Below are 1,153,433 nucleotides of genomic sequence, written 5' to 3' on the forward strand. Positions count from 1 at the left end.
ATTGGTGTGGGAGGTTGCTTTAACTCCCTCTTAGACCTTGCACAGGACACCAACAGCACCTGCCACAATAGGTCTACTCTCCTGGGAGCCTGGGCCCATTCACTTGCACTAACAAGTACATGGTACCTTCTACACCCTAATACCAGAGAATACATACCCCACTCTCATATCAAAATCTCCTCCTCAAGGATAGACTGTATCTTCCTCCCTTTAGTTAAGACGGGTGTGCTGGTGCATGCACAGATCCTTCCTCATGCCCTGACAGACCATGCCCTAATTACAATTTCAATAAAAATGCACAGCACTTGGCCCACTGGGGTTTTTCGGCTGAGTTCTTGGTGGGTTCGAGATGCCACCTTCGCTGACTTCCTTGAGCAACAGATTGACAATTATGTTGAACGTAACAAGGGCACTTTGCAATCTAAGATGGTGCTTTGGGAAGTGCGGAAGCCAGTCATAAGAGGGCAGGTTATATCCTACCAACATCACATTAACACGAGGGATCTAGCGCAGTGACCCAGACAGATACATACTTCTCCTTATCTGTCATTAAACCAGAGGCTGGGTGCCACTTAGGTTCAGCGCAGCTGAACCCCCCACGGTGTAACTGTCCATTGCATCAAGGCTCTTGGGGTGCTTTCTCCGTCCCGGGATTTGCTTGGCACAGACTGCAGGATGCAATCTTAATAATTTCCTCCGGATGTTCCTATCCTCACAGCTGTAAGCAGTACAGTAATCAAACTCATTTATAACTTCCAGGTGTTTAGTGCAGCGTTGAGTGTCCCACTTCAGGCCCAGTAGGACTGTGTAACATGACCCAGTACGTGTTTAAGTTCCTGAAGCCAATAGATAAGCAGAGCAGACTTCAGCGGTCCTTGTTAGAATAGAAAAATTAATGTTTGCGCATTGTACTATGTATGTTAGCATTTGCGGCACCATTTTCTATGCCGGCGTCATTTTGTGTTGTAATCGAAACTTATACTTCCCTATTTCCGAGAAAAAGCCTCCGTTAGGTTATGTTTCTCTAAGGCTAGGTGAATACACTGTTGTTATTAGCGCATAGATAGAGACCTTCTCCCACTTGTCTAGTGGCGGGCACGGGTAGAACGACCTTGGGTAGAAGATAGTGTGTGCCCAGCCTCAGAATCGGAACCTAATTTTTGTACTTCATTGTTTAGCTGCATCTGCTTGGAAAATTCCATTGTGGGCGTGCCTCCATTGGTTCTGAAATGTACATAATGTATCTTTATGCTTGCTGATGTCTGTCCCTTTGCAGAACTCATAAGCGACTGGGCAGACTGGGCTCCGCTCTGAGTGTATCCAAATAAACATGTATTGATTTGTATTCTTTACTGTCTGACCGACTCTTCATTTGGTATGGAAGGCTGAGAGATGGTCGTGAGTGACCCCGGTGACACTAATCAGGCCACTTCCTTCAGTTGGCATCCAAACACGGACTCCTTTGGGTCAGTGACCCACCCCGTCCCGCAGGGGGGGGGTCAAGACCATTGTTGGGTCGGAGTGACTGATCAGGGATCTCTGCACAAAGACTTTCTGATACTCGCAGCTGCCCCTTCATTCCTGCCGATGGTGCCTCGCCCAGTGATCATCCCGACTGGAGTCCTGAACGGCAAACCCTTGGATCAGACCATTTGGTCTGAAGAGTCGGCAGTGGAGAATTAGTTTGCTTGACCTGCATATATCAGGTGAGTTTGCTTTGGTTCTTTGTGGACATGGTACCATTTTGGTTTGCATTTGGTATAGTCTGAGGACCGTCTTTGGGATAAAAGCATTTGGAATTGCTTTGTCAGGCATAAATAGTGAACTTGCTTACTTTTGAGAATGCCTGGGCCCAGTAAACTGTTTTCTTGTGCTATCGCTGTTGTTCTGTAGATGTTCAATTGGAAGAAGCACAGACGGCGCCTCTAGAAGGCACTCCTAATTTATATACATATGTGAAGCATGGTCTTGGCCATGTTATGTTTAGTACATTGTGGGACAAATATATGAGGGACAATACCGAGGTGCAGTGGCTGTTGACAGGCACTTTCGATGAACACAAGATTGGGTATTTACAGGAACAGCTGTTCAAGAGAGGAAGTAGACTGCCTATGTTTGATTAGCTCAGAACGTTGCAGAAAGCAGCTAGGCAGAGACAATTGAAAATGGAAAAAGATGCATGAAAAGGGAAGATACACTGACTCAGAAAACGGTAGCATATGATAGAGAAAAACAGGAAAAGGGAGTTGAAGGTGAAGATAGGAGATTTAGATTGCATGTTGATAAATCGTATCTGGCTCAGGAGGACACTGAGGACGCTTGACCCTCAACATTCCTCGCTGCAGCCACGCCACACCCCACCTGAGAGTCCTGCGCTGGCTTCCCGTCAACAAGAGGATAACCTTCAAGCTCCTCACCCACACACACAAGGCACTACACAACACTGGACCAGCATACCTCAACAGATGACTCAGCTTCTACACCCCCACCCGCCCGCTTTGTTCTGCTGACCTCACCCTCCCCACAGTCCCCCGCATCCGAAGAGCGACCTCAGGTGGCAGATCGTTCTTCCACCTCGCGGCCAAGACCTGGAACACCCTACACATCCACCTATGGCAGACCCAAGACCTGCTGACCTTCAGAAGACTCCTGAAGACCTGGCTTTTCGAGCAGTAGCAGCATTCCCCCCTCAGCACCTTGAGACCCTCACGGGTAAGTAGTGCGCTTTACAAATGCTACGATTGATTGAGACAACTGACCCCCGCTCACAAATGCCCCGCAAATATATATCCCACTGTCCCTGTGCCATCACACTCACTTGTTACAGCTGTTTCAATTGTCCCTGTATCTACTGCTGTAGTTTTGATGACTGTAGTGTCAGCTCCCCCTCTTCCTTCTTTGTCTTCACCGTCGGTGGCAACTGTGACTGTTAGTACACCAAGCACACCTATTGTTTCGGCATTCCCTTTTTCCAGCTCTCTCTCCCATGGTGCACCCACCTGCGACTATTCTACCCAGTGTTTCTGTTGCTTTTCCATCTTTGATGGTTCATTTCCCAGCATTATTGAGTGCTGAGATGCCAATACGTGGATTTAAGAATAGAGATTTGGCAAAATTTAGTGAGCGTATGAGGCCTTTTGTACAGTCTGTGGTGGGGATGAAGAGAAGAAGGTAGTAGCTAATCAGGCTGTGCAGTGGGGTCGTAATCCCATTGATAGTGCAGAGGATGTTTGGGATGTGATGAAAGATTATGAGCCTTTTATACAGCAGCATGCTCTCAAATATATGTCCTCTACGTTGATTGGTCTTTGACAATAACATTCTGGGAATGATGCACCACAAATGTTGTTCGATATTAGAGACCGCGTGTATGCCAGTGGTATGGACCCAGGCCATGTTTTTCAGAATATCACCACATTGGTTGCTTATAGGGGCAGTTTCCATGAAAAGAGTCCTACCCTTGTTTCTCAGTTTCCGACGCGAGAAGTTCACTCCATATATCACCCAGCGATACAAGAATTGACGGATCAGCGGGGTAATGTCACTTGAGCGGGTGTAGTGGCCCGTTTCCAAGAACAGTGGGTTTATACTCAATGGAAGAGGAGTAAGGTTCTGTCCCTTGAGACTCATTTGACCAACCCTAGGAAAAATCCTACTGCTTATTATAAAGAATTAACCAAAGCCACTTCTTTGACTGTAATGAGTTTTGCTGATATGGAAATGTTTTTTGGTCTTCTTGTTAAGGTTGGTATCAAGATACAGGTTCATATTCAAGTTCATGTCGCAGAATTGGGTGCTACATGGGGCCAAATTAAAGCATGGGATCAGACAACAAAGCCAGGTGATAAGCCTCGAGCGGAGATTCTAGCATTGTCAGGCCGCATTATTACATGGATGCATTCTCTTATTCTACCGAGGGAGGTAGATTGGGATAAGTTGACGGCCTGTCGACAAAAGAAAGATGAGAATGTGTCTGATTTCTTCACACAGTTCGAGGATATATTTTTGGATTACAGTGGGCAGGATCTGTCTATTGAAGGAGGAGTTTGGTTGTTTGACAATAGATTTGTTTCTAATCCACTTCCTGAAATTGTGACTTATCCACAGGCTTCCGAAAGTACCTGGTCCACGTCCTCCCCTTCTGTTATTTTGAATATGGCTCAATATTATGAACATCGGGATAATGAGGAAAAAGAGAGGACAGAGAAATAGCATAAGGATTTAAAGACAAAGGTGTTCTTGCAACAGCCATTTAGAGGGAATGGTAGAGGACGTTGCGGTCCTGCCCTATAACTTCCCCGCACTAGTAGGCAGCCAAACACAACGCCTCTAAGGCCGAATCAATGTGCATATTTTAAGGAGGAGGGTCATTGCCGTAGTGAGTGTCCTGTGCTTTTTCAGATGGTGGAGGTCTCTAGAGGACGAGGTTCTCATGGACCGGGTCGTGGAGCTGGTGGGGCTGATAGGGCTCAAAGCGCTGCAGCCTCACAGGGTCGTTCTGAGAATGATTATTTTGATGACCCTCTTGATGGGCAGTACTACCATGATGACTATGATATGGATGAAGCAACAGCAATGTCTTATAGCTAGGATTGCCGGAGACAGAGTGGGAGACTGGTTCAGATACCTGTACACCAGCGTGGGCCTTATGTAACAGCGGAACTACAAGGTTCGACTAAGGAATTTTTGGTGGACACAGGTGTGACAAAAAGTTCTGTATCTCAAAATATGGTCCCTGGGGCGGCTCTGTCTGGCCATAATAATGTTTTGGTAGGTTTTTCAGGTGTACAGGTTATGAGCCCCATTCCAAGACCCCTTACCTTGACTATTGGTCCTTTTACTGTAGATTTGTTGACATCTAATTGTGGTGAACATTTGATGGGTTTGGTCTTGTTGAAGAAATTTCATGACAATATTTTTTGTTCCCAGGAAGGTGTTCATATGATGATGGCCGAAATGTGAGTACAGGACAGTGCCAGGCTCTCCCTCTTCCTTCTGAATTTGCTAACATACCATCCACTTTATGGGCGACGGGTAATACAGATGTGGGATTGCTGCATATACTGCCAGTTCTGATTCAGGTCAAAGATAATGCTATTTTGCCTCATATTCCTCAATATAAAATACCTCAGGCGGGAGAATGGGCCCTTTCACAAGTTATTCAAGGTTTTGATCAAAAAAGTATAGTGGAAGAGAAAGCTACCTATATTTGTATTAGTCCCATTCTTCTGATTCTTATTCGGGCACCTTCGGGTTCTCCTGATGATCATGAAGATGTTTACCATTTTGTGATTGGTTTGTACCAAGTTAACAAAATAGTGGTTCCTCAGTTTCCAGTGGCCCAGATATTACTACACTTTTAACGATGATTCCTTCCACTGCTAAATTCTTTTCTGTCATTGATTTCAAAAATGCATTTTTTAGTATTCTCATTCATCCAGATAGCAGGTACTTATTTGGGTTTACACTAGCTGGCAGAAGCTTTAGATTTTGCCGAGCTCCTCAGTGCTATACTGAGAGTCCAAATATTTACAGTCAGGCTTCAAAGAGTCAATTGGATTCCCTTTTGCTTCCCACTGGTAAGGTATTGGTGCAGTATGTCGACGATCTCCTTATTGCTTCCGATACCGAGCAGGGTTGTAAAGACAGCACTGTTAAATTGTTGTTACATTTAGCTCATCATGGACATAAGGTTTCTCTTTCTAAATGTCAGTATTGTCGACAGGAGGTCACCTACTGTCGAAGGAGGGAAGGTGGTTGACCCCGGAGCACGTCAGTACCATTGTTAAAATGCCCATTCCACAAACTCAAAAAGATGAGCGCACTTTTACAAGTATCAGTTCATACTGTCGGCAGTGGATACCTAATTATTTCCTACTATTCAAGCCTTGGCCTGCATTTACAACGAAAGAAGTGCAAGAGCCTTTGCCTTGGACATCTGAATGTCAGCAGTTTTTTGAGCAATTGAAAACTAGGCTCCAGTACTTGGCACCCCTAATTATAACAAACCGTTTTTGTTGTACGTCCTTGAGATGGCTGGTTGTGCGATTTCTCTTTTAACACAAACATTTGGAGATAAGCAACCACCCTGTACTTATTTTTCAGCTGTTCTTGATCCAGTCGCAAGAACCCTTCCAGGTTGTCCAAGAGAAGTCGCGGCTGTGGCCACTTCGATCAGAAAATCAGCTGGGCTTGTGCTGGATACTTACTTCACAGTCATTTTACCCCATGCTGTGGATACACTTCTGGATAAGACACAGCACCTCACGAGTGCACATCTCACTGGCTATGAATTGCTAAACATATCACGATTAAAAGGTGTGCTACTCTGAATCCAGCCATTGTTACTACCCCTCCCTTCCGAGAGTGATGAAGTCGATAAACATGATTTTATCTTCCGGACAGAAGAAAAGGGGAAAGGATAGGTAGAATTGACTGATGTTCCCTTATCTGACCCACAAGGGGAACTATATGTTGTTGGCTCTTGTTTCAAATTATCAGATGGCACTACTACTGCTGCTTATGCTATTGCCACACTGCGTGCAGTAGTAGAGACATCACGAGTCCCTTATCATTCGGCTGATTTCCAGGCCCTGGCACCCTCAATGCACTTTACTGGGGACGTACCAGTAAATCAAATATGTCAATCATGAAAATATCAATCCATAACACAATTTATAATATGAGCACTTGCACTTTAACACTTCACAGCAGTGAGAAAGTATGCAGAAACAGTAAACCACCAAAAACAGAGTAAAAACCGGGAGGTCGGAAAGAAAACAAGACAGGTGAAACACGCCAAAATTTGCAAGGTCTAACAGTTACACATATCTGTTCTACGAAGACAAACTATGCCTTGCTTGTTGAACAGTTCCAAATTCAATGACAGTGTGAGTGAACTGTGATAGGCATCTACATTGGAATCGGATAATTATAATTACCGGTAAACACTATATATTTCTCTGTCTCCCAATTTGATTCACCCATGAAGACCAATAAGTGGCATTTATTCTACTAGAATCTGCGCAGTTTAGGACCTGCAGGGGCTTTTTAGATGAATAAAAGATGGTCATCTGCAGAATCTTTCGCCATCACTTTCCAAGTCCACCAGCCGCCACTGCTACCAACGGCAGACCAACGATGCAAATACAGTGAATAATAGAGCTGGAGGAGGCCATCCACAGGATCAAGGAGGAGGGAGGGTCACAGCTGGAGGAGCACGTACAGTACAAGCTAGAAATGGTGCAACTGATTGCTTAGACAGAGGCTGTTAGATTCAGCATTCCTCTCACATGTGGCGTCGCACTGTAGGATATGCAAGAGAGGGAACAAAGCAGGTGAATTGTTGAATTGGCTTGCAAACAGAGAGGAGGGGCTTAATATAGTCCCCATTGTTAAAGTGACTGAGACACGTAGACTAACAGACCCCAGACATATCACTTGCCACTATGCAGATTATTATGTCCAGCTCTGTAATAGGAAGTGCGTGCCTTCGGCTGAGCAAAAACACCAGATTATAGATGACCTTCTTGTGCCCAGACTCTCCAATCTTGACAGGTAAACTCTAGACAAACCTCTGATCAAACAGGAGCTCTGGATGAGTATCCAGTACTTTCAGCTGTGAAAACACCAATGGTGACCCACTCAAACTATGTAAGAAAAACTCCTGACTGACCCCATTATGATGGGACTGGACTCTGAGGCTGTCAAGTCCAGAGATTTGCCCCATGATCTCTGTGGGGCCATAATTTCTATAATGCTTAAGCCAGAGAAGCCACCAGAAAAATGTGCATCATACATGCCAATCTACCTTATTAAACTGGAGTCAAAAACTCCTAGCAAAAATGCTGGCCAACAGGGCACTTAAAGTGATCTGTACAATGGCACACCTGGATCAAAATTAGATTATGCCTGATCACATCACCCAGCTTTGCCTGAGACACCTCCACACCGCAATTATACTGTCAGTGGAGTCTGGGGAACATAGGGCCCTAGTGTCCCCTGACTTTGAGAAAGCTTTTGACTCTGTGCAGTGGCACTTCATGTTCCGCTTGTTAGAGCACATGAATATAGCCCATCACTTCCTCCATATTTATCTGTACTCTATTCTAGGCCATGGACAATAGTAAGAGTGAATGGGGAGCTATCACTGGCATGAGGTAGGGGACGAGCTGTCCCCTGTCACTCCTCCTTTGAGCCCTTGTGATTGAACATCTGGCGGAGTAGATTAGATGGGATGTTCAACTTAGTAACTTTAGGGGGACACTCAAGACAGAATTTTGTTGTATGTTGATGATGTCCTGGTCTACCTAATCAACCGGAGTTCTCCTGTCCCGTTTGATACACATATTACAAGTATACGCTGATGGGTCGGGATTGTAAGTAAACTCCAGTAAATCCATATACTTTCCATTAACTGGGGTATATGACAACATTTAAGCACATATCACTAGTGACCTGGGCTAATCACCACTTTAAATACCTGGGTATACATTAAACACACATCAGAGAGAAGGCTTGGGACATGAATGTTGCACCCCTGGTTTGCCGAGTGCCACGAGACATGGATATCTGTAAAAACTCCCCATCAACATAGTCGGCAAGGGAGCACTTTATAAAATGATATCCTTACCCTGACTGCTATATACTCTACAAAACTACCCATATTGCATCTCTCCTGCATCTTTCCACTCCCTCCAGTCTGAGATTGTGAGCTTTCTGTGACGGGGAGGGAGGACCACATATTGCATACCTTAAGTACTTAGCAGATATGGCAGGGACTTGGAAATTGCCAACATTGAACTATACTATTGTGCTAGTCATATTGTGCTGATCAATGACTGGATACTCGCCAGCCATATAGACCCGGCAATAGCTGTAGAACTTCGGGCCATTAACTGCTATGAGGTGCTCAAGGTGCTTGGTGGGGGATACCACCATGCAGACCTCCCCACCAATGATGACAACCTCACTGTCCTGTTTGAATCAGGCGCTGAGATGGATTAAGTGGCACAGGGCACTGACTAAGGAAACACCATTATGGAGCAGGAAATGGCTCAAGCACATGGCAACCCTGCAAGGTTTACAGGCATGGGACAGTACAGGCCTTTCTAAATTAGGGGACATATGGGAGGGGAGCTCAATAAGCATGTTTCAGTATCTCAAGGATCTGGCAATGTTGGGCCGACTACCGAGGCCTGCCTCTGGAGCCTCTGACCTTTGTGGAAATGTAACTGGACACTGGATCATTTTGTTAAATAGCAGTTGGCCTTTGTTAAGTATCGATGTAGACAATTGTGCCATGTCAATATGTAACATGCCCATGTATGTTTAGACTGGGCCCCTCAGGCCATATTGTGGCAGAAAATACAATAACATTTGTTTTAAAAAAAAAACTATGGGAATAATAGCTATACTATTCCCACTCCAGTCCAGTAGGAAATGTGTTGTACTACAGAGGGGTTAAATTTACTATACCCACTCAGTCTGTACAACAATAGGGAAAGCGTTGGACTTCAGAGGGGTTACATTTACTATTCCCACTCCAGTCTGTATAACAGTAGGGAAAGCACTGAACTCCAGAGGGGGAACATTTACTATTTCCACTCCAGTCCTTGCAATAGTAAGGAAAGCGCTGGAGTCCTGAGGGGAAACATGTATAATTTCCACTCCAGTCTGTGCAACAGTAGGGAAATTATTGGACTTTGGAGGGGTTAAATTTACTGTTCCCACTCAAGTCCGTACATCAGTACTGAAAGCGTTGGTTTTCGGAGGGGTTAAATTTACTATTCCCACTCCACTCTGTGCAACAGTAGGGAAAGTGTTCTACTTTGAAGGGGTAAGATTTACTAATCCAGTTTGTGCGACAGTAGGGAAAGCATTGGACTTCAGGTAAAATGTATTATTCCCACTCCAGTCTGTGCAGCAGTAGGTAAAGCACTGGACTCCGGAAGGGTAACATTTACTAGTCCCAATCCAGTCTGTCTAATAGTAGGGAAAGCGTTGGACGCCGGAGAGAGAACATTTACTATTCCCACTCCAGTCTGTTCAACAGTAAGGAAAGTGTTGGACTTTGGATGAGTAAAAATGATTATTCCCACTCCAGTCTGTGCAACAGCAGGGAAAGTACTTAACTTCAAACACATAACATATATGAAGGAATACCCTATTAATTAATTTAATATAACAAATATAAAACTCTTAATATAAACTTTATTAATTCACTAAACTAAAAAAATATACATATATATATATAATAATCAAAAAATTAATATGATTAGTAAATAAATGACTAATTATTAATTTAAAAAATTGACATTTATTTATTACTTAATTAACATACGACACTATACCCCGACAAACCTACCACACTCAAATAAAAAAATGCATGTAACACAATACCGTCATTAATAATCAATTAAATATGAGTTCATAATTTAATAAATATGAATAATTAATTAATAAATAACTTCCTACCCTAAACCCCTAAAAACCCATCAGCCCGCACACATATTTAACTTAATAAAATACTATTATTACACAATTTACATTATTAATAATCTATTACAAAATGAATAGTAAATTGTTCATTCATTTCTTGATTAACTTCCCCCCTTATCCCTACAAAGTCAACAGCCTGCACCTAATAGAACATTTTAAAAATATGACACCATTTACCTATTTATTTATGAATTAAATAATTAATATAAATGGTTAATTAATTGCTAAATGATGATTACTTAATTAATTTCCACCCTATACCTCTACAAACCCAGCAACCATTGCCTAATGTATAATTTAAAAATGTAATGATTACAGAATGTAATATTTATTAATCAACTAATTAACTAATAATACATTATTTTGTAATAATTAATTAACTATAGTTACCTAACTACCCACCCTACACCCCTATAAATCTAGCAACTGGCTACAACAATATAAATGACTATTAGCAATAAAGTAAAAAACGTGTAAAGCACTTAAAATTACAAACTATGGTTCAAAATATTATTAACAGTTATACAAATAATAGCACATAAAATTAATATATGAACTTACACACATAAAAGTAATTAAAAAACGATATTTTATACAGCTATATTATTGAAAACAATATCAACAACAACATTATTGAAAATAATATTACCTACCTGAGAAATAGATTCCTTGACGATCTTCCTGCATCACAATATTTTTGTATCACAATACTTTTTTTCCAATAGTTCTGCAACTTGATATTTCTAACCCGATATTTAGTTGAAATACCGCCAGAGCACAACTCATCTCTACCTACACCATGAAAATTCAGAAGATATAGGCTGGTAAGGGAACATAAATTATGCTTATGTCATATTGTGGTCTACTACTTGATGGTATACAAACTCACTAAGACAATAGCATATGTCATTAATCTAAAGATTTTTACATTGATCTCATGAGATGCCAAGGGGTATGGGGGATTGGAGTTGTTAGAGGGTTTTAGGGTAGACAGAAGCCATGTTATTCACTGTAGGTATTTGGAGTTACTCGTTGGTCAATGGTTGTAGGCAGTGGTGTATGTTATAAAAAACTCACAACAGCAGCTGACCAAAGGTTCAGCACCCCAAACCCTATATGAAAGTAATAAGTGTCCTGTGCATCTGCTTCCTGAGCTTTCCACAGTTAAGCTCAACTAGCATCCAGCGAGACAGATTCTGTTGATAAGAGGAAGGTGTAGGAGAGAGGATGTAGCCTTGCGGTTAGAGCTGCCAACCTCGAAGCTCGGAAACTGGGTTCGAGTCTCGGCAACGACACTCAACATCCTGTGATTCTGGGCAAATCACGTAATCTTCCCATGCCTAACAAAAATGAATGTGTCCGTCTGTAATGAAACTGGTGCTCATGTAAAGTACTCTGATACCCGATGTCTCAGGTCTAGTTTGCACTATATAAAACTCTTAAAAAATAAAAAAAGGAGCACTTTTGTTTTCCGAACTCGGATCTGCGGGGAATACAGACTTTACTTATCAAGAAGCCAATTGGGACACTTCTGACCCTGACTGTGGCGGTTTGCGTTATTTTTACTTGCACCACGCTTGCGACTGGAGATACAGATTTCCACCTGATCCATCAGGGGTTTTATCAGCTGATTGTGAACTTACCTCTAAGGGATTATTTTCTCTAAAGGAACTCATTAGTGAAAAGATAATATCTTTCACCACATATTTCAAGCCCTGATGAAGTTCCCCCAAGGGAACGAAATGCGTTGGCCTCCGTCAGCGGTTAAAAATAAGGCAAGGGGATGTAAGAGGCGAGTTACGACCTCTCACATCCAATGGGTCAACATGTTTCAGCCACGCAAGTTATTTGCTCAGTCTGACCTCAAGGTTGGGAGGTGGCAAAGGCTTGACCAGTACTTCTGGGTTGAGCCTGCTCTGGACCTGTAGTGCCTCCTTCGCATACCGGTATGCGAAGGAGGCACTACAGGTCCTGGTCAAGCCTTTGCCACCTCCCAACCTTGAGGTCAGACTGAGCAAATAACTTGCGTGGTCTTGAGAAGGGAATCCCCCTCTCACACGTAGATACACTTTAGGGCGTGTAGACACATAGTCTCCCCTACACCCCCACTAGGTAATTTGCACTCACTTATTTTAGGTCCTGAAGAAAGCCAGTCTAGTCATAAGGCACTGGCTGAAACATGTTGACCCATTGGATGTGAGAGGTCGTAACTCGCCTCTTACATCCCCTTGCCTTATTTTTAACCGCTGACGGAGGCCCAGGTATTAAAGTCTAATTTTACCTTCGGGTACTGGGACCCCCGTTCAGCCGTTTTAACATCACTTCCTTAACTATCTTCACCGCACACTCAGTAAAATACCAGCTCCGCTGTAGTCAGGCGTTGAAGCACACCCGGGGCACGCTAGGTGCCACTGGGTGGGCCCGATGATGAAGCATGCCACCAACTAGGTTGGTGGGTGAGGGCTTTTTGAACACACCTGCTGGGTGTTCACACTCCGTGACAAAACATATCAGAGTCTTCCCCCTCCCCTAAAGTAACTTGAGCTAGTCTCTTTTTGATTTAATCATATATTAACCGGGGACTTGGACTAGCTTTCTGGTCCTACCTCTCTCTCTTGATTACGCAACGAAAACAAATAAGTCCCAGCCTAAGTTGCACTTTGATCTACGAAAGACAACTAGACCCCTTGACAAGGAAACCTTAGACTCGGGGAAGACATCAGCACACACAGAAACTCTTGTGGAGAAAGACCCGAAACATATACTGATCACTATGCAACAGAGCCTGTCCAAAATAGATATCAATATTGATGCTCTCATGGTCCGCATTGACGGGATGTCTGAAAGGATTGACAAAACATTCGGAGAGACTGTTGCGAGGAGGATCTCTCATCAGGAAGATGAGTTGAAAGCGGAAATAATGACACACAACAAGATGGATAAACTGCTCTTCACCCTGCAGACAAAAAAGAAGACTTAGAGGCCCGGTCTAGAAAAAATAATATCAGAATCGTAAGCATTGAGGAATCGACCAACATAGAGAACATATATGGTTATGTGGAACGCCTCCTGCTAAACCTGACAGCAGAGACACCGTCTCAGACATTTGTGTTGTTGAACATGCCCACTGCTCCCTTGCCCCGTGACCTATCCCCGGAGCCGACTCTCATCCAATAACGGGTTTGAGCTGCCTTTGTACTGCACTTGAGGCACACACTGTATTACACATCGTGGCTCTGGAAATTGTAACTGGATGAGAACGAGGAAGCCGGCAGCGTCCACCCACATGTGGGAAACATTTATTGCATTTTATTGTATTTTTTTTGTTTGGAGGGTTGCTGGGATGGGTAAGGGAGGGATTCCAGAATACTATGGATGTTGGGGTTTTACGTGGTGTGGGTGGGTATTTAGTTGTTCAGGGGGTCGTTAGCCCCCCTTAACGAGAAAATGTGTACATTTGTATAGAACTGGGAGTGCTGGACACCATGTGGAGCAAACACATAGATTACTGATGTAGACCAGGGCGCAGTGGGCCATGCTGCTTGCCCATGCTTAGAGTCCTTACTTGGAATGTTAGAGGCCTAAATGACAACAGGAAGAGTTGTAAGGTGGTGGAATATTTAAAGAGACACAAGATAGATGTAGCAATTTTGCAGGAAACCCATCTTAAGACTGGCAATAGCGTATTGACCCAAAGCAGAATGCAAGGCCAATGCTGTGCCGCAGGCTTCACCTCACATGCCTGGGGAGTGCTTACATGGGTGTAACAGGCTCTGGCATTAAGCTACAAGAGGCGAACATAGATCCAGTAGAGTAGATTCACAATAGCCTAATGTTATAAAAAAGGCCTAGCTGTTCTACTTGTGGGGGTGCATGGTCCCAACTATGACGAACTCCAGTTTTACCACTCCCTCAACGCACAACTATATCAATGGTCCAGGCTTCCACAAATTTGGGGAGGAGATATTAACTGTGTCCTGAACCCCAACCTTGATCACTCCAAGGGTCCATTGCAACGGCCCTCTACTGTAGCACGCGCCCTATCAATGATTATGGACAAGGTGGGCTTACTGAATATAAGGAAACATAGATCCCCTAAGGAACTGGGATTAACTCCCTACTCCTCAGCATATGATTTACACACCCGTATCGATTTCTGGTTGATTACCAAAAGTTTGGCGGCATGGCTCCAGAGCTGTGAACCTCTGCCAAGGACCTGTTCAGACCATTTTTCAGTGTTGCTGACAGTTGAATTCAAGGCTCGTAGGGTACTAGAATTAACCTGGAGTTTACCCCCTTACTCCCTTTAGACTCTGGTTTTAAGACTGATTTATTGCATGCTGTTGAAGAGTTTTTTCATCATAAGGTGGGGTCTATAGACCATGTTTCGACAGTTTGGGAAACATTTATGGTCTATAATTGGGGAGTGACCATCTCCAAGCACGCTGGTGTCCTGGCTCCCTAAGGGGTCATTTGAATCAATTGGAAGAGGAGATAGCAGATATGGAAGGTAGTTGTCAGTGTTTGCAAGATCCCCAAATTCTAGCAAAAATTAAATCGAAGACAGAGGAGTTTCATGACACAGCTAATGAAGAGCTCAAACAAATGGGTAAATATGCTACAGCGCAAGAATATGGAAAACAGGATCATCTCGGGCCATCTTGGACGGCCTCTTAAGGTCCAAGAGAGATACTGATATGATCCTCATACATGCTGTAGTCATTATTAATTGTAGATATTAAATTGAACACAAACATCCTGGCCAATAGACTGGAGCTTTTGATGCCAGGCGTTGTGTGCCCTGAGCACGAGGGCTTTGTACCTGGCCGCAGTATAACATACAGCCTCAGAATGCTCTTTGGTGCTATTCAGTGGATCAACCCAGAGATTAGAGTGGTGTTCCTAAATGCCGAAAAAGCATTTGATTCTGTTGAATCAGAGTTTATGTTTGCCATACTCCGCAGAATAGGTGCAGAGGAGATGTCCATACGTCTTGTCTAAGTTCTGTATCCTTGTCCCACAGCTTGAATACGCATAGGCGACATGGTCACCTCCACCATAGAGATCCCTAGAGGTAACCGCCAGGGCTGCCCCCTCTCGCCTTTGCTGTACGCACTGGTGGCGGAACCTTTAGCCTATGCATTGCGAGAGTATCATATTCACAGAGGCCTGCAATTTTCGGGCAACAACCCCATAAAAACAGCATACGCAGTTGACACACTCATAAATCTGTAATCTTGAGGTAAATCTTTCCCCTACTATCAAGGGAGTGGTGCGCTTTGGCAGGCTATCAGGTCTCAAAGTAAACGGGGATAAGCCACATTCTTTCCTCTCATTCCTGCTTTGACCCTGGAGGCATTAAAATATCCCCTCCAATGGACTACGGACTCAGTACAATATTTAGGGATATGTACTCATACTGTCCCGGACATAGTAATGGTGGATAATTATGGAATGGAGATGCAGAAACTTACGGATTACGTTGAATGCTGGATGAAGCTTCCACTATCTCTGATGGGGCAGATAGCCATAATCTAAATGGTGGTGCTCCCTGGATTTTTGTTTCTGTTTCAAAGTATTTCTCTCCATTTACATTGTGCTGTATTTACTAATTTGTGAAACACTATAGGCAATCTAATCTGCTGCTTTTACAGGAGAGCTCTACAGAGGGCAGGTTGACCAGGGTGTTTTTTACAAGTAAAGGAGATGTACATAAAGGAATCCTTTCTGGACGTAATCCAGCCACCTGTGGCGAGGAAGTTGTACGCGCAATTTAGATGGGGGAACTTACCTCTGGCAGAGTATACCAGTTCATGGGCACCGGAGAATTCAAGTGTGTGGCCTAGCTGCAAATCAATGGTTAAATCAGAGTTGCACGTTCTATTTTTTTGCCCGGCATACGCGCTACCCCGCAAACACTGGGTAATCCAATTATGTAAAAATGTAGGGTTTACCCACCGTGCCGAGGCATTTAGAGTTTTTAAATATGATACTGAACCTACAATTGTATTCGCAGTATCACGCTTTTTAAATGCTATATGGCATATTAGAAAAAGTCTTTTAAAACTTGTGTAGGGTAGGATTAACTTGTGATACCCCGTGTGCTGTTTTTTATATTTTTTTATTTTTGCAGAGTGCACTTTCATGTTTGTTAGGGTCATTTTCTCTCTTTAGAGATCTGTATTGTGCACCATGTGTCATCTCTCTTAATCATGTATATACTATGATAATGTTTTATTGTATAAATTGTGTACATATCCAGGAAATGTTTATTATGCACTTTTATGGCCTAATCGGCCGAAAAAACTTTTACAACAACTAATTTGCGCACTCTCCTAATCAAATTAGCTTGGGCTGGGAAACAACCCTGAGTCTGATGGGATCTATGCCATATGACAGGGGCAGCCAGAATGCCCCGGACCTTGAAATGTATTATAGGGCTGCACGGAGTACATTTGCACACAATTGGACCCATGAGCCCCAGGGTTTTCCGCACTTGCACTTTAAAAAAGACGCTGCAGATCCACCCGCTCTCCCACAGATCCTCTTCCTTAAACCTACAAGACACCACAGTGCCTTTGATTCCCTAGGTGTAACTGTGCAAGCCTGGTAGACCTTATTAAACAGACACGCAGGCACACTCCTTTACTCACCACAGATGCCAATCCAGTGGTGCTCCTGGTTGGATCAGGAATAAGGCGGGATAACTGTTATGGGTGACTTTTTCGATGATGGTAAGGTGTCTAGCTAAGAATATATGCGGTAAAAGAGCATTGGACCCTTTAGCGCTCACCCGATACCACTATTATAGGGCAAGACATACTCTATGCTAATTAATGGGTGAAGAAATGCTAGAAACCTCAGACATGTCAGCATTGACGGCTCATAATTGATAACCAAATTCTATACATTTGCACAGGAAGTGCGTAGACCAGGGATGACAAAGATGGGATTGAATTGGCGGCAGATTTGAGCAGATCTATCAGCGATAAACAGTCGCAGTATTGCTGCACAAAGGGGCTTGAAAATCAGCACCTATATTTTTGAAAATGAAAATCATATGCGAAAGTCTGTTGAATTTCACTTTTAGTCATCACTCCACCCAGAATATGGGCCTTAATTTGAGGAGAAGAAAATCTTCAATTTCCATTCTGCCAGTCCCAGTGAGGTGTGCTACACCTTTTGCATTAAGATGGAGGAAGACCCCCTTGCCTCTCTATGAAAGTTGTGTTTCGTTTTCCTCATGAAGAGCACTCGCAATTAATTACCAGTGGCCTCCTGTGGAATCTGTAGTCTTCCAACAAGCTCTTTTTAGGTTTTGCCTAGGCCATAGTCTCGTTGAGAGATGCTGTACAGTGGGGGAAGCTCCGCCCACTTTCCGCCCATGCTTTTGATTGGCTCAAATCTGAAATGCTGCATTGAGATTGGGTGCTGGCTTATTAGTCCCGCCTCCTGACTGCCATGGCGACATTTTTGTCCTTCCATGGCTATCAGCCCCTCTACTTAAAAAACGCTTTTGTTTCCCTACTTCTCCCTGTTCCCTCCCATAGTCCATAACTTCTTAGACGCCAACCTCCCCCACCCCCTCTCATTTGAGGCTTCTTTCACACGCGCACTGCCGTTTAAAATGCAATCTGTCTCGTGGAAATACGAGTCCGATGGCATTTTCAATGCTTATTTGTAATTTTATTGGTGGGTGATTTGGCACCCTTTGTCTCACATGCGTGCGATGCTTTACATCGTACACATGCGTGACAAAATTCCAGGCTGGGTTCGCTAAGGAGAGACGCACTGCAGCTGGAGGGGAGCCGGATGGTTGCCTAGCAACCAGGACTCCTGCACCCACGTTACCACTATACAGAGCAGAGGGCCTCCCGGAAGAAAGTCTCATTCCTGCTGACCGCGCATGTTCTGGGAACAGTGGTGGCTCCCGGCCTCTCAGGGGTTTGCCTTCAGTTATTAAATCGCCTGACGATTAATTCTCACCTGTGCTGAGCTCCCCACAGAGGTCAGACTCCTTAGGTGACCCTCATATCTACATTCAGCAGAATTATATTTAATGTGAATTTCCTGAGTACGGTATCAGATTCCATCACATGTATCTCCCCGGTTGGTTAAACCTGCTCGGTCGCTGCATCTTTTATAATTGTTCCACCCTCTTGAGTCTCTAACAGGTGAAGTGAACACAGATATATCTCTGGTGAAACCATTAAGTCTATAGAGGAAAACACTCTCTAATAGGGCGAGGGGGGTGAAGAGGGTGGGCGCACTGAAGCCCGTGGAAGATCATCTGGCACTCTCCGGATCAGGGAGATTTAAGGCAGTGCATTAATGGGCCGGTGTGCACCGAGTGCCGCAGTGTTTTATTTTTTCCCTTTCAAGGCTGGAACTTCTCTTTGTCCAAGGACACTCAGTGCCAATCCATAAAGGGGGCTGCAGTAGGACAGGCTTGTGGCCCTGGGGACAGTGCAGATGCAAAGAGAGCTGTGGAAACAGAGATGGCCATCGGGGTGGAGCAAGTGAAGCCTTGAAGAGCCACTGGTGAATTATTTAGCGGGGGCTTTGGTACGTTCCCTCAGGGCTGTTTGGGATTTTAGATGCCCGTAACCGTCTGTGACTGAAAGCGCAGATTCCAATCAAAACCTGGGCAGTCCACCCATCAACCAGGTATTGCAATACATCCAGGAATGGTGCACTTCCCCACCTGGGGACAACAATGCTGTTCAAAGAAAGATGAGAAAATAAAAGTAGCGTTTCACTGCAAAGTCTGTAAAGTGAGGCTGATGTGTTCGGATGTGAATAAAACCAATGTGACCAGCTTGCAACCACTCTGTCTTGCTTTATTTAGTTATGTATTTATTTTTCATATTTAAAACATTTTATTATTCCATCCAGAGGCTGCACTTTGGAATAGAATAATGTCAGAAAAAGGGCATTTCCCGCAAGAGTGTTTTTCTTTTTTGGATCCATTTCACAGGGAAGCAACTAAATGAAAAAAGGAAAGAGAGGTTGTGAACTGTTTCTTCAAGTCACAGTTTTCAGTAAGTGAGGAGCAAGACAGAAAGAGATGAAATAATAGGAAGAGAGGTGGGGGCAGCTGCCAGCACAGAAAAGAAGAGGACATTGTCCGTGTCTTCTCTGGCAGTACGGAAGAGACAGAGCCCATTTCCTTCTCTGCCCGTCCACAAATGTCCAAGAAAGCAACCAGGGCCTTATCTGAATGCCTTTGCTATTTCTGCTGTCCTGGAACACAGTTTTGAAAAGAAAAAGAAGGGGAATGGAATCGTTTAAATAAAAGAAGTGGGGCACGTCGTGCCTCTCCGATCCCGCCCACTTCGACCACTGAGTCACTCACGCTGCAGTGTGTGGCCCGGGGCCTAACCCTGCCACGTCATAAAAAGCAGGAAGAGGAAATATAATGTATTTACAACCTGACTCCTGAGAGTGCACCTCCGGGCACCTGCCTGCGGGCAGCAGGGGAAGGGGGTTAAACAGGCACTAATCTTGGGGGTTTATTGATTCTCTTCTGAAGACAGAGGGTGTAACTGAAATATTTATTAATGATTGTGTTATTTTATGAGCACAGGTGTCATGCGATTAAAAGTGTTATACTGTGCGAACCGCTATGCAAGCCACCGCCACCGCTGCCTCGCACTGATCACCTTTCAGTTGAGCAGGAGATTGTGGGGCAGGCAGGCGGTCCGCCCATCAGCGTGCACACTACGGTCTCTACCTGCCCCAGCCCACCTGTGTCCCAAAAGCAGCATTAATCTGGTTAAGTGACATGCGCTCTCCACTTATTCCATTGGCTTTTCACGCAGCAGTGCACTGAGGCCACCCGGGTATCCTTTACATATCTGCTCTAACACCACTTTAAGAAGGAGTAATTTACACAGCCATGAGCCTCGGAGGAGACACTAAGCTCACAGTTGTGGCGTTTATTATTTTACTTAACAGTATGTTGTCCACCTCCTGACACAGCTGTGGCATTATATCCCTGCCTGTAAGATCAATGACTTTTAGGTTTCACGTGGCAGCTATGCACCAAAATCGACCCCACAGCATGGAGTGTCAGGCTATACACCTGGTCCTCTACCTGTATTCATTAATAAAGCCATTTGCTGAGATGTTTTTTACAGTCAAATGTTTTAACAAGCTTCACTAAGGCCAAGTGAAAAAAAGACAATTGCGGTTAAAATAAAATGTTGCTACAAATTACTAAAACACTGTCAGTCATGTATTTAAAACTATATATCAAACAATTTGGATTATTACTATCATATTTTCACACAACACTAATATGGCGAGACCAATTGGCATGGCCAATGCTTGTTTTTATACCAATTGTGTTGCTTGGATTCAGTAGTTGACAATAAGTATCAACTATATTTCATTCAAAGTGATAATACACTGTCGTCGATATATTTTTGGAGAGAAACAGCATCCGTGTTGGGCACAGCGCGGCCTGCTCACACGTCCCCTGCTCGGGCGCAGTCATGATCATTTTGTTCATAGCGCGAGACTAAAGTGAAATTAGAAGGTTTTGTGAGAAGAACACCAGGGGGTTGATTAAAATCCAACCGTGCTGTTCCAGTCGGATGAGAGCGCGTAAGGAGAGCGCGCGCTGGCTGTCCTTAGCAGTGAAATGTTCGAAAGGCGGGAAAGTCAAGGTAATTTGCTTGCATGCACCTGTTGTCCTCCCTCTGATATCCCGTCATCCCCAAAGGTAATGGCGCCATTGTTGTTCCGTTATTCAGGGTGAGCTGTTTTATTGCTTAAAATCTCTTGTGTTATTTTTTGTATGCAATGGTAGTGTGTTACGTTTTATTTAGTAAAGTAACAGAAAGGATGAGATATTGCCTTGGGGCTTTGGAATATGGGCCAAGGTTCGCGTACCGGCCTCAGCTCCACATCCGTTCCTTTTAAGAAAATCACTTAATGTTCCCGTAACTGTAAACTGTTTAACGTAACCTGGCGCTCTTGTGGATCGCTCTAAAGCCCCCAGGGCCAAGACTGCACTATATAAAGCTGCAAAAACAGCTTGTCTTAGCTAGTTCCATGAATAGGTCCATGAATAATGCCTTTAAACAGGCTACCAGCCACAAAGGATTTTAGGCAACTGGCAGAAAAAGGCCTTGCCCCCAATAGTTTAACGACCAGCCTGCTTATTCTTCGGTACATTGCCATTTAACATTTCTTGGTCAAACGCTGCTTCAGTGTTTAAGGCGTGTTTAGTGTACTTTCCCAACTCATCTCCTTCCACAGATTTGTGCTCCAACATTATGTACCAAAGTAGTTCCTCTCTTCACCTAAAGGTAAATAGATCTTTTATTTAAATCTCCTTAACTATTCTATAATTTCTATAATTGTTGATTCAGATTTAACATATGTGAAGTTCTAGACTATATTTTGCATCTTAATAGAAAAAAGGTGATGTGCAGCACATCCGGTCCTCTCTTTGTCCCACTGTCACTTCCACTTGCCTTGCATTCAAAAGTGAAGTCATTTGGTGTTGTATTTCCATTGTTGAAAGGGTTAGTGCAATAGATCTAGTTAAAGTAATTCATCTGTGTGCCAGACCGAAGAGGCAAAAGTATTAGATGTAGAAAAGGTGTCCTGGTCTGCGCATGCACACATTTTTTGTGATTTACGAAGGAAGGATGTATGGGGTCTGCAGGTAAGATGTGTAGACTATGTGCTATACAGTCAGTACATTCTAAATATGCATGTGTCTGGTATGCCTGGCTTCCCTTTCTGCAAAGAACCTTGCTTGCAGTTTGGATGCAGCAGTGTAGGTAATGCTTTGAGGATTTCTAGAGTATTTGGGCCATCAGCAGTAACAAAGAATTTTGGAACCGAGTCAAATATGGTAATAACATATAGTTGGAAGGTTACTACCTCGCTGTTCAATTAGTAATTTCAACATATATAAACACAACTGCATCCACATTTCCTCAATAGACTAGTAAAGGAGCATAGAATGTAAAGAACAAGCATTTGGCAAAGCTAATAGATCTTATAATGGCTGCCAGTCTTTTAACTTCTCAATGATTGTTTTGTTGTGTCATTGTAAAATTGTATTGTTTGATGAGCTTTCCAGCCCTCACACATATATTAATTCACTGAAAAAACCATAGGTTTCAGGCGTTATATAGTTAGGAATTAGCTTTTAAAAAACCTTTGAAATTCACTCAAAAAACTATAAGTTTTAGGGGTGTTATAGTTAGCTGGACATTTCACTCATACAAAACCATTGAAATTGCTCCTATATAGTTAGTTGTACTAACTATATTTCGCGCACCCGCAATCCACTGCTGATGATGTCACATATTAGATCATTCATGACATGGTCAGTGACATCACTGATGACATCTCAAATGACATCACTGATGACATCACTGATGACATCATCCAGTGAATGTGGTTTGCTTTGTTATTTAAATATGCATTATATATATAGCAAGTTGCATTGAAGAATGAGTGGATATATATATATAAATAAATATTTGGATGGAGGATTTAGTAGCAGTGTAATTGACTGTTTACTTGACCAATTTATAATGTCTCACTAAATATAGTGGATAGTGACTAAACTGTGTGAATATCTGTATCACTTTGTCAGTTGTTGTGTAAACTGATTCTACAGTTGGTTACTAGCTATGTGAAAGTCTATATTAGTTATTGATTAGTTAACTGAGTATTTGTATGGGAGTGTGAAAGTGTGTGTGGTTCGGTGGGGTGTGTGTGACTGTCCAAAGATGTGTGAATAGTTGATTCAGTAGATATATGAAGTTAAAACTACATGTTCTAACAGTTTGGGTGAGTGAATTTCTTTATGGGTGTGGTGATGAGCAAATATATTTCTCAATGGTACACTTCCAACAAACTAGAAAATAAAAGGCAGTGTATGTGTCAGTTGTTGTATATAAATAAGTATACATAAGACTCAATGATTTTGTGAGTGACTGTATGGATAACTGTATACTTGTAATAATGATTTTATAATTCACTAAGTATGACTTACTATCTAAATGAATAGATGAAGTGGTGTTTGTATAAGTGTTTTGCCAAGTAAATATGTAAGTATGATCCATTGTTTGCATAAGTGAGTAGGATGACTTCATATGTGAATAGGATGTGTGCTGTTGTTTAATGTCGATATAGGTGTATAAGTATTTTTGATAGTGTTCTATTGTTCATTGACAGCATGTATGAGTGAATCCACAGGTAAGTGATTAGATGTGTGTATACATCTATGAATCACTGAGTGGATTTTTAGATACTTGTATTGCTGTGACAATGGATTCAAATATGATACTCTGTATTTTACAAAGAGTGATGAAAAATTGTAGTAGTGTATGAAAAGGTGTATGTGATTGTCACGTGGATGATGTCATCAGTGATGTCATCAGTGATGTCATTTGAGATGTCATCAGTGATGTCACTGACCATGTCATGAATGATCTAATATGTGACATCATCAGCAGTGGATTGCGGGTGCGCGAAATATAGTTAGTACAACTAACTATATAGGAGCAATTTCAATGGTTTTGTATGAGTGAAATGTCCAGCTAACTATAACACCCCTAAAACTTATAGTTTTTTGAGTGAATTTCAAAGGTTTTTTAAAAGCTAATTCCTAACTATATAACGCCTGAAACCTATGGTTTTTTCAGTGAATTTCTAAGGTTTTTTAAATGCTAATTCCTAACTATATAAGGCCTGAAACCTATGTTTTTTTTAGTGAATTTGCAAGGTTTTTTAAATGCTAATTCCTAACTATATAAGGCCTGAAACCTATGGTTTTTTCAGTGAATTTGCAAGGTTTTTTAAATGCTAATTCCTAACTATATAAGGCCTGAAACCTATGGTTTTTTCATTGAATTTCGAAGGTTTTTTAAATAACAATTTTTGAATCTATTAATTGTTATTTTTTTATACTGATTTACTACATTTTTGCAGGCAGGTGTTCAGAGGGCACGCCCCCTTTTTACAACGTTCTGCAGCGCAACCCCTGGCGCGTTTGCAGAGGAGGAACTTATTCCCCTTGCATACTGGGGGTCCCTGGAGGGCAACTAGCCCACCAGGAGCCTCCAGTATAAGCCAGGGAGCTGCATTACAGAGAGGTGTAATGAGCCACACCCTTTTTTACACCTCTCTGCAACGCAGCCCCGGGCGTGTTTACAGAGGGGGAACTAATTCTCCTTGCATACTGCGGGTCCCTGGGGGCCAACTAGCCCACCTGGAACCTGCTGTATGCGCCAGGGGGCTGCATTGCAGAGAGGTGTAATGAGGCCACACCCTTTTTCACACCTCTCTGCAGCGCAACCCCTGGCATGTTTGCAGAATAGGAACTAATTCCCCTTGCATACTGGGGGTCCCTGGGGGCCAAGTAGCCCACCAGGAGCCTCCAGTATGCGCCAAGGGGCTGTGTTGCTTTGCCCCGGGGCGGCGGTCCCCGGGGCAGTGTTGGGGGGATTGTGGACCCCCCACACTTCTTTATCACTATGCCGCCACAATTTGGTCCCCCCGGGGGGTAATTTTTAATAAAACAGACCAGGTTTTAAAAAAAAGAAATGTGGGCCTTTTTGGTCCTTGTAGGACCACCTTGGCAGGCCTAGGGGGTCAGGTGGTATCTACCCTTCCCCCTTTTTGTGTTCTTCACGTTTGTTTTTCTGCTTTCTTGTGCCTCGGTCTATCTACACGCACACATATACACATATATATAGATGCATATATATGCATTTATATATATGTATGTGTATTACCTACTGGCGGTCGCCAGTAGGTATATATAGTTAGGATTTTTTCCCTATGGGATTTTTGAAAATTCTATGTCGAATAACTTTGGCGTTTGAGGACAGAATTGGCTGAAATTTTCAGGAAAATGGAACATTTTGTTTCTGAGCAGCCCCTGGAAATTTGGGGGGGGTTCGTCAAGGGGGGGCCGAGAAAAAAGGGGGGTCCCAAAACGTGTTTTTAACATTGAGTTTTCCATAGGGCGGTTGGCCTCACTTTTAGCCCGAACGGCTGAATGGATTTGCACGAAACTTGGCAAAATTGTAGGGACTGGTAGCCCGATGTGCCTTTGCTAGGTCTCAATATATGTGCTTCAGTGGATTTTGAGAAATTAACGTTTAAAAAAAGATATATATCTGTAAGCGCGCTCCGGGCAGCGCTCCGGTTCGCGGACTGTACGCGTACCGAAACTTCGCGTAGCGAAGCTGATTGGCTCTCCGGTGCCTGTCAACATTCTAAACAGTCTGGAGCGGCCGCCATCTTGTCTCTCGGTAGGATCGAGAGACAAGAGGAGGCCAAAACAAAGGGGGAAATGACCATAAGGGGGCATAGTATATCCTCCCTGACCACCTAGGTTTAATGTGGAGGCTTTAAAAGGGCCCCGAGGGGCAAAAAAAAATTAATTTTTTTTTTGTTTTTTTGCGTGGGTAGCGCCCGGTTCGCGAACCGGGAAGCGTTCTGGGCAGCGTACTATAATGAAAAATGAATGATAGACTTTTCAAATACTGTATGTTAATTGATTGTTGGTTTTGTTGATTATTTTTAATTTTTTAATTTTTTAAGCAATTATTTATTATTGTGATTGTGTTTCAAAATTTAATAACATTTCTAACATTTAACTAGTTTATGAATTACATATAAAAATGATTAAAGACTCAAACAATTTTTTAATATTACATACAATTTTATTTTTCGGATTGTTTTTCAAAATTTAATAGAACGTCTAGCATTTGACTGTCCGATATGTCCTCTTGTTGAGTGAACATAAGTTCCCACATTTGACCGTCATCATAATGGAGTAAATGATCGACAGATTCTACACATTGAAGTAATTCATAGTCCCGTGACTCATCCATGAATTCTAAGTCATCAATGGGTTCCATAACTTGTTCATTGTTGCTGTCCAGAACAATTTCGAAGGAAACATTCTGCTCACCTTCCATTTTATTGCTGTAATTTGCATAAAAAATAAATATATCAGTAGAGATAGGGCACTGTTGGGTTTAAGTTCAGACAGGTACTTGTGAGTTTATAACAGAGAAGTAATCTATGGGCACTGTATGGTTTCAGGCGTGAAGTAGTACTATTAAAAAGTGCCTGTGAAGAAGCCTAAGTAAATTCATAATTATACCACAGAAACCTAAATCAATCCATAATTATAATAAAGAAGCCTTTCTCAATGTCTAACTCTTACAGAGGGATAGTATATAACTATCTGAAAATGTTTTCAAATTTATAAAATAATATCTCACCTTCTAAAAACAAGTTTAAGTTGTGAGTGAAAATGATCTTGCAATGTAGTTCAGGAAGTAGTAGTCAAAATGGCTGTGTTTCTCTCTCTTTCTTTATATATATTCAGGTACATAACCAATCAAATGTCAGGTAAAAAAAGTAGAAAATGAAAGTAACATTTTAATTGGTTGTCAATTCCAACACTTCAGATGTGTTTTGAGAAGTAATTTACCTCAGGGTATTTAGAGAGGTCTACAGGCTAAATGGCTAAATGGAATTCCAATCAAATTTGTGAAAATGGTAGGGATTGGTATGTAGTATGAGCTAATCTATATTTGGTGAAATTGTCTCCAGTCGCTTTTCTGTAAACTACTTTCCCACCTTTTTTGATGGTGCGCTTCCCAGGGAGCGACCCGGTACGCGAACTGGTGAGCGCCCCGGTTCGCGAACCTTAAGCGTTACGGGAGTCCACCATTTTGTGTTTCGGTCGAATTAAGATACAAGATGGAGGGCAAATAATGTTCAGAATGGGTAGAAGGGGGCACGGTAGACTTATTTTGACCCCCTAGGTTTTCTGAGGGTGGCTGAGGAGGCTTATATGTGCGAAAAAAAAACATTTTAAAAAAAAATTTTGCGAGGTTAGCTCCCGGTTCGCGTACCGGGAAGCGCCCCAGGGAGCGTACTTTGTTGAAAATTAGTGAAAAATGTTAGAGTAAAATAATAATTGTGAGTGATCAGATGTAGGGTAGCTCTGAGAAGAGCTTTTGGGTTTATGTACATTTAGGTACTTATAAGTAGGTACCAATGCACAGTCTTAAATTCAGAATGAAAATTCTGTTGCCCTCATCTGAGAAGTGAACTCCATCTCCTCTGTAGATATCTTGCATGTAGTAACGCAAGTTATTGTTGTACAGGGAGCCCATTCCATGGTCTCTCATGTAAGCTGAAACAGATTTGTTTACATGCTTCCTCGACTTCTCAATTTGTGGACAAAATTGGTTTGACCACCTCCATTTCTGTCTTTGGCATATATTTGAATATACCAAGGCAGTTTGAGGAAAAAGTGCCATCAATTGCTCAAAGGTGTCCTTTAAAAGCATTTCCAGACCTACCCCAGTCAAAGTGCCCAAATCATTACCTCCACAGTGCACAATTAACAGGTCAGGTTTTGGCAAATGCATAAAGGTTTTCACCAATGGTATCAATTGGTGACATTTTAATCCTCTGTGGCCAAACCACTTAATTTCCACATCTTGTAAATTGAGGTTAGGTAAATTCCTGTTCTCAGCATACCTCTGAGCCCAATAGATGTAACTATGTCCAACAATCCAGACAGAAAACATGGTGAGAGAAGGTTCTCCTGCAGTCAGATGAAGTGTGGCAATGAAATGGCAGTTGAAAAAATAAGAGTTTAAAATGAAAAAAACTGTGGAGTTTCTGTGTTAATGAAGCAGTAACAGTGATTGGTGGATTTTGATTGCTGAAAACAGAAAGTTAGGGTGCATGGATGAGTTGTTTGAAAGATGTATTTTGAGTGGTCAAGAAAAAATCATTAAATGAAAGAATGCACTGGATATGAGGTGCACTGAGAGTTCAGAGTTCAATTGCAACATTGTTGTGTGAACTTGCAAACACCAGAAGTCTTCCAAGAGGTGGTTGCCATGCAGAAAAGGCATGAAATGGCAGAGGGGGGAAGGGTTTTCATTTGAAAAAAAGTGAGGGAAGAGTTTTGATTGGGTGACATGAGAGATATGTGTGAAGAATTACAGCATTTCTGTGCTTTTGATAGCTGCAGACTCTGGAGTGCATACCTTTTGCTCTGCTGAAGACAAATTGGTGTGTTTCTGAGACTGTTTTGAAACTCAAAGTATTTGCTAAGGTGAGAAAATATTTCTTTAATTTAGATAGAGAATAGTGTGCTTTAAGGAGAAAATTATGAAGAAAGTTGTGTTTTTCAAATGTTGCTTTGTCTCAAGTGTTTTACAAATAGATTTTGTTTCTTTGAGAAAATGTAATTGGAGAAAATGTGAAGTATTAGTACTGACAGGGTGTTTTTCTGCATAGGAGCTGTGGAGTCTTTTCAAATTATGACTTGAAAATCGTTTTTGAGGAAAATGAATGGTTATAATATTTCTGACAAGGACATAATGGTGTATGCTTCTTTATAAGGCAATTGACTGTCTCTGATGTTATTTTTCCCATTTTAATGTAAGACCTTTCTCTGTGGCGCAAATTGCTTGTAAATATGCTCCCACCTGTGCATGGCAAATTTAGATTTTGAATGTTTGTGTTACATAGCCATGTTAAAAGTGATACAAACATGCTGCAAAGGCAATCAAAAAACGCTTTTATGTGTCTTAAGGACATTTTAAGTCATTTTCCCATGTGCAGTGTTTTGAAATTATGATTTGAAAATCGTTTTTGGGGAAAAGGAATTGTTTTTAAATTTATGACAAGGACATAATGGTGTATGCTTCTTTATAAGGCAATTGACTGTCTCTGATGTTATTTTTCCCATTTTAATGTAAGACCTTTCTCTGTGGTGCAAATTGCTTGTAAATATGCTCCCACCTGTGCATGGCAAATTTAGATTTTGAATGTTTGTGTTACATAGCCATGTTAAAAGTGACCCAACCATGCTGGAAAGGCAATCAAAAAACACTTTCATGTGTCTTAAGGACATTTTAAGTCATTTCCTCATGTGCAGTGTTTTCAAATTATGATTTGAAAATCGTTTTTGGGGAAAAGGAATGGTTTGTAAATTTATGACAAGGATATAATGGTGTATGCTTCTTTATAAGGCATTTCAGTGTCTCTGATGTCATTTTTCCCATATTACATTAAAAGACCTTTCTCCGTGGGGCACATTCCTTGTAAATATGGTCACACTTGTGCATGGTAAATTTAGATTTTGACTGTTTGAGTCACATAACCATGTTAAAAGTGACCCAAAAAAATTGCAAAGGCTTTAAAAAAACACTTTCATGTGTCTTAAGGACATTTTAAGTCATTTCCCTGTGGGCAGTGTTTTCAAATTATGACTTGAAAATCGTTTTTGAGGTAAAGGAATGTTGTTAAAATTTATGTGCGCCATATGCCCCCAAATTTCTTTTTCAGGGGTGCAGCAGGGTGTTCTTGAGACACCCCTGCACCTTTGGAAAAATTCGTAATTTGCGATGAGCTAATTGCTAATCGCAAATTGCACCTTCATTCCTATGGGCATCCTGGCCCATGGAAATGAATGGGTAATTTGCAATTAGCAATTTGCTCATCGCAAATTAGGAATGGTAAAGAATCGCTATTTATTCCTTAAAATTCGCTATTTTGGAAATGCAAAATAGTTTGATGATACATATGGCGGTTGATCTCTAACAAGATAAGAAGCTTAGGGATACATTTATGATGACTGGCACAATGAAGTGGACATCACTTACTTCATTGGTAGAGCTTTACATGTATTATCTCCTCTGTATTCTTCATCAAGCGTAACTTTAATCGGCAATCCTGAGTAGGCCTCACCTTAAACAAACCTCTGGATAGGCCACACCTTATCGTCATCATGAATTAATCATTTAAAATGCTAGGGACAGATTTATGATAGGTGTATGCCTCTTTTGCGCCACTTACAAAACACTGCCCACGGGGAAATGACTTAAAATGTCCTTAAGACACATGAAAGTGTTTTTTTAAAGCCTTTGCAATTTTTTTGGGTCACTTTTAACATGGCTATGTGACTCAAACAGTCAAAATCTAAATTTACCATGCACAGGTGGGAGCATATTTACAAGGAATGTGCTCCATGGGGAAAGGTCTTATAATGTAATATGGGAAAAATGACATCAGAGACACTGAAATGCCTTATAAAGAAGCATACACCATTATGTCCTTGTCATAAATTTACAAACCATTCCTTTTCCCTAAAAACGATTTTCAAATCATAATTTGAAAACACTGCGCATGTGGAAATGACTTAAAATGTCCTTAATTCAAAATTTGCTATTCCTTATTTTGCGATTGCACTGAAGGATTTGCAAATTTTGCGATTCCTTAAATGCAATGTATCAAACAAAAAATATGTAAAAAATGACATTAAGGATTTGGAAACTACCACCAACTTCTAGTTTGTGGTAATTTGCGAATTCTTTTCAAAAAGCTTTTTTTCCAAAAAACAAAAGGTGCCATATGACGCCAATACATGCCCTTAGGGCATGTATGTGCGCCATATGCCCCCAAATTTCTTTTTCAGGGGTGCAGCAGGGTGTTCTTGAGACACCCCTGCACCCTTGAAAAAATTCCTAATTTGCGATGAGCTAATTGCTAATCGCAAATTGCACCTTCATTCCTATGAGCCTCCTAGCCCATGGAAATGAATGGGTAATTTGCAATTAGCAATTTGCTCATTGCAAATTAGGAATGGTAAAGAATTGCTATTTATTCCTTAAAATTCGCTATTTAGGAAATGCAAAATAGTTTGATGATACATATGGCGGTTCATCTGTAACAAGATAAGAAGCTTAGGGATACATTTATGATGACTGGCGCAATAAAGTGGACATTACTTACTTCATTGGTAGGCCTTTACATGTATTATCTCCTCTGTATTCTTCATCAAGCGTAACTTTAATCTGCAATCCTGAGTAGGCCTCACCTTAAACAAACCTCTGGATAGGCCACACCTTATCGTCATCCTGGATTAATTATTTAAAATGCTAGGGACAGATTTATGATAGGTGTATGCATCTTTTGCGCCACTGTGCGTCACTTTTATGATGCAGCGGCGGTGCAAAAGATTTGCTATGAGGCGACAAAATTACAAATTGATGCATTTAGGCAGATGTGTCATGGTGTAAAAAAAACGTGCCACATGAAACCGATGCAGCAGTGATGCAAAAGATGCACCATGTTGCAAGACAGGCCTCACTTGGGGCCATATGTATCAAGCTAATTAGCATTCGCAAAGATCAAAATTCTGCGAATTTCGGCCTTTGCGAATGCTAATTAGACAAATGGTATGTATCAAACAAGTTTGATGCAAAATAAGGAATAGCAAAATTTGCTATTCCTTATTTTGCGATTGCACTGAAGGATTTGCAAATTTTGCGATTCCTTAAATGCAATGTATCAAACAAAAAATATGTAAAAAATGACATTAAGGATTTGGAAACTACCACCAACTTTTAGTTGGTGGTAATTTGCGAATTCTTTTCAAAAAGCTTTTTTTCCAAAAAACAAAAGGTGCCATATGACGCCAATACATGCCCTTAGGGCATGAATGTGCGCCATATGCCCCCAAATTTCTTTTTCAGGGGTGCAGCAGGGTGTTCTTGAGACACCCCTGCACCCTTGGAAAAATTCCTAATTTGCGATGAGCTAATTGCTAATCGCAAATTGCACCTTCATTCCTATGAGCCTCCTAGCCCATGGAAATGAATGGGTAATTTGCAATTAGCAATTTGCTCATTGCAAATTAGGAATGGTAAAGAATTGCTATTTATTCCTTAAAATTCGCTATTTAGGAAATGCAAAATAGTTTGATGATACATATGGCGGTTCATCTGTAACAAGATAAGAAGCTTAGGGATAGATTTATGATGACTGGCGCATCACCAGGGATGTGCCAGTCATCCTGCGCCGCTGTTCCGCCACCCATGGTGTGCTGCATTTACAATGCGGCGCAGCATGGGGCAAAAATGGCACAGATGCGTGACGTATCTGTGCTGTAAAGGTGGCGCATTGCTGGAGTTGTATCGCAAGTGCGATGCAGCTCCAGCAAGGCTCAGGGGTGCCCCATCTCCACAATGTTGCGTCAAGACCTATGCCTGCTTAAAGCAGGCGCAGGGTTTTGACGCAGCTTTCTCCTATCTGATTGTAAATGCGGCACACCATGGGTGGCAGAGCAGCGGTGCACGTTAACTGGTGCATGCCTGGGGATGTGCCATTTAACATAAATCTGCCCCTTTACATTTAAGTATGTGCAGGGGACACAGAGTCGGTAAGGCTTATCCAAGGTTAAGAAGAGATGAGTCCTGTTCACTGAAAAATTAGACATAGGCTTCACCTGCTCAGCATCGCTGGACATGGCTAAATAATAGCTGCAAAATGTTACTCTTGTTAAACAATTTTACTATTATAATCTCTGAGATTTGTCTCTTACTCTGCAACATCTCATTGTTGTTATCTTTCTTTAAAGATAAAGACAACATCAACATGAGCGATAATCTGCAATCAGTTGATTTTGACCTCATCATTGAACTTGTAATTGAAACATCAGTGGATGTTGATCCCTTGGATGATTTAAATCCTGAGGATGAAGAAGAACGTGATGAGGATACAGATTTGTCCGAATTATATGACATAGGGTGGGAAGCTGACCTGCTTGATCCTATGGAACTATAAACATTTATTTTTTAAAATTTATAATAAATAAAAAGTAAAAATGTAAACCGTTTAATTTAAAAATAAAGACACCTTCAAAAACAGGTTATGTGTAGTGTCTTCAATAAAATATTAAAATATGCTCATAAAATTAGATCAGATTCACATATAAGATAGCACAGGTAACATGAATATAAATTCCATTTCTTTTCTGCTATTTCTGTATTCTAAAATTGCCATGCACTAAAAAATCTTATATGTAAAAATGTAAAGTAGTGTTTTAAGTTTTTGATTACTGTTATTGATGTACTGTTGGGTAATAGTGGTTAATAACATTTTTTAATATATTTTACCACAGATTCAACTGCAGATCATTTCAACATTTCACCATGCCAACGAAAGAAAGACTGAGAAAGGCTGCAAAACGTCAAAGACAGCAGGTGATTGAAAAAAAGCAGCAGTCCTCTAACAAAAAGATTTGTCAAGTCAACAAGAAAGCACCGGGTAAGAGTACAAAAACATTCATAAGAAATATTTGCAGTAAAAAAAATATTACTACAGAAAATGTTTCAGTCCAGAAAAAGAGAAGCAATTCAAATGGAAAGGAAAGGCCAATCAAAAATGTTACTGCTAGAGCAAGAGATAACTCTGTGCATGATAGTAGAAGGAAACAACAGTTTAGGGACATTCGTAAACGAATGTTCCGCAACAGGATAATTGGCAATTTGTTAAAAAATATTAAGAAAGGTCAACAGAAAGTGTTTTTTTATAAGAGAAAAAAAATAGTTGAGAAAGTTATTGATCAGGCATTTGAAATTAAACGTAAGTTATTTATTTTGATAATCAATAGAATTAGGAAGCTAAACAAGGCAATTTATGATTTCAAAAGAAATAGTAGATGGAAGAGAATAGTTAATCGTAGTAATTTTTGTGAAGTTTTTTCTGGAGAATGGATGCATAGTTCAAGCTGTGAGGCATTTTTTAATGAGGAGAGTTATTTCCAGGATAATGATTTGGTGCATGCAGTTGACACCAGTGGTCGTGCTTATGAAGTGAAAGATGGTTGTCCAGTTGAAAAAGAAAAACTTGTGACAACAGAGGCAGAAGAGGTGTTAGGTAATGAGGTTTTAGGAAGACGTGCTAAGGGTCCTGTGTACACCTGGAAGTGTAGTAGTATTTGCAGTGTGCGACAGGATTCCATCAATTTGCTTTGTGATTTTGTACGGTCATTTAATAAGAAAAGTTTGAAGCAGAAAATAAGGTTGTTGCAAGAATTAGATCCTTGCAGAGTGAGAGAAGTGACAGGTTTGCATGGTCATTCACTGGCTTGTCTTTCCAGGAGAGTATGCCAGAGTGTTTTTCATCATTTCAGGATGCTAGCAGTGCATCATAATAAAGTGAGGAAATTAGTTAGAATGTTGTATTATGCTAAGAGTCCAGCAATTATGCTTAAAAAATTATGTGCTGCTCTTTTGCATGGTTCTGAAATAGATGTGAAGAATATATGTGAAGAAATTGAGTTTTGTTACTTTGGAAGTAAAGAGGAGAATGTTGAAATTGACCAAGAAGAAGCGGGTAATGTGGAAGATAGTGTACAGGTTTCCAGTACAGATAATTTCCAGAGGGAAATTGCCACGTTTCAGGTCAAATCAAGTGAGAGGCCAAATTTCACTTGTGTGTGTTGTCGACGCACTTATTATAAGAATCAGACTAAGTTAGTGGATTTATATGCAAAAAGTGAAAGGGAAAATAATAGTGAATGGAAGGATTTCGCAACATACTTGATGGTAGAAAATTGTTTTGATTTGGGATTGGATCAACGTGTGTGTACTTATTGTTGTTGCAAATTAAATCAAAACCAGATGCCTGCTAGAGCAGTTCATAATAATCTGGAATTGGTTGAGATTCCTTCTGAATTGAAGGATTTAAATACTTATGAATCTATTTTGATTCAAAGTATCCATCCCTTTCAGGCTATTGTAAGAATGGAGCCAAAGACAGGGAAATTGCCTCCATCAGATTTACAGAGAGGATTAAAGGGAAGAGTTGTTTATTTGCCTCTAGATTTGAAGAAAAACATTAACACAATTGGAGTAGAAAAAGTGGACGAGGAACCTCTGGTTATCTTAGTTAATGGGGTTCCGACAAAGAATAAGAAAATATGGCAAGATTTAGTAGATGTTAGGAAAGTTAAAAAGGCAACATTGTATTTGAAAAAAAATAATAAATACTATAAGAATGTATATGTTGCAGAAGAGGAAATAAGTGAGGAAGAGGATAGCGATTTGTGTGCTGGTCAAATTGAGAAAGTAGAAACTTCTACTAGTGAAGAAATATATGAACATTATAGTGTTCATCCTTTGCATTCCAAGGAAGTCATGGGGAATGCTATTGAGTTGTTTCAAATGAAACAAGCCAAAGGGAGTCCCATTAGTGTTTGGGAGGAAAGTTTGGAAGCTCGGTGTTTCCCACAGCTTTTTCCAACAGGTCAGGGAGGAAGATATGATGAGCGACCTCATCAAATTCCTGCTTCTGAATACCGGACTTTGCGATTGTATGCAGGAGATGCTAGGTTTCGACAATGCATTCCTTATTTGTTTCATCTCCTGTTTGAAAGCGATCTGTCTGGACTGTCATATGCAGTGAACCACATCTTGAAAAGTGGTATACACATGCAAAACATCTCGGCAAGTGACTTTATGGATAAAGTCAATGTCCAAGACAGTATTTTGGATTCTCACCTGATTAATCTCATGGCGTGTCAGCGTGGTACTAATGAGTACCGGTACCGTCGTCATGGTGATTTAAAATGTATGCTGAGGAACTTAGGAACTCCCACATGGTTCCTCACTCTGAGCTGTGCCGAGTATGGCTGGGAAGACTTACTTGAATTTCTACGAGAGGCAAATGCTAACGTAGAAAACATCGAATTCAAGACACCCGGAGAACTGTGCTCTTTGGATCCAGTCAATGTATGTAGGTACGTCAATCATAGATTTGAAGCTATGATGTCTTTCATCATGAATAAGAAGAATCCACCTCTTGGAGAGGTGTTGGATTTCTTCTGGAGAAAGGAGTACCAAGCAAGAGGTGCTCCTCATATACATATGTTGCTGTGCATCAAGGATGCACCTAAATTTGGAACGGATCCAGAAGACTCAGTGATGAGTTTTATACAACAGTATTCTACGTGTGCTGTTCCAAACGCAAAGGAGAAGAAAAGCCTAAGAGAAAAAGTTCTGCGTTTCCAAAGCCATCGATGTGGAAAGTACTGTCGTCGTAAATTCCGAAACAAGGACAAGTTCTACACCAAATGTCGTTTCGGCTTTCCACGACCGGTGATTTCTAAAGGAAGAGTAAACAGTTTGATGTCTTCGCTGCGACATAATGTGATGAAGAAATCACATAAAAACACATACAATTTGAAGAGGAACGAAGACTCCAAGTACATCAACGACTACAACCCGGTGATTTTGTCCATGTGGAATGCTAACATGGATATACAGTTTGTGGCTGATAACTGTATGGCTGTGGCTCGGTATGTGACGTCTTACATCACCAAAAAAGAGAAGACAGAATTGAAGGATATGTGGGAGGACATTTCCCATGAAAAGAGCCTCAGCAAGAAGTTGTACAGTTTCAGTCTGAAGATGTTGTTGCATCGAGAAATCGGAGCGTACGAATGTTCTGACCGGTTGTCTTCAGCAAGTCTCTATGCCAAGTCCAGGAGTATCATTTGGGCGAGTCTTGGTCTTGCTGCAACGCGTAATCGAGTTCTCAAACCTGTGCGGGAAATTGAGTATTTGGCGGAAAAGGAGCCAAACAGTACCGACATTTTGAAGACCAACATGTTGGATACATATTATCCAAATCGAAGCATTCACCTCGAGAATGTTTGTCTGTATGAGGTTCTTCAAAATTACATATTCAAGAGGAACATCAAAGAAGATACTGAGAAAGGAGTGTATGCTGTAATAGGAAGTGAGGGATGTCTGGTCAAGCAAAGAAAATGCCACTTGGTAAACCATCGAAAATTGAGTGGCGAATCTCCTGAAAAAAAGGGGTTTTTCTATTTAGCACTTTTGCAACTTTTCAAGCCTTGGCGTGCAGAAGAGGAACTGCTTGGAGATTTTCTCTGTTACGAAGACTCTTTCAATGCCGCCAAGGAGACCATAGAATGTCCTGCTTTTCCCAAATATGTACAAATGTTGAATGCGGAAATTGAGCAGGAAGCAATGATTGCAGCCGAGATTGCCAGAGACAGTTCTCAGGACAGTCAGAGTTCTGCTTCATTGAGTCAGGATCCACTAGGAGGACCTGTTATCGAAAATGAAGCTGCCACTGCTATGAATGAAGTGGAAAGAGCCATGGCACATGCTCAGGAGGATGCGGTTAACTTAGAAGAGTTGGAAAGACAACTCAACGTTGAGCAGAGGAAAATATATGACGAAGTTACCATGCAAATTGATCATGGATTAAGTCATGACAAGAAAGAGTGCTCATGTACGTCGTTGAAGCCTGTCCGACTGTACGTGAGTGGAGAAGCGGGAACTGGAAAAAGTTTCCTCATTAAAGCAATTTCATGCTATTTGCAGGAAAGGACAGAGTCATCGCTGTCTTGTGTTGTCACCGCTCCAACTGGACTGGCAGCACATAACATTAAAGGGATTACTTTACATCGTTTACTGATGCTGCCAGTGGAGCATGACAACAAATTACAATATCACAAGCTATCTGGAGATGCTTGTTTTGAAGTTTCAAGAATCTTGAGGAAAATGAAACTTCTTATCATTGACGAAGTAAGCATGGTTTCCAATGTCATGCTTGCCTTTGTGCATTTGAGAATGCAAGAAGTTCTCAAAACAGAGTATGATGTGTTATTTGGTTGCAAACACATCATTGTTTTCGGAGATCTTCTGCAGCTGACACCAGTGAAAGGGCAACCTGTGTTCAAAATGCTCACGCATGAAGATACCAGGAAGTGCCTAGGCAGCATTGGCAACGTCAATATATGGTTAAACTTCAATTATGCTGAACTGCATGAAAATATGAGTCAGGCGAAGGATGAAGTTTACAAGACTATTCTACAAGATGTTAGAATTGGAAAAGTGACCGAGCATGGGAAAGAAGCTTTACATGCACGATTACTGTCAAATTTATATCCAGAACAAGATGTTGTGCCTGAGAATATTTTTCAGAAAATTACTGAGAAGAAATCTGGAATATGTTTGATGCCAACTCTTGCAGAATGTGCCAAATTCAACAACAAAATGTTGCATTTAGAAAAGCAAGAGATTGTGAAACTGGAAGCTATTGACAGAGTAGAGCATATGGGATCAACAATTATTTTGTCTGAGAATCTGAAAACAAAATTGGATTCATTAGAGAAGAGTATATCTAAAACTGCAGGTTTTGAAAAGACTCTGAATGTGTGCTTGAACTGCCGTATAATTTTAAGAAGGAATTTACATGTTGAAAGAGGTCTGGTAAATGGATCAATGGGTAATGTTGTTGATTTTGTAAAATACAGAAATAGAGATGGAATTGAATTTTTAAAAATTAAATTTGATGGCATTGAGGAAGTACAGCTAATTGGTCGTTGTTCTGCTAGATTTTTGCTTGTAAAAGACTTATATGTTCGCCGTAAGCAGTTTCCTGTTTGCTTGGCATATGCGGTGACAATCCATAAATCGCAAGTTTTAAGTGTAGACAGTGTATTGGTGAATATTGGCAGTTCTGTGTTCAAGGAGGGTATGGCATATGTGGCATTGTCACGAGTTAGAACTTTATCGGGATTGTACTTGATTGAGTGTGATGTCACAAGCATTTGTGCGGATCTAGATTGTGTTAAGGAATACAATAGGTTAAGAAGAGAGTATGCGCCACATTTGCCTCAATATCCTTTGTTTGAGAAACGTGTGGTAGGCCGGAAACGAAGAAATGTGACCAATACTGGGGAGGTTGTAGCAAAAAGACGAAAAGTCGATGAACCTGAAATTATAAGCAGAAACAAAAAGGATTCTGTTGAAGATGTTGTTGGTTTTCAATTTGAAAACAGTTCTGGTGTCAACTGCTATGCTAATGTAGTGGTTAATGTTTTGTTTTCTCTAGAAAATGTAAAAGAAGAGATTGTGGTCAATTCTGATCAAAGATTTTGCAGTTTGTTAAATTCTGTGTTAGAGAAATGTAGCACTGATAGAACAAACATAGAAAGTGTGTCTGAAATTCGAAATCTGTTAGACAGATGTTCAGGCCAAACACAATTCTCTCAAAATATTCAGCAAGATTGTCAGGAGTTTTTAATGTATATGCTTGATGTATTGCATGCTGAAGGTGTAGATGTAGATCAGCTGTTTGGGCTTTCTTATCAATGGCAGCATGACTGCGAGAACTGTATGGTATCAAGTACTACTAGTGTAGACTCAGAAAGATTTATATATTTAACTTTGCCAGACAGTAAATCAGTCTCCTTTAATAAGCTAGTAAAAGCAGCTGATCACAACATGGAGTGTAGCCAATGTAAATCTGAAATGATGTCCACATTATTTATACAAACATATGGCCAGTATGTCATTTTAATGTTCCAACGATGTAGGCCTGATGGAACAAAATTGACAACTTTAATTAAAAATTTTGTGGCTTCGCAGTTGTCAATATCAGGAAGGACTTTTGTAACTGCAGCAATTATATATCATGACGGTCCTTCAATAACATCAGGACATTACACAGCTTATTTAAAGTCTAGAAATGGCTGGTCATTCTGCAATGATTCTGTTTTAATTTTCAAAAAAAAATTGCCGTATGACCTTAAAAACTCTTACCTGGTGTTTTTAAAACCAAAATTTTAGGGAAAGAATCTCGGGATGTGCTCTGAGGAATTTCAAGAAGTTCTAATGGCTCCTACACGGTTTGGCCTTGAGGATAAGTGTAGTTCAGAGACATAACTTCTAACCATAAGACTGGACGTCATGGAGAAATAAGTGCACTTTGAATGAGTTCAGAAAAACTATTTCTTTTTATAAGCTAATTGAAGCAGCCAATCAAAACATAGAGTAGAGGGAATGTAAGTCTGCAATGCTGTCTACTGTTTTACATTGCTTTGTGATTAAAAGTGATGTAGAGAATTAAATAATTGTAGTAGTCATAGAGGTAGTGTAAGTCTGCTTCATAGTAAGCAGTATCAGTGTCATAGGAAATGTAGAACATGACTGAGCAAGAAGGGGAAGATATTACTATTCCAGGATTGTGAAAATGATCTTCAACATTTTAATTCTGAAAGTTGCAGAAATGCCAAATGACGGGATTGGCTTACAAGAAATCCAAGAGTTATAAATGGCTCTGACAAGATTTGGCCTTGTGGAAACTTGTGGTAGAGAGCAAGAAGTCATTTATTGCATGTAACATGTTTTTAAAAACGATGGAGGTTTTCTTTCAGAAAGTGGCGGGCTGAAAGTAATAACAGCACAACAGAGTGTAAGCTGTTCATAGGACATCCTTTGACGTCATGGAAAGTAAGTTAACTTTAAGGAGTTCTGAATTCTGATTTGTTATGTTGTATGGGTTTTTTTAAACACAATCATTTTGATTGTGTTTTTTTTCCCCGCTGTTATATGATAAATACCTTCAAGTCACTGTTTTTAGTGAATTTTGATACATTCTGAGAACAGCAAAAATAAACCATTTAACATGTATAATTAATTCTGTACTGTTTGCATTTATGATGTATATGTAGAACTGTGTAGGAGGCATGGAGAAGGTGAGGCTTATGTAAGTGTCAAAGTTGTTGCATGCAGTGCTGCACTTCTGCGTACTCTTTCATATGCTGGACTACATCTGCACAATGAGATACCAAAGCAAAGGAAACACAAGTGATGTGATTGTGAAATGAGCAAAAGAAATTGCACGTATTTCAATTACATCACCTGTGTTTCCTATCATTACGAATCACATTGTGCAGATCAAGTTTAGGTCTGTCCAGGGAAACAGAGGAGGTTTGGCCTTTGTTCAAGAGTGCAGTGTACATGACTCACTTCATTGGTAGGCCTGCAAATGTATTATCTTCTCTGTACTCTTCAACAACTCTAAATTTCATCTGCAACCCTGAGTAGGCCTCACCTCAAACAAACCTCTGGATAGGACACATCTTATTGGCATCCTGAAGCAATCATTTAAAATTTTAGTGTCTTGTGACACTTTTCTGAGACAACAGCAATGCAAAAGATGCACCATGTTTTAAGATAGGCCTCACTTCATCTGCATCAAGATACTGTTAGTTTAAAATGTATATCTTTAGGACTGTGTAGGGGGCCTGGAGAAGCAGAAGCTTCTGTAAGTGTCAAAGTTGTTGAAAAACTGTTTGTCCTTCAATCTTTTCCCTTGTCTTTTGTAATTTTTAAATACATGTTTTAATATTTTTCAAATGTTTGTTCTCTCTTTCACAGATTGAAAGTATAAAAACAAAAAGTGAGTAATTTAACGACAATTATAAGGTAAATGTTTTGTACTCTTTTCGTTACATTTCTATCACATTTAACTTCTATTAGTTCCACTGCTTCATTTCTTTAACCCTCAGTTTCCTGCCTTTGCTACTTCCCTCATTCCTTTCTCTATTACCTACTTACTCAACTCCTTCCACTCTTTTTCTCAGTCCCTCTCTTCTCATAGTTCCTCACTCTTGTTCACTCACTCCGTCTCTATTACTCTTAGTGTCTTTGACTGATCACTCTATCACTACTTGTTCATAATGCTTTCTCTGTGTAGTTGAAGCACACTAAGGGGCATATTATGAACACAGCCAATAAAATTATTGCTGTTTTTATTGGCAGAAAACTGGTGCAAAAGTGGTTTTAGCGGCAGTTTTCTGCCGCAAAAGCGGCTTTAGCGACACATTTCTGCCGATAAAAGCTGCAAAACTTTTATTGCCTATGTTGATGATATGGCTCTATGTTACTTACATTTCTTTGCTGTTTCAATTAATCTTTTTCTGTTATTTTTTGTTTTCTGTTTTCTATTTTTTCTCTCTGTTATTCCCCATGTTTTAATCTTATTTTGAACATTCACTCACATTCTCCAAGAAACTCTTCTTTGTTATTGTTCTACTCTCTTTTTTTTTCTTTCACTTCCTTATCTATTTTGTTTTTCACAATTATACCCTCTTCCGTCTTTTCTTCGGTAAATAGATCTATTAAACAGTATCTCTTCTTTACTCCCTATAGCTGTCTTTCTTTTAACATCACTCTCTGTTTACTTTCCTTATACTTACTCTTTTTTTTTTCAAAAATTTTTTGGGTTAGCTCCCGGTCCGCGTACCGGGAAGCTAACCGGGAAGCGAACCAAAAGAAATAGAGCTTGCCAGAGTGCTAAACATTCTAGCAATTTTTTTTGAAAGGGGAGGTAGTTCTGAAAAGAACTTTTTTAAAAAATGTTTTTGTTGTTTTATATATTTTTTTTATTTTTTGAATTTTTTTTTGTTTTTTTTGTATTTTTTGAACGATTTTATATTTTTTTTGGTTTTTTTTGGGGGGGGAAACAACAAAAAACAGGCATTGAAAAGGGCTCAACAGGAGCAAAAAAAAAATTACTGGGGGCGGTTAGGGCAATTATGATTGTTGTAAGCTAGGTTTATTGAATTGATACTCATGTTGCCACATGCTATCAACGCACCACAGTGCATACAAGTATGTTTCATGTGGCCAAAATTCTCTTGGATGTTTGGCACAGTTTCCCGTGCCTCTGCTGGTGTCAATGATATTGACGATCTTGATCTGGCCACAGGAGTTTTTTTTTTTTTTTTTTAAATATTTTTATTGAGACATTTTTAAAGCAATTTTTACCCCCCCATATTACAGACATCAAATTTTTAAACACAAAATACATATATTATATATCCTATATAATATAGAATAAATTAAATACCGAGCAGATACCTTCTTGCAACAGTGCTCCCCAAAATTTGTACTTAAGAAGAGAATAGCAAAGACAAAAAAAAAGAAAAAAAAAAAAAAAAAAAAAACAGATAAATACATAAATAAATAAAATACCAATAGATAGGCCAATCCTGCCTACCGCTATTTAGCCGACTCCTACTCTATTTTGCTTATACTTCCACCTCGTAATGGGTTGCCATATCTCCTCTCCCAATTTTTTTGCTCTTTTCCCCTTTCTCTCATATATAGCCTTCTCTAGGTTATATGACGCTAGTAATCTAGCTATCCAAATTTGGAATGTAGGAGGTGTCTTATCAAGCCAAGCCTGTGCAATACAAATTCTATATACAGCTGCCACCATAAACAAAAACTTTGTAGAGTCATTTTCTTCTTCGTCAGTCTTCACCCCCAGCAATAGTCTTTCGTTACTTAATTTTATCTTGATCTCGAGAGCTTTCCCCAGGAATTCCTCTATGGCCGTTTTCAGGGTGTACAGCTGTGGGCATTGGGCGAACATGTGTACTATATCAGCTTCCGTAGAATTACATCTAGAGCATGTAGTACCTTCTGTCCCACCCCACTGCGCTATTTTTGCCGGCGTGTAATAGAGACAATATAATGTTTTGTAGTGCTGTGACTGCAGCGTGGCCGAACATAAAACCGATCTTCCTAAATCTAGAGACTTCTGAAATCCATCCGGGGAGGTCCCAACTTTTTCTGCCCATTTTTTTGAAAATTTCTCTCTGTCATCTACTTTGTATGCGTACAATTCTGCATGTATCTGTCGTATCTTACAATTTTTACTTTGTTCTATACAATCTAATAGCCTACAGTGTTTAAAACCTATCCGACCACCCTTTTTATCCCTCAAGTAGCTCCTCACCTGTAAATACTTAAAGAAAGTGTTAGTGGGTAGGTCGTATCTGTTTTGTAAATCTACAAATTCTACTATATCTCCTTCTGTATCTAGAAGATCCCCTATTTTCCTGATGCCGCTCTCATTCCATATCCTCATCGTTCCATCCCTAAAGATATCCCCCGGAAGGGTTTCATTATCAATTAACCTGGTGTATCTATTAAATCTGCCTATACCCACTTTTTTCACCACAGCTTTCCAGATCATATAAACAGCTTTTAGTGTTTTAAACCTGGTGTTCTTAAAGAGTCTATAATCAATTGTGTTCAGAAGACCGTCAACCGCGGTCTCCCCCATTATGGTTCTATACACATTTGTGGATTCCCGTCTCCCTCCAATTAAACCTTGAAAGTATTGCAGAGCTGCCGCCCAATAGTACAATTTGCAATCCGGTGCTCCCCAACCCCCTTTCTCCCGTGTAAGTGTCATATGTCTATAGGCCCTTCTAGTTTTCCCTTGTGCCCATACTAGTCTATTAAGTATTTTTTCCAGCTTAGTAAACCAAAGTTGTTCGAAAAATAGAGGTATAGCCCTAAACAGATAAAGAAATTTAGGTAACGTAACCATTTTGATTACATTTATGCGTCCCAATAGTGTCAAGTGCAGGTTGTGAATTCTTTCTGTGTTGCTTTTTACCTTAGATAATAACGGTTCCATATTTATTTTCACTAACTCCGCCAAGTCTGCCGACACTCTTACTCCTAAGTATACTGCCTCCTTTACCACTCTGGGATCCGCAAAGGGTGTAAATTCATTCAAAATAATCTGGGTTTTCCCTTTATTAATTGAGTATCCTGATAAGCCCCCAAAAACTGCTGCTTCCTGTTCTATTTCCCTCATGGCCCTTCCTGGTTCCGAAGTTATCAGTGCCACATCATCTGCGTATGCGAATACTTTGTACTCTGTCTCCTGTATCACTATTGGCGAGATGTTAATGTTACCTATTAGTCTCCTGAGAAATGGATCTAGATATAAGGCAAAGAGTAGGGGTGATGCCGGGCAGCCCTGTCGTGTTCCACGTGTGATCTTTACCGTTTTAGTGTATGTCTTATTTATTTTCACCCTCACCTTTGGCTGCAAATACAACACCTGTATAGCACTTATAAACCCTTTGCCTATGTCAAACCAGTCCATTACATTCCATAAAAACTGCCAGGAGACCCTGTCAAATGCTTTTTCAGCATCAAGAAATATGGCTGCGACAGGGTCTCCTGCTACCTCAGCAGCATCTAATATAGTAATTAACTGCCTGGTGTGCTGAGTAGTCCCTTTCCCGGGAATAAAACCGTGTTGTGTCTTGCTTACTAGTTTCTCGATAACTCGACTCAATCTTTGTGCTAGAGCTTTGGCGTATAATTTTGCATCTGCATTCAGGAGAGTGATAGGTCTATATGACCCTGGGTCTAGTGGGGGTTTATCCTTTTTCAGTATCACAATAATATTTGCATCATCCCAAGACTGAGGTGCAGATTTTTGCAGCTGTGCCTGTCTAAAAGTCTCCAGCATATTTTCCCCAAGTCTTTCCCAAAATGTTTTGTAAAATTCAGCTGGTATTTGATCTGGCCCTGTAGCCTTGCCTCCTGGTAAGTTATTCACTGCCATTTTAATCTCCTGCAATGTTAGCGGTAGATCTAATTTGTCCCTTTCTTCCTTGTCCAGTTTATCATGCGATATCCCTGTCAGATAGTCCCTGCACCCTTCCCCTATATCCTCTGGTTTCTGATCATATAGTTTCTCGTAAAATTCTCTAAATGCCTCCTGAACCTCTTCTGTCTTATTTACCACTATCCCATCACTATTACTAATTTCTTTGATTTCCCCTGCAGCCAGGTTCTGTTTAATTCTAATAGCTAAGAGGTGTCCTACTCTCTCACTGTACTCATAGCACTTTTCTTTCTTAGCGAGGTAATTCCCCGCCGCTTTTGCCAAGAGGGCTTCTCCCGTTTCTGCTTTCTTGACTTCTATTTCCAGTATAAGGTCCTCTATTTCAGTTATGTGTTGTCCCTGCACTGCACAGCTTAATTGTTCTTCTAAACTATTCATCTCCTTTACCCATCTGTCCATCCTTGTTCTCTCCATCTTACTCTTTTTTAAGGTATAACTCAGGGTTTCCCCCCTTATTCCGGCCTTAAATGTATCCCAGACGATTTTAGCTGGAGCCGATCCCCTGTTTATTTCCCAGAACTGTGTGATCCAATTATTCATCCTGCTGATATATTCTTCCTCTTTCAGTAATCTTCTCTCAAATGTCCAAGTACAAGGTTTAATACTCCCTCTATCTACCCTGGGGATGGTTATTACCAATAAATTATGGTCCGAAATCATTCTCGGTATTCGCTCTATCTGGGCCCCGTTTGTTATAACATTAGACACTATGATATAATCTAGTCTTGCAATCATTTTGTGGGGTGCCGAATAAAAGGTAGCTCCTGACCCGAATGGGTTGCGTTTAGACCAAAAATCTGAAAGAGCATTATTCTGCAGCATATTAATTACAGCATTACATATTTTTTTTTTCCTACCTACGTATCTCCCCCCTCCTGCTCCCCCCAAACCATGCAAACCGTTTATGTTGAAATCACCGCACATAATTACCGGCTCTATCCAGAGTGCGAGTTCCTGATCTAGCCATTCAAACATTTCCGGGTTGTCGTCATTTGGGCCGTATACAGATACTATTGTTAAATTCCCAGCAGTAGTTTCCCCCTCAATGATAACCCATCTCCCTTCAGAATCTTCTTTTTTCCTTCTAAGTTTAATAGCCCCTCTCCTTGCTAATATAGCCACCCCCTTTGTTCTGGTGTCTTGATTTGTACTAGCCAACACCTCATATCCCAACTGTTCAAGTTTGAACTTTTCTTTCTCCAAAATGTGCGTCTCCTGCAAACAAATCACATCCAGTTTTAGCTGTCTGAACAGTGACGCCGCCTTTTGCCTTTTCCCCCCATCGTTTAATCCACATATATTCACTGTTGCAATCCTTAACGCCATTTCACCTTATAAATTTTTCCTAATGAAAATTTTACCCACTTGCTCTGTTTTGTTGCAAATCTTATCACATTCCAATCTATTCTTTTGTGTTGTTTCACCGACTTTCCCTGATCCTTTCCCACCCCACACCCCCCCACCCCTTCCCTCCCACAGCAGCCCCACCCCCCCTTCTACAGGCAAATAGGTCAATCCTGACCTATGTGTTGGCTGCTTGCATTGTAGCGTCGCCCTCCCTCTCCCTCCTAGCTGTCCCGAATTTGCAGTCCGTAGACCTTGATAAGTATTCCATAGTCTTGATCCTTGTTGATCTTTCCTATTTCCCCTTGCGTTGCTCCTTTAGCTCTTCGAGGTACTCCCCTGCTTTTATCTCAGAAAAAAACCACCTTGTGTGCCCACCACTGATGACCTTAAGTTTCGCCGGGAACATCAGATATGCTTCAGCTCCTTGTTGTTGAAAAGGGGTTATTAACTGTCTTAAGCGCCATCGCCTCTCGACGGTGACATGGCAAAAGTCAGGTCTCGCAAAGAATGTAACCCCTTCGGCAGATCTTTTAGAGTCTGGTCTAGCTTTTTCCATCACCTCCTGCCTTGCCAGGAAGTTGCCAAAAAATACCAGCATTGCTCTAGGCATATTTTCTTGGGACCCTCCTTGCCTTTTTTTAATTGCCAGTGGAAATCTATGGGCTCTTTGAACCTCGTCTTCCCATCTCCACCTAGCCTCAGGGAAGGCACCCTTTAGAAGCCTGATCACGTACCCCCTTGCGTCCTGCCCTTCCACTCCTTCCTCCAGGCCCAAAAGTCTTACATTGTTCCGTCTCTGACGATTTTCAGAGTCCTCCACTTTCCATTGCAGGTCTTCCATTATTTTTGTCTGATCCCTCTTAAATTTGAGCCACTCAGTTGCCTCGTCCTCCAATCTTCCTGTCCTTTCCTCTACCAGTTCCACTCTCCCCTCCACTTCCTCATACTTTTTGTTCATCTTCCTGATGGAGGCCTGTATTTTTTTTGTGTCATGTCTAGCTCTGCGGCTCTCCGCCCTGGCTTCCCCCTGGATTTGTTTTAGCATATTGACTAGTAGGTTCAGGGTGGCTTGCTCTCTTAGATTATCCTCCTCACTTGCCATGTCTTTTTCTTGTACCCCCTGCGACCCTTGAGACCCTTGCATCCCCTCTTGAAAAAGGCCTGTAGTGGCAGAATAGTCCCACAGTAGCTTTTTATTCGATTTAGCATTTGAATTGCGTTTTGAGGCAGATTTTTTCTTTTTCTGTGTACTTAATGTGTCAGATTCAGTACTTTCCTCTTCCTCTGATGATATCTCAGAGGTCCCTAATTCCTCAGCACTTGATGAGGTTGAGCCTTCATTTACTGAAAAGAATTTGTCCCCTTCTCGTTCTTTCTGTGAGTCTATGCTCATCATACTTCCCCAGTTCGTGTTTGCTTTTGGCCTCAAATTGCTGCTTATCTCAGCCTCTACTTGCAGCAGTGCGTCCAACATTGAGGCATTATTATTCATGCCTTCAATCTCCTTTAATGTTAATTCCCCATAACCATTGCCGTTACCTTTTGAACCTTGGATTTTCGTCCCCTCCATGTATCGTGCTGCACCAGGAACCGCTTCAGCAGCAGCCCCCACCTCCTCGGCTTGGTCTGTCTCTCCCAGCGTTCTTTCCTCCTCTGGCCTGGGCGTGCACGCTCCTGCGTATTCCACTGGTTGCTCAGCAACCCCAATGCAGCCTTCCGCGTAGGGTGTTTGCCCCGCTGAGCCCGCGCTGTTGCAGCCCGGCGGGACCCCGCCTCGCTCTGCTGCCTTCTCCTCGGTCCTTGTGTGACCTGTTTCTCCGGCTGCCTTCTCCTCTGTTTGCCTCACCAGGGTGGGCACAAGTCCCGCCCTTACATCTCCGCCAGGTCCGCCGGTCTGAGCCGCCAGGGGTTTCCGTGTGAAGGTCTCCGACAAGGTAGGCTGTCTCAGCGATGTCTCCTTCTCCTTGATCAGCAGACTGGGGGTTTTGGCGTTCTGTTTGGTTTCTACACGCTCTTTTTCCGCTGCTGAACTTCCTTTTTCCCCATGTAGCAAAACGCATTTTTCCGCACCACTCTGCGCTTTTAACTCGGCTTTTCTCTCCCGCTCGATCTTCCGCTGCTGTGCTTTCTGTGTGGCACTTAATGCGGGGATGCTTTTTCTGCCTGGCTGTGAAGTCTTCGGGATGGCCCCCGGTCCGCTGCCTTCCTTAGAACGTGCTGTCATTGTTGGTATCTTCGAGCTTGGGGGTCCTACCCAGCGTTTCCTCTGTGCCTTTTTCCAGAACCTCAGGAGCAACCAATACGCTATCCACATATTCACATTTTACTGCATTCTTGGTCTAGTACTAGCGTTAGCAGTCAGTCCAGGAGAGGGAGTGTAGTGCGACTACTCCCTACAATGCTCCAGCGGCCATCTTGCCCTTCTGGCCACAGGAGTTGATGTTGGATTTTCTTCCATATCCCGTATTTCCGCCCGGCTGTAATTGAGTGGATGCCTCCTGGTCATGTGCCTATGCATGGTATAGTTCCCATAACTATACTTTTTATCAGTCCCTCTTGATAATTTATCTTTGCAGATGAGGCAGGTGACATACCTCGCATTCACTTTCTTTTGCCCTGGAGGGATTGAATAAAACTGCCAGATGAACCTGGCTTTCCTATGGGAAACCCGGGGCATCTCTTCCAAGAACTGTGGTTCTTCTCTCTCCTCTTCCTCTATTTCTTCTTCTTCCTCCTCTGTGTTGGTCATGACCTGGGGAGGTGGTCCTCTCTTCCCATGAGGAGGTGGAGGTGGTGGTGGGGTTGCACCAGCTGAAGCAACTACTGAAGCCATTTCTCAAGTATTAATAAAGGTCTTCCTCTCACAATGATGAAAGTCAGAGTGAGGAAAGAAGGAGGGTTTTTCATCATTTGGGAAAAACAATAGTTCTCAACCAATGAAAAGTGTTATTTTTAGGTCACCTGACCTAGCCTTGCATGATTATGAAACCAAAAGTGAAATGAACCAATGAAAAGTGTTATTAACAAGTCACATGACCTGTTATGCTTACGTTACGCGCTCCGGTCCGCGCCCCGGATAGCTTCCGGGTCGCTGCGCTTCGCACCTCGGTCCGCGCCCCGGGGCACTTCCGGGTGCGCTAACGCGGTACGTCATAAGACGCATTACGCGGCAACGCGATACGTCGCGCTTTCGCGACGCGGCGCGGATCGCTTCCGGGGAGCTGCGTTTCGCGCCTCGGTCCGCGCCCCGGGGCACTTCCGGGTGCGCTAACGCGGTACGTCATAAGACGCATTACGCGGCAACGCGATACGTCGCGCTTTCGCGACGCGTCACGATGTTGATTTCTAAAGCGGCAGTTGCGGAAACGGAACGTTTACCGGTTCGCGGACCGGGTCGCGGCATCAATTTGAGCTAACGGAAAGCTTTCCGGTTCGCGGACCGGGAGCGAAACAAAAAAAATATTTTAAAAAAAATTATTAATAAACATATAAAATATATTTTTGGATTTAAAGAAGAATACATTTTACAGCTATAGATATTAGCTTTTAAAAAACCAATGAAATTCACTGAAAAAACCATAGGTTATAGACCATATATAGTTAGGAATTAGCATTTACAAAACCTTGAAAATTCACTGAAAAAACCATAGGTTATACACCATATATAGTTAGGAATTAGCATTTAAAAAACCTTATTTTACTCACACAAAACCATTGAAATTCCATATATAGTTAGTTGCACTAACTATATATCGCGCACCCGCAATCCACTGCTGATCATGTCACATATTACATCATTCATGACATGGTCAGTGACATCACTGATGACATCACTGATGACATCTCAAATGACATCACTGATGACATCACTGATGACATCTCAAATGACATCACTGATGACATCACTGATGACATCTCAAATGACATCACTGATAACATCTCAAATGACATCACTGATGACATCTCATTTGACATTACTGATCACATCACTGATGACATCATTCATGTGATAATACAATTAACCTCTTCAGACTCTAATATAACCTTAGATACACTCAGTGTAAACAGACACTCACAGACTGTCACTCATCCATGGAGTTACTCACACACCTAGTCAGTCATGCAAAAATCAATCATACCTCCATTTTCTCAACTATACAGTTATACACACCTTACTTATTCAAACATATACTAAAACATATTTACTCTCTTATACAATCCCTGATACAAGTTCACAATGATCCATACAGCCACTCACACATTCACTGGCTCTTATGCACAGTTATTTATATATGTCAACTCTCACATGTACTGTGTTTTACATATGTACTTACTTTGACATGTAACACTGAGATATCCATTCACTCACCAATACACTCATGCACACAGTCAACCGCCCATACAGCTGTTTCCACATGCACTTTTGAACCCATACATCTAGTGAATCAACTGCTCACACATCTATGCACAGAGTCATACACCTCCCAGCCACCCACACACACACTCAGTCGCCCATACAAATACTTGGGCAACCAATCAATAACCCATATAGTTACTCATATAGCTACTGATCAACACATGCAGCAGTTTACAGAACAACAGACATAATGATGCACAAATTAAGACAGTTTAGTCACTAACCCATGCACTCAGTGAGACACATTTAATCACTCACTCATACAGTCAGTCATGCACCTACTAAATCCTTCATCCAGACACTTATACATCCACTCAAGACATATTTTAACTTTACAGAAAAATACAGTCACTGGATGTTGTCATCAGTGATGTCATCAGTGATGTCATTTGAGATGTCATCAGTGATGTCATCAGTGATGTCATTTGAGATGTCATCAGTGATGTCATCAGTGATGTCACTGACCATGTCATGAATGATGTAATATGTGACATGATCAGCAGTGGATTGCGAGTGCGCGATATATAGTTAGTGCAACTAACTATATATGGAATTTCAATGGTTTTGTGTGAGTAAAATAAGGTTTTTTAAATGCTAATTCCTCACTATATATGGTGTATAACCTATGGTTTTTTCAGTGAATATATATATATATACACATACATATATAAACATATATAATCTGCATATCTATATAAATACAAATATAAATGCATGCATACATATGCATATATGCATACATATGCATGTTTTTTACATGAAAGTTTGAAAAACACTATCAAAAGCAAAGCTAAAAAGCCACCTCATTACAAACAGAAAGGCTTTAACTTAAACGAGGGTGAGATCTATTGCATTTTCAATGCTTGTTTACTTTGGTTCCATCAAGAAGGCATTCAGATGTGTCACACATTTGCCATAAATTCTGAATGTTAGCACTCTAGTTGCTCAATATATCACTGTAGTAAAGCTACCGCTCACCAGGGAAGTCTGCTGCTGGTATTCAAAGTGCATGTTTCAGTCTGCATGTCAGAATTCTTTTAATGAAATAGAAGAGGATTTGAGAAGTCACTCAAAATGTGCCCTAATTTTTCTTTCTGAAGCACTAATCATACTTTCTATGGCAAAATGAACCCCCTCATTTTGTTCCTTTTTAAATTAAATGTTTTCAGACTTACCACTTCATTCCAATCAAGATGGCTTCTGTTGTGCCATACTTTTGTCATAAGTAAGACTGTTAGCGCTCTAGTTGTTTTTTAGAACACTCTGGGACATTCTGTCATTGGGCTATACTTGGGCTACATCTGGGTGATATGTGGGCTACATTTGGTCTCTTTTGTCTCTGGTGGCCATCTTGGGAGACTGCATGTCAGAATGTTTAATGAAATAGAATAGGATTTGAGAAGTCACTCAAAATGTGCCCTAATTTTCCTTTCTGCAGCACTAATCATACTTTCTATGGCAAAATATATCCTCATATTGTTTCTTTTTAAATTAAATGTTTTAAGAGTTACCACTTCATTCCAATCAAGATGGCTTCTGTTGTGCCATACTTTTGTCATAAGTAAGACTGTTAGCGCTCTAGTTGTTCTTTAGAACACTCTGGGACATTTTGTCATTGGGCAATACTTGGGCTACATCTGGGTGATATTTGGGCTACATTTGGGCTCTTTTGTCTCTGGTGGCCATCTTGGGAGACTGCATGTCAGAATTTTTTTAATGAAATAGAATAGGATTTGAGAAGTCACTCAAAATGTGCCCTAATTTTTCTTTCTGCAGCAATAATCATACTTTCTATGGCAAAATATATCCTCATATTGTTTTTTTTTAAATTAAATGTTTTAAGAGTTACCACTTCATTACAATCAAGATGGCTTCTGTTGTGCCATACTTTTGTCATAAGTAAGACTTTTAGCGCTCTAGTAGTTCTTTAGAACAGTCTGGGACATTCTGTCATTGGGCTATACTTGGGCTACATCTGGGTGCTATTTGGGCTACATTTTTGCTCTTTTGTCTCTGGTGGCCATCTTGGGAGACTGCATGTCAGAATTTTTTAATGAAATAGAATAGGATTTGAGAAGTGACTCAAAATGTGCCCTCATTTTTCTTTCTGCAACACTAATCATACTTTCTATGGCAAAATGAACCCCCTCATTTTGTTCCTTTTTAAATTAAATGTTTTCAGACTTACCACTTCATTCCAATCAAGATGGCTTCTGTTGTGCCATACTTTTGTCATAAGTAAAACTGTTAGCGCTCTAGTTGTTCTTTAGAACACTCTGGGACATTCTGTCATTGGGCTATACTTGGGCTACATCTGGGAGATATTTGGGCTACATTTGGGCTCTTTTGTCTCTGGTGGCCATCTTGGGAGACTGCATGTCAGAATTTTTTTATGAAATAGAATTGGGTTTGAGAAGTCACTCAAAATGTGCCCTAATTTTTGTTTCTGCAGCACTAATCATACTTTCTATGGCAAAATATATCCTCATATTGTTCCTTTTTAAATTAAATGTTTTAAGAGTTACCACTTCATTCCAATCAAGATGGCTTCTGGTGTGCCATACTTTTGTCATAAGTAAGACTGTTAGCGCTCTAGTTGTTCGTTAGAACACTCTGGGCAGCTGCAGTAGAACACAAAGGAATCATCTGACAGTCTCTGTCCTTGTTGGATGTACATGTTTTACTGAGAATGTCAGACTTCATTCTCACATGACTGAGAAAGATAATGTGAATTTACAGAAAATATGCTTTCAGTTTAGCTTATAGATCCCCTTCCAAACCACTGTGGGAAAAGCATGAGATAATAGTTTTCTTTCAAACATGATTCATGATATCCCAGCAGAAGGCTTTTTCACATGGTAAAATCACCTTAGAACACACCACAATTCCTAAAATGTGTATGGTACCATCAACAAATGATTTATAATTTAACAAAAGTCCTAAAACCCTCTATTAACTACAATGCTTTTTAATGAGGTGCTATCATGTATATTGGTCCCAAGATGGCTGCCAACACTTCTTGGATGAAGAATTTGAATTTTGAAAACATTTTTTTTGTTTTTGCCTTGGGGGTCCTTGTGGGACCCCCTGAGCAGGTCTAGGGGGTCAGGTTGCTTCTACCCTGCCCCCTTTTCGAGTTCTACACGTTTCTTTTTCTGCTTTCCTGTGCCTCAGTCTACTGAGGCACAAGATGGCTGGCAACACTTTCTGGTTTGGAGTGTTAACAGACATTGGCAGTCAATCAGAATGCAGCTCATGCTCGGAAAGGTAAGCGTACAGTAAGCTTACACGTAAGCTGCTATAGATATATATATTTTTTCTCTTTTGATTTTCTCAGGAACTACTGGAGGGATTTTCACCAAATATAGCAAAGGCACATCTGTGTACCAGTCCCTACAATTTTGCAAAGTTTGGCGTAATTCCGTTCAGCAGTTCGGGCTGTAGACTTGTCAGACCGTCCTATGGAAATTAACATGGGGAAAACACTTTTTGGGACCCCCCTTTTTTCTCAGCCCCCACTTCACGAATCCCCCCCGAAACTTTCAGTGAAGGAGCGCAGCAGAGCTGGCCAAAATTTTGGAAAATTACACATAAATTCCTCAACCGGCGCCAGAGTTATTCCCAATAGAATGTTGCGGATTTCCTATGGTAGCCAATCCTAACTTTATATACCTACTGGCGACCGCCAGTAAGTAATATATTTATATCAAAAACATTAGTCAGAAGCAAAACAATTTTTGGGCTTCTAAAAGCACTCATTGCCAGGCACTAAAGGGGACTATTTGGTGTGCAGTTGTGTTCCTTGTGATAGAGAAGAATGATGCCACAGGTAGCGAACTAGCCACTGGCAGGAGTGAGCGGACGCATTTCAACAAGCTGTAAGCTGCAGACATGAACAACCAATGGGTGAAAAGGACTTGCTGAAGTTTACTATCATTTAGTATGATATCTATCTATCTATCTATATAAATAAATATATATATATATACACATATATATATTCACTGAAAAAACCATAGGTTATAGACCATATATAGTTAGGAATTAGCATTTACAAAACCTTGAAAATTCACTGAAAAAACCATAGGTTATAGACCATATATAGTTAGGAATTAGCATTTAAAAAACCTTATTTTACTCACACAAAACCATTGAAATTCCATATATAGTTAGTTGCACTAACTATATATCGCGCACCCGCAATCCACTGCTGATCATGTCACATATTACATCATTCATGACATGGTCAGTGACATCACTGATGACATCACTGATGACATCTCAAATGACATCACTGATGACATCACTGATGACATCTCAAATGACATCACTGATGACATCACTGATGACAACATCCAGTGACTGTATGTTTCTGTAAAGTTAAAATATGTCTTACATATTGAAGAATGAGTGGATGTAGAAGTGTCTGAACAAAGGATTTAGTAGGTGCGTGACTGACTGTATGAGTGAGTGATTAAATGTGTTTCACTGAGTGCATGGGTTAGTGACTAAACTGTCTTAATTTGTGCATCATTATGTCTGTTGTTCTGTAAACTGCTGCATGTGTTGATCAGTAGCTATATGATTAACTATATGGGTTATTGATTGGTTGCCCAAGTATTTGTATGGGAGACTGAGAGTGTGTATGGGTGGCTGGGAGGTGTATGACTCTCTGCATAGATGTATGGGTTCAAAAGTGCATGTGGAAACAGCTGTATGGGCGGTTGACTGTGTGCATGACTGTATTGGTGAGTGAATAGATATCTCAGTGCTACATGTCAAAGTAAGTACATATGTAAAATACAGTACATGTGAGAGTTGACATATATAAATAACTGTGCATAAGAGCCAGTGAATGTGTGAGTGGCTGTATGGATCATTGTGAACTTGTATCCAGGATTGTATAAGTGAGTAAATATGTTTTAGTATATGTTTGAATAAGTAAGGTGTGTTTAACTGTATAGTTAAGGAAATGGAGGTGTGATTGATTGTTTGCATGACTGACTAGGTGTGTGTGTAACTTCATGGATGAGTGACAGTCTATGAGTGTCTGTTTACACTGAGTGTATCTAAGGTTATATTAGAGTCTGAAGAGGTTCATCGTATTATCACATGAATGATGTCATCAGTGATGTGATCAGTAATGTCAAATGAGATGTCATCAGTGATGTAATCAGTGATGTCATTTGAGATGTCATCAGTGATGTCATCAGTGATGTCATTTGAGATGTCATCAGTGATGTCATCAGTGATGTCACTGACCATGTCATGAATGATGTAATATGTGACATGATCAGCAGTGGATTGCGGGTGCGCGATATATAGTTAGTGCAACTAACTATATATGGAATTTCAATGGTTTTGTGTGAGTAAAATAAGGTTTTTTAAATGCTAATTCCTAACTATATATGGTCTATAACCTATGGTTTTTTCAGTGAATTTTCAAGGTTTTGTAAATGCTAATTCCTAACTATATATGGTCTATAACCTATGGTTTTTTCAGTGAATTTCATTGGTTTTTTAAAAGCTAATATCTACAGCTGTAAAATGTATTCTTCTTTAAATCCAAAAATATATTTTATATGTTTATTAATAATTTTTTTTTAATATTTTTTTTGTTTCGCTCCCGGTCCGCGAACCAGGAAGCTTCCCGTTAGCTCAATTCGATTCCGCGATCCGGTCCGCGAACCGGTAACAAATCAACATAGTTACGGTATCGCGTTGCCGCGTAATGCGTCTTATGACGTACTGCGTTAGCGCACCCGGAAGTGCCCCGGGGCGCGGACCGAGGCGCGAAACGCAACTCCCCGGAAGCGATCCGCGGCGCGAAAGCGCGACGTATCGCGTTGCCGCGAAATGCGTCTTGTGACGTACTGCGTTAGCGCACCCGGAAGTGTCCCCGGGCGCGGACCGAGGCGCGAAGCGCAGCGAACCGGAAGCTAACCGGGGAGCGTTCCGCAGCGCGTAACATGAAAGTTAGAGTCATGTGACTTGTTAATAAAGCTTTTCATTGGTTCATTTCACTTTTAGTTTCATAATTATGGAAGGCTAGGTCAGGTGACCTAAAAATAACACTTTTCATTGGTTGAGAACTATTGTTTTTCCCAAATGATGAAAACCCCTCCTTCTTTCCTCACTCTGACTTTCATCATTGTGAGAGGAAGACCTTTATTCATAGTAGAGCAATGGCTTCAGTACTTGCTTCAGCTGGTGCACCCCCACCACCACCTCCACCTCCTCATGGGAAGAGAGGACCACCTCCCCAGGTCATCACCAACACTGAGGAGGAAGAGGAAGAAATGGAGGAAGAGGAGGGAGAAGAACCACAGTTCTTGGAAGAGGTGCCCCGGGTTTCCCATAGGAAAGCCAGTTTCATCTGGCAGTTTTATTCAATCCCTCCAGGGCAAAAGAAAGTGAATGCGAGGTATGTGACCTGCCTCATCTGCAAAGAGAAATTATCAAGAGGGACTGATAAAAAGTATAGCTATGGGAACTATACCATGCATCGGCACATGACCAGGAAGCATCCACTTAATTACAGCCGGGCGGAAATACGGGATATGGAACAAAACCCAACAGCAACTCCTGTGGCCAGGTCAACATCGTCAATATCATTGACACCAGCAGAGGCACGGGAAACTGTGCCAAACATCCAAGAGAATTTTGGGCACATGAAACATACTTGTATGCACTGTGGTGCGTTGATATCATGTGGTAACATGAGTATTAATGCCATCAACCTGGCTTATGACAATCATAATTGCCCTAACCGCCCCCAGTAATTTTTTTTTGCTCCTGTTGAGCCCTTTTCAACGCCTGTTTTTTGTTGTTCCCCCCCCCCAAAAAAAACCCAAAAAAAATATAAAATCGTTCAAAAAATACAAAAAAAACAAAAAATGTTCAAAAAATACAAAAAAAATATAAAACAACAAAAATATAAAAAAAAAAGTTCTTTTCAGAACTACCTTCCCTTTCCAAAAAAATTGCTAGAATGTTTAGCACTCTGGCAAGCTCTATTTCTTTTGGTTCGCTTCCGGTTTAGCTTCCCGGTACGCGTACCGGGAGCTAACCAAAAAAAAAACTTTTAAAAAAAAAAGAGTAAGTATAAGGAAAGTAAACAGAGAGTGATGTTTCAAGAAAGACAGCTATAGGTAGTAAAGAAGAGATACTATTTAATAGATCTATTTACCAAAAAACAGACAGAAGATGGTATAATTGTGAAAAACAAAATAGATAACGAAGTGAAAGAAAAACAAGCATTGGCATAGCCAATAGGTATCGACTTTTGGACCTTCTAAGTCTTTAGTTATGCAGCATAATATCCTTGGTGCAGCAACATCAACTGTTGCATGGCTAAACACGTATAAGGTCCCAAAGGCGAGACCTATTGTCTATGCCAATGCTTGTTTCTTAAGTAGAATTGCAATACGTATGGCTCTTCCATGTAAAAAAATCTTATCTTGTGCTCTAAAGATTGCTAAAGTCTCGACAGAGAACAGGCTAGATTGTAAGTAGGGTAAATTGCGCTTGGTGATCTGTTTGAGGGAGCGTCTGCTTTGCCTGGTGTCTTTGGAGAGCAATTTTGATTGTTATACTGGACAATATAGCCCTAATGTAAATAACATAGGGGCATATTATCAACATAGGCAATAAAAGTTTTGCAGCTTTTATAGGCAGAAATGTGTCGCTAAAGCTGCTTTTGCGGCAGAAAACTGCCGCTAAAGCCGCTTTTGCACCAGTTTTCTGCCAATAAAAAGAGCAATAATTTTATTGGCTGCATTCATAATATGCCCCTTAGTGTGCTTCAACTACACAGAGAAAGCATTATGAACAAATAGTGATACAGTGATCAGTCAAAGACACTAAGAGTAATAGAGACGGAGTGAGTGAACAAGAGTGAGGAACTATGAAAAGAGAGGGACTGAGAAAAAAAGTGGAAGGAGTTGAGTAAGTAGGTAATAGAGAAAGGAATGAGGGAAGTAGCAAAGGCAGGAAACTGAGGATTAAAGAAATGAAGCAGTGGAACTAATAGTAGTTCAATGTGATAGAAATGTAACGAAAAGAGTACAAAATACTTACCTTATAATTGTCGTTAAATTCCTCACTTTTTATTTTTATACTTTCAATCTGTGAAAGAGAGAACAAACATTTGAAAAATATAAAAACATGTATTGAAAAATTACAAAAGACAAGGGCAAAGATTGAAGGACAAACAGTTTTTCAATAACTTTGACACTTACAGAAGCTACACAGTCCTAAAGATATACATTTTAAAGTAACACTATCTTGATGCAGATGAAGTGAGGCCTATCTTAAAACATGGTGCATCTTTTGCATTGCTGTTCTCTCAGAAAAGTGTCGCAAGACACTAAAATTTAAAATAATTGCTTCAGGATGCCAATAAGATGTCTACTATCCAGAGTTTTGTTTCAGGTGAGGCCTACTCAGGGTTGCAGATGAAATTTCAAGTTGTTGAAGAGAATAGAAGACATAATACATGTGAAGGTCTACCAATGAAGTGAGTCATGTCCACTGCAATCTTCAACAAAGTCCAAACCTCCTATGTTTCCCTGGACAGACCTAAACTTGATCTGCACAATGTGATTCGTAATGATAGGAAACACAGGTGATGTAATTGAAATACATGCAATTTATTTTGCTCATTTCACAATCACATCACTTCTGTTTCCTTTGCTTAGGTATCTCATTGTGCAGATGTAGTCTAGCATATCAAAGAATACGCAGAAGTGCAGCACTGCATGCAACAACTTTGACACTTACAGAAGCCTCACCTTCTCCATGCCTTCTACACAGTTCTACATATACATCATAAATGGAAACATTACAGAATTAATTATACATGTTAAATGGTTTATTTTTGCTGTTCTCAGAATGTATCAAAATTCACTAAAAACAGTGACTTGAAGGTATTCATCATGTAACAGCGGGGAAAAAAAACACAATCAAAATGATTGTGTTTAAAAAACCCATACAAGATCAGAAATCAAAAATCAGAACTCCTTAAAGTTAACTTACTTTCCATGACGTCCAAGGATGTCCTATGAATAGCTTATACTCTTTTGTGCTGTTATTACTTTCAGCCCACCAGTTTCTGAAAGAAAATCTCCATCGTTTTTAAAAACATGTTACATACAATAAATGACTTCTTGCTCTCTACCACAAGATTCCACAAGGCCAAATTTTGTCAGAGCCATGTATAACTCTTGGATTTCTTGTTAACCAATCCCATCATTTGGCATTCCCGCAACTTTCAGAATTAAAATGTTGAAGATCATTTTCACAATCCTGGAATAGTAATATCTTCCCCTTCTTGCTCAGTCATGTTCTACATTTCGTATGACACTGATACTGCTTAATATGAAGCAGACTTACACTACCTCTATGAGTACTACAATTATTTAATTCTCTACATCACTTTTAATCACAAAGTAATGTAAAACAGTAGACAGCATTGCAGACTTACATTCCCTCTACTCCATGTTTTGATTGGCTGCTTTAATTAGCTTATGAAAAGAAACAGTTTTTCTGAACTCATTTAAACTGCACATACATGTCCATGATGTCCAATCCTATGATTAGAAGTTATGTCTCTGAACTACACTTATCCTCAAGGCCAAATTGTGTAGGAGCCATTAGAACTTCTTGAAATTCCACAGATCATATCCCGAGATTATTTTCCTAAAATTTTGGTTTTAAAAACACCAGGTAAGAGTTTTTAAGGTCATACGGCAATTTTTTTTTGAAAATTACAACAGAATCATTACAGAATGACCAGCCATTTCTAGACTTTAAATAAGCTGTGTAATGTCCTGATGATATTGAAGGGCCGTCATGATATATAATTGCTGTAGTTACAAAAGTCCTTCCTGATATTGACAACTGCGAAGCTACAAAAATTTTTATTAAAGTTGTCAATTTTGTTCCATCAGGCCTACATCGTTGGAACATTAAAATGATGTACTGGCCATATGTTCGTATAAATAATGTGGACATCATTTCAGATTTACATTGGCTACACTCCATGTTGTGATTAGCAGCTTTTACTAGCTTATTAAAGGAGACTGATTTACTGTCTGGCAAAGTTAAATATACAAATCTTTCTGAGTCTACACTAGTAGTACTTGATACCATACAGTTCTCGCAGTCATGCTGCCATTGATAAGAAAGCCCAAACAGCTGATCTACATCTACACCTTCAGCATGTAATACATGAAGCATATACATTAAAAACTCCTGACAATCTTGCTGAATATTTTGAGAGAATTGTGTTTGGCCTGAACATCTATCTAACAGATTTCTAATTTCAGACACACTTTCTATGTTTCTTCTATCAGTGGTACATTTCTCTAACACAGAATTTAACAAACTGCAAAATCTTTGATCAGAATTGACCACAATCTCTTCTTTTACATTTTTTAGAGAAAACAAAACATTCATTACTACATTAGCATAGCAGTTGACACCAGAACTGTTTTCAAACTGAAAACCAACAACATCTTCAACAGAATCCTCTTTGTTTCTGCTTGTAATTTTAGGTTCATTCACTTTTTTTCTTTTTGCTACAACCTGCCCAGTATTGTTCTCATTTCTTCGTTTCCGGCCTACCAGACGTTTCTCAAACAAAGGAAACTGAGGCAAATGTGGCGCATACTCTCTTCTTAACCTATTGTATTCCTTAACACAATCTAGATCTGCACAAATGTTTCTGACATCACAGTCAATCAAGTACAATCCCGATAAAGTTCTAACTCGTGACAATGCCACATATGCCATACCCTCCTTGAACACAGAACTGCCAATATTCACCAATGCAGTGTCTACACTTAAACCTTGCGATTTATGAATTGTCACCGCATATGCCAAGCAAACAGGGAACTGCTTACGGCGAACATATAAGTCTTTTACAAGCAAAAATCTAGCAGAACAACGAGCAATTAGCTGTACTTCCTCAATGCCATCAAATTTAATTTTTAAAAATTCAATTCCATCTCTATTTCTGTATTTCACAAAATCAACAACATTACCCATTGATCCATTTACCAGACCTCTTTCAACATGTAAATTCCTTCTTAAAATTATACGGCAGTTCAAGCACACATTCAGAGTCTTTTCAAAACCTGCAGTTTTAGATATACTCTTCTCTAATGAATCCAATTTTGTTTTCAGATTCTCAGACAAAATAATTGTTGATCCCATATGCTCTACTCTATCAATAGCTTCCACTTTCACAATCTCTTGCTTTTCTAAATGCAACATTTTGTTGTTAAATTTTGCACATTCTGCAAGAGTTGGCATCAAACATATTCCAGATTTCTTATCAGTAATTTTCTGAAAAATATTCTCAGGCACAACATCTTGTTCTGGATATAAATTTGACAGTAATCGTGCATGTAAAGCTTCTTTCCCATGCTCGGTCACTTTTACAATTCTAACATCTTGTAGAATAGTCTTGTAAACTTCATCCTTTGCCTGACGCATATTTTCATGCAGTTCAGCATAATTGAAGTTTAACCATATATTGACGTTGCCAATGCTGCCTAGGCACTTCCTGGTATCTTCATGCGTGAGCATTTTGAACACAGGTTGCACTTTCACTGGTGTCAGCTGCAGAAGATCTCCAAAAACAATGATGTGTTTGCCACCGAATAACACATCATACTCTGTTTTGAGAACTTCTTGCATCCTCAAATGCACAAAGGCAAGCATGACATTGGAAACCATGCTTACTTCGTCAATGATAAGAAGTTTCATTTTCCTCAAGATTCTTGAAACTTCAAAACAAGCATCTCCAGATAGCTTGTGATATTCTAATTTGTTGTCATGCTCCACTGGCAGCATCAGTAAACGATGTAAAGTAATCCCTTTAATATTATGTGCTGCCAGTCCAGTTGGAGCAGTGACAACACAAGACAGTGATGACTCTGTCCTTTCCTGCAAATAGCATGAAATTGCTTTAATGAGGAAACTTTTTCCAGTTCCCGCTTCTCCACTCACGTACAGTCGGACAGGCTTCAACGACGTACATGAGCATTCTTTCTTATCATGACTTAATCCATGATCAATTTGCATGGTAACTTCGTCATATATTTTCCTCTGCTCAACGTTGAGTTGCCTTTCCAACTCTTCTAAGTTAACCGCATCCTCTTGAGCATGTGCCATGGCTCTTTCCACCTCATTCATAGCAGTGGCAGCTTCATTTTCAATAAGAGGTCCTCCTAGTGGATCCTGACTCAATGAAGCAGAACTCTGACTGTCCTGAGAACTGTCTCTGGCAATCTCGGCTGCAATCGTTGCTTCCTGCTCAATTTCCGCATTCAACATTTCTACATATTTGGGAAAAGCAGGACATTCTATGGTCTCCTTGGCGGCATTGAAAGAGTCTTCGTAACAGAGGAAATCTCCAAGCAGTTCCTCTTCTGCACGCCAAGGCTTGAAAAGTTGCAAAAGTGCTAAATAGAAAAACTCCTTTTTTTCAGGAGATTCGCCACTCAATTTTCGATGGTTTATCAAGTGGCATTTTCTTTGCTTGACCAGACATCCCTCACTTCCTATTACAGCATACACTCCTTTCTCAGTATCTTCTTTGATGTTCCTCTTGAACATGTAATTTTGCAGAACCTCATACAGACAAACATTCTCTAGGTGACTGCTTCGATTTGGATAATATGTATCCAACATGTTTGTCTTCAAAATGTCGGTACTGTTTGGCTCCTTTTCCGCCAAATACTCAATTTCCCGCACAGGTTTGAGAACTCGATTACGCGTTGCAGCAAGACCAAGACTCGCCCAAACGATACTCCTGGACTTGGCATAGAGACTTGCTGAAGACAACCGGTCAGAACATTCGTACGCTCCGATTTCTCGATGCGACAACATCTTCAGACTGAAACTGTACAACTTCTTGCTGAGGCTCTTTTCATGGGAAATGTCCTCCCACATATCCTTCAATTCTGTCTTCTCTTTTTTGGTGATATACGACGTCACATACCGAGCCACAGCCATACAGTTATCAGCCACAAACTGTATATCCATGTTAGCATTCCACATGGACAAAATCACCGGGTTGTAGTCGTTGATATACTTGGACTCTTCGTTCCTCTTCAAATTGTAAGTGTTTTTAGGTGATTTCTTCATCACATTATGTCGCAGCGAAGACATCAAACTGTTTACTCTTCCTTTAGAAATCACCGGTCGTGGGAAGCCGAAACGACATTTGGTGTAGAACTTGTCTTTGTTTCGGAATTTACGACGGCAGTACTTTCCACATCGATGGCTTTGGAAACGCAGAACTTTTTCTCTTAGGCTTTTCTTCTCCTTTGCGTTTGGAACAGCACACATAGAATACTGTTGGATGAAACTCATCACTGAGTCTTCTGGATCCGTTCCAAATTTAGGTGCATCCTTGATCCACAGCAACATATGTATATGAGGAGCTCCTCTTGCTTGGTACTCCTTTCTCCAGAAGAAATCCAACACCTCTCCAAGAGGTGGATTCTTCTTATTCATGATGAAAGACATCATAGCTTCAAATCTATGATTGAAGTACCTACATACATTGACTGGATCCAAAGAGCACAGTTCTCCGGGTGTCTTGAATTCGATGTTTTCTACGTTAGCATTTGCCTCTCGTAGAAATTGAAGTAAGTCTTCCCAGCCATACTCGGCACAACTCAGAGTGAGGAACCATGTGGGAGTACCTAAGTTCCTCAGCATACATTTTAAATCACCATGACGACGGTACCAGTACTCATTAGTACCACGCTGACACGCCATGAGATTAATCAGGTGAGATTCCAAAATACTATCTTGGACATTCACTTTATCCATAAAATCACTTGCCGAGATGTTTTGCATGTGTATACCACTTTTCAAGATGTGGTTCACTGCATATGACAGTCCAGACAGATCGCTTTCAAACAGGAGATGAAACAAATAAGGAATGCATTGTCGAAACCTAGCATCTCCTGCATACAATCGCAAAGTCCGGTATTCAGAAGCAGGAATTTGATGAGGTCGCTCATCATATCTTCCTCCCTGACCTGTTGGAAAAAGCTGTGGGAAACACCGAGCTTCCAAACTTTCCTCCCAAACACTAATGGGACTCCCTTTGGCTTGTTTCATTTGAAACAACTCAATAGCATTCCCCATGACTTCCTTTGAATGCAAAGGATGAACACTATAATGTTCATATATTTCCTCACTAGTAGAGGGTTCTACTTTCTCAATTTGACCAGCACACAAATCGCTATCCTCTTCCTCACTTACTTCCTCTTCTGCAACATATACATTCTTATAGTATTTATTATTTTTTTTCAAATACAATGTTGCCTTTTTAACTTTCCTAACATCTACTAAATCTTGCCATATTTTCTTATTCTTTGTCGGAACCCCATTAACTAAGATAACCAGAGGTTCCTCTTCCACTTTTTCTACTCCAATTGTGTTAATGTTTTTCTTCAAATCTAGAGGCAAATAAACAACTCTTCCCTTTAATCCTCTCTGTAAATCTGATGGAGGCAATTTCCCTGTCTTTGGCTCCATTCTTACAATAGCCTGAAAGGGATGGATACTTTGAATCAAAATAGATTCATAAGTATTTAAATCCTTCAATTCAGAAGGAATCTCAACCAATTCCAGATTATTATGAACTGCTCTAGCAGGCATCTGGTTTTGTTTTAATTTGTTACAACAATAAGTACACACACGTTGATCCAATCCCAAATCAAAACAATTTTCTACCATCAAGTATGTTGCAAAATCCTTCCATTCACTATTATTTTCCCTTTCACTTTTTGCATATAAATCCACTAACTTAGTCTGATTCTTATAATAAGTGCGTCTACAACACACACAAGTGAAATTAGGCCTCTCACTTGATTTCATGTCAAACGTCGCAATTTCCCTCTGGAAATTATCTGTACTGGAAACCTGTACACTATCTTCCAAATGACCCTCTACTTCTTGCTCAATTTCAACATTCTCCTCTTTACTTCCAAAGTAACAAAACTCAATTTCTTCACATATATTCTTCACATCTATTTCAGAACCATGCAAAAGAGCAGCGCATAATTGTTTCAGCATAATTGCTGGACTCTTAGCATAATACAACAGTCTAACTAACTTCCTCACTTTGTTATGATGCACTGCTAGCATCCTGAAATGATGAAAAACACTCTGGCATACTCTCCTGGAAAGACAAGCCAGTGAATGACCATGCAAACCTGTCACTTCTCTCACTCTGCAAGGATCTAATTCTTGCAACAACCTTATTTTCTGCTTCAAACTTTTCTTGTTAAATGACCGTACAAAATCACAAAGCAAATTGATGGAATCCTGTCGCACACTGCAAATACTACTACACTTCCAGGTGTACACAGGACCCTTACCACGTCTTCCTAAAACCTCATTACCTAACAACTCTTCTGCCTCTGTTGTCACAAGTTTTTCTTTTTCAACTGGACAACCATCTTTCACTTCATAAGCACGACCACTGATGTCAACTGCATGCACCAAATCATTATCCTGGAAATAACTCTCTTCATTAAAAAATGCCTCACAGCTTGAACTATGTATCCATTCTCCAGAAAAAACTTCACAAAAATTACTACGATTAACTATTCTCTTCCATCTACTATTTCTTTTGAAATCAAAAATTGCCTTGTTTAGCTTCCTAATTCTATTGATTATCAAAATAAATAACTTACGTTTAATTTCAAAAGCCTGATCAATAACTTTCTCAACTTTTTTTTTTCTCCTATAAAAAACTAATTTCTGTTGACCTTTCTTAATATTTTTTAACAAATTGCCAATTATCCTGTTACGGAACATTCGTTTACGAATCTCCGTAAACTGTTGTTTCCTTCTACTATCATGCACAGATTTATCTCTTGCTCTAGCAGTAACATTTTCATTTGTCCTTTTCTTTCCATTTGATTTACTTGTGTTGTTATGGATTGAAACATTTTCTGTACTAATATTTTTTTTATTATAAATATTTCTTATGAAATATTTAGAGCTCTTACCCGGTGCTTTCTTCATCGCTTGAGAAATCTTTTTGTTAGAGGACTGCTGCATTTTTTTTTTCTCCTGCTGTCTTTGACGTTTTGCAGCCTTCATCTCTCTTATTTTTGTAGGCATAGTTGAATCTGAGGAAAAATATAATAAAAATGTTATTAAACATTATTATCAAACAGTAAATCAGTAATAGTGATCAAAAACATAACACACTACTTGACATTTTAAATAGAAGATTTTTTAGTCCTTGCAAATTTACAATACAGAAATAGCAGAAAAGAAATGAGATTTATATTTATGTTACCTATGCTATTTTATATGTGAATCTGATCAAATTTTATGAGCATATTTTAATATTTTATTGAAGACACTACACATAACCTGTTTTTGAAGGTGTCTTTATTTTTAAATTAAACGGTTTACCTTTTTACTTTTTATTGATTATAAATTTTAAAAATAAATGTTTATAATTCCAAAGGCTCAAGCAGGTCAGCTTCCCATCCTATATCATATAATTCGGACAAATCTGCATCCTCATCACGCTCTTCTTCATCCTCAGGATTTAAATCATCCAATGGATCAACATCCACTGATGTTTCAATTACAAGTTCAATGATGAGGTCAAAATCAACTGATTGCAGATTGTCGCTCATGTTGAGGTTGTCTTTATCTTTAAAGAAAGACAACAACAATGAGATGTTGCAGAGTAAGAGACAAATCTCACAGATTATAATAGTAAAATTATTTAACAAGAGTAACATTTTGCAGCTATTATTTAGCCATGTCCAGCGATGCTGAGCAGGTGAAGCCTATGTCTAATTTTTCACTGAACAGGACTCATCTGTTCTTAACCTTGGATAAGCCTCAACGACTCTGTGTCCCCTGCACATACTCAAATGTTAAAGTGCAGATTTATATTAAATGGCACATCCCCAGGCATGCACCAGTTAATGTGCACCACTGCTTTACCACCCATGGTGTGCCGCATTTACAATCAGATAGGAGAAAGCTGCTTCAAAACCCTGCGCCTGCTTGAAGCTGGCATAGGTCTTGACGCAGCATTGTATAGATGGGGCACCCCTGATCCTTGCTGGAGCTGCATCGCACTTACGATACAACTCCAGCAATGTGCCACCTTTACAGCACAGATGCGTCACGCATCTGTGCCTTTTTTGCCCCATGCTGCGCCGCATTGTAAATGCAGCACACCATGGGTGGCGGAACAGTGGCGCAGGATGACTGTCACATCCCTGGGGATGCGCCACTCATCATAAATCTATCCCTAAGCTTCTTATCTTGTTACAGATGAACTGCCATATGTATCATCAAAATATTTTACATATTATAAATAGCAAATTTTAAGGAATAAATAGCGATTCTTTACTATTCCTAATTTGCAATGAGCAAATTGCTAATTGCAAATTACCCATTCATTTCCATAGGCTAGGAGGCTCATAGGAATTAATGTTGCAAGTTGTGATTAGCAATTAGCTCATCACAAAATAGGATTTTTTTCAAGCGTGCAGGGGTATCTCAAGAACACCCTGCTGCACCCCTGAAAAAGAAATTTGGGAGCACATGTTACATCTACATGCCCTAATGGCATGTATGGGCGTCATATGGGACCTTTTTTTTTTAAAAAAAAAAATGCTTTTTGAAAAGAATTCGCAAATTACCACAAACTAGAAGTTGGTGGTAGTTTCCAAATCCTTAATATCATTTTTTACATATTTTTTTTTGATACATTGCATTTAAGGAATCACAAATTTTGAATTATTGACATTTTAAGTAATTTCCACATGTGCACTGTTTTCTAAATATAATTTGAAAATCGTTTTTGGGGAAAAGTAATGGTTTGCAAATTTATGACAAGGACATAATGGTGTATGCTTCTCTATAAGGCATTTCAGTATCTCTAATGTCATTTTTCCCATATTACATTATAAGACCTTTCCCCATGAAGCACATTCCTTGTAAATATGCTCCCACCAGTGCATTGCAAATTTAGATTTTGACTGTTTCAGACACATAGCCATGTTGAAAGTGACCCAAAAAAATTGCAAACGTTTTAAAAAAAAACATTCATGTGTCTTAATGACATTTTAAGTCATTTCCCCATGGACAATGTTTTCTAAGTGGCACAAAAGAGGTATACACATATCATAAATCTGTCCCTAGCATTATAAATGATTAAATCAGGATGACAATAAGATGTGGCCTATCCAGAGGTTTGTTTAAGGTGAGGCCTACTCAGGATTGCAGATTAAAGTTATGCTTGATGAAGAATACAGAGGAGATAATTTATTGTAAAGGCCTACCAATGAAGTAAGTGATTTCTACTTCATTGCACCAGTCATCATAAATGTATCCATAAGCTTCTTATCTTGTTAGACATCAACCGCCATATGTATCATATAACTATTTTGCATTTCCAAAAAAGCGAATTTTAAGGAATAAATAGCGATTCTTTACCATTCCAAATTTGTTTGAGAAAATTGCTAATTGCAAATTACCCATTCATTTCCATGGGCTAGGAGGCTCATATAAATGAAGGTGCAATTTGCGATTAACAATTTGCTCATCACAAATTAGGAATTTATTCCAAAAGTGCAGGGGTGTCTCAAGAACACCCTGCTGCAACCCTGAAAAAGAAATTTGGGGGCATATGGCGAACATAAATTTTAACAACATTCCTTTACCTCAAAAACGATTTTCAAATCATAACTTCAAAACACTACACATGGGAAAATTACTTAAATTGTCCTTAAGACACATAAAAGCGTTTTTTGATTGGCTTTCCTGCATGGTAGGGTCACTTTTAACATGGCTATGTAACATAAACATTCAAAATCAAAATTTTCAATGTACAGGTGGGAGCATATTTACAAGCAATTTGCGCCACAAAGAAAGGTCTGACATTAAAATGGGAAAAATAACATCAGGGACAGTCAATTGCCTTATAAAGAACCATACACCATTATGTCCTTCTCATGAATTTAAAAACAATTCCTTTTTCCCAAAAACGATTTTCAGATCATAATTTCAAAAAACTGCACATGAGAAAATGACTTAAAATGTCATTGAAACACATGAAAGCGTTTTTTTTTTGGCTTTCCTGCATGGTTGGTTCACTTTTATCATGGCTATGTAACACAAACATTGATAATTAAAATTTTCATGCACATGTAAGAGCATATTTACAAGCAATTTGCGCCACAGAGAAAGGTCTTACACTAAAATGAGAAAAATAACATCAAGGACAGTCAATTGCCTTATAAATAACCATACACCATTATATCCTTGTCATGAATTTAAAAACAATTCCTTTTCCACAAAAACGATTTTCAAATCATAATTTCTAAACACTGCACATCAGAAAATGACTTAAAATGTCATTAAAACACATGAAATCATTTTTTGATTGGCTTTCCAGCATGGTTGCGTCACTTTTAACATGGCTATATAACAAAAACATTCAAAATCTAAATTTTCCATGCACATGTGAGAGCATATTTACAAGCAATTTGCGCCACATAAATCATAATTTTCTCCTTAAAGCACACTATTCTCTATCTAAAGTAAAGAAATATTTTCTCACCTTAGCAAATACTTTGAGTTTGAAAACAGTCTCAGAAACACACCAATTTGTCTTCAGCAGAGCAAAAGGTATGCACTCCAGAGTCTGCAGCTATCAAAAGCACAGAAATGGTGTAATTCTTCACACATATTTCTCATGTCACCCAATCAAAACTCTTCCCTCACTTTTTTTCAAATGAAAACCCTTCCCCCTCTGCCCTTTCTGCCTATTTTCCATAGCAACCACCTCTTGGAGAAACTCTGGTGTTTGCAAATTCACACAACAATGTTGCAATTGAACTCTGAACTCTCAGTGCACCTGCATATCCAGTGCTTTCTTTCATTTAATGATTTTTTATTGACCACTCAAAATACATCTTTCAAAGAACACATCTCTACACCCTAACTTTCTGTTTTCATCAATCAAAATCCACCAATCACTGTTACTACTTCATGAACACAGAAACTCCACAGTTTTTTTCATTTCAAACTCACATTTTTTCAACTGCCATTTCATTGCCACACTTCATCTGACTGCAGGAGAACCTTCTCTCACCATGTTTTCTGTCTGGATTGTTGGTCATAGTTATATTCACTGGGCTCAAAGGTACGTTGAAAGCAGGAATTTACCTAACCTCAATTTACAAGATGTGGAAATTAAGTGGTTTGGCCACAGAGGATTAAAATGTCACCAATTGATACCATTGGTGAAAACCTTTATGCATTTGCCCAAACCTGACCTGTTAATTGTGCACTGTGGAGGTAATGACTTGGGCACTTTGACTGGTGTAGGTCTAGAAATGCTTTTAAAGGACACCTTTGAGCAATTGATGGCACTTTTTCCTCAGACTGCCTTGGTATATTCAAATATATGCCAAAGACAGAAATGGAGGTGGTCAAACCAGTTTTGTCCACAAATTGAGAAGTCGAGGAAGCATGTAAACAAATCTGTTTCAGCTTACATGAGAGACCATGGAATGGGCTCCCTGTACAACAATAACTTGCGTTACTACATGCAAGATATCTACAGAGGAGATGGAGTTCACTTCTCAGATGAGGGCAACAGAGTTTTCACTCTGAATTTAAAAATGTGCATTGGTACCTACTTATAAGTACCAAAATGTACCATAAACCCAAAAGCTCTTCTCAGAGCTACCCTACATCTAATCACTCACAATTATTATTTTACTCTAACTTTTTTTACTAATTTTCAACAAAGTACGCTCCCTGGGGCGCTACCCGGTACGCGTACCGGGAGCTAACCTCGCGAAATTTAAAAAAAAAATGTTTTTTTTTCGCACATATGGGCCTCCTCAGCCACCCTCACAAAACCTAGGGGGTCAAGATAAGTCTACCATGCCCCCTTCTACCTATTCTGAACATTATTTGCCCTCCATCTTGTATCATAATTCGACCGAAACACAAAATGGTGGACTCCCGTTACGCTTAAGGTTCGCGTACCAGGGCGCTCACCGGTTCGCGTACCGGGTCGCTTCCTGGGAAGCGCACCATCAAAAAAGGTGGGAAAGTAGTTCACAGAAAAGCCACTGGAGACAATTTCACCAAATATAGATTAGCTCATACTACATACCAATCCCTACCATTTTCACAAATTTGATTGGAATTCCATTTAGCCGTTTAGCCTATAGAACTCACTAAATACCGTGAGGTAAATTACTTCACAAAACACATCTGAAGTGTTGGAATTGACAACCAATTAAAATGTTACTTTCATTTTCTACTTTTTTTACCTGACATTTGATTGGTTATGTACCCGAATATATATAAAGGAAGAGAAGGAAACACAGCCATTTTGACTACTACTTCCTGGTGTACATTTCTATTAGAATTTTCATTAATAACTTCAACTTCTTTTTAAAGGTAAGTTGTTATTTTTAAAACTGAAGTATATTGAGCACTTTAAGTTAATATGGCAAACTTTTTCTGTTAGTTATATACTATCCCTCTGTAGTACTTATAAATTTAGATACACTTTTTTATATTCCTACTTCCACTCTGATACTATACACTGCCCAAAGATAAATTCTCTGTTAAAAACTGCCTATCTAAAATTAATCCCAACAGTGCCCTACCTCTACTAATATATATTTTTTTTATGCAAATTTCAGGAAAAATGGAAAGTGAACAAAACATTTCATTTGAAATTGTCCTTCCAGAGTCCAACACAGAAATCATTGATCCAAATGAGATTGAATTTATGGATGAATCTTGGGACCAAGAACTACTGCAATGTGTACAAGCAGTAGATAACCTCCTTGCAAATGAGGACATTTTACAACCTCAGAGACTACAATCTATATTCCATGATTATGAAATTTCTGACAATGAAATGTTAGAAAGTTTATTAAATTATGAAACACAATAAAAAAAACTTAAAAAAAAAAAAAATAATCAACAAAACCAACAATCAATTAACATACAGCATTTGAAAAGTCTATCATTCATTTTTCATTGTGATACGCTCCCCAGAACGCTTCCCGGTTCGCGTACCGGGCGCTAACCACGAAAAAAAACAAAAAAAAATTTTTTTTTTTGCTTCGCGGGGCCCCTTTAAAGCCTCCACATCAAACCTAGGGGGTCAGGGAGGATCTACTATGCCCCCTTATAGTTATTTCCCCCTTTGTTTTGGCCTCCTCTTGTCTCTCAATCCTACCGAGAGACAAGATGGCGGCCGCTCCGGACTGTTTAGAATGTTGACAGACACCGGAGAGCCAATCAGCTTAGCTACGCGAAGTTCCGGTACGCTTAAGGTCCGCGGACCGGAGCGCTGCCCAGAGCGCGCTTACAGATATATATCTTTTTTTAAACGTTAATTTCTCAAAATCCACTGGAGCACATATATTGAGACCTACAAAAGGCACATCGGGCTATCAGTCCCTAATATTTTGCCAAGTTTCGTGCAAATCCATTCAGCCGTTCGGGCTAAAAGTGAGGCTAACCGCCCTATGGAAAACTCAATGTTAAAAACACGTTTTGGGACCCCCCTTTTTTCTCGGCCCCCCCTGGACCAACTCCCCCCAAATTTCCAGTGGCTGCTCAGAAACAAAATGTTCCATTTTCCAGAAAATTTCAGCCAATTCCGTCCACAAACGCCAAAGTTATTAGACATAGAATTTTCAAAAATCCCATAGGGAAAAAATCCTAACTATATATACCTACTGGCGACCGCCAGTAGGTAATATATATATACACATATATATATATATATATATATATATTCACTGAAAAAACCATAGGTTATAGACCATATATAGTTAGGAATTAGCATTTACAAAACCTTGAAAATTCACTGAAAAAACCATAGGTTATAGACCATATATAGTTAGGAATTAGCATTTACAAAACCTTATTTTACTCACACAAAACCATTGAAATTCCATATATAGTTAGTTGCACTAACTATATATCGCGCACCCGCAATCCACTGCTGATGATGTCACATATTACATCATTCATGACATGGTCAGTGACATCACTGATGACATCACTGATGACATCATCTAGTGTCTGTGTGTTTTTGTAAAGTTTAAATACGTTTTACATATTGAAGAATGACTGGATGGATGGAAGACTGAGTGTGTGTGTGGCTGGCTGGGAGGTGTGTGACGCTGTGCATATCAATGTGTACTTGTATCAGTGATTGTATAAGAGAGTAAGTATGTGTTAGTATATGTGTGAAAAGTATGGTGTTCTGTGTTTAACTATAGATGAGGAAATCGAAGTGTGATTGATTCTTCACAGGACTGACTAGGTGTATGAGTGCATATGATAGTGTTCTAATAATAACTGACTGTATGTATGAGTAATTGTATGGGTGAATGAGTGAATGTGTGTGTAGACGTACGAATCAGTGAGTGCGTATGTAGTAACTGGTATTGGTGTGTCATGATGTCATCAGTGATGTCATTTGAGATGTCATCAGTGATGTCATCAGTGATGTCATTTGAGATGTCATCAGTGATGTCATCAGTGATGTCACTGACCATGTCATGAATGATGTAATATGTGACATCATCAGCAGTGGATTGCGGGTGCGCGATATACAGTTAGTGCAACTAACTATATATGGAATTTCAATGGTTTTGTGTGAGTAAAATAAGGTTTTCTAAATGCTAATTCCTAACTATATATGGTCTATAACCTATGGTTTTTTCAGTGAATTTTCAAGGTTTTGTAAATGCTAATTCCTAACTATATATGGTCTATAACCTATGGTTTTTTCAGTGAATTTCATTGGTTTTTTAACAGCTAATATCTGTAGCTGTAAAATGTATTCTTCTTTAAATCCAAAAATATATTTTATATGTTTATTAATAATGTTTTTTTTAAATATTTTTTTTTCTTCGTTCCCGCTTCGCGAATCGGGAAGCTTCCCGTTAGCTGACCTTGATGCCGCGAAATAGACCGCGAGCCGGTAAACGTTTCTTTACCGCAACTGCCGCGTTAGAAAACAACATCGTGACGCCTCCCGTCCGCATGACGTTTCGCGTTGTCGCGTGATACGTCATATGACGTGCTACGTTAGCGAACTGGTACGCTTACCGAGTCGCAAAGCACAGGTTTCTGGAAGCAAACCGGGAGGCCCTGCAAAGCGCTTAACGTAAACACATCAGGTCATGTGACTTGGTAATAACACTTTTCATTGGTTCATTTCACTTTTGGTTTCCTAATGATGTAAGACTAGGTCATATAATCTAAAATGAACACTTTTCATTGGTTGAGAACTATTGTTTTTCCCAAATGATGAAAATCCCTCCTTCTTTCCTCACTCTGACTTTCATCATTGTGAGAGAAAGACCCTTTGTTACCAGTGAGCAATGGCTTCTTTAGTAGCTTCAGCTGGTGCTTCCCCACCACCTCCACCACATCCAAGGAAGAGTGGACCACCTGCTCAAGTTATAATTCAGCAAGAAGAGGAAGAAGAGGAACAGGACGACGAGCACGAAGAGAGGCACTTTTTGCCTGAGGAGCCCAGGACGTCTCACCGGAAAGAAAACTTCATTTGGCAATTTTTTAAAATTCCCAAAGGTCAGAAAAAAGTAAATGCAAGATACGTAACTTGGCTTATATGTCAAGATAGACTGTCCAGAGGGACCGACAAAAAATACAGTTTCGGAAACTACACAATGCATCGCCATATGACTAGGTGGCATCCTAACAACTACAGTGCTGCACAGTTTCGTAACGACCTAGATAATCTCCCTATTATGGCCAGAAGATCTGTTGTACCGGAAGTAACGGGACCAGAGGGCAGGGAGATGGTGCCAAATATTCAAACGAGATTTCATGAAGTAAAACACGTCTGCGTAAATTGCAATGGATTCATTTGCTACGGAGAAAGAAGCATCACTCTGATCAACAGAGCTATTGACTATCATATGCAAGTTTGTACGAAACGCCCCAAATAATAAATACTTTTTTTTTGTTTTGTTGCTCCTGTTGAGCCCTTTACAATGAATCGTTTTCATTGCCCCCTGCAAGAAAAACCCCAAAAAATATAAAACTGTTCAGAAAAATTCAAAAAAAGTAAAAAAATGTTCTGAAAAATAATAAAAAAAATATAAAACAACAAAAACAATTAAAAAAAAAGTTCTTTTCAGAACTACCTCCCCGTTATTAAAAAATTGGTACAATATTTGGAACTGTGCCAACCTCTATTTCTCGTAGTTCGCTTCCCAGTTCGCTCGCCGGTACGCGAACCGGAAGTGAACCAAAATTCTTTTTACAAAAAAAGAACAGTAAGTATAAGGGAAGGAAACAGACACTTATGTTAAAAGAAAGACAGCTATAGGGGAGTAAACTAGAGATACTATTACCCGTAATCCACTGCTGATGATGTCACATATTACATCATTCATGACATGCTCAGTGACATCATCAGCAGAGGATTGCGGGTTTTTTGGCAACGTGCCTTATCCACGGTTTAATAACGCTGCCTTTTGCTTTATATAAGTTTTCAAATTGTATGAAATATATACCAATAGGTCGTTATGAACCTTTAGGTAGTGCTTTTCTTCATGAGGTCTGGTCGCTTCCATACACATACAGATGTTTCAAAGATGATCAAGAAGTTTATCTGAATGGAGAGGAATGCACTGAGACGCCAGATCATTCACTAATGTGTAGGCACATACAGTTACACGGTTCATGCAACAAACACCGACCAAATATGGCTTGCGTGTTGCAAGGCACGCCAGTTCCTGCTATCATCCCCACGTTCAAGTTGTTGGAAAATGGTAGTTATTTGATGCTCAATAATGAAGATTGTTCTGGGTTAATTAAAAGTATTCCTTTTATCGTAACAGTAAGTGAACGGGTTATTTGCTGCAGAAATGTTCTATTTCCTCCCACACATGAACATAGGGAGTTTTCAATCTGGCCACAAATACCAACCTTGGGAGCAGATTTCAACGGCATGGCAAGAATAAGAGCTCTTTTGTCTCAGAGAGAGGTGGCCTTGAGTTCGGCCCGTGAAACTTTCGTGCTTCACATAGCGAACACCCGTACAGAGGTGTAGACCCTTTTCAATACTGATTCGCCTTTCCATTTCAGCAAGATGGTTCGGACTATCTTTAACGCGTCCTCCACAAAGGCCCTGGCGCACTTTTTTAAAGTTGTTACCAGTGGTCTTGTGACTTCATTTGAGAAAATCTTTGGAGTCATCCCTGCTTTCTTTCATTCTATTTTTTTCCACTGTGCTTCGTGGATTCCCATTTTTACTTGCATTACCAGCGGACGCTCTTGTGCTTTTTTACATTTTTAAATATGGATGTCCCTCCTGTGCAAGCTCCCGCCCTGCAGCTGCTGACACTGTTCCGCAATCGCATGCTAGAATATTATGGCACAATGCCGTTGGCGATATTAAGCACGGCATATGGATTATCTTTTCGATTCTCCTACTTCACCTGTGTCCAGCCTGTATTTCACTGCCTGACCTGTGATTTCGATTGGGCCATTGATTTGTGTCTCTGCGGACCGGTTTCTCCTGACGTCGACTTTAATCAGCTGATGACTCCTATCATTACTCACGAGTTGGTTTGTCCTGGCGAAAGGATTATGGCTGTGGCATTGATGCATGGACTAATTGGTCCCTGGAATTTACTGGCGGCAACACAGTCTTTCTTGGAACAGAGCTTTCTTGAAAACCCACCGAGCTGTCCTCTGATGGTGATAGAGGATCCGGTGCTGGGAGAGCACGTATGTTCTTTTCCGCTTTTAAATTGGATGGCTGAACTCTTTTCGGATGAAGACGGTGACTTCCTATTGGAGGCTGTTGCAGCTTATTTTGCATACACAGTTATGTCATAGACCTTTTTCATGTTTGATATGCTGAGTACTAGCATTTCATTGACAATTCATTGACTTATTTGTCAAGTTTTTATTATTTAGCTTGCCTATTGGCTTAAGACTCGATAAAGTACTTGGCTGTTTTATTTTTCTTTAGCATTAAATTTTCCTAGTTTTTAATGTTTTACCTTGCGGACCGTCCACATATAAAGTTGCAATCTGCTCTCATGAGATGGCACTTCTATTATCTTATTCAGTTCGTTTCCGGATCATGGGGAGGTGTCATCTAGGTCCTGGATATCTTTACACCGTGTTAAGTTAGCATGGGCTCATTACCGGTTTAAACGCCATTTTTCCTTTTTTGCAACTTCTGCACACGACACTTAGTTGTTGCTTTAGCTTTCAACCTAGTAGTTCATCGTGGTTTACATGAGAATAATATGTTATTGCTCTACTATCTGCTTTGCTTGTTAAACTATATCTGTACAGCGAGTGCTGAAGTTTCAAGAACAACACGATACAGAATTGTTATGAGGTCTGATCTCCACGACTTCATACTCATAACATAAGTGCAGCTTCTGCCAATTCTGGGCATGAGGCGGGTTTTATATTGCTTTGCCGAACACACATACACAACAGTTGATGCGGTTCACATGAAGAGAGAGCTGGTGTATGCTGATGTGATTCCTTCAAATCTAAGACACTAAAGTATGGGCACGCCCTAAACCAACACAAACAGACCTTCTTAGCAAATAATATAATATGTGTATTAGGGAGGGTGAGATATAAGCAGCCGCGGGCCGTGGAGGGAGTTACGGTGGGGCAGGGAGGCGGGGAGGGGGAGGGGCAGGGTGGAGCCCTCTCCACCCTGCCCCTCCCCCTCCCCGCCTCCCTGCCCCACCGTAACTCCCTCCACGGCCCGTGGCTGCTTATAAGTGTTGCTAACTCTTATTCATTTACAGCATGTTAACATACTGTCACCATTCGCTTTTTATGTACTAGTAACTATGCTGGTAATTTTGCTACTGATAATATGTGTACTTGTATTATCTAAGATACTACGCCTGAGAAGACGGCATTAGTAAATAAACATTTCAAATACACATGTGTTCTTCTTAACTCCATGTTCTGGTTTCTAAGAAATATATAACGACCGACTGTTCATGAGTTCCACGTATCCTGAGGTACTATAAGTTCATATTCTGGATTGTCTAAACATTGAGAGTTTGTTATATCCAATGTGACACTGTACCTAGCTTGCTAAGGGGTTTTTGATTACTAAGGTGAGTTTTGGGGCACCCTAATTCGCCGAGGTTCCAATCCTCTGTCCACAGTTCTGTGTGAGAACAGAAACCCTGCGACAGGGGCACCCCCGACCCTTGCTGGAGCTTCATCACACTTGCGATACAACTCCAGCAATGCGCCACCTTTACGGCACAGATACATCACGCATCTGTGCTGTTTTTGCCCCATGATGCGCCGCATTGTAAATGCAGCACACCATAGGTGACGGAACAGCGGCACAGAATGACTAACACATCCCTGGTGATGCGCCAGTCATCATAAATCTATCACTATGCTTCTTATCTTGTTAGAGATGAACCGCCATATGTATCATCAAAGTTTTTAGCATTTCCTAAATAGCAAACTTTAAGGAATAAATAGCGATTCTTTACCATTCCTAGTTTGCGATGAGCTATTTGCTAATTACAAATTACCCATTCATTTCCTTCATTTCCATAGGGCGGTTGGACTCACTTTTAGCTCGAACGGCTGAATGGATTTCCACGAAACTTGGCAAAATTGTAGGGACTGGTAGCCCGATGTGCCTTTGCTATGTCTCAAGATATATGCTCCAGTGGTTTTTACGAAAATTAACTTTGAAAAATATATATTGGGCTACATTGGCCTCTATATATGTTGGAGCCCAAATGTAGCCCAATCTACCCCACTGAAGCCCAATGAAGCCCAATGTAGCCCAATGTAGCCCAAAGATGGCCGCCAGAGACAAAAAAAACAAATGTAGCCCAAATATCAGCCAGATGTAGCCCAACTATAGCCCAGTGACAGAATGACCAATCAGCTTCGCAAACCTCCGTTACGCGAAGCGGAGCGCTGTTACAGATATATATCTTTTTTTGAACGTTAATTTCTCAAAATCCACTGGAGCACATATATTGAGACCTAGCAAAGGCACATCGGGCTACCAGTCCCTAATATTTTACCAAGTTTCGTGCAAATCCATTCAGCCGTTCGATTATTATTATTTTTATTTTTTTTTTGCCCCGCGGGGCCCTTTTAAAACCTCCACATCAAACCTAGGGGGTCAGCGAGGATCTACTATGCCCCCTTATGGTCATTTGCCCCTTCGCTTTGGCCTCCTCTTGTCTCTCGATCCTACCGAGAGACAAGATGGCGGCCGCTACGGACTTTTTGGAATGTTTACAGACGCCGGAGAACCAATCAGCTTCGCTTCACAAAGCTCCGTTGCGCGAAAAGTACGCGTACTGGAGCGCTGCCCGGTCCGCTGTTACAGATATATATCTTTTTTTAAACGTTAATTTCTCAAAATCCACTGTAGCACATATATTGAGACCTACAAAAGGCACATCGGGCTACCAGTCCCTACAATTTTGCCAAGTTTCGTGCAAATCCATTCAGCCGTTCGGGCTAAAAGTGAGGCCAACCGCCCTATCGAAAACTCAATGTTAAAAACACGTTTTGGGCCCCCCCTTTTTTCTCGGCCCCCCCTTGACGAACCCCCCCCACATTTTCAAGGGCTGCTCAGAAACAAAATGTGCCATTTTCCTGAAAATTTCAGCCAATTCCGTCCACAAACGCCAAAGTTATTAGACATAGAATTTTCAAAAATCCCATAGAGAAAAAATCCTAACTATATATACCTACTGGCGACCGCCAGTAGGTAATATATATATATATATATATATATATATATATATATATATATTCAAAAAAGAAGGAGAGAACTCTGGGTAGGTCTCAGTTTAGGTGGAGAGCTGCTCCTGTTAGAGCACTCTCAACACCAGCAACACTCTAGATCTGCTCACCTCAAATGTCTGTTTTTCTATCAAAGTTTTCAAGCATAGGATTAGCACAGTGCTATCCACGCCGAGATAGAAAATGACAAAGTCTTTTGCCATTTAAACAGCAAAGTCTTTAAGCATAGGACTAGTACAGTGCAGTATCGGCGTGGATAGCACTGTGCTAATCCTATGCTTAAAAACTTTGATAGAAAAACAGACATTTGAGGTGAGCAGATCTAGAGTGTCGCTGGTGTTGAGAGTGCTCTAACAGAAGCAGCTTTCCACCTAAACTGAGACCTACCCAGAGTTCTGTCCTTCTTTTTTGCATAATTTATGTGTCACTCTATGCCTGAAAGGGTTTTGTTTTGATATATATCAAAGCAGCCCCGCGAGTTTGGCATGTGTTCTTTGACACGCGAGCCTTCATTGTAGGAAGGTCCCATCACCTTCCCAGCCACACCCGCCACGAAGAGTGCTAGCGCCTTGATGGGTAAACGGAGCGTCGCAGGGCTACTGCAATGCGCTATGCACCGCCAGGAATCATCGAGGGAGGAGTCCAGAAAGGGCGAGCATACAGCTCGTTGGAATGACGGTATTTACCACTTTCCTGCTCACAGACTGAGATGCTGCCTGGCTGGCGAGGGGCTTCTGAACGAGACTTTTCCCGCACAGTTGATGAAGTGGGAGATAGCGCCATATGCGATAAAGATTGCAAGCAGGACTACAAGGACCAGGAGGCACCGCCACATCCAGGGGCGTGCCATGATTGTTTAATGAGGCCCGTTCTGCTGCCCACCTGCAAATGATATCGTCACCCTCTGAGGAAGAAGGCAGCCGCCTTCGAAACGCGTCAGGGAACTTTTGACGAAACAGGATTGAAATGAACTCTCCCGTTACATCAAGCTATCCAAGCTGTTTTGTGTGTGGAATAAAGCCTTGCTCAAAGCAGCCCCGCGAGTTTGGCATGTGTTCTTTGACACGCGAGCCTTCATTGTAGGAAGGTCCCATCACCTTCCCAGCCACACCCGCCACGAAGAGTGCTAGCGCCTTGATGGGTAAACGGAGCGTCGCAGGGCTACTGCAATGCGCTATGCACCGCCAGGAATCATCGAGGGAGGAGTCCAGAAAGGGCGAGCATACAGCTCGTTGGAATGACGGTATTTACCACTTTCCTGCTCACAGACTGAGATGCTGCCTGGCTGGCGAGGGGCTTCTGAACGAGACTTTTCCCGCACAGTTGATGAAGTGGGAGATAGCGCCATATGCGATAAAGATTGCAAGCAGGACTACAAGGACCAGGAGGCACCGCCACATCCAGGGGCGTGCCATGATTGTTTAATGAGGCCCGTTCTGCTGCCCACCTGCAAATGATATCGTCACCCTCTGACGAAGAAGGCAGCCGCCTTCGAAACGCGTCAGGGAACTTTTGACGAAACAGGATTGAAATGAACTCTCCCGTTACATCAAGCTATCCAAGCTGTTTTGTGTGTGGAATAAAGCCTTGCTCAAAGCAGCCCCGCGAGTTTGGCATGTGTTCTTTGACACGCGTGCCTTCATTGTAGGAAGGTCCCATCACCTTCCCAGCCACACCCGCCACGAAGAGTGCTAGCGCCTTGATGGGTAAACGGAGCGTCGCAGGGCTACTGCAATGCGCTATGCACCACCAGGAATCATCGAGGGAGGAGTCCAGAAAGGGCGAGCATACAGCTCGTTGGAATGACGGTATTTACCACTTTCCTGCTCACAGACTGAGATGCTGTCTGGCTGGCGAGGGGCTTCTGAACGAGACTTTTCCCGCACAGTTGATGAAGTGGGAGATAGCGCCATATGCGATAAAGATTGCAAGCAGGACTACAAGGACCAGGAGGCACCGCCACATCCAGGGGCGTGCCATGATTGTTTAATGAGGCCCGTTCTGCTGCCCACCTGCAAATGATATCGTCACCCTCTGAGGAAGAAGGCAGCCGCCTTCGAAACACGTCAGGGAACTTTTGACGAAACAGGATTGAAATGAACTCTCCCGTTACATCAAGCTATCCAAGCTGTTTTGTGTGTGGAATAAAGCCTTGCTCAAAGCAGCCCGCGAGTTTGGCATGTGTTCTTTGACACGCGAGCCTTCATTGTAGGAAGGTCCCATCACCTTCCCAGCCACACCCGCCACGAAGAGTGCTAGCGCCTTGATGGGTAAACGGAGCGTCGCAGGGCTACTGCAATGCGCTATGCACCGCCAGGAATCATCGAGGGAGGAGTCCAGAAAGGGCGAGCATACAGCTCGTTGGAATGACGGTATTTACCACTTTCCTGCTCACAGACTGAGATGCTGCCTGGCTGGCGAGGGGCTTCTGAACGAGACTTTTCCCGCACAGTTGATGAAGTGGGAGATAGCGCCATATGCGATAAAGATTGCAAGCAGGACTACAAGGACCAGGAGGCACCGCCACATCCAGGGGCGTGCCATGATTGTTTAATGAGGCCCGTTCTGCTGCCCACCTGCAAATGATATCGTCACCCTCTGAGGAAGAAGGCAGCCGCCTTCGAAACGCGTCAGGGAACTTTTGACGAAACAGGATTGAAATGAACTCTCCCGTTACATCAAGCTATCCAAGCTGTTTTGTGTGTGGAATAAAGCCTTGCTCAAATCAGCCCCGCGAGTTTGGCATGTGTTCTTTGACACGCGAGCCTTCATTGTAGGAAGGTCCCATCACCTTCCCAGCCACACCCGCCACGAAGAGTGCTAGCGCCTTGATGGGTAAACGGAGCGTCGCAGGGCTACTGCAATGCGCTATGCACCGCCAGGAATCATCGAGGGAGGAGTCCAGAAAGGGCGAGCATACAGCTCGTTGGAATGACGGTATTTACCACTTTCCTGCTCACAGACTGAGATGCTGCCTGGCTGGCGAGGGGCTTCTGAACGAGACTTTTCCCGCACAGTTGATGAAGTGGGAGATAGCGCCATATGCGATAAAGATTGCAAGCAGGACTACAAGGACCAGGAGGCACCGCCACATCCAGGGGCGTGCCATGATTGTTTAATGAGGCCCGTTCTGCTGCCCACCTGCAAATGATATCGTCACCCTCTAAGGAAGAAGGCAGCCGCCTTCGAAACGCGTCAGGGAACTTTTGACGAAACAGGATTGAAATGAACTCTCCCGTTACATCAAGCTATCCAAGCTGTTTTGTGTGTGGAATAAAGCCTTGCTCAAAGCAGCCCCGCGAGTTTGGCATGTGTTCTTTGACACGCGAGCCTTCATTGTAGGAAGGTCCCATCACCTTCCCAGCCACACCCGCCACGAAGAGTGCTAGCGCCTTGATGGGTAAACGGAGCGTCGCAGGGCTACTGCAATGCGCTATGCACCGCCAGGAATCATCGAGGGAGGAGTCCAGAAAGGGCGAGCATACAGCTCATTGGAATGACGGTATTTCCACTTTCCTGCTCACAGACTGAGATGCTGCCTGGCTGGCGAGGGGCTTCTGAACGAGACTTTTCCCGCACAGTTGATGAAGTGGGAGATAGCGCCATATGCGATAAAGATTGCAAGCAGGACTACAAGGACCAGGAGGCACCGCCACATCCAGGGGCGTGCCATGATTGTTTAATGTGGCCCGTTCTGCTGCCCACCTGCAAATGATATCGTCACCCTCTGAGGAAGAAGGCAGCCGCCTTCGAAACGCGTCAGGGAACTTTTGACGAAACAGGATTGAAATGAACTCTCCCGTTACATCAAGCTATCCAAGCTGTTTTGTGTGTGGAATAAAGCCTTGCTCAAAGCAGCCCCGCGAGTTTGGCATGTGTTCTTTGACACGCGAGCCTTCATATATATATATATATATATATATATATATATATATATATATATATATATATATATATATATATATATATATATATATATATATATTCACTGAAAAACCACAGGTTTCAGGGACATCATAGTTAGTTGGACATTTCACTCGTACAAAACCAGAGAAATTCGGCTGTTATAGTTAGTTGAGCTAAGTATAACTCGCTCCCCCGCAATGCACTGCTGATGACATCACCTATTACATCACTCATGTGAAAACCTATGGTTTTTTCAGTGAATTTTAAAGGTTTTTTTAAATCATAATTCCTAAGTATAAGATCCCTGATACCTATGGTTTTTTTTCAGTGAATTTCAAATGCGTTTTAAATACTAATTTTTAAGGATGCCTACAGAGGTAGGAGATGTGCAGAAAGAGGAAGTAGGGTGCAGAAAGAAGAAAGAGAAATACAGAAACAGGCAACAGAAGTCCAGAAAGACAAAGAAAAGTGCAGAAAGAAGCAAGAGAAATGCAGAAAGAACCAACAGAGGTGCAGAAAGTGGCCTGTTTGCAAAGTCAACCTGTGCCCCCAACTTGTTGCTGAATGGTACTGGTGGTAACTGACTCTAACTAACCATGTCCGTAGCCAGCGCTATGCTAAAAGACAATTAGAATACAGTGAAAACATCTACATACACTGGGGTACACTTTAGGTTGGGGTACTCCTGTGATTGGCATGACCTCCCCCTGTAAGGCTCTAATACATAATAGGGCAGGGGGATTAAAACTACCTCTAACCCAGAGGTGCAGAAAAAGACAAGGGAAGTGCAGAAAGAAGCAACAGAGGTGGAAAAAGAGGCTAGAGTGTGCAGAAAAAGGTAGGAGGGGTGCAGAAAGAAGGCAGTGAAGTACAGAAAGAAGCAACAGAGGTGCTGAAAGAGTTAAGAACGGTGCAGAAAAAGCAAGAGAAGTACAGAAAAAAGCAACAGAGGCACAGAAAGAGGCAAGAGAGGTTCGTAAACAGGCAAAAAAGCAGTAGAAAGAGGGTAGAGGGGTGCAGAAAGAGGCAAGAGGGGTACAGAAAGAGAAAAGGGGTGCAGAAAGAGGGAACAGAGGTGCACAAAGAGGCAAGAGAACTGCAGAATGAGCCAACAGAGACGCAAAAACAGGCAAGAGGGGTGCAGAAAAAGGTAGGAGAGGTCCACAAAGAGGCAAGAGAGGCACAGAAAGAGGCAGGAGGGGTGCAGAAAGAAGGCAGAGAAGTGCAGAAAGAAGCAACAGAGGTGCTGAAAGAGTTACGAACGGTGCAGAAAGAGCCAGAGAAGTGCAGAAAAAAGCAACAGAGGTACAGAAAGAGGCAATAAAGGTGTGTAAACAGGTAGTGAAGGTACAGAAACAGGGAAGAGATAAAAGGGGTGCATAAAGAGGCAAGAGGAGTACAGAAAGAAAAAAGAGGGGTGCAGAAAGAGGGAACAGAGGTGCACAAAGAGACAAGAGAACTGCAGAATGAGCCAACAGAGGTGCAACAAGATGCAAGAGGGGAACAGAAAGAGGTCGGAGAGGTGCACAAAGAGGCAAGAGAGTTACAGAAAGAGGCGGGAGGGGTACAGAAAGAAGGGAAAGACGTGCAGAAAGAGGAAAGATAATTGCTGAAAGAAGCAACAGAGGTGTAGAAAGAAACAAAAGACGTGCAGAAAGAGGCAAGTGAGGAGCAGAAAGAAGCAAGAGCAGTGCACAAAGAACCAACAGAGGTGCGGTGCTGAAAGAGGAGCAAATGGTGCATAAAGAGCAAGAGAAGGGTCAGAAAGAGGATACAGAGGTACAGAAAGAGGCAAGAGAGGTGCAGAAACAGGCAGGAAAGGTGCAGAAACAGAACAGGGGTGCTAAAAGAGGCAAGAGAGGTGCAGATAGAGTAAAAAGGGATGCAAAAAGAGGCAAGAGAGCTACAGAAAAAAGCAACAGAGGTGCTGAAAGAGGAAAATGAGGTGCAGAAAGGAGCATGAGATCTGCAGAAAAAAAATAACAGAGGTGCTAAAAGAGGCAAGTGAGGTGCAGAAGGAAGCAGGAGAGATGCATAAAGAGGCAGTAGAAGTACAGAAAGTAGCAACAGGGGTGCAGAAAGAGGCAAAAAGTGTGCAGAAAGAGGCAAGAAAAGTGCATAAGAGGCAACAGAGATACAGAAAGATGCAAGAGAGGTGCAGAGAAAGGCAGGAAAGGTGCAGGAACAGGGAACAGGGGTGCAGAAAGAGGCACTAGAGGTGCAGAAATAAAAAAGAGGGGTGCAAAAAGTGGCAAGAGATCTGCAGAAAAAAGCAACAGAGGTGCTGAAAGAGGCAAGTGAGGTGCAGAAAAAGCAAGAGAAGTACAGAAAAAAGCAACAGAGGCACAGAAAGAGGCAAGAGAGGTTCGTAAACAGGCAAAAAAGCAGTAGAAAGAGGGTAGAGGGGTGCAGAAAGAGGCAAGAGGGGTACAGAAAGAGAAAAGGGGTGCAGAAAGAGGGAACAGAGGTGCACAAAGAGGCAAGAGAACTGCAGAATGAGCCAACAGAGACGCAAAAACAGGCAAGAGGGGTGCAGAAAAAGGTAGGAGAGGTCCACAAAGAGGCAAGAGAGGCACAGAAAGAGGCAGGAGGGGTGCAGAAAGAAGGCAGAGAAGTGCAGAAAGAAGCAACAGAGGTGCTGAAAGAGTTACGAACGGTGCAGAAAGAGCCAGAGAAGTGCAGAAAAAAGCAACAGAGGTACAGAAAGAGGCAATAAAGGTGTGTAAACAGGTAGTGAAGGTACAGAAACAGGGAAGAGAGAAAAGGGGTGCATAAAGAGGCAAGAGGAGTACAGAAAGAAAAAAGAGGGGTGCAGAAAGAGGGAACAGAGGTGCACAAAGAGACAAGAGAACTGCAGAATGAGCCAACAGAGGTGCAACAAGATGCAAGAGGGGAACAGAAAGAGGTCGGAGAGGTGCACAAAGAGGCAAGAGAGTTACAGAAAGAGGCGGGAGGGGTACAGAAAGAAGGGAAAGACGTGCAGAAAGAGGAAAGATAATTGCTGAAAGAAGCAACAGAGGTGTAGAAAGAAACAAAAGACGTGCAGAAAGAGGCAAGTGAGGAGCAGAAAGAAGCAAGAGCAGTGCACAAAGAACCAACAGAGGTGCGGTGCTGAAAGAGGAGCAAATGGTGCATAAAGAGCAAGAGAAGGGTCAGAAAGAGGATACAGAGGTACAGAAAGAGGCAAGAGAGGTGCAGAAACAGGCAGGAAAGGTGCAGAAACAGAACAGGGGTGCTAAAAGAGGCAAGAGAGGTGCAGATAGAGTAAAAAGGGATGCAAAAAGAGGCAAGAGAGCTACAGAAAAAAGCAACAGAGGTGCTGAAAGAGGAAAATGAGGTGCAGAAAGGAGCATGAGATCTGCAGAAAAAAAATAACAGAGGTGCTAAAAGAGGCAAGTGAGGTGCAGAAGGAAGCAGGAGAGATGCATAAAGAGGCAGTAGAAGTACAGAAAGTAGCAACAGGGGTGCAGAAAGAGGCAAAAAGTGTGCAGAAAGAGGCAAGAAAAGTGCATAAGAGGCAACAGAGATACAGAAAGATGCAAGAGAGGTGCAGAGAAAGGCAGGAAAGGTGCAGGAACAGGGAACAGGGGTGCAGAAAGAGGCACTAGAGGTGCAGAAATAAAAAAGAGGGGTGCAAAAAGTGGCAAGAGATCTGCAGAAAAAAGCAACAGAGGTGCTGAAAGAGGCAAGTGAGGTGCAAAACGAAGCAAGAGATGTACAGAAAGAGGCAAGAGAGGTGCTGAAAGAGGGAACAGAGGTGCAGAAAGAGGCAAGAGACGTACAGAAAGAGAAAATAGGGGTACAGAAAGAGACAAGAGGTCTGCAGAACAAAACAACAAAGGTGCTGAAACAGGCAAGTGAGGTGCAGGAAGAGGCAAGAGATATGCAGATAAAAGCAACAGAGGGGCTGAAAGAGGCAAGTCAGCTACAGAAAGAAGCAAGAGAGTTGCAGAAAGAAGCATCAGATGTGTAGAAAGAAACAAGATAAAGAAGGAGGAAAGAGCAGTGCTGCCCGGCTTTGCGTACGGCTCGCAGTCTTTATCTCAGGCCAATCCTAAGACAAGCTGGGTCACGTACTTCAAAGGAGGCAATCAACCATCTCTACAGTCTGACCACGGTAAAACACATGGCCTCTTTCGGAAAGTTTATCCATCAGACACTGTCCATGTTGACGGCCTCCGATGGTTCGAACATATAGAGACTTTGCAGATCCATGTCTCACCATGTACCCCATTTACAGTATCCACCACATAGACTGATCTCCCGAAACAACCTTGGTTTTAACTTTTGTAATTTTGTATTTTGGTTTTAATGTAATGGTTTTGAGTAACCAAACAATACAGTATCATTTATTCATTCATTCATTCATTCAGTGCAGAAAGAACCAAGAAAAGTATTGAAAGACACAACAGAGGTGCAGAAGAAGGCACGAGGAGTGCAGAATGAAGGAATAGTAGTGCAGAAGGAGGCAAGAGAATTGCTGAAAGAAGCAACAGAGGTGTAGAAAGAAGCAAGAAAAGTACAGAAAGAGGGAAGACAAGTGCAGAAAGAGACAACAGGGGTGCATAAAGAGGCAAGAGAAGTGCAGAAAAAGCAACAAAGGTGTAGAAGGAGGTAAGAGAAGTGCAGAAAGAAGAGAGGTGCAGAAACATGCAAAAGAGGTACATAATGAGACAACTGGGGTACAAAAAGAATCATGGAAAGTGCAGAATGAAGCAACAGGGGTGCAGAATGAGGCAAGAGAAGAGCAGAATGAAGCAAGTGAGGTACAGGAAGAAGCAAGTGAGGTGCAGAAAGAGGCAAGAGAGGAGCAGAAACAAGGAAGTGACAAAAAGTACTCAAGTGGGACATCGAGTATGTACAAGCACCTGCAGCCAATGCATCCGAGACATTTTGCATGAGAGCAGCTACATTGTGCAAAAGAAAACCTGCAGCAAGGTGACCAGAGAGCTGGTCTCAGTACTTTTGGAGCGTCAAGCACCTCGTCTTGAGGACATTCGCACCGAGTTTGCCAACTTGCAACAAGACTGCATAAAACGAAAAGCATATTATGTTGTGGTGAACAATCTGTGGATGCTGTTTGTTCTGCAGCAAGGCATCATCACTGCTAATTTTTTTTTATTGGAATAATTTCATAATTTCAAAAGTTAAGACTTTTGCCTGGTGCCTTTTCAGTTTTCTAGAAACACCACATAACACTACAAAATAGTTTTAAAAAAAATTAAAGAAGTAAAACAAAAAAAGAAGCAAAAAAAGAGTTATTTTCAGAACTACCTCATCTGGTTAAAAAAGAGACATAACTGCATGCTAATATCTGGGTGATTCCATGAGTACATGTATAGAGATTGATTGATTCAAAGGTCTGCATGTGCAGTGCACAGGTAATTGTAGCACTGCATGTGTTACTGCCTGGGTCATTGCATGATTACATGGGTAGTAACTGGATGATTAAAGTACTGCAAGGAGAGTACATAGTGAATTTATATTCACTTGGGTATTGGCGTAGTGAATGGATAAGTTCATGGTGTTGCCTAGGTTATTGCAGGAGTGCATGGGAAGTGACATGGAGATGGCTGGAATGCATGGGTACTACCTGGGTAATTGGAAGAGTGAATCAGTAGTGTGTAGGTGGTTAGAGGTCTGCATGGGTAGTGCATGGAGAATTGTACTGGTGCATTAGTTAGTCCCTGGGTCTTTCGATGAGTACATGCATAGGGACTGGATGATTAGAGTACTGCAAAGAGAGTGCATGGTGAATTTATAAGTTATTGAGTACTGGTGGAGTGATTGGATAACTACATGGTGTGCAATGGGTGATTGGAGGCGTGCATGGGAAGTGACGAGGGATTGCGGGACTGCATGGGTACTACCAGGTTAATTGGAGGAGTGAATCAGTAGTATGTAGGTGGTTAGAAGTAATCCTGGGTGTAGTTTGTGAAGTTGCGCTACGGGAAGCTACGCAAAGTGCACTTCGCGCTATGCGAGCTACGCATAGCACTACGTGAACTGCGTAGTACCCTGCTCGCGATGATTGCACAGTGCGGGATGCTTGTCCACACTGTGCGATCATTGAAAACGGCATCTTACACACTGCGAGATGTCTTTTACTGCCGTTTGAGTAGATTTTTACTCGAGCTACAGCTTTCCCAACGGGGACTGGTAATTTCTCATCGAGGGGTCGCGAGCATACGCGACCACTCTCAATGAGAAACCTGACCTCCCTATGTTAAGAAGGTCACCGGGAGGTTTATTTTCCACGCTCGCTATTGGCAACTTGATGTTGCTGATCGAGAACGAGGAAAAAGTCTCGCCGGGTTGTCATTTTGCTTGTTCACGGTCGCCAACTTGACGTTGATGACCAGGAGCAATCAAAAAATGACCGCTGCACTACGCTACACTATGCGTGTTTGTACAGTGCTACGTGCAATTCACGTAGTGCAAACTAGCGCAAACTTTGCAAACTATGCAAGCGTAGTTAGAAGTTAGAAGTCTGGATGGGTAGTGCATGAAGCATTGTAGCAGTGAAGGAGTTAGCGCCTGACTCATTGCATGAGTACATGGGTAGTGACCGGATGGTAATGACTGTGTGGAGATGGAGGTAGTAGCATCCATCCCCGCCAAATGGCCTGTCCCTGCCCGGTTCAGCCCTATGCATCATGGTCTAGAACAACACCTGCCACTGTTCCCCGAAACACTCGGCAACATTCACCTGGACCCCAACATGGACTGCTATATCTACTCTCAATCTCAATCTCTGGTTGCCAATGACACAGCAATCCAGCTGTGGACTAAGCTCTTCCTCTTACGTGTAACTATTCATTCCCCAAAGGACTTTGGTTGGCCCACCACTGGGCAAACATGTAATGTGGGCTTTACATGACCATATACTGCTCCAGCTCTGACACACCACAGAATGTGAACAAAACATTCAGAATCACACAGATGTGTTATGTCTATGTGCACTCAAAGTTCAAATATTAGATGAATATAGGGACATAGATTGCACACAAAAATACACCCCGGTAAATTACATCAATCCACATCTATGAGCCTGACACACATGGTCAATTAGGTGACTGTGAAGGGGTGAACTAGCTGTAGTCTCATTGCACATGAACAACAATCTCACAATCCCCCAATGTAGGCCCACGTACATGTATAAAATGGAGCTGTGTCTAGAAATGTCAAAGTCGGTAGCAGGCCCGAAGCAGTGTCCCCATCACATGTTGCAACATAACATCTGTTCCCATTACCTACTCACACATATCTGTGTAGACACTGCCCATCATGAGGGATCACATTGATCCACATGGCAGGAAATTGGACACCATACTCACATTGCTGAGTACACATAAGAGCACAGTTGTATCAGCAGCTGTCACAACCACAATCTCTATCGCACAGAGGTGGGGCTGGCTAGAGGGACTCACCCCCAATGTACATGCATCAGTCAGTCCCTCCCTGTGTATGGACAATGCTCAATGAGGCACACAATTTGTCATTCTCATCAACACTCATCACAATCGGACACTGGTGAAGTAGCATATGTTTTATGAGCATGTGCGTGTCAGTAATGGCAAGGCAAGTTCCAGAAACTGCAGACAAATGCATCAGACAATAACAGAAAGCATAAGTACATGTCGAGGTGCACTATATGGGGATGCAGAAATGAACACAGATCATTACGGGTGGCAACGCGCTCAGCCCACCTTGCCTTCCTGGATGAGCTGTGTGATGTTTGCTGTCTGTTCATTGCCCGTGTCAGGGAAGAAGTGTCACAGCCCATGGGATCTGCATCACCTTGCAAAGGTGCGTACCAACATGCATAGGTGCACGCACATGCATTCTGAGTCTGGACGAATGCTGACATGTCCACTGTTGTGATGGGATATGTGACCATTTCTCTAAGATGCAACAAGGTGTTGGGACCTATGCTCTGGGTTACAATCAGTTGTAACTGCCGGTACACACTCATTCGTCCATGAATGCGAGCGCAGCCTCATAAGAAATAATTTCCAGAAATACGTTGTTCTCGAGTTCGACGAACATGAGGGAGACGCAATCCATTAACTGGTCCGGGCATATGTGCTGTGTGCAAGCCATTTCACCAATCCGTACCACAGCCCAATAAGCTAGCGCCTTGATGTAGTCACTGCACACAATGATTTGTGCAATCTCCCATCCACTACTGCCAGCAGATAAGCTACATATCAAAGTATCCCACACACGGGAATCCCGGTTACACTCCTGTTCGTGGGCCAACAGGGGCCACGGGCACAAGTCATAATCCAGTTCATCTACCGTTGTGTCGGATAGGCAGACCTCCATGGGACACTCAAATGTGCATGTCCGACAGTGGAACCATGGCTGGACACAGGTGACGTATGCAAGACGGAAGCTTAGACGGTAACTTATCCGCAGCAATGCCATTGGCAGAGATCCAAGAAGATACAGCATGGCGCACAGTACAGATCCACGTGAGAGGGTTTCTGTATGTCCCCGGGATGCCCTGCCATTATGTTTGTTGGTCTCCTAGAGCCGGCACTCTCCTGACCAGCGTCAGTTATGTGGATGAAATGCCACAGCTCTGAGCAATGTGTCCTATGTGTGTGCAACAATTGTACTCATAAATTGCATTTACTACCAGTGTCAAGGGCATCCCATGGAGGGGTGCCTCGTGTAGTGAATACTATGTGTGGGATGTAGACAAGTAGCTCTTTCATTAACGCAGTTTGTGGTGTGGGAGCCATCGAAATGTAGTATGGTGTCTGTTTCCTGGGGTAACAGCCTCATTCACGACCAAGGTCGCAGGTGCAGCTGTCCTTCAGTGTTGGTACAGTCCGAACTCCTCAACAAAACGCCTTATGTATGGAGACAAACCAGCTTTAATTCCTAATGTCGGTCTGAGTACTGCTTGCATTTTATAAATGTGATGTGGCCTTGGCACTGCAATTGATTCCAGGCCTCCGAATTATGATGCTCCAATAGCGACAGACACACAATATTTGGGATGGATGTCCCAAAGGCCCCAGATATCGAAACTTTTATTTTTTAAATTTCTCAGCAACTACCTAATGGATTTACATCATTAAAAAAAAACACGTTTTCTGAATCAAGCACACCAGTAGGTAACACGCACATATATATATACATATATATATATATATAACCGAGCTACCAAGTACCCAAACGTACAAGGAGCACCCGGACCTCAGCTGCACACAAGGAGCCTTAAATGGTAAGCCCGTCTCCAGCACGACGATTCCTTTCTCTGTTCAAACTGCCCTGGATGCCTGACGCGTTTCAAAGTGTCCCCACTTCTCTTCAGAGGCTTTGGCAGTTTCAAAAGAGCGCTTGAGGCACCACCTCCTTAATTGCATAGATGAATGCCCTGGATGGGACTTATGGGACTTGTAGTGCCTCACGTCATGCAAATGTTCAGCTGGCAACCTTTCAAGCCCACAGATGGGCCTCGCTGTGAGGGATTCGTGCAAGATCCATACGCTGCTGCCCCACGATATCGGTCCATTAGTTAACAGACCGCATGGCCCCCGGTTCTTTCAGGGTGGTGTTGCCGTGTGCGTCCTTACCTGTGGGTATTTGGAGCTTTGATGTAAACGCAGCAGCCCAGCCGTGAAGGATTGCACCACCCCATGAGGACAGAGGGCCACGAAGACTGGAATCTTGCCGAGCCCTTAGTGTGGAACAGCACGTGAGGAATTTATGGATGACACGCAGCCCGAGGCCCATCAGAGGGCTTCGTATGCCACAGTATAATTGATGTGCATGGAAGTTAGTACCTGAGACACGGACTATAAGACCCAGCATACATTGCGTTTAACTAATCTGAGAAGCCCTTTGGAGTGCGTTAGATTCACCAATTATGTGGGAGTGTCTAAAGTAGCAGAAACTCATTGTCGTGCCTCTGAAGAGAGCGGAAGCTCAGAAACGCATCAGGCTATTACTACCGACACGAGAACTGTAATCAAGCTAGACTGCGGAGCTGTCTTTTACCCGAATAAATGCCTTCTGGCCACCTGCTGCCATGTGCGTCCTTACCTGTGGGTACTTGGAGCTTTGATGTAAACGCGGCAGCCCAGCCGCGAAGGATTGCGCCACCCCATGAGGACAGGGGGCTACGGAGCCCGGAATCCTACCGAGCCCCTAGTGTGGAACAGCACGTGAGGGATTTATGGATGACACGCAGCATGAGGCCCATCAGAGGGCTTCGTATGCCATAGTATAATTGATGTGCATGGAAGTTAGTATCTAAGACACGGACTATAAGACCCAGCATACATTGCGTTTAACTAATCTGAGAAGCCCATTGGAGGGCGTTTATTTCACCAATTATGTGGGAATGTCTAAAGTAGCACAAACTCATTGTCGTGCATCTGAAGAGAGCGGAAGTTCAGAAACGCGTCAGGCTATTACTACCGACACGAGAACTGTAATCAAGCTGGACTGCGGAGTTGTCTTTTACCCGAATAAATGCCTTCTGGCCACCTGCTGCCGTGTGCGTCCTTACCTGTGGGTACTTGGAGCTTTGATGTAAATGCGGCAGCCCAGCCGCGAAGGATTGCACCACCCTATGAGGACAGGAGCCCATGGAGCACGGAATCTTGCCGAGCCCCTAGTGTGGAACAGCACGTGGGGGATTTATGGATGACACGCAGCCCGAGGCCCATCAGAGGGCTTCGTATGCCACAGTATAATTGATTTGCATGGAAGTTAGTACCTAAGACACAGACTATAAGACCCAGCATACATTGCGTTTAACTAATCTGAGAAGCCCATTGGAGGGCGTTTAATTGACCAATTATGTGGGAGTGTCTAAAGTAGCACAAAGTCATTGTCGTGCCTCTGAAGAGAGAGGAAGCTCAGAAATGCGTCAGGCTATTACTACCGACACGAGAACTGTAATCAAGCTCGACTGCGGAGTTATCTTTTACCCGAATAAATGCCTTCTGGCCACCTGCTGCCGTGTGCGTCCTTACCTGTGGGTACTTGGAGCTTTGATGTAAGCGCGGTAGCCCAGCCACGAAGTATTGCACCACCCCATGAGGACAGGGGGCCACGGAGCCTGGAATCTTGCCAAGCCCCTAGTGTGGAACAGCACGTGAGGGATTTATGGATGACACGCAGCCCGAGGCCCATCAGAGGGCTTCGTACGCCACAGTATAATTGATGTGCATGGAAGTTAGTACCTAAGACACGGACTATAAGACCCAGCATACATTGCGTTTAACTAATCTGAGAAGCCCTTTGGAGGGCGTTTAATTCACCAATTATGTGGGAGTGTCTAAAGTAGCACAAACTCATTGTTGTGCCTCTGAAGAGAGCGGAAGCTCAGAAACACGTCAGGCTATTACTACCGACACGAGAACTGTAATCAAGCTGGACTGCGGAGTTGTCTTTTACCCGAATAAATGCCTTCTGGCCACCTCCTGCCATGTGCGTCCTTACCTGAGGGTACTTGGAGCTTTGATATATATATATATATATATATATATATATATATATATATATATATATATATATATATATATATATATATATTTATATATTTATTACAGCTCAATCCAAAGATTGTTTATAAAGACGCACTCACTCGTGTTTCTTGGAAGCTTAAAGCGGCTTTATTGCAAAGAGCTTGCCCTGCCCAACGCGTTTCGCCTTCACATAAGGCTTGTTCAATATATATATATATATATATATATATATATATATATATATATATATGAAATCCAAAGTTGTCCTGTGCAAAAAGACGCAAAATAAAAGTAAGCCTTGAACTCATGTTTGTGATCAGAGCAGACTGCCTTTGAGGAAGGGGCCAGGGGGCCCTGAAACGCATCAGGCGACATTGTTCTGGATGTTATTTGCCGGTTCCCCCTGATTAAAGCATTTGGAAGAATGTGCTTGCTGTAGAGTGCGTCTTTTTGCACAGGACAACTTTGGATTTCATAAATACACGGCAGTCCGGCCGTGGAAGATTGCACCTCCCTTGAAAAACATGGAAAAGGGGTCGCAAGGTCGGAGTAAGTGTCTCTGGCTTTTCATGCGAGACTGCAGCATCTTGAAATCAAACCGGCAATTAATATCCTGAGGCCCACTGGAGGGCTTGATAAAATAAGATAAAAAAACTGCCTAATCACGAAACCCACTGGAGGGCTTTATTAAGATGTCAAGGCTAAAAACTACGGATACCAGAATCCTCAAACTAAATCAACTCACCTGTTAAACCCACCAGAGGGCAGAGTTGGAAAATAAAATAAAAATAAGCCTTGAACTCATGTTTGTGATCAGAGCAGACTGCCTTTGAGGAAGGGGCCAGGGGGCCCTGAAACGCGTCAGGCGACATTGTTCTGGATGTTATTTGCCGGTTCCCCCTGATTAAAGCATTGGGAAGAATGTGCTTGCTGTCGAGTGCGTCTTTTTGCACAGGACAACTTTGGATTTCATAAATACACGGCAGTCCGGCCGTGGAAGATTGCACCTCCCTCGAAAAACATGGAAAAGGGGTCGCAAGGTCGGAGTAAGTGTCTCTGGCTTTTCATGCGAGACTGCAGCATCTTGAAATCAAACCGGCAATGAATATCCCGAGGCCCACTGGAGGGCTTGATAAAATAAGATACAAAACTGCCTAATCACGAAACCCACTCGAGGGCTTTATTAAGATGTCAAGGCTAAAAAGTACGGATACCCGAATCCTCAAACTAAATCAACTCACCTGTTAAACCCACCAGAGGGCGGAGTTGGAAAATAAAAATAAAAGTAAGCCTTGAACTCATGTTTGTGATCAGAGTAGACTGCCTTTGAGGAAGGGGCCAGGGGGCCCTGAAACGCGTCAGGCGACATTGTTCTGGATGTTATTTGCCGCTTCCCCCTGATTAAAGCATTTGGAAGAATGTGCTTGCTGTCGAGTGCGTCTTTTTGCACAGGACAACTTTGGATTTCATATATATATATATATATATATATATATCGCACAAGATCCTCTCCAGGCAGTCAGGTAAGGAAGGAGCCACACCAGTTTAGAATGCTTTATAGATGATTTATTTTGGCAGAGAAACAAGACGCGCTTCGACCTCACACGGGGTCTTGGTCACACGACCTTGTATTGCAGCTGCGGTCTTTTAACCCCTTCACTGCTAGGCCTTTTCCCTCCTGTGCTAAGCCTTTTTTTGGCTATTTGGGGTAGTGTGTGCTTAGGCCACTGTAACATTTTGACCACATAAGGTATCCACGCCAATTTTGCGTCCTTTTCTTCCAACACCATGGGGATTCTAAAAGTACCTAGGGTTTGTGGATTCCCTCAGAGGGGTCCCAGAAATTAGCCAAAATACAGCAAAATATTGTTTTTTGTCAGAAAAATGGGAAAAACGGGAAAGCATCTGGGTTTTCCCTGTTAATGTTATCAAAAAGGGTTTGTGGGGCTGAAATCACCATTTTTCCAGCTTTTAGGGAATGACAGTCTTTTGTCAGAAAACCAACATATTTTACACAGTTTTGGCATTTTTCTGGGACATAGTCTATTTTTGCTATTTTTAGTGCTTTCAACCGCCTTCTAGTTAATGGTAAAAATGAGAATGAAAGCATTAATGGATCATGGAAAGCTATACATTTATAAAAGTAGACAAAATTCTGAATTCAGAAAGGGGTCATTTGTATAGATCCATCAAGGTTTCTTTATAGAAACTAACAGCTAAATATTGGAAAAATTGAAAATTAGATGAAAAAAACAGCCTTTTGTGTCAACGTTTTCACCAGGAACCAAACGAACCCAGAGTCAAAAACTGAGTCGCAATTTGCAATGGCGTTTTAATATGTACCGGGTATATAGCAATTATTGTGTGAAAATGTACACATGGAAAAATAGGTATGAAATACACCTATGTATTTTTTAAATGGGTACAAATTATAGAGCTTAGAAACAGTACATATTTGCATATTTTCAAAATTGGGAATACTCATACTAGCATGAGAATTATTGGTAATTTTTCAAAATGACTTATTTTTTACACAATGTCTTTCATTTGGAAGGCAGAAATCCATCAAAACTCAAAAGATTATAACAGTTGCTTTACAAATATAAATTACCCTAAGTCTCCCAATAAAAATGGTACCTCACTTGTGTGGGTAGGCATAGTGTCCACTACCGGAAAGGACTCAAAACCTAACAGGAACACACCACATTTTCACAATGAAAATGTACCCTTTTTTGCGAAGTGTGTAGCTGTTGTTTTTGGAACCTAGCTCTGCCAGCACCTAGGGAAACCTAGCAAACCTATACATTTTTGGAAACTAGACACCAAGCGGAATCCAGGATGGGGTGGCTTGACTGCCTCCAACCAGGCTCTGTTACCCAATATCCCTTGCAAACCTAAAGAATTGTCAAAAAAGCCACATTTTCCCTACATTTCTGTGGTGGAAAGTTTTGTAATCTGTGTGTATCCACAAATTTCCTTCCACCCCGCGTTCCCCAAAGTCTTCCAAGAAAAATGGTACCTCACTTGTGTGGGTCAGCCTAGTGCCTGCGACAGGAAACAGCGCAAAACGCAATGTGGTCACACATCAATTTCGCAGTGAAAAGTTACCCTTTTTTGCGAAGTGCCTAGCTGTAGTTTTTTAACCCTAGCTCTGCCGGCACCTAGGGAAACCTAAAAAACCTATACATTTTTGAAAACTAGACACCCAGGGGAATACAGGATGGGGTGGCTTGACTGCCTCCCACCAGGTTCTGTTACCCAGAATCCCTTGCAAACCTAAAGATTTGTCAAAAAAATAAATGTTCCCCATATTTCTGTGGTGGAAAGTTTTGGAATCTGTGTGGATCCAGGAAATTTCTACCCACCGCATTTCCCAAAGTCTTCTGAGAAAAATCGTACCTCACTTGTGTGGGTCTGCCTAGTGCCTGTGACAGGAAATGGTGCAAAACACCACATGGTCATACCTTAATTTCACAGTGAAAAATTACCCTTTTCTGGCAAAGTGCCTAGCTGTAGTTTGTGAACCCTAGCTCTGCCGGAACCTAGGGAAACCCACCAAACCCACACATTTCTGGAAAGTAGACAAACGGGGGCTTCGAAGGAGGTATGGCTTGCGTGCATCCCCCAAAGTTTCCTTACCCAGAATCCCTTGCAAACCTCAATTTTAGCTGAAAAAAACAGTTTAAAAAAAAATTTGTGTGGGAAAGTGTGGCATCACTGGGCTCACACAAATTTCCTACCACTCATCGTTCCCCCAGGTCTCCCAATGAAAATGGTGCCTCACTTGTGTAGGAGGTGCAAGTACCCATGCCAGGCAAGGGCCCAAAACGTAGTAAGGTGACATCAAAATTGCCTATCTCAAAACCACCTGCTTTTGCAAGGGGGGGTCACCTGGGTATCCGGCCCCGTGCTTGACGGACATCTAGGGAAACCAACCACACCCATACATTTATGAAAACTAGACACCTGTGGGCTTCTATGGAGGGATGGTTTGCGTGGATCCCCCAATGTTTTCTTATGCAGAATCCCTTGCAAACCTTAATTTTAGCCAAACTAAATCAGTTTTTTCACACATTTTTGTGTGGACAAGTGTGGCATCACTGGGCTCACACAAATTTCCTACCACCCAGCATTCCACCTGGTCACCCGATAAAAATGGGGCCTCACTTGTGTGGGAGGCATAAGTACCCACGAGAGTCAAGGGCCCAAAACGTAGTAAGGCGACATCAAAATTGCCTATCTCAAAACCACCTGCTTTTGCAAGGGTGGTCACCTGGGTCTTAGGCCCCGTGTTCAACGGCCAACCAGGGAAACCTACCAAACCCACACATTACTGAAAAGTAGACATCCGGGGTCTTCCAAGGAGGTATGGCTTGCATGGATCCCTCAAAGTTTCCTTACCCAAAATCCCTTGCACACCTCAATTTTATCTGAAAAAAATTTTTTTTCACACATTTTTATGTGGGAACGTGTGGCATCACCGGGATCACACAAATTTCGTACCACCCAGCGTTCCCCCAGGTCTCCTGATAAAAATGGTGCCTCTCTTGTGTGGGAGGCACAAGTACCCTTGACAGGCAAGGCCCAAAACGTAGTAAGGCGACATCAAAATTGCTTATCTCAAAACCACCTGCTTTTGCAAGGAGGGTCACCTGGGTTTTTGGCCCCGTGCTCAATGGCCATCTAGGGAAACCTACCAAACCCACATATTTATGAAAAGTAGACACCCGGGTGCTTCCAAGGAGGTATGGCTTGCATGGATCCCCAATGTTTCCTTACCTAGAATCTCTTGCACGCCTCAATTTAAGCTGAAAAAAATCAGTTTTTTCACACATTTTTGTGTGGGAAAGTGTGGGATCATCGGGCTCAGGCAAATTTCCTACCACCCAGCGTTTCCCCAGGTCTCCCGATAAAAATGGTGCCTCACTTGTGTGGGAGGCACAAGTACCCTTGACAGGCAAGGCCCAAAACTTAGTAAGGCGACATCAAAATTGCTTATCTCAAAACCACCTGCTTTTGCAAGGAGGGTCACCTGGGTTTTTGGCCCCGTGCTCAATGGCCATCTAAGGAAACCTACCAAACCCACACATTTCTGAAAACTAGACACCGGTGGGCTTCTATGGAGGGATGGTTTGCGTGGATCCCCCAATGTTTTCTTACACAGAATCCCTTGCAAACCTTAATTTTAGCCAAACTAAATCAGTTTTTCACACATTTTTGTGTGGACATGTGTGGCATCACTGGGCTCACACAAATTTCCTACCACCCAGCATTCCACCTGGTCACCCGATAAAAATGGGGCCTCACTTGTGTGGGAGGCATAAGTACCCACGACAGTCAAGGTCCCAAAACGTAGTAAGGCGACATCAAAATTGCCTATCTCAAAACCACCTGCTTTTGCAAGGGGGGTCACCTGGGTTTTAGGCCTCGTGCTCAACGGCCAACCAGGGAAACCTACCAAACCCACAGAATACTAAAAAGTAGACATCCGGGGGCTTCCAAGGAGGTATGGCTTGCATGGATCCCTCAAAGTTTCCTTACCCAAAATCCCTTGCACAACTCAATTTTATCTGAATAAAACATTTTTTCACACATTTTTATGTGGGAACGTGTGGCATCACTGGGCTCACACAAATTTCCTACCACCCAGCAATCCCACAGATCTCCTGATAGAAATGGTGCATCACTTGTGTGGGAGACCCAAGTACCCGCGACATGCAAGGGCACAAAACGTTTCGAGGCAACAACAACATTGCCTATCAAAAAATGTTTTGGACCCTTGCCTGTCGCGGGTACTTGGGCCTACCACGCAAGTGAGGCACCATTTTTATCGGGAGACCTGAGGAAATGCTGGGTGGTAGGACATTTGTGTGAGCCCAGTGATGCCACACTTTCCCACACAAAAATGTGTGAAAAAAACAGATTTTTTCAGCAAAAATTGAGGTTTGCAAGGGATTCTGGGTAAGGCAACTTTGGGGATCCATGCAAGCCATACTTCCTTGGAAGCCCCAGGGTATCTAGTTCTCAGAAGTGTATGGGTTTGGTAGGTTTCTCTAGATGGCCGCCGAGCACGGGACCAAAAACCAGGTGACCGCCCTTGCAAAACCAAATTGTTTTGACATAATTATGTGTTCATTTCTGCAGCGTGAGATTTTTGGCAAAAGATTGCATGGAAAATGTGACAGACATTTTTAAGTTTGCAGGACATTGTGGATAAAATAATTTGTTGGAATTCGCAAGAGAGACATCAACATGTACTCCCAAAGGTTTAGCAATAATATCTACATTTTGGTAGGTTATTCTTAGATGGAATGTACACCTTGACAGAGAGACTCAAAAGTCAAACATTCCAGCACAGCTATTTATTCCTTAAACACACACACATACTGGTTAAATTTGACACACGGGCGAGTGATGGTTCAGTGCATAAAATTTTATTAACAAGAGATTTCACAAAAATGAAATGCACTGTCAAGAATTAAATGCACAAAAACCGAACCATTGACTCACAGCTCGTGAGCTGTAAAGCCACGACAAGGCACCAACCTCTTTACAGGCCATGCACACACCTTTCATACTTGTGACACATACAAAACATTCACACCGCCAGCCGCGGGCCCATCACATTACAATACTCACACCAGCAGACAGAGCCATTCAAGGGCCCATCACTTTCGCACGCCCACATTCCTGATACAGCAACTACACAAACTGATGGATTGCATGGAGTGGCGCTCAACTAGCAGTGTGTGTAGTGACCAGCAGTAAGTCACTACTCACACACCACCAGCCGAGCGCCAGTCCACGCACACCACCATCCAAGCACTAGTCCACGCACACCGCCAGCCAAGCGCTAATCCACGCACACCGCCAGCCAAGCGCCAGTCCATGCACACCACCAGCCAAGCGCCAATCCACGCACACCGCCAGACAAGTGTCAAACCACGCACACCACCAGCCAAGCGCCAGTCAATGCACACCGCCAGCCAAGCGCCAGTCAACGCATACCACCAGCCAAGCGCCAATCCACGCACACCGCCAGGCAAGTGCCAGTCCACGCACACCTCCAGCCAAGCACCAGTCCATGCACACGGTCAGCCAAGCGCCAAAACACGCACGCCGCCAGCCAAGCACCAATAAATGCACACCACCAGCAAAGCACCAGTCAATGCACACCGCCAGCCAAGCACCAGGCTCCACACACCGCCACCACATTTAGTATTTTTTAAACAAAAAAACACAAACAAATTGCAAATATATACAAATCTACTAACACAAGATCTGAAACTAAATACATTGCACTAATGCCAACATTGAAACAAAATACACTTTTCTAAACAATACAGACCAGGCAGTTCACTTTACCACTCATGGATACTCCCAAACATTCTTTTGTGTGTGGTACGCTCTATAACAAGCAGGCACACACAGCCGAAGGTTAGAAGGACACCCAGGGGCAGAAAAGACGAGTTTCCTTCCGCAAACCTCTTTGCCAACAGACTCTACATCTCCTAGTGGGAAAGTCTTTTGTAGATCTGGGAGGAATGTAATCAGGAAAGTGGTGATTTTTCAATCAAGCCACATCTTCCACCACTCGAAATCTAGGAACACTTACCTGTTCCACAACAACAAGGCTAGCTATCACAGAGTGCTGAAACTGAAGAATTGTCAACTTTGACGCAGAAGAACACTCCTTGAACACAACAAAAGCATTGAAAGTTGCTAAGTTGATAAAATGGATGGACAACTTCTTATACCAAATATAAGCCTTCCGAATAGCAGTGTAAGGTTCCAACCTCTGATCTACTCTGTCAACCCCATCCATGGGCTGATTGTAGTCTAGAATGCACTCAGGTTAGTGCACTTCAGCAACCTGACCCCAAACAGGCACAGGTAAAGTACTCTCATCATGGATGGTAGTCAGCATGTACACATCCCTCCTGTCCACAAATTTCACAGCTGGCAGTTCATTGCTACGCAAGGAACTGCATTGACCCCTCTGAAGTTTATTGCAAACAAGCTCTTTAGGATAACATTTGCAGTTAGAGCGGATTGTGCCCCATGCAAAAGTGTCCACTTTAAACAACACCTTAAATAACTGCACAGCAGTGTAGAAGTTATCAAGGTACAAATGGTGGCCTCTGTTAAACAGTCTTCTAGCAAGATCCCACACAATTTTCTCTGAAACTCCAAAAGAAGACGGACAACCAGGGGGGTCAATAGTGGAACTCTACCTGTGTAAACACGAAAATTAAAAACCTATCCTGTCCTACTCTCAGACAACATATACAGCTTAATTCCATAGCGTGCCCTCTTCCAAGGGATGCGCTGTCTAAAAACCAAACAACCCTTGAACAAAACCAGACACATCAATAGATATTTCTTTCTCTCGGAATATATATCCCTGAAAATCAATCTACAAAGTGGTCAAAAACAGGCCGATTCTTAAAAAGACGGTCCCTGTCAGGGTGACTACGTGGCAACGCTAAAGAATTATCAACAAAATGCAGCATGCGTAGCAAAAGTAAATACCGATCACAAGTCATAACTGCAGAAAATATAGCGGTTGCCATCAAGGGGCTGGAAGACCAATATGAAGCCAGGTTCGGCTTCCTTAGCAAACCTATCAATAAAGTCACACCCCAAAACTTCTTAATTTCTTCCAGATTTGTGGGGGTCCACCGGGTAGATCTAGAGTGGGGCCTAAGTTTGTCTCTGTTGTCCCTCAAAAACTGTTCAGCATACAAATGAGTTTGCTCAACAATCTCACCCAAAAATACATCATCTATAAATAACTGAACATTTTGTATAGGCAAAAAATGTTCACAATCAACTCTACAACCTGCATCATAGCTAAAGGCAGGCAACACCGGCTGCACCATGTTTGGATCAACCCAGAGCCAGCACTTCCAGTAGGAAGCCTAGCAGCCTCAGGCTGCAATCCAGATGCCCCTTGCACTATTGGCACATCAGTATCCTCCTCTGCACTGTGATAACCGTCATCATCTGATGATTCCATGTGGAGAGAAAACTCACTGCCAGAATCTTTCCCTCCCTCCTCTCTCTCAGACGCACTGTCAGTCTCATAATCCGACTCAGAGGAAGAATCAAGAAGCATACCAACCACCTGCTGAACAGTAATTCTACGGCTAGCCATAATGATTACTAATAAAGGTAACTTGTCAAACAAGTCAACAACAACAAACACTTTGTAAAATAAGTAATAAGCAAAATGCACCTTTATCAAGAAATACCTATACACTCCAAAACGATACCACTCACTTGCCAGAAGCAGCAAAACTCACCACCACGTACTCTGCACAGACACAGTATGGATTAACAATATCCCACTAAAAAAGAAAGAGAAAAGAAAATTACACATAAGACAACGCAAAACACATCACAAAGATGTTCATGCTCAAAACACTAACTAAATGCCACTATGACACCACTTTCAAAAAAATTAATTCATACATTACAATATTACTCATTTGGAGTATAAACAACAAAAATGTTTTTCTTACCTAAAAAATGCAACTACACAAAACTGCAGAACAACCACTGTTGAAACCTCAAACAGGTATCAAAAGCTTTACACTAGATTTAAAAGGAGAAAAAACATTACAATCACATATGCAAATAATGCACCAGCCTACCTGCCAAGCTAAGGGGTAGGTGGGCCTAACAGTATAAATTCAATATTCACCCCGTAAAAGGGGAGCAACCCTTGCCCTTGAGGCCACCCCCCCAAAACAAAAAAATTAAAAAACATTGGTGTCTAGTGACTTCTGCCGCCCTTGTGTGCAGAAGGGACTAAACACATACTGCTACTCTGCAACTCAAAGAGGGCAGAAATGGCCTCAATCATCCTCCCATAAAGGGGAACAACCCATAACCAAGGGGCAGCTCCCCAATATAAAAATAAACTTTGATTGCCCTAAGTTGGCAGACGTGGGTCCCTTGCTCACTTTGCCACTGGACTCAAGCTAACCTGGCTGATGTTGGCTGATTAGCAAGAAACCTGTCCCAGGATGGTTGTTTCCGGGCCAGGGAACATATGGCTTGGCAGTTTGGGCTGGACTGTTCCCATGAGGCACAGGGTAAGACTAATTTGCATATGGCCATGTCAGAACTGGGGTGCTGGAGTGAGCTACAGCATAATGATGGATTAAACCAACCAAAAACTAACATCATGGGCATACCAAAATGGCCCCCAAAGGGGAGTGACCCTTGCCCAAGGGGCCACTCCCCAGTACATTTATTACATTAGCCCAGTGGGTAGATGTTTCCCAAAAATTTACACATGCCTACCCAGGGGGCAGACAAAGGCAAAATATATGCCCCCAAAAGGGTAGTGACACTTGCCCAAGGGGCCACTCCCCACTACATTTATGCAATTGGCCCAGTGTGCCAAATGAATTTTAAATTGTTTTAATTTGCCCCCCCCCCAGGGGGCAAACAAAGCAAAAATGATGGCTCCCAAAAGGGAAGCGAACCTTACCTAAGGGGTTGCTCCCCAAAAACAAAACAAAAACATTGTGGGCTGCCTAAAATGGCTCCCAAGGGGAGAGACCCTTGCCCAAGGGTACACTCCCCAGCACATCCTAATATTTATACTAAATTCGGCCACCCCCATGGGGGCAGACAATGCTTCCTAATTGCCCCCAAGAGGGGAGCGACCCTTGTCTAAGGGGTCGCTCCCCAAAACAAAAAAAACATGAGGGCTGAGTAAAATGGCCTCCCAAGGGGAATACCCTTGTTCAAGGGGCCACTCCCCATCGCATTGGAAGTAAGTGGTGATTTCATAATAAATAATTTAACTCTGCCCCCCTCAGTGGGACAGACAAAGCCTAAAGTGATGCCCCCACAAAGGGGAGCAACCCTTGCCCAAGGGGCTGCTCCCCCAACCAAGAAAACAATGGCCATATTAAAGAAAAAAATCCTGGCGCTAGTGGGCATTCCTGCTGCACGATCGCACGATCGTGCAGCAGGAATGCCAAAAGAGGCCTCAAGGGAAAGGAAAACCCTTTCCTTCCCCCCGATGCCTCTTTCGGTGTAATTCCCCCTCCCCAGCCCTCACCTCTTTTAGCTGAGCTCGTCATGAACACAGGGCGACTGTATGCCATGACGAGCTCAGCTCGTCATGAGCATACAAGGGGTTAAACTTATGGTCTTTTTCAGTGTATTTCAAAGGTTTTTTAAATGCTAATTTCTAACTATAACATCTCTGAAACCTATGGTGTTTTCAGTGAATTTCAAAGGATTTTTAAGTGCTAATTTGTAAGTGCAATAGTAGTTATACCCATTTTTTTGTACTGAATTTCTCCAGTTGTTTAACTGTTTATTTATAAATATTTTATTTATTAAACAACATGATATATTTTTATGAAAATTGCAAAAAAAAATCAAATTAATTTAAAATTGAAATATTTCTAAATGTTTAGTTTTTTTGTATTTTAATATATTTATATAATTCTTTTTTTACATTTTTTTTTCAAATTTTTTGGGGGAGTTGCGCATCCAAAGCGTACCTACTGCGGCGGGTCCGTGTATTCTAGCTGCCATTTTGGAAAAGTCGTGAAGGATCCGCGTGTGGTGAGCGAAGCATGCGTGTTTTTTTTTCAGTTGTGTCATATATGTACAATGTTACTTGGTGTACGCAACCGGTATGCTACCGGTCCGCGACTCCTGCTCCTGCGCATTCGTGACACATGCGTATTATGGTATGCGACGCTTGCACAGTGGCGGGCCCCACGTGACGTCATATACATGCTGGGGCGAGCTGGGTGCACGACTCCCGTGAAATTTTTTATGTTCTAAAATGATATGTATGTGTCGTTAATGTACAAATGAGGGCAAAAGATTATCTAAGGTATTCATAAAAATAATATATTTCTACTTGTAATAAACATTTTATTTTTAAATATATTTTTGCGAAGTCGCGTCTGGTGCGCGCTTTGTGAGCACACGGTGCGCAGATCCCATGTGACCTCAAAAACAAAGATTTGATTGGTTCATAACATTTCCCACTGTAAATATTGAAGGACTCCACCCATTTTAATTATTCTGTTTGGAGCAGTTGATGAGAGACATCTCTTCTTCCAGAGCTGGTTTTGGAATTTTTTGAGTATTTTTGAAAAATTGCATTGGAGAAATGGCATCTGGTTCGCAAGCTCCTCATCATTCTTCAGATGAAGATATCTTGGAGGAAGATCCACCCAAGCAGAGGCCTGAATCAGTGGTATGGACATTTTTCACCTTTCTTACCGGAGGCAAAAAGGTCAACACAAGAAAAGTCACATGCGTGCTGTGTGACAGGGTCCTGTCGCGAGGCAGTGGCAAGAAATACTCCTGTGGAACAGCGAGTATGTATAAACATCTGCGGACCATTCACCCGAAGAATCTGGCACGAGAAAAAAATGAGGTCTGCCACCACCAGGCATTGCTAGCACCTCCGGAGCGTCCACTTCAGCACCACCAGTAGACATTCGTCCAGAATTTGCTTTCCTGCAGCATGACTATTACCTGGACTTTTGCAGGACTGACACAGTAGTCTGCAAGGGTTTAAGGGACCGCATACATTGTGCACATTTGACTGTAACATTGCTTGTCTCAATGCCTGATTCATTCTGCAAGTGCATATACAGTGAATAGGTTCCTAGAGTGCTAGTAGTTGACAGCAGGATACGTTTATAAGGACTTCTATTTCAGCAGAGTGATTAGATAAGGACATACTTCTGACAGGATGATTGTAGGAGTGGACACAGACTCACAGTGTGATTCCAGACAAGCATGACTATTACTTGAACTTTTGCAGGACTGACTCAGTAGTCTGCAAGGGTTTAAGGGACCGCATACATTGTGCACATTTGACTGTAACACTGCTTGTCTCAATGCCAGATTCATTCTGCAAGTGCATAGACAGTGACTGAGTTCCTAGAGTGCTAGTAATTGACAGCAGGATAAGTGTATAAGCCCTTATAGTTCGGCAGAGTGATTAGATAAGGACATGCGTCTGTCAGGATGATTGTAGGTGTGGACACAGACACACAGTGTGATTCCAGACAAGCATGAATGTGACTTGGACTTTTGCAGGACTGACTCAGTAGTCTGCAAGGAGTTAAGGGACCGCATATATTGTGCACATTTGACTGTACCACTGCTTGTCTCAATGCTTGAGTCATTTTGCAAGTGCACAGACAGTGAATACGTTCCTAGAGTGCTAGTAGTTGACAGCAGGATACAATTATAAGACGTATGTTTCAGCAGAGGGATTAGATAAGGACATACTTCTGTCAGGATGATTGTAGGAGTGGACACGGACTCACAGTATGATTCCAGACACGTATGACTATTACCTGGACTTTTGCAGGACTGACTTAGTAGTCTCAAAGTGGTTAAGGGACTGCATATATTGTGCACATTTGACTGTACCACTGCTTGTCTCAATGCCTGAGTCATTCTGCACGTGCATAGACAGTGACTGGGTTCCTAGAGTGCTAGTAGTTGACAGCAGGATACTTTTATAAGCACTTATGTTTCAGTAGAGTGATTAGATAAGGACATGCTTCTGTCAGGATGATTGTAGGAGCGGACAGAGCTGCTTTAGAGCCATAGAACAGGTCAGCAGAGCTGCTTTAGAGCCAGAGAACCAGGTCAGCAGAGCTGCTGTACAGCCGAGAGAACCAGGTCAGCAGAGCTGCTCTAGAGCCATAGAACCAGGTCAGCAGAGCTGCTGTAAAGCCAGAGAAACCAGGTCAGCAGAGCTACTTTAGTGCCAGAGAACCAGGTCAGCAGAGCCGTTGTAGAGCCAGAGAACCAGGTCAGCAAAGCTGCTCTAGAGTCTAAGAAGCAGGTCAATAGAGCTGCTCTAGAACCAGAGACCCAGGTCAGCAGAGCTGCTCTAGAGCCAGGGACCCAGGTCACCAGAGCGGCTCTAGAGGCCGGGAAGCAGGTCAGCAGAGCTGCTGTAGAGCCAGAGAAACCAGGTCAGCATTGCTGCTTTAGAGGGAGAGAACCAGGTCAGCAGAACTGCTTTAGTGCCAGAGAACCAGGTCAGCAGAGCTCTTTAGTACCAGAGAACCAGGTCAGCAGAGGTGCTCTAGAGTCAGAGAACCAGGTCAGCAGAGCTGCTTTAGAGCCATAGAACCAGGTCAGCATAGCTGCTTTGGAGACAGAGAACCAGGTCAGCAGAGCTGCTCTAGAGGCAGAGAACCAGGCCAGCAGAGCTGCTTTAGAGGGAGATAACCAGGTCAGCAGAGCTGCTTTAGGGCCAGAGTACCAGGTCAACAGAGCTGCTCTGGAACCAGCAAAACCAGGTCAGCAGAGCTGCTTTAGAGGGAGAGAACCAAGTCAGCAGAGCTGCTCTAGAGCCAGAGAACCAGGTCAGCAGAGCTTCTCTAGAGCCAGAGAACCAGGCCAGCAGAGCTGCTTTAGAGCCATAGAACCAGGTCAGCAGAGCTGCTCTAATGGCAGAGAACCAAGTCAGCAGAGCTGATTTAGATGGAGAGAACCAGGTCAGCAGAGCTGCTTTAGAGCCAGAGAAGTAGGTCATCAGAGCTGCTCTAGAGCCAGAGAAACAGGTCAGCAGAGCTGCTTTAGAGCCGTAGAACCAGGTCAGCAGAGCTGCTTTAGAGCCAGAGAACCAGGTCAGCAAAGCTGCTCTGGAACCTAAGGACCAGGTCAGCCGAGCTGCTGTAGAGCCAGAGAAACCAGGTCAGTAGAGCTGCTTTAGAGCGAGGAAACCAGGTCAGCAGAGCTGCTTTTGAGGGAGAGAACGAGGTGAGCAGAGCTGCTTTAGAGCCAAGGGACCAGGTCAGCAGAGCTGCTCTAGAGCCTGAGACCAGGTCAGCAGATCAGCCTTGGAGCCATAGAACCAGGTCAGCAGAGCTGCTTTAGAGCCTGAGAACCAGATCAGCAGAGCTGTTGTAGAGCCAGAGAACCAGGTCAGCAGAGCTGCTCCAGAGCCTAAGAACTAGGTCAGCAGAGCTGCTATAGAGCCAAGGAACCAGGTCAACAGAGCTGCTGTAGAGCCAGAGAAACCAGGTCAGAAGAGCTGCTTTAGAAGGAGAGAACCAGGTCAGCAGAGCTGCTTTAGGTCCAGACAACCAGGCCAGCAGAGCGCTCTAGAGCCAGAGAACTAAGTCAGCAGAGATGCTTTAGAGCCATAGAACCAGGTCAGCAGAGCTGCTTTAGAGTCAGAGAACCAGGTTAGCAGAGCTGCCCTAGGGCCTAAGAACGAGGTCAGCAGAACTTCTCTAGAGCCAGAGAACCAGGTCAGCAGAGTTGCTGTAGAGCCAGAGAAACCAGGTCAGTAAAGCTTCTTTAGAGGGAGAGAACCAGGTCAGCAGAGCTGCTCTAGAGGGAGAGAACCAGGTCAGCAGAGCTGCTCTAGAGCCAGAGAACCATGTCAGCAGAACTGCTTTAGAGCCATAGAACCGTGTCAGCAGAGCTGCTTTAGAACCAGGGAACCAGGTCAGCAGAGCTGTTGTAGAGCCAGAGAACCAGATCAGTAGAGCTGCTCTATAGCCTAAGAACTAGGTCAGCAGAGCTGCTCTAGAGCCAGAGAACCAGGTCAGCAGACCTGCTGTAGAGCCAGAGAAACCAGGTCAGCAGAGCTACTTTAGCTGACACTGATTAACTGACAATGACTGACACTGATTGACTGACACTGACTGACTGACACTGACTGATACTGATTGACTGACACTGACTGACTGACACTGACTGACACTGATTGACTGACACTGACTGACACTGATGGACTGACACTGACTGACTGACACTGACTGATACTGACTGACACTGACTACCTGACTGACACTGACTGACACTTACTGACACTGACTGACTACTCTCTACTACTCTCCTACTCACTCTCTACTGCTCTCTATCTACTTCTCACTCTCTACTACTCACTCTCTACTACTCTCTACTACTCACTCTCTACTACTCTCTCTACTTCTCTACTACTGTCTACTACTCACTCTCTACTACTAATCTCTACTACTATGTCTCTACTACTCACTCTCTACTATCTACTATTCACTCTCTACTACTCAGTTTCTACTACTCTCTCTCTATTACTCACTCTATACTACTCACTCGCTACTACTCTCTACTACTCATGCTCTACTACTCACTCTCCACTACTCTCTACTACTCACTCTACTTTTCACTCTCTACTACTCACTTTACTACTCTCTACCATTCACTCTCCACTACTCTTTACTACTCTCTCTACTACTCACTCTCTACTACTCACTCTATTACTCCCTGCTACTCACTCTCTTCTACTTTCTCTCTACTACTCATGCTCCACTATTCACTTTCTACTACTCACTCTCTACTACCCACTCTCTAATATTCACTCTCTACTACTCGCTCCCTACTACTCGCTACTACTTACTCTCCACTACTCACTCTCTACTACTCACTCTCTACTACTCACTCTCTACTACTCACTCTCTACTACTCTCTCTAGTACTTACTCTCTACTACTCACTCTACAACTCTCTACTACTCTCTACTACTCACGCTCTACTACTTTCTCTCAACTACTCTCTCCTACGCTCTCTGCACTACTCTCTACTACTCTCTCTGTACTACTCTCTACTACTCACTCTCTACTACTCTCTACTACTCACTCTTTACTGCTCTCTAATACTCATTCCCCACTACTCACTCTCTACTACTCACTCTCTACTACTCTCTACTACTCACTCTCTACTACTCTACTACTCTCTACAACTATCTCTTCTACTCACTCTCTACAACTCTCTACTACTGACTCTCTGCTACACACTCTCTACTACTTGCTTTCTACTACTCGCTCTCTACTACTTTCTGCTACTCACTCTACTACTCACTCTCTACTACTCTCTACTACTCACTCTCTACTACTCCACTACTCTCTACTACTCATTCTCTACTACTCTCCACTACTTACTCCCTACTACTCTCTACTACTCACTCTCTACTACTCTCTACTACTCACTCTCTACTACTCACTCTCTACTGCTCACTCTCAACTACTCTCTCTATACTACTCTCCACTACTCACTCTCTACTACGCTCTCTCTACTACACTCTACTACTCACTCTACTACTCACGCTTGACTACTCTATACTACTCTCTCTGTCACTCACTCTCTACTACTCACTTTCTACTACTCTCTACTACTCACTCTCTACTACTCTCTACTACTCTCTCTACTATTCACTCTCTACTACTCCACTACTCTCTACTACTCACTCTCTACTACTCTCTCTACTACTCACTCTCTACTACTTACTCTCTGCTACTCTCTACTACTCACTCTCAACTACTCTCTCTACTACTCTCTACTACTCACTCTCTACTACTCTCTCTCTACTACACTCTACTACTCACTCTACTACTCAGGCTCGACTACTCTATACTACTCTCTCTGCTACTCACTCTCTACTACTCACTTTCTACTACTCTCTACTCCTCATTCTCCACTACTCTCTACTACTCACTCTCTACTACTCTTTACTACTCACTCCCTACTACTCTCTACTACTCACTCTCTACTACTCTCTACTACTCACTCTCTACTACTCACTCTCTACTACTCTCTCCTACTCACTCTGTACTACTCCCTACTACTCACTCTCTACTACTCTCTACTTCTTACTCTCTACTACTCACTCTCTACTACTCACTCTATTACTCTCTACTACTCTACTACTCTCTACTACTCTCCACTACTCACTCTCTACTCGCTACTCTCTATTACTCACTCTCTACTCTCTACCTCTCTACTTCATCTACCTCTCTCTCTACTACTCTCTACCTCTCTACCTCTACCTCTCTACCTCTCTACTTCTTGTCTACACCTCTAGCCTCTCTACCTCTCTCTACACGTACACCTATGCACATATATATATATATTCATATATATGCATTATACTACTCTCTCTCTACTGCTTACTCTCTACAACTCGCTATCTACCACTCTCTACTACTCACTCTCCACCAGTCACTCTCTACTACACACTCTACTACTCGCTCTCTACTACTTTCTACTATTCATTCTACTACTCACTCCCTAATACTCTCTACTACTCACTCTACTACTCACTCTCTATTACTCTACCACTACTCACTCTCTACTACTCCACTCCTCTCTACTACTCTACTACTCTCTACTACTCTCTCTCTACTACTCACTCTCTACGACTCTCTACTACTTACTCCCTACTACTCTCTACTACTCACTCTCTACTACTCTCTCTCTACTACTCACACTCTACTACTCACTCTCTACTACTCCCTACTACTCACTCTCTACTACTCTCTCTCTACTACTCACTCTCTACTACACTCTCTTTCTACTACACTCTACTACTCACTCTACTACTCATGCTCTACTACTCTATACTACTGTCTCGCTGCTACTCACTCTCTACTACTCGCGTTCTACTACTCTCTACTTCTCACTCTCTACTACTCTCTACTACTCACTCTCTACTACTCACTCTACTACTCAGTCTCTACTACTCTCTACTACTCTCTACTACTCACTCTCCATTATTTCCTACTCACTCTGTACTACTCTCTACTACTCACTCTCTCCCTCTCTCTCTACTACTCACTACTACTCTCTACTGTCCACTCTCTACTCTCTACAGCTCGACCTCTCTCTACCTCTCTCTACTACTCTCTACCTCTCTACCTCTAGCTCTCTACTACTTAGTCCCTCCTACTCTCTACTACTCACTCTCTACTACTCACTCTTGACTACTCTCTCTACTACTCTCTAGTACTCACTCTCTACTACTCTCTCTCTACTACACTCTACTACTCACTCTACTACTCATGCTCTACTACTCTATACTACTCTCTCTCTGATACTCATTTTCTATTACTCACTTTCTATTACTCTCAACTACTCACTCTCTACTACTCACTCTCTACTACTCTCTACTACTCACTCTCTACTACTCTCTACTACTCTCTACTACTCACTCTCTAATACTCACTCTCTCCTACTCTCTCTACTACTCTTTACTACTCTCTACTTCTCACTCTCTACTCTCTACTTTCTATTACTCACTCTCTACACTCTACAGCTCTACCTCTCTCTACCTCTTTCTCTACTACTCTCTACCTCTCTACCTCTACCTCTCTTCTACTTTCTACTTTCTCCCTACTACTCTCTACTACTCACTCTCTACTACTCTCTCTCTACTACTCACACTCTACAACTCACTCTCTACTACTCCCTACTACTCACTCTCTACTACTCTCTCTCTACTACTCACTCTCTACTACACTCTCTTTCTACTACACTCTACTACTCACTCTACTACTCATGCTCTACTACTCTATACTACTGTCTCGCTGCTACTCACTCTCTACTACTCGCGTTCTACTACTCTCTACTTCTCACTCTCTACTACTCTCTACTACTCACTCTCTACTACTCACTCTACTACTCAGCCTCTACTACTCTCTACTACTCACTCTCCATTATTTCCTACTCACTCTGTACTACTCTCTACTACTCACTCTCTCCCTCTCTCTCTACTACTCACTACTACTCTCTACTGTCCACTCTCTACTCTCTACAGCTCGACCTCTCTCTACCTCTCTCTACTACTCTCTACCTCTCTACCTCTAGCTCTCTACTACTTAGTCCCTCCTACTCTCTACTACTCACTCTCTACTACTCTCTACTACTCACTCTTGACTACTCTCTCTACTACTCTCTAGTACTCACTCTCTACTACTCTCTCTCTACTACACTCTACTAGTACTCATGCTCTACTACTCTATAAGACTCTCTCTCTGCTACTCACTCTCTACTACTCACTCTACTACTCATGCTCTACTACTCTATACTACTCTCTCTCTGCTACTCATTTTCTACTACTCACTTTCTATTACTCTCTACTACTCACTCTCTACTACTCTCTACTACTCACTTTCTACTACTCTCTACTACTCTCTACTACTCACTCTCTAATACTCACTCTCTCCTACTCTCTCTACTACTCTTTACTACTCTCTACTTCTCACTCTCTACTCTCTACTTTCTATTACTCACTCTCTACACTCTACAGCTCTACCTCTCTCTACCTCTTTCTCTACTACTCTCTACCTCTCTACCTCTACCTCTCTTCTACTTACTCCCTACTACTCTCTACTACTCACTCTCCACTACTCTCCCTCTACTACTCACGCTCTACTACTCACTCTCTACTACTCTCTACTACTCACTCTTTACTACTCTCTACTACTCACTCTCTACTACTCTCTCTACTACTCTCTAATACTCACTCTCTACGACTTTCTCTTTACTACACTCTACTACTCACTCTAGTACTCATGCTCTACTACTCTATAAGACTCTCTCTCTGCTACTCACTCTCTACTACTCACTCTCTACTAATCTCTCTCTACTACACTGTACTACTCACTCTACTACTCATGCTCTACTACTCTATACTACTGTCTCGCTGCTACTCACTCTCTACTACTCACGTTCTACTACTCTCTACTTCTCACTCTCTACTACTCTCTACTACTCTCTACTCCTCACTCTCCACTATTTCCTACTCACTCTGTACTACTCTCTTCCACTCACTCTCTACTACTCACTCTCTACTACTCTCTACTACTCACTCTCTCCCCCTCTCTCTACTACTCACTACTACTCTCTACTACCCACTCTCTACTCTCTACAGCTCTACCTCTCTCTACTACTCTCTAACTCTCTACCTCTAGCTCTCTACTACTTACTCCCTCCTACTCTCTACTACTCACTCTCTATTACTCTCTACTACTCACTCTCGAGTACTCTCTCTACTACTCTCTACTACTCATGCTCTACTACTCTATACTACTCTCTCTCTGCTACTCATTTTCTACTACTCACTTTCTATTACTCTCAACTACTCACTCTCTACTACTCTCTACTACTCACTCTCTACTACTCTCTACTACTCACTCTCTAATACTCACTCTCTCCTACTCTCTCTACTACTCTTTTCTACTCTATACTACTCACTCTCTACTCTCTACTTACTATTACTCACTCTCTATACTCTACTGCTCTACCTCTCTCTACCTTTTTCTCTACTATTCTCTACCTCTCTACCTCTACCTCTCTACTACTTACTCCCTACTACTCTCTACTACTCACTCTCTACTACTCTTTCTCTCTACTACGCATGCTCTACTACTCACTCTCTACTACTCACTCTCTACTACTCTCTACTACTGACTCTCTACTACTCTCTCTACTACTCTCTAATACTCACTCTCTACTACTCTCTCTTTACTACACTCTACTACTCACTCTAGTACTCATGCTCTACTACTCTATACTACTCTCTCTCTGCTACTCACTCTCTACTACTCACTTTCTACTACTCTCTACTACTCACTCTCTACAACTCACTCTCTACTACTCTCTACTACTCACTCTACTGCTCACTATCTACTACTCTTCACTACTCTGTACGACTCACTCTCTACTACTCACTTTCTACTACTCTTTCCTACTTACTCTGTACTACTCTCTACTACTCACTCTCAACCACTCTCTACTACTCAGTCTCTACTACTCACTCTCTACTACTCACTCTCTCCTACTCTCTCTACTACTCATTAGTACTCACTCTATACTCTCTACTTTCTATTACTCACTCTCTACTCTCTACAGCTCTACCTCTCTCTACCTCTCTCTCTACTACTCTCTACCTCTACCTCTCTACCTCTACATCTCTATGTCTACACCTCTAGCCTCTCTACCTCTCTCTACAAGCACACATATGCACATATATATATTCATATATATGCATCTATATATATATATATATATATATATATGTATGTGTATAAATATATACATACATATATAAACATATATATAATCTGCATAGCTATATAAATACAAATATAAATGCATGCATACATATACATATATGCATATATATGCATGTTATGTACATGAAAGTTTGAACAACACTAATAAAATCAAAGCTAAAAAGTCACCTAATTACAAACAGAATTGCATTAACTTAAACGATGGCGAGACATATTGCATTTTCATTACTTGTTTACTTTTTTCCATCAAAAGGGCATTCAGATGTGTCACACATTTGCCATAAATTCTGAATGTTAGCACTCTAGTTGCTCATTAGATCAATGTAGTAAAGCTACTGCTCACCAGGGAAGTCTGCTGCTGGTATTCAAAGTGCATGTTTCAGTCTGCATTTTAGAATTTTTTAATGAAAAAGAAGAGGATTTGAGAAGTCAAAATGTGCCCTATTTTTTCTTTCTGCAGCACTAATAATTTCTATGGCAAAATGAATCCCTTCATTTTGTTCCTTTACAAATTAAATGTTTTAAGTGTTACCACTTTATTCCGATCAAGGTGGCTTCAGGTATTCCATACTTTTGTCATAAGTAAAACTGTTATCGCTCTAGTTGTTCTTTAGAACACTCTGGGAGATTCTGTCATTGGGCTATACTTGGGCTACATCTGGGTGATATTTGTGCTACATTTGGGCTCTTTTGTCTCCGGTGGCCAGCTTGGGAGACGTATTTGTTATGAAGTTTTCTAATTTCCTCATTTACTACAGTCTCCTCAGTAGGAAATACTTTCAGTGTTTCACTATGGTTCCATCAAGAAGGCATTCAGATGTGTCACACATTTGCCATAAATTCTGAATGTTAGCACTCTAGTTGCTCATTAGATCACTGTAGAAAAGCTACTGCTCACCAGGGAAGTCTGCTGCTGGTATTCAAGGTGCATGTTTCAGTCTGCATGATAGAATTTTTAAATTAAATAGAAGAGGATTTGAGAACTCAAAAAGTACCCTAATTTTTCTTTCTGCAGCACTAACCATAATTTCTTTGGCAAAATGAAGCCCCTCATTTTGTTCCTGTGCAAATAAAATGTTTTAAGTGTGACCACTTTATTCCAATCAAGATGGTTTCAGGTGCTCCATACTTTTGTCATAAGTAAGACTGTTAGCGCTCTAGTTGTTCTTTAGAACACTCTGGTACATTCTGTCATTGGGCTATACTTGCGCTACATCTGGATGATAATTGTACTACATTTGGGCTCTTTTGTCTCTTGTGGCCATCTTGGGAGACTTATTTGTTATAAAGTTTCCTAATTTCCTCATTTACTACAGTCTCCTCAGTAGGAAATACTTTCAGTGTTTACCTTTGGTTCCATCAAGAAGGCATTCAGATGTGTCACACATGTGCCATAAATTCTGAATGTTAACACTCTAGTTGCTCATTAGATCACTGTAGTAAAGCTACTGCTCACCAGGGAAGTCTGCTGCTCGTATTGAAAGTACATATTTCAGTCTGCATGTCAGAATTTTTTTTAATGAAATAGAAGCGAATTTGAGAAGTCACTCAAAATGTGCCCTAATTTTTCTTTCTGCAGCACTAATCATGTGTTCTATGGCAAAATGAACCCCCTCATTGTGTTCCCTTTTAAATTAAATGTTTTAAGAGTTACCACTTTATTCAAATCAAGATGGCTTCATTTGTGCTATACTTTTCTCATAAGTCATAAGGCTGTTAGCACTCTAGTTGTTCTTTATAACACTCTGGGAAGCTGCAGTAGAACACAAAGGAATCAACTGACAGTCTCTGCCCTTGTTGGATATACATGTTTTACTGAAAATGTCAGACTTCATTCTCACATGACTGAGAAAGATAATGTGAATGTACAGAAAATATGCTCTCAGTTTAGCTTATAGATCACCTTCCAAACCTCTGTGGGAAAAGCATGAGAAAATAGTTTTCTCTCAAACATGATTCATGATATCCCAGCAGAAGGCTTTTTCACATGATAAAATTACTATGGTTTTTTCAGTGAATTTCAAAGGTTTTTTAAATGCTAATTCCTAACTATAACGAGTGTTCAACCTATAGTTTTTTCAGTGAATTTCAAAGGTTTTTTAAATGCTAATTTCTAACTATAACGAGTGTTAAACCTATGGTTTTTTCTGTGAATTTCAAAGGTTTTTTAAATGCTAATTCTTAACTATACCGTTTGTGAAACCTATGGTTTTTTCAGTGAATTTCATAGTTTTATTTAAAAGTTAATTCCTTTGTATATCGACTATGTAACCTACGTTTTTTGTTTTTGTTTTTTTTATTAGCTGTTTTTTACAATTAATTATATATATATATTTTTTAATTATTTGTTCAATGTATATATATATTTAAAAAAAAAATTCCTGGTGCGCTCAGGGTGCACGCACCGGTGAGCGTACCCGTATCATTTTGTCTTGTAGCGCTCAGGGTGCGCGCACCAGTAAGCTCTCCCGAGAGCGCAGCAAGAGCACTAATTCTGCGTTCGTAAAAAAAATATGTATGAAAACTAAATAATAATGCAAGACATTCAGTACCATACTTATAAAAGTAGTATTTTTGATTTTCCGAATGAAAATGATTTTGCATTTCCGTAAAGCTACCAAAACGTCACTAAGGCGCGCCGCGTAAGCGCCCCAGGAAGCGCCTACGTTCGCGCCGCGTAAGCGCCCCCGGAAGCACTCCGGTACGCGCAGCGTAAGCGCGTCAAGTCATGTGAAAGCAAAGAAAGGGACGAGGGGGGAAGGGAAGTGAAGTAGGGGGACTGAAAGAAGGTGAGTGTGGGAGGTGAGTGAGGAGAAGGAGAGTGAACATGCGGAATGAGGATAAGTGAAGAAAATGTAGTAAAGGAACGGGGATGTGGAAGGGTAAGAAAAGAGCAGTGATGTTTAGGAAAGAGTGGAGATACAGACTGGATAAAGGCAAGTGAGTGTGAGACAAGGTGAGTAAGGGAGTAAAAAGACAGAGAAAGTGAAAGAAAAAGTGAGAGTAGAAGACTGAGGGCCTCATTTATGAGGCCATGCGTCACTTTTACGCCACCGGTGTGTCACTTTTTGTGACGCACCAGTGGTGTAAAAAAAGGGCCTTGTTGAGTCATATTTACAAAGTGACGCATCTAGGTAGATGTGTCACTTTGTAAACCCCTGCACCATATTATACCTGCGCCAGATATAATATATGCAAAGGGGGCATATTGACGCAAGGAAGGGTCGTAGAAGTGACGCAGTGAAATCTGTGAGATTTCACTGCGTCTCTTTTAGGACGCCGTTGCGACAAAATCTTGCGCCTGCCTCACAGTAGGCATAGGACTGACGCAGGCCCTTTCACATGGGGCTTGCGCCATGTGAAAAGATGCAGTGCTGGAGTTGCGTCACTTTTGTGACACACTCCAGCAATGCGTCACTTTTGCGTTTACAGATACGTCAGAAATACTGACATATCTGTAACTCCTTGCGACATGATGCGTCATACATTAAATATGATGCATCAGGAATGTCTTAAGGAGAGCGCACTGAGAAGTGACGCATCGCTGCTGTCATGCAGCGATGCGTCATTTCTCATAAATGTGGCCCTGAGTGAGGGAGAAAAGAAACATAAGTGAGGGAGTGTGGCTGTGTTATAGGCAGTGAGTGTGATAGAAGAGGAGAGACAGACTAAGGGGTCAGAGAAAATAAGGCTAACACAGAGAGAAAGAGGGAAGGAGAGTGTCGAACTAAGAAGACAGAGGGAGTAAGAGAAGGAGTTAGTGAAGTGGAATAAGGAGATTAAAGGAAGAGAAAAGAGTGAAGGAGCAAAAGAAGGAAAGAGACAGGAAGGAAAGTAAAGGTTAAGGTCTGAAAGAAGGTGAGTGTGGGAGTATGGCTGAGTTATAGGGAGTGAGCGTGACAGAAGAGGAGTGAGAGACTAAAGGGACGGAGAGAATGAGGCTAACAAAGAGAGAATGAGGGAAGGGGAGTGTAGAAGTAAGACGACAGACAGAGTAAGAGAAGGAATTAGTGAAGTGGAGTAAGGAGAGTAAGGGAAGGGAAAAAGTGAAGGAGTGAAGGAAGGGAAGAGAGAGGAAATAAAATAAAACAGAAGGTATGAAAGAAGGTGAGTGTGGGAGTATGGCTCAGTTATAGGGAGTGAGTGTGATAGAAGAGGAGTGAGAGACTAAGAGGACGGAGAGAATGGGGGTAACAGAGAGAGAGTGAGAGAAGGGGAGTGAGTAAGTTAGAGGACAGAGGGATTGAGAGAAGGAGTTACTGAAATGGAGTAAGGGGAGTAAGGGAAGGGAAAAGAGTGAAGGAGCGAAGGATGGGAAGACAGAGGAAGGAAAGTAAAGGAAAAGGTCTGAAAGAAGGTGAGTGTAGGAGTATGGCTGAGTTATAGGGAGTGAGAGTGACAGAAGAGGAGGGGTAGACTAAAGAGACGGAGAGAATGAGGCTAACAGAGAGAGAATGAGGTAAGGGTAGTGTAGAAATAAGAGGCACAGATTCTTTCTCATTTCAGACCCATATTCTTGTACATAGACAATAAAAATTGTTCCCACACAAATTCAAAACCAAACTGCACATTTTAATTGGTTGTACATTTCAAGCCTTTGAGACTCACATAACATTCACCCATCCCCCCAGTGCTCATTTACCCTGTAACCATGGTAACTCCCTCTTAAACCAGCACACAGTTCACAAGTTCATCATACTATGTTGCAAAACAATCCTTCAAGGCTGTTTGACCTCTATATCTACTAGCTAATGAAATGCAATGTTTCTTTAAATGACTTTTTTCTCAACCATTGAGATGACTTCTTACAAAAAAAAGCATGCACCCTAATTTTCTGTGGAGATTTTTAACAAAGCTCCAATCATTTATGGTTATTCAACTGCACTGATTCACAACCACTTTTTTTCATAATCAAACTGCCATTTCATTTCCACAACTCATCTGACTAGAAGCACATCTAGCTTCAAAATGACAAAAGTCTGGTTTGTGGGTCATAGCTATGTCCACTGGAGTCAAAAATACGCAGCTAACAGAGGTATTTACAATCTTGATTTACCAAATGTGGACATTGTATGGATTGGACAGAGAGGATTGAGGAGTCACCAATTGATACCATTGGCAAAATCCTTTATGCATTTACCACACCCTGACCTTATAATTGTGCACTGTGGTGGAAATGACTTAGGGACTTTGACTGGTGTAGGTCTGAAAATGCTTTTAAAGGACATCTTTGGGCAATTGATGTCACTTTTTCCAAAAACTGCCTTGGTATTTTCTAATATATGCCAAAGGCAAAAATGGAACTGGTCCAACCAATTGTGTCCACAGATTGAGAAAGCAAGGAAACATGTGAATAAATCTGTTTCTGCTTACCTCAGAGACTATGGTATGGGTTCCATTTACCACAACAACTTGCGTTACAACATGCAAGACATCTATAGGAGAGATGGTGTGCATTTTACAGATGAGGGGAATATAGTTTTCCTCTTGAATATAAGACTCTGCATTGGTACCTACTTATAGGTACAAAAAACAAGCACTTAACACAACAGCTCTTTTCAGAGCTAACTTACCTCTAAACACTCTACATTCTTTTTTTACTCTATTTTTTTACACTGGTTTTCCCCGTGGTGCGCTCAGGGTGCGCGTACCAGAGAGCGCACCTGGGAGCGCACACAGCGCTTACTCCGCAAAAATAAAAAATAAAAAAAAAGTTTTTTTGCCCTTAAGAATCCTTCTAGGCCCCCCTCAGAAAACCTAGGGGGTCAGGTGGTGTCTACTCTACCCCCTTTTAATTATTTCCCCCTTTCTTTTTCACCTCTTGTGTCTCGTTCTACTGAGACACAAGATGGCGGACTCTCCGGACTGTTTAGAATGTTGACAGACACCCGACAGCCAATCAGCTTTCCGCTCGCGCACTCCCGTACGTGTACCGGTGAGCGCTCGGAGCGCGCCTATAGATATATATGTGTTTTTGAAGTTAATTTTTAAAAAAAACACTGGAGCAATTTTCAGCAAATATAGCAAAGGCACATCTGCGTACCAGTCCCTACAATTTTGCCAAGTTTGGCGTAATTCCGTTCAGCGGTTCGGGCTGTAGACTTGTCAGACCGTCCTATGGAAATTAACATGGGGAAAACACGTTTTGGGACCCCCCTTTTTTCTCAGCCCCCATTCACGAATCCCCCAGAAACTTTCAGGGAAGGAGCGCAGCGGAGCTGGCCAACATTTTGGAAAATTACACACAAATTCCTCAAGCGGCGCCGGAGTTATTCCCAATAGAATGTTGCGGATTTCCTATGGTAGCCAATCCTAATTATAACTACCTACTGGCGACCGCCAGTAGGTAATATACACACATACATATATATAAATGCATATGCATATTTATATGTGCATGTGTGTGCGTGTAGAGAGAGGTAGAGAGAGGTAGAGAGGTAGAGGTAGAGAGGTAAAGGTGTAGAGGTAGAGGTGTAGAAGTAGAGAGGTAGAGGTAGATAGTAGTAGAGAGAGAGGTAGAGAGTTGAGAGTGAGTATTAGAGAGTAGAGAGGGAGTAGTAGAGAGTAGTAGAGAGTAGTAGAGAGAGTAGCAGAGAGTGAGTAGTAGAGAGTAGTTGAGTGAGTAGTAGAGACTGAGTAGTAGAGAGTGAGTAGTAGAGTGAGTAGTAGAGAGTAGTAGAAGAGAGTAGTAGAGAGTGAGTAGTAGAGAGTGAGTGGTAGAATGAGTAGTAGAGTGAGTAGTAGAGAGTAGTAGAGAGAGAGAGTAATAGAGAGTGAGTAGTAGAGAGTAGTAGAGAGTGAGTAGTAGAGAGAGTAGTAGAGAGTAGTAGAGTATTAGAGAATGAGTAGTAAAGTGTAGTGGAGTAGTAGAGAGTGAGCAGTAGAGAGTGAGTAGTAGAGTGAGTAGTAGGGAGTAGTAGAGAGTGAGTAGTAGAATGAGTAGTAGAGAGTAGTACAGAGCAAGTAGTAGAGTGTGTAGTAGAGAGTGAGTAGTAGAGAGTAGTAGAGAGAGAGTAGTAGAGTGAGTAGTAGAGAGTGAGAAGTAGATAGAATAGTAGAGAGTGAGTAGTAGAGAGTAGTAGAGAGCGAGTAGTAAAGAGTGAGTAGTAGAGAGTGAGTAGTAACGAGAGTAGTAGAGAGTGAGTAGTAGAGAGTAGTAGCGTGAGTAGTAGAGAGAGTAGTAGAGAGTGAGTAGTAGAGTAGTAGAGAGTGAGTGGTAGAGAGTAGTAGAGAGTGAGTAGTAGAAAGCTAGTAGTAGAGAGCGAGTAGTAGAGAGAGTAGTAGAGAGCAGTAGAGTAGTAGAGAGCGAGTAGTAGAGATTGAGTAGTAGAGAGTGAGTAGTACAGAGTAGTAGAGAGTGAGTAGTAGAGAGTGAATAGTAGAGAGTGAGTAGTAGAAAGTGGTAAAGATAGTAGTAAAGAGTGAGTAGTAGAGAGAGAGTAGTAGAGAGTAGTGGAGAGTGAGTAGTAGAGGGGGTGTGGTAGAGAGTAGTAGAGAGTGGTAGTGAGTAGTAGAGAGTAGTAGAGAGTGAATAGTAGAGAGAAGTAGTAGAGAGTAGTAGAGAGTAGTAGCGAGTGAGTAGTAGAGAGTAGTAAAGAGTGAGTAGTAGAGAGTGAATAGTAGAGAGTGAGTCGTAGAGAGTGAGTACTAGTGAGAAAGTAGTAGAGAGTAGTAGAGAGTGAATAGTAGAGAGTAGTAGAGAGTGAGTAGTAGAGAGAGAGTACTAGAGAGTAGTAGAGAGTGAGTAGTAGAGAGTGAATAGTAGAGAGTAATAGAGAGAGAGTAGAGAGTGAGTAGTAGAGAGTGAGTAGTAGAGAGTGAGTAGTAGAAAGTAGTAAAGAGTGAGTAGTAGAGATTAGTAGAGTAGTAGAGAGTGAGTAGTAGAGAGTGAGTAGTAGAGAGAGAGTAGTAGAGAGTTGTAGAGAGTGAGTAGTAGAGTAGTAGAGAGTAGTCAGTCACTGTGTCAGTCAATGTCAGTCAGTCAGTGTCAGTGTCAGTCAGTCAGTAAGTGTCAGTCAATCAGTGTCAGTCAGTGTCTGTCAATCAGTGTCAGTCAGTGTCATTCAGTCAGTGTCGGTCAGTCAGTGTCAGTCAGTCAGTGTCAGTCAATCAGTGTCAGTCAGTGTCAGTCAGTCAGTGTCAGTCAATCAGTGTCAGTCAGTGTCAATCAGTCAGTGTCAGTCAGTCAGTCAGTATCAGCTAGAACAGTTCTGCTGACCTGGTTCTCTGGCTCTAAAGCAGATTGGCTGACCTGGTTCTCCGGCTCTAAAGCAGCTCTTCTGACCTGGTTCTCTCCCTCTAAAGCAGCTCTGCTGACCTGGTTTCTCTGGCTCTACAGCAGGTCTGCTGACCTGGATCTCTGGCTCTGGAGCAGCTCAGCAGACCCAGTTCTTAGGCTACAGAGCAGCTCTGCTGATCTGGTTCTCTGGCTCTAAAGCAGCTCTGCTGACCCGGTTCTATGGCTCTAAAGCAGTTCTGCTGACATGGTTCTCTGGCTCTAGAGCAGCTCTGCTGACCTGGTTCTCTCCCTCTAGAGCAGCTCTGCTGACTTGGTTCTCTCCCTCTAAAGCAGCTCTACTGACCTGGTTTCTCTGGCTCTACAGCAGCTCTGCTGACCTGGTTCTCTGGCTCTAGAGCAGCTCTGCTGGCCTGGTTCTTAGGCTCTAGAGCAGCTCTGCTGACCTGGTTCTCTGGCTCTAAAGCAGCGCTGCTGACCTGGTTCTCTGGCTCTAAAGCAGCTTTGCTGGCCAGGTTCTCTGGCTCTAAAGCAGCTCTGCTGACCTGGTTCTCTCCTTCGAAATCAGCTCTGCTGACCTGGTTTCTCTGGCTCTACAGCAGCTTTGCTGACCTGGTTCTCTGGCTCTAGAGCAGCTCTGCTGACCTAGTTCTTAGTCTCTAGAGCAGCTCTGCTAACCTGGTTCTCTGGCTCTAAAGCAGCTCTGCTGATCTGGTTCTCTGGCTCTAAAGCAGCTCTGCTGACCTGGTTCTCTCCCTCTAAAGCAGCTCTGCTGACCTGGTTCTCTTGCTCTAAAGCAGCTCTACCTACCTGGTTTCTCTGGCTAATACAGCAGCTCTGCTGACCTGGTTCTATGGCTCTAAAGCAGCTCTGCTGACCTGGTTCTCTGGCTCTAGAGCAGCTCTGCTGACCTGGTTTTCTGGCTCTAAAGCAGCTCTGCTGACCTGGTTCTCTCCCTCTAAAGCAGCTCTGCTGACCTGGTTTCTCTGGCTCTAGAGCAGCTCTGCTGATCTGGTTCTCTGGCTCTAAATCAGCTCTACTGAGCTGGTTCTGTCTCCCTAAAGCAGCTCTGTTGACCTGGTTCTCTGCCTCTAGGGCAGCTCTGCTGACCTGGTTCTCTGGCTCCAAAGCAGCTCTGCTGACCTGGTTCTGTGGCTCTAAAGCACCTCTGCTGACCTGGTTCTCTGGCTCCAGAGCAGCTCTACTGACCTGGTTCTCTGGCTCTAAAGCAGCTCTGCTGACCTGGTTCTTTCCCTCTAAAGAGCTCTGCTGACCTGGTTCTCTGGCTCTAAAGCACCTCTCCTAACCTGGTTCTCTGGCTCTAGAGCAGCTCTGCTGACCTGGGTTTCTGGCTCTAAAGCAGCTCTGCTGACCTGGTTCTCTCCCTCTAAAGCAGCTCTGCTGACCTGGTTTCTCTGGCTCTAGAGCATCTCTGCTGATCTGCTTCTCTGGCTCTAAAGCAGCTCTACTGAGCTGGTACTGTCCCCCTAAAGCAGCTCTGTTGACCTGGTTCTCTGCCTCTAGAGCAGCTCTTCTGACCTGGTTCTCTGGCTCTAAAGCAGCTCTACTGAGCTGGTTCTGTCCCCCTAAAACAGCTCTGTTGACCTGGTTCTCTGCCTCTAGAGCAGCTCTGCTGACCTGGTTCTCTGGCTCCAAAGCAGCTCTGCTGACCTGGTTCTATGGCTCTAAAGCACCTCTGCTGACCTGGTTCTCTGGCTCCAGAGCTGCTCTGCTGACCTGGTTTTCTGGCTCTAAAGCAGCTCTGCTGACCTGGTTCTTTCCCTCTAAAGAGCTCTGCTGACCTGGTTCTCTGGCTCTAAAGCAGTTCTGCTGACCTGGTTCTCTGCCTCTAGAGCATCTCTGCTGACCTTGTTCTATGGCTCTAAAGCAGCTCTGCTGACCTAGTTCTCTGGCTCTAGAGCAGCTCTGCTGACCTAATTCTCTGGCTCTAAAGCAGTTCTGCTGACCTGGTTCTCTCCCTCTTAAGCAGCTCTGCTGACCTGGTTTCTCTGGCTCTACAGCAGCTCTGCTTACCTGGTTTTCGGCCTCTAGAGCAGCTCTGCTGACCTGGGTCTCTGGCTCTAGAGCAGCTCTGCTGACCTGGGTCTCTGATTCTAGAGCAGCACTACTGACCTGCTTCTTAGGCTCTAGAGCAGCTCTGCTGATCTGGTTCTCTGGCTTTATAGCGGCTCTGCTGACCTGGTTTCTCTGGCTCTACAGCAGCTCTGCTGACCTGGTTCTCTGCGCCCACGATGCATGCACCCGACTTCTCGAAAATATATTTAAAACATTTTTTTTTTTAAGTACAAATATATTATTTTTATGAATATCTTAGATAATCTCTTGCCCTAATATGTATATTAAAGACACATACATATAATTTTGGAACAAATTTTTTTTTTGCGGGTTTTGCGCACCCAGTGCGCCCCAGCACGTATATGACGTCACGTGGGACCCGCAACCGTGCAAGCTTCTCGTATCGTAATGCGCATGTGTCGCGAATGCGCGGGAGCAGGAGTCGCGGCTGGTCGCATACCAATCGCGCACATCACGTAATAATAAATGTATATGATGTAACTGAAAAACACGCAGCCTTCGCACACCGTACGCGGATCCTTCACGACTTTTCTAAAATGGTGTCTAGAATCCACGCACCCACCGTGATGTGTACGCTTTGAGTGCGCGACTCCGAAAAAAATGTGGGAACTTTTTTTAAAAAAGAAAGAGAAAATAATATAAATATATTAAAATGAAAAATCAAAACAAAAAAATGAATCAATATTTCAGTTTGAATTTTTTTTAAATATTGTTTTGCAATTTTCTGAAAAATATATAATGTTATTTAATGAATATACAGCTAAAAAACTGTAGTAAATCATTACAAAAAATGTATAACTACTATCACACTTAAAAATTTGCATTTAAAAAACCTTTGAAATTCACTGAAAAAAACGTAGGTTTCAGAGACGTTATAGTTAGAAATTAGCATTAAAAAAACCTTAGAAAGTCACAGAAAAAACATAGGTTTCACGGGTGTTATAGTTAGTTGGCCATTTCACTTATACAAAACCATAGAAATTCCTCCGTTATAGTTAGTTCTGCTAACTATAGCTTGTGCGCCCTCAATGCACTGCTGATGATGTCACATATTGCATCATTCATGACATGGTCAGTGACATCACTGATGACATCTCAAATGACAGCACTGATGACATCATCCATGTGACAATCTGATACACCTCATCATACACAAGTATAACCTTTCATCAGTCACTGTAAAATACAGAGTACCATATTTGAAACCATTGACACACCAATACCAGTTTCTAAAAACCCACTAAATGATTCCTGCATCTACACACACATCTAAACACTTACCTATAGATTCACTCAACATGCTCTCAATGATCAATAGAACACTATTAAATATACTTATACACCTACATCGACATTACACACCAGCATACATCCTATTCACGTATGCAGTCATTCTACTCACTTATGCAAACAATTGATCATACTTACGTTTACTAAGCTACACACTTATACAAACACCACTTTATTTATTCGTATAGATAGTAACTCATACTTAGTGTGTTGTAAAATTATTATTACAAGTATACAGTTTTCGATAGTCACTCATAAAATCACTGAGTCTTATGTATACTTATTTATATACAACTGTCACATACACTGCCTGTTATATTTCTAGTTTGTTAGACATGTATCATTGAGAAATATATTTACTCATCACCATACCCAAAAAGAGATTCACTCACCCAAACAATTGTTTCCACATACAGTCTTAACCTCATATACCTAGTAAATCAACTATTTACACGTCTTTGGACAGTCACACACCTCCCACTCAACCACACACACATTCACTATCCCATACAAATACTCACTTAACTAATTAATAACTAATATAGACTTTCACATAGCTAGTAACCAACTTATGTAGTAGTGTACACAACAAGAGATAGAGTGATACAGGTATTCACACAGTTTAATCACTATCCCATATATTTAGTGAGACACTTTAAATTAGTCACTTAAACAGTCAATCACATTGCTACTAAATCCTCCATTCAGGCACTTATACATCCGCTCAGTCTTCAAGGCAGATTGATATATATATATATTCACTGAAAAAACCATAGGTTATACACCATATATAGTTAGGAATTAGCATTTAAAAAACCTTATTTTACTCACACAAAACCATTGAAATTCCATATATAGTTGGTTGTACTAACTATATATCGCGCACCCGCAATCCACTGCTGATGATGTCACATATTACATCATTCATGACATGGTCAGTGACATCACTGATGACATCACTGATGACATCTCAAATGACATCACTGATGACATCACTGATGACATCATCCAGTGATTATGTGTTTCTGTAAAGTTTAAATATGTTTTACTTATTGAAGAATGAGTGGATGTATAAGTGTCTGAATGAAGGTTTTAGTAGGTGCGTGATTGACTGTATGAGTGAGTGATTAAATGCGTCTTACTGAATGCACGGGTTAGTGACTAAACTGTCTGAAAGTGTGCATCAGTATGTCTGTTGTTGTGCAAGCTGCTGCATGTGTTGATCAGTAGCTATATGATTAACTATATGGGTCATTAATTGGTTGCCCAAGTAATTGTATGGGAGACTGAGAGTGTTTATGGGTGGCTGGGAGGTGTATGACTCTCTGCATAGATGTGTGAGCAGTTGATTCACTAGGTGTATGGGTTCAAAAGTGCATGTGGAAACATCTGTATGGGCGGTTGACTGTGTGCATGAGTGCATTGGTGAGTGAATGGATATCTCAGTGCTACATATCAAAGTAAGTACATATGTAAAACACAGTACATGTGAGAGTTGACATATATAAATAACTGTGCATAAGAGCCAGTGAATGTGTGAGTGGCTGTATGGATCATTGTGAACTTGTATCCAGGATTGTATAAGTGAGTAAATATGTGTTAGTATATGTTTCAATAAGTAAGGTGTGTATAACTGTATAGTTGAGGAAATGGAGGTGTGATTGATTCTTTGCATGACTGACTAGGTGTGTGAGTAACTCCATGGATGAGTGACAGTCTGTGAGTGTCTGTTTTCACTGAGTGTATATAAGGTTATATTAGAGTCTGAAGAGGTTCATCGTATTATCACATGAATGATGTCATCAGTGATGTGATCAGTAATGTCAAATGAGATGTCATCAGTGATGTCATCAGTGATGTCATTTGAGATGTCATCAGTGATGTTATTTGAGATGTCATCAGTGATGTCATCAGTGATGTCATCAGTGATGTCATTTGAGATGTCATCAGTGATGTCATCAGTGATGTCATTTGAGATGTCATCAGTGATGTCATCAGTGATGTCACTGACCATGTCATGAATGATGTAATATGTGACATCATCAGCAGTGGATTGCGGGTGCGCGATATATAGTTAGTACAACTAACTATATATGGAATTTCAATGGTTTTGTGTGAGTAAAATAAGGTTTTTTAAATGCTAATTCCTAACTATATATGGTGTATAACCTATGGTTTTTTCAGTGAATTTTCAAGGTTTTGTAAATGCTAATTCCTAACTATATATGGTCTATAACCTATGGTTTTTTCAGTGAATTTCATTGGTTTTTTAAAAGCTAATATCTACAGCTGTAAAATGTATTCTTCTTTAAATCCAAAAATATATTTTATATGTTTATTAATAAAAAAAAATTTTATATTTTTTTTGTTTCGCTCCCGGTCTGCTAACCGGGAAGCTTCCCGTTAGCTCAATTCGATTCCGCGATCCGGTCCGCGAACCGGTAACAAATCAACATAGTGACGGTATCGCGTTGCCGCGTAATGCGTCTTATGACGTACTGCGTTAGCGCACCCGGAAGTGCCCCGGGGCGCGGACCGAGGCGCGAAACGCAACTCCCCGGAAGCGATCCCCGGCGTGAAAGCGCGACGTATCGCGTTGCCGCGAAATGCGTCTTGTGACGTATCGCGTTAGCGCACCCGGAAGTGTCCCGGGGCGCGGACCGGGGCGCGAAGGGGAGCGACACGGAAGCTAACCGGGGAGCGTTCCGCAGCGCGTAACATGAGCGTGAGAGGTCATGTGACTTGTTAATAAAACTTTTCATTGGTTCATTTCACTTTTAGTTTCATAATTATGGAAGGCTAGGTCATGTGACCTAAAAATAACACTTTTCATTGGTTAAGAAGTATTGTTTTTTCCAAATGATGAAAACCACTCCTTCTTTCCTCACTCTGACTTTCATTATTGTGAGAGGAAGACCTATTTTGCTTCTTGGAAGACCTATTTTGATTGTATGAAAATGGCTTCACTGATTGCTTCAGCTGGTGCACCCCCACCACCACCTCCACCTCCTCATGGGAAGAGAGGACCACCTCCCCAGGTGGTTACCAACACTGAGGAGGAAGATGAAGAGATGGATGAGGAGGGAGAACAACCACAATTCCTGGAAGAGTTGCCCCGGGTTTCAAGAAAGAAACCCAGTTTCATCTGGCAGTTTTTTTCCATCCCTCGTGGCCAAAAAAAGGTCAATGCCAGGTACGCAACATGCCTCATATGCAAGGAACAATTGTCCAGAGGGACGGACAAAAAATACAGCTATGGTAATCATACCATGCATAGGCACATGACGAGGAAATATCCCCTAAATTACAGCCGGGCGGAATTAAGGGATATGATGGACAATCCTCGACCAACTCCTGTGGCGAGACCAACAACATCGGTTTCTTTATCACCAGAGGAGGCACGGGAAACTGTGCCAAATATCCAACCAAATTTTGGGAATATGATACATTTATGTATGCGCTGTCGTGCATTATTAGCTTGTGGCAACATGAGCATCAATGCACTGAACCTGGCGTATGAACACCATGATTGCCCTAACCGCCCCCAGTAATTTTTTTTTGCTCCTGTTGAGCCCTTTTCAACGCCTGTTTTTTGTTGTTTCCCCCCCCACAAAAAAAACAAAAAAAATTATAAAATCGTTCAAAAAATACAAAAAAAAAAAAAAATGTTCAAAAAAAAAAAAATATATATAAAACAACAAAAATATAAAAAAAAAAGTTCTTTTCAGAACTACCTTCCCTTTCCAAAAAAATTGCTACAATGTTTAGCACTCTGGCAAGCTCTATTTCTTTTGGTTCGCTCCCGGGTTAGCTTCCCGGTACTGGGACCGGGAGCTAACCAAAAAAAAATTTTTTTTTTAAAAAAAAGTGTAAGTATAAGGAAAGTAAACAGAGAGTGATGTTTCAAGAAAGACAGCTATAGGGAGTAAAGAAGAGATACTGTTTAATAGATCTATTTACCAAAGAACAGACAGAAGAGGGTATAATTGTGAAAAACAAAATAGATAACGAAGTGAAAGAAAAACAAGCATTGGCATAGCCAATAGGTATCGACTTTGGGACCTTCTAAGTATTTAGTTATGCAGCATAATATCCTTGGTGCAGCAACATCAACTGTTGCATGGCTAAACACGTATAAGGTCCCAAAGGCGAGACCTATTGTCTATGCCAATGCTTGTTTCTTAAGTAGAATTGCAATACGTCTGGCTCTTCCATGTGAAAAGATCTTATCTTGTGCTCTAAAGATTGCTAAAGTCTCGACAGAGAACAGGCTAGGCTGTAAGTAGGGTAAATTGCGCTTGGTGATCTGTTTGAGGGAGCGTCTGCTTTGCCTGGTGTCTTTGGAGAGCAATTTTGATTGTTATACTGGACAATATAGCCCTAATGTAAATAACATAGGGGCATATTATCAACATAGGCAATAAAAGTTTTGCAGCTTTTATCGGCAGAAATGTGTCGCTAAAGCTGCTTTTGCGGCAGAAAACTGCCGCTAAAGCCGCTTTTGCACCAGTTTTCTGCCAATAAAAAGAGCAATAATTTTATTGGCTGCATTCATAATATGCCCCTTAGTGTGCTTCAACTACACAGAGAAAGCATTATGAACAAATAGTGATACAGTGATCAGTCAAAGACACTAAGAGTAATAGAGACGGAGTGAGTGAACAAGAGTGAGGAACTATGAGAAGAAAGGGACTGAGAAAAAGAGTGGAAGGAGTTGAGTAAGTAGGTAATAGAGAAAGGAATGAGGGAAGTAGCAAAGGCAGGAAACTGAGGATTAAAGAAATGAAGCAGTGGAACTAATAGTAGTTCAATGTGATAGAAATGTAACGAAAAGAGTACAAAATATTTACCTTATAATTGTCGTTAAATTACTCATTTTTTATTTTTATACTTTCAATCTGTGAAAGAGAGAACAAACATTTGAAAAATATAAAAACATGTATTAAAAAATTACAAAAGACAAGGGCAAAGATTGAAGGACAAACAGTTTTTCAATAACTTCGACACTTACAGAAGCTACACAGTCCTAAAGATATACATTTTAAACTAACACTATCTTGATGCAGATGAAGTGAGGCCTATCTTAAAACATGGTGCATCTTTTGCATTGCTGTTGTCTCAGAAAAGTGTCGCAAGACACTAAAATCTAAAATAATTGCTTCAGGATGTCAATAAGATGTCTACTATCCAGAGTTTTGTTTCAGGTGAGGCCTACTCAGGGTTGCAAATGAAATTTCGAGTTGTTGAAGAGAATAGAGGACATAATACATGTGAAGGTCTACCAATGAAGTGAGTCATGTCCACTGCAATCTTCAACAAAGTCCAAACCTCCTATGTTTCCCTGGACAGACCTAAACTTCATCTGCACAATGTGATTCGTAATGATAGGAAACACAGGTGATGTAATTGAAATACATGCAATTTATTTTGCTCATTTCACAATCACATCACTTGTGTTTCCTTTGCTTAGGTATCTCATTGTGCAGATGTAGTCTAGCATATGAAAGAATACGCAGAAGTGCAGCACTGCATGCAACAACTTTGACACTTACAGAAGCCTCACCTTCTCCATGCCTCCTACACAGTTCTACATATACATCATAAATGCAAACAGTACAGAATTAATTATACATGTTAAATGGTTTATTTTTGCTGTTCTCAGAATGTATCAAAATTCACTAAAAACAGTGACTTGAAGGTATTCATCATGTAACAGCGGGGAAAAAAAACCACAATCAAAATGATTGTGTTTAAAAAACCCATACAACATCAGAAATCAAAAATCAGAACTCCTTAAAGTTAACTTACTTTCCATGACGTCCAAGGATGTCCTATGAATAGCTTACACTCTTTTGTGCTGTTATTACTTTCAGCCCGCCACTTTCTGAAAGAAAATCTCCATCGTTTTTAAAAACATGTTACATACAATAAATGACTTCTTGCTCTCTACCACAAGATTCCACAAGGCCAAATCTTGTCAGAGCCATGTATAACTCTTGGATTTCTTGTTAGCCAATCCCATCATTTGGCATTTCCGCAACTTTCAGAATTAAAATGTTGAAGATCATTTTCACAATCCTGGAATAGTAATATCTTCCCCTTCTTGCTCAGTCATGTTCTACATTTCCTATGACACTGATACTGCTTAATATGAAGCAGACTTACACTACCTCTATGACTACAACAATTATTTAATTCTCTACATCACTTTTAATCACAAAGCAATGTAAAACAGTAGACAGCATTGCAGACTTACATTCCCTCTACTCCATGTTTTGATTGGCTGCTTCAATTAGCTTATAAAAAGAAACAGTTTTTCTGAACTCATTCAAAGTGCATATATATCTCCATGATGTCCAGTCCTATGATTAGAAGTTATGTCTCTGAACTACACTTATCCTCAAGGCCAAATTATGTAGGAGCCATTAGAACTTCTTGAAATTCCACAGAGCACATCCCGAGATTATTTCCCTAAAATTTTGGTTTTAAAAACACCAGGTAAGAGTTTTTAAGGTCATACGGCAATTTTTTTTTTAAATTAAAACAGAATCATTGCAGAATGACCAGCCATTTCTAGACTTTAAATAAGCTGTGTAATGTCCTGATGATATTGAAGGGCCGTCATGATATATAATTGCTGTAGTTACAAAAGTCCTTCCTGATATTGACAACTGCGAAGCTACAAAATTTTTTATTAAAGTTGTCAATTTTGTTCCATCAGGCCTACATCGTTGGAACATTAAAATGACGTACTGGCCATATGTTCGTATAAATAATGTGGACATCATTTCAGATTTACATTGGCTACACTCCATGTTGTGATTAGCAGCTTTTACTAGCTCATTAAAGGAGACTGATTTACTGTCTGGCAAAGTTAAATATATAAATCTTTCTGAGTCTACACTAGTAGTACTTGATACCATACAGTTCTCGCAGTCATGCTGCCATTGATAAGAAAGCCCAAACAGCTGGTCTACATCTACACCTTCAGCATGTAATACATCAAGCATATACATTAAAAACTCCTGACAATCTTGCTGAATATTTTGAGAGAATTGTGTTTGGCCTGAACATCTGTCTAACAGATTTCGAATTTCAGACACACTTTCTATGTTTCTTCTATCAGTGGTACATTTCTCTAACACAGAATTTAACAAACTGCAAAATCTTTGATCAGAATTGACCACAATCTCTTCTTTTACATTTTTTAGAGAAAATAAAACATTAACTACTACATTAGCATAGCAGTTGACACCAGAACTGTTTTCAAACTGAAAACCAACAACATCTTCAACAGAATCCTTTTTGTGTCTGCTTGTAATTTTAGGTTCATTGACTTTTTGTCTTTTTGCTACAACCTCCCCAGTATTGTTCTCATTTCTTCGTTTCCGGCCTACCACACATTTCTCAAACAAAGGATACTGAGGCAAATGTGGCGCATACTCTCTTCTTAACCTATTGTATTCCTTAACACAATCTAGATCTGCACAAATGTTTGTGACATCACACTCAATCAAGTACAATCCCGATAAAGTTCTAACTCGTGACAATGCCACATATGCCATACCCTCCTTGAACACAGAACTGCCAATATTCACCAATGCACTGTCTACGCTTAAACCTTGCGATTTATGGATTGTCACCGCATATGCCAAGCAAACAGGAAACTGCTTACGGCGAACATATAAGTCTTTTACAAGCAAAAATCTAGCAGAACAACGACCAATTAGCTGTACTTCCTCAATGCCATCAAATTTAATTTTTAAAAATTCAATTCCATCTCTATTTCTGTATTTCACAAAATCAACAACATTACCCATTGATCCATTTACCAGACCTCTTTCAACATGTAAATTCCTTCTTAAAATTATACGGCAGTTCAAGCACACATTCAGAGTCTTTTCAAAACCTGCAGTTTTAGATATACTCTTCTCTAATGAATCCAATTTTGTTTTCAGATTCTCAGACAAAATAATTGTTGATCCCATATGCTCTACTCTATCAATAGCTTCCAGTTTCACAATCTCTTGCTTTTCTAAATGCAACATTTTGTTGTTAAATTTGGCACATTCTGCAAGAGTTGGCATAAAACATATTCCAGATTTCTTTTCAGTAATTTTCTGAAAAATATTCTCAGGCACAACATCTTGTTCTGGATATAAATTTGACAGTAATCGTGCATGTAAAGCTTCTTTCCCATGCTCGGTCACTTTTCCAATTCTAACATCTTGTAGAATAGTCTTGTAAACTTCATCCTTCGCCTGACGCATATTTTCATGCAGTTCAGCATAATTGAAGTTTAACCATATATTGACATTGCCAATGCTGCCTAGGCACTTCCTGGTATCTTCATGCGTGAGCATTTTGAACACAGGTTGCCCTTTCACTGGTGTCAGCTGCAAAAGATCTCCGAAAACAATGATGTGTTTGCCACCAAATAACACATCATACTCTGTTTTGAGAACTTCTTGCATCCTCAAATGCACAAAGGCAAGCATGACATTGGAAACCATGCTTACTTCGTCAATGATAAGAAGTTTCATTTTCCTCAAGATTCTTGAAACTTCAAAACAAGCATCTCCAGATAGCTTGTGATATTCTAATTTGTTGTCATGCTCCACTGGCAGCATCAGTAAACGATGTAAAGTAATCCCTTTAATATTATGTGCTGCCAGTCCAGTTGGAGCAGTGACAACACAAGACAGCGATGACTCTGTCCTTTCCTGCAAATAGCATGAAATTGCTTTAATGAGGAAACTTTTTCCAGTTCCCGCTTCTCCACTCACGTACAGTCGGACAGGCTTCAACGACGTACATGAGCACTCTTTCTTATCATGACTTAATCCATGATCAATTTGCATGGTAACTTCGTCATATATTTTCCTCTGCTCAACGTTGAGTTGCCTTTCCAACTCTTCTAAGTTAACCGCATCCTCTTGAGCATGTGCCATGGCTCTTTCCACTTCATTCATAGCAGTGGCAGCTTCATTTTCGATAAGAGGTCCTCCTAGTGGATCCTGACTCAATGAAGCAGAACTCTGACTGTCCTGAGAACTGTCTCTGGCAATCTCGGCTGCAATCGTTGCTTCCTGCTCAATTTCCGCATTCAACATTTCTACATATTTGGGAAAAGCAGGACATTCTATGGTCTCCTTGGCGGCATTGAAAGAGTCTTCGTAACAGAGGAAATCTCCAAGCAGTTCCTCTTCTGCACGCCAAGGCTTGAAAAGTTGCAAAAGTGCTAAATAGAAAAACTCCTTTTTTTCAGGAGATTCGCCACTCAATTTTCGATGGTTTATCAAGTGGCATTTTCTTTGCTTGACCAGACATCCCTCACTTCCTATTACAGCATACACTCCTTTCTCAGTATCTTCTTTGATGTTCCTCTTGAATATGTAATTTTGCAGAACCTCATATAGACAAACATTCTCGAGGTGACTGCTTCGATTTGGATAATATGTATCCAACATGTTTGTCTTCAAAATGTCGGTACTGTTTGGCTCCTTTTCCGCCAAATACTCAATTTCCCGCACAGGTTTGAGAACTCGATTACGCGTTGCAGCAAGACCAAGACTCGCCCAAACGATACTCCTGGACTTGGCATAGAGACTTGCTGAAGACAACCGGTCAGAACATTCGTACGCTCCGATTTCTCGATGCGACAACATCTTCAGACTGAAACTGTACAACTTCTTGCTGAGGCTCTTTTCATGGGAAATGTCCTCCCACATATCCTTCAATTCTGTCTTCTCTTTTTTGGTGATGTAAGACGTCACATACCGAGCCACAGCCATACAGTTATCAGCCACAAACTGTATATCCATGTTAGCATTCCACATGGACAAAATCACCGGGTTGTAGTCGTTGATGTACTTGGACTCTTCGTTCCTCTTCAAATTGTATGTGTTTTTAGGTGATTTCTTCATCACATTATGTCGCAGCGAAGACATCAAACTGTTTACTCTTCCTTTAGAAATCACCGGTCGTGGAAAGCCGAAACGACATTTGGTGTAGAACTTGTCTTTGTTTTGGAATTTACGACGGCAGTACTTTCCACATCGATGGCTTTGGAAACGCAGAACTTTTTCTCTTATGCTTTTCTTCTCCTTTGCGTTTGGAACAGCACACGTAGAATACTGTTGGATGAAACTCATCACTGAGTCTTCTGGATCCGTTCCAAATTTAGGTGCATCCTTGATCCACAGCAACATATGTATATGAGGAGCACCTCTTGCTTGGTACTCCTTTCTCCAGAAGAAATCCAACACCTCTCCAAGAGGTGGATTCTTCTTATTCATGATGAAAGACATCATAGCTTCAAATCTATGATTGAAGTACCTACATACATTGACTGGATCCAAAGAGCACAGTTCTCCGGGTGTCTTGAATTCGATGTTATCTACGTTAGCATTTGCCTCTCGTAGAAATTGAAGTAAGTCTTCCCAGCCATACTCGGCACAACTCAGAGTGAGGAACCATGTGGGAGTACCTAAGTTCCTCAGCATACATTTTAAATCACCATGACGACGGTACCAGTACTCATTAGTACCACGCTGACACGCCATGAGAATAATCAGGTGAGAATCCAAAATACTATCTTGGACATTCACTTTATCCATAAAATCACTTGCCGAGATGTTTTGCATGTGTATACCACTTTTCAAGATGTGGTTCACTGCATATGACAGTCCAGACAGATCGCTTTCAAACAGGAGATGAAACAAATAAGGAATGCATTGTCGAAACCTAGCATCTCCTGCATACAATCGCAAAGTCCGGTATTCAGAAGCAGGAATTTGATGAGGTCGCTCATCATATCTTCCTCCCTGACCTGTTGGAAAAAGCTGTGGGAAACACCGAGCTTCCAAACTTTCCGCCCAAACACTAATGGGACTCCCTTTGGCTTGTTTAATTTGAAACAACTCAATAGCATTCCCCATGACTTCCTTGGAATGCAAAGGATGAACACTATAATGTTCATATATTTCTTCACTAGTAGAGGGTTCTACTTTCTCAATTTGACCAGCACACAAATCGCTATCCTCTTCCTCACTTACTTCCTCTTCTGCAACATATACATTCTTATAGTATTTATTATTTTTTTTCAAATACAATGTTGCCTTTTTAACTTTCCTAACATCTACTAAATCTTGCCATATTTTCTTATTCTTTGTCGGAACCCCATTAACTAAGATAACCAGAGGTTCCTCTTCCACTTTTTCTACTCCAATTGTGTTAATGTTTTTCTTGAAATCTAGAGGCAAATAAACAACTCTTCCCTTTAATCCTCTCTGTAAATCTGATGGAGGCAATTTCCCTGTCTTTGGCTCCATTCTTACAATAGCCTGAAAGGGATGGATACTTTGAATCAAAATAGATTCATAAGTATTTAAGTCCTTCAATTCAGAAGGAATCTCAACCAATTCCAGATTATTATGAACTGCTCTAGCAGGCATCTGGTTTTGTTTTAATTTGTTACAACAATAAGTACACACACGTTGATCCAATCCCAAATCAAAACAATTTTCTACCATCAAGTATGTTGCAAAATCCTTCCATTCACTATTATTTTCCCTTTCACTTTTTGCATATAAATCCACTAACTTAGTCTGATTCTTATAATAAGTGCGTCTACAACACACACAAGTGAAATTAGGCCTCTCACTTGATTTCACGTCAAACGTCGCAATTTCCCTCTGGAAATTATCTGTACTGGAAACCTGTACACTATCTTCCACATGACCCTCTACTTCTTGCTCAATTTCAACATTCTCCTCTTTACTTCCAAAGTAACAAAACTCAATTTCTTCACATATATTCTTCACATCTATTTCAGAACCATGCAAAAGAGCAGCGCATAATTGTTTCAGCATAATTGCTGGACTCTTAGCATAATACAACATTCTAACTAATTTCCTCACTTTGTTATGATGCACTGCTAGCATCCTGAAATGATGAAAAACACTCTGGCATACTCTCCTGGAAAGACAAGCCAGTGAATGACCATGCAAACCTGTCACTTCTCTTACTCTGCAAGGATCTAATTCTTGCAACAACATCATTTTCTGCTTCAAACTTTTTTTGTTAAATGACCGTACAAAATCACAAAGCAAATTGATGGAATCCTGTCGCACACTGCAAATACTACTACACTTCCAGGTGTACACAGGACCCTTAGCACGTCTTCCTAAAACCTCATTACCTAACAACTCTTCTGCCTCTGTTGTCACAAGTTTTTCTTTTTCAACTGGACAACCATCTTTCACTTCATAAGCACGACCACTGGTGTCAACTGCATGCACCAAATCATTATCCTGGAAATAACTCTCCTCATTAAAAAATGCCTCACAGCTTGAACTATGCATCCATTCTCCAGAAAAAACTTCACAAAAATTACTACGATTAACTATTCTCTTCCATCTACTATTTCTTTTGAAATCAAAAATTGCCTTGTTTAGCTTCCTAATTCTATTGATTATCAAAATAAATAACTTACGTTTAATTTCAAATGCCTGATCAATAACTTTCTCAACTTTTTTTTTTCTCTTATAAAAAACTAGTTTCTGTTGACCTTTCTTAATATTTTTTAACAAATTGCCAATTATCCTGTTGCGGAACATTCGTTTACGAATCTCCCTAAACTGTTGTTTCCTTCTACTATCATGCACAGATTTATCTCTTGCTCTAGCAGTAACATTTTTCATTGTCCTTTTCTTTCCATTTGATTTCCTTCTCGTGTTATGGACTGAAACATTTTCTGTAGTAATATTTTTTTTATTACAAATATTTCTTATGAAATATTTAGAGCTCTTACCCGGTGCTTTCTTCGTGGCTTGAGAAATCTTTTTGTTAGAGGACTGCTGCGTTTTTTTTTTCACCTGCTGTCTTTGACGTTTTGCAGCCTTTATCTGTCTTTGTATTGTAGGCATGGTGAAATCTTGAAATGATCTGCAGTTGAATCTGAGGAAAAATATAATAAAAAATGTTAATAAACATTATTATCAAACAGTAAATCAGTAACATTGATCAAAAACATAACACACTACTTGACATTTTAATTTGAAGATTTTTTAGTCATTGGCAATTTTACAATACAGAAATACCAGAAAAGAAATGACATTTATATTTATGTTACCTATGCTATTTTATATGTGAATCTGATCTAATTTTATGAGCATATTTTAATATTTTATTGAAGACACTACACATAACCTGTTTTTGAAGGTGTCTTTATTTTTAAATTAAACGGTTTACCTTTTTACTTTTTATTGATTATAAATTTTAAAAATAAATGTTTATAATTCCAAAGGCTCAAGCAGGTCAGCTTCCCATCCTATATCATATAATTCGGACAAATCTGCATCCTCATCACGCTCTTCTTCATCCTCAGGATTTAAATCATCCAAAGGATCAACATCCACTGATGTTTCAATTACAAGTTCAATGATGAGGTCAAAATCAACTGATTGCAGATTGTCGCTCATGTTGAGGTTGTCTTTATCTTTAAAGAAAGATAACAACAATGAGATGTTGCAGAGTAAGAAACAAATCTCAGAGATTATAATAGTAAAATTGTTTAACAAGATTAACATTTTGCAGCTATTATTTAGCCATGTCCAGCAATGCTGAGCAGGTGAAGCCTATGTCTAATTTTTCACTGAACAGGACTCATCTCTTCTTAACCTTGGATAAGCCTCACCGACTCTGTGTCCCCTGCACATACTTAAATGTTAAAGGGCAGATTTATATTAAATGGCACATCCCCAGGCATGCACCAGTTAATGTGCACCACTGCTTTACCACCCATGGTGTGCCACATTTACAATCAGATAGGAGAAAGCTGCGTCAAAACCCTGCGCCTGCTTGAAGGTGGCATAGGTCTTGACGCAGCATTGTGGAGATGGGGCACCCCTGAGCCTTGGTGGAGCTGCATCGCACTTGCGATACAACTCCAGCAATGCGCCACCTTTACGGCACAGATGCGTCACGCATCTGTGCCGTTTTTGCCCCATGCTGCGCCGCATTGTAAATGCAGCACAACATGGGTGGCGGAACAGTGGCGCAGGATGACTGTCACATCCCTGGTGATGCGCCAGTCATCATAAATCTATCCCTAAGCTTCTTATCTTGTTACAGATGAACTGCCATATGTATCATCAAAATATTTTACATTTTCTAAATAGCGAATTTTAAGGAATAAATAGCGATTCTTTACCATTCCTAATTTGCGATGAGCAAATTGCTAATTGCAAGTTACCCATTCATTTCCATGGCCTAGGAGGCTCATATGAATGAAGGTTTAATTTGCGATTAGCAATTTGCTCATCACAAATTAGGAATTTTTCCAAGGGTGCAGGGGTGTCTCAAGAACACCCTGCTGCACCCCTGAAAAACAAATTTGGGGGCATATGGCACACATACATGCCCTAAGGGCATGTGTTGGCGTCATATGGCACCTTTTGTTTTTTTGAAAAAAAGCTTTTTGAAAAGAATTCACAAATTACCACCAATTTACCACAATAGTTTCCAAATCCTTAATGTCATTTTTTACATAGTTTTTGTTTGATACATTGCATTTAAGTAGTCACAAAATTTGCAAATGCTTCAGTGCAATCGCAAAATAAGGAATAGCAAATTTTGCTACTCCTTATTTTGCATCAAAGTTGTTTGATACATACCATTTGTCTAATTAACATTCGCAAAGGCCGAAATTCATAGAATTTTGATCTTTGCAAATGCTAATTAGCTTGATACATATGGCCCCAAGTGAGGCCTGTCTTGCGACATGGTGCATCTTTTGCATCACTGCTGCTTGGGTTTTATGTGGTACGTTTTTTTTACACCATGACATATCTGCCTAAATGCATCAATTTGTAATGTTGTCGCCTCATAGCAAATCTTTTGCACCACCGCTGCATCATAAAAGTGACGCACAGTGGCACAAAAAAGGCATACACCTATCATAAATCTGTCCCTAGCATTTTAAATGATTAATCCAGGATGACAATAAAGTGTGTCCTATCCAGAGGTTTGTTTAAGGTGAGGCCTACTCAGGATTGCAGATTAAAGTTACGCTTGATGAAGAATACAGAGGAGATAATACATATAAAGGACTACCAATGAAGTAAGTAATGTGCACTTTATTGCGCCAGTCATCATAAATGTATCCCTAAGCTTCTTATCTTGTTACAGATGAACCACCATATGTACCATCAAACTATTTTGCATTTCCTAAATAGCAAATTTTAAGGAATAAATAGCAATTCTTTACTATTCCTAATTTGCAATGAGCAAATTGCTAATTGCAAATTACCCATTCATTTCCATGGGCTAGGAGGCTCATAGGAATGAAGGTTGCAATTTGTGATTAGCAATTAGCTCATCACAAAATAAGATTTTTTTCAAGCGTGCAGGGGTATCTCAAGAACACCCTGCTGCACCCCTGAAAAAGAAATTTGGGAGCATATGGCACACCTACATGCCCTAAGGGCATGTATGGGCGTCATATGGGACCTTTTTTTTTTGTTGAAAAAAATGCTTTTTGAAAAGAATTCGCAAATTACCACAAACTAGAAGTTGGTGGTAGTTTCCAAATCCTTAATATCATTTTTTACATATTTTTTTTTTGATACATTGCATTTAAGGAATCGCAAATTTTGAATTATTGACATTTTAAGTCATTTCCACATGTGCAGTGTTTTCAAAATATAATTTGAAAATCGTTTTTGGGGAAAAGTAATGGTTTGCAAATTTATGACAAGGACATAATGGTGTATGCTTCTCTACAAGGCATTTCAGTGTCTCTGATGTCATTTTTCCCATATTACATTATAAGACCTTTCCCCATGAAGCACATTCCTTGTAAATATGCTCCCACCTGTGCATTGCGAATTTAGATTTTGACTGTTTCAGTCACATAGCCATGTTGAAAGTGACCCAAAAAAATTGCAAACGTTTTAAAATAACACATTCATATGTCTTAAGGACATTTTAAGTCATTTCCCCATGGACAATGTTTTCTAAGTGGCGCAAAAGAGGTACACACCTATCTTAAATCTGTCCCTAGCATTTTAAATGATTAATACAGGATAACAATAAGATGTAGCCTATCCAGAGGTTTGTTTAAAGTGAGGCCTACTCAGGATTGCAGATTAAATTTACGCTTGATGAAGAATACAGAGGAGATAATATATGTAAAGCTCTACCAATGAAGTAAGTGATGTCTACTTCATTGTGCCAGTCACCATAAATGAATCCATAAGCTTCTTATCTTGTTAGAGATCAACCGCCATATGTATCATCAAACTATTTTGCATTTCCTAAATAGCGAATTTTAAGGAATAAATAGCAATTCTTTACCATTCCTAATTTGCAATGAGCAAATTGCTAATTGCTATTTTACCCATTCATTTCCATGGGCTAGGAGGCTCATATAAATGAAGGTGCAATTTGCGATTAACAATTTGCTCATCACAAATTAGGAATTTATTCCAAAGGTGCAGGGGTGTCTCAAGAACACCCTGCTGCAACCCTAAAAAAGAAATTTGGGGGCATATGGCGCACATAAATTTTAACAACATTCCTTTACCTCAACAACGATTTTCAAATCATAACTTCAAAACACTACACATGGGAAAATTACTTAAATTGTCCTTAAGACACATAAAAGCGTTTTTTTATTGGCTTTCCTGCATGGTAGGGTCACTTTTAACATGGCTATGTAACACAAACATTCAAAATCAAAATTTTCCATGCACAGGTGGGAGCATATTTACAAGCAATTTGCGCCACAGAGAAAGGTCTTACATTAAAATGGGAAAAATAACATCAGGGACAGTCAATTGCCTTATAAAGAACCATACACCATTATGTCCTTGTCATGAATTTAAAAACAATTCCTTTTCCCCAAAAACGATTTTCAAATCATAATTTCAAAACACTGCACATGAGAAAATGACTTAAAATGTCATTAAAACACATGAAAGCGTTTTTTGATTGCCTTTCCAGCATGGTTGGGTCACTTTTAACATGGCTATGTAACAAAAACATTCAAAATCTAAATATTCCATGCACATGTGAGAGCATATTTACAAGCAATTTGCGCCACAGAGAAAGGTCTTACACTAAAATGAGAAAAATAACATCAGGGACAGTCAATTGCCTTATAAAGAAGCATACACCATTATGTCCTTGTCATGAATTTAAAAACAATTCCTTTTCCCCAAAAACGATTTTCAAATCATAATTTCTAAACACTGCACATGGGAAAATGACTTAAAATGTCATTAAAACACATGAAAGCATTTTTTGATTGGCTTTCCAGCATGGTTGGGTCACTTTTAACATGGCTATGTAACACAAACATTCAAAATCAAAATTTTCCATACACATGTGAGAGCATATTTAGAAGCAATTTGCGCCACATAAATCATAATTTTCTCCTTAAAGCACACTATTCTCTATCTAAATTAAATAAATATTTTCTCACCTTAGCAAATACTTTGAGTTTGAAAACAGTCTAAGAAACACACCAATTTGTCTTCAGCAGAGCAAAAGGTATGCACTCCAGAGTCTGCAGCTATCAAAAGCACAGAAATGCTGTAATTCTTCACACATATTTCTCATGTCACCCAATCAAAACTCTTCCCTCACTTTTTTTCAAATGAAAACCCTTCCCCCTCTGCCCTTTCTGCCTATTTTCCATAGCAACCACCTCTTGGAAAAACTCTGGTGTTTGCAAGTTCACACAACAATGTTGCAATTGAACTCTGAACTCTCAGTGCACCTGCATATCCAGTGCATTCTTTCATTTAATGATTTTTTATTGACCACTCAAAATACATCTTTCAAAGAACACATCTGTGCACCCTAACTTTCTGTTTTCATCAATCAAAATCCACCAATCACTGTTACTGCTTCATGAACACAGAAACTCCACAGTTTTTTTTTCATTTTACACTCTCATTTTTTCAACTGCCATTTCATTGCCACACTTCATCTGACTGCAGGAGAACCTTCTCTCACCATGTTTTCTGTCTGGATTGTTGGTCATAGTTATATTCACTGGGCTCAAAGGTACGTTGAAAGCAGGAATTTACCTAACCTCAATTTACAAGATGTGGAAATTAAGTGGTTTGGCCACAGAGGATTAAAATGTCACCAATTGATACCATTGGTGAAAACCTTTATGCATTTGCCAAAACCTGACCTGTTAATTGTGCACTGTGGAGGTAATGACTTGGGCACTTTGACTGGTGTAGGTCTGGAAATGCTTTTAAAGGACACCTTTGAGCAATTAATGGCACTTTTTCCTCAGACTGCCTTGGTATATTCAAATACATGCCAAAGACAGAAATGGAGGTGGTCAAACCAATTTTGTCCACAAATTGAGAAGTCGAGGAAGCATGTAAACAAATCTGTTTCAGCTTACATGAGAGACCATGGAATGGGCTCCCTGTACAACAATAACTTGCGTTACTACATGCAAGATATCTACAGAGGAGATGGAGTTCACTTCTCAGATGAGGGCAACAGAGTTTTCACTCTGAATTTAAGAATGTGCATTGGTACCTACTTATAAGTACCTAAATGTACCATCAATCAATCAATCAATCATTGCCACTTGTAAAGCGCGCTACCTACCCGTAGGGTCTCAAGGCGCTGGGGGGGGGGGGTGCCGCTACTGCTCGAACAGCCAGGTCTTCAGCTTCCTCCTGAAGGAGAGGTGGTCTTGGGTCAGGCGCAGGTCGGTCGGGAGGGAGTTCCAGGTCTTGGCGGCCAGGTAGGAGAAGGACCTTCCTCCTGTAGTCGCTCTTCGGATGCGGGGGACGGCGGCGAGGGCGTGGTTGGCTGATCGGAGGTGGCGTTTGGGAGCGTAGAAGTTGACTCGGCTGTTGAGGTAGCTCGGGCCTTGGTCGTGTAGGGCTTTGTGTGCGTGGGTGAGGAGGCGGAAGGTGATTCTTTTGTTGACGGGCAGCCAGTGAAGGTCTCTCAGGTGTCCGGAGATGTGGCTGGTTCGTGGGATGTCGAGGATGAGTCTGGCTGAGGCGTTCTGGATCCGCTGGAGTCTCTTCTGGAGCTTGGCGGTGGTACCGGCGTAGAGGGCGTTGCCGTAGTCCAGTCGGCTGGTGACGAGGGCCTGGGTGACGGTCTTCCTGGTCTCGGTGGGGATCCACCAGAAGATCTTCCGTAGCATGCGTAGGATGTTGAAGCACGCCGAGGAGACGCTGTTGACTTGCCTGGTCATGGAGAGGGAGGTGTCCAGGATGAAGCCCAGGTTGCGCGCATGGTCTGTCGGTTTGGGTGCGGTGCCCAGGGCGGGGGGCCACCAGGAGTTGTCCCAGGCGGAGGGCGAGGAGCCCAGGATGAGGACCTCCGTCTTGTCCGAGTTCAGTTTCAGGCGGCTGGTCGTCATCCACTCGGCTACCTCTTTCATCCCTTCGTGCAGGTTGGTTCTGGCGGCGGCGGGGTCGTTGGTCAGGGAGAGGATCAGCTCTAAAGCCAAAAGCTCTTCTCAGAGCTACCCTACATCTAATCACTCACAATTATTATTTTACTCTAACTTTTTTCACTAATTTTCAACAAAGTACGCTCCCTGGGGCGCTACCCGGTACGCGTACCGGGAGCTAACCTCGCGAATTTTTTTAAAAAAAATGTTTTTTTTTCGCACATATAAACCTCCTCAGCCACCCTCAGAAAACCTAGGGGGTCAAGATAACTCTACCGTGCCCCCTTCTACCCATTCCGAACATTATTTGCCCTCCATCTTGTATCTTAATTCGACCGAAACACAAAATGGTGGACTCCCGGAACGCTTAAGGTCCGCGAACCGAGGCGCTCAACGGTTCGCGTACCGGGTCGCTCCCTGGGAAGATAAAGGAAATAAAAAATAATCAAAAAATCCAACAATCAATTAACATACAGCATTTGAAAAGACTATCATTCATTTTTCATTGTAGTACGCTCCCCAGAACGCTTCCCGGTTCGCGGACCGGGCGCTAACCACGAAAAAAACCACAAAAAATTTTTTTTTTTTTTTGCCCCGCGGGGCCCCTTTAAAACCTCCACATTAAACCTAGGGGGTCAGCGAGGATCTACTATGCCCCCTTATAGTTATTTCCCCCTTTGTTTTGGCCTCCTCTTGTCTCTCGATCCTACCGAGAGACAAGATGGCGGCCGCTCCGGACTGTTTAGAATGTTGACAGACACCGGAGAGCCAATCAGCTTCGCTACGCGAAGTTCCGGTACGCTTAAGGTCCGCGAACCGGGGCGCTGCCCGGTCCGCGCTTACAGATATATATCTTTTTTTGAACGTTAATTTCTCAAAATCCACTGCAGCACATATATTGAGACCTACAAAAGGCACATCGGGCTACCAGTCCCTACAATTTAGCCAGGTTTCGTGCAAATCCATTCAGCCGTTCGGGCTAAAAGTGAGGCTAACCGCCCTATGGAAAACTCAATGTTAAAAACACGTTTTGGGACCCCCCTTTTTTCTCGGCTCCCCCTGGACGAACCCCCCCCAAATTTTCAGGGGCTCCTCAGAAACAAAATGTTCCATTTTCCAGAAAATTTCAGCCAATTCCATCCACAAACGCCAAAGTTATTAGACATAGAATTTTCAAAAATCCCATAGGGAAAAAATCCTAACTATATATACCTACTGGCGACCGCCAGTAGGTAATATATATATATATATATATATATATATATATTCACTGAAAAAACCATAGGTTATAGACCATATATAGTTAGGAAATAGCATTTAGAAAACCTTATTTTACTCACACAAAACCATTGAAATTCCATATATAGTTAGTTGCACTAACTATATATCGCGCACCTGCAATCCACTGCTGATGATGTCACATATTACATCATTCATGACATGGTCAGTGACATCACTGATGACATCACTGATGACATCTCAAATGACATCACTGATGACATCACTGATGACATCTCATTTGACATTACTGATCACATCACTGATGACATCATTCATGTGATGATACAATGAACCTCTTCAGACTCTAATATAACCTTAGATACACTCAGTGTAAACAGACACTCACAGACTGTCACTCATCCATGGAGTTACTCACACACCTAGTCAGTCTTGCAAAGAATCAATCACACCTCGATTTCCTCAACTATATAGTTATACACACCTTACTTATTGGAACATATAATAACACATATTTACTCTGTTATACAATCCCTGATACAAGTTCACAATAATCCATACAGCCACTCACACATTCACTGGCTCTTATGCACAGTTATTTATATATGTCAACTATCACATGTACTGTGTTTTACATATGTACTTACTTTGACATGTAGCACTGAGATATCCATTCACTCACCAATACACTCATGCACACAGTCAACCGCCCATACAGATGTTTCCACATGCACTTTTGAACCCATACATCTAGTGAATCAACTGCTCACACATCTATGCACAGAGTCATACACCTCCCAGACACCCACACACACACTCAGTCTCCCATACAAATACTTGGGCAACTAATCAATAACCCATATAGTTAGTCATATAGCTAATGATCAACACATGCATCAGATTACAAAACAACAGACACAATGATGCACAATTTAAAACAGTTTAGTCACTAACCCATGCACTCAGTGAGACACATTTAATCACTCACTTATACAGTCAGTCATGCACCTACTAAATCCTTCATCCAGACACTTATACATCCACTCATTCTTCAATATGTAAGACATATTTTAACTTTACAGAAGCATACAGTCACTGGATGTTGTCATCAGTGATGTCATCAGTGATGTCATTTGAGATGTCATCAGTGATGTCATCAGTGATGTCACTGACCATGTCATGAATGATGTAATATGTGACATCATCAGCAGTGGATTGCAGGTGCGCGATATATAGTTAGTGCAACTAACTATATATGGAATTTCAATGGTTTTGTGTGAGTAAAATAAGGTTTTCTAAATGCTATTTCCTAACTATATATGGTCTATAACCTATGGTTTTTTCAGTGAATTTTCAAGGTTTTGTAAATGCTAATTCCTAACTATATATGGTCTATAACCTATGGTTTTTTCTGTGAATTTCATTGGTTTTTTAACAGCTAATATCTGTAGCTGTAAAATGTATTCTTCTTTAAATCCAAAAATATATTTTATATGTTTATGAATAATTTTTTTTTAAAATATTTTTTTTTCTTCGTTCCCGCTTCGCGAATCGGGAAGCTTCCCGTTAGCTGACCTTGATGCCGCGAAATAGACCGCGAGCCGGTAAACGTTTCTTTACCGCAAGTGCCGCGTTAGAAAACAACATCGTGACGCCTCCCGTCCGCATGACGTTCCACGTTGTCGCTTGATACGTCATATGACGTGCTACGTTAGCAAACTGGTACGCGAAGCGAGTGCCAAAGCGCAGGTTTCTGGAAGCAAACCGGGAGGCCCTGCAAAGCGCTTAACGTAAACACAGCAAGTCATGTGACTTGGTAATAACACTTTTCATTGGTTCATTTCACTTTTGGTTTCCTAATGATGTAAGACTAGGTCATATAATCTAAAATGAACACTTTTGATTGGTTGAGAACTCTTGTTTTTCCCAAATGATGAAAATCCCTCCTTCTTTCCTCACTCTGACTTTCATCATTGTGAGAGAAAGACCCTTTGTGATCACTGAGCAATGGCTTCTTTAGTAGCTTCAGCTGGTGCTTCCCCACCACCTCCACCACATCCAAGGAAGAGTGGACCACCTGCTCAAGTTGTAATTCAACAAGAAGAAGAAGAAGAGGAACAGGAGGACGAGCACGAAGAGAGGCAGTTTTTGCCTGAGCAGCCCAAGACGTCTCACCGGAAAGAAAACTTCATTTGGCAATTTTTTAAAATTCCCAAAGGTCAGAAAAAAGTAAATGCAAGATACGTAACTTGCCTTATATGTCAAGATAGACTGTCCAGAGGGACCGACAAAAAATACAGTTTCGGAAACTACACAATGCATCGCCATATGACTAGGTGGCATCCTAACAACTACAGTGCTGCACAGTTTCGGAACGACCTAGATAATCTCCCTATTATGGCCAGAAGATCTGTTGTACCGGAAGTAACGGGACCAGAGGGCAGGGAGATGGTGCCAAATATACAAATGAGATTTGGTGAAGTAAAACACACCTGCGTATTTTGCGATGGATTCATTTCCTACGGAGAAAGAAGCATCACTCTGATCAACAGAGCTATTGACTATCATATGCAAGTTTGTCCGAAACGCCCAAAATAATAAATACTTCTTTTTTTTGTTTTGTTGCTCCTGTTGAGCCCTTTACAATGAATCGTTTTCATTGCCCCCTCCAAGAAAAACCCAAAAAAATATAAAACTGTTCCGAAAAATTCAAAAACAGTAAAAAAATGTTCAGAAAAATAAAAAAAAAAGTTCTTTTCAGAACTACCTCCCCGTTATTAAAAAATTGGTACAATATTTGGAACTGTGCCAACCTCTATTTCTCTTAGTTCGCTTCCTAGTTCGCTCGCTGGTACGCGAACTGGAAGCGAACCAAAAACAGTAAGTATAAGGGAAGGAAACACACACTTATGTTAAAAGAAAGACAGCTATAGGGGAGTAAACTAGAGATACTATTACCCATAATCCACTACTGATGATGTCACATATTACATCATTCATGACATGCTCAGTGACATCATCAGCAGAGGATTGCGGGTTTTTTGGCAACATGCCTTATCCACGGTTTAATAACGCTGCCTTTTGCTTTATATAAGTTTTCAAATTGTATGAAATATATACCAATAGGTCTTTATGAACCTTTAGGTAGTGCTTTTGTTCATGAGGTCTGGTCGCTTCCATACACATACAGATGTTTCAAAGATGATCAAGAAGTTTATCTGAATGGAGAGGAATGCACTGAGACGCCAGATCATTCACTAATGTGTAGGCACATACAGTTACACGATTCATGCAACAAACACCGACCAAATATGGCTTGCGTGTTGCAAGGCACGCCAGTTCCTGCTATCATCCCCACGTTCAAGTTGTTGGAAAATGGTAGTTATTTGATGCTCAATAATGAAGATTGTTCTGAGTTAATTAAAAAGTATTCCTTTTATCGTAACAGTAAGTGAACGGGTTATTTGCTGCAGAAATGTTCTATTTCCTCCCACACATGAACATAGGGAGTTTTCAATCTGGCCACAAATACCAACCTTGGGACACGTTTCAACGGCATGACAAGAATAAGAGCTCTTTTGTCTCAGAGAGAGGTGGCCTTGAGTTCGGCCCGTGAAACTTTCGTACTTCACATAGCGAACACCCGTACACAGGTTTGCCTTTCAATTTCAGCAACATGTTTCCGACTATCTTTAACGCATCCTCCACAAAATCCCTGGCACACTTTTTTAAAGTTGTTACCAGTGGTCTCGTGACTTCATTTGAGAAAATCTTTGGAGTCATCCCTGCTCCCTTTCATTCCATTTTCTCCACTCTGGTTCGTGGATTGCATTTTTACTTGCATTACCAGCGGACGCTCTTGTGCTTTTTTACATTTTTAAATATGGATGTCCCTCCTATGCAACCTCCGACCCTGCAGCTGCTGACACTGTTCCGCAATCGCATGCTAGAATATTATGGCACAATGCCGTTGGCGATATTAAGCACGGCATATGGATTATCTTTTCGGTTCTCCTACTTCACCTGTGTCCAGCCTGTATTTCACTGCCTGACCTGTGATTTCGATTGGGCCATTGATTTGTGTCTCTGCGGACCGGTTTCTCCTGACGTCGACTTTAATCAGCTGATGACTCCTATCATTACTCACGAGTTGATTTGTCCTGGCGAAAGGATTATGGCTGTGGCATTGATGCATGGACTACTTGGTCCCTGGAATTTACTGGCGGCAGCACAGTCTTTCTTGGAACACAGCTTTCTTGAAAACCCACCGAGCTGTCCTCTGATGGTGATAGAGGATCCGGTGCTGGGAGAGCACGTATGTTCTTTTCCGCTTTTAAATTGGATGGCTGAACTGTTTTCGGATGAAGACGGTGACTTCCTATTGGAGGCTGTTGCAGCTTATTTTGCATACACAGTTATGTCATAGACCTTTTTCATGTTTGATATGCTGAGTACTAGCATTTCATTGACAATTCATTGACTTATTTGTCAAGTTTTTATTATTTACCTTGCCTATTGGCTTAAGACTCGATAAAGTACTTGGCTGTTTTATTTTTCTTTAGCATTGAATTTTCCTAGTTTTTAATGCTTTACCTTGCGGACCGTCCACATATAAACTTGCAATCTGCTCTCATGAGATGGCACTTCTATTATCTTATTCAGTTCGTTTCCGGATCATGAGGAGGTGTCATCTAGGTCCTGGATATCTTTACACCGTGTTAAGTTAGCATGGGCTCATTACCGGTTTAAACGCCATTTTTCCTTTTTTGCAACTTCTGCACACGACACTTAGTTGTTGCTTTAGCTTTCCACCTAGTAGTTCATCGTGGTTTACATGAGAATAATATGTTATTGGTCTACTATCTGCTTTACTTGTTAAACTATATCTGTACAGCGAGTGCTAAAGTTTCAAGAACAACACGATACAGAATTGTTATGAGGTCTGATCTCCACGACTTCATACTCATAACATAAGTGCAACTTCTGCCAATTCTGGGCATGAGGCGGGTTTTATATTGCTTTGCCGAACACACATACACAACAGTTGATGCGGTTCACATGAAGAGAGAGCTGGTGTATGCTGATGTGATTCCTTCAAATCTAAGACACTAAAGTATGGACACGCCCTAAACCAACACAAAGAGACCTTCTTAGCAAATAATATAATATGTGTATTAGGGAGGGTGAGATATAAGCAGCCGCGGGCCGTGGAGGGAGTTACGATGGGGCAGGGAGGCGGGGAGGGGGAGAAGCAGGGTGGAGCCCTCTCTACCTTGCCCCTCCCCCTCCCCGCCTCCCTGCCCCACCGTAACTCCCTCCACGGCCCGCGGCTGCTTATAAGTGTTGCTAACTCTTATTCATTTACAGCATGTTAACATACTGTCACCATTCGCTTTTTATGTACTAGTAACTATGCTGGTAATTTTGCTACTGATAATATGTGTACTTGTATTCTCCACCCTGCTTCTCCCCCTCCCCGCCTCCCTGCCTCACCGTAACTCCCTCCACGGCCCGCGGCTGCTTATAAGTGTTGCTAACTCTTATTCATTTACAGCATGTTAACATACTATCACCATTCACTTTTTATGTACTAGTAACTATGCTGGTAATTTTGCTACTGATAATATGTGTACTTTTATTATCTAAGGTACTACGCCTGAGAAGACGGCATTAGTAAATAAACATTTCAAATACACATGTGTTCTTCTTAACTCCATGTTCTGGTTTCTAAGAAATATATAACGACCGACTGTTCATGAGTTCCACGTATCCTGAGGTACTATAAGTTCATATTCTGGATTGTCTAAACATTGAGAGTTTGTTATATCCAATGTGACACTGTACCTAGCTTGCTAAATAGTTTTTGATTACTAACGTGAGTTTTGGGACACCCTAATTCGCCGAGGTTCCAATCCTCTGTCCACAGTTCTGTGTGAGAACAGAAACCCTGCGACAGGGGCACCCCCGACCCTTGCTGGAGCTTCATCACACTTGCGATACAACTCCAGCAATGCGCCACCTTTACGGCACAGATACATCACGCATCTGTGCTGTTTTTGCCCCATGATGCGCCGCATTGTAAATGCAGCACACCATAGGTGACGGAACAGCGGCACAGAATGACTAACACATCCCTGGTGATGCGCCAGTCATCATAAATCTATCCCTATGCTTCTTATCTTGTTAGAGATGAACCGCCATATGTATCATAAAAGTTATTTGCATTTCCTAAATAGCGAACTTTAAGGAATAAATAGCGATTCTTTACCATTCCTAGTTTGCGATGAGCTATTTGCTAATTAGCCGAATGTAGCCCAATGAAGCCCAATGTAGCCCAATGTAGCCCAAAGATGGCCGCCAGACACACAAAAAAACAAATGTAGCCCAAATATCAGCCAGATGTAGCCCAACTATAGCCCAGTGACAGAATGACCAATCAGCTTCGCAAACCTCGGTTACGCGAAGCGGAGCGCTGTTACAGATATATATCTTTTTTTGAACGTTAATTTCTCAAAATCCACTGGAGCACATATATTGAGACCTAGCAAAGGCACATCGGGCTACCAGTCCCTAATATTTTGCCAAGTTTCGTGCAAATCCATTCAGCCGTTCAATTATTATTTTTATTATTTTTTTTTGCCCCGCGGGGCCCTTTTAAAACCTCCACATCAAACCTAGGGGGTCAGCGAGGATCTACTATGCCCCCTTATAGTTATTTCCCCCTTTGTTTTGACCTCCTCTTGTCTCTCGATCCTACCGAGAGACAAGATGGCGGCCGCTACGGACTGTTTGGAATGTTGACAGACGCCGGAGAACCAATCAGCTTCGCTTCACAAAGCTCCGTTGCGCGAAAAGTCCGCGAACCAGAGCGCTAACCGGTCCGCTGTTACAGATATATATCTTTTTTTAAACGTTAATTTCTCAAAATCCACTGGAGCACATATATTGAGACCTACAAAAGGCACATCGGGCTACCAGTCCCTACAATTTTGCCAAGTTTCGTGCAAATCCATTTAGCCGTTCGGGCTAAAAGTGAGGCCAACCGCCCTATGGAAAACTCAATGTTAAAAACACGTTTTGGGACCCCCCTTTTTTCTCGGCCCCCACTGGACGAACCCCCCCCAAATTTTCAAGGGCTGCTCAGAAACAAAATGTGCCATTTTCCTGAAAATTTCAGCCGATTCCGTCCACAAACGCCAAAGTTATTAGACATAGAATTTTCAAAAAACCCATAGAGAAAAAATCCTAACTATATATACCTACTGGCGACCGCCAGTAGGTAATATATATATATTCACTGAAAAAAACATAGGTTTCACACACGTTATAGTTAGGAATTAGCATTTAAAAAACCTTGCAAATTCACTGAAACAACCATAGGTTTCACACACGTTATAGTTAGTAATTAGCATTTAAAAAACCTTGCACATTAATTGAAAAAAACATAGGTTTCACACATGTTATAGTTAGCTGGACATTTCACTCATACAAAACCATTGAAATTCCCCCGTTATAGTTAGTTCAGCTAACTATAACTCGCGCGCCCGCAATGCACTTCTGATGACATCATATATTACATCACTCATGACATGGTCAGTGACATCACTCATGACATCACTGATGACATCTCAAATGACATTACTGATGACATCACTGATGACACCAGCCAGTGAACGTGTGTCTTTCTGAAAAATAAATATGTTATATATATGTATATCTAAAGGTCGATGGAAGAATAAATGGGTAAATAAGTGTCTAAATTGATTATTTTTTTTAAATTAATTGGTTAACTGACTTATTTAGTGTATCTTAGTGAATACATATATTAGCGAGTAATGTTTAAATATTTCAATATATGTATGAGTGTCTCACTTTGTGTATAAGTGGTTGCATGGGTTGGTAAGTAGCTACATGAGTGTGTATATGGGTTATTAGTTGTTTTTTTGAGTATCAGTATGAGTGTCTGTATGGTTTGGTGGGGGGTATTACTTGGCGCATAGATTCATGAATGACTGACTCACTGTTTGTATGTGTTTTGAAGACAGCATGTGTGCAGGACTGTATGGTTGGATGAGTGTGTGTATGGGTGTGTTACTGAGTGAATGACTGTCTCAATAGTATCTTTATGAGTAACTACATATGTTTTAATCTAGTATATGTGAGTATTGATGTATATAAGTGAGTATATGTGAGAGTGAGAGATTGAAAGAGTTCCTGTTTAAATAAGTATGTGTTTCTATAAGTGATTGTTTAAGAAAGTAAGTATGTGTAAGTTTCCGTAGAAGTAAGTGTGATAGTGTGTGTATAGCTGTATATGCAAATAAATGGATGTTTGATAGTTTATTTGCATGTGTGAGTATGTGTGTGAGTAACTCTATGGATGACTGTCGGTGTGTAACAGGATGTATAGGTGTATCAGTACATATGATGAGTGAGTACATGTATGAGTGACTATATAGAACTGTTGGTGAATGAGTGGATATGTATATAGATGGTGGAATTACTGAATAGGTTGTTGTAACTGGTATTGGTATCTTCATTTTTTTGAAAATGTTAGTTTCTGTTTTTGAATGTGTGTATCAAAGGTTATATTACGCTGAGAGGAGGTCTGCCACTCTTTCACAAGGATGGTGTCAACAGTGATGTCATCAGTGATGTCATGAGTGATGTCACTGACCATGTCATGAGTAATGTAATATGTGACATTATCAGCAGTGCATTGCGGGCGCGCGAGTTATAGTTAGCTGAACTAACTATAACGGGGGAATTTCAATGGTTTTGTATGAGTGAAATGTCCAGCTAACTACAACATGTGTGAAACCTATGGTTTTTTCAATGAATATATACATATATATATATATATATATTACCTACTGGTGATAGCCAGTAGGTATATATAGTTAGGACCTAGCTACCATAGGAAATCCGCAACATTCTATTGGGAATAACTTTGGCGCCGGTTGAGGAATTTGCGTGTAATTTTCCAAAATTTAGGCCATTTAAAAAACATGTTTGAAGACAGCTGCGAGGCTGGAACCCTACCGCTCGATCAACAATTAGCATCCATTGCGGTCATCCTCAAGCCATATAAACCGCCCACAGACTGCGGATCCTATAGAGCGATTTCTCTAATTAGCGCAGAGGCAAAGGTCCTGGCTAATTGCCTCATCCTCATGCTCCCCTCCTTAATACATGACAACCAATCGGGCTTCCTTCCGGGACGAAATACAGCCCTAAACCTACGGAGAGTAAACAATGTCTTAAGTCGGCAATCTATTATCCAGCAAGATGCCACCATCCTGTCCCTTGACGCCACGATGGCATTCGACTCGATTGAGTGGCCCTATCTTTTTGAGGTCCTGATTAGACTTGGCTTCGGACCCAACTTCTTCCGCTGGGTACGACTCCTGTACACAGACTTATTGGGCCAAGTCCGGGTCAACAACCATACGTCTCGACGGTTTCGACTCCACAGGGGAACCCGACAAGGCTGCCCCTTGTCACCACTGTTATTTGCCCTCACCCTGGAACCCCTGCCCCACTGGGTTCGCACAGTCTTCTCCATTAGAGGCCTCCAATGGAACGAGGAGGTAATAGACAAAATTTCCCTCTACGCCGACGACATCCTTGTATATGTGTCCTCCCCCAAGTCCTCTATTAAGAGTTTGTTCCATGTCCTTACTAACTTCGGGAAATATTCGGGCTACTCGATCAATTGGTCTAAGTCAACCTTATACATGCTACATGGCCCCCCGCCCATTCTGCCCCGGGGGTTCTCCATTGACGTGGCCCCAGACGGATTCAAATACGTCGGTATCTATGTTACATCAGACCCCAAGGTGTTCCATGATCGTAACCTGCTGGGTCCCTTGCGAAGATTACACAGTGACTTGGCCCATTGGCGGTCCCTCCCACTCTCCCTCCCTGGCAGGGCGGCCCTATTTAAAATGCTGGCGCTCCCGCATTTCTTGTACGCTATGCAAAACTGTCCGTTCCCGATCCCTGACTCCTATTTTAACGCGGTGGAGAGCAATATCCGCCTTCTGTTATGGAACGGAGGGGCAGCCCGCATCGCCCTCCACAAACTCTTTCAAGGCTGGTACGACGGGGGAATTGCCTTGCCTAACCTGCACCTTTACTATTAGGCGTCGCAATTGGTGGCAGTCAACCATTGGATACATGGCCCACCCCTGAATCCGGCCTTCCTTATTGATAGATGCCAGACCGGGAGGGAGGGATATTTGGGAGCCCTTTACAGCAAGCCGGTCAGGAATAGAATCACAGGACCCATGGCACACACGGTCGCTATATGGCACAGGGCCAACAAGTGTATGGGATGGTCAAATAAACTTACCAAGGCGACACCCTTATGGTCGTCGCAATGACTGGGTTCCCTTTGCTTCCTTCAGGGTTTCGACAAATGGGACAGGATAGGGATCTCGACGGTGGGAGACCTAGTACATAGGGGCAGACTACTGACATTTGCTGAACTGCAGGCCAAACACTCCCTTGCACTAACTGAATCCTTTTGTTATCTACAAATCAAACACGCCATCCTCGCCGCAATCCCCGACCTCACATCCATACCTGAAACTTCCCCCCTGGAGGATAGACTACTGTCTGAACCTCTCCCTGTGAAGGCCATTTCCTACACTTACCGCAAGCTCTGTAACAATCTCCCTGACTCCTTCCAACCTCTGCGGAACAAATGGGAGGACGACTTGGGTCTTTTAGATGATGAGGAATGGCAGACCGCCCTAATGTCCGCTAGGGAGGCAGCTATCTGCCATCGCTTCCGACTGATCCAACTGAAGGTTTTACATAGAGCCTACATGTCTGCTCCAACACTGGCCAAAATTGGTAGACGCCCTGACGTGTTGTGTCTAAGAGGTTGCGGCTCACCTGGCACCTTCTATTACATCCTATGGGACTGCCCGGTGATTCAACACTTTTGGGGCGGAACTATTCGTAAGATGGGCAACTCCCTGGGTAAGACAATCCCACAATCGCCGAAGGAGTGTGTCCTTAATATGTGGGGACCCAATGACCTGAACCAACTGGACCTACAATGGGTGGCGCTAGGTTTCCTCCATTGCTATGAAGTGGGGCACTCCAGAGAAGCCGCTGGTGGTGGGATGGACGGCTGAGATGGACCATTGCATGATTGCTGAAAAAACCAGTGCACAAAGTCAGAGACTGCCCCAAGAAGTGGGATAAGAAATGGGGACACTGGAACAAATATCGAGGTGAACTCTGTGAATCTCCGACAACTGAGCTGGCTATGGCCCGAGCCGGACCCATATGACGGAATGTACGCGAACCTATTTTCCTGCTTGATTTGTACGTTGATTCAATTGTGTCGTTTTTAATGTGACTGATTTCATGACTCTGTTTATCTTTCCAATAAAATATTATTTAAAAAAAAAAAGAATAGACTCATAAGTATTTAAGTCCAACAGTTCAGAAGGAATTTTTATCAACTCAAAATTATTATGCACAACAAATACCAACAAATAAGTTACAAATTCCATCCACTCCTTATTATTTTCCTTTTCACATTTTAAATACAAATCAACATTCCTAGTCTGATTTTTATAATGAGTACGTCGACAACAAATACAAGAACAATATGGTGTTTCACTTGAAATCACCTTGAACTTCGTAATTTCTTGCTCAAATTTTCTGCACTGCAATGTTGTACATTCTCTTCTACATTTCCTTCTACTAACGTATCAATTTCTGCACTATCTTCTTCTGCACCAAAGTAACTAACCTGAATTTCATCACAAACGTTCTTTACATCTGAAACAGATCCATGCAAAAGAGCACTGTTCAACTTCTTTAACATTAAGGGGCCGATTAGGATGGAGGATTTTCCGCCTCCTCCGGGCCGGCGGAAGCCACCTCCGGCCCGGAGGAGGCGGAAAATCCTCTGCGGAGTCACCAAAGACCCACCGCCGCATTACGATGGCTGGTGGGTCTTGGTTTCTGTCCGCTGCTTTTCCGCCGCGGTCGGATTACAACCGCGGCGGAAAAGCTCTCATTTGGCTGGCAGTGTCTATCAGACACCGCCAGCCAAATTAGGATGCATTTGTAAACATGCTTTTCCGCGGCGGTTTTTCCGCCGTGGAAAAGCATGTGTACTTTTGAATTTGGGGGCCCGTTGCGGGCCCCCAGGGTGTAGGCGGGTGGGGGGTGCACATGGGGGGTACCTATGGTACCCCCCAGTATTTACATGCACAAAGCGGCAGGCACCGCACGGTGCCTGCCGCTTTGTGCATGTAAATGTTAAACATGCACTTTTAACATTGCGGCGGGTGCTGCTTCAAGCAGCACCCGCCGCAATGTTAAATATCCAGGATGTGACCGCCAGGGTGGCGGTCACATCCTAATTTGCACGGAGGGACCCCCGCAGCCCATGCGGACGGTCCCTCCACCTCTGGGATGGCGGACGGACGCAAGTCCGTCCGCCATTGTAATCAGCCCCTAAATCTGGACTTTTTGCATAATACAACGTTCTGACTAATTTCCTCATTTCAGTATGATGTACTGCCAACATCCTGAAATGGTGAAAAACAATTCTACATACTTTTTAGGAAAGACAAGCCAAAGAATGTCCTTTGCAAACCAGTATTTTTTCTCACTCTGCAAGGGTCTAATCCTTGCAACATCTTAATCTTTTGTTTAACAATTTTCTTAGTATAGTTACGTAAGAAATTGCGTAAAAAATCAATAGATTCCTGCTGTACACTACAAATACTACTGCAATTCCAAGTGAACACTGGAGCGTTAGGTCTTCCCCCTAATACTTCATCAGCTAACAACTCTTCTACATTTCTAGGAACAATTTTCTCTTTCTCAACAGGACAACCATTTTTAACCTCATAAGCACGACCTGTAGTGTCAACTGCATGCAACAACTCATTACTCTGAAAATAACTCTGCTCATTAAAAAAAGGCTCCGAACTTGAACTATCTTTCCATTCACCTAAAAAAAAACTTCAGAAAAATTACTTCTATTAATTACTCTAATTCCACTTACTCTTGCTCTTCATTAAATGGATTGGCTTATCTAGTGATCGAATTCTATTGATAACTAAAACAAAAAGTTTTTTTTTAATTCAAAAGCTCTCTCAACTACATTTTCAATACATTTTCTCTTCTTATAAAATGCGGTTTTCTTCTTACAATTCTTTATTAACTTAGTCAAATTAAATAAAATTGTATTATAAAACATCTTCTTCCTTATTTTCTGAAATTGGTTTTGCCTCCTTTTACTATATCTATTTTTTTTACAAGTTTTTTTCATGGTTCTTGTCTTTTCTCTTAGTTGCAAAAACAGTCTCAGTATTTTTTACTTTGCGCACACTACTGTTACTGGTTGACAATCTTCGCAGAAAAGTCTTAGTTTTCTTACCAGGACTTTTTTCTTTCTGTTAACACATTGTTCTGCAGGTAAATGTTGTACATGAGATCTCTTTAAGTAACCTGCTTTCTTTCGTCCTTTCTTGTTTTCAATTTTAGAAGGCATGATGATTTTTTTTCAGTGATGAACAAAAGAATCTATTATAAAAAAATATCACTTTAGAAAAATAAATATATCAAATAGACTATTATAATACTTATAAGAAGAGATTAGATAATATGACAACAAACATAAGAGTATGACAATAGAAGGACTTCCAACAAGAGAAAGAGACTATGACACAATAGGAAATATAAATAAAATAGAGGATATAAGCAGACACTACATTATAAGAGGATAAATAGAGTATGAAAACACTGGAAAATATGAAGAAATAATGAGCAGTATGAGGACAAAGATGTCAGTATGAGTAGAGAAGGGAAAGTATAAGAAGAAAAACAAAACGAAAAAGGAGACGGGGCAGTATAAGAAAAGGTTAGTCAAGGAAGTATAAAAAGAAGTAGGACTAATATGAGACAGACGAGACAATGGGGACATAGAGACTCTAAGGGGCCCATTAAGATGGCAAACAAATTGCCCCCACTAGGCTGGCAGTACCCACCACCAGCCTTGCAGGGGCAATCCACCCACAAACCCAACTAGAATGACCCCCCAACATATTACCATGGCTAGGGGGTCCACAGCAGGCGAAAACACCGTGCACCATTTTTACGCCCCAGTCGCCTAGCAACCAAGGCGGAAAAAATTTAACATGGTGGTGGCTTTCTATGCCACTCTTGCCTCTTTCTGTAACTCACTGTCTTCTTTCTGCACCTCTCTTGCCTATTTCTGTACCTCGCTTGCTTCTTTATGCATCTCTCCTGCCTCTTCTTGTACTTCTCTTGCCTCTTTTGTCACCCTTCGCTCCTCTTTCAGCACATCTGTTGCTTCTTTCTCACTTCTTTTCCTTCTTATGGCACCTATCCTGCCTCTTTCTGTACCTCTCATCAATTTGTGCATCTCTCCTACCTTTCTGCACCCCTCTTGCTATTTTGCACCTCTGTTAGTTCTTTCTGCACTGCTCTTCCCTCTTTATGCACTGCTCATGCTGCTTTCTGCACCTCTCTTGCACATTTATGTATCCCTCTTACCTCTTTCTACACCCCTCTTACCTCTTTCAGTACCTTTTTTGCCAGTTACTGCCCCTCTCTTGACTCTTTTGGCACCTCTGTTGCTTCTTTCTGTACTTCTCCTGCTGCTTTCTGTACTTCTCTTGCAAATTTCTCTATCCCTCTTACCTCTTTCTGGATCCCTGTTCCCTCTTTCTGTACCTTTCTTGCCTGTTTCTGCACTTCTCTTGCCTCTTTCTGCACCTCTTTGCCTCGTTAAGCACCTCTGTTGCATCTTTCTAAAACTCTATTGCTTTTTTATGTCCCCCTTTTGCCTCTTTCTGGACCCTATATGCCTCTTTGTGCGCTTCTCCTACCTCTTCCTGTACCTCTCTTGCCTTTTTCTGCAGTTCTCTTACCTCTTTGTGTACCTGTTTTGCTGCTTTACGCACTTTTCTCGCCTCTTTCTGTACCTCTGTTGGTTCTTTCTGCCCTGCTCTTGCTTCTTGCTGCAATTCTCTTGCTTCTTTCTACCCCTCTCTTGCCTCTTTCTGCTCCTCTCTTGCCTCTTTCTGCACCTTTGTCTCTTCCTTCTGCACCTCTCTTGCCTCTTTCTGTACTTGTCTTGCCTCTTTGTACACTTATATTACCTCTTTCTGTTAGTCCTGGCACCAGTGGCGTGGGTCTCCCTTCCATTTTTTCTGTTGCCTCATGTATTTTTGCTGGTATTAGATGCTTTGGGCACTGTGCCACTGCTATCCAGTGCCACAGTGCAAGTGGAGTGCAAGTGGTTCCATGTTTGGCTATTTGGTTTACTTATCAGACCCTAGTCTAGTGCACCGAGTGCACCGAGTGTGCCCAGGGCGTGTAAATACAAATGCTGTTGGTGGGCCTGCAGCACTGGTTGTGCCACCCACGGAAGCAGCCTTGTAAAATGTGTCTAAGTTCTGCCATTGCAGAGGCTGCGTGCAGTCTGGTACTGTCATGCTGACTGGGCAAGTGCACCCACTTCCCAGTCCCTAAACCTTTCCTTTACTTCATATCAGTCACCCCTATGGTAGGCCCAAGGGCAGGGTGCATTGTAAGTATAATGTAGAACAAGCCCTGATGTGTGTGGCATGTCCTAATAGCAAATTACAGCCATTTTAGTTTTCACTATTGCAAGTCTACCTGTTCTCCATGGGCCAGAATGGGCTGTTAGATCTATTACATTTTATATTCCTAACTGTCTCAGAGAACATGGTAGAAATTCGAGTTTAGTATGCCTGGACTCAGAATAATAAAATACCTCTTTTAGTTAAGTTTATTTTAATATTCTGTGTTTGCAAATACCACTTTTAGAAATTAGGTATTTGCTTGTCTAACCATTCAAACCTGCCTCTGCTAGGTTGTGTATTCCTATGTCTGGTTTTGTGAGTGACAGGGCTGGGGAATTCAAGGAGACATGCTGAGTCACCCAGTGGTGAATAGAGAGATCTGCATCTAGATGGGAGGGAGGAGTTGCACCTGAACCTTGAATAGGGCTGTGCCTGCCTTCCACAATGCTGGCTCCACCCCCTGGGGAGCGGCTGATGTCTCTGCCCTGGACACTGAAAGAAGAGAAGTAGTCCTGTAAACAAAGGGCTCCAGGACTGTACTTGCCTTCCACTATGCTGGCTCCACCTCCTGTGGGGCGTCTGATGTGCAGGCCCTGCACTGTGAAAGGAAAGGAGAAGTCTGGTAAACAAAGTGCTTCAGAATTGGTTTGGACTGGGCAAAGGCCCCTCTCCCCTCAGAGAACAAAGGATTTTGGGGTATAAATATTGGGACCCTGATCCGATTAAATTAGATCACTTTGGACTACAAGAAGAAACCTTTACTGAGAAGAGGAACCTGAAGAAACTGAGGAGAGACTACTCCCAAGCTGAAGTGCTGCTTGGGGGATTGGTCAACAAAAAGAGAGAGAGGTATTCGGGCACTCTTGGTCCCCAGTCAAATAGCAAATAAACAAAGGAAGAGTGTCCGTAGAATAAGCGTTCAGAATGATTATAGCACGTGAGATTGAGGCCAGTTGTAAGTGGTCGTATGGAAAGATCAATTTCAAGAAAAAATGCAGGATTTTTTCAGGAAACCCTCACTCACCCTAGTGGTGACATGCTTCATCATCGGGTACACCGGGAGAGATCGAATACCTCCCCGGTATGCTGCGACGCCAGGAGACTGCGGAGCAGGTTTTCGTGATGGTAGGGAGTGAAAAAGTTGTGAATTTAAAAATGTCCAAGGTTGTACCAAACAATCATTTATTGGTTGGTCAACCTGACATATTAAAAACTTTCTATGTGTGGGGAAAAACTAGCCAAATAAAGTATACTGGTGTTTCCCTTTTAAAGAGAGGTCAACATGTTTCTGCCCGTGTTATGTACGACTTTACAGGGCTTTCTTCAGGACCAGTTTGCGAGTGTCACCTTGACAGGTCTGGGCACGCTAAGGCCCACCCTGCCAGAGGCAGTGAAAGTTAAAAATAGCACTATGTGTAAAAAGGTGCATGAAAAATAAAATCATACAAACTTGTAAGTTTGGGGTTTTACCTCTATTATGAGGAACCTAGAAGTCTGTGGACAAAATAGTGGGACAGACAAACAGATAAACAAACAAGGAACACAAAATCAATCATTATTGTTCATATTTTGATGGCATTTATGCAACTTGATGGCGTGACACGTGCTGGCATTCCTATCAAAGGCTGTGGCCGAGATGAATGGGATGCGAAGGGAAGTTGTGCCACAACCCGGGGTGGTGGGCCTCAACTAGCGCTGAGAAGTGTAGTCCAGCGCGCTCTGATGCACGTTTATCTAGGGCAACAGACTGACACAAATGGAGGCTTACAGTGTTAAGTCCATCCGTGCGGGAGGCCAGAAGTGGCTCCCCGTTGTTACATGGCTACCTATCGTCGGGGGACAAGGAATCGGTCCCCGAAGTGGTGAGCGTGGAGGCAAAGCTACCGAGGGTGCCGGTAACCTTGCTGGCCGTGACTTGTAGCTATGATCAAGCACACATGCACATGAGCGTGAAAGGAAAAGTTATCCTCACTTGCAAACAAATGAACCACGCCCCATAGAACTCAGGAGGGGGGTGGGAGCGAAAATGGCACACCCTGTTTGGGAAGGAAAAACAAACACAAAAAGGATTTAGAGACCTGGCAGAGTCTCGTGTAATAGACTTATCTTGGTGTAAGATTTCCGGAGAAAATGTCTTAAGCCCGCAACGCTCTGCACCCTCTCGGTACCTAGCTGCTCCCTCACTGGATCTCGTGGATCCTGAGTGAAGGGCAAGCCCGGTATTGTGAGGGAGGTGACAGGGCTGGGGCCAATGGGAGCCACTGGTCGGGGCGAGGCTTGGAGGACAAGTCCCATACTCCCGCGAGACGTTTAATCAAACAAGGCTTGAATTAAAAATGAAAGCGAGGCTTGAGAAGCAAGCCACAGGCAGCCTTGCAATGCAATAGGGAGCGCTCTTGCCTGCTGGGAAAACGTGGTCAAAGCGAGGCTAGCATTTTAGTGAGAACGAGGCTTGAGAAGCAAGCCTAGCAATTAGAAGCGGTTTCGCCTGCTGTATAGTAATATTCAAAGCAGGAGTGCAATGATCAGAGGTGGTACATGTAGTGGAAGATATCAAGGCATTGCACCCGGACCGTGTGAGTTAGTTTCCTTTAATTGTGGAACTAGAGGGCTCTGGGTATGCTGGGCATCATTCACTGCCACTCCGTGGAACGCTTATTTCCATATATACCGGACAGCTTTTGCTCCATCTAAAGCTGAGACACAAAGCTGAGACACAAACACCGGTTGCGACAATACCCTTCTGCATATACAAAATTTCTGTATAACTTTTTGCACCCGTACTTTCTGCCATCAAAATATGAACAATAATGATTGATTTTGTGTTCCTTGTTTGTTTATCTGTTTGTCTGTCCCACTATTTTGTCCACAGACTTCTAGGTTCCTCGTAATAGAGGTAAAACCCCAAACTTACAAGTTTGTATCATTTTATTTTTCATGCACCTTTTTACACATAGTGCTATTTTTAACTTTCACTGCCTCTGGCAGGGTGGGCCTTAGCGTGCCCAGACCTGTCAAGGTGACACTCGCAAACTGGTCCTGAAGAAAGCCCTGTAAAGTCGCACATAACACGGGCAGAAACATGTTGACCTCTCTTTAAAAGGGAAACACCAGTATACTTTATTTGGCTAGTTTTTCCCCACACATAGAAAGTTTTTAATATGTCAGGTTGACCAACCAATAAATGATTTTTTGGTACAACCTTGGACATTTTTAAATTCACAACTTTTTCACTCCCTACCCTCACGAAAACCTGCTCCGCAGTCTCCTGGCGTCGCAGCACACCGGGGAGCTATTCGATCTCTCCCGGTGTACCCGATGATGAAGCATGTCACCACTAGGGTGAGTGAGGGTTTCCTGAAAAAATCCTGCATTTTTTCTTGAAATTGGTCTTTCCATACGACCACTTACAACTGGCCTCAATCTCACGTGCTATAATCATTCTGTACGCTTATTCTACGGACACTCTTCCTTTGTTTATTTGCTTGGGGGATTGGCCTGCAGTGGTTGCCTTACTGCCAAAGGAAGGCGAAAGGAACTTTGTGTACTTTGCTTTCAACTTGTGAAGGATCTCCAGGGGCTTTGAAAAGAGCTTGCTTCCTGCTTAAGTCTCAGGGACAACAGACTTCACCCCCCAGCTCCCCAGAGTTCTTTTGGAAGTGTCTGCTGCTGTTTTGGGCCTTCTAAGGAACTGCGTGTCGCAAGGAGCTGGAAGCGCAAGAAGCGTGTCTCCACCGCTGTGCCAGCCGTCGCAACTCCAAAGGAGGTTGTCGCCGCTGGAACTGTCGCACTGCACCACATCGGAGTGAAGCGTGCCGCAATGAAGAGGAAGCGTGTCGCCGTCGCTGCTGCTGCAGTCGCAACTCCGAAGGAGGATGTCGCTGCTGTAGTTGTCACACTGCACCGCACCAGGAGAAGAATCTAGCAATGAGGTCGGAGTGTGTTGCCGTTGCTGTGCCTGCCGTCGCAACTCCAAAGGAGGGTGTCGCCACTGGAACTGTCGCATTGCACCTTATCGACCAAGAGCACCTCGCATCCCCGAGAAGCACGCCGCCATCGGAGCTGGTGCCATCGCATCTTGGATGTCGCCGCTGTAGTTACGCATCGAACGGAAGCTTCACGCATCGTGGGAGAAGAGCATCGCCGCTGTAGCTGTTGCTGTCGCATTGTAAGGGTGTCGCTGCTGCAGTCCACGCATCGAACCGAGAACTTCTCACATCCCCGAGAATCGTGCCGCATCTGGAAGATCTTCACGTCTTTATTTCTTTGTATCTGAACTTTACCGCATTTCCCATCGCTGCGACATTGCGTGTCATGGAAGCGCAACGCAACCTAAGGTACATTGACGCAGAGTGTCGCAGCTAAGAACTGAACTGAACTAAGTTTAAATGTACCATCTTAAAGTAATCATAGTGTGTATTTTTGTCATTTAGGGTCTTGTGGTAACTAGATATAAAGTCTACTTATTTTTTATATAAAACCTGTGTGGTGTCCATTTGTAGTGTTGTCACTGGGTTACTGTATGTGGTCACGACTGCTTAACTTACACCGCCTCTGAAGTAAAGCCCTTCTGCTCGTGCCAAGCTACCAAGAGGGTGAGCAGGGGTTATTTTAGGAGTGTAATCCCCTTATCCTGACTAGATGAGAGGGTCCCTATTTGTCACACATACCTACCTGTGCCAACTAGAGACCCCCAGAGATAACATTGGTGGTCAGCGGAAGGGATTCTGGATTTGCATTTGTGACTCATGTACAATGACTGGTGAACACTACTTAGTGAGTGCAGACCATAACGATAGCACATACTTTTTTAGTAAATTCCTTTTTGGATTTTTGTTCTATTTTTGAAAGTTGCCTGATTCAGTCATAGTAGAGAGAGCAGAATCCATAGCCTCTGCTGATCTTGAATGGGAAGAAGAGAAATTGTACAGCTACAAAGTTGCACAGCTGAAGTTCTTTTGCAAAAAGTTCAATGCTTCCACCTCTGGGTCCAGAGTGAAGGAAGAGTTCTACACGGCACTGAGGGCCTGGGTAGAAGCAAGGAAAACTCCTGTGATTGAGGAGGATAACCCAGCAATTGTGCAACAGGATGGGCCAGTGGGCCTAGGAGGAAGGAACGTGCCTTCCCTTGCATGTAGCAATACTTCTAACAAGAGTCAGTCTCCAGAGGAGTTGAAGGACAGAGAGAGATCAAGAAGGCATGAAATGGAGATGACCAAGTTCAAGGTGAATAGGCAACTGGAATTAGAAAATAGAAGATTAGATATTGAGGAAAAGAAAAAGCAGTTTGAGCATGAAAAAGTTTTGAGGGAGTTTGAGTTTAAAACCAAAAGTTTAGAAGTTACTCCCTCTGGGGGCAGCTTACCGTCAGTACATACAGAAAGTACAGTGTATATTCCCAAGGATGTGGTGAAGGAATTTTACAAAAATGATGATATTGGTCAGTGGTTCAGAGCCTATGAGGTACCATGTCTTCCCACCGGGTCCCTGAGAGAGATTGGGAAGCAGGGTTGTGGGGAAGGTTCCTTAGTGAGGGACGGGATACATTGTTAGACCTGCCTTCTGAAGTGCACAATTCATACAGCCACATGAAAGAAGCATTGATGTCTAGATATGGTTGGACACCTGAGCTCTATAGGCAGAGGTTCAGGAAATGCAAAAAGTTAGAAAACAGTACTTGGGTTTAATATGTCACTTTCTTTTGCAAAGCATTGGATGGTTGGGTAAAGGGCAGCAAAGTTAATGATTTTCAAGGTCTCTTTGATTTGATTGCATGGGAGCACTTGTCTGATAATTGTTTTCCAGAGCTGGGCCAGCACATGATAGATAGCAAGCTGACTAACCATAGGAAGCTTGCTGAGGATGTGGACCGCTGGGTGAGCACCCAAGTCCACAAGTGTCATGTGGGAGACTCAGCCAAAGGAGGGCAGGGTCCCCAGCAGAAGAGTGGGGGACAAGGGTAAACAGAAGGAGGTCCGCAAAGGGCCGCAAAGTAGTCCCGAAGGGAACCCCGTGAAAGGTTTCCAGCCTCTCCCTGAGAGAAAGGAAGGGGCCCGACAGGTAGTCCTGCTCCCCAGGGGCCAATGAAGTGTTACAAGTGTGGCGACCTTTTCTGTTTTTCTACATCTGCTTCATGTTTATTGATTTTCTTTTCCATTGTTTCAATCAGTTCTTTATTCCCCTAATTTGCGGGTTACTGATTTAATTCCTCCTCTAGTTCTTGGATAATGGTGACTAATATCTCCAGTTTCCTTTCCGCATGCATGATCAATGTTCTCATTAATTTAAAGGAGCATTTATTTGTGTCGAATTGCCACTGTTTTTTTCAAATCTGCGTCCAGATCATTTAAAGTGGGCATAATAAGAATTTGCAGCCCTCTTGGTATCCTCTTGGACTTAATGTATTTCTCAAGGGTTGCTTTTTCCCACCATTTATTAAACTTCCAGAATGTGGTTCTGTTGCAATTCCCTAATGACACAAGTTATTGTTCTCTTCTTCTTTTCTCCAAAGGTTTCCCTGAAATTATTACTGGTGGATGGTGCTGCATCACCATTTAATAATTCACTCGCATATATAAATATATATACACACACATTAATACGTTATGTCATTTTAATAAAATCAAAAGGTCTTATCCAAAGCCATATCTAAAATAAGGCATGGTATTGGTGGCTCTGGCTGGCGGGATCATAAATTATTTCAACTTTCATTTATTTGTAAATGCATGCATTTTTCAGTTTATCACATTGCATCTCACTCTTTTCTAGTCACTTCCAACAGCCACATTTCTTTGGTCAAAGAATTAGAGACTATGGGTCAGGTGTATAAAGCTATTTAGCATTTCTTAACAGGCTCAATCGCTATTTCGGCCCATCGTGAAATGCTAAATAGCCTTTTGGCATGTAAAAAGGTAATTTGGGAATCGCAAAATGTGATTTCTACCCAGTAGAGATCTCATTTAGCAACATCCAAATAGGAAGTCGCAAATAGGTTTTTCCTATTTGCGATTTATTATGTTATGTTACCAGGGTATTTATAGAGCGCTTCAGCTACTCGGAGGAGTGTCCCGGCGCTAGGTGGGTGTGGCAGAGCTAGCTAAAGTAAGACAGTGCAAGGGCTATTGCTGGAACAACCAAGTTTTGAGGGACTTCCTGAAAGAAAGAAGATTGTGCATCTGTCTTAGAGTTGGCGCCATACAGTTCCAGAGTTTGGCAGCTTGGACCTGTGAAGATCGGCCTCCTATTCGAGAGCAGAAGAACACGGGGATGCCTGCTAGCAAAAACGTCGAAGAGCGCAAAGCATTTCATAGATGTGAATTGGGCATTTAGGAAATGCTATTTTGATCGACTCAAAGTTGATGATGTGCTTTACAGGTGCACCACTTTTTGCAAGGTGCAGCAAGGGGGCCTTAGGCTGAATGTCACTCTTGCTTTAGTATTTCCTAATCTGCGATTTCCTATTAGGAAATCAGAAAATAGGAAATGGAAATTCAGGAACTAATGGTTTGGTACTACCTAAACAGCCATTTTCTCTATTTTTGTACCTATCATTTGCCTTTCCTAAATGGCAATTTCTAAGTAGACGCTATTTCTGAAATGCAAAATAAGTATTTCGTACATCTGTCCATATAAATGTCACATTCTTTTTATATAAGTGCACCATAGTGATTCCTTATCTTTGAAATCAAGCATCAGTGTGTGTCTTAGGCAAAGTCAGTCTGCTTCTAAGCTATATCTCACATCATGATGCCAACACTCAAGCTTGAATGCTTCATTTCATTTCTCTGTATACATATTCATGATGCTCTGTCGTCGTCCTTCAATTACCATTGATGTTGTATATGTGGAAAAGGAAGGATTTGGTCGTGCAGATCAGACTTCGGAAAGACTTTTCACTTGTACACTAATCCAAGTAATGTAAAAAAATATCCTATTATAGGCTGGAAATGAACTACAGTAAAGAGGAGAGAGCACAGAGGGACATAGATATGAGGAAATAGATAAATCAATTCAGACATTACCACCATCACGAATCAGTATCTGTTGGCACTTACAGAAAGGTACAGATAAAGAGCCTAGGAAATAAAAGAGTTATAGTCATTTTGAGCAATTCCATCTGTCCTGGTCAAAATCTGCAGTTCACCCATTAATTCTGTGACTCATAGAATAGGGCAGGGTTCTCCAAAGTCAGTTCTGGAGAGCCGGATCCATGCCAGATTGTTAGCATAGCCACATTTAGATAAATGTAGTTATCTTAAAAATCTGGCATGGATCCGGTCCTCCAGGACCGAATTTGGAGAACCTTGAAAAACGCATCCGTTGTGAACTAAGCCCTGCTAAACAGACTCAGTCACTACATGCTCTATGTCTGTTAAAATGACATGCAGTCACGATCAATGCAATATCTTTAGATGAGCTTCACAATAGTTGCATGGATCTGAAAGATGCATACCCATTTAGAGAAATGTACAGTTAGTTTATTCTAAGGTTACTGTTAAAACTCTTTAACTCCCACCAACTATCCACTTTTAGGATATTAGGAAGCTGAATATGTATTTTACCCATTTCTCTGCAATGCGTCTCCGATTTTAATGGTCACTTAAATAGGCTTGAGTTAGCTGTAGTGTAGCTCATTTAACTAAGAATGAATTAAAAGCCACAAATTATTTGTTTTTGAATGATGACAGAGATTGGCGTCAAATTGATTTTAATATTGAATCTTGATTTAAAAAATATGATCAATTTTATCACAGATTTTTTTTCTAATCACGAGTAGCTTCCATTGAATAACTACTTTCCTCGGATAGCAAGATGCCCGATAAAATATGCAGATGTGCTTAAGGGGAATTCGTCAGTGTAATTAAAACTTCTAATTTTAAGGAGCCGGGGGTTTGATTAGCACCTAGAAATAGGTACTGTGTGATTTATAACACTGACAACAGCGGAATGAATGATGGACCTTATCACAGTAAGATTACATGCAAATAAGGAAGTCTGAAAGCACCACTTTAACTACCGGTGCAATAGGAAATGTAGTAACGTATTTTCATCAAACTAAAGATATCCGGGTGAAACTTTTGACGAACTAATTATTCACAACATTTCTTTGCCTACAAAAGAGACAATTGAGAAAATGGTTGATCTTTAGTCTGTATATTTGAAAGAATAAAATAGCAATAACTCGTTTTTATTATTCATAGTGCCAACTCAGTTTGCTGTACTTTTTAAAGTTAAAACTGAAGTTTTCATATTTAAAGTTAGTATATGTTTATTAGACTGTTCACTGCAAATGACAAGTGATTCAAAGCAATTATTGTGATACAAATGTTTAGCTGTGGATCCCACAATGTATTTATTGTATTTCTACCCTGACACAAAAGTATTTTTGTAATAAGGCCTGGAACAGTATGCGCTCTTCATTCTACATCAACAAAATAGGGTAAAACTGTAAAACTGAATGCCCAGTTCCTACATCAGTAGATTTCTGTGACCCTTGTCTACAGTAAGTTTCTTGGTAGCACCTCTGTGGCTTCTAAGTTGACTCTAAAGAGCTTCTAGTACCCGCTTCGTGTATCCAATGAGGATAACACTGCACAGATGTGTGCTGAATGGAAATGTTGTTCATATTTGGGGCAATTCTGCATTGATTAACACAGGCAACAAGAATGGCATTTCTACAGCATGTATTTCATCAACATCAAGTCATATCTCTAGAAAGAAATATTAAGTATTGGGTAAATTGTTTATTTTTGGCAAAGGTAAAGAACTTAACAGTGGAGTTTCTCTACAAAAGAAAAAGAACACTTAGGGGCATATTTATCTAGGCAAAGGGCCACAAGGGCGACGCAAAACCTAAGTGAGATTTATCAAGCCATGCAAGCCACCTGACATGGCCCTGCATGGCTTGAAGAACCAAGAGTAACCCAAAGCAATGCTAAGCGCTGTCTTGCATTACTCTGCAGCAGGGAGGTATTTCAGGGGTGGAATGTGGGTGTTACCACGCATCCACCCATGGAATTTGGCGCACTCCCAGATTTACAATAGTAGTAGACTTGGGAATGCATCAAAATGCTTTGTTGGCACTGTCAACGTAGAATGGGTTACCCCCCCTCAATTGGTGCAGTTCTGAGCTTGCTTGCCTTCAGAAAGGCCATCAGGTTACTTGCTAATTTAGGAGCTAGCATCAGGACACCCCAGGGTAACAGTGCACTTTACAACTCTCGCTAACATTAACATGCCTCCCCAAGTTAGGCGTAACAAGGAGAAATGTCTTTATGTCTAATTTGTTTCCCTCTTTCTACATTTGCTGCATTCTGTAGCACACATAGAAAGAGGAAACTCCCTTTCGGAATTGGTTTTGTGCAGGAAGGTATGCCTTCCTGCATAAAAACAATCCTGCCTAAAACGCAGGCACCTTTGCAACATGACACAAGGCTGCGTGTGTTGGCATTAGGCAGCCAAAAGTGCGCCAGTGCTAGCAATGGATAGGAATGAGCCTTTTAATGCTAAATATGGTGCATTACTTCCCTTTCCCTTTCTTGCATGACCATGCAGCAAGGTGACTTCCTGCGTTGCGCTGCGTGAAAGATTGTTAACATTTCCCCTAAATAATTAAGTAATTAACCTTTCAAACCTAGGCACTTACAGTGTGCAGCATGAATCACTGATTACCAGATAGTAGGAGCATTACAGAAATTCCCCTTAATGTGTCATGTTTTGCAAGGGGGTCGTGGCTAACCACCGAACTTGGCAGCTGTGTGATCACTGGTCTCCCGGCCCGGGGTTCCCCATCGGCACCAAATCCAATGGTCGAGGCGGCACCCATTCCCCCATAAAATGCTGGGGGAGCAGCATGAACACTGCGGATCTGATACTTGCACCTGAGCCCCGCAATTCTGGCGAGGAACCCTGACACAATGGAGGTGCGCCACAACTCAGCCAAAAAGAAGATGGTGGCCCTTGTCTTCGATTGATGGAGGAAAAAGTGCCGAGCCAGAGTGGCTGTGTACTGCTAGATGCCCTGAGGCCATCCCTGGAGATTTCCTGTCAGCGGAGGGGTAATTGCTGCCCAGTCGGACACCCCAGGACACAGCAGCAAGCTGAGCCAGGACGCGCTGTGTGCGGAGGATCCAGGGACCGGAGTGCCCCGGAGCAGCTGCCTGCAGAGTTGCTGTGGGGCAGTGGCGTCTGGGGTCGGGCCGGCTACCAGGCGCGGAACCTGTGGTGCATTCTGGAGTGAGTCCTTCGTTCTGTTGAAGGTTATAATGTGAAGGGCGCTCCGGGACCCACTAGACGTAATTGCGCTGGAGGGATCCATGCCGGAGTCAGGCCCCGTGGGGTGATATGTGAGGTGGCCCTAGGCCGCAATTGCAGCATCTGACACAGCGCCCTTATATGAGTCACACAGAGGCTCACTGTGTTCATCAGACACAATTTGTATGGGGATACCAAGACTGAGTCAATACCAGTGGAGCAGGCAACACATGGGAAAGCAATCCCAGCCCCAGGAGACACTTGGTGTGACACAACCCCTGTCCACCATTCAGTGCTGCAGTGACTGTGAGTAGCACACCTGGATTATATTGCTGATGTATGAACTTTAAGGTGCTGCAGCCCAACCTGACCAAGCCGGTGTTATACATAACTGTTCTTGATCACAGACATGATGTTTGGTACTTAGTGGCGACTACGGGAGCACAGACTGGTCTGTGAGGCGTAACAAGGAGAAATGTCTTCATGTCTCATATTCTGCAGCACACATAAAAAAAGGAAAGTCCCGTTCAGAATTGGTTTTGTGCAGGAAGGTGTCCCTTCCTGCACAAAAACAATCCTGCCTACAAAACAGGCACCTTTCAACATGACACAAGGATGCCTGCGTTGGCACTAAGCAGCCAAAAGTGTGCCAGTCCTTGCAATGTACAGGAATGAGCCTTATAATGCTAAATACTGTGCATTACTGCCCCTTCCCTTTCTTGCATGACTATGCAGCAAGGTGACTTGCTGCGTTGCGCTGCGTGAAAGATTGATAAATTAGCCCCTGAATTACAAAGTAAGAAACCTTTCAAAACTAGGCACTTACAGTGTACAGGACGAATCATTGATCACCAGATAGTAGGAGCATTACAGAAATTCCCTTGAATGTGTCATGTTTTGGAAGGGGGTTGTGGCTAACCCCTGAACATGGCAGCTGTGTGATCACTGTTCTCCCGGCCCAGGGGAACCCATCGGTGCCAAATCCACTGTTCGAGGTGGCACACGTTCCCCCATAAAGTGCTGGAGGAGCGGCAAGAAGACTGCGGATCTGATACTTGCACCGGAGCCCCGCAATTCTGGCGACCCAACCCCTGTCCACCATTGAGTGCTGCAGTGACTGTGAGTAGCAGACCTGGATTGCCTTGCCGATGTATGAATTTTAAGGTGCTGCAGCCCAACCTGACAAAGCTGGTGTTATACATAACTCTTCTTGATCACGGACATGATGTTTGGTACTGATTGGCGACTACGGGAGCACAGACTGGTCTGGGGTTGATTATTAAAGAGGGCGTGATGTCACCATTTTTTTAACCCTGTCTGGGGGGGCTGGGGCGTTGGCTTCCACTACTCTTTTATAATTGTGGACCACACGGTATAGGGGAACTGTGACACAGGCCATTTGGTGAAAACTGGCCTGGATTGGAGGATCTGCCCTCCTCCAGGGCTCTACTGGCGATTACGGCACATACTAATTGGAGCTGGTAATAGCCCAGGATCAACAGAAAACACATTTCTGGCACCCGAACCTGGTGGTCGAAATATATACCCATCTGGGTCTTGACGTCCTCCTCACGTTGACGGCAGTTGCAACAGTGTGACTGGTGCTTCCGAAGTGTCCTTCCATCAGGACAGATGTACTTATAATATTCACTTTTGGGGCCCAGAGAGATCACTACTTAAGGAATGGTAACTGTACTTGTGTAATTGAAGTGGCATGGATAATAACTGCTGAAATAAACGACCGTGATAATTCCACAGCGGACCTTGTCACGTTACCTGCGACAAAATGGGCCGCACATAGGGCAAGAACAAGGACACAGAGGAGCCCAGTTCAGCCTTGACTGCCACCTCTACAGAGATGGTACCACCCACGGCGGAGGGCACACAACCAGACAAGCTGGACCTCATCCTACAGTAATTTCGACAATCACAGGCGCTGATGGAACAACAATTGGGAGCCTTGATGGTGGACGTTGCCATAATTTGCAATGACCACAAGAAACTTGCAGAAAAGGTGTCTGCCCACAAAACGGCACTTCAGTAACTACTACTCCGAAAGCAAAAGGAACACTCGAAGGAACTGGACCGGATGCAACACCAGATCGTGGTGCTGCAGGAGAGGGTAGAAGATGCAGAGGGGAGATCACGTCAAAATTATGTTCGCATTATTGGCCTACCGCAGAACGCAGTGGGTCAAAATGCAATGCTCTAAATTGAAGCACAGCTCAATCCCTTATGCCACAGGCACGTTTAGCTGAAACCTTTTGCATCAAAAGGGCTCATAGGGTCCCTACACGTAGAAGAGTACCGGGTATGCCGCCCCGTCCTGTTGTAGCTAGAGTGCTCCATTACAGAGACCATGATCAGATTCTTGAAGATGTAGGGTATAAAGTACCAATCATAAAAGAAAATGTATGCATCTCCTTATTTCCTGATTACACTCTCCAAGTGCAGAAGCAGAGAGCACAATATCACAGAGTTAAACAACATTTACAGGCAATAAATATGAAGTGTGCGCTCTTATATCCAGAAAAACTAAAAATAATACATGAACAAAAAAGCCACTTCTTTGATACCCCAACAGAAGCATGGGAGTGGATCGACACACCTTCCCGGACCTGCACATTGCTTTGGCTCACCTGCGATCTGAGGAGTCACAATTCAGGCGGCAGCAATCTCAGCTACAGCGAACTAAGCCTAAGCAATATGAGGAAGACACGGCTCCAACACCTGCACAAGCGCTGAAGGAGCAGAGAAGGCCTATTATTTCCACTGCCACCTTCAGAGACACAAGGGCAGTCACAGATGACAAATCATCCACAGGAGATACAGTCCAGTCAGAGCCAGAACATAATTCACCCCTGTTTTCCTCGCTGTCCTTGCACGCGGGGAGTACACTCATCAATTAAAAGAACTGTAATACGTTGGATTGAAATGGGCTAGTCAGTACTGTTTTGGGAGACTTCCTGTGCCACACACAGTAAGTAAACAACATTCTGATGGGGTAGACAATATTGGTTTTCCTTCCAAAGAAGGTAAGACTTTGTGTACCTCATATATGTCAGAGAAGTTATGTTAGTCCCCCAGGTGGGGGCAGTTGTCCGCGCCCCCTCCCTCTTTCTTGTAGAGACTTGATCACTGATTTAGGGCACGGTGTTGGGACCCCGGGCCGCGGTAGTCCCTCCTCTCTTTTGCTTTAGTAAGGTTCCCTTTTTTGGAGCGTTGGTAGCTCCTGGAGTTCCTTTCAGCCATGACCCCCATTGCAGTAGTACATGTCTTATGTTTTGAATAATTGTGTGTTGTTATCATAGTTTGGTCGAACCAAGTTCCGCAGTGTTTGAGTGGAGTTCTGACGGGCCGGAATTTACGGAAACTGTTACTTCATTGGTTTATCCTTATGTGTGTTGATGGCTAGATCAAGTGCGACACGATCCTATACTTGTATCACGTGGAACATTAGGGGGATGGGTTCGCCCCACAAACAGCATAGAGTGTAACCCCAATTGATCTGACAAAAAGCATAAAATGTGTTCTTGCAGGAAACTCATTTAACCGCTTTGGAAGCCACTAAATTTTAAACTAAATGGAGAGGGCAATTGTATAACACGGTTTACTCTGCATTTGCCCGGGGGGGGCGGATATCTGGCTACGAGCCGGGGTCCCATTGGTGGTACAGGAAAGAAGAATAGATAAGGAGGGCAAGTTTGTCCTAGTTCAGGGTACATTGGATGGGAGCCCAATAGTGTTGGTAAGTTTATATGCACCTAATTTCGATCAGGAATCATTTTATGCCCGAGTCAATGCGGCGCTGGCTAACTGGTCAGGTGTTAGCTGGGTACTTGGAGGTGACCTTAATGCTGTTGCAGACGTTGGTTTCGATAGATCCCATCTTCCCCTAGCTGGGGCTCAACCAATACATTGTTCGTAAACTTTACTTAATTGGATACAGGGTTAGGATCTCATGGATAAATGGCGCAATCACAATAAGGGTATGAGAGAATACTTATTTTACTCGGCCACACATGATCTTCATACAAAAATTGATTACATATTATGTAGCTCATCCCTACTTACACAGACCACCAAGCCGCCTATGTGAGCAAAACAATATCCAATCATGGCATTGGAGATTACGCTTTCATGGGGTTATGTTCCAACACCGGTACCCACATGGCATCTTAATCCCGGCCACTTAGAGGATGGGGTGTATCACGCAACACTAGCATCCACCATAATACCTTATCTTACTGAGAACGCTAGTACAGCGTCCTCGGTTGGATTGGAATAGGAGGCATTCAAACTGGTAATAAGAGGTGCAGCCATTAGCACTGCCACTGGACCCAGACAACAGGTCAATCGAGACCTGCAGGACACTGAAGATAAACTGCACACGCTTGAAGCTAGGGCAGGTCGAGACCCGCTGTCTAAACCAGATCTCCAGGAGGCACGTATTAAATATGCAGACTTACTGGATCAACTCCGTATAATTGATAACAGTACTTATTTACATAAAACACATGCGGAATCAGACAGATGAGGTACATTACTGGCACAGAATTCTGAAGAATGCAGCTCCCATCACTCCTATAACTGAAATCTGGTCATCCCAACACGCTAAAGCAGTTACACAAATGGACATTAAAAAAGGCTTCTATCATTATTACAAAGCTTTGTATACCACCCCACCACAGATTGATCCAACTACTATACCATCTTCCCACAGCAAGGGTGCGCACAGGATTGCACATCTCAAAACCATATCAAATTCAACAGGGCACAAGACAGGGTTGCCCCCTTTGACCTATACTGTTTGCTCTTGCCCTTGAACCACTGGCCCACAAACTTCGAGAGTCCTCAGTGGAGTGGGGGTTAAATATTAATAACACCCACCAAGCCTTATTACTGTATGCGGATGACATTATCTTATACACTAGGAAATTTCGAAACAACTTAGTCCCTTTAGCATGACTTTATGCACAATTCGAACGTATTACTGGATTATTAATTAATTATGAGAAATCTTATGCTTTCCCATTCGGTACTAATATGGAAGACTTGACTTTACTATTCGGATACCGCAAAATACCAATAGCTCATGATACCTTTAAATATCTATGGATCCAAGTATATAAAACCAAAACCGATCTCATTGAGGGCAACTTGAATAAAATCATCTGGTCCCTGAGGGCACATATTGCTTTCTGGACATCACTTCCTTTATCTGTGGTGGGGCATTTAGCAATTTCCAAAATGGTTGTGCTTCCGCGATTACTGTACTATTTTACAAATCTCCCAGTGGTAATCCTGAGAGCTGTATTCACAACCCTGAATACACTATAGACTTCCCTAATCTGGGGCACAGGCCGGAGACGCCTGCACTTAGCAAAGCTACAACTTCCATCAGATGCCGGGGGAATGGGAGCTCCAAACTTCTATGCATATTGCCTAGCTTCACAATTTCAGTGGCTCTCATTATGGATGGTCGTAATTTACAGGAATTAGCATACTCGGAGCGTTATGCTAGCTCAAGGCACATTGCAGAGACTGCTCTCCTCGAGCGGATCATTACCACACACAGCAGGAACCCTTCTCAGAACTGCATTTACATACTGGAAACAGACACTAAATTATACAAATACTCTCCCTGCATATGAGCCGAATGTTCCACCACTGGGCATCTAGATTAATCTAGGAATAATCACCAACCATGAATTAAGAACCGTGGTTGCAGACCAGAGTGACGACGATAGGGGACCTATTTGGGGACAAAATGTTGCACACACACTGATTTTGTAAGCGAACGGGGTGTCACAGAGACATTGTTCAAGACCCATGTGAGTCTGTTACGGTACGTCAAAAAATACTTGGCGCCTAACCGGGTAGAACCAAACACCCATGAACTAGTCCACCTAATGAACCTCATGGGGACGGGCAGCCATTTAACACGATGGTTCTATCGGGGCATTTGCACACACCATCCCCCTGTCCACACTGTTATACATGTCAAATGAGAACAGTACATCGATAGATCGCTGTCAGACAAGGAATGGGCAACAATATTGGGATACCCAAAATGAACCTCCCATAACACCCGCTTCAAATTTATCCAATATATGATTACGCAGAGAGCGTACCTGACCCCACATAGACTACACACCATTTTCCCTGCCATTCTACCACACTGCCCTAGATGTCCTGAACAAGATGCATATTTATTACATACGCTCTGGGCTTGGACGATACTGGGGTGGAATAGCAACTATCTTAAAAGAGGTAGTAGGGGACACAGGATGGCACAAAGTAGAAGCAAGTATGCTGGGGCTATACAGCAGAGGTAAAGAACACAAAGTACAAGCTAGATCTGCGGACCTGGCTTTACTCCTTGCCAAACGAGGTATTACTAGAAGATGGAAATCCCCAATACCCCTTACACTGCTCAGTTGGAAGTCGAAAGGTGGGTCTGGCGGAGAGTGTGGCGATCTGTAGAGAAAATAGGCCTAAGAAAGGAACCAATCGCAATGAGCTGGGATCATTTGATGGAACTTTTCAAAGCATTTGACACTCTCACCCTATAGGACTCCATGTGAGGCATTCTATTCCATTATCAAGCCTCTACCCAAGGAGAATACTTTACTATTGCATCCTAGATTGGGCAACCGTCAGGTTCAATACTCCCATTATTCCCAATTATCACCCTATTTATAAAGACTCTTCCTACCTAGGATTCGCTTCAAGTCTTTTAGCGTGTATACTTCAGGTCCTAGACATACTCTTATTATTCAGAACGTCCAATATTTTGTGACGGCTCGTCAGCAGGGGTGGGGGGGGGCGGGTAGTTAATACAATTTATATCACTGACTAGATGTTTGTCCAGGAAATTAGTATAATTATTAAATATCCTGACAGGAAGAGATGTTATATCAGGATGACAACTGTTAAGTTGGGTACCAAGAAGATGGGACTCCTATTGTGGCACGAGGCTGAGAAATGCTATGTTTGTACGCAAGTTATGTCATTGTCATGTATATATATATATGATCCTGCTATGTAGAAATAGATTTTCAATCATTTCCTTCTTCTGTACTGTTACTGGAGAAAATGAATAACGTTTGTTTTTAAAAAAAAATTGAAATGTTTTGTAAAACTCAGTTCACAAATATACTGCAGATATATTGCAGAGGACTTGTGTTCCAAATAAATAAGAACTCATAAAAATTGTAATTTGATTTCTGTTTGTCAGTCATTTATCCATGGCACATTATTGAAAGAATTGAACCATCAGACTCATTTACCTTGAATGCTATTCCAACTGAATCTGTAAACTAAAGTTCAGCTATCACCATTGAGCTAATTGAAACACAAATGCAGCCTTTACATTAAGCACAATGGGACTGTAATTATACACTGTTGCACATGTAGTTTTGTTTTATGGACTTCACAGGAACACAAGTTAAAGGAAACTCAAGAATACAGATCATTCTGGCTAATACATTGGCCTTCACCTTCTGTTCGGATATTTAGCCTCAATCAACATGCAAATATGTATATAGTTTCCAAAGGGCCTGAAATAATACAACATGTTTACTCTTGTGTGTTCTATTCCAACAACATTTAATTATCCTTTCTGTATCCCATGTATCAGAATTAACATGTTGCCATGTCAACTAGAGAATCATTGTAAAATACTGTTGTTTAACAGACCCAAAAGGTAAATTAGAATTTCATTTTGTGTAAAAGTAATCACTTGCATTTTCTACATGAAAAAGAAGACAATAAAGTAAAAAAAAGAATCTGACTTGTTAGCTTTTCAGGGACCATAAGGCACTTCTCTCAATGCTGAATTAAGGATTAGAACACAGTTCTAGATGCATCAAGGTCGGCACCTTAGTACACTTCATTTACATGAAATCTCAAAGTCAAAATTAAAGTTGTTGCTTGGTAACATCTCTTAAAAGTGTGAGGCTTGGACAGACTGAGTGGGATGTCATGCCATATAGTATCTCACAATCCTAAATATGGGCAAAGTCTTTGATGTTCCCAGTCCCTGAATCTTGGCCACACCAAGCAAAGACAGTAGGGCCCTCCTCTGTAGCAAGTGTGGTTCACAATAAATTACACTGTCAATCTGTAGAACAGCGGCACAGCATCCAGTAAGGGAAAAAGGCCGAACAACCCTATCTCCTACTATGCCAAAGAGCATTCATGCAACCTACAAAATCATATCTAGGGGAACTGTGATCAATGTGTATCATTTCTCCTCGTAACTTTCTATGAGATGCCTCCTTTTGTTTTACAGATTGTTTCCAGAATATCCTTCTTTTATTTTAAGCGTATTTGGAGTTTGTGTCTAGCTTCTCGGTGTACATTGAACTTTATAAGCACTCGTTCTTGTCAAGCTATTCATATCAAGTCTGTGTACATAAACTGTGTAAAGGGACCATTTATGTGCTGTGTCCTATACATACATTGGCAGCCAGCTAGTCAACCAATCAGGAATTAAATATTAGTGAGTTAATTCACATTCTGTGCCGATAACACAATAGACCAGCATAGGATGTAACAAAGCAGAATCAACCAGGTCTGGAATGCTGTCATTTTCAACATCAATTAAAGAGTGAATTTTAGTCCTGCTTACATCACACAAATGAAAAGTAATGCAAGTTTTGTTTAGCTTATAAAACAGCGGTGGACTCTCCATTAGAGGGGAGGAGCGCCACCCCTCCCCCCCGCCACCACCAGCAAATACAACAATAATAAAACAAGTTTTAAACCCATTTTATTATTGTTTTATTTTAATACCCTGGACCTGCCCCAAGGACTCTGAATATCGTGGGGCCGGGTCCAGGGATAACAGTGGAGGTGGGAAAGTGGTAGGGGCACTCCCTTCACTGCGCAAGAGGTGTTTGGCCAGCCATCTCAGGCTGGCAAACCCCTTATGCGCAGTGAAGCTCTCTCTAGCCTACGCTGCATTGCTGGGGTTGGGGAGAGCATGCACAGGCTCTCAGTGTGTCTGGAAGCACAAGTTGCCGATGCTCAGGCTAATCCTCTTGCAAGAGCAGCTTCAGGATTGGACCCAGGGCAGGTTGGGAGCCTGTGCCCCAGAGCGAGAAGAGCCGAGGTGCGGGAGATGGCAGCAGCATTAAGGTAAGTTTAAGTTTTTATTTTAGTTTTTTTGTTTTTCTTTGTGCTCAAACCCTCTCCACCTCCCCACATCCTGCCTCCCTCCTCCGGTCCAGCTCACCCCCTCACTGTGGCAGAGAAAGTGCCGCTACTGATTTTAAAAACCCATTTTCCATCACACAACTGCAGTTAGTGGATGCATGTCTCCTCTGCATATACAATACTATTTAAACATTTTGAAATGTGTGCAAGAGTTAGAAGGAGGATGCCAAATCATTTTTATGAATCGTTGTGAGCTGTAAAATCTTCAGCACGCCTGACTCTACCTTCCATGCTCTCTGGGCTTCCATCAAGGATGTCATTAAGATAATGTTGCGCATGATCATTACTGGGTTGCTCAGCTAATGTAAATATGCTACAATAATTATAAACATTGTTATAAAGTTTTACAATGCGACTAATTGTGTTTTCATGTCTGAATAGACACAAAATCTTTCAAGCGATAAATACTGAGAAGGCCTCATTACTGCCTTTGTCAGCGCCTCCAGGTTTAGCAGGGGTTACAGCAGCACTGGCTGCTCCCATAGGGCCTGATTATGATGGTGGTGGGACCACCACCGTCAGCCCGTTAGTGTCGGTCCCACCTCCATCGGTGACTGCTTCACCAACTGCGTCATTAAGATGACGGGCGGTTCTTTGGCGGTAAGAGAGACCGACTGCCATGGATCCGAACATTGGAGGCTCTGTAAACGCTACAATGATGGAGGTGCCTGCCAGACACCACCGTAGGGATTAGGATATTCCTTCCCGCCGGCCGTTTCATGGCAGTTTACCTGCCATGAAAAGGCAGGTGGAAAGGGACATTGGGGGCCTGTAGTAACCCCCTTCACCCCTGGCCCTCAGCTTTGGGCTTTGGTGGGCACCCATGGTGCCCCCCTACAAATCCCTGCACCATGTGGCAGGCACCGCATGGTACCTGCCACATAGTGCAGGTATATGTCTGATGTGTATTTTTTGTACTGCAGCATGTGCTGCAGCCCGCAGTACCCTCTGCAGTATAAAACATACACATTGCTACCGCCTTGAAGGTGGTCGCATTGTGAAACCTATGGTGGGACCGCCGTCATCAAGTTGGGAGGCCCCTCTCCTGATATGATGGCGGTCGAACAAAAGTCTGACAGCCATCATAGTCAGGCCCCAAGTTCCAGCGCAAGATATACTTGTAGCACAAGCCCTCTGCTTAAAATTTGCAGGGTCCCTGTAAACGAAGGTTTACCAAAAGTGAACCACTAAGAAATGTTTTGGCACTCTCAAGATGGAGGTTACCGAGTGATTCATGCTGCAAATGATGAGAGCGCTGCTTTCAATAGAATCTTGAAAGTAACGCAGCAGCTGTTGCACTCGATACTCAAATTAATCTAATTGTGACAAGTTATTGTTAGTGTACTGACTTAACATTGGCGTGCAGCAGTCTAAGGGATTCTGCTAAAGCCCTGGTATAATTAATGTCAATGGAGTTCCTGGATTCGATCCAGGCTACTGTTGCACTGCTATAATCACTCAAAGCGAGTGTAAATCCAAAATTTCAAAACGTGTTTAAACTATTGCATATTGATTTATTACTTGTACACATTATAATCATGCGTAAGTTCACCATTTAACTCATTTTCATTTTATTCAATCGGTGGTTTCGTATATAAATTCACAATGAAACACAATATGTGACGTTGTTGCTAATTCACAAACATCTACATGTTAACAGTAATGCATTGGGATGCGCATAATTGTATTACTGTTAACATGTAGATGTTTGTGAATTAGCAACAACGTCACAACGTCACATATTGTGTTTCATTGTGAATTTATATACGAAACCACCGTTTTGAAATTTTGGATTTACACTCGCTTTGAGTGATTATAGCAGTGCAACAGTAGCCTGGATCGAATCCAGGAACTCCATTGACTTCAATAGAATCTTGACAGTAAGCATTGACTCCCATGCCGCCAGAAACCCCACTGATAAATCTTTTGCTGTAGAAGAATTCTAGTTATATGATGGGATACTTAGGATTTATATGCAGTTGAAACGCCATTGTGATTGCCTGCATTCATGAATTCAGGAGTGTTCCAACCGGGTAATAGTTTCTGCATTATGAACAAGATTTGCGTTGATCACACATTAATAATGTTAACTGCAGTACTAGAATGAAGCCACACATTACGAGTAAGAATGAAAAAACTGTTTTGCTCACTCTTGGTGCCACAATATGTCAATTTTTGTTTGTATATGTAATGTCTTGCATCACAGAACCATGGTAAGTGAACAGTAAGTAATTCTTTATTGCTTGATTAACAAAAATCATTGCAATTAAAACATTAGTATCATGAATAAAAACAGTGTGTTGATCATTTTAAGAACTTGATATGTTTATTAACTAGGTCCATTTTTGTCCCCCTAATTTGCCAATTGCGATACTATTGTACACACAAAAAAATCTATGGTTACATGCTGTTCTGGAACATTGACACCACATATTCACAACTTTTATCACAGTTGTTCATTAATCATAACACAAATAACATAAAATGATCAACTTCCCAGAAATATACAATAAAAACTGTAAACATTTTGTGCAAATGAGCTTGAAAGTGCCTAGGTGCGAGATCTGCAAACATTATGTACCATCGTGAGGATGAACAATAAAGGTCCTCTATACCTTCATATACTCTTTAGAGCTTGATTACAGAAGTTGCCAGAAAATAGAATCAATGGGTCAAACTGCAAAGACATTCAAAGTACCAGGAGCCTAAAAACAATAACCTTATATTTTCTGAACCATTAAAATATCCATTAACAATAATTATAAACAAGTACATTTAAGGTGCAGACACCAGCAGTTTTTCCGCAATGGTTAAAATGTTTATCATTTGACATTTCAATGGAATCAACGCACCCGATAAACATAAAATAAGGGTCTGGTATGCTGATCTTACCCAAGCCTTGAAGAATAAAGGTTTTAGTAATGCAGAACGTGTTTTAAGCAATTTAGGACACACGCACACACAAACAATGTAATAAGGTTTCACATGGCCACCCGCACAATTAATTGTAATTTTTTTAAAACTGTTTAAAACTAGGCATTGTCATTCCTGGAAACCCTGAGTGCAAATCACAACTCTGAAGGCATGTTAAAATATGGGATCTCCAGGCGTTTGTGTGGACAGAACGGATTATTTCACACCAGAAAATATTTACTAAAGAGACAGGGTCAGAAAAAAACAAGGAATACATACATTTTAAACAAGCATTTACAATGCAACGGTTTCGCCTTTGTAAAAGTTAGAGGTATTGGCATTGTAAATGACACATTTTTTATTTATGTGTTGGTTTTGAAAACCGATAAATAAATGGCATTGTCATTTACAATGCCAATAGCTTAATCTCTCGCAAATGCGAGACCTATTGCATTTGCACCCACATGCACGCACACAGAGAGCCACCCACACACACAGGGCATGCATGCTGGACCTCTCTAAAAAGCCCTACAGTCCCTTTCTTGTTGATTGACGGTGCAACTGTCACCTGACCGTTTAACCTACACCAGTAGCATTCTACAGTTCCTTGCTTCCACATAAATAGATATCCATTCCCATGCTATTTACTTGTAATGCTTCACAGTACCATACATAATTTATTTAAAACGAGACCTAGTGGCATTGCCAATGCTTATTAAGCACTAAAGGTTCCAAACGTTACATTTGCCCAATTTAACCACTTGGCTGCTAAGGGGTATGCATGTAGGTCCATTGACTTTCCATTGAAATCAATGGGAACTACATGACGAGTTACCCTTGTCATTAGCACTGAAGGGGTTAAGGCACTCAATTTACCAAGGTAATGGTCATGACTAGCAATCACTAAGTTGCAGCAAAGAACGTTCAACTCAGCCAGCCATCCTCGCAGGCCTTGAACCAAACGTCCACGTACCTTCACCAAACACGTATTGTAAATACTTATTACTACAACACTGAGGCACCACCCACAGTGCCCGGATGCTGGTGCTTGCTCGTGCCTCGCGATGGGTAGTAAGCTCTATATAAATGTAATTACAATATCACAAAGAAACTTGGAATGCATGGAATTGTTTAACTGAATGCACAAGACTAACCCTAATAACCAACAATATCCAAAAACACTGGACTAACTAACCACTAACGTTGGGTTACAGAGCAGTGTGCTGCCCAGTGTAAAATGCTTCAAAACATTAGCGGAAGTAAGCACAATATAAATACAATACCAACGAAGGCTTATTTGTTATACGCGGTGCTATTGTTGCAGTGATCTAGAAGCCCGGAGCATTAAAAAAAAAACACGTTAGGGTTTAAAACTCCTGGTTACATCTTTGTGGGCGTGCCCAACCCAGTATAAAATACCTTCCGCAAAAGTACAGCTTTCATTCATTGATACCCTACTTAATTGGAGTCATGTCACTAAAAGTTGCTAAATTATGCACTAATACTATTACATTCGCTATCTGATGTAGCCAAAGGCGACAATTACATTGTTTAAGCGTCTAGGTAATTATTGTAAAATTCTATTGGATCACGTACGATGGATGCAATACTCTCAAAAAGGCTCCTCGCTCAGGTAACGGATCACCATTTGGAAAGTGAGAAGCAGCTCCTCCACCTGCCTATAGTGACATGACTAGATTACGTTAACACTAGGGTCCCGGTCAACTTAGCTTGCACATTTCAATTTAAACGCGGTGATTAAGAGTGCCATTCAAATGAGTTCTGTGCTTTTATGTGGTTGTCTCCAACCCTCCCACCGTTTCCGGACAGGAGCCACAGCCTGAAATGAAACTATTTCCGGGTATGTCCTACATAAGAATTTTTTTTTAAGCAGGGCATCGACGCAGCAACATAATCGGATTTCAAATGGGGTGCAAGGTGGTAACGGGGAAGAATGGAACGGTTACCAACTCATTCATACACACCATGATTAGTTATGAGAGAATATCCGGCCCGGAAGTGGACAAGGACCATTCCCCGGCGGAGACAGGCCCATCATTCAATTTCTGGTAAACACAGACCGGTGCCCCTCTGATCGCAAAGGGGGCGTCGGAGTAGGTGATATCCACACAGCAAGGGCGATAACACACCCCCGCCTCATTCTACTTAGGCCAAATTTTCTTAACAGCTTGCTGTTTACATCTACCGCCGAAGGGCGGGGCTTGGGGGAGGGGAAAAATGCAATGAAGAAAATACCCATAAAAGATGGGTATAAAAGGGGCTCTCTAGGTACGATCGATTAGTAGTAGTGGAGGGAGGATGAGGTGGGGGAAGTAACACCCATAAAAGGTTCTTATGCTGCCCAGTTCATAGAAAATATCCTTCCGCCGATGGGATTGCCGGTGCGGAAACCGCTCGGCCGGAAGCATACTAATATTCCAAAAGCTTGCTTTAACCGACTACCTGGGTGAGGTATGAGAGTAAACCCTGTGCCCCTCACAGACCTCGACCCCGACAATTTTAATGTCTAAATTCCCCCATACTAAAATTCACACTCCCGCCGTGCCACGGTGGAAGCAATCCACACATATCCCAGAGAGACTCGATTGTTGCCGTGATCCGCACGCAGGTCTCCGGTGCCGTACCAGCGTTACCCCCTTGTGTTTTCGTTTCCCCCCCTGCCTCACACTGGCAGTTCCCCCCGCTCACCTCTCACTTGCACAGCTCGCGTCTTCGCCGGGCGTTGGCAGCTCTATACGGGGTCTCTTCACCAGTCTGCCAGGGGCGCAAGAACGCGCATGTAGATAAACTGCATCATTGAAACCCTATAGTTTAACAGACTTCTCAGCACTTTTAGGGGATTTCGTTTTCTAAGTGTATGTAATTCAGGTATTTTCACGTTTTGATATCTTTCAGCAATAGGATCAGCTAAGAAAAATGCTCAGGGCAAGGAATAGAAACCTCGTTGAACAGTGTTTTTTAATTGTATCTTTAACTATAACAAACTGTTTAACGATTTGCTCCACAGAGACTTCTGAACTCATTCCGTCTTTGTTATTAATGCAGGCACCTCTTTGCGTCATTATGGCTTGCTTATTTCTTCCTGCCCTGAACTCACAAATACACATTGAGCTTTACTCTTTTTTTGCTGATTTCTTTTATTACTGTTCTACGTAATACGTAAGTTTTCATTTTACAAACGGCGACATGTGCAGTACATCTGCCATAATCCCCATGATACTGCTGCAGTTTCCTCTCAACCGAAAGTATTTTAGCTGCAGTAGTCCCCACCCCAGCCCCCAGACACAACCTCGCACAACATGCACCACCGAGTTTGAGCTTTTTGTGTTGATATCCTCTCCAGTTTAACATAATCGATGCCGGACCCGTACACTCCAGTAGGAATAAAAACTTTCGCCTGTGAAGGGAGTCTTTCTTCTTCACACACCGCTCTCGGGGCAGTGGTCGTGTATAGTAGTGGCCTCTTGCCAGCGCGCGCTGACTAGTTAGACTACAATTCCCGAGAGCCTCCGCTGCTGTCACCGCGCAGGAGCAGGCAGGGGCTTCACCTTTGTTCCTTTCGCGGGTAAAGTGAAAAATCATAACTGTAACGCCGTAGCTGTCTCTGAAGTGTAAACCGGAGTCTCCAGCGGGCAGGGCCTGCCAGGGCAGACAGCATGGACGAGGCGGCGGGTGCCGAGGAGCGGGTGCGCTGCCCTGTCTGCGCTCAGGAGCTGCCTTCGTCCCGCATCAACGCGCACCTGGACCGCTGCCTGCAGCCCCCCGCGGCCCCCTGTCACAACGGCACCCCCGGCTCCCCTACGGCCTCAGCGGTACCGGAAGAAGGGTCTCACAGCGCCAAGAAGCGGCGCCTGTCCCCCAACGCAGCGCCCTTCCCTCTCTTCCACAAGCAGCGGCCGGGCGTGGAGGGCGCCTCCTGCCCCGTGCCGCCCTCCCCCCCTCCAGCTGCGCCAGCCCCGCTGCTGGTCCCACGCCCCAACCCGAGCAGGTGAAGAGCATCCCAGAGAAGCTGGAGGGCAAACCCCTGGCGGACAAGATGCGGCCTAGCACCCTGGAGGAGTACATGGGGCAGAGCAAGGTGCTGGGGACGGACACGCTGCTGAGGAGCCTGCTGGAGTCAAACGAGGTGCCCTCCATCATCCTGTGGGGGCCTCCGGGGTGTGGCAAGGTGAGTCCAGCAGGGCACTCTAGAGAGATGCTGCAGGCTTGCACCAGAGAGCAATATCTGTCAAACAATTGATAGAATACCATGTTTGCCATCATTTTTAACCTGGGGTTTTGAAGAAAACAAATCAGGGGAATTGGATTTTCCACATTGATATGTAGGTGGTTTTAGACACGAGACACCTAAAATAAAGCCATTATTGGCTAAAAAAAAACAAGTCAGGTCCCGGGCCGCGCTGTGATTGGCTGACGTCACGGGGGTGTCCCGGCCGGCAGCCAATCACAGCGCGGCCCGGGAATGACGTCACGGGGGTGTCCCGGGCCGGCAGCCAATCGCAGCGCGGCCCGGGACAAAGGGGCGGGGCTTAAAAAAAGCACCAGAAACGCCCCCGAATCGCGTTTTCGAGAGAAAGCGCGATTGACAGCCTCTGCCTCCCAATGGCTAGCCTCCATTTATGGAGCTAGCCAATGAGAGGCAGAGGCGGTCGAACCTCACTACTAAAAACAAAAGATTTCGATTGGGAGGGGCTTCGCCCCTCGCCAAAGTCGAAACCTAAAAATGATCCTTGCACCACCATGGACTGTCTTTTGAGGCCAAACTCCAATCTGATTTTGGCTTGGTCAATTTACCTGGGGATTCCAAAGACTGATTAACAGATCTCAATAGCTTGTATAGCCCAAAATGTAGCACCTTTCCCACTTGTGATTGGCGAGCCATATGCAATTGTTGTTTGTAGCTTCACCCCCAAAACTTTAAGAAGATGTTTGTGCGATTGACACCTCAATGATTTACATAGCATTTGAATGTGTAAATTAAAGAGGACCTTTTTTCCCTCAAAACTTTAAAATGGCTTTTAGACGAGACTCAATTATCAAATAAAATAGCCAAGTATTTATATGTCTTCACCTCTTCATTTGGCCAACCTCTAGCTCTCCATGATTTAGTCTAAGTTATACTGGGTAAATGTTCAGGATTTTTGTTTTTTAAACTTTCAACTCCAGACCATTAACAGAAATATATTAATCGAATGCATTATTCAATCTTTGTAAGCCTATTTGAGTTTGACTCAACACAATCATATCGTCAGCATATTGTAAATAGCAAAAATGCACATCAGCAAGTTTCAGAGGATAGGCATTGACAGACTCAAGGTGCTGTAATTGGTCTGACATAACAAGATTAAAAAGACAAGGTGCAAGTACGCAGTCTTGTTTCAGGCCATTTCAAGTATGATTTTTTTTAGACAAAGTAAAACTGTCACTTAACTTGACCGGAACCCAAGTATTGGTATACAGGAGTATTATAGCATCCAACAACTTTCGGGGAAATACCCCATCCCGCAGTTTTTGCCATAGTAATACTCGTGGAACTAAATTGAAGGTAGTTTTTCAATCTATAAAACAAATTATAGATTTCGTTTTTTTAAAAACAGCCCGTTCAACTAGTAAAGTAAGGGCCAACAAATTGGTAATTTTAGATTGCCGTTTACAACATCCTGTCTGTTTAATTGGAATTATTTCCTGCAATGCTGCCCAATTTTTCAAATCAATCAGTATTCAAGAAGCAAAAACCTTAGCTTCTACATCAGTTAAGGCATTTAACTGATATTTGTCAGGATTATCACTGGGCTGCTTTTGAAAATTGGCTGTAAAATTCTACCTTGCAAGGACACAGGGGCAATATTCAGTGCCAATACAGCATAAAACACTGGAGTCAACACTTCGGCCTTCATATCATTGGCACAGAATTTAGCATTAGGAAGCCTGTTTGGGCCTGGAGGCCCATTTGATCTAAGGCGACACAAAAGAGTGGCCATTTCAATACTGCTTATAAAATTAAAGTCTTTCTCTGAATTATAACTGCTCACTTGGTCTGTAAATTACTTACTGTTTCTCAAATGATGGTGACTGAAGTCTGGCCTATTTGTATCTGACGGTACAAAAGAGGGTGGTGATGGACGGAGCATCCGAACCAATCAAACACTCACACCCAGTCAAAAGATCTGGGTTTGATCCATCACTGATTTGCATATGGCCATGTCTGAACTGGGGTGGTAGAGTGGGCTAAAGAACGGTGATGGATTAAACCCAGATCTTTTGACTGGGTGTGAGTGTTTGATTGGTTCTGATGCTCCGTCCATCACCACCCCCTTTTGTACCGCTTTGGCCGCCATAAGTGTGGCAGGGTATGCTCAGACGTGAGTCCCTTGCTCACTTTGCCACTGGATTCAAGCAAGCCGGGCTGCAGACGGCTGTAATGCCAGAAACCGGTCCTCGGAAGCTTGTTTCCGGTCCAGGGAAGGCATGGCTTGGCAGTTCGGGCTGGACTATTCCCATGAGGCACAGGGTCAGACTGATTTGCATATGGCCATGTCTGAACTGGGGTGGCAGAGTGGGCTAAAGAACGGTGATGGATTAAACCCAGATCTTTTGACTGGGTGTGAGTGTTTGATTGGTTCAGATGCTTTGTCCATCACCACCCCCTTTTGTACCGCTTTGGCCGCCATAAGTGTGGCAGGGTATGCTCAGACGTGAATCCCTTGCTCACTTTGCCACTGGATTCAAGCAAGCCGGGCTGAAGACGGCTGTAATGCCAGAAACCGGTCCTTCGGAAGCTTGTTTCAGGTCCAGGGAAGGCATGGCTTGGCAGTTCGGGCTTGACTGTTCCCATGAGGCACAGGGTCAGACTGATTTGCATATGGCCATGTCTGAACTGGGGTGGCAGAGTGAACTAAAGAACGGTGATGGATTAAACCCAGATCTTTTGACTGGGTGTGAGTGTTTGATTGGTTCAGATGCTCCGTCTATCACCACCCCCCACCCTTTTGTACCTATTTGTATCTGAAGCACATGCACCATACAGGTTGGTATTAAACCTTACCCAATCATCCTTCATTATATTAATACTATAGGCCATATTGCCTCCCCTTTCAAGTTCATTATTGATAGCCCACAACGTTTTTACATTACTTAGCTTAGAGGCTTTTAATAATATGTGCCATAGCCCTATTTGGTAACGTGATTTTGCCAGCCATACTTCTTGTCCATATGACCTTCTTTGTGACCTCAATTTATCCTTAAGAACGTAGTGAGATTGCTGATATCAATGAATAAAAAATTCCCGTGCATCTCTATTAAGTGACTGTTTTAATTTAAGTAACTTGGATGACTACCATTTATTAGGGGTGATTAGTGACGGAATCACTTTTGCTTGATCTCGTGCTGTAAATTTTTCAAACAGTGATGAGGTGATATAGTTCCACTTATCCATCATTGATTCTACTCCCACCAGACCCTGATCACTAACCTTTATTAAAACCTCAGCAAATTACATTATTTCACCTTGTTTTTCCAAATGACATACCAGCCTATTCAAATTATATGAAGAATGAACATTATTTTGGAGCTCATTGGATGTGAGATTACAGTTAATATGGTCCCTTTCGAGTCAAGGAGTCACCTTCTATAAAATAATTTTTAAACGCAGTTTATCTGAAACAAAAGTTTAATCAATAATTGAACCATGCTTGGACTGTTTAAAAGATGGAACTATCCTTGATTTGCCCAAACTGTTGCAGATTGTTGCAACACATGTCAGCAATGCCATTGCTTGTTCTATCTAAAGAATTAAATGCAACCAGATGTATATTAAAGTATATATAAGTATGTATATTAAAGTCACCAGAGATGATCAGACCGGTATTTGGATACTGAAGTGCTAAATTTCCTATGATATCCCACAAGGTAAACAGCTGGGTTATCTTTTTTTCCACGTACTTTGATAGATATTCAATGTTATCATCATATAATAGTTATACTGTAATAAAACACATTGTATCCATGCCAACTGCAAATCAAGTGCTTCTACTGTTACTCTTAATTTGGCTGCAATATAAAATGAGAGACCGTCCTTTGCTCGGCACTGTGTATTAGTGCATGTGTCTGGGAGGTTAAATTCATTAAAGTCAAGCAATGGAGTGTCTTGCTCTCTCCATATTTCATAAAACAATAAAATTTCAAAGGCATTTAAAAATTGAGTGTTTCTGGGTTGGCCAGAAAATGAGCTAACCCGTGGACATTCCAAGAACATATTCTTGATTGTATATCATACTCTTGGGTAGGGTTCTCGCAGAAATCCTGTAGAGGTGATTGTGTTGCAGTGAATTTTGGGTCACCGCAGATAGTTAAAGCAATCCTGGACAGAGCAGGGGCTCGACACTATATTAGGGATTCTATCAGTATCCTGCCACTAGGTTATTTTTACTGCAATAATGCCATGCAGCCAACTCGTAGGATGGGGTGCAGGGATGCTGTCTTGGCACAAGGTACTTATGATTATATGGTGCCAATACAAAACAGATTTGAGTATCTCTCCAATCTGGAAGATATAGATTGACTCCCCACATCCCCTCTGCCTGCTCCTAACTTGCCTTCAACAGTTGGAATGGATGTGGTAAGAGACCCTAGTGGCGTTAATAACAATACTGTAGACAATTTTCAATCACCAATAGTGAGTAATGGGGGCACGGACTGCTACTTGGAATCTGTAATGAACCATCCAAAAGAATCGGCTGCTCGCCGCCTAGAGCACAGTGGGCTAAGACAGCATCAAGGCCCTGGCTCTATGGGAGATGATATGAAAGCAACCAAATTACTGTCATGGAATATCGCGGGGCTACCCCAGAAAATAGCCTCTATAGAATGGTCCAAGCTTGTTGAGGAACACGATATACTGTTCTTCCAAGAGACGTGGGCTGTGGACCGAGTTTTTCGCTCAGGCTACCTAAACTTCTCAAAATTAGCGACTCAGGGGCAGTGTGGTAGACTGAAAGGCGGCTTGATAACCTGGATAAGACAATGTGAAATGTTTATGCTGGAAGAAATTCCAATCGATTCAGAGGATATCCTTATAATTAGGTTACAGCGGGCTCATACTATAGACCTGCTGTTAATCAATGTTTACTCTAGGGATATGCAAGGCGGTGATGCCTCCCCTACAGTGGCTCTTTTAGATTCTTTTTTAACACAGTATGGAGGTGATAAGCATGTAATATTAGCCGGGGACTTTAATTGCACATTCGAACCCCTTTATTTTCATGATATTAATTTTAATGATGAGGAGGACGTCGAGTGGTCTATTCCACCGCTAGACCTTCCTGTAATAAAAAGATGGACGAGAGCAGCTCTCCAGATGAAAGATTTCTGCCTGGAACAAAGGGTTAGGGCAGCCAATGGGAGAACTGCCTCTGACAAACAAGGCATGCCTACCTTTAGAATCGGGCAGCGCGTTAGTAGAATTGACTTTTTTTTATTAATATGGAGTTCTGGTCTAATATAATCGATATGGTGGTCTGTGAGCGACCAGAAATCGTCCATAACCCACTTTTGCTGAATATTTGCACAGTGTTTTCGCCGCATGGGGCAATGTGTGTTCCCCCCACAGATTTTGTCGGGGTGGAATTGTCCAATGACTTTAGGCGGGTAAAATGGGAAAATGTCAGGATTAAGACAGCCCACATGGGACAAATAGGTAATTTGGTCGATATAGCTTTGGGTAAGTTAGAGAGCTGCGAAACTCAGGAAGAGTCTAAATCTTCCATGGTGCAGGTCCATGACGACCTCTTCACTAAGCTTAAAGCTTATTTTATTACTAAAAGCAAGTAACCCACGACTAATTCTAGCTTTAAAGCTGCCCCATGCTACAACTCCCTTTGCCGTATTGCCTATAGGGAACTAGCAGCGGCAGTCAGGTCAAGGGAGAGGGAGAGAATTTGCAAAGCCAGGGCAAAATACAAGGCCATTCAATATTCCTCTAAAAAGGCCTGGGATGAACACCGCGGGGCAGAATTACTCAGTGCTTGCTCAGAAAGAAATATGATGGCTTTTTGGCACCTGGTAAAGTAGGGTAGTGGGTCATCTAGCAAGGTGCCCACGAACCATGCGGAGCCGTAAAAGTGGGTTTCATATTTTAAAATACAGTTCGCAAGTGTTGGAGAAACAAATGTCCAGTTCAAATTGCCTCTTCCCGTTACCACCCTCCACTTCAGTAAGAAAGAAGTGGAAGATGCTTTATTGTTAGTGCCAAGAGGAAGGGCACTGGGGCTCGACTGTATCCCTACCGATTTGTTTCTTCATGATATAGATCGGTGGGTGTCTTATATCCAACTATTAGCGAATGCCTTTGCCGATGGAGCACCTATACCGAATACTTGGGCATGTGCAATTATCCTATCCATTCATAAAAATCCCCACCTGGGAATTATAGACCAATAAGCCTCATAGATTGTATCCAAAAGGTGACAGCAAGACTGCTTTTGGGTAGAACCCAGGTATGGCTGGATGAACGAAAAATTCTATCCTACCTTCAGGCGGGGTTCTGTTCGTGTACGAGCACAATAGATCAGGTGCTAAGGCTGATCTTAATATATTGGCGCACCGTAGTGTTAGGGAGGGGTGTAATTTATGCAGCATTCGTCGACTTAAAGTCGGCGTTTGACCTCATCCCTCGCGTTGGTGTTGCTTTTTGAAGATCGGCATGCCTTTTGATATTTTTTCACTACTGATTAAGCTACATACTGAAAGCTTTGCACAAGTTAGATGGAATGCCCAGGGCAATATTACGGATAGGTTTCCAGTTGAAAGGGGCGTGAGACAAGGCTGCGTGTTGGCTCCAACTCTTTTCTCAGTTTGCATCAATGGGGTGGTGAAGTATTTTGAGAATTTCCCCATGGATGCACCAACCCTAGCCGGCTCTAAGATCCCCCTTTTAATGTTTGCAGATGATACCCTCATCCTTTCGAAGACTAGGCAGGGACTTCAAAGAGCACTCATGAGGTTTGAGGAGTTTTGTGAGGACCATGATCTCACTGTAAATGTGGACAAAACCAAATATATGGTCCTACAATACAAAAAGAATCCTGTGGGTACAGTCAAAATGAACGGGAGAATATTGGAGCAAACTGAGACATTTTCATATCTAGGAGTCACCATTGATAAAAGTATTACCTGGAAGCCCCAAATAGATTTGCTCACGATCAAGCATGCGCAATTGTCTGGGGCACTCCTGAAGGAGCATAGGTTATCTTACACCAAACCAATTGCTCCCCTGTTGCAAATCTATAACACTAAAACTATTGCTGCAATACTTTATGGGGCCGAGTTGTGGAGTTATGCGAATCTGGATAACGTGGCGTTAGCCCAAAACAAGTTTCTCAGCTCTATAATCGGCCTTCCGCAATCTACCCCGTTATTACCCTTGTATTTGGATCTTGGTTGCCAGTTGATCAGTGATGTGGCTCATTACAGGCCGAGAGCCTTTTGGAGGAGGCTTTGGGTCACTCCTGAATTATCATGCTATGCGTTGGCCCTACTTGAAGTAAGAGATCTAGATGTCACCAGGAAAATCCCTTGGCTAAGGACCATTAAAAATATATTTAGTTAGATGGGTATGAGTCGCCTTAGGTCAGCACCTGCCGAAAGCACTTTTCCATCCAAATCTGAGCTCAAGGCCGTGTACTGGAACATGTTAGTCGCAAAGCGATTCTCATCCAATATTAAACCCTCACTAACCAATACATTCCTTGATGCCAAGCATGAGGCCTCCTACGAGAGTTATTGGGATCTAATTACATCCACACGGGATAGGAAACTGTACCATCAGTTCAGTTTGGGATCAATACCAACAAATGCTTTTATAAACAAATGTTGTACTACTGATCGCAGCAACTGTCCCTTTTGTGAGGATATGAAAGAATCAGAGCTACGTATCTTTTTTGTTTGTCCTTTGTATTATAAACCAAGGTCTAGATGGCTGAAACCCATCGCTCTAAACTTAGGAACTAGGTCTAGCAGCGATGCTTTTAGGATCCTAAAATCATCCCTTGAGGGTCCTATTGTCATCGCTGTTGCAAGGTTTTTGGGCTGGGTATGGGTGATAAGTTGGAAAAACAAAACGACTGGCTGACATCTGTTTGCTTAAGTGTTGTAGTTTCTTTTAATAATCTAGCAATTTGCACTTGCACTTTACTGTATAAATATTAACTGTGGATATGACATTTTAAAATGTTCTGTCAAAATGGTGTTATTCATGATTTTAAATATTTATTGCTATATCACGAAGTTACAGGGTGATTGTTGTTATTTTAGAAAACCGGCACGTGGATATCCTCCGATTTTTATTGTTCTGTATTTTATACAACTTTTATGATTTTTGCCAAAATCGAAATAAAGTTTTGACTGGTATATCATTTTCACTAGCAACAGGCAAGGTTCAGTCCTCATCTCCCTAAAACGCATTTGTAAGGGTCACTGGGAGCCATTTCCAATCCTCAAATGGCATTTTATTTTTGCTTATCAATTCACAGGTGCGCACTCCTTTTGATGTGTTTGTAATTAACAGACCTTTGTTGTGAACTGGTTTATTCAATGGACCATTTGCATGTCTGTGTAACGGAATTTACATTTTACAATCAAATTCTTTTTCAGCTTTTGGGACTACCACTTCTAAAATGGAGGGTATTTTGAAGGGGTGAATTTCTTAATGTCACTGCCCCATTCCATGAAGAACAAACTTGAATCAAAAATATTGTTTGCTATTTCATTGGTAGTCCAAGTTATAATAGTGGACTCATGGGCTAAATTTGGATGTATTTGTTTAAATTAGACAGACAGAAGATCCGTAGATTTAATAAATGTTACTTCACAAATTTGTTGAAATGAGGTTTAATATTGAGCTCCGACTCAAACTATCATATATACCCTAGATTTGTATAAGGGGTGGAATTCTAATTTCAGAGCATTTTAAGATTGATTTTACAGCATGACCCTTGTAGGTATAGCTAGGCCTGGTTCAGTGTAGTTGGCTAAATAGGTATTCCGATGTCCTCTAGAGGTTGATGATCTGTGGGTAATGGCAGACCTGGTCTTATCATCCAAAAAGAGCTCCAGGCATCCTCTGAATAACACAGAACTTAACAGAATAGTTTTCTCTACCCAGGATAAGAACACTTAGGGGCATATTTATCAAGGTGTTATGTCTACTTTATGCTATGCAAGGAGGCGCAAGTGTGACGCAAATCCTAAGTGAGATTTCTCAAGTCATGCAAGGCCACCTTGCATGGTCCTGCATGGCTTGATAAATCGAGAGTAACACAGACAGAAGGCAACACAAATTGCGTCTTGCATTACTCATGGGTGTTCCCATGCATCCACTTATGGTGTTCATGCATTCCCAGACTTACTAATAGTGGTAGACTTGGGAATGCGTCAAAATGCTATGTCTCCCCAGATGAGGCATAACAAAGAGAACTATCTTTATTTCTCCTTGTTGTTTCCTCTTTTTATGTGTGCTGCATTTTGCAGCAGATATAGAAAGAGAAAAATACCTCTCAGGATTGTTTTTGTACAGGAAGGATGTCCCTTCCTGCATGAAAAGCAATCCTGGCCACAATGCAGGCACCCTTACAACATGACGTAAGGTGCCTGCATTGGCACTAAGCAGCCAAAAGCTTGCCAGGGCTAGGAAAGGACAGGAATGGGCCATTATAATGTTAAATACGGTGCATTCATGCCATTTCTCTTTCACCCACCGCCGTGCAGCAAGGTGGGTTACTGCGTTGCGCTGCCTGAAAGATTGATTGAATATGCCCCTTAATGGCTAAGTTAGAAACTTTTTGAAACTAGGCACTTACAGTGTGCAGCATGAATCACTGATTACCAGATTATAGTAGGAGCATCACCGAAACTCCCCTCAGTGTGTCATGTTTTGCAAACCTCAGTTCACAAACACACTGCAGATATTTTGCAGACGGCTTGTTTTCCAATTAAATAAGAACTCATTAAAAAGAAAAAGTAAGTTAGACCGTTGCTGAATTATTTTGTGTTGATCTTCCAGGATAAGAAACGCAGTCTAGTTAAATAATTCGATATCTGTTTTGTCAGTCATTTATCCATGGCACATTATTGGAAGAATTGAACAATCAGACTCATTCTCCTTGAATGCTGTTCCAACTGAACCTGTAAACTGAAGATCAGTTATCACCATTGAGCTAATTAAAACAGAAATGCAGCCTTTACATTAAGCAGAATGAGAATGAAATTATACCCAGTTGCACCTATGGTTTTGTTTTATGGACTCCACTGGAACACACGTTAAAGAAAACTCAAGAAAACAGTCCATTTCTGGTTCATGGACTGACCTCTACATTCTATTTGAAAATGTATCCCCAGCCAACATGTGAATATATATATATATATATAGTTTTAAAAGAGACTGAAATAAATAATACACAATGTTTACTCTGGTGTGGTCTATTCCAATAAAATGTATGTATCCTTTCTTTATCCCATGTATCAGAGTTAACATAATGCCATGTCAACTATAGAATCATTGTAAATTACTTTTGTATGGCATACACAAATGGTTCATTGGAATTTCTTTGTATAAAAGCAATCACTGTCATTTTCTTAATGAAAAGGAAGACAAAGAAAAAAAACAAAAATCTGCCTTGTTAGCTCTTCTCTATGTGCAGATTTGGGGACTATTAAGCTCTTCTCTCAATGCTGAATTAAGGATTAGAACCCACTTCTTAATGCTCCAAGGTCTGGAACTTGTAATTTGCGGCTGGAGCAGACTCAGTGGGATGCCATGCCACGTGGTATCTCATGCTCCTCAGTTCAGTTCAACATTTATTCTGTCTAGTTAGACCATAAAAGTATCACAAGACATATATGAAAACACATCAGTGTACAGTAATCAAATAATAAATAATCATTAATAAAAAGGACATGCAAACAAATAAAAAAAAAGTCCATAAAACATAACGTAAGAATTGTGGCCCTCTGCTTTATGGCATGCCCAATGTATACAGCAGAAAGAATACAGATCTTAATGGTGGGCAAGGTTTGCAGATAAGTTTAAGCCGCTCTGCAGTAGTGAATGTTTTCCTCCCTAAGAATGGTCGATAAATAACATTTCATCAACAGCAAATAAAATGTACAAAAACATAAAATGTAAAGTAGTTTGTGGTGATTGATAATAACAGGGACACAGAGGTAGGTTGCAAAAACACGAACCTTGTGACGGAAAAGCAGCCAAAAACTTCACGGTGCGTAACCTGAATCTGACTAGCAAAAATGTATGGTGTTTATTGCCCACCTATATTCATTATGGGATGGGACTGACGCTCCAGCAAACCCCCATAGAAGCCTGGATCATTGGCATATCTACAGCCCTCCAGACATGCCTCTAGAAACACATTCTTAAAGATAATAATAGAGCAGGCTGGCATAGCACTGGGAGAGGTAAACAAATCCTCCCGCCCCAAGCTGCAACAGATGTTCTGAATATACTTCATCCAAGGGATACTCAGGCAATAGTCCAGTTTCAGGCAGTCTGCAAGCACAGCCTTACTGACAGAGGTCTAGCTCTTTGTCCAAATTTTAATTCACAGAAGGAGGGGTGGAGTTTTAATGAGATCATTACTGCATCCAATTCCTGTCTCTGTGTGGCATATAATGGAGCTAGTGCTTATAGAACAGTTGAGAGCCCTTAATAAAGCCATCCTCAATTGTTTCAAGGCCACCATAATCGTCAATGCCCCTCACCCCTGCCCCGTAAGAATCAATAGCACAGAACCTGGCTTTGTATACAGCCAAAAGTTCCTTTATGGGCTTCTGGCCAAATCTGAAGGCAAAACTGAGGACAGCCTCCATGGATTTAGAAAAAGCAATGACTCTACTGGCTTCAGAGGTCCCCATGAGAGGTGTGTATCAAAGAGGATGCCTTATTAAGAAAAAGTGGGAACAGCATCCAACGTTGTTCCTGTTAATAAAGAAGGATACACTATCCTTCTTCTTGCCCCCAAAGATCATTATATGAGTCTCGTTTTGATTGACCATATGATCCAGGCTGGCCATAAACTCTCAAAAATGATACAGCAGGCGGTGAAGGCCATTCGTAGTCCTGGCAATTAGGACAGTGTCATCTGCGTAGATTAGTGTAAAGATGCTACATTCATCTACACGAGGACAGTCCGCCCTAAGTTTGACTAACTTGTCCTCCAGGCTGTTTATATAAATAGAAAAAAGGAAGAGGGCCAAGACACAGCCCTTGCATATGCCCCTAGCAAGGCAAAAGGCTGGCGTACTTCCCACCCGAGCCATACTTTACGCTGGCAGTTACATCTTTGTATAATTCGCTGCAAAAATTACCAATAGAACTGCCAGCCTCCATATCGGTCATAATACCGAACAGTTTGGATCAATTGATAGAGTCGAAAGCAGAACTCAAATCCAGAAATGTCCAGTACAACTTGCCATGCTTGGCCACAGTATATTTGGCAATTAGCAAATATAGATTTAAGGACTGTGCCTAGGCCGGAGAGGAAATCAATTGGGAGTTTGGAAAGTAAATTATGCTCCTAGGCAAATAACATCAAGCGGTCCAGCAATATCCGTCCCATGATCTTTACAGTAGAATTAGTCAGGGAAATGTGACGATAACAGTAGGGATTGTTTTTTTAGCACTTTTTGAAAAAAGGAACAATGGTGGCATGAGACCAATTCTTGGGGGGCAGTAGTTAGGGCAGCATTGAGGACGTTTGTCAGGAGGGTGCCCACATTTAAATATTACCTTTGAGCATATCGGAGGGAAGCCCATCTGGTACAGGGAATCACCCAACCAGACAACTTAGCACTGCCCGCAAAACCTCTCCCAATTTAATAGCTGGACCAACAGGAAACTTAGCAGGAGGCTGAGAGGGAGTAGAAGGGCAAGTCGGTGACTGAAGTAAAACTGAAGAAGTATGATCAGGGGTAGGGCCGTGCCCTGAGCAAGGGACAGCATAAAGCTTGGTGAAATGGACAACCCAGATATCAGGTGGAATAAGAGTATCAATACCAGGATTTTCTCTATCCTCAAAATAGCTGCAATTCACTGACACCCAAAAAGCCTTGCAGTTCCTTCACCCCTTGTATGATCATGACGAGCTGAGCTCGTCATGGCATACAGTGCTCGGGTGCTCATGACGAGCTCAGCTCGTCATGAGTTCCACCCATGGGGAGAGCGCTGGCGCTCCCCCCGTGGGTGCCTGATCTAATTCTTTTCTATGGGGAAGGCAGGGGAAGACCTTCCCCTGCCTCCCCCGCCCCCCAGCCGCATCATCAATGGCATCAGCGCGCCAGGCGCGCTGACGTCATTGGAGGTTCCCTTTCTCCTCCGAAGCCCAGGGAAGCCATTTGCTTCCTGCGCGTCGGAGGAGAAAGAGGTAAGTTTGGGGGATAGGGAGGGGGGATGTGAGCGAAAGAGGCATCGGAGGAAAGGAAAGGGTTTTCCTTTCCCTCGATGTCTCTTTTGTGCATTCCTGCTGCACAATTGTGTGATCGTGCAGCAGGAATGTCCACTAGACACCAGGGATTTTTTTGTTGTATTGCCAGTATTTGTTTGCTTGGGGAGCGGCCCCTTGGGCAATGGTCGCTCCCCCTTTTGGGGGCACTTTAGTTGGATTTGTCTGCCCCCCTGGGGGGGGCAGATTATCTATAAATATTAATATAATCAAGGAATTTAGGCAATGCGCAGGGGAGTGGCCCCTTAGGCAAGGGTCACTCCCATTTTGGGGGCCATTTTGCGCAGCCCTATTCTTTGTTTTTATTTTGGGGAGCGACCCCTTGGACAAGGGTCGCTCCCCTTTTGGGGGCGAGTAAGAAGGCTTTGCTTGTCCCCCGGGGGAGGGGGCACATTGTTTGTTAAATTTTAGGACGTGCTGGGGAGTGACCCCTCGGGCAAGGGTCACTCCCCTTGGGGGCCATTTTAGGAAGCCTTCATTTTTTGCTTTTGTTTTGGGTAGGGACCCCTTAGGTAAGGGTCTCTCCCCTTTTGGGGGCCATCCTTTTTGCTTTGTTTGCTCCCCTGGGGGGGGCAGATTATTTTTTTTTTAAATGTATGTGGCACACTGTGCCAATTGAGAAAATGTAGTGGGGAGTGGCCCCTTGGGCAAGTGTCACTCCCCTTTTTTGGTGCATATATTTTGCCTTGCCATTTTGGTATGCCCATGTTGTTAGGTTTTAGTTGGTGTAGCTCACTCCAGCACCCTAGTTCAGACATGGCCATATGCAAATTAGTCTGACCCTATGCCTCATGGGAACAGTCCAGACTGAACTGCCAAGCCATATCTTCCCTGACCCGGAAACAACCATACTGGGACCGGTTACTGGATAATCAGCTGTTATCAGCCAGGTTAGCTTGAGTCCAGTAACAAAGTGAGCAAGGGACCCACATCTGCCAACTTAGGGCAATCAAAGCACACAGGGTCAGTCTGATTTGCATATGGCCATGTCTGAACTGCGGTGGTGAAGTGAGCTAAACAATGATGATGGATTAAACCAAGATCAGATGACTGGGGTGAGTGTTAGATTTGCTCAAGGGCTCCGTCCATCATCCCCTTTGGTATCACCTTGAAGGGCAGTTTTGCTGGATTTTTTTTAATGGCCATTAAGGCACCAGGGTTGGGGATCCTCCCCTTGGACATGGGTCGTTCCCCTTTATGGGAGGATGATTGTGGCCTTTTCTGCCCTCTTTGAGTGGCAGAGTAGCAATATGTGTTTAGTACCATCTGTCCCCAAGGGGGGCAGAAGCCACTAGACACCAGAGTTTTTAAATTGTTTGTTTTGGTGGGGGTTGCCTCAAGGGCAAGGGTTGCTCCCCTTTGGATTTTATACTGTTAGGCCCACCTACCCCTTAGTTCGGAAGGTGGATTGGTGCATTTTTTGTATATGTGATTCTAATGTTTTTTTCTTCTTTTTAAATCTAGTGTAAAGCTTTTGTTTCCTGTTTGCGGTTTCGACAGTGGTTGTTCTGCAGTTTTGTGTAGTTGCATTTTTTAGGTAAGAACATTTTTTTTGTTGTATGTACTCCAAATGAGTAATATTGCAATGGATGAATTATTTTTTTTGTAAGTGGTGTCATAGTGGCATTTAGTTAGTGTTTTGAGCATGAAAATCTTTGTGATGTGTTTTGCATTGTCGTATGTGTATTTTTTTTCTCTTTCTTTTTTAGTGGGATATTGTTGATTCATACTGTGTCTGTGCAGAGTATGTGGTGGTGAGTTTAGTAGCTGCTTCTGGCAAGTGAGTGGTATTGTTTTGCAGTGTTTAGGTATTTTTGACAAAGGTGAATTTTGTTCATTGATTATTTTACATAGTGTTTGTCGTTGTTGACTTGTGTGACAAGTTACCTTTATTAGTAATCATTATGGCTAGCCGTAGAATGACTGCTCAGCAGGTGGGTGCTATGCTTTTTAAATCTTCCTCTGAGCCGGATTATGACACTGACAGTGCATCTGAAGGAGAGGAGGGAGGGGAAGATTCTGGCAGTGAGTTTTCTCTCCACATGGAATCATCGGATGATGAAGGTTCTCTCAGTGCAGATAAAGGGCCTGTTTTAGAGGAGGATACTTCTGTGCCGATGGTGCAAGAGGTATCTGGATTGCAGCCTGAGGCTGCTAGTCCTCCTACTGGAAGTGCTGGACTCAGGGTTGATCCTAAAATGGTGCAGCCGGTGTTGCCTGCCGTTAGCGGTGATGCAGGGTGTAGAGTGGATTGTGAAAATGTTATTGTATGCTGAACAGTTTTTCAGGGACAACAGTGACAAATTTAGGCCCCACTCTAGAGCGACCCGGTGGACTCCCACAAATCTGGAAGAGCTAAAGAAGTTTTTGGGTTTGACTTTATTGATGGGTTTGGTAAGGAAGCCAAACCTGGCTTCATATTGGTCTTCCAGTCCCTTGATGGCAACAGCCATATTTCCAGCTGTAATGACTCGTGATCGGTATTTACTTTTGCTACGAATGTTGCATTTTGTGGATAATTCTTTGGCGTTGCCACGTAGTCACCCTGACTGTGACCGTCTTTTTAAGATTCGGCCTGTTCTTGATCACTTTGTTGATCGATTTTCAGAGATTTACATTCCTGGGAAAGAAATATCTATTGATGAGTCTTTGGTTTTGTTCAAGGGTCGTTTGGTTTTTAGGCAGTACATCCCTAGGAAATGGGCACCCTATGGGATTAAACTGTATATGTTGTCTGAGAGTAAGACAGGATATGTTTTTAATTTTCGTGTGTTCACCGGTATAGATTCCACTATTGACCCCCCTGGTTGTCCGTCCACTTTTGGAGTTTTAGAGAAAATTGTGTGGGATCTTGCTAGAAGACTGTTCAACAGAGGCCACCATTTGTACCTTGATAACTTCTACACTGCTGTGCAATTGGTTAAGTAATTGTTTAAAGTGGACACTTTTGCATGTGGCACGATACGCTCTAACCGCAAATGATTTCCGAAAGTCGTTGTTTGCAAAAAACTTCAGAGGGGTCAGTGCAGTTGGTCAGTGCAGTTCCTTGCGTAGTGAAAAACTACTGTGGACAGGAGGGATGTGTACATGCTGACTACCATCCATGATGAGAGTACTTCACCTGTGCCTGTTTGGGGTCTGGTTGCTGGTTGGACTACAATAAGCACATGGGTGGTGTTGACAGAGTCGATCAGAGGTTGGGACCTTACACTGTTATTCGGAAGGCTTATGTTTGGTATAAGAAGTTGGCCATCATTTTTTCAACTTAGCAACTTTCCATACTTTTATTGTGTTCAAGGAGTGTTCTCCTGCGTCCAAGTTGACATTTCTTCAATTTCAACATTCTGTGATATCTAGCCTTGTTGTTGTGAAACAAGTATGTGTTCCTAGATTTGGAGTGGTGGAGGATGTGGCTCGATTGAAAGATCGCCACTTTCCTGATTATATTCCTCCCACATCTACAAAAGACTTTCCCACTAGGAGATGTAGAGTCTGTTGGCGAAGAGGTTTGCGGAAGGAGACTCGTCTTTTCTGCCCTGGGTGTCCTTCTAACCCTGGGCTGTGTGTGCCTGCTTGTTATAGAGCTTACCACACACAAACGAATTTTTGGGAGTGTCCTTGAATGGTAAAATGAACTGCCTGGTCTGTATTTTTTAAAATTTGTATTCTGTTTTAATGTTGGCATTAGTGCAATGTATTTAGTTTCAGATTTTGTGTTACTAGATTTGTATCTATTTGCAATTTGTTTGTGTTTGTTTTGTAAAGAAAATTCAAAATGTGATGGTGGTTTGTGTAGGCTGGTGCTTGGCTGGCGGTGTGAGTGGACTGGCAAGTGGCTGGTGGTATGTGTAGATTGGCGCTTGGCAGGTGGTGTGCGTGGATTGGTGCTTGACTGGCGTTGTGCGTGGATTGGTGCTTGGCTGACGGTGTACGTGGAGTGGCGCTTGGCTGGCGGTGTGCGTGGACTGGCGTTTGGCTGTTGTGCGTTAAATGGCGCTTGGCTGGCGGTGTGCGTGGAGTGGCGCTTGGCTGGCGTTGTGCGTGGAGTGCCTATTGGCTGGCGTTGTGCATGGAGTGGCATTTGGCTGGCGGTGTGCGTGGATTGGTGCTTGGCTGGTGGTGTGTGTGGAGTAGCGCTTGGCTGGTGGTGTGCGTGAAGTGGCGCTTGGCTGGTGGTGTGCGTGGACTGGTGCTTGGCTGACAATGTGTGTGGACTGGCGCTTGGCTGGTGGTGTGCGTGGACTGGCGCTTGGCAGGCAGAGTGCGTGGATTGGTGCTAGGCTGTTGATATGCATGGCCTGGTACTTGGATGGTGGTGTGGGTGGACTGGCGCTCGGCTGGCGGTGTGTGAGTAGTTACTTTCTGTTGGTCACTACACACACTGCTAGCTGAGCGCCACTCCACGCAGTCCATCACTTTGTGTAGTTGCTGTGTCAGGAATGTGGGCTTGTGAAAGTGATGGGCCCTTGAATGGCGCTGTCCGCTGGTGTGAGTGTTGTAATGTGATGGGCCCTCGGCTGGCGGTGTGTATGTTTTGTATGTGTCATATGTATGAATGGTGTATGAATGGCCTGTAAAGAGGTTGGTGCCTTGACGTGGCTTTACAGCTCACGAGCTGTGAGTCAATGGTTCAGTTTCTCATCCTTTCAAATATTAACAGTGCATTTCATTTTAGTAAAATGACTTGCTTATACAATTGTATATACTGAATCATCACTCACCCTCATGCCAAACCCAACCAGTGTGTGTGTGTGCTTGAGGATTAGATGGCTGTGCAGTAATATTTGTCTTTTTTCTCTTTCTGAAGCAGGGTGTACCGTGTTCCTTTTTGTGAATGTTGTAATGTTTTGCTTTTGCTCCCGGATGGTGTGAATGGTCTTGTGTGTATCAGGTATGAAAGGTGCGTTAATGGCCTGTAAAACGGTTGGTGCCTTGTTGTGGCTTTACAGCTCATGAGTTGCGAGTCACTGGTTCAGTTTTTATGCATTTAATTATTGACAGAGCATTTCATTTGTGTGAAATCTCTTGTTAATAGAATTTTATGTACTGAACCATCACTCGCCCTCGTGCCAAATCCAACCAGTATGTGTGTGTATTTGAGGAATAGACAGCTGTGCGGGAATGTTTGACTTTTGAGTGTCTCTGTTAAGGTGTACATTCCATCTAAGAATAACCTGCTAAATGTAGATATTATTGTTAAACCATGGGAGTATATGGTGATGTCTTTCTTGTGAATTCAAAGTTATTCACAATGTCCTGCAAACTTGAAAATGTCTGTAGAACTGAACACAAAATTAAGGCAAAACTATTTGGTTTTGCAAGGGAGGTCAACTGGGTTTTTGGTCCTGTGCTCGGCGGCCATCTAGAGAAACCTACCAAACCCACACATTTCTGAAAAGTAGACACCGGGGGCTCAATTTTTATCGAGAGACCTGGGGGAACGCTGGGTGATAGGAAATTTGTGTGAGCCCAGTGATGCCACGCTTTCCCACACAAAAATGAGTGAAAAAAACTGATTCTTTCAGTTAAAATTGAGGTTTGCAAGTGATTCTGGGTAAGGGAACGTTGGGGGATCCACGCAAGCCATACATCCTTGGAAGCCCCTGGGTGTTTACTTTTCGGAAATGTGTGGGTTTGGTAGGTTTCCCTAGATGGCTGTCGAGCACGGGGCCAAAACCACAGGTGACACCCCTTGCAAAAGCAGGTGGTTTTGACACGGCAATTTTGAAGTCACCTCACTACGTATTGGGCCCTTGCCTGTCGCGGGTACTTTGGCCTCCCACACAAGTGAGGCACCATTTTTATCAGGAGACCTGGGGGAACGTTCTGTTGTAGGAAGTTTGTGTGAGCCCGGTGATGCCACACTTTCCCACACAAAAATGTGTGAAAAACAGTTTTTTTATCTAAAATTGAGGTTTGCAAGGGATTCTGGGTAATGGAACATTGGGGGATCCGCGTAAGCCATACCTCCTTGAAAGCCCCCGGGTGTCTAGTTTCCAGGTTTGGTAGGTTTCCCTAGGTGCAGGCAGAGCTAGGGTTCACAAACTATAGCTAGGCACTTTGCCAAAAAAGGGTCATTTTACACTACGAAATTGAGGGGTGACCACTTTGCATTTTGCACCGTGTCCTGTCGCAGTCACTAGGCCGACCCACACAGGTGGGGTACCATTTTTCTCGGAAGACTTTGGGGAAGGCAGATTGGAAGGAAATTTGTGGATACATGCAGATTCCAGAACTTTCCACCACAGAAATGTGAAGAAAATTTTTTTTGTCAATTGTTTAGGTTTGCAAGGGATTCTGGGTAACAGAACCTGGTGGGAGGCAGTCAAGTCACCCCATCCTGGATTTCCCTGGGTGTCTACATTTAGAAAATGTATAGTTTTGCTAGGTTTCCCTAGTTGCCGGCAGAGCTAGGGTTCAAAAACTATAGCTAGGCACTTTGCAAAACAAGGGTCATTTGTCACTGCGAAATTGAGGTGTGACCATGTTGCGTTTTGAGCCGCTTCTGATCGCAGGCTCTAGGCCGAACCACACAAGTGGGGTACCATTTTTCTCGGAAGACTTTGGGGAACGCTGTATGGAAGGAAATTCGTGGATACACACTGATTCTGGAACTTTCCACCACAGAAATGTAGAGAAAATTAGTTTTTTTTAAAAAAATGTAGGTTTGCAAGGGTTTCTGGGTAACAGAACCTGGTGGGAGGCAGTCAAGTCACCCCATCCTGGATTTCCCTGGGTGTCTAGTTTTCAAAAATTGATAGGTTTGCTAGGTTTCCCTAGGTGCCTGCAGAGCTCAGGTTCAAAAACTACAGCTAGACACTTTGCAAAACAAGGGTCATTTTTCACTGCGAAATTGAGGTGCAACCACGTTGCGTTTTGCGTCTTTTCCTGTCGCGGGTACAAGCCGACCCACATAATTGAGGTACCGTTTTTATCGGGAGACTTTGGGTAATTCAGATTTGTAAATCAACTGTTATTACCTATTGAGTTTTCTTGCATTTCTCCCTTCCAAATGAAAAACATTGTGTAAACAATCATTTACAATGCAACGGTCTCGCCTTTGCCAAAGTTAGAGCTATTGGCATTGTAAATGGCAACATTTTTATTTATGTGTTGGTTTTGATAACAGATAAATAAATGGCATTGTCATTTACAATGTCAATAGCTTAATCTCTCGCAAATGCAAGACCTATTGCATTTGCACCCACACACACACAGAGACTCACACACACAGAGACTCACACACACAGAGACTCACATACAGAGACTCACACACACAGAGGCTCACACACATATAGACTCACACACACACACAGAGCCCCCCCACACAGCCACACACACACACAGAGCCACACACACACAGAGCCCCCCACACACTGAGCCCCCCACACACAGAGCCCCCCCACACACACAAAGCCCCCCACACACACAGAGACCCCCACACACACACAGAGTCCCCCACACATACACAGAACCCCCCCACACACACACAGAGCCCCCCCACACACAGAGCTCCCCCACACACACAGAGCCCCCCCACACACAGAGCCCCCCACACACACAGAGCCCCTCACACACACAGAGCCCCCATACACACAGAGCCCCCCACACACACAGAGCCCCCACACACAGAGCCCCCCCACACACACAGAGCCCACCCTACACACGCAGAGCCCACCCACACAAGGCATGAGGGGTAGTATCAGAGCTGCAGTTTAACCTCACTTGAAGCTCGTACTGGCACTGGGGTTCATTGTGAGATTGAGTAGCAAGGTCTCTCCGTGCTAGATTGGTACGGAGTCAGACGTGCCCTAGAAGTATGCACAGGTGCTTCAGGGGTCAGTGCACGTACTGGGGATATGGTCTCTGTGGTCTGCACGAATGCTGCAGTGGGTCAGTGTTAGAGCTGGGGTGTGAGGGCTGCACTGCTTGTACGAGACTCCTCGCAGGGGCTGAGTTGGGCATGTGGACAGAATTGACTCTTGAGACTGCATGGCCCTGTAGGGCTTCAACTGTTGCAGAAGCTGTGGAATGAGCCCCCTGTGTCTCCGGGTTTGATAAACTCCTTGTGATCTTTGAATGGGTTGGGGTTGTGACAGAGACCAGTGTACCCTCTCCCCAACCTGCCTTGGAGTATGCCACCTCCCACACTTACCCACCCTGGGCCCTGCTCCACAGCTAGGGGGAGTGCCACCCTTAACAAGATCCCTGTGACGTCTGTCTTCACTGGGGTTGCTAGAGGCCTATCTTTGAGGCCAGTGTTCGGGGAAGGAATGCGACCCTTATTTTATGGGTATATAGCATTTTGCTTTCCACTACCAATGCCTCAAGTGCTTTCAGTCTGACCCAGCGTGGGTCTGAACCCCAGTGAAAATTGTATTTATTTATTTAATGCATTTTATAGAGCGCGGACTTTACCCGAAGGTGTCAGATCGCAAGAGACTTTGGAGGAGGTATTTACCCTGTCTCGTCCAGTACGCCTCTCGCACTTGTGTAGTCCTGAAGGGGCCAGGCACATGACTGGTGCTGTGGCGGGGCGGGTTCTAGCGCACGTTCCCACACACCCCGTTCCACATGCACACTCACCTGTGCTCTTGTGCACATGGTGTTTGCTTCAACTCCTGGTTCGGAGCAGTCAGAGCTCGCACTGAATGCTCTCAAGCTAGAAGCACGGTATTTCTGGGAAGTTGGGAGAGCCGACGGTAGCGCGGCGAGCTTCAGGAGGCGAAGCCGCTGCCCTGAAGTGGCCGGACAGAGACAAGTGCGCCCGGCTCAAACAGGCTAAATTTATAAACGTGTCGGGGTGGGATGCGCGCTCGGTGGGTGTGTACAGGCAGCCTCCAGTCACACTGCCTTGTCAATAAATGTTGTGTTCACTAGCTCTGTGACAGCGATTCTTTCCCTAATATGGAGCTGCCAGCTTTCTGGGTAATTTCAAGGGTGTGTGATACAGGGGGGTGGGGGTGAAAAAGCGAGCGGGATGAGGAACAGGGGGGTGGGAGGGCGAAAAGCGAGCAGCGAGCAGAATGAGGAACAGTGGGGGCAGAAAAGCAAGCACTCACCGGCTGGGGTGGAGGACTCGGCGACTTCTTCCGGCGGCGGTTGGGCCGAAATGGCATAAGAAAAGTGCCGCCATTTTCGCATTCGGGGGCGTGGTTGTTGCAATTGAGTGACGGATGACGTCACAGAGTTAAAAACTGCAAAAAACACGCCCCCGAATCCGAAAAAGACGGGGCTTGAACTGAGTGACGCCCCTCTCCTCCAATGGCTGGCCACCATTTATGAGGCCAGCAAATGGAGAAGAAGGGCGGGTTCAAGCCCCATTCTCTGAAAACATCAGTTTCTCCCAGCGGGGACTGCACAAGCGCAGCCTTCGCTAGGCGAAACCTAAAAAGAACTGATTTTGAAAAATGACCAATAATTCTCATGCTAGTATGAGTATTTCCAATTTTGAAAATGTGCAAATATATACTGTTTCTAAACTCTATAATTTGTACCCAATTCAGAAATACATAGGTGTCTTTCATACCGATTTTTCCATGTATACATTTTCCCAGAATAATTGCTCTATACCCGGTAAATAATAAAATACCATTGCACGTTGCTGATCAGTTTTTGGCTCTGGGTTTGTCGGGTTCTTGGTGAACCTAAAAGTCCTATATATCCCCACAAATAGAAAGGTCCAGTGGATGTAATGGTATATTGCTTTTAAAGAGCTCTCATAATTACAAGAAGTTACAGGTGAAAAATTTGAGACAAAAGGCTGTTTTTTTCAACTAATTTTCAATGTTTCCAATATTTAACTATTAGTTTCTATAAAGAAACCTTCATGGATTTAGACAAATGACCCCTTTCTGAATTCAAAATTTTGTCTACTTTTCCAAAATGTATAGCTTTCCAGGATCCATTATTACTTTCATACCCATTTTTACCATTAACTGGAAAGAGGTTGAAAGCAATAAAAATAGCAAAAATAGGTTATGTTCCAGAAAAATGCCAAAACTGTGTGAAAAATGTTGGTTCTCTGACAAAAGACTGTCTTTCCCTGAAATCTGGGAAAATAGTGATTTCAGACCCACAAACCCTTTTTTGATAACATTTGCAGGGAAAAACCCAGAGGCTTTCATTTGCAACCCGTTTTTCCCATTTTTCTGAAAAAAACAAAAATGTTACAGTATTGTGCTTAATTTCTGGGACCCCTCCAGGGGAATCCACAAACCTGGATGTATGATGTTACAATGCATACTTTTACAATGCATGGCTTTACAACACATTTTTTACAAACCAACATCCTTTACAACGCATTCCATTACAACGTATGCCATTACAACGAATTGTCTAAAAACTACCTTTGCACCGCATTCCATTACAACGCATACTACCTTTACAACACATACCATTACAACGCATACCATTACATTGCATGTATGGTAAGTATTAGATAGTTTAGGGGTACAAATTACTACTCTAATACCAGGGGGTGCAACAGTAGGGTAAGTGTTAGATAGTGTAGGGGTAAAAATTACTATTCTAACTCCAGGGAGTGCAACAGTAGGGTAAGTGTTGGATAGTGTAGGGGTTAAAATTACTATTCTAACTCCAGGGGGTGCAACAGTAGGGTAAGTTTTGGATAGTGCAAGGGTACTATGCGTTGTAATGGTATGCATTGTAATGGTATGCGTTGTAATGACTGTGTTGTAATGACATGCGTTGTAATGGTATGCGATGTAATGGATCTTGCGTTGTAAAAGTTTTGTTGTAATGGTAGTGCATTGTAAACGTTGCGTTGTAAAGGTTGTTTCCCCACAAACCTTGGGTACCTATACAATCCCAATGATGTTGGAAGAAAAGGATGCAAAATAGGCGTGGGTACCTTATGTGGTCAAAAGGTTACAGGGGCCTGAGCGCGCACTACCCCAAATAGCGAAAAAAAGGCTTAGAACAGGAGGGGAAAAGGCCTAGCAGCGAAGGGGTTAACTCACTAGCCTGCTCCAGTGAGGAAAAGGCTGCCTCTCTAATAGTATCCTTCCTGGTTCTAAGGGCATCTTGATACAAAGCTCTACATCTCTGCACAGCATCCTGATTGCTATGGATCTTTTTCAGGGCAGCGAGTAGCTGGTTACATGCATAGGCACTGTTAACATCACACCACTTTGCAGATGACCTATGGGCCATTTTAATGGGAACCAGAAGGAGATCATATGCTCCTCTGCAGATCGTATCAAAGCTGTTAAGAAGCACAGAACCACAACTCTGAATATGATCATCTGTTAAACAGACAAAAAAATCGGGGCATGTGGAGGTCACTGAGAGTGCTAAAAAGGAAGGTTCATCAACCTGGGACCAGACCTTGATCACCCTACAATTCATGGAAAATGATAAACGAGAAGGGCGGACCACTATAGACATTATAGAAAACAGTGAGCCATGTAGTGAAAGAGACAAACGTCTATGCTCGCTGAGGGGGGAATCAGGAAGTTAATAATTTAATACCCAATGATTTAGTGAAACAAATAAAATAAATGTGGCTCAGGGTACCTTGCCCCCGAAAGGTGGGGTTAGTGTTTGGTTTTGAGTTTAGGGCACCAAAAGAAAATATAAGGTTACATTTAGCCAGCAGCAGATTAAGTTCATTCCCAAGAGGTCAATGTACAAAGTGGGTGAGATGACCCCAGCATCATCCTCCTACCCACCAATATTTCGTTGGGAAAATTGGCAGGCTTTTAGGTTAAAATCTCCCAATACTACCGCCACGGAGTCCACTTAGATGTTACTAATACATTTCTCAATATCTTTAACCAGAGAGCATGCTAGTACAACCTTGGAATGATCAAATACATTATTATTTGTGTTTATCAGCAGCAATCTTGTTGCAAAACACTGAAGTAAAAAAATCATCTGGTAGTATTTTGAGTCACAGTTTGACCATGTCATCTGCACTGGAAATCGAAGTGAGATGAGCGTGGTAAGACCACCCTTGGCCCTTCCCATGGTGCCAGCCATAGCCTGGGTATGATAAGTAGCATACTCATCCACAAAAATAGGGTCTGTAAGCAAAGTCTCTTGGAGACAGATAACAAAATGGTGTTCAATAAACCTGAGCCAGTCACGCCATCCCGTTTCCTAGGTAAACCAGCAATGTTCCATGAGGCTATTGCTAATGATTGCTTTATTCAGCTTTCAGTATCCTGGATATAAATAGAGCTACAGCTGGAGGGCACAGAGGGCGTCGAATCAATCTCAATCCCTGGCTGCACACACTCTACTGGTACATCGCTCAGACCCTGGGGAGTAACTGAGCCAAGGAGTAAGTCCTGTTGATCCAATTGTGAAAAAGGTATAAACCTTTTGGAGCTTGGGAAAATAAACCCAGATGTCAAACGAGCAGGCAAACAATCCTGAAATTTATAATAATAGCCAAGCGGGAGGGCCTCAATAGCCGTTGGAGAGGGCGGGCAAAGCTTAACTTGGTCAAGATATCCTTGGCCACTCTTCTGTCTCTAAAGTTAATAATGATGCAGTCAGTCTGATCTGATTTTGAAGTATTGCCCACCCAAGGAACTCTGCTCACAAGATTAATCTGGCTGTGACATAACGCGTTACCACTAAATCAGTGTTAGTCCAGCAGATTACCTTATTGACCAGTTGGTCATGATCCTAATGTGAACTGCTACTTAGTGGGGGTACATTTCTTAGAATCTCAGCAAAAGTGGTAGTCTGAGGAGGCAGATGCAGTGTGTGGGTCCTAGAGATTCCAATACACTGAGTAGAGCCAAGGCTCATGCTTCCAAGGCCACTAGTTACAACACCTTCTTTCTTGTCATTTCAGAGGCAAGCTACTCGGAAAAAAGGGTTAAGGAGCTGAGACTCCAAAGGAAACAATGTTAACTGCTGGCGACAAAGCTACGTAAAGTGAATTGCTTCGGAAGAGCACCTTAGCACCCAGTAAGGATAAGGTATCACTAAGAGGCCCTGCAATTAAGGACCGGAGCAAAGAACAACTGCCAACAAACTCAGGAGGATTCAGGTAGGTGCGTCAGAGATTCGGTTGGAGGCCTAGCGGGATTCGTGCTAAAGCGCGTTTCCAATGCGGCCCCGTTCCTTAAATACGCTCAGGTGCCGCCTTCACCCGCTGACAGGAAAGAGTGGACAGAGCTCGAGTCAGCGCTCTTTGGGTGGGGACAGAACGCTGCCGCAGGCCGCGTGCCTAGTAGAGCCTGACAAATGATGTACCAGCAGAGTGCAAAAACAACAGTTGATGGACAGAATGCAGAACAATGTCATACATTCACCCCAGTACAGAGATCTGGGCCTAAATCCATCGTTTTGTTTGCTCACCACACCATCCCAGTTCAGATGTGGCCATATGCAAATCAGCCTTGACCCTGTGTCTCATGGGAACAGTCCAGCCCGAACTGCCAAGCCATGTCATCTCTGGACTGGAATCAAGCATCCTAGGACTTGTTTCTGGCTATCAGCCGTCTTCAGCCAAGATAGCTGTTGACTGGGTGTGAGTGTTTGATTGGTTCAGATGCTCCGTCCATCACCACCCCCTTTTGTACCACTTTGTTCGCCATAATTTGGCAGGGTATGCTCAGACGTGAGTCCCTTGCTCACTTTGCCACTGGATTCAAGCAAGCCGGGCTGAAGACAGCTGAAATGCCAGAAACCGGTCCTCGGAAGCTTGTTTCCGGTCCAGGGAGGGCATGGCTTGGCAGTTCGGGCTGGACTGTTCCCATGAGGCACAGGATCAGACTGATTTGCATATGGCCATGTCTGAACTGGGGTGGGAGAGTGGGCTAAAGAACGGTGATGGATTAAACCCAGATCTGTTGACTGGGTGTGAGTGTTTGATTGGTTCAGATGCTCCGTCCATCACCCCCCCCCCTTTTGTACCACTTTGTTCGCCATAAGTTGGCAGGGTATGCTCAGACGTGAGTCCCTTGCTCACTTTGCCACTGGATTCAAGCAAGCCGGGCTGAAGACAGCTGAAATGCCAGAAACCGGTCCTCGGAAGCTTGTTTCCGGTCCAGGGAAGGCATGGCTTGGAAGTTCGGGCTGGACTGTTCCCATGAGGCACAGGGTCAGACTGATTTGCATATGGCCATGTCTGAACTGGGGTGGCAGAGTGGGCTAAAGAATGGTGATGGATTAAACCCAGATCTGTTGACTGGGTGTGAGTGTTTGATTGGTTCAGATGCTCCGTCCATCACCACCCCCTTTTGTACCACTTTGTACCAGCAGAGTGTCCCTCTACTTGGCCAGCGCATACTCAACCTTACCCAATCAGTCTATAATGGAGCCCAGAGATGCAGTAAGAGAGGACATTATAATGGACAAAATAGAGGGACCCCTGAAACTAGTGGTAGTTCCTAGAAGAGGGAAAATGCAAATGGCAAAAATGAATTGCTAGGCAACATACAGGTCTAACAAATCTGATAACAGACCTTCAAGTAGACATTGTTAAAAAAAAAACCTCAATGTACCACGAGAATTCGCCAAAATGTTATGTAATTTTAATTACAAAATCATTACAAAGGTGGCTAAACATAACAACAAATATTACTTAAAAATGGATAACATGTCGATAACTTCATTTTTCTATGCACAGTTTAAATTGCAGCTGATAATTGTTTTGATCACTATCTGATTTGATGATATTATTCTAAAAAAACTGTGTAGATCTAAGTTGATGTAAACACAAGACGTGGAACACACAGAAAAAATTCAATACAGTAATTAAGACAAAGACTTAGCCACTCTAATGTCAATGGACACACATCACATTTAATAAGTAAAAATGTGGTGCTGGTTCTTCAAAATATCTTCGACGTGCGCTTCATCAGGAAACCACATAGAAAGACATCATCCACGAATACATATTGAAGGTACATTAAGTCAATGCACATCTCCTTATGTTAAAAACTAATATAATGTGAATGAAATTCACTTGTGCTCTCAAATCATGTGCTAATGTGATGATCAGAAAACATACGATAGAGGATAGTGTGAAAATCAGTAAACATGCAAGGATAACGAAAAAAGTGCTCCTGAAAGATATTAAAAATCAATCAAATAGATATAAAGTTGCATCAAAACCAGATAGGGCAGCAAGAAAGATATAGTATAGTTCAGAACAATAGAGATGAAGAGTAATAACAAGCTCACCAGGACCAGATTAATAGAGGAACCTGTAATGACTCAAAACTTCCTTGATGGGGAAAAATGGTTCTAAATGATACTGGAAATCGATAACAAAAGGTGGACAACATTGTCCAGATAAATAGAGATGTTGGTATTGTATTAGAAAAAGCACATAGCAAATTCTAGAAATTTAATAAAGGTAAATACCTAATAATTTGGTCAAAAGGTGGACAAACTTGGTATAGTTCTTCATTTCCTGAAGGTATATTTACTAGATGGTATGTTTCTCCAGTTCCTGAAAGTCTAATTACAAAGAAAATAGAGAGCGACCTTTAATTATACGGTTGCCCGGATGTTATCAAATTACACATTTTTGAGACAATAATTTGAGGTCTCTCTGGAGAAGTGTGGCTCAGTGGTTAGAGGCGGCAGACCCGGAAGCTGAGATCAGCCGTGGACCAGGGTTCGATTCCCCGCCTCGGCGGGTCTCGGGCTCAAGAATTCCACGGCCTCGACAATTCTCGCTCCGGTGCCTACTCGACTTACGGGGTCACACTCTGCGACTCTGGGCAATAGCTTGCTTAATCTCCACTACGGCCCCTCGCGGCGGGATGCCTGGCTTTCACCTTGTGAATACCCTGCCGGGGTATCTCTCACAGGGTAATACCAGGACGGGTTCCCTAAGCAAGCGCCTTGAGACCCCTGGGTGAAACGTGCGCTATATAAATCGAAATACATTTACATTTACATTTACAAATGTGAACATACTTTAAAAAGGAATATTAAATGTATGTTATATGAAAGGTCCAAACAGAAGTTAGTAATATCTGCACGCCTTAGGCCTCTGTGTGATTTTTTAAGGGATTCCTTGCTCACTGTGCCACTGCTTGATGAAGGGTGTTACCCAGAAACCGGTCACAGCATGCTTGTTTCAGGTTCAGGGAAGACCTAGCTTGGCAGTTCGGGCTGGACTGTTCCCATGAGGCACAGGGTCAAGACTGATTTGCATATAGATGGGTCAGAACTGAGATGGCGAAGTGAACTAAAGAATGATGATGGATTCAACCCAGATCTTTGACTGGGGGTGAGTGTCTGAAAAGTTTTAGCGCTCCATCCATCATCTCCTTGCGTTTGCTTTGTTCGCCCTACGTTGGCAGGTTATGCCCAGATATGGGTCACTCGCTCAATTTGCCACTGGATTCAAACTAGCCCAGCTGATGAAAGGAGTTACCCAGAAACTGGTCCCAGGATGCTTGTTTATGGTTCAGGGAAGACGTGGCTTGGCAGTTCTGGCTGGAATGTTCTCATGAGGCACAGGGTCAAGACTCAATTGCATATAGCTGGGTCTGAACTGAGGTGGCGAAGTGAGCTAAAGATGATGATGGATTCAACCCAGATCTGTGACTGGGGGTGAGTGTCTGAAAAGTTTCAGCGCTCCGTCCATCATCTCCTTGTGTTTGCTTTGTTCAACCTAAGTTGGCGGAGTGGAGGCGCTAGGGGGTGCACAGCGGAATGGCTGGGTGAGATCGCAGCTCCGCAGGGCGGCCACGAACATTGCAGGATTTGAGACACGCAATGCCCGAAATTAGCAGACCAAAACATCGGAAAGTGAATAGGAAAGTGGCGAGAATGATGTGCGCTGACAGGGCTGATCAGTAAAAGGCGGAAAATAACGTTTTTTTAACAACAGATGCTGGAAGCGCCAGGAGAATAAAATGGCGGCCATGAAACGCGAGACGACCGGTGTGCTACAATTTGGACTTTGAAAACGCTGCTGAATACTCTCATCTGGCCTTGCGAGGAAGAGCGTTGCACTGATGAAACCCCAATGCAGCGACTACAAAGCGGTAAGCTAAAGATCACGCACCACGAAGTATTGTGATGTTAGGAACTACACTGGCAGGATCGGACAAAATTACGGCCCCCATAGCGCTGGGACTCCCGCATACTGAGCGGTACAATTGGCTCTGCACTGCGACCTGGGAGGGCGAATGTACAATACTATGAACCATACCTCTATTGGCAAACAACACCACTAACAGAACGCGGCACATATGAACTATAAAGGGACAAACGCTACGTATGGGACTCTGGTGATGTCCTGATGCACAACTATCGATACCAAGAATCTAAAGGCATATAGAAACGGACTACATCACAGCGCGGGGTCCTAATAAAGTTAGTACAACAGGTGTGCTGCTTACGACCTGCTAAAGTAGTGGAGGCCTTGGAGACTGCTATCGGTGAGCCGGGGGAGGAGTGGCGAGAACCGGGACCCCAGACAGAAGTGCAACACACCGACGGCATAACTACACAGATCAAGCTTGGTGCCACGACGGCGTCGCATAACAGGCAGACTAGATCTGCGGCACGCGTCTCCATAATTGCAGGACCGACAGTGGCCGCCATGGTGCGACCGGACAAGCAACAACCAAAGATAAAGTTTGAGGCAAAAAAGGCGCCAAAACCACTGAAGGACAGACTGACGGCGAAACTATCACAGAACAAGCAGCAAGTAGCAATATGGAAAAAATATTGCAAGCCATACAATCAAACCTGCAGGATATAAATGGGAAACTAGACCATTTGACCTGTCGTATGGACAGCATGGCGGCCAAAATGGAAAAGCACGGTGAAAGGCTGGAGACGGCTGAAACGCGAATATCAGAGGTGGAAGACGAGGCGCGCGCGACTACAAGTAAGTGTGCTGGCACGGAACGAGTTCTGGACGTCATAAAGGCCAAAGCGGAGGAATTGGAAGCGCGATCAAGGCGCAATAACGTTCGTATAGCGGGGCTGCCAGAAACAACAGACACTGGCCGCATGGAGCAGTACGTGGAGAAATTATGTACAGACGTATTTGGAGCGGAAGCATTATGGCCGATCTTAATAGTCGAGAGGGCGCACCGGACAATTGCGCCTAAACCCCCAGTCGGAGCTACACCAAGACTGATTGTAGCGCGAATTTTGTATTACAGAGACCGAGATAACATATTGAGACTAGCACGAGAAAAAGGAACGATAACACTTCAAGGAAACAAACTCGAATTCTACTCGGATCATACTGTGGCGGTACAACAAGCACGAAAAGAATTTTCAGCGGTAAAAGCAAAATTGCGTGACCTACAAGTAAACTATGCTATGCTGTACCCGGCCCGTCTGAAAATCACATGGGAAGGGAAATCCATACTTTTGACGAGTCCCAAAGCAACACAAGACTTTGTAAAAAAAAATCGAAACAGAATAAAACAGCAGAGAGCAGACACCAGCAACAGGAATCGGACTGAGCGGTCGACAGCAGGCAAGAATATGCATGGACAGATTGCGGCAAGGTTTAATATTGGTAAGGCAGGGATGGATATTGTTCTCCCGGTGGTGGCCTATGGAGGGGACACCAACGGGGTATACACACAATATACGGAACACAAGAGTCAACACTGTTGTACTTTATACGGAATGATCTCCTCTGAGACTAGCCTTGCCTAGTGAAGCAAAAAACGCTAAGGGGAAGATACGTATAAACCTCTGGATTCATAGCTGGGACAATGAGACTCTGATTGATGTTGCGACCAGCTGGGTATGGAAGGAACGAACGGCTGCCGAACTAGAACATATCTATCACAAATGTACATTGGGGGGGTGCAGAGGTTGAACTATATGGACGAAATACAGTTATAGCTCTGTTATTGGGATATGCATAACGTTGGTGGGAATATGTTGATGCTAAGCAACAAATAACGCTGCATTAAGTGGCTAAAACCTGAATTGGTTACACAAATGTTCTTGTTAATCATAGATAGTATCTGGAACGTATAGCTTAGAGCTAATAGGAAGCACTGTCAACTGATCGATGTCACGGAATATTGTTGTATAATGAGGCATTGGGGGAAATCCTGAACTACATGATTAGGTATCGATGTACAGAGCTGCCCTCATCCATTCAGTTGGATGTTGTGGTGTGCCCTCAGAGGACCTCTGGTAGGGTGATCCCCACATCAGTTAAGTTACAGAGGGGTGTTAAAAGGGGTATGCGGCTTCGTCAGGATTGGGTTGCTGGAGTGGGTGGGAATGGGTGGGGGCAGGGTGTTGTTCAAGTTCAGAGACCAGTGCGTTTGGAATGCATTGTTGTTCTACACATTATAAGGCAGCAGGTATCAAGGACAAATGACATAGCGTATCATTATATAGCTTACAAACTAGATTAAACTACCACTGGAACTGTCATGTTTATAGGCTTGAACACTGAATGGCGCGCGACGTGAAGAATGCTGGTAGAACTCACTTAAACCTCCTCACGTGGAACGTCAGAGGTTTTACACAACCCAAGAAAATTAGGCAGATATTTGCCTGTTTAAATAGGTGGGAAATAGATATAGCTCTCTTACAAGAGACACACATAGCACCTAACACACATCAGACTATTGACACGAGAGGGGCTGAATCGACCTATGCAGCCAATTATTCATCATATTCGAGAGGGGTAATAACACTAATTCGTAAAGGCACAAATTTTGTAACAAGAGAGGTGATCGCGGATCCAAGTGGGAGGTACGTTATAGTCTCGGGACATTACGTGGACAGAGACTGACATTGGTAAATGTATATGGGCCTAATGTGGACGCACCAGAATTTTTTCAGGGATTATGGGGTCACATGCATGCACTGCAAGATACACAGATCATATGGGGAGGGGATTTGAATATAGCTCTGGTGGACCACGTAGACCGATCCACCAATTCGACAGAACCACACAAGAAAGCCAGGACGAAAGTTTTATATATAATGAGAGATATATTGTTGACTGACCTCTGGAGACACAAATACCCGGACATACCGGGGGCGACACATGTGAATGTGATTCACAACAGCTGGTCCCGCATTGATTACTGGCTAGGAACTGATAACATTGTGTTGTGGTCGGAGGCACTGCGTATTCTTCCTAAGACACTATCAGATCATAATCCGATACTTTTGAAGATCACAAAACCATATTATATACCACCCCCCTTCCAATGGAGGTTCAATGCACAGGCGCTAACAGACGTATTGTATGCCGATACTATTCACAAGGCAGAACTATTGAGAGATGAGGTTCTAATTACAGCACATCTAACAGTCTAGAATATTTAAGTCTTGGCTTAAGTAATATGCCCTCAGGGGAAAGCTCTACCTGTCATAGAGAGCAGAAATAAGATCATAGCACAATTGTTATGTGAACAGGGATCCAAACAATCCAAAGTAAATTCAGAAAGAGTCCTCTTCAGAGTTCATCAATTCTTTCTTTATTAATGTTCATAAAAAAGATCTCCCAGCACGTAAATCGCCAACACGTGTTTCGTCTCACACAGAGACTTCATCAAGGCATGGATATAGTTTGTTATGCTATGTTGATCCGCCAAGACGTTACTATAAGCAGTGTATGCGGTGCATTGGAGACGGATCACATTGAAAAAATGATGTAGGGCATCCAAAATTAAGATCCCAATTAGTATAGGCGGATGAGCATCGAAAGTTAATCACAACATTACTGGTTGACCGGAGGGTACATTATAAGGAAGCCACAGCGCCAACCATATATAAGATGACCTTATAGAAAAAGATGGGTTACAAGCTCCAAATGATCAATTGCCAGTGTGTCAAAAAGTCTGTCTTATTATAAGGGCTGTCCACCAGTTGGAGTCTGTTCAAATTAACAACCATGATAAGTTGCGTACCGCAAAGTTACAAACGAGTTCCGTAGATGCTCCGTCACCCACAGCAACTGGTGGACAGTCCTTATAATAAGACGGACTTTTTGACAAAAAGCCCATTTTATTATAAGGACTGTCCACCAGTTAGAGTCTGTTCAAATTAACAACCATGATAAGTTGCGTACCGCAAAGTTACAAACAAGTTCCGTAGATGCTCCTTCACCCACAGTAACTGGTGGACATGAAACTGAATTCCCATTAGACTGGCAGACTGACCCTATCAGATACCTGGGGGTATGGTACCATAGAAACCCGGAAGTAGTTATGCGCTCAAATTATGGATGCACCATCTCCAAACTTGAGGACAAAATTAAACGCTGGTTACAACTACCGCTATCATTAGCAGATCGCATTGCGATTGTAAAAATGAATATCCTGCCCAAACTATTATACCTTTTCAATAATATCCCCATCCCACCCCCTGGGGCGGTATTTAAACACATAAAATCGTTAGTATTACAACTGATATGGGTGGGCAAACAAGCTCGCATTGACATCAGAACGCTGACACTGCCCTATGATAGGGGAGGTTTTGGGGTACCTGATTTCTTATTGTATTATTTATGCGCACAAGCACAATATGCAGCCTACTGGTATCATAGGGTGCCATATCTCACGCACACAGCCGTTGAAGAAGGAGACGCAGCGCCGATACCGTTGACGGCTATCCTGACTCATAGACGACGACCTTTACACGCTGAAGACATAAACACTATTGACACCACAGTGAAAGCATGGCATAAACTAGGACAACTAGCACATAAGGTACCACTATATGCACCAGCACTGCCGTTACACCATCATCCGGCATTATCAGTTACTGGTGAAACGGTGGGTATGACACTACTACACAAGGTAGGCATAGGGGAAATGGGTGGGCTCTTTCAGGACGGGGAGTTTATAAGAGCGGAGGAGATGGCACACATCCAAAACAAGAAGCTAATGTTCCGATTTACATATTACCGACTGCAACGAGCGCTGAGGGAACACTACCCAACCTTCCCCAGGGAACGGGAAAGTCTACATACACTCCAGATTATATTAACAACTCAAATACGACACACCTAGTATCACGATTATACTCAGCGGCACAAGCGGAAATTCCATATAATACTGACAAAGCTAAATCGAGATGGGATACAAGGCTAGTGGATCCACTAACGGAAAAGGAATGGCACCAAACATGTGCATTAGTGCAAATACTCACGACCAATGGAAATTTAAGCATCATACACTATAAATATACACATCAGGCATATTATACACCAGTCAAACTACAAAGGTATGGACTGCAAGACGAGGCAACATGTGGGGGAGATGGAGCAGATTGTATACACCTACCTTGGGACTGTCCGAGGAAACAAGAATTTTGGAAGGAAATCACTGACAAAATCACTATCATGGTGGGAGCGGAAATAGAATGTTCAATAAGAACCTGCCTGTTGGGATTACTGACACGAACGAAAGCAGACAAATGTAAATTTTGTGTCATATCGTTGCTGCTAGCCAAAAGACTAATTGCCCAATGTTGGAACAGTAAAAAGCTACCCACAAAATCTCAATGGTTACGGGATATGACAAGCTGTAGAGATAGGCTGATGACATATGAGGAGGAACTACTGATCAGATCCAAGCCGAAGGATTACTGGATATTTTTCACGGAGTATGTAAGAACGTTAGAAACAAGCGAAGGATAGTAAAAGTAAGCACCACATGGAAAAGCATATGTACTATCGTATTGAAATGTGTTGCCCCTGAAAAACCAGCTGTACGATAAGTAAAAATGTGTTATGAACACGCTGACGATGTATGGAAAAATGTAATGGTCTAAGGTTTTGGTTATAAATGAACCTGATGTTGTTGTTTTTTGTACTGTTTGCAGAAAATCAATAAACAGATTTAAAAAAAAAAAAAAAGTTGGCGGGGTGGGCCCAGACGTGGGTCCCTTGCTGACTTTGCCACTAGATTCAAGCGAGCCTGGCTGATGAAGGGTGTTACCGAGCAACCGGTCCCAGGATGCTTGTTTCTGTTCAGGGAAGACCTGGCTTGGCTGGTCGGGCTGGACTGTTCCTATGAGGCACAGGGTCAAGGGTGATTTGCATATAGTTTGGGTCTGAACTGAGGTGGCGAACTAAGCTAAAGAATGATGATGAATTCATCTCCATCGGCACCCAACCTGATACTCTTACACTGGCTGCCTGTTCAAAAACAAATTTGTTTTAAGATTCTTTGCTTAACGCATAAGAATATGTACGTAAGAGGTCCGGGCTTTTGGGCAAAATAGTTAAGCTGGTATCAACCCGGCAGAACTCTGAGATCTAGTGACCAAGCACTTCTCCCAGAATTCGTACTACCACAAATGGAGGGAGAACATTCTCCTTCATTGCCCCGGCTTTCTGGAACAAACTGCCCCCACATCTACGCATCATAAATGATCATAACTGTTTTAGCAGGAAGTTAAATACATGGCTGTTTGAGATCTAACTGCACCAAATCAAGTTTATCTTTAGAGCCACCCACCAGCGCCAAGAGACTTTCAAGTGATATGTGCGCTAAATAAATATCCCATGATTTGAATTGATTTGATTGGAACCCAGATCTGTGACTAGGGGTGAGTGTCTGAAAACTTTTAGCACTCCGTCCATTATCTCCTCTGCTTTGTTCACCCTAGGTTGGCAGGGTATGTCCAGACGTGGGTCCCTTGCTCACTTTGCTACTAGATTCAAGGTAGCCTAGCTGATGAAGGGTGTTTTCCAGAAACCGGTCCCAGGATGCTTGTTTCCAGTCCAGGGTAGACCTGGCTTGGCAGTTAGGGCTGGACTGTTCCCATGAGGCACATGGTCAAGAATGATCAGCATATAACTGTGTCTGAACTGACGTGGCGAAGTGAGCTAAAGAATGATGATGGATTCAACCCAGATCTGTGACTGGGGTGAGTGTCTGAAGAGTTTTAGCGCTCCATCCATCATCTCCTTGTGTTTGCTTTGTTCGCCTTAAGTTGGCAGGGTATGCCCAGACATGGGGCCCTTGCTCACTTTGTCACTGGATTCAAGCTGGCCTGGCTGATGAATGGTGTTACCAAGAAATCGGGACCAGGATGCTTGTTTTTGTTTCAGGGAAGACCTGGCTTGGCAGTTCGGGCTGAACTGTTCCCATGAGGCACAGGGTCAAGACGGATTTGCACATAGCTTTGTCTGAACTGAGGTGGCAAAGTGAGCTTAAGAATCATAATAGATATAACCCAGATCTGTGACTGGATGTGAGTGTCTAAAAAGTTTCAGGGCTCAGTCCATCATCTCCTTGTGTTTGCTATGTTCACTCTAAGTTGGCAGGGTATGCCCAGACGTGGATCCCTTGCTCACTTTGCCACTGGATTCAAGGTAGCCAGGCTGATGAAGGGAGTTACGCAGAAACCGGCCCCAGGATGATTGTTTCCAGCTCAGGGAAGACCTGGCTTGGCATTTCGGGTTGGACTGTTCCCATGAGGCACTGGGTCAAGACTGATTTGCATATAGCTGGGTCTGAACTGAGGTGGCGAAGTGAGCTAGAGAATGATGATGGATTCAACCCAGATCTGTGACTGGGGGTGATTTTCTTAAATGTTTCAGCGCTTCGTCCACCATCTCCTTGTGTTTGCTTTGTTTGCTCTAAGTTGGCAGGGTATGCCCAGACGTGGGTCCCTTTCTCACTTTGCCACTGGATTCAAGCTAGCCATGCTGATGAGGGTGTTACCCAGAAACCGGACCCAGGATGCTTGTTTCCGGTTCAGGGAAGACCTGGCTTGGCAGTTCGGGCTGGACTGTTCCCATGAGGCACATGGTCAAGACAGAATTGCATATAGCTGGGTCTGAACTGAGGTGGCGAAGTGAGCTAAAGAATGATGAGAGATTCAACCCAGATCTGTGACTGGGGGTGAGTGTCTGAAAAGTTTTAGCGCTCCGGTCATCATCTCCTTGTGTTTGCTTTGTTTGCCCTAAGTTGGCATGGTATGCCCAGACATGGGTCCCTTGTTCACTATGCCACTGGATTCAAGCTATCCTGGCTGATGAGGGTGTTACCCAGAAACGGGTCCCAGGATGCTTGTTTACGGTTGAGGGAAGACCTGGCTTGGCAGTTCGGGCTGGACTGTTCCCATGAGGCACAGGGTCAAGACTGATTTGAATATAGCTGGGTCTGAACTGAGGTGGCGAAGTGAGCTATAGAATGATGATGGATTCAACCCAGATCTGTGACTGAGGGTGTATTTCTGAAAAGTTTCAGCACTCTGTCCATCATCTCCTTGTGTGTGCTTTGTTCGCCCTAAGTTGGCAGGGTATGCCCAAACGTGGCTCCCTTGCTCACTTTGCCACTGGATTCAAGCTAGCGTGGCTGATGAAGGGTGTTACCCAGAAACTGGCCCCAGGATGCTTATTTCCAGTACAGGGAAGACCTGGCTTGGCAGTTCAGGTTGTTATGTTCCCATGAATCACAGGGTCAAGACTGATTTACATATAGCTGGGTCTGAACTGGGGTGGCAAAGTGAGCTAAAGAATGATGATTTATTCAACCCACATCTGTGACTGGGGGTGAGTGTCTGAAAAGTTTCAGCACTCCGTTCATTAGCTCCTTTTGTTTGCTGGGATTAATTGATATACAATCCAACATCCTCACGTGTAGGAAATAGAGGTCGGACTTGGAAACTGAATCAACCGATCCAGATATCTGCATCAATAAAAACAAAAGCAGACTGAGACGGGATTACTAACATTGAATGGATCAATACCAAATAAAAATGATTCCGTAAATCTAAGGAAGAGCCCAATAAAACAAGAGCCTTGCAATTTTCTGCTGGATATATTACTAACGCACCCGCCAAGTTTACAGAAATAGAACGTTGCCGATTATCTAGCGAATAGGAGTCAATGTGTGTTTTAAACAGAGAAGAATTACACACACATTTATGGTTTAAGTAGGTAATGTGCATAAGAACATGGAGATTCATAGATGCAACAGATTGGTGACAAAAGTATGTGTTGGACTTGGCCCTTCTGGCAGGTTCACCCCTAAACTTTTTTCTTTTAATTGTGACCTGGTGTTAGTGATTTTTGGCTTCTGCGCACTTTACCACTGGGTCCCAGGGTAAAGTGCGTGCTTGTGGTAAGGATGGCCTGCCCTCCCATAGGAATGCATGGGGAATGTATGTGTCCCTGGTAGTTCCTGATGCGTGGGGAGTGCAGGGTCGAGTTTGGTATGTGCGGACTCGTGTGATTAAATGCTGGACGATGATGTGTAAGGCATTCATGTGTCTAGTGTGGAAGTGCCACTTCCAGAAGTTGGCATGTCTGTGTAATTTATGTGAATTGGCTGTCTGGCTTGTGATTGGCTGGAGCTGGCTGGTGAGCCTGGCTCCAGGAGTCAGGATGGGTCTGCCCCGGTGGTGAGTGGAGAGATCTGCATGATTGATGTGAGGGAGGAGTGCACCTGGGACCTGAATAGGGCTGGGCTTTCACCCACACAATGCTGGCTCCGCCCCCTGTGGTGCGACTGATGACCCTAGCCTGGCCAGTGAATGGGAAGAGGGGCAAGCACATCAGAGTGCTCCAAAACCAGCTGCGACTGGTTTTTCCCCCACCCTGCAGACACAGACAAAGGATTTGTATGTATAAAAAGGGGCTGTGACCCCTTGAAAGATGTTCTCTACCTGATCCTAACTTGAGGGTGGCCTGCTGCTGCTGCTGGGCGCCAGGAGGACAGCCACTGGGACTGCCTCCCTGCCTGGAGGGCCCTGTGAGCTGGCCCCTGGGCCCAACCTTTGCCCCCCCCTTTTCCTTCCTAAGGACCTTTTATTTTGCTATACTTCCCCTGGACTTTGGGTGACCCTAGCGCTTGGGAGCGCTTTATTTGTCCCTGCAGTGCGTGACTGACTCAAGGAGGCAGTGATCCGGGCCCCGAGGGATTCCCCGGTGTGGGGATCTCCCCTTTTTGGGCTGATTGACGGCACGGGAGCCTACCCCGCTTATTTGCTGATTTATTATGTCCCGAGCGGGTGCCCACCCCGCCAGGGACCTTGCCACATTAGTTTTCATCAAGGGTGCCCAACCCGCTTTCTATAATCTTTAACAAGGGAGCCTACCCCTCAAAATCACCGCTAGCAGCCTGGGAGCTGTGGGAAGGCCTCCGCCCCCCCCCTGTTACCGACGTCACGAGGCCGCAATGCTGGGATTGGTCCCAGCCGCGGGCGTTGCCTCGCAACGAAGGAAAAGTGGCAGGTGAAAGCGAGGACGGGAGCCTACCCCGCCTCGCAGGACGTCCGACACGAGAGAAATGACACCAGAAGCCAGCGCCGGCTCAAGGAGGGCTCCTCTGAGGGAAGGAAGAGCCCCGCATGGTGCCTGAAGAAGGTGCCAGAGGAAAGACCCAGGCGGGAGCTTACCCCGCGCTGGGCCGCACCTGAAGGAAGACCGGCAGCATACAGGTCCCGGTGAGTGGGGCCCTTGGTCCGCCGGTGCCCCCCCATAGCGCTATCTTCATTGTCGGGGGCAGTTTCTACCGGCATAGAGCAGCCCCGGTTGGCAGCGGGCCGCTCCAAGAGTAACTGGGGCAGGGTTGTCAGTCTGAGCCCGATAGGCTTCACCGCTGTTTGGCTCCGCCATTGTTCTAGAGCCCACGAGGCTCCGACCTCAGGGGGACTCCAACCGTGGAATTTCTGAGGGTAGAGCAGCCCGGGTTGGCAGCGGGCCGCTCCCCCAGTGGGCAGCACTTTAGTCAAGCCCACAAGGCTCCAATGGGGCAATATCTGTATATTGAGCCCACGAGGCTCCTGAAGGTGCAGTTGTTCTACCCCTTGAGGCTGCACGGCTCCCACGTTGTTTTGGGCATTGTTTCTTTAGAGCCCCAGAAGGAGAGCCAGGAGGCACTCTGGTGCCAGGCGCAGTCCCTACAGCTGCCCAGCACTTAGTGGGCAGCTGCTCCGTTTAGGCCTGTTCCTTTGCGCATTTCTTCTTTGGCTGCCTGCGCAGCCTGCCCTGACTTTGCTGGACACAGGGCTTTTCAGCCCCTGAGAGGCCAAGTTGGCCTGGGGACCTTCTCATGTGTTGTGCCCTTGTGTGGGGTACATGTTCTTGCCTCATGTGATTTTTGCGCAATTGTGATACTTACCTAATGTGATTTCTGCATCATGTGTTATGCTTTATGCCTATACCTCTGAATGTATGTTTATGTTAAGGAGGTTGTTTTTCCTAGTATAGGTTATGCTAGTGAGTTCATGATTCCCTGCATGAAATTTTCCTAAGGTGTTTAGGATTGCATAAGTGGTACTTACCTTCTACCAGTGGTTACTGGTTGTGTGCTACATTTGTTATTTGGTGCTACAGTTTTTACATGTTCTATGTGCTAAGCATTATTTCTACAAAGTGCTAATTCTACCAAGTGCCAGTTCTAAAAGTGCATATTCCTGACAGTGGCCCACGTGGCCCTGTCCCACGTATATAGTCCCCTGTAAATTCTGCCCGTGCCTATGGCACATTGTAAAGTGTGTGTTCATTATCTAATGTGTTTGGTATAATACAAAGGCTATTTTTAAATATTATCTTGTGTGGAGTTTCCATTTGTGGGGGGGCCTGGGATATTGTTGCTGGTGGGTGCGTGGGCAAATACTTAACTTACATTGCCTCCGGGATAAGCCTTACTGCTGTTGTCACGTTACCTAGAGGGTGAGCAGGGGTTATCTTTGGCGTGCAACTCCCTTGCCCTGACTAGAGTGGTGGTTTCTGCCTGGCTTTGGCGCAAGCCTTAGCCAACCGGAAATCCCATTTCTAACAGTATGCGTCTTGTAGAAAGAATAAATTAAACATATATTATTTATCATTAATTTATAGCAAAAATGGTCTCTGTATTAAGCTCCTAAACGTAAATGGCTATCAGGTGGAATTCACAGTTGGTAATTATCAAGGGAATAGGAGTTGATGCTTGTTTAAAGCAGATAAGGGCTTCATGCATATTACAGATGTAGGGAATTTTATGTGTGTGAAAACATGAAGATTTAAAGACGTAACAGAGTGAAAACAAAACTAAGGGTCTCAAAGATAAAGTAAAATGATCTTATTTATCTTGAATTTATCGTCATAAATGTCTCTGTATTGGGCTCCTAAACGTCATTCGCTATGAAGTGGCATAGCGTTCACGAAGTGGCAAAAGATCTTAAATGTTTTATCTAGATTAACACTTAGCAGGAAAGTGCTCATAAAGGCTAAAAGAAGAACCTCAAGACGGTAGCGGGGCTCTGTCTTAAATTAGCCAATAAATTAACTGTCTTACTTACACAGAATTAACTGATTGTCGCCGAAGGATATTTCCGGTAGACTTGGAGTGCTGACAGGAAAACCGGCTTTCCGTAGGAAATATGACACGTCAGAATGACGTCTGGAGACCAGTTAAAGAGTTAAAGAAACAGTGATCAAGAGAAAACATAAGAGACTGTGGAAAGACTCGATGAATGCTCACACTCGAAAAAGTGAAATGCAAACTTGCCTATACCAGAGAAATATAACTGAAAGGTGATAATTGGCAAAATAATGTGTGGAATGCCAATGGGTTCTCAGAGATTGAAACATTCCTAAGCAAATTGTATTTCTAAAAAAGGTTAAAAAGTTCTTAGGCTGGTATAGATGGTAGTTATAACAAGATCAAATATCTAAATAATAAATGGTACATTGGTTTGTTTTCTTTTACGAATGTGTTCTTGAAGGTCTGTTATCAGATTTGTTAGACCTGTATATTGCCTAGCGATTAATTTTTTTGGTCTCGGATGGCGTGGGCTGCTCACATGCGCAGTCTCGCTGGTGAGATTTAACCCCTTTGCTGCGGCCGCGATTTCCCCTGTGTGCTGTAAACAAACGAACAGGGCGGGGCCGTGACGAACCGCAGCCGTCATCAGCACACGCCCACCGCGGGGCGTGACGGCTGGGGTTCGTCACCAGCATGGGAGGGGTTCATGATTTAGAGGGCTTTCAGTAAAGGGCTTTAAGCCCCGCCCCTCTTTTCCTTTGCCCGGCATCACCGTTTATGCTAAACGGTGGCCAGCCATTGGGAAAGAGCTTTTTGTGACGTCGACTTTTCTCTTTTACAGACGGCCCACTAGGACGGGCTTGTCTGCCTTCCTTCTGTCGTGAAAAGGTTTCTTATCTTTATGGGGCCATGTGTTTAAACACATGGCCCCATAAAGACAAGAAATCGTCTGGAGCGCGGCTTGTTTGCTGCCCACTCCCTCAGCCAGTCTGCTCGCCTCCTCTATTGGCACCCTCCCTCCCTCGCACCAGGGGGCGGAGCTTAGGGCCAATCTTACGGAGTGAGGAGTGATAAAAAAATGAAGACTTGGAGCGTGAATATGTTGGAGCAACCGGTTCCTGCGGCAGCTGCTCAGGTGAACCGGAGTGTGGCCGTGCTCTTCTGCTTGTTATTTGTATTTACCTGTAACAATAAAAATAAATTGTTTGCTCTCTTCATGATTTTTTTGTCTCAGTTTGATTATTCCTTCTTCCCCTCCCCCACTGCTTTCTTGTGTTAGAACGCGTTTCACACAGCAGAGAGACCTACAACGGAGTTACGGGGGTCATATGGAAAACTAATGCCTTAAAACACTTTCTTTTGGCTTTAACGGTGGTCCCTTTCTCACAAAAGCAAGTAACCGCCCTGTGCCAACATTGAAGCAAACTTGTATTAGTCGGGAAAGAGTGACATTAGGGACGTACTCTTTAGTACAACCCTAACTGGCTGGAATGAGATGGAAAAGTTGCTGGAGCCCTCTTTATCCGGGGCTCCAGGCCATCTTTCAGGTTTGACCCCCCCCCTCCTCTCCCTCCCCATCCCTCAAGAGCCATCCTGGCTCAGCTCCCTTGTTTGAAAGGAGCAGGAAGTGGAGTTATCTGTAGCCTGTGAATTCCTGTCATTCCTGTTGTGTCCTGAAGGTGGGGAAGGATCGCAGAGCGGACCATACCCCCAGAACATAACAATTCCTGCACCTCCCTCGCCGTCTGCCCGAGCCCTCCCCGCAGGAGCCGTGCACACAGAGCGAGAGACCCTTTTGAAATCAGAGCTCTCTGTGTACAGAGTCACTGATGGCTGTGACGGGCATAATACGGGGGCAGAGCAGCGGCTCTTGGTGCCTGGGAGTGGACCACCGTTGAGGAGGCATCTCTGTGGCTGCAGCGCACCCACTCGGAGCCGCTAGACAGAGCCTTGTGCCGGATTCCAAACCACAGCATCACCCCCGTCACCCAGACACCAGTCTGCGGTACAGCTCTGTGCCGCTGACAGTCACCTTAACACCACCCGCCCTCCTTTGAACTTGCAAACCTCAACTGCCATTAGTGAATATAAGTCACTGTAATAAAAAATAAAAAAAAATACTGAGGTATATCCTACAATGTATTTCACTGGCGGACATCACTTCCACTCCCTTCTGAAATATGTCAAACATCCTTATTTTGTAGACCGACAATAGTCTATATACTCCTTTAAGCCACCGAGTTCCTATGGCTTTCTGGGTGCATGTCTACTGAGGTTCTCGGGGGCCCTCTAGTGGCGTTTTGTTTCTCAAGGGTCAAGTTGATAGTTTACATGAACACAAACAGAAGGACCCCATTTCTGCTCCGTTCAATTTTCATCAACTGAAAGATGATCAGGCTTTAGCTTTTCAGACAGAAGCCGAGGTTGACATGAAAAGCTTTGAGCAAGCTGGGCATTCCGCTTTTAAGTGGATGAATGGGTTACTAGTGCTGCTGTGAGGCACTAGTGCAGAGGGGAGCCTGAGGTGTTCACTTACTCATCTTCGAGGAGTGCAGCGTGTTCACTGGTGCCGGTTAAGGCTTTGTTAGTGCAGTTGTTCCTCGGGTTATGGACCCACTGGTGCAGCTGTGAGATAATAGGTTGAGCCCTGTTGCTGTTGCGGGCTGCATGTGGGGTATATTAGGGTTCACGGGTGCAGCTGCGAGTAGGAATGTGGTTCACCAGTGCTGCAGTGTGAATGGGTGGTGCAGCTGCGCAACGCTTGCACGGACTGCAGCCTCTTCTGGGTTGCACATTGGACACTGGTGCATCTTGGGGGTATTCTATTTGCATTCACCTGTACAGCTGCCGCAAGGGTGGGCCATTCAAGCATGCAGCTTTTGGGGTCAGTGCAAGGCACCATTTTATTTTTCCTTGCTAAGTGGCAATTGCTTTTCGGGCATCTGTAATGAGCAGGGGCAGTTGGGCATTTATGATATAACTCCAACCTATAATTGTAAGAAGTTCTTCTTCTTAAAGCGTCCCGGTAGGGAGAGCATGGTGTGTGAGAGAGACAGCAGTGTGTGTGAGACAGCAGTATGTGAGAGACAGCAGTGTGAGAGAGGCAGTAGTGTGAGAGAAACATGCAGAAAAGTGCTCCAAAATGTTGTATTAAAAAAGGCACTACAGTTACTGCTTTTATTCTTCTCAGATCCCACTTCACCCACAACGTATTGGTTATTCAGTGCTTAATTTGTAAATAAAAAACTGCCAGGTGCCAAGGCATTGCTTACCAGGCCACTGCAGGGGACGCCTTTCCTTTCCGTTGTGCCATATAAGTGTGTTTGTGTGCCTGAATCTTGTCCTTGTTTAGGCTGAGTCTACAGAAACTGTACTGTAGGAACATTTGAAGCCTCCTGGCCAGGTTGGGGATATCAAAGGGCCATAGCAATGTGGCTGTAATTGTTTTATAACTCGCCAGAAATCAAACACCCTTGTGTTGGTAGCTTCCAAAATGGCTGGGGTTCGATAATTTGTTGCTGTTTATGCCCTGCTGTAACAAGCATTTGCAACGCAACAGGTCTTGCATTTACGCAAGTTTGAGTTAATGGCATTGTAAATGACAATGCCTTTTATTTATGTTTTTGTTTTTGAAACATAAATAAAACGCATTGTTATTTGCAATGTCAATAGCACAAACTCAGGTAAATACGAGACCTATTGTATTACAAATGCATTAGATCTTGCATTTGCGAGAGATGAAGCTATTGGCATTGTAAATGACAATGCCATTTATTTATCTGTTTTCAAAACCAACACATAAATAAAAGGTTTGTCATTAACAATGCCAATCGCTCTATTTTTTGCAAATGCTAGACCTATTGCATTGTAAAGTTTCTGTTTCCATCTCAGCAGGTCCAACTGCAACCTTAATAATAATGATGTGGATGCCTCTTGGTGGAGCGCATGTGGCCTTACTCCAGAGCTGCCGACTTTTGTGCTTGGGAACCGGGGTCGAGCCGCAGCGATGGCTCAGCATCCAGCAAATCACTTAATCGCCACAAAATGAATGTATCCTTCTGTAACATAACTGGTGTTCATACAAAGCGCTCCAATACCTTCAAGTCGAATTTGTGCTATATAAATCTGGAAAAAAACCGTGTTTTGAGTGTGGCCTAGCATGGGGCGCAGCAGTTGGGTGGTGTCTCCCCTGTGATACTTTAGTGACGTAGATTTCTAAAGCGTTCCCTGTGGTTCAAATAATGGCATTAGCTAACTGCGAGGTAGACAAACTGGGTTACCAATCTAGTCTAAATTTCCCCAGAGCCTAGATCAAAGTTTGCAATCAAGAGTGTGAGTTATTGTTATTGGCGATTATCTTGATCAGTGCTGCAAGGCTTGCCTTCACTAGTCCTCTCCAGTTTCACTTTTATGGCTTAATCTCAGAAATGATCACTGTCTTGTGATTTACTGCAGTACACCCTCTCATTAGACTCCAGCCTGAACATGGCAACAGTCCCTAGCCTGTCTCGCAAAAGTTATCACTGCTGCAACTTTTTTTAAAACAAGCATTGAAAATGCGATAGGTCTCGCCTTTGATTGAGTTAATGCCATTTGCTTTGCTAATGGTATTGCATAGCAAAGCAAATGGCATTAACTCAATAAAAGGCGAGACCTATTGCATTTTCAATGCTTGTTACCATTTGTAAGAGAGGACATTACACTTTTACCCATTTCCTCTGCTAAAACTGACAAAGAATCCTGAATACAGCTCATTAATCGCGGGCTGATTTCATAATTTAGAGCAGGAGCTGGGGTATGTGACATAGAAGGTAGTTCTGTACGTAATCTTTTTGATGTAGCATCCTCTCTGTCTCTTCCTCTTACCTCCTCTGCTGTTGGTCGCTTCAGAATTAGTCAAATTGGTTTTTTGGCACAGGTGATTGACCTCACCCAGTATTATCATCACACTCCACAGTGATAGCAGAATCCAAGGTTTTGGTAGTGTTGGAAACGGACGGTTGATCATTGTCCAAGGCTTGAATGCGAGGATCTGTGACTGAGACAACATCCTGACAGACACATGGGGCTCAGGGGAAGCTTGTGGTTGCTCACAAATTGGCTCAGGCAGAGATGTCAAAGATATTCGCTGTTCCGCCAAGGCAAATTTCCCTACTGATGACCTCCACAGCATGTTGCAGAAATCCATCTAGAGTGGTAGCTGGCGTGGTTTTCATAGGAGCAGATGTACATTTCACCATTTAAACTACAGAAAAGAGTGCTAGAAAAGCTTGATAAGCAAATCAGAGAGCAATAACTCAGTAGCTCAGTAAGCTGGTAGTGTTGCGTCAAGTTCAGTACTTTTCGAATTTAAAGATTTTAATTAAATAATAAAGGAATACAGAAGACCAGCAATACAAAGTAAAGCATACTAAAATAGAAACTTAACAAGAGAATGGCTAGTACAAAAACAAAAGAGAAAGCTGTTTACATTTTTAAGGTTATATGGGATGGAGGGGGAAGGGAGGTGAGAAAAAGAAGGAAGGGAAGTGGAAACTTGAAAATTGATAAACTAAGAAAATGCATATTTACAAAAGAAGTTCAGTACTTTTAAACAGCAGAATTAAGGGTGATGACCCGACCCCGGCTCCTCCTGGTGCTTCGGGACGGAGGACTGACCTGAGCTGTGAGATCAGCAGCAGCGCTTTGTAGCGTGTGTGTATGGGTGCCCACCCCTTTCCAAAGCCTTTCTTAAGCGCTTGAGTACTGGAGGTGCCTCAGCACTGTTTTGGCAGGATAAGGTGCTCAGCACCACCGACAGAGTTCAGAAAACACCTCAATGTGCTTGGCCCTGAAGAGCCTTCCATGAGCTCCCTCATTGGTGTGGCCGAGGATGCTGTACTGATCCATGGAGGTAGGATGAGCCAACAGTTACCTACTCAGGAGATGGGGGTTCTGACTCCGGCCACCATGCCTCCTCCAGTCCCCAGGAGCTTGCTGTGCTCTGCCTAGCCGCCTCTCCCCTCTCTCTGACTGGGGGGAGTGGTCCCTGCCTCACGCTATTGCCCCAGGAAGTCTGTGCCACAGCGCCCCTGTCCGCACGCTCCTAAATATGAGCAAAGTCTTTGATGTTCCAAGTCCTTGAATGGTTGCCACACCAAGCAAAGCACTTAGAAGCCTGCTCCCTAGCGAGGGCTGCTCGTGTTAAATGACACTGTCATTCTATAGATCAGCACAACAGCGTCCAATAAAGAAAAAGGGCTGAACATCCCATATTGCCCTTTCCCGATAAGAGCATTCATGCCGCCTGCAAAATCATATCTAGGGGAACTGTGGTCAACGTGTATCAATTGCTTACCGTAATTTTCTACGAGGTCCCTTTTTTGAGCTTGAAATGTATACAATGTCTTTAGAACTGTATATATAAATGTTGTACAACTCACTTTTGTTTTAGAGACTGTTTGCAGAATAGTCATCTTTTATTTTACTCCAATTTTTGTGTTTTTATTTATCTTCTAGGAGTGCATTGCATTTTATAAGCACTCTGATATTGACACGGTACTAATATCAAGTCTTAACTGCATAAACTTTGTAAAGGGACCTTTTTTGTGCTGTGTCCTATACATACATTGGCAACCAGCCAGCTAATCAGTAATTACATATAAGCGGGTTAATTCACATTGTGTGCCAATAACACAGTAGACCAGCACAGGATGTAACAAAGCAGAATGGTGTCAGTTTCAACATCAATCTTAGAGTGAATTTCACTCCTGCTTACAACACACAAATGAAAAGTAATGCACGTTTTGTTTAGCATATGAAAAACCCGTGTTCCCATCACATATGAGCAATAAGGGGATGTATGTCACCTGTGCATATCCAATTTTATTTAAACATTTTGGAGTGTGTGCAAAAGTTAGAAGGAAGATGCCAAATCATTTTTGTGAATCGTTGTGAGATGTAAAATCTTCAGCACGCCTGCCTCTACCTTTCATCCTCCCAAGGCTTCCATCAAGGATGTCATTATGATGAAGTTACAAATGACCATGACTGGGTAGATCAACTAATGTAAATATGTAACAATAATAATCAACATTGTTATAAAGTTTCACAATACGTCTAGTTGTATTTTCCTGTCTAAATACACACAGAATGTAGCCAGCGATACATACTGAGAAGGCCTCATTACTGCCTTTGTCATGCTGAGTGTCTGGGGTTACAGCAGCACCTGCTGCTCCCTTAGTTCCAGTGCAGAATATATTTGCAGCACAAGTCCATTGCTAAAAATCTGCAGCTTCTCCGTAAAGGAAGGTTTGCCAAAAGTGAACCACTAAGAAATGTTGTTTTGGCGCTCTCAAGATTGCAGTTACTAAGCGATTCATGTTGCACAATGTGAGAGCGCGACTTTCAATAGAATCTTGACTTTAAGCATTGACTCCCATGGCGCCAGAAACCCCACTGGTAAATCTTTTGCTGTAGATGAATTCAAAATTTGCCCAACAATGCTGTTTTTTCAAGCGATATGATGTGATACTTAGGAAATAAATGCAGTGGAATCAGAATTGTGATCGCCTGCATTTATGAATTCAGGAGTGTTCCAACCGTGTAATAGCTTCTGCATTATGAACAACATTTGCGTTCATCACACTTTTAATGTTAACTGCAGTACTAGAATGAAACTGCGCATTATAAGTAAGAATGTAATACGTTTTTGCTCACTCTTGAATCCCAAGACATACATTTTTGTAACTTCTTCCATCACAGAACCATGGAAAGTATATGTTTTTGAACAAGATTGTGCTTATCCAGCTCTTTTACACTAAAGATAACATTATTTCCTCAGGTTCTAATGAATCCAGAATTTTACATTCAATTGTGAGTGTGAGATGAAAATTACCTGTTCCTGTTCACCATGAGGTTTTATGCCAGAATATTGCCAACAGAAATATTTTGTTCCCGAAAAATCGACTCCAGACTATCGACTACCACTATTGTGAAAGTAAGTATATACAAACAGGGTCGGACTGACTACCGGGCAGTTTGGAATGCTGCCGAGCTAGGGTCTGGTTTCACTGCGGTGGGGGCTGATTTCGTTCATGGAGACCTGCGTGTGCTTCGAAATAATTAATGCAAAATGAATTTCATTTAGCACACGCAGGTCTCCTTGAACTAAATCACCCCCCAGCTCAGCAGCATTACAAACTGCCCGGTAGCCAGTCCGGCCCTGTATACAAATAAGCATAGGTTTAAGATTCTTAAGTCCTCATTCCTTGATACAGCAAGAAATCTAGATGTAGGTATCCAAAACCGGTCGGTAATGGCTGAAAATACCGATTTTCGGCCGTTACCAACCGGTATTTGGATACTGAGATGTAGGGCATCTCAAAATACAGATTCTGTAACTTTACCGAATCAGTAAATTTACCGAATCGGTAAATTTACAGATTCGGTAAATTACCGAATCTGTATTTTGAGATGTAGGTGGCACTGTAAACAGTGCCACAGGGCTTTAAGGATTCGTTATTTACCACCAACTATTAGTTGGTGGTAAATAACGAATACCTGTGTATATGCAAATCTGTGCATGTACACCTGTGCCATGTGACAGACATACATGCCCTTAGGGAATTTATGTGTGCCACATGGCACACAAGCACTAATCAGGGGTACAACAGGGTGTCAAAGTGACACCCTGCCACCCTTGATCATTTCACAATTTCACTGAATCGGTAATTGAAATTCATTCCTAAGGGACTGGAGGGCCATAGGGATGAATGGCAATTACCGAATCGGTAATTGCCGAATTATTACCTACATCTAATTTACCGATTCTAAAATACCGAATCGGTAAAATTCGGTATTTTAGAATCGGTAAAAAAGATTTACCTACATCTAGCCCCTAGTTGTCAAGTTAGAAATAGCGAACCCACGCTTATCTATATATGCTTTCATAGTATTAGATTAGTTGATATTCTGACCACAATATTATTAGAGGATGATATTTGAAAGTCAGTACCTTAGGGGAAGACCGTTAGTACTGGACGAATGTTTAATAAACGGGACAAACCGCCAATTCAAATCACAGGTCGAATCCAAGCAAACTGCATTAGGAGCCTGTAATAATGGATCTGGTAGAACGAACAAACAAAATGATATCAGTCTTTTCTCACATAGGATCTCTGCCTCCAGCCACGGCCATACTCCCACGAATACTGTGCCGAGCATGACAGTTCTGTTCAATGGAGCTGCTACCTCAAATAATCTGAGCACTGGAAACAATCACCATGACTTCCTTGCAAAAAGAAAGTGTAAGTGCCTAGTCTTGCCTATGTTCTGTTGGTCAATTGAAAAGCTAGGGCTTCAACTTCATGAGTAATTTAAGAAGAGTGGAAGAGGGTCTGATGTGGAGTGGGAGGTCATTCTATGCTTTAGGAGCAATATAGTAGAATGCCCACCCTCTTTATCTGGTTCTGTGTATGCATGGCATTTATGCAAGTAGGAGTCCTGCAGAGCAGAGGTGTCTGGGTAGTTGGTGAAAGGAGATGTGACTGTTCAGGTAGATGGGGCCTGAGTTGTGTATTGCTTTGAATGTGTGTATGAGGAGTTTGAATTGACTGTTTCTGTATCGGGAGCAAGTGTAATTTCCTGAGGTGTGATGTGATGTGAGTTCTGTGGGAGGCTGAGCAAGAATCTAGCTGCTGAGATCTGTATGGTTTGTAGTCTTATAGTGGGATGCTAGGAGATCCCGCCATGGTGGGGATTCCCACAGTTCAATTGGCTGGCAACTAGTGCATAAGTGACAGTTTTTCTATTGTTGCTTTGGAGAAATTTGAAGATTTTCATCAACATCCTCAGGGTGGGGAAGCAGGATGCAGTAACAGCATTGACTTGGGTGGTCATGCATAGTTTGCTGTGGACGATTATTCTGAGGCTCTTGGCATAGGTTTTGGGTGCTGGTCCAAGTTTGGTGAGCCACCAGCTGCAGTCCCATGGTGAGGTGGTTGTGCCAAAGATCACTACTTCAGTCCAATCGGTGTTGAGCTTGAGACAGCTGACTTGCATTCCGTAAGCGACTTCAGTCATAAAGGCTTTGAACTTGATTCGTGTGTTGGGGGTCTTTTTTGCGAAGAGGGAAGGTATGAGTTGCATGTAGTCTTCACAGGAGAGGATATGTGCACAGATGACGTTGGCCAAAGGGATCATGTATGCATTGAAGAGGATGGGGCTGAGTGATGACCCTTGAGGCACTCTTCAGAGAGTTCTGCAGGCTTCTGCAGAGTATGGTGCCCTGCTGACAGCTTGGGTTCTATCTGCTAAAAAAGATCACATCCAGTGGAAAGCGGCCCTCAGATGCAAATGTAGTGAAAACACGTGATGAGGATGGGGTGTGAGACAGTGTCCGATGCTGCAGAGTTGTCTACCAAAATGAGGGCAGTCATGTCTCCTCTGTCAAGGATCATGTAGATGTCGTCTGTGGTGGGGATAAGTGCTGTTCTGTACTGTCTGTTATGCTGCATTTCAGATTTTGCATTTTGCTCCTTGGTTCTGCTTTCCTACACCTGCTAAAAATTAAATACTCTCTTTTGAATAAAAGGGGAACCAAAACTTCACACATCCGTATCTAGAGAGCAATTTTTAGAGTTTGAATTTGTGTGATCATTTTGTGAATTTATCTAAATATTGAGCTATGCCTTTTGCTTCTTAAACCTGGATACCCAGAGCCTATAATTTTATCAGGATAAGACCTACTCTGAGGTTCGAAGTTTTGATAAAGTCGATGGTATGGCATGTAGGGGCTCTGACCCCCACCCACACTGCTCATGGAAGTCACTATAAAATAGCTCAGTGAGTACTGGCTGTACTTTGTTGCACATGGTCTGAACATTTTGAGCATAGAATCAACACACGCTACTCTGCCCTTCTTTTGCCCACAGGTCCAGTCAAGATTCAAGACCTGCTGGGGCAAAAATAATTGAACAGTGTAGGAAAGTGAGGCATTATGTAGTGAGGCTGGGGAAGTCCGCTTTGGTGAGCCTGCACCGGGGAGGACGACTATACGGATCACTGAAAGAATATCGACTGAAAGAATATCGACTACCCAAAATATCGTTGAGAAAATATCGACAGTCAAAATATCGAGTTTCTATCTACAAACAGGTAAGTACAAAAATATCGAGTACAAAATATCGTTTACAAAAATATCGTTGTAAAAAATATCGACTTTACTAAAAACAATGTTTAATTACATTAATATAAAAACTACTAAAATATAATTAACAATACTTAAAATAACTTTTAATAATTAAATAATTAATGAAAGTAAAAAATAATTTTTTTTAAATCATATTTCTTAAAACATATATATACATATATATATTAACAAAATTTAATTAAATAATAGCCAATATTGTATATGTACCCCAAAAACCCAAAACTGACCCTGAACCCTAAAAATACCCCTTTACCCAAAAACTAAAAACTGACCCTGAACCCTAAAAATACCCCTTTACCCAAAAACCCCAAACTACCCCTTTACCCAAAAACTAAAAACTGACCCTGAACCCTAATAATACCCCTTTACCCAAAAACTAAAAACTGACCCTGAACCCTAAAAATACCCCTTTACCCAAAAACTAAAAACTGACCCTGAACCCTAAAAATACCCCTTTACCCAAAAACTAAAAACTGACCCTGAACCCTAAAAATACCCCTTTACCCAAAAACTAAAAACTGACCCTGAACCCTAAAAATACCCCTTTACCCAAAAACCCCAAACTGACCCTGAACCCTAAAAATACCCCTTTAATTTAACATAATTAGCAATTAATCAATTACATTAAATTAATTACCAATTACATTTTAATTAATTAACAAATATTTTTAAATTAACAATTAATTAAATATTACAACCAATTATTAAATGTACATATTTAATTAATTATAATTAAATTACTTCCCACCCTATTCCCCTATAAACCCACAACCCGCTACAGAAAATACATTATTTTAATTTACATAATTAGCAATTAATCAATTAAATTAAATTAATTACCAATTAAATTTTAAATAATTATCATATATTATTTAATCACCAATTAATTAATTATTACTACCAATTAATAAATGTACATATTTAATTAATTATAATTAAATTATCATATATTATTTAATTACCAATTAATTAATTATCACTACCAATTAATAAATTTACATATTTAATTAATTATAATTAAATTACTTCCCACCCTATTCCCCTATAAACCCACAACCCGCTACAGAATAAAATTACACAATAATTTAAAAAAATCATTATTAAAAATAATTATAACATAAAATGACACTTTTCAAACATATTATAACATAAAAACACTATAAATAATTAAATATTATTTAAAAAATGATATTTTTTACTATCTAGATTATATACTTGGATATTTTCACTGTCTATATTATTTACAGTCGATATTACTTCACTTACCTTAAAAACGATATTTTGGCTGTCGATATTCTGTCTAGTCGATATTTTGTCCAAACGATATTTAAAACTCGATATTCTGTCCAACGATATTTTGGAGTCGATATTATGTCTGTGCACCGACTATACTCTCCAGACTCCCTCTGTCTCACCGCACTATCCTTGCGCCTTGAGGCGCTTAAAATCCCTTTGCGGGTCCCACATTGTGGGACAGGTGCAGGCGGTGCCCGGGCCAAAGAATGGGCCCGGCCTGCGCCCATCGGTGACAGGAGGAGAAGGGGTGGGCCACTACACTTGATTGTCAAATCTTACCTGGAGGTTATTTTATTACATCTGACCTGCCGTGGACAGGACCTTTGATCATCAGGTTTGAGTGGAGGGAGGCAATCTCTTTCGTTATAGCTGGTATTTCATCACAGGACAGATATATTAGTCTGCATCCGCATTTGTTTTGCACTGACCCAGCAGGAAGTCAAGTCAAGTAAAGTCTACTTAGCATGGAAGCACTATCAATCTATGCAGACTGCAACTCAAGGTACTTCCTATGCTACTGCTTCCTGCATGCCTAATTCCCTACCCTTTGGTTTCTGACTTTCATAAAAAATACTTTTTGCATTTGCTGAAGACTTTGAAGGCTCTTTGCATATACACTTTAGGGTTGTATAACTGGGAGCTGTTTTTGATCTCGTTAGAGGGAAGACTGGAACTCCGGTTTTGCAGGAGAGGGAACTTGCCCTCGATTATTGGGCATTGCTGGATCATTGATTACTGATCCGCAGGGGGAAGTGCTATTCAATCGTGAGTCTGGACGCAGACGGGGGTGCATTAACACTCTGATCATTATTTCTGTTACTATCCTGTGTTCCCTTTCTAACTCTTTGTTTTGAGGCATGACGATCTCTTGACATTATTTGATGTCACCCTTTCCCCCAAAGTATTTATTGAACATGGGAAAGAGAAAGCACCCTGTTACCATGAGTAAGCCTTAGACTCAGTCTTCAGGCAAAACACAATTGTTGTTATCACATTTTATATTACAGGAGCTATGGGGGCCATAGACAGGCAAATAGCCTCGGTAAAAGAATCACTGTCGACCTGTGGGGAATCTTTAACAACTTCAGTAACCTCAGCAATTTCGACCAATGCCACTCCTAATGTCCCAAAAGACTCCTCAGAGAGTCTTATAATTTATACTGACGGAAGGGGGGATGAGGTGGGAGGGGGTATAGGGGATAATGGGTATATATGCAACATATTACTGATTCAGTCTCCCCGTCCAAATTCAATTCACCACCACCACCTAAATGAGTAAGAAAACCCCCAAATCATCCTGCAAGCACTTGTGTGATAAAGAAGCTTCAACAAAACAAACAAACTACTGTCCAAAGAAGGGGCACTCGGCAAATAGAAAGAGCTTCACCTGAAAATATCAATATGTCTTCTACTAATGTAATGAGTAGCAAACTGGCTTCTCTAGGTGAAGCACGTAAATGTTTGGAGCAACCTTTGAATAAGCCATCGAATGCTATATATACTCTTTTAACGAAAGTATAAACTAAAGCTAATTCTTGTCTGGACTTGCTGACTTAACGTTTACATGGAGAAATGCCAAACGTAAAACACACTATGATTGCCCCGCCCCATAATGAGGCTCTTACTAAGCATGTAACTAATAAAATTGCCTCTGATAGCTCTAACTTGTACTCTGCAATTTGCATAAGTTCCAACTTAAGCACCCATAAAGGTAGAACGTGTGATGGGGGGACTTTCACTAAGGAAGTGCCAGGCCAGGGGAAGATGGCGGCAGATCCCAGGGCTCCAATGCAGTAACCCTAACCATAGATGATACTTTTCGAGAGCCTACACATCAGGCAGCTGATTTCCTTGAGCTTCCACCTGCTGCCACTCCATATATGATAGTTTTGGCAATTGCTCCCCCTTTACCTACAAATCAGACCAAGAAGTGGTCTGCACTAAGAAATAAGTCCCTGAATTGGCTGGGTGTAAGAACAGGTTTAATTGGCCAGCCATTTAATGACATCAAAATGGTGAGGGTGGTTAAATGGGTGGGGAGAGGTAAAAAAACTCTTCCTAGGGATTGCTTAGCCCTGTCTTTTAAAACCTCATGGCTGTTGGATACTGTAATTTCCATGACTAGGGCCCCTAATATTTCTCCAACTTCTATTTTCTCTCTCCCATTGTGTTATTTTTATCAGCCATAAAAACAGATTGAAAGGGAGAGACCATGGTTCACTACTATCGCAGGGCGCATACAGAATTTGAACGTTATTGTACCAACTCACAATCGCATCCAAAGTTTGACAAATGTGGATGGGCAGGATTAACTTAATGGCGAAGTTTCTATAGACAGGGAGGAAGATTCAACAAATACCCCCAATCTTGTTAGAGAGCGATCTATTTTAAGACATGACCACACCGTTCAATTTCCTAGTAGTAAAATGCTAAGTGTTTCGAAGAATAATAATAATTCCAACCCTGCCTTGGCTACCAATGAGCATCTAGGCTTTGTATTCTGGAACGTGGCAGATTTGAGGAGTAAGGGACAATATCTGCAGTAGCTATAGTTTGTAGCTGGCTTTCGATTTATGTGCATACAAGAGACCTGGCTCATGGACCCCTTCCACATGAAAGGGTATAGAACATATTTAACCCATGCCATTCCATCCATACATGGTAAATCCTAGGTGGATTGTGCACATACGTATCTAATAGTTTACAATTTAACAACATCTCCTTGGTAACACATAATCCTCACTATCAATTAATACTATGTGACTCATCTGGTCCAGCCAGGCTAGTTATAATTAATTTTTATAAAACAGCCTCCATGAGACCGATCATAGACACCCTGCCGAAATTGAATGATGACTTGGACTATATTGAAATGAATATTAGCAAGCACACATTTATTTTATGGGGAGGAGATTTTAATTTACGCTTGTGTATTGTACAGTCAGGAAATATATGTGGTATGACAAACACAGAAAATGATGACCAAATCCATTTTAACCATAATGTTTCTGGGGATAAGATTAATGAACTACTATTTAAATTGGACCTTACTTTTGCAAATGAGATCTCCTCCCCTTATGCCTGACGCAAGTGCACTTATAATGGGAGAAATGCATATAGCAATATTGACCACATTTTATTATCGAATAGCTTTGCTGCTCAGACATTTAACTTTCTTACCCAATCGATTTACTTAAGTGATCATTACCCTCTAAGTATTGAATGTTGTTAACTCTATTCTGAAAGCAGCTGCAAAATAATATTATTTCACAAGCAGAGGAAATCGAGTAAGCAAGTCTCAATGGGTATATCCTGCGATGAACACATATTGTTTGGGAGGGGTTTCTTAAGCAACTGATAGCTTGTAACAGAAAGGCCTTTAAAACTTGTTTAGATGACATGTTAGCGCCTAACAATATCATTAAGTTTTTTTGTCAATCGCACAGGGGATGAAGGAGAATCTCTCAGGGGCATATTACCAACCAATAGAGATAATTTTTGTCTCTAACTTGTTTAGAGACAAAAATTATCGCCGCACATCGGCGATTTTTATCGCAGATAAACCTTGCTATTAGCAAGGTTTATCGCAAATGCGGTAAAAAACGGCCGCAATGCATGAATATCGCTGAAAAGTCAGCGATATTCATGCATTATCGAGCAAATGCTCTTAGCCATGTTATCCACCTCCCATTGGTTAACATGGCTAAGAACTGCTCAGGGCAGGTGTTAGCTTTTGGAGATATTCGCGCTTAGCACGAATATCTCCAAAAGTTGGTAACAGGAGATAGCGATGTTAGCGACTGTTTCCAGTCGCTAACATCTTGGCACGCCCACTTTGCATGTCATTAGTGATAAATATCACTGACATGCAAAGCGGGGCCCAAGATGGTCCCTATCTCCTATTAGCTGTCGCTAACTGGTGTTAGCGACAGCTTGGTAATAGGGAGATAATTTTATCTCCGCTTTCTTGGCTTTTAAAGCCAAAAAAGCGGAGATAAACCTCCTTGATAATATGCCCCTCAGTTGTTAACAGAAAAGCAAGACAGGAGAAAAAGGGTTGTTTTGATACAACATGCACTAGGGCCCATAAACGGTTAAAGGAGGCTCTATATAAACACCCCAGATTTGAGCTTGCGGTTATGGCTTGTAGAATTGACTATAAGAATGCAGTGAAGCTAAGGAAGTTACAGTTAAGGGTGATGGCTTGGGAATCCTTATGTGAAGGGTGTGCTAGTAAGGACAATAGAGATTTTGGGACAGTATTTAACTCTGCACCATTGACAGCAGACAAGGTTCGCAGGATCGAGGTAGCCATTCTGCAAGAAGACTGGATAAAGCATTTAACTAGCATTTATTCTTCACCTAATGTGACACCTCTATTAGAGCAAGGACATAGTCACATGTCAGTTGCAGATTCCTCACAGACTACCACCTTGGTCCCCTTTAGCATGGAGGAAGTTAACAATGCAATATTGGCTAGCAAAGATGGTAAAGCCTCAGGTCCAGATGCAACTTGTGTCGATCTGTGTAAAGCTATAATTACTATATGGGGACCCCTATTGAATGTAGTACTCAGGGCATGCTGCATAGCTGGTTTTCTACCAACATCGGCCAAATCAATTATTGTCCCTATTTATAAAAAGGGAGACCAATCAAACCCAGCTTGTTATAGGCCAATTTCTCTACTTGATTCCTTGGTAAAGATTGTAGGTCTTATTCTTTTGTACAGATTGCAATTCTGCATGGACACACATAATATCCTCTCAGATCTACAATATGGATTATGTCCTGGGATTGGAACAACAGAGCAGTGTCTCAACTTGAGAATGCTACTTGGGAAGTATGCCAAATTAAAGAGGGGAACACGTATTTAGCCTTTGTTGACCTCTCTTCAGCTTTTGACTGCTTTATACATGCTAAACTGTGGACAACTATGAAAGACCTGGGGACAGAGACATAAATTATCAGTTGTCTAAGGGATCTATACTCTGGATGTAAAGCAAGGGTTAGATATGATATTAGAGGGGAATGTACTGATGCGTTTAGGGTGGAGAGGGGGATGCGACAGGTCTGTGTCCTGGCCCCCTTCTTTTTCTCCCTATATATATAAATATTGTGAGTGAGGTACTTACTGCATCTTCTAAAGATCTTCCACAAGTAGGAAATCGCCCTGTACCGGCCCTCCTCCATGCTGGCGATGCCAACCTTATGACACGTACTTCACTTGCTCTTCAGACCCTGCTTAAAAACTTTGCTGAATACATGCAGGACCTTGTTTTTCGAGTAAATCAATCAAAAACCTTCGTTATGAAATGTGAGAGGAACACCGCTAAATATCGAGATCTAAAAATACATGGCACTACTATAGGCTTCAACAATACTTTTTCCTATTTGGGGATTCTATTTGATAAAGAGTGCTTATGGAATACAGCTATTTCCAATAGGAAACTACAATTTAGTAAAGCCTGTTTGGCACTCAGAGGGTTTGCCAGATGACTAGGTTCTAATCCACCAGAGCTAATGATGTCAATTTATAAAGTTAAATGTCTTAGTGTTGCACTCTATGGGGTGGGGGTGTGGGGACACAAGAAATGTAGTCACATACAACTGGTAGAGAATGAGTTTTTCAGGTATCTTCATACCACCCCTAAAACCGCTCCATTACAAGTATGCCCTGCTGAGCTTGGAGCCCCAGTCACCACAGATCTGATCATGTCACAGCCCATCCTACTTTGGCACAAAGTATGGACTTCTTAACATAACAACTAAAATGGTGCTATAAATAAGGATTGTCTTAATTCAAGCTTATACCAGCGTATACCATTGCTTGTTTACATTCAACACTTCTGTAATGATTTATTTTGAGAACCCTGAAACACTAGACCTCACCAGTTGGTATTCTTTAAAAAATAAACCTTGACTGATCTGTAGAATCTTAGCTTTACATCTCAAATTTGTAAGCCTAGTGTTTTAAAAAATCAAATGATTTTAACCACTTTTGATATGCAACCCTATCTTAAAGCAGTTGTATATGCAGAACAAAGGTTTGTCTTAACTCGTTTAAGATTGGGCACCTCTTATCTATTGGTCAGTTTTCCAAATATGAATGACTGGTCTACAACTTTAACTAACTGTCCCTGTAATGATGCGATGGCACAAAACGGCATGCATGTTGAGCTTTTATGCAAACTTTATAATTTTCAGAGGAAGCGCTATATTGTACCAATTATAAGTTGCGCGCACTTTACGCAACGTCGACCTGCATATTTATACCTACAATCTCTGCTTTCCTTGGAGATTTGCCGCAATATGGCATCTTTCTTGTTGGCTGTTTTGTATGCCATATGAACGTTTCCTTAGCTCTTCTAGAGTAATGAGACATATTGTGACACTTTTTGATGGTGCTAACTGGGTGATAAGCTCCGTTTTAAGTTCAAATCATTTATTGTATTCTCATGCTCCTATAATTAAAAAGACATAAGCATGTTTGCTAGGGTAGGTGGGGAGCACATGGTGGACCGAAAATGAGGTTTTAGTTATCCTTCTCCGCTCTACTCCCACTGCATCTCAGCCAATTTTGTTACGGAAGGTTTGTGCAAAGGCTGCAAAGTAATTCTAGATGTGATTGTATTTTTTTCCTATTTTAAATATTAACTGTTGCACACCTGTCCTTTTAATATTGACATATTTTAGAATTGCTATCTGATTTTAAACTTCTCTTTCACTTCTGTGTTTTTATATAATTAGGTATACATTTTGAGCTGGACTTATGAATTGTATTTTCCATGCTTTTTTTCTATATCTGAACTGTATTATATATTGCTTTTATGTATGACTAATTGCCTCAGAGTAAAGTTATTATTGAATTAAGAAAATAGTGAGGCTGGTTAGGGTTCACTATGCAACACCTTCACATTACCGCAAACAGGTCTTTTGGATTCACAGTAATAGATCCCTAGCTCAGTCCTGGTAGTATGGCACAGAGAGGTCAGCCTTTACTAGAGGAGCATCTGTTAAGCATTTGAGAGAAACAACATGGACGATAAATAACTGATGAGACTTGAACAAAATTTTACACCAATTTATAAAAACAGAGCAGATTTGTTTATAAATTTAGACACCAAAATAAAGACAATTAGATGAGTGTAAGTAGAGTTCTGGATGTTAAAGAAAAAATAAATCAGTGTATTCACTCTTGCAAACAATAAAGTTGCAGTCAATGGTTAATCACATTAGTGACTGTCAGTTACTTGCAGGTCAACTTCAATGAAAGCCACTGGGTGGTAAGTGTAGGAGAGTAGGATCTGCTTACTATGGTTACCCCCACTTTTTGCTGGTGTTTCACTATTTCTCGACATTAGTCTGGCTGGGGCCCTGCTAACCAGGACCCCAGCCTGGCTGCTTCTTCTCTAAAATGATTGCATGTACATTAGGTACACTCCAGATTGGTTACTGAGTTACCCTTGTGAGTCCCTAGTATATGGTACCTTAGGTACTAACGGCATAGATACCCCAGAGGCCTACCAGGGCCTGAAGCATGTATTATGCCCCCCCTGGGAAGACTTTCAAAATGGTACCACAGGTCTGCTACTGCAGCCTGGGTAAGGTGGCGCATGCACCCCTTACTAAGATATAGGTTACCTATATCTACCTTAATCACTGACACATACTAACCTATACGTCACTCCTATGGCAGTCCTTATCAATACTGAAGGCAGAGTGCTTGGTTTTGTGTGAGAGGGTACCCATGCATGAGCAGGACCTCTCTGCAGCTTTCAGAATCTATTCTCTGTAGCTGTTTTGTGATACAGTCAGACCATATACCCTTAAGTGCATTATAACCTCGTGGTAAATGCTAACTTTGGAATAGCTGCATGGAAATATGTTGTGTTTGGTGTCAAGCAGTTTGGGATCCTACCCCCCTCCAGTTCTCGATGCGGGGTAGAATTCGACCCTTCTAGAGGGAGAGACATGTACACACTGACCTAACCGGTAATAGTTTAAAAGAGCCGCAGCATCACAAAATGGATGCTGCATACACAGGTCTGACCTCCTGCTGCTAAATGAAACTCTAATTACAAAAAGGGGGTGGTGATGGACAGAGTATCTGAGTTAATCAGAACACTCCTACCCAGTCAAGAAGATCAGGGCTTGATCCATCACCGTTTTTTAGCTCACTGCACCATCCCAGTTCAGAACCTGGCTATCTGCAAATTAGTCTGTCCCTGGCCCAGTGCATCATGGGAACAGGGCAGACCAAACTACCAAGCCAATTCTTCACTGGAAAGGAAACAAGCTTCCGGGGACCGGTTTCTGGCATTACAGCCGTCTTCGGCCCGGCTTGCTTGAATCCTGATGGTGCAATGAGCAAGGGACTCATGTCTGAGCATACCCTTCCACACTCATGGTGGCCAAAATAATTACAAAAAGGGGGTGGTGATGGACAGAGTATCTGAGTTAATCAGAACACTCCTACCCAGTCAACAGATCAGGGTGGAAGGGTATGCTCAGATGTGAGTCCCTTGCTCACTGCACCATCAGGATTCAAGCAAGCCGGGCCGAAGACGGCTGTAATGCCAGAAACCGGTCCCCGGAAGCTTGTTACCTTTCCAGTAAAGAATTGGCTTGGTAGTTTGGTCTGCCCTGTTCCCATGATGCACTGGGCCAGGGTCAGACTAATTTGCATGTAGCCAGGTTCTGAACTGGGATGGTGCAGTGAGCTAAAAAACAGTGATGGATCAAGCCCTGATCTGTTGACTGGGTAGGAGTGTTCTGCTTAATTCAGATACTCTGTCCATCACCACCCCCTTTTTGAATCGTTTTGGCCACCACAACTGTGGAAGGGTATGCTCAGATGTGAGTCCCTTGCTCACTGCACCATCAGGATTCAAGCAAGCCGGGCCGAAGACGGCTGTAATGCCAGAAACTGGTCACCGGAAGCTTGTTTCCTTTCCAGTAAAGAATTGGCTTGGTAGTTTGGTCTGCCCTGTTCCCATGATGCACTGGGCCAGGGTCAGACTAATTTGCATGTAGCCAGGTTCTGAACTGGGATGGTGCAGTGAGCTAAAAAACGGTGATGGATCAAGCCCTGATCTTTTGACTGGGTAGGAGTGTTCTGCTTAATTCAGATACTCTGTCCATCACCACCCCCTTTTTGAATCGTTTTGGCCACCACAAGTGTGGAAGGGTATGCTCAGATGTGAGTCCCTTGCTCACTGCACCATCAGGATTCAAGCAAGCCGGGCCGAAGACGGCTGTAATGCCAGAAACCGGTCCCCGGAAGCTTGTTTCCTTTCCAGTAAAGAATTGGCTTGGTAGTTTGGTCTGCCCTGTTCCCATGATGCACTGGGCCAGGGTCAGACTAATTTGCATGTAGCCAGGTTCTGAACTGGGATGGTGCAGTGAGCTAAAAAACGGTGATGGATCAAGCCCTGATCTTTTGACTGGGTAGGAGTGTTCTGCTTAATTCAGATACTCTGTCCATCACCACCCCCTTTTTGAATCGTTTTGGCCACCACAAGTGTGGAAGGGTATGCTCAGATGTGAGTCCCTTGCTCACTGCACCATCAGGATTCAAGCAAGCCGGGCCGAAGACGGCTGTAATGCCAGAAACCGGTCCCCGGAAGCTTGTTTCCTTTCCAGTAAAGAATTGGCTTGGTAGTTTGGTCTGCCCTGTTCCCATGATGCACTGGGCCAGGGTCAGACTAATTTGCATGTAGCCAGGTTCTGAACTGGGATGGTGCAGTGAGCTAAAAAACGGTGATGGATCAAGCCCTGATCTTTTGACTGGGTAGGAGTGTTCTGCTTAATTCAGATACTCTGTCCATCACCACCCCCTTTTTGAATCGCTGGATGAAACTCTGGCAGGGGAGGCCTGGACAAAAGGCTTCCTGTCACAGGGAGGTGTAACCACCTCCCAGACAGGCTTTAGTGTATTGAAGCTGGGTGGGTGCTTTCAGAGAATGCTTTTCAGACAGTGCTGGGGGCACACTTGGTGTCCCTGTGCATATCCCCGTTCAAACCGGTTGCAGGGGCACTCAGCCCCTGCTCTGGTGTAAAACTGGACAAAGGGAAAGGGGTCACCACCTCCCTAAATCCTCCCATAGGTGGGTCCCTAGAGTATGTCCAACCCCCTAACTTAGTATAAGTATGGGAACCTAGTCATTAGGACTTCAGATTACACCGGGACCAAACTCTACAACATATATCCCGGAACTTCGACATTCTACATCCACTAGAAGACGGGAGAATCTCCTTTGGGGTTAAGGAGTGACTCCCCTGTTTAAACAGGCACCACAGAAGCATCTTTTTGGTCTGTATTTCCAAGGCTCCCGCTGGATCCCGACGGATTTGCGACTCAGGACATGGACTTCCAGACTTCTTAGAGGCTGACACGAGATCCCAGGAAAGCTGAGACCTGCAACCCTCACGAGAGACGTGGGACTGGAACTCCTGGATACCATGCACATTTTCTAGTGCATCCACTTTCCAAGATTTCCCAAAGTTTTGCATTGGTCTACTTGTAGTCCAAGCCCCGAGCACCATCTGCACCAAAGATTGTGGGCCTACACTCCATGAGTGTTCCGTGAGCCCACTTCTAGCATTTCTGCCCAGGGCCCCTTCACGATCCCTGGTCTGTCGACTGGTGGGTCTCCACGAAGGTAGCTCTTCTTTCCTCTGGGCTTCCCTGGTTGCTCCAGACATGCCCTGACTTCCCACCAAAGGGACCTTGCTGGTCTGTACGAAAGCCGATCTCTGCTTTCTGCATGGGTTGCTGTTGCCAAGGCTTGTTGGGTCCAATCCGGAAATTGACAACGCAGCACTCAACATCCTTCGTGGGACAGCTTGAATCCAGCTCCTGGTTATCCTCAATGCCTCCTGGCAACATTGGTTGGCATCTTCTCATCGCCTTCCTGGTTACTGGCAATTGACTCAGACTCTGTCCCCTCTGCTTTCAGGTTCTTCAGATCTCCAATCCACCCTTGGATCCACCCGGACACTTTCCACTTGGTCGCCTGCAGCTCGCCACTGACGACGAAACCCGACACGAAAAGACACCTATGCACCCGGCTTCCCTGGGTGAGGTAACCCGAGTACTCCAGTGCTCCCAGGGGGGTTGACTCTAGAACCTCCTAGTTCTAAAGGGGTTTGCTCCATGTCCTCTTCTAAGTGTCCTTAATCTGTAATTTTCCAACCGCAACTTTTCCCATAGAAGTTAATGGTGATTCATGGCAGTGTATAGGCACTGCACGTGTCCCCCGTGGGTCACTTGTGTCACTACCTTGGGTGGTTCCTGGTGGCCCCAGCAGTTCCAAAGGCTCTAGGCCTTGTATCTATGTCAGTCGTGATTCTTATACCACTTCCTTAATATATGGTTTGGTACGCCCCTAGGGCTCAACGTATATTGTGCTAATTTACTGTGTGCTAAATAAATTTACTGAATGTACTTTTGCCTCTAACCTCATAAAGAGACAAGAGGGATGGGTTTAGAATAAATACATATATTTTATATATATACCTGGTGTGGTTCTCCTTTCATTTGGTAATTCATGAGATTATAGACTGGTAAAACAAGCTGGTTTACATTCCTTCAAGTCTTAGCCTGAAGGCTGTTCCCCACAGCTACCACTAGGATAGATTTCTATATAGGTTGCGTTTAAACATACTATCAATAAGGGTCGTTTGGACTGGTGCAAGGTGCCCACTAGAATATTAGACAGCATATGCCAGGCCAACTTCTCACAGTAGGGTAATACTGGTCCAAGGACCTGGGTCCAACAGTCTGTTGAATTTTACCTGGCTCACGGGGCTCAGGTGCAGAGTTGTCCTCGCTGTCCCTGCTGCTGAAGCAGGAGCTGCAAGTTTGCTGGGGTTTTTTCTTGGACTAGTGTAAATGCTCGACAATGGGGCAACTGAGGCTGCAGATTAAAGGTGTTCCTGGGTTCATTCGAGGCACTGCACTGAACAAAGCTAGTGGTAGCCAGACTGGCCAATAACAAGCCATCGCAGTGACAAGCTTAGTTTTGGGTTACTTCGACAACCTGGAGTCTGAGTGAAAATATTTGTCCCCTTATGCTTGCTGAAGGTCAGGACTACAATTGCCACAATGATCTAGGCCATTTACTTTTGGACAATCCCTCAGCATGTCCGATGGCCAGTGATTCTTTGTTTCTGGGAGCATGATTTACCTGTAGGCAGCAGGGGACCAGTACCTCTAGTAGAAGAGAGTTCTGGTATTGCATTTGGCTCTCAGAGAAGTCGTGCAATTGCAGGGTGGCTGCCACAGGTGCAGGTTACCGAGCCTTGCTATGTGCTTAAGTTGCAGAATCAGGTCTCTTATTTGTGCTTTGTTGCAAGTTGTTCAGATCTGCGGTTCTGGTGCCAGGAGCGACACTTAAATCCTAGCTTTAGGGAGGTTAGAGGTGTGGGTACTAGCCCCAGATTCTAATCTGCTCTTAAGGTGACCACTTTCTGTGTAGGGTGACACCTTTTCTACCAAGAAGCCTCTATTCTGTCACTTTTAAAAATAGCAGAATTTTTCAGCTGTAATGACCAGGTAGGCCACCCTAGGGATGTGTACGCCTCCTAAATATCTAACTTTTCATGCCAATGGGCATTGCAAATATTCCTAGGGCAGACAGTTTTCATTTTCCTCCTTTGGGAGGTAGCCAGGGCCAGACTGGCTACCGGGACGTTTGGAATGCTGCTGAGCTGGGGGCTGATTTCGTTCATGGAGACCTGCGTGTGTTAAACGAAATTTGTTTTGCTTTAATTATTTTGAAGCACACGCAGGTCTCCATGAACAAAATCAGCCCCCATCGCAGTGACATCAGCCACCAGCTCGGCAGCATTCCAAACTGCCCAGTAGTCAGTCCTGCCCTGGAGGTAGCCTTCTTGCGTATCAGAGGTGGTGGGTGCTTTGAAGCTCACCACCTTGATGTGCCACTTGCCTAGCCATCCTGTCAGGGAGGGAGATGACACCTCACACACAGACAGGCCTTTGTTTCTGAGACCTGGGAGAGTTCATATCTCCAGGCAGGGGGTCAGATTTCTTTCTTGGTGGCAGTAGCTGTAGGCTGTCTGCCAGGGCCAGGAAAGGCTGGGGCAACCAGGTAGGTAACCTCAAAAGTAGCCACCTGGGTGCTTATCACATTAAAGCCGAGTTTAGTCTTATTATTTTGAACAAATTGCAAGATTGAGCGGACACACCTAATATCCTCTCAGAGCTTCAGTATGGATTTCGTCCTAGGGTTGGAACAATAGAGCAGTGTCTCAACTTAAGAATGCTACTTGGGAAGTATGTCAAAATTAAAGAGGGGGACATGTATCTAGCCTTTGTTGACCTCTCTGCAGCTTTTTACTGCATTATACATATTAAACTGCGGACAACTATGAAAGACCTGGAGGCAGAGACATTGAGTATCTGTTTTCTGATGGATCTATACTCAAGTTGTAAAACAAAGTTTAGATATGGTATTAGAGGGGAATGTAATGATGCCTTTAGGGTGGAGAGGGAGTGGTACAGGGCTGTGTCCTCACCCCCTTCCTGTTCTCACTATATATAAATATCATTGTGTGAGGTACATACTGCTTCTTCTAAAGATTTTCCACAAGTAGGAACTTGCCCTGTACCGGCCGTCCTCTATGCTTCAATGCCGTCATCATGGCACATACTCCACTTGCTCTTCAGACCCTGCTTAAAAACTTTGCTGAATATATGCAGGACCTTGGTCTTCTAGTGAATCAATCAAAAACCTTCATTATGAAATGTGGGAGGAACACCGCTAAATGTCGAGACCTAAAAATACATGGCAAAACTATAGGCTTTACCAATACTTTTTCCTATTTGGGATTTTATTTGATAAAGAGTGCTTATGGAATAAAGACATTTCCAATAGGAAACTACAATTTAGTAAAGCCTGTATGGTACTCAGACAACTAGGTTCTATTCCAGAGCTGATGATGGTAATTTATAAAGTTAAATGTCTTCGTGTTGCACTCTATGGGGCGGGGGTGTGGGGACACAAGAAATGTACAGCCTGATTCATCAAGCCGAAATCGGCTCGCAAAGGGCCAGATTCTGAGAATCTGGCCCTTTGCGAGCGCTATTTTTGCATTTGGGATTCATCATCCCAAATGCAAAAATCGGTAATAGCGATTTCGCTATTTTGCGAGGAATTACATTTAAGGAATCTCTATTTGAGATTCCTTAAATGCAATTTATCATCCATTTAAAAATTGTGAATTCGCAATTTCAGCCCGCTATTTACCGCGAGGTCAAACCTCGTGGTAAATAGCGAAAACTTAGAAAAATGCTTTTAAAAGCATTTTTCTAAGTTGCATGTTGCACACACACATGTCCTTTGGACATGTGTGTGCGCAACACCTGTTTCAATTTGCATTTAAGGGGTGCTACAGGGTGTCCTTTGGACACTCCTGGCACCCTTTAAATCGCTATCTTATTTGCGATTAGCTAATTGCTAATCGCAAATAAGGAATACTCCCCATTCATTCCTATGGGCCTTTTGGCCCATAGGAATGAATGGGGAGTTATTCCTTATTTGCGATTAGCAATTTGCTAATCGCAAATAAGGAATGTGTAGGAATCGTATTTCTTTATGCAATTCCTACATGAATCCCGTTTTGCAAGTCCTTAACAGCGATTCGTTATGAATCGCTAATAGGGGCTCGCAAAACGGGAGATTGATGAATCAGGCTGGTAGTGACATACAACTGGTTAAGAATGAGTTTTTCAGGTATCTTCTTCCCACCCCTAAAACCGCTCCAATACACGTATGCCATGCTGAGCTTGGAGACCCATTCATCACAGATCGGATCATGTCACAGCCCATCCTACTTTGGCATAAAGTATGGACTTCTGAACACACTGACTTAAATTGTGTTATAATTAGGGATTGTCTTAATTCAAGCTCATACCAGTGTATACCATGGTTTGTTTACATTCAACGCATCTGTAATGATTTATTATGAGAATCCTGAAACACTAGATCTCACCAGTAGAGATTCTTAAAAACATTATGCCATGACACATCTGGAGAATCTTAGACTTACATCTGAAATTTCTAAACCTAGTGTATTGAAAAATCAAATGTTTTTTTTATTATTAGGCATACATTTTGAACTGGTCCTATTGAATGTATTTTTTATACTTTTTATATCAAAACTGTATTATATATTGCTTTTATGGATGGCTAATTGCTTCTGAATAAAGTTATTATTGAATTGAAAAATAGTGAGGCTGGTTAGGGTTCACTATGCAAGTTCTTTACGTTACATCAAAGAGGTATTTTGGATTCTCAGTAATAAATTCCTAGCTCAGTCCTGGTAGTGTGTGACAGAAAGTCAGCCTTTACTAGAGATACATGTGTTAAGCATGTTAGAGTAACAACATGGACGATAAATAATTTCAATTACATTAATTGAAAATGAAAATGTCACGGATATCGACAGCACCATTTTATCACAAGGAGGAGATGACATAAACATTTTTGGGATGAATCTCTTGACGAAGAATTAATCGAATGTTTGGATACAATAGAAACATCATGGCACACTTATAATAAGGAAATTCTTGATCATATGATTGAAGAGGAAATTCCAGATGAGGACATGCTACAAGTTGTATTAAATTATGAACATTCTGAACAATAAATTAATTTTTACAAATTCAAAATTAGTTGGCATATAATTCATTTTTATTTCTAATTTATGAAGTAGTAGCGAAGTGATTGTATTGAAGTGAATTTTACACTCTACATCGATACCTACTTGTAGGTACTTAAATCACCCACATAACACAACAGCTCTTTTTACAGCTACCCTACCTCTAAGCACGCCAAATTCTTATTTTACACTATTTTCTTTCAATATTTTTCCCTGTGGTACGCTCTGGGTGCGCGTACCGGGGAGCGCACCTGGGAACGCACCCAGTGCTCACCCCGCGAACATTTCAAAAACAAAATCGTTTTTTTGCCCTTCAGAGTCCTTCTAGGCCCCCCTCAAAAAACCTAGGGGGTCAGGGGGTGTCTACCCTGCCCCCTTTTAATCATTTCCCCCTTTTTTTTTAACCTCTTGTGTCTGGATTCTACCGAGACACAAGATGGCGGACTCTCCGGACTGTTTAGAATGTTGACAGACATCCGACAGCCAATCAGCTTTCCGCTCGCGCACTCCCGTAGCGCGCCGGGTGCGCTCCCCGGTACGCGTACCGGTGAGCGCTCGGAGCGCGCCTATAGATATGTGTTTTTGAAGTTAATTTAAAAAAAAAACACTGGAGCAATTTTCACCAAATATAGCAAAGGCACATCTACGTACCAGTCCCTACAATTTTGCAAAGTTTCGCGTAATTCCGTTCAGCGGTTCGTGCTGTAGACGTGTCAGATCGTCCTATGGAAATTAACATGGGGAAAACACGTTTTGGGACCCCTCTATTTTCTTTTTTCTCAGCCCCCACTTCACAAATCCCCCCGAAACTTTCAGGGAAGGAGCGGAGCGGAGCTGGCCAAACTTGTGGAAAATTACACGCAAATTCCTCAACCGGCGCCAGAGTTATTCCCAATAGAATGTTGCGGATTTCCTAGGGTAGCTAGGTCCTAACTATAACTACCTACTGGCGACCGCCAGTAGGTAATATATATATGTATATATATATATATATATATATATATATATATATATATATATATATATTTCCAAAAACCAAAGTTACCCTTGCAGTGGAAACGCCAACTCAGGTGAAAGTAAAAGTCTCTCTTTATTGCAGATTGAGACAAAGCGCATTTACTCCTCCATGTAGCGCCATACGCGTTTCGGGCATTGCACCCTTGCTCACTGGCTATGTACACAATTGCTGCGGCTGCGCTGAACTTATACTGCATTCCCTGCCCAATGGGACTTCGCAATGTATTCTGGGATGAGTGGTTCGTGCATTTTCCAAGTGGAAGCCACAGTCAAAGGTGTGCATTAAAATAATCCCCAAGTGGGTCACAGGGAGGAAAGCAGCAATGTCCCACAAGTGTTTCTTCCTGCAAAAACGGCCCTCCAACTCCACATGGCCCCCAGGTAAGAGAGCCGTGGTCCGCATGCTGGGCGGCGGGGCGTTCCAGCGGCAAAGGCTCGATGCATATTAATTTCCAAAAACCAAAGTTACCCTTGAAGTGGAAACGCCAACTCAGGTGAAGGTAAAAGTCTCTCTTTATTGCAGATTGAGACAAAGCGCATTTACTCCTCCATGTAGCGCCATATGCGTTTCGGGCATTGCGCCCTTTCTCACTGGCTATGTACACAATTGCTGCGGCTGCGCTGAACTTATACTGCATTCCCCGCCCAATGGGACTTCGCAATGTATTCTGGGATGAGTGGTTCGTGCATTTTCCAAGTGGAAGACACAGTCAAAGGTGTGCATTAAAATAATCCCCAAGTGGGTCACAGGGAGGAAAGCAGCAATGTCCCACAAGTGTTTCTTCCTTTAAAAACGGCCCTCCAACTCCACATGGCCCCCTGGTAAGAGAGCCGTGGTCCGCATGCTGGGCGGCGGGGCGTTCCCGCGGCGAAGGCTCGCCGCATATCAATTTCCAAAAACCAAAGTTACCCTTGCAGTGGAAACGCCAACTCAGGTGAAGATAAAAGTCTCTCTTTATTGCAGATTGAGACAAAGCGCATTTACTCCTCCATGTAGCGCCATACGCGTTTCGGGCATTGCGCCCTTGCTCACTGGCTATGTACACAATTGCTGCGGCTGCGCTGAATTTATACTGCATTCCCCGTCCAATGGGACTTCGCAATGTATTCTGGGATGAGTGGTTCGTGCATTTTCCAAGTGGAAGCCACAGTCAAAGGTGTGCATTAAAATAATCCCCAAGTGGGTCACAGGGAGGAAAGCAGCAATGTCCCACAAGTGTTTCTTCCTGCAAAAACGGCCCTCCAACTCCACATGGCCCCCAGGTAAGAGAGCCGTGATCCGCATGCTGGGCGGCGGGGCGTTCCAGCGGCGAAGGCTCGATGCATATCAATTTCCAAAAACCAAAGTTACCCTTGCAGTGGAAACGCCAACTCAGGTGAAGGTAAAAGTCTCTCTTTATTGCAGATTGAGACAAAGCGCATTTACTCCTCCATGTAGCACCATATGCGTTTCGGGCATTGCGCCCTTTCTCACTGGCTATGTACACAATTGCTGCGGCTGCGCTGAACTTATACTGCATTCCCCGCCCAATGGGACTTCGCAATGTATTCTGGGATTAGTGGTTCGTGCATTTTCCAAGTGGAAGCCACAGTCGAAGGTCTGCATTAAAATTATCCCCAAGATGGTCACAGGGAGGAAAGCAGCAAATGTCCCACAAGTGTTTCTTCCTGCAAAAACGGCCCTCCAACTCCACATGGCCCCCAGGTAAGAGAGCCGTGGTCCACATGCTGGGCGGCGGGGCGTTCCCGCGGCGAAGGCTCGCCGCATATCAATTTCCAAAAACCAAAGTTACCCTTGCAGTGGAGACGCCAACGCAGGTGAAGGTAAAAGTCTCTCTTTATTGCAGATTGAGACAAAGCGCATTTACTCCTGCATGTAGCGCCATACGCGTTTTGGGCATTGCGCCCTTGCTCACTGGCTATGTACACAATTGCTGCGGCTGCGCTGAACTTATACTGCATTCCCCGCCCAATGGGACTTCGCAATGTATTCTGGGATGAGTGGTTCGTGCATTTTTCAAGTGGAAGACACAGTCAAAGGTGTGCATTAAAATATTCCCCAAGTGGGTCACAGGGAGGAAAGCAGCAATGTCCCACAAGTGTGTCTTCCTGCACAAACGGCCCTCCAAGTCCACATGGCCCCCAGGTAAGAGAGCCGTGGTCCGCATGCTGGGCGGCGGGGCGTTCCCGCGGCGAAGGCTCGCCGCATATCAATTTCCAAAAACCAAAGTTACCCTTGCAGTGGAAACGCCAACTCAGGTGAAGTTAAAAGTCTCTCTTTATTGCAGATTGAGACAAAGCGCATTTACTCCTCCATGTAGCGCCATATGCGTTTCGGGCATTGCGCCCTTGCTCACTGGTTATGTACACAATTGCTGTGGCTGCGCTGAACTTATACTGCATTCCCCGCCCAATGGGACTTCGCAATGTATTCTGGGATGAGTGGTTCGTGCATTTTCCAAGTGGAAGCCACAGTCAAAGGTGTGCATTAAAATAATCCCCAAGTGGGTCACAGGGAGGAAAGCAGCAATGTCCCACAAGTGTTTCTTCCTGCAAAAACGGCCCTCCAACTCCACATGGCCCCCAGGTAAGAGAGCCGTGGTCCGCATGCTGGGCGGGGGGGCGTTCCCGCGGCGAAGGCTCGCCGCATATCAATTTCCAAAAACCAAAGTTACCCTTGCGGTGGAAACGCCAACTCAGGTGAAGGTAAAAGTCTCTCTTTATTGCAGATTGAGACAAAGCGCATTTACTCCTCCATGTAGCGCCATACGCGTTTCGGGCATTGCGCCCTTGCTCACTGGCTATGTACACAATTGCTGCGGTTGCGCTGAACTTATACAGCATTCCCCGCCCAATGGGACTTCGCAATGTATTCCCGGATGAGTGGTTCGTGCATTTTCCAAGTGGAAGCCACAGTCAAAGGTGTGCATTAAAATAATCCCCAAGTGGGTCACAGGGAGGAAAGCAGCAATGTCCCCAAGTGTTTCTTCCTGCAAAAACGGCCCTCCTATATATATATATATGCACACATTATATCATTTTAGAAAAATCAGAATGTCTCTTCCATAGCCAGATCTAAAGATAGGGGAAGGTATTTGTGGCTGTGGCTGGTGGGGTCATTCATTATTTCAACTTTCATTTATTTATAAGTGCATACATTTTTCAGTTTATCACATTGCATTTCACTCTCCTTTTTAGTTGTATTGGTCATTGCCTACAGCCACATTTGTTTGGTCAAAGAATTAGAGATTATGGGCCAGATTTTTGAAGCAATTTATCATTTCTTAATGGGCCAAGTTGCTATTTTGGCGCATTAAGAAACGCTAAACAACCTTCTGGTATATACAAAGGCCATTTGGGAATCGCAAAATGTGATTTTTAAGACAGTGGAAATCACGTTTTGCTGCACCCAAATAACAAGTTGCCAAAAGGTATTTCCTATTTGTCATTTCCTATGCACATGTTGAAAGCATTTCCTAAATGCAAATTGGGCATTTAGGAATTGCTATTACCATCAACTCAAAGTTGATGGTAACCATGTGCAATTTTAAAAAAGCACTCCAAAATCCTTTTTTTTTAAAGAGCAATAATGCGCACACATGCCTCTAGGGCATTTGTGTGCTTTACATGTCCACTTTTTCGGGGCGCAGCAATGGGGGGCCTTAGACTGAAAGTCACCCTTGCTTTAGCATGACCTAATTTGTGAATTCCTATTAGGATGTCACAAATTAGAAAATGTAAATCCATTCGTAACTATAGGCCTTTAGGCCCAAAGGAACAAATAGTTTGGTATTACCTAGCGATTTCCTAATAGCGATACCTACTCTGTAGGAATCTCTATTAGAGAATTTCTATTTTTGTACATACCATTTTCCATTTCCTAAATAGCGATTTCTAAGGAGTCGCTATTTATGTAATGTAAAATAAGTATTTCGTACATCTGCCCCTATATGTGTCATAGGGTCCGATGTAAGTGGTCCAAATACCGGTCGGTAAGGGTGGAATTCGGTAAATTTCACAGTTACCGACCAGCATTTAGGCATACCTGATGTAAGGAAGGATTCGGTAATAAGGAATCGGTAAATACTGATTCCCTAATACCGATTCCTAATTGGCCTTGCATTTAAGGAATTGGTAATACCGATTCTTTAACCTGGCACCCTCGAAATACCTCCCACGATTAATACCAAATTTCTTCGCATTCATTCCTAAGGGCCTCCAAGCTCATAGGAATGAATGGGTAGGTGATTCCTTATTACCGAATTGGTATTACAGATTCAGTAATAAGGAATACTAACGATTCAGTATTTTTTACCGAATTGTTCCCTACATATGAAATACTGATTCCTAGATACCGAATCCATAAAATTCAGTATTCACGAATCAGTATTTCCAAGGTACCTACATATGGCCCATAGTCTTTTTATCCAAATGCACTATTGTGATTCCTTATCTTTGAAATTAAGCATCAGTGTGTGCCTCAGGCAAAGCCAGTCTGCTCAGAAGCTATCTCTGACATCATGATGCCAACACTCAAGCTTGATTACTTCATTCCATTTCTCTGTATACAGATTCATAATGCTTTGTGGTTGTCCTTCAATTTCCATTGATGTTGTGTATGTGGAACAGGAAGGATTTGGTCTTGCAGATGAGGCCTCATAAATACTTTTTCTTTGGCCTCTAACCCAACCAATGTAAAAAAAACTATGAGAAATTAGATACCACCTAATAAGAAGGCATTAAATAGAAGGGTGGACCTGGGACAGGAGAAGCAGTAGAGGAGGGTGTAAAAGCCCAAACCATCACAAATCAGTATCTGTTGACACATGCGAAAGGTACAGATGAAGAGCCTAGGAAATAAAAGAGTTATAGTCACTATGAGAAATTCCATCTGTCCTGCTCAAAGTCTGCGGTTCACGTTTCTATTCTGTGACTCATAGAATAGGGCATCTGATGTACATTGAACTCTGCTGAAAAGACTCGGGCCAGATGATAATAGACATCCATTTGCGATTTTCTAATAGCAAATTTTTTACAATCGCCTTTAGGAAATCGCAAACAGCTATGTACAACAGTGTGTTGTACACAGTTTGTGATTCCAAATGGGTCGCAAGGGACCTGCCTCATTAATATTCATGAGGAAGGTCGCAATTTGCGACCCATTGTGAATGGCTAATACTCACCGGGATGGTGGCCTGCTGGGGTCAGGACATATAAATACCTGGGCATTTTGTTTGTTAATAGAGTCTCGTTTAAAAGCCATTTTAAAATTTTGAGGGCAAAAACTTCATCTTTAATGTATGCATGCAAATGCTTACATAAATCACTTACATGTCAATCCAAAGAACATCTTCTTAAAGTTTTCGGAGTGAAGATACAGCCAACAACTGCACATGGCTCGCCAATCACAAGGGGGAAAGATGCTAAATTATTGAATTTACTAGTGATTAGGGTCCGTAAATCAGTATCTGGAATCCCCAGGTCAATTGGCCAAGCTAAATAAGATTGGAGTTTGACTTCAAAATGGTGGTGCCAGGTTCATTTTTGAAATGTATGTATTCCTTTTTTTTCTACCCTGACTCTTTAATAAATAATTTCTGCTGTGAAACAATCCAATCTGTCCACATAGACACCTGGAGATCCCATATTTTAACATGCCTTCAGAGTTTTGATTTGCAGTCAGGGTTTCCAGGACTGACAATGCCTAGTTTTAAACAGTTTTAAAAAAATAATTAAAATGAATTCACTTAATGCGGATAAGGCAGCTTTAGTGCCAAAAACACATGCTTGGTAATTGATGAATTCTCATCAGTACATGCAAATTCCACCCTATTTGAATGTCTATTTCTTGGCTCATATGAAGGAAATATTTTTAAATCTAAAACTTGGCATATACCCAACTGAGGAACGTACGCCAACCTTAAAAGACGTTGCATTACTAAAACCTTTATTCATTAAGGCTGTGGTAAGATCAGTATGCCAGGCTCTTGTTTTATGTTTATACGGTGTGTTGATTCCATTTATATATCTAATGATAACATTTTAAAAAATTGCTGAAAAACTGCTGGTGTCTGCAGCTTAAATTTTATTTATTTATTTATTTATCCTATTTATAAAGTGCTGTATCCCTTAACAGGCATCCTGGCACTAACATTAAAAGTGCACGTTAAGAGTAATGCTACATGGGAAACTGACAACAGATTATGCTTTGGGGAAGAGGCAGGTTTTTAGTCTCTTCCTGAAAGGGAGAAGATCCCTCAGTTGTCTCAGTTTTAGTGGGAGTTTATTCCATATTCTGGAGGTCTAGACACTGAAGGCTCTGCCACCGGATCTCGTTTTGTTGAATCTTGGTATTTTAACCAAGCTGGCCGAGGAGGAGCGAAGGCTTCTCTCAGCTACATACCAGGCAAACTTCCTCCGCATAGCTACTGGTCCAAACCCATACGGGGCCTTAAAAACTATGCAGAGATATTTGAACTGAATTCTTTGCATTATCGGAGCCAGTGCAGCTCCGCCAAAGCCGGTGAGGAGGAGGAACCTCTGGGCCTCCCCATGGCTAACCTGGCTGCTGTTGACTGAATCCTCTGGAGCCTATCTATTAGATATCTCAGGGGCTCCAACAGCAGCACATTACAATATTCCAATCTACTTTAATATAGTGCTTTGTGCTGCCTGACCTCTGTCTGCACGCATCCGAGACTCATCCATCACTGTCACCAAAGCAGTCTCAGTGCCATGAGCAGGCCGAAACCCAAATTGCACATCCTCTAAGATCTTATTGGTTTCCAAATTTTTTTGAGCGAGTTCTGCTAACCATACTTTCTACAATCTTTGCTGTGAAAGGCAACAGGGAGATCACCTGTAATTTTTAGGGCAGGCTGGGTCCAATCTTTAAGAGATGTGTCACCAATGCCTGTTTCCAACAGGTCGGTACCACACCGCTAAGAAGACACTGATTACAAATAAGATGGATTATAGGGAACAACTCTGCTCCAAACTACTTGTTTATAACTATTATTAACGGATATTTTAATGGTTCAGAAAATATAAGGTTATTGTTTTTAGGCTACTGGTACTTTGAATGTTTTTGCAGTTTGATCCATTGATTTTGTTTTCTGGCAACGTCAGTAATAAAGCTCTAAAGAGAATATGAAAGCATAGTGGCCATTTTATTGTTCATCTGCACGATGGTACAAAGGGGCAGATTTATGTTAACTGGCGCATCCCCAGGGATGCGCCAGTTAACATGCGCCACAGTGCGCCACAGCTCCGCCACCCATGGTGCGCCGCATTTATGATGCGGCGCACCATGGGGCAAAAACGGCACAGATGCGTGACGCATCTGTGCCGTAAAGGTGACGCATTGCTGGAGTTGTGTCGCAAGCGCGACGCAGCTCCAGCAAGGCTATGGGGTGCCCCATCTCCACAATGCTGCGTCAAGACCTACGCCTGCTTCAAGCAGGCGCAGGCTTTTGACGCAGCATTGGCCTGAAAGTGACTGAGTGAAATCTTATAGATTTCACTCAGCCACTTTTGCGAGGCGCACCTGCCCCGGAACGCCCACCCTGCGCCGGAACGCCCACAAGCGGCGCAGGGCTTTACAACGTGACGCATCTGCCTAGATGCGTCACGTTGTAAATCGTTCGTAGGGATGCGCCACGTTTACGCCGCCTTGCGTGACGCAACAGCGGCGTAAACGTGGCGCAAGTGCCTCATAAATCTGCCCCATAGTGTTTACAGCTCTTGCACCTAGGCTCTTTCTAGCTCATTTGCACCATGTCACATAAACTTTACAGTTTATATTGTATATTTCTGGGAACTTGATCATTATATGTTATTTGTTTTATGATTAATAAACAACTGTGATAAAAGATGTGAATATGTGGTATCAATGTTCCAGTAAGGCATGTAACCATAGAACATTTTTTATGTGTATAGTTGTATATCAATTGGCAAATTAGGGAAACAAAAATGGACCTAGTTAATTAACTTATCAAATCCTTAAAATTATCAACAAGATATTTTTATTCATGATACTAATGTTTTAATTGCAATGATTTTTGTTAATCAAACAATAAAGAATGACTTACTGTACACTTCCCATGGTTCTGTGTCGGAAGACATTACATTTACAAACACAAATTTATATTTTGGCACCAAGAGAGAGCAAAACATTTTTTCATCCTTACTCATATTGTGTGGCTCCATTCTAGTACTGCAGTTAACATTAATGTGTGGTGAACGCAAATGTTGCTCACAATGCAGAAACTATTACCCCATTAGAACACTCCTGAATTCATAAATACAGGTTCTCACAATGCCTTTTTAACTGCATTTAATTCCTAAGTATCATATCATATTGCTAGAATTCATCTACAGCAAAATATTTACCAGTTGGGTAACTGGCGCCATGGAAATCAATGCTTAAAGTCAAGATTCTATTGAAAGCCCGGGTCTCACAATTTGCAGCATGAATCACTGGGTAACTTCTATCTTGAGAGTGCCAAAACAACATTTCTTAGTGGTTCACTTTTGGTAAACCTTCGTTTACAGAGACGCTGCAGTTTTTTAGCAGAGGGCTTGTGCTCCAATTATAACTTGCGCTAAAAACTTAGGGCCATATGTATCAAGCTAATTAGCATTCACAAAGGCCGAAATTCTGCGAATTTCGGCCTTTGCGAATGCTAATTAGATAAATGGTATGTATCAAACATGTTTGATGCAAAATAAGGAATTGCAAAATTTGCTATTCCTTATTTTGCGATTGCACTTAAGGAATCTCAAATTTTGCGATTCCTTAAATGCAATGTATCAAACAAAAAATATTCAAAAATTGCCATTAAGGATTCGCAAATTACCACCAACTTCTAGTTGGTGGTAAGTTGCGAATTCTTTTCAAAAAGCTTTTTTACAAAAAAACACAGGTGCCATATGACGCCCATACATGCCCTTAGGGCATGTATGTGCGCCATATGCCCCCAAATGTCTTTTTCAGGGGTGCAGCAGGGTGTTCTTGAGACACCCCTGCACCCCTGAAAAAATTCCTAATTTGCGATTAGCAAATTGCTAATTGCAAATTGCACTTTCATTCCTATGGGCCTCCTGGCCCATGGAAATGAATGGGTAATTTGCGATTAGCAATTTGCTAATCGCAATTCAGGAATGCTAAGGAATCGCTATTGAAAAGCGATTTTGTACATACATTCCGTTTTGCATTTCCTAAATAGCGATTCCTTAAAATTCGCTATTTAGGAAATGCAAAATAGTTTGATGATACATATGGCCCTTAGGTCCTGACTATGAGGACAGTCGGACTTTCATCCGACCACCATCATATCGGGGATGGGCCCGCCGACTTGATGTCAGCGGTCCCACCATAGATATTACAATGCGACCGCCTTCAAGTTGACCGCAATGTGTATGCTTTGTATTGCAGCAGGAGCTGCTGGCTGCAGCACATGTAGCATTACAATAAATACACATCAGACATATTCCTGCACTATGTCGCAGGCACTGCATGGCATGGTGCAGGGATATGTAGCGGGCACCATAGGTGCCCCGCAAAACCCAAAGCTGAGGGCCAGGGGTGAAAGAGGGCCCGCTACAGGCCCCCAATGTCCCTTTCCATGAAATGGCCGGTGGGAAGGAACATCGTAATCCCTATGGTGGTGCCTGGCAGGCACTGCCATCATTGAAGAGTTTGCGGAGCCTGCAACAGTAAGAGGGGCTCCTTGAGCCCGTTGGATCCATGGCGGCATGTCTCTCCAAACGCCAAAGAACCGCCCGCCATCATAATGATGCGGGCGGTAGAGCAGTCACCGATGGCAGTGGGGACGTCACCGACGGGCTGACTGTGGCGGTGTCACCGCCATTGTAATCAGGCCCTAAGTCAGCAGCAGGTGCTGCTGGAACCCTGCTATACCCTGCTATACCTTAGCATGACAAAGGCAGTAATGAGACCTTCTCAGTATTTATCTCTTGCTACATTCTGTGTCTATTCAGACAAGAAAATACAATTAGTCTCATTGTATAACGTTATAACAATTTTTATAATTATTGTAACATATTTACATTAGTTGAGCAACTCAGTAATGGTTGTTTGTAATTTTATCTTAACATCCTTGCTGGAAGCTCAGAGAGGATGTAATTTTATCTTAATGACATCCTTGCTGGAAGCTCAGGGAGGATGAACGGTAGAGGCAGGCATGCTGAAGATTTTACAGTTCACAACAATTCAAAGTCAAGGTCAAGGTCAAAAGTAAGGCAAGAGCCATAAAAGTAAACAATTTTAAAAAGACACATTTGAATGAAAAACATTTTTACTTAAAAGCTTATAGTGCACATGTACCAAAGTTTAAATAGCGATTCCTTAATAGCGATTTTTAAAGAATCGCTATTAAGGAATCGCTAAATCCAATGCAGGAACAAATTTCTGGCATATTACCGAATTGCTATTAAAGAAATTGATATCTGCTACATCGCTATTATCGATATCGCAAATTGCAAAATCGCTAATAGTGATATCGCAGATAGTGAGTTGCTTTTGGTGCAGGGTGAGGCAGGAAGTGATGCAGTCCATGTTTTTTCCAGAGCACTGAGAGAGTCAGCGGAGGAGGCCTAGTGCAAGAGCACAGCAGAAGAAAGCAATTTTGGACTTGCAAAAGCTGTCCTGTGCCAAAAACAGGGAATCAGCAGCACCAGGGAAGAATGCAGCCACAAGAAAACAAAAACTAAAATTTAGTGAGAAGGAAATAGAAATCCTCATTAAGGTTGTGAGGAGCCACAATAGGGTTTTTGGAAAACTATATCTCCAGGTCCGGGAGTCAGAGAAGAGAAAAATCTGGCTCAGAATACAATTAAAAGTAAACGCAGTGGCGGTCAATCACCGCAAAATTGGCAAACTGAAAAAAAGGTGGTATGACCTGTGCAGCCGTGCCAAGGAGAGGATTGCGGACATGCCCAAGGAGGCAAAGAAAACTGGAGGGAGACCTGCAATGTTGCCTGAGTAAACACCCCTGGAGGACCTAGTCGAGTCCACACTCCAGACTGAAGCTCTAGTGGGAGTGATGCAGTTGGACACCTCAGCAGCGACCAGTACTTCACAAGGTAAGATGCATGCAAATGTCCATTTAAAGATGATTATTAATTTAGAAACATCACGTTAGTTCAGCTCTAGGGTTCAGAATCAAACTCCAGTCCACATTTTACTTGCAACACCCAAATGCATTATGGGAGTAACAGGCAGGGAAGGCAAGTTGGTAGGCAAATACAACAAGGGAGTAAAACACGTGAACACTGTGTTTGAGATAGTAATTTAATGAGACTAAAAAGGTGCTGAATGTGACACAACATTCTTTTGAGAACTACTAAAAAGTGCACAGTTTAACATCACAGATGCAGCAGCGGAGGAGTCAGAGGAAAGTGAAGGCGGAAACACACAGGAGACTTTGGCTGAGGCAGATGTGGAAACACCTGTGACCCCACAAAGCACAGACCCTACACCCACTAGACGCAGGTCCCCAGTGCCACTACTGCAGCTCAAGGAACTTGAGGAGGAGAGTGAACCAGCTCCCCAGACAACCCAGCCTGGAGGTACAGCCACAACAAGACCCCAGTCACAGGTTCGGCGCAGCACAAACCAGACCCGGAGGTGCAGGTCAAGGGCACTGATGTCATCACAGGAGGATGAAAGTCCAAATGTCTGGGATGGGCTGGAGAGCCAGATGCTGAGGTTGCAGCGCCTGCAGGCAAAAGACATGAGATCAAGCAAGGCACAACTCAGCAAAATGGTGAATAGCATGGTAGAAATGGGAGGCTGTGTGAAAGAGCTGACTACAGGAGTGGTGGAAGGCAATAGGCAGTCTAACGAGGCCATACAGGAGCTATGCAGGGTGATGCAGGAGGACCAAGTGTCACAAAGAAAACGTCATTGCCGATTATTAGTGCACCTAGATGGCTACACGAAATCCAACAACCGCCTGGGCATCAACACAGCACTGCTGTCCCGTTGGTCTGTGGCCATACAGCTTGAAATGAGCCATTGTTGTGGGGATGTGGCCAGGGCACTGGTCCAGGTTACTAATGCCGTAAAGCTATTTCAGACTGCTACTGCTGGGAGCAGCAATGTAACAGGGAGAGGGAAGTAAGGAGGCTTGCAGCCTCAGTGGTATGCGACGTTTACGACGCAACCATTACAACGCCGTTCCATTATGACGCGGTCATAACAACGAAAGTTGTTACAATGAATTGCGCTGGGGGGCGCTCAAGGATAGTAAATCATTTATTTACTATCCCAACACCTTCCCTACTATCCACGGGGACTGGTGTTGGAATAGTAAATGAAAAATTTTTAATTTGCGCCCCCCCAACGCAAGTCGTTGTAACGACTTGCGTTGTTACAACCGCGTTGTAATGGAAGGCGTTGTAAAAGTGTGCGTCGTAATGACGTACATCCGCCTCAGTAGTCTGTTGGTGCCTGTCACGACATGTTGGAGGTGCACCACTAGGAGCACAACACCTTCCGAAGCCTCCATTAGGGCCGAGAATGAGGCCAGCGAAAGGTGTTTGGGAGTGTGTGGTCAAACAAAATAGTGTGGCCTTGGTAGACTAACTCACAGATGGTGATGTAAACATAGACAATGCCATAGTAGTGACTGTCATACAAGTCTGATGATGAGGTCTTGTTGTTTATGTTGTTTACACTCACTGTGCTATTTTGCACCTGGTATGTGTGCTTTAACACAACCACATTGGTAAATTTAAATACCTGCAGTACAGTTCCAACATGCTGTGTCATGTCTCATCATTACCCACCATAAAAATAATGTTGTATAATTTCTGCATGTCTCCTTCTCCCTTCTGTTAAGCTTGCACAAGGTGTGCTCGTAGTTGTGGACCTGGCTAGTTGTCCTCCTCAGGCTCGCTGTCCAACAGTTCCAGGGGTATGCCCTTCCTACTAGCAATGTTGTGCATCATGGCACATGTGGCCACTGTTCTGCAGCAGGTATCTGGTCGGTACTTCAACGCCCCGCCAGTCTTGTGGAGGCAGCAGAATAAGCTCTTCTGCTGTCCGAAGGTGCGCTGTATGATGTTTTGGGTTGCAATGTGCGCTGCATTGTAACGCTGCTTACTTGGGGTAGTTCGGTTGAGGTATGGTGGCAGAATGTAGTTGCGCACGGCATATGCACTGTTACCTACAGGGTAGTAAGCAAACGGTTAGTAACTGATATGCTTTTCCTTTAGGCCATAGTGTTAGAGTGCGTGCAACATATGTTTACTAAGCAGATGTCCTTCTCCAAATTTACCCCCAGGAGCCGAGTGTGTATGCCACTGTGTCTGAATATGTACGTGTCATGTGTCCTGACAGGGTATTATGCCACAATGTCAGGATGATATTTTTTGCATTGCAGACTACTTGGATATTTAGTGAATGATATGATTAGCTGTTCCTAAAGATGTACTCATTCATTGATGGTGGACAAATGGCAACATGAGTTCCATCTATGCAACCTATTACATGGGGAAACCGGGCTACCTGATAGAAGTCTAATTTAGTGTTAAGCAAATCTTGTGGGGTTGCAGGGAAGCTAATATGGTGGTGTATCCTTGTCAATATGGCTTGCAGGAAGGAATTGAGGAAACGTGACAGGGAACTTTGTGACACCCCTCCAGCTACAGCTACTACACCCTGGAACATAAGGCCTGCACATGAGTGGGAATGGCATGTGTCCTGTGAGTCTGACACTGCAGTATTGGATACAATTCTGCATTCAGATCAAGGATCATGGCAGCATTTAGCCTGTACTTGTCATAGATCTCCTCTTCAGTCTGTCCCAACAATGTGATGCGCACTCTGAAAATGCGCTCCTGTAATCTCCTTCTGCTGCTCGTAGCCTCATCCTCCTCACCATGAAATAGAGCGATGCCATAGTGAAACATTCTGAGTCCTCCTGGGCCTGTTTAAATACTTTGCTGATGTGCTGCACCTGATGAGATTGTTTTCACCTGTTTACCACCTGCCTGTAAAATTTGGTAAATTGCGAGCGCTAAATAGCGATTTTTATGGGAATCGCTATTTGCGATTAATTGTGCATAGCTTTGCAATTTCTTATTTGTGATTCGCAAATAAGGATTTGCTATTTCGGGTCTCACAATTTTGCGATCCCTTATTTTTCTCAAATTCCTTGTAATTTCGTAATTTTGTGTTGGTGCATTGCAAAGGGCTATTTTGCAATCGCAAATGGACTTTTTTTGCGATTTGCAACGCTTGCGATTGCAAAATAGCGTCATGCATATGCCAGTAAGTAACATAAAAATATTTGTATAGAGCAAAAAAGGGCATCCAACGTTACTGTTTCATCAATCACTTATGAACCTACAAAAAGTACATTCTATAAAGTGCAACGGTTCTAAGCATTAGACCAGAGGCCATAGGCATTATCTCATAAAGTGCACTATATTATTGCTCAAAAAAGCATGCTTGCACTGACTGGGGAAACAAGCTGGCTACTGCAGGGGCAACTTTTTCCTATGTTCCTATTAGAAAGCTTGCCCCAAAGCAGACCATGGGAGAGGACAACCTTTGAAGATAGAACAGAGCTGACCTGACTAGGACGAATTGGCGGTCTCTAAGTAATGGTAAGATATGTTTTCTGCGCAAAGAATCATAGTAGGTGTAGAAAAACATTAAATGAAGAGTACCCTGCTCTGAAATCTTATCACAGGGGCAGGGATTTAGTGAGCCAGGTTTCTAGTAGCTTTGGGGAAATGCCAGAAGCCAGGGAACCAAGGGGTATATTATCAAGGGGTTTTATCTCCGCTTTTTTGGCTTTAAAAGCCAAGAAAGCGGAGATAAAATTATCTCCCTATTACCAAGCTGTCGCTAACACCAGTTAGCGACAGCTAATAGGAGATAGCGACCATCATGGGCCCCACTTTGCATGTCAGTGATATTTATCACTAATGATATGCAAAGTGGGCGTGCCAAGATGTTAGCGACTGGAAACCGTCGCTAACATCGCTATCTCCTATTACCAACTTTTGGAGATATTTGCGCTAAGGGCGAATATCTCCAAAAGCTAACACCTGCCCTGAGCAGTTCTTAGCCATGTTATCCAATGGGAGGTGGATAACATGGCTAAGAGCATTTGCTCGATAATGCATGAATATCGCTGACTTTTCAGCGATATTCATGCATTGCGGGCGTTTTTTATCGCATTTGCGATAAACCTTGCTAATAGCAAGGTTTATCTGCGATAAAAATCGCCGATGTGCGGCGATAATTTTTGTCTCTAAACAAGTTAGAGACAAAAATTATCGCTAGTTGTTGATAATATACCCCCAAGTTCAAACGAAATCTGGTCAGAACAAAGCGATGATATGTTGACATAACATAAATATGGCTGCATTTGTGAACCCAGGCTCAATATGGCAGACCTTCTCACATATGGTTTGGCTAATTCTATCGCCTCTCTAAGCCCCTGCCGCTTAACCAAAAACTGCTGTTTGAATTCTCTGATAGCAGTCTTGCCCAGGGACTCGGGGCTCAAGATTAGGTCAGGACGGCCGAGCCATCTAGTTTGTTTCATTATATATTTCAACCAGGGAATGTGTAACGCCCCCTCCAGTGCAATACAGTCAGTAATTATAAGTTGGTTTAAGTTGGGGGTCGGACTTGTCCAGATTCTAAGCCAGCACAACAGCGGGGCAACTACGATCTGGTCAGAAATGTAAACCACCCCCAATTCCTCATGTAAGTTAAAAACAGGGGTTACAGTGGGGACCGCAAGGAGTTTGCGCATAAAATTATTCTCAGCCACCTGAATTCCCTTCACATCCTTTTAGCCCCAAATTGTCACACCCATATGTAGCCATCGGGAATCATTTTGCGTTATAGACCTTCAATAGTCCAGGAAGGGTCTTTGACCCCAAACTTTTAGCAAAATTCAAGGTGGCCCCTGCTGCTCTGGCTAAGATATTCTTTTTTAGTAGTCGTTGCGCGCACCAGGATTCCTGCTCGTCGAAAAGTACCCCTAAGTATGGAAATGTGGACACTTTGGTTAATTCGGCCCCCTTACAATACAACTTTGCCTTGGCTGCCTTTTTGAGACCTATAGTCTTATGGGTGGAATGTGGGTGTTACCACACATCCACCCATGGATTTTCGCACATTCCCAGATTTACAAAAGTGGTAGACTTGGGAAAACGTCAAAATGCTATGTTGGAACTGTCAAGGCATGGAATGAGTTACCCCTCTCAATTGGTGCAGCTCCGAGCTTGTTTGCCTTCAGAAAGATTTTGAAAACTTAGTTTTTTTGCAACTAGGCCATCAGGTTATATGCTAATTTAGGAGCTAGCGATAGGACACCCTAAAGTAACAGTGCGCTTTATAAGTCTCACAAGTCTCACTAACATTAACGAGCCTCCCCAAGTGAGGCTTTAAAATGTGAAATGTATTTATGTCTCCTTTTTTTCCCTCTTTCTACATATGCTGCATTCTGCAGCACACATAGAAAGAGGAAAATGCCTTTCATAATTGGTTGTGAGTAGGAAGGTGGTCCTTCCTGCATAAAAGCAATCCTGCCTACAACGCAGGCACCCTTGCAACATGATGCAAGGTTGCCTGCATTGGTACTAGGCAGCCAAAAGTGTGTCAGCACTAGGAAAGGACAGAAATGAGTCGTTATAATGTTAAATACGGTGCATTCATGTCATTTCCCTTTCACGCAGCGCGGTGCAGCAAGGTGGCTTGCTGCGTTGCGCTATATGAAAGATTGATAAATGTCCCCCTAAATTGCTAAGTAAGAAACATTTCAAAACTAAGCACTTACAGTGTGCAGCATGAATCAGTGATTATAAGATAGTAGGAGCATTATAGAAATGCCCCTTAGTGTGTCATGTTGTGATCTGAAACAAAAAAGTAATTAATTAATTAATTAATTGTGGGTTTCTAAAGCGCTAGAATCGACTCCCGAAGGAGTATCTCTGCGCTATAGACCGCTGGGCAACCTGTCCTGGCTTTCCCTGTGAGATGGTCCCTACTGGGTATCTCCAAGGTGAAACCAGGCATGCGCCGGCGTATGTGGGGGGCTGTTGTGGAGATGAGGCAAGCTAATGCCAGAGTTGCCGAGTGTGATCGAGGCGAGAATTATCGAGTCCGCTGACCCTGGTCCGCGACCCTGCTGCGTCGGGTATAGAACCCTGGTCCCGGGCCGTCCTCTGCTTCCGGGTCTGCCGCCTCTAACCAGTGAGCCACACCACTCCACTTCAATAATTGAAGCATGCTTGAACTGTTCAAACAATGTAACTACCCTTGATTTGCACAAGGATTATTCATTTAACAAAGTTAGCCCAAGCTGTTGCAGATTGTTACAACACATGTGAGCATTACCATTGCTCGTTCAATCTAAAGAATTAAATGCAACTAGATGTATTGTAAAGTCACCAAAGATGCCACTAAAGAAGGGGAAGTAAGGTCAAGGGAGGTCCCACAAAATAGAGGGAAGAGTAGAGGAAAGAAGGTGGTTGCTATAAAAACTAGAATAACACCCTCGTTGAAAACCTACCAAAAAATAATGTCCTCCACAACAAGTCCAAATAAGTTGGCTGATCTCAATAGTCAAGGAGAACCGGAAAGAGAGACTGTTGAACCTAAAACCAAGGCCAAAACTAAAATACCTGATGCTGATAAAGATTCAACACCCTAGACTAAGACTTACAAGGGAAATAGGGAAACCTTCTGTCCATCATGCAATCATGGTTCATCTTGTCCCCACAATTCAGCCCTACCTAACGCTTGAAATTGGCATTTTTGATCGTTTCTTACTAACCAGATTCAGACTCAACCTTTTCCATCGGTTAGTAGCCTTTCCCATGAGAAACACGTGGGAACAAACGTTAGGACTTTGTCCATGCGATGATACATCTGTACAGACCACTATACATACAGTATTGTTCTGCAAGTTCTATCATGTCCATCGCAAAATTTGGTTGGTACCATTGCTGAAATAGTGGAACTTAAGACAGTGTCGCCCTGCCATGTTGCGCCTTCAATTTTTGGATTCTGAAGTCACTTGTTACCACATGGTTAACTTCTTAAAATGTATTTTTAAACAGAGAAATAATCTCTGAGAAACCTGCTTATAACTTAATGAAATGTATTCAATGTATAGAAAACTGAATTACTTTCCTAGCACGTTTTCCCTAAAATTTTAACTGCAAACTTTTATTGTAATATTGTTTTCTCTTTCGATTTTATGACATAATGTGTACAAAATGCTTTTATGGATTTCTATTATGAAATACCGAATAAAGGAAATTTATATATAGATTCAACACCCCTTTTGTCTCCGTTCCAGAAATGTAAACAAAGGGGTATTAAGCAACTTAATGTTATGGGCCATACAGACCCTTCGCTAGCTCCATCCGAACCACAGTCTCAACCGAAGTGTTGTTGTCCAATAGATTTAAGGCTCTGGAAGTTCAGGATCAGTGCATTTCCTCCTTGGGTTCTCAGGAAACACAAGGAGAAATGTGTGTGACATTAAATCAGGGAAAGGTTTCTTCCCAGGGCTCGATGGATTTGAATGGTATTACCGATCCTGATCCTGACCCTGATCCTGAGCCCGAACTGTGCTCGGGAAAGTAGAATCGGAGAATCTTGGAGCCTTCAGGGGCAACACATCGGCGACACATTCCTTATCAGATATCTTAATAGCAATGAAGGGAGATATGGTAGCGGGCTTCAAGATCTCAGAGACGAATCAAGCTGATTTAGCAAGTAGATTTTCTGTCTCTGAAGCTAACCAAGCGGCGATTAAATCCTCCTGTGAGGTGTTGGCCCAGAAATTGGAGGAGGTCGTAGTAAGAACAGACAAAATCGAGGCAGAGATGCCAGTCATAAAGAAGGCAATAAGTTCTGCCACATCAGGAATCGTAAAACGGGCAGCCCAGAATAAGATACTGAGGGAAGATCTGGAAAGATTGGAGAACCATTCCCGGAAGAACAATCTGAGATTTCTGAATGTTCCGGAGACCATCGAAGGGACTGATTTGAAAGGATTAATTATCTCATTGTTACAAGGAACAGTTTTAAAAAGTTCGCCAGATATAAATCTATCCCAGGAGATCCAAAGGGTCCATCGAGACCCATTTAGGAGGAAGCAAGGCCAACTCAAGTCCCGGAAGATTCTGGTCAACTTTCTTTCCTATGCTGTCCCAGAGCAAATATTATCGGCAGGTCTTAAGGCAGGTTCTATCTCTTTTTCCTCCAAAGGGCAAGAGTCAATCACTTTTCATATAAGATCAGATATATCCCACACCACAGCAACCAGGCAATGGGAGCTTGGGAGCAGACTAGAAGTGTTAAAAGGACTAGGGGTCAAGGCCCAACTGAAGTTCCCAGCCCAAATACGAGCTATGTATAATAATAAAATGCATCAGTTCCGCTCTACAGAAGAGGTCGATGACTTCATAGCAGAAATTAAAGGTGGGAAGTCTGGGAATTGAAAGAGGGAGGATGCCATAAAAGGATAACAGTATAACAGGTTAACAGGAATTGCTCCATATAGAGGCAGTTACATTTGTCTATTCATTCTTTTTTTTTTCTTCTTTGCTCTGGTAAAATTCTTTCTCTTTTTGAGGCTGAAGCGGGCGGTGCTAAATAGGCTTCGCCTATTTTGAAGGGAGGGTTCCTCAAGGGAGAGAAGGGGCACAGGTGGAAGGGGCGGGGGGGTCTTGTGGGGTGCACTCGGGGGGAAGCAGGGTGAAAAAATGGAAAAATGCTCATCTCGCTTTAGGATTTTGGTTTATGGACCACTAACTCCGGTTCAAAGAACTCAGAAGATCTGGCGGGGGCAGTGACTCAGGGTAGGAAGAAAAGCTTTGTCTCTTGGAATGTCAATGGAATGAGGTGCCCAAGGAGACAGAGATTAGTAATGTAGTACTTAGAACATTCTGAGGCACAGATATGTATCCTACAAGAGACACATCTGAATGCTGAAGAAGCTAGAAATCTGTTTACAAACACTTTTTGGGTTGAGAGCTTTTGCGTCTCCGGTCAAGGATTCAATACTCGCGGAGTTGCAATTCTAGTAAAACTAGGGTCAGCGTGTTCCATAAAATATTTTCAGACAGACCAAACTGGGAGGTGGGTCATTGCGCATTTGGATCTCGAAGGTATGGATTTGGTCTGTGCGTCCTTTTATGGTCCTAATGTGGATGATCCAACATATATTTCTAAACTTTATTCAAAGTTAATTTTGGAAAATCTCCCTATAATTATAGGGGGGACTTCAATGTCCTCCTTGACCCTATCAAATCAGTGTCATTATACAGGGGCACCCCATATACGGCGTGCAATGAAAAATCTGATGCATGATATAGGGCTGGTAGATGAAGAGAGGTGATGGGTGAGGCTGCTGGATTTACGTTCTACAGTAAAAAACATAATCACTTTTCAAGGATTGATTATATACTTATTTTTTGTCTAATACTACCGCTATCTATAACCTCCCCAGTCATCTCTCGAATCACACTCCTGTTCTATTTTCATGTAAAAGAACAATGAAGATAGCTGAGATGAGATGGACTCTTAATAGGAGAATGTTAACTGATCCTGAAATTATCTTGCCCATCAAAGCTTCTTCTTTGGAGTTCTTTGAGATTAACATCGGTCCAACATTCATAGGAGTTGTATGGGATGCCTTTAAGGCTAACCTTAGAGCCAGCCTACACGGTCTTATATCCTCTAAGAACAAAATCGAAGCCCGTGAGTTAAAACTAGAAGAAGACAAAATTAAGAACTTAGAAGAGGATCTTCATCTGTTAGGGAATGGTCCACCAGAAAGAGTTGGCAAAATACAGGAGGATCTTGAGATAGCTAGGTGGGAATATAGAGGCAAGTTAGATGAGAAGTGCAGGGCCCAATGGTTACATAAAAATATGGAAAACTTTGAATACGGCGAGAAGGCTGGTGCTTTGCTGGCATGGAAGGCCAGAACGGATCGTACTAAAAATGATATAAGCGAACTAGTTATTAATGACAGTGGAGACAAATATAGAGATATAGAGGATATAAAGAACTGCCTTCTCTCTCTCTTTACAGACCTCTATAAAGAGGATTTGAAACCTTCAAATAAACAAATTCAGACCTGGCTAAGCACCAAATCATTATCGTCCCTAACGTAGGAGGGTAGAGACATGTTGGACTCCCCGATCTCGTTGGAGGAAATTAAAATGCAAATAAAGTCATTAAAAAATAGGAAAGCTGCAGGTCTGGATGCCCTCCCGAACGAAATATACAAACTTCTCGGGAGGAGATAGTACCAACTTTGGGTCCTCTATTTCAATCAATCTATAGTCCATTGGGGGAAATTCCAAGTTCATAGCGAGAGGCAACCATAGTCTTAATACCTAAGCCGGGGAAGGATCCGTTGCATGCTTACTCCTATAGGCCAATCTCCCTGCTAAACTCCGACTATAAAATCTTTATGGGTATTTTGGCAGGGAGATTGGCCAAACTAGCTCCTGGGTTGATAAGTTCCGACCAATAGGGATTTATCAGTGGGAGTTTTATTGAGGAACAGACTCAGCTCCTCATTGGTAATATGGATCTGGCCATTGTAAGATCTGAACCCTTGGTGGTAATCGCTTTAGATGCCGCCAAGGCGTTCGATAGGGTTTGTTGGTCCTATCTTTGGGAGGTTTTGGAGGTTATGGGCATAGGCCCAGTGTTTATACATACGCTCCAACAATGTTATCAGGGACCCTCTACTTTTGGTAAATGGGACTTTTACTTCTTGCTTTGAGATTCAGAGGGGAACCAGGCAGGGTTGCCCTATCTCTCCCCTCCTGTTCGATATATATATATAGAGCCGCTCGCTCAGGCAATAAAGCTTGACGACCGGATCCACCCCTTTAAATCTCAGCAGTACACATCAAAACTAGCATTATCCGCAGACGATATTATCCTTTACACCAGCGATCCAGTATCTACAATGCCAAGGGTGGAGGCCCTCTTGGGGGAGTTTGGCTCAATATCTGGATATCGAGCCAACTCCTCCAAGACGGAGGTAATGTGCTGGAATATAACACATTGGATGGGGCAGACCAGCAAAGAGTTCAAATACCTTGGCATTACTATAGTCAGTGATTTGGATAGAATCGCCCCCTTGAATTTGAAAAGAGTAAGTAATGAACTGGATTGTCTGTTTGTAAGGTGGACAAATCTCCCCTTGATCATTTTGGCAAGGTGAATTTAGTCAAAATGACTGTCCTCCCTAAGTTAACATACATTTTTAATGCTGTCCCTCTGAGGTTTCCTCAACATGATACCTCCAAAATACAGGGCAAGATTGGGAGTTTTGTTTGGGGAGACAAGGGAGTGAGATTATATTGGAAAAAGTTGAGGCAGAGGGTGCTTAAAGGCGGGCTAGCCCTTCCGGATATTAGTTGGTACCTGGTCGCATTTCAATTTAAAGCCATCAGGTTGCTTCTAACGAAACCTATAATTTCATCTTGGAGGTTTCTTCTTACTGAGTTGATAAGGAATGTCGAAGGGGGCAGTATTGAAGGGTTTCTCTATAAATTTGGAGCTCAAATGTTTTTTAAGAAGGTGCGCCTCAAGGTCCTGAAGAATGCACTAGAGATCTGGTGCAAAATAAGGACAAGGTGCAAGATAGGGTACTATTCTGACCATGCCCCCATTTGGGATTCCCCGGGGACTCCTCCTTGCCTTAAAGATGGTTTTGCTGGCCCTATTAGGGAGGCAGGAATTCTCATTTGGTCTGATCTAGGGGACATTAACGGAGTGCATCCGTGGGAAGTACTGAAAACTAAGATAGGCCCTAGGTTCTCCAAATTCAAGTTTTTACATCTGAAATCCTGGTGTGAGGCAGAGAGCGGGGGTATAATGGGAGATTGGAAAACTGAGTACCTTTTTATGTCAGATCACAGAATCAAGAGAGAGGTGTCAATTTGGTACAAGGTTTTGGTTGAAGCAGATGATAAAGATATTCCATCTCAGGCTTTGGTGTGGAGACAATCTCCCTTTGAATCTATAATAGAGGAGTTCAGTCAGTCAAATTATCTTTATTCGACTTAATTTAAAGTCATACAAAGAAATTAAGAACATTTCATACAGGGAATTTGTAGGACGTTGTAAACACATTAAAATATAACCATTCCATCAGATACAATAATACATTAATACATTAATACATTAACACAAAACTAGGCCTACCAAAAATTAAAAAAGGGATAACGGTGGGGCTAGTGAGTGTACTTTTTTTATCCTAGCTGCAGCAACCAAAAAATTTGCCATACAAAAGGTAATGCGTGGGTTAAACAATGATTGCAGATAGAGCAGCGCCGGTCTCACCTGTGTGAAACCCGCCTCCTTCATAACTGGTACCAGGTATTTTTTCCTAGGCTCTAAATAAAACCCACAGAACATAACAAAATGCATAGTGTCTTGAAATGAAAAGTGGTCACAGCTGCAGGGTGGGGCTAATTCCGGTTTTTCCCATGTTTTAAAAGAGCCTAAATAAAAATGTAACAAATTAAATCTAAACTTGGTTAAAAGAAACCTGTGGAATGGGATTGTGACAAAACCAAGGTACGGTGCTAAGGAGAATGAGTTAACAAGTAAATAATGACCCCTAACTGAGGGTTTCACGAGCTCCCTTTCCTCACGTGATGCTCTCGCCCTCTCCATAAAGTGCTTTTTGACCAGATCAATATCTCGAACTTTGATATCTTGGGGGGCAGTGAAAAGTTCAAGTCTCCCCAGATCTGAAAATGCCTTCGCCAGATAAGCCAGACAAGGGATTTTTTTATAATTATCTAAGGATAAGACGTCAGCCATAATCTTATGGTTCAATGGTAGATCATCATTGAGCCAAGTCTTTAACCAAAAGATCAGTGGGGCCATGTTCAACCCATCCGTAAGAAAATCTAAACCCACCTCCATGTGTATAGAGTAGGTTGGTGTTGACTGCGGCAGGGAGAGAAGTGTACGTATACATTTATTCTCTGCTCTCTGGATTGGTTCCACATTAACATAGCCCCAGAGTGGAGAACCATATGATGCGATGGCAACTGGTTTGCTCTTGTAAATTTTTAATAGAGCTTCCATTGGCCTAGCACCCAACCTACCCGCAAAGCCAATGAGCGCGGCTGATGATCTAATAACCGCTAACCTCTTCGCCCTCACTTGAGGAAGCCAAGTTCCTTTCTGGTCAAACAGAACCCCTAAATAGGGGAAAGTGGGAACTCTCGAGACCATATGCCCTCTACACGTGAAGGTTTTAGATCTCCTCTTACAGCTTTCACGTCCCACCACCATGGTGTGCAACTTACTAGCGTTTATTTTTAAATCAAGCTGTTCCATGAATGCACCAAAAGCATTTAAGAGGCGTTGGAGGCCGACACCCGTGCGCGCAATTAGCACGGCGTCGTCCGCGTACAGGAGCGCTGGGATCTTAACAGCTCCTGCACGCGGAACGTCGGCTTCCTTCTCCTCCAGATGTGCACCCAACCCGTTGATATAAATGGTGAACAGCAGGGGGGCCAAAATACATCCCTGCCTTACCCCCTTCAGGGATTTAAAGAGGGACGTACACCTACCCTCGTTAGTAACCCGCACAGCCGCAAACAACTCTTGATGTAGGGAGGACATAAATCTTACTAGCGCTTCGTCAATCCCCATCCTCAACAGTGTCATCCATAACTTGGCCCTATTCACCAAATCGAAGGTCGAGGAGAGGTCCATAAATGCAAGAAATAGTGACCCCTCCTTAGCCACCGTATACTTTGAGATCAACAAGTGTAGGTTAGAGCATTGTTCCATTGTACCTTTCCTTTCTCTAAACCCATACTGGATCTCAGATAGGTCCCCACAGTTCTCAACATTTTCCCTCAACCTGGCTAAGAGGACTCTGCCTAAGATCTTCACTGACGAATCTAGGAGAGATATGGGCCTATAACACCCGGGATCATCCCGCTGACCCTTTTTAAAAATAGGGACGATAGTAGAAATGTCCCAGGAAGATGGTGTAGGGTTACTATTAACAGCGTTAAAGACATTAGACAATACCTCTGCCCACAACTTCGGGGAGTGTAAAAAGAAGTCAGCTGGCACCCCATCGGGGCCAGGTGCCTTGTGTTTGGATGTGGCCAGAATAGCTTTCTCCACTTCTGTACTATAAAAGCGTATTGGTGTGGTATCTAGGGTGACCATTGAAAAATCTTGGGTTACCTCATCATTCTCCCCATATACGTTTTTAAAATGGGACAGCCACTTGTCATCTGAGATGACACAATCCATAGCCTCATTTACTTGATCAGAGAAAAGTGGTTGTTTAATTATTTCCCAAAAATTTCGGCTATCTTTCAAGAAAGCCGTGGATAGGAGATTTTCCCAAGCTTCCCTTCTAATGCTATCTTTTCTTATTTTAATGGCTGACTTGTAGATTTTCCTTAATCCAACAATCTCGCCCTTGACCCTAGGAACTTTTTCAAGGCTAACATCAAAGACCTATGAGCATTGGAGCACGCGGTATCAAACCAGTGCTTATTTTTCGGTGCTTCTCTCGCTGGCTTTGCCAGAAGGTCTTGGGACACTTGACCACAAATCAGTTCAAAGGCCCCTATAATTTCGCAGCCCAAAGCACAAGGGTTCTGACACACCTCTACCTGTTTCTTTATTTTCCGGAAAACCTCCGCATAAAAACTTTCTGGAACCACTTTGGCCCACTTAACTCTTCTCCCCTGATCAGCAATACTCAAGGTGTTAGCCATACTCACTTTCCCCGAATATGGCCCCATATAATCTCCCCAGGCTACCTCAAGAAGGACCGGGTTGTGGTCGCTCTGGTGAGATGCCAAGGTGCGATAAGAGAGCACCTGGTTTTAAGTACCTTGTGAGATAAAAATATAGTCAATTATGGTGCCTGGAGTTGTACCAGTGAATGTAGCTATACTTCTGTCGCCCTCTGCTTCATACAGATTAAAATTTGCCAGAAGCTCTTCTAACTCCTCTCCTTCTGGGGTGTGCTCAAAATGAGGTCCCTCGAGATCTTCGCAATCCTTGTTGTTTAAACTGCATGCTAACATGCAAGGGTGAATGTTAAAATCACCGAGTAAAATATATTCAGTGTCAGGCTGTATATACTGACTGCCTGACCTTAGTATAGACTCTAAAATGGCAATATTACTACCAGTATTGTCCCTATTCCCTGAATTATAAAAGTTAATGTATAAAGATCTCCTGACAGGGTTAATCACTCTCTCTACAATGAGAATGTTGTTTGAGTCAGTAGTAATCTGTTTTAGAGAACCCTTCAATCCTAAGGAGAATAACATTAACAGGCCTCCCTTAGCTCTGCCAGAACGGCTAGAAATAGCTGCCCTGGCAAAGCTAGTGTACCCGTCCCACCAAGAATTATCATTTGTATCCCAGGTTTCCTGGAAGGCAATAATATTGTGTCTAACAACAAAGCTTAACCACTCCTTATCCTTGCGTTTGGAATTGAGACCTGCTACATTCCAGCTTAATATTTAGCAGGTTTCTACAATACGGTGCTCTGCGAAATCAGCCAAGAGTGCACTTTCTTCTGTCCTTCGAAGGGGGCTTCCAATTGCTGGTAAATTACCCGCTAATACTGCTGCATTTATCTGCTCATGGGTGGTATTTTTCTCATTAATACCGCCAAGCTCCATAAGAGAGACATCGACAGCCTCAGCCGAGCTAGGGTCAGGTGCAAGTTCCCTCTCCAGGACAGCTTGCGCTTTGTGCCCTACCAGGCTCATATTCTCATTCATTAATTTACCACTTCTGGGTCCTTTATCCCTAGCTTCCCTATTGTTTATGAAGAATGATGCCCTTACTCCATTAGTTGACATATTTGGGCCCTCTATATGTCAATCGCAGTCATTTAGGTTTGCCAAGACTCCGAACCTGTTCGCTGTACCAAATCCCCAATCATGGATTGGGGCCCCCAGTCCCCATCCATTTGTTCTTGTATTCCACCTAGGTAGTGGGGTGTTGGGACGCGTTGGAAAATACTCATCATCCGACCAACCTCCTACGCCATTTCCACAACCCCCACGGTTGTCGGGCGGTAAACCAGGCCCCCACCTACTCACTGTGTTCCAGTATGTTCTAGGAGTCCTGGCAAAAGGCACATTCTGATGGTCACCTGGCCATATACCAAAACCATTTACTGGGCCAATACCATAATCATTATGTATAGGTCTAGGAACCCTTCCCCGTGCATTACTTCTTGTTGACCATCCTAATCTTGGGATATTCGGCTGAAGTGCATTTTGCTGTTTGCTATAAAAGAATTTTAAGGTAAGAGGGATTATGGAACCACTCCTTCTTTGGGGAGGGAATATGTTTGACAGGATATTTGGAAGCACGACTGCGTTAGAAAAATTTAAAACTACGCAGTCCCCCTTAAACATCTTTGGCTTATTCCCTATCCATGTCATCCTCCTCGCCATTACAATTTCCTCTGCCAACTGTTCTTTCCCATGATGTGTCATCTGCATATTGCTTGTCAACCAGTGTAACGATTTGCTTGTCAGGGATGAGTTCGATTCTATCTGTCCTGGGGCTAAGGTAGGTACGTTAGCTAGAACCAATACCAATGGTGATGCTTCCATAATAAATTGTGAGTGATCGTCCCCAGGGAGTGGTGGTGGTGATAATGGTGCAATGGGTGGAGATGTAGGCACCTCACTCGCCACTAACTGGCTAAATGTGACTAGTGGTGTCTGAGCTGTCGGAATAGTCACTGACGATCCTTCATCAACTACTGTATTACCCCCGGTATTTCCCTCCATCGTATCTACTGGATTGATGACACTAGTTACTACTTTCTCCAATTCTTCTGATAGCTTGCATTGCAACCCTCCCATCTTTTTCACTTCTGCAGTTAACTTATCGATTTTCCCGATCAGTGGCTTAATGATGGTTTTAATCTTAAGATCTATCATATCTGCTATCCTATTAAACAGATCCTCATCTATGATTTGTCTAAGATTGTCTTCGTCCTGCTCCTTTTTTTTTCCCTTCGCTTTCGGTGGGGAAACAGTCACTTTCCTCCCTGTCCGTGGCCCCCACCGTTTGGACTGAGTTTTTCTGCAGGTTCTCACTGCCCTAATCACTGGCACTGGGGATGGGGGTTTCTCTGCTAAAAATTCCTCCTGGTGCTCGAGGTCAGACCCCAAATTTGACTCCACATCAGCCAACAAATCTGCACTATACTCTTGATTTTCTATATCAATGAGATAAGTATCTGGGACATTCATAATAAGGTCTTGCGATGGTATAACCGGCATTTCCACGCTGGTGGAGGGGGTTCCTAAATGAAGGACAGGGGATTGGCTCAAACCTAATGATCGTCTTCGTTCGGTGTTTATTTTATTTACAACTTGGACCATGTAATTATCCATGGTATTAAGCGTTTCTGTAACCTCATGGACATTTTTCTTAGGCATGATCCCAAGCACTAATTAACTTTCCGTTACAACACTAGCTAATAATAACCAGATATATATATATACGCGCTCCAATCAAACAGACAGTATTTAAGTAGTAGCTGGTAAAGTCTTACTTCAGTCCAATATCTTTAGTAGCAGCACGGGCAGAGTAACCGGCCCAGTCCAGTCCCGGACAGTCTAGGACTGTGTAAGACTGTCCCGCCCTTGTCCCGGGCTTCTCCCGGGACGCTCCTGCGCGCTCCCGCGCAGCGGTAATCTGGCCTGCTCAAAAAGATATTGTGACCAACGAAAAATGGTGCTCAGGGGGCGGGGCGGGGCTAGCAGGGAGAGCAGGCCAGGTGTACTCAATCGGCCAGCAGGGACTCCTGGAACATCGAGTCCCTGCACTTGCTCGCAGCCCTGCTCGGCCCTTTCTGCACCCTGGTAGGTCCTTCAGCTGGCACTCAGTTCTTCCCGCGTAGCGGGAACCGCGAGTTGTGATGTAGAAATCCGGGGGTTTAAGGTCCAAAACGCACGGAGCAGCCCAGCAACACCAAACTGCACAAAGAACAGAGGGTCCCGCCACTCGCAGTAAGAAGTGGGTATTTCAATCACCCGGTGCTCAGGGGGCGGGGCGGGGCTAGCAGGGAGAGCAGGCCAGGTGTACTCAATCGGCCAGCAGGGACTCCTGGAACATCGAGTCCCTGCACTTGCTCGCAGCCCTGCTCGGCCCTTTCTGCACCCTGGTAGGTCCTTCAGCTGGCACTCAGTTCTTCCCACGAAGCGGGTCCCGCGTAGCGGGAACCGCGAGTTGTGATGTAGAAATCCGGGGGTTTAAGGTCCAAAACGCACGGAGCAGCCCAGCAACACCAAAAAGACCTGCACTCTGACCTGCGCTCTAATAGAGGAGTTATTAGAGCCTTCATGAAACCTTCTATAAAAATTCACCAAATCTGCCAGCCTAAAGAAAAAGCATTTCTTTGTAACCAATCGTATCTATTACACTCCAGCTAAAATAGCTAAATTTGCACCAACTCCTGAGCCGAAATGCTACAGATGTATGGCCACTAAAGCAAACGACATCCACGTTTTTTTTTAATGTGCAAAGCTGGTAACATTCTGGGAAGGGGTTGGAGGTTACCTGCGCAGGATTTTTGGTATCAACATCATGGTTAACAGGACTTTAGTCTTTTTTGCTGACGATGGCTCAACAACAAAAGATCTAGCAGCAAGGGAAAGAGGACTATTACTGCCTTTAATCCTATTAGTGCGCAGGGAAATCTGCCTGAAATGGAAAGACCCCAATCCCCCAAGATTGGAAGATTGGCTAAACTCCGCATTTGCGATGGCTCGTCTCGACATGGTTAGTGTTGGTAACGCCCAAAATAGCCTTTGGCAACCTCTTATCATCATGGGCAGAGATCCGAGACTCTGGAGGTTTTGAAGTGTGTAGGTCCTCAGTCCTATGATTACACCTTAAAACTCTAATACAAGGAGTTGGTCTGGGGACCTAAGCATCAGCAGTCGGCCGGAGGGAGCCTAGGTCCATAATAACGGCTGTAACACTCTGCATAATGCTTAAAGGTGAGATGAGGACAAAAAAAACAAAGATGCTTAAAACGGCATTTGGATACCGAAGTGCTAGTGTCCTTATGTTGTCCCACAAGGTAAACAGCTGGGTTGTCTTATTTTTCCTTGTACTTAGATAAATGTTCAATATTATCATCATGTAATAGTTATACTGTAATAAGACACCTTCAGGCATATGTATCAAAGCTATTTGCGATCGCAAACTGAGAGAATCACAAAAATCGTCTGATTGCGATCGCAAAATTAGCTTTAGCGATGCATGAAACAACTTGCCACTCGCACTTTAAATATTTGCGATTATTTACGAGTATTCAATTTGTGATTGCATTTAAGGAATCGCAATTTGTGATTCCTTAAATGTAATGCAAGAACCACTTGAGAATAGCAATTTCGCTAATAGAGGGCACAAATTACCATGAAGTTGAACTTCATGGTAATTTGCAAAAACTTTGAAAAATGCACTTTTGTGCAATTTTCAAAGTTTCCTGTTGCACACACACATGCCCTTAGGGCATGTGTGTGAGCAACATATGTGCACAGATCAATTTCAGGGGTGCATCAGGGTGTCCTTTTGACACCCTTGCACCCAGAAATTCCATGAACAAATTGCGTGGACCGTTTGGTACTCCCAAATTGCGCATGCAATTTTCCATCCATTCCTATGGGCCTGTAGGCCCATAGGAATGAATGGAAAGTCATTCCTTATTTGAGACTCACAAATTGCGAGTTGCAAATAAGGAATGTGTAGGAATCACTATTTTTATAGCACGTCCTACATGTATAGGCTTTTGCGAGTCCTTAATTGCGATTCCTTAATTATCGCAATTAAGGACTCGCAAAATCCTACCTTGATGCATGTGCCTGATTGTATCCATGTCAACTGCAAATCAAGTGTTTCTACTGTTACTCCTAATTTGGTTGCAAAATAAAATGAGGGACCATCCTTTGCCCAGCACAGTTTAATTGTACATGTGGCTGTGAGTTTAAGTTCAGTAAAGCCAAGCAATGGAGTGCCTTGCTCTCTCCATGTTTTTTGAAACATCAACATTTCAAAGGCATTTAAAAATGAAGTGTATCAGGGTTGGTCAGACAATGAGCTAACCTGTGGACATTCAAAGAACATATTCTAGATTGTTTATCATTTTCACTAACACCAGGCAAGGTTCAGTCCTTATCTCCCAAAAATGCATTTGCAAGAGACGCCGGGAGGCATGTCCTATCATCAAATAGCATTTCATTTTTGCTTATCAATTCACAGGTGCACACTCCTTTTGATGTGTTTGTAACTAACAGACCTGTGTTGTGAACTGGTTTATTCAATGGACTAGTCACACCTCTGAGTAATGGGAGTAAAACAACCGCAAAGGTGCACCACAAAGAGCAAGAAATAGGTTCAAATGATATTAATGAAAACAAGAATTTTTTCAAAGAGATGTTGATAATCTTCTAGTAATCTTTATTTTCAATTTTCAGTACAACGTACAGCCGACGCGTTTCGTCCCTAGCTGGGACTTCTTCAGGGCTTTTGTAAACGTAGTCTGTCACTTTTAGAGCGAATGTATATAGAGAAGGTCCAGAGAACGTCTTCCCAGACTCAATATCCCATTGTGCAAGCTGGTATATATATTTTCATCCAGTTTGAAAAAATCAGGGTTGAACTGTGAAATTTTTGATTTAATTAGGACAAAGATTTGCAGGACTCCTAAATACTAGAAAGGGTTCGTCTCACAACCTTACTGTGTGTATAACTCATTTCATGTTCTGTACTCTTTTACGGAATTCCAAAGGACAAGAGGTCCTGTATGTCCCTGGGAAGAGGATGTGGGCACTGTGTTCCAGTAGGCCGTTCGTATTAAAACAGCCGGCGCCCATCCACAAAGCCTTCGTCCCGCCGAAACACCCGCAAGGTCGCTGTGTCCTTTGGAATTCCGTAAAAGAGTACAGAACATGAAATGAGTTATACACACAGTAAGGTTGTGAGACCAACCCTTTCTAGTATTTAGGAGTCCTGCAAATCTTTGTCCTAATTAAATCAAAAATTTCACAGTTCAACCCTGATTTTTTCAAACTGGATGAAAATATATATACCAGCTTGCACAATGGGATATTGAGTCTGGGAAGACGTTCCCTGGACCTTCTCTATATACATTCGCTCTAAAAGTGACAGACTACGTTTACAAAAGCCCTGAAGAAGTCCCAGCTAGGGACGAAACGCGTCGGCTGTACGTTGTACTGAAAATTGAAAATAAAGATTACTAGAAGATTATCAACATCTCTTTGAAAAAATTCTTGTTTTCATTAATATCATTTGAACCTATTTCTTGCTCTTTGTGGTGCACCTTTGCGGTTGTTTTACTTGTATTTGGATTCCCTAGGGAATAGGCACAGTAACGATGGGTGCCAGTCAGTGTGCACACAATTCCCTTTAGTAATTCAAGGGCCATTCAATATTTGGGGGAGAAAGGTAGTCAGCTGCTGACATTAGGAAGGGTCCATCGTTATACCTCTGTTGGTTACTCTGAGTAATGGGATTTACATTTTACAATCACCCTTTTTCAGCTTTTGGGTCTACTACTTTTAAAATGGAGGGATATTTTGAAAGGGTGAATTATTTAATCTAACTGCCCCATTTCATGAAATATAAACTTGAATAAAACATTTTGTTTGCTATTTCATTGGTAGTGCAGGTTGTAATAGTGGACTCATGGCCTAAATTTGGATGTATTTGTTTAGATTGGACGGACAAAATATCCATAAATTTAATACATGTTAATTCAGAAATTGTTGAAATTGGTTTTAGGATTGAGTTCCAATTCAAACTATCATGTATGCCCTAGATTCGTATAAGGGGTGGAATACTAATTTCAGAGCATTGAATTTCCGGCATGACCCTCATAGGTATAGCTAGGCCTCGTTCAGTGTCATTGGCTCAATAGTTATTCCGATGTCCTCTAGAGGCTGATGTTCTCTGGGTAACACCAGACCTGTTCCCATCACCCAAAACAGCCAGAGGCATTCTTTGCATAACACGAACCTGTGACAAGGACATAGCCTCAATATTTATAATTGATTCAGACAGCATTTGTAAATGACAAGCTACTTCTCCAAGACTATTTCTGTGAACCTGCTTGCTTTCTCACCTACTCAGAGTAGCGCTATCATTTTGCACAGACTCAATCCCATTATTAGTACCTGGAATGTCTATAATGCTTGCAGACTCTTTTTTGCTGCCTAATGGATGGCTCTGTACCTGTGTCTTCAATGGGGAGTTTAGATGGTTTATCTCAATAAAACCAGAGGGAATATCTTGAGTGTTTGGTCCTGCCTTTCTATTTTCTGACCAGTCAGTTTGAAGATAGAAAAACAATCCCTGAGTTTAGCCGAAATATCTAAAGGTTTATTAGCTTTCTTCGGGCCTTTTGCAACCTCTTTTTAGCCTTTTTGTGTTAAAGGGAGGTCACCACTACTACCCTCACCTAAGACATTGGAATGCAAATCATGACTTCTCTGTATATGAGCATTTCCTGTCACAATAGGTTCTTTGTCTGTGTCAATGTCTAGCCCCAAACCTCCATCCGACTTCCAAGCTAAACCACTAGAGATATGTCTGAGAACATCACACAGAGCATTTTGGAGCTTTGTACACTGGTTGCCCCTGACCAGAAGCTGATATGAGGAGGTAAAGGTAGTTCTAACTTTGGTTGCACGGCTAATTTTTTAACTCCATCAATAGGAGACCCTACTATATTCAGAAGTGCTGACATATTATCTAAAATATATTAACGCGTAAATTTAATTTGTTGGTTATTAACATCAGACTGGGCTATTACCACCAGGGTAGTTAAATTGTGCAACTTTGTGTCTATCCCCCACGTATATTGCTAAGGTATTTGATAACTCCACCGGGACTTCCAGTTTGTTGGAATGAAAATTTAAAGCTGATGTTACTGCATCCCTTGTACCCAACACATTTTGCCATACTCCGTCATCCAAATAACTTTGATGTTTGGGTGGCCTCTCTTCCACTAACGTGGGTACAACGTATTTATCTAAAGATCTGCAAAATTCAATGCATTATCTATTTGATCAGTCTTCTTAAGCCCCTGGTCAGAGCCTCATGTTAAGTGTATGTTTTTGAACATAAGTGTGCTAAGCCACCTCTTTTATTCTAAAGCCTACAATATTTCCTTAGATTCTAATGAATACAGAATATTAGATTCAATGAGTGTGTGCTGAAAATCGCTTGTTACTGTTCGTCAGGAGGATTTATGTCAGAATATTGGCAACAGAAATATTGTGCTCCAGAAAAATCGACCAACGCATGGAAATGTTATTCATAATCCAGAAAACATTCCCCTTTTAGGGCAATCCAGCATTGATTAACGCAAGCAACCACAATGGAATTTTTACAGAATGTATTTCATCAACATCAAATCATATCTCTAGAAAGAAATATCAAGTATTGGGTAAATGATTTATTTTTGGCTAAAGTAAAGAACTTAACATTGGAGTTTCTCTACTCAAGAGAAGAACACTTAGGGGGGCGTGGCTTAGCGCCCGTTGGAGATGGCAGTGCTGGCGTGAGCGCTCCGCTGCGGCTGGGATAAACAAGCGGACCGCGTCGGATTTTACTTTGCCGAGGTGAAGATTCAGCCGTCGGAGTACGTCCCGACCACGATGCGATCCCACACATGAGCTTATATGCTCCTTCTCGGCATGTTTCAGGTGACGCTGTGCACATCGCGGCTCTGTGACGGCCGCGGCCTCCATTTTGTGTAACTCCTCTTCACGCAGCGCTCCTCACAGCTGTAATATCGGCGTTTCCAGCAAACTCGTTTTCATGCTTGGCAACATCCTCCTCCCTCATGGTGGGCCTTATGGATCACTGACATATTATCGAAAGACACATTATCGAGATACAAAAATATCGACACAAAAATATCGAAATCAAAAATATCGAAGTTATATCTACATAATGGTAAGTACAAAAATATCGAAAAAATAATATCGTTGTACAAAAATATCGAAATAAAAAATATCGTTTTTTTAAATGTATTAATAATAATGTAAAAATAATTTAAAAATACATATAATTTTACAAATATTAACGCATGTTTTTACAACGCAGATACTTTTACAACGCACACCATTACAACATAAGTATTGGTAAGTATATAATAATTTTTTATGTAAATTAATTACAATAAATATAATATAATTTAATTAATTTAATTTAAATTTAATTTAACTTTAATTTTTACACTGTACCCCTGTACCCCAAAAACCCAAAACTGACCCTGAACCCTAAAAATACCCCTTTACCCAAAAACTAAAAACTGACCCTGAACCCTAACAATACCCCTTTACCCAAAAACCCAAAACTGACCCTGAACCCTAAAAATACCCCTTTACCCAAAAACAAAAAACTGACCCAGTGCCCTAAAAATACCCCTTTACCCAAAAACTAAAAACTGATCCTGAACTCTAAAAATACCCCTTTACCCAAAAACTAAAAACTGACCCTGAACCCTAAAAATACCCCTTTACCCAAAAACTAAAAACTGACCCTGAACCCTAAAAATATCCCTTTACCCAAAAACTAAAAACTGACACTGAACCCTAAAAATACCCCTTTACCCAAAAACTAAAAACTGACCCTGAACCCTAAAAATACCCCTTTACCCAAAAACTAAAAACTGACCCTGTGCCCTAAAAATACCCCTTTACCCAAAAACTAAAAACTGACCCTGAACCCTAAAAATACCCCTTTACCCAAAAACTAAAAACTGACCCTGAACCCTAAAAATACCCCTTTACCCAAAAACCCAAAACTGACCATGAACCCTAAAAATACCCCTTTACCCAAAAACTAAAAACTGACCCTGAACCCTAAAAATACCCCTTTACCCAAAAACTAAAAACTGACCCTGAACCCTAAAAATACCCCTTTACCCAAAAATAAATCTAATTAATGTAATTAACTAATTAACATTAATTAATTACCAATTAATTTTTAATTAACAATAACAATAAATTATATATCTTAGCACATTAAATCTAATTAATTTAATTAACTAATTAATATTAATTAATTACCAATTAATTATTAATTAACAATAACACTAAATTAAATATATTACCACATTAAATCTAATTAATGTAATTAACTAATTAGTTTCAATTAATTACAAATTAATTATTAATTAAAAAATATTTAAAAATATATATTAATTATTTAATTATTATTAAATTACTTCCCACCCTATTCCCCTATAAACCCACAACCCGCTCTAATACCAAAACGCAAAATGTTAACATAATAACTAATTTTCAAACATACATTTCTAAACATATTTAGCAAACATATAAACAACATAATAAAATACATAACACTAAACAACAAAATTTCGATATTACTAACATACATACCTTAATCTCGATATTCTGTCTGTCGATATTATGGCACATCGATATACTATACCATCGATATTAAAACATCGATATTATTGTATATCGATATTTTGTTTTCGATATTTTGTCTGACTACCGGGCCTTATTTTGTTACTAAATGACTGCTCTCAACTCCAATAACGGCTCAATGATATTTCCAAGTGAAATTTTCTCTTTACTATTTTCCTCTACACGCAAGCGGCCATTTTGCTGCCTCAATGTCTTTAAGCTCCTTCAACTCAACTTTGCTTGAGCAATAACGCCCACTCTGCCTTCTTTATGCAATATAACTGATTTTAGCCTATGTTGGAGGACTTTCTTTTCCCTATTCTCTCCATTGACAATAAACCTTCATCTTCTGCCTCAACAACGTATGTCACATGAATTTACTAACTATTATCGACTGGAAGAGTACATCCTCGTGAAGGTGATTCCTTCTTTTCCTGGTTTTAGCAGTCCTTGTTCTTGGTTCCTGTTCGTGCTCCCTTTGTTCTCCATACATGCCGTGATTCCATCATTTAAACCTTCAACCCACTAATGTTGTTGTTATCCACCTTTTTCTCGTATTGGTGATTACTTATACCGGATGGTAAGGGGTCTCCTCTACTTTTTGTCACCTGCTGCTGCTTTGGTTGTAGTTTGCGCACCTGATGGGTAAACTTACCACAAACTGCGCCAATAAAACCTCAAAGCGCACTTTCATAAAAAAATTCCAAGGTTTTCTCAGCATTAGCCCAACTAGAATCTTCTCAAGAACTTCCTGCTCCTATGCCGAAGTCAGCCATGGAACCCCTCCCTCAACCCAACGGGAAGAATACAGTTAAGCGTCTGAAAAAAGATCCCCCCTCGCCATCCGCTTCTGCTTCGGCTCCGTCTGCCTCTATTGACTTGTTGTTGGAAGAGATAAGGGCTCTCCACCCTTTCATGGAAGAAACTAATGCTAAATTACAGGTCTTAACCGATAATTGGGCTCAAATGGAGGCAAGGGTTACATCTGTGGAGCACAGCGTATCTTCACCTCAGGAGTCCTCTGCTAAAACTGCTCATATGCACTCTCAGATCTCTTCTCTTCAAAAGCAGATTGAAGACCTTGAGAACAGAAATAGACGCAACAATTTACGAGTCTACGGCCTTGTGGAGGGTTGCGAGGGGAGTGATCCTATAGCTTTCTTCAAGTCCTTTCTCCCTAAACTTCTGCATCTTCCGGAGGACACCGTCCTTAACATACAAAGGGCTCACAGGCTTGGTCGAGCCCCTTCATCTACTTCTCCTTCGGCAAGACCCAGAGGTGTCATCATGTATTTCCTACAATACACTGACCTTCTGAAAGTTCTCTCAGCAGCTAGAGCCGCTCCTCGTCTCACTTGGTCTGGATCTTCCTTGTTTTTTGCACAGGATTACGCTAGAGCCACGGCCAATCGTCGCAAAGTCTTTTTGGACATGAGACCTGCACTTTGCTCCATTGGTGCTGGTTATGGACTTTTCCATCCTTGTCTCTTTCGAGTCACATATAACAACAAGACGACGACCTACGAAGATCCTGTACAACTCCAGAGCTTCCTGAACTCCTGCCAAGCACCGACCATGGATACTTCTGGTCCCTCTTCGGCATTTCCTCCTTGACTTATGTGACTAATGTACCTTTTTCTTACTTGCAGTCCAGTGTTATCTGCATAGGGTTTTGCATAGGTTTATTACTCTTATTATAGTTACTTATGCCTTATGTTTTCACTTCCTCTTTTCATGTTGCTCTTGTTGTTCATAATGTTCATTGTCTTTTCTCCCCTTTTATATATACTGCCTTTATTTATATGCCCTTCGCGTTGTCTATTTGATTGTTCTGTTTTGTTTCTTCCCTTAATGATTTCCTTCTCTTTTTTCAGATGATCCCCACTGCTTCATGTTTTCCCAGCCGGGTGGTTCACTTGCCCTAACCGTCTTGTCTCCTCCAGTTGGTTCTACCCCCCGTCTTACGCATCTGGTTCCCCTTCCTGCTTGTGTTCCCTCACCTCCTCTACCTGTAAGTACATTTCCTTTCCTTATGGCCATGTTCATCTTTGATCTTCTTTCCTTTTACCCTTTCTTCTTCTTCTCTTTTTCGAGGTGTCATTTTTTCTTTTCCTTTTTCAATCTCTTTTTATCCAATTATTTTCTACTTTATCGTCTTTCTTGCTTTTTCACCTTTCCTTTTCATGCATCTTTCACACTTTAGTTGTTAGCTCTTATTGTAGTAGTTTCCCCTCTTTCCTGTTTTTTTAATGTCGGTGCGTATTGTTTCATGGAACGTTAAAGGTCTTAACTCTCCCATTAAGAGACAACAAATTCTTTCTCACCTTGCTAAATTGAATGTAGATTTCGCTTTTTTACAAGAAACTCATTTAACTGAAGCAGAATCTGTTAAGCTCAAAAGGGGGTGGGTGGGAGAGGTACATTTTGCTCCTGGAGATGGTAAGCGAAATGGAGTTGCTATTCTTATTCGTAAGTCTCTTACTTATTCTGTTTTAGAAACTGACTTCGATTCTGGCGGTAGATGGTCATTTGTCAAGCTTTCCTTGAGGGGTGTTCCACTCTCCCTTCTTAACATTTATGCCCCTACTGGTGGTCATCCGAATTTTTGGCGTGAGTTGGCTACTCGCATTACCAGTCTCATAGACGATCACTTTATCTTAGCGGGGGATTGTAATCAACCTCTCGACCCTTTTTTAGATCGCAATTCCAAGACCTCTTTTATCCCAAACAAGCCCCATAAACTCTTCACCCATGCTATTTCGCAGCATAAACTCATTGATGCCTGGCGCTTATGTAATCCAACAACCAGAGAATTCACTTTTTACTCACCCTCTCACCATTCTCAATCGCGTATTGACTATATTTTTGTATCCCATCATCTTGCACAATCCATTACTCATGCTGAAATTGGTCCTATTCTTTTATCTGACCATGCTCCTGTCCATATTAATATTGATGTCCTACCCAAAGTTACTGGACCAAAGAGGTGGCGTTTTAACAATTCCCTACTTCTGGATCCTAAATTTACCGCCTCTTTTATTGACTTTTTTAATGAATACTTTACTTTCAATGACACTCCCACTATTCCTACCCACACAATTTGGGATGCTTTCAAAGCCACGGCTAGGGATTTCATCATCCGTTTTGTGTCTGCAAAACGGAGAGATGCACGTCAGCATAACAATGACCTGCTCCGCAGGATTAAGAGTTTGGAGCACTCCTATTATACCTCCCACTCAAAGGAAAGCTTGACAGCGCTTATTGATGCTAAGTTGAAATTTAATAAGAAATCTACAGAAGATGCTTCTCTCTACTTGTTGAAGTCTAGTTCCAAATTTTATGGTGGGAAAAATAAAGCAGGGAAAATTCTAGCTAATTATTTAAAAAATAAGCATCACAAGCTCAATATTGAATCTGTATTTGATGAAAATGATATCCCTCGACACAAAGATGCTGATATTCTGGATGAATTTTCTCATTTCTACTCAACCCTCTATTCCTCTGAAACTCATTCTACTTCTCAATCTCTCTCTGATTTTTTCTCTACCATCCGCAAACCAGACCATTTCCCCATTGACTTAACCTCTTTGGAATTGGATGTTTCCCAGAAGGAGTTACTCTCTGCTCTCAATTCCCTTAAAAATGATAAGGCTCCAGGACCTGATGGTTTCACTGTTGAGTTTTATCTTCATTTTTCCGCATTGTTGATTCCCAAGTTGCATTCTCTTATTGACTCCTTTGTTACCTTAGGTGGTTCTTCAGGTACCTTTGCTGATGCCCACATTTGCATTATTCCTAAGGAGGGCAAAGATTCTAGATATTGTAAAAATTATAGACCAATTTCCCTTGTCAACATTGATTATAAGATCTATGCCAAATCTCTCGCAGCCCGATTAGACTCCTTTTTACCTGATTTACTTGGTCCTGAGCAATCTGGTTTTGTTAAAGGTCGTTTAATTACTGATAATACTAGGCTTTTATTTAACGTTTTGTCCAAATCTCCACGCTTTTCAGGTTCCCTAGCAGCTTTTGCCCTGGACGCAGAGAAAGCGTTTGATAGAGTAGAATGGACCTATCTTTTCTCTGCCCTTAAATGGTTTGGTTTTGGTCCCAAATTTGTGTCTTTAATTTCCTTTCTTTATTCCAATCCTAGAGCAGCGGTATGTGCAAATGGTCTGGTTTCCCCCTTCTTTGACCTGGGCAGGGGTGTTCAACAAGGTTGCCCATTATCTCCCTTTCTCTTTAACTTAGCTTTGGAACCTTTTCTTTCCAAACTTAGACAAAACCCTGACATTCACGGCTTTCACCTTTCACAATCTCATATTAAGCTTGCTGCTTACGCTGATGATATTCTGCTCTTTATCTCTAACCCTACTGTCTCTATCCCCGCCTTTCTTTCTGAAGTTCATGGATATTCGCTGATTTCTGGATATAAACTGAACAATGACAAGTGCGAAATCTTACCCCTTACTAAATTTACTTTCAAACCTGATTTTGCTGGATCCAATTTCACCTGGAGCTCTTCTCATATCAAATATTTAAGTTTACACGTTACTCCCTCCATCACGGACACGGTTTCACTCTGCCTCAGCAAATGTATCCAGAAGTTAACTGATCTTACTACCAAATAGCATCCACTTTATCTCTCCTGGCTCTGGGTAAAACTTCGTAAATCCTCCAGATCTGCCACTCTAACTCAAACTCTTTTTTTCATTTATAACAGACTCATTTTTACACCACATTTGCTTCATACCAGATTTTCCTCTGTTCCTGACCTCTGTTGGTCTTGCTGTACTCCCACTGCTACTTTGTTCCACATGCTTTTCTCCTGCACTATTATTCAGGACTTCTGGGAGCGAATTTGGTCCCAAATCAATGATATCTTTCACACCCAAATCCCTTTTACTTTTATTCATATTTTTCTTGGTAGTCTCTCTCCGTGTTGGGACCAGGTTACTTTTGATGTACGAATTATTGACTTACTGATAGCAGTTGCATTCCAACAAATTACTGCTAATTGGAAAGATTTTACGAAGATATCGATTAAAGCATGGTGGTATAATGTTTGTCATAACCATAGGTTGGATACTGCCTTTGTTTTTCCTCCTCAGTTAGCAATGAAACACAATATCTTATGGCTTCCTATAACAGTATACCTTGATGCCTCAGCTAAAAAATCATTTCATTTGTTACCTACTCAGCAAGGAGTTCCCAAACCTCCTTGATTGACCTTCTCGTTCCTAATTATTTTCATGTATAACAGATATACTATTTTTTTCTTTTTCTCTTTTTCACTGTACGCTTTCATCTGATTTTCACCTGATCTACACATTCATTGTACTTTTTTCTATGACTATGTATGCAAGGATTCTCCAGCTTATTTTGCTCCTCTCTTGTATCATTTGTTTTATTGTATTGACACCTCTTTTTGTTCAATAAACCTTATTCTGAACTTAAAAAAGAAGAACACTTTGGAGCATATTTATCAAGGTGCTACGTCTACTTTACACTATGCAAGGGGGCGCAAGTGCGATGCAAATGTCTTTCTTTTTTCTTGTTGTTTCTTATTTCCACTTGTGCTGCATTCTGCAGCAGATATAGAAAGATGAAAATCCATCTCAGGATTGTTTTTGTACAGGAAGGACATCCCTCGCTGCACAATAAACAATCCTGCCTACATTGCAGGCACCCTTGCAACATAACATAAGGCTGCCTACTTTGACAGTAGGTAGCCAAAAGTGTGGCAGGGCTAGGAAAAGACAGGAATGACCTGTTATAATGTTAAATACAGTGCTTCGTGCCATTTCCCTTTCACGCAGCGCCGTGCAGCAGGGTGGCTTACTGCGTTGCACTGCTTGAAAGATTAATAAATATGACCCTTAATGGCTAATAAAAAAAACTTTTAGAAACCAGGCACTTACAGTGTGCAACATGAATCAATGATTACCAGATTATAGTAGGAGCATCACAGAAATAACCCTTAGTGTGTCATGTTTTTCAAACCTCAGTTCCCAAATACACTGCACATATTTTGTAAACAGTTTGCGTTTCAATTAAATAGGAACTCATTAAAAAGAAAAAGTAAGTTAGAGCATTGCTGAATTATTTTATGTTTATCTTCCAGGATAAGAAACACAGTCTAGTCAAATAATTCGATCTCTGTTTGGTCAGTCATTTATCCATGGCACATTATTGAAACAATTGAACAATCAGACTCATTTACCTTGAATGCTGTTCAAACTGAACCTGTAAAACTGAACATCAGCTATTACCATTGAGCTAATGAAAACACAAATGCAGACTTTACATTAGGCAGAATGGGACTGTAATTATACCCAGTTGCACCTGTGGTTTTGTTTTATGGACTCCATGGGAACATACGTTAAAGGAAACTCAAGAAAAGAGTTCATTTCCAGTTCATGCATTGAAGTCCACCTTTTGTTCGAAGATTTAGCCTCAGTCCACATGTAAATATATATATAGTTTTAAGAGACTGAAAGAAATAATACACAATATCTAGAAACACAGTTGTAGCACACCATTATGAGTCACAATAAATTCAATGACAACATATATCCATGTATATATGTCCCAACAAAATGTATTTCAGTTTGTAAGTCCGTAGGCGAGTATACCCAATTCCGATCATATGTAGATTTTTCAAAGACCATCCACTAGTCATATCAATTGAAAAAACTCATTTATTAATTTACGACAAATTCCCAGCAGTTATTGAAGCCAACACGTGTTTCGTCTGTACACATCAGTATTCAGACTTTTCAAGGTGGAAAAAAAACATCATATACAGTCCATGAGATACTCTAGCTATTTAGCTACTGCAAGCACAAGTGCTAACAGTTAAAAAGTCTTAATATATTACTCATAACTATAACAAGTTTTTAAAAGAAGAAAATGAAGAGACCTCGTGAGGTGTCATACCTATTGATACTTAATTCAATAGTATATGTTCGCAATTGCAGATTGAAATCCACTGTGCAGAAACAAAGATAAGAATATGCAATCAGAGGAAGAGAGAAACAAGAGAAACAATTAAAGCTACACCATTGAGTGTATTCCACAGTGGCAATGGAACATGTCCGTATAGACCCCTGTGCAATGTGCATGATTCACTACATGTGAACAAACCAGTGGCTCAAAGTGATTGTACAATCCTAATATTGCAACTATATGAATGGATCAACACCCACCAAAAATGATGAACATAAGCCAGGGTTCCATGACGCAATGGATCAGTCTTTTTAGTAGTGTACAAATATACACTGCAGGTAATATAGGACACATTTTTTAATCTAATAATTCATAATTATTGAAAACAAGTAAAAACATGTAAAATTTATCATAAGTAACAAGTCACGTTTGCTAGGTAGAGTATCCATCTAGGTATTAATATCCAACTGTACTGTTTAGAAGCACCATTGTGAAAGAACAGTGCTCTGCGCCCTTTTTTTTAGTGCCCATGTTTAGCACCTTGATAAGTTGAACACAACAAAAAAACAGACCTGTCCTTCCAGTAGGGTTTATCACAACTGGTGGTACTATTTTGTCAACAATAGGTAATAAACATATCGGCATGTTCACTGATGTATACACCCCTACATCTTCCTATATTAAATGCAATGAACCAGTAAAAACCTGTGAGTTATATAAAAACCACGAAAACATACATTGGTAATTCTATATCATCTAACAATGTTGAAGGCCATGTTATGGCATTACCCACCTAATCATATAATTCCTGCAATAGCTGGCAAGCCACACTATATCCGTAATGTAGTCACAAAATGGTGCTGATGACTGTGGAAAAGTAAATTTTGCCATGTTATATGTGCCTACGTGTTCCCCATGTTATGTCATATGTGCATGATCGATATGCATGTATCCCCCTTATGATCGATTAAAGACACAATTACAGTTGTGTCCATCTCTAGTACGCCAGCTTCTAGTTTTCGTGAATACGACGAATATCAGGCCTATGTAAAGCTACGTTGCCACGTTTCACAGTGTGCACGTTAATTTATTGAAATATCCCCGTTTCTAGGCCTCAAAAGGGCCCGGACTCAGATTCAGCTCCTGTCTTCTGAACCCTCTCCGAGGAGCGATACAGCCCCCACCTGTATCCCTGACCCTTAGCTTACTTTCATGCCTCGCAGTGCCCGGCCCGGCCTGGCTCTGCCTCCCAGTCTGCCAAGAGTATGTTATGTTTCTAGTTATCAGTCCAGCCCTCCTTCTCTGCATTCCTAAAGCTACTGAATCGCATCAATAGTTTCCGTCATGGTCTAGCCTTTATGTCTCCATGTAAGAGAAATACTGTATTAATATTCATAGAATATTCCTCACACATGCACTACATGTAGAATTATGCATGCACCAGTCTTAATGTCTGTTAGCCTTTACCCTGATAACTTTTGGATTCTATCAACATGTACTCTAAACACCAGATACTAGATATGCCTGGGTACATGTCGCTCTGACACTCCAGACTTTAGTCTCCTCTTCTAGCGCAGAAGTCATAGCCCCCAGTTCTCCCTGGTAACACGTCATTGCCAGTTTGCGCGCACCATTAGGTTAGAGGTCCCAGCTGCTCAGGTAGCCCCCTCCATGTTTCCGCCCCTTTTATGACATATTCTGTTACGTTTACATCACATGTCTATGTATACGCCCTGTACACGCCTTCTTGTTACATCATTTTGCCCTTATCTTTCGCGACTGTTACGAACCACGCCTACTGCTACGCCTACTGTATTGAATGTAATGTATTTGTTTAACTATAAATATTGTGCACTGTTATTAAAAGTCAGCCTACCCCTTGCCCGCTAGCCTAGCCTATTCCTGCCCCCGGCAGCTGCCATCCTATTCCCGTGCAGGCTGTCCTGTTCCTGTCCTTTATGCCTGATTAAAAGCCTGTAAACTCCAGCTACCTCGAATTTTGACTCTTATTTATTGAGCTATCTGTTTATATGAGTATCCTGAAAAATAGAACCGGTAATTAATTATTTATTTACCACATAATGGCGCCCGAACAGGGACTTGCCCTTTCCCCACGCGCCGGAGAAGCCACGCAGGCCCCCTGATCCTCTGCAGCCGTGACGGAACCATACCGTGCACGTGCAGATATTTCTGCTTCAAGTATCCCTCAGGCCCACGGAGGAGACGGAGGTTGCGGTCCAGCATCCAGACGAGGCGGTGGAGGAACGCGGCGAGTCCCGACCAGAGCCCAAGCCGAGAGTCCAAGGTCCGAGGTATCCGGAGGCCCACCTGTAACTGAAGTCCGAAGTTCGTCCGTCCGTCGTCGTAGCAGTCCAGTCCAGTCCGAGGCCTTCCGTTCTTGCTGCCCGGTGAGTACCGTTGCTGGGGTAGTATCTAGACAGGGTCAATTAATTTGTCTCTGGTCCGTGGGTTTGGGTACGCAAATCCAACACGAAGTGTTCACTTAGGTGGGCGCGGGTCCTGACGTGTCTCTTTATGGGACCGGTAAGTTTCGTACTGTTTTAGCAGTGCATCCAGTCATTCTAGTAAAGTTTCTGTTCTAGTAAGTTCTGTTCTCGAGAAATTCATGTGTTCTGTTTTCAGTATTTCAGGTAATATTCTGTCCAAACTGTTATTTCATGTGTCTTCAATGTCGTGGTATGAGTGATTTGTTTTTAGTTATTATTGTGTTTATGGTGTATTGTATTGTGTCCAGCCTTAGTTATGCCTCTGTTCACGAAGTTACGTCAGTTAAAAACCAGAAAAGGTCTGCTCGAAGAAGCAGTTCCTGTCCCGCCTAGGGACAGTCCAGGTCATTTTATGTATCATAAGCATGGCATAAGTGCCATATTATATCTAGACTTATGGGTGGAGTACACCAAGGAATTAGAAGAAAAGTATAGATGGCCCGTATCAGGTACGTGGGATGCCGAGTGCATCATGCGAGTAGAAGAAGCATTATGGAAAAAGAAAGCCAGACAGTCCCAGAAAGATGCCATCGAGTTATGGCGCAAAGAATCTCATAAAAGAACCGAAAAAGAAATCAGAAAATCAGAATTAAGTAGGGAATCCTCAGAAAGAGCCCAAGAAAGGGAATTAATCGAAGTAGGTGAAGGAGTTAAAACCGAACAGTCAGACAGACAGAGAAATGCCCTCATCAAGGGTATGTATCCTCTTCTTGCCGAGGGCTTGCCGAAAGCAACCCCGGAAGCACCATGTAATTTTCCGCCACCATTAGTTCCGATTAAGCTACGTCACAAACCGACCGCAGCTGATATTTTTCTCTCGTCCTGCTTGGACGACACAGTCCCAGAATATGCAAATCCTGTTCCGCCAGCTCCTGTAAATAAAGTAATACCTGTTCCTCCAGACACCGGGGCACCTGTTACAGCACCTGTTACGGTACCCCCGGTCCAGCCCACAGTACAAGTACCCACTACATCGGTCACTCTGCCAGCACGAAGAGTATCAGTCGACAATTCTAGTTTAGGAGCCGCGGGGGGAGGTCCTCCTGGTACCCCGCCGCCACACAAACGTGTAACGTTAGTCGAGTTACATGAACGTGCGTTACAGCGTACGCCCAAACATCAGTCCGTTGCAGATATCAAGCGAGCTCTCACTGAATGCCGTTATGATCCAGTCCCAGGCGACAATGATATGGTCATATATTCATTGCGCGTAAGACGGGTGACCGAGTATTTGGACACCCTACCGAATATGAAAGAAGATCTAGACAGAATATATTGTTTCGTCCGTACCGGAGATGATCCAGAAAGTATTGGCGAAGCCATGTCTCTAAGGAAAGCTGAGACTCAGCTCATGCTTTTAAAGTTTCTAATCAATTGTTTAATAAGGGAACAAGATTATCCGACTAAAGATCCGACCGAAATGAGAGTCCTGACAAAGTGGAGTGATCATATAGCCGAGGGAAGACACAAGACACTCAGTAGTATAGAGAGTATGTACAAGAAAATTCGTAAGGAAGTAATAAGGTTACATGAGAAACGCAAAGCAGCACAAGTATCCGAGAAAGAAGACGACTCTCCTACCGAAGAGGTAGAAGACGAGAATACCGCCAGAATAGCGTATGTAGGTAGAACTAGACTTCCCGACCGACATCCACGTCCAGAACACAGGAAAGTTTTTCCTCTTCCAGCACCAGAACAAGGTTCTCTTGAACAAGTATTTCAAGCTACCGATCACATTCTGAAATCACGTATCGGTTATAGTGAACTTAGTACCATGCATGAACAAGAACTAGCCCGATCAGCAGTCCGATGGATTACTGATTCTACCACTTTTCCAGACGAAATAGTGGCACAAATGTTTCTGAAACTGCCCCCAGCCGAACAGCGACTGGTGGGTATGTATATGATCCAGTACCTCATTACACTGTATGAGGGACAACATTCTGATCCAGGTCCGTTACATGATGTTCTGAACGAGTTACTCCAGTGTAAATGGAGAGGTCTAGGTACCGACTTAATTAGTGTCATTCTAGAACAGCGCCACAAATATAGAACGTTTCTGAATCCGCATTTTGTTCACGTCTCACCTCCAGAAAGTAAATCATTTTACATAGATAGACAGCATCCGTTACGAGAAGTACACCCAGTTAGGACACCGGGTGGTGAAATGCAACGAGTATTTGTTTACACCCCTGTCACAAAGATGGAACTCTTAGAGATGAAGAAATTAATTCCTTGTCACGATAAAGATCCAGCAGGGTTCCATCGAGAATTAAAAGACATGCTCCGTATGGGAGAATACACGTATCCAGATGTCATTAAAATGCTAAAGGTCCTGTTGCCCGCAGGGGTATATGAAAAACTCAAGGAAAAAGAATGGGAGGTGGGAGAGAAAAAGATTGATTGGACAGCTCTAGAAGCTGAAGATAATATACGAGTACCAGGTACCGGTCTTGGGGACAAATGTAAAGAATTGCCCGAGTTATTGATTCAGGTTTTGCCAAGGTTACTAGCCACGAAAAAGGAAGATTGGGATGCAATCTCAGCATGCAAACAGAAACAGGATGAAGATACTAGTGATTTTTATTCTAGATTTGAAAAATGTTTTATTATTAACAGTGGTTTGAAGACAAGTAGCGAGTCATACCCTCATCTTTTTGTTTCTAAACTAGTCGAGAATTCAAGTCCACAAGTTAAAAATCGAGTATTGAAAGTCGAAAGTACCTGGCAAGCTAGTACCCCGTCACAAATGCTCCAAATGCTCCAGTATCACCAGAATAGAATCAGGGAAGAGCAAGAACATGAAAGGAGACGTATGAAAGACACGAAGATGAGAGTATTAGTTGCACAATCTGTTCCACAAGACAGTCAGAAGAGGGGTCCGAATCAAGCCAGTCATCCTGCAGCTCCCGTTAAAGGGACTTGCAATTACTGTAAACAGCCAGGTCATTTTATAAACGAGTGTGCAGTTCTGAAACACAACATAGCAACTGGTAAGACTAAAGAAAGACCACGTCCGCCTAGGCAAGAACAAGTTTCACAGACTTCTCAGTCACCCCAGAATGCACAACAGACAGTTCCAGTACCGCAGCCTATAGCTGCAACACAGCATGTTACACAGCAGATGTACCAGTATGCCCAGACAGAGTATCCAGAGTATCAACAGTATTCATGAAACAGCTTAGAGAGGGAGGTAGGCTTGCCTCTCATCGAGATACCTGTAGATCAAGAGGGTCCCTATGTACACAGTCAAGTATTAGGGAAAGACAGAAAGTTTTTGATTGATACAGGGGCAAGTAGGACTACCATCAGTCATGACGAAGTTCCAGGGGCTCCGCTCTCAGGCTCTAAAAATGTTTCCCTTGGATTTTCAGGAAAGCCTATTTTGAACGAAATTTCAAAACCAGTTACTCTAGAAGTTGGTCCATTGTCCCGAACTACTGACTTGTTACTCACGAAATCATGTCCAGAAAATTTGTTAGGCATTAAAACATTGAAAGAATTAGGTGCAGTAATTTGCTGCTCCCCAGAAGGAGTCCGATTGTTTTTGAGAGACTTTAAAGGTCACTATGTATTACGTGATTTTGATCCGAGATTACTGAACGTTCCACAGCATTTATGGGCGCAAGGTCCCACTGATGTAGGATGTATGCACATCACACCCCATCGTGTGACTCTCAAACAAGGTATAGTTTTGCCACGAATCAGACAGTACAGATTGCCACCTGAGGCTGTAGCAGCCTTATCCAAAATTATTGACGAGCTTATTGCTCAAGGAGTGGTTGTAGAAACTGACTCCAATGTATGTAATTCTCCTATCATTCCCGTCATGAAACGTACTGATCCAAATGCACCTCCAGTATATCGATTAGTGATTGACCTTCGAGAACTCAACAAATGTATCATTCCCCAGTATCCAGTAGTCCCAGATATTTCATCCCTATTGACAGCTATTGATTCTGAAGCTACATTTTTCACCATTATCGACCTCAAGAATGCGTTTTTCAGTGTCCCCATTCATCCAGACAGCCAGTACCTTTTCGGTTTTTGTTTAAATGGAAGGAGCTATAAATTCACACGAGCTCCTCAAGGTTTCACAGAAAGTCCTAGTATTTACAGTCAAGCACTTAAAAGACAACTAGACAATATTCACATGCCAACTGACACTGCCCTGCTCCAGTATGTCGATGATCTACTGATCACAGCCCGTTCTGAGCGTGACTGCGAGCGTGCGTCACTTACAGTTCTGTATTTCCTAGCCGAGATGGGGCACAAGGTGTCCCCTTCCAAATTACAGTTCTGTGTCCAGCAAGTGATCTACTTAGGCCACTTACTGTCCAAGTGGGGTAGGCAGTTGACACCAGACCGTATCCAGTTAATAGCGAGTCTTCCACAGCCCAAGACACAGAAGGAGGTACGTGCTTTCATTGGCCTCACTTCTTATTGCAGACAATGGATTCCTCAGTATGCATTTCTAGCCAAGCCACTGATACAGTTAACGACACAGGAGGCAGCCGTATCGACTGTTCTCCCTTGGACATCTGAACATACACTTAGCTTCAATGAGTTAAAGAAAGCCTTATGCCAAGCACCTGTTCTAGCAACACCGAACTACAGTAAGCCTTTTACACTTTTTGTCACAGAACGTGATGGTACTGCATTATCTGTTCTCACACAAGATCAAGCAGGACAGTACAAGCCCTGTGCTTATTTTTCGAGCACATTAGACCCAGTAGCCCAGGCTCTGCCTGCGTGCCTCAAGTCAGTTGCAGCCACAGCTCTAGCTATCAGACAAAGTGATTCCATAGTATTAGGACACTCCCTGACAGTACAAGTTCCACACTCCGTGGAAGTTCTTTTAAACCGAACACAGACTCAGCACTTGACAATTGCACGTTTAACAGGTTATGAACTGACACTGTTCCAGCCACACATAGAAATCAGACGCTGCAACATTCTAAATCCTGCTACACTGTTACCCTCAGTTACTTCAAATCCTGCCACACATGACTGTGTGGAAGTTGTTAACACTATGACTAAGCCAAGACAAGACCTGACAGACATTGCATTACCTAATCCTGACCTGACACTTTATGTGGATGGTTCATGTATGAGAACTAGTACAGGAGAACTAGTAGCCGCGTATGCAGTGACTACTGAAACCGAAGTTATAGAAACACACCGTATTGACACCCTGTCTGCTCAAGCAGCAGAGCTAGTTGCTCTGACCCAAGCCTGCATACGTGCCAAGAACCTGAAAGTAAACATATATACAGATTCACGTTACGCATTCGGAGTCGTACACGACTTCGGAGTGCTCTGGCAGGAGAGAGGTTTCATGACTTCTCATGGAACCAAGATTCAGCATGGTCTCCTCATTCAAGCTCTGTTAGATGCAATACATTTACCGACAGCTATTGCTATCATGAAGTGCAAGGCACATACGAAAGTTACTGACATCATTTCCCAAGGTAATGATCTAGCAGATCGAACAGCCAAGCTTACAGCTCAGACCCCAGACATTCCTACACAGACACTCATTCCAGATCCGACTACTTGTATGACAGTTAAGGACCCTACACAAGATGTCATAGACATACAGTTACATGCTACTCCTGAAGAAATCAAGAAATGGTCCGAACAAGGAGGGGTCCAGACAGATCAGGGATGGTTGACGAAGGGAAAAGCCACATGGTTTCTCCCCGACTCTATGGTTCAAGTCATTATTAATACCGCACATAGTCCAGCACATCTAGGAGAAAAAGCCATGTTAGACAGTATTCAGAACCTTTGGTTCAACAAGCACTTACGAGCTGCAGCCAAGCAGAAAGTCCGTACTTGTATGATATGTTGCCAATTTAATCCAGGTACAAGTGTCCCGGTGGAACAAGGTGGATTCCAACCTCCTGACCACCCTTTTGAAGTCCTCCAGATGGATTACATTCAGATGGAGCGATGTCGAGGTTTCAAGTATGTCCTCGTAGTTGTATGCGCTTTGTCCAGGTGGACAGAAGCATATCCAGTTCCCGATTACACAGCAGCGACCACTGCCAGGCAGTTGGTTCGTGAATTCTTTCCCCGCTATGGACTCCCTAGGGTCGTGTATTCTGATAACGGCCAGCCGTTCTCATCTGAGCTAATGAAACATGTTTCCCTTCTGTTAGGGTACCAGTGGAAGTTCCATTGTGTGCGCCATCCTGAAGCAGCCGGTCTCGTAGAGAGACATAATCAGACCTTGAAAACCCGTATTGCTAAGACATGTAAAGAGAAAGGTGTAGACTGGCTAGTTGCCCTGCCAGTTGCTTTATTTTTTATGCGGATGGTTGCACATTCCAGATCAGGTCTGTCCCCTTATGAGGTCGTATTCGGCCGCCCCCCGAACATGTGGGGTACACCTAGACCCAGCAGTATTACAGATGTTTCCAGTAATATGTTGACAGATTACCTAGCTTCCTTGATGTCTGCCCTACACTCTTGTCGTTCACAGGTTGCCGCCGCATTTCCAGACAATACTGAAGTGAAACCGCATGAGGTCATTCCAGGTGACCTTGTCCTTGTAAGGAACTTTGATCGTTCAAGCCCGCTGGAGCCTCGTTGGAAGGAGCCGCGACTTGTTCTCCTGACCACCCGTACGGCCGTGAAGTTGGAGGGCCGCAAGGGGTGGGTCCATCTGTCCCATATAAAGAAGTTCCATGGAGTTCGTGAAAAGACATTTTCAAAGGACATTTCTAAAGACTGCCTAAAAAGAGACTCTGAACTTGATTCTGAACTGAAAGTTCCTCTGTTAGAGAAAACTCCGCAACAGGAGTATAAGTTGAAGCTTCGGTCTAGTAAAATAAGTCAGCCAGTTTAATTGTCTAAGTCCCTCTCGGGTGAAACGGTTAGACAGGTATCTGACATGTATGAGATAGACCCCCATAGTGAGAGAGTTAGTCAAAACTCTATAAGATGTATCGTTTTCCTAAGTTTCTTATTGTTTCTAAGTTTGATGGTTACCTGCACAAGTTATGCATTACATTTATGTTTTCCAATTTCTCATGTAAATAAGTTTTCTAATGCTACAGTAGAGCACACATTTAGTGATCTGCCTCCTCACGAGTTATCCTATCGTCTTGCTATGCGAAACAATACATTTATAAGAATGTTACACTATTCACACCAGACCAGCAATGCTACTAATTGTTGGGTGTGTGGTCGACTCCCCCCTTTCCAGACACCGAAGGGAGTTCTGCCACTCTTTCCATATCCGTTTTCACATAATGGTTCGTGTGGAGCATGGTCCACGTTAACGTCATCTTCAAATCATATGTCCCTTCTGAATAGAACATGTTTTTCAGACAAGCAAGGTCTCCCCCATAGAACAGGGTTAGATCTAGAAAACGAAGTATATGATTTAGGTAATTATTCTTCGAATTTTATGGTCCTGAATGTTCAGTCCGATACTACTCCAGATTTGCCTGCTATTTCAGTACTACCAGTCAAAGGCGAATTATGTGTCCGAAAGAATGGTTCCGCACATGTAGGACATAGTGATTGTACTACTACTGTCGAGTATAGTGACAGTGGGAAATCTATTTTCAAAGCCTCACGTCATTCTTATTTTGTTTGTGGTCAGACCGCATATGTTCGTCTGCCCCTCGATTGGGATGGAACATGTTACATTGCCTTCCTACTGCCACCAGTTTTCCTAGCCCCATCCGATTATCACAGAAACACACATCTAGTACACGTCAGACATAGAAGGGAGATCGAGTCCCCAATTGTCGATCAAACTGAAACTACTCTAGAACAGTATCAAGACTTCAATAAAGGTTTCTTCTTCTTTATAGGACCTGTCCAGAATAGTAAGTTAATCCGTAGGTTAACCAGAACCCTTGAAGCAGTAGTGAATGAGACTACTTCTGCTCTAGGTAACTTAACCGAAGAGCAATCTGCTATGAGATTTGTCGTGCTCCAAAATCGTCTCGTTCTTGACGTCATACTGGCCGATAGAGGAGGAGCATGTAGAGTCATCGGATCTAGTTGCTGCATTTTCATTCCTAATAACGCGCCGTCTGTTTATTCAGCTATAACCAGCCTTCATAAAATTGCCCATCAGTTACACCAGAATCCAGGCACCTGGACATGGTCCGGTTGGTTCTGGAGTATTATATCTGCCTGGGGATGGAAAGTATTGTCATTCCTAGGTATTGCAGTAATGATCATATTCAGTTGCTGCCTCTGTATACAATGTGGCCCTGCGATTTGCGGCATGTGCGCTACCTCTTGTATTCCTAGTCCTAAATCCCGTTCCAAGACAATTCGAGACGAGCAAATGATGCTGTATGAAATGATAGATGGTATCATGAATATAGATGTTTCCTGATGGAAACGTAGGGCACAAGGAGGGAATGTGGAAAAGTAAATTTTGCCATGTTATATGTGCCTACGTGTTCCCCATGTTATGTCATATGTGCATGATCGATATGCATGTATCCCCCTTATGATCGATTAAAGACACAATTACAGTTGTGTCCATCTCTAGTACGCCAGCTTCTAGTTTTCGTGAATACGACGAATATCAGGCCTATGTAAAGCTACGTTGCCACGTTTCACAGTGTGCACGTTAATTTATTGAAATATCCCCGTTTCTAGGCCTCAAAAGGGCCCGGACTCAGATTCAGCTCCTGTCTTCTGAACCCTCTCCGAGGAGCGATACAGCCCCCACCTGTATCCCTGACCCTTAGCTTACTTTCATGCCTCGCAGTGCCCGGCCCGGCCTGGCTCTGCCTCCCAGTCTGCCAAGAGTATGTTATGTTTCTAGTTATCAGTCCAGCCCTCCTTCTCTGCATTCCTAAAGCTACTGAATCGCATCAATAGTTTCCGTCATGGTCTAGCCTTTATGTCTCCATGTAAGAGAAATACTGTATTAATATTCATAGAATATTCCTCACACACGCACTACATGTAGAATTATGCATGCACCAGTCTTAATGTCTGTTAGCCTTTACCCTGATAACTTTTGGATTCTATCAACATGTACTCTAAACACCAGATACTAGATATGCCTGGGTACATGTCGCTCTGACACTCCAGACTTTAGTCTCCTCTTCTAGCGCAGAAGTCATAGCCCCCAGTTCTCCCTGGTAACACGTCATTGCCAGTTTGCGCGCACCATTAGGTTAGAGGTCCCAGCTGCTCAGGTAGCCCCCTCCATGTTTCCGCCCCTTTTATGACATATTCTGTTACGTTTACATCACATGTCTATGTATACGCCCTGTACACGCCTTCTTGTTACATCATTTTGCCCTTATCTTTCGCGACTGTTACGAACCACGCCTACTGCTACGCCTACTGTATTGAATGTAATGTATTTGTTTAACTATAAATATTGTGCACTGTTATTAAAAGTCAGCCTACCCCTTGTCCGCTAGCCTAGCCTATTCCTGCCCCCGGTAGCTGCCATCCTATTCCCGTGCAGGCTGTCCTGTTCCTGTCCTTTATGCCTGATTAAAAGCCTGTAAACTCCAGCTACCTCGAATTTTGACTCTTATTTATTGAGCTATCTGTTTATATGAGTATCCTGAAAAATAGAACCGGTAATTAATTATTTATTTACCACATGACTAATATTATAAATGCACCAACATCAGGAAACCTGCAAGAATCAATGTAAGATACATGTCAGCCAATCTAACATTGTTAACCATACTGTAGCGAGATAATAACCATGTCCCCGACTGACTCACCCCGACTCAGGCCAGTAGTGCCCTACGTAATGTTATAAACCACTTCCCTATGGCGATGGAGCGAGATAAACCTCTGTTATTTGTCTGGGCCAGACCCTGATAAGTCGGTCCCATGTGAATATAACTAATTAGGTTGCTCACCCAGAGCGTGAACGACAGAAGACGCTGGCATAGTTCTCTCAGCTCATTAGTAGCTGTCGAGTGATCACGTGACCGGACCCACAACGTGACGAGCGTGGAACTTCAGATCGGCGGGCAACAATGAATAATGCGCTGCCATATTGGAAATGTAATGAGGCCAGTAACATGTCAGAAAAAAACTGGCTGATCGTACCAATAAAGGAGCCCTATTGTAACCCTCTCACTCCATAGTTAAATTAAAAATATACAAATGTAAGGGGCTACACTAAGGTTAAAGTCGCAGAGTACCAACATATGTGTAAGTGCTCAAAAATAAATATTACGTTCCTTTCTGGTGATATTATTAATACTCTTTTCATCAAAACGAGGGAGGTAGAAAGCTGATCCAATCAGTTTCCAAAGTGTATTTAATAATCAGACGGGAAAGGATCACTTGTCCTGCACAACCTTAGGTTTCTTGCAGGAGCGGGGGGTGTGTCCCAAATTAAAAGACCCTCATGCACGTGATGGGTAGGGTGGAGTTGGAGCAGTGTATCTTGATTCTCCGCTTTTTTATTCACGTGTGTGCATAATCATCGGGTCGATCAGGTTATGCAACCTCCACCAGGAGGTGTTGACCAAAGGTTGAAGCAGTAGTGAGCCAGTGATGAGGGATTATTAAAAAAGGCCCGGATAACCAGAAAAGGAATTTTAATGAGTCTGGGTTCGGGTCTTGTGAACTCTGGTATAGTGTATCATGGGTTACTTATTAGGAGTAGTTGATGCACTCAGAGTATAGTTAAAAGCATTGCGTGAATGGAAAAGGGGGATTAGGTCGACATGTTTCTGCCTTCTACGCCTTGGTAGGACTTACAGGCTTTCATCAGGACCGTTATGTGAAATAACGTGAGGGTAATGGGGTGTGATCGAAGTGCTCAAAATGGAGTGATAAGAAAAAGGTATATTGACCTGTCTCTTGTTTCAAATGAGGTCGCTATGTACCTGTAGGGGAAAAAATATATACACATACGTTTTCAACACACAGGGGAGAGGGTACAAGGGGAGACACCAAACAGAAAACTGTATCTCAAGTCTATCAATTGACAGACTGTAACAACAACTAAAAAATGGCAATACTTCATTCATGGCCACTATCAATGGCAATGTCTACTCTCTCTTCAATTCTCCATACTCTGACAGAGGGTCAAGGCATGCTCAGAGGTGAATGTAACATGCAAATAGTTTCAACGTTAATGCCTGTGCAATATATCAAATTGTGAAACGAACTACAGGTTATCAGAACCGTGTTGTGCTCGCTGAAAAGTCATTGTGAGAACTTCCACACACTAAGTTTAACGTGTAGTTCTACATTTATCCGATGTATCAAAGAAACATGTATAATGCCGTGCCTAAACACACGTGTTCTTTACAAGGCGTGCTCTTGGTATCTAACATGCTTAATTCGGCATATTGGTATATTTACCTCGCGCGTGTAAATAACGTGCTCCAGTCAGGTAAAGAGGCTTGCAGGGGACTAAACAAAGGGGAAAAAATGTTATTGAACGCGGTTAGCTGCAATACTTGCGGTTGTTGGGCTGACTGGTCTGCAGTCACGCTACCTATTTTGTCCTGCCCTGGCGTCTTCTGCGAGCGCTCTGCCTTCTTTGACCCGGAAACAGAATCTTCTGTTTCCTGTCCAGTAAAGGCTCTAGGCGTCAAATCTGATTGGTTATTCCGCGTGTCGCTATGACGACCTGTGGTGACGCTCACGCTGTGCTCTAGGTTGTTCGAATTAGTTATATTTCTTAACGAGTCTGCTTGTTTTATTAAAATGTGACTGGCCGAGTAAGATCGTGTGATTGCAACGAGGGCTCTGTTATGATGTATAAACGGGTTTTGGAACCTTTTTGCACGATATAATAATCACTGTTTGTGTCCCAAAATTGGGCAGAGGCAGAGACTTCAATTGTAAAGCCAGCAAAGAGGGAACAGTATTTGTAAATCCATCAATGGTGGAACAAGGAAGGAGGAGTAACTAGACCCAGTTTTGAGTAATGTTCATGTTGGTACGTGGATACCTTTGCTCACATGGGTTATCGACTGGTCTCCAAGGTTAGTATTGTTTGGTACAGTTCAATAACATCAGGCACATTCTTTATTTTCTATTAAGACTGAGCCAAGGGATATTATCATTCAGCTCACGGTCAGTTCCCAGTCTATGTACCCACCTTTGCTCTTTTTCAAAGAGAATTTTCTCAGCATTTCTGTCTTTGTTGGATAAAGTTTCTAGGATGACCCAGTTGAGATCTTGAGTTGTGTGGCCCTTCTCAAGGAAATGGTTGGCCATTTTAGTGGTGCTCTTCTTGCATTTCACGTTGCTTTTGTGTTCGCAAAGTCTCTGCTTGGCTTTTCTACATGTCATGCCTATGTATCTTAGGTTACATGGGCAAGTGATCATGTATATCACGTGGGTGGTATTGCAGTTGGTATGATGGCGTATGGTCCATTTGAAATCCGGCAGTAATTGGAGTTCTTTTGTGGGTCTTGTCAAACTACAAACCGAGCATGAACCACATGGGTAATGTCCTGTTACTTGGGGATTACCCCATGGGTCAACTAGTCCTCTTGTGGGTTTTGGTGGAGGTCTGGTATGGACAAGGATGTCTCTCAAATTTCGGCTCCTTTTGTTTGCAAACCTCGGCTTTGGCCATGAAAGGTTCCCTGATGTTAAGGTGCGCCAGTTCTTATTAATGATTTTCTTGACACTGTTTGTCACTGGGCTGTATGTGGTTACACAGGTGACTTCCTCCGAGGGTGATTTTGGTGTGGTCTCAAGGAGCGCTTCCCTATTTTGATTTCTGGCACGTTTTTTGCATTTATTAATCACTCTTTGTGGATAATCTCGGGCTTCTAGTTTCTTGCACAAGTCATCAGCTTGCGACTTGTATTCAGTGATATTACTGCAGTTGCGTTTAAGCCTCAGAAATTGGCTGTATGGCAAGTTCTCCTTCAGAGGGCGGGGGTGAAAGCTCTTGAAAGAGAGTAGGCTGTTTTTTGCAGTTGTCTTGAAGAACGTCCGGGTCTGGAGAGTTCCTTCTGCCGCATAAATTGTTACATCCAGAAAGTCTATGCTTTCCCGGTTCGTGCAGTAAGTGAATTTTAGACAGTCGTCTCTCTGGTTAAGCCAGGTGTAGAACTCACTTAGGCTGGTTTCATCCCCTCGCCAGATGACAAAAATGTCGTCTATATACCGTTTCCAGAACAGTATATGACGATGATAAGGGTTGTTGTTCTCCTTCAGGATGTGTAGGTCCTCAAAGGTACTGACGTATAGACCTGCCACGCTTGGGGCAAAGGTGCTGCCCATTGATGTACCGTGGCACTGTAGGTATAGATTGTCTTTATATTGGAAAAAGTTTTCCATGAGTGCCAGCCGGCAACATTCCAGTACAAAGTGTCTGGGAGTTTTATAATTCCAAATTGAATTGAAAAGTATGCTCTCAAGAGTATCCATTGTTTTATTTTGTGGGAGGCTAGTATATAAGATCTCGACATCGAATCCGACCAAGAGCATGGTGTCAGGAGAGTATTCGACGTCTTGTAACTTGGTTAATAAATCTCTTGTGTCTCGTAAATACGTCGGTGTCTTTTGGACCAGAGGTCTAAGGTATTGGTCTGCAAACTGCGACAAGGGTTCTAAAAGAGAACCGATTCCAGACACGATCGGACGTCCAGGTGGTGGTACTCGTCCTTTGTGTGTTTTTGGTAGCGAGTAGAAGTAAGGAGTGCGAGGTGTGTTGGTCCTGAGATACTCCCCTTCTTTCTTTGAGATCCAATCGTTGGTCTCTGCCTCTTCTAACATCATTGCGATGGTTCTCTGTAATCTCGGTGTTGGGTCTGTGGTCAGAACTTTGTAGATTTTGTCATCCTTGAGGAGATCCAAACATTGTTGGTCATAGCCCTCTGCTGTAAGGAGAACCACTCCTCCGCCTTTATCGGCCGGTTTTATGACTATGTTGTGATCTTCTTTGAGGGCATTTAAAGCTGCCTGTTCTGTTCTGGTGAGATTTTGGAAGGGTTTTGGAGGTTCATCTGCTAGTCCATCTATGGCTTTGAAGATGGCCTGCTCGAAAGTCTGTATTTCAATTGGAATTTGAGAATTCAGAGGGCAGAAAGATGACTTATTCCTCAAGGTAGTATCTCCTTCCCTGTTGGGAATTTGGTCTCCTTTGAAAAATGCTTTTAACTTCAGTTTGCGGCAGAACTCTGCAACTTCACATTTGGTTTTAAATAGATCTAGCTTCGGAGTCGGGACATACCCAAGGCCTTTGTTGAGTACTAGTTCTTCATCCTTGGTTAAAACCTTCTCAGTGAGATTCACGATGAGGGATTCGTGGTTGTACCGGTTTTGGCTTTGGTTACACTCCTCGTCTGTACTTGCCTGGATTGGTCGGACCAAGTTACTCCTCTTCTCCGGGTTCTTTGGGGAGCTGGACCATTCCCTAAAAAAGGCATATTCTGTTGGAAATTCTGACCTGTCTGTATTGGTATCTGATGGTTCATTATTTGAGGACCTTGGAAGTATGGGTTCATCCACCCCTGGAAGTGAGGGTTGAAAGGTTGGAAAGGCATCCCTTGTGAATTCGTTTGAAAGAATGGGGGCCGCCACGAGTTGCGTCCTCGACGGTTTCCTCTCCTATTTTGGAAATACGTTTTATTCGGATTGTTGTGTTGGTCCGATCCTTGATCAGAACCTGCGCTTGATGCACCGCTGTGTGATCCATAATTAGAGGCATTATCGTCTGCATTGTAGTCCTTACTGCTGTAGGGATGTATCTTTTCTAAAGAGAACTTCTTGAGTTCTTTTGCTAACTTCTGTAGTTTGGTTTGCGTTAAATACTCGTGAGTATTGCTCATTTCTTTATTAATCTCCTCTAATCTGTTCTTATATATGGTGATGTTCACAGTGTTGTTCAGTTTTGTCTCCAAAATTTCGATTTTCACTGTAAGTTCTTCTGTTAGTCTTGTAGCTGTTTTGATAATTAGGACTAGATAGTCCCTTGTACACTTCCATGAGATGTCAGACCAGTCTTTTTTGAATGGAAGGTCTTTCAGAAAAATCCTCGGGGCGTTGGTGACCCAGGGTCCTCTGGGTGCTGCATTAACTCTGAGGTATTCCGTCATTATTATGCCGTGAACGGCTGTTCTTACTTGTTCTTTTTTTATTTCTGTTAGTTCGTCCCACTCCGTGGAGCTGGAGAGAGTCTGAGTGAGGTCACTGTTCATAAATAGAGCCGGTCTAGAAAGTATTGCGTCTATTTCTTCGATGGAATAACTTAATCCCAGGTTTTCAGCCATCATGAAATCTTCAAGGCGGTATTCTGATCAAGGGGATTTCTTGGTCAGAATTTTCGGTCAAGACTCCCACAGCTGTGCGCTGCTCATCATCTTTTCATCAAAACGAGGGAGGTAGAAAGCTGATCCAATCAGTTTCCAAAGTGTATTTAATAATCAGACGGGAAAGGATCACTTGTCCTGCACAACCTTAGGTTTCTTGCAGGAGCGGGGGGGTGTGTCCCAAATTAAAAGACCCTCATGCACGTGATGGGTAGGGTGGAGTTGGAGCGGTGTATCTTGATTCTCCGCTTTTTTATTCACGTGTGTGCATAATCATCGGGTCGATCAGGTTATGCAACCTCCACCAGGAGGTGTCGACCCAAGGTTGAAGCAGTAGTGAGCCAGTGATGAGGGATTATTAAAAAAGGCCCGGATAACCAGAAAAGGAATTTTAATGAGTCTGGGTTCGGGTCTTGTGAACTCTGGTATAGTGTATCATGGGATACTTATTAGGAGTAGTTGATGCACTCAGAGTATAGTTAAAAGCATTGCGTGAATGGAAAAGGGGGATTAGGTCGACATGTTTCTGCCTTCTACGCCTTGGTAGGACTTACAGGCTTCCATCAGGACCGTTATGTGAAATAACGTGAGGGTAATGGGGTGTGATCGAAGTGCTCAAAATGGAGTGATAAGAAAAAGGTATATTGACCTGTCTCTTGTTTCAAATGAGGTCGCTATGTACCTGTAGGGGAAAACATATATACACATACGTTTTCAACACACAGGGCAGAGGGTACAAGGGGAGACACCAAACAGAAAACTGCATCTCAAGTCTATCAATTGACAGACTATAACAACAACTAAAAAATGGCAATACTTCATTCATGGCCACTATCTGATGTTATTGAACTGTACCAAACAATACTAACCTTGGAGACCAGTCGATAACCCATGTGAGCAAAGGTATCCATGTACCAACATGAACATTACTCAAAACTGGGTCTAGTTATTCCTCCTTCCTTGTTCCACCATTGATGGATTCACAAATACTGTTCCCTCTTTGCTGGCTTTACAATTGAAGTCTCTGCCTCTGCCCAATTTCGGGACACAAACAGTGATTATTATATCGTGCAAAAAGGTTCCAAAACCCGTTTATACATCATAACGGAGCCCTCGTTGCAATCACACGATCTTACTCGGCCAGTCACATTTTAATAAAACAAGCAGACTCGTTAAGAAATATAACTAATTAGAACAACCTCGAGCACAGCGTGAGCGTCACCACAGGTCGTCATGGCGACACGCGGAATAACCAATCAGATTTGACGCCTAGAGTCTTTACTGGACAGGAAACAGAAGATTCTGTTTCCGGGTCAAAGAAGGCAGAGCGCTCGCAGAAGACGCCAGGGCAGGACGAAATAGGTAGCGCGACTGCAGACCAGTCAGCCCAACAACCGCAAGTATTGCAGCTAACAGCGTTCAATAACATTTTTTCCCCTTTGTTTAGTCCCCTGCAAGCCTCTTTACCTGACTGGAGCGCGTTATTTACATGCGCGAGGTAAATATACCAATATGCCGAATTAAGCATGTTAGATACCAAGAGCACGCCTTGTAAAGAACACGTGTGTTTAGGCACGGCATTATACATGTTTCTTTGATACATCGGATAAATGTAGAACTACACGTTAAACTTAGTGTGTGGAAGATCTCACAATGACTTTTCAGCGAGCACAACACAGTACTGATAACCTGTAGTTCGTTTCACAATTTGATATATTGCACAGGCATTAAGGTTGAAACTATTTGCATGTTACATTCACCTCTGAGCATGCCTTGACCCTCTGTCAGAGTATGGAGAATTAAAGAGAGAGTAGACATTGCCATTGATAGTGGCCATGAATGAAGTATTGCCATTTTTTAGTTGTTGTTACAGTCTGTCAATTGATAGACTTGAGATACAGTTTTCTGTTTGGTGTCTCCCCTTGTACCCTCTCCCCTGTGTGTTGAAAACGTATGTGTATATATTTTTCCCCTACAGGTACATAGCGACCTCATTTGAAACAAGACACAGGTCAATATACCTTTTTCTTATCACTCCATTTTGAGCACTTCGATCACACCCCATTACCCTCACGTTATTTCACATAACGGTCCTGATGAAAGCCTGTAAGTCCTACCAAGGCGTAGAAGGCAGAAACATGTCGACCTAATCCCCCTTTTCCATTCACGCAATGCTTTTAACTATACTCTGAGTGCATCAACTACTCCTAATAAGTATCCCATGATACACTATACCAGAGTTCACAAGACCCGAACCCAGACTCATTAAAATTCCTTTTCTGGTTATCCGGGCCTTTTTTAATAATCCCTCATCACTGGCTCACTACTGCTTCAACCTTGGGTCAACACCTCCTGGTGGAGGTTGCATAACCTGATCGACCCGATGATTATGCACACACGTGAATAAAAAAGCGGAGAATCAAGATACACCGCTCCAACTCCACCCTACCCATCACGTGCATGAGGGTCTTTTAATTTGGGACACCCCCCCCCGCTACTGCAAGAAACCTAAGGTTGTGCAGGACAAGTGATCCTTTCTCGTCTGATTATTAAATACACTTTGGAAACTGATTGGATCAGCTTTCTACCTCCCTCGTTTTGATGAAAAGATGATGAGCAGCGCACAGCTGTGGGAGTCTTGACCGAAAATTCTGACCAAGAAATCCCCTTGATCAGAATACCGCCTTGAAGATTTCATGATGGCTGAAAACCTGGGATTAAGTTATTCCATCGAAGAAATCGACGCAATACTTTCTAGACCAGCTCTATTTATGAACAGTGACCTCACTCAGACTCTCTCCAGCTCCACGGAGTGGGACGAACTAACAGAAATAAAAAAAGAACAAGTAAGAACAGCCGTTCACGGCATAATAATGACGGAATACCTCAGAGTTAATGCAGCACCCAGAGGACTCTGGGTCACCAACGCCCGAGGATTTTTCTGAAAGACCTTCCATTCAGAAAAGACTGGTCTGCCATCTCATGGAAGTGTACAAGGGACTATCTAGTCCTAATTATCAAAACAGCTACAAGACTAACAGAAGAACTTACAGTGAAAATCGAAATTTTGGAGACAAAACTGAACAACACTGTGAACATCACCATATATAAGAACAGATTAGAGGAGATTAATAAAGAAATGAGCAATACTCACGAGTATTTAACGCAAACCAAACTACAGAAGTTAGCAAAAGAACTCAAGAAGTTCTCTTTAGAAAAGATACATCCCTACAGCAGTAAGGACTACAATGCAGACGATAATGCCTCTAATTATGGATCACACAGCGGTGCATCAAGCGCAGGTTCTGATCAAGGATCGGACCAACACAACAATCCGAATAAAACGTATTTCCAAAATAGGAGAGGAAACCGTCGAGAACGCAACTCGTGGCGGCCCCCATTTTTTCAAACGAATTCACAAGGGATGCCTTTCCAACCTTTCAACCCTCACTTCCAGGGGTGGATGAACCCATACTTCCAAGGTCCTCAAATAATGAACCATCAGATACCAATACAGACAGGTCAGAATTTCCAACAGAATATGCCTTTTTTAGGGAATGGTCCAGCTCCCCAAAGAACCCGGAGAAGAGGAGTAACTTGGTCCGACCAATCCAGGCAAGTACAGACGAGGAGTGTAACCAAAGCCAAAACCGGTACAACCACGAATCCCTCATCGTGAATCTCACTGAGAAGGTTTTAACCAAGGATGAAGAACTAGTACTCAACAAAGGACTTGGGTATGTCCCGACTCCGAAGCTAGATCTATTTAAAACCAAATGTGAAGTTGCAGAGTTCTGCCGCAAACTGAAGTTAAAAGCATTTTTCAAAGGAGACCAAATTCCCAACAGGGAAGGAGATACTACCTTGAGGAATAAGTTATCTTTCTGCCCTTTGAATTCTCAAATTCCAATTGAAATACAGACTTTCGAGCAGGCCATCTTCAAAGCCATAGATGGACTAGCAGATGAACCTCCAAAACCCTTCCAAAATCTCACCAGAACAGAACAGGCAGCTTTAAATGCCCTCAAAGAAGATCACAACATAGTCATAAAACCGGCCGATAAAGGCGGAGGAGTGGTTCTCCTTACAGCAGAGGGCTATGACCAACAATGTTTGGATCTCCTCAAGGATGACAAATTCTACAAAGTTCTGACCACAGACCCAACACCGAGATTACAGAGAACCATCGCAATGATGTTAGAAGAGGCAGAGACCAACGATTGGATCTCAAAGAAAGAAGGGGAGTATCTCAGGACCAACACACCTCGCACTCCTTACTTCTACTCGCTACCAAAAACACACAAAAGACGAGTACCACCACCTGGACGTCCGATCGTGTCTGGAATAGGTTCTCTTTTAGAACCCTTGTCGCAGTTTGCAGACCAATACCTTAGACCTCTGGTCCAAAAGACTCCGACGTATTTACGAGACACAAGAGATTTATTAACCAAGTTACAAGACGTCGAATACTCTCCTGACACCATGCTCTTGGTCGGATTCGATGTCGAGAGCTTATATACTAGCCTCCCACAAAATAAAACAATGGATACTCTTGAGAGCATACTTTTCAATTCAACCTGGAATTATAAAACTCCCAGACACTTTGTACTGGAATGTTGCCGGCTGGCACTCATGGAAAACTTTTTCCAATATAAAGACAATCTATACCTACAGTGCCACGGTACATCAATGGGCAGCACCTGTGCCCCAAGCGTGGCAGGTCTATACGTCAGTACCTTTGAGGACCTACACATCCTGAAGGAGAACAACAACCCTTATCATCGTCATATACTGTTCTGGAAACGGTATATAGACGACATTTTTGTCATCTGGCGAGGGGATGAAACCAGCCTAAGTGAGTTCTACACCTGGCTTAACCAGAGAGACGACTGTCTAAAATTCACTTACTGCACGAACCGGGAAAGCATAGACTTTCTGGATGTAACAATTTATGCGGCAGAAGGAACTCTCCAGACCCGGACGTTCTTCAAGACAACTGCAAAAAACAGCATACTCTCTTTCAAGAGCTTTCACCCCCGCCCTCTGAAGGAGAACTTGCCATACAGCCAATTTCTGAGGCTTAAATGCAACTGCAGTAATATCACTGAATACAAGTCACAAGCTGATGACTTGTGCAAGAAACTAGAAGCCCGAGATTATCCACAAAGAGTGATTAATAAATGCAAAAAACGTGCCAGAAATCAAAATAGGGAAGCGCTCCTTGAGACCACACCAAAAATCACCCTCGGAGGAAGTCACCTGTGTAACCACATACAGCCCAGTGACAAACAGTGTCAAGAAAATCATTAATAAGAACTGGCGCATCTTAACATCAGGGAACCTTTCATGGCCAAAGCCGAGGTTTGCAAACAAAAGGAGCCGAAATTTGAGAGACATCCTTGTCCATACCAGACCTCCACCAAAACCCACAAGAGGACTAGTTGACCCATGGGGTAATCCCCAAGTAACAGGACATTACCAATGTGGTTCATGCTCGGTTTGTAGTTTGACAAGACCCACAAAAGAACTCCAATTACTACCGGATTTCAAATGGACCATACGCCATCATACCAACTGCAATACCACCCACGTGATATACATGATCACTTGCCCATGTAACCTAAGATACATAGGCATGGCATGTAGAAAAGCCAAGCAGAGACTTTGCGAACACAAAAGCAACGTGAAATGCAAGAAGAGCACCACTAAAATGGCCAACCATTTCCTTGAGAAGGGCCACACAACTCAAGATCTCAACTGGGTCATCCTAGAAACTTTATCCAACAAAGACAGAAATGCTGAGAAAATTCTCTTTGAAAAAGAGCAAAGGTGGGTACATAGACTGGGAACTGACCGTGAGCTGAATGATAATATCCCTTGGCTCAGTCTTAATAGAAAATAAAGAATGTGCCTGATGTTATTGAACTGTACCAAACAATACTAACCTTGGAGACCAGTCGATAACCCATGTGAGCAAAGGTATCCACGTACCAACATGAACATTACTCAAAACTGGGTCTAGTTACTCCTCCTTCCTTGTTCCACCATTGATGGATTTACAAATACTGTTCCCTCTTTGCTGGCTTTACAATTGAAGTCTCTGCCTCTGCCCAATTTCGGGACACAAACAGTGATTATTATATCGTGCAAAAAGGTTCCAAAACCCGTTTATACATCATAACGGAGCCCTCGTTGCAATCACACGATCTTACTCGGCCAGTCACATTTTAATAAAACAAGCAGACTCGTTAAGAAATATAACTAATTCGAACAACCTAGAGCACAGCGTGAGCGTCACCACAGGTCGTCATGGCGACACGCGGAATAACCAATCAGATTTGACGCCTAGAGTCTTTACTGGACAGGAAACAGAAGATTCTGGTTCCGGGTCAAAGAAGGCAGAGCGCTCGCAGAAGACGCCAGGGCAGGACGAAATAGGTAGCGCGACTGCAGACCAGTCAGCCCAACAACCGCAAGTATTGCAGCTAACCGCGTTCAATAACATTTTTTCCCCTTTGTTTAGTCCCCTGCAAGCCTCTTTACCTGACTGGAGCGCGTTATTTACATGCGCGAGGTAAATATACCAATATGCCGAATTAAGCATGTTAGATACCAAGAGCACGCCTTGTAAAGAACACGTGTGTTTAGGCACGGCATTATACATGTTTCTTTGATACATCGGATAAATGTAGAACTACACGTTAAACTTAGTGTGTGGAAGATCTCACAATGACTTTTCAGCGAGCACAACACGGTTCTGATAACCTGTAGTTCGTTTCACAATTTGATATATTGCACAGGCATTAACGTTGAAACTATTTGCATGTTACATTCACCTCTGAGCATGCCTTGACCCTCTGTCAGAGTATGGAGAGATGAAGAGAGAGTAGACATTTCCATTGATAGTGGCCATGAATGAAGTATTGCCATTTTTTAGTTGTTGTTACAGTCTGTCAATTGATAAACTTGAGATACAGTTTTCTGTTTGGTGTTTCCCCTTGTACCCTCTCCCCTGTGTGTTAAAAACGTATGTGTATATATTTATTCCCCTACAGGTACATAGCGACCTCATTTGAAACAAGAGACAGGTCAATATACCTTTTTCTTATCACTCCATTTTGAGCACTTCGATCACACCCCATTACCCTCACGTTATTTCACATAACGGTCCTGATGAAAGCCTTCAAGTCCTACCAAGGCGTAGAAGGCAGAAACATGTCGACCTAATCCCCCTTTTCCATTCACGCAATGCTTTTAACTATACTCTGAGTGCATCAACTACTCCTAATAAGTATCCCATGATACACTATACCAGAGTTCACAAGACCCGAACCCAGACTCATTAAAATTCCTTTTCTGGTTATCCGGGCCTTTTTTAATAATCCCTCATCACTGGCTCACTACTGCTTCAACCTTGGGTCAACACCTCCTGGTGGAGGTTGCATAACCTGATCGACCCGATGATTATGCACACACGTGAATAAAAAAGCGGAGAATCAAGATACACCGCTCCAACTCCACCCTACCCATCACGTGCATGAGGGTCTTTTAATTTGGGACACCCCCCCCCGCTCCTGCAAGAAACCTAAGGTTGTGCAGGACAAGTGATCCTTTCCCGTCTGATTATTAGATATTATTAATACAACAAGGGTATAAGGTAAAGCACACTCTCAGCACCCACATCCTACAAAAGTGCCACAAAGTAGACCCAACGTGGTAAAGAGGTTCTATCCATTGCGTTGTCATTTTCTCCAGTCTAGGTTGCCATGCTAAAGAACTGATCCGCCATCTTGTAAAGGAATCGTATGACATACATCAAGTTTAAGCATGCACGGGAATGCTGATAGTGAGTACAACATTTTCTAGCTATCGCAACAAGAATTTTAGATTCTATTAAGGACACGGAGGCGAGGATTATGCTTTCTCATTTCTTTACTGCACAAACAGCAGCCAATGAAAATGAAACTACAAATGTAAAAAACAACATTTCCCATGAGGCTTTGAACCACGCCTCCAATACAACAACCAATCACAGTGGTAATAAGCATATAAAGTATAGAGACACTAATCTGGCCTCTTCTTTCTTTGCACGAACAGGCTTTAGAAGCCATCGCACCTCTAGCTGAGTGAGCACCATAACCTGAGATATCAATGACAGCCTCTGACATAATCCAATGAACCGATCTGGCTAAAGTAGCCGCAGCGACTGGTTTGAAGGGTTTCTGTGCGTAGATAGTAACGTAAATAAGACAGCTAGCTAGGAAAAGTCTTAAATTGAAAAAATTAACTAACACATTTAATCAGATAAAAAGCATCTATTTCGTTTATTAAACAATTGATTTAAAAAAGCCGGAAACATACATATTTTGCAGAATTAATAACTTCACAATAATTCTCTTCTCTGAACAGAGATTAGCAACTGGCCTAAAGGATCAGTCCTGTGTGCAATAGTACGCTCTTCATAGCATTTCAGACACTGCCACACACATAATTTGCTATTATGTGGAAAGGCAGGATACTCCACTGAGCGTGACATGGTCTTAGTTCGTCGTGTAATAACAAAGGAGACACCCTGCGGAGAAAACATCCTACCAGCCAAATCTAAGGCTCTAACATCTGAAACTCTGCGACATGAAATGAGACACAATAGCATAGTAAGCTTGGCAGAAAGCTGTTTTAAGGACCAGTCACCATTATCTGGCCAGGTTTCCAACAGATTAAGAACTTTTGTAACGTCCCACAGCGTGGAATACCTGGGCCTAGGAGGGTTAGCCACACGCACTCCTTTAAGTAACTTACAAACCAAAGGATGCATCCCCACAGGCTTACCATCGATGTCATCATGTCCAGCAGAAATAGCAGATCTGAAATGATTAACCGACCTGTAAGCCAGGCCTGAAGCCGCACATTCAGAGAGAAAATTCAGAACATCAGTTACATTTGATCCCACGGGATCCACCAGTTTTGGAAGGCACCAACCCACCCTCTTCTTCGAAGATGCAGAGTATTGGTTCCGGGTGGAAGGAGCCCAAGCTTGTTGCATAAAGCTGGAAGCCTCCTGTGAAAGGCCTGCAAGGCATTCATGTCTCCGGAGAGTGTCCACACCATCAAAGTCAACTGAATCTGCAGGATTAAGGGGTGGCAAGCTCCCACTGGATCCTGTGGAAGCGTCGGGAAAACCGGGAGCCGGAATGGAAGGCCCACAGATAACTCCAACAGTGTGGGAAACCACGACTGAGTCGACCAAAACGGAGTCACCAACACTATTGTTGTCTTCTGCCGGCGCATATATGCCGCCACCCTCGGGATCAGAGCAAACGGGGGAAAGGCATAATTCCTCCGTTGCCCCCAATGGTGAAGGAACGCATCCGTCCCCATCGCCATCGGGTCCGGTCTCCAACTGTAAAACAGGGGAAGATGGGCATTGAGGCGAGAGGCAAACAGATCCATCTGGCAGGGGCCTCGCATAGTCATGATCTGACCAAACATCGATGGATGGAGTCTCCAATCGCTGAAGTCTCGAAGAAACCCGGAATTCCAATCCGCCACCTGATTGAATTTCGCCGGAAGGTATTCTGCCACTACAGAGATCTTGCGATCCAGGCAAAAGTGCCAAAATTCCTTCGCAATGTGTGCTAGCATTCGAGACTTCGTCCCCCCTAACCGATTGAAGTATCTCACCGCTGAGACATTGTCCATTCGAAGGAGGATACAACAATTAGTCTTCAGCGGTGAGATAGACCTGATGGCAAAGGACCCTGCCAACAACTCTAGACAATTTATGTGTAGTGTGAGTTTGTCTGTTGACCACCGTCCACCTGTGGTAAATTCCCCACAGCGAGCTCCCCAGCCCCACTGACTGGCGTCCGACTCGACTACCACATCTGGGGCTGCGCCGAAGATGGCTCGGCCATTCCAAGCTGACATGTGCTCCAGCCACCACTGAAGTTCCTCTCGGGCTTCGAGGGAAGAAGGAATGAGGTGGTCGTAATGAAACTTCCTCAGTAAATAAAAGATTTTCAGTCTCTGCAGGGTTCTGTAATGCAAGGGGCCTGGAAAAATGGCCTGAATCGATGAAGCCAGAAGGCCCACAATCCTCGCCAGAACACGCAAGGAAATCACCTCCTTGGATAAAGTGGATGTTATTTCCCTCTTGATGGATCTGATCTTGTGAAGAGGAAGGAGGAGCTGAGCTGTTACTGAGTCTATCAGGAAACCTAGGAATTCCATCTGCTGGTTCGGTATCATGTCCGACTTCTTGGCACTGATACCGAACCCCAGGCTCTGCAGCAGAGAAGTCGTCCACTCTAGGTGTGTGAGAAGAAGGGATCGATCGTGGGCTAGAATAAGCATGTCGTCGAGATAGACAATGAGACGCACTCCCATCTCTCGGAGGCGAGAGATCACCGGTTTGAGAAGCTTGGTGAACACCCAAGGGGCTGAGGACAGACCAAAGGGAAGCACCCTGTACCGGTACCACCACCCGTTCCAAGGGAATTGCAAGAACTTTTGATGAGAGGGGCAGATGGGGACCATCAGATAGGCATCTTTTAGATCCAAACGGACCATCCAGTCGTTTTCCAACAGCAGGTCTCGTAAAAGATGGATACCCTCCATCTTGAAGTGGCGATACGTGACATAGGGATTGAAGTCTCTCAAATTTAAAACTAGGCATTGGCCGCCTCCTTTCTTCTGTACTAGGAAGACGTTGCTGCAGAAGCCTCTGGGGATGAAGGATCCCACAGCAATAGCCTCCTTGGCTAACAATTCTTCTAGTTCTGAGTAGATAAAACTCTGTTCTAGAAGGGAAAAAAGGAGAGGGGGAGGGGGAGAGGACTGAAAGGGGCATTCCGACATCTCTATCTGGTAACCCTGGACGGTCCGGAGGACCCAAACATCTGAAGTGAGGTTCGTCCAATTCACCACGAAGTGAAGCAACCTGCCCCCTAACGGAGTTAAGCACACTTGACTTACAAGAGGACTGATTGTCGAAGTTCTTGTAACCTCTGTTGACACCTCGATTATAGCAACCTCTGAAGCCGCGGGATCTTGACAGGTAGAAACCGGCCTGGTCCGGTTCTTGTGTCTATCCTCTGCCCCGTCTAGGAGCGTTGCCACTCTGAGGACTGATATTTGAATAGCGGCCGGTCGAGCGTCCTCTACCACGCCCGGCCCTATTAGAGACCTGATGCAACACCCTCTTCAAGGAGGCCTGAGATTTATCAAGGGACGCAAAGGTGTTAACAAATTTTGCAATGTCTTTCACAAAGTTGTCTCCAAACAACTGTCCTTCTGCCAAAGGACCCGGCTCTGATGAAGCCAACTCTACCAACTGAGGGTCAATCCGGAGCAATACTGACTTCCGCCTTTCAGAAGCTAAGGCGCAGTTGGCGTTCCCCAGCATGCAAATGGCACGTTGCGCCCAACCAGCTAGAACTTCAGGGTGAATGGCATCCCCTGTCTCTTGAGCCTGAAGGGCCAGTTCCAAGATCTTGGCTAATGGCCCTGAAAGGTCAAGGACCTTATCTTGGCACGCTCTGAGCGCGCGATCAATCCCTTTTTTAGGGTCTTTCTTATATTTCTTAAGAAAGGTAGTCATGGAGGTGTCAATATCGGGTGTGACGGCCACTTTGTGGGCCAAATCGGGACGGGGACATTCGGACTTTAGGCGGGCTCTCACCTCTTTGTCAAAACCTTTGCGGAGGTGGGTTTCCAGATATGCCGCTACAGCCGGGGGGGGGGACCCAGTCAGAGGCCCTAGGGTGCACAATGTCCGAAGGGTCAAAAGAGAAGGGCGAAGGGGTGACGGGGGGGGAGCATGCTTGCGATTCTTGTGCGCTTGCGCGGACAGCATCAGAGGAGTCCGTATCGGTGTCAGTGCCAGTGGTGGTAGTATCTGGGGGGGGGGAAGGGGGAGGGCGGGACGGCAAGGCTTTGTCACCAGCAGAAGACTCTTTGGATTTATAAAGCTTATCATAGGACTGGGCATGGGGCCAGGCCGGGTCAATAGCCACCTTCATTGGGGGGGGGGGGGGGGAATGGTCCTGATTAGGAAGAGGAAGAGGCTTACCAGGGACCAAAAGCTCCCTCCAGTTTCTTGGCTAAGGGAAGCAGGGCTGAGGAAAGGGCTTTATCAAGTTTGGCGTCCAGTTTTTTATCAATCAAATCCTCCATGGACTCCTCTTCGTAGTACTCATCATTGCCCTGGTAATCACACGCATCACCCTCCTCAGCGCAGTATTCTGTATCTGCCATATCCACAAGGAATTGAAAAATTCCACTCTAAGTCCCCAGAGGGAAGCACAATTGCCAGCCCAGGCGAGGGCGTCAAGCAGGGGAAGTGCCAGGCACAGGAGCCGGAAATACCAAGAATTAATCAAACTCAAGCGTAAAAGTCCAATTCTAGGACTAATGGAGGGAAAAACAACCCTTATCTGGGTTAGAAAAAGGGTTGCCAAAAATTGTCCCACTTCCTGACTCACTGGGAAGCAAGGGGTTAATGCTGACCAACTCCGATTCAATTTGCGATGGAAAACGCTGCTTAATTGATGTTAGAAACGGGCCCTCGGCTCCTGGCCAAACTGCGTGAAACCCCACTTCAGCCGGGGGGCAGAGAGTCTTGCAGGCACTGGAGGCGGGATGCGTGCGCACGCTGACGCGCGCGAGTCACCGCCGGCGCACGCCGGGCGTCAGGCGAGCTCCCACATGCGCCTCCTTCCCCGAGGGGGAGCCAAGTCCCTCCTAGCCGCGGACCGCGAGAGACGCGGCCGCGTAGGAAAAGCAGCAATCGGGAGAGAAGGGGAGCCTACCAGCGCAACACGCGCTCCAAACAGAAAACTAACCGACGCGGAGTGGGCCAGAAGCTCCGCTCCGAAGTCGGAAGGGGAAAGGAAGCCGATAGCTGCGTGCAAGTAAAATCAGAAAAACCGATGGCAACCTGCAAACAAGGTTTAACAGTGTAATACACACAATATTTAAATAGCAATATTCAGCAAATAAACGCCATGGGCTACAATCACAACATGAGGCCTGTCTAGAAGCAGAATAAGCATATAACGTAAAGAGCACTTATCTGGGCTGCGGAGCAGCAAAGAAAGAGGAGGCCAGATTAGTGTCTCTATACTTTATATGCTTATTACCACTGTGATTGGTTGTTGTATTGGAGGCGTGGTTCAAAGCCTCATGGGAAATGGTGTTTTTTACATTTGTAGTTTCATTTTCATTGGCTGCTGTTTGTGCAGTAAAGAAATGAGAAAGCATAATCAGAAGCCTCTGGTCCTGCCATAGAATCTAAAGCATATCGCAACATAATAAAGCATTGGCCATAACAACATAGCATGTATGCTAACCCAAATTGGGTACCTTAAAGAGTCCACGGGTTCTAAAACACCACAGTAAACATCAGATGTAATTGAGAAATATAGAACCCAAAGTCTGTCATGCAATTACCAGGTCCATAAGTGTACGGACCCGTGATCAATAGAGCCTAAATAGAAACCCTTAGGCTAGACACATCGTGTAAGTTAGTGACAAAGTAGAACACCGAAAAGGGTGACAAGGTCAGTCAAACAACAGTTGGTATCCTTCATTAATAAAATGAATCTATCTATATTTTTTTTACAAAACATGTTGGCATATATCCATCATATATCCATCTACACTACAATTTGCGTTAATAAAAAACTAAGTTCCAGATGATAAAACAGTCTTGTGAGTCTCGAGACATTAGACGAGTAAGAAATTCTTGGTATGACCATTTAACCTGTGACCCTTACATTATCATCCATAAAAGAATCAAAATATATATTAGAAGACATTGGAGTAGAAATACAGAAGAGTCTATTATGACCCAAACCTAACTGTAATGTTCAAATCTTGCCCCAGGGATGCTGCAATCTCTCAGAAATACATGCATTTCCCTGTCGACATTTAACCACAGATCAACCGATCTCAATTTGATTAACCACTTGGCTTCTAGTTTCCTCAGTCTGGAAACCTTGTAACCGCCACAGGGGCCATCTTCTACTATTGCAATACCATGAAATTTAAGGCTTGAGATTTCAGTTGATTGATGTGTTGTATTATAGTGTACTGCCAAAGGGGAAATGTGAGTTATTATTACGAATAGCTCTGATATGTTCCTGAATTTGAACTTTAAGTGGTCTGATAGTGCTACCCACATATAATAAATTGCATTGGCAAATTATACAGTACACTACATACTTAGTATTGCAATTGATAAAGTGCTTGATGTTGTATGTCTGTCCGGCATTGTAACAAAACTTTGTGATCTTATTGTCTGCAAACTGACACACATTGTGTAAAGTTGGTAAATTCAGCCAGGAACAATCACCATGGAGACTAGGAGATGTAGGTAATAACCTTTTAACTTTTTAATCTTGGATCTGCAGATTGAGATCGGTGAGCCAGGGGTTGAACATAAATAATGAATTTCATCATTTTCTGTAGGCATATGTGTCCTTAACAGATCTTGTCTTGGTTATCTATATTTGAGATCATAAATCTGCTAATTTTGACCTTTTTTGATGTCTTGATGATCTATGACCTTATATCCTGTCGGTTTTTAATAGATCTGTAAGTGCTGTGAGGGATATAGGAAAAGGTTATCTTAATATAACAAAATAGAATTGTCACTATCATGGTTCAGTACCTGTAACTGGGAATTCGCACAGGGGCATGGTTTAGCATGGTTCCGGTTTGTTTTTTATTTTACTTCAAAAAAATATATATGTTTTGTTTTACCCTACTTCATTCTGTGCCGACATGCTTCTTGTGCCGACATGCTTGTTATTAATAAATCTTGGGTTTTGTTTCTTGTGATTCTTAAGTTACTTACTGTTTCGCCTTCACCTAATACACCAATGTATGGATAATATTGGTGACATTATAGTGGCAATGGCTTTGTATTATTAAGACTGGCAAAAACAAGTTTATCCGACATTTGAGAATTGTTTGGGTGAATGACCATCACTTGCATAGCCAGCAATAAATTATATACCAATATTATGGATTATGGGCGTTGACGCTGACCATCTTCTGATGGTGGTAAGGGACGAGTGATTTGATTTGCAGGTGCACTAGACTATTGCTTGTCTTACTATTAGATTATGTTTTGAATGCGTTTTTCATTATATTATTACATTCGCTCTATATTGCTGATGCTGACTGTGGCGACTATGCCTTTGAGTAGGGCATTAGAATAAAATACATTTCCTAATAGTATTAAGCAACGACTAGGTAAGGAATGCGTTATAAATCGAGTGGGCTCTTAGGTTGTTCGTAGCTCGCACTCGTCTCTTAACATCAGGACATATGAATAACTCACCGCGCTGAAAGTATGGGCTTTTTGACTAGGCAAAGATGGCGCCCAAAACCAAGTAGGATTGCCGGCTATCTTTTGAAATATGAGCATTACCGCGACTTGATATAAGAACAGTTTCTTTGATTAAATGTTATGTGTCACTTCTCTTGATGTTAGTGTCGCTTAGCTAATTAATACCACTCTCAATAAACGAATAAGTGAAAAATTATATGTCGAGGGATAAATGTAGAATATGTCACAGATTAATAGTGACGATGTTGTATTACTAGAAAACTGCAACACTTTTTGCTTATTATTTTTCTTTTAATTGCGTTGTCAAAAATGCTGTTTACTGACGCCGTGTGTTTTGACCACTTAAAGATGGCGGATCCCCTTTACAAGTATAACCGTCATCCCTGGCAAGTTTGTTTGCATTAATTACCAATTAGGTTTGCTAATTGTAGGCTGATTAGTTATCCGGAAAGTATATAAACCACTTCCTAGGATCACTCATTGTGCCAGACGACCGCATGCTTCATGGAACGCCGATACTTTACTCGCGGTAAGTGACCGGCTTTGGATGCGCTACGAGTGTACTCTGAGCCCAATCTAACTCCTACTGGAGGGCTTGTTTTTCACGTGTCTCGGTTGCTATTAGTGTATTAGCCTTGATATGTGCTGAGGTGTTGTTGGTAGCAATAGCCAGGGGTACAAGGAGTAAGTGTCTAAACTAGGCTGGCTTGCTCCTTGTTTGAAGTTTTACATCACTTTACAAAGATGGCGACGAGGGTTCACCTTTGGTTCAATTGATATATGGAGGGTTGGTTAAATAATTATGTTAAAGTGGAAACCCCTCAACCTTTTCTCTTATTATTATTAATAGGCGTCCAGCAATAGCATTATGCCATATTGAGTGCACAAATTGTGATAATGGTGTTATATTACTTAGCAGTTATTGAATTGAATATTATGGCTTTTACTGCGCTATAAATTAAATATAATTTAATAGCGTTTACTAGCAGTGTGACTTTCTCCATAAAACTAAAAGGGAGATTGTCTGTTAAATATAAGTCTCCTATTAGGATTAATGTCACTGGACAATCAGTGTGTATTTAGTTGCTTTGTGAGGGAGGAGGAGACATTTTTGGAAAACTATGATGGCTCCCTAGATAAACCCTTAAAGATAATTTTGTCTCTTTTCCCTTTGTAGGCTTATAATAAAACTGTGCCTATTTCAAAAAAACATATACTGGAAGTCAACTGACCTGGATTGTAATAACAAATTGACATATGGAAGTAAGTGACCTAATTGAATAGTCATTGCTTAAATAAAATACTGCCATGGGAATGGCTAGAAATAGGTCAGATAAAATGGTTCTTTCGATGCCAAGTGCCACTAGGGATGATCTTAATTTGACTATCTGTTCTGAGGATATACATGTTATGCACATATACTAATTCATCAACTATTAGATGGATATGATTTTAAAATAGTCTTCACAGAAAGTGGGTTTATTTGAGTGTTCCCTAATTCGTCCATGATGCATATGAGGGAATGAATGAGTAACAATGGGTTTAACTAAATGCTGCAGTATAAAGACCACATACATGACTAAGAATGTGTTATCCTTCCACAGAATATTTACTTCTCAAGCTAGAAGACCATTGTACAGCATCATAAATAAGAGAATTCGAGATAAAAGGTAGATAATGATTGGAAATGTAAAATCTGTATAATGTTTCTAAGGTTATTTTAATGTAAATTTTCTCAACTGTGATTTATAAGAAGACTTCCCAGACACAAATTACTTGTCTGTCATGGATTGTTTGATCTCCTTTTTCCTAAAATTGTAACAGTTTATGATCTGTAAAGGGTATAGAACAGACAACTATTTCGCTCTTATCTTTTTGCATTCTTTCTCCCGTGTGAAAAGAATTGTTGTAACCAAAGCAGGTTTTGATAAATGTTTTTCTTAAAGTCTGGTGTTCAAATGAACTTACTAATGGAATGAAAATATTGTGTAGATGAATTATGAATAGGTCTTTCCCATTCATATGTAAATATATTGTTTTTATGTTTTTTAAATATAGCCCTGAAGAAGTCCGGTCACGGACGAAACGCGTTGGCTATTGCTCTTAAAAGTGTTTGTGAAAATAAAGAATTTTTCTACTGAAGATTACCTGACTTTGGAATTCTTGGGAGAATGACTGAAGAGATATTGGACCGCTGTGGATAACATTAATGATTTTGTGATATTTATTATTTAAGTGTGCGGAGTCAATTTGTGTTAACCTTTTAACTTTATTAAACACAAGCGAGAGAGCGCCGAGCGTCCGACGTTCTGGGGTGCTTCTCGCTAACTCGCGTATGTGCAGACCGCTCTCCAACGCGTCCTTGCGCGCTATGTCACGACGTAAAGCGCGCGGACTAGTGCGCAACTCTACATATCTCCCCCTTTTTATTAACAACAGAACAGTAGTCCTTAATGTCCACAAAATACTCAGCTTCCCCCCAGTTCAAAGTCTCGGAAGCGGGTGGGTCTCACCACCACTCTTACCGGAGTGGAGAGGGTTTCCCCTGTGCAGTTCTCCGCAGGGCTCACCATCTTGTCTCTCAGGGCACCCGGCTCTTCTCTCCTCGGGGTCATACTCTCCCCTCCATGTTGTTCCTCCATTTCAGGCACTTCCAGGGTTCCGGACTCCTGACAGTTCCCTTCCGCTCCCGGGTCTTCTTCTTCTGCAGGAGTACTTCCCTCATTCTCTCTACGTCTTTGACCATGTAGTGTCCTCCCGTTCTCTACCGGGGACCATTATAGTATTTTGTTGCATTTTGACATGCGGTCTTGGGACCACACATTCCCATCACTGAGCGGTGCTGCTCTATCATACACTTCCTTCACTTGTAGTGGTTGACTGTATTTGCTGTCTCCTTTTCTTCTTAGTATCGCCAATTTGACTCTCACCCATTCTACTCGCTCCAGGGCGGTCTCCTTCACCTTTCTCCTCTGGTTGTAGTGCTCTGTATATATCCTCTGGGCCTTCTCCAGGTTGTGCTGCACCACCGCCGGAGCCCACTTGCTAGTGATTGTCTTTTCCCTCCATGCTACATTGTCCTTGGTAAAGGGATGTCTTCCCCTCAGTGTTTGGAAAGGGCTGTACCCTGTGCTGGTGGGGGTGATGCGCAAGGCCCACAATATACTTTGGACTTCTTTCTCCCAATCTTTACCCATCGTGATGGCAGCTTGGATGGACCCCATTATGACTCTATTGAATCGATCCACCTTTCCATTGCTCGAAGGATGGTATACAGAGGTATGCTTGATTTTGATCCTGTTCGTCTCCGCGTATTTGTGCCATTTTTCCAAGGTGAATTGCGGTCCGTTGTCGCTCAGAATGGATCTTGGAATGCCTTCCCTGAGGAAGACAGAAGTAAGAAACTTGAGCTCTGTCTCGGCGTCCATCTCTTCCTGTATGTGCACCTCCGGCCATTTCGAGTACTTGTCGACGAGGACACACAGATATTTGGGTGTTCCTTGGGTGTCAAGCACGGGTCCTAGAATGTCTACCGACACTTCTTCCCAGGGTTACTCGGTTGGGCAAACTTCCCCAGGGCCGGCCTTAGGGGTTTCACAGTTTTGTCCGCTCTTTGGCATTGGTAACACTCCCTCACCTGTCTCTCCACTTGGATGTCCACACCTGGCCACCAGTACATCTGCTTCACCCTCAGCTGGATTTTTACGATACCAAGATGTCCTTTGTGTAGCAACACCAGCAAGTAAGGTACTAACGTTGTCAGGGGTACTATCTTATCACCTCTGTATAAGAATATTCCATTGTCACCCACTGACAGTTCCTCTCTGACTTTATAAAATTTCTGGAGCGCCTCTCGCAATTGTTTTTTCTCTGGCCATCCATGTAATACGCAATCCTTGACTTCGCAACTGTCCTTGTCTTCTTCATACGCCCGGGTCCACTCCTGGTTGCTTATTACCCATTCTGGGTCTTCCATCACTGCTACCATCTCTTCGTTTTCTGCTGTTACCTTGGGAGCTCCTTCCATGGCTAAAGCTCTACTGAGGTAGTCTGCCACTTTGTTTCGAGTTCCCGGTATGTATTCCACATCATACCTGTATTCCAGCAGTTTCAATGTCATCTTGGCAATGCGTGGCGTGGCACTCGCATGTCCGCTCGAGGTGAGCACCTTGACTAACGGTTTGTGATCCGTTTTGAGTTGGAATCTCGTGCCCCAAAGGATTGGCGGAACTTCCCCATGGCCCACACAACCGCCAGCATCTCCTTCTTGATCACGCTAAATTTCGGTTCTGTGGGAGATAGGGCTCTCGAGGCAAAACTGAGGGTCTCCATCGTTCCATCCTTTCTCTCCTGCATGAGGACTGCTCCCAGTCCTTTCTCGCTGGCGTCCGTTGTTATTATCGACTGCCTGAGCGGGTCAAGAAAATGAAGAGACCTCGTGAGGTGTCATACCTATTGATACTTAATTCAATAGTATTTGTTCGCAATTGCAGATTGAAATCCACTGTGCAGAAACAAAGATAAGAATATGCAACCAGAGGAAGAGAGAAACAAGAGAAACAATTAAAGCTACACCATTGAGTGTATTCCACAGTGGCAATGGAACATGTCCGTATAGACCCCTGTGCAATGTGCATGATTTACTACATGTGAACAAACCAGTGGCTCAAAGTGATTGTACAATCCTAATATTGCAACTATATGAATGGATCAACACCCACCAAAAATGATGAACATAAGCCAGGGTTCCATGACGCAATGGATCAGTCTTTTTAGTAGTGTACAAATATACACTGCAGGTAATATAGGACAAATGTTTGAATCTAATAATTCATAATTATTGAAAACACGTAAAAACATGTCAAATTAATCATAAGTAACAAGTCACGTTTGCTAGGTAGAGTATCCATCTAGGTATTAATATCCAACTGTACTATTTAGAAGCACCATTGTAAAAGAACAGTGCTCTGCACCCTTTTTTTTAGTGCCCATGTTTAGCACCTTGATAAGTTGAACACGACAAAAAAACAGACTGGTCCTTCCAGTAGGGTTTATCACAACTGGTGGTACTATTTTGTCAACAATAGGTAATAAACATATCGGCATGTTCACTGATGTATACACCCCTACATCTTCCTATATTAAATGCAATGAACCAGTAAAAACCTGTGAGTTATATAAAAACCACGAAAACATATATTGGTAATTCTATATCATCTAACAATGTTGAAGGCCATGTTATGGCATTACCCACCTAATCATATAATTCCTGCAATAGCTGGCAAGCCACAGCTATATCCGTAATGTAGTCAAAATGGTGCTTATGACTAATATTATAAATGCACCAACATCAGGAAACCTGCAAGAATCAATGTAAGATACATGTCAGCCAATCTAACATTGTTAACCAAACTGTAGCGAGATAATAACCATGTCCCCGACTGACTCACCCCGACTCAGGCCAGTAGTGCCCTACGTAATGTTATAAACCACTTCCCTATGGCGATGGAGCGAGATAAACCTCTGTTATTTGTCTGGGCCAGACCCTGATAAGTCGGTCCCATGTGAATGTAACTAATTAGGTTGCTCACCCCTTACAACAAATGAAGGTGAATCCCCCTAATCTGATTTATCACTAACCTCTCGCGCCAGAGCATGACTGACAGAAGACGCTGGCATAGTTCTCTCAGCTCATTAGTAGCTGTCGAGTGATCACATGACCGGACCCACAACGTGACGAGCGTGGAACTTCAAACCGGCGGGCAACAATGAATAATGCGCTGCCATATTGGAAATGTAATGAGGCCAGTACCATGTCAGAAAAAACCTGGCTGATCGTACCAATAAAGGAGCCCTATTGTAACCCTCTCACTCCATAGTTAAATTAAAAATATACAAATGTAAGGGGCTACACTAAGGTTAAAGTCACAGAGTACCAACATATGTGTAAGTGCTCAAAAATAAATATTACGTTCCTTTCTGGTGATATTAATAATACAACAAGGGTATGAGGTAAAGCACACTCTCAGCACCCACATCCTACAAAAGTGCCACAAAGTAGACCCAACGTGGTAAAGAGGTTCTATCCATTGCGTTGTCATTATCTCCAGTCTAGGTTGCCATGCTAAAGAACTGATCCGCCATCTTGTAAAGGAATCGTATGACATACATCAAGTTTAAGCATGCACTGGAATGCTGATAGTGAGTACAACATTCTCTAGCTATCGCAACAAGAATTTTAGATTCTATTAAGGACACGGAGGCGAGGATTATGCTTTCTCATTTCTTTACTGCACAAACAGCAGCCAATGAAAATGAAACTACAAATGTAAAAAACAACATTTCCCATGAGGCTTTGAACCACGCCTCCAATACAACAACCAATCACAGTGGTAATAAGCATATAAAGTATAGAGACACTAATCTGGCCTCCTCTTTCTTTGCGCGAACAGTCTCGTAAAAGTAAACAAGTCCTGAACTCTCAACGGAGAGATAAACAGTTCCTTTAGGAATTCTCAACGGAGAACAATCCATAACACCAAGGAATCATCTTCCACCAGGAAGGTACAGCCACACGATCCAACGAAGGCATTCAACTCTTGTTGGAGTCATTTCCTAAAACAGAAAAAGAAGTTTGAGAAAAGGAGCCCACCACTACATTTCTCACTGGGTGGGTATAAAGATGTTAAACAGCATAACGTCAATAACTCAACAGTTACATAACTGTCCCAACGGGTGGGATAATCCTCACCTCCGTGTCCTTAATAGAATGTAAAATTCTTGTCGCGATAGCTAGAACATTTTGTATTCTATGGCAGGACCGGAGGCTTCTGATTATGCTGGTTCAAAGCTCACCAAACACAGCATCAGAGACATGAGGAATAGGTTTATAATAAAAAACTTTAAACATTGAGTACGAAGACCAATCAGCTGCCTTGAGGATGTCCTCCAAACGGGAACCCAACAAGTAGGCTTTAGAAGCCATCGCACCTCTAGCTGAGTGAGCACCATAACCTGAGATATCAATGACAGCTTCTGACATAATCCAATGAACCGATCTGGCTAAAGTAGCCGCAGCGACTGGTTTGAAGGGTTTCTGAACAGAGATTAGCAACTGGCCTAAAGGATCAGTCCTGTGTGCAATAGTACGCTCTTCATAGCATTTCAGACACTGCCACACACATAATTTGCTAATATGTGGAAAGGCAGGATACTCCACTGAGCGTGACATGGTCTTAGTTCGTCGTGTAATAACAAAGGAGACACCCTGCGGAGAAAACATCCTACCAGCCAAATCTAAGGCTCTAACATCTGAAGCTCTGCGACATGAAATGAGACACAATAGCATAGTAAGCTTGGCAGAAAGCTTTTTTAAGGACAAGTCACCATTATCTGGCCAGGTTTCCAACAGATTAAGAACTTTTGTAATGTCCCACAGCGTGGAATATCTGGGCCTAGGAGGGTTAGCCACACGCACTCCTTTAAGTAACTTACAAACCAAAGGATGCATCCCCACAGGCTTAACATCGATGTCATCATGTCCAGCAGAAATAGCAGATCTGAAATTATTAACCGACCTGTAAGCCAGGCCTGAAGCCGCACATTCAGAGAGAAAATTCAGAACATCAGTTACATTTGATCCCACGGGATCCACCAGTTTTGGAAGGCACCAACCCACCCTCTTCTTCCAAGATGCAGAGTATTGTTTCCGGGTGGAAGGAGCCCAAGCTTGTTGCATAAAGCTGGAAGCCTCCTGTGAAAGGCCTGCAAGGCATTCATGTCTCCGGAGAGCGTCCACACCATCAAAGTCAACTGATTCTGCAGGATTAAGGGGTGGCAAGCTCCCACTGGATCCTGTGGAAGCGTCGGGAAAACCGGGAGCCGGAATGGAAGGTCCACAGATAACTCCAACAGTGTGGGAAACCACGACTGAGTGGACCAAAACGGAGTCACCAACACTATTGTTGTCTTCTGCCGGCGCATATATGCCGCCACCCTCGGGATCAGAGCAAACGGGGGAAAGGCATAATTCCTCCGTTGCCCCCAATGGTGAAGGAACGCATCCGTCCCCATCGCCATCGGGTCCGGTCTCCAACTGTAAAACAGGGGAAGATGGGCATTGAGGCGAGAGGCAAACAGATCCATCTGGCAGGGGCCTCGCATAGTCATGATCTGACCAAACATCGATGGATGGAGTCTCCAATCGCTGAAGTCTCGAAGAAACCGGGAATTCCAATCCGCCACCTGATTGAATTTCGCCGGAAGGTATTCTGCCACTACAGAGATCTTGCGATCCAGGCAAAAGTGCCAAAATTCCTTCGCAATGTGTGCTAGCATTCGAGACTTCGTCCCCCCTAACCGATTGATGCATCTCACCGCTGAGACATTGTCCATTCGAAGGAGGATACAACAATTGCTCTTCAGCCGTGAGATAGACCTGATGGCAAAGGACCCTGCCAACAACTCTAGACAATTTATGTGTAGTGTGAGTTCGTCTGTTGACCACCGTCCACCTGTGGTAAATTCCCCACAGCGAGCGCCCCAGCCCCACTGACTGGCGTCCGACTCGACTACCACATCTGGGGCTGCGCCGAAGATGGCTCGGCCATTCCAAGCTGACATGTGCTCCAGCCACCACTGAAGTTCCTCTCGGGCTTCGAGGGAAAGAGGAATGAGGTGGTCGTAATGAAACTTCCTCTGTAAATAAAAGATTTTCAGTCTCTGCAGGGTTCTGTAATGCAAGGGGCCTGGAAAAATGGCCTGAATCGATGAAGCCAGAAGGCCCACAATCCTCGCCAGAACACGCAAGGAAATCACCTCCTTGGATAAAGTGGATGTTATTTCCCTCTTGATGGATCTGATCTTGTGAAGAGGAAAGAGGAGCTGAGCTGTTACTGAGTCTATCAGGAAACCTAGGAATTCCATCTGCTGGTTCGGTATCATGTCCGACTTCTTGGCATTGATAACGAACCCCAGATTCTGCAGCAGAGAAGTCGTCCACTCTAGGTGTGTGAGAAGAAGGGATCGATCGTGGGCTAGAATAAGCATGTCGTCCAGATAGACAATGAGACGCACTCCCATCTCTCGGAGGCGAGAGAACACCGGTTTGAGAAGCTTGGTGAACACCCAAGGGGCTGAGGACAGACCAAAGGGAAGCACCCTGTACCGGTACCACCATCCTTTCCAAGGGAATTGCAAGAACTTTTGATGAGAGGGGCAGATAGGGACCATCAGATAGGCATCTTTTAGATCCAAACGGACCATCCAGTCGTTTTCCAACAGCAGGTCTCGTAAAAGATGGATACCCTCCATCTTGAAGTGGCGATACGTGACATAGGGATTGAAGTCTCTCAAATTTAAAACTAGGCGTTGGCCGCCTCCTTTCTTCTGTACTAGGAAGACATTGCTGCAGAAGCCTCTGGGGATGAAGGATCCCACAGCAATAGCCTCCTTGGCTAACAATTCTTCTAGTTCTGAGTCGATAAAACTCTGTTCTAGAAGGGAAAAAAGGAGAGGGGGAGGGGGAGAGGCCTGAAAGGGGCATTCCGACATCTCTATTGTCGTGTATTTCTATAGGTTCTGAATCGATCCCCCTATTCCTGACCCTATTCTGGTTAAACTACCTAGCTAGTTAACTAACAGTCAGCCCATGAGGCAAGAAATCCCCCATGATGCAGATACCGTTATCTGACGCAGTCACACTACGGCACAGGAACGTGTTATCTGATTAGGTCATAACGCTTGAGATCTAATTAGACAAGCGACATTCCTCCAGCCCCTGATAAGGCATACGACGTTCTCATAACAAATCAAACCTATGACAACCTGGATAATCCGTGCGGCCATTGTTTTGATTTCACAGAGAACTTTAGTAAAGAATGTGCTAACGAGCAAGTCGTATGACATCTTTATTGACGTACCTATGTCCATCCTTACGTCAATCCCGGCACCTTTAAGGTATAAATATTGCCGACCTTGCCCTATGCAAACACACGCGTGGTGACAAGACGGAGCAGCCATACTTGCCGAAGCCGAGAGCAGAAGCAGACCCCGCAGGCAGCAGCCCCGCCTTCCTGACGCGCTGAGAGACGCGCTGCTATCTCAAGCCGAGAGACCCAGCACCGGCGCTTCCAGGTAGCCCTCGCAGGCAGCCTGGAATATCGAGAGCAGAGAAAGAGATACCATTCCTCATTCATCCTAAATTCCAGGTACAGAACTGAATAACCCCTCCTAGAGAATTCTTTAGTTATTCACTTGGCAAAAACAAACTTAACTTAAACTGTAACTTTCTATTCCCGCCCACGCATTAGACTTAGGTCAGGTACACGGGGTAGGCGTATTTAGAAACACCAGTTGAGTACGTTTAGTCAAATGTATATGTGTATGTAAATATATTTTAATCATTTTAAAACATCATATGGCTCAGAAACCATATCAATGTTTCTACAGTATTATTTTATACTATTGCTTTTAATGTATGCACTTTACTTAACTATAAGTATTGCAATAATATCGATCCATTTCTCTTGTACGAGAAAAGAGACTGATCAATAAATAACACCTTTTATTGAACACGCCCGTCTCTTCCTTTTCTCTACATTCTGATGAGACTAAGAATGCACGTACTGACTGAGTAAAATAATTGCCTTGTGCTCACACGACTCTCGAGATTGACTCTTGATTAGGGGAGAGCAAAGTTGTCATGTTCTATGGTTGTCAGAAACTAAATCCCTTCTTGTCTAATCAGGGGAGTTAATCCTTCCTTGAACATTCGAGAAAGTTTCTAGCGAACTCTGAGCTTAGCTGGCAAACCCAAAAATTAAGTCTAGTATCGACAGTAGTAGACCTAGTTAACGTCTGGCCTAGGCCTTTACTGCTGTAGGTACTATTCCAATGCGCAGAGCCTATTGGGAAAATAGGAGCTACACTACATGGCGCCCAACGTGTTTGGAAAGGGCGATAAAACTAACGTAAGACATTTAGAGTAACTCAGTCATGCTTTCTCACTCAGACCCCTTTTCCCAAATACTCCAAAGACGTCTGGAGTGGGTGAAAGGTTATTATATCCTCCAAAACCTCGCAGGAGGGAACTCCTATGTATGGTTCTTGGTCTAGTCAACGTTGAAGGATAAAACAGTTCCAAAATATTGTGCATCTAATCTCTGTTTCCATAAAGAAACCTGATCTGCAAATAAACATAATACCATCCTGTCAGCAAAATGGACAGCGATGAAGAACGAGAGGTTACTAGATTAGCTACTGAAATAGCAGATGCTGATGCTACCATGCAAACAGCAGACCCGGATATAATACTCATCCAGGTCGCCAAAAGGAGATCTATAACCTTAAATCTTATAGAAAATGGACTGACACCTAGAGGTGGCACAGTCATATTCGTAATCGAGGCACACGAATATCGGCAGACAGAGGTATACTATACATGGATACATTTTCCAGCAGCTAATACTATAACAAAGTACTTCCACTATTACAAAGTAGAGGAACCTCCTAATGAGTACACTCCTTTTGAGGAGGTGGAAGTACCACTCAAATTCCAAGAGCATTTGCTCTTATTTGATGGCGCCCTAATACATAACAATCACATTACAAGGCTCGGTCCTTTAGGAAGACCAGGAGCAACGTGGCCGGTCCTAGCCGGATACACACCACATCCAGACATCGAAAGAATGTCTGCAGCAGAGCTGTTAATACAGCTGAAACAACTACTAAAAATTCACAGACAATTAGTTCAGTATGTAATGCGGACTTCAACAATTCAGCCAGCGATTAAACTTCCACAGCTGACCCCTCACCAGGGGAACACAAATAAAATTACACCACAGAACATCCAATCCTGCCTAGGTAAAGTCCCAGCAAAACGGGAACAAATACCATTCTGGTTGGCACAGAAAATTACCCAAATAGAGGCGGTGTTTCCTGACACCACCCCATTAGAAAAACACAGGATTCTGACTATATGTCTCCCAATGGGAATCGCACCACACATTGAGGACTGTGACACTTGGGGTACAGTTTTTGCTTCCATCTACACAAAAACGCACGGTGTTCCATCCATTTCGGTAATACCAGATGTGCTAAAACAAATTCAAGATGAATACGGTCCAGAACCTGCTTTAACTCTTGGTATGAAATTACTGAAAGACTTCAAGCAGGTCTCGGCTATATTACTAGCCAACATGAAGGGTGAAGCAGCAAACGTGGCGATCCGCCAGAGGTTAAAAAAGACAGATATAGCAGACCAACCAGCTGAAATTGCCAGAATCATAGAAAAATCCTATGAAGAACTAGGCAGAGATAGTCTAGGTGGAATACCAGTAAAACCGCAACTGACTACAAGTCCAGAAAAAATGTTTTTTAATAATAATAATAATTCACCAAAAAAGAACTGGGATGGGAACAAACAATCCAATCCTAAAGAAAAGAAATTCCAGTCCAGAGGAAGGTCTCCTAGGCGAAGAGAGAAATCTCCAAACCCGAGACAAAGGTCACCCCAGAGTGAACCCTCTGGGAATAGATATAACCTTAGAAATAGGGATAATATTAAAAAACCTGATAGATATCAAGACATTGATACACGTCCCTCTCAATCTTTTCAGAATTCCTCGCAGAAATCGGAAAGAAGAGGACGATCAGAAGAGCACGCCAAGTCCAAAGACAAGGAACCTGCTCAACTGAAAAAGAAATCACAATTTCCAAAAAAGAAGGTAGCCAGTATCAAGGTAGTTAACAATGCCGAGAATACTGAGGACACAACTGAAAAACGGAGAGTGGGCTCAGACAATGCTAGACAGCGCAGCAGAGGTGAGCATAGCTCGCAAAGTCCTTATGAATCATCTGGAGACAGTGGACACGAATGAATACCTTCAATTGGAAACTGCAGATACCAGAGATAGCAAGCCCCACAAAATATACGAGATAACATTACGTATAGAGGGAGATAAGACTAGGAAAATTAGGGGACTATTTTGGGATAACCTCTCCAAAGGCTATGACATCCTTCTAGCTGAAAAAGACTGGCCACCAGAGTTTGTCAGGGAGTGCCCTCATGGCGAAGAAGTAATTATGCCTGCCTTCTCGAATCAAATACCGATTCATAAAAAATACACACTTGCTAGAAAGTGGGCAGTGGCCTTAGCACCTGCTTTATACAAAAATCATGTAGGATGGGATGAGGATTCTCCTCCTCACAAAATCCAGTTAAAATCACAACCTACTGCACAAAGGCAGTACCCAGTTAAGCAAGAAGCTAAAAAACAAGTAAATGAAATACTAGATCAGCTAGAATACCAGGGGGTGATTGAAACTTGCACCTCACAAATGAACAATCCTTTGTTTCTGGTCTCCAAACCAGACAATTCATACCGTCTAGTTTTGGATTACCGACACCTTAACACATGTTGCAAAACTTTTGCAGTGCAAAATTCACACAGTGCTGCACTAATGAATAACATAGTGCGCAAAAAATACAAAACTACCTTGGACATCTCCAACGGGTTCTTTTGTCAAAACATAGCACCAGAGAGCAGATATTTAACAGCTTTCTCAGTAAATGGCACTCAAAAACAATTCTGTCGGTTAGCCCAGGGGTACAAGAATAGCCCGGGGGTATTCTCAGCGAGAGTAACAGAATTACTACAACAATATGATGATGAAGCATTATCTTATGTCGATGACATTTACTTGACAGATGATGACTTGGAGACTCACTTGAAAAGAGTGAACACCATAATACTTGGTTTCGCTGCAGAGGGTTACAAATTCAACTTCAAAAAATCCAGAATTGCCCATCTGAAAATCCAGTACGGAGGATATGAATTATCAAGTATTGCCTGGTTGACAGTCTTTTAAGAACTAGAAGAATTAAAAAATCTAAAATATGAAAAGACGTATCCTCTGCCAATCGACATTCTGCCTCTACGACATTACGCCTGTGTAATCTATACAGACGGACATGCTCAACCCTCCGTTTGGGGAGAACATGCATACAATCCCACATGTGAGATCACAAAAGAAGTGTGGCGCGGAGGTAAACTAAGACCTCTATTAACAAAATCACACTCAGTAGAAACTAATTCAGAACTACAAACTGAAATAATAGCTTTGAAAATGGCGCTAGATAATGCGGATCGCGAATTCCCGACACTTATAGTGTCAGATTCATATTTCTGCGTCAAAGCATATAACAAGGATTTGCAGACATGGATTCAGAACGGTTACAAAGATGACACAGATGCACCAATAAAGCAGAGACTTCTCTGGGAACAAGTAGCTCTTTTGAAGAAAGAACTACCAAAGACTCACGTGACTCACTCACTGAGTCATCAACGTGATGGCGTTCACGTTGTAGGGAATTCATTGGCTGAGACAGCCGCAGCGGCAGCCACTAAATCGGCTCCCGTAGATCGGAAAAAGCGTACATTAAAATACATTGACGGTGAAACATTACTGGCGGTGAAAACGTCATCAAAAGGCGACTGCTCAGCGTTACCGATCAACTATCCACTCAATTATACATACATAATCGATGCAAACTCCGTCCCTTTTGCTCGAATCCCTGGAGTGGGGGATAGAGTGATTCCAAACATGGACAGGAGACACTTGTTAATCGCAGACGCACACATGGGCGAGGGTCACAGACACCTTAAATTAAAAGATTCTCTGGAAGATTTACAATCACGGTACTGGTGGCCAGGCATGAGCCTCCATCTTACCATCTTTGTAAAAAACTGCCCAAACTGCAACAGAGATCGCAGTGGGGAGAGAAGCAGTTTAATACCTCGTCGTATCAAGGCAGATAATATTACCAGCAAAAAGAATGGCTTGCGATTAACATATACAGGCTAGTTCCCACTTATAATGTAGATCCACAGCACTCGGCTGACGTCCGGACTATTATACAAGATTTGCGAGTCTAAATGGCATATACGCTAAGAGCATGCTACGTTCGACCATTTTTTTTTTTCTTTTTCTCAGGCAATCCAGCCTGGGGGAGGGAAAGAATGGCCAAATGAGCACAGCCCAGCGGGAATCTTCTCACTTCCTTCCTGAGGGTATGGGATGGTGTAAAGAAAAAACCAAGACAGAAAGCAATCTATAATAGAAGGGATATTAGGTTCGGGAGCTGGGTGGGTCAAACATCTAATAAGTGTCCAACGTAGTCTAAATAACTTGCCAAGAAATTCTCTGAAGGGATTCAGTCCGTACGAATTATTATTCGGAACTAGGATGTTGATCTCTGACCTTGATAGTCAGACTTCAGTGGTAATAGAAAAAAGCTTTGATGTCAAAGACCGTTTGGCTATTTTGCAGGACTTAAACAAAACAAGAAAAGACCTGAGCAACATACAGTTGAAACAACAGCCAACAACCACTGAAGAATCACCACCTGTCCCAGCAAGACCTGTCTGGATTCCAAAAGTCGGGGATCTAGTCAGGGAGAAGGTCGCGGTAAAGAAGGAATTTGGGCCTTCTTACAGAAAAGCAGTTCCTGTCTTGTCTGTCAACGGGACAAGATCAGTTGTACTACCGCCACTTGCTGGAAAAAAGGAGAACCGAGTTGTATCCATCGACCTGGTAAAACCACAACATGTGGCCGATAACAAACAGTAGGCCAAGTGGACTCCCAATAAGTAGCAGAACACCAAGGTTTGCTACCAGTACAGAGGTCCTAACAAAGAGGCTCATCACATTCGAAACGCCTACAGAAGAACAACAAGGACTATGCAACAATGCAATAGAACTTAGACCTCTGAAAACCCAAATAAAGACATTTAGCAGAGACACACCAATCTATACTGAAGTACCAAGTGAAAATGCAAGAAACAAAAATCCTGAACCAATTGGAACAATTGACAGAACTGCATCCGGTTACTTCATCAACTTCGATGATTCCTCTGAAGGTTTCAGCGAACAAAAGACACAGCCATCATCAAAATCCTTTAAAGAAAAAGCGAAGGAACTTTTGAAACAACTAAAAGAAACATATCTGATTTCTCCATGGATTGAATTTTGGGTGGGTTTTGGTGCATTTATCCTCATACTTTGGCTCATCATGGTATTTACTTTGGGACGCTTCATTGAGGGAAAATATGCTAAAATGGACACAGCAAGTCAGAACATCAACTTGGTCCTCAAACCACACACATCTTCACACGTCGAGAAAAGAGAACTTTCTTCAGAACTTTCTTCAGCCAACTTCACAGCAATTCCAATACCTGGTGGGGTAGCCTGGGACAACACTGACTATGAAATTTATGGTCCGGTCGAGATCCTGAAATATCCACACCAAATTAAGATCTCTTTGAGTGACTTTGCAAAACCAAACTCATTTGCTGATGATTGGGACTTTGAAAGTATAAACAATATGATGTCTGACTTAGTAATGTCTGCTAAATTTACAAAACATGATTATTTGCAAGGTTCTACAAATTATGATAGTATGTATTGCTATAACCACTATGGTAACCATTTCTTGCATAAATCTGCACAACCTAGAAATGTTTTAAATTATAATCAATGGGAACATTGTGCTACACCTCCAAAAGGGAGCTCTAGAACCGTTTATGACAAATATTCATACTTTCAAGGTTTTAACACTAGTAATGCTGAAACATTTTATTATAAATTGTCAAACAAGACAGGGACCAAAACCATGATAACCAACACAAAATTGATTTATTCTGATTCATTCTTTGAAAAAATGAATACTTTTGGATTCGATTATTGGGACAAAAATGTTGATTTGAAAAGTGTTTGGGGTACAAAAGAATGGCAAGTACAAGGTATAGAAGCTTTGTTTAGAGCCTGCATGATCCCAGAACAAATGATATTTTTAGATGACACTGTTCAACAAACCACCTGTCTTGGCTTAGCCAAAATCAAAGATTTAAATAACCCGTCTATTCCAAAGCCAACAATGTTTAGCAATAACTCTGATACAGATGAAGAAATAGACATAAACCATATACTTAACCAAAACAGAACACATCCTGATTGGAAACAATGGTTGATCTGGCCCACAGATACAAATAACTGTCAAGATAGATTCCTGAATAAAACACAGGGTTTCAAAATGACCAGGCCAGACCCTAGATATCCCCAAAGACATCACCCAGGGATAATAACAACCTACAGTGTGGGCAAATTATGCCTTCAATGGCTACAGTCTTCCACACTGCCTGAAATTAAGCAACACCTAACTTTACTTACTGATGGTGCTGACTTGCGTGATTTCATAATGGGACCACGCAAACAGCGTCAAAAGCGTTTCATAGCAGCCTCTGTATATGCAGCATACAATGAGGCCTGGAAGGTTACTCAAATTGAAACAGCAGAGAGAATACGTGAAATTGATCGTATTAATTTGGAAAAATCACTTTCTGTAGTGGACAATGGGTTAATGACTCTGTCCTCCAGAATTTTTTCATTGGACAGCATTGTGTCTTCAGCAATCGATATATTATCGCAAGACTTACTGTTATTACAACATGGTCAGTCACAATTGCGTTCTATTGTACAGCTTGGCTGGACGTTACAAAATCTGCGTTCTGGCTATGTGCCTTGGCGTTTAATAACACAACGTCACTATTCCAAATCTTTAACCTTACTGATAGACAAATCGGTATGGCGCAGAAGGGTGCTGATTATACAATCTTGAGCATTGAAAAACTAGAAAGATTACCGTTGACAATGTCAGAACGACCTGTCAGTGAATGGATAATCCATGGAATCATAAATATTCCAATCTCAACCTTCAGGTTTCAATACTGCCAAAAATATATACAGGCTGGCATGTACGAGAAATTGGGAAAGGGGTACCTTAAAACAACTTGGAACCTGCCCTATTCACATGCATGTGTCAGTAACAATGACGGCGAAGGTCAAGTGCTGTGGACGTTCTTTGTTCCTCAGCTCCTTTCCAGACAGGGAGGCAAGGGCATGGCCCGGTTTGAAAATTACTTCTATTCGAATAGACACTTTAAGCAGAATGAAAACAGTGCTTCTTCAGACGCCTACAAGGCTCACGTCATCTAAAGAAACGTATGATCTACAAGTCGCAAGGACGACTGCAGAGATACATACATTATTATCAACTAATTCCCCCATACATTTCACGGAAATCCTGAGCGAAATCTTAAATATTTCTGATACCACTGGGGTCTCAAAGGTATTTAAGACAGTATTTTCGATGGCATTAACACCATTCAAAGCCATACTGGGTATTTTTCCAGATTTCGTCCATTCGATATTTGGCGGACTTCCCTTGATCCTGGGACTAATTGCAGGAATCCTATTCCTAGTCCTTATTTTTCGTTATGGCAACCCATGTCACAGAACAAACTCTCACGACAATGGAAGATACGATCCTAGCCATTGGATACCGGGACCGGATATCAAAAATCCTGGGACTCTCCCGGCTTAGAGACCTAAACATGACTTGGTTTCTATCATTTCGACCAATGTGGCAAAGGTGTGTTTTACCTGTACTAAGGTGTCTGCTATGCGGAGAAGAATGCGTGTTAGACACCTGTCTGACGCTACAATCGGATGCGCCGGTGGATGCAGATACACTGCTGGTTCCTACCAAGGTTCACGCTTTGTGCTGCCCTCAAAGGCTGCCAATTCTGATGACGGCATTCCTGGAATCTTCACCACTGCGATTGAAGAGTAGTGAAGTTCAAGATGAAAGCAACATCGAACAGGTACGACCTTCTGTCAGCAATGCAAATCAGAATGTCAATGCAGACAATCATGCGCATGAATGCATGGTTACCCCTATTTCCGACTTAGTGGAACTTTCCCATGAAGCTGTTGACAGTTTTTTCGAAAGCCTGAATGATATGATGTTCTCTCCGGAACAGAAATAGAGACTTTTGAGTAAACTCGCACACGGCGTTCCCTGAATTCGGCCTTCAACTTTTAGAAAATAAAGTCACATGAACAATTACAATCCAGTTCACGGACAGCAACTTTTTTCAGCAAGCCCTTAAAATATTTTCTATATATTTTTGCCCCGGGACACTGATCTTCTGCTTAAAGTAAGAAACTATTCCTAGAGAACTAAGATTTCTATTTTTTTAGATACTTTATAGACTTTATATAGACTTTAGCTGCCCGCTGGTATGTTCACAATATATTTTATGTGATGAAATGGTTTCGACTTTTTTTCTGTATAGCCATATTAAGAGCCATTTCATGTGTATTTCTCATATACCAACAAGCAATAATGCTTAACGATGCGTGTTTACTTTTGCATTTAATTCATAGCTTAAGTGCATACAATATATATGACTGCAATTTTTCAGTATATTTGAAAATTTCAAAATGCATTTATGTATTTTGGGGTGGTAAGGTATACACTATACTCTATAGTTTGTTGTACTAGGTTATACTATGCATAGATTAGTAGATATGACCATAGTTAGCGTGGAGTGGGTGTCGTGTATTTCTATAGGTTCTGAATCGATCCCCCTATTCCTGACCCTATTCTGGTTAAACTACCTAGCTAGTTAACTAACAGTCAGCCCATGAGGCAAGAAATCCCCCATGATGCAGATACCGTTATCTGACGCAGTCACACTACGGCACAGGAACGTGTTATCTGATTAGGTCATAACGCTTGAGATCTAATTAGACAAGCGACATTCCTCCAGCCCCTGATAAGGCATACGACGTTCTCATAACAAATCAAACCTATGACAACCTGGATAATCCGTGCGGCCATTGTTTTGATTTCACAGAGAACTTTAGTAAAGAATGTGCTAACGAGCAAGTCGTATGACATCTTTATTGACGTACCTATGTCCATCCTTACGTCAATCCCGGCACCTTTAAGGTATAAATATTGCCGACCTTGCCCTATGCAAACACACGCGTGGTGACAAGACGGAGCAGCCATACTTGCCGAAGCCGAGAGCAGAAGCAGACCCCGCAGGCAGCAGCCCCGCCTTCCTGACGCGCTGAGAGACGCGCTGCTATCTCAAGCCGAGAGACCCAGCACCGGCGCTTCCGGGTAGCCCTCGCAGGCAGCCTGGAATATCGAGAGCAGAGAAAGAGATACCATTCCTCATTCATCCTAAATTCCAGGTACAGAACTGAATAACCCCTCCTAGAGAATTCTTTAGTTATTCACTTGGCAAAAACAAACTTAACTTAAACTGTAACTTTCTATTCCCGCCCACGCATTAGACTTAGGTCAGGTACACGGGGTAGGCGTATTTAGAAACACCAGTTGAGTACGTTTAGTCAAATGTATATGTGTATGTAAATATATTTTAATCATTTTAAAACATCATATGGCTCAGAAACCATATCAATGTTTTTACAGTATTATTTTATACTATTGCTTTTAATGTATGCACTTTACTTAACTATAAGTATTGCAATAATATCGATCCATTTCTCTTGTACGAGAAAAGAGACTGATCAATAAATAACACCTTTTATTGAACACGCCCGTCTCTTCCTTTTCTCTACATTCTGATGAGACTAAGAATGCACGTACTGACTGAGTAAAATAATTGCCTTGTGCTCACACGACTCTCGAGATTGACTCTTGATTAGGGGAGAGCAAAGTTGTCATGTTCTATGGTTGTCAGAAACTAAATCCCTTCTTGTCTAATCAGGGGAGTTAATCCTTCCTTGAACATTCGAGAAAGTTTCTAGCGAACTCTGAGCTTAGCTGGCAAACCCAAAAATTAAGTCTAGTATCGACAGTAGTAGACCTAGTTAACGTCTGGCCTAGGCCTTTACTGCTGTAGGTACTATTCCAATGCGCAGAGCCTATTGGGAAAATAGGAGCTACACTACACTATCTGGTAACCCTGGACGGTCCGGAGGACCCAAACATCTGAAGTGAGGTTCGTCCAATTCACCACGAAGTGACGCAACCTGCCCCCTAACGGAGTTAAGCACACTTGACTTACAAGAGGACTGATTGTCGAAGTTCTTGTAACCTCTGTTGACATCTCGATTATAGCGACCTCTGAAGCCGCGGGATCTTGACGGGTAGAAACCGGCCTGGTCCGGTTCTTGTGTGTATCCTCTGCCCCGTCTAGGAGCGTAGCCCCTCTGAGGACTGATATTTGAATAGCGGCCGGTCGAGCATCCTCTACCACGCCCGGCCCTATTAGAGACCTGATGCAACACCCTCTTCAAGGAGGCCTGAGATTTATCAAGGGACGCAAAGGTGTTAACAAATTTTGCAATGTCTTTCACAAAGTTGTCTCCAAACAACTGTCCTTCTGCCAAAGGACCCGGCTCTGATGAAGCCAACTCTACCAACTGAGGGTCAATCCGGAGCAATACTGACTTCCGCCTTTCAGAAGCTAAGGCGCAGTTGGCGTTCCCCAGCATGCAAATGGCACGTTGCGCCCAACCAGCTAGAACTTCAGGGTGAATGGCATCCCCTGTCCCTTGAGCCTGAAGGGCCAGTTCCAAGATCTTGGCTAATGGCCCTGAAAGGTCAAGGACCTTATCTTGGCACGCTCTGAGCGCGCGATCAATCCCTTTTTTAGGGTCTTTCTTATATTTCTTAAGAAAGGTAGTCATGGAGGTGTCAATATCGGGTGTGACAGCCACTTTGTGGGCCAAATCGGGACGGGGACATTCGGACTTTAGGCGGGCTCTCACCTCTTTGTAAAAACCTTTGCGGAGGTGGGTTTCCAGATATTCCGCTGCTTTCGGGGGGGGGGACCCAGTCAGAGGCCCTAGGGTGCACAATGTCCGAAGGGTCAAAAGAGAAGGGCGAAGGGGTGACAGGGGGGGGAGCATGCTTGCGATTTTTTGTGCGCTTGCGCGGGGCAGCATCAGAGGAGTCCGTATCGGTGTCAGTGCCAGTGGTGGTAGTATCTGGGGGGGGGAAGGGGGAAGGCGGGACGGCAAGGCTTTGTCACCAGCAGAAGACTCTTTGGATTTATAAAGCTTATCATAGGACTGGGCATGGGGCCAGGCCGGGTCAATAGCCACCTTCTTTCGGGGGGGGGGGGCGGGAATGGTCCTGATTAGGAAGAGGAAGAGGCTTACCAGGGACCAAAAGCTCAAGTTTCTTGGCTAAGGGAAGCAGGGCTGAGGAAAGGGCTTTATCAAGTTTAGCGTCCAGTTTTTATCAATCAAATCCTCCATGGACTACTCTTCGTAGTACTCATCATTGCCCTGGTAATCACACGGATCACCCTCCTCAGTGCAGTATTCTGTATCTGCCATATCCACAAGGAATTAAAAAATTCCACTCTAAGTCCCCAGAGGGAAGCACAATTGCCAGCCCAGGCGAGGGCGTCAAGCAGGGGAAGTGCCAGGCACAGGAGCCGGAAATACCAAGAATTAATCAAACTCAAGCGTAAAAGTCCAATTCTAGGACTAATGGAGGGAAAAACAACCCTTATCTGGGTTAGAAAAAGACTCACTGGGAAGCAAGGGGTTAATGCTGACCAACTCCGATTCAATTTGCGATGGAAAACGCTGCTTAATTGATGTTAGAAACGGGCCCTCGGCTCCTTGCCAAACTGCGTGAAACCCCACTTCAGCCGGGGGCAGAGAGTCTTGCAGGCACTGGAGGCAGGATGCGCACGCACGCTGACGCGCGCAAGTCACCGCCGGCGCACGCCGGGCGTCAGGCGAGCTCCGACATGCGCCTCCTTCCCCGAGGGGGAGCCAAGTCCCTCCTAGCCGCGGACCGCGAGAGACGCGGCCGCGTAGGAAAAGCAGCAATCGGGAGAGAAGGGGAGCCTACCAGCGCAATACGCACTCCAAACAGAAAACTAACCGACGCGGAGTGGGCCAGAAGCTCCGCTCCGAAGTCGGAAGGGGAAAGGAAGCCGATAGCGGCGTGCAAGTAAAATCAGAAAAACCGATGGCAACCTGCAAACAAGGTTTAACAGTGTAATACACACAATATTTAAATAGCAATATTCAGCAAATAAACGCCATGGGCTACAATCACAACATGAGGCCTGTCTAGAAGCAGAATAAGCATATAACGTAAAGAGCACTTATCTGGGCTGCGGAGCAGCAAAGAAAGAGGAGGCCAGATTAGTGTCTCTATACTTTATATGCTTATTACCACTGTGATTGGTTGTTGTATTGGAGGCGTGGTTCAAAGCCTCATGGGAAATGGTGTTTTTTACATTTGTAGTTTCATTTTCATTGGCTGCTGTTTGTGCAGTAAAGAAATGAGAAAGCATAATCAGAAGCCTCTGGTCCTGCCATAGAATCTAAAGCATATCGCCACATAATAAAGCATTGGCCATAACAACATAGCATGTATGCTAACCCAAATTGGGTACCTTAAAGAGTCCACGGGTTCTAAAACACCACAGTAAACATCAGATGTAATTGAGAAATATAGAACCCAAAGTCTGTCATGCAATTATCAGGTCCATAAGTGTACAGACCCGTAATCAATAGAGCCTAAATAGAAACCCTTAGGCTAGACACATCGTGTAAGTTAGTGACAAGGTAGAACACCGAAAAGGGTGACAAGGTCAGTCAAACAACAGTTGGTATCCTTCATAAGTAAAATGAATCTATCTTTTTTTTTTTACAAAACATGTTGACATATATCCATCATATATCCATCTACACTACAATTTGCGTTAATAAAAAACTAAGTTCCAGATGATAAAACAGTCTTGTGAGTCTCGAGACATTAGACGAGTAAGAAATTCTTGGTATGACCATTTAACCTGTGACCCTTACATTATCATCCATAAAAGAATCAAAATATATATTAGAAGACATTGGAGTTGAAATACAGAAGAGTCTATTATGACCCAAACCTAGCTGTAATGTTCAAATCTTGCCCCAGGGATGCCGCAATCTCTCAGAAATACATGCATTTCCCTGTCGACATTTAACCACAGATCAACCGATCTCAATTTGATTAACCACTTGGCTTCTAGTTTCCTCAGTCTGGAAACCTTGTAACCGCCACAGGGGCCATCTTCTACTATTGCAATACCATGAAATTTAAGGCTTGAGATTTCAGTTGATTGATGTGTTGTATTATAGTGTACTGCCAAAGGGGAAATTTGAGTTATTATTATGAATAGCTCTGATATGTTCCTGTATTTGAACTTTAAGTGGTCTGATAGTGCTACCCACATATAATAAATTGCATTGGCAAATTATACAGTACACTACATACTTAGTATTGCAATTGATAAAGTGCTTGATGTTGTATGTCTGTCCTGCATTGTAACAAAACTTTGTGATCTTATTGTCTGCAAACTGACACACATTGTGTAAAGTTGGTAAATTCAGCCAGGAACAATCACCATGGAGACTAGGAGATGTAGGTAATAACCTTTTAACTTTATTAAACACAAGCGAGAGAGCGCCGAGCGTCCGACGTTCTCGGGTGCTTCTCGCTAACTCGCGTATGCGCAGACTGCTCTCCAACGCGTCCTTGCGCGCTATGTCACGACGTAGAGTGCGCGGACTAGTGCGCAACTCTACATATCTCCCCCTTTTTATTAACAACAGAACAGTAGTCCTTAATGTCCACAAAATACTCAGCTTCCCCCCAGTTCAAAGTCTCGGAAGCGGGTGGGTCTCACCACCACTCTTACCGGAGTGGAGAGGGTTTCCCCTGTGCAGTTCTCCGCAGGGCTCACCATCTTGTCTCTCAGGGCACCCGGCTCTTCTCTCCTCGGGGTCATACTCTCCCCTCCATGTTGTTCCTCCATTTCAGGCACTTCCAGGGTTCCGGACTCCTGACAGTTCCCTTCCGCTCCCGGGTCTTCTTCTTCTGCAGGAGTACTTCCCTCATTCTCTCTGCGTCTTTGACCATGTAGTGTCCTCCCGTTCTCTACCGGGGACCATTATAGGATTTTGTTGCATTTTGACATGCGGTCTTGGGACCACACATTCCCATCACTGAGCGGTGCTGCTCTATCATACACTTCCTACCCTTGTAGTGGTTGACTGTATTTGCTGTCTCCTTTTGTTCTTAGTATCGCCAATTTGACTCTCACCCATTCTACTCGCTCCAGGGCGGTCTCCTTCACCTTTCTCCTCTGGTTGTAGTGCTCTGTATATATCCTCTGGGCCTTCTCCAGGTTGTGTTGCACCACCGCCGGAGCCCACTTGCTAGTGATTGTCTTTTCCCTCCATGCTACATTGTCCTTGGTAAAGGGATGTCTTCCCCTTAGTGTTTGGAAAGGGCTGTACCCTGTGCTGGTGGGGGTGATGCGGAAGGCCCACAATATACTTTGGACTTCTTTCTCCCAATCTTTACCCATCGTGATGGCAGCTTGGATGGACCCCATTATGACTCTATTGAATCGATCCACCTTCCCATTGCTCGAAGGATGGTATACAGAGGTATGCTTGATTTTGATCCTGTTCGTCTCCGCGTATTTGTGCCATTTTTCCAAGGTGAATTGCGGTCCGTTGTCGCTCAGAATGGATCTTGGAATGCCTTCCCTGAGGAAGACAGAAGTAAGAAACTTGAGCACTGTCTCGGCGTCCATCTCTTCCTGTATGTGCACCTCCGGCCATTTCGAGTACTTGTCGACGAGGACGCACAGATATTTGGGTGTTCCTTGGGTGTCAAGCACGGGTCCTAGAATGTCTACCGACACTTCTTCCCAGGGGTTACTCGGTTGGGCAAACTTCCCCAGGGCCGGCCTTAAGGGTTTCAGAGTTTTGTCCGCTCTTTGGCATTGGTAACACTCCCTCACCTGTCTCTCCACTTGGATGTCCACCCCTGGCCACCAGTACATATGCTTCGCCCTCAGCTGGATTTTTACGATACCAAGATGTCCTTTGTGTAGCAACACCAGCAAGTAAGGGACTAACGTTGTCAAGGGTACTATCTTATCACCTCTGTATAAGAATATTCCATTGTCACCCACTGACAGTTCCTCTCTGACTTCATAAAATTTCTGGAGCGCCTCTCGCAATTGTTTTTTCTCTGGCCATCCATGTAATACGCAATCCTTGACTTCGCAACTGTCCTTGTCTTCTTCATACGCCCGGGTCCACTCCTGGTTGCTTATTACCCATTCTGGGTCTTCCATCACTGCTACCATCTCTTCGTTTTCTGCTGTTACCTCGGGAGCTCCTTCCATGGCTGAAGCTCTACTGAGGTAGTCTGCCACTTTGTTTCGAGTTCCCGGTATGTATTCCACATCATACCTGTATTCCAGCAGTTTCAATGTCATCTTGGCAATGCGTGGCGTAGCACTCGCATGTCCGCTCGAGGTGAGCACCTTGACTAACGGTTTGTGATCCGTCTTGAGTTGGAATCTTGTGCCCCAAAGGAATTGGCGGAACTTCCCCATGGCCCACCCAACCGCCAGCATCTCCTTCTTGATCACGCTAAATTTCGGTTCTGTGGGAGATAGGGCTCTCGAGGCAAAACTGAGGGTCTCCATCGTTCCATCCTTTCTCTCCTGCATGAGGACTGCTCCCAGTCCTTTCTAGCTGGCGTCCGTTGTTAATATCGACTGCCTGAGCGGGTCATATCCTTGTAGTGGCACGGCTTGACTAATCTCATTCTTCAAGGCATCAAATTCCCTTTGTGTCTCTTCTGTCCACTTGAACATTGTTTTGTCCCTTATTAGCTCCCTCAGGTGGTGCGTTTTGGTGGCAAAATGTTGTACAAATTTGATGTAATATTCAGCCATCCCTAGGAAGGAACTAACTTCTTCTTCGTTAGTCGGGGACATGGCGTCGCAGATTGCCTTCACATTTGCCCGTTTGGGGGTTATGCCGTGTCCTCCAATCTCATGCCCTAAGTAGGTGACCAACGTCTTCCTAGTCTGCATTTCTCCCACTCTGCTGTCAGGCCATTGCTCTCTAGCACTTGAAGCACGTTGTTCAGTTTCTTATCATGATATTTCCGGTCTGTCCCCATCACCAGTATATCATCCTGAAAGTACTGGATACCCTCAATGTCTTTGAAGAGACGGTGCATTAGTTTCTGAAACACCGCAGCCGCCGAAGCAAGGCCAAAGGGCATTCTACGGAATATGAAGGATGTCAATTTTTGGCTTGTGGGATGTAGATCTATCTGGTGATAGGCGGAAGTGAGGTCAATGCTGGAGAACCACGTTACTCCCTTCGTCTTGGCCAACATTTCTTCTATGCGAGGCAGTGGGAATTTTTCTACGATGAGGCATTTGTTCAGTTCTCGAAGGTTTACACAGAGACGAACCTTGCCATTAGGTTTCATTGCCACCACCAGGGGTGCCAGCCACTCCGAGCTATCTATTGGCTCGATGATTCCATTTTCTTCTAACCTGCACAGTTCCTTCTGTACCGCTTCTCTTACTGCTATAGGTACGTTTCTGACCTTGTGGGATACTGGCTTGGAGTTCTCTTTGAGCATAATCATGTGTGTGAACTTCTCCAGCTTGCCAACCTTCCCGCCAAACACTTTCGGGAACTCGCTCTTCATCTTCTCCAGGTCTGGCCAGTCCTCTGGGGCTGTCATCAGCACTTGTGTGTGCCCCCCTGGGTCCAGTTGTATCTCCAGGTCACCCTGGTTCATCCATCCTAGGACTGATGGGCCCTTCTCAGCTACGTACAGTTTACACTCTGCACTCCTTCCTCTGAACTCGAAGGTAAGAGCTCTGTATCCAACCAAGGGAATGGGTTCGCCCGTGTAGGTCACCGGTCGTATATCAGGTGTTTCTAATCTTGGGCCCAAGCTGGGTCTGAATTCTTCAGTCCACACTGCTCTTTGGACTATAGTGTACGGAGATCCCAAGTCTACTACGATCTTGATCTTCACTTCTCCTATCACCATGTCACATTGTGGTTTGCGGGATCGCTTACAATCAATGCCCAGCACTTATCCTTCCACACACAATACGTTGCCTTCCACGTCCAGTTCTTCTTCTTCCTCCTGTTGCTCCTGCACCACGTACTTCACTGTGGATCTTCTCATTTTCCGGCGACATACCTTCTCGAAGTGACCTACAATGCCGCAGAACATGCATTTTGCTCTGAACGCCGGACAACATTTGTCTTGGGATGCGTGGGCCTGACTTCCGCACCTGTAGCACGTGGCTTTGCTCTCTTTGTTTTGCTTCCCTTGTTGTCTTGGTTTTCCCATCCACTTGTTTGGCCCTTTTCCTTCTGTCGCAGTGACTTTACTCCCACCCGGCGGTTCTGCATCATCACTTTATTCACTCCTGCTCCCCCTTCTCCTTGTCCCGCTAGCTCCGCCAGGGCCCCTGTGGGTTGTTGCTATGTCTCCACCGTACTTCCTCCTGATTTACGCCCTTGCTTCTGGTACCTCGACCTGTGGTTGGTGTTTTTCCCCTTTCCTGCGCGCTTCTGACATGCTCCCCCGCTGTTCTGTGTTGCTGTGGTGATTGTTCACCTTCCTGCAGCTCCTCGTGGTGGGCCTCCTACTGGGCTATCCCTTCCTGTGCTGTTGATGGGTCCTGCTGGCTTCCCCTGCCACTCATTTCATGTGTGCAGGCGTCCCAGCCCTCGTCGCCCTCCTGAGATTAAGAAGAGATCAAACGGGGAAGCTGGTTTTACAATAGCACGAAAGGACATCGCAGTGAACGAAGCTATTGCCACATAAGAAAAACTATAGGATATCAAGAACTAACGCATAAATAGGATGGCAGTATATATAAACATCATAGGATCCAGAGAAATACAGAAAAGGAAGATGCAATAAGGATTTCTTTTAAAGTGGCAACCATCCAGTGCCCTTCATTAGGAGAGACTTACTATTTTGTCTTGATAATGAGGTTAACCTACGGTTAAAAGCCATCTAAACGCGTCAACGCCTACATCTGCATAATCAAGTGATTACAGTCTATCCTGCAGACAAGAGAAATTAGGCGGGTCCAGGATTAGTTCTTTTTGAATATTGGGGCTTTTTCATGTGCAACTCTTATGACAAATAGAAACGTCTGTGTCTGTCCCTCCCCCTCGCTCCCTTTTTATCCAGCTGATATAGTATGATAACAAGTTGTTGTCTGAAAAATAGTGGGTTAGTAATAAACTTTTGAATTTCAGACGAACATTGTGGTGATGACATTGTATATGTTTTTAATGAAATTGTAATCTGTTTTTTTATGAAGTGTAATATCCATGACATGCTTTTTTAACATAAAAAATAAAAAAGTGATTTTTATAAAAATGTCTTTGTTTGTGTACCAAAATTGTTAGAGACCATTGCTAATACATGGGCTTACTATGGTGTATATAAGTTAGCATATGATTGAACCTTAGTTTTGTCCGCCAAGGGATCCTCTAGTTTTTTCACTGTTCTCTATGATACAGCCATACCATATACTTTTAAGTGTATTATAACCTCGAGGCTAATGCCAACTTTGGAATGGCTGCATCAAAACATGTTGTATTTGGTGTCAAACACTTTGGAATACTACCGCCCGCCAGTTCTGGCAGCGGGGGTAGCATTCCACCCTTCTAGAGGGAGAAGACATGTACACACTGGTCTAACTGGGAAAAGTAAAACAGAGCCTCAGCATCACAAAATGGATGCAGCTGCCACAGTCACAAGTCTGATCTCCTGCTGCTGGATGAAACTCCAGCAGGGGAGGCCTGACAATAGGTTTCCAGTCCAGGGAGGTGCCAGCACCTCCCCAGACAGGCTTTAGTGTATTGGGGAAGGATGGGTGCATTTAGTGAATGCTTTCCAGACAGTGCCTGGGGCACACAAGGTGTCCCTGTGCATTTCCCAGTTCAAACCGGTTGCTGGGGCACTCAGCCCCAGCTTTGGCTTGATACTGGACAAAGCGGAAGGGGTGTAACCACCCCCTCCCGAGGTCCTCCCATAGGTGGGACCTTATAGTTAGTCCATCCCCTAAACTTAGTATAAGTATAGGACCCCAGTCCAGAGGACTTTAGATTACCCAGGACAAAACTCTGCAACATATATCTTGGACCTTAGACATTCCATTTCTACTGGAAGACGGAAGAAATATCCCTTGAGGTCAAGGAGTGACCCACCTGTTCAAACAGGCACCAAAGAAGCATCTTGCCGGTCTGCATTTTTGAGGCTTCTGCAAGATCCCGAAGAATCTGTGACACAGGACACAGACTTCCAGACATGTCCAAGGCCAACACGATTCCCCAGCGAAGCTGAACCTATAGTCATCACGAGAGATGTGGGCCTGGAACTCCTGGTGTGTCCCCACAAAGGAATCTTCTTTGTTTCTAGGAATTTCCTGGTTGCACCCGACGTGCCCTGACTCCTCTCCAAAGAGTGAGTCCCTCAGACCTTGCTCGTCTGCACCGAAGCCAATCTTCCATTCTGCGTGGGTTGCTGTTGCCAAGGCTTGTTGGGTCCAATCCGATCTCAACGATGCAGCACTCGACATCCAACGTGGGACAGCTTGAATCCAGCTCCTAGTTGTTGTCGACGCCTCCTGGACCTCATGGCTGAAGAGTCTAGCTTCACCTATATCACCTGAAATCACCCGATATCGGCTGGCATCTTCTTGTCGCCTTCCTGGTCCCTGGATAGTGACCCAGACTCTGTCCCCTCTGCTTTCAGGTTCAGCCATCCAATCCACCCTTAGATCCATCCGGACACTCTTCCTCTGGTCGCCTGCCGCACTTCTTTGCAGCTCTCCATAGGAAACAATGACAAAACCTGACACGAAAAGACACCTATTCACCTGGCTTCCCTGGGTGAGGTAACACGAGTACTTCAGTGCTCTCCTGTGTCTTGATACCCGAAGTTTCCAGTACTAAAGGGGTTTTACCGTAGTCCACTCCTAAGTGTCCTTATTCTTCAAAATCCTAACGTTAACTTTCTCCCTAGAAGTCAATGGTGATTCGCGGCTGTGTTTAGACACTGCACGCATCCCCCGTGGGTCTCCTGCGTCCCTACCTTGGGTGGTTCCTGGTTGCCCCAGCGGTTCTACAGGCCCTAGGCCTTGTCTCTATGTTCACAGCGGTACTTATACCACTTTTTAAGTATATGGTTTGTGAGGCCCCTAGGGCAAAATGTATACTGTGCTAGTTTACTGTGTGCTAATTAAGTAATTGTATTGTACTTTTGCCTATAGCCTCATAAAGAGACTAGAGGGTTGTGTTTAGAATAAATACATATATTTTTATATATACCTGGTGTGGTTCTCCTTTCATTTGATCACTCATGAGATTATAGACTGGTAAAACAAGCTGCCTTACATTCCTTCAAGTATTAGCCTAAAGGCTGCTCTCCACAGCTACCACTAGAATAGCTTTCTATAAAGGTTGTCTAAACCTACCATCAATAAGGTTTGTTTGTACTGGTGCAAGGTGCCCACTAGACTAGTGGACTTCATATGCCAGGCCAACTTCCCACATTGGTGTGCAGCATGTGGGATTCCAGCTTGCATTGTTTTACCAGATAATCTCAAGTGTTGATCATTTGAAAAACCACTAAAGGTACCATAGGGACGTATAATACAAGCTTATAATACAGTAAGTTCTACTGAACTTAGAGTTGTGTGTCAAGGGCCTAGCACACCCTTTCTACAACTCAAGAGAGATTTAGTAGGAAACAAATAGTGTAGGTAGTGCATACACCACACCTCACTAGCCATGTCTTCAAAAGCAGGACCTAGTGTGTCTCTGCCAGATGTCAGTCTAGTGCAGACATCTAAATATGACACATTCACTGTCCAAGAGTAAAGGGCAGTATGTGCCATGAGAAAATTAAAATATACAAACGTGGGACTAGAGGATCTCTAGTCTCATCCCTGCGTAGGCACACACATGATAGTCTTTCCTCTATTCAAGAAGAACGACTTTACTTCAATTGTTCTTTAAATTTTGTTGATTTATTTTCTGTTGTTTCATTAAAGCAGATTAACTCAAATATGGTTTACATCATTTGTAACAATCCAGTTCAGGCACTGTCTGTTAAACGTGTCCAATGCATTTCGGGCATTACGAATATGCCCTTCATCAGGGAATTGACAAGCGCCGTGCTTCAGCCGTGCTCGGGACGCGGTCCTCTCTGATAGGTGTGCTCCGGCCCTGCTTCCGCCTCGGTCCTAGGCTCACGGTAACCGTGAGCCTAGGACCGAGGCATATTCGTAATGCCCGAAATGCATTGGACACGTTTAACAGACAGTGCCTGAACTGGATTGTTACAAATGATGTAAACCATATTTGAGTTAATCTGCTTTAATGAAACAACAGAAAATAAATCAACAAAATTTAAAGAACAATTGAAGTAAAGTCGTTCTTCTTGAATAGAGGAAAGACTATCATGTGTGTGCCTACGCAGGGATGAGACTAGAGATCCTCTAGTCCCACGTTTGTATATTACTAGTGACGTCGGTGGACCCTCGACGCCTCCTGGTTGAGCACCATTAAACTACTAAGAAATAATTTCGAAATCAAATATAAGCATAGCTGTGCATCAACCGCTTATTAGATGAGAAAATTAAAGACAGGACAGAACCCCAATACCAGACACCTCATAGAGGCATTAATGCTTGATGACTTTAGGCAGGCTACAGAGCCTGCAAGGGTAGGCAATGGGGTGGATACATCTGAGGAGGAGAATCCTAGTGGGTTACCCCACCAGGACTCTGACTCTGATGAAAACCAGGCAGGTGAAAATGAACTAGACCTGGAGAACCCAGCTCCTACGGGAGATGGAGATGGCCAAGGTGGCTCTATCATTGTCCCCCCAGGAAGAGTTGGTGGTGGGCCCAGAAGACCAAGATCACCTTCATTGGATTCTAATAATTCTGGGACATCTATAGGGTCCTCTGTCTCTTCTCATAAGAGGGGTACCTCCCAGGAGAAGAGAGAGCATCAGGTGAGGATGAAAGAAGCCCATCTGAGAATAAGGAGACAAGAAGTAGCCTTAGAGAAGGTGACCCTAGAGCTTGAAAGAGCAAGGAAAAAAGATGGGACTAGAGCCCCATGGTGGCAGCAGCTTCCCTAGTGGTAGGTATAAGTCTTATGTCCATAGAAACCTTAACAAGATTGTCCCTCCCTATCAGAATGGGGATGACATCCACAAATGGATTACTGCACTGAAGAGGGCTTGTAAAGTACAGAAGGTACCCCAGGAGCAGTGGGCAGAAATCTTGTGGCAGACAAAGATAGAGACAAGCTCCTCACTGTCAGAGAAGAGGATGCTGATGAAGACAAAGTCCTGAAGAGTGCTCTAATAGATGGGTTTGGCTTAACCACTGAGCAGTATAGAATACAGTCCAGACATACCCAGAAGACACAGACTCAGGACTGGGTTGACTTTGTAGATTGTGCTACTAAGGCTCTGGAGGGCTGGTTACTGGGCAGTAAAGTGTGTGACTATACAAGATTGTATAATCTAATCACGAGGGAGAAGATCCTTAATAACTGTCAAAATCAGCTGTTGCATCAGCACCTGGTAGACTCTGATCTGACCTCTCCCCAAGAATTGGAAAGAAGGCAAACAAATGGGTCAGAACCAGGGTGAAGCGGAAGGTACAGAACCAAGGTGGTGACCAGAAGAAGCAAGATCAAAAAGGTGGGGAGAAGGGTAAAGACCAGTCTTTACAAGGTCCCCAAAAAGCTTCTAATGGTGGGAATTCCCAATCTTCCAAAAAGAAAGAAGGCCCAAAGAAACCATGATGCAAAATCTGTAAGCAGAATAGTCACAGGACCAGTGACTGCACCAAGAAGGAGACAACTCCAACCACCATTGCCCCTAAAGCAACTGTTCCCCCTAGTTCAGCTACAAGTGGTGGTTCTCAGCAGAAGCGTGTAGTAGGGTTAACCCTAGGAACTGCGATGGGCTCTGGCCTAGTCAGACTCCCAACGCAGGCTGTGTTAGTCTGTGATGGAGGCATGGATATGACCTCCTCTTTGAGTCTCAATAACTTGGGCAAGAACAGACAACAGCCTTTGATAAATGAGAAAACGGCAGAGGCCTACAGGGACACAGGGGCAAGTGTCACAATGGTGACACCAGACTTTGTGGACCCTGGACAAGTCATACTTGGTGAGACTTACCAAGTGATCAATGCTAGCAATGTCAGGACCACTCATGCTCGGGCTGTTGTTAATTTCTCCTGGGGAGGGGTATCTGGCCTTAAGAAGGTTGTGATAAGTGCAGGCCTCCCTGTAGAAAGCTTGCTTGGAAATGACTTAGAGACTTCAGCCTGGTCTGAAGTGGAGTTGAGGACCCATGCAGCAATGCTGGGGATCCCTGCACATGTGTTTGCTGGGACTAGGTCACAGGTCAGAAAGTCTAACACTGAACAGGTGCTGGATTCTGGAATAATGGACCATGTGCCTTCCAAGAAAAGGAGCAGTAGGGTTAAGGCAGTGCCTCCCCCCCCTGACTCAGAGTGATGATATGTCTTTTGAGGAAGATGATTGTAAGCCTGAAGAAGGAACTGTCCCAGAGGAGCTTAAGCCTGATCAGGTTGAGCTCTTGGGGACAGGGGGCCCTTCCAGGGCAGACCTGAGTCAGGAGCAGCTGAGCTGTCCTTCTCTTTAACCCCTCAGACACCAAGCTGTTGCTGAGGCTGCTGGGAGTGCTAGTGCCCCCCGTAAGATGTATTGGGATGATGGACTCCTGTACTCAAAGAGTAGAGACCCCAAGCCTGGAGCAGCCAGCAGGTTGGTCATACCTTTGAAGTTCAGGGGATTCCTATTGACAAGCCCATGATATTCCCCTAGCAGGACACCTAGGCCAGAACAAGACTTGGGACAGAATTGTCCCTCACTTTCACTGGCCCCACATGTCTGAAGACACAAAGGAGTTTTGTCGCTCCTGTGTAACCTGTCAAGCCAGTGGTAAGGCAGGTGGCACTACAAAGGCCCCCCTGATACTACTACCTGTGGTGGGGGATCCCTTTGAAAGAGTGGGGATTGACATTGTTGGACCAATGGATCCTCTGACAGCATCTGGGCACAGGTTTATCCTAGTGGTAGTGGATCATGCCACTGGGTACCCAGAAGCTATTCCCTTTAGGTCCACTGCAGCACCTGTTGTGGCAAGAGCCTTCTTGGGAGTGTTCTCAAGAGTGGGGTTTCCTAAGGAGGTAGTATCTGACAGAGGTGCAAACTTTATGTCTAGCTACTTGACTGCAATGTGGAAGGAATGTGGAGTAAAGTATAAGTTTGTATAAAAAGTATTTCTTTCTGTGTTCTTCAATACTAATATGACAAAATATATTCAAAGTACAGTGAACCAAAGGAAATCTACTTACAATACAAATGTAGCAACACGTAAATCAATATTCTTCATTTATTAATATAATATTGGCATCATTATAAACATTAATACACTCCTTAGTGCAATTGAAAACATTTATAATAACACATCATTACAAACAATCTATAACATCAAGCAAGGAAATTTCTCAGTATTAAGTGGTATTTTTTACATTGATTCTTTCATTAATTGTAGACATTTAGTCTAATGAATCTCATACAATTATCATCTTGTCGGTTTAAAAACACCTTCCTCAGGACTCCATATATTAAAAACAACCAATGTTCTTTGTGCCAACCAATATATCTAAAAATAAATACATACAATTAGATGCATATAATACGTGTGCTTAAACAACATTTAAATAAAATATTTTGTATCAGGCCAAAATATGCTTGGTTACTGAAGTCAAAAGTAGAATTGAGACCTCACATAAGAAAAAGCAGGGTAATAGATTCACCTCCAGCTATGGATTTAAAAATGATCCTTCTCCATATCCTTATACCACATTCTGGATATACTCTGTTGCTGAAGTTAAAATAAACTTATAAGCCTCACACAGGAAAAAGCAGGGTTCTCAATTCACCGCCACTAAGACACATCCTTAAAATGCATTCATGATAGGACTATGATATTGATTTACACTCATGTAGTGTATCCCTTTCATCCCCTTATAGAAGCCAAGTTAACCTTAATAGTTTACCCTGATTGGCGAATCAGCACATAGTGTAAGTCCTCAAAGAAGAATAAACTAAGATGGACTTCCTTTTGCCGCTATCCATATGAAGCAAGAGAAGAAAATCTATATCTGTTGGGGATTTCAATGGATACTGCTTTACCGCATTTGCACAGAAACTATAAAAGTAACAGTCTTTTGGCATCTGCATAGAGATACTCACATCAAAGATCTTGATTTGATCCCACATAGATTAAGAGAGATGTTGGGGGTTTTGACTTTCACCCTGCAGTGCAAAATGATATATTTAATTACTTTGGTCATGGTGCCTGCCTGACTATAGCGTGATCCTATATAACTTAAAAACACGTACCCTTTATTAAAAATCAATATTCTTTGTGATAGCTCACACTCGTGGGCAGTGTTAGATTAGTTAAATCTGGGAACCCATTTAGTATCCCACTCTTCTTTTTCATCTACCACTCTATACACTTTGGGCAGAGACACAGTCCTGTTTAACAGATAAAACACCAAAGTAGTATTTTAGATTTGATATCTTTATAATAATTTGCATTTCCAATCAAAACAGCTTATCTTATATTACAGAAGGGTGCAAATTTGCTATTGAGAAGGATGTACGTGACCTTTTTAGAAAAGTCAGAATATACATTTATTTTGAGGGGAGATAGCAGATGTCCTCTAACAATAAATCAGGTCTTAAACCATTATCAACCTGGACACCGGCTAGTAGTTTGGTAGGACAGGAAGTTGACAGAGAGTAGTGACAAGGGGTTTGGAGAATTCGTTAGAACAAGGTCGTTGGGTCCAAAATAACCTGTCACGGAATCAACCTGAGTGTTTAAAGAATCTTCAAGAATGCGATTCTATCACAATTAAACCAGGTGATAAGGGCGGGAGTGTAGTGGTCCTTGACACTTTAGACTATAATAGGAGAATGCAAGCCTTGCTTGATATTCCGTCCCACTATAGGAAGTTGAATGAGGATGAGTGGAATAAATTGAAAACCAAAGTCCGCAACATCCTCCATTTAGCCAAGAAGGATGATATAATTTGTGAGGATGAACTTAGATTCATGCTAAATGAATACCCCATGGTACCAGCCCTATATGGGCTTCCCAAGGTACATAAAAACCTTGTAGATCCACCGATGTGGCCCATTGTGTCTGTTATCCATTCGATTACTTAGCCTTTGGGCAAGTATGTCCATCGATTTATCACACCTCTAGTGGAGAAACTACCCTCATACATTAAGGATACCACCAATATGATTTCTAAGGTGGATGAAATTAATTTCAATAAAGATTGAAAATGGTTGGTGTTTTTGGACATAGAATCCTTATACACCGACATCCCACAACAAGATTCAGTGGAAATGATCAGTGACATACTCAGTCACGGAGAAGAGGATCTTTCCCCCCTTAATGTATTCATTGTAGAATGTATTGAGATTATCCTTAAAAATAATATTTTTCTGTTTAGTAATGATTTCTACCACCAGATCAAGGGCACCAGTATGGGAGCCACATGTGCTCTGAGTCTGGCATGCCTGTATGTGGTAAAATTCGAAGATCGACACATCTATAAGGAAATCAGCTGAAAATATAAAGCAGTGGTCTAGATTTATAGACAACGTGGTTTTTTATTTGGGAAGGAGATGAAGTAGATCTAAATTCCTTTCTTGAATGGCTTAACTGTGGAGACATGAATTTAAAATTTACAGCTAGCAAAAGCCAGAATTCGGTTGAATTCTTAGCTATCACAATAAAAGCTATGGATGATAAACTGTCTGTGGAACTGTCTGCCAAACCATCAGACAGGAATTCTTTATTGCACCATACAAGTTACCATCCGAAATGTCAGAAGGATGGGATTCCTTTTAGTCAATTATTGCGCATTAGGTGCAATTGCAGTGATAGAAAAGATTTTGAAGTTCACGCATTGACCATAAAACAAAAATTAGCACAACGGGGATATCCCAAAAGATTGATAAGAGAAGCTTATAAGCTTATAAGGGAGCCAAGTATTTCAATCGGGACAGTCTTTTTGAGACTAATGAGAAATCCATCAATACAGAATCAGGAATAGTGATGGTTACTAATTTTAATGGAATGAGTTACAAATTGAAAAAAATTGATGAATAAGAATTGGTCCCTTTTGAACAAACCAGGCCCGATTCCCCTACGCAAGCCAACGTTTGCGTATAGAAGAAATAATACCATAGGTAACCATCTTGATAAAACATTCATGGAACCCAAATTGAGTAGTCAAATGAGCATCCAGGATGGTACTAAACTGAAAGGACATATAATAATGGTCGGTGACTTTAACGCTAAAATAAGTAATAGTTCTATTTTGGCGTTTTCTAATGAGGATTTGGAGGAGGTTTGGTGTATACCAGATTCTGTATTCCCGCCCAATTTAAAAGCCGATAAACGGGGCCTCTCACTTTTGCAAAATCACAGGGAGCTTGGCCTCATCTTATTAAATGGTAGATTTGCAGAAGATCTACCAGCAGCACTTACTTTTCATGGGGCTTTTGGCCACTCCCTACTTGATTACATGGCTGTGTCTTTTCAATTGTTTGGGGCATGCTCACAATTCAAAGTGGTTCCAACGGAGTTGAGTGACCATGACATTTTGGCGGTAAATCTAGCTATATGTATCGAGAAGCCTGAACTCTGGAATCAGAGGAATGATAATATATCCTATTCTCGAAATAATGGTCGCACTTTTTGGTCATACAAGAACCTTCCGAATTTTCAGTGGGTTTTTAAAAATATTGTACCTGATCTTGCTCGGGAGAACTTGATTGTGGGATATGAAAAAGTTATGATTGCAATAAAAGCGCTAGGTAAAAAGCAGGATAGCGGAAGAGGCACCCCCTTAGCAACTCTGCCGAGTGACATTAAAATATTAAATAGAAAGATAAATGAGCTGATTAGAGCCCAATTTAAAGACCCTATAGCACTAAGACAAAAAGAGATATATAGATTAAAACAGGTCCGGAAAAGGAAAGTAGCAGCAGATCGTAGGGCTGCTGAAGATGAAAAATGGGTTAAACTCCGGGAAGTGGCGCTTTCAGGGGACAGCAGGAAATATTGGGCGTTAATAGCCAAATATTGTGATAGTGTAGTAAAATCCCAACCCATGTTAATTCCAGAAGTAGAATGGTCAACTTATATATCTCTATTGTATGCCACAAATACAGGGGCTGAAGATGATGACGGGTTTACTAAAATCTCTCAATTGGTAGGTGATGTCGAAGCCCCATCAACGAAGGAAATTGAAGGATATATTAAGGGGGCAAGATATTCTGGGGCAATGGGGCCAGATGATGTCCCCGTGGCCATCATAAAGAATGACTGTGGCGATTGGGCAAAATTATTACAACCATTGTTTGCCCATTGTTACAATCTCGGGGTCATCCCTTACTCTTGGAAGGGAAGCATTATAGTTCCGCTATATAAAAAGGGCCCAAAAAACTCTCCGGCAAGTTTCAGGCAAATTTCACTTCTAGATGCAACTGGAAAACTATTTGCAAAAAGCATCTTGGTACACCTACAAGAGTGGGTTTTTGGAAATAATCTAATTCCTCTTGAACAATCAGGGTTCCGGAAGAACAGTGGTACATTAGACAATATATCTGTCCTGCAGACCCTGATCGATAAATATCCTGTGGGTCGGATGTTCCCATTGTATACTGCATTTATTGATTTCTCCACAGCGTTCGATAGGGTGGACCGAGGGACGCTGTGGAGGAAATTGCTTGCTATGGGAATACCCGGGAACTTGTTAAGAGTAATAATAGCACTCCACTCATCAACATGGACTCAAGTCTTGTTAGGAGGGACTCAGGGCCTTTCAAAGAAAATTCCCACTAATAATGGCCTGAAGCAAGGGTGCCTATTAGCCCCATTGCTTTTTTCAATTTATATAAATGATCTACCAAGTCGGTTAGGGGAATGTAAGGGGGATCCTCCACAAGTGGGTGATCTAAAAATAAGCTGTCTGCTATATGCGGACGATGCAATATTATTGGATCTAACCCCAATTGGACTCCAGAGGCGATTAACGGAATTGGTCAGGTATACTAAGGATTATTTTTTAAAGATAAACATTTCGAAGAGCAAAGTGATGATTTTTAGTCATAGTGGCTGTAAGGTTAGACCAAACTTGAAATGGTTTTTAGGAGATGAAAGAATGGAAATAGTCAAATGTTATCAGTACTTAGGAATTATTTTTACAAATAGGTGCTCTGCTAAGAGACATTTGGACCATTGCAAAAGTAAAGCCATCTCGCAAGCATCTGGTATTAATCGCCTTTACTTGCAATGTGGAAAAAGACATTTTTCTCACACTATTGCAGAATATAAAATAAAGATTCCTCCGACTCTAAACTATGCAATTGAAACAATAGATGAAGGTGAGTGGGCAATTTTTGAGAAGGTGGAAGGAAAAATCTGGCGCCAAATATGTAATCTAAATTATTCCGCACCCATTGCAGCTCTTAGACTTGAATTTGGCCTCCTTTCTACATATGTGCTTTCGATGGCAGCGTGTTTGCGGTGGTGTAAGGCTCTGCAGAATGGGCAGGAGAATCTATTAAGGGCTGCATTGTTTAAGGAAATTTTTGTTAGTCTGCTAAAGAAAAGTGTAATTTTTAGAAATTATTTAAAATCTTTAAGTATTTTTGATCTTGATTTTGAAGAAGTATTCCGTTTAGATAAATCATCTCTAAAGCTTATTATTAAAAAATCTATATATATGATCTCAAGTAGAAGAGATCAGCAAACATGTAATGCGAATGGAAGGCTAGATTGCATTATGGGGAGCTTTATTGTCAAAAAGCCTCAGCCATATGTATTTTGGAACCTGTATCATGGAGCACGCCGAGTGCTCTTATTACTGAGATTGAACATGCTTCCTTTGAGGATTGTGACAGGTGCTTGGGAGGGTATCCCCAAAAATGAAAGACGCTGTAATCTATGCAAAGGCGGTGTACAAGACCTTAATCATGTCCTGATAGTGTGTCCAGCACTCCATCTAATTCGCCGTAAATATTTAAGGCATGGTTTTTTACAGCATAACATTGCAATGGCAGAACAGGCCCGCAATTTTCTTATGTTTCCCCCATCCGAACTGATGTGTTTTAAAATTTTCTGTTTTTTTAAAGAATTTTAAAATGTTTATTAAAAGAAAAATGAATGGGTATGAGTGAATAGTAGATATTTTAAAAAATATTGTGTGTAATCATTTTTGTATCAGTATTTTCTTGAAGCACTATTGGCACTTTGATAGACCGTTAAAAATAATAATTCCATTCAACCCTTACTGCTTCAGATCATATTTGTGGGAATGTTAATTAACTATGTGTGTTGCATTACAAAGTACTAGTAAAGCATTTGCACTTTAATTAATGCATTAGCACTTTAGTTAGTACTGTTGAAAATAATTGCTGCTATTTTCGATTCTCTTCTTGACAAGATCATCTCCTAACAAAAAAACTTTTTTAACACCCTTTGTCTTTCGAAATGTTTATCTTTGCTGATAACCGATGATTTTTAGACTAAAAGCCGATTGATATGATACTTTTGCCCTTCAATGTGACGTATTAGATTACTTACCCTCGCAGTTGAAATTTAGTGAAAATGAGGTATTAATTTTTGTATTTTAACAACCGATGTTTTTAGTAAACCAGATTTACGAGGCTAATTATATTGTATCGATAGGTGTAATTGTGAAATTGTTTTTTACCTCTTTGCTTTGTATGAAAATGCTGTTTTTATTCTGTATTTTATGTGGAATTCCATGGAATTCCAAATCATAATAAAAATAAATTGAATTGAATTGAAGGGACATTTTCCATGCAGTACTTGCACCCATTGCAAGACGATAATTAAAGAACAAAAAGTTGATCTTAATGGCATTTCACATTGGATGAATGTCATGGTGAATTGTAGAACGAAAAATGTAGTTTATTTAATTACCTGTCCCTGTCAGAAGGTATATTTAGGGGAGGCAAGTCGGGAAATGCGACTTTGTTTAACGGAACATAGATCAGCATTAAAAAAACACAAGAAAAATGCACCCTTGGTTGAGCATTGGGTTGAGAAGAACCACAAGGAGGATGATTGATCTCAAGTGGTTAATTCTTGAAAAAATGAAGGTGTCAGCACGAGGTGGGGACATTGACAAAAAAACAAAACAAAGAGAGCAGTTTTTTATGTCTAAGTTTAAAACCTATTATCAAGGTTTAAACAATAGAGAGGAGTGGGAGAGACTCATTAGATGAGGAGTACCCATATTTAGTTTAGATAAAAATTGAGTCTTGGATCAGCATTATCGTTATTAACTCAATTTAATCGAATCAAAATGCACTAGAAATGGTTTTTCCCTCTCCAGCAATTTTTTATAAAATGTGGAGAGTGATTTCTGGGTGAACTAACCGTATCTGGGAAATCGTAATCGGTATAAGTAGGGAGACAAAGGATTTTTTGTAATCACACTCACATCGGATTTTTGGGCTTTAAAAATTGATGAATTATATGCCCCGTAAAGGTAGGATTGCAATCGTGTATGTCTAAATAATGTTAATTGAAGAGCTTACAATCACTTGCCTTAGCTTCTTGGTTTCTAAAAAACTACCAAAAAGGTGACATGCCTTTTAATCACGCATGTGTGCTCTCGCGCGATGGTATAAATAGCGCGCTTAGAGGCCCGAGGCGGCTGACGCTACGCATCTTACAAGGTGAGGAGCAGCATAGGTTATGTAATTCTGAGCGGCAGGGGGCTAGCACTTTAAGTGTAATTAGACATGCTGGCGGTGCTCATCCTAACTGTATATAGCAACGTGTGGATAAACTTTGAGCTTCAAATGCATATTACACAGTAATTACGCAGTAATGTTGGGACCGGCAGCGTTTATAGTCTATGTAGCATTGGGTTTGTGTTTAAACAAGAAACAACGGGTTCATTTCATAGAAAAGACCCGACCGCGATACTGAGAGGGACGGGTAGCAGACACAACTAAATATCCAATCTGGGCTCAAAAAAGCTAGATTGCTCTAACAAGCGGCGAGAACGTTAATAGCAACAGATAGTTATTTTCCTTTTCTCAGTCCTCACAGTAAACATTCAGTTGATGCTTCCACGAGGTTGGAAATCTAAAAATGACGATCTCTAAGACGGAGGCTTTTTCTAGATTTGAGTGATTATGTTTACACAGGGGACTGCCTTCATTTTAAGAATTTAAGCTCAGATAGTGGGGGCAATGCAGGCTAGTGCCTGACTGTAGTATATAGGATAAGCTGTCTTGATTAGAAATGTAAATCATTGTAAGGATACCAAATCTAAAATACTACTTTGGTGTTTAATCTGTTAAATAGGACTGTGCATCTGCCCAAAGTGTACAGAGTGGTAGATGAAAAAGAAAAGTGGGATACTAAACGGGCTCCCAGATTTAACTAGTCCAACACTGCCCACGAGTGTGAGGTATTGATGGAGCAAGGTGGCAAAACAAAATGTTGTGTACCCCTTGTGAAATCAATGTTCCATAACGTTAATATTTACTAATGGTGTGTTGTGGTGAAATAACCAACGATAGTATAAAATGCACATATATGAACACGAGGGTATACTAATTTTGCTTGCATGAAGCAATATAATTAACTAATTTGTGCTGTTATTGTGTTGTGAACTAATGCATAGCTTAAATATAAATAAATGCAATGTGAATGTGCTTATTGTACACGTTATTGTGTTAAAAAGTAGTCGGATAAGTAAGTATGAAACGCATTTGTGTGGCTAACCTGCTAGGTAATAACTAATAGGGAAACATTAGTATGGTGGGAGGTAAACAGAAGGGTTTCTTTACCATAATTAACATGAATTTGTGTTTGTTTCTATGATAGTTCCAAAAGTGGCCTCTGAGGCATACAAAATCCGGTTACTCTGGCTAACTGTGAGCAAGTGCTGGACTGCGCATGCGTGCCTAAAGCCTGTCAGCGAGAGTGAGCTGCCTGTACTCAGATGGGAAGTTCAAGGCTGCTTTGCCCTGAAGTTAGGATGATTGCCAAAATATAGACATTCGAGTGCTCTAAACGTGAGAAAGCAGGCCAACGTTGCGAGTCAAGGAAGTGACCAGGCCAGAGACTGTTTTAAACAAAGAACCATTATGATTCTGCTGATTCACCGTGAATTTGATGTTGTAATGGTGAGGAGATGCTCACCCACCCCAAATTTTCCAATCAGAACCCGAATTGGTGATTGAAATGGAATATTAAAGCTGGTCTTGTGATTTTCCTATTTCTAATTTTCTTTCTAGCAGATCCATTGCCACTATGGTGGTGTGTCTGAATAAAATTCATGTTTTGATAAATCCATGGTAAAGTGTATAAAACTGTAGGTGTAAATAATAACTGATTAAATAGGTTTAGACACTCCACCAAATCTTACAGCGTGACTCCTTTGTGTTTCACCAAAAATTCCTTGAAGCCAAGTTTTAGTGAATAGAGTAAATGTGCAGTGTTATGGGCCCCACTGACGAATGAGTGTGTTTTCAGAAGTTTCAGGGAAATGGTAAGTGCTGATTAAAATGATTTTTGGAGTTCCGCTGTAGCAGTTATATCTTGGTAGCAGAGTAGTGGTTGCTAAGGAAATTAGCTAGGGTTATGTATAAAATACTATATGGAATTTAATGTACAAAATTAAGACTAACATTTGTTGAGTCCGTATTATGTTATATGTAGTTCAGAAAAGGCTTCCAAGAGTCGCATGAAGCTAGTGCCTCTGTCTGCATGCAGAGGAAGTGTGGCAAGTAAAGTCGCACAGTGCATTGGTCTGTTTCAAAGAAGTAGTATCGTCGTATACTGCAGTGGTATTGTTGCATATCACTGTTTAGGGACATTATGTGTGAAAGGATAAATGTATAGTGAGGACAGTCTATAAAATCTTAGCCTTCAAGCACAGGGATCATTGTGTATCCTGATTAAAACTTACTGCTGGGAGAGTAATAGAACTCAACCCGAGCTTGGTATAAGGGTAAAGGAGTGGCGTCTACTTTACTAACGAAAGAGGAATTCTGAGGTGGGCTAGAGGTAAGCGCTGCCTACTGGTGATACAGAGTTCGTTTGTATATGAATAGGGATTTTGTATGAACGTGTGTAAATGAAATTGCAATACGCGTTCTGGTGAAACTCTGGGATTGTCTCTAAGGAGGTGAAAAAGATCTCTGTATGTGCTTTCCTGGAGAAACAAGTTCGCTATTGCCTGATAGAAGGGTAAGGTAGAGGGTAGTGCTACTTTATCGGCGAGTCTAAAAATTCTGTGTAGGTAAGCGTCGTCTACTCCAGTTACAGAATACTTGTGTGATTGAAAAATGCTATCACTTTATTAGCGAAACAGGCAAACAGTATTGTTTTCTGTAAGTTACTAACTGATTTTGTAAAATATCTTGTAAATACGGCTTTCGGAAAAAACTCTGTAAAGGAGGGGTCAGCTAGCGCTGCAGAAGCCGGAGTGCTGGTGACGTCAAAAGTGTCACGCTGGGATTGGTCCTCGTGACCAAGACAGAGTAGGAGCTGATTGGTGCATCACGGAAAACAGCGAGAGCTATTGGTTGAGCACTATAGTGACGTATCTTGCAAACCGTACTGTGATAGGTTGGTGTTACGGAATAGCAAACAGGAAAGTGTGCGATTTTTTAAAAGACAGAGAATTACCAGAAAAATGTCTTATTACTATTATGACGAAGACAAGAAGAAACCTTCATGGTTTAAAAAATTGAAAAACATATTTGTAAAAGACAAAGAGGTAGTTACGAGAGAGGGAAAAATACTTCCTTCACCAAAAACACCTGCTTCTTTTATGATATCGAAATATGGTTACCATACGTGTGTTTGGTTGGAGAATTGGGGACGGTATACCAAGGATGATGGTGTGTTAGCTTTTCCAGAAGGAGGATAATTTGATTTGGCAAGTCTGAGAAATTTGAGAGACAAGATGATGAAGCTTGAACCGAGACCTAGACCAACTCAATTTGAAGCATTGGTTGAATGGGAAGAAGAGATGCATGAACTGGAAAGCGAGAGGTTGAGCAGGCATATCAGACCAAGAGGTAGAGGTCGAGATTTATGGGGAGAAACACAAGACAGTAGAATGTGTAGATGGAGGAATGGTAACATGTGTGATGGCATGTATCCAGTCAGACTAGTGGAAGAATATGAAGGACGGAAATGTACAGAAAAGAAAAAGAATGTGCACAGAGGGAATCAAAGTTATGGTGAAAGTGAATCAGAGGATGCTGTATTAGAAGAAATATTAAATAGGAGACCGCCACCATATCAACCAGGTCCTTTATGGACTACCCCGAATGCTCCAATAGCAGATGAGAGAGTTAGTGAAACGCCGGCACAACCATCAAATTTCCGAGATTTCCCTGAGAGAGTAGAAACGAGATATGTCCCAAGTACACCAATAGAAGAAGCTAGAATTACAGGTACTCCTGTACAAAGTAATAACTCGTCTAAAACTGTGCTAAGTGCTGAAAGGCCAAATGATGTACAGCCTGATATTTCTGATTATGAATGTTTTGCACATGAACTGATTCAAAACCTTACTAAGACTATGGAAGCAGTAACTTGCCCCCGTAACAATAGTACCTGTGATACCAGTATTCGAAAAACAAAGAATAAAGGAGCCAAGCTTAAAAATTCCATTACAACAGAGTCTGCAGAAAGTAAAAGAGAATATTTATCCTGATTTGTCAGAAATAAGGCAGAATGTAAATATAAATCCACCAGAATTGACCTTTAATCAAAGCTTGTAATGCAGATACCCAACAGGAGCAGAATCTGACTCTGCAACCCCAGAGAGAAGTGTAGATAAAATAGATTTAACGCAAACACCTATAGGACCATCAGATAAAGAATTGAGTGATTGGATTAAAACTTTAAAATTAAAAGAGCAAGAATCAAAAGTGCTGGATGTGGCCAAATTAAAAGTAGATATGGAAGAATTAATAATTGGAACTATTGGAACAGACAGACTAAAAACATACCAGGATGATGAGCTCATGTTTTTATGTAAAAGCATAACATGGAAGGCCAAAACAATGTATGATCAGCTAGAAGAGGTGGCAAGTGAATGTGGAATAGAATTTTCAAAAATAAAGTCATTGCAGAAGGCCTATCGAGTAGATTTTGCAGAAAGAGACATTGAGAACATGAATACTGCTGGGAGATTAGCACAAATAAAAGATTTGATTGTGCTGTTGCGAAAATGGGGAGATGTAAGTAAATGGAGGCTTAAGTGGGCAAGGAAGAAAGAAGAAACCAGTGATAAATCTACATTAGCTTTTCCAATTAGGGAACCAGAGACAGGGGCAACTGAATTCCCCATGAGAGAGATACCTGGAGGAGGATATGTACATGTTCCTTGGAGCAGACAAGACATATTTTCATTAACAAATGATTTTCCTAGGTTGAGAGAGAAACCAGTGGAATCGTACAGACAGGTAGACAGATTTGTAAAAGTGTCAAAAGTTTTATGGATTGATTTGGTTGTACTATTTGACATAGTGGTGCCAGCAGACCTATGGACAGAATGCAAAATATCTGTAGATTGGCCAAGAGAAGAGTTTCCCAGAGATAAAGTAACAGGAGCTCCATCACCAGACGTAATGAGAAAGTACGAACAAGTGATAGTGTGGCTGAAAAATAAAATACCTCCAAAGGAAACTGATTGGGTGAAAATAGACAGGACCACACAAGAGCCAAAAGAAACTGTACATTCATTTTATGAAAGGTTGTTGTTAGTTTTCAAACAGTATAGTAGTTATGAGGAACTGAATAAAAAGGACATGAGTCATTTCATATATAGATTTGTATATTGTTTGAGACCAGAAATTTCAGACATGATTAGACACAGCATGATAGGATGGCAATCGAGCTCAGTAGATAAAGTACTGAGACATGCAAAATACTGCAGTGAAGAAATTGATGCAAAACAGAAAAAGCTGAAAGAGAAAGCCATGTGGGCACAAGTGAAAGTAGCAGAACAGCAAGTGGCGCAAATGGAGAGTATCTCTGTCGAGACCTGGAGACAACCAGGTCTGCAGGGGACTCAACCTAAGTCCCTAGGGTTTCTATAAACCTAATCTAATTTATGCAATATTCCAAGAAAGTGTACCCTTTAACCACTTGGATGCTAAGACATGTCCAACGATTTCAATGTAATTTCCATGAAATGAATGGGCACTCCATGACGAGCTGAGCTCGTCATGAGCGTCCAACGGGTTAATTTTGGTGAAAGTAAACAACAAGTAATCACTCTATGTTTATAGAATTCATATATTCTGAACAAAGTTCTGCAATTCACATCTTACTCATAAAACATTCAAAGCATGTTAGAGAGTAGAACAGAATGAAATTATATATTCAAATATTAACAAAAATAAATGAGAAAAACCCAATGCATTTCGGGTTCCGATGAACCCTTCATCAGGGGATAGCTTGTGCTTAATAGGATCTTCTTAATTTCAGGTTCCACGGTACGGGCACTGAAATATGAAATGTTATCATTTAAATCTAGTTTTCAAATTGTGATATTCACCATACAGACAAGTTTGAATTTACAAAATGACATGATTTTCTTAGAATAGGCACCTCCATGTAGTGTTAACGAATTTCAATAGTTGGGGAAAAGAAAAAAGTGGGAGAGTGACGTGAACGATACAGAGTCCCTGTTTCCCATGCGCCCGTCTAAAGTTCCCAAGAATAGGCCTGTTTAAAAGAGCTAAACTGGTTTTCATATTTTCAGAGCAAATGGAGAGTAAACATACAGGGAATCAACGTAGTTTTAAAGGTAAACCTAAATTAGTAGGGAATATTGATGAATTGAAAAAGAAATGTCCATGTTTCAATTGCAGCAAGTTAGGGCATTGGAAGAAAGAGTGTAAATGTCCGCCTAGACTAAATGGAGAAAATACATCATTAAATCCGCAGGTGCAGTTTGAGATAAATCAACAGCAACCTCAACAACAGCAGATAGTAAATCAGCAAAGTCAGTTGCCACAACCGCCACTGCCATACAGTGTAAACCAGCAGAGATACAGTGCAGAGACAGGAATCAGCGGAGGTGAACAGGTAAAAAGACCGCAAAGAGTGAATGCGTTTCCTCAGTATTGGTTACAAGAGGAGGATGGCAGTGAGCCGGATGAAAGTTTCTGACGGGGCATGAGAGAGGAAGAAGAGTGTGTACTTGGAGCCACTCTTGAGGTAGATCAGTCAGGTCCATTTGTGTGCGGAAAGGTGAATGATGTGGAAATAAGCTTCCTAGTGGACACTGGTGCTACCCGTTCTACTGTTAGATCAGTGGAAGTTCAAAATCTTCCTCTCTCGGGAGAAACCATTCAAGTTGTAGGTGTAGCTAACAGACAGATAAAAACTCCCTTGACAAAACCAGTTGAAATAGAAATTGGAACTTTCAAAGATATGCATCGATTTGTGGTGTGCGATAGTTGTCCTGTTAATTTGTTAGGTAGAGATATATTGTGTAAAATGAACTGTGCCATATACTGTTCACCGGATGGCATAGAATTGCAAACTCCAGATGAAGATAGTTTGTATAAAATGACAATGCTCATGATTGAGGCAGAGCAGGATAAGTTATTTCCTGTTTTTGATAAAGAAAAGATTCCTGTTGAATTGAAAGAGGCAGTGAAAGAGGAGTATGGGATTTCACTGGAAAAGATATAGGTTTAATGAAAGGTGTTGATCCTGACAAAGTTACAGTAAAAGAAGGTGCAAGTTACCCAAATATACCTCAGTATAAGATGACATCAGAAGTAATTGAAGGAATAACTCCAGTGATTGACAAAATGATTGAGCAGGGAATATTGAGAGAAATAGAGAGCAGTCCTTGTAATTCACTAATTATGGGATTGAAAAAGCCTAACGGAACATTTAGAATTGTGCAAGACCTTAGAAAGGTTAATAAAATTGTAGTCCCATGCTGTCCGATTGTTCCGAATCCAGCAGTGATTCTGTACCAAATTCCTCATGATGCAGAATGGTACACTGTGATTGACCTGTGCAATGCGTTCTTTACTGTTCCATTGCATCCAGAAAGCCAACCAATTTTTGCGTTCCGATTCCAAAATCGGATCCTAGCATGGTGTAGAATTCTGCAAGGGTACACTGAGAGTCCATTGATTTTTAATCAGCTGCTAAAGAAATCATTAGAAAATTTGAGGATGCCTCCTGGAGAGTCTGTGTTAGTACAATACATCGATGATCTTTTGATTGCATCAAAAACAAAGGATGCGTGTGTAACTGACACCGTAGCATTGCTGAATCATTTGGCAGAAGAGGGACATAAAGTGTCTCCATCAAAATTGCAGTTTTGTCAAAATGAAGTAGAATATCTAGGTCACAAGATTGCTAAAGGAATCAGACAAGTTACAATAGAAAGAATTAAAATGATACAAGGAATGCAGCCGCCTTAAACTCAAAGACAGGTGAGAATGTTCTTGGGAATGGTAATGTATTGCAGACAGTGGGTTAGTGGATTTTCATTGATTGCAAAACCATTGCAGAGATTGACAAAAGCAGACATCAGAGATACAATTGTTCTGACCAAAACAGAGATGGAAGCATTTGAACAGCTGAAAACTAAACTGTGTGAAGCACCAGCTTTAGGAATGCCTGATTATGAGAAAGAATTTGAACTATACTGCAGTGAGCGAGAAGGATGTGCATTGTCAGTATTAGTTCAGAGACATGGAAAATTGAGAAAAACAATTGCGTATTTCTCAGCTGTTTTGGACCCTGTTGCAAAAGCTTTGCCAGGTTGTCTGAAAGCAGTAGCAGCAACTAGTGTAAGTCTGTAGCAAAGTGAAGGAATAGTGATGGGATTTCCTTTGAGAGTATATGTACCTCATTCTGTGGAGATTCTCCTCACTAGAGCAAAAACACAATATATGACCAACAGCAGAATGACCCGTTATGAGAAAATAATTTTGGGAGCTGAGAATGTGACTATTACCAGATGTGTGAATGATAATCCTTCGACATTGTTACCTGACACCATTGAGGCAGAAGTGAAAGGTGAGCTTGATCACAAATGTTTGGATGTTCTTGAGTACTGCACAAAACCTAGACCAGATATCAGAGATGACCCTTTACCTGAATCAGACTTTGTAATGTTTGTGGATGGATCATGCCTGAGAACAGAGAGTGGTGTTTTAAGTGCTGCATATGCTGTTTGTACTGTGGCAGAAGTGTTGGAAGCATCTTGTTTGAAAGGAATTCATTCTGCTCAAATAGCGGAGTTGATTGCTTTGATATGAGCATGTGAATTGGGGAAAGAGGTGAAAGTAACTATAGTGACTGACAGTCAATATGTTTACGGAGTTGTACATGATTATGGACAGCTCTGGCCCCAAAGAGGTTATTTAACCTCTGCAGGAACACCTATTCGAAATGCTGAATTTGTGAAAACACTAATAGAGGTGATCCATCTACCTTAGAAAATAGCAGTTGTAAAATGTTCAGTCCATACAAAAAGTGAAGATTACATTACTCGTGGAAACAATTATGCAGATGCAATTGCAAAGCATTGTGCTAAAAATCAAATTTCAATAAATCGAGAGAAGTTAAAAGAACATGTTCCGAGTCCTTTAATGCTAACCACTGTAGCTGAGACTTGGCAGGAAGTGAAACAGATACAGGAAGAGGCAGAAGCAGAAGCAGAAGAAAAGGATATTTGGCTAAAATCAGGATGCAGACAAAGAGAGGAAGATGAAATTTGGGTTTACAAAGATGAAAGACCAGTAATGCCCGATAGCATGATCTCAGACATGGCCCGAATGTTCCATGGTCAGGCCCACATTGGTAGAGATGCTATGATTCGTTTTTTCAGACAAACTTGGTATAATCCCAAATTCAGAATGATTGCTGAAAGCCTGTGTCAGAGATGTTTAATATGCCAGCAATTCAATCCAAACAGGAGAACCGTTGTAAGTTTGGGAACCATAGGACGGGAGGGTGGTCCATTTACAAGGGTTCAGATGGATTTTGTTGAGCTGCCTCCATGCAACAGACTAAGATACATTCTTGTAATAATCTGTTTGTTCTCCCGATGGGTGGAAGCTTTCCCCACACAAAGAAATGATGGGTTGACTGTTGCTAAACTGTTTTTACGTGAGATAATACCACGTTTCGGGTTCCCGGTGACGATTGAGTCAGACCGAGGCCCTCATTTCCAAAATGAGCTTATACAGATGATCTGTGAAGCTCTGGACAGTCGCCAGAAGCTGGATTGTGCTTACAGACCTGAGGCTTCAGGAGTAGTGGAACAGGTTAATGGGACAATTAAAAACAGAATTGCAAAAATGTGTTTGGCAACAGGACTTAAGTGGCCCAATGCCTTGCCACTTGTTTTAATGACACCAAGAAGCATACCTGACAGAAAAACTGGACTAAGTCCACATGAGATTTTGATGGGCAGGGTGATGAGAAAGGCCTATGTACCAGTTGATAAGTTGTTGACAATTAATGATGACATCATACTGGATTACTGCAAAAAATCTGTCTGATGTGGTAACGTCTGTGCTCCATCAGGTGGGAACTGAGTCAAATTCCACAGAGAAAAATCCAGCTCATGATCTAGTCCCTGGAGACTGGGTTTGAGTGAAAGTGCATCGCAGAAGAAATTGTTTGGTACCTAGGTGGCAAAAACCACGTCAAGTAATCTTGGTCAGTACTACTGCAGTTAAGTGTGCTGGACTGAAAAGGTGAGTTCATGCTAGCCACACCATTCGTGTGCCTGCACCTGAATACCCATACGATGGTGAAACTACAATTGACTCTGATTCTGAAGCTGAACCAGAAAAAACTCCAGATACTGAAGATCGACAGGAACGTCGACATCTGGAAGTATCAGAAGCCAGTTCTGCGTCTGAAGGTGAAGGTGAAAGGGAGGTTGTGGGGATACCAGATTCAGAAGATCAATTCTAAGGTCGAGAATTGGTAAAAACAGACACCAGTAAAGACGCAAAGGAAAGTGAAGACAAAGCTGTTGAAGAGGAGAAAACTGAAGAGCAATCTGGAAACTCTGAAAGCAGGAACGGAAATCCTGAGACTGGAGAAGATGAAGTAAATCATGATAAGGATGAGATTCCAAGTACCAGTTATGAAGGTGTTCCTAACAGAGTAACAGAAGAAAAAGCTGAGTCTGATGAAGACAAGGACATTGTGAAAATCATAATCAATGATACAGTTGAAGATACTGAAAGTGAAACTGATGACAGTACAGATGAAACTCCATTAAGAAAAAGCCCAAGAAAAATAGCTTGGAGAGTGGAGCATAATACAGTAGAGCCAAAGACTAAGAAATTCTGCAAAGGAGACAATTGGCCTAAAGAAACAGGTGGATTGAGACTCAAAATAGTGAACAAAACATAAGAACCAGAAGAACAAATGAATGAGATCACTAGCCAGAAGGAAACATTGGGTAAGAAAATAGAGACTATTCAAAGGCCAAAAAGAGTAAGACGTTCAAACCAGAGGTATAAATCACCTGAGTGGACGTACATGTCCTACCACCAATTGTTGAGGTTAATAGCACTCAAGAAAACCTGTACAACCCAAAGACATTTGGAAAAAGTGGGTAAAGAAGTCAACTTTAGAGAAAATAAAAAGGTGCTCAAAGTATATGATATTAAGTAAAAAGTCTGAAGTCCTGTGAGATGGATATTGTAAATATAGAAGAGGTCAGAGTTGACATAAGGTCGAAGAAAACTTGTTAGAAAAACGTAACTATAGTATAATCTAGAATAGGATTGACACAAGGTCGAAGAAAACTTGTTAGTGAATTAAGTGGTATACAACTTGTAGGCGACATAAGGTCGAAGAAACTGTGTTAAAGAAATATGGCAATCAGCAACCACAAGACAAAATGTTCTCTTTTTAGAAAATGGTGTAGATATTGTTCAATATGTGTGGGATTGTTGATAATATTATGGGTAATTTTAGCTATTAATATTTCTTTTTCAAGGTAGTCTATCGAAATTAAAACCAAATGTGAGTCTAAATAAGTGAAGTGAGAAAGAAAAAGTTCATGAGACCCATGTGTACAAACCAGAGTTGCATCAAGATAGGTCCATTAGTGACTATACGAAAAATATCTTTTCAAAGTTGTTATTAGAGTATATTAAAACCATGAATGTTGATGACTGTTATGTTTGTGTAAAATTGCCAGCATCAGTATCAGAAGGGTTGACCTATCACCACTTCCTCTCACATATGGAGTGACTTGTAGTGTAATTGCAAGTTTGTTCTATCAGACTAGGAAATTGGAATATCATTATTCCAATGTAGATGAAATATTTGCAAAATTAGGAATTGATAGTACATTAAATAAAAGGAAACCTGCAAAAGAGATGGGAGAATATTTCTTGGAATTAGATGAGCTGACACATGAGTATGCTTTTAACAATAACCTGACATGTAAAATGAGAGTTGAGAAGAAAGCATTTTTAAATATGGTTGAGGAAAGAAGGATTGCTTACAAACAAAATGAGAAAATGAAACATGCAAAATCTAAATATTTTACATTTGATGATGAGAATATTGAGGATAAAAATGTGAATGTAGCCATAAATATAGATGCTCCAATGTTAGGGAAATTCTGTATTAGAAGAGATAATTCAATTTATGATAATTATTTTGTGGGTGCAAGTCAATGTAAAGACACCTATAGAATTATAGGGGGTTGGGGATTTAAAGGAGGAGATGATCCTGTTTTTCCTGGAATTTATTTTATTTGTGGGACTAGAGCTTACTAGAGGTTACCAGACCATTGGTGTTGTAAATGTATCTAGGACCCTATTTAAATATTCCCGATTTATGCCCTTATGTGGTTATAACAAATCATATCCTTATAAAGGCATAAGAATCATATCCATATTTAGTCATAGCCAATGCAGTCCAAATACGGCAAGGCTACTCCCATAGACTCCTAGAAAGCACAACGCGTTCCTAAACAAACCAAGCCTCCAGCAGCCCGGGAATTCCCCCTGCTTCTGTATTGATTTGTCCTAGAACTCCTGGAGTCCTAAAAAGAACTGCGAGTTCTTAGTGACGTCTTATGTCCAACCTTACGTCAAACGCGGCACCTTCCAGGTATAAATATACCAGCAGCTGCCCTAACAAAACACACAGTGGTTTGGAGCAGATCAGCTATCTACTTGCCCTACCCCCTGCTGTGGCAAGTGCCAAAGGAAGCCGACCCTCACATTGACGCACTGAGAGAGACGCTGTCTTTTCTCCTGCAGAGAAATCCAGCTCCAGTGTTTCCAGTCACCCTTGCGGGTTGCTGGGAGATCGAGTCCTGAGAAAGAGATACAAGACCTCCTTCATTCTATAACCAAGGTACGGAGCTGATTAGATCCTTAGAGAATTCTTGATTCAGATTCTTGGCAAAAACTATCTTAACTTAAACTTCAAGCTCACTTACTCCTTCCCACGTACTAGGCTTAGGTTAGGTACACCGGGATAGGCGTATCTTAGAAGCACCAGTTGAGTACGCTTAGTCATGGTTTAATCTATCTATATATTTTATCTATTTTAAACACCGTATGCCTTAGAAACCATACCATGCTTTTAAAGTATTATTTTAGAATACTCCTTTTACTGTACGCACTTTACTTTATGACAAGTATTGCAATTGTGGCAACTCACTTCTCTTGCATGAGAAAGAAGACTGTTCAATAAATAACCACTTTTATTGAAAATGCCCGTCTCTCTATTTTTCGGCGCTTCTGGTGAAACTAAGCATGCACGATTGACTGAGTGAAATAGTTATCTATTGTTTCCGCGACTCTGGAGATATACTCCTTATTCTGGAGGGAGCAAAGTTGTCATGTTTATGTGGTTGTCAGAAACTAATCCCTTCTTGTCTATTCAGGAAAGTCAACACCTTCTTGTTTACTCGAGAAAGTTTCTAGTGACCTCTGAGCTAGCTGGCATTCATAATTAAGTCCAACATATTCAATAGAGACCTAGTCGACCTCAGTCTTACATCTAAACTATCGTTTATGTTATTCCAATGCGCAGAGCCTATTGGGAATATTGGGATCTGTTATGTGGATTTGGTCTTACCTAAAAATGTTCATGTAAATAGAGGTACTAATGGAAAGCATGAGATAGGTAAAGTCTTAAGTTGAAAAAGGAGAGACAGTGTATTAGAAATAATAGGTGATGTATTTGGAGCACTGATACCAGCAGTGGGAATTTGGTTTAATGCAAATAGAATCAGAAAATTGTCCACAATAGTTGATCGGTTGTCAACAGATACTGCAGGAGGATTCCTGATGGTTAATGCAGAAATGGTTGCTATTAGAGCAATGGTAATGCAAAATCAACTTGCCCTTGATTTAATTTGGGCAAAAGCGGGAGGAGTCTGTGGGATTTTAAAGGTGCAACATTCTTGTACTTATATCCCAGATAAAAGTCAGAATCTTGAAAAGTATATTATAAATAATACAGATTTGCATAATGAAATTGAACCACTGGACGTTGAAGGTGTCCTTGAAAAGTTAGGCAAAAGTTTCTCAGCAATTAAACACTGGCTCCAAGAAATAGGTAGTTCAATTATAGGTAAAATACTAATTCCAATAACAATCTTAGTGATAGTGATTTTTCTGATGAGATTATGCTGTATATATAAAGGTAGGAGAGATTTAAGAAAGGCAATAAAGAAGACAATTCAAGAACGAAATGCAAGGGAAAGAGAAAAGAATGAAATAGAAATGGAAGAAATCAGAGAAAAGATATTCAAGGATTTAAAGGAGAAAGATACTAGAGTGTAGATGGTACTAAAATGAAGAATTCGAAACATGTTCTGCTAAATTTTCCAAAATTTTGAGAGATGTTTGGTGTTAAAATCACCAGATGAGGGAATTGATGGAGCAAGGTGGCAAAACAAAATTTTGTGTACCCCTTGTGAAATCAATGTTCCATAACGTTAATATTTACTAATGGTGTGTTGTGGTGAAAAAACCAACAATAGTATAAAATGCACATACATGAACACGAGGGTATACTAATTTTGCTTGCATGAAGCAATATAATTAACTAATTTGTGTAGTTATTGTGTTGTGAACTAATGCATAGCTTAAATATAAATAAATGCAATATGAATGTGCTTATTGTACACGTTATTGTGCTAAAGAGTCGTTGGATAAGTAAGTATGAAACACATTTGTGTAGCTTAACTGCTAGGTAATAACTAATAGGGAAACATTAGTATGGTGGGAGGTAAACAGAAGGGTTTCATTACCATAATTAACATGAATTTGTGTTTGTTTCTAAGATAGTTCCAAAAGTGGCCTCTGAGGCCTCCAAAATCAGGTTACTCTGGCTAACTGTGAGCAAGTGCTGGACTGCACATGCATGCCTAAAGCCTGCCAGCGAGAGTGAGCTGCCTGTACTCAGATGGGAAGTTCAAGGCTGCTTTGCCCTGAAGTTAGGATGATTGCCAAAATATGGACATTCGAATGTTCTAAAAGTCAGGAAACAGGCCAACGTTGCAAGTCAAGCAAGTGACCAGGCCAGAGACTGTTTTAAACAAAGAACCATTATGATTCTGCTGATTCACCGTGAATTTGATGTTGTAATGGTGAGGAGATGCGCACCCACCCCAAATTGTCCACTCAGAGCCTGAATTGATGATGTTAGATACTTTTTAGATAGATTAAGTTTGGAAATTAGTGTATAAAAACCCCTGATTTTGCTTAGAGGGGGTCGCTCTTTCGATTTCCTCTCGAAGTGCTGTCGGATTGCAGATCGATTCCTGGATGTAAGATGTAAGATACTTTAATTATTTTCTTTGTTTGCTTTGCAGGATTGAAGGATAAGATGAGGGCGTTAGGGATGTTAGGAGAGAATGAATTTGGAACTATCTGTTCTTTGCTAAACTTTTAACTGAATTCTAAATAAACAACTGTTTTCTGAGCTCCAAATTAAATGATCATTCTGAAATAAAGTTTAAGATTTTTACTTAATAAAGAATTAATCAATGCCTAAATGTCAGACATATTAAAGTTTTGCTTTTAATAAAACTGGGAAAATGGAATATTAAAGCTGGTCTTGTGATTTTCCTACGCCTAATTTTCTTTCTAGCAGATCCATTGCCACTATGGTGGTGTGCCTGAATAAAATTCATGTTTGGATAAATCCATGGTAAAGGGTATAAAACTGTAGGTGTAAATAATAACTAATTAAATAGGTTTAGACACTCCACCAAATGTTACAGCATTACTCCTTTGTGTTTCACCAAAAATTCCTTGAAGCCAAGTTTAAGTGAATAGAGTAAATGTCCAGTGTTATGGGCCCCACTGACGAATGAGTGTGTTTTCAGAGGTTTCAGGGAAATGGTAAGTTTCGATTAAAATGATTTTTGGAGGTCCGCTGTAGCAGTATCACAAAGAATATTGATTTTTAATAAAGGGTAAGTGTTTTTAAGTTATATAGGATCACGCTATAGTCAGGCAGGCACCATGACCAAAGTAATTAAATATATCATTTTGCACTGTAGGGTGGAAGTTAAAACCCCCAACATCTCTCTTAATCTATGTAGGATCAAATCAAGATCTTTGATGTGAGTATCTCCATGCAGATGCCAAAAGACTGTTTTATACAAATGGGGTAAAACATTATCTATTGATATTCCCCAAAACATATAGATTTTTTATATTGACGATATTTTTATGGTCTGTACGGGAGGCGAAGAACAACTGTGCACCTTCCACAAATGACTTAATTCCAGGATGTTGGATGTACAGTTCAGTATATCGCAATCAGCCCACAGAATATTTTTTCTTGATGTAGAGGTTTATACAGACACAGAAGGTTTAGCTACTACTCTTTTAAAAAAAACAACTGATAGAAAGAAAGCACTCCTATTTACCAGTAAACATCCCAGGAGTTTACACGAAAACTTGCATTATGGGCAATTTTTGAGAATCCGTCGCAACTGTTCCTACAATGATGAGTATGTGTTAAACGCCAACAATTTGATGAGCAAATTGAGAGACCATGGATACCCAAAGAAACTGGTTAAGGCAGCTATGAAGCGTGCCTGGTGGACTCTACGTGAGGCCCTCTTGGAAAGAAAGAAAAAGCCATCATTACAACGCCAAGTTTGTGTAACTACATTTTGCCCATACTCCAATAAATTTAAAAAAAGTTGATTAATCTCTTGAAAAAACTGGATGAGGAATTCAACACGGCCCCCTTATTTGCCTTCAAAAAAGAGAACAGTATTTCAAATTATATTGTGAGAGCTGCGGTCAAAAAGGAACCAAAACCTACATTGAGCCAATTAATGGGATTAGAACCAGTAAAAGGCCATCATAAATGTGGCACTTGCGTCTGTTGCAAGTCAACAGTTGAAGGTTCATTATTTACCCATAGAGGAATACATTGGAAACACAAATCTTTTTCCAATTGTAAAACGAAATTTGTAATATATGGAATAACTTGTCCATGTGGGATGTTATACATTGGAAAAACAAGCCAAGAAATACGTCAGAGTGATCCTCTGATCCTCTGAGTAATCCTCAGCATAAATCCTGTCTCAGAAAAAATGTGGAAACAGCACCTCTTGTAAACCATTGGGCTTAAAAACTACATACGGAAAAAGATCTCTGTTGGACAGTAATTTCCAATGTGGAAACAGATCCTCGAGGAGGAGACCGCGAACAGAAACTATCAAGAAGAAAAGCTCTATTGATTGTAAAATTCGACACAGCAGTGTCAGGATGAAATGAGATTTTGGAATTATATAAATTATAAAACCGCTTTCTCTGCAACAACCTCTATGACATCATAATGATGGGCTCATGAGTGCATCATATAGGACGTCCAAGTTAGAAGCTTGTGAGAAATGGATGTGCCTCTAAATTATCTATCCATTTAAAACGATGGTTATTTATACTAGTGGGATGCCAACGGCCTAATAACAATCTTTCCCAATATAACTGTCCCTAGATCAGAACACTGGGCTGAGAGGGTGATGATGTGGACTCCATCACAGGAATAAACTACAAATTCCAGAGGCCCATCGCGGAGAGTATCCCTCTTGCAATAGCGTTTTTCAAAAAAAGACATCTATTCGGATTTTGACAGGGTTGACAATTTTAGAAAATGTTAGTCCCAGAATCAGGATTCATATGCGGTAGAAGGGAGTCAGCCCAAGATACGAATGCCGGCTGCATTGTACTAGGTAGACGTCGTTTTCCATAATGAAACTACATATCCCAGCACCATTGGCGGGTCACATACAGGCCTCTTAACCAATGGGAGTAGCGAAAGGCTAATCAGGCACATCAATTGGCCAGGACATCCGACTCACGCGGAAGCGATTCACACACGATCCAGGTGAGAAACGGGGACTGCGGTCCCGAAATCCTTGCTCGTTACGAAATGCGGACTCCCCTGATGACACTCTAGCTCCTGAACAGATGGAGAGGACCAGAGCGAAAGGGAAAGGAGCCCATTGGTTCAATGACTCTCTGAGAGAGAAAAAACAACCTCTGCACCAAGCAGAGAGAAGGTGGAGACTCAACTATAGCCTTGTGGAGTCTGACACCTATAAAGCTCTCCTGTCTAAATATAAGGCTGATATCCTACTCAGGAAGGCAGCTTTCTATAAGGACAGAATCGGGCGAGACGGGAATAAGCAAAAGGAGATTTTCTCCATCCTGAAGGAACTTACGCAGATGGGGATAAAGTCCCAATAAACGATCGTCCGGACTGTGATACCTTCCAGAAGTATTTTCTTCAGAAAGTCCAGGATATCATCATGGACATTACTAGAACCCAGGCTGACCTCAGGGTACTAGATTCATCTAATTCCCAGGACTCGGCTTGTAACCTGAACAGTATTCCACACCTTGATGAAGGGAGTCTGGCGGCAATAGCTCACCAGATAAAATCAGGCTCCAGAATGGACCCATGCCCTCCGAGAATATGCCAAATGGCCTTGCCTGGCTTGGAAATGCAGCTGCTGGATTTATTAGATGAGTCATTAGAATCAGGGTACCTGCCAGTGAAGCTGAAGGAAGCCAGGGTTATCCCCCTCCTGAAAAAAGTAGGTGCGGACACTAAGGCTTTAAAAAACTATAGGCCCATTTCCCAACTCCCTTTCCTGGTGAAGATCCTGGAAAAGCAGGTCTTGAATACTCTTGCCCACTACTTGGAGGTACATGGACTCCTCCACCCCAGACAGGCAGGTTTTCGTTCACAGCACGGAGCTGGTGATGGCCTCTGTTGTTGACGATCTGAGAATCAGGACCAATAAAAAACAGCCTTGTGCCCTGATTCTCTTGGATCTGTCAGCCATGCCATCCTGCTGAACCGTGTTTCGAAACTGGGAATTACGGAGCAAGCATTCAAATGGCTCAAATCTTTCCTAACCGGCCGGACTCAGAGAGTGCAAATGGGAGATCAACTTTCCGCTGCTAGTTTTGTGACCTGCGGTGTTCCCCAGGGATCTGCATTGTCACCCCTGCTATTCAATATTTATCTACAACCTTTAGTGGAGGAACTCACGCATAGAAACTGTCAAGTTTTTAACTATGCAGACGACACTCAATTGTTAGTCCAACTTGATAACACCAGCCAGGTGCAAGACTCAGTAAAGAATATCCTTAGATTTACGGTTAACTGGATGGCAAACAACCTCCTGAAGGTTAACGCAGATAAAACTGAGGTGCTTGTCATTACTACACAAGACAGCCTCTGGTGTGAGCTCTTCTGACCCCCCCGAATTAGGGGTGGTGCCTATTCCGGGAATGGTAGTGAAAAGCCTAGGACTAAAAATTGATGCAGATCTGTCCATGGCCCCTCAAGTTTCCGCGGTGGTAGGCTCTTGTAGAGGCCTACTTAGGCAACTCCGGAAATTTGTACCTATTCTTTCTGTTCCAACACTGCAATCCATTGTGTCCGCCACAGTCATCTCGCGGCTGGACTATGGTAATGCTCTCTATTTGGGTCTTCCGCGGAAGCTCCTTAGGAAACTGCAGGTGGTTCAGAATGATGCGACCAGGCTGATCTTCTCTCTACCGAGGAGACCACGAGCGACACCCCTGCTACAGAAGCTGCACTGGCTGCCCATCGAACATCGAGTGCAGTTCAAGTTTCTCTGCATAGCCCATAAAGCCATCTATGGAGAAGCCCCCAAATACATTAAAGACTGGCTGAGAAAATACATCCCTTGCAGAGCCTTGCGCTACTCCAAAGCATGCAAACTAACTCCACTGAGATTTAATCTTAAATCAAAGGGTGGTAGAGCTTTGTCAGTCCTCCTTCCGCAAATCTGGAACGAGCTACCGGCAACCTTGCAAGGGGAGCCAGTGCTACTGTCCTTCAGAAAGGCGTTAAAGACCCACTTGTTTAAAAAGATAACATCTATACCTTAAACCTCTGTACGGTCGCAGGCGGTACACCGGTGGCAGTGTGTTGTGTTTTTTTTTCTTTGAAAGCGCTTAGAGACCAGTGGTGATTTGCGCTATACAAAACTACAGTAACATAACATAACATAACATAACATAACATAACATATAGAATAATTGACATTCTTGCCTTTTAGATTACTATTGAAAAGTACCACCACGGAGCACACAGCGGCCCCGATTCGAAAACAAAATGTCGGCGGACAAGGTAAGAGACCTTCGGAATAGTAAATATGGCAGCAATAGGAGATACTGCAAACCGCTACCAGCAGCACCCTTGGTCTCCCCCCCATAGAACCACTTGGACCCCACGGCTGTGGGCGGGTTTGAGACACCAACATTACCATCGCTTAATCAAAATAAACAGGAGGGGCAATTCCAGGATAATATGTAAGTTATATAGATTTGTGTAACTCGAAACTATATGCACCACGGACAAGTTCAAAGACAGAACGATCATCTCGCCTTCTCTTTTCTTTTCTTTTCTCTCCTTCGGTCTTGCTAGTCACCAGATTCACCGCTCCTTAATACGATTCACCTATGACATCTGTTTTTGAAGTCACTCAGAGGTAAGCCAGGGCAGATTGCAAGTCTGGTGGGGCTTTGTTAAAGGCAGGTCAAGGTCATTTTTTGATTTGTGTCTTTTTGTGTTTTTTCCTAGTGAGGTTTGGACCTGATGAGAACCCCTTACTTAATGGGGTTTGAAACAAGTAGACCATAATGTATTCTTCTTTGAGTCCATACACTATGCGCTGATTCACCAATCAGGGTTAGCTATTAAGGTTAACTTGGCTTCTATAAGGGGATGAAAGGGATAATTTACATGAGTGTAAGACGATATCATAGTTCTATCATGAATGCATTTTAAGGATGTGTCTTAGTGGGATGGAGTAGAACTATCCTTAGCTGGCGGTGAATTGAGAACCCTGCTTTTTCCTGTGTGAGGCTTATAAGTTTATTTTAACCTCAGCAACAAGGTATATCCAGAATGTGGTATAAGGATATGGAGAAGGATCATTTTTAAATACATAGCTGGAGGGGAATCTATTACTCCGCTTCTTCTTATGTGAGGTCTCAATTCTACTTTTGACTTCAGTAACCAAGCATACTTTAGCCTGAGACACCGAACCAAAAAAATATTTTATTTAAATGTTGTTTAAGCACTGGTATTATATGCCTCTAATTGTATGTATTTATTTTTTGATATATTGGTTGGCACAAAGAACATTAGTTGTTTTTAATATATTGAGTCCTGAGGAAGGTGTTTTCAAACCGACAGGACACACCGAAACGCATCGACATAGGGACACAGTTAATCTGTTTTTAATTAATTGTTTTTCTATATGTAAAGTAATGTGATGATAATTGTATGAGATTCATTAGACTAAATGTCTACAGTTATTGAAAGAATCAATGTAAAAAATACCACATAATATTGAGAAATTTACTTGCTTGATTTTATAGATTGTTTGTAATGATGTGTTATTATAAATGTTTTTAATTGCACTAAGGATTGTATTCATTTTTTAATGATGCCAATAATATAAAATAAATGAAGAATATTGATTTATGTGATTCTACATTTGTATTATAAGTAGATTTCCTTTGTTTCACTGTACTTTGAATATATTTTGTCATATTAGCATTGAAGAACACAGAAAGGAGTACTTTTTATACTGTCTTGCCATTCCCGGTTCTTTCTGGTTAACCTGGATAACTCTCTCTTTTTGGAGTAAACCATAAGTTCACCACACCCAATCATCCACAGTGCAATGGTTTAGTTGAAAGGTTCCACAAAACCTTTAAAGGGTATGATTAAGGGTCTCGCAGAAAAGCTCAGGCGGAGATGGGACATCCTGCTACCCTGCCTTTTGTTTGCATACAGGGAGGTTCCTCAGAAGGGGTTTGGTTACAGGCCATTTGAACTTCTGTTTGGACACCCTGTCAGAGGGCCACTTTGTCTGGTGATGATGGAGGGATGGGAGTTACATCTTAAACCCCCTAAACAGGATATTATGGACTATGTATTTGGTCTCCGCTCCAGGGTGACTGAGTACATGAAAAAGGCAACTAAAAACCATGAGGCTAGCCAGGAATTACAGAAAGCCTGGCATGACCAAAAGGCTGTACTGACTTTTTACCAGCCAGGACAGAAAGTGTGGGTGTTGGAGCCTGTAGCCCTAGCAGCTCTCCAAGACAAGTGGAGTGGACCCCACACACTATTGTTGAACAGAAGGGAGAGGTTACCTATTTGGTAGATCTTCGAACTCCCAGAAGCCCCCATAGGGTGCTTCATGCCAACAGACTAAAACCATATGTTGACAGGGCAGACATGGGCTTGCTCATGGTTACTGATGAAGGACAGGAGGAAGAGAGTAACCCTCTCCCAGACCTTCTCTCTCAGAACCCTGATGATGGATCAGTTGATGGAGTACCCTTGGCAGGCAGTCTCACTGATCAGCAGCAAACTGTTTGCAGACAAGTTCTAAATCAGTTTAGACATATGTTTTCACTGACTCCAAGTCAGACTACCTGGTGCACTCATGAAATGGACACTGGGGACAGTCTGCCTGTTAAAAATAAGATTTACAGGCAGCCTGATCATGTCAGGTACTGTATCAGGACTGGAGTCCAGACAATTTTGTATTTGGGAGTTATTGAACCCTCAGATAGCCCTTGGGCTAGTCCAGTGGTCTTGGTTCCAAAACCTCACACCCAGGGTGGTAAGAGAGAGATGAGGTTTTGCATTGACTACAGAGTTCTCAATGCAGTCACTAGGACTAATTAACATACATTACCCAGAGCAGATGAGCTCATAGATATGTTGGCCTCTGGCAGATCAGACTAGCTGATGATGCAATGCCAAAAACGGCATTCTCATCCCCTAGTGGACATTATCAATGTGTGGTAATGCCCTTTGATCTGAAAAATGCACCTGCCACATTTCAAAGGTTGGTGAACAAAGTCTTAACAGGCCTGGAAGACTACAGTGCAGCTCATCTAGATGATATTGCTGTCTTTAGCTCCACCTGGAAAGATCGCCTGATCCACCTGAAAAATGTTTTGGAGGCCCTGCAAAAAGCAAGTTGTTGTAACTTGGCACTTGGTATCTTCCATACTCCCCTGTTCCCCCCTCCCTTCTCTTGCCCACTTGGTATGACCTGTAGCTGTCCCTGAAGGCAGCATTAGAATGTTGTGGTTTTCAGTCCTGTCAAGCTGGGAGCACCTTATGGTTATTGTTACTGAATAAACACACCAGAAATATATCCACGTGTGGACATTCTTCACTACATTTGTGGCGACGAAGGAAACGGAGCTGAGCCAGGGTCAGTGGGGTGCTCTCCCCTGGAATGAGTTGAGCTTGGACAAGGAAAATAAAATGAAGAAATAAGTTGATAAGCTGCGTCGGGCGTTCCAAGTAGATTGAGAAGCTGAAGAGGAGTAAGACCCGAGTGGAGGAACTTTGAACGGATAAAAGTTCGTCAGGTGAGCAGCAGAAGCTGATGAGGAAAGCTGAGCGGAGCAGGAGACGAAATTGCTGTTAATCGTTCCCACCGCGTTTTGAAGTGAAATTATGAGCCTTGGTGTTGAAGTGAGAAAAAGAGCTCTGTAGGAGAAAGTCCATTAAATGAGCAACTGAGGCGTGTGAAGTGATAATCTATGTCGGGCGTTCTAATGAAATTGAGTTGGTGAAGAGGAGTAAGACCCGAGTTGATGTGCATTGAAATTGATGAAATATCGTGAGGAGAGCAGTTTAAACTAATGTTAAGAGCTGAGCGGAGCTCAGGATAAGGTGAAAGATCGAGTGTAATGGGAAGGAGTGAGACCCAAGCACATGGAGATAGTTCGTGAGGTGAGCTGCGGAAGCGCATGAGAAGAGCTGGGCTGAGCGGGGGACGACATTGGTGGTAATCGTTCTTGCCGCGTCTTGAAGTTATGAATAAAAGCCTTGGCAATGAAGTTGGAAAAGGAGCAAAAGTCAGTGTGAAAAGGGACGTGTGAGAAAGTGACCGAGGCTGGAATGCCCTGCATACTCTTATTCCGAAGGTGATACTGAGAGGAATCAGAAATATTAACGTGTGAAAATAAATCCTCCTCAGCCTTTCTGTGTGCAGCCAAGGTTCAGTCACGTCCATTATTACTCCCTTTCAATACCGCCGATAATAACCAACACAGGAAAGACACTGCCACCGTGTGGACACTTTAAGCAATAAAGAGTGATTATAATCCCTGTTCAGCGCATGACCGTTGAGTCGATGAGGAAGATGTGAGGGGACCCAGGCGCAGTCGGACCTGGTGAAGGAGCGGGGCATTCCGAGTGGGTGAGCAGAACAAAAGGATAGGGAGGTTCGCCTTCGCGGGATAAAGCACCGAGAGGCGGAGAGAGACTATAGGCGGAGAGGTGCTAAAGGCAAGTTGTCACACGGCTCCTGCCGGGAGCTGCACTGAGGAGACCGAGGGTGCAGCGTTTCACTCAGAGGTACACTAGGACAGCAAACGTCCCAAGTTTAGATCCGGTCGGCTGACTACTCTCCCCTTAAGGAGTCGAGGTACGACATCGGGCGGAGGAGGAGGGGGTCTAGCTGGTTCATGAGGAGACTATGAAATAAGTAAATGGGCTTTTCCGATCCTTAAAGAAAAAATCTGTGTGAGTCATTAACGAACTTCCTTGATTTAGAATGAGTTAAAGTATTCAAGGGTTTCCTGCGCAACGTGGAGGGTGCGCGCAAGTGAAGTATTGTATAAGGGTACAACCCAATCGATAGAAATGTGACCAGTCCCTGAATTCCCAAAAGGCACACCTAGATTTTGATCGTGAGGAGAAGAGGAAAGTGGGTTGTAGATTTACAGTCCTCCTACACAGCAGAGCAAAGTTTTGAAGTGTGACAGGCACCCGAGTCGCCCCCTAGAGCTCGTAGTCGAACAAGCGCCAGATTGCACTGCCACCCTGTGGGCCATTCTTTGCATCGCACTCTCGTCACAATCCCTGATTTAAAAAAAAAAAAAAAAAAAAAAAAAGACGTGTGGGGTATATGAAAAAATGATAAAGGTGTACAAATAAGAACATTGGCTCGTTAAGGAAGAAATTAGCCGCTGAGAAAATTGGTGGGACTGGAAGTGTCAGTTGCACGGGTCAGGGTAGACTTTGTTCCTGTTTCAGGGTCATTGGGAGCATTTGACGAGGAGGAATCCCCTACACTCGCAGGCCTTAGGATGCAAATGTAACGAGTGTAAAGCATATGCTGCAGCTGTGAATACACCCATACATCTTTTCACTCCGTATTTTGGAATCAGACCCACCCTCCTAGACCAGAGCTTCAGATTCAGTACAACTATTTTGAGGTAGGAGGCGAACTTTACATTGTCACGGTTACCCCTTTAGACAACAGCGTGTTCAACATGGAGTGGGGCCAGAAGTATAATTTTCCGCCGCCAGTGCCGTTTATGGAGGGGGATGATCAAAACGTCGCAGAATGGAGGGTATGGAAAGTATATTTTGAGAACTACATGTCAGTTGTGGAGGAAGAAGCTGTGCCCTTTGTACCTAAAGAAAAAGCGGAAATACTACTATACAGTTTGGGAACTGGGGGACGGAAAAAGTACCATGAAATGGAAAAGGCATTTATGAATGGAACGATCAGGAATATTTATGAGGACATCTTGTGGGTGTTGGATGAATATTATGTACAGGTCTCGTTGGAAGAAGTACAAAGGGATGAAGTGAAAAAGGAAAGGATGGGTGGCCACGAGGAAGTCAATCTAAGTAAAATAAACCCGGGATGTACCATCTGTATTGGCGGAGTGATGACAGATATGATAACAGATTCAGGCTCGCGTCATAGTATGATAAGCAAGAGTGAATGGAACTGTAAGTTAGTAAAAAAAATATGGAAACGTTTTGCAAGAGGCAAACATATCCCCGAAGTCGTATACAGGGGAGGACATTAGAGTAATAGGATGTCAAGTCATGGATTTAACGTACAAGGGAAATCATAGTAGGAGTACCATATATGTAACAGAAAGTGGACCCACCATGCTAGGGTGGATTGATCAAATGAAACTGAGAATATCACTCAATGGAAGAAGAAGAGAACAAATGAGGGAACAGGCACTGAAACATAGCATGAGTGTGACAAAGGGTGGTGCATCGAGGATCCCCACGCCTCCCTCCAAGGACGCAGAAGTTTTTAATGGGGCTGCCAGTATTAAAGAACAAGGGGAAATCACAGCCAAAGGCAACATGAAAGAAAAACTAGAATCTTACCTATGTTTGGTGGATGAGAGAGAAATACGCAAGAAACAAGAGAATGAAAACGGAGAAGGTTTAATTGGAGAAGAAGAATAATTCGAAAGGAAGGGAGAACGCATAAGTGCAACAGCAAATGAGCGGAAAAAGATAACATGTAAGGGCAATCTATTCAGTTGCAAAGAGTCGGGGCAAATGACCACGCCGTCGGAGTTCAAGACTAAAGTGAGGGAGGAGTATGAGGTCAATAGGCAAAAGGAAAAGGAAGTGAACTCAAATTTGAAGAGTGAGAAGAAAGGCAAATATCTTCAAAGGCCCTACAGTGGGAAGGTGGAGACAGAGAGCAAGGAAACGCAAAGAATAATACTAAAAGAGTTCCAAATGCCCTACAAAATATCTTCAAAGGCCCCACAGTGGGAAGGTGGAGATAGAGAGCAAGGAAACGCAAATAATAATACTAAAAGAGTTCCAAATGTCCAGTCAGGTCTGAAGAGTTCACGCTATGATAATGGGAGCAAGCATAAGTTTCAGGATCCAGAAAACACCTCTGAGTCCTCCAAGGGAACATGCGGGATGAAACAGGAGAACGGAATTAAGACAGTAGTGGATCAGGTCGTTAAGCGAGAGCTATTTGATAAGGAAGTCAAGAAAGTATTGGGTGCTGGCAATGGCCAAGGGAGGAAGGACAAAAGATGGCCCAGACCAGTCACCGTTGATGACACTGAAATAGAGACATAGGGTGCCAGAAGGAGCTGCCGGGCTCTGCCCTGGCCCAAGTTTCTGCAAAAAGAAGTAAATATGAGCGCTACCTCCAGGACCATCCCTCCATAGGGGGATGGAAGGACTAGTAGGAGATTTGCAGTACTCCAGTTCATGATGTCCATCATTTAGACTGCAGAAGAGTAGGTGGGGTGGCTGAGGTCGCGATTTGGGGATGGGAAGTTCCTGTAACTCCCATTGTGACACTAAGCTGCTTATCCCTTTGCGACACAAGCCAGTATATAGTGGGGGACCCAGCGGAACAGTACCTCCTGCTCCTGCCTTGCCCCCCCCCACCTCTGTTAGTTCCCCATTGTGGATGGTTATAAGTTTTCCTTTACAGTTACCTTCATACAAATCCACCCCGCCGGTACAGCCTCCGCAGGCCTTGGGGGTTTGGGGTGCTACCTCTTTCCCTCCTTCTCTTGTCTCTGCTTCTTCTCTTTTGCTGTTCCTCTCATCGAGCTCTTTTCCTCTCCACTTCTGTTCCCTCGCTCCCTCTGGTCTCACTATCCTTTCTCACCCACTCTGACTCTCTCTCTCTCTCTCACTTCTTCCTCTGTTTCATCTTAGTCCCACTCTTCACCCTTCTCTCCTCGTTACCTCCTCGCTCTTTCATCTGCCCTATGTTCTCCCCGTTTCCCCCTTTGTCTCCTTAGGGAGGATGATGTGTTGTAACTTGGCACTTGGTATCTTCCATACTCCCCTGTTCCCCCCTCCCTTCTCTTGCCCACTTGGTATGACCTGTAGCTGTCCCTGAAGGCAGCATTAGAATGTTGTGGTTTTCAGTCCTGTCAAGCTGGGAGCACCTTATGGTTATTGTTACTGAATAAACACACCAGAAATATATCCACGTGTGGACATTCTTCACTACACAAGTCTAACTATCAAGGCTACTAAGTGCCAGATAGGGCAGAGTCAGGTTGTGTACCTGGGCCACCTTGTAGGTAGAGGCCAGGTTCAACCATTGCAGAGCAAAATCCAAACCATAATGCACTGTTTTGCTCCCACCACCCAAACTCAGGTCAGAGCTTTCTTGGACCTGACTGGGTACTATAGAAGATTTGTCAAGGGGTGTGAATCCATTGTGACACCCCTGAATGACTTAACTTTGCGCCAAATTCTGTAAAGCCTGCCGTGAGGAGAACGGCTGATTATCTCTTACCTGCCACCCGATTTAGACCTGCCACACTGTTCCTGACACTGTTCCTGATACCACCGCTGCTGTGAGGGGAATGGCCATCGACGAGCAACATCAGCAGTCCCCCAGTGCCTTCAACCCCCAGGGGGCTGTGGGAGGCGCGCGCATTAACACATCAGCTGAGGGCGCCAGAGGCCTTGAAAGCCGGCGCGGCCCTCCCGCAGCCCGGGCCAAGGGCGGGCCCGTCCCGCGCCTGTCAGCACCAGAATGAGCCAGGGCAGGGTCACCCCCCTAAAATCTTCTACATTTTTGTTCCAGGAGCTTCCAAACGAAGTGTGGACTGACCAAGAAATCTGAGGAAGGTACTGTTGATGAAGCAAAGCTTCGCATATTTTGCGGCTTGCCGAAATCAAGAACCTCGTTTATGTGTAATAAGGTAACAAAAATGTATGTTTTACTAACATTTATTTTGTTTAAGCAAAGTTCCCGAAGCTTGCCTGTGTGTATTTCTAATGAATTAATCCATGTCCCTAAAAATGGCCGCCGCTTGTATTTTAGTTACTGCGCATGCGTCAGCCACACTCACGTGTCCTGACGCGTCTGCAGAAGTGGAGGGAAAGTTATGCGCATGCGTAATTCATAGCTGTGCTTATCATGTGGTACTGCTCGTGCCACTGCTCTTGTGTCCGTATCAATGTAGCTAACATTTAGATGCAATAGGTTTATTTCTTGATGATGAGTTAAAAGTACAAACCCTGTGATGTGTTTTCATAATGACATTATTGTGTATTAATTTGTTTTCGCTTACTTTTCATGTACCGCGGGCAATGGGGGTCTGAGTGAGAGGAGAGCCATATTGGAGGTCCCTTCTGCGCCTGTGCGACATTCGGCAGCACGAGGGACCTTGGCTGATGGAACATAGCCAGTTGGCAGTGATGGGCGAGATGCTCCTGAGAAAGTCACCTCTGCCCTGCGAGAACAGCGAATGTGGCTCCTTATATGATACATTGTAATATTGCGCTACTGTTTGCCGTGTAACTTCTCATGGGAACCCCAAACCTGCTAGGCGGTACCCAAATATGTAAATGAAGGCTTCAAATCGTGTATTGTGATTGGTGTGTTACCCAAACCCTACCTTAGGACCAATCGAAATTGAGGGATTCTGACACTTTGCAACATTGGGGGGTGGTACACTGTCCCCAAACTGTATATCTACCCTGGGTTCACCTAGTGAACCGTCCGACTTGTCTGGTTTAGCTGACCTGTCACTGACCCAACGCACTCAATAGGTGACTGAAGATACAGAGCGCTGCGAAGCACTCTGTCCGAATTTGACCATAGACTAAGGTTTTACTGAACCTTAAAGTGCTGGCAAGCACTTAGCTGGGAGTTCGCTGACCCAATCGGGGTCTTGATCGATAGCTGCAGAGCGGGTGGAGCGCAGGCGTTGCTTCCGAACTGTGGGTTCCGGTCCTGTCCTGAAGAGGGTCCTGTCCTGAGGGTTTGCTGTCCTGTCCTGAGGGTCCTGTCCTGATTCCTATTCCGAGGGTATCCTGTCCTATCCTGGGTGTCCATTCTGCACCTGCTGTCCTTTGAGGGGTATCCTTCCTTGAGGGTTTCCTGTCCTTAACTGACCCGTGGCCAGGGTTTGGTTTCCACACTTTTCTAGGTAAATATTGCTCTGAACCTCTTGAAATTCTTGCACCTCCTGAATTTCTAACTTTGCTTTAATAAAGTTCAACATTGCATATGTTATATTTTCCATGCCTTTCCGCAACTATTGAAAGTCATTTATATTTTTCCATAAAGTTTATTCCTATGTCTTCTCATTGGTTAGAAATTATATTTTGCATAGCAGTGTGTCATTTCCTGATATGGTCTAGAACTTCGTTGCCTAGGTTGTTCAAAGGCCCCTTCACCTTAAGTGAAGCGTGTTATTCATTATAAGCTCTCCTATAGTCACTCACACTTAGGTATCCCTGTTTAGATAATACTGACTTGCATAGTATCTTTTCTCGTTACATTTTATTTAGTACCTTGATGATTACTCTGTCATTATTTCTTTATGCATATGTGATTTACGTTATCTTGGTTATTGATTGCCTTATTTTACTGTACCTCATGCAAGAAAATATTGAATTTAGATAAACATTTTAAAACTTCCAGTTGTCCGTGGTCATTTAAACAGTATTTGAATGTTATTGGTTGGGTTTGTATTTTGCTGCCTTTTCCTTTACAGCTAGCTCCCTGATTCATTGTGGTCATTAGGCACCCGCATCGGTGGATGGTAAGTCGGGTGCACCGAAATTTGGTAGCAGGGAACACACACACACCAACTTGATAGAGCTCGTGAAGTCACCTGATCGATGTATATGGTGATTTGAAAAGTATATGGGCCCTGAAGCCGGAAAACGGCGAAAACTGTTGGTCGGGTGGCCTCGCGCGCTCTATCAGTTTTCTGGTAGCTAGAGGATGGTTAGGGACTAGTTGAGAGTAAGGCAGGGATTAGTTGGACTAGTTAAGTCGGAAGCTGCTATTATATTAATGCTGCTATAAGAGCGGCTGTTCTGAGGGAACTGATCACTCTCTTGTGAATACGCTGCTGAAATTCATGAATTACTGTATTATTATTATTCTTGTTCTTATATTGTTATATGTACTAATCCATGCAATTGTCAACCGTCTTGTTTCTTGTTGTCCGAACTCCCCGGGGAATTGAAAGGGCAAGTGGTGAATAGAATCCATTGTCCTGAGGTCACAGGTTCGAGGAAAGTTAGGTGCAGGTTAGGATAACCGGGAAGCACTAACTAGGGTTTTCTGAATACATGTGTGAATAAATGACAGTAACAGGGTTCATTGGCAAAATTCCCATAGTGGCGTAACCTAGTAAGGGTCACATCGGAAGAGTAGCAGGTTCCTCGGAGCTAGCGTGAAAGCAGAGGGGTCCGCTGAGAAACCTTAAACTCGGAATATATCCCGGAAAGAAGTGGATGAGTTTAGGGGAATAACAGGTTCACCGATGCTAGAGTGAAGGGTAGGCGGAAGAGATCTGCCCGCAGCGCGTGAAAAGTAAATGGAAGTAGTTTACTTGCAGTAAAAGAATTCTTTCTCTGTCTAGACACTTGAGCACTGTGGCGAATGTGTATTTGTTGTAAAATAACCAAGCACTGAGCACTTTAAAAGAAAGAAAGTTTCCGTTACCTTGTGAAGGGAGGGAGTCAGTCGCGAAGCGCCTCTGACGTCACTCTGTGCCGCGCTGGGATTGGTAGAAGCAGCGGGCGGGTAGCGGAGCTAAAATTGTAAAGGAGGGGTGAGCGCCGGAGCGTGGGAACTGTCTCACGAAGGGGCCGCGCACCCATTGGCGGAGCTTATTTTGTGTCGCGCACCCATTGGTTGCACGAATTTTCTGAAGCGCGTTCTGGTTGGAGGTAGTTTGTAAACAAAGTTAGCGCAGAAGTCGTATGTGGCACTCGCGGACTACAGAGACTCGACCTGATCCAAGGCATCTAGGGTTTGAAAGGGATCAGTGGAAGGCTAATAGATACGATATTATGTACGGAACCAAGAGAAAAATGTCCCTTGTAAGTAAGGTGAAAAATTATTTTAAAACGGACAAACCGATTAAATCTAGAGAAGGTGTTCTTGTCCCAGCACCCAATACTCCCGCCTCATTCATGATGTTTGACCGAGGGTACAATACCTGTGTGTGGCTGGAGAATTGGGTGAAGTACACAAAAGATGACGGAGTATTGGCTTTTCCGTTAGATGGTACTTTCAATGGTAGAATCTTATTTAATTTAAGAACCCGAATGAATGAACTGCATCCCAGACCGAGACTAACGCAGTATGAGGCATTAGAGGAATGGGAGATTGAGGCTTTTGAAAGAGAAAGACCCCGAATGGACAAGGGTTTGACCAAGTGGTACCCCAGGCAGAAACAGGAATCCAGGGATAAAAGGATGAAACAGTGGAGGCAGAGCATGATTGTTGAGGGTCTGTTTCCCATGATGCCTGCATGTCATAACATTGGAGCGGGTGAGAAAAGTACTGAAAAATGTAAGCATTGGGGGGCCCTGGGGGATTCAGATGATGAACTAATAGATGACATCTGTACCAGAAGTCCGCCACCTTACAATGAGGGAACCCGACCTTCCAGTGTAGGAGATGTTCCCCGACGCCACTTCCAAAAAGAAGAAGACAGGTCCCTGGGACTGGGAGGGGGTGGTCAAGTATTGCCCTATTCTGAAAAACCCGAACTGACGGAAACAAGGGATATATATCCCAAAGTGCCCGCAAGTCAGGAAGAAAAATATTCACGTACGAAAACCTTTTTTCCCAGACCCTTGTATGAAAGCGAAGAGAAACCCTCGAATTCAGGACTGCCTTTTGTTCAACCTCCATATGGGGAAGAGCGCAGGTCCTTTAATACTGGAACTTTATTCCCGAAACCAAATTATGGGGGAGGACCAAGTGAAACGCATCCTACTGCCCCGAGTTTTACTCCTCCATTGACCCCCCAGATATTACATGACACAACTCTAAGAAGGGTACTAGTGGAAAAGGAGCAAGAGGCTCTAGCTAGACAAAGAACAGAAATAATTCAGAAAATTTCTCAGTTAAATACCAGTCCTGAGGCATTGACTATTCCAGTAACTATTGGACCGGTGGTCCCGTTATATGGAAATAGTCAGGGAAATCCGATTACTCCAGTTATGACCCCAGTCATGGCAACCCCGAGACAGGAACCGATCATTATAGATGATCAGTCCAGTGAGTGCGAGTCTGAAGTTGCGTTTTTGGAATTGCCAAACAAACAGACTGGAAAGGGAACACAGCAGAGGTATAACCCTTTTAATGCAAAAGAAATTAAATTAGAGACAGCAACAGGTACTAGGAATGTCTCTCTGGTAACTCCGGATGAAATTGAGAGTTGGAGTCGTGAATTAGAGAAGCAGACTCCGCAAACAAAGCCTTTAGACCTCTACAAGCTGAGGGTCGAAATAGAAGAATTAATGGCAGGAAATGTGGGGTTGGATCGATTGAATACCTACTCTGAAGAAGAATTGTCGTTCATATGTAAAAGCTTTACAAGGAACACCAGAGTGCTCCATGAAAAACTGACCGAAACAGCAGTTAGTATGGGGGTAGATATCTCAAAATCCAAGCCCTTACAGAAACCGTACAGAGCAGACTTCTCAGACAAAGATATAGAACACCTGAATGTGGCAGGGAAGAAGTTGCAGATTAAAGAATTAATGGGGGTACTGCAGAAATGGGGAGATGTGGAAAAATGGAGAAGCAGGTGGGCGAAAAAGAGGGAAGAGGTTCGCTCCCGACAAGTGACTCCCGAGTTTGCTTTAAGAGAGGTAGAAAAACCTGAGCAGTTATGCCCCATGCGCGAAGTTCCAGGGGGAAAATATGTGCATGTCCCCTGGTCTAGGCAGGATATTGTGTCCTTCACGAACGATTTTCCAAAATTACGAGAGAAACCAGTTGACTGGTACAGGCAGGTGGAAAGGTTCGTGAAGGTACAGAAATGTCTGTGGAAAGACCTGGATGGGTTTTTCGACATTGTGGTTCCAGTAGATTTATGGACCCAGTGTAAAATAAACATAGACTGGCCGAGTGAGGAGTACCCCAGAAACAAGGAAACTGGAGAGCCATCAAAGGATGTCATGCGAAAATATGAGCAGGTAATTCAGCATTTGAAAGAAAAGGTGCCCGCAAAGGAAACTGATTGGACAAAAATAGATAGGACAACACAGGAAAGGGACGAGACAGTGCACTCCTTCTATGAGAGGTTATTGCAGGTATTTAAAACATACAGCGGTATTGATAACATCGACCTGAAGGATATGACGCACTTTATTTACAGGTTTGTAAATGGTTTAAGACCTGAAATTTGTCAGTGGATAAAAGATAATAAAATCTGTTGGCATACTAAGAAAATGGATGAGGTCCTGCGGTACGCTAAGTACTGCGAGGACGAGATGGCAGAAAAGAAAAAGGCCCTTAAGGAGAAGGTTATGTGGGCTCAGGTGAAGCTCGCAGAACAACAGGAAAAACAATTGAGTAACATGGTTAAAAATGCTGAGAACAAAGGTCCTGGGGGAGGGGGTGGAGGAAAGCCCCGGCCCAAATTTAGCAGGGAAGAGGCTATGAAAAAATTTCCCTGCCATCAGTGCGGCGAAATTGGACACTGGCGAAACGAGTGTCCCCAATTAGTCGATGTTAATGAGAAAACTCCTGATTTAACTCCACAGACGCAGAAAGAAAGACCAAGAAAGACTCAACCCCAGGTAAAAACAGTTCAGGTGCCTCGAGCACCCAAGCAGGTATACAGGGGAAGACAGGCAGAAAATGAAGAGATAGAGGTTTGGGAAAGCGGGGAGAACAGAAATACAGCAACTTCGCAGTATCTGCTGAATGATACCTTCCTTTGTAATGATCAGGACTGACGGGGCCTGAGAGGGGAGGACGAGGAGTGCGTACTTGGCGCTTCCTTGCCGGTAGACCAGTCTGGACCATATATTGAAGGAAAGGTTGACGGAAATGATGTCACCTTTCTGTTGGACACTGGCGCTACCCGTTCTACTGTAAGAACAGTGGACGTTCCAAACCTACCCCTCTCGGGAGAAAATATCCAAGTAGTAGGTGTATCTAATCAATTGATTAGTACTCCTGTTACCGAACCAATGGAGATTTCAATTGGAAATTTTAAACAGATGCATAGATTTGTCGTCTGTGACACCAGTCCAGTGAATCTACTGGGTCGTGATTTGCTGTGCAAAATGAACTGTACCATCTTTTGCACACCAAAGGGTGTTGAAATACAGACCCCAGATGAAGACGGCATTTATAAATTATTGTTGCTTAGACCTGACTCAGAAATTAAAAGATTGACCCTGCAGGACTTGCCCCAAGAACTCCAGGAAGCAGTAAAGGCAGAAGTGTGGGATTTCACTGGAAAAGATGTGGGTTTGATGAAAGATGTGGACCCCATACAGATAGCCATCAAGGACAATGCAGTATATCCTAACACTAGGCCCTACCGAATGAATGCTGAAGTGAAAGCAGGTGTCACTCTGGAAATCCAAAAATTATTGGAAGGAAACATCATACAGGAAGTGATGAGCAGCCCATGCAACTCACCGATTATGGGCATCAAAAAGCCTAGTGGCAAGTATAGGGTAGTGCAGGACCTGAGAAAGGTTAACAAAATTGTAGTTCCTTGCTGCCCTATTGTCCCAAACCCTGCAGTGATATTATACCAGATTCCTTGGGATGCTGAATGGTTCACTGTGATTGATTTATGTCATGCATTCTTTTCGATACCCCTGCACCCCGACAGCAAATTTCTTTTCTCATTTGCCTTCGAGGGTCACGTGTATTGTTGGAACCGGGTCCCTCAAGGGTATACAGAGAGCCCCTCTATCTTTAATCAGATCTTGAAAAAATGTCTAGAGACTTTGATCTTACCTGGGAACTCTGTGTTAGTACAGTACATAGACGACCTTCTACTGGCGTCTAAAAGTCACAGGGACTGTGTAGTTGACACCATTGCCCTCCTAAATCATCTGTGTGAGAAAGGGCATAAAGTAGCCCCTGACAAACTACAGTTCTGTGCGAAATCTGTAAAATATCTGGGACACCAAATAGAAAAGGGTGTCAGAAAAGTCACATCAGAAAGAGTGAGAATAATTCAAAAAATGCAGTTGCCCCGTACTCAAAAAGAAGTCAGAATGTTCCTGGGTGTATTAGGGTACTGCAGGCAGTGGATTCTGGGATTTGCAGCCTTAGCCAGGCCCTTGATAAAAATGACCACGAGAGGAATGCCAGATGTTGTACAGTGGGACGATGAAAGTCTAATGGCTTTCACAAGATTGAAGAACTGTCTGTGTACCGCCCCTGCGTTGGGAATGCCAGATTATTCCAAAGAGTTTGCCCTTTTCTGTGACACTCGCGATAATTGCGCATTGTCTGTCCTGACTCAAGAACATGGCACGACCAGAAGGCCTGTGGCTTATTTCTCTGCCACACTGGACCCAGTAGCTGCTGGGTTACCAGGCTGTCTGAAAGCAGTAGCTGCTACCTGTGCAAGTTTGGAACAGAGTGAGTCCATTGTCATGGGACATCCTGTGACCGTGTATGTTTCACATGGAGTGGTAATTCTATTGACCAGAACTAAAACACAGTATCTCACCCCTAGTCGGCTGACTAAATACGAGAGGATTCTTGTGGGTGCAGCAAATGTAAGCATTGTTAGGTGCGGTATTCTGAACCCTGCCACCTTACTCCCCGACCCCTTGGAAATGGAAGGTGGGGATGATGATGAACATGATTGTATTGACCTAACAGAGTTCAGTACCAAGCCACGCCCAGACATAAAAGAAGTACCATTGCCTGAGCATGATAAAGAACTATTTGTGGATGGTTCCTGTCTAAGACATGAATTAGGAGGCTTGAGTGCTGCTTATGCAGTAGTGTCTTTCACAAAAATTGAACAAGCAGGTTACCTATATAACATCAAGTCTGCACAAGTAGCCGAATTGATAGCCATGATAATGGCTTGCAAAATTGGGAAGGATTTACGCATAACAGTGTATACTGACAGTCAGTACTGTTATGGCGTTGTGCATGACTTTGGCCAATTATGGCTACAGAGGGAATTCATGACTTCCTCAGGTACTCCCATTCGGAATGCAAAGGTTGTTCATGACCTTTTAGAGGCCATCCAGTTGCCCAAAGAACTGGCAGTGGTAAAATGTACTGCTCATCAAAGAAGCATGGACAGAGTATCACTGGGGAACGATTATGCTGATCGAGTGGCTCAATGGTGTGCCAAAGATCGGTATATTGTAAACCCAAAACGAGGGGGGCCAGGAACCAGCTGCCAGCTTCAGGTGTTTGAGGAAGTGCCTACATGGGATGAGGTGAGAGAGTGGCAGGAGTCGGCTCCTTGGCAAGAAAGAGAGAAATGGAAGGAGGATGGGTGTAGACCGAGACGTGTGGATGGTGTGATTTTGGGCCCAACTGGTATGCCTGTGTTACCCCGACACTTGCTTGGCACAATGGCTAGATTAATACATGAAGGATCACACATTGGTAGGGATGCCATGATTCTGGTATTTCAACAGACTTGGTACAGTAAAAAGTTCAGGAAGGTAGCGGAGTCCCTCTGCCAGAGGTGCCTGTCATGTCAACAAATGAACCCAGGCAAGAGGACAATGGTTGAACTGAGCAAGATTGGGAGATCAGGGGGTCCCTTTATAAAGATACAGGTTGATTTCATCACCATGCCCCGTTGTGAAGGGAAACGATACGTCCTTGTCATTGTTTGCGTATTTTCAAAATGGGTAGAAGCTTACCCTACTCCTCAAAGTGACGCACTGACAGTAGCGAAGTGTTTACTAAAAGAACTGATACCTAGGTTCGGAATACCATGCATTATTGAATCAGATAAGGGTGGACATTTCCAGAATGACATACTGGCTGAACTCTGTAAGGCCTTTGGAATAAGGCAGAAACTCCATTGTGCATACCACCCAGAGGCTTCTGGAATAGTGGAACAAGTAAATGGAACTATCAAAAACAGACTAGCAAAGCTGACAGATGCTACTGGCATGACCTGGGTGAAGGCCCTGCCCCTGGTCCTGATGGGACTAAGAAGTGTTCCAGACCGCAAGACAGGCCTAAGTCCCCATGAAATCATTATGGGAAGAGTGATGAGACAAGCATGGGTGCCAGGAAGCAAACTGTTGAGTATTACTGATGATTTGGTGCTTGAATACTGCAGAAGATTGGGTGACCAAGTGCGTTCTATCTCTCGCCAGATTGGAGACGACGGCATCCTCAATCCAACGACTCCTCTCCACAGCTTGGTTCCAGGAGATTGGGTCAAAATAAAGAAGCACACTCGATCAAGCTGTCTGGCACCAAGGTGGGGAAAGAAACGCCAAGTAATCCTGGTGACAACCACTGCAGTAAAAGTCGCAGGTGTTCCTCAGTGGATCCACGCTGGACACACCCAGAAGGTATTGCCAGACAGAGGATTTGAAGAAGAAGGGCAACCAGCAGAGGACCCTGAAGGAGCCAGACCAGAAGCAACTGACAACGAGCAGCCCAGCACCAGTCAGGTTGCAGGAACAGCAGACGTTGGCCCAGGAGTAGTTGACTACGAACTGCCAAGAATCCAGCCTGCTGAAGAGGTCCAGGAAACTGAGCCAGGAGTAGCTGAAGACGAGCTGCCAAGCATATGGCCAGAAGAATGGATACCGATGATTGATCTGACCGAAGATCCTATCAGAACAAGAGAACGACTTAGTGAAGGTAGAGAGTGGACTAGTCAGGAAAAGCAAGGCACAGGCGAAGAACCTCAGCCGCTTGAGATTCACATCAAAACTGAGGAAGGAGAAGGTCAGACAGGGACAGAGCAGGTATTCGATACACCACCGCGAACACCTGATGCAGATAAGGGAGAGATTAGAAATAGGGTGATAGTTCGAGCAGAAGAAAATCAAGAGATCGAAGTGCTTGAACAGGATCAGAGAGGGTTAGAAGAACGGGTTCAGGAAACAGAAACAGAAATAAAGACCATCGAAAGCCAAAAGCAAAATATTCCTGAACAAGGCCAGATTAGCAACCAGGCAGAAGAATTTGATGCTAGCCCTGGAACTAGTCAGATAAGGGAAGTAGGAGAAGAAAGTGGAGAAGAATTACCACAAGATAAGGAGAACAAGAGAATAAGAAAAGAAAGTGAAGTCCAAGTACCGACTAAGAGACTAAAGAAAAGAAACAACCTTGAGCCTAGGTTTGTAAAAAGATTGAGACTAAGGATAAAGACAGTGGAAGAAAAACGTGCAGAGGCAAGAAGAAGTGCTCGAATAGCAGAGCAAGAAGAAGACTCTTCCAAAAGAAGGAGTGAGCGAATAAAAAGACAAAACAAAAAGTACAAGTCTCCTGAATGGACACTGGTTTTGGAAGAACTTGAAGATCTTGATATAACTGACGTGAGCGACGGAGAACCTGTCCCAGAGTACTCAGCTGAAGAGGAAGACGAACCACCGTGAATTTGCACAAAGTAAGCTAGTTGTGTAAAAAGCTAAAAAGAGGGGTGAGAACACTCCTTCTGAGCTAAAATGTCTGATTCAACAGTGAATGGTAGACCTAGTTGCAGCCGTTTTAAGACGTGTTGCAAGGTGTGTATATGTAGTGTAGTAGTACTGATAGTTATCTGGATAGGATTAACAATTTTCATTCCCTTTGCTGTAAGTAAAGATACTAACATTGTCCCTACTGAAGTTGTAAATACTGACAATGAGGAGCTAACAACACAGAGTGTAGAAAGACATGAGAGAGCATTGAGACAAACTAAACGAGACTTAGAAGCATCAGATGAGGGAGGACTACATTATCATGGAATGAAGAACAGGACACATTTAAATGTTTTCGCAAACTTATTAATACACTATGTAGAGACTATGGAAATTGAAGATTGCTATGTCTGCATGAAGCTACCTACTTCGGTGGCTGAAGGCGTGACATACCATCATCTGCCATTGACATATGGAATTTCCTGTAGCATTTTAGCTAGTTTATTTTACAAAAGGGGACCGTTACAGTATTATTACTCTAACAATGACGTGATCTTTTCTGAACTTCCTATACGTGGGAACTTGAATCCTGTACATACCAAAACTGACACCATAAGATATATGGGAGACTACTTTCTGACTATAGGGAACATTGACATAGCAGACGCACACAGAGATAACTTGACTTGTTCTTTGCGTGAGCAGGAAAAGATGTTCCTGAACATGGCAGAGAAAAGGAGAATTAAAATTCAGAAGAAGGCTAATGACGAAAGTCAGAAAAAGCCAAAGTGGGCAGAAAACATGGAAGGCACATCATCTGGTGGAGCGGGTCCTGCTCTGTTGCTGGATTTCGAAAAGAAAGGCAAGCTATGTCTTCACCGCGAGAAGACTAGCTATTATAATAATGTTTTCATTGGTTCCAGTGAATGCGAACATAATTACAAGGTAATTGGAGGTTGGGGTTTCAAAAATGGGTCAGAGCCTGTGTTTCCTGGAATTTATTATATTTGTGGGGACAAGGCTTATTTCAAATTGCCGGATCACTGGTATGGAAGCTGCTACTTTGGCATTGTTTTCCCGAAAATATACCATGTGAATGGAAAAGCTGGAAGCAATGAAGATACTAATGGCTTAGTGCGTAGTAAAAGAGAGAGTATAGGTGAAATTATGGGTAGTATTTTCAGTGCACTGATACCTGGAGTGGGAGTGGTTCTGAACACTCACAGAATTTGCAAATTGTCTACTATAGTAGATGTGCTGTCTACTGAAACAGCTCATGGATTTCTGCTGGTCAATACCGAAATGGTTGCGATCAGATCAATGGTTTTACAAAATCGACTTGCTCTTGATACCTTATTAGCGAAAGAGGGCGGAGTCTGCCGGATGTTGAAGGCGCAACATTGTTGCACTTATATTCCGGATAAAAGTGTACAGATCAAAAGATATGTGAAAAACATTACTAATTTGGCAAAGGAACTCAAACCACTCGAGGTTGATAGTGCCTGGAAGAGACTGGTAGATGGTCTCTCAAATGTAGGTCATTGGCTTGCTAGCATAGGTAAAAGCTTATTATTCAAAATTCTGATGCCCATTGGTATTATAGGTCTTATTATACTTTCCATTTTCTTATGCTGTAAATACCGCAAGCGCACCAAAAAGCACGAGGTAAATGCAAGAGGGGTGAAACGAAGTGTGGATGAGATTGAATTAGAGGAAGTGAATGATCAGATATACAAAAAGGTGAAGACTTCTCACCCTGCTAAAACTGAAAGAGAAAAATTAGAACGGTTGCTGGAAGAAATAGAACTTTATAAAGTGTGAAAGAAAGTTGGCATCTGGTTCCATTATAATTTGTGATGATAGTAGATATCATCAAAGAGGGGATTGATGAAGCAAAGCGTCGCATATTTTGCGGCTTGCCGAAATCAAGAACCTCGTTTATGTGTAATAAGGTAACAAAAATGTATGTTTTACTAACATTTATTTTGTTTAAGCAAAGTTCCCGAAGCTTGCCTGTGTGTATTTCTAATGAATTAATCCATGTCCCTAAAAATGGCCGCCGCTTGTATTTTAGTTACTGCGCATGCGTCAGCCACACTCACGTGTCCTGACGCGTCTGCAGAAGTGGAGGGAAAGTTATGCGCATGCGTAATTCATAGCTGTGCTTATCATGTGGTACTGCTCGTGCCACTGCTCTTGTGTCCGTATCAATGTAGCTAACATTTAGATGCAATAGGTTTATTTCTTGATGATGAGTTAAAAGTACAAACCCTGTGATGTGTTTTCATAATGACATTATTGTGTATTAATTTGTTTTCGCTTACTTTTCATGTACCGCGGGCAATGGGGGTCTGAGTGAGAGGAGAGCCATATTGGAGGTCCCTTCTGCGCCTGTGCGACATTCGGCAGCACGAGGGACCTTGGCTGATGGAACATAGCCAGTTGGCAGTGATGGGCGAGATGCTCCTGAGAAAGTCACCTCTGCCCTGCGAGAACAGCGAATGTGGCTCCTTATATGATACATTGTAATATTGCGCTACTGTTTGCCGTGTAACTTCTCATGGGAACCCCAAACCTGCTAGGCGGTACCCAAATATGTAAATGAAGGCTTCAAATCGTGTATTGTGATTGGTGTGTTACCCAAACCCTACCTTAGGACCAATCGAAATTGAGGGATTCTGACACTTTGCAACATTGGGGGGTGGTACACTGTCCCCAAACTGTATATCTACCCTGGGTTCACCTAGTGAACCGTCCGACTTGTCTGGTTTAGCTGACCTGTCACTGACCCAACGCACTCAATAGGTGACTGAAGATACAGAGCGCTGCGAAGCACTCTGTCCGAATTTGACCATAGACTAAGGTTTTACTGAACCTTAAAGTGCTGGCAAGCACTTAGCTGGGAGTTCGCTGACCCAATCGGGGTCTTGATCGATAGCTGCAGAGCGGGTGGAGCGCAGGCGTTGCTTCCGAACTGTGGGTTCCGGTCCTGTCCTGAAGAGGGTCCTGTCCTGAGGGTTTGCTGTCCTGTCCTGAGGGTCCTGTCCTGATTCCTATTCCGAGGGTATCCTGTCCTATCCTGGGTGTCCATTCTGCACCTGCTGTCCTTTGAGGGGTATCCTTCCTTGAGGGTTTCCTGTCCTTAACTGACCCGTGGCCAGGGTTTGGTTTCCACACTTTTCTAGGTAAATATTGCTCTGAACCTCTTGAAATTCTTGCACCTCCTGAATTTCTAACTTTGCTTTAATAAAGTTCAACATTGCATATGTTATATTTTCCATGCCTTTCCGCAACTATTGAAAGTCATTTATATTTTTCCATAAAGTTTATTCCTATGTCTTCTCATTGGTTAGAAATTATATTTTGCATAGCAGTGTGTCATTTCCTGATATGGTCTAGAACTTCGTTGCCTAGGTTGTTCAAAGGCCCCTTCACCTTAAGTGAAGCGTGTTATTCATTATAAGCTCTCCTATAGTCACTCACACTTAGGTATCCCTGTTTAGATAATACTGACTTGCATAGTATCTTTTCTCGTTACATTTTATTTAGTACCTTGATGATTACTCTGTCATTATTTCTTTATGCATATGTGATTTACGTTATCTTGGTTATTGATTGCCTTATTTTACTGTACCTCATGCAAGAAAATATTGAATTTAGATAAACATTTTAAAACTTCCAGTTGTCCGTGGTCATTTAAACAGTATTTGAATGTTATTGGTTGGGTTTGTATTTTGCTGCCTTTTCCTTTACAGCTAGCTCCCTGATTCATTGTGGTCATTAGGCACCCGCATCGGTGGATGGTAAGTCGGGTGCACCGAAATTTGGTAGCAGGGAACACACACACACCAACTTGATAGAGCTCGTGAAGTCACCTGATCGATGTATATGGTGATTTGAAAAGTATATGGGCCCTGAAGCCGGAAAACGGCGAAAACTGTTGGTCGGGTGGCCTCGCGCGCTCTATCACTGTCTGCTTGTCTAAGCTATTTTTCCCCCTCTTGAAAATTTCCCTGACACTCACCACTGACTATTTGAGGACCAATTGTGTCAATTGTTATTGCACGAAGCCCTTTAGTGCCAGTAAGTGAGGAGTTTGCGGGTATTTGAAAATGAAGTCAATGGAAGGGGGAGGGGGGGCCTGAGATTGCCAACCCCTCCAAACAGAGAAAGGGGAAGAAAGCCAAAAAGATGCCTAGACATGCTGCTTCTAATTGTATCCTCGATCGTATTGATTCCCTTGTTGAAGAATTTGAGGAGATTCTGACTACTGGAAAAAGTGCCTATCTGGGTGGGCCCACTGTCCAGCAGAACAAGGGAGGTTCGGGAGTAGAATCTGAGGATAATCCATATCCTGCTATTCCTGCTATGTTCCGTACAAAACAAAAAGTGCTAGAAGGAAGCAATTTGGATGGAAGGGGGTCAGTTTCCCCGTTGAGTAAGATCATTGATCATAAAGGCATTGACAAGTCCACTGATAAGTCCATTCTAGCAAATAGTAGCCATTCATCTGTGTCTGATCTACTAGTACCGTGTTCTAATAGGTTTTCTGTTCTGACGAATATGCATAAGGAGGACCCTGTTCCACAAACATCACAAGCCACTAGATCAGGACGTGCCCCAGTTCTAAATTCTCTATCAAGCCATGTTTTAGATCCCCATAGCAATAAGGATAGAACTGACTCACAAGATATCAGTCACTTGATGAACTTAGTCTCTCTTCTAAGAGATGAGATTGAGTCTATGAAACTTTCGATTACAAATTTAACTGCTATGGTTGCACCTGCATTGGATGGGGGGTCACGCACTTTGTTTAACATTAGTGCAACTAATGGTAATTCTTTTCCTTTGAAATCTCGTTCAGAAAATCATATGGCCACGGAAAAGGCAGGGGTCAGTGGGCGCAAAACCATCTCTCTGCCCACCGAAGTAGACAGGGAAAGTAGGTCCTTGGCACCGCTGAAAATTCAAAACAAGCCTCCCCCAACATCACGAATTAATAGGCCTATGTACCCGAATTCGACATTGAATCAGGAACATTTGTCTGCTGACACCAGGGGTAGTGGTACAGACAGGATGGCAGTTAGGATGGCAACAAAAACTAACCCACATACTAGAAGGGGGGTTTGTATATGAGTGGAGCACACAGTTCAAATAAAATGTATATGACCAATGTCCCTAAGTTAGCTCTGGGGCGAAATAGCAATAGCGAGAGTGCAGATTCCTTAACTAATAAAGCGATCCACTGGCTGCGACATGTCAGAGGATGTCGCTCGGTAATCAGGGAGGACATCACTAAGTCGAGAAGGCTAAGCTTTCCCTCTGAGCAATATGACTCCATTGAGCTAACATTACGTACAGAGCTACTGGCTGCAAACGTGTTCGCCCTGGAATTTAGAACTAGTCCGCCAGCACATTCAAATATCCAGTTAAGGAAGCTCTGTCCCTTTCTCCAGGTCCCCTTGGTCCCTAGGCAAAGTAAGTGGAGTAGGTCTGGCGGTTCAGGGTTGGAGAACATTGATTGACTCCCTCAGGACTTGACTGTAAGATCCCTTAGTGACACAGTGGGCAACCATAATAGGGGAGAAATTGTCACCATCACAACTGACAAAAGATGCAGAAGTAGCTATAGTGGCAAGGATCAACATGACAGTGTGAGTACCCCTAGTAATATCATGAGAGAGGCGTCTCCTATAACTCACTCAAACATATGTCTTAATCCGGGGCTGAAGAGGCAGCCCAGTATAAATCCGTCAAGTGATGGAAATATTCCACAACTTAAGGGCCGTAGTTTGGGGGGGGCATGTTAATCTCATGGAATCTAGCAGGTTTGGGTTATAGATTACAATCGCAGGAATGGCTCACATTCATCAATGATTTTGATGTATGTGTCTTTCAAGAGACCTGGTCATGTGAAACACATTTTGCCCAGGGCTATTTGAATTTTTTTGTTCCCGCAATGAAAGGGGCCAAAGGGCCCCCGATGGGTAGTTTAACCATATGGGTTGGCCAAAAAATATCTATCATTATTAAGGAGTTATCCACCAAGAGTAATGATATCCAGCTCGTCAGATTAGACTTGGGCCTCTTGGGTTGTTTGGACATTTATAACGTGTACGTTAGGGGGTCTAGGGGGGGGGAAATCTCAGGTTATAGCGGCCTTGGACTCCCTCTTGGAACACCATTCAGTAGAGAACAGTGTAGTTATTGCAGGAGATTTAAATTTAACTTTTGAACCCCTGGCTGCACATGACTGGTACGTCGGGGATGAGGAGGACACACAACGGGGGGGGGGTACCGAAATTGGATCTTAAACCTGTAATAGGGTGGACAGGAGCTGTCATTCAGATCAATGTTATTTGTTATGAAAAGGGTCTGAGGGTACTAAATGGCAGAACTCTGAATGACAGGGCAGGGGATAACACATTTGATGATGGGCGTCAAAAAAGCAGGATTGATTACGTCCTCTGTAGTATGAAGCTCTGGCACACGATAGTGGATATGATGGTCAAGGTGCGAATAGAAGGCGATCACAACCCCCTGTGTGTAATGCATCAATGGTGGAAGTCAAAACAACCAGGGGTAGATATGGCTGAGCACTGTCTCCCTGATAGTGTCCCAACAAATGACATGCGCCAGCTTAAATAGTCGCATGTCATGACCAACCAAAAGGTCATGGATAATATTAGTAAGGAGGTTGACAAAGCCATATCGGTATGGAAGAAGGCTACTGTGAAGCCTCTCCTTAAGAAGCCATCCCTCGACCCGGCCCTTTTGAAAAATTTCAGGCCCATCTCCCTCCTCCCCGCCCCTGCCAAGATGCTTGAGGCGCATCTAAACTTGCATCTGTCCTCTTTCCTGGAAACATCTGGATACCTCGACAACACGCAACACGGTTTTAGAAAACATCACAGTACCGAGTCCGCTCTCCTCTATGTAGTCGATAATATCCGACGCAAAGTGGACTCTGGTCTCACCACGGTACTGGTTTTGTTGGACCTCACGGCCGCGTTCGACACTCTATCCCCGGCCGTTCTTACATCTCGGCTCAGGGAAGTTGGTGTCGCGGGGTCGGCCCTGAGTCTCCTCAATTCCTTCCTGTTGGAAAGAGAGCAGAGAGTGATGCTTGGGAACCACCTCTCCCCTGCCAAGTCATTGCAGTGTGGGGTGCCACAGGGGTCGGCCTTAAGTCCGACCCTGTTTAATATCTACGTGGCCCCCCTTGCAAGACTAGTAAGGTCTCAGGGGATGGAGGTGGTGTCCTATGCAGACGACACCCAGATAATGGTGTCACTGGCTCACTCCTCCGTCAGTTCATCTGCTGCCAGTTTCAGGGTATGCATGCAGTATGTGGCAGACTGGATGACTATAAACTCCCTGAGACTGAATGGCGAAAAGACGGAGGTGTTTATTTTTGGGAAGGACCAAGATGCCTGGTCCGATGAGTGGTGGCCATCGTCTCTTGGCATCTGCCCCACTCCCGTCCAATCTGCCAGAAATCTGGGTGTAATATTCGACACCTCTCTCTCTATGAACCTTCAAGTCAACAGGACCGTGGCTACTTGCTGGGGTGTGATTAGGATACTCAATAAAATCCGTGGGTATCTGTCCCCCCAAGCTCGGAAACAAGTTGCTGTTGCCTTGGTGGGATCAAGACTAGACTATTGTAACTCTCTCTACAACGAAGCCAATAAAAGTTTGGTTCACCGACTGCAGATGGTGCAGAATGCTGCAGCTCGGTTTGTCCTGGCTCTTCCTAAATCCTCCTCTGCCACCGCAGCCAGGAAAGAACTTCATTGGCTTCCTGTTCATCAAAGAATCTCTTTTAAGATTCTATGTCTGGTCTACAGAGCCCTTATGGAAGGCCCTTCGAGCGCCATCCGCTCCTTGATCACGCGCTATGTCCCCACACGAGATCTTCGTTCCTCTGGACTATGTCAACTGGTTGTTCCTCGTGTCAAATCAGTCAGATGGGGAGCCAGAGCTTTTTCTGTTGCTGCTCCAAAGCTCTGGAACTCTATCCCCATCCTAATCAAAACCCTTCCTACATTGGATACATTCAAAAAAGCCCTTAAAACTTGCCTTTTTAAGAGGGCTTATCAATGAGAGAAGGTTGCAGAATGGGGGATTTTTTGCTGTTATATTTGATTTAGGCGCCTTGACGCCCATTGGGCTAAGTATGCGCATAACAAGATTCGGTTCATTCATTCATTCATTCATATTGGACCTAGATCATGCAAATAGATCTGGTAAAGATCCGGGATGCGTAACTAAATTGCATGATAGTCTTTTTGCGGGTATTAGGGCCCTGCAGGCGTGCTAGAACTGCATTAGGCATTGCTATCGGGGGGGGGGGGTATTGGATGCTGTCCACTTAGCCAGACAGGAGTATAAAAAGTGTATATATGAGGCCAGGAAACTGTGGGATGAACTCTGATGGCAGGACCTCATGGAGGCAAGTGAAAGTAAGGATATTAGGCTATTTTGGAATATTGTCAAGTGGGGGAGGGGGGCCAGGCTGATCCGCCCGAAAACCATGTCACTCAGGAAGGTTGGGTGAACCATTTTAGACCACAATATGAGCGTAACCCTCTAGATAATGTGATGGATGATTTTAGACCTGTTTTATATATTGAGATAAACCTTTTAATGGTAACAATGTCCTGGTGGCTCTCAACACAGTGGCTGGTTGTAGAGCGCCGGGACCGGATGGGGTCCCAGCGGACATCTTTCTCCATGACAAAGTACGCTGGGGCAAGTACATTATGTTATTGGCTATTGCTGTGGCCCAGGGTGCACCGGTCCCGGTATCGTGGAAAGGGGCGGTGATAATCCCAGTGTACAAAAAAGGTGACAAAACGCAGCCGGGAAATTATAGGCCTATTAGCATGATAGACACCATTCAAAAGGTGATTGGGAGGATGACCTTGAATAAGTTACTTGATTGGGTTGAGGAAAATATTATATTGTCCCCTTTTCAAGCGGGATTTCGCGAACTCACAAGTACGATCGACCAGGTATTCCGTTTCACCCTACTCCATTGGAAGACTGTGGCATTGGGCAAACTTTGTCGATCTACGTGCAGCCTTTGACTTTGTCCCCAGTCACAGCTATGGGCAGTTTTAAAAAAGTTAGGCCTACCTGAAGAAATTTTAACTTTGGTGATGAGGCTACACAAGGCGAATTATACCAAGATACAGTGGGGTGGACAGGGAAAGGTCACTCCCGACTTCCCCGTAGAGCGTGGTGTGCGCCAAGGCAGCGCAATGGCCCCTACGCTCTTCACATTGTACATTAACGGAGTATTCGACCTCATGTCACTAGTAAACACAGATGCTCCCACCTTAGCCGGCGTAAAGATCCCGATTTTAATGTTTGCGGATGATACGCTTATTTTAACCAAAACTCCGAGTGGCCTTCAGCATGCCTTAGTAAATTTTTAGGAGTTTTGCTCTGACCATGGTTTGGAAGTTAACGTGGCAAAAACTAAACTCATGGTTTTTAATCCGCATCATAGTTTTAGAGGGAAGCTTTTTATGAATGGTCAACCACTGGAAATGGTCAAGGTTTTTACCTATTTAGGGATTCATGTAGCAAAAGATAATAAATGGGACCAACACATAGATATAGCTGCCCTTAAACCTCAGCAATATGTGGAGGGTTTAAACTTGGAGCATAAAAAAATGTTTAACAAAACCGATAAAGTCAGTATGCCAAGTTTATGAAGCCAAAGCTCTCAGTTCTGCGCTTCACGACGCAGAGCTATGGGTGTTTGAGAAATTGATGCCATTAACACTTTCAGAAAATACTTTTTTTCACAGCATTACCGGTCTTCCCCAGAGTACCCTCTAAAGCCACTCAGATATGATCTGGGTAGGAAGGCCATCGCAGATGTAGCAAAGCTTCGCCCTATTTTATATTGGCGTAGGCTTTGGACTACTCCGGAGCTCTCTCATTATGCTGAAGGGTTCATGGATGTTATAAAATCTGATGACTTCCACAAGATTAGTTGGCTAAGGGAACTTAGAAACACTCTTGTGGGTATGGGCATGCAAATGCTGTGGGAAAATCCTGAGGTAGCTTCTTTTCCATCTAAAAGTGCTCTAAAGCAGACGTATTGGTAGCAGGTTGCATATTGCACCTGGAGTGGCACTGATTCTTCCACTATGGCAGGGGGGTTCCTTGAGGCAAATCTTATCCCCAGGTTTGAATTATACTTGGATATTATTACGAAACCTAGAGACAGGAAGCTTTATTTCCAGCTTAGAGCTGGATCTTTGCCCCTCAAGTCGTTGACTGGCAGGTGGGCTAGTGCAAGTAGTAACATCTGCCCTGCCTGTGGGAGTGAAAAGGAAACTACTGCTCATTTTCTGTTTGTTTGTCCCGTATATTTAATCCCAAGGCGTGTTTGGCTAACCCCAATGTGTAAATTATTGGGTACAAACAGCAGTTCCGAAGCGCTAAGACTTATATTATTATTATTATTATTCTTTATTCGGTTTTACAAGATAGAAAACCATAAAAGCAACATTAAAATACAGATACATTTTCAATTCATTTTGCACGCCATTGTCCATAAAATCATCGGGGATCCGTAATCATCCTATTTGCTACATAAAAAAAGGAAATCATCAATATCACAATTAAGAAAGCTTCTAACCAATTTCTTCTGCATTAAAAACGCTCATCACAAATTTCTTCTGTGTTTAAAAATACATTTCAAAAAGTTTACAATATGATTAGAAACACATTCAGACTATAAAAACTGCAATCTCAACATGGCTGGGCGACAACGGCTTATACCCCACGATTTTAACAACGGTATCAACCAAATCTTATGGTGGCCATGATAGAACTTATAAAACAGGACAGTATGTATAGTTGACTGCTCTGAAATTCCATCACAAGGGCAGGGCGAAAGAATAGGATCCCAGGTATTTTCCACTGGGAAAGCGACTAATCGGTGAAAAATATTTAGCCTGAATCTCGTTAAGAGAAGCCGCTCAAATACTTTAAAATCATATGTTAAGTATGGCTGGATTAACAGGGTAGTCTGGACCGCTATTAAATGTTGAACAGAATCCTTCAATGCTTCGCTTGTAATCCGTAGTTCTTCTAAGTGGCCTAATGCCCTAATTTTCAAGTCTTTCTTCGAGATTTCACCGATTGTCTCAGGTCTTATGTAATACGATCCTAGCCTTAAATCAAACAAAAAGTTTCTCACATACAGAAGCCATTTATTTTTATGTGAGTGATCTAGTGACATACAGTCTGTCATAATTTGCTTCGTTAGCCAAATTCGTCGCCATAGTAAAAGCGGTTGGATTTTTGCCAGATCCACCAAATAAGAAATCCCCAACTCTGTATGGCATGCAAACGTAGAGACACTTTTAGGGGTCGCTAATAAAAATCTTAAGAATATGTTCCCTGCCACTTGCAAGGTGCCGATGTTAGCATGCCCCCACACACCCGCCCCATACAGGGCTATTGCCTGACATTTTGCATTATAGATTTTTAGCAGTTCTACTGGGGGCCTTTTACCTAGCTTCTGGGAGAAGTTTATGAGTGCTACAATGGTTCTCATGAGGAGGTGTTTTCTTGCCTCAACTGCGGTTTTCCAGTTCAGTTTATCGTCAATTAAAATACCGGGCTGTAGTTCCTAGTTTTCTTTACCAAGAAATATATCTTTAACCCCTCTTTTCCCCGTGCCCGCTATCATTACATAGGTCTTTTTTATGTTTATCTGTAGTTCTAAACTCCCCATAAAATCTGCATACCAATCCAAAGCCTTCTGTCATTCGCGTGGAGTACGCGCCAGTATCACGGCATCATCCGCGTAAAGCAGAGCTGGAATTGGAAGCTTGTTTGCTTGCGGTAGGTCCTGACCCCCCCTCAACACTAATGTAAATGACGTGGAATTAGAGGATCTCTAGTTCCATCCCTGCACAGGCACACTAGTTGTTGTCTTGATAATTAAATAAAGACTTCCAATCAGAAAGGTTTTTTGAACGTTTGTTTTATGTTTTAACTCATCTTAGTTTGATAGGTTCCCAAGTGGTGTGATACATTCAAGTTCATGATAAGACATTATACTTCAGGCAATGTCCTTCTAAACATATCCAATGCATTTCGGGCATTGATTGCATGCCCTTCGTCAGGGAAAAGACACTGTAAAAATAACATAAGGAACTGTTAGTGTGGGTACTAACAGAGTCGTTTAAACAATATACATTGGGTCAACAAAAAATACGCTGTAATCAAACAAGATGTGGTTCGAAATGCTAGTACATATATAACAATATATAACACAATGGTTCTTAACACACTATGTGATCCTACACTGATTCAGGGTGAGTGTGTGTGAAAGGGGGTAAAACGTAGACTGATGTGTCACTTACGTGCCTGTCTTACGAAAGTAGATCGGGTTCTAAAGAAAAGTAAAAAAAAAAAAAACGCGATCAATGCGTGTTGTTCAAATCTATGCCGTCAAGCGGTCGAGGTGCTCGAATGAGAAGTTCAACAACTAACCTTCAATTTGGAGAAACGGGTTAGGTAGCAGGCTGCTCGTCTTGACGGGACGCCGGTGCAGCTGATTCTGCCCGCATTTCCATATTTGAAAAAAGGGCATATCACGTGACATAGTTCACATGGTAAAAAGACTATCGGGTGTGTTACGTTCGGGTGCAAGCGTATGTGACGGTCATGAGAGATGTCTAAGGCTAACGGGATAATATCAGATAATGTGAAGATGCAAAAAACGATAAGGGTATTAAAAGTGGTATTAAACTGGAGACGCGCATAAAAAAAGAGGGGTAGTGGGGAGGATTCGATCTGGGGTAGGGGAATGGTAAAATGGAACAGTGTTAACGTGGTGTGCTAGGAGTGTGTACTGATGTCTGGGTTGCAGGAACAAGGTATAAACAAAGGTGAAAAAGTGTCAAGCTGTTTACGGAACGGACACAGTATACACACGTTACAGTCAATGGAGCAAATTATTAAAGGTAACAAGATAGTTCAATTCTTTCATTGAGTCCCATCGGTTTTTGCGTGGACAATTTTTGAATCCAGAAGTTCTCTCGTCTGAGGAGATATTTATTATTGTCTCTGCCTTCCAGTTTTTGTGCAGTTTCCAGAACAATGTATTTAATTTGGGAAACATTGTGTTGCTCTTCAACATAATGACATGATAATGCTGACTTCACATTCTTGAGTCTGATGTTCGATTTGTGTTCTGTAAGACGTACTTTAATACGTCGTTCGGTCTTTCCTATATACATCTTGCCACAGGGGCATTTGATTCCGTAGATCAGGTTACTGGTATCGCAAGTGGCATTCACTCTTAGTTTGATTGCGTTGCCTTGCCTTGGATGATGAATAATGTTCCCTTTAATGACACTATTGCAATGCCCACAGTTCAAGCAAGGTTTGGTTCCAGAAAAAGTGGTTGGTGGCCGCGGTTTGTACTGTAAAATTTCGCCCAAATTCTTCGCTCTTGTGAATGCGAATAATGGTGGTTGCCTGAAGGATTGTTTGAAGTCAGGTTCCATGTTTAATACTGGCCAATGTTTAAGAATGGCATGTTTGAATTTGTTGCTGGCTGTGGAATATTTTGAAACTGCCACAATTCTGGTTTGCTCTGGTTTAGATTTGGAGGTCAGTAGTTCCCGTCTGTCAATGTTCTTAACTCTTGTTTTGGTTTCTTCCAGAAGGGTTTGTGGATAACCTCTATTTGAGAATTTGTGTGACATATCATCAAGGCTTGCGTTTAAGGTTACAGCGTCTGAGGTGATCCGTTTGACTCTAGCCATTTGGGAGAATGGTAAATTCCTGATCAGATTGGGTTCATGAAAGCTTGAGTGTAAAAGCATGTTGTTTCTGTCAGTTGGTTTGACATGGAGTTCTGTCATGAAACCTTGTTCGGTTGCTGTGATTTTGACATCCAGGAAATTCACTGAGACGTCCGATGTGTTCCAGGTCAGTTCTGGACCCACACTAACAGTTCCTTATGTTATTTTTACAGTGTCTTTTCCCTGACGAAGGGCATGCAATCAATGCCCGAAATGCATTGGATATGTTTAGAAGGACATTGCCTGAAGTATAATGTCTTATCATGAACTTGAATGTATCACACCACTTGGGAACCTATCAAACTAAGATGAGTTAAAACATAAAACAAACGTTCAAAAAACCTTTCTGATTGGAAGTCTTTATTTAATTATCAAGACAACAACTAGTGTGCCTGTGCAGGGATGGAACTAGAGATCCTCTAATTCCACGTCATTTACATTTCTGTTGACGCCGTTGGGCCCTCGGCGCCACCTGACGGAGCACCTTAACAATTACTTCAAACTATCATAGCATTGTAATCCGTATAACCACTGGTCAAACTAGCTGTGCATCAATCCAACTCTAATTTTGTCCCCCCTCAACACTGCCACCTCCAGGTCATTTGTATATAGTGAAAACAGAAAGGGGGCCAGGACACAACCTTGGCGAACACCACGCTCTACGCCAAAAGACGCGGACAATTCACCTTTTACGCCAAATCGTACACTCGCGGAGGCTTTAGAATATAATTCCCTTAAAAAGTCTACAAGGGGAGCATCAACTCCCATATGTGACAGGACAGACCAGAGCTTCGCGTGGGAGACGCAATCTAAAGCGGCAGATAAATCGATGTAAACCAGGTATAGCCTGCCCTGATTTGCGTGCAAGTATTTACCCAGCAACATAGATAGGTTCAAGGCTTGCTCTGTGGTACCGAAGCCTTTCCTGAACCCAAATTGAAGGTCGGAGAGGATCCCGCCATCGTCCGCCCACCACTGGAGACGCTCGAGCACCACTCTACCCACTACTTTGCCCAGCGAATCCAGCAGTGAGATAGGGCGATAGCAGGATACCTCCTGCCGGTCCCCCTTTTTAAAGATGGGGACCATGATGGATTTAGTCCAGGAGTCCAACAGCCCCTTCTCCATGACTGCCTTAAACACCCTGGTCAACATTGGGGCCCAAAGATCCGTGTTATATTTAAATAGATCTACAGGGACCCCCATCAGGTCCTGGGGCTTTCCCGTTTCTATTGGCATTTAATGCCAATAACACCTCAGAGATGTCAAATTCTAACGTGATGGGATATGAAGTTGCAGAGGAGCTACTAGTTGCAGCTACATCAGTTCCTATCTGTGTTGGGCCCTTCTGAAATATTTTGGAAAAATGGGCCACCCAAGCTGATTCTTCGATCGCTACTTCAATTCTTGGGAGATTGCTTTCATCTGCTAAAAAGGGGGACTTTACCACTCTCCAAAAAGCCTCACTATTTTTCTCTGTAGAGCTCTTATGAAGTTGATCCCATAAGGCTTGCTTTAATTCGCTTTTCCTCTTTTTACGTGCACTGTTATATTCTTTTCTTAGCTCGGTTATAGTCTGTTGATCTCTGTTTGTTTTGTTCAGGGCTACTTTTTGTTTTGTATGAGCAGCCGTACAGCTATGATTGAACCACCCTACTTTCCTGGGTCCATCTCTTTGCGTCTTTACAATCAGTAATTCCTTGATTTTAACTGGAATTACCGCAAAATTACTTAAAACTTCCTCCTCTGAGGCTGCTAAGTCTAGGCATCTAAGAATAAATGGGTAGGCTGCTCTTATCACCTTTTCTGTGATATCCCCAGGGTCCACCTTTTCCCATCTTAGCATCTTAGGGAATATCCATTTATCTTATCCAGATGCAGAGTGTTCTGAGTTAGCGCACTTAATATGAATTGTGAGGAGGGCTGGGGATGTATTAGGTACAAATCGAGACTGAAGGCGGAATGATCACTTAATGTGTTGGCTAACACATCAAAACTCCTGACTCTATTAGCCAGAACATTTGATAGTAAAACGTAGTCAACTGTTGTTTCGTGGCCCCTCCCCAGGAACGTTGGTTCAAGCTGATGTAAAACCGGATTCATTTTATTGGCTATCATGAGACCTAATGTTGTAAGTACTTCATTCAAGAGCGAACCCAAGCTAGAATGATTAAAGTGGGCAATGGGGCTATCATATTCATCCACCAGCCCACAGATGTTACTATTACTTCGTGGGCAGGGGTGCATGTTAAAACCCCCCCATACTATACTTACGCTTACTCCGTCTTCATGATCCTGCATCAACTGCGAGAGTTTATCTTGCAGGTTATGCAGGACCTTCCAGACCTGTCCCTCCGAAAGGTTGTTGTAAAAATTAAGCAGAAGGCAAGTCTCTTTGTTGTTGAAAGAGAGACAGAGAAGCTGATAGTTTACATCCAGCTGCACTACAGTTATTTTCAGGCCTTGTATCGTATTGGCTAAGAAAATGGTTAGTCCTCCTTTAGGCCTACCCATAGTTCCTGCCAATGCTGGAGTGAAGTATGTCTTAAATCCTATCAGGTGAAGCTCGGTTGTAGACCATGTCTCCTGCAGACAGATAACATTATACTTCTGCAGGAAATTCAGGGCACTTCCATCTTCAACCTTGGGGCGAAGGCCCGCAATATTCCAATAGATAACTTTTAGGAGTTGCGGGTCAATGGCTGAGGGGCTGCCGGCTAGGGAGGTGGGGACAATTTGATCGCAGTGGCCAGTCAAGGAGCCCTTTGTTGGTGATGGTCAATCGACCATCTCCAAACAGCTATACCTGTTTGTAGTCGGGATTCCTCTCAAACTATCCCCATAAGCTACCTCCCTGATAGGATATCTGTTAAAATTGCCTCCCCGCTCCTCCCAGTCTCCTCCCCTGACTAGATGGGCCATTCCATTCCAGTTCCCTTCATAAGCTGCTTCCCTGGTAGGTTTTCTACTGGGATTAACTCCCCACTCCTCCCAATCACATCCCCTATCTTGGTGGCTCGGTCCATTCCAGTTCCCTGCGTAGACTGTGCCAAAACGATTTCTGGGTGGGTAAAAAAAAGAGAGACGTTTGTTTTTTATACCTCCATTTTTGTCTCGGGTCCCCCAAGAGCAAATATGATCCACCATGTGAGGATCCTCAAAACTAATCAGGATACAATCACCCTGAATTGTTTTTCTTCCATGTCCCACCCAGGGAGCTCTACGTACCATTAGAATGTTACTCGACCAATAGGGTGGTAATGGTCGGTTCGCATTAAGCCAATAATGAACCTTGTTCATTAATGACCAAGTGGGTTCCTCTCTAGGGTTAGCCAGCTCAGGGACACCTGTCATCACCACCTTAAAAGGGCTAGCCTCAGGGGGCAAGTTAACAGCAGATCTGCCATCAGAACCTTCCCTGTTCCAATCTCTATTCGAATCTGGGACAGGGACCTTGGGAATGTTATCCTCTTGGCTAATTTGCACAGTTGGTTCTTTGGGCTTTTCTACGGTGTTCTTTTTAGTTATATTAGGGGTTTTCGATTTAGCATTTATCTCTACAGCCACTATTTTTTTTACTTGTGTGGTTGCTGAGTTGCTATTAGTTAGTTTGTTTCCCCCCTTCGTTAGTGCCCCACTAACTAGTGGATTTTTTACAAGGGTTGTCAGTTCAGCTAGCTGTTTTTCAATGTGTAGTAATCTAGTTTCCAGCGGGGAAAGATAATGTTTAAGTACCTCTCCCATTTTTACCAGGAGTTGGCTATCAGTTTCGTTTCCGTTACTTCCCCCCGCTGGATTAACCAGTGTCTCTAAGCTTCCGTGTCCCAAGGTCTCATTTGGCACAATGTTTAAATGCTCGGTATGCCCATTTTTCTTCCCTCTCACTGTGGTTTGATCTGACTTATCCCCCAGGTTTTTAAGTGTCTTACGGGTGTCCTTTGTTTTTTTTCGTTTGTCCCTTTTTTTTTTGCACGGCGCCCTCCCTCCTCCCCCTCAACTGCCTTGTATCCTCTGGGGTAGTAATCAGGGCTAAATCTGGAGTCTTTTCCAACTCCAGACTTAACTGCGTGTCAGATAGGAGTTGTGAAGTGGATAGATCCACCACATTTGGTAAGGTGTGTATATCAGCACACACCTGTGAAGATCTTTTCGCTAAAGCCAAATCTTGGGACACTCTGCGTTCCATGAGTGAAATGCTTTGATCTATAAATGAGTTGGCCCTAATGATAAAATTATCTAGGGGACCTATTAACTGAGCCCCTCCTGCAGCTGTTTTGCTCCTACTTCCTCGTGTAGTCATGTTAATTAGCGTTAACATGATAAAAGATCATAACAAAAGAACCTTTTCTTTAAAGAATGAATGTATATAAAAAAGTATTTAAGAAACAGGCGATGTAGAAAGGCTGGAGCATACATACAGTTCGCAAACAGGAGGAGTTAGAGGGGGGGCCCAGTCCGGGATTACACGGGCTGTAACGGGCTAGAACGGGCCCACCCTTGGCCCGGGCTTCGCCCGGCGCCGGTCCGCGCACGTTCTGCGTACGTGGATATGGCTAGAGCTATATAAGAGGAGGCGGGGCGGGAAGAGGCTCCAGCTGCGGCGAGTGGCAAGCTGCCTGGAATGCTGGGCCTCGCAGTCCCACACCCGTAAGCTCACTCCTGTAGCCTGCTCCCCAGGGTGTCCTCTCAAGATAGTGCGGGTAAATCCAATGTCACCTCCCGGCAATGAAGATGGGACGGGGATTCCAATAACAGCCCCACACAGCAAACACAGCCAAAGTCACAGCTAGCGAACGGCTCCCGTGGAGCGGGGGCCGTGAGCCGTAATAAGCTGCAGGGAGGCGGGGCGGGAAGAGGCTCCAGCTGCGGCGAGTGGCAAGCCGCCTGGAATGCTGGGCCTCGCAGTCCCACACCCGTAAGCTCACTCCTGTAGCCTGCTCCCTAGGGTGTCCTCTCAAGATAGTGCGGGTAAATCCAATGTCAGCTCCCGGCAATGAAGATGGGACGGGGATTCCAATAACAGCCCCACACAGCAAACACAGCCAAAGTCACAGCTAGCGAACGGCTCCCGTGGAGCGGGGGCCGTGAGCCGTAATAAGTTGCAGGGAGGCGGGGCGGGAAGAGGCTCCAGCTGCGGCGAGTGGCAAGCCGCCTGGAATGCTGGGCCTCGCAGTCCCACACCCGTAAGCTCACTCCTGTAGCCTGCTCCCCAGGGTGTCCTCTCAAGATAGTGCGGGTAGATCCAATGTCAGCAAAAGTCACGGCTAGCGAACGGCTCCCGCGGAGCGGGCCGTGAGCCGTAATAAGCTGCAGGGAGGCGGGCGGGAAGAGGCTTCAGCTATGGCGAGTGGCAAGCCGCCTGGAATGCTGGGCCTCGCAGTCCCACACCCGTAAGCTCACTCCTGTAGCCTGCTCCCTAGGGTGTCCTCTCAAGATAGTGCGGGTAAATCCAATGTCAGCTCCCGGCAATGAAGATGGGACGGGGATTCCAATAACAGCCCCACACAGCAACACAGCAAAAGTCACGGCTAGAGAACGGCTCCCGCGGAGCGGGGGCCGTGAGCCATAATAAGCTGCAGGGAGGCAGGGCGGGAAGAGGCTCCAGCTGCGGCGAGTGGCAAGCCGCCTGGAGTGCTGGGCCTCGCAGTCCCACACCCGCAAGCTCACTCCTGTAGCCTGCTCCCCAGGGTGTCCTCTCAAGATAGTGCGGGTCAATCCAATGTCAACTCCCGGCAATGAAGATGGGACGGGGATTCCAATAACAACCCCACACAGCAAACACAGCAAAAGTCACGGCTAGCGAAAGGCGAACTAAGACTTATATGCGCCAGCACTTTACCATTCATCTCAATATCAATTGCCAAATATTTGGGATGGGCGTGGGTGTTAAGGCAAAATCCCAAGTTGTGATTATTGATTATGTGCCTGTTGTGTTTTTATGAAAAATGATATTTGCCTAGCATGACCATGTAATAAGCTTGACCATAACCCGTTTTAATAGTCTTATTGTATATAGCTTTCTAGATGAATTTTACTTCTTTTACTGTTTATTGGCGCCGCGGCCAGGGCGACTGACGCTGGAATCTGGGGACCACGGTTCGATCCCCGGCTCCGGCGGCAGGTCAGCCCAGCACCATGTGACTCTGGGCAATAGCTCGCTTAATCTTCCCGACGGCCCCCAGCGCCTAGAGACCCTTACGGGTGATTGTGCGCTTTACAAATGTGGACTTTTTATGGGGCATATGTAGGTAGGCGTTTGCGATTCGCAAATGCGGAAATTCGGTGAATTTCGGCGTTTGCGAATCGCAAACGGTGTTTTGATATGTAGGTGCCACTTAGCAAAATAAGGAATCGCAAAAATTGTAATTCCTTATTTTGCTCAAGCATTTAAGGAATCGCAATTTTGCGATTCCTTAAATGCTATGTAGGGGTGCTTTTAAAATTGCGATTTTGGCTTGAGAAATCACAAAATACCACCTACTTCAAGTAGATGGTATTTTGCGATTTCCTGTCAAAATGCATTTAAAAAAAAAAATCAAAGTGCCATATGGCGCACAGACATGCCCTTTGGGCATGTATGTTCGCCACATGTACTTACAGGCACATTCCAGGGGTGCAACAGGTGTCCTTTGGACACTCTGGTACCCTTGGAATTGCGATTCTCAAATTGCGATTTTCTCATAGAAAATCGTAATTTGAGAATGTATCCCCATTCATTCCTATGGGCCTCTTGGCCCATAGGAATGAATGGGACACTCATTCCTTAATTGCCATTTGCAATTTGCTAATCGCATTTAAGGAATGTTAGAGATTCGCAAAAAAATTGCAAATTATTACCTACATTCCATTTTGCAATTCTCAAATAGCGATTCCTTAAAAATCGCTATTTAAGAATCGCAAAATGGAAATTACCTACATATGCCCCTTAGATTCTGTTTTTATTGTAAATCTTTATATGTATATAAATAGTAAATTGCCATTGTACATATATTTGTAAAGAATGTGGAATTTTTATACTTATGCTTTTATGAGTACATCTCGAATAAAGCTAATTTGACTTGACTTGACTTAACTTCTAAAAGAATGCCTAAGAAAGTTCATTGGACATTCAGCTGTCAAAAGGCACCACTTCTGCAAAGTCCAAACTACTCCAAAGAATTCATTTTCCAAACAGATGCATCTGAGTTGGGGGAAGGGGCTGTGCTGTAACAATTGAATGAAAAAGGCCAGGAACAGCCAGTAGCTTTTATTAGCAGAAGTCTGGCCCCTTGAGAGATACGTTGGTCCGCTATTGAGAGGGAGGCCTTTGCTGTGGTTTGGGCTCTGAAGAAGCTGAGGCCATACTTGTTTGGCATTCACTTCACGGTTCAGACAGACTATAAGCCCCTCTAATGGTAAAAAACAGATGAAGGGTGAAAACCCCAAACTTTTGAGGTGGTCCAATTCCCTACAGAGGTTGGACAATACAGTGGGACATAGACCTGAGAGTAACCATGCCAATGTAGATGGACTCTCCAGATAGTTCCACTTAGAACATGAAGACTCAACTGGTCAAGGTTAGTTTAATGTCTATGCAATTGGGGGGGGGGGGTGTAGGAGAGTACGATCTGCTTAATATAGTTACCCCCACTTTTTGCTGTGTTTCACTGATTTATCGACTTTAGTCTGGCTGGGGCCCTACTAATCAGGACCCCAGCCTAGCTGCTTCCTCTCTAAACTGATTGCATGTACATTAGGTACACTCCAAATTGGTTACTAGGTTATCCTTGTGAGTCCCTAGTATAAGGTACCTTAGGCATCAAGGGCATAGGTATCTCAGAGGCCTACAAGGGGCTGAAGCAATATTATGCCACCCCTGGGTAGCCTTCCAAAATGGAACCACAGGTCTGCTACTGTAGCCTGGGTAAGGTGGAATTTGTACCCCTAACTTAAATATAGTATACCTATATTTACATAAATATATATATATATATATATATATATATATATATATATATATATATATATATATATATATTACCTACTGGCGGTCGCCAGTAGGTATATATAGTTAGGATTTTTTCTCTATGGGTTTTTTGAAAATTCTATGTCTAATAACTTTGGCGTTTGTGGACGGAATTGGCTGAAATTTTCAGGAAAATGGCACATTTTGTTTCTGAGCAGCCCTTGAAAATTTGGGGGGGGTTCGTCCAGTGGGGGCCGAGAAAAAAGGGGGGTCCCAAAACGTGTTTTTAACATTGAGTTTTCCATAGGGCGGTTGGCCTCACTTTTAGCCCGAACGGCTGAATGGATTTGCACGAAACTTGGCAAAATTGTAGGGACTGGTAGCCCGATGTGCCTTTTGTAGGTCTCAATATATGTGCTCCAGTGGATTTTGAGAAATTAACGTTTTAAAAAAGATATATATCTGTAACAGCGGACCGGTTAGCGCTCTGGTTCGCGGACTTTTCGCGCAACGGAGCTTTGTGAAGCGAAGCTGATTGGTTCTCCGGCGTCTGTCAACATTCCAAACAGTCCGTAGCGGCCGCCATCTTGTCTCTCGGTAGGATCGAGAGACAAGAGGAGGTCAAAACAAAGGGGGAAATAACTATAAGGGGGCATAGTAGATCCTCGCTGACCCCCTAGGTTTGATGTGGAGGTTTTAAAAGGGCCCCGCGGGGCAAAAAAAAATAATAAAAATAATAATCGAACGGCTGAATGGATTTGCACGAAACTTGGCAAAATATTAGGGACTGGTAGCCCGATGTGCCTTTGCTAGGTCTCAATATATGTGCTCCAGTGGATTTTGAGAAATTAACGTTCAAAAAAAGATATATATCTGTAACAGCGCTCCGCTTCGCGTAACGGAGGTTTGCGAAGCTGATTGGTCATTCTGTCACTGGGCTATAGTTGGGCTACATCTGGCTGATATTTGGGCTACATTTGTTTTTTTGTGTGTCTGGCGGCCATCTTTGGGCTACATTGGGCTACATTGGGCTTCATTGGGCTACATTCGGCTAATTAGCAAATAGCTCATCGCAAACTAGGAATGGTAAAGAATCGCTATTTATTCCTTAAAGTTCGCTATTTAGGAAATGCAAATAACTTTGATGATACATATGGCGGTTCATCTCTAACAAGATAAGAAGCATAGGGATAGATTTATGATGACTGGCGCATCACCAGGGATGTGTTAGTCATTCTGTGCCGCTGTTCCGTCACCTATGGTGTGCTGCATTTACAATGCGGCGCATCACGGGGCAAAAACAGCACAGATGCGTGATGTATCTGTGCCGTAAAGGTGGCGCATTGCTGGAGTTGTATCGCAAGTGTGATGAAGCTCCAGCAAGGGTCGGGGGTGCCCCTGTCGCAGGGTTTCTGTTCTCACACAGAACTGTGGACAGAGGATTGGAACCTCGGCGAATTAGGGTGTCCCAAAACTCACGTTAGTAATCAAAAACTATTTAGCAAGCTAGGTACAGTGTCACATTGGATATAACAAACTCTCAATGTTTAGACAATCCAGAATATGAACTTATAGTACCTCAGGATACGTGGAACTCATGAACAGTCGGTCGTTATATATTTCTTAGAAACCAGAACATGGAGTTAAGAAGAACACATGTGTATTTGAAATGTTTATTTACTAATGCCGTCTTCTCAGGCGTAGTACCTTAGATAATAAAAGTACACATATTATCAGTAGCAAAATTACCAGCATAGTTACTAGTACATAAAAAGTGAATGGTGATAGTATGTTAACATGCTGTAAATGAATAAGAGTTAGCAACACTTATAAGCAGCCGCGGGCCGTGGAGGGAGTTACGGTGAGGCAGGGAGGCGGGGAGGGGGAGAAGCAGGGTGGAGAATACAAGTACACATATTATCAGTAGCAAAATTACCAGCATAGTTACTAGTACATAAAAAGCGAATGGTGACAGTATGTTAACATGCTGTAAATGAATAAGAGTTAGCAACACTTATAAGCAGCCGCGGGCCGTGGAGGGAGTTACGGTGGGGCAGGGAGGCGGGGAGGGGGAGGGGCAAGGTAGAGAGGGCTCCACCCTGCTTCTCCCCCTCCCCGCCTCCCTGCCCCATCGTAACTCCCTCCACGGCCCGCGGCTGCTTATATCTCACCCTCCCTAATACACATATTATATTATTTGCTAAGAAGGTCTCTTTGTGTTGGTTTAGGGCGTGCCCATACTTTAGTGTCTTAGATTTGAAGGAATCACATCAGCATACACCAGCTCTCTCTTCATGTGAACCGCATCAACTGTTGTGTATGTGTGTTCGGCAAAGCAATATAAAACCCGCCTCATGCCCAGAATTGGCAGAAGTTGCACTTATGTTATGAGTATGAAGTCGTGGAGATCAGACCTCATAACAATTCTGTATCGTGTTGTTCTTGAAACTTTAGCACTCGCTGTACAGATATAGTTTAACAAGTAAAGCAGATAGTAGACCAATAACATATTATTCTCATGTAAACCACGATGAACTACTAGGTGGAAAGCTAAAGCAACAACTAAATGTCGTGTGCAGAAGTTGCAAAAAAGGAAAAATGGCGTTTAAACCGGTAATGAGCCCATGCTAACTTAACACGGTGTAAAGATATCCAGGACCTAGATGACACCTCCCCATGATCCGGAAACGAACTGAATAAGATAATAGAAGTGCCATCTCATGAGAGCAGATTGCAAGTTTATATGTGGACGGTCCGCAAGGTAAAGCATTAAAAACTAGGAAAATTCAATGCTAAAGAAAAATAAAACAGCCAAGTACTTTATCGAGTCTTAAGCCAATAGGCAAGGTAAATAATAAAAACTTGACAATTAAGTCAATGAATTGTCAATGAAATGCTAGTACTCAGCATATGAAACATGAAAAAGGTCTATGACATAAGTGTGTATGCAAAATAAGCTGCAACAGCCTCCAACAGGAAGTCACCGTCTTCATCCGAAAACAGTTCAGCCATCCAATTTAAAAGCGGAAAAGAACATACGTGCTCTCCCAGCACCGGATCCTCTATCACCATCAGAGGACAGCTCGGTGGGTTTTCAAGAAAGCTGTGTTCCAAGAAAGACTGTGCTGCCGCCAGTAAATTCCAGGGACCAAGTAGTCCATGCATCAATGCCACAGCCATAATCCTTTCGCCAGGACAAACCAACTCGTGAGTAATGATAGGAGTCATCAGCTGATTAAAGTCGACGTCAGGAGAAACCGGTCCGCAGAGACACAAATCAATGGCCCAATCGAAATCACAGGTCAGGCAGTGAAATACAGGCTGGACACAGGTGAAGTAGGAGAACCGAAAAGATAATCCATATGCCGTGCTTAATATCGCCAACGGCATTGTGCCATAATATTCTAGCATGCGATTGCGGAACAGTGTCAGCAGCTGCAGGGTCGGAGGTTGCATAGGAGGGACATCCATATTTAAAAATGTAAAAAAGCACAAGAGCGTCCGCTGGTAATGCAAGTAAAAATGCAATCCACGAACCAGAGTGGAGAAAATGGAATGAAAGGGAGCAGGGATGACTCCAAAGATTTTCTCAAATGAAGTCACGAGACCACTGGTAACAACTTTAAAAAAGTGTGCCAGGGATTTTGTGGAGGATGCGTTAAAGATAGTCGGAAACATGTTGCTGAAATTGAAAGGCAAACCTGTGTACGGGTGTTCGCTATGTGAAGTACGAAAGTTTCACGGGCCGAACTCAAGGCCACCTCTCTCTGAGACAAAAGAGCTCTTATTCTTGTCATGCCGTTGAAACGTGTCCCAAGGTTGGTATTTGTGGCCAGATTGAAAACTCCCTATGTTCATGTGTGGGAGGAAATAGAACATTTCTGCAGCAAATAACCCGTTCACTTACTGTTACGATAAAAGGAATACTTTTAATTAACTCAGAACAATCTTCATTATTGAGCATCAAATAACTACCATTTTCCAACAACTTGAACGTGGGGATGATAGCAGGAACTGGCGTGCCTTGCAACACGCAAGCCATATTTGGTCGGTGTTTGTTGCATGAATCGTGTAACTGTATGTGCCTACACATTAGTGAATGATCTGGCGTCTCAGTGCATTCCTCTCCATTCAGATAAACTTCTTGATCATCTTTGAAACATCTGTATGTGTATGGAAGCGACCAGACCTCATGAACAAAAGCACTACCTAAAGGTTCATAAAGACCTATTGGTATATATTTCATACAATTTGAAAACTTATATAAAGCAAAAGGCAGCGTTATTAAACCGTGGATAAGGCATGTTGCCAAAAAACCCGCAATCCTCTGCTGATGATGTCACTGAGCATGTCATGAATGATGTAATATGTGACATCATCAGTAGTGGATTATGGGTAATAGTATCTCTAGTTTACTCCCCTATAGCTGTCTTTCTTTTAACATAAGTGTGTGTTTCCTTCCCTTATACTTACTGTTTTTGGTTCGCTTCCAGTTCGCGAACTAGGAAGCGAACTAAGAGAAATAGAGGTTGGCACAGTTCCAAATATTGTACCAATTTTTTAATAACGGGGAGGTAGTTCTGAAAAGAACTTTTTTTTTTATTTTTCTGAACATTTTTTTAATGTTTTTGAATTTTTCGGAACAGTTTTATATTTTTTTGGGTTTTTCTTGGAGGGGGCAATGAAAACGATTCATTGTAAAGGGCTCAACAGGAGCAACAAAACAAAAAAAAGAAGTATTTATTATTTTGGGCGTTTCGGACAAACTTGCATATGATAGTCAATAGCTCTGTTGATCAGAGTGATGCTTCTTTCTCCGTAGGAAATGAATCCATCGCAAAATACGCAGGTGTGTTTTACTTCACCAAATCTCATTTGTATATTTGGCACCATCTCCCTGCCCTCTGGTCCCGTTACTTCCGGTACAACAGATCTTCTGGCCATAATAGGGAGATTATCTAGGTCGTTCCGAAACTGTGCAGCACTGTAGTTGTTAGGATGCCACCTAGTCATATGGCGATGCATTGTGTAGTTTCCGAAACTGTATTTTTTGTCGGTCCCTCTGGACAGTCTATCTTGACATATAAGGCAAGTTACGTATCTTGCATTTACTTTTTTCTGACCTTTGGGAATTTTAAAAAATTGCCAAATGAAGTTTTCTTTCCGGTGAGACGTCTTGGGCTGCTCAGGCAAAAACTGCCTCTCTTCGTGCTCGTCCTCCTGTTCCTCTTCTTCTTCTTCTTGTTGAATTACAACTTGAGCAGGTGGTCCTCTCTTCCTTGGAGGTGGTGGAGGTGGTGGGGAAGCACCAGCTGAAGCTACTAAAGAAGCCATTGCTCAGTGATCACAAAGGGTCTTTCTCTCACAATGATGAAAGTCAGAGTGAGGAAAGAAGGAGGGATTTTCATCATTTGGGAAAAACAAGAGTTCTCAACCAATCAAAAGTGTTCATTTTAGATTATATGACCTAGTCTTACATCATTAGGAAACCAAAAGTGAAATGAACCAATGAAAAGTGTTATTACCAAGTCACATGACTTGCTGTGTTTACGTTAAGCGCTTTGCAGGGCCTCCCGGTTTGCTTCCAGAAACCTGCGCTTTGGCACTCGCTTCGCGTACCAGTTCGCTAACGTAGCACGTCATATGACGTATCACGCGACAACGTGGAACGTCATGCGGACGGGAGGCGTCACGATGTTGTTTTCTAACGCGGCACTTGCGGTAAAGAAACGTTTACCGGCTCGCGGTCTATTTCGCGGCATCAAGGTCAGCTAACGGGAAGCTTCCCGATTCGCGAAGCGGGAACGAAGAAAAAAAAATATTTAAAAAAAAAATTATTCATAAACATATAAAATATATTTTTGGATTTAAAGAAGAATACATTTTACAGCTACAGATATTAGCTGTTAAAAAACCAATGAAATTCACAGAAAAAACCATAGGTTATAGACCATATATAGTTAGGAATTAGCATTTACAAAACCTTGAAAATTCACTGAAAAAACCATAGGTTATAGACCATATATAGTTAGGAATTAGCATTTAGAAAACCTTATTTTACTCACACAAAACCATTGAAATTCCATATATAGTTAGTTGCACTAACTATATATCGCGCACCCGCAATCCACTGCTGATGATGTCACATATTACATCATTCATGACATGGTCAGTGACATCACTGATGACATCACTGATGACATCTCAAATGACATCACTGATGACAACATCCAGTGACTGTATGTTTCTGTAAAGTTAAAATATGTCTTAGATATTGAAGAATGAGTGGATGTATAAGTGTCTGGATGAAGGATTTAGTAGGTGCGTGACTGACTGTATGAGTGAGTGATTAAATGTGTCTCACTGAATGCATGGGTTAGTGACTAAACTGTCTTAATTTGTGCATCATTATGTCTGTTGTGATGTAAACTGCTGCATGTGTTGATCATTAGCTATACGAGAGGCTATATGTGTTATTAATTGGTTGCCCAAGTATTTCTATGGGAGATTGAGTTTGTGTGGGGGTGGCTGGGAGGTGTGTGACTCTGTGCATAGATGTGTGAGCAGTTGATTCACTAGGTGTATGAGTTCAAGAGTGCATGTGGAAAAAGCTACATGGGCGGTTGACTGTGTGCATGAGTGTATTGATGAGTGAATGGATATCTCAATGCTACATGTCATAGTAAGTACATATGTAAAACACAGTACATGTGAGAGTTGGCATATATAAATAACTGTGCATGAGAGCCACTGAATGTGTGAGTGGCTGTATGGATCATTGTGAACTTGTATCAGGGATTGTATAAGAGAGTAAATATGTGTTAGTATATGTTTGAATAAGTAAGGTGTGTATAACTGTATAGTTGAGGAAATGGAGGTGAGATTGTTTCTTTGCATGACTGACTAGGTGTGTGAGTAACTCCATGGATGAGTGACAGTGTGTGAGTGTCTGTATACACTGAGTGTATCTAAGGTTATATTAGAGTCTGAAGAGGTTTATCGTATTAGCACAAGAATGATGTCAAATGAGATGTCATCAGTGATGTCATCAGTGATGTCATTTGAGATGTCATCAGTGATGTCATCAGTGATGTCACTGACCATGTCATGAATGATGTAATATGTGACATCATCAGCAGTGGATTGCGGGTGCGCGATATATAGTTAGTGCAACTAACTATATATGGAATTTCAATGGTTTTGTGTGAGTAAAATAAGGTTTTCTAAATGCTAATTCCTAACTATATATGGTCTATAACCTATGGTTTTTTCAGTGAATTTTCAAGGTTTTGTAAATGCTAATTCCTAACTATATATGGTCTATAACCTATGGTTTTTTCTGTGAATATATATATATATATATATATATATATATATAGATACATATAAACCTATACGTCACTCCTATGGCAGGCCTTGACAATCCTGAAAGCTGAGTGCTTGGTTTTGTGTAAGAGGGTGGCCAAGCATGAGCTGAGCCCCTCTGCAGCTTTCGCAATCCCTTCCTCATAGCTGTTCTATGATACAGCCATGCCATGTACTCTTACGTGCATTATAACCTTGCGGTTAATGCCAACTTTGGAATGGCTGCATCAAAACATGTTGTGTTTGGTGTCAAACACTTTGGAAAACTGCGCCTCGCCAGTTCTGGCGGCGGGGGTAGCATTCCACCCTTCTAGAGGGAGAAGACATGTACACACTGGTCTAACCAGTAAAAGTTAAACAGAGCCTCAGCATCGTAAAATGGATGCTGCTGCCACAGTCTGGCCTCCTGATGCTGGATGAAACTCTGGCAGGGGAGGCTTGTATCATAGGTTTCCTGTCCAGGGAGGTGCCATACAGGCTTTGGTGTATTGTGGCAGGGTGGGTGCATTCAGTGAATGCTTTCCAGAGAGTGCCTGGGGCACACAAGATGTCCCAGTGCATTTCCCAGTTCAAATCGGTTGCTGGGGCACTGAGCCCAAGCTCTGGTGTGAAACTGGACAAGGGATGGGGTGTAATCACCCCCTCCCCAGGTCCTCACATATGTGGAACCTTAGAGTTAGTTCATCCACTAAACTTAGTATAAATATAGGACCCCAGTCCCTAGGACTTTAGATTACCCTGGATGAAACTCTGCAACATATATCTTGGACCTTGGACATTCCATTTTGACTGGAAGACAGAAGAAATCTCCCTTGGGGTCAATGAGTTACCCCCTGTTTAAACAGGCACCAAAGAAGCATCTTGCTGGTCTGCATTTTTGAGGCTCCCGCCAGATCCTGAACAGTCTGTATCACAGGACATGGACTTCCAGGCATCTCTGAGGCTGACACGAGTCCCCAGAAAAGCTGAGATCTATAGCCATCACGAGAGACGTGGGACCGGAACTCCTGGACATCTAGCACATTTGCTAGTGCATCAACTTTCCAAGCTTTCCCGAAGTTGTGCATTGGGCTACTTGGAGTCCAAATTCTGAGAACTTTTTGCACTGAAGTTTGTGGGCCTACACTCCACGAGTGTTCCGTGGGCCCGCTTCCTGCATTTCTGCCTGAGGCCCCTTCGTGATCTCTGGTCCATCAACTGGTGGGTCCCACAAAGAAATCTTCTTTGTTTCTTGGGCTTTCCTGGTTGCTCCCGATGTGCCCTGACTCTCCTCCAAAGGGTGACTCCCTCAAACCTTGCTGGTCTGCACCGAAGTCAATCTTTCCATTCTGCATGGGTTGCTGTTGCCAAGGCTTGTTGGGTCCATCCAGATACCAATGCTGCAGCACTCGACATCCAATGTAGTCCAGCTTAAATCCAGCTCCTGGTTATCGTTGACACCTCCTGGACCTCGTGGTTGAAGAGTCAAGCATCACATAAATCACCTGAAATCACTCGACATCAGCTGGCATCTTCTTGTTGCCTTCCTGGTCAGACTCTGTCCCCTCTGCACTCAGGTTCTTCAGATCTCCGATCCACCCTTGGAGCCATCTGGACACTCTCTCTCTGGTCGCCTGCAGCAGTTCTTTGCAGCTCTCCATAGGAAATGACGAAGAAACCCAACACAAAAAGACACCTATGCACCCAGCTTCCCTGGGTGAGGTAACACGAGTACTTTGGTGCTCCCGTGGGTCTTGACTCTCGAAGTGTCCAGTACTGAAGGAGTTTTACCGTAGTCCACTCCTAAGGGTCCTTATTCTTTAAAATTCTAATGTTACCTTTCTCCATAGAAGTCAATGGTGATTCACGGATGTGTTTAGACACTGCACGTGCACTCCGTGGGTCTCCAGCGTCCCTACTGTGGGTGTTTCCTGGTTACCCAGCGGTTCTATAGGCCCTAGGCCTTGTCTCTATGTTCACAGCGGTACCTATACCACTTTCTTAATATATGGTTTGTGAGGCTCCTAGGGCAAAACGTATACTGTGCTAGTTTACTGTGTGCTAATTAAGTAATTGTATTGTAGGTTTGCCTCTAGACTCATAAAGAGACTAGAGGGGTGTGTTTAGAATAAATACATATATTTTTATATATACCTGGTGAGGTTCTCCTTTCATTTGATCATTCATGAGATTATAGACTGGTAAAACAAGCTGCTTTACATTCCTTCAAGAATTAGCCTGAAGACTGCTCTCCACAGATACCACTAGGATAGCTTTCTATAAAGTTTGTCTAAACCTACCATCAATAAGAATCGTTTGGACTGGTGCAAGGTGCCCACTAGAATAGTGGACATCATATGCCAGGCCAACTTCTCACACTGATATGTACAGACAAAACAAGTGTTGGCTTCAATAACTGTGGGAATTTGTTGTACATGAATACATGAGTTTTTTCAATGGATATTACTAGTGAATGGTCTTTGAAAACACACATATGATTGAAATAGAGTATACTCGCCTACGGACTTAAAAACTGAAATACATTTTGTTGGAACATATATACATGGATTTATGTTGTCGTTGAATTTATTGTGACTAATAAGGGTGTGCTACAACTGTGTTTCTAGATATGGTAATGTGCATGTCCTGTAACTTGCTGATAGTACCATTTGGTAATAGGTGCTTCCAGTTATTTCAGCATCCGATATTTTACAGTGTTCAAAAATACTCACGCTTATACTTGTTACCTACCACACTGTCGTTTTTTCTTTAGATGTGTGGTTTTTCCCTTCAGGGATTGCTACTACCAATTGTTCATTTGTGAAAATAATACACAATGTTTACTCTGTAAGTAAGTAAACTTTTCTTGTTTTAGGTTAAGTAAAACCATTACAAAAATACATTGAAAGCACCTATCCTCAGATAAAAGTTAAAAGAAAAAGTTATAATCAGAAAGCTTTAGTTATAAAAGTAGTAGTGCTAAAAATCTGTGGGATATGGGAGGTGAGCGTTGTTCATTGCATCTAATCTTGTCGATAGTTCCTTAGGTCTGGTCAGGAGCGAGTTCATGGCTTATTAGTTTCAGCTCCACTAGTTTCAGGAATTTCACCAACTTCCCATTTAGTTGTGGAAGACCTGGATCAAAACAAGTGTGAACTGCTTGTCTGCATGTGCGAATTCTTTGTTCATTAAAAGCATTTTTTAACAGGGCTGCTCTTTCCTCTTTCAGCCCCGAGCAGGTGCATAGCAGATGTTCAAAGTTTTCGTTCCCTGCACCGCACAGCCTACATTTTGACCCACAGTTCCTTCCCAGCCATGGTTGTAGATGTGGTATGGCTGGTAGGATTCCAAGCCTATGTTTTAAAAAGGCTTCTTTAGTTTTTCTGCCGTCCCCCAGACCAAAGTAAGCTTGTAACCCTGGTGATTTATATGTACACAGTGTCATCCAGGCGTGACGCCTGTGGGAAAAGATGGCTTTATCTTCCACATGCGAGTGTCTTTTTATGCTCTTGTTTACTACATGCTTGAATTGCGCGTGCGGTAGTGAAGTTTCCCATAATTCTTTCAGGCCTGTGACACTTAGGGACTCCTCTAAGTATGCTTTCGCCGGCAATTTGGAAAAGCTGCTCAAGTCTTGCCAGAGCTGATGGTTCAATGTATTTTCTGGTGAATTCTTTATTTTATACCAACACTTTAAATATGCCCCTCTTCTTGCAAGCGTTTGGCAGGTCAGTCCAAATTCTAACCGGATCTGGGCTTGTGAGGTGTAGGTTGGCAGGTTAAAAAGAAGTCTGTAGGCCTTTGCAATGATTGTGTCCTGCAGTTTCGCATCAGTGCCTCTTAGAGCCTCACTGCCATACGTGATAGATGACTTTATTTTAACTTGAGCCACGTTTACTCTGGTGTGTTCTATTCCAACAGCACTTATGTATTTTTCTTTATCCCATGTATCAGAATTAGCATGATGCCATGTCAACTACAGAATCATTGTGAAATACTGTTGTATGACATATCCAAATGGCTAATTAGAATGTCTTTGTATAAAAGCAATCACTGTCATTTTATTAATGAAAAGGAAGACAATAAAGCAAAAAAACAAATGTCTAACTTGTTATCTCTTCCCTATGTGCAAATTTGGGTACTATTAAGCTCTTCTCTCAATGTTGAATTAAGGATTAGAACCCATTTTGATGCTCTAAGGTCTGAAACTTAGTAAACTTCATTGAAATGAAAATCTCTAAGTCGAAATAAAAGTTGTTGCCTGCTAACATCTCTTGATAGTGTGAGGTTGGAGCAGACTCAGTGGGATGTCATGCCATATGGTATCTCACTCACCTCAGTTCGGTTCAAACTCTATTCAGTCTAGTTAGACCATAAAAGTATAAAAGCAATCACAAGACATATATGAAAACACATCAGCATACATTGATCCAATAATAAATAATCATTAATAAAAAATGCAAACATATTTTAAAAAGTCCATAAAACATCACATAAGAATGATGGCCCTCTACTTTATGGCATGTTCAATATATACAGCAGCAAGAATACAGATCTTAATGATGGTGGGCAAGGTTTGCAGATAAGTGAAAGCCGCTCAGCAGTAATGAATGTTTTCCTCCCTAAGAAGGGAAATAAATAACGTTTCCTCAACAGCAAGTTAAATGTAGAAAAAACATAAAATGTAAAGTAGCTTTTGGTGATTGATAATCACCGGGACAGAGAGGTAGGTCAGAAAAATATTAACCTTGTGACGGAAAAGCAGCCAAAAAGTACACAGTGCATAACCTAAATCTGACTAGCAAAAATGTGTGGTGTTTATTGCCCACTTATATTAATTATGTTATGGGACTGACACTTGAGCAAATCCCCATAAAAGTCTGCATTGTCGGCCTATCTACAGCCCTCCAAACATGTTCTTAAAGGTATTAATAGAGCTGGCTGGCGTAGTACTGGGAGAGGTAAACAAATCCTCCTGCCCCCCCCCCCCCAAGCTGCAATAGATGCTCTGAATATACTTCATCTAAGGAATACTCAGGCAATAGACCAGTCTCAGGCAGTTTTCAAGCAAAGCCCTACTGAAGGAGGTGTGGCTTGTGGTCCAAATTTTAAGTCATAGAAGGAGGGGTAGAATTGTAATAAGATTATTATTGTATCTAATCCGTGCCTCTGTGTGGCATATAAAGGAGCTAGTGTTTAGAGGGACAGCTGGGAGCCTCTTAATAAAGCCTTTCTCAATTGTATCTAGGCCACCATGATCTCCAATGCCCCACACCCCTGCCCTGTAAGAATAAATGGCACTACACTTGGCGCTGTAAGCTGTTGAAAGTTCCTTTATGGGCTTCTGGCCAAGTCTGCAGGCAAAATTGAGGACAGCCTCCACTGATTTAGAAAAGGCAATGGCTCTACTGGCTTCAGAGTTCCCCTTGAGAGGTGTGTTTCAAAGGTGATGCATTAATTCTTTAAGTCCTACCCTTTTTAATATTTACGTTGCCCCACTTGCCAGGGTAGTGAGGTCGTATGGTTTTGAGGTGTTGTCGTATGCCGACAACACCCAAATCATGGTATCCCTCACACAGTCCGTGAGTGAATCTGCCCTCAACTTCAGAACCTGCATGGAGGCAGTTTCCCAGTGGATGATACGTAATTTTCTAAACTCAACGGGGAGAAGACGGAGGTCTTGATTTTTGGAGGCCAGCAAAACATCGGGTCTAATGACTGGTGGCCGGACTCCTTGGGTGTTTGTCCTACTCCCTCACATGCCGCCAAGAATCTGGGGGTCCTGATTGATACCTCTCTCTCCTTTGACCGTCAGGTCAGCAGGACGGTCCCCACCTGCTGTGGTATCATCAGGATCCTCAGAAAGATCGCGGCCTACCTCTCCCTGGACGCCCGAAAACAGGCTGCAGTGGCTCTAGTCTCTTCGAGACTGGACTACTGTAATGCTCTGTATGTGGGCATGAATAAGAGTCTTATCAATCGCCTACAGATGGTGCAGAATGCTGCAGCCAAGATAGTGCTCAATCTTCCTAGGCTCTCTTCTGCATCTCTGGCCAGGAAATCTCTTCATTGGCTCCCTGTCGAGTCCAGGATTACATTCAATTCTCTTCCCCCTGAGCTGGTGGGATTACCCTCTTTGGCGCGTTTTCGCAAAGAACTCAAAACTTGGTTTTTCTGTCGGGCGTATTCTTAGATGTGTATACGGTGAATTTGAGATGGCCTCTTTAAATCTGGGCGCCTTCATGCCCTTGGGCTAAGTTGCACTGTACAAATTCTCAAATAATAATAATAAGAAGAAAAAGTGGGAACAGCACCCAACTTTGTTGCTGTTAATAAAGAAGGACATACTATCCTTCTTCCTGACCCCAAAGATCATTATATGAGTCTTGTTTTGATTGACCATATGATCTATGATGGCAATAAACACACAAAAATGGTACAGCAGGCTTTGCAGGCTATTCGTAGTCCTGTTAATTTGGACAGTGTCATCTGCATAGATTAGTGTAGGGATGCCACGTTCATCTACACAAGGACAGTCCACCCTGCTTTTGACTAACTTGTGCTCCAGGTTGTTTATTTACATAGAAAAAAGGAAGGGGGCCAGGACACAGCCCTTGCGTATGCCCCTAGCAAGGCAAAAGGCTGGTGTAGTTCCCACCAGAGCCAAACTTTAAGCTGACAATTACATCATTGTGTAATTCTCTGAGAAAATGAACAACATAAATGTCAACCCCATTTATCGGTCATAATACCCCACAGTTTGGCTCAATTGATAGAGTTGAAAGCATAACTCAAATCCATGAATGTCAGGTACAACTTGCCAGGCTTGGCCACAGTATATTTGGTAATTAGCAAATATAGATGTAAGGACTGCTCAACTGTGCCTAGGCCAGAGCTGAATCCAATTTGGAGCTTGGAAAGTATATTATGCTCCTTGGAAAATAACTGAAAGCGGTCCAGCAATATTTGTCTCATGATCTGTGCAGTAGAATTAATCAGTGAAATGGGACGAGAAGAGTGGGGATAGTTTTTTAACCCTATTTTGAAAATAGGAACAATGGTCGCATGAGACCAAATCTTGGGGGGGCAATAGCTAAAACAGCATTGAGGACGTTTGTCAGGAGGGAGCCCACAATTAAATTTTAGCTTTGAACATATTGGAGGGAAGCCCATCTTAACCAGGGGCTAACCCAACCAGACAACTTGCCACTGCTCGCAAAACCTCTCCTAATGTAATAGCTGGACCAACAGGGAATTTAGCAGGAGGCCAAGAAGGAGTAGAAGGGCAAGTCAGCGACTGAAGTCAAACTGAAGAAGTATGATCAGGGATAGCGGAGTGCCCTGAGCTAGAGACAGCATAGAGCTTGGTAAAATGGGCGAGCCAGATATCAGGTAGAATAACGGTATCAATGCCAGGATCTTATTTATCCTCAAAATAGCTGCAATTCACTGTCACCCAAAAAGCCGTGCAGTCCCTTAACTCACTAGCCTGCACAAGTAAGAAAAAGGCTGCCTCTCTAATATTTTCCCTCCTGGTTCTAAAGGCATCTCGATACAAAGCTCTATATATCTGCAGAGAATCCTGATCGCTACAAATCTTTTTCAGGGCAGTGAGTAGCTGGTTACGTGCATAGGTACAGTAAACATCAAACCATTTTGCAGGTAACCTACAGCCCATTTTAATGGGAACCAGAAGGAGGTCTTATGCGGCTCTGCAAATCTTATCAAAGCTGTTAAGAAGCACAGTACCACAACTCTGAATATGATCATCTGTTAAACAGACAAAGAAATCGGGGCATGTGGAGGTCACTAAGTGCTCTACAAAGGAAGGCGCATCAACCTGGGACCATGCCTTGATCACCCCACAATTCATTGAAAATGATAAACGAGAAGGATAGACCACTATAGCCATTCTAGCAAATTGTGAGCCATGCAGTGAGAGAGACAAAAGTCTATGCTTGCTGAGGGGGGAATCAGGAAGTTTATAATTCAATCCTCAATCCCCATTTATTTAGTAAAAAGAAAAAAATCAATGTAGCTCAGGGTACCTCGCGCCACAAATGTGGTGGTAATGTTTAGTTTTGAGTTTAGGGCATCAAAAGAAAATATAAGGTTACATTTAGCCAACAGCAGCTTAAGTTCATTCCCAAGAGGGGAATGTACAAAGTGGGTGAGATGACCTCCGCATCATCCTCCAACCCACTGATATTTTCCCGGGAAAACTGGCAGGATCTTAGGTTAAAATCCCCCAATAATACCACCCCAGAGTCCCCTAGGATGGTACTAATACATTTCTCAATATCCATAAGCAGAGAGCATGCTAGCCCAACCTTGGAATGATCAAATACATACATTTCTCAATATCCTTAAGCAGAGAGCATGCTAGCCCAACCTTGGAATGATCAAATACATTATTATATAAGTTTATCAGCAGCAATCTTGTTGCAAAACACTGAAGCAAAATCATCTGGTTGTATTTTGAGTCACAGTTTGACCATGCCATCTACACTGGAAATGTAAGTGAGATGAGCTTGGTAGGACTACCCTTGGCCCTTTCTATGGTGCCAGTCATTATTGGGGTATGATAAATAGCATACCCATCCACAAAATAGGGTCTGTAAGCCAAGTCTCTTGGAGACAGATAACAACAGGGTGTTCAATAAACCTGAGCCTGTCATGCCTATCCTGTTTGCTATCTAAACCGGCAATGTTCCATGAGGCTATCTCTAATGATTGCTTTATTCGGCTTGAAGTATCCTGGATAGAAATAGACCTACAGCTTGAGGCTACAGAGGGCGTAGAATCAATATCGATCCCTGCCTCTACATACTCTACCGGTAGATCGCTCAGACCCAGGGGAGTAACTAAGCCAAGTCAGTCCTGTTGATGCAGTTGTAAAAAAGGTGTGAACCTGTTGGAGATTGGGAAAAAAGCCCAGATGTCTAAGGAGCAGGCAAACAAACCTGAGGTTTATAAAAATAGCCAAGCAGGAGGTCCTCGAAAGCAGTTGGCGAAGGCGGGCAAAGCTTAACTTGGTCAAGATATCGTCAGCCACTCTTCTGTCTCTGAAGTTAATAATAATGCAGTCAGTGTTATCTGGTTTTGAAGTATTGCCCACCCAAAGAACTCTGCTCACAAGAATAATCTGGCTGTGACATAACGTGGGGCCACCTAATCGGATGTTAGTCCAGCGGATTACCTTATTGTCCAGTTAGTCATGTTCTTAATATAAACTGCTACTTAGAGGGGGTACATTTCTTAGAATCACAACAAAAGAGGTAGCCTGAGGAGGCAGATGTAGTGTGTGGGTCTTAGAAAGTTCAATACACTGAGTAAGGCCAAGGCTCATGCTTCCAAGGGCACAAGATCCAGCGTGCTGAACCCGATCCTCACTAGTGCTTCTAGAAGGGTTTTGCAGACATGCACGTGATGCATGAGTATGCCTGGCTGGGCTGGGGCCACAGGCAGTACCCTTAGTGGCTTGTAAGGAGTCAGACACAGCACCAGAGGCTGCAAGGTGCGATGAATGTGCAGTGTTATTAGTGCAGCCTATCTGGCCAGGTGGGAAAGATCTTGCAGAATGATGCACCAGCAGAGTATCCCTCAACTTGGCCAGCGCAACTCAACCTTACCATATCTGTCTATAATGGAACCCAGAGATGCAGTAAGAGAGGATATTACACTTTTACACATTTCCTCTGCTAAACCTGACAAAGAATCCTAAATACAGCTCATTAATCGTGGGCTGATTTTACAATTTAGAGCAGGAGCTGGGGTAGGTGACATAGTAGGTAGTTCTGGAGGACATAATATTTTCGATTTAACACCCTCTCCAGTCTCTTTCTCCTACCTCCTCTGCTGTTGTTCACCTCAGAATTAATCAAATTGGTCAGGCACACAGGTGATTGACCTCACCCAGTATTATCATCACACTCCAAAGTGATAGTGGAGTCCAAGGTTTTGGTAGTGGTGGAAACGGATGTTGATCATTCTCCAATGCGTGCACGGGAGGATCTATGCCTGGAAAAACATCCTGACAGACATATGGGGCTCTGGGAAAGCTTATGGTGGCTCACAAATAGGCTCAGGCAGAGATGTCAAAGACGGATGTATGACGTTACAACGCAAGCTATTACACCGCCTGCCTTTACAACGCGGTTTTTACCTCGCAATCCCTTACAACGCATATTGCTTTTGGGTGTTGGATAGTAAATAGTTTAATTTACTATTCCAACTCCAGTCCCCGTGGACACTAGGGAAGGTTATTGGATAGTAAATTAACCTATTCCCTATACTAGAGCGCCCCCTAGCGCAATGCATTGTAATAGTTTGCGTTGTAATGACCGCGTTGTAATGGTAGTGCGTTGTAAAAGTTTCATTGTAAAGGTTGTTTACCGTCAAAGGGATGTATGATGTTACAACGCAGGCTATTACATCGCTTGCCTTTACAACACAGTTTTTACATCGCAATCCATTACAACGCATAGTGCTTTTGGGTGTTGGATAGTGAATAGTTTAATTTACTATTCCAACTCCAGTTCCCGTGGACACTAGGGAAGGTTATTGGATAGTAAATTAACCTATTCCCTATCCTAGAGCGCCCCCCAGCGCAATGCGTTGTAATAGTTTGCACTGTAATGACCGCATTGTAATGGTAGTGCGTTGTAAAAGTTTTGTTGTAAAGGTTGTTTACCGTCAAAGACATAAGCTGTTCTGCCAAGTCAATTTCCCTACTGATGACCCCCAAAGCATGTTCCAGAAAGCCATCTAGAGTGGTACCTGGCATGGTTTCGTAGGAGCAGATCTCCATTTCTCGATTAATACTATAGAAAGTAGTAATCGAAGAGCTTGATAAGCAAATCAGAGTGCAGTAACTCAGTCAGTAGCTCAGTAAGCTGGTAGTGGTGCATCACGTTCAATACCTTTAAACAGCAGAATTAAGGGGGATGACCCGACCTCAGCTCCTCCTGTTGCTAAGGGGTGCAGGACTCACTCGCGCTGTGGGATAAGCAACAGCGCTTTGTAGCATAAGTGTGTGGGCAGCCCACCGCTTTCTAAAGCCTTTCTTCGGCGCTTGAGTACTAGAGTTGCCTCAGCACTATTTCGGCAGAATAAGGTGCTCAGCACCACCGACAGAGTTCAGCAAACACCTCAATGTGCTTGGCCCTGAAGACGATTCCATGAGCTCCCTAACCGGTGTGTCCCAGGATGCTGTACTGATCCATGGAGGAAGAATGAGCCAACAGTTACCTACTCAGGAGATGGTGGTTCCTACTTCGGACACCGTGCCGCCGCCAGTCCCTAGGGCCTTGCTGGGCTCTGTCTATCTGCCTCTCCCCTCTTTCTGAAAGGGGGGGTGCTCCCTGCCTCACACTAATGCCCTGGGAAGCCTCTGTCAGTGCCCCTGTCCACACGCTCCTAAATATGGGCAAAGCCTTTGATGTTCCAAGTCCTTGAATGGTTGCCACACCAAGCAAAGCAATTAGAGGCCTGCTCCCTAGCGAGGGCTGCTCGTGTTAAATGACACTGTCATTCTATAGATCAGCAGAACAGCGTCGAATAAGGGAAAATTGCTGAACATCCCATCTCCTCCTTTCCCAAAGAGCATTCATTCCCACTACAAATCATATCTAGGGGAACTGTAATAAATGTGTATAAATTGCTTACCGTAACTTTCTATGAGGTCCCTTTTTTTGAGCTTGTAATTTATAAAATAGCTTTAGAATTGTAAATATAAATGTTGTACGACCCACTTTTGTTTTAGAGAGTGCTTGCAGAATAGTCTTTTATTTTACGCTTATCGTTGTGTTTTATGTAGCTTCTCGGAGTGCATTGAATTTTATAAGCACTCTGATCTTGACAAGGTACTAATGTCAAGTCTAAACTGCATGAACTTTGTCAAGGGACCTTTTTTGTGCTGTGTCCTATACATGAATTGGCAGCCAGCCAGCAAATCTGGAATTCAATCTCAGTGGGTTAATTCACACTGTGTGCCGATAACACAGTAGACCAGCATATGATGTAACAAAGCCGAATCAACAAGGAGTCTGCAATGCTTTCAGTTTCAACATCAATTAAAGAGTGAATGTTAGTCCTGCTTACATCACAGAAATGAAAAGTAATGCAAGTTTTGTTAAGCATATTAAAACCCCTTGTTCCCATCACACATCAGGTATAAGGGGATGTATGTCTCCTCTGCATATCCAATTCTATTTAAACATTTTGAAATGTGTGCAAAAATTAGAAGGAAGATGCCAAATCATTTTTGTGAATCGTTGTGAGTTGTTATTCATTACACCTGCCCCTGCCTTTCATCCTCCCCAGCCTCCATCAAGGATGTAATTATGATAAAGTTACAAATTACCATAACGTGGTAGCTCAACTAATGTAAATATGTAACAATAATTATCAACATTGTTATAAAGTGTTACAATGTGTCTAATTGTATTTTTCTGTCTGAATACACACAGAATGTAGCAAGCGATAAATACTGAGAAGGCCTCATTACTGCCTTTGTCATGCTGAGCACCTCTGGGTTTAGCAGGGGTTACAGCAGCACCTGTTGCTCCCTTAGTTCCAGTGCGGAATATACTTGCAGCACAAATCCATTGCTAAAAATCTACAGCGTCTCAGTAAACGAAGTTTTGCCAAACTAAGAAATGTTGTTTTGGCGCTCTCAAGATTGCAGTTACTAAGCGATTCATGTTGCACAATGTGAGAGCGCGACTTTCAATAGAATCTTGACTTTAAGCATTGACTCCCATGGCGCCAGAAACCCCACTGGTAAATCTTTTGCTGTAGATGAATTCAAAATGTTTTCAACAATGCTGTTTTTTCCAGTGATAAGAGGTGATACTTAGGAAATCAATGCAGTCGAAACGCCATTGTGATCGCCTGCATTTATGAATTCAGGAGTGTTCCAACCGGGTAATAGCTTCTGCATTATGAACAACATTTGCGTTCATCACACTTTTAATGTTAACTGCAGTACTAGAATGAAACCGCGCATTATGAGTAAGAATGTAACACGTTTTTGCTGACCCTTGGATCCCAAGACATACGTTTTTTAAACTTCTTCCATCACAGAACCATGGAAAGTATTTTTTTTTAACATGAGTGTGCTTAACCACCTCTTTGATACTAAAGCTCAGAATTTTTCCTCAGGTTCTAATGAATCCATAATTGTACATTCAGTTATGAGGGTGAACTGAAAACCGCCTGTTCCTGTTCGCCAGTAGGTTTTATACCAGAATATTGGCAACAAAAATATTGTGCTTCCGAAAAATCAACTCAAGACTATCGACTACCACTATTGTGAAAGTAAGTATGTGCAAATAAGCATAGGTTTAAGATTCTTAAATCTACATACCTTGATGCATCATGACATATAGATGTCAAGTTAGAAATAGCAAACTTGCGCTTATACATATATGCTTTCATAATATTAGATAACTTGATATTCTGAACACAATATTATTAGAGAACGATATTTAAAAGTCAGTACCTTAGGTGAAGACCGTTATACTGGACGAATGTTCAATAAACAGGACAAACCATGAGTTGCATGTAGTCTACATAGGAGAGTATATGTGCACAGATGACGTTGGCCAAAGGGATCATGTACGCATTGCAGAGGATGGGGCTGAGCGAAGACCCTTGAGGCCCTCTGCAGGGGGTTCTGCAGGCTTCTGCAGAGTAAGGTGCTGGGCTGACAGCTTTGGTTCTATCTGCTAAAAAAAGAGCACATCCAGTGGAGAGCCGGGCCTCAGATGCTAATCTTGTGCAAACGCCTGATGAGGATGGGGTGTGAGACAGTGTCCAATGGTGCAGAGAGGTCTAGTAGAATGAGGGCTGTCATATCTCCGCTGTCAAGGATCATGTAGATATCCTCTGTGATGGGGATCAGTGCTGTTCTGTACTGTCTGTTATGCTGCCTTTCAGGCTTTGCATGTTGCTCCTCGGATCTGCTTTCCTACACCTGCTAATATTAAACTACTCTCTTTTGTATAAAAGAGGGACCAAACTTTCACACATTCACATCTAGAGTGCAATTTTCATAGTGTGTGAATTTGTGTGATCATTTTGTCACTGTATCTTAATATTGAGCTATGCCCTTTGTTTCTTAAACCTGGATGCCCAAAGCCTATAATTTTATCAGAATAAGACTGACTCTGAAATTTGAAGTTTTGATAAAGTTGATGGCATGTCGTGTAGGGGCTCTGACCCACACTCGCATTGCTCATGGAAGTCAATGTAAAATAGCTCAGTGAATATTGGATGTGCTTTGTTACACATGGTCAGCAGGGCTGGACATTTTGAGCATAGAATCAGCACATGCAACTCTACCCTCCTTGCCCACAGATCCAATCAAGATTCAAAACCTGCTGAGGCAAAAATAATTGTACAGTGTAGGAAAGTGAGGCATTATGTAGTGAGGCTGGGGAAGCCCGTATTGGTGAGCCTGCACCGGGGAGGAGAACTACACTCTCCATACTTGCTCTGTCCTTGCGCCCGGAGGCGCTTAAATTCACTTTGCAGGTCCCGCGGTATGGAACAGGCGTGGGTGGCGACCGGGCCAAGGGCGGGCCCATCCCACGCCCGTCAGCGGCAGGAGGCAGAGGGGCAGGGCGTCTCCCCTAGATTGTGAAATCTTACCTGGAGGTTATTTTACTATGTCTGACCTGCCCTCAACTGGACATTTGATCAGCAGATTTGAGTGGAAGGAGGCAAACTCTTACGTTATAGCTGGTATTTCATCGTAGGACAGATATATTAGTCCAGGTCCGCATTTGTTTTGCTTTGCCCCAGAGCGAAGTCAAGTCAAGTCTAATTAGTATGGAAGCACTATCAATCTATGCGGACAGCAAATGAAAGGTACTTCCTATGCTCTTGCTTCCTGCATGCCTAATTCCCTACCCTTTTGTTTGTGACTTTAATAAAAATACTTTTTGCATCTGCTGAAGACTCTGAAGACTCTTTGCACATGCACTTTAGGGTCGTATAACTGGGAGTTGCTCTTGATCTCGTTAGAGCAAAAATCTCTGGTTCTGCAGAAGAGGGAACTTACACTTGATTATTGTGCCTTGCTGGATATTTGATTACTGATCCCCAGGGGGGCGTGCTATTCAATCGTGACTCTGGAGGCGGACGGAGGTGCATTTACACTCTGATAATTATTTCTGTAACTATCCTGTATTCCCTTTCTAACTCTTTGTTTTGATCTCCTGATATTATTTTACGTCACCCTTTCCCCCAAAGTATTTATTGAACATGGGAAAGAGAAAGCATCATTTTACAGTGAGTAAGACTCAGACCCAGTCTTCAGGCAAAACACAATTGTCGTTATTAAAATATATTACAGGAGCTATAGGGGCCATAGCCAGGCAAATATTCTTGGTAGGAGAATCACTTTCAACCTTTGGGAAATCTTTAACAACTTCAGCAACCTCAGCCATTTTTATCCATGTGACTCCTAGTGTCCCAAAGACTCCTTAGAAAGTCTTATAATCAATAATGAAGGAAGGGGGATGAGGTTGGAGGGGGTATAGGGGATAATGGATGTATCCAACTTGTTTCTGATTCAATCTCCCCATCAAACTCCAATTCACCACCACCCCTAAACGAGTAAGAAAACCTCCAAATCCTCCTGTAAGCACTTGTGTTATAAAGAAGCCTCCACAAAACAAACAAACTACTACCCAAAGAAGGGGCACTCAGCAAATAGAAAAGGCTCCACCTGGAAATATCAATATATGTTCTAATAATTTAATAAGTAACAAACAGGTTTCTCTAGGCGAAGCACTTAAACTTTTAGAGAAAAATGTTACTAAGGCATTGGATGCTATATATACTTGTTTTACGGAAGTAGAAACTAAAACTAATTCTTGTCTGGACTTGCTAACTTCACGTATAAATGTAGAAATGGCAATTGTAAAACACACTATGATTGACCCACTAATGAGGCTCCAACTAAGCATGCAACTTATAAAATTACCTCTGGTAGCTCTAACTTGTACTCTCCGAACCGCATAAGTACCAATTTAAGCACCCATAAAGGTAGAATGCGTGATGAGGGGACTTTAACTAAGGAAGTGCTCGTCCAGGGGAAGATGGTGGCAGATCCCAGGGCTCCAATGCAGTAACCTCAACCATAGATGATAATTTTTGAGAGCCTACAGAACAGGCAGCTGATTGCCTTGATCTTCTACGTGCTGCCAACCCGTATGTGATCGTTTTGGCAAATGATCCCCCTTTACCTACAAATAGGATCGAGAAGTGGTCTGCTCTAAGAAATAAGTCCCTGAATTGGCTGGCTGTAAGAATGGGTTTAACTGACCAGCTATTTAATGACATCAAAATAGCGAGGAGGGTTAAATTTGTGGGAGAGATAAATAAACTCAGCATGGGGATTGCATAGTCTTGTCTTTTAAAACCCCAAGGCTGGTGGCTACTGTTTTATCCATGACTAAGTCCCTAATATTTCCCCAACTTCTATTTCCTATCTCCCATTAGGTTATTTTTATCAGCCAGAAAAGCTGCTTGAAAGAGACAGACTGTGGTTCACTACTATCCCAGGGTGCATACAGAATTTTAACGTTATGGTATCAACTGATAATCACTTCCAAAGTTTGACAAATCTGGATGGGCAGGATTGACTTCATGGCGAGGTTTCTATAGACTCAGATTAAGATTCAACGACTACCCCTAATCTAGTTAGAGAGCGATCCACGTTAAGACATGACAACACCGTTCAATCGCCTAGTAGTAACATGCTAACTGCTTTGAACAATATTAATAATTCCAACCCTACGTTTGCTACCTATGAACATCTAGGCTTTGTATTCCTGAACGTGTCAGGTTTGTGGAGTAAGGGACAAAATCTGGAGAGGCTAGAGTTTGTAGCTGGCTTTCGATTTATATGCATGCAAGAGACCTGGGTCACGGAGCCCTTCCGCATGAAAGGGTGTAGAACATATTTAACTCCTGCCATTCCACCCATACATGGTAGATCAAAAGGCGGATTGTGCACAGACTTATTTAATAGTTTATAATTTAACAACATCTCTTTGGTAACACATAATCCTCACTATCAACTAATACTTAATACTATGTGACTCATCTGGTCCAGCCAGGCTAGTTATAATCAATTGTTATAATAATACCTCCATGAGAGCCAATATAGATACTCTGCAGAAATTGAATGATGACTTGGACTATATTGAAATGAATAATAGTAAGCATACTATTATTTTATGAGTAGGAGTTTTTAATTTATACTTGTGTAATGTACAGTCAGGAAAGATATGTGGTATGACAAACGCAGAAGAAGATGACCAAACCATTTTAACCATAAGGTTTCTGGGGATAAAATTAATGAACTACTATTTAAATTTGAACTTGCTTTTGTAAATGAGATCTCCTCCCCTTATGCCCGACGCAAGTGCACTTTTAATACGAGAAATGCAAATAGCATTATTAACCATATTTTATTAGTGAATAGGTTTGCTGCTCAGACATTTAACTTTCTTACCCACTGGATTTTATTAAGTGATCATTACCCTCTGAGTATTGAATGTTGTCAACTCTATTCGTTAATTAGTGGCAAAACAATATTATTTCACAAGCAGAGGAAATCGAGTTAGCAAGTCTCAATGGGCATACCCAGCGATGGACACAGATGCTTTGGAGGGGTTTCTCAAGTAACTGATAGCTTATCACAGAGAGACCTTTAAAACCGGTTTAGATGACCCTATAGCGCCTAACGATACCATTAAGGTTTTTTTGTCAATCGCAAAGGGGTGAAGGAGAATCCCTCGGTTGTTAACAGAAAAGCAAGACAAGAGAAAAGGGGTTGGTTCGATACAACATGCACTAGGGCCCATAAACGGTTAAAGGAGGCTCTTCATAAACGCCCCAGAAGTGACCTTGAGATTTAGACTTGGAGAATTGACTATAAGAAGGCAGTGAAACTAAGGAGGTTACTATTAAGGGAGATGGCTTGGGAATCCTTATGTGAAGTGTTTGCTAGTAAGGACAATAGAGCTTTCTGGAGAGTCGTTAACTCTGCACCATTGACAGCTGATGATGTTCTCAGGATAGACATTATGGAAGAAACCTGGATAAAGCATTTTACTAGCATTCATTCTGTACCTAATGTGGCACCTCCATTAGAGAAAGGACATAGTCATATGTCAGTAGCATATTCCTCACAGACTGCCACCTTGGTCCCCTTTGGCATGGAGGAAGTTAACGATGCAATATTGGCTAGCAAAGGTGGTAAAGCCTCAGGCCCAGCTGCAATCCTTGTAGATCTGTATGAAGCTAACATTGCTATGTGGGGCCCCCTTTGACTTTAGTACTCAGGGCACGCTGCATAGCTGGGTTTCTACCAACATGGGACAAATCAATTGCTGTCCCTATTTAGAAAAAGGGAGATCAATCAAACCCAGCTTGTTATAGACCAATTTGTCTACTTGATTCCTTGGTGAAGATTGTAGGTCTTATTATTTTGAACAGATTGCAAGATTAATGTGTGCACACATAATATCCTCTCAGAGCTTCAGTATGGATTTCGTCCTGAGGTTGGATCAATAGAGCAGTGTCTCAACTTAAGAATGCTACTTGGGAAGTATGTCAAAACTAAAGAGGGGAACATGTATCTAACCTTTGTTGACCTCTCTTCAGCGTTTGACTGCATTATACATATTAAACTGTGGACAACTATGAAAGACCTGGGGGCAGAGACATCGATTATGAGTTTTCTGATGGATCTATACTTAAGTTGTAAAACAAGGGTTAGATATGGTATTAGAGGGAAATGTAATGATGCCTTTAGGGTGGAGAAGGGTGAGACAGGGCTGTGTCCTCACCCCCTTCCTCTTCTCACTATATATGAGTATCATTGTGTGAGGTACTTACTGCATCTTCTAAAGATTTTCCACAAGTAGGAACTTGCCCCGTACCGGCCGTCCTCTATGCTTCGAAGCCCTCCTTATGGCACGTACTCCACTTGCTCTTTGGACCCTGCTTAAAAACTTTGCTGAATCTATGCAGGACCTTGGTCTTCTAGTGAATCAATCAAAAACCTTCATTATATAATGTGGGAGGAACACCGCCAAATGTCGAGATCTAAAAATACATGGAACAACTATAGGCTTTACCAATACTTTTTCCTATTTGGGATTTTATTTGATAAAGAGTGCGTATGGAATAAAGCCATTTCCAATAGGAAACTACAATTTAGTAAAGCTTGTATGGCACTCAGAGTGTTTGCCAGACAACTAGGTTATATTCCAGAGCTGATGATGTTAATTTATAAAGTTAAATGTCTTAGTGTTGCACTCTTAGGGGCGGGGGTGTGGGGACACTAGAAATGTAGTGACAGATAACTGGTTGAGAATGAGTTTTTCAGGTATCTTCTTGCCATCCCTAAAACCGCTCCAATACACGTATGCCACGCTGAGCTTGGAGCCCCATTCATCACAGATCTGTTCCTAAAGTATGGACTTCTGAACATACTGAGTTAAATCGTGGTATAATTAGGGATTGTCTTAATTCAAGCTTATACCAATGTATACCGTGGCTTGTTTACGTTCAACACTTCTGTAATGATTTATTTTCAGAACCTTGAAACACTAGACCTCACCAGTAGAGATTCTTAAAAAAATTATGATGACACATCTGGAGAATCTTAGACTTACATGTGAAATTTGTAAAGCTAGTGTTTAGAAAAATCAAATGATTTTAACGACTTTTGATAGGCAACCCTATCCTAAAGTAGTTTTAAATGCAGTACATTGGTTGGTCTTGAATCATTTAAGACTGGGCACCTTTCATCGATTGGACAGTTTTCTAAATATGAATGACTGGTCTACAACTTTAACTAACTGTCCTTGTAATGATGCAATGGCACAAAACACCATGCCTGTGGTGCTTTTATGTACACTTTATAATTATCAGTGGAAGCACTACATTCGACCATTTTTAAAACGTGGGCGCTTTACGCAATTTTGACCTGCTTATTTATAACTACAATCTCTGCTTTCCTTAGAGATTTGCTACATCATGCCATCTTTCTTCAGGGCGGTTTTGTATGCCAGATGAAAATTTCCTTAGCTCTTCTAGAGTAATGAGACATAGTGTGAATTTTTTTTATGGTGCTATACTGGGTGGTAAGATACGTTTTAAGTACAAATCATTTATTCTATTCTCATGCTCCTATAATTTGAAAGACATAAGCATGTTTGCTAGGGTAGGAGGGGAGCACATGGTGGACAGAACATGAGGTTATTCTTCTCCTTCTCCGCTCTAGTCCCACTGTATCTCAGCCAATTATGTTACAGAAGGTTTGCACGAATGCTGCAAAATAATTCTCCAAGATATGATTGTATTTGTATCCTATTTTTAACTATTAACTGTTGCACACCTGTCCTTTTAATATTGACATATTGTGGTATTGCAGTCGGATTTTAAACTTCCCTTTTACTTCTGTGTTTTTTGTATTATTAGGCATACATTTTGAGCTGGTCCTAGTGAATGTATTTTTTATGCTTTTTATATCTAAACTGTATTATATATTGCTTTTATGGATGGCTAATTGCCTCTGAATAAAGTTATTATTGAGGCTGGTTAGGCTTCACTATGCAAGACCTTTACGCTACCTCAAAGAGGTCTTTTGGATGCAGAGTGATAAATCCCTAGCTCAGTCCTGGTAGTGTGGCACAGAAAGTCAGCCTTTACTAGAAGAACGATCAATAATAGATACGACTTGAACGAAATCTGACACCAATTTATGAAGACAGAGCAGATTTGTTTACAAATTTAGACACCAAAATGAAGCCAATCAGATGAGTATAACTAGAGGTCTAGAGTTTTAAAGAAAAAATAAATCAGTGTATTCACTCTTGCCAACAATGACGTTGCAGTCAATGAGGAATAACACTAGTAATAATCGGTCACGTGTAGGTTGTACTCAATGGAAGCCACTGGGTGGTGGGGTAATAAAGGTCCCAGGACCAGGGTCGGACAGTCTGTTGTATTTTAAGATGGCTCGTGGGGCTCAGGTGCACAGTTGCCCTCGCTGTCCCTGTTGCTGAAGCACATTTGCTGGTTTTACTTCTTTGAGGGTGCAGGTGAGGAAACTAGTGCAAAAGCTCGACAATGGGGCAACTGAGGCTTCAGATTGAAGGTGTTGCTGGGCTTACTTGAGGCACTGTACTGAACAAATCTAGTGGTAGCCAGACCGGCCAACAAGCCTTGGCAGTGGCAAGCTCAGTCTTGGGTTACTTCGACAGCCTAGAGTCTGGGTGAAAATGGATGTTCAATGAAACTTGCTGGAGGTCACGACTACAATTTCCACAATGATCTAGGCCATTTACTTTTGGACAATCCCTCAGGAGGTCTGATGGCTAGTGAAGTTGTGCAATTGCAGAGTGATTGCCACAGATGCAGGTTATTGCGCCTTGCTTTGTGCAGGCGCTCAAGTTGCAGAATAAGGTCTCTCTTTTGTACTTTGTTGCAAGTTGTTCAGATCTGAGATTCTGGTGCCAGGGGAGCAACTTAAATCCTAAATTTAGGGGTGTTAGAAGTGTAGGTGCTAGTAATCACTGATCTACTAGCCCCAGAGGCTATTCTGCTCCTGAGGTGACCACTTCCTGTGGAGGGTGGCATTTTTTCTACAAGAAGCCTCTTTATTGCCACATTTAAAAATAGTGTAACTCTTCTTTGGCTGTAAAGACCAGGTAGCCCACCCTAGGGCGGTGGTTCAGGTATTGGGTGTGTACGCCTCCTAAATATCTAAATTCCCTCCCATTCAGCATTACAAATGTGCCTGGGGTAGACAGTTTGCTTTTTCCTCCTCTAGGAGGTAGCCTTCTTGCATATCAGCAGTGGTGGGTGCTTGAAAGCTCACTGCCTTGATGTGCCACTTCACAAGCCATCCTGTCAGGGAGGGAGATGACACCTCTCGCCCAGGCTTGCCTTTGTTTCTGCTACCTAATAGAGTTCATATCACCTGCCAGAGGGTCAGATTTCCTTCTTGGTGGAATCAACTGTAGGCTGCAGCAACCAAGTGGATAACCTCGAAAGTAGCCACCTGGTGCATATTACATTAAATACGACTTTATAGAATGGTCAGGTTTGATAAGACAAGTTGTTTGATACCAAACATGCCATATTGCAATGAGACCATAATGGAGTTGGCAACAATGGAATGTCCTAAGGCTCCCTGAACACTTAGAGTAGCCATTAATGGAAAGCAGCTACGATAGCAAAATATAAACTTGCACTTTTAAGTCCACACCTTTAATAAAATGCACCCTGCCTCCTTGGCTGAGGAGTGACAAGCATGTATTAAAAATAGTTCTGTGACCTTGCCACTCATGGTGAGGGCAAAGTCGAGTATAAGCAGTCTGTACTGCTCATGCAGTCTGCAATGGGAGGATCACTGTCATTCATTTACTTGGGTCACTCGGGGTGGCACAATCAGTGCTTCAGGCCATAGTGACCCCTTTAAATCCCAAGCCCTGGATACCACTGGTACCTTTTACCAGGGTCTTATAAGGGGGTTAATATCCTTGCCAATTGGTGTTACCAAATCACATACATCATATTTTAGGAAGAGAGCACTGGCACTGGGGCCTGATTAGCAGGCTCCAGCGCACTTTCAGAGTCATAACCATCAGCATTGGCGAACAAAGTGTGGCGATGACCATACAAAAAGGGCAGTTTCCTACATACGGTCTAAATATTTTCAATTTTATTTAAGAAGACACTTGGAATACTTAATTGCTGGAAAGGCACATATCTTTGGGATCCGCTTTCATGGTATGTATGGATAAAAATCATGCATAGTAATGTTTACTACTGCTAATTTCAGTAAATAGGAATGGAAAAAGGCATTTATCACTTAGCCTAAGAAATTGATTTTGTGTCTTCTTACAGAGTATACAAAACAGAGACCTAGTGCCTCACTGCCACTTCCAGTCAGAGATTTTCTTGTTTCCTTGCAGCGCCAAACATGTGGCATGGCAGAGAAACAAAACCAGGCACCAGGTCTCATTACTTTTAGCCAAAGCCTTTGTGCTGTTGACCACCCAAAGGTCAAGTGTCCTCCCGCTAACAAAATTCCTCATCATCATGTGTAGTCAGAGCAAACAGCAGAGTTCATGAGGCTTGCAGTAAGCTGTATTGGAATACATTCATACACACAAGTTCAACATGTTTATAAGCAGTTGCTTCTGCTACACATCCCTGTTGGAATTGGTCCTTTCTGCACGATCATTCCCAAACTCTTTTGCTGAACCTATTTCTGTTGCCTTTTAGGACTCTGTGCACTTTACCACTGCTAACCAGTGCTAAAGTGATAGTGCTCTCTCCTAAAAACATGGTAGAAACCGCCTACACCCAATTGGCATATTTAATTTACTCATATGTCTCTATATGTCTCTAGTAAAATGGTACTACATGTGCCCAGGGCCTGTGTATTGAATGCTTCTAGTGGGCTGGCAGCACTGATTGTGCCGCCCACTTAAGTAGCACTTTAAACATACCTCAGGCCTTGCACAAAGAACAAGAGCAGTAATGAATAGGAAACACAAAACACAAACACTATGCAATAGGTGTTCAGGAGTGGGCTGTGGGAGCTATTTTCATTGCAGCCTGCGTAAATTATGTCTGCTCTGCATTTCTCACTTCCACTAGGTTGCTATCTCGTGACAAGTAATCAACAGGGTAGTGCAACAACAATTGACAAGCAGTTCAAACTTCGTATTTGACTTAATATTAGAATTGTCATGCAAGCTCACAGCCAGCTTCAGATTGCAAAGAGTAGGTACTGACAGTGACTCTGGTGCAAGGGGTAACTTTCATTTGTGAGGAATAGAGTTAAACAGTTTCACTATAATGTATCATCTCCCCCCAACTCCCTTGAAATACAGTACAAAATATTGAGATATGCTCTAGCTAGGTACATCGTAACACTGCAAAAAATGCCACTTGCTCTTTTTGTCCATCTTTTCACAATAGCTGACAATTGAAGCCAAGTAAATCATCTGCAAATGCTTAGGAGAATGTAGCTCTAAATGTAGTGCTTGTGAGACTATCATGATGGAGGGTACCTGATCAAAGACACTTTCCATTCATAGACCTTCCAGGCAAGGGGAGCCACAGGCTGTAACTAACACACTTAACATGGAGACAGGAAGATTCCCAGCATAACACAGATTCCTGTCCATTATACTAAATAAAGGGCATGACAACGTATTATGTTTAGTCTGGGTAACTACTTATTAAAAGTGCGGTGGTGCCCTGAAGGCAGGAAATGTTCTGGCTTGTGAAAACACCACTGAGATGTTTGGGCCAAAGGTCATGAACAGAAACCATTCCCCACTACAGCTGCAAACAGTGGGACCAGTTGATCACAACCTGCATAAAGCTTGTTGTAAACTGGGGTGGTGGGAGAATGGTAGCTGGGTCTAGGAGGGCCTTGCTTTGCAGAAAGATACGGTAGTTGCACATTGTCCATATCATCTACATGGATGGCAACTGCCCTCTTTCCCTGGGAAAAAAAGTATGAGGATATTAACTTAATTCCCTAAAACTCTAATCTGTAAAAAAAGTAGCTACATACGCTGCACAGGAGTTTCAGGGGGGAGCTGGATTAATTCCTTAAGAAATATGGGCAAGGATGAGATGCAGGTTAGGACCAGCCAAATGACCAGTTCCATAGACCTTTCAAACGGACCTTGATAAAGCTAATCATAATGAACTACAACTGTACCTGTAGCTGTGACTGAGTTTCCTTGCTCTGCCAACACTGTTACTTTAAGTGCCTGGCAGGCCACAGAGTGTCGGGGCATCATGATGTCTGGCACATCATGAGTAAAATTGTAAGGTTAGAAGCATTACTGTGTGATAGCAAAATATGGAAGTCTTAAATGTTGACTCACCTTCCTTTTCTTTTTGCCTTTCTGGTGTTCTGTGGCTGTGTTAGTGATGTGAACATTAAACCAAAAGGATTGGGTTTAGTTTCATGTTTAAGTCCATAACTTGAACTAAGGGTGGGGGGGCTGGTAGCATGACTCCAATTTGGTGGCAAATAAATGTGCCATGGAGCTCAAACTGATTTTTTGTAATGATCTGTTTTAATCATGTAAACACATATTTAGGGTAACACATTGCTCATACTGCTTTGTCCTGTGCTTTAAACCCATTTAATTGCTAAATATTACATAAGGTGTATGGACTCAAAACATTTATTAGTACCTTCAGAAAAAAAGAAAAATCAAATATTAGTATATAGTAAGGTAAGTAAAGTCGGTAATAATTCCACTCAGATGTGGCACGGTTATTCGTCAAAGATGTCAGCAGTTGTTACACCCTCAAAGAATTCCTGCCGACTCCTGCTTGGACTGGAAGTTTAATAACTTTGCTGGTTGATACAGTGCAAGTACCCCGGCACTCAAAAGTGATATCCCTTTTCCTTTATGTCTAGCCTTTCTAAGCAAACTACATTCTGTTTTCTCAATATACCACTGATAACAAGCAGAGATGGATTTGTACAAAAAATGTGCTTTTTAATTTAAGCAAGGCATTAAATTTAAGCAAAACATTAAAGCATCACAATTTTCAAACAATTCCATAAAGAACCCTTATTCTTCAAAAAGGCATACCTATTGGAAGACTAATTGTGAGAGATGTTTTAGGTTCTATAGTCTTTATCCAAAAAGCGCAACAGCCGACACGTGTTTCGTCACTTCCAGTGACTTCCTCAAGGCTGCAAAGACTATGACATGGTCTCATGTTTTGTTCATATTCAAATATGACATTACCCCATTTATAGGGGTTCATTTTCATCATAGGGTTTACTAAAAAGTCTTTACACTTAAAAATTTGCAAAGTAAGAACAAGAAGGAAGTGCTGCCAAAGTAAAAATGAAGGTAGTAGGGTGCATTTGCTACCCCAATTGGCACCACAATTAATTGTTTTTTTGCAATTTGTGATTAGGAAAATTAAGAATACTACTTTGACTGGCCAGTCTGATTATATATTGTTTTCTGATGTTCGATCTGTCAGACACTACTACCAATCCTTTGTATCTTGCCAATTTATGTGGAGGTGGGTACTCGGTTCTTCAGATTGAGGTAAATAAACGGAATGGTTAACACGTCTTTTCAAATATCACCTATTACCGTTATAGGCAATGGATACTTTTGACGATGAAAGAAATGCTTTACTCCAAGAACTTTTTACTGGTTCTGCAGGGAGGGTTCCCAAAAAGATTCAAACTGTAGAACAAGAAGGTCTTAAACAAAAATTCATCAAACTAGAACGAGCTCAGAAACAGAAGGTGTCCCGTTGGTGGGATTCAACCATTCTGAAGAGGTACATAGACATCAAGCAGGTCCCACGTGGCCTGCGGATTATAATTTTTCCCACATTTGAAGATATGGACACAGATTTATTAAAAGAATGGGAAGCTCTAATATTCTCATCCTCTTACAATATGATGAATATATTAATAATACATGCAGATAGGAAAAGGGAAATACTTTTACGAGATATAGAGAAGTTCGAGTCAGAAATTAAAAGTTTAAACCTAGAAGAAGCAACATCAAAGAACTACAAGATTTTCAAAGATGTATTGAGTGCACATCAGCTCTACATCAAGGAGAAACAAATGAGGAAACTTAAAAAAGATGATAATGACTACAAAAGTGGAAGAATTTTCACTTTTGCAAAAAAATTTGATGATACACTGCCAAAACAGACAGTGTCCACCAAGAATAACAGCATGCCTCCAGTCATGCCATCCACCAGTGAGTCGGATATTTCCAGCATACATAGTGAAGTTATTAACGAGGATGATACGGAATCACCAGTTGCAGGCCCATCATCTAAAGCCAACTCTTCCTCTTTTTTAGAGGAAATGGCAAGAAAATTTGAAAGGGCAATCGCACCAACTAAGGCCAACAATATACAAGAAAACCACGAGGTGGGCGTCTAAACACAAACGTAAGGGCAGGGGCCGCCACTTGATCAATTTCACGGAATCTGAAGAACTGAGTCCATCTCATGAGCCAGGGCAAATATTACGCACCACTGCTGTTATGGAAAATGTTTCTATTGTGAATTTGTCTGATCTTGCTCTTTCTGAAAATGACACCATTGTACTTAGTAAGAGGTTAAGTTTTTGTCCCACAAAGTTACCAGATTTCACGGGCATACATGTGGATCTGTTTAAATTTGTTTGGCGACTAAAAATGAAAAAGTTCTTTGAAAATCAGCCTGAACCTTTGTATTCTAGAAATCCCATCTCTATATCTTGCAATAAGACAATAAAATAAATATAGGATATACATTTGTTGTTATCTCTAGAAGATTGCTCCGATATAACCTCCTTCCATGACTGATGTTCTTTTAGATCTAGACATTATGCCAGACCTTAATGTGGACAGTAGCCTTAAGCGCAAATCTGTGTTCACTCCAACATTGCAATCTGACAATTTGGTGGACACTTATTCTAAGGCGGTGACATCGCATCTATGCAAACTAGAGGATAGATATAATACAAACCATGGCCACATAAATTACAATCTAACTAAGGAGGAAAACAAAGCTTTGAAGAATCTAGCAGCCCAATCAGACGTGATTTTAAAAAAGGCGGACAAGGGGGGAAATATAGTTATCATGCGAAATGCTGACTATATCAAAGAAATTGAAAGACAACTAACTGGGAAACAGTCTTACATCAGACTAAAAGGTAACCCCCTAAAGGAAACTGCGTCATTGATACATACTAGACTTACAGGGTGGCGTGAACAGGGTCAAATTACAGAGATTGAATTCCGATATCTTTATAATCCAACACCCAGATCGCCCTGTTTGTATATCTTACCTAAGATACACAAACCAAGCTCTTTTCCACAGGGTCAGCCAATAGTTTCCCGTATTGGCTCCCCTACGGAGCACTGCCCCGAGTACATTGACGTTTTTTTACAACCCCTAGTTCACAATCTTCCCTATTACATAAGGGATCTTCTGAGCAAATTAGAGGATGTAGAATGGACGAGTGATCTTTCATTTGTTACGATGGATGTCTGCTCATTATACATCTGTATACTATTGGAGAAGGGTATACAAGCCTTGGCAGAATGCCTTGCACACAGAGATGCTACCTTTTATGAACACACTCAGATGCTATTAGATCTAACACATATGACTTAGGAAAATAACGTATTTTTACATCAAGATACTTGGTACAGACAAGATATAGGAGTTGCTATGGGATCCAAATTCTCACTGCCCTATGCTAATTTATACATGGGTGTCTTTGAACAGCAACATTTGTGGAAATCGACAAATACTAAACTGATGGAATATATAATGTATTGGGGCCGCTACATTGATGATATTTGTTATCATCTGGTCAGGCAGCGAACGATGTTTCCAAGACTTACCGGAACATCTAAACAACAGTACATATAACTTAACATTTACTCACAAGATCAGCAAATCGGAAATAGAATTTTTTGATGTAGTCTTGTACATAAAAAAAACAAGATTGTCTCTAGACTATGCGGGAAACCTACGGCTTGCAACTCTGTGTTACATGCAAGCAGCGCTCAACCTAAGCCCCAATTAATGCAATTCCTTTGGGGAGATGGCGAGTCTCAAAAGGAATTGGAGCAAAGACTCAGTTTTCTTTTTGCAACCTGGAAGGTTGGAGGCGAGATTCAGTATTAGAGGATACTCACAATTGACATTGGATTGTGCCAGAAATAAGATACAGAAGAAAACAAGATCTTGCTTACTAAAATCAGGAAATAAAGGTAGGTAAAGAAACAAGGAACGTAAGATTGCTTTGGTGACGGACTTCAATAAGCAGTCAAAAAATGTATAACATCCTTCAGAAACATTGGCATATCCTAAAATTAGACAAGTCAGTAGAGAAATACATTGCCACAAACCAACTGTGTCGCATAGGAGGGGCACAACGTTGGGAGAACTCCTGTGTCCCAGCTATCTCCCCCCCCAAGAAACAAGGGGCCACTTAGTTACCATCCAAGCCATTGGGTTTCTACAAGTGCACTAATTGTAGTATCTGTCAGTTCGCAGCAAACAAGACTTTCAATATAATACGGCCATTAGATACTCTATCAAACAATTTATTAACTGCAATACTAACTATGTGATTTATTGCATTAGCTGTTGCTGCGGACTCATTTATGTGGGGAGGACCATCCCCATCCGCCCCTTACAAGAGAGGATACAGGAACATGTAAGGGCAGTACGCAACAATAACTGCAGTTACCTCTTCGTGGTGCACTTTAATTAAAGTCATACTTTGGAAGACATTAGAAAAATGCGGTTTCATGGGATTGCACATACACAGAGAGGCCCCCCAGGGGGAGACAGAACACTGACATTGAGAAGAACAGAGACACAGTGGGTTATTAAATTGCGGGTTGTAGAGATGGGGCTCAATGTTGATAAAGAACTGCATGTATTTCTAACCGAATGAGAGTCACGATTTTCTAACTTGTTGATTAGTAGGAGTATTCTCAAGTATAAAGAGTATTGTGATAGGTCTGCTATTACATTGCTGTAATGTTTATGTAACATTTGTATCAGTAAATAATGTCACTTGTTGACTTCTGACTAATGGCATTTAACAGTATCACAATGAAATAATGTAAATGTCAAATGCTTTATCTTTTCGGTGCCTTAGTCGAGGGAAAAGGAAATATCAAATGGAAAAGCTATATATAATTCATCTGAGAATATTATCTAGGATGAGAATTAAATAGACTGATCGTATTCTGTTATATGATCTCTCTTTTTGCTTTAATTTTTCATTTTTCTGAAATAAGAATTGGTGGTGGAACTTATCTTTGGGCACAATCTGTTTCTTGAAATGCATATCATTGGGGGTGACCCGGGTTCTTTGATGTCACATTTCTTACACTGGTGCCAGTGGTATACGGACGTACATACGTATGTTTACTGCATTAACTGTCACTCACGAGTTAGATAGGAAATAATGCATTTTGCGTTATCATCTCACAACTAATATTGGTAAAATACATAACTAGATCATCTCCCAACTAAAACTGGTAAAATACATAACTAGACTGTAGAGACAGTTAGACATGTAGTGTATAGTTGTAGGTAGAATTGCCTCCTTAAAATATGTCTGCAATAGATAGTCTAGGTTCCCATGGAAGACGGGGGAAGCGAAAGGGAAAAGGGGACTAATAATCTCCGTTTGTGTAAGGCTGAGCTTACTTCCGGCTTTCTAACAGAGTGCATCACATAAATAGAGGTGAACGACTTACACATCGCCGCCTAACAAATGCGAATTCCAAAACCCACGCCACATGCACATGCACTTTAGGGTCGTATAACTGGGAGTTGCTCTTGATCTCGTTAGAGCAAAAATCTCTGGTTCTGCAGAAGAGGGAACTTACACTTGATTATTGTGCCTTGCTGGATATTTGATTACTGATCCCCAGGGGGGCGTGCTATTCAATTGTGACTCTGGAGGCGGACGGAGGTGCATTAACACTCTGATAATTATTTCTGTAACTATCCTGTATTCCCTTTCTAGCTCTTTGTTTTGATCTCCTGATATTGTTTTATGTCACCCTTTCCCCCAAAGTATTTATTGAACATGGGAAAGAGAAAGCATAATTTTACAGTGAGTAAGACTCACCAGACTTCAGGCAAAAAACAATTGTCGTTATTAAAATATATTACAGGAGCTATAGGGGCCATAGCCAGGCAAATATTCTTGGTAGGAGAATCACTTTCAACCTTTGGGAAATCTTTAACAACTTCAGCAACCTCAGCCATTTTTATCCATGCGACTCCTAATGTCCCAAAGACTCCTCAGAAAGTCTTATGATCAATAATGAAGGAAGGGGGATGAGGTTTGAGGGGGTATAGGGGATAATGGATGTATCCAACTTGTTTCTGATTCAATCTCCCCATCAAACTCCAATTCACCACCACCCCCTAAACGAGTAAGAAAACCTCCAAATCCTCCAGTAAGCACTTGTGTTATAAAGAAGCCTCCACAAAACAAACAAACTACTACCCAAAGAAGGGGCACTCAGCAAATAGAAAAAGCTCCACCTAAAAATATCAATATATCTTCTAATAATATAATAAGTAACAAACAGGTTGCTCTAGGTGAAGCACTTAAACTTTTGGAGAAAACTTTTACTGAGACATTGGATGCTATATATACTAGTTTTATGGAAGTAGAAACTAAAACTAAAATCTACGATGGATCGCGCACCGCTAGCCTCTCCTCCGGTCACCCCTAATCACTCTGGTATGTGAAGTGCGTGTGGTTTGAAGAGATGAAACAAAGTTCGTAAGTGGTTCACCAAAGTTGGTGCAAGTAAGTACTTGTTGTTCCCAAGATCTCTAGACTCGAGACATGGCCCGGGTTTCGGGATAGTTTCCCTCATCAGTAGAGAAAGTATTTGGGGTGGATGAGAAGGCCGCCACGTAACAGTCACAGGCCTCGATGCCTCTCCAGCACGCAGGTGCATCTCCAAAAGCTCGTCAGCTTGGGGGCTCATGGGAGCCCTATAACAGAAATCTACGATGGATCGCACACCGCTAGCCTCTCCTCCGGATCGCCCCTAAGCAATCTGGTATGTGAAGTGCGTGTGGTTTGAAGAGTTGAAACAAAGTTTGTAAGTGGTTCACCAAAGTTGGTGCAAGTAAGTACTTGTTGTTCCCAAGATCTCTAGACCCGAGACATGGCCCGGGTTTCGGGATAGTTTCCCTCATCAGTAGAGAAAGTATTTGGGGTGGATGAGAAGGCCGCCAAGTAACCGTCACAGGCCTCGATGCCTCTCTGGCGCGAAGGTGTGTCTCCAAAAGCTCGTCAGCTTGGGGACTCATGGGAGCCCTATAACAGAAATCTACGATGGATCACACACTGCTAGCCTCTCCTCCGGATCGCCCCTAAGCACTCTGGTATGTGAAGTGCGAGTGGTTTGAAGAGTTGAAACAAAGTTCGTAAGTGGTTCACCAAAGTTGGTACAAGTAAGTACTTGTTATTCCCAAGATCTCTAGACCCGAGACATGGCCCGGGTTTCGGGATAGTTTCCCTCATCAGTAGAGAAAGTATTTGGGGTGGATGAGAAGGCCGCCAAGTAACCGTCACAGGCCTCGATGCCTCTCCGGCGCGAAGGTGCGTCTCCAAAAGCTCGTCAGCTTGGGGGCTCATGGGAGCCCTATAACAGAAATCTACAATGGATCGCACACCGCTAGCCTCTCCTCCGGATCGCCCTTAAGCACTCTGGTATGTGAAGTGCATGTAGTTTGAAGAGTTGAAACAAAGTTCGTAAGTGGTTCACCAAAGATGGTGCAAGTAAGTACTTGTTGTTCCCAAGATCTCTAGACCCGAGACATGGCCCGGGTTTCGGGATAGTTTCCCTCATCAGTAGAGAAAGTATTTGGGGTGGATGAGAAGGCCACCAAGTAACATTTACAGGCCTCGATGCCTCTCCGGCGCGCAGGTGCGTCTCCAAAAGCTCGTCAGCTTGGGGGCTCATGGGAGCCCTATAACAGAAATCTACGATGGATCGCACACCGCTAGCCTCTCCTCCGGATCGCCCCTAAGCATTCTGGTATGTGAAGTGCATGTGGTTTGAAGAGTTGAAACAAAGTTCGTAAGTGATTCACCAAAGTTGGTGCAAGTAAGTACTTGTTGTTCCCAATATTTCTAGACCCGAGACATGGCCCGGGTTTTGGGATAGTTTCCCTCATCAGTAGAGAAAGTATTTGGGGTGGATGAGAAGGCCGCCAAGTAACCGTCTCAGGCCTCGATGCCTCTCCGGCGCGTCTCCAAAAGCTCGTCAGCTTGGGGGCTCATGGGAGCCCTATAACAGAAATCTACGATGGATCGCACACCGCTAGCCTCTCCTCCGGATCGCCCCTAAGCACTCTGGTATGTGAAGTGCATGTAGTTTGAAAAGTTGAAACAAAGTTCGTAAGTGGTTCACCAAAGTTGGTACAAGTAAGTACTTGTTGTTCCCAAGATCTCTAGACCCGAGACATGGCCCGGATTTCGGGATAGTTTCCCTCATCAGTAGAGAAAGTATTTGGGGTGGACGAGAAGGCCGCCAAGTAACGGTCACAGGCCTCGATGCCTCTCCGGCGCGCAGGTGCGTCTCCAAAAGCTCGTCATCTTGGGGGCTCATGGGAGCCCTATAACAGTAATCTACGATGGATCGCACACCGCTAGCCTCTCCTCCGGATTGCCCCTAAGCACTCTGGTATGTGAAGTGTGTTTGTTTTGAAGAATTGAAACAAAGTTCGTAAGTGGTTCACCAAAGTTGGTGCAAGTAAGTACTTGTTGTTCCCAAGATTTCTAGACCCGAGACATGGCCCGGGTTTCGGGATAGTTTCCCTCATCAGTAGAGAAAGTATTTGGGGTGGATGAGAAGGCCGCCAAGTAACCGTCACAGGCCTCGATGCCTCTCCAGCGCACAGGTGCGTCTCCAAAAGCTCGTCAGCTTGGGGGCTCATGGGAGCCCTATAACAGAAATCTACGATGGATCGCACACCGCTAGCATCTCCTCCGGATCGCCCCTAAGCACTCTGGTATGTGAAGTGCGTGTAGTTTGAAGAGTTGAAACAAAGTTCGTAAGTGGTTCACCAAAGTTGGTGCAAGAAAGTACTTGTTGTTCCCAAGATCTCTAGACCCGAGACATGGCCCGGGTTTCGGGATAGTTTCCCTCATCAGTAGAGAAAGTATTTGAGGTGGACGAGAAGGCCGCCAAGTAACCGTCACAGGCCTTGATGCCTCTCCGGCGCGTCTCCAAAAGCTCGTCAGCTTGGGGGCTCATGGGAGCCCTATAACAGAAATCTACGATGGATCGCACACCGCTAGCCTCTCCTCCGGATCGCCCCTAAGCACTCTGGTATGTGAAGTGTGTGTAGTTTGAAGAGTTGAAACAAAGTTCGTAAGTGGTTCACCAAAGTTGGTACAAGTAAGTACTTGTTGTTCCCAAGATCTCTAGACCCGAGACATGGCCCGGATTTCGGGATAGTTTCCTTCATAAGTAGAGAAAGTATTTGGGGTGGACGAGAAGGCCGCCAAGTAACGGTCACAGGCCTCGATGCCTCTCCGGCGCGCAGGTGCGTCTCCAAAAGCTCATCATCTTGGGGGCTCATGGGAGCCCTATAACAGAAATCTATGATGGATCGCACACCGCTAGCCTCTTCTCCGGATTGCCCCTAAGCACTCTGGTATGTGAAGTGCATTTGTTTTGAAGAATTGAAACAAAGTTCGTAAGTGGTTCACCAAAGTTGGTGCAAGTAAGTACTTCTTGTTCCCAAGATTTCTAGACCCGAGACATGGCCCGGGTTTCGGGATAGTTTCCCTCATCAGTAGAGAAAGTATTTGGGGTGGATGAGAAGGCCGCCAAGTAACCGTCACAGGCCTCGATGCCTCTCCAGCGCAGAGGTGCGTCTCCAAAAGCTCGTCAGCTTGGGGGCTCATGGGAGCCCTATAACAGAAATCTACGATGGATCGCACACCGCTAGCCTCTCCTCCGGATCACCCCTAAGCACTCTGGTATGTGAAGTGTGTGTAGTTTGAAGAGTTGAAACAAAGTTCGTAAGTGGTTCACCAAAGTTGGTACAAGTAAGTACTTGTTGTTCCCAAGATCTCTAGACCCGAGACATGGCCCGGATTTCGGGATAGTTTCCCTCATAAGTAGAGAAAGTATTTGGGGTGGACGAGAAGGCCGCCAAGTAACGGTCACAGGCCTCGATGCCTCTCCGGCGCGCAGGTGCGTCTCCAAAAGCTCGTCATCTTGGGGGCTCATGGGAGCCCTATAACAGAAATCTATGATGGATCGCACACCGCTAGCCTCTTCTCCGGATTGCCCCTAAGCACTCTGGTATGTGAAGTGCATTTGTTTTGAAGAATTGAAACAAAGTTCGTAAGTGGTTCACCAAAGTTGGTGCAAGTAAGTACTTGTTGTTCCCAAGATTTCTAGACCCGAGACATGGCCCGGGTTTCGGGATAGTTTCCCTCATCAGTAGAGAAAGTATTTGGGGTGTATGAGAAGGCCGCCAAGTAACCATCACAGGCCTCGATGCCTCTCCGGCGCGCCCTTGAGCCTTTAAGCTGCGAGCTTCTGGATGACGCACCTGCGTGCTGGTTAGGCATCGAGGCCTGTGATGGTTGCTTGGCGGCCTCCTTTTCCAACCCAAATACGTTCTCTACTGATAAGGGAGGATATCCCGAAACCCGGGCCATGTCTAGGGTCTAGAGATCTTCACAACAACAAGTACTCACTTGCACCTACTGAGGTGAACCACTCATGAACTATACGTACCAGAATCCTTAGGGGCGATCCGGAGGAGGGGCTAGCGGTGTGCGGTCCATTGCGGTTGATTCTACAAATGGGCTCCCTTGAGCCTTTAAGCTGACGAGCTTCTGGATGACGCACCTGCGTGCCGGTTAGGCATCCAGGCCTGTGACAGTTGTTTGGCGGCCTTCTTTTCCACCCCAAATACGTTCTCTACTGATGAGGGAAGATATCCCGAAACCCGGGCCATGTCTCGGGTCTAGAGATCTTCACAACAACAAGTACTCACTTGCACCTACTGAGGTGAACCACTCATGAACTATACGTACCAGAATCCTTAGGGGCAATCCGGAGGAGGGGCTAGCGGTGTGCGATCCATTGCGGTTGATTCTACAAATGGGCTCCCTTGAGCCTTTAAGCTGACGAGCTTCTGGATGACGCACCTGCGTGCCGGTTAGGCATCGAGGCCTGTGACGGTTGCTTGGCGGCCTTCTTTTCCACCCCAAATACGTTCTATACTGATGAGGGAAGATATCCCAAAACCAGGGCCATGTCTCGGGTCTAGAGATCTTCACAACAACAAGTACTCACTTGCACCTACTGAGGTGAACCACTCATGAACTATACGTACCAGAATCCTTAGGGGCGATCCGGAGGAGGGGCTAGCGGTGTGCGATCCATTGCGGTTGATTTTACAAATGGGCTCCCTTGAGCCTTTAAGCTAAAGAGCTTCTGGATGATGCACCTGCGTGCCGGTTAGGCATCGAGGCCTGTGACTGTTGCTTGGCGGCCTTCTTTTCCACCCCAAATACGTTCTCTACTGATGAGGGAAGATATCCCAAAACCCGGGCCATGTCTCGGGTCTAGAGATCGTCTGTTTAAAACAACAAGGGAACCCATTCGGTTATCCGGGGACCGTGGGTAGCTTTAGTCTAGAAACAACAATGGTCCCCAAGAATATGTAGATTCAGAATCAGATACAACAATAGTCCACAATGGGAGCTATATTGACCACTGTCCAGCCGGACAGGGTAGTTTATTTTTTACAGTGGAACAAATATTGGGATGTGGAAGGGCACAGTCCTGTACCGTTTTTAGGAACAAACAGGGAGGGTTTTTAGGCAAGAAGGAGCATAATTGGCTACTTGTAATTCAGTAGTAATTGAAAGTAGTGCCAATACAAGTGCTAGACACAGCGTAAATCAGACATAATAGTAAGGCTGTGAAAACACTTAAAACAAGTCGACGTTTCGATCCCTTATGCTCAATATTGTGGGATCATCATCAGGACTAACAATACATACATTTGCTTGCCTGGTATATACATTTAAACACACAACCGCCTATAGGGAGAAAAAGTAGGGAGGAAGGTTGGGAAACAGAAGAAATAGGCATGAACCCACTTAATTATACTCTGAAAAAACTGACAATGCACTGTATTCGGAACCGACTTATCGTGTTTGCTAAATCCATGCAAGTGGTATCATTAGCCTTGGATCACGTGAATGTTGCAGTCTGTGTCTGTAGCCTTGAGTCACACGAGTGGTGAGGTAAGTGATATGTGTGTGTGAAAGATAACACCATACTTTAATTACTGAGAGCAGTAAAATTACTTAAATATACATCAATATACATCGGGCATTACATAGCCATTTCCACGCGGAGTCCTCATTTATTCAACATTTGTGGGCATTCGTGTCCGCTTTTGTATCATGCACATTCGTGCTCATGCATTCATTGCCTCTTAGTGTGACCGCTTACCCATAAGGGTCGGGGGGTTATTCAGGGAAATTTAGTTGTTGAAATAGGTCCTCGTTTTGTTAATCTCCTGAATAATGGGGGATAAAAAAGCATAAGCTACGGGTTCATTTGTGCTGATTTTATTGAAGAATCTCATGCAACTATAGAGGCTGTTACCTGTTTAATACAGGTAGTCACGTTATGTCCACCTCATTTCCATTTGGACGAAATTTTCTATGGGGTAAAACAAGGGCGGCTTTCAGTGAAGGATTTGTCAACTTGGACTAGAGTTTTAGGGGCAGAAGTCGGGCTTACCTTGCGGCGGAAAAAAGGCCTATCAGGTCCAATAGTATTCCAAAACGAGTCTGTAACAGAAACTCCGTTTCAATATAAAATTACTCAAAAACGGGGGGGCAGCATAGCGCTAATCGCTCGTTTTGCTTACCTTTGGGAGGCGATGCCTCCGTGGTGTCTGGTATCCCTGGGTGCTCTGCCGAGTCGCAGTCACTGGGGACAGTTGGTGAGAACGCTAGATAAGCGTGCACCATGGAAATGAAGGTAGGACAAGGTGCACATGGGCGCCATCTTGGAGTGGGGTAATGATCGTGACAGTGGAGTCTACTGGAGTGAGGGTTGCGGTTGTGAAATTACAGCGACGCAGTGCAAAAGTGACAATATATATCGGCGCAGTGATAGTGTGATCAAAGTTATCATTAAAAGCATACACACGAGATATTTACATTATGTACAATTCATTAATTTCCCTTTTAAATACTCATATGTAAAGAATTAGTGGCCAGTGTGGCAGACTCATTCTCTCATTATTAAATGCACAGTTTCCAGTCCATCGATATTTCGAGTGTTCAAAATATTTCTAATTGCACCTTTCATAATAATGTTGTCCAGTCCTCAGCGCGATTTAGACCATCGCGGATAGTGTTGAATTGAATCATAATTCTCAGCTCCTCTCTGTTGAGCATCTGTGTCAGGTTTCCGCCTCTTGGTGGCGGCTTGACGACTTTCAAAACAGTCCATTTGATGTCATTCTCATTGTGCCCTGCTTCATTGTAGTGATCCACAAGCGGTGCATTGATGGTGCGACACCTGATTCTGCTCCGATGTTGGCAGATGCGGGTCTTCACTTTCTGTGTGGTCTGCCCTACATACATTTTTGGACATGGACATTCAATGGCGTAAATCACGTTCTGCGTGTTACAGTTTGACAGTGAACGCCTCTCATACGTGATACTATTGTGGGTGAAATCTTTACCCTCCACCGTGAAGTCGCAGACGTTACAACCACCACATTTAACATGTCCTGTAATAGGGGGCAGGCCCCACAATAGGTCAATAGTGGAATTCTGAGCTGGGGATGGTAATGCTGCTCTTACAAGGTGGTCCCTTAAATTTTTACTCTTCTTGAAAGCAAAAAGCGGTTTTTCAATATTAAGGGTACCTACGTTTAGCGTTGGCCAATGTTTTAGGACTGACTTCCTGATTTTGTTGGAGATTGGTGAGAAAGTTGTTACACACGCAATAATCTCTTTTTGGGTTTTATCCTTAGGTGATAGTAACACTTCCCTTGGGCAATACCATGCACGTTTTAAGGATTGTTTTATGATCCTTTTCGGGTAGCCCCTGGCTTTCAATTTGTTTGAGAGGGTTGAGGATTCCCTGAAATAGTCCTCTCTACATGAGCAGTTTCTTCTAATCCTAAGAAATTGCGAGTAGGGTAACGCATCCCTCAGTGCTCTTGGGTGGTTACTTTTATAACTTAAGAGGGTGTTTCTCTCAGTCGGTTTTCTGAACAGTTTCGTGAAGAGCTTGCCTTCAGAATGGTATATGGTGAGATCAAGGAAGGGTATAGATTCTTTGTCCCACATTAATGTAAACGTTAGGCCACAGCAATTATTATTTAGCCAGTGGAGGAACTGGGTAAGTGTTTCAACTGGTAGGCTCCAGATCAGGAAAATATCGTCTATATAACGCCTCCACAACTGGATCCCGGAGTAGAAGGGGTTGGAATCTGACAGAATGGAACCAGTCTCAAGTTGGTCCATGAACAGTATGGCCAGGTTCGGAGCAAAAATAGCCCCCATGCTGGTCCCCTTGATCTGTTGATAATAAGTATCATCAAAGAGGAAAAAATTCCTAGTGAGGCAGAGTTCGAGTAGCTGTAAGATGAACAGGGTGGGGACTCTGTGAGGAGGAGGTCGTGTGTCAAGAACCTTCTGAATGGTAAGTAATGCTGTGACTTGCGGGATATTTGTATACAGCGATTCCACATCCATTGTACACAAGGTCTCAAGATGGGGATCGAAATCAAAATTTTCTACTAAATTGATCATTTGCATGCTATCTCGCACATAGCACTTGGTGGATTGCACGAATTCTTTAATGAAAAAATCCACATATGATCCTAGAGGCTCTAGAACTGAACCACATGCTGACACAATAGGTCGACCTGGTGGATTTTGTGAGTTCTTGTGTATCTTCGGTAAGGTGTATATTACCGGAATACGTGGTGACTTGGTGTTGAGGAAGTGGAATTCTTTCTTATTGAGGAAGCCATCAGACAATGCTTTTGATGTAATTTTACTGATAATGTCTTGAATTTGTTTGGTGGGGTTACCTGGGAGTTTCTGATAATGATCAGTATTATTGAGTTGACGCAGGATTTCAAGTTTATAATTGTCTATCTCTTGGAGGACAATTCCACCACCCTTGTCTGCGCTCTTTATGACAAGATTTTTTATTAATTTTTAGTGTTGAAATGGCCTTCTTCTCATCCATGGATATATTATATGGAATGAAAACCTTAGTTTTTTCAAGGGTATCAAGATCTGCTAGTACAAGTTTCTCAAAAGTTGTAACTTCAGGGGGGATCATTCCTGCTGAAGGAGAGAATGTGGATGGGGGGCGAAATGGAGTATTGGCCATAGGAGCATTACTGGGGTGTAGTTGGAAAAAAGCCTTCAGTCGGATCGTTCTAAAAAATCTGAGTAGCTCGGTATGGAGTTCCATAAAGTTAGGAACAATAGTAGGCACGAATGATAGGCCTTTTTTAAGTAGCTCAAGCTCTGCGTCCATTAATGTGTGTTTTGAGAGGTTGAAGATAGGAATTACCTCTGAAGTGGTATTTGTTACCATTGGTAATAATTGTTCCTTGTTCTCCTCTCGCCTGGTGGATTTTGCCATCTTTGCGTACGCTTTACTTTGCCACGTTGGGGAGTGTTGGGCTGGCCTCTGCCTAAAAAATTGGGCTGCCCACCACCTCTTTTATTCGGGACACTTGGTCCTTCGCCTGGGTCTGAGCTTTCTGATGAATCAGCCGAGGTGTCTGAAAAGCCAACGAGGTTTTGGCGGCGATTAAATCGGCCCCAGGGTCTATTTGATTGGGGGTGCGAATAGGCTCTGTTAGAGTAGAAATCTTTTTGGAGATAGGGGTAGGTGTTTTCTACACTACATTGTTTGATGTCCTTTTTTACCTTATTCGCCTTTTTGTTTTCCTCAATTCCGTGGAAGTCTGCAAAACTTTTTTCAAGTTGTTCCAATAGTTTTTTGCATTCACTTGTGAGATCAGATTCCCCTATTTGCTTCTCTATATCTTTAATCTCTATATCCAGTGATTTCAAGGTTTCTATCGCTATATCTATACCCAACACTAACCAGTGCCTGGAGCAGGTGGTACCAATATAGCTGACATTTGTGATATATTTAGGATTGTCGGTAAAAAGTACCTGGTACGTTTCTGACTTGGAGGCCAAGCGGAATTACGTCAGCTTTGAGATAATCAGTAAGCATCAGAACCATCAACTTTAGTCGGGTCTGTTTCTTCCTGAGTTTTTCTAATTGCTCTGGAAGTGGGCTGGGGGTTGTACTAGGTGTTTCAGTGGTGTTTGAGAGGAGAGAGGGGCCTTGGCATAATTCTTTAATATAATCATCGGTGTAAAGGGGTGCGTGTGCAGACATAACAGAGCAATGAAAAGTGGGGTGGAGAAAAATAAGAGTTAGAGGTTTGTTCGTGTTAAGTTGGTGAACAAGGTACTAGGTGAGCCAGCCCTCGGCCGGGGGCTAGAAGTGTTCACTTTGAACCCTTGCAATCATGCGATTGCGCTAAAGTCTGTTTAAAACAACAAGGGAACCCATTCGGTTATCCGGGGACCGTGGGTAGCTTTAGTCTAGAAACAACAATGGTCCCCAAGAATATGTAGATTCAGAATCAGATAAAACAATAGTCCACAATGGGAGCTATATTGACCACTGTCCAGCCGGACAGGGTAGTTTATTTTTTACAGTGGAACAAATATTGGGATGTGGAAGGGCACAGTCCTGTACCGTTTTTAGGAACAAACAGGGAGGGTTTTTAGGCAAGAAGGAGCATCATTGGCCACTTGTAATTCAGTAGTAATTGAAAGTAGTGCCAATACAAGTGCTAGACACAGCGTAAATCAGACATAATAGTAAGGCTGTGAAAACACTTAAAACAAGTCGACGTTTCGATCCCTTATGCTCAATATTGTGGCATCATCATCAGGACTAACAATACATACATTTGCTTGCCTGGTATATACATTTAAACACACAACCGCCTATAGGGAGAAAAAGTAGGGAGGAAGGTTGGGAAACAGAAGAAATAGGCATGAACCCACTTAATTATACTCTGAAAAAACTGACAATGCACTGTATTCGGAACCGACTTATCGTGTTTGCTAAATCCATGCAAGTGGTATCATTAGCCTTGGATCACGTGAATGTTGCAGTCTGTGTCTGTAGCCTTGAGTCACACGAGTGGTGAGGTAAGTGATATGTGTGTGTGAAAGATAACACCATACTTTAATTACTGAGAGCAGTAAAATTACTTAAATATACATCAATATACATCGGGCATTACATAGCCATTTCCACGCGGAGTCCTCATTTATTCAACATTTGTGGGCATTCGTGTCCGCTTTTGTATCATGCACATTCGTGCTCATGCATTCATTGCCTCTTAGTGTGACCGCTTACCCATAAGGGTCGGGGGGTTATTCAGGGAAATTTAGTTGTTGAAATAGGTCCTCGTTTTGTTAATCTCCTGAATAATGGGGGATGAAAAAAGCATAAGCTACGGGTTCATTTGTGCTGATTTTATTGAAGAATCTCATGCAACTATAGAGGCTGTTACCTGTTTAATACAGGTAGTCACGTTATGTCCACCTCATTTCCATTTGGACGAAATTTTCTATGGGGTAAAACAAGGGCGGCTTTCAGTGAAGGATTTGTCAACTTGGACTAGAGTTTTAGGGGCAGAAGTCGGGCTTACCTTGCGGCGGAAAAAAGGCCTATCCGTTTCAATATAAAATTACTCAAAAACGGGGGGCCAGCATAGCGCCAATCGCTCGTTTTGCTTACCTTTGGGAGGCGATGCCTCCGTGGTGTCTGGTATCCCTGGGTGCTCTGCCGAGTCGCAGTCACTGGGGACAGTTGGTGAGAACGCTAGATAAGCGTGCACCATGGAAATGAAGGTAGGACAAGGCGCACATGGGCGCCATCTTGGAGTGGGGTAATGATCGTGACAGTGGAGTCTACTGGAGTGAGGGTTGCGGTTGTGAAATTACAGCGACGCAGTGCAAAAGTGACAATATATATCGGCGCAGTGATAGTGTAATCAAAGTTATCATTAAAAGCATACACACGAGATATTTACAGTTTGACAGTGAACGCCTCTCATACGTGATACTATTGTGGGTGAAATCTTTACCCTCCACCGTGTAGTCGCAGACGTTACAACCACCACATTTAACATGTCCTGTAATAGGGGGCAGGCCCCACAATAGGTCAATAGTGGAATTCTGAGCTGGGGATGGTAATGCTGCTCTTACAAGGTGGTCCCTTAAATTTTTACTCTTCTTGAAAGCAAAAAGCGTTTTTTCAATATTAAGGGTACCTACGTTTAGCGTTGGCCAATGTTTTAGGACTGACTTCCTGATTTTGTTGGAGATTGGTGAGAAAGTTGTTACACACGCAATAATCTCTTTCTGGGTTTTATCCTTAGGTGATAGTAACACTTCCCTTGGGCAATACCATGCACGTTTTAAGGATTGTTTTATGATCCTTTTCGGGTAGCCCCTGTCTTTCAATTTGTTTGAGAGGGTTGAGGATTCCCTGAAATAGTCCTCTCTACATGAGCAGTTTCTTCTAATCCTAAGAAATTGCGAGTAGGGTAACGCATCCCTCATTGCTCTTGGGTGGTTACTTTTATAACTTAAGAGGGTGTTTCTCTCAGTCGGATCATAAAACAATCCTTAAAATGTGCATGGTATTGCCCAAGGGAAGTGTTACTATCACCTAAGGATAAAACCCAAAAAGAGATTATTGTGTGTGTAACAACTTTCTCACCAATCTCCAACAAAATCAGGAAGTCAGTCCTAAAACATTGGCCAACGCTAAACGTAGGTACCCTTAATATTGAAAAACCGCTTTTTGCTTTCAAGAAGAGTAAAAATTTAAGGGACCACCTTGTAAGAGCAGCATTACCATCCCCAGCTCAGAATTCCACTATTGACCTATTGTGGGGCCTGCCCCCTATTACAGGACATGTTAAATGTGGTGGTTGTAACGTCTGCGACTTCACGGTGGAGGGTAAAGATTTCACCCACAATAGTATCACGTATGAGAGGCGTTCACTGTCAAACTGTAACACGCAGAACGTGATTTACGCCATTGAATGTCCATGTCCAAAAATGTATGTAGGGCAGACCACACAGAAAGTGAAGACCCGCATCTGCCAACATCGGAGCAGAATCAGGTGTCGCACCATCAATGCACCGCTTGTGGATCACTACAATGAAGCAGGGCACAATGAGAATGACATCAAATGGACTGTTTTGAAAGTCGTCAAGCCGCCACCAAGAGGCGGAAACCTGACACAGATGCTCAACAGAGAGGAGCTGAGAATTATGATTCAATTCAACACTATCCGCGATGGTCTAAATCGCGCTGAGGACTGGACAACATTATTATGAAAGGTGCAATTAGAAATATTTTGAACACTCGAAATATCGATGGACTGGAAACTGTGCATTTAATAATGAGAGAATGAGTCTGCCACACTGGCCACTAATTCTTTACATATGAGTATTTAAAAGGGAAATTAATGAATTGTACATAATGTAAATATCTTGTGTGTATGCTTTTAATGATAACTTTGATCACACTATCACTGCGCCGATATATATTGTCACTTTTGCACTGCGTCGCTGTAATTTCACAACCGCAACCCTCACTCCAGTAGACTCCACTGTCACGATCATTACCCCACTCCAAGATGGCGCCCATGTGCGCCTTGTCCTACCTTCATTTCCATGGTGCACGCTTATCTAGCGTTCTCACCAACTGTCCCCAGTGACTGCGACTCGGCAGAGCACCCAGGGATACCAGACACCACGGAGGCATCGCCTCCCAAAGGTAAGCAAAACGAGCGATTAGCGCTATGCTGGCCCCCCGTTTTTGAGTAATTTTATATTGAAACGGAGTTTCTGTTACAGACTCGTTTTGGAATACTATTGGACCTGATAGGCCTTTTTTCCGCCGCAAGGTAAGCCCGACTTCTGCCCCTAAAACTCTAGTCCAAGTTGACAAATCCTTCACTGAAAGCCGCCCTTGTTTTACCCCATAGAAAATTTCGTCCAAATGGAAATGAGGTGGACATAACGTGACTACCTGTATTAAACAGGTAACAGCCTCTATAGTTGCATGAGATTCTTCAATAAAATCAGCACAAATGAACCCGTAGCTTATGCTTTTTTCATCCCCCATTATTCAGGAGATTAACAAAACGAGGACCTATTTCAACAACTAAATTTCCCTGAATAACCCCCCGACCCTTATGGGTAAGCGGTCACACTAAGAGGCAATGAATGCATGAGCACGAATGTGCATGATACAAAAGCGGACACGAATGCCCACAAATGTTGAATAAATGAGGACTCCACGTGGAAATGGCTATGTAATGCCCGATGTATATTGATGTATATTTAAGTAATTTTACTGCTCTCAGTAATTAAAGTATGGTGTTATCTTTCACACACACATATCACTTACCTCACCACTCGTGTGACTCAAGGCTACAGACACAGACTGCAACATTCACGTGATCCAAGGCTAATGATACCACTTGCATGGATTTAGCAAACACGATAAGTCGGTTCCGAATACAGTGCATTGTCAGTTTTTTCAGAGTATAATTAAGTGGGTTCATGCCTATTTCTTCTGTTTCCCAACCTTCCTCCCTACTTTTTCTCCCTATAGGCGGTTGTGTGTTTAAATGTATATACCAGGCAAGCAAATGTATGTATTGTTAGTCCTGATGATGATCCCACAATATTGAGCATAAGGGATCGAAACGTCGACTTGTTTTAAGTGTTTTCACAGCCTTACTATTATGTCTGATTTACGCTGTGTCTAGCACTTGTATTGGCACTACTTTCAATTACTACTGAATTACAAGTGGCCAATTATGCTCCTTCTTGCCTAAAAACCCTCCCTGTTTGTTCCTAAAAACGGTACAGGACTGTGCCCTTCCACATCCCAATATTTGTTCCACTGTAAAAAATAAACTACCCTGTCCGGCTGGACAGTGGTCAATATAGCTCCCATTGTGGACTATTGTTTTATCTGATACTGAATCTACATATTCTTGGGAACATCGGGTCTAGAGATCTTCACAACAACAAGTACTCACTTGCACCTAATGAGGTGAACCACTCATGAACTATACGTACCAGAATCCTTAGGGGTGAACCGGAAGAGGGGCTAGCGGTGTGCGATCCATTGCGGTTGATTCTACAAATGGGCTCCCTTGAGCCTTTAAGCTGACGAGCTTCTGGATGACGCACCTGCGTGCCGGTTAGGCATCGAGGCCTGTGACAGTTGCTTGGCGGCCTTCTTTTCCACCCCAAATACGTTCTCTACTGATGAGGGAAGATATCCCGAAACCCGGGCCATGTCTCGGGTCTAGAGATCTTCACAACAACAAGTACTCACTTGCACCTACTGAGGTGAACCACTCATGAACTATACGTACCAGAATCCTTAGGGGCGATCCGGAGGAGGGGCTAGCGGTGTGCGATCCATTGCGGTTGATTCTACAAATGGGCTCCCTTGAGCCTTTAAGCTGACGAGCTTCTGGATGACGCACCTGCGTGCCGGTTAGGCATCGAGGCCTGTGACAGTTGCTTGGTGGCCTTCTTTTCTACCCCAAATACGTTCTCTACTGATGAGGGAAGATATCCCGAAACCCGGGCCATGTCTCGGGTCTAGAGATCTTCTTAACAACAAGTACTCACTTGCACCTACTAAGGTGAACCACTCATGAACTATACGTACCAGAATCCTTTGGGGCGATCCGGAGGAGGGGCTAGCGGTGTGCGATCCATTGCGGTTGATTCTAGAAACTAAAATGAATTCTTGTCTGGACTTGCTTACTTCACGTATAAATGGAGAAATGTTAATTGTAAAACACACTATGATTGACCCTCTAATGAGGCTCCAACTAAGCATGCAACTCATAAAATTACCTCTGGTAGCTCTAACATGTACTCTCCAATCCGCATAAGTACCAATTTAAACACCCATAAAGGTAGAATGCGTGATGAGGGGACTTTAACTAAGGAAGTGCTCGGCCAGGGGAAGATGGTGGCAGATCCCAGGGCTCCAATGCAGTAGCCTCAACCATAGATGATAATTTTTGAGAGCCTACAGAACAGGCAGCTGATTGCCTTGATCTTCTACGTGCTGCCAACCCGTATGTGATCGTTTTGGCAAATGATCCCCCTTTACCTACAAATAGGATCGAGAAGTGGTCTGCTCTAAGAAATAAGTTTCTGAATTGGCTGGCTGTAAGAATGGGTTTAACTGACTAGCTATTTAATGACATCAAAATAGCGAGAAGGGTTACATGGGTGGGGAGAGATAAATAAACTCAGCATGGGGATTGCATAGTCTTGTCTTTTAAAACCCCCAGGCTGGTGGATACTGTTTTGTCCATGACTAAGTCCCTAATATTTCCCCAACTTCTATTTCCTATCTCCCATTAGGTTATTTTTATCAGCTAGAAAAGCTGCTTGAAAGAGACAGACTGTGGTTCACTACTATCCCAGGGTGCATACAGAATTTTAACGTTATGGTATCAACTGATAATCACTTCCAAAGTTTGACAAATCTGGATGGGCAGGATTGACTTCATAGCAAGGTTTCTATAGACTCAGATTAAGATTCAACGACTACCTCTAATCTAGTTAGAGAGCGATCCACGTTAAGACATGACAACACCGTTCAATCTCCTAGTAGTAACATGCTAACTGCTTTGAACAATATTAATAATTCCAACGCTACATTTGCTACCTATGAACATCTAGGCTTTGAATTCCTGAACGTGTCAGGTTTGTGGAGTAAGGGACAAAATCTGGAGAGGCTAGAGTTTGTAGCTGGCTTTCGATTTATATGTATGCAAGAGACCTGGCTCACGGAGCCCTTCCGCATGAAAGGGTATAGAACATATTTAACTCCTGCCATTCCACCCATTCATGCTAGATCAAAAGGTGGATTGTGCACAGACATATTTAATAGTTTATAATTTAACAACATCTTTTTGGTAACACATAATCCTCACTATCAACTAATACTTAATACTATGTGACTCATCTGGTCCAGCCAGGCTAGTTATAATCAATTTTTATAATAACACCTCCATGAGAGCCAATATAGATACTCTGCAGAAATTGAATGATGACTTGGACTATATTGAAATGAATAATAGTAAGCATACTATTATTTTATGGGGAGGAGTTTTTAATTTACACTTGTGTAATGTACAGTCAGGAAAGATATGTGGTATGACAAACGCAGAAGAAGATGACCAAACCATTTTAACAATAAGGTTTCTGCGGATAGAATTAATGAACTAATATTTAAATTTGAACTTGCTTTTGTAAATGAGATCTCCTCCCCTTATGCCCGACGCAAGTGCACTTTTAATGGGAGAAATGCAAATAGCATTATTAACCATATTTTATTAGCGAATAGGTTTGCTGCTCAGACATTTAACTTTCTTACCCACTACATTTTATTAGGTGATCATTACCCTCTGAGTATTGAATGTTGTCAACTCCATACATGAAGACTTCTGGCGGTCTTCATGTATGGATAAGTGTATCACTGAACTGGACTGTCACCTTCCATAATTTACCATCAAATTATATACTATATCTATCCCTTAAGGGTCCGAGTGGTGACAAGACCCTGGAATTGTTTTGCGTATATGCCAGGGGCACCACAGGCGGTAAATCCTCACCGATAATATCATTACTGGATGCTACGCTAGCTAATATCCCCCCACAGTCTAAAATAATTGTGGGGGGTGATTTTAACTGTACATTTGAGCACCTACCTGGTGAAGAGTCATTTGGCTTTACGGAAGACGATTGGAGGCAGGCCATTCCACCCTTATCTTTGGAACCCATTAAGAAATGGTCGGCTAGAGTAATTCAAATGAACGCTCTAACAGTGGAACACAATTTACGGGCTCTTAATGGGAGGACTCCTTCGGATCCCAATGGGGCCATGACATATAATAGAATAGGTAGTCAATCTTGTATCGATTATATCTTATTAGAGGGAAACAACCATTACAACGCAACTTTTACAACGCACTACCATTACAACGAAACTTTTACAACGCAAAAACCATTACAACGCATGTATTTACAACGCATGTTTTTACAACGCAGGTACCTTTACAACGCATACCATTACAACGTAAGTATTGGTAAGTATATAATTATATTTAACATTTTATATGTTTGGGTTTTTTAAGGGGTATTTAGTTTTGGGTAAAGGGGTATTTTTAGGGTTCAGGGTCAGTTTTCAGTTTTTAGGTAAAGGGGTATTTTTAGGGTTCAGGGTCAGTTTTCAGTTTTTGGGTAAAGGGGTATTTTTAGGGTTCAGGGTCAGTTTTCAGTTTTTGGGTAAAGGGGTATTTTTAGGGTTCAGGTTCAGTTTTCAGTTTTTGGATAAAGGGATATTTTTAGGGTTCAGGGTCAGTTTTTAGTTTTTGGGTAAAGGGGTATTTTTAGGGTTCAGGGTCAGTTTTCAGTTTTTGGGTAAAGGGGTATGTTTAGGGTTCAGGGTCAGTTTTCTGTTTTTGGGTAAAGGGGTATTTTTAGGGTTCAGGGTCAGTTTTCAGTTTTTGGGTAAAGGGGCATTTTTAGGGTTCAGGGTCAGTTTTTAGTTTTTGGGTAAAGGGGTATTTTTAGGGTTCAGGGTCAGTTTTCAGTTTTTGGGTAAAGGGGTATTTTTAGGGTTCAGGGTCAGTTTTCAGTTTTTGGGTAAAGAGGTATTTTTAGGGTTCAGGGTCAGTTTTCAGTTTTTGGGTAAAGGGGTATTTTTAGGGTTCAGGGTCAGTTTGGGGTTTTTGGGTAAAGGGGTATTTTTAGGGTTCAGGGTCAGTTTGGGGTTTTTGGGGTACAGGGGTATTTTTATGGTTCAGGGTCAGTTTTGGGTTTTTGGGTACAGGGGTATTTTTAGGGTTCAGGGTCAGTTTGGGGTTTTTGGGGTACAGGGGTATAAGGTAAAAATAAAATAAAATTAAATTTAAATTAAATCAATTAAACAAAATTAAATTAAATTAAATTAAATTAAATTAAATTAAATTAAATTAAAGTAAATTAAATTAAATTAAATTAAATTAAATTAAATTATATTATTTTCAATTATTTTAAATTAAAAAAAAATAATATATACTTACCAATACTTACGTTGTAATGGTATGCGTTGTAAAGGTACCTGCGTTGTAAAAACATGCGTTGTAAATACATGCGTTGTAAAAGTTTTTGCGTTGTAAAAAATTTGTTGTAATGGCATGCGTTGTAAAAGTATGAGTTGTAACGTCATACATCCCTTATTAGATACACAATCATGGAACAATCTAGTGGACATGGACGTCATACAATCCCAGGATAGTGACCACAATCCACTTGGCATGAAGATAAACTGGGGGTCTGAGATTGAAAGAAGGGCTGTCCCCATGTTGATCACGAAGGAAGTAGTCCCCTCAAATTGTAATCGGAAGCTGAAATGGAGCAGGGTAAGATGCGATGAGGGAAAACTAGCCAGTGTTAAAGAGCTTGTCCATGCAGAAATGGCCGACCTTACATTTTATTGGCTATTGAAACCTAAAGGTGCAGATTTTAATTTATCAGACTCTTATAAGACTTTAATTGACAAAATTGGCATGATAGTTATTACAGGGGTTAGTAGGGGATCGATTAAAGCTAAACAAAACCCCTTGAATGGTAGCCCTTGGTACACTGCTGAATGCAGGGTTAAAAGAAAAGCAATAACAGCAGCCATAAAAAACAATGATATCGCAGCAGTAAGACTAGCCAGAAAAGATTACTCCCGAATTATTAAAGTAGCAAAGAGGGATTGGGAGGAGGACCATTGGCAGCAACTAAAGGTTGCAGCCAATGCAAAAGATTCAACCTTATTCTGGAACCTGGTTAAGAAATTAGATAGAAAAGGGTCAGAGCCAATATCCAACCATATCACTGAATCACAGTGGCACTCACATTTCTTAAAATTATACAGTGGAGAAGCGGATCCGGGACCCACTATAGGGATAGACAATGAACTTAATATGGAGACTCCCAATCAGCTGGAATTCTTCACAGCTCGGGAAGTGCAGGACGCAATCGTAAGCATAACTCCGGGTAAGGCTGCAGGGCCAGACGGGCTGCCAGGCGATTTCCTCCTGCATGACCCATAGTTGTGGTCCGATTTCATAGTCCTTATAATGAATTTAATTCTACTTGGACACCCCGTCCCTGAATCTTGGAAGGGGGCGGAGGTTGTAACTATTTACAAGAAGGGAGATAGGGAGGACCCTGCCAACTACAGACCTATTAGTCTGATTGATACAATTCAGAAGGTAGTTGGCAGGGTTGTCGTTACTAGAATAGGGACTTGGTTAGATGATAATAACATCTTGACACACTATCAGGCGGGATTCAGGCGGAATGTTGGCACGATGGACCAGGTTTTCAGGTTTTGCGCGGTGTACTGGAAAACTGTGTCCATCGAGAGGGGTAGTTAATGCTTAGCCTTCATTGACCTCAAAACCGCATTCGATGTAATCCCCCGCGAAAAGTTGTGGACAGTCTTGCTGGACATGGGGTTGCCGAGTTACTTACTGCAGTTGGTTGTTAGGCTCCACGAGGGAAATTATGCCAGAGTCCGGTGGGGGAGCCAAGGCCAATTAACAGAGAGGGTGCCAGTTAGCAGAGGGGTCCGCCAGGGGTGTGTTATGGCCCCGACATTGTTCTCCCTCTTTATAAATGGGGTGGTAGACTATTTGAGGGAGGACACTGCCGATGCCCCAGTCCTGCCCGGGGAAAAAACACCAACCCTACTCTTTGCAGACGACACCCTCCTGATGTCTAAAACCCCATCTGGTTTACAGAAGCTGCTTGACCGCTTTAGTCTGTTTTGTGAAGAGCAAGGGTTAACAGTGAACACAACAAAAACCAAGCTGATGGTCTTATCTACCAAAAAAAAAGCCAGGAAGGTTCATCTTACCTTAGATGGGTCCGTGCTAGAGGTGGTGGAAGAGTTTGACTATCTGGGGGTCAGGCTATGTAACAACATGAAATGGGACTCCCACTTAGCGAAGATGCTCTTAAACCTGAAAAGGGTCTCAGGAGTTATCCTGAGAGACCAGCGAGCGACCACTAGTAGGCCAATAGCATCGGCCCTTGTGGTCTATGAGGGGAAGGCACTGTCCTCGGCGGTTTATGGCTCTGAATTGTGGGGGGATGAAAACACGAGAGATCTGGTTACCGCTGAGAATAAGTTTGAGAGAGACTTAGTGTCACTCCCACTCTCAACCCCTCTGAAAACCCTGTATAACGATTTGGGTAAACGCTCAATCGCAGATATAGTACGCCTTCGCCCACTGCTATTTTGGGTGCGCCTGAGGAGGACCCCAGATTTAGCAAGCTATGCCAGGGTGTTGGATGAGCTGATTAAATTGAATGTGACAAATAAGATAAAATGGCTAAAATCTTTGAAACAGTTAGTTGTGAAGTTAGGAATGGTAGCATTTTGGAATTCTCAGACACCAACTAACAAACAAATTGTTAAGAAAATTTATTGGGAGTGGGTTGAGTCTGAGGAATCAAAAAGTACAAAGTGGGGCCAACTAACTAATCAATTCCTTGAACATAAGCCATTGAGGAAGTTGGAGCCTTTTTTGGATTATATCCAAATCCGGAGAGATAGATCCCTCTTCCTGAAGATGAGGTATGGAATACTCCCCCTCAAAAAGTTCACAGAGGGGTGGAAAGGAGTGAGGGACCACGATCTTACTTGCCCAGGGTGCCCATGCAAGAGGGAAACTCTGACTCACTTTGTGTTTGCTTGTAAAGCTTATAAACTCCCTAGAGCAAGATGGTTAAAACCTGTGTGCAGGGAGATGGGAGTCAGAGATTTCAGGATTGCTTTGCGTTTTATTCTATCGGACACTACATCGCTGTTTATTGTTTGCGGGATTGCAAAGTTTTTGGTTAGTGCCTGGCTCACACGGACCAGGCAGATAAGTAACATTAATAATCAGATCCTCGTACCTATATAGATGAATTTTAGATTGAATGCACCTTGTCTGTAACCACTATTTTTTATTGTACATAGTTTTTAGCCTTTTTTAAATGATGGCGGATGTAATACTTTTGTACATTGGTTTTAGGTATATAAATGTTTGTACTTTTATGATATGTAATATATCGAATAAAGTATTACTACTATTCTTTAAGCAGCGGCAAAACAATATTATTTCACAAGCAGAGGAAATCGAGTTAGCAAGTCTCAATGGGCATACCCAGCGATGGACACAGATGCATTGGAGGGGTTTCTCAAGTAACTAATAGCTTATCACAGAGAGACCTTTAAAACCGGTTTAGATGACCCTATAGCCCCTAACGATACCATTAAGGTTTTTTTGTCAATCGCAAAGGGGTGAAGGAGAATCCCTTGGTTGTTAACAGAAAAGCAAGACAGGAGCAAAAGGGTTAGTTCGATACAACATGCACTAGGGCCCATAAACGGTTAAAGGAGGCTTTTCATAAACGCTCCAGAAGTGACCTTGAGATTTAGACTTGCAGAATTGACTATAAGAAGGCAGTGAAACTAAGGAGGTTACTATTAAGGTAGATGGCTTGGGAATCCTTATGTGAAGAGTGTGCTAGTAAGGACAATAGAGCTTTCTGGAGAGTCGTTAACTCTGCACCATTGACAGCTGATGATGTTCTCAGGATAGACATTATGGAAGAAACCTGGATAAAGCATTTTACTAGCATGTATTCTGTACCTAATGTGGCACCTCCATTAGAGAAAGGACATAGTCATATGTCAGTAGCATATTCCTCACAGACTGCCACCTTGGTCCCCTTTGGCTCGGAGGAAGTTAACGATGCAATATTGGCTAGCAAAGGTGGTAAAGCCTCAGGTCCAGATGCAATCCTTGTAGATCTGTATGAAGCTAAAATTGCTATGTGGGGCCCCCTTTGACTTTAGTACTCAGGGCACACTGCATAGCTGGGTTTCTACCAACATGGGACAAATCAATTGTTGTTCCTATTTAGAAAAAGGGAGATCAATCAAACCCAGCTTGTTATAGGCCAATTTGTCTACTTGATTCCTTGGTGAAGATTGTAGGTCTTATTATTTTGAACAGATTGCAAGATTAATGTGTACACACATATTATCCTCTCAGAGCTTCAGTATGGATTTCGTCCTGAGCTTGGATCAATAGAGCGGTGTCTCAACTTAAGAATGCTACTTGAGAAGTATGTCAAAATTAAAGAGGGGAACATGTATCTAACCTTTGTTGACCTCTCTTCAGCGTTTGACTGCATTATACATATTAAACTGTGGACAACTATGAAAGAGATAGGGGCAGAGACATTGATTATCAGTTTTCTGATGGATCTATACTTAAGTTGTAAAACAAGGGTTATATATGGTATTAGAGGGGAATGTAATGATGCCTTTAGGGTGGAGAAGGGTGAGACAGGGCTGTGTCCTCACCCCCTTCCTGTTGTTCTCACTATATATAAATATCATTGTGTGAGGTACATACTGCATCTTCTAAAGATTTTCCACAAGTAGGAACTTGCCCTGTACCGACCGTCCTCTATGCTTCGATGCCCTCCTTTAGGCACATACTCCACTTGCTCTTTGGACCCTGCTTAAAAACTTTGCTGAATCTATGCAGGACCTTGGTCTTCTAGTGAATCAATCAAAAACCTTCATTATATAATGTGGGAGGAACACCGCTAAATGTCGAGATCTAAAAAAACATGGAACAACTATAGGCTTTACCAATACTTTTTCCTATTTGGGATTTTATTTGATAAAGAGTGCGTATGGAATAAAGCCATTTCCAATAGGAAACAACAATTCAGTAAAGCTTGAATGGCACTCAGAGGGGAAACATCCTTTACAACACAACTTTTACAACGCACTACCTTTACAACGCAACTTTTATAACGCAAGTACTTTTACAACGCATGTTTTTACAACGAATGCATTTACAACGCAAGTGCCTTTACAACGCAAGTGCCTTTACAACGCAAATGCCTTTAGAAAGTAAGTATTAAGTGATATTGTTTTAATTTTTGTTATTAAAAAATTAAAATAGAAATATTACATTATTACAATATTTTAGAAAAGGATTAAAATGAATGTAAATGGAGTATGTTTTTTTTAAATTAATACTCAGGTGTAAATAAAAATAATTAAATTTAGGGATTATATCCAAAAATAATACTCAGGTATAAATGTATATATTAATTGGGAATATATTGTAATTAAATTAATACTCAGGTATGAATGTATATATTAATTGGGAATATATTGAAATTAAATTAATACTCAAGTATTTTTTTTACCTTATACATTTTAGGGATTATATTATAAAAAAATACTCATGTTTTAATGTATAATTTATTTAATTATGAAATCATTATTAATTAAATATTTAATGTATTTAATTATAATTAATAAATAAATGTAATAAAAAAATTTAATCAGGGTACATAAACTATTGTTATTAAAAACTATTTTAGATTTTTTATTTAATTTGTATAAAATTACAATTTTGAAAAACAAAAAACATTTTTTGGAACCTTTAAGAATTTTTTACATAATTAAATATGTTGAAAATGTATGTACTTTTATATTACTAAAAAGATTTTCCCACGCTTTACCATTGAAAGTAATGGGAACATTTGTCCTTCTTTTATTTTTAGAATTGAAGCAATGGGTCCCGCGGAACGACTTTTGAAGTAAAGAAAAAGGATGAATTGAGAAGTTAAGAAAAGAAATGGAATAAGTAAAGAGGTAAGAAGAATGAAAGAGTATTTTACATGTTTAAACATTAATTTTTAGGATTGTGTTTAAATTAAAAGATTTGTAAAAAAAGATACATGTTTGTAATTTTTTGATTTTTATTACAAATATATTTATAAGAAGTAAAATTAACAAGTAAATTTATACATATTTTTGCTACTTTAAATAAATAATATATATCATTTAAAAAAAAAAGATGTATTAAAATATGATATTAAATAATAGTCCTTTTTCAATGTTTGCAGGCTCAGATGACGCCGACGCGTTCACGTTCACGTAAGCGGCCATTTTGAAGAGCATCGATAGAGGAAGCAGCAGGAAGCTGATCTGCGCTCAGGTAGGAAACACTTTTTTACTTTATTTAAACATATTAGAATGAAAATAAATACATATATATTGTAAAGAAAGGATAAGGAGAGGTTGCAGTTTCAAAAAAGAATGTTATTTATGAGAAATAATAGGGAAATGTTATTTGTTGTATTTAATGTTAAATATAGATAATGATGAAATAAAAATGTTTTTGAAACGCAACTGTATATTTGAAAATGCATTGTTTAGAAATATCTTTTTGACTTTTAATAGCATAGAAAGGTAGAAATAGAATATAATGAGTTATTAAAAAAGCTTCTTTGATTTACAAGTTGATTTTGGTTGAGTTTTATTTAATTAAATATTGATTTTTATCGTTTTGGAACTTTTTGAATAAAATAAAGGCCAAATAGTGAGAAAATTATTCGGTAGGAGGTAGAAGTTTTGTATTATGCATAATTTTAAACGTGTTACAAACTAGCAAGGGACATATAGTGAGAATATGTTTTGCTAGGAGGTAGAAATTGTACAATTATTTCTGTAATAGTATATAATTTGAATAAATGGTTTTAGGTATATAATAAAGGTGAAATAGTGAGAAAATTGTTCGGTAGAAAGTAGAAGTTTTGTATTAGGCATACTTTTAAACGTGTTAGAAACTAGCAAGGGATATATAGTAAGAATATGTTTTGCTAGGAGGTAAGGTGAAAGATTTTTAACAGCAAATAATATTGCTTTTGAAAAGTGCTTTTCCATGGATAATTTTCAATATCCAGAAGGAGTTTGGATAATTTAGATTTAATGGACTGTTTGTTTCATAAGAAAATTAAAAAATTGAAATTGATTTTCCAGAAATAATTATAAAAATTATGAAGGAATTAGACAAATTAAAAAAAAAATAGAACATTCAAAAATTTTTGGAGGGCATTCAGTTTTGAAAAACTGGTAACGTGGCTTCCTCCTGCGACCTGATCTGCTTAGGTGTCCAATCCATGTGTCTTCAAAATAATTTAGAATGGGTGCCAATTTGTCTTCATTTTGATTAAAATATTCTGATTCAGTAATAGCAGTGTAGTACTCGTCTACACTTTCGGGATGAACAAAACAAAGAGCAGTTAATTTTTTTAATTTAAACTGTAGTTTGCTATCAGATGAGTAATCGGTAACCAGGGATGTTTTTTGTAGTTTACGCCAAAATGCCTGGGAAAAATGGAAAAAACATCCCTGAATTTGGGTATCCGTGTACGTTTTAGTGATCACATTGATCATAGTCAATTCATAATCAACAATAATTTTCCTAGGACTTTTTTTGGTAATGTTTTTAATAACTGATAATAATTCAGTATAGGTTGCAGATTGCTTATCTGGTAGCAAACTATATACTAAGGGGATCACATTATTGTTAATTTTTCCATGAATTGTATAAATTTGGGTGAATGGATGGGGTGTACTTTTAAACGTCCCATCCATCATCCAAATTTCACAATTTTCTAACTTCACAAGGTTACGGGGTGTACTAAAAATAATAATACGTTTTTGAGGGTTTTTGTTATCATGCAAAAGGAATGGTTCATTAGCAAAAGAAATAGTCAGCTCCTCAGGAATTACAATATCAGAAAAGGTTTGAGGAGTTGTAGTATTTATATTACTTGCCTGCCTTTGTCTTTGTATAATTCTTATCAAATTAGGAATAATAGGCATATTACTAGCAACATGACTGGGAACATGCTGTGCAACCTCTCTTAAAATTGTTCCTGTAGAATCATTGGAGGTGGATGCAATTTCTTTCATTTCGTTTAAGGTTTCCCTTACTTCAATCTCCATTTCAGAGGCAGAGTGGTTATGATCAGTTGTTTTTATTATGATATCATCAAGGGTAACTGCTCTGCCGCTGCAACGGGATGAATAGTATTGCACACACCTCCAATGATTCCGTGAAAAACTTATCCTTTCTTTACAATATATATATCCTGAATGTGTTAATAGACGGTTTCCTTTCCTAGATTTCATATATGATGCTGTTGCCTGAGTTGACATTTTCTGTGGGGGAAAAATAGATACATTTTAATATGTTTTTTTCACTTAATAAATAAAAATCTACACTATCTCTCATTTTTCTTACTGCAGCATCTTCTTGGAGTTACATTAGTAAATTCTGCCCCTACACTTTACCACACTTTCTCTACTCCAGCACCTTCCTGGAGTTAGATTAGTAATTTTTACCCCTACACTCTCCCATACTTTCCCTACTGCTGCACCTTCCTGGAGTTAGAATAGTAATTCTTACCCCTACTCTATCCCATACTTTCCCTACTGCTGCACCTTCCTGAAGTTAGAATAGTAATTCTTACCCCTACACTATCCTTCACTTTCCCTACTGCTGCACCTTCCTGAAGTGAGAATAGTAATTTTTACCCCTACTCTATCCCACATTTTCCCTATTGCTGCACCTTCCTGGAGTGAAAATAGTAATTGTTACCCCTACACTATCCCACACTTTCCTTACTGCTGCACCTTCCTTGAGTAAGAATAGTAATTCTTACCCCTACTCTCTCCCATATTTTCTCTCCTGCTACACCTTCCTGGAGTTAGAATAGTAAATCTTACCACTATGCTTGTACTTCTTTATTTGATTTACCTTCAGAGTCTGGTGTGTTTTCTTTGTTTGGTTCTCAGATTTCCTTGAATTTGATTTTCTTTTGGTCTTTAAAGAGTTGTTTGATAATCTGCAAACAGAAAAAAATATGACTATGTATATTTTGGTTTAAATGTTTGATGAAAAATGGAAAATGTCTACATTTTTGTTCAAAAGCTTAATGTTTCTAAAATCCTGCCTCTACACCATCCCACACTTTCCCTACTGCTGCACTTACCTGGAGTTAGAATAGTAATTCTTACCCCTACACTATCCAACACTTTCCCTACTGTTGCACTTACCTGGAGTTAGAATAGTAATTCTTACCTCTACACTATCCCACACTTTCCCTACTGCTGCACCTACCTGGAGTTAGAATGGTAATTGATACCCCTACACCATCCCACAGTTTCCCTACTGTTGCACCTACCTGGAGTTAGAATAGTAATTCTTACCCCTACACTATCCTTCACTTTCCCTACTGCTGCACCTTCCTGGAGTGAGAATAGTAAGTTTTTACCCCTACTCTATCCCACACTTTCCCTACTGCTGCACCTTCCTTGAGTTAGAATAGTAATTCTTACCCCTACTCTCTCCCATATTTTCTCTCCTGCTGCACCTTCCTGGAGTTAGATTAGTAAATTTTACCACTATGCTTGTACTTCTTTATTTGATTTACCTTCAGAGTCTGGTGTGTTTTCTTTGTTTGGTTCTCAGATTCCCCTGGATTTGATTTTCTTTTGGTCTTTAAAGAGTTGTTTGATAATCTGCAAACAGAAAAAAATATGATTATGTATTTTTTGGTTTAAATGTTTGATGAAAAATGGAAAATGTCTACATTTCTGTTCAAAAGCTTAATGTTTCTAAAATCCTGCCTCTACACCATCCCACACTTTCCCTACTGCTGCACTTACCTGGAGTTAGAAAAGTAATTTTCACCCCTACACTATCCTACACTTTCCCTACTGTTGCACTTACCTGGAGTTAGAATAGTAATTCTTACCTCTAGACTATCCCACACTTTCCCTACTACTGTACCTACCTGGAGTTAGAATAGTAACTGATACCCCTACACCATCCCACAGTTTCCCTACTGCTGCACCTTCCTGGAGTTAGAATAGTCATTCTTACCCCTACACTATCCTTCACTTTCCCTACTGCTGCACTTTGCTGGAGTGACAATAGTAATTTTTACCCCTACTCTATCCCACACTTTCCCTATTGCTGCACCTTCCTGGAGTGAAAATAGTAACTGTTACCCTTACACTATCCCACACTTAACCTACTGCTTCACCTTCCTTGAGTTAGAATAGTAACTTTTACCCCTACTCTCTCCCATATTTTCTCTCCTGCTGCACCTTCCTGGAGTTAGAATAGTAAATCTTACCACTATGCTTGTACTTCTTTATTTGATTTACCTTCAGAGTCTGGTGTGTTTTCTTTGTTTGGTTCTCAGATTTCCTTGAATTTGATTTTCTTTTGGTCTTTAAAGAGTTGTTTGATAATCTGCAAACAGAAAAAAATATGACTATGTATTTTTTGGTTTAAATGTTTGATGAAAAATGGAAAATGTCTACCTTTCTGTTCAAAAGCTTAATGTTTCTAAAATCCTGCCTCTACACCATCCCACACTTTCCCTACTGCTGCACTTACCTGGAGTTAGAATAGTAATTCTTACCCCTACACTATCCTACACTTTCCCTACTGTTGCACTTACCTGGAGTTAGAATAGTAATTCTTACCTCTACACTATCCCACACTTTCCCTACTGCTGCACCTACCTGGAGTTAGAATAGTAATTGATATCATATACTATAGAACACTTACCTTTTAGTTTGGTTTCTTTCTTTGTGCTCTTGTTTATTCTCTGCTTTTTGTTTTCTTGGTTGGCTTTTGAGTTGTTGCCCCTTTGGTATTCTGATTGATGTTTGCTGATAAGAAGATTAATGTGATTTTCTAAAAAAAAAAATATGAAAAAGGAAATGTTATTTAAATGTAAATTGTTTCTGCTGCAGTTAAAAATGACAACAATATTGTGTATAATTTACATTTGTCTTTACTGTGCGTTTTATACCATACTAACCTTTTCCTGTTATAGCATTTTTCAGATGTTGGAATAGTATTTTATTCTCCTACACCATCCCACACTTTCCCTACTGTTGCAACTACCTAGAGTTAGAATAGAAATTGATACCCCTACATCATCCTACACTTTAACCACTGCTGCACCAACCTAGAGTTAGAATAGTATTTGATACCCCTACACCATCTTACCCTTTTCATTATGCTGCACCTTCCGGGAGTTATAATAGTAAATATAACCCCTATAACATCCCACACTTTACCTACTGCAGCATCTTCCAGAAATTAGATTAGTAATTTTTACTCCTACAACATCCCATACTTTGTTGACTACTACACCTTTTTTAAGTAAGAATAGTATTTGTTACTTTGACACTATTCCACACTATTTCTACTGCTACACCTTCCTGGAGTAATAATAATTATTCTTACCCCTACACTATTTCACACTTTCCTTTGTGTTGCACTTTTATTGACATCTCTAAATTATTGTTATGTCTACACTTTTTATTATTTATGAGTCACTTCTTTATTAACGACTAATTTTAAAAAATCAGTAATGTAAATAATAAAATAGTTACCTTCTTTAAAAGTTAACGTTTCAATTTTCCAAGTAGAGAGTAGCTGTTTATTTTATCGAAATAAAATTTCTCTGTGAAAATCAAATTAAATATATATGGATTCAAAAATATATTTCCGTTTCATTTGTTTAGAATTATGAATTTTAAACAAATCGAAAAGTACCTTCAAATTAATTTTAAAGAGGAGTGTTGCTTCTGTAGCAAAATCCAATTTTTGTAAACTGGCCTTTTTCGTAGCAGTTTATAGTAGTTCGACTAATACAAAAAAGGTAATATTTTGTGATGTATGGAAAATAATATATGTTTATTTCATAGAATTTTTTTTAAATAATACACACTTTTATTTAGAATTTAGTATGCTTTATATATGTATGGTATTTTATTTATGGATATATGTATCCATAATTATAGTAATATCTTGGTGCTATATTATAATCTTTAAATAAGAAAAACAAATTTAATAGGGGCAGGCTTTTAATTGTTTCTAGAAAACATTGCAGACATTAGTTTTAGTAACTCACTTGTTTTACGAGAAATAATGCTACTGATATATAATCGGGTATTATCTTAACAAACAGGTCAGAGGGTCAGCTTTTGGCGTCTGGTCACTCTGGGAGTTGAGAATCAACTGTTTTAAAAATAGTGTCTGGCTCGTATTTATACGTTTCTCACAGTGTCATTGTTTTTTTGAAGAAACACAGCGTTGGCATTCTTTTTTTAAGTACGATTTACTTCTGTGGAAAGTTATAATTTAAAACTTCGTATAAAGAGTTGTTGTTTCGCTTATTCATTTCGTTTTGGCATCCATTTTGGAAGTAGTGTTGTGGTATTATTTCATGGAAAGAGTTGTAGGACATATTTAGGAACTACACAGTTTAAAATGGCGACTATGTGTATGTATAATGTTTCTGTTTACGAATAATTATTTTAAATCATACTAATATATGTTTACTTTATATTATTGATATTTTCGTAGATTTTGTAAATTTTTGAACAGTTACGATTACATGAGTATTAATTTTTAATACTCGGGTATTAATTTTAATACTCGAGTAATAATTTTAATAAAATCGTTGGATTTATTTAAAATAACGTTCAGTTTTTCTCTGCATTTTAAGACACTTCCCCACCCAAAACCCCTAGTTTCCCTGCATCCCGTGCCAGGTTTTATTTTACAAAAAAAAAAAAAAGTATGTTATTTCGCGTTGTAAAGGTATGCGTTGTAAATGATTTCGTTGTAATAGCTTATTACTATTAATAACACTATCTCGCGTTGTAATAGTATTCGTTGTAAAAACATGCGTTGTAACAGTATTTGCGTTGTAAAACCATGCGTTGTAATAGTATGCGTTGTAACGTCATACATCCCACTCAGAGTGTTTGCCAGACAACTAGGTTCTATTCCAGAGCTGATGATGTTAATTTATAAAGTTTAATGTCTTAGTGTTGCACTCTAAGGGGCGGGGTTGTGGGGACACTAGAAATGTAGTGACAGATAACTGGTTGAGAATGAGTTTTTCAGGTATCTTCTTGCCACCCCTAAAACCGCTCCAATACACATATGCCATGCTGAGCTTGGAGACCCATTCATCACAGATCTGTTCCTAAAGTATGGACTTTTGAACATACTGAGTTAAATCGTGGTATAATTAGGGATGGTCTTAATTCAAGCTTATACCAATGTATACCGTGGCTTGTTTATGTTCAACACTTCTGTAATGATTTATTTTCAGAACCCTGAAACACTAGACCTCACCAGTAGAGATTCTTAAAACAATTATGACATGACACATCTGGAGAATCTTAGACTTACATCTGAAATTTGTAAACCTAGTGTTTTGAAAAATCAAATGATTTTAACCACTTTTGATATGCAACCCTATCCTAAAGTAGTTTTAAATGTAGTACATAGGTTTGTCTTGAATCATTTAAGACTGGGTACCTTTCATCAATTGGACAGTTTTCTAAATATGAATGACTGGTCTACAACTTTAACTAACTGTCCTTGTAATGATGCAATGGCACAAAACACCATGCCTGTGGTGCTTTTATGTAAACTTTATAATTATCAGTGGAAGCGCTACATACTACCAATTTTAAAACATAGGCGCTTTACGCAATGTTGACCTGCTTATTTATACCTACAATCTCTGCTTTCCTTGGAGATTTGCTACATTATGCCATCTTTCTTCAGGGCTGTTTTGTATGCCAGATGAAAATTTCCTTAGCTCTTCTAGAGTAATGAGACATAGTGTGAATTTTTTTTATGGTGCTATACTGGGTGGTAAGATACGTTTTAAGTACAAATCATTTATTGTATTCTCATGCTCCTATAATTAGAAATACATAAGCATGTTTGCTAGGGTAGGAGGGGAGCACATGGTGGACAGAACATGAGGTTATTCTTCTCCTTCTCCGCTCTAGTCCCACTGTATCTCAGCCAATTATGTTACAGAAGGTTTGCACGAATACTGCAAAATAATTCTCCAAGATATGATTGTATTTGTATCCTATTTTTAACTATTAACTGTTGCACACCTGTCCTTTTAATATTGACATATTGTGGTATTGCAATCGGATTTTAAACTTCCCTTTTACTTCTGTGTTTTTTGTATTATTAGGCATACATTTTGAGCTGGTCCTATTGAATGTATTTTTTATGCTTTTTATATCTAAACTGTATTATAGATTGCTTTTATGAATGGCTAATTGCCTCTGAATAAACGTATTATTGAGGCTGGTTATGCTTCACTATGCAAGACCTTTACGTTACCTCAAAGAGGTCTTTTGGATTCACAGTGATAAATCCCTAGCTCAGTCCTGGTAGTGTGGCACAGAAAGTCAGCCTTTACTAGAAGAACGATAAATAATTGATACGACTTGAACGAAATCTGACACCAATTTATGAAAACAGAGCAGATTTGTTTACAAATTTAGACACCAAAATGAAGACAATCAGATGAGTATAACTAGAGGTCTGCAGTTTTAAAGAAAACATAAATCAGTGTATTCACTCTTGCAAACAATGACATTGCAGTCAATGAGGTCACTTGTAGGTTGAACTCAATGGAAGCCACTGGGAGGTAGGGTAATAAAGGTCCCAGGACCAGGATAGGACAGTCTGTTGAATTTTAGGATGGCTCGTGGGGCTCAGGTGCAGAGTTGCCCTCGATGTCCCTGTTGCTGAAGCAAATTTGCTGGTTTTACTTCTTTGACGGTGCTGGTGAGGAAACTAGTGCAAAAGCTCGACAATGGGGCAACTGAGGCTTCAGATTGAAGGTGTTGCTGGGTTCACTTGAGGCACTGTACTGAACAAAGCTAGTGGTAGCCAGACCGGCCAACAAGCCTTGGCAGTGGCAAGCTCAGTCTTGGGTTACTTCGACAGCCTAGAGTCTGGGTAAAAATTCCACAATGATCTAGGCCATTTACTTTTGGACAATCCCTCAGGAGGTCTCATGGCTAGTGATTCTTTGGTTCTGTCAGAAAGATTTACATATGAGCATCAGGGGACCAGTACCTCTAGTATAAGGTAGTTCTGGTATTGCATTTGGCTCTTAGAGAAGTGTGCAATTGCAGGGTGGTTGCCACAGATGCAGGCTATTGCGCCTTGCTTTGTGCAGGTGCTCAAGTTGCAGAATAAGGTCTCTTTTTGTACTTTGTTGCAAGTTGTTCAGATCTGAGATTCTGGTGCCAGGGGAGCAACTTAAATCCTAAATTATGGGGTGTTAGAAGTGTAGGTGCTAGTAATCACTGTTCTACTAGCCCCAGAGGCTATTCTGCTCCTGAGGTGACCACTTCCTGTGGAGGGTGGCACTTTTTCTACAAGAAGCCTCTTTATTGCCACATTTAAAAATAGTGTAACTCTTCTTTGGCTGTAAAGACCAGGTAGCCCACCCTGGGGCGGTGGTTCGGCTATTGGGTGTGTACGCCTCCTAAATATCTAAATTCCCTCCCATTCAGCATTACAAATGTGCCTGGGGTAGACAGTTTGCTTTTTCCTCCTCTAGGCGGTAGCCTTCTTGCATATCAGCAGTGATGGGTGCTTGAAAGCTCACTGCCTTGATGTGCCCCTTCACAAGCCATCCTGTCAGGGAGGGAGATGACACCTCTCGCCCAGGCATGCCTTTGTTTCTGCTACCTGAGAGAGTTCATATCTCCTGCCAGAGGGTCAGATTTCCTTCTTGGTGGAAGCAACTGTAGGCTGCAGCAACCAAGTGGATAACCTCGAAAGTAGCCACCTGGGTGCATATCACATTAAATACGACTTTATAGAATGGTCAGGTTTGATAAGACAAGTTGTTTGATACCAAACATGACATATTACAATGAGACCATAATGGAGTTGGCAACAATGGAATGTCCTAAGGCTCCCTGAACACTTAGAGTAGCCATTAATGGAAAGCAGCTACGATAGCAAAATATAAACTTGCACTTTTAAGTCCACACCTTTAATAAAATGCACCCTGCCTCCTTGGCTCAGGAGGGACAAGCATGTATTAAAAATAGTTCTGTGACCTTGACACTCATGGTGAGGGCAAAGTCGAGTATAAGCAGTCTGTACTGCTCATGCAGTCTGCAATGGGAGGACCACTGTCATTCATTTACTTGGGTCACTCAGGATGGCACAATCAGTGCTTCAGGCCATAGCGACCCCTTTAAATCCCATGCCCTGGATACCACTGGTACCTTTTACCAGGGTCTTATAAGGGGGTTAATATCCTTGCCAATTGGTGTTAACAATTCATATACATCATATTTTAGGAAGAGAGCACTGGCACTGGGACCTGGTTAGCAGGCTCCAGCGCACATTCAGAGTCATAACCATCAGCATTGGAGAACAAAGTGCGGCGATGACCATACAAAAAAGGCAGTTTCCTACATACGGTCTAAATATTTTCAATTTTTTATAAGAAGACACTTGGAATACTTAATTGCTGGAAAGGCACATATCTTTGGGATCCCCTTTCATGGTATGTATGGGTAAAAATCATGCATAGTAATGTTTACTACTTCTAATTTCAGTAAATAGGCATGGAAAAAGGCATTTATCACTTAGCCTAAGAAATTGATTTGGTGTCTTCTTACAGAGTATACAAAACAGAGACCTAGTGCCTCCCTGCCACTTCCAGTCAGAGATTTTCTTATTTCCTTGCAGCGCCAAACATGTGGCATGGCAGAGAAACAAAACCAGGCACCAAGTCTCATTACTTTTAGCCAAAGCCTTTGTGCAGTTGACCACCCAAAGGTCAAGTGTCCTCCCTCTAACAAAATCCCTCATCATCATGTGTAGTCAGAGCAAACAGCAGAGTTCATGAGGCTTGCAGTAAGCTGTATTGGAATACATTCATACACACAAGTTCAACATGTTTATAAGCAGTTGCTTCTGCTACACATCCCTGTTGGAATTGGTCCTTTCTGCACGATCATTCCCAAACTCTTTTGCCTTCACCCTGCTGCTGAACCTATTTCTGTTACCTTTTAGGACTCTGTGCACTTTATCACTGCTAACCAGTGCTAAAGTGATAGTGCTCTCTCCTAAAAACACGGTAGAAACCGCCTACACCCAATTGGCATATTTAATTTACTCATATGTCTCTATATGTCTCTAGTAAAATGGTACTACATGTGCCCAGGGCCTGTGTATTGAATGCTTCTAGTGGGCTGGCAGCACTGATTGTGCCACCCACTTAAGTAGCACTTTAAACATACCAGAACAAGAGCAGAAATGAATAGGAAACACAAAACACAAACACTATGCAATAGGTGTTCAGGAGTGGGCTGTGGGAGCTATTTTCATTGCAGCCTGCGTAAATTATGTCTGCTCTGCATTTCTCACTTCCACTAGGTTGCTATCTCGTGACAAGTAATCAACAGGGTAGTGCAACAACAATTGACAAGCAGTTCAAACTTCGTATTTGACTTAATTTTAGAATTATCATGCAAGCTCACAGCCAGCTTCAGATTGCAAAGAGTAGGTACTGACAGTGACTCTGGAACAAGGGGTAACTTTCATTTGTGAGGAATAGAGTTAAACAGTTTCACTATAATGTATCATCTCCTCCAACTCCCTTGAAATACAGTACAACATGTTGAGATATGCTCTAGCTAGGTACATAGTAACACTGCAAAAAATGCCACTTGCTCTTTTTGTCCATCTTTTCACAATAGCTGACAATTGAAGCCAAGTAAATCATCTGTAGATGCTTAGGAGAATGTAGCTCTAAATGTAGTGCTTGTGAGACTATCATGATGGAGGGTTCCTGATCAAAGACACTTTCCATTCATAGACCTTCCAGGCAAGGGGAGCCACAGGCTGTAACTAACACACTTAACATGGAGACAGGAAGATTCCCAGCATAACACAGATTCCTGTCCATTATCCTAAATAAAGGGCATGACAACGTATTATGTTTAGTCTGGTTAACTACTTATTAAAAGTGCGGTGGTGCCCTGAAGGCAGGAAATGTTCTGGCTTGTGAAAACACCACTGAGATGTTTGGGCCAAAGGTCATGAACAGAAACCATTCCCCACTACAGCTGCAAACAGTGGGACCAGTTGATCACAACCTGCATAAAGCTTGTTGTAAACTGGGGTGGTGGGAGAATGGTAGCTGGGTCTAGGAGGGCCTTGCTTTGCAGAAAGATGCGGTAGTTGCACATTGTCCATATCATCTACATGGATGGCAACTGCCCTCTTTCCCTGGGAAAAAAAGTATGAGGATATTAACTTAATTCCCTAAAACTCTGTTCTGTAAAATAAGTAGCTACATACGCTGCACAGGAGTTTCAGGGGGGAGCTGGATTAATTCCTTAAGAAATATGGGCAAGGATGAAATGCAGGTTAGGACCAGCCATATGACCAGTTCCATAGACCTTTCAAACGGACCTTGATAAAGCTAATCATAATGAACTACAACTGTACCTGTAGCTGTGACTGAGTTTCCTTGCTCTGCCAACACTGTTACTTTAAGTGCCTGGCAGGCCACAGAGTGTCGGGGCATCATGATGTCTGGCACATCATGCGTAAAATTGTAAGGTTAGAAGCATTACTATGTGATAGCAAAATATGGAAGTCTTAAATGTTGACACACCTTCCTTTTCGCCTTTCTGGAGTTCTGTGGCTGTGTTAGTGATGTGAACATTAAACTAAAAGAATTGGGTTAAGTTTCATGTTTAAGTCCATAACTTGAACTAAGGGTGGGGGGGCTGTTAGCATGACTCCAATTGGGTGGCAAATAAATGTGCCATGGAGCTCAAACAGATTTTTTGTAATGATCTGTTTAATCATGTAAACACATATTTAGGGTAACACATTGCTCATACTGCTTTGTCCTGTGCTTTAAACCCATTTAATTGCTAAATATTACATAAGGTGTATGGACTCAAAACATTTATTAGTACCTTCAGAAAAAAAGAATAATCAAATATTAGTATATAGTAAGGTAAGAAAAGTCGGTAATAATTCCACTCAGATGTGGCACGGTTATTCTTCAAAGATGTCAGCAGTTGTTACACCCTCAAAGAATTCCTGCCGACTCCTGCTTGGACTGAAAGTTTAATAACTTTGCTGGTTGATACAGTGCAAGTACCCCTGCACTCAAAAGTGATATCCCTTTTCCTTTATGTCTAGCCTTTCTAAGCAAACTACATTCTGTTTTCTCAATATACCACTGATAACAAGCAGAGATGGATTTGTACAAAAAATGTGCTTTTTAATTTAAGCAAGGCATTACATTTAAGCAAAACATTAAAGCATCACAATTTTCAAACAATTCCATAAAGAACCCTTATTCTTCAAAAGGCTTAACTATTGGAAGACTAATTGTAAGAGATGTTTTAGGTTCTATAGTCTTGATCCAAAAAGCGCAACAGCCGACACGTGTTTCGTCACTTCCAGTGACTTCCTCAAGGCTGCAAAGACTATGACATGGTCTCATGTTTTGTTCATATTCAAATATGACATTACCCCATTTATAGGGGATCATTTTTATCATAGGGTTTACTAAAAAGTCTTTACACTTAAAAATGTGCAAAGTAAGAACAAGAAGGAAGTGCTGCCAAAGTAAAAATGAAGGTAGTAGGGTGCATTTGCTACCCCAATTGGCACCACAATTAATTGTTTTTTTGCAATTTGTGATTAGGAAAATTAAAAATACTACTTTGACTGGCCAGTCTGATTATAAATTGTTTTCTGTTGTTCGATCTGTCAGACACTACTACCAATCCTTTGTATCTTGCCAATTTATGTGGAGGTCGGCACTCGGTTCTTCAGATTGAGGTAAATAAACGGAATGGTTAACACGTCTTTTCAAATATCACCTATTACCGTTATAGGCAATGGATACTTTTGACGATAAAAGAAATGCTTTAATCCAAGAACTTTTCACTGGTTCTGCAGGGAGGGTTCCCAAAAAAATTCAAACTGTAGAACAAGAAGGTCTTAAACAAAAATTCATCAAACTAGAACGAGCTCAGAAACAGAAGGTGTCCCGTTGGTGGGATTTAACCATTCTGAAGAGGTACATAGACATCAAGCAGGTCCCACGTGGCCTGCGGATTATAATTTTTCCCACATTTGAAGATATGGACACAGATTTATTAAAAGAATGGGAAGCTCTAATATTCTCATCCTCTTACAATATGATGAATATATTAATAATACATGCAGATAGGAAAAGGGAAATCCTTTTACGAGATATAGAGAAGTTAGAGTCAGAAATGAAAAGTTTAAACCTAGAAGAAGCAACATCAAAGAACGACAAGATTTTCAAAGATGTATTGAGTGCACATCAGCTCTACATCAAGGAGAAACAAATGAGGAAACTTAAAAGAGATGAAAATGACTACCAAAGTGGAAGAATTTTCACTTTTGCAAAAATATTTGATGATACACTGCCAAAACAGACAGTGTCCACCAAGAATAACAGCATGCCTCCAGTCATGCCATCCACCAGTGAGTCGGATATTTCCAACATACATAGTGAAGTTACTAACGAGGATGATACGGAATCACCAGTTGCAGACCCATCATCTAAAGCCAACTCTTCCTCTTTTTTAGAGGAAATGGCAAGAAAATTCGAAAGGGCAATCGCACCAACTAAGGCCAACAATATACAAGAAAACCACGAGGTGGGCGTCTAAAGACAAACGTAAGGGCAGGGGCCGCCACTTGATCAATTTCACGGAATCTGAAGAACTGAGTCCATCTCATGAGCCAGGGCAAATATTACGCACCACTGCTGTTTTGGAAAATGTTTCTATTGTGAATTTGTCTGATCTTTCTGAAAATGACACCATTGTACTTAGTAAGAGGTTAAGTTTTTGTCCCACAAGTTACCAGATTTCACGGGCATACATGTGGATCTTTAAATTATACAAACTGAATGGATAGTAGTGTTCCCGAAGGAAATGTCCGCACTATTCTATAGGCTACAAATATGTGTGTTCAAGTGGTACACGAGAAGTGAAAGGGAGAGCATTAGAAACAGTAAATATTTCTTGGGTGCTAAAGAAATTCAAGGCACCTACTATCCAGAGGTGCTACAGGCAGACACAGGAGGTGCATGCCAAAATAAGTCTATAGAGGGAAATTCTAATTACAGCACTCCAAATAAGTATGTATCAGTAATAGGCTCTGGTATGTAGCCCTCAATACCAAAAAGTAATTCAAACAATTGTTGAATGCTAAACAAACAACCTCAAAGATGAATCACATACAATTATAGTAAGGGATCAACAGTAATCAAGCCAAATTCAATTTGGAGTCCAAGTCTGTGATCTTCAATCATTTCTTTATTCAAATTTCATAAAAGGTTCTCCCAGCACGTTATTCGCCAACACGTGTTTCGTCTCACACTGAGACTTTATCAAGGCATAGATAGTGTAGGAATTTCGTGTTGTTTTTATGGATGTTTCAAAGCACACTGCTAACATCCAAAGATGGAACACCATGTACTGAGGGCAGCGTAATTCCTAGGTAAAGTGCATCCCAACGCGATAATCGTTTGGAAAATGGAGAAGAACTACAGCATCTATTAATATTCAAAGATGTGACCGAGAGGGCCCCAATTATCTAGAATTAGTGTAAGGCGGGTTGTTTAAGTGGGTCCTTAGTGGCAAAACATGTTCGGTAGGTAGCAGAACATAATAAGTGGGTAAGCGGTCATCAAAGCACGATTAGAGTAGAGGCTTTATGTGCAACCATGATAAGTTGCAATCGGAACAAAAAGCCGATGTTATGTCCAAATATCGCGGCCCGCCACAATTTGTTTGGCAACTAAAATTGAAAAAGTTCTTTGAAAATCAGCCTGTACCTTTGTATTCTAGAAATCCCATCTCTATATCTTGCAATAAGACAATAAAATAAATATAGGATATACATTTGTTGTTATCTCTAGATGATTGCTCCGATATAACCTCCTTCCATGACTGATGTTCTTTTAGATCTAGACATTATGCCAGACCTTAATGTGGACAGTAGCCTTAAGCGCAAATCTGTGTTCACTCCAACATTGCAATCTGACAATTTGGTGGACACTTATTCTAAGGCGGTGACATCGCATCTATACAAACTAGAGGATAGATATAATACAAACCATGGCCATATAAATTACAATCTAACTAAGGAGGAAAACAAAGCTTTGAAGAATCTAGCAGCCCAACCAGACATGATTTTAAAAAAGGGGGACAAGGGAGGAAATATAGTTATCATGCGAAATGCTGACTATATCAAAGAAATTGAAAGACAACTAACTGGGAAACAGTCTTACATCAGACTAAAAGGTAACCCCCTAAAGGAAATTGCGTCATTGATACATACTAGACTTACAGGGTGGCGTAAACAGGGTCAAATTACAGAGATTGAATTCCGATATCTTTATAATCCAACACCCAGATCGCCCTGTTTGTATATCTTACCTAAGATACACAAACCAAGCTCTTTTCCACAGGGTCAGCCAATAGTTTCCCGTATTGGCTCCCCTACGGAGCACTTCCCCGAGTACATTGACGTTTTTTTACAACCCCTAGTTCACAATCTTCCCTCTTACATAAGGGATCTTCTGAGCAAATTAGAGGATGTAGAATGGGCCAGTGATCTTTCATTTGTTACGATGGATGTCTGCTCATTATACACCTGTATACCATTGGAGAAGGGTATACAAGCCTTAGCAGAATGCCTTGCACACAGAGATGCTACCTTTTATGAACACACTCAGATGCTATTAGATCTAACACGTATGACTTTGGAAAATAACGTATTTTTACATCAAGATACTTGGTACAGACAAGATATAGGAGTTGCTATGGGATCCAAATTCTCACTGTCCTATGCTAATTTATACATGGGTGTCTTTGAACAGCAACACTTGTGGAAATCGACAAATACTAAACTGATGGAATATATAATGTATTGGGGCCGCTACATTGATGATATTTGTTATCATCTGGTCAGGCAGCGAACGATGTTTCCAAGACTTACTGGAACATCTAAACAACAGTACATATAACTTAACATTTACTCACAAGATCAGCAAATCGGAAATAGAATTTTTTGATGTAGTCTTGTACATAAAAGAAAACAAGATTGTCTCTAGACTATTTGGGAAACCTACGGCTTGCAACTCTGTGTTACATGCAAGCAGCTCTCACCCTAAGTCCCAATTAATGCAATTCCTTTGGGGAGATGGCGAGTCTCAAAAGGATTTGGAGCGAAGACTCAGTTTTCGTTTTGCAACCTGGAAGGTTGGAGGCGAGATTCAGTATTAGAGGATACTCACAATTGATATTGGATTGTGCCAGAAATAAGATACAGAAGAAAACAAGATCTTGCTTACTAAAATCAGGAAATAAAGGTAGGTAAAGAAACAAGGAACGTAAGATTGCTTTGGTGACGGACTTCAATAAGCACAATAACCATCTCGCCTTCCGCAAACTATTAAAAACCTGGCTTTTCAGTAAAACTTCAATTTATATCTTCACTTCCCCCAAACCCTCCGGCACGACTCATTCTTTTTCTACAGCGCTGGGACGCCCCTCGGTAGCCATCGCGCTTTACAAATCCCCATTCCATTCCATTCCATTCCACAGTCAAAAAATGTATAACGTCCTTCAGAAACATTGGTATATCCTAAAATTAGACAAGTCAGTAGAGAAATACATTGCCACAAACCAACTGTGTCGCATAGGAGGGGCACAACGTTGGGAGAACTCCTGTGTCCCAGCTATCTCCCCCCCCAAGAAACAAGGGGCCACTTAGTTACCATCCAAGCCATTGGGTTTCTACAATTGTACTAATTGTAGTATCTGTCAGTTCGCAGCAAACAAGACTTTCAATATAATACGGCCATTAGATACTCTATCAAACAATTTATTAACTGCAATACTAACTATGTGGTTTATTGCATTAGCTGTTGCTGCGGACTCATTTATGTGGGGAGGACCATCCTCATCCGCCCCTTAAAAGAGAGGATACAGGAACATGTAAGGGCAGTACGCAACAATAACTGCAGTTACCCCTTCGTGGTGCACTTTAATTAAAGTCATACTTTGGAAGACATTAGAAACATGCGGTTTCATGGGATTGCACATACACAGAGTGGCCCCCCAGGGGGAGACAGAACACTGACATTGAGAAGAACAGAGACACAGTGGGTTATTAAATTGTGGGTTGTAGAGATGGGGCTCAATTTTGATAAAGAACTGCATGTATTTCTAACCGAATGAGAGTCACGATTTTCTAACTTGTTGATTAGTAGGAGTATGCTCAAGTATAAAGAGTATTGTGATAGGTCTGCTATTACGTTGCTGTAATGTTTATGTAACATTTGTATCAGTAAATAATGTCACTTGTTGACTTCTGACTAATGGCATTTAACAGTATCACAATGAAATAATGTCAAATGTCAAATGCTTTATCTTTTCGGTGCCTTAGTCAAGGGAAAAGGAATTATCAAATGGAAAAGCTATATATAATTCATCTGAGAATATTATCTAGGATGAGAATTAAATAGACTGATCGTATTCTGTTATATGATCTCTCTTTCTGCTTTAATTTTTCATTTTTCTGAAATAAGAATTGGTGGTGGAACTTATCTTTGGGCACATTCTGTTTCTTGAAATGCATATCATTGGGGCTGACTCGGGGTCTTTGATGTCACATTTCTTACACTGGTCCCAGTGGTATACGGACGTACATACATATGTTTACTGCATTAACTGTCGCTCACGAGTTAGATAGGAAATAATGCATTTTGCGTTATCATCTCACAACTAATATTGGTAAAATACATAACTAGATCATCTCCCAACTAAAACTGGTAAAATACATAACTAGACTGTAGAGACAGTTAGACATGTAGTGGTTATTATTCGACAAATCATCGTTTCAAATATACTTGGAGGTAGAATTGCCTCCTTAAAATATGTCTGCCATAGATAGTCTAGGTTCCCATGGAAGACGGGGGAAGCGAAAGGGAAAAGGGGACTAATAATCTCCGTTTGTGTAAGGCTGAGCTTACTTCCGGCTATCTAACAGAGTGCATCACATAAATAGAGGTGAACGACTTACACATCGCCGCCTAACAAATGCGAATTCCAAAGCCCACGCCACAGGATTTCAGCATTTTGACACAGTGAGTTGCACGGAGAAATTTCTAGTAGTGCTTTGGCTTTTTTATGACTTTACCGACATTCCTATACTCTGGTGGAAGTTTGAATATCGGTAGATTGATGATGAGATAAGCCTAATTTCTCATCCACAGGAGGTTACTTTTATCTTTTACTGCATTACGTGGGGCTTTCTTAACATAAACTGGCTTCCTCTTTAGAAAAACTGTTTATAGGCTAAATGGGTTCCCTACAACTTAGAGAATGAGTTGGAGCCGATGTACTCACTTTGTGATTACACAGTCAATCAGTCAGGTAATCAATTGTAGTTTATAGGTGCTCAGGGAGATCACCTCCTGGTCTGTGAGGTGCTGGGAATATCAAAAAAGCGAAAGCCTTACTGTGAGCAAGGTCAATCACTGAGCATTCCCTAATGCGCTAAAGCGCTTTGAGGTAAATTAATTAGTATACTCCAAAATGGTGTAGATAAGAATTATCTTTTATTCATAGGATCATTGGTTCATATTTTCACTCCAAATGATTATTTGTAACGATCCATCATATTTCTTCATATGAGATTATGTCAACAATGGAGTAATCTTAGTTCAAATTTGAAAACATTTAAAAAAGAAATCCACAAGATTTACAGTTGGGGACCATAAACCTTGAGAAAAGAGACATGTTTCGGCTTCAAAGAAGCCTTAATCAATCTTGTGAAGGACACACTAGCCAGCATTTAACCAATGCGAAACACTGTGATGAATACACAAGATGTCTATACAAAAGTACCAACGATGCAGGAGGTAAAAGCAATTAATATCTAAATTGCATGGTGCAAATGCATCCACTGTCAAAATATATTGTTGATTTCATTGTGTGCATATGTGGTTATAAGATGTACACATCATCCGCCTAGATGGGAAATAAAACACATAAGCTGTGCGTCACCAAACTCCCTTTACATATTGCCTGCATATTAAAAAAAAAAAAGTTACGTTCCTTAAAATATTTGTGCTGATATATTTCCCCTCAATAGTCATTGCGTTATAACCTCTACCACAAGTTCATTGGCGCTGATCATGAATCCGCCAGCAAATGACCTCTGACCCCTTCTTCTCGTGTTCAAGGATTATAAAAGTTAATGATGCCGCAATCAGTGTTGACACCACAGACGGCAATTGGAGAAGGTGATATTTTAAATGCCCCAGGACAAAACTGTGCAAGTAAGTCTCTGCATGCGACATGAGTGTCCTCCTCGTGATACATGCACAGCTCCAATAATATAAATATTCTATTTTGAAAGGCTAGTGATTCGGTACTGCAAACACTAGGGACTCGGAAGACAATGTTTGTCTTGTAAGGAACACTTTGGATCTGTTGTACATCATTTGGTAGTGGATCTTTTGTCCTTTTTTACTTCTTCTTCTCCTTTTTTTTACTTCCCTCTTCAGACATGCTTAGCATAATTTTGGTCCATTTATCACTCTATGGAAATTTCACTTCATTTTTATTTTGTCAGCACATCCTTCTTGTTCTTACTTTGCAAATTTTTAAGTGTAAAGACTTTTTAGTAAACCCTGTGATGAAAATGATCCCCTATCAATGGGGTAATGTCCTATTTGAATATGAACAAAACATGAGACCATGTCATTGTCTTTGTAGCCTTGAGGAAGTCACTGGATGTGACGAAACATGTGTTGGCTGTTGCGCTTTTTGGATCAAGACTATAGAGACTCAAACATCTCTTACAATTAGTCTTGAATTGTTATGCCTTTTGAAGAATAAGGGGTCTTTATGGTCTTGTTTGAAAATTGTGATGCTTTAATGTTTTGCCTAAATGTAATGCCTTGCTTAAATTAAAAAGCACATTTTTTGTACGAATCCATCTCTGCTTGTTATGAGATGGTATATTGAGAAAATGGAATGTAGTTTGCTTAAAAAGGCTAGACACAAAGAAAAAGGGATATCACTTTCGAGTGCTGGGGACTTGCACTGCATATTGTATTACACAGTTACTGTCATACAGGATCTGTGTGTTTATGCACCCAAGGTAGTAGGGTGCATTTGCTACCCCGGGTGGCACTACAATTAATAGTTTTTTTGCCATTTGTGATTAGGAAAATTAAGAATACTACTTTGACTGGCCAGTCTGATTATATATGTTGTTTTCTGAGGTGCGATCTGTCAGACACTACTACCGCTTTGTTGTATATTGCCAACTTTGCTGGTTTGTGCATGCTGAGATTTGCATCTGTCTATCTATGTTTAGCAAGTCCTAATAGTGAGAAAGTGTCACTCAAAGTGTCACACATAAGTCAATGAAATGTCACACCTATCCACACTGAAAACATAATATTGTCACACATAAGCAGACCAAAAACTCAGCGGTGACCTGACTTTTACAGTTAAAAAAAAAATATTTATATATATAATATTCACTGAAAAAACCATAGGTTTCACACCAGTTAAAGTTAGGTGGAAATTTTACTCGCATAAAACCATTGAAATTCCCACGTTATAGTTAGTTGGACTCACTATAACTTGCGCAGGCAATGCACTGCTGATGACGTCACATATTACATCACTCATGACATGGTCAGTGACATCACTCATGACATCACTGATGACATCTCAAATGACATCACTGATGACAACATCCTTGTGACAAAGTGGCAGACCTCCTATCAGCATAAAATAACCTTTGACACACACATTCAAAAATAGAAACTAACATGTTCTTAAAAAAGGAGAAACCAATAACAATTACAACAACTTATTAGGTAATTCCAACATCTTCATACACATCCACTCATTCACCAACAGTTCTATATAGTCACTCATGCATGTACTTACTCATCATATGTACTAATACACCTATACATCCTGTTACACACTAATACTCATCCTTATAGTTACTCACACACAAATTCACACATGCAAATAAACTATCAAAAAAACATTTACTTGATTATACTGCTATATACATACCACTACACATACTTCTACAGAAATGGAAACATATTTACTCTCTTAAACAATCAATTATAAAAACACATACTCACTAACCCACCCATACACACAATCATCCACCCATACAGTCTTGCACACATGATGTCTTCAAAATACATACAAATAGTGAGTCACTCATTCATGCATCTGTGCTCTAAGTAATATCCCCCACCGAACCATACAGACACTGATACTGATACTCAAAAAAACAACTAATAACCCATATACACACTCATGTAGCTACTCACCAACCCATGCAGCCACTTATACACAAAGTGAGACACAGATACAGATATTTAAATATTTAAACATTACTCGTTAATATATGTATTCACTAAGATACATTTAATAAGTCAGTTAACCAATCAATTTTACACAAATCAAACATCCATTTAGACATTTATTTACCCATTTATTCTTCCATCAACCTTTAGATATACATATATAAAAAATATTTATTTTTCAGAAAGATACACATTCACTGGATGATGTCATCAGTGATGTCATTTGAGATGTCATCAGTGATATCATGAGTGATGTCACTGACCATGTCATGAGTGATGTAATATGTGACGTCATCAGCAGTGCATTGCACGCGCAAGAGTCCAACTAACTATAACGTGGGAATTTCAATGGTTTTATGCGAGCAAAATTTCCACATAACTATAACTGGTGTGAAACCTATGGTTTTTTCAGTGAATTTAATAGGTTTTTTAAATGCTAATTCCTAACTATAACTGGTGTGAAACCTATGATTTTTTCAGTGAATATATATATATATATATATTTATATATATATATATATATATATATATATTCACTGAAAAAACCATAGGTTATAGACCATATATAGTTAGGAATTAGCATTTACAAAACCTTATTTTACTCACACAAAACCATTGAAATTCCATATATAGTTAGTTGCACTAACTATATATCGCGCACCCGCAATCCACTGCTGATGATGTCACATATTACATCATTCATGACATGGTCAGTGACATCACTGATGACATCACTGATGACATCTCAAATGACATCACTGATGACATCTCACTTGACATCAATGATCACATCACTGATGATATCATTCATGTGATAATACAATGCATCTCCTCACACTCTAATATAACCTCTATTACACCCAGTGTTAAATAGAGAGTATAATTTTTGAAACCATTGACACACCAATACTAGTTACTACATACGCACTCACTGATTCCTATGTCTACACACACATTCACTCATACAATCATTCATACATACAATCACTCATCTTTACAACACTATCATATGCACTCATACACCTATACAGACACTCACACTCTGCCACTCATCCATGGAGTTACTCACACACCTAGTCAGTCCTGAAAAGAATCAATCACACTTCCATTTTCTCATCTATACAGTTAAACACAGAACACCTTACATTTTTGAAACATATACTAACACATACTTACTCTCTTATAGAATCACTGATACAAGTACACATTGATCTGCACAGAGTCACACACCTCCCAGCCAGCCATACACACACTCAGTCTCCCATACAAATACTTGTGCAACCAATCAATAACCCATATAGCTACTTATATAGCTACTGATCAACACATGCAGCAGCTTGCACAACAACAGACATACTGATGCACACTTTCAGACAGTTTAGTCACTAACCCGTGCATTCAGTAAGACGCATTTAATCACTCACTCATACAGTCAATCACGCACCTACTAAAACCTTCATTCAGACACTTATACATCCACTCATTCTTCAATATGTAAAACATATTTAAACTTTACAGAAACACATAATCACTGGATGTTGTCATCAGTGATGTCATCAGTGATGTCACTGACCATGTCATGAATGATGTAATATGTGACATCATCAGCAGTGGATTGCGGGTGCGCGATATATAGTTAGTGCAACTAACTATATATGGAATTTCAATGGTTTTGTGTGAGTAAAATAAGGTTTTGTAAATGCTAATTCCTAACTATATATAGTCTATAACCTATGGTTTTTTCAGTGAATTTTCAAGGTTTTGTAAATGCTAATTCCTAACTATATATGGTCTATAACCTATGGTTTTTCAGTGAATTTCATTGGTTTTTTAACAGCTAATATCTGTAGCTGTAAAATGTATTCTTCTTTAAATCCAAAAATATATTTTATATGTTTATGAATAATTTTTTTTTAAAATATTTTTTTTTCTTCGTTCCCGCTTCGCGAATCGGGAAGCTTCCCGTTAGCTGACCTTGATGCCGCGAAATAGACCGCGAGCCGGTAAACGTTTCTTTACCGCAACTGCCGCGTTACAAAACAACATCGTGACGCCTCCCGTCCGCATGACGTTTCACGTTGTCGCGTGATACGTCATATGACGTGCTACGTTAGCGAACTGGTACGCGAACCGAGTCGCAAAGCGCAGGTTTCTGGAAGCAAACCGGGAGGCCCTGCAAAGCGCTTAACGTAAACACAGCAGGTCATGTGACTTGGTAATAACACTTTTCATTGGTTCATTTCACTTTTGGTTTCCTAATGATGTAAGACTAGGTCATATAATCTAAAATGAACACTTTTCATTGGTTGAGAACTCTTGTTTTTCCCAAATGATGAAAATCCCCCCTTCTTTCCTCACTCTGACTTTCATCATTGTGAGAGAAAGACCCTTTGTGATCACTGAGCAATGGCTTCTTTAGTAGCTTCAGCTGGTGCTTCCCCACCACCTCCACCACATCCAAGGAAGAGTGGACCACCTGCTCAAGTTATAATTCAACAAGAAGAGGAAGAAGAGGAACAGGACGACGAGCACGAAGAGAGGCAGTTTTTGCCTGAGGAGCCCAGGACGTCTCACCGGAAAGAAAACTTCATTTGGCAATTTTTTAAAATTCCCAAAGGTGAGAAAAAAGTAAATGCAAGATACGTAACTTGCCTTATATGTCAAGATAGACTGTCCAGAGGAACCGAGAAAAAATACAGTTTCGGAAACTACACAATGCATCGCCATATGACTAGGTGGCATCCTAACAACTACAGTGCTGCACAGTTTCGGAACGACCTAGATAATCTCCCTATTATGGCCAGAAGATCTGTTGTACCGGAAGTAACGGGACCAGAGGGCAGGGAGATGGTGCCAAATATACAAATGAGATTTGGTGAAGTAAAACACACCTGCGTATTTTGCGATGGATTCATTTGCTACGGAGAAAGAAGCATCACTCTGATCAACAGAGCTATTGACTATCATATGCAAGTTTGTACGAAACGCCCAAAATAATAAATACTTTTTTTTTGTTTTGTTGCTCCTGTTGAGCCCTTTACAATGAATCGTTTTCATTGCCCCCTCCAAGAAAAACCCCCAAAAATATAAAACTGTTCAGAAAAATTCAAAAAAAGTAAAAAAATGTTCCGAAAAATAATAAAAAAAATTTAAAACAACAAAAACAATAAAAAAAAAAGTTCTTTTCAGAACTACCTCCCCGTTATTAAAAAATTGGTACAATATTTGGAACTGTGCCAACCTCTATTTCTCTTAGTTCGCTTCCCAGTTCGCTCGCCGGTACGCGAACCGGAAGCGAACCAAAAACAGTAAGTATAAGGGAAGGAAACAGACACTTATGTTAAAAGAAAGACAGCTATAGGGGAGTAAACTAGAGATACTATTACCCGTAATCCACTGCTGATGATGTCACATATTACATCATTCATGACATGCTCAGTGACATCATCAGCAGAGGATTGCGGGTTTTTTGGCAACGTGCCTTATCCACGGTTTAATAACGCTGCCTTTTGCTTTATATAAGTTTTCAAATTGTATGAAATATATACCAATAGGTCGTTATGAACCTTTAGGTAGTGCTTTTCTTCATGAGGTCTGGTCGCTTCCATACACATACAGATGTTTCAAAGATGATCAAGAAGTTTATCTGAATGGAGAGGAATGCACTGAGACGCCAGATCATTCACTAATGTGTAGGCACATACAGTTACACGGTTCATGCAACAAACACCGACCAAATATGGCTTGCGTGTTGCAAGGCACGCCAGTTCCTGCTATCATCCCCACGTTCAAGTTGTTGGAAAATGGTAGTTATTTGATGCTCAATAATGAAGATTGATCTGGGTTAATTAAAAGTATTCCTTTTATCGTAACAGTAAGTGAACGGGTTATTTGCTGCAGAAATGTTCTATTTCCTCCCACACATGAACATAGGGAGTTTTCAATCTCGCCACAAATACCAACCTTGGGAGCAGATTTCAACGGCATGGCAAGAATAAGAGCTCTTTTGTCTCAGAGAGAGGTGGCCTTGAGTTCGGCCCGTGAAACGTTCGTGCTTCACATAGCGAACACCCGTACAGAGGTGCAGACCCTTTTCAATTCAGATTTGCCTTTCCATTTCAGCAAGATGGTTCGGACTATCTCTAACGCATCCTCCACAAAGGCCCTGGCGCACTTTTTTAAAGTTGTTACCAGTGGTCTCGTGACTTCATTTGAGAAAATCTTTCGAGTCATCCCTACTTTCTTTCATTGTATTTTTTCCACTCTGCTTCGTGGATTGCCATTTTTACTTGCATTACCAGCGGACGCTCTTGTGCTTTTTTACATTTTTAAATATGGATGTCCCTCCTATGCAACCTCCCGCCCTGCAGCTGCTGACACTGTTCCGCAATCGCATGCTAGAATATTATGGCACAATGCCGTTGGCGATATTAAGCACGGCATATGGATTATCTTTTCGATTCTCCTACTTCACCTGTGTCCAGCCTGTATTTCACTGCCTGACCTGTGATTTCGATTGGGCCATTGATTTGTGTCTCTGCGGACCGGTTTCTCCTGACGTCGACTTTAATCAGCTGATGACTCCTATCATTACTCACGAGTTGGTTTGTCCTGGCGAAAGGATTATGGCTGTGGCATTGATGCATGGACTAATTGGTCCCTGGAATTTACTGGCGGCAACACAGTCTTTCTTGGAACAGAGCTTTCTTGAAAACCCACCGAGCTGTCCTCTGATGGTGATAGAGGATCCGGTGCTGGGAGAGCACGTATGTTCTTTTCCGCTTTTAAATTGGATGGCTGAACTGTTTTCGGATGAAGACGGTGACTTCCTATTGGAGGCTGTTGCAGCTTATTTTGCATACACAGTTATGTCATAGACCTTTTTCATGTTTGATATGCTGAGTACTAGCATTTCATTGACAATTCATTGACTTATTTGTCAAGTTTTTATTATTTACCTTGCCTATTGGCTTAAGACTCGATAAAGTACTTGGCTGTTTTATTTTTCTTTAGCATTAAATTTTCCTAGTTTTTAATGCTTTACCTTGCGGACCGTCCACATATAAACTTGCAATCTGCTCTCATGAGATGGCACTTCTATTATCTTATTCAGTTCGTTTCCGGATCATGGGGAGGTGTCATCTACGTCCTGGATATCTTTACACCGTGTTAAGTTAGCATGGGCTCATTACCGGTTTAAACGCCATTTTTCCTTTTTTGCAACTTCTGCACACGACACTTAGTTGTTGCTTTAGCTTTCAACCTAGTAGTTCATCGTGGTTTACATGAGAATAATATGTTATTGCTCTACTATCTGCTTTGCTTGTTAAACTATATCTGTACAGCGAGTGCTAAAGTTTCAAGAACAACACGATACAGAATTGTTATGAGGTCTGATCTCCACGACTTCATACTCATAACATAAGTGCAACTTCTGCCAATTCTGGGCATGAGGCGGGTTTTATATTGCTTTGCCGAACACACATACACAACACTTGATGCGGTTCACATGAAGAGAGAGCTGGTGTATGCTGATGTGATTCCTTCAAATCTAAGACACTAAAGTATGGGCACGCCCTAAACCAACACAAAGAGACCTTCTTAGCAAATAATATAATATGTGTATTAGGGAGGGTGAGATATAAGCAGCCGCGGGCCGTGGAGGGAGTTACGGTGAGGCAGGGAGGCGGGGAGGGGGAGAAGCAGGGTGGAGCCCTCTCCACCCTGCCCCTCCCCCTCCCCGCCTCCCTGCCCCACCGTAACTCCCTCCACGGCCCGCGGCTGCTTATAAGTGTTGCTAACTCTTATTCATTTACAGCATGTTAACATACTGTCACCATTCGCTTTTTATGTACTAGTAACTATGCTGGTAATTTTGCTACTGATAATATGTGTACTTGTATTATCTAAGATACTACGCCTGAGAAGACGGCATTAGTAAATAAACATTTCAAATACACATGTGTTCTTCTTAACTCCATTTTCTGGTTTCTAAGAAATATATAACGACCGACTGTTCATGAGTTCCACGTATCCTGAGGTACTATAAGTTCATATTCTGGATTGTCTAAACATTGAGAGTTTGTTATATCCAATGTGACACTGTACCTAGCTTGCTAAGGGGTTTTTGATTACTAATGTGAGTTTTGGTACACCCTAATTCGCCGAGGTTCCAATCCTCTGTCCACAGTTCTGTGTGAGAACAGAAACCCTGCGACAGGGGCACCCCCGACCCTTGCTGGAGCTTCATCACACTTGCGATACAACTCCAGCAATGCGCCACCTTTACGGCACAGATACATCACGCATCTGTGCTGTTTTTGCCCCATGATGCACCGCATTGTAAATGCAGCACACCATAGGTGACGGAACAGCGGCACAGAATGACTAACACATCCCTGGTGATGCGCCAGTCATCATAAATCTATCCCTATGCTTCTTATCTTGTTAGAGATGAACCGCCATATGTATCATCAAAGTTTTTTGCATTTCCTAAATAGCGAACTTTAAGGAATAAATAGCGATTCTTTACCATTCCTAGTTTGCAATGAGCTATTTGCTAATTACAAATTACCCATTCATTTCCTTCATTTCCATAGGACGGTTGGACTCACTTTTAGCTCGAACGGCTGAATGGATTTGCACGAAACTTGGCAAAATTGTAGGGACTGGTAGCCCGATGTGCCTTTGCTATGTCTCAAGATATATGCTCCAGTGGTTTTTACGAAAATTAACTTTGAAAAATATATATTGGGCTACATTGGCCTATATATATGTTGGAACCCAAATGTAGCCCAATGTAGCCCAATGAAGCCCAATGAAGCCCAATGTAGCCCAATGTAGCCCAAAGATGGCCGCCAGAGACGAAAAAAAACAAATGTAGCCCAAATATCAGCCAGATGTAGCCCAACTATAGCCCAGTGACAGAATGACCAATCAGCGTCGCAAACCTCCGTTACGCGAAGCGGAGCGCTGTTACAGATATATATCTTTTTTTGAACGTTAATTTCTCAAAATCCACTGGAGCACATATATTGAGACCTAGCAAAGGCACATCGGGCTACCAGTCCCTAATATTTTACCAAGTTTCGTGCAAATCCATTCAGCCGTTCGATTATTATTTATTTTATTTTTTTTTGCCCCGCGGGGCCCTTTTAAAACCTCCACATCAAACCTAGGGGGTCAGCGAGGATCTACTATTCCCCCTTATGGTCATTTGCCCCTTCGCTTTCGCCTCCTCTTGTCTCTCGATCCTACCGAGAGACAAGATGGCGGCCGCTACGGACTGTTTGGAATGTTGACAGACGCCGGAGAACCAATCAGCTTCGCTTCACAAAGCTCCGTTGCGCGAAAAGTACGCGTCCTGGAGCGCTGCCCGGTCTGCTGTTACAGATATATATCTTTTTTTAAACGTTAATTTCTCAAAATCCACTGTAGCACATATATTGAGACCTACAAAAGGCACATCGGGCTACCAGTCCCTACAATTTTGCCAAGTTTCATGCAAATCCATTCAGCCGTTCGGGCTAAAAGTGAGGCCAACCGCCCTATGGAAAACTCAATGTTAAAAACACGTTTTGGGACCCCCCTTTTTTCTCGGCCCCCCCATGACGAACCCCCCCCACATTTTCAAGGGCTGCTCAGAAACAAAATGTGCCATTTTCCTGAAAATTTCAGCCAATTCCGTCCACAAACGCCAAAGTTATTAGACATAGAATTTTCAAAAATCCCATAGAGAAAAAATCCTAACTATATATACCTACTGGCGACCGCCAGTAGGTAATAAATATATATATATTTATATATTACCTACTGGCGACCTATAGTTAGGATTTTTTCTCTATGGGATTTTTGAAAATTCTATGTCTAATAACTTTGGCGTTTGTGGACGGAATTGGCTGAAATTTTCAGGAAAATGGCACATTTTGTTTCTGAGCAGCCCTTGAAAATTTGGGGGGGGTTCGTCAAGGGGGGGCTGAGAAAAAAAGGGGGGTCCCAAAACGTGTTTTTAACATTGAGTTTTCCATAGGGCGGTTGGCCTCACTTTTAGCCCGAACGGCTGAATGGATTTGCACGAAACTTGGCAAAATTGTAGGGACTGGTAGCCCGATGTGCCTTTTGTAGGTCTCAATATATGTGCTACAGTGGATTTTGAGAAATTAACGTTTAAAAAAAGATATATATCTGTAACAGCGGACCGGGCAGCGCTCCAGGACGCGTACTTTTCGCGCAACGGAGCTTTGTGAAGCGAAGCTGATTGGTTCTCCGGCGTCTGTCAACATTCCAAACAGTCCGTAGCGGCCGCCATCTTGTCTCTCGGTAGGATCGAGAGACAAGAGGAGGCCAAAGCGAAGGGGCAAATGACCATAAGGGGGAATAGTAGATCCTCGCTGACCCCCTACGTTTGATGTGGAGGTTTTAAAAGGGCCCCGCGGGGCAAAAAAAAAATAAATTATAATAATCGAACGGCTGAATGGATTTGCACGAAACTTGGCAAAATATTAGGGACTGGTAGCCCGATGTGCCTTTGCTAGGTCTCAATATATGTGCTCCAGTGGATTTTGAGAAATTAACGTTCAAAAAAAGATATATATCTGTAACAGCGCTCCGCTTCGCGTACTTTTCGCGTTACGGAGCTTTGCGAAGCTGATTGGTTCTCCGGCGTCTGTCAACATTCCAAACAGTCCGTAGCGGCCGCCATCTTGTCTCTCGGTAGGATTGAGAGACAAGAGGAGGCCAAAGCGAAGGGGGAAATGACCATAAGGGGGCATAGTAGGTCCTTCCTGACCTCTTAGGTTTGATGTACCATTTTGCCAAGTTTGGTGTAATTCCGTTCAGCCATTCAGGCTGTAGACGTATGTAAATGTCCTATGGAAAATTGCATGGGGAAAACACATTTGAAAGTGTTGAAATTTAGAACCAATTAAAATGTTAGTTTGGTTTTGTATTTGTGTGTGATGAAAGTTAATTGGTTATGTATATATTTCAAATGAGAGGAAACCACAGCCATTTTGTGATACTACTGTCTGAGGTACATTTGTGAGGAATTTTTGGTGGTGAATTTCTGGTGTTTGATTTACACAGTACTAACACTTCTCCTACTTTTAAAAAGGTGAGTTGTTAATTTGTAAGGGGAACTATGTTGTACACTTGAAGATAATTTGAAAAATGTTTTCTGTTATTTATTTGCAGTCCTTCTGTTATACTAAATACTTGATAAAGTTAGTTTTATATTATGTATTACTAAAAACGATAAATGAAAGTGATTATTTTTTTCTGCAATTTACAGCAAGCAATTTCAAAATAAAATGGCTCACAATGAAGAGACCGTGGCAATTTCTTTTGAATTGTCCACTACATTGATTGAAATTGAGAGCACCAATAATGAAATATTGTCACAAGGAGGAGATGACTTGTATGATTCCATTAGATTGATTGAAATGGACAGCACCAATAATGAAATATTGGCACAAGGAGATGACTTGAATGATTCCACTACATTGATTGAAATTGAGAGCACCAATAATGAAATATTGTCACAAGGAGGAGATGACTTGTATGATTCCATTAGATTGATTGAAATGGACAGCACCAATAATGAAATATTGTCACAAGGAGGAGATGACTTGAATGATTCCACTACATTGATTGAAATTGAGAGCACCAATAATGAAATATTGTCACGAGGAGATGACTTGAATGATTCCACTACATTGATTGAAATTGACAGCACCAATAATGAAATATTGTCACAAGGAGGAGATGACTTGAATGATTTTTTTGATCAATCTCTTGATGGCGAATTTATCGAATGTTTGGAGACCATAGAGTTACAAGAATCATCATTGCAGACTTTTCATGAGGACATTGCTGATGAGGACATGTTACTAGTTCTTTCAAATTTAGAAAATTCTGAAGAATAAATTTATATTTAGAAATCAAAAATTGTTTGAGACATTATTAATTTTTATTTTTAATTTATGAGGTTGTAGCGAAGTGATTGTAGTATAAAATGAGACTTATAGTATAGAGTGCAACATTTTTATGTTACATGGTAAGTTTACTCATATTTACTTCCCTTCTGCCACTATATTATCTCCAATGTGTATTTGACATCTCTTCTTCATCTCCGGCCTCCTTTCTCTCACTGTGGGGCATATTATCAAGGGGGTTTATCTCCGCTTTTTTGGCTTTAAAAGCCAAGAAAGCGGAGATAAAATTATCTCCCTATTACCAAGCTGTCGCTAACACCAGTTAGTGACAGCTAATAGGAGATAGCGACCATCTTGGGCCCCGCTTTGCATGTCAGTGATATTTATCACTAATGACATGCAAAGTGGGCGTGCCAAGATGTTAGCGACTGGAAACAGTCGCTAACATCGCTATCTCCTATTACCAACTTTTGGAGATATTCGCGCTAAGCGCGAATATCTCCAAAAGCTAACACCTGCCCTGAGCAGTTCTTCACCATGTTATCCAATGGGAGGTGGATAACATGGCTAAGAGCATTTGCTCGATAATGCATGAATATCGCGGACTTTTCAGCGATATTCATGCATTGCGGCCGTTTTTTATCGCATTTGCGATAAACCTTGCTAATAGCAAGGTTTATCTGCGATAAAAATCGCCGATGTGCGGCGATAATTTTTGTCTCTAAACAAGTTAGAGACAAAAATTTTCGCTAGTTGTTGGTAATATGCCCCTGTGTGTCTCCGATGCATCTTATCGCTGCTATTTTGTGTAATTACAGAAGAGAGTAAAATAAAATAGTTCGGAACGTGAAAAGGGGGCAAAGTAGAGTACTCCTCACCCCCTAGGCCTTTTTAGGCGGTCCCAAAAGGATCAGTTTCTGCTTTCCTGAGAGATTATGGTATGAGTTCCATATACCACAATAACTTGCATTACAACATGCAAGATATCTATCTCCTTTTGGAGATATTCGCGCTAAGCGCGAATATCTCCAAAAAGTAACACCTGCCCTGAGCAGTTCTTAGCCATGTTATCCAATGGGAGGTGGATAACATGGCTAAGAGCATTAGCTCGGTAATGCATGAATATCGCTGAGTTTTTAGCGATATTCATGCATTGCGGCCGTTTATTATCGCATTTGCGATAAACCTTGATAATAGCAAGGTTTATCTTCGATAATTTCTGACGATGCTTAGCGGTAAAAAATTCGTTGGTAAGCATCCTTAGCGATAAATATCGCTTAACTTTGGTAATATGCCCCAACGTCTGTTAACGTTCGATTCGAAGGAAATGAGGAAGTGTTGAAAAACATTGTTTGCGCCATCTTGCCTTTTTTGAAATGCCACACTTTTGTGGTGCACGGCAGCCATTTTAGATGTCTTGACCAGACCCACTCTCTGCACGCTGTCGATTCGTAGCATGGCTCCTCACCCTCGCAAGCATCTTCCCCAGGCACTGGTCACCCCCGCTCTCTGTCTTATGCATGGGCAATAAACCTCCCCCCATCTGCGCTGCGCTGCTCTTCCCTGAGAATCACACTCTGTGCCCGCCCGACACCTCCCTTTCGCCCTATTCACTACCGCACCCTCTGACACTCCTCTTCCTCTGTGTCCGATTGTCCAGGCTATCAGCTAGCCCTGCAGATGTAGTTTATGGCCCCAGCTGTAAAGAATCACCCCTCTTCAAAGGAGGTATAGTAGATCAAGGCCCACACCCGATGAGATCCGTCACACCACACGTGTTCCTACTATCTGAAAACCATCCTGTATTGTGATTGGGGAGGGGACCGAGCCTGAAGCGGAAGATTCCAGGAATGACTCTTGGTACATCAAAGTTTTTACAATTATGTGTCACATTAAAAATATGTAGCACTCCAACAAAGTAGTAGGAATATAAAACTTTAATAACATATAAATATATACAACAAAACAAAAACAGTAAAAACATTTAAACAACGAAGAGACCGTGGCAATTTCTTTTGAAATATCCAATAGATTTATTGAAATTGACAGCACCAATAATGAAATATTCTTGTCAGTAGCGGTCTGTTGTGCGAATAGTTCCAAGGCAGCAGAACGCGCTGAAATCTAGATGGAACGAAAGTGATGTCTAGTAAGTTGCCGCCCAGCAAATAACGGCGTGGGGCGCCGCGGGGGTGAGTGAGTCCAGTAGGCACCACAGCTATTCTTACCGGCATCGCAGAATTACTGCTGGGGACAATGCCTGTGCTGTAGCAGGGTCACAGCAGAAACAAAAAGGATTTTGTTGAAGATGTTGTTGGTTTTAAATTTGAAAACAGTTCTGGTGTCAACTGCTATGCTAATGTAGTGGTTAATGTTTTGTTTTCTCTAGAAAATGTAAAAGAGGGGGAGGCAGTCCAAAGTTCCGTTAAAAGGGCAAAGGAAAGGATCGGTGGTTTGAACTATCAGTGAAAAAGGGGAGGGGGTGCAACAATTTTTCCTACCGGGTCACACTGTGCTTTCACCGGAACTGAGGTCTGCAGGATTCTAGTAATTCAAAGTGAGGCTGGCGCCAGCATGGGAGCGCCGACGTCCCGCGGATACAGTTTCGTCACTCCACGGGCGATCATGGCAGTCATTCCCCATCGGGGGTCGGAGACTCCCGCGGCTCCTGTAGAATCTTCAAGGTCGTGGAGGACTACGGTGGTGGAGTCAAGCAGTGACCGGGCCATTTCTTTATGCTGGGCCCGCTCTTGCCAGGTCGACCGCCATTTTGAGAGTTCGGTAGCTACTGGCAATCGCGGGGTCAAATGAGCGGACGGGCTCCACCCTGCCGGGCGAGACGTTGCAGCATGGCCACAGTGGAAGAACCCTTTTCCGGGCGCCTGGAGCGCTGAGGGTGCAGCTGGGAAGCCTCCACCTGGGGAGGCGGGAGAGGCCTGTTCGCACCGTCTCTCCCTCCCAGTGCACCCCACGGCGTCTCGCTTGAGATTTGTTATGGCCGGACCAGGCGATGAGGACGAGGGGGGGGGTCGGAGGCATGTGCAAGACATCCCCCCCCAGTGTTGTCGCAGCCATTATTCATGAAAGAAGAAGTGTCCCGTCCGTCTTCGGGCCGGGCTTCCGGTAGATGTCGGCCGGACGCCCCTGGCTCTGGCCCCATGAACGGGTTTCTTGGTTTATCGGCTGCAGCCGGATCCCGTCGTCCTCGGCCCCCCGACCGTTGGTGGCCGGACCGGAAGAGCATGTGGCGGGAGTACCTGCAACTCTCAAGGGCCACCGCGGCCGGACTGGGAGAGAGAGGGGAGGGTCGAGGAGACATTCCCCCCCCCTGCAACTGTTCAGCGTTGTAAAGGCAATCCCCTGGCCGGGTCCCGCTGGCCTCGGCCTCTCCTCCGGCTACACCCTACGTTAGGATCTCCTGGCCGAGGCGTGGCAGCAGGACCTGCCTTATATGGGCTGCTCCCGGCTGGGCGTAGCCGCAACCCAGCCCCACCTTGGAAGTTTCCAGAGTGGGGGCGGATGTTCTACTGACTTGCATTTTCCCTAGTCTATCGATTTTTTTGGTGTGGCAGACGGTGGGACAGCGAGGGGTGATTTGGCTTCTCTTACTGTTTTTCTGGTCTCTCACCACTGGCATATTTTAACGTTTTCTTGTTTCTAGGACATTAATAGGTTTTATCATTACGTTATGTTATCGTTTCTTTGTTCGTTGTTTAATAAAAGTTCATGTTCATCAGTGGCCTACTGATTTTCGTTTTCCTATTCTTTTCTTTCCAGGTTGTTTCATGCTAAAGTTTCTGTTAACAGGATACAGTGATCACTTCGTTATTATTGCATATGTCCTTTTCACTAGGGGTGCTCTCTGGTCGGGCCAGATGACGTATCTCTAGTAAATGGTCCGGGTGAAACAGGTGCATCAATCAGTGGGGAGTAGATAGGCATGACAGATTACAACGGGGGAGAAAGGTCCGCATTACGTACCCTTTCACTACTTGCAAAGATTTTCCCACGTTTATTTGCAAACAGGGAATACCTCCAAAAAGAACTAATTCCCAAACAGTCAATGTTCGGACAATCAATCAATCAATGAGGAATGAAATAGGTACGACGTGTTAAAGGCTTGCGTTACCTACCCTTCACTATCTGCAAAGGGAGAGAGAATATTCCTATTCTTCCTCGTTTGCAGGCAGAGAAGATCCTTAAGAGAACCAACTTCGAACAATTCAATGCTCGATTGAAACAATCAACAAGGGGTACTGTGAACACAAATGAACGCCGCTTATGTACATACGCATTGCTATTTTCAACAGGTTGTTCCTAATGTTTCTATTTTAGCGAGGTCAAAAAGAGATCCCATTAGTGGCCTACTGATTTTGTTCGATTCCTTTTGTTTTTTTACACGATTTTTCGCTATCTGCAAAGACTAAACAGAGTATTGCGACTCTGTGCTTGTTTGTAAATAGAGAATGAACCAAAGAGAACAATCAATCAAATGGAGAGAGAAGCAGGCACGACGGATTACAAAGGGGGCAAAGGGCTGCGTTAACTACCCTTCACTATCTGCAAAGAGAGAGTACTCCTAATAGAAATGAGGGGTGGGGGGCAGCATTCAAAGCAGATCAGTGTGCATAAACACGAAAATGTTTTTACTTACCACGTACTTGACATTCGACAGCTTATGATATTTGCTATTAAAAAACCATTGAAATTCACTGAAAAAACCATAGGTTATAGACCATATATAGTTAGGAATTAGCATTTACAAAACCTTGAAAATTCACTGAAAAAACCATAGGTTATAGACCATATATAGTTAGGAATTAGCATTTACAAAACCTTGAAAATTCACTGCAAAAACCATAGGTTAGAGACCATATATAGTTAGCTGGACATTTTATTGACATAAAACCAATGAAATTCCATATATAGTTAGTTGCACTAACTATATATCGCGCACCCGCAATCCACTGCTGATGATGTCACATATTACATCATTCATGACATGGTCAGTGACATCACTGATGACATCACTGATGACATCTCAAATGACATCACTGATGACATCACTGATAACAACATCCAGTGATTTTTTGTTTCTATAAAGTTTAAAGTGATGTCACTGACCATGTCATGAGTGATGTAATATGTGACGTCATCAGCAGTGCATTGCACGCGCAAGTTATAGTGAGTCCAACTAACTATAACGTGGGAATTTCAATGGTTTTATGCGAGTAAAATTTCCAGCTAACTATAACTGGTGTGAAACCTATGGTTTTTTCAGTGAATTTAATAGGTTTTTTAAATGCTAATTCCTAACTATAACTGGTGTGAAACCTATGGTTTTTTCAGTGAATTTCATCAGTTTTTTAAATGCTAATTCCTAACTATAACTGGTGTGAAACCTATGGTTTTTTCAGTGAATTTCTTAGGGTTTTTAAATGCTAATTCCTAACTATATGTATGGGAGATTGAGTGTGTGTGGGGGTGGCTGGGAGGTGTGTGACTCTGTGCATAGATTTGTGAGCAGTTGATTCACTAGGTGTATGAGTTCAAGAGTGCATGTGGAAACAGCTACATGGGCGGTTGACTGTGTGCATGAGTGTATTGAAGAGTGAATGGATATCTGAATGCTACATGTCATAGTAAGTACATATGTAAAACACAGTACATGTGAGAGTTGGCATATATAAATAACTGTGCATGAGAGCCAGTGAATGTGTGAGTGGCTGTATGGATCATTGTGAACTTGTATTAGGGATTGTATAAGAGAGTAAATATGTGTTAGTATATGTTTGAATAAGTAAGGAGTGTATAACTGTATAGTTGTGGAAATGGAGGTGAGATTGATTCTTTGCATGACTGACTAGGTGTGTGAGTAACTCCATGGATGAGTGACAGTTTGTGAGTGTCTGTATACACAGAGTGTATCTAAGGTTATATTAGAGTCTGAAGAGGTTCATCGTATTAGCACAAGAATGATGTCATCAGTGATGTGATCAATGATGTCAAATGAGATGTCATCAGTGATGTCATCAGGGATGTCATTTAAGATGTCATCAGTGATGTCATCAGTGATGTCATTTGATATGTCATCAGAGATGTCATCAGTAATGTCTCTGACCATGTCATGAATGAAGTAATATGTGCCATCATCAGCAGTGGATTGCGGGTGCGCGAAATATATAGTTAGTGCAACTAACTATATATGGAAATTTCATTGGTTTTGTATGATTAAAATATTCACCTAACTATATATGGTCTCAAACCTATGTTTTTTTCTGTGAATTTCAATGGTTTTTTAATAGCAAATATCAATAGCTGTAAAATAGATACTTCATTAAAATGAATAATGTATTTTATATTTTTTTAATACAATTTATTTTGTTTATTTATTTATTTATCTATTTTAATTTTTGCCCTGGTGCGCTCCCGTTACGCGCACCGGGCAGTGCACCGGTAAGCGCAACTCTATTCAGCGCCCCTGTGCGCGTAACGGTGAGAGCCCCGTCAGCGCAATTGCCGTGAACGAAAACAACATCGTGACGCGCCGCGTAAGCGTGACGTATCGCGTAACCGCGTGATGCGTTCTTTCGGCGCGCTGCGTAAACGCACCCGGAAGTGCTCCGTGGCACGACCTGGAGCGCAAAACGTAAGCGCGCCGGGGCGCGTAGCGTAAGCGCGTCGGGACATGTGACCTGAAAATAACACTTTTCATTGGTTCTCAACTTTTTTTTTCTCCAAATGATGAAAGCCCCCTCCTTTTTTCCTCATTCTTACTTTCTTCTTTGAGAAAGCAAGAGCTATTTGTGAGCAGAGAAATGGCTTCAGTAGTAGCTGCAGCTGGTGCACCCCCACCACCACCACCACCACCCAGAAAGGAAGGTCCACCACCCCACATCCTTCCAGGAGTTGAAGAAGAGGAGGAAGAAGATGATGAGGAGGAACAGCATAGGAGATTCTTGTGGGAAGAACCTAGGGAAAGGCATGTGAAAGTGCATTATATATGACAGTACTTCTCCATCCCTGCTGGGCAAAAAAAAGTGAATGCCCCACATGTCACCTGTTTGATTTGCGACCAAGTCCTCTCCAGGGGCAACCCAAATAAAAAGTATTCCTTTGGGAATTATATAATGATCCGCCACATGGAGAGGTGGCATCCTAACAATTTGGCACAGGCTGAGGTACGGGACATGCTTCAGAAGAACAGAGATCATCAGGCCAGCACCTCCACAGGTGAATTTTCGGTTGCAGCACCAGAAGGGCGCCAAACGATGCCAAACATACAAAAAAAATTTGGTGTATTAAAGATAGTCTGCATTTTTTGTGGAAAGACCCTCTCCTACGGGCAACTAAGTATTTCCCTCATTAATGATGCTGTAGACAACCACCACTGCAGCAAGAAAAGAAAGCAGTAGCTTTTTTTTTAATTTTTTGCTCCTGTCGAGCCACTGTTAATTCCCAGTTTTTTGTTTCTTCCCTAAAAAAATATAAAATAGTTCATAAAAACAAAAAAAAACAAAAAATGTTCAGAAAAAAATATATATATATAAAATATATAAAACAACAAAAAGAATTTAAAAAAAGTTCTTATCAGAACTACCTCACATTTATAAAATTAAACCTATATTTTTAAAGGATCTCTGTCAATTTTTTCTCCCTAGGGTACGCGTACCGGGGCGCCCCCCCTCCAAAAAAAAATAAAAAATTTATGAAACAGTTAGCATGAGGAAAGGACACAAACATAGTTATGTTAAGAGAAAAAGAGCTACAAGATGACCACAGAGGGATTGTTTATTACATAGTAAAAAATTAGAGAAGGTGTAATTGGATGAAAGTGAAAAAAGTAAAATGACTAAAGGAGCAAAAGAAAGTAAGAGAGAGGAAGAACACTAAAGTAGAGATAGTGTGAGACTGTGATTGGCTGTTAAAAGAAAAAGAAAGGACAGTAAAAAATGGAGAATGAAGGGTAGTGGCTGAATCACGATAAATAAAGAACAATGAGGAAAAGTGAGAAAAGACCAGGTAGTATAAGTAAAGAGGGGTGAAAGAGGGAGAAAATTTGAATTACGAAAACACATGTGGAGTGACAAAGAGAAAGGACAAAGAGAGTAAAGGAAACAGTACCTGAATGGGCTTGAGTAAAACAGCAAAAAAAGATGAGTAATGCAGTGTGTGTGACTTATAGGGAGTCAGTGGGTGTAGGTCGCAGTGTGGGTGTGTAAGGTGTGTCTGTGGGTGTGGCTGTGTGGAGTGTTTCGGTGTGGGTGGAGGTGAGGGTGTGTGAAATATGTGTGAGGAGTGTATGAGTGTGGGGTGTATATGTGTTCGATGTATGTGTGTGTATGGAATGTGTGTGTGTGTTTCAGGAGTGTGTGTGGGGGGATTTTTTGTGTGTATGAGGTGTGTGTGTGGTGTGTGTGGGGTGTATGTTACAGGTGTGTGTATGTGTTGGAATGGGGATGAGGTGTATGTGTAGGAGTAAGGTAAATAATTAAGAAAAAGAGAATGAGTGAATAAGCAAAGGAAGGGATTAGAGGGTAAGTAAAGTAAAGAAAAGGGATTGAAAGAAGTTGAATATGAGATGGGAAATCGGAAAAGGGGAGTAAACATGTAGAATAAGAATAAGTGAGTGAAGCAGAGTAAAGACACAGGAGTGTGGTAGATTAAGAAAATGTTAGTGAGCTTAAAGCAAAGGGTGATCACAAACTACATTTTTTAGTCATACTTACCATATAATAAATACATTTTTTAACTACACTTTGTATCTGTGAAAGAGAGAAGAAAAAATAAGTTATAATTAGTAAAATATGTATTTTAAATTAAAAGATCCAAATGAAGAGGTTAAAAATCATAACGCTCTATTTAGAAATAAAGTTAGAGTGAAGAACACAGAAAGGGAAATAAACTAAGGTAGAAGGACAACAAGAGGGGAAAAGAAATAGAAGGAGAGCAAATTACAAAGAGTAAGGCATATAGATTCACTGAGAAAAAGAGAGAGAAGAACAGAGAAATGAAATGAAGGTAAGAAAGATACTAAAACAATGTGAGTTACCAAAACTAAATCAGGAAACAGTAGTAAGTAAAAAGATAATGACTGAGACAGAAAATAGTCTAATTAAGGATGCATTTAGAAGAATGAGGAATACAAGATAACTGAGAGTAAATGAAGAACAGTCATAGAGTGAAAGGATGAAGCGAGACAGGATAATATACAACGATTGAGGAAAATGGACTGAGAAAGTTATAAGGTAGACACACTAAGAGAAAAAGTGAGTGAGGTGGAGTATAATGAGTGAGAAAAGGAAATGAGTAAGTGAGCAAAAAGAAGGAAAGAAAGGAGAAGACGACTAAAACAGTGGTACTGAGAAAAAATAATTTGGTGATGAAAGTAAAGAGAAGGACATTGAAAGAAATGAAATGAGGGATAGTAATGGAACCAGAGTAAAAGAAATGGGATGAAGAACGATGAGAAAGGAGCAGTGAAGTTGTTGTAAAAGAAGTGATAGAAGGTAGATAAACACAAGTGAACATAACACAAGTAGAGTGAGGCACTGAGGACATAGAAGTAGTGAAAGAAAAACAGAGAAAAGAGGTCAAAAGTAAGGAGCAAACAAAGATAAGCTAAGGAGAGTGGGTGATTTATAGTGATAGAGTGCAATAATACTGCTGGGTGAGTAAACAGGAATTACTAAAAGAGCAAAAGAGGAAAATACGGAAAAGAGAAGTAAAGCAGAAAGACTGAAAGCTGAAAAGTTATGCAAGGGAGAGACGGGATACACACAGTTGAAATGAAAATGAGGGGTTGTCAAAGAAGTGGAGTAAGGGAACGGGGGTTACAGAGAGTGAGAGAAAGACATTATAAGTGAGTAAAAAGAGCTGAAAGAGGATGGAAAAAGGAAAGTAAATGTCAGAGAATGGGAATGCTGGGTGAGTAAGCAATTTAATTTACACAATCCAAAGTATAAAATAACTTGTACAACATGTTACAAAGTTTATTTTTGATGTTCTCAGAATATATTGAATTTCACTTGAAAGGGTGAGTTCAAATTACTCATCATATGACAGCGGGAAAAAAAAACACAATCTAAAAGTTTGTGTTTTAAAAAAAAACTCAGATACTGACAAATGACAAATGTACACTAAAGTTAGATTGACTTACTTTTCCTTGAGGCCAAATACTGTATCATGGTGGTCCTTTTCCCGTTGGAAAGTACTTTGCTGTTCACTTAAAAATCCATTTAATCGACTTTCTAGAAGAAAAGCTCCAAGAACATTTGAAATATTTTCAATATTTTCATATACTCCTTTTTTCAGTCATGACTCTTTACTCATTCCTGCACCTTTCCATTTGTCCAAATAGTGTCAGATGTATGAGTATATGTTCAAATTAATTCTAAGGCACTCTGAAATGATCTTTTTCCCGACGTTCTGAAAGAAAGGCTCTACAACATTTTCACAATATTTAAATATTTGTATAACCATCTCTGACTCACTCATGTTCATCATTTTGTATAATACTAACTTCACTTATTATGAGATCCAATTACAGTACCTATATGACAAGTCATTTTTTTTATATTGCCTGGAACACTTTTACTCAGAATATATTTTTAAACAGCAAAAAAACCTTTATGAACTACTCCCGTCTTCATATGCCAATTACTTTTACCTAAATTTTGGCTGTAAAAACACTAGGTATGAATTTATAAAGCCAAAAGGCAAACGTTGTTTGAAAGTCAAATGAGTGTCGTTACATTGGGTCCAACCTTTAGAAGTTTTTAAATAGCATGTGTAATGCCCTGATGTTGTAGAAGGACCATCATGAAAAATAATAGCTACAGTTGCAAAGGTTCTTCCTGATATCGATAACTGTGAAGCCACGAAATTTTTAATAGAAGTTGTCAATTTAGTTCCATCAGGTCTACATCTTTGGAACATTAAAATGACATAGTGACCATAATTTTGTAGAAATAATGTGGACAGCATTGTAGACTTACATTGGGTACACACCATATTGTGATCAGCTGCTTTAACTAGATTATTAAAAGGCACTGATTTGCAGTCTGGTAAAGTCAAATATATAAATCTTTCAGTGTCTATTCTAGTAGTACTTGATGAAGCACAGTTATCGCAGTCATGTTGCCATTGATAAGAAAGATTAAAAAGATGTTTTATATCTACTCCTTCATCTTCCAATACATCAAACATATACATTAAAAATTCCTGACAATCCTGCTGAATTATCTGTGAAAATTGATTTTGACCTGAACATATGTCTACAAGATTCCTAATTTCTGAAACACTTTCTATTTTTCCTCTATCACTACTTTTCTCTAACACAGAATTCAATAAACAGCACAATGTTTGTTCTCGATTTTCGACAATCTGTTTTTGTAAATTTTGAAGAAAAAAAACAACATTAACTACTACATTAGCATAGCAGTTGACACCAGAACTGTTTTCAAACTGAAATCCAACAACATCTTTAACAGAATCATTTTTCTTTCTGCTTACAATTACAGTTTCATCTATTTTTTGTCTTTTTGCTACTACCTTACTGCAATTACTCTCATTTCTTCTTTTTCGGCCTACCACACGTTTTTCATTCAGAGGATATTGAGGCAAATGTGGAGCATATTCTCTTCTTAACCTATTGTATTCTTTAACACGATCTAGATCAGCACAAATCTTTGTTTCATCACACTCAATCAAGTACAATCCTGATAAAGTTCTCACTCGTGATAATGCCACATATGCCATACCCTCTTTAAACACAGAACTTCCAATGTTCACCAAAGCACTATCTACACTTAAACCTTGAGATTTATGAATTGTCACTGCATATGCCAAACAAACAGGAAACTGTTTTCGGCGAACATATAAGTCTTTCACAAGCAAAAATCTAGCTGAACAATGACAAATTTGTTCTATTTCGTCAATGCCATCAAATTTAATTTTTAAAATTTCAATTCCATCTCTATTTTTGTAATTCACAAAACCAACAACATGACCCATTGCTCCATTTACCAGACCTCTTTCAACATTTAAATTCCTTCTCAAAATGATACGACAATTTAAACACACATTCAGAGTCTTTTCAAAACCAGCAGTTTTAGATATACTCTTCTCTAATGAATCCAATTTTGATTTCAACTTTTCAGACAAAATAATTGTTGCTCCCATATGCTCTATTTTATCTATAGCTTCCAGTTTCACAATCTCTTCATTTTCTAACTTTAACATTTTGTGGTTGAAGATGGAACATTCTTGCAGAGTTGGCATCAAGCATATCCCAGATTTGTTCTCAGTAATTTTCTTAAAAACATTCACTGGAAGAATGTTTTCATTTGGATACAAATTTGAAATTAATTGTGCATGTAATGCTTCTTTCCCATGCTCACTTACTTTTCCGATTCTTACATCTTGTAAAATATTTTTATAATCTTCATCCTTTGCTTGTCGCATATTTTGAAGCAGTTCTGCATATTTGAAGTTTAACCATATATTAACGTTTCCAATGCTTCCTAGGCACTTCCTGGTATCTTCATGCGTGAGCATTTTGAACACAGGTTGTCCTTTCACTGGAGTCAACTGCAGAAGATCTCCAAAAACAATAATATGTTTTCCTCCAAATAAAACATCATAGTCTGTTCTAAGAATTTCTTGCATTCTCAAATGCACAAAAGCAAGCATTATATTTGACACCATGCTTACTTCATCAATTATAAGAAGTTTCATTTTCTTCAGTACTCTCGACACTTCAGAACACGCATCTCCAGATAGCTTGTGATATTGCAATTTGTTATCATGCTCCACTGGCAGCATCAGTAAACGATGTAAAGTAATCCCTTTAATATTATGTGCTGCCAGCCCAGTTGGAGCGGTAACAACACAAGACAGCGGTGATTCAGTCCTTTTCTGCAGATAAGATGCAATTGCTTTAATCAGAAAACTTTTTCCAGTTCCCGCTTCTCCACTCACATACAGTCGGACAGGCTTAAATGATGTACATGAGCACTCTTTCTTCTCATGACTCAATCCATGTTCAACCTGTTCTGTGACTTCGTCATATATCAGTTTCTGCTCAAGGTTTAATTGTTTCACCAAATCTTCTAAATTAATTACATCCTCTTCAGCTTGCTCCATAGCTCTTTCCACTTCATCCATGGCAGTGGCAGCTTCATTTTGGATAATTGGTCCTCCTAGTGGATCCTGACTCAATGAAGCAGAACTCTGACTGCCTTGAGAACTATATCTCGCAATCTCTGCAGCAATTGTTGTTTCTTGCTCTATTTCTTCATTCAACATTTGCAGATAATTTGGAAAAATGGGACATTCTATGGTATCCTTCGTAGCATTAAAAGAGTCTTCATAACAGAGAAAATCTCCAAGTAGTTCCTCTTCTTCTCGCCATGGTTTAAAGAGTTGCAAAAGAGCCAAATAGTAAAATTCTCTTTTGTCTGGATTTTCACAACTCAATTTTCGATGATTAATCAAATGACCTTTTTTCTGTTTCACTACACATCCTTCACATCCAATGATTCCATATATTCCATTATTGATATCTTCTCTGATGTTCCTCTTATAAATATATCTTTGCAGAACTTCATAGAGACAAACGTTCTCAAGGTGAGGACTTCTATTTGGATAGTATGTATCCAACATGTTTGTCTTCAAAATATCTGTACCTTCTGGTTCTTTCTTCGCCAAATACTCTATTTCTTGTACAGATTTCAAAACTCGATTTCGTGTTGCAGCAAGACCTAGACTCACCCAAATGATGGTTCTAGATTTGGCATATAGACTTGCTGATGACAATCGATCAGAACATTCATATGCTCCAATTTCTCGATGCGACAACATCTTCAGACTGTAACTGTATAATTTCTTGCTTAGACTCTTTTCATGTGAAATGTCCTCCCACATTTCCTTCAGTTCTGTCTTTTCTTTTTTTGTGATGTAAGACGTCACATATCGAGCCACAGCAATAGAGTTGTCAGCAACGAATTGAATATCCATGTTAGCATTCCACATGGACAAAATCACTGGGTTGTAGTCGTTGATGTACTTGGATTCTTCGTTTCTTTTTAAATTGAATGTATTTTTTGGTGATTTCCTCGTCACAGTATGTCGCAGAGAAGACATCAAATTATTTACTCTTTCTTTAGAAATCACTGGTCGTGGAAAGGCGAAACGCCATTTTGTGTAGAACTTGTCCTTGTTTCTGAATTTTCGACGACAGTACTTTCCACAACGATGGGATTGAAAGCGTAAAACTTGTTGCCTTAAACTGTTTTCTTCAGTAGTTTTCGGAACAGCACATGTTGAATACTCTTCAATAAAGCTCATCACTGTCTCATCCAAATCTGTTCCAAATTTGGGTGCATCTTTAATCCACAACAACATATGTATGTGAGGAGCACCTCTCGCTTGATACTCCTTTCTCCAAAAGAAATCCAAAACCTCTCCAAGGGGAGGATTTTTTTGTTGGTAATAAAATACATCAGAGCTTCAAATCTATGATTGAAATATCTGCATACATTTACTGGATCCAAAGAACACAGTTCTCCAGGTGTTTTGAATTCTATATTTTGTATATTTGCATTTGCCTCTCGTAGAAATTGAAGTAAGTCATCCCATGCATACTCGGCACAGCTAAGAGTGAGGAACCATGTAGGAGTTCCTAAGTTTCTTAGCATACATTTTAATTCCCCATGACGACGGTACCAATACTCGTTTGTACCACGCTGACATGCCATGAGATTGATTAGATGAGATTCCAGAATATTATCTTGCAGATTCACTTTCCCCATAAAGTTCCTCGCCGAAACATTTTGCAGATGTGCTCCACTTTTCAGTATATGGTTTACTGCATAAGAAAGCCCAGACAAGTCACTTTCATACAGTAGATGAAACAAATAGGGAATGCATTGGCGAAACCTTGGATCTTCAGCATATAATCTTACAGTTCGATATTCAGATGCAGGAATTTAAAGTGGTCGATCGTCATATCGTCCACCTCGACCTGTTGGAAATAGCTGTGGAAAACAACGAGCTTCCAAACTTTCTTCCCATACACTAACGGGACTTCCTTTTGCTGCTTTCATTTGAAACAATTCAATTGCATTCCCCATTACTTCTTTGGAATGCAAAGGATGAACAGTATAATGTTCATATATTTCTTCACTTCTAGAGACATCAACTTTTTCAATTTGGCCGACTGAACAATCACTGTCTTCATCTGCAGCTGTTTCCTCTGCTGCAACACATACATGTTTATAATACTCATTGTTTTTGACTAAATACAACGTTGCCTTTTTGAGTTTCCTAACATCCACTAAATCTTGCCAGATTTTTTTACTCTTTGTCGGAACCCCATTAACTAGAATAACTAAAGGTTCCTCTTCTACTTTTTCTATACCAATTGTATCAATATCTTTTTTTAAATCTAGAGGCAAATAAACAACTCTTCCCTTTAATCCTCTCTGCAAATCTGTAGGAGGCAATTTCCCTATCTTAGGCTCCATGCGAACAATTGCCTGCAAAGGGTGGACACATTGAATCAAAATAGACTCATATGTATTTAAATCCATCAATTCAGGGGGAATGTCTACCAACTCCAGATTATTATGAACAGCTCTAGCAGTCATTCTGTTTTGATTTAATTTATCATAACAATATTTACAAATACGCTGTTCAGAACTCAAATCAAAACAATTCTCCACCCACAAATAAGTTGCTAAATCTTTCCACTCGTAATTATTCATCTTTTTGCTTTTTACATATAAATCAACTAATCTCGTTTGATGCTTATAATGACTTCGTCGACAACACACACAAGTAAAATTCGGCCTTTCACTTGATTTCACCTTAAACCTGGCAATTTCCTGCTCAAACTTTTCTGTCTTTGAAATCTGTACATTGTCTTCCACATTACCTTGAATTGCTGTCTCAATTTCTACACTGTCCTCTTTTTCACCAAAATAACAAATCTCAATTTCTTCACAAATCTTCTTCACATCTAATTCAGTTCTATGCAAAAGAGCACTGTTTAATTGTTTAAGCTTAAGTGCTGGACTTTTTGCATAATACAACATTCTCACTAATTTCCTCATTTTGGTATGATACACTGCTAACATCCTAAAATGATGAAAAACACTCTGACAGACTTTTCTAGAAAGACAAGCCAGTGAATGCCCTTGCAAACCTGTGTTTTCTCTCACTCTACAAGGATCTAAGTCTTGCAACAACTTCACTTTCTGCTTTAGACTTTTCTTACTATATGTACGTAAGAAATTACAAAACAAATCAATTGATTCCTGTCGCACACTACAAATACTACTCCACTTCCAAGTGTACACTGGACCCTTAGTACGTCTCCCTAAAACGTCATCAGTTAACACCTCTTCTGGTTCTCTAGGCACAAGTTTCTCTTTTTCAATCGGACAACCGTCTTTCACTTCATACGCTCGACCACAGGTGTCGACTGCATGCACTAAATCATTATCCTGGAAGTAACTCTCCTCATTAAAAAATGGCTCACAACTTGAACTGTGCATCCATTCTCCTGAAACAATTTACAAAAATTAGTCCGAATAATTACTCTTTTCCATCTACGATTTGATTTGAAAACATCAATTGTCTTGTTAAGTGTCCTAATTCTATTGATTATTAAAATAAATAATTTTTTCTTAACTTCAAAAGCCTGATCAACAATCTTCTCTACACTTTTCTTTTTCTTATAAAAAGCAGCTCTCTGTTTACCTTTCCTAATGTTTTTTAACAAATTTAAAACCACCCTATTGCGAAACATTCGTCTACGAATATCTCTAAACTGATTCTGCCTTCTATTCCTATACATATTATTCTCTCCTGCTCCAGTTGTAGGATTCTTTGAGGTTCTCTCCTTCCTTTTCAAATTTACTCTCTCATTTTCTTTTTCTACATGCTGTCCATTAATTTTTTTTTAAGTACATATGTTCTGAATAAAAGACTTAGTTGTCTTACCAGGAGCTTGGTTCCTGTTTTTTGAAGTATTTGTTGTGGAAGAGTACTGTAATTCCGTTGCTGTTTTTGATTTTTCTCGGTTACGTTGTTTTCTTGTCCTTTCCCTTGTGGGCATGTTTGCTAACTCTTGAAATCTTGATTTCAATCTGTGTTAAAGAAAAAAATAGCACATTATAGACCACTATTACCAAACAACAAAGCAATGACAAAAAGCAAACGATCTATTCAGGGTTACAGATCAGGTGAGGATTCTCCAGGGGTACACAAAAGGTGAGGCCTGTATTGAAGAGTATAGTGGAAGACAGCTCTGTCCACAGGTACAAAGAAGATGAGACCTGTGTCTAAGTCCACTGCACTCTTATACACAGGCTTCACCACCTATGCTTCCCGGGAAAGCCCTCTCTCCCACTACAGTCTTGATCATAAACCTCACCTCCTCTGTCCCTCTGGACATGTCTCACCTCATCTGCACAATCTACTTCCTATTCTCAGGTAACACCAGATGACATAATTGATCCTCATTTATAAAGCCATGCGTCAGTTTTGCGCTACTGAAGCGTCACTTTTTGTGACGCATTGGCATCATAAAACATGTGCCTTGTTGCACCATATTTAAAAAGTGACGCATGTAGGTAGATGCGTCATTTTTAAATCCTTTTGTACCACATTATACATCTGTCAAGTGTAATGTACAGAGAGGGGTCATTCTCTGCAAAAAGCCTTGTAATAATGACACAGTGAAATCTATAAAACTTCACTGCGTCACTTTTAGGAAACTGTTATGTCAAAATCTTGCACCTGCCTCACAGTAGGGATAAGACTGAGGCAAACGCTTTCACATGGGGCTTTCCCCATGTGATACGATTCTCACACCTTAGCAGGAGTGCAGATGAGATGAAGACTCCCCAGGGGAGCACAAAACGTGAGGCTTGTGTCCAAGAGTGCAGTGGACTAAACTGGAGTAGTGTGCAAGAAAAAGATGAGCCTCATTTATAAAGCCATGCGTCAGTTTTGCGCTACTGATGCGTCACTTTTTGTGACGCATTGGCGGTATAAAACATGTGCCTTGTTGCACCCTATTTAAAAAGTGACACATGTAGGTAGATGTGTCACTTTTTAAACCTCTGCGCCACATTATACCTCTGTCAAGTGTTATGTACTTTACAATGATGTTACCTGTGTTAACTCAGTGTAGGAAGCATATTGAGTTTGTTTGCATAGAGGAATTGTATTTTGTAAAATAGTGAGGTTTCAGTAATGACATGGAATGCTTGTACATAGGACCTGTGCTGTGCTTCCTAAATGTGATGTCAAACACGATTTTGAGGAAAATAATTGACTTTTATATTTTTGAGTATAATGTGGCGCAGAGGTTTAAAAAGTGATGCATCTACCTACATGCGTCACATTTTAAAAATAGCGCAAAAAGGTACATGTTTGACTTTCCTGGGGAGTGTAGGTGATGAAGCTTGTGTCTAAGAGTGCAGTGGACTAGGCTTCATGAAGCCTATCCCTGACTGCACTCTTAGACACAGGCGTCAATTTGACTCTTTACAATGATGTTACCTGTGTTAACTCAGTGTAGGAACCATATTCAGTTTGTTTGCATAGAGGAATTGTATTTTGTAAAATAGTGAGGTTTCAGTAATGACATGGAATGCTTGTACATAAGACCTGTGCTGTCTTTCCTAAATGTGATGTCAAAAACGATTTTGGGTAAAATGAATGGCTTTTACATTTTTGAGTATAATGTGGCGCAGAGGTTTAGAAAGAGACGCATCTACCTACATGCGCCACTTTTTAAATATGGCGCAAAAAGGTACATGTTTGGGCATTCCTGGGAAGCGTAGGTGGTGAGGCCTGTGTCTAAGAGTGCAGTGGACTAGGCTTCATGAAGCCTATGCTTGTACATAGGACCTGTGCTGTGTTTCCTAAATGTGATGTCAAAAACGATTTTGGGGAAAATAAATGGCTTTTAAATGTTTGAGTATAATGTGGCGCAGAGGTTTAAAAACAGACGCATCTATTTTTTTTTATTTTCCCCAATATAGTTTATGACATCACATTTAGTAAACACAGCACAGGTCCTATGTACAAGCATCTGCCTCACAGCAGAGTTAAGACTGAGGCAAACGCTTTCACATGGAGCTTCACAATTTTACAAAATACAATTCCTCTATGCAAACAAACTCAATATGCTTCCTACACTGAGTTAACACAGGTAACATCATTGTAAAGAGTCAAATTGACACCTGTGTCTAAGAATGCAGACGGGGATAGGCTTCATGGAGCCTAGTCCACTGCACTCTTAGATACAAGCCTCACATCCTACGCTCCCCAGGAAAGCCCAAACATGTACCTTTTTGCACCATATTTAAAAAGTGACGCATGTAGGTAGATGTGTCACTTTTTAAACCTCTGCGCCACAATATACTCAAAGATGTAAAAACCATTTATTTTCCCCAAAATAGCACAGATCCTATGTACAACTATCTGCCTCACAGCAGGGATAAGACTGAGGCAAACGCTTTCACATGGAGCTTCACAATTTTACAAAATACAATTCCTCTATGCAAACAAACTCAATATGCTTCCTACACTGAGTTAACACAGGAGACATCATTGTAAAGAGTCAAATTGACACCTGTGTCTAAGAGTGCAGTCGGGGATAGGCTTCATGGAGCCTAGTCCACTGCACTCTTAGACACAAGCCTCACCACCTGCGCTCCCCAGGAAAGCCCAAACATGTACTTTTTTGCACCATATTTAAAAAGTGACGCATGTAGTTAGATGCGTCACTTTTTAAACCTCTGCGCCACATTATACTCAAAAATTTAAAAACCATTCATTTTCCCCAAAATAGCACAGATCCTATGTACACGCATCTGCCTCACAGCAGGGATAAGACTGAGGCAAACGCTTTCACATGGAGCTTCACAATTTTACAAAATACAATTCCTCTATGCAAACAAACTCAATATGCTTCCTACACTGAGTTAACACAGGTAACATCATTGTAAAGAGTCAAATTGACACCTGTGTCTAAGAATGCAGACGGGGATAGGCTTCATGGAGCCTAGTCCACTGCACTCTTAGATACAAGCCTCACATCCTGCGCTCCCCAGGAAAGCCCAAACATGTACTTTTTTGCACCATATTTAAAAAGTGACGCATGTAGTTAGATGCGTCACTTTTTAAACCTCTGCGCCACATTATACTCAAAAATGTAAAAACCATTCCTTTTCCCCAAAATAGCACAGATCCTATGTACAAACATCTGCCTCACAACAGGTATAAGACTGAGGCAAAAGCTTTCACATGGAGCTTCACAATTTTACAAAATACAATTCCTTTATGCAAACAAACTCAATATGCTTCCTACACTGAGTTAACACAGGTAACATCATTGTAAAGAGTCAAATGTATTTCTTTAAACATGCACACATTCTTTATTCCTTTTAAAAAAAGTAAAAGCCATTCATTTTTCCCAAAATTGTTTTTGACATCACATTTACAAAACACAGCACAGGTCCTATGTAGAAGCATTCCATGTCACGACTAAAACTTCACAATTTTACAAAATACAATTACTCTATGCAGTAAAAACTTTTTACCAAGCATTATCAAAAAGCATGACACAAAGCAACATTAAAAAACCACAATTTGCTTCCAAATCTTCTCCATAGAGTATACAAGTCTCTATGTATATTAAATGAATCATAACTCAACTTTACAAATATTTTAGGAGATTCAGAACAGTGTCAGATACACACTCCAATATTTCTTTAGCAGAGTAAAAGGTATGTTCTCCAGGCACTGCAAACCATAAAGGCACAGAAAACCTCTAATTCTACACACATATTGCTCATGGTTACCAATCAAATCTCTTCCCTCTGTATTTTCAAACCAACACCCTTCCCCCCTCGGCCCTTTCTACCTGTTACCATAGCAACTCCCTCCTCACTGAGCTCCCAGGGTTAAAAGTTTATTCTACAATGTTGCAAATCACCTCATCAAGGATGTTTGACCTGCGAATACACCAGCTTTTCTGGTACAAGGTTTCTTTAAATGACTTTTTTTTAACCATTCAAATTACTTCTTACACAGAACACAACCATGCACCCTAACTTTCAGTTTTCAACTATCTCATTCTACCAATCATTGCTTGTTGCATTGATTCAAGAGCACTGAAACTCCACAGTTTTTTTTTGCAAACTCCTATTGTTCCAACTGCCATTTCTTTTCCATACTACATCTGACTGCATCAGAATCTCCTCTCACCATGTATTCTGTCTGGATTATTGGACATAGCTATATCCACTGGGCTCAAAGGTATGCATCTACCAGAAATTTTCACAACCTTGACTTACCAAATGTGAAGATTAAATGGATTGGCCAGAGAGGATTGAAATGTCACCAATTGATACCATTGGTGAAAACCTTTTTGCATTTGCCACACCCTGACCCTTTAATTGTGCACCGTGGAGGAAATGAATTGGGCACTTTGACTGGGGTAGGTCTGGAAATGCTTTTAAAGGACACCTTTGAACAATTGATGGCACTTTTTCCTCAAACTGCCTTGGTATTTTCCAATATTTGCCAAAGACAGAAATGGAACTGGTCCAATCAATTTTGTCCACAATTTGAGAAAGCACGGAAACATGTGAATAAATCTGTTTCTGCTTACATGAGAGACTATGGAATGGGTTCAATATACAATAATAACTTGCGTTACAACATGCAAGATATCTACAGGGAAGATGGTGTGCACTTTTCAGATGAGGGGAATAGAATATTCCTCCTGACTTTAAGACGTGCAGTGGTACCTACTTGTAGGTACCTAAATCAGCCACAGAACCCAAAAGCCCTTTTCAGGGCTACCCTATCTCTGATCACTCCAAATGATTATCTTTTTCTAACTTTTTTCACTATTTTTCACCATAGTACGCTCCCCGGTATGCTTCCCGGTGCGCGTACCGGGCGCTCCCCCTGCGAAAAATAAAAAAAATGTTGTTTTTTTTGCCTATTTGGGCCTCCTAAGACCCCCTCACAAAACATAGAGGGTCAAGGAGTGCCTACGATGCCCCCTTATACCCATTCCCAATGTTGTTTGTCCTCCATTTTCTGTCTAAAATCTACCAAAAACAAAATGGAGGACTCCCGTAGCGCTGCCGGTACGCGTACCGGGGCGGGCACCGGGAAGCGCTCTCAAAAAATTTTTAAAAGTTAATTTACACAAAAACCACTGGAGACACTTTCACCAAATATAGAATAGCTCATACTACATAACAATCCCTACAATTTTCCCAAATTCGATGGAATTCCATTGAGCCATTTAGCCTGTAGACCTCTCTAAATACCCTGAGGTAAATTACTTCACAAAAACACATCTGAAGTGTTAGAATTTACAACCAATTAAAATGTTACTTTCATTTTCAATTTTTTTTTCCTGACATTTGATTGGTTATGTACATGAATATAAATGAAAAATGAGAGGGAAACACGGCCATTTTGACTACAACTACTTGAAGTACATCTTGAAAGGATTTTCGCATTTTGTCTTCTTCACCTCTCTGTAAAGTAAGTTGATAATTTGTAAGGGGCACTTTAAGTTAATTTGTAAAAACTTTTTCTGATAGTTATTTACTGTCCCTCTGCTATAGGTATAGATAGAGATAGGCTCCTCTGTTATATTTATGGATTGACTTAGGCTTCTCTGCTATAATTATGAATTTACTTACGTTTCTTTACAGGCACTTTTTTATATTTCTACTTCCTGCCTGTTACCATACATTGCCCAAAGTTAACTTCACTGTTAAAAAATCAAAACTTCCTGTCTGAACTTAAACCCAACAGTGCCATATTTCTACGGCTTTTTTTTATGCAAATTTCAGCACAAAAATGGAAGGAGAACAGAACGTTTCCTTTGAAATTGTCCTAGAGATGAACAATGAAGAAATCATTGAACCCAATGACATGGAATTCATGGATGAATCACGGGACCATGAACTTCTACAATGTGTAGAATCTGTGGATTTTTTAATTCAATATGAGGACGTTTCTGACAGTCAAATGTTGGAAGTTATGTTCACTCAAAAAGAGGACATTTCGGACAGTCAAATGTTAGACGTTCTATCAAATTTTGAAAATGAATCTCAAAAATAAATTTATATTTAATAATTCGAAAATTGTTTGAGACATTGTTCATTTTTATATGTAATTCTTAAACTACTACCAAATTGATTATAATGTAAAGTCAGACTTATAGTATACTGTGCAACTTTTTTGTTTTACATAGTAATTTTGCTCATAGATACTTCCTTTCTCCCACTATATTACCTCCAATGTGTATTTGACATCTCTTTCCTGCCTCCATGTTCTTTATGCTTTCCTGACAGACTATGGTATGGATTCCATATACCACAATAACTTCTATAACAACATGCAAATTATCTACAGAGGAAACGGTGTACATTGAATTTAAGACTCTGCATTGGTACCTACATGTTGGTTCTTAAATCACCCACACAACACAACAACTCTATTCAGAGATACCCTACCTCTAAGAACTTTAAATTATTATTTTAGTGTTTCACTGAATTTTCCCCATGTGTGGGGGTGGGGGAGATGTGTGTGGGGGATGTGCGGGGTGTGTCTGTGAGGTGTCTATGTGTGTGTGTGTGGCTGGGGGGATGAGGTGTATAGGTGTGTGGGGTATGTGGGTGTGGGTGGGGATGTGGGTGTGTAAGGTGTGTTTGTGGGTGTGGGTGTGTGGGGTGTTTGGATGTAGGTGGATGTGTGGGTGTGTGAGGTGTGTGTGGGGTGTGTGTGGGGGGAGGTGTGTGTGTGGGATGTGTGAGGTGTGTCTGTGAGGTATCTGTGTGTGGGTGTGTGTGTGTTGGGGGGTGAGGTGTGTGTGTGTGTTTGGGTGTGTGGAATGTGTGGTTGTGGGTGTGGATGTGTAAGGTGTCGGTGTGGTGGTGTGGGGTGTTTGGGTGTGGGTGGAGGTGTGCGTGTGTGAGGTGTGTGTGGGGAGTGTGTGGGTGTGGGGGTTTGGGGTTGTGTGCGTGTGTGTGGGACGTACTTGTAGGTACCTAAAACAGCCACAGAACCCAAAAGCTCTTTTCAACTGTAATCACTCAAAATGATTATTTTACACTATTATTTTCACTATTTTTCACCAAAGTACGCTCCCCCGTATGCTCCCTGGTGCGCGTACCGGGCGCTCCCCCCGCGAAAATCGAAAAAAAATTATTTTTTTTTTTTACCCGAGGGACCCTTTTATGGCCCCCACATCAAACCTAGGGGGCCAGGGGGGGTGCACCCTGCCCCCTTTTGGTCATTTCACCCTTTGTTTTTTGCCACCTCTTGTGTCTCGATCCCGCCGAGACACAAGATGGCGGCCGCTGCGGACTGTTTCGAATGTTTACAGACACCCGAGAGCCGATCAGCTTCCCGTGCGCAAGTGGCGTGGCGCGCCCAGAGAGCTCCCCGGTACGCGCACCGGGGCGCGCTTACAGATATATACATTTTTTTTAACCTAAATTACTCAAAATCCTCTGGAGCACATATCTTGAGACATAGCAAAGGCACATCGGGCTACCAGTCCCTACAATTTTGCCAAGTTTGGTGAAAATCCATTCAGCCGTTCGAGCTAAAAGTGCGACAGACCGCCCTATGGAAATTAACATGGGGAAAACACGTTTTGGGACCTCCCTTTTATCTCGGCCCCCGCTTGACGAATCCCCCCCAAACTTTTAGGGAAGGAGCGGAGAGCCGCGAGGCAAAGTTGCTGACAAATTCAGGCAGATTCCTCAACCGGCGCTAAAGTTATTCCCAATAGAATGTTGCGATTTCCCTATGGAAATCAATCCTAACTATAACTACCTACTGGCGACCGCCAGTAGGTAATATATATATATATATATATATATATATATATATATATATATATATATATATATATATATATATATATATATATATATATATATATTACCTACTGGCGGTCGCCAGTAGGTATATATAGTTAGGATTTTTTCCCTATGGGATTTTTGAAAATTCTATGTCTAATAACTTTGGCGTTTGTGGACGGAATTGGCTGAAATTTTCTGGAAAATGGAACATTTTGTTTCTGAGCAGCCCTTGTAAATTTGGGGGGGGTTCGTCAAGGGGGGGCCGAGAAAAAAGGGGGGTCCCAAAACGTGTTTTTAACATTGAGTTTTCCATAGGGCGGTTGGCCTCACTTTTAGCCCGAACGGCTGAATGGATTTGCATGAAACTTGGCAAAATTGTGGGGACTGGTAGCCCGATGTGCCTTTTCTAGGTCTCAATATATGTGCTCCAGTGGATTTTGAGAAATTAACGTTTAAAAAAATATATATATCTGTAAGCGCGCTCTGGGCAGCGCTCCGGTCCGCGGACCTTAAGCGTACCGGAACTTCGCGTAGCTAAGCTGATTGGCTCTCCGGTGTCTGTCAACATTCTAAACAGTCCGGAGCGGCCGCCATCTTGTCTCTCGGTAGGATTGAGAGACAAGAGGAGGCCAAAACAAAGGGGGAAATAACCATAAGGGGGCATACTAGATCCTCCCTGACCCCCTAGGTTTAATGTGGAGGTTTTAAAAGGGCCCCGCGGGGCAAAAAAAACAAAAAAAAATTATTTTTTTTTTTTGCGTGGGGAGCGCCCGGTCCGCGAACCGGGAAGCTTTCTGGGCAGCGTACTGCAATGAAAAATGAATGATAGACTTTTCAAATGCTGTATGTTAATTGATTGTTGGTTTTGTTGATTATTTTTTATTTTCTTTATTTTTTAAGCATTTTTCTTATTGTGATTGTGTTTCATAATTTATTAAACTTTCTAACATTTCATTGTCAGAAATTTCATAATTATCATTGAATATACATTGTAGTCTCTGAGGGTGTAAAATGTCCTCATTTTCAAGGAGGTTATCTACTGCTTGTACACATTGCAGTAGTTCTTTGTCTAAAGTTTCATCGAAAAATTCAATATCATTTTCATCATTGATTTCTTGGCTGCTCTCTTGCAGGACAATTTGAAATTCAACTTTCTGTTCGCCTTCCATTTTGCCTGAAATTTAGATTAAAAAAATATATATTAGTAGAGATAGGGCACTGTTGGGATTAATTTTGGGCAGTGTATAGTATCAGAGTGGAAGTAGGAATATAAAAAAGTGTATGTGATTTAACGTAAGTAAATTCATAATTATACAAGAGAAGCCTAACTCCATCCATAACTATAACAGAGAAGTCTATCTAAATCTATAACTACTACAGAGGGATAGTATATAACTATCAGAAAAAGTTTACCATATTAACTTATAGTGCACAATATACTTCTGTTTTAAAAATAAAAACTTACCTTTAGATAGAAGTTGAAGGAATTAGTGAAAATCCTATTGAAATGTACACCAAGAAGTAGTAGTCAAAATGGCTGTGTTTTCTTCTCTTCCTTTATATATATTCAGGTATATAACCAATCAAATGTGAGGTAAAAAAAGTAGAAAATGAAAGTAACATTTTAATTGGTTGTCAATTCCAACACTTCAGATGTGTTTTGTGAAGTAATTTACCTCACGGTATTTAGAGAGGTCTACAGGCCAAATGGCTAAATGGAATTCCAATCAAATTTGTGAAAATGGTAGGGATTGGTATGTAGTATGAGCTAGTCTATATTTGGTGAAATTGTCTCCAGTGGCTTTTCTGTGAACTACTTTCCCACCTTTTTTGATGGTGCGCTTCCCAGGGAGCGACCCGGTACGCGAACCGTTGAGCGCCCCGGTTCGCGAACCTTAAGCGTAAAGGGAGTCCACCATTTTGTGTTTCGGTCGAATTAAGATACAAGATGAAGGGCAAATAATGTTCAGAATGGGTAGAAGGGGGCACGGTAGACTTATCTTGACCCCCTAGGTTTTGTGAGGGTGGCTGAGGAGGCCCATATGTGCGAAAAAAAAACATTTTTTTAAAAAATTTCGCGAGGTTAGCTCCCGGTTCGCGTACCGGGTAGCGCCCCAGGGAGCGTACTTTGTTGAAAATTAGTGAAAAATGTTAGAGTAAAATAATAATTGTGAGTGATCAGATGTAGGGTAGCTCTGAGAAGAGCTTTTGGGTTTATGGTACATTTAGGTACTTATAAGTAGGTACCAATGCACATTCTTAAATTCAGAGTGAAAATTCTGTTGCCCTCATCTGAGAAGTGAACTCCATCTCCTCTGTAGATATCTTGCATGTAGTAACGCAAGTTATTGTTGTACAGGGAGCCCATTCCATGGTCTCTCATGTAAGCTGAAACAGATTTGTTTACATGCTTCCTCAACTTCTCAATTTGTGGACAAAATTGGTTTGACCACCTCCATTTCTGTCTTTGGCATATATTTGAATATACCAAGGCAGTCTGAGGAAAAAGTGCCATTAATTGCTCAAAGGTGTCCTTTAAAAGCATTTCCAGACCTACACCAGTCAAAGTGCCCAAGTCATTACCTCCACAGTGCACAAATAACAGGTCAGGTTTGGGCAAATGCATAAAGGTTTTCACCAATGGTATCAATTGGTGACATTTTAATCCTCTGTGGCCAAACCACTTAATTTCCACATCTTGTAAATTGAGGTTAGGTAAATTCCTGTTTTCAGTGTACCTTTGAGCCCAGTGAATATAACTATGTCCAACAATCCAGACAGAAAACATGGTGAGAGAAGGTTCTCCTGCAGTCAGATGAAGTGTGGCAATGAAATGGCAGTTGAAAAAATGAGAGTTTAAAATGAAAAAAACTGTGGAGTTTCTGTGTTCATGAAGCAGTAACAGTGATTGGTGGATTTTGATTGCTGAAAACAGAAAGTTAGGGTGCACGGATGAGTTATTTGAAAGATGTATTTTGAATGGTCAATAAAAAATCATTAAATGAAAGAATGCACTGGATATGCAGGTGCACTGAGAGTTCAGAGTTCAATTGCAACATTGTTGTGTGAACTTGCAAACAACAGAAGTCTTCCAAGAGGTGGTTGCCATGCAGAAAAGGCAGAAAGGGCAGAGGGGGGAAGGGTTTTCATTTGAAAAAAAGTGAGGGAAGAGTTTTGATTGGGTGACATGAGAGATATGTGTGAAGAATTACAGCATTTCTGTGCTTTTGATAGCTGCAGACTCTGGAGTGCATACCTTTTGCTCTGCTGAAGACAAATTGGTGTGTTTCTGAGACTGTTTTGAAACTCAAAGTATTTGCTAAGGTGAGAAAATATTTATTTAATTTAGATAGAGAATAGTGTGCTTTAAGGAGAAAATTATGAATTATGTGGCGCAAATTGCTTGTAAATATGCTCCCACCTGTGCAAGGAAAATTTAGATTTTTAATGTTTGTGTTACATAGCCATGTTAAAAGTGATACAAACATGCTGCAAAGGCAATTAAAAAACGCTTTTATGTGTCTTAAGGACATTTTAAGTAATTTTCCCATGTGCAGTGTTTTGAAATTATGATTTGAAAATCGTTTTTGGGGAAAAGGAATTGTTTTTAAATTTATGACAAGGACATAATGGTGTATGCTTCTTTATAAGGCAATTGACTGTCCCTGATGTTATTTTTCCCATTTTAATGTAAGACCTTTCTCTGTGGCGCAAATTGCTTGTAAATATGCTCCCACCTGTGCATGTTAAATTTAGATTTTAAATGTTTGTGTTACATAGCCATGTTAAAAGTGACCCAACCATGCTGGAAAGGCAATAAAAAAACACTTTCATGTGTCTTAAGGACATTTTAAGTAATTTCCCTTTGGGCAGTGTTTTCAAATTATGAATTGAAAATCGTTTTTGAGGTAAAGGAATGTTGTTAAAATTTATGTGCGCCATATGCCCCCAAATTTCTTTTTCAGGGGTGCAGCAGGGTGTTATTGAGACACCCCTACACCTTTGGAAAAATTCCTAATTTGCGATGAGCTAATTGCTAATTGCAAATTGCACCTTCTTTCATATGGGCATCCTGGCGCATGGAAATGAATGGGTAATTTGCAATTAGCAATTTGCTCATCGCAAATTTGGAATGGTAAAGAATCGCTATTTATTCCTTAAAATTCGCTATTTTGGAAATGCAAAATAGTTATATGATACATATGGCGGTTGATGTCTAACAAGATAAGAAGCTTAGGGATAGATTTATGATGACTGGCACAATGAAGTGGACATCACTTACTTCATTGGTAGAGCTTTACATGTATTATGTCCTCTGTATTCTTCATCAAGCGTAACTTTAATCTGCAATCCTGAGTAGGCCTCACCTTAAACAAACCTCTGGATAGGCCACACCTTATCGTCATCCTGGATTAATCATTTAAAATGCTAGGGACAGATTTATGATAGGTGTATGCCTCTTTTGCGCCACTGTGCATCACTTTTATGATGCAGCGGCGGTGCAAAAGATTTGCTATGAGGCGACAAAATTACAAATTGATGCTTTTAGGCAGATATGTCAAGGTGTAAAAAAAACGTACCACATGAAACCGATGCAGCAGTGATGCAAAAGATGCACCATGTTGCAAGACAGGCCTCACTTGGGGCCATATGTATCAAGCTAATTAGCATTCGCAAAGATCAAAATTCTGCGAATTTCGGCCTTTGCGAATGCTAATTAGACAAATGGTATGTATCAAACAAGTTTGATGCAAAATAAGGAATAGCAACATTTGCTATTCCTTATTTTGCGATTGCACTGAAGGATTTGCAAATTTTGCGATTACTTAAATGCAATGTATCAAACAAAAAATATGTAAAAAAATGACATTAAGGATTTGGAAACTATTGTGGTAAATTGGTGGTAATTTGTGAATTCTTTTCAAAAAGCTTTTTTTCAAAAAAACTAAAGGTCCCATATGACGCCAACACATGCCCTTAGGGCATGTATGTGTGCCATATGCCCCCAGATTTCTTTTTCAGGGGTGCAGCAGGGTGTTCTTGAGACACCCCTGCACCCTTGGAAAAATTCCTAATTTGTGATGAGCAAATTGCTAATCGCAAATTAAACCTTCATTCCTATGAGGCTCCTAGCCCATGGAAATGAATGGGTAACTTGCAATTAGCAATTTGCTCATTGCAAATTAGGAATGGAAAAGAATTGCTATTTATTCCTTAAAATTCGCTATTTAGGAAATGCAAAATAGTTTGATGGTACATATGGCGGTTCATCTGTAACAAGATAAGAAGATTAGGGATAGATTTATGATGACTGGTGCATCACCAGGGATGTGTCAGTCATCCTGTGCCGCTGTTCCGCCACCCATGGTGTGCTGCATTTACAATGCGGGGCATCATGGGGCAAAAATGGCACAGATGCGTGATGTATCTGTGATGTAAAGGTAGTGATTGCTGGAGTTGTATCGCAAGTGCGATGCAGCTCAAGCAAGGCTCAGGGGTGCCCCATCTCCACAATGTTGCGTCAAGACCTATGCCTGCTTAAAGCAGGCGCAGGGTTTTGACGCAGTTTTCTCCTATCTGATTGTAAATACGGCACACCATGGGTGGCAGAGCAGCGGTGCACGTTAACTGGTGCATGCCTGGGGATGTGCCATTTAACATAAATCTGCCCCTTTACATTTAAGTATGTGCAGGACACACAGAGTCGGTGAGGCTTATCCAAGGTTTAGAAGAGATGAGTCCTGTTCACTGAAAAATTAGACATAGTCTTCACCTGATCAGCATTGCTGGACATGGCTAAATATTAGCTGCAAAATATTACTCTTGTTAAACAATTTTACTATTATAATCTCTGAGATTTGTCTCTTACTCTGCAACATCTCATTGTTGTTATCTTTCTTTAAAGATAAAGACAACATCAACATGAGTGACAATCTGCAATCAGTTGATTTTGACCTCATCATTGAACTTGTAATTGAAACATCAGTGGATGTTGATCCATTGGATGATTTAAATCCTGAGGATGAAGAAGAGCGTGATGAGGATGCAGATTTATCCGAATTATATGACATAGGGTGGGAAGCTGACCTGCTTGAGCCTATGGAAATATAAACATTTATTTTTAAAATGTATAATTAATAAAAAGTAAAAATGTAAACCGTTTAATTTAAAAATAAAGACACCTTCAAAAACAGGTTATGTGTAGTGTCTTCAATAAAATATTAAAATATGCTCATAAAATTAGATCAGATTCACATATAAAATAGCACAGGTAACATAAATATAAATGTCATTTCTTTTCTGCTATTTCTGTATTGTAAATTTGCCAAGGACTAAAAAATCTTCTATTTAAAATGTCAAGTAGTGTGTTAAGTTTTTGATCATTGTTATTGATTTACTGTTTGGTAATAATGGTTAATAACATTTTTTATTATATTTTACCACAGATTCAACTGCAGATCATTTCAAGATTTCACCATGCCAACAATAGAAAGACAGAGAAAGGCTGCAAAACGTCAAAGACAGCAGGTGAAACAAAATAAGCAGCAGTCCTCTAACAAAAAGATTTGTCAAGTCACGAAGAAAGCACCGGGTAAGAGCACAAAATATTTCATAAGAAATATGTGTAGTAAAAAAAATATTACTACAGAAAATGTTTCAGTCCATAAAAAGATAAGCAAATCAAATGGAAAGGAAAGGCCAATCAAAAATGTTACTGCTAGAGCAAGAGATAACTCTGTGCATGATAGTAGAAGGAAACAACAGTTTAGGGACATTCGTAAACGAATGTTCCGCAACAGGATAATTGGCAATTTGTTAAAAAATATTAAGAAAGGTCAACAGAAACTGTTTTTTTATAAGAGAAAAAAAAAGTTTGAGAAAGTTATTGATCAGGCATTTGAAATTAAACGTAAGTTATTTATTTTGATAATCAATAGAATTAGGAAGCTAAACAAGGCAATTTATGATTTCAAAAGAAATAGTAGATGGAAGAGAATAGTTAATCGTAGTAATTTTTGTGAAGTTTTTTCTGGAGAATGGATGCATAGTTCAAGCTGTGAGGCATTTTTTAATGAGGAGAGTTATTTCCAGGATAATGATTTGGTGCATGCAGTTGACACCAGTGGTCGTGCTTATGAAGTGAAAGATGGTTGTCCAGTTGAAAAAGAAAAACTTGTGACAACAGAGGCAGAAGAGGTGTTAGGTAATGAGGTTTTAGGAAGACGTGCTAAGGGTCCTGTGTACACCTGGAAGTGTAGTAGTATTTGCAGTGTGCGACAGGATTCCATCAATTTGCTTTGTGATTTTGTACGGTCATTTAATAAGAAAAGTTTGAAGCAGAAAATGAAGTTGTTGCAAGAATTAGATCCTTGCAGAGTGAGAGAAGTGACAGGTTTGCATGGTCATTCACTGGCTTGTCTTTCCAGGAGAGTATGCCAGAGTGTTTTTCATCATTTCAGGATGCTAGCAGTGCATCATAATAAAGTGAGGAAATTAGTTAGAATGTTGTATTATGCTAAGAGTCCAGCAATTATGCTTAAACAATTATGCGCTGCTCTTTTGCATGGTTCTGAAATAGATGTGAAGAACATATGTGAAGAAATTGAGTTTTGTTACTTTGGAAGTAAAGAGGAGAATGTTGAAATTGACCCAGAAGAAGAGGGTAATGTGGAAGATAGTGTACAGGTTTCCAGTACAGATAATTTCCAGAGGGAAATTGCGACGTTTCAGGTGAAATCAAGTGAGAGGCCTAATTTCACTTGTGTGTGTTGTCGACGCACTTATTATAAGAATCAGACTAAGTTAGTGGATTTATATGCAAAAAGTGAAAGGGAAAATAATAGTGAATGGAAGGATTTTGCAACATACTTGATGGTAGAAAATTGTTTTGATTTGGGATTTGATCAACGTGTGTGTACTTATTGTTGTTGCAAATTAAATCAAAACCAGATGCCTGCTAGAGCAGTTCATAATAATCTGGAATTGGTTGAGATTCCTTCTGAATTGAAGGATTTAAATACTTATGAATCTATTTTGATTCAAAGTATCCATCCCTTTCAGGCTATTGTAAGAATGGAGCCAAAGACAGGGAAATTGCCTCCATCAGATTTACAGAGAGGATTAAAGGGAAGAGTTGTTTATTTGCCTCTAGATTTGAAGAAAAACATTAACACAATTGGAGTAGAAAAAGTGGAAGAGGAACCTCTGGTTATCTTAGTTAATGGGGTTCCGACAAAGAATAAGAAAATATGGCAAGATTTAGTAGATGTTAGGAAAGTTAAAAAGGCAACATTGTATTTGAAAAAAAATAATAAATACTATAAGAATGTATATGTTGCAGAAGAGGAAGTAAGTGAGGAAGAGGATAGCGATTTGTGTGCTGGTCAAATTGAGAAAGTAGAACCCTCTACTAGTGAAGAAATATATGAACATTATAGTGTTCATCCTTTGCATTCCAAGGAAGTCATGGGGAATGCTATTGAGTTGTTTCAAATGAAACAAGCCAAAGGGAGTCCCATTAGTGTTTGGGAGGAAAGTTTGGAAGCTCGGTGTTTCCCACAGCTTTTTCCAACAGGTCAGGGAGGAAGATATGATGAGCGACCTCATCAAATTCCTGCTTCTGAATACCGGACTTTGCGATTGTATGCAGGAGATGCTAGGTTTCGACAATGCATTCCCTATTTGTTTCATCTCCTGTTTGAAAGCGATCTGTCTGGACTGTCATATGCAGTGAACCACATCTTGAAAAGTGGTATACACATGCAAAACATCTCGGCAAGTGACTTTATGGATAAAGTCAATGTCCAAGACAGTATTTTGGATTCTCACCTGATTAATCTCATGGCGTGTCAGCGTGATACTAATGAGTACTGGTACCGTCGTCATGATGATTTAAAATGTATGCTGAGGAACTTAGGTACTCCCACATGGTTCCTCACTCTGAGCTGTGCCGAGTATGGCTGGGAAGACTTACTTGAATTTCTACGAGAGGCAAATGCTAACGTAGATAACATCGAATTCAAGACACCCGGAGAACTGTGCTCTTTGGATCCAGTCAATGTATGTAGGTACTTCAATCATAGATTTGAAGCTATGATGTCTTTCATCATGAATAAGAAGAATCCACCTCTTGGAGAGGTGTTGGATTTCTTCTGGAGAAAGGAGTACCAAGCAAGAGGTGCTCCTCATATACATATGTTGCTGTGGATCAAGGATGCACCTAAATTTGGAACGGATCCAGAAGACTCAGTGATGAGTTTCATCCAACAGTATTCTACGTGTGCTGTTCCAAACGCAAAGGAGAAGAAAAGCCTAAGAGAAAAAGTTCTGCGTTTCCAAAGCCATCGATGTGGAAAGTACTGCCGTCGTAAATTCCGAAACAAGGACAAGTTCTACACCAAATGTCGTTTCGGTTTTCCACGACCGGTGATTTCTAAAGGAAGAGTAAACAGTTTGATGTCTTCGCTGCGACATAATGTCATGAAGAAATCACCTAAAAACACATACAATTTGAAGAGGAACGAAGAGTCCAAGTACATCAACGACTACAACCCGGTGATTTTGTCCATGTGGAATGCTAACATGGATATACAGTTTGTGGGTGATAACTGTATGGCTGTGGCTCGGTATGTGACGTCTTACATCACCAAAAAAGAGAAGACAGAATTGAAGGATATGTGGGAGGACATTTCCCATGAAAAGAGCCTCAGCAAGAAGTTGTACAGTTTCAGTCTGAAGATGTTGTCGCATCGAGAAATTGGAGCTTACGAATGCTCTGACCGGTTGTCTTCAGCAAGTCTCTATGCCAAGTCCAGGAGTATCGTTTGGGCGAGTCTTGGTCTTGCTGCAACGCGTAATCGAGTTCTGAAACCTGTGCGGGAAATTGAGTATTTGGCGGAAAAGGAGCCAAACAGTACCGACATTTTGAAGACCAACATGTTGGATACATATTATCCAAATAGAAGCAGTCACCTCGACAATGTTTGTCTGTATGAGGTTCTTCAAAATTACATATTCAAGAGGAACATCAAAGAAGATACTGAGAAAGGAGTGTATGCTGTAATAGGAAGTGAGGGATGTCTGGTCAAGCAAAGAAAATGCCACTTGGTAAACCATCGAAAATTGAGTGGCGAATCTCCTGAAAAAAAGGAGTTTTTCTATTTAGCACTTTTGCAACTTTTCAAGCCTTGGCGTGCAGAAGAGGAACTGCTTGGAGATTTCCTCTGTTACGAAGACTCTTTCAATGCCGCCAAGGAGACCATAGAATGTCCTGCTTTTCCCAAATATGTAGAAATGTTGAATGCGGAAATTGAGCAGGAAGCAATGATTGCAGCCGAGATTGCCAGAGACAGTTCTCAGGACAGTCAGAGTTCTGCTTCATTGAGTCAGGATCCACTAGGAGGACCTGTTATCGAAAATGAAGCTGCCACTGCTATGAATGAAGTGGAAAGAGCCATGGCACATGCTCAGGAGGATGCGGTTAACTTAGAAGAGTTGGAAAGACAACTCAACGTTGAGCAGAGGAAAATATATGACGAAGTTACCATGCAAATTGATCATGGATTAAGTCATGACAAGAAAGAGTGCTCATGTACGTCGTTGAAGCCTGTCCGACTGTACGTGAGTGGAGAAGCGGGAACTGGAAAAAGTTTCCTCATTAAAGCAATTTCATGCTATTTGCAGGAAAGGACAGAGTCATCGCTGTCTTGTGTTGTCACCGCTCCAACTGGACTGGCAGCACATAACATTAAAGGGATTACTTTACATCGTTTACTGATGCTGCCAGTGGAGCATGACAACAAATTACAATATCACAAGCTATCTGGAGATGCTTGTTTTGAAGTTTCAAGAATCTTGAGGAAAATGAAACTTCTTATCATTGACGAAGTAAGCATGGTTTCCAATGTCATGCTTGCCTTTGTGCATTTGAGAATGCGAGAAGTTCTCAAAACAGAGTATGATGTGTTATTTGGTGGCAAACACATCATTGTTTTCGGAGATCTTCTGCAGCTGACACCAGTGAAAGGGCAACCTGTGTTCAAAATGCTCACGCATGAAGATACCAGGAAGTGCCTAGGCAGCATTGGCAACGTCAATATATGGTTAAACTTCAATTATGCTGAACTGCATGAAAATATACGTCAGGCGAAGGATGAAGTTTACAAGACTATTCTACAAGATGTTAGAATTGGAAAAGTGACCGAGCATGGGAAAGAAGCTTTACATGCACGATTACTGTCAAATTTATATCCAGAACAAGATGTTGTGCCTGAGAATATTTTTCAGAAAATTACTGATAAGAAATCTGGAATATGTTTGATGCCAACTCTTGCAGAATGTGCCAAATTCAACAACAAAATGTTGCATTTAGAAAAGCAAGAGATTGTGAAACTGGAAGCTATTGACAGAGTAGAGCATATGGGATCAACAATTATTTTGTCTGAGAATCTGAAAACAAAATTGGATTCATTAGAGAAGAGTATATCTAAAACTGCAGGTTTTGAAAAGACTCTGAATGTGTGCTTGAACTGCCGTATAATTTTAAGAAGGAATTTACATGTTGAAAGAGGTCTGGTAAATGGATCAATGGGTAATGTTGTTGATTTTGTAAAATACAGAAATAGAGATGGAATTGAATTTTTAAAAATTAAATTTGATGGCATTGAGGAAGTACAGCTAATTGGTCGTTGCTCTGCTAGATTTTTGCTTGTAAAAGACTTATATGTTCGCCGTAAGCAGTTTCCTGTTTGCTTGGCATATGCAGTGACAATCCATAAATCGCAAGGCTAAGTGTAGACTGTGCATTGGTGAATATTGGCAGTTCTGTGTTCAAGGAGGGTATGGCATACGTGGCATTGTCACGAGTTAGAACTTTATCGGGATTGTACTTGATTGAGTGTGATGTCACAAACATTTGTGCGGATCTAGATTGTGTTAAGGAATACAATAGGTTAAGAAGAGAGTATGCGTCACATTTGCCTCAGTATCCTTTGTTTGAGAAACGTGTGGTAGGCTGGAAACGAAGAAATGTGACCAATACTGGGGAGGTTGTAGCAAAAAGACGAAAAGTCGATGAACCTAAAATTACAAGCAGAAACAAAAAGGATTCTGTTGAAGATGTTGTTGGTTTTCAATTTGAAAACAGTTCTGGTGTCAACTGCTATGCTAATGTAGTGGTTAATGTTTTGTTTTCTCTAGAAAATGTAAAAGAAGAGATTGTGGTCAATTCTGATCAAAGATTTTGCAGTTTGTTAAATTCTGTGTTAGAGAAATGTAGCACTGATAGAAGAAACATAGAAAGTGTGTCTGAAATTCGAAATCTGTTAGACAGATGTTCAGGCCAAACACAATTCTCTCAAAATATTCAGCAAGATTGTCAGGAGTTTTTAATGTATATGCTTGATGTATTGCATGCTGAAGGTGTAGATGTAGATCAGCTGTTTGGGCTTTCTTATCAATGGCAGCATGACTGCGAGAACTGTATGGTATCAAGTACTACTAGTGTAGACTCAGAAAGATGTATATATTTAACTTTGCCAGACAGTAAATCAGTCTCCTTTAATAAGCTAGTAAAAGCAGCTGATCACAACATGGAGTGTAGCCAATGTAAATCTGAAATGATGTCCACATTATTTATACGATCATATGGCCAGTATGTCATTTTAATGTTCCAACGATGTAGGCCTGATGGAACAAAATTGACAACTTTAATTAAAAATTTTGTAGCTTCGCAGTTGTCAATATCAGGAAGGACTTTTGTAACTGCAGCAATTATATATCATGACAGCCCTTCAATAACATCAGGACATTACACAGCTTATTTAAAGTCTAGAAATGGCTGGTCATTCTGCAACGATTCTGTTTTAATTTTCCAAAAAAAATTGCCGTATGACCTTAAAAACTCTTACCTGGTGTTTTTAAAACCAAAATTTTAGGGAAATAATCTTGGGATGTGCTCTGTGGAATTTCAAGAAGTTCTAATGGCTTCTACACAATTTGGCCTTGAGGATAAGTGTAGTTCAGAGACATAACTTCTAACCATAAGACTGGACGTCATGGAGAAATAAGTGCACTTTGAATGAGTTCAGAAAAACTATTTCTTTTTATAAGCTAATTGAAGCAGCCAATCAAAACATAGAGTAGAGGGAATGCAAGTCTGCAACGCTGTCTACTGTTTTACATTGCTTTGTGATTGAAAGTGATGTAGAGAATTAAATAATTGTAGTAGTCATAGAGTTAGTGTAAGTCTGCTTCATAGTAAGCAGTATCAGTGTCATAGGAAATGTAGAACATGACTGAGCAAGAAGGGGAAGATATTACTATTCCAGGATTGTGAAAATGATCTTCAACATTTTAATTCTGAAAGTTGCGGAAATGCCAAATGACGGGATTGGCTTACAAGAAATCCAAGAGTTATAAATGGGTCTGACAAGATTTGGCCTTGTGGAAACTTGTGGTAGAGAGCAAGAAGTCATTTATTGCATGTAACATGTTTTTAAAAACGATGGAGATTTTCTTTCAGAAAGTGGCGGGCTGAAAGTAATAACAGCACAAAAGAGTGTAAGCTGTTCATAGGACATCCTTTGACGTCATGGAAAGTAAGTTAACTTTAAGGAGTTCTGAATTCTGATTTCTTATGTTGTATGGGTTTTTTAAACACAATCATTTTGATTGTGTTTTTTTTTTCCCCGCTGTTATATGATGAATACCTTCAAGTCACTGTTTTTAGTGAATTTTGATACATTCTGAGAACAGCAAAAATAAACCATTTAACATGTATAATTAATTCTGTACTGTTTGCATTTATGATGTATATGTAGAACTGTGTAGGAGGCATGGAGAAGGTGAGGCTTCTGTAAGTGTCAAAGTTGTTGCATGCAGTGCTGCACTTCTGCGTATTCTTTCATATGCTAGACTACATCTGCACAATGAGATACCTAAGCAAAGGAAACACAAGTGATGTGATTGTGAAATGAGCAAAATAAATTGCACGTATTTCAATTACATCACCTGTGTTTCCTATCATTACGAATCACATTGTGCAGATCAAGTTTAGGTCTGTCCAGGGAAACATAGGAGGTTTGGACTTTGTTCAAGAGTGCAGTGGACATGACTCACTTCATTGGTAGACCTTTACATGTATTATGTCCTCTATTCTCTTCAACAACTCGAAATTTCATCTGCAACCCTGAGTAGGCCTCACCTCAAACAAACCTCTGGATAGGACACATCTTATTGGCATCCTGAAGCAATTATTTAAAATTTTAGTGTCTTAAGACACTTTTCTGAGACAACAGCAATGCAAAAGATTCACCATGTTTTAAGATAGGCCTCACTTCATCTGCATCAAGATACTGTTAGTTTAAAATGTATATCTTTAGGACTGTGTAGGGGGCCTGGAGAAGCAGAAGCTTCTGTAAGTGTCAAAGTTGTTGAAAAACTGTTTGTCCTTCAATCTTTTCCCTTGTCTTTTGTAATTTTTAAATACATGTTTTAATATTTTTGAAATGTTTGTTCTCTCTTTCACAGATTGAAAGTATAAAAACAAAAAGTGAGTAATTTAACGACAATTATAAGGTAAATGCTTTGTACTCTTTTCGTTACATTTCTATCACATTCACCTACTATTAGTTCCACTGCTTCATTTCTTTAACCCTCAGTTTCCTGCCTTTGCTACTTCCCTCATTCCTTTCTCTATTACCTACTTACTCAACTCCTTTCACTCTTTTTCTCAGTCCCTCTCTTCTCATAGTTCCTCACTCTTGTTCACTCACTCCGTCTCTATTACTCTTAGTGTCTTTGACTGATCACTCTATCACTACTTGTTCATAATGCTTTCTCTGTGTAGTTGAAGCACACTAAGGGGAATATTATGAACACAGCCAATAAAATTATTGCTCTTTTTATTGGCAGAAAACTGGTTAAAAAGTGGTTTTAGCGGCAGTTTTCTGCCGCAAAAGCAGCTTTAGCGACACATTTCTGCCAATAAAAGCTGCAAAACTTTTATTGCCTATGTTGATGATATGGCTCTATGTTACTTACATTTCTTTGCTGTTTCAATTAATCTTTTTCTGTTATTTTTTGTTTTCTGTTTTCTATTTTTTCTCTCTGTTATTCCTCATGTTTTAATCTTATTTTGAACATTCACTCACATTCTCCAAGAAACTCTTCTTTGTTAATGTTATACTCTCTTTTTTTTTCTTTCACTTCGTTATCTATTTTGTTTTTCACAATTATACCCTCTTCCGTCTTTTCTTCGGTAAATAGATCTATTAAACAGTATCTCTTCTTTACTCCCTATAGCTGTCTTTCTTTTAACATCACTCTCTGTTTACTTTCCTTATACTTACTCTTTTTTTTTTTTTTTTAATTTTTGGGTTAGCTCCCGGTCCGCGTACCGGGAAGCTAACCCGGGAGCGAACCAAAAGAAATAGAGCTTGCCAGAGTGCTAAACATTCTAGCAATTTTTTTTGAAAGGGAAGGTAGTTCTGAAAATAACTTTTTTTAAAATATTTTTGTTGTTTTATATTTTTTTTTATTTTTTGAACATTTTTTGTTTTTTTTGTATTTTTTGAACGATTTTATATTTTTTTGGGGTTTTTTTTTGGGGGGGAAACAACAAAAAACAGGCGTTGAAAAGGGCTCAACAGGAGCAAAAAAAAAATTACTGGGGGCGGTTAGGGCAATCATGGTGTTCATATGCTAGGTTTATAGCATTTATGCTCATGTTGCCACAAGCTAACAATGCACGACAGTGCATACAAGAGTGAATCATGTGCCCAAAATTTTCTTGAATATTTGGCACAGTTTCCCGTGCCTCTTCTGGTGTTAATGCAATTGGTAATGTTGGTCTGGCCACAGGAGTTGGTCTTGGATTGTCCTGCATATCCCTTATTTCCGCCCGGCTGTAATTTAGTGGATGCTTCCTTGTCATGTGCCTGTGCATTGTGTGATTTCCGTAGCTATATTTCTTGTCCGTCCCTCTTGATAATTGTTCTTTGCATATGCGGCAGGTGACATACCTCGCATTGACTTTTTTTTGGCCACGAGGGATCGAATAAAACTGCCAGATGAAACTGGCTTTCTTTCTGGAAACCCGGGGCACCTCTTCTAAGAACTGTGGTTCTTCTCCCTCCTCATCCATTTCTTCATCTTCCTCCTCAGTGTTGGTAATGACCTGGGGAGGTGGTCCTCTCTTCCCATGAGGAGGTGGAGGTGGTGGTGGGGGTCCACCAGCTGAAGCTACCAATGAAGCCATTTTCCAACAAGCAAAATAGGTCTTCCTCTCACAATGATGAAAGTCAGAGTGAGGAAAGAAGGAGGGGTTTTCATCATTTGGGAAAAACAATACTTCTCAACCAATGAAAAGTGTTATTTTTAGGTCACCTGACCTAGCCTTACATCATTATGAAACCAAAAGTGAAATGAACCAATGAAAAGTTTTATTAACAAGTCACATGACCTCTCACGCTCATGTTACGCGCTGCGGAACGCGCCCCGGTTAGCTTCCGGGTCGCTAAGCTTCGCGCCTCGGTCCGCGCCCCGGGACACTTCCGGGTGCGCTAACGCGGTACGTCACAAGACGCATTACGCGGCAACGCGATACGTCGCGTTTTCGCGACGCGCCGCGGATCGCTTCCGGGGAGCTGCGTTTCGCGCCTCGGTCCGCGCCCCGGGGCACTTCCGGGTGCGCTAACGCAGTACTTCATAAGACGCATTACGCGGCAACGCGATACCGTCACTATGTTGATTTTTTACCGGTTCGCGGACCGGGTCGCGGCTTTAAATTGAGCTAACGGGAAGCTTCCCGGTTCGCGGACCGGGAGCGAAACAAAAAAAATATTTTAAAAAAATTATTAATAAACATATAAAATATATTTTTGGATTTAAATAAGAATACATTTTACAGCTATAGATATTTGCTATTAAAAAACCATTGAAATTCACTGAAAAAACCATAGGTTATAAACCATATATAGTTAGGAATTAGCATTTACAAAACCTTGAAAATTCACTGAAAAAACCATAGGTTATACACCATATATAGTTAGGAATTAGCATTTAAAAAACCTTATTTTACTCACACAAAACCATTGAAATTCCATATATAGTTAGTTGTACTAACTATATATCGCGCACCCGCAATCCACTGCTGATCATGTCACATATTACATCATTCATGACATGGTCAGTGACATCACTGATGACATCACTGATGACATCTCAAATGACATCACTCATGGCATCACTGATGACATCTCAAATGACATCACTGATGACATCACTGATGACAACATCCAGTGACTGTATGTTTCTGTAAAGTTAAAATATGTCTTACATATTGAAGAATGAGTGGATGTATAAGTGTCTGAACAAAGGATTTAGTAGGTGCATGACTGACTGTATGAGTGAGTGATTAAATGTGTCTCACTGAGTGCATGGGTTAGTGACTAAACTGTCTTAATTTGTGCATCATTATGTCTGTTGTTCTGTAAACTGCTGCATGTGTTGATCAGTAGCTATATGATTAACTATATGGGTCATTAATTAGTTGCCCAAGTAATTGTATGGGAGACTGAGAGTGTTTATGGGTGGCTGGGAGGTGTATGACTCTCTGCATAGATGTCTGAGCAGTTGATTCACTAGGTGTATGGGTTCAAAAGTGCATGTGGAAACATCTGTATGGGCGGTTGACTGTGTGCATGAGTGTATTGGTGAGTGAATGGATATCTCAGTGCTACATGTCAAAGTAAGTACATATGTAAAACACAGTACATGTGAGAGTTGACATATATAAATAACTGTGCATAAGAGCCAGTGAATGTGTATGGATCATTGTGAACTTGTATCCAGGATTGTATAAGTGAGTAAATATGTGTTAGTATATGTTTCAATAAGTAAGGTGTGTATAACTGTATAGTTGAGGAAATGGAGGTGTGATTGATTCTTTGCATGACTGACTAGGTGTGTGAGTAACTCCATGGATGAGTGACAGTCTGTGAGTGTCTGTTTTCACTGAGTGTATATAAGGTTATATTAGAGTCTGAAGAGGTTCATCGTATTATCACATGAATGATGTCATCAGTGATGTGATCAGTAATGTCAAATGAGATGTCATCAGTGATGTCATCAGTGATGTCATTTGAGATGTCATCAGTGATGTTATTTGAGATGTCATCAGTGATGTCATCAGTGATGTCATCAGTGATGTCATTTGAGATGTCATCAGTGATGCCATGAGTGATGTCATTTGAGATGTCATCAGTGATGTCATCAGTGATGTCACTGACCATGTCATGAATGATGTAATATGTGACATGATCAGCAGTGGATTGCGGGTGCGCGATATATAGTTAGTACAACTAACTATATATGGAATTTCAATGGTTTTGTGTGAGTAAAATAAGGTTTTTTAAATGCTAATTCCTAACTATATATGGTGTATAACCTATGGTTTTTTCAGTGAATATATATATATATATATATTCACTGAAAAAACCATAGGTTATAGACCATATACAGTTAGGAATTTGCATTTACAAAACCTTGAAAATTCACTGAAAAAACCATAGGTTAGAGACCATATATAGTTAGCTGGACATTTTATTGACATAAAACCAATGAAATTCCATATATAGTTAGTTGCACTAACTATATATCGCGCACCCGCAATCCACTGCTGATGATGTCACATATTACATCATTCATGACATGGTCAGTGACATCACTGATGACATCACTGATGACATCTCAAATGACATCACTGATGACATCACTGATGACATATCAAATGACATCACTGATGACATCATCTAGTGTCTCTGTTTTTGTAAAGTTTAAATATGTTTTACATATTGAAGAATGAGTGGATGTATGGAAGACTGAGTGTGTGTGTGGCTGGCTGGGAGGTGTGTGACTCTGTGCATATCAATGTGTACTTGTATCAGTGATTGTATAAGAGAGTAAGTATGTGTTAGTATATGTGTGAAAAGTATGGTGTTCTGTGTTTAACTGTATAGATGAGGAAATCGAAGTGTGATTGATTCTTCACAGGACTGACTAGGTGTATGAGTGCATATGATAGTTTTGTAATAATGAGTGACTGTATGTATGAGTGATTGTATGGGTGAATGAGTGAATGTGTGTGTAGACGTAGGAATCAGTGAGTGCGTATGTAGTAACTGGTATTGGTGTGTCATGATGTCATCAGTGATGTCATTTGAGATGTCATCAGTGATGTCATCTGAGATGTCATCAGTGATGTCATCAGTGATGTCACTGAAGTATGGTGTTCTGTGTTTAACTGTATAGATGAGGAAATGGAAGTGTGATTGATTCTTTACAGGACTGACTAGGTGTGTGAGTAACTCCATGGATGAGTGGCAGTGTGTGAGTGTCTGCATAGGTGTATGAGTGCATATGATAGTGTTGTAATAATGAGTGACTGTATGTATGAGTGATTGTATGGGTGAATGAGTGAATGTGTGTGTAGACGTAGGAATCAGTGAATGCGTATGTAGTAACTGGTATTGGTGTGTCATGATGTCATCAGTGATGTCATTTGAGATGTCATCAGTGATGTCATCAGTGATGTCATTTGAGATGTCATCAGTGATGTCATCAGTGATGTCACTGACCATGTCATGAATTATGTAATATGTGACATCATCAGCAGTGGATTGCGGGTGCGCGATATATAGTTAGTGCAACTAACTATATATGGAATTTCATTGGTTTTATGTCAATAAAATGTTCAGCTAACTATATATGGTCTCTAACCTATGGTTTTTTCAGTGAATTTTCAAGGTTTTGTAAATGCAAATTCCTAACTATATATGGTCTATAACCTATGGTTTTTTCAGTGAATTTCATTGTTTTTTTAAAAGCTAATATCTATAGCTGTAAAATATATTCTTTATTACGTGACGTATCACGTAGCCACGTAAGACGCCTTATGATGCGTCGCATAACCGTGACGTATCGGCTCTGCAGCGCAAACAAAACCCGTAACGTAAGCGTGCCGGAGCACGCTTACAGATATATATATATTTTTTAACCTTAATTAGACAAAATCCACACGTGCACATATCTTGAGGCCTTGCAAAGGCACATCAAACAAACAGTCCCTACAATTTTGCCAAGTTTGCTGGAAATCTATTCCCTTAATTTTTTTTTACTGTTTCTCTTGGTTTTCCCCTTGTTACGCTTACCGGGACGCTACCCGGTACGCGAACCGGACGCTCCAAAAACACAAGATGGCGGACTCCCGTTACGCTGCCGGTTAGCTGCCCGGTTCGCGTACCGGGAAGCACCTCTACCGCGAAAAATCGGGGGGACTTTAATATCCCCCTCATCAATCCTAGGGGGTCAGGAGGGGTTTACCTTGCCCCCTTTCCTTCATTTCCCCCTTCTTTTTTCACCACATCTTGTCTCTCGAACCTACCGAGAGACAAGATGGCGGCCGCTCCGGACTGTTTACAATGTTGACAGCTACGCTGCCGGTTAGCTGCCCGGTTAGCTGCCCGGTGAGCTGCCCGGTGAGCTGCCCGGTTCGCGTACCGGGACGCGCCTCTACCGCGAAAAATCGGGGGGACTTTAATATCCCCCTCATCAATCCTAGGGGGTCAGGAGGGGTTTACCTTGCCCCCTTTCCTTCATTTCCCCCTTCTTTTTTCACCACATCTTGTCTCTCGCACCTACCGAGAGACAAGATGGCGGCCGCTCCGGACTGTTTACAATGTTGACAGCTACGCTGCCGGTTAGCTGCCCGGTTAGCTGCCCGGTGAGCTGCCCGGTGAGCTGCCCGGTTCGCGTACCGGGATGTGCCTCTACAACGTAAAATCGCAAAAAAATTATTTTATTTTTTTTGCCCCGCGGGGCACTTTAATATCCCCCTCATCAATCCTAGGGGGTCAGGAGTGGTCTACCTTGCCCCCTTTCCTTCATTTCCCCCTTCGTTTTTCACCACATCTTGTCTCTCGATCGTACCGAGAGACAAGATGGCGGCCGCTCCGGACTGTTTAGAATGTTGACAGACACCGGAGAGCCAATCAGCTTCGCTTCGCGAAGTTCCGTTACGCGTCAGGTACGCGAACCGGGGCGCTAACCGGAGCGCTGTCACAGATATATATATTTTTTTAAACGTTAATTTCTCAAAATCCACTGGAGCACATATATTGAGACATAGCAAAGGCACGTCGGGCAAACCATATCTACAATTTTGCCAAGTTTCATGTAAATCTATTCAGCCGTTCGAGCTAAAAGTGAGTCCAACCGCCCTATGGAAAAATGAATGGGAAAAACGCGTTTTGGGACCCCCTTTTTTCTCGGCCCCCCCTTGACGAAACCCCCCCACATTTTCAGGGGCTGCTCAGAAACAAAATGTGCCATTTTCCTGAATATTTCAGCCAATTCCGTCCACAAACGCCAACGTTATTAGACATAGAATTTTCAGAAATCCCATAGAGAAAAAATCCTAACTGTATATACCCACTGGCTATCGCCAGTAGGTAATATACATATATAAACATATATAATCTGCATATCTATATAAATATAAATGCATGCATACATATACATATATGCATACATATGCATGTTATTTACATGAAAGTTTTAAAAACACTAATAAAAGCAAAGCTAAAAAGCCACCTCATTACAAACAGAATGGCTTTAACTTAAACGAGGGCGAGATCTATTGCATTTTCAATGCTTGTTTACTTTGGTTCTATCAAGAAGGCATTCAGATGTGTCACACATTTGCCATAAATTCTGAATGTTAGCACTCTAGTTGCTCATTAGATCACTGTAGTAAAGCTAGTGCTCACCAGGGAAGTCTGCTGCTAATCATGGTTTGCAGCCATTTTCCCCGCATTTTTTATCCCGCAGACTTTCAGTCCGCATACCATTATCCCGCAAGGTCATTGACCTCGCATACCATTATCCCGCATTTTTTCAAAACGCATGTGCATTTATCGCGCATGCCTTTACAAAGAATTACGTTTTAAAGGCATGTATGGTAAATGCATTTGCGTTGTGAAAACCACGATGACGAGAGAGGTAAGTGGGTTTGTGTTAATTTTTTCGTGGGTTAGTGATTGTGTAGTGTAGTGTAGTGTTGTGTAGTGTAGTGTTGTGTTAGTGTAGTGTAGAGTTGTGGTGGTTGTTTAGTGTAGGGTCATGCTGGGGGTAGTGTTTTAGGGTTTAGGGTTGTGTTGTAGTGTTTGCGTAGTGTAGGGTCATGCTGGGGGTAGTGTTTTAGGGTTTAGGGTAGTGTTGTAGTGTTTGCGTAGTGTAGGGTCATGCTGGGGGTAGTGTTTTAGGGTTTAGGGTTGTGTTGTAGTGTTTGCGTAGTGTAGGGTCATGCTGGGGCTAGTGTTTTAGGGTTTAGGGTAGTGTTGTAGTGTTTGCGTAGTGTAGGGTCATGCTGGGCGTAGTGTTTTAGGGTTTAGGATAGTGTTGTAGTGTTTGCGTAGTGTAGGGTCATACTGGGGGTAGTGTTTTAGGGTTTTGGGTAGTGTTGTAGTGTTTGCGTAGTGTAGGGTCATGCTGGGGTGTAGTATTTTAGGGTTTAGGGTAGTGTTGTAGTGTTTGCGTAGTGTAGGGTCATGCTGGGGGTAGTGTTTTAGGGTTTTGGGTAGTGTTGTAGTGTTTGCGTAGTGTAGGGTCATGCTGGGGGTAGTGTTTTAGGGTTTTGGGTAGTGTTGTAGTGTTTGCGTAGTGTAGGGTCATGCTGGGGTGTAGTGTTTTAGGGTTTTGGGTAGTGTTGTAGTGTTTGCGTAGTGTAGGGTCATGCTGGGGGGTAGTGTTTTAGGGTTTTGGGTAGTGTTGTAGTGTTTGCGTAGTGTAGGGTCATGCTGGGGGTAGTGTTTTAGGGTTTTGGGTAGTGTTGTAGTGTTTGCGTAGTGTAGGGTCATGCTGGGGGTAGTGTTTTAGGGTTTAGGGTAGTGTTGTAGTGTTTGCGTAGTGTAGGGTCATGCTGGGGGTAGTGTTTTAGGGTTTAGGGTAGTGTTGTAGTGTTTGCGTAGTGTAGGGTCATGCTGGGGGTAGTGTTTTAGGGTTTAGGGTAGTGTTGTAGTGTTTGCGTAGTGTAGGGTCATGCTGGGGGTAGTGTTTTAGGGTTTAGGGTAGTGTTGTAGTGTTTGCGTAGTGTAGGGTCATGCTGGGGGTAGTGTTTTAGGGTTTAGGGTAGTGTTGTAGTGTTTGTGTAGTGTAGGGTCATGCTGGGGTGTAGTGTTTTAGGGTTTTGGGTAGTGTTGTAGTGTTTGCGTAGTGTAGGGTCATGCTGGGGGTAGTGTTTTAGGGTTTAGGGTAGTGTTGTAGTGTTTGCGTAGTGTAGGGTCATGCTGGGGTGTAGTGTTTTAGGGTTTTGGGTAGTGTTGTAGTGTTTGCATAGTGTAGGGTCATGCTGGGGGCAGTGTTTTAGGGTTTAGGGTAGTGTTGTAATGTTTGCGTAGTGTAGGGTCATGCTGGGGGTAGTGTTTTAGGGTTTAGGGTTGTGTTGTAGTGTTTGTGTAGTGTAGGGTCATGCTGGGGGTAGTGTTTTAGGGTTTAGGGTAGTGTTGTAGTGTTTGCGTAGTGTAGGGTCATGCTGGGGTGTAGTGTTTTAGGGTTTTGGGTAGTGTTGTAGTGTTTGCGTAGTGTAGGGTCATGCTGGGGGTAGTGTTTTAGGGTTTAGGGTAGTGTTGTAGTGTTTGTGTAGTGTAGGGTCATGCTGGGGGTAGTGTTTTAGGGTTTAGGGTAGTGTTGTACTGTTTGTGTAGTGTAGGGTCATGCTGGGGGTAGTGTTTTAGGGTTTAGGGTAGTTTAGTTGTTTAGTGTATGCTAAAGGCATATTCGTTCTAAAAGTTTTCGTTATTTTAATTTGCGGCCTAATAGTACATGCAGGATTTTTTTTGCGGACTGATGGTATGCGGGATTTCGTCATATATTCGCTAATCATACTTTCTATGACAAAATGAACCCCCTCATTTTGTTCCTTTTTAAATTAAATGTTTTAAGAGTTACCACTTTATTCCAATCAAGATGGCTTCAGGTGTGCCATACCTTTGTAATAAGTAGGACTGTTATCACTCTAGTTGTTCTTTAGAACACTCTGGGACATTCTGTCATTGGGCTATAGTTGGGCTACATCTGGCTGATATTTGGGCTACATTTGTTTTTTTTGTCTCTGGTGGCCATCTTTGGGCTACATTGGGCTACATTGGGCTACATTGGGCTACATTTGGGCTCCAACATATATATAGCCCAATGTAGCCCAATATATATTTTTTAAAGTTAATTATCGTAAAAACCACTGGAGCCTATATCTTGAGACATAGCAAAGGCACATCGGGCTACCAGTCCCTACAATTTTGCCAAGTTTGGTGTAAATCCATTCAGCCGTTCAGGCTAAAAGTGAGGCCAACCGCCCTATGGAAAATTGCATGGGAAAAACACGTTTTGGGACCCCCCTTTTGTCTCGGCCCCCCCTTGACGAAACCCCCCCAAAATTTCAGGGGCTGCTCAGAAACAAAATGTTCCATTTTCCTGAAAATTTCAGCCAATTCTGTCCTCAAACGCCAAAGTTATTCGACATAGAATTTTCAAAAATCCCATAGGAAAAAAATCCTAACTATATATACCTACTGGCTATCGCCAGTAGGTAATATATATATATATATATATATTCACTGAAAAAACCATAGGTTATAGACCATATATAGTTAGGAATTAGCATTTACAAAACCTTGAAAAGTCACTGAAAAAACCATAGGTTATAGACCATATATAGTTAGGAATTAGCATTTACAAAACCTTATTTTACTCACACAAAACCATTGAAATTCCATATATAGTTAGTTGCACTAACTATATATCGCGCACCCGCAATCCACTGCTGATGATGTCACATATTACATCATTCATGACATGGTCAGTGACATCACTGATGACATCTCAAATGACATCACTGATGACATCACTGATGACATCACTGATGACAACATCCAGTGACTGTATGTTTCTGTAAAGTTAAAATGTGTCTTACATATTGAAGAATGAGTGGAAGTATAAGTGTCTGGACAAAGGATTTAGTAGGTGCATGACTGAATGTATGAGTGAGTGATTAAATGTGTCTCACTGAGTGCATGGGTTAGTGACTAAACTGTCTTAATTTGTGCATCATTATGTCTGTTGTTCTGTAAACTGCTGCATGTGTTGATCAGTAGCTATATGATTAACTATATGGGTTACTGATTGATTGTCCGAATATTTGTATGGGAGACTGAGTGTGTGTGTGGCTGGCTGGGAGGTGTGTGACTCTGTGCAGATCAATGTGTACTTGTATCAATGATTGTATAAGAAGGTAAGTATGTGTTAGTATATGTTTGAAAATGTAAGGTGCTCTATGTTTAACTGTATAGACAAGAAAATGGAAGTGTCATTGATTCTTTACAGGACTGACTAGGTGTGTGAGTAACTCCATGGATGAGTGGCAGACTGTGAGTGTCTGTATAGGTGTATGAGTGCATATGATAGTGTTGTAAAGATGAGTGATTGTATGTATGAATGATTGTATGGGTGAATGAGTGAATGTGTGTGTAGACATAGGAATCAGTGAGTGCGTATGTAGTAACTAGTATTGGTGTGTCAATGGTTTCAAAAATTATACTCTGTATTTAACACTGGGTGAAACAGAGGTTATATTAAAATGTGAGGAGATGCATTGTATTGTCACATGAATGATATCATCAGTGATGTGGTCATTGATGTCAAATGAGATGTCATCAGTGATGTCATCAGTGATGTCATTTGAGATGTCATCAGTGATGTCATCAGTGATGTCACTGACCATGTCATGAATGATGTAATATGTGACATCATCAGCAGTGGATTGCGGGTGCGCGATATATAGTTAGTGCAACTAACTATATATGGAATTTCAATGGTTTTGTGTGAGTAAAATAAGGTTTTGTAAATGCTAATTCCTAACTATATATGGTCTATAACCTATGGTTTTTTCAGTGACTTTTCAAGGTTTTGTAAATGCTAATTCCTAACTATATATGGTCTATAACCTATGGTTTTTTCAGTGAATTTCATTGGTTTTTTAACAGCTAATATCTGTAGCTGTAAAATGTATTCTTCTTTAAATCCAAAAATATATTTTATATGTTTATGAATAATTTTTTTTTAAATATTTTTTTTTCTTCGTTCCCGCTTCGCGAATCGGGAAGCTTCCCGTTAGCTGACCTTGATGCCGCGAAATAGACCGCGAGCTGGTAAACGTTTCTTTACCGCAACTGCCGCGTTAGAAAACAACATCGTGACGCCTCCCGTCCGCATGACGTTTCACGTTGTCGCGTGATATGTCATATGACGTGCTACGTTAGCGAACTGGTACGCGAAGCGAGTCGCAAAGCGCAGGTTTCTGGAAGCAAACCGGGAGGCCCTGCAAAGCGCTTAACGTAAACACAGCAGGTCATGTGACTTGGTAATAACACTTTTCATTGGTTCATTTCACTTTTGGTTTCCTAATGATGTAAGACTAGGTCATATAATCTAAAATGAACACTTTTCATTGGTTGAGAACTCTTGTTTTTCCCAAATGATGAAAATCCCTCCTTCTTTCCTGACTCTGACTTTCATCATTGTGAGAGAAAGACCCTTTGTTACCAGTGAGCAATGGCTTCTTTAGTAGCTTCCGCTGGTGCTTCCCCACCACCTCCACCACATCCAAGGAAGAGTGGACCACCTGCTCAAGTTATAATTCAACAAGAAGAGGAAGAAGAGGAACAGGACGACGACCACGAAGAGAGGCAGTTTTTGCCTGAGGAGCCCAGGACGTCTCACCGGAAAGAAAACTTCATTTGGCAATTTTTTAAAATTCCCAAAGGTCAGAAAAAAGTAAATGCAAGATACGTAACTTGCCTTATATGTCAAGATAGACTGTCCAGAGGGACCGAGAAAAAATACAGTTTCGGAAACTACACAATGCATCGCCATATGACTAGGTGGCATCCTAACAACTACAGTGCTGCACAGTTTCGGAACGACCTAGATAATCTCCCTATTATGGCCAGAAGATCTGTTGTACCGGAAGTAACGGGACCAGAGGGCAGGGAGATGGTGCCAAATATACAAATGAGATTTGGTGAAGTAAAACACGTCTGCGTACATTGCGATGGATTCATTTGCTATGGAGAAAGAAGCATCACTCTGATCAACAGAGCTATTGACTATCATATGCAAGTTTGTACGAAACGCCCAAAATAATAAATACTTTTTTTTTGTTTTGTTGCTCCTGTTGAGCCCTTTACAATGAATCGTTTTCATTGCCCCCTCCAAGAAAAACCCCAAAAAAATAAAACTGTTCAGAAAAATTCAAAAAAAGTAAAAAAATGTTCAGAAAAATAATTAAAAAAAAATAAAACAACAAAAACTATAAAAAAAAAGTTCTTTTCAGAACTACCTCCCCGTTATTAAAAAATTGGTACAATATTTGGAACTGTGCCAACCTCTATTTCTCGTAGTTCGCTTCCCAGTTCGCTCGCCGGTACGCGAACCGGAAGTGAACCAAAAAGTTTTTTTTTTAAAAAGAACAGTAAGTATAAGGGAAGGAAACAGACACTTATGTTAAAAGAAAGACAGCTATAAGGGAGTAAACTAGAGATACTATTACCCGTAATCCACTGCTGATGATGTCACATATTACATCATTCATGACATGCTCAGTGACATCATCAGCAGAGGATTGCGGGTTTTTTGGCAACGTGCCTTATCCACGGTTTAATAACGCTGCCTTTTGCTTTATATAAGTTTTCAAATTGTATGAAATATATACCAATAGGTCGTTATGAACCTTTAGGTAGTGCTTTTCTTCATGAGGTCTGGTCGCTTCCATACACATACAGATGTTTCAAAGATGATCAAGAAGTTTATCTGAATGTAGAGGAATGCACTGAGACGCCACATCATTCACTAATGTGTAGGCACATACAGTTACACGGTTCATGCAACAAACACCGACCAAATATGGCTTGCGTGTTGCAAGGCACGCCAGTTCCTGCTATCATCCCCACGTTCAAGTTGTTGGAAAATGGTAGTTATTTGATGCTCAATAATGAAGATTGTTCTGGGTTAATTAAAAGTATTCCTTTTATCGTAACAGTAAGTGAACGGGTTATTTGCTGCAGAAATGTTCTATTTCCTCCCACACATGAACATAGGGAGTTTTCAATCTCGCCACAAATACCAACCTTGGGAGCAGATTTCAACGGCATGGCAAGAATAAGAGCTCTTTTGTCTCAGAGAGAGGTGGCCTTGAGTTCGGCCCGTGAAACTTTCGTGCTTCACATAGCGAACACCCGTACAGAGGTGCAGACCCTTTTCAATACAGATTTGCCTTTCCATTTCAGCAAGATGGTTCGGACTATCTTTAACGCGTCCTCCACAAAGGCCCTGGCGCACTTTTTTAAAGTTGTTACCAGTGGTCTCGTGACTTCATTTGAGAAAATCTTTGGAGTCATCCCTGCTTTCTTTCATTCTATTTTTTCCACTCTGCTTCGTGGATTCCCATTTTTACTTGCATTACCAGCGGACGCTCTTGTGCTTTTTTACATTTTTAAATATGGATGTCCCTCCTGTGCAAGCTCCCGCCCTGCAGCTGCTGACACTGTTCCGCAATCGCATGCTAGAATATTATGGCACAATGCCGTTGGCGATATTAAGCACGGCATATGGATTATCTTTTCGATTCTCCTACTTCACCTGTGTCCAGCCTGTATTTCACTGCCTGACCTGTGATTTCGATTGGGCCATTGATTTGTGTCTCTGCGGACCGGTTTCTCCTGACGTCGACTTTAATCAGCTGATGACTCCTATCATTACTCACGAGTTGGTTTGTCCTGGCGAAAGGATTATGGCTGTGGCAATGATGCATGGACTAATTGGTCCCTGGAATTTACTGGCGGCAACACAGTCTTTCTTGGAACAGAGCTTTCTTGAAAACCCACCGAGCTGTCCTCTGATGGTGATAGAGGATCCGGTGCTGGGAGAGCACGTATGTTCTTTTCCGCTTTTAAATTGGATGGCTGAACTCTTTTCGGATGAAGACGGTGACTTCCTATTGGAGGCTGTTGCAGCTTATTTTGCATACACAGTTATGTCATAGACCTTTTTCATGTTTGATATGCTGAGTACTAGCATTTCATTGACAATTCATTGACTTATTTGTCAAGTTTTTATTATTTAGCTTGCCTATTGGCTTAAGACTCGATAAAGTACTTGGCTGTTTTATTTTTCTTTAGCATTAAATTTTCCTAGTTTTTAATGCTTTACCTTGCGGACCGTCCACATATAACCTTGCAATCTGCTCTCATGAGATGGCACTTCTATTATCTTATTCAGTTCGTTTCCGGATCATGGGGAGGTGTCATCTAGGTCCTTGATATCTTTACACCGTGTTAAGTTAGCATGGGCTCATTACCGGTTTAAACGCCATTTTTCCTTTTTTGCAACTTCTGCACACGACACTTAGTTGTTGCTTTAGCTTTCAACCTAGTAGTTCATCGTGGTTTACATGAGAATAATATGTTATTGCTCTACTATCTGCTTTGCTTGTTAAACTATATCTGTACAGCGAGTGCTGAAGTTTCAAGAACAACACGATACAGAATTGTTATGAGGTCTGATCTCCACGACTTCATACTCATAACATAAGTGCAACTTCTGCCAATTCTGGGCATGAGGCGGGTTTTATATTGCTTTGCCGAACACACATACACAACAGTTGATGCGGTTCACATGAAGAGAGAGCTGGTGTATGCTGATGTGATTCCTTCAAATCTAAGACACTAAAGTATGGGCACGCCCTAAACCAACACAAAGAGACCTTCTTAGCAAATAATATAATATGTGTATTAGGGAGGGTGAGATATAAGCAGCCGCGGGCCGTGGAGGGAGTTACGGTGGGGCAGGGAGGCGGGGAGGGGGAGGGGCAGGGTGGAGCCCTCTCCACCCTGCCCCTCCCCCTCCCCGCCTCCCTGCCCCACCGTAACTCCCTCCACGGCCCGCGGCTGCTTATAAGTGTTGCTAACTCTTATTCATTTACAGCATGTTAACATACTGTCACCATTCGCTTTTTATGTACTAGTAACTATGCTGGTAATTTTGCTACTGATAATATGTGTACTTGTATTATCTAAGATACTACGCCTGAGAAGACGGCATTAGTAAATAAACATTTCAAATACACATGTGTTCTTCTTAACTCCATGTTCTGGTTTCTAAGAAATATATAACGACCGACTGTTCATGAGTTCCACGTATCCTGAGGTACTTTAAGTTCATATTCTGGATTGTCTAAACATTGAGAGTTTGTTATATCCAATGTGACACTGTACCTAGCTTGCTAAGGGGTTTTTGATTACTAAGGTGAGTTTTGGGACACCCTAATTCGCCGAGGTTCCAATCCTCTGTCCACAGTTCTGTGTGAGAACAGAAACCCTGCGACAGGGGCACCCCCGACCCTTGCTGGAGCTTCATCACACTTGCGATACAACTCCAGCAATGCGCCACCTTTACGGCACAAATACATCACGCATCTGTGCTGTTTTTGCCCCATGATGCGCCGCATTGTAAATGCAGCACACCATAGGTGACGGAACAGCGGCACAGAATGACTAACACATCCCTGGTGATGCGCCAGTCATCATAAATCTATCCCTATGCTTCTTATCTTGTTAGAGATGAACCGCCATATGTATCATCAAAGTTTTTTGCATTTCCTAAATAGCGAACTTTAAGGAATAAATAGCGATTCTTTACCATTCCTAGTTTGCGATGAGCTATTTGCTAATTACAAATTACCCATTCATTTCCTTCATTTCCATAGGGCGGTTGGACTCACTTTTAGCTCGAACGGCTGAATGGATTTCCACGAAACTTGGCAAAATTGTAGGGACTGGTAGCCCGATGTGCCTTTGCTATGTCTCAAGATATATGCTCCAGTGGTTTTTACGAAAAGTAACTTTGAAAAATATATATTGGGCTACATTGGCCTATATATATGTTGGAGCCCAAATGTAGCCCAATGTAGCCCAATGAAGCCCAATGAAGCCCAATGTAGCCCAATGTAGCCCAAAGATGGCCACCAGAGACAAAAAAAACAAATGTAGCCCAAATATCAGCCAGATGTAGCCCAACTATAGCCCAGTGACAGAATGACCAATCAGCTTCGCAAACCTCCGTTACGCGAAGCGGAGCGCTGTTACAGATATATATCTTTTTTTGAACGTTAATTTCTCAAAATCCACTGGAGCACATATATTGAGACCTAGCAAAGGCACATCGGGCTACCAGTCCCTAATATTTTACCAAGTTTCGTGCAAATCCATTCAGCCGTTCGATTATTATTATTATTTTTTTTTTTTGCCCCGCGGGGCCCTTTTAAAACCTCCACATCAAACCTAGGGGGTCAGCGAGGATCTACTATGCCCCCTTATGGTCATTTGCCCCTTCGCTTTGTCCTCCTCTTGTCTCTCGATCCTACCGAGAGACAAGATGGCGGCCGCTACGGACTGTTTGGAATGTTTACAGACGCCGGAGAACCAATCAGCTTCGCTTCACAAAGCTCCGTTGCGCGAAAAGTACGCGTACTGGAGCGCTGCCCGGTCCGCTGTTACAGATATATATCTTTTTTTAAACGTTAATTTCTCAAAATCCACTGTAGCACATATATTGAGACCTACAAAAGGCACATCGGGCTACCAGTCCCTACAATTTTGCCAAGTTTCGTGCAAATCCATTCAGCCGTTCGGGCTAAAAGTGAGGCCAACCGCCCTAAGGAAAACTCAATGTTAAAAACACGTTTTGGGACCCCCCTTTTTTCTCGGCCCCCCCTTGACGAACCCCCCCCAAATTTTCAAGGGCTGCTCAGAAACAAAATGTGCCATTTTCCTGAAAATTTCAGCCAATTCCGTCCATAAACGCCAAAGTTATTAGACATAGAATTTTCAAAAATCCCATAGAGAAAAAATCCTAACTATATATACCTACTGGCGACCGCCAGTAGGTAATATATATATATATATATATATATATATATATATATATATATATATATATATATATATATATATATATATATATATATATTCACTGAAAAAACCATAGGTTTCACACCAGTTATAGTTAGGAATTAGCATTTAAAAAACCTATTAAATTCACTGAAAAAACCAAAGGTTTCACACCAGTTATAGTTAGGTGGAAATTTTACTCGCATAAAACCATTGAAATTCCCACGTTATAGTTAGTTGGACTCACTATAACTTGCGCGTGCAATGCACTGCTGATGACGTCACATATTACATCACTCATGACATGGTCAGTGACATCACTCATAACATCACTGATGACATCTCAAATGACATCACTGATGACATCATCCAGTGAATGTGTATCTTTCTGAAAAATAAATATTTTTTATATATGTATATCTAAAGGTTGATGGAAGAATAAATGGGTAAATAAATGTCTAAATGGATGTTTTTTTGTGTAAAATTGATTGGTTAACTGACTTATTAAATGTATCTTAGTGAATACATATATTAGCGAGTAATGTTTAAATATTTAAATATCTGTATCTGTGTCTCACTTTGTGTATAAGTGGCTGCATGGGTTGATGAGTAGCTACATGAGTGTGTATATGGGTTATTAGTTGTTTTTTTGAGTATCAGTATCAGTGTCTGTATGGTTCGGTGGGGGATATTACTTAGAGCACAGATGCATGAATGAGTGACTCACTATTTTTATGTATTTTGAAGACAGCATGTGTGCAAGACTGTATGGGTGGATGATTGTGTGTATGGGTGGGTTAGTGAGTATGTGTTTTTATAATTGATTGTTTAAGAGAGTAAATATGTTTCCGTTTCTGTAGAAGTATGTGTAGTGGTGTGTATATAGCAGTATAATCAAGTAAATGTTTTTTTGATAGTTTATTTGCATGTGTGAATTTGTGTGTGAGTAACTATATGGATGAGTATTAGTGTGTAACAGGATGTATAGGTGTATGAGTACATATGATGAGTAAGTACATGCATGAGTGACTATATAGAACTGTTGGTGAATGAGTGGATGTGTATGTAGATGTTGGAATTACCTAATAAGTTGTTGTAATTGGTATTGGTTTCTCCTTTTTTAAGAAAATGTTAGTTTCTATTTTTGAATGTGTGTGTCAAAGGTTATTTTATGCTGATAGGAGGTCTGCCACTTTGTCACAAGGATGTTGTCATCAGTGATGTCATTTGAGATGTCATCAGTGATGTCATGAGTGAAGTCACTGACCATGTCATGAGTGATGTAATATGTGACGTCATCAGCAGTGCATTGCCTGCGCAAGTTATAGTGAGTCCAACTAACTATAACGTGGGAATTTCAATGGTTTTATGCGAGTAAAATTTCCACCTAACTATAACTGGTGTGAAACCTATGGTTTTTTCAGTGAATATAAGATATATATATATTACCTACTGTAGGTAGTTATAGTTAGGACCTATTATCCATAGGAGATCTGCAACATTATTTTCCCAATAACGTTGGCGCCGATTGATGAATCTTTGCGAAAGTTTCCAAACTTTTGGCCAGCTCTGTTCTGCTCCTATCCTGAAAATTTCGGGATGATTCGTCAAGCGGGGGCCGAGAAAAAAGGGGGATCCCAAAACGTGGTTTCCTAACGCAATTTTCCCAGGACCTTTAGCCGCAGCTACAGCCCGAACTGCTGAACGGAATTATGCCAAATTTGGCAAAGATGTAGTCCTCAGTTCAGACTTGTGCCTTTTGCTTAAATGGTATCAATCTGTTAAGTAGTTCCTGAGAAAATTACGGTTAAAAGCATTTATATGTCCATGGCCGCAGTGGATCCGCGCACCCTGAGAGCACCATGAGCGCACCATGAGCGCACCATAAGTGCACCCTTCCGATCACGTGCTGAATGCTAATTGGCTGTCAAGTGGTTGTCAACATTCGAAACCAGGAACTGTTGGCAGGCATTTTGTGCCTCGGTCGAAGCGCGGCTGAAGAAGTCAGTAGAATATGTGTGCAAAACGTATAAAGGCGGTGGGATACAAACATGAGGACCCCCAGGGCCCACACATTTATTTTCTATTTTTTTTAGAAAAAGACCCAGCAGGTGCGTGTGGGGTGCGCGGACTCTGCGCAAAAAAATAAAATAAAGTAAATCAGAGTTTTTTTTATAATTAGCCCCTGGGGTCTAAATACTGGGGGCAAAATGATAACATTTTATGGGGGGCCCAGAGGGGCTCCCCAGACCCGGGGATCGTCACCCCCTGGGGCTACAAAAAAAATGGTGGGGGGAGGGGTCCAAGGTCCCAAAGCAGCGGGGACCACCACCCCCCGGGGCTTTATGGATTGTGGGAGGGGACTGCGTGGCCCACCTCTTAGAGCACACAAGGGCACAGTCACCCCCGGGGCTACAAAACAATGGCTGGGGGGCTACAAGGTCTCCAAAGCCCCGGGGACCATCACTCTCTGGGGCTTTATGTATTATGGGAGGGTCGGCTCCTGCAGTGTCCCGGGGTGTCCATCCCGCCCTCATATAGCAAGGAAATCTGTTCTCTCTTTGAAAAATTCCTTTTTCACATGGGGAGCTGCATGTTAGTAGCTCCCCATGTGGAAAAGCAATGCCGGCTCACAAACGCGTCGAAGTTGTGCACCAAAGGCGCTGGCGTCTTGCTCTTGCACCCTACAGATTATGAGTTGTGTATCCAAGACGTGCACACCAGGGGGCCGCACTGAGCGCTGCGCTGGGTGCGCGACTTCTAATTTTACCTTAAAAAAAATAGCCCCTATCAGTAATTTCTAATATCCCGGGGACTCATCGTCCAAAGACTTTTGTGCTACACTTCAGTGTCTCAATTTCTCATCTCACGTTTTGGCCCCCTCTCACATCCAGGGTCATATTTTGGACCAAATCTGGTCTTTACACTGTAATGTTTCATCTACCTCTATTCTCCCCTGTGTCTGGTCGGACCACTCTCTGATCTCATTTTCCATCCACTTGGGCCCAGCTGAGAAAGTCCCTCTACCTAAAAACATTCTGGCTCGCAGTTGGAACCAGACCGACCTTAACCCTCTTTTGCTTTCCTTGGCCTCTTCTGCTCCTGACCTGACTGACCTGCCCCTGGAAAGTCAGGCAGATGCCATCAGCACCTGGCTCTCCTCCTCATGTGACCAGGTTGCCCCGCTTAAGAAGGTCAAATCCCTCCGTCCCTACGATGCGCATAAATGGTTTACTAGCGAGCTTAAAGCTCTTAAACTAGATCTCAGGCGCTCAGAACGCCATTGGAGACGGAATTATTGCCCCACTCTCCGCCTCAAATATAAAGCTCTTCTCAATGACTACAAAAGAGCTATTCTAGCGGCCAAAACAAAATACTTTACCGAGAGAGTGGCACTCTCTGCTAATAAATCCCGAGAAATCTTCTCATTAGTTCACAATCTCGCCACTTCCGATCGCACCTGTACATCTCTTGTTCCATCTCAAATCCTCTGCTCTTCTCTGAATAATTATTTCATTGACAAGATCACTAATATTAAGGCCAATATTCCCATTGTACCTTATCCTGAACTCTCTGTTTCCTCTCCTCTGCCCTCTTCTTCTTTGGACCATTTTCAACCCATCTCTTCTGAGCTTTTCCTTGACTTGCTTGTTAAGGTTAAGTCTGGTTCTCCGGCAGACTGTGCTCCTGCACGGATTCTCAGAACACTCTTCACTTGTTGTCCCGCCCCTCCTCTCACCTTCCTTAACTTCTCTTTGGCTTTGGGCTCTGTCCCTTCTTCATTCAAATCCGCTATAGTTTTCTCAATTCTTAAAAAACCCCGCCTAGATCCTTCTCTTTCTTCTAATTTCAGGCCTATCTCCTTGCTCCCTTACCTGGGGAAGATCCTTGAAAGCCATGTTACATCTTGCCTGTCCACCTACATCGAGGAGAATCATCTTCTGGCCTCCCATCAGGCGGGTTTTCGCCCAGGCCACTCCACTGAGGGAGTGGTTCTTGCGGTCCTGGACGAACTCAAGGGAAAAGCTGACAGCAACCTCCCCCAAGCTCTGGTCCTCCTCGATTTGTCCGCTGCGTTTGACACGGTCGATCATGCCATCCTCCTCGATCGTGTCAGCGCAGCGGGCATTCAGGGTGCTGCCTTTTCTTGGATCGCGTCCTTTCTTCAAGGCAGGTCGCAAGTGGTTCACCTCTCTGGTTTTTCCGCTCCCCCTCGTCCGGTTACCTGTGGGGTCCCCCAAGGCTCCTCCCTTTCCCCGCTTCTCTTTAATCTTTATATCCGTCCTCTTATCTCTTCTCTTCTCGAGCTGGGGGTCTCTGTGTATAATAACGCAGATGACCTCCAGCTCGTCTTTGATCTTTCGTCCCCTTCTGACTCCCTTCCCAGGTTCTCTTCCACCTTAGTCTTTATTTCTCAGTGGATGAGCTTCAATCATTTGAAGCTCAATCCGGACAAGACAGAGCTTGTCCTCACAGGTGGTCCCTCTAATCCCTGGTCCCCGGCACACTGGCCCCTCTCCTTTGGTCCCCCTCCTTCACCGGCTTCTTCTGTTCGTACCCTGGGCATCAAGGTCAGCCATGATCTGTCCATGCATGCCCAAATCAGCTCCGTCGTGTCCTCTTGTTTTTTGTCTCTCCGCTTAATTCGTAAGATCTCCCGTTTTTTTTCTGTAAATGCCCTTAAAACCGTTGTCATGGCTCTTATTATCTCCCGCCTGGATTACGGGAATGGCCTGTATGTAGGCATTCACGCTTATGAAACCCGCCGCCTCCAGGCCATTCAAAACCAAGCGGCTCGCCTTATCCTCCGCCTACCTAAATCTTCTCACATTACGCCTGCACTTAAGTCCCTACACTGGCTCCCTGTTCATTTCAGATCCTATTTCAAGCTAGCCTACCTGGCGTTTCGGGCACACGCTCGCTCCGCCCCTTCTTTCATCAACTCTCTCATCACTTCTCACGCCCCCAGTCGCACTCTCCGCTCCTCATCACTTTCTCTTCTCCACGTCCCCTGTTTCCGTAAATCACGCACAGGGAGCACTCATTTCTCGGTTTTGGCCCCCCGGTTCTGGAACAGTCTCCCTCTTTCCATACGTTCCATCCCTATCTATACCCACTTTCGTAGGGCCCTCAAAACCTTTCTGTTCTCTCAGGCATTCCCCAACTAGTCCCCTTGGGTCCCCTCTGTGAGCTTGGATGAGTCCTCAGCGCCAGGAAGCCGCTTGGCCGCAGTGCGCTTTATTAAGTTTCTTTTTCGTTTCATTTCATTTCATTTCATCCCCCGGATCTTATAAAAAATGTTGGGGACCGTGGTGGGAGCCACAATGCCCCCACGGTCCCGCCGGCTCTCCGCGTCCTTCGTGAGCCGGCATTGCTTTTCCACATGGGGAGATGCTAACTTGCATGTGAAAAAGCAATCTGGTTTGGATTTTGAAAGTGAGAACAGATTTCACTGCTCTATCTTTCAAAATCCAAACCGCGGGGCATATTATCAAGCAGGGCGATAAAAATTGTCGCCGTTTTAATGGGCTTGATAATATGGCTTTGTGAATTCCAATAGAAACAACCCATGTTCTGGTGTGAACATGGCTTCTATTGGAAAGTGGTGCAAGAGTGTTGTATATCTGGTTTGCATTTTGAAAGAGAGAGTAGGGTGCATCTGTAGGGTAAGTGCAGGTTAGTGTATGGGTAACAAATACTATTCTAACTCCAGGGGGGTGCATCTGTAGGGTAGTTTAAACATTTAATTTACATTTGCTCATTTGAAGACACAATGATATATATATTTTTTTTTAAAGTGCTTGCGAAGACAATCCTCCTGTTCTTCACGAGTGAAAATTGGTAAAAGCACTACTCAATATAAATACATTTATCTCATTTTCACTGTAGAAGCTAAAGAGTATTTTCCTTTATTGTAAAGTATTTCCTTTTTGCGTCAATAGTGTATTTATAGTACATTTTTCAATCATTAAGAAATACTTGCATACTAAAATAAATATTATTTATTATTCTTTGAAATCCTCTGTTGAAAGTCATCCAACTCTACTTGAAGAATCATAAAGTTGAATGTAAATTAAAATATACATTAACAATGTGATCCTTCTGTGGAAATGAAAGATAAATTCAAGATGATACCATCATTCCTAATCATTACCTTGCACGTAGTAATTGCTTAATTAACCTATATTCCTTTTAATGGTTCTTTCGTCAACTCGTTATTATATCACATTTCAACTTAAACATAGTACATTTTATATTCATTTAAATATTTTTGCTTTCTTTTTTAAAAATATCAAACATATATCCATTTACATAATTTACCTCTGTTCGATATTCTTTCCTTCCTGCGTCAAAATTCATCCAACTCCTCTGGAGGGCACATAATGTTTTATGTATTGTTAAATATACATTAACAATATGTTCCCTCTGAGGAAATGAAAGATATTCTCAAGATGCTTCCGGAGCCCCGAATCATTACCTTGCTTGTAGTTTCTTCGCCCGTATTAATTCTCTGAAATGAAACATTATCATCCCTAGGGTGTGGTTTATATACTTTTCGGTTTCTTAACAGTCTATGGGATCAATGTATTGCTACTTTTTCAGTTGACAGGTGTTCTCATTTCCACTGTTTTAGTATGTCACGTGTTTATGTAAATGTGCCGCTTTCCATACTTTTTAACTTCTGCATAATTTCTAAAATGCTTTATTTAAACTCGCATTTCTATAGGTTACTTTTTTATACGAGTATTAACATTCATTCCCCTTTTTTTCCCGACTTATTATTCTAGTACTTCCCATTTTTTGAAAACTTTTTTTTCATTATTCTTCATTTCCCTAAACCCCTATTTTCCCTGCATCCCGTGCCAGAGATACTCTCAAATAAACTTTGAATATTCTTATTTATATCCGAGTATTAATTTATTTAATTCCATTACTCCGAGTTTTAATACATGTATTTATCTAATATTTTTAAGGTTTCCTAATACACTGTAAGGAATACTGTTATTTGTCTATAATCACACTGTGAATCAGTGTCCATTTGGGAAAATTGAGAGAGAATGATTTGGTTGGTTGATGTGTTTGCAGACACATGAGTACATGAACTGTTGTAGTGAGTTAGGCTTTAGGGCATGTAGTGCTTGAAACTCCTACACACTATGAATGTAGTAGTCTAACAACCTTCATACTTGTATTTCAGGCCTACAATTCCCCTGTTAGTATCCTTACACTCCAGCAAACACTCTGTGACTGCTTTTACAATCCCATAGTGACTCTTTAAGTAGCATGTAGTAATCATTTCAGTGAAGTCGAAGGGATACTGTTATTTGCCTAGAATCACACTGAGAGTCAGTAATCATTTGGGACAATTGAGAGAGAATGATTTGGTTGGTTGATGTGTTTGCAGTTACATAAGTATATGTACTCTTGCAGTAAGCCAGGCTTTAGGGCATGCAGTACTTCAAACTCCTATGCATTATGTATTTAGTGGTGTAACCACGTTCACATTTCTGCTTTAAGCCTACAATTCTCCAGTCACTATCCATGTACTCCAGCAAACACAGTGTGACTGCTGTTGCAATCCCATAGTGACTCTTTCAGTACCATGTAGTAATTCATTCACTAAAGTAAAAGTCAACTAATTAAGAATTCATCCAGTGTTTTTCCTTATATTACTGTGATCATTCTGCCAGTAAGCATCTGCTCATGCAATGAGCCAGGCTTTAGGGAATGGAGTGCTTTAAAGTGCTATGCACTATGCATGTAGTGGTGTATTGACCTTCACATTTGTGCTTCAGGGCTACAATTCCCCACTCACTATCCATGCCAGGGGTCTCCAACCAGTAGCTCTGGAGCTACTGGTAGCTCTCCAGCCCCCTGAAAGTAGCTCTCAGAGGTGAAGCCAAACCAAGCCAATTTCAGACATTCTGTGTATATTAAATAAGGCAGCACTGCTCATTTCACTACCCTTAAGAGTTATAGACAGCCAAACCAATGGCAGGGCCTGTTGATAGAACTCAAACACACACTGTGGTGGTTTATCAATCAATCAACCAGGGATGTATAGAGCGCACTTCTCACCTGTGAGGGTCTCCAGGTGCTGGGGGAGTGTGTGAGGGGGGTTTGTGCAGCTTTGGTCATTTGAAAAACCAGGTTTTATGGCTCTTCCTGAATGCTTTCAGTGTGGGGCTTCATCTGATGCTGAGGGGGAGTTCATTTCGGGTCTTGGCCATGATGTAGGAGAAGGGTGTGCCTCCTTTCTTGTCCTGTGGATGCAGAGGATTTCGGCCAAGGCCTGGTCAGCGGAGTGGAGGTTTCTTTTGGGGGTGTAGAAGGAGATTGAGGTATTGGAGTTTTGGTGTTGTGGAGGGCTTTATAGGTGTGTGAGCAGCTTGAAGGTTACTCTTTTTTCAACGGGATCAAGTGGAGTGCTCGTTTATGCTGGGTAATGTGGTCTTGTCGTGGGATGCTGAGGATGAGTCTGGCTGCTGCGTTCTGGACAGTCTGAAGTTTGTGGAATAGAGATTTGTTGATTCCGGCATAGAGGGCGATCCCGTAGTCCAGCCTGCTGGTGATGAGTGCATGGGTGACGGTCTTCTTTGATTCAGGGGGTGGGTCCATTTGAAGGTCTTGCTGAGTATGTGAAGGGGGTTGAAGCATGTGGAAGCTGCAGCGTTGGCCTATGGGTCTCTCACATGAAACATGTTTATCCACTTTAAATCTGAGTTGGGGAGATCTACTGCTGTGGTAATTTTGTTTGTGGCACACTGCATGTGATGATTTGAATTAATTTTACTTGATTACAAGCATTTAATATTGATAAACATTTTCCTAGCCTTCTGCTGATAATTTCACCTGGAATTTTTAGGTGGTTACTACTGATAATTGTGCTTAGGGTGGTCATAGTGTAATGTTAAAACATACCCCCCAGCACAGCCCCTACACGTTACAAAACCAATACACTACCCTAAACCCTAAAACCCTACCCCCAGCACGACCCCCTACACTACACAAACACCACATGCCTGCAGTTTAAGCAGATGTGCAGAGGGAAGCAAAGACTTCCAACATATTTATGTACATATGTTGCATCCCTGTGCTTCGGAAGTAGCTTAGCACTCTGTAGCTAAAGAGCTTAGTGTCATGCTACAGCACTTCCTTATAGTTCTGCAGTTATACATTCACCATATACCACAAATGCATTCTTTAGTCAATTATGCAGTACATATACATTTATGTAAACATTAGCATATACATTTTGCTTTCTTTAACCAGACTAGTTAGTTCTGAAAATACCTTTTTTTTGTACTCTTATTTTTTTTTTTTTTTTTATGTTTTTTCTTTTTGGGTTTTTTTAAAAAGGAAAAAAAAGTCAACAGGACGAACAAAACCATGAACTTTGAGGAAATAAAAAAAACTAGCATTGATGGTTATCAATTGCTCTGCAAACTCGTTCTACTGATTGATCCCCATCACAAATTAAACGATTGATCTTCACGCAGTGCATTCTAACTTTCACAAATTGGGGACGTATGTCTGGTGGTGATGTTGAAGGTGATGCCCCAGGGGTACTTGGTATTGTCGATGGTGGAGGTGCATTTTGGCGTAGTCTTCTACATTCTTCGTGAGCGTAGTTCACAGGATGCATGGATTAAAGGTGCTTGCGCATACTAGCAGTGCCACAGGAGTATTTCTTGTTTGCATCTCCTCTGGATAGTACTGCCTGGCAAATGTTGCATGTTACTTTGGTGGCATTACATTTCTTTTGCCCCTCTGGAAAAGTAAAACATTTCCATACAATGGATGTGCATCTTTCGGGAGGGGAGGTTCTGGTAGAAATTGTTCAGCAACAAAATCATCAGAATCAGAAGATTCTTGCCATGGTGTAGCCATTTTTGTCTCCAAAAAAGGAATTCACGTTTACAATGAAGAAAAAGTGACGTTCTTTTCAGGACAGGTCTTCTCCTAAGGAAGGTCTAAGAAGAGTAAATAAATGGGTAGGGTTCTTCAATAGTTAGAACAGTAAATGTTATAAACCAATCAAATCTCTTTTTTTTGGTCACATGGGATCTGCGTTGGGTGCGTACACCAGCACGCACCTAGCGGGACTTCTCGAAATTGCATTTAAAAGTAATATAAGTTTATTAAAACTACAAAATGTTTTGCCTTAATATTTTTATTAAATATATATATATATATCTTTTTGTATATCAAAAAAATATGCGGAAGTCGTGCGCCCACTGCGTTGAACACGTAGATGACATCATGCGTAAACGCGCGCACCTGGTGTGGTGTGATACGTATATGTTGTGTATGCGCTTCAAGTCACGTACGGGTCGCATAGAGATCGTTCATGAAAATATGCACCTATCGCACACCCTATGGAGATCCTGCAGAGCAATTGTAAAATGGCGGCTACGTTCCGCGCAGTAGTTGAGAAAGGTGCGTTTTGCATGCGCGACTTCTCACAAAAATTGAAAAGAAAATATTATAAAATATTTTTAAAAATATATATATATTATATTTAAAAAATATATATATATTAAAAATGTGTCATGTAACCTAAAAAATAGGAGATCTAAAAATAAATAGATTAGAAAAATGTAGTAAATCAGTATCAAAGAAGTAAATAGAACAATTAATACATTTAAAAATTGTCATTGAAACAATCTTTCAAAATCACTGAAAAAAAAGATAGGTTTCAGGCAGGTTATACTAAGGAATTGTCTTTTTAAAAACCCTATAAATTCACTGAAAAAAACATAGGTTTCAAGCAGGTTATAGTTAGAAATTATCATTTAAAAACCTTAGAAATTCATTGAAAAAAAACCATAGGTTTCAGGAGTGTTAGCTGGACACTTCACTCATACAAAACCATTGAAATTCCTCAGTTTTAGTTAGTTGTTAATGGTTTTGTATGAGTGAAGCTAACTATAGCATCCCTGAAACCTATGGTTTTTTCAATGAATATATATATATATATATATATATTCAGTAGTTCCTGAGAAAATCAAAAGTAAAAGCATAGATATATCTATAGACCAAGTACCGTATGCGTGTCCTCCCGAGATTGAGCTTTATGCGAATTGGCTGTCAACACTCCAAACCTGGAAGCGTTGGCAGCAATCTTGTGCCTCCGTAGAACCGAGGCACAAGAAAACAGAAAATAGAAATGTGAAAAACACCCTGACCCCCTATGCCTGCTTAGGGGTTCCACAAGGACCTCCAAGGCTCAAAAAATTATTATTATATTTTTTAAATCACCGGATGCGCGTATGGCACGCATACCCTGCCAATAAAAAAAATTGCATATATATTTTGTTTTTTAGCCCCCGGGGGGCCAAATTCCGGGGGCAATGGACTCTTTGTAAAGGGGGCGCAGAGGGACCCCTGGGTACCGTCACCCCCGGGTCTTTACAACATTTTGGGTGGGGGCACTGAGGCCCCCCCAGCCCCGGGGACCGCCACCCCCGGGGTTATTTTAATAGGGTGGGGTGGCTCTGAGGCCCAACCATCCCCGGGGACCGCCTCCCCACGGGGCTCATTTTAATAGGGTGGGGGGCTCTGAGGCAACCCCGGGCTATTTGAAAAATGGATGGGGGGCTCTGAGGCCCCCCCAGCCCCAGGGAATGCCACCCCAGGGGCTTATTTTAATAGGTTGGGGGGCTCTGAGGCCCCCCAGCACCAACCGCCACCCCCCCAGGGCTCTTTCAAAATGGGTTAGGGGGCTCTCAGGCCCCCAGCCACGTGGACCACCACCCCCAGGGGCTTTTTACAAATGTTGGAGGGGGCCACACGGCCCCCATCTTGGAGCCTTGTAGAGGCCCTGGGGACCACCCCCCCAAAGGCCAGCTCCCGCAGTGTCCAGGGGTGCCCACCCCTGGGACACTGCTGTTTGCAATGGCAGGGCAGGAGCCTCGCGGCTCCCACCCTGCCATTGCAAACTGCTTTGCTTCATTGAAGCAAGAGCAGGGAAACCTGCTCTCGCTTCAATGAAGCAAAGCACATTGCTTTTTCATATGGGGAGCAGCATGTTAGCTGCTCCCCATATGGAAAAGCAATGCCGGCTCCCGCAGGAGGCAGGGAGCCAGAGGGACCGTGGGGGGATTGGGGACCCCCCATGGTCCCCAACGAGAGGGCAGGCCCCAGGAGATGGGGTCCCCGGGCCATAACTGGCCCATGAGGGGGGCCAGGCGGCCCCCCTCTATCATTATAATTTTTTTTTTTAAAAGAATGAAAGGTCCCGGGGGATGGGGTCCCCAGGGCCTTAAGTGGACAGAGGAGGGGCGCTACAGAGCCCCCCATAAAAAATTGTTTAAAAAGTTGGCCACGCGGCCCCCTTCCCGCAAAATGTTTTATTAAATTAGCATTTTGGGGTCAGGCCCTGGGGGATTGGGTTCCCAGGGCCCAAAAAAAAGAAAAAGAAGGGGGATACACAGCCCCCTTCCTAAAAAAAGAAATTAAAAAAAAAATGGGATTGGGAGGAGGCCACGCCCCCTCATTACACCACTCTGCAAACGCGCCTCCTGGCGCGTTTGCAGAGGGGAGACTAAGTCCCCTTTAATACTGGGTGTGTCTGGGGGACAACTAGCCCACCAGGAACCTCCAGTATACACCAGGGGGCTGCGTTGCAGAGAGGTGTAATGAGGCCACGCCCCTTTTTACACCTCTCCGCAACGCAGCCCCCTGGCACATACTGGAGGTTCCTGGTGGGCTAGTTGGCTCCCAGGGACCCCCAGTATTCAATGGGATTTAGTCCCCACTCTGGAAACGCACCAGGGGGCTGCGTTGCAGAGAGGTGTAATGAGGCCATGCCCCTTTTTAACACCTCTCTGCAACGCAGCCCCCTAGAACATACTGGAGGTTCCTGGTGGACTAGTTGGCCCCCAGGGATCCCCAGTACTCAAGGGGATTTAGTTCCCCCTCTGGAAACGCGCCAGGGGGCTGCGTTGTTGAGATGTGTAATGAGGCCATGCCCCTTTTTACAACTCTCTGCAACGCAGCCCCTTGGCGCATACTGGAGGTTCCTGGTGGGCTAGTTGGCCCCCAGGGACCCCCAGTATGCAAGGGGACATAATCCCCCAACTTAGAACGTGCTAGGGGGCGCGTTTGCACAGTGGTGAAGGTGGGGGGGCTTGAGGTGAGATATGTGCAAACATGTCCTGTGGCGCGTTTTAAGTTGGGGAATTAATTCCTCGGCAATCCAGAGGTCCCCTAGGGGCCAGCTAGCCCAACAGGTACCTCCAGTAAGCGCCACGGAGCTGTGTTGCAGAGTGTTGTAAAAAGGGGGCATGGCTAAGCATGGGCGTAAAATCCGTTCCGCTCGCGGATTTTGCGGATTTTCGGCAAATTCGCAATCCGCGAACTCTCGCGAACTTGCCGAAAATTCGTAAAATCCGTGCGAAGCGGATTTTTTGCTTGGTCGCACTTGCCAACTAGAATACTATACAATATCGCGGGAGTAAACACTTGCGAACACGTAGATGCGGCGGGCAGCGACAATCTTGCAATTGCGATATTGCAAAATTTGCAATTTCGCACAAGAAATCCACAGGCAGCATAAACCTTGAAAATTATGATTTTTATCAGAATAACTCCTCAGGTTGACATTTGCCTGCACTTTTTCTTTGCAAGGAGTCCATTTTGGGGGGGGGTGGGAGGAAGGAAGTACCCCACAGTCTCCAACTTCCTGTTCCTGTCCAGCAGGCTCCTCCCAGTGCTTTCTTCATGTGCTGGTCACTTTGATTTGGATCTTGACCTGGAAGGGTTACATTCAAAACCAAGCGGCTCGCCTTATCCTCCGCCTACCTAAATCTTCTCACATTACGCCTGCACTTAAGTCCCTACACTGGCTCCCTGTTCATTTCAGATCCTATTTCAAGCTAGCCTACCTGGCGTTTCGGGCACACGCTCGCTCCGCCCCTTCTTTCATCAACTCTCTCATCACTTCTCACGCCCCCAGTCGCACTCTCCGCTCCTCATCACTTTCTCTTCTCCACGTCCCCTGTTTCCGTAAATCACGCACAGGGAGCACTCATTTCTCGGTTTTGGCCCCCCGGTTCTGGAACAGTCTCCCTCTTTCCATACGTTCCATCCCTATCTATACCCACTTTCGTAGGGCCCTCAAAACCTTTCTGTTCTCTCAGACATTCCCCAACTAGTCCCCTTGGGTCCCCTCTGTGAGCTTGGATGAGTCCTCAGCGCCAGGAAGCCGCTTGGCCGCAGTGCGCTTTATTAAGTTTCTTTTTCGTTTCATTTCATTTCATTTCATCCCCCGGATCTTATAAAAAATGTTGGGGACCGTGGTGGGAGCCACAATGCCCCCACGGTCCCGCCGGCTCTCCGCGTCCTTCGTGAGCCGGCATTGCTTTTCCACATGGGGAGATGCTAACTTGCATGTGAAAAAGCAATCTGGTTTGGATTTTGAAAGTGAGAACAGATTTCACTGCTCTATCTTTCAAAATCCAAACCGCGGGGCATATTATCAAGCAGGGCGATAAAAATTGTCGCCGTTTTAATGGGCTTGATAATATGGCTTTGTGAATTCCAATAGAAACAACCCATGTTCTGGTGTGAACATGGCTTCTATTGGAAAGTGGTGCAAGAGTGTTGTATATCTGGTTTGCATTTTGAAAGAGAGAGTAGGGTGCATCTGTAGGGTAAGTGCAGGTTAGTGTATGGGTAACAAATACTATTCTAACTCCAGGGGGGTGCATCTGTAGGGTAGTTTAAACATTTAATTTAAATTTGCTCATTTGAAGACACAATGATATATATATTTTTTTTTAAAGTGCTTGCGAAGACAATCCTCCTGTTCTTCACGAGTGAAAATTGGTAAAAGCACTACTCAATATAAATACATTTATCTCATTTTCACTGTAGAAGCTAAAGAGTATTTTCCTTTATTGTAAAGTATTTCCTTTTTGCGTCAATAGTGTATTTATAGTACATTTTTCAATCATTAAGAAATACTTGCATACTAAAATAAATATTATTTATTATTCTTTGAAATCCTCTGTTGAAAGTCATCCAACTCTACTTGAAGAATCATAAAGTTGAATGTAAATTAAAATATACATTAACAATGTGATCCTTCTGTGGAAATGAAAGATAAATTCAAGATGATACCATCATTCCTAATCATTACCTTGCACGTAGTAATTGCTTAATTAACCTATATTCCTTTTAATGGTTCTTTCGTCAACTCGTTATTATATCACATTTCAACTTAAACATAGTACATTTTATATTCATTTAAATATTTTTGCTTTCTTTTTTAAAAATATCAAACATATATCCATTTACATAATTTACCTCTGTTCGATATTCTTTCCTTCCTGCGTCGAAATTCATCCAACTCCTCTGGAGGGCACATAATGTTTTATGTATTGTTAAATATACATTAACAATATGTTCCCTCTGAGGAAATGAAAGATATTCTCAAGATGCTTCCGGAGCCCCGAATCATTACCTTGCTTGTAGTTTCTTCGCCCGTATTAATTCTCTGAAATGAAACATTATCATCCCTAGGGTGTGGTTTATATACTTTTCGGTTTCTTAACAGTCTATGGGATCAATGTATTGCTACTTTTTCAGTTGACAGGTGTTCTCATTTCCACTGTTTTAGTATGTCACGTGTTTATGTAAATGTGCCGCTTTCCATACTTTTTAACTTCTGCATAATTTCTAAAATGCTTTATTTAAACTCGCATTTCTATAGGTTACTTTTTTATACGAGTATTAACATTCATTCCCCTTTTTTTCCCGACTTATTATTCTAGTACTTCCCATTTTTTGAAAACTTTTTTTTCATTATTCTTCATTTCCCTAAACCCCTATTTTCCCTGCATCCCGTGCCAGAGATACTCTCAAATAAACTTTGAATATTCTTATTTATATCCGAGTATTAATTTATTTAATTCCATTACTCCGAGTTTTAATACATGTATTTATCTAATATTTTTAAGGTTTCCTAATACACTGTAAGGAATACTGTTATTTGTCTATAATCACACTGTGAATCAGTGTCCATTTGGGAAAATTGAGAGAGAATGATTTGGTTGGTTGATGTGTTTGCAGACACATGAGTACATGAACTGTTGTAGTGAGTTAGGCTTTAGGGCATGTAGTGCTTGAAACTCCTACACACTATGAATGTAGTAGTCTAACAACCTTCATACTTGTATTTCAGGCCTACAATTCCCCTGTTAGTATCCTTACACTCCAGCAAACACTCTGTGACTGCTTTTACAATCCCATAGTGACTCTTTAAGTAGCATGTAGTAATCATTTCAGTGAAGTCGAAGGGATACTGTTATTTGCCTAGAATCACACTGAGAGTCAGTAATCATTTGGGACAATTGAGAGAGAATGATTTGGTTGGTTGATGTGTTTGCAGTTACATAAGTATATGTACTCTTGCAGTAAGCCAGGCTTTAGGGCATGCAGTACTTCAAACTCCTATGCATTATGTATTTAGTGGTGTAACCACGTTCACATTTCTGCTTTAAGCCTACAATTCTCCAGTCACTATCCATGTACTCCAGCAAACACAGTGTGACTGCTGTTGCAATCCCATAGTGACTCTTTCAGTACCATGTAGTAATTCATTCACTAAAGTAAAAGTCAACTAATTAAGAATTCATCCAGTGTTTTTCCTTATATTACTGTGATCATTCTGCCAGTAAGCATCTGCTCATGCAATGAGCCAGGCTTTAGGGAATGGAGTGCTTTAAAGTGCTATGCACTATGCATGTAGTGGTGTATTGACCTTCACATTTGTGCTTCAGGGCTACAATTCCCCACTCACTATCCATGCCAGGGGTCTCCAACCAGTAGCTCTGGAGCTACTGGTAGCTCTCCAGCCCCCTGAAAGTAGCTCTCAGAGGTGAAGCCAAACCAAGCCAATTTCAGACATTCTGTGTATATTAAATAAGGCAGCACTGCTCATTTCACTACCCTTAAGAGTTATAGACAGCCAAACCAATGGCAGGGCCTGTTGATAGAACTCAAACACACACTGTGGTGGTTTATCAATCAATCAACCAGGGATGTATAGAGCGCACTTCTCACCTGTGAGGGTCTCCAGGTGCTGGGGGAGTGTGTGAGGGGGGTTTGTGCAGCTTTGGTCATTTGAAAAACCAGGTTTTATGGCTCTTCCTGAATGCTTTCAGTGTGGGGCTTCATCTGATGCTGAGGGGGAGTTCATTTCGGGTCTTGGCCATGATGTAGGAGAAGGGTGTGCCTCCTTTCTTGTCCTGTGGATGCAGAGGATTTCGGCCAAGGCCTGGTCAGCGGAGTGGAGGTTTCTTTTGGGGGTGTAGAAGGAGATTGAGGTATTGGAGTTTTGGTGTTGTGGAGGGCTTTATAGGTGTGTGAGCAGCTTGAAGGTTACTCTTTTTTCAACGGGATCAAGTGGAGTGCTCGTTTATGCTGGGTAATGTGGTCTTGTCGTGGGATGCTGAGGATGAGTCTGGCTGCTGCGTTCTGGACAGTCTGAAGTTTGTGGAATAGAGATTTGTTGATTCCGGCATAGAGGGCGATCCCGTAGTCCAGCCTGCTGGTGATGAGTGCATGGGTGACGGTCTTCTTTGATTCAGGGGGTGGGTCCATTTGAAGGTCTTGCTGAGTATGTGAAGGGGGTTGAAGCATGTGGAAGCTGCAGCGTTGGCCTATGGGTCTCTCACATGAAACATGTTTATCCACTTTAAATCTGAGTTGGGGAGATCTACTGCTGTGGTAATTTTGTTTGTGGCACACTGCATGTGATGATTTGAATTAATTTTACTTGATTACAAGCATTTAATATTGATAAACATTTTCCTAGCCTTCTGCTGATAATTTCACCTGGAATTTTTAGGTGGTTACTACTGATAATTGTGCTTAGGGTGGTCATAGTGTAATGTTAAAACATACCCCCCAGCACAGCCCCTACATGTTACAAAACCACTACACTACCCTAAACCCTAAAACCCTACCCCCAGCACGACCCCCTACACTACACAAACACCACATGCCTGCAGTTTAAGCAGATGTGCAGAGGGAAGCAAAGACTTCCAACATATTTATGTACATATGTTGCATCCCTGTGCTTCGGAAGTAGCTTAGCACTCTGTAGCTAAAGAGCTTAGTGTCATGCTACAGCACTTCCTTATAGTTCTGCAGTTATACATTCACCATATACCACAAATGCATTCTTTAGTCAATTATGCAGTACATATACATTTATGTAAACATTAGCATATACATTTTGCTTTCTTTAACCAGACTAGTTAGTTCTGAAAATACCTTTTTTTTGTACTCTTATTTTTTTTTTTTTTAATGTTTTTTCTTTTTGGGTTTTTTTAAAAAGGAAAAAAAAGTCAACAGGACGAACAAAACCATGAACTTTGAGGAAATAAAAAAAACTAGCATTGATGGTTATCAATTGCTCTGCAAACTCGTTCTACTGATTGATCCCCATCACAAATTAAACGATTGATCTTCACGCAGTGCATTCTAACTTTCACAAATTGGGGACGTATGTCTGGTGGTGATGTTGAAGGTGATGCCCCAGGGGTACTTGGTATTGTCGATGGTGGAGGTGCATTTTGGCGTAGTCTTCTACATTCTTCGTGAGCGTAGTTCACAGGATGCATGGATTAAAGGTGCTTGCGCATACTAGCAGTGCCACAGGAGTATTTCTTGTTTGCATCTCCTCTGGATAGTACTGCCTGGCAAATGTTGCATGTTACTTTGGTGGCATTACATTTCTTTTGCCCCTCTGGAAAAGTAAAACATTTCCATACAATGGATGTGCATCTTTCGGGAGGGGAGGTTCTGGTAGAAATTGTTCAGCAACAAAATCATCAGAATCAGAAGATTCTTGCCATGGTGTAGCCATTTTTGTCTCCAAAAAAGGAATTCACGTTTACAATGAAGAAAAAGTGACGTTCTTTTCAGGACAGGTCTTCTCCTAAGGAAGGTCTAAGAAGAGTAAATAAATGGGTAGGGTTCTTCAATAGTTAGAACAGTAAATGTTATAAACCAATCAAATCTCTTTTTTTTGGTCACATGGGATCTGCGTTGGGTGCGTACACCAGCACGCACCTAGCGGGACTTCTCGAAATTGCATTTAAAAGTAATATAAGTTTATTAAAACTACAAAATGTTTTGCCTTAATATTTTTATTAAATATATATATATATATCTTTTTGTATATCAAAAAAATATGCGGAAGTCGTGCGCCCACCGCGTTGAACACGTAGATGACATCATGCGTAAACGCGCGCACCTGGTGTGGTGTGATACGTATATGTTGTGTATGCGCTTCAAGTCACGTACGGGTCGCATGTTATGTTATGTTATGTTATTTTATAGTGGCTTTTATAGAGCGCACGGCTACTCAAAAAGAGTGTCCCGGCGCTTTTAATTAACAAGGCTGCAGTGAAACTAACATAACACATTAAAAAGAGAGTAACAGATACACAGTAAAAAAAATAAAACACAGAGGACCTACTGGGAGAATAACCACGTTTTAAGGTCCTTTCTGAAGGCTAATAAACTAGATGCTCCCCGAAGAGACAGGGGCAAAGAGTTCCACAGTTGGGGCGCCAGTAAACCAAATGAGCGGCCTCCCAGGCGTGCACGCTTTACTCGTGGAACGGTCGCCAGAAGTAAGGATTCTGACCTCAGGGAGCGCGCCGGTTGGTAAAAGGTGAGTCTCCTCTGGAGATACTTAGCCCCCGTCGCATGAAGCGCTTTGTACGTCAGAGTCAAGGTCTTAAAGGCGATCCGCTTACGGATTGGCAGCCAGTGCAAGGTCTGTAGCAGAACCGTGGCACTGGCCCGTCTGTTCAATCCATAGATTGCACGCGCCGCAGCATTCTGCACAACTTGCAGCCGCTGTAGCAGGTATTCTGGCAGGCCCAGGTATAGAACGTTGGAATAATCCAACCTGGACCCTATCAGGGCCTGCACAGTCAGCCTCCTGTGCTCCTCCGATAGTAGGGGAAGAAACCTCCGTAGCATCTTCAGGAGGCCGAAACACATACCCGACACTCCGAGGATCTGGGCCTTCATTGTTAGCCCAGTGTCCATCTTCACACCCAAGTTCTTAGCCCATTGGGATGAACACGAAGGGGGGGCCATGTTAATGGGCCACCAGGCCTGCCACTCTGGTTCCACATCACACCCGAAGAAGAGTACCTCAGACTTATCGGGATTGCACTTGAGGCTGTGTAGATGGAACCATTGAAACACAGCCTCAAGGCAATCCCGGATACTCTCCCCCTCAAAGTCCACTCCTCTCTTACACGAGAAGAGGAGCTGGGTATCGTCGGCGTACGATACGATCCGGGCCCCGAAAGACTCCGCCAAAGCCGCCAAAGGGGTCATGAAGATATTAAAGAGGGTCCGGCTCAAAATAGAGCCCTGAGGGACCCCGACTCCCAAAGGCGGCATCACGGCGGAATCTGGAGCGGCCCAGACCGTTTGCCGGCGGCCAGCTAGAAAAGAAGAAAACCAGCTGAGCACCGTTCCCCGAAGTCCTATCTCATGGAGTCTTGTGAGAAGACCATCATGGGGAACGGTGTCAAAAGCCGCCGACAAGTCCAACATCACCAGCATGGCTTTACCCCCTGAATCCAACGTCTCCTTGATTGTTTCGGAGACCTCGAGGAGCGCGGTCTCCGTACTAAGACCCGGGCGAAAACCTGACTGGGTGGCATGCAGAATCTCGTTCGACTCTAAAAAGTTGGAGAGCACCGTCTGCACGTGCTTCTCAACAACCTTCGTCAGAGCCGGCAGCAGAGAGATAGGCCGATAGTTGACAGGGGCCTTAGGGTCCAGACCAGGCTTCTTAAGCAGCGGGATGACCATCGCCTGCTTCCAAGCCTGCGGAACCACTCCCTGGCTCAACGAAAGATTCAGCAGCGGATTAACCAAAGGATTAATAACCTCAGCCAGTTTCGCCAGAATCTTAGCAGGGCAAGGATCCAGGGGCGAGCCGGACTTCAAGTTGCTCAAAAGTGCTAAGGAAACGGGCGCCGAAATAGATGGAAATGCGCCCAGTGTGGGGCCCGGCAACGCCGGGGGCGAACGAATGGCCTTACTGACAGTCCGCTCCTCGGGGATGGTCACCGGGAAAGAGGCCTGTAGCAATTGGATCTTGCTGGTAAAAAAAACCATAGAGATCGTTCATGAAAATATGCACCTATCGCACACCCTATGGAGATCCTGCAGAGCAATTGTAAAATGGCGGCTATGTTCCGCGCAGTAGTTGAGAAAGGTGCGTTTTGCATGCGCGACTTCTCACAAAAATTGAAAAGAAAATATTATAAAATATTTTTAAAAATATATATATATTATATTTAAAAAATATATATATATTAAAAATGTGTCATGTAACCTAAAAAATAGGAGATCTAAAAATAAATAGATTAGAAAAATGTAGTAAATCAGTATCAAAGAAGTAAATAGAACAATTAATACATTTAAAAATTGTCATTGAAACAATCTTTCAAAATCACTGAAAAAAAAGATAGGTTTCAGGCAGGTTATACTAAGGAATTGTCTTTTTAAAAACCCTATAAATTCACTGAAAAAAACATAGGTTTCAAGCAGGTTATAGTTAGGAATTATCATTTAAAAACCTTAGAAATTCATTGAAAAAAAACCATAGGTTTCAGGAGTGTTAGCTGGACACTTCACTCATACAAAACCATTGAAATTCCTCAGTTTTAGTTAGTTGTTAATGGTTTTGTATGAGTGAAGCTAACTATAGCATCCCTGAAACCTATGGTTTTTTCAATGAATATATATATATATATATATATATATATTCAGTAGTTCCTGAGAAAATCAAAAGTAAAAGCATAGATATATCTATAGACCAAGTACCGTATGCGTGTCCTCCCGAGATTGAGCTTTATGCGAATTGGCTGTCAACACTCCAAACCTGGAAGCGTTGGCAGCAATCTTGTGCCTCCGTAGAACCGAGGCACAAGAAAACAGAAAATAGAAATGTGAAAAACACCCTGACCCCCTAGGCCTGCTTAGGGGTTCCACAAGGACCTCCAAGGCTCAAAAAATTATTATTATATTTTTTAAATCACCGGATGCGCGTATGGCACGCATACCCTGCCAATAAAAAAAATTGCATATATATTTTGTTTTTTAGCCCCCGGGGGGCCAAATTCCGGGGGCAATGGACTCTTTGTAAAGGGGGCGCAGAGGGACCCCTGGGTACCGTCACCCCCGGGTCTTTACAACATTTTGGGTGGGGGCACTGAGGCCCCCCCAGCCCCGGGGACCGCCACCCCCGGGGTTATTTTAATAGGGTGGGGTGGCTCTGAGGCCCAACCATCCCCGGGGACCGCCTCCCCACGGGGCTCATTTTAATAGGGTGGGGGGCTCTGAGGCAACCCCGGGCTATTTGAAAAATGGATGGGGGGCTCTGAGGCCCCCCCAGCCCCAGGGAATGCCACCCCAGGGGCTTATTTTAATAGGTTGGGGGGCTCTGAGGCCCCCCAGCACCAACCGCCACCCCCCCAGGGCTCTTTCAAAATGGGTTAGGGGGCTCTCAGGCCCCCAGCCACGTGGACCACCACCCCCAGGGGCTTTTTACAAATGTTGGAGGGGGCCACACGGCCCCCATCTTGGAGCCTTGTAGAGGCCCTGGGGACCACCCCCCCAAAGGCCAGCTCCCGCAGTGTCCAGGGGTGCCCACCCCTGGGACACTGCTGTTTGCAATGGCAGGGCAGGAGCCTCGCGGCTCCCACCCTGCCATTGCAAACTGCTTTGCTTCATTGAAGCAAGAGCAGGGAAACCTGCTCTCGCTTCAATGAAGCAAAGCACATTGCTTTTTCATATGGGGAGCAGCATGTTAGCTGCTCCCCATATGGAAAAGCAATGCCGGCTCCCGCAGGAGGCAGGGAGCCAGAGGGACCGTGGGGGGATTGGGGACCCCCCATGGTCCCCAACGAGAGGGCAGGCCCCAGGAGATGGGGTCCCCGGGCCATAACTGGCCCATGAGGGGGGCCAGGCGGCCCCCCTCTATCATTATAATTTTTTTTTTTAAAAGAATGAAAGGTCCCGGGGGATGGGGTCCCCAGGGCCTTAAGTGGACAGAGGAGGGGCGCTACAGAGCCCCCCATAAAAAATTGTTTAAAAAGTTGGCCACGCGGCCCCCTTCCCGCAAAATGTTTTATTAAATTAGCATTTTGGGGTCAGGCCCTGGGGGATTGGGTTCCCAGGGCCCAAAAAAAAGAAAAAGAAGGGGGATACACAGCCCCCTTCCTAAAAAAAGAAATTAAAAAAAAAATGGGATTGGGAGGAGGCCACGCCCCCTCATTACACCACTCTGCAAACGCGCCTCCTGGCGCGTTTGCAGAGGGGAGACTAAGTCCCCTTTAATACTGGGTGTGTCTGGGGGACAACTAGCCCACCAGGAACCTCCAGTATACACCAGGGGGCTGCGTTGCAGAGAGGTGTAATGAGGCCACGCCCCTTTTTACACCTCTCCGCAACGCAGCCCCCTGGCACATACTGGAGGTTCCTGGTGGGCTAGTTGGCTCCCAGGGACCCCCAGTATTCAATGGGATTTAGTCCCCACTCTGGAAACGCACCAGGGGGCTGCGTTGCAGAGAGGTGTAATGAGGCCATGCCCCTTTTTAACACCTCTCTGCAACGCAGCCCCCTAGAACATACTGGAGGTTCCTGGTGGACTAGTTGGCCCCCAGGGATCCCCAGTACTCAAGGGGATTTAGTTCCCCCTCTGGAAACGCGCCAGGGGGCTGCGTTGTTGAGATGTGTAATGAGGCCATGCCCCTTTTTACAACTCTCTGCAACGCAGCCCCTTGGCGCATACTGGAGGTTCCTGGTGGGCTAGTTGGCCCCCAGGGACCCCCAGTATGCAAGGGGACATAATCCCCCAACTTAGAACGTGCTAGGGGGCGCGTTTGCACAGTGGTGAAGGTGGGGGGGCTTGAGGTGAGATATGTGCAAACATGTCCTGTGGCGCGTTTTAAGTTGGGGAATTAATTCCTCGGCAATCCAGAGGTCCCCTAGGGGCCAGCTAGCCCAACAGGTACCTCCAGTAAGCGCCACGGAGCTGTGTTGCAGAGTGTTGTAAAAAGGGGGCATGGCTAAGCATGGGCGTAAAATCCGTTCCGCTCGCGGATTTTGCGGATTTTCGGCAAATTCGCAATCCGCGAACTCTCGCGAACTTGCCGAAAATTCGTAAAATCCGTGCGAAGCGGATTTTTTGCTTGGTCGCACTTGCCAACTAGAATACTATACAATATCGCGGGAGTAAACACTTGCGAACACGTAGATGCGGCGGGCAGCGACAATCTTGCAATTGCGATATTGCAAAATTTGCAATTTCGCACAAGAAATCCACAGGCAGCATAAACCTTGAAAATTATGATTTTTATCAGAATAACTCCTCAGGTTGACATTTGCCTGCACTTTTTCTTTGCAAGGAGTCCATTTTGGGGGGGGGTGGGAGGAAGGAAGTACCCCACAGTCTCCAACTTCCTGTTCCTGTCCAGCAGGCTCCTCCCAGTGCTTTCTTCATGTGCTGGTCACTTTGATTTGGATCTTGACCTGGAAGGGTTACTTTTTGTGGATGCTGCTGGATATTTGGATTTTTGCAAAACTGAAAGCACTCAGCAGGTGCAAAAGTTCAATCTTATCATTAGTAACCTTTCCCTGTAGTGCTTCCTGAGGGGCCCCTTCAGAGTTCATTTGCCTACTTGCAACTATTCTATGACCCTGCTCTGACCCTCACAGCAGGTTCAGAGAATAGCTACAAGTATACAACAAAGGTCCTGTTAAAAAATTACACTGCAACAGGAAGCAATTACAGACAAAACTGAAAGCACTCAGCAGGTGTAAAAGTTCAATCTTATCATTAGTAACCTTTCCCTGTAGTGCTTCCTGAGGGGCCCCTTCAGAGTTCATTTGCCTACTTGCAACTATTCTATGACCCTGCTCTGACCCTCACAGCAGGCTCAGAGAATAGCTACAAGTAGGCCACAAAGGTCCAGTGAAAAAAAATTGCACTGCAACAGAAAGCAAATTACAGATAAGGAAGCAGGTGCCAGCCAGACTGGAAGTTTAAATTCAGTGACACATTAATCAACCCCAAATTAATTCATGTCAGTTGAAGCAGGGCAGGAGTGCTTGCTTTTTTTCACCCCCATAATCTACAGTGATAAACCAACCAGAGGGTGGCAGTGATGTACCAGAGGGTGGCATGGGTGTACCAGAGGGTGGCAGTGGTGAAACAGAGGGTGCTGTGAACCTGTGATGATGAACCAAACGTAGAAACAACATAGTCGCGGCCGTTGCGAGCCGACAAGTAAGTTCGCAATTGCGAACTGGTACAAAACCCTAGCGAACTGGCAGAAACCCTTGCGAACACAAAAAAAAAAAATCCGCAAATTCGCGAGAGTTCGCGGACTTTTGCGGATTGCGAATCCGTAAATACGCAAGTTCGCGGATTGCCAATTTGCAAAATCCGCCCATGCTTAGGCATGGCCTCTGAACACCTCTCTGCAACGCAGCTTCCTGATGCATACTGGAGGTACCTGGTGGGCTAGTTGGCACACAGGGGACCTCAGGATTAAAGAATAATTAATTCCCTAACTTAAAACGCGCAACAGGGCGTGTTTGCACACATGTCACCTCAGGCCCCGCCCCCCTACTTCACTATTGAGCAAAATATTCCTCTAAAATTAGCCAAACTATGAATTCCGATTTACTCACGTGTTAGCAGGAGAGACCTCAGTGCTGCATCTTTCAGCCCATTACAGATCCCGAAAAGTAATTTTAAACGTACTTACCAGTAACTTGAATTTCCTTCCATAGGATATCATTGCCTGCTATATAAAATATATATAAATTAAAAAATATGTAAAATAAAAAAACAAATATTACAATTTCAATATTTTTTTTTTAATTCAATTTATATAAAAAATTTGCAATGTAATTTAAAAAATAAAATATCTAAAAATAAATATTTTAAACCAATGTAGTAAATCAGTATAGAAATATATAACAATTAATTCATTTAAAAATAATCATTTAAAAAACCTTTGAAATTCACTGAAAAAACAATAGGTTTCAGTCACGTTATAGTTAGGAATTAGCATTTAAAAAACCTTAGAAATTCACTGAAAAAACCATAGGTTTCACACATGTTATAGATAGCTGGACATTTAACTCATACAAAACCATTGAAATTCCCTCGTTATAGTTAGTTCAGCTAACTATAACTCGCGCGCCCGCAATGCACTGCTGATGACGTCACATATTACATCACTCATGACATGGTCAGTGACATCACTCATGACATCACTGATGACATCTCAAATGACATCAATGATTACATCACTGATGACATCATCCTTGTGAAAAAGTGGCAGACCTCCTCTCACCCTAATATAACCTTTGATGCACACATTGAAAAATAGAAACTACAATTTTCAAAACAATGGAGATACCAATACCGGTTAGAACAACCTATTCAGTAATTTCAAAATCTACATACACACCCACTCATTCACCAACAGTTCTATATAGTCACTCATACATGTACTCACTCATCATATGTACTCATACACCTATACATCCTGTTACACACCTACACTCATACATAGAGTTACTCACACACATACTCACACATGCAAATAAACTATCAAACATCCATTTACTTGCATATACAGCTATACACACACCACTACACTTACTTCTACAGAAATGCACACATACTTACTCTCTTAAACAATCACTAATAGAAACACATACTTATTTATATAGGAACTCTTCCAATCCCTTACTCTTATATATCCTCACTTATATACATCAATACTCACATGTACTAGTTTAAAACATATGTACTTACTAAAAAGACACTATTGAGACAGTCATTCACTCACTAACACATCTATACACACACTCATCCACCCATACAGTCCTGCACACATGCTGTCTTCAAAACACATACAAAAAGTGAGTCACTCATTGATGCAACTATACGCTAATTAATATCCCCCACCGAACCATACAGACACTCATACTGATACTCAAAAAAACAACTAATAACCCGTATACACACTCATGTAGCTACTCACCAACCCATGCAGCCATGTATATACAAAGTGAGACTGATACAGATATTTAAATATTTAAACATTACTGGCTAATACATTTATTCACTAAGATACACTTAATAAGTCAGTTATACAATCAATTTTACAAAAAAACATCCATTTAGACACTTTTTTACCCATTTATTCTTCCATCGACCTTTAGATATACATATATAAAAAATAGTTATTTTTCAGAAAGACAGACATTCACTGGATGATGTCATCAGTGATATCATCAGTGATGTCTTTTGAGATGTCATGAGTGATGTCATGAGTGATGTCACTGACCATGTCATGAGTGATGTAATATTAACTATGGGCGAATTTTGCTAATTCGCAGTCCGCAAATTTGTGTGAAATGGCAAAAAAATCCACGAGTTCGCGGATTCTCCCGCGAACTTGCGGATTTTTTTGGGCAATTTGCACAAATAATGTGACATCTGTCTGTAACTTTGCTACTGCACCGAAAGGCGCCAAGGTCCCTCAAGTGAGCTGCGCATCATAGTGAGGAAAGGGCGGGAAGACGTTGCACACCCTAGTGTGTGTGTGGCAGGGCCAAATGGGTGGGGCTTCTATGCGAGTTCACATGCCTCTTGTTTATAAAGGGTCAGAGACCGATCAGAGCAGCAGATGAGAAGAAAGCAGCCTCCTGGTCACAGTAAGTACACAGGGATTGCGCTCGAGAAACTCGTGGATGCAAAGACCTCCATCAAGGATTACATCAAATTGTAGGCGGTAAATATGGGGAGGAAGCACACCTGGACCGTGCTCACTAGTTGTTTGGGCTGATTATAATGCACGACTGAATTAGAGCTTCAACTCGGGCACCTGCTTATATCTGTAAGTGCTTCCTGTTGAGGTTTTATTTTTGTGACAGAAGCATTGTGCCAGAATGAATCTTGCCTGCATATTTATCCATGATGATGCCACCGGTTGTGCCATACCTCTACTCAACTGGAGTACTTTCTACTGGCTAATGAATAAGTTCGACCTCGTTGGGTAAATGTATAGTGCTTTTGCTACACTACAGCTGCGTAAAGACCCAGAAGAGTTGTCTCCAGTAACCACGTGTGTCTGTAACTTTGCCACCGCGCCGACAGGCGCCGAGGTCCCTCGAGTGAGCTGTCCATCATAGTGAGTAAAGGGCGGGAAGACGTTGCATACCCTAGTGTGTGTGTGTGGCGGGGCCAAATGGGTGGGGCTTCTATGCGAGTTCACATGCCTCTTGTTTATAAAGGGTCAGAGACCGATCAGAGCAGCAGATGAGAAGAAAGCAGCCTCCTGGTCACAGTAAGTACACGGGGATTGCGCCCGAGAAACTCGTGGATGCAAAGACCTCCATCAAGGATTACATCTAATTGTAGGCGGTAAATATGGGGAGGAAGCACACCTGGACCGTGCTCACTAGTTGTTTGGGCTGAATATAATGCGCAACTGAATTAGAGCTTCAACTCGGGCACCTGCTTATATCTGTAAGTGCATCCTGTTGAGGTTTAATTTTTGTGACAGAAGCATTGTCCAGAATGAATCCTGCCTGCATATTTATCCTTGATGATGCCACCGGTTGTGCCATACTGTGGGAAAGTAAATTTTGCCATGTTCTGTGTCCCTACGTGTCATCCATCATATGTTATGTGTGCATGATTAAATATGCATATGCATTCCCCATGTTCGATTAATGACGCAATTACAGTTGTGTCCACCTCTAGTATGCCAGTTTCCAGTCCTCGTGAATACTACGAATATCAGGCCTATGTAAAGCTACGTTGCCACGTTTCTCAGTGTGCACGTTATTCTATTATAAAGTCCCCGTTTCTAGGCCTCAAAAGGGCCTGGACACCAGATTCAGCTCCTGTCTCCTGAAGCCTCGCTGAGGAGCGATACAGCCCCCACCTGTATCCTCGACCCTTCACTTACTTCCTGCCTCGCAGTGCCCGGTCCAGCCTGGCTCTGCCTCTGAGTCTGCCAAGAATATGTTATAGTTCCAGTTATCAGTTCAGTCCTCCTTCTCTGCATTCCTAAGCTACTGAACTGCATCAATAGTTTCCGTCATTGTCTAGCCTTCACGTCTCCACGTTAGAGAAATACTGCATTTAATGGTCATTTAATATTCTTCATCACGCACTACATGTAGAATAATGCATGGTCCAGTCTTAGAATCAAGTCAGCCTTTCCTCTCCTGACTTCTAGTTTATATCAACATGTTCTCTAAACATCAGATACTAGATACTGTTTAGGTACATGTCGCCCTGACTCTCCAGACTTCAGTCTCTGCTCCTAGCACAGAGTTCATAGCCCCCAGCTTCTCCTAGTGATACGTCATTGCTAGTTTGCGCGCACCATCAGGTTAGAGGTCCCGGCTCCTTAGGTAGCCCCCTCCATGGTTTCCGCCCCATTCATGACATATTCTGTTACGTTTGCATCACATGTCTATGTATACGCCCTGTTACACCTCTTTTCGCCCTTATCTTTCGCGACTGCTACGCGTCACGCCTTCTGCTCCACCCACTGCTACGCCTACTGCAATGTAATGCTATGTGTTTGCGTTATGTATATATGCTCATGTATTGTTATTAAAAGTCAGCGCGCTCATCCCAGATCCAGCCCCAGCAGCTGCTGGGCCCTGTCATCCTATTCCCATGCAGGTTGTCCTGTTCCTGTCCTTATGCTGTATTAAACCTGCAAAACTCCTACTACCTCGAATCTTGACTCTTATTTATTGAGCTATCTGTTATGATATATGTCTAGTCAAAAATAGGGTATTATTTATTTATTTACCACATAATGGCGCCCGAACAGGGACTTGCCCTTTCCCCACGCGTCGGTGAAGCCACGCCGACCCCCTGACCCTCTGCAGTCGTGACGGAACTCTTCTGTGCACCGGCAGATATTTCTGCTTCAAGTATCCCTCAGGCCCACGGAGGAGACGGAGGAGGCGGTCCAGCATCCAAACGAGACGGTGGAGGAACGCGGCGAGTCCCGACCAGAGCCCAAGCCGAGAGTCCAAGGTCCGAGGTATCCGGAGGCCCACCCGTAACTGAAGTCCGAAGTTCGTCGTCCGTCGTCGTAGCAGTCCAGTCCAGTCGGAGGCTTTCCGTTCTTGCTGCCCGGTGAGTACCATTACTGGGGTAGTATCTAGACAGGGTCAATCTAAATTGACTCTGGTCCGTGGGTTGGTGGTACACAGACTCACAAACAAAGTGTTCACCTAGGTGGATACGGGTCTTGATGCGTCCCTTTATGGGACCGGTATGTTCCGTACTGTTTCAGCAGTGCATCCAGTAACTCTAGTCTGTTCCGTTCTCGAGAAATTCTTGTGTTTCTGTTCTCAGTATTCCAGGTAATATTCTGTCCGAACTGTTATGTTATGATGTTGTTCAATGTATTTCCAATGTCGTGGTATGCCTGAATTGTTCTCCAAATTGTTATTGTTTCTCGTGTATTGTATTGTGTTCCGATTCAAGTTTACAATGTCTCTCTTTTCGAGATTACGTCAGCTAAAAACTAGAAAAGGTTTGTTAGAAGAAGCAGTTCCTGTTCCACCGAGGGACAGTCCAGGTCATTTTATGTATCAGAAGCATGGCATAAGCGCCATATTGTATCTAGATTTATGGGTAGAGTATACCAAACAGTTAGAAGAAAAGTATAGATGGCCCGTATCGGGTACATGGGATGCCGAGTGCATCATGCGAGTAGAAGAAGCATTATGGAAAAAGAAAGCCAGACAGTCACAGAAAGATGCCATCGAGTTATGGCGCAAAGAAGCTCATAAAAGAACCGAAAAAGAAATCAGAAAGTCAGAATTAAGTAGAGAATCCTTAGAACGAGCACAAGAAAAAGAACTAATCGAGATAGGTGAACAAGTCAAAGTCGAACAGTCAGACAGACAGAGGCATGCCCTTATTAGGGGTATGTATCCTCTCCTTGCCGAGGGCTTGCCAAAAGCGACCCCAGAGGCATCCAGTAATTTCCCGCCACCATTAGTTCCGACCAAGCTACGTCACAAACAGACCGCAGCTGATAATTTTATTTCGTCCTATTTGGACGACACAGTCCCAGAATATGCAAATCCTGTTCGCGCTCCACCAGTCCCTGTAAATCAGGCACTTCCCGCTCCTCCAGACACCGGAGTACCTGTCACGGTACCCCCGGTCCAGTCCGTCATACAAGTCCAGCCTACATTTCCATTTCCCACTCTGCCAGGACGAAGAGCCTCAGTAGACCTAGACTCCAGTTTAGGGGCCGCAGGGGGAGGTACTCCTCAAACCCCGCCGCCACACAAGCGTTTAACGACAGCCGAATTACATGCACAAGCGTCACAGCGTACGCCCAGACATCAGACTGTAGCAGAAATAAGAAAATCCCTTGCCGAATGCGGCTATGATCCAGTCCCAGGCGAGGATAATATGGTTTTATATTCATTCCGCGTAAGAAAGGTGGCCGAGTATCTAGTCACCTTACCGAATATGAAAGAAGATCTAGACAGAATATATCGTTTCATCCGTACAGGGGATGATCCAGAAAGTATTAGCGAGGCCATGTCTCAAAGGAAAGCCGAGATCCAGCTCATGATATTAAAGTTTCTGATCAATTGTCTAATAAGAGAACAAGATTACCCGTCTAAAGATCCGGCCGAAATGAAAACCCTGACAAGGTGGAGTGATAATATAGCCGAGGGTAAGCACAAGACCGTCGGTGCTATGGAGAGTATGTACAAGAAAATCCGTAGAGAAATAATAAAGATACACGAACAACGTAAAGCAGTACAAGTAAGCGAGAAAGAAAGTAACTCTGATACTGAAGAGGTAGAGGACGAGAATCCCGCCAGAATAGCGTATGTAGGAAAATCTAGATTTCCAGATCGCCATTTACGCCTAGAACACGAGTCTATTTTTCATTCTCCAGCACCAGAACAAGGTTCTCTAGAACAAGTGTTCCAAGCTACCGATCACATTCTGAAATCACGAATCGGTTACAGTGAGTTAAGTACCATGCATGAACAAGAACTAGCCCGATCAGCAGTCCGATGGATTACTGATTCTACCACTTTTCCAGACGAAATAGTGGCACAAATGTTTCTGAAAATGCCCCCAGCCGAACAACGACTGGCGGGTATGTATATGATCCAGCACCTCATCACATTGTATGAGGGTCAGCACTCTGATCCAGGCCCGTTACATGATATCCTGAACGAGTTACTCCAGTATAGATGGAAAGGTCTAGGTACCGATTTAATTAGTGTCATTCTAGAACAGCGTCACAAATATAGAACGTTTCTGAACCCGCATTTTGTTCATGCCTCACCTCCAGAAAGTAAACCATTTTACATGGAGAGACAGAATCCGTTACGAGAAGTCCACCCAGTTAAAGGAACGGGTGGCGAAATGCAGCGAGTGTTTGTATACACTCCAATAACAAAGATGGAACTCCTCGAGATGAAGAAATTAATTCCCTGTCATGACAAAGATCCAGCAGGGTTCCATAGAGAATTAAAAGACATGCTCCGTATGGGAGAATACACATACCCAGATATAATTAAAATGTTAAAGGTTCTGCTGCCCGCAGGGGTGTATGAAAAGCTCAAGGAAAAAGAATGGGAGGTGGGAGAGAAAAAGATCGATTGGGCAGTTCTAGAAGCTGAAGACAAGGCACGAGTACCAGGTACCGGTCTTGGAGATAAATGTAAAGAATTACCAGAATTATTAATACAAGTTTTACCTAGATTATTGACAACTAGAAAAGAAGACTGGGATGCAATCTCAGCCTGTAAACAGAAGCAAGACGAGGATATTAGTGATTTTTATTCTAGATTTGAAAAGTGTTTTAGTATCAACAGTGGCCTCAAGACAAGTAGTGAGTCATACCCTCACCTTTTTGTTACTAAATTAGTCGAGAATTCAAGTCCACAAATTAAAAATCGAGTTTTGAAAGTCGAAAGTACCTGGCAAGCTAATACCCCGTCCCAGATGTTGCAGATGCTTCAATACCACCAGAATAGAATCAGAGAAGAGCAAGAACACGAAAGAAAACGTATGAAAGATACGAAAATGAAAGTACTAGTTGCACAATCTGTTCCTCAAGACAGTCAGAAGAGGGGTCCGAATCAAGCCAGTCATCCTGCAGCTCCCGTTAAAGGGAACTGCAATTATTGTAAACAGCCAGGTCATTTTATAAATGAGTGTGCAGTTCTGAAACACAACATAGCTACTGGTAAGACTAAAGAAAGACCACGTCCGCCTAGACAAGAACAAGTCCCACAGATTCCTCAGCCACAGAATGCACCACAGACAGTTCCAGCACCGCAGCCTATTGCTGCAACACAGCACGTTACATCGCAGATGTACCAGTATGCACAGTCTGAGTATCCAGAGTACCAGCAGTATTCATGAAACAGCCTAGAGAGGGAGGTAGGCTTGCCTCTCATCGAGATACCTGTAGATCAAGAAGGTCCCTATGTTCACAGTCAAGTATTAGGGAAAGACAGAAAGTTTTTGATCGATACAGGGGCAAGTAGGACCACAATTAGTCACGCCGAAGTTCCAGGGGCTCCGCTCTCAGGCTCAAGAAATGTTTCCCTTGGATTTTCAGGAAAACCTATCGTAAATGAGATTTCAAAGCCAGTTACTTTAGAAGTAGGTCCATTGTCCCGCACTACTGATCTGTTACTTACTAAGTCATGTCCAGAAAATCTATTAGGCATTAAGACACTGAAAGAGTTAGGTGCAGTTATATGCTGTTCCCCAGAGGGAATACGATTGTTCCTACGTGACTTCAAGGGTCACTATGTATTACGAGATTTTGATTCAAGACTGTCTAATGTTCCACAGCACTTATGGGCGCAAGGTCCAACTGATGTAGGTTACATGCAAATCACACCCTATCGTGTGACTCTCAAGCCAGGTGTAGTGTTACCACGAATCAGACAGTACAGATTGCCACCTGAGGCTGTAGCAGCCTTATCCAAAATTATTGACGAGCTCATGGCTCAGGGAGTGGTTGTAGAAACTGACTCCAATGTATGTAATTCTCCGATCATTCCAGTCATGAAACGTACTGATCCAAATGCACCCCCAGTATATCGATTAGTGATTGACCTACGAGAGCTTAATAAATGTATTATTCCGCAGTACCCAGTTGTCCCAGACATCTCTTCCCTATTGACAGCCATTGATTCCGAAGCCACGTTCTTCACTGTCATAGACCTCAAGAACGCATTTTTCAGTGTTCCTATTCATCCAGACAGCCAGTTCCTTTTCGGATTTTGTTTAAATGGAAGGAGCTATATGTTTACACGAGCTCCTCAAGGTTTCACAGAAAGTCCTAGTATTTACAGTCAAGCACTCAAGAGACAACTAGACAACATTCACATGCCAACTGACACTGCCCTGCTCCAGTATGTCGATGATCTACTGATCACAGCCCGTTCTGAACGTGCTTGCGAGCGAGCATCCCTTACAGTCTTGTATTTCCTAGCCGAGATGGGGCACAAGGTGTCCCCTTCTAAGCTTCAATTCTGTGTCCAGCAAGTGGTCTACTTAGGACACTTGCTGTCCAAGAGGGGTAGGCAGTTGACACCAGACCGTATCCAGTTAATAGCGAGTCTTCCTCAGCCCAAGACCCAGAAGGAGGTACGTGCTTTTATCGGCCTTACTTCTTACTGCAGACAATGGATTCCTCAGTATGCATTTCTAGCCAAACCAATTCTCCCCGACTCTATGGTTCAAGTTATTATTAATACCGCACATAGTCCAGCACATTTAGGAGAAAAAGCTATGTTAGACAGTATCCAGAACATTTGGTTCAACAAGCATTTACGAGCTGCAGCCAAGCAGAAAGTCCGTACCTGTATGATATGTTGTCAGTTTAATCCAGGTAAAAGTGTCCCGGTGGAGCAAGGTGGATTCCAACCTCCTGACCACCCTTTTGAAGTCCTCCAGATGGATTATATTCAGATGGAGCGATGTCGAGGTTTCAAGTATGTCCTTGTAGTTGTATGCGCTTTGTCCAGGTGGACAGAAGCATATCCAGTTCCAGATTACACAGCCGCGACCACTGCCAAGCAGTTGGTTCGTGAGTTCTTCCCTCGTTATGGACTCCCTAGAGTCGTATATTCTGATAACGGCCAGCCATTCTCATCTGAACTCATGAAGCATGTTTCCCTGTTGTTAGGGTACCAGTGGAAGTTTCATTGTGTACGCCATCCTGAAGCAGCCGGTCTCGTAGAGAGACATAATCAGACTCTGAAAATCCGTATTGCCAAAGTGTGTAAAGAGAAAGGCGTGGACTGGCTAGTAGCTCTACCAGTCGCTTTATTTTATATGCGCATGGTCGCACATTCCAGATCAGGTCTGTCCCCGTATGAGGTCGTTTTCGGCCGCCCCCCTAACATGTGGGGTACTCCTAGACCCCGAAGTATTACCGATGTTTCAAGTAATATGCTGACAGATTACCTAGCTTCCTTGATGTCTGCCCTCAACTCATGTCGTTCACAGGTTGCCGCCGCATTTCCAGACAATACCGAGGTGGCACCGCATGAAATCGTTCCAGGATCCATGGTGATGGTCCGCAACTTTGACAGATCAAGTCCACTGGAGCCTCGTTGGAAAGAGCCCCGACAGGTCCTCCTCACCACCCGTACAGCCGTGAAGTTGGAAGGACGCAAAGGCTGGGTGCACCTTTCTCATATTAAACTTTTTAATGGACTGAAACCCGTCTTAAAGAACATTTCCCAGGATTTGAAGGATTGCCAAAGCATTGTTCTCAAGGACTGTCCCGCAAAAGACATTGTTACAACCCCTCCCCTGTTAGAGAAAACTCCGCAGTAGGAGTATAAACAGAAACTCCGGTCTAGTAAAATAAGTCAGTCAGTTTGATTGTCTAAGTCCTCCCCTAGGTGAAACGGTTAGACTGTTTCTGACATGTATAAAATAGACCCCCATAGTGAGAGAGTTAGTCAAAACTCAATCCGATGTATCGTTTTTCTATGTTTCATATTGTTTTCCAGCCTTATGATTTCCTGCACCAGTTATGCATTTTACCTATGTTTCCCAGTTTCACATGTAAATAAGTCTGCTAATGCTACAGTAGAGCACACGTTTAGTGATCTGCCTCCTCATGAACTCTCTTACCGCCTCGCCATGCGAAATAACTCATTTATCCGCATGTTACATTACTCACACCAGACCAGCAATGCCACTAATTGTTGGGTGTGTGGTCGACTCCCCCCTTTCCAGACACCGAAGGGAGTTCTGCCACTTTTTCCTTATCCATTCTCACATAATGGTTCGTGTGGAGCATGGTCCACGTTAACGTCATCCTCAACAGATATGTCTTTTCTTAACAGTACATGTTTTCCAGACAAGCAAGGTCTTCCCCACAGAACAGGTTTAGATCTAGAGAATGAAGTGTATAATTTAGGTAATTATTCTTCGAATTTCATGGTCCTGAATGTTCAGTCTGATACTACTCCAGACTTACCTGCTATTTCAGTACTACCAGTCAAAGGCGAATTATGTGTCCGAAATAAGGGTTCCATACACGTAGGACATAGTGATTGTACTACTATTGTCAAGTATAGTGACAGTGGGAAATCTATTTTCAAAGCTTCACGTCATTCTTATTTTATTTGTGGTCAAACCGCATATGTTCGTCTGCCCCTCGATTGGGAGGGAACCTGTTACATTGCCTTCCTACTGCCACCAGTTTTCCTAGCCCCACCTGATTATCATAGAAATACACATCTAGTACACATTAGACATAGAAGGGAGTCCCCAATTGTCGATTATACTGAAACTGCTCTAGAACAGTATACAGATTTCAACAGAGGTTTCTTCTTCTTTATAGGACCTATCCAGAATAGTAAACTGATCCGTAGGTTAACCAGAACCCTTGAAGCAGTAGTCAATGAGACTGCTTCTGCTCTAGGTAATTTAACTGAAGAGCAATCTGCTATGAGATTTGTCGTTTTACAGAATCGTCTCGTCCTTGACGTCATACTGGCCGATAGGGGCGGGGCCTGTAGAGTCATCGGATCTAGTTGCTGCATTTTCATTCCAAATAACGCGCCGTCTGTTTATTCAGCTATAACCAGACTCCATAAAATTGCCCATCTGATACACCAAGATCCAGGCACCTGGACATGGTCCGGTTGGTTCTGGAATATAATTTCCGCATGGGGATGGAAAATATTGTCCTTTCTAGGTATTGCAGTAGCGATCATATTTAGCTGCTGCCTCTGTATACAATGTGGCCCTGCGATTTGCGGCATTTGTGCTACCTCTTGTATTCCTAGTCCCAAGCCCCGTTCTAAATCCCGTTCCAGGATAATTCGAGACGAGCAAATGATACTGTATGAAATGATAGATGGTATCATGAATATTGATGTTTCCTGATGGAAACGTAGTGACAAGGAGGGAATGTGGAAAAGTAAATTTTGCCATGTTCTGTGTCCCTACGTGTCATCCATCATATGTTATGTGTGCATGATTAAATATGCATATGCATTCCCCATGTTCGATTAATGACGCAATTACAGTTGTGTCCACCTCTAGTATGCCAGTTTCCAGTCCTCGTGAATACTACGAATATCAGGCCTATGTAAAGCTACGTTGCCACGTTTCTCAGTGTGCACGTTATTCTATTATAAAGTCCCCGTTTCTAGGCCTCAAAAGGGCCTGGACACCAGATTCAGCTCCTGTCTCCTGAAGCCTCGCTGAGGAGCGATACAGCCCCCACCTGTATCCTCGACCCTTCACTTACTTCCTGCCTCGCAGTGCCCGGTCCAGCCTGGCTCTGCCTCTGAGTCTGCCAAGAATATGTTATAGTTCCAGTTATCAGTTCAGTCCTCCTTCTCTGCATTCCTAAGCTACTGAACTGCATCAATAGTTTCCGTCATTGTCTAGCCTTCACGTCTCCACGTTAGAGAAATACTGCATTTAATGGTCATTTAATATTCTTCATCACGCACTACATGTAGAATAATGCATGGTCCAGTCTTAGAATCAAGTCAGCCTTTCCTCTCCTGACTTCTAGTTTATATCAACATGTTCTCTAAACATCAGATACTAGATACTGTTTAGGTACATGTCGCCCTGACTCTCCAGACTTCAGTCTCTGCTCCTAGCACAGAGTTCATAGCCCCCAGCTTCTCCTAGTGATACGTCATTGCTAGTTTGCGCGCACCATCAGGTTAGAGGTCCCGGCTCCTTAGGTAGCCCCCTCCATGGTTTCCGCCCCATTCATGACATATTCTGTTACGTTTGCATCACATGTCTATGTATACGCCCTGTTACACCTCTTTTCGCCCTTATCTTTCGCGACTGCTACGCGTCACGCCTTCTGCTCCACCCACTGCTACGCCTACTGCAATGTAATGCTATGTGTTTGCGTTATGTATATATGCTCATGTATTGTTATTAAAAGTCAGCGCGCTCATCCCAGATCCAGCCCCAGCAGCTGCTGGGCCCTGTCATCCTATTCCCATGCAGGTTGTCCTGTTCCTGTCCTTATGCTGTATTAAACCTGCAAAACTCCTACTACCTCGAATCTTGACTCTTATTTATTGAGCTATCTGTTATGATATATGTCTAGTCAAAAATAGGGTATTATTTATTTATTTACCACAATACCTCTACTCAAATGGAGTACTTTCTACTGGCTAATCAGTAAGTGCTACCTCGTTGGGTAAATGTATAGTGCTTTTCCTACACTGCAGCTGTGTAAAGGGCCAGAAGATTTGCCTCCAACGACTGTGTGTGCCAGTAACTTTGGTCCCTTGAGTGAGCTGGCCATAAAAAATAAAAAAAATACGCCAGCGAGCGAATTTTTTGGCAATTTAGCGAGATTAGCGGATTGCTAAATTGCCGAAAATCTGCACATTTTGCGAGCGGAAGGGATTTTTGGCCCATGCTTATGTAATTTGTGACGTCATCAGCAGTGCATTGCGGGTGCGCGAGTTATAGTTAGCTGAACTAACTATAACGGGGGAATTTCGATGGTTTTGTATGAGTGAAATGTCCAGCTAACTATAAGATGTGTGAAACCTATGGTTTTTTCAGTGAATTTCTAAGGTTTTTTTAAATGCTAATTCCTAACTATAATGTGGTTGAAACCTATGTTTTTTCAGTGAATATATATATATATATATATATATATATATATATATATATATATATATATATATATATATATATATATATATATATATATTACCTACTGGCGGTCGCCAGTAGGTATATATAGTTAGGATTTTTTCTCTATGGGATTTTTGAAAATTCTATGTCTAATAACTTTGGCGTTTGTGGACGGAATTGGCTGAAATTTTCAGGAAAATGGCACATTTTGTTTCTGAGCAGCCCCTGAAAATTGGGGGGGGGTTCGTCCTGGGGGGGTCGAGAAAAAAGGGGGGTCCCAAAACGTGTTTTTAACATTGAGTTTTCCATAGGGCGGTTGGCCTCACTTTTAGCCCGAACGGCTGAATGGATTTGCACGAAACTTGGCAAAATTGTAGGGACTGGTAGCCCGATGTGCCTTTTGTAGGTCTCAATATATGTGCTCAATCAATCAATCAATCAGTGACACTTATATAGCGCGCTACCTACCCGTAGGGTCTCAAGGCGCTGGGGGGGGGGGGTGCCGCTACTGCTCGAACAGCCAGGTGGATTTTGAGAAATTAACGTTTAAAAAAAGATATATATCTGTAACAGCGGACCGGGCAGCGCTCCAGTTCGCGTACTTTTGGCGCAACGGAGCTTTGTGAAGCGAAGCTGATTGGTTCTCCGGCGTCTGTCAACATTCCAAACAGTCCGTAGCGGCCGCCATCTTGTCTCTCGGTAGGATCGAGAGACAAGCGGAGGCCAAACCGAAGGGGCAAATGACCATAAGGGGGCATAGTAGATCCTCCCTGACCCTCTAGGTTTGATGTGGAGGTTTTAAAAGGGCCCCGCGGGCGAAAAATAAATAAATAATAATAATGGAAGGGCTGAATGGATTTGCACGAAATTGGCAAAATTGTAGGGACTGGTAGCCCGATGTGCCTTTGCTAGGTCTCAATATATGTGCTCCAGTGGATTTTGAGAAATTAATGTTCAAAAAAAGATATATATCTGTAACAGCGCTCCGCTTCGCGTACTTTTCGCGTTACGGAGCTTTGCGAAGCTGATTGGTTCTTCGGCGTCTGTAAACATTCCAAACAGTCCGTGGCGGCCCCCATCTTGTCTCTCGGTAGGATCGAGAGACAAGAGGAGGTCAAAGCGAAGGGCAAATGACCATAAGGGGGCATGGTAGATCCTCCCTGACCCCCTAGGTTTGATGTGGAGGCTTTAAAAGGGTCTCGCAGGGCAAAAGAAATATATATTGTTTTTTTAGTTTTTTTGCGTGGAGTGCGCCCGGTTCGCGAACCGGGAAGCGTTCTGGGGAGCGTACTTTCTTGAAAATTAGTGAAAAAAGTTAGAGTAAAATAATAATTGTGAGTGATCAGATGTAGGGTAGCTCTGAGAAGAGCTTTTGGGTTTATGGTACATTTAGGTACTTATAAGTAGGTACCAATGCACAGTCTTAAATTCAGAGTGAAAATTCTGTTGCCCTCATCTGAGAAGTGAACTCCATCTCCTCTGTAGATATCTTGCATGTAGTAACGCAAGTTATTGTTGTACAGGGAGCCCATTCCATGGTCTCTCATGTAAGCTGAAACAGATTTGTTTACATGCTTCCTCGATTTCTCAATTTGTGGACAAAATTGGTTCGACAACCTCCATTTCTGTCTTTGGCATATATTTGAATATACCAAGGCAGTCTGAGGAAAAAGTGCCATCAATTGCTCAAAGGTGTCCTTTAAAAGCATTTCCAGACCTACCCCAGTCAAAGTGCCCAAATCATTACCTCCACAGTGCACAATTAACAGGTCAGGTTTTGGCAAATGCATAAAGGTTTTCACCAATGGTATCAATTGGTGACATTTTAATCCTCTGTGGCCAAACCACTTAATTTCCACATCTTGTAAATTGAGGTTAGGTAAATTCCTGTTTTCAGCGTACCTCTGAGCCCAATAGATGTAACTATGTCCAACAATCCAGACAGAAAACATGGCGAGAGAAGGTTCTCCTGCAGTCAGATGAAGTGTGGCAATGAAATGGCAGTTGAAAAAATGAGAGTGTAAAATGAAAAAAACTGAGGAGTTTCTGTGTTAATGAAGCAGTAAGAGTGATTGGTGGATTTTGATTGCTGAAAACAGAAAGTTAGGGTGCATGGATGAGTTCGTTGAAAGATGTATTTTGAGTGGCGAAGAAAAAATCATTAAATGAAAGATTGCACTGGATATGCAGGTGCACTGAGAGTTCAGAGTTCAATTGCAACATTGTTGTGTGAACTTGGAAACACCAGAGGTCTTGCAAGAGGTGGTTGCTATGCAGAAAAAGCAGAGAGGGGGCAGAGGGGGGAAGGGTTTTGATTTGAAAAAAAGTGAGGGAAGAGTTTTGATTGGGTGACATGAGAGATATGTGTGAAGAATTACAGCATTTCTGTGCTTTTGATAGCTGCAGACTCTGGAGTGCATACCTTTTGCTCTGCTGAAGACAAATTGGTGTGTTTCTGAGACTGTTTTGAAACTCAAAGTATTTGCTAAGGTGAGAAAAGATTTCTTTAATTTAGATAGAAAATAGTGTGCTTTAAGGAGAAAATTATGAAGAAAGTTGTGTTTTTCAAATGTTGCTTTGTCTCAAGTGTTTTACAAATAGATTTTGTTTCTTTGAGAAATTGTAATTGGAGAAAATGTGAAGTATTAGTACTGACAGGGTTTTTATGTGCATAGGAGCTGTGGAGTGTTTTCAAATTATGACTTGTAAATCGTTTTTGAGAAAAAGCAATGGTTTTAATATTGATGACAAGGACATAATGGTGTCTGCTTCTTTATAAGGTAATTGAGAGTCTCTGATGTTATTTTTCCCATTTCAATGTAAGAAGTTTGTCTGTGGAGCAAATTGCTTGTAAATATGCTCCCACCTGTGCATGGCAAATTTAGATTTTGAATGTTTGCGTTACATAGGCATGTTAAAGGTGACTGAAACATGCTGCAAATGCAATCAAAAAACGCTTTTATGTGTCTTAAGGACATTTTAAGTCATTTCCCCATGTGCAGTGTTTTCAAATTATGAGTTGAAAATCGTTTTTGAGGTAAAGGAATGTTTTCAAAATTTATGTGCGCCATATGCCCCCAAATTTCTTTTTCAGGGGTGCAGCAGGGTGTTCTTGAGACACCCCTGCACCCTCGGAAAAATTCGTAATTTGCGATGAGGTAATTGCTAATCGCAAATTGCACCTTCATTCCTATGGGCCTCCTGCTGCATGGAAATGAATGGGTAATTTGTAATTAGCAAATAGCTCATCGCAAACTAGGAATGGTAAAGAATCGCTATTTATTCCTTAAAGTTCGCTATTTAGGAAATGCAAAAAACTTTGATGATACATATGGCGGTTCATCTCTAACAAGATAAGAAGCATAGGGATAGATTTATGATGACTGGCGCATCACCAGGGATGTGTTAGTCATTCTGTGCCGCTGTTCCGTCACCTATGGTGTGCTGCATTTACAATGCGGCGCATCATGGGGCAAAAACAGCACAGATGTGTGACGTATCTGTGCCGTAAAGGTGGCGCATTGCTGGAGTTGTATCGCAAGTGTGATGAAGCTCCAGCAAGGCTCAGGGGTGCCCCTGTCGCAGGGTTTCTGTTCTCACACAGAACTGTGGACAGAGGATTGGAACCTCGGCGAATTAGGGTGCCCCAAAACTCACCTTAGTAATCAAAAACCCATTAGCAAGCTAGGTACAGTGTCACATTGGATATAACAAACTCTCAATGTTTAGACAATCCAGAATATGAACTTATAGTACCTCAGGATACGTGGAACTCATGAACAGTCGGTCGTTATATATTTCTTAGAAACCAGAACATGGAGTTAAGAAGAACACATGTGTATTTGAAATGTTTATTTACTAATGCCGTCTTCTCAGGCGTAGTATCTTAGATAATACAAGTACACATATTATCAGTAGCAAAATTACCAGCATAGTTACTAGTACATAAAAAGCGAATGGTGACAGTATGTTAACATGCTGTAAATGAATAAGAGTTAGCAACACTTATAAGCAGCCGCGGGCCGTGGAGGGAGTTACGGTGGGGCAGGGAGGCGGGGAGGGGGAGGGGCAGGGTGGAGAGGGCTCCACCCTGCCCCTCCCCCTCCCCGCCTCCCTGCCCCACCGTAACTCCCTCCACGGCCCGCGGCTGCTTATATCTCACCCTCCCTAATACACATATTATATTATTTGCTAAGAAGGTCTCTTTGTGTTGGTTTAGGGCGTGCCCATACTTTAGTGTCTTAGATTTGAAGGAATCACATCAGCATACACCAGCTCTCTCTTCATGTGAACCGCATCAAGTGTTGTGTATGTGTGTTCGGCAAAGCAATATAAAACCCGCCTCATGCCCAGAATTGGCAGAAGCTGCACTTATGTTATGAGTATGAAGTCGTGGAGATCAGACCTCATAACAATTCTGTATCGTGTTGTTCTTGAAACTTCAGCATTCGCTGTACAGATATAGTTGAACAAGTAAAGCACATAGTAGAGCAATAACATATTATTCTCATGTAAATCACGATGAACTATTAGGTTGAAAGCTAAAGCAACAACTAAGTGTCGTGTGCAGAAGTTGCAAAAAAGGAAAAATGGCGTTTAAACCGGTAATGAGCCCATGCTAACTTAACACGGTGTAAAGATATCCAGGATCTAGATGACACCTCCCCATGATCCGGAAACGAACTGAATAAGATAATAGAAGTGCCATCTCATGAGAGCAGATTGCAACTTTGTATGTGGACGGTCCGCAAGGTAAAACATTTAAAACTAGGAAAATTTAATGCTAAAGAAAAATAAAACAGCCAACTACTTTATCGAGGCTTAAGCCAATAGGCAAGATAAATAATAAAAACTTGACAAATAAGTCAATGAATTGTCAATGAAATGCTAGTACTCAGCATATCAAACATGAAAAAGGTCTATGACATAACTGTGTATGCAAAATAAGCTGCAACAGCCTCTAATAGGAAGTCACCGTCTTCATCCGAAAAGAGTTCAGCCATCCAATTTAAAAGCGGAAAAGAACATACGTGCTCTCCCAGCACCGGATTCTCTATCACCATCAGAGGACAGCTCGGTGGGTTTTCAAGAAAGCTCTGTTCCAAGAAAGACTGTGTTGCCGCCAGTAAATTCCAGGGACCAATTAGTCCATGCATCAATGCCACAGCCATAATCCTTTCGCCAGGACAAACCAACTTGTGAGTAATGATAGGAGTCATCAGCTGATTAAAGTCGACGTCAGGAGAAACCGGTCCGCAGAGACACAAATCAATGGCCCAATCGAAATCACAGGTCAGGCAGTGAAATACAGGCTGGACACAGGTGAAGTAGGAGAATCGAAAAGATAATCCATATGCCGTGCTTAATATCGCCAACGGCATTGTGCCATAATATTCAAGCATGCGATTGCGGAACAGCGTCAGCAGCTGCAGGGCGGGAGCTTGCACAGGAGGGACATCCATATTTAAAAATGTAAAAAAGCACAAGAGCGTCCGTTGGTAATGCAAGTAAAAATGGGAATCCACCAAGCACAGTGGAAAAAATAGAATGAAAGAAAGCAGGGATGACTCCAAAGATTTTCTCAAATGAAGTCACGAGACCACTGGTAACAACTTTAAAAAGTGCGCCAGGCCCTTTGTGGAGGACGCGTTAAAGATAGTCCGAACCATGTCGCTGAAATGCAAAGGCGAATCAGTATTTAAAAGGGTCTGCACCTCTGTACGGGTGTTCGCTATGTGAAGCACGAAAGTTTCACGGGCCAAACTCAAGGCCACCTCTCTCTGAGACAAAAGAGCTCTTATTCTTGCCATGCCGTTGAAATGTGCTCCCAAGGTTGGTATTTGTGGCCAGATTGAAAACTCCCTATGTTCATGTGTGGGAGGAAATAGAACATTTCTGCAGCAAATAACCCGTTCACTTACTGTTACGATAAAAGGAATACTTTTAATTAACCCAGAACAATCTTCATTATTGAGCATCAAATAACTACCATTTTCCAACAACTTGAACGTGGGGATGATAGCAGGAACTGGCGTGCCTTGCAACACGCAAGCCATATTTGGTCGGTGTTTGTTGCATGAACCGTGTAACTGTATGTGCCTACACATTAGTGAATGATCTGGCGTCTCAGTGCATTCCTCTCCATTCAGATAAACTTCTTGATCATCTTTGAAAATCTGTATGTGTATGGAAGCGACCAGACCTCATGAAGAAAACCACTACCTAAAGGTTCATAACGACCTATTGGTATATATTTCATACAATTTGAAAACTTATATAAAGCAAAAGGCAGCGTTATTAAACCGTGGATAAGGCACGTTGCCAAAGCAGCCAACCTTTTGGATTTATACTGGAAATGTTAAAGGAAGAATTACGGAGTAGGGCCTGTAAATCTTTAATGGACAACCGAGTAAAATTACTCTAACCATCATATTCCTCTAACTCCGGGATAGTAGGGGTGTTTAATTTTTTAGAAGTAGCCAATCCAAAGCATTTGGTCTGGGAAATTGTTTCATTCACAAACAACATATGATTTGGGATGAGACATGCACGGTGCAAAGCCTCAGTGCCTTGTACCTGCCAGGTTCGTGAACCCCAAACTGATGTAGATCCTGGATATCTTTACACTGTGTTAAGTTAGCATGGGCTCATTACTGGTTTAAACGCCATTTTTCCTTTTTTGCAACTTCTGCACACGACACTTAGTTGTTGCTTTAGCTTTCAGCCTACCTGCGTCAAGATCTATGCCTGCTTCAAGCAGGCGCAGGGTTTTGATGCAGCTTTGTCCTATCTGATTGTAAATGCGGCACACCGTGGGTGGCAGAGCAGCGGTGCACGTTAACTGGTGCATCCCTGGGGATGTGCTAGTTAATATAAATCTGCCCCTTTACATTTAATTATGTGCAGGGGACACAGAGTCGGTGAGGTTTATCCAAGGTTAAGAAGAGATGAGTCCTGTTCAGTGAAAAATTGGAGATAGGCTTCACCTCATCACAGCCGCGGGCCGTGTAGGGAGTTACGGTGGGGCAGGGAGGCGGGGAGGGGGAGGGGCAGGGTGGAGGGACCTAAAAACTGGCATATGGATAATTGCAGGTAAGTACACAATTTAATTATTTAAACGAAATTCGTAGCGCGCACAGCATCGCATTTTGCGATGCTGTGCGCGCTACGAAATTCGTTTGAATAATTAAATTGTGTACTTACCTGCAATTATTCATATGCCAGTTTTTAGGTCCCTCCACCCTGCCCCTCCCCCTCCCCGCCTCCCTGCCCCACCGTAACTCCCTCCACGGCCCGCGGCTGCCTCCTCAGCATCGTTGGACATGGTTAAATAATAGCTGCAAAATGTTACTCTTGTTAAACAATTTTACTATTATAATCTCTGAGATTTGTCTCTTACTGTGCAACATCTCATTGTTGTTATCTTTCTTTAAAGATAAAGACAACATCAACATGAGCGACAATCAGCAATCAGTTGATTTCGACCTCATCATTGAACTCGTAATTGAAACATCAGTGGATGTTGATCCCTTGGATGATTTCAATCCTGAGGATGAAGAAGAACGTGATGAGGATGCAGATTTGTCAGAATTGTATGACATAGGATGGGAAGCTGACGTGCTTGAGCCTATGGAACTATAAACATTTATTTTATAAATTTATAATAAATAAAAAGTAAATATTTAAACCGTTTAATTTAAAAATAAAGACACCTTCAAAAACAGGTTATGTGTAGTGTCTTCAATAAAATATTAAAATATGGTCATAAAATTAGATCAGATTCATATATAAAACAGCACAGGTAAAATGAATATAAATTCCATTTCTTTTCTGCTATTTCTGTATTCTAAATTTGCCATGTACAAAAAAATGTTCTATGTAAAAATGTTAAGTAATGTGTTAAGTTTTTGATGACTGTTATTAATTTACTGTTGGGTAATAGTGGTTAATAACATTTTTTATTATATTTTACCACAGATTCAACTGCAGATTATTTCAAGATTTTAGGATGCCAAGCAAAGAAAGAGTGAGAAAGGCTGCAAAACGTCAAAGACAGCAGGTGAATGAAAAAAAGCAGCAGTCCTCTAACAAAAAGATTTGTCAAGTCACCAAGAAAGCACCGGGTAAGAGTACAAAAACATTCATAAGAAATATCTGTAGTAAAAAAAATATTACTACAGAAAATGTTTCAGTCCAGAAAAGGAGAAGCAATTCAAACGGTAAGGAAAGGCCAATGAAAAATGTTACTGCTAGAGTAAGAGATAACTCTATGCATGAAAGTAGAAGGAAACAACAGTTTAGGGACATTCGTAAACGAATGTTCCGTAACAGGATAATTGGCAATTTGTTAAAAAATATTAAGAAAGGTCAACAGAAAGTGGTTTTTTATAAGAGAAAAAAAATAGTTGAGAAAGTTATTGATCAGGCATTTGAAATTAAACGTAAGTTATTTATTTTGACAATCAATAGAATTAGGAAGCTAAACAAGGCAATTTATGATTTCAAAAGAAATAGTAGATGGAAGAGAATAGTTAATCGTAGTAATTTTTGTGAAGTTTTTTCTGGAGAATGGATGCATAGTTCAAGCTCTGAGGCATTTTTTAATGAGGAGAGTTATTTCCAGGATAATGATTTGGTGCATGCAGTTGACACCAGTGGTCGAGCTTATGAAGTGAAAGATGGTTGTCCAGTTGAAAAAGAAAAACTTGTGACAACAGAGATAGAAGAGGTGTTAGGTAATGAGGTTTTAGGGAGACGTCCTAAGGGTCCTGTGTACACCTGGAAGTGTAGTAGTATTTGCAGTGTACGACAGGATTCCATCAATTTGCTTTGTGATTTTATACGGTCATTTAATAAGAAAAGTTTGAAGCAGAAAATGAAGCTGTTGCAAGAATTAGATCCTTGCAGAGTGAGAGAAGTGATAGGTTTGCATGGTCATTCACTGGCTTGTCTTTCCAGGAGAGTATGCCAGAGTGTTTTTCATCATTTCAGGATGCTAGCAGTGCATCATAATAAAGTGAGGAAATTAGTTAGAATGTTGTATTATGCTAAGAGTCCAGCAATTATGCTTAAACAATTATGCGCTGCTCTTTTGCATGGTTCTGAAATAGATGTGAAGAATATATGTGAAGAAATTGAGTTTTGTTACTTTGGAAGTAAAGAGGAGAATGTTGAAATTGACCAAGAAGAAGAGAGTAATGTGGAAGATAGTGTACAGGTTTCCAGTACAGATAATTTCCAGAGGGAAATTGCGACGTTTGAGGTGAAATCAAGTGAGAGGCCAAATTTCACTTGTGTGTGTTGTCGACGCACTTATTATAAGAATCAGACTAAGTTAGTGGATTTATATGGAAAAAGTGAAAGGGAAAATAATAGTGAATGGAAGGATTTTACAACATACTTGATGGTAGAAAATTGTTTTGATTTGGGATTGGATCAACGTGTGTGTACTTATTGTTGTAACAAATTAAATCAAAACCAGATGCCTGCTAGAGCAGTTCATAATAATCTGGAATTGGTTGAGATTCCTTCTGAATTGAAGGATTTAAATACTTATGAATCTATTTTGATTCAAAGTATCCATCCCTTTCAGGCTATTGTAAGAATGGAGCCAAAGACAGGGAAATTGCCTCCATCAGATTTACAGAGAGGATTAAAGGGAAGAGTTGTTTATTTGCCTCTAGATTTGAAGAAAAACATTAACACAATTGGAGTAGAAAAAGTGGAAGAGGAACCTCTTGTTATCTTAGTTAATGGGGTTCCGACAAAGAATAAGAAAATATGGCAAGATTTAGTAGATGTTAGGAAAGTCAAAAGGGCAACATTGTATTTGAAAAAATATAATAAATACTATAAAAATGTATATGTTGCAGAAGAGGAAGTAAGTGAGGAAGAGGATAGCGATTTGGGTGCTGGTCAAATTGAGAAAGTAGAACCCTGTACTAGTGAAGAAATATATGAACATTATAGTGTTCATCCTTTGCATTCCAAGGAAGTCATGGGGAATGCTATTGAGTTGTTTCAAATGAAACAAGCGAAAGGGAGTCCCATTAGTGTTTGGGAGGAAAGTTTGGAAGCTCGGTGTTTCCCACAGCTTTTTCCAACAGGTCAGGGAGGAAGATATGATGAGCGACCTCATCAAATTCCTGCTTCTGAATACCGGACTTTGCGATTGTATGCAGGAGATCCTAGGTTTCGACAATGCATTCCTTATTTGTTTCATCTCCTGTTTGAAAGCGATCTGTCTGGACTGTCATATGCAGTGAACCACATCTTGAAAAGTGGTATACACATGCAAAACATCTCGGCAAGTGACTTTATGGATAAAGTCAATGTCCAAGACAGTATTTTGGATTCTCACCTGATTAATCTCATGGCGTGTCAGCGTGGTACTAATGAGTACTGGTACCGTCGTCATGGTGATTTAAAATGTATGCTGAGGAACTTAGGAACTCCCACATGGTTCCTCACTTTGAGCTGTGCTGAGTATGGCTGGGAAGACTTACTTGAATTTCTACGAGAGGCAAATGCTAACGTAGAAAACATCGAATTCAAGACACCCGGAGAACTGTGCTCTTTGGATCCAGTCAATGTATGTAGGTACTTCAATCATAGATTTGAAGGTATGATGTCTTTCATCATGAATAAGAAGAATCCACCTCTTGGAGAGGTGTTGGATTTTTTCTGGAGGAAGGAGTACCAAGCAAGAGGTGCTCCTCATATACATATGTTGCTGTGGATCAAGGATGCACCTAAATTTGGAACGGATGCAGAAGACTCAGTGATGAGTTTCATAGAACAGTATTCTACGTGTGCTGTTCCAAACGCAAAGGAGAAAAAAAGCCTAAGAGAACAAGTTCTACGTTTCCAAAGCCATCGATGTGGAAAGTACTGTCGTCGTAAATTCCGGAACAAAGACAAGTTCTACACCAAATGTCGTTTCGGCTTTCCACGACCGGTGATTTCTAAAGGAAGAGTGAACAGTTTGATGTCTTCGCTGCGACATAATGTGATGAAGAAATCACCTAAAAACACATACAATTTGAAGAGGAACGAAGAGTCTAAGTACATCAACGACTACAACCCGGTGATTTTGTCCATGTGGAATGTTAACATGGATATACAGTTTGTGGCTGATAACGGTATGGCTGTGGCTCGGTATGTGACATCTTACATCACCAAAAAAGAGAAGACAGAATTGAAGGATATGTGGGAGGACATTTCCCATGAAAAGAGCCTCAGCAAGAAGTTGTACAGTTTCAGTCTGAAGATGTTGTCGCATCGAGAAATTGGAGCTTACGAATGTTCTGACCGGTTGTCTTCAGCAAGTCTCTATGCCAAGTCCAGGAGTATCGTTTGGGCGAGTGTTGGTCTTGCTGCAACGCGTAATCGAGTTCTCAAACCTGTGCGGGAAATTGAGTATTTGGCGGAAAAGGAGCCAAACAGTACCGACATTTTGAAGAGCAACATGTTGGATACATATTATCCAAATCGAAGCAGTCACCTCGAGAATGTTTGTCTGTATGAGGTTCTGCAAAATTACATATTCAAGAGGAACATGAAAGAAGATACTGAGAAAGGAGTGTATGCTGTAATAGGAAGTGAGGGATGTCTGGTCAAGCAAAGAAAATGCCACTTGATAAACCATCGAAAATTGAGTGGCGAATCTCCTGAAAAAAAGGAGTTTTTCTATTTAGCACTTTTGCAACTTATTAAGCCTTGGCGTGCAGAAGAGGAACTGCTTGGAGATTTCCTTTGTTACGAAGACTCATTCAATGCTGCCAAGGAGACCATAGAATGTCCTGCTTTTCCCAAATATGTAGAAATGTTGAATGTGGAAATCGAGCAGGAAGCAACGATTGCAGCCGAGATTGCCAGAGACAGTTCTCAGGACAGTCAGAGTTCTGCTTCATTGAGTCAGGATCCACTAGGAGGACCTCTTATCGAAAATGAAGCTGCCACTGCTATGAATGAAGTGGAAAGAGCCATGGCACATGCCCAGGAGGATGCGGTTAACTTAGAAGAGTTGGAAAGACAACTCAACGTTGAGCAGAGGAAAATATATGACGAACTTACCATGCAAATTGATCATGGATTAAGTCATGACAAGAAAGAGTGCTCATGTACGTCGTTGAAGCCTGTCCGACTGCACGTGAGTGGAGAAGCGGGACTGGAAAAAGTTTCCTTATTAAAGCAATTTCATGTTATTTGCAGGAAAGGACAGAGTCATCGCTGTCTTGTGTTGTCACCGCTCCAACTGGACTGGCAGCACATAACATTAAAGGGATTACTTTACATCGTTTACTGATGCTGCCAGTGGAGCATGACAACAAATTAGAATATCACAAGCTATCTGGAGATGCTTGTTTTGAAGTTTCAAGAGTCTTGAGGAAAATGAAACTTCTTATCATTGACGAAGTAAGCATGGTTTCCAATGTCATGCTTGCCTTTGTGCATTTGAGAATGCAAGAAGTTCTCAAAACAGAGTATGATGTGTTATTTGGTGGCAAACACATCATTGTTTTCGGAGATCTTCTGCAGCTGACACCAGTGAAAGGGCAACCTGTGTTCAAAATGCTCACGCATGAAGATACCAGGAAGTGCTTAGGGAGCATTGGCAACGTCAATATATGGTTAAACTTCAATTATGCTGAACTGCATGAAAATATGCGTCAGGCAAAGGATGAAGTTTACAAGACTATTCTACAAGATGTTAGAATTGGAAAAGTGACCGAGCATGGGAAAGAAGCTTTACATGCACGATTACTGACAAATTTATATCCAGACGAAGATGTTGTGCCTGAGAATATTTTTCAGAAAGTTACTGAGAAAAAATCTGGAATATGTTTGATGCCAACTCTTGCAGAATGTGCCAAATTCAACAACAAAATGTTGCATTTAGAAAAGCAAGAGATTGTGAAACTGGAAGCTATTGACAGAGTAGAGCATATGGGATCAACAATTATTTTGCCTGAGAATCTGAAAACAAAATTGGATTCATTAGAGAAGAGTATATCTAAAACTGCGGGTTTTGAAAAGACTCTGAATGTGTGCTTGAACTGCCGTATAATTTTAAGAAGGAATTTACATGTTGAAAGAGGTCTGGTAAATGGATCAATGGGTAATGTTGTTGATTTTGTGAAATACAGAAATAGAGATGGAATTGAATTTTTAAAAATTAAATTTGATGGCATTGAGGAAGTACAACTAATTGGTCGTTGTTCTGCTAGATTTTTGCTTGTAAAAGACTTATATGTTCGTCGTAAGCAGTTTCCTGTTTGCTTGGCATATGCGGTGACAATCCATAAATCGCAAGGTTTAAGTGTAGACTGTGCATTGGTGAATATTGGCAGTTCTGTGTTCAAGGAGGGTATGGCATATGTGGCATTGTCACGAGTTAGAACTTTATCGGGATTGTACTTGATTGAGTGTGATGTCACAAACATTTGTGCGGATCTAGATTGTGTTAAGGAATACAATAGGTTAAGAAGAGAGTATGCGCCACATTTGCATCAGTATCCTTTGTTTGAGAAACGTGTGGTAGGCCGGAAACGAAGAAATGTGACCAATACTGGGGAGGTTGTAGCAAAAAGACGAAAAGTCGATGAACCTGAAATTATAAGCAGAAACAAAAAGGATTCTGTTGAAGATGTTGTTGGTTTTCAATTTGAAAACAGTTCTGGTGTCAACTGCTATGCTAATGTAGTGGTTAATGTTTTGTTTTCTCTAGAAAATGTAAAAGAAGAGATTGTGGTCAATTCTGATCAAAGATTTTGCAGTTTGTTAAATTCTGTGTTAGAGAAATGTAGCACTGATAGAAGAAACATAGAAAGTGTGTCTGAAATTCGAAATCTGTTAGACAGATGTTCAGGCCAAACACAATTCTCTCAAAATAGTCAGCAAGATTGTCAGGAGTTTTTAATGTATATGCTTGATGTATTGCATGATGAAGGTGTAGATGTAGATCACCTGTTTGGGCTTTCTTATCAATGGCAGCATGACTGCGAGAACTGTAGGGTATCAAGTAGTACTAGTGTAGACTCAGAAAGATTTATATATTTAACTTTGCCAGACAGTAAATCAGTCTCTTTTAATAAGCTAGTAAAAGCAGCTGATCACAACATGGAGTGTAGCCAATGTAAATCTGAAATGATGTCCACATTATTTATACGAACATATGGCCAGTATGTCATTTTAATGTTCCAACGATGTAGGCCTGATGGAACAAAATTGACAACTTTAATAAAAAATTTTGTGGCTTCACAGTTGTCAATATCAGGAAGGACTTTTGTAACTGTAGCAATTATATATCATGATGGTCCTTCAATAACATCAGGACATTATACAGCTTATTTAAAGTGTAGAAATGGCTGGTCATTCTGCAATGATTCTGTTTTAATTTTAAAAAAAAAATTGCCGTATCACCTTAAAAACTCTTACCTGGTGTTTTTAAAACCAACATTTTAGGGAAAGAATCTCGGGATGTGCTCTGAGGAATTTCAAGAAGTTCTAATGGCTCCTACACGATTTGGCCTTGAGGATAAGTGTAGTACAGAGACATAACTTCTTACCATAACACTGGACGTCATGGAGAAATACGTGCACTTTGAATGAGTTCAGAAAAACTGTTTCTTTTTATAAGCTAATTGAAGCAGCCAATCAAAACATGGAGTAGAGGGAATGTAAGTCTGCAATGCTGTCTACTGTTTTACATTGCTTTGTGATTAAAAGTGATGTAGAGAATTAAATAATTGTACTAGTCATAAAGGTAGTGTAAGTCTGCTTCATAGTAAGCAGTATCAGTGTGATAGGAAATGTAGAACATGATTGAGCAAGAAGGGGAAGATATTAGTAGTCCAGGATTGTGAAAATGATCTTCAACATTTTAATTGTGAAAGTTGCGGAAATACAACATGACGGGATTGGCTTAAAAGAATTCTAGGAGTTATAAATGGCTCAGACACGATTTGGCCTTGTGGAAACGTGTGGTAGAGAGCGAGAAGTCATTTATTGATGTAACATGTTTTTGAAAACGATGGAGGTTTTCTTTCAGAAAGTGGCGGGTTGAAAGTAATAACAGCACAACAGAGTGTAAGCTGTTCATAGGACATCCTTGGCCGTCATGGAAAGTAAGTTAACTTTAAGGAGTTCTGAATTCTGATTTGTTATGTTGTATGGGTTTTTTAAACACAATCATTTTGATTGTGTTTTTTTTTCCCCGCTGTTATATGATGAATACCTTCAAGTCACTGTTTTAGTGAAATTTGATACATTCTGAGAACAGCAAAAATAAACCATTTAACATGTATAATTAATTCTGTTCTGTTTGCATTTATGATGTACATGTAGAACTGTGTAGGAGGCATGGAGAAGGTGAGGCTTCTGTAAGTGTCAAAGTTGTTGCATACAGTGCTCATATTCTACGTAGTCTTTTATATTTCATTACTTTCACTGTTTCTGACTGATCTAAAAAATTTTTTTTAAAAAGAACAGTAAGTATAAGGGAAGGAAACAGACAGTTATGTTAAAAGAGAGACAGCTATAGGGAATAAACTAGGGATACTGTTACCCGCAATCCTCTGCTGATGATGTCACTGAGTATGTCATGAATGATGTAATATGTGACATCATCAGCAGTGGATTACGGGTAATAGTATCTCTAGTTTACTCCCCTATAGCTGTCTTTCTTTTAACATAACTGTCTGTTTCCTTCCCTTATACTTACTGTTCTTTTTTTAAAAAAAAAAATTTTTGGTTCGCTTCCGGTTCGCGTACCGGGGAGCGAACTGGGAAGCGAACTAAGAGAAATAGAGGTTGGCACAGTTGCAAATATTGTACCAATTTTTTAATAACGGGGAGGTAGTTCTGAAAAGAACTTTTTTTTTTTATTGTTTTTGTTGTTTTATATTTTTTTTATTATTTTTCTGAACATTTTTTTACTTTTTTTGAATTTTTCTGAACAGTTTTATATTTTTTGGGGTTTTTTTTCGGAGGGGGCAACGAAAACGATTCATTGTAAAGGGCTCAACAGGAGCAACAAAACAAAAAAAAAGAATTTATTATTTGGGGCGTTTCGTACAAACTTGCATATGATAGTCAATAGCTCTGTTGATCAGAGTGATGCTACTTTCTCCGTAGCAAATGAATCCACTGCAATGTACGCAGACTTGTTTTACTTCACGAAATCTCGTTTGTATATTTGGCACCATCTCCCTGCCCTCTGGTCCCGTTACTTCCGGTACAACAGATCTTCTGGCCATAATAGGGAGATTATCTAGGTCGTTACGAAACTGTGCAGCACTGTAGTTGTTAGGATGCCACCTAGTCATATGGCGATGCATTGTGTAGTTTCCGAAACTGTATTTTTTGTCGGTCCCTCTGGACAGTCTATCTTGACATATAAGGCAAGTTACGTATCTTGCATTTACTTTTTTCTGACCTTTGGGAATTTAAAAAAATTGCCAAATGAAGTTTTCTTTCCGGTGAGACGTCCTGGGCTCCTCAGGCAAAAAGTGCCTCTCTTCGTGCTCTTCCTCCTGTTCCTCTTCTTCCTCTTCTTGCTGAATTATAACTTCAGCAGGTGGTCCACTCTTCCTTGGATGTGGTGGAGGTGGTGGGGAAGCACCAGCTGAAGCTACTAAAGAAGCCATTGCTCACTGGTAACAAAGGGTCTTTCTCTCACAATGATGAAAGTCAGAGTGAGGAAAGAAGGAGGGATTTTCATCATTTGGGAAAAACAATAGTTCTCAACCAATGAAAAGTGTTCATTTTAGATTATATGACCTAGTCTTACATCATTAGGAAACCAAAAGTGAAATGAACCAATGAAAAGTGTTATTACCAAGTCACATGACCTGCTGTGTTTACGTTACGCGCTTTGCAGGGCCTCCCGGTTTGCTTCCAGAAACCTGCGCTTTGCGCCTCGGTAAGCGTACCAGTTCGCTAACGTAGCACGTCATATGACGTATCACGCGACAACGCGAAACGTCATGCGGACGGGAGGCGTCACGATGTTGTTTTCTAACGCGGCAGTTGCGGTAAAGGAACGTTTACCGGCTCGCGGTCTATTTCGCGGCATCAAGGTCAGCTAACGGGAAGCTTCCCGATTGGCGAAGCGGGAACGAAGAAAAAAAAATATTTAAAAAAAAAATTATTAATAAACATATACAATATATTTTTGGATTTAAAGAAGAATACATTTTACAGCTACAGATATTAGCTGTTAAAAAACCAATGAAATTCACTGAAAAAACCATAGGTTATAGACCATATATAGTTAGGAATTAGCATTTACAAAACCTTGAAAATTCACTGAAAAAACCATAGGTTATAGACCATATATAATTAGGAATTAGCATTTAAAAAACCTTATTTTACTAACACAAAACCATTGAAATTCCATATATAGTTAGTTGCACTAACTATATATCGCGCACCCGCAATCCACTGCTGATGATGTCACATATTACATCATTCATGACATGGTCAGTGACATCACTGATGACATCACTGATGACATCTCAAATGACATCACTGATAACATCTCAAATGACATCACTGATGACATCTCAAATGACATCACTGATGACATCATCTAGTGTATGTGTGTTTTTGTAAAGTTTAAATACGTTTTACATATTGAAGAATGAGTGGATGTATGGAAGACTGAGTGTGTGTGTGGCTGGCTTGGAGGTGTGTGACTCTGTGCATATCAATGTGTATTTGTATCAGTGATTGTATAAGAGAGTAAGTATGTGTTAGTATATGTGTGAAAAGTATGGTGTTCTGTGTTTAACTATAGATGAGGAAATCGAAGTGTGATTGATTCTTCACAGGACTGACTAGGTGTATGAGTGCATATGATAGTGTTGTAATAATGAGTGACTGTATGTATGAGTGATTGTATGGGTGAATGAGTGAATGTGTGTGTAGACGTAGGAATCAGTGAGTGCGTATGTAGTAACTGGTATTGGTGTGTCATGATGTCATCAGTGATGTCATTTGAGATGTCATCAGTGATGTCATTTGAGATGTCATTAGTGATGTCATCAGTGATGTCACTGAAGTATGGTGTTCTGTGTTTAACTGTATAGATGAGGAAATGGAAGTGTGATTGATTCTTTACAGGACTGACTTGGTGTGTGAGTAACTCCATGGATGAGTGGCAGTGTGTGACTGTCTGCATAGGTGTATGAGTGCATATGATAGTGTTGTAATAATGAGTGACTGTATGTATGAGTGATTGTATGGGTGAATGAGTGAATGTGTGTGTAGACATAGGAATCAGTGAGTGCGTATGTAGTAACTGGTATTGGTGTGTCATGATGTCATCAGTGATGTCATTTGAGATGTCATCAGTGATGTCATCAGTGATGTCATTTGAGATGTCATCAGTGATGTCATCAGTGATGTCACTGACCATGTCATGAATGATGTAATATGTGACATCATCAGCAGTGGATTGCGGGTGCGCGATATATAGTTAGTGCAACTAACTATATATGGAATTTCAATGGTTTTGTGTGAGTAAAATAAGGTTTTTTAAATGCTAATTCCTAACTATATATGGTCTATAACCTATGGTTTTTTCAGTGAATATATATATATATATATGTATATATATATATATATATATATATTCACTGAAAAAAACATAGGTTATAGACCATATGTAGTTAGGAATTAGCATTTACAAAACCTTGAAAATTCACTGAAAAAACCATAGGTTATAGACCATATATAGTTAGGAATTAGCATTTACAAAACCTTGAAAATTCACTGCAAAAACCATAGGTTAGAGACCATATATAGTTAGCTGGACATTTTATTGACATAAAACCAATGAAATTCCATATATAGTTAGTTGCACTAACTATATATCGCGCACCCGCAATCCACTGCTGATGATGTCACATATTACATCATTCATGACATGGTCAGTGACATCACTGATGACATCACTGATGACATCCCAAATGACATCACTGATGACATCTCAAATGACATCACTGATGACATCACTTATGACATCTCAAATTACATCACTGATGACATCTCAAATGACATCACTGATGACATCATTGATGACATCTCATTTGACATTACTGATCACATCACTGATGACATAATTCATGTGATAATACGATGAACCTCTTCAGACTCTAATATAACCTTAGATACACTCAGTGTAAACAGACACTCATAGACTGTCACTCATCCATGGAGTTACTCAGACACTTAGTCAGTCATGCAAAGAATCAATCACACCTCCATTTCCTCAACTATACAGTTATACACACCTTACTTATTCAAACATATACTAAAACATATTTACTCACTTATACAATCCTGGATACAAGTTCACAATGATCCATACAGCCACTCACACATTCACTGGCTCTTATGCACAGTTATTTATATATGTCAACTCTCACATGTACTGTATTTTACATATGTACTTACTTTGACATGTAGCACTGAGATATCCATTCACTCACCAATACACTCATGCACACAGTCAACCGCCCATACAGCTGTTTCCACATGCACTTTTGAACCCATACATCTAGTCAATCAACTGCTCACACATCTATGCAGAGAGTCATACACCTCCCAGCCACCCACACACACACTCAGTCTCCCATAAAAATGCTTGGGCAACCAATCAATAACCCATATAGTTAATCATATAGCTACTGATCAACACATGCAGCAGTTTACAGAACAACAGACATAACAATGCACAAATTAAGACAGTTTAGTCACTAACCCATGCACTCAGTGAGACACATTTAATCAGTCACTCATACAGTCAGTCATGCCCCTACTAAATCCTTCATCAAGACACTTATACATCCACTCATTCTTCAATATGTAAGACATATTTTAACTTTACAGAATTATACAGTCACTGGATGTAGTCATCAGTGATGTCATCAGTGATGTCATTTGAGATGTCATAAGTGATGTCATCAGTGATGTCATTTGAGATGTCATCAGTGATGTCATCAGTGATGTCATTTGAGATGTCATCAGTGATGTCACTGACCATGTCATGAATGATGTAATATGTGACATGATCAGCAGTGGATTGCGGGTGCGCGATATATAGTTAGTACAACTAACTATATATGGAATTTCAAAGGTTTTGTGTGAGTAAAATAAGGTTTTGTAAGTGCTAATTCCTAACTATATATGGTCTATAACCTATGGTTTTTTCAGTGAATTTTCAAGGTTTTGTAAATGCTAATTCCTAACTATATATGGTCTATAACCTATGGTTTTTTCAGTGAATATATATATATATATATCCAAGTCCCATTGTATCCTTTATGAAACAACACTTACGGTAATGCACCACTCAACGCGTTTCAGAAAGCAAGTTCCCTTGGTCACGAGTGTTGAGGTTGCAGCTCAAAGTGATAATACATAATTACACGTTTACAATAAATAAAAGTCAATATTACTTCATATTGGTTTAAGATCTTTCCATGGTTCGAGTGTGATTAAATGCAGCATAGTACAATCTCATGCATATCATGCATCAGAAATATCTCTAAGTGGATGCATTATTATCCTTATAAACTGTTCCTTGAACTTTGAACTGATGCAAACCATTTAAGAGCAAACAATGCGTTGGCCACAGGGCATGGAGTCTATTTAAAGAAATTAGTTATTAGTATTTATGTCTACGGACGAGCTCTTGTGTCAAATCTGCCCACTGGGGTATGATGGTTATAAGTTAATTTTGAGCACTCTAATTTTGATTTTGTTGCAACAACAACCCTGGGACTATGCCACCGTTTATAAGAATTGAAAAGAATTTCAAAAGTAGGCGTGGAAATATGCTAGCGCACTTGCGCATGAGTGATATTAGGTAGTAGCACTGCGGAATCCGTGACCGGCTAGCCCCGGGAACAATAAAGTTTTGATAGCTTGATAGGTAAGCTGGAGGACAGAGATGAATGAAATTCATTATCACTGATGCATGAGATTGTAATATGCTGCATTTAATCACACTCGAGCCGTGGAAAGATCTTAAACCAATATGAAGTAATATTGAGTTTTGTTTCTTGTAAACATGTAATTATGAGTTTTGTGTGGAAAGTCTGTTGACACTGTCTATTATGTGCACACACCGGATGACGGTTATTTAAATCACTTTGAGCTGCAACCTCAACACTCGTGACCAAGGGAACTTGCTTTTTGAAATGCGTTGAGTGTGCATTACCATAAAATAAATTTCGGCTGAAAGCATCTGGGGTGCCATGGATTTGTTGTTTCATAAAGGAGACAATGTGATTTGGAGATTAAGGGGGCTCGCTACCCGCCATGGCCGGCCCGTTGGTAAGCTGGGTTGAGCGAACATGTGACTGGGATATAGATATATATATATATATATATATACATACATACATACATACATACATATATATATTACTACTGGCGGTCGCAGTAGGTAGTTATAGTTAGGATTGTTTTCCATAGGGAATCGCAACATTTCTATTGGGAATAACTTTGGCGCAGGTGAGGCATCCTGCCTGTAATTTTCCCAATTTGCCTCGCAGTGGTCCGCTCCTTCCCTGAAAGTTTGGGGGGGAATTCGTCAAGCGGGGGCCGAGATAAAAAGGGGGTCCCAAAAACGTGTTTCCCCCATGTTAATTTCCATAGGGCGTTGGACTCACTTTTAGCCCGAACGGCTGAAATGGATTTCCACCAAACTTGGCAAAATTGTAGGGACTGGTAGCCCGATGTGCCTTTGCTATGTCTCAAGATATGTGCTCCAGTGGATTTTGAGTAATTTGGTTCAAAAAAAATAATATATCTATAAGCGCGCACCGGGGCGCGTACCGGGCGCGTAACGCGAGTTCGCGAGCGGAAAGCTGATTGGCTTTCGGGTGTCGTAAACATTCGAAACAGTACGGAGCGGCCGCATCTTGTGTCTCGGTAGGATCGAGACACAAGAGGTGCAACAACGGGCACATACCAAAAGGGGGCAGGGTAGCCCCCCTGACCCCCTAGGTTTGATGTGGGGGCCATAAAAGGGTTCCCGCGGGACAAAAAAAAATTTTTTTTTTCCATTTTCGCGGGGGGGAGCGCCCGGTACGCGCACCGGGGAGCGTACCGGGGAGCGTACCATGGGGGAAAATAGTGAAAAAAAATTAGTGTAAAATAATCATTTTGAGTGATCAGAGTGGGTAGCTCTGAAAAGAGCTTTTGGGTTCTGTGGCTGATTTAGATACCTACAGTACATCCCACACACACCCACACGCACACACCCACACACACACCCACACACACCCTCACACACACTCCTCACACACACACACCCACACATCTCACACACACACACCCCACACACATAACCCTACACCCCCACACCCACACACTCCCCACACACACCTCACATACCCACACCTCCACCCACACCCAAACACCCACACACCCACACCAACACCTTATACATCCACACCCACACACCCCCACGCCCCCCTCACACCCACACTCACACACACACGTCACCCCCCACACACACACACACACACACACACACACACACACACCTCACAGACACACCCCACACATCCCACACACACACCTCCCCCACACACACACACACACACATACTTCACAGACACACCCACACATCACACACACACACACACACATCCCACACACATACCCACACACCCACACCCCCCACACACACCTCACACATCCACACCTCCACCTACACCCAAACACCCCACACACCCACACACACACCTTACACACCCACACCACACACACACCTTACACACCCACACCCCACCCACACCCACACACCCCAAACACCTACACCCACACACACACCTCAACCCCCCCACACACACACACACACCTCACAGACACACCCCACACATCCCCCACACACACTACCCCCCCTCACACATGGGGAAAACCCAGTGAAACAGTAAAATAATAATTTAAAGTGCTTAGAGGTAGGGTAGCTCTTCATAGAGTTGTTGTGTTGTGTGGGTGTTATAAGTACCAGCATGTAGGTACCAATGCAGGGTTTTAAATTCAATGTAGACTGTCTCCTCTGTAGATAATTTTCATGTTGTAACAGAAGAATCTATATTATAGTCTGTCAGGAAAGCAGAAACAACATGGAGGCAGGAGATGAAAAAGAGATGTCAAATACACATTGGAGATAATAAAGTGGGAGATAGGAAGTAACTATGAGCAAAATTACTATGTAACACAAAAAAGTTGCACAGTATACTATAAGTCTCACTTTATATTATAATCATGTTGGTACTACTTCATGAATTACATATAAAAATGAATAATGTCTCGAACAATTTTTGATTATTAAATATAAATTTATTTTTCTGATTCTTTTTCAAAATTTAATAAAACTTCTAACAATATATTGTCTGGAATGTCCTCATTTTCATTCTGTGATTCTATTGCTTCCACACACTCAAGTAATTCATGGTCTAGAGACTCATCCATAAAGTCAAAGTCATCATTCTCAGCAATATTTTCTTCAGGGAAGTTTTCCATAACAATTTCGAAAGAAATATTCATTTTATTCTGTTCTCCTTCCATTTTCTTGCTGTAAATTGCATAAAAAATAAATATATCAGTAGAGATAGGGCACTGTTGGGTTTAAGTTCAAACAGGTAGTTTTGATTTTTTAACAGTGAAGTTATCTTTGGGCAGTGTATGGTATCAGGCTGGAAGTAGAAATATAAAAAAGTGTATGTGATAAAGCCTAAGTAAATTCATAATTATACAAGAGAAGTCTAACTCAATCCATAACTATAACAGAGAAGCCTATCTTAATCTATAAGTATTACAGAGGGATAGTATATAACTATCAGAAAATGTTTTCCCAAATTAACTTAAAGTGCACAACATACTTCACTTTCCAAAATAACAACTTACCTTTGTGAAAGCAGTTGAAGTTCTCAGTGAACATCCTTTTTACAAATGTACTTCAGGAAGTAGTAGTCAAAATGGCTGTGTTTCCCTCTCTTTTTTTATATATATATTCATGTACATAACCAATCAAATGTCAGGAAATAATAGTGGAAAATGAAAGTAACATTTTAATTGGTTGTAAATTCTAACACTTCAGATGTGTTTTTGTCATGTAATTTACCTCAGGATATTTAGACAGGGCTACAGGCCAAATGGCTCAATGGAATTCCACCAAATTTGGGAAAATGGTAGGGACTGGTATGTAGTGTTGTCTATTGTATATTTGGTGAACTTCTCTACAGAGGTTTTTATGTAAATTAACTTTTAAAATTTTTGGGGAGCGCTTACCGGTGCGCGCCCCGGTACGCGTACCGGCAGCGCAACGGGAGTCCTCCATCTTGTGTTTCGGAAGAATTGAGACACATGATGGAGGACAAACAACATTGGGAATGGGTATAAGGGGGTACGGTAGACAACCCCTGACCCCCTAGGTTTTCTGAGGGGGTCTTAGGAGGCCCATATAGGCTAAAAAAAAAAAAGAAACATTTTCGCGGGGGGAGCGCACCGGTGCGCGTACCGGGGAGCGTACTTTGGTGAAAATTTGTGAAAAAAGTTAGAGAAAAGTAATCATTTTGAGTGATCAGAGGTAGGGTAGCTCTGAAAAGAGTTTTTGGGTTCTGTGGCTGATTTAGGTACCTACAGCTAGGTTCCAATGCACAGTCTTATATTCAGGAGGAATATTCTATTCCCCTCATCTGAGAAGTGCACACCATCTTCTCTGTAGATATCTTGCATGTTGTAACGCAAGTTATTGTTGTATATTGAACCCATTCCATAGTCTCTCATGTAAGCAGAAACAGATTTATTCACATGTTTCCGTGCTTTCTCAAATTGTGGACAAAATTGGTTGGACCACTTCCATTTCTGTCTTTGGCATATATTGGAATATACCAAGGCAGTTTGTGGAAAAAGTGTCATCAATTGCCCAAAGGTGTCCTTTAAAACTATCTCCAGACCTACCCCAGTCAAAGTGCCTAGGTCATTTCCACCAACGTGCAAAATTATAAGGTCAGGGTGTGGCAGATGGTAAAAGGTTTTCACCAATGGTATCAATTGATGACATCTCAATCCTCTTTGGCCAATTGCTGATAGCTGCATACCTTTGAGCCCAGTGAATGTAGCTATGTCCAATAATCCATACAGAGTACATGGTGAGAGGAGGTTCTGGGGCAGTCAGATGAAGTGTGGGAATGAAATGGAGGTTGGAACAGTAGGAGTTTGAAACAAAAATGTGGAGTTTCAGTGCTCTTGAATCACAAGCAATGATTTGTGGATTCAGATAGTTGAAAACTGAAAGTTAGGGTGCATGGTTCTGTTCTGTGAAAGAAGTAATTTGAATGGTTAAGAAAACGTCATTAAAAGAAAGATTGCACCTCATAAGCTGGTGTATTGAGAGGTCAAACATCCTTGCTAAGTTCAATTGCAACATTGTAGAATAAACTTTTAACCCTGAGAGGTGAGTGAGGAGGGAGTTGCTATGGTAACAGGCAGAAAGGGCTGAGGGGGGAAGGGTGTTGGTTTGAAAATAGAGAGGGGAGAGTTTTGATTGGTTACCATGAGGAATATGTGTGTAGAATTAGAGGTTTTCTGTGCCATTTATGGTTGCAGTGCCTGGAGTACATACCTTTTGCTCTGCTAAAGAAATATTGGTGTGTGTATCTGACACTGTTCTCAATCTCCCAAAGCATTTGTAAAGGTGAGTTATGATTCATTCAATATAGATAGAGAGTTCAGATTAAGAAGCACATTGAGCTTCTTTGCTGTTGGTTTTTGTGATGCTTTTTGCAAATGCATGGTATCAATATTTGCAAGATAGAGGAAATGATTTTGTAAAATAGTGAGTTTTCAGAACTGAAATGGAATTCTTGTACATAGGACCTGCGCTGTGGTCCTAAAATGTTATTCAAAAAACGATTTTGGGACAAATCAATGGCTTTTACATTTTTGAGAAGGAATAAATAGTGTGTGCATGATTACATAAAAATATTTGAACCTTTTACAATCATGTCACCTATGTTACCTTAGATTAGGAAGCAGAATGAGGTTCTTTGCTGTTGGGTTGTGTCATTGTTTGGGTAATGCTTGGTAGGAATGTTTGCAATAGAGAGAAAATGTATTTTGTAAAATAGTGAGTTTTCAGTACTGAAATGGAATGCTTGTACATAGGACCTGTGCTCTGTTTCTAAAATGTTATTCAAAAAACGATTTTGGGGCAAATCAATGGCTTTTACATTTTTGAGAAGGAATAAATAGCGTGTGCATGATTACATAAAAATATTTGAACCTTTTACAATCATGTCACCTGTGTTACCTCAGATTAGGAAGCAGACTGAGCTTCTTTGCTGTATTTTTTTGGTAATGCTTGGTAGGAATGTTTGCAATAGAGAGGAAATGTATTTTGTAAAATAGTGAGTTTTCAGAACTGAAATGGAATGCTTGTACATAGGACCTGCGCTGTGTTTCTAAAATGTTATTCAAAAAACGATTTTGGGGCAAATCAATGGTTTTACATTTTTGAGAAGGAATAAATAGTGTGTGCATGTTTACATAAAAATATTTGAACCTTTCACAATCATGTCACCTGTGTTACCTCAGATTAGGAAGCAGAATGAGGTTCTTTGCTCTTGGTTTGTGTCATTTTTTGGGTAATGCTTGGTAGGAATGTTTGCAATAGAGAGGAAATGTATTTTGTAAAATAGTGAGTTTTCAGAACTGAAATGGAATGCTTGTACATAGGACCTGCGCTGTGTTTCTAAAATGTTATTCAAAAAACGATTTTGGGGCAAATCAATGGCTTTTACATTTTTGAGAAGGAATAAATAGTGGGTGGTTGATTACATAAAAATATTTGAACCTTTCACAATCATGTCACCTGTGTTACCTCCGATTAGGAAGCAGAGTGAGCTTCTTTGCTGTTGGGTTGTGTCATTTTTTGGGTAATGCTTGGTAGGAATGTTTGCAATAGAGATGAAATGTATTTTGTAAAATAGTGAGTTTTCAAAACTGAAATGGAATGCTTGTACATAGGACCTGCGCTGTGTTTCTAAAATGTTATTCAAAAAACGATTTTGGGGCAAATCAATGGTTTTACATTTTTGAGAAGGAATAAATAGTGTGTGCAGGATTACATAAAAATATTTGAACCTTTCACAATCATGTCACCTGTGTTATCTCAGATTAGGAAGCAGAATGAGGTTCTTTGCTGTTGGTTTGTGTCATTTTTTGGGTAATGCTTGGAAGGAATGTTTGCAATAGAGAGGAAATGTATTTTGTAAAATAGTGAGTTTTCAGAACTGAAATGGAATGCTTGTACTTAGGACCTGCGCTGTGTTTCTAAAATGTTATTCAAAAAACGATTTTGGGGCAAATCAATGGTTTTACATTTTTGAGAAGGAATAAATAGTGTGTGCATGATTACATAAAAATATTTGAACCTTTCACATTCATGTCACCTGTGTTACCTCCGATTAGGAAGCAGACTGAGATTCTTTGCTGTTGGGTTGTGTCATTTTTTGGGTAATGCTTGGTAGGAATGTTTGCAATAGAGAGGAAATGTATTTTGTAAAATAGTGAGTTTTCAGAACTGAAATGGAATGCTTGTAGATATGACCTGCGCTGTGTTTCTAAAATGTTATTCAAAAAACGATTTTGGGGCAAATCAATGGTTTTACATTTTTGAGAAGGAATAAATAGTGTGTGCATGTTTACATAAAAATATTTGAACCTTTCACAATCATGTCACCTGTGTTACCTCAGATTAGGAAGCAGAATGAGGTTCTTTGCTCTTGGTTTGTGTCATTTTTTGGGTAATGCTTGGTAGGAATGTTTGCAATAGAGAGGAAATGTATTTTGTAAAATAGTGAGTTTTCAGAACTGAAATGGAATGCTTGTACATAGGACCTGCGCTGTGTTTCTAAAATGTTATTCAAAAAACGATTTTGGGGCAAATCAATGGCTTTTACATTTTTGAGAAGGAATAAATAGTGTGTGGTTGATTACATAAAAATATTTGAACCTTTCACAATCATGTCACCTGTGTTACCTCCGATTAGGAAGCAGAGTGAGCTTCTTTGCTGTTGGGTTGTGTAATTTTTTGGGTAATGCTTGGTAGGAATGTTTGCAATAGAGATGAAATGTATTTTGTAAAATAGTGAGTTTTCAAAACTGAAATGGAATGCTTGTACATAGGACCTGCGCTGTGTTTCTAAAATGTTATTCAAAAAACGATTTTGGGGCAAATCAATGGTTTTACATTTTTGAGAAGGAATAAATAGTGTGTGCAGGATTACATAAAAATATTTGAACCTTTCACAATCATGTCACCTGTGTTATCTCAGATTAGGAAGCAGAATGAGGTTCTTTGCTGTTGGTTTGTGTCATTTTTTGGGTAATGCTTGGAAGGAATGCTTGCAATAGAGAGGAAATGTATTTTGTAAAATAGTGAGTTTTCAGAACTGAAATGGAATGCTTGTACTTAGGACCTGCGCTGTGTTTCTAAAATGTTATTCAAAAAACGATTTTGGGGCAAATCAATGGTTTTACATTTTTGAGAAGGAATAAATAGTGTGTGCATGATTACATAAAAATATTTGAACCTTTCACATTCATGTCACCTGTGTTACCTCCGATTAGGAAGCAGACTGAGATTCTTTGCTGTTGGGTTGTGTCATTTTTTGGGTAATGCTTGGTAGGAATGTTTGCAATAGAGAGGAAATGTATTTTGTAAAATAGTGAGTTTTCAGAACTGAAATGGAATGCTTGTAGATATGACCTGCGCTGTGTTTCTAAAATGTTATTCAAAAAACGATTTTGGGGCAAATCAATGGTTTTACATTTTTGAGAAGGAATAAATAGTGTGTGCATGATTACATAAAAATATTTGAACCTTTCACAATCATGTCACCTGTGTTACCTCAGATTAGGAAGCACACTGAGGGCCTTATTTATGAAAACAGCGATGCGTCAGTTTTCACTGCGCCCTCCTTGTGACACCAATGATGTGTCATATTTAATGTATGATGCATCATGTCGCAAGGAGTTACAGATAAGTCAGTATTTCTGACGTATCTGTAAGTGCAAAAGTGACGCATTGCTGGAGTGTGTCACAAAAGTGACGCAACTCCAGCAATGCGTCTTTTCAAATGGGGAAAGCCCCATGTGAAAGGGTTTGCGTCAGTCTTACGTCTGCTGTGAGGCAGGTACAACATTTTGACATAACAGCGTCCTAAAAGTAATGCAGTGAAATCTCATAGATTTCACTGCGTCACTATTACAAGGTTTTTTACGGGGGAACGCCCCCTCTGCATACATTATACCTGACGCAGGTATAATGTGGCGCAGGGGTTTAAAAAGTGACGCATCTACCTAGATGTGTCATTTTTTAATTATAGCGCAACAAGGCACATGTTTTATGCTGCCGATGCGTCACAAAAAGTGACGCATCACCAGCGCAAAACTGACGCAGGGCCTCATAAATGAGGCTCTGAGCTTCTTTGCTGTTGGTTTGTGTCATGCTTTTTGATAATGCTTGGTATCTACATTTGCAAGATAGAGGATTTTTATTTTGTGAAATAGTGAGGTTTCAGTAGTGAAGTTGAATGCTTGTACATAGGACCTGTGCTCTGTTTCTAAAATGTTATTCAAAAAACGATTTTGGGGCAAATGAATGGCTTTTACATTTTTGAGAAGGAATAAATAGTGTGCGCATGAATACATACAAATATTTGAACCTTTCACAATCATGTCACCTGTGTTACCTCAGATTAGGAAGCAGACTGAGCTTGTTTGCTGTTGGTTTGTGTCATTTTTATGGTAATGCTTGGTAGGAATGTTTGCAAGAGAGAGGAAATGTATGTTACCTGTGTTTCCTCAAATTAGGAAGTGGATTGTGCAGATGAGGTGAGGCATGTCCAGGTGCGCAAAGGAGCTGAGGCCTGTGTCCATGAGTGCAATTGAGAGGACTTACCTCCTCTGACTCTTAGACAAACATTATATAATCTGTGGCCCTTCGACAGGCCTCAATACATTGAGTATAATTGATGGTAACAGGGTGCAGATGAGATGAGGCGTGTTCAGGGGGTGTAAATGAACTGAGGCCTGTCTAATGGTGCAGATGAGTTGCGGTCTATTCTGGGTTGCAGATAAGGTGAGGATTGTCCAGGGGTGCATAGGAGGTGATGCCTGTGTTGAGGAGTGTAGTGGAAGAGAGGTCTGTCCAGGGATGGAAAGGAGGTGAGGGCTGTGTCTATGAATGCAGTGGGGGATAGGCTTCATGAAGTGCAGTCCAGTGCACTCTTAGACACCGGCCTCACCACCTATGCTCCCCAGGACAGTCCTTACCTCATGTGTACAATCTGCTTACTAATCTGAGGAAACAAAAGTGATATGAGTGTGAAATGTGCAAATATATTTTTAAACATGCAGATACTATCTAATCCTTGTCAATAATGTAAAAGTAATTCATGTGCCTGAAATATTTTTTTTGAATTATATTTAAAAAACAGAGATAAGGTCATATGTAGAAGTATTATAGTGTTTATATTGTTTGCTTATTGTCATTGTTTTCTTGTTTGGTAATAGTGGTCTATAATGATTTTTTTTTGTTTTCCACAGATTTAAATCAAGATTTCAATAGTAAGGAAATATGCCCTCAAGGGAAAGGAGACGAAAAGATTGTAGGCGGAAAAAATCAAAAACAGCAACGGAAATAAAGCAGTCTCCTACAACAAATACTTCAAAAAACAGGAAAAAAGCTCCTGGTAAGACAACTAAGTCTTTCTTACGGAACATATGTAGATAAAAAAAAATGTTGGACAGAATGTAGAAAAAGAGAAGGAGAGAGCAAATTTGAAGAGGCAGGAGAGATTCCGAAAAAATGTTACTACTGCAGCAGGAGACAATAATATGTATAGGAATAGAAGGCACAATCAATTTAGGGACATTCGTAAACGAATGTTTCGCAATAGGGTGGTTTTAAATTTGTTAAAAAATATTAAAAAAGGTAAACAGAGATCTGCTTTTTATAAGAAAAAGAAAAGTGTAGAGAAGATTGTCGATCATGCTTTTGAAGTTAAGAAAAAATTATTTATTTTATTTTATTAATCAATAGAATTAGGACATGTTTTCAAATCAAACAGTAAATGGAAAAGAGTCATTAATCTGACTAATTTTTGTAAAGTTTTTTCTGGAGAATGGATGCACAGTTCAAGTTGTGAGCCAATTTTTAATGAGGAGAGTTACTTTCAGGAGAATGATTTAGTGCATGCAGTTGACACCAGTGGTCGAGCATATGAGGTGAAAGACGGTTGTCCGATTGAAAAAGAGAAACTTGTGCCTAGAGAACCAGAAGAGGTGTTAACTGATGAAGGTGTAGGGAGACGTACTAAGGGTCCAGTGTACACTTGGAAGTGTAGTAGTATTTGTAGTGTGCGACAGGAATCAATCGATTTGTTTTGTAATTTCTTACGTACATATAGTAAGAAAACTCTAAAACAGAAAATGAAGATGTTGCAAGACTTAGATCCTTGCAGAGTGAGAGAAAACACAGGTTTGCAAGGGCATTCACTGGCTTGTCTTTCTAGAAAAGTCTGTCAGAGTGTTTTTCATCATTTTAGGATGTTAGCGGTGCATCATAACAAAATGAGGAAATTAGTGAGAAGGTTGTATTATGCAAAAAGTCCAGCACTTCAGCTTAAACAATTAAACAGTGCTCTTTTGCATGGAAGTGAATTAGATGTGAAGAAGATTTGTGAAGAAATTGAGATTTGTTATTTTAGTGAATAAGAGGACAGTGTAGAAATTGACACAGAAATCCAAGGTAATGTGGAAGACAATGTACAGATTTCAACTACAGAAAAGTTTGACCAGGAAATTATCAGGTTTAAGGTGAAATGAAGTGAAAGGCCGAATTTTACTTGTGTGTGGTGTCGACGAACTCATTATAAGCATCAAACTAGATTAGTTGATTTATACGTAAAAAGTGAAAAGATAAATAATTATGAGTGGAAGGATTTTGCAACTTATTTGTGGGTGGAGAATTCTTTTGATTTGAGTTCTGATCAGCGTATTTGTAAATATTGTTATGATAAATTAAATCAAAACAGAATGCCTGCTAGAGCTGTTCATAATAATCTTGAGTTGGTAGACATTCCTCCTGAATTGATGGATTTAAATACATATGAGTTTATTTTGATTCAATGTGTCCATCCTTTTCAGGCAATTGTTCGCATGGAGCCTAAGATAGGGAAATTGCCTCCTTCAGATTTACAGAGAGGATTAAAGGGAAGAGTTGTTTATTTGTCTCTAGATTTCAAGAAAAATATTGATACAATTGGTGTAGAGAAAGTGGAAGAGGAACCTCTGGTTATTCTAGTTAATGGGGTTCCGACAAAGAGTAAGAAAATCTGGCAAGATTTAGTGGATGTTAGGAATGTCAAAAAGGCAACGTTGTATTTGGCCAAAAACAATGAGTACTACAAACATTCATGTGTTGGAGCAGAGGAAACAGCTGCAGATGAAGACAGTGATTGTTCAGCTGGCCAAATTGAAAAAGCTGATGTGTCTAGAAGTGAAGAAATATATGAACATTATACTGTTCATCCTTTGCATTCCAAAGAAGTAATGGGGAATGCAAATGACTTGTTTCAAATGAAATCAGCAAAAGGAAATCCCATTAGTGTATGGGAAGAAAGTTTGGAAGCTTGTTGTTTTCCACTTGTCTGGGCTTACTTATGCAGTAAACCATATACTGAAAAGCGGAGCACATCTCCAAAATGTTTCGGCGAGGGACTTTATGGAGAAAGTTAATCTGCAAGATAATATTTTAGAATCTCATCTAATCAATCTCATGGCATGTCAACGTGGTACAAACGAGTATTGGTACCGTCGTCATGGGGAATTGAAATGTATGCTAAGAAACTTAGGAGCTCCTACATGGTTCCTCACTCTTAGCTGTGCCGAGTATGCATGTGACGACTTACTTCAATTTATACGCGAGGCAAATGCAAATATACAAAATATAGAATTCAAAACACCTGGAGAACTGTGTTCTTTGGATCCAGTGAATGTATGCAGATATTTTAATCATAGATTTGAAGCTATGATGACTTTCATTACCAATAAAAAAAATCCTCCCCTTGGAGAGGTTTTGGATTTCTTTTGGAGAAAGGAGTACCAAGCGAGAGGTGCTCCTCACATACATATGTTGTTGTGGATTAAAGATGCACCCACATTTGGAACAGATTCGGATGAGACATTGATGAGCTTCATTGAAGAGTATTCAACATGTGCTGTTCCGAAAATTCCCGAAGAAAACAGTTTAAGGCAACAAGTTTTACGCTTTCAATCCCATCGTTGTGGAAAGTACTGTCGTCGAAAATTCAAAAACAAGGACAAGTTCTACACAAAATGTCGTTTTGGTTTTCCACGAGCAGTGATTTCTAAAGGAAGAGTAAATAATTTGATCTCTTCTCTGCAACATACTGTGACGAGGAATTCACCCAAAAATACATACAATTTAAAAAGAAACGAAGAGTCCAAGTACATCAACGACTACAACCCAGTGATTTTGTCCATGTGGAATGCTAACATGGATATTCAGTTCGTTGCTGACAACTCTATTGCTGTGGCTCGATATGTGACGTCTTACATCACAAAAAAAGAAAAGACAGAACTGAAGGAAATGTGGGAGGACATTTCACATGAATAGAGTCTAAGCAAGAAATTATACAGTTACAGTCTGAAGATATTGTCGCATCGAGAAATTGGAGCATATGAATGTTCTGATCGATTGTCGTCAGCAAGTCTCTTTTTTTATTTATTTTTTTATTTTTTTATTTTGAGAGTTCGTGAACACATATTACACAACAAAATACAATTCATTCAAGATGCAGAATGCAGTTTGCAGGATCCAGCATACATAAATAAATAACGACCTCGGGTGCATCAGTAGCTGCCAATAAGATATAAAGAGAAAAGGAAAAGAAGACAGAGAGAAGAGAGAGGCAAAGCTCTAGTTACTTAGAAGGTAACCATTCTTGATTTTCGTATCCCCACACTCGTAGTTCTAGATACGGAATATCTATAGAAAGTATTGGCCCAGAGGAGGTTTAGCATACAGTACAAAAAGCTTAAGGCTAAACAGTTGACATACAGTACAAAAAGCTTAAGGCTAAACAGTTGACATCACACTCGTCTGACCCCTCATCCTTGCTGCCCTCCAAGCAGCCACTGGTGCCCAGAGCCGTAGCCCCATCTCTCTTGTTTTTAAGCCCTTAAGTTCATATAAGGCTCCCTCAATGTTATGAATACCGAGGAGCCTACATAGCCACATTTGAAATGTTGGGGCCTCTATATCTTTCCAGGCGGCTGAAATTAATATTCGAAGTACAGCTGCTGCTATAAAGACTAAAGCTTCCTCCTCGATCCTTAGATTTAATTTAATATCACAGCCGATAATCAGTAATGTTGGGGATAGATTTATTTTTACATCTAGCAGCCCCTCTAGAAAGGCCACGATCTCGTTTTTGATTAGCTCCGGTTTCTCGCACCCATAAAACATATGTACGATATCCGCTGGTCCTTTACCACATCTAGGACAATCACTATCCCCCCTCTTCCCCCAGCCAAACAATTTAGAGGGCGTGTAATATAAATTGAATAAGGTTTTGAAGTGCTGGGCTCTAAGATTGGAGGAGCGCAGAAATCTTTTATCAAATGAAAGGGCTCTATCCAGGTCAGTCTCTGGGTCCCCCAATTTCCTAGCCCAGACTGCCTCAGTCTTAACCATATCATCTGGGGACCCTTCCATAAATATTTTGTAAAGTCCCTTAATTCTACGCCCCCCTCCCTTCAGATAGTCCAGAAGTGCGCTCCTTTTTTCCAAAATTATACGAGGTCTTACTGATCTAATTGTATTAACCACCTGAAGATATTTATATTCTTGCCCTTCCTGTAATGAGTATCGCATCCTTAAATCCTCCAATGTCCTGCAGACGTCCTTCACCATTATTTGCCCAAGTGTAACTATGCCTTGATGCTCCCAATGTCTCCAGGATTCATCCTTACACAAATTTGGAAATAGTCCAGAATTCCAGAGAGGAGTATGGTGGTTATACCTGGGAACTCCCATTACTTTCTGCACTGATGCCCATACCTCCACTATGCCTTCGAGCAGTTTATATCGTGTTTTCCTGTAATACCTTTTTTCAGTTCTCCTCAGGAGTACCCCAAATGCTTCATTCCCCAATGCCAGCTGAAATATGGATGGGATATCGTCTTGACCCATGCCCTCTCCCGCCCCCCCTGATCAAAGAGTATTGCCATTTCTGTAAGGAGACAGGACCAGTGATAATTCTTGATATTTGGTATTCCTAACCCTCCCCTTTCCTGAGGCAGAGACATGAACTTCTTTGATCTTCTGATCTTGCCGTATTGCCATAAGAATTTCATAAAAATGGCTTCGATTTCCTTTATTAGTTTGTCTTCTATTTTGAATGGGATGGATCCGAATTTATACAAAATCTTGGGGAACATGGTCATTTTAATGACATTGGCCCTACCTATTATCGATAGATGTAGTGTATCCATCCTTTTTAGATCCTGTTCCATTGATTTCAAAAGCGGTGTAAAATTATCTCTGATTATATTCCCTGGTTGTGAATCAAGTATTATACTGAGGTACACCACCGAATTAACATACCTAGCATCCAGTTTAGTTATATTCTTGGAGCACAGAACTTGGGTCTTAGCCTCATTTAGTCGATATCCTGAATGTTTCCCAAACATACTTGTGATAGTCACTATTTCCCTCATAGCAGACTCCGGATCGATCGTAATGACGGCTAGGTCATCGGCATATGCGAGCAGTTTTGTTTGGAAGCCTTTTGTGACTACAGGTTTTATCACCGTATTAGTCATTATTTGAGTTATTAATGGGTCAATATACAACGCAAATAGGATAGGGGAGCAAGGGCATCGCTGCCGAGTCCCCCTTGTTATGCTAATTTTTTCTGAGCTCCCCCCATCAACTGAATCCTAGCTGTAGGAGTGGAATACATTGCCTGGATAGCCTGTCAAAGCCTTGGACCGAACCCCCTCTCCTCCAGCACCTTCCACATAAATGACCACCTTACCCGGTCAAAGGCCTTTTCTGCATCGAGGAGGATCATCGCGGCCCCCTCCCCCCCGGCAGCACAGATATCAAACACGGTAATCGCTCTCCTGATGTGATCCGTCGTTCCTCTCCCCGGGATGAACCCGTGCTGCCAGGGCGAAACTAAGGCCCCGATGATCCTCCCAATGCGGGTGGCCAAGATCTTAGCATACAGCTTGTTGTCAGCGTTTACTAGGGAAATAGGCCTATAGGAGCCTGGATTTTCTTTAGGTTTACCTTTTTTGTAAAACACCACGATGTTGGTGGTCATCCATGACTCCGGTATTTTACCAGTATTCATGATCCCATTAAACAGATCTAGAAGGAGTGGGGATATTTCCTCACGTAACCACTTATATATTTCAAGTGGTAGCCCATCCGGGCCCACCGCCTTTCCTACAGCCAAACTTTGTAGAGCCCCTATTACCTCATCCATTGTGATGGCCTGCTCGAGAACATCCCTCTCTCCCTGGCCCACTCTTACACCCATACTTCCCCAGCTTGTACTTGGGGCATCTGTCACCACCTCCTCCTGGTATAGATCTTGATAGTACCTTCTGAAGACCTCCAGAATCTCGGATGGCTCCTCATATACTCTCCCCTGTTCTTCTATTTGCGTAATTACATTTTTTGACGTAACCTGCCTAATACGCAGCACAAGTGCCCTCCCGGCCTGTTCCCCTGTTTCGTATAGTCTAGTTCTCTGTGTATGATATTCTGCCCTTCTGCCTCAGTCAATTTATTGAGTAATTGCTCCCTTTCCAGATTGATCCTTTTCCACAACCTGTTAGTATAGCTGATGGTCTACCCCCTCAACCCTGCCTTATAACTATCCCAAACTACATTCCGAGAGGCACTATATCTATTGGCATCGAAAAAGGCCTGTGACCAGTTTTTAATGTGTTCTATATAGACACTGTTGGTTAGTAATTTTCTATCAAAAGTCCAGGGTCTAGGTCCTTTCGTAGGTCGGTTGACATCCATTGTCATTACCAGAGGGTTGTGATCGGACATTATCATTGGGAGTTTGGAGATTTTAACCTTGTTCAATTCAGTAGCTGATACAAAAAAGTAGTCTAATTTAGAGTATTTATTAAAGGGATGTGAAAAATAGGTGAACCCAGTATCCCCTACTTCTTTATTACCCCAGACATCTCTCAACCCATGTGACTGCAGCAGCGAGGATATAGCTCTGTATACCCGGGACTTGCGTCCAGTGTATGGGGTACCATTAGCGAAGTCGGCAGATATATTGAAATCCCCGCAGACTACTATTGGGGCTGGCCAATCTATCAATTCCTTCTCTATAAGATCGAAGGTCTCAGGATCATCCGTATTGGCTCCATATATTGAACAGACAGTAAATCCCAGATTCATTTCACATACAGCCCACCTGCCAAGGGCATCTGCCTTAGAGCGCTTAACACCTCCCAGGCCCGACTTCCCAATGATAGCTACCCCCCTTGTAGTAGACGTTTGAGAAGAGCATGACAGAATCTCAAACCCTTTTAACTTAAGCCAATGCTTTTTCTTCCATGGCAGGTGAGTCTCTTGTACCCCAAGAATGTCTATGCCTGTTGTTTTAAGGTATTCCTCAAATCTGCCCCTCTTCTTCCAGTCATTCAACCCACTGATATTTATAGAGCCAATCTTAAGCTTAGGCATACTCCTGGACCAAACAACAGAAAAACAAATTAGATACATAATTACAAAACCTCTTTTTTCGCAAGTTTACAATTGTATTTGTATTTGTGTGTGAATTAGTGACACGTACTCTCTTTTCTTTTGAATTTACTCCCCCCGTCCCAACCCTTCCCCCTCCCATTCCCCCCTTTCCGCCCCTATCCCCCCCACCACCCTAGCCCCTCGACCACTCGCCCTCCTCCGTGAGGTGCTCAGACTAGGTCTGTGCGTGTGATGGGTGCAGCGTCGCAGCAAGGACTCAGTATATACTACTTGATGGCCGTAATGGCCTTAATAGCCTAAGCCTCAGAGCTCGTGTTTACAGTAACAAACAAAAAATAAAATAACAAGTGGCAAACACTTAGCATTTCCATACATTGCCTTGACCTTAAAGACTCAAACCCATTACCACCGGCTTACACTATGTACAACTGCTAGCATCATGTCCTTTCATCATGTCTTTTCATGTAAATAGCGCCTAAATACATCCTGATATCCTGATATCCGCGTACCCGGACCCACCGCAAAAAGAAAAATAATCAAATTAAAGTTATATGGAGTCCAAGAATTCCTGCGCCTTGATTTCTGACGCGAAATACAATGTCTTCCCATGGTGGATTATTTTGAGCTGGGCCGGGTTTATAAGGTAGACTTGTATTTTCTTGTCCTGGAAGGGCTTAATCAGTTGGCGTAACCTCCAACGCCTTTCAACCGTAATATGACAGAAATCAGGTCTGACAAAAAATGATAGCCCCTCGCTTGTCCTCTTAGCGTCAGGTCTAGCCTTTTCTGCTATGGCCTGGCGCAAAATGAAGTTCCCCAAAAATATCAAAATTGCCCTGGGTTTGTCTCCTTCCCTTGGGTTTCGATTTATCCTGAACGCGGTTCTATGCGCCCGCTGAATTTCTGACTCCCAGCGCCAGCTAGCCAATTCAGGGAATGCTTGTGCGAATAATTTAACAATAAAGGCTCTCACATCCCCTCCCTCCGAACCTTCCGGGATCCCCAAAACCCTTAGGTTGTTCCTCCTGAGCCTATTTTCGAGGTCCTCCAGCTTCCACTGTATGTCCTGGGCTTGAGCCCCATACGATTCCACCTTACTGGTGGCAGCAGCAGATTCAGCCTTAGTGGAGACCACTCTCTCTTCAAGGTTCGACACTCTATCGTCCACCGTCGCACAGGCCTTTGAGAGTTTCCTCACAACACCCTTTATCTTCCTCATGGCTGCTTGGGACTTACGATTGTCCTGCCTGGTTTCCTCCCGATGCGCAATTATTTCTTGATGAATTGCCTCTAATATTGACCATTGGGTGAACTCATGGTCCTGGTCTTGGTTAAGGGATCCTTGAAGCAAAGTAGTAGGTGAATGATCCCAAGCCAACCCCTTCTGATCATTCTTCTTGAAGGAAGTCCCTGGCTTCATAGCCGTTGCGGGAAGGTCCTCCTCCGGGTCACTGTCTGACTCTGGGTTACTTCCATCTATGTCTGAGCTGTGCTCCAAATCATTTTTGGACCAGTCTGCTTCTTCGGCCACAGAATGGAAGCACTCACTGGGGGTTCTCTCATTCTCGATATTGCTAGTAATCGCTGTCCCCTCGATAGAGATAATGCCGGTGGTTGATTTACTGATTAAAGCAGTATTGTCCTTGGTTATATCACAGTCTTTAAGATCACTGCCTCCCATATCCTCCAGGCATTCCGTTGATACTATATTTGCTGGGTCAGGGCTAGCAGCATCAATATCTATCTGAATGTCAGTCTCATCTGGTGGTATACTAGAGGCAGCCCCGACCGGAGCCGTGATTAAGTCTATGGCAGTGGGATCAGTGGGATCGGACCCACCGATACCTTTTTGGACTATAGGGCCACCTCCATTGCAGCCAAGGTTGTTTTGAGCATCCAACATGATCACACCCCCAGGTGTGCCAACCTCTAACTCAGCCTCAGTTTCAGGAACTTTCCCCCCTTTCTCCTTACCGCCACGGATAAACATCTCTGCTATACTGATATTTGCGGTATTAGCGGTGGTTTGGTGGGTCCTGACCGCTGGTAGCCTGGTTTCCTTCGCCGGGGGTTGAGGTTGAGCTGGAGTCAAAGCCTTCATTGTCGTCAGCAAGTCTCTATGCCAAATCTAGAACCATCATTTGGGTGAGTCTAGGTCTTGCTGCAACACGAAACCGAGTTTTGAAATCTGTACAAGAAATAGAGTATTTGGCGGAGAAAGAACCAGAAAGTACATATATTTTGAAGACAAACATGTTGGATACATACTATCCAAATAGAAGTAGTCATCTTGAGAACAGTTGTTTGTATGAAGTTCTGCAAAACTATATTTATAAGAGAACCATCAGAGAAGATATTAACAATGGAATATATGCTATCATTGGGTGTGAAGGATGTCTAGTGAGACAGAAAAAAGGCCATTTGATTAATCATCGAAAATTGAGTTGCGAAAATCCAGAGAAAAGGGAATTTTACTATTTAGCTCTTTTGCAACTCTTTAAGCCATGGCGTACAGAAGAGGAACTACTTGGAGATTTTCTGTGTTACGAAGATTCTTTTAATGCAATCAAGGATACCATAGAATGCCCTGTTTTTCCAAATTATCTGCAAATGTTGAACGAAGAAATAGAGCAAGAAGCCACAATTGCTGCAGAGATTGCTAGAGACAGTTCTCAAGACAGTCAGAGTTCTGCTTCATTGAGTCAGGATCCACTTGGAGGACCAATTATACAAAATGAAGCTGCCACTGCCATGGATGAGGTGGAAAGAGCTATGGAACAAGCTCAAGATGATGTAGTTAACTTAGAAGATTTGGTGAAACAAATAAACCTTGTGCAGAAACAGATATATGACGAAGTCACAGAACAGATTGAACATGGATTCAGTCATGAGAAAAAAGAGTGCTCATGTACATCATTTAAGCCTGTCCAACTGTACGTGAGTGGAGAAGCGGGAACTGGAAAAAGTTTTCTGATTAAAGCAATTGCAACTTATCTGCAGAAAAGGACTGAATCACCGCTGTCTTGTGTTGTTACCGCTCCAACTGGGCTGGCTGCACATAACATTAAAGGGATTACTTTACATCGTTTTCTGATGCTGCCAGTGGAGCATGATAACAAATTGCAATATCACAAGCTATCTGGAGATGCGTGTTCCGAAGTTTCGAGAGTCCTGAAGAAAATGAAACTTCTTATCATTGATGAAGTAAGCATGGTGTCAAATATAATGCTTGCTTTTGTGCATTTGAGAATGCAAGAAATTCTTAGAACAGACTATGATGTCTTATTTGGAGGAAAACACATTATTGTTTTTGGAGATCCACTGCAGTTGACTCCATTGAAAGAACAACCTGTGTTCAAAATGCTCACGCATGAAGATACCAGGAAGTGCCTAGGAAGCATTGGAAACGTTAATATATGGTTAAACTTCAAATATGCAGAACTGCTTCAAAATATGCGGCAGGTAAAGGATGAAGATTATAAAAATATTTTACAAGATGTAAGAATCGGAAAAGTAAGTCAGCAAGGGAAAGAAGCGTTACATGGACGATTAATTTCAAATTTGTACCCAAATGAAAACATTCTTCCAGAGAATATTTTTAAGAAAATTAACGAGAAGAAATCTGGCATATGTTTGATGCCAACTCTGAAAGAATGTTCCATGTTCAACAACAAAATGTTAAAGTTAGAAAATGAAGAGATAGTGAAACTGGAAGCTACAGATAGTATAGAGCATATGGGAGCAACAATTATTTTGTCTGAAAATTTGAAATCAAAATTGGATTCATTAGAGAAGACTATATCTAAAACTGCTGGTTTTGAAAAGACTCTGAATGTGTGTTTAAATTGTCGTATCATTTTGAGAAGGAATTTAAATGTTGAAAGTGGTCTGGTAAATGGAGCAATGTGTCATGTTGTTGGTTTTGTGAATTACAAAAATAGAGATGGAATTGAAATTTTAAAAATTAAATTTGATGGCATTGATGAAATGGAAAAAATTTGTCGTTGTTCAGCTAGATTTTTGCTCGTGAAAGATTTATATGTTCGGCGAAAACAGTTTCCTATTTGTTTGGCATATGCGGTGACAATTCAGAAGTCTCAAGGTTTAAGTGTAGATAGCGCTTTGGTGAACATTGGAAGTTCTGTGTTTAAAGAGGGTATGGCATATGTGGCATTATCACGAGTCAGAACTTTATCAGGATTGTACTTGATTGAGTGTGATGAAACAAAGATTTGTGCAGATCTACATTGTGTTAAAGAATACAATAGGTTAAGAAGAGAGTATGCTCCACATTTGCCTCAATATCCTCTGATTGAAAAACGTGTGGTAGGCCGAAAAAGAAGAAATGAGAGTAATTGCAGTGAGGTAGTAGCAAAAAGACAAAAAGTAGACGAAACTGTAATTGTAAGCAGAAGGAAAAAAGATTCTGTTGAAGATGTTGTTGGATTTCAGTTTGAAAACAGTTCTGGTGTCAACTGCTATGCTAATGTAGTGGTTAATGTTGTTTTTTTCTTCAAAATATACAAGAACAGATTGTTGAAAATCGGGATCAAAGATTCTGTTGTTTGTTGAATTCCGTGTTTGAGAAATGTACCAGTGATAGAGCAAAAATAGAAAGTGTTTCAGAAATTCGAAATCTTCTAGACATATGTACTGGTCAAAATCAATTTTCACAGAATATTCAGCAGGATTGTCAGGAATTTTTAATGTATATGTTTGATGTATTGGAAGATGAAGGTGTAGATATTAAAAATCTTTTTAGCCTTTCTTATCAATGGCAGCATGACTGCGACAACTGTACTTTATCAAGTACTACTAGAATAGACACTGAAAGATTTATATACTTAACTTTACCAGACTGCAAATCAGTGCCTTTTAATAATCTAGTTAAAGCAGCGGATCACAATATGGTGTGTCCCCAATGTAAGTATACAATGCTGTCCACATTATTTCTACAAAATTATGGTCAGTATGTCATTTTAATGTTCCAACGATGTAGACCTGATGGAACTAAATTGACAACTTCTATTAAAAATTTCGTGGCTTCACAGTTATCGATATCAGGAAGAACCTTTGCAACTGCAGCTATTATTTTTCATGATGGTCCTTCTACAACATCAGGGCATTACACATGCTATTTAAAAAGTTGTAAAGGTTGGACCCAATGTAACGACACTCATTTGACTTTCAAACAACGTTTGCCTTTTGGCTTAAAAAATTCATACCTAGTGTTTTTACAACCAAAATGTAGGTAAAGGTAATTGGCCTATGAAGACGGGAGCAGTTAATAAAGGTTATTTTGCTGTTTAAAAATATATTCTGAGTAAAAGTGATCCAGGAAATATAAAAAAATGACTTGTCATATAGGTACTGTAAGTGGATCTCATGGTAAGTGATATTAGTATTATACAAAATGATGAACATGAGTGAGTCAGAGATGGTTTTACAAATATTTAAATATTGTGAAAATGTTGTAGAGCCTTTCTTTCAGAACGTCGGAAAAAAGGTAATTTCAGAGTTTCTTTGAATTAATTTGAAAATATACTCATACATCTGACACTATTTGGCCAAAAGGAAAGGTACAGGAATGAGTAAAGAGTCATGACTGAAAAAAAGGAGTATATGAAAATAATGAAAATATTTCAGATGTTCTTGGAGCTTTTCTTCTAGAAAGTCGAGGAAATTGAATTTTTTACTGAACAGCAAAGTACTTTGCAACGAGAAAAGGACCTCCATTATATACTATTTGGCCTCAAGGAAAAGTAAGTCAATCCAAGATTAGTGTACATTTGTCATTTGTCAGTATCTAAGTTTTTTTTTAAAAACACAATCTTTTAGATTGTGGGGTTTTTTCCCCGCTGTCATATGATGAGTAATTGGAACTCACTGTTTTAAGTGAAATTCAATATATTCTGAGAACAGCAAAAATAAACTATGTAACATGTTGTACAAGTTATTCTATACTTTGGATTGTGTAAATTAAATTATATTCCCATTCTCTGACACTCTCTTTCCTTTTTCCATCCTCTTTCAGCTCTTTTTACTCACTTATAATGTCTTTCTCTCACTCTCTGTAACCCCCGTTCCTTTACTCCACTTCTTTGACAAGCCCTCATTCTCATTTCAACTGTCTGCATCCCCTCTCTCCCTTGCATAACTTATCAGCTTTCAGTCTCTCTGCTTTACTTCCCTTTTCCATATTTTCCTCCTTTGCTCTTTTAGTAATTCCTGTTTACTCACTCAGCAGTATTATCGCACTCTATCACTATAAATCACCCACTCTCCCTCGCTTATCTTTGTTTGCTCCTTACTTTTGACCTTTTCTCTCTATTTTTCGTTCACTACTTCTATGTCCTCAGTGCCCTACTCTCCTTGTGTTATGTTCACTTGTGTTTATGTTTTCCGTCTCAGTCATTATCTTTTTACTTACTACTGTTTCCTGATTTAGTTTTGGTAACTCACATTGTTTTAGTATCTTTCTTACCTTCAGTTCATTTCTCTGTTCTTCTCTTCCTCTGTGTCAGTGAATCTATATGCCTTACTCTTAGTAATTTGCTCTCATTCTATTTCTTTTTTTCTCTTTTTATCCTTCTACCTTACTTTATTTCCCTTTCTGTGTCCTTCACTCTTACTTTATTTCTAGATACACTGTTATGATTTTTAACCCCTTCATTTGTATATTTTAATTTAAAATACACATTTTACTAATTATAACTTATTTTTTCTTCTCTCTTTCACAGATACAAAGTGCAGTAAAAAAAGAATTAAAGTTACATTTATTATATGGTAAGTATGATTAAAAAATGTACTTTGTCATCACCCTTTGCTTTAAGCTTACTAATATTTTCTCAACCAACCTCACTCCTGTGTCTTTATTCTGCTTACCACACTTATTCTTATTCTCCATGTTTACTCCAATTTCCCTATTTCCCCTCTCATATTCAACTTCTTTCAATCCCTATTCTTTACTTCACTTACCCTCTGTTCCCTTCCTTTGCTTCTTCACTCATTTTGTTTTTCTTAATTATTTATCTTACTCCTACACACACACCTCATCCCCCTCTCAACACATACACACACCTCTAACATACACCCAACAGCACACACAACACACACACACCTCATACACACAACAAATCCCCCCACACACACTCTTCACATACACACACACATTCCATACACACACATACATCGCACACATATACACCCCACACCCATACACTCCTCACACATACTTCACACACCCTCACCACCACCCACACCAAAACACCCCACACACCCACACCCACAGACACACACACCTTACACACCCACACCCCGACCTACAGCCACTGACTCCCTATAAGTCACACACCCTGCATTACTTATCTTACTTTGCTGTTTCACTCAAATCCATTCAGGTACTGTTTTCTTTACTCTCTTTGTCCTTTCTCTTTGTCACTCCCCATGTCTTATCCTAATTCATTTTTTCACCCTCTTTCACCCCTCTTTACTTACACTAACTGGTCTTTTCTTACCCTCACTCACCGTTCTTCATTTATCCCGGTTACGCCACTACCCTTCATTCTCAATTTTTTAATGTCCTTTCTTTTTCTTTCAGCACCCACTCACATTCTCCCACTATCTCTACTTTAGTCTTCTTCCTCTCTCTTTTCCCTTCTTTCGCTCCTTTAGTCATTTTACTTTTCTCACTTTCACCCTATTACACCTTCTCTGTTTTTTACTATGTAATAAACAATCCCTCTGTGTTCATCCTGTAGCTCTCTTTCTCTTAAAATTACTCTCTTTGTGTTCTTCCCTCATGGTAACTCCTTCATTAAATTTTTTTTTCTATTTTTTTGGGGGGCGCGCCCCGGTACGCGTACCCTAAGAAAAAAGAATTGACAGTGATTCATTAAAAATATAGGTTTATTTTTATAAATGAAAGGTAGTTCTAAAAAGAACTGGTTTTTTTCTTCTTTTTGTTGTTTTATATTTTTTTTATGGTTTTTTGAACATTTTGTACTTTTTTTGGCTTTTCTGAACAGTTTTATATTTTTTTTGTATTTTGTATGGGGAGAAACAAAAAACAGGGAATTGTAAATGGCTCAACAGGAGCAAAAAACAAAAAACGGAAAAAATTACTGTTTTTTAGGGCATTTGTGATTGTCACCAGCAAGGATGACGAGCTTCATGCTCTGTTCACCATAGGCGATGAGCTTGCCACATGCAATACATGTGATTCTAAAATCTGCAAATCGTGGCTGAATACAAGGCATCGTCTCAGTTGTATCTGGTCCCGATGGAGTGGGTTGCTTTCTTTTGGAGCTGGTCCTTGAACACTGGGGGAGGTGACTGGCCAGTTCCCTGATCTCTGCACGAGAATAGTTGTTAGGATGCTTCCGGGTCATATGTCGAATCATGGTATTATTACCAAATGAATATTTTTTGTCTGGATTGCCCCTTGAGAGTTGTTCGCCACAGATTAGGCAAGTTACCTTGGCCGCATTCACTTTTTTCTTGCCCTCTGGGAGTAAAAAAAACTCCCATACAATGTGTTCTTTTGGCTTGTATGGTGTATTTTGTTCAGGCAGCCATCTTCTCCCCTCCTCCTCCTCCTCTTCCTCCTCCTCCTCTTCTTCACCACCAATGTAATGTTGTGGTGGTCCTCTTGGTGATGGTGGTGGTGGTGGTGGTGGTGCAGATGCTCCAGCTGTTGCTGCTACAGTAGCCATTTCAAAGTACAAAAGAATTGTCTCTATAGATGAAACAGGTCTTCCTCAGTCAAAGGACAAAGTCAGAATAAGGAAGAAAGGTGGGGTTTTTCATCATTTGGGAAAAAAAACTGTCCTGAACCAATCAGAAGTGTTATTTTCAGGTCACAAGACCTAGGCTTTACTCATTTGGGAAAAACAACTGTCCTGAACCAATCAGAAGTGTTATTTTCAGATCACAAGACCCAGGCTTTACTCATTTGGAAACCAAAACTGTTCTGCACCAATAGAAAATGTTATTTTCTGGTCACATGACCTGACGCGCTTACGCAACGCGCCCCGGGGCGCGCCCGTAGTCGTGCCCTGGGGCGCGCGGCGTAAGTGCGTTGAGTCGTTTCACGATCGTATGCGCACGCGTGCTTCCGGGTGCACTTACACTGTGCGTCATATGACGCATCACGCGTCTACGCGATACGTCACGATGTTGTTTTCGTTCGCGAGAATAGCGCTTACGGGACGCTCCCCGGTACGCGCCCCAGGGCGCGCCCCAAGTTAAAAAAAAAAATAAATAAATTGACATAAATATACAATATAAAATTCGTTTTAAAATGTATTATTTTTTATACCTATAAAGATTTGCTATTAAAAAACCATTGAAATTCACTGAAAAAACCATAGGTTTCACACCAGTTATAGTTCGGAATTAGCATTTAAAAAACCTATTAAATTCACTGAAAAAACCATAGGTTTTACACCAGTTATAGTTAGCTGGAAGTTTTACTCGCATAAAACCATTGAAATTCCCACGTTATAGTTAGTTGGACTCACTATAACTTGCACGTGCAATGCACTGCTGATGACGTCACATATTACATCACTCATGACATGGTCAGCGACATCACTCATGACATCACTGATGACACCATCCTTGTGGCAGAGTGACAGACCTCCTTTCACTGTAATGTAACCCTTGAAACACATATTGAAAAATAGAAACTACAATTTTCAAAAAAATGGAGATACCCATACCACTTACAACAACCAATTCAATAATTACACCATCTATATACACATCCACTCATTCACCAACAGTTCTATATAGTCACTCATACATATACTCACTCATCATATGTAGTGATACACCTATACATCCTGTTATACACCGACAGTCATCCAAAAGATACTCTCACACATACTCACACAGGCAAATAAACTATTGAACATCCATTTATTTGCATATACAGCTATACACACACTACCACTTTACTTCTAAGGAAACTTACACATACGTACTCTCTTAAACAATCACTTATAGAAACACATACTAATTTAAACAGGAACTCTTACAATCCCTCACTCTCACATATACTCACTTATATACATCAATATTCACATATACTAGATTAAAACATATGTAGTTACTGATAAAGACACTAGTGAGACAGTCATTCACTCACTAACACACACATATACACACTCATTCACCCATATAGTCCTGCACATATGCTGTCTTCGAAACAGATACAAAGAGAGAGTCAGTGATTCATGCATCTACCACCAAACCATACAGACACTCATACTGATACTAAAAAAACAGCTAATAACCCATATACATACACATGTAGCTACTCACCAACCCATGCAGCCACTTATACACAAAGTGAAACACTAATACATATATTTAAATATTTAAACATTACTCGCTAATATATGTATTCACTAAGATACACTTAATAAGCCAGTTAACCAATCAATTAAAAGAATAAATACATGTAAACACTTATTTAAACATTTATTCTTCCATCAACTTTTACATATACATATATAACACATTTTTTTTTCAGAAAGACACACATTCACTGGATGGTGTCATCAGTGATGTCATGAGTGATGTCACTGACCATGTCATGTAGTGATGTAATATGTGAAGTCATCAGCAGCGCATTGCACGCGCAAGTTATAGTGAGTCCAACTAACTATAACGTGGGAATTTCAATGGCTTTATGCGAGTAAAACTTCCAGCTAACTATAACTGGTGTAAAACCTATGGTTTTTTCAGTGAATATACATATATATATATATATATATATATATATATATATATATATATATATATATATATTACCTACTGGCGGTCGCCAGTAGGTAGTTATAGTTAGGATCGTTTTCCATAGGAAATCCGCAACATTCTATTGGGAATAACTTTGGCGCCGAATGAGGGATCTGCCTGTAATTTTCCTTAACTTTGCCTCGCTGCACTCCGCTCCTTCCCTGAAAGTTTCGGGGGGATCCGTCAAGCAGGGGACGAGATAAAAGGGGGGTTCCAAAACATGTTTCCCCCATGTTAATTTCCAGAGGGCGGTTGGACTCACTTTTAGCCCGAACGGCTGGATGGATTTCCACCAAATTTGGCAAAATTGTAGGGACTGGTACCCGGATGTGCCTTTGCTATGTCTCAAGATATATGCTCCAGTGGTTTTTACAAAAATTAACTTTGAAAAAATATATATTGGGCTACATTGGGCTATATATATGTTAGAGCCCAAATGTAGCCCAATGTAGCCCAAAGATGGCCACCAGAGACAAAAAAAAACAAATGTAGCCCAAATATCAGCCAGATGTAGCCCAACTATAGCCCAATGACAGAATGTCCCAGAGTGTTCTAAAGAACAACTAGAGCGCTAACAGTCTTACTTATGACAAAAGTATGGCACACCTGAAGTCATCTTGATTGGAATAAAGTGTTAACAGTTAAAACATTTAATTTGCAAAGGAACAAAATGAGGGGGTTCATTTTGCCATAGAAATTATGATTAGTGCTGAAGAAAGAAAAATTAGGGCACATTTTGAGTGACTTCTCAAATCCTCTTATATTTCATTAAAAAAATTCTGATATGCAGTCTCCCAAGATGGCCACCAGAGACAAAAGAGCCCAAATGTAGCCCAAATATCAGCCAGATGTAGCCCAACTATAGCCCAATGACAGAATGTCCCAGAGTGTTCTAAAGAACAACTAGAACGCTAACAGTCTTACTTATGACAAAAGTATGGCACACCTGAAGTCATCTTGATTGGAATAAAGGGGTAACACTTAATACATGTAATTTGAAAAGGAACAAACTGAGGGGTTTCATTTTGCCATAGAAATTTTATATATATATATATATATATATATATATATATATATATATATATATATATATCCAAAACACCCTCCACAAAGAAAGGCAGAGGCCACGATAGGGGAACACAATGGAGTCTCTTTATTCCTTATTGGCAAATGGGCGTATGCATTTCGGCTGTGTAGCCTCTTCAGCGCCCAGAATAAAACAGGAGGTGAGTATGCTGCCAAAATGTCCTGCCCCAACAAAGCTAGGTATAATAGTCTCCGCCCTCAAAGCGATGATTGATGTCACCTGCTTCCATTTCCCGATGGTTAAAGGGACTGCAACTCCCAGCATGCAATGATTTGCCAGGATAGGACGGAAACAACGCTGTGGGGACTGCAGGTTTCCTCGAGTAGCTCTCTCCCAATGTCCTGTGTTGCCTGCAGGAATATCGTGGCTCCTTGGGTCCCCTGACTGCACAACCACCGCAACCAGGTATGTACTCAGCGGGGGCAAGTGCGACAGTGCGCCTCGCCCAGCGCGGAGTTCCGTGACCCCGACACCGCTTCCTGTCCTCCTGTGCACAGTGGTGGGCCTGGTTTGTCCGATACCTCGGAACACGAAATGTTTCTATATATATTCACTGAAAAAACCATAGGTTTCACACCAGTTATAGTTAGGTGGACATTTTACTCGCATAAAACCATTGAAATTCCCACGTTATAGTTAGTTGGACTCACTATAACTTGCGCGTGCAATGCACTGCTGATGACGTCACATATTACATCACTCATGACATGGTCAGTGACATCACTCATGACATCACTGATGACATCTCAAATGACATCACTGATAACATCATCCAGTGAATGTGTATCTTTCTGAAAAATAAATATTTTTTATATATGTATAACTAAAGGTTGATGGAAGAATACATGGGTAAATAAATGTCTAAATGGATGTTTTTTTGTGTAAAATTGATTGGTTAACTGACTTATTAAATGTATCTTAGTGAATACATATATTAGCGAGTAATGTTTAAATATTTAAATATCTGTATCTGTGTCTCACTTTGTCTATAAGTGGCTGCATGGGTTAGTGAGTAGCTACATGAGTGTGTATATGGGTTATTAGTTGTTTTTTTGAGTATCAGTATCAGTGTCTGTATGGTTCGGTGGGGGATATTACTTAGAGCACAGATGCATGAATGAGTGACTCACTATTTGTTTTGAAGACAGCATGTGTGCAAGACTGTATGGGTGGATGATTGTGTGTATGGGTGGGTTAGTGAGTATGTGTTTTCATAATTGATTGTTTAAGAGAGTAAATATGTTTCCGTTTCTGTAGAAGTATGTGTAGTGGTGTGTATATAGCAGTATAATCAAGTAAATGTTTTTTTGATAGTTTATTTGCATGTGTGAATTTGTGTGTGAGTAACTATATGGATGAGTATTAGTGTGTAACAGGATGTATAGGTGTATGAGTACATATGATGAGTAAGTACATGCATGAGTGACTATATAGAACTGTTGGTGAATGAGTGGATGTGTATGTAGATGTTGGAATTACCTAATAAGTTGTTGTAATTGGTATTGGTTTCTCCTTTTTTAAGAAAATGTTAGTTTCTATTTTTGAATGTGTGTGTCAAAGGTTATTTTATGCTGATAGGAGGTCTGCCACTTTGTCACAAGGATGTTGTCATCAGTGATGTCATTTGAGATGTCATCAGTGATGTCATGAGTGATGTCACTGACCATGTCATGAGTGATGTAATATGTGACGTCATCAGCAGTGCATTGCACGCGCAAGTTATAGTGAGTCCAACTAACTATAACGTGGGAATTTCAATGGTTTTATGCGAGTAAAATTTCCACCTAACTATAACTGGTGTGAAACCTATGGTTTTTTCAGCGAATATATATATATTCACTGAAAAAACCATAGGTTTCACACCAGTTATAGTTAGCTGGACATTTTACTCATACAAAACCATTGAAATTCCCACGTTATAGTTAGTTGGACTCACTATAACTCGCGCGCCTGCAATCCACTGCTGATGATGTCACATATTACATCATTCATGACATGGTCAGTGACATGACTGATGACATCACTGATGACATCTCAAATGACATCACTGATGACATCACTGATTACATCATCCAGTGTCTGTGTGTTTCTGTAAAGTTTAAATATGTTTTACATATTGAAGAATGAGTGTATGTATGAGTGTCTGGATGAAGGATTTAGTAGGTGCGTGACTGACTGTATGAGTGAGTGATTAAATGTGTCTTACTGAATGCATGGGTTAGTGACTAAACTGTCTGAATGTGTGCATCATTATGTCTGTTGTTGTGTAAGCTGCTGCATGTGTTGATTAGTAGCTATATGAGTGGCTATATGGGTATTGATTGGTTGCCCAAGTATTTGTATGTGAGGGTGAGTGTGTGTGGGGGTGGCTGGGAGCTGTGTGACTCTGTGAATAGATGTGTGAGAGGTTGATTCACTTGGTGTATGGGTTCAAGAGTGCATGTGGAAACAGCTGTATGGGCGGTTGACTGTGTGCATGGGTGTGTTGGTGAGTGAATGGATATCTCAGTGCTACATGTCTAAGTAAGTACATTTGTAAAACACGGTGCATGTGAGAGTTGGCATATATCAATGACTATACTTGAGAGCCTGTGATTGCGTAAGTGACTGCATGGATCAATGTGTACTTGTATCAGTGATTGTAAAAGAGAGTAAGTATGTGTTAGTATATGTTTGAATAAGTAAGGTTATGTGTGTATAACTGTATAGATGAGGAAATGGGAGTGTGATTGATTCTTTGCATGACTGACTAGGTTTGTGAGTAACTCCATGGATGAGTGGCAGTGTGTGAGTGTCTGTATAGGTGTATGAGTGCATATGACAGTGTTGTATTGAAGAGTGACTGTATGTATGAGTGATTGTATGGGTGAATGAGTGGATGTGTGTGTAGACTTAGGAATCAGTGAGTGCGTATGTAGTAACTGGTATTGGTGTGTCAATGGTTTCTGGAATGGTAGTCTGTATTTAACACTGGTTGTATCAAAGGTTAGATTAGAGTGTGAGGAGGTGCATCGTATTATCACATGAATGATGTAATATGTGACATCATCAGCAGTGTATTGCGGGCGTGCGAGTTACAGTGAGTCCAACTAACTATAACGTGGGAATTTCAATGGTTTTGTATGAGTAAAATGTCCAGCTAACTATAAGTGGTGTGAAACCTATGGTTTTTTCTGTGAATTTCAAAGGTTTTTTAAATGCTAATTCCTAACTATAACGAGTGTTAAACCTATGGTTTTTTCAGTGAATTTCAAAGGTTTTTTAAAAGCTAATTCCTTACTATAACGAGTTTGTAACCTATGATTTTTAAAGTGAATTATTAAGTTTTTTTTACCATTTTACCTCAGAGCGCTCAGGGTGCGCGCACCCGTAAACGCACCTGTACACGTAGCGAGAGCGCTATATCGGCGTGCGAAAACAAATATAAGTATGTATTTAAAGTAAATAATAATGCAAGACATTCAGTGGCATACTTATAAAAGTAGTATTTTTGATTTTAAATAACGTATTTTAACTTTAAACGCATTTCCGAAAATCTAGGAAAACGTCATTCAGGCGCGCCGCGTAAGCGCCCCCGGAAGCGCCTACGTACGTGCCGCGTAAGCGCCCCCGGAAGCGCTCCGGTGCGCGCAGCGTAAGCGCGTCAAGTCATGTGACCTTAAAATAACACTTTTCATTGGTTGTTAACAGTTGTTTTTACAACTAATGAAAACCCCACCAATTTCCTTCACTACCTCTTTCACTTTGGAGAGAGCAAGACCTATTCCCTTCTTCTTCTCTTCAATTCAGTGGAAAGAATGGCTGCAAGACCACCAAGCAGCAGTGATGACTCTGATGAGTTTCTCCAGGAGGACCCTCCTCAACTAAAAGTGAAGGAGCACTTCATTTGGTAGTTTTTTAGCATTCCAGAAGGGGAGAAGAAGGTAAATGCTCCTAAGGTGGAATGCAAGATCTGCCACACTATTCTTTCTCGTGGTGACCGCACAAAAAAATACAGTTTTGGGAACTCCACCATGATCAGACATGTGCAAAGAAGGCACCCCCAGAACTATGCCTGGGAGAGTGTCAGGGACCTGGCACTGAATGCCCCGAGAGATGGCGCCTCGACTTCCACTGGAGGAGCAACATCATCGGGGAGAGGAAGAGCAGTTGAGCTGATTCCAAACATTCAGCCTGTTTTTACTGACATTACAATTAGGTGTAAGCAGTGTGACAAACTGCTTTGTTATGGGGAGCAGAGTATCCTACTAATTGTTCAAAAAAGAGAAGAACACCGCTGCCCTCCCCAGCCCTAATTTTTCCCCTTTTTTTTGCTCCTGTTGAGCATTTTGGCATTCCCTATTTTTGTTTTTGTTCTGAAAAAAAATTACCAAAAAAATTTAAAAACGTTCGGAAAAAGTAAAAAAAAAAAAAAACCAAAAAAAAACTTCTTTTTGGAACTACCTCCAATTCTCCAAAAATAGCTATATTCTCTACAAATTCAAAAGGAGTGAGTAAAGTGGAGTACAGTGAGAGAGGAAAGGAAAATGAGTGAGGGAGCAAAGAAAGGGACGAGAGGGGAAGGGAAGTGAAGTAGGGGGGTTGCCAGAAGGTGCGTGTGGGAGTGAGTGAGGGGAAGGGGAGTGAACATGGGGAATGAGGATAAGTGAGGAAAGCGGAGCAAGTGAACGGGGGTGAGGAAGGTTAAGAGAAGAGCAGTGAGGTTGAGGAAAGAGTGGTGATAGAGAGTGGATAAAGGCAAGTGAGCGTGAGACAAGGGAAGAGAGGGAGTGAGGAGACAGAGGAAGTGAAGGAAAGAGTGAGAGAAGAGGACTATGTGAGGGAGCAAAGAACGATAAGTTAGAGAGTGTAGGTGAGTTATAGGGAGTAAGTGTGACGGAAGAAGAGTGAGAGAGTGAGGGGACGGAGGTAGTGAAGCTAAGAGAGAGGGAGTGAGGGAAGGAGAATGAGGATATGACAGGACAGAGGTAGTGAGAGAAAGAGTGAGTGAAGTGGAGTAAGGTGAGTAAGGTAAGGGGAATGAGTGAGTGAGCGAAGGAAGGGAAGAGAGGGGAAGAGGACTGAAGCATAGGTACTGAGAGAAAGTGAGTGGGGGTTGAAAGTAAAGGGAAAAGGAGAGAAAGATATGGAATGAGGGGTAGTGAGGGAACCAGACTAAGAGAACGGGAGTGAAAGAACACCAGAGAGCATGAGTAAAGAGGGATGAAAGAGGGTGCATAAACGTGAGTGAGGGTAAGACAAAGGGAGTGAGGAAGTGAGGGGATAGAGGTACTGAAGGAAAGAGTGACAGAAAGGGACTGAGTGAGGGAGCAAAGAAAGATAAGTGAGGGAGTGTGACTGAGTTATAGGGAGTGAGCATAACAGAAGAGGACTGACAGACTAAGAGGACGGACAGAATGGGGGTAAGAGAGAGAGAGTGAGGGAAGGAGAGTGAGTAAGTAAGAGGACAGAGGGAGTAAGAGAAGGAGTTACTGAAGTGGAGTAAGGAGAGTTACAGAAGAGAAAAGAGTGAAGGAGTAAAGGAAGGGAAGAGAGAGGAAGGGAAGTAAAACAGGATAGCTGAAAGAAAGTGAGTGTGGGAGTGTGGCTGAGTTATAGAGAGTGAGCGTGACAGATGAGGAGTGAGAGACTAGGAGGACGGAGAGAATGAGGCTAACATAGAGAGAATGAGGGAAGGGGAGTGTAGAAGTAAGAGGACAGAGGGAGTAAGAGAAGGAGTTAGTGAAGTGGAGTAAGGAGAGTAAGGGAAGGGAAAAGAGTGAAGGAGCGAAAAAAGGGAAGAGAGAGGAAGGGAAGTAAAACAGGGGATCTGAAAGAAACTGAGTGTGGGAGTGTGGCTGAGTTATAGGGAGTGAGCGTGACAGAAGAGGAGTGAGAGAGTGAGAGGACGGAGAGAGTGAGACTAAGAGAGAGAGAGTGAGGGAAGGGGAGTGTAGAAGTAAGAGGACAGAGGGAGTAAGAGAAGGAGTTAGTGAAGTGGAGTAAGGAGAGTAAGGGAAGGAAAAGGGTGAAGGAGCGAAGGAAGGGAAGAGAGAGGAAGGGAAGTAAAACAGGAGATCTGAAAGAAAGTGAGTGTGGGAGTGTGGCTGAGTTATAGGGAGTGAGCATGACAGAAGAGGAGTGAGAGAGTAAGAGAACGGAGAGAGTGAGACTAAGAGAGAGAGAGTGAGGGAAGGGGAGTGTAGAAGTAAGAGGACAGAGGGAGTAAGAGAAGGAGTTAGTGAAGTGGAGTAAGAAGATCAAGGGAAGGTAAAAGAGTGAAGGAGTGAAGAAAGGGAAGAGAGAGGAAGGGAAGTAAAACAGGAGATCTGAAAGAAAGTGAGTGTGAGAGTGTGGCTGATTTATAGGGAGTGAGCGTGACAGAAGAGGAGTGAGAGACTAAGAGGATGGAGAGAATGAGGCTAACAGAGAGAGAATGAGGGAAGGGGAGTGTCGAAGTAAGAGGACAAAGGGAGTAAGAGAAGGAGTTAGTGAAGTGGAATAAGGAGAGTAAGGGAAGGTAAAAGAGTGAAGGGAAGAGAGAGGAAGGAAAGTAAAGGAGAAGGTCTGAGAGAAGATGAGTGTGGGAGGGGAGTGACAAAAAGGGGAGTAAACATGGGGATTGAGAATAAGTGAGGGAAGCGCAGTAAGGGAACGGGGGTGTGGGTGGGTGAGAGAAGAGTAGTGAGGTTAAGGAAAAGAGTGTTGAGACAGTACATTTTGTACGTCAACCTTACCTTATAAGTAATGTAAACTTAATTACATATTTTCAGTAAATTTAATATCTGTGAAAGAGAAAAACAAGTAAGTTATAATATTTATCATATATATTTTACAATACAAGAGACAAAGCAGGAGATTAAAAGTCATAAAAGGGTAGTAAGAGATAAAGTAGGAGTGAAGGACTCAAAAAGGAAAACAAAGGAATGGTGAAGGTCAGAGAGAGTGAAAAAGAAATAGAGGGAGAGCAAATTACTAAAAGGATAATGACATGGATACATTCAGTGACAGAGAAGAAGAGCAGGACAGAGAAATGAAGTGAAGGTGAGTAAGATACTAAAGGAATGTGCATTAGGAAAACTAAAGGAAGAAAGGGGAGTAAATAAAGGGGAGTGAGTGACAGGGAAGCAGGAGTGAGTGACGGTGGATTCATGACAATGAGGGATGGAAGGTGAGTGAGGGTGAATGTAGGGTCGTAAGACAGTGAGGGGACAATGGGAGTGAGGGTAACAGAGAGGGAGTGAGGGAAGACAAGTGAGAATATGAGAGAACAGAGGGAGTGAGAGAAAGAGTGAGTAAAGGGGAGTAAGGTGAGTAAGGGAAAGAGAATGACTGAGGGAGCAAAGGAAGGAAAGAAGGGGAAGAGAGGTGAAGCAAAGGGACTGGGAAAAGGTGAGTGCGTGAGGAGAGAAAGAGGAAGGGGAGTTAAGGATGATGAATAAGGATAACTGAGGGAACCGGAGTAAGGGAACAAGGGTGAGGGAGGGTGAGTGAAGGGCAGTGAGGTTGAGGAAAGAGGGAAGATAGAGAGAGGATAAAAGCAAGTGAGCATGAGACAAGGGAAGTGAAGGAGTGAGGACATAGAGGTAGTGAAGGAAAGAGTGACAGAAAGGGACTGAGTGAGAGAGCAAAGAAAGGTAAGTGAGGGAGTGTGGGTGAGTTATAGGGAGTGAGCGTGATGGAAGAGGAGTGAGAGAGTGCGAGGACCGAGAGAGTGAGGCTAAGAGAGAGGGAGTGAGGGAAGGGGAGTGAGGATGTAAGAGGACAGAGGGAGTGAGAGAAGGAGTGAGTAAAGTGGAGTAAGGTGAGTGAGAGAAGGGGAATTATTGAGGGAGCAAAGAAAGGAAAGAAGGGGAAGGGGAGTGAAGTAGAGTGACTGACAGCTGGAAAGTGGTGGAAGGGAGAGAGGGAAAGGGCAGTAAAGGAATGGGGAATGAGGATAAGTGAGGTAAGTGGAATAAGGGAAGGGAGGTGAGGGAGAGTGAGAGAAGGCCAGTGAGGGTGAGTTAAGAGGAGTAATAGAGGGTGGAAAAAGGTGAGTGAGCATAAGACAAGGGGAGAATAATATATATTTGATAATACAAAGTATGAAATAATTGGTATAACATGTTATATGGTTTATTTTTGCTGTTCTCAGAATATATTGAATTTCACTTAAAACAGTGACTTCAATACTACTCATCATAGGACAGCGGGCAAAAAAAACCACAATCAAAATGATTGTGTTTAAAAAACCCATACAACGATTCAATAAATAATGTAACATTTAGAAAAAACATATCTTAACTCACTTTTGATCCACGTACTTTTCCACGAGGCCAAATAGTATATGGAAAGTCCTTTTCTTTGGAAATTACTCAATAGAATTTTTATTCTTCCATTTACCCGAGTTTCTGAAAGAAAAGCTCCAGCATCTTTTACATTATGAAACAATCGTTATTTTTCCATCTCTGGCTTACTTATGATTAATATTTCCTATAATACTCACATCACACACTACGTGATACAGTTACACTACCTCTATGACAACTACAAGTTTTTGAATATCTTAATCAATCTCACTCACAAAGTAATTTTGAACAGCAGACTAAGTTTTATTAACTGCTCCAATCTTCATAGGCCAATTACCTTTCCTAAAATTTCGGTTGTAAGAATACTAGGTAAGAATTTGGTAACTGATAAGGCAAACATTGTGTGAAAGCCAATTGAGTATCATTACAATTACTCCACCCTTTTTGACATTTTAAATAAGCTGTGTAATGTCCTGATGTTGTCGAAGGACCATCATGGAAAATAATTGCTGCAGTTGCAAAGGATCTTCCTGAAATTGATAATCGAGAAGCCACAACATTTTTATTTAAAGTTGTCAATTTAGTTCCATCAGGTCTACATCGTTGGAACATTAAAATTACATACTGTCCATATCTTTGTATAAATAATGTTGATAGCATTGCAGATTTACATTGAGTACAGACCATGTTTTGATTTGCTTCTCTAACTAGATTATTAAAATACACTGATTTGCAGTCTGGTAAAGTCAAATATATAAATCTTTCAGTGTCTATTGTAGTAGTACTTGAAAAGGAACAATAGTCGCAGTTATGCTGCCATTTATAAGAAAGGCCAACAATATTTTCTACATCTATACCTTCATCTTGCAATACAACAAGCAAATACATTAGAAATTCCTGACAATCTTGCTGAATATTCTGTGAAAATTGATTTAGACCAGAACATGACTGTGATAAATGGTTTTAGTAAAATGAGCACTTTTAAAGTTTTTCACCAGGATTTTACATGTAATCTACCATGTCTGTGTCTGCTTGCACTATGTGTGTCTGTGCTCATACTATCTCACTGTCTCTACTGGCAAAAAACAGACCATATATATATACAAGCAAGACATAACATTCCCTTTTCATTTCAACAGCACACCCTGGATCTTTATTGCACAGCTTAGAGCCTATTTGGGAACTAAGAGGCCTAACAGACATGCTGCCTAAGATTCCCTACTAGTACATATGCTAAAGCCTAACTGACTTTAAAAATACATCTATTTCCATATTTTTAAACACATCAACTAAGCAAATTATTCTCCCAGATTCATTTAAAATCAAGCTTGACTCACAGTGTGATCTTAGGAACATGACCAGGATGTTACATGTAATCTACCATGTCTGTCTCTGCATGCAATATGTGGGTCTCTGCTCATACTATTTCACTGTGTCTACTGGCAAAAAACAGACCACATATATATAAGCAAGACATAGCATTCCTTTTACATTTCAAAGGCACACCCTGGATCTTGATTGCACAGCTTAAAGCCTATTTGTGAAGTAAGAGGCCTAACAGACATGCTGCCTAAGATTTCCTACTAGTACATATACTAAAGCCTAACTGGGTTTAAAAATACATGTATTTCCATACTTTAAACGCATCAACTAAGCAAATTATTCACCCAGATCCATTTAAAATCAAGCTTGACTCACAGTGTGATCTTAGGCACATGACCAGGATGTTAAATGCAATCTACCATGTCTGTCTCTGCATGCAATATGTGTGTGTCTGCTCATACTATTTCACTGTGTCTACTGGCAAAAAACAGACCACATATATATATAAGCAAGATATAACATTCCTTTTTCATTTCAAAGGCACACCCGGGATCTTGATTGCACAGCTAAGAGCCTATTTGTGAAGTAAGAGGCCTAACAGACATGCTGCCTAAGATTCCCTACTGGTACATATGCTAAAGCCTAACTGACTTTAAAAATACATGTATTTCCACACTTTAAACACATCAACTAATCAAATTATTCACCCAGATCCATTTAAAATCAAGCTTGACTCACAGTGTGATCTTAGGCACATGAGACACATGTCATGACACACACACAAAGAGAGAAATGACACACAGAAAAAGAGAGATTATGCACGTGCAAAGTGACATGAGACACAGGCACAGAGTACCTTTGAAGCTAAGAGAGGCAAACTTTCAGCAGACACAGGTGACATTATTGAAAAATGTGAAAACATAGCGGCATATTAACATGATGTGCGTTACAAAACGAACATCGCACATTTCACTATCGCCGGATTTTTTCGCCGTGCTAGCACGTTATTATCAACGCGCAACACATAGGCGATAGGAAATCCTGCGATAGCCGGCGATAGGGAACATTAGCGCGTGAAAACAAGCGTTGTTTTCACGCGCTAATGTGTGCCTTGATAATATGGGGGGTGGATTCAGCTTTATGATCCACACCCCCATGTTATCAATGCCTAACACCTGGTCAGAGCAGGCGTTGGGAGACCTGCGATAAACACGTTTATCGCAGGTCTTTTCCTCCCAATGCCTGACTTGGTGATATGGTGTTCCCACCTCCAACCACATTTTACATGTGGTTGGACGTGGGAACGCCCACTTTGCATGTCATTAGCGATGTTTCTCGCTGACATGCAAAGTGGGCTTGAGACAGGCGTTGCAATGCCCTTGTTAATAGGGCGCTGGAAGTATCGCCGCTTTCTCGGCGAATTGTGCCGAGAAATCGGCGATACTTCAGCTTGTTAATATGCCCCATAGTTCCTTATTTCACACAGACACTCACTGTAATCCTTGACCAAAATTTAAAAGCCAGACATTTTACCAGAAAACATTTTCCATAGTAAATCATTTTTAACACAGAGCACAGCCCATTTAAATGACTACTACAAAACAAGGCAGAAACCTAACTCATTTCCAAAATACATTTTAAATATGCCCCATTACATTTTTTAACAGCATTACAAAAAAACATGACACACAATGCAAGAATAAAGAAGCCCAATATGCTTCTTAATCTTCCCCATAGTGCATACAGCAGTCTATCTTCATTAAAAGAATCATTACTCACCTTTAAAAATGCTTTGGAAGATTTAGAACAGTCTCAGTCACACACACCAGATTTTCTTAAGCAGAATCTCTGAATTGCTCCTGAAACACTGCAACCAGAAATGGCCCTGATTCCCTGTAATTCTTCACACATATCCCTGGACTTAACCAATTAAAATTCTTCCCACACTATTTCAAAACCAAACTAACATTTTAATTGGTTCTACATTTCAACAGTTTGAAACACACATAATTTTCACCCATCGCCCCAGTGTTCATTCACCCTGTTACCATGGTAACTCCCACCTAACCCAGCACACAGTTGAAAAATTCATCATACTATGTTGCAAAAGAATCCAGCAAGGGTGTTTGACCTCTCAATGTACTAGCTAATCATATGCAATGTTTCTTTAAATGACTTTTTCTTAACCATTAAATTGACTTCTTTAAAAAAAAAAGCATGCACCCTAATTTTCAGTGGTGAATTTTAAGAAAGCACCAATCATTTCTTGTTTTTCAAGTGCACTGAATCTCAACCAATTTTTTATCATAATTCCTACTTTCAAACTGCCATTTCATTTCCACAACTCATCTGAATACAAGAACATCTACCTTCAAGATGCCAAACGTCTGGTTTGTGGGGCATAGCTTTGTCTACTGGAGTGACAAATTTGCAAGTAACAGAGGTATTTACAACCTTGATTTACCAAATGTGGACATTGTGTGGATTGGACAGAGAGGATTAAGAAGTCACCAATTGATACCATTGATACAATCCTTTATGCATCTACCACACTCTGACCTCATAATTGTGCACTGTGGTGGCAATGGCCTGGGCACTTTGACTGGGGTAGGTCTGGAAATGCTTTTAAAGGATATCTTTGGGCAATTGATGTCACTTTTTCCAAAAACTGCCTTGGTATTTTCTAATATATGCCAAAGGAAAAAATGGAACTGGTCCAACCAATTTTGTCCACAGATTGAGAAAGCAAGGAAACATGTGAATAAATCTGTTTCTGCTTTCCTCAGAGACTATGGTATGGGTTCCATTTACCACAACAACTTCCGTTACAACATGCAAGGCATCTATAGGAGAGATGGTGTACATTTTACAGATGAGGGGAATAGAGTCTTCCTCTTGAATTTGAGACTCTGCATTGGTACCTACTTGTAGGTACAAAAAACACCCACATAACACAACAGCTCTTTTCAGAGCTACCCTACCTCTAAGCACTGTAAATTATTTTTTTACTCTAATTTTTTACACTGTTTTTCCCCGTGGTGCGCTCAGGGTGCGCGTACCGGTAAGCGTACATGGGAACGCACCCAGCGCTTACCCCGCGAAATTTTAAAAAAATAAATAGTTTTTTTACCCTTCAGGGTCCTTCTAGGCCTCCGTCAGAAAACCTAGGGGGTCAGGGGGTGTCTACCCTGCCCCCTTTTCATCATTTCCCCATTTTTATTTTCACCTCTCGATTCTGCCGAGACACAAGATGGCGGACTCTCCGGACTGTTTAGAATGTTGACAGACATCCGAGAGCCAATCAGCTTTCCGCTTGTGCACTCCCGTAGCGCGCCGGGTGTGCTCCCCGGTACGCGTACCTGTAAGCGCTGGAAGCGCGCCTATAGATATATATTTTTTTTAAGTTAATTTTCGTTAAAACCACTGGAGCAATTTTCACCAAATATACCAAAGGCACTTCTGCGTACCAGTCCCTATAATTTTGCAAAGTTTGGTGAAATTCCGTTCAGCGGTTCGGGCTGTAGTCTTGTCAATTCATCCTATGGAAATTAACATGGGGAAAACAAGTTTTGGGACCCCCTTTTTTCTCGGCCCCCGTTTCATGAATCCCCCTGAAACTTTCAGGGAAGGAGCGCAGCGGAGCTGGCCTAAATTTTGGAAAATTACACGCAAATTCCTCCACCGGCGCCAAAGTTATTTCCAATAGAATGTTGTGGATTTCCTATGGTAGCTAGGTCCTAACTATAACTACCTACTGGCGACCGCCAGTAGGTAATACATATATATATGGCCGATTAAACGCGAAAGCATTCTTTTGCCGTCTGCGCGCCGAAGGAGCGCCAAAGGAGGGCCCGTCTGTGCCCGTCCGTGCTCTGGCCGGGCACAGGGCCCCGACCCCTGTCCGTCTTCCTTCCACCTCTGTCCCTCCTATATCATGTCGGTATTCCGCTGCCGACCTTAGAGCCCTTCAGGTCCCCCCTTGTGAGGCAGCTCACTCCTGGGCGCTTTCTGAAATTCGGTCCCGATCTTGCTCCTTCTGCAATTATCCTTTTCCTAGTCCTGCCACCCCGCCTACTCAACCCTGTAATGAGACTAAGATCATACAAGCGGGCCTGATCAATGCCAGATCTCTTGTCTGCCACACGGCTGAAGTCTTTGATCTTCTAGCTGATAATGATCTCGACCTACTCTTTGTTACCGAGACTTGGATGACTGACTCCTGCTCGCCGGTAGTCGAGTTAGCTATCCCTCGTGGTTTCAGAATCTGTAGAGTTGATCGCGCTGCCGATGTGGGAAGAGGAGGGGGGGTTGCCGTGATCTATAGGGATCACTGGTCTCTCACCTGCGAGCATCTGGACAAAATCAAAGAAGCCGAACTTCTCCATTTCTGCCTGGTCATTAGTCCGCATTTTACCTTAGGTGGCACACTACTGTATCGACCACCAGGCCACGTTGGAAATTTTATTGGAGCTTTGGAGGAGGTTATCGTGCCACGAGCCTTGCGCTTCTCTCGCTTCTTACTACTGGGCGATTTTAATATACATGTGGATTCTGTGAACACCACTGTAGCTACTCGTCTTAGTGAGACTTTCAGCATGGCTCACCTCTCCCAGTGGGTCGATGCTCCCACACATGTGGGAGGTCATGTTCTTGACTTAATCTATACTAATTTTGATATTAGTCTGTCCCCCCCAATGCCTATGGTGTGGTCCGACCATTATATGATCAAGTTTGCCTGGCAGCTAGCTGTGGGTTTGAGGAAAACCCCTTCTATGGTACACCATCCCCGGATTAATGTGATGTCCTTATCTGAGTCCCTTGCCGACACCCGTCCGGCCCCTTCGATGGAGCTAGAAGCGACTGTTGACGCATTCAATTCCTGGATAGCGAATGGCGTCGCTACCTCCACTAACGTGGGGGGCGTCCGGCGAATGCGGTCACGACCCTCCCAACCATGGTTCACGCATGTCCTGCGAGAACAGAAGCAGGTCTGCAAAAAACTAGAGCGAGCATGGAGACAAGCCTACTTGCCTGCCGCAAAGAAATCTTTACGAGCAGCCCAAATGGACTACTATGCTGCGATCAAGACAGCTAAAAGTAGGTATTATTCGGACAGAATTGAGAAGGCGGAAAACAATAGCAAAGAGATCTTCTCAATTGTCCAAAACTTTCTATCTCCCTGTGCTGCCCAACCCCAGCTCCCTTCTTCCGCCCAATGGTGTGAAAAACTGTCCTGCTATTTTACGGACAAAATTGCAAAAATACAATCGGACTTAGAAATGGCTCAAAAGTCTTTTACGACCCCTCCTGCCCTATTTGGATCAGATAGACTATGTCAACAGGACCAACTTGTTGCCTTTCTTCCGGCCTCGGAACTGGACATACGGCAAATCCTGACTGTCTTAAAGTCTGGATCTCCCTCTGACCCTTGCCCTGCCAGGGTTTTGGGCGGGATAACGGACACCATTACTCAAGAGGTGACGCACATCATTAACCTCTCCCTTTCCACGGCCAGGATCCCGAGAGGCTGGAAGGAGGCAAAGCTGCTCCCTTTATTAAAAAAGGCCGGTTCAGACCCAGCACTACCATCGAGCTATCGGCCCATTTCATTGTTGCCAGCTCTGGCTAAGGTGTGTGAAAAGGTGGCCTTTAAACAACTGGACAGCTTCATTGAGTCTTCTCACGCCCTACATCCTGCTCAGTCAGGATTCAGAGCTACCTACAGTACCGAGACAGCTCTAGTTGAGGTTTCGGAGGCTGTCCGTGAGTGCCTGGGCGGAGGTGGCAGAGCGGTCCTGATTTTATTGGACCTCTCTGCCGCCTTCGATACGGTCCCACATGCCTTACTGATTGACAGATTGCGTGCTGTTGGCATATCTGGGCTGGCCCTTGACTGGCTGTCATCATTCTTGAGTGACAGAACTCAACAGGTCTGGATGCCCCCCTATTCTTCGGCCCCTAAGAGATTGTCAACTGGAGTCCCGCAGGGTTCTACGTTAAGCCCTCTACTGTTTAACGTTTATATGACCCTCTACTCTATCTGGCGGAACATCTGGGAGCCAAGATAATAGCATATGCTGATGATACTCAGCTGCTATTCACATGGCCTAAGGGTGTGTCTGATCCATCAGCAGTCCAACATTGTCTGTCGGAAGTCTTTAGGTGGCTTGCACAAGTCCAACTTAAGTGCAACGAAGATAAGTCCGAGGTCTTATTCTTCGGCCCCTTCCCTGACAATTTTAAGGACCAGATTTGGCCCTCGGACCTGCCTTGTCCCAGTGCGACGGGAGGCCCAGCTAAGAACTTGGGGGTATGGTTCGGTCAAGATCTAAAATTTGCGGATCACATAAAAAAATTGACCGGCATCTGCTTTGGCACCCTGCGTGCCCTGAGGAAATTCTTTCCTCTTCTGCCTAGGGCAGCCAAGGAGTCTGTCCTTCGCGCTCTGATACTATCTCGGCTCGACTACGCCAACGCCTTATTTAGTGGTCTACCTGCGTACATGGTTCACCGCCTGCAGGTGATACAAAACGCTGCAGTACGTCTGCTTTTTTCCCTCTCAAGGAGGTCTAGCATGCGTAGCCACTTACGCAGTTTGCACTGGCTACCAGTTCCTCATCGAATTTTGTTCAAAATTCTTGTGTTGGCATTTAGAGCAGTCCATGGCCAGGGACCAACATATCTGCAGAAAAGGTTTTCATTCTACACTCCCAACCGTGCCCTTCGATCGGCCAACCTCTGTTTATTAACCACCCCTAAATTCAAATATGCACGTATGGGAGGCCAATCCATCTCAGTTAAAGCAGCCTCTGCCTGGAATGCTCTCCCCCTTTCTCTCAGAGCCTCGCCAACCATTGCTGTGTTTAAGAAAGATCTCAAGACCCACTTGTTCAATGCCCCTCTCATGTAGTTCATCCAGACTCTGTTTCAGCACTTCTGCTCTCAATTTCACTCACCGCGCCAGGATACCCCGTGGTAACAGAGCGCGCTACAAAAGTTTTAATAAACATAAACATAAACATAAACTAAACCTGGGTCTGTGTCTGCTTGCTGCGAAGCATTTCCTGGAAGTGGCGTTCGAGGAGTAATCCGAATATATATATATATATATATATATATATATATATATATATATATATATATATATATATATATATATATATATATATTACCTACTGGCGGTCGCCAGTAGGTATATATAGTTAGGATTTTTTCTCTATGGGATTTTTGAAAATTCTATGTCTAATAACTTTGCCGTTTGTGGACGGAATTGGCTGAAATTTTCAGGAAAATGGCACATTTTGTTTCTGAGCAGCCTTTGAAAATTTGGGGGGGGTTCGTCAAGGGGGGGCCGAGAAAAAAGGGGGGTCCCAAAACGCGTTTTTCCCATGTTAATTTCCATAGGGCGGTTGGCCTCACTTTTAGCCCGAACGGCTGAATGGATTTGCACGAAACTTGGCAAAATTGTAGGGACTGGTAGCCCGATGTGCCTTTTGTAGGTCTCAATATATGTGCTCCAGTGGATTTTGAGAAATTAACGTTTAAAAAAAGATATATATCTGTAACAGCGGACCGGGCAGCGGCCCAGGACGCGTACTTTTCGCGCAACGGAGCTTTGTGAAGCGAAGCTGATTGGTTCTCCGGCGTCTGTCAACATTCCAAACAGTCCGTAGCGGCCGCCATCTTGTCTCTCGGTAGGATCGAGAGACAAGAGGAGGCGAAAGCGAAGGGGCAAATGACCATAAGGGGGAATAGTAGATCCTCGCTGACCCCCTAGGTTTGATGTGGAGGTTTTAAAAGGGCCCCGCGGGGCAAAAAAAATAATAATAATAATAATCGAACGGCTGAATGGATTTGCACGAAACTTGGCAAAATTGTAGGGACTGGTAGCCCGATGTGCCTTTGCTAGGTCTCAATATATGTGCTCCAGTGGATTTTGAGAAATTAACGTTCAAAAAAAGATATATATCTGTAACAGCGCTCCGCTTTGCGTACTTTTCGCGTTACGGAGGTTTGCGAAGCTGATTGGTTTTTCGGCGTCTGTAAACATTCCAAACAGTCCGTAGCGGCCGCCATCTTGTCTCTCGGTAGGATCGAGAGACAAGAGGAGGCCAAAGCGAAGGGGCAAATGACCATAAGGGGGCATAGTAGATCGTCCCTGACCCCCTAGGTTTGATGTGGAGGCTTTGAAAGGTTCTCGCAGGGCAAAAAAATATATACCGTTTTTTTAGTTTTTTTGCGTGGAGTGCGCTCGGTTCGCGAACCGGGAAGCGTTCTGGGGAGCGTACTTTCTTGAAAATTAGTGAAAAAAGTTAGAGTACAATAATAATTGTGAGTGATCAGATGTAGGGTAGCTCTGAGAAGAGCTTTTGGGTTTATGGTACATTTAGGTACTTATAAGTAGGTACCAATGCACATTCTTAAATTCAGAGTGAAAACTCTGTTGCCCTCATCTGAGAAGTGAACTCCATCTCCTCTGTAGATATCTTGCATGTAGTAACGCAAGTTATTGTTGTAGAGGGAGCCCATTCCATGGTCTCTCATGTAAGCTGAAACAGATTTGTTTACATGCTTCCTCGACTTCTCAATTTGTGGACAAAATTGGGTTGACCACCTCCATTTCTGTCTTTGGCATATATTTGAATATACCAAGGCAGTCTGAGGAAAAAGTGCCATCAATTGCTCAAAGGTGTCCTTTAAAAGCATTTCCAGACCTACCCCAGTCAAAGTGCCCAAATCATTACCTCCACAGTGCACAATTAACAGGTCAGGTTTGGGCAAATGCATAAAGGTTTTCACCAATGGTATCAATTGGTGACATTTTAATCCTCTGTGGCCAAACCACTTAATTTCCACATCTTGTAAATTGAGGTTAGGTAAATTCCTGTTTTCAGCGTACCTTTGAGCCCAATATATGTAACTATGTCCAACAATCCAGACAGAAAACATGGCGAGAGAAGGTTCTGCTGCAGTCAGATGAAGTGTGGCAATGAAATGGCAGTTGAAAAAATGAGAGTGTAAAATGAAAAAAACTGAGGAGTTTCTGTGTTAATGAAGCAGTAAGAGTGATTGGTGGATTTTGATTGCTGAAAACAGAAAGTTAGTGTGAATGGATGAGTTCGTTGAAAGATGTATTTTGAGTGGCGAAGAAAAAATCATTAAATGAAAGAATGCTCTGGATATGCAGGTGCTCTGAGAGTTCAGAGTTCAATTGCAACATTGTTGTGTGAGAGGTCTTGCAAGAGGTGGTTGCTATGCAGAAAATGCAGAGAGGGGGCAGAGGGGGGAAGGGTTTTGCTTTGAAAAAAAGTGAGGGAAGAGTTTTGATTGGGTGACATGAGAGATATGTGTGAGGAATTACAGCATTTCTGTGCTTTTGATAGCTGCAGACTCTGGAGTGAATACCTTTTGCTCTGCTGAAGAGAAATTGGTGTGTTTCTGAGACTGTTTTGAAACTCAAAGTATTTGCTAAGGTGAGAAAAGATTTCTTTAATTTAGATAGAAAATAGTGTGCTTTAAGGAGAAAATTATGAAGAAAGTTGTGTTTTTCAAATGTTGCTTTGTCTCAAGTGTTTCACAAATAGATTTTGTTTCTTTGAGAAATTGTAATTGGAGAAAATGTGAAGTATTAGTACTGACAGGGCTTTTATGTGCATAGGAGCTGTGGAGTGTTTTCAAATTATGACTTGTAAATCGTTTTTGAGAAAAAGCAATGGTTTTAATATTGATGAGAAGGACATAATGGTGTCTGCTTCTTTATAAGGTAATTGAGAGTCTGTGATGTTATTTTTCCCATTTCAATGTAAGAAGTTTGTCTGTGGAGCAAATTGCTTGTAAATATGCTCCCACCTGTGCATGGCAAATTTAGATTTTGAATGTTTCCGTTACATAGGCATGTTAAAGGTGACGGAAAATGCTGCAAAGGCAATCAAAAAATGCTTTTATGTGTCTTAAGGACATTTTAAGTCATTTCCCCATGTGCAGTGTTTTCAAATTATGAGTTGAAAATCGTTTTTGAGGTAAAGGAATGTTTTCAAAATTTATGTGCGCCATATGACCCCAAATTTCTTTTTCAGGGGTGCAGCAGGGTGTTCTTGAGACACCCCTGCACCGTCGGAAAAATTCGTAATTTGCGATGAGGTAATTGCTAATCGCAAATTGTACCTTCATTCCTATGGGCCTCCTGCTGCATGGAAATGAATGGGTAATTTGTAATTAGCAAATAGGTCATCGCAAACTAGGAATGGTAAAGAATCGCTATTTATTTCTTAAAGTTCGCTATTTAGGAAATGCAAAAAACTTTGATGATACATATGGCGGTTTATCTCTAACAAGATAAGAAGCATAGGGATAGATTTATGATGACTGGCGCATCATTAGGGATGTGTTAGTCATTCTGTGCCGCTGTTCCGTCACCTATGGTGTGCTGCGTTTACAATGCGGCGCATCATGGGGCAAAAACAGCACAGATGCGTGACGTATTTGTGCCGTAAAGTTGGCGCATTGCTGGAGTTGTATCGCAAGTGTGATGAAGCTCCAGTAAGGTTGAGGGGTGCCCCTGTCGCAGGGTTTCTGTTCTGACACAGAACTGTGGACAGAGGATTGGAACCTCGGCGAATTAGGGTGTCCCAAAACTCACCTTAGTAATCAAAACCCCTTAGCAAGCTAGGTACAGTGACACATTGGATATAACAAACTCTCAATGTTTAGACAATCCAGAATATGAACTTATAGTACCTCAGGATACGTGGAACTCATGAACAGTCGGTCGTTATATATTTCTTAGAAACGAGAACATGGAGTTAAGAAGAACACATGTGTATTTGAAATGTTTATTTACTAATGCCGTCTTCTCAGGCGTAGTATCTTAGATTATACAAGTACACATATTATCAGTAGCAAAATTACCAGCATAGTTAATAGTACATAAAAAGCGAATGGTGACAGTATGTTAACATGCTGTAAATGAATAAGAGTTAGCAACACTTATAAGCAGCCGCGGGCCGTGGAGGGAGTTACGGTGGGCAGGGAGGCGGGGAGGGGGAGGGGCAGGGTGGAGAGGGCTTCACCCTGCCCCTCCCCCTCCCCGCCTCCCTGCCCCACCGTAACTCCCTCCACGGCCCGCGGCTGCTTATATCTCACCCTCCCTAATACACATAATATATTATTTGCTAAGAAGGTCTCTTTGTGTTGGTTTAGGGCGTAGGTTATAGACCATATATAGTTAGGAATTAGCATTTACAAAACCTTGAAAATTCACTGAAAAAACCATAGGTTATACACCATATATAGTTAGGAATTAGCATTTAAAAAACCTTATTTTACTCACACAAAACCAATGAAATTCCATATATAGTTAGTTGTACTAACTATATATCGCGCACCCGCAATCCACTGCTGATCATGTCACATATTACATCATTCATGACATGGTCAGTGACATCACTGATGACATCACTGATGACATCTCAAATGACATCACTGATGACATCACTGATGACATCTCAAATGACATCACTGATGACATCACTGATGACAACATCCAGTGACTGTATTTTTCTGTAAAGTTAAAATATGTCTTACATATTTAAGAACGAGTGGATGTATAAGTGTCTGGATGAAGGATTTAGTAGGTGCATGACTGACTGTATGAGTGAGTGGTTAAATGTGTCTCACTGAGTGCATGGGTTAGTGACTAAACTGTCTTAATTTGTGCATCATTATGTCTGTTGTTCTGTAAACTGCTGCATGTGTTGATCAGTAGCTATATGAGTAACTATATGGGTTATTGATTGGTTGCCCAAGCATTTGTATGGGAGACTGAGTGTGTATGTGGGTGGCTGGGAGGTGTATGACTCTGTGCATAGATGTATGGGTTCAAAAGTGCATGTGGAAACAGCTGTATGGGCGGTTGACTGTGTGCATGACTGTATTGGTGAGTGAATAGATATCTCAGTGCTACATGTCAAAGTAAGTACATATGTAAAATACAGTACATGTGAGAGTTGACATATATAAATAACTGTGCATAAGAGCCAGTGAATGTGTGAGTGGCTGTATGGATCATTGTGAACTTGTATCCAGGATTGTATAAGTGAGTAAATATGTTTTAGTATATGTTTGAATAAGTAAGGTGTGTATAACTGTATAGTTGTGAAAATGGAGGTGTGATTGATTCTTTGCATGACTGACTAGGTGTGTAAGTAACTCCATGGATGAGTGACAGTCTGTGAGTGTCTGTTTACACTGAGTGTATCTAAGGTTATATTAGAGTCTGAAGAGGTTCATCGTATTATCACATGAATGATGTCATCAGTGATGTGATCAGTAATGTTAAATGAGATGTCATCAGTGATGTCATCAGTGATGTCATTTGAGATGTCATCAGTGATGTCATCAGTGATGTCATTTGAGATGTCATCAGTGATGTCATCAGTGATGTCACTGACCATGTCATGAATGATGTAATATGTGACATGATCAGCAGTGGATTGCGGGTGCGCGATATATAGTTAGTACAACTAACTATATATGGAATTTCATTGGTTTTGTGTGAGTAAAATAAGGTTTTTTAAATGCTAATTCCTAACTATATATGGTGTATAACCTATGGTTTTTTCAGTGAATATATATATATATATATATATATATATATATATATATATATATATATATATATTACCTACTGGCGGTCGCCAGTAGGTATATATAGTTAGGATCGATTTCCATAGGGAAATCACAACATTCTATTTGGAATAACTTTGGCGCCGGTTGAGCAATCAGGCTGAATTTTTCAGCAACTTTGCCTCGCGGCTCTCCGCTCCTTCCCTGAAAGTTTGGGGGGGGGGATTCGTCAAGCGGGGCTGAGATAAAAGGGGGGTCCAAAAATGTGTTTTCCCCATGTTAATTTCCATAGGGCGGTCTGTCGCACTTTTAGCACGAACGGCTGAATGGATTTTCACCAAGCTTGGCAAAATTGTAGGGACTGGTAGCCCGATGTGCCTTTGCTATGTCTCAAGATATGTGCTCCAGTGGATTTTGAGTAATTTAGGTTTCAAAAAATGTATATATCTGTAAGCGCGCCCCGGTACGCGTACCGGGGAGCGCTCCGGGCGCGCCACGCGACTTGCGCACGGCAAGCTGATTGGTTCTCGGGTGTCTGTAAACAATCGAAACAGTCAGAAGCGGCCGCCATCTTGTGTCTCGGTAGGATTGAGATACAAGAGGTGGCAAAAATCAAAGGGGGAAATGAGCAAAAGGGGGCAGGGTAGACCCCCCTGATCCCCTAGGTTTGATGTGGGGGCCATAAAAGTTTTTTTTTCGATTTTCGCGGGGGGAGCGCCCGGTACGCGCACCGGGGAGCGTACGAGGGAGCGCACTTAGGTGAAAAATAGTGAAAATAATAGTGTAAAATGATCATTTTGAGTGATTACATGTAGGGTAGCTCTGAAAAGAGCTTTTGGGTTCTGTGGCTGTTTTAGGTACCTACAAGTGTGTCCCACACACACCCACATGCACACAACCCCACACTCACACACCCACACACTCCCCACACACACTTCACACATGCACACTTCCACCCACAGTCAAACACCCCACACCCCCACATCGACACCTTACACATCCACAGCTACACCCACATCCCACACACCCACACTCAAACACACACCTCACCTCCCTTCCACCACACACACACACACATGCACATACACACAAATATCTCACAGACACACCACACACATCCCACACACACATCTCCCCCAACACACACAGAGACAACTCACAGACACATCCACAGATCTCATACATACATACACATCCTAAACACATACCTCCCACACCCACACACACCTCACATACCCACACTCCCACCTACACTCAAACACCCCACACACCCACACCCACACACACACCTTACATACCAATATCCCCACCCACATCCATATACCCCACACACCTATACACCTCATCCCCCCTAGACACACAGACACACACATACACACCTCACAGACACCCCCCGCACATCCCCCACACACACCTCCCCCACCCCCACACATGGGGAAAACTCAGTGAAACACTAAAATAATAATTTAAAGTGCTTAGAGGTAGGGTATCTCTGAATAGAGTTGTTGTGTTGTGTGGGTGATTTAAGTACCAACATGTAGGTACCAATGCAGAGTCTTAAATTCAATGTACACCGTTTCCTCTGTAGATAATTTGCATGTTGTTATAGAAGTTAGTGTGGTATGTATATGGAATCTATACCATAGTCTGTCAGGGAAGCAGAAACAACATGGAGGCAGGAGATGAAAAAGAGATGTCAAATACACATTGGAGATAATATAGTGGGAGAAAGGAAGTAACTATGAGCAAAATTACTATGTAACACAAATACGTTGCACAGTATACTATTAGTCTGACTTTATATTATAATCAATTTGGTAATAGTTTATGAATTACATATAATAATGAATAATGTATCGGACAATTTTTGATTATTAAATATAAATTTATTTTTCTGATTCTTTTTCAAAATTGAATAGAACGTCTAACATTTGACTGTCCGAAATGTTCTCTTGTTGAGTGAACATAACTTCCAACATTTGACTGTCAGAAACGTCCTCATATTGAATTAACAAATCCACAGATTCTACACATTGTAGAAGTTCATGGTCCCATGATTCATCCATGAATTCCAAGTCAATGGGTTCAATGATTTCCTCATTGTTCATCTCTAGGACAATTTCAAAGGAAATGTTCTGTTCTCCTTCCATTTTTGTGCTGAAATTTACATAAAAAACATCAGTAGAAATATGGCACTGTTGGGTTTAAGTTCAGACAGGTAGTTTTGATTTTTTAATAGTGAAGTTAACTTTGGGCAATGTATGGTAACAGACAGGAAGTAGAAATATTAAAAAGTGCCTGTGAAGAAGCGTAAGTAAATTCATAATTATAGCAGAGAAGTCTAAGTCAATTTATAAATATAACAGAGGAGCCTATCTCTATAACTATAGCAGAGGGACAGTAAATAATTATCAGAAAACGTTTTTACAAATTAACTTAAAGTGCCCCTTACAAATTATCAACTTACTTTAGAGAGAGGTGGAGAAGAAAAAATGTGAAAATCCTTTCAAGATGTACCTCAGGTAGTTGTAGTCAAAATGGCCGTGTTTCCCTCTCATTTTTCATTTATATTCATGTACATAACCAATCAAATGTCAGGAAAAAAAAATAGAAAATGAAAGTAACATTTTAATTGGTTGTCAATTCTAACACTTCAGATGTGTTTTTGTTATGTAATTTACCTGAGGATATTTAGACAGGGCTACAGGCCAAACGGCTGAATGGAATTCCACCAAATTTGGGAAAATGGTAGGGACTGGTATGTAGTATTGCCTATTCTATATTTGTTGAAAGTGTCTCCAGTGGTTTTTATGTAAATTATCTTTTTTTTTTTTTTGGAGCGCTTCCCGGTGCGCGCCCCGGTACGTGTAACGGCAGCGCTACGGGAGTCCTCCATTTTGTGTTTCGGTAGATTTGAGTCAGAAAATGGCGGACAAACAACGTTGGGAATTGGTATAAGGGGGCACGGTTGGCACTCCCTGACCCTCTAGGTTTTCTGAGGGGGTCTTAGGAGGCCCATATAGGACAAAAAAAAATTATATTTTAAAATTTTCGCGGGGGGAGCGCCCGGTACGCGCACCGGGAAGCGTACCGGGGAGCGTACTTGGTGAAAAATAGTGAAAAAAGTTAGAAAAAGATAATCATTTAGAGTGATCAGAGATAGGGTAGCCCTGAAAAGGGCTTTTGGGTTCTGTGGCTGATTTAGGTACCTACAAGTAGGTACCAATGCACAGTCTTAAATTCAGGAGGAATATTCTATTCCCTTCATCTGAGAAGTGCACACCATCTTCTCTGTAAATATCTTGCATGTTGTAACGCAAGTTGTTGTTGTATATTGAACCCATTCCATAGTCTCTCATGTAAGCAGAAACAGATTTATTCACATGTTTCCGTGCTTTTTCAAATTGTGGACAAAATTGGTTGGACCACTTCCATTTCTGCCTTTGGCATATATTGGAATATACCAAGGCAGTTTGTGGAAAAAGTGCCATCAATTGATCAAAGGTGTCCTTTAAAAGCATTTCCAGACCTACACCAGTCAAAGTGCCCAAGTCATTTCCTCCACAGTGCAGAATTAACAGGTCAGGGTGTGGCAAATGCAAAAAGGTTTTCACCAATGGAATCAATTGGTGACATTTTAATCCTCTCTGGCCAATCCATTTTATGTTCCCGTTTGATAAATCAAGGTTGTGTAAATTTCTGTTACTAGCATACCTTTGAGCCCAGTGGATATAACTATGTCCAATAATCCAGACAGAATACATGGTCAGAGGAGATTCTGGTGCAGTTAGATGAAGTGTGGAAAAGAAATGGCAGTTGGAATAATAGGAGTTTGCAAAGAAAACTGTGGAGTTTCAGTGCTTTTGAATCACAAGCAATGATTGGTAGAATGAGATAGGTGAAAACTGAAAGTTAGGGTGCATGGTTGTGTTCTGTGTAAGAAGTAATTTGAATGGTTAAAAAAAAGTTATTTAAAGAAACCTTACACCAGATAAGCTGGTGTATTTGCAGGTCAAACATCCTTGCAGAGGTGATTTGCAACATTGTAGAATAAACTTTTAACCCTGGCAGCTCAGTGAGGAGGGAGTTGCTATGGTAACAGGTAGAAAGAGCTGATGGGGGAAGGGTGTTTGTTTGAATATAGAGAGGGAAGAGTTTTAATTGGTTAACAAAAAGGGATATCTGTGTAGAATTAAAGGTTTTCTGTGCCTTTATGGTTTGCAGTGGTTGGAGAACATACCTTTTGCTCTGCTAAAGAAATATTGGTGTGTGTATCTGACACTGTTGTGAATGTCCTAAAGCATTTGTAAAGGTGAGTTATGATTCATTTAATATACATAGAGACTTGTATACTCTATGGAGAAGATTTGGAAGAAAATTGTGGTCTTTACATGTTGCTTTGTGTCATGCTTTTTGATAATGTTTGGTAAAAAGTTTTTACTGCATAGAGTAATTGTATTTTGTAAAATTGTGAATTTTTAGTCGTGACATGGAATGCTTCTACGTAGGACTTGTGCTGTGTTTTGTAAATGTGATGTAAAAAACGATTTTGGGGGGAAAAAATAGTTTTTACATTTTTTAAAAGGAATAAAAAATGTGTGCATGTTTAATAGAAATACATTTGACTCTTTACAATGATGTTACCTGTGTTAACTCAATATGTTTCCTACACTGAGTTTGTTTGCATAGAGGAATTATAATTTGTAAAATTGTGAAGCTTCATGTGAAAGCTTTTGCCTTAGTCTTATCATTGCTGTGAGGCAGATGGTTGTACATAGGATCTGTGCTGTGTTTCCTAAATGTGATGTTAAAAACGATTTTGGGGAAATTAATGTTTTTTACATATTTGAGTATATTGTGGCACAGAGGTTTAAAAAGTGACGCATCTAATTACATGTGTCTCTTTTTAAATATGGTGCAAAAAGGTACATGTTTGGGCTTTCTTGGGGAGCGTAGGTGGTGAGGCTTGTGTCTAAGAGTGCAGTGAACTAGGCTTCATGAAGCCTATCACTGACTGCACTGTTAGACACAGGAGTGAATTTGACTCTTTACAATGATGTTACATGTGTTAACTCAGTGTAGGAAGCATATTGAGTTTGTTTGCATAGAGGAATTGTATTTTGTAAAATTGTGAAGCTTCATGTGAACGCTTTTGCCTTAGTCTTATCCCTGCTGTGAGGCAGATGGTTGTACATAGGATCTGTGCTGTGTTTCCTAAATGTGATGTCAAAAACGATTTTGGGGAAATTAATGTTTTTTACATATTTGAGTATATTGTGGCGCAGAGGTTTAAGACGTGACGCATCTAATTACATGTCTCACTTTTTAAATATGGTGCAAAAAGGTACATGTTTGGGCTTTCCTGGGGAGCGTAGGTAGTGAGGCTTGTGTCTAAAAATGCAGTGGACTAGGCTTCATGAAGCATAAAAATAGTTTTTACATTTTTTAAAAGGAATAAAGATTGTGTGCATGTTTAATAGAAATACATTTGACTCTTTAGAATGATGTTAGCTGTGTTAACTCAATGTAGGAAGCATATTGAGTTTGTTTGCATAGAGGAATTGTATTTTGTAAAATTGTGAAGCTTCATGTGCAAGATTTTGCCTCAGTCTTATCCCTGCTGTGAGGCAGATGTTTGTAAATATGATCTGTGCTGTGTTTCCTAAATGTGATGTCAAAAACGATTTTGGGGAAAATAAATGGATTTTACATTTTTGAGTATAATGTGGCGCAAAGGTTTAAAAAATGACGCATACATGCGTCACTTTTTAAATATGGGGGAAAAAGGTACATGTTTGGGCTTTCCTGGGGGGCCTAGGTGGTGAGGATTGTATCTAAGTGTGCAGTGGACTAGGCTTCATGAAGCATATCCCTGTCTGCATTCTTAGACACAGGTGTCAATTTGACTCTTTACAATGATGTTAGCTGTGTTTTAAAACAGTGTAGGAAGCTTATTGAGTTTGTTTGCATAGAGGAATTGTATTTTGTAAAATTGTGAAGCTCCATGAGAAATTGTTTGCCTCACTCTTATTCCTGTTGTGAGGCAGGTGCAAGATTTTGCCTCAGTCTTATCCCTGCTGTGAGGCAGATGATTGTAAATAGGATCTGTGCTGTGTTTCCTAAATGTAATGTCAAAAACGATTTTGGGGAAAATAAATGGTTTTTACATTTTTGAATATAATGTGGTACAGAGGTTTAAAAAGTGACGCATCTACCTACATGTGTCATTTTTTAAATATGGGGCAAAAAAAGGTACTTGTTTGGGCTTTCCTGGGGAGCATAGGTTTTGAGGCTTGTGTCTAAGAGTGCAGTGGATTAGGCTTTATGAAGCCTATCTCTGCTGCATTCTTAGACACAGGTGTTTTGAGGCAAAATCTTGCACTTGTCTCAAAACAGGAATAAGAGTGAGGCAAACGCTTTCTCATGGAGCTTCACAATTTTACAAAATACAATTCCTCTATGTAAACAAACTCAATATGATTCCTACACTGATTTAAAACACAGGTAACATCATTGTAAAGAGTCAAATTGACACCTGCCTCTAAGAATGCAGACAGGGATATGCTTCATGAAGCCTAGTCCACTGCACACTTAGATACAATCCTCACCACCTAAGCTCACCAGGAAAACCCAAACATATACCTTTTTTCCCCATATTTAAAAAGTGACGCATGTATGCATCATTTTTTAAACCTTTGTGCCACATTATACTCAAAAATGTAAAATAAATTTATTTTCCCCAAAATCGTTTTTGATATCAAATTTAGGAAACACAGCACAGATCATATTTACAATCATCTGCCTCACATCAGGGATAAGACTGAGGCAAAATCTTGCACCTGCCTCACAACAGGAATAAGACTGAGGCAAACGCTTTCACATGGAGCTTCACAATTTTACAAAATACAATTCCTCTATGCAAACAAACTCAATATGATTCCTACACTGATTTAAAACACAGCTAACATCACTGTAAAGAGTCAAATTGACACCTGCGTCTAAGAATGCAGACAGGTATATGCTTCATGAAGCCTAGTCCACTGCACTCTTAGACACAAGCTTCACCAACTACGCTCCCCAGGAAAACCCAAACAAGTACCTTTTTGCTGCATATTTAGAAATTGATGCATGTAGGTAGATGTGTCACTTTTTAAACCTCTGCGCCACATTATAATCAAAAATGTAAAAACCAATCATTTTCTCCAAAATCGTTTTTGACATCACATTTAGGAAACACAGCACAGATCCTATTTACAATCATCTGCCTCACAGCAGGGATAAGACTGAGGCAAAATCTTGCACCTGCCTCACAACAGGAATAAGACTGAGGCAAACGCTTTCTCATGGAGCTTCACAATTTTATAAAATACAATTTTATATAACTATATAACTCAATATTTTCTTGGGAAGCATAGGTGGTGAAGCCTGTGTATAAGAGTGCAGTGGAGTTAGACATAGGTCTGATCTTCTTTGTAGTTGTGGACAGAGCTGTCTTCCACTATATTTTTCAATACACTCCTCACCTTTTGTGCACCACTGGAGAATCCTCACCTGATCTGAAACCCTGTATTGATCGTTTGCTTTTTGTCATTGCTTTGTTGTTTGGTAATAGTGGTCTATAATGTGGTACTGTTTTTCTTTAACACAGATTGAAATCGTTATTTGAAGAAAAAGCAAAGATGCCCACAAAGAAAAGGACAAAGAAAGAACGCAACCGGGAAAAATCAAAAATAGCAACGGAATTACAGCATTCTTCCACAACAGATACTTCAAAAAACAGGAACAAAGCTCCTGGTAAGACAACTAAGGCCCAGATGTAGGTAAAAAATATTTACCGACGCTTAATTACCGAATTTTACCGATTCGGTAATTAAGAATCGGTAAATATGAAGGGTGGACATGTAGGTCCATCCAGATGTGCATTTTACCGATTCGGTAAAAATCGGTATTTACCGAATCGGTAAATACCGACCGGTAATGCTCCATTCATTCCTATGGGCTTTGAAGCCCATAGAAATGAATGGGGCATTACCGGTCGGTATTTACCGAATCGGTAAATACCGATTTTGACAAGGGTGCAGGGGGTGTCACTTTGACACCCTCTAGCACCCACAAAAAAGGGTCGGGGGCCATATGGCAGGCATACCTGCCCTAAGGGCAGGTCTGCCTGTCATATGGCACAGGTGTGCATGCACACATGTGCATGCACACCTGAATCGGTATTTCACCATCAAATTGAATTTGATGGTAAAATACCGATTTCTTAGGCCTTGTGGGACTCATAAGAGTCCCACCTACATATCAATTTTAACGAATCTGTAAAAATACCGGTCGGTAAATATACCGACCGGTATATTTACAGAATCGGTAAAATTACCGATCGGTAAATTTACCGAATGGTAAATTTACCGATTCTGCCCCCTACATCTCAAAATCCTTTTACCGGTCGGTAACGGCCGAATTCGGCCGTTACCGACCGGTAAAACCCTACCTACATCTGGCCCTAAGTCTTTTTTACGCAACATATGTACATCCAGAAAAAATAATGGACACCATGTACAAAAAGAAAATGAGAGAGTAAAATTGAAAAGGAAGGAGAGAAATTCAAAGAATCCTAAAACTGGAGCAGGAGAGAATAATATGTATAGGAATAGAAGGCAGAATCAGTTTAGAGACATTTGTTAAAAAACATTAGGAAAGGTAAACAGAGAGCTGCTTTTTATAAGAAAAAGAAAACTGTAGAGAAGATTGTGATCAGGCTTTTGAAGTTAAGAAACAATTATTTATTTTAATAATCAATAGAATTAGGACACTTAACAAGACAATTGATGTTTTCAAATCAAACAGTAGTTGGAAAAGAGTAATTAATCGGACTAATTTTTGTAAAGTTTTTTCTGGAGAATGGATGCACAGTTCAAGTTGTGAGCCATTTTTTAATGAGGAGAGTTACTTCCAGGAGAATGATTTAGTGCATGCAGTTGACACCAGTGGTTGAGCGTATGAAGTGAAAGACGGTTGTCCGATTGAAAAAGAGAAACTTCTGCCTAGAGAACCAGAAGAGGTGTTATCTGATGGAGTTTTAGGGAGACGTACTAAGGGTCCAGTGTACACTTGGAAGTGTAGTAGTATTTGTAGTGTGCGACAGGAATCAATTGATTTGTTTTGTAATTTCTTACGTACATATAGTAAGAAAAGTCTAAAGCAGAAAATGAAGTTGTTGCAAGACTTAGATCCTTGCAGAATGAGAGGAATCACAGGTTTGCAAGGCCATTCACTGGCTTGTCTTTCTAGAAAAGTCTGTCAGAGTGTTTTTCATCATTTTAAGATGTTAGCAAAATGAGGAAATTAGTGAGAATGTTGTATTATGCAAAAAGTCCAGCACTTAAGCTTAAACAATTAAACAGTGCTCTTTTGCATGGAACAGAATTAGATGTGAAGAAGATTTGTGAAGAAATTGAGATTTGTTATTTTCGTGAGCAAGAGGACAGTGTAGAAATTGAGACAGCAATTCAAGGTAATGTAGAAGACAATGTACAGATTTTAAATACAGAAAAGTTGGAGAAGGAAATTACCAGATTTAAGGTAAAATCAAGTGAAAGGCCGAATTTTACTTGTGTGTGTTGTCGACGGACTCATTATAAGATTCAGACTAGGTTAGTTGATTTATATGCAAAAAGTGAAAAGATGGATAATTATGAGTGGAAAGATTTAGCAACTTATTTGTGGGTGGAGAATTCTTTTGATTTGAGTTCTGATCAGCGTATTTGTAAATATTGTTATGACAAATTAAATCAAAACAGAATGCCTGCTAGAGCTGTTCATAATAATCTGGAGTTGATAGACATTCCCCGTGAATTGATAGATTTAAATACATATGAGTCTATTTTGATTCAATGTGTCCATCCTTTTCAGGCAATTGTTCGCATGGAGCCTAAGATAGGGAAATTGGCTCCTACAGATTTGCAGAGAGGATTAAAGGGAAGAGTTGTTTATTTTCCCCTAGATTTGAAAAAAAATATTGATACAATTGGTATAGAAAAAGTAGAAGAGGAACCTTTAGGTATTCTAGTTAATGGGGTTCCAACAAAGAGTAAAAAAATCTGGCAAGATTTAGTGGATGTTAGGAAAGTCAAAAAGGCAACGTTGTATTTAGTCAAAAACAATGAGTACTACAAAGATGTATGTGTTGCAGCAGAGGAAACAGCTGCAGATGAAGACAGTGATTGTTCAGCTGGCCAAATTGAAAAAGTTGATGTGTCTAGAAGTGAAGAAATATGAACATTATACTGTTCATCCTTTAGATTCCAAAGAAGTAATGGGGAATGCAATTGACTTGTTTCAAATGAAAACAGCAAAAGGAAGTCCCATTAGTGTATGGGAAGAAAGTTTGGAAGCTTGTTGTTTTCCACAGCTATTTCCAACAGGTCAAGGTGGACGATATGACGATCGACCACTTCAAATTCCTGCATCTGAATATCGAACTGTAAGATTATATGCTGAAGATGCAAGGTTTCGTCAATGCATTCCCTATTTGTTTCATCTACTGTATGAAAGTGACTTGTCTGGGCTTTCTTATGCAGTAAACTATATTCTGAAAAGTGGAGCACATCTACAAAATGTTTCGGCGAGGGACTTTATGCAGAAAGTGAATCTTCAAGATAATATTTTAGAATCTCATCTAATCAATCTCATGGCATGTCAGCGTGGTACAAATGAGTATTGGTACCGTCGCAATGGGGAATTGAAATGTATGCTAAGAAACTTAGGAACTCCTACATGGTTCCTCAGTCTTAGCTGTGCCGAGTATGCATGGGAGGACTTACTTCAATTTCTACGAGAGGCCAATGCTAATATACAAAATATAGAATTCAAAACACCTGGAGAACTGTGCTCTTTGGATCCAGTGAATGTATGCAGATATTTTAATCATAGATTTGAAGCTATGATGTCTTTTATTACCAACAAAAAAATCCTCCCCTTGGAGAGGTTTTGGATTTCTTTTGGAGAAAGGAGTATCAAGCGAGAGGTGCTCCTCACATACATATGTTGTTGTGGATTAAAGATGCACCCAAATTTGGAACAGATTCAGATGACACAGTGATGAGTTTCATTGGAGAGTATTCAACATGTGCTGTTCCGAAAACTACAGAAGAAAACAGTTTAAGGCAACAAGTTTTACGCTTTCAAGCCCATCGTTGTGGAAAGTACTGTCGTCGAAAATTCAGAAACAAGGACAAGTTCTACACAAAATGTTGTTTCAGCTTTCCACGACCAGTGATTTCTAAAGGAAGAGTAAATAATTTGATGTCTTCTCTGCGACATACTGTGACGAGGAAATCACCCAAAAATACATACAATTTAAAAAGAGACGAAGAGTCTAAGTACATCAACGACTACAACCGAGTGATTTTGTCCATGTGGAATGCTAACATGGATATTCAATTCGTTGCTGACAACTCTATTGCTGTGGCTCGATATGTGACGTCTTACATCACAAAAAAGAAAAGACAGAACTAAAGGAAATGTGGGAGGACATTTCACATGAAAAGAGTCTGAGCAAGAAATTATACAGTTACAGTCTGAAGATGTTGTCGCATCGAGAAATTGGAGCGTATGAATGTTCTGATCGATTGTCGTCATCAAGTCTCTATGCCAAATCTAAAACCATCATTTGGGTGAGTCTAGGTCTTGCTGCAACACGAAATCGAGTTTTGAAATCTGTACAAGAGATAGAGTTTTTGGCGGAGAAAGAACCAGTAAGTACAGACATTTTGAAGACAAACATGTTGGATACATACTATCCAAATAGAAGTCATCACCTTGAGAACGCTTGTCTCTATGAAGTTCTGCAGAGATATATTTATAAGAGGAACATCAGAGAAGATATCAATAATGGAATATATGGAGTCATTGGATGTGAAGGATGTCTAGTGAAACAGAAAAAAGGTCATTTGATTAATCATCGCAAATTGAGTTGTGATAATCCAGATAAAAGAGAATTTTATTATTTGGCTCTTTTGCAACTGTTTAAACCATGGCGTGAAGAAGAGGAACTTCTTGGAGATTTTCTCTGTTATGAAGACTCCTTTAATGCAACGAAGGATACCATAGAATGTCCTGTTTTTCCAAATTATCTGCAAATGTTGAATGAAGAAATAGAGCAAGAAGCCACAATTGCTGCAGAGATTGCGAGAGACAGTTCTCAAGGCAGTCAGAGTTCTGCTTCATTGAGTCAGGATCCACTAGGAAGACCAATTATCCAAAATGAAGCTGCTACTGCCATGGATGAGGTGGAAAGAGTTATGGAACAAGGTCAAGATGATGAAGTTAACTTAGAAGATTTGGTGAAACAACTAAACCTTGAGCAGAAACAGATATATGACGAAGTCACAGAACAGATTGAACATGGATTCAGTCATGAGAAAAAAGAATGCTCATGTACATCATTTAAGCCTGTCCAACTGTACGTGAGTGGAGAAGCGGGGACTGGAAAAAGTTTTCTGATTAAAGCCATTGCAACTTATCTGCAGAAAAGGACTGAATCACCGCTGTCTTGTGTTGTTACTGCTCCAACTGGGCTGGCAGCACATAACATTAAAGGGATTACTTTACATCGTTTACTGATGCTGCCAGTGGAGCATGATTACAAATTGGAGTATCACAAGCTATCAGGAGATGCGTGTTCCGAAGTTTCGAGAGTCCTGAAGAAAATGAAACTTCTTATCATTGATGAAGTAAGCATGGTGTCAAATATCATGCTTGCTTTTGTGCATTTGAGAATGCAAGACATTCTTAGAACAGACTATGATGTCTTATTTGGTGGAAAACATAATATTGTTTTTGGAGATCTTCTGCAGTTGACTCCAGTGAAAGGACAACCTGTGTTCAAAATGCTCACACATGAAGATACCAGGAAGTGCTTAGGGAGCATCGGAAACGTTAACATATGGTTAAACTTTAAATATGCAGAACTGCTTCAAAATATGCGGCAGGCAAATGATGAAGATTATAAAAATATTCTACAAGATGTAAGGATCGGAAAAGTAAGTCAGCAAGGGAAAGAAGCTTTACAGGCACGATTAATTTCAAATTTGTACCCAAATGAAAACATTCTTCCAAAGAACATATTTAAGAAAATTAACGAGAAGAAATCTGGCATATGTTTGTTGCCAACTCTGAAAGAATGTTCCATGTTCAACAACAAAATATTACAGTTAGAAAATGAAGAGATAGTGAAACTGGAAGCTATTGATAAAATAGAGCATATGGGAGCAACAATTATTTTGACTGAAAATTTGAAATCAAAATTCGATTCATTAGAGAAGACTATATCTAAAACTGCTGGTTTTGAAAAGACTCTGAATGTGTGTTTGAATTGTCGTGTCATTTTAAGAAGGAATTTAAATGTTGAAAGAGGTCTAGTAAATGGAGCAATGGGTTATGTTGTTGGTTTTCTGAATTACAAAAATAGAGATGGAATTGAAATTTTAAAAATTAAATTTGATGACATTGATGAAATAGAACAAATTTGTCGTTGTTCAGCTAGATTTTTGCTCGTGAAAGACTTATATGTTCGCCGAAAACAGTTTCCTATTTGTTTGGCATATGCGGTGACAATTCATAAGTCTCAAGGTTTACGTGTAGATAGCGCTTTGGTGAACATTGGAAGTTCTGTGTTTAAAGAGGGTATGGCATATGTGGCATTATCACGAGTCAGAACTTTAGCAGGATTGTACTTGATTGAGTGTGATGAAACAAAGATTTGTGCAGATTTAGATTGTGTAAAAGAATACAATAGGTTAAGAAGAGAGTATGCTCCACATTTGCCTCAATATCCTCTGATTGAAAAACGTGTGGTAGGCCGAAAAAGAAGAAATGAGAGTAATTGCAGCGAGGTATCAGCAAAAAGGCATAAAGTAGATAAAAGTGTAATTGTAAAGAGAAACAAAAAGGATTCTGTTGAAGATGTTGTTGGATTTCAGTTTGAAAACAGTTCTGGTGTCAACTGCTATGCTAATGTAGTAGTTAATGTTGTTTTTTTTCTTCAAAATTTACAAAGAGAGATTGTTGAAAATCGGGAACAAACATTGTGCTGTTTATTGAATTCTGTGTTAGAGAAATGTAGTAGTGATAGAGCTAAAATAGAAAGTGTTTCAGAAATTAGAAATCTTCTAGATATATGTTCAGGTCAAAATCAATTTTCACAGAATATTCAGCAGGATTGTCAGGAATTTTTAATGTATATGTTTGATTTATTACAAGATGAAGGAGTAGATATAAAAAATCTATTTGGCCTTTCTTATCCATGGCAACATGACTGTGATAACTGTGCTTCATCAAGTACTACTAGAATAGACTCTGAAAGATTTATATATTTAACTTTACCAGACTGCAAATCAGTGTCTTTCAATAATCTAGTTAAAGCAGCGGATCACAATATGGTGTGTACCCAATGTAAGTCTGCAATTTTGTCCACATTATTTCTACAAAATTATGGTCACTATGTTATTTTAATGTTCCAACGATGTAGACCTGATGGAACTAAATTGACAACTTCTATTAAAAATTTCGTGGCTTCTCAGTTATCTATATCAGGAAGAACCTTTGCAACTGTAGCTATTATTTTTCATGACAGTCCTTCTACAACATCAGGGCATTACACATGCTATTTAAAAACTTCTAAAGGTTGGACCCAATGTAACGACAATAATTTGACTTTCAAACAACGTTTGCCTTTTGGCTTTATAAATTCATACCTAGTGTTTTTACAGCCAAAATTTAGGTAAAGGTAATTGGCCTATGAAGACGGGAGGAGTACTCATATATACTCATACATCTGACACTATTTGGCCAAATGGAAAGGTGCAAGAATGAGTAAAGAGTCATGACTGAAAAAAAGGAGTATATTACATTTTTGAAAATATTTCAGATGATCTTGGAGCTTTTCTTGTAGAAAGTCGATGAAATGGATTTCTAAGTGAACAGCAAAATACTATGTAACGAGAAAAGGACCTCCATGATATACTATTTCGCCTCAAGGAAAAGTAAGTCAATCAAAGATTAGCGTACATTTGTCGTTTGTCAGTATGTAAGGGTTTTTTTAAAACACAATCTTTTAGATTGTGTTTTTTTTCCCGCTGTCATATGATGAGTAATTTGAACTCACTGCTTTAAGTGAAATTCAATATATTCTGAGAACAGCAAAAATAAACTATGTAACATGTTGTAGAAATTATTCTATAGTTTGGATTGTGTAAATTAAATTGTATTCCCATTCTCTGACATCCACTCTCCCTCGCTTATCTTTGTTTGCTTCTTACTTTTGACCTCTCCTCTCTATTTTTCGTTCACTACTTCTCTGTACACAGTACCTCACTCTACTTGTATTATTTTCACTTGTGTTTATCTACCTTCTATCACTTCTTTTACAACAACTTCACTGCTCCTCTCTCGTCGTTCTTCATCCCATTTCTTTTACTCTGGTTCCGTTACTATCCATCATTTCCTTTTTTTCATTGTCCTTCTCTTTACTTTCATCACCAAATTATTTTTTCTCAGTAGCACTGTTTTAGTCGTGTTCTCCTCTCTTTCCTTTTTTTTGCTCACTTACTTTTTTTCTTTTCTCACTCATTGTACTCCACCTCACTCTGTTTTTCTCTTAGTGTGTCTACCTTATAACTTCCTTAGTCCATTTCCTTCAATTGTTGTATATTATTCTGTCTCCCTTCATCCTTTCACTCTATTACTGTTCTTCACTTACTCTCAGTTATCTTCTATTCCTCATTCTTCTAAATGCATCATTAATTAGACTGTTTTCTGTCTCAGTCATTATCTTTTTACGTACTTGTGTTTCCTGATTTAGTTTTGCTAACTCACATTGTTTTAGTATCTTTCTTACTTTCAGTTCATTTATCTGTACTTCTCTCTCTTTTTCTTAGTGAATCTATATGCCTTACTCATTGTAATTTGCTCTCCTTCTATTTCTTTTTCCCTTTTTTTGTCCTTCTAACTTAGTTTATTTCCCTTTCTGTGTTCTTCACTCACTATATTTCTAAATAGAGTGTTATGATGTTTTTAGCTCTTCATTGGTATATTTTAATTTAAAATACATATTTTACTAATTATAACTTATATTTTTTTCTCTCTTTCACAGATACCAACTGTAGTAAAAAAAATTAAAGTTACATTTATTATATGGTAAGTAGGACTAAAAAAATGTAGTTTGTTATCACCCTTTGCTTTAAGGTCACTAACATTTTATCAGTCTACCTCACTCCTGTGTTTTTACTCTGCTTCTCTCACTTATTTTTATTCTACATGTTTACTCCCCTTCCAATATTTACCCTCTCATATTCAACTCCTTTTGATCCCTATTCTTTACTTCACTTACCCTCTGTTCTCTTCCTTTGCTTATTTACTCATTCTCTTTTTCTTAATTATTTACCTTACTCCTACATATATACCTCATCCCTCTCCCAACACATACACACACCTGTAACATACACCCCCCACACACACCACACCTACACATCATACACACAAAAAACCTCCCACACACACTCCTCAAAAACACACACACATTCCATACACACACATACATTGAACACATATACACCCCACACTCATACACTTCTCACACATATTTCACACACCCTCATCTCTACCCACACCAAAACACTCCACACAACCACACCCACAGACACACCTTACACACCCACACTCCGACCTACACCCACTAACTCCCTGTAAGTCACACACACTGCATTACTTATCTTTTTTTGCTGTTGTACTCAAGCCCATTCAGGTACTGTTCCTTTTACTCTCTTTGTCCTCTCTCTTTGTCACTCACCATGTGTTATCCTAATTCAATATTTCTCCCTCTATCACTCCTCTTTACTTTTACTATGGGTAGCGCGCCAGGGAGCGTAACAAGGGGAAAACAAAGAGAAACAGTAAAATAATATTTTAGAGTGCTTTGAGGTAGGGTAGCTGTTGTGTTGTGTGGGTGATTTACTTACTGCACTCCTTCCACTCCTTTTCTCAGTACCTCTGTTCTCACAGTTCTTCATTCCCGTTCACTCAGTCCGTCTATCTTATTGTAATTGTCTATGTCTCTTCACTCTCTCACTACTTGTTCATTATGCTTTCTCCCTGAAGTTCAAGCACATTACGTTATTTACATTTCTTTGCTGCTTCAATTATTCCCTTTCTGTTACTTCTTCTTTTAGTTTTTTTCTCTGTCAATCCACATGTTTTAACTTTATTCGATGTTATCCATCTTATTTCATCCCTCTTTATTTATGCACACTACTGTTTTCTCTCTCTCCTTTACCAGTGTTATTTAAATCTGGTTCCGTTATTACCTTTTATTTGTACATCATTTTTTCTCTTTCCTTTTAGTCTTTCCAGACACTCACATTCTTCATGTGCCTCTGCTTTAGTTTTCTTCTTCTCTCTTTCTTTGTTTCACAGCCTTATATTTTTTACATTTTCTCTCTTACACTTTGTTATATCTTTTACACTGTTTTACTATGTATTACACAGTACATCTGTGTTGCTCTCTCTTGCTGTCTGTCTCTTAACATTACTCTCTCTTTCTCTTTCTCTTATGCTCTTCTTCTCTTGTTTTTTTTTCTTTTTTTTTGTGTTGCGCTAACGGGGCGCTCACCGGTGCGCGTACCGGGAAGCGCACCCATGAGATAAATGAAGTGAAGAGTGCTAAAAATTTTAGTAATTTTTTAAAAATGGGAGGTGGTTCTGAAAAGAACTTTTTTTTTAATGTTTTTGTTGTTTTATATATTTTTTTTATTTTTCTGAGCATTTTTTTTTGTTGTATTTTTTGAACAATTTTATGTTTTTTTTAGTTTTTTTTGGGGGGGGAACAACGAAAAACAGGCATTAGAAAGGGCTCAACAGGAGCAAAAAAAAAATCACTTTTTGGGGCGTTTTGAGCACTTGTGATTTTCAAATGCTCTGTTCATTAAAATCACACTCATCTCCCCATGGCAAAGTAGTCCCCCACAATAAATACACACTAGCTTGATGTGTTGAAAATTGCTCTGGATATTGGGGACCGACTCCCTCGCCTCTGGTCCTGAAAAAGTTTCCTGTGTTGAGGTGGTGGCCACAGGAGTTCGTGGGTTTTCACGGAGGTCACGCACCTCAGCCACGCTGTAATTTATTGGATGCCACCTTTGCATGTGGCGATGCATAGTATAGTTCCCATAGCTATATTTTTTATCTGTGCCTCGGGACAGAACTTCTTTGCAGATCAGGCATGTGACATGACGGGCATTGACTTTTTTTTGGCTTTCTGGGAATGTAAAAAATTGCCAAATGAAACTGTCCTTGTGGTGGGATTTCCGGGGCTGTTCAGGCAAGAATACTCTCTCATGTACCTCCTCTTCCTCTTCTTCCTCCTCTTCCTCAGGGTTGGGAAGGAACTGGGTAGGTGGTCCTTCCTTCCTAGGAGGTGGTGGTGGTGGTGGGGGTGCACCAGCTGCAGCTACTATTGAAGCCATCTCTTAATAATAAAAATAGGTCTTCCTCTCACAAAGTTGAAAGTCAGAGTGAGAAAAAAGGTGGGGGCTTTCATCATTTGGGGAAAAAAAATGTTCTAAACCAATGAAAAGTGTTATTTTTAGGTCACATGACCTAGCCTTACATCATTAGGAAGCCAAAAGTGAAATGAACCAATAAAAAGTTTTATTAACAAGTCACATGACCTGTTACGCTTACGTTACGCGCTCCAGGCCGCGCCCCGGATCGCTTCCGGGGTGTGGCGCTTCGCGCCTCGGTTCACACTCCGGAGCACTTCCGGGTGCGCTAACGCGGCGCGTCATAAGACGCATTACGTGGGAACGCGATACGTCGCGCTTACGCGACGCGTCACGATGTTGTTTTCTAACGCGGCAGTTGCGCTAACGGAACGTTTACCGGTTCGCGGACCGGGTCGCGGCACCACATTGAGCTAACGGGAAGCTACCCGGTGCGCGGACCGGTAGCGAAACAAATTTAAAAAAAATATATACATAAAAAAATTATATTAAAAACATATAAAATATATTTTTCGATTAAAAGAAGAATACATTTTACAGCTTTTGATATTTGCTAATAAAAAACCATTGAAATTCACTGAAAAAACCATAGGTTATAGACCATATATAGTTAGGAATTAGCATTTACAAAACCTTGAAAATTCACTGAAAAAACCATAGGTTATAGACCATATATAGTTAGGAATTAGCATTTTTAAAACCTTATTTTACTCACACAAAACCATTGAAATTCGCATATATAGTTAGTTGTACTAACTATATATTTCGCGCACCCGCAATCCACTGCTGATGATGTCACATATTACATCATTCATGACATGGTCAGTGACATCACTGATGACATCACTGATGACATCTCAAATGACATCACTGATGACATCACTGATGACATCTCATTTGACATGACTGATCACATCACTGATGACATCATTCATGTGATAATACGATGAACTTCTTCAGACTCTAATATAACCTTATATACACTCAGTGTAAACAGACACTCACAGAGTGTCACTCATCCATGGAGTTACTCACACACCTAGTCAGTCATGCAAAGAATCAATCACACCTCCATTTCCTCAACTATACAGTTATACACACCTTACTTATTCAAACAGATACTAACACATATTTACTCTCTTATACAATCCCTGATACAATTTCAGAATGATCCATACAGCCACTCACACATTCATTGGCTCTTATGCACAATTATTTATATATGTCAACTCTCACATATACTGTGTTTTACATATGTTCTTACTTTGACATGTAGCACTGAGATATCCATTCACTCACCAATACACTCATGCACACAGTCAACCGCCCATACAGCTGTTTCCACATGCACTTTTGAACCCATACATCTAGTGAATCAACTGCTCACACATCTATGCACAGAGTCATACACCTCCCAACCACCCACACACACACTCAGTCTCCCATACAAATACTTGGGCAACCAATCAATAACCCATATAGTTACTCATATAGCTACTGATCAACACACGCAGCAGTTTACAAAACAACAGACAAAATGATGCACAAATTAAGACAGTTTAGTCACTAACCCATGCACTCAGTGAGACACATTTATTCACTCACTCATACAGTCAGTCATGCACCTACTAAATCCTTCATCCAGACACTTATACATCCACTCATTCTTCAATATGTAAGACATATTTAAACTTTACAGAAACATACAGACACTGGATGTTGATATCAGTGATGTCATCAATGATGTCATTTGAGATGTCATCAGTGATGTCATCAGTGATGTCACTGACCATGTCATGAATGATGTAATATGTGACATCATCAGCAGTGGATTGCGGGTGCGCGAAATATATAGTTAGTACAACTAACTATATATGCGAATTTCAATGGTTTTGTGTGAGTAAAATATGGTTTTAAAAATGCTAATTCCTAACTATATATGGTCTATAACCTATGGTTTTTTTCAGTGAATATATATATACATATATATATTCACTGAAAAAACCATAGGTTATAGACCATATATAGTTAGGAATTAGCATTTACAAAACCTTGAAAATTCACTGAAAAAACCATAGGTTATAGACCATATATAGTTAGGAATTAGCATTTAAAAAACCTTATTTTACTCACACAAAACCATTGAAATTCCATATATAGTTAGTTGCACTAACTATATATTGCGCACCCGCAATCCACTGCTGATGATGTCACATATTACATCATTCATGACATGGTCAGTGACATCACTGATGACAACATCCAGTGACTATGTTTCTGTAAAGTTAAAATATGTCTTACATATTGAAGAATGAGTGGATGTATAAGTGTCTGGACGAAGGATTTAGTAGGTGCATGACTGAATGTATGAGTGAGTGATTAAATGTGTCTCACTGAGTGCATGGGTTAGTGACTAAACTGTCTTAATTTGTGCATCATTATGTCTGTTGTTCTGTAAACTGCTGCATGTGTTGATCAGTAGCTATATGAGTAACTATATGGGTTATTGATTGATTGCCCAAGTATTTGCATGGGAGACTGAGTGTGTGTGTGGCTGGATGGGAGGTGTGTGACTCTGTACAGATCAATGTGTACTTGTATCAATGATTGTATAAGAGAGTAAGTATGTGTTAGTATATGGTTGAAAACGTAAGGTGCTCTATGTTTAACTGTATAGAGTAGAAAATGGAAGTGTGATTGATTCTTTACAGGACTGACTAGGTGTGTGAGTAACTCCATGGATGAGTGGCAGAGTGTGAGTGTCTGTATAGGTGTATGAGTGCATATGATTGTGTTGTAAACATGAGTGATTGTATGTATGAATGATTGTATGGGTGAATGAGTGAATGTGTGTGTAGACGTAGGAATCAGTGAGTACGTATGTAGTAACTAGTATTGGTGTGTCAATGGTTTCAAAAATTATACTCTGTTTTTAACACTGGGTGAAACAGAGGTTATATTAAAATGTGAGGAGATGCATTGTATTGTCACATGAATGATATCATCAGTGATGTGGTCATTGATGTCAAATGAGATGTCATCAGTGATGTCATTTGAGATGTCATCAGTGATGTCATCAGTGATGTCACTGACCATGTCATGAATGATGTAATATGTGACATCATCAGCAGTGGATTGCGGGTGCGCAATATATAGTTAGTGCAACTAACTATATATGGAATTTCAATGGTTTTGTGTGAGTAAAATAAGGTTTTTTAAATGCTAATTCCTAACTATATATGGTCTATAACCTATGGTTTTTTCAGTGAATTTTCAAGGTTTTGTAAATGCTAATTCCTAACTATATATGGTCTATAACCTATGGTTTTTTCAGTGAATTTCAATGGTTTTTTAATAGCAAATATCATAAGCTGTCGAATGTCAAGTACGTGGTAAGAATTTTTTTTTTCGTGTTTATGCACACTGATCTGCTTTGATTGCTGCCCCCCACCCCTCATTTCTATTAGGAGTACTCTCTCTTTGCAGATAGTGAAGGGTAGTTAACGCAGCCCTTTCCCCCTTTGTAATCCGTCGTGCCTGCTTCTCTCTCCATTTGATTGATTGTTCTCTTTGGTTCATTCTCTATTTACAAACAAGCACAGAGTCGCAATACTCTGTTTAGTCTTTGCAGATAGCGAAAAATCGTGTAAAAAAACAAAAGGAATCGAGCAAAATCAGTAGGCCACTAATGGGATCTCTTTTTGACCTCGCTAAAATAGAAACATTAGGAACAACCTGTTGAAAATAGCAATGCGTATGTACATAAGCGGCGTTCATTTGTGTTCACAGTACCCCTTGTTGATTGTTTCAATCGAGCATTGAATTGTTCGATGTTAATTCTCTTAAGGATCTTCTCTACCTGCAAACGAGGAAGAATAGGAATATTCTCTCTCCCTTTGCAGATAGTGAAGGGTAGGTAACGCAAGCCTTTAACACGTCGTACCTATTTCATTCCTCATTGATTGATTGATTGTCCGAACATTGACTGTTTGGGAATTAGTTCTTTTTGGAGGTATTCCCTGTTTGCAAATAAACGTAGGAAAATCTTTGCAAGTAGTGAAAGGGTACGTAATGCGGACCTTTCTCCCCCGTTGTAATCTATCATGCCTATCCCCACTGATTGATGCACCTGTTTCACCCGGACCATTTACTAGACATACGTCATCTGGCCCGACCAGAGAGCACCCCTAGTGAAAAGGACATATGCAATAATAACGAAGTGATCACTGTATCCTGTTAACAGAAACTTTAGCATGAAACAACCTGGAAAGAAAAGAATAGGAAAACGAAAATCAGTAGGCCACTGATGAACATGAACTTTTATTAAACAACGAACAAAGAAACGATAACATAACGTAATGATAAAACCTATTAATGTCCTAGAAACAAGAAAACGTTAAAATATGCCAGTGGTGAGAGACCAGAAAAACAGTAAGAGAAACCAAATCACCCCTCGCTGTCCCACCGCCTGCCACGCCAAAAAAATCGATAGACTAGGGAAAATGCAAGTCAGTAGAACATCCGCCCCCACTCTGGAAACTTCCAAGGTGGGGCAGGGTTCCGGCTACGCCCAGCCGGGAGCAGCCCATATAAGGCAGGTCCTGCTGCCACGCCTCGGCCAGGAGATCCTAACGTAGGGTGTAGCCGGAGGAGAGGCCGAGACCAACGGGACCCGGCCAGGGGATTGCCTTTACAACGCTGAACAGTTGCAGGGGGGGGGAATGTCTCCTCGACCCTCCCCTCTCTCTCCCAGTCCGGCCGCGGTGGCCCTTGAGAGTTGCAGGTAGTCCCGCCACATGCTCTTCCGGTCCGGCCACCAACGGTCGGGGGGCCGAGGCCGACGGAATCCGGCTGCAGCCGATAAACCAAGAAACCCGTTCATGGGGCCAGAGCCAGGGGCGTCCGGCCGACATCCACCGGAAGCCCGGCCCGAAGACGGACGGGACACTTCTTTCTTTTATAATGGCTGCGACAACACTGGGGGGGGATGTCTTGCACATGCCTCCGACCCCCCCCTCGTCCTCATCGCCTGGTCCGGCCATAACAAATCTCAAGCGAGACGCCGTGGGGTGCACTGGGAGGGAGAGACGGTGCGAACAGGCCTCTCCCGCCTCCCCAGTGTAGGCTTCCCAGCTGCACCCTCAGCGGTCCAGGCGCCCGGAAAAGAGTTCTTCCACTGTGGCCATGCTGCAACGTCTCGCCCGGCAGGGTGGAGCCCGTCCGTTCATTTGACCCCGCGATCGCCAGTAGCTACCGAACTCTCAAAATGGCGGTCGACCTGGCAAGAGCGGGCCCAGCATAAAGAAATGGCCCGGTCACTGGTTGACTCCACCACCGTAGTCCTCCACGACCTTGAAGATTCTAGAGGAGCCGCGGGAGTCTCCCACCCCCGATGGGGAATGACTGCCATGATCACCCGTGGAGTGACGAAACTGTATCCGCGGGACGTCGGCGCCAGCCTCACTTTGAATTACTAGAATCCTGCAGACCTCACTTCCGGTGAAAGCACAGTGTGACCCGGTAGGAAAAATTGTTGCACCCCCTCCCCTTTTTGACTGATAGTTCAAACCACCGATCCTTTCCTTTGCCCTTTTAACGGAACTTTGGACTGCCTCCCCCTCTTTTACATTTTCTAGAGAAAACAAAACATTAACCACTACATTAGCATAGCAGTTGACACCAGAACTGTTTTCAAATTGAAAACCAACAACATCTTCAACAGAATCCTTTTTGTTTCTGCTGTGACCCTGCTCCAGCACAGGCATTGTCCCCAGCAGTAATTCTGCAATGCCGGTAAGAATAGCTGTGGTGCCTACTGGACTCACTCACCCCCGCGGCGCCCCACGCCGTTATTTGCTGGGCGGCAACTTGCTAGACATCACCTTCGTGACATCCAGATTTCAGCGCGTTCTGCTGCCTTGGAACTATTCGCACAACAGACCGCTACTGACAAGAATATTTCATTATTGGTGCTGTCAATTTCAATAAATCTATTGGATAATTCAAAATAAATTGCCACGGTCTCTTCGTTGTTTAAATGTTTTTACTGTTTTTGTTTTGTTGTATATATTTATATGTTATTAAAGTTTTATATTCCTACTACTTTGTTGGAGTGCTATATATTTTTTATGTGACACATAATTGTAAAAACTTTGATGTACAAAGAGTCATTCCTGGAATCTTCCGCTTCAGGCTCGGTCCCCTCCCCAATCACAATACAGGATAGTTTTCAGATAGTAGGAACACGTGTGGTGTGACGGATCTCATCGGGTGTGGGCCTTGATCTACTATAACTCCTTTGAAGAGGGGTGATTCTTTACAGCTGGGGCCATAAACTACATCTGCAGGGCTAGCTGATAGCCTGGACAATCGGACACAGAGGAAGAGGAGTGTCACAGGGTGCGGTAGTGAATAGGGCGAAAGGGAGGTGTCGGGCGGGCACAGTGTGATTCTCAGGGAAGAGCAGCGCAGATGGGGGGAGGTTTATTGCCCATGCATAAGACAGAGAGCGGGGGTGACCAGTGCCTGGGGAAGATGCTTGCGAGGGTGAGGAGCCATGCTACGAATCGACAGCGTGCAGAGAGTGGGTCTGGTCAAGACATCTAAAATGGCTGCCGTGCACGACAAAAGTGTGGCATTTCAAAAAAGGCAAGATGGCGCAGACAATGTTTTTCAACACTTCCTCATTTCCTTCGAATCGAACGTTAACAGACGTTGGGGCATATTACCAAAGTTAAGCGATATTTATCGCTAACGATGCTTACCAACCAATTTTTTACCACTAAGCATCGTCAGAAATTATCGAAGATAAACCTTACTATTATCAAGGTTTATCGCAAATGCGATAATAAACGGCCGCAATGCATGAATATCGCTAAAAACTCAGCGATATTCATGCATTACCGAGCTAATACTCTTAGCCATGTTATCCACCTCCCATTGGATAACATGGCTAAGAACTGCTCAGGGCAGGTGTTACTTTTTGGAGATATTCGCGCTTAGCGCGAATATCTCCAAAAGTTGGTAATAGGAGATAGATATCTTGCATGTTGTAATGCAAGTTATTGTGGTATATGGAACTCATACCATAATCTCTCAGGAAAGCAGAAACTGATCCTTTTGGGACCGCCTAAAAAGGCCTAGGGGGTGAGGAGTACTCTACTTTGCCCCCTTTTCACGTTCCGAACTATTTTATTTTACTCTCTTCTGTAATTACACAAAATACCAGCGATAAGATGCATCGGAGACACACAGTGAGAGAAAGGAGGCCGGAGATGAAGAAGACATGTCAAATACACATTGGAGATAATATAGTGGCAGAAGGGAAGTAAATATGAGTAAACTTACCATGTAACATAAAAATGTTGCACTCTATACTATAAGTCTCATTTTATACTACAATCACTTCGCTACAACCTCATAAATTAAAAATAAAAATAAATAATGTCTCAAACAATTTTTGATTTCTAAATATAAATTTATTCTTCAAAATTTTCTAAATTTGAAACAACTAGTAACATGTCCTCATCAGTAATTTCCTCTTCAATCATCTCATCTGGAATCTCCTCATTAAAAGTCTGCAATGATGATTCTTGTAACTCTATGGTCTCCAAACACTCGATAAATTCGCCATCAAGAGATTGATCAAAAAAATCATTCAAGTCATCTCCTCCTTCTGACAATATTTCATTATTGGTGCTGTCCATTTCAATCAATGTAGTGGAATCATTCAAGTCATCTCCTCGTGACAATATTTCATTATTGGTGCTCTCAATTTCAATCAATGTAGTGGAATCATTCAAGTCATCTCCTCCTTGTGACAATATTTCATTATTGGTCCTGTCCATTTCAATCAATCTAATGGAATCATACAAGCCATCTCCTCCTTGTGACAATATTTCATTATTGGTGCTCTCAATTTCAATCAATGTAGTGGAATCATTCAAGTCATCTCCTTGTGACAATATTTCATTCTTGGTGCTGTCCATTTCAATCAATCTAATGGAATCATACAAGTCATGTCCTCCTTGTGACAATATTTCATTATTGGTGCTCTCAATTTCAATCAATGTAGTGGACAATTCAAAAGAAATTGCCACGGTCTCTTCATTGTGAGCCATTTTATTTTGAAATTGCTTGCTGTAAATTGCAGAAAAAAATAATCACTTTCATTTATCGTTTTTAGTAATACATAATATAAAACTAACTTCATCAAGTATTTAGTATAACAGAAGGACTGCAAATAAATAACAGAAAACATTTTTCAAATTATCTTCAAGTGTACAACATAGTTCCCCTTACAAATTAACAACTCACCTTTTTAAAAGTAGCAGAAGTGTTAGTACTGTGTAAATCAAACACCAGAAATTCACCACCAAAAATTCCTCACAAATGTACCTCAGACAGTAGTATCACAAAATGGCTGTGGTTTCCTCTCATTTGACATATATACATAACCAATTAACTTTCATCACACACAAATACAAAACCAAAGTAACATTTTAATTGGTTCTAAATTTCAACACTTTCAAATGTGTTTTCCCCATGCAATTTTCCATAGGACATTTACATACGTCTACAGCCTGAATGGCTGAACGGAATTACACCAAACTTGGCAAAATGGTACATCAAACCTAAGAGGTCAGGAAGGATCTACTATGCCCCCTTATGGTCATTTCCCCCTTCGCTTTGGCCTCCTCTTGTCTCTCAATCCTACCGAGAGACAAGATGGCGGCCGCTACGGACTGTTTGGAATGTTGACAGACGCCGGAGAACCAATCAGCTTCGCAAAGCTCCGTAACGCGAAAAGTACGCGAAGCGGAGCGCTGTTACAGATATATATCTTTTTTTGAACGTTAATTTCTCAAAATCCACTGGAGCACATATATTGAGACCTAGCAAAGGCACATCGGGCTACCAGTCCCTAATATTTTGCCAAGTTTCGTGCAAATCCATTCAGGTGTTCGATTATTATTATTATTATTTTTTTTTGCCCCGCGGGGCCCTTTTAAAACCTCCACATCAAACCTAGGGGGTCAGCGAGGATCTACTATTCCCCCTTATGGTCATTTGCCCCTTCGCTTTGGCCTCCTCTTGTCTCTCGATCCTACCGAGAGACAAGATGGCGGCCGCTACGGACTGTTTGGAATGTTGACAGACGCCGGAGAACCAATCAGCTTCGCTTCACAAAGCTCCGTTGCGCGAAAAGTACGCGTCCTAGGACGCTGCCCGGTCCGCTGTTACAGATATATATCTTTTTTTAAACGTTAATTTCTCAAAATCCACTGGAGCACATATATTGAGACCTACAAAAGGCACATCGGGCTACCAGTCCCTACAATTTTGCCAAGTTTCGTGCAAATCCATTCAGCCGTTCGGGCTAAAAGTGAGGCCAACCGCCCTATGGAAAACTCAATGTTAAAAACACGTTTTGGGACCCCCTTTTTTTCTCGGCCCCCCCTTGACGAACCCCCCCCAAATTTTCAAGGGCTGCTCAGAAACAAAATGTGCCATTTTCCTGAAAATTTCAGCCAATTCCGTCCACAAACGCCAAAGTTATTAGACATAGAATTTTCAAAAAACCCATAGAGAAAAAATCCTAACTATATATACCTACTGGCGACCGCCAGTAGGTAATATATATATTTTTTTTTTTCAACAATTTTGGCCCAGAATGTTGACGCTGGCACAATACAATGAGGGGCGGTGCGTTTCTTTTCCGGTGGAGCCAAACCGGTTTTCTATTCCAACAACGCGCATCACGGCGCAGTACAGATGCCCTCACTCATTTTTCAGGAAGATTTTCCAGCAAGTTTATTTTCCTTTTGCCATGCTGATATATATATATATGTATGTATATATATATATATATATATATATATATATATATATATATATATATATATATATATATATATATATATATATATATATATGTATATATTACCTACTGGCGGTCGCCAGTAGGTAGTTATAGTTAGGATCGTTTTCCATAGGAAATCTGCAACATTTTATTGGGAGTAACTTTGGCGCTGAATGAGGGAACTGCCTGTAATTTTCCTTAACTTTGCCTCGCTGCGCTCCGCTCCTTCCCCGAAAGTTTCGGGGGATCCGTCCAGCGGGGGCCGAGATAAAAGGGGGGTCCCAAAATGTGTTTTCCCCATGTTAATTTCCATAGGGCGGTTGGACTCACTTTTAGCCCGAACTGCTGAATGGATTTCCACCAAACTTGGCAAAATTGTAGGGACTGGTAACCCGATGTGCCTTTGCTATGTCTCAAGATATATGCTCCAGTGGTTTTTACAAAAATTAACTTTGAAAATATATATATTGGGCTACATTGGGCTATATATATGTTAGAGCCCAAATGTAGCCCAATGTAGCCCAATGTAGCCCAATGTAGCCCAAAGATGGCCACCAGAGACAAAAAAAAACAAATGTAGCCCAAATATCAGCCAGATGTAGCCCAACTATAGCCCAATGACAGAATGTCCCAGAGTGTTCTAAAGAACAACTAGAGTGCTAACAGTCTTACTTATGACAAAAGTATGGCACACCTGAAGTCATCTTGATTGGAATAAAGTGTTAACACTTAAAACATTTAATTTGCAAAGGAACAAAATGAGGGGGTTCATTTTGCCATAGAAATTATGATTAGTGCTGAAGAAAGAAAAATTAGGGCACATTTTGAGTGACTCCTCAAATCCTCTTATATTTCATTAAAAAAATTCTGATATGCAGTCTCCCAAGATGGCCACCAGAGACAAAAGAGCCCAAATGTAGCCCAAATATCAGCCAGATGTAGCCCAACTATAGCCCAATGACAGAATGTCCCAGAGTGTTCTAAAGAACAACTAGAACGCTAACAGTCTTACTTATGACAAAAGTATGGCACACCTGAAGTCATCTTGATTGGAATAAAGTGGTAACACTTAATACATTTAATTTGAAAAGGAACAAAATGAGGGGTTTCATTTTGCCATAGAAATGTTATATATATATATAAATATATATATATATATATATTACCTACTGGCGGTCGCCAGTAGGTATATATAGTTAGGATTTTTTCTCTATGGGTTTTTTGAAAATTCTATGTCTAATAACTTTGGCGTTTGTGGACGGATTTGGCTGAAATTTTCAGGAAAATGGCACATTTTGTTTCTGAGCAGCCCTTGAAAATTTGGGGGGGTTCGTCCAGTGGGGGCCGAGAAAAAAGGGGGGTCCCAAAACGTGTTTTTAACATTGAGTTTTCCATAGGGCGGTTGGCCTCACTTTTAGCCCGAACGGCTGAATGGATTTGCACGAAACTTGGCAAAATTGTAGGGACTGGTAGCCCGATGTGCCTTTTGTAGGTCTCAATATATGTGCTCCAGTGGATTTTGAGAAATTAACGTTTAAAAAAAGATATATATCTGTAACAGCGGACCGGGCAGCGCACTGGTTCGCGGACTTTTCGCGCAACGGAGCTTTGTGAAGCGAAGCTGATTGGTTCTCCGGCGTCTGTCAACATTCCAAACAGTCCGTAGCGGCCGCCATCTTGTCTCTCGGTAGGATCGAGAGACAAGAGGAGGCCGAAGCGAAGGGGCAAATGACCATAAGGGGGCATAGTACATTGTCGCTCACCCCCTAGGTTTGATGTGGAGGTTTTAAAAGGGCCCCGCGGGGCAAAAAAAAATAAAAATAATAATAATCGAACAGCTGAATGGATTTGCACGAAACTTGGCAAAATTGTAGGGACTGGTAGCCCGATGTGCCTTTGCTAGATCTCAATATATGTGCTCCAGTGGATTTTGAGAAATTAACGTTCAAAAAAAGGTATATATCTGTAACAGCGCACCGCTTCGCGTACTTTTCGCGTTACGGAGCTTTGCGAAGCGAAGCTGATTGGCTCTCCGGTGTCTGTAAACATTCCAAACAGTCCGTAGCGGCCGCCATCTTGTCTCTCGGTAGGATCGAACAGCTGAATGGATTTGCACGAAACTTGGCAAAATTGTAGGGACTGGTAGCCCGATGTGCCTTTGCTAGGTCTCAATATATGTGCTTCAGTGCATTTTGAGAAATTAACGTTCAGAAACAAGATATATATCTGTAACAGCGCTCCGCTTCGCGGAGATAAAATTATATGTGTATTACCTAGCTGTTGCTAACACCAGTTAGCGACGGCTAGTAGAAGATAGCGACCATCTTGGGCCCCACTTTGCATGTGAGTGATATTTATCACTAATGACATGCAAAGTGGGCATGCCAAGATGTTAGCGACTGGAAACAGTCGCTAACATCGCTATCTCCTATTATCAACTTTTGGAAATATTCGAGATAAGGGCGAATATCTCTAAAAGCTACCACCTGCCCTGAGCAGTTCTTAGCCATGTTATCCAATGGGAGGTGGATAACATGGCTAAGAGCATTAGCTCGGTAATGCATGAATATCGCTGAGTTTTCAGCGATATTAATGCATTGCGGTCGTTTTTTATCGTATTTCCGATAAACCTTGATAATAGCAAGGTTTATCTGCGATAATTTCTGACGGTAAAAAAATCGTTGCTAAGCATCGTTAGGGATAAATATCGCTTAACTTTGGTAATATGCCCCAACGTCTGTTAACGTTCGATTCGAAGGAAATCAGGAAGTGTTGAAAAACATTGTCTGCGCCATCTTGTCTTTTTTCAAATGCCACACTTTTGTCGTGCACGGCAGCCATTTTAGATGCCTTGACCAGACCCACTCTGTGCACGCTGTCGATCCTTAGCATGGCTCCCCACCCTCGCAAACATCTCCCCCAGGCAGTGGTCACCCCCGCTCTCTGTCTTATGCATGGGTAATAAACCTCCCCCATCTGCGCTGCTGTTCCCTGAGAATCACACCCTGTGCCCGCCCGACACCTCCCTTTCGCCCTATTCACTACCGCACCCTCTGACACTCCTTTTCCTCTGTGTCCGATTGTCCAGGCTGGTCCTAGGGTATCAGCTAGCCCTGCAGATGTAGTTTATGGCCACAGCTGTAAAGAATCACCCCTCTTCAAAGGAGTTATAGTAGATCAAGGCCCACACTCGATGAGATTCGTCACAGCAGAAGCGTTGCTATTATCTGAAAACCATCCTGTATTGTGATTGGGGAGGGGACCGAGCCTGAAGCGGAAGATTCCAGGGATGACTGTTTGTACATCAAAGTTTTTACAATTATGTGTCACATTAAAAATATATAGCACTCCGACAAAGTAGTAAGATTATAAAACTTTAATAATTTATAAATATATACAAGAAAACAAAAATAGTAATAACATATAAACATTTTTAGGGAAAAACAACGAAGTAGCGGTCGGCTGTGCGAATAGTCCCAACGCAGCACAACGTCCAGATTTCCGGCGTGGGGCGTCGCGGGGGGTGGGTCATCAGTAGCAAACTGTTGTGCGAATAGTTCCAAGGCAGCAGAACGCGTTGAAATCTAGATGACACGAAAGTGATGTCTAGTAAGTTGCCACCCAGCAAATAACGGCATGTGGCGTCGCGGGGGGTGGGTCATCAGTAGCAAACTGTTGCGCGAATAGTTCCAAGGCAGCAGAACGATGGCACCAAGGTGATGTCCAGTAAGTTGCCGCACTGGTTTTGGTATCGTACAATGCTGCTCCGAATAACGGCGTGGAGCGCCCCGGGGGAGGCGGCGTGAACGGGCCTCTCCAGGTGGAGTGTCATCTGTTGTAGTGGGGCGCCCCTTTACCGTTTCAGTTGCCATTCCATCCGCTTTTGGTCCACTGTGTCAAAAGCCGCAATTCAGCTGAGTTGCGTCCACTCTTGCGGTGCAGCGATAGGCGGCTGTCACAGGACTCTCAAAATGGCGGCAGGCTGTTTCCTTTTTGGGCCTGGTCAACTGAAATGGCCCTGGGACACCTTGGAAATCGGACGCTTGTCTGCTAGGTCTTGGACCTCATTCTCGAAAGCGTCCCCTCCACCTTGAGAATTCATCAAAAGTTTTGGGGGCCCCGACTCCTGCAGGCTTCTGGTGGGGAGCGGCTGCCATGATTGCTCGCGGAATGACCACGACTGAGCTACGAGATGGTGGTGCTCTCATGCTGACGCCAGCTTCAGTCTGAAACATCCAGAAACAAGGTGGGGCTTTCATCGTTTGGGGAAAAAAAAAAGTTTTCATCCTATGAAAAGTGTTGTTTTTAGGTCACATGATCAAGCCTTCCATCATTAGGAAACCAAAAGTAAAATGAACCAATGAAAAGTTTTATAAACAAGTCACATGACCTGTTATGCGGCATAGGGTGTAAAATTAGGAGAAAATACGTTGGCACGTGAGGCGGCGTCAGTAGCGGACCGATGTGCGAATAGGCCGAAGGCAACACAACGCGCCAAGATCTGGATGGCACCGAGGTGGTGTCCAGCAAGTTGCAGCACTGGTGTGGCCATCCTACAATGCTGAAAGTCGGCGTGGGGCGCCCCGTTGGCCTGTGAGTTTGCGTCAGTAGCGGACCGATGTGCGAATAGGCCGAAGGCAGCACAACGCGCCAAGATCCGGATGGCACCGAGGTGGTGTCTAGTAAGTTGTCGCACTGGTGTGGCCATCCAACAATGCTGAAAGTCGGCGTGGGGCGCCCCGTTGGCCTGTGAGTTTGCGTCAGTAGCGGACCGATGTGCGAATAGGCCGAAGGCAGCACAACGCGCCAAGATCCGGATGGCACCGAGGTGGTGTCTAGTAAGTTGCCGCACTGGTGTGGCCATCCTACAATGCTGAAAGTCGGCGTGGGGCGCCCCGTTGGCCTGTGAGTTTGCGTCAGTAGCGGACCGATGTGCGAATAGGTCGAAGGCAGCACAACGCGCCAAGATCCGGATGGCACCGAGGTGGTGTCTAGTAAGTTGTCGCACTTCTGTGGCCATCCTACAATGTTGAAAGTCGGCGTGGGGCGCCCCGTTGGCCTGTGAGATGGCGTCAGTAGCGGACCGATGTGCGAATGGGGCCAAAGGCAGCGCAACAATATTTTCTGATTTGAAGACACCACAAGGCGCTGAGATGCCAAGATCCGGATGGCACCGAGGTGGTGTCTAGCAAGTTGTGGCACTGGTGTGGCCATCGTACAATGGTAAAAGTCGGCGTGGGGCGCCCTGTTGGCCTGTGAGATGGTGTCAGTAGCGGACTGATGTGTGAATGGGGCCAAAGGCAGCGCAACAATATTTTCTACTATATTTTCGGAGTAGAAGACACCACAAGGCGCTGAGATGCCAAGATCCGGATGGCACCGAGGTGATGTGTAAGTTGCGGACGGATGTGCGAATGGGGCCAAAGGCAGCTCAACAATATTTTCTGAAGAGAATACACCACAAGGCGCTGAGATGCCAAGATCCGGATGGCACCGAGGTGATGTCTAAGTTGCGGACCGATGTGCGAATGGGGCCAAAGGTAGCGTAACAAGATTTTCTGTATGGAAGATACCACTAGGCGTTGAGATGCCAAGATTCGGATGGCACCGAGGTGATGTCTAGGAAGTTGTGCCACTGGTGTGGCCATCGTACAATGGTAAAAGTCGGCGTGGGGCGCCCTATTGGCCTGTGAGATGGTGTCAGTAGCGGACTGATGTGCGAATGGGGCCAAAGGCAGCGCAACAATATTTTCTGACTGACACCACAAGGCGCTGAGATGCCAAGATCCGGATGGCATCGAGGTGATGTCTAAGTTGCGGACTGATGTGCGAATGGGGCCAAAGGCAGCGTAACAATATTTTCTGTATGGAAGATACCACTAGGCGTTGAGATGCCAAGATTCGGATGGCACCGAGGTGATGTCTAGCAAGTTGGTGTGGTCATCCTACAATGCTGAAACTCGGCGTGGGTCACCCCATTAGCCTGTGAGATGGCGTCAGTAGCGGACCGATGTGCGAATAGGCCGAAGGCAGCACAACGCGCCAAGATCCGGATGTCACCGTGGTGGTTTCATAGTTGAGAGGCACTTCATCTGCAGTGGGGCGCCGAGATCCGGATGGCACCGAGGTGATGTCTAGCAAGTTGCTGTACTTGTGTGGTCATCCTACAATGCTGAAACTCGGCGTGGGTCGCCCCATTAGCCTGTGAGATAGCTGTTCTTTGGATTTGGGCCTGGTCCACTAAAATGGCCCTGGGACACCTAAGAACTCGAACGCTCGATTTTTTTTTCCTTTCCTGTACATGCAAAAAAAGGTAAATGCCCGGTATGTTACACGCTTCATCTGCCACAATGAACTCTCCAGAGGAACCGAAAAAATATATAGTTGTGATAACTATACCATGCATCGTCATATGGAGAGGTGGCACCAATTAATTATAGTGCTGCATAAAAGAGAGATTTGGAGGAGAACCCCTGACCTGCTAGTACATTCATCAAAGAAGTGGCACTGAGAGCTTCAGAGGCAAGGGAAACGGTCCCAAATATTTAGAAGAACTTTGGAAAGATTAAAATGACATGTTTAGATTGTGGTAAATTAATTTCATGTGGGCAGATGAGTGTTACTCTAATAAATACAGCATATGAACATCATCATAGTCGATGGTTGGTAGAGACATTTTGACTATATCCTGGACCTGCCCGTCCTCGCCCAAAATGGCGCCGGAATAAATGGGACTCGTAACTCCTTGTTGTGTACTGGTTGCAGAACCTTGAAATCACGAGATACGTATGCAGTTTTGAAGCACATGGCGGGCGGGGACGAGAATTGATTGAATATTTCGACATCCCTATTGATATTAAGTTCTGATGTGTTATTGATTACTGTACTGTTGAAAATTCGAATTAACGTCACCCATGGTACTTGCCCGCAAATGTATATCTAGATAATTTTATTGTAACTGGCCCTGTCGTATTTTAATTATAAAATGTACGTCCACCGATTCCGTAACTGTTAGACACCTTAGTTTTTGCAACCTAATGGCCCGCCCGTTACGTTCCTCTACAGTGTAAATGTCTATTCATCATATACGATTACAGTTTGCTCCGTGGCAGGCCCACGTGGTTATAGGCTCGTATTTGTATAATGAAATTTTCACAATAAAGGTTTTTAAAAGAAAACATGGTAGTAGTGTATACATTGGTAAAGTTTTTAATAATAGTCACTGTTTTAGAATCATTAAAAGGCAAGTGAAATAAAGCAGACCAATTACATGAAGGGTAAAAGGTATAATACGAAGGAACGCAGTAAAGATAAATGGTCAAGGGCTGTTGTGTTTTCTATTCCTGCAACATAAAGTGATCGATAAGAATCTCATATTCAGGCGTATCGGCGACTAAGACAGCAGGTCGACCCTCTTTGGCTCAACGGCTCCGTCATGGGACGAAGAAACCCCCTTTTTCTCGAAAAAAGAATATATTTTACTTGCAGGACAGTTGTAAAATTTCCGGGAAAGTACATTAGCCTGGAACATTATAACATATATTTAAGAGAAAATAATGTTCGGAAGTAATTAAAAGCGTAATTTTTAGGTGATATGACCAAGGCTTTCATCATTAGAATAAGAAAAGTAAAATGAACCAATGAAAAGTTTTATTAACAAGTCACATGACTTGTTATGCTTACGTTACGCGCTGCGCGCCCCGGATGACTTCCGGATGCGCTAACGCGGCGCGTCATATGACGCATTACGCGACAACGCAGGTCCAGAATATAGTCAAAATGTCTCCACCAACCAGCGGTCGAAACACAACCCCTTTCAGCAGGCTAAATAGTTCTGTTAAATGACAACAGAAAGGACAGGCAACAAGAACCATCAGTCAAAGAGGGGAGGGCTAGTTCTTCTCTACCGGGTTACATTGGGGCGCTACCGGAACTGATCGAATTGGTAGTCTACAGTGTTTCTGGATGTTTCAGACCGAAGCTGGGGTTAGCATGAGAGCAGCACCATTTCGTAGCTCCGTTGTGGCCATTCCGCAACCAATCATGGCAGCCGCTCTTTATCGTTATTTTGGGCGGGGTGGGTGGCGGAGCCGAGCTGTTTTGCAGCCATCATTGTGTGGAGTTCAGTTCATCTCACTAGTTTTGTATTTGTCATGAGGGGTTGTTCCTAATGTTTCTATTTTAGCGAGGTCAAAAAGAGATCCCATTAGTGGCCTACTGATTTTGCTCGATTCCTTTTCTTTCTTTTTTTACACGATTTTTCGTTATCTGCAAAGACTAAACAGAGTATTGCGACTCTGTGTTTGTTTGTAAATAGAGAATGAACCAAAGAGAACCAATTCTAAAACAGTAAATACTTGGATAACAATCAATCAAATGGAGAGAGAAGCAGGCACGACGGATTACAACGGGGGCAAAGGCCTGCGTTAACTACCTTTCACTATCTGCAAAGAGAGAGTACTCCTAATAGAAATGAGGGGGGGGGGCACCATTCAAAGCAGATCAGTGTGCATAAACACGAAAATGTTTTCACTTACCACGTACTTGACATTCGACAGCTTATGATATTTGCTATTAAAAAACCATTGAAATTCACTGAAAAAACCATAGGTTATAGACCATATATAGTTAGGAATTAGCATTTACAAAACCTTGAAAATTCACTGAAAAAACCATAGGTTATAGACCATACATAGTTAGGAATTAGCATTTAAAAAACCTTATTTTACTCACGCAAAACCATTGAAATTCCATATATAGTTAGTTGCACTAACTATATATTGCGCACCCGCAATCCACTGCTGATGATGTCACATATTACATCATTCATGACATGGTCAGTGACATCACTGATGACATCACTGATGACATCTCAAATGACATCACTGATGACATCTCATTTGACATCAATGACCACATCACTGATGATATCATTCATGTGACAATACAATGCATCTCCTCACATTTTAATATAACCTCTGTTTCACCCAGTGTTAAAAACAGAGTATAATTTTTGAAACCATTGACACACCAATACTAGTTACTACATACGTACTCACTGATTCCTACGTCTACACACACATTCACTCATTCACCCATACAATCATTCATACATAGAATCACTCATGTTTAGAACACTATCATATGCACTCATACACCTATACAGACACTCACACTCTGCCACTCATCCATGGAGTTACTCACACACCTAGTCAGTCCTGTAAAGAATCAATCACACTTCCATTTTCTACTCTATACAGTTAAACATAGAGCACCTTACGTTTTCAACCATATACTAACACATACTTACTCTCTTATACAATCATTGATACAAGTACACATTGATCTGTACAGAGTCACACACCTCCCAGCCAGCCACACACACACTCAGTCTCCCATGCAAATACTTGGGCAATCAATCAATAACCCATATAGTTACTCATATAGCTACTGATCAACACATGCAGCAGTTTACAGAACAACAGACATAATGATGCACAAATTAAGACAGTTTAGTCACTAACCCATGCACTCAGTGAGACACATTTAATCACTCACTCATACAGTCAGTCACGCACCTACTAAATCCTTCATCCAGACACTTCTACATCTACTCATTCTTCAATATGTAAAACATATTTAAACTTTTCAGAAACACACAGTCACTGGATGATGTCATCAGTGATGTCATTTGAGATGTCATCAGTGATGTCATCAGTGATGTCACTGACCATGTCATGAATGATGTAATATGTGACATCATCAGCAGTGGATTGCGGGTGCGCAATATATAGTTAGTGCAACTAACTATATATGGAATTTCAATGGTTTTGTGTGAGTAAAATAAGGTTTTTTAAATGCTAATTCCTAACTATGTATGGTCTATAACCTATGGTTTTTTCAGTGAATTTTCAAGGTTTTGTAAATGCTAATTCCTAACTATATATGGTCTATAACCTATGGTTTTTTCAGTGAATATATATATATATAATAATTCTGAAGCTTATAAAGCGCATGGTTACACTTACCAGTGTGTCCCCGCGCTGAATAAACCGCTGAGGAACCCGTCCTGGCCTGTTCCTGTGAGGCGACCAACTCCTGCGCACCCCCCTGGTGAAGCCAGGCATCCTTAGCGATTAGGGCCGGTGTGGAGACTAAGCAAGCTATTGCCCAGAGTTGCAGCGTGGGACCCCATTATTAGAGTAGGCACCGTGCCGAGAATATATATATATTCACTGAAAAAACCATAGGTTTCACACCAGTTATAGTTAGGAATTAGCATTTAAAAAACCTATTAAATTCACTCAAAAAACCATAGGTTTCACCCCAGTTATAGTTAGGTGGAAATTTTACTCGCATAAAACCATTGAAATTCCCACGTTATAGTTAGTTGGACTCACTATAACTTGCGCGTGCAATGTGCTGCTGATGACGTCACATATTACATCACTCATGACATGGTCAGTGACATCACTCATGACATCACTGATGACATCTCAAATGACATCACTGATAACATCATCCAGTGAATGTGTATCTTTCTGAAAAATAAATATTTTTTATATATGTATATCTAAAGGTTGATGGAAGAATACATGGGTAAATAAATGTCTAAATGGATGTTTTTTTGTGTAAAATTGATTGGTTAACTGACTTATTAAATGTATCTTAGTGAATACATATATTAGCGAGTAATGTTTAAATATTTAAATATCTGTATCTGTGTCTCACTTTGTGTATAAGTGGCTGCATGGGTTGGTGAGTAGCTACATGAGTGTGTATATGGGTTATTAGTTGTTTTTTTGAGTATCAGTATCAGTGTCTGTATGGTTCGGTGGGGGATATTACTTAGAGCACAGATGCATGAATGAGTGACTCACTATTTGTATGTATTTTGAAGACAACATGTGTGCAAGACTGTATTGGTGGATGATTGTGTGTATGGGTGGGTTAGTGAGTATGTGTTTTTATAATTGATTGTTTAAGAGAGTAAATATGTTTCCGTTTCTGTAGAAGTATGTGTAGTGGTGTGTATATAGCAGTATAATCAAGTAAATGGTTTTTTGATAGTTTATTTGCATGTGTGAATTTGTGTGTGAGTAACTATATGGATGAGTATTAGTGTGTAACAGCATGTATAGGTGTATGAGTACATATGATGAGTAAGTACATGCATGAGTGACTATATAGAACTGTTGGTGAATGAGTGGATGTGTATGTAGATGTTGGAATTACCTAATAAGTTGTTGTAATTGGTATTGGTTTCTCCTTTTTTAAGAAAATGTTAATTTCTATTTTTGAATGTGTGTGTCAAAGGTTATTTTATGCTGATAGGAGGTCTGCCACTTTGTCACAAGGATGTTGTCATCAGTGATGTCATTTGAGATGTCATCAGTGATGTCATGAGTGATGTCACTGACCATGTCATGAGTGATGTAATATGTGACGTCATCAGCAGTGCATTGCACACGCAAGTTATAGTGAGTCCAACTAACTATAACGTGGGAATTTCAATGGTTTTATGCGAGTAAAATTTCCACCTAACTATAACTGGCGTGAAACCTATGGTTTTTTCAGTGAATATATATAAATGTCGGTGTTTTAAAAGTGATTCTATTGTGTGTACTACTCGGACTAATATAGTGTATTCTTTTGTAACTTTGGTTTAGAGTCATGTTAATATTTCTTTGTGTAAGTCTTACTTTGAAAATTCTTTTGTCTGTAGATGTGTATTAATAGGAATTTTTGTATATTTTAATTTTAGCCCTGAAGAAGTCTCATTTTTGAGACGAAACGCGTTGGCTAAAGGCTAAAAAGAGAAAAAGGAATAAACCTGCTGTGATTTGGAACATTTTTCTATTGTGTGAAAACTACATTAAAGAATTGAAAAATTACCGTGATCAAGTTCGGACCTGTTCATTTGAAGTGGATTTACTTTTGATTGAAGGACATTTATCATTATGAATGATACTTCCTGATGAGTGCCGATTCCATAGTTTGTGCTTTGTATTAGGACTTTGTCCTTAAAGGAACAGATAGGGTTGTGTTCCTTGGTTTCGTGAGCACCATCAAAATATTGACAAGTCACAACTCAGAACAGGTGCAGGTCTTTTGCCTCAACCCTTCTTGTCTGTTCGAAGCTTTTTTATATATATATATATATATCTATATATAGATATATATAGATATATATATATCCAAACAAATGTTCCAATGAAAGGCGCTCTCAGTAACAAAGGATCCGCCAGGTTTTCATAATCCAAGGGTGATTATTCACTTACAACATGTTTCGGCTTACTCGGAAGCCTTGTTCACGTAAATGAATGTGCTCGAAAACAAAACTGATAAAGCATTAAGCAAGTACTGGACATAGACGAAGTACTGAAAGTAAATACTTTTCATCAAAATGTGTGGCAGACATTTTGTACTAGGCGATATAGTAGTGCTACGGAAGCAAAATAGCTTATACATACATGAAAATCTCAGTTTTACCACAATGATGTCACAGGAGAAAAAGAATGAGAAGTTAAATCATGCAGACATTGCAGTCTCCAGATTACCTCAAATGAAAATAAACCTTTTTGCGACATTGGGATTAATCAGTATGTTCCCACAGATGATAAGGGGCAGAAACATCCGTGTAACTCCCAGTAATGTGTACGGCACGAAGGCAGACATGTTTGTGATGTAAACATGATAGTGTGAGATATGAGGTTACTCCTGTAGCCATAGAGGTCTAAATTGGTGCCACACATCTGTTACAATGAGTGATGTCCCGCCACAAGCACGTCCCATACCCATTTGGATTTGAGCATATTGCGACCTATCGGGACACTGGCTGGACTAATGCAGGTTACCACGTAAAATACGTCTCTGCAAAAACAATGAATGAGGCCGTTAAATGATTCATGTTGACTGACGTCCAACACATCCTGCACCCGTGAGGTGTTGACATTTTGCGAACTGTGAGGACAGGGACTAGACAACTACAGGTTACCACGTAAAATACGTTTGTGCATGCATCAGTCATCAAAATGGATCTCGTCTGGTGTCATCCACCATATCAAAAGAGTTCATACAACACATACTAGATTCAAATATCAGAAAACATGCTCAACCTGTCCGGAAATATCAGGCAAATGTCCTAAACATATTAGTAAAATACTAAAATACTGCACTGAAGAACAGCATCACATGGTGCAAGTATAGAGTGCTGGTGGCTGTATAACGCACTGGAATGCTCATTTTGGGCTGGAGACGTTAAGTAATACTTGCCGGAGGTGCCCATCAGAAAAGGCGTGCTCAGTGATAAGATGGTGAAAATTGTAGGTTGTCCGTGAACAGTGTGTGTTGTGGTTGGGCCCCTTCCTTTTCTCCTGTTAGAAGAAACATAATAAAAACAACATCAGTTACAATGTAGATTAAAAACAGTACAACAAAATAAACTTCTTCTTATGCACTAGACTAAATGGTAGGAGACAGACAGGAAAATAGAGCAGGAATAGGGCAAGAATGGTTAACAGATACCCGCTGGCATAGAGCCAAAGGAACCATCTGAAGAAAGTGTATTGCCACTATTCCTCCCTGAGATGTATCGCTAGTTCCTCGTTTTGATTGAGGCCCCCGGGTCTTTGGACTGGAAATCAACAATGTACTTAGACTCTCTTTGCCTGAGTTTTAGCACCCTGTTGCCCCCCCCCTGGGGTTCCTGGTTATTTGCTCTAGAATGAAAAATCTCAGTAGTGATGTATTGGAAAAATATTTGTCCCTGAAATGATGGGCCACCGGGTATTTTTCATCATTGTGCGTGATGGCCCGACAACGCTTCTGGGCTAATAGGATGCTGCTCCCTATATACCAAAGTTTGCAAGGACATTCGATCACTTAAATCACGAGGTGGAACTACACGTGAGGAATTGATTAATCTCTTTCTTCATACCTTTATACGTGACCGTGTTGGTGAAAAAGCTGTTTTTGCACGCCTTGTAATGGCCACAAGGAAAGAATCCCTTGAGGCAATGCTCGTGCCCCGTGGAATAAGTAGTGACGCCGCTTCGTTCCAACATGTCCCTGATATTTCTGCCTTTCCTGTATGTCACGCTGAGTCTGTTCGAAATATACTCCCTAATGATGTTGTCACGCTTGAGGATGTCCCCGTTTTTGGACAATATCCTATAGATGTTTTTAGATTCTGCATTATAGGTCATGATCAGGCGGATAGTGCAATCAGTGTCGCCTTCGGCTTCAGGGGTCTTGTCACATAGAGTCAGAGATCTGGGAACATCATTGGCTTTCTCTACATTCTTGTTGGTATGCCACTTCAGTGTTGCAGTTTCTCTTGGCCCTCAGCAGTTCCCCATAAGGGATGCTCCATTTCAGGGTCTCCAGATGACTGCTGAGGGTATGAAGGAAGCTATTTCCTGCAGTGGTCTTCCTGAATAATGTGGTGTGCAATTGATTGTCCTTGATGTCAAGTCTGACATCTAAGTATTCAGAAGAGGTTTTGCTGATGTGGCTGGTAAGCAGAATGTTGTTTTTGTTGGTATTCAGTTCGTCAATGAACCGAATCGCTCCTTGTTCACTCGCATTCCAAATGACGAACAGGTCGTCGATGTAACGCCACCATGTGGTGACGTGTATGATGTGCTAAAGATCTCCTGCTCCCAGCGTTCCATGATCTCTGATATATATATATATATATATATATATATATATATATATATATATATATATATATTACCTACTGGCGGTCGCCAGTAGGTATATATAGTTAGGATTTTTTCTCTATGGGATTTTTGAAAATTCTATGTCTAATAACTTTGGCGTTTGTGGACGGAATCGGCTGAAATTTTCAGGAAAATGGAACATTTTGTTTCTGAGCAGCCCCTGAAAATTTGGGGGGGGTTTGTCAAGGGGGGGCCGAGAAAAAAGGGGGGTCCCAAAACGCGTTTTTCCCATGTTAATTTCCATAGGGCGGTTGGCCTCACTTTTAGCCCGAACGGCTGAATGGATTTGCACAAAACTTGGCAAAATTGTAGGGACTGTTAGCCCGATGTGCCTTTGCTAGGTCTCAATATATGTGCTCCAGTGGATTTTGAGAAATTAACGTTCAAAAAAAGATACATATCTGTGACAGCGTCCCGGGTAGCGCTCCGGTTCGCGTACTTGACGCGTAACGGAACTTCGAGAAGCGAAGCTGATTGGCTCTCCGGTGTCTGTCAACATTCTAAACAGTCCGGAGCGGCCGCCATCTTGTCTCTCGGTAGGATCGAGAGACAAGAGGAGGCCAAAACAAAGGGGGAAATGACCATAAGGGGGCATAGTAGATCCTCCCTGACCCCCTAGGTTTGATGTGGAGGCTTTAAAAGGGCCCCGCGGGGCAAAAAAAAAAATCGTGTAACGCGTAACGGAAAGCGGACTGGGGAGCATACTACAAGGAAACAAGAATGATTGACTTTTAACTTATTGTATGTTTATAGACTTTTTTATAGATTTTTTTTTTCTGATGAGTGACGTCTCGGCCTATCTCCACGGGATGCAGTCCCTACCATCTCGGCGTTTAAACCCAGGTGGACCGGTAGTGTGTGAGAGATAACGTCTGTTAACGTTCGATTCGAAGGAAATCAGGAAGTGTTGAAAAAACATTGTCTGCGCCATCTTGCCTTTTTTCAAATGCCACACTTTTGTCGTGCGCGGCAGCCATTTTAGATGCCTTGACCAGACCCACTCTCTGCACGCTGTCGATCCTTAGCATGGCTCCCCACCCTCGCAAGCATCTCCCCCAGGCACTGGTCACCCCCGCTCTCTGTCTTATGCATGGGCAATAAACCTCCCCCCATCTGCGCTGCTCTTCCTTGAGAATCACACCCTGTGCCCGCCCGACACCTCCCTTTCGCCCTATTCACTACCGCACCCTCTGACACTCCTCTTCCTCTGTGTCCGATTGTCCAGGCCGGTCCCAGGCTATCACCTAGCCTTGCAGATGTAGTTTATGGCCCCAGCTGTAAAGAATCACCCCTCTTCAAAGGAGTTACAGTAGATCAAGGCCCCCACCCGATGAGATCCGTCACACCACACGCGTTCCTACTATGTGAAAACCATCCTGTATTGTGATTGGGGAGGGGACCGAGCCTGTAGCGGAAGATTCCAGGGATGCCTCTTTGTACATCAAAGTTTTTACAATTATGTGTCACATTAAAAATATATAGCACTCCAACAAAGTAGTAGGATTATAAAACTTTAATAACTTATAAATATATACAACGCAACAAAAACAGTAAATACATTTAAACATTTTTTTGAAAAAAGAAGCAACAATGGTCAGTAGCTGTGTTTTGTGCGAATAGTCCCAAGGCAGCACAACGTGCTGAGTTCTGGACGGCACCCAGGTGATGTTACCTGGGTGCCGCACTGGTTTTTTGTATCCTACAATGCAGCTCCGAAAAACGGTGAGGGGCGTCCCGGGGGGTGCGGGGGGAGGCCTCGTCAGTAGCGGTCTGTTGTGCGAATAGTTCCAAGGCAGCAGAACGCGCTGAGATGTGGATGGCACCCAGGTGATGTCCAGTAAGTTGCCGCACTGGTTTTGGTATCCTACAATGCTGCTCCGAATAACGGCGTGGGGCGCCCCGGGGGGGGGGGGTGAGGCGGCATGAACGGGCCTCCCCAGGTGGAGGCTCGTCTGCTGTAGTGGGGCGCCCCTTTACCGTTTCAGTTGCCATTCCGCCCGCTTTTGGTACACTGTGCCAAAATCCGCCATTCAGCTGAGTTGCGCCCACTCTTGCGGTGCAGCGATAGGCGGCTGCCACAGGACTCTCAAAATGGCGGCAGGCTCTTTCCTTTTTGGGCGTGGTCCACTGAAATGGCCCTGGGACACCTTGGAACTCGGACGCTTGTCTGCTAGGTCTTGGACCCCATTCTCGAAAGCGTCCCCTCAGCCTTGAAGATTCTACAAAAGTCTTGGGGGCCCCCGACTCCTGCAGGCTTCCGGTGGGGAGCGGCTGCCATGATTGCTCGCGGAATGACCGCGACGGAGCCACGAGATGGTGGTGCTTTCATGCTGACGCCAGCTTCAGTCTGAAACATCCAGAAACAAGGTGTTGCTTTCATCGTTTGCGAAAAAAAAATGTTTTAATCCAATGAAAAGTGTTATTTTTAGGTCATATGATCAAGCCTTCCATCATTAGGAAACCAAAAGTAAAATGAACCAATGAAAAGTTTTATAAACAAGTCACATGACCTGTTATGCGGCATAGGGCTATAAAAAGCGTAGAAAATCCGTTGGCACGTGAGGCGGCGTCAGTAGCGGACCGATGTGCGAATAGGCCAAAGGCAGCACAACGCGCCAAGATCCGGATGGCACCGAGGTGGTGTCCAGCAAGTTGCTGCACTGGTGTGGCCATCCTACAATGCTGCGCCGAAAGTCGGCGTGGGGCGCCCCGTTGGCCTGTGAGTTCGCGTCAGTCAGTGGGGGCTGTTTGAGGATCTGACTGCATTGGAAAGCAATGTGATGCTGTGCGTCGCCCCCAAGATGGAGGTTCCTCGGCTGCAGTGGGGCGCCCCTTGGTGTTTCACTCGCTATGCAGCTGAGTTGCGTGCGCACTTGCGGCGAATAGGCCGAAGGCAGCACAACGCGCCGAGATCTGGATGGCACCGAGGTGGTGTCCAGCAAGTTGCCGCACTGGTGTGGCCATCCTACAATGCTGCGCCGAAAGTCGGCGTGGGGTGCCCCGAATCCGTTGGCACGTGAGGCGGCGTCAGTAGCGGACCGATGTGCGAATAGGCCGAAGGCAGCACAACGCGCCAAGATCCGGATGGCACCGAGGTGGTGTCCAGCAAGTTGCTGCACTGGTGTGGCCATCCTACAATGCTGCGCCGAAAGTCGGCGTGGGGCGCCCCGTTGGCCTGTGAGTTCGCGTCAGTCAGTGGGGGCTGTTTGAGGATCTGACTGCATTGGAAAGCAATGTGATGCTGTGCGTCGCCCCCAAGATGGAGGTGCCTCGGCTGCAGTGGGGCGCCCCTTGGTGTTTCACTCGCTATGCAGCTGAGTTGCGTGCGCACTTGCGGCGAATAGGCCGAAGGCAGCATAACGCGCCGAAATCTGGATGGCACCGAGGTGGTGTCCAGCAAGTTGCCGCACTGGTGTGGCCATCCTACAATGCTGTGCCGAAAGTCGGCGTGGGGTGCCCCGTTGGCCTGTGAGGTGGCGTCAGTAGCGGACCCATGTGTGAATAGGCCGGAACCAGCACAAGGCGCCAAGATCCGGATGGCACCGAGGTGGTGTCATAGTTGAGAGTTCTGAGCAGCGCTTGTAACACTGTCTGAAGCTTATTTGCACCTGCTGCAGCTTCACTATTGCCCTGGTGTGGCCTAAGATCGCCCATGACATAGGCGGCGGCCTCCCGGGGTCCGGCGGAACTTTTTTCCTTTTCCTTTGTGCATCTTGTCCCACAATCCGTTTGACCTGAAGACACGACCAGGTCCCTGAATGTGTGCAGGGGGACGCTATTGATTGAATCAAAATGGCGGCTTCACACAAAGCTGACTCAAGCGTTGCTGCTGATGCTATACAGACAAAAACTGGTTTTCAGTTTGTACATTCTTCAGGATTTTTCCATCCAAGGCTGGTTGAGAGTTTGTAGAACAATGTCTTCAGATTTTCAACATACTACTCTTCAACATTCTTCCTAAATGTAACAATGTGAGAGTCACTAGGAGAACGGTGTAGTGAGGGCCACAAACGGCTGTTTATCTTTCCTTTCAAAATGCTGCCAACAATATTTTCGGAATGGAAGACACCACAAGGCGCTGAGATTCGGTTGGCACCGAGGTGGTGTCCAGCAAGTTGCCGCACTGGTGTGGCCATCCTACAATGCTGCGCCGAAAGTAGGCGTGGGGTGCCCGAAGGGGGGGGGAGGCGGCGCAAACGAGCCTCTCCCGCTTCTCCATGTGGAGGCACTTCATCTGCAGTGGGGCGCCGAGATCCGGATGGCACCGAGGTGGTGTCTAGCAAGTTGCCGCACTGGTGTGGCCATCCTACAATGCTGCGCCGAAAGACGGCGTGGGGTGCCCGAAGGGGGGGGTAGGCGGCGCAAACGAGCCTCTCCCGCCACTCCAGGTTGAGGCACTTCATCTGCAGTGGAGCACCGTCTAGGTGAGTTTCGCCCGCTCTTGCTGCTACAGCGACAGGCGGCTGCAACAGGACTCTCAAAATGACGGCCTGTTCTTTGGATTTGGGCCTGGTCCACTAAAATGGCCCTGGGACACCTTAGAACTCGGACGCTCGAATTTTTTTTCCTTTCCTCTACATGCAAAAAAGGTAAATGCCCGGTACGTTACCTGCCTCATCTGCCACGATGTACTCTCCAGAAGAACCGAAAAAAAATATAGTTATGGTAATTATACCATGCATCGTCATATGGAGAGGTGGCACCGATTAATTATAGTGCTGCACAAAAGAGAGATTTGGAGGACAACCCCCGACCTGCCAGTACATTCACCAAAGAAGTGGCAATGACAGCATGAGAGGCAAGGGAAACGGTCCCAAATATTCAGAAGAACTTTGGAAAGATTAAAATGACATGTTTAGATTGTGGCAAATTAATTTCATGTGGACAGATGAGTGTTACTCTAATAAATACAGCATATGAACATCATCATAGTCGATGGTTGGTGGAGACATTTTGACTATATCCTGGACCTGCCCGTCCTCGCCCAAAATGGTGCCGGAATAAATGGGACTCGTAACTCCTTGTTGTGTACTGGTTGCACAACCTTGATATCACGAGATACGTATGCAGTTTTGAAGCACATGGCGGGCGGGGACGAGAATTGATTGAATATTTCGACATCCCTATTGATATTAAGTTCTGATGTGTTATTGATTACTGTACTATTGAAAGTTCGAATTAACGTCACCCATGGTACTTGCCCGCAAATGTATATGTAGATAATTTTATTGTAACTGGCCCTGTCGTATTTTAATTATAAAATGTACGTCCACCGATTCCGCAACTGTTAGACACCTTAGTTCTTGCAACCTAATGGCCCACCCGTTACGTTCCTCTACAGTGTAAATGTCTCCTCATCATATACGATTACAGTTTGCTCCGTGGCCGGCCCACGTGGTTATAGGCCCGTATTTGTATACTGACATTTTCACAATAAAGGTTTTTAAAAGAAAACATGGTAGTAGTATTTACATTGGTAAAGTTTTTAATAATAGTCACTGTTTTCGAATCAGTAAAAGGAAAGTGAAATAAAGCAGTCCAATTACATGAAGGGTAAAAGGTATAATACGCAGGAACGCAGTAAAGATAAATGGTCAAGGGCTGTTGTGTTTTCTACTCCTGCAACATAAAGTGATCGATAAGAATCTGATATTCAGGCGTATCGGCGACTAAGACAGCAGGCCGAGCCTCTTTTGCTCAACGGCTCCGTCATGGGACGAAGAAACGCCCTTTTTCTCGAAAAAGGAATATATTTTACTTGCAGGACAGTTGTAAATTTTCCGGGAAAGTACATTAGCTTGGAACATTATAACATATATGTTTAAGAAAAAATAATGTTCGAAAGTAATAAAAAGTGTAATTTTTAGGTCATATGACCAAGCCTTTCATCATTAGAATAAGAAAAGTAAAATGAACCAATGAAAAGTTTTATTAACAAGTCACATGACCTGTTATGCTTACGTTACGCGCTGCGCGCCGCGCCCCGGATCGCTTCCGGGAAGCTGCGCTTCGCGCACCGGAGCACTTCCGGATGCGCTAACGCGGCGCGTCATATGACGCATTACGCGACAACGCAGGTCCAGAATATAGTCAAAATGTCTCCACCAACCAGCGGTCGGAACACAACCCCTTTCAGCAGGCTAAATAGTTCTGTTAAATGACAACAGAAGGGACAGGCAACAAGAACCATCAGTCAAAGAGGGGAGGGCAAGTTCTTCTCTACCGAGTCACGTTGGGGCGGTACCGGAACTGATCGAATTGGTAGTCTACAGTGTTTCTGGATGTTTCAGACTGAAGCTGGCGTCAGCATGAGAGCACCACCATCTCGTAGCTCCGTCGTGGCCATTCCACGAGCAATCATGGCAGCCGCTCCCCACCAGAAGCCTGCGGGAGTCGGGGCCCCCAAGACTTTTGTAGAATCTTCAAGGCTGAGGGGACGCTTTCGAGAATGGAGCCCAAGCCCTAGCAGACAAGCGTCCGAGTTCCAAGGTGTCGCAGGGCCATTTTAGTGGACCACGCCCAAATCTGAAGAGCCGGCCGCCATTTTGAGAGTCCTGTGGCAGCCGCCTATCGCTGCACCGCAAGAGCGGGAGCAACTCAACTACATGGTGAGCGAGACACTGTAGTCGCAAGAGCGGGCGGTAAACAGCTGAATAGCGGAAGAGGCACAGTGTAGCAAAAGCGGGCGGAATGGCAAGTGAAACGGTAAAGGGGCGCCCCACTACAGCGTGTCTTTAGGTCAAACGGATTGTGGGACAAGGTCAAGAATGGAAGAGTCACCAAAAGGCAAAAAGTTCCGCTTGACCCCGGGAGCCGGCCACCTATGTCGGGGGCGAGCTCAGGCCACACCAGGGCAACACGACTTGGGGAGGGGGCCGGAGCCAAGCGCCCCTTCTGAGTCTGCGCCATCACACCGTCCCTCGGGGGCCTCCGTCAAGCGGTTCAGGGAGGCACCGCATCACATTGTTTTCAAATGCAGTCACGTCCTCAAACAGCCCCCACTTACATTGAGAATAGTGAAGCTGTAGCAGGTGCAAATAAGCTTCAGACAGTCTAACAAGCACTCCTCAAAACTTTGAACTATCAGAGTGCATGAGTTTCATGCTCGATCGATTGAGCTAGCCGGATCGGGCAACAAAAAGTATAAAATAGTTATGTAAATAGTTATTTAATAAAATGTTTTACCCTGTTACTTTGCTGGTGTGTTGTATATATTTGTAATATTTGCATAGAGTTTATCGTTATTTTGGGCGGGGTGGGTGGCGGAGCCGAGCTGTCTTGCAGCCATCATGGTGTGGAGCTCAGTTCATCTCACTAGTTTCGTATTTCTCATGAGGGGTTGTTCCTAATGTTTCTATTTTAGAGAGGTCAAAACGAGATCCCATTAGTGGCCTACTGATTTTGCTTGATTCCTTTTGTTTTTTTACACAATTTTTCACTATCTGCTAAGACTAAACAGAGTTTTGCGACTCTGTGCTTGTTTGTAAATAGAGAATGAACCAAAGAGAACCAATTCTAAAACAGTAAATGCTTGGATAACAATCAATCAAATGGAGAGAGAAGCAGGCACGACGGATTACAACGGGGGCAAAGGCCTGCGTTAACTACCCTTCACTATCTGCAAAGAGAGAGTACTCCTAATAGAAATGAGGGGGGGGCAGCATTCAAAGCAGATCAGTGTGCATAAACACGAAAATATTTGTACTTACCACGTACTTGACATTCGACAGCTTTTGATATTTGCTATTAAAAAACCATTGAAATTCACTGAAAAAACCATAGGTTAGAGACCATATATAGTTAGGAATTAGCATTTACAAAACCTTGAAAATTCACTGAAAAAACCATAGGTTATAGACCATATATAGTTAGGGATTAGCATTTACAAAACCTTATTTTACTCGCACAAAACCATTGAAATTCGCATATATAGTTAGTTGCGCTAACTATATATCGCGCACCCGCAATCCACTGCTGATGATGTCACATATTACATCATTCTCTAACCTATGGTTTTTTCAGTGAATATATATATATATATATATATATATATATATATATATATATATATATATATTACCTACTGGCGGTCCTTCCCTGAAAGTTTGGGGGGGATTGGTGAAGTGGGGGCTGAGATAAAAGGGGGGTCCCAAAACGTGTTTTCTCCATGTTATTTTCCATAGGACGTTTAGACACGGCTACAGGTCGAACGGCTGAATGGATTTATAATAAATTTGGCAAAACTGTAGAGTCCGGCTCGCAGATTACGCTTTTTTTGGAATGGTGTAAATCTGTTCAGTAGTTGCTGAGAAAATGAAAGTTAAAGTCAATTATATATCTATAAGCGCGCACGGGTGCGCGCACTCAAGCGGCTGCGTGCGAGCGGAATATTTTTTTTGCTGCGTGACGTCTGTTAACGTTTGATTCGAAGGAAATCAGGAAGTGTTGACCGCCATTTTGTCACTGCGAGTAAATATATTGTCATTTCAAAGCGTTGGAACATGGAAAGGGGAGAAGGTAGAGATTGTTTTGCTGCGTAGGTTCTCTTAGGGTGTGCAGTAAGGCCCTTAAACGCGAAAATATATATATATATATTTTTTTTTAAATTGCGGGGTGCGCGCACTCGGGCGCGCACACCTATTTACAAGAGTGTGAAAATGGAGAAAAATCAGAAGTTTGAGTGCTTTGATATAAGGTGGCTCTGAAAAGAGCCCTTGTGTTAATTGAGTTTTTTCTGCATTTATAAGTAAGTACCGATGCAGAGTCTGATGTTGCAGAGGAAGATTCTGTTTCCCTCATCCGTGAAATGAACACCATCTGTCCTATAGATGTCTTGCATGTGATAACGCAAGTTGTTGTGGTAAATAGAACCCATGCTATAATCTCTGAGGAAAGCAGAAACAGATTTATTAACATGTCTCCTTGCTTTCTCAATTTGTGCACAATGTTGATTGGACCAATTCCATTTCTGTCTTTGGCATATATTGGAATATACCAAGGCAGTTCGAGGAAAAAGTGTCATCAATTGTCGAAAGGTGCCTTTTAGAAGCATTTCCAGACCTACCCCAGTCAATGTGCCTAGATCGTTCCCACCACAGTGCACAATTATAAGGTCTGGTTCTGGGAGATGCATAAAAGTTTTCACCAATGGTATTAATTGGTGACATCTTAATCCTCTTTGCCCAATCCACGTTATCTGCACATTTGGTAAATCAAGGTTGGAAATTCGTCTGCTTGCTGCATATATTCCACTCCAGTGAATATAGCTGTGTCCTAAAAGCCAAACCTTCATTTTCAAGGCAGATGCACTCGTACTCCGATGGGTTCTGGAAGTGGAATGGCAGTTAGAAGCTGAAAGTCAGGATAAAAAAATGGATGAAGCTTGGTGTGGTTGAAAAACGAAAAATGATTGGTTGATTCTAATACGTGAAGATTGAAGACTACGTTGCATGTTAATGTTATGTAAAAGAAAAAGTAGTATTGGGTGTGAAAAAAATGACATGTAACAGAGCTGTGGATAGGCAGGTGTTTCTGGAGGGAAAACAGTGTTGTTAGTTTGCTGTAGAACGTTGAGATATGAACTTTTGACCTGTGCCTTCAGCCAGGTGCAGAATGAGGTGTTACCATGGAAGCAGACAGAGATGGCAGTGGGTGATGGGTGACTTTTATGTGACATTGAAAATATTGTGAGGGACAACCAACTGAAATGTAAATTTAAATACAAAATTTTGCGGGAGGAAATATGATTGGCTGAAGAGACATATATGAGTCTGTATTGACTGGATATCTGTGCCATTAAATTTTGGTTGCAGTGATAGCAGCATAATTGAGACTTCCGTCAAACGAATATCTATTTTGTGACTGTCACTGTTGTACATCGTACAAAGCATTGGTAAAGGTAAGTCTGTAACTGTTTGTTTTGTCATGTACCGTAAAATATGGTTTACTCACAAACAATGATTGATTTTCCTCATAGTTTGAAACTAAACTAATTTTTTGCTGTCATAATGTGTTGTATTTCTAAAACTATTTTTAATTTAAATGTGAAATATGAAGTATAAAATATGTTTAATATAAAGAGTAATTATTTGTGTGATTTTGAAGCCTTTATATATAATGAGAGAAGTTGTTTATGAAGTGAAAAAATGATATTAGCAGAGAGACAGATAATGCAGATAGAGAGAGAAATGGTACATTACATGTGATACCATCTTGAAAAAGTGGTAATGCTTAATGAATTCTTAAACTTTCTGACAGACGACAAAATTACATTGTAGTTTGTGGCCGCGGCTTGCACTGGTGGGGTGAGAGGGGGAGGTGGTCGAGTAAAATAAAATGAAAAGTAAAATGCTAATGGTTAATGAATTCGTAAACTTTCTGTCACACGACAAAATTAGAGTGCGGTTTCTGGACGCGGCCTGCATTGGTGGGTGTAGGGTGAGAGGGGCAGGTGGTTGAGTGAAATAAAATGAAAAGTTGGTATATTACATGTTATACCGTCTTGAAAAAGTGGTAATGTTTAATGAATTCTTAAAGTTTCTGTCAGACGACAAAATTATAGTGCGGTTTGTGGCCGCGGCCTGCATTGGTGGGCGTAGGGTGAGAAGGGCAGGTGGTCGAGTAAAATAAAATGAAAAGTTGGTACATTACATGTGATACCGTCTTGAAAAAGTGGTAATGCTTAATGAATTCTTAAACTTTCTGACAGATGACAAAATTACATTGTAGTTTGTGGCCGCGGCTTGTACTGGTGGGGTGAGAGGGGGAGGTGGTCGAGTAAAATAAAATGAAAAGTTCTGACCATGAGGTTGTACACAGATTTGTGCAGTAAATGTGTTCGTAAATTGAGGTACCAAACGGAGTATAAAAATATCTCTCTCACTCCTGCTGTTTGACTGCATCTTCATCTGCCTTCTGTTTTCCATCTCCGTTGCCCTGTGTTATCTTATTGTGTGTGTGTCTGTCTGTGTCTGCCTTCAGTCCGGGTTGAGGAACTTTGCTGTGGAGGCACACACAGATAGTCTCATCAAAGTAGTTGGAACGTTTTGAAAAAACTATTTATATAATTGAAATGCTTTTTTGAAGCGCTAGTGAATGTTTTCTTTCAGAATTACCGCTCGGTTGCTTCCATAGAGCAGAGGGTATGTTGTATTTCACTACTTAGTGCCTCTGCATCTGCACTCTGTTCTCTGGTGGCTGGCGGAGAAGTGTTTGTTATTGTGGAGATTAAAGCGTGATAAGGAGTGAAATACGACATAGCGTCTGGTCTGTAGAAGCGTGGGAGCAGTGATTAACACTGAGTGAAGCGGAACTGCGACGGTGGTTGAGAAGAGTAATACATTATTTTTTTACAGAGGTACAACTGTCTGCATGGTGCGCGACCTACTAAGAAAGGGTTCACGGGCTGTTATAGGCCTGTGGGTTCTAGTATGAGTAAATCAGGTCGACAAAAGAAAATATTAAGTTAGTATAGCTGAAGTTATGTGGAACACATGAATACTGTTTCAGTATACAATCATTTTAGTTGAGATTATGGATTAAAAGAGAGAACGTGTATATTTGAAATGTTTATTCAGAAATGCACTGTTTTAAAGGCAAGTTTCTAATCTAATACGAGTAGAGACATTGCAAAAAACAAAGTAATCGGTATAGTCAGTAGTACATAGAATACAAACGGTATAGTTGATGAAAAATGAATATGGTTTTGCAAAATTAATTATACACTCTTATGAGGAAGTATATTATATTTTAATAAATGGAAGAAGGTCTCTGGCCTTTCAGTTTAGGAACGATACATGAAAATGCTAGTGGTTAGACATTATGTCTTTATCAATCAGCTCTCTGCATGCGAAGCACTATCACGTTTCTGTTATGCTATTGTGTAAGGGAAAAAAAACGCGCCAAAACCGACAAAATGGCGAGAGGTGCATGTACGTAATCAAAATATTTTAGTTTATGGAAAATTAAATGATCAGAGGTGTCTGAGGCGGAATTAAGCAGTTCAAATGCGAAATTGCGTTTACAGTTATAAAAAACTCATTCTATATTTACACATTAATTAGGGCACATATAGCATATATTAGCGAGTTTTGGTTCGAGTACGTTTGAAATAACATAAGATAAGATATACAATAGAATTGTTGAGATTAGACTTTAATAAAAAATAAAGTTCAAAATCGAGTAGGTGAAGAAAAAAAATGTAGTCCACATAAAAGATCAAAATTTAACCAGTAGGAAATTATAATGTCCACTGTTAGTAAAGCCAGTAGGTCTGTTCATGTTAAGAAAATATCCAAGAAAACGTGAAAAAGATAGGGAGGCAAAACGAAACGTGGACGTCAATGGCTTGCATAACAGTCAACCCAGGATTGTATAGGCAAAGTAGGCAGCAACTGCTTCTAACAAGAAGTCACTGTTATGATCCGAAAACATGTCAGCCATCCAATTGAAAAGAGGAAAGCAGCATTCATGATCTGTTATTACCGGAGCCTCTAGTACCAACAGAGGACAGCTCGGTGGGTTTTCAATGTAGCTGTCTGTCAGGAAATCTTGCGCCGCTGCGAATATATCCCAATGACCCAGAACTCCTTGTATCGCTGCAAAGGCCATAATCCCTCCGTTGCAAGAAAACTGTTCATGATCAATTAACGGATTCATGAGATGATTGTAATTCACTTCAGGAGGTACCAAGTTGCAGAGACATAAGTCCAGGGCCCACATGAAATCACAGCTCAGGCAATGAAATACAGGCTGCACACAGGTGAAATAGGAATATCGAAATGATAATCGATATGAAGTATTCAGAGTCGAGAGTGCTAAGATGCCGTAGTAGTCAAGCATCTTCTGGCGAAATAGTTCTAAGTGTTCCGGCTTGTTTGCGAAGACAGGAGGGACATCCATTTTGAAATAAACGAGATGGGAACACAAACGTCGCAGCACTGTCAGTTCAACAGGAAGTCCACAGAAATAGGTCGCAGAGCATGGAGTGAAGAGTAGCAGAATGACTTGATATAATTTTTGGCAGTCCGGTCACTAAACCATTGCTTAGTAGTTATAAAAAAAATAGCCTGTCTTGAAGTGGAGGATGCGTTTAAAATTAAGGGAGTCACCTCAGTACATTGTAAAGGAAGGCCACTCTTTTATAAGGAATGGTGTTGTCTGTGAATATTAGCTAAGTGAAAGATATGTTCGCGAACAGATGCTACGCTAACTTCTTTTTGTGACAATAAGGCTGTTGTTCATGTCTTGTGATTCAAGGCCGGAATTTGCTGCCAGATGGAAATATCAAGGTTCACATGCGTGGGGTAGATAAACTACATTCTTAAAGGGAAGCAAATGCAGAGTGATTTTTACCGCGTAAGCTTTGTCGTTTAAAAAGTCATAGTGATTTTCATTATATGTAAAAAATAATATCACTGATGAAGAATGAAAAAAAATCGTTATAATAATAGGCACTGGTGTATTTTTGGAAAGATATGCAACATTACAGGGATTCCACTTAAATAAGTCATGTAATTGAAAGTGCCTGCATGTGGACGACTAAATACATGTTTAGGCGTTTAATATGCAGCTTTGAAAAAAAACGTGCGTTTGTTTTAAAAATGAAATGTAAAGGTTTAGAGCAGGAGTTTCCAAAGCGGTCGTGGAGGGCTAGATGCATGGCAGATTAAAAAAATTACTACATGTTTTTCAATGGGGTTATCTTAAACATATGAGACAAAAATGTACCGCTGCGCTGCGGCAATTTTTATCGCAGATAAACCTTGGTATTACCAAGGTTTATCGCAAATGCGATAAAAAACGGCCGCAATGCATGAATATCGCTGAAAAGTCCGCGATATTTATGCATTACCGAGCTAATGCTCTTAGCCATGTTATCCACCTCCCATTGGATAACATGGCTAAGAACTGCTCAGGGCAGATGTTAGCTTTTGGAGATATTTGCGCCTAGCACGAATATCTCCAAAAGTTGGTAATAGGAGATAGCGATGTTAGCGACTGTTTCCAGTCGCTAACATCTTGGCACGCCCACTTTGCATGTCATTAGTGATAAATATCACTGACATGCAAAGTGGGGTCCAAGATGGTCGCTATCTCCTACTAGCTGTCACTAACTGGTGTTAGCGACAGCTAGGTAATAGGGAGATAATTTTATCTCCGCTTTCTTGGCTTTTAAAGCCAAACAAGCAGAGATAAACCCCCTTGATAATATGCCCTTCGTTTCTTTATCTACTGTGCAGTTTTTCTGCATGTTGCCTATTCTTTGATTTTTACTGTTGCTGTGTCTTATACATTTTCCAGGGGCGGGTATAGGGTCATGGCAGCCCTGGGCAGGGAGCGTAGGTAGGGGGCTCTGTAACAGGGGGTTTGGGCGGGGTGGAGCGTGCAGCCCACTGAAGAGGGGGGGGTGGATCAAGGTGTTTGGAAGTGGAACAGATGCAGAGCACGCCAAATTCCTGCCATGGTCTGCTACGCAAATATGTATGCATCCTTAGAGGATTATTATATTAAGGATATATATTAATATGGTGGCTCCTGGGGTTTGGTGGTCCTGTGCAGGTGTACTGCTTGCATATGCCCATGGTTGGCCCTGTATTTTCTGTCTATGCACTTGTTCTCCGTCATATGGGCTTTTAGTTATGAAGGCCTTGTGTCGCTGGTGCATGAGTTTTAACATAGGAAAAAGTGATATATCTGTGGCGCAATGGTTTCATAAATGAGACATTTTGTATCTTATTGTAATGATAGAGAATCTTGGGGAATTTATCTGTTATGCTTGTTCTTTGCTATAATGGCTCTATGTTGTGTAAGAAATAAGACTGTAATAAGTGAATTACATTTTATTATTTTCTTTTTTACAGTGTTTGGTGCTGAAAAGCAACAACCTGCCTTCTGAATTACAGAATTTGAGGAATTATATTCTTTTTTTCAGGTGAGTTGGTATTTTTGCATAGGCAATTTTTTGGGGTGCACATGAAAATAATGAAGAAGATTTTTTTAAATGTTTGTAAAATTTCATTTTGGAATATGATTTTATCTTGAATTATTCACATGGGTTGTATCTGCTTATATTAGATATGTATTTTGAGATATTCTCCACTGACAGTTGAAATTATCTTTTAATGGGCTTGGTGCATGTGTTCTTTTTGATGGAGTTCAGATTTACGGATCATTGGAGTATAATTCTTTCATGTTTCCATTACTTAAATCTTGTGAAGTGCTCATGGTTTTTGAAATCTTGTTGCATTATGTTTGGCAGTTTTTCTCCTTTATTTACAAAGAGGTATTATGATATGGTTCTAGGTGTGATGGGTAACTTTCCTGCATATCTGTGATTATACTATGTATAGGCATTGTTTTACATATTCATGCAGAGGTTTATTATGAGGTTGTTCTTCATGCTTAGTATGACATTTTGTATATGCTATGACTTTTACATGGTGAGTATGCTGTTGAAACATAAAAGGAACTGTCTCTGTGGGAAGTAGTAATCTGTTAAGTGAATGCTATGGTTTGTATAGTGTGAGCCTCCTCTTCAGAGTGCATATAGTTTACATAGCTCTTTGTACTGGTGAACTGAAAAAATGGGTCTCTAAAACTTAATTCTACAGATTATCAATATTTGTGATATCTAGAAAATCTAAAAAGAAATTTTACAGTAAAATGTCTTTTAACAACAGTAATTATTTAATGGAAAAAAAGATCAGTGTTAATGTTTAGGGTTATATTGCCAATTTATTTTCAAAAAAAGAGGAACGTGGTATCTTAAAATATATAGAGTTAATAAGTTAGAAATTATAAAAATATATGTAGTTTAAAAATTAGTAAAGGTACTTTTAAGTTATACATTTATGAAAAAAGATATAATTTAGTCTCTATATTTTTTTAAAAGGATACAGAAGAATAAACTGTGTCTAGTTATGGAGAATTCCTCAGAAGAGAAACAAATTCATTTTGAAATCATTAACGAAGTGATGGAGGAAATTTTAGACGCAGTCTTTGAAGAGGAAATAGATGAAAAAAATTATTTTATGGACATGTCTTTAGACTCCGCTTACTTAGAGATGGTAGAAGGAGATGAGGACTTTGGACTTGAAGAAGTCCCTGATGATATAATGGTGGAAGTTCTACAAAATTATGAAGATTTAAATAAATAAAAAAAAAATTGATAGTAAAGCATTCTTGAAGACAGTTTTCTTGTCCTATTCGTCGTTGATGTGCTTTAGGAGAGTGATAAGACATGTTCTCATGAAGTGTAAAAGAGATTGTAGTAAAAAAGATTAAAACATCTACGATGACCCATAGTTCTTGAAAAAAGTGTACTGTTTGTATGCTTTAAAAATTAGAATTAAAAACTGTCTATAATGTTAAAACAGATATGGAGTCTGATAAAATTAAGAACCAACATTCACTACAGGATTTCCTACTCTGTTCAGAGACTTTCTGTTATTTTCTTTATTCTACTTAGAAAATGAATCTGTGGTTTAAATTTGTACGTTATATGCTAGTAGTCAACTATAATATTTGTTATGTTTGTGTTTTACAGATTGAGAATTTCATCAAAATCTTAAATTAAGATGCCGACCAGAACTGAAAAAAGAAAGCTCTATAAACGGACTTACAATTTGAAGAAGAAAGGAATTGAAGAAGTATCAAAAGAACATAGGACGGATAAAAAGAAGAGTGCTCTTGGTAAGCAAACCAAAAAGTTTTTGAGAGCAATATGTGGAAGGAAAAATGTTAGTATTGAAGTGCACAAGGAAAAAAGTATACCAGTATCGAGAAGGAGACATGGAACCAAAGATAAAAATGTTTCTGGAATCAGGAGACAGGAAAATCTGTACAGTAAAACTCGGATGAATCAATTTAGCCAAATCAGGAAGCGTATGTTTTACAACAGAGTAGTTTCGAATTTATTACAAAAGGAGAAAGTTTCTAAAAGAAGATCTGCTTTTCTTAAGAAGAAACAATATATAGAGGGTATTGTTGAGCGCGCGTTTGAGAAAAAAAGAAAATTATTTATTTTAGTACTTAATAGAATAAATACGCTAAATAAGGCAATGCGAGTTTTAAAAGCTAAAAGTAAATGGAAGAGACACATAAATAGGAGTAATTTTTGTAAAGTGTTTTCTGGGAAGTGGATGCATACTTCAACATCTGAACCATTTTTTAATGAAGAGAGTTACTTTCAAAGTAACGATTTGTTGCATGCAGTTGACACCAGTGGTCGAGGATACGAGGTGAAGGAGGGATGTGTAATTGAGAAAGAGAAAATTGTGGTTAGAAATGCAGAAGAGGTGATGGCTGGAGAAGCTTCAGGGGGACGTGCTAATGTTCCTGTTTACAGTTGGAGTTGTAGTAGCATTTGTAGTGTACGACAGGATTCAATTGATTTCTTTCGCAATTTCTTACGTAAGTACACTAAAGAAAGTCTTAGAAAAAAAATTGTTATGTTGCAAGAATTAGATCATTGCAGAGTGCGAGAAAAAATAGGTCTGCAAGGTCATTCTCTGGCTTGTCTTTCTAAAAAAATATGCCAGAGTGTGTTTCATCACTTCAGGATGTTAGCAGTGCATCATACTAAAATGAGAAAATTGGTGAGAAAGTTGTATTATGCAAAAAGTCCAGCACTTAAACTTAAACAGTTAAATAGTGCTCTTTTGTATGGATGTGAATTAGATGTTAAGAAGATTTGTGCAGAAATTGAGGTAAGTTATTTTGGTCCAGAGGAAGGTAATGCAGAAACTGATATAATTATAGAAGGAAATGTGTTAGAAAATGTTGGACATGTTAATATTGAAAATTTTGAACAGGAAATAATAAAGTTTAAGGTAATTGCAGGTGAGAAACCAATTTTTTCTTGTGTCTGTTGTCGACGCATTCATTACAAAAGTCAAACTAGGTTAGTTGATTTATATTTAAAAAGTGAAGATGAAAGTAATGGTCAATGGAAAGATTTTGCAACTTATTTGTTGGTGGAAAACTATTTTGATTTGGGTTTTGAGCAACGTATTTGTAAATATTGTTATAATAAATTAAATGAAAATAAAATGCCTGCTAGAGCTGTTCATAATAATCTAGAGTTGATAAATATTCCATCAGAATTGATGGATTTAAATACTTATGAGACTATTCTGATCCAATGTGTACATCCTTTTCAGGCTATTGTTCGTATGGAGCCTAAGACTGGTAAATTAAATCCTTCAGATTTACAAAGAGGATTAAAGGGTAGAGTTGTATATTTGCCACTTGATTTAAAAAAAAAATGGAAACAATTGGTGTTGAAAATGTAGAAGAGGAACCTCTAGTTATTCTAGTTAATGGTGTACCTACAAAGAGTAAGAAAATCTGGCAAGATTTAGTGGATGTTAGAAAAGTCAAAAAGGCAACGTTGTATTTAGTTCAAAACAATAAGTACTATAAAGATGTATACGTAGAAGAAGAAGATGTAAGTGAAGAAGAGGAGAGTGATTTGTCTATTGGACAAATTGAAAAAGTTGACCTAGCCAGAAGTGAAGAAATTTATGAACATTACAGTGTTCATCCACTGCATTCCAAAGAAGCACTAGGGAATGCTATTGAATTATTTCAGATGAAAAAGGCGAAAGGAAATCCTATTAGTGTGTGGGAAGAAAGTTTGGAAGGTCGTTGTTTCCCACAGTTATTCCCTACAGGTGAAGGTACACGATATGATGATCGACCTATGCAGATTCCTGCATCTGAATACCGGACAACAAGATTATATGCAGAAGATCCGAGGTTTCGCCAATGCATTCCATATTTGTTTCATCTTCTGTTTGAGAGTGACTTATCTGGTCTCTCTTATGCAGTAAATCATATCTTAAAAAGTGGAGTTCATCTGCATAATATTTCAGCAAAGGAATTTATGGATAAAGTGCAACAGAAAGATAGTGTTTTGGATTCACACCTAATTAATTTAATGGCTTGTCAGCGTGGTACTAATGAGTATTGGTACCGTCGTCATGGAGATTTGAAGTGCATGCTTAGAAACTTAGGAGCACCAACCTTCAGGAGGCGAATGCAAACATAGAAAATATAAACTACAAGACACCTGGAGAACTGTGTTCGTTAGATCCGGTTAATGTTTGCAGATATTTTAATCATAGATTTGAAGCTATGATGTCTTTTCTTACAAACAAGAAAAATCCGCCTCTTAGTGAAGTACTGGATTTCTTTTGGAGAAAAGAATACCAAGCAAGAGGTGCTCCTCATATTCATATGCTGTTATGGATCAAGGATGCTCCTAAATTTGGAAGAGACTCGGATGAGACTGTACTGTCTTTTATTGAACAGTATGCCACTTGTGACATACCTAATAGTACAACTGATAAGGACTTAAGAGGAAAAGTGTTACGCTTTCAAAGTCATCGTTGTGGAAAATATTGTCGGCGAAAATTCAAATCAAAGAGTAAATTCTACACCAAATGTCGTTTCGGATTTGCACGACCGGTACTTTCAAAAGGAAGAGTCAACAATTTGATGTCATCTTTGCGACATAACATCAGAAGAAGGTCACCTAAAAATACGTACAATTTAAGAAGAGGTGAAGAATCCAAATATATAAATGACTATAACCCAGTCATTTTGTCCATGTGGAATGCTAACATGGACATACAATATGTTGCAGACAACTCTATTGCTGTGGCTCGATATGTAACGTCTTACATCACAAAATCTGAAAAGACGGAACTGAAGGAGATGTGGGAAGACATTTCTCATGAAAAGAGCCTAAGCAAGAAATTGTATACGTACAGTTTGAAGATGTTGTCTCATCGTGAAATTGGAGCATATGAATGTTGTGACCGATTATCATCAGCAAGTCTTTATGCTAAATCAAGGACTATTCTCTGGGTGAGTTTGGGTCTTGCAGAAACACGAAACCGTGTTCTAAAACCTGTGCAAGAAATTGAATATTTAGCCCAGAAAGAACCAAACAGTACAGACATTCTGAAAACAAATATGTTGGATACATACTATCCAAATAGAAGTACTCTTCTAGAAAACATTTGTCTGTATGAAATACTTCAAAACTACACTTTTAAAAGGAATGTTACAGAGAACACTGATAAAGGTGTATATGCTGTAATTGGACAAGAAGGATGTCTGGTGAAGCAAAGAAAAGGACACTTGATTAATCATCGGAAACTGAGTTGCGAAACAGCTGACAAAAGAGAATTTTACTATTTTGCTCTTTTGCAACTCTTTCAACCATGGCGTAGAGAAGAGGAATTACTTGGGGACTTTGATAGGTATGATGATTCATTCAACGCATCTAAAAGTAGTATTTAATGTACTGTTTTTAGTAATTATCTGCAAATGTTGAATGATGAAATAGAGCAAGAAGTGTCAATTGCAGCGGAGATTGCTAGAGATAGTTCACAAGATAGTCAAAGTTCGGCTTCATTAAGTCAAGATCCACTGGGACAACCAATTATCCAAAATGAAGCAGCCACTGCCATGGATGAGGTGGAAAGAGCAATGCAGCAAGGTCAAGAGGAAGTAATCAACTTAGAAGAATTAAAGAAGCAATTTAATATTGAGCAAAGACAGATATATGATGAAGTGACAGAGCACATTGAGCATGGCTTTCGTCATGAGAGAAAAGATTGCTCATGTATGTCATTTGAACCTATTCGATTATATGTAAGTGGAGAAGCTGGAACTGGTAAAAGTTTCCTAATTAAAGGAATTTACAGCAAAGAACTCAGTCAACACTGTCGTGTGTTGTTACTGCTCCTACTGGATTGGCAGCACATAATATTAAAGGTATTACTTTACATCGTTTACTGATGCTGCCAGTTGAACATGAAAATAAATTACAATATCACAAGCTATCTGGAGAAGCTTGTTTTGAAGTTTCTAGAGTGCTTAAAAAAATGAAACTTCTTATTATTGATGAAGTAAGCATGGTATCTAATTTAATGCTTGCTTTTGTGCATTTAAGAATGCAACAGATACTTAAGACAGAGAATGATGTGTTATTTGGAGGTAAACATGTCATAGTTTTTGGAGATCTACTCCAACTAACTCCAGTGAAAGGACAACCTGTATTTGAAACTGTTATGCATGAGGAGACTAGAAAGTGCCTGGGCAGTATTGGAAATGTTAATATATGGTCACATTTCAAATATACTGAACTGATTCAAAATATGCGACAGGCAAAGGATACTAAATATGGAAATATTCTTCAAGATATCAGGATTGGAAAACTAACTGAAGATGCGAAACACACTCTACGAACATGATTACTTTCCAAGCTGTTTCCTAATGAAGATAATGTACCTGAGAAAATATATAGTAAAGAGGTAGCAGATAAATCAGTGATATGCTTGATGCCAACTGTGAAAGAATGTTCAGTTTTTAATGAGAAAATGTTGAATTTAGAAAATCAACAAATTAGGAAACTGGAAGCTAAAGATAGAATAGAGCATGAAGGTATTACTATTGTTTTGTCTGAAAAGTTGAAGTTAAAATTGGATTCTCTTCAAAAAAGTATATCTAAAACTGCTGGTTTAGAGAAAAATTTGTATGTATGTTTAAATTGTCGGATAATTTTAAGGAGAAATTTACATGTAGAAAGAGGATTGGTAAATGGAGCAATAGGTAATGTTGTTGGTTTTGTTAATTATACAAATAGAGAAGAGATTGAATTTTTAGGAATAAAATTTGATGGAATTGAGGAAGTTCAGCAAATTAGTCGCTGTTCAAATAGTTTTTTGCTTGTGAAAGACTTATATGTCCGTCGGAAGCAATTTCCAATTTGTTTGGCATATGCAGTGACTATTCACAAATCTCAAGGTTTAAGTGTAGATTGTGCTTTGGTAAATATTGGAAGCACTGTATTCAAAGAGGGTATGGCATATGTTGCTTTATCGCAAGTTAGAACTTTATGTGGACTTTATTTAATTGATTATGATGAGACAAAGATTAGTGCAGATTTAAATTGTGTGAAGGAGTATAATAGGTTAAGAAGAGAATAAGCTCCAAGTTTACCTCAATATCCTTTAATTGAAAGGCGTATGGTTGGTCAGAAAAGGAAAAAAGAGGAGAAATGTGCTGAAGTAGTTGAGAAACGACGAAAAAAAGATGTAGCTGTTGTTGGTAGGCATAAGAAAACGGTTAGTATTGAAGAGATTGTTGGATTTAAGTTTGAAAACAGGTCTGGTGTCAACTGTTATGCAAATGTAGTAGTTAATGTTGTTTTTTTTCTAAAAAATGTTAGGGAACAGATTGTAGAAAATCAGGAGCAAACATTTTGCTATTCCTTAAATTCTATATTTGAAAAATGTAGTAGTGGTGAAAGTGAAGTAGGAAGTGTTTCAGAACTAAGGAATGTTTTAGACATATGTGCAGGAGTAAATCAATTTTCACGGAATATTCAGCAAGATTGTCAGGAATTTATTATGTATATGTTTACAGTTTTGGAAGATGAAGGTGTAGATATTGATAATCTTTTTGGCCTTTCTTATAAATGGGAACATAACTGGGATAATTGCTCATTTTCAAGTAGTACTGATATACACAGTGAAAAATGTATATATTTAACATTACCAGACTGTAAAGAAGTGTCTTTTAATAAACTAGTTAAAGATGCGCATCAGAACATGGTCTGTTCTCAATGTAAGTCTGAAATGTTATCAACTTTATTTATCCATAGATATGGACAATATGTAATATTAATGTTTCGACGATGCAGAGCTGATGGGAGTAAATTGTCAACTTTAATTAAAAATTTTGTGGCTACTCAAGTATCTATTTCTAGACGAACATTTGTAACTGTAGCCATTATTTTTCATGAAGGGCCTTCCACATCATCAGGACATTATACAGCTTATTTGAAGTGTGGAAGCGGCTGGACGCTTTGCAATGATACCCAATTGACTTCTAAGAAACGTTTGCCTTTTGCCTTAACTAACTCCTATCTGCTATTTTTGGAACCCAAATTTCAGTAGAATCACTTGCTGTAGGAAGATTAATACTGTAAAGATATGAAACTTTCTTGTTTACAAATATCATATGACTGAGGGTCTACAAATCTATAAATGAAATTTGTGTTTGGTATAGTGATAACATCAGGTAGAAATTTAGTTAATGTTTGGTGGTATAAAGCATGTTACACGTTTTTACTGTAAAGGTTCACAAAAGAATAGATAAGATTAAGATTAAGAAATTTCAGAAAAAAACTACTTAACTCATAGTATTTGGCCATGTGGAAAAATATGAGAGAAGAAAATGAGTACTTTAGATAATTATTTTAGAACATATATGGACGCAAGTTTTTGGGAGAGGTATTTAAAAGGTAATGAGTTAACTTATACAATTTGGCCATGCGGAAAGGTATGAGAGAAGAAAATGTATACTTAAGATAGATTTTTATAGGAGATACTTGCACGGTGTTTTTTTAGATATATTTAAAAATAGGTCGTATAGTTTAATTAGTTTGTAACTGTGGAAGATGTAGTGTGCTTACTCAAGAAATTGCGAATTTGAGAAAAACATTTAAGATATGTTTTTTTCAGGTATTTATAATATGTATGGAGATTTTGGATGGGTTTTTTAAACACAATCATTTTGATTGTGTTTTTTTTTCCCCGCTGTTATATGATGATTAATATTGAAATCACTGTTTATAGTGAAAATCAATGTATTCTGAGGACAGCAAAAATAAACCATTTAATATGTTGTTTGAGTTATTTTGTTACATTGAATTTAGAAATATGTATTATAACATATTTTTTTACTGTCTTCCACAGATATTATATTTATAAGGTAAGTACAACTAATAACATCCGAGAGTTTTCTCTGCCTCTCTCTTATTGACTCCTACTTTTTTTTATTTTATGAAATGTACATTATAATCTTATTTTTACTTTTCTTCCACAGGTACTACGTTTTTAAAAGAAATTTACTTTACTTTTTTATTGTTTTTTAGGTAAGTATAAAAAATAAAGAAACTTTTACATCACTGTGTCATTTCTTTGTCTATCCTGCTTAAAGCAATGTCATGTTTAATATAAGCACTTCCACATAGGATTGGGTGCATTGTTATAAGGCATGCTTTAAAAGTGATTTAATGAAATGAGCGACATTTCACTGAGTGAGTTCAGCAACACTGATATATGAAAACATTGGTGGGAAATTATATTAAATGTTACATGTTGTTCTTTCCAGGAGTTTAAGTTCTTTGCTGCAGTGGCAATTCTGCCACAGCATTAGGGCGCCGGGGGGCTGAGTGGTACTTCTATGCTCATGATAGAGCTACTCCTTCATGAGCCACGGTTGAGATCTGTTCATGATACAGTGGTTCTGTCATGGCTCTGCTTAGTCAATAGAACGTGTCATGGAGGCGCAATATTAGTGCTGTGCAAGCACAGCAGCAAGCCCATGACAAAACTGGTCCATCCTGAGGACAGCTGAGGCAATGCTCGTGATGGAGCGGCTCTGTCATGAGCATGGAAGGACTTAACAGGTGTTAAAAAAACCTGAGGGGTCTCTTCAAAGAGAGTGTTGGTTGTAATTTAAAGGGCACTTTAAAACACATTGTGGCAGCTTTATGTTGAGGTTGCGTCTCTTTGCGCCACAATTTCGTCAGTTTATTTAATACAATGACAGTGGAAATAATGTACCATATTTACAACGTTATGGATCTAGGAGATATGTCACATTCTAAAGTCCTGCACCATAAAGAATTGTTCCTCTGAAGGAATGCGTCTTGAAAGTGGCTGACTGTAATGCATGATATTTCACTCAGTGACTTTCAGACCCATGCTGTTTCAAAACTGTGCATGTGCTTGAAGCAGGCGTAGGTATTGACGCAGTATTGTGAATATAGTGCATTGGTGAGCCTTGATGGAGCTGCATCACACTTGCGATGCAACTCTAGTAATGTATTACTTTTTCAGCACAGATGTGTTACGCATGTATGGTGTTTTTGTACCATGGTGCGCCACATTTCAAATGTGGCACACCATGGGTAACGGAGCACTAGCATACTGTGGTGCACATTAACTGGTGCATATCTGGGTATGACGTAGTTAACATAAATCTGCCCCATAGGTTACAAATCCGCGTTTAGTAGAGTGTTCGGCCTTTGTAGTGTTATGTTTTTTCTGTTATTCTATGTAGGTATGTAATATTGTAAGATTTTTGTCACGAAAAAGAAGCCATGAGTATTGGGTTTGTGAAAGATTGCAAGATTTTTAAAATTAAAAAGCAAGAACCATGGCATTGTTTAATATAGCATTGTAAATACTTATCTTTAATAATGATGAGAGAGTAAAAAAAGGTTAACCTGATGTTTTAAAGTTATTCACAGGCTTCTTTAGAGGAAGTGTTCTATATGATTGTAGCGTGGGTGTTTGACTTTTTTATAGGTAATAGAATGCATTTTGTATGCTGTAGCAGGAGGAGTACTACATACTTGAATATTCTTCAGTGCTTATTTTCATTTTGTAAGTGGTATTGAGACCGACACAGAACTTCAATGGATCGGAGGGGCTGCTCCTGTGCATCTGGAGGACTGCCAAGCCGTTGCAGCAGTGGGAGTGAGGCCTCTCACAGGGGCGTAGCGCAGCTCCTTTTGATGCTCACAATTGCAGATAACAGGGTAGAGATGTCTGTGGAATTTATAGATGGTTAGTCACACTAGAGTGTGGGCGGCGCCCCTAGCACTTCATTACGGCACACAGGGGAGCCGCGTTGCACAGTTTGAGAATCAGAGACTTAGGAGATAAACCTTCATAATAGGAAGGCTTCTAAGTGATAAAAATCGCCGGTGCTCGGCGTTAAAAATATCACTGCTATCGGTGGAATTTTCCACGGTGTTAGTGCTTCAACAGAAATGGGAACACATATCTGATAGAAAATCCTGTAACAATCTCAGTATTTCACATTATCGCGTGAAAAGAAAGTCTTTCGAAAGATGTTGAACGTTGTTCTCTTTTGAGAGTAGAAAAGATAGTGAGAGAAGTGGGTGGAGTTCTCCGTGTAAATTGCAGACTAGAAACTACTAAGAACCAATTGGAAGTGTTGTTTTCAAGTCACATGGCTTCACATGCGCGTCTCAGGACGTGTACACGGTGACAGTATCTGGTCACGTACGCCATTTGGAAGTAGCGGTCTAATTCAGCGAAGTTTCAAAACGTGAAAAGGAGTAAATCCAAACACATCCGGATTTAATATATCTTCTGAGCTCGATTCAAGCATACAATTGTTAAAGTATAAAACCTTTTATATTTTTTTTAAAAATACCAAGGTGTGTACATTCGGTCACGCACGAAAGTTTAAAAAGACATTCGGCTCCATTTAATGAAAATTTTCATAATAATAAAAAAGAAGCCTAGGTTTAGTGTCTTTGACGTAGTATAAGTTCTTTGATGGGTCTATGAAGAAATTTAATAAGTTGCAATTGCAAAGTTTTCACGAAATATATAGGCGGGTGCGCGCACACGGTCGCGCACGAACAAAAGGCAAAAAAGCGGAGATAAACCCCCTTTATAATATGCTCCTGGAGCTGTTTTTGGTACAATAAGTTTGTTCTGAAAATAACTTTTTTTTTTTTTTTTAAACAACTGTTATGTTGTTTTTGATTTTCTAAACTTGCAACAACATTTTCAAGTGTGACACAGGATCAAAATGAAATGAAGAAATTTATCTTTTCTCGGGGCATTTATGACTCTCAATTTTTAGTTTAGTAAGATCGAGGCTCTGCTCTCCGTACAGAAGAATTTCTCCACACTCGTTGCATTTCATGTGCACCTTTGCAAGATATGGTCTCAAGTCCATCACAGCACTCGATGGAGATACAGGTCGTCCACCAGAAGATGTGCTGGCCACCTCTGATGGTAATAGCGTGGCCAGGGCTCTTGTCGATGCCTTTGCAAATTCCACAGGGTGCACTTGTTTGACATGCCGCACCATGGTATGTATGGAAAAGGAATATTTTTTTCTTGGATTTCCTCTTGAGAGAACCGAATTGCATATCGTGCAGGTAACTTTTGGCGCATTCACTTTCTTTTGTTCTTCAGGATAAGTGAAAAATTGCCAAATAAAAGATTCCTTTTTTCTTTTTAAAGGTAGTCGCTCATTTCCTTCAGATTCGGAAGATGAATGCGGGACGGCAGCCATTTCAGCAAAGTCTTCCGAAGGGTGTTGAACGTCGTTCTCTTTTGAGAGTAGAAAAGATAGTGAGAGAAGTGGGTGGAGTTCTCCGTGTAAATTGCAGAATAGAAACTACTAAGAACCAATTGGAAGTGTTGTTTTCAAGTCACATGACTTCACATGCGCGTCTCAGGACGTGTACGCGGTGATAGTATCTGGTCACGTACGCCATTTGGAAGTAGCGGTCTAATTCAGCGAAGTTTCAAAACGTGAAAAGGAGTAAATCCAAACATATCCGGATTTAATATATCTTCTGAGCTCGATTCAAGCATACAATTGTTAAAGTATAAAACCTTTTATATTTTTTTTTTTAAATACCAAGGTGTGTACATTCGGTCACACACGAAAGTTTAAAAAGACATTCGGCTCCATTTAATGAAAATTTTCATAATATTAAAAAAGAAGCCTAGGTTTAGTCTCTTTGACGTAGTATAAGTTCTTTGATGGGTCTATGAAGAAATTCAATAAGTTCAGATTGCAAAGTTTTCACGAAATATATAGGCGGGTGCGCGCAGTCGGTCGCGCACGAAAGCCTGGAAATGCGCTATCCATTTTATTGAGAACTGTTGCCGAGAGTGCGCACACCGGGTCGTGCACGAAAGTTTAGAAAGGCTATTTTTATTTACAGGCAAATTTTAATGCGTTGAAAAAAAGGCAAGGTACAGACTTTCTAATTCTGTATCGCTTTACAAGGAGTCTCTATGCAACTTGAACAGTGAAGAAAACGGCTTGTTTCTGAAAAAAATATTGCCAGAACTTTATTGACAAAAGTATAGGTTGTATACACGAGATATTTCTGAATTAGCATTTTAAAAACCAATGAAATTCACTGAAAAAACCATAGGTTTTACACACGTTATAGTTAGGAAGTAGCATTTACAAAACCTATGAAATTCACTGAAAAAACCATAGGTTTGACACCAGTTATAGTTAGCTGGAAATTTTACTGATATAAAACCAATGAAATTCCACGTTATAGTTAGTTGGACTCACTATAACTTGCGCGTGTAATGCACTGCTGATGACGTCACATATTACATCACTCATGACATCACTGATGACACCATCCTTGTGACACAGTGACAGACCTCCTTTCACTGTAATCTAACCCTTGAAACGCATATTCAAAAATAGAAACTAAAATGTTCAAAAAAATTGAGATACCCATACCAGTTACAACAACCAATTCAATAATTCCACCATCTATATACACATGCACTAATTCACCAACAGTTCTATATAGTCAGTCATACATATATTCACTAATCATATGTAGTGATACACGTACACATCCTGTTACACACCGACAGTCATCCAAAAGTTATTCACACACATACTCACACATGCAAATAAACTATTAAACATCCATTTATTTGCATAAACAGCTATACACACACTACCACTTTACTTCTAAGGAAACTTACACATACTTACTCTCTTAAAAAATCACTTATAGAAACACATACTAATTTAAACAGGAACTCTTACAATCCCTCACTCTCACATATAGTCACTTATATACATCAATATTCACATATACTACATTAAAACATATGTAGTTACTGATAAAGACACTAATAAGACAGTCATTCACTCACTAACACAGACATATGCACACTAATCCACCCATACAGTCGTGCACATATGCTGTCTTCAAAACACATACAAACAGAGACTCAGTCATTCTTGCATCTATGTAGTAAGTAATACCCCCACCAAACCATGCAAACACTCATACTGATACTAAGAAAAACATCTAATAACCTATATACATACACATGTACCTACTCATGCAGCCACTTATACACAAAGTGAAACACTAATACATATATTTAAATATTTAAGCATTACTCAGTAATATATGTATTCACTAAGATATTCAATAATATATACATATATAACACATATTTATTTTTCAGAAAGACACACATTCACTGGATGGTGTCATCAGTGATGTCATGAGTGATGTAATATGTGACGTCATCAGCAGTGCATTACACGTGCAAGTTATAGTGAGTCCAACTAACTATAACGTGAAATTTCATTGGTTTTATATCAGTAAAATTTCCAGCTAACTATAACTGGTGTCAAACCTATGGTTTTTTCAGTGAATTACCTACTGGCGGTCGCCAGTAGGTATATATAGTTAGGATTTTTTCTCTATGGGTTTTTTGAAAATTCTATGTCTAATAACTTTGGCGTTTGTGGACGGAATTGGCTGAAATTTTCAGGAAAATGGCACATTTTGTTTCTGAGCAGCCCTTGAAAATTTGGGGGGGGTTCGTCCAGTGGGGGCCGAGAAAAAAGGGGGGTCCCAAAACGTGTTTTTAACATTGAGTTTTCCATAGGGCGGTTGGCCTCACTTTTAGCCCGAACGGCTGAATGGATTTGCACGAAACTTGGCAAAATTGTAGGGACTGGTAGCCCGATGTGCCTTTTGTAGGTCTCAATATATGTGCTCCAGTGGATTTTGAGAAATTAACGTTTTAAAAAAGATATATATCTGTAACAGCGGACCGGTTAGCGCTCTGGTTCGCGGACTTTTCGCGCAACGGAGCTTTGTGAAGCGAAGCTGATTGGTTCTCCGGCGTCTGTCAACATTCCAAACAGTCCGTAGCGGCCGCCATCTTGTCTCTCGGTAGGATCGAGAGACAAGAGGAGGTCAAAACAAAGGGGGAAATAACTATAAGGGGGCATAGTAGATCCTCGCTGACCCCCTAGGTTTGATGTGGAGGTTTTAAAAGGGCCCCGCGGGGCAAAAAAAAAAAATAAAAATAATAATTGAACGGCTGAATGGATTTGCACGAAACTTGGCAAAATATTAGGGACTGGTAGCCCGATGTGCCTTTGCTAGGTCTCAATATATGTGCTCCAGTGGATTTTGAGAAATTAACGTTCAAAAAAAGATATATATCTGTAACAGCGCTCCGCTTCGCGTAACGGAGGTTTGCGAAGCTGATTGGTCATTCTGTCACTGGGCTATAGTTGGGCTACATCTGGCTGATATTTGGGCTACATTTGTTTTTTTGTGTGTCTGGCGGCCATCTTTGGGCTACATTGGGCTACATTGGGCTTCATTGGGCTACATTCGGCTAATTAGCAAATAGCTCATCGCAAACTAGGAATGGTAAAGAATCGCTATTTATTCCTTAAAGTTCGCTATTTAGGAAATGCAAATAACTTTGATGATACATATGGCGGTTCATCTCTAACAAGATAAGAAGCATAGGGATAGATTTATGATGACTGGCGCATCACCAGGGATGTGTTAGTCATTCTGTGCCGCTGTTCCGTCACCTATGGTGTGCTGCATTTACAATGCGGCGCATCACGGGGCAAAAACAGCACAGATGCGTGATGTATCTGTGCCGTAAAGGTGGCGCATTGCTGGAGTTGTATCGCAAGTGTGATGAAGGTCCAGCAAGGGTCGGGGGTGCCCCTGTCGCAGGGTTTCTGTTCTCACACAGAACTGTGGACAGAGGATTGGAACCTCGGCGAATTAGGGTGTCCCAAAACTCACGTTAGTAATCAAAAACTATTTAGCAAGCTAGGTACAGTGTCACATTGGATATAACAAACTCTCAATGTTTAGACAATCCAGAATATGAACTTATAGTACCTCAGGATACGTGGAACTCATGAACAGTCGGTCGTTATATATTTCTTAGAAACCAGAACATGGAGTTAAGAAGAACACATGTGTATTTGAAATGTTTATTTACTAATGCCGTCTTCTCAGGCGTAGTACCTTAGATAATAAAAGTACACATATTATCAGTAGCAAAATTACCAGCATAGTTACTAGTACATAAAAAGCGAATGGTGACAGTATGTTAACATGCTGTAAATGAATAAGAGTTAGCAACACTTATAAGCAGCCGCGGGCCGTGGAGGGAGTTACGGTGAGGCAGGGAGGCGGGGAGGGGGAGAAGCAGGGTGGAGAATACAAGTACACATATTATCAGTAGCAAAATTACCAGCATAGTTACTAGTACATAAAAAGTGAATGGTGATAGTATGTTAACATGCTGTAAATGAATAAGAGTTAGCAACACTTATAAGCAGCCGCGGGCCGTGGAGGGAGTTACGGTGGGGCAGGGAGGCGGGGAGGGGGAGGGGCAAGGTAGAGAGGGCTCCACCCTGCTTCTCCCCCTCCCCGCCTCCCTGCCTCACCGTAACTCCCTCCACGGCCCGCGGCTGCTTATATCTCACCCTCCCTAATACACATATTATATTATTTGCTAAGAAGGTCTCTTTGTGTTGGTTTAGGGCGTGCCCATACTTTAGTGTCTTAGATTTGAAGGAATCACATCAGCATACACCAGCTCTCTCTTCATGTGAACCGCATCAACTGTTGTGTATGTGTGTTCGGCAAAGCAATATAAAACCCGCCTCATGCCCAGAATTGGCAGAAGTTGCACTTATGTTATGAGTATGAAGTCGTGGAGATCAGACCTCATAACAATTCTGTATCGTGTTGTTCTTGAAACTTTAGCACTCGCTGTACAGATATAGTTTAACAAGTAAAGCAGATAGTAGACCAATAACATATTATTCTCATGTAAACCACGATGAACTACTAGGTGGAAAGCTAAAGCAACAACTAAATGTCGTGTGCAGAAGTTGCAAAAAAGGAAAAATGGCGTTTAAACCGGTAATGAGCCCATGCTAACTTAACACGGTGTAAAGATATCCAGGACCTAGATGACACCTCCTCATGATCCGGAAACGAACTGAATAAGATAATAGAAGTGCCATCTCATGAGAGCAGATTGCAAGTTTATATGTGGACGGTCCGCAAGGTAAAGCATTAAAAACTAGGAAAATTCAATGCTAAAGAAAAATAAAACAGCCAAGTACTTTATCGAGTCTTAAGCCAATAGGCAAGGTAAATAATAAAAACTTGACAATTAAGTCAATGAATTGTCAATGAAATGCTAGTACTCAGCATATGAAACATGAAAAAGGTCTATGACATAACTGTGTATGCAAAATAAGCTGCAACAGCCTCCAACAGGAAGTCACCGTCTTCATCCGAAAACAGTTCAGCCATCCAATTTAAAAGCGGAAAAGAACATACGTGCTCTCCCAGCACCGGATCCTCTATCACCATCAGAGGACAGCTCGGTGGGTTTTCAAGAAAGCTGTGTTCCAAGAAAGACTGTGCTGCCGCCAGTAAATTCCAGGGACCAAGTAGTCCATGCATCAATGCCACAGCCATAATCCTTTCGCCAGGACAAATCAACTCGTGAGTAATGATAGGAGTCATCAGCTGATTAAAGTCGACGTCAGGAGAAACCGGTCCGCAGAGACACAAATCAATGGCCCAATCGAAATCACAGGTCAGGCAGTGAAATACAGGCTGGACACAGGTGAAGTAGGAGAACCGAAAAGATAATCCATATGCCGTGCTTAATATCGCCAACGGCATTGTGCCATAATATTCTAGCATGCGATTGCGGAACAGTGTCAGCAGCTGCAGGGTCGGAGGTTGCATAGGAGGGACATCCATATTTAAAAATGTAAAAAAGCACAAGAGCGTCCGCTGGTAATGCAAGTAAAAATGCAATCCACGAACCAGAGTGGAGAAAATGGAATGAAAGGGAGCAGGGATGACTCCAAAGATTTTCTCAAATGAAGTCACGAGACCACTGGTAACAACTTTAAAAAAGTGTGCCAGGGATTTTGTGGAGGATGCGTTAAAGATAGTCGGAAACATGTTGCTGAAATTGAAAGGCAAACCTGTGTACGGGTGTTCGCTATGTGAAGTACGAAAGTTTCACGGGCCGAACTCAAGGCCACCTCTCTCTGAGACAACAGAGCTCTTATTCTTGTCATGCCGTTGAAACGTGTCCCAAGGTTGGTATTTGTGGCCAGATTGAAAACTCCCTATGTTCATGTGTGGGAGGAAATAGAACATTTCTGCAGCAAATAACCCGTTCACTTACTGTTACGATAAAAGGAATACTTTTAATTAACTCAGAACAATCTTCATTATTGAGCATCAAATAACTACCATTTTCCAACAACTTGAACGTGGGGATGATAGCAGGAACTGGCGTGCCTTGCAACACGCAAGCCATATTTGGTCGGTGTTTGTTGCATGAATCGTGTAACTGTATGTGCCTACACATTAGTGAATGATCTGGCGTCTCAGTGCATTCCTCTCCATTCAGATAAACTTCTTGATCATCTTTGAAACATCTGTATGTGTATGGAAGCGACCAGACCTCATGAACAAAAGCACTACCTAAAGGTTCATAAAGACCTATTGGTATATATTTCATACAATTTGAAAACTTATATAAAGCAAAAGGCAGCGTTATTAAACCGTGGATAAGGCATGTTGCCAAAAAACCCGCAATCCTCTGCTGATGATGTCACTGAGCATGTCATGAATGATGTAATATGTGACATCATCAGTAGTGGATTATGGGTAATAGTATCTCTAGTTTACTCCCCTATAGCTGTCTTTCTTTTAACATAAGTGTGTGTTTCCTTCCCTTATACTTACTGTTTTTGGTTCGCTTCCAGTTCGCGTACCAGCGAGCGAACTAGGAAGCGAACTAAGAGAAATAGAGGTTGGCACAGTTCCAAATATTGTACCAATTTTTTAATAACGGGGAGGTAGTTCTGAAAAGAACTTTTTTTTTTATTTTTCTGAACATTTTTTTAATGTTTTTGAATTTTTCGGAACAGTTTTATATTTTTTGGGGTTTTTCTTGGAGGGGGCAATGAAAACGATTCATTGTAAAGGGCTCAACAGGAGCAACAAAACAAAAAAAAGAAGTATTTATTATTTTGGGCGTTTCGGACAAACTTGCATATGATAGTCAATAGCTCTGTTGATCAGAGTGATGCTTCTTTCTCCGTAGGAAATGAATCCATCGCAAAATACGCAGGTGTGTTTTACTTCACCAAATCTCATTTGTATATTTGGCACCATCTCCCTGCCCTCTGGTCCCGTTACTTCCGGTACAACAGATCTTCTGGCCATAATAGGGAGATTATCTAGGTCGTTCCGAAACTGTGCAGCACTGTAGTTGTTAGGATGCCACCTAGTCATATGGCGATGCATTGTGTAGTTTCCGAAACTGTATTTTTTGTCGGTCCCTCTGGACAGTCTATCTTGACATATAAGGCAAGTTACGTATCTTGCATTTACTTTTTTCTGACCTTTGGGAATTTTAAAAAATTGCCAAATGAAGTTTTCTTTCCGGTGAGACGTCTTGGGCTGCTCAGGCAAAAACTGCCTCTCTTCGTGCTCGTCCTCCTGTTCCTCTTCTTCTTCTTCTTGTTGAATTACAACTTGAGCAGGTGGTCCACTCTTCCTTGGATGTGGTGGAGGTGGTGGGGAAGCACCAGCTGAAGCTACTAAAGAAGCCATTGCTCAGTGATCACAAAGGGTCTTTCTCTCACAATGATGAAAGTCAGAGTGAGGAAAGAAGGAGGGATTTTCATCATTTGGGAAAAACAAGAGTTCTCAACCAATCAAAAGTGTTCATTTTAGATTATATGACCTAGTCTTACATCATTAGGAAACCAAAAGTGAAATGAACCAATGAAAAGTGTTATTACCAAGTCACATGACTTGCTGTGTTTACGTTAAGCGCTTTGCAGGGCCTCCCGGTTTGCTTCCAGAAACCTGCGCTTTGGCACTCGCTTCGCGTACCAGTTCGCTAACGTAGCACGTCATATGACGTATCACGCGACAACGTGGAACGTCATGCGGACGGGAGGCGTCACGATGTTGTTTTCTAACGCGGCACTTGCGGTAAAGAAACGTTTACCGGCTCGCGGTCTATTTCGCGGCATCAAGGTCAGCTAACGGGAAGCTTCCCGATTCGCGAAGCGGGAACGAAGAAAAAAAAATATTTAAAAAAAAAATTATTCATAAACATATAAAATATATTTTTGGATTTAAAGAAGAATACATTTTACAGCTACAGATATTAGCTGTTAAAAAAACAATGAAATTCACAGAAAAAACCATAGGTTATAGACCATATATAGTTAGGAATTAGCATTTACAAAACCTTGAAAATTCACTGAAAAAACCATAGGTTATAGACCATATATAGTTAGGAATTAGCATTTAGAAAACCTTATTTTACTCACACAAAACCATTGAAATTCCATATATAGTTAGTTGCACTAACTATATATCGCGCACCCGCAATCCACTGCTGATGATGTCACATATTACATCATTCATGACATGGTCAGTGACATCACTGATGACATCACTGATGACAACATCCAGTGATTACGTGTTTCTGTAAAGTTTAAATATGTTTTACATATTGAAGAATGAGTGGATGTATAAGTGTCTGAATGAAGGTTTTAGTAGGTGCGTGATTGACTGTATGAGTGAGTGATTAAATGCGTCTTACTGAATGCACGGGTTAGTGACTAAACTGTCTGAAAGTGTGCATCAGTATGTCTGTTGTTGTGCAAGCTGCTGCATGTGTTGATCAGTAGCTATATAAGTAGCTATATGGGTTATTGATTGGTTGCACAAGTATTTGTATGGGAGACTGAGTGTGTGTATGGCTGGCTGGGAGGTGTGTGACTCTGTGCAGATCAATGTGTACTTGTATCAGTGATTCTATAAGAGAGTAAGTATGTGTTAGTATATGTTTCAAAAATGTAAGGTGTTCTGTGTTTAACTGTATAGATGAGAAAATGGAAGTGTGATTGATTCTTTTCAGGACTGACTAGGTGTGTGAGTAACTCCATGGATGAGTGGCAGAGTGTGAGTGTCTGTATAGGTGTATGAGTGCATATGATAGTGTTGTAAAGATGAGTGATTGTATGTATGAATGATTGTATGAGTGAATGTGTGTGTAGACATAGGAATCAGTGAGTGCGTATGTAGTAACTAGTATTGGTGTGTCAATGGTTTCAAAAATTATACTCTCTATTTAACACTGGGTGTAATAGAGGTTATATTAGAGTGTGAGGAGATGCATTGTATTATCACATGAATGATATCATCAGTGATGTGATCATTGATGTCAAGTGAGATGTCATCAGTGATGTCATTTGAGATGTCATCAGTGATGTCATCAGTGATGTCACTGACCATGTCATGAATGATGTAATATGTGACATCATCAGCAGTGGATTGCGGGTGCGCGATATATAGTTAGTGCAACTAACTATATATGGAATTTCAATGGTTTTGTGTGAGTAAAATAAGGTTTTCTAAATGCTAATTCCTAACTATATATGGTCTATAACCTATGGTTTTTTCAGTGAATATATATATATATATATATATATATATATATATATATATATATATGTGTGTGTGTGTGTGTGTGTGTGTGCCACCAAATGATTCCTTAGACAGTGTACTCACGATCGGTGTGGGTAATGTGGCAAGTTAGTCAAATTCCACAAGTATTTTCACCATAAAAAGTTTCACTCGCACTCCAGGAGGTTTCTTTGAGGGCTTAGTTAATCCAGTAGTTTACAGCCATCACCATCACTGGGTACAAACCAACGCGTTTTGACCAGATTGGTCTTGATCACAGTTAGCGGTGATCTACCTTTTGTGTCTATTTATTCACTCGGTCACTATAGCATTCTTTTAGCAACAGAAAAATAACAAAAGGTGGATCACTGCTAACCGTGACCAAGTCCATTAACGCCTTTTGAATTACAAAAGAATGGAAAACAAAATCACTGACTTCCGTGGAGTGAGAAAGCCGAGGGCAGCAAACAGTCGAACATGAGCGGATCAAACCAGAGTGGTGTCGTCAGAGGATGCCGCAACATTCGGAACAGAACAGGGAGGTAAGACTATATCTTAAAGCGCAGTAGGAGCTAATGAAGGGCAGTAGGCTGAGAGCAGAGATAGCTATGGAATGCCGAAGAGCTAAATGCTTCGACTCTGAGGATTCTGCGCCGGGAGACATCCAAGTGGGGCATTGTAACAAGGTTGCAGATTGACAATATATGCAGCAATAGCCTAAGACAGGCAATACTCACCAGTCCTATAGCAACTTAATCACACTGTCAGCAATCATTTACTATTGGTTAACAAACAATTAAACATACACCCATTATAACACAAACAGATACGTGTACAAATCAGCAGGATATTGATTAAACATCAAGGCCAGGAAGAAACATTCAGCGTTACCAAAAACGAAAGCATAAATAGGAATCCAATTAACAGGAGTTGGAAAACCTTAATTGTAAACATGGAGGCAAGAGTCACAAAAAGACAATTAAAGGCGGAATCGCTCTTCACAAGCAACTAAAAAGCACTATTGGGAAACAAAACAACAGACATGGGAATTCAACAACACGTGGAGAGAAATTTGAAAAATGTATTTTTTCAACCGGAAAAAACAATGAGAAAGGAGATCAATAAAGGATGGGAGATCTTAACAATGGAGAAATACTTAGAAGTCAATAGAGTGCCAAGACGTCTGAAGGTATTCGCCGTACCTAACCATCCGGATACCAAACCAGAAATGTTAGAAGAATGGGGACGGAGCAACATGCAATGTTCCCAAAACATGATGCAAATCATAATCAAATATGCTCAGAAAGACCTGGTTGAGATCCATAAAACAATTAAGAGTCTTGAAACTCAGGTATAGTGTCAAGAAAAAGGAAGGAGAAAGTAATCAACAAAGAAAAGACATGGAAATTAAATTAGACTAATACAAGAAGGAAATACTGGAAAGAAAACGAAGAACATACAGGCGAGATGAAAAGGACTACGAAATAGGCACAATATTCACTTTCGTTAAAAGATTCACGAATTTGAAAAAACAACCAATTGATAGACAAGTGAAAGGAAATGAGTCGGACGCCACAATAAGTTAGTCTGACGTGGAATTGAGTGAAGGAGAGAATGTAAAAACAACCACTAAAAAGACGTATTCTTTAGAAGAAATGAGACGGTTATATATAGACCAAAGAACAGGCAATAGGAGGGGAAGACGAAGAGGACAAACACAAACACAGAAACATGGACGTGGATGAGGCAGACCAATCGATCAATCAAACGCAGAAAAACAAGGAGAAGTCTCAGGACGTACAAATCAATACCCTCTACCCAGCGAACAGAGGAAATAAGTCCAATACAAAAATCAACAACAAAAAACAACTTGATCATCAACTTGTCCAACCACACATTAGCTGGAAAGCTTTGTAAAGTTCTCAATAAGGAACTGGCCTTTTGTCCAGAAATACATCATGATTTTGTTGAAACAAAAATTGATACATACAAATGTATTTGCAAACTCAAATTGTCAACATTCTTTGCAAAACACAAAAAGTACTAACTCTGAGGAAGTGATTAAGACAACAAGAAAATCCATTGACCAAGCCTCAGATGTTAAAACAATGTATGATCTAGCTCATGACTCACAGGACGAAGACAAGCATGAATCAAACATCTTAAATGAATTGGGTCTAAATAACACCAGTAGAGAAAAAAACAAATTTCAAACCCAAATCCAAATTCTGCCAGCTCCTGACCCCGGGCAACAAAATTGATCTCTACTATGATTTGGTAACATCAGATTTGCAAAATGTGAAAAACAAAACACATAACAAAAGAGAAGAAAATCTGACCAAAGCAGAAATAAACGCCGTACATGAACTAATAAATAACCAAAACATAAAGATTAAACGAGCAGACAAAAGCGGTAATATAGTATTAACCCCTTGCGTGCGTCGGACGGCTGCCGGCCGTCCAACGTCACGGTGGGCGTGTGCAGAGGACGGCTGGGGGCCGTCCGAACCACGCCCACGCCATAAATCACCCGCACCGCTGCGGAATTTTCGCAGCGGTTAAAGGGTTAATGGATAAAACACAATACATAAAAGAAGCATTATGATAACTCAACATATAATAGAATTACAAGATATTGAAAGAAAATCCTATCAATGACTCGACAACAAGTTTGCACACAAAGTTGAACTGATGGTTTGAAAAAGGTCTACTGACTAATGAGGAAGTGAAGTTTCTCAAGAAAGATAATACCACTATCCTGACTATGTACTTTCTGCCCAAAGTACATAAAACGCTTGTCAACCCTCCAGGAAGACCGATAACTTATATGAACCAATATCGGAATATGTAGATCACTTTTTGGCACCAATAGTGATAATACTAAATTCATACATGAGAGACACTGGTGACTTCCTGAGGATCCTAGACAACACACAGTGGCAGAATGGATATCTTCTGGCCACCATCGATGTGGTATCCCTCTACACCTCCAGTAACCATGAAATGGGACTTTGTGCATTGGAATACTTTCTGAGTCAGAGAGACATTAAATACTTGGAACACTCCAAAATAATTAAAGAAATGGCGGAACTGTGTCTCAGAAATAATATCTTTATCTTTGACCAGCAACTGCCAATTGCCAAATCTGTGGCACTGATATGGGAGTTTAATTTTCTCCAAGCTACACAAATCTCACCATAGGATGGTGGGAAAAGACAGTAGCTTGGAAAGAAGATAAAGACCAATACACAGAGAAGATAATGTTATGGATTTATCAATGACCTATTCATTGTATGGAATGAAACATCGGAGGAGTTCATACAATATATTAACATATTAAATAGAAATGAGACAGGTCTACGATTCACATACAACACCAGTATGACAACAGTACAATTTTTGGACCTACTTGGATCAGGGTGTGATTAAAACAACTACATACGGCAAACCCACTGCAACCAATAGCATCCTACACGGATCCTGTTTCCATCCCAGATCCCTAATCAACAGCATACCATATGGGGAATTTCATAGAATGATGCTTAACTGCTCTGATGGGAAGGAATTAAAGTCAAAAACAGAAGAAACAACACAAAAATTCAGGGAAAGAGGGTACAAACCAACGTATGTGAGAGCAGGGAAAAGGAAAGCAGAACGGATCTCTTGAGAACAAACCCTGGTAACTAAAAAAGAAAGAAGTGGTGGAATCTAGGAAAAGGGAAATTCAGACATTTCAATAATTCTAACTTATAATAAAGAAAATCATGAAATTGTTAAAAGTATGAACAAACATTGGAATATACTCCTGAAAGACTCGGATATGGGAAAAATCCTTGGCAAAAAACAAGCATAACATAAAAACGAGCACCATTGATCAAAGACAATCTAGTACACAGCCACTTTACGAAACCACTATTGAAGTCATGGTTTACTGAATACCAGATTGGATTTGGGAAATGCGAAAAGTGCAAAGCATGTCGCATTGGAAAAAATATGAAAGAAATCACTGACTTCAAAAGAAAAAACGTCAGTATTAATGAGCAGATCAACTGTGAAAGCACCTGTGTTGACTACATGCTGGAATGTAACTGCGGCCACAGATACATTGGGAGTACCATCTGCCAATTGAAGAAAAGAATCCTAGAGCACATCTGTGCCATACAAAATGATGACAATAACTATGCCATGACAGAACATATGCACACACATCCAAATTACAACTGGCAACAAATGAGGTACTGGAGCCTAGCAACAATCCCAGTTAGTGAGAGAGGCGGGGACCTAGTGACAAAACTGCGCCGCCTTGAATCGAGATTAATCATTTATTTCCACAGCAAGCAACCAGATGGATTGAATAGGGACAAAGAATTGCATTTTCACCTATGATCTCCGTAATTAATCAATAAGCATCCGTGAACCCGATATTCACCAATCATCAAAGAAAAATACCATCACTTAGATGAAACCATGAACAAGAAATATAGGGGACACTCTCATGGAAGTCAAATTAGGATCACCCAAAGATTGATCCAAAACAATAGATATGACTGAATTGAGAGATCAGAACCAATAATGGGGGCTAACTGAACCAATTGACTGCAACACTATCAAGATACAATGTCATGGAACAGTGTGGATAATAATTTTATAAACAAAGAATATATTTGTTATTTTTCTATTGCTAAAAGAATGTTATTGTAACCCAGTGAACCACATATCCCATAATGCCTCATAATAGGCCATGTGGGTATTGGTGTATAAATAGACACAAAAGGTGGATAACTGCTAACTGTGATCAAGACCAATCTGGTCAAAATGCGTTGGTTTGTAACTGGTGATGTTGATGGCTGTAAACTACTGGTTTAAATAAGCCCTCAAAGAAACGTTCTGGAGTGCAAGTGGAACTTTTTTGTGGTGAATATATATCTATATATCTATTCACTGAAAAAACCATAGGTTATAGACCATATATAGTTAGGAATTAGCATTTAAAAAACCTTATTTTACTCACACAAAACCATTGAAATTCCATACATAGTTAGTTGTACTAACTATATATCGCGCACCCGCAATCCACTGCTGATCATGTCACATATTACATCATTCATGACATGGTCAGTGACATCACTGATGACATCACTGATGACATCTCAAATGACATCACTGATGACATCAGTGATGACATCTCAAATGACATCACTGATGACATCTCAAATGACATCACTGATGACATCACTGATGACATCTCATTTGACATTACTGATCACATCACTGATGACATCATTCATGTGATAATACAATGAACCTCTTCAGACTCTAATATAACCTTAGATACAATCAGTGTAAACAGACACTCATAGACTGTCACTCATCCATGGAGTTACTCAGACACTTAGTCAGTCATACAAAGAATCAATCACACCTCCATTTCCTCAACTATACAGTTATACACACCTTACTTATTCAAACATATACTAAAACATATTTACTCACTTATACAATCCTGGATACAAGTTCACAATGATCCATACAGCCACTCACACATTCACTGGCTCTTATGCACAGTTATTTATATATGTCAACTCTCACATGTACTGTATTTTACATATGTACTTACTTTAACATGTAGCACTGAGATATCCATTCACTCACCAATACACTCATGCACACAGTCAACTGCCCATACAGCTGTTTCCACATGCACTTTTGAGCCCATACATCTAGTCAATCAACTGCTCACACATCTATGCAGAGAGTCATACACCTCCCAGCCACCCACACACACACTCAGTCTCCCATACAAATGCTTGGGCAACCAATCAATAACCCATATAGTTAATCATATAGCTACTGATCAACACATGCAGCAGTTTACAGAACAACAGACATAATGATGCACAAATTAAGACAGTTTAGTCACTAACCCATGCACTCAGTGAGACACATTTAATCAGTCACTCATACAGTCAGTCATGCCCCTACTAAATCCTTCATCCAGACACTTATACATCCACTCAAGACATATTTTAACTTTACAGAAAAATACAGTCACTGGATGTTGTCATCAGTGATGTCATCAGTGATGTCATTTGAGATGTCATCAGTGATGTCATCAGTGATGTCATTTGAGATGTCATCAGTGATGTCATCAGTGATGTCATTTGAGATGTCATCAGTGATGTCATCAGTGATGTCACTGACCATGTCATGAATGATGTAATATGTGACATGATCAGCAGTGGATTGCGGGTGCGCGATATATAGTTAGTACAACTAACTATATATGGAATTTCAATGGTTTTGTGTGAGTAAAATAAGGTTTTTTAAATGCTAATTCCTAACTATATATGGTCTATAACCTATGGTTTTTTCAGTGAATTTTCAAGATTTTGTAAATGCTAATTCCTAACTATATATGGTCTATAACCTATGGTTTTTTCAGTGAATTTTCAAGGTTTTGTAAATGCTAATTCCTAACTATATATGGTCTATAACCTATGGTTTTTTCAGTGAATTTCATTGGTTTTTTAAAAGCTAATATCTATAGCTGTAAAATGTATTCTTCTTTAAATCTAAAAATATATTTTATATGTTTATTAATAATTTGTTTTTAAAATATTTTTTTTGTTTCGCTCCCGGTTCGCGAACCGGGAAGCTTCCCGTTAGCTCATCTTGATGCCGCGACCCAGTCCGTGAACCGGTAAACGTTCCGTTAGCGCAACTGCCGTGTTAGAAATCAACATCGTGACGCGTCGCGGAAGCGCGACGTATCACGTTGTCGCGTAATGCGTCTTATGACGCGCTGCGTTAGCGCACCCGGAAGTGCTCCGGTACGCGAACCGAGGCGCGAAGCGCAGCGACCCGGAAGCGATCCGGGGCGCGTTCCGCAGCGCGTAACATAAGCGTGAGAGGTCATGTGACTTGTTAATAAAACTTTTCATTGGTTCATTTAACTTTTGGTTTCATAATCATGTAAGGCTAGGTCAGGTGACCTAAAAATAACACTTTTCATTGGTTTAGAACTATTGTTTTTCCCAAATGATGAAAACCCCTCCTTCTTTCCTCACTCTGACTTTCATCTTTGTGAGAGGAAGACCTTATTTCATACTAGAGCAATGGCTTCAATGGTAGCTTCAGCTGGTGGACCCCCACCACCACCACCACCTCCTCATGGGAAGAGAGGACCACCTCCCCAGGTCCTCACCAACACAGAGGAGGAAGAGGAAGAAATAGAGGAAGAGGAGAGAGAAGGACCACAGTTCTTGGAAGAGGTGCCCCGGGTTTCCCATAGGAAAGCCAGTTTCATTTGGCAGTTTTTTTCAATGCCTCCAGGCCAGAAGAAAGTGAATGCGAGGTATGTCACCTGCCTCATTTGCAAAGAAAAATTATCAAGAGGGACTGATAAAAAGTATAGTTATGGGAACTATACTATGCATAGGCACATGAGCAGGTGGCATCCACTCAATTACAGCCGGGCGGAAATACGAGACATGGAACAGAACCCAACAGCAACTCCTGTGGCCAGGTCAACTTCGTTGATTTCTTTGACAGCAGCAGAGGCACGGGAAACCGTGGCAAACATCCAGGATAATTTTGGGCATATGAAGTTTACTTGTCTGCACTGCGGTGCATTGATATCATGTGGCAACATGAGTATCAATTCAATAAACCTAGATTACAACAATCATAATTGCCCTAACCGCCCCACACAGTAATTTTTTTTTTGCTCCTGTTGAGCCCTTTTCAATGCCTGTTTTTTGTTGTTTCCCCCCCCAAAAAAACCAAAAAAAATATAAAATTGTTCAAAAAATACAAAAAAAACAAAAAATACAAAAAAATAAAAAAAATATAAAACAACAAAAACATTTTAAAAAAAAGTTCTTTTCAGAACTACCTCCCCTTTCAAAAAAAATTGCTAGAATGTTTAGCACTCTAGCAAGCTCTATTTCTTTTAGTTCGCTCCCAGTTCGCTTCCCGGTTCGCGAACCAAAAAAAAAAAAAGAAGAGTAAGTATAAGGAAAGTAAACAGAGAGTGATGTTAAAAGAAAGACAGCTATAGGGAGTAAACCAGAGATACTGTTTAATAGATATATTTACCGAAGAAAAGACGGAAGAGGGTATAATTGTGGAAAACAAAATAGATAAGGAAGTGAAAGAAAAAAAAGAGAGTAGAACAATAACAAAGAAGAGTTTCTTGGAGAATGTGAGTGAATGTTCAAAATAAGATTAAAACATGGGGAATAACAGAGAGAAAAAATAGAAAACAGAAAACAAAAAATAACAGAAAAAGATTAATTGAAACAGCAAAGAAATGTAAATAACATAGAGCCATATCATCAACATAGGCAATAAAAGTTTTGCAGCTTTTATCGGCAGAAATATGTCACCAAAGCCGCTTTTGCGGCAGAAAACTGCCGCTAAAACCACTTTTTCACCAGTTTTCTGCCAATAAAAACAGCAATAATTTTATTGGCTGTGTTCATAATATGCCCCTTAGTGTGCTTCAACTACACAGAGAAAGCATTATGAACAAGTAGTGAAAAAGTGATCAGTCAAAGACACTAAGAGTAATAGAGACGGAGTGAGTGAACAAGAGTGAGGAACTATGAGAAGAGAGGGACTGAGAAAAGGAGTGGAAGGAGTTGAGTAAGTAGGTAAAAGAGAAAAGAATGAGGAAAGTAGCAAAGGCAGGAAACTGAGGGTTAAAGAAATAAAGCTGTGGAACTAATAGTAGGTGAATGAGATAGAAATGTAACGAAAAGAATACAAAACATTTACCTTATAATTGTCGTTAAATTACTCACTTTTTGTTTTTATACTTTCAATCTGTGAAAGAGAGAACAGACATTTGAAAAATATTAAAACATGTATTTAAAAATTACAAAAGACAAGGGGAAAGATTGAAGGACAAACAGTTTTTCAACAACTTTGACACTGACAGAAGCTTCTGCTTCTCCAGGCCCCCTACACAGTCCTAAAGATATACATTTTAAACTAACAGTATCTTGATGCAGATGAAGTGAGGCCTATCTTAAAACATGGTGCATCTTTTGCACTGCTGTTGTCTCAGAAAAGTGTCGCAAGACACTAACATTTTAAATGATTGCTTCAGGATGCCAATAAGATGTGTCCTATCCAGAGGTTTGTTTGAGGTGAGACCTACTCAGGGTTCCAAATGAAATTTCGAGTTGTTTGAAGAGAACAGAGGACATAATACATGTGGAGGCCTACCAACGAAGTGATTAATGTCCACTGCACTCTTGAACAAATGTCAGACCTCCTCTGTCTCCAGGAACAGGCCTAAACCTCATCTACACAATGTGGTGTGTAATGTTAGGAAACACAGGTAATATAATTGAAAAACATGGACATTTTTTTGCTCATTCCACAATCATATGACCTGTGTTTCCTTTGCTTAGGTATCTCATTGTGGAAATGTAGTCTATCATATGAAAGACTACGTAGAATATGAGCACTGTATGCAAGAACTTTGACACTTACAGAAGCCTCTCCTTCTCCATCCCTCCTACACAGTTCTAAATGTACATCATAAATGGAAACAGTACAGAATTAATTATACATGTTAAATGGTTTATTTTTGCTGTTCTCAGAATGTATCAAATTTCACTAAAAACAGTGACTTGAAGGTATTCATCATATAACAGCGGGGAAAAAAAAACACAATCAAAATGATTGTGTTTAAAAAACCCATACAACATAACAAATCAGAATTCAGAACTCCTTAAAGTTAACTTACTTTCCATGACGTCAAAGGATGTCCTATGAACAGCTTACACTCTGTTGTGCTGTTATTACTTTCAGCCCACCACTTTCTGAAAGAAAACCTCCATCGTTTTGAAAAACATGTTACATACAATAAATGACTTCTTGCTCTCTACCACAAGTTTCCACAAGGCCAAATCTTGTCAGAGCCATTTATAACTCTTGGATTTCTTGTAAGCCAATCCCGTCATTTGGCATTTCCGCAACTTTCAGAATTAAAATGTTGAAGATCATTTTCACAATCCTGGACTAGTAATATCTTCCCCTTCTTCCTCAGTGATGTTCTACATTTCCTATGACACTGATACTGCTTACTATGAAGCAGACTTACACTACCTCTATGACTACTACAATTATTTAATTCTCTACATCACTTTTAATCACAAAGCAATGTAAAACAGTAGACAGCATTGCAGACTTACATTCCCTCTACTCTATGTTTTGATTGGCTGCTTCAATTAGCTTATAAAAAGAAATAGTTTTTCTGAACTCATTCAAAGTGCACTTATTTCTCCATGACGTCCAGTCTTATGGTTAGAAGTTATGTCTCTGAACTACACTTATCCTCAAGGCCAAATCGTGTAGGAGCCATTAGAACTTCTTGAAATTCCTCAGAGCACATCCCGAGATTCTTTCCCTAACATTTTGGTTTTAAAAACCCCAGGTAAGAGTTTTTAAGGTCATACGGCAATTTTTTTTTGAAAATTAAAACAGAATCATTGCAGAATGACCAGCCATTTCTAGACTTTAAATAAGCTGTGTAATGTCCTGATGTTATTGAAGGACCGTCATGATATATAATTGCTGCAGTTACAAAAGTCCTTCCTGATATTGACAACTGCGAAGCCACAAAATTTTTAATTAAAGTTGTCAATTTTGTTCCATCAGGCCTACATCGTTGGAACATTAAAATGACATACTGGCCATATGTTTGTATAAATAATGTGGACATCATTTCAGATTTACATTGGCTACACTCCATGTTGTGATCAGCTGCTTTTACTAGCTTATTAAAGGAGACTGATTTACTGTCAGGCAAAGTTAAATATATAAATCTTTCTGAGTCTACACTAGTAGTACTTGATACCATACAGTTCTCGCAGTCATGCTGCCATTGATAAGAAAGCCCAAACAGCTGATCTACATCTACACCTTCAGCATGCAATACATCAAGGATATACATTAAAAACTCCTGACAATCTTGCTGAATATTTTGAGAGAATTGTGTTTGGCCTGAACATCTGTCTAACAGATTTCGAATTTCAGACACACTTTCTATGTTTGTTCTATCAGTGCTACATTTTTCTAAGACAGAATTTAACAAACTGCAAAATCTTTGATCAGAATTGACCACAATCTCTTCTTTTACATTTTCTAGAGAAAACAAAACATTAACCACTACATTAGCATAGCAGTTGACACCAGAACTGTTTTCAAATTGAAAACCAACAACATCTTCAACAGAATCCTTTTTGTTTCTGCTTATAATTTCAGGTTCATCGACTTTTCGTCTTTTTGCTACAACCTCCCTAGTATTGGTCACATTTCTTCGTTTCCGGCCTACCACACGTTTCTCAAACAAAGGATATTGAGGCAAATGTGGCGCATACTCTCTTCTTAACCTATTGTATTCCTTAACACAATCTAGATCCGCACAAATGTTTGTGACATCACACTCAATCAAGTACAATCCCGATAAATGCCACATATGCCATACCCTCCTTGAACACAGAACTGCCAATATTCACCAATGCACTGTCTACACTTAAACCTTGCGATTTATGGATTGTCACCGCATATGCCAAGCAAACAGGAAACTGCTTACGGTGAACATATAAGTCTTTTACAAGCAAAAATCTAGCAGAACAACGACCAATTAGCTGTACTTCCTCAATGCCATCAAATTTAATTTTTAAAAATTCAATTCCATCTCTATATCTGTATTTCACAAAATCAACAACATTACCCATTGATCCATTTACCAGACCTCTTTCAACATGTAAATTCCTTCTTAAAATTATACGGCAGTTCAAGCACACATTCAGAGTCTTTTCAAAACCTGCAGTTTTAGATATACTCTTCTCTAATGAATCCAATTTTGTTTTCAGATTCTCAGACAAAATAATTGTTGATCCCATATGCTCTACTCTGTCAATAGCTTCCAGTTTCACAATCTCTTGCTTTTCTAAATGCAACATTTTGTTGTTGAATTTGGCACATTCTGCAAGAGTTGGCATCAAACATATTCCAGATTTCTTCTCAGTAATTTTCTGAAAAATATTCTCAGGCACAACATCTTGTTCTGGATATAAATTTGACAGTAATCGTGCATGTAAAGCTTCTTTCCCATGCTCGGTCACTTTTCCAATTCTAACATCTTGTAGAATAGTCTTGTAAACTTCATCCTTCGCCTGACGCATATTTTCATGCAGTTCAGCATAATTGAAGTTTAACCATATATTGACGTTGCCAATGCTGCCTAGGCACTTCCTGGTATCTTCATGCGTGAGCATTTTGAACACAGGTTGCCCTTTCACTGGTGTCAGCTGCAGAAGATCTCCGAAAACAATGATGTGTTTGCCACCAAATAACACATCATACTCTGTTTTGAGAACTTCTTGCATTCTCAAATGCACAAAGGCAAGCATGACATTGGAAACCATGCTTACTTCGTCAATGATAAGAAGTTTCATTTTCCTCAAGATTCTTGAAACTTCAAAACAAGCATCTCCAGATAGCTTGTGATATTGTAATTTGTTGTCATGCTCCACTGGCAGCATCAGTAAACGATGTAAAGTAATCCCTTTAATGTTATGTGCTGCCAGTCCAGTTGGAGCGGTGACAACACAAGACAGCGATGACTCTGTCCTTTCCTGCAAATAACATGAAATTACTTTAATAAGGAAACTTTTTCCAGTTCCCGCTTCTCCACTCACGTACAGTCGGACAGGCTTCAACGACGTACATGAGCACTCTTTCTTGTCATGACTTAATCCATGATCAATTTGCATGGTAACTTCGTCATATATTTTCCTCTGCTCAACGTTGAGTTGTCTTTCCAACTCTTCTAAGTTAACCGCATCCTCCTGAGCATGTGCCATGGCTCTTTCCACTTCATTCATAGCAGTGGCAGCTTCATTTTCGATAACAGGTCCTCCTAGTGGATCCTGACTCAATGAAGCAGAACTCTGACTGTCCTAAGAACTGTCTCTGGCAATCTCGGCTGCAATCATTGCTTCCTGCTCAATTTCCGCATTCAACATTTCTAGATATTTGGGAAAAGCAGGACATTCTATGGTCTCCTTGGCGGCATTGAAAGAGTCTTCGTAACAGAGAAAATCTCCAAGCAGTTCCTCTTCTGCACGCCAAGGCTTGAAAAGTTGCAAAAGTGCTAAATAGAAAAACTCCTTTTTTTCAGGAGATTCGCCACTCAATTTTCGATGGTTTACCAAGTGGCATTTTCTTTGCTTGACCAGACATCCCTCACTTCCTATTACAGCATACACTCCTTTCTCAGTATCTTCTTTGATGTTCCTCTTGAATATGTAATTTTGAAGAACCTCATATAAACAAACATTCTCGAGGTGAATGCTTCGATTTGGATAATATGTATCCAACATGTTGGTCTTCAAAATGTCGGTACTGTTTGGCTCCTTTTCCGCCAAATACTCAATTTCCCGCACAGGTTTGAGAACTCGATTACGCGTTGCAGCAAGACCAAGACTCGCCCAAATGATACTCCTGGACTTGGCATAGAGACTTGCTGAAGACAACCGGTCAGAACATTTGTACGCTTCAATTTCTCGATGCGACAACATCTTCAGACTGAAACTGTACAACTTCTTGCTGAGGCTCTTTTCATGGGAAATGTCCTCCCACATATCCTTCAATTCTGTCTTCTCTTTTTTGGTGATGTAAGACGTCACATACCGAGCCACAGCCATACAGTTATCAGCCACAAACTGTATATCCATGTTAGCATTCCACATGGACAAAATCACCGGGTTGTAGTCGTTGAGGTACTTGGACTCTTCGTTCCTCTTCAAATTGTATGTGTTTTTAGGTGATTTCTTCATCACATTATGTCGCAGCGAAGACATCAAACTGTTTACTCTTCCTTTAGAAATCACCGGTCGTGGAAAGCCAAAACGACATTTGGTGTAGAACTTGTCCTTGTTTCGGAATTTACGACGACAGTACTTTCCACATCGATGGCTTTGGAAACGCAGAACTTTTTCTCTTAGGCTTTTCTTCTCCTTTGCGTTTGGAACAGCACACGTAGAATACTCTTGTATAAAACTCATCACTGAGTCTTCTGGATCCGTTCCAAATTTAGGTGCATCCTTGATCCACAGCAACATATGTATGTGAGGAGCACCTCTTGCTTGGTACTCCTTTCTCCAGAAGAAATCCAACACCTCTCCAAGAGGTGGATTCTTCTTATTCATGATGAAAGACATCATAGCTTCAAATCTATGATTGAAGTACCTACATACATTGACTGGATCCAAAGAGCACAGTTCTCCGGGTGTCTTGAATTCGATGTTTTCTACGTTAGCATTTGCCTCTCGTAGAAATTCAAGTAAGTCTTCCCAGCCATACTCGGCACAGCTCAGAGTGAGGAACCATGTGGGAGTTCCTAAGTTCCTCAGCATACATTTTAAATCACCATGACGACGGTACCAGTACTCATTAGTACCACGCTGACACGCCATGAGATTAATCAGGTGAGAATCCAAAATACTGTCTTGGACATTGACTTTATCCATAAAGTCACTTGCCGAGATGTTTTGCATGTGTATACCACTTTTCAAGATGTGGTTCACTGCATATGACAGTCCAGACAGATCGCTTTCAAACAGGAGATGAAACAAATAGGGAATGCATTGTCGAAACCTAGCATCTCCTGCATACAATCGCAAAGTCCGGTATTCAGAAGCAGGAATTTGATGAGATCGCTCATCATATCTTCCTCCCTGACCTGTTGGAAAATGCTGTGGGAAACACCGAGCTTCCAAACTTTCCTCCCAAACACTAATTGGACTCCCTTTGGCTTGTTTCATTTGAAACAACTCAATAGCATTCCCCATGACTTCCTTGGAATGCAAAGGATGAACACTATAATGTTCATATATTTCTTCACTAGTAGAGGGTTCTACTTTCTCAATTTGACCAGCACACAAATCGCTACCCTCTTCCTCACTTACTTCCTCTTCTGCAACATATACATTCTTATAGTATTTATTATTTTTTTTCAAATACAATGTTGCCTTTTTAACTTTCCTAACATCCACTAAATCTTGCCATATTTTCTTATTCTTTGTCGGAACCCCATTAACTAAGATAAACAGAGGTTCCTCTTCCACTTTTTCTACTCCAATTGTGTTAATGTTTTTCTTCAAATCTAGAGGCAAATAAACAACTCTTCCCTTTAATCCTCTCTGTAAATCTGATGGAGGCAATTTCCCTGTCTTTGGCTCCATTCTTACAATAGCCTGAAAGGGATGGATACTTTGAATCAAAAAAGATTCATAAGTATTTAAATCCTTCAATTCAGAAGGAATCTCAACCAATTCCAGATTATTATGAACTGCTCTAGCAGGCATCTGGTTTTGATTTAATTTGCAACAACAATAAGTACACACACGTTGATCCAATCCCAAATCAAAACAATTTTCTGCCATCAAGTATGTTGCGAAATCCTTCCATTCACTATTATTTTCCCTTTCACTTTTTGCATATAAATCCACTAACTTAGTCTGATTCTTATAATAAGTGCGTCGACAACACACACAAGTGAAATTTGGCCTCTCACTTGATTTGACCTGAAACGTCGCAATTTCCCTCTGGAAATTATCTGTACTGGAAACCTGTACACTATCTTCCACATTACCCGCTTCTTCTTGGTCAATTTCAACATTCTCCTCTTTACTTCCAAAGTAACAAAACTCAATTTCTTCACATATATTCTTCACATCTATTTCAGAACCATGCAAAAGAGCAGTGCATAATTGTTTAAGCATAATTGCTGGACTCTTAGCATAATACAACATTCTAACTAATTTCCTCACTTTATTATGATGCACTGCTAGCATCCTGAAATGATGAAAAACACTCTGGCATACTCTCCTGGAAAGACAAGCCAGTGAATGACCATGCAAACCTGTCACTTCTCTCACTCTGCAAGGATCTAATTCTTGCAACAACCTCATTTTCTGCTTCAAACTTTTCTTATTAAATGACCGTACAAAATCACAAAGCAAATTGATGGAATCCTGTCGCACACTGCAAATACTACTACACTTCCAGGTGTACACAGGACCCTTAGCACATCTTCCTAAAACCTCATTACCTAACACCTCTTCTGCCTCTGTTGTCACAAGTTTTTCTTTTTCAACTGGACAACCATCTTTCACTTCATAAGCACGACCACTGGTGTCAACTGCATGCACCAAATCATTATCCTGGAAATAACTCTCCTCATTAAAAAATGCCTCACAGCTTGAACTATGCATCCATTCTCCAGAAAAAACTTCACAAAAATTACTACGATTAACTATTCTCTTCCATCTACTATTTCTTTTGAAATCATAAATTGCCTTGTTTAGCTTCCTAATTCTATTGATTATCAAAATAAATAACTTACGTTTAATTTCAAATGCCTGATCAATAACTTTCTCAACTTTTTTTTTTCTCTTATAAAAAAGCACTTTCTGTTGACCTTTCTTAATATTTTTTAACAAATTGCCAATTATCCTGTTGCGGAACATTCGTTTATGAATGTCCCTAAACTGTTGTTTCCTTCTACTATCATGCACAGAGTTATCTCTTGCTCTAGCAGTAACATTTTTGATTGGCCTTTCCTTTCCGTTTGAATTGCTTCTCTTTTTCTGGACTGAAACATTTTCTGTAGTAATATTTTTTTTACTACAAATATTTCTTATGAATGTTTTTGTACTCTTACCCGGTGCTTTCTTGGTGACTTGACGATTTTTTTTTGTAGAGGACTGCTGCTGTAAATGATGGACCTGCTGTCTTTGACGTTTTGTAGCCTTTCTCATTCTCTCCTTAGTTGGCATTCTCAAAATTTGAAATTATCTGCAGTTGAATCTGTGGTAAAATATATAAAAAAATGTTATTAACCACTATTACCAAACAGTAAATCAATAACAGTCAACAAAAACTTAACACACTACTTAACATTTTTACATATAATATTTTTTAGTGCTTTGACAAATTTAGAATACAGAAATAGCAGAAAAGAAATGGAATTCTTCTTCATTTACCTGTCCTGTTTTATATGTGAATCTGATCTAATTTTATGAGCATATTTTAATATTTTATTGAAGACACTACACATAACCTGTTTTTGAAGGTGTGTTTAATTTAACATTAAACAGTTTACATTTTTACTTTTCATTTATTGTACATTTTAAAAATAAATGTTTATAGTTCCGTAGGCTCAAGCAGGTCAGCTTCCCACCCTATGTCATATAATTCGGACAAATCTGCATCCTCATCACGTTCTTCTTCATCCTCAGGATTTAAATCATCCAAGGGATCAACATCCACTGATGTTTCAATTACGAGTTCAATGATGAGGTCGAAATCAACTGATTGCTGATTGTCGCTCATGTTGATGTTGTCTTTATCTTTAAAGAAAGATAACAACAATGAGATGTTGCAGAGTAAGAGACAAATCTCAGAGATTATAATAGTAAAATTGTTTAACAAGAGTAACATTTTGCAGCTATTATTTAGCCATGTCCAGCGATGCTGAGCAGGTGAAGCCTATGTCTAATTTTTCAGTGAACAGGACTCATCTCTTCTTAACCTTGGATAAGCCTCACCGACTCTGTGTCCCCTGCACATACTTAAATGTAAAGGGGCAGATTTATGTTAAATGGCACATCCCCAGGCATGCACCAGTTAACGTGCACCACTGCTCTGCCACCCATGGTGTGCCGCATTTACAATCAGATAGGAAAAAGCTGCGTCAAAACCCTGCGCCTGCTTTAAGCAGGCATAGGTCTTGACACAACATTGTGGAGATGGGGCACCCCTGAGCCTTGCTGGAGCTGCATCGCACTTGCGATACAACTCCAGCAATGCGCCACCTTTACGGCACAGATGCGTCACGCATCTGTGCCATTTTTGCCCCATGCTGCGCCGCATTGTAAATGCAGCACACCATGGGTGGCGGAACAGTGGCGCAGGATGACTGGCACATCCCTGGTGATGCGCCAGTCATCAAAAATCTATCCCTAAGCTTCTTATCTTGTTAGAGATGAACCGCCATATGTATCATCAAACTATTTTGCATTTCCTAAATAGCGAATTTTAAGGGATAAATATCGATTCTTTACCATTCCTAATTTGCGATGAGCAAATTGCTAATTGCAAATTACCCATTCATTTCCATGGGCCAGGAGGCCCATAGGAATGAAGGTGCAATTTGCGATTAGCAATTAGCTCATCACAAATTAGGAATTTTTCCAAAGGTGCAGGGGTGTCTCAAGAACACCCTGCTGCACCCCTGAAAAAGAAATTTGGGGGCATATGGCGCACATACATGCCCTAAGGGCATGTATGGGCGTCATATGGCACCTTTTGTTTTTTGGAAAAAAAGCTTTTTGAAAAGAATTCGCAAATTACCACCAACTAGAAGTTGGTGGTAGTTTGCAAATCCTTAATGGCATTTTTTGCATATTTTTTGTTTGATACATTGCATTTAAGGAATCGCAAAATTAGCAAATCCTTCAGTGCATTCGCAAAATAAGTAATAGCAAATTTTGCTATTCCTTATTTTGCATCAAACTTGTTTGATACATACCATTTGTCTAATTAGCATTCGCAAAGACCGAAATTCGCAGAATTTTGACCTTTCCGAATGGTAATTAGCTTGATACATATGGCCCCAAGTGAGGCCTGTCTTGCAACATGGTGCATCTTTTGCATCACTGCTGCATCGGTTTCATGTGGCACGTTTTTTTTACACCATGACACATCTGCCTAAATGCATCAATTTGTAATTTTGTCGCCTCATAGCAAATCTTTTGCACCACCGCTGCATCACAAAAGTGACGCACAGTGGCGCAAAAGAGGCATACACCTATCATAAATCTGTCCCTAGCATTTTAAATGATTAATTCAGGATGACGATAAGGTGTGGCCTATCCAGAGGTTTGTTTAAGGTGAAGCCTACTCAGGATTGCAGATTAAAGTTACGCTTGATGAAGAATACAGAGGAGATAATACATGTAAAGGCCTACCAATGAAGTAAGTAATGTCCACTTCATTGCGCCAGTCATCATAAATGTATCCCTAAGCTTCTTATCTTGTTACAGATGAACCGCCATATGTATCATCAAACTATTTTGCATTTCCTAAATAGCGAATTTTAAGGAATAAATAGCGATTCTTTACCATTCCTAATTTGCAATGAGCAAATTGCTAATTGCAAATTACCCATTCATTTGCATGGGCCAGGAGGCCCATAGGAATGAAGGTGCAATTTGCGATTAGCAATAAGCTCATTGCAAATTAGGAATTTTTCCAAGGGTGCAGGGGTGTCTCAAGAACACCCTGCTGCACCCCTGAAAAAGAAATTTGGGGGCATATGGCGCACATACATGCCCTAAGGGCATGCATGGGCGTCATATGTCACCTTTTGTTTTTTGGAAAAAAAGCTTTTTGAAAAGAATTCGCAAATTACCACCAACTAGAAGTTGGTGGTAATTTGCAAATCCTTAATGGCATTTTTTGCATATTTTTTGTTTGATACATTGCATTTAAGGAATCAAAAAAATTGCAAATCCTTCAATGCAATCGCAAAATAAGGAATAGCAAATTTTGAATTAATGACATTTTAAGTCATTTCCCCATGTACAGTGTTTTCAAATTATGATTTGAAAATCGTTTTTAGGGAAAAGGAATGGTTTGTAAATTTATGACAAGGACATAATGGTGTATGCTTCTTTATAAGGCATTTCAGTGTCTCTGATGTCATTTTTCCCATATTACATTAAAAGACCTTTCCCCGTGGAGCACATTCCTTGAAAATATGCTCCCACCTGTGCATGGCAAATTTAGATTTTGACTGTTTGAGTTACATAGCCATGTTAAAAGTGACCCAAAAAAGTTGCAAAGGCTTAAAAAAAACACTTTCATGTGTCTTAAGGACATTTTAAGTCATTTCCCCGTGGGCAGTGTTTTGTAAGTGGCGCAAAAGAGGCATACACCTATCATAAATCTGTCCCTAGCATTTTAAATGATTAATTCAGGATGACGATAAGGTGTGGCCTATCCAGAGGTTTGTTTAAGGTGAGGCCTACTCAGGATTGCAGATTAAAGTTACGCTTGATGAAGAATACAGAGGAGATAATACATGTAAAGGCCTACCAATGAAGTAAGTAATGTCCACTTCATTGCGCCAGTCATCATAAATGTATCCCTAAGCTTCTTATCTTGTTACAGATGAACCGCCATATGTATCATCAAACTATTTTGCATTTCCTAAATAGCGAATTTTAAGGAATAAATAGCGATTCTTTACCATTCCTAATTTGCAATGAGCAAATTGCTAATTGCAAATTACCCATTCATTTCCATGGGCCAGGAGGCCCATAGGAATGAAGGTGCAATTTGCGATTAGCAATTAGCTCATCGCAAATTAGGAATTTTTCCAAGGGTGCAGGGGTGTCTCAAGAACACCCTGCTGCACCCCTCAAAAAGAAATTTGGGGGCATATGGCGCACATACATGCCCTAAGGGCATGTATGGGCGTCATATGGCACCTTTTGTTTTTTGGAAAAAAAGCTTTTTGAAAAGAATTCGCAAATTACCACCAACTAGAAGTTGGTGGTAATTTGCAAATCCTTAATGGCATTTTTTGCATATTTTTTGTTTGATACATTGCATTTAAGAAATCACAAAATTTGCAAATCCTTCAGTGCAATCGCAAAATAAAGAATAGCAAATTTTGCTATTCCTTATTTTGCATCAAACTTGTTTGATACATACCATTTGTCTAATTAGCATTCGCAAAGGCAAAAATTCACAGAACTTCGACCTTTGCAAATGCTAATTAGCTTCATACATATGGCCCCAAGTGAGGCCTGTCTTGCAACATGGTGCATCTTTTGCATCACTGCTGCATCAGTTTCATGTGGCACGGTGTTTTTTACACCATGACACATCTGCCTAAATGCATCAATTTGTAATTTTGTCGCCTCATAGCAAATCTTTTGCACCGCCGCTGCATCACAAAAGTGACGCACAGTGGCGCAAAAGAGGCATACACCTATCATAAATCTGTCCCTTGCATTTTAAATGATTAATTCAGGATGACGATAAGGTGTGCCCTATCCAGAGGTTTGTTTAAGGTGAGGCCTACTCAGGATTGCAGATGAAAGTTACGCTTGAAGAAGAATACAGAGGAGATAATACATGTAAAGCACTACCAATGAAGTAAGTGATGTCCACTTCATTGCGCCAGTCATCATAAATGTATCCCTAAGCTTCTTATCTTGTTAGAGATGAACCGCCATATGTATCATCAAACTATTTTGCATTTCCAAAATAGCGAATTTTAAGGAATAAATAGCGATTCTTTACCATTCCTAATTTGCAATGAGCAAATTGCTAATTGCAAATTACCCATTCATTTCCATGGGCCAGGAGGCCCATAGGAATGAAGGTGCAATTTGCGATTAGCAATTAGCTCATCGCAAATTAGGAATTTTTCCAAAGGTGCAGGGGTGTCTCAAGAACACCCTGCTGCACCCCTCAAAAAGAAATTTGGGGGCATATGGCGCACATAAATTTTAACAACATTCCTTTATGTCAAAAACGATTTTCAAGTCATAATTTGAAAACACTGCACCCGGGGGGAAATGACTTAAAATGTCCTTAAGACACATGAAAGTGTTTTTTTAAAGCCTTTGCAAGTTTTTGGGTCACTTTTAACATGGCTATGTAACTCAAACAGTCAAAATCTAAATTTACCATGCACAGGTGGGACCATATTTACAAGGAATGTGCCCCACGGGGAAAAGTCTTTTAATATAATATGGGAAAAATGACATCAGAGACACTGAAATGCCTTATAAAGAAGCATACACCATTATATCCTTGTCATAAATTTACAAACCATTCCTTTTCCCCAAAAACGATTTTCAAATCATAATTTGAAAACACTGCACATAGGGAAATGACTTAAAATGTCCTTAAGACACATGAAAGCGTTTTTTGATTGCCTTTCCAGCATGGTTGGGTCACTTTTAACATAGCTATGTAACACAAACATTCAAAATCTAAATTTGCCATGCACAGGTGGGAGCATATTTACAAGGAATGTGCCCCACGGGGAAAGGTCTTTTAATGTAATATGGGAAAAATGACATCAGAGACACTAAAATGCCTTATAAAGAAGCACACACCATTATATCCTTGTCAAAAATTTACAAACCATTCCTTTTCCCCAAAAACGATTTTCAAATCATAATTTGAAAACACTGCACATAGGGAAATGACTTAAAATGTCCTTAAGACACATAAAAGCGTTTTTTGATTGCCTTTGCAGCATGGTTGGGTCACTTTTAACATAGCTATGTAACACAATCATTCAAAATCTAAATTTGCCATGCACAGGTGGGAGCATATTTACAAGCAATATGCTCCACAGAGAAAGGTCTTACATTAAAATGGGAAAAATAACATCAGAGACACTCAATTACCTTATAATGAAGCATACACCATTATGTCCTTGTCATAAATATTATAACCATTCATTTTCCTCAAAAACGATTTTCAAATCATAATTTGAAAAGACTCCACAGCTCCTATGCACAATAACACCCTGTCAGTACTAATACTTCACATTTTCTCCAATTACATTTTCTCAAAGAAACAAAATCTATTTGTAAAACACTTGAGACAAAGCAACATTTGAAGAACACAACTTTCTTCATAATTTTCTCCTTAAAGCACACTATTTTCTATCTAAATTAAAGAAATCTTTTCTCACCTTAGCAAATACTTTGAGTTTCAAAACAGTCTCAGAAACACACCAATTCAGCAGAGCAAAAGGTATGCACTCCAGAGTCTGCAGCTATCAAAAGCACAGAAATGCTGTAATTCTTCACACATATCTCTCATGTCACCCAATCAAAACTCTTCCCTCACTTTTTTTCAAATGAAAACCCTTCCCCCCTCTGCCATTTCATGCCTTTTCTGCATGGCAACCACCTCTTGGAAGACTTCTGGTGTTTGCAAGTTCACACAACAATGTTGCAATTGAACTCTGAACTCTCAGTGCACCTCATATCCAGTGCATTCTTTCATTTAATGATTTTTTCTTGACCACTCAAAATACATCTTTCAAACAACTCATCCATGCACCCTAACTTTCTGTTTTCAGCAATCAAAATCCACCAATCACTGTTACTGCTTCATTAACACAGAAACTCCACCGTTTTTTTCATTTTAAACTCTTATTTTTTCAACTGCCATTTCATTGCCACACTTCATCTGACTGCAGGAGAACCTTCTCTCACCATGTTTTCTGTCTGGATTGTTGGACATAGTTACATCTATTGGGCTCAGAGGTATGCTGAGAACAGGAATTTACCTAACCTCAATTTACAAGATGTGGAAATTAAGTGGTTTGGCCACAGAGGATTAAAATGTCACCAATTGATACCATTGGTGAAAACCTTTATGCATTTGCCAAAACCTGACCTGTTAATTGTGCACTGTGGAGGTAATGATTTGGGCACTTTGACTGGGGTAGGTCTGGAAATGCTTTTAAAGGACACCTTTGAGCAATTGATGGCACTTTTTCCTCAGACTGCCTTGGTATATTCAAATATATGCCAAAGACAGAAATGGAGGTGGTCAAACTAATTTTGTCCACAAATTGAGAAGTCGAGGAAGCATTTAAACAAATCTGTTTCAGCTTACATGAGAGACCATGGAATGGGCTCCCTGTACAACAATAACTTGCGTTACTACATGCAAGATATCTACAGAGGAGATGGAGTTCACTTCTCAGATGAGGGCAACAGAATTTTCATTCTGAATTTAAGACTGTGCATTGGTACCTACTTATAAGTACCTAAATGTACCATAAACCCAAAAGCTCTTCTCAGAGCTACCCTACATCTGATCACTCACAATTATTATTTTACTCTAACTTTTTTCACAAATTTTCAACAAAGTACGCTCCCTGGGGCGCTTCCCGGTACGCAAACTGGGAGCTAACCTCGCTAAATTTAAAAAAAAAAAAAAAAAATTCGCACATATGGGCCTCCTCAGCCACCCTCAGAAAACCTAGGGGGTCAAGATAAGTCTACCGTGCCCCCTTCTACCCATTCTGAACATTATTTGCCCTCCATCTTGTATCTTAATTGGACCGAAACCCAAAATGGTGGACTCCCGTAACGCTTAAGGTTCGCGAACCGGGGCGCTCACCAGTTCGCGTACCGGGTCGCTCCCTGGGAAGCGCACCATCAAAAAAGGTGGGAAAGTAGTTTACAGAAAAGCGACTGGAGACAATTTCACCAAATATAGATTAGCTCATACTACATACCAATGCCTACCATTTTCACAAATTTGATTGAAATTCCATTTAACCATTTAGCCTGTAGACCTCTCTAAATACCCTGAGGTAAATTACTTCACAAAACACATCTGAAGTGTTGGAATTGACAACCAATTAAAATGTTACTTTCATTTTCTACTTTTTTTACCTGACATTTGATTGGCTATGTACCTGAATATATATAAAGGAAGAGAGAGAAACACAGCCATTTTGACTACTACTTCCTGAACTACATTGCAAGATCAATCACTCACAACTTAAACTTCTTTTTAGAAGGTGAGATATTATTTTATAAATTTGAAAACATTTTCAGATAGTTATATACTATCCCTCTGTAAGAGTTAGACATTGAGAAAGGCTTCTTTATTATAATTATGGATTGATTTAGGTTTCTGTGGTATAATTATGAATTTACTTAGGCTTCTTCACAGGCACTTTTTAATAGTACTACTTCACGCCTGAAACCATACAGTGCCCATAGATTACTTCTCTGTTATAAACTCACAAGTACCTGTCTGAACTTAAACCCAACAGTGCCCTATCTCTACTGATATATTTATTTTTTATGCAAATTACAGCAATAAAATGGAAGGTGAGCAGAATGTTTCCTTCGAAATTGTTCTGGAGAACAACACAGAAAAAGATATTGAGGACAATGATGACTCAGATTTCATGGATGAATCACGGGACCATGAATTAGTTCAATGTGTAGAATCTGTGGATCATTTACTTCATTATGATGACGGTCAAATGTGGGAACTTATGTTCACTCAACAAGAGGACATATCGGACAGTCAAATGCTAGACGTTCTATTAAATTTTGAAAAACAATCCGAAAAATAAAATTGTATGTAATATTAAAAAATTGTTTGAGTCTTTAATCATTTTTATATGTAATTCATAAACTAGTTAAATGTTAGAAATGTTATTAAATTTTGAAACACAATCACAATAATAAATAATTGCTTAAAAAGTAAAAAAATTAAAAAATAATCAACAGAACCAACAATCAATTAACATACAGTATTTGAAAAGTCTATCATTCTTTTTTCCTTATAGTACGCTGCCCAGAACGCTTCCCGGTTCGCGAACCGGGCGCTACCCACGCAAAAAAACCAAAAACAAAATTATAATTTTTTTGCCCCGCGGGGCCCTTTTAAAGCCTCCACATTAAACCTAGGGGGTCAGGGAGGATCTACTATGCCCCCTTATGGTCATTTCCCCCTTTGTTTTGGCCTCCTCTTGTCTCTCGATCCTACCGAGAGACAAGATGGCGGCCGCTCCGGACTGTTTAGAATGTTGACAGACACCGGAGAGCCAATCAGCTTCGCTTTGCGAACCGGAGAGCTGCCCGGAGCGCGCTTACAGATATATATCTTTTTTTAAACGTTAATTTCTCAAAATCCACTGGAGCACATATATTGAGACCTACAAAAGGCACATCGGGCTACCAGTCCCTACAATTTTGCCAAGTTTCGTGCAAATCCATTCAGCCGTTCGGGCTAAAAGTGAGGCCAACCGCCCTATGGAAAACTCAATGTTAAAAACACATTTTGGGACCCCCCTTTTTTCTCGGCCCCCCCTTGACGAAACCCCCCCAAATTTTTAGGGGCTGCTCAGAAACAAAATGTTCCATTTTCCAGAAAATTTCAGCCAATTCCGTCCACAAACGCCAAAGTTATTAGACATAGAATTTTCAAAAATCCCATAGAGAAAAAATCCTAACTATATATACCTACTGGCGACCGCCAGTAGGTATATATATATATATATATATATATATATATATATATATATATATATATATATATATATGTATATATATATATAAATATATGACGATACAATCCCTCCAAAGAAGAACTCAGAGGCCAAAGGGGATTTCAGGGCAAACAGCACGTTTATTCCGATGTTCTCAGTGGCGGCGTATGCATTTCGGCACTCCAGCCTTCCTCAGCGCCCAACACTGTAGTATGTCCTTTACCTATTGGCTCCTTCCCGTGTAAAGTACCAGCTAGCAACCAGCGCTCCTCCCCCTAACGCTGTCGACACACCCTTGGTAGTTCTCAATCCATAGTAGAACAGCATGTCCCAAACGGGGAAGGTGGCGTGGGAGAGTGAGGCAAAACAGTAGGTCCGTGCTAGCAGTTCAGGTACGTGATAGGGGGAGCCTCAGATCACAAGAAAGTTCACGGCTGCTACCCTTTGTCCCCTTGTACCGCTACAGCCGATTTCCACAGAAGCACAGCTGGGCAGGGGCAGTCAAATGGAGACTACACGCCCCATAAAGGTAAAATACCTCATGCATCCCATCTGGCCTGTGAGTCCTGGCGGTTCCGGAAATATCGATTCCTCGATCACGAAAGACGCTGAGATCAGCGTGGTGCCAATGACCTTTCGGACACTTGAAGTAGCAGGGCCTTTTGTACTGCGCCCCTTGGCAAGCGCAGAATATATGACGATACAATCCCTCCAAAGAAGAACTCAGAGGCCAAAGGCGATTTCAGGGCAAACAGCACGTTTATTCCGATGTTCTCAGTGGCGGCGTATGCATTTCGGCACTCCAGCCTTCCTCAGCGCCCATCCCGTGTAAAGTACCAGCTAGCAACCAGCGCTCCTCCCCCTAATGCTGTCGACACACCCTTGGTAGTTCTCAATCCATAGTAGAACAGCATGTCCCAGACGGCACTGTGTCGGCCAAACCGGGAAGGTGGCGTGGGAGAGTGAGGCAAAACAGTAGGCCCGTGCTAGCAGTTCAGGTAAGTGATAGGGGGAGCCTCAGATCACAAGAAAGTTCATGGCTGCTACCCTTTGTCCCCTCGTACCGCTACAACCGATTTCCACAGAAACACAGCTGGGCAGGGGCAGTCAAATGGAGACTACACGCCCCATAAAGGTAAAACACCTCATGCATCCCATCTGGCCTGTGAGTCCTGGCGGTCCCGGAAATATCGATTCCTCGATCACGAAAGACGCTGAGATCAGCGTGGTGCCAATGAGCTTTCCGGACACTTGAAGTAGCAGGGCCTTCTGTACTGCGCCCCTTGGCAAGCGCAGAATATATGACGATATATATATATATTCACTGAAAAAACCATAGGTTATAGACCATATATAGTTAGGAATTAGCATTTACAAAACCTTGAAAATTCACTGAAAAAACCATAGGTTATAGACCATATATAGTTAGGAATTAGCATTTAAAAAACCTTATTTTACTCACACAAAACCATTGAAATTCCATATATAGTTAGTTGCACTAACTATATATCGCGCACCTGCAATCCACTGCTGATGATGTCACATATTACATCATTCATGACATGGTCAGTGACATCACTGATGACATCACTGATGACATCTCAAATGACATCACTGATGACATCACTGATAACAACATCCAGTGATTTTTTGTTTCTATAAAGTTTAAATATGTCTTACATATTGAAGAATGAGTGGATGTGTAAGTGTCTGGACGAAGGATTTAGTAGGTGCATGACTGACTGTATGAGTGAGTGATTAAATGTGTCTCACTGACTGCATGGGTTAGTGACTAAACTGTCTTAATTTGTGCATCATTATGTCTGTTGTTCTGTAAACTGCTGCATGTGTTGATCAGTAGCTATATGAGTAACTATATGTGTTATTGATTGATTGCCCAAGTATTTGTATGGGAGACTGAGTGTGTGTGTGGCTAGCTGGGAGGTGTGTGACTCTGTGCAGATCAATCTGTACTTGTATCAATGATTGTATAAGAAGGTAAGTATGTGTTAGTATATGTTTGAAAATGTAAGGTGCTCTATGTTTAACTGTATAGACAAGAAAATGGAAGTGTCATTGATTCTTTACAGGACTGACTAGGTGTGTGAGTAACTCCATGGATGAGTGGCAGACTGTGAGTGTCTGTATAGGTGTATGAGTGCATATGATAGTGTTGTAAAGATGAGTGATTGTATGTATGAATGATTGTATGGGTGAATGAGTGAAGGTGTGTGTAGACGTAGCAATCAGTGAGTGCGTATGTAGGAACTAGTATTGGTGTGTCAATGGTTTCAAAAATTATACTCTCTTTTTAACACTGGGTGAAACAGAGGTTATATTAAAATGTGAGGAGATGCATTGTATTGTCACATGAATGATATCATCAGTGATGTGGTCATTGATGTCAAATGAGATGTCATCAGTGATGTCATCAGTGATGTCATTTGAGATGTCATCAGTGATGTCATCAGTGATGTCACTGACCATGTCATGAATGATGTAATATGTGACATCATCAGCAGTGGATTGCAGGTGCGCGATATATAGTTAGTGCAACTAACTATATATGGAATTTCAATGGTTTTGTGTGAGTAAAATAAGGTTTTTTAAATGCTAATTCCTAACTATATATGGTCTATAACCTATGGTTTTTTCAGTGAATTTTCAAGGTTTTGTAAATGCTAATTCCTAACTATATATGGTCTATAACCTATGGTTTTTTCAGTGAATTTCAATGGTTTTTTAATAGCAAATATCATAAGCTGTCGAATGTCAAGTACGTGGTAAGTGAAAACATTTTCGTGTTTATGCACACTGATCTGCTTTGAATGGTGCCCCCCCCCCTCATTTCTATTAGGAGTACTCTCTCTTTGCAGATAGTGAAAGGTAGTTAACGCAGGTCTTTGCCCCCATTGTAATCCGTCGTGCCTGCTTCTCTCTCCATTTGATTGATTGTTATCCAAGTATTTACTGTTTTAGAATTAGTTCTCTTTGGTTCATTCTCTATTTACAAACAAACACAGAGTCGCAATACTCTGTTCAGTCTTTGCAGATAACGAAAAATCGTGTAAAAAAAAAAGAAAAGGAATCGAGCAAAATCAGTAGGCCACTAATGGGATCTCTTTTTGACCTCGCTAAAATAGAAACATTAGGAACAACCCCTCATGACAAATACAAAACTAGTGAGATGAACTGAACTCCACACAATGATGGCTGCAAAACAACTCGGCTCCGCCACCCACCCCGCCCAAAATAACGATAAAGAACGGCTGCCATGATTGGTTGCGGAATGACCACGACAGAGCTACGAAATGGTGCTGCTCTCATGCTAACCCCAGCTTTAGTCTGAAACATCCAGAAACACTGTAGACTACCAATGCGATCAGTTCCGGTAGCGCCCCAATGTAACCCGGTAGAGAAGAACTAGCTCTCCCCTCTTTGACTGATGGTTCTTGTTGCCTGTCCCTTCTGTTGTCATTTAACAGAACTATTTAGCCTGCTGAAAGGGGTTGTGTTCCGACCGCTGGTTGGTGGAGACATTTTGACTATATTCTGTACCTGCGTTGTCGCGTAATGCGTCATATGACGCGCCGCGTTAGCGCATCCGGAAGTCATCCGGGGCGCGCAGCGCGTAACGTAAGCATAACAAGTCATGTGACTTGTTAATAAAACTTTTCATTGGTTCATTTTACTTTTCTTATTGTAATGATGAAAGGCTTGGTCATATGACCTAAAAATTACGCTTTTCATTACTTCCGAACATTATTTTTTCTTAAATATATGTTATAATGTTCCAGGCTAATGTACTTTCCCGGAAATTTTACAACTGTCCTGCAAGTAAAATATATTCTTTTTTCGAGAAAAAGAGCGTTTCTTCGTCCCATGACGGAGCCGTTGAGCAAAAGAGGGTCGACCTGCTGTCTTAGTCGCCGATACGCCTGAATATGAGATTCTTATCGATCACTTTATGTTGCAGGAATAGAAAACACAACAGCCCTTGACCATTTATCTTTACTGCGTTCCTTCGTATTATACCTTTTACCCTTCATGTAATTGGTCTGCTTTATTTCACTTGCCTTTTAATGATTCTAAAACAGTCACTATTATTAAAAACTTTACCAATGTATATACTACTACCATGTTTTCTTTTAAAAAATTTTATTGAGAATATTTCATTATACAAATACGAGCCTATAACCACGTGGGCCTGCCACAGAGCAAACTGTAATCGTATATGATGAATAGACATTTACACTGTAGAGGAACGTAACGGGCGGGCCATTAGGTTGCAAGAACTAAGGTGTCTAACAGTTACGGAATCGGTGGACGTACATTTTATAATTAAAATACGACAGGGCCAGTTACAATAAAATTATCTAGATATACATTTGCGGGCAAGTACCATGGGTGACGTTAATTCGAACTTTCAACAGTACAGTAATCAATAACACATCAGAACTTAATATCAATAGGGATGTCGAAATATTCAATCAATTCTCGTCCCCGCCCGCCATGTGCTTCAAAACTGCATACGTATCTCGTGATTTCAAGGTTCTGCAACCAGTACACAACAAGGAGTTACGAGTCCCATTTATTCTGGCGCCATTTTGGGCGAGGACGGGCAGGTCCAGGATATAGTCAAAATGTCTCTACCAACCATCGACTATGATGATCTTCATATGCTGTATTTATTAGAGTAACACTCATCTGTCCACATGAAATTAATTTGCCACAATCTAAACATGTCATTTTAATCTTTCCAAAGTTCTTCTAAATATTTGGGACCGTTTCCCTTGCCTCTGAAGCTCTCAGTGCCACTTCTTTGATGAATGTACTAGCAGGTCAGGGGTTCTCCTCCAAATCTCTCTTTTATGCAGCACTATAATTAATTGGTGCCACCTCTCCATATGACGATGCATGGTATAGTTACCACAACTATATTTTTTTTCGGTTCCTCTGGAGAGTTCATCGTGGCAGATGAAGCGTGTAACGTACCGGGCATTTACCTTTTTTTGCATGTACAGGAAAGGAAAAAAAAATCGAGCGTCCGAGTTCTAAGGTGTCCCAGGGCCATTTTGGTGGACCAGGCCCAAATCCAAAGAACAGCCATCTCACAGGCTAATGGGGCGACCCACGCCGAGTTTCAGCATTGTAGTATGACCACACAAGTACAGCAACTTGCTAGACATCACCTCGGTGCCATCCGGATCTCGGCGCCCCACTGCAGATGAAGTGCCTCTCAACTATGAAACCACCACGGTGACATCCGGATCTTGGCGCGTTGTGCTGCCTTCGGCCTATTCGCACATCGGTCCGCTACTGACGCCATCTCACAGGCTAATGGGGCGACCCACGCCGAGTTTCAGCATTGTAGGATGACCACACCAGTACAGCAACTTGCTAGACATCACCTCGGTGCCATCCGGATCTCGGCGCCCCACTGCAGATGAAGTGCCTCTCAACTATGAAACCACCACGGTGACATCCGGATCTTGGCGCGTTGTGCTGCCTTCGGCCTATTCGCACATCGGTCCGCTACTGACGCCATCTCACAGGCTAATGGGGCGACCCACGCCGAGTTTCAGCATTGTAGGATGACCACACCAGTACAGCAACTTGCTAGACATCACCTCAGTGCCATCCGAATCTTGGCATCTCAACGCCTAGTGGTATCTTCCATACAAAAAATATTGTTACGCTGCCTTTGGCCCCATTCGCACATCAGTCCGCAACTTAGACACCACCTCGGTGCCATCCGGATCTTGGAATGTCAGCACCTTTTGGTGTCTTCTCGTCAGAAAATATTGTTGCGCTGCCTTTGGCCCCATTCGCACATCAGTCCGCTACTGACGCCATCTCACAGGCTAATGGGGCGCCCCACGCCGACTTTCAGCATTGTAGAATAACCACACCAGTACAGCAACTTGCTAGACATCACCTCGGTGCCATCCGGATCTCGGCGCCCCACTGCAGATGAAGTGCCTCTCAACTATGAAACCACCACGGTGACATCCGGATCTTGGCGCGTTGTGCTGCCTTCGGCCTATTCGCACATCGGTCCGCTACTGACGCCATCTCACAGGCTAATGGGGCGACCCACGCCGAGTTTCAGCATTGTAGGATGACCACACCAACTTGCTAGACATCACCTCAGTGCCATCCGAATCTTGGCATCTCAACGCCTAGTGGTATCTTCCATACAAAAAATATTGTTACGCTGCCTTTGGCCCCATTCGCACATCAGTCCGCAACTTAGACATCACCTCGGTGCCATCCGGATCTTGGCATCTCAGCGCCTTGTGGTGTCAGTCAGAAAATATTGTTGTGCTGCCTTCGGCCTATTCGCACATCGGTCCGCTACTGACGCCATCTCACAGGCCAACGGGGCGCCCCACGCCGACTTTCAGCATTGTAGGATGGCCACACCAGTGCGGCAACTTGCTACACACCACCTCGGTGCCATCCGGATCTTGGCATCTCAGCGCCTTGTGGTGTCTTCTACTCCGGAAATATAGTAGAAAATATTGTTGCGCTGCCTTTGGCCCCATTCACACATCAGTCCGCTACTGACACCATCTCACAGGCCAACGGGGCGCCCCACGCCGACTTTCAACATTGTAGGATGGCCACAGAAGTGCGACAACTTACTAGACACCACCTCGGTGCCATCCGGATCTTGGCGCGTTGTGCTGCCTTCGGCCTATTCGCACATCGGTCCGCTACTGACGCAAACTCACAGGCCAACGGGGCGCCCCACGCCGACTTTCAGCATTGTAGGATGGCCACACCAGTGCGGCAACTTGCTACACACCACCTCGGTGCCATCCGGATCTTGGCGCGTAGTGAAGCTGCAGCAGCTGCAAATAAGCTTCAGACAGTGTTACAACCGCTGCTCAGAACTCTCAACTATGACACCACCTCGGTGCCATCCGGATCTTGGCGCGTTGTATTGCCTTCGGCCTATTCGCACATCGGTCCGCTACTGACGCCGCCTCACGTGCCAACGTATTTTCTCCGCATTTTATACCCTATGCCGCATAACAGGTCATGTGACTTGTTTATAAAACTTTTCATTGGTTCATTTTACTTTTGGTTTCCTAATGATGGAAGGCTTGATCATATGACCTAAAAACAACACTTTTCATTGGATGAAAACTTTTTTTTTCCCCCAAACGATGAAAGCCCCACCTTGTTTCTGGATGTTTCAGACTAAACTGGCGTCACCATGAGAGCACCACCATCTCGTAGCTCCGTCGTGGTCATTCCGCGAGCAATCATGGCAGCCGCTCCCCACCAGAAGCCTGCAGGAGTCGGGGCCCCCAAAACTTTTGATGAATTCTCAAGGCGGAGGGGACGCTTTCGAGAATGGGGTCCAAGACCTAGCAGACAAGCGTCCGATTTCCAAGGTGTCCCAGGGCCATTTCAGTGGACCACGCCCAAAAAGGAAAGAGCCTGCCGCCATTTTGAGAGTCCTGTGGCAGCCGCCTATCGCTGCACCGCAAGAGTGGGCGCAACTCAGCTGAATGGCGGATTTTGACACAGTGGACCAAAAGCGGACGGAATGGCAACTGAAACGGTAAAGGGGCGCCCCACTAAAACAGATGAGACTCCACCTGGAGAGGCCCGTTCACGCCGCCTCCCCCGGGGCGCTCCACGCCGTTATTCGGAGCAGCATTGTAGGATACCAAAACCAGTGCGGCAACTTACTGGACATCACCTTGGTGCCATCGTTCTGCTGCCTTGGAACTATTCGCACAACAGTTTGCTACTGATGACCCACCCCCCGCGACGCCCCACGCCGTTATTTGCTGGGTGGCAACTTACTAGACATCACTTTCGTGTCATCTAGATTTCGGCGCGTTCTGCTGCCTTGGAACTATTCGCACAACAGTTTGCTACTGATGACCCACCCCCCGCGACGCCCCACGCCGGAAATCTGGACGTTGTGCTGCGTTGGGACTATTCGCACAGCCGACCGCTACTTCATTGTTTTTCTCTAAAAATGTTTATATGTTATTACTATTTTTGTTTTCTTGTATATATTTATAAATTATTAAAGTTTTATAATCTTACTACTTTGTCGGAGTGCTATATATTTTTAATGTGACACATAATTGTAAAAACTTTGATGTACAAAGAGTCATCCCTGGAATCTTCCGCTTCACGCTCGGTCCCCTCCCCAATCACAATACAGGATGGTTTTCAGATAATAGCAACGCTTCTGCTGTGACGGATCTCATCGAGTGTGGGCCTTGATCTACTATAACTCCTTTGAAGAGGGGTGATTCTTTACAGCTGTGGCCATAAACTACATCTGCAGGGCTAGCTGATAGCCTAGGACCGGCCTGGACAATCGGACACAGAGGAAAAGGAGTGTCAGAGGGTGCGGTAGTGAATAGGGCGAAAGGGAGGTGTCGGGCGGGCACAGGGTGTGATTCTCAGGGAAGAGCAGCGCAGATGGGGGAGGTTTATTACCCATGCATAAGACAGAGAGCGGGGGTGACCACTGCCTGGGTGAGATGCTTGCGAGGGTGGGGAGCCATGCTAAGGATCGACAGCGTGCACAGAGTGGGTCTGGTCAAGGCATCTAAAATGGCTGCCGTGCACGACAAAAGTGTGGCATTTGAAAAAAGACAAGATGGCGCACACAATGTTTTTCAACAATTCCTGATTTCCTTCGAATCGAACGTTAACAGACGTTGGGGCATATTACCAAAGTTAAGCGATATTTATCCCTAACGATGCATTGCAAAGATTTTTTTACCGTCAGAAATTATCGCAGATAAACCTTGCTATTATCAAGGTTTATCGCAAATACGATAAAAAACGAGCGCAATGCATTAATATCGCTGAAAACTCCGCGATATTCATGCATTACCGAGCTAATGCTCTTAGCCATGTTATCCACCTCCCATTGGATAACATGGCTAAGAACTGCTCAGGGCAGCTGTTACTTTTTGGAGATATTCGCGCTTATCTCGAATATTTCCAAAAGTTGATAATAGGAGATAGCGATGTTAGCGACTGTTTCCAGTCGCTAACATCTTGGCATGCCCACTTTGCATGTCATTAGTGATAAATATCACTCACATGCAAAGTGGGACCCAAGATGGTCGCTATCTCCTACTAGCCGTCGCTAACTGGTGTTAGCAACACCTAGGTAATACAGATATAATTTTATCTCCGCGAAGCGGAGCGCTGTTACAGATATATATCTTGTTTTTGAACGTTAATTTCTCAAAATGCACTGAAGCACATATATTGAGACATAGCAAAGGCACATCGGGCTACCAGTCCCTAATATTTTACCAAGTTTCGTGCAAATCCATTCAGCCGTTCGATTATTTATTTATTTATTTATTTATTTATTTTTGCAATTTTTAAAGCGCACAAATACCCATACGGGTGTCTCGGCGCTGGTGATCTCAGAGCTCACTAAAGTATGACGGGGGAGTTAGGAGGAGGAGAAGAGCCATGTTTTAAGGTTTTTCCGAAATGTAAGAAGCGTGGGTGCGGATTTGATATGGAGTGGGAGGGTGTTCCACAGTTTGGCTGTGGCTGTCGTGAAGCATCTGTCTCCCCAGGTGGCCTTTCTTGTCCGAGGGACGTTCAGCAAGAAGGCTGCCGAGGATCGTAAAGTTCTGCGTTGCTCCGCAGGGCGGAGTGCTTCTTTTAGAAACCGTGGTCCAGGGTTATTCAAGGTCTTATAGGCTATACACAGAGCCTTAAATTTGATTCGACTCCTGATTGGGAGCCAATGGAGTTTTTTGATGTGGTGGGAGATGGATGTGAATTTAGGAATGGACAGTAAGGTTCTGGCTGCCGCGTTTTGCACGGTCTGTAGTTTGTTAAGAACTCCTTCCTGGGCATTCAAAAGAAGTGAGTTACAGTAGTCTGTTCTTGAAAAGACTAAAGTACTGATAAGAGTTTTGCCGGCTGACTGTGGTAAGTAAGGGAGCAGTTTCTTGATTTTTTTGAGGGTGTAAAAAGCGGATGATACGATGGCATTGGCGTGGTGGTGGAAGGTCAACTTATTGTCAAAGGTGACTCCTAAGTTGCGGACCTTTACCACTGGTTGGGGGGGGGAGCCCAACTCAACTGGCCACCACTGCGGGGACCATGATGGCTGTAAGCTCCCGAACGTCATCACCTCCGTTTTGTCGGAGTTGAGTTTGAGGCAGTTTGATGACATCCAGGAGCTTATCGCCCTCATTCCCTCCTGAAAGTTGGCTGCAACACTGGCTCCGTTGTTGTACACCGATAGTACTAGTTGTGTGTCATCGGCGTATGTGGTAAGGGCAATTCCATAAGATTTTATCACCCTCGCTAAGTCCGAAACATAGATATTGAAAAGCGTCGGACTTAGCGAGGAACCCTGAGGGACGCCGCAGGGAAGTGAAAAGGTCTGGGAAGTGAAATTGCCCATCTTGATAGTCTGGGGGCGGTTGGCGAGAAATGATACAATCAGATCTTTAGCTGTACCTCCTATTCCCATGGCTGAGACACGGTCGATCAGAGTGACATGATCGACCGTGTCAAATGCAGCGGAGAGATCTAGGAGTATCAGGATAGCCGCTCCGCCTTTATCCATGGTTGTTCTAATTTCGTCTGCGGCTTTCAGGAGTGCTGTTTCCGTCCCGTGCCCTTGTCTAAACCCGAACTGGGTATCATCAAGCAAGTTGTTGTCATTGATGAATTTCGAAAGTTGGATGTTCATGGACTTTTCGAAGATCTTTGCTGGGAATGGGAGACAAGCGATAGGCCTATAGCTTGCGGGGATGAGAGGATCCAGAGTAGGTTTTTTCAGCAGTGGCTTAATGATAGCCTCCTTCCAGACTGTGGGGTAAATGCCTGTTAAGAACATGGCGTTGCAGATAGTAGACAGTGCGGGGGAGATTGCTTCAGGGATGCGGTTCAAAATAGAAGGGGGGCAGGGATCGAGGGGGGATCCAGATTTGATGCTGGTTATTATTATTTTTTTTTTTTGCCCCGCGGGGCCCTTTTAAAACCTCCACATCAAACCTAGGGGGTCAGCGAGGATCTACTATGCCCCCTTATGGTCATTTGCCCCTTCGCTTTGGCCTCCTCTTGTCTCTCGATCCTACCGAGAGACAAGATGGCGGCCGCTACGTACTGTTTGGAATGTTTACAGACACCGGAGAGCCAATCAGCTTCGCTTCGCAAAGCTCCGTAACGCGAAAAGTACGCGAAGCGGTGCGCTGTTACAGATATATATCTTTTTTTGAACGTTAATTTCTCAAAATCCACTGAAGCACATATATTGAGACCTAGCAAAGGCACATCGGGCTACCAGTCCTTACAATTTTGCCAAGTTTCGTGCAAATCCATTCAGCCGTTCGATTATTATTATTATTATTTTTTTTTGCCCCGCGGGGCCCTTTTAAAACCTCCACATCAAACCTAGGGGGTCAGCGAGGATCTACTATGCCCCCTTATAGTTATTTCCCCCTTTGTTTTGACCTCCTCTTGTCTCTCGATCCTACCGAGAGACAAGATGGCGGCCGCTACGGACTGTTTGGAATGTTGACAGACGCCGGAGAACCAATCAGCTTCGCTTCACAAAGCTCCGTTGCGCGAAAAGTCTGCGAACCAGTGCGCTGCCTGGTCCGCGCTTACAGATATATATCTTTTTTTAAACGTTAATTTCTCAAAATCCACTGGAGCACATATATTGAGACCTACAAAAGGCACATCGGGCTACCAGTCCCTACAATTTTGCCAAGTTTCGTGCAAATCCATTCAGCCGTTCGAGCTAAAAGTGAGGCCAACCGCCCTATGGAAAACTCAATGTTAAAAACACGTTTTGGGACCCCCCTTTTTTCTCGGCCCCCACTGGACGAACCCCCCCCCAAATTTTCAAGGGCTGCTCAGAAACAAAATGTGCCATTTTCCTGAAAATTTCAGCCAATTCCGTCCACAAACGCCAAAGTTATTAGACATAGAATTTTCAAAAAACCCATAGAGAAAAAATCCTAACTATATATACCTACTGGCGACCGCCAGTAGGTAATATGTATATATATAGTTAGGATTTTTGGCCGAGAAAAAAGGGGGGTCCCAAAACGTGTTTTTAACATTGAGTTTTCCATAGGGCGGTTGGCCTCACTTTTAGCCCGAACGGCTGAATGGATTTGCACGAAACTTGGCAAAATTGTAGGGACTGGTAGCCCGATGTGCCTTTTCTAGGTCTCAATATATGTGCTCCAGTGGATTTTGAGAAATTAACGTTTAAAAAAGATATATATCTGTAAGCGCGCTCCGGGCAGCGCTCCGGTCCGCGGACCTTAAGCGTACCGGAACTTTGCGTAGCGAAGCTGATTGGCTCTCCGGTGTCTGTCAACATTCTAAACAGTCCGGAGCGGCCGCCATCTTGTCTCTCGGTAGGATTGAGAGACAAGAGGAGGCCAAAACAAAGGCGAAAATGACCATAAGGGGGCATACTAGATCCTCCCTGACCCCCTAGGTTTAATGTGGAGGTTTTAAAAGGGCCCCGCGGGGCAAAAAAAACAAAAAAAAAATTATTTTTTTTGCGTGGGGAGCGCCCGGTCCGCGAACCGGGAAGCGTTCTGGGCAGCGTACTGCAATGAAAAATGAATGATAGACTTTTCAAATGCTGTATGTTAATTGATTGTTGTTTTTGTTGATTATTTTTTATTTTCTTTATTTTTTAAGCATTTTTTTTTAATGTGATTGTGTTTCATAATTTATTAAACTTTCTAACATTTCATTGTCAGAAATTTCATAATTATCATGGAATATACATTGTAGTCTCTGAGGGTGTAAAATGTCCTCATTTGCAAGGAGGTTATCTACTGCTTGTACACATTGCAGTAGTTCATTGTCCCAAGTTTCATCGAAAAATTCAATGTCAATTTGATCAATTGTATCAATCAATTCTTGGCTGCTGTCTTGCAGGTCCATTTCAAAAGAAACTTGGTTTTCGCCTTCCATTTTGCCTGAAATTTGAATTAAAAAAATATATATTAGTAGAGATAGGGCAATGTTGGGAATAATTTTAGATAGGCATTTTTTATCAGTGAATTTATCTTTGGGCAGTGTATAGTATCAGAGTGGAAGTAGGAATATAAAAATGTGTATGTGATTTAACGTAAGTAAATTCATAATTATACAAGAGAAGCCTAACTCCATCCTTAACTATAACAGAGAAGTCTCTCTAAATCTATAACTACTACAGAGGGATAGTATATATCTATCAGAAAAAGTTTACCATATTAACTTATAGTGCACAGTATACTTCAGTTTTAAAAATAAAAACTTACCTTTAAAAAGAAGTTGAAGGAATTAGTGAAAATACTATTGAAATGTACAGCAAGAAGTAGTAGTCAAAATGGCTGTGTTTTCTTCTCTTCCTTTATATATATTCAGGTATATAACCAATGAAATGTCAGGTAAAAAAAATAGAAAATGAAAGTAACATTTTCATTGGTTGTCAATTCCAACACTTCAGATGTGTTTTGTGAAGTAATTTACCTCAGGGTATTTAGAGAGGTCTACAGGCTAAATGACTAAATGGAATTCCAATCAAATTTGTGAAAATGGTAGGGATTGGTATGTAGTATGAGCTAATCTATATTTGGTGAAATTGTCTCCAGTGGCTTTTCTGTGAACTACTTTCCCACCTTTTTTGATGGTGCGCTTCCCAGGGAGCGACCCGGTACGCGAACCGTTGAGCGCCCCGGTTCGCGAACCTTAAGCGTTCCGGGAGTCCACCATTTTGTGTTTCAGTCGAATTTAGATACAAGATGGAGGGCAAATAATGTTCAGAATGGGTAGAAGGGGGCACGGTAGACTTATCTTGACCCCCTAGGTTTTGTGAGGGTGGCTGAGGAGGCCCATATGTGCGGAAAAAAAAACATTTTTTTTAAAAATTTCGCGAGGTTAGCTCCCGGTTCGCGTACCGGGTAGCGCCCCGGGGAGCGTACTTTGTTGAAAATTAGTGAAAATGTTAGAGTAAAATAATAATTGTGAGTGATTAGATGTAGGGTAGCTCTGAGAAGAGCTTTTTGGGTTTATGGTACATTTAGGTACTTATAAGTAGGTACCAATGCACATTCTTAAATTCAGAGTGAAAACTCTGTTGCCCTCATCTGAGAAGTGAACTCCATCTCCTCTGTAGATATCTTGCATGTAGTATCGCAAGTTATTGTTGTACAGGGAGCCCATTCCATGGTCTCTCATGTAAGCTGAAACAGATTTGTTTACATGCTTCCTCGACTTCTCAATTTGTGGACAAAATTGGTTTGACCACCTCCATTTCTGTCTTTGGCATATATTTGAATATACCAAGGCAGTCTGAGGAAAAAGTGCCATTAATTGCTCAAAGGTGTCCTTTAAAAGCATTTCCAGACCTACACCAGTCAAAGTGCCCAAGTCATTACCTCCACAGTGCACAATTAACAGGTCAGGTTTGGGCAAATGCATAAAGGTTTTCACCAATGGTATCAATTGGTGACATTTTAATCCTCTGTGGCCAAACCACTTAATTTCCACATCTTGTAAATTGAGGTTAGGTAATTTCCTGTTTTCAACGTACCTTTGAGCCCAGTGAATATAACTATGTCCAACAATCCAGACAGAAAACATGGTGAGAGAAGGTTCTCCTGCAGTCAGATGAAGTGTGGCAATGAAATGGCAGTTGAAAAAATGAGAGTTTAAAATGAAAAAAACTGTGGAGTTTCTGTGTTCATGAAGCAGTAACAGTGATTGGTGGATTTTGATTGCTGAAAACAGAAAGTTAGGGTGCACGGATGTGTTCTTTGAAAGATGTATTTTGAATGGTCAATAAAAAATCATTAAATGAAAGAATGCACTGGATATGCAGGTGCACTGAGAGTTCAGAGTTCAATTGCAACAAAGTTGTGTGAACTTGCAAACACCAGAAGTCTTCCAATGAGGTGGTTGCCATGCAGAAAAGACAGAAAGGGCAGAGGGGGGAAGGGTTTTCATTTGAAAAAAAGTGAGGGAAGAGTTTTGATTGGGTGACATGAGAAATATGTGTGAAGAATTACAGCATTTCTGTGCTTTTGATAGCTGCAGACTCTGGAGTGCATACCTTTTGCTCTGCTGAAGACAAATTGGTGTGTTTCTGAGACTGTTTTCAAACTCAAAGTATTTGCTAAGGTGAGAAAATATTTCTTTAACTTAGATAGAGAATAGTGTGCTTTAAGGAGAAAATTATGAATTATGTGGCGCAAATTGCTTGTAAATATGCTCCCACCTGTGCATGGAAAATTTAGATTTTGAATGTTTGTGTTACATAGCCATGTTAAAAGTGACCCAACCATGCAGGAAAGGCAATCAAAAAACGCTTTTATGTGTCTTAAGGACATTTTAAGTAATTTTCCCATGTGCAGTGTTTTGAAATTATGAATTGAAAATCGTTTTTGAGGTAAAGGAATTGTTTTTAAATTTATGACAAGGACATAATGGTGTATGCTTCTTTATAAGGCAATTGACTGTCCCTGATGTTATTTTTCCCATTTTAATGTAAGACTTTTCTCTGTGGCGCAAATTGCTTGTAAATATGCTCCCACCTGTGCATGGTAATTTTAAATTTTAAATGTTTGTGTTACATAGCCATGTTAAAAGTGACCCAACCATGCTGGAAAGGCAATCAAAAAACGCTTTCATGTGTCTTAATGACATTTTAAGTCATTTTCCCATGTGCAGTGTTTTGAAATTATGATTTGAAAATCGTTTTTGGGGTAAAGGAATTGTTTTTAAATTCATGACAAGGACATAATGGTGTATGCTTCTTTATAAGGCAATTGACTGTCCCTGATGTTATTTTTCTCATTTTAGTGTAAGACCTTTCTCTGTGGCGCAAATTGCTTGTAAATATGCTCCCACATGTGCATGGAAAATTTAGATTTTGAATGTTTGTGTTACATAGCCATGTTAAAAGTGACCCAACCATGCAGGAAAGGCAATCAAAAAACGCTTTTATGTGTCTTAAGGACATTTTAAGTAATTTTCCCATGTGTAGTGTTTTGAAATTATGATTTGAAAATCGTTTTTGAGGTAAAGGAATGTTGTTAAAATTTATGTGCGCCATATGCCCCCAAATTTCTTTTTCAGGGGTGCAGCAGGGTGTTATTGAGACACCCCTGCAGCTTTGGAAAAATTCCTAATTTGTGATGAGCACATTGTTAATCGCAAATTGCACCTTCATTTATATGAGCCTCCTAGCCCATGGAAATGAATGGGTAATTTGCAATTAGCAATTTTCTCATCGCAAATTTGGAATGGTAAAGAATCGCTATTTATTCCTTAAAATTCGCTTTTTTGGAAATGCAATATAGTTATATGATACATATGGCGGTTGATGTCTAACAAGATAAGAAGCTTAGGCATACATTTATGATGACTGGCGCAATGAAGTAGAAATCACTTACTTCATTGGTAGAGCTTTACATGTATTATCTCCTCTGTATTCTTCATCAAGCGTAACTTTAATCTGCAATCCTGAGTAGGCCTCACTTTAAACAAACCTCTGGATAGGCCACATCTTATTGTTATCTTGATTTAATCATTTAAAATGCTAGGGACAGATTTATGATAGGTGTATGCCTCTTTTGCGCCACTTAGAAAACATTGTCCATGGGGAAATGACTTAAAATGTCCTTAAGACACATGAATGTGTTTTTTTAAAACGTTTGCAATTTTTTTGGGTCACTTTTAACATGGCTATGTGACTCAAACAGTCAAAATCTAAATTCGCCATGCACAGGTGGGAGCATATTTACAAGGAATGTGCTCCATGGGGAAAGGTCTTATAATGTAATATGGGAAAAATGACATCAGAGACACTGAAATGCCTTATAGAGAAGCATACACCATTATGTCCTTGTCATAAATTTGCAAACCATTACTTTTCCCCAAAAACGATTTTCAAATCATAATTTGAAAACACTGCACATGTGGAAATGACTTAAAATGTTCTTAATTCAAAATGTGCGATTCCTTAAATGCAATGTATCAAACAAAAAATATGTAAAAAATGATATTAAGGATTTGGAAACTACCACCAACTTCTAGTTTGTGGTAATTTGCGAATTCTTTTCAAAAAGCATTTTTTTCCAAAAAACAAAAGGTCCCATATGACGCCCATACATGCCCTTAGGGCATGTAGGTGTGCCATATGCCCCCAAATTTATTTTTCAGGGGTGCAGCAGGGTGTTCTTGAGACACCCCTGCACGCTTGAAATAATTCCTATTTTGTGATGAGCTAATTGCTAATCGCAAATTGCAACCTTCATTCCTATGAGCCTCCTAGCCCATGGAAATGAATGGGTAATTTGCAATTAGCAATTTGCTCATTGCAAATTAGGAATAGTAAAGAATTCCTATTTATTCCTTAAAATGTGCTATTTAGGAAATGCAAAATAGTTTGATGGTAGATATGGTGGTTGATCTGTAACAAGATAAGAAGCTTAGGGATACATTTATGATGACTGGCGCAATAAAGTGCACATTACTTACTTCATTGGTAGGCCTTTACATGTATTATCTCCTCTGTATTCTTCATCAAGCGTAACTTTAATCTGCAATCCTGAGTAGGCCTCACCTTAAACAAACCTCTGGATAGGCCACACTTTATCGTCATCCTGGATTAATCATTTAAAATGCTAGGGACAGATTTATGATAGGTGTATGCCTCTTTTGTGCCACTGTGCGTCACTTTTATGATGCAGCGGTGGTGCAAAAGATTTGCTATGAGGCGACAACATTACAAATTGATGCATTTAGGCAGATATGTCATGGTGTAAAAAAAACGTACCACATGAAACCGATGCAGCAGTGATGCAAAAGATGCACCATGTCGTAAGACAGGCCTCACTTGGGGCCATATGTATCAAGCTAATTAGCATTCGCAAAGATCAAAATTCTACGAATTTTGGCCTTTGCGAATGTTAATTAGACAAATGGTATGTATCAAACAAGTTTGATGCAAAATAAGGAGTAGCAAAATTTGCTATTCCTTATTTTGCAATTGCACTGAAGGATTTGCAAATTTTGTGACTACTTAAATGCAATGTATCAAACAAAAAATATGTAAAAAATGACATTAAGGATTTGGAAACTATTGTGGTAAATTGGTGGTAATTTGTGAATTCTTTTCAAAAAGCTTTTTTTAAAAAAAACAAAAGGTCCCATATGACGCCAACACATGCCCTTAGGGCATGTATGTGTGCCATATGCCCCCAAATTTCTTTTTCAGGGGTGCAGCAGGGTGTTCTTGAGACACCCCTGCACCCTTGGAAAAATTCCTAATTTGTGATGAGCAAATTGCTAATCGCAAATTAAACCTTCATTCCTATGAGCCTCCTAGCCCATGGAAATGAATGGGTAACTTGCAATTAGCAATTTGCTCATCGCAAATTAGGAATGGTAAAGAATCGCTATTTATTCCTTAAAATTCGCTATTTAGGAAATGCAAAATATTTTGATGATACATATGGCAGTTCATCTCTAACAAGATAAGAAGCTTAGGGATAGATTTATGATGACTGGTGCATCACCAGGGATGTGCCAGTCATCTTGCGCCGCTGTTCCGCCACCCATGGTGTGCTGCATTTACAATGCGGCGCAGCATGGGGCAAAAACGGCACAGATGCTTGACGCATCTGTGCCGTTAAGGTGGCGCATTGCTGGAGTTGTATCGCAAGTGCGATGCAGCTCCAGCAAGGGTCAGGGGTGCACCATCTCCACAATGTTGCGTCAAGACCTATGCCTGCTTCAAGCAGGCGCAGGGTTTTGACACAGGTTTCTCCTATCTGATTGTAAATGCGGCACACCATGGGTGGCAGAGCAGTGGTGCACGTTAACTGGTGCATGCCTGGGGATGTGCCATTTAACATAAATCTGCCCCTTTACATTTAAGTATGTGCAGGGGACACAGAGTCGGTGAGGCTTATCCAAGGTTAAGAACAGATGAGTCCTGTTCAGTGAAAAATTAGACATAGGCTTCACCTGCTCAGCATCGCTGGACATGGCTAAATAATAGCTGCAAAATGTTACTCTTGTTAAACAATTTTACTATTATAATCTGTGAGATTTGTCTCTTACTCTGCAACATCTCATTGTTGTTATCTTTCTTTAAAGATAAAGACAACCTCAACATGAGCGACAATCTGCAATCAGTTGATTTTGACCTCATCATTGAACTTGTAATTGAAACATCAGTGGATGTTGATCCATTGGATGATTTAAATCATGAGGATGAAGAAGAGCGTGATGAGGATGCAGATTTGTCCGAATTATATGATATAGGATGGGAAGCTGACCTGCTTGAGCCTTTGGAAATATAAACATTTATTTTTAAAATTTATAATTAATAAAAAGTAAAAAGGTAAACCGTTTAATTTAAAAATAAAGACACATTCAAAAGCAGGTTATGTGTAGTGTCTTCAATAAAATATTAAAATATGCTCATAAAATTAGATCAGATTCACATATAAAATAGCATAGGTAACATAAATATAAATGTCATTTCTTTTCTGGTATTTCTGTATTGTAAATTTGCCAACGACTAAAAAATCTTCTAATTAAAATGTCAAGTAGTGTGTTAAGTTTTTTATCACTGTTACTGATTTACTGTTTGGTAATGATGGTTAATAACATTATTTATTATATTTTTCCACAGATTCAACTGCAGATCATTTCAAGATTTCACCATGCCTACAATAGAAAGACAGAGAAAGGCTGCAATACGTCAAAGACAGCAGGTGAAAAATAATACGCAGCAGTCCTCTAACAAAAAGATTTGTCAAGTCACGAAGAAAGCACCGGGTAAGAGCACAAAACACTTTATAAGAAATATGTGTAATAAAAAAAATATTACTACAGAAAATATTTCAGTCCATAAAACGAGAATGAAATCAAATGGAAAAGAAAGGCCAATGAAAAATGTTACTGCTAGAGCAAGAGATAACTCTGTGCATGATAGTAGAAGGAAACAACAGTTTAGGGAGATTCGTAAACGAATGTTCCGGAACAGGATAATTGGCAATTTGTTAAAAAATATTAAGAAAGGTCAACATAAACTAGTTTTTTATAAAAAAAAAAAAAAGTTGAGAAAGTTATTGATCAGGCATTTGAAATTAAACGTAAGTTATTTATTTTGATAATCAATAGAATTAGGAAGCTAAACAAGGCAATTTTTGATTTCAAAAGAAATAGTAGATGGAAGAGAATAGTTAATCGTAGTAATTTTTGTGAAGTTTTTTCTGGAGAATGGATGCATAGTTCAAGCTGTGAGGCATTTTTTAATGAGGAGAGTTATTTCCAGGATAATGATTTGGTGCATGCAGTTGACACCAGTGGTCGTGCTTATGAAGTGAAAGATGGTTGTCCAGTTGAAAAAGAAAAACTTGTGACAACAGAGGCAGAAGAGGTGTTAGGTAATGAGGTTTTAGGAAGACGTGCTAAGGGTCCTGTGTACACCTGGAAGTGTAGTAGTATTTGCAGTGTGCGACAGGATTCCATCAATTTGCTTTGTGATTTTGTACGGTCATTTAATAAGAAAAGTTTGAAGCAGAAAATGATGTTGTTGCAAGAATTAGATCCTTGCAGAGTAAGAGAAGTGACATGTTTGCATGGACAATCACTGGCTTGTCTTTCCAGGAGAGTATGCCAGAGTGTTTTTCATCATTTCAGGATGCTAGCAGTGCATCATAACAAAGTGAGGAAATTAGTTAGAATGTTGTATTATGCTAAGAGTCCAGCAATTATGCTTAAACAATTATGCGCTGCTCTTTTGCATGGTTCTGAAATAGATGTGAAGAATATATGTGAAGAAATTGAGTTTTGTTACTTTGGAAGTAAAGAGGAGAATGTTGAAATTGAGCAAGAAGAAGAGGGTCTTGTGGAAGATAGTGTACAGGTTTCCAGTACAGATAATTTCCAGAGGGAAATTGCGACGTTTGAGGTGAAATCAAGTGAGAGGCCGAATTTCACTTGTGTGTGTTGTCGACGCACTTATTATAAGAATCAGACTAAGTTAGTGGATTTATATGCAAAAAGTGAAAGGGAAAATAATAGTGAATGGAAGGATTTTGCAACATACTTGATGGTAGAAAATTGTTTTGATTTGGGATTGGATCAACGTGTGTGTACTTATTGTTCTTGCAAATTAAATCAAAACCAGATGCCTGCTAGAGCAGTTCATAATAATCTGGAATTGGTTGAGATTCCTTCTGAATTGAAGGATTTAAATACTTATGAATCTATTTTGATTCAAAGTATCCATCCCTTTCAGGCTATTGTAAGAATGGAGCCAAAGACAGGGAAATTGCCTCCATCAGATTTACAGAGAGGATTAAAGGGAAGAGTTGTTTATTTGCCTCTAGATTTGAAGAAAAACATTAACACAATTGGAGTAGAAAAAGTGGAAGAGGAACCTCTGGTTATCTTAGTTAATGGGGTTCCGACAAAGAATAAGAAAATATGGCAAGATTTATAGATGTTAGGAAAGTTAAAAAGGCAACATTGTATTTGAAAAAAAATAATAAATACTATAAGAATGTATATGTTGCAGAAGAGGAAGTAAGTGAGGAAGAGGATAGCGATTTGTGTGCTGGTCAAATTGAGAAAGTAGAACCCTCTACTAGTGAAGAAATATATGAACATTATAGTGTTCATCCTTTGCATTCCAAGGAAGTCATGGGGAATGCTATTGAGTTGTTTCAAATGAAACAAGCCAAAGGGAGTCCCATTAGTGTTTGGGAGGAAAGTTTGGAAGCTCGGTGTTTCCCACAGCTTTTTCCAACAGGTCAGGGAGGAAGATATGATGAGCGACCTCATCAAATTCCTGCTTCTGAATACCGGACTTTGCGATTGTATGCAGGAGATGCTAGGTTTCGACAATGCATTCCTTATTTGTTTCATCTCCTGTTTGAAAGCGATCTGTCTGGACTGTCATATGCAGTGAACCACATCTTGAAAAGTGGTATACACATGCAAAACATCTCGGCAAGTGACTTTAAGGATAAAGTCAATGTCCAAGATAGTATTTTGGATTCTCACCTGATTAATCTCATGGCGTGTCAGCGTGGTACTAATGAGTACTGGTACCGTCGTCATGGTGATTTAAAATGTATGCTGAGGAACTTAGGTACTCCCACATGGTTCCTCACTCTGAGCTGTGCCGAGTATGGCTGGGAAGACTTACTTGAATTTCTACGAGAGGCAAATGCTAACGTAGATAACATCGAATTCAAGACACCCGGAGAACTGTGCTCTTTGGATCCAGTCAATGTATGTAGGTACTTCAATCATAGATTTGAAGCTATGATGTCTTTCATCATGAATAAGAAGAATCCACCTCTTGGAGAGGTGTTGGATTTCTTCTGGAGAAAAGAGTACCAAGCAAGAGGTGCTCCTCATATACATATGTTGCTGTGGATCAAGGATGCACCTAAATTTGGAACGGATCCAGAAGACTCAGTGATGAGTTTCATCCAACAGTATTCTACGTGTGCTGTTCCAAACGCAAAGGAGAAGAAAAGCCTAAGAGAAAAAGTTCTGCGTTTCCAAAGCCATCGATGTGGAAAGTACTGCCGTCGTAAATTCCGAAACAAGGACAAGTTCTACACTAAATGTCGTTTCGGCTTTCCACGACCGGTGATTTATAAAGGAAGAGTAAACAGTTTGATGTCTTCGCTGCGACACAATGTCATGAAGAAATCACCTAAAAACACTTACAATTTGAAGAGGAACGAAGAGTCCAAGTACATCAACGACTACAACCCGGTGATTTTGTCCATGTGGAATGCTAACATGGATATACAGTTTGTGGCTGATAACTGTATGGCTGTGGCTCGGTATGTGACGTCTTACATCACCAAAAAAGAGAAGACAGAATTGAAGGATATGTGGGAGGACATTTCCCATGAAAAGAGCCTCAGCAAGAAGTTGTACAGTTTCAGTCTGAAGATGTTGTCGCATCGAGAAATCGGAGCGTACGAATGTTCTGACCGGTTGTCTTCAGCAGGTCTCTATGCCAAGTCCAGGAGTATCGTTTGGGCGAGTCTTGGTCTTGCTGCAACGCGTAATCGAGTTCTCAAACCTGTGCGGGAAATTGAGTATTTGGCGGAAAAGGAGCCAAACAGTACCGACATTTTGAAGACAAACATGTTGGATACATATTATCCAAATCGAAGCAGTCACCTCGAGAATGTTTGTCTGTATGAGGTTCTGCAAAATTACATATTCAAGAGGAGCATCAAAGAAGATACTGAGAAAGGAGTGTATGCTGTAATAGGAAGTGAGGGATGTCTGGTCAAGCAAAGAAAATGCCACTTGGTAAACCATCGAAAATTGAGTGGCGAATCTCCTGAAAAAAAGGAGTTTTTCTATTTAGCACTTTTGCAACTTTTCAAGCCTTGGCGTGCAGAAGAGGAACTGCTTGGAGATTTCCTCTGTTACGAAGACTCTTTCAATGCCGCCAAGGAGACCATAGAATGTCCTGCTTTTCCCAAATATGTAGAAATGTTGAATGCGGAAATTGAGCAGGAAGCAACGATTGCAGCCGAGATTGCCAGAGACAGTTCTCAGGACAGTCAGAGTTCTGCTTCATTGAGTCAGGATCCACTAGGAGGACCTGTTATCGAAAATGAAGCTGCCACTGCCATGAATGAAGTGGAAAGAGCCATGGCACATGCTCAGGAGGATGCGGTTAACTTAGAAGAGTTGGAAAGACAACTCAACGTTGAGCAGAGGAAAATATATGACGAAGTTACCATGCAAATTGATCATGGATTAAGTCATGACAAGAAAGAGTGCTCATGTACGTCGTTGAAGCCTGTCCGACTGTACGTGAGTGGAGAAGCGGGAACTGGAAAAAGTTTCCTCATTAAAGCAATTTCATGCTATTTGCAGGAAAGGACAGAGTCATCGCTGTCTTGTGTTGTCACTGCTCCAACTGGACTGGCAGCACATAATATTAAAGGGATTACTTTACATCATTTACTGATGCTGCCAGTGGAGCATGACAACAAATTACAATATCACAAGCTATCTGGAGATGCTTGTTTTGAAGTTTCAAGAATCTTGAGGAAAATGAAACTTCTTATCATTGACGAAGTAAGCATGGTTTCCAATGTCATGCTTGCCTTTGTGCATTTGAGGATGCAAGAAGTTCTCAAAACAGAGTATGATGTGTTATTTGGTGGCAAACACATCATTGTTTTCGGAGATCTTTTGCAGCTGACACCAGTGAAAGGGCAACCTGTGTTCAAAATGCTCACGCATGAAGATACCAGGAAGTGCCTAGGCAGCATTGGCAACGTCAATATATGGTTAAACTTCAATTATGCTGAACTGCATGAAAATATGCGTCAGGCGAAGGATGAAGTTTACAAGACTATTCTACAAGATGTTAGAATTGGAAAAGTGACCGAGCATGGGAAAGAAGCTTTACATGCACGATTACTGTCAAATTTATATCCAGAACAAGATGTTGTGCCTGAGAATATTTTTCAGAAAATTACTGAGAAGAAATCTGGAATATGTTTGATGCCAACTCTTGCAGAATGTGCCAAATTTAACAACAAAATGTTGCATTTAGAAAAGCAAGAGATTGTGAAACTGGAAGCTATTGATAGAGTAGAGCATATGGGATCAACAATTATTTTGTCTGAGAATCTGAAAACAAAATTGGATTCATTAGAGAAGAGTATATCTAAAACTGCAGATTTTGAAAAGACTCTGAATGTGTGCTTGAACTGCCGTATAATTTTAAGAAGGAATTTACATGTTGAAAGAGGTCTGGTAAATGGATCAATGGGTAATGTTGTTGATTTTGTGAAATACAGAAATAGAGATGGAATTGAATTTTTAAAAATTAAATTTGATGGCATTGAGGAAGTACAGCTAATTGGTCGTTGTTCTGCTAGATTTTTGCTTGTAAAAGACTTATATGTTCGCCGTAAGCAGTTTCCTGTTTGCTTGGCATATGCGGTGACAATTCATAAATCGCAAGGTTTAAGCGTAGACAGTGCATTGGTGAATATTGGCAGTTCTGTGTTCAAGGAGGGTATGGCATATGTGGCATTGTCACGAGTTAGAACTTTATCGGGATTGTACTTGATTGAGTGTGATGTCACAAACATTTGTGCAGATCTAGATTGTGTTAAGGAATACAATAGGTTAAGAAGAGAGTATGCGCCACATTTGCCTCAGTATCCTTTGTTTGAGAAACGTGTGGTAGGCCGGAAACGAAGAAATGAGAACAATACTGGGGAGGTTGTAGCAAAAAGACAAAAAGTCAATGAACCTAAAATTACAAGCAGAAACAAAAAGGATTCTGTTGAAGATGTTGTTGGTTTTCAGTTTGAAAACAGTTCTGGTGTCAACTGCTATGCTAATGTAGTGGTTAATGTTTTATTTTCTCTAAAAAATGTAAAAGAAGAGATTGTGGTCAATTCTGATCAAAGATTTTGCAGTTTGTTAAATTCTGTGTTAGAGAAATGTACCACTGATAGAAGAAACATAGAAAGTGTGTCTGAAATTCGAAATCTGTTAGACAGATGTTCAGGCCAAACACAATTCTCTCAAAATATTCAGCAAGATTGTCAGGAGTTTTTAATGTATATGCTTGATGTATTACATGCTGAAGGTGTAGATGTAGATCAGCTGTTTGGGCTTTCTTATCAATGGCAGCATGACTGCGAGAACTGTATGGTATCAAGTACTACTAGTGTAGACTCAGAAAGATTTATATATTTAACTTTGCCAGACAGTAAATCAGTCTCCTTTAATAAGCTAGTAAAAGCAGCTGATCACAACATGGAGTGTAGCCAATGTAAATCTGAAATGATGTCCACATTATTTATACGAACATATGGCCAGTATGTCATTTTAATGTTCCAACGATGTAGGCCTGATGGAACAAAATTGACAACTTTAATTAAAAATTTTGTAGCTTCGCAGTTGTCAATATCAGGAAGGACTTTTGTAACTGCAGCAATTATATATCATGACGGCCCTTCAATAACATCAGGACATTACACAGCTTATTTAAAGTCTAGAAATGGCTGGTCATTCTGCAATGATTCTGTTTTAATTTAAAAAAAAAAATTGCCGTATGACCTTAAAAACTCTTACCTGGTGTTTTTAAAACCAAAATTTTAGGGAAAGAATCTCGGGATGTGCTCTGTGGAATTTCAAGAAGTTCTAATGGCTCCTACACAATTTGGCCTTGAGGATAAGTGTAGTTCAGAGACATAACTTCTAACCATAGGACTGGACATTATGGAGAAATACGTGCACTTTGAATGAGTTCAGAAAAACTGTATCTTTTTATAAACTAATTGAAGCAGCCAATCAAAACATGGAGTAGAGGGAATGTAAGTCTGCAATGCTGTCTACTGTTTTACATTGCTTTGTGATTAAAAGTGATGTAGAGAATTAAATAATTGTAGTAGTCATAGAGGTAGAGTAAGTCTGCTTGTATCAGTGTCATAGGAAAAGTAGAACATGACTGAGCAAGAAGGGGAAGATATTACTATTCCAGGATTGTGAAAATGATCTTCAACATTTTAATTCTGAAAGTTGCGGAAATGCCAAATGACGGGATTGGCTTACAAGAAATCCAAGAGTTATAAATGGCTCTGACAAGATTTGGCCTTGTGGAAAATTGTGGTAGAGAGCAAGAAGTCATTTATTGCATGTAACGTGTTTTTAAAAACGATGGAGATTTTCTTTCAGAAAGTGGCGGGCTGAAAGTAATAACAGCACAAAAGAGTGTAAGCTGTTCATAGGACATCCTTGGACGTCATGGAAAGTAAGTTAACTTTAAGGAGTTCTGAATTTTGATTTCTGATGTTGTATGGGTTTTTTAAACACAATCATTTTGATTGTGTTTTTTTTTCCCCGCTGTTACATGATGAATACCTTCAAGTCACTGTTTTTGGTGAATTTTGATACATTCTGAGAACAGCAAAAATAAACCATTTAACATGTATAATTAATTCTGTACTGTTTGCATTTATGATGTATATGTAGAACTGTGTAGGAGGCATGGAGAAGGTGAGGCTTCTGTAAGTGTCAAAGTTGTTGCATGCAGTGCTGCACTTCTGCGTATTCTTTCATATGCTAGACTACATCTGCACAATGAGATACCTAAGCAAAGGAAACGCAAGTGATGTGATTGAGAAATGAGCAAAATAAATTGCATGTATTTCAATTAGATCACCTGTGTTTTCTATCATTACGAATCACATTGTGCAGATCAAGTTTAGGTCTGTCCAGGGAAACATAGGAGGTTTGGACTTTGTTGAAGAGTACAGTGGACATGACTCACTTCATTGGTAGACCTTCACATGTATTATGTCCTCTATTCTCTTCAACAACTCGAAATTTCATCTGCAACCCTGAGTAGGCCTCACCTGAAACAAAACTCTGGATAGTAGACATCTTATTGGCATCCTGAAGCAATTATTTAAAATTTTAGTGTCTTGCGACACTTTTCTGAAACAACAACAATGCAAAATATGCACCATGTTTTAAGATAGGCCTCACTTCATCTGCATCAAGATACTGTTAGTTTAAAATGTATATCTTTAGGACTGTGTAGGGGGCCTGGAGAAGCAGAAGCTTCTGTAAGTGTCAAAGTTGTTGAAAAACTGTTTGTCCTTCAATCTTTGCCCTTGTCTTTTGTAATTTTTAAATACATGTTTTAATATTTTTCAAATGTTTGTTCTCTCTTTCACAGATTGAAAGTATAAAAACAAAAAGTGAGTAATTTAACGACAATTATAAGGTAAATATTTTGTACTCTTTTCGTTACATTTCTATCACATTGAACTTCTATTAGTTCCACTGCTTCATTTCTTTAACCCTCAGTTTCCTGCCTTTGCTACTTCCCTCATTCCTTTCTCTATTATCTACTTACTCAACTCCTTCCACTCTTTTTCTCAGTCCCTCTCTTCTCATAGTTCCTCACTCTTGTTCACTCACTCCGTCTCTATTACTCTTAGTGTCTTTGACTGATCACTCTATCACTACTTGTTCATAATGCTTTCTCTGTGTAGTTGAAGCACACTAAGGGGAATATTATGAACACAGCCAATAAAATTATTGCTCTTTTTATTGGCAGAAAACTGGTTAAAAAGTGGTTTTAGCGGCAGTTTTCTGCCGCAAAAGCAGCTTTAGCGACACATTTCTGCCAATAAAAGCTGCAAAACTTTTATTGCCTATGTTGATGATATGGCTCTATGTTACTTACATTTCTTTGCTGTTTCAATTAATCTTTTTCTGTTTTTTTTTGTTTTCTGTTTTCTATTTTTTCTCTCTGTTATTCCCCATATTTTAATCTTATTTTGAACATTCACTCACATTCTCCAAGAAACTCTTCTTTGTTAATGTTATACTCTCTTTTTTTTTCTTTCACTTCGTTATCTATTTTGTTTTTCACAATTATACCCTCTTCTGTCTTTTCTTCGGTAAATAGATCTATTAAACAGTATCTCTTCTTTACTCCCTATAGCTGTCTTTCTTTTAACATCACTCTCTGTTTACTTTCCTTATACTTACACTTTTTTAAAAAAAAAAAAATTTTTGGGTTAGCTCCCGGTCCGCGTACCGGGAAGCTAACCCGGGAGCGAACCAAAAGAAATAGAGCTTGTCAGAGTGCTAAACATTGTAGCAATTTTTTTTGAAAGGGAAGGTAGTTCTGAAAAGAACTTTTTTTTTTATATTTTTGTTGTTTTATATTTTTTTTATTTTTTGAACATTTTTTGTTTTTTTTGTATTTTTTGAACGATTTTATATTTTTTTTGGTTTTTTTGGGGGGGGGGAACAACAAAAAACAGGCGTTGAGCTCAACAGGAGCAAAAAAAAATTACTGGGGGCGGTTAGGGCAATCATGGTGTTCATATGAAAGGTTGAGTGCATTGATGCTCATGTTGCCACAAGCTAATAATGCACGACAGTGCATACATAAATGTATCATATGCCCAAAATTTTCTTGGATATTTGGCACACTTTCCCGTGCCTCCTCTGGTGTTAAAGAAACCGGTATTGTTGGTCTGGCCACAGGAGTTGGTCTAGGATTGTCCAGCATATCCCTTAATTCCGCCCGGCTGTAATTTAGGGGATGTTTCCTCGTCATGTGCCTATGCATGGTGTGATTACCATAACTGTATTTTTTGTCCGTCCCTCTGGACAATTGTTCCTTGCATATGAGGCAGGTGACATACCTCGCGTTGACTTTTTTTTGTCCACGAGGCATCGAAAAAAACTGCCAGATGAAACTGGCTTTCTTTCTGGAAACCCGGGGCAACTCTTCCAGGAATTGTGGTTCTTCTCCCTTCTCATCCATTTCTTCATCTTCCTCCTCAGTGTTGGTAATCACCTGGGGAGGTGGTCCTCTCTTCCCATGAGGAGGTGGAGGTGGTGGTGGGGGTCCACCAGCTGAAGCAACCAATGAAGCCATTTTCACACAAGCAAAATAGGTCTTCCAACAAGCAAAATAGGTCTTCCTCTCACAATGATGAAAGTCAGAGTGAGGAAAGAAGGAGGGGTTTTCATCATTTGGAAAAAACAATACTTCTCAACCAATGAAAAGTGTTATTTTTAGGTCACCTGACCTAGCCTTCCATAATTATGAAACTAAAAGTGAAATGAACCAATGAAAAGTTTTATTAACAAGTCACATGACCTCTCACGCTCATGTTACGCGCTGCGGAACGCGCCCCGGTTAGCTTCCGGGTCGCTAAGCTTTGCGCCCCGGTCCGCGCCCCGGGACACTTCCGGGTGCGCTAACGCGATACGTCACAAGACGCATTTCGCGGCAACGCGATACGTCGCGCTTTCGGCCGCGGATCGCTTCCGGGGAGCTGCGTTTCGCGCCTCGGTCCGCGCCCCGGGGCACTTCCGGGTGCGCTAACGCAGTACGTCATAAGACGCATTACGCGGCAACGCGATACCGTCACTATGTTGATTTCTTACCGGTTCGCGGACCGGATCGCGGAATCAAATTGAGCTAACGGGAAGCTTCCCGGTTCGCGGACCGGGAGCGAAACAAAAAAAATATTTAAAAAAAATTATTAATAAACATATAAAATATATTTTTGGATTTAAAGAAGAATAAATTTTACAGCTATAGATATTAGCTTTTAAAAAACCAATGAAATTCATTGAAAAAACCATAGGTTATAGACCATATATAGTTAGGAATTAGCATTTAAAAAACCTTATTTTACTCACACAAAACCAATGAAATTCCATATATAGTTAGTTGTACTAACTATATATCGCGCACCCGCAATCCACTGCTGATCATGTCACATATTACATCATTCATGACATGGTCAGTGACATCACTGATGACATCACTGATGACATCTCAAATGACATCACTGATGACATCACTGATGACATCTCAAATGACATCACTGATGACATTACTGATGACATCTCAAATGACATCACTGATGACATCACTGATGACATCTCATTTGACATTACTGATCACATCACTGATGACATCATTCATGTGATAATACGATGAACCTCTTCAGACTCTAATATAACCTTAGATACACTCAGTGTAAACACAGACTCGCAGATTGTCACTCATCCATGAAGTTACACACACACCTAGTCAGTCATGCAAACAATCAATCACACCTCCATTTCCTTAACTATACAGTTAAACACACCTTACTTATTCAAACATATACTAAACATATTTACTCACTTATACAATCCTGGATACAAGAGCACAATGATCCATACAGCCACTCACACATTCACTGGCTCTTATGCACAGTTATTTATATATGTCAACTCTCACATGTACTGTGTTTTACATAAGTACTTACTTTGACATGTAGCACTGAGATATCCATTCACTCACCAATACAGTCATGCACACAGTCAACCACCCATACAGCTGTTTCCACATGCACTTTTGAACCCATACATTATGCACAGAGTCATACACCTTCCCAGCCACCCACACACACTCCCAGTTTCCCATACAAATGCTTGGGCAACCAATCAATAACCCATATAGTTACTCATATAGCTACTGATCAACACATGCAGCAGTTTACAGAACAACAGACATAATGATGCACAAATTAAGACAGTTTAGTCACTAACCCATGCACTCAATGAGACACATTTAACCACTCACTCATACAGTCAGTCAGTCATGCACCTACTAAATCCTTCATCCAGACACTTATACATCCACTCATTCTTCAATATGTAAGACATATTTTAACTTTACAGAAAAATACAGTCACTGGATGTTGTCATCAGTGATGTCATCAGTGATGTCATTTGAGATGTCATCAGTGATGTCATCAGTGATGTCATTTGAGATGTCATCAGTGATGTCATCAGTGATGTCACTGACCATGTCATGAATGATGTAATATGTGACATGATCAGCAGTGGATTGCGGGTGCGCGATATATAGTTAGTACAACTAACTATATATGGAATTTCATTGGTTTTGTGTGAGTAAAATAAGGTTTTTTAAATGCTAATTCCTAACTATATATGGTCTATAACCTATGGTTTTTTCAATGAATATATATATATATATATATATATATATATATATATATATATATATATATATATATATATATATATATATATATATATATATATATATATATATATATTCCCGCTCCGTGTACACCTGCCGACCGCACTCGTAGGCTGGTGCTTGCTTTGTCGGGGGTGTGCCCGACATTTAATATTTGCTCAAACGATTCTCAAACCGCTGTCGCGCGGAAAAAGAGATAGCAGCACTCCAAGGGTATATGCACAAAGTTTATTTCAAGAACGCGCTTTCGGCACTCGGCCTTCTTCAGTATTAGATCAGTTGCCACAAACAACTACCATTTAAAATAAAGATCACATGACATATGGACAGAAAAAACGGACTTGAGTGCAAACAATCGAAAGCAAATGGTCGCCATTTTGGAATGGGAAAGTACATGAGACTAAATGCATCCCATTATATCGTTTCGTTTCATATACATTCTAATTATGTTGTCGATTCAAACCCTGAATGGGTCTATCATTCGTTACTAGCAGCAGAATATTACATCCTATATGCATTGTATATGCACATCGATTAATCCACTTATATAGTGCAAACAAATAAAGGCCAATGATCGCCATTTTCGAATGGGAAAATACCTGAAGCGGAATGCATCACGTGATATCCCATCATCTTATATACAATCATATCAAGTTATTAATCAAAACCCTACATGGGTTCCCCATTTGCAACTAGCACCAGAATTTAGCATTGTATATGCATATCAATTATTCCCCTTATATACTTTTACAATCTTGCCCTAAATGGGCCACTCTTATCCAAGCCCTCTGTCCAGGTCCATATTAATGTACATCTCACATCTCATTATATAGTCATATTTTCAATTCATTACAGATTATCATAGTTCATAAAATTACGGAATCATAATAAACCCACAATCATATTAGATAAACTCCCAAGTCTTCATGTATGTTTAAACCCATCGGTGTCTTTGTTTGAAGATCGATTATGTATCGCGACTCGAGTCGCCTAAGTTTCTGTAACCTGTCTCCCCCTCTTTCATTTACCGGGACAGCATCCAGACAAAAATATGATAACAGATCCCTGTTACGAGCATGTTCTAAATCAAAATGCCTGGCCACCGGATAGCTGGGGTCCGCATTCTGAATCGCTCTCTGATGCTCCAAAATCCGTAATTTAACCGGATTCGTAGTACTTCCGACATACCTTCTGCCACAAGGACATGTCAGACAGTACACCACATATGGTGTGGTACAGGTTAGGAACTTCAATATCTTTCTGGGTTTTTGCATACCAGGAACACTGTATTGTACAGTTCGCTTACTTCCCTTGCACGCTTTGCAGCGCCCACAAGGAAAGAAGCCTTTCAGGGGTTCTGACTTCGAAGTGGGTTTCTGATCTTTATGATGACTCTGTACTAAATAGTCCTTTAAAGCTCTCGCTTTCCTAAAAGTTACCAGTGGATGTGGTGGTAGATCTTTCTTTATAATATTGTCGGTCATCAATATGTTCCAATGTTTTCTCATGATACGTTTTAAATCTGAGGCATTACTGGAATAGGTGGTAATGAGTCTAAATTCGCCACCCTTAGTTTTCTCCTGTTTTTTGGTTAGAAGTGTCTTTCTATCTAGTTTCTTAACTTTTTGTAGAGCTTGTCATGTAAGCTGAAACAGATTTGTTTACATGCTTCCTCGATTTCTCAATTTGTGGACAAAATTGGTTCGACCACCTCCATTTCTGTCTTTGGCATATATTTGAATATACCAAGGCAGTCTGAGGAAAAAGTGCCATCAATTGCTCAAAGGTGTCCTTTAAAAGCATTTCCAGACCTACCCCAGTCAAAGTGCCCAAATCATTACCTCCACAGTGCACAATTAACAGGTCAGGTTTTGGCAAATGCATAAAGGTTTTCACCAATGGTATCAATTGGTGACATTTTAATCCTCTGTGGCCAAACCACTTAATTTCCACATCTTGTAAATTGAGGTTAGGTAAATTCCTGTTTTCAGCGTACCTTTGAGCCCAATAGATATAACTATGTCCAACAATCCAGACAGAAAACATGGCGAGAGAAGGTTCTCCTGCAGTCAGATGAAGAGTGGCAATGAAATGGCAGTTGAAAAAATGAGAGTGTAAAATGAAAAAAACTGAGGAGTTTCTGTGTTAATGAAGCAGTAAGAGTGATTGGTGGATTTTGATTGCTGAAAACAGAAAGTTAGTGTGCATGGATGAGTTCGTTGAAAGATGTATTTTGAGTGGCGAAGAAAAAATCATTAAATGAAAGAATGCTCTGGATATGCAGCTGCACTGAGAGTTCAGAGTTCAATTGCAACATTGTTGTGTGAACTTGCAAACACCAGAGGTCTTGCAAGAGGTGGTTGCTATGCAGAAAAGGCATGAAATGGCAGAGGGGGGAAGGGTTTTCATTTGAAAAAAAGTGAGGGAAGAGTTTTGATTGGGTGACATGAGAGATATGTGTGAGGAATTACAGCATTTCTGTGCTTTTGATAGCTGCAGACTCTGGAGTGCATACCTTTTGCTCTGCTGAAGACAAATTGGTGTGTTTCTGAGACTGTTTTGAAACTCAAAGTATTTGCTAAGGTGAGAAAAGATTTCTTTAATTTAGATAGAAAATAGTGTGCTTTAAGGAGAAAATTATGAAGAAAGTTGTGTTTTTCAAATGTTGCTTTGTCTCAAGTGTTTTACAAATAGATTTTGTTTCTTTGAGAAATTGTAATTGGAGAAAATGTGAAGTATTAGTACTGACAGGGCTTTTATGTGCATAGGAGCTGTGGAGTGTTTTCAAATTATGACTTGTAAATCGTTTTTGAGAAAAAGCAATGGTTTTAATATTGATGAGAAGGACATAATGGTGTCTGCTTCTTTATAAGGTAATTGAGAGTCTCTGATGTTATTTTTCCCATTTCAATGTAAGAAGTTTGTCTGTGGAGCAAATTGCTTGTAAATATGCTCCCACCTGTGCATGGCAAATTTAGATTTTGAATGTTTGCGTTACATAGGCATGTTAAAGGTGACTGAAACATGCTGCAAAGGCAATAAAAAAACGCTTTTATGTGTCTTAAGGACATTTTAAGTCATTTCCCCATGTGCAGTGTTTTCAAATTATGAGTTGAAAATCGTTTTTGAGGTAAAGGAATGTTTTCAAAATTTATGTGCGCCATATGCCCCCAAATTTCTTTTTCAGGGGTGCAGCAGGGTGTTCTTGAGACACCCCTGCACCCTCGGAAAAATTCGTAATTTGCGATGAGGTAATTGCTAATCGCAAATTGCACCTTCATTCCTATGGGCCTCCTGCTGCATGGAAATGAATGGGTAATTTGTAATTAGCAAATAGGTCATCGCAAACTAGGAATGGTAAAGAATCGCTATTTATTCCTTAAAGTTCGCTATTTAGGAAATGCAAAAAACTTTGATGATACATATGGTGGTTCATTTCTAACAAGATAAGAAGCATAGGGATAGATTTATGATGACTGGCGCATCACCAGGGATGTGTTAGTCATTCTGTGACGCTGTTCCGTCACCTATGGTGTGCTGCATTTACAATGCGGCGCATCATGGGGCAAAAACAGCACAGATGCGTGACGTATCTGTGCCGTAAAGGTGGCGCATTGCTGGAGTTGTATCGCAAGTGTGATGAAGCTCCAGCAAGGCTCAGGGGTGTCCCTGTCGCAGGGTTTCTGTTCTCAGACAGAACTGTGGACAGAGGATTGGAACCTCGGCGAATTAGGGTGTCCCAAAACTCACCTTAGTAATCAAAACCCCTTATCAAGCTAGGTACAGTGTCACATTGGATATAACAAACTCTCAATGTTTAGACAATCCAGAATATGAACTTATAGTACCTCAGGATACGTGGAACTCATGAACAGTCGGTCGTTATATATTTCTTAGAAACCAGAACATGGAGTTAAGAAGAACACATGTGTATTTGAAATGTTTATTTACTAATGCCGTCTTCTCAGGCGTAGTATCTTAGATAATACAAGTACACATATTATCAGTAGCAAAATTACCAGCATAGTTAGTAGTACATAAAAAGCGAATGGTGACAGTATGTTAACATGCTGTAAATGAATAAGAGTTAGCAACACTTATAAGCAGCCGCGGGCCGTGGAGGGAGTTACGGTGGGGCAGGGAGGCGGGGAGGGGTAGGGGCAGGGTGGAGAGGGCTCCACCCTGCCCCTCCCCCTCCCCGCCTCCCTGCCCCACCGTAACCCCCTCCACGGCCCGCGGCTGCTTATATCTCACCCTCCCTAATACACATAATATATTATTTGCTAAGAAGGTCTCTTTGTGTTGGTTTAGGGCGTGCCGATACTTTAGTGTCTTAGATTTGAAGGAATCACATCAGCATACACCAGCTCTCTCTTCATGTGAACCGCATCAAGTGTTGTGTATGTGTGTTCGGCAAAGCAATATAAAACCCGCCTCATGCCCAGAATTGGCAGAAGCTGCACTTATGTTATGAGTATGAAGTCGTGGAGATCAGACCTCATAACAATTCTGTATCGTGTTGTTCTTGAAACTTCAGCACTCGCTGTACAGATATAGTTTAACAAGTAAAGCAGATAGTAGAGCAATAACATATTATTGTCATGTAAATCACGATGAACTATTAGGTTGAAAGCTAAAGCAACAACTAAGTGTCGTGTGCAGAAGTTGCAAAAAAGGAAAAAATGGCGTTTAAACCGGTAATGAGTCCATGCTAACTTAACACGGTGTAAAGATATCCAGGACCTAGATGACACCTCCCCATGATCCGGAAACGAACTGAATAAGATAATAGAAGTGCCATCTCATGAGAGCAGATTGCAAGTTTATATGTGGACGGTCCGCAAGGTAAAACATTAAAAACTAGGAAAATTTAATGCTAAAGAAAAATAAAACAGCCAAGTACTTTATCGAGTCTTAAGCCAATAGGCAAGCTAAATAATAAAAACTTGACAAATAAGTCAATGAATTGTCAATGAAATGCTAGTACTCAGCATATCAAACATGAAAAAGGTCTATGACATAACTGTGTATGCAAAATAAGCTGCAACAGCCTCCAATAGGAAGTCACCGTCTTCATCCGAAAAGAGTTCAGCCATCCAATTTAAAAGCGGAAAAGAACATACGTGCTCTCCCAGCACCGGATCCTCTATCAACATCAGAGGACAGCTCGGTGGGTTTTCAAGAAAGCTCTGTTCCAAGAAAGACTGTGTTGCCGCCAGTAAATTCCAGGGACCAATTAGTCCATGCATCAATGCCACAGCCATAATCCTTTCGCCAGGACAAACCAACTCGTGAGTAATGATAGGAGTCATCAGCTGATTAAAGTCGACGTCAGGAGAAACCGGTCCGCAGAGACACAAATCAATGGCCCAATGGAAATCACAGGTCAGGCAGTGAAATACAGGCTGGACACAGGTGAAGTAGGAGAATCGAAAAGATAATCCATATGCCGTGCTTAATATCGCCAACGGCATTGTGCCATAATATTCTAGCATGCGATTGCGGAACAGTGTCAGCAGCTGCAGGGCGGGAGCTTGCACAGGAGGGACATCCATATTTAAAAATGTAAAAAAGCACAAGAGCGTCCGCTGGTAATGCAAGTAAAAATGGGAATCCACGAAGCAGAGTGGAAAAAATAGAATGAAAGAAAGCAGGGATGACTCCAAAGATTTTCTCAAATGAAGTCACGAGACCACTGGTAACAACTTTAAAAAAGTGCGCCAGGCCCTTTGTGGAGGACGCGTTAGAGATAGTCCGAACCATCTTGCTGAAATGGAAAGGCGAATCTGTATTTAAAAGGGTCTGCAACTCTGTACGGGTGTTCGCTATGTGAAGCACGAAAGTTTCACGGGCCGAAGTCAAGGCCACCTCTCTCTGAGACAAAAGAGCTCTTATTCTTGTCATGCCGTTGAAATGTGCTCCCAAGGTTGGTATTTGTGGCCAGATTGAAAACTCCGTATGTTCATGTGTGGGAGGAAATAGAACATTTCTGCAGCAAATAACCCGTTCATTTACTGTTACGATAAAATGAATACTTTTAATTAACCCAGAACAATCTTCATTATTGAGCATCAAATAACTACCATTTTCCAAGAACTTGAACGTGGGGATGATAGCAGGAACTGGTGTGCCTTGCAACACGCAAGCCATATTTGGTCGGTGTTTGTTGCATGAACCGTGTAACTGTATGTGCCTACACATTAGTGAATGATCTGGCGTCTCAGTGCATTCCTCTCCATTCAGATAAACTTCTTGATCATCTTTGAAAATCTGTATGTGTATGGAAGCGACCAGACCTCATGAAGAAAACCACTACCTAAAGGTTAATAACGACCTATTGGTATATATTTCATACAATTTGAAAACTTATATAAAGCAAAAGGCAGCGTTATTAAACCGTGGATAAGGCACGTTGCCAAAGCAGTCAACCTTTTGGATTTATACTGGAAATGTTAAAGGAAGAATTACGGAGTAGGGCCTGTAAATCTTTAATGGACAACGAGTAAAATTACTCCAACTATCATATTCCTCTAACTCCGGGATAGTAGGGGTGTTTAATTTTTTAGAAGTAGCCAATCCAAAGCATTTGGTCTGGGAAATTGTTTCATTCACAAACAACATATGATTTGGGATGAGACATGCACGGTGGAAAGCCTTAGTGCCTTGTACCTGCCAGGTTCGTGAACCCCAAACTGATGTAGATCCTGGATATTTTTACTCTGTGTTAAGTTAGCATGGGCTCATTACTGGTTTAAACGCCAATTTTCCTTTTTTGTAACTTCTGCACACGACACTTAGTTGTTGCTTTAGCTTTCAGCCTACCTGCGTCAAGATCTATGCCTGCTTCAAGCAGGCGCAGGGTTTTGATGTAGCTTTGTCCTATCTGATTGTAAATGCGGCACACCGTGGGTGGCAGAGCAGCGGTGCACGTTAACTGGTGCATCCCTGGGGATGTGCTAGTTAATATAAATCTGCCGCTTTACATTTAATTATGTGCAGGGGACACAGAGTAGGTGAGGTTTATCCAAGGTTAAGAAGAGATGAGTCCTGTTCAGTGAAAAATTGGAGATAGGCTTCAGTATATTATATACTTAAGTAGTGTGTTAAGTTTTTGATGACTGTTATTAATTTACTGTTGGGTAATAGTGGTTAATAACATTTTTTATTATATTTTACCACAGATTCAACTGCAGATTATTTCAAGATTTTAGGATGCCAAGCAAAGAAAGAGTGAGAAAGGCTGCAAAACGTCAAAGACAGCAGGACCATGGAATAATGCAGCAGTCCTCTAACAAAAAGATTTGTCAAGTCACCAAGAAAGCACCGGGTAAGAGTCCAAAAACAGTCATAAGAAATATGTCTAGTAAAAAAAATATTACTACAGAAAATGTTTCAGTCCAGAAAAGGAGAAACAATTCAAATGGTAAGGAAAGGCCAATGAGAAATGTTACTGCTAGAGTAAGAGATAACTCTATGCATGAAAGTAGAAGGAAACAACAGTTTAGGGACATTCGTAAACGAATGTTCCGCAACAGGATAATTGGGAATTTGTTAAAAAATATTAAGAAAGGTCAACAGAAAGTGTTTTTTTATAAGAGAAAAAAAATAGTTGAGAAAGTTATTGATCAGGCATTTGAAATTAAACGTAAGTTATTTATTTTGACAATCAATAGAATTAGGAAGCTAAACAAGGCAATTTATGATTTCAAAAGAAATAGTAGATGGAAGAGAATAGTTAATCGTAGTAATTTTTGTGAAGTTTTTTCTGGAGAATGGATGCATAGTTCAAGCTCTGAGGCATTTTTTAATGAGGAGAGTTATTTCCAGGATAATGATTTGGTGCATGCAGTTGACACCAGTGGTCGAGCTTATGAAGTGAAAGATGGTTGTCCAGTTGAAAAAGAAAAACTTGTGAGAACAGAGATAGAAGAGGTGTTAGGTAAGGAGGTTTTAGGGAGACGTCCTAAGGGTCCTGTGTACACCTGGAAGTGTAGTAGTATTTGCAGTGTATGACAGGATTCCATCAATTTGCTTTGTGATTTTATACGGTCATTTAATAAGAAAAGTTTGAAGCAGAAAATGAAGTTGTTGCAAGAATTAGATCCTTGCAGAGTGAGAGAAGTGATAGGTTTGCATGGTCATTCACTGGCTTGTCTTTCCAGGAGAGTATGCCAGAGTGTTTTTCATCATTTCAGGATGCTAGCAGTGCATCATAATAAAGTGAGGAAATTAGTTAGAATGTTGTATTATGCTAAGAGTCCAGCAATTATGCTTAAACAATTATGCGCTGCTCTTTTGCATGGTTCTGAAATAGATGTGAAGAATATATGTGAAGAAATTGAGTTTTGTTACTTTGGAAGTAAAGAGGAGAATGTTGAAATTGACCAAGAAGAAGAGAGTAATGTGGAAGATAGTGTACAGGTTTCCAGTACAGATAATTTCCAGAGGGAAATTGCGACGTTTGAGGTGAAATCAAGTGAGAGGCCAAATTTCACTTGTGTGTGTTGTCGACGCACTTATTATAAGAATCAGACTAAGTTAGTGGATTTATATGGAAAAAGTGAAAGGGAAAATAATAGTGAATGGAAGGATTTTACAACATACTTGATGGTAGAAAATTGTTTTGATTTGGGATTGGATCAACGTGTGTGTACTTATTGTTGTAACAAATTAAATCAAAACCAGATGCCTGCTAGAGCAGTTCATAATAATCTGGAATTGGTTGAGATTCCTTCTGAATTGAAGGATTTAAATACTTATGAATCTATTTTGATTCAAAGTATCCATCCCTTTCAGGCTATTGTAAGAATGGAGCCAAAGACAGGGAAATTGCCTCCATCAGATTTACAGAGAGGATTAAAGGGAAGAGTTGTTTATTTGCCTCTAGATTTGAAGAAAAACATTAACACAATTGGAGTAGAAAAGGTGGAAGAGGAACCTCTTGTTATCTTAGTTAATGGGGTTCCGACAAAGAATAAGAAAATATGGCAAGATTTAGTAGATGTTAGGAAAGTCAAAAGGGCAACATTGTATTTGAAAAAAAATAATAAATACTATAAAAATGTATATGTTGCAGAAGAGGAAGTAAGTGAGGAAGAGGATAGCGATTTGTGTGCTGGTCAAATTGAGAAAGTAGAACCCTGTACTAGTGAAGAAATATATGAACATTATAGTGTTCATCCTTTGCATTCCAAGGAAGTCATGGGGAATGCTATTGAGTTGTTTCAAATGAAACAAGCGAAAGGGAGTCCCATTAGTGTTTGGGAGGAAAGTTTGGAAGCTCGGTGTTTCCCACAGCTTTTTCCAACAGGTCAGGGAGGAAGATATGATGAGCGACCTCATCAAATTCCTGCTTCTGAATACCGGACTTTGCGATTGTATGCAGGAGATCCTAGGTTTCGACAATGCATTCCTTATTTGTTTCATCTCCTGTTTGAAAGCGATCTGTCTGGACTGTCATATGCAGTGAACCACATCTTGAAAAGTGGTATACACATGCAAAACATCTCGGCAAGTGACTTTATGGATAAAGTCAATGTCCAAGACAGTATTTTGGATTCTCACCTGATTAATCTCATGGCGTGTCAGCGTGGTACTAATGAGTACTGGTACCGTCGTCATGGTGATTTAAAATGTATGCTGAGGAACTTAGGAACTCCCACATGGTTCCTCACTTTGAGCTGTGCTGAGTATGGCTGGGAAGACTTACTTGAATTTCTACGAGAGGCAAATGCTAACGTAGAAAACATCGAATTCAAGACACCCGGAGAACTGTGCTCTTTGGATCCAGTCAATGTATGTAGGTACTTCAATCATAGATTTGAAGGTATGATGTCTTTCATCATGAATAAGAAGAATCCACCTCTTGGAGAGGTGTTGGATTTCTTCTGGAGGAAGGAGTACCAAACAAGAGGTGCTCCTCATATACATATGTTGCTGTGGATCAAGGATGCACCTAAATTTGGAACGGATGCAGAAGACTCAGTGATGAGTTTCATAGAACAGTATTCTACGTGTGCTGTTCCAAACGCAAAGGAGAAAAAAAGCCTAAGAGAAAAAGTTCTACGTTTCCAAAGCCATCGATGTGGAAAGTACTGTCGTCGTAAATTCCGGAACAAAGACAAGTTCTACACCAAATGTCGTTTCGGCTTTCCACGATCGGTGATTTCTAAAGGAAGAGTGAACAGTTTGATGTCTTCGCTGCGACATAATGTGATGAAGAAATCACCTAAAAACACATACAATTTGAAGAGGAACGAAGAGTCTAAGTACATCAACGACTACAACCCGGTGATTTTGTCCATGTGGAATGCTAACATGGATATACAGTTTGTGGCTGATAACTGTATGGCTGTGGCTCGGTATGTGACATCTTACATCACCAAAAAAGAGAAGACAGAATTGAAGGATATGTGGGAGGACATTTCCCATGAAAAGAGCCTCAGCAAGAAGTTGTACAGTTTCAGTCTGAAGATGTTGTCGCATCGAGAAATCGGAGCTTACGAATGTTCTGACCGGTTGTCTTCAGCAAGTCTCTATGCCAAGTCCAGGAGTATCGTTTGGGCGAGTGTTGGTCTTGCTGCAACGCGTAATCGAGTTCTGAAACCTGTGCGGGAAATTGAGTATTTGGCGGAAAAGGAGCCAAACAGTACCGACATTTTGAAGAGCAACATGTTGGATACATATTATCCAAATCGAAGCAGTCACCTCGAGAATGTTTGTCTGTATGAGGTTCTGCAAAATTAAATATTCAAGAGGAACATCAAAGAAGATACTGAGAAAGGAGTGTATGCTGTAATAGGAAGTGAGGGATGTCTGGTCAAGCAAAGAAAATGCCACTTGATAAACCATCGAAAATTGAGTGGCGAATCTCCTGAAAAAAAGGAGTTTTTCTATTTAGCACTTTTGCAACTTTTTAAGCCTTGGCGTGCAGAAGAGGAACTGCTTGGAGATTTCCTTTGTTACGAAGACTCATTCAATGCTGCCAAGGAGACCATAGAATGTCCTGCTTTTCCCAAATATGTAGAAATGTTGAATGTGGAAATTGAGCAGGAAGCAACGATTGCAGCCGAGATTGCCAGAGACAGTTCTTAGGACAGTCAGAGTTCTGCTTCATTGAGTCAGGATCCACTAGGAGGACCTCTTATCGAAAATGAAGCTGCCACTGCTATGAATGAAGTGGAAAGAGCCATGGCACATGCTCAGGAGGATGCGGTTAACTTAGAAGAGTTGGAAAGACAACTCAACGTTGAGCAGAGGAAAATATATGACGAACTTACCATGCAAATTGATCATGGATTAAGTCATGACAAGAAAGAGTGCTCATGTACGTCGTTGAAGCCTGTCCGACTGTACGTGAGTGGAGAAGCGGGAACTGGAAAAAGTTTCCTTATTAAAGCAATTTCATGTTATTTGCAGGAAAGGACAGAGTCATCGCTGTCTTGTGTTGTCACCGCTCCAACTGGACTGGCAGCACATAACATTAAAGGGATTACTCTACATCGTTTACTGATGCTGCCAGTGGAGCATGACAACAAATTAGAATATCACAAGCTATCTGGAGATGCTTGTTTTGAAGTTTCAAGAGTCTTGAGGAAAATGAAACTTCTTATCATTGATGAAGTAAGCATGGTTTCCAATGTCATGCTTGCCTTTGTGCATTTGAGAATGCAAGAAGTTCTCAAAACAGAGTATGATGTGTTATTTGGTGGCAAACACATCATTGTTTTCGGAGATCTTCTGCAGCTGACACCAGTGAAAGGGCAACCTGTGTTCAAAATGCTCACGCATGAAGATACCAGGAAGTGCTTAGGGAGCATTGGCAACGTCAATATATGGTTAAACTTCAATTATGCTGAACTGCATGAAAATATGCGTCAGGCAAAGGATGAAGTTTACAAGACTATTCTACAAGATGTTAGAATTGGAAAAGTGACCGAGCATGGGAAAGAAGCTTTACATGCACGATTACTGACAAATTTATATCCAGACGAAGATGTTGTGCCTGAGAATATTTTTCAGAAAGTTACTGAGAAAAAATCTGGAATATGTTTGATGCCAACTCTTGCAGAATGTGCCAAATTCAACAACAAAATGTTGCATTTAGAAAAGCAAGAGATTGTGAAACTGGAAGCTATTGACAGAGTAGAGCATATGGGATCAACAATTATTTTGTCTGAGAATCTGAAAACAAAATTGGATTCATTAGAGAAGAGTACATCTAAAACTGCGGGTTTTGAAAAGACTCTGAATGTGTGCTTGAACTGCCGTATAATTTTAAGAAGGAATTTACATGTTGAAAGAGGTCTGGTAAATGGATCAATGGGTAATGTTGTTGATTTTGTGAAATACAGAAATAGAGATGGAATTGAATTTTTAAAAATTAAATTTGATGGCATTGAGGAAGTACAGCTAATTGCTCGTTGTTCTGCTAGATTTTTGCTTGTAAAAGACTTATATGTTCGTCGTAAGCAGTTTCCTGTTTGCTTGGCATATGCGGTGACAATCCATAAATCGCAAGGTTTAAGTGTAGACTGTGCATTGGTGAATATTGGCAGTTCTGTGTTCAAGGAGGGTATGGCATATGTGGCATTGTCACGAGTTAGGACTTTATCGGGATTGTACTTGATTGAGTGTGATGTCACAAACATTTGTGCGGATCTAGATTGTGTTAAGGAATAAAATAGGTTGAGAAGAGAGTATGCGCCACATTTGCCTCAGTATCCTTTGTTTGAGAAACGTGTGGTAGGCCGGAAACGAAGAAATGTGACCAATACTGGGGAGGTTGTAGCAAAAAGACGAAAAGTCGATGAACCTGAAATTATAAGCAGAAACAAAAAGGATTCTGTTGAAGATGTTGTTGGTTTTCAATTTGAAAACAGTTCTGGTGTCAACTGCTATGCTAATGTAGTGGTTAATGTTTTGTTTTCTCTAGAAAATGTAAAAGAAGAGATTGTGGTCAATTCTGATCAAAGATTTTGCAGTTTGTTAAATTCTGTGTTAGAGAAATGTAGCACTGATAGAACAAACATAGAAAGTGTGTCTGAAATTCGAAATCTATTAGACAGATGTTCAGGCCAAACACAATTCTCTCAAAATAGTCAGCAAGATTGTCAGGAGTTTTTAATGTATATGCTTGATGTATTGCATGATGAAGGTGTAGATGTAGATCACCTGTTTGGGCTTTCTTATCAATGGCAGCATGACTGCGAGAACTGTAGGGTATCAAGTACTACTAGTGTAGACTCAGAAAGATTTATATATTTAACTTTGCCAGACAGTAAATCAGTCTCTTTTAATAAGCTAGTAAAAGCAGCTGATCACAACATGGAGTGTAGCCAATGTAAATCTGAAATGATGTCCACATTATTTATACGAACATATGGCCAGTATGTCATTTTAATGTTCCAACGATGTAGGCCTGATGGAACAAAATTGACAACTTTAATTAAAAATTTTGTGGCTTCACAGTTGTCAATATCAGGAAGGACTTTTGTAACTGTAGCAATTATATATCATGATGGTCCTTCAATAACATCAGGACATTATACAGCTTATTTAAAGTGTAGAAATGGCTGGTCATTCTGCAATGATTCTGTTTTAATTTTCAAAAAAAAATTGCCATATGACCTTAAAAACTCTTACCTGGTGTTTTTAAAACCAAAATTTTAGGGAAAGAATCTCGGGATGTGCTCTGAGGAATTTCAAGAAGTTCTCATGGCTCCTACACTATTTGGCCTTGAGGATAAGTGTAGTACAGAGACATAAATTTTTACCATAACACTGGACGTCATTGAGAAATACGTGCACTTTGAATGAGTTCAGAAAAACTATTTCTTTTTATAAGCTAATTGAAGCAGCCAATCAAAACATGGAGTAGAGGGAATGTAAGTCTGCAATGCTGTCTACTGTTTTACATTGCTTTGTGATTAAAAGTGATGTAGAGAATTAAATAATTGTACTAGTCATAAAGGTAGTGTAAGTCTGCTTCATAGTAAGCAGTATCAGTGTGATAGGAAATGTAGAACATGATTGAGCAAGAAGGGGAAGATATTACTAGTCCAGGATTGTGTAAATGATCTTCAACATTTTAATTCTGAAAGTTGCGGAAATGCGAAAAGACGGGATTGGCTTACAAGAAATCCAAGAGTTATAAATGGGTCTGACAAGATTTGGCCTTGTGGAAACTTGTGGTAGAGAGCAAGAAGTCATTTATTGTATGTAACATGTTTTTGAAAACGATGGAGGTTTTCTTTCAGAAAGTGGCGGGTTGAAAGTAATAACAGCACAACAGAGTGTAAGCTGTTCATAGGACATCCTTGGCCGTCATGGAAAGTAAGTTAACTTTAAGGAGTTCTGAATTCTGATTTGTTATGTTGTATGGGTTTTTTAAACACAATCATTTTGATTGTGTTTTTTTTTCCCCGCTGTTATATGATGAATACCTTCAAGTCACTGTTTTTAGTGAAATTTGATACATTCTGAGAACAGCAAAAATAAACCATTTAACATGTATAATTAATTCTGTTCTGTTTGCATTTATGATGTACATGTAGAACTGTGTAGGAGGCATGGAGAAGGTGAGGCTTCTGTAAGTGTCAAAGTTGTTGCATACAGTGAACACATTCACACATCGGTCCACTCTTCCTTGGATGTGGTGGAGGTGGTGGGGAAGCACCAGCTGAAGCTACTAAAGAAGCCATTGCTCACTGGTAACAAAGGGTCTTTCTCTCACAATGATGAAAATCAGAGTGAGGAAAGAAAGAGGGATTTTCATCATTTGGGAAAAACAATAGTTCTCAACCAATGAAAAGTGTTCATTTTAGATTATATGACCTAGTCTTACATCATTAGGAAACCAAAAGTGAAATGAACCAATGAAAAGTGTTATTACCAAGTCACATGACCTGCTGTGTTTACGTTACACACTTTGCAGGGCCTCCCGGTTTGCTTCCAGAAACCTGTGCTTTGCGACTCGGTAAGCGTACCAGTTCGCTAACGTAGTACGTCATATGACGTATCACGCGACAACGCGAAACGTCATGCGGACGGGAGGCGTCACGATGTTGTTTTCTAACGCGGCAGTTGCGGTAAAGAAACGTTTACCGGCTCGCGGTCTATTTCGCGGCATCAAGGTCAGCTAACGGGAAGCTTCCCGATTCGCGAAGTGGGAACGAAGAAAAAAAATATTTAAAAAATTATTAATAAACATATAAAATATATTTTGGGATTTAAAGAAGAATACATTTTACAGCTACAGATATTTGCTATTAAAAAACCATTGAAATTCACTCAAACAACCATAGGTTATAGATTATATATAGTTAGGAATTAGCATTTACAAAACCTTGAAAATTCACTGAAAAAACCATAGGTTATAGACCATATATAGTTAGGAATTAGCATTTAAAAAACCTTATTTTACTCACACAAAACCATTGAAATTCCATATATAGTTAGTTGCACTAATTATATATAGCGCACCCGCAATCCACTGCTGATGATGTCACATATTACATCATTCATGAAATGGTCAGTGACATCACTGATGACATCACTGATGACATCTCAAATGACATCACTGATGACAACATCCAGTGATTATGTGTTTCTGTAAAGTTTAAATATGTTTTACATATTGAAGAATGAGTGGATGTATAAGTGTCTGAATGAAGGTTTTAGTAGGTGCGTGATTGACTGTATGAGTGAGTGATTAAATGCGTCTTACTAAATGCACGGGTTAGTGACTAAACTGTCTGAAAGTGTGCATCAGTATGTCTGTTGTTGTGCAAGCTGCTGCATGTGTTGATCAGTAGCTATATAAGTAGCTATATGGGTTATTGATTGGTTGCACAAGTATTTGTATGGGAGACTGAGTGTGTGTATGGCTGGCTGGGAGGTGTGTGACTCTGTGCAGATCAATGTGTACTTGTATCAGTGATTCTATAAGAGAGTAAGTATGTGTTAGTATATGTTTGAAAATGTAAGGTACTCTATGTTTAACTGTGTAGATTAGAAAATGGAAGTGTGATTGATTCTTTACAGGACTGACTAGGTGTGTGAGTAACTCCATGGATGAGTGGCAGAGTGTGAGTGTCTGTATAGGTGTATGAGTGCATATGATAGTGTTGTAAAGATGAGTGATTGTATGTATGAATGATTGTATGGGTGAATGAGTGAATGTGTGTGTAGACGTAGGAATCAGTGAGTGCGTATGTAGTAACTAGTATTGGTGTGTCAATGGTTTCAAAAATTATACTCTGTATTTAACACTGGGTGTAACAGAGGTTATATTAAAGTGTGAGGAGATGCATTGTATTGTCACATTAATGATATCATCATTGATGTGACCATTGATGTCAAATGAGATATCATCAGTGATGTCATTTGAGATGTCATCAGTGATGTCATCAGTGATGTCACTGACCATGTCATGAATGATGTAATATGTGACATCATCAGCAGTGGATTGCGGGTGCGCGATATATAGTTAGTGCAACTAACTATATATGGAATTTCAATGGTTTTGTGTGAGTAAAATAAGGTTTTTTAAATGCTAATTCCTAACTATATATGGTCTATAACCTATGGTTTTTTCAGTGAATATATATATATATATAAATGCATTATATAATTTTAATACAATCAAAAGGTCTTCTCCAGAGCCAGATCTAAAAATAAGGATGGTATTGGTGGCAGTAGATGGCGGGATCATTAATTATTTCAACTTTCATTTATTTATAACTGCATGCATTCTTCAGTTTATCACTTTGCATTTTACTCTCTTTCAGTTGTTTGGACATTGCCTACAGCCATAATTGTTTGGTCAAATAATTAGAGACTATGGACCAGATGTATGAAGCGATTTAGAATTTCTTAACGGGCCGAATTGCTATTTTGGCCCATTAGGAAATGCTAAATAACCTTTTGGTATATACAAAGGCCATTTGGGAATTGCAACCTGTGATTTTTAGACAGTAGAAATCGCATTTTGCTACAGCCAAATAAGTCGCAAAAAGCTATATCCTATTTGCAATTTCCTATGCACATATAGAAAGCATTTCCTGAATGTGATAGGAGCATTTACGAAATGCTATTACCTTCAACTCAAAGTCGATGGTAACCATGTACAATTGTAAACAAGCATTGGCATAGCCAATAGGTCTCGCGTTTGGGACCTTATAAGTGCTTAGCCAGACTCCTCTTCCCCCCTTGGGTCTGATCGTGGAGTGTGCACACAGTTGTGTTAAATGTGTCTGGGTGCTGGTGTTTGTGGGTAAAGCTGTGATTTAACAGCTGCAGCCACTTCACCTTTAGCTGGTGAGAAGCGCTACTTCAAGTACTCCCGGCGCGGAGGGAGGGTTGTGGAGTGACAGTACAGGTTCTAGCAAAGGCAACAGGGCGACTCACCCGGAACCCCCAAAGGGAGATTTCACACAGAGAGGAGGCAGACAGTGGGAGTGGGAGCAGGGGCGCAAAGCCCATTGGGCTCAAAGGGAGGAGAGCCCAGGACGGCAGACCATGCCTCCATGGTCTTACATCTGGTTGCACTAAACTACGAACACGTCTGCATACAAATGTTTAATTGTGAGATACACAACCCATTATAGGTGCAGTGTCTAATAGCAATCACACAGAAAACGGCATGCGCGTGATTCAGCAAAAAGAACTACCACCGAACATTTATATGTTAAGCTAAAGTTGTATGTACTCATTATGCACAGACACATTTGCAGAAATACCGTCTGTAGACCGCGTGACCAATTAGCACAAATGTGTTCTGCTCGGACACAGACACGTACACAGGCTATCTGTGCACAGACGTTTAGGGCATATCACGTAATTACGTTACAGAGGCTATTGAAAAGGTTTACTGCATGCACGTATTTTGTGCACTGGATGCACATGGGCACAGGGAAAGTGTAGTCACTCACAGTCACAGTATGACCAAGTGACTATCCCTCCTTTGAAGTCTAAAACAAGGCAAAAACATATGTGGCAAAAAATATCACAACTTCTCTTCGTATGAATTCTACATAGGGTCGATGACAAAAAATATAGACATCCCCACCCACCCCGTCTCACATGTGAGAGTCATCAATGTTGGGGATGGAGACGTGCAGAACAGCAGAAGAGGCAACCTTGCTATTATAATGTGTGACACGAGAACTGATTGTATTCACATAATCATTCCCTGGACTCAGCCCGCACTCCAAGAGCTTTTTGACATTTGTGCTATCAACACTCGGGGGTCAAAGTCAAAGTTTGAGAAGGAATATGTCATTGATCATTTATATTCCTTTAACTTCCTGTAATTCGTGACGTTATGCCAATCTGTGCTATTTTTCTGTGTGGCTCAATCATGCATTGTATATATAAAGGATTTTTTTTTTAGTACCAACAACAATCCAAATACCATCTGCACTACCACAAACCCTACCACAATACCACAAACCCACTAAATACTTACACCATCAATACCATGACTCCCAGCAATTCACCAACAAACCATTCACCACCAATATAAATAATCCCACCACAAATAATACCCCATCAATACCACATATATTACCACCACGAGTGCCACCACCAACATCACCTCAACCAATATCACCAATACCACAGCTGCAACGCCAACTCCACCAAGCACTACCAAATACAGTAGGCCACCCTTTATAGTGATTGTATGACTACATATTTTCTGCATGTCTTTGTTTGCATGTGCTGTTGTTTTATACCCAAAACTACTGTGTCGTCATTGTTTATTTTTTCGGTGACACCCACAGCAGGTGGCGCCATAGACAACTTCCTTTACACTGTAACCGCAGCAAGTGGCGCCATAGACAACTTCCTTTACACTGCATCACCTGCAGGTGGCGCCAATGACAACTTCTTTTGCACTGTAACCACAGCAGTTGGCGCCATAGACAACTTCCTTTACACTGTAACTGCAGCAGGTGGCACCATAGATAACTTCCTTTACACTGCATCCCCTGCAGGTGGCGCCATAGACAAATTCCTTTACACTGCATCCCCTGCAGGTGGCACATAGACAACTTCTTTTACACTGCATCCCCAGCAGGTGGCGCCATAGACAACTTCCTTTACACTGCATCACCTGCGGGTGGCGCCATAGACAACTTCTTTTACACTGCATCCCCAGCAGGTGGTGCCATAGACAACTTCCTTTACACTGTAACTCCAGCAGGTGGCACCTTAGACAACTTCTTTTACACTGCATCCCCAACAGGTGGCACCATAGACAACTTCCTTTACATTGCATCGCCTGCAGGTGGCGCCAAAGACAACTTCTTTTACACTGCATCCCCAAGAGGTGGCACCATAGACAACTTCCTTTACACTCTAACCCCAGCAGGTGGCGCATAAGACAACTTCTTTTACACTGCATCCCCAGCAGGTGGCGTCATAGACAACTTCCTTTACACTGCATCACCTGCAGGTGGCGCCATAGACAACCTATTTTACACTGCATCCCCTGCAGGTGGCGCCATAGACAACTTCCTTTGCACTGCATCACCTGCAGGTGGCGCCATAGACAACTTCCTTTGCACTGCATCCCCTTCAGGTGGCGCCATAGACAACTTATTTTAGACTACATTCCCTGCAGGTGGCACCATAGACAACCTATTTTACACTTCATCCCCTGCAGGTGGCGCCATACACCACTTATTTTACACTGCATCCCCCAACAGGTGCCGAAATAAAAAACTTCCTTTATACACAGACTCCTATGCCTGGAAACTACTCTGCTTTTTCTAGCGCGCAGGTCGTTCGGAAAATCTCCAGAATTTCTAATATGCAGCATGGCACAGCTTGTACCCAGGGACGTCTGAGTGAGCAGACCACAGAGATGAATATGTTGCAGCTCACAGAATCTCTAGTAAATAAGATATGGTATAGAACACTTTTTCAAATTTTAAAATGCTGCCTGTATACTCCATCCTTTGTCACACCGATTGAACAGAATGCAGGGCTTGTATACCTCTGCTGAGCATGTGATTTCAGCAGGTTACATCAAGCACTAGATATAGTCTTTTATCCTTCCGAGGTCGGCAAAGTGTGCCAATTTATACTGAGACTGAGTAATAGCATCATCTGTTATTTGCAGCACTTAGAAAGGATAGACGTGTAGTATGAAGTGCTAAATAAAAGTTATTATTATATTACAAGCACACATGCGGAACGACTGTATAACATCTCCAACACCCTTGTACAGAACAACGAATTTCCCACGCGCACATAACTTTAGCTATTGCTATTCCCCAGCATGCCAAACTGGATATACCAGTCATTCGAGGAATTCATACATTAAATTGGAATTTCCCACAAATGAAAACGTGGTACTCGGCGTTAAGATTTATTTACACATTGAATGTGCAGCCGAAGTGCGTGGCATCTCCTTAAAACAAAATACTAAGGACTTGCCCTCTAACAGGAGGTGATGTGTCTTCAAAGGTGGAAAAATAACTGGACAGCCAGAATAAGAAGTATACAGTGTACCCATAATGCCCTTCAGATGGTTATGCACAGAAATGGTGGCATTTATAAAGCTCAGTGTTCACCCAATTTGTCCCTAGACGAGTACCTATCTTGGGACAACAGCACCCAACTCGGGAATAATTCACTTGACAAAACAGATGGTCATTTCCTATAAAGGTGCATGATTTAAAAATGGAATTTCCAAGAGGTGTGGATGAAACATACAGGGAAATCCCAGAAGGTGCAGCAGCACTAAAGAGAATTGCCACTTGTGCGAAGACTGAACATACAGCGTGTCAGGGTGTGCTCAAACTGAGGACAGAGAGGAATGCTGCTGCACTTAAATGAAACACCCTCTTTTTCCAGTCGCACAATGGTTGGACCCGTGCCTTCCCAAGGGCGCTCTCTCTGTCAGTGGGTCAGGACGGCGGAGTTACCACAGGAATGCTCGGAGTAGGTATGCAGTGAGATGTGGCAAGAGTCTCATTCCTGGTGTGGGAGAACACCACGACTCACAAGCGGCCCAGTGGGCGGACATCACCTTTATGGCCTGCAGCCTTTACCGGGTGAGCCCCATCCAACGTATGTCTGCTGGAAGGCCCCACACTAAGCAGGTGCACCTGCACAGGATGCACACTGAGGCAAGATGTGGTCTCAGGGTATGGGCAGGGGCCAGGAGGCAAAGCTTCGAGCAGAAGACCTACATCTGTATCAAGGATGGGCAGGCCTGGTGACTACAACCGTACACTTTAGTCTCTGTGTGCTGGACTGGTTCTAAGGCAGCTGCCTGGGCACCGGAGTAATATCAAGTCAAAGGTGTGTGGCGCACAACGGGGGGCACAACAGAAAATATCCCCCACAGGCATCAATGGCTTTCCTTGGGCAGGGTGGGAGAGGGCTGACTGGCTCTTCTTCCTGTGTAGGGGCATGCATCTTCCTGTTGGCCATGCTCATGTGTGTGTATATAGAGCAGGGCCATGGCATTTCCTGTCTTCCTGAGCAGAGACTTTAAGTCTGGGATTTCAAGAGTTTAAGGCCTGGCGTCTCAATGGACACCCTGTGTGATCCCGGACCATAGTCCCCGATTGTCATTCCTCGCAAAGATACATATAGTTATATCAAATCCAAGCAGGGCACAATTCCTAAAACAAGATGTCACCAGGTTGTGTGCGCGTTCCTTCCAGAATGGGAATGTGAAAGTTCAAGAACCACGGCCTGCGCAAGGAGGGAGAGACTGCGTGGGAGACAAGAGCAGGCACGGTAATTTAAAACATATGGCCCCGGCGCGCCGCTGCTGGCTCCCAAGAGCAAAACGCTCTGAGCGTCAACATTTCAGAAGAAGCTGGGACCTCCACATGCCTCTGACCAATTGCGTACTAAAGCCAGACACAAAGGCCAATCACGTGTGAGGACCACAGGCACGAGCGTCTACTGAAGCTGAAGTGATTTCAAGAGGTCGATTTCCTATGCAGCGAATGGATGCTGCTATAGGCTCGACCTAAAAAGCACTCAAAATGCTTTTTTTTAAGTGCAATAATGCGCACACATGCCCCAGTGTGTGTCTCAGGCAAAGCCAGTCTACTCATAAGCTATCTCTGACCTCATGATGCCAACACCTAAGCTTAATTACTTCATTCCATTTCTCTATATACAGATTTATGATGCTTATGGTTGTCCTTTGTTTTTCATTGATGTTGTGTATGTGGAAAAGGAAGGATTTGGGGCCAGATGTAGGTAAATCATATTTACCGACTCTTAAATACCGAATTTTACCGATTCGGTATTTAAGAGTCGGTAAATATGAAGTACCGAGATGTAGGTAAATCCAGATGTGGATTTACCGAATCTTTAATATTCGGTATTTACCGATTCGGTAAATACCGACCGGTAATGCCCCATTCATTCCTATGGGCTTCAAAGCCCATAGGAATGAATGGGGCATTACCGGTCGGTATTTACCGAATCGGTAAATACCGAATTTGACAAGGGTGCAGGGGGTGTCACTTTGACACCCTCTAGCACCCCCAAAAATGGTTCGGGGGCCATGTGGCAGGCATACCTGCCCTAAGGGCAGGTCTGCCTGTCATATGGCACAGGTGTGCATGCACACATGTGCATGCACACCTGAATCGGTATTTTACCATCAAATTGAATTTGATGGTAAAATACCGATTTTGTAGGCCTTGTGGGACTCAGAAGAGTCCCACCTACATATCAATTTTACCGATTCTGTAAATATACCGGTCGGTAAGTTTACCGACCGGTATATTTACCGAATCGGTAAAATTACCGATTTGCCCTGTGTCCGACCCCCTACATCTCGGTAGCCAAATACCGGTCGGTAACGGCCGAATTCGGCCGTTACCGACCGGTATTTCGCTACCTACATCTGGCCCTTGGTCTTGCAGATGAGGCTTCAGAAAGACTTTTCATTTGTCCTCCAATGCAACTAATGTAAAAACTATGCTAGGCTGAAAATGAACTCGAGTGAAGAAAAGAGAGCACAGAGGGACAAAGATATGAGAAATTAGATCAATCAATTTGGCCCTTACCACCTAATAGGAAGGCATTAAATAGAAGGATGAAGCCTGGACAGGGAAAGAAGTGGAGTAGGGTGTAAAAGTCAAAACTAACACAAATCAGTATCTGTTGACACATGCGAAAGATACAGATGAAGAGCCTAGGAAATAAAAGAGTGATAGTCACTATGAGAAATTCCATGTGTCCTGCTCAATCTCTGCAGTTCGCTTTTCAATTCTGTGACTCATAGAATAGGGCATCTGTTGTGGATTGAGCCCTGCTGAACAGACTCGGGACCAGATGTTGATAGACTTTATTTGCGATTTCCTAATAGCAAATTATTAAGATTCGCCGTTAGGATTTAGGAAATAGCAAACAGCTATGTACAATAGCGTGTTTTACACTGTTTCTGATTCCTAATGGGTCGCAAGGGACCTGCCTCATTAATATTCATAAGGAAGGTCGTAATCTGTGACCCATTGGGAATGGCTAACACTCAGAGGGATGGTGACCTGCTGGGGTCAGGACATATAAATGCCTAGACATTTTAATTGATAATAGACTCTGATTTAAAAGCCATTTTAAAGTTTTGAGAGCAAAAACTTCATCTCTAATTTACGCATTCAAATGCCTACATAAATCAGTGATGTGTCAATCCAACGAACATTTTCTTAAAGTTTTGGAAGCGAAGCTACAGCCAACAATTTCATATGGCTTGCCAATCAGAATGGGGAAAGATACTAAATTATTGGATTTACTAGTGATTAGGTTCTGTAAATCAGTCTTTGGATCCCAACGTCAGTTGACCAAGCTAAATCAGATTGGAGTTTGGCCTCCAAATGGTGACGTAAGGGTCATTTTTCAATTCAATTCAATGTAGTCTTTATTTCGATCAATCAGATCATAAAAGACATAAAAGATATACAATACCACATTAAAAAATCATCGGTTTAGACATAATCATTAAAAGTAATACAGCATAGTGCATCAGAATAGTTAAAAGCTCATAAATATTATAACAAAGTTAAAAATATTCAGGAAAAAAAGACACGTAAATCATTATAAAGGTCAGTCTTCAGCTATACTATACTAGACTAGTGCCAGAAATAGCAGCAAAAATAGGTTAGAGCTGGTCTATAGCAGCAATTGTTTAAAAAAAAAATTAGACCGTATTCTCCACATCCAGCTAAAAAATGTCGCTAGAGAGATCACAAGGGGCTCTTGAATACCAGTCTTCAGTAATCTTAAAGCAGTTGCACCTGACCTGGTGCCCATATTGGAGCAGATTTGTTTAAGCCATCTACAACGTGGTGACTTGTAGGCTGGACATACAAATAGTATGTGTGGTAACGTTTCATCCTGATCCTGACAAAATACACATTTACTATAAGGGATATTATTCCATTTGGCAGTAAAAAATTTAACTGGTAAAGTGCCTACTCGGAATTGTTAAAAAAGCTCCGTATCACCAGGCACCACAATAAAAGTCCAGAAGTGTTCAAACATGGGTTCCGGCTTATGTTGTAAAAGGGTGCTGGTCAGTATAGAATTACCAGGGGCACCCATGTTATTTACTTTGACCATAGACCAATAAGCCTCTTTGAGGATTTTTTAGGGGGAAAGATATTACCACCAGGGTTTGCCCATAGATGGTACACAAGGGAATGTTTTAAGTTTTGCAGCCAACTAATCTTATGTGATGTGTCTGCATCTCTGACATCTTTGAGCGCAGTAGCATAATGTGTCAGCTCCGGGGTTGACCATAGTCTGCGCCAGAAAGCAAGGGGTCTAAATCTTACCACCTATACCAGCATGTTACATCCCAAGTCATGGTAAAATGGTTTAAGCTATGTATTCTGGGATAGGCCAGTTAGTCTCCTCACAAATGTATTCTGGGCTAAAGTGGGTAATGAAATATTCTCGAAGCTCCAGAGTTCTATGCCATAAAGGATAGAGGCCAAAACCTTAGCATTGTAGATCTTTAGGACTGGGCCTATCGGGTTGGTATAGGAGCATCTATGCTCACTTAGTAGTGCTCCTGTCAATTGAGAGTGCTTGAGTGCCATTAAATCAATCTGTGGCTTCCAGTCTAACTTTCTACTCAGTGTGACCCCCAAATAGGTGAATACGTCTGTTTGCTCCAGTGGGGCCTCATTCATAATAGCCCTACCCTTGGCCAACTTATGCTTATGTAATACCATGAACTTGGTTTTATCCACCTTCACCTTTAACTCATGATCACTGCAAAAGTCCTGAAAATGACAGAGCGCTTGCTGCAACCGAATTAGATTTTTAGATAATATTAGGGTGTTGTCAGCGAACCTGAGTATTCGGACCCTTGAGCCAGCTAATATTGGGGCATCAGTGGGATGTGTTAGGAAGAAATAGACAACCCCATTTATGAACAAAGAAAACAGAGTGGGGGCCAGTGCACACCCTTGGCGTACCTCTTTAATGATTGAAAACCTCGGTGTGATATTGCCTTGAGCTCCCCATCGTACCTGCGCAAAATTAGCTATGTGCAATGTGGCAGTAAGTGATAAAAGTTCTGGGGCCTCTTTTTAAATGTATGTATTCCTTTTTTTTTATCTGACCCTGACTTTTTAGTAAATAATTTCTGCTGTGAAATGATCTGTTCTGTCCACACAGACGCCTGGACATTCCATATTTTAACATGCCTTCAGAGTTTTGATTTGCAAGCAGGGTTTCCAGGTATGACAAAGCCTAGTTTTAAACAGTTAAAAAAAAATATTAAAATTAATTCACTTAATGCAGATAAAGCAGCTTAAGTAGCAAAACACATGCTTGGTCAGTGATTAATCCTCCTCAGTACTTGCACATTCAGCCCTATTTGAATGCCTATTTTTTGACTTGTATGAAGGAAACATTTTTAAAATTAAGACTTGGCATATACCCAACTAAAGAGGGCACGCCAACCTGGATACAACAATGGCCAACTACTGAATGAAGATTGTGCAGGTGGGCCGTGTGAAACCTTAATAAATATTGTGTGTGTGTGTGTGTCCTAAATTGCTTAAAACAAATCATGTATTACTAAAAGGTTTATTCCTTAAGGCTGTGGTAAGATCAGTATGCCAGGCCCTTATTTTATGTTTATCGGGTGCATTTATTCCATTGATATGTCAATTGCAGAAAAACTTCTGGTGACTGCAGCTTAAATTTACTTGTTTATAAATATTGTTAAGGGATATTTTAATGGTTCAGAAAATATAAGGTTATTGTTTTTAGGCTACTGGTACTTTGAATATCTTTGCAGCTTGACCCATTGATTCTGTTTTCTGGCAACTTCAGTAATACAGCTCTAAAGAGTATATGGAAGCATAGAGGCACTTTATTGTTCATCTGCACAATGGTACATTATGTTTACAGCTCTCGCACCTAGGCTCTTTCGAGCTCATTTGCACTATGTCACATAATGTTCACAGTTGTTATTGTATATTTCTGGGAACATGATCAATATATGTTATTTGTTTTGCGGTTAATGAACAACTGTGATAAAAGATGTGAATATATGGTATCAAATTTCCAGTATGGTATGTAACCATAGACTTTTTTTTGTGTGTGTTCAGTTGCATACCAATTGGAAAATTAGGGAAACAAAAATGGACCTAGTTAATTAACATATTAAATCCTTAAAATGATCAACAAACTGTTTTTATTCATGATACTAATGTTTTATTTGCAAACATTTTTGTTAATCAAGCAATAAAGAATTACTTACTATACACTGACCATTGTTCTGTGATGAAAGAAGTTACATTTACAAACAAAAATGTATATTTTGACACCAAGATGGAACAAAACTGTTTTTCATTCTTACTCATAATGTGTGGCTTCATTCTAGTACTGCAGTTAACATTAATGTGTGATGAACACAAATGTTGTTCATAATGCAAAAACTATTACCCGGTTGGAACACTCCTGAATTCATAAATGCAGGCGATCATAATGCCGTTTTAACTGCATTTAATTCCCATCATATCGCTAGAATTCATCTACAGCAAAAGATTTACCAGTGGGATTTCTGGTGCCATGGGAGTCAATGCTTAAAGTCAAGATTCTATTGAAAGCCGGGCTCTCACAATTCGCAGCATGAATCACTGGGTAACCGCCATTATGTGAGCGCCAAAATAACATTTCTTAGTGGTTCACTTTTGGTAAACCTTCATTTACAGAGATGCTGCAGATTTTTAGCAGAGGGCTTGTGCTCCAAGTATAGCTTGAACTGGAACTTAGGGCCTGACTATGAGGGTGGTCGGACGAAAGTCCAGCCGCCATCATATCAGGGATGGGACTACCCGACTTGATGTCAGCGGTCCCACCATAGGCATTACTATGCGACCACCTCCAAGGGGATGTATGACGTTACAACGCAGGCTATTACAACGCCTGCCTTTACAACGCGGTTTTTACATCGCAATCCATTACAACGCATAGCGCTTTTGGGTGTTGGATAGTGAATTATTTAATTTACTATTCCAACTCCAGTCCCCGTGGATAGTAGGGAAGGTGTTGGATAGTAAATTAAACTTATTCCCTATCCTAGAGCGCCCCCCAGCGCAATGCGTTGTAATGGTTTGCGTTGTAATGACCGCGTTGTAATGGTAGTGCGTTGTAAAAGTTTCGTTGTAAAGGTTGTTCACCCCTCCAAGGCGGTCGCAATGTGTATATTTTGTACTGCAGCACATGCCGCAGTATAAAAAATACACATCAGACATATTCCTGCACAAGATTGTCAGATTCCTGGGGGCAGGTCCAGGGGATAAAATAGAATGATAATACAATGGGTTTAAAACCTGTTTTATTATTGTTTTATTTACTGCTGGTGGCAGGAGGGAGCGGTGCTCCTCCGCTCTAATGGCCGGTCCGCCGCTGTTTTTTATGCTAAATAAAACTTGCATTACTTTTCATTTGTGTGATGTAAGCAGGACTAAAATTTGCTCTTTAATTGATGATTAAACTGCCAGCATTGCAGAACTGGTTGATTCTGCTTTGTAAAATCATATGCGGGTCTCCTGTGTCTTAGCACACAATGTGAATTAACCTACTAATATTTAATTCCAGATTGGCTGACTGGCAGCCAATAAATGTATAGGACACAGCACATAAAAGGTCCCTTTATACATTTTATGCAGTTAATACTTGATATTAATAACTTGTGAAGAATGAGTGCTTAGCAAATTCAATGTACCCCAAGAAGCTACACAAAAACACAAAATTAAGCATAAAATAAAAGAAGAATATTCTGTAAACAATCTCTAAAACAAAAGTGGGTCGTATATCATTTATATATACACTTATAAAGACATTTTAGATATTTCAAGCTCAAAAAGAAGCATCTCATAGAAAGTTATGAGGAGAAATTGAAACACATTGATCAGAGTTCCCCTAGATATGATTTCGGAGGGGGCATGAATGATCTTTGGCATAGTAAGACATAGGGTTGTTCAGCCCTTTTCCCTTATTGGATGCTGATCCACTTCAGAATGACAGAGTCATTTACTGTTAACCACCCTTGCTACAGAGCAGGGTCCTAATGTCTTTGCTTATTGTGACCGCAATTCAGGGACGGGGAACATCAAAGACTTTGCCCATATTTAGGATCGTGAGATACTATATGACATGACATCTCACTCAGTCTGCCCAGCCTCTCACTTTCAAGAGATGTTACCAAGCAACAACTTTTTACTCAGAGATTTCATGTAAATGAAGTTTACTAAGTTGCCGAAATGGATGCATCGAGAACTGGGTTCTAATCCTTAATTCAGCATTGAGAGAAGCACTTTATAGTCCCCGAAGAGCTAACAAGTAAGATTATTTTTTTTACTCTATGGTCTTACTGTTGATTTAGAAAAATTCCAGTGATTGCTTCTATACAAAATAAAATTTTAATGAACCTTTTGGGTATGTCATACAACAGTATTTTACAATGATTATGGAGTTGACATGGCAACATGTTAATTCTGATACATGGGATACAGAAAGGATGAATACATGTTGTTGGAAAAGAACACACGAGTAAACATTGTGTATTCATTCAGGCCCTTTGGAAACTATATGCATATTTGAAGTCCATGAAACAAAAACACAGGTGCAACTGCATATAATTACAGACCCATTAAGCACAATGGGTCTGTAATTATATGCAGTTGCAATGTAAAGGCTGCATTTGTGTTGCATTGCGTTACTCTAGGTTCATCAAGCCATGCAGGACCATTCAAGGTGGCTTGCCTGGCTTGATAAATCTCACTTTGGGTTTGCGTCGCCCTTGCGCCCCCTTACGTGGCATAAACACAATGTAACACCTTGATAAATATGCCCCTAAGTGTTCTTTTTCCTTTGTAGAGAAACTCAATTGTTTAGTTCTGTACTTCAACCAAAAATAAACAATTTACCCAATAGAAATTTCTTTCTAGAGATATGATTTGATGTGGATGAAATACGTGCTGTAGAAATGTCATTCTTGTTGTCTGCATTAATCAATGGATTGCCCCAAAAGGAGAATGGTTTCTGCATTACAAACAACATTTCCATTTGGCACACATTTGTGCAGTGTTATCCTCATTGGATACACAGAGTGAGAACTAGATGCTCTTTAGAGTCAACCCAAAAGTCACAGAGGTGCAACCAAGAAACTTGCTGTAGACAAGGGGCACAGAAATCTACTGATGTAGGAAATGGGCTAATCAGTTTTACAGTATTTTGCTTACGTAGAATGAAGAGCGCATACTCTTCCAGACCTTATTACAAAAAGACTTTTGTTTTAGGGCAGAAATACAAGAAATACATTGTGGGTCCTCAGTTAAACATTTGCAGCACCATAATTGCTTTGAATTACTTTTCATTTGTAGTAAACATATATATACCAACTTTAACATTAAAATGGCAGTTTTAATATTAAAAGTACAGTAAACTGATTTTGCACTATAAATAATAAAATCGAGTTGCTGCAACCAATTTTTTTTTTAAATCCAAAGACTAAAGAGAAAACATTTTTCTCAAATGTCTCTTTTGTAGGCAAAGAAAAGTAGTGAAAAATTAGTTTGCCAAAAGTTGCACCCGGGTGCAGGTCTTCAGTTTTATGAAAATGTTATCCTCTTCCTATTGAACAAGTTGTATAAGTGCTGCTTTTAGATTTTCCCTGTCTTCATTTTTTTGCTTGTTATCTTTCTGTGATAAGGTCCATCGTTCATTCTGCTGTAGTCAGCGTTATGAATCACATAGTGCCTATTTCTTGGTGCTAATCAAACCTGTGGCTCCTTAAAATTAGGTATGGGAAAAGTTTTAATTACACTGGCAAATTCCCCTTAAGTATTAATTAAATATACCTTTGCACACCAGTTTGTTAGCTGTTTCACGTTTGTTGCGTGCTCCTGGGTGTGCACTCTGTCGTACACATTATAAATATGAAACTGCGTGCCCCTTAGAATTGGGGAACGTCCCCTGGTCACAGCTTTTGTCCCCTCAGAGCTGTAAATGTTTCAATCCTTATTTCAAAAGAACAAATTGTAACATCTCTTCTTTTTTAAATTCATTAGTTTTTATTCATTTGATTCTTCTCGTACCAGTCCTACACAGGCCCCGGTTGTCCACATACTACACCGACCCATAGTAACACTCTTGGCCATAATCAGAGACTTGAGGGATCACTCCAATGTGAGCAAAAGTGGAATGAGGTTGAGCAAGTCCCACTCATGTCTAGGTACACACATACACCCCAGTTACCCATATGCGCCCTCCGTCCATTAATCAGAGAGTTGGGGGAGCGCCCCAATGGCAGTAATAGTGGATCAAGGTGGAGGGTGCCCAATGCATGTCCATGTTTATGCGCACACCCCAGTCACCAATATCAGCACACTGGACCACACTCAGTGTTTGGGAGTGCCATAAGGGCAGCAATGGTGCTGTGAGGTGGAGAGAGCCCCAGGCAGGTCCAAGTTTATTCACTTACCCATTCCAGCATTCCTGGCCACATTCAGGAATTAGAGTAGCATCCCAATGCCAGGAAAAGTGGGTGAGATGGAGGGTGCCCAGCACATGCCCAGGACAGGAGGTCATCACGTAACAAGCCACAAGCCTGCGCAAGCAGCGCACACACACCACACACACAGCACTTGCTGCCAGCCACTCCAGTTTGCTTTAAAAATACTAGGCAGCGAAGGCAGCGCTAACTGCTTGACAGCCAGGCGCTATACCTATAATGCGTGACAATGCATTTCAGTGCGGTGAAGCTGAGCACCACACTGAAATGAGTTAGTCTAATGCCTGAAGCGTGATACTTGGCAGGACTGATGTAAGAGTGAGGGTCTCACTGTTTTTACTTTCTGGACAGGCATCGAGCAAGTAGACGGCTCCCTTCTGTAAATCGCTGACCTCAATGGAGGCAAGCCTAGAAAATCTAACGCCAAAGTGAAAATAGGAGCAGTTGTTTTGTCCCAGGCAGAAAACCCAGTGTTCCGTTAATCGGTGCAGAAGAAAAAAGCTATTGCCTTTTGCAACATTTGTAGCCCTGTTTCACAGCAGCGTGACATCTGTGCATCAGATTCATGGCTGAAAATTGAGAAGACAAATCTATATAGATGTAGCCTGCTTGTGAGAGAGCCTGGAGGGAGACGTCTCAGAGGGAGGGAAGGAGTGCAGCATGGAGGGCATAATGACTTCCACCCCTGTCCCCACATCCCCTCCATCAAAATTAAAATGTTATTTGGGCCAGCATGGCCACCCACGCTCACTCCACTGTGCAGCACAGAACTGGGATGAATTAACCAGGGCTGACTGCAGTCTGTGGAGAGACGTTCCCATAACAGGAATAATTTTCACAAGCAGGAACAGACCGGGCTGTGGTTAAATGTTCCCAGAGCACTAATAATCATTTCCACAGGCAGGGCTGAGGTCTGGTGGTAAAGTTATGGCTGGGCTACACTCTGGGTGTGTTAGATGTTGTTGTGACAGTGGTGTCTTTGACAGCAACAGGTGTGTGCATGCCACAGATGTGTGTTTTGCTGTGATGTGGTCTCTGCTGCATCCCTGTACTGTGTGGTGTCCATCACTGTCCGTGCTGCGCGTCATGACTTATGTGCTTTGTATCACTATGTGCCTGCCCTGAACTGTGTGACTGTTTTCTGTGCTCTGTGTCATTGTGCTTTTCATCTGTGTTTCACTGTATCTGTGCTGTATGCTGCAGTGTCACTGTGTGCATGTTTTATGTCGTGTATGTATTGTGTGACACTGTATCTTTGCTGTGTGTCATTTTGGTTCCGTGCTGTATGTACATCTGATTGACAGCATGTGTTTGACTTGTCTACTTGGGTCTATTTTTGGTGCTCTCTGAAAGAATGTCTATGGGTACATATGACTGGGGGGGTAACCTGGTGCTCTGTAAGGTCCTCATCTACTACGTACTGTGCTTTGAAAGTTGATGCAATTGAGTATGCAATGAGAAATGTGCTGTAAAATTCATCATTTTGGTCTGTCGTTTTCTAAAATTTTCTTGGGGGGACAAACCGCCCTAATAGAGGTCGGGCGTGCTCCCTGCGCTTGCCCGCTACGCGCCAGACGGGGGCTGGTCTGGCAAAATTTGCCAGGGCTGCTTTCAGTTCCCAGTCCGGCCCTGCTTAGAGTTGTAAATCACTCTTATCTCCAGATCTTTTTGATGTTCCAATGCATGTTAGTACATGATCCAATACATTTCGGCTAATATAAGCCTTCATCAGGGAACATTTGTCTTAAAATAAATGTTTAAATTTAATGCATGAGGATACATAAGATTAGTTGCTCAAACCATGATTATCAAACAAATGCCGTAGATGCTATCCCATGATGGTAAAGTAGGTGAGTGTCACGAAAAGAAACAGTGATATAATACTTTAAAAGAATGTTAACCCCAGTAATCCATAGTGTCACCAATATGAACGCGATTGGTTATGGTTTTCATTTCCTCCTTGGTGAACATATCGGTCTATCTATATTCGTGATCTTATAATGAGTAGGTTGTGGCTCACAGTGAAACTGACCGCTAAATGGAAAAAACGTGAATAGATTCACGAGCGGGTATTATCTGGGGTGCTGCATGATGATGCGAACGTTTATTGGCTAATATTGTGAAACGTTTAGTCTGCTAGATAAGCTGCTCGGGGTAGTACTGACCGCTAAACTGTGAAAACGTGAATAGATTCACGAACAGGTATTATCTGGGGTGCTCAATGATGATGCGAACGCTTACTGGCCAATATTGTGAAACGTTTAGTCTGCTAGATAAGCTGCTCGTGGTGCGGTGCTTGAGTTTAAATTGTACTTTCAGTGATTTGCACAGTATCGCTATATTACAAGTTAGTACGTGCTAGAAATGCTGCTCAAGGTCACTATCAGTGACTTACGTGGAATTCATGCATTGCCAATTAGTGATGGTTACCGTGTGTCTAGGTCTAATGTGCTTGCATGGTTCACAGCATCCATCTAGTTTAATTACTGACGGTCGCGTCGCGACTTACTTGTGGTACTTTCGATTTACGTGATGAGGTGTTGCTGTTTGCGCGCATCTCATGCAGTGAGCGAATGTTTATTAGTAACTCGTAAAATAGTGAATGGACTAAACGCGGGGCTGTGATGATTCGGTTTTGTCAAGCGTAATAAAAATAATGAAAGGACTGGATTTCAGTGACACTGTGGGTGCCATATTGGACGTCCTTGGTAACAACTGTATCTCCAATATATTGGCTGTTTGCAATATATAAGTTAAAAATATTGTGATATTTAGATATGTAAACGGACCGTGATTGTCATGGTGCAACTGATACATTAAACATGTATTTGTAATATATAAGTTAAAAAAATTGTGACATTTGGATATCTAAACGGACCGTGATTGTCCTGGTGCAAAAGATACTTAAAACATGTATTTGAAAAAAACTGTCTGTTTTTCATAACCTATTTCCAAGGGAGGTAGCTCAGAGGCTTGTTAGATAAACAGTTCCAAAATGTGAATGAATATGAACTTATAGGTAACAACTGTATTTCACTCTATCATTCATCCCCAACGGTTTGAGGGTTTCTCTTCTCTGAATCCAATAATTCTCTCTTTGTAACAATATATTACTTTCTCCAGTATGGTGAATCTGAGTTGACTGATGTTGTGTGATGCTTCCATGAAATGGGTTGCTATCGTTGATTTAGTCATTCTGTTCCGTATGTACGATTTATGTTCATTAATTCTAGTTTTAATTTTTCGTTCTGTTTTGCCAACGTAGCCTTGTCCGCAGGGACATTTTAGAAGATACACCACATTCATGGTGTCACATGTAGCTGATACTTGTAATTTAATTGTGTGTCCTTTCCTTGGGTGGGTGATGGTGGTTCCTCTTATGAAGTTATTGCAATTGCTGCAATTGTGGCACGGTACTGTGCCGCTGTGTGTATTCTCTGTTTTCGAAGTTTTGAATTTTAGTATTTTTCCCAGGTCCCTTCCTCTTTGGTAGCAGAAAGGGAAACTCTCTCTTGACCTATAACCACTTTTCTATTGGGAACACCCTCAAATGTCAAAGGCATACATAAAACACATATTATATTTAGTTATTTATTCATTTTTATTTTTAGAATCTTTTTTTATCATTCATTGAAAAAAAATTCTACTTTTTTTTAGAAAACAGGTAATTATTCACTGTATTTCATATAATTTTCTTTAAATACATATACAAAAGTTCATTCTAAGATTCTATTCTCTAGATAAACATACATATCATCATTTTTTTTTTAAATTAAAAAAGCGAGACATTTATTAATATAATCCAGGTCGAGAACCTAAACCACATCCACTCACTCACACATCCTAATCATTCATAAATCCACTGCAACCAAAAGAACACCCTGTTGTTTCACACCGGTTGTCCACTATATAACCAAAAGGTTAGATCTAAATAAGGGAATGGCCGACGCGTTTCGGTGGTAGAACTGCATTGAAGACCACCTTCTTCAGGACCAGCCAGGGGCAATTCAACAGTGTATCTTGCAACCTGGATTTAATGTCTCTCTGTTAAAGTGTACTGTATCAATATGTCAGTACAAGCCTTCTTCACACCTCGACTAACAGCCAGAGGTTTGAACCATGTCAATTGGTGACCGAGGCTAAGGATTATCCACCGTCCTCCGCAGACACAGGCAGAAAAGGAACCAGTCACATGGTTTCCTGTAGTGTGTCGACTTTTGAAGATTTTGAAAAACGTAGCTTATTTATTCATGCAGAGCAACCTTCATAAATGTTTTGAGGTATATTCCGATTTCCTTCTTCCTACTGCTCACTGTGTTTAGTAGTGTTCTGTATTGATCCCACAGGTAATCCTCTTCAGGGCAGTAGCTCCGGTAGAAGTTTTTATAGAGTATATTGATCAGATGGGATACCGAATTCCAAGGATCTGCATGCGTCCCAGAGCTCCGCCAACCTGCTAGCTGTGTTTTGTTTACACAGTAAACTCTTTGGTATGCAAAAACTGGTTCATCCTGAAAAATGTGGTTGAATTCATATTCTTGTGCCAATATTGACCAATGTCGTTTGACAATATTTTTAAATGCTTTGCTTTTGGAGGATTTTTTGAAACAATTACAATTCTGGTGTTTTCTTTTATGGGTGTTTTTTCCAAAAGTTCATTTCTGTTTTTTGTGCACATCGCGATATGGCTTGATTCAGTACATCCTGAGGGTACCCTCTTTGTTGAAATCTTGTTGCTATTTCCTCAATCTGGATGTTCGCTCTTTCTGGTGATGATACAATTCTTTTCACCCGAAGCATTTGTGGATATGGTAGACGTCTCTTTAAGCTTTCCTGGTGAAAGCTATGGTAATGTAGGAGATTGTTGCAGTCAGTTGGTTTACGGTAAAAATCGGTTTTGAAACCTGTGTTGGTTCTTGTGATCTCCACTTGTAGAAAGGTGATATTTGTTGCGTGTCTTTCTGATGTGAATTGAATTCGATCAACTTTGTTGTTGAGTTCTGCAATGGCTGCTGTTAGGATTGTTTTTGATCCAGTCCATATTATGAACACATCATCAATGTATCTTAAAATGAGTTTGATGTGTGTTTTCTATGGTTCCTGTGAGAGGATATGCTCTTCCTCGTATCGTTCCATAAAAAGATTTACATAGGCTGAAGCTGCCGAATTTTCCATGGAAGTTCCCGAATGTTGCAAAAAATATTTTTCTTTCCATTTAAAATACCTGTGGTATAGAGTGAAACACAGGAGTTCCATCAAAATACTTTCATTTCCATGTTTAGCTCAGTTTGTAGTAGTGCATGTTCTATTAATTCAATCCCTTCTTTGTGGGGTATGGAGGTATACAACGCTTTGACATCCATAGTGCAGAGTAAGATTTGTTCCTCTGGTGTTAATATAACATTTCTCAAATTGTTTAAGAAATTGGTTGTGTCCTTAACATATATTCTAATCTTCTTACGCTTGGTTGCAGGTATTTGTCAAGTAGTTGTCCAATGGGTTGGTGGATACTGCTTCTAGTGGACACTATTGGAAGGAATGGGGGTTTCTTTAGGGCCTTGTGTATTTTCGGGACCAAGTAGATGGTTGACTCCTAGGGTGGGGCGATGTTAGAATATTTTTTGTTCTTTCATTGATGATCCCCTTGTCATATGCATTGTTAACGATCATTTGTAATTGCTTTGGTATAAAGTTCCTTCTGATAAGTGTGTTTCCACTTCTTGGGCATAGTGCGTGGTATTGAGGATCACGATTGCTCCCCCTTTGTCCGCCTTTTGGCATGTGATTCTAGGGTTAATGGCTATTCTTTGTAAAATACCCTTTTCTTTCTCAGTGAGGTTGTTCCGTTTAGTTATCTTTGTGTAATTCAATTTGGATATTTCAATTTAAATAAGATTTTCAAAGATGTCTAACGTCTTATGGCTGGTAGGTGCCATGTACGTGCTGTGGGGTGCTAAGGGGCACGCAGTTTCAAATTCCCCTTAAGCACATCTGCATACATTAGTGAGCCTTTCTTTATCCGAGGAAAGTAGTTTTTCAATGGCAGCTGCTCATTCATGATTTTAGTTACATTAGCTACACTACAACTAAATCTAGGTTATTTAAGTGACTATTTAAATCAGAGACTCATTACAGAGAACTAGGTAAAATACATATTCAACTTCCTAATCTCCTAAAAGTGGATATTTGGTGGGCGTTAAGGAGTTTTTAGAGTTACCGTACTATAAACCATTTATACATTTCTATAAATGTATATGCATCATTCAGATCCAGGCAACTATTGTGAAGCTGAGCTAAAGATACCGGTTTGATCGTTATTGCATGTCATTTTAATACACAAAGAGCAGGTAGTGAACCAGGGCCAGATGTGAAAAGCTTTTTTCAGTCTGCAAATAGTCCAATTTGCAGAATCAGGCTGATTGCGACATGAAAAAACATTTTTAAATGTGCAAATCCCTATTTACAATTCGGTAAGCAATTACAGAAACGCAAATTGGGATTGTGAGTCGCTATTAGAAAGGAGCGTGTCAAGGCCTTCCCTTTCTATTAACAAGTCACAGAGGCATGTATGAATGTTTTGCGACCGGAATGCAATTACAGAAACGCAAATTGGGATTGTGAGTCGCTATTAGAAAGGAGCGTGTCAAGGCCGTCCCTTTCTATTAACAAGTCACACAGGCATCTATGAATGTTTTGCGACCGGAATGCAGTAGCAAAACATTCATACTTTACCGACTCTGTGAAGAATGTGGTAGCACATTCACAAATGGGAAAGGGTCCCCAACTGACCCCTTCCTCTTTGTGAATAATTTTTAAGGGCAGTAAGTGGTCCCACGGTCCCACCTCTAGCCCTCCATGATTTAGTCTTAAGTTTCACCGGGCCAATTTTCAGGATTTTAGTTTTTTAACATTCAACTCCAGACCATTAACAAAAATATATTCATCAAATGCATTAATCAATCTTTGTAAGTATATTGGACTTTGACTCAACAAAATCATATTGTCAGCATATTGTATATAGCTAAGATGCACCTTAGCAAGTTTTGGAGGATAGGCATTGACAGACTCAAGGTGCTGTAATTGGTCTGACATAAAAAGATTAAAAAGACAAGGTGCAAGTATGCAGCCTTGTTTAAGGCCATTACAAGTTTACATTTTTGGAGACAAAGTAAAACCGTCACCTAACTTGACCTGAACCCAAATATTAGTATAAAGGAGTATTATAGCATCCAATAACTTCCGGGGAATACCCCATCCTCCAAGTTTTTGCCATAGTAATACTCATGGAACTGGATCAAAGGCAGTTTTTTAATCTATAAAACAAATGAATAGATTTTGGGTTTTTTTTAAACTCAACTATTAAAGTAAGGGCCAACAAATTAGCAATTGTAGATTGGCCTTTACGAAATCTTGTCTGGTTAATTGGAATCAATTCCTGCAATGCTGCCCAATTATCCAAATCAAGCAATAATCAAGGAGCAAATTCCTTAGCTTCTACACCAGTTAGGGCAATTAACTGATAATTGGCAGAATTATCCACTGTGCTGCTTTTGAAAATTGGCTGTGAAATGCTACCTTTCAAGGACACGGAAGCAATATTCAGTCCCAATACCTCATTTAACACTGAAGTCAACACTTCTGCCCTCATATCAGCATTGGCACAGAATATAGCGTTATGAAGCCGTTTGGCCCAGGAGGCCCATTTGATTTAGGACGGCGCAAAAAAGTGGCTATTTCAATACGGCTTATAAAATTAAAGTCTTTTTCCGAATTAGAACTGCTCACTTGCTCTGTAAATGACTTACTGTTTCTCAAATGATGGTGACTCAAGTCTGGCCTATTTTTATCTAAAGCGCTTCCAAAGGGGGATGATGGACGGAGCATTTGAGCAAATCAAACACTCACCCCCAGTCAACTGATCTGGGTTTAATCCATCATCATTCTGTAGCTCACTCCACTACCCCAATTCAGACATGACCATATGCAAATCAGTCTGACCCTGTGCCTCATGGGAACAGTCCAGCCCGAACTGCTAAGCCATGTCTTCACTGGACCGGAAACAAGCATCCTGGGACCGGTTTCGGGTGCATAACTCTCATCTGCCAGCCTATCTTGAATTCAGTGGCAGAGAGAGCAAGGGACCCACGTTTGGGCAAACCCTGCCAACTTGGCGAACAAAGCGATACCAAAGGGGGATGAAGGATGGAGCGTTTGAGCAAATTAAACACTCACCCCCTGTCAACTGATCTGGGTTTAATCCATCATCATTCTTTAGCTCACTCCAGCACCCGTGTTCAGACATGGCCATATGCAAATCAGTCTGAACCTGTGCTTCATGGGAACAGTCCAGCCTGAACTACCAAGCCATGTGTTCCCTGGACCAGAAACAAGCATCCTGGGACCGGTTTCGGACTCTCCATGCCACAGGAATCAAGCTATCCTGGCTGAAGTGAGGTGAAAGCCCGAAACCGGTCTTAGGATGTTTGTTTCAAGTCCAGGGAGGACCTGGCCTGGCAGTTCTGGTTGGACTGTTCCCATTAGGTGCAGGGTCAAGACTGATTTGCATATGGCTGGGTCCAAACTGGAATGGCATGGTGAGCAAAAAAATGTGGGATTTAGGCCCAAATCTCTGTACTGGAGTGAATGTATGACATTGTTCTGCATTCTGTCCATCAATAGTTCGTATTGCATTTGTCACCCCGAGTGGGACGGGTATGCTCAGACGTGAGTTCTGTATTCTCCATGCCACTGGAACCAAGCTATCCTGGCTGAAGAGGGGTGAAACCCCAAAACCAGTCCTAGGATGCTTGTTTCCAGTCCAGGGAGGACCTGACCTGGCAGTTTGGGATAGACTGTTCCCATTGGGTGCAGGGTCAAGACTAATTTGCATATGGCTGGGTCCAAACTGGAATGGCATAGTGAGCAAAAAAACGATGGATTTAGGCCCAGATATCTGTACTGGGGTGAATGTATTACATTTTTCTGCATTCTGTCCATCAATAGTTCGTATTGCATTTGTCACCCCGAGTGGACGGGTATGCCCAGACGTGAGTCCTGTGCTCTCCATGCCACTGGAATCAAGCTATCCTAGCTGAAGAGGGGTGAAACCCTGAAACCGGTCCTAGGATGCTTGTTTCCAGTCCATGGAGGACCTGGCCTGGCAGTTTGGGTAGACTGTTCCCATTGGGCGCAGGGTCAAGACTAATTTGCATATGGCTGGGTCCAAACTGGAATAGCATGGTGAGCAAAAAAACGATGGATTTAGGGCCAGATCTCTGTACTGGGGTGAATGTCTTACATTTTCCTGCATTCTGTCCATCAATAGTTCTTATTGCATTTGTCACCCCAAGTGGGACGGGTATGCTCAGACGTGAGTCCCGTGCTCTTCATGTCACTGGAATCAAGCTATCTTGGCCGAAGAGGGGTAAAACCCCGAAACTGGTCCTAGGATGCTTGTTTCCAGTATAGGGAGGACCTTGCCTGGCAGTTCGGGCTGAACTGTTCCCATTGGGCGCAGGGTCAAGACTGATTTGCATATGGCTGGGTCCAAACTAAAATGGCATGGTGAGCAAAAAAACTATGGATTTAGGCACAGATCTCTGTACTGGTGTGGATGTATGCAATTGTTCTGCATTCTGTCCATCAATAGTTCTTATTCTATTTGTATCTAAAGCACACACACCATACAGGTTGGTAATAAACCTTACCCAATCATCCTCCATTATATTATTACTATAGGCCTTATTGCCTCCCCCTTCGAGTTCATTATTGATAGGCCACATAGCTTTTACATTACTGAGTTTGAAGGCATTTAATAATCTGTCCCATAGCCCCATTTGGTAACATAATTTAGCCAGCCATACTTCTTGTCTATATGACCGCTTTAGTGACCTCAATTTATCCTTAAAACATAGTAAGATTGCTGATATCTATAAATAAAAACATCCCTTGCAGCTCTACTAGGTGGCTTTTTTAATTTGAGTAAGTTGGATGAATACCATTTATTACGGGTGATTATTGATGGATTTACTTTTGCTCAGTTTAGTGTTGTAAATTTTCCAAAAAGTGATGAGGTGCTATAGTTCTACTTGCCCATCATTGATCCTACTCCCACCAGACCCTGGTCACTTTCCTTTATTACAACTTCAGTACTTTTCATTATTTCAACTTATTTTTCTGAATAACATACCAGTCTTTTTAAATTATATGAAGAATGGACAATATTTTGGAGCTCATTGAATGTAGGATTACAGCTTATTGGAAGATGTAGAGTTAATATCTGAGGGTTATAGTCACTTTCGAGTCGAGGTAGTCACCTCATATTCAACAATTTTTTAACCCTGTTTATCTGAAACAAAAATTTAATCAATAATTGAACCATGGTTGGACTGTTCAAAAGATGGAACTACCCTTGATTTGCACAAGGATGATTCATTTTAACAAAGTTAGCCCAAGCTGGTGCAGATCGTTGCGACACATGTCAGCAATACCACTGTTCGCTTTATCTAAAGAAATTAAATGCAACCAGATGTATACGAAAGTCACTTGAGATGCTCAAACCGGCATTTGAATACCGAAGTGCTGATGTCCTTATGATGTCCCACAAGGTAAATAGCTGGGTTATCTTATTTTTCCTCATACTTAGATAAACAGTCAATATTATCATATTATATTAGGTATACTGTAATAAGACACATTGTATCCACGTCAACTACAAATCAAGTGCTTCTACTGTTATTCTTAATTTGGTTGCAATATAAAATGAGAGACCATACTTTGCTCAGCACTTTTTATTTGTGTATGTGGCTGGGAGTTTAAATTCATTAAAGCCTAGCAATGGAGTACCTTGCTTTCTCCACCTTTCTTGAAACATTAAAATTTCAAAGGCATTAAAAATGAAGTGTATCAAGGTCGGACATTCAAAGAACATATTCTCGATGGTATATAATTTTCACTAGCAACAGGCAAGGTTCAGTCCTCATCTCCAAAAGTTGCATTTGCAAAGGTCGCAGGTAGCCATGCCCAGTCATCAAATAGCATTTTCTTTTTGCTTATCAATTCACAGGCGTGCACTCCTTTTGATGTGTTTGTTACTAACAGACCGTTATTGTGAACTGGCTTAATCAAAGGACCAGTCACACCTCCGAGTAATGGGATTGACATTTTACAATCCCCCTTTTTGAAGGGGTGAATTTCCTAATGTCACTGCCCCATTCCATGAAATATAAACTTGAATCAAACATTGTGTTTGTTGTTTCATAGGTAGTCCAAGTTGTAATAGTAGACTCATGGTCGAAAATTTGATGCATTTATTTAAATTGGACGGGCAGAAGAACTGTAGATTTAAGAAATGTTCATTCAGAAATTATTGAAATGATTTTTACGATTCAACTTCGATTCAAGCTATCATGTATGCCTTAGATTCGTGGCCATGGAATACTAATTTCAGAGCATTAGAAGATTGATTTTCCGGCAACACCCATGTAGGTATAGCTAGGCCTGGTTCAGTGGCATTGGCTAAATAGATACTCCCATGTCCTCTAGAGGGTGATGATCGGTGGATAACACCAGAGCCGTTCTTATCACCCAAAAAGAGCCTAAGGCATTCTCTGAATAACAAGACCCTGTGACAAAGACGTAGCCTCATTATTTATAAATAATTCAGACAGCATTAGTAAATGACAAGCTATTTCTCCAAGACTATTTCCGTGAACCTGCTTGCTTTCACACCTACAATGAGTAGTGCCATCATTTTGCACAGACTCGTCTCATTATTAGTACTTGGAATGTCTATAATGCTTGAGGACTCTTTTTTGCTGCCTATTTGAAAGCTCTGTACCTGTTTCTTCAATAGGGAGTTTAGATGGTTTATCTGGATAAAATCAGAGGGAATATCTGCACCCTTGATGCAGTCATCAAAGCTTTATTCGACAAATTGTCATAAAAGCAGTATCCAATACATAAAGAATATTCAATAGTAAAAACTGATAAAATGAGATGTATCCCTCAGGTATAAAAACAATCCAATAAAATAGATATAAAAATAACAATATTAAAATTCATATACAGCTCATATAAACCCAGCCCTCAATAAAGGTAACAAAAGTACAACTGACAATATAAATTCATTAGGGTACCTCAATCACATGTGAACTTATATATATATACATGTATAAAAAATTTGAAGATACAATACACAATATACATTGGTCATGGTGCCACAGACGCTTTAGATCTTATAATCCATGGCCAACCTAAAAATGTGGCTACGGCAATGAGAAGTGGTAGCCATGTTTCAGTGCGAATTAATCTAAGAGCCACATCATATTTACGGGTGCCCAGGACTCGACAAATAGGGGCCAACCATGTGCGCCTTGGGGCTGTATAGGCAGGGCACACAAAAAACAAATGGGCCAAAGACTCCGGAATTTAATGACAACTGGGGCAGAAAGTATCCTCTGCTGCCGCCCACCTTGCAGTGAAAGATTTAACGGGTAAGGTGCCCCCTCTCAATTGAAACAAAAGCTTCCTATTGTGTGGCTTCGTAATAGCATCCCAATAAGCCTCTAGTTTTTGTATTGGTTTAACCATAAGGAATTGGCCAATCAATGTCGAGGGATCACTATTCCTGAAAGTGTTGGAATCCACCCATCCCCAGGATCTTTCCTTCATTTGCACTCTTGACGGGAACCAGGAGTTCTCAGGGCTCTCCCATAGGGCCACCATACCAATGTTTGCTAGTACAGATCTAACCTGCTGTAACCAAGCAATTTTCTTAAAACGGTCAGCTCTTATTAGATCTTTAAGGCCCTCAGCATAGGGTGCCAATTCAGGAGATGTCCAGATTTTCCGTAGGAAGCTATTTTTCGATATGGACAGTTTAGAAAGATTTTTAAAGCCCCAGAGCTCTGCCCCATAGACAACTGCACTGACAACTTTCATATTATAAATGGTCAAGGCCGGACTAACTGGTTTAGTGAAGGATGCATTATACTCGGCTAATATGGTACCCACTAACTGACGATGTTTTAATGTGGCAATGTCCAGATGCTTACCCCAATTCATATTGTCCTGTATATTGACCCCTAAATATGTGAAATCTTTCACCTTCTCCAGGGGGCACTTGTTCAACAGCATTGTTCCTCCTGGGGATCTATGGGGATTAAATGTCATGTATTTTGTTTCAGAGACATTTATCTCTAGGCCCCGCGGAAGGCAAAATTCCTCAAAGAGTATTAATGCAAGCTGTAAGCCGCTAGGAGTTTTTGCAATTAGAAGGATGTCATTGGCGAACATAAGACTTGGAATTCTTGCATCCACAAATTTAGGAGCGTCCGTTGGGGTATCTTCCAAAAATTTTACAACCCCATTTATAAAAATGGAAAAAAAAGTTGGGGCCATAACAAAACCTTGTCTTACCCCCCTATCCACTCTGGATGAGGGGGTAACCTAACCCTGACTTCCCCACCTGATTTTTGCGTAGGTGTCCTCATGTAGTCTAGCTATAAGGGATAATAGATCATGAGGCATCTTTAGATGGTACAATACTCCACACAGTCTTTTACGGGAAACGAGGTTGAATACTGCCTTTATAGCTACAAAGGCTGCATACAAGCTGCCTTTTTCCAGAACCACAGTTTTCCTGTAAAGAAGAGTGAAGCTAAAGGTTTGATCAATGGTACTTATATCCGACCGAAAACCTGCTTGAAGAGGTGATAGAATGTCCTGCTCACTAAGCCAGGCCTGGATTTTAATTAGTACAAGGCGACCTATGATCTTTTGGGATGAATCAATTAAACTTATGGGCCTGTAGTTCCCTGGATGTGACTTATCCCCCTTTTTAAAAATTGGAATTATCTCAGCCCCTTTCCAGGACTCTGGAACCGACATACCTTTAGCAATTTCATTCATTAAGAGTAAGATATAACGGCTCCATTTAGTTTTGTCGGAAAGGAAAATATCGACTCGAATTCCATCAGGGCCTGACGCTTTGCCTCCCAGCAGGGTACCCAATGCAGTGTCAACATCAGCTTTGCTAAAAGCCGAGCCATCATAATCAGTATGTGGAAGCTCAAATATTTCCCCGTCATCAATACTGCACTCATATTGTGATTGAAAATGCGTTACCCATTGGTCTTGACTAACATAATTTATCGGATCTGCAGGGCAGCCATCTCTGCCCGATTTTACTACATCCCAGACAAATTTTTGATTTTTATTTTCACAGGCCCTTTTAAGATCCCGCCATCTATTATCACCCCAGGATGTCTTTGCCACTTCCTGGGCTTTCTTGTATTTCTGCCTAGCAGACCGAACCTTAGGCATATCGCCACCCTTTATAGCTTTCCCCAGGGAACTACGGCCCTCCTTACATTTCTTATTAAACCATTTACTTCCCTTATAGTTGGTGCCCTTATTTTTAGCAATTTAAAAAAAATACGTGCAAAGACGTTTAAAGAACTCCGCATGAAATCCGATAACTATCTCAGATGATGCCCTGTTAATCAAAAGATCTTCCAGATCTAAAATCGCATTATTTACATCTAATGAGATCATATCTAGGACTTTAGGCTTTACTAACAGGTTTACCCATTTCAGACGCCTCATATTATTTGAAGGAATTAAATCTAGAGTTATCAGTTCCCCGTTGGAATGGGATGTACCCTTTCCTGCCATTATTTCGAAGACTACTGATAATGGATTATGATCACTCTCAATACGGTCGACTACCCTCGTATACCTTAATGCATGGCAAAACTGACAATTAATGAATATGATGTCAATGCGGCTTTGGCTAGTTAATACTAATTTCAGAGCATTAGAAGATTGATTTGCCTGCAAGACCCTTGAAGGTATAGCCAGGCCCGGTTCAGTGTCATTGGCTAAATAGTTATTCCGATGTCCTTTAGAGGGTGATGATCTGTTGGTAAAACCATTCCCGTTCCTATCACCCAAAAAGAGCCTAAGGCATTCTCTGAATAACAAGACCCTGTGACAAGGACGTAGCCTCATTATTTATAATTGGTTCATACAGCATTTGTAAATGACAAGCTATTTCTCCAAGACTATTTCCATGAACCTACTTGCTTTCACACCTACAATGAGTAGTGCTATCATTTTGCACAGACTCATCTCATTATTAGTACCTGGAATGTCTATAATGCTTGAGGACTCTTTTTTTGCTGTCTATTTGAGGGCTCTGTGCCTGTTTCTTCAATAGCGAGTTTAGGTGTTTTTTCTGCACCCCTAAGTGTTTGGTCCTGCCTTTGTATTTTCTGACCAGTCAGTTTGAAGATAGAAAAATAATCCCTAGGTTTAGCCAATATATCTATAGGCTTATTAGCTTTGTTCAGGCCTTCTGCAACCTCTTTCTAGCCTTTATATTTAAACGAAGGTCACCACTAGTACCCTCACCTAAGGCAGTGTCATGTAAAATTTGACTTCTATGTATATGAGCATTTCCTGTCACAATAGGTCTTTTGTCTGTGTCAATGTCTAGCCCCAAACATCCTTCCAACTTCCTAGCATCTCCAGATAAACCACTATAGATATGTCTGAGAACATCACACTGAACACTTCAGAGCTCTGTATATATACTGGTTGCCCCTGACCCTAAGCCAATATGGGGAGGTAAAGGTAGTTCTAACTTTGGTTGTACGGCCTAAGTTCTTATCTTAATCAATAAGAGACCCTACAATATTTGGAAGTTCCGGCACATTATCTAAAATATGTTACCACGTAAATTTAATTTGTTGCTTATTGACATCAGACTGGACTCTTACCACCAGGTTAGTTAAACTGTGCAACTTTGTGTCTATCCCCCATATATACTGCTAGGGTATTTATTAACTCCACCTGGATATCCAATTTGTTGGAATGAAAATGTAAGGCTGCTGTTATTGCATCCATTGTACCTGACAAATTTCGCCATACTCTGTTATTCGATGAACTTTGATGTTTGGGTGGCCTTTCTTCCACTACCGTGGGCATATCATATTTATCCAAAAATGAAATATCTGCAGAATTCAATGAGTTAACTATTTGATCAGTCTTCTTAAGCCCCTAGTCAGGGCCTCGTGTTAAGTGTATGTTTTTGAACATGAGTGCGCTAAGCCATCTCTTTTATACCGAAGCTAACACTATTTGCTTAGATTCTAATGAATACAGAATTTTAGATTCAATCATGAGTGTGTGCTGAAAAGCACCTGTTCCTGTTCACCAGGAGGTTTTATGTCTGAATATTGCCTACAGAAATATTGCGCTCCAGAAAAATCAACCAACTTGTGGGAATGTTATTCATAATGCATAAAACATTCCCATTTTGGGGCAATCCAGCATTGATTAACGCAGGCAACCATAATGGAATTTTTACAGAATGTATTCCATCAACATCAAATCATATCTCTAGAAAGAAATATCAAGTATTGGGTAAATGATTAATTTTTGGCTTAGCAAAGAACTTAACATTGGAGTTTCTCTACCCAGGAGAAGAACACTTAGGGGCATATTTATCAAAGTGTTAGTCTACTTTGCACTATGCAAGAGGGTGCAAGTGCAACACAAATCCTAAGTGAGATTTATCAAGGTATGCAAGGCCACCTTGCATGGCCCTGCATCGCTTGATAAATCAAGAGTAACACAAGGCAGCAAAAATCGTTGCCTTGCATTACTCTACAGCAGGAAGGTGTTGCATGGTTGGAACGCAAGTGTTCCCATGCACCCACCGATGGATTTTAACGCATTCCTAGATTTACCAATATTGGTAGACTTGGGAATGCGTCAAAATGCTATGTCTCCCTATATGAGGCATACCAAGGAAAAACATCTTTCTGTCTCCTTGTTGTTTCCTCTTTTTAAATGTTCTGCATTCTGCAGCAGATATAGAAAGAGGAAAATCCCTCTCAGGATTGTTTTTGTGCATGAAGGATGTCCCTTCCTTCACATTAAACTATCCTGTCTATTATGCAGGCACCCTTGCAACATGACGCAAGGGTGCCTACATTGGCACTAGGCAGCCAAAAGTTTGCCAGCACTAGGAAAGGAGAGGAATGAACTGTTATAATGTTAAATACGGTGCATTCATGCCATTTCCCTTCCAAGCGGTGTCGTGCAGCATGGTGGCTTGCTGCATTGCGCTGCTTGAAAGATTGATAAATATGCCCCTAAATGGCTAATAAGAAGCTTTTAGAAACTAGGCACTTACAGTGTGCAGCATGAATCACTGATTACCAGATTATAGTAGGAGCATCACAGAAATTCCCCTTAGCGTGTCATGTTTGCAAAACTCAGGGGCATATTACCAAGCAATAGCGATAATTATCGCTATTGCTTGGTTAGAGACAAAATTTTACCGCTGAGCTGCGGCGATTTTTATCGCAGATAAACCTTGGTATCACCAAGGTTTATCGCAAATGCGATAAAAAACGGCCGCAATGCATGAATATCGCTGAAAAGTCAGCGATATTCATGCATTACCGAGCTAATGCTCTTAGCCATGTTATCCACCTCCCATTGGATAACATGGCTAAGTACTGCTCAGGGCAGGTGTTAGCTTTTGGAGATATTCGCGCTTAGCGCGAATATCTCCAAAAGTTGGTAATAGGAGATAGCGATGTTAGCGACTGTTTCCAGTCGCTAACATCTTGGCACGCCCACTTTGCATGTCAGTAGTGATAAATATCACTGACATGCAAAGTGGGGCCCAAGATGGTCGCTATCTCCTACTAGCTGTCACTAACTGGTGTTAGCGACAGCTAGGTAATAGGGAGATAATTTTATCTCCGCTTTCTTGGCTTTTAAAGCCAAAAAAGCGGAGATAAACCCCCTTGATATTATGCCCGTCAGTTCACAAATACACAGCAGATATTTTGCAGACAGTTTGTGTTCCAATTAAATAAGAACTCATTAAAAAGAAAAAGTAAGTTTGGCCATTGCTGAATTATTTTGTGTTGATCTTCCAGGATAAGAAACACAGACTAGTCAAATAATTCGATCTCTGTTTTGTCAGTCATTTACCCATGAAACGTTATTGAAAGAATGGAACGATCAGACTCATTCACCTTGAATGCTTTTCCAACTGAACCTGTAAACTGAAGATCAGCTATTACCATTAAACTAATTAAAACACAAATGCTGCCTTTACATGGGACTGTAATTATACCCAGTTGCACCTGTGGTTTTGTGTTATGGACTCCACAGGAACACCCGTTAGAGGAAACTCAAGAAAACAGTTCATTTCTGGTTCATACATTGACCACCTTGTGTTCGAAAATCTAGCCTCAATCAACATGTAAATATGCATATTGTTTCCAAAGAGTCTGAAATAATACACAATGTTAACGTTGGTGTGTTCTATTCCAACAGTATTTATGCATCCTTTCTGTATCCCATGTATCAGGGTTAACATAATGCCATGTCAACTACAGAATTATTGTAAAATACTGTTTTATGATATACCCAAATGGTAAATTAGAATTTTGTTTTGTATACAAGCATTCACTGTTATTTTCATAATGAAAAGGAAGACAATAAAGTAAAAAAATAAACATCTGACTTGTTAGCTCTTCCTTTTGTGCAAATTCGGGGACATTCAACTCTTCACTCAATGCTGAATTAAGGAATAGAACCCACTTCTCGATGCTCCAAGGTGTACAACTTAGTAAACTTAATTTACATGAAAATCTGTAAGTCAAAATTAAAGTTGTTGCCTACTAACATTTCTTGAAAGTGTGAGGCTATGCAAAATTGAGGACAAACTTCACTGATTTAGAAAAAGCAATGGCTCTACTGGTGTTCAGAAGTCCCCATGAGAGTTGTGTATCAAAGTGGATGCCTTCAAAAGTTCATAAGGAAAAGTGGGAACAGTGTCCAACTTTGTTGCTGTTAACAAGAAAGGATACACTATCCTTCTTCCTGCCCCCAAAGATCATTATATGAGTCTTGTTTTGATTAACCCTATGATCTAGGTTGGCCATAAACTAAAAATAATGGTCCAGCAGGCGTTGCAGGACATTCGTAGCAGTCCTGGAAACTAGGACAGTGTCTTCAGCATAGATTAGTGTAGGGATGCTACGATCCCCCACACAAGGATAGTCCACCCTAAGTTTGACTAACCTGTCCTCCGGGGTGGTTATATAAATAGCAAAAAGGAAGGGGGCCAAGACAGATCCCTGGCGTACACCCCTAGAAAAGCTAAAGGCTGGCTCAGTTCCTCCCCCCAAGCTATACTTTACGCAGGCAGTCACGTCATTGTCTAATCTCTGAGAAAATTGACAATATAAATGTCAACCCCCATATTGGTCATAATACCCCACAGTTTGGATCTATTGACACAGTTGAAAGCAGAACTCAGATCCAAAAATGTCAGGTACAACTTGCCATGCTCGGCCACAGTATATTTGTCAATTAGCAAATATAGATTTAAGGACTGCTCGACTGTGCCAAGGGCAGAGCGGAAACTAAATTTTAGTTTGGAAAGTATATTATGCTTATTGACCCATGATTACAAAGGGTCCAACAAGATTCGTCCCATGATCTTTACAGTAGAATTAATCAGTTAAATGGAACGATAACAGTGGAGATCGTTTTTGGGGCCCTTTTTGAAAATAGGAACAATAGTCGCATGAGACCAATTTTTGGGGGGGCAGTAGCTAGGGCTGCATTGAGGGTGTTTGTCAGGATTGGGGCCCACAATGAAACATTAGCTTTGAACATATCAGAGGGAAGCCCATCTTGACCAGGGGCTTGCCCAACAAGACAACTTGCCACTACCAGCAAAACTTCACCCAATTTAATAGCTGGACCAACAGGAAACATAGCGGGAGGCTGAGAGGCAGTAGAAGGGCAAGTCTGCGACTGAAGTAAAACTGATGGAATATGATCAGGGGTAGCTGAGTGCCCTGAGCAAGGGACACCATAGAGCTTGGTAAAATGGGCAAGCCAGATAGCAGGTGGAATAACGGTATCAATACCAGGATCTTTTTTATCGTCAAAATTGCTGCAATTCACTGTCGCCCAAAAAGCCTTGCAGTCCCTTAACTCACTAGCCTGCACAAGTGAGGAAAAGGCTGCCTCTCAAATAGTATCCTTCCTGGTTCTAAGGACATCTCAATAGAAAGCTCTACATCTCTGCAAAGCATCCTGATTTCTAGGGATCTTTTTCAGGGCACCGAGTAGCTGGTTATGTGCATTGGTACAGTCAACATCAAACCACTTTGCAGGTGGCCTATGACTCATTCTCATTGAAACCAGAAGGAGGTCATATGCTGCTCTGAAGATCTCATCAAAGCTGTTAAGAAGCACAGAACCACAACTCTGAATATGATCATCTGTTAAACAGACAAAAAAATCGGAGAATGTGGAGGCCACTAATTGTGCTAAAAAGGAAGGTTCATCAACCTTGGACCATGGCTTGATCACCCCACAACTCCTTTAAAATGATAAACAAAAAGGGTGGACAACTATAGACATTCTAGAAAACAGTGAGCTATGCAGCAAGAGAGACAAAAGTCTATGGTCGCTGAGGGGGGAATCAGCAAGATTATAATCCAATAATGAAATCAATGTGGCTTGGGGTACCTCGCAACACAAAAGTGGGCATAATGTTTGGGTTTGAGCTTAGGGCATCAAAAGAAAATATAAGGTTAAATTTAGCTAGCAGGAGATTAAGTTCATTCCCAGGAGGGCAATGTACAAAGTAGGTGAGAGGTCCCCAGCATCAACCTCCAACTCACAAATATTTTTCTGGGAAAGCTGGCAGGCTTTTAGGTTAAAATCCCCCAACAACACAACCATGCAGTCCCCTTGGATGTTACAAATACATTACTCAATATCCTTAAACAGAGAGCAAGCTAGGCCAAACTTGGAATGATCAAATACATTTATCAGCAGAAATCTGGTTGCAAAACACTGAAGCAAAATCACCTGGTAGTATATTGAGTCAAAGTTTGACCATGTCATCTGCACTGGAAACGTAAGTGAGATGCGTGGTAAGACCACCCTTGGCCCTACCCATGGTGCCAGCCACATCTGGGGTATGGTAAATAGCATACACATCCACAAAAATAGGGTCTGTAATTCAAGTCTCTTGGAGACAGATAGAAACATGGCTTTCAATAAACGTGAGCCAGTCAAGCCAGTTTCCTAGCTAAACCATCAATGTTGCATGAAACTACCACTAATGATTGCTTTATTTAGCTTTCAGTATCCTGGATAGAAACAGACCTTCAGCTAGAGGGCACAAAAGGTGTAGCTTCAATATCAATCCCTGGCTGCACACACTCTACCCGTACATCTCTTAGACCAAGGGGAGTAACTGAGTCAGGGGTCAGACCTGTTGATCTAGTTGTGAACAAGGGGTAAACCTGTTTTCAATTGGGAAAATAAGTCCAGATGGCAAAAGAGCAGGCAAACAATCCTGAGGTTTATAAAAATAGCCAAGCGGGGGGCCTCGATAGAAGTTGGAGCAGGGCGGCCAAAACTTAGCTTGGTCAAGATATCCTTGGCCACTTTTCTGCCTCTGAAGTTAATAACGATGCAGTCAGTGTCATCTGGTTTTGAAGTATTGCCCACCCAAGGAACTATGCTTACAAAATGTATCTGCCGTGATATAACTCAGGAACACCTAATTGGGTATTAGTCCAGTGGACGACCTTATTGACCAGTTGGTTGTGATCTTCACATGAACTGCTACTTAGTGGGGATACATCTCCTAAAATCACAACAAAAGTTGTAGTCTGAGGAGTCAGATGCAGTGTGTGGGTCATACAGAGTCCAATTCACTGAGTAGGGCCAAGGCTCATGCTTCCAAGGCCACAAGATCCAGCGTGCTCAACCAGATCCTCACTTGTGCCTCTGGAAGGGATGTATGACGTTATAACGCATACTATTACTCCGCAGACCATTACAACGCGACTTTTACTCCGCATACCGTTACAACGCATAGCGCCTTGGGGCGCTGGATAGTGGTAAGTATAATTTACTATTCTAACTCCAGTCCCCGTGGACCCTAGGGAAGGTGTTGGATAGTAAATTATACTTATTCCCTATCCTAGAGCGCCCCCCAGCGCAATGCGTTGTAATGGTATGCGGAGTAATGGTCGCGTTGTAATGGTAGTGCGGAGTAAAAGATCCGTTGTAACGGGTGTATACCCTCTGGAAGGGTTTTGAAGACCTACCCGTGATCAATGAGTATGCCTGACTAGGCTGGGGCCAAAAGCAGTACCCTTAGTAGCTTGGAAGTAGCTTGGAAGGAGTCAGTCATAGCACTAGATGCTGGGGGGTGCAATGAATGGGCAAAGTTAATAGTGCAGCCTGTCGGGCCAGGTGGGAAAGATCTTGCAGAATGATGAACCAGCAGAGTGTCCTTCAACTTGGCCAGCGCATCCTCAACCTTACCTGATCTGTCTACAATGGAGCACGGAGATGCAGTAAGAGTGGACATTACACATTTACACATTACCTCTGCTAAAAGTAACAAAGAATCCTGAATACAGCTCATTTATCGAGGGTTGATTTCACAATTTAGAGCAGGAGCTGGGGTAGGTCACATAGTAGGTGGTTCTGGACGTAATCCTTTTGATTTACCACTCCTCTACAGTCTATTGCTATGATCTCCTCTGCTGTTGGTCACCTCGGAATTAGTCAAATTGGTCGGGCACAAAAGTGATTGTCCTCGCTCAGTATTATCATCACACTCCACAGTGATAGCGGAGTCCAAGGTTTTGGTAGTTTTGGAAAGGGACGGTTGATCATGGCCCAAGGCTTGCAGGGGAGGATCTGTGCCTGGGAAAACACCCTGACAGATACATGGGGCTCAGAGAAAGCTTGTGGTGGCTCACAAAATGGCTCAGGCAGAGATGTCAAAGACAGTCGCTGTTCTGCCAAGCCAATTTCCCTAATGATGACCCTCACAGCCTGTGGCAGAAAGCCACCTAGGGTGGTACCTTGCGTGGTTTTCGTAGGAGCAGACCTCCATTTCCCCATTAATACTCTAGAAAGTAGTGCTAGAAAAGCTTGATAAACCAGTCAGAGTGCAACAACTCATAGAGCCAGTAACTCAGTAAGCTGGTAGTGGCAGCATCAAGTTTGGTACCTTTAATCAGAAGAATTAGGGGGGATGACCCTACCCCGGCTCCTCCTGGCACTGAGGGGCACAGGACAGGCCTGCGCTGTGGTATCAGCAACATCGCTTTACAGCACGAGTGTGTGGGCAGCCCACCCCTTTCCAATGGCTTTCTTCAGTGCTTGAGTACTGGATTTGCCTCAGCAGTGTTTTGTAAGGAACTACAGGAGCGTGACCCATAAACCAAGTTGGGATTGGGGTAGGTAATCAGAATAAATAAACAATATCCCAAGTGGACTTATAAAAAGACAATTAAGCATGTATGCATAAGCATTACAGAAACAGAAACAAGGAGACTCAATGATTTTATAGGCGTGCTCATGGCATTGTATAATTAAAGTACAAAGAAATAAAGAGAGAGGTGCAGTTGTAGCAGCACTGTAAGTCAATAAATAACAAAACAACCCGAATTGCACTTGGTGCTAGGCATGTGCAGGTGACACAAAGGTGGCGACGCAAGTGACAATTGTGTTCAGCATATATGGCACAAAGTGACTGGTGCATGAATATGTACGGTGAATAACGAAAAACAATGTGACTTCAGGTAATATATAAAGATACCTTTTCAAAGTTCTTGCAGGATTGGTTTAGATAAGCCACATTAGGGAATGCGCCATTTATTGCGCTGGATTGTCGACGACGTTTCGCTCCTCTTTGTTTGGGATCATCTTCAGGACCGGGTTGTGCTAAGGTAGCGGTGCTGAGAGGGTCTCGCCAGAGAATGGAAGCGGCGGACGGCTGTAACTTCGAAGTTACAGCCATCCGCCACTGCTTCACTCAGCGCTTGGTGTTCAAATCCTTGACACCCCCCGGACCGATACATTCCAATCGACCTTCGGACCTTCCCTTGGCCGGTCAGTCTTTCGGGCCAGGCTCGCACTGGACGCGACCTTCCTTGCTCCCCCGCCCTCTGGATCTCCTTGGGTATGCCCCCCTTGTTTCAATCTGCCATGACCTTCCATTCTCTGGCGAGACCCTCTAAGCACCGCTTCCTTAGCACAACCCGGTCCTGAAGATAACCCCAAACAAAGAGGATCGAAACGTCGTCGACAGTCCAGCGCAATCAATGGCGCATCCCCTAATGTGGCTAATCTAAACCAATCCTGCAAGAACTTTGAAAATGTATCTATATATATTACCTGAAGCCACATTGTTTTTCGTTATTCACCGTACACATTCATGCACAAGTCACTTTGCGCCATATATGCTGAACACAATTGTCACGTGCGTCGCCACATTTGTGTCACCTGCACATGCCTAGCACCAAGTGCAATTCGGGTTGTTTTGTTATTTATTGACTTACAGTGCTGCTACAACTGTACCTCTCTCTTTTTTCTTGGTACTTTAACTATACGATGCCATGAGCACGCCTAAAAAATCATTGAGTCTCCTTGTTTCTGTTTCTGTAATGCTTATGCATACATGCTTAATTGTCTTTTTATAAGTCCACTTGGGATATTGTTTATTTATTCTGATCAGCAGTGTTTTGGCAGGTTAAGGGGCTCACCACCACCCACAGAGTATAGAAAGCACCTAAATGTGCCTTGCCCTAAAGACGATTCAATGAGCTCCCTCACAGATGTGGCCCATGATGTTGTACTGATCCATGAAGGAAGGATGAGCCAACAGCTACCTACTCAGGAGATGGGGGAGCTGACCCCGGGCATCGTGCAGGCTGCATTCCCCAGGACCTTTCTGGGTTCTGCCTAGCCACCTCTCCCCTCTTTCTGACAGCTGGGAGTGCTCCCTGCCACACGCTAATGCCCTGAAAAGTCTCTGCCACAGTGCCCCAGTCCATATGCTCCTAAAAATGGGCAACATCTTTGATGTTCCAAGTCCCTAAATGGTGGCTACAGCAAAGAAAGCCATTAGAAGCCTGCTCATTAGCGAGGGCTGTTCATGTTAAATTACAGTCTTTCTGTAGATCAGAGTAACAGCAAGCATTAAGGGAAACGGGCTGAACACCCCATCTCTTCATATCCCAAAGAGCATTCATGCCCCCTGCAAAATAATATCTAGGGGAACTGTGATCAATGAGTAACAATTGCTCACCCTAACTTTCTACAAGGTCCCTTCTTTTGAGCTTGTAATGTATAAAAAGTCTTTGGAATTGTATAAATAAATGTTGTATAACCCACTTTTGTTTTAGAGATTGTTTGCAGAATATTCTTCTTTAATTTTAACCTTATTTTTGTGGTTTTGTGTAGCTTCTAAGAGTACATTGAATTTTATAAGTGATAGAGCGGGGGCTCACCTGCTCAACATACTCACCTGGGCCATATTTATATATATATATATTAAAACAGGTAAACCTACACTCAATCAATTTAGATTTTACCATTCACGATCTATACCATTTGTCTTACCAATCCAAGTCATCGATACCTATAGTCCTAAAGGATCAAGGGAGTTAGCAAGATAATAGGCAGTAAAATAGCATTTAGTATTTTGTAAATAACCACAAACTCGGAAAAAAGTTAAAGTTCTTTATTGAAGTAAATATTTTGAATATTTGAAACCATGAGATCAATACTTTCTTATTCTATTTAGAACGATGAGGATCAAGAACAACATATGCAATAATTTTAGAGAAATATCATTAAGTATTCCGACAAAGGGTGGGTATAGAGAAAAAGGGAAACAATACAATGACAAACCCACACTTTATAGTTACCTAGAATGGTGTTGGGGCCAACCCTGGCCACGGGCTGAGTCAGAGAATAAGAATCCCAAAATGCAGGTGCCAGCAGGAAAGAACAGATGCAGAGCAGAATAAGGACAGGTTTCAGACCAAATTGGATCAGGACAGGACCACCACAGGCTAAGACAGCACCAAAGCTAAAGTTCAAACGCCAGTGTTGTAAACCCTCTCTGCAGCTAACGGTCGAGCCCCGATTGGGTCATCGAACTCCTTTCCAGAACCTTGATTGGGTTATCGAATCTTCTGACCGAGTGCTCCACCAGCAACTCTGCTCTCGATCACCTATTGAGTGTGTTGTGTCAGTGACAGGTCAGCTATTCGGACAAGTCGAACAATCTAACTAGCTAAGCCTACCCTAGTTGTACTATTTTCCAGGTCAGTGTACCACCCCCAAATGTTGAAAATGTGTGAATCCCACAATTTTATTGGACAAAGGACAAGGAGTAGTCATCACACCATATTATTATGAGGTAATTTGTCAATCATGTATTCAAATGTACCCTCCCATGGCTTTATCTTCCCATGTGCTTTTATTCCGCCCGGTAGTGAAATGTAACAATAAGACAAATTGACATTATATTCAATCCAGCTTCCTCTGGCAGGGTGAGGAGTTCACTCTTCTCATAGTTCTTGCCATCCATGTCAGATGGGCATGGGTTCAATGCCACAGCTTCAGTGGCTCGGGGTTTCTTTCGCACAGGCGCAGTCTCTGCAAAGATGGAGTTCAGTAGTACATTTAGGCCCAAATACGATACATGCAAGTATAGAAAAGAAACAGTTTTATAGACCCAGAATAAAATGAATGCACTGTATATCATTTCTTTCTACTCTATTCCCAGTGCTACAAGCTTCTTGCACATTAGGACACAGAACAGCCATCTTAGTTTTAGTGCGCAGAAGAAAAAGTTTTCCCACCAAGCAAGTCACGTAAGCATGATAGATGCATACACAATAGAAAATCCCGCGTAGCAGCAGCCATTTTAATGCAAGCGATTATAGTTAGTAAAAGCACATTGACAAGCCTCCCCTAGATACCGAATATGTCGTGTAATACAATATTAATATGACAAACATGTTAGTTAGTACATTCATATTATTTTTTGAGAGGGTTAAATACGAGCAAGTCACTTTACGTGTGCAACCTTGCTCCATCATAAGCACTATTCTTAACAAGGTACTAATATTAAGTCTTAACTGTATAAACTGTGTAAAGATACCTTTTTGTGCTGTGTCCTATTCATATATTGGCAGTCAGCCAGCCAATCGGGAATTAAATAGCAGTGGGTTAATTCACATTGTGTGCCAATAATACAGTAGACCAGCATATGAGATAACATAGTCGTATCAACCAGGAGACTGCAATGCTGTCGGTTGTATGACATTACAACGCGTGGTACTACCACGCGTGCCATTACAACACTGTTTTTACAACGCAAGTCGTTACAACGACTTGCGTTGGAGGGCGCTGGATAGTGGAATAGTTTAATTTTATATTCCAACTCCAGCCCACGTTACAGTAGGGAAGGTGTTGGAATAGAAAATTAAACTATTCCCTATCCAACAGCGCCCTCCAGCGCAAATCGTTGTAACGACTTGCGTTGTAAAAGCAGCGTTGTAATAGCAGCACGGGGTAATGCCCGCGTTGTAAAGGCTGTTCCCCAATACGGTCAGTTTCAACAACAATTAAAGAGTGAATTTTAGTCCTGCTTCCATCACACAAATAAAAAGTAAAGCAAGTTTCCTTTAGAATATTAAAAATCAATGTTCCCATCACACATCAACAATAAGCCGATGCATGTCTCCTCCTAATATCCAATTCAATTTAAACATTTTTAAATCTGTGTAAAAGTTAGAAGGAGGATGTCAAATCATTTTTATGAATCGTTGTGCACTGTAAAATCTTCAGCACGCCTGCCTCTACCTTTCATCCTCTCAGGGCTTCCATCAAGGATGTCATGAAGATAAAGTTACAAACGACAATTACTGGGTAGCTCAACCAATGTAAATATGTTACAATGATTATAAATATTGTTATAAAGTTTTACAATATGACTAATTGTATTTTCTTGTCTGAGTACACACAGAATGTACCAAGCGAGAAATACTGAGAAGGCCACATTACTGCCTTTGTCATGCTGAGCACCTCCGGTTTTAGCAGGGGTTACAGCAGCACCTGCTGCTCCCTTAGTTCCAGCGTAAAATATACTTGGAGCGCAAGCCCTCTGCTAAAAATCTGCAGTGTCTTTGTAAACAAAGGTTTATCAAAAGTGAACCACTAAGAAATTTTGTTTTGGCACTCTCAAGATGGCGGTTCCCCGGTGATTCATGCTGCACAATGTGAGAGCGCGGCTTTCAAAAGAATCCTGACTTTAAGCGTTGACTCCCATGGTGCCAGAAACCCCACTGGTAAAACTTTTGCTGTAGATGACTTAAACATGTGTCCATCAATGTTTTTTTTTCTAGCGATATGATGTGATACTTAGGAAACAAATGCATTTGGAACGCTATTGTGATCGCTTGCATTTATGAATTCAAAAGTGTTCCAACCGGGAAATAGTTTCTGCATTTTGAACAACATTTGCGTTCATCACACTTTAATGTTAAGTGCAGTACTAGAATGAAACCGCAAATTATGAGTAAGAATGTAACAGGTTTTTGGTCACTCTTAGTGCTAAAAAATGCTTTTATGTTAGTAAATATGACATCTTCCATCACAGAACCATGGTAAGCGTATGTTTTTGAACAAGAGTGTGCTTATTCACCTCTTATATACCAAAGTTAACACTATTTTCTTAGATTCTAATGAATACAGAATTTTAGATTCAATTTTGAGTGTGAACTGAAAACCACCTGTTCCTGTTCACAAGGAGGTTTTATGTCAGAATATTGCCAGCACAAATATTGTGCTCCAGAAATATCGACTCCAGACTATTGACTATCGCGAAAGTAAGTATAACAAATAAGCATAGGTTTAAGATTCTTAAGTCTACAAACCTTGATACATCAAGAAATATAGATTTCAAGTTAGAAAGAGTAAACCTACGCTTATCTATATATACTTTTATAATAAATTAGTTGATATTCTGGCCACAATATTTTCACAGGACGATATTTAAAAGTCAGTAAGTTAGGTGACAACCTTAATACTGGGCAAATGCTCAATTTAAGCAAATAGGAGAAAGCGCCAATTCAGAATCAGAAAATGCTGTATTCGATTTAAACAGTTGATAAAATCACAAAAGCAGGATTGAAAAACACTTCATACAGATAAAACAAATTAACAACACACTGTGTAAAAACATCTCACCCAACAATTTACAATTTTCAAATTGGAATCTGTCCAGTTATACTTTTCCTTTTCCTCACAATACTGTTCAGGAATCCAGTCATAATACCTATGCAATACATATTTTTCAATAATTGTAAATATAAAATAGCCAGGCGACATTGCCGCCAGGCTTCCTCCTTCAAAAATGGCATAATCTATCTTGCTCTTTTCTTAGAATCAAATTTAGAAAAAATGATCACAGCGTTGTTGTTTGTATGGATATGTTATCACATGGACAATGACAAAGGTCTCTGGACCAATTGTTTATATCTGGAAATGTAACCAAACGATGGAAACTATCAAACCTAAACCTAGTGAGGACATATCTGTCGTACCCACCAGTGCACCACAAGAGGTAGGGCTGAATACAATGTGTGACCAGGGTCATTTGATGCTGGATCACTGAACATTTATTAATGTCCACTGCAATTCTAAGGGACTCAAGATGTGTCAGACATAATGCTTTAAACTCTTTCCTTGGTATGGAACACATTGTATCTGGGGTAATAAAAAAAATCAGGTCTACTCAAATCACTTAAAAAATTTCTTACATAATTCAACCAAGGGATTTTTGTAGCATGATCCAACTTCATAGAGTCCTTGATAATTTCTCGATGCAATTCTGTACTAGAAGAAGTCCAGACTCTGCCAGAGCAAAATGGGTTGTATTTTGATTACATCAGAAATGTAAGGAATCCGCAATTCACTGTGGCAATTGTAGACAGATGAGCTCTGAGGTACTGCTAAAATAAACCTTAAAAAAGCATATTCCACTATCTGAATTGGAGAAGCATCCTAAAAACCCCAAACTCCTGCCCCATATATTGCAATGCTTATGCATTTGGATTGATAGATTTTAAGAAGGATCCACGGGGGCCTTTTACCCATTTTTTTTTTAAGTTCATCACAGCCACAGTTGACCTCTTAAAAAGAAGGGTCCTACTCTTGACCGCAGGCCTCCAGGATCCAGAATCCTCGAATAGAACGCCAAGGTAAGAGAACGTTTTAGTTGAAGCTATCCCTCCATTCCCAGCTGGCATACTTCTGCATTTGTTTTTCCCCTTCCCACATGACATTATAAACGTTTTCTTTACATTAAGTTCAAGGCCCCGATTATCCATAAAATCAATGTAAGTGTCAAGGGCTCTCTGTAGGCCAAGCTGGGTTTTAGACAATAAAACAGAATTGTCCACTTAGAGAAGGGAGACAATCGGCTTGTTGTTAATTTGTGGGGGATCTCTCGCCCTGGTTGCTAGTTCTTCTTCCAGGGCATTAGTGTACAGAGTGAAAAGGAGCGGCGCCTGGACGCACCCTTGTCTAATGCTCCTCTCCACGCAGAATGACTTTGTGCATTCCCCCTTTAGTCCATACCTCACCTTAGCTGTGGCCCCCTATATAATTGTCTCAAGCGCCAATTCAAATTGGGTGTCTGAGCCAAGCTGCATTAAGAGCTTGTAATAATGGATCTGATAGAACAAACAAACAAAATGATATCAGCCTTTTCTCATATATGATCTCTGCCTCCAGCCATGGCCATACTCCCACGAATACTGTGCTGAGCATGACAATTCAGTTCAATGGAGCTGCTAACTCAAATAATCTGAGCTCTAGAAACAATTAGCATGACTCCATTTCTAAAAGCAGGTTTGTGTGACTCGTCCTGCCTATGTTAGGTTGGTCAATTGAAAAGCCAGGGCTTCAACTTCATGAGGATTTCAAGAAGAGAGGAGAAGGATCTGATGTGGAGTGTGGGGCTATTCTATGCTTTAGTAGTGATGTATGAGAATGCCCACCCTCTTAATCTGGTTCTGTCTGGCATGTGTGCAAGTAGGAGTCCTGTGGAGCAGAGGTGTCTGGGTAGTTGGTGGAAGGAGATGTGACTGTTCAAGTATGTGGGGCCTGAGTTGTGTATTGCCTTGAATGTGTGTGTGAGGAGCTCGAATTGGCTATGTTTCTGTATTGGGAGCCAGTGTAGTATCCTGAGGTGTGATGTTATGTGAGTTCTGTGTGGGAGGCTGAGAATGAATCTAGCTGCTGAGATCTGGATGGTTTATAGTCTTATAGGGAATTGCTTGGTGATTCCGCCATAGGGGGGATTCCCATAGTTCAATTTGCTGGTGACTATGGCATGAGTGAATTTTTTTCTAGTGTTGCCTTGGAGAAATATGATGATTTTCCTCAGCATCTTCAGGGTGTGGAAGAAAGATGCAGTGATGGCATTGAGTTGTGCGGTCATGCATAGTTTGCTGTCGATAATTATTCTGAGGTTCCCGGCGTGGGATCTGGGTGTGGGTGTGGGGCCAAGTTTGGCCATCCACCAGCTAGAGTCCTATGATGAGGTGTTCTTGCCAAAGATCATTACTCCTGTCTTGTCTGTGTTGAGCTTAAGACAGTTGGTCTGCATCCAGTTAGCGACTTTGGTCATGTAGGCAGTGAACTTGTTTCTTGTGTTGGGGTCTTGCCAAGATTTGGAGTTGCATGTAGTCTGCATAGGAAAGGATATGTGCACAGATGACGTTGGCCGAAGGGATCATGTATGCATTGAAGAGGATGTGACTGAGCGATGAACCTTGAGGCCCTCTGCAGATGAGTTTGCAGGTTTCCGACGAGTAAGGTGCCAGGCTGACAGCTTGGGTTCTATCCGTTAAACAGAGCAGATCTAGAGGAGAGCAGGCCTTCAGATGATAATCTTGTGCAGGAACCTGTTGAGGATGGGGGTGTGAGACAGTTTTAAATGCTGCAGAGAGGTTCATGAGAAGGACGGCTGGCATGTCTCCTCTGCCAAGGATCATGAGGTTGTCATCCGTGGCAGAGATAAGCGCTGCTCTGTACTGTCTGCCATGCTGCATTTCAGATTTTACATTCTGCTCCTCGTTTCTGTGTTCCTACACCTGCTAATACTAAACCGCTCTCTTTTAAATAACAGGGGGACCAAACCTCATACAGTCAGATGTAAAGTGCAATTTGCAGAGTGTTTGGATTTGTGTGATCATTTTGTGACTTTATGCAAATATTGAGCTATGCCCTTTGCTTCTTAAGATCTGAATGCACTTGGCCTATAGTTTTATCAGGATAAGATATACTCTGAGAGTCGAAGACTTGAAAAAGTCGATAGAATGGCGCTTAGGGGCTCTGATTCATAGCCACATTGCTCATGAAAGTCACCGTAAAATAGCTCAGTGAGTACTGGCTGTGCTTTGTTGCGCATGGTTGGCCGTGCTGAACATTTTGTGCACAGCATCAGCACATGCTACTCTACCCTTCTTTTTCCAACAGATCCAATCAAAATTTCAGATCTGCTGGGGCAAAAATAATTGTACAGTGCAGAAAAGTGGGGTATAGTTCAGGCAGGCTGGTTAGGCTTCACTATGCAACACTTTCACGTTACCCCATATAGGGCCTTTGGATTCTTAGCAATAATTCCCTAGCTCCGTCCTGGTAGTGTGGCACTTAGCAGTCAGCCTTTACTAGAGAAACATGTGTTAAACAATTCCGAGTGGCAACTTGGACCATAAGTAATTGACATGACTTGAGCAAAATCTGAAACCAATTTATGAAAATTGAGCATATGTGTTTATAAATTTAAACACCAAAATGAAGACAATCAGATGAGTATGAGCAGAGTTATGTTTTTTTAGAGGAAAGATAGATTAGTGTGTTCACTCTTGCATAAAAATAATGTTGCAGTCAATGGGGGATCACACTAGTGACAATTGGTCACTTGCAGGTCGAGTTCAATGAAAACCACTAGGTGGTAAGGTAATGTTTGCCCCAGGACCAGGATCTGACAGTCTGTTGATATTAGAAATGGGGCTCTCTATTTGGCAGAGGTTTGTACCCTGTCCAAGTAGGGGCCTTTCCTTCTAGTCAGGGTAAGGGAGATACACACCTAGATAACCCCTGCTCACCCCCTTGGTAGCTTGGCCTGAGCAGAGAGGCTTATCTCACAGACAATGTGTAAAGCATTAGTACCCAAACATACAGTAACAGGGTGAAAACACTGAAAGACTGCTTGTGTGGGTGGCACAATCAGTACTGCAGGCCCACTAGTATCACTTGACTTACAGGTTCTGGGCAGGTGCTCAAGTCACAACAGACTCAGGTCTCTTCTTTGTCCTTTGTTGGAAGATGTTCAGATCTGAGTTGTTTCTGGGCAGAGAAGCCCCTTAAATCCTAGATTTTAGAAGTGTAGGTGCTAGCAGCCAATGGGCTACTAGCCCCAGAGCCTAAAATGCTCCTGAGGTGACCACTTCCTGTAAAGGGTGGCACCTTTTCTACACAAAAGCCTCTAGTCTAGCACTTTTAAAAATGGCAGAACCCTTCATCAGCTGTAAAGACCAGGAAGCCCACCCTAGGGATGTGATTATCCTTCTGGGTGTATACGCCCCATGATTATCTAATGTTCCCGCTTGTCAGCATTGCAAATGTGCCTGGTCCAGGAAGCTGGCTTTTTCCTCCTCTTGGAGGTAGCTTGATTGCATATCAGAGTTGGTGGTTGCTTTGACACTCACCGCTTTGATGTGCTAGGTTACTATCCATCTTGTCAGGGGGTCAGATTCCTGTTTAGGCCGCAGCAAATGCCCAGGTGTGCCTAGCACCTTTAAATCAAATGCTACTAGTTAGCCTGCAGCACTGGTTGTGCCACCCACATGAGTCGCCCTGCAAACGTGCCTCATGCCTGCCACTGCAGTGTCTGTCAGTGCCGTTTTAAACTGCCATTTCGACTTGGCAAGTGCACCCTCTTGCCTGGCCCAAACCTTCCATTTTACTACATGAAAGTCACCCAACAGGTAGGCCTGAGGCAGCGTGCAATGTATTTAAAATGTAGGACATATAGTGGTGTGTTTTACATGTCCTAATAGTGAAATACTGCTAGTTTCATTTTTCACTCTTGCATCTCTCCTATAGAGTAACATGGGGATCGCCTTGAAATATCTTTTAAGTGTAATTTCCCACTGGGAACAGATAGAGATTTGGAGTTTGGGGTCTCTCAACTCACAATTTAAAATAAATCTTTTTGTGAAGTTGGTTGTTTAATTGTAAGTTTGAAAATGCCACTTCTAGAAAGTAGGCATGTTCTTGCTTAACCATTTGGTGCCTCTGCCTGCCTGTAGAATACACGTCTTGGTTGGCTGACAGGTGGGCTCTTGTGTATTTACTCTAGACAGTCACACTAAGGAAGCTGAGGTGTGGCCTGCATATCCTGATGGTGCTTCACCTGACTGATAGGCATTCCTGAGCTAGAGTGGTAGGAGGAGTTGTCACTAACACTTGAATAGGGCTGTGCCTCTCCTCACACAAAGCAGTCTCCACCCCCCTGTAGTGTGTCTGGAGCCAGGGCAGCACATGGCAGGGTCTTCTGCACTATGTAGGATTTCCTTTGAAGTTTGTTTACCTCAAAGGCAGAAAGAGGTGTAAGTATTGGACCTCTGACACCTCAAAATTAGAACACTTCTGGACTAAGGATATTCTACCGGGAAGTAGAGCTGGAGAAGTAGTCAGGAGGGACTGTCACTTTGATGTTTGTTTTGCTGCGCTGGCCTACTGCTTTGCTGCTTCTGTCCTGGGAGTGAAATGACTGATTTTTTTGTTTTTGTATCCTGCTTCCAAGGTTCTCCAAGGGCTTGAGTTTAACTTGCCTCCTGTTAAAAAGTCTCACAGGTATCAAAAACTTTACCTGCCAGTACCTGGGCTCTTCTGCTGAGAGCCCTGCCTTGTCAAGTGGGGCCAAATCCAGTTCCTCGGCCCTTGGAAATGGAACCTGGTGACTTTAAGGAGAATATCCATGCATCTACTCCCAGCGCCTGCTTTATCGACACACTGTTGTAAAGGATTGATGCATCACCAATGCCTGCACTGAAGTGTTGTTCCCGCTTGACGCATCAACCACAGCTTTCACCGCAGGCCTCAGCTTGCCATCGCAGCATGTCAGAAAAATGGCCTAAGCATGAGCTTTGAGCCATGTCTTACCGACTTCCATGACACCTGCTCCGACGCATCACCTGCTTTGCGGCTGTGGAATTAATACAGCGCTTGCTTTGCCACTGTAGCATCGACACATCACCCCATGGTGCAGATTCATCATCGACACTGCACTGCAGTAAGGAACAGAGGCAGCATGTGCATTAACTCCCCTGCCAGGGGAAACATCCGTTACAACAAAACTTTTACAACGCAGTGCTATTACAACGCAGGTTTTACAACGAAAACCATTACAACGCATTGCACTGGGGGGCGCTCTAGGATAGGAATTAGATTTAATTTACTATCCAACACCTTCCCTACTATCCACGGGGACTGGAGTTGGAATAGTAAATTAAACTATTCACTATCCAGCACCCCAAAGCGCTATGCGTTGTAACAGCATGCGTTGTAAAAACTACGTTGTAACAGCATGTGTGGTAAAAGCATGCGTTGTAGTGTCATACATCCCCCTGCCAGTAATGAACCTAGGCATCGCCTCCTCTGTCAGTGAGGAACCAACGCATCACCTCCCCAGCCTAACATGAAGGAACTGATGCATTGTCTCCTCTGCGAGAAAACAGCTGACCCATCATCTCCCCTGCATAGTAAGGAACCAATGCATTGCTTTGCTTTACTGGCTCCTCACCTCAGCTTTGATGCCAGGGGTTCTGATAGTAAAATAACCCAATCATCAGGGTTCAATGGGCCACTCAGAACTTTGTGCCTCATTGGACTGCTCCTGCCGCCTGCCGCACCAACAGTAGGTATGCTCCCACAATTTATCACTACTTTTTCAAATTGTTAAGTGAGAAGAACTAGAGTTTTCAATTAACTGAGTAGGTAATTTTTGTACTACAACCCCCACAACTGGGAGCTATGTTTCAATGCACTGCTTAATCATTCTGAAGTAGCAATAATAACAGAAACATTATGGGCCCGATTCACAAAGGTAAAGTAAGTCGAAAGTCTAACTTTATGACTTTTGGTATTCACAAAGCGCATTTACTACTCGTAAATTCCCTTTGTGAATACTGAAAGTTGTAAAGTTCATCTTTTGGTCTCACTTTACCTTTGTAAATCGGGCCCTATATTTGTAGGTAAAGTCACATTTCATGAGAATATCTATGTGCAACACCACATTTATTTTTCTTAGTGTTAATCTGTGTGTGCAGAGTGGTCACAAAATAGTTACTATGTATGAAAAGCATGGTGGCAATTTGATTTTTTTTGGGGTGTTTCTTCTGAATATGAAAATGCCCATGTTTGCTAATATTGGAATAAAAATACATTATAATTAATCTGTCTATATGTCAAATAAAAATAGACAATTTTACAATGGTTTTAAATTTCACATGGCAAGGTGTTAACTATGGAACAACACTGTAAGACTTCAACTATAAAAATGGGACTTAAATGCTGCTGGAACAAAAGCCACAGAAGCAAGAATTGTCTATTAATTCAGTCTCTTTGGAAACTGTTAAAGTATTTGCATGTTGATAAAGGCTAAATCTTTGAAAAGAAGAAGGTCAACATGTGAACCAGAAGTACACTGTGCTCTTAAATTTCCTTAGAGCCCATAACAGCTCAAAAAACCAAATTCACAGATGTAAGTGGGTATCATTACAGTTCCATTGTGATTAATATAAGGCCTGCATTTGTGTTTTAATTAGCTCTTTAATAACAGATCTTCCGATTAAAGATACATTTGGAACAGCATTCAGGATAAATGAGAAGACTGAATATTCAATACTACAGTAATATGCCAAGGATAAATGACTGTCAAGAGAGATCGAATCACATGACTGGAGTGAGATTCTTATTCTGGAAGGTTATTATTACAACATTATGTAGCATTGGTCGCGCTGAAAAGAATCTTAATTTTAATGACATATTTACTTGAAATAGAAGTGATATGCTAAAAGGTCTGCAATGACTGTGAACTAAGGTTTACCAAACGTGACCCATTAAGGTGTTTTTTTACAATCTCAGAATAGTCTGTTAAATCAGTGATTAATGCTGCACGTTGTAATTGTATGGCTTTCAATATATTCTTGCTTGTACTTAAAACGTTAATTCCTGTGGCGAGAGAAACCCTACAATTAAATCCTTTCCTGTAACATAAAAAAGCATAATTTACCAAACAATGTTAATTTTTTTCTCGGGATGTGATTAGATATTTATTAGATAAATGTAGTACAAATGTATCTATTAAAGCAAGACTGTCTCAAAGGGGGAATATTTCGATTTTATAAATGACAATTACATTTAGCATTAACTCTTGGTTGACTGTATTCCTTCAATGAAATCACTCAATGTGGGTCCAATTCATTAAAGTCTCTCTTGAGTGTACTGGACCCAAATTAGGTGGGCAAAAAACTAATTTACCATTGTAAATGCCACTTTCTATGTCACAATATAAAAATGAAAAGAACTTTATCTACAATGCTGATTTTTTAATCCTATTTCTAAAAATAAAGCTACTCCAAAAATAGGTTTGAACACGTTTTTGACCAGTGTGTTAAAATATTTACAGCAGGTGTAAATATTTACAGCAAAACATACTTTGCCTGTAGAGAACAAAAGTAAAAACATTAAGATACATGTGTCTTCTTAATAGTGTCAACGGGGGGGGGTTTCAAGTGGCATTTTTTAGCCTTTGATCACCCAGTTTTTGGATTTTTATTGTGGGTGAGTCTCACTACTCGGGTCTCACTCATGGTAAATACATGTAAATTGGATTGTGCTTGTGTTAACCGCCAGTGTCAGCCTTTTAAGATAAGGCTGCTGCAACACAGCTAGGGTAAGGGGCTCTGGGCAGGTTGCACATAAACATGTGTGAACACACAGGTGCACACCTGTGCGGGCTGTGCATGGGAGGCTACACTGTGCGCAGTAACCTCCATTGACAGGCCTAAACCTTACTTTTAAATAGCAATAAGTCACCCATCTCTATGCTTTATTGCCCATTAAGGCAGGGTGCATGGAATTTAAAGTAGGACATGTAGAAATTATTGCAGAACATGTCCTTACAGTGAAATGTGACCCAAAACAATTTTCACTGTAGCAAAGCTGGCTGCTGGCATAGGGAATCACTGTGCTACATTTTTCCATTTATTAAATGTAATATGTGGATTGGTAGCAGCTAGAGAAATATTTCGTCCAATCATTTTAATGATAATTTAAAATCTTCTCTAATGGTAAAGTCGGGTTTTAAAATCATTTCCCTGACTAAAGGTTCTGGGGTCTTTCCGTGATTGGCCCTCTGCCTAGGCTGTTGATGGCTGTCTCACAGGGAAGTATGTTTTCAGGCCATACAGGAGATAAAGAGACCTCAGTGTAGAGGGGAGTGGGTCTTCCTGGCAGGATGGCTAGGGAGAAGCTGTGACCTGCCCTGATTACACTTCAAATTAACCTGCCTCCAACACACAAAGAAACGTGACACCAGGCCTGCCCGTGTACTTGTGTCAGTAACTAGGCTGGAGTCAAACCCCAGGGAATAGGAGAAACTGTTTTAGGGTTAGACATAGGGGTGTCCCCCACCCACAGGCTGGCACTGGGCATAAAAGTGGCTTCCCCAGAACCGGGAGGAGAGCAAAGCCCCTGACTTGGACAGAGATGGTGGCAATAGCTCAAACAGCTGGAAGGAAAAGCCACCTGATGCCCTGATGGACTAAGGACTCTTCCTACAGGTGAACCGTGACACCAGGCCTGCCCACTCACTTGTGTCAGCACCAGGCTGGAGTTAAACCCCAGGGAATGGGAGAAACTGACCTGAACCAGTTTTAGGGTTAGACAAAGGGGTGTCCTCCACCAACGGGCTGGCACTGGGCATAAAAGTGGCTTCCACAGAACCTGAAGGAGATCAAAGCCACTGACGTGGAGAATGATGGTGGCAATGGTTTGAACAGCTGGAAGGACAAGCCATCTGATGCCCTGATGGACTAAGGACTCTGCCTACAGGTGACCTCCAGGACTGGATGGGTCTCTGTAGGGTCAGTGATGCTGATCTACTTAAATCCCCTGAGGACCAGTTGGGGAAAGACCTGTACTTATATGCCCCAACTGGAGGAGAGGAGCACCAGGATCTAAGCAAAGGAGAAAGCTGGTATAGGGAGCCAGGAAAACTAGCTCCCCAAAAAATGTGCCCTTTTTCTGACTAGGAGGCCTTCTGAAACTGATCAAGTGGCTAGGACATTCCACCAAAAAAGTCCTAGCCACCTGATTAAGAAAATCAGCTCAATTGGGCCCGAGTTAGGTATAGTTTCCATTTTAACATGCCTAAACAGAGGGGCAGAGCCAGGGACAGGACCGTGGGGCTCAGCCCCATCTTCTAAACTTACCCCTAGGGTGATCGGCCAGTGGCCTTGGGGTCAATGCAAGTTTCATGAATCATTTATCTCCAGGGAGGAGCTGTGCATGGGCCCCCTCTTAATTTGCCTGGGGATGCTGTCCCCTGGGTTGATGCATACACAATGGGGTCTAGAAGCTCATTCTAGGTCCTGAAGACCAAGATGGATCCTGAGACCCCATTCCCAAAACCAGATGACCAGGAAGTGAATGCTGATCCTGCCCGCCAGCAGGAGACAGGAGAACTGGCTCCTGTAGTGCAGGATCCAAAAATTGTAATTCCAGCTCCTGATATTTTCCAGGAGTGCAGCATATGTGGGGAGCCGGTGGGGCCAGGGTGAACTCCCCCTGCCTGCCCCCAATGATACTGACATCTTGGTGACCTTAACACCCAAGATAAAATTACCCAAAATGAAAGGACGGTCATAATGGTGCTTGGGAATAAAGCATCTGGAGATGCGCACTAATACAATATGCATTGCTCCCAGTTAGAAATTGGGTTTCTGGTTGGCTAGGGTATGCACCTAAGCTAGGCAGAACCCACCACTCTAGTCAGTGCAAGGGAGTTACACAATGAAGATAACCCGTTTCCCCTCATGGTAGCTTGGCAGAGCAGTCAGACCTATCCCAGAGGCAATGAGTAAAGCATTTGTGCAACACACACACACACAACAGTGACACACTAGGCACACCAAAAAAGAAACCCCACACAAGGTTATATAAAAATATCCTTTGTATTGTCCGTAAAAGAAATTAGATCACAATCACATATATCACTGTGCAACTAGGCACTTGTTATGACATCACACAGATTCACACAAATCATTGGGCCAATCGGTCCATCGGCATACCATATGTAGCACACTGCAGCAGTGCTCCTAGGGTGCACACGTTACAAAATAGCATAGAAACATTACGCATGAACACCATCACTGAAAATAATCAGCAGTGCCTGCTAACAACGGACTGGTAGTTCCCACACTGGGCATACCACTAAATCCCTTTATATCGCAGGGTATAAAAAATGTCCCAGAGCACCCCGGCAAGGCGAGCAAAAATGCAGTGGAACAATTTACAAGGAATGTACAGTAGCACAGCTTCCTCATCCCGCAATAGGGCACCTCACCACTGTGCCTCTATTAGGTATAAAGCGGTGACATCAGGTTTGGAATGCCTGGCCAGGGAGGGCTAGCTCAAACAGTACTTCTCTAAGCACCTCCACCCCCTCAGGGACTTTGAACCCATGTGCACCTGCCCTTCCAGTAGCAGGGTTAGGGTCCGTACACTGGCTGGGTTGCCTGGGACGTGTTTGTGCCTAACGCGTAGGCCGTCGAATGTCGGGCGCGCCTACCCAGGCAAATATCATAATTCTCGGCACCGGATCCTCTGGCAAGGATTAGCCCCATAGTGCCAAGTCAGGAGAAAAAGAATCCCACTAGGGCACTTGCCTGCAAGCTTGCAGTGCAGTTGTCAAACAAATGCGGAAGCAAAGTCTCTGTCAGCTGCTTCATTCTCCTCCATTCTGCCTTCCACAGAGGCTGGCCCCGCCCTCAGTGGCATCGGCGTTGCTAGGAAACACAGAGGACTTCCCAATCCGGGAATCCTTGCTGTTCCTGCACCCTTTGTCAGTCCGCGGCCATGTAGCAGAGCCCTGGCTGCCCCGAAGGAAATGACTCGAGAGGGAGAGCGTTTCTTCAGCAGTAGCTCTCCCCTCCTTTGGCTCAGCCACCGCACTTGTGAAATGCAGCTCAACACATGCTGCACGGCAACATGCAGCGCCCACTCCTCGCTTCAGAGCATAGTGAGCCCCCCCTCCTTGGACTCAGGCACTGCCAACTTCAAAGCGCTCACCACGCGCTATTTAGCTCATAGGGAGGGCTGCCCTACCCAGTCCCTGGGGGACAACTGGAGGGGCACTTACAGCAGGCAGCAACCAACAGGCCAGCTCATCAGGATCCTCCTCTTGCAGCAACATGACAATCCTTTTTGGGGCCTAGCAGGCCACAGGTGACCACAACAAAAGCAAGCATCTTCAGGTGTTGGTTCCTCCTGGCAGTACAGCAGTTCTTCCTGGCAAAGTGCCTCCCACGCAGAGTCTTCTCTCCTTACATGGGGGCCCCATTCACAGTGTAAGCCTTGGCCCCAGGCACACAACAGGGGGGTGGAGCCAGCATTGTGGAAGGCAGGCACAGCCCTGATCAGGTGCATGTGCTACTCCTCCCACCACTACAAATGCAGGCCAGGCCTATTCAGGTGCAAAGGAAACTCCTCCCACTATTCTAAATACTGCCAAGGTCAATTCAGCCTAGCTCTGACTCATCCAGGCAGGGCAGGACACACCTCAACCCCCACAGGGATTGGCTGGAGTGAATGAACCTCTCCTTTCCCCTGTCAGTCAGAACCAGATGGCAAATACACATCCAGGCAGGGCACAAAGACACATAGCACACTGAAATGCCCACTTCTAAAAGAGGCCTTTCTAAAATAGTAATAATAAACCTGCTTTCACCAATAAGCAGGATTTATCACTACTATTCCTAACGTACCAAACATGGTTACGCTACCCCTCTCATGTCAGGAATTACCACTGAAACACATATTATGGAATCCCCAATGCATCCCCATGAGAGGGCAGCCTCACAGCAGTGAGAAACAAAATAGGCTGTTTTTTACTACCAGGACATGCCACACATTTAAGGCACATGTCCTACCTTTTACCTACACCACACCCTGCACATAGGGCTAGCTAGGGCCTACCTTAGGGGTGATTGATATGTAGTAAAAGGGAAGTTGCAGACATGGCAGCCACTTTATATGCCACGTCACAGTGGCAGTAAACTGTGCGTAGAGGCCCTGCAGTGGCAGAGGCCTGAGACTGGTTTGAAAGGCTATTCAAGTGGGTTGCGCAAGCAGCGCTGTAAGCATTTAATTTACTGGCCCTGGGTATCTGGAATACCACTGTACAAGGGACTCACAGGTAAATTAAATATGCCACACAGGTGTAGACTAATCTTACCAAGCCTAAATTGTGAGCTCAAGAATTAGTGTATGTACCGAGAGAAGGAAAATGCTACCTACCAATATTTGATAGAACCACATACAATTCTAAAATGGCGCAATACAATAAAGATGACGTTTGGGTTTTAAAAGTATGCCCAATACCACCACCATACAAAGCCAGAGTTTCTGCATTGCTGTATGCATTATGATCAGTTGACCTCCTCCCATCATTTACATTTTTAGATTTACATCCAAATGTGGCTGTTTCTTTCAAGGTTGAGTGCTTTGAATATGAAACAGACTGTAGATGGTGTGCAGTTCTACGACATCAATATCCTATATTGGAATGCAGCCAAAGAGGTTACGCTTTTTGGGTTACATCCGAAATAGGTGGGAAGTGTGATTAGAGCCAAAATACCCAATAAGGGTGTAGTGGCCTATGCAAATTTTGGCAATAATTAACACATACAACTCTTTCTGCAAGCTATAACTAGTTTATTTCTTTCCTAGACAATTTACAGCCCTCTTGCAGACACGCAGATTCCTTCGAACCAGAACTGTATAAATATAAATATTTGTAACACAAACATAGAAATAAACACAATAACAAATAAATAATGTGGTAGTAGATGATTGGATACATATTTCTAATATAGCTTTATAGCCCGCCATAGCTATTAAAGGACCGCTCCAGCGTTAAAGGCCCAAGCCAAATGCGAGGGCCTTTAACAAGGGAGTGGGACTTTAATAGTCTGCATAGTCCTGCTACGAAGGGCTATAAGTGTATTAGAACATTCTGCCACTAGAGGGCAGAATGTTCTCACAAATAAAACAAAGGCCTCTCGAAGCTCAAGGAGACTTAAATCCCCTGGAGCTCCGAGAGGCCTTTGTAAAACATTGGAATGTTGCTTTGTAGGCCATTGCCGGCCCGTAGAAGTATGGAGCACTCCATTGTATGCAATAGAGCCGCCAACATTCCAATGTTCTAATTCATATTAACATCGGATAGCAAAAACAATGTGTGATTTAAGTATGTGATTCAGGGATAAATTATAACTCTAATGCAATATGTTGTTAGTTTATAGAAAGAAAAATCCAGACTAGAGCATCACAGTGTTTTGTGGCCACATCAATCCTGTGGAAGTTTAGAATGATAAAATACAATACTTTACCATTTTGTTTGATAATCTCATTCAGTACTTTAAATGACAGGATATAAATACACGCAATGAAGCTGGAGCAGAGGCACTTCTGACAAAACTAATTTGCGCAGCTTGTTCATATTTGGAGGGGTGAAAACAGAACAGTGCATACTGTGGTCCCGATCCCGAGGGATCCCATAGTCCAGGCACCTGTGCCTGAAGAGAAGCTGCACCAATATGCCTTGGCGATGTGACTCGGGGACTGAGATGGATACAAATGTGTTCATTTAGATTCTGAACAAAGGCCACACTGGCCTTTCTGCCACACTCAATTTCCAAGTCGCTGCAGTTTACTGGCAGCTTACAAAGGTGGATGCTATAAACAACAATTGGTTCTGTCGGGTGGACGACAATTTCTTTGTAGTTTTTTAATTTGGAAAGGTGATTGAAATCAAGATACCAATGACAGATGAACACACATAAGGAAAACAAGAGAGTAAATAATATTCTCAAAATGAGCCAAATTTTTACTATATGTTTTTCAATTATTCATATGCAGGGTTAGAAATTACCACGATGAAACTGAATGAACAAAAGGCTGTCCGGTATCTTAATAGATTAAAACGGCGCATGTGAGCGTGATTATAGTGACATAGTGAGCGTGGTGACAAAGTGACAAGATTTGTGTATTTAAACACAAAGGTGACAAGATGCTGTACATACATTTACAATGAAGGCATAGTAAAAAAGATCTAATTTCAAATTCAAATTCAATTACCCTTTTTTTTGTCTTTTTTTTTTGTCCTCATCTCACCTTTAAGCATTTGCAGAGTCTTACAGCTGTTGTCGTGGACCTGGGCTCCCTCTGGCCAACTGCAGATGCTTAGGTCCCCAGACCAACTCCTTATACTGGAGTTTAAGGTGTAATCATTGGACTGGGAGCCTTCGCGCTTCAGTATCTACACAGTCTCAGCTCTCTACCCATGGTGATAAGGGGTTGCCAGAGGCTGTTTAAGATATTACCAACGCAAGTTAGATGAAGGCGAGACATTGCAAATGTGGAATTCAGTCATTCTTCCGTTCTTGGGGGGTTAGGGTCTTTCCATTTCAGGCAGATCTCCCTGCGCGCTAGTAGGATCAGACACAGTAATAGTCCTCTATCTCTTTCAGCCAAGTTTCTTGTTGATAGGCGGTCGTCAGCATAAAAGACTAGAGTCCCAATAACCGTGATGTTGGTACTAAAAATCCTGCGCAAGTAGCCTCTGATCCCTTCCCAAAATGAAACCAATTTTTCACATTAAAAAAGAAACATGTATATCGTTCGCTATAGGGGCCCTGCATCTATAACATTTCGGCTCGGGGATTGGGGCGAACTTTGCTATTTTAGCTGGGGTATAATAGATGCGATTAATTACAAAGAAATGGTTTTTCTTTAGGCTAGCAGATTTGATGTATTTGTATAAAAGATTTAAGGAAGGTTCTAATAATCCCTCTACTATGGATTCAAAAGGAGATTGCCTCCACACCAGAGCCTGCGATGGAATGTCTTTATCGTCTGCTTCAACCATTTTCCTGTACCAAACTGACACCTCTCTCTTAATCTGATGTTCTGACATGAAGAGATTCTCAGTTTCCCAGTCTCCCGTTATACCGCACTCTCTGCCTCAAGCCATGATTTCATTTGTAAAAACTTAAATTTAGAGAACCCAGGGCCTATCTTAGCTTTTAGTATTTCCCACGAATAGATCCCATTGGTATCCCCCAGATCTGACCAAATGGAGACTCCTGTCTCCCTGATAGGGGCACCCAAACCATCTTTAAGACAAAGAGGAGTCCCCGGCGAATCCCAAATGGGGGCGTGGTCTGAATAGTACCCTATCTCGCAGCTAGTCCTTACTTTGCACCTGATTTCTAGCACAATTTTCAGGACCTTCAAACGCACCTTCTTGAAGAATTTGTTTGCTTCAAATTTATAAAGAAACCCTTCAGTTCTACCTCCTTCAACATTGTTTATGTGCTCCCTGAGAAGAGACCCCCAGGATGAAGTTAGGGGTTTCCTTAGAAGCATCCTGATGGCTTTAAATTTAAATGCCACCAGATACCAACTAATATCCGGAAGGGCTAACTTACCTTTAAGCAACTTCCGCCTCAACTTCTTCCAGGACAACCTCTCTCCCTTATCATCCCAAATAAAGCTCCCAATCTTGCCCTGTATTTTAGAGATGTCATGTTGAGGAAACCTCAGGGGAATAGCATTAAAAATATATGTTAACTTGGGGAGGACAGTCATTTTAACTAAATTCACCTTGCCAAAGATAGTCAAAGGGAGATTTTTCCACCTTGCAAATAAACAATCCAATTCCTTAGTAACCCTTTTCAGGTTCAAAGGGGCAATTCTATCCAGGTCGTTGACTATGACAATGCTAAGGCATTTAAACTCTTTGCTGGTCTGCCCCGTCCATTGTGTTATATTCCAGCACATTACCTCCGTCTTGGTGGGGTTGGCTAGCTACCGAGAAATTAAGCCAAACTCCCCCAGGAGGACCTCCACCCTTGGCATTGTTGCTTCTGGATCACTGGTGTACAAGATAATGTCGTCCGCATATAATGCTATTTTAGAAGTATACTCTTGAAATTTGAAGGGGTGAATTTGGTCATCGAGCTTTATTGCCTGGGCCAACGGCTCTATATCTATGTCGAACAACAGGGGAGAGTTCGGACAGCCCTGCCTAGTCCCCCTCTGAATCTCAAAACTAGGAGTAAGAGTCCCGTTGATCAGAATTTTTGCAGATGCACCTTGATAACATTGTCTAAGCGTATGAATAAACACAGGACCTATACCCATAACCTCCAGGACCTCCCAAAGATAGGACCAACAGACCCTATCAAATGCCTTGGCGGCATCTAGAGCGATTACCGCCAAGGGTTCAGATCTTACTGTGGCGAGATCGATATTGCCAATGAGGAACTGTGCCTGTTCTTGAATAAAACGCCCACCAATAAACCCCTTTTGGTCGCAGCTGACCAACCCAGGTGCTAGTTTGGCCAATCTCCCTGCCAAGATACCCATAAAAATGTCATAGTTGGAATTTAGCAGGGAGATTGGCCGATAGGAGCCAGCCCTCAGTGGGTCCTTCCCGGGTTTAGGTATTAATACGATGATCGCCTCTCTCCCTGAATTTGGTATTTGCCCCGATAGGCTATAAATTGATTGAAATAGGGAACCCAATGTTGGTACAATCTCCTACTCGAGAAGTTTATAGATCTCATTCGGGAGGGCGTCTAGGCCTGCTGCTTTCTTGTTTTTTGATAGATTAATTTGCATTTTAATTTCCTCCAACGAGATCGGGGAGTCCAGGAGTTCCCTACCCTCCTGCGTTAGGGATGGCAATGATTTAGAACTCAGCCAGGTCTGGATTTGATTTTTTGAGGGTTTCAAGTCCTCCTTATAGAGGTTTGTGAAAAGCGAGAGAAGGCAGTTTTTTTGTCCTCTATGTCTGTGGATTTATCTCCGCTGTTACTAATGACTAACTCGCTTTTGTTGTTTTTTGTGCGGTCAGTTCTGGCCTTCCATGCCAGCAAGGCACCAGCCTTCTCACCATATTCGAAGTTATCCATATTTGTATTTAGCCAATGGGCCCTACATTTCTCATCTAGTTTACCTCTATATTCTGACCTAGCTGTTTCAAGATCCTCCTGCACTTTACCAACCCTTTCGGGAGGACCATTCCCTACAAGGAGAAGATCCGCTTCCAACCTCCTTATATTATCTTCTCTTAGTTTTAATTCACGGCTGTCAGTTTTAATTTTGGCGGGTATGAGCCCATGTAGCCTATCTCTAAGGTTGTCCTTAAAGGCATCCCATACTACGCCAATAGATGTTGAGCCCATATTGATTTTAAAAAACTCCAAAGAGGAGGCCTTAATGGCTAAGATGATTTCAGGGTCAGATAACATTCTCCTGTTTAGAGTCCATCTCGTCTGGGCTACCTTCATTATTCATTTACAGGAAAATAGAAAAGGGGCATGATCCAAAAGGTGAATGGGGAGAATGGATATAGCAGTTGTTCTAGACAAAAGATCTCTACTCATAAGTATGTAGTCAATCCTTGAGCAATGGTGATGTCTTTTGCTATAAAATGTAAACCCAACATCATCTCCCCTCACATCTCTCCAAACATCTACCAACCCCATATCATGCATTAAATTTTTCATTGCATGCCGAATATGAGGTGACCCTATATAGTGGCACCGGTTTGACCTATCTTTATTAGGGTCTAGGAGGACATTAAAGTCCCCCCCTATAATTATAGGGAGATTCTCCAAGATTAACTTGGAATAAATGTTATTAATATATGTTGGATCATCCACGTTTGGGCCATAAAAAGACACACAAACCAAATCCATACCCTCCAGGTCCAAATGTGCGATGACCCATCTCCCAGTGTGGTCTGTCTGGAAAGATTTTATTTGACATGCTGACCCCCGTTTTATTAAAATTGCAACTCTTCGGATATTTGTTGTTTGACCAGAAGTGCAGAAGCTTTCAACCCAAAAGCTGTTTGCAAACAGTTTCCTAGCTTCCTCAGCAGTCAAGTGTGTCTCTTGCAAAATGCATATCTGAGCCTCGGAGAGTTCTAAATATTTCATTACTAATCTCTGTCTCCTGGGGCACCTCATTCCACTACCATTCCAAGAGACAAAGCTTTTCTTCCTACCCTGAGTCGCTACTCCCGCCATATCTTCTGACTCTTGTAGCTAGAACCAACGGCCCATAAATCCAAATCCTTAAGTGAGATGAATATTTTTCCATTTCCCCCCCTGCCCCACACTTGTGCCCCCCTCCCTCCCATCCCTTTCAACTGTGCCCCTTCATACCCTTGAGGAACCCTCTATTTCAAATAGGCAAAGCCTATTTAGTCCCACCCACCTCAACCTCGATAAGAAAAAAACTAACTTACTGAAACAGAAAGAGAGATGAATAGACAAACTCAACTGCACCTATAGGGAGGTACACTTGTTGTATTTCTTTTTTTTTTATTTCATCAAAAAAACTGCTCCCTCACTCAGATCCCAAACTTCCCACCTCTAATTTCTGCTATGAAGTCGTCAACCTCTTCAGTTGTACGAAACTGATGCATCTTGTCATTAAACATAGTCCGTAATTGAGTTGGGAACTTTAGTTGGGCCTTAACCCCCAATACTTTTAACTCTTCTAAACGGCTCCCAAGCTCCCATTGCCTTGTTGCTGTCGCATGAGATAAGTCCGATCTTATTTGAAAATTAATTGGTTCTTGCCCAGTGAGGGAAAAAGAGATTGAACCTGCCTTAAGACCTGCAGACAGTATTTGCTCCTTGACAGCATAAGAAAGAAAGTTAACCAAGATCTTCCGGGGCTTGAGTGGGCCTTGCTTCCTCCTAAAGGGGTCCCGATGAACCCTTTGAATTTCTTGGGAGAGATTTATATTTGAAGAGTCTTTAAGTACTGTCCCCTGTAACAATAAAATAATAAGTCCCTTCAGATCGGTCCCTTCAATAGTCTTCGGGGCATTTAGAAGTCCTAGATTGTTCTTCCGGGAATGGTTTTCCAATCTTTCCAGTTCCTCTCTCAATGTCTACGCTCAACGCTAATTTTGCCATCCCTGATAAGGCCGAGCTTATTGCTTTCTTGATGATTGGGATCTCTGCCTCGATTTTATCTGTTCTTATTACCACCTCCTCTAGTTTCTGCGCCAACACCTCACAGGAAGATTTTATCGCTGCTTGATTAGCCTCAGAGATGGAGAATCTACTTGCAAGATCAGCTTTATTCCTCTCTGAAATCTTAAAGCCTGCTATCATTTCCCCTTTCATTGCCATTAAGATGTCCGAAAGAGAGTGCACCGCTAGTATCTTACCCCCAGAGGCCCCGGATTTTTCCAACTCTGCCTTCCCAGGCTCGAGGTCCGGCACAGGCTCATACACAAGCTCAGGCTCAGGTTCAGTAATACCATTCTTATCCGTCATACCCTGGGGGATGGGAATGCTCTCATCCTGAACTTCCAGGGCCTTAAATCTATTCGACAGCTGTATTTCAGAGTGAGGTTGGAGTTCTAACATAGCTAGAGGAGGCTGGGGTTCAGACGGAGCTGGAGTAGCTGGAGGAGGATCTGTATGGCTAATTACATTAAATTGCTTAACCGCCCTCTGTTTACATTTCTAAACTGGGGTCAGCAAAGGTGTTGAATCTTTATCGGCATCTAGTGTTTTTGTTTTAACCTTGGTTTTAGTTCTGACAGTCCCACCTTCTTGCTCTCCTTGACAACACATTTCAACCGCCTTACTCGGACTTGTTGCAGAGGACATTATTCTTTTATATGTTTTCAACGAAGGTGTAATTCTGGGTTTTAAACCAACCAACTTTTTCCCCCTACTCTTCCCTCTATTTTTTGGGACCACCTTGACCTTACTTCTCTCTCTTTCACTACGTTCTGTTTCTTCAGCTGTCCCTTTGTATTGATCTCAACAACAGGGGGAGATTTCCTTGGGGTCGTTATGGGCTGGTTTATGTCTAAGTTGGGGAGTAAAAGTGCTGCTCGCGTTCTGAGTGTATATCGCCCAGTTTTCAAAGGGAAGATACCCCCTTTACCCTCCTCAACTGATGTTAGCTCTTCATGGCACCTTCTCTTCTCCTCCTCCATATACTGCGAGGGGCTGCCAAAAAAGAAACCAGCCTCACAATGTCCATATAGCGGGACAATCGTTTCGCCAAGATTCCCCCTACAAAGAAAGCCAAGAGTTATTTCTGGACGTTTCGTGCCCTCTACATTTAGTACAGTACTCGCCCTTTGGCTCAGAAAAGCGTCTCCCACCTTCAGTTTTAGCGGTGATGGCGGCCTTGGGGAGAGAGACACAGAGCTTCCAGCACCGGCATTTCCGGAGCCAAGCCGAAAGCAGAAGCAGGCAGCATCCCGGTGTTTCCGCAGCCGCGCTGCCTCCTCCCACGTCCAATCGCTCACCGCGTCAATACGTCCCTCCAAGCCGGCTGATCCTACCGCGTCTGCCAAAACCGCCACTGGAACCGCCGCCCCCACCAAGCCGAGATCAAGGCCGAACAGCATCAAGAAAGCCTCTCCCCGCGATAGATGAAGTTACCGCTACATCAGAAAAGAACTCCGGGAACGATTTGCAGCATCTTCGTCCACCTCTCCAAGTTTCGAGGCATCGAGGTGAACATGACCGCGGCCATTTAGCTGGCGGCCGCCATGTTCCTCACCTCACAAATACAATTACCCTAAAAAACTATATAATTTAATTATTCAGCAAATACAATTACCCTTAGCTGAATAATTAAATTATATTGTTTTTTGCTAGAAGTGCATTTTAAGACATGTAAGGACAGAAAAACCGTTGACTTTTCGACCCTGACAAACAGCATAAATGGAGAAAGTCAGAAGCGAGTCTTCATCAGGACAGGATGGTGTATGGGACAGCCCAATCTTCAATAATTGAAGGACTCCAAAAGGGGAAGCTAAAGGAGCCTAGAGGTGAGAGGCACCAGAGGGGACATTCATCTGGACGTGAAAGTGGGAATAAATCCGGCATCTGAATGTCGAGGAGATTGGAGAGGTTGAATGACATTCAGTGCAGTGATGACGCATCCAACTTGTTTTAGTCTTGTAAAAATCACAGCAAAACGTGGCAATAAATGTCACATGCAGCGTGTCTGTAAAGTTTCAAGGCATCATTCTGTCTCTGTGGAAATTCTGGCCAACAGCAGGATTCAATGATCTGTGATCAGAGGTGGTTGGACAGTAATAATGAAACCATTAGACCCCCAGTTAGAACTGGGGTTTCTGGTTGCCAGAGTATGCACCCTGTACAAGAGAAACACCACTCTAGTCAGGGAATCCTAGACACACACTAAACACCAAATGATAACCTGTGCTCACCCTCTGGTAGCTTGGCACAGGGCAGTCAGGGTTATCTAAACAGGCAATGTGTAAAGTATTTGTGCAACACACACAAAACACAATGAAAACACCACAAAGATACTCCACACAGTGGTGAAAAAATTAAAGTTCTAGGAGTACAACAAGACCAAAATGACAGAAACCCAATAAGAAGAACCAGAGTTATGAAATGTTAAAGAATAAATCAAAAAGTAGTGCTTAGAAACAAATAGTGCTTTGGGGTTTCTTGAGGTCGTGCTGGACCAGGGTAAATCCGAAGTTCAAGCCAGCTGCAATAGAGGGCAGTCCAGCTACAGCACTCACAGAGGTTCCGTAGAAACAGTATCTAGGATCGAGCAAGTGTTGACATCAAAGACTGATGCATTTGTTCCAATCCGCGCAGGCGATGAAGGATACATCGACGAACTCCTTTACAATGTAGGTGCTGCGTTATCATTGAGTCACCCTGTCAATCACTGTTGAGCACGCACTCCGTAAAACCAATGTCATCAATCGGCTCCTGCATCAAATGGTAATGCATCGGTTCCGGTCGGCACAAAGTCATCACTGCGTCGATTTTGATGGTTCTGGACACCAAAATTCCCTTTTCAAGGGACCACAATGTGATTGCCACCACCTGGAAGGGTAGGACTTACAGATGGCAGAGTCAACATGCTGTTGCAAGGTTGAAGGAAGTCTTTGATGGCCCTAAGACTACAGAATAGTGGGCAAGCAAGCAAGGCCTTGGAGTCACTCTGGTTTCAAGACAGATGGGACCAGTCCTTGTCTTAAGTAAGGCAGAGATCAGCAGGCAGCAGCACAGCACAGAAAAGCAGTTTTTTCAAAACAGCAGCCAAGCAAAGTGGCAATCCTTGGAGCACAGTAGTATTTACTCCTAGCCTAGTTCTTCAAATGTCCAGTAGTGTACCTTCTTAGTAGGGTCAGAGACACAGTACCTATACCCAGTTGTGACTTTGAAGTGGGGGTGACGCCAAAGAAGAGTCTTTGAAGTGCACACAGATCCTTTCTTCCTAGCCATGGCTTCAGAATATCAGAATGTGGTAATCAGCCCTTTGTGTGGCAAACAGGACACTGCCTATTCAGGTATGTGTCTACTCCTCTCCCTCTTCCTGTCCAGAAGAGCTATCAGAATGAAGATAAATGCTGATGAGTTCTCTATCACACCCCCTTCCTGTTTTTGTGGCTGTCTAGAGGGAAAACGCAAAGTGTAACTGTCACCCACTCCAGACATGTATTGGAGACACACTGCAAGGCACACTGAGAAGTGAGAGCAGAGAAATGTCCACTTTCTAAAGGTGGCATTTCTTAAAATTTTAATGTTAAATCAAACTTTACCAGTAAAGAGGATTTATTGTTAGCATTTCAAATATGCGAAACATGATGCGGCTACTCCTTTCTAATCAGGAATTATAGCTTAAAATGTGTATTAAGCAATTCCCAATAAATACTAGCCTATGAGAGTTTAGGTCTCACAGTAGTTAAAAACGAACTTGGGTGTTTAACACTACCAGGATATGTGAAATTTAAAAATGCATGTCCTACCTTTTACCAACACAAAACCCTGCCCTTAGGGCTACATAGGGCCTAACTTAGGGGTGACTTATGTGTAAAAAAACAGGAGTTTAAGGTTTGGCAAGTAGTTGTAAATGGCAAGTCAAAGTGACAATAAACTTCACACACAGGCCCTGCAATGGCAGGCCTGAGACAGGTTTGAAAGGCTACTTGAATGGATGGCACAATCAGTGCTGCAAACCGACTAGTAGCATTTAGGTTATAGTCCCTGGGTATATGGTATACCCATATGGGATTTACAAGTAAACTAAATATGCCAATTGTGTAAACACCAATGTTACCTGATAAGGGGAGAAGCACATGCACTTTAGCACTGGTCAGTAGTGGTAAAGTGGTCAGAGTCCTAAGGCCAACAAAAAGATACAGTAACAAGAGTGGCCCCCTTATAGATTTTGCATCCTGAATTGTGGGGCTGGTTTATTTTCGCCAGGGCTGATCTGTGTTTCCATTATGGCCCTGTGCAAAGCCATTTCATCCATAAAAGTATGCTTACTGTCATAAATACGTTTATTCAGTTACCCCAAAAGGATACCTGCCAGGCGTAAATGGTTCTACTATGGTGCAGTTTTCCATGAGTGTATTTCGAAATAAGTAGTAATAAACCCCATCCCATGTTAAGGGTGGAGAGCGAGAGGAACAAGACAGGCCCGATTCACAAAAGTAAAGTGAGATGTAACTCTAACTTTACAACTTTTGGTATTCACAAATGGTATTTACTACACATAAATACCCTTTGTGAATACTGAAAGTCGTAAAGTTAGACTTTCGTCTCACCTTACCTTTGTGACTCAGCCCATTATGTCTTGCTTACCAGTTTGCGAAAGTACACAAGTCTGTGAGTTTTTTGACATTCATAAGCTCCTCTTCCATATTTTCCTACCATGGATAGGTCAGAGTTTAACTAAATTCCCCTTCCAGGGTACCAAGAGAAATGGATAATCCCGAACTTGATTGTGATGTATGGAAATGGGGTTATCTACGGGTGAAAAATGATTTCTGCGTGAGAAAGATAATATAAACTACGTGCAGATGTATTTCCGTCTGAATTTCCTCAGTTTATGAGTTAATTGTACACTGTACAATTACATATTGGGGAAGTGGCAAGATGTCAAAATGTCACATGGTGTTCCCAGTACTGTTTTCCAGGTGGACTACTTTATTTTTTTGTAAATCCCAAAGAAGTCTAAAAAAAATTTCAAGTACAGGTAAAAATTGTCGCACTGATTTAGGCTCAATATATATTTTGAAACAAAGACGACCAAAATGTCAAACCCAGTGCATAGGATTTGGTCTGCAAGTGTTTGGACTTCAAAACAATGGCTAGGTTTGCGTGAGGAGAAGCAAGAGGAAAAATAAATAGCAACTGATGGGAAATGCCATGATATTTGCAATTACCAGCCCATTTCAATATTTTGGCCAGCTCCATTATTTTAAGTTCCTCTATGTAGCAGACTGTAGCAGTTTAGCTCTTTCGACAGCGGCAATACTACTTGGAAATAATTGTTTTTAGATGCATGGATACAAATATTAAAGTTTTGTCGGTTGATTATAAACTCGAAGGTATATTTGTATTTTGGGAGTTTGCTTTGGAGGTTTAACAATCAGGTCACCGAAACATGGATTAAGTAAGAGTCATTTCTGGAGGCCGAAGACTCACATTTGAAGAGAAACCCTTTTAGCTGTTGGTAAAAAAGCAATGGCTGACAAAGCTCACATTTTTTATGTATTTATGCGTGGAAGAAACACTAGACTGTAAGCTTTCGTTCTTGCTAGGAAGTCAACCACCAAAAGACGTGCGATTAATGAAACCAAGGCATAAAGAGGTGGTAATTCAGAATTCACAATATCAAGACCTCATGGTATGTTTCTGAGTAAAACACTTTTCCGTTGCTAAAATGTCCTCTCGTTCTGTGAGTGTGATTCAGATGTGTGAATCAGAGAAGCGCAATGTATGCACTGTGAATATATGTGCATAATTCAATAATTTTAAGAAAGTGATGACTTCATAAAGTTACTGTTAGCCAAGCCTTCCTAGCTGTGTGTATCTGTTAAACTCCATAAGTAATGCAGATTCTATGCAGTCATTGAAATATGCTTGTACTGATGAGTCTTGTGTGAAAGAGAGTTTTTCAATATAGAAATCTTTTCAAATAAAGGATATCATTTTGTCACAGGGGAGATGGTGAGAACACGTGCATATGTTCAGCAGCTAGACACCTTGGATATGGTGTTTGATTTGATATCTATTTACAACAGATATGTGCGACGTCTATCCCAGAGCAGAATATAATTGTTTCTGAGGTAGTTGAAATCTGTTAATTATAGGTCGAGTGTCCTGCTTTGCATTGCCATTGGTTTAACGTTTACCCATACGAAATATCCCTTGACTAGGCATCAGGGCATCCCCTGGGACACACACAAGAGGGATGCAAGGGCACCTTAAAGGTAAAAGGCAACACCCTTGCAATGGAAAAGAAAGAAATTATCTAGTAATATCCATTGGTGAAGTTCCACTTATTGAAATTCATTCTATAGTTTAACAACAGAGAACTTCACGAAGTAGCGCTACGCGTAGCTACTTAGCACTGCGCACGCTTCGCGTAGCACTACGCGAAGCACTACGCGAACTGCGTAGTATCCTGTTCACACTGTGCAAGATGCCGTTTTCAAGGATTGCACAGCGCGGACAAGCATCCGGTACTGTGCAATCATTGAAAACGGCATCTTGCACAGTGCGAGCTGTAGTTTTCTCGCGCTCGAGTAGATTTTTACTTGAGCGGCAGCTTTCTCAACGCGGACTGGTAGTTTCTCATCGCAAGCCGTTGCGAGCATACGCGACCACTCGCAATCAGAAACCTGACCTCCCCGCGTTGAGAATCTCGCAGGAAGGTTTATTTTCTACGCTCGCGATTGGCAACTTGATGTTGTTGATCACGAACGAGGAAAAAGTCTCGCCGGGATGTCATTTTGCTTGCTCGCGGACGCCAACTTGACGTTGAGGACCGCGAGCAAGCAAAAAATGACCACTGCATTACACTACGCTACGCATGTTTGCACTGTGCTACGTGCATTTTGCATAGTGCGAAGTAGTACAAACTTCTGATGGAGCAAGGATTCGCACATAAAGCAACTTGCTTGTATACATGAACCTCGAATAACGTTAACGAATTTACCAACATGTTTGTCTTATTAATTTTACGCCTTTACCTTGATATAGGGTGTCCGAGTGAAGCTTGCTTATGTGTTTTCTAATCCTAATACGCTTGCAAATAAAATGGCTGATGCTACGCGGGAATTTGGACTGCGCATGCGTCTGTCATACCCACGTGACATGACGTACTCGCAGCTTTGGAGGGAAGCTGTTCGCATCTGCGCATTAGAGCTAAGATGGTTGCTTCGTGTTCTCACATGCGAGAAGCTTGCACTGCTGCTTTTGCTAAGCTGTTTGTTTTGCTTAATCCTAATGCTATAGTTTATATTAAAGTAATGGGTATAGAGTAGAGATTCATGGTATACAGTGTATTCATTTATTCTGTGTTCTAAGACTGTTTCTTTTCCATTTCATGGTACATTACAAAACTTGGCCTATTATCCTCTGCTGCACTCCATCTTGCTTGAAACTGCGTCTGCGCGAGATCCACGAGTCTCCACAGCAGTGACCTTTGAAATCCAGCCAAGGAGCTGACTGACTGAGAAGATGCTCCTGAGAAACTGCCCTAATGAACTTTAAAGAAATACAACGTATTTGTCAATAGACTGTTCATTGTTATATGAAGTGAAGACATCATGAGAACCTGATTTCAATGGGCGGGAGCATTCATTTGAATAGGAGACGGCGAAATTCTAAAATATAAGGTGGTGTGATGACCTGTCCTCTTCCTTGTCCAATCGAAATTGTGGATTCTTACACTTGCAACATTTGGAGGGTGGTACACAGACCTGGAAAATAGTATAACTAGCATAGGTTTAGCTAGAGAAATTGTCCGACTTGTCCGAATAGCTGACCTGTCACTGACCCAAAGCACTCAATAGCTGATCGAGAACAGAGGTGCTGCGGAGCACTCTGTCAGAAGACTCGCTGACCCAATAGGGGTTGTGGGACCTTAAGTACTTGGCGAAGCACTTTGCTGGGGAAATCGATAACCTAATCGGGGTTCTGACTGATAGCTGCAGAGAGGGAGTAGCGTGGGCGTTGCAACTGAACTGCGGATGCTGGTCTCAACTTTCGGTCGTCCTGTTCTGATCCAAATCTGATCTACCCTGTCCTGATTTCCATACTGCACCTGCTGGCCTACTAGCAACTGCATTCCTTGGGGTTTCTTCTGTCCTTTTAACTGACCCGTGGTCAGGGTTGGTCTTCACACCGTTCTAGGTAAATACAAATCTGTGTGGGAAACAAATAGTACATTTGCGTCCTTTTCTTACCCTCCCTGATCTTGTTAAAGTCATAATTGCATATGTTCCTTTTTCTTCCACCCTCCTTTGGGATAATTAATAAAATCGTGATTCTGGCTATTTTAGCATGACCCACTTTTCTCCTATCCTTTAGAACTGAAGATAAAGAACTGTTCATGAAAATATAGATGTTCCTTTTCTTTACCCTCCCTTAGAAAAGCTAAAGTGGTTATTTTGAATTATTAGCGTGTTCCAATTTCTTACCTTCCCTATAGCTACATGATTACTTCATTTTCGTCATTACACTTTGTGTTCCCTTTTCTTACCTACCCGTTGAAAGTGATTAAACTGTGACTTCTAGCATGTCCCTTATTTACTCCGTCCTTTAGAAAACACCATTTCAAGTCTGATTTCTGTGTGTTCATTACAGTATGTTCCCTGTTCTTACCTTCCCTTTAGAATTCTAAATGGTTGGCATAGTATATATTTTGCATAGTTATACACTTTTCATGATTCTGGTTATTGATAGCTTGCTTGCTGTAAACCTTTGGCTTATGACTTTCGATGAAAATTAGATAAAGGTTTTCAAAACTTCTTGAGTCTGTGGTTATTATAAATGAGTGCAAATGTTATGGTATTTTTGACTGTTTGCCTATCTTTACAACTAACTCCCTGATCCATTGTGGTCATAGGTACCAGTGACAAGGATTGGTAAGTTAACGGTATAGGAATCGGTAGTATTAAATAGACTGGTAGTAGAGTATAGGTTACCCGATTGAGTAAATATGGTGAATTGAATTATGGGCCCAAGTGAGTATTGATAAAATTATAGCCGGGTAACCTGCGCGCTCTATTACTTCGCAAACTACGCGAGCGTAGCGTAGAGCTTTGCCCAGGGTTACAGATAAGGCCCCTTTTAATCGAATTATAGCATGGAAAAATCAAGAGAACCTGCAATACTCTTTTATATCAAACTTTAAAAACAGGTTCTGTGGTCAACCATAACTGTGCACAGCCAAAGGTTATGTGCAGTGAGGTTTGGAAATTAGGTATCGATTAACAACCCCTGGACATTCACTGAAAAATAAGAGTTAAAAACAGAGGTATGATTCCGGCTCAAACATGCAAAACCACAGAAGCTCACCAGTTATGGTTAGCAATGCACATAACACAGGCCATAACTCACAACAACCCACCACCATTCACAAAATACCAATTTGCCAACAATACAGAAACAAAAAAAGAACTATCAAGAGACAACATAGGAGGTGGTGCGAGTTATGATGTGAGTTGTGTGCTTCTCAAACCATATCTGGCGATTGGGGCTAGATCTTCATCCAGTCTCCAAAACCTGACCCCAAGGGAGCCCATGGTACTTATGACCATCAATGATATATGATTTCTGACCTATGATCTAGGGCCTATAGCCTCTTACCCGTAACCTTTAGCCTGTTATTGTCACAGAATATTACTTCCTGGTATTATTTTATTTTGTTACAAAAGCATGTCTTCACATCTACATGTGGGTTCTGCTGGCTAGCAATACATCCTTGCCATACGCACTCTGATAACACATATGGAAAACACTGTTTTTAATAATAGTATTATTTTGATTTATTCATTTTTCTCGTGGTGTTTTTTTTAGTCAATATGGAAACAGTGTTTCTTCTCACATTAGTTAATTCATGAAAACTAGTGTCAAAATCAAGTGTCTTTATGAAGGACGCCATTTTGTAGGCTATTCACTTGAAATTAGCACGTCACCCATGGATGTTCTCGTTCTACAAAGGTGAGAGCAGCATATAGCCTCATTGCCTCTACATCTCTCATCATCAACCCAGTCATAACAAATGAGGTATATTCCTGTGACAGGAAACACTTTCAGACTCCACCCACCCTCCTGTCAGGGGCTATAATACCACAACCAGCAGAAAGCACGTCCTGATTGGTTTCCAGTCAGTGGATATGACTGGGGACACTGTGGTAATTGCCTGGCTCTTACCTTGTTGTATGGATGTTCTCTTGTTTCCTCCTTTGCTGGGCTTTGGGGTGCCTTTGGGCCAATGTGGGAGCAGCTGGATTTGGAACAAGTGACCTCCTGGACTCTGTGACTGGCTCCGGGTGCCTGGGTTGCTAGACTTGACGGGCCTCTGTAGCCTTCTCCTTCTCCAATCTTAATGGTCGCATTCCCGGAGGCATCCTGTCCTGCTCCCACCCTTTTCCCTTTTGGTCCTGCGTGCACTTACTGTTTGGTGCTGTGTTGCCTGGATAATCAAGCTGCTTTCTTCTGTCTGGGTGAGCACCTCCCGCGGAGTTCTCTGATACTTTGGGGGTGCCGATGTCTTCTTTACATGACTCCCACTGAATTGATGATCTTGGAGCCTTCCTCACAGCTGTCCCCTTGCCCATTCTGTTGTTGGAGGGAGCGTGGTGGGTCCTTGTTGGTGCCTGGATGGGAAACCACCTGGATTCCGTAAGTCTGGTTGTCTTCCGGCACACGTATTCGGCCTCCCAGTGGGAGGAGGCTGTTCAGTGGTTGTTCTGGACCCACTTCTGAGTGTTGCAGCGGGGGAATCTTCTCTTGTGGTGTGGCCTCCGGCAGCCGCTTCCTGGCCTGTTTTCTACTACGGCGTGATGTCATGCGCCCTGCCCTCTTCATTCCTTTAGTGACTCGTGTCAACTAGTTGGGCTGACTGTCACTGCGTGTGCTGGGACTGGTTTAGGACTGCTTGTTCTGCAATTGATTGTTTAAAAAAAGAGGGAATTTAAATATAAGGGGGGAATTCCTTACCTAAGGGACTACTGGTGGTTTCCTTGATCACTTGCGTATGTTTCACTATGAGGAAACATCATCAGAAGTGAAAGCATGTTTCTTCTGTTTCTTCTCAGTCTTTGTCAGGGGGCAGAGTGGATTCGGCCCCTCCTTTGAAGCAGAGTAAATTGCATGATGACGCTCATCTAAAAAAGCTGATTTTGGAGACTTTGTCTGATATGAAATCCTCCAGGAAGGCTTCTGGTGTGCGCTCTGGTGGGGGTCATGACCACTACTCTAATATTTCCAGCTCTGAGTCTTCCGATGGTACCTCCGTTTGTCTGGTGCACATTAAGGGAAAATATATTTCTAAAGATATATTGCTGGACATTCTTCCCCATGTCAGTGATAACATGGGTTTGCCTGATGAGGAGGTTGCCAGCACGTTCGGGAATATGGTGTTACCCAAGTTTCGGAAACAGGCAAGAAGGCTCTGACCATTCATTCTTTCATGATGGACACACCTTTGAAGGAATGGAAAAATTCTTACCTCATTATAATGCCTTGCTTCCTGTCTAAGCTATACCCCTTGCAGGACATGGAGTATACCATTCCGGAGTCGGTTCATGTGGACTCTATTGTGGTCAGCCTGGTGGGGTGTTCTTCCAGGGCTTAAGATAATGTCCTGAAGGATGTAGCGAATAAGAAGATTACCTCTTCTTTGAAGAAGGTCTATGTGGGGTCACATCTCGCCATCCGTTCTGGGGGGTATGTCCTTATTGTCCTACGTTAAGACCTTATCCGCCACCATGCAGGAAGGTGGTAGTTGCCCTGACTGATTGGAGTCCAGGGAGTGGGTGGCTTTCAGATCATGATCAATCTCAGGCTTCTGAACAAGTTTGTCCAGAAGATTCCTTATAAGATGGAGACCCTGCTGCTTGTGATTCCATTGATTCAGACTGGCTGGGTCATGTCTACCCTGGATCTTCAGGATGCTTATCTTCAAGTTCCTGTGGCCATGGGGTTCCAGGACTTTCTGAAATTTTACCTAGGGTTCATCATTGGCAGCTTTGTGTCCTCCCTTTCGGCCTGCGCTCATCTCCCAGGGTCTTCATCAAGATGGTGGCTCCCCTAGTGGCTCATCTTCATGTCCGGGGGTGCTGGTGTACTGTTTACCAACCTGGACAACTGGCTGCTGCAGGCCCCTTCTACCCTGGTGATGTTTCAGAATCTGGATTTGACCAGAATGGCTTTCTCCTGAACTTTCTGAAGTGCCATCTTCTTCCTGCCACCAGGAGATCATTTGTAGTAGTGGACTTTGATTCTGTTCTGGACAAGTTGTTCCTGCCTCCTTCCTGGATCCTGCGGCTGCAGTCTTTGTTGCGAAGGCTGTTGGCTTGGACTTCGGGGCCCCTGCTTCAGTGATTGAAGGTTCAGGGTCACATGGCAACATCGCTGTTCACTGTTCCGTGGTCCATGTTGCATCTTCACCCCTTGCTGGGGCATCTGCACCGCTTTGTTTCTTTCCCTGTTCAGGGTTTCTCCGTAGCTGTTCCAGTGTGTGCGGAGGTGGTGACCCCTCTGAGGTGGTGGATGGACTCTTCGAATCTCTTGTGGGGCATGTAGTTGCATACCACCCGCCTGTAGTGTTGACAACAGATGTCAGTGCTTCAGGTAGTGTTGCAACTCTGGGTCAGTGGACTGTGCAGGCTTGTTGGCAGGGCTTGAGTCCCACCGGTCCACCAACTGGAAGGAACTATCTGCTGTGGAGCGGGCCCTTTGGTTCTTCCAGGATCGTCTACTGGGGTGCAATGTTCTGGTGCAGTCTGACAACACTGTGACTGTGGCTTATGTGAATGATCAGGACAGTACTTGCAGTCAGTACTTGAAGTGGGTGGCCTGTGCTATTGCAGGTTGGGCGGAGCTTCATCTCCAGGCCATTTCTGCCCAGCACATCACGACGTGGACAATTTGGTGGTGGATGCTCCGAGCCACAGGTTTCCATCCTCTCTGACTTTGTGCGTTTCTCCCAGGGTGTTCCAATCGATTTGCTGGAGGTTTGGGACTCCAGTAATGGATTCGTTTGCTTTCAGGACAGATGCTCTTCTTCCCCTCACTTGTTCCCGGATGCCAAAATAGGGGGCATGTGGGGTGGAGGCCTAATCCCTCCAACTGCACCATTGTTTGCTGTATGCCTTCCCTCCTTTTCCTCTCATCCCTGCATTTCTGTTGAAGGTTCAGAGGGTGGGGGCTCAGGTGGTGGCTGTGTTACCTCACTGGCACAGGAGAGCTTGGATCTTGTTTTTGATAAGTCTGGACGTTGGTCCTCCTTGGATCTTGCCGAGATACCATTCTCCCCCAAGGTCTTCCTCACCTCCTCTGCTGGTCCCTTTCACCATAGCGGTCTAAAGGCTGAACGGCGGTCGCTAGGGGGCTGAGGCTTGCCTGACCACATTATTTCTGTGATGCAGGCCTCCCGTAGGTCTATTTTGTCTTCTTATTCTAAGCATTGTTCTTCTTTCGACTCCTGGTGTCTGGTCTTTTGTTCTAGCTTCTACTTCTTGTTCTGTCTCTGATATTCTGAAGTTTTTTTGGACGCTTTCCATTAGGGTTATTATTTGTCTACTCTGAAGGGCCAGTGGGTTGATATATGGGTTTTTCGTGATCCGGATTCCTTGTCCTCTGCGGATGGGATGTTGGTGTCTCGTTTGTTCCAGAGTTTTTCTCTCTCCTCTTCTGTTGTTCGTTCTTCAGTGCCTCCATCAGGTCTTTCTCTGGTCTTGAGTTCTTTCCAGTGTTCTCCTTTTGAGCCCTTGTTATCTGTTGATCTCAAGTTCTTTTCTTTTAGGGTGGCTTTTCTGGTGTGCATTACCTTAGCTTGGAGGTAGGGTGAGCTTTCTGCTTTGCGCTTCCCCCCCTTTTTGAGGTTCATGAACGACTCTGTGATCTTACTCTTGAATCCTGGTTTTCTGCCTAAAGTGCGTTCTAGGTTTCATACCTCTCAGAAGTTGGATTTGCCTTCTTTCTACCCTTCTCCTTCTTCTCCTGCTGATCAGTTGTTGCACACTCTTGATGTGAATTGTGCTTTGACAGTGTATGTGGACCAGTCGGCAGCTTTTCTAACCTCGGTCAGTCTGTTTGTGATGTTTGGATGGGCTGGTCGTGGGAAGGCTGCTTCTCGTTTTACTCTGGGTCATTGGATCAAGTACGTTATCTCTTTGGCTTATCAGGACTCTGGTTTGCCTTGTCCTTCAGAGATACAGGCCCTTTTGTACGACAGGTGTTTCGGCTTCCTGGGTTGTCTTTCATGGGGTGTCTTTGGATGAGGTCTATCAAGCTGGGACTTGGGCTTCTGATCCTACTTTTATTAAGCATTACAGGTTGAATTGCACTCTGGATGACCATTTTAATTTTGGTTCTGGTGTTTTGTGTACTCTGTTGATTCTGATATGTTATTAAACATTTCACTGTGGTGAGCTTCTATCATGTGTGCTGTCTGATTTGTTTTCTGTTGGTGTTCCAACGGCCTTCGCTTGGTTGGTGCTTTGGTACGGCTCTTTTGTTATGACTGGGTCGAGGAAGAGGGTGATAGAGGTAATGTTATGATTACTTACCGGTAATCCTCATTACTCTCTGTCCTACTCGTCCTTGACCCAGTCATATTTCCCACCCACCCTCCCTGGTTCAGGTCTTTGTTGTGCTTGGTATGTCAGGAAGTGCTTTCTGATGGCTGTGGTGTTATAGCCCCTGGCAGGGAGGTGGGTGGAGCCTAAAAGTGTTTCCTGTTTTGTTTTCCTGTCAGTGGCTATACCTCATTTGTTATGACTGGGTCAAGAACGAGTAGGCCTAAGCGTAATGAAGATTACCGGTAAGTAATCATAGCATTATCACACTGCAGCTGCAGCTACATTTCTGTTAGGTGGCAGGATTTCGTTTAGGTTGTGTATACAATGTTTGGTATTTATTTTATTTACTTTTGTCATATTTGTCTCTTTTATCGCTCTCATAATTTTCTCTATAACACTTCATACATTCTAATCTAAATAGTATGAAGACAAAATGGAGCTATACATAGTTGCATGTGCATAATCGGTGCTGTCACTGGGATGTTGCACAAAAGAATTACCCTGCTGTATCTGTGGCAGGTCTGTTGTATGTCTTCATGATGAACCTCTCTCTGAAAAAGTTAATAGAAGATCTCATTACAACCCTGACTGTTCTTTTCATTCCATGGGGCTCATAGACTTTACCTGCGAGGTTTTGCAGATAAGCAATATCTACCTCCAGTTTGAAAACTCTGACATGCATTACTCTGGCCTGATCTCAAATGACCAAAATAGGGTCCTCTATGATGATGTTATTTCTCAGAGATCCACCAGCAGTTTGTATTAGAGTATGGTTGGTTTTAGATTGCTGTACCTAGAGATACTGTGTTTTGTTTATTTGTTTTTTTGTCAACATGAAGTTGCATTGGCTGAGATGTCCAAGTGATATAGTGGATGAGGTGCTATGTGATGTCACATGTGATGTGATTGGTCTGTGAGGACAACACCAATTCACTGTAGGCACTGTCAGAGGTAGATTTATTACGGGGCAGAAGGGCAAGGCGCTGGGCGCAACGGCTCAGAATACCTGTGCTGGGATGATCGTGAGAGTGAGCTAGGGACAATAGGAGCACCTTAATTTGTACCGGGGTGTGCAGGAACGCTTGCTCTAAAATTAGAGAAAACAGACATGTGAGCCATGGAAACTGAGGCTGAAAGTTTAACAGTTTTATTAGGAAGATGCAACTTCAAGAAACTTCAATGTAAAGGCATAAAAATCACATTTGTTCTGAATCCAGGGCTCTGCATTCTCAGATAGCCACTTGGATCAAACTGCTTTTACTGAATATTGCATTTACTGAATGGAAACTTTTGAACAGTTAGAGAGAGAGTCTAACCCTTAAAGACACATTTATAAGTTGAGGTAAAATACATTCAAAAGGCACCCAGCTTGCCACTTACCTATGGCCTCCAGTTGCTGTGTTTTTCAGCCTGATCCAGTAAGACCTCCACCGTCTGGGTTCTCCAGCCCGGGTTTTCCCTCCTGGGTTTTCCTGACTGAGATTTTCTGATCACCGTTCTTCCCACTAACAGAAGTCCTGTCCAGCCCAGTAGCTACTTAATGCAGGCCGCAACATGACCATGCAGCAGACATACGTACTAGGTATGCTGCTGCTGGCACGCCAAAGGCAAGCCCTACCATGCCTGGACCACGCCCTGTGCCACGACCCCTGGCTTTCCCACCCCCGCATATACACCATCGCCGAGCTCTTTACCCTCAACCCTGGAGACCACAACACACACTGCCACTGCACCAACCCACACTCCACAGTAAGACCTTTCACCTTCACCCACTATGACTTCACCTGCCATAGCACACACAGCAGCCAACTGTTCTGCCCTACCCCGAACACAGCACAGACACCACCTGAACAAAAACACTAACTCGCATGCGCCCTTCTTAACACACACTCACTATGCAAACACACCACCGTGATTTGGAACTTCATCTCTACCGTAACACCCCGTCACTGAGACCTGGCTTAACCCCACATCTGCGCCCGACAGCACCTCTGCAATACCCAAAGGATACAAGATCACCCACCAAGATTCATCGAAAAGCCTAGCGGAAGGATCACCATCATGCATAGGGAATTCATCCAATGCACCATCACAAAAGACAACATCACCTCAGCCATAGAACACCTCAGCTGGCAACTCCAACCATACAGCAAAACCACCATCAGGATCACCATTGCCTACCATCCTTCAAGACCATATCCAGCATTCTGCAACTTCATCATCTGACTTAATCACCCCCCTTGCTTTAGACTCCTACAACACACATTTTCCTCAGCGACTTTAACTTCCATCTTGACAACCACAATAACATCAACACTATTAACTTGCTTGACAGCATGAACATCGGACTCACCCAACTTGTCCATGACTTCACGCACACAGCAAGCCATACACTAGACCCCATCTTCATCTGCTGCAACTGCATGAGGTAGAGCAACACTATGGAACTCACCTGGTCTGACCACTCCATTGTCCATTTCAACATTACCAGCTCCAGGACTTCTAACCCCAGTCTACCCAACAACCCCACCAAAGCTGGAACAAAGTCTCAAAGTACACATGGATCAACAACCTCAACACCACCCACCCCATCTCCTCCAACAACATAGAACAGAACATCAGAATTGTTTATATTTGGATCACCAACTGCTCTTACATCGGCAATACCATCGGCAACACCATGCACAGAAGGTCCACCAAGCAGGTGAGCTGGTACACTGAAGAACTCAGAACCACTAAACAACACTGGAGACACGTGGAAAGGAGATGGCACACCAGCAAGGACCTGACTAAAAAGACCACCTAGAAGACAGCCTACAACCTCTCCCACATACAGTTGAGAGAATCGAAGAAAAAGGCCTTAGCCTCATGCATCAAATCAAGCTCTAATGAAAGCAAAGAAGTCTTCAACATTGTCAAAGAATGTGTCAACCCGTCAGCTGCAACAAAAAACATTACTCCATCATAGGAATTCTACAACAACCTTCCACAACAAGATCGCAAACATTTACAGAAACTTCAAAACCAAGCGCCAGGCAACGGACTTCTTCAAGCAACACAAAGACCTCCCTACCACCACAGACATTGGACTAACCGAATGGAGCCAGCTCGTCCCACAGGACACCACCTCTATCATTATCTCAGTTCACTCAGGGGCCACAACCTTCCCATGCCTTTGAAAAATCTTCAACCTAGGTGAAGCTTTATACTCACGACCTTGTTCAACACCTCAATTGCCACGGTCACCTTCTCCGAGAACTGGAAACAAGCAGAAGTTAAAATGCCCTACTAATGAAACCATCAGCAGACTCCAGGAAACTCACTACCATCTCCCTTGTCCCATTCTCAGCCAAAGTATTAGAAAAAGCCATCAATCAACAACTCTCCTCACATCTGGATTGAACCTCCTGCTTGACTCCTCCCAATCTGGATTCTGAGGCAACCACAGCACTAAGACCGCCCTCATCGCAGCTACCGACGACATCAAAGCCCTACTTGACCAAGGAGAGGCTGCAACTCTGATCCTTCTAGACCACTTGGCAGCCTTCAATACAGTCTCCCACTATACAATCATCACAAGGCTGCACAACATAGGCATCCAAGGAGCCGCTCCAAGATGAAACCCTCTTTCCTCACTAGGAGAAACACAAAAAGTCTACCTTCCCCCTTCACCTCTAAACCCAAGGAAATCATTGAAGGAGTACCCCAAGGATCCTCGCTCAGCCCCACCCTCTGCAACACATATGGCACCTGAGGCCAGCATCACCAAAACCCACAGACTCAGCATATCGCACACCGATGACACACAACTCGTCCTCTCCCTCTCCAAAGACACCACCAATACTAAGTCCAGCATTCACAAATGCATGACAGAAGTCGCGAACTATATGACGGACAACTGCCGAAAGCTCCACTTGGACAAAACAGATGTATTGCTTTACAGAAACAAAAGTTCCCCATGGGATGAATTCTGTTGGCCCCCAGAACTTGGACCTACTCCTACCCCCACTGACCATGCTATAAACCTAGGCATGATTCTGGACAACAAGCTAAACACTATGACTCAGGTCAACTCAGTCTCCACTGCCTACTTCTTAAACCTCTGCATGCTTTGTAAGATATTCCAAAAGCTACTCCAAAGGTCAAGACGCAACATCACCCAGGCCCTCATCTCCAGCGACTGGACCACAACAAGGCTCTCTACACAGGGATAGCACCTCACCTCCTCTGATGACTACAGCTCAATAAGAACACCACAGTCAGGCTCACCCTGGATCTTCCTGGAAGAACCCATATCACCCCCTACATCAGGGAAATTCTAGTGGCTCCCTGTACAGAAAAGATGCCTATTCAGGCTCCTGACCCATGCATACAAGACCCTACAAAACTGCAGATCGTCCTACTTGAATCATCGCCTGAACTTCCATGAGCGCACCAGACACCTCTGATCTGAGTTCTTTCTCTAATCCTCACCCACCATATCCGATGAAGCAGATGAGGAGGTCACTCCTTCTCCTACCTAGCAGTGAAGCTACCCTTTCATCTATGGACCTCCCCATCTCTTTCAGTGGTCCGAAAGTCTTATCATCAAGGCCATTCGATAATTCTCGTTCAGCGCTCTTAGCGCGAGGATAATTATCGCCAGCCAACTCTGAATTTTATCACGGAGATAGAGTGCTATCAGCAAGGCTTATCTCCAAAGCGATAAAATTCAGAGCGCACACTGCCAATTGTGCGATTATCGCTGAAAATACAGCGATAATCGCACAAGGTTTGGGAAAAGCTTGCTGATAGGGCTAGGCATACGTGGCCATGATATCCACCTTACATAGGATATCATGGCTAAGTCAGTTTTGAAGAAGGCATAAGGAAAGAAGAGATAACAGAGGTTATCGCTACTTTGCTTGTCACTCTGCAGGTTAGCGTGCCCATTGATAATTGGAGAAATGTCACTTAGCGACATTTCTCCAGATATGTCAGGGCAGGAATGCCCACTTTGCATCTCATTAGAGGTGCAAAGATGGGCGTTGGGGGAAAGGGCGATGATGCAAGGATTCACGCGATAGCGTGACCTTGCTGATTAGGCGATACAATTATCGCCGCTTCCCGTAAAAAAAACGGACGCTAAAGCGGCGATACTTTTATCTCCGGGGCTTGATGATATGCCCCTTGGTTATTCCGCTAATCAACTGGACCCTGCCAGCACCATTATGCCGTCACTGGTGACAAGAACCACTCTACAAATCTACTGATTGATTGACTGATGCAAGTTATAGTTGTATTGCTAAACATACCTGTCAAATTTTAGTGGTTTTCAATTTATTTCACAACCATAACATCACTATAACAGTTTTTTTATGAAGTGTAGTGTTTTTTAGCAAAATGTTTTGTATTCTGAAAATGTAACCTTTACCTACTGTAAAAAAATTTGAGAGGAGTGAAACCCCACTCAAGCAGAATCCACAATTCTTGTTTGGGAGAAGTTACAAGCAAACCCCAAATTAACCTTTGCTCAACTATTTGGTAGCTTGGCACAGAGCAGTCAGGCTTAACTTAGAGGCAACGTGCCTAGTATTTATGCAGCACTTCAAACAGTAATAGAGTGAACACACAACACAAAAAAATCCCACACCAATTTAGAAAAATAGAGTAGACTTCAACAAATAAAATAAGACCAAAATGGCAAAACTCTATTAAATACACTCAGAGATTTGTAATTATAAAGGTTTCAGGGAATATTGCATCAAAAAAAGCATAAAGGGCCAACTGTGAAGATCTGGTCGCGCTAGATCAGAACAAATGTACAAGTTCAGGATCACTGCAATAGAGTGCAGGCCAGCTACAGGGACCAAGTTAGACCCACTGAACAAGAATAACTTAAATCCTGGTATTTGTGCTTTTTGGCTTTTTTTCACTGAAACTTTAAAGATTGAAGATCTTCGGTTGTACTAATTGGATGTTTGTTGTTTGGTCTTGTTTTATTTACTAAAATAAGTCCTATTATTCTAATCTTGTTTGGGATTCTTTTTGTGTAGTGTTTTCACTATGTTACTGTTTGAAGTGCTGCACAAATACTTTACAAATTGCCTCTAAGTTAAGCCTGACTACCCTATGTCAAGCTACCAGGGAGTTCAACACAGGTTGATTTGCAGTTTGCTTATGTCTTACACTGACAAGCATTGTGGTTGCTGCTTAACCAGGGCTCACACCCCAGTCAATCAACAACCCAAGTTTTTATTAGAAAAATATGGAAAAGTAAGGCAAATTGTTCGGGGGGAAACTAACCTATGTCCAAAAGCTTTAACTCCTACTTTCAGCAAAGCTTTTGTTTTGTAACATTTTTCTATTGTATTGCATCCAGCTTTTTATTAACCGCTTCGACGCTCATGATGAGCTCAGCTCGTCATGAGTTGTGCCGCTCGCACGCTGATGACGAGCTGAGCTCGTCATGTAACGTGGCTTTTTTCAAATCGCAGCGCGCAGCGGGAAAATCGCTAGCGCGCATGCGGTTAATCTGCGTCTGCTCCACATTCTGTGATTTTGGGCAACTCGCTTAATCGTCCTGTGCCTACGGGAAATGTGTCCTTAACTGGTGATCATGAAAAGTGCTGGTGTTGATGAAAAAGTGCCAGTGCTGAGCACTGGAAACCACTGGTTCAAATTAAGCACTGAACTGCACATGATTCTTGTCACAGCATTAAGCCACCAGTTGCTCAAAAGCTAATGCACATATCTTTAGCTTGCATGCCGGGCAGTTCAAATTCTTTAGTAAGGTTCTGCATCAGCTCTCCTGCAACTTAATCAGTTCTGCTTGGCCTTTGGCCATTCACAGCAAGCCCTGGAAGTGGGCCTGGCCTACCTGCAACTACGGCTGTTCCGGCCATTTGAGATGTGCTTTGGGTGGCTGTGCACACTGTCCTCTGTGTGGAGGTTTTTTACAACCAGGGCTGGTTTTCCCATCGCCGTGCACAGCTGCCTCTAGGCACAAGGCTTGCATCACTCCTCTCTTCATTTAGTCTTTGACTGTGCACACCTGCATTCCAATATTCCTTCATTCCAATATTTCAGTTTTTATCATTTTCTCAGATTCGTAAAAAAATTACTTGGGTCCTTGAACTCAGGCCCTGGTGGTTGTGGTGGTAGAGAAAGAATGAGAGGATGCGAACACGTGAGGGGTGATCACTGTGGGTCTGATTCACAACAAAAAACACTTTTGTATGTTTACTATTTTTTAGTATTTACACACGAGTTTTATTTTACAAATAATAATTTCATGACTGAAGACATTCCAAAGTCCGGGCGGAGATCTCTGAATATAAAAAGATAGGATATGCCACATGAGTTTGGAGTCTCCGAATTATTGATAATAAAATTAAACTCGCTGTTTGTGAATATCAAAAAGATAGTTAAACTAACACAAATGTGTAAGATCACCTTTGTGAATCAGGCCATGTGTGTTTTGCCTTTGATTGGTGGTGAGGAGTTAGGATCAATCATAAAGTCCCAGCATCCATAGAGCTGTTGACTAAAAAAAAGAGGACTGGCTACTGTGCCGTATAGTAATTTGGCTGGTAAATTACGCGATATTGTTGGATGTGGCTCCTAAATTTTGTTCCCATGCGCCTGATCTGTCGGTATGCTGCTTCATTCTCAGAAAGGATGAGCTTGACTCAGACCAGAATAATAATCCTGCATTCCTTGGAAACATGTTTTTTTCTGAGTTTTTTATCTCTTTAATTTACAGTCCTTCTTGCACTCTATTATTCTATATCAATTCCATTTGTCGTTTTTTCAAGTGTGCTACTTATATTTCCCCAGGGCCTTTCTTACTTCATTCTTATGCAAAGAAAAATGCCTTGCTCCGCTCTGATTCAGAAAAGGGGGTGGTGATGAACAGAGTGTCTGAATTAAGCAGACCACTCTTACCCAGTCCAAAGATCAGGGCTTGATCCATCAACGTTTTTTAGCTCACTGCACCATCCCAGCTCAGAACCTGGCTACATGCAAATTAGTCTGTTCCTGTCCCAGTGGATGATGGGAACAGGGCAAACCAAACTACCAAGCCAATTCTTATACTGGGAAGGAAACAAGCTTCCGGGGACCGGTTTCTGGCATTTCAGCCGTCGTCGGCCCGGCTTGCTTGAATCCTGATGGTGCAATGAGCAAGGGACTCACATCTGAGTATACCCTTCCACGCTTATGGTGGACAAAATGATTCAGAAAAGGAGGTGGTGATGAACAGAGTGTCTGAATTAAGCAGACCACTCTTACCCAGTCCAAAGATCAGGGCTTGATCCATCACCGTTTTTTAGCTCACTGCACCATCCCAGCTCAGAACCTGGCTACATGCAAATTAGTCTGTTCCTGTCCCAGTGGATGATGGGAACAGGGCAAACCAAACTACCAAGCCAATTCTCCGCCCTGAGCATGCTGTCAAGAATGTTGAACTTGCCAGTACATCTTGGAAAACTCTGAAGCAAAAACAAATCATTCAATGCATTAAAAAATGACTAATTTCGTCAATGAGATTACGATTCCATTGCTTACGCTGAGTCATTACACGTAGCAATTTCTCTGCTCCCCTTCTTCTAGAATCAAGGAGCGCTCTGAGCAAACGCATTGCATTATATTTCTCTGCTCAAAACTTCAAGGTTCAAATGTTCCGGGCATTTTAACATCTCACCCTTGATGGTATTCAAGTGTGGGAAGGTTAAAGTTTTCGGATAAAACACGAGCACTTAAATCGTTGTAAGATTTGAGGCGAAGAAAGTCATAAAACATTGGGGCATATTATCAAGGACAGGCGATACATTATCGCCGCTTTTATCGGCGGGAAACTACCGATAAAGCGGCGATAATGGGCTTGATAATATGCTCTATGAATTCCTATTGAAGCCCATGTTAGATGTGAAGACATCTAACATGGGCTTTGATAGGAATTCATAGAGCATATTATCAAGCCCATTATCGCCGCTTTATCGGCAGTTTCCCGCCGACAAAAGCGGCGATAATGTATCGCCAGTCCTTGATAATATGCCCGAATGAGTTGACAGAGTAGTCTAGTGCTATGGAAAACAGCAGGGGGCAGTAGTGAGACTCGCTCAAGTGATTACATGCAAACATTCCAACTTGTATCATCAAGCTACAGGATTTTTAGAAGTCGTATTTATTACGAATGGCTTTAGTTGGGAGGAATGTTGGCTAACACTTCTGTTTATTTCTTTATGCAATTTTATATAGTCCAGACATCACCTAAATGTGCTAGAGTGCTTTACAGTAGTCATATGTTGTTACATGGATAGTTAAAGAGGGTTCAAAATTACCAAATATTATGAAATATAGTGGCATAAGGTAAAGAATTATAAAATGGGAAGAGACTTAAAAAAAAACCAAATTGTGCAAAAATTATAAAAAGCAGTAAAAAGATTGTAAGCACCTGATGAGATGGAAGTAGTGAAGTTCTTTGCCAAGACCTGATGAAATGGAGGTAGTGTAGTTCTGTGCCAAGAGGTGATTGAACATGTTATCACTGGACAGGATTAGGGAAATGTCTTAGCTATTTGAGGCGGCTTGTGCCAGGAGTTATTGCTTTTTAAACATCGGGGGTTCTAGCAACAATGATTTGCTGTTTGGCGATGGTATGAACTTCTTAAAAGCTTAAGTTTGTCCGCAATGAAATGGTAATGTATTGTGGAGGGCCTAATGAATAATTGAAGCAGTCTTGTATATAGCCCTGGATTCAATGAACAACTAGTAGAGAGAGACCAACATAGGGGTGATGTAGTAATTCATTTTGTCCCCACAGACAAAGAGTGCTGCCAAGTGTAGGATCGACTTCAAGCGGGGTGAGATGGGCTCAGAGGAGACCAGTGAACATAGAGTTATAATAGATGATTCTAGAGAGCACCAGCACATTGACAAGAGATTTCAGATTTTGCTTTCAATGTCGCTGTGGATTCCTCAGAGAAGATGTTGTTGATAGCGTGTATTTCTTGCCATGGGCTGATTTGAAACTGTAATTTGAGCTTCTTGTCTAGGACGACTCCTAGGGATTTGGCACTGTCAACGATGGTGGGTTTACTGTCAAGGATGTGGAATGTGTCTAGCCCGGATTATAACACAGGTCTTCTCTCTGGAAAGGTGTCTCTCCATGTGTGTGAAAATAGCTTGTGTTTGCAATGATAAAGTACACGATTTCCAGAGGTGCAGCTGTGTAAAGCCTGTTATGGCTAGGTGTGAGGGACAGATCAGAACTGAATAACAAGGGGCATTGTTGTTTAACCTTGAACTTCATGTGCAGACTAAACCTCAGAGCACAGCGAAGAACTTGCAAAGCAGACAGTTCTCATGTGGAAAAGGGGCACAAATAAGTATTGCGAAATTGAAGCTTGCAGTGTTGTGCGCAAACGCAGATTTATGGCAGTGAAGCTCATGCTAATTTAGCAATTGTCGACAATGGACCTATAAGCCTTACTACAGTTTCAGTTTCAGTTTCAGGCAATGAGTAGTCATCCAATTTTGAAAACAGTATAGGGTGCTAGCCAGGTGCAAGATGTTTGGCGAGGAGACCTTTAGATATAGTTGCGTGTCATCTGCATATTGCTGATAGAAAAACCAAGCTTTCTTAAGGAGAACTACAAATGGCTCGATGCACACGTTGAATCGGGTAAGGGAAAGGATAGACCCTTCGGGGACCGCTTGCTCAACTGCCATTGGTGTTGAGAGACAGACATCAATTTCTATTCTTTGTGACCTGCCAAGTAGGCATTTAAGCACCACTCCATCAATGCCCATTCCATTTTTGAACATGCCTACAATCATGTGTTGGTTGACCTTGTCAAAGGCTGATGAAGAATTAGGCAGAAGGAGTTGCCTGAGTCTAGGATTCGAAGTGCACCATTTATCACCTGTAATAATGCTGTTTCTGTGCTGCACCCCTGGTTGAAACTGTATTGGTATTCATCTAGGAGGGGTTATCTTTTATGTATTGGGTGAGCTGCTCAGCTACACACCTTTGAATGATTTTTGTGAGGAAAGGCAGGTTGGAGATAGGAGAGAGTTGTGGAGGACATTAGTATTTGTGGAGAGATTTTAGAGGAGAGGGATAACTTGGCCAATCTTGAAGAAGTTAGGAAATGTTCCTTGGCTGAAAGAGAGAGTCACTTATTTTGTTTATGAGGTCAGCATGTGTGTTTAAAGGTTTTTGACAATGTTAGCGAGGATCGAGTCTAAAAAGTGGAATGAGGAGTTGGTTGTCATGATAATTTTTAGTAAGTCTTCCCTAGTAAAGATGTTAAACATTTGCCAAATATCTTTAGATTTACATGCCAATTGATGGGTCGGATGGATGCCTTACCATAGAAGTGATTTTACTTTGGACTTAAATAACTTTAGAAACTCTTCTACTTGTGTTGGTCAATACATTTGATTGATCTGGACATGGAAGGGCTGTTGGCAGTTTTGAGTAAGGTGGAGGATTCACTTTATTTGATTCTTGGTTGAGGCTTAGATGCATCTAAAGCAATTAGATTTCTCACAAAAGATATGTCTTTTGTACTGGGACCTTGAATTTCAGAGACATTGGAGGTCAGGGGTGGAGAGTAACTGTCTCCATTTCTTCTCTAGAATTGATATGGCTTGCCTCACAATAGGCTTTGTTTAACCGTTAGGCTGATGGTTAAGTTTGTTTCTTTTTGCTTTGGAGTGGAGCTACTATATTAAGCAGTTCAGAAAGAGATTTAATACAGTGGGAGATTAAGTCATGGACATCTATGATGGGGCAGATGGGAGGTAGTGTCTTCTGAGCATGTTGCTAAATATACTGATGTGGATGTTACTGGTGTCTCAAAGCCATGTAATTGCTCCATCTGTAATTAGGTTTACCCTTTTTGGGGCCTGTTTATGTCAGGAACGCAAAAAGTGAGTGCCGATTGTGCATTTGCTAATTTATGTTAGCATGGGGTGAGCCAATTAGTGGATGTGTCTAAAAAATTAGCTTGGAACACATTTTTATAAATACAATGGTCCCAGAACAACAAAAATCCTATCCATATAACTGGAAATATGCGATTTCAAAGTTTTTAGTGATAATAGCACCTAAAGCAAAACGCACCATTCATGGTCATCGCATTAGACCCGGGAAAGTCATAAATTCAGGCCGGCCGCAATGGAGTGCAGTTCGGATACAGAGACAAGGTTAGCCCTGTTGAAAAGTTACCTTAAAAGGTCAGTGCAACGAGTTCCATTCCTGGTGGAGAAGACTGTGAGGAGGGGCTGAGTCTCATGGACAGTTGTTGCTTTGGCACGAAGAGCAGGCTGGGCCTCGCAGGATGTTGTCGCAGTAGCGCACAGAGTCGTGGACTGGCATTGCTGTAGCTTTGCACTGTAGCAAGAAGTGCAGGTCTAGGGTTGCCAGTGGTCGCTGGCGGTCGCTGTTGATGCTAAGAGCAGGTTTCACTGGTTCTTCACGTTGCCGATCTTTGAGGCCAGCAGAGTCGGGAAGAGAGCAGACCCGTTCATGGTTGCAAGAAGCCCAAACATCAGGATTTTCACATTTTCTTCAGGAAGAGTACACTGGTGTCAGCCAGGGGTTCAGGGCCTAGGGAGGCACCTCTTGGGTATCAGGGATTCACTGCCGCAGAGGTCAACAGGGGTCAGGTATGTTGAGTTGCAGCTCCAGGCAGGACCAGTCGCAACAGGTCAGGTTGGCAGTTGTAGAGAGGCATCTGATGCTTTTTTTTTATATACATTTTTTATTGAGCAGAGCACAGGTAAAGTACAATACAGACAGTGAAATGTTAAGCAAGGAAATGAAATACAAAAAACGTACAAAAAGCTTCATCATATTAGAAAACCAGGGGCGAGGGGAAGCTCTTCAGCTAAATTTAGTCCGTTAGCAGTCAAGTTATAGAGTATTCATACATTATCAATTTATAAGCAATGTGCAAAATACGCAAGTTCCATCCTAAAGTGCAAATGCAATTACAGTACATTCCAAACGAAGACAAAAAGTGCCAGTGCCTACGAATTTTCAAAAAGTGCAAAACACGCCAAAGAAAGTTTAATAGCTTATCACTTGAACCTGTCCCAAAACTTAAGACTGCTAGCGTGCATTTTAACTTAATATCAACATTAATCTGAGATGTTTAGCTTGTTTAATTAAACCCCCCGTAGCCTCAAGAGTCTCCAGGTATCTCCAGTTATTTTCAAATCTCCTAACTACACCCACCCTCATAGCAAAAGCTTTTTCAAAACTCCTTGACCTCCCATTTTATTAAGATGTGATGGACATCCACAACAGCTTCGGCGCACCTTCCTCGCACCCAACCGTCGAACCAACGCACCCCACCGCCACCCTCCGCACCTGGACCGCAGTGACCACCGAAGACACAGCCCGCACGATGAACACCATCCACTCCGGATCTCCGACTGACCCCTGCCCCCACCACGTCTTCAACACATCAACACCTCCTTCGACACTGCCACCTTCCCGGAGAGCTGGAAGCACGCCGAGCTCAGCGCCCTACTGAAGAAACCAACAGCGGACCCCACCGACCTCAAAAACTTCCGCCCCATCTCGCTCCTCCCTTTTCCTGCCAAAGTCATCGAGAAGATCGCCAACAGACAGCTTGCCGCCTTCCTCGAGACGAATGGATCCCTCGACCCCTCGCAGTCTGGCTTTAGAGCCAACCACAGCACCGAGACCACCCTCATCGCAGCCAGCGACGACATCCGAGCCCTTCTCGACAAAGGGGAAACAGCGGCACTCATCCTCCTGGACCTCTCCGCCGCGTTCGACACTGCATGCCACCGCACCCTAGTCCAGCGCCTCAGCAACACCGGCATCCAAGAGAAGGCATTGAAGTGGATCATCTCGTTCCTCGCTGGAAGAACACAGAGAGTCTGCCTCCCCCCGTTTCGTTCCGTGGCCACCGAAGTCATCTGCGGCGTCCCCAAAGGATCATCACTCAGCCCCACCCTCTTCAACGTCTACATGAGACCTCTCGCAGCCATCGCACGCCAACACAACCTCAACATCATCTCCTACGCCGACGACACCCAGCTGATCCTCTCCCTCACCAGAGACCCCAACACCGCCAGAACCAGCCTCCACGAAGGGATGAAAAACGTCGCCGATTGGATGAAGAACAGCCGCTTGAAACTGAACTCAGACAAGACGGAAGTCCTCATCCTTGGACCATCACCCTCCGCCTGGAACGACTCCTGGTGGCCCCCAGCCCTGGGCATCGCCCCCAAGCCAACAGACCACGCACGCAACCTGGGCTTCATCCTGGACTCCTCCCTCTCGATGACCAAACAAGTCAACGCCGTCTCCTCTTCATGCTTTCACACCCTCCGCATGCTCCGCAAGATCTTCCGATGGATCCCGATCGACACCAGAAAGACGGTCACCCAGGCCCTCGTCACCAGCCGACTGGACTACGGAAACACCCTCTACGCCGGAACCACAGCCAAGCTACAGAAAAGACTACAACGCATCCAGAACGCCTCCGCCCGACTCATCCTGGACATCCCTCGACGCAGCCACATCTCCGGCCACCTGGGGAACCTGCACTGGCTCCTCATCAACAAGAGGATCACGTTCAGGCTCCTCACCCACGCACACAAGTCTCTCCACAACCTGGGCCCCAAGTACCTCAACGACAGCCTGACCTTCCACACGCCCACCCGCCAGCTACGGTCCGCTAGCATCGCCCTCGCCGCCGTACCACGCATCCGAAGAGCCACCGCCGGAGGCAGATTCTTCTCCTTCCTGGCGGCCAAGACATGGAACTCCCTCCCCATCCACCTTCGGCTGACCCAGGACCACCTCGCATTCAGGAGACAACCCAAGACCTGGCTGTTCGAGCAGTAGCGGCCCCCTTCCCCCAAGCGCCTTGAGACCCTTCCAGGTGAGTAGCGCGCTATACAAGTGTTATGATTGATTGATTGAATGAACTTCCTTGGTTTTCCAATTTTGGAGAATTAGGGAGCGAGCAATGGCACAAGAATTAAATACAAATGTTTCTTCAGCATTTTTAAGGGACCCCCTGTCCTTACTAATCCCAAATAGGGCCAACTCTGGCGTGGGAAGGAGTTTTTTACCACCCAGAGCCACCTCTAAATCTGCGAAAATGGCTTCCCAAAAAGATGTAAGCTGGGGACAAGTGAAAAAAATATGAAGCCAACCACCCTCCACCTGGCATCTGAAGCACTTGTTCACTACCTCAGGAAACCTTTTCCCAAGTGCCTCCGGAGTCCAATACGCCAACCAGCGGGACAAGAAATCCATTCTCTTAAAATTGGCAGCACGCAACGATTTATAACCCAACACACTTAAAGTTTCCCAGTCTTTATGTGTAAAATTACATTGTGTAAGGGTGTCTATTTTGACTCGATGACAATCTATCATTGCGGCTTGCCCCTCGTAATGAAGATTTTTGTACCAGTTTCCTATCCCGCTGATTTTAGACTCATACAAAAGTATTGCCATCTCGTTCGTTGTGTCTAGTAAGCCGCCTATATCTTTCCTTAGAAAGTGAACAATTTGTAAATATTCAAGAAACATGGGTCTATCAGAATTACATGTTCTAGCCAATATTTCTTGCCATGTAATAATGCTATTATTGATGATAAAATGCCTTATCTCCCTAAATCCCAAATTCTCCCAATTTAATATATGACTATTTCTAATTTGCAGGCCTAAACAAGTACACTCTCGTAAGCTCAAAAACTTAGAGGCAGAGACGCCAAGGTTCTTTTTGAAAAAGGAATGCACTATGAATAAGTGGTCTTTCAGAGTCTTATATCGTGTCCTTTTTGGGAGCTTTGCAGTTTTTAAAAACACCTGGACTTGAGAGTCAGCCTCCTGTAGCATTTTTTCTAAGAAGAAGCCATCTGAAGCTTGTTGTGTCACTATAGATCATACCAGAGGTCAGTCAATTGAACTTTGAAGTCGGTCTGGTTAGCCTGGCATAACGGCAAGCATGTCCAGTCTTCCTTCTAAGAAAGCAAGGCAGTGCTCTGGCAGCTGATCAGTCCTTCTTCTGTAACTTTCAAAGGTCCAGGAGTGTTCTGATGAGTGGCTCTGGAGGTCCAATATTTATACCTGGTACCAGCCTTTATGTAGGGAACTCCCTGTCCTACCCCCACATCTGGTTCTGGAAAGTTCTTCTCCTTCCTCTGTCAAGGTTTAAAACTGTTTGTGGTGACAAAAGGCAGGGGCAGTCCTGATGTCAGGTTCCTTTGTGTGCGCTGGAAGAAAAACACATCTGAACTATAGGGGGGGCTGTGTACAGCCATTACACAGTAATCCTGCCTGGATGGCTCACTCTGCCAGCTCCACAGGCCCATTTGTGTTACTGTCTGAAAGCAATACATAACCCCAAACACCAGAGCTATTCACAGTCATGTGTCCCAGGACACTCGCAGAAGTAACAAATGGTTGGGACAAGAAAATGGCAACTTTCTAAAAGTTACCAAATAATCCAGGGGTTGGGCCAATTTTATGTCAGCAAGGCTAGGCCACTTTAAATATCAAATACAAAACAAAAGCTAGTACTGATGTTGCTTCACACAAATCCTATTTTATGCTTGTGACCATGGAATTCATTTAGTGTGGCCACCATTTACTTTATCATTCTTATTTCACTAGATCAGCATTAGTTTTTTTGCTATCTGTCCAAGATGTAGGAACAAACATACTAACATGTTTTACTTCAAAGAATGTTAGTTGTAGTCTATGTGATATAAAAGTAAACACCACAATTAATGTAAACAGTAAATGAACACAAGTTGTAGCACATGCACTTGGAATACACATAAACAAAAATATGAACACATTTATATCACAGTTCTCAATATTGACACTAAAAAGGAGCCTATGTATAATTTCCAAATAAGTGGGGGCCCCTATTTAATAGCCAAACAGGGAACGGAAGCAACACATTTTCACCAAAGATGGACAACAGGGGCCATGAAATTGCAAATTGTTCCCATATATTGTGTCCAGTGTCATGCAAAACCTTTTTCTTTTTGGCAGCAATCACGTGGCTAAATCTGCTATTGACTTATTTTGAACCTGGACCAAGGTATGGGTTCTTCTAGGACGGGGACTGATTACAAATGGACTTCCATCACAAGTGTGGGACTTTTTCTTTGATGCATATCTATTCTGCAGGAATTTGTAGTGATTGTTTCGATGTAAGCATGAAGCAGGCTGAGATCAATTACATTTTAAAGCTGTGTTTCATTTCATAATCGAGCGTATTGAGGTCTCCAACCATCTTTTCAGTAGCTTTCAGTGGATCATGCAGAATAACCGGTCACCTCCTTAGAGTCTCTTACAAAAAAACTAACAATGATCTGGTGAAAAAAGAAGGAGGAAATAAATGGTTGTTTTATATTTCACTTTTTAAAAGTGACTTTTTCAGAATTGTAACTTAAAGTACAACTTTACAATCGAAGAGGTTTTAAAATTCATTTCAGTGTAAACAGCAAATCACTATCTACTCCCAATCCAAACCTATCACTTATTTAATGTAATAAGGTAACCCATTGTTAATCAATGGGAGAGATTGGCCTTACAACAGTGTAAAATGTAATTGCACGTCTCACTATTTAAATACAAAGCACCCTGCCATATGAGCCTTTATAGTCTATTTTAAGGGTGACAAACATTAAAAAAAGGAAGATTTAGCCCTGGCAAAAGGTTTCATTTGCCAAGTCAAAATGTCTGCTTAAAACTGCTCTAGAAGAAGCAATGGGAGACCTGAGACATATTTTACGGCTACTATAAGGGGTGGCACATGAGTGCTGCAGGCCCAGTAGTGGAATTTAATTTATAGGGCCTGGGTAGATGTAGCATCATTTACTAGGGACTTACAAGTAAATTAAATATATTCATCAAGTAGATGCCTATTGTACCATGTTTTTATAGAGAGAGCACTAGCTGGTTAAAAGTCCTATTACCTACAAAAAAGAGTTCAGCAAACAGAAGGCAAACATCTGGGAGAGATCATGCAAAAAAGAGGCAGGTTCATCAATGTTCAAGTTCTGATTTCAAGCTAAAGAATAGCTTGAAACCTTTAGGCTGCATTACAGCTTGCAGGATCTAAGATATACCTCACTGACTAGGCCTAACAAGGCTAAACCAGGCATGGGGTTGCTTGTGTTCCTTTCTGGAGGGAGATTCACCTGGCAGCTCTGGATGGACTGTTCCCATGAAGAGCAGGGAAAGTACCACTTTGCATAAGCTGGGCCTCCGTCTGGAGGACAATTTGAGAGAAAATCACAGAAAGTCTGGGATGAAGCTAATGTGAGATTGCAACAAGAGAGCTCTTTTCAAGGTTTGACTAATCCAAAGATATTTTTTAGAAGATATGGTGGAATTAAAGGTCCTAGATCCATATTTTAAAATAAATGAATGTCTAATTAGTATGCGATACTAAGGCACATCAGTATCTGTATCTTTGAGGAGGACTATTGACTACACCATGTGCTCAGTCTCCTTGCCGGATGTGAAAATATTTGTGACTGGAGTTTTAGGGGCATACTTGTCAAATGCTGAAGTCAGTCGGAAACCATAAGAATTCAAGACATTTGCAGCCGATTGTATAAGCTGGGCTAGGAAAGTTGGGTTAGGACGGCCTTAAGTGGTAAGGACACTATGGGAGATCAATTTAAACCATGCACAAGTCTATTTATTTATAGAGGAAAGCGATCTATCTAGGTTGCTGATGAAGGAAAAAGAGATGGCTAATTGATCTACCTCAGAAGATCAAAGGAATATAAACCTGTGACAAGAGTTGAGAAAAGAAGGTTAATACAGTAAATTGTCACATGTGCGGTACCAGGGTGTGAGCTTGTGCAAAATGTTATCTAGTGTGCACACTGTCCTATCCCATTTCCATAAACCAGGATGCCACGATCCTGTGATAGGCATGAAAAAAACAAGGCTGTCTCACAAATTCCTGAGTCAGTAATCATCCGATCTGAAATGCTATGGATTACTTTCAACACCACAGAAGATATTTCCTGGTCTCTGGCTTATGTCACCCAGAAGTGTGAAATTGCCATATGAGTTACCTGATGTTCTAAACCAGCGAAATCCTCCGAGACAAGAAAAAATAGCCTACATCAGAAAATGCAAGTGCATATTTACACAGTGAATCACTGAAAGGCATTCAAATTCCCAAGTGGAAAGGGAAGAACATTTTTCATATTCAGCAAGAAAACCGTAGCACCACCTGTGGCCATGAATCTGTACTGCAGAACTGGGGAAATATCGGTGGGAGCAATGAATATCAGAGGCTGATACTGACCGAATGCCTAGAGGAAGCAAACTAGGGGAGTGGGGTTGTCACAAATTGTAAATAATTAACAAAAGCTGAGCAAGGGAATCACTGGAACAAAAGAGAAGTAGCAAGGATAGCGCTATCTATCCAGAACAGTTCATTGGGCTTGGCAGCCCAATAGTATGATAGAGAGAAGAATATGTACCTGAGTCAGTTATCACTCATAACCCCTTTAACCCTTGGCAATAGTGCTAAAATGAGCAGAACACGGTTTAGCACTGCCCCCAGTTTGGAACTAAGTACAAATTGAAGTTTCTGGTATATGTGCTCGCACCTTTTAAATGGTGGTAACTTCAAGCCCAAACTGAAAAAAACTGAGAAAGAAAAGGAAGACAAATATCATTTGCATGCATTTTTAAAAAACATTTTAATTGAATATAAAAGTCAGACACAATGCGCGTAAAGCACCAGGTGCAAATATTTCTTGCACTGGGCATTTTCCCTGCTGTTTTTACAACCAGTCTTTAAATGAGGCTCCAGTTTTTTTTGCCTTAGTTACTTTGCCCATTGCACCGTGAAAGCCTACCATCTACCTATGAGACGCGAAAAATAAACCTACATCAGAAAAAGAAAAAAATGCAGTGCACTAGTTGCAGGAATTGCCAGCAACCCCGACCCTCATTCCTGAGGCCACCGCAGGAATCACCAACCCCCCCCTACTCTTACGTGCGACCTACATGGGCAGCAAACGCATGGTCCGCCATGGGCGGGACAAGGTCTAGCTACGCCACTGTGCCCAAGCTACTCTTATAGCGTTGGGTGGCAGATATTAGTGATTTTAAGGTATATTTAATTATTAAACTGTTTTTGTACTTCTCACAAAACCAGCAAAACCAGCTAAACAGTGCTACCATGTGACTGGCTGTTGACAAAAAGCTCCTGTGCCTAGCACCTGGAACCAACAGCTCAAATTAAGCACTGTTCTCCATATATAAAAGGTAGCACAACAGTACACCAGAATGGTTAAAAAACATTCCACATGTGCCTCTTAAAATTTCAGCCTAGAGTGTGATAGAAACAAAGAGATGAAGCTCTAACCATACAGCTCCAACACTAGAATTGAGCATAAGAGGAAGTAAGACAAGTCCAGGTCTAAGCCACAATTTCTAACCCTACAGGTAGCACAATAGAAAAATGGAACGGTGAAAGCTAAATTCCCAACTGGGAGTGACTGCATACACCTGGGTTTCTGAGTATTGATGCCTCAAACTTAATGCCCATCAGGAGGTACAGTGAAAACTAGTGGATAAGACTTAAATCACAACTCCCGACATAGCCAGAATCCTTGTCATATTTCAAGGCAACACTGGTCTCACACCCTTTACTCCGTAGACAGCAGAAAGAACATGAGGAACCACAATGACCAGACTGAAATACCTCAAAGCCCACGATCAGCTAGGAACAAAAGAGGGTGTTAAAATGTTCAAGACTTAAATCACATCTCCATGCTCAGTAGAGAGCACTTTCATAATTCAGAGTGGCTTTGATCTCAATACACAGCAGGGAATACAGGAGAAATGCAAAGTGACCAGGATCTATTTCAGCAGGGAGCATAAGAGAAAAAATATAATGACAAGGTCTTAAAATACAAGATCCTTTCAAAGCAGTGACTACTTACAGGAGCCAGAGGAGTTATGGCATCATTGCTCAGCATGGAATACAAGAAGCATTTACATTCAAACTCCTCAAATTCCAAGCCTAGTGGGGAGTATAAGAAGGGACCAGGATTAATCTAAAGCTCCTGACTCAGCTGGGAACATTCACAGAAACAGAAATGTTACTAATGAGCAATACGCCAACTTCCATGTCCAAAAGTAAGTAACAAAAGTGGCAGCCTGGAAATCTCTCATAAACTTCCACAATTGATGCTACCTTGAACTTGCTTAGAGAACTGGGAAGTTCCACGCCTTTCTCGGCTAATGGATCTATGCCACCGTTTTCGAATGGAGAATTCCACATCAAAAGACATCAATAATTACATTTGATGTTCAGTCAATAAAGAGAGAGTTGGTGAAGCTTTAAAAGTTTATTCTCCCATTTAGTAGATGAGTCGATATTTTTGTTTTTTTATTCAAATTAGTGGCAAATTGATTACAGAAATAAGAGATAAAATTGATCAGAACAAGTATAGAAAAATAAAACAGCATGTTCCATTCAGAGTATTGTCAGTATTCTAAACTAAAGGGCCTATTTTACCCTAACATGAACCCATAAAGATGTCTTTCTGGAAAAGAGCAAGTACATTTTGGAGTAGATTTAAATAGCCAAAAGGAAGAACAAACTCCCCATAAAGGGTTGTTCTGGAGACTCCGCTACGTTATCTTGACAATTGCACTAGCAACCGTCTATAAAGAGAGAAAAGGAAGCGATCACAGCAGTAGCTATGATCGGGGTAAACAGAAATTCTCCTCACAAAATGTAAGGAAACAAAGGAATCACCATAAGCAGTAGCTTATGGCAAGTCAGGCTAGCACAGCAAAGGTGCATGGCAGGGTGGATATGCATGGAATGAGTCTTGAGTATCTCTAGCTAGGAACACGTAATATAAAGACAACAGCTAAACATGCTGTAAAAACAGGTGAATCTCATCATCTTCATCCAATGGTAAGAGATTTAGATGGTCCATTGTCTTCACCCTCAATTCCCATGGTAAAAGTTAATGCCAGCATGAAGTCAGCTAGAAATGGCTGCAACGTATTACAAGAAGTTACATCCACAAAGGTTCTCATGAGAACCTTTTGCAAGCCTAATATGTTTGCTGTTTAGTTTCTCACCATATACCAATGAGCTGTTCTATAAAAGGAAACATTCAAATTCTGGCATGGTCATGAAATGTAAGCTACAGCAAGCATTTTCATTTCATTAATATATTTGTCCATTATGCATATGTAGCAAGGAAACAATCTAAGTGCAGAAGTCATATGGTGGGAGGAAAAGAAAGAATAAATGTTGTCAAGACGCGGCACATTTCACAAAAAGTCAATCCCTGGAGTTCATCTTACGTTAAAACTCTATTTTAATAAAAGCATTATTTTTCTTAAAGGGACAGTGTTTAGTAAATGAGCAGTGCGGCCTAGTAAGTGGAGAACAACAAAAATGAAAGCTTTCTACAGAATCTAAACAACATTTTTACATTTGCATGCTAAAATAAAGGCACATTATGTGACTTTTAACTTGTTTTGCATTTTCAGGTTTATTATTTAGCGCATTTCTATATTATTGTATGACAGAATTTGTGTTAAAAAAAATCAGCGTTATCAAAAGCCTACAAAAACCTTGTTCTAAGACCTCAAGCACAGCAGGAACATAAAATTATGTCATATTATTCCACATTTTTCACACTTGACTGACAACATTCACAGTAACCACAGTGACTATCAGTCAATACTTGGCCTTCGATGCCCAGCAGGTATAAGGGGGAGGCAAAGCAACCAGGTTCTAGGACCTCAAACCCCGAAGCCTGAAACACGGAAGGGAGTATATGAGAGAACCAGATTAGAGAAGGGCTCCATGAACCCCGCTCTTAGCCAAGAGGAATCACAGAAACCAAATTGACTGTTGCCCAACACCGTACTTCTACACCCCACAGAAATATTATGGGAAACCAAAGCAACCAGATTCTAGAAACCTCAAGTCTGAAGGCAAGGAGGGAGCCTGTGAGGGAATAGGATTAACCAAGAACTAATCCCTGTTCTGACAGCTTGGTAAGGAGCATTTACATAAAGGAACCATGAACAGGTACAGAGTAAATGGGGAAGGTGACCAAGGTGCGGTATCGACTGTTCCCTTGGGGAGGAGGTTTAGTACTGATTTACATTAGGTGGGCCTCTAGGGCTGATTTAGAGTTTGGCGGACAGGTACTTCCTTACAAAGGCGGCAGAGTACCCTATCCGCCGAACTCAAGGTCTGACCACCTTAATTTGAATCAGGTGGACAGCATGTTTTATGGCAATAGAATAAAATATACTCTGTGGATGTAAAATCTTCTCCAGTGGACCGACAGAGAAGGTGCATTAGAGGTAATCCATCTGGCCATCCGCCCTATCTTTTAACCAATGGTGGGATTTTTTTTTAACTGCTCGTAGGTGAAGGACAGTAAAAAAATAATTATGACCCCTACACCATGGGAGAAAACACACACCGTGTGGTGGTCATTATTTATTTCCAAAAACAAAATCCAACTTTGAGAGTTTGTTTTTGAAAATAATTTTGGGGGAAAAAATTGACTGCCAACTGTCATGTTTGATAGACCTATTCATCAAACTTTTCCCAGATTGACAGGACCCGCCATGACAGTAGTTCTTAACAATGTATACATATGTCCGCGTTGCTGGTGGCTATCTTTAAGCTTGGCATGAGAAATAAAAGTCCTTCGCCACCATGTCTGTATATACTCTGTCTGCCAAACCCTAAAGTGGTCCCCCTAACTAGAGTATTGCAGTTGGTGAAAAACTATGGTTTGGATGCTACCCTGAGGGATCCCCAGTAGGTAAACTATCTGCATGCATTCATCACTCCACCTTTTGGGTGTTTGATTGCCTGTAGTATGCCTTGAAATCTGAGACTGGTGTGGCTTTCCAACCCTACTACTGCCAATATTAGGGAATTCTAAAACATAATAAATTTGAATGTATTCAAGGCATACTTCTATAGATGTAGATTTCCTACAGTTTTAGTAAACCTATATATATATATGGGCCAGCAATTGAATATACACAGGACTGCAGTGTCAGTGGCGACGTGAAAGGAACAGCATCTGATGAAGGCGAAAGCTGAAACGCGTCATGCAAAAAACCTTTCAATAAAGAATACTTGCCTTTTATTCATTGTACCCCCTGGTCTACTTTGAAGAAAGGAAGGCTGGTTTGGATATTTAGCGCGGAGCCATGACGCGCAAGGGTGGCCCCTCCTTAAGCGTCTCGGGTACAGTGGCGCTGACCCAGACCGCCCGGCTTCCCAGTGGCTACAGAGACTCTGCTTTTACGAAAGTCCATGACCACATGGAGAGACATTTCCACTTTAGCGATGTCCCGGACCTGCAACCCTTGGTGACAGCAAGGCAGGAGGCGCGGATTTAAAAGCCTCTTCTCTGCTGAGAAAATACACTGCAAACCTGAAACCTGATCACGCTTCAAGCCAGGCTCAACAAGAGACATGCAAAGAATATGGCTATGAGGATCACTGACCGCAACACAGTGATATGAACCAACTGCATACTGGGAGTTGTAGTCTCCACATGCTAAACTATCCAAGTGACCCCTCTCTAATGAAGCTCAGGTGTGCCAATTTCTACTTTAGATGGGCCAGCAATTGAATATACACAGGACTGCAGTGTCAGTGGCGACATGAAAGGAACAGCATCTGATGAAGGCGAAAGCTGAAACGCGTCATGCAAAAAACCTTTCAATAAAGAATACTTGCTTTTTATCCGTTGTGCCCCCTGGTCTACTTCGAAGAAAGGAAGGCTGGTTTTGGATATTTAGCGCGGAGCCATGACGCGCAAGGGTGGCCCCTCCTTAAGCGTCTCGGGTACAGTGCCGCTGATCCAGACCGCCCGGCTTCCCAGTGGCTACAGAGACTCTGCTTTTACGAAAGTCCATGACCACATGGCGAGATATCTCTACTTTAGCAATGTCCTGGACCTGCAACCCTTGGTGACAGCAAGTCAGGAGGCGCGGATTTAAAAGCCTCTTCTCTGCCGAGAAAATACACTGCAAACCTAAAACCTGATCACGCTCCAAGCCAGGCTCAACAAGATACATGCAAAGAATATGGCTATGAGGATCGCTGACCGCAACACGGTGATATGAACTAACTGCATACTGGGAGTTGTAGTCTCCACATGCTAAACTATCCAAGCGACTCCTCCCTAATGAAGCTCAGGTGTGCCAATTTCTACTTTAGATGGGCCAGCAATTGAATATACACAGGACTGCAGTGTCAGTGGCGACGTGAAAGGAACAGCATCTAATGAAGGCGAAAATTGAAACGCGTCATGCAAATTTTATTTATATATTTTTATTTATTTAAACATTTATAAAGCGCTACGAAGGCCCATGGGCATCTCAGCGCTAGTATCTGCTAAATTCAGCCCTACAGGAGGATGTAAATATTGGTCAAATAACCACGTTTTGAGTTGCTTTCGAAAGGACCATAGGGAGGGGCTGTTCTTTATGAGTAGTGGCAAAGAGTTCCAGAGCTTGGGTGCTGAAACAAGGAATCTTCTGTCACCCCATGCGACCAGTTTGGTACGGGGTACTTCCAGCTGGAGGCGATCAGAGGACCGCAGGGACCTGGTGGGCCGGTAGGGAACAAGTTGTTGAGTGAGAAAGGCTGGTCCCTGGTTGTGCAACGCCTTATAGACAATGCACAGAGCCTTAAACTTAGTTCTGTTCCTGATGGAAAGCCAGTGCAATTCTCTGATGGTGCCTGAGACTGATTGAAATTTGGGGAAATCACCCAACAGTCTGGCAGCAGCATTTTGAATGGTTTGCAGCTTATTGAGGACTCTCTCTTGGGAGTTCAAGAATAGAGCATTGCAGTAGTCCAGGGTGGATAAGACCAAGGACGTGATCAGGGTTTTACCAGCTGAAGCAGGAAGAAAAGGGAGGATTTTTTTAATGATTCGTAGTTTGTAGAACGCGGAGGAGGCAATCTGATTTGCGTGGGGGAGAAAAGTGAGACGGTCATCAAACATGACACCTAGGTTCCTCACTTTGCTGACGGGAGTGGGAGGTAAACCCATGGACTGTGGCCACCAGCGGGAAGACCAATCTGGGGTTAAGTTTCCAAAGATGACCACCTCGGACTTATCCGAGTTCAATTTAAGGCAATTGGAGGCCATCCAATTCCCTATGGCCTGCATGCCCAGATTGAAATTATCGGCCATTTTTTGGCCGTCATTTCTGATGGCTAAGACCAACTGGGTGTCGTCAGCGTAGGATGTGAGGCTCATCCCATGAGCTCGAATGGTATTGGCAAGGTCCGACACGTATATATTAAAGAGTGTCGGACTCAGGGATGAGCCTTGGGGTACTCCGCACGGCAGGGACAGGGTGGTGGACTGAAAAGGCCCTATGGTGACCACCTGAGTCCTTTCGGCAAGAAAGGACGCCAGGAGAGTCTTAGCCTTGTGCCTAATCCCCAGATCTTCGACACGGTCGATCAGAATAGCATGATCGACCGTGTCGAACGCCGCTGACAGGTCCAGCAGTATCAAGACTGCTGTGCCACCTGCATCACAAATGATTCTGATGTCTTCTGTGGCCTTGATCAGGGCCGTCTCTGTTCCATGATATTGGCGAAAACCAAACTGGGAATCATCCAATAGATGATGGGATTCTATAAAGGCTGACAGTTGGACATTTAGAGCCTTCTCGACAACTTTGGCCAAAATAGGCAAATTGGCAATAGGCAAAAAACCTTTCAATAAAGAATACTTGCCTTTTATCCGTTGTGCCCCCTGGTCTACTTTCAAAAAAGGAAGGCTGGTTTTGGATATTTAGCACAGAGCCATGACGCGCAAGGGTGGCCCCTCCTTAAGCGTCTCGGGTACAGTGGCGCTGACCCAGACCGCCCGTCATCACAGTGGCTACAGAGACTCTGCTTTTACGAAAGTCCATGAACACATGGAGAGACATCTCTACTTTAGTGATGTCCCGGACCTGCAACCCTTGGTGACAGCAAGGCAGGAGGCGCGGATTTAAAAGCCTCTTCTCTGCCGAGAAAATACACTGCAAACCTGAAACCTGATCACGCTTGAAGCCAGGCTCAACAAGAGACATGCAAAGAATATGGCTATGAGGATCGCTGACCGCAACATGGTGATATGAACCAACTGCATACTGGGAGTTGTAGTCTCCACATGCTAAACTATCCAAGGGACTCCTCCCTAATGAAGCTCAGGTGTGCCAATTTCTACTTTAGATGGGCCAGCAATTGAATATACACAGGACTGCAGTGTCAGTGATGACGTGAAAGGAACAGCATCTGATGAAGGCAAAAGCTGAAACGCGTCATGCAAAAATCCTTTCAATAAAGAATACTTGCCTTTTATCCGTTGTGCCCCCTGGTCTAATTTGAAGAAAGGAAGGCTGTTTTTGGATATTTAGCGCGGAGCCATGATGCGCAAGGGTGGCCCCTCCTTAAGCGTCTTGGGTACAGTGGCGCTGAACCAGACCGCCCGGCTTCCCAGTGGCTACAGAGACTCTGCTTTTACGAAAGTCCATGACCACATGGAGAGACATCTCTACTTTAGCGATGTCCCGGACCTGGAAACCTTGGTGACAGCAAGGCAGAAGGCGGGGATTTAAAAGCCTCTTCTCTGCCGAGAAAATACACTGCAAACCTGAAACCTGATCACGCTTCAAGCCAGCCTCAACAAGAGACATGCAAAGAATATGGCTATGAGGATCGCTGACCGCAACACGGTGATATGAACCAACTGCATACTGGGAGTTGTAGTCTCCACATGCTAAACTATGCAAGCGACTCCTCCCTAATGAAGCTCAGGTGTGCCAATTTCTACTTTAGATGGGCCAGCAATTGAATATACACAGGACTACAGTGTCAGTGGCGACGTGAAAGGAACAGCATCTGATGAAGGCGAATGCTGAAACATGTCTTGCAAAAAACCTTTCAATAAAGAATACTTGCCTTTTATCCGTTGTGCCCCCTGGTCTACTTTGAAGAAAGGAAGGCTGGTTTTGGGTATTTAGCGCGGAGCCATGACGCGCAAGGGTGGCCCCTCCTTAAGCGTCTCGGGTACAGTGGCGCTGACCCAGACCGCCCGGCTTCCCAGTGGCTACAGAGACTCTGCTTTTACGAAAGTCCATGACCACATGGCGAGACATCTCTACTTTAGCAATGTCCTGGACCTGCAACCCTTCATGACAGCAAGTCAGGAGGCGCGGATTCAAAAGCCTCTTCTCTGCCGAGAAAATACACTGCAAACCTGAAACCTGATCACGCTCCAAGCCAGGCTCAACAAGATACATGCAAAGAATATGGCTATGAGGATCGCTGACCGCAACGCGGTGATATGAACCAACTGCATACTGGGAGTTGTAGTCTCCACATGCTAAACTATGCAAGCGACTCCTCCCTAATGAAGCTCAGGTGTGCCAATTTCTACTTTAGATGGGCCAGCAATTGAATATGCACAGGACTGCAGTGTCAGTGGCGACGTGAAAGGAACAGCATCTGATGAAGGCGAAAGCTGAAAAGCGTCATGAAAAAAAATTTCAATAAAGAATACTTGCCTTTTATCCGTTGTGCCCCCTGGTCTACTTTGAAGAAAGGAAGGCTGGTTTTGGATATTTAGCGTGGAGCCATGACGCGCAAGGGTGGCCCCTCCTTAAGCGTCTCGGGTACAGTGGCGCTGACCCAGACAGCCCGGCTTCCCAGTGGCTACAGAGACTCTGCTTTTACGAAAGTCCATGACCACATGGAGAGACATATCTACTTTAGCGATGTACCGGACCTGCAACCCTTGGTGACAGCAAGGCAGGAGGCGCGGATTTAAAAGCCTCTTCTCTGCCGAGAAAATACACTGTAACCTGAAATCTGATCACGCTTCAAGCCAGGCTCAACAAGAGACATGCAAAAAATATGGCTATGAGGATCGCTGACCGCAACATGGTGATATGAACCAACTGCATACTGGGAGTTGTAGTCTCCACATGCTAAACTATCCAAGCGACTCCTCCCTAATGAAGCTCAGGTGTGCCAATTTCTACTTTAGATGGGTCAGCAATTGAATATACACAGGACTGCAGTGTCAGTGGCGACGTGAAAGGAACAGCATCTGATGAAGGCGAAAGATGAAACGTGTCATGCAAAAATCCTTTCAATAAAGAATACTTGCCTTTTATCCGTTGTGCCCCCTGGTCTAATTTAAAGAAAGGAAGGCTGGTTTTGGATATTTAGCGCGGAGCCATGATGCGCAAGGATGGCCCCTCCTTAAGCGTCTCGGGTACAGTGGCTACAGAGACTCTGCTTTTACGAAAGTCCATGACCACATGGAGAGACATCTCTACTTTAGCGTCAGGTTCCCCTCCACACAGCGGCCGCTCAAGATTGAAGGTGCGGCGGCGGGAGGGAGACAAGCAGGCAGCGGAGCTGGCATTCAGGGCAGGCAGAATGCAGTGGCCCACAAGGTAAGCCCCCCACTGCATTCTGCCTGCCCTGAACGCCAGCTCCGCTGCCTGCTTGTCTCCCTCAAGCTGCCGCACCTTCAATCTTGAGCGGCCGCTGTGTGGAGGGGGACCTGGTTGGGGAACTACACTTCCCAGTCTGCCCTGCGGCGGAAGACGATGCCGCCCGCATTTCACGCGCCAGGAGGCGCATAAGACGCTGCACAGCCCCCGCCTCGCGGGACCGTGCGCGGGCAGCACCGGGAGAAGCCCGGGACAAGGGCGGGGCCGTCTGCGGCCATCCTAGGCAGACCGAGGCAGGGCAGGGCCCCCCTTACATGTGAGAACTTGGACCACCCATATCAGCAAGGTATTGTGCTCATTTGACAAGTTGACTGTTCCCTGATACACAAGATTGCATTGGGCCACCTTCGAGCTGTTGGATATTATCCCACCTATCAGGGAAAGTTGTAGCTAGCAATGGGCAAATGGAAGGTCATGGAGGGGGGGGGGAGCCCTTGCCATTACAACTAAAAAAAGGAAGAAATCAAAAAAGTTGCTACATGCCGCCGCTAATTGTGTTATGTCAAGCATTGAATCTATTGTTGAAGATTGTGAGGACATTCTATTGGCGGCCCCTACCTTAAGAAATGTGGATAACCCTGATCCCCTGGTCGACGGTTTACTGCAGATAAAGAGCAAAGTGATCCCAGCTATTTTTTCTAAAAGACCAAAACCCAAGTGCTCAGTAGATGATATGCATTCTAACCCTGCTAGCCCCATTGAGGTAAATGTTACAGAGGCATTAAGAGGGGTAAACATGAGTGTTAATGCCGAACTTTCAGCTACATCAATTGGGAATACAGACAGGTCCTCGCAGGTGATAGCATGTGAAATGGGCATCACTTGCACTAATCGCTTTTCAGTGTTGGAAGGGGAATCAAGGGAATTAAGTGAGGTCTTATCACAAGGGCCGGGGGGGACTGTGAAGGCTGTGAATAGTCCAGGTGAAGGCTCCAGATGTTCGATTTTTAATAATTTAATTATGATGAAAATGGAAAGCCTGGAAAGGGACATAGCCATTATTAAGAAAATCATGATGGACTTTACAAAACGGGAAGAACTACACATAACAAACACTCTACACCCATTGTTAGTGTCCAACCCGGTAAAAGCCCCTATCTTGCGATCGGCCCCACCAAACCAAACAGCAGGAGCGGCCCTATCTAAACCCAACACACGAACAGCCCCATTATGTGTCCCCAAAACTGTAGTAGAGTCACGACCCAAAATCCCAGCTCATAAATCCCTAGCTAAAATGCCATCCAGGCAAACACTTCGGGCTCATATGCCGAAGTAACAAAACTGATGGGGTCAATATCACAATGCAGGGACCTGCAGGGGGATAATAAATATCATAGTGATATGGTCAAAACAACTAATTGGAGTAACAATCAGATAAACACAGCATACAGATCCCCTTATGGTATTGTCTACATGACTGGGGTCACCAAGCTTGGAGCTGCTAACACCTATGAGAACAGTGAATCTATACGCAATAAAGCCATTCACTGGCTTCGTCACGTGAGAGGGTGAAGATCAGTCATTAGGGAGGATATGATTAATGTTAAAATAATTTCCTTGCCTAGTTCATCAACAGACTGTATTGAGATACAGTTTGGTAACACAGCAATTGCAGAGAACCTAGTAGCCTTAGAGTATAGGACATGCCCCCCCAGGAATTCTAATATACAAATCAGACACGCACCTCTATGGTCTAAATCTAGGCCCGATGATGCATCGGGTCTTAACAACATAGACTGACCATTAAAGGATAACTATCTGAATAGTTTAACACAAACACACAACATGTGCAAGCCCGAGCGTCAGACCAACTCCACCACAAGCCCTATAGATATGGAGGCTATGAAGATTATTGATGAGGTTGTCCCTCAGGGGGAAGAAAGGTCTAATGAAGTGGTCAATGCTCAATATCCCCTAACAACAGCAGTTGGAAGATTAGCTTCAGAAGTAGCTCACACAGGGAGGGATACAAACACAAACATGATTAAATTGCTCTCCTGGAACATAGCGGGGCTTCAAAAAAATATGGCAAATCCAGAATGGAACAAATTTATAGATACGTTCGACATCTGTATGTTCCAGGAAACATGGAGCATGTCTCCCCTGTATAAAGGCGGATATTCCACCCACTTTATTCCGGCAATTAGTTCAGGGAGAGGTCGCCCATTGGGAAGACTGCACGTATGGTTTAGTGTGGCTTTGAATTGGGCACTTACTGCGCATACTTTACCATCGCAGGACATACTACATATCTCCATTAAGGGCTCCCATATTGGAAGCTCGATGGAGCTGTTTAATGTTTATGCTAGAGGTTCCCCAGGAGTTCAAACTTCACCTACTAAAGCCTTACTCGATGTGGCACTAGCAGGTATCCCCCCATTGTCTAGCGTTATTGTAGGGGGAGATTTTAACAGTACATATGAACCCCTAAGTGAAGAAGATCTCCTGGGACTTAACGAAGAGGATTCCAGACAGTCCATCTCGCCTCTAACCATAGCGCCAATTAGAAAATGGACGCCAGGAGCAATCCAAATAAATGCCCTAACACTAGAATATAAGCTACGTGCCCTGAACGGTAGAACAACCTCAGACCCAAACGGTGCAATGACCTATAACAGACTTAGTTGTCCTTCCTGTATTGATTACATTCTGCTCGATACCGGTTCCTGGAACAGACTAGTGGACATGGAAGTCAGACAGTCACAGGATAGTGATCATAATCAACTTTGCATGGAAATAAGATGGGGGAATGAGAGGGAAGCATTAAATGGCCCACTTATGATCACAAAAGAAGTAGTTCCATCTAATTGCAAACGTAGATTAAAGTGGAACAGAGTGATGTGCCAAGAAGATAGTTTGATCCGTATCAAAGAACTAGTAGAGGCAGAAACTAGGGAACTCCTATCCCATACCTCCGCCCAGTCAACCGAACACAGTTTGAATTTTATAGACTCCTACAAGAGTCTAATTGAGAAAATTGGTTCATTCTTTACTATAAGAGATACTAGTGGACCAAGGAAGAAGAACCCACCAAAAAGTGGTACCCTATGGTATACGACAGGTCGTAGGGAAAAGAGAAGGGCTATAGCAAACGCCATTAGGAGAAAGGACGCTATAGCAGTTAGGACTGCTAGAAGGGAATATAGCGATTGTATCAAAAGTAAAGTAATTGTTGAATCAATACTGCTTAGAGCATGATGGTAGCTTTTAATATTCAGTTTACTCATATTTCACTCTTGCTACACTTGTCATTAGGAACTCTCATGAACATCTACCGGTGAATTGCGAATAATCTTGGAGCATTTGTGCACATTGTTTTGTAGACTGACCATTTATATGACTGAGTACGGTTCTTTTTCTTGGAAATAGGGAATGCTGTTGGTGTGTTTTCTGACTGTTCCGCCCAGATCACATTACAAGCATAATCACGACGGTGATTATGCTTGAATCTGTATCCTGGTATAGGTCTTATTTTTTAGGTTGCGGCATACGATACCAGGGTTGTTTTGGGTGAAGTACCCTTCGGACATAGTTTGTTCCATGATTTCTACCAAGCTTCATACTAAGTTTGGTGAGTTCATGTGAATCTTCCATGCATGTGTTGTGGGAAGGGTTGATTTTTTTTTCCTATATATTTTTCTTATTCTTCCTATTCATTTATTAATTCTGTCTCTTACACATCATTGGTCACTCTCTCTTTTCTCTGGTCTTTTGACACCTAGTGCACTTGGTGAGGTTCTCACAAGATAACGTACTGTCTCTTTCGGGTTGGCATAAAACTGATTACCAGCACATCCTTGTGCTCATGTGTGTCATTATTCTTCTTGTTCTCAACACCTTGATGGTGACACAAGCAATGGGTTTCTGCTTAACCATTCTGCTCACTGTCAGGACCCAGAATCTTCACAGGAACAAAATGGCCGCTTGTTCCCAACTCCCCACCGCCGGTGACGTCGCGCTTCTGACAGAGCAACTCCACCAACGGAAGGGAAAGGGGAATTGGAAGAGAAAGAAGAGACACTCCAAGTGTTGTCCTCGAATAATCTTCTGAGGAGGCCACTGGTCTTCGTACTTCTTGAAGGGTTCCTAATGCACAGATGGGAAGATACTTAAACACAAACACTCTAACAATTCCCAGTCTTATTATTCTCTAATATTAAATCTACTATACCAGTGTTAACTTGGAGTATTGCCTCTCTTCTGTGGTGTAGTTATGGTACTCAATGGAACTAGCAGAGCATGTGAACTGTAATGAGAAAACAATCTTAGTACTAATTCTTAAACGTCTTCCTTGTGTGTTCTCTTCAACTAATGTACCTTTACCTTCTAATTCCAAAGAGGAGTTGTCTATACAATATCTTTAAATGAAGTTCGACACTTGACTTCTTTTCTTAGTCCTGAAATTGTTGAACGAGTAGGTCCTTTATTAGACGCGCAAAAAGGAACGAGGAAGGAAGGAAGGGAAGGAAAAGATAGGTAAAGCGCTAAAGGACGGGGTTCAACGGTACGTTGTCTTGAAGAGATAATGTTCAGTGCGACAACCTATGGAAAAGTTTTACTTGGTAGTGGCGACGCTCGACTTATCCAGCCACTATCTTACTGTTCCTCCTATTGAATTCTCACGCTGATTCTTCCGATACTTCTTAGCGCATGAAGCCCTCGGAATCGCTGGTGACACTTGCCGTTTTTTCCCGCTGAGAATTCTCAGCACACGATATCCTCTGGAAATCTGAACTCTAGATAACAACAGGAATATCCGAGAGTGGAATGAGACTAGCTGAGCCTCTCGGAAACGGAATGACTTCTAAACTGGAAATTAATGAAACGCCCTCTCATGCACTAGACGGAGAGACGGTTCGGAACGTGTTGCTTCAAACAGATTCAAATTGAAGTGCGCAGTGGAACCTGCGCGCGTCATCTAAATAGACTAGACTGTGAATGTGAAACAAAATGGCGTCGCATTCAACTTATGCGGCGGCCATCTTGCAATGGTCAGTTGTCATTATACATTATACCAAAGATTGACCATTTGTGGTTTGATTACCACTTTGGGTCTTCTCTTAAAGGTACAAGGCAAAGGTTGGTTCAGGATGGTAGTAATTGCGTGGTTCCTGACAGTACCCCTCCGCAATGACCGATTTATCGGTCCTGGCTTGTGAGGATGTTGTGAATGAAAGCGATTGACTAACTGAGGGGCATGAACATCAGCAGATGGCTCCCATGACCTATCCTCAGGGCCATAGCCTGTCCAATCAATTAAATAGAACAGTTTCCCCTTAGAAAGTTTAGAGTCCAGAATCTCTTTTACCTCAAATTCAGGGTGTCCATCTACCTCTAATGTTTCCGGGGGTTTTGAAAGTTGTACAGTAGGGGCGGTCTTTTTTAAAAGAGATACATGGAAGACTGGATGGATGTCTAACTTGGGAGGTAATTTCAATTTTACAGTAACAGGCCCTAAAACTTGTGCAATGGAGTAGGGACCTACAAAACGGGGCTGAAACTTCCTATTTCCTTTCAAACGAAGGTTTTTAGTAGACAACCAAACCTGATCTCCCACTTCATACTTGGGGGCGGGTTTCCTATGCCTATCGGCTCCCTTCTTGTATTTCTCCTTAGCTTTAATGAGATTAGATTCTGCCGACTGATGAAGGGCTGTTAGGTCTCTCACTAGTATTTTCACCGCTGGAACTTTCAAATCTAATTGTGTGTGAAAAGGGTTCGGATGATAACCATAATTTAGATAAAAGGGTGAATAACCAGTAGATACACTCTTGGCATTGTTACATGCAAATTCGGCCATCCACAGTTTCTCTGACCAGCTACCCCCCCGATCCAGGAGGTACAAACGAAGATATTGTTCTAGTTCTTGATTTATTCTCCCCGTTTGACCGTCTGTCTCTGGGTGATAGCTGGTAGAGTATCTGGGTTCCACTCCTAATCCCTGCTGGAAGGCCTTCCAAAAATGGGACACAAATTGGGTACCTCGAAATTACCACTTTGGGAACCCCATGGATCTTGACAATATGCTCACTGAACACCTTGGCTAACTCTTTTGCTGAGGGTACCCCCTTGAAAGGGATGAAATGAGACATCTTGGAGAAGGTATCCACCACCACAAGAATAGTGTTAAAACCTTGACTCAAGGGCAAATCTACAATCAAATCCATAGAAATAACCTGCCACGGATGAGAAGGAGTAGGCAAAGGCTGCAACATACCTTGAGGAGCTTGTCTGCAAGCCTTCCCTCGAGCACACAATTCACAAGATTGAACATATTGCTTAACATGCGAGGACAACCCAGGCCACCAAAAATAGCGCTGAACTAAATCCAGAGTTTTATTGATTCCCTTATGACCTGCTAGAGGCTGATCATGGCATTCTTGAAGGGCTTGATCTTGTAATTCCTTGGTGGGCAAATACAAAGAGTACGGTAACTGATTGTAAATTTTTCTATCCACATCATGGGAAGCCCACTGTTGCATTGCCTCCGGAGAAAGACTTTTTTGTATTTCTTCATGAAACTTCTCAATCCAAAGAGCACACACAAATTTAGATTCAGGGATGATGGGTTGTGGTTCGACTGAATGTTCAACCTCCTCTGTATTCAGCCGCGACAAAGCATCTGCTTTTCCATTTTTACTTCCTGGACGAAAAGTGATAACAAAATCAAAATCCGCAAAATATAAGGACCATTGTAACTGCCTAGGAGTCAAGGTCCTGGCGGTCTTCAAAAATAGGAGGTTCTTATGGTCTGTGATTACTGTGACCGTGTGCTTGGCTCCCAATAAGTAGTGTATCCAATCTTCGAATGCACCTTTCACCGCTAAGAGTTCTTTCTCGGTAATAGTATAATTATTTTCAGCAGAGCTCAATTTCCAAGATCGATACGCCACAGGATGTAGCTGTCCAGTGTCACGATGTCGTTGTGAGAGTACACCTCCTATAGCCTGATCAGAAGCGTCCGCTTCAACAAAGAAAGGCTCGTCTGGATCTGCATGTAAAAGGGTCGGTGCGGAAGTAAATCTTTCCTTCAAACTGGAGAAAGCTTGTTCTGCTTCAGAAGTCCATTGAAATTTTATTCCTTTTTTCAACAAACGAGTGATGGGTACGATCAGCTGAGAGAAACCTTGAATAAATCATCGGTAAAAATTGGCAAAGCCCAAAAACCTCTGAATCTCCTTTACATCTTTAGGTGATGGCCACTCAGAAACTGCTTGCACCTTACGTTCATCCATAGTAACTCCATGTGCAGATAAAATGAACCCCAAAAACTCCACTTGAGGAGAACCGAAAACACATTTTTCAAGTTTCACATAGAGCTGATTGGTGCGCAAACGCTCTAATACCAAGCGCACATGCTCATGATGATCTCGAGGGTCTTTGGAGTAGATTAAAATATCATCTAAATAGATCACTGCAATCTTGTCCAGTAGGTCTCCCATTACATCATTGATGAAATGTTGAAAGACTGCGGGGGCATTGCAAAGCCCAAAGGGCATGACTCGATACTCAAACAATCCGAACTTTGTTCAAAACGCAGTCTTCCACTCGTGGCCTTCCTTCATTCGAACCAAATGGTAAGCCCCACGCAAGTCTAATTTAGTGAAAATTTTGGCCTCTTTAATTTGATCCAGCAAAACTGAAATCAGCGGAAGTGGATAACGATTCTTGATCGTAACTCGATTTAGGGCTCGATAATCAATACAAGTTCTCAAGGTTCCTTCCTTCTTAGGAATAAAAAACAAAGGCGAGGATACTGGAGACTGCGAAGGTCGAATAAACCCATTGGCAAGGTATCTGTCTAGGTATTCTTTGAGGTGTTGGTTTTCTGCTTCTGTTAAGGCGTATATCCTACTACACGGGAGTACAGAACCAGGCTCCAGATCAATTGCACAATCGTAAGGACGATGCGGAGGTAACTGTTCAGCTTCTTTTTCACTAAAAACTTCTGCAAACTCTAAATACTCCTGGGGAATCTCAATGGAGTTGATTACTCGATAGACTGTCCTCCAAAAGATAATAAATTTGCTTGAGTAGGTTCCAACTCTGATTCATGTAAGTGATAACAATGTTCCTGGCAGACGGTAGATTGCATTTGCACTGTTCGATTTTCCCAATCTATGGTTGGATTGTGCATAGTCAGCCACGGTAACCCCAGAATGAGCTGAAATTGAGGCGCATCAATCAAATTAAACTGTAGAATCTCCCGATGACCATCTGACTGGATTAATTCTAGCGGTTCCGTGTGACAAGTGATGGGGCCCGAAGACAAGTTGGTTCCATCAACAGCGCGAACTGGCTCACTCTTTTCTTTCCGAATTGCTTGTATTCCAATTCGCTGGGCATACTTGATGTCACAGAAATTTCCGGTGGCTCCAGAATCCAACATTATGGCTACTCCCAAAATTTCTTTTTTTTAAACTTGAGAGTCATATGAAGTATCACATGAGGGGTAAACGTTTGCAAGGTGTTCATAATTACATGAGTGTCCGGGATCGTCTTCTCTAATTTCGCCATCAGAGCGACCCCCTCTACTGATGGTTCAAGGCGTTTCCCTCCTTCGGAAACTTGGGTCTCTTTTGACACTCTTTTACGAAATGTCCAGGTGCTCCACAATATAAACACAGTTTCTTTAATCGCCGCTGGTCCTTTTCCTCTTTACTCTAAGGACCACGAACGGCTCCAATTTGCATGGGCTCCACCTCTGAATTGGAACCTGCCGACTTCCCTCCTTCCGTTCGGACTCTGTCAAAGTGTGAGATATTCCATTTGAACTCTTTCCTCTTCTCACCTTTTCTTTCTGAGTTACGGAAATCGATTTCCAAAACAAGATCCACCAAAGCAGACAGATCTGTAGGCCGATTGGGAATCTGAGCAAGGGTGTCTTTTATTTCATCTCGTAGACCTCTATAGAAGAGCGCTGCCCTTTTTTCTTCTGGCCAGTGAGTTTCCACCAGTAGTTTGTTAAATTGTGTCAAGTAAGTAATCAAATCTTTATTTCCTTGACGAAGCTCAAGCAACTCATTATCAGTGGCCTGGGATATCCGACGCCTGTCGAATATGCACAAAAATTCAGCTTTAAACAAATCAAAATCCTGTAAAAAAGGATCATCTCTAGTTACCAAACGCATGGCCCAATTCGCCGCATCACCTCCTAAATAGGACAAAACAAACGCTACCTTAGACTGGGCATCTGGGAATAGGGTAGAACGGCACATAAAATGCAAGGAACACTGAGTTAAAAATAATTGGGCCTTTTGTGGGTCTCCTAAGAACCTTTCAGGTGCTGCCAAAGGAATTAATGGTGAAACGGAATGAATTACTTGGGCCACTGTTCGGGGATCTTGAACAGGTACTGACTTGTCTGTTGTGGAAAAAGCTGCTACTGGATTCCCCATAACCAACCCATCAACCTTCTGTGAGAGAAGCATGGTTTCCTGTCGGGACGCAACTAACTCTTGTCTTAAATTTTTATTTTCTTCTCTGACTTCCCCTATCTCACGCTGGATTCCTCCTATCATCTCACCCAAGGACTTTTAATTAAACCCCTCCACCATTTTGCTCGGGCGAAGTAATTTCGTGGGCACTTCAATCTGTCAGGACCCAGAATCTTCGCAGGAACAAAATGGCCACTTGTTCCCAACTCCCCACCGCCGGTGACGTCGCGCTTCTGACAGAGCAACTCCACCAACGGAAGGGAAAGGGGACTTGGAAGAGAAAGAAGAGACACTCCAAGTGTTGTCCTCGAATAATCTTCTGAGGAGGCCACTGGTCTTCGTACTTCTTGAAGGGTTCCTAATGCACAGATGGGAAGATACTTAAACACAAACACTCTAACAATTCCCAGTCTTATTATTCTCTAATATTAAATCTACTATACCAGTGTTAACTTGGAGTATTGCCTCTCTTCTGTGGTGTAGTTATGGTACTCAATGGAACTAGCAGAGCATGTGAACTGTAATGAGAAAACAATCTTAGTACTAATTCTTAAACGTCTTCCTTGTGTGTTCGCTTCAACTAATGTACCTTTACCTTCTAATTCCAAAGAGGAGTTGTCTATACAATATCTTTAAATGAAGTTCGACACTTGACTTCTTTTCTTAGTCCTGAAATTGTTGAACGAGTAGGTCCTTTATTAGACGCGCAAAAAGGAACGAGGAAGGAAGGAAGGGAAGGAAAAGATAGGTAAAGCGCTAAAGGACGGGGTTCAACGGTATGTTGTCTTGAAGAGATAATGTTCAGTGCGACAACCTATGGAAAAGTCTTACTTGGTAGTGGCGACGCTCGACTTATCCAGCCACTATCTTACTGTTCCTCCTATTGAATTCTCACGCTGATTCTTCCGATACTTCTTAGCGCATGAAGCCCTCGGAATCTCTGGTGACACTTGCTGTTTTTTCCAGCTGAGAATTCTCAGCACACAATATCCTCTGGAACTCTGAACTCTAGATAACAACAGGAATATCCGAGAGTGGAATGAGACTAGCTGAGCCTCTCGGAAACGGAATGACTTCTAAACTGGAATTTAATGAAACGCCCTCTCACGCACTAGACGGAGAGACGGTTCGGAACGTGTTGCTTCAAACAGATTCAAATTGAAGTGTGCAGTGGAACCTGCGCGCGTCATCTCAATAGACTAGACTGTGAATGTGAAACAAAATGGCGTTGCATTCAACTTATGCGGCGGCCATCTTGCAATGGTCAGTTGTCATTATACATTATACCAAAGATTGACCATTTGTGGTTTGATTACCACTTTGGGTCTTCTCTTAAAGGTACAAGGCAAAGGTTGGTTCAGGATGGTAGTAATTGCGTGGTTCCTGACACTCACTTACTTTGAATACTACCTTTGTCTAATTTGTGACTATAACATTTTAGCACTTAAGAGTTATAATATGGGCTTTTCATGTTTAATGTTTATAGCCCTGAAGAAGTCTGTGGATTACTTCACATAGACGAAACACGTGTTGGCTAGGAGTCAAATTCCAGTTAAAAATTTGTGCATGGAAAGAAAGAACAGAAGAAGAATTCTGTGGAGATGATCTTGTGTGGACTGTTCTGATTATGTTGGAATGTTTTTCTAAGGATATTAACGTTCTGTTTCAAAATGCTTTGCTGTTAGGAAAGTAAAACCAAGTCCTTCATACAACCCTGACTGACTGATTTATCATTTTTACCTCAGATTTGTCATTAAATACTCACTTTGTGCCTTTAGAGGATTAAATTCCATACATAGCAGGTTGCATATTATTACAGCAGGTTCCAAGGTCATACAACTACCGTAGCTGAACTTAGATCATTCATAGTTCCTCGCTGCTTTTGCCATCAATAGTTAGTCCATGCTCATGGTGTGCAAGAGAAAATTTTCCCACAAACCCTGGCTGTTACTCGAAAACTTTCAGTCATGTCAGACGGGCTTCCCAGGCCTTCCATAAAACAATTCAATGCGTTAACAAACTGCAGTCGGTGGGCATCCTATACTGTTCAATATTCCAGATGCCATCTGACGCGGTTACTGATGCTCCCAATAGGCCCCGACCGGACAGGAAGGGTGTCCCTGCACGGCAGATGGCATCTGGAATATTGAACAGTATGGGATGCCCACTGGCTGCAATTTGTTAACGGATGGAATTGTTTCATGGAAACCTTTTTTCCCCATTTATTTTTCCATACAATCTTTAGAGTGTTTTGGGACCCCCATTTTACTAGATACATTTTTCTAGGTCCTCACTTGACAGATCACCCTGAAAATTTCCATGCATACTAGCGAAAAAGTAGCACTTTTTATTAACCCCTTCCATGCTGATGACGAGCTCAGCTCGTCATCAGCGTTACCTGCCGTACGCAGATGACGAGCTGAGCTCGTCATGTATCGCGGTAATTTAAAAAATGCCGCACACAGCGGGAAAAGCCGCCGCACGCATGCGGTTAATGTTTTGTGAAGATTCATCAATTGGCATAAAAAAACAAAAAATGCATTTCCTAAGGAAACACCATTCTAGCTATATCTACGCAATGGCGATTGCCATTTGGTGTACATATACACTGAAAAAAACAAATGTTACAGAGACGTTTTAGTTAGGCTCAGGTTTCACTCATACAAAGCCAGAGAAATTCAGCATAAATTGCGCCCCTGCAATGCACAGCTTATGACCTCATATATGACATGACTCATTACATGGTCAGTGACATCATGGGGCCGTAAATAGCCCAGGAGGGGGCTCCTACTTGCTTAAGGGCAATAGAGGGGAGTCTATGCTGACCCCGCCAATTTCGTTTTTTAGCTTGTGGTCCCAGAGCCTCTTAAGAGTCTCAGAAGGAGGCCTCCTCCAGTTAAATTATCAATCGGCTTGCCCTGTGGCCAAGATTGTCAAGGGGAGTGGAAGGGGGTGGTTATGCCCCCTACCCGTATTTTACATATACATATGCCCCCTGAACCTGGCCCACTCTGGGGATTTAATACAAACAAGCGCAAGGGACCGCATTTTTTTAACTTTTTTATTTTTGCTGGGATTCATGAATCTTTGCGATTTTCACTGCAGAAATAAAAACAAAATACTTTTTGGTCCTAACGCAGTCCCTAGGGCCCCACCACCAGGCCTTGGGGTTCAGGGTAGACCTGCCCTGCCCCCTTCTCTTTTTTATGTTTTTATTGGGAACTTGGCTGAGTCTCAGTCCCAAGAAGGCTGCAAATACTTCCTGGTTGAAGTGTTGACAGTCACTCAGGTCTCTGCACGAGATCGGTAAGATTCACGAAGGGTCCTCATCTACAGATATGCTAATTTTGCTTTACTTAATCTCTCCAAAACTACTGAATGGATTTACACCAAATCACAAAGAGGTCTCTTTCTAGACCAAGGGCTAGCTAACTGCCAAATTTGATGTACTTCCATTCACTGATTCGGGCTGTAGTCATGTCTAAAATCTCTATAGGAATTAACATGGGAAACACACTTTTTTGACTCTCCTCCTTTTTCTTGAAGGATCACTCCAAAACTTTTCATGCACAACTAGACAAACTGGGCCACTTTTTGTGAAGATCTGCCAAACTGCATCAAATTTGTAAGCAAGTATATATATTTATCCCCCACTGTCAGTTGCCAGTAGGTAGTTATAGTTAGGACCATGTTTTCATAGGAAAAGTGTTTTTTGACTTGCCTACATCTTCGGCGCCGGTTGACGAATCTTCACAAAATATTTCCAAAAAAAGTGCATTGGTAATTTTATCTGTGCATAGAAGGTTTTGGGGTGACCCATCAAACAGGGGGTCGAGAACAAAGGGAGGGCAAAAAAAAGGGTTTTGCCCATGTTAATTCCCATAAGGTTTTTGATCACGACTACAGCCGAACTGATGGACGGAATTACTCCAAATTTGGCAGAAAGCTAGCTCTTGGTCCAGAAAGAGTGCTTTTTATTATTTGATGTAAATCCATTCAGTAGTTTTAGAGTTATTTATAGAAATCCAAATTTGTATATAAAGGGACATGGATCCTTCGTGGATCCGACAGTCCCTGTGCTTGTATCTGATTCGCTACCACCAGAAGTGTTGGCAGCCATCTTGGGACTCGGACTCAGCAGAGTCCCAAAACAAATGTTAAACAAAAAGAAAAGGGGCCAGGATAGGAATTCCATGACCTTCTAACCCTGATTTTGAGGTCCCCCTAGCACCCCACTAAGGCAAAAAAAGCATTAAAAAAAACAAAATTGCTGCCGAATCGTTACATTGTCACAAATCCACAGCAAAAAAAAACAAGGGTGGTCCCCCGATTGTTTTACAAAAAAAACCTTGGTGGGCCAGGTCCTGGGGGCATACACCAACATTTAAAAAATAACGGAGAGGGGCACACAGGGGCCCCCTCCTGGGGTTGTTTTTAGCTCCGGGGACTACCACCTCCTGGGGCTATATTTACGCACAAGCCTTGAGTTCTTACTATTGCAACTTTTCAGAGACAAGTTTAGAACATACCCAACTCTGGTTTGCACATATAATGAAACAGTCATAGACTGTGAAATACCAATGGCCAATATCAGCATCAACCATGCATAAAGCCCAGTAACTACCTACTTCTGCAGAACCACCTGCAAAAAAAAGAAATTAGTGTTATTAAAAAATCTTAGATCAACCAATAACGAAGCTAGGCAAGTCACTGTGGTGTACAGAAAACAAACTAAATGTGGACCTTTTAGCTATGGAACTAGGATATTTGCCATCTAATCTGAACTTTACGACTTTACCTAAACTAGCTGAAAACAAACATTTTGTTCTAAAGCTGGGCACGGCCCACAACACAGTGATATTTCCTTGGAAATAACAGTCTTTTGACCATGCTATCGGAAGTGCCACCTCTGTTGTGGTCAGTGAAATAATTGGAAACTGTGGAAGCAGGATACATTGTTTTTAATCACAGCCTCACATTTTGCCAAATTGTGTACTGATGGCTAACCTTTGTAGAAGCTGGTAGTATAGCGTGAACTGTGTGATTGAAAAAATGACTGGATATCACCTGTTTGCCGGGACACATGCCCGGTCTTATCTTATATTCACCAGAATGCAATATGGTGTTACATCAGTGATGTCATTTGAGATGCCATCAGTGATGTCACTCACTATCAAGAATGATGTAATACGTGAGGCCATAAGTTATAGTTAGCTCGGGTAACTATAACTGTTGAATGGCTATGGTTTTCTAAAAGTGAAATCTGAGCATAACTATAACGTCACTTTAATCTTTGGTTTTTGCAGTGAAAAAACTAAAAACTATGTGTATACATAAAAACATATATCTGCAAAACAGGAAGCAGAGAACACTCTGGGTAGTTCCAAATGTTTGGTGTAGAGCAGCTCCTATTCAGAGCACCCTGCAACACCAGCGACACTCTGAATCTGCTCAACTCAAATGTCTTTATTTCTAGCAGATTTTTAAGCATAGGATTAGCACACTGCCATCCACGCCAACCTAGCAAGACCTATAGCCCTTTGCTAATCCTATGCTTAAAGATTTTTCTTTATAAATGGCAGTATAAACGGCTTGTACAGTCATTCTAAACTTATACAGTGGTCCTCAAAGTGTTTTGCTAATAATGTGCTGTTTGTCAACTTTGTCAAAAAACTTCACCCACCTCAGCCCCTTCTTGGAAAGTTTTGGAGTAATCGGTCAAGTGGGGGCTGAAAAAAATGGGGGTCCCAAAGCACTTTTTTCTGAGGCAATTTACACAGGTTATTTTGCACACTGATATAGACAAAGCAACAGAACAATATTGCACCAAATTTTGGCAGAAAGCTCAATTGTTTCTCAGAAAGTGTACTTTCTGTGAGTTTGTGTAAATCTGTTATGCCATTTCTGAGAAATTTAGGTTAACAAAACAGAAATGTCTTGTGCCGTGAGACTTCCACAGGACTCCTGCGGGAGTCCTCCAGTACCAAATGTCAAATAAACCATTTTGATTAGCTGGACCCATAGGACAGAGATGGTTTCTGCAGGACAGAGAGCACTGATTGGCTGGCCGCAATACATAGAGAAATGTTGCGGTGACCATTATAGGACTCAAGGAGTCAGGCCCTAAGTAATAAAAAAATATTTAAAATATAATAGAAGATGGCATGATGGTAATACCCTGGCACCCAGCACCTTTGGTAAAAATGTAAATAAAAATATTTTCGTTTACCATGATCCAGTAGTACTCCTGTGTGAGACAGCGTGGTCCTTGTGTAATCCTGCAGAAATAACCCAGTAACAGCTAAAAACATTTTTAAAAGGCTGAGGTGGTTTAGTGGATCTGTGGAGTGCTATCTGCCTGTATGGGTTGTGTGCCTACATAGGGCCCACTGTGGCCAAGTCCACTGTGGCCAGGCCATGTGGTCAATCTTCCAGATCACCCAACCAAAAACTGCAGACTTATCGTAATAAGCTCTTACTTTACATTAAGGGAATCCATAGAAATTCACTGAATACACAAAGGCTAAAGTGGAGTTATACATAAGGAAGGTAGTAAGATTTTAGCTTTTGTTAAAAAAGCCTTAGAAATTCACTGGAAAAAACAATGGTTAAAGTGGAGTCATATGTCTTTTATAATAAAATAAACTATGGTTTAAAGCAAAGAAAGCTCTGAAATCCAATGGTTATAGGAACCTAAGTATAAAATTGCACTGTCATGATCACTGTTTATGAAATCACATATGACATCATTGACAATATTTGAAGTCTATGCCGCTGGTGCAAGTTATGTCAGTTACATATGACTGCCAATTTTCAGTGGTGTTTTTTTTTTAAACACTATTGCTTTTTTGATGAATTTCTAGTCTATACCTGCGTCCACTATCTTTGTTTCAAAGAAGTGGAAATACATTAGGGTTAGTGTGTACACTCTATGGAATGATTGTGGTCTAAGCATTCCCTCCCCATGTTAATGTTTTTTTTATATACCATTTGTTGGAAATGGCCCTTTTTGCAGGGTTATCCCCAAACATTTTGCTACTTCCTTCTATTTTTTCCTGGCCTGTTTTTGTTGGTTTTAAGACTCTGGGCACTTTACCACTGGTGGTTAGTTCTAAAGTGCATATGCTCTCTGTACATTTGGAGTGGTGGGAGGAGATTCCCCTTGCACCTTATTAGGCCCTATCTGCCTTGGACAATGCTGCTTCCACCTCCTGCCGGGAAGCTGGGCCAGAAAGGACAGAACTGGTTTTGGCTGAGCACAGACACTCTGCCTCCCGAGAACAAAAGATTTTGGGGCTCAGACCTCAGAGATTCAGAATACTGCTGAACTAAGGAACGTGCTAGGAAGAAGAGCTGGAAAAGCTGTCAGGAGGAACTGACACTTTGCTGGCTGCTCCGCTGTGTTGGCCTGCTGCTTGCTGCTTCTGTCTTGGGCAGGGTAAGGAATGGAGTGTACTTTCATCATCCTGCTGCTAGAGTTTTCTCCAAGGGCTTGAGGTAGAGCTTGCCTCCTGTTGGAAGTCTCAGGGATAGAAAAGACTTCAGAGAGAACTTGCTCCAATCAAGGAACCTACCAAGAAGAAGAGCTGGAAGAGCTGCCAGGAGGAGTACTGCCCCTTTGCTCTGTTGTTACTTTGTTGGGTTGGCCTGCAGTTGTTGCTTTTGCCTTAGCCAGTGAAAGGGCTGGACTGAACTTTCATTTACTTGTGCTGAGTATCTCCAAGGGCTTGAAGTAGAGCTTGCCTCCTGTTCTGAAATTTCTGGGACTGCAAAGACTTCACCAACCTCTGGGTACCGCTTCTGGAACTGTTGGCTCTGTGTCCTGATGGCACCGCAGAGGGCACCGTCCGCATCTCACACAGCAACCCTGGTCTCACTGACGACGACGACCGATGCAGCGGGCTTGCACCAATGTGCCAGCTGCAACAAGAAAGGTACTGTTACCGAGTCTGTTCACACTTTCACCGGCCCGTACCGAAAGAGGTTGGCTGGAACTGTTAGACTCAGTTGTTTTCAGCATCTGGGTAGCCCCGGACGGAGCTACTGACTCGTACGAACTGTGTTTCTGAGGTATTTCTGCAATTCTAAGGATATCTTGCAAAATATGAATTTGTAAGTGCTGTATGTTGGATTCTTATTGTTTTGGTCTTGTTTTGAAAGTGTGAATATTTTTCTAAACTAGTGTGGTGTCCTTTTGTAGTGTTTTCACTATATTACTGATGGTTATGTGCAAATGCTTTACACACTGCATCTGAGATAAGCCTGACTGCTCATGCCAAGCTACCAAGGGGGTGAGCAGGGGTTATTTTAGGAGTGCAACTCCCTTGCTTTGGCTAGGAAGAAGGGACCCTACTTGGATAAAGGTACCTACCTCTGCCAACTAGAGTCCCCAATTTCTAACAAGGTTGAATTGTTGAATAATTGATTTTTAAAATGTGAAGTAAACCTTTCAAGGTGACACTTTGGATGGCTATACATTCACATCAGTTTTATTAGGCATTGTTTTACATTGTGCAAACTAAAAAGTGATTGGTGCTGATATTCTAAATATGTGTGTTATGTTTTTGGCTAAGTCATCAAGTACTCTAGGCAGATTCTGTTACTGAGTAGGGTACAGACCATCCTGATCAGGGAGGGGCGGAAGTGCCTGCTAGGACCCGTGGTAAATCACTTACATAACTGACTACCTTTGTTAGGATATTCCTTCCTTGTTTCCTAGAACAGATACCAATCCTTTTATAAATTAGCGAGCTGCATATGTTTCTGTCTCAATCTCTTTCCCATTGAAATTAATTAGTAGAAAAAACGGTGCATTGTCCAGTGCCCACTCCTACTTACCACTTCAACCGTTCTCTTTCAGTCAGCCCACAAATTACAGTCCCACCTAGGTACACACCACATTTCTCCCACAGTTTCTAAATATGTGTATACTTTTAATGGCTTCTATTACTGTTCCATCCTCTATCTTCCATTACCCAGGTGACTAAACCACATGATTCATCTCCCACCCTGTCCATAGCCCACCCTAAACCAGGCCCAGACCCTGACACTTTATTAGATCTTAAATGAATTCAATGAATATGAGGAGGAGGTTCATTGGAATTGATGACGTGCCAGTAGTTGTCCCAAAAGAAATATGATACCCTGCCAAGTTAGCTCCAATAGTGTTGCACAAGATATATAAATATGGTTAAATAAATTGTGCAGTATACATTTAATGCACCATATTTCTTCAAAGGCAATACATATTTATATAATAATTAATGGATCTCTATGATCAATTTTTGCATTCTATAATGTTTACTATAGTTACCTTAATAATAGTTTCCTTAATTATACATTAAGTGTGCCGTGAAAGTGACTGTCACCCCCATGAATTAATTTTAACTTTTCATCAAAAATCTTGTAGCGGTGGTCATGGAATAATTTATACCATGTACTGCATTATGTAAATGATGTATGGAAAAATAGCCCTTGTGGTAAAGAATCACATAACATAATCTGTAGCTGGCCCTAGAGGACCACTAATGTTACTATCTGCATATATAAACATGTTTCCTTGAAGTACTGCAATACATGTTTTTTTCCTGTTTCTTAGACCTATCCAGCTGCTCCAGCTGGAGGACATGCCCTTGAGTCCTGTCAGGATATAGCTATTCAGTTGTGCCTCCAAAGGATGGAGGCCATTGAAGTGGAGCAAGCCAAGCTAGTGGTCCTGGAGGAGGTTACCACTACTGCCTCTAGGCTCCAGCGAGAGAGGATGCCTGCATTGCCATTACAGCTAGAGCAGGCAGCCACCATTTCCCCTACCATAGATGCCTACCTCTAGCAACTCATCAAAGGCCTAGAGGAAGTGAAGGAGGACCAACGCAGAGTTGAGGAAATACAGTCGGACAATATAAGGAAGGTGGAGGCCGTGGAGGGACATTTTTAGGGGGGGGGGGCCTATTGCAGGAAGCGAAGGTAAGACGAATAATTGGGGAGGGGTTTTTAGAGTTTAGGGAGGACCTGTTGCGGGAAGTGAGTGTGGGACTTTACACATTTTTATTATAAAGGGATGTGTCTTTTTCCTTCAATACTAATTAAACAGAAAGCACCAACAATGTAGTGACAACCAAAGCTGAGCCCTGCACCTGGCCTATCACAAAGCAACTGTACAACATTTTTCATTTCCTTTAAACTAATTTTAGTCTCTGCCTACCTGAGCTCCTTTTTCACAACAGGCACTTTACAGACCTTACTGCTTACAGTCCGCCCCATGCAATCACTGTAGAATACCATACAACCATACAACCACCATTAATATATTGATCAGGCTAAGCAGCACCTATCCTCCCATCAATACTAGTTGTATACATACTGTCCTTGCCCTACCTGCTGTAACTATTGGCCACTAATGGTGTCTGCCAACACAGAGCCAAAAACCAACTATTTTTGTTACTTGAGTAGAGAAAGTGATGTCTACTACCTTTACGAATTGACCCGATACATTAAAGCACAAATTGCCAAAGAGCGCCCTTTATGCTCATGGTGAAGACAAAAGACACACAATTGATGGACGCAATGAATAGCAAATCAAAACATTCAACCCCACTCAAAAGATCTGTGTTAAATCCATCATTCTTTTGCTCACCATGCCACCCCAGTTTAGACCTGGCCATATGCAAATCAGTCTTGTCCCTGTGCCTCATGGGAGCAGTCCAGGCCGAACTACCAAGCAAGCATCCTAGGACTGGTTTCAGGGTTTCACCCTTCATCAGTTAGGATAGCTTGAATCCAGTGACCTAGTGAGCCCGGGACCCACGTCTAGGCATACCCAGCGCACATATGGCGAGAAAGCAAAAGACACACAATTGATGGACAGAATGCAGAACAAATTAAAACATTCACCCCCAGTCAGGAGATCTGGCTTCAATCCATCATTCTTTTGCTCACCATGCCACCCCAGTTTAGACGTGGCCATATGCAAATCAGTCTTGACCCTGGGCCTCATGGGAACAGTCTAGGCCGAACTGCCAAGCCACGTCCTCGATGGACCGGAAACAAGCTTCCTAGGACTGGTTTCTGGGTTTCAACCCTCATCAGCCAGGATAACTTGAATCCAGTGGCACGGTGAGCCTGGGACCCACGTCTAGGCATACCCGGTGCACATATGGCGAGAACACAAAAGATACACAATTGATAGACGGAATGCAGAACAAATCAAAACATTCACCCCAAGTCAAGAGATCTGGTATAAATCCATCATTCTTTTGCTCACCATGCCACCCTAGTTTAGACCTGGCCCTATGCAAATCCATCTTGACCCTGTGCCTCATGGGAACAGTCCAGGCCGAACTGCCAAGCCAGGTCCTCCCTGTACCGGAAACAAGCATCCTAGGACTGGTTTCGGGGTGCCAGGGTGTCACCCCTCATCAGCCAGGATAGCATGTGATGGTGAAGACATCACATGCAAATTAAGGTTCTTTTCATTCGAAATGACGCTGATGCTGATGAACCAGCCAATAGATTTTCATTCTACATCACAAGCAGCTACACAAAAAGAAAACACAGATTGAATGGAAAATGTAAGACAGAGACGATCAAAATATAACAACTAGCAAAGTAGTGTATATTTATTTACTAAATAAAGCATAGTGAATCCCCAAGTCTCAGGTCTCCAAGAATGTTAGTTCTGCAGAATCCATGGGGCGAGAGTGTGGTAAAAACAAAATTATGTTTGCACAACCTATCATTGAACCACCAGTTTTGTACTCAACTCAACTCAAAAACTTTTATTGAAGGTTAATTGAAACCTTTAATTTTGTTGTGCCTAACAAAAACATGAATGTGTCCATCCGCAACGTAACTAGTGCTCATGTAAAGCACTTAGATACCTTCGGGTCTAGTTTGTGATATATAAAGTTCCACAAAAAAAAATATATATACATCTTTGTAATTAAGAAACAGCTTAAAATGCACATTTAGCTACAACTGGTGTTTAAAAAATAAAATCGATAGAATTACAATTCTTTAAGCTGGTTTGGAGTTTGGAGGCTATCTGTATTAAATTGGGCTTCTGAGCCATTAAAACATATTGTTATTGCCTTATTGCAGGAGCGCATTTCAAGCCGTCTCAAGTTTGGAAACAATTGTTTTTCAGCTCGTTATAGAAGACTGGCCGTCAACATAAAACATGTGCCTGAGCTTCACATTTATAATTGCAAAAATGGCAGGTGTTGTCTGCTCTTTTGTATTTCCAGTTCTGATGGATTTCTTCTAAATCGCTTAGACTGACACACAATCTGAGATATTTCATCTTTAGACCCAGGAATTTTTTTTTTTTAACTGGAACCTTGTCAGTAAGGGTTGACATATTCCCTAATGGATTTTAATCTAGTTGTATGTATATAGTGATTGAAACGTGTTCAGTAGTAATTTTGGTATACCCATTTGTTCAAGCTTACGCCATAGCAAGGATCTTTTAACTGAGCCAAAGGCTTTTTGGAAATCAATAAAGTATGCATTAAGGTTTTGCTTTAATTTGATACTTGACTGGATTAATGCTGATAGGACAACAATATTGTCTATTGTTCAGAACCCTGTAAGAACCCTCTTCGAAATTACTGAATTTGCTTTTGCCCAGACTGTCAGACCTTCAAAGAGTGATACTGTATAGTATTTTGCATCTACATTGGATATTTTGTCTCTTTATGTTATGTTTTTTAATTGGATGCAAGATTGAGCCCTGATAGGATGAAGATATGGTTCCTACTGAATATCAGATCTTAAGTAGGGCCCATAATCCCTCTACCCAGTATGTGGGGTTGTGCTAAAATATTTCTGCTGGCCTTGGTGATGTTTATTATCTCCTTCTGTTCTTGCAGTTTGTGGTACTGAAAATTTTGGACCTGTGTCATAAACATCGTCGTATCATGACGATTTTGGTATCAAAAAAACAAGAATGGCTAGTACACTATGTACAAGCATTTTCGTCATACTCGAGTGACGATTTCACCTCGAAATCCTAATTTGCGTCCTGAACCCTTGGCTTCCATTTTGTGTACGGCAGCCGTTTTGTGAGTTGCCCTCACATAGGCCAATGATTAAAACCAAACATGATTCCAAAGGACACGTACACCTTGGTTGACTTCTCTGCAACCTGGGCAAGCTGGAACCATCGCCCCAGGCCGAACCTGCCCGACCAGTTCCTTTCCCAGTGGCCGAGCGAGATAGCATCAAGGCATAGCCTACCATAAACCTTTTCATCGCACACACACCCTGCCTAATCTTGCTCACACCTGTCTCTGCTCCCTTCTTTATGGCCTGTTTACGATGGGGATGTGCCGGGTTTTTATTATGGGTTTCTGCAGCTTGTGTAAGAAGGAATGTTGTTTTTTTTGCATGTTTGCAAAAGCTAGAACTGCCCCTTTCTTTTTTGTACTGAGTCATGTAACACTAAAAACATATAAAAGGCCTCTGTCCTCTTCATTCCTCAGACTACCTCATTCACTTGCTACGGCTTCTGGGTGACGTGGCCTCACTATGTTAAATTTAATAAAGATGTCTTTTCATATTTTCAGAGTCTGTGCCAAGTTCTTGTTATATTAGTAAGTATTCCTGAGAGCGAAAATTACCTAGTTCTTCAGTTGGCGCCCTAACGCGGGGATCATCAGAGAAGTGACTTTCTGTGGGAATGATCGTGCCAGGAGACTGAAATAAACTGAGGAGGACAGAACAAGATTCTACTAAGAAGGTACTCTGTGCACGGGGATTCTGGAGATTCTTTGATTCTGCAGCCCAGTATATTTCTGATGTTCCTGATTTTTGATCCTCCACATGATGTCACTCCTGACTGATAACTTTTTTGCGTGAGTATTCTTAAAAAGGTCATGTAGAACTTGACAGTTAGAATCTGGATAATATTTTGATTAGTAAAAGTAAGAGTTAAGTATAAGTGGATCGCTCCCAGTCCTTTGTTCATTGATTTTTTGATTTTGATTGGTTCTTAGTTCGATTTGTCCTTAGTTTTATTTGAAGATTGCAATTTCCGAAAATCGAGGGTCTTGTATATTTACGAGTGTATCGATGGAGATAGCCCCTTGAAGTTTGAAGCTAGATTAGTGAGCTATAAGATGCCTGATCTTAGCGAATTTGGAGATTTGTGTTGGCCAACTTTGTATACGTTTGGATTAGCCGGCTTCCCCTAAAGGGGATATCTAAATAGGTTTAGATTTAAAAAAACATATTTCTTCCTTGGTGATTTTGTATCCCCAGGGAATTAAAATATGACATAATACAAAACAAGGATCCTTTGTTCTGTACAATTTTATGAATGGAGATATGCAGAACGTTTTTTGGTGATCTGCCAGCCAAAGCTAGTGAATTAAGTGGATTGTGGCTTCGTGCACATACAGCAGTCTGTTGGGCTGTGTTTTTTGCAGTCTTTTGGAACCCTATTGCGACGTGCTTCTTGTAAATACGACTTACAGCTAGTATTTACAAATGGCTTTGTTTTCGTCCTGAGTGTCGATTTGTGGGTTCAATGTGTGTTTCAATGTCTATGTGGTTTTTCTCATTAGTGTAACTTCAGTAATAGCTACAGCGCTGTATTGTGTGTCCCGAGTGTTTGAATACTTTCTCTTTATGTCTGCAATGAGCTCTCAATGTGTGTTTGTGGGTTCCTTGATGTTTTCAGTCTGTTAAGTAAAATGTCAGATTAATTAATATTAAGTAGAAATTAAATAACACACCAGCAATTTACTATGTCACATGCTAAAAATCGCTATGTGTTGCTATTTAATTTACAGACTAAGCAAAAACGCATATGTGCAAACTGTTAAATGCTTAAAATAGATAAGTTAAAATTCACATTCACTACGAATATGAAGGGCCTCAAAAATAATTGTGCCTTTGGTAGCAAAACGAATTTGTCGCGTTTTTTTAAAAGCAAACACTTCAGCTAAAAGTGAATTTTTGCTAGATTTAAATGCATCTTATTGCACGCGCATTTTTAAAAAAAAACTTGAAATGTCTGTTTTCAGTAAGACTGAAAGCGTGCCCAGGTTTCAGTTTCAGCCCTGTGCAGGGCCTTTCCTGCCGTTAAGGCAGCAGATGTTGTTTTTCAAAGGCCATGAATAATATTGGAATGTTTATTTAGCCCAGGACTTAGCCGTTAGTTAATCACAGTTGGACTTTTTCATTTCAGAATAGTGTTTTAGAGGGTTACAAAAATAAGGTTCATCACTTTGTATCACTGGAAGACATTCCAAATGCGGTGTTCCTCTCTTAAAGCATTCTTTTCAAAGTATATTTTTGGTTCTGTTGAAAATACTGATTGCCCTTTAAAAATGGCGCGAAAAATGTCATGTTTTAAGTTAGGTTTTTTGTGCGTAGGCGCATAAATGAATGCATCTAAAAATGATAGGCAAGGGATGCAGCTTACCTTTATATGTGGAGTTATCATAAAAACAGATAATTGGTTTCATTGAACGACAAATTATTAATTATGGAAAAATGATTTGAGAAAAAAATAAGTGCTTTTTAAAATTGTTTTTTGATATTTATAAAGCTTAATACTCATACTATGACCTCCTAGTATTAAAATTTGATTTAAGTTATGTGTTACGGTGTAATTAGGTAATTTGCATGTTGATTTTCACTTGGCGCATCCGTAAAAAAAACTCATTTTTCAAAGGATTTACATGAGATATGACTAATGTCTAATATCTGTAATGTGTAAAGAACATCCTGAGGATGATTAATATGTAAAACAATTATAGGATATTTATTTTTAAGTGCCCCAAAGATAAAAGTCGAAATTGAGTTAAATGGTTTTTTAACACAGAATCTTGTCATTTACCATAGCTTGAAAGAGTCTCTGGCTTCAGTAAATACATACATTTGTGCATAATACAAACTTGTGGGTTGTTATTGAGGTTGTTTTTCATAGCTCGGTGAGCCAATGTGCCCGGTGCAGAACTTTGTGTTTAATATCAGGGTTGAAGGTCCTAACTTTAGCGGGGCCCATTTAGACGTTAGGTGGTTAAAATGAGTACCATTGTATAGGGTGGTAGCAAGCATTTGTTCTAAAAACTGATATGTGTGAACCCTTCACAGTAAATGTAGTAGGCCTTCTGTCTCTGTCATGTTGACATTGTGACCTTTTAAATTCGAGCCTTGTCTCTGTGAAATGCAGAATAACCTTGCTAAACAGGCCTCTGAAAGGTGGAATTTCTGGTTTAAAGTTAAAGACTTAATTCCAAAGGGAAATATAAAAAAGGTTTCTTGAAAGGTTTCTTTAAAAGTCCCAACATCATGACATTTGTATTTCTGCTCTAAAAAAATAATGTCTGCTAGTACAGAAAAAGAAGTGTTGCATTACGTCTTAGACAAAAAAATAAGATGCAGCCTTTTACTAAAATTTTGAAGCCTACATGAATAAGTAAGAACGATTTGCCAATTAAGAAATTTTTTTTATCATGGAGACTGTGGCACAAGACTAATTTTAGGTGTCAGGGAAAGGATTTTACCTCTAAAAGTTAAAAAGGCTTCATGTTGCAAGGTGACTGACAAGATGGTAACGGTTAAGTAATAGAAATTAATTTTTGTGTTTGTTAATGTGTATCATTCATGGATTGCTCTGGGGGCTTTTAAGCCTAACAAGACACGTGAGTTTGGTTGGTTGAAATGAGATGGGGTTTTTTTTTGCGCAACTCCTTTGAAAAGAAATGTTCATGCGTTTTTCATGTTTGTGTATTTTGTTCTATCATGAATTGTTCTTGCTGGTTCTGTGTGTCCGAAAGTTGTATTTGACAGCAGATACCCACTATTGGTGATCTACTGTCAAACAGGAGGGTATCCTTACACAGTATTATGCGTCACCGCTCATTTATATATGCTATCGTTTTACAGCGAGTATATCTGATGGCTTGACGTCTGTTTTGTGCGTTTTTGCATGTTTTATGTTGTATGTTGCCGCTTAAGAAATTATTACAAATTCACCCGTGTTGTTGTGAGGGACATGTATGACGATACGTGTCGCTGTCAACAGTTGGGTAAAATTTTCGCTGATACTAAAATTCACAGATATGATTTTTTTACATATTATGAACCAGACAGACAACACTTCACCAGTGTATGTCAAATTTGGCTATAAGTATTGAAGAAAAATAAACAGCAAATTGTGTCATTTGTAGTCACGATACTGCCCTTTTCTGTAAGGAACAGGCAGCCCTAAAATTATATATCCTGATTGGACGTAAGGATAAATTATAGATTTGTGACTCTTGTACATGGTGACCTAATTTCTATTTCACATTAGTCAGTTTTATTCTGCTTCCTAAGTGGCTTTCCTATGGCTCTGGACCGTAAAAGAAACCAGGTTTCATTTTTTCCTGAAGAAGGAACTGGAACATTAGCTGAGATTACCGTATATGGTGTAGTGGCCAACGGTAGAGTTAAATTTGTAGACTATTGTGATTTTTTTTGTGTATCACCCATACTCTTGGTATTGTGTCACATGCCTGACTATCACCCAAGCACATCAGGCCTAGTTATTGGGGATTTTAGCTGTGTCCTATTCTCTTTTCCGTATTCCTTTCACCAGTCAACTTTTACTTATTATTAGTGTATTGTTCAGGTTCGCACTTTCAGATTGCAGTAATGTACCATGGACCCCCATTTTATGTATAATTCCCTGTTGCATAACTAGACTGGTTTCTAAGAATTTTCTTTAGGCCTATTCTGATGTTTTTCCAGTCTGACTGTTAGGACTGTTAGGACTGATTAACTGACTCAATACTATAGTAAGATAAGCTTTCCACCTCAATAGGAGACACATTACGTTTTTTTAATATGACAAATTCAATGCCTATTCTAAAATTGGTTTTAGTTCCTTTTTACTGCTTTAATTTTTGATGGACCAGATGTATTATAAATAATGGACATACCAGGACTCTCTAGTTCTTGTCTTTTGTTTCCACATCTTGATAATTAGCTTTTGTATTGCATAGTCCACCTGATGCACAATTAGTAGAAGAAAGTATCTACATGTCCCTGATAATATGTATCTGATCTCTCTTTTGAGATGTGCTAGATGAGGAATTTAGGAACACCTATATGAAATAATTGAGATAAAATGTGTTTACCCAATTAGACGATGCCACTATGTGTGAGGACATCCATTCAGATAGAATTCCCATGTCGCTATGATGATGAAAGATATGCTCTCACAGGGAAACCCAATTGAAGAGCCTAGAGGCACTGTTTTGCCTATTGCCTTTGTTTTTGTATTGCCTTTGAGAAAGACAGTGTATTTCAACACAGAATCGTCCCATGGCGTGTGGCCACTCCTTTGAAGATCGCGGGCCACCTGTTTGCAGTCCCCTTGTTGTACAGTGAACTGTTTAAAGCATCGCACTTGCTTCATCATAAGGCGTTCAACATCAGAAAAGAAGAAGGAGCTGGTTTTGCCACAGTCCCTTGAGATTTCAGTGCAAAAGAGCGCCTGTTATGTGCTGGTTAACCTCTGACAGTGTGCAGTCCCTTGAGCCCCTTGGCCTGTGTTTTGGCCACGCACCCCTTTTTCCCTTGCTTCAACGGAAGTGCAGTGCACCGGAGGATCCAAGAGTGGCAAAAGGCACTCCATTCTGGTGCCCATGAAAGAGCGGCCTGAGCGTCCTCTGACGCTGAATGATGAGTGTTAGAGTCTGAGAATGGTCCCGGGTCTGCACGAGAAGAGCACAATATCTGTAGTGTCTGCCGCAGAGGAGAGATACGGTGCACTGCCTTGATACATTGAGACTTTTTGAATGAGCTATGAGTGTTTGCCAGGAGGGCACTCCAACAGATACTGAGCATCAGAGCATGGGAGGCCTGAATCCAAAGGCCCATGCAACAATGGGAGCAGACTTGATTGGACAATAGAAGCCTGCCAGAGAGGCTTTTTGAACAGACTCTGGGCATAGTTGGTTTCACAAGAGGTTTCCGTGTGATTGTATAGACTAAGTGTTAGGAGAATGATTTTATTGTTCAACTGGCATTATTTTTAAGTAGTATTCTGTTTAGTAAAAGCAGAATAAAGTCCATTTCCTGTGGAAGAGTATCCCCTTTTCACCTCAGAACATTAATGAGGGTCACCACTGTTTCACTTGAACATATAATAAATTACAGAAAATGCATAGGAAGACCTACAATGTTACTAGATAATTTTAGGATTTACCTTTTGCTTAGGGTTGTGAAAAATTATGATTTCATTTGTAATAGCGGTCACTACTTTGTCTATATGTTCTTAATGACGTGTTTTCTAGTGTTTTTTAAACATGGCATTGTCTTTTATGGGTGGGATTGTTTTTGCTGCCCAATTCACATCTGCACCCACCTCCCAACCTATGTCTCTTCCTACTTCTAATTCTTTGCATTCTTTCCAGATTTTACCTGAACATGGACTAGTTAGGAGGTCAGAGTTACTGATAATTCCTTTTGTACAGTTTCTGCATCGACACCAGTTAGTAGTGAACATCACTAATTGTTGGGTGTGTGGTCTTATACCACATACTACAGATAGAGGCATTCCCTATTTGGTCCTGCCATATATGGCCTTTGTGCTACTGCGTGTGTAAGAAGACCTGTCCCGAGAGAGTCGCTAAGTAATAGAATTATGCTTCAGCAACATCTTGATGATTTGATAAATATAGACCCGGACTCAGACTAGCGTGAGACCAGGTTATTGCCTATGTAAGGGCAAAAGGAGCGTCTGTGGTACTGAAAATTTTGGACCTGTGTCATAAACATCGTCGTATCATGACGATTTTGGTATCAAAAGACCGAGAATGGCTAGTACACTATGTACAAGCATTTTCGTCATATTCGAGTGACGATTTCACCTCGAAATCCTAATTTGCGTCCTGAACCCTTGGCTTCCATTTTGTGTACGGTAGCCATTTTGTGAGTTGCCCTCACATAGGCCAATTATTAAAACCAAACATGATTCCAAAGGACACGTACACCTTGGTTGACTTCTCTGCGACCTGGGCAAGCTGGAACCATCGCCCCAGGCCGAACCTGCCCGACCAGTTTATTTCCCAGTGGCCGAGCGAGATAGCCTCAAGGCACAGCCTACCATAAACCTTTTCATCGCACACACACCCTGCCTAATCTTGCTCACACCTGTCTCTGCTCCTTTCTTTATGGCCTGTTTACGATGGAGATGTGCCGGGTTTTTATTATGGGTTTCTGCAGCTTGTGTAAGAAGGAATGTTGTTTTTTTTGCATGTTTGCAAAAGCTAGAACTGCCCCTTTCTTTTTTGTACTGAGTCATGTAACACTAAAAACATATAAAAGGCCTCTGTCCTCTTCATTCCTCAGACTACCTCATTCACTTGCTACGGCTTCTGGGTGACGTGGCCTCACTATGTTAAATTTAATAAAGATGTCTTTTCATATTTTCAGAGTCTGTGCCAAGTTCTTGTTATATTAGTAAGTATTCCTGAGAGTGAAAATTACGTAGTTCTTCAAGTTCTCTGGTCCCAATTATATCCTGATTATCATGTGATGGAGTAACTGATAGATTATTTGGTTCTCATTGTCTGGATGAGTTGTAAATCGGCTCTGTATATAGTGAACAAATATTTTGTATCCATACTGATGACCCGATGCTATTACTTGCATGTTAGGGGTAGGAACCTTCTGCAGCATGAAAAAGATTGCAGAATGTGTTTGATGGTCGGGATATTGCTGCTACATAATGGTTCTCCCACTGTATTTTTCCATGATCCCCCTTTACATACCATAATGCTTTTGTATAGTTTCCCCTAATTATCTTTCTACTTTCCAGTTCATAAAATCATCCTCTTTTATTTGTTATTCTCAGGATCTTGTTTAGTTATTTCTTTAGTTATTGAAGGATTGATGAGTACTACTGATTTACTGATTTTTTAAATGTTTAAGAGAGCATCTCTATGGATTGTTTTTTTTAGCATATATAGGACCCCCTTTGGATTATGTCTCAGGCTTCAAAATTAGTTATGATTTCTCTATTGAGTAATTTGATGGCACGCTGTGCTAGTTCTGGAGCTCTGACAAGTATCCATTGGTCCAGTTTGTTTCTGGCTATGTAATTTAATTCTCAAGTGAGCCACCACGTTGTTGTGTTGGCCCGCCTGTACATAAGATGAAATTACATATTAATTCATCTATAACGTGCTGGTTTGAGTATAGCAATCACTTTCTTTCTGTTGTATTAGTTCATAGTCTGTGAAGGGATTCATTAGCACATTTGAATCAGGAGTATAATATAAGACCACTATTCTGGTTGTTTCTATTTCAGTGGGCTTGATGTGGTTATCCCTTGGGAAGTGGATGGAAAGCCCACCAAAAACACCAAGATGAGGGTCTGGCTAAACGCAATGTCATTCATCTCCAGGACACCTGGAGTGATGGGAATATTGATATATTTTGGGGTTTGTGAGTTTCCCAACCCCAGTTAAAAGGACCTTGGCAAGAGGAAGACTTTCAGGAGGACTAACTATGTTTGCTGCAACACATCTTCTGACGGAGTGTAACACACCAAACATTAACTGCCTCTGGGTATAGGGTATAGTATATACTATTAAAATGAAGTCAAATGCAATAATCCACTTCTCACACCTTTTCATGCTTAATATACACCCACCCCTCAATAAAATTGAAGAATTCTGATATTAAGGTACTAACTACTATTTTTGACTCCCTACAGCCTTTCATCCAAGAGGCCACAATACTCCTGACAGGTGATTTCAACCTCAACCTAATGGATAATAATATCAAATCCAATTGGCACGAGTAAAAGGATAATCATTGGAATGTATGCAACTAATCACTTTGTTGATCATGGTGGTACTGTATGCCTACTGGGATGCATCTGTGGCATATTAATGTTACGGTGAGGAGAAGGGGGCCTAATAGGTCAGTCCAATGGCTCAAGGGGGTGCTGACAGGGGGATACAACTAGGTTCAGAAGGGCACAGAGCTCACAAGTGCCTCTACAATAGAAGGCAATTGCCCACCTTCTATCGTTTGAGCAGAGAAGCACATCAAGGTATTGATTAGTCTGCCTTGGCATTAGACTAGTGGAGAGACAGGTTGGAATGGCCCAATATGCAGGGACACCATTAAAGGTTTTGCCATTACCCCATCTGTTTTCTGAAATTAGTTTTTGGGGCATAAGGAGTCTGTGCACATTAGCACTATTAACCAGTGCTAAAGTGTGTGTGCTCGCTCCCTAAAACATGGTACAATTGCCCTACACCTAATTGGCACATTTTGTTCACTTCTAAGTCCCTGGTAAATTGTACTATATGTACCCAGGGTCTGTAAATTAATTGCTACTAGTGGGCCTGCAGAACTGATTGTGCCACTCACTAAAGTAACCTTGGAAAACATGTCTCAGATCTGTCATAACAGCCTTTAGTGCATTTTTAACTGCCCATTCGACCTGGCCAAATAAAACTTTTGTCAGGCCCAAATCTTCTTTTTTAATACATGTAAGTCACCCCCAACGCAGGCTCTAAAGGAACATAGGGCAGGGTGCATTATATATAAAAAGTTGGACATGTGGGTTTAAGTTTTACATGTCCTGGTAGTTAAAACCTACAATAGTCGTTCTTTACTAATGCAAGGCCTATCTCCCACATTGGATAACATTAGATGACCTTATTACACTGAAAAAGTGATAACTTAAGTTTGAAAGCAGATAGGACTATGACATTTGCACTCAAAAGAGTTGTAATTGAAATTCCTCTTTAATGGTAAAGTCGGATTTTATGTCACAATTCTGAAAATGCCACTTTTGGAAAGTTGGCATTTTCTTATCCTATCCATTTGATACCATCTGTCTGTTTCCTGAACAACATGACTGTGAATAACTTGGTAGTTGGCTATTGTGTATTCCTCCCAGACAGTGAGACAAAGGGGGACTAAATGTAAGCAGGATGGGCTATCCTGTTAGGATGGTTGGGTTCGGAGCTGTTCCCTGGTCCACTTACATTTTGAAAGGCTGCCTGCTGCACATACACGTAGGAATCTGACATTAGTCTTTTTCACCCCAAACTACTTAGAGCCTTGACATAGAAAGGGAAGAAATTTCCAGAATGAATGCGGAGGTAGTATAGGGTTTCTCCCCACTTCAAAGGCTAGCACCAAAGATGAATATTGGACCATCGAAGTCACTCATCAGATTACTTTTGGATCTGTGGAAGACTCAGAAGAAGGACTGCTCTCCTGCCCTACTCTTGGAAGGACTGTCTCACTGCCTGAGGAAGGTAGCCTGGACCTGCTCCTTGAACCCAGGATCACTAGAGCAACTCTAACTGGCTGGCCTGCTGCATGTGCTATAGGGACATAAGAAGCTTCAGAGACCTGTCCTGCATCTGCCCAGCTGACCAGATCTGCAACTGGACATGCCTGAGCCATGTTGGCCACTGCTAGTGGGAGTTGCTGATCCCTAAGAAGTGCCTCCCCAGATCCTGGAACCTTGTCTTGCACAAGAGTGCGCTACTCTGTAAAGAAGTGTGAAATCCTGAAGTTTTGGACTCTTTGCGAATGAGTCTGTTCACGCCAAGACTCTGCCATCAGTAAAGACCGCCAAGGTGAAGCGCTGGTGAACCTGACTGTTTGAGGTACAGTGACCACCAGCGACTACCAGCAACACGAGATATGCACCCGTATTATAGCAGTGACAACCCTTGGAGACCGCCAACATGAAGCTCCAGTACTTACCATCCATGAATGAATGAATGAATGAAGTGGGATTTACACATGCGCAACGTAGCCCCATGGGCGTCAAGGCGCCTACCAATAATCTAGCTGAGTCGACGGATGTAAAGAGCTTACTGATATGCATCAACAAAAAACCAAGTTTTTAGAGCCTTCCTAAAGAGATCCAATGAGGGTTGTGACTTAATCTCAAAGGGAAGTGAGTTCCATACTTGGGGTGCCAGGATGGAAAAGGCCTTGCTCCCCCATCTAACCCTCATAGAACGAGGAACTACCAGGTGATTAAGCTCAGAAGAGCGTAGGCACCTACTCGGAACATATCGAGTGAGCCGAGATCCCAGAGCATCAGTAGGACCAGCCATGAGAGCAGGATATGTAAGGCACAGAAGTTTAAAAGATACTCTCGAGGTGATAGGGAGCCAATGAAGACTCTTCCTTGCCATGGTCACAGACGACATCCAGGGCAAGGCCAAAACAAACCGTGCCGCCGCATTCTGTATGACCTGTAGGCGCTGTAGGAGGCCCTTGTTAGCTCCGGCATAGAGGGAGTTACAGTAATCAAGCCTTGAACCAACAAGGGCAACCACAACCTGCTTACGTGCCTGTAGGGGGAGATAGTGAAGGATCCTCTTCAGAGTCCTAATAACACCCCAACAGGTGGCCACAGTTTTGTTAACCTGGGCTTCCATAGAAAGCCGAGTATCAAAGATGACACCCAACTGGATCCTAGCGCTACAGAGACTACTGTCGGCAACGCAAGGCCTGCTCTTCGTTCTACAGCGACGACCATCCGCCAAACTCTATTTGCTCCTCGCTGCTTCCCCCACCACGAATGGAATTTATTGCACTGATCTTCAAGAAACTAATTTTTTCAACTAGACCAACCTGGTCCCTGTGTGTCCTGCACTAAAATACAGTCAGCCTGAACTTGTGACCTTCCCTCGGTCTAGCACGACCAGATGATTGCGAGTGGCAATTTGACTTTTAAGTCCTATATCTACTTAAAACTTTGAAATAGCATATCTCCAGTTCTACTGATTGAATGTTTGTTGTTCTGATATCATTTTATTTATTAAAATTGAATATTTTCTATATCGGTGTGGACATTTTTCTTGTGTTGTGTTTTCACATTATTACTGGTTGCGTGCTGCCTACGTACTTCACGCATCGTTTCTAAGTTAAGCCTGACTGCTTTGTGGCAAGCTACCAGAGGGTTAAGCAGAAGTTAATGTAGTGACTTTTGTGGTTCACCCTTACAAGGGTTGTTGTTGTTGATTGAGAAGGGTTTCCACTCCTCTCAGCCAATAACCAAATTTCTCACAAATCACATTCCTCAAAGGAACAATAAGGTTATTGAAACACTCCCTGGTAACTGACAGAGTGGTGAAAAGTTGGAGAAACACAGCATGCTAGCAAGCACATTTTACAACCAATCCCCTTCAAAAAGGTGTGCCGAATGCAAATAAATACTCGTAAAGTGAAGAATCAACCCAAAAGGCAAACCTCATCAAAAGTATGGAATGATTGTCAGACAACATCTGACAAGCCTCCCATCACCCCCACTTGCCCAAACCAAAAGAGAACATTCAGATGGACATCTTGGGCTAAGTGGTACCAAGGGAATGCCCTCTTACCCCCTTCTGGGGGTCTGAGTGCAGAAGAACTTTGCTTCACTGGAGGAAGTCACACCCCTTCTATGATATCCAGACTACCATACTTCTGCCTGACATGAGGTAAATGCTCACAGCCCTGCAATATACCAAAGCCTTGTTCTTCGTTACATCCTGTGGCCTCTTATTGTTGTTTTGCTGGATTAAATACCCTGATTCACCAGAATCAGTGAATGGAGAGGTATCGAGGAGAGTTTGCAGCACTAAAGAAGCGAGAGGTCCCATCCCGGCAGAAAATATAAAAATGTGAATGTCGCAATTGGTCTGTGACAGGGAGCAGTCACAGACAGACACTGGTTTCAGTGAGTGCCATGAAACTGGAGCAGTGAAGCAGTACCTACTGTGAAAGTGTGGACCCAGGCATCTGCGGCTGCTGCTTTTGCCATTCTAGGCAGCCACACTTTACCCAGTGCTCATCACTCAGAGCTACAGCTGCATGAATCACAGCCAACTAGGTCTTGGCTTTATTTACCAGCCCCTGTCCACCATTGACGGAAAATCCTTATAGTGGTAATTATTGTACTTTGGAGATGAGTCACCCAAATAGAAAATCAGTGGACACTTGGACTTGAACCCTAGACTTGGGAGTCTAGCCCGTAAATCACTAGGCAATAAGGGAATCTTTCATACAAAGAGGCCTACCATCCCAAAGACACTTCATTCATCCTCAAGTGCCCCCCAGAATACACAGGAGCAAGTGAACTGCTGGGCAAAGTCAAAACCCGACCCCTAACACACTGGCATTTCTTTAAACATAGATAAGCGTGAGCCAAGTACACCGGCGTCTTTCCATGAGTGGCGCATAAAAGGAATGGAAATCTAGGAATGTAAGGGAACAAAAATACCAAGAATCACTCACCAGTACTTCCTGAACAAGGATACGGGCACAGTGACGTCGAATTGTAACCCAGAAGGCGTTTTAAGCAAACAGTGAGTACACACCACCACTATGCACTCTGAATAACAAGACGGACTCCGGCGACGTAGCCCTACTAATAAGGTAAAGAAATGCAAAAGTACAAAAAAGGCTGGCCAACTTAACCTGACCCATCTGGGTCCACACATACATGTCTTCCAAGTTTCCTAAGTCCATGCCTGACTAGATAGGCCAATGCCGTTTTTTCATGGAATTCTGACACTTGTAGTTATATTTAACCTACTATAAAGCCAGGACTACAAGTACCAGATTAAAAAAAAAAAACAACAACAACAAACGGGACTGACTTTACTAGTCCCACATGGACCTGGGAAACTTGAGTGTAAAACGAAGAAAGCACAAAAACTTGAACCCCCGTTGGTCTCCACCCCCTTTATGGGCCTTTTGACTCCTCTACCTAATGTAAAACTTTTAAAAATGAATTTTATTTGTGATTACGCTTTCATGGTTTTTTCTTGCGATAAAAAAACGAATAAAGAAATACTTGACTTGACTTGACTCCTCTACCGTTTCAGACAGGTGCTGGTTTAGGTTGAAACTGAATCAATAAAGGCCCCGATTTCAGGATCACCAGGTTTCACAGAAGAATCTTAACTTTGTTAAAAGATATTGAGGAATATCTGGACGCAAGCCTCGTGCCTGATGTGGCCCTCACTTACCACTTCAGAACTCCATTACATTATACCTTCTTGGAAGACAGTCTCCAAAATGCACTTTTGCTACAGTATCTCTGTCCATTATTTTTCTTTATGTGTGTCGCGCACAAACTCATCCTCGAGTGGTTCATTTTATGTTGTTTTTATCAGCTCACGGAGGTGTGTGTCCTTGCGGATGTAGAGTCATTCTTAGCAAGCCTTCTGTCTCGTGTGATAGACCTGTGAGGATGACAGGAGCATGGTAATTAACACTTGTTACGAATAATGAGGTGAGGCGCACTGTCCTCCTTCACTGCTAAAATCAGATCTGATAATGACTTCCCCCAGAATGATAATTCATATTAAAACTCTCATGCCAAAGCTTATAATGATGACAGATTCATACATTTAGGAATTATTTTAATGGCATCTGAAAGTACTTTCAGAGAGGCATTTGTAGCGCTGATTTATTTATAAACCTTTCCTCTATTTGCCTCAATACTATCTCAGAAATATTTTCAGGAGCCTTTTCAACAGACTGGAAGTGTACTTACATTTCAAGATTAATATCTTAAAATTGCTAGCTAAAAATGACTGTATTACAGCATTTGTTGCCAGGCGTTATTGCCTAAAGAAGTAGGTGAAGCACACTTCAATTCTGACAAATGAGAATCTTGCCTGTTTATCTTCCTGCCCCTCTCACCAATTTTTATTTTATTTATTTAATTTTCCAATTTTATATAACGCGGACATAGCCCGAAAGCCTTAGAGCGCTATACAGCAGTGGCATGATACAAGGCTACAGCAAGTTAGTTACAATAAATACGCTCAGACATATTGCATCAGTAGCCGTGACCAGGACAAATGTAGCAGTTGGACAAGAGGCAAACACGGTTCAAGCATTTTGTTAAGATGGTGGGGACACACAATGAAGGTAGTTTGCCTCCTGGATAGAGTACTTAGGTATGGTCGTGGGTGATTAACCCAGGCGTCGGTCAAATAGGAGGAGCTTGAGATCTTTTTTGAAGGTGGCTATGCAAAGTTGTGAGGCGCAGAGAGGGATACAACAGACCACAAGATCCTTACAGTCATCATGGAGGTAGGCACTGTGATTGCTGAAAATGTTCTCAAATAGTTCACGTTTTTCATCTAAGACTTCTCAGTGAATGTCTTCTTTAGTTCCCACAGGGATCTGGGTATACAAAAGTATATATACGCCACTCATTAAGGCTTACATTCACTGGGATACTTTGTTCATGCTTTCCTCTTTTTAGAAAGGGTCGATCCACCGGATCAGTGGAAGATAAAGTGAATTAAAAAATATGCTAAAAATAATTCGCCAAAAATGCTCTCTCTTGTTTCTTTTATCATTAGATGCATTCAGTGAATATAGTCAAAGTAACATGTCAATTTAGCCAGCACAAATAATATAATACAGAATATCAAATGTATGCTCTCAGCACATACATTGTCAAAAGAAACAATACACAATCCAATTTAAAAAGAAGTCAAATGAAGTGGGTCATTTAGAGTAGGTTACACGTGCTTGCATGAGACAATCAACATTGTGTGCTCAGAAACAAAAAGCCTGCAATTGTGCACAATTTCAACAAGTCTGATTTTGAGTTAAATAAGTAGAGTGCAATGTTTTAGTTAAGCAAGTTAGTTAAATACGTTTGTAGTCAATAGAACTCCAAAGCCTAAATAAATAAATGTGGAAATACATGAGTAGATGCACAAAGAATGAATAGCCTTGCAAAAATATGTCAAGAGAAAAAGAAAGCCTTTTTATAAAGTCCTCAACAATACACTTTATACAGAAAATTATTGCCATATATTCAAACATATTACATTAGTTATCGAGGGATTTAGGAAACTAAAAGGTACATCAAATTGAACACATATCTCTGCCTTTACCTCTGCTTTCGATCTAACCACATGTATTTGTTAAAGTGCAGTTAGACTATACATTTCAACGCAAACATTCATTATTAAGTTAATATTTTCAGCAGAAGCAAGTTTAAAATACATTGATTGCATCCATTTATGTTTTTGTACATCGTTTCTTCTTGCACATATCATGAAAAAAAGGAAACTTCATGAAATAGACATAGAAGACTTTCACTCCTATCAACCAGTTCCAGCCTTGAAAAGTTACATTTTGTTTGCTAGAGAAAGATACATGGATAAGCAAGACCTTCAATAGAAAATGAATTCACGTTATTGTTCTGTCTTACAGAGAGAGAACATCGTATGTATTTATTTGTCATGCAAGGTTTAAAGGTCTACAGCTAGCAATTTAAAAAAGAATGTCAAGTCCATTTTTTCATTTGCTTATTACCTTTCCTAATCTGAATCAAGAGCAAAGTAGAACTATTCAGAAGTATTGCAACAAAACTAAGATAAACCATAAAATAAATCAAGTTCAAATATCAAGCATATCACTGAATGCCACAATAAAATCCGTTTCAGATATAAAGATATTGTGCCACTACTTCAATCTCAGTCCTCAACACCAAAGTTCCTACTTCTCTCCTTGACTTTTCACATATTCCTAATCAAAATCGGATGGTGGCACTTACTGTTCTTGGCATGCCCCATACGCTTTCATTGGTACCCATTTAAACTAGGCTTCTAGCAGGATAGTAAGAATCTCATCCAGATTATGGACTACTAAAATCAGTGGGTCCCACCTTGGTTATCCCCAGGCTGAACTATCAAATTGTCCTCTTTATCGGCCTTCTAAAAACCGTTTGTCTCCACTGAAGATGACAAAGCACAACAGCACATTTAAAATAGGACACCACCTCGTTGACCTCCCCAATCTGGTTCTGATCTCTTTACACAGGCATATGGCCCTTTTGTGTCTTGAATGCGTATCACTGACACAATATCAAAACCAAAAATATCGTGAGATAGAAATATCGTGTCAAAATTTAAACGTTTCTAATGTTTTTTAAATATACCAGTGAAACAACATGTAAAATAATTGAAAAATGTAACAAATAAACAGCTAAAGAATGTAAAATATTTATAATGTAACTATCCATAAAACAGTAAACAATATATAAAAAAAGATGCTTTACTAAAAATATGTTGCAAAATACGTAAATCTATACATGTAAAAATATGAAATTAAATACCTAAACACATAATAATAATAAATATGTAAACAACACAATAAAAACCTCCAAGAATAATAAATATACTATTCCCACTCCAGTATGTACAACAGTGGGGAAAGCATTGAACACCGAAGGGGTACAATTTACTATTCCCACTTCAGTGTGTGGAACGGAAGGGAAAGTGTAGGATTCAGGAGGGGTAACATTTACAATTCCCACTCCCCTGGGTGCAACAGTAAAGAAAGCATTAGGCTCAGAAGGGGTAGAATTTACTTTTCCCACTCCACCAGGTGTAACAGTAGGGAAAGCATTGGACTCAGGAGATGTTAAATTTACTATTCCCACACCAGTTGGGACAACAGTAGAGAAAGCATTGGACTCAGGAGGAGTAAAGTTTACCATTACCACTCCAGTTGGTGCAACTGTGGGGAAAACGTTAGACTTTGAAGGGGTAAAATGTACTATTACCACTCCATTCACTGGTACAGTACAGAAAGAGTACTTCACTTCAAACAAATAACATTATTTTAATAACTCTATTAAATACCCACAAATATAGAATTCTAAATATAAAAATTAAATATCTCAATTGTAATAAAAAAAAATTTTTTACATTAAATTGTTAATAATTACTATCAATTAATACAAATATTATTAATATATTTAGAATACCACACTATATTCTCACAAACATAACAAACAACAGTTAAAATGTAATAGAAACAAACAAAGTACAACACAATTAAGATATTAAATATTAAATATCTTTTTTGAATAAATTAATACATTGTTTTTATTTATGATTACTTGAATAACTCCCCCAATCCTCTAAAAACACACACCTAAAATATAACTTAACAAATAAAATAAGTTCACAATTAAACTAGTTATAAATTAACTAATTAATATTCAAATAATAATTAATTATCAATACATTATTTCCTAAATAACATCCCACCGTGAAACCCTAAAAACACAACCCTCACATGACTTTAAAACAATCTTAATTACACAATGTACATGATCAATTAATATTTAATGATTTTTTTAATTAATCATCAATTATAAGTAATTTACTTCCATTCATTTACCTCTACAAATCCTACAGCCTGTACCTAAAACATAACTTAAGACGCAAAATAATTAAACAATTTACATAATTAATTATCAATTAAATAGGCACTATTTAATCATTATTTATTAAATGATTATAATTAATGTACTTCCCACCCTCTACCCCTCCAAACCCCACAAACTGCACCTAAAACCTAACTTAAAAAATTGTTTACACAATTTACATAATTAATTATCAATTAAATAATTCATAATTATTAATTAATTATTATTAAATTACTTCCCACCCTATACCCCTACAAAACCCACAACCCGCTATGACACAAAAAATTACGATAAACAATTAAATTAAATGAAAAAACAACAACAAATGAACAAACTATATAAAAAACATTAACAATAATTATACATGCAATTTATAACAAATATTAAAAATAATATAAAATTATATTCTTAACTAAGATATTTTTGTTAATGATATTAACAACATAGATATTTTCGACATCTATATTACTTAGTTTAGAAAATCGATATTCTTGTCAACGATATTCCTCCCCACGATATTTGTGGATCACGATATTAAAAACTCAATATTTCTGCATCTCGATATTTTTTTCTCAATATTTTGTCTGAATACCTTGAATACTCCTGAGGTGCCAGACAGGGTCTATAAACATTCCTACCAATGCTCCTGCATGCCTCTAGGTGGTGTCTTGCAGCCGCATGCTGGTTCATACGGCCCTAAAAGTGATGGAGAGGAAACACATATAAATTTCAGACGCGCAAGCTTATGTCAGTTGCTTGCTTGTCTCTTTCAGCTCCCTCAGGCTCGGAGCATGAAACAATTTTTGGTACTAGTGTGCCGAATCATAAAGTGGCCATTTTTAGATGTTGAAAAGAACAGAGAAGTGGGAGGCTCATGAGGAATCTGGTTAGATAGAGTATACACCAGAAAGAGTGTTACTGAAGGTAAGCAACTTGTTCCTTCGATGGATACTTTTAACCACAAAGTCCTCACCTTACAATAGATTCTAAAACAGTTAAAGGTGGATGGTCTGATGACTGAACTCAGGCCAAAAAGTCTTGCAGGATCAAATGGGTGAAAGGTCATTCCCATCAGAGCTCGTGGTTGTCAAGACAGTAGTGCTTCATGAACGTGTGCACAAATACCCGCATCACATCCTGGCAGATATCAAGGACAGGCACTCCACATGCCAACAGAGTCATAGCAGTCTTGGCCCTGGTGGAAAGGGCTCTTAGACCTTCCAGGGGCTGCTGCTTGGCCACTGCATTACAGATCTTGATGCAGAGTACTATTAACCTTGACAGGGTCCTCTTCTGCATGACCTTCCCTTTCTATGCTGGAGAATCCCACCAAACGTTTATCATCTACACACTGTTCAATGCACCTGCTGAGAAGTTCCAGGTATCATACTCTGCTGGACCAAACAAGGGCCGTTAGAATTACTAGGGCCTGGTAATTTCTGATGTTTTTCTGAAATTTAGACATGAGTTGCAGGGGTGTGAAGGCATTACATCTGCACCTGTGTCAATGAGCATCAGCATGTCATGGGTCCAGGAACCTGTCTCTGAATCAGTACTGGACTCAGACCAGATCATAAGGGGTCAGTAGGTGCTGGGGATGGGCCTGCCAGCAGTGACGTGACTGGAAGCCACTGTGGATTCTTGGGGCCCAATGGACCCACAGAGGGACCTAGAAAGCATCACATATCTACAGCATGGCCTCTCTGAAGGCCTTGACAGCATCACAAATGGCCCAGGAAACTCAGGGTGAACTGTGATCTGCTGGGAGATCGATGTTGATGTTATAACTGTTTCTTATGCACGACAAGAATAGTATATTGTTTGCATTTAGGTAAATATATCTGTGTACACAAATTTCAGGTTGATTTTATTCCATTATTCTTCTAAGTATTTTCATTTCTACATGTCAAGTCAAATAACTTTATTCGGTTATTAAAAATAACAACCATAAAAGCATATTACATTATACATACATTGACTCTTGTTTACAGAAAGATTGTATAAAAATGACATGAAGCAATATTGTTACACGTAAACCAGCTCATAGTTACATTAAAAAAGAAAACAACATTAATTAAAAGGTTACAGGCAGAACACATTCACGGGATGTCAAGCAGTTTTTATAAAAGATGAGAAAAAGTTTTGATTGTAGGCTAAAAATATATCTGACTATCAATAGCACCGTTACCCCTCCATACTTTTCCTAAACTTAAGAGCTAATTTTAAAAAGCTACATACAAATAAAGTGCAATCGCAACTTAATAACTGGGGGTAATAAAGTGCAGGTCTGATTTGCGTGAAGGTCAGTTTTTTGAGGCAGGGTTTTAAAAATTGCCTCCGTGGAATGATATAAAAGGGGCAGATAAAAAGAAAGTGTGCCAGGTCTTGCGGAGACTTTTCGTCGCAGCCGCAAGCCGGCATCACTTGACTGCGGTGGGTCCCCCTAGGCACCGCCAGTAGTAAGTGAAATAAATCCATACGGAACCTTGTCAACAGGAAGCGATCATAACTTGACATAGGCCATGACAGGTACGGTTCCATGAGTAAAGATGTTTTCAAGAGCACATGTTTCCGTACACTTCCTTTCAATAATTCACTATCCTCCCTGGCTGAGTACCTAGAGGAAATAAAAATCTTCTTTACTGTGATAACATCCAGTTTCGTAATGGATTCAGGATTTAAAAAGAGTTCGGGGCGTCCCAATTTATGGAAGGAAGTGCTGAGGTACTTTATCCATGGTACTTTTAGCCTGTTTTCCCACGTTAGCGCTTCCCTCAGTATGAGCTGGGTAAGGGGTACATCGCTGTTTAGCCAGCAGTTTAACCAACAAAGTAGAGGATTCACTGCTATCTTATCGCTTAGGTATGACATACCCAGCTCTTCGTGTACAGAGAAGTTGGCTGTTCCCCTGGGTACCCTCAATATCTGTTTTAAGAAGTTATTTTCCACCACCTTCAGGGCACCTATTGAGACATATCCCCATAACTCGCTGCCATAACATGCGATGGCAACACTCTTGGCCTGGTAAAGTTGGAGCAATGCAGCCACTGGACTATTACCCATTTTTCTTGCAAAATCAAGTATTGCAGCATTTGTCCGGGTTACATCTCCCTTTTTCTTCAATACCGCGGGGCCCCAGTTCAGTTGGTGGTCGAACAGGACTCCGAGGTAAGAGAATGTTTTCGTTGTTGGGATTGTTTCCCCATTAACATTTAGATGGTTTGGCTTTTTATTACCTTGGCCTACCTTCATTACAAAAGATTTGGAGTTATTTATACTCAAATCTCGAGTTTTCATAAAGGCAAAGAATGAATTTAACAATGTTTGAAGACCAATTGCAGTCCTGGATAGAAGGACTGCGTCTTCCGCATAAAGCAGAACCGGCAGTCCCTTCCGTCCAACATAAGGATAATCTGCACCTGTGTTTAAAAGATGTTCTTCCAAGTCATTTATATATAGGTTGAAGAGGAACGGAGCTAAAATACAGCCTTGTCTGACACCCCGCTGCACACCAAAATCTCTTGTAACTTTTAGGTCTTGTGTGTAGCGGACGTTTGCTCTCGTGTCAGAATGCATGTCTGCTAATAGGTTAATTAAATTCTGCTCTACACCCAGTTTCGCCATGGCGTCCCAGAGCCTTCCCCGGCTTACACAATCGAAAGCCGACGAAAGGTCCATGAACGCCATGTGAATTGTACCTTGTCGGGCCATGGTATATTTCCCTATAATCATGTACAAATTCAAGCACTGGGTGATCGTTGAGTGACCTGGCCTAAAGCCGTATTGAATTGGGGATATTACTTTATTTTGTCTGCCCATTCTGTTAGTGTATTTAAAATTACTCCCCCCACTACTTTGGCCACCAAGTTAATTAAAGATATTGGTCTGTAGCAGAGGGGGCTATCACGTGCACCCTTCTTAAAGACGGGTACAATGGTGGACTCCCCCACGACTTTGGGCAGCCAGAGGCCACAGCCGCATTAAGTACAGCTGTGAGGACAGGCGCCCATAGCGATATGCGAGATTTAAAAAGATCCGGTGGAATACCATCCGGGCCTGGGGCCTTTTCGAGTAAGGTAACGTGCAGTAACTCAGTGCATCTAAGGGTCTGGTCTTCTGTAATATTATATATTTGATCATCTTGTATTGGAGTAGAGCTATAATCATTTATAAGATTAGTGGGTTTGTATGTCTGGGCTGGTGTTACCTCTAAAACAGTTAAAGAGCCCATTGCCTCAGCTGTGAAGATGTTTAATTCAAAATTTTCAGCCAAGGACATTCCATGTAACACATTTATAGTTTCCTCAACTCCTAAGTCTATATGATCAATATGATCAAGCTGGGATATTGTGCCAGGTAGTCATTCTACCCCTTCCAGACCTCCCTGGCCGTAAAGGGCATCAAACCTATTTGATATTGGAACACTATATTGGTTGTTGAAATGAATTGGATATTGGTACTTGTGTTGATATAAGTAGTTTGATCCTATTTGCCTCTCTGGTCTACTCCCCCAATCATTTACAAAAGCACGCATACCCCATCCATTCGTCGTTTCATTCCACTCTAATCTTGTATGACTAGGGAATGCTTTGGGATATGACAAGCTTCGATGTTTACCATTGAAAAAGTCTAAGGTGAGTGGAACAATAGTACCACTCCTTCGCTGGGGGGGTAGTATATTGGACAGAACATTGGGAAGTACAGCAGAGTTAGAAAAATGTATACAGTCTCCTTTGAATTTTTTGGGGTTATGCCCTATCCATGGTACCCTTTTAGCCGACTTAACCTCTCTAGCTAGTTGTTGTTTCCCCCAAGGAGCCATCTGCATGTTACCAGAAAGCCAATGCAGGGCCTTACTTGTCAAGGATGTTGGGGATTCTGTTTGACCAGAGGTCAGGGGGGTACATTTGCTAATACCAACACTAGGGGGGAAGCTTCCTCTATAAAATGTGGGGGTTCTTTTTCTACACATAGTATGGGTGCTTGGGGTGGTCTTTGTGCAGAGACATTTCCTGTCTCTAGCTGACTGTGTTCTATTGTTGGTAACTGTTCGGGGGGTGTTCGGTGCCTCGCTTTCATCTCCCTCTGCCCTATTCAGGTTGAGTTCTTTATTTGTATTAGCTAAGTTAGTCACCGTGATTGTTATATTTGCCACCTCGTCCGCTATCTTATTCTGTGTCCCACCCAATTTCTTCACTTCGGTAGTAAGTTTATCTAGTTTGGCCACCAGGGGTTTAATGAGGGCCTTGAGCTTACAATCAATCATGTCCGCTATTCTGTTAAGTAGCTCTTCGTCCAAATTTTGTTTTCCGCCATCTTCCTCATACTCCCTATTTTTTCCCTTGTTTTTACTGGTGATGTAGCCCTTTTTCTCCCTGATCATGACCCTCCACGATTTGACTGGTTTTTTCTGCAAGTTCTAACCGCCCGAGTAACAGGCACAGGAATAGGAGGTTTCTCTATAATTGTGTCAATCTGTGAGTCTACCTGTATAGAGGAGCCCTCTACTGTAGCGTTAACCTGAATCTCGGGGTCATTTTCATCATCAGTTTCTGGGTCAGTCTCTGCAAGTACATTGTGATTATGGGTCATGCTATTGCTTATCTCAGTATCTGGGATTTCATTTTTAGCAATCTGGGATGGTATATCCACCCATGGGGAGTTTGGTTGTGGACTTAAGGGGTGAAGAATAGGCGATTGACTCAGTCCTAATGACTGTCTTCTTTCACTGTTGATTTTAGATACTACTTGGACCAGGTAATTATCCATAGTATTGGGCGCTATTACAGGTATCTTTTTTGGTATGCTATAAGATGTTTGTTATTGCACAGTTTGTAGACCGAACGGTAGTAATATGCAGTATGCAGAGTTAACACGTAATATTATTACTCAAAACATCACTATCCATGCACAAATTGTCTTACTTTGACGAGGGTTTCTTAGCAACAGCACGGGCAGTATGTCGTGCCCAGTCCAGTCTCGTTCTGTCTCGGACTGTCTTAGACTGTCCGCCCTTTGTCCGGGCTTCGTCCGGCGTCCCGCTAAGCGTCCAGCTAAGCGTTGAGGGCGTGGCTAAATAGGAGGAGCAGTGGGCGGGAAGAGACACCAGGTGCGCTTCGTTGGTCGTGCGCGGAACCCTGGGTCTCGCAGTCCCGGCCCCTGTGTAGTCAACAGCAAAGCACACGTCCGGTCCCTCCAAGAAGCTGGCTCCCAAACGGCAAAAAGAGCAGGTCCAAAGTCAGAGGTCAGCTAACAGCTGCGAGCTGCTGAGAAGTTCCAGGTATCATACTCTGCTGGACCAAACAAGGGCTGTTAGAATTACTAGGGCCTGGTAATTTCTGATGTTTTTCTGAAATTTAGACATGAGTTGCAGGGGTGTGAAGGCATTACATCTGCACCTGTGTCAATGAGCATCAGCATGTCATGGGTCCAGGAACCTGTCTCTGAATCAGTACTGGACTCAGACCAGATCATAAGGGGTCAATAGGTGCTGGGGATGGGCCTGCCAGCAGTGACGCGACTGGAAGCCACTGTGGATTCTTGGGGCCCAATGGACCCACAGAGGAACCTAGAAAGCATCACATATCTACAGCATGGCCTCTCTGAAGGCCTTGACAGCATCGCAAATGGCCCAGGAAACTCAGGGTGAACTGTGATCTGCTGGGAGATCGATGTTGATGTTATAACTGTTTCTTATGCACGACAAGAATAGTATATTGTTTGCATTTAGGTAAATATATCTGTGTACACAAATTTCAGGTTGATTTTATTCCATTTATTCTTCTAAGTATTTTCATTTCTACATGTTTTATGAAGGGTTGTGGGCTCACATGGGGGCATATTTACCAATATGTCACAAAGCGCAGCAAGTCACCATGCTGTGCAGCACTGAATGACAGGGAAAGGGAAGGAATGCACCATATTTAACATAATAGAGTTAAGTCCTGCCTTTTCTCAGCGTTGGTACACAATGTGTTGCCTAATGCCAACACCAGCACTCTTGCACCATTGTCCAAGTGTGCCTGCATTGTTAGCAGAATTGTTTTTGGGTGGGAAGGGGCAACTTACTGCACAATCCAATCGCCTGAGACATTTTCCTCACAAATATAAAGAGGAAAAAATGAGGAGAAACAAACATATTTTTCTTTGTTACACCTCAACTGGGGAGGCGTAGCAGTTTTGGTGCATTCCCAGCTCTAACATTTATGGTAAATCTGGGAATGCATCACAAATCCATGGAGTTTGTGTGGGAATGCTCACGCACCACCAATGGAACAGATCAGAGTTCTGAGGCAGCATAACACAACACAGTGATTTGTACTGCGTTGCATCACTCAGAATTTATCAAGCCACTCAGTTCCACATAATGTGGCTTTGTGTGGCTTTATAAGTCTCACATTAAGGGTTTTCTCACTTTGCACCCGGTTGCACTGTGCAAAAGTGATGCAACCCTATGATAAATATGGCCCTGAATGTCTTAGATATTTTTTGGTGGTCGTAATGAGCTCACCTCTTGACGAGGTCAGCACTAGGGAGCTTTGATAACGGATATAGTCCTGTATATTCTGTATTGAACATCCCACAGTAAAATATCCCATATTAAATGTTAAAGGATAGGTTTTCTGTAAGGGATTTCTAGTTGTACACACAGATCCCCGACTTCATCAACAGGTGAGCTCATTACTTGGGTTGGTGTGTGAGGGTCTGTCTTTAATATTTAAAAATATTTCCAGAAATATACTCTTATGTTTGTAGTTTCTTCCATATAGGAAACTTCTCGAGCATCTTCCCCACATCCTTAGCAACCTGTTCTTTTTCATTACTTTATTTGGAAAGTTGCTACGCAGGGTAACCCCACCGTCTCCTTCCCCCTCGTTTTTGATATTACTAGAATATAACAATTATTTAATATTTTTATGGTGTTTCATATTGATTAGCCCCTAGTGATTTAGAAAACAAATTAGACTAAACCTGCATGACTAGAAAGTAATTATCTTTGTACCTTGATGTTTTTGAAACAAAAATCAAGTGTGGAATTTGAAGGGTTTTTGGATGCGAATATTGCATCAAACTAATGATAAATTAAAATTTTAAAATTGAGTTTTATAAATCCTTTAAGAAACTAGTAAATTGAAGTATGTGTTTCGTTTTGATTTTGAACTGGTCATTTTAAAAAACTTTAAGGAGCACCTGGGCAAGCTTTCCTTTGAAGTAAATTGTAGTCTTTTGAAGTCTGTCATTTTTGCATCACTACATAACAACAAAACGAAAGACAATCATAGAGACACTTGTTATTGATTGAGATAGTAAAAATAAGCCACATATGTTTGTTGAACTTGTTACCTGTATCTTATTTAAAATTCATACATGTCAATAAATCAGGATGAACAATTAGGTTCTCTGGCCCATGTTGGGTTGGGCACCTCAAAGGTCAATATTATTAAAGACACATTTGTATTCATTATCTGCAAGCATAGCATAATATAAATGTAACTTACATGTCTGTTAATTTGTATTGATCACATATATTTCCACTGAATATTGTTCAGTAGTTTCCAAAACTGAATGCAGGCAAAAATGTTGTTGAATATTGTCACCATGTTGTGTCAAAACCAAATACTCCGAGTAGTAAAATAATCTTTGCGTTTGCCATTTCCCAAAAATGTTTAGGAATGCTTTTGAAGATTGAAGGTATGAATTGCATTTTTTTTAAAATATAAGCATCGCTACTTTCGTTAACCGAGAAGTGACATCAAACTTTGACGAGGAAGAAGAGCATCAGATCAATGGAAGCCGCTTTTTAATCCAATAGAATCGCTTCTTTAATCACAAACAGGCATGTTGCTAACCACGTCATTTGACAGATGCCCCCCATTCAAGGTGAGCCAGGAATCGCCATGAGGCTTTCCAACAGGCAAAATCACTGATGTTATGCCTATAAGTAATTTAGAAATGCAAGAATACTGGCTTTTAAAGTTTTCTCCCCCAAGGGTTCTCAGACAAATGGAGAATTACTGTATGAATCTGGTAGTAATTCCATATTTTTAGCCCATATCCACCCAGTAATGTCACCGGTTTTCAAATGGTGAATTGCCAAGTAAAAGGAAACATGATCAAGCGTATCAAAGATGTTCCTTGAAACATAAACTGGAAAACGTATAGGCCAGCGCAATCATGCCCGCGCAGCAATATGTAAATGTATCACAATAGTGATGGTCGAAGCTAATGCTCACACCCATTATGTCATATCAACATCTAGATGTACACTCTAGTTCTCTTGAGATTATCACATGTGAAAATATCGACCATCTGAGTGTGTTGATTATGAAACAACACCTTATTTTCCAGCACAACTAGCAATAGCCTTGTAGCAGTTCAGGATGGACACTAACAGTGGCGGTTGGTGGTATTAATAAACGGTGAGGCGCTACATATATTTACATTGCATATATTACAAAATGACATCAAAACACATTACAATGAACAATTAAAAAGAAAAAAAAAAGTTTCACTTACTGTATCCTGCACAATGTCCTCGATGCTCCCCAATCCCCGGCTCCAAACTCCTCAAGTGCAAGGTGATGTCACAAGGCCAACTACATTATCCAATCCAGACGTTGCTCTCATGCAGCATGTGTGGAGCTTCTGGATTAGCTGGAACAGACTGTGTCAACGCTCTGAAAGGCACTGGAGCCCTGTGTCTGCTCTCCACCCCAGATGTCTAAGACAGCTGGGTTGAAGAGGGAAAGACAAGGAAGACTGGTTGGTACTAAGTAGAGACTGCTGCTGCAGTGTGTGTGTGGATGCATAACCTGTGCCTGTCACTGCAAAATAAAGGATGCTGAGAAGGTCTGTTGAGTACTCTTTCACACTGCATGAAGAAAGACGGACTCCTCCCAGTAGCCACGGTGCCACCCTGCACAAAATAATATACATGAGAAGTGTCAAGTGTCTCCTTTACAGGGTCACAGCTACAATACAAGCTATAGCAAAAGAAGATACTGGAAGGGAAATTAATAAACCGGCTTGCAGAAAAAAATCAGAGACAAACAATATCATCAGGGGCCGAAGATCGTGATGAAAAAAGGAACAACACATTTTGTAACGCATCCTCCTCTCATAAGGCATCCTTTACATATGCTTCAAGTTAGAACTGTCATTCAAGGAGGATATATTATCCTGGATAGGGAGACTCAGACATACAACAAAGGACAGACCACCATGTGAGAATCAGACATCCTCGAGTGGACAGACTACAATGGGACAATCAGACATCCTCCAATTGACAGAGCACAATGGGAAAATCAGGCATCCTCCAATGGCCACACTATCACGGGAGAATCAGACATCCTCCAATGGATAGACCACCATAATGGAAACGTTTGTTTCTAAGATTTAGTTCAAGTCTCTTTTGGTGGGATTTATTTGAATATGAAGAAAGACTCCAGGTTTTAAATCCTGTGTGCAGCACAGACATCTGGAGGTGTGCTCCTGCCATTTGTGCTCCAAGTTCCATGCAGTTCATGGCAAACCTATCCGGGTCACTTCAAGTACAGAAGCATCAAAATGACTCAGGTGGTGAGGCCGTTCAGCATCCATCTGAGGATGGCATTTGGCAATGCACTGTAGGAGATCATGTGAAAAACATCTATACCTTCTGATCCCAAGTGATCTCTGATGAGCTCTTGGTACTATCCTCTGCACCAAGTTTTGCATGAATATGACATGTACTTTGTGAAAGTTACAAAACACATCATGTTCACCATGAGTATTAAAACATTGAGCACCCAAACACTGGTCATGGTGGGTAGTACCATCATCGCAAGCACTTCACTTCTGAGGTGTAAGCAAATTTCCGATTCCATCTCCTTCTATCACAAATGAAGGTGCCATCGTCCTATGTAGCAATAGATAGCACTGCACGCTCCAAAAACAATTAAATGTGTTCTGATTCAGAATTCGGTTCATAGAATCTGTAGCAGAAAGGGATATGCTTAAAGATGTGTGTCAGCCTTTCGGCTAGAAGTTTGAAAAGGGGGTTGGCAAGGATGTTTGCCAGGTTCATGCACAGCAAGTTAACTCTCTTTGAACTCCCACACTTTTTCATAGTGTAGATTTGGGATTTTATGGTCGTGATGATGACCAAGACATTGAGAGTTGTAAGTGACACTATCTAGACATTTTTACAGCACCACAAATGAAAAATAAATTCCAACTCCAATGTCAAAGATCTTGAAAAACAAGCAAACCTACAAACACGAGGTGTAACATCTGCATGAGCAGTATATATTCAGTTTTGGTATACATCGGTTATCAAAAGGTGTTGAAATATTACCTCAACCCATGATATAAGGAATAAAGTACTCTCTGACTTACATTATCAGGATATCCCAGGACACCGAAGAGTACCATAACCATGTAGAGGAATGAGGCTGAAGGCTGAGTTACTTTATAAGGTTAAGGTACTCTGAGGTAACTTACAATATCTTTATCATGTACACCAGGAGGTACTTTATCCCATAGAATACATGGTCAAACCATCACCTTTCCCACAAACCACTTGGTGCGTAGCTCTTTCATATGAAAGAGCAAGTATGTTTACAAACATGAAGAATAAAAATAAAACCTTTAGTGCAAATTTAAGCACATCAAAAACCTGTTAGAAATTTGTTGCAGACAGATATTAGAGACAGTTCAATACAAGTCAGTTTTAAAAAAAAGCTGTAGTTGCGCATACCATGGAGAAACATGCAGAAAGATAACATTCTAGCTTTTCCTCATCTAAGGAGTGCAACAAATAAACATATTCTCTCTGCTTGTAATTGTAAGCTATTATAATAGAACAGAAGAAAGAAAAGTAATGTTCTGTTTGTTGCTTTAAACAGTTGTTTTAATTATGCTACTTGACCTGAGCTGCCTTTCACTTTGGCTGCGGACTCTGACAGAAAGCAGTGTGACATTAGAACTCAATTGTAATAACATTATAATAGTCAAGTTCTGACGTCTTTTATTGAAGACCTATTCACCGCCTAGTAGGTCTTGGGCCGGGTGAGGACCCATGATGTCTGTGTAACTATTGGGAACACTTCCCTCCAGAGATCCCTATTGAGCACCAGGTGTCCACTAAATAGGTGAACCCACTTCCAAGAAATGTTATTACAGTAGTGTACCGTGTATGTGTGTGGCATGGTATGAATGATTATATAAATAGTCAGCCACACTTTCCCAAAAGGGTATCAATAGTGACAATACTGATCCTGACAAAAGCCAATGGATTTGGGTATGTGGCAGAAACTAGTTGATCACACTTAAGGGCCAAAGAGTGATAGTACTTCCAACTAGCCAGGTTGCCCCAATTTTAACCTAGCCAGAATGACCAGTGAAAAAATACTGATTTGGACACACTGCCTACACAACTTTAAAGATCATCTCGTGTATATATATGGCACACCTTTTTTCCTTAAAAATAACTCCCTTGTAAGGAAAAAGGTCGCAGCATGCCCCAACCCTCAGAGGGTTGGAAAAAAACCAATGATGAAGCATGTAACTGGGTAACATTCAGTGAGTGAGAGTTCCTCTAAGAAAAAGGTCTTCCCCCTATATTTATTGGGCCCACCCTAGATGACTCAAGGTTGACTCTTTCTTGATCATGACACGGTATACAAGGAGGGTGTGTAACAACTTTTCTTTCCCTCTTTCCTCCCTCTCCTGGTTTTTACAGAGTCATATTTACTATATAGGAGCAAAGCAGCCACAAGAACTTTGGTTGCTGCTCTGTATTGCACAATATTTTAGTAATTCTGGTCCGAAATCTGAAACTGTGTATAAAGGAGAAGCTTGTACTGTGGATTACATCTGTGTGCAAGAAGGTATGAATCTACGCTGACAGTGACTACTAATCAGATGTATTACCCTGCCTATTATTCAAATTTACTACTAGTCAAATGAATGGGAAATCAACATTTTGTTAGGTGATAAAGGACATCAATAAATCAATTATGTGGGTGCCAAATGGATCGATTCATTTACAGAAGTTTGTCATTTTAAAAGCTCGTGCTTTTGCCTCTCACCTTTGCCTTACATGTGAGTCAGAGTGAGCCACATGTGATCGATCTCTTTCTAGATCCCTGTTCCCCTCTACACATTGGCTTGCCACTAGTGTCTTGGTGTTGATAGATATGGTGAACGTGTTCGTTTGGTTTCCATGACGTGTACAACTCAACTAATCCTGAAATGTCAAGTGAGAGATGCTACACAAGACGACAGGAATTTCTTAAAGGCTCACATTGATTAGTTAAATGAAAAGCCACAGGAGGAAGAAACATTTCGGGGATTGCTGACTTTACCTGGGCTCTATCCTGACGCTGCTGGTCGCCCCGTGGTCTCCCCCTGCCGCCGCAGCGCTCTAACATCTGAGCGCGGCCGCAGTGTGGGAAGGGACTACCATTCCCAAGCGCCTTTGCGGCAGGAAGACGCCACTGTGAATCCCGCGCCAGGACGTGCTTTAAATCCTGATCAATCCCCGCGTTGCGGGGCCGGGCAAAGGGTGGGTCCGTTTGAGCCCGTTCGAGAACGGTTCGAGGACGGGATGGGGCCACCCCCTTAACATCGATTCACCAGGTTAGTTCCATTAATAATTCTTGCGAATTGGCAACCCGTCCCTCGAAGGTTTTGCTACCAGCACCTGTCATCAAAGGTACTTCATGATCACTTATTACTGACAAAATTGCTTCCAATATAGTGAAGGGTGGAAAACTGGCATCTACTGGCTCAATTATGGGTACGTTGGACCATTTTATTGTACGGGCTTCGTCAATTCTTGCAAGAGAAATAGATCTAACAGAAAAAAGACTGTCATTGGACCCTGCTTTTAATAACAAAAGGTCTTCACTGGGTAGACGGGCTCGGGTGGTGTCTCCTACCATTGTTCCCGGTTTAAATGTTTCTCAAAGTGAAGGAGCTGGGGTGGTTCATGGGCTTCATAGCACACAAGTTGGACCTGAGTGCGCAAGTTCAACGCAAGGTAACATACCTGATGTGCGGAATGCTTCTCCCGAATGCAGCATCTTACCTGTTCCCCCGGAGAGGTCTGTTAGGACTCGTTCCACAGGTGGTGTAAAATCAGGGCATCAAATCCTGGTCACTTAAAGGAAGCGTGGGGGTGCTGCCCAGACGGGTAGAAAAGTCAAAGTTAAGAAGCCTAATATCATCCCAGAAAGCTCAGGGGATACGCTGACACCATCAATAAATAGTACAAAGGATTTGATTCCGATGGCTGCTGCGGTGGATCCTGTGATGACTTCTGGGATGGAGCCCCCTTCGGAATGGAGACAGGACATTTGGGACAAAATTGAACAGTTATTTTATAAGTCCTGTATTCCTATCTATAACAGATTGGACACTATTGAAAACAGACTTACAATCATAGAATCAGCAAGGGCTAAGGCAAAGGGTAATAGTAGGCTTGGGGCGGCTGATGGGAGAACGAGTGGGGATGTTGTTGTTGTGGGCAAACCTGAGGTTAGAACTAGTCACTACCTCCCCACCCAGATATCGAAAGTAATGGCTCCCGCTAGTTATCCCATCGTGATTGGTAGTGATCCCACCCCCCAGATTACTACGTGTGACCCTAATGGAGTGCGGCCATCAAGTAGCAAAGGGAATGTGGAAGGAGGCCTGAATTTAGGGACACAATATACAAGGGGTAGCAATAGGGCGTCCAACGACCCATCTTTAGAATGGCTACCCTGCATAGATCTTCCCCCAGCATCCGCCCCATATGTGACCATTTTAACGGGTGTTCCCTCATTAAGATCAGGCCAACGAGAAAACCAAGTAGAGTTGAAGAACAAGTGTATTCATTGGCCTAATGCGAACCAGCCACTACCCTCTAGGGTGTCGGCTGCAATCCTATTTGTAAGAAGGGTGGACTGGGTGGGACATAGACCAAAGACCGCCAATGGAGATAGTGTCATCATCAATTTTAGGGACACCAGAGTCGTAGAGCACATATGTGGTTGGGAACATCAATTGACGGATTCCCTAATCAAATCGCTCCCCTTAACATATTTTTACCCAGCTAATGAGCAGGGTTTTCTGAATGTACAAGCAGGTGGGTGTGGGCCAGCTCAGGGGCACCAGGGAGGTTTTGAAATCTCTACACGGAACAGGTACAACGTATTACTGGGCCTAGAAGAGTGTGATTAACATCAAATCACCCCCAACCAGTGTGTTCCCATAGGGGCCCGCAAGCTGACACCCCCTATAACCTTGGTCGTAGTTTGGGTGACTTGGCTCATGAAGAACTTAGACTAACTATTTCCCTGCCTAGTAGAGTTTCATCTCGTGCGGCGAAAGGAGATCATGTCCCTGAAGAAGGTAACCATATATGTATTGGTGGTAATGGTGATAATGAATTGGTACCGGGCACGGGGACGAACAGTAGCACCGGACTGACCTCTATTCAGGATGGTTGTCCTGTAATAGTAGACCCATGTACCCGGACGTCCAATGCTGTCTCAATCTTATCCTGGAATATTGCAGGGCTGGGTCCCAAATTATTACTCCCTGACTGGTCGGATTTTATCGAAGCTCACGACATTTGCCTCTTTCAAGAGACATGGGCGGTAGATCCTGTGTACCGCCCGGGGTATCTTAGCTTCCAGGTCCCCGCAGTCAAGCAAGCAAAAGGCCGTCCGGTGGGGGGTCTGGTAATCTGGGTTCGACAGGCACTCTTGTGCAAAGTGTCCCAAATGACCACAAACAATGCTGACATTCTGGCAATAAGAATTACTCTAGTCCAGGGTCATAGTTTGGACATTTTTAATGTTTATGCAAGAGGCCTTCCGGGTGGGCGGCATTCGGAAGTAGTGGCAGCTGTCGAGTGCCTGCTGGACGGTGTATCGAGTAACTTCAGTCCGATAGTGGTGGGGGATTTTAACACCACATTTGAACCACTAGGGCTAGAGGATCAGAGTCTCACGGAAGAGGAAGACGTAAAATGGGGTATTCCTATCCTTGAGATTGTACCAATTAAAAAATGGTCAGAAGCGGCTATTCAAATGAAGGGGATGTGTATAGGTCACCAGATGAGGGCCGTTAATGGGCGTACACCGTCCGACAGGATGGGGGTAGACACTTTTGACAACGGCCACAGGTCTAGCCGTATTGATTATGTGCTAGTGAGTTTGGTCCTGTGGCAGTTCGTCAAAGATATGGTTGTTACCACCCGAGTAGAGAGTGATCATAACCCCCTCATTGTTACAATGGTGGGGTTATTAGATGAAGCTTTACCCATTAGGGAGGAGACAGTGGCCAGCGATCTGGTATTGTCCAATGACACCCGCCACCTGAAATGGAGTAATGTTGTAGAGCACCCAGAAGTATTGCTAGCTATGAACAAAGAGGTAGATAGGGCACTAGAAATGTTGGGATCTAATGAGGGAAACGAGACACCGATGTCCAACATAATAGAGATACACATTACGCTCTTTGATCGCCTAAAACTATTCTTCTGTAAACCAGCCAACGCTAAGAAATGCAGGAACAAGAAGCAGGGAGGGTGGTATAATTATGATTGCCGGCATACACAGAGAGCACTGGGGGATGCCTTAGGCTCCAGGGACAAAGCTAGAGTAAGGCTGGCGATGGACCTTTATAGAAAAGCTATCAAAGAAGCCAAAAAGTTCTGGGACCAGACAAGATGGCAGGAGCTTAAGGAAGCATATGAGTCTCGTAATTCTAAACTATTCTGGAACAAGTATAGATGCGATAGGGGAGGGGTGCCCAGAACCCCCGTAGAATAATGACGCCCACCATCTATGGGTTGAATACTTTAAACCCCAGTATGCTTCCCTTGACCATGAGCGGATTATTGATCCGTTAGTCCATACTTTTTTTTGCAGTGGGCCGTTCACGTTAGCAGAGGTGGATAGGGCATCAGAAACCATCACACCTGGACGTGCCCCAGGAAATGATAGCATCCCTGCAGATGTTTTTTTAAATCAAAAGTCATCTTGGCACCTGTATATTAGATATGTAGCAAATGCAATTGCATGTGGTGCTACAATCCCGCCATCCTGGAAGGGGGCGGAGATGATTCCAGTCTATAAGAAGGGTGATAAATCAGTGGCAGCTAACTATAGGCCAATTAGTCTTATAGACTCTATCCAAAAGATTATGGGTAGGCTGATTTTACATAAGCTTCAGTCAAGGATAGAGGACAACCAAATCTTAACCCCACTTCAGGCGGGGTTTCAACCCCTTACAAGTACCATAGTCCAGGTCTTCCATTTTATTACCATCTATTGGAAGACAGTTGTTCTGGGGAAAGGGGCTCTGTATGCGATATTTGTGGATTTGAAGGCAGCCTTCGACCTGGTACCGCGTAGCAGGCTGTGGTGTGTCCTGAGGGAGATGGGGGTGGCTCCTGAACTGCTGTCCTTGATCATCCGCTAACATGAAGACAACCATGCACGGGTCCAGTGGGGATCAGGGGCGAGGTTACTGAGTCATTTGCCGTGGACAGAGGAGTGCGTCAGGGTTGTGTGCTGGTACCTACCCTGTTCTCACTCTTCATAAACGGGGTGGCCGACTTCCTTTCTGTGGTCCCCACCAATGCCCCTATGCTGGCAGATGAACATATACCTATCCTCATGTTTACGGATGATACTTTGATTATCTCCAAGACACCTAGCAGCCTGCAAAAAGCCCTATGCAGGTTTGAGGACTTTTGTTCCATTCGGGGCCAAGTAATTAACACGGCAAAGACAAAGTTCATGGCTTTTAACACAGATCATTCCGGGGTAAGGTCTACATGAATAATGCTCCCCTTGAAAAAGTTAATGCTTTTACCTATTTGGGAGTTGCTCTACAGGCAGACATGAGATGGTCAAATCAAATTGACGTGGCTACATTGAAACACAAACAACAGTTCGAGATCCTTGCAGCCAAATTTAAATCTTATTTCTCCAAACCAATTAGCCCAGTGATGGAAATTTATGGCATGAAGGTTATATGTTCTGCCTTGTATGGATCTGAATTATGGGGGTTCACGAATTTGAGCCCCCTAACCACAGCAGAAAATGTGTTTTTGTGAAAAGTCACCAGTACTCCACAAAGTACTCCCATGCGTCCATTATTGCTTGACCTGGGTAGAAAAGCAGTAATGGATCTGGCTAAACTTCGCCCTCTTTTATACTGGCGAAGATTGTGGTGCACGGATGAACTATCGAACTATGCCAAAGGTCTTAAAGATGTAATGGATGTAGATCGCTACCATAAGGTAAATTGGTTGAAGGATATAAGATCACTGCTTGTGAACCTGGGCTTGAGTGAACTGTGGAATGACCCTGGTAATGCTGCCTTCCCTTCAAAGAAGCTATTGAAGGAAATGTACTGGGAAATGATCACGGTTATAGTCTGCTCTAGTGGATCAACAAAGCATCTAACGGGCCGGTTCTTAGAATTTAAGTCAAGGCCCATCTTGGAAAAATATTGGGATGCTATTGAGAAACCCCTTGATAGGAAACTGTTTCTCCAGCTGAGGGTTGGAACACTACCTGTTGGGTCATTTTCTAGCAAATGGTTAGGAGCTAGTAATAATGCATGCCCATGGTGCTCAGATAGAAAGGAAACCATTAGTCAGTTGTTGTTCTTTTTCCCACTATACAATAAGCCCAGCACCATGTGGGTCATCTCTATCTGCAAGCTATTAGGTTTTAGAAGGCACGAAGAGGCGCTGAGAGTCCTTACTACGGACCCAACCTTACCAATAGCAATTGCAATGGCTACGTTTTTGGAATGGGCCTGGGCCATTCGTTATAAGGTGCTGGATTAGGCCTACACTGATTGATAACTTTTATTGTTACATCGTAAATTATGAAATGTACTGGAACAATGAAATGCTGCTGGTGGCTTAATGATGGACTTGTGGTTTTGTGATTTTAAACTTTTATAGATACAAATCATTTGTCAGTATAAAATAATTTAATAACTTCTTATTATGTTTTTAGGTCTGGAATATTTATGTAACAATTTTTAGATGTATGTTGTAAGTTTACGTCGTGCTTTTATGATATATCTGTCGAATAAAGCTGAATTTAATTGAATTGAATTGAAAAGCCACATATTTCCAAACTTCTTTGTTAAACTCCGACAGTTTAACGCAGAAATTAACAATGTGTTTTTGTTAGATAAGTTAGCGGACACATGAATTTGGGGACCAGACGTGTGAGCATATCTTTGAAAAACAGAATAAAATGCTTCTTTCCAGGAAGACAGCCCACCTCATGAAGTTCATGCGTCGGGAATGCGGAAGAAGAAAGATTTTGTAAACACTTTTCATAAATGCCAGTAAGAGAAAAATGCTTGAGGAGAAAATATGCATATATTTGATATTAAGAAAGGTCTTGCTGGAGCGCGCGACGCGGCAGACAAGATGGCCGCCCCTCCTTGAGCTCCGCGATTTCGGCGGCGCTGCATCTACGGAGGTCCCGCTTTCAGACAGCGTTTCATTTCGGAAACGGCGGAATTCGATGTCGGAACTGCCCCCCACCACATGGGTATGTTCCTGACTGCGAAAATGCATCCCTGGTGTCCGAATTTTGCATAAATGTCGGCTCCTCAGTTCCGGACGCCATTTTTTTTTTTTTTTTTTTCGTTTTTCCTCACCTATTCTTCCACTGCTTTTTCGGCTGCCTGTGACTTTTTCATGAACTTTCCTTTATTGTTCCAGGAGGCTCTTGTCTATTTCTGAGGCGTCTTGTGGTCTTCTGGCACTATTTTTGGCGCTTGCTCATGCCTTTGATTTAACACTGTGCTCGCCTGCCTGGTGCTTCATTACTTCAGCTCTGTGCGCTATTCTCTGCCACGAAGATACATTGTTCATTATTGGGGGTGTTCCTGTCTCCATTTCTGCATTTCACCTTTTATTCCCCCCACTGCCTGGTAGGCTGCTTTGCTCCTTACCCCACGCTGCTCTTTCGCCTCAGTCACCATGCAGCAGGCACACAACACTAAAGCCTCCACCGCAGCTTCTTCGACACGCAAGGACCCTACAACAACAGGCAAGCGTCTTAAGGCGGATCCCCCGTCCCCTTCTAAATCTCCGTCTCCAGTTACCCTTGAAGACCTTATGGATGAACTTCGACTAATTTGTCCCTTTATTGCGGACACTACTACTACTTTGCAGAGGTTAGACGACAAATGGTCCAGCCTAGATCAAAGGGTCACCAATGTGGAACAAACAATCAGTGACGCTCAGGATGTTGTCGCTAAGGTGGATCTCCTCACCAAAGAAGTTCAAGTCCTCATGAAATCGACAGAGGATTTGGAAAATAGGAATAGACACAATAACCTGCGTATTTACGGCGTTCCGGAGAATTCAGAGGGGTCCGACATCATCCTCTTTTTGAAGTCACAACTCCTACCAATAGTTGGTTTGCCTAAACATGTTGACTTGAATATTCAAAGGGCACATCGTCTTGGACCAAAAAATTCCTCTTCTTCTTCAAAACCTAGAGGCATTATTGCCTATTTCCTTATTTATTCTGACCTCATGTCTGTTTTGCATTCAGCCAAGCAACACAAGCAACTACTTTGGTCAGGACATAAACTTTTTTTCTCTCAGGATGTCTCCAAACAGACTGCCATGCGTCGAAAGGAATTTCTGGATATGCGGCCTACACTACGCTCCATGAATGCTAGATACGTACTTATCCATCCCTGTTTCTTCAAGGTCACATATAAAGAAAGGTCTTATAGCTTCGAGGACCCGGCAGATCTCCGCAGATTCATCCACTCTCGCAGAGAAGACTCCATGGAACAAGGCATCCCTTGATTTCTTCATGTCTTCCTCTCTGTGCTTCGCATATCGTTCATAATGGTGTTGATTTGTTTTTTCTTTTTTTTGTGTTTTATTCTGTATGGTCTAATTAGTTTCTTGTCTTCCGTTGTCTTCTAGGTTTGACGTCATATGTTTTGGTTGTTAGCCCCCTCATCGTACCGTCCTGTCTTCGTCTCCAATATTCCAATTCGCTGTTGTTCTTGCCTAACTGTTCGGTAAGTCTTCTCCATTTGTTTATATTGTCGTGCTCGGTCTTGGGTTCTATTCCTTTATTCCTTGTTCTTATTTTTGTCTTTCTCTTTTATGTTCCTTGGACCGGGCTCGTTCACATTTTCCCTTCTGTGCGGTCGTCTTTCCCTGCTGCTCCCGCTCTCACTTTATTGTCTCTTTTCTCCGTTACTTGTTCTGTATGGCTGGTACCTTTTTGGTTTCCCTTGCCATCCTTCTTCTTTATGTCTTTTTTTGGGTAGCGTTTGGCACCCACTTCCTTTTTCCTTTTATCCTCTCCTTTCCCTTTCTTTTCCTTTTTGGTACTCTTCTCCTTTTTGGTCTCTCTCAGCATCCTTTACTTCACTCCTCTTTCCTTTATTATTCTTCTTCCTCTTCTCAGAAGCATTGGTGTTTTTTTCTACTCTATCTACCTTAATCTCTCTCTTTTTTCCTCTTCCTTTTGGCACCATGTCATTACTCACTTCTTCTCTTTCTCCTCCATTTCTATTCCTTCACTTCTCCTTATTTCATCTCCCTATGATGGCTTCCCTCCTATTTCTTTTCCTCTTTTTACTTGGGGTTCTTTACTACCTCCACTGTTCCTCTTCTTACTATATCTGGCTTGTTTTCACCTCTCCTTGTCACTCTTTCTATATATTTTCCCTTTTTACCTGTCTTACTCTCTCTTTTTACTTTTCCCTTAATCTCCTCATATGAAAGGTTTCCGACTCGTTTCTTGGAATGTGAAGGGTCTTCGTAACCCTATCAAGAAGCAACGTGTTTTATCTCATCTTGCTCGTTTAAAATGTCAAATTGCCTTTTTACAAGAAACACACCTTTCTACTCAAGAGTTATCGATGTTACGCAGACAATGGGTTGGGGGTGTGTTTTGCTCTCCTGCTATTAATCACAAAAATGGTGTTGTTATTTTATTTCATAAAGCGCTGTCTGTTCAAATTTTAAATGAAACTATGGACTCTAATGGCAGGTGGCTGTTCCTTGACTGCATTGTTAATGATGTTCATCTCTCTCTCTGTAATGTCTATGGTCCGAATGGTACTGATTCTTCCTTTTGGAATGATTTCTCCTCCCTCCTCTCTTCTAACGCAAATGATGATCTGATTGTTGGGGGAGATTGTAACCAATTGATGGACCCTTTTTTGGACCGCAAATCTCAAGCTCGCTACATTCCCAATAAAATGCAAAAGTCCTTCCACAAAGCTATCTCCTCCAGAGGCCTCATAGACTCCTGGAGGTTGTCCCATCCTGATTCTCTAGAATTTTCTTTTTTTTCTCCTGTGCATAATTCCCTCTCCCGTATTGATTATATTTTTCTCTCCCACCATGCTTTCCAATTTATGACCAACTCAGAAATAGGCTCTATCCTTATCTCAGATCATGCTCCAGTTATTTTAGATATGGACTATCCCTCTCCCACGCCTCAGACCCGCAGATGGCGCTTTAACAACTCCCTTTTACTTGACCCTGTTTTTATTGAACACTTTACTCATTTCATGGATGATTTTTTCACTACTAATTTACACTCCACCTCTGACTTTCATTTTCTCTGGGATGCTTTCAAGGCCACTGATCGGGGTTGGATTATTGACTTTGTTTCCCGTAAAAAAAAGAAAGCGCTATCCCAAGCTTCCTCATATTTAAAACACATTAAAGAACTAGAGCATCTTTATTATACTTCTAACTCTCCTGATTCCCTTTCCTCTCTCATTTCCGCTAAACTTCAATTTAATAAACATTCTTGGGAATCGGCCTCCAATCATCTTCTTCAATTTAATGCAAAGGTATATGGTGGTCGCAATAAAGCTGGTAGGGCTTTGGCAAATTATCTCAAAATTAAAAACCAGAAATCTAAAATAGTCTCGGTTAAAGATTCACACGGCTTGCTTCAGTCTTCTGATGCTAACATTCTGGATTGCTTTGTTCAATTTTATTCCTCTCTTTATACTCCTGAGTCTTCTCCCTCTGCAGAGCAATTAGACTCTTTTTTTACCTCTGTCCCCAAATCTCCCAATCCTTTGTTGGATTTTTCTTCTCTCGATATCCCGATTTCAGAAAAGGAAGTTCTTGCTGCTCTCTCTCTTCTCCCCAAAGATAAGACACTTGGCCCCGATGGCTTTACAGTTTGTTTCTTTCTCCACTTTAAATCTATCTTGATTCCTCATTTTCTTCAGTTAATTAATCACTTTCTATCCTCTGGTGAATCTAAAGGCACTTTTTCTCAGGCTATGCTAGTTCTTCTCCCCAAGAAAGATAAAGACCCTTCCCTATGTAAAAATTATCGACCCATCTCCCTCATTAATACTGATTGTAAATTGTACGCGAAAATTCTGGCTCTGCGGATTAATTCTATTGTCCCCAATTTGGTTAACATTCATCAATCTGGCTTTGTTAAGGGAAGATCCATTACAGACAATTCTAGAACCCTTCTGAATATTATTCATCTTTCTGCTAAAATGGATGTTCCCTTGGCTCTAGACGCCGAGAAGGCATTTGACCGTGTCAACTGGGACTTTATGTTTGGCGCCCTTCGCTGGCACGGTTTCAGTCCCACTTTTCTTAAATTGGTTAAGTTGCTTTATTCTGCCCCTTCTACTTCTATATGGATTAATGGTATGCAATCTGACTACTTTCCCCTTCATAGAGGTACCAGACAAGGTTGTCCACTTTCCCCCCTTCTCTTTGTTTTGGCACTCGAACCTTTCCTTGAAAAAATTAGACAATCCCCTTCCTATTCTGGCTTTCTCTATAAAGATGTTGAGATTAAGTTTACTGCTTATGCAGATGATATTTTGCTTTACATTTCCAACCCTGTTGCTGCCCTTCCTGCCTTTTTCTCTTTATTACATGATTATTCCTCTGTTTCTGGATACAAATTAAATATTGATAAAACTGAAGTCCTTCCCCTTAATAAATTTTGTCTTCCTCACATGTTTCAGGGTTCTGGTTTCCAATGGAACTCTGGTTCTATCAAATGTCTTGGCGTTCTATATGCTAACACTATTAGAGAAACTATCAAACTTAATCACTCCGATATCCTTAACAAGCTCTCTTCTCTTATAGAGCGTTGGTCTCCTCTTTTTCTTTCCTGGTGGGGTCGTCTCTCTACTGTTAAAATGATGCTCCTTCCTATTGTGAATTTCTGTCTCTCCATGCTTCCTATTTCTCTACCCCATTTCTTTTTTAAGTCTATCAATAGTCTTTTTTCCAAATTCCTGTGGAATACGCGTAAGGCCAGAGTCTCTCTCCTCCGTCTTCAACAACCCAAACATCTTGGTGGTGTCAACTTCCCCAACATCTCACGCTTTCATTCTGCTTTTACTCTCAAGCAAATTTGGCCCTTTCTTCTTGAAACCTCGTCTCCCCCTACTACGGCTTGGAGCTCTCTGGAATTGGCTCCGCTTCACCCCTTTACTTTCCTCATTGCCTCCAATCTCACACAACCACCTCCTAAGCTACTTTCTCCTATTTTTAAACACTCCAAAGCTTTAACACTTGCCCTTTTTCGTTCATTCTCTGCACCATCTATTCTTCATATGAATACCCCACTTTGGTATAAGAAGTCTCTTAAATTACGCAATCGTGCGCTCTTTTGGAAGGAATGGATTGATAAAGGAATTCTCACTTACCAACATCTCCTTTCTGACAATTCCTTATTAACCTTTCCAGCACTTTGCGATACTTTTGGTATCTCTAACAAATTCTGTACTCGCTTTCATGAACTTCTGCCCAAACTATCCACTATTATCTTACACAATATCCCTTCGTCCTCTTCACCTCCCCTCCTTGCCTCTCCACCTAACTTTCAGGTTCCTCTTAAGGCCTCTGCTATTTACAAATTACTCTCTCCCTCACTTACGGATAGGCCTAAAACTAATCTTGAACTTATCTGGGAAACGGACCTCAATCAAACTTTCCCCTCACTTACTTGGGATTCTATTTGGTCCAAACTTCACTCCACCTCTCGTTCCGCTAGTACCACACAAACCCTTTATTTTTTCTACAATAGATTATTCTATACTCCCTGTGATTTGTTTAAATTTAAATTGTTAGATACCAAGAAATGTTGGTCCTGTTCATGCACTCCTGGTGACTTTGTTCACATGTTTTTCCTCTGTCCCAAGGTTCAACGCATGTGGTCCCATATTTGGGCTACACTTAATAAGATTTTATCTACTAATGTTCCCTTTTTTATTTCTTATGTATTCCTGGGTGGTTTGGCCCCAGTTTGGGATGTCCCACTCCATACTCGTAAGTTTATTGATCTTTGTATTGCTATTGCTTTTCAAATTATAACAACTAATTGGAAAGACACTACCAACGTGGTTTATAATGCTTGGTGGAATTTGCTCTGCCATCATCATAGACTAGATCGTGCATGTGCTTCTTCTATTCCATTGTTGATAAAACGTGATTTACTCTGGTCCCCTTTAACTGAATTTATATCTAAAAGTGCCTCTTGATCATATGTTATTGTTATATTTATTATTACTGTTATTATTATTACTGTGAACTTCTCCATATTTCATACTTCTTTACTTCTCTTATCATAACTTTTTCTATTGCTGTTCCCCTTCTATTCCCTCCCTTTTCTCTTTCTTCCCTCTTTCTTTCTCTCTTTCCTCCCCGCAAAATGAAAAGTCATAAAAGCATGTTTTCCTTTTTGGGGGTCTTTCTTGTTTCTAGGCACATTAGTCTCCACAATTATTTTATTCCTCCTGCTCTTCATTTGTGCTATTGTACTGATGTTTTACATTGTTGCTTCAACTTAATAAAGCTTTTCAAACTTAAAAAAAGAAAGGTCTTGCTGACACCATTGTTGTCGGATTTATTTGTTAGAAGTAAAGGCTTGGAAGAAAGCCTCCACGTTTCCGAGTCTTTCATTTTCAGATGGAAGATAGCTATGAAGTTAATTGTATGTTCTCATTTTTAATAAACTGTTGTGTCAAATAGCTGCTACATTCCATTACTGAAATTGCTGGAGGCGTGTGTGGTTTAGAATGAAACCCAGGCGCAGCCTGGTAAAAATGTTTACTTTTCATAATCATGGCAAGATCAGGTTATTGCTTTCATCTTTATAAAGGGATTCCAAATTCAATTAAGAGGAAGACGGGCTGAGATATCTGTCGCTCTGGGCCAACTAAGCCATCTCAATCACTGACAGGGACTGATGCAGCAACAACGTGCGGTAGCACTCCTCTACCCTTTAGCAGCAAATCCCACTCTGCAATGCAAATAATAAGCAGTCTATGTACCCGCAGCAACACTAGGTGCAGCTGAATACAAGGCACTGTGAAAACACGTTTGCAGAACCACCACTAGACATTCAAAGCATTTTGCCTCAGCCCCCCCTTGGAGACATGGATTATCTATCAAACTGTTGGCAACATAAATGGAGAACACCGCACTACAGAAGTCAGAAATCAACAAGCATTTGCAATGCAATAGGTCTCATATTTACGAGAGTTTGAACTATTGGAATTGTAAATGACAATGCCTTTTTTTATGTGTTGTTTTCAAAACAGATAATTAAAAGGCATTGTCATTCACAATGCCAATAGCTTAAACTCTCGCAAATGTGAAACCTATTGCATTGCAAATGCGTTTGGCGCCCGTGCTATAAGAATTTTTAAATTAGCGTTAGGAGAGAGCATTGCAGGCAGGACAAAGCTATTTGAGAAAATAGTGCTCGGAGGCTGTAATTAAAGCCTACTGAGTAACAACACACTTAGCAGGGGGTGTCGCCATGGTAGCTTACAAAATGAGGCAAGGCGGTACTAAGGAGTGACTACTAAGCCTTTTGACCAATGAACAGCCACAGTTTGTAGTGGGAAATTACACAAGCCAATGAAAAACATGGGCGGAGAGTGGGCGGAGCTTCAAGTCTATACCTGAATACAGCATGTCTCGCAGAGCCGCACGTGTGCTGCCCAGGCCCGCCCTAAAAAGGGACACTAAAATGGTACCCACAAGGAACAGATAGTCACCAAGATGTTCGTAGCACTTAGCATACAGTAAAGAAAGGATACAGCTCCTCATTCACAGCTCAGTCAGTCTCAGCAGAGTGCATTAGTGAAGGTGAAAGCAATTTCTCTAGGGCACTGAAGCCAGAGGAGGGTGGACCCCCATCAGCAGGTAGAAGATGTACCTAACACAGGCACCAGCAGCCCTTTGATAACCAAATAGCTAGAGAACATGACAACTGACACCTGAATCACATTATTATATTCTCCCTTCAGAATTTCAGGCTGATTTAAGTGGTTGACAGAGATTCTCTATCAAACTCCCATTATGTTACCTTCCACATTATCTCCCATAGTCCCTTGTTCTTAAGGGGCTTCAAGGAAAAGAGACGCTTTCTGGGGGGCTTGTTTGCTTCGTAGCAAATCTATGAGAGTTTTTAAACTGCATTTTTTAGGTTCAAAAGTAGGAGAATATTTTTGGGTTCAGAGGAAGGGTTTCCTCATTTGGCTCCTATCTCTCCATGGAAGCCAGATTACCTGGCATTGTTTCTGTTCTGAAAACATACATGACAGGATATGTTTTGCACTTCAAAAGGAACGTACGTGTCCTTTACAGCTCAATTACTATTACTCTTGATTCGTCTCCCATTGCAAGGTTTTCACAATGAATGCTCATATCTGTTGAAGCCCAAAGTTCGAAACATATGCCGTTGTTTCCAGGGTACTGACTGAGAAAACAAAAAGCTTCTCCAAGAGGTCACAGACCGATAGAAAATATAAAGTTGGTGTTGGAATTGACTAGCTATTCATTGGTCAAATTACCCAAGAACTTTCTCACCAGTACCCTAACTATATAGATACACAAACATCTCTGCAATATATCAGTACCATCAAGAGCAAGAGGTAATGTATATCTCCTCCAAGATCATTGTACACTTCTTTCACACTTCAAAGAGGAGGTCTGGAGCTCTTTGCCCACTGGTGCATGATCATGATGTAGCCATAGGTTACCACCAATGAGGCCTTGTCAAGAGAATTCCATGGGATTTGGGGCCAGATGTACAAACATTTACAATGGTTACAAATAGCGATTTTTACCAAAACCCTATTTGGTATTCACTATTCTTAGCGTACTAAACTTTAAATTTTCAATTTGTAATTCCCAGTGGGTCACAAATCGACCTATCTCAGGAATAACAATCAGGTAGGTCACTGTTTGTGACTCACTGGGATTTATAGCCATCACAGGGATGGTGGCTTGCCGGGGGCAGCAGACCATCATGTCTGAGACTGCTTTTAAATAAAACAATATTTCTTTCTTTTAAATACACACCGAGTAGGCAGTGATCCGTGGGACCGCTGCCTGCCCTAAAAATATATGTCTTTTTAACATTCTCAAAGAGGAAGAGATCCTAGGCAGGGTGGCCAAAGGAGGGTCATACTCAATCCTCAAATGGACATTGAATGCATCCCGGCAAATTAATTACAACAGGTGTTAGAAGAGCAGGAATGAGCGTCACCCCAAGGCACCCTAAAAGCTCAGGTTTCTGGGTATAATGGGGAGAGTATGGAGGCCCATATGGAGGGGCAGGACGTGGAGAACATCCAAACTGAAAGGACCAGTGGATCAGGGGGCACCAGCTCTGACAGAAGACCACCCAAAGACTGACCCTGGTGAGGCCATGTCTGACCTGGAGGTGCTGCTTGCCCTGTCACAGAGAAGGGGAAAGGTGACCTGCACCATGTAGGGTAGTGATTCCCCCTCTCCAGGGAAATCTAGCTTGCCAGGCACCTGTACAGCCTCAAGGTACAGACCTTGGGCAGAGGTGCCAGTCTCCCAGGAGCTGGTGGGACGGGGAGAGGAAGTAGGATGCCTAATGCGAATGTTGCCCCTCCCCTCAGAGAAACCTCAAAGGTCAGAGAAACCTCAGGAGCAAGACAGGAACTCATTGCCAGCTACAAGGCTGTAAGTGAAGCATACCCAAGGTCCCTGCTTAGATCCTGGCATTGAATGGCCCAGGGCCTGGCTCCTGCCACTGATAGCTGTCAGTGATCTATGTTAGTTGCTGTCTTTATGAACAGAGGTTTCCTTAGGTTGGGGACAGAATTCTGTATCAAGGGGTGGAATAGGCCACATCCTCGTGCTGGCTATGGTGGTATGGTTTGCCTACTGGGATGCATATGTGAGCAAACTAAGGTTAGGAGACTCACAGATGGAGTTCACAGATGAGAAGGGCTCCCCATGGTTCAACTCAGTGGCACAGGAAAGTGTACAGAGAGGTATCCAAATAGGTTCTGAAAGGCATTGAACTGACAAGTGCTTCTGCAGAAGAGGGCCATGGTCCTTGATAATTTGCCTTAGCAGGAAGCCCATCAAGGTATTGATGAGTCTAATCTAGCTTTTAGCTGGAGGGGGTCCTGATGGATCTGGCCCCTTCTGCATTGTTTCCTCAGACTTTTGCCTTCCTCTGTCTTCATTTGTTGAACCCACTTTACTTGGCTTTTAGGACTCTGTGCATGATTTCCCTGTTAATCAGCAGTGATGCTGGTGGACAGCAACACTCATCCTGCCACCCTCTAAAGTAGCTATTTAAAACATGTCTCTAGACTGCCACTGAGCCCGTAGTTCAGGTTTAAACTGCCATTTTGACCTAGCAAAATAAACCTTTTGCCAGCCCTAAACCTGTCTTTTGTTGAATACTTATAAGTGATCCAATCACCTCTAAGATAGGCCTAAAAGCTCCTAGGGCAGGGTGTATGGAATTCAAAATGTAGGACATGTGGGTTTTAATTGTACATATCCTGACAGTGAAAAACATCCTAAAGTCATTTTTAACTGCTGTAACGCGATGTCTGCCATAGACTAATAGTGGGTTTCCTTATTACATTCAACTGGGATAACCTCGGATTGGGAACAGATAGAGAAATTATGTTTGCCCTTATATGACCTGTAATTTAAAATCCACTTAAATGTTAAAATCATATTATAAGTTACAATTTTAAAAATGTAATTTTCAGAAAGTTGGCATTTATCTGCTCAAACCAACTGTGCCTTCCTGCTAGTGTCTTGGATCACATTACTGTGAATGGCTATGCTGTTGTGAGTTGTGTATTGTGTCCAGACCATGAGACAAAGGAAGCCTAGGTGTGAGGGGAGAGGGTTGTCCTAACAGGATGGCTGGGAAAGAGCTAGACCCTGCCCCGATTGCATTTCAAAGGGCCCTGCCTCAGCACAGGCCAAGTAGCCTGATACCAGACCTGTCCTTGCCTTTGTCACCCTAAAGGGGTTGGAGCCAGATCCAGGAAAATAAGAAGAACTGACCAGAGTCAGTGTTGAGGGTAGGGTAGGGATTTCTCCCATACATAGGCTGGCACTCGGTATAAAAATGGGACTTTCAGAACCTATCATCAGAGCACTACTGGACCTGTGGAAAATTTAGTAAAAGGACTGCCCTGCTGCCAGAAGGATGGCACTGTTGCTTGATGGACTGTCTAGCTGGCCAATGAAGGAAGAATGTATCTGCTCACCTTGATCCTAGGCAACCCAGAGTGTCTCCAAGGGTCAGTTGGCTGACCTCTTGTGTGAGCTACAGGGACACAACAAGCTACCAGGGCATAAGCACAGGTTTATTTAGTGACGTTTGTTGTTCACCCTGACAAGAATTGTGGTTGTTGTTTGAGTAGGGCTGATGCTCCTTTCAATTAACAGACCAATTTATTACAGGTAGAGAAAGACCCAAGTTGACTATAAGCAATGAATACAGTTGAAATTAATGGAATACCAACAAAGGACAAAGAGGGGAGTAGAAGAGCGGATTAACACAAAATTACTAGAATTCCTCACTGCCACACTCCTTTTAAGAAAGAGGCTTGGGCTCCATTTTTATAAAGATATAGAATCATTTAGTTTTACTGTTTCCTCTATTTTAGTTACATATAGAGGACAGGACTAATACAGAGATTAAAACCCCCAAACAGTGGTGTACAAAGTTCTAAAGAAAACACAAAATATTTGAGTACTTTAACGTCAAAATTACAGTTTTCATAATAGACATTGACTTATTCACCACAACTAAAGAGGCAATTGGGGAAATAAAACCACATTTTGAGGGCATCAAGAACTTTTCACAAACCACTATAACTAAGAATTTGCAGCAATGACTGATGATGAGGTTGGATGAATAGGAGGTGTATCACATCGATGAATAAGCCTCCAATGATATTTCAAAATAAACTGATCACACCACATATTGGATTATCTCTCACATATGCTCCATGGTGAACAAGCTGACTTTAATCCCAAATAGCAGAGCAAAAAATTAAAAAATGTAGCCATGTGTATCTACAATTAGTATTTACACCTCCATTGCAACACACTTCTATTCACTTGCCTGATCTCTGTAAAGAACTCATGGCATTTATTTTTCGAAACAGGATTAACTTCATTATAGCCAATATCTTACAAACATCCACAATTGTCAGCATTCAAAGTTTTGAGGCTATGTGAATGTCAGCCCAAACTAAGGATACCGAAAAGATCATCTTCACCTTGAAAAAATACTTTCCTTCACATATACAGCCCAAAGTTAGCAAATCCTACCTCCCTTCTCTGGCACCCATAATCACCCTCCTAATTAAAAGCTTGCTGTTCACTGGAGTACAATTAAAAGATGCAATAGTCGCACAATATTTAGGCAACAAAATCAGATCTTGGTATGCTGTCTGACTACTGACCAATATTCATCAAAAGCATTATGGAAAGGCAGTGGTTTTACTCGGATGTCCCCAACTATTCCCATTGCTGCAGGTAAACAACTTGGAAAATGACTACCAATATATGATGCACACTTAACGTGTGACAGAAACTGCACTTTTGCAGATTAAAGAAGAAATACTAGATGCCTATGATAATGCCCATGCAGGTGCTATAATATTTCATATCTGCATTCATAATCAACAACCATCAGAGGAGAGGATGTGGCCTAACGGCTAGAGCGGTCGACCTCATAGCTGCGTAACCGGGTTCAAGTCTCTGCAGGGACAGCTCAACATCCTGTGATTCTGGGCAAATCACTTAATATCCCGTGCCTAACAAAATGAATGTGTCCATCTGTAATGTAACTGGTACTCAGGTAAAACTAGCTGATACCTTCGGGTTGTGTTCGCACTTTATAAAACTCCCTCACCCCCCAAAAAAATATCAGGGACTGCTAAGCCAGATGCTGTTTACCAGTGACTTCTACCTCTCTCCACACATAAATGTTACCTCAAAAAGTGCATTTATATATCCATGCAAATGTAGGTGATTCCTCCCACTAAAACAAATACCACCCACAATTGCCTTACTATTTGCCATAGTTATGTCTCAGCTTGACTATTGTACTTACTTCAGGGCTATTAAAAAAGAATTTCCCCAAACTCCAACACATATAGAATCATGCTACCTGGTTCATTTTCAATCTAAGCCAATCTAAGGAAACAAGACCACATCACACCAGCATTGCAGGCGTTATACTTACTAAGAATAGAAGAGACAATTCTATTCAAGATCCTGTTCCATGTTAGAAAAAAACACTATATGGTAACAGTCAAATGTAACTTGCAATGGTGTTCCAGCTATACCATCAATCCGAGTATATGACTTTATACACACAAACTGTACTTACCAACTGGCCAGTAAGGTACAGAATATTTTGAACAGGAACAGAAGATTTTGTAGGAGATACAGCATGTCTAAGGTTTTACAGTCTAGCATTCTTGCCCTGTACCACTCAGACGTAGGCAATGCCTTCAAGATTGCTGTACACCTTTTCTGTTTTAGGTATAGCTACATTTCTTTGACTTTTAGAATTTGGTTGGGGTTATATGCCTTAGGCTGGTCAGGGCTTCTGCTAAGTAATGGGCACCAAAGGATTTCCAACTGGATTACCATCTCTGTACGTCAAGTGGGTCATACAATTTGATACTAATGACCTCATGCGTACAATTGTGAGCACACACATAATGTATAAATAGCCTTTCCAACTTTTAATTTTACTTGAAAACACAAAAGCAAAAAAAAAAACAGCAGGAAAAGTAGGGAAATCAAAGTTAACCAATTCCCACTGACTTATTAAATGCTTCTACAACACACTGACACTTGATGACACCAAAGTGCAGGCAGTAAGTGGGTTACATGTTGCTCCCTTTGTCTATCTATTTCTCTAGGTGCCATCTTGGTAGTAGCATTTAGTATTCAGCTAGAAACATATTGGGGACTGTGCAATGGAGCAGTGACAGGAGCCTAATGTATTCAGCAGTTGGTTCTAAAGATGGGAGGTTCCAACCTCGTGTGCCCTGTAAACACACACGCACAGTCACAAGGCAATGTGGGGCTAAAGTTGGCCGTCTACTCAATCATCCTTACTGACACAAGAATGACATGCTTCTAAGCTTGTGCAACAGGCACTTATGCAGCAAACTCTACATCTGCAGCCATCTCAGAAAGTGGAAATGTCCAAGAGTGCCAGGTATGATGAAGAGAGACACAGGTGTCGCACAACAGAAATAAAATACAATGGTCAATATTGTTAAAAAGCCTGCAAGTCTACTAACATGTGCTACAACAGGGGCACAGTAATACTTTTTATACAAATATGAACAAGAAATAGAATTTAGATGCTTTTAAAATAACAAATAACCTATATTTCAGGTCTTAAAACATGTCCAAGGGCAGAGTTAATGGTTTCTCTCCGTGATATTGATAGCTGAGCTTAAACCATATGTCAGCCACAGCTAGGCTAGCTACCACAGCCGCTGGAGAAGAGATGTTTCAGTGTGCTACTTTTTTACGCAATCGTACATGTACAAGTGGTCAATCTCACCTTTCAAAACAGTATTTTCTACTGTTGACACTTTAAAAAAATCCAGCTATTATACATATAGGCTTGTAAAATATAATGTTCTTCATATAGACCCCTAATGGTGCATAGATGCACAGGTTATATACCGCAGGGCACTTTTAATAATTTGCACAACATATGTATAATTTTGGGTTATAAATCGAATTACAGATAACTGCAACAATAACTAAATTGGCAAAATACATGAGTGTTTAGGTCATATACTAAAAACAATGATAAGGAGTGTGTGACTCCAAAATATGATTTAAGATCAATTTGCAAATTGCATTATGTCTAATATAGATTCTAACATTTCTAGAATGTTGGGCTGCTTTACAGTGCACCCATCACTCACTCCACTCAGCCATTCTAGTCCTACCATGGATCTCCACAGCTTATCGTGTCCCGGTCTTTCTTCCTACAGTAAGGAAGAGCGATGAAGAGTCCCATGCAGAAAGTGATGTGCACTATGACATAATAAAAAGAGCATGGGGACACTTCTAGCACTTATGTAGTTATACTCCAGGTGCTAATAAATTCAGTTCACAAAGTTATGAGTGGACCTCTGTGTCTATACCTGTTCTGTCCCTAATGTGCAGAGTGGGAGTGGTAAGAGTGAGTAGTTTGGAAATGGGGATCATGGACTACAAAGTGGGAGGAGGAAATGAAAAATTAAGGAGAAGCACTGAGATGTACTTGCAAATACAGATACACACAAAAAATAGTAAGTCAGTTTTCATTTCATAAAGTTACACCTGCACACTACATCTGCCCCCCCCCCATCCACCCACAGCAACTAATAAGAATTCGCATAGAAATCACTTAAGGTAGGGAATAGCATTATCAACACATAGCCCAAAACCTACAAAACTTAAAATACCTTTACACATTGCATACACCTTTATGCATCCCATTGTACAAATGAGAAAATAAAAACAAATAAAATATTAAGATATACAAGAACTAAAACATCAAAAAATGTAAAAATGGTCCTGCTACTGTAGACATTGCATACTTGCAAACACTCATTTACTCAAATACAAAAATTAAAGAAATACATTAAAAAAAGTATTAATATAAAAATTAACATATAATTGTATGCATTGTAGACACTTATACAAATCACAATAAAACAATGCAATCATAACAAATGCATATACAAAGAAAATCACATATATGTAACTTGGTAATTGTTTAGAAAATACCAAATATGGCTAATCCCAAATCTAGCACTACTTTAGACACTCTCACGTACAGATAATAACACTTTGCATGTTCCAAACAAGAACACACACATGCACAAAGACATATAACTCAACTAACTGTAGATGATGTCTGGCTTCACAAAGTCCCGCTGCATAAGAAATAATGGGCACAAATCAGTAAATTGGCTCTGTTTATATACTCCTACTAGTAATGTCTATCAGGTGGATATTATTATCCTCGTGTGATGCCTTTTCCCCCTATTCATTTCAGTTTGTGGTTCAAAATATCATAGACGGAGACCGTGCCCAGGCTATAAAGAACCACATTTTACAGATTTTTGTCTAAATTTGTCCACATTTTGAGCTGTACATGTCCCCACTCCCTCAGGTCCCTGAGGCTTAAGCACCATTACTACCTGCAAATAAGAAATCATCAAATGGATCACAATTACCTTTAATGTGGCTTCACCACATGCTTTAAACTCCCTTCCCCTACCCGGTAGCAGTCAATTTCCTTCTGAAAAGGAAATAGGATGAAGGGGTCTCTAGACCACGTAACAGTTTTGAAGGAATTATGCTATTACCATTCGATCACTCATATCCGAGCTCAAATGGATGAGACAGCCTCTCTAATATATTGAGAGGGGTGCTTTTGTGCTTTGGCTGGTTAAAAATTACACCTGCTGTAAACAAAATGATTACACTTTGACAGTGAAGTGATAGATTAATTATTTTAGAATGTTAATAATATATTGTTTATGGTTTTTTTTTTTATCAAAAACGCTTTAAGATTAACACATTTGAAACAATTATCATTATCCAAACTGTCAGACTAATTTTGCTGACTATAATAGAAAAAAATCATGGTTGACAGTGCTGAGATTAAAAACTGTGAACTCCTGTTTCAATAAAACTACTGGTGGTGAAGGCTCAACCGACTGAGCTTTGTATGCAGAGATTAAATACACAGATTAACCAAATTAGAGATACATGGAAAAAGCATTGTGAGAAACTGATACCTATTTCTATTTAGCTCAATAGCACGCTGACTCAGTAGTGAAGAGAACCCTTTTTAGGTCTTGCTTGACAGCACAGCTGTCACCAGACATGTGATTAACCACAAAAAGGGCTTTAAGACATACTATTATTAGACAGGCTTTGGCTCCACCCACAAATAAGTAGCCACGAGTACATGTTTTGATTGGGCAGAAGTTGTGTGCTTCCACAAAAAAAAGAGCTTCCCTTCACGCAGCTGTGATAAATTTGTTTATTTACCCTGCTGCCTGATCCAGCAAGAAGAAGGCAGCCTGAGTTTGAACTTTCAGGGCCACAGACATGGCACTGTAATACTATCAATGTATCTTAGATAACTAGATAATTTACGGTGTTTATTGTTCTCTGGCAGCAGCATAGATGGAATGAGAGCAGTAATTAACTTAGATTTCAATATGCAATTTTGTGTGTTGAGAGCCCAGGGTAAAATGTATCTACATGGATTTTTAGGGATGGCTTGACAATGCAAATGTTGCTAGACATTATGTCATCAACAAAAAAGAGCTTTCAGAGTCCTACTGAAAGAGGGCTTAGGCTCCACCCACATGTTGGTCCCACTGAGTACATGTTGTTCCCACTGAGTACAGGATTTGATTGGGCCAAATTTGTGTGCTTCATCTAAAAAGACTACCACTTTTGGCTTGTGGCAAAGTTTATAGTTGATACAGTGTAACTGAGCTAGTTATGATGGTAAGCCAATGATAACAGCTTATAGGTCTGATCATATTTTAGGAAATGTTATGCTGACAGATTTAGCAAAGTAGATAGGTATTAATTGTGGATTGTTATTATTTGAAATTAAAGCCTATATATAGCTATTTTGTTACATGGAATCTTGCAGTTTATTGTAGTAGGCAATGGTCTTGGTCACCCAGTGTGTCAAACCATGTATATAAAAGGCTTGCTCTGTCAGAATCTTTGTTAGATGCCTTAGAAGAGAAAGCATTTGGCTGAGCCAACTGTAATTTTGTATACCTTTTTAATTGTATGACTGTGTGCCTGATTGTTGCCTTGTGGAAAAGCTTTTGCTCAAAACTCTAGGCCTGCAGTTGAATATGGTTATAAGCTATATACGCCTCTTTGGTCCATTGGAAACGTTAACGCTGATGCCATAGTTCTGGTCTGTCTATTTATGAAACATTATGACAAAGATATTTGGTCTAGCTTTTTAATTATGTAATTTTAAACTAGTAAGCCCTTACCAGTTGGTTGGTATCACATTGTGTTAGAGGCCATAGACAAGTATTTTGTTACACATAATGCCACAGATTAACCTAGTACAAAAGGCTTTTGGCATTAGCGACCCACGCTGACAAACCCTGGGGCTTTCACTGTAGTATTTCTTGTTGGGATTCTTGAGAGGGGTACCATATTGTTTTGCATGCTATATGTTTCTTCATATTTTGCTTTTGGAACTGCATAATGGTTGCCAGTTTATGTGTACTTGAATAGGGCAGTGTCAGGTAGAGTGTAAAGCCAATGTTAATATGTAAGGGCTTCATTGGGAAATTTGTTGCCAGATTTCATAACTTTGGTCATTTTATTATAAAACATTATGACAAAGCCAGTAGGCCTGACCTACTGATCTTGAAGAAAAGAATGCATTAAAGTCAATAGGCTTTTAAGGATGGATTGTTTGTTACAATCTGCTAAAGCCTATAAGCAAATATTTAGTTAAATGGAATTTTACAGACACTATATTATGCAAGGGGTTTGTTGTTGGTGATGCACCTGAAGAACCTGTCGGGGTAGAAGATACATACTACAATTATCCTTGATAGGCTCTCTTAGGAGAGATGTTATTCTGCATTGCCAACTGTACTTTTTTAGACATTTTATACTTTTACGAATGTAGGATGGATGGTTGCCTTGTGGAAAGCTTATGCTCAGTACAACGGGCTTGGGTTGGTTATGGTGTCAAGCCAATAATAAAAGCTATATGCCTGATAGTTTATTAAGAGAAGTTACCAAAAATGTAGTGGGCCTGACAAATTGATTGTGAAAAGCACATGTCGAGATCAATGAGCATTTAAGGGAATCTTAGTACCTTGAATTGGAAATTACAGATAGGTATTCTGCTACACAGAATGTCATAGATTACATTAGCAGGAAGGGATTTGGGTGTTGGTTACTCCTTCGGACAAACCAGGATTATAAATGATTTGCACAGTGAGGATCCTTTTTAAGCCCTGTTAGGAGAGATACATATTTCACATAAATGGCAATCAATACAATGAATAAAAAAGTGTATTTATAAGATATGTACATTTGAAATGGCCCACGGTCTTGTTCTGGACCCCACAAAGAGGCTAGATTGGATTAACTTGTATTGGAAATATCTGCAAGGAGCAAGTGCTCTCTCAAATTATTTCCTTTTTTGAAAGAGAAGCCGGTTTACCCTGATGTGCCAAGATGGTAAGGTCTAAAATATCTGCATTTATTGCTGAAAGGTAATGTAAATTTCAAATCAACATCCAAGCCATTGAGTCATTGCAACAAATCAGTTAATGAAAGATGTTCACCAGTCCAGATGAAAAAAATATCATCAATGTAACGTTTCCATAGATATAGATTTCTAAAAAAGGCTTTTTTTTGTCACAGTCATAAATGTGTCTCCTCTCTAAGAACACAATGGTAACATTATGGGGCTAAGAAGATGCCATAGATGCACCTTTCATGTGCATGTAAAATTGTCTATCAATTTCAAAGTAATTATGTGTAAGGGAAACGCTTAGAAGGTCAATTATGGATTTAGTAGGGACAGTCAGTGGACCAAGAGGACTATCCAGGCTATCCCTTATTACCCTAATACCTCTGCCTGCAGGATATTAGTATATAACGATTAGATATCTAAATATACTAATAATTCATCAGCAGGGTTAAAACCTGTGTCCGCAATCGACGCTATCACAAATGTAGCTCTAGGTGTGTACAACAAAATCCTTAATGAAGAAATCAATATATTTGCATTAGGGCTCAATGACAGAATAACAGAAAAACACAATGGGGCTTCAAGCAGGCATAGTTGGTCCTTGTGAAATTTCAGAAGGGTATATAGGATGGGTATCCTAGGAGATTTTGAGTTAAAATATCGAAACTCATGAAAGCTTAAAAAACCATTGTCTTTACCCTTCAAAGTAATGGCTTTAATTTTTTGGGAACGTCAGATAATGGATTCACTCTGAATGGAAAGCAGTGGTTTCAGTTGGTCAATTACCACTGAATTTCTTCCTTGTAAGGCAGTTATTGTTTGGACAACTATGCCCTCGCCCTTGCAGCAGGTTTTATTATTAGAATTTTGTTTTCTCTTAAGGCAAAAATGCCTGTCTCTCATCCTATGGGATATTGTATGGGATGTAATCATGTTTCTCTTTTAAACTTGTAACCTCCTTGAGAGTTTCAAATGCCAGGAGTTAAAATGGCATTTTACTGCTTCGAGGGTTGAGAGTAGAGGGTGATCTCAGTTTCATAGGATTGAAGTATTCACTGGGATAGTTATCCAAAAAATGGAATTTAAGTCTAAGTTTATGAAAACATCTGAATAGTTCAAGTTGTATGTTGAAAATAGTAGCACCTTCAGTCGGTCCAAAATTCAGACCCTTACTAAGTGAGGAAACTACAGAAGAAGACAGACTGTGATCTGACAAATTGAAAAAGGGGATGGGTTCAGAGGAACTCTCCTCTGTTCCTGGGGGGATCCCAATCGGTACAACTTTTTTTGTGTCGCCCCTTCGCCGAGTTGAAAGTTCCAGTCTTGGGACCAATCACTGCCCCTGCTCCTCCGCTATTTTGCCTAAACAAATGAGGGTACAGTGAAGTCTCCTGTTGACTATTGCTAGGGCACTCCCCAGTGCCGGACTCCTTTACAGACTTCCAGAGGATTCAGAGAAGGTGATTGCCTTTTGTCTGTTAAATCTATCCCATGGTTTAAAATTGTCCAGGTATTATTTAGGTTGTGTAAAACTTGTCTGACAAGTGGGGGTGATCTTTTACTTGGTTGAAATGTTTAATAGCCTTTTGAATCTTATTGTTCTTTTTGTTGAGTTCAATGGTCTCATTTTCCAAAATCATCAAGTTGACTTTTTCAACCGCAGCTTTGCATCAGCAATTATATTGCCATCCATAATATTCTTTTCTAGTTCACCTTTAATCTCAAACTCCTTCTTGCTATGCTCCAATGCTGGGTTAATGCCTAACACTAGCATGAAACAGCAATATGACTGAATCCTTTATGGGACATGGGATCAATGGTAAAGGTCACAGGAGCATTATGTACTTGTAAACCTAGTGGAATTGTATCAGATTTTAAATATTCAGTCATCATTACATAAATTTGTACGTAGATGCTTTTTGCATCATTTTTCTAATTCCTCCAGTAGTGCTTGAGCCTCATTGACAACTTGGAAGATCGCAGACGGTGAGTGTGGGACCACTTTTCGTTCTCATAATATATGTACGCACATTGGTCTGTGTTCCTGCAATGTCACTGATGCATTTGATGGTTGATGATGCCTGACAGTGTTAAGCTGGTGTCAATAATGTGTAAACAATCAATGTGTTGTGGGTCAGTACTGACCTTGGCAAGGCTTGTCTCACTGTATGGTATTGTTTCATACTTGTGCTACCATATCAGCCCAGGCACACAAGTTTACCATCGACTGTGATCATTGTGCTCTTGATGTGTGCCTGCTTCACATGATGCATTGAGGTGTGACAGGTACAGCAGATGTGTGTGAGGCATTCATGGTCATCTTACACACTTTTGTGGATGGTACGGGATGTGGCGTGCCGTGCACATGTGGAATGTTGTGTTCAGAAACTGTGCATTTGCATTGACATTTTGTTATGTTTGCGGCACCTCTGTATTGAAAATAGATTGCTGTGTCCTCTGTGTGTCTCAAATTTAAACACATGTAACCTTGTGTGCCAGGCATCTCTAATGGAATTTTAAGGTTTTGCGTGACATGCTTAACGGTATGTGCTGAGTCCACCTCATTATGGTTGTCATTGACATGTGTCCATGTACATCTCAACTAGGAGGAGGCCATATCTGATACGTCACCTGACAGTGCTGGGGGACATGGAGGATATAGCGATCATCCAAAACTTCTGCCTCGACAGAGCAACCATGAAGATCCTTTGTGATCTTTTGGAGCTCCACCTGTAGCCTCGTCGCCACTACCCAACAGCCTTCACAGCCACATACAAAGTGATGGCAGCCATCCACTTTTTTGCAACTGGTTCCTTACAGGAGACCGTGGCCTGCGCTGCAGGGATGTCGCAACCCATGTTCTGCATGGTGCTGAGGGATGTTCTTGCAGCCATGATGAGATATAAGGATCGTTACATACATTTCCCCAGGGTAGCAGAATTGCCAGGTGTGAAGGGTGACTTCTATGCCCTTGGGCACATCCCCCATGTTGTTGGTGCCATCCATTGCACCCATGTCGGTCTGGGGGCACCACAGGCCACTGAGCATATTTTTAGGAATCGCAAACATTACCATTCTATAAATGTGCAGATGGTGTGCCTTGCGGACATGACCATTTCACATGTGTGTGCAAGATTCCCCGGACCTGCCCATGATTCATACGTCATGAGGAACAGCATGGTGCCCCGGATGATGGCTAACCTGCATCCCGATCGTGCTTGGATTGTGGGTGAGTATGCCCAGTGATATGGTGTGCTGTGTGTTTGTGACCTGCTGCCCTCTGCCTGTGCAACATTGCAATGTGTTTTTGTCATTCCTAAGTGACTCTGCATATCCCAGTCGCCCATGGCTGCTGAGTTTACTGAGAAATCCCAGGACCCCGGCTGACGTCAGGTACAATGAGGCCCATGGCAGAACCCGACGTGTAATTGAGCGGACTTTTGGCCTACTCAAGTCAAGATTCCGCTGCCTTGACAGGACTGGAGAAGCACTGGCATACTCGCCTGGGAAGGTCTGCAAGATCGTTGTGGCATGCTGTATGCTGCACAATATGGCCATTCACAAGGGGATTCCCCTGCTCCTGGATGATGAAGCAGAACCAATGCCCGCCCCTGCCCAAGGACCTGAGTCCTGTGATGAGGACAATGGAGAGGAGGAAGGAGTTGACATTCGTCAACAGCTCATCAACCGCTACTTCACTTGAAGTTGTGTAAAGATGTACGACTTGTGCATTGTCTGTTGTGGTTGTTGTTGTGCAGTGTTATCTGCGGATGGTACAGACAGGCACATGTTGAGTCACCTGTATGTAGGAATTGTGGCATTGACGTTCCATATGTCGACGTATGCTGGACTCTATTTGTTAACACCTGCTGCACATAGTCTTGTATGCCTGTAGTCTCATGTGTATGTTTTGTGTAGTGTTATGTCTTTGATGCCACAATGACACCAGTGACTGTTGTTCTGTTGTGTCTCCCTAGGTGCTTCAGGATAATCCTTCCCTACATACTGTACATCATTTTGACACATCATGGACATTTTCAAAACTGTAAATATTGCACTAAAAATGATACAGCACAAAATCTGGTGCATCAGAATTTTTATTTGTAAAGTGAACATGTGAGAGGTGCGGGAATATTTACATGAAGGTGGTGAATGGGCAGTGAGTTGACCGTCATGGTAGATGAGATGCAAGAGTAGACACCACATGGATGTGGTGACCCAGTCCAACAGACAAGTGCCATTGCCAAGGTAGTGTGGGGAAGGACAGTCCAAACAGTCAATGCATTGGGGAAGAGGGTTACCATCAGGGCTGGCTCCGTGACTTGCGTGTGGCGGGTGCTTTGCTTCCGGAGACACCCAGGCTCTTCTTTGGATGCCCCCTTGATCTTTTTGGTGGTGGGGGGCCTGCTGAATGGCCAGCGGCGTCTGAGGACTCGCCCCTCTCTGTTGGTGCAGGGGAGGATGGTACACTGTCGTCCTGCAGCACAACAGAAGGGAGTGGAGGTGTTCGTTGTGACGCAGGTCTTTTCCTCTGCAATGCCCCTTGCTGGGCCATGAGGTCCACCATTTGACTAATGTGTGTGTCGATGGACCTCATCCGCAGGATGAGCTCACATAAAAGTTCGTCCAACCGGCCACTTTGTCCCTGGACCTGTTCATATGCACCGATGACTCTGGTGAAGTGGCCCAGGGATGGTGTGCCAACCTCCTGAGGTCTGGGGGGGACCCTGACCCTCCCACCTGTCCTGCTGCCATGGACCTGTTGCCTCGCCACGGTGGGTCCTCACACACTCTCCCTGCCCTCCACAGTTGGTGTTGTGTCCTGGTCGTCCCCGGGCACAGGGAGTCTGCTGGCTTTGGTGGTGGTGGCCGAGGTGGCAGCGGTGGAGGCACAGGCCGTGACTGCAGGGGTCTGCTGAGCAGTTGTTGGTGCAGCAGACGTGGTGGTGGGGAGGATGGGGTCCTGGGACCTGTTGGGCCTTGGCACACCAGATGGGCCGGCCAGGAGCTCATCGTCCAAACTGTCCTGGGAGTCAACATCCGAGAGTCCATGTACTGGGGGTGGAGACTGGCTCTGCTGGTCATTGTTGTCCTCAGCACCAAGATCTTCCTCACCTGTGGATTTGATGGGAAATGGTCAGTGTAGGGCAATGTGCAAGTATTCTGTTAGCTGCATGTCATCTGCTGTCTGTACACTACACAATTGAGACAACTTTTGTATTATTGTTACATGCAATACTGGCTGTTATTACATGGTGCATGAAAACATCAAATAATCAAACATGTCTTGTGTCGATGCATTGCATGCAATTGGTGCCGTGTGTAGTGTTGCATGTCTCACAACCAGAAACAGCCAGACCTGTGAAGATGCCTACCTACCTGTTAGGTGAGCGTGAACAGTGCTCCTGGGTGGGGGAGGCCTCCATGCTGCTGTAGTGTGGAACAGGGAGCATGCTGAGAGTAGTGATACAGGCCTCCCGCCCCCAAACAGTCCTCCAATACAAAATGGCTACCTGTTAGATGAGGGTGGACAGTGCAATGGCTGACACATGCTCCTGGGTTGGGGAGGCCTCCATGCCGCTGCCTAGGGAAAGGGGGCATGCTGGGAGTGGTAGTGCAGGCCTCTCACCCAAGACATGTCTCCCAGTTAGGATGGCTGCCTACCTGTTAGTTGAGGGTGGACAGTGCAATGGCTGACACATGCTCCTGGGTGGGGGAGGCCTCCATGCTGTTGGAGTGTGGAACAGGGGGCAGGCTGGGAGTAGTGATACAGGCCTCCCACCCCCAAACAGTCCTCCAATACAAGATGGCTACCTACCTGTTTGGTGAGGGTGGACATTGCAAAGGCTGACACATACTCCTGGGTGAGGAGGCCTCCATGCTGCTGGGTAGGGACAGGGGGCATGCTGGGAGTGGTAGTGCAGGCCTCCCACCCGCAGACATGTCTCCCAGTGAGGATGGCTGCCTATCTGTTAGGTAAGGGTGGACAGTGCAATGGCTGACACATGCTCCTGGGTGGGGGAGGCTTACATGCTGCTGGAGTGTGGAACAGGGGGCAGGCTGGGAGTAGTGATACAGGCCCCCCACACCCAAACAGTCCTCCAATACAAGATCCCTGCCTACCTGTTAGGTGAGGGTGGACAGTGCAATGGCTGACACATGCTCCTAGGTGGAGGAGGTCTCCATGCTGTTGGAGTGTGGAACAGGGGGCAGGCTGGGAGTAGTGATACAGGCCTCCCACCCCCAAACAGTCCTCCAATACAAGATGGCTACCTACCTGTTTGGTGAGGGTGGACATTGCAAAGGCTGACACATGCTCCTGGGTGAGGAGGCATCCATGCTGCTGGGTAGGGACAGGGGGCATGCTGGGAGTGGTAGTGCAGGCCTCCCACCCGCAGACATGTCTCCCAGTGAGGATGGCAGCCTATCTGTTAGGTAAGGGTGGACAGTGCAATGGCTGACACATGCTCCTGGGTGGGGGAGGCTTACATGCTGCTGGAGTGTGGAACAGGGGGCAGGCTGGGAGTAGTGATACAGGCCCCCCACACCCAAACAGTCCTCCAATACAAGATGGCTGCCTACCTGTTAGGTGAGGGTGGACAGTGCAATGGCTGACACATGCTCCTGGGTGGGGGAGGGCTCAGTGCTGCTGGAGTGTGGAACAGGGGGCATGCTGGGAGTAGTGATATAGGCCTCCCACCTCCACACAGTCCTCCAATACAAGATGGCTACCTACCTGTTAGGTGAGGGTGGACAGTGCAATGGCTGACACATGCTCTTAGGTGGGGGAGGCCTCCATGCTGCTGGGGTGTGGGACAGGGTGCATGCTGGGAGTGGCAGTGCAGGCCTTCCACCCCCAATCATGTCTCCCAGTGAGGATGGCTGCCTACCTGTTAGGTGAGGGTGAGCTGTGCAATGGTGTATGGGTTGTGCAAGGGAGTACTTATAATAATAATAATAATAATCCACATTTGTAAAGCGCACAATCACCCGTAAGGGTCTCTAGGCGCTGGGGGCCGTCGGGAAGATTAAGCGAGCTATTGCCCAGAGTCACATGGTGCTGGGCAAACCTGCCGCCGGAGCCGGGGATCGAACCCTGATCCCCAGATTCCAGCGTCAGTCGCCCTGGCCGCGGCGCCACACCTCTCCCTACTTATCAGTGTGTTGGTTGCCATTTGTTTGTACCCACCAGCCTCCATTCCCCCAGCTACTCCTGTGAGACTCTCAGGGTGCAGTATGGCAAGCACCTTCTCCTCCCATGGTATGAATGCTTTCTGTGGGATGGGAGGGCCACTGACAGTCCGGTTCGCCAGCTCCCAGTTCTTGCTCCTCTTCTCCTTGACAACCCTCTTGAGATCATGCCACCGCTTCATGATCTCCTTCTTGGATCGCGGGGTGGTCCCTACTGCATTGACCCTTTGGACTATCCTTTCCCACATTTGTGTCCTTATGGCTAATGGTGTCTGTTGGGCCAGGCTACCAAACAGTTGTGGTTCCACTCTCACTATCTCATTGACCAAGACTGTCAACTCACCCTCTGTGAATTTTGGCATTTTCTGTGCTGCCATGGTGGTTGGTGTTTGCAGTGTTTGTGGGTGCAGGGGTGTGTGTTGTGGGTATGGTGTTGAGGTGTGAGGTGTGTTGTGTGCTGGGGGATTGTTGGTGCTGGTGTAATGGTGGTGGTGATGGTGGTGGTGGTGGTGGTGGTGTGTGTGTTGTGTTGTTTTGCCTCTCCTGTCAGATGTGGTGTTTGGCCTTCTCTTCTGGAGTGTTGCAAAGGATTGTGGTCAGTAAAGGGACTGTATTTATACTCAACTGTGTGGGTGTGTCCAATTGGGCCTTTGCTGTGAGGTATATTGTGGGTGTTTTCCTGGGAATTGACATTTTTTGTGGGGCATTTGTTTTATCATTGGTATGTGTTTTGTGTATTTGTGGGGCATGGCTTTGATGTGTGCTCAGTTAGGCATCGTTGCGGTGTTTTGGCTTTGTCCGCCATTTTTTTCATGTACTGTCCGCTGCGGTGGCTATGCTGCGGCTCTTCTGCTGTCTCTCCCATTCACTGCAGTGTGTGACCGCGGTGGTCGGAAACAGTGGTTCGTACCGCGGGACCATCGGGGAAATCCTAATTTACCATGCGCTGTCTCCGCTATGCTTGCGGCGGGGTGTAGCTTTTCTGCTGCTTTTCCGACTGCAGCGGTCGGTTTTGGCTCGTCAACGCCCGCGTCGGGCGATTTTTGTTTTACCTCGCTACCGCCGGGGACGGTCTTTTTTGGTGGTTGATCCTAATTTGACCGCCGGTTTATCCGCGGTCCCGGCGGCGGTTGTTTTCCGCCTCCATGGCGGTCGGGGTGATTTTCCACCCGCTATCCTAATGGGCCCCTAAACGCATTCAACAAAATTTAAATTACGTTACGTGCTGCATCAGGTGATCAGTGTCACGACTCTAACTTCCTTAAAGGACCCACAAGAGTCGGACATTTCAAAGGACAATAAAGTTAAGAAAAAAGTAGCGAAATACTAACTCTTTGTGAGATGCGTGTAACGCCACTACTGTGTGTAAACAATGATGATCGGTAGAGATTAATGAGAATTGTGAATGCTCTGTATGACGATCAGAGAAATAACGCTATCAAATCAAATCATAAAAAAAATCATAATCAGATGAAACAGAGATCTGTATCTAATTATAGTAACATTTTGCATGAATAATACACAGTTTACAAAAAACAAGCTAATTCAATCCGGTCCTTCAACCCGGACGGGTGCATAGAGTTCAGTCTTTTTATCCAAAAGAATTCTGATTTGAAGAGTTGTTTGTGCATATCCCTGTCTGGACGACTCTTAAAGGACTCCAAGACCATGAATCTCAACTGGGCTACATTATGTCCGGCTTCTTGCCAATGCATTGCAACTGTTGATTTTTCATTCCTCAATCTTATATTACTTTTATGTTCCGTAATTCTTATTTTAATTTTCCTTTCTGTTATGCCAACATAAATTTTCCCGCATGGGCATTTTAGTGCATATATCACATTTTGAGTGTCACACGTACTTTAATGTTTCAAATTGATCTTACTGCCTTTAGATGGATGTGCCAATTCATTGCCTTTAATTACATTGTTACAATGAGTACAATTACCACAAATTTGCATGCCTTTAAAGTTATTAGATCCACTTTTTTGAGTTTTGTTGGATAAAAGTTCTTTTAGATTCTGTGATCGTTGAGAAGCAAAAACAATTTTACTGTTAGCAATACATCTTAAATCAGGGTCCATCTCAATCAAGTGCCAATGTCTTTTGATTGCATTCTTAATTTGACTGACCTCTGTTGAATGTTTCAAAATACATATATTTGATGTTTGTTTGATCAGAGTTTTCTGTTTTAATAATGTCGATCTCTCAAGAACTTTCACTTTCTCCATTGATTCTGTAATTAATTATGTTGGATCCCCTCTGTCTGTGAATCTCTTCGCGTAAACATTTATGGACTCATTGGCTTCTTCTTGTGCACTTGTGATTCTTGTAAGTCTGATAAATTGAGAGTAGGGTAAATGCTTTTATAGAGACTGTTGGTGAAAACTCTCAAAGTGGAGACAGTTGTTTCGATCTATGGGCTTCATGAACACGTTTGTTTTAATACCATAACTTCCAATCTGAATTAAAACATCAAGGAAAGAGATACTCTCTTTTGAAATAGAGTAAATAAATGTGATGTGTTAATGACAGTTATTGAGGTATTCGATGTTATTAACTAATGTTTCTTTCTCTCCATTCCAAATAATAAAAATGTCATCTATGTACCTTTTGTATATTATGAGACCATTTCTCCAAGCTTCCTCCTGCAATAGATGATCATTATCAAACTTGGACATATACATATTAGCGTATGCCGGCGCCCAGGCAAAGCCCATTGAAGTTCCATTACACTGGGAGTAGTATTTTCCATTCCATTCAAAATAACTATGGTATAATGTGAATTGCATTAACTACAGTAGGAAGACTTTGTTAGCTCCTTCGCAATCATTATTTAACAGGAACCATTCTATGGCTTCTAACTCCTCATTGTGTGGGATTGACGTATAAAGAGATGTGACATCCACCGTACACAGCTGCCAATTTGACATTTCTTCCTTTGATAGTGTCTCCAATAGGTTAAGAAATGCTGTAGTCTCCTTGATGTAGGTTGGCCAATTCTGTACTAAGGGTTGAAAACAAGTGTCTAGATATTGACCTAAAGGTTCAGAGATTGATCCGCAAGCTGACACTATAGGTCTAAATGGAGGTTTCAACAGATTCTTGTGAACCTTTGGCAACATATAGAATTGCGGTCACCGAGGAAATTCACAGTCGAGGAACTTATAGGTTTTTTCACTGAACCAATCCATTCTCAGGGCTTTATCAAGGATCTGTCCTAGGATTTTTTGAAATTCAAAGGTGGGATATTTATCCTATTGAATGTAGACGTTTTCGTCTTGTACATGAGCAGCAACGTCATTTGATCAAAGTCAGTGTTCATAACCACTAAGGCTCCACCTCTGTCTGCCTTTTGAAATGTTAGTTCAGAGCTTTTTGTTACATTCTTTAAAATGCTTCATTCTCTTTTGGTGAAGTTTGTAAATTTTGATTTTCCAAATTTAACCTTGTTGCAATCCAGTTTAACTAATCTTTCAAACATATCGATAGTTTTGTGTGACGTTGGTGGACAGAATGTGCTCTTTTTTTTAAATTCAACATATTCTATGGTAGATGATTCTTCAGTTGGTGCTGGTAGAACGCCCTCATCCTAATATGGTTGGCGGTGTCTCGCAGACACCGCCACCATAGGAAAGCACTTTTTCCGCCGTCGACTTCGCGACTGGTGGAAAAAGTGCTTTCCTGTGGTGGCGGTGTCTGCGAGACACCGCCAACCATATTAGGATGAGGGTGGGAGGGTGCCTTTCTGCCGCCACGGAAAGGCATGCGGTCTTTCTGTTTGGGGGCCCGTTGTGGGCCCCCAGGATGATGGGGGTGGGGGAGGCACATCAGGGGTACCTATGGTACCCCCCTACATGTGCATGCACATCATGGCAGGCACCACGCGGTGCCTGCCACGTTGTGCATGCACATGCACGACAAGCATTTGTAGCATTGTGGCGGGTGGTGCTGAGAGCATCGCCCGCCACAATGTTAAAAATGCAGGATGCGCCCGCCACTGTGGTGGGCGAATCCTAATACCCCCCACGGGACCCCCGCCCTTATGGCAGGTGGTCCCCTTATCCGATAGGATGGCGGGCGGACAACGTTCGCCCGTCATCCTAATGGCCCCTTCAGTGTTGCGATTTTTCGCTACAAGCGTTCAGCAGCAGGGAGCAGTTTTTTTAAACGTCGTGAATTACCAATATAGTTAATAAGCATCGCATAACGTATAAGGGTTGCACTCTTGATAAACATTTAGTGTTGCGATTTTTCGCTACAAGCATTCAGCAGCATGGAGCCGTTTTTTGTAACATCGTGAATTACCAGTATAGAACACGCTGCATAAACCGTTTTCGTGTTCTAAACACCACAACTAACATTCAAATTCGAAACACTAGGAATGTGTCATTTCACACACTTTAGAATGCGCAGCATGAACAAACGCTTACGGTTGCATGTTTAATAATGGATTGAATTCGAATACACTAGAACTAGAACGAGCATTTTTAGTTATTTTTGAGTTATTGAGATCCAGAACGGTAATATTCATACAATATATTTAGAAGACTTACTGTTCTTATATTATGTATCTGTTTAGAGTTAAGTTTTGAACAAGTTATGAAATAACATTGGACTGAATAGAATCATGATTTGTGTCATTCTTTGTTTTAGACCCCTGAAGAAGGGTCCGATGTATGGACCCGAAATGCATTGGGTTTGTGAAATCCATGGGTAAAATACAATTGGATTTTGATATCGTTGCTTTTGGAGAATCAAAATGGATGATCTTGAAAAATAAAATTCATGAAAAGAATGAAGAATTATGGTTGGAATATTTAATTCATTGAATGATTGGTTCGTATAAATCTGGATGAAAAACCTTTTCGGTTTACTAGAAAAAGTGTGCAGATTCATCAGGGAACGGCACGCCTGACCTGACCATTTTCACAGTATTAAGAGGCACTGATGGACACAGTGCAACAAATGGAGCAGCACATGATTTAATTTTGATAATTTTTTTATCTAAATTTATTCAATAGTAATTTTCACCCATCCGCTATCCAACACTTACCCTATTGTTGCACTAACTGGAGTAGAAATAGTAATTTTTACCCAGCCGCTATCCATCACTTTCCCTACTGTTGCACTCACTGGAGTGGGAATAGTAATTTTTACCCCTCCGCCATGCAACACTTTCCCTACTGTTGCACTCACTATAGTGCGAATAGTATTTTTTACCCCTCTGCCATCCAATACTTTCCCTACTGTTGTACTCACTGGAATGGGAATAGTCATTTTTTACCACTCCACTATCCAACACTTTGGGGCCGATTCTGATGTCGGACGGACCTGAGTCCGTCCGTCATCGGCCAGGAGCTGTAACAAACCGACCTACTGTCGTCGGTTACAGCCCTGCTAGTACGATGCTACCAAACAGGGGGGTCAATTAGGATGGTGGACGGATCGCCACCACCATTCAGGCAGTGGCAATCCGTCCGCCATCCTTGCTCGTCCGCCACCTATTTCCCCCGCCATATTACGACCACGGCGGAAAAGCTCTAATATGGTGGCGGTGTCTATCAGAAACCGCCAGCCATATTAGGATGTGCTGGGGGCTATGCCTTTCTGTGGCAGCATTGCCGCCACAGAAAGGCATACGGTCCTTGCTTTGGGGGCCCGTTGCGGGCCCCCAGGGTGAAGGGGGGGTGGGGGATGCACATGGGGGGTACCTACAGTACCCCCCTGCATTTCAAAATACAACATGGCAGGCACCGTGCGGTGCCTGTCATGTTGTGCTTTGAAACGCACAACATGCATTTTTAACACTGCGGCCCGCTGCAATGTTAAAAATGCAGGATGCACCCGCCACTGTGGCGGATGCATCCTAATTCCACGGACGGGACCTCCGCCCCTGTGGCGGACAGTCCCGTCCTCAGACGGGATGGCGGACGGACTTTGTCCGTCCGCCATCCTAATGGACCTCTCAGTTTGGTCGCATTCATATACTTTGCAATACAAGCATGCATTCCGAGCGGAATGCATACCTGCATTCCTGAAAGCAGGGGTGCAGTTCATCCCTGCATCCTATGGCCATCACCCCAAGGTGCCTGCCACCGGGTGCAGGGATCAACGGAGGGGCACTATGTGCCTCCAGGCTGCCATCCGGCAGCCTCATACCCATGGGGGCCCTGCTTGGGGCCCCCAGAGACAGCTTTCGACTGCCTTTTCGTGCTGGACACACCGGCTCGAAAAGACAGTGAAAAGCTGCCATCGTACTCCCTCGGTCGTAAAGAGGCGACCAGGGAGTACTGAGGGATTTTCGGACTGTGGACAGGCTCTCTGAACCTGTCGTCCGCAATCCAGAAATCCGAGTCAGATTCCTTACCAACCGAGCCCATCGGAATGGCTCGGTCGGAAACGAATCCGGCCGGCACTGACCGATTCGGTCGGAAGGGCTCCGAACATGGTTGATAATTTTTTTTGATATTTTTATACTAACCATTTTAAATATAGGATGTCAATATTTTTTACATCGATATTTATAGCTCGATATTTGTGTATGGGAACATTTGGAGGTTGATATTCTATCAGTAAACCCTTGGGGGCATTGTTGCATGCCGCAGACGTTTCGATATGGCATAACATCAATGCTGAGCATGAGTTTTTAGTATATGCCTACTAGTGTGCCGTTTGTCATTTTACAATCTCAATAAGCTGTGAAGCTTGTAATTTTAGTGTGCTGCATCAGCGATAGGCATGCTGTGAGTGTTTTGTGCTTGGTGACGGGCACAAAACCTATCGTAATACCTTGCTCTGCAACTATGGGTCCCTATGTCCAGAATCAGCGATAGGCACGCTTTGTGTTCGGTGACGGGCACACCTATTAAATTGCTGTGCTGTAAATCCAGGAACCTTTCGTGTTTGACACATCTATACAAGGTATTTGACTGGAAATACATTAGGTGTATCCTCATTTTGACAAGAGGCGAGTTCTGCAAGGAATTTATTGGGTTTTTAGAACACATCGGGCCCTATTACGATTTCCGGCGATTGTCCCAGTCATTTGACCGACCAACACCCGGTCGGTGGTCCCGAACGACTAATTAGGATTCGACTGAACACTGTTCGGTTGCATTCCTATACTTCACAATGGGAACATGTATTCCGGTCAGAATGCATGCTCCCATTGTAAAATAGGGGGTGCAGGGATCAACAGGGGAGCAGTATAGGTGGCCCCTCGGCCTTCAACCGGAGGCTGTGTTCCCAGGGGGGGGGACTGCTGCGGGCCCCTAAAGTCGAGTTCCGACAGCCTTTCCATTTTGGAAAGGTCGGCACAGAAAGGCTGCTGAAACCCGACATTGGAATCCCTAAGGCGGAAAGAGCCACCCTTGGGATTACTGGCCACATTCTGATTTGCATATGGGCTCTCTGAGGCAGTTGGAAGACAGTCTGAACGAACGTTTGGATTCCTTTCTGACGGCCTCCATCATAATGAGGTGGTCGGAAAGGAATCCGACTAGCATATTACAATGCAGTCAGAAAGGCTCCGACAGACGATCAGAGCCTTTGCCGACTGCACAGTAATTGGCCCCATAGTCTTGTGATTAGATTTTCAATTTAATAGCCATGACATCACAAAATATACCTGCACCTCCAGCATTTTTAGAAACTCCGTTCAAGCCTGCATGGTGTGGGAGGATTGAAACGACACTTTTGAAACATACTTTGTGGCCATTGGGCGATTTATATGTTGCAAAGCGGAAGGTGGTAATATTAGAACACTGTTTAGTGGTAGAAGTAAGGAAAGTGTTAAAGACTTTCCCCAGGCAGTCAGTAGAGGGTAGGAATGCAAGTTCGGGGTCAGAACATGAAGAAGAAAATGTGTACGCAATGGCTTTGAATGCTTTGGAGGAAAACAATGGGGCAAAGTGAGCTTTGTGGTTGAGCAACGTAAGTTTTTTTCTGAGCTCCAGTACAGTGTGAATCCATCGATCAATATGTGGCAGCACTAAAAAGATTAGCAGTTACTTGCAGGTTCAAGGATCTCAGAGATGAGATTACAAAGAGGTTGAATAAGCAATATAATATGCAGCACAAAATTCAAGAAAAATTGCGAGGCCTGATAGACCCCACATTTGACAAAACTGTAGAAGTGGCAAAACATATGTAAAATACCTCCCGGTATGTGAAATAATTGGAAGGGGTGGCAGCACAAAGTCATGAGGATGCAGGAAAGGTTAATGAGGTGTATATGGTGAAAAAGATCATGCAGAAAGAAGAAAGCATCAAGAAGCTAAAGACTCAAAATGGGGACAAAGGAAAAACATGGTTTAGCTGAGGCAATTCAAGACACACAGCGGACGCAAGGAATTGTCCAGCTGTTAGTAGTCAATGCTTTAAATGTAACAAGCTTGGGCATTTTTCGAGGGTCTGTAGAATGGCTGGTACACCTAGATACAAGAAATCTGTTAATTGGGTAAACAATGATTGACAGGCACACCAATGGGATTAATCAAGTGAAAGTATGGATGACTGTGTGGAGGTACTGGTGGTGAGTGAGCCTGAGTATGAGGAGTAAATTATAGTCCTCCAAAATGTGTCATTTACATTAATGGGAAAGAGGTGCAAGTATAGGTGGATTTATGTTCCCCATTAACTTTGATTAACAAATCCACATGGGAGGAGTTAGAACTTGGGAAGATGGCTCCTTTTGATGTAGGACCTGAACGAAACAGTGGGAAAAAATTATCGGTAATAGGATACATTGTAAGATTCCAAGATAGAACTGCTCAAGGAAAAGTGTACATGGTAGAAAAGGGGAGGTCCTTGTTAGGATGGAGAGAGCAGTGTGTGTTGTGCATGATATTGAATCCTAATCCTCCCAAACAGGTGCTGCTGAATGTCCCATATAGTGCAGATAATTGAGTTAACAGGTTCAGTAAGACATTAGGATATTTGGAGAAGTTGGAACACCGGATTGTGTTGAAGGATGAGGCGATAGAGTACATAAGGTGAGAAATGTCCCATTGGCTTCAAGGGGTTTGATGAAGGAAACATTAACAAGGCTATGCAACAAATGTGTAATAGAACCCTTTGAAGCATCAGAGTGGCTTAGCCAATTGTAATCTCAAGGAAGCCTAATGGAAAAATGTCCGTATGTGTGGGCCTCAGAGACCTCAATCAAAGCATTTGGATAGATCGTCATCCCCTTTCCCGCATTGGTAAAATGCTCACAAGCTTGAAAGGGGGTTGGTATCTCACCATGCTGGACCTATCCAACATTTATCATTAGGTGCACTTACAGGAAAGTACCAGACACTTGACGTCTTTTATAACACCTGAGGGAGAAATTCAGTTCATCCGGATTAGCTTCCGCAGTTTTTCAAAGGATTATGCAAGGTGTGTTAAAAGATATGATAAAGGTGCTGGTGTTTCAGGACGATGTACTAGTATGGGGCTACAGCGAAGAACAACATGATTTGACTTTGAGTAAGGTGTTGTGGAAGATGGAGAAGGCAGGTCTCACAATAGGCCTGGAGAAATGTAAATTTAGCACACAGTAAGTTGAGTATTTAGGACACACCGTGTCTTGTGATGGTGAAGTTAAGACTGATAGAAGTGAATGAAAAGGCTCCTGCTCCACAAGACAGGGAGGGATCAATTAAGATCATTCCTTGGCCTTGCAGAGTATTACGCAAAGTTTGTTCACCACTTCACTACATAGTGCATGTTTTACGGTAATTAATGAAGAGAGGTGTGACATTTCATTGGTTTGAGGAGTGCCAGCTTGCTTTTGAAAGAGTGAAAGAATCTATTGTAAAAGCAGTTGCCCTTAAGCCTTTGACCCCAATAATAAGACTATCATTGTTACTGACGCCAGTAATTGCAGGTGCATGATGGTAAAGAAAGAGTGGTGGCCTTTGCGTTGCACCCCTTAAGAGGTGCATAGAGCACATATTCTGCTGTGGAGAAGGAAGCGTTGGCCTGCTGGTGGGGGGTGCCACAGTTTAGATTCTTTGTATGGGTAGTGAATGCTGAGCTGCGAACAGATCACAGTCCACTGGTTGATCTTTTCACCACAGTGGGGGCTGGGAAGCCACACCCTGCATCGCAAAATGACTGTGCCATCACCAAGAGTATGTGTTTTCTGTGAGGCATGGACCGTAGGTAAGGATCATCAACACAGATTGCTTGTCCAGGTAGTCTATTGAGGGTGTGAATGAGGTTTAAGATGGCAAATGAATGGTGGCATTAATATCAGACTTCTGTGGAGCCATTGGAAAAGCAGAGTGGAAAGAATCTGTAGCAAAGAATCCCAATGTGGTCAGTTTAATTGAAGCCCTACCGTGTGCACAAAAGTGAAGGTAGTGATGAAAATTTGGAGATGTTTAAACATGTCTGGGAGGAGTTGTCGGTCGTGGAGGGCATTGTGAGAAGAAATGAAAAAGTGGTAGTACCTGTTGAGTTGAGACATAGATTGCTGATGCTCCTCCATGAGGACCATGGAGGTATGTCAGCAGTGAAGAGGTAAGCCAGGGTTGACTTCAGTGGCCGGGCATGGATAAGCAGATTGAGAGACATGTCTGAGATTGAATTTCTTGCGACTGCAGTGAACAGTCGGTTGTGATGCAGAAGACACAGTTTAGCACAGTGGCTTTGACTAAACGCACATGGGAAAGAGTTGCTATAGACATCTGTGGGCCATTTGAGGGTTTAGGCAGGTGTGAGAAATACGCTATAGTAATGATTAACTATTTTTCAAAGTGGCCTGAGGTAGTATTTTTATTTGAAGTGAAATCTAGTAATTCAATTGTCTTTTGTGAAGATTTTTTCAGAAGGAAGGGGTGCCCAGCAGAAATCCCGACGGATAACGGTCCCCAGTTTTTATCCATGGAGTTTAGCTCCTGTCTTAGGTGGGTAATTGGCCATTGCAAGACCCCTGATTTTCCTCCCAAGGAAAATGGTTCGGTGGAACGTGTTAACTGTGTGCTGGCCAGCAACATGTGTTGGGGAAGACAAGTGAGGGACATGTTGTGGAATTATCACACCATGCCACATTCAGCAATTGGGAAGACACTGTTTTGTCTGTTGAAGGGCAGGGGCCCATGTGCAGTGTCGGTGCCTGACTGGATGACAGGGGCTGGCCCACGCAAAGTTAACTATGACGGATTGCATAGGAGGGTTGATGAGTATCATACTAAGTACAGTCTAAGACACAATGAAAAAAAAAATAATGAAGAGCAACAAGGAGTGTACAAAAGGGATGTTGGTCAGAGCTGTTGTGGGCAATGTAAAAAGGAAGCGGAGTTCCAAATTATCTTCCTCAAAGACAGTGATAGAAGTGAAGGGGAATACTGTCAAATTATCAGATGGGAAGTGGTGGAACACCAGGGAGATGGCTGGGTACAGTGAAGTAAAAGAAAGAGATTGGTCAAATGTGATGCAGTGCGCGCAACGAAATTCGTTTTATTTATTTAAATGTTTACTTAACTGTAAAACTCTGTAATCCATACATTACTACCCCCCCACCCTGCCCCCTCCCCCTGCCCACGTCACTGCCCTGCGGTAACTCCTACTGCAGACCATTACTAACTGACAGTGTTACATTCTTCCATCGTATATAGAGCCAGATGTACAATGCTATTTAGCATTTCTTAACGGCCGAATCCCTATTTCGGCCCGTTAAGAAATGCTAAATAGCCTTCTGGCATGTGCAAAGGCTGTTTAGGAATCACAAACTGCAATTTCTACACAGTAGAAATCGCATTTTGCGACACCCAAATAGGAAATCGCAAATAGGGATTTCCAATTTGTTATTTCCTACGGACGTGTACAAAGCATTTCCTAAATGCAAATTGAGCATTTAGGAAATGCTATTACTATCGACTCAAAGTCGATGGTAACTGTGTGTAATTTTTTTTAAAGCACTCCAAAATGTTTTTCTAAGTGAAATAAAGTGCATGCATGCCCATAGGGCATTTGTGCGTTTTAAATGTGCACCACTTTTTCGGGGTGCAGCAAGGAGGACCTTAGGCTTCACGTCACCCTTGCTTTAGCATTTCCTAATTTGTGATTTCTTGTAGGAAATTTCAAATTAGGAAATGTAAAACAATTCGTACGTATTGGCCTTTTGGACCAAAGGAATAAATGGTTAGGTATTACATAAACAGCGAATTGCTGCTCCTCTGTATTAATTGCCATTAGGGAATCTAAATTTTTGTACATACCATTTTGCATTTCCTAAATAGCGATTTCTAAGGGGTCGCTATTAAGGAAATGTAAAATAAGTATTTCATACATCTGGCCGTTAGTCCTTTAGTGATGCTGTCACACATAAGAATCCAGTAATACTCAGCCTGAGTGTCACCTCCACGTGGAGGTCTCTTAATAAACTCAATGATCTGTCATTTGATATTATTAATGGAATGATTAAACTCTGAAAAGTGAGTTACCAGAGCGGGCAGATAAGATTTTACAACAAATTTTACTTTTATGTGGTGATAGATGTGACTTAATTTTTTGTGTAGTTTGGCTACATAAATCAAATTGCATGGACACCAGATGGCATAAAGAACATTTTGGAAATTTCAGTTGGTGTGATTTTTCAAGTTATGTATAATGTTACCATGGATGAACTGTTTGGTATGGCTAGGTGAAGAACACATTATACAATCTCCACATTTGAAGAGGCCCACAATCTTGTTCTGTCCCCTTATGGAGGCTAGATATGTCAAATGAATTTGCTTTGAGAATTTCGATTTGAAATTTTTAGCACATTATAGCAATAATTGCATAGATTGTTTGGGACCTTACCATTTTGGCTCATGAGGGTAACCTGGCTAAGCCCACCACTGGCAATACCATACTTCAGTGTATTAGCCACCATCCTATGGGCCTCAAGGATGGCCTCCCATTTGGGCAGTTTCTTTATATTTGAAAAACTTGCCAATTTAACGATGACTATTTTCATGTAGCTAAAAGCTTAGCAAAGAAATTGGAAGTCCAAGGCTACCCCACAAGATTGATAAAGCACTCTCAAAAAACGTGCCTTATATTACCACAGAGAATTTTTGGTGACCCCTAAGGCCAAGAAAAACCATGGAAAGGATTGTGTGTGTTACGACTTTTGGCAAATAGAGTAATGCTGTTACTAGGATTTTGAAGAAGCGTTGGCCCTTGATTCAATGCATGTTTACTTTGTGCTGTTTTATTGATTCCCTACATGTATCATTTTTGGTTACTATAACCGATTTCCATTTTTGTATGTGGAATGTTTTCTCAGACTTGCATTTTGCAAGTTTCACTGTAAATGTAATCACAAGTATATCTCATATGCCCAATTGGTTGAAAACTTTAACAATATCAGGTGCTGTATGAATTGCAATGACATCTGCAGTTTTAGTCTTCCTTGAATTTTGTGATATAAATATGCCCAATTGGTTGAAAATGTTAGCAGTATCGATGCTATATGAATTGCTATGACATTTGCATTTTGTGCATTTATAATTGTTCTTTCCTTCTTCATTTTATTTTATCATGAAGATCTGTACAACTTTGGTCAGGTTACTGCCTTGGAAGGGATGTTTACTTGGTTAGTGACACAATGCTGATACTATGTTACAAGTGAGAGGTGGTGTCCCCCTTCCTTGGTATCTTTTAGTGTAAAGACTTTTAAACATTTTGATATGTTTGCTTGTTCAAGTTTTGCCTTTGGTACAATGTATCTCAAATTGACTGGGCTACCCAGATGACATATTGCTGTGGGCGACGGTTTTTTCCACTTGTTTTCTTCCTCTCTATGATGGAAATCGTAATCATTGCGGCTTGGTCTAGAGATACGTTGTTAAAATCCACCCTCTACAAGTGGATGTTTGCAGCATGTTATATTTTGAAGGGTTGTAGTTTTTCTCATAATTTTATTTGGTTGTGAATTCAACAACACTCACGCAGTACTGTTGTGATAAAGTATGTCTGACGTACTCTGTGACACCTTGACTTTTCGTTATGGGTGAGAATTTCCTTTTCTTTCTCGTTAAGCAGACGGTTGCCGCACTGTTTTCTATAATACAAGTCGGGGATACAAATATTTATTCTGACTTGATCTTGTGGGATGTACGTTATTACAACGCATGCTTTTACCACGCATGCTGTAACAACGCAAGTTTTAAAACGCATTCCATTACAACTTATTACACTGGGGGGTGCTGGATAGTGAATAGTTTAATTTGCTATTCCAACACCAGTCCCCGTGGACACTAGGGAAGGTGTTGGATAGTAAATTAAAACTATTCCCTATCCTAGAGCGCCCCCCAGTGTAATGCGTTGTAATGGTTTTCGTTTTAAAGTCTGTGTTGTAATAGCACTGCGTGCTAAAAGTTGCGTTATAAAGGTTGTTCCCCGATCTTGTGTTATCATTTATTTCTATATTTGTCTTGAGATATTGACTTGTAATCGGGGAATTTAGATTCTTGTATATAAAGCCTTAGGTTACACTTTATTTATGTCTGTGGTGATTAGTATCCTTGAATTTCAGAACGGTTTTTAGTCACGTCACTTTAATTTGAGTGACTCTTCTATGTCTATACAGATCGATGCTTCTATTAACGCCATTCACTGTGGGGGTGAGATATGCGTGTTGATGGTTTATTCAGCGAGGTTCAGGCTTGATGAACACGGAGGGTAGCACACCGTTGATAACTGGTAAGTGCTATTCCCTGAGGGTGCTTTTCTGATTGCTGTTGTCAGGCTGTACGAATGGAGAGGTCACTGGAACAAATGGTCTTCTTTTTTCATTTTAGGGGATGCATCACCTCATCACCTCATATTGAAATTGACTGTGACTACCAAGCCTAAGCCACAAGAGTGGCAATTTCCATGTTCTTAAGGTTGTCAGTTAACTCGGTCACTTTAAGTAGTGGTGTCCTGAGTTAATCGCATGTGGCGCAACAAGTCGACATTTTAGTTTGATGATGGTATCACATTTTTATTCTATTGTTGTCTTGATTTGGAAGTTACATTTAGGGCATATACAAACCTCAGTATCCTGGTTGCCAATTGCAATTTGGTTTGCCTAGTGTATGGGTTACATTTAAAAAAATGTCATCTTGGATATATACCATATGTCATTATTTACCTAAAATCGGTGATTTGGCTCAAATTTTTTTCTGGAAGGACTGATTTTGGATGTAATCGCCTAGTCCCTAATGTTAATTGATGGTCAGGACATAGGTAACATGGCCATGATGCTAAATTTCTTTTATTTCTACCTTTATTATTTTTCAACTTACTGAAGGTGCCCTACATTTATCTTTTACAGATTCTTTGGATTTTCACTCACACAACTATTCTCTGTCCTGACCCTTTGACTCCTGGGGTCGAATCACTGTTGATGCTTTACTAGCATTTGGGTAAGGATTGATACCCATAATTATTCCACTTTTATTGGGGGTATGTGATTAAGTTATAGCCCCATTGACTCCTTTCTTTTCTTTTGTAAAACACTATGTAATGTTCAAATGTTTTTTGTTTGTGTAATATGTTGAGAAATAAGTATTCATGTATTGTTCTGTCTGTGTTGTATTTTTTTTAAAACAATTTACAATAATAATTTCTAAAATCCTATATTCTTGTGGTGGCACCTAATATAATTTTTTGTATTCATTGTATTGTCTTTAATGTGAAATAGTTACTATTCCTGGAACCATTGTCATTCACATATATTTTACTGCCCCTTGTTCTAGGTCAGTTGTGCTACCCCTGTTGTGTTTGAATGTTAGGAGGGATAGCATCTGCAATTTTGTATACATTTGCAATTTTATGACTGTAGATTTGATTGTTGTCTTTTGGAAAGCTTACGTTCAGTACAGTAGGATTTAATTGATCATTGTGTCAAGCCAGTGAAAACAGTTATAGGTTTGATTGGTGTGCCTGGAAATGTTATGCATGAAACATAAGTCTGGCCTATTTTTTATGAAAGGGTATTACAAAGGCAGTAGGTCTGGCTTATTCTTTGTGAAAAACATATGGTAAAGCCAATAGGCCGCTAACAGTGGATTGCTATCACATAATGTTACAGGTCTTAAAGAGGCATTTGGTTACATGTAAGCTCAGAGGTTACAACAGTAGGCATGAGTGTTGGTGCTGGTCACTCACTATGGCAAACTTTGGGAGTAGAATTTCACTTTCTTGTTAGGTCTTATTGAGAGGAGTTGAATATAGTTTTCCCAATTGTAATTTTGTATATATTTGTAATTTTATAAATATAGGTTTGATGTTTGCTGGTTAATAGTCACCTCAGTAGGCCTGTGTTGTATACAGTGTCAAGCCACTGGTAAGGGTTGGAAGTCTTTACTAGTGTTTAAACATGATCTCCCCTTACAGCCCAAATCTCAGGTCAAGTCAACCACCTAGCGAACCCTGGTGACTGGATATATGAAACTAAAGACACATCTATATAATTTTGAATTTAGCCCTCCACATTCTAGATCAGATAGGGTCGACGCTTGTTCAAGGATGTGCGCTCTGTGTCACCTCATCCACAGCGCAGGCAAGAGAACTAACTATTAGCTGTGCCACGCTGGGTTATTTAAAAAATGCAGGGATGCGCTGTATTTACAAGAATACGGCCCACCCCTGTGCTTTCCCTTGCATCTGCGCTAAAAAAGCTGCCTAGCATCAGTGCAAGCACCCTTGCACCATGGTCCAAGGGTGCCTGCATTGCAGGAATTATTGTGTTTGTGCATAAAGGGACCCCTTCCTGCACAAAAACAATCATTAACGGTGTTTTGCAACTTCTATGTGCTCTGCAGAATGCACCACTCTAACGCCTTGTCAGTGTAAAAAAGCAATGGGTATTGCGTGGGAACACCCACAGCAAAATCCATTGCACACCCCTTTGCCGCAGAAAACTGCAGCGAGGAGGGCCATATTTACAAGGTGGCATTAAGCCATGCAAAGTGGCTTAGTGCCGCCTTGTAAGTATGGAGCAGGGCATTGCACCGCCGGGGCGTCGGAAAAAGTGATGCTCTAGTGGTGCAATGTCTTCGTAAATAAGCCCCAAAATGAGCTAGGAATGATGACTGCACTGCATATGAGGCACGTGAGAGTAAGGCACAGCAAGATAATACAAATGGCCAGATTAGCATATGCAATCAGGCCATGACATATAAGGAAGTGATTACCATAGTAAGTGACAGCACAGCCTCAGGATACCCATAGCATTACTAGCAATGGAACTATTATCCAGTCAAGGACTTCTATATTCGCAGAAAGAAAGATCGTTCTCACATTGAAGGGACGAGTTAAACAAAGAAAGGAACCCAGAAAAACACAAACCTTTACAAAGGTTGCAGACAATGCATGATAGGCCCCATCACCTACTCACAAATGTATTTTTCCAAAATGCAAGGATTAGTGAGATTTGCCGAGCATGTCTAGTCAACAAATTGCTTTAACACCATATGTTATCCTTTTGTTTTTATCTGATGCTGCAGCTTAGTCAAGAGAACAGTCATAACGAATTCTAACTTTGAAAATCATTGCACGCTTTCTCCTATTATGCTGCATTTCCTGAGAAATAGCAGGTGGTTTTGAAAGAATACATTTTTATCCTGCTGTATGAATTCCAATTGGCATTGCTCAGACTTAAATCCATCTTCGGGTTGCAGGCGAAATCATCACAAATCGTCTTTCTTATTTGAATTTCTATGTTCTCTTCGAGAACAGGACTTATAAGTGGAATACCTCAGGGCAGGAATATAAAATATGCTGTTCCGCGTAGTCCTCTGTGTTACATGAACACGCATACATATACTTACGAATATCCTTGACAGCTGAAGGGCATTTTCTCGCATTCAAAGAGTGTATGACAATCCTTCTCGTTGTCGTTTGTCTTTGAACCCTTGGTTCTCTTCGGCAAGCAGAGTTTTCTATGGAAGTCACACGAGACCTGCTTCTGAAACTTCAAAATGGCTGCGCATTCCAAGGTTACAAGTATATTCAGTGACGGATTTACTCCTCTGGTGTATTGAATTCCCTGTCATACGGTAATTTATGAAAACCATTACCTTATTCCTTCTTGCATCCAGTCATTCTTCTTATATCAGACAGTTCTCCAGATAGTGTCACATTGTTCTTATTAAAATGAATATTCGCCATTACCATGCACCCTTTCCTCAAATAAATGTGATCTACTGTGTAGTTGTGCAGAGAAGTAAACACATGAAGAACATGAACGGTGCTTCAAGAAGACCCATGTCGACCGTAATTTGTTAAAACGGAAAAGTCAGAGACAACAAAATTGAGTGTTATTTCACTCTTTACAGTTATCTTGTTTTTGGAAAACAGAGGAGTCTACCTTTAAGGTTCATTTGTTTTATTATTCAAGCCTTCTGATAACATATCATCAGCAATCCTTGACAATCACGATAGTTTTTGTATTAGCACAATAAACAGTTTTCACCAAGCCTCACTAAGACAACATTGGGAGAACATAGAGGGCAGAACAAGCTTCCCTAACTCAAAGGAAAAGTGACCACAGCAGCGCAAGGTTCTCTCACACATAAAACAGATGCAATAAACACAGCAATAGTTCTTGCTTTCTCATGCATACACACAGTAACAACTGCTACTAAACGGTGGTGGGGAGGGGGCGGATCGTGGGGGAGTGAAACAAATTAAATACAAAAATCACTTACCTTCCTGAAAACCGCCACCTCTCGATCCTCTTGCCCGCTTCCAGGACTCCAGAGGGAATGAAGCAGGAACAGGAAACACCCAGGCTCCTCGAGATACCCTAGCCAATCATAATGCTTCTGATAGCAGTGTTGTGATTGGACAGAGCACTGTGGTTCGGCGCTCAGAGAGGGACTGGGAGCCTGGGCATGTTCTCCACCCAGGCGAGAACATGCTAAGAGCCCATAACTTTTTGGCTGGCCCAAGACGGCTGACCAAACTGTCATGCCTACTTACAGAGGCCCACCACTCCTCCTGCTTCTCATACAGAGTCCTTAAACAGCTGAGCAAGGACGGAAAAATAAAATGATAATAAAAATGCATTATCATTTAATTTTTCCTTTTTCACCTGCTCACAGAGCAGTGCGGCGACACTCCTCCACCTTACCTGAGGAGCTGCCCCTGCATACACACACACATACAGGCGATGTACACGCATTCGTCATATTCAAGCAAGGGCAAAGCATGCATAAATTTCTCTTTCGTGTCCGAAGCAAACGTTTCTTGTTCATGAGTGGTAGAAAATTTTCCGTTTGCCAGACGCTTCCTCGAAAACGAAAGTAAGAAAGCACTGAATATTACGGTTAGAATAATATTATACCGTGAACTCTGCTCGAATAAGAATTCTGGCCTACAGTGATCAGAAACAATGCCATCTAATGCCCATTCAGAAACGAATCCCCTGAATTTTCAAACATTTTCCAGAAATAGAACCCTGTAAGTTTCAGAGTCTGGTATGATCGGAAATGAGGCCTAATCAGAGCCTTGCTAGAATCAAAACCCCAAAAAATTCAATGCCCCAATATAACCATAGAGGATAATAACAGAGTTCTGATATATTGATAATGCTGCTTTTAAGGAAAGCACTCTTTTTGTCTACACCCCACACCCCCTAATTTCTTGACTGATGCTGCTAGTTTTTCAACTCCATTCCACGGCGGCGTTGCTATCAAATCCCCAGTGCATGTGCTCTGACACACAAAACTGTGTACAATTGTCTATCTCTGATTGGCATATTTAACGTACCCATAATATCCTAGTACATGGTACCTCGTGTGTCCAGGGTCTGTAAGTTGAATGGTACTTGTGGACTGCAACACTTTTTGTGCCACCACTAAAATAACCATGTAAAAAACGACTCTAGGCCTGCCTGCCACAGCAACCTAGCATTCCAGTTGCAAATTGCCTTTCCTACCAATTAAAGCAACCCTTTTAACAGGGTTTAACCTTCCTTTTTAATACTTATAAGCCACCCCTAAGGTAGGACCTAAAGGTTCATAGGATAGCGTGCATGGTATTTAAAAGTGGGGCATGTGTTCTTTCATTTTACACATCCTGGCAGTGAAAAGTCTCCAAATAATTTCTCACTGCAGCAAGGTTGTCTCTCCCATACAAAAGCACTATATTACATTAGAACACCTTATAATGCATAATTTCAGTTTGGAAATAGCTACAACCATTACTCAAGGACTAAAATTAATCAAAATGTAAAATCCAATCTGATAGTTTAGTTGGATTTCAAAATAAAAAATTTCGAATGCCACTTTTAGAAAGTTGCCATTTCCTACCTAAAGCCTGTAGTAGCCTTTAGAAAGTGAACTCCAAACTGTATCTTGACAGCCGACTGGGAAGGGTGAAAGGCTAAAGAAAAGGAAACAAAAGGGCATTGGCTGGGAAGAGGTGTGCCCTCTTCCTGACAGGATGATCCGGGAATGTGCCAACCAACTGCACATGCTTTGAAGGACCATCTCCTGTCACAGGCACATGTAACTCACACCTAGGCCTGCCCTTACCATTGTCCAGGTAGCCACAGTGGCATGAACCCCTGTGGAAAGAAAACCTGTTCCTGAACTGGTTTGCAGGGGGAGTGCCTCTTGTCCCTAGAAACACCTCAGGAGTGTGCCGAGAGTCCTGACCAAGAGAATAAAGATTCTGCCAAGTAGGATTTTAGCAGAGCAAGGCACTGGGGGATTGTTTATGGCCAAAGCCCCAGGAAATTATGTTGAAGAGTGTAAGGTTTCGCCTGGGCACTTATTCCTTATTGAACAGTGAGTTCACCCACCTCAAGCGAGTGTGAGGCATAAAAGGGGCACGCCTGGATATCTACTTTTGAATAAACCTGGTTCTGTGGAAAAACAAAAGTGAACAAACTTTGGCAGTCAGGGATCCGTGTGCTGCACTGCGTGTTATGGTCACTACATGTAAGGAGCAAAACAATTGCCCACCTCTTAAGACCAGCTACCCTTGGTCGCACATTAGAAGCATGTATACAAATTTGAGAGGCAACTAAAAACCAAATCTGTGAGACAGAATGATAATAAAGACCAATGTTAGTAAAACAGAAAAGTCCTCTATTGGGGTGTGTTCTCCTTTATTGTGTATGCGTTATTTCACCTTTTCTCTTACGTGTGCGTGCTGCGACAGATAGTCACAATCAAAAATAAAGCCACTTTACTTTTGATTGTGACTACCGGTTGCATCACGCACACATGTGAGATCCAGTTGAGGTACTCTGTTTTGTTAATTCAAAGAGAATTAATGCATCCTGATGAAAGTACATGCTAGTACTGAAAAAATATAGCCGCAATAAGGTGTTGAAAGGGCCCCATGTGTGAAATGCTGAAGACACACTGGATCAATTGAACACCAGTGTATCTTTTTGCCAGATCGAAAATGGGTGTATGAATGATTGAATATTGAAAGGGTGGTCTGGAACTTGCGACCCTTGCTTGGAGACTTCTGGATACCCTGAAGAAGCCATATGCTGGTAAAACGCGTTGGCTGCAAATTTCTTGGATATGTGTGAAATAAAGCATGAACAATAAAGGTGAACACACTCAGCAGAGGACCTTTCTGTATTACTTACATTGGTCTTTATCACTCTGTCTTACAGATTTGTATTTTAGTTACCTCTTAAATGGGTATCAAAGCAGAAGAAGGAGTGCCCCTGCTATTGTACCTGTGGAGAACGACCCCAAGACTGAGAAGTGGACTCCAAGGGTCAATTGGATGACATCCTTTTAGACTACAGGGGTACAAAAGCTGCAATAAGCCCCCCTTCCTGAAATGTGCAGCTGACAAGTTCAAACTGGTCTTGCTCTGAAACCTGCCAGTGGTTTCCCCTGGTGTGAGTACTGAACCCCACGCAGTGTCCCTAGGATCTTGGGGCCCTTGGATAAGTGTAAGAGTGTACTCCTCCTGCCTAAGCCTAAAAGGGACTTGGAATATTTTCCAAGGTTTTTGTTAAAGAAACCAGAGGCTAACACTGAACTGCAGCCAAGCTGCATCCGATGTCGAACTGCCTGTCGGACTCAACTTACTGCTTTGCCTTGCTGAAAGGAGCCTGCCATCCAAAAATGTTTTTAACTCCAAACATAGAGGACGTCTCTGAGACCAACACATAGTAGCACCCCACCGATAACAACATCTTCCTTGGCCTGATCTGCGGACTTTGCCCACTCAGAGTTTTCTCACCCTTCATGTTGAGAGCTTTGAACTTCCCAACAACACCAAAGCTCCGACTGAGGTCCTGCCCTCCTGCCAGTCATCCTCTTTGGATCCAGTTGGTACATCGACCAGTTGATGACCTCATCACCATGGATTTTCTCCAAGAAAAATACTAAGTCAGAAGGTACACTTTCCGCCGGGTTGAACCTGGTCCCTATATCTGACCCACACTCTATTGCGGTCTGCCTTAAAGTTTGACTTTGAACTGGTGCAGCGTGACCAGATAGTTGTGGTTGGTGCTTTTTACTATTTGGTACTAGAAACATCTAAAAATTTGAAAAATCATATCCCCAACATCTGCTTTTTGTCATTTTGGTGTCTATTAGCTCATTCTAGTTGTCTCTATTTTTATAGATTGAAGTGTGATTTTTCTTGTGTTAAGTTTTCTACTTTTCAACTGTTTTGATGGTGATAAATGCTTCACACATTTATCCTAAGCCTGTCTGTTCTATGCTACAGCTAGCACAGGTTGAGCTCAGGTTTACATTTTTGAGACCTAATTGGACCTGGTAAGGAATAGTGCCATTAATCCTTGCAGAGGACTACCACCTACTTCAACTAATAATCCACTTTCTCACTGTTGCCATAATTTGCCAAGTCGCTTTATGTCATCAAGTTAGATAAGTGGATTTGTTTACAGGGCAAGTAGATTCTGAAATATCATTTACCATGAGTGGTTTATGACCTGTTGTTGACATGCTTTACATGGAGAGGTTACTGTATAGTTCAGTATGTCTCGTCCGTGTGGTACTTGTGTTTCACTGTACCTGTGTATGTAGGAGTTAAACTGTACCCCAAAATTTGAATACCCCAATATTTTCCTCATTCAGTTTTCTTACACTTTACTGGATCAGAGACTGTGTTAAACATCAATTTCATGAGGCAATGTGTCTCCACATTAAGACACATTCCAAACATCAATTAGTAGAGTGAAACAGTTAAATAAGTATTTAAGTCTACTCAATAATTGAACCATAGATCAATTAAAAGTTGAAAGGTTGATTACAAAAATTCAAAATAAGCGATACAGAGTAAATGCCATGAAGGCTCTCAGATGCAACGTTATACAGAGTATGTAAAATCAGAAATTATTCTAAGTCACAATGGGTAGCAAAATCAAAAGAAGATCAGGCAGCATCCATAGCTGCAAGCCTTCTGGCTCACTCCCAAATCAAGTTTTTTTTAATACACAATTCTTGCATACATTATTATAAATTCTTCATAGTGGGGTGAGGAGAAGTATAATACTTTCAGCAAATCAGAATACAAGAATGCTACACGACATTACCATAACACATTTAAAAAACCCGACCCAATTCTAATAAATGTATTCAACACCCTCCATGTTGATGACATCCGGAATGTTCAAACAAATATGAAACAATAAGCAATAAGGCTTTCTCCCAGTGAATGGACTCAGTGAAAAAAAATTAGTTAGATACTTGTTGCAATCTTGCATCCACACCTTAGCAGGTTCAACACTTGTAAGGCAATTACTGCAGTGGGAATAAACCATTATGTCATCCGCTTAACTGTATGCTCTGTGAAACCTGTGGGTAGAGGATGTGTGCAGGAGGGAAACAGGTGTGAGTTACAGGGTGACATTTATATATATATGAACATGTGTAAAAGTTCATATTATAAGTTATTAATAGTACACAAAATTATAAACATAAAAAACAAATTCACATGTGCTATTTTATAGCTTTAGGTTTAGATAACTTTATCTCCATTCAAGTTGCATGTGCATCCACTGTCTCATACTTCTGGTACAACTGGTTTGGAGTGGTTCACCTTTCAAGTGTCCTTTCCAGGCTGCTCTCCAGACTCAGCTTTTGTTGGAGTGATGCCCTCACAGCACAATACCACAAAAGAGGTACAAAAACATGTGAGGTTTCTTCACCTGGCTGTTATCAGCCAAATTGAAAATGTGATCAGGAAAGACAAAAGGCTGGAAGTCATCTAAAGGGTATTGTTCCTCTTGCAAAACATAATCTGTTATCTCAACCATCACCCTTGTCATCTATCAAAACGCAGTGCTTTGGAAAGTATAATTCGGCATCCCCTTGCTAACAAGCGTTCATTGGCTTCTAAAGTAGCCCAGCTATTATACTTCTCACCCTCCAGCCACAGAATGGCAGGCAGTAAACTTCTGCTGTCTGCCCAATTTCGGAAGCTGCCCTCACTATTCACCTTGTGCCCTGTCAAACCAGAGGCATCCAAATGGATCCCACTTTGCTCTTGCATTTAATACGCAGGGCCAATGGAATTATGTGATTTTGCAGCTGTATTGTTTTCCAAATAATTATCGATTTGCCACATTAGCCACATAATCCTTCATCTCCTGCATAATCTGCAGTTTTTAACAAAAATATATTTCTTTCTAGTTCAAACAGATCAAAAGTTACTAAAAACACTGCAACACATGTTGCTGCACAGTGGAAGCCCCTTCACACAGGTTGATTGGTTACGTTTCTGTTGCTCATTTCTGTATTTGGATGTTACACTGGTACCAATAAGACGAAACCTTTGACCAGACAGTTATAAACTGAATAAAAATGACAATATAAGGAAATAACACTGTTACAAATTGTGCCGCATTACACCAAATAAACTAACTTCCTTGCAGCACCCTGTTTGGTCCTCAGCTTCGAAAGGACACAGCATGCTCTGATACCTTACTAGAGGATTCAGGACCTTCTATTGTTGCTTTAGTTTTTCTTGGTACTTTTTCTCTTAAATCTTAAAAAAATCTTATATTTGTTTCCCTTTGTTGGATGTTTGTCATTTTGGTTCAATTTTGTTTATTCCATTTTGTCTACATTTATAAATTCAAGTGCAAGTTCTATTGCGTTTTGTCTTTGACTTTCTAACTGCCCAATTGTTGTGATATTTCTACATGCTTTAAACATATTCTCTAATTTGGGACACTCTGCTCTGTGCCATTGCTACCAGGGGATGAGCTCAGGTTAAAATTACAGAAACCTTTGACTGAACATGTCAGATAAGTGACTGTATTACTTGTGGTGGTCTACAATTAATAAATCACATTCTCAAAGGGGTGGATATGATTCTAGAAACATTATATTTTTGCAATCGGAGGATGTCTTCAGAAAAAGGGAGATTTTGCAATAGATAAGGAAACATCAGATATTTGAAGGAGTAGTAAGTTACTCTTGTGACAGAAAGTCTCCTGCTTTTTGTTTGGTTTTTCGTTTTCACCCCAGTCAGCTTGACAATCATGCATGATCATTCAGGGCCTCCTCGTGATAATCACTGACAGCTCAGTCAAGTACTCTGAGTTCCTCTCTCACAAGGAAAATCCAAAGCTAGACCACCTCCTGCTGAGATTTCTCAACGCGGTGATCGTGGCAGGACGCTAACATTGAGGAACCATCCACCCGAGTAGAACCTCTTCTTGAGCGGCAGAAGGAAGCTGTGCCCTCTTTCACTGAGCTTGGTGCTGTTCATGTTGGGAAAAATGCCTGGCGCTAAAAATCAGCACAAGCAGCCCAACTTACCTCACTCTGCCACCTAAGAAACTCTGCGAAGTGCAGTGGAGTTTTTTGTCCCTGTGAACTCCACCCAGGTCGAGTATTCCTTGCAAAGAAGTTCACAGGTGACTTACGTATGATAATAGACCTTTTTTCTTTCTTCAGACAGTCCATTTTTTAGATAAATACTCTAGAGCAAGAGTTTCAGCTTGTGTCTCCAGATGATTGTTTGATGAAAATCTGACTCCACCATGCTATCTCCATGTCCCAATAGCTCCGTCTTCTCAGAGGTTTCTCAGATGTTCTCCCTGGGTACAACAATGGCAGTTTCATGGTGCTCTCATTTGGACTCCAGGCCTCTACTTGAGTCTTTACAAAGGTTCTTGCACCAGTCAGGGGTCTCTTGCACTCCCAGTTATTTGTTCATCCTTATTTGGACGATTTGTTACTCCAAGCTCCCGCTTTGCAGAAAGCCCAGGAGGCCACATCTCGAGCTCTGGAAACACTAGCGAAGTTAGGTTTTCTGATCAACCAGACAAATTCCATTATTGTTCCTGTTCAGAGATTGAAGTACATAGGGAGCTGTCTTCGACACTCTCCGAGGGATGGTCTTCCTTCCTGAGACCGGACGCACCAGATTGCAAGTCCTCATTCATTCCCTTCTACATTAGCAGGAGGCTTCAGCGAGGGATATGTTACAACTCAAATGACATATGGTACGTGGAGCACTCACCCTTCTTTTATGGTGCTTTCCCTTCATTTGCTATATGATTATTTCATTTTTCTCTCTTTTCTTTTAGGCAGCAACTGTGGAGGCATGCCATGGTCTCTGCACCATCTTGGACAAGTTATTCAACACATACTTACCCATTGGCATCCAGTTCAGGAGAACTACAAGGAGTTCGTTCAGGTTTCTACATTAATCTACCATGAAGGTCTTTGGAGATTGACTCCGCCTGCTCAGGAAGGAGGCACTCCTGTCCTTCAACCACGGCCTGGCATACTGACTACAGATGCCAGCTGTTTGAGGTGGTTTGCTGTGCTAGAGGGTCAGACAGCACACAGTAAGTGGACTTTAGTGGACAGTAGACACGTCTCGAACTGGAAGGAGTTGAGGGTGGTGTTAAATGCTCTACTTTTCCTTTAAACTCTCAGTGGCTGAGTGGTGCTGGTTAGTGTTAACAACAGTGTGGCAATGTCATACAAGAACCACCATTTCAGCACAATGACCTCTCCTCTCACTAGGCAGGCTCTCCTTATCTGCAATTGTGCCGAGAATAATCTGCTGAGTCTCTAGGCCACTCACATTCAGAGAACTCTCAACACTCAAGCAGACCGTCTGAGCAGAACATTTCCCTCTTCCCAGGAGTTTGTTTTGATTCCCCAGGATTTTCACCAGATCTGCAACAGGTGGGGTGTCCGGTAGTGGACCTCTTTGCATCACCTCAGAATGCTCAACTTTCACATTTCTTTTCAAGATTCCAGAGTCAGGAGGCATTAGGGGTCAATGCTTTAACAGGCCACTGGCCACCAGGCCTTCTGTATGCCTTGTGTAATCACCAAAACCCTACAGAAGACCTGGGAAGAGAACCAGAGGCACAGGGTGCTAGGAACAGACAGCCTCCAACATATAATGTCCAGCACAAATGGGGCCGCTCCCAGTTAAGTGACCTAGGTGCTACAGATTTTATTTTGTGAGTGCAGGCATCTCACAAAAAGTGAAGGACTGGTCTCACACACTCCACCTGGTGTCATCATTGACTAGTCCTCACCCTCTAAAAACTTGGTTTGATACAGGACGGGAATACATGCATCATCGAGGAGGAGAGGAGTACACATGTAGGCGCAGACGTGGAGGACGCACCACGGAATACATTTGACCAAAGGGGACTTCTGTCCTCACCCTCTTATGGGGCAACTGTTCACATATCTAGGGCTTAAATATGCCCAAGCCACATCTTAGTGGAGTGTGATCTAGATCACCACACGCAATGGAACCCTCTCACCACAGTCTGGTAGGAGTAGAGCCAGTCCTCATATCCTTAGGTCCTGATGAATGTCATGGACCCTACTGGGCCAACTGGCAGAAACATGTCGATCACAGTGGGGGGACAATAGAATCCCCAGCACACCGATCACTTATTTTGATCACCATATAGATGCCAGCTATATTAAAATTAATTTGACACCTATGATGGCCTTTTAAACTCACTTTTTGTCTGTAAGGGCCCCCACTTAGTTTAGAAGTGCATCCCTTCTGTATGCCTTCCCTCCCATGTTCCTGATACCAAGGTTTCTCGCTCACTATTTAAGGGAGCCTGTCAAATTCATTCTGATTCTTCCTCTGTGGGTCAGGAGACTTTGGTTCCCTTTTCTCAGACTCATTTACCTGGGACAGGAGTGGATCCTTCCCTTGAATCCATCCTGTTCTACCAGTTCAGACTCTTGTCAAGATAAGACTATCGACCTGGAGGTTAATAGGGAGGGTCTCTTAAAAAAGTTTCTCTCTCTCTCAGTTTTCCACTCTCTAGGAGACTTTCTACTAATAAAGCATATGAGCACTATTCGGGTTCTTTTGATCATTGGTGCAAGGACAGATCTTTAGTTCGCACTCCTGAGATTTTTCATTTTACAACCTAAAGTCCATACCTCTTTCCCTGATTGGATATTTCTTTGGTCCTCTCTCACCGTCAGAAGGATCCTTATGAACCTTTGAATGAGTTTCCCTTCAAATGTTTCTTATTTAAAGTTTTCTTTTTGGTGGCCCTTAATTCTGCAAGATGTCTGGGGGAACTGAATAATCTTGTTTGCCGTTCCCCTTATTTGAAAGTGTTTGGCCATAGAATAGTCCTGTCTCTTGAGCAAAGTTTCTTCCCAAGGTTCATTCTCCATTTCATTGTGGCCAGGAAATTGTTCTACCTGTTCTTCAGCATGACGCTTCTGATTTTTTGGTCTCTCTCCTGGATGTAGTACGAGCTTTGGAATTTATCTTGTCAGGTTAGCTTAATTTTGTCAATGCGATGGTCTTTTTGTGATTTTTTGGCCTGTGAAGAAAGGGCAAAAGCCATCGTCTTCAGTATTAGCCAGATGGGTGAAGACTGTTGTATTTTCAACTGATTTGGCAGAGGGTAAAGAGATACCTGACATGGTCAAGGCTTACTTTACTAGAGGGATGGCAGCTCCTTGGGATGAATAGTCTGGTGTCTCTATCAAAGACATTTGTAGAGCTTTAACCTGGTCTTCCCCTTTCACCTTCATTTGTCATTGTCGGTTAAATAAAGCTTAGGGTTCTGAACTGAATTTCAGCTGTAGTGTCTTGAAAGCCTCCATTAATCCCTAGGGCATCTTTTTCGCTGCTATTATCTTTATTTTTTGGGTGTACTCTCCTGTGCATGATGGTTGGGAGAATCTGTTGAGTTTGTCTTTTGCACTTGATCATTAGAAGGTGGTGCATGTCAAATAAAATACATTCTTTCTATGTATTTGGTGTGCGGTGTCTTCTTCTGGCTGATAAAAAGCTTTCTGCTGTGGCATACCTCCACAAGTGAAGAATGGGATGTGGATAGGAAGATGAGGAGGTAATGCTTGGATTGCTTACCGGTTTTCTTCATTACTCCAATTCTTCCTTACTCAACACATTCCTTGCATCTCCGCCCTGTCCTCTCTATCCTATCATTAGCCTTTTCTTGGAGATTACATAACAACAGGAAGAAATAGAGAAGAGGGTGGAGTTTTATAGAGCTACTCCATATGTGAGTCCTCAAAGTGGATTGATCATTCAACCATAATGTCAATCGACCAGGGCCTCACAGAGCACATTACATCCTCCGGTGGATGAAGGATGTAATGCGCTCTGTGAGGCCCTGGCCGATTGACGTTATAATTAAATGATCAATCCACTTTGAGGACTCACATATGGAGTTCTTCATGTGACCTCAATAGAACAAGTTGGTACGTGGAACAGTGGCTTCTTGAGGTCTCTAATAAAGGTGTATGGTGTGTTCTATACTGGTGCCTTGACGAAGTGGTTTGCCCTGAAGAATTTGCCTAAAATTGATGTGGCAAAGAAACATGTTGGCGCTGGAAATGGTATGCATGATAAGCAACCGGTTTTAATTTGAAAGAATACACTTTAGTAATAATAAAGTGGTTGCTAATATAGTGTATTTTTCAATTTTACTTACACATGGTTACATCGTGAGATGTGACCTGCTCACCTCACTTCACCAAGCTTATTTTCTTTTGGACATCTATTTTCTTTTTCTAGACAAAATGAACACCGATGATGAGAAAAGTGGGCACAACTGATGAGTACCAACCAGTGAACCCGTTGGTGGTGCGCACCTGAGGGGTCAATTTGTCTTTTCACACTTATTCCTTCTTCCTACTTTTTTTTAAACCTTTGGGTTCTTTTCACATTGTGATACGTTGATGGAAATATTATAAAACGTGGGGACTGCCTGTTGTAAAAACTTTTTTAAGTTAAGGCGGAAAACGTTTGGCAAATACCTCATAAAAGTAAAGAGAGGATTATATGGAATTTACAGATTGTAAATCTTCGCCTCTGTTTAGAAATTGTGTAGCCTGACAAGAGGTTCCTTATAAGCCAGGTCTTGTTGTTTTTTGATTGACTGTTGAGTGGAGGACGACCTGTGTTTTTCTTCCATCTAAAGCTCCTTTTTGAATGTATGAATCTAAAAATTAAACAATCTAATTGATCTAGGGTAGAAGATTCTTAACTGGTCCTCACAGGCCTTGAATAGACATTAACCAGAACTATTTTGAGGTTTGGCGAGAAGGTAAGGATGATACACAGGATGTCATCAGAAAAGGACTCCAGTTGAGTGGCCGTACAACCTAAATGGGAACCTACCCAAATACAAAGCCCCCCAAAGGGCCTTTCTCTTCCCTTTGAGGAGGCAGCTATATTAAAGTTTGCAAACTCCATGCGCGGTGTCTCCTCTAATGTCCATGTTTCCTGGAACATACATATATCAAACATGTCAACAAAGTCCCCACAATCAGGATTACTCAGTTTGCTCTTAAGGCCTGTAACATTCCAGGAGAGTATCCTCATTTTATTTGTTTCATAAAGTCTGGCTATGGTGCCTCCCACGATTTCAGGCTCCACTGGTAGGGCTTTCCCAATCAGGACAGTATGACATTTACACCTAGGACTGGTAGGGGCTTCCTGTATCGTCCTGTTGGTTTCAAGACTTGGGATTTCTAGTGTTCCAAGGGTATTGATCTGAACATGGGGGCCTACAGAACTAGAGTGGGCTTTTTCCTGAGGGACCACGTTAGAAACAGAGCTTGACGTATCTAATGGTACTGGTGTGTTGGTCTGTGCATGTAAGTTGGTAGAGCTGTAGTGTGTATTCACAGTGTTGTCACTAAGACTCTGGCTTGTAGACCTGGGATCTTGTTTTTTGCAGCCTTGTCCCTGTCCCATGCGGTCTCACTCATTCACCCCTCCTTTTTTTCACTCTCTGTCCTATATAGAACAGCCGTTCCATGCTGGGAGCTTGACCATGAGTCCCCTGTGTCCCTCCCCAGAGGAACCCTTTGCCAGATGGTCGCCGAGTCGGGGCAAAAATGTAATGTGAGTCAATCGAACTCCTCCAGGATCCCATATCTGTTTACCACAGGCACATTGAATATGAGTGGTCTCAGGTGTTGATACCCTTGTCCCATTGGAGGATGATTTTGATGCCACTCACCCAGTGTTAGGTTATTGTTTTCCCTGGTTTCGAACATGGGTCTTGGAATTTAAAAGTGGGTGAGCGGGAGTGGCCTAATAGTTTTACCACAATCCTGGGTGGAATGCTTCGGTTGCAAAAGATACTGTACCATCCTTGGATTTTTTAAATTAATTACAACACAGTCCCCACGTAGATCTTTTGGTGTATTGCCCACCCAACTAACCCTGCGGGTCATAAGAATTTTGCCTGCATATGTGTACTTTGAACTGGTGGTACCTTGCCAGCCAGTGAAGGCATTCATTTTTTAGCTCTAGCTGAGTTTTCCTTTGCCCTACTTTAATTTCAGGTACTCCTGCCAGTACGATAACATATTGGGAGGAAGCAGGTGGGAGATTTTTTCTTGGCAGATCAACCCCTAACTCGTCCCCTCACTCAAGAACCCGGGTCTGTCCATGTAATCCTTTAGGATACTCTTACTTGATATCACCCGCTCCCCCTGCTTTGGTCCATAGCCTGTGCTACCATCAACCTGGGCCAGGGTGATAGAATCCACCTCCCCTGGTGCTTTTGGGCTTTCAACATCCTTTATGACACCAGTGTCTGTATGGCGTTAAGGGTTAGTTTCACTGTCTCCAACCAGTGTGGGTATTATGGGTATATTTCCGCCTCTGTTGTCACACAGGTTGGCTAACTTATCAAGGTGAGCCGACATAGGGGCAAGCTCATCTCTCATGATGCTTCTGATCTGGCCTCGTAGCTCCTCTATCAAGGTGGCCACCCATGGCGGAAATATCGTGTCCAGTAGAATGCCTTGGCCAATGGCCGAGACCTGGTTGCTCTGCATGTCTGTTGTCACAGATATCCCATTGCTAGGTTTTTTCCGCTATACCCCCACCCGTAGTGATTGTTTGGGCTTGTTGTACTTAACTGGGCCCTTTTTCTCACCTCCTCGGCGTGGATGGTTTGGGTAATGTTTCTGTATCAATGTCTAAAGTTTGAGGAGATAACGTGGGAGGGGCTTTACAGGGCTCTTCTGGTAGTGGGTACGGCCATGTCTATCGCAGTGTAGCGATGATCTGGAGTCAAAGACAACCGTCTTTCGGTTAGTTCTATCTCCATGGACACTACCCCTATGGCCCTCTGGAGCATCCGATCAATGGAGGTTTGCGGCAGTGGTGGGGGTATTATTGAGGTGGCACTTGTTGCTTGACATTGTTGGTTCTCTTCCCCATTCTTGATTATTGGTTAGACTGGTTTCAATGAGAACCCCAACTCGCACATGGGTGGTTTTATGGGAGGACTTCAAACAATGGTTAGGTGAAAAAGAAGTAATGTAGTAGGGGCCACTAAAAATAAAGAAAAGGAAAAACACTTACAGATCATCTTTGCCGTCTTCCGCTCAGGACTGCCAGGCAGCTGACCTGATGATTGAAAGGGTGCTTGGGTGAGACCAGGTGAATACTTTTGTACCTTGCAATCTTGTACTACAAAGGGGCACACCCCGGGAGCAGGACCAAGAGGTGGGCCCAGCCCAGTCTCCTCTGGTCTATGACGGGCTGAGACGGGACACCTCCTGGATCTTTATGGCACTTCTGCACCTTCTGCGGACGCTGCGGCCCCTCCGCCCTCTGTCGGCGGTAGTGGGAGAACAATTGGAGGATCCCGAATACAGATCTGATTTTCATTTTCAACATATCTGCATTTCTTATGAATGTGTGCATTGGGTTATTGGGAGTGATCAGACTGCCTCTGGTAGAGGAATAGGTGGGGACAGTGTCTGCAGATGCTAAATAAGTGATCACATTGCACCTGCCTGGGAAGACTCAACCCCACATAAACAATGGAGGGTATTTATACTTCTGAAGCCATTCACAATAAAGGGCACCTAACCCCTACTGTGGAGATGGACTCAAGGACTGATTTTATTTAGCACCCTGGGATTAGGGGTTGTTGCGCCATGGCCAGTACTGCTGGCTGCCCTATATCCTATTGGAGACAGTAGAGGGATGAACCTGCTGGGGGACCCTCAAGGGATGCCCTAAATCTTCTGTGGGCTGGTACTGCCATTGTGTAGCCAGCACCATAAGGAAGAGGGCCCTGATTCCTGCTGACACACAGCTGCCCTGTAAGTGGCCAATGGTGGCTGTGGGACCTGCGGAGTGCATGCAGGGTGGGTACTCTGTTGGTTGGATGCGGAGTGTTGTTGAAGGAGACACCCGTTAAAGAGAGCACCAGGAGCACAGACAAAGAACATGTCCTGGGTGAGGAGCTGAAGGCTCTAAGGACTGACTTTGGGCAAAACCAGTCGCTTGTATTGTGGTCCAGGGGGGACCTGGCCTGGCATTTTGAGCTGGACTGTTCCAATTGGAGCAGGGTCAAGACTGATTTGCATATGGCTGGGTCCATACTATGGTGGCATGTGTGAAAACTATGAATCGCGTTTCAGCCAGAGTAATTAGAGTGGCCAAGAATAATGCAAGCATTCCATCCATCACTTTTCTGTATACTTTAGTATGTTGTCCTAAGTGGGATGGGTAATGTACCCCCTCCCCTCCACCAGAGTAGCATCTGGCAGAACAACTTGACATCGCTAGATGGATCAACCTTATGGCAAGTATTTAACAATTTGCTTCATGAAATTGTGTGCCCCTACATTTAAAATATATGTTCTACATGCTACATTGGACCCGGTAGAATCTGAAGAAACTGAATCCATCTCCCAGGTCCATCATGGTGAAGTTGAGGTGGGTTATCAGATTCCAGAGACTAAAATCTTTCTGGTAATTTGAGAGTAACATGATCCAGAAGGTATTGAGAGGAAACATTCTAGTTGATGAACGTTGATCTTATTTGGGTTATGATGACAATGTGGGGCTAAATAAATCTTCATGGCAATTTCTTTTTTTAACTTATCTTATTATCCAGAGCATTGATTTGCAAGTACTGAAATATATATTTCTCCATTTCATTAATAGGTCCATGCAGCATATAATATTGCTGTAATTGATCGAAACTGTTTATTGGAGAACCCAAATGCTGTCTGGTGTCTCTCTTTGACGTTGTTTGGAAGGGAGCATTTATGACAATATACTGTGATCATGAGCCATTTGCTGATCATAACAACCTTTGTGACTCAGAAGCATGCTGCCTTTCAAAGACAGTTCATGTAGAGAAACACTGATGTGGATGAATATGAGGACAAAGGAATATATTAAAAAAGGACGACAGAGTACACAGCAGCAGATTGACGTACAGTATCGCCTGATATCCACGTGTTGAGGCGATTGTTAGGATCAGGTGGCTTAGAGCGAGTCTGGGAGATGCTTCCATTGCATTCAAATCTTCCCATCTGATCCCCATTCACCCAGCACCTCCCATTCCTGACCTCAACTTAAGATTTTACTCAATATTACATGTGATGTAATGTGATGTGATGTGATGGTATGTGTTTTTGTATAGACCACAGCTCACCTGGGAGGGTATCCTGGTGCTGAAGCAGGAACTGTATGGGCCAAGCCGGGGTGGGGGATAGGTGAAGACCCGATTTTTCAGTTTCTTCAGGAATTCATGAACTGCAGAGGAGGCTTTGATGTGCAGGGGCTGGTCGTTCCAAAGAGTGAGGTAGAAGAAAGCATGACTGCTGGATATGGTTCTGTGTATGCAGGGAAAGAGTGCAAGTATGAGTCCTGCTGAGAAAAGGTATTTGGTAGGTTTGTGGATGTTTATAAAGTTGTTGAGGTACTAGGGGAAAATGTTGTGTGAGGCTTTGTGTGTGAGTGAGTAGTTTGAAGAGTGCTCATTTCTGGATTAGGCGCCAATGGAGCTCTTTGAGGTGTGGGGCTGATGTGAGCGTGCGGTGGGAGGGTGAGGGTGAACCTGGCCATTGAGTTTTGTATTTTATGAAGTCTTCTAGTCTGTTGATCATTAATTCCAGCATAGAATGTGTTGCTGTAGTCCGACTTGCTGGTGACCGTTTTGCGAGAGTTGGGGGAGCCATTTGAAGATCTTGTTGAGCATCTTGAGTGTGTGGAAGCAGGAGACAGAGAATGCTTTTGTTTGGCCCATCATGGTGAGTCTGTAGTTGATTACTATTCCAAGGATCATTGCCTGGGTTGCTGAGAGGAGTGTGGGTCATAGTTCAGAAGACCTCCAGTTGGAGTCCTAGAATGAGGTGTCTTTGTTGAAGATGACTACTTCTGTCTAGTTTGCGTTGAGCTTGAGGCAGTCGATTATCATCTATCAGGTAACTTCAGTCAGCAGGTGGAGAAATTGGTCCGAGTGTTTGGCACTTTATTGTTGGAGAGGAGGAGTTGGAGCTGGGTGTAGTCAGCAGATGATATGATGTTGATTTCATGAATGCTGATGAGGCTGCGAGTGTGATCATGTAGGCTTTGAACAAGTCTCTGAATCGGGTGTAAAGATAGAATAAAGAGGAAACAGGAACAATCCCAGTCACTCCCATTCCAATCTGCAACTCCATTTTCATTTCTTTTCTTGGTGGTATAGGAAGAGATGATTGGGAAAATGGTGGGAATAGCTGGGACAACACTCCCAGTTGCATCACATGAGTACCCTTACATTCCTATTGTAGTGTCATCTCTGCCAGCACATCTCAGGTGCATCAGTGCTGACATAGGCCCCATTGTGTGTGGTTTGTAGCACTCATCAGAAGTGCAAAGTGGGAGACCCAGGCAAATCAAGAAGAGCAGCATAATGGAGCAGGTTCATGTGTTTGAATATCAAGCAAAGAATTATACCAGAACAAACATATTATAGCAACAAAAGCGGCTACCAAAATACTAATCAATAAATAATATTAATAATTATACCTATAACATACAGATGTTGCATTAACAATAGTATAGATCTATATCTATTTATATATTTCTAAAGTCCATATATGTCCAACTAATAATAGCAATTCTATTTTCACCTGGAAATAAAGTCTTCATAATATTTTTTATATTACAGATATAATATTTTTGTACCACGATATTTAACACTAGATATTCTGTACTTACCTTGAAGATAGTGGAGTCTTGTCATTTTTGGCTCCATCTTACACGTCACATAAACATTTTTTACATATACTTGACCATATACTCTGTGTGCCTAACTCTATTAATGTGGAGTGCAGCATTAAAATGTAATCTTGAAGTGTATTTGCAGTAGAAAATTAGAGAGTCATCAATGTGTGCACATTAATGTTAAGCTTAATCGTGAAAACATGTAGTTACTCATTTATATTTATACTTGTCTCAAGTCTTATTATATTTATCTGAAGCATATTGCATATGTAACTGTGAGTGCATTATTAGTTTTGCAGGTATTTCGAAGGTATACATGCATCTATAATCATGTATTCAAAGATCACATCGAAAATGCTGAACTAAAATTAGCTTGACCAGGCATTTATTTCTTAACATGAAATTTATTTTTCCTTGCTCTGCATAATTCTTTTCCTTTGCAGGAGTGCTCTTGTGATTTCACAGCTATGAGAAAGGAGTATTGTGTATTAGAGATAGTGAGGCTTGAGAAAAGAAGTCTTGGCAAGAACGGGATGATGTAATGAGTAGAAGAAGCCTCTTATTCATCTCGTATCAGAAACTAGGGTATCCAAGGTTAATTTGGTCATTCAAGCTCTGTGGGGCGGGAAAATCAATGGATGTTCCATGTGCACACTGTGAGAAAGAAAATACATTGTTTTTTTGTTGAGATGTTAAGAGATATGGGTACTCCTGGAACTTTCTGGTGGTTCTGGTCTTAATTAGCGTTCACACCGTTATACTGTCCAAAAGATCCCTGTTGACTTTGAGAAGTACAGACCTCTTTGCTTTCTTCTGTCCTTGCGAATGTGTAGCTTCATGCTAGACCCTGATTTCCCTTTTAAAATATTTCTATTGAAATCTTCACTATGCTGGGACCTTCCCATTTTCACCAACTCTTTGAGACTTTCGCTTATGGCCCGATTACACAATTTACATTTAGAGAATCATTCATGTTTAAGAAGGAGGAGCAGAGGTTTTTTTTAAAGGAAAACCATTTCTTAATTCTTAGCACCTGCATTGTTCTAGCTGTTATTATTATATGCTGTACGCTATTGAGTCAGAGTTTGCCTTGAAGCCTTCATTTGTTTGTCATAATTCTTTACGTTTATAACATTCTCGATTTTTGCAGTTACTGGAATGATTATTAAATTGCAATAAACTCACTTAACTTTAGTTATTGATTCCTACTCCTTACTGTGTGGCCAAAGGGTTACATGGATTTTAAATCATCTCTTTGAGTGTTGACTCCCTTCTGCATCTCAGTCAACCAGAAAGATCGACCAGGTGAGAAATGACAACTGCTTCCTGTGCACTCCCAAGATGGTACCATGTTGGACAGTTGGTTGGAGTTAGTGTAGCATTTTCTAGATCTATCCAAACCCGTCCAAACCCAGTAAGTCCCAAAAGCCCATGTCTTGCGTCAGAGAACCGATGGAGCTCCAGCAGTTTGGGAGACACTTGTAACAGCGTAGGAGTCAGTATCACTAGGGTGTGCATTGTAATTGCTTTGTTTAGATTGCCGTCTTTTGCGGGGGTTGCGTTAGCTGATGCGGTAATGTTTTAAGTTGTTGTGTGAGCGTGGCACTTCAGGTAAAGAAGCTGGTATCCCCGAATAATGATGATGAGTTAATGGCATAGAAAACACTGTGTTGCAATTGTCTTCTGAGTTTTGTTGTGCTATTCGTGAGACATCGTTGACTGCATAATTGAGATAGGGACATGTATTTTGTGTGAGTGTAAGGTGTGGTTAGTGTAGTGGCTCCTGTTCAGCAAGGTAGAAGCTGTACTGATCCTGGTGTTCCACGCTTGTCGGGTTTTCCCTTTACAGGGTGACTGGGACGTCAGAAAGTGTCACTCTGAACCATTTCTTGTGTGGTGGAATACTTTGATTTCTTTAGAGGAGCAGGCAAAATTAATTTATTGAAATCGCTTTGCGTTTTATTTTGCATGCTTAGTGCTGAGAAGAGAGTGCATCAATGAGACCTGTAAAGGAGGGTGCTGCTGCGAGGAGTGAGAACTACGTCACAGTATGTCATGCTGAGATTGGTCAGTTGGTGTTGAGCCGCGCAGTAGTTGGTTGCCTACATCACAATGTGCCGAGCTGTTATTGGTTGTGGACGCTAAACAAGAATTGTGGGTAGAGAATTAGTTCTTTGTTCGAAGTGAAAAACCTATTTATAAACATTATTATTGAAAAACAAAAGTCTTTTTTGGCCATACGAGATTTGATTAAGAGAGATGTGAAAATGCTGGTTTAAGAGGGAGAAGAGGCCCCACCCAAAGATACTCCAGGTCATTATATGACTATAAACATGAGCCTTCTTTGATTGAATCAATGCCATAGGATCACTGAGAAACAAGGTGACAATGTTCCTATGGTATGGAACAATTAAATTGAGAAAACTTGAATTAAGAATTTGAGAAGAATACTGTACAAGCGCTTAATGCCTGGGAGCATGCAGTTCACGTTAGACAAAAGTAAAGGTATCAGAGAAAAGCTTGAAAGGCTGTGCGCACTTGTGCTGCTGCTAGGTGGGATGCAGAACAAAAAAATAGCGAACAGACATGATAGAAGGAGTTAGACTGTATCCTGCATTGAGAAGAGAAGAGAAGAGAAGAGAAGACAAGACAAGACAAGAGAAGAGAAGAGAAGAGAAGGGAAGGGAAGAGAAGAGAAGAGAAGAGAAGAGGAGAGAAGAGAAGAGAAGAGAAGAGAAGAGAAGAGAAGAGAAGAGAAGAGAAGAAAAGAGAAGAGAAGAGAAGAGAAGAGAAGAGAAGAGAAGAGAAGAGAAGAGAAGAGAAGAGGAGAGAAGAGTAGAGAAGAGAAGAGAAGAGAAGAGAAGAAGAGGGTCAAGAAAGAAAATTCAGACAGTGAGAGAGGAACCGGTGGTAGCAATTCTACTGATGATTTTCTGGATGTGTTCTTGTCAGCTCGTCCACTCATTGAGGCCCGATTGGAGGGGATGGATGGTACAGGAGTCAGTGGAAATTCTGGAGTAGGTACTACACCACCAATGTAAATTCTAACTTGATTGGAGATAGTAACGGGATTATTGCTCCAAATAACCCTATTGGTTTTAATGCCCCAAATACACTCACTGTCCCAGTCACTATTGGTCCTAATAAACCCGAATCAACAGGAAACCTGACACATACTTTGGTCGTACCTACTGGAGTAGGTATGACAGGTAGCATCCCTGTGGGTCCAGGAATAGGAAGAGTTCCTTTGGTCCCGCTGCAAGTGCAAATCGAATGATGAACCAGATGGAGTTTACACTCACAGGAGGATATCCCCCAGGAAATCCCAATTTGGACTTGTCTATATGGAAAACCCCTTCGAGTGTTAAACACAGTACCCCCAGAGAAGGGATAATTCCTAATTCCCCTGTAGCACAGAATGGTCTTAGAGCCAAAGAATTAAATGATTTGATTCAATTTTTTGCTTCAGTCCCCATAGAAGGTGAAAGTTCAGGATTGAGTAAAGAAACAACTCGGTCCCCGGTGAGAGAAAATGCAGAAGATGTGGTTAAATTATAAGTTATAACTGGATGAGATGATACTAGGAAACCTTGATCTAGCCCGATTAGATGGCTATCAAGCAAATGAACTTGTGTTCATCTATAAAGATGTTACCAAACATCCAGGACAAGCCCATGAAAAACTGTCTAAATCAGCTCAGAATTATGAGATAGATCTGAATAGGACAAAGTCTCTAAAGAAAAGTTACCTTGTATGCTTTGATGAAAATATTATTACTAGCGTGAAAGCATCAGGAATTAAACTACAGATTAGGGAATTGATTGTCAACATTTGAAAATGAAGTGAGCTAGATGAGTAGGAAGGCAGATGGGTAAAGAAGAAAGAACAAAAGACACCTAGAAGAGAGCCACCCCCCTCCACAGTAGAGATAGGGCACCTCGACTTTTCCATTAAGGGAAGTGCCTGGTGGAGGTTACGTTTATGTGCCTTAGAGTGGAAGTGATTGTGCATCATTCACAAATGAGTTCACCAACTTGAGAGAAAAACCAGTGGCATGATACACGCAAGTTTTTATGAAGAATTCACAAGTTTTGTGGGTGTATTTGAACACGTTGTTAGACATTCTGGTCCCAAGTGATTTGTGGATAGAATGCAAGGTGGCTGTGGAGTGTCCAGAGAAGGAGTCTCCAAGACATTTGGTAAGAAATGCTCCGTCGCCATTGGTGATGAAAAACTATCAGCAGGAGATGACATTTTTTAAAGTGAAGGTATCACCTAAGGACATTGATTGGGTCAAGTTGACAGGAAGACCCAAGAGCCCAAAGATACGATACATGCCTATTAAAAGCGATTATTGCAAGCATTTCAACAGTACAGCAGACTGGAGACTCTTGAGTCCAAAGACATAGGACATTTTGGGGCATATTTACAAACCCCTATCACCACAGGAACGTCACTTTTATCGATGTTTCTGTGGCGATAGGTGCTTAACACCACCTTGTGAATAAGGCCCCCTTTCACACTATACTTAGCGTAAAAACAGTGGGCAATGGGTTTTGTGGTGGGTGTTCCACAGCAACACCAATTGATTTTGACGCTGCCCCATATTTACCAGGCTGGCATGTAGGCAGCTGGGTTTCCGTCGCAGTAACTCCCCACTTTTTGCCAGGTTTCTGGTGCACTTTAACTTGCTGTGCCCTGGGTACCTACCAATCAGGTTCCCACGGCCTGTGTTCTCTCCCAAACCTGTTCCTTTTTACCCCCAATTGGCATCTCTGGCCACATGTAAGTACCTTGTAAAAGGTACCATGGGTACCAAGGCCACTGTGACCAAGGAAGGCCTCTAAGGGCTGCAGCACATATTGCGGCACCCTTAGAGGTTTGTACCTTAACACACATACACACTGCCACTGCAGGCTGCTTGTTTTGGTGCAAAGAAAAGTGAAGAGTCGACATGGAACACCTACATGTGTGTCATGCCTGCAACCCACTGCCTATGGCGTAGGTAAAACACCCCTCTAGCTGGCTGCACTATACCACTGGTGAGGGTACAGTTGCATGAGCACTGAACTCCTAGAGTGTCTAAGTCAATTCTTAGAGATTGTAAGTGCAGTAAAGCCATAAAGAGTATATGATCTGGGAGTTTGTCATGATGAACTCCACAGCTCCATAATGGCTTTACTGAATTCTGGGAAGATTGGTATCAAACTTCTCAGCATAAAAACCCACACTGATGCCTGTGTGGGATTTATTATAAAATGCACTCAGAGGGCATCTTAGAGATACCTCTGAAAAACTACCAGGCTCTGGCGGGTTCCCTGACTGGTACACACCAGCCTGCCACCACAGACATATCTTGGCCCATGGGGTGGGAGCCTTCCCACCCTTTGCCCAGAAACAATGTTTTTCCGGGCCGGAGGTGTTCACTCCTCCCCCAGATCAGGAAGAGGCTTTTGTGTCAGGCGAGCTTCAGAGGCCTTGCCACCTTTGTAATGCAATCCCAGCCTCTCTTGCTATCAGGAGCAGGTCCCCTTCCTGTCTCATCCCCTTTTCGGTGAGAAGACAGGCGGGACGACTTAGAATAGCACAGAAAGTGTGCCCACTTCTGCCAATCCCACTTGTCAGGTTTGGGGAGGCGAGCTGAAGCCCACTCTTCAGTGCCCACCATCTTGCAGGTGGCAGGCCCTCTCCAATAAGGGTTAGGGATTGTGCCATCTCACCCACGTGGAGTGAGCACACCAAGGGTGTAGTCACCCTAAGGAAGACCCCTAAAACACCCCCTAAATCCAGTATCTAGAGGGCAGCTCTGAACTAAGAAAGTAGATTCCCGAACCTACGAACAAGAAGAATTAAAGAAGACGCCCAGCAGAGGAGACTGCAAAGAAGAACTGACTTGGCAACAGCCCTATAAGCTCGTCTGCAATTTCCAGAGATCCTGCACTAAAAGCTGCCTTGTTCTGCAGCAAGCGACTTCCAGCACCCCTGGGAGGACTGACTGCCTTCAACAAAGATTGGATCTCCTGTCAAGAGCAGCTCTGTTCAAACGAAACTCCAAAGACAGATTTGAGCCTGCTGAAGACAAAGAAACCTGATGCCTGAAAATACCACTGCACCCAACCACTATGTCTTGAATTTGAGTGGTCCCAGCCCACCAGAGTCTGAGCCACTGGTGGTTGACCTCTCCAGGTCTCTCCAACGTCGCATGTAGCCTCTGCACTGAGACGCCCCCAACCGGAAGTGGCCAGGTAAGGTGAAATCTAACCTCAAAAGACACCCCAGCATCTAGCCACCCTGCCCCCTGGCAAAGAAAACCCGAGGTGCACCTAAGTCCCTGAGCCCTCCAACTTACTTGCCCAGCAGTTGGTTCCTCCCAGAAGTCTAAAACTGGCAACTCCCATTGAAAACAACAGGGCACCCAACGCCAAATCAGCACTCTGCACCTGGCCACCCCTGTGCCGCTGTGGGTGCACCTTGTATGCTAACTCAGATCCCCCTTTGCCCTGAGCGAAACCCTAGGAGCTTTGCTCCCTCATCCTTGTGGCCTGCTCATGAGCAACCACCAACCGTACACCCCCATTTGATAATATTGGGCCACAGTACTTTGCACCCGGCTGCCAAATTGCAGCTGAGGGAGCTTTGAAAGTGCACCCTTGACCTTAGGGTAACCCTTGTTCTAACCCCAGAAACACAACTTCCAAAACCAAGTACTTACCTGTAAACCAATAACTTAATTTCCTGCCATAGGATTGCATTGACTGCTACTTGGAGAAAGTGTGGGGTTGGGGATGAAAACACAGAAAAACTGTGGGCCTCATTTATGAGGCTGTGCGTCACTTTTACGCCGCCGGTGCGTCACTTTTTGTGAAAAATGCGCCTTTTTGCACCATATTTACAAAGTGACGCATCTAGGTAGATGCGTCACTTTGTAAACCCCTGCGCCACATTATACCTGCGCCAGGTATAATGTATGCAAGGGGGAGCGTATTGACGCAAGAAAGGGTCATGGAAGTGACACAGTGAAGTCTATGATATTTCACTGCTCCACTTCTAGGACTCAAATGCGTCAAAATCTTATGCCTGCCTCACAGCAGGCGTAAGACTGACGCAGGCCCTCTTACAAGGGGCTTGAACCATATGAAATAACACATTGCTGGAGTTGCGTCACTTTTGTGACACACTCCAGCAATGCGTCACTTTTGCGCCTACAGATACGTCAAAAATACTGACGTATCTGTAACTCCTTGCGACATGATGCGTCATACATTAAATATGATGCCTCATTGGTGTCGCAAGGAGGGCGCAATGAAAAGTGATGCATAGCTGTTTTCATGCAGCGATGCGTCACTTTTCATAAATGAGGCCCTGTATATTTACCAAAACTGATTTACTCACCTTTTATCTAAGAAATGTCCCAGTGTGACATCTAGGCATATCACCCTAAGTAGAAAAAGTAACTTAAAAACGAATCTGAAAAGTAGTTACAAAATATTTGCACAGTAAATTCAACTGTTTATGAACATTTTACTTACCTGTAAACAATCCAATTGCATTCAACTACATTCAAATTGTATTTAACAGCATTATTCTTGTAAAGTATTATTACACTTACCTGTACCAGGCCTGGCTTGGTTCTAGAAATAAAATACAACTAAATAATATTTTTTATACAAACAAATTGGTCTGAGTTCAGTCTTTGAGTGTGTGGAATCATTTCTTGTCTGAGTGTGTACAATAACTGCTTAACACTACTCTCTGATAAAGCATTACTGCTCGCCCACACTACCACAAATAGAGAGTAAGGTATTATCTACTTTTACCTCTGCCTACCTTTGGAATCCACTGGACTCTCACTATACCTTACTTTGGTATAGTATATACAGAGCCAGCTTCCTACATGGCGTAAATATGGGGCAGAGTCAAAATTAAGAATAGGGATAACCTGATCTTAAACAGGCAAAACGAGGAGAAATGCTTTATTTCTCCTCATTTTTGCTGTTTCTATGTGTGCTGCATTGTGCAGATTTAATTCAAATCAAGTCCCGAACCTGAATCGGAATTCGATCCAAAATCAGGGTGTGTTTCAACAATTTCCTATGTTTGAAGTGTTTGAGGATTACGGTTCCGACCAGTCATTATGACGGTGCCTGAGTGAGGAGGAAAACTGCTTTCTTGGAGCAGTCTTAGAGGTAGACCAGCTTGGTCAATTCATAGAAGGTGAGGTAAATGGCCACCCCGTATCTTTCCTGATTGATACTGGTGCTACCCACTCTACTGTTTGAACAGTGGAAGTTCCAAACTGACCCCTCATGGGAAAAAGAATCCAAGTTGTAGGAGTCGCAAATAAGCAAATGACAAGCCCAGTGACAGTGACAGAAAAAGTACCTGTTATAATAGGGTCTTTTGAGGAGAATCACCGATTTCTAGTGTGTGATTCGAGCACTGAAAACCTATTAGGCCTTTACCTGTTGTTCAAATTGAACTGCACCATTTACTGTACCCCAAAAGGTGCAGAACCCCAGACACATGATGAAGATGTTGCCATTAAATTAGATCGGTTGACGGGGGTGAGTGCTTGCAATGTTCAAAACTCCGTCCATCATCCCCTTTGGTTTTGCTTTGTTTGCCCTAAGTTGGTAGGGTATGCCCAGATGTGGGACCCTTGCTCACTTTGCCACTGGATTCAAGCTAGCCTGGCTGATTAGCCAGAAACCAGTCCCAGGATGCTTGTTTCCAGTCCAGGGAAGACATGGCTTGGCAGTTCGGGCTGGACTGTTCCCATGAGGCACAGGGTCAGACTGATTTGCATATGACCATGTCTGAACTGGGGTGGCGGAGTGAGTTAAAGAATGATGATGGATTAAACCCAGATCAGTTGACTGGGGGTGAGTGCTTGCAATGTTCAACACTCCGTCCATCATCCCCTTTGGTATTAAATTGGCAAGGCATGGTCAAGACATTGGATTATATCCCAGAATGACATTTGATGTTCTACCACCAGATCTTAAAAATACTGTGAAACTAGAAGTCTGGATCTTTTCAGGAAAGGACAAAGGACTCATCAAAGGGGTGAACCTGTCCGCATGTAATGTAAATCCTAATGTTACCCAATAATCCCACAATATAATTTGACTCCAGAAACAATTGCTGCCCATTGATTGTCTCAAAGACAAATCAAGTATATTTCGAATGAAATAATGGGCAGTCCATGTAATTCACCCATTATGGGCTTGCAGAAGCCTAAAGGTAAGTACTGCATCACCTATGACTGGAGAAAGATAAACACCATAGTTGTTCCTTGTTGGTCTGTGGTACCTAATCCAGCTGTGATCTTAATTCAAATTCCATATGAGGCTGAGTGGTTCACTGTCATTGACTTGTGTCAAGCCTGCTTTTCCATATTCTTGCACAAAGACAATCAGTTACTCTTCGATGTTTGGTTCCAGAACTGTGTTTTGGCATGGTGCCGAGTCTCACAAGGTTATTACGGAGAGCCCCTCAATTTTCAATCAGATCCTCAAAAAGACTCCTGAGTCCTTAATCATGCCATGTAACTCAGTTTTAGTGCAATACCTCAATGGCCTACTGGTTGAGTCAGATACACAGGAAGCTTAGAAGACCCGTATTGCTCAATAGTCTGTTGTCTTCAATGTGGAGGCATTGCCATGGCCCATCTCATATATGGAGTAATGCTATGGTCAGACTCTTTCGACAGACATGTTTTAACTCCAGATTTGATTGATGGCTGAAGGATTGTATCACAGATGTGTGCCTTATCAACATATTAATGTAGGGAAAACAACCGCAGTGACACTGAGCCGCATAGGAAGATAAAGTGGTCCATTCAACAGGATGCAGATGAACTTTATTGAAATGCCTGTGTGCAGCATACTGAGCTATGTCCTTTGTATTGTGGGTATCTTCTCACATTTGGGGGAAGCCTGCCCGACCAAAAGAAATGACAGTTTCACAGTAGCTAAATTGGTGTTGAGAGAGCTCATACCAAGGTTTAACTGCCCAACTTCGCTGAATTCAGAATGAGAGACTCAGGGGCATATTAGCAAGGTCCTTCGATAATTATCGCTCAGCGCTTTTAGCACGAGGATAATTATCGCAGGCTAACGCTGGATTCTATTGCGGATATAGCGTGCTATCAGCAACGCGTATCTCCCAAGCAATAGGAATCCATGCTTTAGCTGGAAAACAGTGTGATTATCACTGGAAATCCAGCGATAATCACACTGCTACCAGCGAAACCTTGCTGATAGGGCAGTGTGATCTTAGCCATGTAATACACCTCCCATTGGATTACATGGCTAAGTCAGGTCACAACCTTGTAAATAGCTACAGGAGTATAACCCGTATACCAAGTAAGGACAGGATAGGACATGTGTAAATTATGAACAGGGACCCAACTGGTATTATTTTTAGACACATCGGTGGCGAGGACTGCTACAGATCGCTGTTTCACTCAGCACCAGGACACAATCTACACTCATCGGATACCCATCGGACGACTTTACCGTCCCTTGCCACAGTGCCTTGACTCCTCTTCTAGTTGTACGAAGGAACGCCCGTGCTAATCTGGGATTATTGGATCACCCGCTCCTTACCACGCCTCACAGCACTGCTTCATCTACACTAACCCATCCTGCAGATGATCATGAACCAATAGGATTGAAAAGTCGTCGACTCCTTAGCTCATTAAATGGCGCATCTACCATGTTTGCTCAACTGAATTGCTCACTGAAAACAAAAATTCTATTGTATTGTTATATGAGCCACCTCGTTGTCCTGATTCACTGTATATATCTGCACAAATTGCACCTCACGCGCCGTCCCAGCTGATCTCAATTGTCACTTGCGTCGCCACTTGTATGTCACAATCACATACCGTGCACCAGGTCCAATTTTGGGTTTGTTTTCTTGTACAGTGCTGCTACAACTGTTCTCTCACCTTTTTTTTTAAATACATGATGCTTGAAGCACTTTTCTAAAATCTATTGGAGTCTCCTTATTTCTTTCCTTGTAATGCTTTTGCATATCAATATAACTGTCTAAAAATAATACCAGTTGGGTCCCTGTTCATAATTTACATAAGTCAGGTCACAGGCATGCGTTAGGAAAGTAGCATTAACTGTGGTTAGCGCTACTTTTCTTAACGCTCTGCTTGTTAGCGTGCAGCTTGATAATTGGAGAAATGTTGGTTAGCGACATTTCTCCAGTTATTTTGGCACAGAACGCCCTCTTTGCATCTCATTAGAGATGTAAAGCTGGGCATTGTTGAAAGGGCGCTAAATTAGCAAAAAACGCAATAGGGTGTCTTTGCTGATAAGGCGATAATTTCATATTTCCTTGGTAATATGCCACTTATTTCAATAATGCAGTCCTGAAAATGTTGTGTGAAACATTGGAAGTGGAGCAAAGACTACATTGCAGTTATCAGCCTGAGGCTTCAGGAATCGTGAAACAAGTGAATAGCACACTGAAATGCAGACTAGCTAAATTGTGTTCTTCGACATCTTTGAGGTGGCCTGATGCTTTGCACCTTGTGTTGATGAGTTTTCGTAGTGTTTCCGATCGGAGGACAGGATTGACTGCTCATTAAATAATCATGGGCAGAGTGATGAGATTGCCAGCTATACTTGCAAATGTGCTTGTGAGCATTACAGATTATATGAGTCTTGATTACTGCTAAGGACTGGCTGATGTGGCATGTTCTGTGTCTCACCAGGTTAGAGCTGCCACCACACAGCCTCACACCACTCGCAGTCAAAACTGAGCTCTATATCTTCCTAGGAGATCTAAACTTCCACCTTGATAACTCCACTGACACCAAGTCCACCAACCTCCTGGAAAGACTCGACAACATCAGCCTAAAGCGACTGGTCACTGACCCCACCCACACAGCAGGATACATGCTCAACCCTATTTCATGTCCGGCAGCAAAATAAAACACAGACACATATCAGAACTCACCTTGTTAGACCACTCCATTGTACACATCACCCTGCACAGCACCCAACCAATAGAGTACCCCTTAACAAAACTGGACCAAGGTAACACAGGAACAATCGACCAATGCCCTCAGCACCACATAGCCCCACATCACAGTCAACCTGAACAGGACAGTAGAGAACTTCAACATCTCGATCACTAGTGCAGCCAAGCAAGTCGCTCCCACAAAACCAGAGCCACCAAACGAGCCAGCTGGTACAAACCAGAACTCAGCGTGTCGTAGTGCAAAATCAGACAACTGGAGAGAAGATGGCACACCACAAAAACCATTCAGACCAAGCCGCCTACAAATCAGTCCTCAACAACTACCACCACCAGCTCAAAGCCATGAAGAAGAAGGCCTTGACCCACCAGATCAAAACCATCGCCAAACAATAAAAGGATCTATTCCCCATCATCAAAGAGTGCACCTGCCCTTCAGCCACAGAAAACGTGCCCTACCTCACAAGAACTTTGTGACGCCCTTGCTGAATGCTTCCACAACAAGATAGCAACTATTTAAAGAAACTTTGACCCCCCCAATGCTCTGACTTGCTCAGCAACTCATCGACCCCAGGCACCGACCATCTGCTCACCACATGCCAATAACTCAGAACGCCGATCACAACCACGTTGATAAACTCCATCCACCCGGGAGCACCCACCAACCCATGCCCCATCAACTCTTCAATCTCGGTGAAGACAGGATCAGCCACCTGCTCACCACCATCCCCAACATCTCCATTTCCACAGCTACCTTTCCAGATGCATGGAAACACACTGAGGTCAGAACCCTTCTCAAGAAACCTTTGGCAGACCCCAGCGATCTCCAGAACTACTGTCTCATCTCACTTTCTCTTGTTCCCCGACAAATCCTGGAAAAAACATCATCTGTCAACTCAATGGGCATCTGGAAAAAATCAACCTGCTGGACCCTTCCCAATCAGGCTTCAGATTCAACCACTGTACTGAAATGGCCCTGATTGATGCAACAGACGGCATCACACCCTATTCGACAGAGGAGAATCATCCTCTTAGACTTCCCTGCAGACTTCGACACCGTCTCCCACCATGCACTCATCAACCAACAGTGCAAGATCGGATTCAGAGATGATGCACTTTGATGGATGGCATCCTTTCTCACCAGATGCACCCAGAGAGTCTGCCTCTCTCCCTTCACCTTGCAATCAAAGCACACCATCTGTGGTGTACCCGAAAGATCGTCCCTCAGTACAACCCTCTTTGACATCTAACACCTCTCGCAGCCATCGCCATGTCACACGCCATCAGCATCATCTCCTATGCAGAGGACACCTTGCTCGCCCTCTCCTTCTCTTCAGACCCCGCCTCTACAAAGATTAACATCCACAACTATATGAAGAACATCAAGGCATGGATAAAAGACAACTGCCTGAAACGCAACTCAGACAAAACAGAAGTCCTGATCTTCGGCCAACACTCGACCCTCTAGAATGAATCCTGGTGGCAGAAGGAGCTCGGACCAAACCCCACACCGAAAGACCACGCCACACCAAAGCATCAACCTGGACAGCAAACTCTTCATGAAATGTCAGGTCAACTCTGCCTCCTAGGCCTGCATTCATACGATCCACATGTTCCGCAAGGTCTTCAAATGGCTCCCTATCAGCACAAGGAAATCAATGAAAGAGGCCCTCATCATCAACCGACTTGATTACGGCAATGCACTCTATAAAGGCAATACCACAGAGCTCATGCAAAATCTTCAACCTCCTAAAGAGGACCCACATCACCCAGCACCTGAAAAACCTCCACTGGCTCCCAGTCCAGAAGAGATGTCACTTCAAGTTACTGACCCATGCCTACATAGCCCTCCACAACCAAGGACCAGCCTACATAAATCACTGCCTGACCTTCCACCAACCAACCGGAAACCTCCGATCCACCCACCTCGCCCTCTCACAGATACCATGCATCTGCCGATTCGCGGGATGTTCCTTCTCCCACCTCACAGCTAAAGCATGGAATACCCTCCTCCTCTACCTCGACACTGTCCCCTCACTAACCAACTTCAGAAAGGGACTCAAGACCTGGCTTTTCGACTGACCGACAGCACAGTGCCTAAATACCCCCCGGAGTGATTAGCCACACTTTACAGGTACTACTCGATTGATTAATTGACTGATTGATTGACAACTACTGCTGTTAAGAGCATAGGGCTCCCAGTCTAGATTCATGCTGCTCATACTTGCAGAGTTGAGTGTCCCCTTAATAAGGTGACTGCTGCTAAAAAGGTTGAGTCCCTTTTAGAACGTTGGAATTTATTACCCATGTCTTTAATAGGCCGAGCAGCACTGATACGAATGTCGATTTTACCTCTTTTTAATTTTTTATTTAATGCAGCACCCTGTGTTATCCAGGTCTCCTTCTTTAAAAAAGTGGATGCCCTGATTTCTTCATTTCTCTGGGCCAGAAAGACTCCTAGGCTGGCACTTAGCACTTTACATCTTTCATCAACACAAGGAGGGCTGTCCCTCCCAAATATTAGAGAATATTATTTTGCGTCTTTTGCTCACCACAGCTTTAGGTTTTTCTTTCTAGCTACTAACGAGGCAGACAATTTTTTTATGAAGAAGATGCTGCCAGAGGTCAAAATAACTGATCTGCTTAGAGTCACTAAAGATCGAAAGAAAATTCGCTATAAGTCCCTTCAGTGGATTTTCAGACAGAAAACCCAGTTTTTGAAATTCCACTCTATTCCTAGAATATCTAATACAACGATTTGAACAATTTCAACATAGGGCAAGAGGGATGTATGGACAGTAAAATAATAAATCTCTGGAAAGACAATGGCTTTGAGAAAATTGAAGACTTCCTGGTCGGCAATAGGTGGAAGTCATGGGACCAAATAGCCAGACAGGTGCACCATTCTCATTCCATCCTGAATTGGTTTTTTCTTATGTTTAATCCAATACTCAGGGAGCTAGATATAGGAAATCTTTATTTTAACGAAACTATCTCTACAGCGTTGAATAATAAAACTCAAATAAAGATGAGTATTTGGATTAAAATACTAAAAGAGGACAAGGAGCAGGAATTTCCTAGTGAGATTATTGAGAGATGGAAAAAGAGGGAGGATATTGAAATCAATCAACAAGTATGGGATAAAATAAATAAAATCAACAAAACACTCTTCCGCGGCGCGAACTTTAAACGCATGCAATTTTATAATAAATGGCTGATTTCCAGAGCTCCCTCTTATCTCCATAATATCTTCCCCCTTGTTGCCGACAAATGTTTCCGTTGTGAGGAAAAAGGGAATTGGAAGCACATTGTCTGGTAATGTCCCAAAATTCAGCCACTCTGGAAGAAAATCGAAAAATACCTCTCCATTGAGCTTAAAGCTTCTATAATATTTGATGATCTAGTCCCTGTTCTAGGCTGTTCAGCGACCAACACCCAATACGACGAATTTCTTTTTATAGCCTCTCTAATAGCTAAATCGCTTGTTCTGCAGTCCTGGAAAACCAACCAAGTACCGAACTTCCAGGCTTGGAAGGCTAAATTATTACGAATCCAGGGCAGGGAAAGAAAATACGCGCTTAGATCAGGGGCTCTCAAGAAATATGAAAAGTTTTGGAGTGTGTTTGATTCGTAAAGTATATCTTCATAATCACCAGTCTGCTCCTATGCACTTTTAAGAACTTTGCACTTTATAACTCTATGTTGCACTTTATAATTATGCTGTGGATACTTGAACGCCGATTATTTATTTATATTTATATGCCATGTTCTGTACTAAATCTTTTACTAATGTATTCTGCAATGTTGATCTTGTTTTTATGAACTCTCAATAAAAATATTTTTTTTTAAAACAAAAAAAATAAGGTGACTGCACCTCTCCCAGAAGCAACAGCTGTAATAAAGATAAAATTGGGAGCAGGTTAGACAAGCTGTAGGGAACCAATGAGAGCATGAAACAGCATATGTTTAGCTTGAGGGGTCTCTGGATGAATCGACAATTGGAGTAGAGGCTGGAAAGTCTTGTCCTATAGTGTTGCCTGAACCAGATTCAGACCCTTATGAAGAGCCTGGTGTTGTAGTAACATGAGAGGAAGCTGAAGAACATTGGCCAAGATTCAAGAGAGAGGATCAAGTTGGCGGAAGAAACGTGTGCCACCCGCCATTTCAAAGGCTACTAAGGATTCTCACCTGAGTGGCAGTGAAGGGCTTGCACTCAGGAGATCAAAAAGAGCTAGAGTGTCCTGTGGAAAGTACTCATCCCTCGAGTGGACATATTTTGCTACTGTTTACGGAGAGAGTGAATTTGGGGATTTGCTAACAGTGCACTTCCAATTGAACCTCCTTAAACTAAATATTGTGGCTGAATTGTGTTTGTAACTCGCTTTGCTAGTGAATGACTGACCAGCGATCTAATTAGCATGATTTCACTGAGCTTCGAGCTGCTGAGACGTTTAAACAGACTTTTTCTAAAAGAATTAAGAAGATTACCTCGGCCTGAGTCTGTTGAAGGAGGGTAATGGTGTCCTTTAGAAAAACAGAGAGTAGATTTAGGGAAGACTCACCAAGATTTGTGAATAACTTCATTATATTTTGTTTGAAATTTGTTTTGCCATTTGCACAGGTGTAAATCAACAGAGAAGATTCTGTAGCTGCTACTTTTCATGCATCAGTCTGATTTCAGAGAAGTAAGGGAAACCAACAACTATAGTAGGCGTAGGTACATATTAGCTGGTGTGTTAGTAGCTGTAGTCGCAGTATTGTCTTGCTTGTGGCATTGTATTCACCTCAAAGCTTCTAGTTTAGTGAAGAATAAGCCTACAATTACCCCGGAAACCCCACGTCCGACTGATGGTAGTTTGCATTCATTGTATGTTAAAGAATTGCACATAGATTATTCAAGAGGAGATTTTTCCCACAAATGCTTACTTTAAATTGCTTTATGAATATATTGACACTATGGATGTAACGGATGCTATGGCTGCACGCAATTACCTGCATCTGCTGCAGAGGGCAGAACTTACCATCATAATCCTTTTGACTTAAGGTGTTGCTTGTAGCCTTTTGGTGAGCCATTTCTATGGACATAGTCATTTCATTCATAATCTTTATTTCGGCACAGTTTGAGCCATAAAAGATACATAGAGTAACAATACATAAAAAATTTGCAAATTCAATTCGTAGTACATTTTCTTTAGAGAAACAAAGGATTTTACAGTAGGCATTATTATTAGTGGGAAAATCGTTTAAAATAAAATTCTTAATTTAATTAAAAAGGCATATGAGTTTTAAAATAGGATATCACATTTCATAAAAATATTTTTAAAAAGGACCTCGTGAATATATACAACCATTAAATAGGATAGGGTACAGCACAGGAAATGTGGTCATATTTTACAAGTTTAGTCCCTTCTTGTTACGTACAAAACCTATTGAGAGTAAAAATCTACTAACACCGAATACGATCACTCTTCTAGTATCTGACTTTATGATCCTCAGTGCTTCTTTACAGGATCGCACTCCTAAAATATTACACAATGGTTTTATCCACTTTTTCCTGGCCAACTCATAGGCAGGGCAAAAAAAGAGGATATGCTGATCGTCCTCTTTGGTGCTATTTTGACACAATGAACATAGCCCACTTGGCCTTAGTTCACTCGCCCTAGACCACCTAGCTAGGGTTGAATTAGTTCTCAGATTACCATACCTGAATTTCATGTATAAACTTTTAGCCAAAGGTGGTTGAACCTCATCTAAGAAGTCCTTGAGACAGGTAGTGTCCTTAAAGTCTAAAAAGTTTCTTGTCAATACTCCACCAGTGTGCTCATTATTCAAGGTATGTATGATATAACCCCAGAAGGTTGTTTTTACCACTTTTTTTAGCTTTGTGTCAAATTGGATGGGTCTTCCCAGAACTGAGACTGCCCGATTTTAGTTAGCCAGGTTCGCACATGCTTAAGCCAGACATTAGTATTTAACAAATTCAGACTCATTATTTCTTTTAATCCATTTCTATAATCTATTAGCTATGGTGTGCACCAGAGCCTCACCAAATAGGATAGTGGCCGTAATGTGGTATAATGATCTGTACGTTTCATATTTAAATCTAGCATAAGGGGTATCAAAGGGGTACCCTTTGGCAACTTCAGGAGGCTTCTAAAAAATTTATTTTCATTAATTGTAAAAGCATTCATAGACATGGGCCCCCATATTTCAGCCCCATACAATGCTGCGGACTGAGCCTTAAACTTAAAAACTTCTAATGCTGGAGTAACGGCTTTGCTAAGGCTTGTCCCATGTTTCTTTAGGATCTGAATGGTGTTCTGTGTAAATGTCATTTTACTCTTCTCTACTTGGGTTTTCCATAAAAATTTGGAGTCAAGAGAAACTCCCAAGTAAGAGAAATATGGACTGATTCTATTTTTTGTCCATTTAGTAACAGGTTCCCCCTAAAGGTTTTGTGTGCGTTTATGGCCATACATTTGTTTTTTTTTGCGTTGATCTCCAAGCCCTTACTGGTACAATATGAATGTAACGAATGTAAAAGTGAATGCAGACCTCTCGGGGTTTGAGATATTAATATTGTGTCATCCGTGAATAAAAGGGCAGCTACCCTATCCCCATTCAGCTTAGGGGAATCATTATTACAGCCAGTGAGACGGGATATCATTTAAAAACAATGAAAACAGCGTGGGCGCCAACACGCATCCCAGGCGAACTCCACTCTCAATAGGTATTGCTTGAGTTAATTCACCATTGGGGCCCCATCGAACTTTAGCAAAGTTATGTGCGTGCAGCCTTATAATCTGTTGAAGCAGACATGCTGGCAACCCTTGTGAATGTAATGATTCCCATAAAAGATCGCGAGACACTAAATCAAACGCGGCCCTGAGGTCTACAAAGGCAACATAAAGGTGCCCTTTCCTTATGTGCACATACTTCCAGTAAAGGCAGCAGAGTCTAAAAACTTGATCTCCTGTGCTGACTCTTTTCCTAAAACCTGATTGAAACTTGGTAAAAAAACTAATTATCTTCTATCCACAAATTCATACGTGCTAAAATATGCCTTGAATAGATTTTCTGTAAAATATCCATTAAACTAATTGGGCGGTAGTTAGATGGTTCGTACCTGTCACCCTTTTTAAAAATTAAAACGATTTCTGCACCCCTCCAACTCTCTGGAAAATCCACACCGGAAGCTAATGTATTACATAATAGATTATTGTAAGGTGTCCAGACACTAAGCTCATGTTTATATAGGTCGCCTGGCACCTTGTCTAGGCCGGGTGCTTTGCCATTTTTAACTGCATTAATGGCTATTTCATATATTCTATATCAAACTCTAAATTGTTTTCACTGGGGTTGTGCCACGGGGCATCACCACCACGAGTATTTATGTACTCCGGTTTTTTAAAGAGAGCTGTGAAATGGGTAACCCAAGTTGATTCATCTAAGTACACGTCTTTGGCCACTCTTCCTATATGGTTCCCGTTTGCCACCAGTCTCCAGAACCCCACTTGATCCATGCTCTTAGCTGCTGTTAGTAAATCTGACCAACTTTCCTCATCCCAATTTATTCTGGCTAACTCCTGGATTTGCTTGTATTCTTTTCTTGCCATCTTAATTTCGACTGGGGATTTCGTTTTTATTGCCTTTAACAGTCTGTCTTTACCAGAGCGACAATCCTTATCATACCATGGTTTACTGTATGATAGATTATTTGTCTTTTGATGGGTTTGTCTTGGCATTTTCATTACCAATGTTTTTAAGGTTTTGAAAAACCCATTGTGTAGATTAATAAAATTGTGAGGCTCCAGTGGTCCGTTTATATGGCTTGAAAAGGTATCAGCTAGGAGTAGGTAGATACTTTCAAGCACCTCACCACGCTCCAATATATGTGCCCATTTTATTGATCGATGACTATTGCTGACCAATACCACCTCGTTATTAGTATTTTTGTGGTCTATCCTAATGTCAGTACTCGCTCCATTAAGTAAAATGGAAACAAATGACAGTTCCAGTGGGCGGTGATCACTTTCTAATCTGGGCTTGACCTCAAAGTCAATTAAATACTGCCAAATATCCAATGAAATCATGATATAGTCAAGTTTACTTTGTGAGTTATTCCTTACAAAAGTCGGGGTTTTGGATAGATCAGACGGGAAGCGGCCATTACATGCTCTTAGACCATACTCCACTGTCAACTTCATGACTTGGACGGCAGGTGCAGTACAATGCACGGGCTCAATATTATCTAACAGGGGTATATTATTGGCTTTGTCTTCCTCAACAAAGATGTCGCCTAGGCCTATAATTGGTTCATAGTTGCAATTCAGATCTCCGGCTATTATTATAGTTGTTTTCTCTTCTATGCTATTCAAGGAACTATCCACCTTTCCCAGTGCCACTGACTCCTTGGATGGAAGAGAGGGTCTATTGTATACATTAAATAGGTATAAAACTTTGCCATCATTCGTGACAACTTTCAGGCCAAGCATGTCCAAAGAATCGATGTCTATTATTGTGACACTGACCTTAAGAGATATTTTTACCCATATTGTAAGACCCCCCGAGGGCCTACCTCTTACAGAGGGGACAGCGTTGATGTTAAAAGTTTTATAACCTACTCTATGTGGTGTACTGAGAGCCCACGTTTCCTGAAGGAAACAAATTGCACTTGATTCAATGTAATTAGACCAATCCGGGTCACTCAAATTTTTTGGTAACCCTGCTATGTTCCAGGAAATTAGTTTTAAATTTAACACGGAGCTACCATAATTATGTGTTTGCTTATGGACTGTAGGTAGTTCATTAAAACACATAACCCCTCCATGCAATGCACCTTCAATGGCCATATCTGGTATTATATTTAGGCGTTCTGTGGTCATAACTCCCATTTCTCCTATTTCCTGTTCAAGGACATTAATTTGAGGTGACAATGCTAAAGGAACATTCTTCTCCTTTTCCCCTTTTTCAGCTGGGACAAACTCAGAACCACTGCCTATGTTCTTTACTATTGGTCGTCAATCGACCATTTCCAAATCTGCTAAGTTTCGGAATCGATTGTAGGTATTAAAAGGGGAGAGAATTTCAACATTCGTATACGTTCTCTCATTTGAGGGCCTGTACAAATATCCCAGTGGGACAACATGAATATTAGTGTTATCTTTATGAGTCACGTCACATGTTCTCAATAAGTGGCGGACTAAGTTGGGATGTTTAAAATTAACCACTATGCAGTCCCCATCGATATCTTTTGAAAGCTCTCCCATCCAGCCCACCCTACGGACCATGATAATATCGTTAATTTTGTGTGGGCTGAATCTTTTATATTTTTGAAGCCAGTCCACCACTTTATTCCTCAGACTGTACCATGTTGCTACTTGGTCTTTCCTTAGCGCATGTACCCCAGTTAATACCAATACGTATGGACATGAGGCTGGTGGTAATCTAAGGTTGTCGCTATTTGGAGTTACCAAGAGTACATCAGGTTTAAGTGTAGGGGCTTCTAAGTTCCTGATAATTGGGTCTCTTCGTCTCCCTCTGATCTAGCTAGTCCCTGCATCACTATGGCCATGGATATCACAATTCTGTGATCTTTCTTTTGATTTTGACACGCTCCCTTCTACATCCTCTGTTCCGGGTGTCGCGTGTAAGCTTATCCGAGGCAGAGGGTTCTCTATTAGGGTGACTTCTTCCTTTTTCCCATAGCTTGCTATTTGATCTAGAAGTAATTTAGTGCAGTTCGTCAAGTTCTCTCTCCCCTCTTTTATCATAGTTTCCAGGTTACCAATTGCCTGATTTATGTCGTTGGTTTTGTTGTCTAGGTCCTTAAGTCGGGTTGTCATGAGGTTGTTTATTTGGGCCTGAACAGATTCGAGGGTAGATTTGAAGATATCTGCAACAATGAATTCTAACGTTTCCACCATCCTATCTGCCCCATTTAAAGGAGGGGAGTAAGCGGGCTCCGTTTGAATTCCAATAGATCTACTAGCTATACTCCTATGCTCAGTTGACCCTACGTTAGGTAATGGCCGGGCCTTAGACCCACCTGCCCCTCCCTTTTTGTTATAAGGTCTCTTCCATTGGGACAGAGGCTTAGATTTACTTTTTTCCTGTATCCCTTGTTTTTCCCTACATTGCCTAGTTGCCCTAGGAAGGACTGGCGATGCGTTTGGGGTCTCATCCAACCCCGACGGATTTCTATTGTTGGTTAATGCATGGCCCTCCCTAGTATTTTCTAGTGTGTGGGCAGGAGATGTAATATGTGGACTTGCTGACTTGTATAATACATCTACAATGGCCGATGTGCCAAAGTTACTGTGTGATGGTAACCTTGCTGGGTCCAGTGATAACCTTCTCTCAGCAAGAGTGATTTCTTTGCTTATTAGGGATTAGGCAGTGGCAGTGTCTCCGATCCGCCTGCCTGGCAGGTAGAGCTCCATGCAATGTGATAGCGCAAATTTTTAACAAAGTGACGATATCATTTTAAAGAGAGAATTGTTGTGACACAAATATTTTAATTTGTATTACTCGCACATCACTGCACCAACATTGTATTAGAATTGGAATTTGGCCGCATTTAGAAATACCATACTGCCGCTTCCTAGCCGCCTCCCTTTCTTGCAGGGGGGTGAGCAGGCTCTTCCGTAACTTCCGGTCCCACTAGGAGCGGTTAGCGCTCTAGTCGCTTAACTCAGGGGCTATTTAGGCGGAGCACCTCCGGGAGTCGCTGCGGAAAGGAGGCAGTGGCAGTGTCTCCGATCCGCTTGCCTGGCAGGTAGAGCTCTATGCTCCATGCAATGTGATAGCGCTAATTTTTAACAAAGTGACGATATCATTTTAAAGAGAGAATTGTTGTGACACAAATATTTTAATTTGTATTACTCGCACATCACTGCACCAACATTGTATTAGAATTGGAATTTGGCCGCATTTAGAAATACAGTACTGCCGCTTCCTAGCCGCCTCCCTTTCTTCCAGGCGGGTGAGTAGGCTCTTCCGGCACTTCCGGTCCCACTAGGAGCGGTTAGCGCTCTAGTGGCTTAACTCAGGGGCTATTTAGGCGGAGCACCTCCGGGAGTCGCTGCGGATAGGAGGCAGTGGCAATGTCTCCAATCCGCTTGCCTGGCAGGTAGAGCTCTATGCTCCATGCAATGTGATAGCGCTCATTTTTAACAAAGTGACAATATCATTTTAAAGAGAGAATTGTTGTGACACAAATATTTTAATTTGTATTACTCGCACATCACTGCACCAACATTGTATTAGAATTGGAATCTGGCCGCATTTAGAAATACCGTACTGCCACTTCCTAGCCGCCTCCCTTTCTTGCAGGGGGGTGAGCAGGCTCTTCCGGCACTTCCGGTCCCACTAGGAGCGGTTAGCGCTCTAGTGGCTTAACTCAGGGGCTATTTAGCCCTCGCACCCCCTTGAGCGCGCAGCGATCGCGCGCAGCCCCGCCAAAGAGCTGCCCGTCTGTGCCCGTCCGTGACAGGACGGGGCACAGGGGCCATGGGCCCTGCCTCCCCTCGTCCCGCGACTACAGGTTTGAGGCAACTTATAATGGTTTACTCCGCCCAAACATTAGTAGACCTGAAACCTACAGATGGCTGCTGCATTAAAATACCCTGTCAGAGCCTAGAGGGTTGTTTTTCGTGTTTACAATGCCGGTTCCAACCTCCTGACATCGGAACACACACAGAGGAAAGCACTTCCTTACAGCGATTAAAGTGTTTCCTTCTAAATGGTGTGCAGTCTAAATATCGAGTTGTTATTTTCGACTGGACATAATATCGACTCCAGAATATCGAGATGGCATTAATGTCGAGGTAAGTAATATCGATGTATTTTTTATCGATTTTCATGTATGTTAAAAAATATCGATTGAAAAAATATCGAGTAAGTAATATCGATAGTAAAAAATATCGTTATTTCTAGTAGTTTAAAAATATCAAAAGACAAAATATCGGTTTTAAGAATATCGAAAGTTGTGTTATCGACAGTCATGATTAAATGTATGTTATTTTTTTATTTATTTATATTGAAAATAAATTTATAAAAATTTTATACATAAAAAAATTAATTCAAATAGTATAATAATTTCTAGGAGCGGGTAGTGGGTTTTTAGGGGAATAGGGTGGGAAGTAATTTAATTATAATTAATGAAATATGTAAATTTATTAATTGGTAGTAAAATGTAATTAATTGTTAATTAAATAATATTTTTTATTTATATAAAATTTAATTGCTAATTAATTTAATTTAATTGATTAGTTGCTAATTATGCTAATTTAAATAATTTATGTCATGTAGCGGGTTGTGGGTTTTTAGGGGAATAGGGTGGGAAGTAATTTAATTATAATTAATTAAATATGTAAATTTATTAATTGGTAGTAATATTTAAATAATTGTTAATTAAATAATAGTTTTCAAATATATAAAATTTAATTGGTAATTAATTTAATTTAATTGATTAATTGCTAATTAAGCTAATTTAAATAATTTATGTCATGTAGCGGGTTGTGGGTTTATAGGGGAATAGGGTGGGAAGTAATTTAATTATAATTAATAAAATATGTAAATTTATGATTTGGTAGTAAGATTTAATTAATTGTTAATTAAATAATATTTTTTAATTATATAAAATTTATTTTGTAAAGAATTTAATTAAATTGATTAATTGGTAATTATGTTAATTTAAATAATTTATGTCATGTAGCGGGTTGTGGGTTTATAGGGGAATAGGGTGGGAAGTAATTTAATTATAATTCATTAAATATGTACATTTATTAATTGTTAGTAATTTTTAATTAATTGTTAATTAAAAATATTTGTTGATTATTTAAAATTTCATTGGTAATTAATGTAATTTAATTGATTACTTGCTAATTATGTTAAATTAAATTTTTTATTTCCTGTAGCGGGTTGTGTGTTTATAGGGGAATAGAGTGGGAAGTAATTTAATAATAAAGAAGGAAATAATAATATTTATTAAAGGTATACAACGTTTACCACGCAACTTTTACAACGCACTACCATTACAACTAAACTTTTACAACGCAAATACCATTATAACGCATGTATTTACAACGAATGTTTTTACTACGCAGGTACTTTTACAACGCATACCATTACAACGTAAGTATTTGTAAGTATATAATTATATTTAAAATGTTAGAGGTTTGGGTTTTTGGGTAAAGGGGTATTTTTAGGGTTCAGGGTCAGTTTTGAGTTTTTGGGTAAAGGGGTATTTTTAGGGTTCAGGGTCAGTTTGGGGTTTTTGGGTAAAGGGGTACTTTTTAGGGTTCAGGGTCAGTTTTCAGTTTTTGGGTAAAGGGGTATTTTTAGGGTTCAGGGTCAGTTTTCAGTTTTTGGGTAAAGGGGTATTTTTAGGGTTCAGGGTCAGTTTTCAGTTTTTGGGTAAAGGGGTATTTTTAGGGTTCAGGGTCAGTTTTCAGTTTTTGGGTAATGGGGTATTTTTAGGGTTCAGGGTCAGTTTTCAGTTTTTGGGTAAAGGGGTATTTTTAGGGTTCAGGGTCAGTTTTCAGTTTTTGGGTAAAGGGGTATTTTTAGGGTTCAGGGTCAGTTTTCAGTTTTTGGGTAAAGGGGTATTTTTAGGGTTCAGGGTCAGTTTTCAGTTTTTGGGTGAAGGGGTATTTTTAGTGTTCAGGGTCAGTTTTCAGTTTTTGGGTAATGGGGTATTTTTAGTGTTCAGGGTCAGTTTTCAGTTTTTGGGTAAAGGGGTATTTTTAGGGTTCAGGGTCAGTTTTCAATTTTTGGGTAAAGGGGTATTTTTAGGGTTCAGGGTCAGTTTTCAGTTTTTGGGTAAAGGGGTATTTTTAGGGTTCAGGGTCAGTTTTCAGTTTTTGGGTAAAGGGGTATTTTTAGGGTTCAGGGTCAGTTTTCAGTTTTTGGGTAATGGGGTATTTTAAGGGTTCAGGGTCAGTTTTCAGTTTTTGGATAAAGGGGTATTTTTAGGGTTCAGGGTCAGTTTTCAGTTTTTGGGTAAAAGGGTATTTTTAGGGTTCAGGTTCAGTTTTCAGTGTTTGGGTAAAGAGGTATTTTTAGGGTTCAGGGTAAGTTTTCAGTTTTTGGGTAAAGGGGTATTTTTAGGGTTCAGGGTCAGTTTGGGGTTTTTGGGTACAGGGGTACAGGGTAAAAATTACGTTTATACTTGGTGGAGTTGGAATAGTAATTTGTATGGGTTCAGTGTCCAGCACCTTCCCTGATGTTATACTTGGTGGAGTGGGAATAGTAATTAGTATGGGTTCAGTGTCCAGCACCTTCCATGAGTTTACAATTTAACTATTTTTAGCTAGTTTCTATTTAGTTACCTATCTATTAAATGTCGAAGTTACATTTAAATTATATACTTACTTATTTATATTTAACTTTTGATGTCCAGGTGTTGTCTAGGTCTTCTGTATTTTCTTTTTGTCTGTAGGATAAATAGTAAAAAAAACCATATATTTTAGGTATTTGGCTTTTAAACATAGGTGTGAGGTTTGAGAGTTACATTTTCGATGGAAAATAATGTAGTAGTACTTACTTTATATAGGTGTAGCTGTCTTTATGTTGAAGTCAATACGTTTTCTTTCAGAAATCCTGCAGAGTTTCGTCTTCCTTTAGTTAGGAGATTTAGGCTGCATTTTTAGTTTGCTGTAATCTTGTTTATATAGTATTAGTCTAATAGTTTCTGAAGTAGGATTGGTTGTTTAAATTGATAGTCTTTTAATTCGTGGATTTGAATTTTTTAACCTGTTATGCTAATTGCTTTCCTTATATGGGTGACGCCAATTAACGTTTATTTAATGTGTAAGGCCTTATTTTGTATAGGTAATGTTATCTTTATATTTTTAAAGTGGAGGAATATATATAATTTGCAGTAAGAAATGTTTAGTTGTTCGAAACATTGTTTATGTATTATAAAATGTATGTTTGTATTTATTTTGTGTTATAAATGTTAGGAAAATATATAGTATGTTTTATAGCTTTTTAGAAACAATTAGTGAATAAATATGAATAGTATGACTAAATTTTAAGATAATACAGTGATTTATTCAAGGATGTAGTAATTTCGATATTTTAAAAAAACGATAAATTTGCTATCTATATTTTTGTATTCGATATTTTGTCCGTTTTTCATTTAAAGATGTGATAATCGATGTTTTAGAAATCGATAATGTTGTTAGTCGATATTGTTGTAGTCGTTGTTTTTTTGAGTCGATAATGTGGTTTCGATATTTTTGTGTTTTGTTGTTTAAGTATACGCAATCGATAATTTTGTAGTCGATAATTTTTCATCGATATTTTGTACAGTCGATATTCGGTCTGTCGAGGTTATGTCAGTGATCCCTTCTAAATGTCCGCTCCCTACCCAAGCACCAACATCAAATATGGGACCTAGTTTATACAATACAGCCAGATATATGCTTCCTCACAGAGACGTGGATGAAACCACACACGGTTACAGCCATTACGATGGGGATTCCATCTGGGTATAAATTTAGGCATTTAGACCGAGAAAAAAAAACAGGCGGTGGCCTGGGCATAATACATAAAGATGAAATAAAGGTCACGATTCTTGAACAACATCATAGCCCACAGTTAGAAATCATGATCTTTAAAATTGCCTCGACAGGCCATATTTCCTGGAAAGGTGCCTTAGTATACCGCCCGCCAGGATCCAATCCAGACTTTGCTCTCTCCCTCCTGGAGCTTTTAGCTCCCCACCTTAAATCTAAAGAGGACTTCATCCTCTTGGGAGATTTTAATATTCATGTGGATAATCCAGCGCTCCCCGAATCTATCTCCTTGACTACTGACCTCTCCAACCTGGGTCTAAAAATACAGAATAATGGGGCCACGCACAAAGGCGGCCACACTTTAGACTTACTTTTCTGTAATTGTACCAAAATAAGCTGCTCGCCAGCCAGAGAGATTCCATGGTCTGACCATTTTCTGATCGAGTTTACCCTAATGGCTCCAAAAAAAACCCTCAACAAAACATCATTTCCACCTATTTGGCGTCGCCAATGGCATAAAGTCTCAGCCGAAAAATTGCGGGAAATTTGGAAACAACCCACTATACTGGGGGAAGACACAGCAGACACAGCACTAGCTAAACTCAATGCTTCACTTAAGCAAGCCATTGATATCTTGGCTCCATTAAAGCTACACAAACAATATCCTCCCTCCAAACAAGAAAATTGGTACACACAAGAACTTAGAGTAGAAAAGCAGAAGTGTAGGCGAGCTGAAAAAGCGTGGAGGAAACTGAAAACCAAGGAGAACCAAAAAATGTTCCTGGAAGCTCAATCAACCTATTACAAAAATATAAAGCAAGCTAGGAAGACTTGTCTGACACAACAACTAGCAGAAGCGGGTAATTGTCCTAGGGAGCTTTTTAAAATTTTACAAAATTTCGTAAAACCCACAGCTTGCGAAAGCTCCGATGACTTTTCACAGACTCTTTGTGACGAAATTTCACGGTTCTTCGATGATAAAATCAATCTTATTTACGAAAGAATAATAGCATCTAACAACATGGGAAATAATAATAAGCTCCCCTCCTATAACCCGCCTATTCAAAAGAAACATTCTCTGCTATCATTTCCACTTATTGGTAATACAGACCTTCTCCCTCTTATTACCCACATAAAATCAGGGTCCCCCAATGACCTTCTCCCTGCTAAAATGGCTGCCCCTCTGATCTCCCTCCTTGGCCCCTCCATACAAACCGTGATTAACATCTCCCTTACGGAGGGACAGGTCCCTGCGGAATGGAAGAAGGCGGTGGTAAACCCAATAAGAAAAAAAGCGGCATCTCCGTGGTCAGACTTTTCAAACCTACGCCCTATCTCCCTCTTGCCATACATCGGCAAGATAGCAGAGAAGCACGTGAACACCTATCTATCCAAACATCTTGAAGCAACGGAGGGCCTGGACTATTCACAATCTGGGTTCAGGCCCAACCACAGCACCGAATCAGCCCTCCAAACAGTGACCAATACCATCAGAATGGCACTGGACGGGGGAAGTTCTATGATTCTGGTGCTGTTGGATCTTTCCGCCGCTTTTGATACGGTGTCACATAAGGTGCTTCTTGGCCGTCTAAGTGATGTAGGCCTGGGGGGCGTAGCTCTGTCCTGGATGGAGAGTTTCCTGTCCGACCGCTATCAAGAAGTCAGGCTGGGCTCCCATAAATCCACCTCTAGGGAGCTCAACAAGGGAGTGCCACAGGGCTCATGCCTGAGCCCTACACTATTTAATGTGTATGTGGCCCCCTTGGCCGACTTAGTAAGATCTTTTGGGTTCACCCCGGTGTCGTACGCCGACGACACCCAACTTCTGTTTCCCTTTAAAACCTTGACGCCTACATTAAAAAAATAATTTGCAGACGGAATGAGGGCAGTATCGGAGTGGATGTCATCAAACTGCCTTCAGTGCAATGTAGGGAAAACAGAAGTTATGTTGTTTGGGCAAGCATCAACATTCTGGTCCCCTGAGTGGTGGCCTCCGGAACTGGGACCTGTTCCCAGTCCTAAGCATACTGTTAAAAACTTGGAGGTGCTACTAGATCAGACACTTACACTAAAAGATCACGTTAACCAAGTGGCTGGTACATGCTTTCGGGCCATTGGACTGTTGAGGAGGGTCTTCCCTTATTTACCAGACTGTCACAGAAAAACACTCGTCCAGGCGCTAGTCATTAGCAGAGTGGACTACTGTAATGGTCTGCTCTTAGAAGCAAACGAAGAACAACTCAATAAGCTACAGGTAGTCCAAAACACTGCGGCAAGGATTGTCCTGAATGTTCCACCTAGGACTCCCTCCCGCCCCCTCTGACCAAACTCCACTGGCTCCCAGTACGAAAACGTGTACAATTTAAGACCCTATGCACCATTCACAAGTGTCTAATAGGCACTGGCCCCAAATACCTGACTAAAATCTTTCAACCTTATGTTCCTGGACGTTCTCTACGATCAAGCAACCTTCAGCTACTACAGGTTCCTAGAATAAAAAAAGCCAGACAAGGAGGCCGTGCTCTGGCCCACGCAGGGCCAAAACTCTGGAATTCACTTCCTCTTACACTGAGATCACATACCAACCATCTGGCCTTTCGAAAGATTCTCAAAACTCACCTATTCACAAGCAACTAATCTCCTTTGAGCAATAATTCCTCACTGTTTCATGGTCATTATGAGTTATATTCTACCACTTGCAAAAAGCGCGGAGATACCCCTTCGGGAGTCTAGTCAAGCGCTATATAAGAATATAAAATAAAATATAAAATAAATAAAATAACCTTGCTTGGTCCAGTGACAACCTTCTCTCAGCAAGAGTGATTTCTTTGCTTATTAGGGATTCTGCTCTTTAAAAAAATCTAGCGTTCCGGACAAACTTTTCTGTTTACTCATGTTTTTCTAATATAGTTGGTTTCACGTTAAGGAAAGAAGCATTCGGGTCAACAGTACTAAATATAAGGGATTTGAGCTCTTAGTTAGTATACTAGTATCGATGACACAAGGCAATATATCAACTCCACACCTTGAACAATCACACATAAGATTTTGACAAGTGACAGTAACAGTTTCTTAGTAGTCTCAACAATGGCGTACCTAATTACATGGGTCTTGGATCAGTCAATTGCACACCAAGGGGGGTGGCCCGGCCCAGCCTCTTCCAGCCCCAGACGGACACAGACAGTCCCGCCCTTGTCCCGGGCTTCTCCTGGCGTCGCCGGCACGCGTCCCGAAAGGCGGGAGTGCTCACGAGATTTTAAGCGCCACTGGGCGCGTGATGGCGTTGGCGTGTGCAGCAAGGGCTTCTTGGCAATGAAGTTTCCCCCACTCGGCGGCCGCACAAGATAGCCAACAGCAGCGGCAGCAGGGGGAAACTGGCAGCAGAACCAGGGGACTGGCGACAGCACAGGGCTCCAGGTAGGTCCTTTAGCAAACAATAATTACGGTCCCAATCTGCAAGGAAAGGAGAAAAGCACCCGCTCCACCGGAGTGCTCACGAGATTTTAAGCGCCACCGGGCGTGTGATGGCGTGGGCGTGTGCAGCAAGGGCTTCTGGGCAATGAAGTTTCCCCCACTCGGCGGCCGCGCAAGATAGCCAACAGCAGCGGCAGCGGGGGGAAACCGGCAGCAGAACCAGGGGACTGGTGACAGCACAGGGCTCCAGGTTGGTCCTTTAGCAAACAATAATGACGGTCCCAATCACTACTGTGAATCATGGCTTTTAAGAGAATGCAGGATCGCTCACACCGCAGCAGCTTTATAAGACCTGCTGCGCGTCCCTCCTTCTCTCTGCTCCCCTCAGCAGCGTCCAGAAGCCTTGGGTCGCTGAAGGACCCCTGTCACCCAGCCATGCCAAGGGGGCTTTTTGGTGAGTAGACTTCTGCCCCCTTCCAGTACACGGTGGCTTTGGTGAGTAGACTTCCGTTGACAATAGCCTCCTGGCCTGTACCTATGTCCCTGACACGTCGCTTCCCGTGTCCTCCTTCTGAGCTCCTTCTTGCGCACCGCGGATGTTCCCGCGAGTAGGTCCTCGCCTAGGACATGGTAATTTCCAGTATAATATTTTTTATTATGATTTGTTTTATTTAGAAGTTCCTATACTTGAATATTTGAATTGCTGCCACAGAGCTAAAGAGATAGGGATAAATGAAAGGTTCTTTAAGCCCACCATGACATTAGACACCGCCTATGTGACCGAAACAATTTGACTTACATTTTGACAGATATGGAAAATACATTTCTAAATTTAGTTGAAGACACGAGTAGAGATATGGAATATAAATCAAAAGCAGACACGTAGCTTGAGAATCAACATAAGTGGGCTTGGGAAGAAATTGAGCTCCAAGTGGCAGAAAATCAACAGCATTGAATTTGGATTGGAAACATAAAGGAAAATTGTGCATACTTACAGATAAATCTTCGTTTGACACTATATTAGTGGGAAAGAGTGAATGTGATCACAATTTCCAGGTCGGAGAAAAATTGGGAATGATTTATGTCAGTTTCCCAAAGGATGGTATGGCATATGTTTTTATACCGGGCCGCGGTGGTGTCTGAATAGGTATTCGGTGGGGAGTCGCCTGCAAAAATATATGCGGCGTGAAGATAACCCCTCACCGCGTTCGCCCATGAGGACATACACTGACGTTTCTCCTGTACCCGACTCCAGCAAAATTGCTGTAGTAGTCTTGAACGGCTTCTAGCCGTAAGTATAATACATACTAAACAAATAGAAGGAGAACATTTTTTTCTTTTTTTCTTTTAACACAAATTCCTCACGGCAGGGTGCACCTTAGGGCGTGTACACCACCGGAGGATTACATTATATGGTCCTGATGAAAGCTGAGCGACTTGGGCTCCAAAAAATCAGAAACATGTCGGCCAATCTTTTTCACTATGGACTAGGGGTCTTTAACAATTAAGACCTATCCTATGGGTCCATTTAAATCTGTTTTTAACCAGTGCAAACCGGACTATTAATAAAGTTGTTGAAAGTCACGAATTTGCGCTTTTTAAGTTTTCTTTTGCACTCACCTACCTAAATTTGGCCGGAATACACCCTCAACACACACAAGAACCAGCTCCGCTGTAAGCAGGAGTTGAAGCACACTGGAAAGACATTAGGTCTTTCCAGTGGGAACCCAGTGATGAAGCATGTCACCACTAGGTTGGTGAGTGAGGGTTCTTAACCACTTGGATGCTAAGGCATGCTCATGATTTACACTAAATTTCCATTGAAATCAATGGAAACTCCATGACGAGTTACCCTTGTCATTAGCACTGAAGGGGTTAAATGGTATTGTCTCATCCCTTTGTGTCTGTTTTTCTTCCACCTCACATATTATTTTGAGGTCGTTTGTTATTTTTTCACTCTTCTGTTGTTTATTGAAAATAAGGTAAGGGGTGTAATAGTGAATATCCATACCTTTACTCTCCTGTTGTTTTTTGATATGTTATTTAGGTACAGTTTCCAACAAATATATCAAGTGGAAAATGTAATGATCCTGTATGGAAAATGAATTCCAAACCTAAAAGAGGTGCTAGTGCTGGAGACGTAGCAGGATATATTTTTGGTGCAATGATTCCATCTGTAGGTGTGATTTTGAATGATATGAAGATTAGAAAAGTGTCTACCATTGTGGATAAACTGTCCATCAGTAGAGAAGGAGCTTTTTTGGTTGTAGATACTGAAATAGTATCTATGAGACCCATGGTTTGTGGAAAATAGACTTGCATTAGATATTATCCTTGCCAAAGAGGGGGATGTCTGCAGGATGTTAAATGCCCACCAATGTTGCACCTACATCAATGACAATAGCATATACTTGAAGATATATATTAAGAACATTGCTTGTCTGAAGAGAGATTTGAATGAGTTAGAAGGGACAGGTGCTTGAAAAGCAATAGGAAATGGATTTGCTGCTGTAGTCAATTGGATTGGAAACCTGGGAAGTGGAATATTCCATTCAATTTGGAAGCCCTTTGTGATGATTGCTCTTTGTGCAATATATTTGGTTGTGGTCTTTAAGGAGTATAAGAGTGTATATTTAAGGAAGGGAGTGAAACACAAGATAGTGGGTGTAGAAGTAGAGGAGAGTCAGTGTATATACTATGAGGGCACTAAAAATCCAGACGAACATTTGTGAGGCTTTGAATGGTTTATCTGATAAGGATAATATCTTGATTGGGATGGCTAGATTAAACATCAGAGGAGGGATTGGAGCAGCGTAATTTTTGGTCCACCCTTACATGTCACAGAAACGTAGTTTTTTCATATATTTGACCTTATGATCTGTGTGCCTAACTTTATTGACATGGAGTGAAGGATGCAAATGTAGTCTTGAAGTGCATTTAATGTAGAAAAGTAGAGACTCAAGAACGTGTACACCTTAATGTTTAGGTACTCATAAAAACATATAGTTTCAATTGATATTTCTACTTATGTCTCAAATCTTATTGCATTTATCTAAAACATATTGCATATGAAACCATGAACTCATTATTCATTTTTCAGTTATTTTGAGGTTATGCATGCATCTATAATCATGTGTTCAAAGTGCACATAGAAAATGCTGCACTAAATTTTGCTTGACTTGTCCTTTATTTCTTAACATGAAATGTATTTTTCCTTGCTCTGCATGTTCTTTTCCTTTGCAGGTGCGCTCTCCTAATTTCATAGCTAGAGAAAGGAGTGTTTGTTTTAGAGATAGTAAGGGCTGAGAAGAGAAATCTTGGCAAGAACAGAATGATTTAATGAGCAAAAGAAGTCTCCTATTCATCGCATAATCGGACCGAGGTTAATTTGGTCATTCAAGGTCTGTGGGATGGGAAAATCAACTGATGTTGCAGATGCACACTGTAAGAAAGAAGAAAAATTGGGTTTTGGTGACATTTTAAGAGATACAGACACTCCTGGAACTTTCTGGTCTAAATTAGTGTTCACACCGCTGGACTGTATGGCAGATCCCTTTTGTCTTTGAGAGGTACAGACCTCTCTGCTTCCTTTTGTCCTTGCGAGTGTGCAGCTTCATGCTAGACACGGATTACCCTTTTAGAAGATTTCTATTGAAATCTTCACTATGCTGGCACCTTCTCATTTTCTTGTATTCTTTGAGACTTTTCCTAATGTCCCGATTGCAATTCAGAATTAGGGACTCATTCCTGTTCAGAAGGAGAAGCACCATTTCTTAAAGGAACACCAATTCCTAATACTTGGCATCTTAAATGTTCTGACTGTAATTATTATATGCTTTATGCTATCGAGTCAGAATTTGCTTTAACACCTTAATTTGTTTGTTGTAATTCTTTACGTTCACGCCATGATTTTGACGTTTGCATTTACTGGAATGAATATTAAGTTATAACAAACCCCCTAACTTTAGTTGCTGATTCCTAGTCCTTATTGTGTGGCTTAATGGGTTACACAAACTTTAAATAATTAATTTTAGCAGTGACTCCCTTTTGCCTTTCACTCTGCGAGAAAGATTCATAAGGTAAGAAATAGTAACCGATTCCTTTGCGCTCCCTATAGTTAGTGAAGGTTGACTGTGATTTAAGTCTGTGAGTCAGTGTATGTAGAGAGTACACAGCCCAAACCCAGCTGTGAAATTCCCAATCATTCTCATATCAACCACCAGTATCAAACAGCAAAATGATGTGCCCTCCTCACAAAACTCACCCTAAAATGACAGTCAAACTGACAAAAAAGAAGCCTCTGGCATCTAAATGTTGTTATTTTTAGATTGGGGCCAGGTGTGGTGTTGGAACCCTGTCAGACAAATCAAACAGATGAATTATTCAAGGATAAAAGGTACCTTTAGTTTCGTTGAATGATTACTCTTATTTTTAAACAGTGGCTGCTTTTGACATTGGAAATTGGTGAGGCATACAAGTTTGTGATGAGTTCCCGGTGAGGACTGAGAACAGCGTGCAAATCTGACAAACATAAGGCGGTGTGGTATTGTGTAGTCTTTGGCTTGGAATGTCATGGGACTGGAATGTCATGAGGTCACTGGGGCTCTGCATTCTCTTGGAGTCAGTTGCTCCAGGGCCCCTTCTAGGATGGATGTACAACAAGATTAAACCCTATCTTCAACCTACAGACTGCATGGTGTCTTCACTTCAGATGGGTTTGGGGGTTCTCTCCCAGAGAAAAGTTTGAAAAAAGAATGGTCAAATGGTGTATTTTCAAGGATATTTGAGGAAGCAAGAAGGTTAATAAAGAGCTTATGAAAGTGTAGTTATAATATTTATAAAGAGATTTCATATGATAATGACGTATGTAGCTGCTTATGCAGTATAACCACAGAACGTCATAACAGACTTTGAGATAACAATGCTGAGTACTTCACAGATTTCTTTATTTATTGATATACCTTTACAACTGAAATCTGAGTAAATGGAAGTTATTGTGATTTGTCAGACTGGACACAATGAGGCAGCAAGGAATCAACATTAAAAGCAACAGTGCAGCCTACAAGGCATGGTTAGTCTCATTCAGGGGATGAAAAAGTATGATCACATCAACCCCATTTTGATGATGGAACTCCATTAGCTTCCCTTGCTGGTCCACTACATCAGCAAAACCATCTGCATCGTTTATAAATATTTCAAATGATGAAGCTGTTGTTAACGATTGAAGTAGTGGCCCTGAAAGTCATTGTTACCTGCTGCTATTCTGCGTCCCAGATCATCAGCTCTGTCAACGCCCCTGATCTCTTGGTGTCCCTCTTTGGAAGAAAGCCATAAACATCACAGATGTTATTAACTTATTCACTGACCAGGAGGCGTGTTTCCTCTACCATGCTATGTTCATAAAATTAACCTGCAAGTGCTAGACAAAGAATGACCGAACTTTCCTAAAAGAAAATATTTACCTCCACACCCTGAATGGTTTTAGAAGGGAAGATAGTTTCTTCGAAGACAATAGCACTTCATATTACCTAGGGAAATTACATTTAAATGGGCCCCTGTTATGATGTGCATATGCCAAATTGCCCCAGCCTCATCCTCCTCGAAGAGACTGCATTCAGTAGTGCGTGCATTGCCCTTAAGTGAGAAGTCTTTGTCAATGGGGAATTCAATTCGAATTCCCCATTGACTTTTGTGACACACTCCAGCAATGCATCACTTTTGCGCCATACAGATACGTCAGAAATACTGACGTATCTGTAACTCCTTGCGCCATGATGCATCATACTGTAAATATGACGCATCATTGGTGTCGCGAGGAGGGCGCAGTAAAAAGTTAGTTTACACCAACAACAGCAGCAAAGTACTACAGTACTTAAAACTGCACACACAGCATGTTTGTATATGGAAGCTTTCTATACTGCCCTGAATACACTTATTTAATGCACAGGGAATTGTGAACAGTCATGAACTCAAATACTTAGGGCCTCATTTATGAGTCCGTGCGTCACTTTTACACCGCCGGTGCGTCACTTTTTGTGACGCACCAGCAGCGTAAAAAATGTGCCTTGTTGCGCCATATCTACAAAGTGACGCATCTAGGTAGATGTGTCACTTTATAAACCCCTGCGCTACATTATACCTAAGTCTGGTATAATGTATGCAGGGGGGCGTTCTGACGCAAGAAAGGGTCATAGAAGTGAGGCAGTGAAATCTATAAGATTTCACTGCGCCACTCCTAGGACACAAATGTGTCAATTTCTTATGCCTGCCTCACAGCAGGTGTAAGACTGACGCAGGCCGTTTCACATGGGGCTTGCCCCATGTGAAAGGACACATTGCTGGAGTTGCGTCACTTTTGTGACACACTCCAGCAATGCATCACTTTTGCGCCGTACAGATACGTCAGAAATACTGACGTATCTGTAACTCCTTGCGCCATGATACGTCATACTGTAAATATGACGCATCATTGGTGTCGCGTGGAGGGCGCAGTAAAAAGTGATGCACCGCTGTTTTCACGCAGCGATGCGTCACTTTTCATAAATGAGGCCCATGGTGACCTCATATGCTCACAATAGTTCATTATACCTACGTTTCTCACAATGCTTTGAAGGTGTACGGATTTGGAAATACATTGGTGGTATAAAAAGCACTCAGAAGGAAGATAAATAACATGGATCAACTCATGGAGCATTTCAATAAGGAAGTTATTCCACTAATAAGGGTCCTGGTACACACATGAATCTATGTATATAAACGGAACACAGTAAGAATGTTCTGCTGTCGTGAGTGGTCTATTTAAAGAACAATTTATTTTAACTGGGCTTTTCATCTATAATGCAGCTAAACCTGGAATTCCATATAGGCTAGCAAAGGCAGTGAGTCAGAGCCCTGTCTGCTTTTGTGGCATCATTAGGTGCATGCTTACATTTCATTTGGTATTTTGTGTAGTGCCAGGTCTGGCTAGCAAGTTTACTCTTGGCCACTTCGCAGCGCTGACTTGAACATAACGCAAGTTATACTACCAACGTGCCACAGCAGTAAGCTAGAAAAGAAGCAAACCATAGTCCATTGTCTGAGTCAGCAATGCTCGCACTGAGAAGGCTACTGCAGTACTAGCCCTTACATCCAGTCAGTAAGTAAGTAGCACGTGCATGTAAACCCGTCAGCGATGAATACTGTTTACTCGAACCCCGAGTCTGGAAACCACGACAGGCCCAGAGGCACCCTTACATTGTATTGTATTGTAATTGCATTTTTATAGTGCTTACTACCCCTAACGAGGCGTCAAAGCACTTTTTCGGCGAGTAGCACGCTACTCCGGGACCCATAGAGGATTAGTTTTGAATTAGTATAGTGAGACATGTAAGTACATTTTAAGTGTTGGATATGCTAGTCAGTTATTTGGATTTGGAATGATAGCAGAAGGATAGAGGAGGAAAACAGGTTTGTATTTATATAGCGCTTCTTACCCCTGATGGGGTGTTGAAGCACGCTACTCCGGAAGCCCATAAAGGGTTATTGGTGAATAAGTATGGTGAAATATGAAAGTAATCTCAGTGGTGGATATTAGTCAGTTATTTGGAGTGAGAAGGATAGCGGAGGGATAAAAGGGGAAGAAAGGTTTGCATTCATATAGCACTTGTTACCCCTGATGGGGTGTTGAAGCACGCCACTCGAGAACCCATAAAGGAATAGTGGTGAATTAGTATAGTTGAATATGGAGTTTGAGAAGTGAACATGTTAGTCTTTTAAATTTGGTTGAAAAGGATAGTGGAGGGATAAAAGAGTGAAAGTTTTTTTTTTAGGTCTTAGCAGTAGGAGGAGGCTTTTGGATGAGTAAATGGAGTTTTGGAGGGGAGGAGTCAGAGGGAAGAGTTTAGAAAGGTTTGTTCTGGGGGATAGGTATAGTAGAAAGAGGTGTCAGATAATACAAGGAGGGGTAGAGTAGGAGAGAGTCAAGAAAGGGTTATTTTGGGGATCATAGTAGTGGTTTGGGGTTTGGGATACATGAGAGTGGATCTAGAGGATATATTGATAGATGTATAGGCTGAGAAATAGGGTAGTGCATTGGAAATGCCAAATTAGAAGAATATGATGAATATATAGAGCCATAAGTACCTTAAGTTTGTGGTTGTGGGTAGTGTGGGCTGGGTATTGCTAAATTGGAAAATGGGCAGCATTTCGGGCCCTGGACAGTCTCGAACAGGCTCAAACAGGCAGCAGCCCTTGTCCTCTCCGCCCGTAAAAGTCTCAAACAGGCAGCAGCCCTTGTCCTCGCTGCCCTTAACAGGCTCAAACAGGCAGCAGCCCTTGTCCTCTCTGCCCTTAGCCTCAACGCCCAGGCTGAGACGCCCTAAACCTGACCTTTTATAGCCCTAGTAATCAGGTGACACCTTCAGCCAATGGGAACCCAAGCCATAACACTATCCAATCACAACACTAGCCCTAAAATCTAGAACCAATAGGAGACCAGGACCTTACAGCCAATCTTAGCCCTAGTCCAATCAATCAATCAATCAAATTTGTATAGCGTGCTTCTCAACCGCTAGGGTCTCAAGGTGCGGGGGGTGGGGGGCGCTACTGCTCGAACAGCCAGGTCTTGAGTTGCTTCCTGAAGGAGATATGGTCCTGGGTCAGCCATAGGTGGGTGGGGAGGTAGTTCCATGTCTTGGCCGCCAGGTAGGAGAAGGATCTTCCTCTGGCGGTGGCTTTGCGGATTCGTGGGACGGTGGCGAGAGCGAGGCAGGTGGATCGGAGCTGGCGGGTGGGTGTGTAGAATGTGAGGCGGCTGTTGAGGTATTTGGGGCCCATGTCATGGAGAGCCTTGTGTGCGTGGGTGAGGAGTCTGAACGTGATCCTCTTGCTGACGGGGAGCCAGGGCAGTTCTTTCAGATGGGCAGAGATGTGACTGTGACGGGGGATGTCCAGGATGAGTTGTGCCGAAGCGTTCTGTATGCGCTGGAGTCTTTTCTGGAGTTTGGCTGTGGTTCCAGCGTAGAGGGTGTTCCCGTAGTCCAGCCGGCTGGTGACGAGGGCCTGGGTGACCGTCTTCCTGGTTTCGTGGGGATCCAACGGAAGATCTTTCGGAGCATGCGCAGGGTGATGAAGCAGGATGACGAGACGGCGTTGACTTGCTTGGTCATCGTGAGGGAGGAGTCCAGGATGAAGCCCAGGTTGCGTGCATGGTCCGTTGGCTTGGGGGCGGTGCCCAGGGCAGGGGGCCACCAGGAGTCATCCAAGGCAGATGGGGATGTTCCTAGGATGAGGACCTCCGTCTTGTCAGTTTCAGACGGCTGAGCTTCATCCATTCCGTGACGTCTTTCATTCCTTGCTGGAGGCTGGCTCTGGCGGTGGCTGTGGCGGGGTCTTTGGTGAGGGAGAGGATCAGCTGGGTGTCGTCAGCGTAGGAGATGATGTTAAGGTTGTGTTGGTGTGCGATGGCTGCGAGGAGGCTCATGTAGACGTTGAATAGCGTGGGGCTGAGCGAGGATCCTTGCGGAACGCCGCAGATGACATTGGTGGCCGCGGATCGGAACAGGGGGAGGCAGACTCTCTGGGTTCTTTCGGCGAGGAACGAGATGATCCACTCCAAGGCCGTTCCTTGTATTCCGGTGTTGCTGAGGCGCTGTATCAGGGTGCGGTGGCATACGGTGTCGTAGGCTGCTGAGAGGTCCAGGAGGATGAGGGCAGCTGTTTCCCCATTGTCGAGCAGGGACCTGATGTCATCGGTAGCTGCGATGAGGGCGGTCTCGGTGCTGTGGTTTGTTCGGAAGCTGGACTGCGAGGGGTCGAGGGATCCGTTTGTCTCAAGGAAGGCGGAGAGTTGTTTGTTCACGGTCTTCTCGATGATTTTGGCAGGAAAAGGGAGGAGCGAGATTGGGTGGAAGTTCTTGAGGTCCGTGGGGTCCACGGTGGGTTTCTTCAGGAGGGCTCTGAGCTCGGCATGTTTCCAGCTCTGCGGGAAGGTGGCAGATGCGAAGGAGCTGTTAATGATGTCCCGGAGTTGGGGTGCGATGATGGAGTCGGCTTTGTTAAAGATGTGGTGTGGGCATGGGTCGTTTGAAGAGCCGGAGTGGATGGTGTTCATCATGCGGGTGGTGTCTTTGGTGCTGACCGAGGTCCAGGTGCAGAGGGTGGTGGTGGGGGGCGTTGGTTGGGTGGTTGGGTGCGTGGTCTGTGCGTCGAAGCTGTTGAGTATGTTGGCGATCTTGCGGTGAAAGAGCGAGGCAAGTGAGTCACAGAGGTCTTGCGAGCGTGTGATGTCATTGTTGCAGGCGCTGGGGTTGGAGAGCTCTTTAACGATGCTGAAGAGTTCCTTGCTGTTGTGGGTGTTGTTGTCCAGTCGTTCTTTGAATGTTGTCCTTTTGGTGGTACGGATCAGATGGTGGTGTTTGCGGGTGGCGTTCTTGAGAGCTGTCATGTTTTCTGTTGTCTGGTCGTGGCGCCAGGCTTTCTCGAGGGTGCGTCAGGTTTTCTTGGAGTTTTTGAGGTCGTTGGTGAACCATGAGGCTTTCTTGCTGCCGGGTCTGCTGGGAGGGTTCTTCAGTGGTGCGAGGTCATTGGCGCATTTGGTGACCCACTGTGTGAGGTTGCGGGCTGCTTCGTTGGGGTCCATCGTGTTGGTGGGAGGGTTCTGGCTGAGGGAGGTGGTGAGCTGGTCGGCGGTGATCTTGCTCCAGCTTCTGCGGGGAACCTGTTGCGGGTGGTGGTGGGTCGTGGTTCTCCTGAAGTTGAAGTGGACGCAGCTGTGATCTGTCCAGTGTAGTCCAGTGGAGTGGCTAAAGGAGATGTGCTTGCTGGAGGAGAAGATGGGGTCAAGCGTGTGGCCGGCGTAGTGGGTGGGGGTGTTCACCAGTTGCTTGAGTCTGAGGTTGGCGAGGTTGTCCAGCAGGGTGGCGGTGTTGCTGTCATTGTTCTCCAGGTGAAAGTTGAGGTCCCCTAGGAGGATGTAGTCTGAGGAGGTGAGGGCGTATGGGCTGATGAAGTCTGCGAGGGCTTCGCTGAATTGTGTGCGTGGTCCCGGGGGTCTGTAGATGAGATTGCCTCTGAGGGTGGTCTTGGGGTCGGTGTGTATTTGGAAGTGAAGGTGCTTGGCAGCGGTGAGGGTGTCGTCGGAGTTGGTCGCAATTCGGATGGTGTTTCTGTGGACGATGGCGACCCCTCCTCCGGTTTGGTTGAAGCGGTCCCTCCGGGTGATCTTGTAGCCATCCGGGATGGCTATGGCGATGTCGGGTGCTGAGGAGGCGTTCATCCAGGTTTCTGTGAGGAAGGCGACGTCTGGTGATGTTGTGTCGAGGAGGTTCCAGAGTTTGACGGCGTACCTGTGGACTGAGCGGGTGTTGAGCAGGATGCACTTGAGGTGATTGTTGCAGGCGCTAGGCTTGGCGGGTGCCGGGCAGGGTCGGAGGCAGGTGAATTTGCAGGTTTGGCAGGTGATGTGTCCATGGCTGCATTTCGGGGTGGCTCGGTAGCAGGCGGGGTTCCGGCCGGCATTGAGTGCGTGGAGGGTGGCGGGGTCGTACGTCCATCGGGTGAGCTGGCCTCGTCGAGGGCCAGGGGTCCTGGCGCTGGGCGCGGTCCAGGCGCGGACGGGCGTAGACGGGCTTGCCTTTGGCGCGCCTTCGGCGCGTCTGCTGGGCGGCCTCCATAAGAGGGAGAGAGGGAGGGAGGAGCAGCTGGGAGGCGGGAGCGGGGCGGCCAATGGGAAGCGGGGGGCGGGGCCACGTGGAGTGCGAGCAGCGGGAAACAGGTGATACAGAAGGCAAGAGGGGGCTGAGGGGGAGAGGGCACCCCGCGGCAAAAGCAAAATACACTGACAGGATCAAGGGCACAGAACAAAGTAAACAGTGAGCAAAGCAAGGGACACAGAGGAGGACACAGGGAGCAACAATGAAGGGCAAAACGAGGCACAGAGGAGAAGAAAGGGGCACGAACGGAGTAACAGTGAGCAACCAAGGGGCACAGAAGGGGGACACAAGGAGCAAAAACGAGGAAGCAGTCAGGAGAAGCAGCGGCGCACAGGGGGTCTGTGCGGTGGCAGAGGGAGCGACCTGCCTGGTCACAAGGTCAAGGGTCGCTCCAAGCACCCAATCAGTTCAAAAACCCTGATCTCTTTGTCCGATAGAAGCCCTAGTCCTACCAGTAGCCCCAACCCAAGTCCAAGCAACCAATGGTACAGGAAGCCCTAGTCCCTACATCCAATAGAAAGTCTAACCCTACTCTTAGTCCCACAACTAGTCCAGCAACCAATCATACCAGAAGCCCTAATCGCTACTTCCAATTAAAGGTCTAACCCTAGCCCTAGTCCCACCCTACTCCCAACAACCAATAACATAGGAAGCCCTAGTCCCTACTTCCAATACAAATCCTAATCCTAGTCCTAGTCTCAACCCTACATTGATTGAATCACAGACCCAGAAACCAATCAGAACCCTCAAATACCCAACCAATGAGGACACAAACCCTAATCCGATAGAAACACCAGATACAACCACCAATCAGTGTTCACATGTACCAACCACTGGCAGACCATATAAGGTCCTGGCGACCTCAGACAAGGTTTTCTGGCCAGGGAGTTGAAAGCTGCTTCTCCTGTTCAGAATCTCCTAGGAGACCTACGTGTTACCTTTAGAAACTGAACTCAGCTCCCAGGTTTCAAATGCATGCCTAAGCGTTAGCAACCAATGACTGTGGCCTATCTCTTCTGAAAAGGCCAGTGGAGAGAGAGAGGGACCGCCTCCTCTCACTCCTGCATTGCCTCACGTCACTAGCACACATATGGCAGAGTTTAGAGGCCACTAGTAACATCAACGCGACTCAGTCTTAGCCAATCCTGACACTGCTTCTGCTGTTGTGCAAGGATTAGCTGGGGCGGGACTCCTCACCGCTCATACTGAGAATGGGGTCTGCGGCTTTGAGTCAACCCCTGGCTCACTAATGTGTGCCGTTGCCGATACTGTGAGAAACCTAGTGGACATTTCGGGCTGGCAGGAGAAAGGCAAGAGTCTAACCCAACGTGTGCACTTAGGTGCGCTGGCTACTGCTGTGGGTGTCTGAATCGCAATATTGTTGCAGTTTGAAAACACACCCCCTCCTGCTCGCACTGGCTTGAATTCTCCAGGACCAGCCTCATCCAGGGCAATCGATTAGTCACATGCCTGCAAATTAGAAGCAATTTGAAATAAAATATTTGCATGTTTATTACTAACATTTATTGGGGGGTGGGGGGGGGCAAAAAAATGAGTGTGGCAACAAACTCACAGAGGCACTACCCAGGTTTGTAAAGAAATATTTCACTTTGTATGGAATAATGTGGAAAATACGACTGTGACAAGAAGGCTGAAACTTCTTATTTACAGGGCAGCACCACTTCTAAGCTACAACATTAAAGGTAAAGCTTCTCTGCTCTTTTCTCTTCCCAAAACAAGAAAAACAAGCTTGAATGATACTGTCACGTAGAAGAGAAACAAATGTTATGAATTTACAGACTAAACAGTTGGCTCTGTCTTAATCATAGCTCAATGTATAATTTATGTGACTAAATTAAAATGTGCAAGTGTATATTCCAGAAAATGAAGACTAGCTCATCTTTAATTTATGATCCCTTTTCTCAAGGGATTAACTTCTGTGCTGATATTTTGGAGTTATATTCACCCACGATTTAGAAAAAAAAGACTTCACGTTGTTTCGTAAGCATTGCAGAAGAGATACTTGAATTTTATTTATTTAATCAAACTCAGCTTACCAAAAGTGAAAACTAAATGTCCATATCTTGCAGAAATAAACTGAAATATAGTAATTTGTTTTCTCAGTCATTTGCACAAGACTATCTTTGCAGTTGTTCGAATGGCATTTAAAAGATGGTTTAACGAGAACATACTTTGGGGGCCGATTCATGGAGGATGCTTTGGTAACATGAGGTATCACCTTACACAATGAATGTGATTTTCCCGTAAAAAAATGTAGTTTGCATGCCCAGAGTTTTGCATTTGGGATTTATAGATGTGATTTGTTGTATAGCAAAATAATTATTTAAATAAATTGAATTTAAAGTGATTTATACTTGACATTTACAGGACCCATCATAGATCGGCTACAAATTATAGGTAAAGAACCATAACAAATTAAGCAACTATTACAAGTACAGTCTTTCCTGCAGGAAGGGGATATCATTGAAACCTACAATAACAGGGGCATTCCTACACTTATACCCTCAAATAAAACTGATTAAACGCATTAATTAGATCGTTCAAAACTAAAAATCAGCAATGATTCAGGGTCTGACTTTGGTTTGTAACCTATATCTAGAATTATAATGTTCTTCCCTCATTACATTGCAAGTAGTATAATGCATGACAAAACTATTGTATCAACTACATAGATCTAACCACTGCATAGCCAGGTGAGTCTAGGCAAGCAGGTGTGGAGTTAAGAATAGTAAATATGTACTTACTTTGATGATGTAATTAGTGTCAGGTGATGTAGCAGATGATTTATAAGTCGACATTGTCAGCCTCAATATTGTGACATACAGCCCCAAAAAAGTTTTGGCTTGGTGGACAGTGGTAGAGTTTATGATTGAGAAGTCAACTTTTCGAGCTCTATTGTGTCATTAAGTGAGGCTGAAGCTTTCCATTTAAGAAATAATCATGAGTACCATTCACTGAATTGCTATGCACAAAGTATTTGGTATGACATTTTGACTTTCTAATTAAATTTGGGACTTGTTTCATCATTCTGGATAGTGTGGAAGACTAAGACTAAGACTCAAACCAATGCCGCATTCATTCACACAGACCTTGCATCTGAACTATCTCATCTGTCTCTTCTACTTTGCATTTTCTATTTAGAATTTTTTAGTAGCCATGTCTTTTGATGTACCTTCCTCCTTGTTTTTCTTCATTGCATGGCCTGTAGAAAAAATGGAAAGTCAGCAATGGAAAACGGTAGCCTGTGGGGACTTACGTAACTCAATAAAGCTACATGGTGAATAGATGTAGGCATGTACCCAGAGCATTACATTTATTTGGCAGCCTTACCCTAAAATAATATTAAGACATTTACAGAAATGACAAATACACATCGATTTCAATACAGGGTAATGGATATTGAATCTCTAAACAACAGTATTTTGTTGGATCTAGTTTCAACCCATGGTGTCATAGGCTGGAAGCCAAACAATATTTGTGAGCTCAACCCAGTATTTGAGGGCAAGGAGGTTCTCTAAGGGCCTTATTATGAGTACGGTAGTCCAATGGACAACCGAACCTGTGGTGGCGTTCCGCCTGCCGGATGAGGACTGTGACGGTTGGACCACCACAAGACCGCTGCTGCCTCCAGAGATCCACAATCACTGGCAATGGCACAGCAGTCTGAGGCACCTACTACGCTAGTTGTGCCCCTGATGCACCCCCAAGCATTTTAGGAGTTTCCTCACGCCACACTATTCATGGTCCATGAAAAGGGTGGCAATGAGGAAATAAAGGGGGACCTTCAGGGCCCCCTTGTGCCTCTGTGCAATGGGGTGCATATAGGTGGCACACAATGTGCCCCCATCTGCATGCACCCCCATGTTCCTGCCCAGAACAAAATGCACAACATTGTGCATTTCGTCAGGTGCAGGAACATGCTTTGATGTTCCCATTGCGTTGCCTATTTTAAAGGCACCGCCGTGGGAACGCCAAAGACCTACCCGCCACTGACTTAAGAAGATGTAATCTGGCGGGCGATGTGTTTTGGCTTTGGTGGTGTGGGAGCAGGACAGCAGTGTTTCAGCCCAGCTGCCACACCACCAAAGTCATTATAAGGCCCTAAGTGTGCTTCCCACCAACTAGGTATGTGCAATGCTGAAAAAATCCCAGACTTCCTTTTCTGTGTGCACAAAATCAGTCATGATCTAAAACAGTGCATCGGCTTACATCTCTTAAGTATTGAACCCATTTCTAGAAACCCCCATTTTCTTGAGTGGGAGGTCTAGTTGTTCAACCTGGGGAGTACAAAAAGGACGCTGCGCGAGCACGCAGCTGGCGTGCCGAAGGCCACTTCTCAGTTGCGGGCGGTACCGGAAATGCTGTTACCCATTAGCCCATACAAATCGTATAAGTTATTGCAGAGCAAAGCTACTTGTGACATTGGTAAGTGCGTGAGCTGCCGCTCCCACTTTTTTTTCCAGGTAGATGTAGACTGTCTTGCCTGTAATCACTGTAATTGGGAAGCCTTTTCTCCCTGCAGCGAGGCGCCGTTGAAGGGTGAAGAGAAGGCAAACACTGGTGCCCATTTAGACCTGATGATCGGAGAGGGTAGCCAATTGCAGGCTCTCCTATTAAACACCCAGTCGGTAAAAAAGCACGAGCTCCAGCTCTTCGCGCAATAACCACTCCACGCTGTTATTTTAGTGTAAAAGGTCATTTATTAGGACAGGGTTGACAACCAATTCAACATAACACAAATAAACAGATAACAATCCCCAACATCATCTCTCCCAACCATCATCCACTCTCGTACTCCAATTACACAATTCCCAAATCACACCACGACCTCTTCAATTATATCATTCACTTCCACACTTCTCATTCAACCTCCTCCAGCATCTCCAGTCAACGCACTCCTGCCTGCCACATCCCCATCCTGTACCTGTATCCCCCTGCCCGGAAGGGTGATTATGCCCGTCATGGACTCCCCACCCCTCCCAAGTACTGCCAACACGCCCCCTTTCAACCCGTCCTAAACTGGCACGCTCATAGTAGAATTCAACACCCCCTTCCTCACTCCAAAACTGTAGGGTGGGAGGGTGGTCAAGAAACTATCCTGACCTAGACCCGAAGGTGCTGGGAACAGGAAGAGGAAGGACTTCCTCTCCTGTCCCCTTTTAACTCCTAACCTAACCCTCACCCCCTAAACCCTCCCCCTACTCTACCTCACTCCCTCTCCCATCTCTCGCGCGAACACCCCAGGGGAAGACTGGTCTGCCGACCTCACTTCCCCTGGGGGCCGCATCGCGCAATAACCACCCCACACTGTTATTTTAGCGTAAAAGGCCATTTATTAGGACCTGGTTGCAGCCAATTCAACATAACACAAATAAACAGATAACAATCCCCAACATCATCTCTCCCAACCATCATCCTCTCTCGTACTCCAATTACACAACTCCCAAATCACACCACGACCTCTTCACTTATATCATTCACTTCCACACTTCTCATTCAACCTCCTCCAGCATCTCCTGCCAACGCACTCCTGCCTGCCACATCCCCATCCTGCACCTGTATCCCCCTCCCCGGAAGGGTGATTATGCCCGTCATGGACTCCCCACCCCTCCCAAGTACTGCCAACCAGGGAACCCCTGGAGGGTGGTTACCTGCCCCACCCCAAAAACTGTGCACCTTTCGTTCTCAATCAGGCGGGCACCAGATAGACTCATTCCACAACAAACTGATCATCTCCCGCATTTCCATCAGATAATAGGCGTTTCCCATGTACGAAAGGTGCACTCCGTCGTCTCGGAAAAGAAGGGGCTCTTTCAGCCGGAGGCCCACGTGAGCTATCACTTTAATCACATGCGAAGCACAAAAAAGTCTCATAGCCCTATTCAACTTGTGCATTTCCCTTTCAATGGCTGCTGGCTTCACTGCCCCTCTCCAAATACGGTGTGGCACAAACTCTGTCCAAATAATACAGGCGCCAGCCAGATTGCTCCTTATAGCTTCCAGGTCCCGTTGCATCAAGTGTAGCAATGCCACCCCGGACTGCTTGACTAAGTCTTTTTCCCCCAAGTGGAGCACAATCATGTCCGGGCAGCCCAGCTGAGCCACCTTCTTTGTCGGCCAGGCAGCAAGTCGCCCCAACGCATACTGCTCTTACCCCACCACTGGACCTCATGATGGCTGCTCCTCAGTCCCAGGCTATGGCCGTAGACCTGTCTGTCCGCATATTTCGAGGCCCAATGAACAAAAGAGTGCCCGACAATCCAGGTAACCACCTTGGCCCCTGGCCCTCTGACGCAACCTACGAAGAAAAAGAGATTAACACCAAACTAAACAACCAGACACTGTGCACAGTCAGCATCCCTATCAACCCCGCAACCACAGCCCCCCTCTGCTTCATTTCCGCACATAGCACTCACAGCAACGAGACCGCCAGCGCCCTATCCTCCTAATGACATCCCAGGACCACCCCAACCTAGCCGCTGCCGTGGCTGCACGTATCCGGAAAGAATGCGTCACATACCTTGATGGATCCCTGCCCATGCGTCGTAGCGCCATTCGCAACACCGCCAACAACTGGAAAGAAGTCACCCGCTTCTGCGAGGCATGCCAGAATATCTCCCCTGCCGACCTCGGCACCCTGCCGCAAAACACTCCCCACTCTCACATCGGGCACACTTCAACACACCCACTATCCCCCAACCAAACCCACTTGCCAAGTCCGCCTTGGTCAGTTTTAGACCAACCCAACCAAATTCCCAAACGTGAGCCATCCAAGCGCACATCCTCAAACAGCCGCACAGGCACACCCCGTGATCCAATTAATTGAGACACTCGAAAAGCCCCAAAGAACATCCAAATCATGCACAATCGAAACAACCCCACCTCGTGGTCGTCATAACAGCACTGGGGCAACTCCGCCACAAGGCCCTGCAAAACCTCAAAGGTAATGGCCTCCCGCAGTGCGCCCCCCCAACATCCCCCCTTGAACGACCCCAACCTTTCAACATCCTGCTCAGTAACGCTGATCTAGCCGGATCAAAACACAGATACAAAATACTGTAAAAGCAAATCCCAGCCAGTTTGCCCAAGATCGTTGTCTGAGACAGCTCCTTATCAATGCAATGCAGCACAAAACTAAACACGCCCTGCTCACAGTCACTCTCGGGCATACGCCATGCACTCCTGGTCCAACATAGAAATGCGCCAAATTCAGACCATGTCAACCTGTAAGTGCGTTTCGTGGACTCAGCTATAGATCTCTCAACCAACCCCACTACTCCCAATCCCCCCAGGCCCAGATACCCTCCGGCACCTTGGCAAGTTTCCGCTCCCGGTGCCAGCCTCCTGAAACGCTGCCACTGGGAACGAGACAATGCATCCGCAATGTCATTGCTTGCACCTGGGACATGTTGCACACGAAACAGCACATTAAAACGCAAACACAGCAGCATAAAATTTTGCAGCAAGCGCAACACCCTCAGATCCCTCGCCTTCTTGTTATTCCCCAAATCCACCACCGTCCTGTTGTCCACATATAAAAGCAGCGAACGGTTCTAAAACTCGGGCCCCCATACCTGCAATGCCACCAACAAGGGGAAGAACTCGAGAAACGCAATGCTCCGCCCCTGTCGCAACCAACGATCCGGCCACTGTTCCGCGCACCAACGCCCGTCCCAGAAAATCCCAAACCCGGCTGCACCCGCCGCGTCGGAATAGAGTTGTACCTGCCAAACCATTTTGTCGTGGCCAATATCCATGGACACTCCGTTGAAATCCTCCAAGAACGTCAGCCACACCCGGAGGTCCGACCGGACCCCCACCGTGACACGGACTCTGTGGTGAGGGAGTACTGCCCCAGACATGGCCATGCTAAGGTGCCAACAAAATGTCCTCTCGGCCCTCACCACCCTGCAGCCAAAGTTCAACAAACCCAAAAGCCGCTGCACGGACCTCAGATCAATTTTGCGGACCTCCACCACCTGCAACAGTACAGCCCGAATCTCCACCACCTTCTGCTCCGGCAAACATGCTCGCCATGCCACTGAATCAAGCTCGATACCCAAAAAGGTCAAACAACAACTGGGCCCTGCCGTCTTCTCGGGCGCCATAGGAACTCCAAAAACTTGAGCCAAAATCTGAAACTGCTTCAAAGCCTCTCCACACTCCCCAGTCTGTCCTCTCCCCACAAACAGAAAATCATCCAAATAGTGGGACACCAACCGGTGCCCACTCCGGTCCACAAAGGCCCACTGCAGAAAAGAACTAAAAGTTCTCAAACAGCGCGCAGGAAATCGCACAACCCATCGGCAAGACCCTGTCCACGAAAATGGCCCCCCCAAACTGCATTCCTAGCAATGAGAAATCAGCCGGGTGAATGGGAAGAAGGCGAAAGGCCGACTTGATGTCACACTTAGCCAATTCTGCCCCCCGACCACAAACCCGCACAAGACCAATGGCATCATCGACCAACACATACAACACCCTGGAGTCCTCCTCCGCAATGAAATCATTCACTCAACTCCCCTCCAGCCATGACAGATGATGGATCAGCCTGAACTCCCCTTGCTCCTTCTTAGGAACCACCCACAGAATTGACACAATGAGGTCCGGCACCGGCCAGTCGCCAAACGGGCCCACAATCCTGCCTTCCAACACTTCTTTCTGCAATTTCTTCACCACCACACTCGGTAAATCCTTCGCAGACCGCAAGTTCTCTGCCCACCGTCTCTCTCGAGGACCCTGATAACCCACTCGAAACCCCTCCGTGTACCCCCAGTGCAACTTCAACGCCGCCTCACGATCAGGGTACCGAGCGAGCCATGGACCCATGGCCACCACATCAACTGGTGTAGAGGCCCTTAGGCCCAGCCTGTCCATGGCCTTTTGTAGCCCTCCACTGCTCCGAGGGTGTGGCCAGTGTAAAGCACTGCATAACGGGGTGCCAACCTCCGGTCTTCGAGCACTTGTGTTTAAACTTACAGCGGTGTCGCGTGCAGAAACCTTTATTAAAGTTCCAGCAGGCCCCAGTGGTTGCTCCCCCAGGCTTGGATTGTTGACCAGCGGTTCTCGTGTAAGTTCCCTGACTCCCTCATCCCGCCGAAGATCCTTGTCCACCTACCCCGACTTGGGCGGGACGCTACTGAAAAGACTGGTAGGCAACTGGAAGGCTACTGGCCGTGTGTGTAAACGCCGCCGCCTGAGTAGATGACATCCACTGAACCCAAAGCTCCTGATCATGGTCTCCCCAAGCCTTGTCCGGGTTAACACTAATTCTGGCCCTAACCTCCTCATAATAACTGAGCCAGGCAAATCCCCCGAAATGCATCTGTGCCTTTCTAATTACATCCATATATTTGAACAGGGCAATCGCCCTGTCCCCATATTTCTCACAATAAATGCTGGCGTAGATCAAGAACGCCGACGTCCAATTCTCCATTGTGATAGGCACCATCGGCCGCCTGGTCATCTCCCATTCCTCCTCCTTAGACCCTTCCTTAGCCTGAATTTCCATATGCAACAATTTGAACACAGCCACGTATTCATTCTTCCATATCCTTGTCCTCGTCTTTTCCGACAAATGAGACCCTAGTGGCATCGCCAAGCCCATATAAGGCAACATCTACCGGTGCTTATCCCCCCCATCCTCCTTCCCACCCAGGTCCTCGGCCGTGTCCGTCTGCACGCTGGCCGCTACTGCCCCCGCTTTCCCATCCACTGCATCCCCCGATCTTCCTACTGCCCCCATATCCCTTACAGACCCCTCCCCAACACCCACCGACCGGCAGGCTCCTTTTCGTTCCCCCTTCAGACCCTCGCCCCATGCATCCCACCAGGCGCCCTCACCTGAAAGTTTCGTGGGCATCTCCCGGTCCTTCCGTCTGGCATCCGCCGTCTTCAGCCCCGTCTGCGAGGCCCGACTGGTACTGGCCTGTGACCCCTGCAACACACCAATCTTCTTCGTTGCCGCACTCTTCCCCATACAACCGTCATCACGCAACTCACCCTCTTCCAACTCATCTTTACCCTCATCATAGTCCAGCACCTCCTCATCCACAAACTCCACAGCCACTCTCCGAACCTCACTGACCACTCTCTTCGCACCCTTCCCTTACACTCCAGGCACAAACTGGCACTCCAAAACAGCTGCTGCGCGATCCCTCAGTGGAGGGCAGGCCGCAGCGGACCCCCCTGCTGCTTCGACCAGGCGCTTGGAGGCCGTCTTGCGCCCTGCCGGCCCACCCCTGCCTCTGCCAGCCACCACCACTGGCCTGTATCCCCCCCAGGATGTATGCGCTTGAGGGGGCCCCAGCGCCTTCAGGTCTTGTTGCCACCAAAGCAGTCCCTGGCCCCTCTACCCAGACCCACTCCGCACTGGACCCTGTGGCCCCTCTGCTCTAACCCCTACCTACACCTGCTACAGCCCCGGGCGCCAGGGGCACCAGGCCCCCGGGCACCCCCCACCAATCTGCCTCACTAGCAGCGCAGAGTGCCTCCCATCTCTGCTCCGTCTCCGCAATTATGCGTCGCTGGTCGCGAACCCTCTCTTCCTGCGACATGCGCCCTGGGACCTGACCACCCCTTTGCCCCCAGAAGACAAATCCCCTGGCTGATCCCTTAGCACCCCCTCCTCGTCCTCCTCTGAGTCCTCATCTGACAGGAGGAGTGTGAACTTGTCTCCCGCAGGCTTCTCAGTGGCGTTCTCCCCCTCCACCCCACTGGTCTCACTGGAGTCCCCATAAGCCTCTACAAAATCCCCCCTTCCACCCTATGGACCTGTAGGTCCTGGGGTGCCATGTCTGTCCCCCGACCCCCACTGGCTGCTGTAATAACCCGGGCCACCCCGCCCCCCTTCTCCATCTTCACCGGCTGCTCAGACGCAGCCGGCTCATTGAGGGGGCGCGCGGGGAGGCTCAGCCGTCTCCCGCCGCGCTTGCCGGCTTCCTGGTGTCTCGCGCCCCGCCCACGTCCAGGCGCACTCGTTCTCGGCGTTGGCGGCTCATCTAAACATGCCGCCATTGCCGCGGCCACTCCCGCGGAGGCAGAGCGTGGTGTCCGGGCCATCCCGACCCACGCCTGCTCCAGAACGCCGGGCTGAAGGAGGTCGGCCCTCCTAGCCCGGCCCAGAACCAGCAGCGCAGCGAGGACCGCTGCCGTGTCAGGTTCCGCCATGGCCCACTCTGCAGAGCCCTATCGCCTCTCACCAGCCTGCGAGGCCCGTCCCCCGCCGACCACAGTCTTGTCCACCAAACGCGTCACTGGGGCACCGGGGAACACGCGCCCGCTCTGTCAGCTCACCACAGGTAGGTGAATCGCCGACCCTACGCCTAACCACACTAGCCCCTAAACAACGTAAAAACTAGTCGAACCCTCAAGAAACTATCCTGACCTAGACCCTAAGGCGCTGGGAACAGGAAGAGGAAGGACTTCCTCTCCTGTCCCCTTTTAACTCCTAACCTAACCCCCACCCCCAAACCCTTCCCCTACTCTACCTCACACCCTGTCCCTTCTCTCGCGCGAACACCCCAGGGGAAGACTGGTCTGCCAACCTCACTTCCCCTGGGGGCCGCAATGATCTGCTAATAGATCTAACACCTGACATGATGTTTTTAACCAAAACGTGGCTAAACGATGTATATAGGGAAGAATCTGTTGAGTAAAAGGATCCAGTCTCTGGGAAAGGAGGAGGCTGGTCTCAAATAGGTATTGGTATGTCTAAGTAATTTCCAGACAGGCGGGCTATTAGTTTTTCTCTGATCTGAGGTAGTTAGAATATTTTCACAAAGAAGGGTCGAGTGCATTCTAGAAGCATGTTGAGAGATGTTATTTCATGCTTTAAGCATCTGGAGTTCATTTGGCAGGGAGCCAACTATATGGCCTTGTTCAATTAAAGTACTTTTTTAGGTTTTAACTGTGATGCTAAGGTGCCAAAGATTGTCAGCACATTACCTACCACACATGTTACTAAATGGACCTTTGAAGGATTGCCATTCTAGAGTCTGTCCTCATCAGGGCAAGTCACATTGCTTATGCATAGGAGCAGTTCCTCGCCATCAGATAGAAATGCCTTGCACTTTTCCCCCTCTTCTGACTTCATTGATTTTGAGGTTTTTTCCCATCAAAGGTTTGTGGGTGTCAATAACACTCCAATCAATTGTTTTGTTTCAATCCTACAAATAACACCTTTTGGGTAAAATTTGCTAGCTTTTGCAATGTGACCAATATTGCACATGGTTTCAGAGATCAGCATTGCTGATCATCATTTTTTAAAATCTGCATGTCCCACTTGCCAAATCATTGACTTTTACATTCTGGACTTCCAGTTGTATGCTGGCCATATCCAAATTTACCTTAAACTAAAAGAAAGTTTTGGTGGTTGTTAGTAAACTGGTAACTGCCTTTGATTGTTTTATCTACATGCCTTTTCCTCAGACAAGGTTTGTTTTTCATGTGATGCATTGATGAGTGGCTCCCTGCTAAAACATTTGCAAAACTTCAATCAGTACAAAATCATTCTTCCCGAGGATCTTTAGTTTGAAATTAAAAGAACACATCATCCTTACCTTGATGTCAAGGTGTTGGTTCCTAATGAAGTAAACATGGACTACTGAGTGTTCTGCCTTGTGCACAAAACCAGTCATTGTTCTTACTGAGGCTTATCTTTTCAATCTATTCTGACCTCAAGCCAACCAGGCATCCAAGGTCAGCATCTAAAAACAACTTTGCCCAAAGTAAAACATGTTCTGGAGTAAGATCCTGTGGCACACAAAGCTCATTCTTGTCTGACATCCTTTCCAAAAACTGACTCTCTTCAACACCTTCTTGCATTGAAGAATTGCCTACTTGGATAATTCTGTTAACTTGCACCCTTCCTCCCACCTAGCAGGCTCCACTTAAGCGGGCGTGAGGTGACATGATCAGCAAGCACCCCTAAATCATTAAATATCTCACAAATGAGCCAATATATTAGTGGAGAAATGTGGTTGTTAGTTGAGAGGAGTATGAGCCTTTGTCAAGCAACAGCCACAATCCTTGTCAGGGTGAACCATACAAAGTCACTAAATTAACCTATGCTTAACCTTCTGATAACTTGGCACAAAAGCAGTCAGGCTTAACTGAGAGGCAATGTATAAAGTATGTATGCAGTTCTTAACATTAATAAATTGAAAATGCAACACCAGAAAAATCCCAAAAGAACTTAGAAAAATAGCAAACAGTGTATTAAGTAATCTGAGACCAAAACAATAAAAATCCAATCAGTAGAACCGGAGATATGCAATTGCAAATTTTAAAGATAAGTATAGTGCCTAAAAGTGTAGAGCGCGAATTGTGGCTATCTGGTCACACCGGACCAAACCAAAGTCACAGGTTCAGGCGCACTGCAATGGAATGTGAGCTGGATACAGGGACCAGGTTAGTCCTACTGAGAACTGTACCTTATGTCCTTGATGTGGAGCACTGCGCCACACTGCTTTAGTTCCGAGGAGGTGCTGTGAGGACTGTGATGTGAGGTCCTACGTCGGGTTGCATCATGCTGTGTTGGTTCTGATGAGAAGCTGCAAGGGCTGCAATGCAAGCTCCTGCGGTGAGTTGTGTTGCACTACGTTGGTTCTGATACAACCCAAAGTTGGACAAGGAGGCATACACTTTGCCAGCCAAGGGTCTAGGACCTTAGCGCAACTCTTGGGGATCAGGACTTACTCCAGCAGAGGCTGTCAGAGCAGACATAATTAACTTTTACCTAGTTTGCAGTGTAATGCTTCAGAGACAATATTGGACCCAACTCCTTTTTTCTGCCGTTTCTACCTATGAGACAGTATATACAGCTAAAGGGATTGATCAGGATTGGGGGACAGGATCTTGTTTTCAGGTGGTGACTTCTGTAGTTCCATCAAACTGTCAACCTGTGATACGAGAGGAGAAGGAACAAGTTTCTTGGAGTTCGCTGTGTTTTGTAGACTCACAATAAACTCACTCAGTCGCTGTGTCAACCTGCCTTCCATATACTCCCAAATATACCTGCAAGTCAGCTTGTTCAGGGATCAGCAACAGGGTGTGGGTAGTATGACTGGGAATGGCTTGTAAAGAAAGGGTTTCCTTCTTTACTTGAAACTCAGTGATAGCGGAACCAAAGTCTCAATGAGTCTAGAATATGTTTTTTCTTATTAAAATGGTATCACATAACAAATGTTATGGCAAATTTGTTCTCTGTTTCTTTCTTGTCCTTGTTACCAAGTTTCTGGTCAATGTTCTTCCATAGTTCAAATGTTCAACTAGATCAAACAATGAGGGAAACATCATAAGGCAGCTTACAGCTTACATGTCTTTGAATGTTGTAGGAGCACACTGGCTTTATAATGGTAGTCCAGTAGTTCTGTAAATGCACACTGGAATTTCACATGTCAATGTTTTTTGTTGCAGATACATTAGGTTGACTGCTGAGGATGACGATGCAGGTGTGGATGCAGGGGTTTGGGATGAATTTAAGAACCAAGTGAAGGTAAGCTGTCTACAGGAAGAAGCCTTATCCTCTGGAGAGTCTTGAGCCATAGCAAGGCTTCAGATCCTGGGTGCTGTTTATATACCCTAATACGCTGTAGATGGCCATTGAGATTTGACATGATCTCGCAAGAACTCAGCAAACCCACACAGTTACAGAAATGACAGGCACAATACACCTCAAACAGGAATAGCAGTTGGAAAACAGTGGTTTGAATGTTGGAAAACATAGGGAGCTGAGGTACCCTTATAGTGAAAGCTTGGGGGCTGGGATCCAGGCTTGGGGGCTGAGATATACACACTTTGTACAATGTGTTAAGGGCTCTGAAACCTCAGGGAAGGTAAGGCCCTTAAGGGGCTGAAATTTGTAGGCCATGACAGAGGTGGTGGGAGTGGGTACTGTGGTGAGGCATGGCAACTGAAGGTGGACCTTGACTGTAGCCAGCAGCATGGTACAGGCAGGTCTAGTGGAGTCTGGGCAGCTAGGCAGATGCAGGGCAGTTCTCTGGAGCTTGTTAGGTCCTTGTAGCTCAGTACAGGAGGTCAGTCAGCTTGGCTTTGAAATCACTTTGGTGATTTTGGGTTCAAGTGGCAGGTTCAGTCTTCCTTACTCAGGCAGCAGGGCAGTCCTTGCAGCAAAGAAGCCCATCCAGCAGCAAGGTAGCAGAGCAATCCTTCTTCTGAGTTTTCCACTGGTCCAGATGTGATCTGAAGAGTGGGTCTGAGAGTCCTATTTTTATACCTGGTGCTAATATTAAAACTGGGAAAACTTCTTTCCCACCACAAAGTTGTTTGGAATTTTCAGCCTCCCTGTCCTGGTCCCAGTCTGTCTGCAGTCACAATAGGCTAGGGTGAAAATCTTTGTGTGTAGCTGGTGTTGTTTCTTTGAAGTGCAAGCAAAGCTGAACACAGCTCATCCTCCATCCTGCCTTTGATGGCCCATCTTGCTAACACCCAGGCCCTCTATTGTGTGGCTGCCTGGGGGGAATGCACAAAGGCCAAATATCAATTACACATAGGAGTATTAGGCAAATGTGTCAAATCTATCATTCACCATTATGCGAAAATCACAGCAACAAATGCAAAAACTACAGTTGATGGACAGAATGCAGAACAATGTCATGCATTCACCCCAGTACAGAGATATGGGCCAAAATGCATCGGTTTTTTTTGCTCACCATGCCATTCCAGTTTGAAACCAGCCATATGCAAATCAGTCTTGACCATGTGCCTCATGGGAACAGTCCAGACCCAACTGCCAAGCCATGTCCTCCCTGGACTGGAAACAAGCATCCTAGGACCGGTTCGGGGTTTCACCCCTCTTCTGCCAGGATAGCTTAATTCCAGTGGCATGGAGAGCACGGAACCCACGTCTAGGCATACCCGTCCCACTCGGGTTACAAATGCAAAAACTACAGTTGATGGACAGAATGCAGAACAATGTCATACATTCACACCAGTACAGACATCTGGGGCGAAATCCATCTTTTGTTTGCTCACCATGCCATTCCAGTTTGAACCCAGCCATATGCAAATCAGTCTTGACCCTGTGCCTCATGGGAACAGTCCAGCCCGAACTGCCAAGCCAGGTCATCCCTGGACTGGAAACAACCAGTTTTGGGGTTTCACCCATCTTCAGCCAGGATAGCTTGATTCAAGTGGCATGGAGAGCACGGGACCCAGGTCTAGGCATACCTGTCCCACTCGGGGTGACAAATGAAGAAACTATTACAGTGGCCCTGCTTACAACCAGACTTACCATTAAAGACCATCTTATATTGCAATTCCACAGACACCAAAGATGAGATTTCCCCCTGCTCCCAAACAAAAGTCATCACTTATTAAGTGTGATAGGGTAACTCAGTGAATCCTGTGTGAGAGGTAGGCCTCACAGTAGTAAAAAAAAACAAATGTGGGAATTTTTGACTACCAGGATATGTAAAACTTAAATCTATATGTCCAACTTTTTAAATAAACTCCACCCTGCCCAATCAGCTGTTTCGGGCCTACTCTAGGAGGGATCTATGCATAATAATAGAGGAGGTTTAGGCCTGTCAAAAGGCTTATTTTGCCAGGTTGGAATAGCAGTTTAAAGCTGCACACATAGGCTGCAATGGTAGGCCTGAGAAATGTTTTCAAGGGGTATACTTTAGTGGGTGGCACAATAAGAGCTGCAGGCCCACTAGTAGCATTTAATTTACAGACCCTGAGTACATATAGTACAACTTTACTAGGGACTTGCAAGGAAATTAAGTAATCCAATGGGGATTAAGCCAATTTTTATCATGTTTAGAAGAGAGAGCACAAGCCCTTTAGCA

The sequence above is a fragment of the Lissotriton helveticus genome, chromosome 4_1 (assembly GCF_964261635.1).
Source record: "Lissotriton helveticus chromosome 4_1, aLisHel1.1, whole genome shotgun sequence".
Taxonomy (NCBI): domain Eukaryota; kingdom Metazoa; phylum Chordata; class Amphibia; order Caudata; family Salamandridae; genus Lissotriton; species Lissotriton helveticus.